Genomic DNA, 1,050,000 nt, shown 5'->3' with positions numbered 1-1,050,000 from the left:
TTCTTTTTATTTTCAACTATTATGAGTTGTTTTCCATGTTTTTTTAACACCATGGCTAAGTGAGCCAGAGCTGTGTAGTAGTTGACCGCCCATTCAAGCTTTTCATTTTAATTCAAGCCATTACTGTCAATCATTCCCAACCCGTAAGAAATTTTGACGCGCTTGATTGAATTATGACGCTTAGTCAAGCTTAAAATTTGATTAATGTATAATTTAAAGCTCCATTGTCTCTTGATCTTAGTATCATTGCGGAGTCCCTCCATTATACAATCTATATCATCCTCCTCACACTGTCCTAATAGAATTTTGTTTGTTATCAACATTATTTTCTATTGGTGGACCTGCACTATACCGGGTCACAATAGCTATAACATGTGGTTCTCTGTCAGGTGAGGGAGAAGGAGAAAAGACAGCTCTTCCTACTTTGATGCGATCAACCACCACCACATAGTTAATGGTTGAATCGCACGCTGTAGGCGTGTATAAGGATACCTTTTCCAGATCTCGTAAGACATTCCTCCTGAATGGGCGTGAATTGAAGGAATATCATACACTATACAATCACCAGGACGGAACTCATCCGATGCTAGATAATCACCTTTTACTTTGCAGTCTTTAAGACCGGTTAGCTTATGAAGAATATACCTAGAACACATCTTGTCAGTTATTAAATGCGAGTTTGCTGATGTGGGGATTATATACAATAAAGAGTTACCATTTACTCTTTTCATTCCTCTATTACATCTGTAAACACAGTCATTCATTTGTGAAAAGTGGGAAGATAAACACAGAGTATATTATTATTTTATTAATTGCAAGCAAGGGTAAAAATGGTACAAATAATAATAATAATAATAATAATAATAATAGATAAATAAATAAATAATGTGAATAGTATATATATATATATATATATATATATATATATATATATATATATATATATATATATATATATATATATATATATATATATATATATATATATATATATATTCATCCACATTTCTAGTCTGCTGTTAAATCAATGAGTTCGATATCTGCTGTGAGGTCTATCATAGGCACGGGTCTGCATGGGGGTGTTGTAGTTGTAGTTTCTCCTTCTGCTTCGACCACATCTGCTTTCATGTTGTTGTTCTTCTTCATCCGACGACAAACGGAGGCTACTCCTTCACTTAACTTATGAGTCAGCACACCTTATGTAGGCAATGCTGCAGGGATCGCATTGCTTGCAGACTCAACCATCACAAATTTTAGCCCGCAACGCCGGTAATGCTGCTCCAACTTCAGCATCATGGATAGATATTTCAGTCTCCATACTTCTTGATTGTAGCTTTTCCAATATTGACCGCAGCCCATCCCAAGTCCAAAATGGAAAATTATGTGATTAATTTTATATTCTTCTTCTCTTGTTAAGATGACTGCAAAGGCCTTACGCAGAGAATTTGTAAACCAATAGCTTCGCATTTCCAATCCAACCAATCGAGCTTAAACTAGTTAGGTTTACCTCTAAGGTAATACATAGATCTCTCAATGAATATGTAGCGAAATATGCCACTCACTTCTCGAGGATAAATAGGCAGTGAACGGTTCGACGTTTACCACAATTTCAAGTGTTCGACCGTTGTGAACGTCTTTCGCACCAACACATTTGGCAGCATGGAACGATTGCGATGTGAGCAGATGAGACTAGACACATTTGTGGGAAGGCGTCTTGAATGGCTTTTGCCTAGTGATTTAGCGAGTGATGAGTTTTACTTCACCAAATCTGTTGATTTTTGCATATGCAGTTTCTGCTATGCTTTAGTAGGGGGGTGGGTACAGGGGGAGGACACCCCCCACAGTCGACATGTAGCTGCGGCACCGCACTGTCCTTTCATCAGTGGTAAACGCATTGAAAATGTCTGCATTGCGGTAAGCAACACAGCGTATGCCTGTGTTGCCTATGGATTGAATTTCACTTATTCCATCCTACAACTCGAAAGAGGGAGAAATGCAGCTAACTGTTGTAAGTACCCAACACAATTAAGTGTAATCTTTAATATCTGCGAATAACGTTGGTTGTAGTGTGTATAGTCATTGTGAATAGCTTGATAATATGATTTATGTGTGTGTGTGTGTGTGTGTGTGTGTGTGTGTGTGTGTGTGTGTGTGTGTGTGTGTGTGTTTGAACGCCTAGTTTTCTTTCATGTTATGTTTACAGGAATGGAGAGCGTATATATATTATATATATTATATATATTATATATATATATATATATATATATATATATATATATATATATATATATATATATATATATATATATATATATATATGCGAACAAGCCTGAATGGTCCCCAGGACTATATGCGAATGAAAACTCACACCCCAGAAGTGAAACGGCCGGCCGTGATGGTCAAGTGGATTAAGGCGCCCTGTAGTTACCAGTTGCGTTGCTTCTGGGAGTATGGGTTCAAGTCACTTCTGGGGTGTGAGTTTTCATTCATATATATATATATATATATATATATATATATATATATATATATATATATATATATATATATATATATATATATATATATATATAATATATATAGTGAGATTTGGAGGGATAGGCATACGAAAGGCAACTGAGGTAGCACTTCCAGCATTCTTATCCTCATGTACAGCAGCCAACGAATTGGTAGGGCAGATCCTACCAGAGCGTATGAGAGAGACAGCGGGAACTCATGATCAAACGTTCATCGAAGCAGCCAGACAATGGGACACCATTGCACACCCTCAACCCCGACCACAAGTCCCAAAAGACCACAAGCAGGCCCACTGGGATAGCCCCATAATGGAAAAGACTGTCACAGCAATGATTGACAACGCTGATGCTGAAAACAAAGCCCGCCTCCTAGCGGTAACAGCACCCCACGCCGGGGATTTTTTATTTGCTGTGCCCAATGCAGCCCTGGGAACTCGCCTCAGTCATGACGCTCTCCGCATTGGAGTTGCCCTTCGCCTTGCCGCCCCCATCCTCACCGAACATAGGTGCATCTGCGGAACTGCGATGGCAGACCAATATGGTCGTCATGGTCTGGTATGTCGTAAATCACAGGGTAAAATTGCAAGACATGAAGAAGTCAACGACATCATCAAGAGGAGCCTCGCCACAGCCCGCTGCCCGGCACAAAGAGAACCACACTTATCCAGACCTAACGACCCTCAGAAGCGCCCTGATGGGGTCACCTTGCTACCTTGGAAGGATGGTAAGATATATATATATATTGTGAGATTTGGAGGGATAGGCATACGAAAGGCAACTGAGGTAGCACTTCCAGCATTCTTATCCTCATGTACAGCAGCCAACGAATTGGTAGGGCAGATCCTACCAGAGCGTATGAGAGAGACAGCGGGAACTCATGATCAAACGTTCATCGAAGCAGCCAGACAATGGGACACCATTGCACACCCTCAACCCCGACCACAAGTCCCAAAAGACCACAAGCAGGCCCACTGGGATAGCCCCATAATGGAAAAGACTGTCACAGCAATGATTGACAACGCTGATGCTGAAAACAAAGCCCGCCTCCTAGCGGTAACAGCACCCCACGCCGGGGATTTTTTATTTGCTGTGCCCAATGCAGCCCTGGGAACTCGCCTCAGTCATGACGCTCTCCGCATTGGAGTTGCCCTTCGCCTTGCCGCCCCCATCCTCACCGAACATAGGTGCATCTGCGGAACTGCGATGGCAGACCAATATGGTCGTCATGGTCTGGTATGTCGTAAATCACAGGGTAAAATTGCAAGACATGAAGAAGTCAACGACATCATCAAGAGGAGCCTCGCCACAGCCCGCTGCCCGGCACAAAGAGAACCACACTTATCCAGACCTAACGACCCTCAGAAGCGCCCTGATGGGGTCACCTTGCTACCTTGGAAGGATGGTAAGCAAGTGGTATGGGACTACACGTGCGCTGCCACACTGGCCAGTACCTACCTCCACTACAGCACACGTGAAAGCGGTGGTGCTGCTTCTTTCAGGGAATCGCAGAAAATTATTAAATACAGAGGTCTAGCACACTGCTACAGCTTTGTTCCGATCGGCTCGGAGACCCTCGGTTCGTGGGGAAAATGTGCATTGAAGTTCCTGAAGGAATTGGGGGACAAATTGATCAGCGCTACAAAAGACCAGAGAGCAAAAAGTTTCTTGTTCCAGCGCCTCAGTGTTGCGATTCAAAGGGGAAATGCCTGTTGCGTCTTGGGCACTAGTCCAACTTCAGAGGAATTCGAAGAAGTGTTTGACTTGCAACAATGATCGAACCCGTCTGTGACATTCATCAATGTTTCCCATTGTTGTGTTCTTCAAGAGATCCATAACCTTTAAGCACCTTTTTGCATTATTATTTTTGTATCAACCCATGTATATCTTGTAACCATCAAATATATATATATATAATTATTATTATTATTATTATTATTATTATTATTATTATTATTATTATTATTTGCTTTGAGTAATTGTAGGTGGTTGTTACGGCCCTCTCGGGTCGCAACTGGGTTCTTACTCTGATGTCGTTAGAGGAAGGGTATCCGGCCCCAAGCCAGTAGTGGCTTTCAAGGGATGTGATCAGTAACGCAAGTAAACTAAAAGGGGAAGGGAAAGAAAGGCAAAAACTTAAGATTATAATTAATACCTTCACCAATAAATATATATAAGAAGATTACACGGGGGGGGGGGGTATAAACACTGCACAGGGGTATTATCTACACTGTAGTCTTCTTCTGAAGACTCTGGATCTTCTCGGTGCCAAGTTCTCGGTGCTCTCGTGGCCTCACGACGAATCCTTCGAAAAGCTGAGTCTACCCCGGCCACAGGCCAGCCAAAACACAGTTCCACTGGGGGCACCGCCGTGGAGGCCGTCAACCACAAGTCCAGCAGACTGCTGGCAGGTTCCGGATCAGCAACGCTGTTCAGGCCACTCCACGAGCGATACTAGGGTAGCGCCCTAGTCAGGAGCCTCGTGTGATACCACAGATCACTCTCCTGTCCACAATACCCCAGTGGTCAATCGTCTCCACCAGTCGGTCCCGGGTACGACAATCCTTCAACTGCCACTTCACTGGCAGGGTAACACCACAGTGTTCCTCCGGGAGGCGACTCACAGCTGCTGCAGCAAAGCACTTGGTATGGGGACGGCTGCCTTGGGTAGACTCACTCAACTTCCCTTACAGCAGTCCCAGGTCGACTCTGTAAGCAGACACGTCATCAATAACAGGGACACACTAAAGCACCTCACTTACAGGCTCAGACACAAACGCCCAACGTATCCACTCCATAGATGGCGTTGTCTTCTGAGCACCACCTCACCAGAGGTCAGCAGCGGCGGTGTTGTGAGCTGCACAGGACTGGAAACTGGCCCTTGTGGCCGGTACACTTCGTCCTCACCAGGTGTCGTCGTCCATTTGGAGGGGGTTTCGGGAGCTGACCCACAGATGGCGCGGTCGTCACTGCTCCGTGCTCGGACGCTGGATTCGGGTCCGTAACAGTGGTGTGGAATGGAGTGGAGAAAACTCGGGAATTCTACCATTCTCTATACCCGTATAGCCAGAGATGGTGAGGTTTAAGACTCGTTTGGCATCATTTGGAATCATCTGGCCTGATATGACTGGACAGTCTCCCGCAGAATTGTCTCGTGCTGGCTTTTTCTTTTGTGGTGAGTAGTGGAAGATACATTATTATTATTATTATTATTATTATTATTATTATTGTTATTATTATTATTATTATTATTATTATTATTATTATTATTATTATTATTGTTATTATTATTGTTATTATTATTATTATTATTATTATTATTATTATTATTATTGTTATTATTATTGTTATTATTATTATTATTATTATTATTATTATTATGGTCTTAATGTATTCGCATGAGACTAGCCTGTGTGAGGCGTCCTCGTATTTACTCTCTCATTTATTTATTTTTATATATATATATTTATTTATTTATATATTTATTTATTTATATATTTATTTATTTATATTTATATAACAATATTTAAAAAAATTTCTTTTTCTTAGGAGTTGGAGATCATATACGGTGTTTTTACTGTGGTGGAGGACTTGTTAACTTCGAACCTTTGGACAACCCCTGGATGCTCCACGCTCGATATTATCCACAGTGCATCTTCTTAAACCTGACGAAAGATCGAGGTTTCATTAAAAATGCACTCCCTCCTCACCTCCGTGGCTGGCAAAACCTGTAGATGAAACATTGATTATCACTCTCCTGCAAGGACTTGGTTATTTTAACGGACTTGCTATTATGATGAGATTTCCATACAACACCTTGTGAGCCGCCCTAATAGAATACCTCAAGATCACAAAGGATATATTACCACTCCTTGGTAAAACTAACTGTGAAGAGGTGTTGATGTGGTTTTTAGATCGAGTGGATGAAGGTGAGGGCTCCCTCACAGATGAGGTAGCCGAATCTCACTTAGAACTATTTATGTCCCAAGGTGTTAACTCCCCCCGCCCAGTTCCCGCAGTAGTGGAGGTAGGTGAGGGTGATGTTGTTGCAGAAAAGATGGCAATGCCTGGTGTAGGTAGGTTTTGTTGTAAGGTATGTTACACCCAAGAAATAAACACTGTTCTCATTCCTTGTAGACATATGGTAATATGTTCGGCTTGTGTAACAAGATGTGACAAATGTCCTGTATGTCGAGGAGATGTGGTACATCTACTTCTCCATATTATCTCTTAATAAACAAATCTAAAGTTGAATCTTTTATATTATCCTTATTAATTATTATTATTATTAACGGGTGTGGGTGTTGGAGGTGTGTGGTAAGGAGGCACCCTCCACCCTCTTGAAAGGGTGTATATAGCGTGCCCTAACCTGGTAGGGGGCAAACACTCCATCCTTCCAACATGACCGCACGAGCCTCTGCTGCCGGTGTAGCCGCTCCTCCCTCGGTTGGCGATTGGAGCTTAGCTCAAGCCCTGGCAATATTATGAGGTATGTTTCCCCTAAGTCGAGTTAAATCATGCTAAGATGGTTCTTGTTGTTGCTGTTTTTTTTAGATTACCTGGAGAATGCTAGCAGCAGCAGCAGATCCACCTCCGGGGGAAATATTTTCATCTTCTTGGGGAATACTCACATACACACAAACACCGGGGAGGTGGTGGTGACCTCTCCCCCTACTCCAGACGACCATGGTGTTAGCACTCCCTCCCACGGTGTTGATGGTGCCCGTAGTGACATGGGCGCTGCTGGTGTCACCCCTGCTGGTGACACACCCACCGCAACTGAATGTCTCCCTACACACACCACTGCCACAGCTGCTGCTGCTCCTTCTGATGAAGTTCGTGGTGATAGTAGTAATAACACTATCTCGCATTGTGTAGTTGCTGGCAACTCCAGTACTAGCAAGACCGGTGATGAGGGGGGAATAACGCATTATATTTTATGAATACCGTTGAAGAGGGACCGTCCCCAAGCCTTTTAACCGGGGGGTGCAGAGTAGGTAATGACGCTACTACTACTACTAGCAATATTAGGACTGAAGAAGTTGAAAGAAGGAGGGGGGATATTTCACAGGAGGGTGAGTATCCGGATCTCTTGACTATGAGTGAAAGTATTGATGATGCGGTGTTTGCCGCCATTTCTCTCTCAGAGGTTAACCCCCCTAGTCAGACCGAAAATGATTTGAATGTAGAAACCTTACAGGATGGGAGTATAATGCTTACAGATAGTCAACAACAGGGTTTGCTATCAGACGTTGATATGAATCTTTTCCTCAACCCCAAACTTAGTTCGCTCCAAGTCACATCTACGAACCATACCCCTAAACCTAAACCAGCCCACATCCACAGCCCCCATCTCTAAACTAAGTTCACACAAACCCCCATCTCGGGTTAGAGCTCGAGATGAACGGAACACCGTATCTCAGTCAATGATAATAAGTAGTGATCAAGATGATGAAAACTTAACCCCACTGCGAAGGATTCGAGTTGGGGATGATCTTAATATATTCAGTCAGCGCGCTCTTGGCTGGCTGGCGGGGTGGGGTGGTCCATTCCCCCCTGGGGTCCCGGGGGGACCACCACCCAGGGTGTACCTGAGGAACTGGTGCCCTATCCTAACCTGTTTTCTTGCACGATTCGTCGCTTTGCTTTAAGATGAGTCTAGGGCCTCAAGAAGGGGGTCTCTACTTATGAGAGGTACCGAGGATGAATGTTCAATAGTTGGAAACCAAAAAATACACTGGTGAAAGGCATATAAACGTTTTTTGAGTATTTTAATGGCATGAGCAAAAATTCACGATTTGGCCCGGGGGTGTTACGAGAGTACTACGGTATCAATTTGGGGGCCCTTACTTTTGAATGGATCAGAGGGTGAATGTTCAATAGATTCAAACCAAGAAAGACAGTTGAAAGCGAATATAGAAGTTTTTGGAGTACTTTAATGAGGCTATGACTGAATAGTATAGGGAGCCCTTGGGCACAGCTCCATTTTCTGTAATGGTCAGAGGTGGATAACCCCAGTGGGGGTCAAGCATACAAGGGGGGGGGGGTCAAGATTCCTTACAAAGACCAAGTTGGATATATAGGTGTAGTAAGCCTTATCTTGAATTTGCATGATACTGTGGGGTACATTGACATGAAGGGCGAGTCATAGAACAGGATCTGCATGTGAGATGGGTCATATTGGGGTTTTAAAGAAGTTAAGATAGCTTTAAAGAGTCCTGTGTGCTTGATAGTGGGGAAATGTTCAGTCAATAATTCTCGTGTTTTGAATCTGAATGAGGGGTCCTAGTTTGCGTTCTAGTCGTAAAATGAGTTCCTTAGTATATTTGCTATGGAAAATGAGCTTTCAGTACTCTATATAATTTGAAATGAGGTCAAGAAAGACATGTTTATGTGCGAGAAGAGTCAGGTTGGAAACTGTTTATTCCAGTCATCCCCCCCTGGCTTTGCTCCATTTTCTGTAGCTAAAGTAAAGATTCCATTTTCTGTGGCATTCAGTTGATTACTTGTGAAAAAAAGGCATACTTGCCTTTGTATGGTTCTAACCTGTTTATAGATTTTATAGATATATTTTTCGGGCCTCAAATTAGATTTTAATATGAAAAATAGCATCAAATGTATGTCTATCTTTTTTAATAAACGTTACAAGCATTAACAATACCTGTGATATTTCATAGAATACGAAAAGAAGTTTAAATTGTGGGGCCTCAGCAATATTGTGTTGGGTTTCACACTCCAAACATTAATTTGCCCCTCGTAAATATACTATAAAGGAAAGTAGTGTGCCTCGAAATTTTGGCAAATTATGGATATTAAAGAAATAAAGTAGGAATATATTTTCACATTAGCTTAATATAACACAAATTTGTCCCAATTGGGGGGGGGGGGGATTATAGGCTAGGTTAAGGAAAAATTTTATTATTTAATGATAGAGATATGGCGAATCTTATCATGTTTCCTAAGAACATGTGTACAAATGGAGTTCAAATCCATTTATATGAGGTTGGGTTGTGTTTGAACTGATGTAGAGAAAAATGGCCATTAAACCCATAGTTAATAGAGGTTAGGTTGGGATGGATTGACTGTAACCCAAGAATAAGATACCATATATGGAACCAAGATCTTGTTATCAGAGGTATGGGCAAGGGCAGTTGGATTGATGCAAAAACATCACGTTCCCCCCAAAAAAGAAGGTGCAACAATTAACGTCAGGTCAAGGCAGGTTAGCTTCAGGGTTGTTGAGTCCATAAACAACATTGACAGGAATATTCGGCAAAGATCCACGCAGGTTAGGGTACAGGGTGGTTGGGTTAATATCCAAACAAATACTTTTCTAAGAATATAAAATACAATATTTAACAAAGATCCATAACTAACAAATAATAAAAAAAAACAGTCGAGATTATTGGACTGCATATTGAAAATGTGCCTTAAATTTGCAGTGTATGGAATAGGCGAAGCTTGGGGGGAAAATTGGGCATTGACCTTGCTATAATACGTAAAATCGGGTAAATTTGGTAGAAAATGTCTTAAATTTGGATAAATTGGGGCAAATTAGGTAGAAATTGTCTTAAATTGTGATACATTTGGTTAAATTTGGTCTTAGCCATGTTAGGGTTGGGCCTGGTTTTTAGGTAGAATTGATGTATATAAACGCATCTGTATATTGGAAATGGCTCGTCGGGCCCTACACTATCACTATGAAATGGTCTCCGGGAATGAAGTATGACATCGACCACTGGATATTGGATACTGGAAATACACATAAAAGTTATATGGAATGGGTGAAACTTGGACAAACTGGGGCTTTGGCTGTGCTATGATAAGGTGAACTATGGTAAAATTTGGTGGAAATTGGATAAAATTGTGGCAAATTAGGTGGAAATTATCTTAAATTGGGGAAAATTTGGTTAAATTTGGCCTTAGCCGTATTGGGTTAGGTCTGCTTTTGGTAGGTTTGATGATATATAAACACATCTGGAACATGGAAATGGCTGGATGAACACTGCACTATTACTATGAAATGGTCTTTGGGAATAGGCTGTGACATTGGGGGCGACCTGATATTGAAGATTCACATTAAATTTAATTGGGATAGGTGAAACTTGGTCAAATTGGGGCTTTGGTTGTGCTATGAAATGGAAAACTCGGGTAAATTTGGCGGGAATTGGATTAAATTTGAATAAATTGGATCAAATTAGGTGTAAATTGGGAAAAATTTGGCCTTAGCTGTGTGTTAGGTTAGGTCTGGTTTCGTAGGATTGAAGATATATAAACACATCTGGATATTTGGAAGCAGCTGGATGGACACTGCGCTATGAAATGGTCTTGGGAATAGAGCGTGACATAGGGCATCTGGATATTAGATATTGAAAATGCACATTAAATTTATATGGGATAGGTGAAACTTGGGTGAAATGGGCTTTGGCTGTGATATGATTTGGCATATTTTTGCCAATATTTAATGGGGAATTGTCATTAATTGGGATGAAATTAGGTAGATGGCCACACCACTAACACTATGAAATGGTCTTGGGAATGGGGAATATGTGGTGGCTGGATAATGGGCATTGGAAATGAACGTTATTTTTAGATGAGATAGAGAAAACTCGGGTGAATTGGGCTTTGGCTTGAACAAATCAGGCCTATTCCTGGGGGTGGGGTGGGGGTTGAGTGGGTGGGGGAGGGGGAGGGACAGTGAAATTTAGCTTTTGGTTCTTATATGATTAGTTACATTTAAATTCAGTTTTAGTTTTTTTTTTTATAATTGGAGATAACTTTTGGTGGACTTGTCTTTAAACTGGAGTAAATTTAAATAAATTTAGCTTGGGCTGTTTTTTTTTTTAAGCTTTGGGAAATTGGGATTTTGGTTGTGCCATACACAACAAATTTTAGGTAAAATTGTCTTTAATTTGATGAAATTACCTGGAGGGGTGCAGCACTAACTCTAATGAAATGGTCTTGGGGATGTTGTATAATATGCGTTGGCTATATATATATATATATATATATATATATATATATATATATATATATATATATATATATATATATATATATATATATATATATATATATATATATATATATATATATTGGGCATTGGAAATGCATTTTTTTTTTTAATTTAGATGGGATAGGGAAAGTTTAGGGGAGTATATTGGGCTTTTGGTTGTGCTATGACACGGCGAACCCCCCTGAATATAATGCATATTTTAGCTGAAAATAAAAGGGATCTCCCGCATGTAGCGGGAGAAAAGGGTTCGAGAGCCGCATAATTGGTTTGGAAACTGAACCCTACATATTGTTTAGCTATGTAAGTGACAATCTCTTGAAAGCTCGTTACGCGATTGTCACTGCTACACACACACACACACATATATATGTACCCTAAGTGATTCAACAAGAGGCTTGCAACGGTCTCTATGCAAGGCATTTTTACGACTATGGGAAGTCTGCAGTTGCTGGTCTCACTCCACAACCGCCTAACCGGAGAGTCATGTGCATCCTTCACATACATACAGTAAGCAAATATTTTGGTTGCTTTGCTAAGATTCCTGGCAGCGCATCATTATGAATGAAGTACATGCGTATTTCTTGGACTCCATTGATGGTGTTATCTCTGAATTCTGCGAATTTTTTTTTCATATTCCATTATATAATGACGCAAAGTAAGTGAATAGTTAAACTTGCTCAATGAATTTGTGATAGCGTGCTAATGTAATTGTATGGGGTTTGCATAAGTTTGTTGAGAATATAATTGAATGCTAGTTTAGTTCATTTATTATGAATCCCATCTTGTAGGGCGGGTAGTGGGAAGGGGTTACCACGGTGGGGAAATGGACTCTGGTAATGAACCCAACAATTCATTTTTGGCTCAAGCAAGAAAAACAAACAAATAATGGGTAAACGAAATTGCCAAAATTAATTTGTGCAAGTTTGCAAATGCGATTGTAAAGTTTTTTTGCATAAGTTTGAGAATATATAATTGAATGTTAGTTTTAATTCGTTTTATTAATGCAGCCCCCCTCCCCTATTCCCATCTTGCCACGGGGGGTGGGGAGGAGACATCTCCCGTCACGCAGGGTGCAGTTGCACCTCCACAGATCTCCAGTATCAGCTATTGATACTGGTAATGGCTCAAAAAGGGCCACCACGTAGGGGCTATTCATGCCCGTGCCACCTTTTGGGAGGCTTAATCTTCATCAATCAATCAATCCCATCTTGCGGGCTTTAGCGGGAAAGGGCTGCATAATGGGCCTCAGAGTCAGAACCTACACAATTCATTTAGCTAAAGCAAGTTTTCGCAATCTTAATGAGCTAGTTTTTTTTTTTTAAATCTAATGGTCATTGTCACACATCAACAATGGAGCACGAGAAAGACCGCAAGTGCAGTTTCTAAATTAAAACCAAGACTGGGATATGTGGCGAAGTAGTGTCATAATTTATCTGTTTTTTCTGCGCACTGCCGCCCATCCAGTGGGGGGGCTAAGCTGAGCAGTAGTAACATCTAGAAGTCTGCTGCTTTTATTGGTTGATCCACAGATGTGTACTGGCTCCTCTTGCATCATCATCGCATTAGTAGCAGTTAATAAATTAAACAACTAGCATATGTAAAGAGCTACTCTAACAATTTATGTTTTTTATTTTTTTTTTATTTTTATCAGGCCCACTGCCCTTCTATCCAGCAGACTGCAGCTGGATGGGTTACAATTAAGCCAAAAACAGTTGGTCAGGGCGAGATATGCCTCATTTTTAGAGACATTTACTATAACAAAAAGCTTGAACGTCGGGGACTGAACGCGGGCCTGCACGAGAGTTGTTCTTGGCACTCAAATGTTTAGAGATTAAAATCTCTATAATTAGAGGGGGCAACTAAAATACCGCATTATTTAGTGAAATTTTGCAATGTCCAATAGTTTGGACGTTGGGGAACTGAGTCAGGACTTGCACGCAGGTTACTCTGCATCCAGTCCAATTTTGCAATGTCCAATAGTTTGGACGTTGGGGAACTGAGTCAGGACTTGCACGCAGGTTACTCTGCATCCAGTCCAAATGAGGAAACACGTGGGAGAAAGCAAGATTTACTCCCTTGGAAAACCTTTAAAAAAAAAAAAAATTGTGGCCAGAGTTTTGATAACATTGGCAACTTTCTTATATAGAATGAAACTCTTAAACAATAACATATATCCTGAAGAATAAATCTTCTTCTATGAGATATATATTTTTAGTTAGTTTTAAAAGTTTGTATTTATTGTAATAAAGATGCCTTCCAAACATGGCTCATTAAAATAATTTTTTGTTTATGAAATCGTGTAAGTATTTATGCAATATTTATTATAAAACAATCATAATACGCAGTGGCATATCATTTTTATAGAGAGGCTTTATAAGGTAAATATAATAGCAATGCGAAACTCTTTCTATCTGACGTATTTTTATTTTAAATAAATACAGTTGGGCGAAAAACATGTCTATTGCCCGCGTGAGCGACTGGGGGTGGGCTCTTGCTGATTCTATGTATTTTAATCTCTAAACATTTGAGTGCCAAGAACAACTCTCGTGCAGGCCCGCATTCAGTTCCCAACGTTCAAGCTTTTGCTATAGTAAATGTCTCTAAAAATGAGGCCGTATCTCGCCCTGACCAACTGTTTTTGGCTCAATTGTAACCCATCCAGCCGCAGTCTGCTGGGCAGGACCCAGTGCAGGTTTGGAAGGCTTTGGCAATTAAAGCACCGTAAAATTGTGAGTGTTCAAGTCTAGGGGGTACTAAGCATTTTTTTTGTGTGAATGTGCAAAGCCCGTGTTTATTTGTGTAAGTTAAAAATTGAGTTTTTGTTTGTGTATAAGAGTTTAGCAATGTGTTTAAGTAAGATTGTGCAACTGTTTTAAGTTTAGGAGGGACTAAGTATTTTGCGCGAATGTGAAAGCCCTGGGTTTATTTGTGTAAGTTAAACACAAAAAAAAATGAGTTTGTTTTTGCGAGCGAGTTTGTTTAAGCATGTGCTATAATTAAAAAACTTCCAAAGTAATGACAGTAATGCCAAAATGAATTCATCTTTTCACTTTTTTTGAAAGGTGGAGGTGTAACATTTTCTGAAAACCTTTGCACTTGATATACCACGGCACTGACATAAATGGTAACTGTCGACTTTTAAATTTTAACACATGATTTCAAAAAGCATTTCATAGCAACAGCGAGTGCCAGTCGATGCGCTATATGAAGTTATTGGGCCCGCACCACAATAGCTGAAAACTATTATGATGTTAAAAAATGAAATTTAATACAGAATACGAACAGATTGCCAGTACGTATTAAATTGCTTAAACCACTCAACTACTTTCCTTTATAGTATATTTACGAGTGGCAAATTAATGTTTGGAGTGTCAAACCCAACACAATATGGCTGAGGCCCCACTATTTAAACTTCTTTTCGTATTCTATGAAATATCACAGGTATTGTTAATGCTTGTAACGTTTATTAAAAAAGATAGACATACATTTGATGCTATTTTTCATATTAAAATCTAATTTGAGGCCCGAAAAATATATCTATAAAATCTATAAACAGGTTAGAACCATACAAAGGCAAGTATGCCTTTTTTCACAAGTAATCAACTGAATGCCACAGAAAATGGAATCTTTACTTTAGCTACAGAAAACGGAGCAAAGCCAAGGGGGGATGACTGGAATAAACAGTTTCCAACCTGACTCTTCTCGCACATAAACATGTCTTTCTTGACCTCATTTCAAATTATATAGAGTACTGAAAGCTCATTTTCCATAGCAAATATACTAAGGAACTCATTTTACGACTAGAACGCAAACTAGGACCCCTCATTCAGATTCAAAACACGAAAATTATTGACTGAACATTTCCCCACTATCAAGCACACAGGACTCTTTAAAGCTATCTTAACTTCTTTAAAACCCCAATATGACCCATCTCACATGCAGATCCTGTTCTATGACTCGCCCTTCATGTCAATGTACCCCACAGTATCATGCAAATTCAAGATAAGGCTTACTACACCTATATATCCAACTTGGTCTTTGTAAGGAATCTTGACCCCCCCTTGTATGCTTGACCCCCACTGGGGTCAAGCATACAAGGGGGGGTCAAGATAATTCCACCTCTGACCATTACAGAAAAATGGAGCTGTGCCCAAGGGCTCCCTATACTATTCAGTCATAGCCTCATTAAAGTACTCCAAAAACTTCTATATTCGCTTTCAACTGTGTTTCTTGGTTTGAATCTATTGAACATTCACCCTCTGATCCATTCAAAAGTAAGGGCCCCCAAATTGATACCGTAGTACTCTCGTAACATCCCCGGGCCAAATCGTGAATTTTTGCTCATGCCATTAAAATACTCAAAAAACGTTTATATGCCTTTCACCAGTGTATTTTTTGGTTTCCTACTATTGAACATTCATCCTCGGTACCTCTCATAAGTAGAGACCCCCTTCTTGAGGCCCTAGACTCATCTTAAAGCAAAGCGACGAATCGTGCAAGAAACCAGGTTAGGATAGGGCACCAGTTCCTCAGGTACACCCTGGGTGGTGGTCCCCCGGGACCCCAGGGGGGAATGGACCACCCCACCCCGCCAGCCAGCCAGGAGCGCGCTGACTGTGCCCTAGCCTAACCACCTAAAATAAGCGGGTTGGTCGATCTGGCCCCCGCGAGTCAAGTCGGCATGGAAGTGCCCAACCGTTTCTGAAAAACGGTTGGGCAACATTTCCAAAACATCCGGCATGGAAAAAGTATTGCAGAAATAAAAACTTATTGTTTAGGATGAATGTACAATGGCCCAGAAAAAATCGCTCGAGGCTCTTGATCGATCTATCTTGAGGTTATCTTGAAATGATTTCGGGGTTTTAGTGTCCCGCGGCCCGGTCCTGGACCAGGCATCAGTAGTGTAAAAGGAGACAAATTGGGGTAAAATTTTTCAGAAACGGTTGGGCACTTCCATGCCGACTTGACTCGAGGGGGCCAGATCGACCAACTCGCTTATTTTTGGTGGTTAGGTTAGGGCACAGTCAGCGCGCTCTTGGCTGGCTGGCGGGGTGGGGTGGTCCATTCCCCCCTGGGGTCCCGGGGGGACCACCACCCAGGGTGTACCTGAGGAACTGGTGCCCTATCCTAACCTGTTTTCTTGCACGATTCGTCGCTTTGCTTTAAGATGAGTCTAGGGCCTCAAGAAGGGGGTCTCTACTTATGAGAGGTACCGAGGATGAATGTTCAATAGTTGGAAACCAAAAAATACACTGGTGAAAGGCATATAAACGTTTTTTGAGTATTTTAATGGCATGAGCAAAAATTCACGATTTGGCCCGGGGGTGTTACGAGAGTACTACGGTATCAATTTGGGGGCCCTTACTTTTGAATGGATCAGAGGGTGAATGTTCAATAGATTCAAACCAAGAAAGACAGTTGAAAGCGAATATAGAAGTTTTTGGAGTACTTTAATGAGGCTATGACTGAATAGTATAGGGAGCCCTTGGGCACAGCTCCATTTTCTGTAATGGTCAGAGGTGGATAACCCCAGTGGGGGTCAAGCATACAAGGGGGGGGGGTCAAGATTCCTTACAAAGACCAAGTTGGATATATAGGTGTAGTAAGCCTTATCTTGAATTTGCATGATACTGTGGGGTACATTGACATGAAGGGCGAGTCATAGAACAGGATCTGCATGTGAGATGGGTCATATTGGGGTTTTAAAGAAGTTAAGATAGCTTTAAAGAGTCCTGTGTGCTTGATAGTGGGGAAATGTTCAGTCAATAATTCTCGTGTTTTGAATCTGAATGAGGGGTCCTAGTTTGCGTTCTAGTCGTAAAATGAGTTCCTTAGTATATTTGCTATGGAAAATGAGCTTTCAGTACTCTATATAATTTGAAATGAGGTCAAGAAAGACATGTTTATGTGCGAGAAGAGTCAGGTTGGAAACTGTTTATTCCAGTCATCCCCCCCTGGCTTTGCTCCGTTTTCTGTAGCTAAAGTAAAGATTCCATTTTCTGTGGCATTCAGTTGATTACTTGTGAAAAAAAGGCATACTTGCCTTTGTATGGTTCTAACCTGTTTATAGATTTTATAGATATATTTTTCGGGCCTCAAATTAGATTTTAATATGAAAAATAGCATCAAATGTATGTCTATCTTTTTTAATAAACGTTACAAGCATTAACAATACCTGTGATATTTCATAGAATACGAAAAGAAGTTTAAATTGTGGGGCCTCAGCAATATTGTGTTGGGTTTCACACTCCAAACATTAATTTGCCCCTCGTAAATATACTATAAAGGAAAGTAGTGTGCCTCGAAATTTTGGCAAATTATGGATATTAAAGAAATAAAGTAGGAATATATTTTCACATTAGCTTAATATAACACAAATTTGTCCCAATTGGGGGGGGGGGGGATTATAGGCTAGGTTAAGGAAAAATTTTATTATTTAATGATAGAGATATGGCGAATCTTATCATGTTTCCTAAGAACATGTGTACAAATGGAGTTCAAATCCATTTATATGAGGTTGGGTTGTGTTTGAACTGATGTAGAGAAAAATGGCCATTAAACCCATAGTTAATAGAGGTTAGGTTGGGATGGATTGACTGTAACCCAAGAATAAGATACCATATATGGAACCAAGATCTTGTTATCAGAGGTATGGGCAAGGGCAGTTGGATTGATGCAAAAACATCACGTTCCCCCCAAAAAAGAAGGTGCAACAATTAACGTCAGGTCAAGGCAGGTTAGCTTCAGGGTTGTTGAGTCCATAAACAACATTGACAGGAATATTCGGCAAAGATCCACGCAGGTTAGGGTACAGGGTGGTTGGGTTAATATCCAAACAAATACTTTTCTAAGAATATAAAATACAATATTTAACAAAGATCCATAACTAACAAATAATAAAAAAAAACAGTCGAGATTATTGGACTGCATATTGAAAATGTGCCTTAAATTTGCAGTGTATGGAATAGGCGAAGCTTGGGGGGAAAATTGGGCATTGACCTTGCTATAATACGTAAAATCGGGTAAATTTGGTAGAAAATGTCTTAAATTTTGATAAATTGGGGCAAATTAGGTAGAAATTGTCTTAAATTGTGATACATTTGGTTAAATTTGGTCTTAGCCATGTTAGGGTTGGGCCTGGTTTTTAGGTAGAATTGATGTATATAAACGCATCTGTATATTGGAAATGGCTCGTCGGGCCCTACACTATCACTATGAAATGGTCTCCGGGAATGAAGTATGACATCGACCACTGGATATTGGATACTGGAAATACACATAAAAGTTATATGGAATGGGTGAAACTTGGACAAACTGGGGCTTTGGCTGTGCTATGATAAGGTGAACTATGGTAAAATTTGGTGGAAATTGGATAAAATTGTGGCAAATTAGGTGGAAATTATCTTAAATTGGGGAAAATTTGGTTAAATTTGGCCTTAGCCGTATTGGGTTAGGTCTGCTTTTGGTAGGTTTGATGATATATAAACACATCTGGAACATGGAAATGGCTGGATGAACACTGCACTATTACTATGAAATGGTCTTTGGGAATAGGCTGTGACATTGGGGGCGACCTGATATTGAAGATTCACATTAAATTTAATTGGGATAGGTGAAACTTGGTCAAATTGGGGCTTTGGTTGTGCTATGAAATGGAAAACTCGGGTAAATTTGGCGGGAATTGGATTAAATTTGAATAAATTGGATCAAATTAGGTGTAAATTGGGAAAAATTTGGCCTTAGCTGTGTGTTAGGTTAGGTCTGGTTTCGTAGGATTGAAGATATATAAACACATCTGGATATTTGGAAGCAGCTGGATGGACACTGCGCTATGAAATGGTCTTGGGAATAGAGCGTGACATAGGGCATCTGGATATTAGATATTGAAAATGCACATTAAATTTATATGGGATAGGTGAAACTTGGGTGAAATGGGCTTTGGCTGTGATATGATTTGGCATATTTTTGCCAATATTTAATGGGGAATTGTCATTAATTGGGATGAAATTAGGTAGATGGCCACACCACTAACACTATGAAATGGTCTTGGGAATGGGGAATATGTGGTGGCTGGATAATGGGCATTGGAAATGAACGTTATTTTTAGATGAGATAGAGAAAACTCGGGTGAATTGGGCTTTGGCTTGAACAAATCAGGCCTATTCCTGGGGGTGGGGTGGGGGTTGAGTGGGTGGGGGAGGGGGAGGGACAGTGAAATTTAGCTTTTGGTTCTTATATGATTAGTTACATTTAAATTCAGTTTTAGTTTTTTTTTTTATAATTGGAGATAACTTTTGGTGGACTTATCTTTAAACTGGAGTAAATTTAAATAAATTTAGCTTGGGCTGTTTTTTTTTTTAAGCTTTGGGAAATTGGGATTTTGGTTGTGCCATACACAACAAATTTTAGGTAAAATTGTCTTTAATTTGATGAAATTACCTGGAGGGGTGCAGCACTAACTCTAATGAAATGGTCTTGGGGATGTTGTATAATATGCGTTGGCTATATATATATATATATATATATATATATATATATATATATATATATATATATATATATATATATATATATATATATATATATATATATATATATATATTGGGCATTGGAAATGCATTTTTTTTTTTAATTTAGATGGGATAGGGAAAGTTTAGGGGAGTATATTGGGCTTTTGGTTGTGCTATGACACGGCGAACCCCCCTGAATATAATGCATATTTTAGCTGAAAATAAAAGGGATCTCCCGCATGTAGCGGGAGAAAAGGGTTCGAGAGCCGCATAATTGGTTTGGAAACTGAACCCTACATATTGTTTAGCTATGTAAGTGACAATCTCTTGAAAGCTCGTTACGCGATTGTCACTGCTACACACACACACACACATATTCTCGCACGAGGCAGAAACAAATGGGCAAAGTTTCTTTCACCCTAAGTGCCCCTGTTACCTAGCAGTAAATAGGTACCTGGGAGTTAGTCAGCTGTCACGGGCTGCTTCCTGGGGTGTGTGTGTGTGGTACGGAGAGAAAAAAAAAAAAAAAAAAAAAAAAAAAAAAAAAAGTAGTTAGTAAACAGTTGATTGACAGTTGAGAGGCGGGCCGAAAGAGCAAAGCTCAACCCCCGCAAAAACACAACTAGTAAACATATATATGTACCCTAAGTGATTCAACAAGAGGCTTGCAACGGTCTCTATGCAAGGCATTTTTACGACTATGGGAAGTCTGCAGTTGCTGGTCTCACTCCACAACCGCCTAACCGGAGAGTCATGTGCATCCTTCACATACATACAGTAAGCAAATATTTTGGTTGCTTTGCTAAGATTCCTGGCAGCGCATCATTATGAATGAAGTACATGCGTATTTCTTGGACTCCATTGATGGTGTTATCTCTGAATTCTGCGAATTTTTTTTTCATATTCCATTATATAATGACGCAAAGTAAGTGAATAGTTAAACTTGCTCAATGAATTTGTGATAGCGTGCTAATGTAATTGTATGGGGTTTGCATAAGTTTGTTGAGAATATAATTGAATGCTAGTTTAGTTCATTTATTATGAATCCCATCTTGTAGGGCGGGTAGTGGGAAGGGGTTACCACGGTGGGGAAATGGACTCTGGTAATGAACCCAACAATTCATTTTTGGCTCAAGCAAGAAAAACAAACAAATAATGGGTAAACGAAATTGCCAAAATTAATTTGTGCAAGTTTGCAAATGCGATTGTAAAGTTTTTTTGCATAAGTTTGAGAATATATAATTGAATGTTAGTTTTAATTCGTTTTATTAATGCAGCCCCCCTCCCCTATTCCCATCTTGCCACGGGGGGTGGGGAGGAGACATCTCCCGTCACGCAGGGTGCAGTTGCACCTCCACAGATCTCCAGTATCAGCTATTGATACTGGTAATGGCTCAAAAAGGGCCACCACGTAGGGGCTATTCATGCCCGTGCCACCTTTTGGGAGGCTTAATCTTCATCAATCAATCAATCCCATCTTGCGGGCTTTAGCGGGAAAGGGCTGCATAATGGGCCTCAGAGTCAGAACCTACACAATTCATTTAGCTAAAGCAAGTTTTCGCAATCTTAATGAGCTAGTTTTTTTTTTTTAAATCTAATGGTCATTGTCACACATCAACAATGGAGCACGAGAAAGACCGCAAGTGCAGTTTCTAAATTAAAACCAAGACTGGGATATGTGGCGAAGTAGTGTCATAATTTATCTGTTTTTTCTGCGCACTGCCGCCCATCCAGTGGGGGGGCTAAGCTGAGCAGTAGTAACATCTAGAAGTCTGCTGCTTTTATTGGTTGATCCACAGATGTGTACTGGCTCCTCTTGCATCATCATCGCATTAGTAGCAGTTAATAAATTAAACAACTAGCATATGTAAAGAGCTACTCTAACAATTTATGTTTTTTATTTTTTTTTTATTTTTATCAGGCCCACTGCCCTTCTATCCAGCAGACTGCAGCTGGATGGGTTACAATTAAGCCAAAAACAGTTGGTCAGGGCGAGATATGCCTCATTTTTAGAGACATTTACTATAACAAAAAGCTTGAACGTCGGGGACTGAACGCGGGCCTGCACGAGAGTTGTTCTTGGCACTCAAATGTTTAGAGATTAAAATCTCTATAATTAGAGGGGGCAACTAAAATACCGCATTATTTAGTGAAATTTTGCAATGTCCAATAGTTTGGACGTTGGGGAACTGAGTCAGGACTTGCACGCAGGTTACTCTGCATCCAGTCCAATTTTGCAATGTCCAATAGTTTGGACGTTGGGGAACTGAGTCAGGACTTGCACGCAGGTTACTCTGCATCCAGTCCAAATGAGGAAACACGTGGGAGAAAGCAAGATTTACTCCCTTGGAAAACCTTTAAAAAAAAAAAAAATTGTGGCCAGAGTTTTGATAACATTGGCAACTTTCTTATATAGAATGAAACTCTTAAACAATAACATATATCCTGAAGAATAAATCTTCTTCTATGAGATATATATTTTTAGTTAGTTTTAAAAGTTTGTATTTATTGTAATAAAGATGCCTTCCAAACATGGCTCATTAAAATAATTTTTTGTTTATGAAATCGTGTAAGTATTTATGCAATATTTATTATAAAACAATCATAATACGCAGTGGCATATCATTTTTATAGAGAGGCTTTATAAGGTAAATATAATAGCAATGCGAAACTCTTTCTATCTGACGTATTTTTATTTTAAATAAATACAGTTGGGCGAAAAACATGTCTATTGCCCGCGTGAGCGACTGGGGGTGGGCTCTTGCTGATTCTATGTATTTTAATCTCTAAACATTTGAGTGCCAAGAACAACTCTCGTGCAGGCCCGCATTCAGTTCCCAACGTTCAAGCTTTTGCTATAGTAAATGTCTCTAAAAATGAGGCCGTATCTCGCCCTGACCAACTGTTTTTGGCTCAATTGTAACCCATCCAGCCGCAGTCTGCTGGGCAGGACCCAGTGCAGGTTTGGAAGGCTTTGGCAATTAAAGCACCGTAAAATTGTGAGTGTTCAAGTCTAGGGGGTACTAAGCATTTTTTTTGTGTGAATGTGCAAAGCCCGTGTTTATTTGTGTAAGTTAAAAATTGAGTTTTTGTTTGTGTATAAGAGTTTAGCAATGTGTTTAAGTAAGATTGTGCAACTGTTTTAAGTTTAGGAGGGACTAAGTATTTTGCGCGAATGTGAAAGCCCTGGGTTTATTTGTGTAAGTTAAACACAAAAAAAAATGAGTTTGTTTTTGCGAGCGAGTTTGTTTAAGCATGTGCTATAATTAAAAAACTTCCAAAGTAATGACAGTAATGCCAAAATGAATTCATCTTTTCACTTTTTTTGAAAGGTGGAGGTGTAACATTTTCTGAAAACCTTTGCGCTTGATATACCACGGCACTGACATAAATGGTAACTGTCGACTTTTAAATTTTAACACATGATTTCAAAAAGCATTTCATAGCAACAGCGAGTGCCAGTCGATGCGCTATATGAAGTTATTGGGCCCGCACCACAATAGCTGAAAACTATTATGATGTTAAAAAATGAAATTTAATACAGAATACGAACAGATTGCCAGTACGTATTAAATTGCTTAAACCACTCAACTACTTTCCTTTATAGTATATTTACGAGTGGCAAATTAATGTTTGGAGTGTCAAACCCAACACAATATGGCTGAGGCCCCACTATTTAAACTTCTTTTCGTATTCTATGAAATATCACAGGTATTGTTAATGCTTGTAACGTTTATTAAAAAAGATAGACATACATTTGATGCTATTTTTCATATTAAAATCTAATTTGAGGCCCGAAAAATATATCTATAAAATCTATAAACAGGTTAGAACCATACAAAGGCAAGTATGCCTTTTTTCACAAGTAATCAACTGAATGCCACAGAAAATGGAATCTTTACTTTAGCTACAGAAAACGGAGCAAAGCCAAGGGGGGATGACTGGAATAAACAGTTTCCAACCTGACTCTTCTCGCACATAAACATGTCTTTCTTGACCTCATTTCAAATTATATAGAGTACTGAAAGCTCATTTTCCATAGCAAATATACTAAGGAACTCATTTTACGACTAGAACGCAAACTAGGACCCCTCATTCAGATTCAAAACACGAAAATTATTGACTGAACATTTCCCCACTATCAAGCACACAGGACTCTTTAAAGCTATCTTAACTTCTTTAAAACCCCAATATGACCCATCTCACATGCAGATCCTGTTCTATGACTCGCCCTTCATGTCAATGTACCCCACAGTATCATGCAAATTCAAGATAAGGCTTACTACACCTATATATCCAACTTGGTCTTTGTAAGGAATCTTGACCCCCCCTTGTATGCTTGACCCCCACTGGGGTCAAGCATACAAGGGGGGGTCAAGATAATTCCACCTCTGACCATTACAGAAAAATGGAGCTGTGCCCAAGGGCTCCCTATACTATTCAGTCATAGCCTCATTAAAGTACTCCAAAAACTTCTATATTCGCTTTCAACTGTGTTTCTTGGTTTGAATCTATTGAACATTCACCCTCTGATCCATTCAAAAGTAAGGGCCCCCAAATTGATACCGTAGTACTCTCGTAACATCCCCGGGCCAAATCGTGAATTTTTGCTCATGCCATTAAAATACTCAAAAAACGTTTATATGCCTTTCACCAGTGTATTTTTTGGTTTCCTACTATTGAACATTCATCCTCGGTACCTCTCATAAGTAGAGACCCCCTTCTTGAGGCCCTAGACTCATCTTAAAGCAAAGCGACGAATCGTGCAAGAAACCAGGTTAGGATAGGGCACCAGTTCCTCAGGTACACCCTGGGTGGTGGTCCCCCGGGACCCCAGGGGGGAATGGACCACCCCACCCCGCCAGCCAGCCAGGAGCGCGCTGACTGTGCCCTAGCCTAACCACCTAAAATAAGCGGGTTGGTCGATCTGGCCCCCGCGAGTCAAGTCGGCATGGAAGTGCCCAACCGTTTCTGAAAAATTTTACCCCAATTTGTCTCCTTTTACACTACTGGCATCCACCCCCAGATCAAGCCCATGACAGCTGACTAACTCCCAGGTACCTATTTACTACTTGGTAATACGGCATCAAGATGAAAGAAACTCCGCCCATCGTTTTTCGCCGGCGCCTGGGATCGAACCCGGGACCACAGGATCATGCATTAAGTGTTCTTTCCGCTCAGCCACCGGCTCCACTTCATTACAATATTTGCGCTGAAACATTAGACCATTTGGGAATGCATTAATATTGCTTGCATGAGATGTCAGGTACACATTACCTGTAATTCCTCGATGGACACCTGCGGACGAAATAAATGCTTGCCTGAAATACTCTTCTTTGTGGTGCAATGTAAAGACGTTAAAATTAACTACAAATTTACGTGTCTTGTTGTAAAACGGAAGATCCATCAGCTGAGATATTCTCACATCAATTTCTGGAAACTGTGATCGGAAACGTGCCGGTTGATCTGACCTCAGGACGAATTTCATTGCCTCATAACTTCTACAATTTAGTGACGTCAAAAGAAGAATTGGTTGAAAAAGTATTTCCCAATATTAAAACCAATTATAAGAATCACGATTGGCTGAATGATCGAGCTGTTCTTGAGGCCAAGAACAAAGACGTCTATGAACTTAACAATATTATTCAGTCTAACATTCAGAGCGAGGCAGTCACATACAAGTCCGTCGACACTGTTGAGGAAGCAGATAAAGCTGTTAATTATCCAACAGAATTGTTGTATTCACTCGATCTGCCTTGCAGTAAAAAAATTAATCAGCAACGTCGTAGAAGCAATAAACTTGACAGGACTTTTAAATGGTGAAGATGTCCTTATTCCTCGCATTACGGTGAATCAAACAGATATGCCATTTCAATTTAAGAGATTGTAATTTCCAATTCGATTGGCGTTTGCAATCACCATCAACAAAGCTCAGGGCCAATCTTTAGAATTGTGCAGTTTATATCTAGACATGGATTGCTTCTCACATGGACAATTATTTGTTGCGTGTTCTAGAGTCGGCAAACCAGAAAATCTCTATATCTCCACAGACAATGGAACAGCAAAAGATATTGTATACCCACAAGCATTGTGAAATTAAACATATTAGAAACGTGCACTCTGTCTTTTCTTTCTTTTGCATTTAACCAGACTGAGCCACAGAAACGCGTAGCAGGTACAGCTAGTATATATATAAATGTAAATGTTCGTTTGTTTTAAATCGCTAATCTCTGAAAGTTCTTCACAGATTGCTTTGAAATTAGCACACAACGTTCCATTCGCATCCGAGCGAGTTTTTATATACATACTATATAGATGTCAAGTCTGTGCCGGGAAAAACATGCTTCTTTTGAAAAACTGTGTTTTTCCATGTGTTTTTCATGCGAAGGAAATCTTCGAAACCACTTTAACGATTTCTCTGAAATTTTGACACAAAGTTGCATTCGAATAATCAAGCGTTTTTATATACCTACTATATACATGCCTCACCTGTGACACGAAAAAAAACATGTTTTTTTTTTTTTAAACAGCGCCATCTTTTGGACGTAAGAGCAACACACACTGTAATCTCCGAAAGATCTTCACTGATTGCTTTGAAATTTTAACACAATATTTCACTTGAATACGAGCATATTTTTATATACCTGCTATATAGATGCCACACCTGTGAAAGGTAAAATCACGCTTTTTTGTAAAAACAGCGCCATCTGTTGCACATATTAGCAACACGCTATGCTACATATGTTATGATTCCCTTTCAATGTTTCCGATTGCATTGATAAATTTAATTTTCAAATGATTTCAATACATTTTCATTTTGATTTAATTATATTGTTTGACATTGTGTTGGCATTGAGCTGTGTTGCTTACCATTCCGTTCGTTTCATAAGTAAAAGTATAGATGCGACACCTATGCCAGGTAAACACATTCTTTCTTTAAGAAACAATGCCATCTGTTGCACGTAAGAGCAAAACACGCTGTACTAAATATGTTATGATCCCATTTCAATGTTTCCGATATCACTGATAAATTGAATTTTTATAGATTTCGATTTCTTTAGATTTTTTTTATTTGTTTTGTGTGACATTGCATTGGAATTGAGCGGTGTTGTTTACCATACCATTCATTTCGTGAGAATATTACATTTTTTTTTTATTGATTTTCATTTCGTTTTCAAACTGTTTTTCATATATTTAAGTAATGGGAACATCAGATCATTTGATGTTCCCAATTTTCAGATGGGAACATTAGATCATTTGGGAATGCATCAGACGAGGGAGTGGGGATTGGTGGGGAGGACGAGGGAACAGGAGGGGAGGATGGTGGGAAGGGTGGGGGAACAGGGGAGGGGGTAATGGATGGGAAGGACGAGGGGATATGTGAGCTGGGGATGGTGGGGTCGAGGGGAGTGGAGAATGGTGGAGAGGATAAGGAGATAGGGGAGTGGGGGGATGGTGGGGAAGACTAGGGGATGGGGAAGGGGGGAATGGTAGAGAGAACGAGGGGATGGAGGAGTGGGAGATTGTAGGGAGGACGAGGGGACGGTTGAGTGGGAAATGATTAGGAGGATGAGGACACGATAGAGTGGGGAGGGTAAAGGGATGGGGAAGGTGGGGGGACTGGTGGGGAGGACGAGGGGATACGGGAGTGGGGAATGGTTGGGAGGACGAGGGAACAGGAGGGGAGGATGGTTAGGAGGACGAGGACACAGTGGAGTGTCCTCCACCGTGGGGGAGCACATAGGGATGGGGAAGGGGGGGATCGGTGGGGAGGACGGGGGGACGCGGGAGTGGGGAATGGTTGGGAGGATGAGGGAACAGGGGAGAGGGGAATGGTAGGGAGGACTGGTAGACAGGGGAAGGTGCTGAGCCACAGCAATGCGTGGCCGGGTACAGCCAGTATATAAATAAAAATGGAAATGTTCGTTTCTTCAAAATCATTAATCTCCGAAAGTTCTACACCCATTGCTTTGAAATTTTCACACAATATTTTATTCGCATTCGAGCAGATTTGTATGTACATATTATATTGATGTCACGTCTGTGATGGAAAAAACATGTTTTTTTTTTTGAAACTGTGTTTTTCATGTGTTTTTCATGTGAGAGAAATCTTCGAAACCTCTTTACCGATTGCTTTGAAATTTTTACACGACGTTGCATTCGAATAGGCGCGTGTTTCAATATACTTACTATATACATGCCTTACCTGTGACCGGAGAAAACATGTTTTTTTTTAAAAAACATCGCCATCTGTTGGATAAAAGAGCAACACACACTGTAACCTCCCAAAGTTCTTCAATGATTGCTTTGAAATTCTGACACAACGTTCCATTCGAATATGCGCGTCTTTTTATATACCTACCTGGTATATAAATGCCACCTCTTTGACAGGTAAAAAACATGCATTTTTGAAAAACAGCGCCATCTGTTGCACATAATAGCAACATGCATGCTATACTAAATATGTCACAATTCCATTTGTATGTTTCCGATTGCATTGATAAATTTGATTTTCATAGATTTCGATTTATTTAATTTTTTATTGAATTATTTTGTGTGACATTGTGTTGGAATTGAGCTATGTTGTTTACCATACCATTCATTTCGTAAGTATAAGTATAGATGCCAAACTTTTTTTTTTTTTTTTTTTTTTTCTTTTTAGCAGGGATAATCCTGTGCGGGCCCTAAGCCTCTGGCTGGCCCACTAAGTGATGCTTGTTTCTGTTTTACTTGGGCGGAGGATGAGTATTTATGACTCGTATGGTCGCTTCAGTAAGATTTTGCCATATGTGTTTAACAACTTCCTCTGCTCTGTTGAATCTAAGTTGAAATCTTAACGGGTTTGTAACTGTGCACTGTGTTAGATAATGTCCCAGTGGTCTGTCGGGCATTTCTCCACAGTGTTGACATTTCCTCTCATCTTCCGGAACCTGTAAGCCTATTTCCCATGCACATGGGTATCCAAGCCTGATGCGATGTAAGTGCACTTCTGTTGTTCTACTGCCCCCTTTCATCAAACTAAGAGGTTCGTAGTTGGTTGAATTCTTGTACCAACCCGCAGATCCTGATGTTGCAACTGCTGTGGTGTGGTCACTGTACATCATTCGCATTGCTCTGTTTCGAATTACTTTCTTCATCTGGGATAGACTCTGTGGTATGTAAATGTCTACATTTCCCCGCTTAGTAGCAAGTTTTGCAGCTTCGTCTGCAATGTCATTTCCGAGTAGTCCCACATGACTTGGCACCCAGTTGATAAGTACCCGTCGGCCTTGTCGTTTGAGTGTGTGCATGAATGATAAGACATTTGTGATCAGATGGATGTTATCACACATGTGTTCTTGTTGCAAGGTTTCAATGGCGGTTCTCGAATCTGTATGGATGATAACATGTTGTCGGTGTTCAGTAAGAGCATGTTTCAAAGCCTTTTGAATGGCTAGCATCTCTGTTTGTAAAATCGAACACCCATTTGAGAGCCTCCAACTATATACAGAGTTTCCTGCTTTAACTGCAGCTCCGGTTTCTTGTCCCTGCTGGTCTACCGACCCATCCGTGAAGTAAGTGAAGCTGTCGGATGCCATGTTTGCTTCTATATGCATCTGTGCAACGTTACGTAGCAGATGAGGATGTGTCTGGTTCTTCTTTCCTTCAAGAGCCATAATCTGAAAGTCTGCTGGCAGAGATTCCCAAGGGGCTTGTATAACAAAGTCTTCATGTATGTCGTCGACACCCCTCTCAGTGACTGTGTTTGCCATATCGAACGTATTGATGGTGTTTATCGCACAATGGGTCCACCTGTTGCTATTGGAGGCTCTTCTGTCCACAGTTAGTGCTCCAGTGATTATATCTTTAAGTGAACTGATTCTAGGTCTAGTCAATATCTTGGTCAGCATGCACGCAGCAATCCCCTTCACCCGTATTTCAATCGACGTAAGCTTTGTTTCTAGTCTTAGGTTCAGTATTTTAGTCCATCTGGGAGCACCTGTTATGATTCGCAATGCATCATTTTGAAGAACCTCAACGTTTGCCCACTGACCAGGAGAAAGAGTGAGTAAGGCAGGCGCTGCATAATCAACCAGGGAACGAACGGCGTGTATGTAAAACATTCTCAACACTCTGTGTCCCGCTCCTAGACGGGGCCCTGTGATTGCTCTCATTATATTTATTCGTGACTTTGCTCTCTCCTTTAGATATTGAATTTGCTTATTGAATGTCATTTTAAAATCAATCCATACTCCGAGATATCGATATTGTGGAACCCACTGAAGGTTAATGTCTTGAATGCGTAGGTGCCTGTCTGGAGTGTTGCCACCTAGTCTCATCGCCTTAGACTTCTGTGCAGATATTTTTAGCCCTAAAACACTGCATTCAGATGTCACTTTATCTAAAGCACCTTGAGCTTTAATTAGAAGTGAAGGACCTGTAATGACTAATGCTAAATCATCAGCATAGCTTAGCAATTTAACCCCTTCTGTAAAGGTCAAGGTAACAAGGTTTTCCATAAGGATGTTAAAAAGACTAGGACTGAGGACTCCTCCTTGTGGAGTCCCATTCTCGTGCAAGTGGTAGTCCGACACTTGTCCTTGCAACTTTACTCTGGCATACCTGTGACTTAGGTAATCTTGAATCCATGCTAGCATTTTCCCCTTCACACCTTTTTTAACTAAGGTGTGTAGTATTGCTTGCGGGCTTGCAAGTTCAAACGCTTTTTCTAGATCAAGGAAGACCACTATAGCTGGACCCGAGTTAACTGTTCCTAGTAATGTTGCTATGCAGTTTGCAGTACCTACTCCTCTAGTGAAGCCAAATATGTGTTTATGAAGGTCTCCAGTCTTCCACAGTTGCCTATTTAAGACCATCCGTTCTGAAGTTTTACAAATGCATGATGTTAATGAAATGGGTCTGTAATTGCCAGGTTCTTTCGGCTTAGGAATCGGTATGATGTCTGCTTTCTTCCAAGAGGTTGGTAGTTTGCCTTGCTGCCAAGAAGCATTGATGACGTCCAATATTCCCCGTTCTCCAGCAGGACCTGCATGTGCGATCATTGAGTATGTAATGTTATCAGCACCTGGTGTAGTGTCCTTACCACCTTTTTTCAACCCGTTCTCACACAAGACAGCACATATATGACTTAATGCTTAAAGTCAATATGTTGAATATGAATTAGTAAATATGTGATATATTCCCAGTTACTTTTTTTACCAAGGCCCAAACTCTTCCTCACGTACCAATTTACGTGTCACAGTACCCGTCCGTCAACATAGATAGCAGAATATTCGTGATTGGTTCAATTATAAGGAAAATTGTAGTTTTCAGGTCCCACAAGGGTTGTGAAATTTACCTACTGTTGTCCATGCTCTTATAATATTACAGATCAGCTATATCCTATTTAAGGCTCGTAGTTTTGTTTTGAGAAATATTAGTTGTTCTTAGTAAATTATAATAAGCACTATAAATTATTACATAGAATAACAGTGCTTCACCAATCAATATTATATCCCATAGTTTGGCTTTAAAAATCTTTAAAAGAATGTTTTGTAGGAACGCTAACAGAAAACGATGTTACATTTGAATGTCTATGGGGTAAACTACTGCAAACAGGACGGTATTGTGTTTACTATACCAACTATAGCTAGGATGGGTATATTGTCACCTACCGCCTGTTAGGTGGGAAAGGGGTCCAATACCACCCACAGGATGGGTACGAGGGTCACATCCACCCACAGGATGAGTATGGGGATCACATCCACCCACAGGAAGGGTATGGGGTCCAATACCACCCACAGGATGAGTATGGCGTCCACTACAACCCACAGGATGGGTATGGGGCTCCAACCACCCATAGAATGGGTATGAGGCTCCAACCATAAATAAAATGGGTATAGGGTCCAATAACACCCACTGGATGTGTATGGCGTCCATTGCCGCGCGTCGAGCTCGAAAACCGCAGCATTCATCTCAGAACCATGCCTATTTCACACAGATTCCTTAATAAACGTAAGAGTTTTATATGTCACAAGAAAGATAGAAATATAAGCTTCATTCTAAATACCTTACCATGGGCATATTTAAATTTAAAGCGAAGATACGTGTACTTTTATAATAGCCGAGCTTTAACCCCGGACAGATTGATCGACCGAGCAACTCTCTCTCAGAACAATGTTTATTTCACGTGAATTCGTTAATAAACATATATGTTTTATATGTCTCAAGAAAGGCAGACATATAAGCTTCACTTTAAACACTTTACCATAGACATATTTAAAGTTCTAATGAAGATAAATGTATTTTAAAAATTACGGAGCTCCCACCCCGTACAGACTGAACGACAGAGCAACTCTTTCTCAGATCAATGTTTATTTCACGTAAATTCGTTAATAAACACAAATGTTTTATATGTCTTAAGCAAGATAGAAATAAGAGCTTCATTTTCAATACATTACAATAGACATATTTATAGCTCAAGTGAAGATACATATGTTTTTATAGTAGCACTCAGTAGCTTGTCGGGCATGGAGTGCAGACGCCTACGCACTTGCCGATATATTGTATAATTATTAAAGATACGCTAATAAAGCCTAAAATCTTATATACCTCCAGAAAGACCGAGATATGAACATTATTATGATTTCACCAAATGAAATATATCATGTTCGAGAACAAAGATATATCAATTTTAAATTAAGTTTCGACTCTTGCTCGGGCGAGAGAGAGGGAGCGACTCTCGCCCCATCTGTTGGAGATTCTGTCCACTAAAGACCCAAAGCTACTCAAACCCTCCTAGCATTATTTAAGTAATGAAGTAATATGGTATATTTACTATAATGTGGGTGCTGAATGCAGAACATGAGAAAACATATATTTACTCCAAACTAATATAATTTCATTATGAAATAAGTAGCATCAAAGGAAGTCGACGGTCCAAGCGTCAATGTTGTGGAACGACTTATTCAAGATATATCGTTGTTTGGAAAATGTTTGTTGGCATATCCAGTTGTCGCACTTCTCTGCACAAATTATCACAAATTTAAATTATAATGTTAACAAGTAGAATACGTATTTTTAATAAAATCTAACATACCTAGCCAGAAAACATTTAACATTTATTAAAAAAATATATGTTTGGAAGTTAAATCGACTTCATAGGACAATAGTGTTGTTATATATACTCGTTATTCGTTGACATGCGTTCGCTACTTAAACTACGATGTACTGTACTTATGTGAAATCTCCCATGTCTCTTCGCTCATCTCACCGAACCCTACAGGCTCTGTGATATATTGTTTAATTAATTGAGATTCACAAATAAAGCTTATAATTGTATATGTTATCAAAAAGGCAGAGCTTATTTTAGTTCATTTATTATGCACCCCATACCCATCCTATGGGCGATAGTGGAGTGTTACAGAGGCGCATAATGGGCTCAGGGACTGAGCCCCACAATTCATATAGCCAAGGAAGTTATAATCTTGATAAGCTAGTTACAAAAGTCAATGCACATTGTCACATCAACAATGGGCTCGAGACCGACCACAAGTACAGTTTATAATTTAAGCAACTGACATATATGGAGGGCTAGTGTCACAATTGATTTGTTTATCCTACACATAACCCCCTCTCCCCCATCCAATGGGCAGCGGTGGATAGGTTACAATCAAGTCGTTTTTTGCGTTTTATTCAGAGATTAGATCTTATTGGGTGAGGAAAGATATTCATATTTTAAAGAAGGCTTCTTGGCTGATGCTCTCCATTGATGGAAAATCTACAACCTTTTGAAAATCAATGTTAGTTTGATCTAATATTGTAATTAACGCAGTTACCTGATGTAATTCTTCACCTATATCTTTTTCTGGTTAATCCCTAGTTACATTATGCAGTTCAGGCTTCGTCGCCAGAGTATAGTTTTTAGTTTAGTTAATTTATCACATAATGGGTTCAGGGACTGAACACAATTTATTTATCTAAGCAAGTTACAATCTTGAGGAGCTAGCCACAAAATTCATAACACATTGTCACATCAACAACATGGGTTCGAGATCGACCACAAGTACAGTTTCTAAATTAAGCAAATGCCATAAGTGGAGAGCTAGTGTCACAATTGATATGTTTGTCCTGCACATTTCCACAGTGGTTTGCTTGGGTTCTTTTAATTATCTTAGATATCATTGAAGAGAACCTCCTAGGTACTATACTGTATATATGCTGTTAAGAAGTATAATTATCATGAGAAATCGTGTAAATTATGTTGTACGAGTGCTTCCAGTTAAGTAACATAGTTCATTTGTGTGCGCGTGCTTGAAGAGGAAATGTTACCCCCCCCCCCCACCCCCCATTGTAAATATTAGTGGGTTTCAGACCATACGGCCACGGCTTACCCTCGCCGCGGACGAGGGTAAGAACACCGGATGTATACCCAGTATTACAAGTAAACATTAGCAATAACAATTATGGAAAGTTCCTTCACCTATACATAGGCAAGAGACTGAACTTCAGCACCCACACACAACACATAAGGGGATGCTCTGAGAGAGAGAGAGAGAGAGAGAGAGAGAGAGAGAGAGAGAGAGAGAGAGAGAGAGAGAGAGAGAGAGAGAGAGAGAGAGAGAGAGAGAGAGAGGGAGGGAGAGAGAGAGAGAGAGAGAGAGAGAGAGAGAGAGAGAGAGAGAGAGAGAGAGAGAGAGAGAGAGAGAGAGAGAGAGAGAGAGAGAGAGAGAGAGAGAGAGAGAGAGAGAGAGAGAGAGAGAGAGAGAGAGAGGGAGGGAGGAGGGAGGGAGAGAGAGAGAGAGAGAGAGAGAGAGAGAGAGAGAGAGAGAGAGAGAGAGAGAGAGAGAGAGAGAGAGAGAGAGAGAGAGAGAGAGAGAGAGAGAGAGAGAGAGAGAGAGAGAGAGAGAGAGAGGAGGGAGGGAGGGAGGGAGGGAGGAGAGAGAGAGAGAGAGAGAGAGAGAGAGAGAGAGAGAGAGAGAGAGAGAGAGAGAGAGAGAGAGAGAGAGAGAGAGAGAGAGAGAGAGAGAGAGAGAGAGAGAGAGAGAGAGAGAGAGAGAGAGAGATTGAGAGAGAGAGAGAGAGAGAGAGAGAGAGAGAGAGAGAGAGAGAGAGAGAGAGAGAGAGAGAGAGAGAGAGAGAGAGAGAGAGAGAGAGAGGGAGGGAGGGAGGGAGAGAGAGAGAGAGAGAGAGAGAGAGAGAGAGAGAGAGAGAGAGAGAGAGAGAGAGAGAGAGCGAGAGAGAGAGAGAGAGAGAGAGAGAGAGAGAGAGAGAGAGAGAGAGAGAGAGAGAGAGAGAGAGAGAGAGAGAGAGAGAGTAAAATTATCCACTGAGGTCTGATTAAGTCCTTTTGGGGACCTTAATCATTAGGACGTCCAATGATTAACGCAAAGTGAAGCGTATTCAGATGGTATATTGACAACATTCAGCATATCTCATAATGACCTAGTAGTACTTGGTGCACAAATACCTTTTCCATAGGAATCGCAAAACATAATTAAACACAACTGTACCATACAGTTTTATATATTTATTTCAGTTTGAACAATTTTTAACATAAACATTCCAACATTCATTTTAGCAAGTTCTCTCATAATGACGTGTGGGTTAGCAATGTCAAAGGCTGACTTAAGATCTAGGAAAGTGGTATATGACCTATCAGTATGCAGGGTGAGGAATGTGGTAATACAGTGATGTACACTCTTTCCATGCATAAAGCCATATATCTGGGGAGACAACATATTATTAATTTTGTAAAGGAGACGGTTGAGAACCATCTTCTCAAGACACTTATAGAGACAACTAGTGAGGGAGACTGGGCATAAAGCACTCGGCTGGTGAGGTTTAGGAATGGGAATAATAACACTGTTGGTCCATGACTTAGGAAGCTCCCCAGTTACATAGCTCATATTATACAATTGAAGAAAGGTATTCCTTGGAACTAGCAGAAGCATAAGCAGTATGCCGTAAGTAACTCCATCCTCCCCGGGTGATGTAGCTTTGCCTTTATGTAGAGCAGAATCTAGTTTGTATTCAGTAAAAAGCATGTCACAGTCATCCTCTTGATGAAGCATGAAGTCAAGGAACCTTGCCCTATCAGTATATCTATCATTTAATTCATTCTGTGAGGGTAGAGGAAGACTGTCAAAGCTGGAAGTCGTGGCCCAAGCATCAACAAGATCATTTGCTCTGTGCAGAGGATTAGGGTACGAGATCTCTGCAGCATTTTTCCCTTTGATCTTGTTGATATCCTTCCATGCCCGACTTAGTGGCGTGTGAGAATTGAGACCACGGACAAAAGTTTCCCAGTCTGTCTGCCTCAGCTCCACCATACGTTCCCTGGCCTTAGCCAGAGCCGCTTGAAAGAGCCGAAGCATTTCAGCAGTGCGGGTCCTTCTACAAGCTAGTCCAATTATTCTGGCAGTGCGTTTTAGTGCATGCAATTTAGAATCATTATAATAAGCATAAGTGCTATGACCAGTGTAATTTGGGTTACGTGGCCTGGACGATGAATCAAGTGATTCTATAAACTGCTCGATAGTACCTGTGAGCTCATTGTTAAAATCTTCAACTGATGAAGGCTCAGATGAACTGCACCAATCTGACACATGAGCAACAAGATTGTCTCGTTGATCGATGGGCACAGCCAGCCTCTTCCGCTTGAACACTCCACCAGGGAGGATAGAGCTGCCAATGCTTACAGTGGCTAATATGGGCAGATGATCAGACGCCATATCTGGCACTATTGACGAGGCACACACGGTGTGGGAGACGTTGACACCGAGACATAGATCAAGAATACCTCCGTAGATATGCGTTGGTTCAAGGTCACCCACAATCGGTGCATCATCGTGACTACCTAATAGTGACACCAGTTGGTTGCCGTTACGATTACTGAACTGCGAATTACCAATATTCCTATGGCTAGCGTTATAATGACCTTTAATGATGGTAGGCTCAGTCTGAATACAGACAGGAAGGTCAGCATAATTAAAGTTACAAGGAGTTGATTATTTTGTATAGTTGTTTTTCTCTTTAACTGGATGATAGAGGGGGAGTCTTTAACGTGATTGGGAATACATACATACACACATGCATACATACATACATACATACATACATACATACATACATACATACATACATACATACATACATACATACATACATACACACATGCATACATACATACATACATACATACATACATACATACATACATACATACATACATACATACATACATACATACATACATACATGCGTACATACATACATACATACATACATACATACATACATACATACATACATACATACATACATACATACATACATACATACATACATACATACATACGTACATGCATGCGTGCATACATACATCCATCCATCCATACGTACGTACGTACATACATACATACATACATACATACATACATACATGCATACATACATGCGTGCGTACATACATACATATATACATACATACATACATACATACATGTGTACATACATGCGTACATACATGCGTACATACATGCGTACATACATGTGTACATACATGCGTACATCCATACATACATCCATACATACATGCATGCTTACATACATACATACATACATACATACATACATACATACATACATACATACATACATACATACATACATACATACATACATTCATACATACATACATACATACATACATACATACATACACACATGCATACATGCATGCATACATACATACATACATACATACATACATACATACATACATACATACATACATACATACATACATACATACATACATACATACGTACGTACATACATACATACATACATACATACATACATACATACATACATACATACATGCGTACATACATGCGTACATACATACATACATACATGCATGCGTACATCCATACATACATGCATGCGTACATACATACATACATGCATACATGCATGCATACATACATACATACATACATGCGTATATAAATACATGCGTATATAAATACATGCGTATATAGATACATACATACATACATGCGTATATACATGCATATATAAATACATACATACATACATGCGTACATACATACATACATACATCCATACATACATGCATGCGTACATCCATACATACATGCATGCGTACATCCATACATACATACATACATACATACATACATACATACATGCGTATATAAATACATGCGTATATACATGCGTATATAAATACATACATACATGCGTATATACATGCATATATAAATACATACATACATGCATGCATGCGTACATACATCCATCCATCTATACATACATGCATACATACATACATACATACATACATACATACATACATACATACATACATACATACATACATACATGCATGCATGCGTACATACATCCATCCATCTATCCATACATACATACATACATGCATACATACATACATACATACATACATACATACATACATACATACATACATACATACATACATACATACATACATACATACATACATACATGCATGCATACATACATGCATGCATGCATACATACATACATGCATGCATGCGTACATACATACATCCATCCATCTATCCATTCATACATGCATACATACATACATACATGCATACATTCATACATACATACATACATACATACATACATACATACATACATACATACATACATACATACATACATGCATACATACATACATACATACATACATACATACATACATACATACATACATACATACATACATACATACATACATACATACATACATACATACATACACGTCCAGTCAGCATATAGCTATTTCGGGACAAAATCCAATACAGTTTATATTGGTGAGACGCCACTGTGATGAGGAGTTTAAATATCACAGGAACTGTAGGTTAATGTGTGACATAAGTGAGGTTAGATGAGGCATCTACAAGCATCAGCTGGAGGCTGATGGAGTGTTGTGGAGGCTGGTGGTACTATGCCCAGATGTTGGAGGGTGGATTTGACTCTCCCACCCTCCCTCCCCCTCCCCCCCCCCACATTGACCGCAGTACGTCTAAGGTTACTTTCCACTCTCGCTTACCAAGGGTATAACCCCCGCCCCCCCCCCCCCCCCCCAACACACACACATGCATCAGATTCTTAACTTACAATATTTATTATTTACCAATTTATGTTACTACACTAACTCTCAATTTCACAATATTGTATAAACTTTGATGAATCGCTCGTCTATGGGTCATCCAATAATGTTAGCAGACTTCTAGATGTTACCACTGCTAGGTTTAGGCTCGGCTACAAGTACCTCTGGATGTTTGTAACATCTGATGATCTAGATTTGACTAAATGTAAACTCTGTCAGCAGAACTATTCGCATACTTTGAGTCATTATATAATGGAATGTGAAAAATAGCGGAATTTAAAGATAACAACATCAATAGTGTCCATGAAATGTGTAAGTACTTCATTCATAATGATGTGCTGCCCGAAATCTTAGCGAAGTATCCAAAATTTGCTTACTGTAGGTAATGCATACACATGACTGTAAAGCTGCCACCCAGTTGGGTGGGTGTGGAGCACATGACTGTAAAGCTGCCGCCCAGTTGGGTGGGTGTCGAGCACATGACTGTAAAGCAGCCGCCCAGTTGGGTGGGTGTGGAGCACATGACTGTAAAGCAGCCGCCCAGTTGGGTGGGTGTGGAGCACATGACTGTAAAGCTGCCGCCCAGTTGGGTGGGTGTGGAGCACATGACTGTAAAGCAGCCGCCCAGTTGGGTGGGTGTGGAGCACATGACTGTAAAGCTGCCGCCGAGTTGGCTGGGTGTGGAGCACATGACTGTAAAGCTGCCGCCCAGTTGGGTGGGTGTGGAGCACATGACTGTAAAGCTGCCGCCCAGTTGGGTGGGTGTGGAACACATGACTGTAAAGCTGCCGCCCAGTTGGGTGGGTGTGGAGCACATGACTGTAAAGCTGCCGCCCAGTTGTGTGGGTGTGGAGCAAGACTAGTAACTGTGCGACTCCTCATAAATGTAAAGTGCCTTGTATAGTGACTGTTGTGAGCCTCTTGTTGAATCACTTGTGACACAAAAGATTACTGATGTGTGTATTTGTGGTGGTGATTAAATATGTATGTGTATGTATATATGTATACGTATGAATATGTACATGTATGCATAAGTATGTGTACATTAATAATTTTGTAACTAGCGTCAAAAGATTGTTATTTGCTTAGCTAAACGAACTAGAGGGTTCAGTTCCTGAACCGATTATGTGCCTCTGTAATCCTTTACACCACCGCCCACGGGATGTGTATTATGGGGTGCATAATAAAGAAAGAAAATGAATGGACCGAACCCCACAAATCATTTAGCTAAGCAAGTTACAATCTTGATGAGCTAGTTACAAAATTCACTATAAGTCGTCACATCATAAATGGGTTCGAGATGGACCACAAGTAGTGCATTACATAATTTATCAGTATTGTGCAGCCTGTGATCCCCGCCTGGCTGGATACTGATACCTAGGTAATTTTTATGTGTCCGGACACCGGCGATAAGGTGATATTATTTATTTAACTTAAGATATATATATTTTTAAATGTTGTCACATTAACGGCTACATCTTCCTTTCTTCTGACATATAGATTTTTAAGATTAATTAAAATATATGGAAACTAATTATACAATTTATTGGCTGGTGTGCCAATAAACTTCACACTCTCAGAGCTAGCCATCAAGTAACTATCAAAACGCATATATCTTCGTTTTCACTTCAGTTATATTTATGACAAAGGATTTTAGATGTAGCCTATATTTCTACCTTTCAGATGACATAAATACTTTCGTTAATTACAATATCTAGATCAAACTAACATTGATTTTCAAAAGGTTGTATATTTTCCATCAATGGAGAGCATCAGCCAAGAAGCCTTCTTTAAAATATGAATATCTTTCCTCACCCAATAAGAACTAATCTCTGAATAAAACGCAAAAAACGACTTGATTGTAACCTATCCACCGCTGCCCATTGGATGGGGGAGAGGGGGTTATGTGTAGGATAAACAAATCAATTGTGACACTAGCCCTCCATATATGTCAGTTGCTTAAATTATAAACTGTACTTGTGGTCGGTCTCGAGCCCATTGTTGATGTGACAATGTGCATTGACTTTTGTAACTAGCTTATCAAGATTATAACGTCCTTGGCTATATGAATTGTGGGGCTCAGTCCCTGAGCCCATTATGCGCCTCTGTAACACTCCACTATCGCCCATAGGATGGGTATGGGGTGCATAATAAATGAACTAAAATAAGCTCTGCCTTTTTTATAACATATACAATTATAAGCTTTATTTGTGAATCTCAATTAATTAAGCAATATATCACAGAGCCTGTAGGGTTCGGTGAGATGAGCGAAGAGACATGGGAGATTTCACATAAGTACAGTACATGGTAGTTTAAGTAGCGAACGCATGTCAACGAATAACGAGTATATATAACAACACTATTGTCCTATGAAGTCGATTTAACTTCCAAACATATATTTTTTTAATAAATGTTAAATGTTTTCTGGCTAGCTATGTTAGATTTTATTAAAAATACGTATTCTACTTGTTAACATTATAATTTAAATTTGTGCAGAGAAGTGCGACAACTGGATATGCCAACAAACACTTTCCAAACAACGATATATCTTGGATAAGTCGTTCCACAACATTGACGCTTGGACCGTCGACTTCCTTTGATGCTACTTATTTACTTATTTTATAATGAAATTATATTAGTTTGGAGTAAATATATGTTTTCTCATGTTCTGCATTCAGCACCCACATTATAGTAAATATATCATATTACTTCATTACTTAAATAATGCTAGGAGGGTTTGAGTAGCTTTGGGTCTTTAGTGGACAGAATCTCCAATAGATGGGACGAGAGTCGCTCCCTCTCTCTCGCCCGAGCAAGAGTCGAAACTTAATTTAAAATTGATATATCTTTGTTCTCGAACATGATATATTTCATTTGCTGAAATCATAATAATGTTCATATCTCGGTCTTTCTGGAGGTATATAAGATTTTAGGCTTTATTAGCGTATCTTTGATAATTATACAATATATCGGCAAGTGCGTAGGCGTCTGCACTCCATGCCCGAGAAGCTACTGAGCGCTACTATAAAAACATATGTATCTTCACTTGAGCTATAAATATGTCTATTGTAATGTATTGAAAATGAAGCTCTTATTTCTATCTTGCTTAAGACATATAAAACATTTGTGTTTATTAACGAATTTACGTGAAATAAACATTGTGCAGACTTTGTAAAAACAAAGTCCAACAAACTTTGTAAAATCTCTTTATGTATGTACCTTTGCCTAAATAAAAATTATTAATATTATTATTATTATTATTATTGATCTGAGAGAGAGTTGCTCTGTCGTTCAGTCTGTACGGGGTGGGAGCTCCGTAATTTTTAAAATACATGTATCTTCATTAGAACTTTAAATATGTCTATGGTAAAGTGTTTAAAGTGAAGCTTATATGTCTGCCTTTCTTGAGACATATAAAACATATATGTTTATTAACGAATTCACGTGAAATAAACATTGTTCTGAGAGAGAGTTGCTCGGTCGATCAATCTGTCCGGGGTTAAAGCTCGGCTATTATAAAAGTACACGTATCTTCGCTTTAAATTTAAATATGCCCATGGTAAGGTATTTAGAATGAAGCTTATATTTCTATCTTTCTTGTGACATATAAAACTCTTACGTTTATTAAGGAATCTGTGTGAAATAGGCATGGTTCTGAGATGAATGCTGCGGTTTTCGAGCTCGACGCGCGGCAATGGACGCCTTACACATCCAGTGGGTGTTATTGGACCCTATACCCCTTTTGTTTGTGGTTGGAGCCCCATACCCATTCTATGGGTGGTTGGAGCCCCATACCCATCCTGTGGGTTGTAGTGGACGCCATACTCATCCTGTGGGTGGTATTGGACCCCATACCCTTCCTGTGGGTGGATGTGATCCCCATACTCATCGTGTGGGTGGATGTGACCCTCATACCCATCCTGTGGGTGGTATTGGACCCCTTTCCCACCTAACAGGCGGTAGGTGACAATATACCCATCCTAGCTATAGTTGATATAGTAGACACAATACCGTCCTGTTTGCAGTAGTTTACCCCATAGACATTCAAATGTAACATCGTTTTCTGTTAGAGTTCCTACAAAACATTCTTTAAAGATTTTTAAAGCCAAACTATGGTATATAATATTGATTGGTGAAGCACTGTTATTCTATGTAATAATTTATAGTGCTTATTATAATTTACTAAGAACAACTAATATTTCTCAAAACAAAACTACGAGCCTTAAATAGGATATAGCTGATCTGTAATATTATAAGAGCATGGACAACAGTAGGTAAATTTCACAACCCATGTTGGACCTGAAAACTACAATTTTCCTTATAATTGAACCAATCACGAATATTCTGCTATCTATGTTGACGGACGGGTACTGTGACACGTAAATTGGTACGTGAGGAAGAGTTTGGGCCTTGGTAAAAAAAGTAACTGGGAATATATCACATATTTACTAATTCATATTCAACATATTGACTTTAAGCATTAAGTCATATATGTGCTGTCTTGTGTGAGAACGGGTTGCCTTTTTTGGCTCTGCTTAGTTCCTGTTCGGTGAAGGGACAGTCACACTCGTCATTTATAGCTATGCCCTCATGAATGACTGTCAACCTCTCTTGTTTTAATTGTACTTGCTGGCTTCGGACCATTGCAGGAAGCTGATATGAAGCTGTTCTTTCTGCAAATTGGAGAGCAAGTCTCTCAGCCTCCTGCAATGGTTGAGTACATGCCTGTGGCCGGGCTGGACGACCTGATATAGTTTTAATCTGACCCCATATCTTGCCAAGACTACTATGTTCATTGAGAGTTTGACACCACTCAAACCATCTTGCCTCCTTTACTTCTCTAGAAACTCGTCTTGCTTCAGATATCACCGCTCGTAGCAGAGTGCGTCCTTCTGGTGTGGGGTTTCTCTTTAGATGCTTTCTGAAGATGTTGACTCTGTGGTTCTGTTCTTTAACTTCATTTCCATAGAACCAATAGTTCTTTCGTTTTGTGTTACCTGTGATAATGATTGGAATAGCTTTGTTTGCAGCAGCTGCAACGGCTTCCTGCAGATTGGTCTCGTGAATGTTCAAATCCTCAGGTGGCGTGTACGTTGCATACCATTTTTCAAGTTCTGCTTGGTATACATTCCAATTGGCCTTTCCGAAATTCCACCGAGGCTGCGCAGGAGGTATAGGAGGTCGTGCCAGGTTTAGTGTCGTGACAGTAGCATAGTGGTCACTGGTGATCACCGGGTCTACTTCCCACTTCGCCTGTTGCTGAAGTGCTGTGGAGATGAATGTAAGATCAAGGGAACCTCCTAGAATGTGAGTGGGTTCCCCAGTGTTGAGAAGCGTAATTTCAGGTACTTCTCGCAAAGCTGCAGCTAAATGGCGCCCATCTGCATTGGCTGGCCCAGTTGCACCTAACTCTGGATGATGAGCATTAAAATCTCCAGCAATAATTACATCTTCCTGCGTGGCCAAGGCAAGCACTGCCTCTGCTTCTAGTTTACGTCTAGGGGGCTTGTAGACGTTGTATATGAGGAGCTCAATATTAGCCATATTCACTGTAACTGCAGTGATCAGCCAAGAAGACCGACCTCTACGAGAGTAGAGGTCTCGATGGACCTCTACTCCATCCCCACATGAAACTGAGTCTATTTTCTTGCTGGGTATGGTGTTTCTGACTAGGGTCATTAATCCTCTTTGTCTCCCCCTGCTCATACGGTATAACATAGTGCTGATATCCAGCTAATCTGAAGGATTTCGTGGCAGGGAAAAGAGTTTCTTCCAAAACGATTAAATGTGCTTTCGTGCTGATTGCAGCCTCCTGTAGTGTGTGTTTTTTATTTCCAAGACTTTGTATGTTCCACTGCAGAATTCGGAATGGCCAGACGACGGGTTCGGTTGGTGTTGCCTGTTCTACTAGAACTCCTCCTCGGAATCGACCTCTATATTCTCCGCCTCGCAAGTCGTATCGCTGCAAATCGGACTGCATTGATAGTTCGTGGTCATCCCCGACGTTGTCGGAATCTGTGCATAACTGTGGTCCATCGCTATGTTGTTGGAAGTGCTGCAGGTCGGACTGCAATGATTGTCCGTGGTCATCCCCGGCAGCGTTGGAATCTGTGCAGAACCGTGGTCCATCACTTCGTTGGTGGTATTGCTGCAAGTCGGACTGCATTGATTGCTCGTGGCCGTTTCTTGTGTTGGTGGAACCTGTGCATCTCTGCTGTTCAATACGTCCGTGTTGGCGTTGCTGCATATCAGACTGCATTGGCTGGTGTTGTCTGTCTCCTGTGTTGGAAGATTCTGTTGATCGTGGGTGGCCACTGCTTCTTGCAGTTGCGTTTGTGAATGTTGATGTTCTGGTGTCTTGACTAGCCGACTGTTGTTGGTAGTCTGTATGTCCATGTTGCGTTGTTTGTCCTCTTGTGCTCCATCCTGTCGGAGACTGTCTATTTCTCGTGTAACTGTGGTCTGCTGCACGATCTTGTCCATTATCACACAAGTGATGTCTTGAGTCTGTTGCTGTGAGGCGTTCTGCGTCATCTGTAGGCAATTGATAATGGTCTCTGCCATGATCTTCACGATGGTTTTCAGCTGGACCTCGGTAAAACTGTATAGCAGGTGTGTTGAATCCGAAAGTAAGTGGTTTCTGCTCTTTTGCATGTGCTGTACTTCTGCAACACTTTCGTGTAATGTCTAATTAGGAATTAACAGATTCGGGAAATTTTGCTCTGTGAGAGCGGGTGGCCGTTGTGGCTGTGCACGAGTGTTCCAGACGTTGGTGTTGGTGGATGTATTGCTGGTCAGTGTGTTGATCCTGGCCTGAGCTGTCTGCACTTTTATTTTCCGTGCAGAGCAGGTTGTGCTCCAGGCACGATGTTTGCCTCCACAATTTGGACATTTGGCTGTTGTAGTCTGGTTTGCCTTGTGCTTGGCAATACAGTCTTTGGTTGGATGTCTCAGGCTGCACACTCCGCATCTCCCCTGTCCTGTGCAGCGTGACTGATGGTGGCCGTATTTCTGACACCTGAAGCAGCGTAGGGGTTCCGGGACGTATGGCCTCTGTCGGTATGTTCCCCAATTTCCAAGACCGAATGTTTCCGGCACATGTCCCACGACGGTCACCAGAACCTGACGCGTCGCTGCCTTGTCTACTTTTGTGCGGCAACGTTCCGCATTCTGGATTTGCTTGTGTTCTAGTACTGGATCCAGGGGAAAGTCGATTGGGTATCCCAAAAGCACGACTCGTGTGCGTCTTTCTGAAGGGTCCAGCTTTACCAAGCATACAGGTTTCCCTTGCAGGACTCTTACCTTCTCTAAGTAATGTGCAGTCTGTTGGTCTTGTGGAGACATTATTATTTCACCCTTCAGGTTGACTGTAATGGAAAGTTTGAGCTCTGGTTGTTCTTTTTCCATTGCAGTTACTACTCCATATGCTGTAGGAAAGTGGTCCGTCTGCACGATCTTGAATTTTGGAAGATGTGCAGAGGCTGGTGATGTCTGGTGTGAGACTGGTGGTGACCTCCCCTGTCTCATACTGCTGTCCTGCGGCTGGGCTGTGGAGAGAGGAACATTGGCTGACACCGGCTGGTGGGAAACTGGTGGTGGCCTCTCCTGACTCATACCGCCGTCCTGTGGCTGTGTTGTGGACAGAGAAGCATTGACTGACACTGGCTGGCGAGTGACTGACGCTGTCCTCTCTAGGTCCATGACGTCCGCTGACTTGCTGGTAGAAGCAAGTGGTAAAGCCTCGATAGCAGTTTTCTTCGGTGCCTGCTGCACCTCGGTCCACCGTCCCTCCTCATCCGAAAGCTGCTTCCATTTCCTCTTGCTCTTAGCCTTCCCCATGACACTTCACGTAGTGAGAACCGACTCAAACTACCGGAGCGAGCAGGCGACACGTCCTCACTGCACGGTAGCTCAGGAGCAACTCCATGCCACACCTGTTATAGGTGAAACTATGCATTTCTTGAAAATCAGTGCCATCTGTTGCATGTAAGAGGAACACACATGCTATACTAAATATGTTACAATTCCATTTCAATGTTTCTGATTACATTAATAAATTGAATTTTCACAGATTTTGATTGATTTTCATTTTGATTTAATTATTTTGTGAGAATTGCATTGGAATTGAGCTGTGTTGTTTACCATACCGTTCATTTGGTGAGTATAGTTTATTTTTTTACTTTTTCATATTTTCATTTCCTTTTTTAACTGTTTTTCGTATATTTCAGTGATGGGAGCATCAGATCACTTGATGTTATCAATTTTCTGATGGAACATCAGATCATTTGGGAAGGCATCACACAAGGGAGTGGAGAATGGTGGGGATGATGAGGGGACGGAAGCAAGAGATGGCGGGGAGGACGAGGGGATAAGGTAACGTGTAATGATGGGGAAGGACGAGGGGACGGGGGAGTTTGGGATGGTGGGGACGAGGGGATGGGGGAATGGAGAATGGTGGGTAGGACGAAGGGACAGGGGAGTGGGGCATGGAGGGAAGGAAGAGGTCAGTGGGGAATGGTGGGGAGGACGAGGGAACAGTGGAGTGAGGAATGGTTGGGAGAACGAGGAAATGGGAGAGGGGGGATTTTTTTTTGGGGGGGGGGGGGGGACTCGCGGACAGGGAAGGTTCCAGGGAACAGGAATATATACTAGCTGTACCCGGCCAATGCATGGCCGGTTACTGCTAGCATATAATGCTATACATATATATATATATATATATATATCCCAGGAACTCAACCAACACCAAAAAAGGCGTCTTCTCCGTGCTGCTTCCCTCTGCAGGCTCCGTGCTCCTCCACAACCTCTTGAAGGGTTGGAGTCGGTCTCCTGGCCGTCGCCTCCTCCTCACAGCTACGTCTGCAGTCGTTCTTATTCCCAGCTAGTTCGTTCTTCTCCTTCCTCACGGTGAACTGGCCCAGCCGCTACGTCATCACGCGACTGGTGAAACTGTACAGTCGTCCCTGACGTCACTGCCCAGACTTCACTCTTGAAGATTAGGTGCTCTTGACCCGGGGACAGACCACAGTACCAGGGTACCAATATGATGATCTGCCGAAAATATGAGAAATATCCTAGGGACAAAAGATGGTAAACACGAGTAGTAACACGGAGGGAGAGATGACCAATTAAGAGAATGACTGAGCCTACAGTCACCACGTAATCCAAAGTTGTCTCACCTTCACCATATGCTACTCTCGGAATGCACAATACACACAACACCATATGAAAATAAAATTGAGTATTGAAAATAGTGAAAAGTTACTTTACCAAAGCAAAGTACGCTTACCATAATTTTACGATCTGGTACCAGTACCTGAGTGAAGCTCCGTGGACAGGCCCCCATGTAATGTGACGGTAAAGCGTTGGTGTTCGGCTGTTTCAAAAGCTGGGGGCAGGGCCTCGTCACATAACAAAAAAAAAGAGAAGTTTGTCCTTTTGTCTGTGGTAAGGTAATGGGAAGACACAAAACACAAAGTATAAACAATGAAATTTTAATTACTCTAGAAAACAAGATATGAATAAAGACAATCTCTTAAAATTCAAAACAAGTCAACAAACAAAACAACATGAATAATTACTGGCAATGAAAAGTTACTCTAAGACAAGTATGTGCAAGTTAAAATAAATCAAATAAGTGAGGTGCTGGGAATACTGGCTTCAAGCTGCCACCTCCCTTAGTACACGACAGCCAGGGCTTAGTCTACTAATAGAGAGATGTCAACTCCAAGGAGCACAGAGATATTCTGAGGAGTTGGCGTGCTGCTGGCCCAGACGTCGACTCATGGAGTGGCGGGAGTGCAGGTGCGGCGAGACACCAGCCAATCAGCAACAGGCAGGCGGAGAATGAGCAGTTTGCTGGTTGACGGCGGGCGGGCCGGTGTGTCGGGTTGTGCTTGGTACGCTTTGCTTCCTGGGCAAAACGTTTGGCGATACTGGTGGACATATCTTCAATATAGTATCTTGTACTTGAAAGACGTAAATATGTAGGGAAGAGCAGGCTCAATCTCACTTGAAAGAGATTATCGTCACAAAATAAATATATATATATATATATATATATATATATATATATATATATATATATATATATATATATATATATATATATATATATATATATAATCTTTGGACAACACCCACCAGTGGGCCTCGAACCCAGAAAGCACAACTACCTTCCAGTAGCTGCCATAACTAGTACGCCTTAACCCACTACACCATCAGACCCTTCAAAAGCAGTAGAGACTTCGAGATATATATACATCTCAAATATCTCCACTTCCCGAGGGCACTAGACAAGTGAGAGGTTACTATGCGTTTTTCATCAAGCCACTGTTAATGTGAGAGAACTCGTGTCCATGCCATAAGCCTATACTTGCATAAACCACAAGTGAAGATTAACAATCTTTGGACAACACCCACCAGTGGGCCTCGAACCCAGAAAGCACAACTACTTTCCAAAGGTAGTTGTCCAATCTGTTGTCCAAAGATTGTTAATCTTCACTTGTGGTTATGCAAGTATAGGCTTATAGCATGGACATGAGTTCTCTCGTATTAACAGTGGCTGGATGAAAAACGCATAGTAACCTCTCACTTGTCTACTGCCCTCGGGAAGTGGAGATATTTGAGGTGTATATATATCTCGAAGTCTCTACTTCTTTTGAAGGGTCTGATGGTGTAGTGGGTTAAGGCACACTGTATATATATATATATATATATATATATATATATATATATATATATATATATATATATATATATATATATATATATATATATATATATACATATATATATGTATATATATATATATATATATATATATATATATATATATATATATATATATATATATATATATATATGCAAACAAGCCTGAATGGTCCCCAGGACTATATACAACTGAAAACTCACACCCCAGAAGTGACTCGAACCCATACTGCCAGGAGCAACGCAACTGGTATGTACAGGGACGTCTTAATCCGCTTGACCATCATGACCGGACAAAAGGAAGTGATAGCCGAAGCTATTTGAACCTCTTCCCCGCCGGCACTCGGATGGTAATCTTGGGCATAGCATTTTATCAAATCACCTCATTCTTTGGGGCACACATGAGGAACACAAATGCAAACAAGCCTGAATGGTCCCCAGGACTATATACAACTGAAAACTCACACCCCAGAAGTGACTCGTACCCATACTGCCAGGAGCAACGCAACTGGTATGTACAGGGACGCCTTAATCCGCTTGACCATCACGACCGGACAAAAGGAAGTGATAGACGAAGCTATTTGAACCACTTCCCCGCCGGCACTCGGATGGTAATCTTGGGCATAGCATTTTATCATATCACCTCATTCTTTGGGGCACACGTGAGGAACACAAATGCAAACAAGCCTAAATGGTCCCCAGGACTATATACAACTGAAAACTCACACCCCAGAAGTGACTCGAACCCATACTGCCAGGAGCAACGCAACTGGTATGTACAGGCTTGTTTGCATTTGTGTTCCTCACGTGTGCCCCAAAGAATGAGGTGATTTGATAAAATGCTATACCCAAGATTACCATCCGAGTGCCGGCGGGGAAGTGGTTCAAATAGCTTTTGCTCTCACTTCCTTTTGTCCGATCGTGATGGTCAAGCGGATTAAGGCGTCCCTGTACATACCAGTTGCGTTGCTCCTGGCAGTATGGGTTCGAGTCACTTCTGGGGTGTGAGTTTTCAGTTGTATATAGTCCTGGGGACCATTCAGGCTTGTTTGCATTTGTGTTCCTCACGTGTGCCCCAAAGAATGAGGTGATTTGATAAAATGCTATGCCCAAGATTACCATCCGAGTGCCGGCGGGGAAGTGGTTCAAATAGCTTCGGCTATCACTTCCTTTTGTCCGGTCGTGATGGTCAAGCGGATTAAGGCGTCCCTGTACATACCAGTTGCGTTGCTCCTGGCAGTATGGGTTCGAGTCACTTCTGGGGTGTGAGTTTTCAGTTGTATATAGTTCTGGGGACCATTCAGGCTTGTTTGCATTTGTGTTCCTCACGTGTGTCCCAAAGAATGAGGTGATTTGATAAAATGCTATGCCCAAGATTACCATCCGAGTGCCGGCGGGAAAGTGGTTCAAATAGCTTCGGCTATCACTTCCTTTTGTCCGGTCGTGATGGTCAAGCGGATTAAGGCGTCTCTGTACATACCAGTTGCGTTGCTCCTGGCAGTATGGGTTCGAGTCACTTCTGGGGTGTGAGTTTTCAGTTGTATATAGTCCTGGGGACCATTCAGGCTTGTTTGCATTTGTGTTCCTCACGTGTGTCCCAAAGAATGAGGTGATTTGATAAAATGCTATGCCCAAGATTACCATCCGAGTGCCGGCGGGGAAGTGGTTCAAATAGCTTTGGCTATCACTTCCTTTTGTCCGGTCGTGATGGTCAAGCGGATTAAGGCGTCCCTGTACATACCAGTTGCGTTGCTCCTGGCAGTATGGGTTCGAGTATTTTCTGGGGTGTGAGTTTTTAGTTGTATTTAGTCCTGGGTACCATTCAGGCTTGTTTGCATTTGTGTTCCTCACGTGTGCCCCAAAGAATGAGGTGATTTGATAAAATGCTATGCCCAAGATTACCATCTGAGTGCCGGCGGGGAAGTGGTTCAAATAGCTTCGGCTATCACTTCCTTTTGTCCGGTCGTGATGGTCAAGCGGATTAAGGTGTCCCTGTACATACCAGTTGCGTTGCTCCTGGCAGTATGGGTTCGAGTCACTTCTGGGGTGTGAGTTTTCAGTTGTATATAGTCCTGGGGAACCATTCATGCTTGTTTGCATTTGTGTTCCTCACGTGTGCCCCAAAGAATGAGGTGATTTGATAAAATGCTATGCCCAAGATTACCATCCGAGTGCCGGCGGGGAAGTGGTTCAAATAGCTTCGGCTATCACTTTCTTTTGTCCGGTCGTGATGGTCAAGCGGATTAAGGCGTCCCTGTACATACCAGTTGCGTTGCTCCTGGCAGTATGGGTTCGAGTCACTTCTGGGGTGTGAGTCTTCAGTTGTATATAGTCCTGGGGACCATTCAGGCTTGTTTGCATTTGTGTTCCTCACGTGTGCCCCAAAGAATGAGGTGATTTGATAAAATGCTATGCCCAAGATTACCATCCGAGTGCCAGCGGGGAAGTGGTTCAAATAGCTTCAGCTATCACTTCCTTTTGTCCGGTCGTGATGGTCAAGCGGATTAAGGCGTCCCTGTACATACCAGTTGCGTTGCTCCTGGCAGTATGGGTTCGAGTCACTTCTGGGGTGTGAGTTTTCAGTTGTATATAGTCCTGGGGACCATTCAGGCTTGTTTGCATTTGTGTTCCTCACGTGTGCCCCAAAGAATGAGGTGATTTGATAAAATGCTATGCCCAAGATTACCATCCGAGTGCCGGCGGGGAAGTGGTTCAAATAGCTTCGGCTATCACTTCCTTTTGTCCGGTCGTGATGGTCAAGCGGATTAAGGCGTCCCTATACATACCAGTTACGTTGCTCCTGGCAGTATGGGTTCGAGTCACTTCTGGGGTGTGAGTTTTCAGTTGTATATAGTCCTGGGGACCATTCAGGCTTGTTTGCATTTGTGTTCCTCACGTGTGCCCCAAAGAATGAGGTGATTTGATAAAATGCTATGCCCAAGATTACCATCCGAGTGCCGGCGGGGAAGTGGTTCAAATAGCTTCGGCTATCACTTCCTTTTGTCCGGTCGTGATGGTCAAGCGGATTAAGGCGTTCTTGTACATACCAGTTGCGTTGCTCCTGGCAGTATGGGTTCGAGTCACTTCTGGGGTGTGATTTTTCAGTTGTATATAGTCCTGGGTACCATTCAGGCTTGTTTGCATTTGTGTTCCTCACGTGTGCCCCAAAGAATGAGGTGATTCGATAAAATGCTATGCCCAAGATTACCATCCGAGTGCCGGCGGGGAAGTGGTTCAAATAGCTTCGGCTATCACTTCCTTTTGTCCGGTCGTGATGGTCAAGCGGATTAAGGCGTCCCTGTACATACCAGTTGCGTTGCTCCTGGCAGTATGGGTTCGAGTCACTTCTGGGGTGTGAGCTATATACATATATATATATATATATATATATATATATATATATATATATATATATATATATATATATATATATATATATATAGTATATAATATATATATTATAAGGTGTCTTTGAAGGGAGACAACCGTGGCGGGGTCAAACCCCTCCCTACTCCCTGCCTGATAGCCTCACCGCACCACTGTACCTTCTGCCAACCCACCACCCAGCCTTCCCTGCGCCTGCGCGTTTCCCACCCACCTATTGCAGGGATGTGTTACCCTCCAGGCACCCAGATATGGCACAGGGGGCTCGCCCGGGGGATGGAGGGGACTCCGCCAACTTACCAGGAACCCCTCAGCCAAGAACACGGTCCTGGGAACAATGCACCCAGAGGCGCACCCTGACCCAGAGGAAAGTGTCGGGTTTGTGACAAATCTCACAACCTTTAGAACGATGGAACCCTATACAGACACAACGGCTGTGCGAGTGCAGGGACGGAACCTGTAGAGAGAGAAGGCCTACAGGTCCCTCAGGCACCCCCTGTGGGACATTTGGGGCTTGAATCTAATTATTTAAATATTAATGTAGTAAATTAAATTACGAAGGACCACCCGCTTTTATAGTAAAGAGGGAAACTGAGAAATTATGATCATTAGATAATTCCTAGATGAACCAGTAACTATGGATAAAATACTAGAGAATATGATCATAGAAATAATTAATGGGCTGTATAATTAAATGAATCAAACCCTCAAACACCTACATTGGGGGGTTATTACTGGAACTCAGTACGTCCAGGAACTAGTGTGGTTCGTTCACTAATCCAAGATATAATAATCTAATCCTATGAATAATTGTGAAATCAGTGTCATTATCATTAATGGGAACATAGATTATGAATATAATAATGATAATCATAATAAACACATGTCAATCCAAAACAGAGTTCTGCATGTAAATAATTCCAGATAATAATTAAAGGAATACAAAGGAATCTTAGCTTAATGACGATTCCTTAAAGTAAGTCACGACGCTTCCTCTGATTCTCCTGGGCTCGACTGGATGACGATTGGGATTCGATTGACATGGGAGAGGACAGCTAGGAGAATTCTTCTCACGTGCTGCAAAACAAATATTTACAGTAGCAACTAATTAAACTACTGAATTTCTATGTCCAAGAAATTAATGTTAATAGTAGATAATGGATATTGACCTGTAGTTTGGTGTTGGTATACGTCGTCAAGACAAATCACCCAGCTACAATTCTACACCCTATCAGATGCATCAAATAAGGATAAGATACTTAGCTAATATGGGCACTGTGTAAGTTTTAAGATTGCCGAAATTCGCGTCCCAGGCTCTGGCTTCACCTATCCTGGATAATGGCGCGCTTCACTGGCCGGTCACGTGGAATCACAAAGAACCAGAATTGATAGGTTCCTTATATGACACTGACACCAGTTGAAAATATTGTCTGCAAGGCTTTTCACGCCTCACAGTGGCGACTTTCTTCTGGAGGATGGATAGCGTTTACCCTGATGACTGGGTAATGGCGTCTCCTCGTGAGCACGATGCGAACAGGTCTGCTCGAGAGCTTCTCAACACGTGTACTGGCTTGCTCTCCTTCCTCGCTCCGCGTCTCGCGTTCATTAGACAAATTATTATCATGAATATTAGTATTTCTCGCAATTGTGCTTGAAATGTTCGAGACAGGACGGGTTTATTATTTAGAAGAGTGAAATATTATTATTTGCCAGTTCAGTGATAGTAAACATATAATGGAGAGGAATTAATGTCTCTCCATGGCATTCACTTGTGACGTTAATTTTTATTGCTAGATAACTGCTATGACTCTAACGCTCTATTCGGCTTTTAGTTAGAGGTCAATTTATCTGTAATTAATTATCACACAGAACGCCTGGGTTATAGAGAATCGAATTCAATTCTCAGATACATTGGATATAATGTGTTTATTGTAATGAAATCTGACGCAATACTGGCGTCGGGTGACGTGAGAATTCTAGCCTATTGCACAGATGAAATTATTAGTACATGTGAATTCTACGTTGTGTTAATTTTACTTACTACAAAGATTAGTAGAATTAGTAATAATTAATGAGAATACAACAGTGTTGTATTCGGTGTTGGAAATTTCCAACACTCCCACACATCCCAGCGAACTTCATGTCATCAGGTGTCCTCCTGGGGGCCACCAAAGCATCCACCACCAGAACTCTTCCCCACATTCCTAAAGCAGCGCGCTCATTTGCAGCAAGGAAATATACATCCCTTCTAAGGAAAGTGAATGAACGGTCTGCAAATCTTAATGCCGCGGCCACCATCAAAGCATGGCATAATTTGCTCTTGTTTGTCAATATTTGCTTAGGCATACTTACAAGAGGAGGCAAGCTAGCCTCATCAGTCACTACCCTCATCAGTCACTAGGGCAATAAATAATTTCCACAGAGCTAACAACTTGATCCCTATTCATCCTCAACGCAAAAAGAACCGTGGCAGACCCAAGAGTTCCAATGACAATTTTAAACTAGAAACACAAGTGACCAAAAAAATTTAAGAGGGCAACACAGTATGTGCAATTAGGTTACTTACCAGTGAAGACACAATCGCCCCTAGAAATCCCGCTACCTCCGACTCACTGAGAGAGAAGCACCCTCCTAGAGTACCGTGGGAACCCACTGCTCGGGACACAAATGTCCCCAGACATGGGACCTCTATTCCTCCAAGCGTCAGAGGTATACAAAGCCATCATGTCATTTCCGCCAGGCTCAGCAGGGGGATACACTGAAGTAAGACCTCAGCACCTCAAGGAGATGACAAACCCAGTTCTCGGCGAAGTTGCCGAGACACTACTCTCAGAGGTCACGAAGTTTGTCAACGACTGCCTCTCTGGGCTGATCCCAGGTACAATTAAACCCTTCTTCTTCTGAGCATCCCTTTGTTCCCTTAAGAAGAAGGGTGTTGGAGTCAAACCCATTGCCGTGGGTATCGCACTTCGGCGCCTTGTTGCTAGGGCTGCTGTCAGAAAAATGAGCATAAACGCTGCAACGATGCTTCGACCCCATCAACTAGGTTTTGGTGCCCCTCATGGCTGTGAAGCAGCAGCTTATTCAGCACAAGCCTATATTAAGGACCTCCCAGAAAATATGGCATTAATTAAATTAGACTTTAAAAATGACTTCAACCAGGTAAAAAGGGATGTGGTACTGGATGCAGTTCGACCAAGCTTTCCTTGTCTACTTCCTTTCGTCTCAGCAGGGTACAGTAGGGAATCGACGTTGTTGTCTGGGGAACATGAAGTTGTTTCCACAGAAGGTGTCCAGCAGGGAAACCCGCTTGCCCCTTTCCTTTTTTGCATGGCTGTTAAAGTGGTCACAAGCAGGTTGACCAGCGAACTCAACATCTGGTTCCTGGACGATGGCACCCTGGCAGGGACACAGGATTCCCTGTAAGAAGATCTACACCTGGTGAAATCTAAGGGAGAGGAGTTAGGACTCACCCAAAACCCATTAAAGTGTGAAATAATCTCATGTAGCCAGCCAACCATAGATGCAGTACGAATCATATTGCCAGGAGCCCCAGTGATCGCGCCCACGAACAGTGAGCTGCAAGGGGCACCTCTGGGCTCGAGCGCCATTGAGATAGTCCTCGAGGAAAAGCTGAACGACCTGAGGAAGATTGAGGGAAGAATAGGGGCTTTGGACGCCCACGATGCTTTGTACCTTTTCACAAGGTGCCTGGCTTTGCCCAGACTGACCTATTTCCTAAGGTTCCTAAGGTCTCCCTCCTTCGACAGCCCAAAATTAACAGAATATGACTCACTCCTAAGGTCAATAACCGTGAAAGTGTTAAACCTCTCCCTGCAAGATGACCAATGGGACCAAGCAACGCTCCCAGTTTGACTAAGGGGGTATAGGTATTCGCAAGGCGACGCAGTTAGCATTGCCGGCATTCTTATCCTCGACCAGTGCTACAGGTGATTTAGTTAAGGAAATACTACCAGAATACCTAAGAGATTCCATTGGAATTCATGATTCCAAATTCGCGGAGGGAGTCAGTCAGTGGAACACTCTTGCCAACCCTCACCCTCGACTGACTTTTCCAAATGACTGTAAACAGGCCAAATGGGATAGCCCCATAGTGGAGAACATCGCCACATCATTGCTGGAGGCAGCTTCCAGGAAGGACAGAGCGTGTCTTCTAGCTGTGCAAGCTCCCCATGTCAGGGACTTCCTATTGGCAGTCCATAATTCCGTCTTGGGCACCCGCCTGGACCACCAGGTCCTAAGTACTTGTGTTGCCCTGTGCCTTGCCGCCCCTATCTCCACCGAACATAGGTGTATTTGCGGCCATGCACGGGCAGATCAATACGGTAGCCATGGTCTCATCTGTCGTAAGACACAAGGAAAGATTGCCAGACACGAAGCAGTCAATAACATCATCAAGAGAAGTTTGACTACAGCTGGGTTCCCAGCACAAAGGGAACCTCAGTTGTGCAGACTTGACAACAACCAAAAACGCCCAGATGGAGTCACCCTGCAGCCATGGAGGGAAGGTAGACAGGTCGTATAGGATTACAAGTGTACGGCTACATTGGCTGATACCTATCTACGTTAAAGCACAGCTGATGGAGGCGGGACGGCCATCTTCAGGGAGACCCAGAAAACCAACAAGTACAGGAACCTAGAACATTGTTACAGGTTCGTGCTGATAGGCTCCGAGACTCTGGGCGCTTGGGGTATATGTGCACTTAAATTCCTAAAGAAGGTAGGTGAGGACCTCATAGGGTAAACTAGAGACTCAAGAGCGGCCAATTTCATGTTCCAGCACCTCAGTGTCGCGGTTCAGAGGGTATATACGTGCTGAATCTTGGGTACGCACCCGACCTCCGAAGAGATGGACGAAGTCTTTGAACACTGACTGTTATATTGTTATATAAGTGTGCGGTCTCTGTAAACTGTAGCAATGCAATAACATTAAATAAAACAAATTAATAAAAAATAATAGGGGTGGTAGGAGAGGAAAAGATTAAAGTGTTCAGTGAGAATCCACAAGGTCTTCTCTCAACACTCTTTATTTTCTTCTTCGAGGATGTGGGTCCCTTCAATTGGACCAGTGGTGGTACTTCTAAATATATTATATATTAAACATATATATATATATATATATATATATATATATATATATATATATATATATATATATATATATATATATATATATATATATATATATATATATATATATACACACACACACACACACACACTAGCTGAACCCGGCCACGCGTTGCTGTGGCTCAGCCAGCTACAGCAACCTTCCCCTGTCTCCGAGTCCTCCCCACAATTCCCCCTTCCCCCCCCCCCCCATCCCTTCGTCCTCGCAAATATTCCTTACTCCCCTCGTCCCCTCATCCTCTTAACCATTCCCCAGTCCCCTTTCCCTAGTCCTCCTCATTATTACCCTATCCCCCATCCCCTTGTCCTATCCATCATCCTCAACTCCCCCGTCCCCTCATCCACTCCACCATTCCCCACTTCCACATCTGATGCATTCCTAAATGATGTGATGTTCCCATCAGAAAATTGGGAACATCAAATGATCTGATGTTTCCCTCACTGAAATATAAACAAAACAGTTAAAAACGAAATGAAAAACAATGAAAAAATACAAAAATAAAAAATACTCATAAAATGAACATTATTGTAAACAACACAACACAATTCCAATGCAATGTCACACAAAATAATTAAATCAAAATGAAAATAAATCGAAATCTATGAAAGTTTAATTTAACAATGAATTTGGAAACTTTGACATTGAATTTTAACATATTTAGTATAGTGTGTGTTGCTCTAATGTGCAACAGATGGTGCATTTTAAAATAAAAAAAAAACATATTACCTGTCACAGGTGTTGCATCTATATATTGTTGACCAAACCACACACTAGAAAGTGAGGGGACGACAATGTTTCGGTCCATCCAGGACCATTCTCAAGTCGATTGATTGATTGATTTCAAGTGGCATCTATACTTATACTCTCGAAATGAACGGTATGGTAAACCACACAGCTCAATTGTAACATAATATTACACAAAAATATTAAATCAAAATGAAAATAAATTGAAATCTATGAAAATTTAGTTTGTTATTGCAATCGAAAACATTGAAATGGAATCATAACATATTTAGTATAGTGTGTGTTGCTCTTACATGTAACAGATGGCACTGTTTCATAAAAATAAAATGTTTTCACCTGTCACAGGTGTAGCATTTATTCTTATACTTACTAAACGAATGGTATGGTAAATAACACAGCTCAATTCTATCACAATGTCATACAAAAAAATTAAATCAAAATGAAAATAAATCAAAATAAATAAATATTCAACCTATCAATGCAATCGGAAACATTGAAATGGAATCGTAACATAGTTAGTGTAGCGTGTGCTGATATTATGAGCAATAGATGGCGCTGTTTTTCCAAAAAAGAAGCATATTTTTTTCCTGTCACAAGTGTGATATCTATATAGTAGGTATATAAAAACATGTGCATATTAAAATTAAACATTGTGTCAAAATTTCAACGCAATCAGTGAAGAACTTTCGAAGATTAACAGCCTGTGTTGATCTTACGTCCAACAGATGGCGATTTCAAAAAAATAGCATGTTTTTTTCCTGTCACAGGTAAAGAATGTATATAGTAGGTAAATAAAAACACACGCCTTTTCTAATGCAACGTTGTGTCAAAATTTGTGTCAAAATCAAAAGAGGTTTCGAAGATTTCCCTCACATGGAAAACACCTAAAAAAACAGTTTTTCAAAAAAGCATGTTTTTTCCCGTCACAGAAGTGACATCTATAAAGAATGTATATAAAAACCCGCTAGGATGCGAATGGAATGCTGTGTGAAAATTTCAAAGCAATCGGTGAAGAACTTTCGGAGATTAGCGATTTTGAACAAACGAACATTTCCATTTTTATTTATATAGATATATAAAACTATTCTGAGGAATTGTATCTAACAACACTCCCAAAAATTCATTCCTTAAAGTATAATTTAGCACCAACGTTCCTTCTAATTCATTAGATCTTATAAAGGACGTAGAAATTTTAGGAAATTATGGAAGTACTGAAGAACACGATTTCAGTTACAAATTTTAATGTAGTCAATCTTATCTACACCGCCACGGAAGAAACTGCTGGCTGTCAGAGATTCTTTGAATTGTCTAAGGCGAGCCCTAGTCTATGTGTGAGTAGTTTAGAGAGTTGCATGGTGACCACCGGCCCGGTCGGACGTTCCTGAGGTCTCTCCGCTCCTGGCTCGTGTTTATGTTGGGTGATTGCTGGTGGAGGTTTGCCACTGACAGGGTGACGTTTGACTTAGCCATGGGGACTTCTCGCACACCAGTGAAGAGGACTTTGTCGGCTTGTCCGGCATTTACGGTGCCAGTGGACCATTCGTTGGTTGGTGTCGCCCTGGTGGACGTGCTCCACGTGCAGCTGTCGGACCTTGTGGGCATCCAGCTGCTTCAGGACAACCGTGCTGTGGTCAAGTTCCGCCTCCAGGCTGCCTTTCAGGCTTTTCTCGAGCGGTGTGAGGGGCGTGTTTAAACTCTCCCAGATACTGCTGGTTCTGTTAAGGTGGTGAATCCTAGTGTCACCTTGACGACTGTGGCGGTGTATGGTGCCCCCATCGAATTTCAGGACGACTTCTTGACCTCCTGTTTTGAACGATTTTGGACAGTGTTAAGTGTTCGTTGGAACAAGGTCGTTGCCGGGCACTGTGTTGGTATGCTTGACGGCTCCCGCACCCTGACGATGTCGCTGAAGTATAATGTACCGTCATCAATGTCCGTGTTGGGTTACACACTCCGCCAGTATCGGCATCAACAGCGCACCTGTTATCGGTGTGGTCACGAAGTCATCTGGCTGCAGGGTGCGACGTGGGAGTGACTGGTAGGGTGCATGTTTTTCGTGCTGAGGATTTTCCGCCCCTGTTGTGTTCGGACGGTTCTGAGGGCGAAGTGGGTCCTGTGCCTGAGGTGCCTGAATGCCTGTCTGCTGCTCCGCCTATTGAGGCGAATTCTACGGCCTGTTCGACACGTCTGGTGACTGCTGTGGCCCCTGGGGTTGTTGAGCCGGTGTGTGTGGGTGTCGGGCCGTCGCCTGCGCTGCGTGTAGTGCGGGATGTCTCGGTGGAGGTTCATGTCCCACCCCCGCCTGTCGATGTGGTACCGTCTCCTGGGGATGCGGGTTCTGCTGTTTTGGAGGGTAAGCTTTGGCAGGGGGAAGTGCCTGCCGTTCCTGTGTGTGTTGGCGCCTGTAGTTCTGCTCTTTCCATCTCTTTGCAGAAGCGTGCGCGTCGGTGTTCTGAGGCTGTTTCCCTGGATGATGTGGACAGTGCGGGCGATGTGGCCTCTGTGGACTCTTCGGACGGTACGGGAGTGGCCTGTGTGGATGTGAAGATGGTGGCCATGCCTGCGGAGGGGCCTGCTGGGCGTGGTGTGGTGCAGCCTGTCTCGAAGCGTTCGCGGCGGGCTCAGAGTGTGTCTTCCCTTCGTGGTGTGCCTTGGGAGGAGGTGGGGGAGTATGGTGCTCACCTGGCATCCCCCGCCGTGGATGATGGTGCTGTACGAGGCTCCGAAGTTGCTGCCTGTGCCCGCCCTCCTGCGTCTCAAGCTATTGGATCCCCGCAGTGAGGGTTGCCCCTGATGATCGGGACCTCGTCGTGGTGTTGCGGAAAGATATGCGCCGAGGTGCCTCAGCTCCTGTGCCCTGTGATGCGGTCGATGTTGCGCCTGCATCCCCTGCGGTTCCCCCTCCTTCGTTGTCCTGGACTAGGGGAAGCCTAGTTCCGACTGCGGGGGACGTGCCCTGTTGGGGTCCGGTGTAGGGCCCTTATCGGGATGCCTGGGTGCTTCCGATCCCGTGGTGCACGTCCTCTGTCTGGGTATCGACCGTGAAGGAGTTTGTTTAAAGGGTGCCGGATAAGATGTCTCAGCCGAGGGCACCGCCTGGTGGCTGAATGCCCTCTGACCTGTGGATGATTTGGGAAGCATACTGCTTGCGCATTCCGATATACAAGTTTCTGGAGAAGTATTAGTTAACGTCTTGCGCGCACTGCTATGCCGTGCGTGGATCAGTAAGTAATTATCAAAAGAAGGCACCAAACCGGGAAGGCTATGTAGCACCATCAAATGTGCGGAATAATCAGAGGGCGCTAAATATCACCAAGGATGCTAATACGAGAACAAAAACGCATAAGGCGAATGATATCAAAAGTATCCGAGTCACCAAGAATTCTATTGAGGGACAGGCGACCGCGAGGGGCAGTCGGAAAGCAAAACACATGCTCGTCCTGGAAGTCAGGATATTCAAGAAGGACATGCACGACCGTAAGAGGGACAATGCCATTAGTACAATAAGGAGGACGGCGCTCCATCAAGTGACCATGGGTTAAGCAAGTATGGCCAATACGCAACCTCGCCAGAGCTGTTTCCCATCGATGGTTACAGTGGTAGGAGGACGGCCACGAGGAAACACAACATTTAAGAGTACGTAGTTTGTTACCAGTAACAGACGACCAAGAAGCCTGCCAACGGGTAAGGATGAAGGAATGGCTAACCGGGTAAAAGTCGGAATTTGAAATACCTTTACGAGAGATGGGACAAGAGCGGACAGCTTCCTTAGCGGCAGCATCCGCACACTCATTTAAAGACACACCAATATGGCTGGGAACCCGACAAAACTTAACCGACATACATATACAGTGAACAAGAAACAGACAATGCTGGATATCGACAACTACTGGATGAACCGGATTAAAGGTCCCGAGAGCCATGAGGGCACTACGCGAGTACACAATAACTACAAAGGAAGACTGACAACGAGAAAGCAGAAGACGAAGAGCATAGAGAATAGCATAAAGCTCCGCTGTAAAGATGCTAGTCTCTGGAGGTAAGTGACACATATAAGTGCGATCAGGAAAAACAACATACTAGTTAACACCGTCCGCAGACTTAGACCCATCGGTGAAGACAGAAACGGAGCAGAAGTGAAAATAAAAGTGCGCAAGGAAAAGGCGTTTTAGAACCATAGGAGGGGTAAAAGCTTTAGTGATGCGGGGTCAAGGATGTACAAAACTGCGGAAGGGGGACTCTCCACGGGGGTAAAGAAGGAACAACACGAGGAGAAACATTAGAAACACAAACGGAAAGAGAATCCTGTAAGCGAGATAACCGGGCAGAAAGAGGGTGGTGGTGAAGAGGAACAGGAACCGCAGGAAAGGTAAAAGTTGAAGCACGACAGAGGCAAGAGGAAGGATGTTGTAAGGACCACGCAAGATAGCGAAGACAGTAGCGATCACGGCTGTCCTGGAGAGACAGGAAGCCAGTGTCAACATACAAGCTAAGGACGGGAGTCGAACGCAAGGCACCAGAACTGAGGCGCAACCCAGTATAGTGCAAAGCATCAAGACGGCCAAGAGTAGAAGGAGAAGCAGATGAGTAAGCAGGGCAACCATAATCGAGCTTAGACAGGACGAGAGAGGAATGTAAAGCAAGGAGAGTGCGCCTATCCGCTCTCCAAGAAGTATGGGACAATACCTGAAGAAGGGTAAGGGCCTTAGAGCACTCAATACGGAGGTAAGAGATATGGGGAGACCAAGACAAACGAGTGTCAAGGAATAACGCGAAAAGCTTTGCGGAATCTTTGTACTCAAGGGGATGACCATAAAGTGACAAAGAGGGACGAAGAACGACTCGTTTCCGAGTAAAAGACATGGCACAAGTCTTAGAAGTAGAGAACTTGAAGCCATGATCGGTGGCCCAAGACGACACGGCATCAATTGCAAGTTGAAGCCGGCACTGAGGGAGAGGCGAATCATCACCCTGGCAGCAAAGGGTAAGATTATCGACATAGAGAGCGGAGAAGACACCCGAAGGAAGAGAGGAAAGAAGACCATTGAAGGCAACCAGAAAAAGAGTAGTGCTCAGAACACTACCCTGGGGCACACCTTCGTACTGCTGAAAAGAGGCAGAGAGAGCGGTACCAAGGCGCACCCGAAAAGAACGACGAGAGAGGAAGCTGCGGAGAAAGAGAGGAAGATGACCACGAAGGCCAAAAGAATGAAGCTGGGATAGAATATGATATCGCCAAGTAGTGTCGTAAGCCTTTTCCAGGTCAAAGAGGACGGCAACAAAGGAGGTCCTCGAAGCAAAAGCAGTACGAATATAGACCTCCAAGTTCACCAGGACATCTGTCGTGCTGCGGCACTTGCAGAAACCAAATTGAGAAGGGGAGAGGAGGTGATGGTGTTCCAGGAACCACACCAGACGAACGTTAACCATACATTCAAAGAGTTTGCAGACACAACTTGTGAGGGCAATAGGGCGAAAGTCCTTAGGGGAAGTTGCAAGAGACCCTGGTTTGCGAACAGGGAGGACAACGGCATCGAGCCAGTCCTCAGGGACTGACGACTCCTAGATCCGATTATACAGACTCAGTAAATACTGAAACGTGCACGGAAGGAAATGGCGAAGCATCTCATAATGATTACCATCGAAGCCCGCAGCCATAGAACCGCAAAGGGCCAGGGCAGAACGAAGTTCAGAGAGAGAGAAGGGATCGTTATAGGAAAGTCGAAGACGAGTGCAGAAATCTAAAGGACGAGACTCAAGGACAGGTTTACATAGAAGGAAAGATTGGGGAAGATGAAGACCAGAGCTAACAGAAGAAAAGTGGGAACCCAGTTAGGTAGCAACCTGCAACGGGTCCGCCACAAGAGTACCACGGAGGTGAAGGATCGGTGAAAACATCGGGAACGAACTTACCCGCTATCTTGCGGATATGCTTATAGATCTGTGGCAGTGGAGTTTCGGACGTAATTGTGGAGACATATGATGCCTAACATTCACGTTTAGCCGTACGGATGGCCCTACGGCCCACCGCACTCGCTTTCCGAAAGAAAAGAAAAGAATCGGCCGTCAGCCGACGGCGGTGCCTCTTCCAGGCTGCACGCTTACAGCGGACAGCCCGAGCACAGTCCAAACTCCACCAGGGAACGCACTTCCGCGGACCCCAAGAGGAAGAGCGAGGAATAAAGCGGAGGGCAGCGTCGAAGACAGTGTCATGAAAAAGGAGGAGAACGTGAGGGAGAGGCAGAAAGGGGAGGTCAGAGAGAGCAGCAGTGAGGGTAAATAGGTTCCAGTCCGCTTTAGCAAACTGCCACCTTGCGAAGGAGAGGGAAGGACGAAAAGAGTTAAAGGAAACAAGGATGGGGAAATGGTCACTGCCATGGAGGTCATCAAGAACCTACCACGTGAAATCTAAGTAAATAGAAGAAGAGCAAAGAGAAAGATCAAGACAGGAAAGGGTGCGAGTCCGCGAGTCCAAATGAGTGGGCTCACCAGAATTCAGAAGAGACAGGGAAGAAGAGAGGAGAAACGGCTCAAGAAAGCGACCTCGGGTATTCGTCAGAACATCACCCCAATGAGAATGACGACAATTGAAATAACCTAGCAGGAGCACAAGCTCCGGCAAGGAGTCCAGGAGGTGATTCAGATCAGGAAGAGAAATCGGGACACTCGGGGGAGGGGGGGGAGATAAATGGAACAAACTGTGTACCATTTCCCCACAAAGACACGAACAGCAGAACAATGGAGAGGCAAAGGAAAAAGTAAGGTGACAAAGGGAACATCAGTGCGAATCAAGAGAGCAGAAGAATTAGGAGCCCCAGCAACAGCTGGGGGGGGGGGGTGAGAAAGGAATAGCCACGAAAACGACCAGAACGAGCACTAAGCATCGGCTCCTGGAGACAGACACAAAGGGGCCAAAACCGCAAAATCAGAAGTTGGAGTTCGAGGAATTTAGCGTAAGAACCTCGAACGTTCCATTGAAGAATAGACATCGACGAGAAGAGAAAGGACAACAACAGAGAACAAGGAAGAAACAAAGGTAAAAGAGTAATACAGCACATTAAAGAATATCATGGGTCAGCAAAGTCAGCGGTTAGGGGGCATGGGTAAACTGAGCAAAGACGGAGGGAAGGAAGCGGGAGAACAGACCAGAGGGGGGTGGGCGTGGTCCGGATCAGGAGGAGGAGGAGGAGACAACGGAGAGGAGCAGTCAAGGACAGCAGCAGGAAGAGGGGGAGTAGAAAGAGGGGAGCGCACCTCAGCAAGGGCAGCAACCAAGAGGGAAGTGGGGGCCAAAGAAACCTCCAGTAGCAGGAACAGGGGGCGCAACCACCGAAATTGGGAGGGGAAGGTGCGATAGAGGCAGAAGTAGGGGCCGAGGAAGAAAACGAAACCATCTTACCCGCCGGGGAGGAGGAAGGAGAGGAGCCAGGCTTACGCTTCTGACGGAAAGAGATAGGTGTCCCAGCAACTACGTACCGGGCAACGGATTCGAGCGTCTCAACAGGAGAAGCCGATCGAGAGCACACACGACGGCCGTTTGGAGAGCAATGGACATCAGCCCGCACCGACAGGCGGCGGGGAGAGTCAAGAGACGGAGGGGAAAGATGGGAAGAAGGAACAGAGGGAGACGAGGAAGAAGACACAGGAGACAAGACAGACTGGGTAGAAAGGAGGGGAACCCCAGACAGAGGACCAGGAGGTGGATCCTTCGGGACAGAACTCAAAGGAACAGAGGAGAGGGCAGTGGGCGTATCAGGGTCCAAGGCTCGGAAACGGTTGTGAGTCTGAGGAAGGTGGGAAGGATGAGGAGAGGAAGAGCGTAACAGGCGAGCATAAGAGATATTAGCATAAGGCGGGAGCCGGCGAACCTGGTGCCCCGCCTCAAGAAAAGATAAATGCTCCCGGTTCTTCAAGTTGAGGACGGCTGCCTCAAGCTTGTAATGGACACACGCACAGGAGAAGGTAGGATGGGCCTCACCGCAGCTGAGGCAACGAGCCCGGGGAGAAGTGCACTCCGACTTAAAGTGACCTTCGCCACCACACAAAGGACAGAGAGAGACAGTCACAGAGCAGCGGAGGGCACCATGCCCAAACCTCCAGCACTTGTTTCAGAGCCTAGGAGAAGGAATGTACTCCTGGACAGAGCACCTGGCACCAGCAAGAATGACAGAGGGTGGAAGGGGTCCGACCATTAAAGGTAATCTGCACAACCCGAAGGGGTTGACGGCGACTACCACGAGGGGGACGAGTAAACGTGTCCACCTGGAGATTAGAATGGCCCTGGGCATCAAGGATATGTCGAATATCGTCGTGGCAGTCTCGCAGATCCCGAACACCGGTCGCAACATGAGGCGTTAGGAGCACATGCGTTGCTGAGCCACAGCAACGCGTGGCCGGGTACAGCTAGTACTGAATGATTATTACAACGCTACACCCAGGTTAGTCTTACAGTCAATACTCATACACTGCAGACTGGACATGGGTCAACAAGATCACATCAGGCTCCCACATATATGTCAGCTGCACTTCGTTACTGGCACAGACGATAGCTGGAGGACTTGCCAGTACCTATTCCTACCACCAGACTAACTCCAGCCAGCCATAGCTTCAAACATTTCACCCCGCCTCTCATGGAAGGTATAATTTCGATTAGCCGTCGGTCACCTTGTTCCTAGAAGCCTGAGGTCACCTTTTATCCTCTTGGCTGTAATCATTAGTTGGGCAAGTAGCTGCGGTCTTAATCCCTTGACCTTACCTCGATGTGTGACCAGTCATCTGTACACTTAACATGTACTTCCACTCATCATTTGTTAAGTGTTGCAGTAATGATTCTCTAGCTAATATTTCCATCTAATATGTGGATTACAACATATGCTGTAAGTTGCAGCATAACAACAAGCCAAACACGCCATCTGTTGAGCGAGATAGATAGCAACATAGATACAAACTCATTTTTTTTATTGGGGGGAAACACAAATACAACAAAACAGAAAAACATCAACAGCATCATTCACATGTACAAAGCAGAAACACACCGATAAACTGTAGAACAGGAAAACACAAAAACAAAAGTCATACAATACACAAAACGAATCATAAACATAGGTAACAATGAAATACAGTCAGAAAAGAAAAACACTAGAGCATTATAATTCAACAATAACCAGGTAAGAAAAACATGAAAAAAAAACTCGTATCACACAGCTTATCAAAACAAGTAAATAAAGTAAATAAAGCAACACAAAGCAAGAACCACATCCACAGTTAATCATCATCATATTTATCTGGATAGAAACGACGCGGGCACTTCTTCCCACTGAGCCCACGACTCCACAGACGCGTTAACGTGACTACGTGATCCTCGCGGACGATGCATGAAGTCAGGAACTTTCAACTCGGCGCCCTCCACCACGGGGGCGGAAGTCACGGGAAGAGGCTGCACAGAGCTCTTCGGTACAGACGGTGGAACCCCACAGGACTGAAGCACAGGAGTCGGCCAGACACAGGCTGGCAACATAGCAGGCAGAGTCGCAAGGAACACAATCACAGAGGGCGATGGTGCAGGAACCGACACCACAGGGGGCGGAGTAACAAAGGACGGCTCAGCAGAGGGCAGCCACGCAGCGGTCGGCATCACCGAGGGCAGATGCGCGGAAGGCACAGATGTAGACGCCAGAGGCACGAGGGTCGCCGGAACAGAAGCATTCTTAAGAACCAGCACCAAGTCCCCTCCCTCTCCGGCAATCTCGGCCGGTGGCACAACCTCCCAACTCGGGGAACCAGCAACCAATGATGCGGAGGCAGCCGGAGAAGACACCGGACCAGGGCCAGGCGACAATCCCACCACAAGACCCATCACCGCTGCAACACGGCCCACAGGAGCCGCAGGCGCTCCAACAGTGTCGCACACATCACCATCCACAGAAAGACGAACTTCCAGAGTCCTCAAAATCCCTGACGTCGGCCCAGGCCTCATCACGAGGCGGAGACAGACTCAAAGCCCGCCGCGAACGCTTGGACACAGGTCGCAGATCGTCGGAACTATCACCCCCGCTAGGAAGCACCGTAGCAGAACCGCCTGTTGGTCGCGCAACTCCCCGCAGCGCACGATCACTCAATATCGCAACTTCAACAACCCGGGGAAGAGGACCACACACCGCAGGAGACATCACAGTGTGCACGTCGACACAGGCCGAAGACACAGCTGCCGGAGACAGTACAGGCCGAGGTGCAGCCTCGACGTTCGGAGTCACGAGATCACACATCACAGGAGACACAACTGGAGACTCGACTGGAGACGAGGCAGGTAGGGAAGGCTGAGGTGCGGGAGCCGGGGATGCACTAACTTCCACTCCGACACCCACAGCCACATCGAGGCCGGCATCAGAGACCGACAACGGGGCAGCAGACGACTGGGAAGTATCACCCATCACAGCAGCATCTTCCGACAGGTCCGGGACCGCCAACGGTGGAAAGTCCTCCTCCCTGAAGAGGTTCACAGGCCCGACCCGGCTCGCATCACATCCCGCAGCCTGATGGCCCGAGAGTCTGCACCGGAAACAAGTCTGGGGCTGATCCCCATAGAATACGCGTACCATAATGCCCAGAAGCTGGAGAGACGAAGGGATGGAATCCTTCAAGTGCAGCACCACAGTGCGGGTTCCATTCGGGATACCCTTCCACCGCCCGGAGTAGACTGCATTCATCCTAATACTCAAGACCAACCCATACCGGGTAAGGTGATGCTGGAGAAGAGAATCAGGGAACTCAAAGGGAGCACCATGAACTGCCACATAGGTAATCTCACTGCACCTGTCCGACACCTCCACCGAACCACCACCCTCAGGCAGAGTAAACGTCCTCCCGTCATAGCGGTCCACAAAGTCACGATACACACCCGTAGAGCAGAATTTCACAAGAATTCGATGCCCGGATACAAGTTGAACGCCGCACACAGATGCCACATCCACCCGCAACAGGTCAATCATCACCACCTCAACTGCCGGGTAAGACGCTGGGCCAGTAAATTCTAGGCCAATGGTATCCCTCCGCTTCACAGGAGGGAGGGGGGCCGCCATCCCTCCAACTGCCACGGCCCCAAGGGTCTGCTCACACACCCTCTGTTTGTTGTACTTGTGTTTACCAAATAATAATAAAAAAAAGACTTGTGGCCCGGTAGCTTTACTGTCTCTTCATAATTTGTTTACGTTCTACTACTTAACACTTCGCGGTGAATAATGTGAAAGGAAATTGCGAACTTTCAAAGTTGTTAGATGCAGTTATCATTTTCTGATGTCAAGAAGCTACGTCAGCCTTTCTACCGAGCATCTACGTGGCTTGCATTGGTGGTGTTGTGTAATAGCGAGACTCGTAGCTTTGGTCCAATAAATGCCTAGTGCCACGAGCATTCCTGTCAAACTCATCAATTATTCATCATCTATTTTTGTTCTATTTATTGACATCAAAGCTAAAAATTCTTGTTTCCTTGAAGAAAACACTTTTCAAGTTGCACTACATCAGTTATATGTATAATGTCATCAATTCCTATAGAAAATGTAGTAAATTTCTTAACTTTTTCTTGTACATACTAAAAACTGGGCCTGTGGACTACTTAGAAAGGTAATTAACTGATATCTACTGAACTGGCATTGACAAATATCCATTGACAAACTGAAGCGCTACAGGGCCTACAATTAAGTACTTAAGTTTGAATGGCCACAAGACATAAATTTTCTCATATATTTTCAGTATTTTCAACTTAAGGTGTGGTGGTCGGGTCGTCAAAGGTGTGGGTGAAATGAGTGCCTCACAGGCAACATACTGAAGGGTAAAGGGCCGCTTGTATGCTGTTTGTGGGCGGCTTGTGAGCTGTTTGTGGGCCGCTTGTGGGCCACCAGTGTCCCGATGGCCGCATGTGAGACATTGCTCGAGATATCGCCTTGACACAGCTGGCCACCTAGTCTTTAGGCATTTTACAAATTGATCAACGACTCCACGCGTTTAATGCACCGTGAATTATACTTAGCGAAGGCTTAATTTTTGCATGATTCTCAGGTGAATGAACAATTACTTTCTGACTCTTGTTCCTAACTCGCTCAATAGATGGCGAGGTAACTGCGATCTTACGTTCAGGCAACTCCGGTTATGTGTGGCAGTTGTCGGCTTAGTGTGATATCCCGACCAGTAAGTCCTTGTTGAAAGTTTACAAGCGACGTTGGTCAGTGGGTGTTGGTTAGTCTGCCTTCTTCTCTTGTTTGGTGAAGATCTACGTCCAGTTTTGTGTATACTTATTTATCTGAGGTGAGTAAGATTGTGAAATGTGTTCAGATATGTAGTTAAAAGTTACTAAATAAATTTAATCTTTATTTTGGGTGTTGCTTGGCAGTATACTTAACTTTAGGTTATAAAAGTTTTGTAGTGTTTATATCTGCGGTTTTAATTATTACATAAATTGCATGACTTTAAATGTATTGAACAGATGGCCGTAACCCTTATCTGGATGGTACTTGTGGGTCTCCTAGCAATGGGTATAGACTCTGAAGAGCACTCTACTTTCAATACTCTTCACAACGAGACCGGACCCCTCGCCAACGTCCCTACTAACGCCACTACAAAACGTCAGAGGGACGTGACGTGAGTGGATCTCCCAGCTCCGTGGCTACTAAATTGTTCCGTTAGTTTTTATATATTTTGCAAATGTTTCAAATTAGTGTACACTAAAAATTCTTCCCTTAGGCCTCGTGTGTCCTTCAACGTAAAGAGGGCTACAGATAAACTTACCGCCGTCGCTCACGTTCATTTTCAGGTAAAAGACTAGAGAATTTGAGTTTTGACAATTCTACTGTAATGGAATTTGGTATAATGTATGCTACATGTGTTTTAGTAAATGGGGAAAAAAAAAATTGATGTAGAATTTATATACACGCTATAGGGCACATGAACTTGGAAACTTCGTACCACTAAAGTAAAATAAGATGGGGGGGGGGGGGGGGGGGGGAGGATCTTTAATGAGCTTGGCTGAAAAGGCTTAACAAAACTAAAACCTACTGTATAATGCAAGGTATAAGTTTGTATACTTGCACCACATGACTCGACTCAAGTTTAAGCTTAAGACGGTGTAGTGTTATTCCCTAAACTAGTAAATTAGGTGTTAACCCATTACCTCCCCCCACACGCACGTGTGTGTTTACGCTAAACAATCCTGAACTGCACCTGTTCATAGTAACTGTTCTTCGTTTAAAAATCTTTAGACTATATTGTCATAGACGTCTCAAATTATTCAAAGATTAAAAAATATATATGTAAATATAGGTATTTAAGTTTCGAGACATTCTAGCAAACAAAAGTTTAACATCCTTTACTACAGGAAGTGGTGACCAACACAGGAGGCGGTTGGGACAATACAACCAGCGAGTTCGTGGTTCCTGTTGCAGGACGTTATTTATTCATTTTCGGCGCTATTAGTGACCAGACCAGCAACTTTGCGTGAGTAGAAACACTCAACGTTAGGTAGTGCTGAAACCAAAAAGTGCATACATCATTAATTCAAATTTACATTTGTTTGCAGACTGTCTTTGACCCACAATGGCGTGAATAGGGCGACTGCTTACGCGACAACCACCACCTTGGAATACGCCTCCACCTCGGTGACCCTGGACCTCTACACACTTGACAGGATATACTTACAGTTGCAGCAGGGCAGGATACACGAAAGGCCGGGCGAAGAAACTTTTACAACCTTCGTGGGTTATCTTCTCGTCCCCTGGTAAAAGTCGGTCAGAAGTGAGGTGCCTTCATCTTTATTAAACGAATTCGTGCATTGTGTGAATTTTAATGAGTTCGTTCCCATTGTTTATCCTGTATCGTTGGTACTCAAATATTTAGCAAAGTTTCAAATGAAACTTGGAGGGGAACTGGGCTAAGTTCATAAAGATCTTGCTTGCATAAATAGAATGCTTACAGATTAAACTACTGTAATTAATTTATATCCTGATGAAAGTTAACCATATGTAATGTTAACTAGTCAGCCTTTCATGTTTCCCATCGTCAAGAAAAATCGACTAAATGTCCTTTACTCTAACCTACAAAGGCCCCAAAACAGGACAGTACATCTAAATCGTGAGCAGTTTCATTTAATAGCAAAAAAAAATTATGGCTTTGTATAACTCGTACGAACGGAATCCTACGTACTTTGTAAGAGGAAAAGTTGGGTCGACATTCATGATTCTTCAAAAACTACAGGAAGGGTAGTTTGTATGAACAAATCCACAAGGGCCGTGACGTGGATTCGAACCTGCGTCCGGGAGCATCCCAGACACTGCCTTAATGTACTGAGCTACGACAGGGTGGTTAAAAATTTTTTTTTATTGAAACCAAAGTTCTACTGAACTTGCTGGATCCAGTAGCCTCTCGTAGGCGCACACCAGCATTTTGCACAATTTCCCCCCCCCCTCCCCCTCCTTTTGCACCCGACTATGTCAATAGGCCGTTCTCCCTCTTCAATGGCAAGATTGTCAATAGGCCTGCCTCCCTAAGGCAGTGTCTGGGATACTCCCGGACGCAGGTTCGAATCCTCGTCACGGCCCTTCTGGATTTATTTGATTACCATGTTGGTGAGATCTGTGTGTAATGGTAACTTGTAGTCTTACACCCTCGCCATTAACCCCCCCCCCCCTCTTTTTCCTTGCTCATCCCTACATTTGAGCATGCTTACTGGGATCCAGAAGAGCCTCCCTAGTAGTTTAAAGAATAAAATGCAAGGAACTTGCATTAAGACTTGGCTGTACCCAGCCACGTGTTGCTGTGGCTCGGCTATGTGTGGGAGTTTGAACCACAAACTGTCCTTCCCACAATTCCCTACATAACCTTCCCAGTTTGGTGCCATCTTTTTTGATAATTACTCGCTTCCCACCCCCCTCCCCGCTCAGCTCGTTGTTGCCGTGAGGGGGGCTTATTGGGCGGCTCCCCCTCCCCGCTCAGCTCGTTGTCGCCGTGTGGGGGCTTAGTGGGCGGCTGCCGGAGTGTGATGCTCCTTGGGACAGTCCTCTGTCCTTTTCTAGCCTTGTGCTCCTGCTGCCGTCCTCTCCAATTCTGCTGGGCATCTTTTCCTTTTCCTTCTGTTTCGTTTTTCTCCCCCCTCTTCTCCTATCTGCTTGCCGTTTCCTGCCGACCTTTTGCTCGTTCTGGTTCTTCCCTTGGACTTCTTCTATTTTGACACCCGGGTGCTTGAGGAGGCATACTCTTGCACCCGTAGAACTGCAGTACCCGACGTAGAGAGCGAGGGGAACCTTTTATTGTCAATCCCCACTTCGTCACTCAACCCGATCTCGACGGACTGTCGGTTTCTTAAGGTGGCGTTTGTGGGGCGTATACTCACGACGCACCCCTAGGAGGCCCCGACAAGATCGGCGATAGCTTCTTGTTGGGTGTCCTGCCTCTAATTGTGGCTCCATGGTGGGTGTGGGGGCACATTCGTGAGTGAATTCTTCTTTCGTCAAGATGATTACCCCTGCTTCGGCTTCTTCTGGTTTACCTTCTCAGGCTCGTGGGGTGGGCGACCAAGCCCCCGAGTCGGTCCGTATTGGAAGACCGGGCTCTGTAGCCTCCGCTGCATTGGGCCCCGACCTTGCTCCTCCTTTGGCCTCTCTGACTCCTTCCTCTGGCTCCCCTCCCTCCTCTGTGGTTGGGTCGAGCCCCAAGCCCCCAGTGGTGACTACCTCGTCCCCTGGCGCGGCTCCTTCTCTGGTTGTAACTACTGCACCTTTTAACCCCTCTCTCTCTCTGGGGGTTCTCACCGCCGTCCTCGTCACGGCCGCCCTCGCTCGATTCCTTCCAGTTCTGCTACCTATCAAGCCTTGTTTGGTCCCGCTTCGTGGGCCAAATATTTTGATCTCCTCCCTCTTGATTCTGCGCCTCCTGACGATTTCTCCCTCCATCGACATCTCATTGATTCCGTGGATGCCTCCATTACTTTCAACCCCACTCGTCTCGGTACACGTGTCGTTGCTGCTCCTTCTCAGGATGCTGCTTCCCGCTTGGCTGCCTTATCCTGCCTTGGCGAGACCCCCGTTCGGGTCTCGAAGAACGCTCAGTTGAATGCCAGTGTTGGCACTATTTTGCTCCCGCCCCATGTTGCGACCGGTGTTCGGGACCTGCGCGACTGCCACGACGATATTCGCCATATCCTCACTGCCCAGGGCCATTCTATTCTCCAGGTGGACACGTTTACTCGTCCCCCTCGTGGTAGTCGCCGTCAACCCCTCCGGGTTGTGAAGATTACCTTTGATGGTAGGACCCTTCCACCCTCTGTCATTCTTGCTGGTGCCAGGTGCTCTGTCCAGGAGTACATTCCTTCTCCTCGGCTCTGCAACAAGTGCTGGAGGTTTGGGCATGGTGCCCTCCGCTGCTCCGGGACTGTCTCTCTCTGTCCTTTGTGTGGTGGCGAAGGTCACTCTAAGTCGGAGTGCGCTTCTCCCCAGGCTCGTTGCCTCAACTGCGGTGAGGCCCATCCTACCTTCTCCCGTGCGTGTGTCCATTACAAGCTTGAGGCAGCTGTCCTCAACTTGAAGCACCGGGAGCGTTTATCTTTTCCTGAGGCGAGGCGCCAGGTTCGCCGGCTCCCGCCTTATGCTAATATCTCTTATGCTCGCGTGTTGCGCTCTTCCTCTCCTCGTCCTTCCCGCCTTCCTCAGACTCACAACCGTTTCCGGGCCTTGGACCCTGATGCGCCCACTGCCCCCTCCTCTGTCCCTTTGGGTTCTCTCCCGAAGGATCCTCCTCCTGGTCCTCTGTCTGGGGTTCCCCTTCCTTCTACCCGGTCTGTCGTGTCTTCTGTGTCTTCTTCCTCGTCCCCCTCCGATCCTCCTTCCCATCCTCTTCCTCCATCTATCGGCTCTCCCCACCGCCTGTCGGTGCGGGCGGATGTCCATCGCTCTCCTAACGGCCGTCGTGTGTGCTCTCGTTCGGCTTCTGTTGAGACACTGGAATCCGTTGCCCGGTACGTAGTTGCTGGGACACCGGTCTCTTTAAGTCAGAAGCGTAAGCCTGGCTCCTCTCCTTCCTCTTCCCCGGCGGGTAAGAAGGCTTCGCTTTCTTCCTCAGCTCCTCCTTCTGGCTCTCTTGCTCCTTCCCCTCCCGTTTCGGTGCTTGCGTCCCCTGTTCCTGCTATGGAGGTTTCTTTGGCCCCTGCTTCCCTTTCGGTTGCTGCTCTTGCTGGGGTGCGCTCCCCTCTTTCTACTTCCCCTCTTCCTGCTGCTGTCCTTGACTGCTCCCCTCCGTTGTCTCTTCCTCTTCCTCCTCCTCCGGACCCCGCCTGCCCACCTCTGATCTGTTCTCCCGTTTCCTTCCCTCCGTCTTTGCTCAGTTTACCCATGCCCCCTAACCCTGACTTTGCTGACCCTGATCCCGACCCTGATATTCTTTAACGTACTCTGTTGCTCTTTCGCCTTTCTTTCTTCCTTGTTCTCTGTTTTTTGTCTTTCTCTTCTCGTCGTTGTCCATTCTTCAATGGAACGTTCGAGGTTATTACGCCAATTTCCTCGAACTCCAACTTCTAATTTCGCGGTTTTCGCCCCTATGTGTCTGTCTCCAGGAGCCAATGCTTGGTGCTCGTCCTGGTCGTTTTCGTGGCTATTCCTTTCTCTCTCTCCCCCCCCCCCAGCCGTTGCTGGGGCTTCTAATTCTTCTGCTCTCTTGATTCGTGCTGATGTTCCCTTTGTTCTTTACTTTTTCCTTCGCCTCTCCATTGTTCTGCTGCTCTTATCTTTGTGGGGAAATGCTCCACAGTTTGTTCCATATATCTCCCCCCGAGTGTCCCGCTCTCTCTTCCTGATTTGAAACGCATCCTTGACTCCTTGCCGGAGCCTGTGCTCCTGCTGGGTGACTTCAATTGTCATTTTCTTTGGGGTGACGTTCTGACGAATACCCGGGGTCGCCTTCTTAAGCCGTTTCTCCTCTCTTCTTCCCTGTCTCTTCTGAATTCTGGTGAGCCCACTCATTTGGACTCTCGGACTCGCACCCTTTCTTGTCTTGATCTTTCTCTCTGCTCTTCTCCTCTTTACTTAGATTTCACGTGGCAGGTTCTTGATGACCTCCATGGAAGTGATAATTTCCCCATCCTTGTTTCCTTTTTCTCTTTTTGCCCTTCCATCTCTTTCCCTAGGTGGCAGTTTGCTAAGGCGGACTGAACCCTATTTACCCTCAGTGCTGCTCTCTCTGACCTCTCCCTTCTGCCTCTCTCTCGCGCTCTCCTCCTTTTTCATGACAGTCTTCAACGCTGCCCTCCGCTCTATTCCTCGCTCTTCCTCTCGGGGTTCACGGAAGTGCGTTCCATGGTGGAATGCGGACTGTGCTCGGGCTGTCCGCTGTAAGCGTGCAGCCTGGAAGAGGCACCGCCATAGGCAGACGACCGATTATTTTCTCTTTTCTTTCGGAAAGAGAGTGCGGTGGCCCGTAGGTCCATCCGTACGGCTAAACGTGAATGTTGGGCATCTTACGTCTCAACAATTACGTCCGAAACTCCTCTGCACCAGATCTGGAAGCGTATCCGCAAGATAGCGGGTAAGTTCGCTCCCAATGTTTCACCGGTCCTTCACCTCCATGATACTCCTGTGGCGGACCCGTTGCAGGTCGCTTCCATACTGGGTTCCCACTTTTCTTCTGTTAGCTCTGGTCTTCATCTTCCCCAATCTTTCCTTCTTCGTAAACCTGTCCTTGAGTCTCGTCCTTTAGATTTCTGCACTCGTCTTCAGCTTGCCTATAATGATCCCTTCTTTCTCTCTGAACTTCGTTCTGCCCTGGCCCTCTGCGGTTCTACGGCGGCGGGCTCCGATGGTATTCATTATGAGATGCTTCGCCATCTCCCTCCGTGCACGTCTCGGTATTTACTGAGTCTGTATAATCAGATCTGGGACTCGTCGTCAGTCCCTGAGGACTGGCTCGATGCCGTTATCCTCCCTGTTCGCAAACCGGGGTCTCTGGGTACTTCCCCTAAGGACTTTCGCCCTATTGCCCTCACAAGTTGTCTGCAAACTCTTTGAACGTATGGTTAACGTTCGTCTGATGTGGTTCCTGGAACACCATCACCACCTCTCCCCTTCTCAATTTGGTTTCCCTAAGTGCCGCAGCACGACAGATGTACTGGTGATCTTGAAGGTCTATACTCGTACTGCTTTTGCTGCGAAGACCTCCGTTGTTGCCGTCCTTTTTGACCTGGGTAAGGCTTACGACACCACTTGACGGTATCATATTCTATCTCAACTTCATTCTTTTGGTCTTCGTGGTCGTCTCCCTCTTTCTCCGCAGCTTCCTCTCTCGTCGTTCCTTTCGGGTGCTCCTTGGTATCGCTCTCTCTGCCTCTTTTCAGCAATACGAAGGTGTGCCCCAGGGTAGTGTTCTGTGCAGTACTCTTTTTCTGGTTGCTCTATGGTCTTATTTCCTCTTCCTTCAGGTGTCTTCTTTGTTCTCTATGTCGATGATCTTACCCTTTGCTGTCAAGGGTGATGATTCGCCTGTTCTTCAGCGCCGGCTTCAACTTGCAATTGATGCCGTGTCATCTTGGGCCACCGATCATGGCTTCAAGTTCTCTACTTCTAAGACTTGTGCCATGTCTTTTACTCGGAAACGGGTCGTTATTCGTCCCTCTGTCACTTTATGGTCATCCCCTTGAGTACAAAGATTCCGCGAAGTTTTGGGGTTATTCCTTGACACTCGTTTGTCTTGGTCTCCCCATATCTCTTACCTCAGTGTTGAGTGCTCTAAGGCCCTTACCCTCCTTCGGGTCTTGTCCCATACTTCTTGGGGGGGCAGATAGGCGCACTCTCCTTGCTTTACATTCCTCTCTCGTCCTGTCTAAGCTCGATTATGGTATCCCTGCTTACTCGTCTGCTTCTCCTTCTACTCTTCGCCGTCTTGATGCTTTGCACCATACTGGGTTGCGCCTCAGTTCTGGTGCCTTTCGTTCGACTCCCGTCCTTAGCTTGTATGTTGACACTGGCTTCCTGTCTCTCCAAGACCGCCGTGATCGCTACTGTCTTCGCTATCTTGCGCGGTCCTTACAACATCCTTCCTCTCGTCTCTGTCGTGCTTTAACTTTTACCCCTCCTGCGGTTCCTGTTCCTCTTCACCACCTCCCTCTTTCTGTCCGGTTATCTCGCCTACAGGACTCTCTTTCCGTTCGTATTTCTAATGTTTCTCCTCGTGTTGTTCCTTCTTTGCCCCCGTGGAGAGTCCCTCTTCCGCGGTTTTGTAAATCCTTGACCCGTATCACTAAAGCTTTTACCCCTCCTACGGTTCTAAAACGCCTTTTCCTTGAGCACTGTTCTTCTCACTCCCGCTCCGTTTCTGTCTTCACCGTTGGGTCTAAGTCTGCGGACCGTGTTGGCTACTCTGTTGTTTTTCCTGATCGATCTTATATGTGTCGCTTACCTCCGGAGACTTGCATCTTTACAGCGGAGCTTTATGCTTTTCTCTATGCTCTTCGTCTCCTGCTTTCTCGTTGTCAGTCTTCCTTTGTAGTTGTTGTTGACTCTCGTAGTGCCCTCATGGCTCTCGGGTCCTTTAAACCGGTTCTTCCAGTAGTTGTCGAGATCCAGCATTGGCTGTTTCTTGTTCACAGTAAATTTAAGTCGGTTGAGTTTTGCTGGGTTCCCAGCCATATTGGTGTGTCTTTAAATGAGCGTGCGGATGCTGCCGGCAAGGAAGCTGTCCGCTCTTGTCTCATCTCTCGTAAAGGTATTCCATATTCCGACTTTTACCCGGTTATCCATTCCTCCCTCTTTACCCGTTGGCAGGCTTCTTGGTTGTCTGTTACTGGTAACAATCTACGTACTCTTAAATGTTGTGTTTCCTCGTGGCCGTCCTCCTTCCACCGTAACTTGCGGTGGGAAACAGCTCTGGCAAGGTTGCGTATTGGCCATACTCGCTTAACCCATGGTCACTTGATGGAGCGCCGCCCTGCTCCTTATTGTTCTAGTTGCATTGTCCCTCTTACGGTCGTGCATGTCCTTCTTGAATGTCCTGACTTCCAGGACGAGCGTGTGTCTAGCTTTCCGACCGCCCCTCGCGGTCACCTGTCCCTCAGTAGAATTCTTGGCGACTCGGATACTTTTGATATTGTTCGCCTTATGCGTTTTTGTTCTTATGTTTTTTTGTTCGTTTTTGAATCTTTGTACTCAAGAGGATGACCATAAATTGACAAAGAGGGACGAAGAACAACCCATTTCCGAGTAAAAGTCAAGGCACAAGACTTAGTAGTAGAGAACTTGAAGCCATGATCGGTGGCCCAAGACGACACGGCATCAATCGCAAGTTAAAGTTGAGGCAAATCATCACCCTGACAGCAAAGGGTAAGATCATCGACTTAGAGAGCGGAGAAGACGCCCGAAGGAAGAGAGGAAAGAAGACCATTGAGGGCAACCAGAAAAAGAGTAGTGCTCAGAACACTACCCTGGGGCACACCTTCGTAGTGCTGAAAAGAGGCAGAGAGAGCGGTACCAAGTCGCAACCGAAAGGAACGACGAGAGAGGAAGCTGAGGAGAAAGAGAGGTTGATGACCATGAAGGCCAAAAGAATGAAGCTGGGATAGAATATGATATCGCCAAATGGAGTCGAAAGCCTTTTCCAGGTCAAAAAGGACGGCAACAACCTTCGCAGCAAATCTTCTTCGCAAGATCTTCGCAGCAAAAGCAGTACGAATATAGACCTCCAAGTTCACCAGGACATCTGTCGTGCTGTGGCACTTGTGGAAAGCAAATTGAGAATGGGAGAGGTGGTGATGGTGATCCAGGAACCACATCAGACGAACGTTAACCATATGTTCAAAAAGTTTGCAGACACAACTTGTGAGGGCAAAAGGGCGAAAGTCCTTAGAGGAAGTTCCCAGAGACCCCGGTTTGCGAACAGGGAGGACAACGGCATCGAGCCAGTCCTCAATGACTGACGACGACTCCCAGATCCGATTATACAAACTCAGTAAATACTGAGACGTGCACGGAGGGAGATAGCGAAGCATTTCATAATGAATACCATCGGCGCCCGCCGCCGTAGAACCGCAGAGGGCCAGGGCAGAACAAAGTTCAGAGAGAGAGAGAGAAGGGATAGTTATAGGGTAGTCGAAGACGAGTGCAAAAATCTAAAGTACGAGACTCAAGGACAGGTTTATGAAGAACGAAAGATTGGGGAAGATGAATACCAGAGCTAACAGAAGAAAAATGGGAACCCAGTTCGGTAGCGACCTGCAACGGGTCCGCCTCAAGTGTACCACGGAGGTGGAGGACCGGTGAAAAATCGGGAACGAACTTACCCGCTATCTTGTGGATACGCTTCCAGATCTGCGGCAGAGGAGTTTCGGACGTGATGGTAGAGATATAAGATGCTCAACATTTACGTTTAGCCATACGGATGGTCCTACAAGCCACCGCACTCGCTTTCTGAAAGAAAAGAAAAGAATCGGCCGTCTGCCGACTGCGGTGAATCTTCCAGGCTGCACACTTACAGCGGACAGTCCGAGCACAGTCTGTATTCCACCATGGAACGCACTTCCGTGGACCCCGAGAGGAAGAGCGAGGAATAGAACGGAGGGCAGCGTCGAAGACAGTGTCATGAAAAAGGAGGAGAGCACGAGGGAGAGGCAGAAGGGAGAGGTCAGAGAAAGCAGCACTGAGGGTAAATAGGTTCCAGTCCGCTTTAGCAAATCGCCACCTAGGAAAGGAGAGGGAAGGGCGAAAAGAGAAAAACGAAACAAGGATGGGGAAATGGTCACTGCCATGGAGGTCATCAAGAACCTGCCACGTGAAATCTAAGTAAATAGAAGAAGAGCAAAGAGAAAGATCAAGACAGGAAAGGGTGCGAGTCCGAGAGTCAAAATGAGTGGGCTCACCAGAATTCAGAAGAGACAGGGAAGAAGAGAGGATAAATGGCTCAAGAAGGCACCCTCGGGTATTCGTCAGAACATCACCCCAAAGAGAATGACAATTGAAATCACCTAGCAGGAGCCCAGGCTCCAGCAAGGAGTCCAGGAGGTGTTTCAGATCAGGAAGTGAAAGCGGGACACTCGGGGGGGGGGGGGGGGAGATAAATGGAACAAACTGTGTACCATTTCCCCACAAAGATACGAGCAGCAGAACAATGGAGAGGGAAAGGAAAAAGTAAGAGCACAAAGGGAACATCAGTGCGAATCAAGAGAGCAGAAGAATTAGGAGCCCCAGCAACAGCTGGGGGGGGGGGGGGGGAGTGAGAAACGAATACCCACGAAAACGACCAGGACGATCACCAAGCATCGGCTCCTGGAGACAGACACAAAGGGGCGAAAACCGCGAAGTTAGAAGTCGGAGTCCGAGGAAATTGCAGTAATAACCTCGAACGTTCCAGTGAAGAATAGACAGCGACGAGAAGAGACAGATCAACAACAGAGAACAAGGAAGAAACAAAGGCGAAAGAGCAATATAGCACGTTAAAAAATATCAGGATCGGGATCAGGGTCAGCAAAGTCAGGGTTAGTGGGCATAGGTAAACTGAGCAAACACGGAGGGAAATAAGCGGGAGAACAGACCAGAGGGGAGCGGGCAGGGTCCGGAGGAGGAGGAGGAAGAGAAGACAACGGAGATGAGTAATCAAGGACAGCAGCAGGAAGAGGGGGAGTAGAAACGGGTGTGCACCTCAGCAAGGGCAGCAACCGAGAGGGAAGTGGGGGGGCCTAAGAAACCTCCACAGCAGGAACATGGGGCGCAACCACCGAAATGGGAGGGGAAGGAGCGATAGAGGCAGAAGTAGGGGCCGAGGAAGAAATCGAAACCTTCTTACTCGCCGGGGAGGAGGAAGGAGAGGAGCAAGGCTTACGCTTCTGACGTAAAGAGACAGGCGTCCCAGCAACTACGTACTGGGAAACGGATTCTAGCGTCTCAAAAGGAGAAGCCGAACGAGAGCACACGCGACGGCCTTTTGGAGAGCGATGGACATCAGCCCGCACCGACAGGCGGCGGGGAGAGTCAAGAGTCGGAGGGGATAGGATGGGAAGGAGGAACGGAGGGAGACGAGGAAGGAGACACAGGAGACGAGACAGACTTTGTAGAAAGGAGGGGAACCCCAGACAGAGGACCAGGAGGTGGATCCTTCGGGACAGAACTCAAAGGAACAGAAGAGGGGACAGTGGGCGTATCAGGGTCCAAGGCCCGGAAACGGTTGAGAGTCTGAGGAAGGTGGGAAGAAGGAGGAGAGGAAGAGCGCAACACGCGAGTATAAGAGACATTAGCATAAGGCGGGAGCCGGCAAACCTGGCGCCTCTCCTCAGGAAAAGATAAACGCTCCCGGTGCTTCAAGATGAGGACGGCTGCCTCAAGCTTGTAATGGACACACGCACGGGAGAAGGTAGGATGGGCCTCGCCGCAGATGAGGCAACGAGCCTGGGAAGAAGTGCACTCCGACTTAGAGTGACCTTCGCCACCACACAAAGGACAGAGAGAGACAGTCACAGAGCAGCGGAGGGCACCATGCCCAAACCTCCAGCAATTGTTACAGAGCCTAGGAGAAGGAATGTACTCCTGGACAGAGCACCTGGCACCAGCAAGAATGACAGGATGGAAGGGTCCTACCATCAAAGGTGATCTTCATAACCCGAAGGGGTTGACGGCGACTACCACGTGGGGGACGAGTAAACGTGTCCACCTGGAGAATAGAATGGCCCTGGGCATCAAGGATATGTCGAATATCGTCGTGGCAGTCTCGCAAATTCCGAACAGCGGTCGCAACATGGGGCGGGAGGAGAATAGTGCCAACACTGGCGTTCAACTGAACGTTCTTCGAAACTCGAACAGGGGTGTCGCCAAGGCAGGATAAGGCAGCCAAGCGGGAAGCTGCATTCTGAGGAGCAGCAGCAGCAACGACACGTGTACCGAGACGAGTGGGGTTGAAAGTAACAGAGACATCCACGGAATCAACGAGATGTCGATGGAGGGAGAAATCGTCAGGAGTCACAGAGTCAAGAGGGAGGAGATCAAAATATTTGGCCCACGAAGCAGGACCAAACAAATCTTGATAGGTATCAGAACGGGAAGGAATCTAGCGAGGGCGGCCGTGACGAAGACGGCGGTGAGAACCCCCAGAGAGAGAGGGGTTAAAAGGCGCAGTAGTTAAAACTAGAGATGGAGGCGCGGCAGGGGACGACGTAGTCACCACTAGAGGCTTGGGGCTCGACTCAACCATAGAGGAGGGAGGGGAGCCGAGGGGAGGAGTCAGAGAGGCCAAAGGAGGAGCAAGGGCGGAGCCCAATGCAGCGGAGGCTACAGAGCTCGGTCTTCCAACACGGACCGACTCGGGGCTTGGTTGCCCACCCTACGAGCCTGAGAAGGTAAAGGAGAAACAGTAGATATCATTGCTATGAAAAATCAGCATTCATTCACGAATGTGCCCCTACACCCACCATGGAGCCACAATTAGAGGCAGTACACCCAGCAAACTATCGCCGATCATGCCGGGGCCTCCTAGGGGTGCGTCGTGAGTATACGCCCCACAAACGCTACCTTAAGAACCGAAAGTCCGTCGAGATCGGGTTCAGTGATGGAAGGGGGATTGACAATAAAGGATTCCCCTCGCTCTCGACGTTAGTACTACAGTTCTACGGTTGCAAGAGTATGCCTCCTCAAGTAAGTAAGTAATTACCAAAAGAAGGCACCAAACCGGGAAGGCTATGTAGCACCATCAAATACGCAAAATAATCAGAGGGCGCTAAATATCACCAAGGATGCCAATACGAGAACAAAAACACATAATGCGAACGATATCAAAAAGTATCCGAGTCACCAAGAATTCTATCGAGGGACAGGTGACCGCGAGGGGCGGTCGGAAAGCAAGACACACGCTCGTCCTGGAAGTCAGGACATTCAAGAAGGATATGCACGACCGTAAGAGGGACAATGCAACTAGGACAATAAGGAGCAGGGCGGCGCTCCATCAAGTGACCATGGGTTAAGCGAGTATGGCCAATACGCAACCTCGCCAGAGCTGTTTCCCACCGCCGGTTACGGTGGAAGGAGGACGGCCACGAGGAAACACAACATTTAAGAGTACGTAGCTTGTTACCAGTAACAGACAACCAAGAAGCCTGCCAACGGGTAAAGAGGGAGGAATGGATAACCGGGTAAAAGTCGGAATACGGAATTCCTTTACGAGAGATGGGACAAGAGCGGACAGCTTCCTTAGCGGCAGCATCCGCACGCTCATTTAAAGACACACCAATATGGCTGGGAACCCAACAAAACACAACCGACTTAAGTTTACTGTGAACGAGAAACAGCCAATGCTGGATCTCGACAACTACCGGATGAACCGGATTAAAGGACCCGAGAGCCATGAGGGCACTACGAGAGTCAACAACAACCACAAAGGAAGACTGACAACGAGAAAGCAGGAGACGAAGAGCATAGAGAATAGCATAAAGTTCCGCTGTAAAGATGCTAGTCTCCGGAGGCAAGCGACTCATATAAGTGCGATCAGGAAAAACAACAGAGTAGCCAACACCGTCCGCTGACTTAGACCCATCGGTGAAGACAGAAACGGAGCGGGAGTGAGAAGAAAAGTGCTCGAGGAAAAGGCGTTTGAGAACCGTAGGAGGGGTAAAAGCTTTAGTGATACGGGTTAAGGAAGTACAAAACCGCGGAAGAGGGACCCTCCACGGGGGCAAAGAAGGAACAACACGAGGAGAAACATCAGAAATACGAACGGAGAGAGAATCTTGTAGGCGAGATAACCGGACAGAAAGAGGGAGGTGGTGAAGAGGAACAGGAACCGCAGGAGGGGTAAAAGTTAAAGCACGACAGAGGCGAGAGGAAGGATGTTGCAAGGACCGCGCAAGATAGCGAAGACAGTAGCGATCACGGCGGTCCTGGAGAGACAGGAAGCCAGTGTCAACATACAAGCTAAGGATGGGAGTCGAACGAAAGGCACCAGAACTGAGGCGCAACCCAGTATGGTGCAAAGCATCAAGACGGCGAAGAGTAGAAGGAGAAGCAGACGAGTAAGCAGGGCAACCATAATCGAGCTTAGACAGGACGAGAGAGGAATGTAAAGCAAGGAGAGTGCGCCTATCTGCCCCCCAAGAAGTATGGGACAAGACCCGAAGGAGGGTAAGGGCCTTAGAGCACTCAACACGGAGGTAAGAGATATTGGGAGACCAAGACAAACGAGTGTCAAGGAATAACCCCAAAAGCTTCGCTGAATCTTTGTATTCAAGGGGATGACCATAAAGTGACAAAGAGGGACGAAGAACAACCCGTTTCCGCGTAAAAGTCATGGCACAAGTCTTAGAAGTAGAGAACTTGAAGCCATGACCTGTGGCCCAAGACGACACGGCATCAATTGCAAGTTGAAGCCGGCGTTGAAGGAGAGGCGAATCATCACCCTGACAACAAAGGGTAAGATCATCGACATAGAGAGCGGAGAAGACACCAGAAGGAAGAGAGGAAAGAAGACCATTGAGGGCAACCAGAAAAAGAGTAGTGCTCAGAACACTACCCTGGGGCACACCTTCGTATTGCTGAAAAGAGGGAGAGAGAGCAGTACCAAGGCGCACCCGAAAGGAACGACGAGAGAGGAAGCTGCGGAGAAAGAGAGGGAGATGACCACGAAGGCCAAAAAAATGAAGTTGAGATAGGATATGATAACGCCAAGTGGTGTCGTAAGCCTTTTCTAGGTCAAAAAGGACGGCAACAACGGAGGTCTTCGCAGCAAAAGAAGTACGAATATAGACCTCCAAGTTCACCAGGACATCTGTCGTGCTGCGGCACTTGCGGAAACCAAATTGAGAAGGGGAGAGGAGGTGATGGTGTTCCAGGAACCACATCAGACGAACGTTAACCATACGTTCAAAGAGTTTGCAGACAACTTGTGAGAGCAATAGGGCGAAAGTCCTTAGGGAAGTACCCAGAGACCCCGGTTTGCGAACAGGGAGGACAACGGCATCGAGCCAGCCCTCAGGGACTGACGACGACTCCCAGATCCGATTATACAGACTCAGTAAATACTGAGACGTGCTCGGAGGGAGATGGCGAAGCATCTCATAATGAATACCATCGGAGCCCGCCGCTGTAGAACCGCAGAGGGCCAGGGCAGAACGAAGTTCAGAGAGAGAGAAGGGATCATTATAGGGAAGCTGAAGATGAGTGCAGAAATCTAAAGGATGAGACTCAAGGACAGGTTTACGAAGAAGGAAAGATTGGGGAAGATGAAGACCAGAGCTAACAGAAGAAAAGTGGGAACCCAGTTCGGAAGCGACCTGCAACGGGTCCGCCACAAGAGTATCACGGAGGTGAAGGACCGGTGAAACATCGGGAACGAACTTACCCGCTATCTTGCGGATACGCTTCCAGATCTGGGCCAGAGGGGTCTCGGACGTAATTGTTGAGACACAAGATGCCCAACATTCACGTTTAGCCGTACGGATGGCCCTACGGGCCACCGCACTCGCTTTCCGAAAGAAAAGAAAAGAATCGGTCGTCTGCCTATGGCGGTGCCTCTTCCAGGCTGCACGCTTACAGCGGACAGCCCGAGCACAGTCCGCATTCCACCAGGGAACGCACTTCCGTGGACCCCGAGAGGAAGAGCGAGGAATAGAGCGGAGGGCAGGGTTGAAGACAGTGTCATGAAAAAGGAGGAGAGCGCGAGAGAGAGGCAGAAGGGAGAGGTCAGAGAGAGCAGCACTGAGGGTAAATAGGGTCCAGTCTGCCTTAGCAAACTGCCACCTAGGGAAAGAGAGGGAAGGGCGAAAAGAGAAAAAGGAAACAAGGATGGGGAAATGATCACTTCCATGGAGGTCATCAAGAACCTGCCACGTGAAATCTAAGTAAAGAGAAGAAGAGCAGAGAGAAAGATCAAGACAAGAAAGGGTGCGAGTCCGAGAGTCCAAATGAGTGGGCTCACCAGAATTCAGAAGAGACAGGGAAGAAGAGAGGAGAAACGGCTCAAGGAGGCGACCCTGGGTATTCGTCAGAACATCACCCCAAAGAGAATGACGACAATTGAAATCACCCAGCAGGAGCACAGGCTCCGGCAAGGAGTCTAGGTGGTGTTTCAAATCAGGAAGAGAGAGCGGGACACTCGGGGGGAGATAAATGGAACAAACTGTGTACCATTTCCCCACAAAGATACGAGCAGCAGAACAATGGAGAGGCGAAGGAAAAAGGAAAGGAACAAAGGGGAACATCAGCCCGAATCAAGAGAGCAGAAGAATTAGAAGCCCCAGCAATGGCTTGGGGGGGGGGGGAGAGAAAGGAATAGCCACGAAAACGACCAGGACGAGCACCAAGCATTGGCTCCTGGAGACAGACACAAAGGGGCGAAAACCGCGAAATCAGAAGTTGGAGTTCGAGGAAATTGGCGTAATAACCTCGAACGTTCCATTGAAGAATGGACAACGACGAGAAGAGAAAGGACAAAAACAGAGAACAAGGAAGAAACAAAGGCGAAAGAGCAACAGAGCACGTTAAAGAATATCAGGGTCGGGATCAGGGTCAGCAAAGTCAGGGTTAGGGGGCATGGGTAAACTATGCAAAGACGGAGGGAAGGAAACGGGAGAACAGATCAGAGGTGGGCGGGCAGGGTCCGGAGGAGGAGGAAGAGGAGGAGACAACGGAGAGAAGCAGTCAAGGACAGCAGCAGGAAGAGGGGGAGTAGAAAGAGGGGAGCGCACCCCAGCAAGAGCAGCAACCGAAAGGGAAGCAGGGGCCAAAGAAACCTCCATAGCAGGAACAGGGGGCGCAAGCACTGAAACGGGAGGGGAAGGAGCAACAGAGCCAGAAGGAGGAGCTGAGGAAGAAAGCGAAGCCTTCTTAGCCGCCCGGGAAGAGGAAGGAGAGGAGCCAGGCTTACGCTTCTGACTTAAAGAGACCGGTGTCCCAGCAACTACGTACCGGGCAATGGATTCCAGTGTCTCAACAGGAGAAGCCGAACGAGAGCACACACGACGGCCGTTAGGAGAGCGATGGACATCCGCCCGCACCGACAGGCGGTGGGAAGAGCCGATAGATGGAGGAAGAGGGTGGGAAGGAGGATCGGAGGGGGACGAGGAAGCAGACACAGAAGACACGACAGACCGGGTAGAAGGAAGGGGAACCCCAGACAGAGGACCAGGAGGAGGATCCTTCGGGAGAGAACCCAAAGGAACAGAGGAGGGGGCAGTGGGCGCATCAGGGTCCAAGGCCCGGAAACGGTTGTGAGTCTGAGGAAGGCGGGAAGGACGAGGAGAGGAAGAGCGCAACACGCGAGCATAAGAGATATTAGCATAAGGCGGGAGCCGGCGAACCTGGCGCCTCGCCTCAGGAAAAGATAAACGCTCCCGGTGCTTCAGGTTGAGGACGGCTGCCTCAAGCTTGTAATGGACACACGCACGGGAGAAGGTAGGATGGGCCTCACCGCAGTTGAGGCTACGAGCCTGGGGAGAAGTGCACTCCGACTTAGAGCGACCTTCGCCACCACACAAAGGACAGAGAGAGACAGTCCCGGAGCAGCGGAGGGCACAATGCCCAAACCTCCAGCACTTGTTGCAGAGCCGAGGAGAAGGAATGTACTCCTGGACAGAGCACCTGGCACCAGCAAGAATGACAGAGGGTGGAAGGGTCCTACCATCAAAGGTAATCTTCACAACCCGGAGGGGTTGACGGCGACTACCACGAGGGGGACGAGTAAACGTGTCCACCTGGAGAATAGAATGGCCCTGGGCAGCGAGGATATGTCGAATATCGTCGTGGCAGTCGCGCAGGTCCCGAACACCGGTCGCAACATGGGGCGGGAGCAAAATAGTGCCAACACTGGCATTCAACTGAGCGTTCTTCGAGACCCGAACGGGGGTCTCGCCAAGGCAGGATAAGGCAGCCAAGCGGGAAGCAGCATCCTGAGAAGGAGCAGCAACGACACGTGTACCGAGACGAGTGGGGTTGAAAGTAATGGAGGCATCCACGGAATCAATGAGATGTCGATGGAGGGAGAAATCGTCAGGAGGCGCAGAATCAAGAGGGAGGAGATCAAAATATTTGGCCCACGAAGCGGGACCAAACAAGGCTTGATAGGTAGCAGAACTGGAAGGAAGCGAGCGAGGGCGGCCGTGACGAGGACGGCGGTGAGAACCCCCAGAGAGAGAGGGGTTAAAAGGCGCAGTAGTTACAACTAGAGAAGGAGCCGCGCCAGGGGACGAGGTAGTCACCACTGGGGGCTTGGGTCTCGACCCAACCACAGAGGAGGGAGGGGGGCCAGGGGAAGGAGTCAGAGAGGCCAAAGGAGGAGCAAGGTCGGGGCCCAATGCAGCGGAGGCTACAGAGCCCGGTCTTCCAATACGGACCGACTCGGGGGCTTGGTCGCCCACCCCACGAGCCTGAGAAGGTAAGCCAGAAGCAGCCGAAACAGGGGTTATCATCTTGACGAAAAGAAGAATTCACTCACGAATGTGCCCCCACACCCACCATGGAGCCACTATTAGAGGCAGGACACCCAACAAGAAGCTATCGCCGATCTTGTCGGGGCCTCCTAGGGGTGCGTCGTGAGTATACGCCCCACAAACGCCACCTTAAGAAACCGACAGTCCGTCGAGATCGGGTTCAGTGACGAAAGGGGGATTGACAATAAAAGGTTCCCCTCGCTCTCGACGTCGGGTACTACAGTTCTACGGGTGCAAGAGTATGCCTCCTCAAGCACCCGGGTGTCAAAATAGAAGAAGTCCAAGGGAATAACCAAAACAAGCAAAAGGTCGGCAGGAAACGGCAAGCAGATAGGAGAAGAGGGGGAAGAAAAACTAAACAAAGGAAAAGGAAAAGATGCTCAGCACAATTGGAGAGGATGGCAGCAGGAGCACAAGGCTAGAAAAGGACAGAGGACTGTCCCGTGGAGCATCACACTTCGGCAGCCGTCTACTAAGCCCTTCTCACGGCGCCAACGGGCCGGATTGGGAGGGGGTCTGCACCAGCAAGAATGACAGAGGATGGAAGGGTCCTACCATCAAAGGAAATCTTCCCTACCCAAAGGGGTTGACGGCGACGACCACGAGAGGGACTAGTAAAAACAGTACCTGGAGGACAGAATGGCCTTGGGCATCAAGGATATGCCGATTATCATCGTGGTAGTCCTGCAGATTCCGAACATCGGTCGCAACATTGGGGCGGGAGGAGAACAGTGCCAACACTGGCCTTCAACCGAGCGTTCTTTGAGACCTGAACAGGGATCTCGCCAAGGCAGGATAAGGCAGCCGAGTGGGAAGCTGCATCCTGAAGAGGAGCAGGAACGACACATGTACCGAGACAAGTGGGGTTGAAGGTGACGGCCGTCCACGGAATCAACAATGTGCCTATGAAGGGAGAAATCGTCAAGAGGCGCAGAATCAAGAGGCAGGAGATAACAAGTATTTGGCCCACGAAGCGGGACTAAGTAAGTAAGTAAGTAATTATCAAAAGAAGGCACCTTATTTCTATGCCATTTAAACCTTTCCGATTGCTTGGTTAAATTTAGTTTTTTTTTTTTAATCATTTCTTTCGAGATTACATAGTCATTGAGCCGTGTCACAATATAATTTATTTCTTTTGTATAGTTTGTTCCCTCCAACTCTGCCCCCCCCCCTCCCCTGAAGTTTATTCTTATTTTTTTTCAGTGATGGGATCATATCACTTTCGAACACATTGGAATGGGGTGGCGGGGGAGGACGAGGTGGAGTGGGGAATTGTGGGAAGGACAGGTGCCGTGTTTCAAACTCCCACACATAGCCGAGCCACAGCAACATGTGGCTGGGTATAGCCAAGTTTTAATGTAAAAGTTCCTTGCATTTTATCGTTCTTTAAACTACTAGGGAGGCTCCTCTGGATCCCAGTAAGCATGCTCAAATGTAGTGTTGAGCAAGGAATAGGGGTGGGGGGGGGGGGAAGAAATAGCGAGGGGGAAAGAATATACAAGTTACTATTACACAATCACAGTAACGTGATGCATCAAATGAACAGATCCACAAGGGCCGTGACGAGGATTCGAACCTGCGTTCGGGAGCATCCCAGACACTGCCTTAGGGGAGGCAGGCCTATTGACATATCCCTCTTCTATGGCAGGCCTAACTGCCTATTGACATGGCTCAGGTGCAAGGGGGAGTTTTGTAAAATCCTGGTTTGTGCCTCTGAGAGGTTATGGGATCCAGCAACTTCAGTAGAACCTAGGTTCCAGTGCTTTTACCCTGTCGTAGCTCAGTAAATTAAGGCAGTGTTTGGGATGCTCCCAGACGCAGGATCGAATCCTCGTCATGGCCCTTGTGGATTTATTCACACAAGTTACGTTTCTTTTAGTTTTGGAAGAGTCACGCATGTTGACCCAACTCTTCATCCTACAGAGTAGGTAGGATTTCGTTCGTACTTGTTATACAAAGACAAATTTTACTAGAAAATGTTAACGGCTCGCGATTTAGATGTACTGCCCACTATTGGGGCCTTTGTAGGTTAGAGTAAAGACTAACTATTTTTCTTTACATTGGGAAACATGAAAGACCGACTAGTTAGCATTACATATGGTTAACTTGCGTCAAGACATGATCAATTAGTTACAGTAGTTTAATGTTTAAGCATTCTATTCATACATACAAGTTCTTTATGAACTTCAGCCCAGTTCCCCTCCAAGTTTCATTTGAAACTTTGCTAAAGATTTGAGCACTAGCGATACAGGATAAACAAGCAATGGGAACGAACTTAGTAAAATTAACACAAGGCACAAATTAATTTAATCGGAATAAAGGCACCTCACATCAAACAGACTTTTACCAGGGGACGAGAAGATAACCCACGAAGGTTGTAAAGGTTTCTTCGCCCGGCCTTTCGTGTATCCTGCCCTGCTGCAACTGTAAGTATATCCTGTCAAGTGTGTAGAGGTCCAGGGTCACCGAGGTGGAGGCGTATTCCAAGGTGGTGGTTGTCGCGTAAGCAGTCGCCCTATTCACGCCATTGTTGGTCAAAGACAGTCTGCAAACATGTGTAAATTTGAAATAATATTGTATGCACACTTATTCGTTTCAGCACTTCATAACGTTGGGCGTTTGCTACTCACGCAAAGTTGCTGGTCTGGTCACTAATAGCGCCGAAAATGAATAAATAACGTCCTGCAACAGGAACTACGAACTCGCTGGTTGTATTGTCCCAACCGCCTCCTGTGTTGGTCACCACTTCCTGTAGTAAAGGAAGTTAACTATTGTTTCCTCTAGAATATCTAGGAAGTTCAATAATTACATTAAAAATTTATAGTCTTAGAATAATTTGAGAAGTCTAGGACAGAATGTGACTAGTCTAGAGACGTTTAAATGCAGAACAGTTTATAATGTTTCTATCAAGAGCTGCAGGTAAGGACTGTTGACCATAAACAAGGGGGGGGGGGAAGGTAGAGGGGTAACACCTAATTTACTAGTTTAGGGAATAATACTACACCGTCTTGGGTTTAAACTTAAGAGGAGTCAAGTGGTGCAAGTATACAAACTTACCGTGCATTATACAGTAGGTTTTAATTTTGTTTAACCTTTTCAGCTAACCTCATTAAAGAAACCCCCCCCCCCCCTTATTTTACTCTAGTGGTACGAAGATTTTGCAAGTTAAAGTCCATGTAGCGTGTGTATAAATGCCACAAATAAATTACATTTTCATCAACTGAAACGCAAGTAGCGTACATTTTAACAAATTCTGTTACAGTACACTGCTAGACCTATCAAGACTCAAATTATCGAGTCTTACCTGAAAATGAACGTGAGCGACGGCGGTTAGTTTATCTGTAGCTCTCTTCACGTTGAAGGACACACGAGGCCTAGGGGAAGAAGTTTTTTTTTTTTTTTTTTTTTTTTTTTTTTTTTTTTTTTTTTTAGTGTTCACACATGAGAATCATAGGTAAAATGGAAAAAATAATAACGGTACAATTTAGTAATTACGAAGCTGGGAGATCTACTCACCCCACGTCCCTCTGACGTTTTGTAGAGGTGTTAGTAGAGACGATGGCGAGGGATCCAGTCTCATTGTGAAGAGTATTGAAAGTGTAGTGTTCTTCAGAGTCTATACCCATTGCTAGGAGACCCACAAGTCCCATCCAGATCAGGGTTACGGCCATCTGTTCAATACATCATCTAAAGTCACGCAGTGTAATAATTAAAACTGCTGATATAAACACTAGAAAACTCGTCTTATCTAAAGTTTTAGTATACTGCCAAGCAACACATAAAATAAAGATTCCATTTATTTAGTAACTTTTAACAACAAATCTAAACACATTTAACAATCTTGCGCACCTTCAGACACACTTGGAGCGAGTTCGGCTCCTATAATTTCTCTTGGACGAAGTGTTATGGAGATCAAATTAGTGCTTCTACCATCATCAACACGCTGTCAACAACCACAAGAGGAGTGTCTTTCCGAAATCTTATCTAAGTCATTATTGGCCAGTAATGTTACGTTAGAAAGAATTATTTCTGGCTAGAACACGAACGATCGACTCAACACACATGATTAAGCCATGGTCCTTATCATATAATATACAGTGTTTTCTCTGATAAGCTGTCGTATATTAGGATTCCGACTTTACAGCTACTGTGCTTTGACAGGAACAAGGAGAGGTAGCAAGAATTAATCTTGGTATATCAGTTACTATGGGTGATGGAAGCTAGCCTCACATGAGGATAATTTGGTGTCTACATCCTAGTTATATCTGGTGTACTAAGCTTGCTGTACAATAAGACAAGGCACCTCCAATTTATTTACTAATATTTGTAGTTAATACTGTAGTTTGATTGGCTGCATATATATAAATTTAATATAAACCCCCCTAATGTGTAAGGATCGATTTGTGAGAAATATTGCAGAAATACAGTCCACTTAACATCATACAAATTGCTATCGAAATATTTAAATTAACGTAAATATAAACTCTATAAAAATTCTCATAAATTAAATAAATATAAATCTCACAAGTTGGTTCCCACATTATATGGTACTTCGAACCGGATCATTATGATATTAAAAGTCCAAAGACTACAGCATTTAAGAATAATTCCCAACAGAATAGCTGGTGAATTTATCGTACTATGTGGCAATGATATCCCGTTTTCTATTGACGAAAAATTCCACTACAAGCTACATTTTCTATGGGTAACTTGTGTATACAACACAGCAGCAATATTATCTGGCTATTGTATGTAATATTATTAAATGGTGTCGGCGTTTCTGACAGAGGGACTGGATCCTTCAAGCGCAGCACCACAATGAGGGTCCCATACGGGATACCCTTCCTCCGCCCAGAGGAAACTGCATTCATCCGGACACTCAAGACCCGGGTAAAGTGACACTGGAGAAGGGAGTCTGGGAACTCAAAGGGAGCACCTTGAACTGCCACATAGGTAGTCTCACTGCACCTGACCGACACTTCCACCGAACAACCACCCTCAGGCAGAGTCAACGTCCTCCCGTCATTGCGGCCGACAAAGTGACGATACACAGCTGTGGAGCAGAATTTCACAGTATTTAAATACCCCGAAATTACCATCTCTTTTAAGGGTCTGAGCGTGGTGCAGCGGGTTAAAGGCGTACCTGTTATGCCAGTTGCTGGAAGGTTTCTGTGCTGGCTAGGGTTCGAGTCTCTTGGTGGGAAAGTGTTCTAAAGTTGTATAGCTTCACTTGTGTGTTTAGGCAAGTTGTGCATCAAGCATAGACACAGAGTTCTCCCATATTAACAGGGACGAGATGAAAAACATAAGTGACCCATCACTTGCTCTAGTTGCCTTGGGAGGTGGTAATCTTTGGGGTGTTGAAATACCCTGAAATTACCATCTCTTTTAAGGGTCTGAGCATGGTGCAGTGGGTTAAAGGTGTACCTGTTATGCCAGTTGCTGGAAGGCTTATGTGCTGGCTAGGGTTCGAGTCTCCTGGTGGGAAAGTGTTCTAAAGTTGTATAACTTCATTTGCATGTTTAGGCAAGTTGTGCATCATATATATATATATATATAACCACATGTGAAAAAGAGAAAATGCTTAACGCGTTTTCGGCTCATTCGTCTTCATCAGAGCAAAGTAGAATGAAGAGTAGTCATCTTCATTCTACTTTGCTCTGATGAAGGCGAATTAGCCTGAAAACGCGTTAAGCATTTTCTCTTTTTCACATGTGGTTATTCTGCATACTTGGATCAGTGTTTTTGTGATCATTGTTGCTATATATATATATATATATATGCGAACAAGCCTGAATGGTCCCCAGCACAATATGCAACTGAAAACTCACACCCCAGAAGTGACTCGGAACCCATACTCCCAGGAGCAACGCAACTGGTATGTACAAGACGCCTTAATCCACTTGACCATCACGACCGGACATAATGAGGTGATAGCCGAGGCTATTTGAACCACCCCACTGCCGGCACTCAGATAGTAATCTTGGGCATAGTCGTGATGGTCAAGTGGATTAAGGCGTCTTGTACATACCAGTTGCGTTGCTCCTGGGAGTATGGGTTCGAGTCACTTCTGGGGTGTGAGTTTTCAGTTGCATATCGTCCTGGGGACCATTCAGGCTTGTTCGCATTTGTGTTCCTCACGTGTGCCCCAAAGAATGAGGTGATTTGGTAAAATGCTATGCCCAAGATTACTATCCGAGTGCCGGCGGTGGGGTGGTTCAAATAGCCTCGGCTATCACCTCATTATGTCCGGTCGTGATGGTCAAGTGGATTAAGGCGTCTTGTACATACCAGTTGCATTGCTCCTGGGAGTATGGGTTCGAGTCACTTCTGGGTGTGAGTTTTCAGTTGCATATTGTCCTGGGGACCATTCAGGCTTGTTCACATTTGTGTTCCTCACGTGTGCCCCAAAGAATGAGGTGATTTGGTAAAATGCTATGCCCAAGATTACTATCCGAGTGCCGGCGGTGGGGTGGTGCAAATAGCCTCGGCTATCACCTCATTATGTCCGGTCGTGATGGTCAAGTGATTAAGGCGTCTTGTACATACCAGTTGTGTTGCTCCTGGGAGTATGGGTTCGAGTCACTTCTGGGGTGTGAGTTTTTAGTTACATATATATATATATATATATATATATATATATATATATATATATATATATATATATATATATGGTACCTAGTAGCCAGAATGCAGTACTTGGCCTACTATGCAAGTCCCGATTTGCCTAATAAGCAAAGTTTTCCTAAATTTCGCAATTCGGGGATGAGGATGGAGGCGAGGGTGTAGCTCATCATCAGCGTCAGGAGAGGCACCACGCGACTCTCCACCCCGCAGTACTCCACCAATGTCATCCGTATTAACACACCACACATTGAACTTCATCAAACGCATGTGGGAGGGAGGAGGGGGAGTTAAGGTGTCACACCAGCCCGTCCTCCTAAGGTTTCCCAACGGTCAAAAAACTGTCGTACTAAAGGGCCTTATCCAAGTCTACCAGAGGACCCAAAACAGAAAACGGGACAGAAAACAGGAGAATGGACTCTCAACCTGCCCTCTTATAAAGAACGGTCGCTTTTCGCTCGTATGCGTTACTAAGGCCAAAAATTATCGATCTAGATAATGGAAGCGGCTGGCGAAAGTGATGTACTGTCCCATTTTCTGTTTTGGGTCCTCTGGTAGGTTAGGAGAGGACACTTTACATTGACGTTGAGAAACTTTAGGAGGACGGGCTGGGAATATATATTTTATTATTATTATTATTATTATTATTTTCTACCACAGACGGGAATGGATACACTAACAGGACTCAAAAAACAATAAACTCTTGGGATTCGCCAATCCAGGTTTCAATAGTTATTTAAAGTTTTGTATTTCTGGTGAAACCAAGAAAAATATTAAAAATTCAAAATCAATATTCGCTATTTTGCTAAACTGCCTAGAATTAGTAAAAAGTTTTCTTTTATTATCGAAAGAAAGAGGTGACTGTAGCCTTAGATTGCCTTTAAGCAGCCTGAAACCAATAAAACAAGAACTTCAACAAAACCTTTGTTGATCTGAGACAAAGTGAAGCCTACACTAGCTGTTCCACCTGTCATACTACCATGCAAGAAGGACCACACATCTGTGGATCATCCAAGACAATTAGCAGACTTCTAGATGCAAATCATCTTGAGACAATGGAGTGACTTGGCGTGATGTATCAATGAAATGATTTTCATTGATACATCACACCATTGTGATTTCATGGCGAGACTTCTAGATGTTACAACTGCTGGACTTAGGCTAGGTTATAAGTATCTCTGGGAGTTTGCATCTCCAAATTGTAATCTCTGGCAGCAAAATTATTCGCACACACACTGCAGCACTCTGTGATGGAATGTAAACAGAATAACAATTTAAAGATGGCTATCGCAAATGATCAATAAAATGAGCAAGTATTCATTTCAAAATGATCTAATATCATCAATTTTAGCAAATTATCGCAAGACTGCAAACTATAGGTAGTGCATGCAGTGCCTGCAACCTTTCCACCTCCGTCCACTGCATGCATATGCAAGTTATAATTATGTGTTACTAGCTGGATAATCTCTCACTCTTTGTGTTAGGGCGTCTTAGGATAACACGGATGTTAGTAGCTTCATAAATTGTGAAGAGATTGTTTGATTTACACATTTGTTAAACTATGTAAATAGCTTATCGGTGCTATAACTTGCTTAACTAAAGAAATTTTGGGGTTCAACTGCTGAGCCCATTATGTGCTTCTGTAACCTCTTTCCACTACCACCCACGGGATGGTGTGATGGAGCGTATAATAAACTAAACTAAAAACAAATCTGAAAGTTTTGTATTATTGTATAACATATAACAGTTGTAAGTGTGACGTCAGCACCATTAGGCGTCTTCATCATATAATGAATAAGAATTAAACAAAAAATTAAAAATGTGAATGAGAGAAATTCCTTGATATCTAATGAGTTCAGGGAGAAGATTGAACAGTTTAGCTGCGCTTAAACAATGTAGATATGCACTTCATGCTGGTCAGTCGTTTGGCAATGTTGTATATAATTATTTCTTCAATTTCCTTTTCAATTCTTTCTTTATTATGCACCCCATACCCATCCCGTGGGCGGTGGTGTAAAGGATTACAGAGACACATAATCGGTTCAGGAACTGAACCCTCTAGTTCGTCTAGCTAAGCAAATAACAATCTTTTGACGTTAGTTACAAAACTATTAATGTTATATATACATGTACACATACTCATGCATACATGCGCATATACATACGTATACATATATACATACACATACATATTTAATCACCCACACAAATACACACATCAATAATCTATTCTGTTTTCTAATAATTAGTTTACTGTTTATTTATTAGTCTTGTCAATATGTGGCAGAGAAAGGTTGCGGGATAGATTGGTGACGGACCCAGGACGAAGGGAAGGTGAGACACAGTGTGGTGTGAGGTCCCCACCAGGAACCTGAGCGCCACAAACCCGTAGAAGTTGTTGATGAAGACTGACGCCACTCCGGCCGCCCCGTACACGGCTAGGCTTGCTACCACCGTCGGCCGCCTCCCGCACCTGTAATGTTCTCACTTGTTGGACCTCACAGGATGCTATCAGCAGTAACAACTCGGAGAAAAATTAAGATACACTGTTTATGGGTACACTAGAAACAATATATAATAAGTATGGAGAAACTGACTATAATGTCGTAGTGCTTGAATAAAGGTGAAGGAAAGACTCGATATATGTGTAAGTGTATTAAACAAAACAAAATCCGGATATAACTTACATCCTTCCTCAAGGTGCTGTATACATTGAGAACATTATATACAGCACCCTAAGACAGGATGTCTGTTACATCCGGAAATGTGGTTTTTAATACACTTAAACATAAATTGGGTCTTTCTTTAATCTTCAACAATAAGTATGTCCGTCAGCTCAGCCCGACATGATCTACCTAGCATCGCATACCAATATAAACCAACAATATAAACGCTAAGCCTTAGTATAATTTTCCCATAATTTCTTAGCATAATTTTACCTTTTTAGCATACCTTCTTAGCATAATTTTAGATCAACTTGTCGGACTTAGAATGGCTTATGATGAATTTCAATAAGTTTTTGCTCTTCTCTCGCTTGATCCAGGAGTTCGTAGTAAGGTCGATAATGACTCTGAATAACTTGAAGTTATCGTGGGTGATCAAGTGCGGCCGGTGATGGCTTAGTGTTACTTACAGCCATTAAGAGTAACTCAGAATGGCTTGTGATGACTTGGTTGTGGCAGGTGACGGTTGAATGGTAACTCAGCATGACTTGTGATGACCCCTTGATGACTTGTGGTGACCCCTTGATGATTTGTGATGACCCTTGATGATTTATGATGACCCTTGATGATTTGTGATGACTTGTAATGACTCACGTGTCAGACAAGGCTCCCCAGAGCCAAGAGCCGATGGTGTTGCCAATCCAGAACACGGTGACCACCATGTAGGGTCGCCAGGCCTCAGTACATACCCAGTCATGCTGCGGAGAGTTGGCGTCATTAGCGTGTGGCAACACTGCCCCTCACCAACCTAATCTCTGCTAGGCTATGGTGGGTCTGCTAGGCTATGGTGGTCTGCTAGGCTGTAGTGGTCTGCTAGGCTATGGTGGTCTGCTAGGCTATAGTGGACTGGTATGCCACCTACTAACCAAAGATAGATACCGTGTACTAGGCTATGGTGGTCTGATGTCACCTACTAACCAAAGATACCGTGTACGAGCTTTGGTGGTCTGATATATCACCAACTAACCAAAGATACCGTGTATTGGTTTGACATAGTGTATATTGGGCTGATATAACCTGTACTGACCTGTGAGGTATAGGTAGGAAATATGTGATCAAAGTTATACTGCCACCCGTTTGACACAGGGCATGTTAGGAGGCGGCAGCTGCCCCAGCGAGGTCAAGTTGATGTCAGAGGAAGTGATGTATGCCGAGGTCACGTTGGGGTCAAACTGGTGGCAGGTGTAGGGCAGTCTGGCAGGTGTGTCCTGTGGTGGGCATACAGGGTGAGATATACTCTGGGTCCCGCATATTCACACACTAATTGCCTGCAACTCATTTTTTCATCGCGTCACCAAGAGGTCAAAACTGGCAGAAAGTAATCCAACAGTAGCAGTTATATGGATACTTTTATTTGTTTTATTATTATTGTCATTATTATTATTATTATTATTATAATTATTATTATTATTATTATTATTATTATTATTATTATTGTTATTATTATTATTATTATTATTTTTTTTTTTAAATTAATCTTATTATTATTTATTCTTCTTAATATGTTCAATACGTTTTAGAGACATAAAAAATCCTTACACCTTTATATAAAACACACACACACACACACACACACACACACACACACACACACACACACACACACACACACACACACACACATAGGGGCCTCGTAGCCTGGTGGATAGCGCGCAGGATTCGTAATTCTGTGGCGCGGGTTCGATTCCCGCACGAGGCAGAAACAAATGGGCAAAGTTTCTTTCACCCTGAATGCCCCTGTTACCTAGCAGTAAATAGGTACCTGGGAGTTAGTCAGCTGTCACGGGCTGCTTCCTGGGGTGTGTGTGTGTGTGTGTGGTGTGTGGAAAAAAAAAATAGTTAGTAAACAGTTGATTGACAGTTGAGAGGCGGGCCGAAAGAGCAAAGCTCAACTCCCGTAAAAACACAACTAGTAACACACACACACACACACACTCACACACACACCTCACACACGCACACACCTCACACACACACACACCTCACACACACACACCTTATCCCCCCCCTCCCCCCATGTTCTCTCACATAAGCAGTATCATTGAGAAGGCGGGAGAGGTCCTGGTAGAGGGGGTGGGCGGCCTGGTCGCCAGGAGACTGGGGCGCGGCTCCTGCAGGCAGGTGTGGGGCGGCGCCGTCAGCAGGAAGAGCTGCACGTAGAAGGTCAGGCCAACGACCCCTGTCGTCAGCGGGATGAGCACGAAGCACAGGAGACGTTGGTACAAACCGAAGGACCCGATCTCCGCCAGCAGGTCCTCGAAGTGCATGGCGAACTTGTGGTAGTACGTTGGTTATTATCTGGAGGACGGGGTGTAATGGGGTTATTATTTGGAGGGGGGTTGGTTGGTAATGGGGTTATTATCTGGAGGAGGGGAGTGGTAATGGGGGTTATTATAGGGAAGAACGTAAGACTGATCTATTGGCCTCCACTAGCAACTCTGGGTTTGCGCCAGGCACCAGCTTCGAGGGAGAGTGGTGTTTATGGGGTCCACGACCGTCGACTCGTGTGATGAGTGAAGATGGGAGGGCATTCGCCCTCACCAACATTTTCATGGTGTTTTATCACCAATTATCACCAACATCTCATGGTCACGCGAGGTCTTGGGGCCAGAATAGTGGTAAGACTTTGGGAGGGGGAGCGCTAAGATGGCCCTCGTGTAAGGTGTTTGTACGTCTGGCAACGTTGGGTTTGTTGTCAGTGGGCATTATGTAAATAATATTGCTAGTGGATGTTTTCTCAACACTGCCACGTTATGGAGTTGATAAGATACAGCAGGGCAGCGCGATAACGTAACACACACACACACTTGTAATGTGTGTGTGTGTGTGACGATAGGAATGCCCTTCAAGTTGATTTGATAAAATAAGTGCTTGGAGCGTCATGTGGTAAATGGAATTCAATGTGAATAAATGCCATTTTATGGAATATGGAATTGGAGAAAATAGACCACACACAATATACAAATTATGTGGAAAAGAATTACAGAACTCTTATAAAGAATGAGACCTAGGGGGGGGGGGGAGTTGGACAGTAAGCTGTCGCCAGAGGAACACGTAAGAACATTGTGAGAGGAGAGGATGCGTCGCTTTCCGATTTTAGACTTGCTTTTAATGGTGGTTAAAAGCCGTTCATGGATGGTTCATTATTAAATTACATGGATGGTGAAATACAAAAGAAACTGTTCATGCCTTTTGTGAAACCAAATTGTAATATGTAGCAGTTGTATGGTGCCCATATTTCAAGAAGCACTTAAATAAACTGGAAAAGGTGCAACGGCATGCTACAAAATAGCTTTCGGAATTGAAAAAAACAAGAGTTACGAGACGAGACTAGAGGCGTTAAACAGGCCAAAACTAGAAGATAGAAGAAAAAGAGGTGATATGATCACCACTTAAACGGGTACATTTTAACGACGAATTTCCTCCATAAGAATTCCTCAACACCGCAGCAAGTATTTTTCTCCATAAAAATTCATTAAGACCGCAGTGAGGATTTTTCTACATAACAAATCCTTAAGACATTAGTGAGGACTTTTTCAGTCGCAGCGACGAATTTTTCCATAAGAATTCCTTAAGACACCAGCGGGGACTTTTCAAGGAACTACCCGCCACACACTCGAAATGGGTACGGTATAGGGAGGACTTTTTCCAAAACAAAAAGTTCCCGCTAAGTAGTCTATCCTCCTACTTGGTGGTAACGGTTCTGTGTACGTTTAGTGGAATACTGTCCGATCGGACAGCATTTGGGATTCGCAGTATAAAGACCTTGGTTCGATTCCAGGCCGAGGCAGAAACAAATGGGCAACTCTGCACATTTGTTCAAATGGGCAGAGTTTTTTCTTCACAATATACTTGGGAGTTAGCCATATACTCTTATCAATATACTTGGGAGTTAGCCAGCTGTTGCCGGCTGCATATTGGGGACGTGTGAGTGAGAGAAATATATGTAGGAGATAAGACAAGAGAAAATGAGTTCGGGGAATCAGTATATTAGACAACCGACGGTGAGAAAAGCGGGCCCAGGAGCTCGATCCTGTAGGCACAAAGAGTAAATAAATACAAACACGCACACACTGACAATAGTCATAGAGAGTCACGAGAGGCAGCGAGCCCCCACACTCCGCTCATCGTCTGTACATGACGCTTCCTAACAAGAACCTCTTTGTGTTGTGGTCGCTATGATGACTGTTGTGGCCGCCACAACACTCCTTCTCCAGACTGTGGCGCCTTTTTTATTAACACATTTAGGTACATCATTCAGGGCCTTGCACCCTACACCTTATAATACACCCAAACTTTGCCTGCACTGGCAAACTTAGGGTGCATTATAAGGATATTTTCAGGAACACGAGAGTGAATAAAGAAATCGTAAAGCTCCGGGTACCTCATACCGGCCTGTTTGAAGGGTCAAATGACTGGGCATTCAATAATGTAGCGAACAAGCTCATGCCCCAGTTCCTGCTCACAGAGTTTGCACCTGGAGTGCTCAGGATTGGGAGATCCGTCACCTGTAGCCACCTGCCACAGGTAACGGCAACCCAACCTGATCCTGGCAACCACTGTGTCGCACAGTCTAGTGGACGTTATGTGCTGCCCATAAACATAGGTTTCAGATCTAAACAAATTATAGCTTTTTATACCAGTGATTTCAGGTCGTTGGGAGCCAGAAAATTCTCTCCAATTAGACCTGAGTGTTTGGAACAATATAGTCTTAACAACAGAGATGGAGATACTATGTCAAATTCAACTTCATCCTTGTTACATGCTAATTTGGCTGCAATGTCTGTGGCATTATGATTAGTTATATATATGTGAGGTGGTATCCATACCAATGAGATTCTAAACCGTTTATTCTGTGCAGCAAGCAGATTATTTATAATTGCTAGTATGTGATTCTTGCGATCTTGTAGAAGTTTTTAAGTGCTTGAAGAGCAGACTTTAAATTACAGAAAACTGTTCCCCGTCCTGTGTTTGTTAGTGAACTGGTTTGTTTGTGTACAGGTCAGCCAGCTGTTTAACCTGACACTGATATTCTGTGTGCAAGTATTGTTTCTATGCAACCTGCAGCACAGACCTGCACACCAGAGCTACACATACACACACTCGCTTGTGCTGTTTACACTTACAAAGACCTATTCTTCAATACTAATCTTGCTATAAAACTTTTAGGTGTTCATCGATACTGTAACTTTCTTGGTTAAACCTAAATTATGGTTCAGTCCCTGAGCCCAATATGTACCTTTTTCACCTTTATCGCTACCGCCCTCGGGATGGTATGGTGGTCCACTGCCGCCCTCGGGATGGTATGGTGGTCCACTGCCGCCCTCGGGATGGTATGGTGGTCCACTGCCGCCCTCGGGATGGTATGGTGGTCCACTGCCGCCCTCGGGATGGTATGGTGGTCCACTGCCGCCCTCGGGATGGTATGGTGGTCCACTGCCGCCCTCGGGATGGTATGGTGGTCCACCTGCCGCCCTCGGGATGGTATGGTGGTCCACTGCCGCCCTCGGGATGGTATGGTGGTCCACTACCGACCACTGGATGGGTATGGGGGTTCACTACCGACCACTGGATGGGTATGGTGGTCCACTACCGACCACTGGATGGGTATGGGGGTTCACTACCGACCACTGGATGGGTATGGGGGTTCACTACCGACCACTGGATGGGTATGGGGGTTCACTACCGACCACTGGATGGGTATGGGGGTCCACTACCGACCACTGGATGGGTATGGGGGTTCACTACCGACCACTGGATGGGTATGGTGGTCCACTACCGACCACTGGATGGGTATGGGGGTTCACTACCGACCACTGGATGGGTATGGGGGTTCACTACCGACCACTGGATGGGTATGGGGGTTCACTACCGACCACTGGATGGGTATGGGGGTCCACTACCGACCACTGGATGGGTATGGGGGTTCACTACCGACCACTGGATGGGTATGGGGTTCCACTACCGACCACTGGATGGGTATGGGGGTCCACTACCGACCACTGGATGGGCATGATGGTGTGTGTAATACATAAAACACACTATAACTCACTCAAAGAGGTTTCTTTGCCGCCTTGTTAACATGTTGCGATGTTTGAGGTTGGCACTTTACGTGGGGTTCGAGTGGCGTCACGTGTTGACTGCGGCATGCTGCCCATCACAGTCACATGGAACCCTTCCTGTCTTGGTGAGAGGGTCTCGCTGCTAGACGCCCCAGTGGCCCCTCTACTGTAACTTGTTACTCAGTAATGGGAGATAGAGCGTATGTATGTATGTATGTATGTATGTATGTATGTATGTATGTATGTATGTATGTATGTATGTATGTATGTATGTATGTATGTATGTATGTATGTATGTATGTATGTATGTATGTATGTAAGGGAGCGTCTGTGTGTGTGTATTAATTCATAGACGGATGTCTTGTGAGGAGGTCTGGAGAGCCCTGCTGTGTCCCTCACACATGACTGAGACAAACTGTTAAGTTGTTGTTCTCCCTCACTAACCCTCCCTCCATCCCTCCCTCCATCCCTCCCTCTCTCACAAACCCTTCCTCACTCTCTCCCTCCCTCCCTGCACCCCTCCCCGTCTTCTCCACCATCTCCATCACTTCCTCCCACCAGTACACACTCACATACAATTACAATAATCAATTTAATTAGACAGACATGTTGCTAGGCAAGAAAGTATATAAGACGTATGCCAAATGTTGCCAAATATACGATGAAGGCGTACAAACATTCATACCAAAACGGAGATGCAGGACTAGAATACAGGATTGGTTCAACTAAAATTATAAGAGAGCCAGAGAGGAGACGACAAGAAAATGTGGTTCAGTATACGATGAGGCCTAACCCACAAACATACCAGCACTACTAACAAGCAAGAAAGGAATACACAGCAGTGAGGAGAGAGGCAGAAAGGAACTTTGAGAAAGGTATATAACGGTGTGTAATAGAAAGGTATAGAAAGATGTATATAGCGGACAAATATAAAACAGATGCAGGTCTTTTCTATAAATTCATTAAAAGCAAGCTGCATGTAAAGGATAAAATCCAGCGATTGAGAACGGGGGAACAGGACTACTGAGAATGAATAAGAAATGTGTAAAACGCTAAATGAACAGTTCCAAAGTGTCTTTATACTGTAGCGAGTAATCCTTATACTAGAATATCTAACTCTGGCCCCAGACATCACTCGGTACCCTTACTCAAATCTCTGAATATGTTAGATATTAAGTCACTGCACATCCTCTCATGTGTATTTTATATATATAAAACACTGAACTGTAATGTTAATCTTGACCTTAAAAGCTTCCTAGAAGGATGTAACAGATCCCATAAGTACTACACCAGAAACAAATACCTATTGATATTCCAAGAGTACGACTTAATCAAACTAGAAATGCTCTACAAATTAAGGGACCCAGAATGTGGAATGATTTTCCCAATCATGTTAAAGACTGTACCTCTCCCAACCTGTTTAAGATAAAAACTAAGTACTACCTAATTAACTCCATGTAACTTACCTCACCCTCAAAATGTCAACTCATGTCTTCTATTTTAAACAATGCTGTCTGTTGACCAAATTGTAGTTTTGCTATTTTTTTCTGCCATGTTCCCCCCTTTTTTTATTGTTTATTTTTCTCAACACAATTTATACTTTAATCTCAATTAGTATTAAGTTTTAGTTTTTAGTGTTTTTCCTGCCCGAAACGCTTTGCGTAATAGTGGCTTTAAGCATTATATGTACTAGCTCTATCTATAAATCCATCAACGTTTTCTATATCACCTTGTATCCATGTACTTTACCTGAATAAATATTTGATTTTGATTCGATTTGAGGGTGGAAGGAAGTGCTGTACTCTTTCATCTGTGTATACATCGTGCAGTCCCATCATTTTAATATGAGTGGCTATTCTTTGAATCCATTTAGACTTGCTGGTTCCATTTCGTATGTGTTGTAACAGTTCAACTGACACAATATTGTTTTTGTTATCACGCAGAAGCTCTAATCCCATCATAAGATTGATTTCAAATATTCTATCTCGAATGCTAAGTACATTTAATTCTTTCCGCATATTGAGAACTTTGGTAGTCATAGGACTGCCAAGTATAATTCTGAGTGCTTCATTTTGCAATTTTTTCCGGTCTATCAATAGTTTTGCCATTTTGCAGGACTAAAGCTGGTGCATGATTGTCTATCAGAGACCTTTTATATGCTAAGTACATCATTTTTGTTATTCTAATATTAACACCGTACTTAGGGCTGTACCCACACTACAGTTCTGAGAGCCTTGAGTCTGTCTCTACATTGTTGATGTAACTTATTGACTGCAGTTGAGGTACAAGGGACAGAGACACCAAGATATTTGAAAGAAGAGACATAGTCTATTGGTATGTTATCTATCTTAAGTTTTCGTGGTCCACTTTTGCGGTTGCCAATTTGTCTGTTAAATACCTTAGTTTTAGCAGCGTTGATTACAAGACCAAGGCTCTATCTATCGACATCGATAGATACAGCGATAGCAGGCAGCTTGATATCTGCGAGGCACTACACATTAAGAAGTCGACACCAGCAATCAACAGCCAATTAATGCACAACTATATTCTACCCACTTCAAGACTCCGCACCAATAAAGAAGCATCAAGAAATATGAGCCAATGGGCCCTTTGCAGTTACTTCCATTCTTCCCTTTAACTTAAAAATATTATACCCATTGTTTCGTGTTCTGTCTTGTGTTGAAAGTTTGTTTTCACCGCATCCAAAACTGTTGTAACATATCACCTCACCCAAATGCAGGTATAAAATCAAAGCTGTTTTAACTGTTTAGTGTTTGCAAGTTATAGTTGTGTGTGTGTGTAAACTAGTCTTTGAAAATGTAATAAGTTATTACGAAACGCGTTCAAGTGTCACGTCAGACTAGAAATAAAAATGAATTTTGGAGAATTGATTTTTCAATTACCATCAACAGTGAAAATAAATATAAGAAATATTGAGAAAATTCGTGTTAGAATTATTAATCTTACTTTTTCGGTCATATTTAATAATATATGTCTACAGGAAAGACTGCTACCAATATATATTATATATATATATATATATATATATATATATATATATATATATATATATATATATATATATATATATACATATATATATATATATATATATATATATATATATATATATATATATATATATATATATATATATATATATATATATATATCTTCACCATATCTCGCCCTTGACCCCCTCGTCCCTATGTCCATGGTCCCCCATTCCTCCCTCCCCCTTATCTCCCATCCTTCCAGATTAGAACCACTAAAAACATTAAGGAAATCACATCAAATATTTCACACGACTCCATGAAAATCGCACGGGGGGGGGGGATGCTATAATTGCTAATATTTCTTAAAGCATTTAACTTAGGCCGAAAATGACCAGCCTATGTCCGTCCCGTACCCTAGCCCATTCCCCCTACAAATTTGGGTGAGGCTAGTGTCAAGACTCTGGCCTCCATCCTTGGACAGACAGACAGACAGACATGCTGTCTTATAATATATATATATATATATATATATATATATATATATATGGCTGGCTTCAGAGACAAGCACCTTACACTCTGATGACACGCTATTTAAGGTTGATGATGGAGAAATGGAGTCGTAAGCTGCCTACTGCAGTGTTTTCAGTAATTGTGAATGTTACAAGAATAGTCCAATATTTCAACTTATAAGGTGGATAACCAGTTATTGACTACTTGTGGAGAATGAGGGCATCGTATTCCTGGCCGCGCCTGTGCGTGTTGACCGCTGGTATTGTTCTGTGGGAGTCTTTGGGGGAGGAGAGGTGGGGGTAGGAGGAGGGGGGGGGAGGAGAGGTGGGGGGAGGAGAGGAGGAGGGGAAGGGAACTATCAGGAGAAAGCGCCAAGCCATTACGAATTATAGGCCTTCGAAGTGGTCAGGATAAGGATTTGGGATGGGATGGAGGGAAGGAATGGTGCCCAACCACTTGGACGGTCGGGGATTGAACGCCGACCTGCATGAAGCGAGACCGTCGCTCTACCTTCCAGGAGAACCAGAAAGAATAATTAATATGCAGACAATGCCTAATAGCGTGGTTGAACAACTAACCTGACCCACCCAGCAAAGTGATGACGGTTCGGCTGTTGTGGTTGTTTTAGATTCAGCAACTTTGAACACACAATTGCAAGCCCCACTACGGGCTGTGGTGAGCCCGTAGTGGACTTACCTGGCACAGGAGCGGGGCTGTGGTGAGCCCGTAGTGGACTTACCTGGCACAGGAGCGGGGCTGTGGTGAGCCCGTAGTGGACTTACCTGGCACAGGAGCGGGGCTGTGGTGAGCCCGTAGTGGACTTACCTGGCACAGGAGCGGGGCTGTGGTGAGCCCGTAGTGGACTTACCTGACACAGGAGCGGGGCTGTGGGAGGGGAGTGAATAAAATGGGGTCGCAACAAAATTATTGTAGATAATATAGCGAGCGCCGCGCCGCCATGATGGGTCCCGCTGGGGAGGGGGGAAGGGGGGGCAAGTACTGACTCCCCAAACAGTCATTTATTCTTTATTATTCACCCCATACCCATCCCATGGGTAATAATAATAATTTATTTCCAAGAAGGAACAATGGGTTGGTAAGATTACATAAGATTGGTATTTTTACATTTATGCAAAACCACCAACACGCAAAGTGTTTCGGGCAGGTCCTCAGTCTAACATTTACCTGAATTTACCTGAGAGACACTAATACTGATGGCTTCGACGAGGATACGAAGCCAGCGGCTTGTCAAAGGTTCCCCCATTTGCCCTGATCTTTTCCAGCTATATTAAAAAACCCAGCAGAGTTTTGGCGTTTACGGCTTTGGCGGGTAGGTAGTTCCACAGGTTTACAACCCTATGGGTGAAAAAGCATCTCCTGTTTTGGAGATGGAGAGCAAAGCCGTTGAGAATAAGCCAACCACAATGTAGGAGAGCTACATTGTGGTTTGTTGAGCTTGAACCCGTTGCTCCTCGTTTGTGTAACATCTGATCTTTTGAAGAAACTGACGGGATCAACATCCTCCAAATTGTTAGGTATTTTAAAGGTTTCGATGAGATCCGCCCTGTCATGCCTGGTTTGTAGTGTTGTTAGCCCTGTGGCCCTCAACTGTTCCTGACACGTAAGATGATTAAACTCTGGTACGATTTGTGTTGCCCGGTGTTGCACTTTCTCCAGAGCAGCTATGTCTTTCTGAAGATGAGGTCTCCATGCCTGGACGCAATACTCCAGGCGGGGGCGCACCAGAGACTTATTCAATTGAACGACTACTTTCTTTTCCTTAAAGGTAAAGGTTCCCTTGATTATTCCCAGGGTTTGGATAGCTTTTTTTACTGCCGCTCCCACTTGTTGTGCAATTTTTAGTGAATGATGGATTCTGACTCCAAGGTCCTTTCCTTCATCTATCTGTTGTAAGGTAATACTGTTAATTTGGTAGTTGTGACTTGGATTGTTATGCCCCACATGCAAGGTCTTGCATTCATCGATATTAAAAATCATTTGCCAGTCATCTGACCATTTGTGGAGTTCATGCAAATCTCTTTGTAAGGTCTCAATATCACCCTTACTTCCCACTGTACCATAGATCTTAGTGTCATCTGCAAATTTGATGATGTAGCTTGTAAAATTGTCGTCTATGTCATTGATGTATATGATAAAAAGGATTGGTCCCAAAATGGGTCCCTGTGGGACCTCACTTACCACATTTCCCGTCAGATTCATTCCCATTTAGCACGACCATTTGTTTTCTATGTTTTAACCATTGTTTTATCTATTCCAGTATTCTCCCATTTATTCCATGTGCCTGTTATTTCCTTTCCAGTCTCTCATGTGCTACCTTGTCAAAAGCTTTACCAAAGTTCCCGTAAGCTACATATACCGGAAGTCCTTTGTCCGAATAGCCAGTTAATGTTCCCAGAAATGTGAGCAGGTTAGTAAGGACGGATCTATTTTTAACAAACCCATGTTGCGTTGATTTTGCAAGATTGTTCTCTGCGAGATGTTGCATGATTCCCTCCCTTAGCATTCTCTCCATGAGCTTGCAGATGTGTGATGTTAAGCTGATTGGACTGTAGTTTTTTGCCCAGCTCTTTCTGCCTTTTTTTTAAATCATCACAGGTAAGATGTAAAGGTACATTGTAGGAAGGTTTTATATCAACAAATAACTACAATGTAAGTTAACAGCGGTGATTATACGCTGGTAATGATATATGTCTTAAGTACTAATTCAAATTCAAAAATCAAAATTCAAATTTTTATTCAGGTAGAAATACGTACATAGAAGATTTACAAACATAAAGTTAGATTTATAGATAGAGCTAGTACATACAATACCTAAAGCCACTAGTACGCATAGCGTTTCGGCCAATATTGGCTATTTAATATTGGGTAAGTTGGCAGTACAAGATTTGAAGCACAAGTGAGTGAGTACAGTGAGTTTGGAGCACAAGTGAGTGAGTACAGTGAGTTTGGAGCACAAGTGAGTGAGTACAGTGAGTTTGGAGCACAAGTGAGTGAGTACAGTGAGTTTGGAGCACAAGTGAGTGAGTACAGTGAGTTTGGAGCACAAGTGAGTGAGTACAGTGAGTTTGGAGCACAAGTGAGTGAGTACAGTGAGTTTGGAGCACAAGTGAGTGAGTACAGTGAGTTTGGAGCACAAGTGAGTGAGTACAGTGAGTTTGGAGCACAAGTGAGTGAGTACAGTGAGTTTGGAGCACACGTCCGCCGCCCGCCAGATGGGTGTCAGGTCCACGACAAGGATTCAGAAACTCCGGTATAAAAAAATAATAAAAAAATGTGAAGACCAGTTTTTACCATGGAGGAATGTGAGTGGTCGCCCTTGAGGGCTGGAGGAGGAGGTGCTGGAGCAGCACCAACAGGAACCTCTTCCTCTTCAGTGCTCTCCTTTCCCATTTATTTATTATATTTATTTATTTATTTATTTCCAAAAAGGTACATTGGATATGAGTTTCTATGTGTCAGCTCAGTCAGCATTGATCTTATTATATTTATAATAATAATAATAATAATAATAATAATAATAATAATAATTTATTTACACAAATGTATAATACCATATGGAAACATGAAATGAGGAAGGGATTTAAAGAAGAAAGTTGGTGTAGAGAGGTTGAGAGGGTTGGTGGTGTGTGGTAGAGGGTAGAGAGGGGTGGTGGTTGGGGAAGAGTAGGGTGGTGGTAAGGTAGAGAGGGGTGGTGGTGGTGAGGTAGAGAGGGGTGGTGGTTGTGAGGTAGAGAGGGGTGGTGGTGGTGTGGTAGAGAGGGGTGGTGGTTGGGGTAGAGAGGGGAGCCAGGACTCCCGGAGAGCAGACGTCCCAGCAGACGACCCGCCGCCATGGCCACGCTCGTCTGTACTGCTAACGTTATATCCGCTCTCAAGGACCTTCTGCAGGAACTACGGCGCCTCTGTGGTGAGTAGGAGCACGTGTAGTGTACTCAGCTGGGTGCTCTCACTACTCTGCTTTGTTTACAAGACAACAGCTGATTTACCAGCGTTATGAATGAAAGCGTCTCCGTACAGCTGATCGTCGGGCAGGTAATCAGCTGTGACACCTGAGGCCAGGCTTGCCTACCAAGCCTTTATAAAGCCTTTATTAAGCCTTTATTAAGCCTTTATTAAGCCTTGAGGCCGACCAGGACGTATACATTTACATCTTAATGAACTAATATTACCACACATCATCTCCAGCGTTTGTTCATTGCTTTCAGTTTCCTCAATTAGCTTTCAGTTTCCTCAATTAGCCTTCAGTTTCCTCAATTAGCTTTCAGTTTCCTCAATTAGGGTCCTTGTAGTACAGTTGGCGTCGTTCTCGACTAACAATTGAGGTTCTTGGTTCTATATCCGGCAGGAATAAAAATGCTGGGGCACATTTCCCTTTAACTAATGCCTCTGTTCACCTAGCTGTAAATAAGCCCCCAGGAGTTAGACAACTGTTGTGGGGGTTACATCTTGGGGTCACATCCTGGGGGTCATATCTTGGGATTACATCCATGGGTCATATCTTGGGGTTACATTCTGGGGTCACATCTTGGGGGTCACATCATGGGGTTACATCCTTGGGGTTACATTCTGGGGTCACATCCTGGGGTCACATCCTGGGGTCACATCCTGGGGTTACATCCTTGGGTCACATCCTTGGGGTTACATTCTGGGGTTACATTCTGGGTCACATCCTGGGGTCACATCCTGGGGTCACGTCTTGGGGTGCACATCCTGGGGTGATTAATTTGTCCCTGGGGACCTTGATTCTAGCCTCGGGGTACATTATATATATTTACTTTTTATTTATTTTATTTTATTTTATTTATTTATATATACAAGAGTTGTTACATTCTTATACAGCCACTAGTATGTGTAGCATTTCGGGCAGGTCCTTAATCCTATGTTTTCCCAGAATACGACCCGCCAAATCGTTTAACAACCAGGTAGCCATTCACTGCTGGGTGAACACAGGCTACAGTTAAGGATTGGTGCCAGTCAATCCTCCCTGGCCAGGATACAAACCCAGGCCAAAGTGCTTGTGAAGTGCCGGGGCGAGTGTTGTACCACTGTACCACGAGGACTGTTTTATATATATAGTACAGTATGTAGTATAGGTAGGCTTCTTGACTCCGACAAAACAATTATTATAATAATTCACAACTTGCTTAGGCTGTTGTTTTGAAAATGGATCACTTAAGACTTGCACGGGAAATTTTAGTTCATTGGAAGGACAGTAATTGATTGATGGTGTGAATAATGAACTGTTACCTAACCTAGGGATTATGGATATGTTGGCTGTAACATAAGGTGTTGTCGTGAATAATGAGCCAGCCCCAATACCAGGTTTACAGCCTTTATTTATTTATTTATATACAAGAAGGTACATTGGGTTTGTGAGGATACATAGCATGGTATTTACAATCTTGTAAAGCCACTAGTACGCGCAGCGTTTCGGGCAGAATGTTGTACTCGGTTGTCAGTTACTGTAGTCAGGTCACAACCAAGAAGTCCCAAGTTCGAGTCCTGAAGAAGGATGACAAATGTGGACACTTCAATTGACCTGATTACGTCTGTTCACCTAGCAGTAAATAGGTATTTGGGAGTTAGGCAACTGTTGTGATTGCATCCTATAAAAGGTCAATTGTTGACCTAGGGGGACCCTTGATAAGCCTAGCATGCTTCCAAACCCTGACAATGATAACCATACCTTACCCAAGGGTTGCTAATGAGGGTTCTTTACAGAAAGTTGCATTTTATTACATATAAAATTTAGCACACTGTTTTTAACAAGTTGTTCCTAGCTCAGAATTGTTGTAAACTGGGCTTCAAATGATATTGTGGCCTTGCGAAAGGCTCTACATAAACTCGTGTAAATCACTAATGTTGACTAATAATGAAAGAAGGCTAACCATTTTGTATTTAAGGTTGCCTTATCTATATGCATAATTTTCTTCCTAAACTTCTTGTTACCAGTTTAGAGAAATATCTGGGAATTAACGTGATACCTGCGTCACGCCTCTGAAGAGTGTCGCCCCTTGCCTCCTCTTTTTCAATATTACTCACAGCTATGATTATATGATTGTCAAGGACAGGATGTATTGTGGTCTCTTCTTAAATGTGTAGATTTTTTATTCAACTGTGAGAAGCGCTGTGTGGATCCAGGTAAAAAGAAACTTATAAACAGTTCAATAATAGTACTGTACCTCCTCAAAATTTTGGATCGCTTTGTTCCAGACCCAGAATTTGTTAAATCTAAATTTCTATTGGGGGGGGGGTTCTATCATTACCTCTTGTTTCTTCTGAGGATTAAGATCCCCACAGCCCGGTTTCTGACCAGGAGGGCTATTTATCACCAAATTTTACAGATTTTTTGTTATGGCAAATTATATAATATATAATTCAACATATTCTGATATGCAAATAATATATAAATGATTTAGTGTGCATGCAGTATAAATAATAATAATTCTGCATGAAAACTTGGATAAAATTAATTTGTTCACTTTTTGAAGTACCTGTACAGATTTGTCTTTGTAATCCGGAGGCTGCAAAGTGAAGTTGTGGTACTATGTCACACCATCTGTTAAACAGTTTTCATTATCTATAGAGACAGCATTAATATAATTTTCTGTTTTTCTTTTCTTCAGGTTCGTAGTGCACAGGTTTGGCCACAGTATCCTAAACAAGTTAGAATTGTTGAAGTTGGTCCTAGAGATGGATTACAAAATGAAAAGGTGCTTGTGCCGACAGATGTCAAGATTGAATTTATAAATAGACTTTCCCAGGCTGGCCATCAATGTGTGGAAGTAACAGGTACCGTACTGTATATTGGTATTAATGTGCATAGTACTATACTGTATATTGATCTATTGTGCATACTACTTTATTCTCATACTATTTTGCATAATACTGTACTATATACAAATACTATTATACTGGTATACAAAAGATACTATTATACTAGTACAGTATACAAGAGATACTACAAATGTATACTATCTGTAGTATCTGTATCTAAGAGTATGCAGATACTAGTATTGTATACAATAGTACTGTACTATATATTGATTTATTGTGCATAGTACTTTATTCTCATACTATTTTGCATAATTCTCTATACTGAAATAAATGGGTTACCATCAGAAAGTTATAGTTACAGTTCACAGAATGTATACTTGGTTGTGAATGAATGTTTTTCATGAAGGGATGAGCAGTAACGTAAGATTATTTCAAATTACCCTAATCTGAAATAGACAATTTCAGTTGCACAAGATAAATTTTTTATTTTTGTATTGTAATGTGCAAACTAAAAGTAGACTAATGAAAATTAAAATTTTAGTGATACAGTATAGCATTATCATTGCAAAAATGTTTTTGAAGTTTATTTTGTAAAATATAAGTGACAAGACTTTGATACACTCTCAGACACTTTCTCCATCTGCCTCCATTCCTCCGTGTCAACCAGACTTTGCCCAGCAATGTCACTTAGGTCCACATTTCCATAGTAAAGAATGCAAACATGTATTGAAGAATTAAGAATCATATCACAAGGGCTTTCTGCGACCTACACTTTCATTACTTCACACGTTTGTAATTTCAGTATCACACAATAGGCAAGTGGTAGGTTACTGAAGAATTAAGAATCATATCACAAGGGCTTTCTGCGAACTGCACTTTCATTACTTCACACGTTTGTAATTTCAGTATCACACAATAGGAACAATATGATAGATTAAAATTCAAAACAAAGAGCGTAGGTTGTAGAATTGTAGATGGTGAAAGCAGAAAATTATGAGCAATGTCATATTAAGACCTTCAGAGGCCTTAAGCACTGGAAATATTTTACACCCTTCAGTATGTGATTTTAAACAATCTTAATAAATAAATAAATAAATAAATAAATAAATAGATAAATAAATGTGACTTACCTATTGGGTAATCTAGCCCTGCTCATAGAATCTGAGATGGTGGGCTCATATTCCTGTGGCTCCTGTGCTTGTTCTCCCAAACAGCTTTTATCACACAGCTGAGGGACCAGTGTTGTCTCAACACTTAGTCCCATCAATACACTTTCTCCAGGTGAAGGATAGATGAACTTGATGGAATATGAGCCTCGCAGTTGTAAGGATGAAGTCCATACCAGAAAATTCAATGTGATAGATGGTGCGCAGTTGTGTTGTGGTGGCTTTTATGGCTTGCTATAGAGGAAAGCAGAAACTTTTTGCAGGCTGAGGTCGAGAAGATTGTTAATTTGATCAGGAAGGAAGGCCACAGGAGAATACATGTCCCTCTGAAGGATGCTTGGGCTTATTTAGGGCTAGAACACTATTGTTTTTTTTAACAAAACATCTCGGATCCTATAGCTTTTTTACCTGTGAAAATAAGGAGTCATGTTACTGCAGCCAATACCTACTCATTCTAACAAGTAACTTCTCATAAGATGCTAAAAATCAAGGAGTCACCAATGTGTATCGCTTTGTTTTTCACCTCACAAAGATATGAGATGTAGCAGTATCTTGCTCTCAGCGAGAACTAGAGAATGAGCACTCGCATTAGGATTGCTTTTGTGAGTGCCGTAACCATTAATGCATGCACCAATGCTTCTTGTGATTGCTATGAGGGGGTGGGTAACTAATGTTTTTTCAAAATTGCTTAACTAAACCTATGGAGGATTAGGCATTATTAGCAGAAGTTTATTACAAAATGGGGAAATTGTCACTTGCATTTTATATATTGAGATAAGATAATTATCAGGGTGATGTATTGAACTGAATGCTGACCTGCAAGAAGCAAGGCCATCACTATACCAATCGCTCAAAGGGTAAATAAACTAGAACATTACAAATACAATGCGAGTGTTCGGCAGTTTTTATTTGGAGAAATTTAAGATAAAGGGGCTTCATTTGAATGCTTCATCGGTATGAGTGTTTTTGCTAGTGTACTAATATATCTTTTAACATATGAAGCTGGTTCTTCATTTATTTTTCAAGATTATCTTTGTCATTTAATCTTTACAGTTTCGTATCGCCAAAATGGGTGCCCCAGTTAGCCGATCATGTTGAGGTGATGCGTGGGATCAAGAGAGTTCAAGGTGTTTCGTATCCGGTTCTTACACCAAATTTAAAAGGCTTTGAAGCTGCTGTAAGTTACTCTGTTAAGTTGATAAAGTAACTAGAACATTTCACCTTGGATATTTGTTTGCATATTTATTCAAATACTGTAACTGGATTATTTGGATTTCAGCTTCAATATATAAGTTTAATTGCCTGGATTTTGAAATAGGGTGCAACCCTTATTTACCAGTTCTATGTTTAATACATTTTCTGGTTAAAATATAGCACAGGACATGTTGAGATACAAGACAAAGTTTGATACAAGTCATTAAAACTTTTGACTTATAATTTCAGGTTGCAGCAGGCTGTGAGGAAGTAGCTATTTTTGGGGCAGCGTCAGAGTCATTTAGTTTAAGGAACATTAACTGTAGTATTGCAGAATCTCTGAAGCGCTTCCAAGATGTGGTAACGGAAGCGAATAGACTGGGAATCCGAGTCAGAGGTTACGTGTCCTGTGTGTGTGGATGTCCTTATGAAGGCCCTATTGACCCCAAGACTGTGGCCATGGTAATCATGGGTGTTTCTTTATTTTAAACTGGTATTAGTTTCCCAGGTTTGGGGTATTCCTTATGAATACATTTAGTTTTCAAACATTTTGTTTCTTAATATCTTTAGAGCACTTTTCTGAGCAAGTAGGTGGGAGAAAAAAAGAGGTATAAAATGTTCATAAAATTCAAACTGCTATACAAAGTAATGTTTGCTTTGTGTGAGGATGCTTGCAGACAAATTGGGTGTTAATTCTTTTAACCTTTTCTAGGGATACGGGAGAGGGGGGGTGTCTTACATCCTTGAACATTAATGAGTTTCTTCTGGCAGTTTGTAAATACTGTGTGGCTGTGCAGTTAGTGCCTTTTAAATGTACTCAATGCCAGATTTGTTAAGCATTTTGTAAAATTGACCAGGCAGAATGATGTGTACAGTATATTATACAGTGCATAATTGGTTACTTTTTAGTATCCTGTGCATAATAAAGTTGTATGAATTACTGTATTACATTAATTTTGTTTTGTTTTTCAATATCTGGTAACTTGTTAACTACTGTATTTATGCTAATAATTAAGTGTTGTTAATACATCTCGTTCATTAATGGTGAAATGTTTTGGATTAAAATTGTTGTAAAAAAAAAAATATTTGCTGTAAAATAAATAATGAAGTTATTAAAACAAATGCTGTACTGTATCTGTACTGTAGTTGTAAAACAACAATTTTGTTTAAGTATAAATATCTTTTGTATTGTCAGTATTAATTCAACTAATTTTGAACAGGTTGCACATGCAATGTATGAGATGGGGTGCTATGAGATCTCTCTGGGTGACACCATCGGTGTAGGGACACCCGGGAGCATGCGCAGGATGCTGGAGGAGGTCATGACACTCTTGCCACCGCACGTCCTCGCTGTTCACTGTCATGATACCTATGGTCAAGCTCTTCCTAATATTCTCATCTCTCTTCAGGTAACTAATGTCCTTAATGTCTGCTAGATGAATTATTTTGATAAATAATAATCTTTGATATAGATAGAATAAGTTGGTTGTGGTAATACTGAAGTATTGATTGCAAAGATATGTTCCTGAGGATTCTTATGTACAGTATTATTTATTTTATATACTGTATTAATCACTCACATATTTGAGAGGTTTTGTTCCATATCACCACCACCACCACACATCACTACATACAATGTACCGAGGGGAATAGCCTGCAATAGAATCGTAAAAAGTGGAAGGTCTAGAGGCAAACTTAATGCTAGCATTAATGCCAGACACATACATGGTAAATTTAACAACATGCAAAATAGGAAAATATAAGGATGGGATTGGATCCTATTAGTACAGTTGGATTTGTTCTCAATTCACAATCGAGAATTCCGGGTTGGAATCCTGGGTGGGACAGAAATGATTGGTTGCATTTCCTATCACCTAATGCACATGTTCATCTAGCAGTAAGTAGGTACTCAGGAGTTAGTTACCTTGTTGTGAGGTTGCATCCTGGGTGGAGTCAATAATCCTCCCCCTTGCAGGGGGTGGGTGACCTTGATATAAGCCTAATGAGTATAGATACACTCTGGCTGCCTGTCCCCGAACAATAAATTATACCTTAAAAGAAGTCTTTCAGAACATTATACATAGCTATGCTGTACTAGCATGGAATCTCCATCTTATGAAGTTCAAAAAAAAAATCGAAAAGGTTCAGAGATTTGCTAAAAGACTGGTACCAGAGATGAGTGTTAGGATGATAGATTACGACAACCCTAACCACACTACAGGAAAGGAGGACCAGAGGTGATATGGTCACAGATACCGAGAGGAATAGATGATGTGAGAATACAGTTTTTTCCCGATGTAGGAAGGGAGAGTGAGAGTTAGATAGTTGAAAACTGAAAATTAAATCTTGAAATATTGGGAAACTCTCATATTTAGTACAGGTGGTGAACTTGGTTGAAGCAGAAGTCATGATATTTACCTTGATTAAGCTGTTTAATCGAGGTAAATTAGTGCAAACTCTGTGAGCAGGAACTGCGGCATGATCTCCCACACTACATCACCGAATGCCCAGGTATTAGTCCTTTCAGACCAGTTGGCATGAGGTACCTGGAGCTTTGTAATTGCTTTATTCATTCTCGTATTCTTGAAGATATCCTCAGTGTACCCAAAATTTGCCATTGCAGGTTACTAAACATATGGCCCTGTATGACTAACCATCCTGCAAGATGGGGACTTTTATTACCACTGCTACCTTATTCAATCTTGTGTTGATGTTGTCCTCAAAATGCTTCCAGAGTCTGCCAGTGCAGACTGCCTATCACATGCCTCTGTATGACTAACCATCCTGTGTGATGGGGATTTTTTAGCATCACCTAGTTAGTTTTTTTGACACACTGTACTCCACTTGATATAGTCTAGGGTAGCTGCACTAATGCAGATGTACCTCATGTATTAATAAAAAAAAAACTTGATTAATAACTCTTAGAGTAAACTCTTGGCCTCTGGTTCCTGGTAGACTTACAATAGCTGGCAAGGGCCTGGTGTGGATTGAATTGGGTGGAGCTATCTTGGTAGCTAGCAACAAGGAGCCACCAGAAAGAGGCTGCTGGATACCTGCTTGATATGGTTCTGGGAGTTCCTTTACTCCCCAAGCCCGGCCCGGGGCCAGGCTTGACTTGAGGCATTTCATTATATTCAATTGTTTTCTTACTTGTATTCCCTGTACTCGGTACACCACTCTGTACCCAGTACACCACTCTGTACTCAGTACACCACTCTGTACCCAGTACACCACTCTGTACCCAGTACACCACACTGTATCCAGTACACCACTCTGTACCCAGTTCACCTCAATTATTTTTTTTTTGTAGGGAGGGAGGGAGGGGGGGAGGAATTGTCCATATTAGTCGGTTAATGTATCAGCACAAGTATCACCAGGCTCTGTAACTGGTCACTAACTTTGTGCTGTTTATCACAGCATAATAAGAGAATTAGCATAAATGATATGCTTTGTTGTGTGTGTAACCAAAAGTTTATTTTGTATTTATTACACTTGATGACATTATTCATCACAAATGCTTTAAACAGATTTGCTCTTTCAGATGGGGATCAGTGTAGTGGATGCTTCTGTTGCCGGGCTCGGAGGGTGTCCGTATGCTCAAGGAGCATCGGGTAATGTAGCAACTGAGGATGTTGTGTACATGCTCAATGGTCTGCACATAGAAACTGGTGTTGATCTAGATAAACTTATTGATGCTGGCAATTATATTTGCAAAGTCCTAAATCGACCAAATTTTAGTAAAGTAAGTTGTGCGAAAACAAAGTGTTAAATGAAAAGGTGTGTTATCATATTTATTTTTTTAGATTTTAATATTAAATTAAATTTTTTTTTAATGATAGAAACCATTTTATTTATATACAAAATAGACCATTGTCAAAGCAATATTTAAATGTTGTGGTTTTGTCATAGCACAGTACTAGTGATACACAGGTGTAATGAGGTTCATCTTTTAAACAAATTTTAAGGGAAATGAATGTCGGGTAAAAGGGTTCAGATGCCCATAAACACGAGTTGTGAATTATGTTGTGTTTATTCTTTTAAGTTTTTATTTGCAGATATTTAGTTTTGCTCAAGACTAAATGATGTTTTATGAAAGGCTGTTTAACCTTGATCAAGACGAAAATACTTGTATGGAAGTCAAAGAATTGATATTTCCTAAACTAATAGATTTTGTTTTTAGGACTCATTCACTCCTGACAGTTTCTCCACACATTCTCGTGTTCTGTAAAGATGTGAATGATTGGTGTTTTGCCTATGGCTACAATTAGTTTTTTGTCAGACACTATTATCATCTCATTTTCCCATTTCCTTCCTACTTTACCAGTTTTGTATCTTCGTAATTCTGTATCTCGTAATTCTTCCATCTAGGCTAGGATCAGTTTCATTTTTTCCTGCTCTTTTGTATCTTCATGCGAGCAAGTGTTCCTTTCTCGCTTATATTGTAGCAAACCAACTGTACAGTTCACCAATGCATATTTAAAAGTACAGTTCAGTATAGTTGTGTTTTTTAACACTTGAATATAAGGGTAAGTGTATATCCTATCATTATTAGGAAGCCCTTAATGGGTTTGCCACAGTTACTCTTACCAAAGATGAGACATGTTAATGTGGTGACCCATTCAGTTATTGGCCAAATTCAACAGTACTTAGTGATGTACTCAACATTCTTAGTGCCACCAATGACTCTTGTAGTTGAAATCTTTATGGAGTATTCAACATGTAGTTGCAGTGTAGTTATTGGAGTATTCTACCACTATTTTGAGTGGTAGAAAAAATAATTCTGGTTTTCATTTAAACAATTTTTATTTAAAAGCTACCGTAGTCTACTTAAATTTTTTTTTTGAAGATTAACAGCTTCTTTACAAGTTTCAAATGTAAATATATTGTGAGATAAGCCTTGTAAACATTGCCAACTGGTTTTTTTTTTATTTTTATTATCTGTGATATCTAGTGTCTAACAGTTTTTAATAGCTAATAACTTTTAAAGATTTCTAAAGTTGTAATCTTAAGTGGAAATCATTTTTAGATGAAACATTATTTCATGTTGTGTCAATGTATGTTTGACTTGTTTTAACCTTGCCATTGAATAGGAAACTTAACTCTTCCAGAGGTGTGTGTGTGTGTGTGTGTGTGGCATTTTGTGTGTGTGGTATTTTGAGGTTATCTTGAGATGATTTTCAGGGCTAGAGGTCTGGAGTGTCCAGTGTCAAAGCCATTGTGTGTCCAGTGTTTTTAACAAGATAGGATACGGCTTGCAAATATTATTGTAGTAAGGGCCATAATTCCCTCAAGTATTTCATGATGTTGACTGTTTGAATCTCTTGGAAAGTATGATCTTTACTTTATTGAAACACAAGATATAAAGGCATTACAAATGTTACTTGTTTATATGTGCATAATTTTTGTTTACATCTGTTTACATGTATACTTGGAGGGGGGTTCTGGGAGTTCTTCTACTCCTTCCACTCTCATTTCTCAGCAATGAGGTGCAGAGAATGAGGTTGACATTCATGGGGTGTTAAATGTGCTCATAGTTTTGTATGAAAGATATGACATTTACTTTGGATGAGGTCTCCATCCATCGGGTATGTAATCAATTTGTTGTTTCTAAGGAGGATCTGTTTACTTTTACGTGAATCCACCACCCTGTTATGTGCTGTTGTTCCTCAATTGTGGTGGATGTTCTGTTTCCACTAAAACAGTTTAAAGTTAGTTTTTTTTCTGTTGCCACTAGCCCCAGATGCTTTTGTCAATTCTTCAGAAGTTGAAAAGCTTAACGAGTTGTGTGATTCTGTCACTTTCCTTGTGGCCAGTTAAGAACTGGTTCCTGACGTTCTTGTGGTGTCCCAACCATACATCTCTTCCTGCCCATCTTACATGAGATGGACCCCTGATGTTGCACAAGCACCTAAAGGCTCTCCACCAATCTCCTCATGTGGATTTTCTAGGACATTTCTGTCTGCCTTTGTGGAGAGAGAGTGGAAATACTTTTTACCTTGTGCTTTAGGATTACTACTACTAGCCAGTATGAGGTGTGGTTTTTCTTTCTGGTCCTGTTCTAAGATCTTTCATTTTCTATTTTTAATAAACAGCTCATTTTCAATACCTGTACTATTAACTTCATATAGGGCTGCTTTAGCCGAGTTGTTTTATCCTGCTTTTTAGTCTTGACTTTCCTAGTTTCCTGGTCCTTTAGCTTGGGAGGGGGTTCTTTCATGTTAGTTTTTTTCCACCTTCCATTGAAATTTTGAACCCACTTGCATCTTCGATAAGATGCTGGTCTCCCTTCCTCTATTTTGTTAGTGAGCCTCACACACTGACTCTTGGGGTTCATTTCCTTTGGTTGTGTCAATATTCATGTATCCATTTTGGAAAAGTCATCTTGGTTCAAGCTGGGATACTGTATCTTTCAGTATATCAAACACATGTCCTTTGGGTTCTGTGTGCAGGTATCTCCTGAAAGCTCAGTACTCCTCTGTAGATTCTCTTAACTTGAATCCTCCCAGGAAGGTGGTCTGCTCCTAAGGCTCATATCCTAGTTGCTTCAAGGATTGGCTAAGCTGAGAAATTGCAAGGGGCATCTTGGGGTTTATCTCAATGTGCTTGCAATGTGATAAAGGCATGCTTCTCAGTGATGCCTTGTGCTGACAACAGAGGTTTGGGGGGCTTTATAAGTCAATGCAAATGTTTGCCTGTAGGTACCTTCTCAGGGTTGCCCCATGTGACTGATGTGTGTGCGTGTGCCATCTGGGGTTGATCTCTCTTGATGGTTATCTTGATCGTCTCTTGATTTGCAAACATTTTGACACCAATTTGTAGTTAATACCCAAAAGTAACTTAAAATCTAAAAACAAAAAAAGAGCATAAACATTTTAGGCATTGGTGAGCAAGGCATTGGTGAGCAAGGCCTTGAGAGGCCCGGAATTACGGTCAAGCATGTGGTGAGGTGTCAGACTGCTAAAGTGTTAAAGAGTATAAGAAAATAATAGTACAGTACAAGGAATGGAAATGTGTATTGTTCCCTGGCATTATAATGGATAATCAGCTTATTTCAAGCTTTAGACCACACTTTGAAATGTATCTACAGGTACTATTGAGAATCCTGCTCTTATGCTCTGCCTCAATAATTCATCATCCAATGTGATGCATTGGTCTGTTTGAATTTCCATCTGTATGGAACTCTCATACATTTGTATAGACTTCAAATGCATTTGAATTTGTATTTGTTTCTTGAAGCTTGCTTCCACCTGCTTGTGTGTGCATTTCACACCTGTACCACCTCACTGTACAAAAATTCCTTCTTTGCCTTTGCACTTAAGTTTGAGGTAACCATTGGAAAGTTTGAGGTAACCATTGGAGATTTGTTTCACTAAAACACACAGTACCACACTGATGCAGTGTATATTGCATTCTTTATCATTTGTGCAAAACAATTATGTTAGTAGTTTTTCTAGTGTTTGAAGTGTGATCTCTGAATAATGTGTTAAATGAAGTGAGATGAATAATAGTACATTTTTATTAGCAGAACAGAAGTCATGGCAAAGGTATACAGTTAAGTTTGTTTCTTAGCATCAAATTACATGCTTCTGAAAAATGCGTACCCATTGTTATTTAGAAGTGATATTTGTTCAATATGTTGAAAGTATTATTTAATCCTTTCAAAAGATAATTACCTATATTTTTTTATGAAGGTACTGTACTCATAAACTCTGTGTATCCATTAATTTCTTGCACGTCAGGTATGTACATTTATAAATGCTTTGTCATGATATCGCTGTTTTATTTATTCCAAGATTAGCATTGAAAACATATCAGTATGTATTGATTACCAGGTCTGAACAAGTTGTACCCTCAGATAACGGTTTATTATTCCTAAACATATTAAAATTTAAATAAAAATTCTTCACAGTAAAAATCAAAGGCAGTTCATCAAACTTTTGGGCAACAATGTTTTTAAAATTTAAAGTTTGCCATCAGTCTATGTATATGTGATCTATACTCTGCATGACATCAGATATTGTTTATTTAAGTTGTTCAATTTGTTGCACTAAAATGTGAGGGTTATTTTTTGTTTTTGTTTTTACAACACTATGACCTGCAGACAATTTGCTAGTACTCTATTAGCAGAGTGTCTGCAGATCCTTTATGGCACCAGTTTATGTGGTGCCCCTTTAATGACCCAACCACTTGGGCTGGACAGTAGAGCGATGGCCTCGCTTCATGCAGGTCAGCGTTCAATCCCCGATTTCCAAGTGGTTGGGCACCATTCCTTTTTCCCCGTCCCATCCCAAATCCTTATTCTGACCCCTTCCAAGTGTTATATAGTCATAATGGCTTGGCTCTTTTCCCCTGATAGTTCCTTCCCTCTTTTGTTCAATAATTAATAGGTTCTTGCAGTTGGTAAAGCCCAGCCCATCTAACTGTTTTGGGAGTACTGTACTTATAGTAACGATAAGGACCATAGTATATATACCAACGTACAATGAAATTAGAAAGTAGAAATTGGCACTATTGAGTTGGACAAACTGGAAATCTATTTTCTACAGCAAAGGAGAGACAAACTAAACTAACCTAACCTAGCCTTCCTAGGTCTAATACACGATATCTGAGGCCTAATATAGTACATGTGTGTGCTAAACTGGGCCTAGGAATATTTAAGTTTGTTTTTTAGCTTAATTTTTTCCAACTATAAAGTGAATAGTACAAAGTTCTATCTAATTGTGTAGAACAGCAATCTTTGTACTATGGTTTACATAATTACAAAAGCTACTATCTAAACAGGAGAATGGGTTGTATAGCCTTTGGTACTTCATGTGTGAAAATCTTTGAAGTTCTCATTCACGCTTGTACTGGACTTAAACCGTTGCCCCCTATTTCTAGTTTGGCACCTCTCCTTTGCTGTATTTTAGTGCAGGGAAACATGCTTAGAGGAACCCCCTCTGTTTACATTTCTACAATGTGTTTGCTCACCTTCTGCCTGCCTTATCCATGTGATAGTGCTGCTTGTGGAATTTTGTTAAGCCCTAACCTGTACATTGAAGGCTTATAACCTTTCTTCCCTCACTATTATGAAAGGGTTTTTCCTTGAACATTTCCATCCTTACACATACACACTATTTAAGGGTCGAAATCTGCTGGTGATGTTGGCTTCTACATTATTTTTTTAAGATAAAACCTTTGTGATGGCTTTTCCCAGAAAGCAAGTATTTTTATTATATTTTTTATTCAATTTTATATGCTCTTGAACATTTCATTTGTGCCTACAATTGTTTTTTAGTAAAGTTGACTCATGTAGTGCTCTGAAGACTCTGGAGTCTTTCACGCTTCTCATATTGTGTATATAAAAATCCAACTTTGATGGTCTCTCAACTTTAGTAGATATCAATAAGACTGAGTTTTTCTGGGTTCTTAGTCATATTGGTGGTTGCCTCCAATGATTGAACAGATGCCTCCAATGATCGGGCACATGCCCCACTAAAGAACCATTCATGCCTGTCCTGTTTCGCAGAAGCGAATTCCTTTCTTGGATTTTTATGTCATTAATTGTCTATAACCGGTGGAGAGATGGTTCTCCACTATGAAGAACAAGTTGTTCTCTTGAATGTGTACTATAGTTGTTGTCTCGTATGAACCATTAGGCTTTTGCAGTTTCAGTTATTTTTATGTTCTTCCAGTCACTGAAATATGAAGTGGGACATGTCTCATATTAGGTTATGTATTGGCCATAGCTGATATATTAGCTGATGGGCCCCCTAATGGAACATAGACCTGCATATTATTATCAGAACTGAGTGATCGTTGTATTAAATCATTCACCTTGTATAATGTCTTGATTTTCAAGGTGATAGAAATTTTGGCTTCTCACTGTTCCCTAGTTCCTCATTAAAATCCTTTGTGTATCTGCCTTCTTTGACATTGCTCATGCCTATTTGCTTTTGTATAAGCATCATATGTAATATCTGGGAACTCTTGAATGTTCTGTATCAGTTTTATTGTATCTGCTATCATGAAGCAGCTCCAATAGGGTTTGGCACTAAGTAAAACTAAACTGTCTAGTACCTTCTAAAGGTGGTGCAATAACTGGGTGCTGGTGCTCTAGAGCTAAACTTTGCTCTCAGAAGATAACTAGGAAACAGTCTTTTCACCCACAAACTGTAAAACCTCCATTTATTAATGCATACCTATCAAGCTCACATCAATCCTCCCATCTACACTTCAGACCAGAGAGAGAAGGATGAGTAATTGTAATTTTAAGCATCATTATGATGAGATGGTTATAATTAATTTTTCAATAATGTATAATACTTGTATTGTTTGTTGCAAGGAATTACTACCATTGAGTTGCTGTGTTATAAAAAAATATTGAGTTGTTAATACTATAGGGTAACTATTCATGGAAAGATAACCTTTTTCCTCTGATGCGATCTGGGTATCCAGCAAGTTTCTGCCTTGATAAATGATTACATTAAATTCATTCACATCCAACCTCAGCCTACCAAATTTTACTAAATATATCAAGGAAAAATATACACAACTGAGGTATAATCTTTATTTTATAAACCAAAAATAAATATTTAACAAACACAAAACTTGCAGTCTTAGAATCACCATCACAGATGACTACAATCATGACCTCGGAAAACACACATTGAAAGCTCTTATTCATTTGCTTCTATTTGTATGTAGTTAATTATCGTATTATGAGATGGCGTTAAAACCACGTCATCATATGATGTGGTTTATATCACTTATGACTGTGCTAGTAACTAAACAGTTGGGTGGCATAGTGATGAAGCACGACCACACGGCTACTGTATCATGATACAAATACAGTATTACCAATTTATTGAAACTGTTGGCAGTTTTGTTCATTTTGAGCATTAATTCATATTTCTTAAATTTACACATTTATTATTAACATGAATTATGGCAGTTCATAATATTATGTATAAATGGTTTCAGAAGAGTTATTAGCAAAAGCCTGTGTAGATGGATAATCTTTTCACTTACAATTTATGCCATTCAGAGTGCTTCATTCATTATCAGTTTTAAGAACTACTTTTCCAGAAATAAATTTATGCATCAAAGCAAGTTAAATTTGTTTTAAGTAAAATGATTTAAAGATAAAATGAAAATAGAGAACTTGTAAGCATTACCCGATACACAGCTGCTGCTCAACACTACTAAGATGGACTCCTAGACATGATTAGCGGAACATAAGGATGAACTGAAAAGTTGCAAAGGTATCTGTAATAAACGTTCTGTTGCTAATAAAGATTTTGAAAGCATGTTAGTGACAACAGCTATTTCATACTGTCCATCCTTGTGTATAAGCTTCAGGTGAAGATTTTAATTTATTGTGCACTATATTTGCTCATTCTTTTATGAAGCTATGAAATTCAAACCCAAATAATGATAGATTTGGAGTGACTACGTACATAACATGAACACAGGGTTAGGAAAGACAAGAAAAAATAATAAATTACATACTACAATACAGAACTTGATGTGGTGGACAGACGTGAAACATAAATGAAGGAACATTGGTAAAGTTGGAAATATATTTTTTTTAATTGTAACCCAATTAAATTCATAGATAAGCAAAAATCAACTTGGCATGATAGTTGTTACTGGGAATAGGAACAAGAGAGAATAATTATGGTGCTTATGTCATATGTTGCTTGTAAGCAGTTAATTCACTTTGACACTCATACAGTACTTCTATGATAATATTAGATGGAAATTGGTGAATATTTTTTTGTTTTCCTTCCATAATGAATGGACGTGCAAAATGTTCTGAAATAAGAATTATAATGGTAAACATATGGCATTGAAAGGAGCAACATGCAGAATCTGCCATGTTTGTACAGTACACTACTAATATTTAAAAATTAACATACTGTACAGTATGTATAATTAATTATTTATGTTAAGCTGACCTAAGATATTTAAATTTATTACACTGGTTATGTATACTGTACTATAAAATATTAATCCAAGTATTTTAATTAAAAGTAATGATTGTTTTGTATGTCATGAATCCAATATATGACTAATCTTTCTGTCATCATCTACAGAATGTGTATAGGGCCCCATATTAAATTAACTACAGTAATGAACTCTTGTGGTATACATACTGTACTTCTAAACTGAAATTGAAGCCAGATTTGTAGTATTCTTGCATACACTATTCTTTCCTTGCAAAGTTTGGTACTTCTTTTCCCAGCTTTTTACTTGGGAATATAAAATGGGCTGGTACTTATACGATTCCATACATTTCATTCCTATCTGGTGATTGGCAATGATGGCATAATACGAAATTGAATAAAAAAATGTGATTTTAACCAGATTAATAAAAACTCGGTTGTAAAATATAAATTATGATAAATGTATACTATACACTATTATAAATTGAACTAACTGCATAATATGCATTGCTCTTTATCTTGTTTGACTATGACAGAAGTTTACATTTCCTCCTTTATTGATGATTGACAGATGCCATGTAATGTAGAAGCACAAGAGTGGAGGGTGAAGCTCCAGTACGGTACCCGGTGACCTGGTGAATAGAAACATTCCTGCTCTTGGGTGCTGTCGTGTTATTTAATACTGTATCACATGAACTACATGCTCCTTTAAATAAGTGTTTGCTGATACTAAAAATATGCTGACGATTGGGTGGTTATGAAATGTAAAAATAAAACCAAGTTTAGAATTTGAGGCTGAACTTAGGATAGTCAGGACGGATGATGGCCTGTTGGTTGGTTAGTTGGCAGCGTTCAATCTTGCATCCAGGAGAACCGTCCTCGCTCAACCACTTAACCCTGTAACAAGCAGAAATTATATGTATATTTAAATAAAAATATAACATGAATTAAGAATGATTCTGAGGGGAAAGCAGATAACATGCATGTAGGTCAAATTACATAAATTAATCATAAGGTCCGCTCAATAAAATGTATGTGCAGTGTAATGGTGAATACAAGTATGAAGTCATTTGAATAATATTGATAATTCAACTTGTTAAACAAGAAAGTTAAATACTCTATTATAGTACTGCATAATAATATGTTGTATAAATGAGAAAAAGTGGGACATTTGTTCTATGTGACCTGTATCTTCACCATTTTCTCTTAGGCACTACTGTATTTTAATTAAGAAGTGGGACAAATCAAGGAAAAGGAAGAACCTTTACTGTATCCATATGACTACCTTGTGAAGACTTATCACAAGAGTGGAGGGGTAGATAAGATAAGCCCTATCAAGATAGGAGTTGAAAAGCTGTCAAACTTTTGCCATATTCAAAAATAAAACCAAAAAGTGCCTAATTTCATCTTAGTTTCCCACCTAGTGCTTTAACTCGCACTGCATCTAGTACTACCCAATCCCCCCAATATTTTTTGTACCTAAGCCATATTACTTTACCATTACTGTATAATCTTAGATATCATCTGATATCATGGTTGTTATATTGAGTGCATATTCTACTTCATTATTCCTTGAAATGACCCTCAAATTGTTGCTTCAGTGAACCAATGAATAACCCTGAAATTTTATCCTAATGTACCAAGTAATCCTTGTTCATTCTAGTGTATTGTTATTATTGTGTATTATTTTAATCTTTGTTTTTGTGTCAAAAATTCTTTCAATGTACCTGTTAACATTTTTTGTCTATTTTACTGTAATTTATCTACTTAAAATTATCTGTACCTGTACCTGTAAAGTAAAGCTGTAAAGTACGTGTACACATTTTGGTCAATTTTTCTGTAAATTATCTACTTAAAATTATCTGTTAGTTTAAGGACTTGCCCAAAACACTATGCGTGCTAGTGGCTTTACAAGATTGTAAAATCAATGTCATTTCTATGTTCTCTCTTAACTCCCAATGTACCTTCTTGTTTATAAATAAATAAATCAATAAATCAATCAATCAATCAAAGAACGAGAGAGGAACTGCAGAAGAACATCCAGAAAACATAGTATACATGGACTTTCTTAAAGCTTTGATAAGGTACTACATAAAAGACTGTCAAGGAAATTACGAGCATATTGAATAAATGGTTATCTTGAGATCTTGAGGTTATCTTGAGATGATTTCGGGGCTTTAGTGTCCCCGCGGCCAGGTCCTCGACCAGGCCTCCACCCCCAGGAAGCAGCCCGTGACAGCTGACTAACACCCAGGTACCTATTTACTGCTAGGTAACAGGGGCATTCAGGGTGAAAGAAACTTTGCCCATTTGTTTCTGCCTCGTGCGAGAATCGAACCCGCGCCACAGAATTACGAGTCCTGCGCGCTATCCACCAGGCTACGAGGCCCCTATCCACCTGGCCTACGAGGCCAGCTGGTAGAGTACTTGAATGGATAAAACAGTGGTTAAAAATAAAAAAGTAATGGGTCGTCCTAAACGGAAATGAATCTGACTGGAGAAATGTGGAACATGCTTACCACATTACTGCAAGTTGCACAATAAGTGGGAGCTACAGTAAAAAGAAGCCAACCAAACTCCTAGAAATAGTTAAATGAACCTTTGACTTCAAGAAAAAGAAGGTAGTTATTGAACTGTACAAATCTGGTGCATCTCCATCTAGACTACTGTATCCAAGGATGGAGACCTCATCTTCAGGACACAGTTGCTTTGGAGAAAGTTGAACACGGGTGGCAAAAATCATCCTGGAACTAAGTCGTTTCTCATACCAGGAAAGGCTGAGAGCCATAGGACTAACAATGCTGCAAACCAGACATGAGAGGGCTTATCTCATTGAAACTTAAAATATTGAACAGTTTGGAGGATGTTGACCTAGACTGCATCTTTAAAAGGTACAGGGAGCAATGGCTTCAAGCTTAACAAGTCATAATGTAGGATGGAAAACAAACGCTTTCTCACCAATAAGGTTGTTTACCCATAAAATCTCCTATGCGCTGAAGCCGTAAATGCCAAGACAATACTGCAATTCAAAATCCAGTTGGAAAAAATCATCAGGAAAAATGGGAGGACCTTTGACAAGCCACCAGCTCTCTGTCTTCATCTAGGCCACTAGAGAAATGGTGGTCTTCAGGCAAATTTAGGTAAAATCCTTCCAGGAAGGAGTTAATAGGAGACATAAAAGGGGGCTGAATTCAGTTACTTAGATCAGATCAGCCGAATGAAAAAGTGTCTCTTTGTGCTAATATATGGAGTAAAATCAAGACAAAAGTCACAGTAGGACTCTTGAAAGATAAAATAAACCAAGTTATAACTAATGCTAAACAGGCAGATGACACTGAATGAATACTTTACATCAGTGTTCACACTAGAAAAATTAAGACAACATCCCAACACTCACATGTACAGTATGTATGAAACATGGGAAAAGAATAAATAAGGAATACTGTATCTCCATTACATGTAAGAAAATCAGGAAGAGCATTGGCAAATAACAGGAATCAAAAGCTTCTGGTATGAATGGCATTAGATCCAAAATCTTAAAAGAACTGGCCAATGAACCATGTTTACGACTGAAACTCCAATCTGAAACTTAACCAAGGGAAAATCCCTTGGTTAAGGGAACATTCTCTACTTTGGAGATAGGCAATCTCATATTGAACAATATTGTAAAAGCAAAACAACATTGTACAGTATTTAAAAAAAAACTTGCTTAATGAACTAAGTCACTTCCCTGGAAATGATAACCAGCTACAGTATATAGACAAAGGACTTGCAGTAGGTATATGTACATGACTTGAAGCCTTAGGAATAATAAAAATGAACTTTTGACTTGAGGGAGAAAGAAAGTAGTCATTCAGCTGTACAAGTCCCTGGTGTACCCCTATTTGACTATTGTATCCAAGCACGTAGAGCTCATCTCCAAAAAGACAACTGCTTTGGAAAAATTTAAGAACAGTGAGCTTCAAAGGAAAAAGTAGAACGAAGAAATTCATCCCAGAACTAAGTTAACTTTCATACTAAGAAAGGATGAGGGCCTCATGATTAACTGCTACAAACCAGACATGACAAGGCTGATCTCCATGTGACCTTTAAAATACTGAACAGATTGGAAAATATTAATTCAGACCACTTCTCTTAAAGATCCTGTGTTGTACATATATGCACAAAGAGCTCCAAGCTCAACAAGCCCCAATATAGAACAGACAGCAGAAGATGATTTTTCATCCATGGTTTTTCTGTCTATACCTTCAGAAGCCATAAATGGCATTACAGTACTGAACTTATATTAACTTCCAATTTCTGCAAATTCTCAGTGTATTCCTCAGTCACTGGTTTTAAGCATCTTGTATATGATTGTTACTTACTAATAACTTACAAATTTGTAACAAATATTTCAACAAATTTCTTAGCTTTAAGCCATGTCTGGAATGCGATGCATGCCAGTGGCTGTATGAGACTGTGCCTATTCATTGTACCTTCTTATGCATAAATAATACAAGAAAAATTTGCAGTGCTGCACACAGTAACATGGTGGTGGTGTCTTGGGCCTTGCCAACGCCTCCATTGGTCACCTGATACCAGAGTTGTGGCTGCCAACAGAATTAAAAGGCCATGTGGGACATTAGTTCACACTGAGTCACTGAGTTGTATTCTCAGAGCTGCTCAATACTGTACTTTCACACTGCTTGCAAATTATCCTTCAAGGAATCAAAGGTATATCAGTCAAATGTATGATTACTCTAATGAAATCTCACCAACCCATTGTACCTTCTTGTAAATAAATTATTATTATTATTATTATTATTATTATAAATATTCAAGGAATATCTACATCAAAGACAGTTCAAGAACTGCCTTTGATGTAAATATAGTTTTTCATAAAGAATATTTTATTTCCTTCTATTATTTGTTTCTAATATTACTGAGCATTGTACATTGCACTTATGTTAATAGTTTATACATTTTCTAGAACAAAGGGAAATCCCTACTGTACTTTGTGAGTACTGTTACTGTATCTGTAAATTGTGCTGTGTAGTGCTTTACTCCATTCATGTGCTTCTGAGTTCAAGAAAATTCATCTTGAGTACATCATTATTCACTTTGTATGTATGTTATATAATATCTTTTGTAGCACATTTATCTTATCTGTAAATGTGCACATTTACCCTAGTTAAGCTAATAGAACATAACAAAATCATACAGTAAATTAGTAAAATTTCATGGTTTAGTGGGGCAAACACTTAAAATTAAACAGAAAAGATCATAAAAGTGTTGAGTAAGCAATTTTACAAGTGTAGATACAGCTCTTAGATGACACTTAATAAAGGAAAGGACATTTGTAGAGTAATTATTATTTATTATTTTTTATTTTTATAAATTTTAAATGAAACATACGATAACAGTAACACAAGAATAACTTATTACAAGGGGAAATGAGTGAAATTAGTTACGTGATATTAAGTAAATATTTCTTAGTCTCTCTTCTAGCTAGGAACATATTTGTTTCTAGTGTGGTGCCGAAGGCATCTAGGACGCGCTTAAGGTCAGGATTCGCATTGCAGTTCAAAGTTTTATAGGTATAGAGTACTCTTGAGAGGATGTGCAGTGACTTATTTATTTATTTATTTATTTATATACAAGAAGGTACACTGGGGATTAAGAGAGAACATAGAAAAAAAAAATGAAGTTGATTTTACATTCTTGTAAAGCCACTAGCACACATAGCGTTTTGGGCAAATACTTATACAAATACAAATATTTATTCAGGTAAAGTACATACAAGGTGAGATGCAAAACGTTGATGGATTTATAGATAGAGCTAGTACATACAATGTCTAAAGTCACTATTACGCAAAGCGTTTCGGGCAGGAAAAACACTACAACTAAAACTTAATACAATTGAGATTAAAGTATATATTGTGTTGAGAAAATAAAAAAGATAAAAAAGGGGAGGAACATGGCAGAAAAAATAGCAAAAATACAATTTGGTCAACAAACAGCATTGTTTAAAATAGTAGACATGGGTTGACATTTTGGGGGTGAGGTTGGTTACATGGAGTTAATTAGGTAGTACTTAGTTTTTATCTTAAACTGGTTGGGAGAGAGGTACAGTCTTTAACATGATTGGGAAGGTCATTCCACATTCCACTTGATGTATACAAATTTCCCCTGGCATTTGGGGTATTGAATAATAAAACAGGGAGTTACTTTTTTATTGCATGAGGCTTCGGTAAGTGGTTGATGATATCTCACGCCCCTAGCTGTTTATGGCTAAGTACACGTAACCACCTATCAACTAGTGCACACAAGTGATGTGGTGGAGGCTGACTCCATACACAGTTTCAAATGTAGATATGATAAAGCCCAGTAGCCTCAGAAACCTGTACACCAGTTGATTGACAGTTGAGAGGTGGGACCAGAGAGCCATAGTTCAACCTCTGTAAGCACAACTAGGTGAATACACTTTAAAAACTGCTTGACTTGACTAACACAACAAGGGAAGATGCTAATATGACGACATAGCATTTACAAGATGACAAGAAGCTGCAGGGAATGGTCCCAAACCATGTTGGGATCTTTGGGGATCAAATGCCAGCCATGCCAAAATCTAGGTCATCACTGTACAGACCCATGGGAGACATCTCCCGTCACGCAGGGTGCAGCCGCACCTCCACACATCTCCAGATACCGGTAATGGCTCAAAAGGGCCACCACTTACGGGCTATTCATGCCCGTGCCACCTTTTGGGTGGCTTAATCTTCATCAATCAATCAATATACAGACCGCTTGGTTTGATGGATGCAACACATATATTATCTACTGTGTTGTATCGATGGTGCAGTAGAAGTACTTAATGTGGCACACTATGTACCAGTGGACCACATCAAGTACTATTGATGGTGCAGTAGAAGTACATAATGTGGCACACTATGCACCAGTCGACCACATCAAGTACCGTTGGATCTGGTCAGTAACTGAATGGGTGAGTTAGGCTTATTGAGGCCATACCCTCTCCCAGGGTGGCCGCAAAAAGCCTAACAGGTTTATTAATTTCTTTCTTTCTTTGGTCCCTGGCTTGATGCCTTCTTTTGATAATTACTGCACTTTCTATGGTCCCTGGCTTGCTCTCCATTAAATTCAAAGCAGGGTAGCACAGTCAGGTTCGTTCCCGACTCACAATCGAGAATTCCCGGTTCAAATCCGGGGCGGGACAGAAATGGCCCATTTCCTGTCATCTAATGCTCCTATCTCTCCCCTAGAAGCAAGTGTGGGAGATGAGTTAGTCAGCTTGTGGGGGGCTGCATCCTAGGGAGGGTCAGTAATTCGACCCTGGGTGGGGGAAGGCGGGGGCCTCGACATAAGTAACATAGTATATGTATAATATGCCCGACTCTGCAAAATAAATAATGGCTGCTTGTTCCCCGACAATGAATTATTATTAAGAGCTGGAGGGGAGTGGTACTCACATCTGCTCCACGTGGCCTTTGGGACCCTGGAGGCGGCCACCAACGGTGCCGGTTTTGTTGTTCTTAATCCAGCCAGTGATGCCCAGACTGTCTGCTTTGTCCTTGGCCACCTTGATGAAGTTGCAGCCTGGGGGGAGGGAAGCCAAAGGTCACATCTTGTAAATAGGTCCATGATGGTGGCGAGTGAGTGAGTCCGTGCTCTAGTAGTGTGGCCTGTGGTGTAGTGTGACCTGTGGTGTAGTGTGACCTGTGTTGTAGGTAGTGTGGCCTGTGGCCTGTGGTGTAGGGTGACCTGTGGTGTAGATAGTGTGGCTTGTGGTGTAGTGTGACCAAGACCTAAATAAACAGCTCCACAATGGAAGTCTTAGAGAGGTGGTTTGATAATATAAGCAAATGTTTATAATTAATTTCAAATACTGACGAGGGAAATACTGAAATGTAAATATGATGTTTAGTGGATATGACGCTGTTAATGATTTATGTGAGGATATGAACTTCCTACACCTTTGATATGAAAAAGAATATAATCATGAATTTTTTAGTGTATTTAATTTTTTAAGAAATGTAAGGGAATTTATTAACGAGTTCTTGGATCTGATTTTAGTAAAGCTCGAGTGCAGATATCGCTAAATATATATACTATATACGTAGTTGAAAGAACAATACAGTATATAGTGTTATAAGTGCAGGAGAAGGAATTTATATTTGAATTTGAACCTAAACAGTTCCCCATACTCTATAAAATTCTCGGTGAATCTGATTCCTTTCACATAACTCGTCTATGAACTCTGGAATATTATTTGATGGGCTTTTTTAACATAATTTAAATTTGCGTCTCATGTACCCGATCACCATACAGTAGGCGGTGTAGGCCTACCGCTGTACTGCTGTCCGGGACAGGAAGCTTGTTAGGCTTATCGAGGATAATTCTATACTGGGCAATTTACATTGTTATCTTTTAGTGCTGACAGTTGGCGAGGGTGGAGCTGGTGGGCGTGTGTGGTGGGTCTCCTGGCCCACCACGGCCAGCTGGAGGTGGGGCTCCTGGCCCACCACGGCCAGCTGGAGGTGGGTCTCCTGGCCCACCACGGCCAGCTGGAGGTGGGGCGCCTGGCCCACCACGGCCAGCTGGAGGTGGGGCTTCTGGCCCACCACGGCCAGCTGGAGGTGGGGCTCCTGGTCCACTACCGCCAAGGGGCCGTAGTGGACCGTAAGTGGCCTCCTGCCACTTAAGGAGGCAGTAGGAGTTCGAATCACACCTGTAGGAGGCCGTAGTGGCCTCCTGCTCCCTACACCTATCTTCATTACATTACATTTGCTTGGGTTAAACTCTAACAACCATTTGTTCGACCATTTCTGCAGCTTGTCCAAGTCTTCATGGAGCCTCAAGCTGTCCTCTGTCTTAATCCTTTTCATAATTTTAGCGTCGTTGAGAGGAATGAGGCTATACCCTCCGGGAGATCATTTACGTATATATTATATTAAGTTGAATGACAGTTGATAGGCGGGACCAAAGAGCCGAAGCTCAACCCCTGCAAGTACGTCTAGCTTGGAAGGTGGTGGGGGGGGGGGGGGGAAGGGAGGCAGATAAGTTGGGAGATGTCCATCTCTCGACACGATAATGAACAAAAGTACTGTTGACTATTCTTAAGAGAATAGTGGGACAGTGTAGCTCATCTCACTCCGATGAGTCTAGTTCATCTTGTGCCACCAAGAATCATCATCGTGGCTTCATTTTGTGTTCTTGTTTCTTCTTGGTAGAGGCGAGGGAGTTAGTGAAATGCAAGGCATGACAATCAACTAGAGATTTGGTAAACAATATGTAAATTAGTCTTGCATATTTATTACTAACACAAGTAATCTTACCAGTAAGAGTTTTCAGAGGTTTGAGTCTTTCAGTCTGTGGTGTATGTCGTTAATGTTACTCTCGATAACTGTACTCACCTATTTGTGCTTGCGGGGGTTGAGCTCTGGCTCTTTGGTCCCGCCTCTCAACTCTCAATCAACTGGTGTACAGATTCCTGAGCCTACTGGGCTCTATCATCTATATTTGAAACTGTGTATGGAGTCAGCATCCACCACATCACTGCCTAATGCATACCATTTGTTAATCACTCTGACACTAAAAAAGTTCTTTCTAATATATCTGTGGCTCATTTAGGCACTCAATTTTCACCTGTATCCCCTAGTGCGTGTGCCCCTTGTGTTAAATAGCCTGTCCTTGTCTACCCTATCAATTCCTTTGAGAATTTTGTGTGGTGATCATGTTCCCCCTAACTCTTCTGTCTTCCAGCGACGTGAGGTTTAATTCCCGCAGTCTCTCCTCGTATCTCATAACCTTTCAGGTCTGGTTGCAAACCTTTGAACCTTTTCCAGTTTAGTCTTATGCTTGACTAGATATGGACTCCATGCTGGGGCTGCATACTCCAGGATTGGTCTGACATATGTGGTATACAAAGTTCTGAATGATTCCTTACACAAGTTTCTAAATGCCGTTCTTATGTCGGTCAACCTGGCATATGCCGCTGATATTATCTTCTTGATATGGGCTTCAGGGGACAGGTCTGGCGTGATGTCAACCCCCAGGTCTTTCTCTCTCTCTGACTCTTGAAGTATTTCGTCTCTCAAATGATGCCTTGTATTTGGCCTCCTGCTCCCTACCCCTATCTTCATTACATTACATTTGCTTGGGTTAAACTCTAACAACCATTTGTTCGACCATTTCTGCAGCTTGTCCAGGCCTTCTTGAAGCCTCAAGCTGCCCTCTGTCTTAATCCTTCTCATAATTTTGGCGTCGTCAGCAAACATTGAGAGGAATGAGGCTATGCCCTCCGGGAGATCATTTACGTATATCAGAAACAGGATAGGATACGAACATTTTACTGTTCAATGGCGTCTGTGTTGCCCAAATGTTGTAATGTTTCCCTCTATCCTCACTCCTCCCTCCCCACTCCTTTCCCCTACCTATAGCCTCTCCTCGCCCCTCCCTTCTATCCTTCCTTGTCCTCACCCCTTCCCCCCTACCCTCCCTGTACTCAGCTAGCTAGACGTACTTGCAGGGGTTGAGCTTCGGCTCTTTGGTCCCGCCTCTCAACTGTCATTCAACTTAATATTAATTTATTTATATTTATATTTATATATACAAGAGTTGTTACATTCTTGTACAGCCACTAGCACGCGTAGCGTTTCGGGCAAGGTCTTAATCCTAATATTCCCTGGAATACGACCCGCCAAATCGTTTAACAACCAGGTACCCATTTTACTGATGGGTAAACAGAGGCTACAGTTAAGGATTGGCGCCCAGTAAATCCTCCCCGGCCAGGATGCGAACCCATGACAGAGCACTCAGCCCGTCCTCCAAACAAAGACCCAAAAGTAATAATAATAATAAATAAATAAATGTTTATTCAGGTAAGGTACATACATACCAGATATTTTACAAAAATTGATAGATTTATAGATAGAGCTAGTACATACAATGCCTAAAGCCACTATTACGCAAAGCGTTTCGGGCAGGAAAAACATTAAAGACTAAAACTTAATACTAATTGAGTTTAAAGTATAAAATGTGTTGAGAACAAGTAAAAATAAAAATAAAAAGGGGGAACATGGCTGAAAAAGTAGCACAAATACAGTTAGGTCGACAAACAGCGTTGCTTAAAAAAACAGACATGGGTTGACAATATAGGGGTAAGGTAGGTTACAGGGAATTTATTAGGTAGTGCTTCGTTTTTATCTTAAACTGGTTGAGAGAGGTACAGTCTAACATGGTTGGGAAGGTCATTCCACATTCTGGGTCCTTTGATTTGTAGAGCATTTCTAGTTTGATTAAGTCGTACTCTTGGAATATCAAAACTGTATTTGTTTCTGGTGTGGTGCTCATGGGTTCTGTTACAACCTTCAATGAAGCTTTTGAGGTCAGGATTGGCATTACAGTTCAGCGTTTTATATATGTATAATACACATGAGAGAATGTGCAGTGACTTAATGTCAAACATATTCAGAGATTTGAGTAGGGGTACCGAGTGATGTCTGGGGCTAGAGTTGGATATTGTCCTATGTCCTATATTGTAAAGTGATTCCATGCACCCGCCAAACCCGCTGTTTATGAATGAAAAACGGTTTACACACACGACTCACAACTGATTTCGTTCGAACACTTCCGGAACAAGTGCTTCACTGACGAATTTTGTTCGAATCACACCGCTGTAAATGCTTCACCTAAACACCTAACCTATGCCTATATATGCACAATATGCTATTATATTATAATATGAATTTATATTTGAGAAAATTCCCGTTTTGAATGAACAACATGTAAAAATTTATGAATGCGTCTGTGGGCAACCCGTCCTCGATTCAAGTCCATTACATCCAGCGGTCGACCCCACAGACGCATTCATAAATTTTTACATGCTGTTCATTCAAAACGGGAATCTTCTCAAATATAAATAATATTATATTATATTAGCATATTGTGCATAAATAGGCATAGTTTAGGTTAAGTTAGGTGTTTAGGTTCTGTTGGCGATTATTGGTAATTGTAGTACGTGGGTGAAGCATTTACAGCGGTGTGGGTCGAACAAAAGTCGTCAGTGAAGCCCTTGTTCCGGAAGTGTTCGAACATGATCATTTGTGAGTCGTGTGTAAAGCGTTTTTCATTCATAAACAGCTGAGGGTTTGGCGGGTGCACGGAATCACTTTTGGGTCTTTGTTTGGAGGACGGACTGCTGTGGGGTCGACCACTGGATGTAATGGACTTGAGTCAAGGACGGATTGAAGCACTCGCGAAACGCCAGATGAGTGTCTTACCACAACGCCACACGAGGCCCGCAACTGGTGAGATTCCTGAGCCTACTGGGTTCTACCATATCTACATTTGAAACTGTGTGGAGTGTGCCTGCACTAGGCATTGGAGGCAGACTCCATACACAGGAGGACTGCAGTGATGTGACAGTGAGGGGTGTTATCGCTCATCCCTTCCCGCTTCTCTCCTGTCCTCTCCCCCTGTCCCACTACTTTCCCTGTCCTCACCCCTCGAGGCTACGTACCACAAAATGACAGCAAATAAAGGCAAGACCCAACCAAGACTGCTATACACAGTACACAGTACAAGGAAGAACCTCACACGCACACACACACGCACACGCACACACACATACACACACACACACACGCACACACACACACACACACACACACACACACACACACACACACACACACACACACACACACACACACACACACACACACACACACACACACACACACATGATCACCACATTCAAGATTCTGAAGGGGATTGATAGGGTAGATAAAGACAGTCTAACACAAGGGGAACACGCACAAGGGGACACAGGTGGAAACTGAGTGCCCAAATGAGCCACAGAGATATTAGAAAGAACTTTTTTAGTGTCAGAGTGGTTGACAAATGGAATGCATTAGGAAGTGATGTGGTGGAGGCTGACTCCATACACAGTTTCAAGTGTAGATATGACAGAGCCCGATAGGCTCAGGAATCTGTACGCCTGTTGATTGACGGTTGAGAGGCGGGACCAAAGAGCCAGAGCTCAACCCCCGCAAACACAACTAGGTGAGTACAACTAGGTGAGTACACACACACACACACACACACACACACACACACACACACACACACACACATACACACACGTGCATACACACACACGTGCACAATGTCTTAGACTTAGGCACGTGACTTAGGCACGTGCACAAGGAATTAGACTCCCAGATTGTTATGTGTAAACACCCAGGCATCTACCACTTTCTGCCAGGTCAGAGGTCAATAACCTGCAGGGGGAGTGTTGGCTGTGTAAACATTCGGGTGAGGAAAACGTTTCTTCCCTCTTGCACCCCCCCCCCCCTCCACCCGTAATTGATAATTCCCATCCTTGAAGAGGTGTAGGGCGGCTGTCAAACATTTTAATGGCAAATTTGTGCACGTGTGGGCAGACGTTACACCTCTATGTAGGTTAGCAACAGCAATTCTCCCCCTCCCCATTTCTCCAGCTAATAGGGTGTCTGGCAGTTTTGGGGGTGTGTATATATGCCCCTGTAGGGGAGTTAGGCGAGAGAGAGTGCTGGAGTGCCGGGGGCAGTGTGAGGCTGCAGGTCACCAATCGAGCCATGTAAGATTTCTAAACATTTGCCAGTGGTGTTCGAGTAGGGACTTGGTGAATATCGTATATTGTTCTCAATAAATTCATGTTACACTGTCCCTCTGTGTCAGTTATCTGGAACCTTTCAAATTCCTCTGTGTATAGTTTTGTTAACACCGGCCCGTAATTAATGACAGTTAAAAAAAAAGGACTCTCCAAGTCAAGCAATGTTTCTTGCCTCATTGCTTGATATAACTAAAAGCGAAGTTAGAAAAGGTTCAGAGGTATGCCATCAGGCTAGTCCCCGAGCTGAGAAGAATGATCTATGAGGAAAGATTACTGGTATTGAACCTCATGAAACTGAAAGACAGAAGAATTGGGGGGAGTCATGATCACTACCTACAAAATTCTCAGAGGAATTGACAGGGTAGATAAAGATAAACAGTTTAACATGGATGGTACGTAAACAAGAGTTAAGCAAGTCCCAGCTGTGTCTGGGTACAAGTGACAGGATGAACAACCCAGCGGGTTTTCTTCCTATTGGGGAGTGTTGTACATGCTGCTATGGCAGTATGTCTACTCACAAGATGAGTGGCGCTGCCCAATAAACTCGCCCCTCGGGGCAAAATTTAAAAAAAATTAAAAATAGGTGGAAGCTGAGTACCCAAATGAGCCACAGGAATGTTAGAAAAAACTTTTTCAGTGTCAGAGTAGTTAACAGATCGAATGCATTAGGCAGTGATGTGATGGAGGCTGACTCCATACACAGTTTCATATGTAGGAGCCCAGTAGGCTCAGGAACCTGTACACCAGTAGATTGACAGTTGAGAGGCGGGGCCAAAGAGCCAAACACAACTAGGTGAGAACACACCTCGTGTCAGCAAGGCAGACAGCCCGCCTCCTATCATAACTAACACCTCTAAACTCTCCATTCACCCGTGCCTCTTCATGCTCTTGACTCCCCCCCCCCCCTCCACAAAATAAGGGAGCAGCCACAGCCCTTCAGCAAAGTGGCCAGGCCCCCGTTACCCTCCGCTAACGTCAGTAAATATTGAGGTTGTCAGCCGGAGAGAAATGTGTTCCCTTACAGTATAAATATTAAATTGACAACGATGACAGCTAGTGATGCTTAAACGTTTACAGGAAGAAATGACATATCGTATTATGCTTCATAATTGTTATAACTGAATGACGTTGTTGAGTGTTACAAAATAACAAATAACACATCTAGTAAATATTATTATTATGTCATAATGTGTCATTATTGTTACTCCAATACGCTTAATGTGGTTGACACTGTAAGTATGTGTTGTTCATAACAAATGAATAGCTTGAGAAAAGATTACAAATAATTAACTTACAGCTAATAAAGAAAGAAATTCAAATAAGTTTATTGAGGTAAAATACACACAAAGGGATGAGGTAGCTCAAGCTATTCTCACCCCGTTCAGTACATCGTGTTAATACATACATAGACACACATCACAAGCAATAAACGTATTACCGAACATTCTGAGAGATAAACACATACATTTCCTCCTTTACACAAGGAGAAAGAAAATAAAGAAAGGTATAAATTAAGGTTGTGGTGGGGTGGTATCTGGCGGCTGGAGGACTTAAGACAGGCGGTCATCACCTTGAGAGCCGTCTCAAGCACGTCTTATCATCACCCCCCCCCACTCACCACCGGGACAGGTGCCCTTGTTTTATTTTTATTTTTATTATTATTTTTCTACCACAGACGTGGCCAGACATTTACAATGCTAACCAGCATATATACATTTTCTTCTGTCCTCCATGTTATATATATATATATATATATATATATATATATATATATATATATATATATATATATATATATATATATATATATATATATATATATATATATATTTATATATATTTTGGTAGCAGTCTTTCTTGTAAACATACGTTGTTGAATATGACCGAAAGGGAAAGATTAATGATTCTAACACGAATCTTCTCAATAATTCTTACGTTTTTCTTAACTGTCGAGGGTAATTGAAAAATTAACTCTCCGGAGTTCATTTTCACATTTTTCATTATGGTCTGACGCCTATAGAAGCGTTTCGCAAGCGACTTCTCACATTTTCAAAGACAAATTTTGATGTACTCCGTTTCATGCTTATATTTGTATTTTTGGTGAGGTGATAGAACACGAACAATGGGTAAATCATTGGGTAAAGATAATTTTACATAGAGCACGAATCAATGGGAACATTGCGTATTTTCTCTTCTTGCTTCTGTGTTGGTTCGGGGTCTTGAAGTTGGTAGAATGTAATTGGCTGTTGACTGCTGGTGCTGACTTTTTAATGTATAGAGCCTCGCTGATGTCGAGCCTCCTGCTGTTGCTGTATGTATCGATAATTTCTGTGTTGCTTGTTAAGATTTCTCTGGTGATTGTCTGGTTGTGAGAAGATATTATATGTTCCTTGATGGAGCCCTGTTGTTTGTGCATTGTTAATCGCCTAGAAAGAGACGTTGTTGTCTTGCCTATATACTGAGATCTTTGAGGCTAACAGTCCCCAAGTGGGCATGTGAAGGCATAGACGACGTTGGTTTCTTTCAAGGCGTTCTGTTTGGTGTCTGGAGAGTTGAGTAGGTTGGCCGTTTTCTTGTTTTTGTAGTAAATTGTCAATTGTATCTTCTGATTTTTGTCTGTGGGGATAACGTTCCTATCAACAATATCTTTCAGGACACTTTCCTCCGTTTTATGAGCCGTCGAAAAGAAGTTCCTGTAAAACAGTCTAATAGGGGGTACAGGTGTTGTGTTAGTTGACTCTTCAGAGGTTGCATGGCGTTTCACTTTCTTTTTAATGACAAAGAAGACGTCATTTAGTGTTGAAGACGTCATTATCATATCAACAATATATTATGTAGAAGACGTATTATTATATCAACAATGAATTCAAGTACGACCACAAGTACAGTCTGTAAGGCAAGCAGACTTAGCTTCTACAAGGCGTACAAGCGGACTGTGATCTTGGTGCCATAGAGACGGTGGCACTACTCCCAGAGGTCCACCAGCATCCGCTACACTGGTCCCTCAGTGTCGGGCTGAGGCCAGACAGTCTCCGCCACACAAGGGAGTCTTGTTACGCACACACACACTTCCCCCTTCATACTCTCACACTCGCCCTCAAGGTTCCTCCCACTTGTGGCTCTCCTAGTCTTGCTCATGTAAGCTTTCATGCACACATCCTTCCCATACACTAGCCACATCTCAAGTTGATCTGTTAGTGGAGGTTTCCCTAGGAGGAAGTAAGGAGGCCTAGTCGGGGACCGGGCCCCAGGAGCGTTGAGCCCCGAAATCATGGCAAGATAATCCTACCCTCTGTGTGTCACACATAGGTGGTGGGGGACCTATGGGATGACCTTTTTCAGTGTCAGAGTAATAAATGGAATGCAATAGGTAGTGATGTGGTGGAGGCTGACTCTATACACAGTTTCACATTTAGATATGATAGAGCCCAATAGGCTCCAGAACCTGTACACCAGTTGATTGACAGTTGAGAGGCTGGACTAAAGAGCCAGAGCTCAACCCCAACAAGCACAACTAGGCTCAGAAAAACTGCGATGTTCTTTAAGCTAAGTAATTTATACTTTTGTTACACTTGTTTACACTACGCTAATTTAAATAAATATAAATAAATATGTTTATTCAGGTAAGGTATATACATACAAGTGATGTTACATTAATGGATTGATATATAGATAGAGCTAGTACATACAATGCCTAAAGCCACTATTACGCAATGCGTATCGGGCAATTTGTGTGAGTGTAGCACACATGGGGTTCCTTCTCGGCACAATCAGGAATTCCGGGTTCGAATCCCGGACATTACATAAATGTTTGCCAGTCGGGAATATTTAGAGATAAATCTAAATTCGATACACGACAAAAGAGATTAAGAAACAAATTAGTGTTTTGTGAAGACTAATAACAAACAGCAGCTCCCTTATGACTGTAATATCTCCATTGCTCAAACAATTCTGTGTTAGCGCTAAGACCTACCATGTATGTATAATGACTTACTGTAAATATATAGCTCTTGAAATAGAACATTCTCTGTAACTAGCTAACATTGTAATTATAAGGTGTAAAGGACAGATGAAATTGTTTATGTAATAATCTCAGCTGAGGTCTGATAAAGACCTTTTGTGCCCTCTGTAATCCTTTTTGCGCTACCGCTCACAGGATGCATATGGGGTGCACAATCCCCGTAGCAAAGTGGTTACTCACTCGCCTGGTGTTTCGCGAGCGCTTTGGCCTGGGTTCGCATCCTGGCCGGGGAGGATTAACTAGGCGCCAATCCTTAAATGTACGCCTCTGTTCACCCAGCAGTGAATGGGTACCTGGTTGTTAAACGATTTGGCGGGTCGTATTCCAGGGGAGAATTAAGATTAAGGATTATATATATATATATATATATATATATATATATATATATATATATATATATATATATATATATATATATATATATATATATATATATATATATATATATATATAATATAGCTTATACTCCATTCTATCATGCATTCGGGGGCCAATATGGAATAGAATTTATTGCAGATTAATTGATTCCATGATGAAATGTGTATATATACATCTGTACATATAGCCTCAGGCACATGTAGCAAGCATGTCCTGAGTGAGTGCCATCAGGGATGACACTCAATAACGTTTAATGTATCCACTCTGGGTACATGTACTTGTTTGAGTGCAAGTAGTTGGGCGAGTAACTCCAGATTAGCAACCCAGTTAGTTAGACAAACTACCCATTCAGAGCCGTCTGTCCTTGTGGCGGCCGGGCTTCCGGCAGCACCAGCGTAGGGAACCACTGCTCAGCACGGGGGTGCTGGTCCACTGCTCAGCACGTGGGGGGGGTCCACTGCTCAGCACGGGGGTGCTGGTCCACTGCTCAGCACGTGGGGGGGGTCCACTGCTCAGCACGTGGGGGGGGGGTCCACTGCTCAGCACGGGGGGTGTTGGTCCACTGCTCAGCACGGGAGGTGCTGGTCCACTGCTCAGTACGTGGGGGGGGGGGGTGTTGGTCCACTGCTCAGCACGGGGGGTGTTGGTCCACTGCTCAGCACGGGGGGTGTTGGTCCACTGCTCAGCACGGGGGGGATGTTGGTCCACTGCTCAGCACGTGGGGGGGGTCCACCGCTCAGCACGGGGGGTGTTGGTCCACTGCTCAGCACGGGGGTGTTGGTCCACTGTTCAGCACGTGGGGGGGGTCCACTGCTCAGCACGGGGGTGTTGGTCCTCTGCTCAGCACGGATGTGTTGGTCCACTGCTCAGCACGGGGGTGTTGGTCCACTGCTCAATACGGGTGTGTTGGTCCACTGCTCAGCACGGGTGTGTTGGTCCACTGCTCAGCACGGGTGTGTTGGTCCACTGCTCAGCACGGGAGTGTTGGTCCACTGCTCAGCACGGGTGTGTTGGTCCACTGCTCAGCACGGGTGTGTTGGTCCACTGCTCAGCACGGGAGTGTTGGTTCACTGCTCAGCACGGGGGGGGTGTTGGTCCACTGCTCAGCACGGGAGTGTTGGTCCACTGCTCAGCACGGGAGTGTTGGTCCACTGCTCAGCACGGGAGTGTTGGTCCACTGCTCAGCACGGGGGGGGGGGTGTTGGTCCACTGCTCAGCACGGGGGGGTGTTGGTCCACTGCTCAGCACGGGGGTGTTGGTCCACTGCTCATCACGGGAGTGTTGGTCCACTGCTCAGCACGGGTGTGTTGGTCCACTGCTCAGCACGGGTGTGTTAGATCTAACACGATGTCTACCAAGAGAGCCGACACATCAGTGTCTACCAAAAGAGCCGACACATCACACGATGTCTACCAAGAGAGCCGACACATCACACGATGTCTACCAAGAGAGCCGACACATCACACAGTGTCTACCAAGAGAGCCGACACATCACAAGATGTCTACCAAGAGAGCCGACACATCACAAGGCGTCTACCAAGAGAGCCGACACATCACAAGGCGTCTACCAAGAGAGCCGACACATCACAAGGCGTCTACCAAGAGAGCCGACACATCACAAGGCGTCTACCAAGAGAGCCGACACATCACAAGGCGTCTACCAAGAGAGCCGACACATCACAAGGCGTCTACCAAGAGAGCCGACATACCGCTGTGCCACATCCTTCCTCCTTACATGCTAGGCTGCTCAAGCCTCGTCCGATGTTTTCTCAAATACTTGGCATAGTGACCTCTCCACAAGCTCTTACCATCGAGACATATTTTGTGTATTTCCGTTTTCAGGTGTCGTCGTCTTGCTTTTGTTAGCATTCATATTGGATTCCTTTGTTGAAACACCTTCCCAGATTCCCTCATCCATATCCGGTTTATCCATTTATTCTGAATCTTTCTGTATATGGGAAAATATATGTTTTTGTATCTTGCTTTATCTTCATGATCGCTTCCGTTGTTACACTATTATAAAAGGCATTAACAATGACGAAAGCAGAATAGCCTAATGTATACAAACTTGCTACTGCCATTTACAATCATCCTATCGTCCAAAAATTATAGAACTTGCAGCAATTATTGGTAAAACATACACAAATGGTTTGTTGCTATTCTCCTCCGGAAAAAAAAACGTGTTTTACTATGATTGTAAAGGGCCCGCAAAGGAAGATGTTAAGCTGAAAAGTTCTTAATTATTAATTTTTAAGTTAATATTACGAATTTTATTAAATCAAGATACTGGAGGGCCAGGTTCTAAATTTGCGCAGCAGAATAACAGTATACTGGAGTGAAAGGTACGGAAGGAAATGCAGAATAGAACCAGTGAAGAGTAGAGGTGCTATTGGCACAATTTTATTTATTTATATATATATATAAGCGTTTTTTACATTCTTGTACACAATCAGAGAGGTCCACGGCTGGACTTAACATTTGGGACTTTAATAATCAGTCTTAACATCAGGGGTCCACGGCTGTTCAACAGCCTACCAGTAAGCATTAGGAATGTTGCCGGAACGAAGGTGGAGGTATTCAAGAGACACTTGGACAGGTTCTTGCGAGAAGTAGGTCGGCCGAGCGGACAGCACGCTGGACTTGTGATCCTGTGGTCCTGGGTTCGATCCCAGGCGCCGGCGAGAAACAATGGGCAGAGTTTCTTTCACCCTATGCCCCTGTTACCTAGCAGTAAAATAGGTACCTGGGTGTTAGTCAGCTGTCACGGGCTGCTTCCTGGGGGTGGAGGCCTAGTCGAGGACCGGGCCGCGGGGACACTAAAAAGCCCCGAAATCATCTCAAGATAACCTCAAGAGAAGTGCCGGACCATCCAGGCTGTAGTGGATATGTGAGCCTGCGGGTCGCTCCAAGCAACAGTCTGTTGGACCAAGTTATCACAAGTCGAGTCCTCGGGCCGGGCTCGGGGAGTAGAAGAACTCCTGAAACCCCCTCTAGGTATGGTCCAGGTGTTGTGGATCTGACCACCTATAGTGGGTAGTTAATTAAGTAGCCACTTTTCCAGTTCCAGCTACCAACTGACTCCCTAGCCAGTCAGGTCACTACCAACTTTCAATGTTAAATCTATGGGCTTTCTATATTAACAGTACTACTGTTAAAACTACATCATAACAAAATGATCGTTTCCAAAGTACGAAAAGTATAATTTTTAATGGTAGTTATCAAAATTGAGCAACACGACTTAAACAAATATTGCAATGATTAATAATCCGCAATGTTTATTTTAACATAATTATTGAAAGTAATTTAAAATTATATATTAATCAGTTTAGAGATTTTATATAATTTTGCCTTGGGGTAAGAATTCTTCTGTAACAAAAATATCGTCTTTGTATATAGCTGCGACGGAGTATATAATATGCTTCTATATGCTGCCATAAAGCATATAATATGCTCCTAATCACCTTGGATTAGTAGGAAGCGGCCGAGAAGCGTGAGTAGGTTTTGGCTGTGACCTGTATCTTATCTTGAGGTTATCTTGAGATGATTTAGGGGCTTAGCGTCCCCGCGGCCCGGTCCTCGGCCAGGCCTCCTTTTTGTTACACACCCCTAGGAAGCAGCCCGCAGCAGCTGCCCCAAGTACCTATTTACTCCTATGTGAACAGCAGTAAATAGAAACTGCCCCATTTGCTTCCGCCTCCACCGGGGATCGAACCTGTAACCTGAGGACTGCGAATCCGAAGCGCTGGCCAGTCAGCTGTCAGGCGCCTTGACAGGCTTTAGGCTACGAGTCAACAGTTGCAGCGTGGGGCGTTGATATGAGCCCTCCACACTCACGGCTGTGGGCGCTGCCAAGTCATTAATGGGATGAGGAAGAGAGCTGGCAGGTTGTTGATGCTGGCTGTCAAAACACGATCACAGGCGCCTTGTGGACAATGGAAAACAAACAATAAAACTCGCAAAACGCGAATCAACAGCGAGTAGTTATTTGTGGCACAACTTCCTGGTGGAGAGTGTGAGTGACCTGACTGTTGTGGCAGCACGATGATTACAACGCTCAGTCCAACCAGTCATACAGAAATACCTGTACTTATAGCACCTATTGCTCGAACATGCAAAAGTGGACTGTTGCACCCATAAAAGTTCAGGTTTTGTACTGTTAACGTTTTAAAGGGCACGAGATAACAAAAACAAAAACCTAAACTTAACTAGGCCTAATGTAAAACATACGTACAAAATTAGGCGTAAGACGGCGTAAATTAGGCCTACGATTGCGTATTTAACCCTAAAACTGGTTAGGGTTTTATAGTTTCTGTTCCACTTTTTTTAGCATGCCATTTGGAGTATTCCAACAGTGCAAAACAAACATTTTTGGCCACAATAGTTCATTTTTTTGTACGTTCGACTAATAGCTGTTTGAAGTGTGTTTTGGAAGGAGGGTTGGTTAATCAACCTCCTGGTCGACACCTATCATCAGGACTAGCAGATACTACGTTGAACGGTAGATGTCGCCAAACGATAAATTCAGGTAAGTCTGTCATCTGAACAAACGTTTTAGGTGTCAGTATCTGAAGAAACAAGTATTTAAAAATGCTCAAGTATACGGGCGTAAGGCATCACATTTCACATCCACCGATTTCATAAAAAGTGTATAGGGACCAACACCCCTTACCCCAGGCAAGGCCTCCAATCTTGGACAGATAGACATTCTATTTTATATACTAGGTGGGGTACCAAGCAGTGCCCAGCTTCTCTTTCAAAACATGCAATATATATACACCCTGCAAATGCAAAGCATAATCGCAACATTATCCTTACTATTGTTACTTTTATGCAACATTGTGGTTACATCACGTATGTGTGATGAACGGCTGAAAAAGTTGCAATAGTCTTTTGAAAAACGAAACTCGATTTTCAGACTTCATAGGAGTTGCTGGGAGTCACAGAAGGTGCCTATCCTGTTAAAAGAGAGCAATGAGGCCGACTCCAACCTGCTTCCCACAGTCATCTACCAGCAATGTGTAATCCAGAACAGTTGAAGTGCTAGAATAATAGTGAATAGAGATTGATGCCTAGGTCTAGTTTAATTTTATATTCCGTTTAGCTTTAGCTCCGTTGATTGTAATGCGTTGGGTTAATACCTACGTGAGGCTATCCATACAAAGAAAATTTTAGATCTGTAACACTAGTAGTCTGTCAACATCTAATGTTTCTTGCAGGCTGCGGCAGTACATCCTACTGAGAGCGTCATCAGTGTAAGCATAGTGCTCATGTTACTCTTAAGTATTTACAAAAAGAGCTATTAGTGTCAAGTGTCGTTGCTCTGAGTAGCACTGGGTATTCATTGCCCGTTTTAGTGATGGATGTGCATAATATTAGCATTAAGGTGAGGTACGTTGGATTTGGTTAATTGCATTGAACGAGAATGTGTCCATGGGTCTATGAGTCTAGTCATTACTGGGCAGAGGGCCAGCTGCTGCCAGAGGATGGGTCGTGGGGGAGGGAGGGCAGCGAGGTTGGCTTAAGGTCAGGCACTGGCACCACGCCTCGCCCTCTCAACGTTTTGTCCCTACTACGCAGTAAAGATGGCGTATATTAACATCTTCATAAATATGACAAACATGACAGTGAAACTGAGCTTTCACTGTCATGTATAACTATTTCCCAATTTTAAGTGAGGTTGATGGCAGGCCATCAAACAGGCACTGGGAGTGGGCAAATAGATGGCTAGTTGAAGTCGGCCTGAGAAAATGTAAGGTAATGACGATGAGATTCGGGATGGAAACAGCAGCTGAATAGCGGAGCTGCAGAATCTGTGATGTGAGTGACGGACACCGGCTTGACCACTACCTGAGAGATCGTGCCGAAGTTAGGAAGATTCTCCCACTTTGCCCCCACAAGAAATTGTGTTTATGGATTGGTGTTTGATAAACCGTTCACTTGAGACAGTTAAGAAGGTCTCAGCTGTGTCTGGGTACTAGTTAAACGATGAGCAACCCAGCAGGTTTTCTTCCTCTTGGGGGGTGTTGTATATGCTCCTAAATAGGTACCAGGTTAGAACATAACAAAGATTTAAAACTTTAAAGACTTCCTTCCTCAAGACTATATACACTGTTCTAGAAGACTTATGGCCGACTTGGAATCCTTATCTTGTGAAGCACAGAAAGGTTGAGAAAGTCGAGAAATTGGCAGCAATGATGTTGCCTTACATAAGAAAACGCGTTTGGAGATAAATCTTATGAGCTTGACCCAACAACTTCAGCAAAGAAGGATCAGAGAGAACATGACTACAACAGTAAGGGATAAATAAGGTTGGAGATCATAGGAACACGGGTGGCAGAAACTCACATGTCAGAGATGTAGTGAGTGGTGTACCGTGCGAATGGAAACCAAGTAGCATGCTTAGTTTACTATAGCTTATTATGTACCCTATACCTATCGTGTGGGTGGTAATGACAAGCACAAAGAAGGCTACAGAGGCATATAATAGGCCCAGGAACTGAATCCCCAAGCTGGAGTCAGCATGCACTGATGCAAGTTCATATCCTGGCCGGGGAGGATTTACTAGACACCAGTCCTTAACTGTAGTCCTTGTTCACCCATCAGTAAAATGGGTACCTAGTTGTTAAACGATTTGTCGGATCGTATTCCAGGGAATATTAGGATTAAGGACCCGCCCGAAACGCTGCTGTACAGGAATGTAACAACTCTTGTATCTATAAATAAATGAATAAATAAAAATAAATAAATAAATAAAAAGTCGTAGATGTCACCTTCCACAGTTTCAGGGGCAAGTTTAATGCTGAACTAGAAAGGATAGCATAAAGTATTTTTATTTCAATAGAGTGGTGAATAGTTGTAATAAATTTCAGGAGGTTGTGTATGCTAAAACCACTAGAAGTAATATAATTACTGTACGATTTACAAGGAAGATGGGACACTACACGTATAACCTCCACCTGTACGAGGTAACAACACCCCCACAAAGACATGCTGGGAGGCGGGCAGGCTCAGAGGTTGTGTGCCGCTGGTAACACACAACACTGGTTTGTGGGGGTGCCACAAACATACAAATCAAACGGTGCAATAAGCGCTGATGGGCAGAAAGAGGAGGGCAAGATTGTATACCAGCAAGAACCAACGAATCAATGAACCAGACAGTATATTGTAAGAACCAGTAACCAGCCCGTTCTCACAAACAAAAGCCAAATGCTCGCTAATCCAGCCGCCAAATTCTGTTGAATGAAAAACACTACATACAACTCACAACCAAATACGAGAAGAAAACGATTTGTAACACAGTATGTTAGAATTTATGAATGCGTCCTTTGGAGTAGTCCGCCGCTTGAACGAAACTAGCCTGAAGAGAACGAACCTAGCCTGCTATTGACAAAGCGTCTCAGCAGTTGTTATAGAATGGAGAATTAGAACGATGATATATGTTTGAGGGAGATGCACAATGAGTCGAGGTTTGTGCTGAAGAGTTGTGTTGGCGAGGTTATGGTATGCATACCCGAGCTGGTCCCAAGGCCGCAGCCTCGCTCACTCTCTCACCAGACCTCCTACAGTGTCGCCACTTGTTATAACACACACACAACACATGTCACACACAACACATGTCACACATAACACATGTCACACACAACACATACCACACACAACACGTGTGTAGTTCGTTGGTGAACACCACTGGTTACTCCAGTGACCGTATGATATGTATGAGAATTATATGTTCTTAGGCATCTAAACGCGATTTTAAATTTAAGTCACAATTTTTATCACGGCTTCATATATTATTTAATATGCATTAATGTCTTCTGCAGATATTTCTTTATTCGTAAGGAAATTAGTGCAAGGACCGAACCTGACTAAAACTCTAGAACGCTTTCATTCAGTAAATCTACCAGCTAGGCTATTAATACACGGCGGCTTGCCCGCCGCTCCTGCATCCTTGCTAAGCACGACACCGAGGTATCTACGCTATGTCATATGTTTCGTTATTTCCACAAACAAATCATACATTTGATCAAAGTTATACATCCGACTTTAGTCCCTAGTAGGGCGGGTTTGGGGTCCTTAATAAACTAAGTACTGGCTTGGTGAGTGAGGTGGCGTCTGGTCTCTCCCAGCTGCACCCGCCATGTTGTTTTAGGCGTAGTGGAGTTGTGTCTGTGCTCTATCTTGAGATGGTTATCTTGAGATGATTTCGGGGCTTAGCGTCCCCACGGCCCGGTCTTCGACCAAGCCTCCTTTTTGTTACACACACCCTCAGGAAGCAGCCTGTAGCAGCTGTCTAACTCCCAGGTACCTATTTACTGCTAGATGAACAGAAGCATTACCGAAAAAGAAATTCTGCCCATTTGTTTCCACCTCTGCCGGGAATCGTACCCGGAACCTTAGGACTACGAATCCCGAGCGCTGTCAGTTCAGCCATCAGGCCCCGCTGCACCATCTTGTGCTCAACTAACTCCATATGTACTCCTATATAAGTATGCTACTGGCTCTTCACCTGGAAATCGAGGTCTCAACCCAACCCAAGTAAATATTTAGGTCTCTAGTACAATAGTGTTTTTCAACATACATTCGGATTTGCATGAAATTATATATCATTCTATGTGTATAAACATGTGTGCTTTGGTTACAATTATGACTGTGTTAGCATTTTGTATCATCCCATTGTTCTCTATAGTAATACGACCCCCATCCCTTGCCTTGATGCCACGAAACGGAGGGATCCTGGTGCAACGAGGGGGAATTAGATCCTGGTGCAACGAGGGGGAATTAGATCCTGGTGCAATGAGGGGGAATTAGATCCTGGTGCAACGAGGGACAGTTAGATCCTGGTGCAACGAGGGGAAATTAGATCCTGGTGCAACGAGGGGAAATTAGATCCTGGTGCAACGAAGAGGAATTAGATCCTGTGCAACGAAGAGGAATTAGATCCTGGTGCAACGAAGAGGAATTAGATCCTGGTGCAACGAAGAGGAATTAGATCCTGGTGCAACGAGGGGGAATTAGATCCTGGTGCAACGAAGAGGAATTAGATCCTGGTGCAACGAAGAGGAATTAGATCCTGGTGCAACGAAGAGGAATTAGATCCTGGTGCAACGAGGGGAAATTAGATCCTGGTGCAACGAGGGGGAATTAGATCCTGGTGCAACGAGGGGGAATTAGATCCTGGTGCAACGAAGAGGAATTAGATCCTGTGCAACGAAGAGGAATTAGATCCTGGTGCAACGAAGAGGAATTAGATCCTGGTGCAACGAAGAGGAATTAGATTCTGGTGCAACGAAGGGGAATTAGATCCTCGTGAAACGAAGAGGAATTAGATCATGGTGCAAAAAGGAGGTAAATTGGATCCTGGTGCAACGAGATCAACTGATCCAGATGTAAAGTTATATAGAGTGTTTTTAATAGCCCTGCGGGTTCCAACGGTACCTTATTTCCTGTATAGAAGTGGTGCTGGCTATGCTTATATCAAGACCAGCTATTAGTAGTCTTTCACCTGTTTGTAATATTAAATTTCCTGAGAGAGAGAGAGAGAGAGAGAGAGAGAGAGAGAGAGAGAGAGAGAGAGAGAGAGAGAGAGAGAGAGAGAGAGAGAGAGAGAGAGAGAGAGAGAGAGAGAGAGAGAGATTGGAGGATGTTTTTTGTATTATTATTTTCTACCACAGACGTGGCACAAACTGGAGGAGTGAAAGAGCGTGGCAGACTGGGAGTGGAAAGAGAGCAGGGTAGTGGGAGGATGATGACCAAACCACACATCAGGAAACGGAGAAACGACGGCGTTTCGGACCATTATAAAGTCGACTTGATAATAAGAACGGACTGAAACGTACGTCATCGTTTCTCCACTTTCTGATGTGTGGTTTGGTCATCATATATCTTGAGCCACGTTATTCTGACTCATCGTCTGCAAGAGGGAGGATGTTGGGGGAGAGGGGGAGACGGTGGGAGGTGGGGGAGAGGATAGGATAGGAGAGGGGGACAGGAGAGACCCCTAGCCAACCGGCCGAGTACCCCAGCTAGTCTTGTATAAGTGGGAAAGCCGTGGGTGTGAACCTTTCAACACCAAAGATCACATTCACTCCCAAAAAATCTATCACTTACGGGCTATTCATGCCCGTGCCACCTCTTGGGTAGCTTAATGTTCATCAATCAATCAAGTGTGTGCCTGGTGGATGGAGTGACCAGTTCTGGTCACTTCTTTTATTGGTAACAAAATATATTGAAGATTTGTTGTTGATGAGTGAGGTTGACAGGTGGTGTTGGAGGGTGAGGGCCACAGTGGGTGAAGGGTGAGGACCACAGTGGGTGAAGGGTGAGGACCACAGTGGGTGAAGGGTGAGGACCACAGTGGGTGAAGGGTGAGGGCCACAGTGGGTGAAGGGTGAGGACCACTGTGGGCAAAGGGTGAGTGCCACAGTAAGTGAAGGGTGGGGACCACAGTGGGTGAAGGGTGAGGACCACAGTGGGTGAAGGGTGAGGACCACAGTGGGTGAAGGGTGAGGACCACAGTGAGTACAGTGCCGTAGCTGGCACCCTACCTGCTGACGTGAACATTAATGACTCACTCTACACACACTCCCACCAACACGCCTCACTACTCACACAAAGTGTCGACCTTGGCCTTGCTATCCTCCCCTCGTTGTTGTCATCGCTATCTTCCTCATGTCTAGACTCCTCCTTAAGTTTATTGCTCATCTTTTTCCACCTCCTGACTAACGCACTAACGCACCAAAACTATATATTAAGTTATCAAGTTCAAGTATGTTTATTGAGACAAGAAAAAAATTCATCTCAAAGGGATAGAGTAGCTTAGGCTATTTCTACCCCCCCCATATTAAGTTATCTAACTTACATAAATTGCTTCCGCTGTTCGTGAGTAAGAAGATCACAGCATTTACCTCCTGTAAAGTAATGCACCAGAATTTATGTTGCTCAGATTGTAAGCTTAATATTTGTTTACTAATATATGGTGATATGTATAAATGGGATTGTCAAAATGGGATGGTGTTGTGCAATGGTACATTGCCAGACACCATTTTGGCAACACTTCTTGGACGTGGTAAAGGGGAAGAATAGGGGTTAAATTAAGTGGTCCATTCACAAGAATTGAATGAAACGATTTTCTTGGTTAACAAGGCCCTGTCCAATTAGGTTTAACACTTGTTGTGAGTTGAACTGAGATTTGTGTAACTAACCCAAGGGTCTGATGAATAGTTTTATAGCCTAAAGGACTTCTTTATTACGCCAACAGAGAAAATATTAAAAAAAAATCAATCATGCCGGATAGTTCAGTACGTAATGCTGATTTTTTTTTTATTATTATTTTCTACCACAGACGTGAACACATATTTACAATGCTAACCAGCATATATACATTTTCTTCTGTCCTCCATGGACAGGGTTAGAGAAGTGTTAAACATATAGTTCAAGGGTTTATTGAACACTCAACCACAGAAGGTGATTCGGTGCTTTTAAAATCCTAAGCTAACCTACATACGTAAATACATAGATACACAGATTTACGTATGCCCTACATAAAGTGTTTGATGTGTCTTTTACATAGTGTCATTAATGTACATTCACAAAGGTGAAATGTAATTCTGATCAGCTTCCATATATACTTTATACCCATAAATATACATACACACACACATATACATACATATATACACACACATGCATTCACATACATTTGTCTCATTTACTCTGACAGGGTGAGATAGCTGATAAAGAAACTAGTGTGCAATTAAGCACTTTATCACTGAAGGTGATGGAGGTGCTTTTACAAGCTCAGGTTATATAGTTACATCATATATATATACATTGTATAATTGATATATTACATGGTCAATCTTGGATACAAGTCCAATATATCATCAAGTGTTCCAGTACTCATATAGTAATTACAGAGTTCAACATACCTTAGCCCAGGAGGGCGAAAGCCAGTCAGTATGGGAATATAATGTTCAAGAGAGTGCATGTTTTCTCTTGAATTGCATACTTTTGAATTGAATTGCAATGCTGAATTGAATACTCAGACTGTTCTCCGTAAATATTAACTTGTTATTTCTTGTTCAAATTCTAACGTAACCATTTTCCCGTTCCATTGCTGCATGTGTTTTACCTGAGTCACTAACACTAATGGCTTCGACGAGGACAGGAAGCCGGCGGCTTGTTGAAGCCCCCATTTGCCCTGTTGATCTTTTCCAGCTGTACTCTAAACGATAATAGAGTTTTGACATTGACGGCCTCGGCGGGTAGGCGGTTCCTAGGGTTAATAACCCTGTGGGTGAAGAAGCATGTCCTGTTCTTAGTCCTACATTGTGGCTTGTTGAGCTTGAAACCGTTGCTCCTTGTTTGTGTTACATCTGACTTTTTGACAAAATTTTCCGAATCAACGTCCTCCAAATTGTTAGGTATTTTAAACGTTTCAATAAGATCCGCTCAGTAAGATCCGCCCTGTCATGCCTGGTTTGCAGTGTTATTACCCCTGTGGCCCTCAACCGTTCCTGATACGTGAGTTGACTTAGCTCTGGAATGATTTATGTTGCCCGGTGTTGCACTTTTTCCAGAGTAGCTATGTCCTTCTGAAGATGAGGTAGATGAAGATGATGATAGGCTGCTGTGTTGCAGATGTATCGCGTACACTTTACAGCTTCAAGTTGTTAGTGTTGCACCATCTTCGTGGTCTTAATTCTCGCTCGCTTCGTGATTTGTTCTAGACAAGGTGGCAGGTCAGTCAGTGTCTGTTGGTTGGTGGCTGTGGTAGCCTTACCTGCGCGATCATTGCCAACATCGCCAGCCCGGCGCGTTAGTCACCATCCCTGGATCCTGTGGCTAGCTTTTATTGCAATCTAAAGACAGTGGGGATTAAATGCATGTTGCACGAGTTTTGGGTGTTTTGTATTGGCATGTTGCAAGGCTTTGAGTATGGCACAATTTCGTCTTGCAAGATGCAACACAATTCAGACTTAGGGCAACGAACGCCGTCGTTGTGCACTGTTGCATTATCATATAAATAAGCTTTTTAAGAATTAAAAGGTTCAAGCGAGATCCTGAGGGGAAACTCTACTAGCAGATTCATCTATTTTGTTCGTTTATAAGTGAAGACTTATAAATTTCCTCCACCGAAGACCGACTTGGAGGGCGTTTCCTCCGAAGACCGATTTGGGAGGCATATCCTTCGAAGACCGACTTGGGGGAGGGGCGTTTCTTCCGAAGACCGTGAAGACTACGGCATGAGACAAGCATCATGCCGTAGAGTGTCGTGTGGTACGATATAACACGTTATGTAAGGATGTTTTAGCTGGTGGCTAGTTTATATTTCGTTAGAAGGTATAGCTGGTGGTGCAGCTGGCCGGTGAGTGTACGAGTGGCCACACCACACGTCGCTGCAGCGTTACAACTCTGACTTGTGGCTGTATTTAATGATTTGCTCCCAGTAAATCCTCCCCGGCCAGAATACGAACCCAGGACAAAGCGCTCTCGGAACGTCTAGCGAGCGTATTACCACTACTCCATGGGGACTGCATCATCCTTCTATGCTATCACTGGGAGGGGGGGGGGACTCAAGAAAGTGAAGATGTTATCGCTCACAAGCTCACAATACTTTAAAATGAACAACATAAATCACGGAGAACGGGATTCGAGCTATGGTCGTGGATCCCTGGTGTATGATCTCCTGCCTGCTACCTGGATGCATGTAGTAGAGGGGGCTCAAGGGGCCTGACGGCTGAGTGGACAGCGCTCAGGATTCGTAGTCCCAGGGTTCCGGGTTCGATTATTGGGCTCTAACATATCAACGTTTGAAACTGTGTAAGGGCGGCAGATGTCGGTGGTGATATTGGCTTTCTTAGTGTTGTTAGTATGTATTTGTTTAATTAATGTCTAATGGATTGACTTCCTTGAAACTCTTAAGTGTATACAACACGTCCGGTACGTGTTGGTGATCAGTCCCGTGTGGTGTCGGAGCCGGCCGGGCCTCACCAGCCACACATTGTCTAAACTGCAATTGAAACCTGCGCCAAATAAACAGTATTACCAGTTACACAGCATGCATAGGCTTCAGACGGAGCTCCTTGCAAGCCGGTTACAGTACACCGTAGTGCGTCCACACATACACCAACATATGTGGTGATCCTCGTGGATCAGTTTCAATTTCTTTCTTTATTATGTACCCCATACCCATCCCGTGAGCGGTGGTGGAAAGGGTTACAGAGGTACATAATGGGTTCAGGAACTGAACCCCGTTTAGCTAAGCAAGTAACAATCTTTTGAAGCTAGTTACACAATTATTAATGTTATATATACATGTATGTATTGTTACAGTCATTTACACAAATAACATATACACATCGATAATCTTCTGTGTCACAAATGATTCAACAAGAGGCTCACAACAGTCACTATACAAGGCACTTTACATCTATAGTGAGTCACACAGTTACTAGTCTTGCTCCACACCCACCCAACTGGGCGGCAGCTTTACAGTCATGTGCATGCATCACTTACAGTAAGCAAATTTTGGATACTTGGCTAAGATTTCTGGCAGCACATCATTATGAATGAAGTACTTACACATTTCTTGGACACTATTAATGGTGTTATCTCTAAATTCCGCGATTTTTTCACATTCCATTATATAATGACGCAAAGTATGCGAACTAATCTTATTGGCCAGTGCCGTGTTCTGGAATCACATATACTATCGCAGCCATTCGACAAAATTAGAAAATTACCCAAGTCATAGGATTCAAACCTAAAAAAAATTATGAGCAACCAACTCACACTGGCGCTGTTGGCAGTGATCGCGTCGACGTGACTGCCAAGAAAGCCAAGAAACGGCGACAAATAGACACGGAGGCGCCAAGCCTAGTCTAGAACAAATCAAGAAGCTCCGACACCTTGATGACTCCCCAACCACTTAACTTTCTGTGGTTAGGGGCGGGGCAGGGTTGGTGGGGAGGCGTTGAACCAAAATTGTAAACTAATCCAATACTTCAACTAACATTTAAGTTTGAATTGTGTCAATAATGTTGCTACGGTGCCAGATAAATAATTAATCAATGAGGATGTTTAGGACGCGTTCCCGATGCGCATTAAATCAAGTGACTAAAGCCTAGCCACATTCAGAGGCTCGTAGAGACGACACCCAGATATTTCCTGAGTTGTGAGGCAAAGTCTGAAGTAAACAACACTAGACTCGAGTTTCCTGGTCGCTGGGAAACAACATACATGGTGCTCATTGTCGATAATATTACAACCCTCTATCTATAATAAATGATATAGCCCAACATTTTACGTCACTATACTTCTATATAATAATCAGTGTAATCCCTTTTCCCACTTGCAATCTACGTACTTCAAGCTCAACAAGCCACAATGCAGGCCGGAAAACAAGAGATGCTTCCTCAACTATAGGGGTGTAAACTCATGGAACCGCCTACCCGCCAAAGCTTTTTTTGGCAATGTATGGTTGATTTAGGATGCAGTAAAGTTGTTTAGTCTAGTCATTGTTGTAATGATTTGAATAAGTTGTCATGAATAAAGTTTCTTAACTGAATCTGACAATAGCTTCTAAATCTAAATCAAGATGATGCGGTACATAATTATAGTTACATATTGTACTATGGCACTCAGAGGCCTTTCTCGCTGGCACTCAGAGGCTTCCCTAGCCTGCACTCAGAGGCCTCCCTCGCTGGCACTCAGAGGCCCCCCTAACTGGCACTCGGAGGCCTCCCTAGCTGGCACTCAGAGGCCTGCCTCCCTAGCTGGCACTCAAAGGCCTCCCTAGCTGCCACTCGGGTGGCCTCCCTAGCTGCCACTCGGGTGGCCTCCCTAGCTGGCACTCAGAGGCCTCCCTCGCTGGCACTCAGAGGCCCCCCTAACTGGCACTCGGAGGCCTCCCTAGCTGGCACTCAGAGGCCTGCCTCCCTAGCTGGCACTCAAAGGCCTCCCTAGCTGCCACTCGGGTGGCCTCCCTAGCTGCCACTCGGGTGGCCTCCCTAGCTGCCACTCGGGTGGCCTCCCTAGCTGGCACTCAGAGGCCTCCCTAACTGGCACTCAGAGACCTCCCTAGCTGGCACTCAGAGGCCTCCCTAACTGGCACTCAGAGGCCTCCCTAACTGGCACTCAGAGACCTCCATAGCTGGCACTCAGAGGCCTCCCTAACTGGCACTCAGAGGCCTCCCTAACTGGCACTCAGAGGCCTCCCTAACTGGCACTCAGAGGCCCCCCTAGCTGCCACTCGGAGGCCTCCCTAACTGGCACTCAGAGGCCTCCCTAACTGGCACTCAGAGGCCTCCCTAACTGGCACTCAGAGGCCTTCCTAACTGGCACTCAGAGGCCTCCATAACTGGCACTCAGAGGCCTCCCTAACTGGTACTCAGAGGCCTCCCTAACTGGCACTCAGAGGCCTTCCTAACTGGCACTCAGAGGCCTCCATAACTGGCACTCAGAGGCCTCCCTAACTGGTACTCAGAGGCCTCCCTAACTGGCACTCAGAGGCCTCCCTAACTGGCACTCAGAGGCCTCCATAACTGGCACTCAGAGGCCTCCCTAACTGGCACTCAGAGGCCTCCATAACTGGCACTCAGAGGCCTCCCTAACTGGCACTCAGAGGCCTCCCTAACTGGCACTCAGAGGCCTCCATAACTGGCACTCAGAGGCCTCCCTAACTGGCACTCAGAGGCCTCCCTAACTGGCACTCAGAGGCTTCCCTAACTGGCACTCAGAGGCTTCCCTAACTGGCACTCAGAGGCCTCCCTAACTGGCACTCAGAGGCCTCCATAACTGGCACTCAGAGGCCATATTCTGGCTCACCCGACACCCATAATTATTACTTCCCCTATAGTGGTGTGACGCCAAGATGTAAACAAACCCTCCACTCCCAGGTTCCTCTCTGCTGCAACACCGTCGGAAAGCCTCGTCGGCTAAACCAGGTTCCCCTTAAACCAAAGATCCTCCCGACCCAATCCATCTCAACCTAATCTAATCAAAATAACCTAATTTTTTTACATACAGTATGCTGAATTTATGTGACGTCATAATTCCGGCAGGTTTTAGATTGTAGTGGAGTCAGTAAACTGCCGGACAACATGGCCAATGGGGAAGCTATCCGAGGCTATCACCAATTTGTTTATGGGGATAATACAGCGTGGACCCTAAGCCTCTGGCTGGCCAACTAAGTTTGACTCATTTCTGTCTTATTTAGGCGGTGGACGTGTATCTGTGACTCATATGTTGGCTTCAGTAAGGTTATGTCCAATTTTTTAAACAAGTTTTGTGCTGTTAAATCTCACTTGAAGTCTTGCTGGGTTTGTAACTGGTGTTAGATAATGTTCCAGGGGTCTGTCGGGCATTTCTCCACAGTGCTGACATTTACTCTCATCTTCTGGAACCTGTAAGCCTATTTCCCATGCACATGGGGTATTCAAGCCTCATATGGTGTAAATGCACTTTTAGTTTTTCTCTTGTTCCCTTTCATCAAAATATGTGGTTCGTCGTCGCTTGAATTCTTGTACCAACTCGTGGATACCGATGTTGCAGCTGCTGCATTGTGGTCACTGTACATATTCTGCATTGCTCGGTCTCTAATTATTTTCCTAATCTGTACTAGATTCCGTGGTATGGAAATATATCCATTCCTCCTCTTAGTAGCAAGTATGTATGTACTAGCTCTATCTATAAATCTATCAACTTTTGTATTTCACCTTGTATGTATGTACTTTACCTGAATAAATATTTGTATGTTATTTTTGTATGTTTGGCAGCTTCACTTTCAATATCATTCCCTGGTATTCCTACATGACTCGTCATCCAGTTGATATGTATTCAATGACCAAAACTTCCTCTGGGATCGAACACATGAAACATAGATTTGCAAGGCAAGCTGATGACCACTGAACCATCTTAGATTTTATATGGTAATGCATACGAGAAGTTGAGAAAGAAGACCGTAAAAGATCTGCACCTTTAGGAGAAGGTAACTACAGGAATCAGAAAGAGAACAAATTAGAGAGTGGATACAATCCCCCAACACTAACACCTGAGGCACACATAAACAGGGTAACATCAGCAGTATATGGGAAGCTGACAAACATTTGAATGACACTTAAAACCCTATATAAGAATTGTATTCCCACAACCATTATTATCCACGGTATTAGGGATGATAATTCCTAAATGAGAAGTTTCAATGGAGTCTACACAGCCTATATTAGACCTGTACTAAGCGGCTCTACCCCTTACGGGCTATTCATGCCCATGCCACCTCTTGGGTGGATTAATCTGCATCAATCAACCAGTATGCAGCTCTGACCTAAAATCAGCACTTGTGAAGCACAAAACAAAAATTAAAATATGTGGGGAGATTTGCAACAATATTACTGCCAGAACTAAGAGGCTCAAGCTACAAGGAACAAGTTAAGGGAGCTACATTGCACAGCCTAGGAGACAGGAAACAGGGTATATGATCAGGACATACAGGATACTGAGGGTAATTCACAAGGTGAACAAGAACAGCCTCTTTAAACTGTTGCCAAGTAGGACAAAAAGACTTGGAAGAAAGCTGGAGTTGAAAGTTCTTATACTGTCCTTATAGTTCTTCAAATAAATGATTTGAAGAACTATGAGGAATCACTCGTGTCCTGTATTGATGGTCAAGAAGCGTAATGGTCAGAAGTAAGAGGTTGTGGAAGCCTCCTCCAGCCACAACTTTATGGCGCGATTCGATAAAGAATTTAATTGTTAGGAAAGTATAATTATATAACAAGAGGTATAACAAGGCAACGAAGCTGGAGAGCTAGACCTGACGTAATGGTAGTTACTATTAGATGAACTCCTTCACCTGAACCACCACCTCCACCACCACCACCTGAACCACTACCACCTGCACCACCACCACCACCACCACCTGAACCACTACCAGCTGCACCACCACCACCAGCAACATGGCCAGAGCCGCAGGCGCCTGAACACCACCAGACACAGGTAAAAATACCCAGCACCTCTGACAATGTGTACTTTGTACCAGCAGAGACTGGCTGTAAGCCTCGGGTACCTGGTTACCACCACATACCGCTTCATTGTACCAGCAGCGACTGGCTGTAAGCCTCGGGTACCTGGTTACCACCACATACCAGCTTCGGTATTGTGTTTGGACACCACCTACAGCCTGGCCAACCCATCCTCCTTTTTAGAGTGTACTTTCTGTAACTATGTGTACCATTGTACATATTGTGACGTAATGAACAATTAGATAGTACAATTTAGTACTATTCACTTTACAAAGTGGGGAAAATAAAGCTAAAACCCAACTTAAATATTCCTAGGCCTAGTATAGCACAAACATGTAATACATTAGGCCTCAGGGAGCATGTATTAGGCCTAGGATGGTTAGGTTAGGTTAGGTTTAATTTAAACCTTTTCCGGTTTGTCCAAATTCAATAGTGCCAAATTCTACTTTCTAATTGTCCATTATGTCATTATATGTACACATGGTTACTATAGAAGGCATCTATGAGTCTCAGTTGACTATAGAGTTGTGCTCTGGCTGTCGGTCTGGAATGGCCTCTCCAGGGCGCAAAGCCAGAGTAGGTTGATACGCGGAATAAGCTGTTACCCATGCAGCAGGTCCTCCCTTCTCCACGACGCCGAAACTCTCCAATGGAAAGGGGAAACGCCAGTACTATAAGTACTATCTAAATAGGAGGATGGGCTGGCTTGGCATATGCCAGGTTGGCCAACATAAGAACTACTTTTAGAAACTTGTGTAAGGAATCTTACAAACGCTTGTATACCACGTACGTCAGACCAATCCTGGGAATAAGCTATTTAGCACGGTGGAACACGAACACGGGAACACAAGTGGAAACTTAATTTAGTGCTGTAATGAGCCACAGAGACATTAGACAAAATGTTTTCAGTGTCAGGTTAGTTAACAGACGGAAGGAATTAAGCAGCGGTGTGGTGGAATGGCAGGACTCCATTCATAATTTCTATTTAGGTATGATAGAACCCAATAGGCTCAGGAACCTGATCAACGGTTGAGAGCCGGGGCCAAAGAGCCGAAGCTCAACTAGATGAATACAAGTAGGTGCATACAGGGCCCCTCCACTACCGCGGCTGTAGTGGACCGCATGATGCTGCCTCTCTTCATCACCACTACCGAGGCCAGGGTAGGTCGATATTGAGGAGAAGCTGTTACCCAAGCAGCAGGTCTCCCCTGCAAGGGTAGTAATCTAATTATATTACAGTATCCAACTTTACGAAACATTGCCGTGAGATGATCAAGATACTTTGAGACAGTGCAACTTATACACCGTCGCTACTGTCTATAATAGTCTGTCTTGGAGTACCTGGATAATACAATACATGGACAGTATGGGGGGGTTTAGTGCTGGGTAAACAGAGGCTGCGGTTAAGGATTTGCACCTAGTAAATACTCCCCGGCCAGGATACGAACCCAGGGCAAAGCGCTCGCGAAACGCCAGGCGAGTGTCTTACCACTAGGTCACGGGCCGGGTCTGCTAACCCTTATGGTCTGGTCAATATGATCCGTAAGTTTGGTCAGTAAGCACTTGTGGTGACCTTAAGAAGTATGGAAAGGTTGATAGGCATTGAGAGCAACAACAGACGGAAAAGTATTCACTCGGTCAGATGTATACACGAGCAAGTGGGGCACATAAATTTGAAAAGGTCCTTGGAGCGGAGCCTAAACCAAGAAGTAGTAACATCTAGATGTGCTGGACGCTCCATAGATGGCTCTGCCAGCATGACTCTGCCTGCGTGACTCTGCCAGCATGGCTCTGCCTGCCTGACAGTGTACTAGCAGTGTGCTGGCTAGTTATGCTTGCGGGGGTTGAGCTCTGGCTCTTTCGGCCCGCCTCTCAACTGTCAATCAATATTTTTTTCTCTCTCTCACACACCCCCACGAAGTAGCCCGTAACAGCTGTCTAACTCCCAGGTACCTTTTTTATTTTCTATACCACAGACGTGGCCACACATTTACAATGCTAACCAGCATATATACATTTTCTTCTGTCCTCCATGGACAGGGTTAGAGAAGTGTTAAACATATAGTTCAGGGGCTGTGGTTGACGTATGGGGGGCTGCGGTTGACGTATGGTGGCTGTGGTTGACGTATGGGGGGGCTGTGGTTGACGTATGGGGGGCTGTGGTTGACGTATGGGGGGCTGTGGTTGAAGTATGGTGGCTGTGGTTGACGTATGGGGGGCTGTGGTTGACGTATGGGGGGTGTGGTTGACGTATGGGGGGCTGTGGTTGAAGTATGGTGGCTGTGGTTGACGTATGGGGGCTGTGGTTGACGTATGGGGGCTGTGGTTGAAGTATGGTGGCCGTGGTTGACGTATGGTGGCTGTGGTTGAAGTATGATGGCTGTGGTTGAAGTATGGTGGCTGTGGTTGACGTATGGGGTCTGTGGTTGACGTATGGTGGCTGTGGTTGACGTATGGTGGCTGTGGTTGACGTATGGTGGCTGTGGTTGAGGTATGGTGGCTGTGGTTGAAGTATGGTGGCTGTGGTTGACGTATGGGGGCTGTGGTTGACGTATGGTGGCTGTGGTTGACGTATGGTGGCTGTGGTTGACATATGGGGGGCTGTGGTTGATGTATGGTGGCTGTGGTTGACGTATGGTGGCTGTGATTGAAGTATGATGGCTGTGGTTGAAGTATGGTGGCTGTGGTTGACGTATGGTGGCTGTGGTTGACGTATGGTGGCTGTGGTTGAAGTATGATGGCTGTGGTTGAAGTATGGTGGCTGTGGTTGACGTATGGTGGCTGTGGTTGACGTATGGGGTCTGTGGTTGACGTATGGTGGCTCTGGTTGACGTATGGTGGCAGTGGTTGAAGTATGGTGGCTGTGGTTGACGTATGGTGGCTGTGGTTGACGTATGGTGGCTGTGGTTGAAGTATGGTGGCTGTGGTTGACGTATGGGGGGCTGTGGTTGACGTATGGGGGCTGTGGTTGAAGTATGGTGGCTGTGGTTGACGTATGGTGGCTGTGATTGAAGTATGATGGCTGTGGTTGAAGTATGGTGGCTGTGGTTGACGTATGGTGGCTGTGGTTGACGTATGGGGGGCTGTGGTTGAAGTATGGTGGCTGTGGTTGACGTATGGGGTCTGTGGTTGACGTATGGTGGCTGTGGTTGACGTATGGAAGTTGTGGTTGACGTATGGTGGCTGTGGTTGAAGTATGGTGGCTGTAGTTGACGTATGGTGGCTGTGGTTGACGTATGGGGTCTGTGGTTGACATATGGGGTCTGTGGTTGAAGTATGGTGGCTGTGGTTGACGTATGGTGGCTGTGGTTGACGTATGGTGGCTGTGGTTGAAGTATGCTGGCTGTAGTTGACGTATGGGGGCTGTGGCTGACGTATGGGGGACTGTGGTTGAAGTATGGGGGGCTGTGGTTGACGTATGGTGGCTGTGGTTGACGTATGGTGGCTGTGGTTGACGTATGGGGGGCTGTGGTTGACGTATGGGGGCTGTGGTTGAAATATGGTGGCTGTGGTTGACGTATGGTGGCTGTGGTTGACGTATGGTGGCTGTGGTTGACGTATGGTGGCTGTGGTTGACGTATGGTGGCTGTGGTTGACGTATGGTGGCTGTGGTTGACGTATGGTGGCTGAGGTTGACGTATGTGGGCCTTTGGTTGACGTATGGTGGCTGTGGTTGACGTATGGTGGCTGTGGTTGACGTATGGTGGCTGTGATTGAAGTATGGGGGCTGTGGTTGACGTATGGTGGCTGTGGTTGAAGTATGGGGGGCTGTGGTTGAAGTATGAGGGGCTGTGGTTGATGTATGGTGGCTGTGGTTGAAGTATGGTGGCTGTGGTTGAAGTATGGTGACTGTGGTTGAAGTATGGTGACTGTGGTTGACGTATGGTGGCTGTGGTTGACGTATGGTGGCTGTGGTTGACGTATGGGGGGCTGTGGTTGACGTATGGGGGCTGTGGTTGACGTATGAGGGGCTGTGGTTGACGTATGGGGGCTGTGGTTGACGTATGGGGGGCTGTGGTTGACGTATGGGGGGGGCTGTGGTTGACGTATGGGGGGATGTGGTTGACGTATGGGAGCTGTGGTTGACGTATGGGGGCTGTGGTTGAAGTATGGTGACTGTGGTTGAAGTATGGTGACTGTGGTTGACGTATGGTGGCTGTGGTTGACGTATGGTGGCTGTGGTTGACGTATGGGGGGCTGTGGTTGACGTATGGGGGCTGTGGTTGACGTATGAGGGGCTGTGGTTGACGTATGGGGGCTGTGGTTGACGTATGGGGGGCTGTGGTTGACGTATGGGGGCTGTGGTTGACGTATAGGGGGCTGTGGTTGACGTATGGGGGGCTGTGGTTGACGTGTATGGTTGAGAGTCATATAGGGGGCGGAACTTGAGTAATTACTTACCCTGGACTTTGCCGAAGACCTCAAAGTCGACTGAAGACACCTCCATCACCATCGTGTCGAACGTTTGTACACTGGTTCTATCCTCAGTGGTGCGTGGCCAGCCGACTGTTAACAGTGGCTCTGCTCACTGGTATCCTGGAGTACGCTGGTGGACCTGGAGGAGGACTTAGCCTCGGGGGCGCCGCGGGTGGGTGTTGGTAGAACAGATGGTGGGGAGAGTTGTGGTGATACTGGCGACAGGCACCCCGGGTGACCAAGTGGGGCGTGTGGCACCCCGTGCTGGCACCTGCCCAGGCACTCTCCTACCTCCCTCCCTGGCGATCCACACTCACACCGCACTCTCTCATCACACTCTCACGCAACGCTCTTTTGGTTAACTATGCCCACATTACTGGCGTATGGTATAACACAACTACAACTGCAAGAACAAACAATCCCTCACATAAAACTCTATTACAAATCCACTGTGAGCTCACAATACAAAACTGAAAAGAATAATTAAAAATATAATTTCAAATGGAGTGAAACCGACAGCGCCAGACCAAAGATTGGAATTCATTATTTACTACATAACAAAAGGGACTACTGATTTAATGCTTTAGAGCAGACCCAATAAACAATACAACACACTCCAAAAAGCAAGTGTGGTATAACGGAGGTCACCTTCGGTCTGCTTATATTGGTATGACCATCACAAAGCTTTCGAGAAGTCTGACCTGCCATGTACAAGATGGTGGCCCTAGACACCTTATGGAAGGTGTACATGACACAACTCTTACTAGGAACATGCTAGTAAATAATACAACGCTCCTGCCATCCTCCACTGACCAGAGAAGACTGCAAATACTGAAAGCTGTACTCATAAAAGAAAAAAGACTTACTCTAAATATACAGAGTAACGACTTCGATACCTTGCCTACACTCAGACCCAGACCTCACCTTGCCTACGCTGAGACCCAGACCTCACGTTACCTACGCTGAGACCCAAACCTCATCTTGCCTACACTTAGACTTAGACCTCACCTTGCCTACGCTGAGACCCAGACCTCAATATAGCACCGGATAACGACATCTCTAGACCGAATTCTTCCAACCCACCGCCTTACCCAGTGTTTGATTGTCATCCACCCCCATTATTTCCCCATTACTTCACCTACGTCTGATTACTTCACCTTACCCTCCAGAAAACTTCACCTTGTTTACATGTGTATTTAATATAAATTGGCATTTTGTACATTTATTCCTTACCTGAAGATGGAACGAAACGTTGTAGAAAATATACCCTTCAATAATCATTAGAGTTTCTTTACTGGGAGTTTTCTCCCATTAGAGTTTTCTGCCTGAGTCACGTCTGTGAACATAATGCACCCAGAGTCTGCCAGTGAAGACTACTTAATTATTACATGCCTCTGTATGACTAACCATCCTGTGTGATGTTTTTTTTTAGCTACACGTAGATAGCTTTTTGACACTGTATTCCCCTTCATATAGTCTAGGGTAGCTGCACAAATGCACATGTACCTAAATGTGTTAATAAAAAAAATAAAAAAAAGTGAACCCTGCCCGCCTGGTCAACTTGTCTTCTCCATAACAGCCAAAATGACAACATCAAGATTACCGTGATGTCCAACTATTGATGTCGAAGTCCAACTATTTGCCGCAGGACGTGAGACATTCGGACGTTGAAGAAAGTAAAGCAGGAAATTTAATAGATCAAATTTGTAATGATAGCTCTTGTAATCCTTTTAGCTGAGAGCAGTCCGTGTGGCGCAGTGGTAACACTAGCCCCTCGCTTCGCCGGCGATTTGTTCGTATCCTGATTGGGGAGGATTGACTGGGTGCCAATCATTACCTGCAGCCTCTTTTCACCCAGCAGTGAATGAGTACATAGTTTTTAAACCATTTGGCGGGTCGTATTCCGGGAAAAATTAGGATTCAGGACCTGCCGGAAACGCTATACGTGCATCTAGAATGTAACGCTGTTGTCATGGTCACTGTAGGCTGACCCCTAGTGCAGTCCGTTCACACCATCATGGTCCCGAGTCCCGGGTCAGGTCAGGAGGAGGTGTCAGCTCTCATCACCTCCAGGGGCTCACGTCAGGAAGGGGTGTGGGGGAGCCGGCCTAACCTCACCCTCACTCTGATTATTCACAGTAGGCTAAACACCCGTTTACAAGTGCGACAGCCAAATAAACACCAGCGGAGTGGGAAAAATAAACAGAAATTGGATAACCAAGAAGTTGTTTATTTAGGGTGGCGGCAACTGGCGTCTTGACAGGGTGTTGAGCTCCGGCAAATCTGATCTGCAAATCCTCTCTGCATCTTGGTGCTGGGGACTAGTCTGTTCTACAGTTTACACAGCTACTCTTCTCTCTCTGTTTCTTCACGTACTTCATATACAACTCTGTCAAATACTTCCCAAGTGTTTGACAAGTTGACTACACCAATGTTGACAACACCAAAGTTGACTACACCAAAGTCACGGTTCCGTCCACCTCTGACAGTCTCCAGGCAACACTAGTCCCTGCAGGTGCAGGTGTGGCCCCTGGTGCAGGTGTGGCCCCTGATGCAGGTCTGGCCCCTGGTGCAGGTGTGGCCCCTGGTGCAGGTGTGGCACCTGGTGCAGGTGTGCCCCTGATGCAGGTGAGGCCCCCTGATGCAGGTGTGGCCCCTGGTGCAGGTGTGGCCCCTGGTGCAGGTGTGGCCCCTGGTGCAGGTGTGGCCCCTGGTGCAGGTGTGGCCCCTGGTGCAGGTTTGGCCCCTGGTGCAGGTGTGCCTCACCGATAGTGTGAGTGAGTCAGACAGACGAGGTTGGTTTGGTTGACTCGCGCACAGTCAGGGGTCGGAGTGAGTCACGGAGAGTCAGGGTTATCTTATCTTGAGGCTATCTTGAGATGATTTCGGGGCTTAGCCTCCCCGCGGCCCGGTCCTCGTTCAGGGCCTCCTTTTTGGGTGTATATGAGACACGGAGAGTCAGAATGAGCGCTGGAAATCCCGCTTTCTTGAATATTATTATATTGGGCATGTTCCAAGGGTGACACATCTCTCCTGTATATATGTGCGCCCTCGATGGGAGGGGGGGGGGAATGGGGATGTGACGGTGGCGTGAGATGGGGGGCGTGAGATGGGGGCGTGAGATGGGGGGCGTGAGATGGGGGCGTGGGATGGGGGGCGTGGGATGGGGGCGTGAGATGGGGGCGTGGGATGGGGGGCGTGGGATGGGGGCGTGGGATGGGGGGCGTGGGATGGGGGCGTGGGATGGGGGCATGTGGGATGGTTGTCAGCGTGTCCCTGCCTACCTCATCATTTACTCCCAACTATCTATATGTACCCTCCCCACACACCATCCACTCCACAAGAGGACAACCCGGATTTAATAGCACTCACTGAAACAAAACTGTCAGGTATCATAAATTCAGTGTTTCCCCAGGGCTACACTGTAATGAGGAAAGAGCGAGAAGGAAGAGGAGGGGGAGAACTCCCTCTATTGATGAGAACGGGCTGGAGTTTCGAGGAGATACTTATCCTTGAGTGCGAGGGGTTCAGAGACTACACAAGAGGCACCATGACGGCGTGAGGACTAACAGTAGTGATATACAGTATTACCCTCCACTAAATGCCAGAAAACCCAGGCAAGAGTATAACAGAAAAAACATGGCATTTACTACTATAATTGAAAGGACAGCTTCTGTCACCTGTGGAAATTGATCCCATCTTTTCATGGGGGGATTTCAACCATGGAAGGATAGACTGGGAGAACAAAGAAACACACAGTACAGAAACATGGAGAGGTAAACTATTGGGCATGGCAACAATAAATTGTTTAAGCCAGCAAGTCAGGGGACCCACAGGAGGCAGTCACGAATCAGGTAGACTTGCCCGGTATTCACTTTGAAGAATTCAGACAAGGGAATTCAACGTCAAAATCGGAGTGGAATGAGTGATGACGGTGTACTGATGTTTGAGCATCTGGTAGAAGTGGGAATAACTTACTCACGGAAGGGATCTGAAATTAAACACTGCCGTTCCGAAAGAGAAACTACGAGGAGATAAGAAAATTCCTAATGGATATACCAAGGGAAACTGAGCTCAAAGGAAAGGCTGCACAAGACATGATGGACACCACACCGTGGGAGGCGTGAGAGTGGGACACACACCGTGGGAGGCGTGAGGGTGGGACACACACTGTGGGAGGCGTGAGGGTGGGACACACCTCGTAGGCCTCGGGGGCCTCGTAGCCTGGTGGATAGCGCGCAGGATTCGTAATTCTGTGGCGCGGGTTCGATTCCCGCACGAGGCAGAAACAAATGGGCAAAGTTTCTTTCACCCTGAATGCCCCTGTTACCTAGCAGTAAATAGGTACCTGGGAGTTAGTCAGCTGTCACGGGCTGCTTCCTGGGGTGTGTGTGTGTGGTGTGGAGAAAAAAAAAAAAAGTAGTTAGTAAACAGTTGATTGACAGTTGAGAGGCGGGCCGAAAGAGCAAAGCTCAACCCCCGTAAAAACACAACTAGTAAACACACACTGTGGGAGGCGTGAGGGTGGGACACACACTGTGGGAGGCGTGAGGGTGGGACACACACTGTGGGAGGCGTGAGGGTGGGACACACTGTGGGAGGCGTGAGGGTGGGACACAGTGTGGGAGGCGTGAGGGTGGGACACACACTGTTAAAGGCGTGAGGGTGGGACACACACTGTGGGAGGCGTGAGGATGGGACACACACTGTGGGAGGCGTGAGGGTGGGACACAGTGTGGGAGGCGTGAGGGTGGGACACACACTGTGGGAGGCGTGAGGGTGGGACACAGTGTGGGAGGCGTGAGGGTGGGACACACACTGTGGGAGGCGTGAGGGTGGGACACACACTGTGGGAGGCGTGAGGGTGGGACACCACACTGTGGGAGGCGTGAGGGTGGGACACAGTGTGGGAGGCGTGAGGGTGGGACACACACTGTGGGAGGCGTGAGGGTGGGACACCACACTGTGGGAGGCGTGAGGGTGGGACACACCGTGGGAGGCGTGAGGGTGGGACACACCGTGGGAGGCGTGAGGGTGGGACACACCGTGGGAGGCGTGAGGGTGGGACACACTGGGACATACTAAGGACCAAGACGGGGTGTAACCTAATCACCTCTTGTTTTTGTCCTCCCGTTCCGGGCGACATTTGCTGCTCCTACAGTGTTTGAATTTGAATTTGAGTGTCTAGTGGTTGTGATACAGACACCACCAGGGGTGGACAACACCACCAGGGGTGGACAACACCACCAGGGGTGGACAACACCACCAGGGGTGGACAACACCACCAGGGGTGGACAACACCACCAGGGGTGGACAACACCACCAGGGGTGGACAACACCACCAGGGGTGGACAACACCACCAGGGGTGGACAACACCACCAGGGGTGGACAACACCACCAGGGGTGGACAACACCACCAGGGGTGGACAACACCACCAGGGGTGGACAACACCACCAGGGGTGGACAACACCACCAGGGGTGGACAACACCACCAGGGGTGGACAACACCACCAGGGGTGGACAACACCACCAGGGGTGGACAACACCACCAGGGGTGGACAACACCACAAGGGATGGACAACACCACCAGGGGTGGACAACACCACCAGGGGTGGACAACACCACCAGGGGTGGACAACACCACCAGGGGTGGACAACACCACCAGGGGTGGACAACACCACCAGGGGTGGACAACACCACCAGGGGTGGACAACACCACCAGGGGTGGACAACACCACCAGGGGTGGACAACACCACCAGGGGTGGACACCACCAGGGGTGGAGTGCCTGGAACACCAGGATGCGGGGCGGGAGGTTAGGCAGGAGACGGGCGGGATGGGGAGGGTTCTGCGTTCACACACTGGCCACATGAACCGGAAAAAGCCATCATCTAGATTGGCCAGTTCAGGTCGGCTTCCTCTTGCTTTGTTAGTACAAAAAGGTTGCGCCGTGACTAACTTTGAGGTTGCAGGGATCAACGGAATCTTGCAGAGTTGGTGAGAACATGAACCTATGAGGAACCTGACACCCATATGCTTCCTTCAGAAGAGTTGAGAAGAACCTGGTTCTTAAACGACTTGGCAGGTCGTAATTCGGAGAAAATTAAGATTAAGGACCTGCGCGAAACACTATGCGTGCTAGTGGCTGTACAAAAATGTAAAAACTTTTGTATATATTCATAAAAAATAATATAGGAATGGGAGGGGGCCACTGGAGAAGATGAAACACTTCAAATGGCATACACCCATTACTGTTGTTGGTCGGTAGGTGTTGAACTTTCTCCAAGGCAGACATGTCTTTCTGAAGGTCCTCGTCTCTATGCTTGGATACAGTAGTTCAACTCTGGGCGCACCAGGGGTTTGTACACTTGAATAATCACTTTCCTTTCTTTGAAGTCAAACTGTTTGTTTACTCTTTCTTGGGTTTGTTATTGCAGCTCCCACTTGTTGTGCATCTCGCAATGACATAGATTCTGATCCCTAGCTACATTTCTTCGTCAGTCTGCCTCATGTTGATGTGATTGTTGTGATGTGCATGTAGGGCCCACATGCAAGATCTTGCATTTTTCGACATTAGAAACTATTTGCCAGTTTTCCGACCATTTGTGGAGTACATTTGGAACTCTTTGTTAGGCCTCAATAAAATATCCACTTCCAGCTTTACCATAATTCTTAGTTTACAAAGAAATCCGATTATCGTGATGTGTCAATTAAAAAACCAGTTCGAGCCATGAGGAGGATTCGAGCCTGTACATATACATTACGTATTCCCAAGCACACGCCTTATCGTGGTCCAATGGTTTAAGTCGTTGGTGAAGATGTGGTGTAGGTTCGAATCCTCCTCATGGCTCCAACTGATTTTCTCATAAATCTTAAAGTCATCCTGAAATATGATGATGATGTGTTTTATAATATTCTGATTTATATCATTGATTTATATTACAAAAAGGGTTGACCCCAAGATGGTACCTTGCAGTACCCTACTCAACACATTTCTCCAGTCAGATAAAAAAAAAGATTAATTTATATTTAGGACGGCCATTTGCTTTCTTGGTTTTAACCATTCTAGTACTTTACATATATTCCATGTACTTGTAATTTCCTTTCCAGTCTTTTGATGTGGCACCTTGAACTATTCATGCCCGTGCCACCTCTTGGCTGGCTTAATCTTCATCAATCAATCGAGTAATCATCCCCCACACACTGCGACCTGTTTAGTGTGTGAACACAATGTGACCCAAACGTCTGAAGGTTAGAGCTACTCCCCTTGACGGTCATGCTTTCAGGAAAGGATATTTTGAAGGTCCTGAAGGACGTTACCGGCATCACACCCGCTGACATTAGTCAGGAAGGTGATGATATCGTGCTCCTCTTTTTATGTGAAGAAGAGCTAGAAAAACTCTTGACCAACGGAGCCATACTTCGCAAGGAGCACCACCTACATCCTCACTTCCCACGTCAGTTTCTGGCCGGAAGAACTGTTTTTACCAGCAGGACCAGCCAGCGGATCGCTGATCGTCTGCTATATAAGATCATTGACAATATCGAGGACGAAACTCTGAACCTGGGTGTATTCAACCTAGAGTTCTGCAGCACCGACAAATCATCAATGAAGATTACTTTCACCACCATAGCTGCGGCCACCCAGGCTGCCACACAAGGTTTCTACTGCTTCGGCTTACAAATACAACCCTACCAAGTAAGAAAAGGAACAATATATTGAGCTCAAGCAGTGCTTCAAATGCTACGAGCTCTCCCACCTCACCAACAAATGTCAGCACCCTGTCCAGAAGTGCAGCCTGTGCGCACTGGACCATCACTACTTCATATGTAAGGCAACAACCCATCTCTGCTTGTTCTGTGATGACGATCACAGGAACTTATTATTCAGAGCGTCGTTGATCGTGTTAATGAAATTAACTGCCAAATTGGTATAAAAATACTTAGGCTAGCTCATCCTAATCCTTGCACAGAAGCCCTCCAAAATTTCTTTATTGAAGATCAGCATTGTTCCAAATGGATAACAAAAACTGGAACTCAACTCAGAATGTATGGGGTTCATAATTTGTACCAAGAGAAACAACAACGGCACTTTCCTGCACCGTGGGAGGTTACACCCTTTCCAGTTTTAATCCCTCCCTCTCCACCCAAGAAGCAAATTAGAGATCAGCCCAAGCTTTGTCTTGAGGCAAAGCTCAACGCCTTAAGCCATATTTATGTTCTGTCCACAGAGCATTCTCTCTCTCAAATCATATACACTGATGGTTCCCTACACCGCACCACGGGTGCAGCTGGAAGTGCAGTTGTTCTGACAATGGGCGATGGCTTGTACTTTGAGTGGGGAGTCCGTATAAACAACTGGGCCTCTACCCTTCAGACCGAACTATTTGCCTTGATCCTTGCACTGAAATGTGTACAAGTCTCCAAACTTGATACATTAATTGTAAGTGACTCCTTATCATCCTTAAATGCTCTCAACTCTTTAAGACATAACTGTAACATGCTCGTGTCCGAAGCTAGACACAAATACAACAAAATTATTAAGGATGGTAACAGAGTCCATTTCATGTGGTCTCCATCTCATGTTGGCCTCCGAATGCATGATAGAGCTGATAAGTTAGCCAAAGAATCTGCCTTTAAAGGAGCCGTTGAGTGTAACCTTGGATTGTCAATGAGCAATCTGAGAGCAGCAGTACACCGAGAACTTCAACAAGATCTTGTAGATCTGAGGCAAAGTGAAATTGACACCAGTAATTCCATCTATCATCATACTATCATGCAAGAGGAGCCACACATCTATGGATCATCCAATAAAATCAGCAGACTTCTAGATGTTACTACTGCTCGGCTTAGACTCGGTTACAAGTATCTCTGGGAATTCTCATTATCTGCTGATGTAGACCTGACCAAATGTAAACTGTGTCAACAAAATTATTCGCACACCCTCCGTCACTATGTGATGGAGTGCGAAAAGATACGTGAATTTAGAGACAATTCTATAACCAATGTTCCAGCGATGTGTCAATATTTCATTCAAAATGATCTGCTACCAGAAATTTGAGCCAAATATCCCCAGTTTGCTAACTGTGGGTAGTAACAAAGTGATTGTAACCTATCCACCGCTGCCCACTGGATGGGGGGCGGTGTGCAGGACAAACATATAAATTTTGACACTAGCTCTCCACATATGTCAGTTGCTTAATTTAGAACCTGTACTTGAGGTCGATCTCGAACCCATTGTTGATGTGACGACTTATATTGAATTTTGTAACTAGCTCATCAAGATTGTAACTTGCTTAGCTAAATGAATTGTGGGGTTCAGTTCCTGAGCCCATTATGTGCCTCTGTAACCCTTTCCACTACCGCCCACAAGATGGGTATGGGGTGCATAATAAATGAACTAAACTAACTCATGGAGACAATCCTCACGGAGTTAATCATTCACCATCTTTCAGGGAATAATCTTGTAAAGCCGACACAACATGGGTTTGTGAAAAACAGATCCTGCCTTACAAACCTGCTCACATTTTTAGAAACGGTAACCAGCTACTTAGACAAAGGTCTTCCGGTTGATGTAGCATACATGGATTTTGCTAATCCATGAATTTACACTCTGGCTGCCTGTCCCCAACACAGTGAATGATTATTATTATAATATAGGGCCCCTGTGAGTCAAATAGATTCAATTCAATTTGCCCGAAACGCTGTGCGTATTAGTGGCTTCAGGCATTGTATGTACTAGCTCTATTTATTAATCTCTTATTATGTTTGTAACTCATTTTCAATGTATGTACCTTTACCTGAATAAATATCTTATCTAATTGGTCTAAGGCCAATTGAAGGTGTGATAGTGTACACACCCAATTTCTGCGTATATAGTAATAATAACAACCCAAACAAGAAATGCAAACATAGCACAAGAGATGAAACAAACAAACATAGCACAAGAAATGAGGCACAAGTATCTCGAGGAAATTTATAAAGAAGCCGGAGATGAACTAGATCAAATCTACACTGACGGGTCATCTAATCCTGTCAATGGCAGGGCTGGTGCAGCATACACGGTAATTAGGGATAATGCTTTCCAACGCAGAAATGAAGAAAAAGCGCGTATTGAGAACTATGCCTCTTCAACGCAAGCAGAGCGAACTGCCATTGTTATGGCTATCTTGAGGTTATCTTGAGATGATTTTGGGGCTTTTAGTGTCCCCGCGGCCCGGTCCTCGACCAGGCCTCCACCCCCAGGAAGCAGCCCGCGACAGCTGACTAACACCCAGGTACCTATTTTACTGCTAGGTAACAGTGGCATAGGGTGAAAGAAACTCTGCCCATTGTTTCTCGCCGGCGCCTGGGATCGAACCCAGGACCACAGGATCACAAGTCCCGCGTGCTGTCCGCATGGCCGACCGGCTCTCCAGCGGGGAGCGTTAAAGTTTCTTGAACGGAACACTAATGGTGCAATGATTTGCACCGATTCCAAAGCAGCACTGCAAAACCTAGGAAAAAGAGTCTGTCATCATCTTAATGGCATAACTAATTAGCACTAACTACACAAGCTCTAATTCTATCCCTGTTTACAGGTAACATTCCTCCTATCCTAGTGGAGGAAGCTGAGGTGTAGTCACCGAATATAAGTAAGCGATATGAGAATAGCCGACTGTACAATTTCCACAGTGAATCAGATAACTCCAGTACAGACGCTTTGGATTTACCTCACCTCTTGAACCTCAAGAATGTAGCACTCGGCGTGTACAGTTCTAACTGACCCCAAGACACTACAGCTTCGGCACAGAGCAGACAGCAGACTAGAGGACCGCATTCAGCTACAACGCTCTCTCAAGCCCCATCAAGTTTAGACACGATTCCTCAATCGAGCCGCCACGCTCTCCCACATAGAGCTCCGCGACTCCGGCCACACTCAGCTCTCTGCTCTGCTCCAAGCTCCATCTTAACGTCTACGACACTGATGTATCCAAGACTGCTAAATAAATATGAAAACCCACACAATACTGTGTATCTGACCTACCCAACAACGTAACATAATCGTCCGTTACGGTTGGAACAACAAAAATGTCAACATAATTTGACAGCATAAACAGAAGGAATACAATTGCTTATTAAATGTTTACAAGCCAGATAACAGCAGAGGTGCAGGTTCGGTAATTAATGTACAATAACACCAAAGTATTGGTTGACGTTTAGGAATTTAGCATGAGTGTGATAGTGTGTGTTGAGGGAGAGCAGGGTGAGGGAGAGAGAGAGAAGGGTGAGGGACAGAGAGAGGAGGATGAAGGAGAGGAAGGCGAGGGAGAGGAAGGCGAGGGAGAGGAGGGAGGGCTGGGGTGAGACAAGGAGGAGCGTGAGGGCCACGGCTGGTGGCCTGGAGAGGTCAGTAGTGCCGCTGGAGCTGGTGTGAGAAGTGGCCATGGTCCGCGCACCCACCTTACCCCGCCCCGTGTGGGGCTCTCAAGGATATACTCTATACCTCCTCCTTCTCCTCCTCCTAATGCTCCTTATCACAAGTAAGAACAAAAACATTTAATTTTTGTTCCTTCATTTTGGATGAACACGTTAAGGAAATCGTATAGGCCTATTTGTTTAGGGCTCAATGCCGTATCGAATGTGTTTATTTGTTTTTAATATTGGGTGTTGTAGCGGCTACTGAGTGCAATTGTTTATAATTATTTGTTGGATTTATACAATCAATGGGTGTTTGGGTCTCATAATGGTGAGAGGGTGAGAGTTGTCGGCGGAGATGAGAAGGGAGGAAGGAGGCCATTATGGCTCAGTGATGTGTATGACAGAATGATTGGCAGCCCTGTGACCACCTGCCCTCCACCACAGTGCCGTCCCCTCCACCACAGTGCCGTCCCCTCCACCACAGTGCCGTCCCCTCCACCACAGTGTCGTCCCCTCCACCACAGTGCCGTCCCCTCCACCACAGTGTCGTCCCCTCCACCACAGTGCCGTCCCCTCCACCACAGTGTCGTCCCCTCCACCACAGTGCCGTCCCCTCCACCACAGTGCCGTCCCCTCCACCACAGTGTCGTCCCCTCCACCACAGTGCCGTCCCCTCCACCACAGTGTCGTCCCCTCCACCACAGTGTCGTCCCCTCCACCACAGTGTCGTCCCCTCCACCACAGTGTTGTCCCCTCCACCACAGTGTCGTCCCCTCCACCACAGTGCCGTCCCCTCCACCACAGTGCCGTCCCCTCCACCACAGTGTCGTCCCCTCCACCACAGTGTCGTCCCCTCCACCACAGTGTCGTCCCCTCCACCACAGTGTCGTCCCCTCCACCACAGTGCCGTCCCCTCCACCACAGTGTCGTCCCCTCCACCACAGTGCCGTCCCCTCCACCACAGTGCCGTCCCCTCCACCACAGTGTCGTCCCCTCCACCACAGTGCCGTCCCCTCCACCACAGTGTCGTCCCCTCCACCACAGTGTCGTCCCCTCCACCACAGTGTCGTCCCCTCCACCACAGTGTCGTCCCCTCCACCACAGTGTCGTCCCCTCCACCACAGTGTTGTCCCCTCCACCACAGTGCCGTCCCCTCCACCACAGTGCCGTCCCCTCCACCACAGTGTCGTCCCCTCCACCACAGTGTCGTCCCCTCCACCACAGTGTCGTCCCCTCCACCACAGTGTCGTCCCCTCCACCACAGTGTCGTCCCCTCCACCACAGTGTCGTCCCCTCCACCACAGTGCCGTCCCCTCCACCACAGTGCCGTCCCCTCCACCACAGTGTCGTCCCCTCCACCACAGTGTCGTCCCCTCCACCACAGTGCCGTCCTCTCCACCACAGTGTCGTCCCCTCCACCACAGTGCCGTCCTCTCCACCACAGTGTCGTCCCCTCCACCACAGTGCCGTCCCCTCCACCACAGTGCCGTCCCCTCCACCACAGTGTCGTCCCCTCCACCACAGTGTCGTCCCCTCCACCACAGTGTCGTCCCCTCCACCACAGTGTCGTCCCCTCCACCACAGTGCCGTCCCCTCCACCACAGTGCCGTCCCCTCCACCACAGTGTCGTCCCCTCCACCACTGTGCCGTCCTCTCCACCACAGTGTCGTCCCCTCCACCACAGTGCCGTCCTCTCCACCACAGTGCCATCCCCTCCACCACAGTGCCGTCCCCTCCACCACAGTGTCGTCCCCTCCACCACAGTGCCGTCCCCTCCACCACAGTGTCGTCCCCTCCACCACAGTGTCGTCCCCTCCACCACAGTGTCGTCCCCTCCACCACAGTGCCGTCCCCTCCACCACAGTGCCGTCCCCTCCACCACAGTGTCGTCCCCTCCACCACAGTGCCGTCCTCTCCACCACAGTGTCGTCCCCTCCACCACAGTGCCGTCCTCTCCACCACAGTGTCGTCCCCTCCACCACAGTGCCGTCCCCTCCACCACAGTGCCGTCCTCTCCACCACAGTGTCGTCCCCTCCACCACAGTGCCGTCCCCTCCACCACAGTGCCGTCCTCTCCACCACAGTGTCGTCCCCTCCACCACAGTGCCGTCCTCTCCACCACAGTGTCGTCCCCTCCACCACAGTGCCGTCCCCTCCACCACAGTGCCGTCCTCTCCACCACAGTGTCGTCCCCTCCACCACAGTGCCGTCCCCTCCACCACAGTGCCGTCCTCTCCACCACAGTGTCGTCCCCTCCACCACAGTGCCGTCCTCTCCACCACAGTGTCGTCCCCTCCACCACAGTGCCGTCCCCTCCACCACAGTGCCGTCCCCTCCACCACAGTGCCGTCCTCTCCACCACAGTGTCGTCCCCTCCACCACAGTGCCGTCCTCTCCACCACAGTGTCGTCCCCTCCACCACAGTGTCGTAGTTTATTTATTTATTTATATACAAGAAGGTACATTGGGTTTGAGAGGATACATAGCATAGTATTTACAATCTTATAAAGCCACTAGTACGCGCAGAGTTTCGGGCAGGTCCTTAATCTAACAGATAATTTTAAGTAGGTAAATTCTAGCAGAATTAATAAAATGATAACAGATACATTGTAAGAAAAAAATGAGATGAGAGAGATTAGTAAGTATATTAAAGCACATTGGTATATTAAAGCTCTGATTGATTACATTGACAGCTTGATTGGTAATTTAAACAAGATTAATAGACACTATACAGCAGATTGATAGCACATACAAGAAGACAGCAATGATCACAATGGTAAAGATGTTCCGATTGGGTACATAAGGATTGGGAGATTGGGTAGCAATAGATACAGTGCAATTTTAAAGCAAAAGTTAAAAAAATTATGAAGATGAAATTAGGTATTTTTTAGTTTTGTTTTTGAATGAAGCAAAAGTTGGACAGCTTTTCAATTCACTAGGGAGAGAGTTCCATAGACTGGGTCCCTTTATTTGCATAGAGTGTTTACACAGATTAAGTTTGACCCGGGGATATCAAAGAGATATTTATTTCTGCTGTGGTGATAATGGGGCCTATTACATCTGTCCAGGGAGAGTTTCAGAGCAGGATTTGCATTTAAGAACAGGGTTTTGTAAATGTAGTTGACACAAGAGAATTTGTGAAGTGAGAATATGTTTAGCATGTTTGAGGAGTTAGTGAGTAGTGTAGTGAGAACGGGGCATACGACCAGGTGCGACATGATAAGGTGTAAGTGTAGGTGATAGTTGAAAGTGTATGTATTGAGGGCATAGAGTTATACAGTTATGTATGCTTATAGATAGTGTTAAGCATTGGAGGGTTTAGAGTTAAGCATGGTTGCAGCACATAACATCACCAGACCTAGGAGACCGGGTGCAGTATGTGGAAGGTTAGGTTAGGGAGGCGCGGGAAACAGGATGTCTGGCACGTGTCCCTATGCAATGTGCTCACCTAGTTGTACTCACCTGGAGCAGGAGCAGCACTAGGAGACTTGCACGTAAGGGGTATGTGTTTCCACTATTGACTGAATGTATGTAATTTTAGATCAAACCCATGAGCTTTGCCATTACACCCGTCTTAGGCGTCAGAAGATTGTTATTTACTTAGCTAAACGAACTAGAGGGTTCAGTTCCTGAACCGATTATGTGCCTCTGTAACCCTTTACACCACCGCCCACGGGATGGGTATGGAGTGCATAATAAAGAAAGAAATTAAATTAGGTGGTGGTTTGAGGTGTACTGAGATGAGCGAAGTATTGGGAATGATCATATCCTCACCCACACCCCACCCCACCCCCTCCTCACCCCATACCACCAACCATCACTCCACCCTCCCCCCCCCATACCTCCACCAACGCCAACAGCCTCACTTGCATTGGATAGACTAGTTGTTCTGTGCAAAAGTCTATAGTATTGAGACCTGCAGAGTTTGGTGACAAACCCAATGATATGGTGGTTGACATACAACCCACCACCAAATGAAAGAAGACCCAGGCAAGAGTATGACAGAAACAACATGGCAGTTAACATTATCATTGAGAGAAAAGCCACTGCTGCCTGTAGAAATCGATCCCATCTGCTAATAATGAGGAACTTTAAACATGGAAGGATAGACTGGGAAAACGGAACCACATGGAGGTGAGGAAACATGGAGAGCGAAACTGCTGGAGGTGACGACTAGAAATTTTTTAAGTCTGCATGTCAAGGGTCCCACGAGAATGAGAGGCAATGATGAACCAGCAAGACTCGACCTAGTATTCACTCTAAACGATTCAGACATTAGAGAAATCGGTCTTGAAGCCCCCGTGGGTATAAGTGATCACAGTATTTGCAGTCTCCGTGGTGTAGTGGTAAGACACTCGCCTGGCGTTCCGCGAGCGCTATGTCATGGGTTCGTATCCTGGCCGGGGAGGATTTACTGGGCGCAATTCCTTAACTGTAGCCTCTGTTTAACGCAACAGTAAAATGTGTACTTGGATGAAAAAACGATTCTTCGCGGCAGGGGATCGTATTCCAGGGACCATAGGATTAAGGACTTGCCCGAAACGCTACGCGTACTAGTGGCTGTACAAGAATGTAACAACTCCTGTATATATCTCAAAAAAAAAAAAGTATACTGTTGTTTGAATATCTGGTCGAAGAAGGGTTAATGTACTCAAGGAAGGGACCAGAAAGCAAGAGCCCAGCATTCCGGAAGGGAAACTATGAGGAGATGAGAAAATTCCTAACTGAAGTAGCTTGGGAAACAGAGCTCAAGGAGGCAGCAGACAAGTTGGTCACAGTCTAAAATGAAAGAAAATGAAATGGAGATGAGAAACCCATGGTTTAATCAGAGTTGCAAGCTAGCAAAGCAGCTAAGTAAAAGGGCATGGAGAAACTATAAAAATAACAGAACACTAGAGAGCAGAGAAAAATACCAGAGCGCCAGGAATGAATACGTCAGGGTGAGAAGAGAGGTAGAGAGGCAATATGAAAATGACATTGCGAGCAAGGCAAACACTCAATCCAAACTGCTGCATAGCCACTTCAGGAGGAAAACAATAGTGAAGGAACAGGTAATTAAACTGAGGATAGGGGCAGAAAGATTCACTACAAACGACAAGGAAGTGTGCAAGGAACTCAATAAGAAATTCAAGGAAGTCTTCACCCCAGAGAAACGAGAAGTCCCAGAGATAAGGGAGGGAACATCAACCCAGACACCACTAGAGGAGTTTGTGATTACCAGTGGGAAAGTAATAATAATAATAATAATAATAATAATTTTTATTTAGGCAAAGGTACATACATAAAGAGATTTTACAAAGTTTGTTGGCTTTATAGATAGAGCTAGTACATACAATGCCTAAAGCCACTATTACGCAAAGCGTTTCGGGCAGGAAAAAACACTACTGACTAAAGCTTAAAACTAATGGGTAAAAAGAAAAAAATGCGTTGAATACAAATAAAAATAGAGGTAAAAGAGGGGGGGAACATTGTTGAAAAAACAGCACAAATACAATTATAAATTATTACAGAAAATTACATTAAAACAGCGTTGATTTGTAAAACAAAAAAAAAAAAAAACATACATGGGTTGACAATAGAAGGGTAAGGTAGGTTACATGGAATTTATTAGGTATAGCTTCGTTTTTAACTTAAACTGGTTGAGAGAGGTACTGTCTTTAACATGGTTGGGAAGGTCATTCCACATCCTGGGCCCCTTGATTTGTAGAGCATTTCTGGTTTGATTAAGTCGTACTCTAGGAATATCAAAACTGTATTTATTTCTGGTGTGGTGCTCATGGGTTCTGTTACAACCTTCTATGAAGCTTTTGAGATCAGGATTGGCATTACAATTTAGCGTTTTGTATATGTATAATACACATGAGTGAATGTGCAGTGACTTAATGTCTAACATATTCAGAGATTTGAGTAGGGGTACCGAGTGATGTCTGGGGCCAGAGTTGGATATTGTCCTAATAGCAGCTTTGTGTTGAGTAATTAGAGGACGTAAGTGATTTTGGGTAGTAGAGCCCCAAGCACAAATACCATAGTTGAGATATGGATAGATAAGGGAGTAATAGAGAGTCACCAGGGCAGGGCGTGGTACATAATATCTGATCTTAGAAAGAATGCCCACAGTTTTTGAAGTGAGGAAGCATCTGGTAGATTTGGATGTGACAAAGGGTATAGGCCCAGATGGAATCTCACCATGGATTCTAAAGGAAGGAGCAGAAGCTCTGTGCCTGCCACTCTCCATGGTGTACAACAAGTCACTGGTAACAGGTGAACTGCCAACAATTTGGAAGACGGCCAATGTAGTCCCAATATACAAGAAGGGTGATAGGCAGGAGGCACTGAACTACAGGCCAGTGTCCCTAACTTGCATTCCATGCAAGATGATGAAAAAAATTGTGCGAAAAAAGCTAGTGGAACATCTATAGTGGATGAACTTTGTAACACAACATCAGCATGGGTTCAGAGATGACAAATCATGCCTAACAGGATTAATGGAGTTCTATGACCAGGCAACAAAAATCAGGCAAGAGAGAGAGGGCTCGGCAGACTGCATTTTTCTGGACTGCCAGAAAGCTTTTGACACAGTACCACATAAGAGACTCGTGCACAAACTGGAGATGCAGGCAGGAGTGCAAGGGAAGGTACTCCACTGGATGAGAGAGTACCAAAGCAACAGGACACAGCAAGTCACCATGATGGGTGAGGTCTCGGATTGGCGGGGAGTCACCAATGGAGTCCCACAGGGATCAGTCCATGGACCTATACTGTTTCTGATATACGTAAATGATCTCCTAGAAGGAATTGACTCGTTTGTCTCGATGTTTGCTGATGATGCAAAAATTATGAGGAGGATAATATGAGGCTACAAGATGACCTAGACAAACAGAAGGAATGGTCCGGCAAATGGCTACTAAAGTTCAACCCAAGTAAATGTAAGGTAATGAAACTAGGAGGCCAGTCACTGGATACCGAATGGGAAATGAAGTCCTTCACGAAACTGGCAGAGAGAAAGATCTGGGAGTTGATATCACGCCAAACCTGTCTCCCGAAGCCCACATCAATAGAATAACATCAGCGACCTATGCGAGGCTGGCTAACATCAGAACTGCTTTCAGAAACCTGTTAGTTAGTTTAGTTTAGTTCATTTATTATGCACCCCATACCCATCTTGGGGCGGTAGTGGAAAGGGTTACAGAGGCACATAATGGGCTCAGGGACTGAACCCCACAATTCATTTAGCTAAGCAAGTTACAATCTTGATGAGCTAGTTACAAAATTCAATATAAGTCGTCACATCAACAATGGGTTCGAGATAATTTAGAACCTCAAGTACAGGTTCTAAATTAAGCAACTGACATATGTGGAGAGCTAGTGTCACAATTTATATGTTTGTCCTGCACACCGCCCCCCATCCAGTGGGCAGCGGTGGATAGGTTACAGTCACTCAGTTACTACCTACAGTTAGCAAACTGGGGATATTTGGCTAAAATTTCTGGTAGCAGATCATTTTGAATGAAATATTTACACATCGCTGGAACGTTGGTTATAGAATTGTCTCTAAATTCACGTATCTTTTCGCACTCCATCACATAGTGACGGAGGGTGTGCGAATAATTTTGTTAACACAGTTTACATTTGGTCAGGTCTACATCAGCAGATAATGAGAATTCCCAGAGATACTTGTAACCGAGTCTAAGCCGAGCAGTAGTAACATCTAGAAGTCTGCTGATTTTATTGGATGATCCATAGATGTGTGGCTCCTCTTGCATGATAGTATGATGATAGATGGAATTACTGGTGTCAATTTCACTTTGCCTCAGATCTACAAGATCTTGTTGAAGTTCTCGGTATACTACTGCTCTCAGATTGCTCATTGACAATCCAAGGTTACACTCAAAGGCTCCAGAAACCTGTGTAAGGAATCCTTCAGAACCTTGTATACCACATATGTAAGGCCAATCCTGGAGTATGTAGCCCCAGCATGGAGCCCGTATCTAGTCACGTCGCTGGAAGACAGAAGAGCTAGGGAAAACATGATCAGCACATACAAAATTCTCAGGGGAATTGACAGGGTGGACAAGGATGGATTATTTAACACGAGTGGCACACGCACAAGGGGACACAGGTGGAAGCTGAGTACCCAAATGAGCCACAGAGACATTAGAAAGAACTTTTTCCGTGTCAGAGTAATTAGTAAATGGAATGCACTAGGAAGTGATGTGGTGGAGGCTGACTCCATACACAGTTTCAAATGTAGATATGACAGAACCCAGTAGGCTCAGGAATCTGTACATCAGTTGATTGACGGTTGAGAGGCGGGACCAAAGAGCCAGAGCTCAACCCCCACAAGCACAATTAGGGGAGTACAATTAGGTGAGTACCCCACCCATAGATCCGTGAGAGTGAGAGTGAGTGAGTTTAAAATCTCACGCACAGTAGCTGGAGGAGAAGATGACTGTTTTTGGTGAGTGTAGGTTGTCAGGTAGGCTGTTCCATATTGATGTTGATAGTTTTTTTGCAGTACAGAAGGAGGTGAGTGTACCCCCGTACTGGGGCTACCACCACCGCTACATGTCAATTGCTTGGAATACTCACTCAGGAAGAATACTCAGCCCCTCCGGCTCCCGGGATTCACCGGAGTCTCATTGGTCCCACAGGAGTCGAGGACCAGCAATGCCCACCACCGCAAGTCTTTGCTCCCATCACTGTGGGGTGCCACTGATTCACCCTGGGAGCCCTTCAGTCAACCACGGGGAAACTGGTGTTAGCAATTCCAGCCTAGACCCATGGAGAAGTGAAGGAAGACCCAGGCTTACCTTTTAACAATAAATTTCCCTGAGTCTTGCCTGCCAGACAAAAAAGTTGCAGGAATTTCTTTCCCGCCTGCCTTCTCTATCTTCCTTTAACAAGGTCGCCAGCTGGGTTGAGATACCTGCACCCCAACAATGCAGTTCAGTGGATGTATTCTATACTGCTTGTTGCCGCAGTGTTGCTACTCTTTCGGCCGTGATACTGGTCGGATATGGCCTAGGGTGCGCTTTTATATAAGTCTATGCTGCTTTACCACTCTTTAGGCAATAAGACCTTCTGTAGAAAACGTGGTGTTCACTAGGTGGTACTATGATAACCCTCGATCGTGTATGCTCATAGAGATTATTATGGAGGCACACTTAAACACAATGATAAAATGTGTGAATTTACTGACATAAACTACATGATCACACATACATTTACAAACAACACGGGAATGGAAAAATGAGAATAGTAAATCTGGAGATCGTCAGCAACTCTTCTTTCGCGACCTCCAACAACTCCACCAACTGGACAGATTAAAAGGAGGGCCACACACTCCCTCACAGAAGGGCCTCTTCGTCCACGTCGGCACCTCTTCCTACTGGTGTATCAACATTATGCTATAACACACATATATGAACATAATGGCCTATCTAGCCTAATCAAACAAGGGGTAATGGGAGGGAAATTGATCTACCTTTACATTCCTGGCTCACGACGCCTGTCCCTCGATGGTGTGAGGTTCCCACGCTTCCTGAGTCGGTTTCTGAGGATCTAGGAACGTTCCACAAGTCCTCAGGTGTCGTGAAGCCTTCGCGTCATTGCCAAACCATTCACAGAGTTTTAGATATCCCAATCCTGGTTCATCATTGGGCGCTGAGCACATCACTGCATGCACTCTCTCGTCCCTCCCACAAGGTGTTGCTCCTTGCCCTAGGAACGGTGTCGTCCCTCCAAAGTCCTCAGCGAACGTGACTCAGTCACAACTAGGCCTGCTCGCCACACCTTCCAGACCCTCAGCTCAGGCGGCGCCGTCCAGCATCATCGCCGGCCGATTATTCAAGTTTTGGCACTTCTCTGGCTCAATTAACTTGGCTTCTTCTTGCTTCCCGGAAGCACAGGGTCTCCAATAACAATGGTGGGATGCGATGGCTAGTTTAATCCACTGAATAAGGCTTGTAGAGCCTCAAAGCCTCGAGAGTTGACCGAGGCGCGTCCTCTCACCTCCACAGTCACGTCAACTCTGCCGTTGGCGCTGACCTGGGGCACTCAGTGACGTCACGGCGGGCTCTGATTGGTTGCCCGTGACCTAAGCCACCCAATCCGCACTCGGATAGCGTTTTCTACAAAATGGCGACTCTGCAGGTAGGGGTACTACTTCATTTGTATCTGGGCGCCTCTTTTCCCCTTACCTACAAACTTATAATGTAAATTTCTCCCTTATCTGGCGACAATCTGGTCGCCGCATATACCAACAGACTCCCTGTATCTCAGAGAATCAGTAGAGAAAGCTGATATGACTCTTAAAGTAGGCAAACAGAAGAAATAATACAGGGCACCGTAACATACCCCTCCCCTTAAAATAAGAGTCATATCGGTTAGTAAATCCGGGAGAGGGCATCTGCTACCACATTCTCCCTTCCTTTAATGTGCCTGATTTCCAGCCAGTACTCTTGTAACAGTAAGGCCCATCTTGTCAGCCTCTGGTTCGAGTTCTTCATCCTGTGCACGAACGTCAAGGGGTTATGATCGGTGAACACTCGCACCGGTCTAGTACCTCCACCCACATAGATGTCGAAATGCTTCAGTGCCAGGATCAGGGCTAAGGCTTCCTTCTCCACTGTACTATAAGCCCTCTGGTACTTTTCGAATTTCTTCGAATAGAATGCCACTGGACGATGGACTCCATCCTTCTCTTGAGCTAACATGGCTCCAATCCTCACATCGCTAGCGTCGACATACAAGATAAAGTCTGACTCAAAGTCAGGCAAAACCAGCACTGGCGCTTCGGTTAACAACTTCTTAGTCTTCTCGAAGGACCCCCCCACTTCCATCTAACGTTCTTAGATAGCAATTCAGTCAAGAGGGTGTGCCACTGTAGAGAAATTCTTGCAAAATCCTCTATAGTATCCAATCATCCCCAGATATCGTAACAATTCTTTTCTCGTCCTGGGATTCGGATATTCTTTGATTGCCAGCACTTTCTGGTCTACTGGAGTCACTTCCCCTTGGCCCACGACGAAACCTAAGTATTCTAATCGGGCCTTCCTGAACTCGCTCTTGGCCAGATTAACTGTCAGGTTCGCTTCTTCCAACCGTTGGAACAACTCCGTCAGTCGATTCATGTGTTATTTCCAGCTATCGGCGTACACCACTCTATCGTCTATGTACATGGTGCAGCCTTCCATCCCTCTAAGCACTTCGTTCATCATCCTCTGAAAACAACTTCCGCTGTTCTTCATACCAAACGAAAGCACTTTGTATTGGTACAACCCATCTGGAGTAGCAAATGCTGAGATCTTTCTCGCATTCGGAGACAAAGGGATTTGATAATATCCTTTCAGCAGATCGACCTTGGTGACAAGCCTTGCATTTCCCAGTTGGTCGACGCAATCACTTATTCGGGGCATCGAGTGAGAATCCGACACGGTTATGGAATTCACTTTGCGATAGTCAGTGCAAAAACGATATGATCCATCACTCTTCTTGACCAGCACACAGGGCGAGCTCCACTCACCGTTGCTGGGCTCAGCAAGATCATTCGCTAGCAGATATTTCACCTCCTGTCGCATAATCTTCCTCTTCTCAGGACTCACCCGATAAGCACTCTGCTTGATTGGCTTTCCTCCGCACATGTCCACCTCGTGCACCACACTCTTGTGCCGTCGGGGCACATCTGTAAAAAGTGACTTGTTCTTTCTTATCAGGGTCACTAGATCTCTCCTTTTCCCTTTATCCAGATGATGCAGCCTAGCTCTCTTCTAGATGTATCAAACTTTTTGTATTTGACAGGCGCGTACCATCAGCACGGGCCCACTTTCCTTCCTCTGCTGGCAACACTTGGCTCATCTTCATACACAGAACCAATTTCCCTTCTTGCGATTGTGTTACTCCCTTCACTCTCGCACTCTCTTGCTCCTCTGGGAAGTATAGCTTCAAACGGTTGATATGACATACCTGTGTCTTGCGGGGGTGATTCGGCTTGCTGATCTCATAACTTACAGGACCCACACGCCGAATAACCGAGTATGGACCACCAAAGCGTGATTCCGTCACTCTACCTCTCCCAGGTAGCAACATCATCACTCTGGCTCCTGCCTCGTACTCCCTTGGGACAGCCTTCTTGTCGTACCAGATCGACATCTTTTCTTGCGCTATCTTCAGGTGATCAGCAGCCAATTCCTTCGCCGTTTTCAATCGTTTATGGAATCTCTGCACATACTCTTCCACTGTCCCTAACGTCTTCTCCGCCGTCAACTGCTCCTTCAGCATCAATAACGGGCTCCTTACTTTGTGCCCAAACACTAGTTGGAATGGAGAGAATCCCAGAGACTCAACTATAGCATCTCTGATTGCAAACAGGGCTGGATAGACAGCCTCATCCCATTCTGCTCCCTGTTCTGCGCAATACACTCTTAAGATGGTCTTCAGAGTGGAGTAAAACCTCTCAATCGCTCCCTGCGATTGCGGTCTATAAGGTGATGATCGTAGTTGGGCTATTCCCCAGCTTGCAACAGCCTGCCTAAACCATTTTGACTGGAAAATACTCCCGCAGTCAGACTGGATTTCCTTGGGCACACCTACCCAAGCAAAGAACCGCTGAAGGTGTCCCATGACGCATCTCGATGTCACCTCCTGCACTGGGATCGCCTCTGGAAATCTCGTCGAAGCACACATGATTCGTAGTATTTAGTTTTGGCTCTTCTAATTATTTTAGATAGCAATGACAAGTAATTCTTTGAAAATTCTTTGGAGATGATTCCTAACCTATACTTCTTCTCAAGGTCATGTTTTTTATTAATGGATTTAAGTATTCCCTTTGTAAGCCAAGAATTGCTTAGCCTTTTAGTTTTGACTTATTTTGTTAGCATAGGTCTTTGTCAACTACCATTCAAGCTGTCATTGCAATCAATCTTAGCTACCTATGTGCTTTAATATACTGTACCTACAATTTTCTCTCATCTTCTTTTTTTCATTTCATGTAACTGTTATCATGTTTTTGTCTATAAATTTTGCAAGTATTTACCTCCTTAAAATTTTCTTAGATTAAGGACCTGCCCGAAACGCTGCGCGTGCTAGTGGCTTTACAAGACTGTAATTACCATATTTGTATCCTCACATTCCTTATGTACATTCTTGTATATGCATAAATAAATAAATAAATAAATAAATAAATAGGACAGTGGGTGTTATAAAGGCTGAGAGTTTTTTGAAGAAAATATTGCACTGCTAGGTTGATGTCCCCTATGTTACCTAATTCGGACTCCCAGTTGACATTAGCAGCAGCAGCTATCAAATTGCCTATGGCAGTTTCACTGTGCAGCCTAAAGCTGATCTCCCTTGTCTCTGGAGGTGGTTTGTTAATGTTAGTTAGGAGAAATGTGGGGTAATGGTCTGTAATGCTATCGATGATTATCCTTGAAGTATGTGGAGAGGTTATGTTGGTCCAGATGTGATCAAGAGCCATGGCAGTACTATCAGTGATTCTAGTAGGTCTAGTGATTAAGGGTATGAGGAAGCAGGAATTCATACAGTTGAGGAAGCTGGCAGCAGTAGGGTTTTCAGGCTCACAGAGGTCACCAGAATTGTTCGGACATTCGGACACCAGATCCCTGTGGAACTGGCAGACATTCCGGAAACAGCGATCACAACACCTTTTGGACTGTTTGAATTCGTCTGGATGCCTTTTGGTCTACAGAATGCAGCCCAGACATTCCAACGCTTCATCGACCCAGTAGTTAAGGACCTTCCTTTTTGCTACGCCTACATTGATGATCTGCTGGTGGCCAGTACATCACCAACAGAACATCTGATCTGTTTACCTCCGACTCCTTCTCACCCGTCTGTGCAACTTCGGCTTGCAGCTCAACTCCGAGAAGTGTATTTTCCATGTTCCAGAGCTGGATTTCTTGAGACACCATGTGTCAGCAGCATGGGTCTAACCACTAGAGAAGAAAATCGAGGCACTCAAGGAATTCCCGTGCCCATCCACTCCAAAGAAGTTGCAAGAATTTCTTGGTGTGGTGAATTTTTATCATTGATTCATCCCACATTGTTCGGACATCTTGTGACACTTATACGACCTCTTACGTGGTCAGAAACATACGTCCCGTTTTCCGTTGGAGTGGACTCCTCAGGCAGAGACAGCATTCACCGACATAAAACACAAGCTGGCGGAATTCACCTTACTCACACACCCAGTGTCTGACACTCCCACCAATCTCTCTACCGACGCTTCAAACACAGCTATTGGTGCTGTACTACAACAGCTCATTGAAGGAGAATGGCACCCAATTGCATTCTTTTCAGCACGCCTGTCTCCCGCTGAAGAGATGTACAGTACTTTTGATAGGGAACTGCTCGCCCTCTACGCAGCCATACAACATTTCCAGCACTTCCTCGAGGGGCGGAATTTTCACATCCTCACAGACCACAAACCCCCTCACGTATGCACTGGCGGCCAAGGGTGATGCTCATTCTCCTCAAGTAGCCAACCACCTGGGATTTATCTCCCAATTTACCTCAGATATCCACCATGTCAAAGGAACTAACAATATCATAGTCGATGCACTGTCTCGACCCACCATAAACCACGTCGTGAAAAACGTAGCTCAGGTGGACTATTGTGTAATCAGCAAGGCACAACGGGAAGACCCTGATCTGCAGCCATTACGAACATCTGACACAGCTCTCTGGTTCATCGAGATTCCCATGGAAGATGGTGGTAGTATAATCTGTGACACCTCACGGACGGGAGCACTTAGGCCCTGCATTCCTGCCCAGTTTCGCTGGAAAACGTTCTCAGTATTTCACTCCCAAGCACACCCAGGAGTACGTGCTTCCCAGAAACTAGTAACAGAGTGTGTCGTATGGCCAGGAATCAATGCCGATGTTTGACTTTGGACTCGCTCGTGTCGCCAGTGCCAGCGAGCGAAAACACATCAACACACAAAGAGCCCTCTTCAACAGTTCCCGTTACCTTCTGACCGTTTCGAGGTGGTGCATGTAAACATCATTGGACCGTTACCGTTGGCAAGAGGATATTCTTATCTACTCACCTGCATTGATCGATTCTCCAGATGGCCGGAAGCAATCCCATTAATCAACATATCAGCTGAGTCAGTGGTCCAGGCTTTCCTCTCTGGATGGGTCACCAGTTTTGGCAGCCCCTCTGTCATCATCACCAACCAAGGACGACAGTTCGAATCATATCTATGGAAGGAACTTATGGAATTCCTTGGCACCACACACAACCGAACCACAGCATACCACCCTGAGTCGAACGGAATGGTAGAATGCTTTCATGGACAACTAAAAGCTGCCCTAAGAGCTCAAGCACGCCCTGATGATTGGATCGACAACCTTCCATTAGTCTTGCTTGGCATTTGTTCCGCCACGAAGGAGGGCAGTGGATTCTTGGTAGCAGACTTAGTATACGGATCTAGCCTGCAGCTTTCGGGCGAATTCTTAACCCTAACGCCACTCATCACACCCCCAGACCCCACTTTTGTCCAGAAATTATGGGCGGCCATGACAAGCATTCGGCCTATACCACCACGCCAACCGACAACTCGTGCTACATATGTGCCTCATGAGCTCCACACAACTGAACACGTGTTTGTAAGAATCGACGCTGTTCGACGCCCTCTACAGTCACCTTACGAAGGACCATTTAAAGTGGTTTCTCAAACACAGAAGTTCTTCACCATTGAACACCGAGGACAGCGGATAAACATCTCCATCGATCGCCTTAAACCAGCACACTGTGATGCTGCCCCAGACATCCCTCCACAGACACATCTGCCGACTACGCCATTCACTTTTCGACCACAGTTACCAGCAGCACCACCACCTATGACAACGGACGATCCTGTACGACCTCCCATCCTACAACCCCAGTTACCAGCTGCACCACCACCTGATCCTATGACGATGGACAATCCTGTGCGACCTCCCACCCTATGACCCCAGTTAGATGACATCAGCAAAGAGGAAGAAGTTAACTTTGAGGGTTATACAATGAGAGCAGGGCATACAATTCACCGACCAGCTAGGTTCATTGATCAAGTGTTTTTCCTTTCATCCCCTGGGAGGGGGAGTTCTGTAGGGAGTAGATTATCCCAATAATATACTCGCTCCAAACACATTAGCCTAATGAGAGATGAGAGAAGCAAAGCTCTTCTTGGTACTAATTATGGAACTCAAAACTTTCCCAACTTCCACATACTATTCCTGTCAACCTTTGGAGAACAGTGAGGTGTTGCCCGAGCATATAAGCAGCAGAGTGGCGAATAATAACTAGTCTACTTTCAGGTGTGGTCTAGAACAGACACTTGCGAGATACTGTACCGACTCTCAGTGCACTCAACTCACACCATTGCTCGCCAAAGTATCACCTGCAGACTTCTGTATACTCGACCAAATATATATATTCTCTTAGTGTTTGTGTTTATTGTCACCATACTTTACGTAACAATAGAACCGTTACAGAGATGACACGAAATCCCACAAATCGTGGGACATAGTGTGGACAAACAGAGCCAGCCATACTTTATTCCTTCCAAGTGGTCTTGGAAAGGATAAAGTCTTATTGACTTCACTCATTCTCCTCATAGCTACCTACCTACCTTTTTCTCTTCTGTTGTTTGTATGCATATTCTGTGGGTGACTTGTATTTTTGTGTGTTTCAGAGTGCAATTCAGAGAGAGAGCGTGATGATATTAAGCGAATGGAGGTAATGGCAGGAGGCAATCTTACACTTACCTGCTATGCTCAGCCAAGTCACTTACGTTCGGTAAGTTTGCATATATAACAATGTTACCTATTATATCAATAATTTTTTGTTGGTCTTAAATCTATTTTATAAAGTTATTTCACAATTTATGTTGGAACATAAAAAAAACAGCATTGAATGTAATGAAATACCACTTTCTGGGTGAGACCCGGAGGCTCCCCGGTGCTATACTGGGCTGATATGTATATAAGCGACCGTGGCAACAGTCAGTTGATGGAGTTCTAAGCCTAGAACTCCAGCAACATGGTCCCCTCTACAAGGGGACCACGACCCCTCAGAGAGGCACGAGGAGCAATGACCCATAGACACCCCCATGTAGTTGGAAGCAGTCTATATCTTTAGACAACAGATATCTATAGACTATATCTATAGCAGACCTATATAAATTCAGCCAACCTTGTAAAAAATATTTGAAAAGCTAATCTACAAGCAGCTTTACTCTTATCTAACCAAACACAATATACTTAGCTCTTTGCCAATATGGCTTCAGACCAAAAAAAAGCACTAATGATGCACTGATTAGTATGCTTAACTTGATACATGCAGCTCTTGATAAAAATGAGTTCCCTGTTGGGTTATTTGTTGACCTATGTAAGGCTTTTGACACTGTCAACCACTAAAACCTTCTTCTTAAATTACATCATTATGGAGTCAGAGGTCACGCCCTCCAATACTCAGGCTCCAGTATGTTTCTGTGAAGATTTCCATTTCTCCCACCCTACATATTAACATTGATGTTCCACAGGGCAGCATACTTGGCCCTCTCCTCTTTCTCAATCTACATTAATTTGTAACAAAATAGATGGCAAATGCCTTGGCGTAGTCATTGACCACGAGCTGAATTTCCAGGGACACATTCTAAATATATAAAAAAAAGTTTCAAAAACTGTTGGCATTCTTTCTAAGATAAGATATTATGTACCCCGCCCTGCCCTGGTTACTCTCTATTACTCCCTCATCTATCCATATCTCAACTATGGTATTTGTGCTTGGGGTTCTACTACCCAAAATCATTTACGTCCTCTTAATTACTCAACACAAAGCTGCTATTAGGACAATATCCAACTCTAGCCCCAGACATCACTCGGTACCCCTACTCAAATCTCTGAATATGTTAGACATTAAGTCACTGCACATTCTCTCATGTGTATTATACATATATAAAACACTGAACTGTAATGCCAATCCTGACCTCAAAAGCTTCATTGAAGGTTGTGCCTCTAACCTCTCCTCGTAGCTCTTGTCCTTCAGTTCTGGGAGCCACTTAGTGACATGTCGTTGCACCTTTTCCAGTTTGTTGATGTGCTTCTTAAGATATGGGCACCATACAACTGCTGCATATTCCAGCTTTGGTCTAACAAAAGTGGTGAACAATTTCTTTAGTATTTCTCCATCCATGTATTTAAAAGCAATTCTGAAGTTAGAAAGTGTAGCATAGGCTCCTTGCACATTGTTCTTAATGTGGTCCTCAGGTGACAGTTTTCTATCTAGAACCACCCCTAGTTCTCTTTCTTTGTCAGAATTCTTTAAAGATTTCTCACATATTTTATCTTTTATGGTGCCTTAATAAATAGCATTGGTGAGTATACATAATAATACAAATAATATTGAGTAATTATGTTATTATGCTCTATTTTGTTATATATCATATAAACACATTATGCTCTATTTTGTTATATATACTGTATCATATAAACACATTGCCCAATGTTATTATCAGTTACTTTCAACAATGTCCAAAAATATTTTTTTTATGGGATTTTTTTTTTAGGTTTTTAGGTTTTATTTTCCTCCTTTGTTTATTATTTGAATTTGTTTTAACCTTTACATCCTGGAGAAGTCATACTTGTTCCTATGTGAAGCCAAAATTAAATTGGTCAACAAATGAATCAGTTACAACTCACAGAACTTGGAGCTTAGAATTTTTTTGGGGTGATTTTTTTTTACAGATTTCAAAATCTATTTTCCTTGTTTCTTTAGGGTTGTTTTGATGATTAGGGGCCATATTAGGGCTTTTTTTACTTATATAAAGTATACCCTAAATATATTCCCTAAATCATTACAATATAATTATTATAATTATCCTTATATTTTGTTTTTTTGAGGAGTTATTTTTTCTTAACTTCAATTTCTACACACATTGACCTACAACTTTCGCATAATTGAGTACAAATGCCAAACAATGCTTATTACAACATACAAGTATATTCATGAATCAGAACTGCCTTATTCATTGCCGATAACTTCAACTTCAATTATATCTATAACTAGAATTTCAACTTACTTCAAAATCCAAAAATCTAGTTTCTGACCGATTCTCACCATTTTTACATCTAGTGTGCACAGCTGATTTTTCATAAACTCTAAACGTTTGCAGTTATAAATTTTTGTTGTTCAACCCTTGCATGGCACCTGGATATTTAGCATGTGTCACTCACAGGCACATACCAAAAAAAAAAATTATTTTTTTTTTCTTCTAAACCTGTTAATTTGTGTTCACTGATCATGGGAAAAATAATAAAAAAATCGTAAGTGGCATATATTGCCCGCTATAGGGCGGGAAAGTCTGGCAAAAAAACAGGCGCTAGCTCAGCGTGCGTCCCAGGCGGTCTGTTGCTCGCCAGCTGTCAGGCCGGAGTTGCCACAAAGAGATAATTACCTAATTATTTCAATGTCTCTGATTGATTTTTCATAGTTTTTTTGCTGTAATATTATTCAATAGTGTGTAGTGTGATATATTTATATAATAAAATGACTAAATCATCGCTGTACTCAAAAATATGGTGTGCATATTTTTTATTCAATTATGTTCATCAAACAGTGAACAAATACTTTGTCGGTTATTACACTATATGCACAGGTTATATATAAGTATTTGCATGTTTTGTTCACCATAACGAACCACTAAGGTGCTATTATGAGTCAAAAAGTAACGAGGAGTGACCGCCACACACCAGCCAGCCACTCACTCCCTCCCTCAATACCTTACTCGCCCACATTCTCCTCCCACCATACTGTTTTTGCTTTTATTCACTATATACAGATGCTACAAGTATCTACATTCGTGTTCACCATAACGAACCACTAAGTTGGTATGCTGAGTAGCAGTGGCAATGGCATCCAGTGGCAGCCCGCCACTGGCTGCCACTCCCTCCCTCCCTCACCTCACCTGACTTGCCACCATTCTCCTCCCACCATACTGTTTTTGCTTTTATATACAGACGTTATATATAAGTATTTACATGTTTTGTTCAGCATAACTGTACATCTAAGCTTGCATGGTGAGTAAAGGCACATAGACGTAGCTACTCTAAGTGGCTACGGTTCTAAGTAGCTACGCTACTAAGTGGCTCCCAGAACTGAAGGGCAAAAGCTACGAAGAGAGGTTAGAGGCATTAAATATGCCAAAACTGGAAGACAGAAGAAAAAGAGGTGATATGATCACTACATACAAAATAGTAACAGGAATTGATAAAATCGATAGAGAAGATTTCCTGAGACCTGGAACTTTAAAAACAAGAGGTCATAGATATAAACTAGCTAAACACTCAATTTTATAATTATTTTTTATTTTTGTGTTTTTCAAGTTACACTGGTATCATTTAGACAAAGTTGGAGCATTTGCCTAGTAGATTATGCACAAAACATTTAAAAGAGTTTCAGAAAATTTAAAAAAAACTGAGTTCAATGTCACACATCATATGACATTTTGTGCAGTTTAAGGGTTAATTGGCAATCAAACCCAGGATCCCCAATTGTGATTTGAGAATCACAGCATTGAGAACAATTCAAATCAAATCAAATCAAATCAAAATGTTTATTCAGGTAAAAGTACATACATAGAGGATTAGTTACAAACATAATGTTAGATTTATAGATAGAGCTAGTACATACAATACCTAAAGCCACTAGTAAGCATAGCGTTTCGGGCAATTCTCAACAGCCAGCCACAACATCATCTTTTAACAGTGTTGGTCCTTGCTGTTTCACCAAATGAACTTTGCTACTGTCTCTAGCGGTGATCAGCTAAGGTACCTGTCATTTTGCTAGACAGACTTATCTAAAGACATAGCTACAGAAAGCGACAGACTTAGTTATAGTAAGGATGTAATCTACATCCTTTCTCAAGGTGCTTTGTACAATGTTCTGAACAAGATCCTAGAATCTTGCTTATACAGTACAGTACCTTGAGAAAGTATGAAGGTTACAACTAAAAGCTTGGTTTTAATACACATATATTGGACCTTTCCTTCATATTCATTCAAGCACTGCAACACTGTAGTAAGTTTCTCCATTGTATTTAATAGCTGAATTTTTACTTGCAGCCCATGATTGTTGGTATTTGTTATTCTTTCAGTATCGATGGGTTTACATCCGCACAGGAACAAAACGACCACAAGTGCTGAGCTCTGGACGACGGCTTGCAGTTGGGGAACCTAGACTTTCTCTTGATACTAAGGTAAAATTTGTAATAAGGGAAAGGTGGAAACTATTGTAAAAGTTTTTTTGTTGTTAAAGTTGGAAGAGAGCTTAGCTTTAGACTTAAAAGTAAGGAGGGGACAATATGTATTATCACAGTTAAATGCACTTTTAATATCAGTGAGGCTAATATAATACATATTGTTATTTAATCTCATAACAGTAGTTTAAACTGTAGAAGCCTCGATTGTGATACTTTATAGTTTTGACCAGATAATATTTTGTGTTTTAATTAGTGGGGCTTGTATGATATCAATATTTTCATATCAACTTGAAACTTTCAAAGTATGTATTATGCAACCAAAGTCTTTATTGTTATTGGCTTATGTAGCACTTGATGGCAGGTTGTGGAACTATTTTATCATACTATTGAAGAGGAGATGAACCACAATATTACAGACTACAGTATACAATACAGTATGATATCCTGATCTGTTGACAGTTTGGGGGGATTCCAAATTTTTATTTTTTGTTCTTGTACCCTACTATTAGTTTTACTACCTGCTGAAGGAACTTGTCAAAAATAAAGTTGTCAGGCCAGTTGGAGTCTCACCTACGATACTAGTGCATCTGAGATTAGTGCCCCACTAAGTGGTTGTGTGGCGGTGGTGATGAACAAGTGTGTGCAGGTTTGATGGTGGTAGTAGTGAACGAGTGTGTATTCACCTAGTTGTATTCACCTAATAAATAAATAATAAATAAATGTTTATTTAGGTAAGGTACATACATACAAGAGATTTTACAAAGATTGATCGATTTATTGATAGAGCTAGTACATACAATGCCTAAAGCCACTATTATGCAAAGCGTTTTGGGCATGGAAAAACATTAATGACTAAAGCTTAATACTTATTGAGTATAAAGAATAAAATGTGTTGAGAACAAAAAAAAATAGAGATAAAAAAGGGGGGAACATGGCTGAAAAAGCAGCACAAATACAACTAAGTTGACAAACAGCGTTGTTTAAAAAAAACAGACATGGGTTGACATTAGAGGGGTAAGGTAGGTTACAGGGAATTTATTAGGTAGTGCTTCGTTTTTATCTTAAACTGGTTGAGAGAGGTACAGTCTTTAACATGGTTGGGAAGGTTGTTCCACATTTTGGGTCCCTTGATTTGTAGAGCATTTCTAGTTTGATTAAGTCGTACTCTTGGAATATCAAAACTGTTTTATTTCTGGTGTGGTGCTCATGGGTTCTGTTACAACCTACAATGAAGCTTTTGAGGTCAGGATTGGCATTACAGTTCAGCGTTTTATATATGTATAATACACATTAGAGAATGTGCAGTGACTTAATATCTAACATATTCAGAGATTTGAGTAGGGGTACCGAGTGATGTCTAGGGCCAGAGTTGGATATTGTCCTAATAGCAGCTTTGTGTTGAGTAATTAGAGGATGTAATTGATTTTGGGTAGTAGAACCCCAAGCACAAATACCATAGTTGAGGTAAGGATAGATGAGGGAATAATAGAGAGTCACCAGGGCAGGGCGGACCTAGTTGAGCTCTGCTTTTTCAGCCCCCTTCTCAACTGTCAATCAATCAGCTGTTACTAATTTTTTTTGTATTGTTCTCTCCCATCCTCCCTTACACACACACACCCAGGAAGCAGCCCATAACAGCTGTCTAACTCCCAGATACCTATTTACTGCTAGGTAACAGGGGCATCAGGGTGAAAGAAACTGTGCCCATTGTTTCTTGCCGGTGCCAGGAATTGAGCCCTGGACCACAGGATTACATGTCCCACATGCTGTCCACTCAGCCACTGGCCCCTATGTGTGTGCAGGTGTAGTGGTAGTGGTAAACGGGTGTGTGCAGTTGTGGTGGTAGTGGTGAACGAGTGTGTACAGGTGTGGTGGTTGTGGTGAACGAGTGTGTACAGGTGTGGTGGTTGTGGTGAACGAGTGTGTGCAGGTATGGTGGTGATGGTGAATGAGTGTACTCACCTAGTTGTACTCACCCAGTTGTGCTTGTGGGGGTTGAGCTTTTGGCTCTTTGGTCCCGCCTCTCAACCGTCAATCAACTGGTGTACAGATTCCTGAGCCTACTGGGCTCTATCATATCTACATTTGAAACTGTGTATGGAGTCAGCCTCCACCACATCACTTCCTGTGCATTCCATATACTAACTACTCTGACACTGAAAAAGTTATTTCTAATGTCTCTGTGGCTTATTTGAGTACTCAGCTTCCACTGTGTCTCCTTGTGCATATACCATCTGTGTTAAATTGTCTCCTTGTCTGCCCTGTCAATTCCCCTGATGATTTTCTATGTGGTGATCATGTCTCCCTGAGCTCTTCTGTCTTCCAGAGGTGCAGTTCATGCAGCCTTTCCTCGTAACTCATGACTCTTAGTTCTGAGACTAGCCTAGTGGCATACCTCTGAACGTTTTCCAGCTTCGTCTTGTGCTTGACAAGATAGGGGTTCCATGCTGGAGCCACATACTCCATGATTGGCCTTACATATGTAGTATACAAGGTTCTGAAGGATTCCCTACACAGGTTTATGAAGGCAGTTCTGATGTTAGCCAGCATTGCATATGCCGCTGATGTTCTTCTTTTGACGTGGGCTTCAGGAGACAGGTTTTGCGTGATATCAACTCCTAGATCTTTCTCTCTGTCCGCTTCATGAAGGACTTCATTTCCCATTTGGTATTCAGTGTCTGGCCTCCCATTTCCTCCACCTAGTTTCATTACCTCACATTTACTTGGGGTTGAACTTTAGTAGCCATTTGTTGGACCATTCCTTGGACCATTTCATTCCATTTGAACAAGAGTGTATGCAGGTGTGGTGGTGATGGTGGTGAACATGTGTGTGCAGGTATGGTGGTGGTGGTGAACGAGTGTGTACTCACCTAGTTGTACTCACCTAGTTGTGCTTGTGGGGGTTGAGCTCTGGCTCTTTGGTCCCGCCTCTCAACCGTCAATCAACAGGTAATTACCTAAGTGTAATTACCTAAGTGTAGTTACAGGATGAGAGCTACGCTCGTGGTGCCCCATCTTCCCAGCACTCTTTGTCATATAACGCTTTGAAACTACTGACGGTCTTGGCCTCCACCACCTTCTCCCCTAACATGTTCCAACCGTCTACCACTATGTTTGCGAAAGTGAATTTTCTTATATTTCTTCAGCATCTGTGTTTAGCTAGTTTATATCTATGACCTCTTGTTCTTAAAGTTCCAGGTCTCAGGAAATCTTCCCTATCGATTTTATCAATTCCTGTTACTATTTTGTATGTAGTGATCATATCACCTCTTTTTCTTCTGTCTTCTAGTTTTGGCATGTTTAATGCTTCTAACCTCTCCTCGTAGCTCTTGCCCTTCAGTTCTGGGAGTCACTTAGTAGCATGTCTTTGCACCTTTTCCAGTTTGTTGATGTGCTTCTTAAGATATGGGCACCACACAACAGCTGCATATTCTAGCTTTGGCCTAACAAAAGTCATGAACAATTTCTTTAGTATATCGCCATCCATGTATTTAAATGCAATTCTGAAGTTAGAAAGCATAGCATAGGCTCCTTGCACAATATTCTTTATGTGGTCCTCAGGTGATAGTTTTCTATCTAGAACCACTCCTAGATCTCTTTCTTTGTCAGAATTCTTTAAAGATTTCTCACATAATATATAGGTTGTGTGGGGTCTATGTTCTCCTATTCCACATTCCATAACATGACATTTATTAACATTAAATTCCATTTGCCAAGTGGTGCTCCATATACTTATTTTATCCAGGTCTTCTTGAAGGGCATGACAATCATCTAAATTTCTTATCCTTCCTATTATCTTAGCATCATCAGCAAACATGTTCATATAATTCTGTATACCAACTGGTAGATCATTTATGTAGACAATAAACATCACTGGTGCAAGAACTGAACCCTGTGGTACTCCACTTGTGACATTTCTCCATTCCGATACATTGCCTCTGATTACTGCCCTCATTTTTCTATCAGTCAGAAAATTTTTCATCCATGATAGAAGCTTACCTGTCACCTCACCAATATTTTCCAGTTTCCAGAATAACCTCTTATGTGGAACTCTGTCGAAAGCCTTTTTTAGGTCCAGATAGATGCAGTCAACCCAACCATCTCTTTTCGGTAATATTTTTACATTGGTTTTTGTTTTTACATTGATTCTTATTAATATTTTTTCAGGCAGAAGATGGAAAAATTACACTAAAATTGACCCTGTCTGACATCCGCCCATATGAGTCTGGCATCTTCATGTGCTGGAGACAGGGACTTCAACCTGATCCCCAAATTCTGCTTACTGTATTAGGTGAGAAGGGAAAGAGAGAGAGAGAGAGAGAGCAGAAGATATATATATATATATATATATATATATATATATATATATATATATATATATATATATATATATATATATATATGTCGTACCTAATAGCCAGAACGCACTTCTCAGCCTATTATTCAAGGCCCGATTTGCCTAATAAGCCAAGTTTTCATGAATTAATGTTTTTTCGTCTACCTAACCTACCTAACCTAACCTAACCTAGCTTTTTTTGGCTACCTAACCTAACCTTACCTATAAATATAGGTTAGGTTAGGTTAGGTAGGGTTGGTTAGGTTCGGTCATATATCTACGTTAATTTTAACTCTAATAAAAAAAAATTGACCTCATACATAGAGAAAAGGGTAGCTTTATCATTTCATAAGAAAAAAATATAGTAAATATATTAATTCAGGAAAACTTGGCTTATTAGGCAAATCGGGCCTTGAATAGTAGGCTGAGAAGTGAGTTCTGGCTACTAGGTACGACATATATATATATATATATATATATATATATATGTCGTACCTAATAGCCAGAACTCACTTTTCAGCCTACTATGCAAGGCCTGATTTGCCTAATAAGCCAAGTTTTCATGAATTAATTGTTTTTCGACTACCTAACCTACCTAACCTAACCTAACCTAACTTTTTCGGCTACCTAACCTAACCTAACCTATAAAGATAGGTTAGGTTAGGTTAGGTAGGGTTGGTTAGGTTCGGTCATATATCTACGTTAATTTTACATCAAATAAAAAAAAATTGACCTCATACATAATGAAATGGGTAGCTTTATCTTTTCATAAGAAAAAAAATAGAGAAAATATATTAATTCAGGAAAACTTGGCTTATTAGGCAAATCGGGCCTTGCATAGTAGGCTGAAAAGTGCGTTCTGGCTACTAGGTACGACATATATATATATATATATATATATATATATATATATATGTCGTACCTAGTAGCCAGAACGAACTTTTCAGCCTACTATGCAAGGCCCGATTTGCCTAATAAGCCAAGTTTTCATGAATTAATGTTTTTTCGACTACCTAACCTACCTAACCTAACCTAACCTAACTTTTTCGGCTACCTATCCTAACCTAACCTATAAAGATAGGTTAGGTTAGGTTAGGTAGGGTTGGTTAGGTTCGGTCATATATCTACGTTAATTTTAACTCAAATAAAAAAAAATTGACCTCATACATAATGAAATGGGTAGCTTTATCATTACATAAGAAAAAAATTAGAGAAAATATATTAATTCAGTAAAACTTGGCTTATTAGGCAAATCGGGCCATGTATAGTAGGCTGAGAAGTGCGTTCTGGCTACTAGGTACGACATATATATATATATATATATATATATATATATATATATATATATATATATATATATATATATATATATATATATATATATATATATATATATATATATATATATATATATATATATATATATATATATATATATATATATATATATATATATATATATATATATATATATATATATATATATATATATATATATATATATATATATATATATATATATATATATATATATATATATATATATATATATATATATATATATATATATATATATATATATATATATATATATATATATATATATATATATATATATATATATATATATATATATATATATATATATATATATATATATATATATATATATATATATATATATATATATATATATATATATATATATATATATATATATATATATATATATATATATATATATATATATATATATATATATATATATATATATATATATATATATATATATATATATATATATATATATATATATATATATATATATATATATATATATATATATATATATATATATATATATATATATATATATATATATATATATATATATATATATATATATATATATATATATATATATATATATATATATATATATATATACACTGTCTCCACTCGATCATCCGGACTATATGGGAAGGACCCCCAGCCGGATTATCACATTTTTCGGATAATGGTACTTTTTCACCTACGAGTCCAAAAGTGACCATTTCCAACTATTTTTATACTACAAACAACATAATTTGAATTGCCTTGCCACATACAATTATTAAATATTCAACTAGAAACCTCAACTTACCTTGTTGGTGTTCGTCTTCTTGATTGATGCCACACATCTTGAAGTTAAAAATTCTTAACAATTTACGTAACCTATACTAACACAACACTAAAATTAACACTTAAAATTACTGTACAGTTCATTAAGCTAAGTTAGTTTTGACTGCCAGCTGCTGAAGCCTCACTGGTTGAGGGCATTTGGGTTGCCTGTGAGGCCTCACTTGTTGAAGGTGCTTGCTTGCACCTCACTTGTTGAAGCGCTTGCATGCCCTCACTTGTTGAAGGCGCTTGGCTTGCCTGTGACGCCTCACTTGTTAAAGGCGCTTGCTTGCGCCTCACTTGTTGAAAGCGCTTGGCTTGCCTGTGGCGCCTCACTTGTTGAAAGCGCTTGGCTTGCCTATAATGCCTCACTTGTTGAAGGAGCTTGGCTTGCCTGTGGCGCCTCACTTGTTGAAGGCGCTTGGCTGCCTGTGACGCCTCACTGTTTGAACAACACGTAACTTGTCTTTAATTGCTAGGACAATCTTCTTCCTCTTAACACTTCCAGAATGATTGATGCTGCTACCAGACATATTCTTGGCCAAAAATGTTCAAAATTACTATGAAAATTAAGAAAGCTATTTAAAAAAATATTTCACTAATGGCGCAACACTGTGAGGCCGCACTGGTTGAGGCGTATAACTGTGACTTGTCTTTAATTGTTAGGACAACTTTCTTCCTCTTAACACCTCCAGAACGATTGATGCTGCTACCAGACATAGTCTTGGCCAAAAATGTTCAAAGTTACTATGAAAATAAAAAAGTTATTTAAAAAAATATTTCACTAATGGCGCAGCACTGTGTATAACACGAGGGACGGACGCACATGGGTTGACCAGTGTTGGACAGGTCCACTTGGGGCAGCCATAGCGTTACGTAGGCCGCCAGGAGGAAAAAAATTCACAATATTTTTTAAGGAAACTTCAGCCTGTGCACAATGCTTTTAGGAAACTTATTTATTTGTTATTACATAATTACTAGTAGTTATTTTATTTGTTTTTGGCTATGATTAATTGTTCTAAAATTAATGGTAATTCCTGTACCCAGGTAGTCCCTCCTGACGCACCCCTCCCACCCTCCCAACACCACCCACCCACCCAACCCCCACCTACACCATGCGCCTCGAGTCTCGGGCAGACGGGATTAATACCGTATGGCCTGCCTCATGTTTTCATATACGGACAAAGGCACGATTATCTGGGGGACTGACCGGATAGTGTAATTTCTGCAGAAAACCTGCTTTAATCCGGTCCCTGTGGCTATTTTGGCCGGATATTGTGATAACTTTATCCGTTCACGATTTTGGCCGTATAAGGGCATTTTTCGGATGTTCGAATCCCGGATAATCGCGGGGTTACAGTATATATATATATATATATATATATATATATATATATATATATATATATATATATATATATATATATATATATATATATATATATATATATATATATATATACACATACATACATACATACATACATACATACATACATACATACATACATACATACATACATACATACATACATATATACACACACACACACCCCAGATGTTAGGATTATATCAATGTCCCACCAGGGTTGAACTACTTAACCTTTCCAGAATGCAATCCCACAACAAGCTGACAAACTCCTAGGTGCCTATTAACTGCTAGGTGAACAGGGTTATTAAGTGATGGGAAAAATGCCGAGGCCACTTAATTCCTAAAAATGTCAGATGTAACACAAACAAGTAATATTGGTTTCAAGTTCAACAAGTTAGAATGTGGGACAGAAAACAGGAGATGCCTTTTCTGGGGGAAGCCCCATCAGCTCCCCGGAGTTATCCAGGCTGATATGTAACTATTAGATTTCTGGCATCAGTCAAAGTGCATGAAGTTCTCGCCTACCAGGGACCTCAAGCCAGAACCTGACCCCTCAGAAAAGCATGAGGAGCAATGGCCTATAGAAACCCCTGTGTGGTTGGAAGCATTCTATGTATGTCATTGACCGGGTCTGGCACCCAGAAAGATAGGCGCCCCCAAAACAAACCCCTATTCTGATGAAAATATTGCTACCAAATGCCGAACGAGTGGTTACCTTACCTTGAGGTTACCTTGAGGTGCTTCCGGGGCTTAGCGTCCCCACGGCCTGGTTGCTGGGCTCCTGGTTGCCGGACTGATCAACCAGGCTGTTGGATGCGGCTGCTCGCAGCCTGATGTATGAGTCACAGCCTGGTTGATCAGGTATCCTTTGGAGGTGCTTATCCAGTTCTCTCTTGAACACTGTGAGGGGATTGCCAGTTATGCCCCTTATGTGTAGCGGAAGCGTCTTGAACAGTCTCGGGCCTCTGATGTTGATAGAGTTCTCTCTCAGAGTACCTGTTGCACCTCTGCTTTTCAACGGGGGTATTCTGCACATCCTGCCATGTCTTCTGGTCTCATGTGATGTTATTTCTGTGTGCAGGTTTGGGACCAGCCCCTCTAATATTTTCCACGTGTAAATTATTATGTATCTCTCCCGCCTGCACTCAAGTGGACAGAACTTCCTAAATGAAAATTAGTATGATGACATCCAGTCACCACGCCGCTGTCTGTGCAACCCCCCCCCCACCTTCCTGGGAGAGGGAAAGGGAAAGCCCCAGACCTCTGCACCTGCGATCCAACCGACAGTTCTTGGCTGATGTAATACTGGCTGGTCGGGTGTCTTGTGGCGTGGTCTGTCTCTACAGGTGATGTGTGAGCCAGGAGTAATATTCTACAGTACTCGGGCTGCATGCACCTAGGGTTTTCTTTCCTAGGTGCCCAGTAAGTATTGCCCATGGGGCATGGGGGCCATCTTCCACAAGTCACCTTGGGATCTACCTCCACTGTTTCTTTTACTGCTTGGTACTTGGCTGCCCTTGGAATCAGCTGGGGTCTTGTTGCCCTTGTTTGCCTCTGGGTAGGAGGTATTTCTCATCACTGGAAGGGGCGCAGGTTACTGCACAGCTAGTTTTCACCTATTATAGTGGCCGGCTCTGTTTCGCCTGTTCCTGGTAAGGTATGTTGTCCTCTTGTGGGGTTTTCTTTTGTTTATGTTTTTCCTGCCAGGTGGGGGTTCTGCCTTTGGTTGGTTGCTCCCATGTTTCTTTTAGGGTCCTCTTATATATAGGTGTTTTGGTGGTACCCTCCTGCTTGGCCCCGGTGCGTGGACATGTCCCAGGGGTTCAGCTTTAGAAGTTTGCTTGGTAGTTTTGGGTCCTGGTTCGCAGTACAGTTACCCTGCCTAGGCTTTCCTTAGCATGTTACCAAGGCTAAGGGCCCTGGGAAACTCCGCAGGGGCTCTGTGGTCTGATGGATGTGACCTTTGAGTCCCCCCTCGCTTCGTGCGAGGTTGATGGTTGCTCTGTCCCCTTGTCTCAGGGTGACATTCACTGGTTGTGCCTCTGCCATGCTGCCTGTAGGGTCGGTAGTTCTTTTGAACTACCGACCCGTAGTCCTGCGACATTATTGTTGGTGCGTCCCCAGTAAGCAAGTGTGCCATGCACTTTGACAGATGCTGGAAAGGTAATAGTTACATATCAGCCTGGGATAGCTCTGGGGAGCCTCCGGGTCTCACCCAGAAAATGGCGTTTCATTACATTCAATGCTGGTTTTTTACCCTTAGGGCTATAAACCCATGAACTGCTTACCTACCGAGACTGTAAATGCAAAATCAATGCTGCAATCCCAGATCCAGCTCAATAAAATCATCCAGACAAGTGGGGGCTTTGACAAGCCACTGGCTTCTTATTCTCATTGATGCCACTAGAGATAGTGGCCCTCGGGTAGACTTAAGTAAATCAAAGTACATAGAGACATATAAGTACATAGAGACATATTTCTCTGAAGTGTCCTTTCAATTAAGAGGGAGAGGGCTGTGAATTAGGTTAATTGTTTCATTCATTACTTTTGACAGAACCAGGGACATCATCTGAGCGTCAGGTGATTGCAAAGGCAGATGGTCCATCAGAAGTTAAATATGGAGATCCAGCCACATTTACATGTACCATAACTCCAGGCTGGCCAGTTAAGGTGAGTAAGAGTGGTTAGGAAAGTACAATAATTGAATAAGTACAAAACTAAATTGCTTTTTGGAGAGGCTTTAAAATTTACTTTTGCTTATTGCCAGCAGTAAAGTACATTAATCATCTTTTAGTATAAGAACATTAATAAACTAAAGAAGTGTATAATATTGACTTATTATAGTACTCATTTGCAGTGAAAGGTAAATTACCTAAATGTAATTATACCTAAGTGTAGATACGGGATGAGAAATACGCTCATGGTGTTCCGTCTTCCCAGCACTCTTTATCATATAACACTTTAAAACTACTGAAGGCTTTTGCCTCTACCACTTTCAACAAATCCACAAGGGCCGTGACGAGTGTTCGAACCTACATTCAAATGTTCCTAGATCTCACCTAACTTGTTCCAACCGTCTACCACTCTGTTTGTGAAAGGGAATTTTCTCATATTTCTTCGGCAGCTTTGTTTAGTTAGTTTAAATCTATGACCTCTATGTGGGCCTGTGGGCCGCTCCAAGCAATAGCCTGGTGAACCAACCTCTCACTAGTCAAGCCTAGCCTCGGGCCGGGCTTTGGGAGTACATGAACTCCCAGAACCCCATCCAGCAGGTATCGAGCAGGTCTCTCTGCCGTCGGTTGCCTGGTGTGCAGGTTTCTGGGCCTGCTGGGTTCTGTCGTGTCTCCGTTGGCCCTGTCTGGGGTCTGCCTGCACCGTTCTCTGCCTTTGCAGAGGCAAGTTGTTACTTACATGTTGCGTGTTGTGGCAGTGCATGTTGCTGCTGCGCGTGTGCATTGGTAACGTGTTTCGTGATGGCGTATCCTTATTCCTGTGTCCGGTTGTGGTGTGGCACTTTGCTGCTGTTTTGTGCCTAGGGTTTGCGTATGGGGTTTGCTTGTTATTTTTTGCAGTCTTCGAGTCCCTGGCTTGGCCTTTCCATGTGCGTGGGATTCTGTCCCTGCCTGATTGTCCACCCCTGGTTGTTTCCTGGGGTTTGAGCTTTGGCTCTTTCATCCTGCTTCTCCCAAGTCGCTTTCCTGGCATCTCCTTTGGTGGGCTTTGCCTGCACTTGCTGCTGTAGGGGGGAGGGTCGGTTTTTTACCCCTTCCCTTCCTTGTGCGTTCCCTTTGTTTCCTCCTCTGTCACAGGGGTGTTCTTCGTGCGTTCCTTGGCTTCTTGGGCGTTCTTTCAGCCTGTGTCCTATGGTGTGCTTCTGTGTCTTGGTCTGTTTTCATTGCTCATACCCCTTGGTTCGGGTACTGTTCTGGTGGCAACCCTTACAGCTTCTTCGGTTTTCCTGCCAGTTGGCTTTTCAGGGTCTTGCGATGTCTCGCGTCGGACCCATCCTTTCTGATTTCCTGGCGGGCTTGCTGGCATTGTGGAGCTTTCTATTCGGCAGATGTTTCATCTCCTTTGTGCCGCCTGGGCTTTAGTGGTTGCGCCCGAGATCTTCCCGTGGCTCTGCCTTTTCCTGGACTCGGAGGAGCCTTGTTGGGGCTGTTTACTTTCTGCCTCGCGTGTCTCGCCTCTGGTTGGTGGTCTGGTGGCTTTGTGGTAGGTGTTCCACCTGCATACTTCTTCTTGGCGGCAGTATGTTGTATTTTTGCGGTCCTTCCTTTTCCTCCTGTCCCTTCTTAGGTGGCTGCAGTTGTTAGCGTCGGCTTGGTTTTTCTGGTGGGGGTTGGGGGCCGTCGTCTAGCCACGTACTGTCGCCTCGTTTTGTGCGGCGCTGGGTGGCTTTTTGTTCGGCTTGCGTTCGGTCCTTGTGTTGCTTCTGCACCGTTAGTAAGCTGTCTCCTGCGTTGTCACCTCCGGCCTGTTTGTGCGCCGCTTGCACCGTCCTGGTCTCTGGTCAGCGTGCTCTGTCTTCTCCTTGGTTGGTGGTGCCCTTTCAGTTTCTGTTTGTTGTTTTGTCGGCTCTTTTTCCTGTTGGCATTTGCCTTTGGGGGTCGGGTCGCTGGGCTTCTTGCTCCTCTGCAGGGGTTTTCTGCTCCTTCAGTTTTGGCGTTTTGGTTGTTCGGTGGCAGCAGTCTCCATCTTTTATGGCACAGGATGGGGCTGCTGCGTTCTGAAGGGGTCCTTGGGTTGTTGGTGCTTGGTTGGTCGGGCCGGGGATGTCGTGTTTTGTGTTCAGTGGTGGCCCTCCACTGTTATTTGCGTGCCTCGGCCTCTATGTCCGGGGTGCGCTTTGAGTTGATCCGGTCCATTCTTCCCTGTTCGCGGGTGACGGTGTCCCGGGTTGTCAGCCTTGTTCTTGCGGCTAGCCTGCCTGTGTTCTTTCCCCATGCCCGTGGCGTTTGGGGCTTCGCTGCTCTTGCTGCCGTCAAAGAGCAAGACAAAAAGCAAGAGCGGTGTGTCCTTGCTGTCATTCGGGCACGGATCTTTGGTGTTCGCACAAGGGCTTTGCTGCTCGTTGTCTCGTGTTGTTCCCGGGCCCTTTCAGGGCTGTGTCACTTTGGGTTGTTGTTTGCTGCCGGTTGTCTCACTTCCGTTGAGGGGTGCGTGGTGTCCGCCTCCCGGTTCCATCCCTTTGACCTTCCTCTGTGGGTAGTTAGCTCCGGGGAGCCGACGGGGCTGCCCCCAGAAAACCAGCATTGAATGTAATGAAACGCCATTTTCTGGGTGAGACCTGGAGGCTCCCCGGCAACCCTCCCTCCCTTCGGTCAGCGGTTTTCACGTGTTTTGACATCCAGCCTCAGAACTGATTGGTGGATAGCCGGCGTGAGAGGTCTGGGGCTCCCCCTTCCCCCTCCCGGGGAGGGGGGAGCTGCGCAGACAGCGACGCGGTGACGTGTGACATCATACTAGTTTGCTTGTTTTCTGTTGGGGAGTTCTATCCACTAGTTTGGCTTTTGGTAGTAATTTTAACCAGAATAGGGGTTTGTTTTGGAATGCTTACCTTTCTGGATGCTTGACCTGGTCGATGGCAGACATAGAATGCTTCCAACCACACAGGGGTTTCTATAGGCCATTGCTCCCCTTGCCTCTCTGAGGGGGCCAGGTTCTGGACGTGGTCCCCGGTAGGCTCTAGAACTCCATATACATGACTGATTCCAAAGTCTGACATTAGCATATCAGCCTGGTAAAGCTCCAGGGAGCCTCCGGGTCTCACCCAGAAAATGGCATTTCAATACATTCAACGCTGGTTTTTTACATTTTTTCCAGTAGATGTGCTTCTTTAGATATGGGCATCATACAACTGCTGCATATTCTAGCTTTGGTCTCTCAAATGTCGTGAACAATTTCTTTAGTATTTCACCATTCCATGTATTTAAAAGTAATTATGAAATTGTAATGTGTAGCATAGGTCCCTCTCACAATGTTCTTTATGTGGTCCTCAGGTGACAGTTTTCTGTCTAGAACCACCTCAAGATCAATTTCTTTTTTGGAATTCTTTAAAGATTTCTCACATTATTTGTAGGTTGTGTGGGGTCTATGTTCTCCTATTCTACATTCCATAACATGGTATTTATTCATATTATATTCCAATTGCCAAGTCGTGCTCCATACACTTATTTCGTCCAGGTCTTATTGAAGTGCATGACAATCTTCTAAGTTTCTTATCCTCTCTATTATCTTAGCATCATCAGCAAACATGTTAAAATAATTCTGTATTCCATCTGGTACATCATTTATGTAGACAGTGAACATTACCAGAGCAAAACCTGAACCCTGTGGTACTCCACTTGTGACATTTCTCCAGTATGATACATTGACTCTGATTACTGCCCTCATTTTTCTGTCAGTTTCTGTCAGTTAGAAAAGTTTTCATCCATGTCAGAAGCCTACTTGTCACTCCTCCAATATGTTTCGTTTTCCAAAACAAACTCTTATGTGGAATTGTTGAAAGCCCTTTTTTAGGTCCAGATAGATGCAGTCAACCCAACAATCCCTTTCCTGTAAAATCTCTGTGGCTCTATCACAGAAACTGAGTAAATTCATCACACAGAATCTTCCAGATTGAAAAACATACTGTCTGCCAGCTATTACATAATTTTTCTCCAGGTGTTCTACCCATTTATTTTTAATTATTTTTTCCAATATTTTGACTATTTCACTTGTCAATGATACAGGTCTATAAGTAAAGGACTTTCCTGCTGCCTCTTTTGTAGATTAGAACTATGTTAGCCATTTTTCCCACATCTGCTATGACTCCTGTACACAGGGATGCCTGAAAAATCAATTGAAGTGGAATGCTGAACTGAGTTGCACATTCTCTCAGAACCCATTGTGAAACTCCATCTGGGCCAACTGCTTTGTTCTTACTTAGCTTCTTGAGCATTTTTTCCAATTTGTCTCTAGACACCTCTATGTGCTTTATGTTGTTCTCATGAAATCTAATTGTATCTGGTTCTCTGAAGATTTCATTTTGCACAAACACACTTTGGAACTGTTCGTTTGATGTTTCACACATTTCCTTTCATTTTCTGTGAATTTGTTTCCCATTTTCAACCTCTGATTATTATCCTTTACCTGCAATTTACTTTTGATGAATTTATAGAATAGGCCTAGTTCTGTTTCACAAATTATCTACTATCCTTTTTTCAAAATTTCTTTCTGCTTCTCTCCTCACTACTGTGTAGTTTTTTCTCGCATCTTTGTATTGCTAGTATGTTTGAGAGTTTGGTCTCTTCCTCTATTGATTCCATTTTTGTGTCTTTTAGTCTCTGGCCCTCATGCCAGAGACCATTTGTGTTGCACCAATACTGTTTCCTAGTTCTGCATCTCTGCTTTTGTATAAATTTTTTTGTGCCTTTAACATAGATTTCACAAAACTTGGCATACATCTCATTTGCTTCCTTGCCTAACAGCAAATCTTTCTAGTTAAGTTTCTTAACCACTGCACTGTGCAAAGCGCTTTTTGGTGCTCTGAAAGTTGTGCCTTTTATTTTTAAATTAGGCTATATTTCAATATTTTTTAAGGTTTTCATTATTCTTTGTTTTTTGAAATGGAAATAGTTAAGTTTGGAAACATTGATATTAACTTTACCTGAATATTTATAAAAACAACAAAAATATGTCCTTGACAATTACACTGAGAAATTTTTGCAAAAAGCAGGTGCACAGTGCAGGGGTTAAAGAAATTTCTAAGTTCCCCATAATGTTCTCTCGTGAAATTAGGTTTTTCAGCTACTTCAACTTACTCCTTTTCTTCCTGATTATAATGCATTGCATTATGCATAGATTATGGCTAGAGAACAAATTTGAGGATTTTATTAGATTATACACTAATGTGTAATTGAGATGCCACATTAGAATTAACTTATTAACAACTTGTCCTTATTATATATTGTATTCTATAATCCTCATCAGGTTATATGGCTGAAAAATGGTGTCGAGATCCCAGTTACGGACCGCCTTTACACTCGGAATCTTAAGAAAATAACTGAAAATGTTAACGAGCGGCAAGAACAAGAACAAGAACCAGCAAATCAGCTTCAAGCAACTCTCTCAGTTGCTACACTCAGGATGGATGCAAATTTTACATGTCGTATTGAAACAGAGCCACCTGAGGAACGCAACTTCCATGTTAATGTAAGAAGTGAGTATGAGGTAGGGGCTACTTTACTGTAATGAAGTAAATACTGAAATATAATTGTCTGCATTGGAATATTAATTGCCTGCAGTGCTTTTAAAAATGTAATTTCTTTATGATATGCCTTAATAAGCATACAAAAGTACAGTTGTGATATTGTTGCTTATAAACTTTCCATAAATGTTCCATTGCCAACTTCTCTTAAATTCAGGTACAGTACCATAAATTCTGTCATTGTGTTGTCATTTAGTTCCACGAGTGGTGTCCCTGGGAAGTGAACCAGACAAGGACGCTGTGGAGTATGGGCAGACACTCTCTCTCACCTGCATTGTTTCGGGTTCAGACTCAGAGGTTAGTTGCGCTGGTAAGATGTTTACAAGTTATTATATTGTATTTCAGAGGTAGTGCCTCTGTTTCAACCAGGTATCAACCAGGTACAAACACTTGAATTTAAATAATTTTAATGTACTGTATACAGAATGTATTTAATTTTTCCATTGTTTCCCATACCATTATATGTTATGCAAGTTACAGTCCCCGGGATGTAGTGGTAAGAAGCAGATATCAGTTTGGATAGCTTCAAGGAGCCTCCGGGGCTCACCCAAAAAATTATGTTTTATTACATTTAACGCTGGCTTTTTGTGATCTTTTTAAATAATGGTTCAGCATACTGCCCTAATGCTTTTTGAATGTAGTAAGGATAACAATTATAGCAGTATTTTCATCTGCAGGTGACATGGCTAGAAAATAGTTTAGATTGCAACAGTATTTTTAATTTCAGGTGTTATGGTTAAAGGATGGCTCGGAGCTGTCGTTTGGACCTAACTTCCCTGGGAGAAAAAAATACTCTTCTAAAGGATCTCCAAACATGCTGTCCTCTACTGTATATATTGAGTCTGTATCATTTTCTGATAATGGACATTATGTTTGCTACATTCCAGGGGCATCAAAAGATATACTCATCAACATTGAAGGTTAGTTGTAATTATTGTGGAAGTCAAAAGATAAAAATTGTGGTTTATGTAGCTAGTATTCAGTACTGTACTATATATTATAGTGTATTTTTATTTTCAGTCAAACAAAACATTTTTCTAAAAAATTAGGTGACTCTATCATCCCCCATCACATGTAAAATAATCAGGAAGAGCATTGGCAAATTAAAAGAATCTTAAGCTTTAGGTGTAGATGCATAAATCCAAAATCATAAAGAAACTAGCAAATGAACTGTGTTTACAAGTGAAACTGATATTCATAAAATCTAAGGACAATGGAAAATACCTTTACTTGGAAACATGCAATGGTCACCTAATCGATAGGAGCAGTGAGGACGATTCAAACTGCACACAAGGTACTCTCAAGCACTGACCCTAGGCTACTACACCATGACATGGTCAAAAGCACTGCAACCTGGGATTCAACTGAATCCACCAGTAGTCCTGAGGATTCTACTGAAGCTCAATCAGGATTTTCATGCATTGTCCCCATGCACTCTGGCTGTGGTCCAGGAGTTCTGCCTCCAATGCTTCCCCTCAAATGCACAATGAAATCACATTAATGTGATGTATTGATGAGATAATCAGTAAGAGCCATGAACCATGATTGACATTTGAAGAGAAGTGTTAGAGATAGAACTCCTGGACCACAGCCAGAGTGTATGGGGACAATAAGTAAAAACCCTGATTGGGCCTAAGTAATGCCTCAGAATCCCTAGAGGATTCAGTTGAATCTGAGGTTGTATTGGTTTTGGCTATGTCATGGTGTTGTGGCCTTCGCCGTGCACTTGGGAGTACCAAGTATGCAGGTTCGAATCCTCCTCATGGCTCTCTATTAATTTTCTTAGTATTTTTATTATTATTATTATTATTATTATTATTATTATTATTATTATTATTATTATTATTATTTTTATTATCATCATTATTATCATTATCATCAGCATTATTATCATTACTATTATCACATTATGATTATTATTATCATTACCATTATTAATTTAATTATTATCTTAATTATTATCATTATCATATGCTAGCAGTAGTGTTACTTTAAAGTAATGAGTTTTGTTACAATACAGTAAAGTGCAAGTTTGTTAGACTTGCACTGTATCTTGTGCTACCCAATCCCCCAATATATGTACCTAAGCCATACAACTTCACCATTGTAATCATTGCTATCATCTTATATCATGGTTGTTATATTGAATGCATATTTTATTGCATGATATCTTGAAATAATCCTCAAATTATGCTACCATGTACCTGTTTATAACCCTTAAATTTTACTTTAATGTACCTACTAATCTTTGTCAAATTTTCATACAATGTGCCTGTTAACATTTTTTAAATTTTGCTAGAAATTACCTACTTAAAATTATCTGTTAGATTAAGGACCTGCCCAAAACACTATGCATGTTAGTGGCTTTACAAGAATGTATAACATCCATGCTATGTACTCTCATAAACCCAATGTACCTTCTTGTGTATAAAAATATATATATATATATATATATATATATATATATATATATATATATATATATATATATATATATATATATATATATATATATATATATATATATATTATTAAATATGACCGAAAAAGTAAGATTAATAATTCTAACACGAATTTTCTCAATCTTTCGTACATTACGCTTCACTGTTGGAGGTAAATCAAAAATCACTTCTCCAAAATTCATTTTTATTTCTAGTCTGACGCGACACGGGCGCGTTTCGTAAAACTTATTACATTTTCAAAGACTTCACAAATACACAACTGATTAGAACGTATCTCTGATTTTATATCTACATTTGAGTGAGGTGGGAAGGGTGATGTGGCATTAACACAAGACAGAACAGGAGGGGATATTAATAGGGTATTAAAAGTATCAACACAAGACAGAACAGAAACAATGGGTATTGAATAGAAGTGTTTGTAGAAAGCCTATTGGTCCATATTTCTTGATGCTTCTATATTGGAGCGGAGTCTTGAGGTGGGTAGAATATAGTTGTGCAATAATTGGCTGTTGATTGCTGGTGTTGACTTCTTGATGTGTAGTGCCTCGCAAACGTCAAGCCGCCTGCTATCGCTGTATCTATCGATGATTTCTGTGTTGTTTACTAGGATTTCTCTGGCGATGGTTTGGTTATGGGAAGAGATTATATGTTCCTTAATGGAGCCCTGTTGCTTATGCATCGTTAAACGCCTAGAAAGAGATGTTGTTGTCTTGCCTATATACTGGGTTTTTTGGAGCTTACAGTCCCCAAGTGGGCATTTGAAGGCATAGACGACATTAGTCTCTTTTAAAGCGTTCTGTTTTGTGTCTGGAGAGTTTCTCATGAGTAGGCTGGCCGTTTTTCTGGTTTTATAGTAAATCGTCAGTTGTATCCTCTGATTTTTGTCTGTAGGGATAACGTTTCTATTAACAATATCTTTCAGGACCCTTTCCTCCGTTTTATGAGCTGTGGAAAAGAAGTTCCTGTAAAATAGTCTAATAGGGGGTATAGGTGTTGTGTTAGTTGTCTCTTCAGAGGTTGCATGGCTTTTCACTTTCCTTCTTATGATGTCTTCGATGAAACCATTGGAGAAGCCGTTATTGACTAGCCGTTTGAGAAAATTCGTGTTAGAATTATTAATCTTACTTTTTCGGTCATATTTAATAATATATGTCTACAGGAAAGACTGCTACCAAAATATACTAATATATATATATATATATATATATATATATATATATATATATAAATAAAGACAAATGTTAATATAGGCAGTCTAGTGTTAAAAAAATCCTCGTACAAATTACCACTTAGGCTTTCTTTTGGGCCAATTGCAGGTCGCCCTGCTAGATTACTTGGAGTTACTGGTGGAAACTTCTTCGAGGATGAACCATTGATTTTAAGCTGCTCCACTCAGTATGCAAAAGATACTCAAGTAAGAGGCTGATAATTTTTATTATTGGTAGCTTCATGAGAACTTTTAAAAATATAAATATGTACATTAGATTAAGATTGTCATCAGCATTATGAAGTATTTTTAATTGGAATTCCTTATTGTTTTGTAATGTTTTGTAATTTTTATATTTTTGTTTCTCTGTAGAATTTTTTTTCTCAGTAACAGTATTGTAAAGTTGGCCAGATGTATGACTGACCTCCCCAATCATTTGCAAATGAATACAAAACTGCTCTTTCATTGGCAACCATTAAAATTATCATGACTTCAGGTAGGCAATAACCTAGGTTGGACTGCCTCTTACAAGAACGATCAAGAAACAGTGCTTGAGCATTAAGCCAGCCCAGAATGAGAAGCCTTCTGTCTCGATGCAATTAAATCAACCCCTTGAGGAAAAGTCTGTTGCTAGACACAATTATCTGTTCCTACTAGCTATCCTGGGTTTTGTCCTTAAGAGTCAACCTTGCGGAGGGTGTCACTGAGAGAACCATTTGGCATGGTTTTAGTCTGACTGTCACAAGTGGAATGTGATCCTTACAAGTGTATAGCACTAAAGATTGTAAGAATAGTCAAGGTTCAAGAAATTTCCAATGTCTTGATAAATGGCCCAACAATGATGACATTCTGGTCCATCCTGGGTCCTTATCAAGTTGAAACTGAGGGAAAAAAGGGAAGCAACCATTATGAAACGAGAGAGGTGTAGAAATTATATTAAGAGTAATATAATTGCTCTAAATTCTAAAATGTTTCAATCCAGGGCAAATAGATGTGCCTATTAATTCCACATAATTTATCCCAAAGAATTCCACATTCCAAGAAGTTCAACACTTATCCTATATGCACTAATTACAGTTAATATTTCTCCCCAAGGGTACAGGCATCACTCAGGACATCTAAAAACGATGGTTGACTTGGCAAGTCAGGGGAATCATGTAATATAAGCCGCCAAGAATGAATGTTTCGTCAGTCATAGTCTCGGTCTCAGTCTCAGTCTCAGTCTCAGTCTCAGTCTCAGTCTCAGTCTAACTTGAATAGTGGTTCAATGACAGACGTTCTAGGGATACTGCAGATCTTTAACACCATCGACATTCACCAGCAGCAGTGTCGCACTTAATGACACTAGATACTACAGCCTCGCCACAAAGCAGACATCCAGATTTTGCCCGTACTCGAGCTAACTGCTTTCATCCCGTGTTCGAGCTCTCTGACCCCACCTTCATTTGAGTTCCATACTCTTGTCCTGCATTCAAACTCCACGCTCTTGCCTTGCATCCAGGCTCTCTGCCCTTGGCCTTGCTCAAGCTTTTTTGCCCTCTGCTCCAGGCATCGTCACAACACCTTGTTACATCGCCAGTAACTGATTTCCTGTATTCAAGGCTATAAGATAAACATTAAAAATCCCACCAAACTTTGCATCTTGTCACCCAAACTCACATATGTGTAAATATACATTACAGAGGTAATGAAGTTTACAGGCTATTCATGCCTGTGCCACCTCTTGGGTGGCTTAATCTTTATCAATCAATAAGGTAATGAGGTGAGAGGAGGTAAGATGATAGGATGGGAGTTGCAAGTGTATAAAGAAAGGCACAAAAACAAGCTAAAGGCAACTCTCTGCAAAAAGAAAGAAAATTAAACAAAGCAAGCAGAGAAGAGAAGGAGGGTAAATGCACAAAGTAAATAGAGAAAGGAAAATGAAAGAAAACCAGATTAGAGACAAAAAGAGATAGGGATAGAATAGATAAAACAAGACCACAGTGGCAGATAGCTAGATCAGATCATATTTTAAGAAAGTTTAAGCATTTACCCATGTACTGAGAAAGGCAAGCATTGACAGCATTAAATCCAGGACTAAGATTCATGTTTGACATGTTATGTATGAGAGGCAATTCAACAAGACATTGTCTGTGGAGAGTAGAGGTAGTAAGAATTATTTGGGAGGAAGACCAAGGTATAGGATGATTGGAGTCACTTACATGAGAGGAGAGTCAGAGCACTTTCGGTCATGTCAGGGGCTCTTATCATTGTACAGCTTGGCTTTGCAATGCACCTCAATCATCTCCAATTGACTAATTCTACATATCTTTGTCATACAGGCCCACAATCTAGAGGCTGTATGGGACCTCCACGCCCTATTAACATTTTTCAGTCCTGGGTAACCAGAACACATCCAACCAATGGATCATCATTTTCCCCCTAAATCAACAACCACCACCTACCATTGGCAGTTACATAGTGGCATCTGTTGGTTTTGCAAGGCTTGAATTTATGAACAGACCTCTTATATGTCATTCCTGGCTTTCTGTAGTCATTCTTTCTGACTATGCACAACACTTTAATTAATACCCAGTGGATCATATACCTAAGAGTAACAAAATGATTTTGCTCTGAGGCAATTATGAACTCCAAATCTTACTCTTATTTAAGAACAATTTGTTATAGTGTTAAATAATATATCTCTTTATTTGTTAGAACTTGTTTTAAATGATGTTTTAGGAGTGTAAATGGAATTTCCTCTGTTAATTAATATTCTATGGCTTTATTTCAGCAATCTACAGTTGGCTGGATATTCAAAAATGAATTACTTGACCCAAGTTTGTACGAGTCCAGAGTTTATCACTCTGATTACAATGTGACAGTGAATGAGCTGATCATTAATAGAGCTGGAGAAGAGCATGCTGGTACTTACCAGTGTGTGACACCTTATGGCTCAGCTGCTGTATCAGTCAGTATGTTTGGTTAGTATAGCAGTGATTAAGGTTCATTTTATGAATGGTTTAAGGAATAAAATAGTATGTTGTTAACATTGATATTATATAGTAGAGTAATGCTAGAAGTTGTACCCCATCTACTTCATGTGCAGTTGTGAGGCTTTTTAGCACAGGCAACCCTTGATTTCTTCATAGGTTTCATACATAAAAATAAATTATGTAAACCCTGATCCCACACACTAATGAAACTTTACATACATGGCAAAAATATGGTTATGTTCCAAATAAATTCAAATTTTCCTTTTTTCTCAATATAACATATACAGTACCTTAATATTATTATTCAGTATCTCACCAGTATCTGGCCACATATATGAAATATTTACACACAAATAACACTTACTGGTACATTGGAAAAAGAATCCTATATTCTGGTTGTGTGTGATTTCCTGATTATCTATACCTGTTTTAAAATTTTATCTTTGTCTGATGGAAGCCACCATCAACTCTGTGACCCACACTCGTGATCTGAAAACAATTCTTGACAAGAAGATGGTGCACACATACATCATGATAACTCGTATATTGTCTGTATGTGGTGTGGCACGGTGGATGATGTGTGTGTCACTTGGGCAGTCAAACATAATCCACAATATGTTGCTTAGCCCCTGAGCACATTTTTTCCGGATCCAAGGTGGAGCTCCATCTCATCTTACTTACTCTCTTATGTCTGCCAAAGCCAATTAATTTTGCATTTTCTTAAATATTCTTACTCGTACTTTTAACTAATTACAGTGGAACCTCGAATAAAGAATTTAATATGTTCCAGCGCCGTAATCGTCACGTGAAACGGACGCCATACAAAACGGATTTCCCCATTGACAATAATGGAAATAAAATTAATCTGTTCTACCACCGAAAAACATCAATATGATATGCGATGTTTTAAATAATGAGCACTATGAGCTTCGATGGTGGCAATGCTCTCGATTGTTTGCTCCCAGGAAGCCCTGAGGCTGTCATGTTTTGGTTGATGTTGGGGCTTGGGGGTGTTGGTTGCTTGAGTTCCTTCCACGCCCCCTTGTCTTTTCCCTGTTGTGGTCTAGTCTGGTCCCCCCCCCCCTTCCTACCTGCATCCGGATCCTTACAGTCTGTGGGTTCGGGGTTGGGGCGGGGCTTTGTTGGTTTTGAGACTCAGGCGATCTCGAGAAATTCCCCTTTGGAGTAGTGACGGGGGCATTCGAACCTGTTTCTCCAGCCGTGTTGTATGAGTTTGCCAGTGGGCTCCTTTCCTTAGTACCTGTATTTTCGCGGCTGCCCCAGTTTTTTCTTGTGAGGCCGGGGCTTTGGTGGGCTGGCTCGGCCCCTGGGCCTGCCGTGTGGGTTCCTGGGGATGGGGAGGGGCTGCCTTGGGGGTGCTAGGGCCCCATTTGGACACTGCCGGGGTTTTTGTACCCTCTGGACGGAGCTTGCGGTTATGCGGAGTGGAGTTTTTTCCTCCTTCCTCTCCGTACGAGTTGTTGGGCATTGGCACCTCCCCGGGCTCGGTTCGGTGTCCCTTGAGTCCGTTGGTTCCGTCATGTTGGTGGGGTGTTCTTTCCGTTATTCCATCCTCTTTCTTGGGATGGGACTTCTCCGTCATGTTGGTGGGGTGTTCTTTCCGTTATTCCATCCTCTTTCTTGGGATGGGACTTCTCCGTCATGCTCCCCTCTTATTGTGGTTCTGCATGACTTTTGGTCTTGGGTGCGACTGTGCCTTTGTGCCTTCGTGACTAGTGTTTGCTTCTGTGTGTTCTCAAGGGTTCGGGAAGGTTTTTCGCTACTTCCCGTATTATTGGAACGTCTGTCGTTTTTCGGTGTGGCTTCTCTCCGGTCCTTTCTAGGGCCTGTTGGTCCTCTTCTGTGCTTATTCTTGGTTTTCGGCCCTGTCTTGTTCTTTTGTTGCTGTCTCTTCTCTCCGTGCTCTGTCTCGCCTTGGCACTGCTCGTTTTCTTTACATACTCCTAGTTCGGGATACCAGATTGGGCTACTTATAGCCCAGTTGGGTTCCCGATTAGGTTCATTGTATTCATTTCGTAAGCCGGCTATTTGTGTCGCTGCTTACTCCTTTTTTGGCTCCTGTCCCATGAGCTGGGCTGTTTTTTCTATTTAGTGGTTCCCTCGGGTCACGAACTGTTAGGCTACTTTTCTTGTAAAGTAGTCCTAGTTGGCGCCTTTCTGCCGGGCGGGTTGTGCAGTTCGGACATCGTGTCCTGCGCATGCGCCGTGGGAGTTTGTTTTGGTCTGGGTGGTGTGCACCAGTGCTGGTGTTTTGCATTTTTTTCTCTTGGGTGCTTCGCCTCTTGCTCTTCTCCATTCTCTGGTCCATGCCTCATAGCTGCTGGGGTGTTTTGGATTGCAGCTATGGGGTGGATGCTGAGGTTTTCCCTGTGTCATGGGTGTGGGGCGCCTCCTTTGCCTCTACCCTGCTCCCCTGCGTGTGCGGCTCTGGCCTTCCTCCCCTGGCGGTGCTCTCGGGATCTTCTCGGCTACGTTGTGTTGTGACACGTTCGTGTCTACGTTAGGCAGATGAGTTTGTGCGGTCTGGTCTTGGATATGAATATAAGACCGTCAGCACACAGGTGACTGCCGAGGGCCTGTTGGCCCGTACGTAGCAGCTCCCCTGGTGGGGGTCTGCCTAGTGTGGCTATAGTTCCACTGGTAGTGTTTGGTAGCCCTCTACTAGGCCCCCGTGATTGTACACATCGCAGGGGTTTTCAGTTTTGTCCTCTACCCCCTTGTTTGTTTTGGGTTTTAACCGGTTAGAAACTTTCCGTAGTTGGTACCCTACGGGCCCTGGAAAACCCTGTCGGGGCTCGGAGGACCACTGAATGTCTTCTGGGTTCCAACCCGTCTTGTGCGGGTCCATTGGTTGCTGTGCTCTTGTCTCCGGGTGACAGTCGCTACTTTTACCTGCGTCATGTTCCCTATTGGGTCACTGACTCCTTGACCCAGAGTTTTGCGAGTTGTGTTCTCTGCTTGTTCTCCAGTACTCTCCTAATGTTATTACTGTTCAGAGTATAGGCGGCATCCGCGTTGCAAGCTTGGTTTAGGTTGCTGCAACGCGCTAGGTTGGTTTTTCACCCGGATGCCCCAGGGCCGCCCCGTTTTGGTTAGGTGCTGTTCGCCCCTTCCCTCCCTGTTCCCGGCTCCTGACCATCTGCGGGTTTCGGGGTCGGGGCGGGGTTTAGTTGGTGCCGAGACTCGGGCGGCTTTGGGGGCTGCTCTGTTAGGGTTGGGGATGGAGGTTTTCAAGCCTGTTCCTCCTGCCAAGGCTTTTGGGTCTTACCAGTGGCCCATCTTTGCTGCCTTTCCCCTGGACTCTTCCTTTTCTTTAAGGGCAGAGGGTGTGGAGGATGGCTCTGCCCTGGGGCATCTGTTACGGGTTCTTGGGGCTGTGGAGGATGCCCGCTTGCAGTTTTGGGGCTGTTTGCCCCTGCCGGGGTTTTCTGCTTCTGGGCGGGGTTTTCATCGCTCTAGTCTGCTTCCTTCCCACCTTTGCTGGCGTGTTTTCAGCTCTATTGCGTCGGTCATGGCTCCTTTGTTTTGGTGGCCATTTTCTTTTCCTCTCTCCGCTCGGCCACTGGCGGCACTGCAATTTGTTTACCGATGCCTGAGTGTGTGAGCTGGCGTTTTTGGGTGAGTTTTCACCTCCTTTCAGGGGTTTTATCCTCCTGTTGCTGTTTCTTTGTTATTCTGGGGTGTTTTTCCTATCTTCTGTTCCTCTGGGAATGCTTGGGCATTGGTTTTTACACCGGTTTTTGCATTTTCTGTCTGTTTTGGGTCTGGGCCCTGGGGTTTGGACTCAGTGTCCCTGTCTATTTACGCTTGCTCCCTCACTTTGTCCCTTGGTTTTCGGTCTGTTTTGGTCATTTTCCTGGGGGTTCTGTCTGGGTGCTGTGCTTTGCTCTTAAGTGGTGCAATTCCACTGGCAAATGTGGTAGTTTGGGCTCCCCCATGTACGACTCCAGGTTACCATGGGTTCTGTGGTTTCATTCCGTAGGTTTCTTCCTCTTGGGCCCCCTTTGTCGGTTCAAGGGGGCTTTGTTACCTCATTTGTGACTCGGTTCTGCCTTCTGGCATTCCGGGGTCTTCCTGGCTTACAGACTGATCTTTTTGGATCTTGACACATGTTTTGATCGTGCCAGGGCTTTGGGTTTTTGCTATCGAGGTGGGCCTTTTGGCCTGCTCATGCCCTGCCTGAGCCGTCCTGGTCCTTGATCAGGGTGCCCTCTTATCCTTCCTCTTTTCAGTTTGTGGTTGCCCCTTCGGTTCAAGATTGTTTTTCATAGGCTGTATTTTGTTGGCATTGGCTTCTGTGGATTGGGTCGGGGAGCTTCCGGCTCTCTTCCGGCACAGAGGTTTCTGCTCTTTTGGTCCTGGAGGTTTGTTTGTTTGCTTGCAGCCTCTCTCCGTCCTTCTGGTGACGGTCGAGATGGCTGCTTTCCGGAGGGGTCCTTGGGTTATTGATGCTTGGTTGGTTCGACCAGGAGTGCGAAATGTGTCGTTTGCTTGCGGCTCTTCGCCGTTACCTGCGTACCATGGCTGGGGATGCGCTTTGGGTTGATCCGGTTCCCCTCGTTCCCTGTTTCAGGGCTCAGGTCTCCCAGGTCATCTGCAGGTTTAAGTTTACCAGCCTGCAGTCTATACTTGCGCCCGTACCGTTCGAACGTTTGCAGCTTTTGCTGCCGTGTTTGGTGACGTTTTGGGCTCTTTTCAGCTGCAAGAATTTGGGGGTTACACAGGTTCCTGGCCACCCATTCTTTTGAGAGGGTTTCTGCTCCTGTGTGTTCTTTTGTTGATTTGGGTTGCAGGTTGCTGCCTGTTGTCTCGACTTCACATTGCGGAGTTTGTGGCGGCTGCCTTCCGGGTCAGCTCTTGCCTTTCCTTTTTTTTGGGTATGAGGCTCTAGGGAGTCGTAGGGACTCCCCACAGAAAATCAGTGTTGAATGTAATGAATTGCCATTTTCTGGGTGAGCCTCGGAGGCTCCTTGGCAACCCTCCCTCTCACCGGTCGGCGATTTTTCACGTTGGTTGAAGCTTAGCTTCTGAACAGGTTCTAGGCAGCCAGTGCAGTGAGGTCTGAGGCCCCCCCTCCCGCTCTCGGGGCGGGGAGGGTTGCGCGGACGATCGGCGTGGCAGTAAGTGTGATGTTTGCTTGTCTGCTTGTTTCCTTAGGATTGTAGGGAGTTTCTACCTCTGTTTGTTTTTTTGTTGTAGTTTCTTACCATGTGGGGTTTGTTTTGTTATGCTTACCTTTCTGGGTTCCTAACCTTGGTCGATGGCAGATAAGGAAAACCCCCAACCACAAGAGGGTTTTCCAGGGCCATTGTTCCCTGAAACCTCTCTGAAGGGGCCAGGTTCTGGCACTGATCCCTGGTAGGTCTGAACTCCATAGCTAATGTCCTGGTTTAATATAACATACATTAGCCCCGATAAGCTCCAGGGAGCCTCCAGGGCTCACCCAGAAAATGGTGTTTCATTACATTAAATGCTGTTTTTTTTTATAAGAAACATGGAGCAGCCTACCTGCGGAACACCGAACGAACCTTTTAGACATTTGTTGTTTTCACAAAATGTAATTTCTTTTTTCTACAAAAAAGTCAATGCTTTGCAACATTACAGCTGTCACCCCTTTATATCCCAGCATCATTAGCATCTTTAAAAAAAAAAAAAATTATTTGCATCATCGGAGGCGTCTGAGAATGTGCGAGAAGCAGCGCGACCCAACCATGTGGTGTTGTTGTTGTTCAAACAAGCGCTCACTATACGGGATGAATTGTTGGCGATCTGGGCGCTCATTACCCAAAATGCTCACCAATTGAGGCGGTCATCACTTGAGGTTCTACTGTATTTTATTCTTACTCATTTTTTAAGTTCATATTATACATGATGCTAGCAATTCATTGGTATTAAATTCCTCTGATTGACAGTGCCTCCGTTCCTGAGTGAACCTCTACCCTCGGAGCTGGTGATTCAGGAAGGTGAAGAGTTACAACTTGCATGTCACACCACAGGCCACCCTCAACCTACTGTACACTGGGAGAAAAACACAGGTACTCTATATCCGCTCAAATTATATAATATTTTTTTTTTTACCTTTGTAGCTGTGAATGAAAATATTTGAAATAACATGATTTAATCTTTATTAATCCCCTAAAGTGTGTCTATGAAAATACATGCATGTTGTTTGCCAAGACACAACAAATAAAAAAATTACTAGGAGTCATATTCTATAGCCAGGAGTCATATTTTCTATGGTATTCGGGCTGCATGCACCTAGGGTTTCCTTCCCTAGGTGCCCTGTAAGTGCTGCCCTTGGGGCTTGGGGCCTCCTTCCATAAATCACCTTGGGGTCTACGTCTGCTGTCATTTACTACTCGGTACTTGGCCATCCTTGGAGTCTGCTGGGGTCTTTGTTGCCCTAGTTTGCCTCTGGGTAGGAGGTAGTTTTCGTCACTGATAGGGGCACAGGTTACTGCACAGCTAGATATCACATATTATAGTGGCTGGCTCTATTCCGTCTGGGTACATTGTCCTCTTGTGGGGTTTTCTTTTGTTTTTGTTTTCCTGCTAGGTGGGGGGGGGGTCTGCCTTTTATTGGTTGCCCCCTTTTGTTTAAAGGTCCTTCTCTTATATATATCTGTGTTTGATGGTACCCCCTGCTTGGCCCCCGTGAGTGAACACATCCCAGGGGGGTTCAGCTTTAGAAGTTTGCTTGGTAGTTTTGGACGTTAGTTCCCTGCCTGGGCTTCCCTTAGTGTGTTACCAAGGCTAAGGGCTCTGGGAAACCCTGCGGGGGCTCTGTGGTAATTACCTAAGTGTAATTACCTAAGTGTAGTTACAGGATGAGAGCTACGCTCGTGGTGTCCCATCTTCCCAGCACTCTTTGTCAAATAACGCTTTGAAACTACTGACGGTCTTGGCCTCCACCACCTTCTCACTTAACTTGTTCCAACCGTCTACCACTCTATTTGCGAAGGTGAATTTTCTTATATTTCTTCGGCATCTGTGTTTAGCTAGTTTAAATCTATGACCTCTTGTTCTTGAAGTGCCAGGTCTCAGGAAATCTTCCCTGTCGATTTTATCAATTCCTGTTACTATTTTGTATGTAGTGATCATATCACCTCTTTTTTTCTGTCTTCTAGTTTTGGCATGTTTAATGCTTCTAACCTCTCCTCGTAGCTCTTACCCTTCAGCTCTGGGAGCCACTTAGTAGCATGTCTTTGCACCTTTTCCAGTTTGTTGATGTGGTTCTTAAGATATGGGCACCACACAACAGCTGCATATTCTAGCTTTGGCCTAACAAAAGTCATGAACAATTTCTTTAGTATATCGCCATCCATGTATTTAAATGCAATTCTGAAGTTAGAAAGCATAGCATAGGCTCCTTGCACAATATTCTTTATGTGGTCCTCAGGTGATAGTTTTCTATCTAGAACCACCCCTAGATCTCTTTCTTTATCAGAATTCTTTAAAGATTTCTCACATAATATATAGGTTGTGTGGGGTCTATGTTCTCCTATTCCACATTCCATAACATGACATTTATTAACATTAAATTCCATTTGCCATGTGGTGCTCCATCTACTTATTTTGTCCAGGTCTTCTTGAAGGGCATGACAATCATCTAAATTTCTTATCCTTCCTATTATCTTAGCATCATCAGCAAACATGTTCATATAATTCTGTATACCAACTGGTAGATCATTTATGTAGACAATAAACATCACTGGTGCAAGAACTGAACCCTGTGGCCTCCACTTGTGACATTTCTCCATGCCGATACATTGCCTCTGATTACTGCCCTCATTTTTCTATCAGTCAGAAAATTTTTCATCCATGATAGAAGCTTACCTGTCACCCCTCCAATATTTTCCAGTTTCCAGAACAACCTCTTGTGTGAAACTCTGTCGAAAGCCTTTTTTAGGTCCAGATAGATGCAGTCAACCCAACCATCTCTTTCCTGTAATATCTCTGTGGCTCGATCATAGAAACTGAGTAAATTCGATACACAGAATCTTCCAGATCGAAAACCATACTGTCTGTCTGATATTATATCATTTCTCTCTAGGTGTTCTACCCATTTAGTTTTGATTAGTTTTTCCAATACTTTCACTATTACACTTGTCAATGATACAGGTCTATAATTGAGGGGGTCTTCCCTGCTGCTACTTTTGTAGATTGGAACTATGTTAGCCTGTTTCCACATGTCTGCTACGATTCCTGTACACAGAGATGCCTGAAAGATCAGGTGAAGTGGAATGCTGAGCTCAGATGCACATTCTCTCAGAACCCATGGTGAAACGCCATCTGGGCCAGCTGCTTTGTTCTTACCGAGCTCCTTGAGCATTTTTTCCACTTCGTCTCTAGACACCTCTATGTGCTCTATGTTGTTCTCTGGAATTCTTATTGTATCTGGTTCCCTAAAGATTTCATTTTGTACAAACACACTTTGGAACTTTTCGTTTAGTGTTTCACACATTTCCTTTTCATCTTCCGTGAATCTATTTCCCATTTTCAACCTCTGAATATTATCCTTTACCTGCAATTTGTTGTTTATGAATTTATAGAATAGACCTGGTTCTGTTTTACATTTGTCTGCAATCCCTTTTTCAAAATTTCTTTCTGCCTCTCTCCTCACTGCCGTGTAGTTGTTTCTCGCATCTTTGTATCGCTGGCATGTTTGGGGGTTCGGCCTTTTCCTGTATTGATTGAGCCGAACTGTCTGACTCCAAACTGTTTTTGTGGCTTTCTATGACTGCTGGGAGACACCAGTGAATTATTGGAATCATGTGGGCAACATTAGTATTCTCACACTGACACTAAACACAAATTGTTATATAATGACCACATTTTGCCGAACAATCAACACATGACCAGTGACCAACTCTGAAATACTGTTAAGTCTAATGAAATACCATTTTGGGTGGTCATAAGCAGCTGCCCTCAGATTCTGGCACTGACTCTGAAGGACCACCTTCAACGTGCCAGGCTTCTGTGACAATCTCTGGCCATTGACTGCAGATACCATTCAAATAATTGGTTTGTCTCTGCAAAAAGAGAGAATAACACCTGAAGATCACATGAACTCATTATTGATGCAAACTTCAACAATAAACACCAAGTTGTAATATGATGATAACCACAAGCCACTAGTATGTGATATCCTCATTGTATAGTAAACAGTTACAAAGTAATATCAGAATTTACTTATGGGTATTGTTCAACTTCATTACATCCATATAAATGTATTATAACCATGTTTTCATCATTTGTACTATTTAATTTTTTCCCAGGGGAGATGTGGAGTCTAGTGAATGAGGTACTTGATAGTGATGCAGATATTAATGGAGTATTTATTATTCCTGCCATCTCTATGGATGATGCTGGAAAATATAGGTGTGCAGCAAAAAGCAATGCAGGTTCTTTCCTGGCTGAAATTATTATTAGTGTTGAACGTGAGTTACTGTGGTCTGAAGTTCTTTCAAAGTTTATGAATTCATTTTAAGTTGTGTGACATTACCTTATTTGCAAGATTAAATAAATAAATAAAATTGTGTATTAATAAATAGGAAGGGTAATATGAATAATATATTAATATATTAATAGAGATACAGTAATTTAAATTCATGAGATCATTAAGTTGATACAGAATATTCCTTCAGGTGCATTGCCAGAGGTGACTGAGATGGTGGCCCCAGAGAGTGTGATGGTTGGAGACAACTTCACTATCCAGTGCACTGTCGTCAACTGGGATGGAGAGGTGAGGGTGTTTGCACTTGCTGGTTATCTTCCTCCTGAGGTTATCTTGAGATGATTTTGGGACTTAGTGTCCTCGTGGTCTGGTATAAATAATACCCGCAGCCTGATATAAATCAAACTTTTCTTATATTTTGTTTGTTCTATTTTCTTATATTGAAGTCCTTGTGAATGAAAGAGACTGACAGTTTCAGTATCATGTTAATCTGAGTGGAGAAGTTTTGAAGTTTTAATTAATTTAACTTGCAGATGAGAAGACCTGGCTTTGTATCCTTGGCTGGGTTTGACAATTAGACACCGTTCATTCTCATCATTTGTTCTTGTGTAGTTACCAGTAATTATAGGCACCTAGATGTAAAATGACTTGTGAATTGTATTCTGAGAAAAAGCTAGTGCTGAATAACCTGATTAGTTTCACTTCTAGGCTTGAGGCTAAAATCACTGCCACTTCTCAAACAAAAAATTAAAGTTAGGGTTGAAAGTAGACAATAATGGTGACAGAAACCCCAACACCTTAATGGAGCAAAGTATGTATGTGTGGGGTACTTTGCAAAAAAAAAGATGAATCCAATACTGATGTAAAGTAATCTGATCACGTAAGCATGAGATGACCTGGGTTTGACAATTGGACACTGTTCATTCTCATCATTTATTCTTGTGTAGTTAAAAGAAATTATAGGCACCTAGATGTAAAATGATTTGTAGATTGTAATGGGGGATCGGAGCCACCCAGAGGGCGTCCACAGACACCGAACCAGTGGCCCGCAGGTAGTGATGCAAAGTTGCTATCAGACATAAGCCATGATGCACTCCTGACCTAACCAACCAAGCATTCACGATCAATGGTCCCCTCTGGAAGTCAGCCATCTCATTCTTCGCCAGAATAGAAGAAGAAGGCTGCAAATGAACAAAACGACTACCTGGGCCAAAAGAGCAGAAACCCCTGCACTAGAAAAGAGCATGAAGCTCCACAACCTGACCCTCAGAGGCCAAAGCCAACAAAAACAAAGCTTGCAGAAAACAAACCCGAAACATAGAGGCCACAAACAAACCGAGGGAAAGAAAGGTAAGAGAGCACCTAGTCCACAGATCAAGACAATGCAAGGGGCGCATGAGCAGGCCGGAGGTGAAAAATTGCACGGGAGAGCTTGCGGAATGGGGGAAGGGACATTTACTCAAAAGACAAGCTGGAGTGACTCTGCGAACGCCGCTTGATAAGAAGCGACAGTATACGGCATGAGATGCTGGTCCAAAAAGGTCCAAGAAAAAACGATAAAACCACCTTCAGGCACTGACAACACCCCCCCCCCAAAGGGAAAGGAAACACCAAAAAGACCACCAGGAGAGTTCATGCTGTCACTGAGACAAAGACCGCAGGTGGGACACCATCAGACAAGCCACCTGATCACAATACAAGTGGCGATACACACGTGTCAGAAAAACCAGACGTGAAGAGCGGAAGACTAAGTCGCACCAACAAGGTATCTCACTGGCCCGACGTGCTGAAAGTATTAGAAAAAGTGGCCGTGGAAAGACTCTTGGGTTTTTACACTGAGCAAGCAGTGCCTGAAAACAAAGCTTGTTCTGCCACCATGGGGGCTAGGAGAAGCACTCTCCTCTGATAGGATTCAAACTGAGCCAGAACCCAAAGCAACAGCAGGAACGGGGGATAAAGGTACAGGAACTCACCCACCTTGACCAGGACTGGTGACTACCATAAAGGCCTCGCAGTTGGGGAATGGCGTCACGTGTGTAGGAAGACACCGAGACCATGCCAACACAAAGAGGTCCACCTCTGGACGCCCATACATCCAACAAAGCCAAATAAGGAGGCGGTGTTGACTGTCTACTCTGTGGAAACGGGAATGAAGCAGAACAGGCCATCCTGCCAGGACTTGGGACACTTCCCGAATATGCACGGTGCGGAGAGCAAAACCCCAAGAACTCAGCAGAGGAGCTACCCGAAGTGACCAGTCCCAAAGAGCTACTGACTGCAGAGACCCCGACGGGTGAGAAAATGAACCACAGGGGCATAGTCTGAATGGAGCCAGATCAGAGAGCCTCGAGAAAGCTGAAACAGCTGCAAAGTGGATTCTGCTCCTCGAGAATTGACTGATCCTTCAGATGTCCCAAGGTAGTTCCTGTGATGGAGATGGTGGCAGGGGTTGGTAGTTCGTGCTTTCCTCAATGGCTAGGTTTCCAGGATTGGAGCTCCAGCAATGGTTGTTACCGACTCGGATCGAAAATGGAATTGCAATTAGAGCAGGGACCGCTGTAGTTCCTAGGAACTATATATAAACACACCATGGCCTACCATTCTCAGACTAACAGAATGATTGTAGATTTTTACCAAATTTGAGGGCAGCATTGATGGCACAGCCAGACCTAACCGTTTAGATTGACAACATATTTTGGTTCTATGTATCTGTTATGCAAGTAAAAATGGTAGCAGATTCTCAGTAGCTGACCCCATGTAGGGTTTCATCCTCTGTCTTCCTAGTGAACTGCCCACCCTTACACCATTCAATAACCTATTGGTCACATCAGCATCAACCATATGTCACGCTGCTCGCAGCCTGACGTATGGTTGACTGGCCCATCAATCAGGAGGCCTGGTCAAGGATTGTCCCTAGCCGCAGGGACATTGAGTCCCTAAACCATTGCAAGGTAACAGCAAGGTAACCTCTCTCCCCCCCCTGCTTGGGCTTATCCATACTTAACAATACAGTATACAATATTGAAACTGTTGAAGTTTATTATCATGCAAACTGCCTTGTCGGGTGGTTCTGTGGGGCACTAAAGGTTATACTTAAAATGACTTGCATATTATTGAAGTATTGTCCGAAGTTTGTTTAACAATAGGCATTTTCTACAGGTGGAATTTGTATTTCAAAGTGTATCTTTGAATTCACATTGGGATAGTAGATATAGTGTAATCGTGTATCCAGCAGAAGACAGCATATTACAAGCATATCTGATAGTGAGAGAAGCTATACTTGAAGATGCAGGCAGTTACATGTGCAGGGCTGGTCCTCAAGCTTCAGCATCTGTTATTGTTCGAGTCACTAGTAAGTTACCCACTATTTTTCTTCATGCATTTTAGTATTCTATTGATTTATCATTTCAGATATACTGTACAGTGGAACCTCGGTTTTCAAATGCCCATGTTTTCTGATTTTTTGGTTCTCATGAACTTCAAGAACAAGAGGTCATCAATTTAAACTAGCTAAACAAAGATGTCAAAGAAATATAAGAAAATTCACTTTCGCAAACAGAGTGGTAGACGGTTGGAACAAGTTAGGTGAGAAGGTGGTGGAGGCCAAGACCATCAATACTGTAGTTTCAAAGCATTATATGACAAAGAGTGCTGGGAAGACGGGACACCACGAGCGTAGCTCTCATCCTGTAACTACACTTGGGTAATTACACTTAGGTAATTACAGTGTATATGCACATGTGTACACACACACATACACGTGAAAAGAAAATTACAAGCCACCGACCAGTGGGCAGAGAACACCACGCCGGCCAGGTGAAGAAGGCACAAAACTGCATCAAAAGGCCCACCTCGACAACAAAACCCCAAAGTCCCAGCACGACCACAACACGTGCCAAGACCCAAAAAAATCAGTCTGCAAGCCAGGAAGACCCCGGAACCCCAGAAGGCAGAACCGGGTCACACACGAGGAAACAAAGTCACCTGAACCCACAAAGGGGGCCCAAGAGGAAGAAACCTCCAGAATGAAACCAAAGAACCCAAAGAAACCCAGAATTGAACCAGGGGGAGCCCAAACCACCACATTTGCTGGCGGAGATACACCACAGAAAGGCAAAGCATAGCCCTAGACAGAACCCCCAGGGAAATGATCAAAACAGACCGAAAAACCAAGGGACAAGGTGTGGGAGCAAGCATAACAGACAGGGACACTGAGTCCAAACCCAAGGGCCCAAACCCAAGGGCCCAGATCCAAAACAGACAAAACGAAAAACCCGGTGTAAAATCAACACTCAATCGTTCCCAGAGGAACAGGAAGCGGCAGAAAAGCAAAGCAACGACAACAGGAGAATAAAACCCCTGAAAGGAGGGCAAAAACTCACCGAAGACACTTGCTCGCACACCCAGGTGCATGTAAACAAACCGCAACGCTGCCCTGGTGGCTACGCCAGGAAACCCGCAGAAGAAAATGGCCACCAGAACAGATGGCTGTGACGGACGCAAAAGATACGAAAACTCGCCAGCAAAAGTGGGAAGCAAGCAGACTGGATGGGCGAAAAACTCAGCCCAGAAGCAGAAAACTCAGATGGGGCAAACTGCCCCAAAACTGCTAGCAGGCATCCCCCACAGCCCGGGAACCCACAACAGAGGGCCCGGGGCAGAGCTGTCCTCCAAGCCCTACGCCCGTAAAGAAAAAGGAAGAATCCATGGGAAAGTCAGCAAGAAAAGGGCTGCTGGTAAGCCCCAGAAACCTTGGCAGGAGGAACAGGATAGAAAACCTCCGTCCCCAACCCGAATGGGGTAGCCCCCGTAAACCGCTCGAGTCTCGGCCCCAACTAAACCTCGCCCTGACCCCAAAACCCGCAGACGGTCCAGAGCCGGGAACAGGGAGGGAAAGGGGCGAACAGCACCTAACCAAAACGGGGTGGCCTCGGAGCATCTGAGTGGGAAACCAACCTAGCGTGTTGCAGCAACCTAACCTAGCTCTCAACACTGATGCCGCCTGTACTCTGAACAGTAATAACATCAGGAGAGTCCTGGAGAACAAGCAGAGAATCTGTCTCGCAAGACTCCGGTTCAAGGTGTCAGTGACCCAACAGGCAACATGACGGAGGTAAAAAGTGGCGACCGTCACCCGGAGACAAGGGCACAGCAACCAACGATCCCGTACATGACGGGTTGGGACCCAGAAGACACATTCAATGGCCCACCGAGCCCCGACAGGGGTTTCCAGGGCCCATAGGGGTAACAACTACGAGAAGCCCGGGCAAGGTGTTGCTAACCGGTTAAACACCCAAAAATAACAAGGGGGGTAGAGAACAACACTGAAAACCCCTGCGATGTGTACAATCATGGGGGCTGTGATTGTTTGTTTTGATGTAGGCGATGTGCTGATTCAATCAATCATGATTGCTGAAACAATCATCATGTGATGTAGGCACATGTGCTGGGGTTCTGTGCTGTCCCTTCTCTAGAGTCTCGCGTCGGGACTATCGTTTCCGATCTCTTGGCGGGATCGCTGGGTTTTCAGCTCTGCTGGCTCCATGGTCGCACTCGAGATCTTCTCGCGGCTCCGCCTCTTCCTGGGCTCAGTTGGCACATGGCAGGGCTGATTTGGTTCTGTCTTGGGTCTCTCACCTTCTGTTGGTGGTCGGGTGGCTTTGTTGATCGTGTCCCACCTGTGTTCTTCTTGGTGGCAGTGTGGAGTTTTTTGGCAGTCCGTCCTTTTCCTTCTGTCCCTTCCTAGGTAGCTGCGTTAGTTGGTGTGGTCTTCCCTTCTTAGGTAGCTGTGTTTGTTGGCGTTGACTTGTCCTTCTCTTGTGGAGGTTCGGGGTTGTCATCTTACCCCATACTGTTGCCTCGTATCGTGCGGCACTGGCAGAGCCACTTCAGCTTGCTTTCAGTATTGGTGTTACGTATGTGTAGTTTCATAAGCTGTCTCTTGCATCGTTTCACCTCCGGCCTGCTCATGCGCCGCCTGAGCCATCCTGGTCATTGAACAGAGTGCTCTCTTTTCTTTCTTCTCCATGGTTTGTTGTGGCCCCTTTGGTTCAAGTTTGTTTCTCAGAGGCTCTTTTTCTGTTGGCATTGGCCTCTATGGGTCAGGTTGATGAGCTTCATGCTCTCCTCCGGTGCAGGGGTTTTCTGCTCCTTCGGTTGTGACAATAGGTTTGTTTGTCTGGAGCCGTCTTGGCTGGTCGGGCCTGGGGTGCATCATGTTTTGTGTCCGGTTGCGGCCCTCCGCCATTATTTGTGCACTATGGCCTCTGTGTCTGGGGATGCGCTTTGGGTTGATCCAGTTTCACTTCTTCCCTGTTCATGGGTGTGGGTCTCCTAAGTCATTTGCAGAGTTGTTAAGGCTAGCCAGCCTGCGGTCTATCCCCGTGCCCATGTTTCCAAGTTCGCTAGGCTGACATTCAGGCGTGGGGATTTTGGCGGTCATACAGGGTTCTGGCTGCTCGTTATCTCGTGAACGTTCCTGGGCCTAGGTGGGCCTATGTCGCTTTGGGTCGGCGGTTGCAGCAGTTGTCTCGGCTTTGAGTTGAGAAGTGAGCAGGGATTGCCTTCCAGGTATGTCCCTTTACTTCTCCTCTGTGGGTAGTTAGCTCCGGGGAGCCAAAGGGGCTCCCCACAGAAAACCAGCGTTGAATGTAATGATATGCCATTTTCTGGGTGAGAGCCGGAGGCTCCCCGGGATCCCTCCCTTCCCCCGGTCGGCGTTTCTTTCACGTGTCTTGACATCCAACCTCAGAACTGAAGGGTGGATAGCCAGGCGGGGGTCTGGGGCTCCCCTTCCCCCTCCCGGGGAGGGGGAGCTGCAAAGACAGCGGCGCGGCGACGTGTGACGTCATGCTCGTTTGCTCGTTTCTTTTTGGGAAGGTCTATCTACTTGATTGGCTTTTGATAGCAATTTTCACCAGAATAGGGGTTTGTTTTGGGATGCTCACCTTTCTGGGTGCCTGACCCGGTCGATGGCGGACATAGAATGCTTCCAACCACACGGGGGTTTCTATAGGCCATTACTCCCCATGCCTCTCTGAGGTGGCCAGGTTCTGGCACGTGGTCCCTGGTAGGCCCACAGAACTCCATACACATGACTGATGCCAAAGTCTGACTTTAGCATGTCAGTCTGGATAAGCTCCAGAGAGCCTCCGGATCTCACTCAGAAAATGGCATTTCATTACATTCAGCACTGTTTTTTTCAAATTTTTGCAAATTATTTTGCAATTTCCATGTTGAGTTTGTTTTGAGATACCTACCTTTCTGGGTGCTCAACCTCGGTCGATCGGTTGATGGCAAACCAGGAATACTCTAAATACAAGTGGGTCTCCATTAGCCATTGCTCCCTGTGCCTCTGTGAGGGTCGGGCGAGGTTCCGGCTCTGGTCCACGGTAGGCAGGACTCCACTGACTGAAGCCCCAGACTAATATAGCGTATATCAGTCCTATAGCTCCAGGGAGCTGAAAGGGGCTCCCCACAGAAAAATAATTATACACCTAAAGTGTTAAATCATGTTTCCCCACTCTCTCTTACTATTAATTAATGAGTTACCATATTTACACGAGTCCTTGTATTATTCTTGCCCGAAACGCATTGCGTAATAGTGGCTTTAGGCATTGTATGTACTAGCTCTATCTATATATCAATCCATTAATGTAACATCACTTGTATGTATGTACCTTACCTGAGTAAACATATTTATTATTATATTATTTATTATGTAGTATTACGAATGCTGTACAGTACTAACCACAAATAATCTGTCATACAGGACGTCCTGGAGAAATTGTAAACATAGCAGTATCTCCAGCCATCAAGGGTCAAGATTTCTTTGTGAGCTGTACTGTCAGGAACTGGTATGAAGAAGTACGTTGCTATACTTTTTATTACAAAATTTACTTAAATATAAAAATAGAGCTGTGAGTGAAGATGAAAAACGCCTTCTGGGAAAGCTACTTGATCACTTTCTTGTGCAAAATTCAACTCTCTTAGGACTGTTGAGTCCTAGGAGAGAGAGAGAGAGAGAGAGAGAGAGAGAGAGAGAGAGAGAGAGAGAGAGAGAGAGAGAGAGAGAGAGAGAGAATTGCTCATTTTTAGAGGAAATTAGATCCTAGAAAATTCTCAATCCAGCACTGAATGATCTTGGAAGTTACATTAACCTACATTCAAATAGCTTTCCACCTAACAATACTGGGATTTCTAAGAAATTGCCAAGTATTGTTCTCCTGCTGCTAACTACCAACTGCTAGGTAACTGCTTATTCACTACCCTTACCCACCGCCAGATGACAGCACTGGCCGTGTAAACAGGGGGCACTTAGAGGATCATCTCTATCATTCCTATGTACTTCTAGAAAGATGTGGGGTGTATCAGGACAAATTGGAGAGCTCTGATAACTGATATGAATTAGTGGCTTGCTCAGAAAAAAGTTTTTCATCTACACTCAAAGCCTTATTTATGAGCTTAAACCACTCATTTGCATGCTTAAACATAATACAGGGTACAAAACACAATCAATTCTTCCCATAGTAGGAAAGCAGCATGTAAAGGATTTGGGAGCTCTCACAAAACGTCACGGAGACAAAACTTGAAGATGTAATTTTAAATGAGGTCATATTCCCAAGGGGCTACTCAATTTGGAGACGGGACAGAAAAATTAGGAAAGGCGGTGGCGTTGCTGTGCTGGTAAAAGAACACCTAAAGGTGAAGGAAATAATGACTGCCAATCCACAAGAAGTTGACATAATAGCACTAGAGATCTGCTATGAGGATGATAAACTAATGATGATAAATGCATATAGTCCACCGCCAAGCAGCACATGGTCAAAGGAGGAGCTAGATAGTAAACGTGAAGGTCTTATAACAATAATGAGAGAGATTATAGCGAGAGCGGATAACGATAGATCACGACTGTTGATAGTCGGTGACTTCAACTTGAAATCCATAGACTGGGAAGCATATGAAGCTAAAACAGAAGATTTTTGGACCTGTAAATTTGTAGACCTCATCCTGGAAACATTCTTGTATCAACATGTTAAACAAGCTACGAGGATGAGGGAAGGGGACGTTCCCTCCATGCTAGATTTGATATTTACCAGGAAGGAGGAAGAGATATTTGACATTCAGTACCTTCCTCCCTTGGGTAAAAGTGACCATGTCTTTTTGGGAATAAAGTATGCAATGCGTTATAAGCTGGAAGAAAATAAGGAGGTTGAAGCAGTTGAAAAACCAGACTTCAGGAGAGGACATTATGGTGACCTTAGAAATTTTTTTAGTGAGTATAATTGGACAGACTTGATGCTAGGCAAGGAAGTGAATGAGATGTATGGCAAGTTTTGTGAAATATATGATAAAGGCACAAAAAATTTTATACCAAAACAGAGATGCAGAACTAGGAAACAGGATTGGTTCAATAGAAATTGCGAGAGGGCTAGAGACCGAAAGACACAAAAATGGAATCAATACAGGAAGAGGCCGAACCCCCAAACATACCAGCGATACAAAGATGCGAGAAACAACTACACGGCAGTGAGGAGAGAGGCAGAAAGAAATTTTGAAAAAGGGATTGCGGACAAATGTAAAACAGAACCAGGTCTATTCTATAAATTCATAAACAACAAATTGCAGGTAAAGGATAATATTCAGAGGTTGAAAATGGGAAATAGATTCACGGAAGATGAAAAGGAAATGTGTGAAACACTAAACGAAAAGTTCCAAAGTGTGTTTGTACAAAATGAAATCTTTAGGGAACCAGATACAATAAGAATTCCAGAGAACAACATAGAACACATAGAGGTGTCTAGAGATGAAGTGGAAAAAATGCTCAAGGAGCTCGGTAAGAACAAAGCAGCTGGCCCAGATGGCGTTTCACCATGGGTTCTGAGAGAATGTGCATCTGAGCTCAGCATTCCACTTCACCTGATCTTTCAGGCATCCCTGTGTACAGGAATCGTAGCAGACGGGTGGAAACAGGCTAACATAGTTCCAATCTACAAAAGTGGCAGCAGGGAAGACCCCCTCAATTATAGACCTGTATCATTGACAAGTGTAATAGTGAAAGTATTGGAAAAACTAATCAAAACTAAATGGGTAGAACACCTAGAGAGAAATGATATAATATCAGACAGACAGTATGGTTTTCGATCTGGAAGATCCTGTGTATCGAATTTACTCAGTTTCTATGATCGAGCCACAGAGATATTACAGGAAAGAGATGGTTGGGTTGACTGCATCTATCTGGACCTAAAAAAGGCTTTCGACAGAGTTCCACATAAGAGGTTGTTCTGGAAACTGGAAAATATTGGAGGGGTGACAGGTAAGCTTCTATCATGGATGAAAAATTTTCTGACTGATAGAAAAATGAGGGCAGTAATCAGAGGCAATGTATCAGAATGGAGAAATGTCACAAGTGGAGTACCACAGGGTTCAGTTCTTGCACCAGTGATGTTTATTGTCTACATAAATGATCTACCAGTTGGTATACAGAATTATATGAACATGTTTGCTGATGATGCTAAGATAATAGGAAGGATAAGAAATTTAGATGACTGTCATGCCCTTCAAGAAGACCTGGACAAAATAAGTATATGGAGCACCACTTGGCAAATGGAATTTAATGTTAATAAATGTCATGTTATGGAATGTGGAATAGGAGAACATAGACCCCACACAACCTATATATTATGTGAGAAATCTTTAAAGAATTCTGATAAAGAAAGAGATCTAGGAGTGGTTCTAGATAGAAAACTATCACCTGAGGACCACATAAAGAATATTGTGCAAGGAGCCTATGCTATGCTTTCTAACTTCAGAATTGCATTTAAATACATGGATGGCGATATACTAAAGAAATTGTTCATGACTTTTGTTAGGCCAAAGCTAGAATATGCAGCTGTTGTGTGGTGCCCATATCTTAAGAAGCACATCAACAAACTGGAAAAGGTGCAAAGACATGCTACTAAGTGGCTCCCAGAACTGAAGGGCAAGAGCTACGAGGAGAGGTTAGAAGCATTAAATATGCCAAAACTAGAAGACAGAAGAAAAAGAGGTGATATGATCACTACATACAAAATAGTAACAGGAATTGATAAAATCGACAGGGAAGACTTCCTGAGACCTGGAATTTCAAGAACAAGAGGTCATAGATTTAAACTAGCTAAACACAGATGCCGAAGAAATATAAGAAAATTCACCTTCGCAAATAGAGTGGTAGACAGTTGGAACAAGTTAAGTGAGAAGGTGGTGGAGGCCAAGACCGTCGGTAGTTTCAAAGCGTTATATGACAAAGAGTGCTGGGAAGACGGGACACCACGAGCGTAGCTCTCATCCTGTAACTACACTTAGGTAATTACAAGTCGAGCCGGGCTTGGGGGAGTAGAAGAACTCCCAGAACCCCCATCAAACAGGTATCAAGCACAAACTCAACACAGCCATAAATTGAGACTGCCGGCACCAGTACTTCAGTATATAGATATCTAAAATATTTTGAGTGGGTAGTGTATGCCAAATCATCAAAAGCTTCAAGAATCATATGACAAAGATTATGGGCAAGATGAAACACATAGGGCATAATTGCAGATAAGTGTCCCTGTACTGTAGGAGAATATATATACCCTATACTATCAATGTTAAGAAACACAGTATGGCACCACATGAAGTTTAACCAGGCGGAATAATAATTTTAATTGAGGTAGACATGGCAAAATGCACATGAGAACAAAATTAAGTATATCATGAACAAATGCAAAGTAACTTGTTTGACTTAACCTCTAGTTTTCTAGTATATCCCTAATATCTCAGCCCAGGACCAGATTCCAGGGCACTGCAAAAATGTTGTACTCAACAAGAGAGAGTTCCATCTGAATACATTACCAAATAAACATAGAGAGGATAACTTTTTAATGCTGGTTTTGTGCAGCATGGGTGATACACAAAGACAGTGAATACACATACACACAGTGTTAAACATGAGCCCACTGCACATGAAACAAGTGTTTCATAATGAATATACTGTACACTTAACTATTAGGAGAGGTGTCTTGTTGATTGGGGAGATCCTGGTCAACAAGGGTGAGATGGAGTCCAGGCACCCTCTGTTTATACAGCCACTGTTGTTGTCTAGTGGCAGGTAGGGGTAGTGAACATGTGGGTAATTAGTAGTTGCCAGTTTGTATTAGAATAACATTTAGAAGCCCTTTTGAAATAAACGTATTGTTTGGAGAAGGTTACTTGAGTGTAGGTTAATGTACCTTCTGATATCATTGACGGTTGATTGAGAATTATTCAATATCTGTCTCTTCCTATATATGTGGCCTAAACAGGGCAGCTTGAAAGGCCCCTGTTGCATCAGGCATGATGAATGTACACTGGTCCTACCAAGAATATGCTAAGTCCTAGGAAAGTAGGATCTTGCCCATGGGCAGTGACTGAGTGGTCTTTATTCAGAAATAAATACCAGCACATTGCTTTTGTTAACTGTTTGAGTTTAAAATATCAAGAATCCACAGAGAATATTTAAAACCTTGGTCCTTTCATAATGTGACTGGCTTTGTGCCCCTTTGGAATGAATTTAATATCCCATAAGCAGTATAATAAGTTTAGAATAAAATTCAATTTATGTTAATTATGACCAATATTAAATTAGTTATTTAGGGTTTGGGAAATCTTTTGTGGGCTACAAATCTTGGTCATTTTGTATTTTGGAGTTTTGGTCAGGAGTATTTTGGAGACTAAAATATAATGGTGTCAACAGTTTACTTCAAGAAAATAATATTTCAGGGGAAATCATTTGTTAATAATTGTTAATATCAGTAGCCTTAACTGTCCAATAAATGCTTATTATTTATTTGTGCAGTATTTCTAAATTTGAATTCAGTATGTGGAAGTTTTGTTGGCTCTTCTCTTAGGTGCAGTTTTACCATAAAGGAAATATATTGTCCGAGGACTTTGATCCCCGTTATAGCATGTACAGGCCAAATAGTAGTGCAGAGGAAGTAACACATGTTCTGAAGATAACCTCTGCCACTCCTGAAGATGAGGGCACCTATCAGTGTTACCTAGATGCCTACAACACCCACACTGTAGAAGTTGTTCTGAAAGGTAAGATACTAAATTACTAAAGGTTTTCCATTTCTGTGTCTCATGTTCATCAGATTGCTCCTCAATGCTTCCTTAGATTTTTGTTATTACATATCCTTCATAGGGATGCCATATGGTTTTCATATAATTAAGTTTTGCAAGTTTTGTCTAGACGGCAGTATGAAATTTTCTGGCGGTCCTTTTGGCATTTTTTGTCTACGTAGGTTGTCTTCGATTTCTGATCTGGTTGTTTTTTCCTTTCTCTCTTGTTTTTTCAGGACCGTCATTTTATGCCAAATACTGTCGCCTCATATCGTGCGGCGCTGGTGGAGCTGCTGCAGCTTGCATTCGGGGTGGATGTCACTTCTGCTCCGTTCCACAAGCTTTCTCGAGTGTTTTTTCACCTTCGGCCTGCTCATGCGCCGCCTAAGCCGTCCTGGTCGTTGGACCAGGTGCTCTCTTTTCCTCTCTTCTCCTCGGTTTGTGGTGGCCCCCGCGATTCAGGACTGTTTTTCTAAGGCTCTTTTTCTCATTGGCATTGGCCTCTGGGGCTTGGGTCAGGGAGCTTCATACTCTCCTCCGGCGAAGGGGTTTCTGCTCTTTCAGTCCCGGTGATCATTTCATTCGTTTGCAGCCTTCTCCTTCTTTTCTGGTGAAGAATGAGTCTACTACTTTGCGAAGGGGTCCTTGGGTTGTTGATGGTTGATTGGTTCGGCCGGGGGTGCATCATGTTTTGTATTCAGTTGCAGCTCTTTGCCGTTATCTGAGTGCCACGGCCTCCATGGCAGGGGATGCGCTTTGGGTGGACCCGGTTTCCCTTCTTCTCTGTTCCAGGGTGCAGGTCTCCCAGGTCATCTGCAGGATTATTCTGTCCAGCCAGTCTGCGGTCTATCCCTGTGCCCACGACGTTCGTAAGTTCGCAGCTTTGGCTGCTGTTTTTGGGAATATGTCCTGGGCTGATATTTGGGCAAGGGGCTTTTGGAGGTCGAACAGGGACCTGGCCAAACGGTATCTTGTTAATGTTCCTGGCCTTTCTCGGGCATGTGTAGCCTTGGGGCTCAGGTTGCAGCCAGTTGTCTCGACTTCGAGTTGAGGTGCGAGTGACAACCGCCTCCCAGGGTAAGTCCCGCTTTTCTTTTTCTTTGGTTAGGTAGCTCCAGGGAGCTGTAGGGGGCTCTCCACAGAAAGCCAGTGTTGAATGTAATGAAATGCCATGTTATGGGTGAGACCCGGAAGCTCCCCGGCATCCCTCCCTCCCTCCGGTCGGTGTTTTTTTTCACATTTTTGATACTTAGCCTCTGAACTGGGGAGAGTTGCCAGCACAGAGGTCTGAAACCCCTCCGTCCCCCTTCCGAGGAGAGGGGGGGGGGGGAGTTGCACAGACAGATGCGCGGCGTTTGTGGTGACTTCATACTGGTTTCTGTGGTTTTGATTGGGGAGTTCTGTTGCTAGTTCGACTTTCAATTTGCAATTATTTAATCAGCAGTAGTTTGTTTTGGAATTCCTACCTTTCTGGGTGCCTGACCTGGTAGATGGCAGACAAAGACTGCTTCCAATTACATGGGGTGTCTTTAGGCCATTGCTCCTCGAGCCTCTCTTGAGGGGGCCAGGTTCTGCCTCTGGTCCCCGGTAGGCCTAGAACTCCTTTGATCGACTGTTGCCATGGTCTAATATATACACATCAGCCCGGTATAGCTCCAGGGAGCCTCCGTGTCTCACCCAGAAAATGGCGTTTCATTACATTCAACGCTGGTTTTTTCCTTTTTTCTAAAAAATTTAATGCCATACAGTTTCTGGCAAATGCCTTTGCATAAATCTACAAACTTTCAATATTTGAGGAAGTGGGGTTTATAGAAAGTGGGTTGTACTAAGAATACAAGAAGTAAGAGAAAAGTATACTATCCAGGCTCAGCAAATGGAGACATTTCTTGAAATATTATTGCTGTTAAAGGGAACAAACCTGTAATTTGTGTCAGAATATAATGGCAGAATGTCAGTTGCTGTAATCATTACACAATTCTGCTTGTATCCTAAGATATGCTGGCTTAGGAATACAGTACCTTTTCTTATCAGCTTTGATCAAAACATATATAAAATAAAGTATTAAGATAATGAAGGAGTTAAATATACATTTTTGTAGTAATTCCTGAGTTTTGCTTAAAATGCTTTGTAATTGGTGGCTTTATAATTTATACAAATACTGCACCTACTAAGTAACTGCTGTAATATGATCCTTTGCATATCTTATAAATAAAATATTACTATTATTATATTATAGTTATATAAATTTGTTGCAGATCCAATTCAGAAAGTGCTGGGAATATCGGCTACAGCAGCTATAGTGGGCCAGAACTTCAATGTAACCTGCAGAGTTATAAATTGGGATGAACCAGTAAGTAAAAACCAAGTTCAGATTGTTTCTTATTCTTAGTTCCTATTAATTAACACTTTCGCTCTCCGTTAACGCTGCTTGCATTAGAAATTTTTCTCTTGTGTCCGAGTCGGTGACGCGAGCAGCATCCTTATTTAAAACAGTTGTTAAAAATACATATTTTATCTGATCAATCTGGGAGTGGTTTTAAAATGAGCGCCTTTAGGTTGCACACAATTTGATACCAAAATGAAAGATGTAACACGAAAATTTATGTCAGAAAACTGGAAAGATTATAAATACATTTTGTGTCCAAAATTTAAAATATTTGTTAAAATTCCATTTATTGTGCTATTTTTATGGGACTAGTTTTAAAATGCTCACCTTTAGATTGCAAACAATTTGATATCAAAATGTAAGATGAAACACGAAAATTTATGTCAGAACATTGGAAAAATATAAATAATATTGTGATGATGAGTGTCCAAATTTAAAATATTTGTTAAAATTCCAGTTATTGCTCTATTATTATGGGACTAGCTTTAAAATATGCGCCTTTATATTGGGAACAATTTGATACAAAAACGAGTGATGTAACACAAAAATTGATGCTATCAAACTGAACGAGTATACACACATTAGGTTGCAGGGTGTGCCAATTGGTGCTCGTTCACAGGTAAATTTGGGCTTTGCTAAGGGGAGTCACGGCAAGCTTTTGGACAATATATGCATATAAACCTGCAGGGAATTTAATTGCAAACATAATGATACCAAAACGAACGACGTTGCACGAGAATTAAGGTGAGAAAACTGAAACGAGTATACACATGTTACTGATTTTGTGCGTTCATGGGTAATTTTTGCCGACTTTAAGCTTTGCTGTGGGGAGTAATGCTGGGCTTTTGGACATTATATGCATATACACCTGTAGGGAATTCTATTGCAAACTCAATGATACCAAAACGAACGACATAGCATGAGAATTAAGGTGAGAAAACTGAAACGAGTATACACATTTCGGTGTAGCCGCACGCTCGCCCGCATGCTCGACCACATCGCAAGGAGTAGTTCGTGCATACAAACGGAGCGCAAGCCCAGAGCATGAGTGTTAATACTAACACTCATGCAGGTAAGTGTTGAAAGGATCTTTAGAGATATCCTTGTGGTAACTTAGTTAATTGTTATCCAAGCCGCCGGCTTCCTGTCCTCGTCGAGGCCACTAGAGTTAGTGGCCCTCAGGTAAATCAGATATATACAGTAATGTAATTACAAATTCCAATAGTGTGGATGATGTGTCACTTTTGTGTCAGAAGTGAATTGCAGGTTTTGCACATAAAATGTAATGAAAAGTACAAATTATTGTTATTTGTACTTAACTCTAAAGGTGTTTTAGTATATTGTTTAAATAACCTTATAAAATGAAGACAGTTCTTTTTGCAATTAGGGAAATTCAGTAATATATCTCAGAGAATTCAGTAATATATCGCAGAAAATATATCTCGACTGACGAGCTTTCGCTCGATTAACGAGCGTTTCCGCTGTTTCTTGGACACCTCTGATGGTAGTTTTGTTGTTATTTCGCAAGACGAGTTTTCCACACGACGAGCACGGTGCCAGAACGCATTAAACTCGTTAATTGAGGCGCCACTGTATATATTAAAGTGAGACTTATATGTTCTTATATGAAAATATCTCCTTACCGCATTCTATTGCAAACAATTTGATACCAAATTGAATGACATAGCACGAAAATTGAGGTGAGAAAGGCAACGCTCGGGGTACTTTGTGGTGTGCGGTGGGTCTGAAGTATAGAAAAGTGAGACTTAAAGATTGTTATATGTAAATGTCCCTTTAATGCATTCTATTATAAACAATTTGATATCAAATTTAACAGCGTAGCACAAAAATTGAGGCAACAAAACTGAAAAGAGTATGAACATTGAGTTGTGTGCTCATGGGCAATTCTTGGCCTATCTTGTGGTGTGCGGTGGGTCGCCTGCCTGGTCAGCAAAAGTGTTCAAATTGCATAAATATTTATATTTTTTACTGTATTCAGGCTTTTATTAAAAACATTTTAACTATATCTAACTTTTGGTAATAAAATGTAAGTTTACAGACTGATTATATATATCACTAAAGAGTAAAATTGAAATAACTTGTCCATAAATGCATATGCCATTTTTGTTTTTGTTTCTCATAGGAATATATTTTAACCTCTGTAGGTAACCTTCCTATTCAATGATGTGGTGATTGGGCCTGATACGAACTGGCGGTACAGTGTGTTTGCACATGCATCAGGCATTGGCATGCAAGAGGTAAACCACATACTGAGTGTGTCTGCTGCAACATTCAATGATAGTGGCTCGTATGAATGCTACACTACTCCTGATACTTCTGCCTCCATTATTGTAGCAGTTTGGAGTAAGTACACAATCTCTATCACATCTTACCAAGCACTGGATTTTGGTTCAGATGGTGTGATGTGACTATTAATTTAGTTTTACCTTGGTATCCTGTCCTACCCCCATCTTACTCAAGAGATAAATCAACCTAAACTTCGTTCAACATAGCTTTGGTGTACAGCCTTTTTGTTACACAGATAATGCCTTGATCCATGGGATATGAGAGAGGTGGTATTAGGTGGTTGTGCAATTCATTCATTTGGTCGTATCACTGGTTAACCCTCAAACCGCGCATATCATATATAAATGATATCAGTGACAAAACCGAAACTGCGCACATCATTTATATATGATTTAGTGTCTAGCGCTATAATTTAAACGCCCCACCTGGGATAGGGGCAGCTATAGTACAGCCACGACCGATAGTTGCCAGTTACCACCCAGAAAAAAAATCCAGGCCAACATTCTTGGGTGTTACAGCATCAGTATTGAGCAAGCCACCAAGGCTGGCGCATGCAGCATGAGCTCACAGCACCGCTGTTCAGCTTGTGACCACAGCATCGCCGACAAATGCCATAATATATATGATACTGCAATTATTTAGCAGTGATAGTATTACTGAAGACCCCTGACTGTGATAAAACTGACCAGGATTCTGATAATAGCAGGATTGTGGTGATATTTAGCACTGTGCTCCATGGAGGGAGGAGTAAGGCTGTGGAGGGAGGGTTGTGGCGTCGTCTTCTGACTGTGTGTGATCACCTTATATTGACTGCACTCACCATACCAGCTTAGTGGTTCGCTATGGTGAACACAAATGTAGATACTTATATATAACGTTTGTATAGTGTGAGATAACAGCGAGAGGAGTAGGTTGGGAGCCGCCATTTTGGTGAGGGAGGAGCATCGTCTGCACGACTTGGCATGTTGTTTACTGATGACCACTGTGGTCTTTGGGCACCATACCAGCTTATTTGTACAGGTATGGTGAATAAAACAGGTAGATACTTATATATAATGTGTGTATATAGCATAATAACACCACAAACAATATTGTTGGAGGAGAAATATTAGTGCGTCTGGCCTTGAGGGCAGCCGTCGATCAGCCGACTGTGTGAGTAGCTACGTCTTTGTGCCTTTACTCACCATACAAGCTTAGATGTACAGTTATTGTGAGCAAAACATGTAAATACGTATATATAATGTCTGTGTATAGTGAATAAATGCAAAAACAGTATTGTGGGAGGAGAATGAGGGTGAGTGAGGTGGTGTTGAGGGAGGGAGTGGCAGTGAGTGGCTCGCTGGTGTTTGGCGGTCACTCATCGTTGCTTTTTGACTCACAAGACCAACTTAGTAGTTCGTTATGGTGAACAAAACATGCAGATACTTATATATAACCTGTCTATATAGTGTAACAACAGCAAAACAATTTGTTTATTGTTTTATGAACATAATAATTGAATCACTAATATGCACACTATAATTTTGAGTACAGCGATGGTTCACACATTTTAGTGACAGTACATCGTATGTACTGTCACTAAATAAACTTGCGTCTGGGGACATATATGGTGGTGGTGATGATAACAGTGTTGACCCAGGGCGGCGAGGCAGGCCAGGCGTGGCGTTTGTACCGTACATGCTCGCCACATCGTCCACCTCAGTTTCTCCCTTACTCATATGAGACCTCTGTGTAAGGTCTTTCTCTGAATCATAGTCTAGGTCATCATTCATCGTGGATCAGGTCACCGTGGAGTGGGAGCTTGTAGACGATGCCTCAGACATGGTTGCTGCTTTGAAACTGAGGCTCCCCATGGCTGCAGGGCATGCTGGAAATTTTTTTAAAGATGGCAGATGATCACTGGGGCCCCAAGGCATCCATTTCGTACCCAGGCCACCACGCACCAGTTTTGAATGGAACATGAAAAATAAAAATACCCGGGGGGAGCATTGCACAACCCAGACGTGGGCCTGCAGGTGTGTTGCACAGTTCAGGGGTTAAGGAATGTTCAGAAGAAAAACCTAATAGCTCTATTTAATGAGCTTGAAGAAAAAGATTTAAGCTTTTAATGATTTACTAATGATTCATGATGTTTTCAGACAGGCTGGTGAGGATTTTGACAAACAGGATGATGTAGATGGGTTAGAAAGGGTTGCAAAAGACCCAGGTTATAGTTTGATGATGGAATATGAGGTGTGTAGAGGATGATGAGGAACATAAGGATATGGGATAACATACTACATGATAAAAATTCGTTATGGCATCTCACTTGCAGGACGATTGTACTAACCACTCCACAGGTTGCCCCAGTTTATACTCTTTATAAATTACTAAGTAGAGAGACAGTACAAGATAAGAACTTGGCTGTTTGGTTTATCTTATAGAGGTTGACAAATTAAAAAGTGATCAAAAAAGCAATCTAGACATTTGAATCAAATTAATAATGGGGATTCAATACTGGATAAAACACCAATGGTACATTTGATATGACTAAGTGAAGGGTCAGGGTTATCTCTGAGATTGTTATTAATTATAAACTATAGTATTTTGTTGAAATTTGTAGCATTATTGTACCATTATCTGATCTGTATTTCATACAGATACGGCTGATGTGACACTTGAGCTTCAGTCTTCTGACCGGCCAAATTGGAAAGATTCACCAACACCAATAAATTGTGATGTACGAGGTGTTGATCCGAACACAGTGGTAAGTCACTATAGGGTGTTATAATAATAATTTTTACCTAAAAAAAATATACAGATGAACACAGTACAGTGATTGAATAGTTGTTATATAAACCCATTTATGAATATAATTAAATGCCTCTTGCTGGATGAGCCCCGGTGGCTCCCTGATGATATCTCGCTGGGATTTCTCCATGCAAAGGGGTCACCTCAGATCTGGGAGTACTGTTTAGCCCACAGAGCACCAGAACCAAACTCTGGCTTTCCCTCAGAGAGGTGCAGAGAGTGAGTGAGTGGCAATTTAATCACACCAGGAAAGCATCCAGAAAGTCAGTGAAGCTTAACAGACAACTGGAGGGTTAATAAAGACTGAAGCCATGAAACTGCCAAACAACTCCACAAACGATTCACTCAAAACAATGTAAGGTAATTATGAGGATAAAGTGCTAAGCCATTACAAATATATAGCACTTGGAAGGGATGAGAATAAGAATTTGGGATAGAATGATAGAAAGGAATAGTGCCCAACCACTCTGATGGTCAAGGATTGAATGCTGCCCTGCAAGAAGTGAGATTGTCGCTCTACTGTCCAGTCAAAGGGGTTGGGCACCATTTCTTTCCTCTATCCTATCCCAAATCCCTATCCTCATCCCTTCCAAATTAGCACAAAACTCATAGTTCCGAATGCCACCATCAGGCGTCCCGGCTTCTTCACACAGTCGGGCCACCTGTTGATGGCCCAGCTGCCTTCTTCCTTGATCAGTTTTGGAGCTGATGAACAGCCCACTGGTGAACTGACTAACCTGGTAGGGAAGGACAGCATTAAGGAGCTACTGGGGCTCATCCAGAAAGAAGCATTTCATTACATTCAACGGTGGGGTTTTGGGGAGTCCCTATGTGGCCTCTCTGATGCTAACTAACCACAGAGAACAAAAATGGGACTAACCAGTGAGGAGAAGAGGCATCATACATTAGGACCAAAAAAAAAAAGAGAATTCAGGCTGGGAGACATAGCCAAAGGCAACATATGACTGACTGGAGCCATGAACATTAACTAAATACTGGTCTATCAGAACTCTGTTAGAACACTCAAATGATACAACTGGTAGGGTTGGGGACTGTACAGCTTTTCTTCAGGAAGCAGGATTCGGTAGATCTGCGGTACATCCTCAATCTTTTGAGATTGTACAAGTTTCATTCCCTGTCTGATCTGACCCTACACATGACCATTTTAGCCTAAAGTTTGCCAGCTATTGTAGGCTTGAGCTTAGATGGTGTCCTTCGACCTCAAGGACACATATTGGCAAGTCCCTATAAATCCCAAGTTTAGGGACTGCCTAGATTTCACTGTAGAGAGTCAGGCTTACAACTTTAGGGTTTTCCTGTTTGGCTTGTGTCTGCTCCCCCCCCCCCCCCTCCCCCAGCCATGTGTTTTCCAGGTTGGTGTAGGTCGTTGTTGTTATCCAGCTGGATCTCTTAGAGGGGGTTCGTATGTTGGCCTACCTCGATGACTGGTTGAAGTGGGCCCCAGTCAGTCTGCGTGTCAGCTGGCCATGGATCTGGGTCCTTTCCAGCTTGCTGGGTTCAGGTTCCTGCTGAATTGGAGGAAGTTTCAATTAGTTCTTTCTTAGGTTTGGACTTGGCTGGGCCTAGTTTGGGACTCTTGGATGGCTTCTCTGTCTCTGCTGTTATGAAACAATTAATTACTTGATTCTTACTGTAATTATGATATGTATCAATTATTATTTTTCCCCTCTCAAATTATTATTAGGATGAAATTTGCTTCCTGTAGTTTGCTATATTGTATATGTACAGTATATTGTTGTGGTATTTGTATCATATTGACGGGTGTCAGAGGGTTGGAACAAGGTAAGTGAGAAGGTAGTGGAGGCCAAAACCATCAGTACGTAGTTAGTTGTCAGTACCATAGTGTAGTTTCAAAGCATTATGATAATGAGTGCTGGAAAGATGGGACACCACGAGCATAACTTTTGTCCTGTAACTACTCTTAAGTAATTACACTTAGGTAATTACAGTGTAGAACAGAAAACTAAATCTTTTTCTCCAGTAGAGTAATAAACCCATGGAATTACCTATCACTTAAGCCTTAACCACTGCACTGCGCAAAGCGCCTTTAGGCGCTCAGAGAGTTGTGCTTTTTGTTTTTTAATTTGGCTATATTTTAATGTTTTTTAATGTTTTCATTACTATTTGTGTTTTGAAATGGAAATAGTTGACATTGGAAACATTTTGACATTAAATTTACCTGAACATTTGTAAAAATAACAAAAATATGTCCTTGTCAATTGCACCAAGACGTTTTTGCCGAAAATAGGTGAGCAGTGCAAGGGTTAAATGCCATGACAGTGCTTCGGTTCAAAATTCAGCTGGAAAAATTTCTTGTGAATAATGGGGGAATCCTTGATAAGCCACTGGTTTCCTGTTCAAATCAAGGTCAATAGAGATGATGGCCTTCAGGTAAATGAGCCTGCTCACATAGTGAGATATGATGGCATAGGAATACCTATTTCATGCAGTTCAACAACATGCATTTTTATTGTTTATTAAAAGTTTATTATAAGTATGTTGAAAGTTCTAAAGAGTAAGTTGTTTTATAAAATTTATCAGAACCTATAACTTATGGGATGATTTTAATTTTATCCCACACAGACAATCCTCTTCTCTCACTTTGATGAGCCACAAGTATCTATTCAAAATCGTACAAAAATGTCTACGTCTAATCATCTAGTAAATATTGCCATTACTGACATTGAAGAGGAAACTGGTCCCCACACTATATTCACTCTGGGCTTCTACTTGCTTGCAAAGGAACAAGAAGGTCTCTGGTCCTGTGAAGTGTTACATCCCAGTGGTGCTTCTCTTGGTAGTGGCACACTTTTTCTGGAAGTTGCAGGTATGTGGGAAATTATGTCCTTTTTACTCTTGTCTTATGTTTTAATACTGTACCACACATTTTGTACCTTCTCATACAGCATGTGATAGAACCCACCTGAGGATACATCATTCTAGATCTTGTGTTAACATCATAAAAAAACAGATTTGAATGTAATGAAACGCCATTTTTCGAGCGAGCCCCAGATGCTCCTTGGAGCTATCGGCTCCAACAGAAGCTGGACTTGAGACAGAGTAGTCATCTGAAAGGAGGGACAAGGAATCCAGGGGTTCAGATGGGACATCCAGAATGAACCGCAGATCCGCAGTCCCGTTTTGGCACTGGAAACAGGTGGGAAACCCACCTGAGGAACTGGGTTGTGTCAAATATGCTTAAATGCACCCACTCCAAGATGACCTGACGAAATGCAGGAGAAGAAGCCTGCCCCACCAGCCCTGAACACCCTGAAGGAGGAGGAGCCGCCGAACGCCACCACAAGCCTGATAACACGACCGAAAACGCCCACGAATTGTGGGACCAAGCGCGAGCAAACGGAGCAAGCCTCCTCCCCCATCGCCCCATCAACTGGGTGAACTGCAAAAGGGCCGATGCTCCTTGCAAGAAGCTGAGCACTGAACAGAGCGATCACCGCATCGACCAAGACATTGACGGCTTCGAAGGCAACGTTTGCTCAGAAGCTGGCACCAATTACCCACCTCGACCAGCGGAACCCCGAGCCCTGGTATGACCCTTCTGAAAAGGCCAGGAATGGCCGCCCCAAAGAACCAACAAGTTTGACATAGGGCGACAACTAGACAAAGCCACCTGCAAAAACTGCGTGACCGCGCCTTAGCAAACAGCAATGAACAAAATGGAAATTAGTACTTAAGACCAGGGCCCAAGCAGATTCCAAAGAAAGGATGAGCACAGCCTGACGGCACGCGAGGTGAGAAGCAAAGAACAGAGACACAGCCTCCTTCAGGAAAGGCACAAAGAGCTTCAACAATGCAGCTGATGCCTTAGCTGCCAAGGACAACACCCCAGATGAAGGCCCAGCACTCAACGCCTCCATATCCTCCTCAAGCCAGGCTGAAGACAGCTCGAGAAGGGAAAAGAATTGTAAGACCAAAGCCAAATGCCCATGGGTGCGCAAATCCTCTGCAACCAAAGATACCGAGAGGGAAGGAACCTGCACATGCAGCTGCACAAAGCCAACATCCCGAGAAAGCACAGGGGCGAACAAGAACATATTAAGGCGCTCAAACTCCCCCCCCACCCCCAGGTAAACCTGCAGGATGGTAGACGTTTCTTACCACTCTAGCGTGCAGGACTGACAAAACCCAAGCCATGCCCCCAATGAAAAGAAAGGGCAGTCTGTCACCAAGGAAGACTCCCGAACCTCTAAGTGCACCCAAAACAGGGAAGAGGAACCCAACTCAAAAGTGGACATATCCATGACAGAGGCAGAATCCGAGTCTCACAGGAGGTATGCCACAAGAAGCCTCCCGAACCTCACACGAGGAGATACGAGAAGCAGAAAACCTATGGAAAGACCAAGCCGAGGTAACCAACGGGGCCCAGAAACAAACCAGGGGTGGAGCCGAACCAAAATCATACTCGTACAGGGAATGGGAGTAAGAAAACCCCTCCCCCTACAGCAACAAGCCAGCAAGGAAGGCACAAGCACCCAAGAGGGGTCAAAGGAGGAGGGCTCAAGGTCCCCAGGTTGACTCTTCCCCAGTCCTGAGATCCCCCAAGTTGGGACCCGGGGCAGAGCAGTCCTCCATACCTTCTACCCCTGAAGAAAAGTCCAGTCCAGAGGAAAGGCTGATAAGAAGGGGGCCTGCTGGTGGGACTTAGAAGCCTCGGCAGGAAGAATCGGCTCAAATTTATGTTTCAATAACATAAATAATTTCTCAAATAGCAGATGTCTATCATATTACTGTATATTTTCGGTTTTATTTAGTTATTTAGTTTAGTTTAGTTTAATTAGGATAATAAAAAGCTATTAAAACACTGGTTTTAGAAATGATTTATTGATCTAAAACTTTCAAAGTCATGGGTCACTGAACTATGATGACACAGACGAAGGAAAACCAAGTGAGGTTTACAGTACAGTATTCCCTTATCTGTCCACCCTCACTCATCTTGTTTCATCACAATGTCTATAAGGAAATTTTACCACATGTAGCTAGCTAATCATGCTTCAGCCTTTAAATTAATTTACAAAGATACGTGTGCCACAAATTAGTGAACGAAAATCATGGAAATTCAGTCGTTCACTTGTGTGGACCACTCTGGCTGGAGTTTGGTTAATATGCTTCACTTGTTGTGTGGACCATTCTGGCTGGTGTTTGGTTCATATGGTTCACTAGTTGTGTGGGCTACTTTTGTGATCCAACTTGTCTTATGAAGGAATTATTGATTGTATGATAGAATGAAATCTGTGATAGAATGAAAAAGTTTTCCATCACTCTATGAACTCTGTTCCAACGTCTAAGGCTTGTAGACCACTTATGCAGTCCACTTGTGTGGTCCACTTGTGTGGTCCACCTCTGTGATCGAACTTGTCATATGAGGGAATTATTAATTGTAATCTGTGATAGAATAGGAAAGTTTTCCACCAGTCTGTAAACTCTGTCTCAACATCATAAGCAAATCCGAACATCCCCCACTTCGGCGAACCATTGTTTATCGAACCGGGTGAGTAAATTTGGCCTGAAAAGTGTAATTACCTAAGTGTAATTACCTAAGTGTAATTACCTAAGTGTAGTTACAGGATGAGAGCTATGCTCGTGGTGTCCCGTCTTCCCAGCACTCTTTGTCATATAACGCTTTGAAACTACTGACGGTCTTGGCCTCCACCACCTTCTCACTTAACTTGTTCCAACCGTCTACCACTCTATTTGCGAAGGTGAATTTTCTTATATTTCTTCGGCATCTGTGTTTAGCTAGTTTAAATCTATGACCCCTTGTTCTTGAAGTTCCAGGTCACGGGAAATCTTCCCTGTCGATTTTATCAATTCCTGTTACTATTTTGTACGTAGTGATCATATCACCTCTTTTTCTTCTGTCTTCTAGTTTTGGCATATTTAATGCTTCTAACCTCTCCTCGTAGCTCTTGCCCTTCAGTTCTGGGAGCTACTTAGTAGCATGTCTTTGCACCTTTTCCAGTTTGTTGATGTGCTTCTTAAGATATGGGCACCACACAACAGCTGCATATTCTAGCTTTGGCCTAACAAAAGTCATGAACAATTTCTTTAGTATATCGCCATCCATGTATTTAAAAGCAATTCTGAAGTTAGAAAGCATAGCATAGGCTCCTTGCACAATATTCTTTATGTGGTCCTCAGGTGATAGTTTTCTATCTAGAACCACCCCTAGATCTCTTTCTTTATCAGAATTCTTTAAAGATTTCTCACATAATATATAGGTTGTGTGGGGTCTATGTTCTCCTATTCCACATTCCATAACATGGCATTTATTAACATTAAATTCCATTTGCCAAGTGGTGCTCCATATACAGTACTTATTTTGTCCAGGTCTTCTTGAAGGGCATGACAATCATCTAAATTTCTTATCCTTCCTATTATCTTAGCATCATCAGCAAACATGTTCATATAGTTCTGTATACCAACTGGTAGATCATTTATGTAGACAATAAACATCACTGGTGCAAGAACTGAACCCTGTGGTACTCCACTTGTGGCATTTCTCCATTCCGATACATTGCCTCTGATTACTGCCCTCATTTTTCTATCAGTCAGAAAATTTTTCATCCATGTTAGAAGCTTACCTGTCACCCCTCCAATATTTTCCAGTTTCCAGAACAACCTCTTATGTGGAACTCTGTCAAAAGCCTTTTTTAGGTCCAGATAGATGCTGTCAACCCAACCATCTCTTTCCTGTAATATCTCTGTGGCTCGATCATAGAAACTGAGTAAATTCGATACACAGGATCTTCCAGATCGAAAACCATACTGTCTGTCTGATATTATATCATTTCTCTCCAGGTGTTCTACCCATTTAGTTTTGATTAGTTTTTCCAATACTTTCACTATTACACTTGTCAATGATACAGGTCTATAATTGAGGGGGTCTTCCCTGCTGCCACTTTTGTAGATTGGAACTATGTTAGCCTGTTTCCACACGTCTGCTACGATTCCTGTACACAGGGATGCCTGAAAGATCAGGTGAAGTGGAAAGCTGAGCTCAGATGCACATTCTCTCAGAACCCTTGGTGAAATGCCATCTGGGCCAGCTGCTTTGTTCTTACTGAGCTCCTTTAGCATATTTTCCATTTCATCTCTAGACACCTCTATCTGCTCTATGTTGTTCTCTGGAATTCTTACTGTGTCTGGTTCTCTAAAGATTTCATTTTGTACAAACACACTTTGGAACTTTTCATTTAATGTTTCACACATTTCCTTTTCATTTTCCATGAATCTGTTTCCCATTTTCAACCTCTGGATATTATCCTTTACCTGCAATTTGTTATTTATGAATTTGTAGAATAGGCCCGGTTCTGTTTTACATTTATCCGCTATCCCTTTTTTTAAAATTTCTTTCTGCCTCTCTCCTTACTGCCGTATAGTTGTTTCTCGCATCTTTGTATCGCTGGTATGTTTGGGGGTTTGGCCTCTTCCTATACTGATTCCATTTTTGTGTCTTTTGGTCTCTTGCCCTCTCACAATTTCTGTCGAACCAATCCTGTTTTCTGGCCCTGCATCTCTGTTTTGGTATGAATGTTTGTGTGCCTTCCTCGTATATTTGTAAAAATTTGGCATACATTTCATTTACTTCCCTGCCTAGCAACAATTCTGTCCAATTACACTCATTAAAAAAATTTCGAAGTTCCCCATAGTGTCCTCTCCTTAAATCGAGTTTATCAACTGTTTCAATGTCCCCATTTTCTTCTAGATGATATCTTAAAGCATAATCAATGTCTAACAGGACGTGATCACTCTTCCCCAAGGGAGGAAGGTACTGGATGTCAAATATCTCTTCTTCTTTCCTGGTGAATACTAGATCCAGTACTGACGGTACATCTCCTTCCCTCATTCTTGTGGCCTGCTTTATGTGTTGATACAAGAATGTCTCCAGAATGAGGTTCACAAATCTGCATGTCCAAAAGTCCTCCGTTCTTGCTTCATAGGCCTCCCAGTCTAATGCTTTAAAGTTGAAGTCCCCCAGTATCAACAGTCGTGATTTATCTTAATCTGCTTGTGCAATAATATCTCTCATGACCATTATGAGGCCCTCTCGTTTGTCATCTAGTTCTTCCTTTGTCCATGTGTTGCTTGCTGGTGGGCTGTAGGCATTTACAATTATCAGCTTATCATCCTGATTCCAGACCTGCAATGCCATTATGTCAATATCTCGAGGGTTTTCAAATGTTAACTCTCTTACCTTCAGGTGTTTTTTCACCAGTACAGCCACTCCTCCTCCCTTCTTAGTTTTCCTGTCCCGTCTCCAAACTGAATAGCCTCTTGGGAATATGACTTCATTTATTATATTTCCTTCAAGTTTCGTCTCTGATAATGCAACAATATCTGGGACCCTAAGCTGGATTATATCTTGCAACTCCAAAGTTTTTGACCTCACTCCATCTATGTTGGTATATACAATTTTCAGGAACATGTTCCCTTTTCCTTTGCTCTTTACTCCCCCTTCCACTACTGATCTTGTTGCTTTGTTTTTATGTACCATTTCACTAGCTTTCCAGTCCCTGTCACTTTGTAGAAAAAAGAATTTCTGTCTTCTTCATTTCTCTCTCCATTTAGACGTTTTGCCTCAATTAGGTTCATTTTCAGCTTTTCTCTGTCTTCCTTGGAGAGGTCTTGTCTTATTGACCAAAGTTTGCCAACCTCATCACTCTGCAATTTCCTGGCATTTCTTAGCACATCCATCATGTTTTTCACTCCATTAAACGTCACCCTTAAGGGGCGGTTCTTTTCTTTCTCATATTTTCCTATTCTTCTAAAATCACTGACATTTTCCTTTGAGCCTTCTCCTAAACCTACTATTTTCTCTATGATTTTCATCTCTTCTGCCGCTCGGTCCACCCTAGATGAAATTTCCTTCTCTAAACATCCAAAAATGATTATGGACTTAGTTCTATCTGCAGTGTTTTGTACCAGTTTACTGTTGGTAACCAGTTCTTTCCTAATTACTTGCCTAATTTCTGCTTCTTGTTGGTCATTTCTGGTTTTGACTTCCGAACACACTTCTTTGATAGTCTCATTCTCTTTTACAACTTGAGCATATGTCGCTTTTATTTCTTCTTTATACTTTTCTAGTTCTTTATTCACCTCCTCTATGTGAGTTGTCAGTGAAGTTTCCAGTTGGGGATCCTTACCTAACTCTATGTTAGCCCTTAGGCTTGCTTGGAGTTGTTCACCATATGAGTCTATTTTCTTGTTTATTTCTTCAAAGTCACCACACTTCACTTTCCATGCCTCATTTTGTTTCACTAGTTCCTTGATTTGTTCCTCCTGATTTGTTACCTTGTCCGTTAATGCAGTAATAATCTTACCTTGCTGAAGAATACTCCCTTTTAGAGTGCAAAGCTCACTCCTAAGTGCTCCATTGTCCTCTTCCAATTTAAGCACTTTTTCTTCATACTTCTTTTGCATGTCCTCAATTATCTCTAACCTGCCAAGAACACCTCCTTTCCTTATATCTTGTGGTGAGAATCCTTTGAAACCATCATCTGTTGGTGTGTCTACATTCCCAGTGGTGGTGGTGGCGGCGGGGGTCCGTCTAATTACCACAAGCTACACAAGCTTCAGAAAGCTTCCTGGCAATACGTTAGTAATGAATAAATATGATATGTTAGGTTAGGCTGACCTAACCTAACCTAACCTAACCTAACCTAACCTAACCTAACCTAACCTAACTTAACCAAACCAAACCTAACCTAACCTAACCGACGCTTGGATCATCGACTTGATTTGGCGTCACCAGCTTTTTATTTTCGCCTAATTTCTTTATAAAAAGATACTTTTTCAGATTAAAATTATGTTTTTTCGTGTTGTACATTCAGCACCAACATTATAATGAGTAAATATATCATATTTATTCATTACTAACGTATTGCCAGGAAGCTTTCTGAAGCTTGTGTAGCTTGTGGTAATTAGACGGACCGGGCGGCGGCCATCTTTGTTTTTGTTCTTGAACCAAAACAAACTTTTCCACTCAGCTATTTTCACTTACTTTTACTTCTTTATAGTATTTTATTTGCTTTTACACTTCCCTGAACCTTTATGTAACCTGGGACACTCTGTAGCCCTCAACCTGTTCCCAATACTTAGGTAATTCGATATTTCCAGGAGCTTGCTGCAGTGTGACTCCTGCCTCCTCCAGCTCACAGTCCACCCGTCAAACTAGCCAGAAATTTGTGTGAACTGTGCGAACTAGCCAGAGATTCGTTGAATTGGGGTACATGGAATTGACGTTGTACTGTACTACCAAAACAGGAGGATCGACTGTATCAATATATTCCTAGGGATAGGGAGTGCTGAATAGTCTCTGGTTCCTGTGCATGGCCATTAGCCATGTGTCTGTCATTATGGTACTAATTAAATAATACTATTTTTCTTACAGAACCGCCTGAATTCATAAATCTTCCCCCAAAAGAAGTATATGAGGATGAAGGAGCTGATGTGTACCTCAATTGCTCAGTTGCTGGTTCATCTGAAACTATGGTTGGATGGTATAGGAAAGGTATCCCAGAGCCAATAGTGGTGAGTGTCTATCATATGAATTTGAGTACTGTAGTGTATCAAATTCATAGTATATGCTCTCTAAATGTTTTCTTATTACATTAACTTTTAATTAGATATCTTAGAAAAGATACCATAACCACTGCGCTGCTCTGCATTAACCCTTAAACTGCGCAACACATCATATGACGTGTTGAGTAACATTCGCAAAGGTGCGCATCATGTCATATGACATTTTGGAGTACTACGCAAGATTTAAACGGCCCACAGATACACAGGGTTCACGTCACCTTCCTCAGATTTCTTGTAAACAGACACCATTTTTTTTTAAATCGTTAAATAATTTTTTTTAAATTTTAATAATTTTTTTTTTAAATCGCAACATTCCAAGGTATGAGGGGCCTCAGTACCAAGTGAGTCACCAAGGCTGGCGCATGCAGCATGAGCTCACAGCACTGCTGTTCAGCTTGCGACCACAGCATCGCCTAATAATGTCAAAATAAATGTAACTGGTATTATTTAGTAATGATAGTATTACAGAAGATCCCTGACTCTGATAAAAATGACCAGGATTCTGATAGTAGCAGGATTGATGTGATAATTTGCGCTGTGCTGTGGGAGGAGTAATGTTGAGGATGGGAGGGCTGTAGTGTCGTCTGCCGAATCTGTGTAGTTACCTGTTGGCGAGTGAGGTGTTTTTGAGGGAGGGAGTGGCGGTGAGTGACTGGCTGGCTGTGTGAGGTGACCACTCCTCGTTGCTTTTTGACTAATAATATCAACTTAGTGGTTCGTTATTGTGAACAAAACATGCAGATACTTATATATAACCCATGTATATAGTGTAATGACCACAAAAATATTTGTTTATTGTTTTATTAACATAATAATTGAATCAATAATATGCTTACCATAATTTTGAGTACAGCGATAATTCATTCATTTTATTTAATAAATATATCACACTATATTACTGCAAAAAAAATTAAGGAAAAATCAATCAGAGAAATTGAAATAATTAGGTAAAAATATCGAAGTAGACTGCCTCTGGCGCTTACTCTTGTCAACGTCTCTTTTCTGTGGGGAGCCCCTACGGCTTCCTGGAGCTTCCTGGTAGGCATAACAAAACAAACCCCACATGGTAAAAAACTAAAACAAAAAAACAAACAGAGAGGTAGAAACTCCCTACAATCCCAAGGAAACAAGCAAACATCACACTTTACTGCCGTGCTGATCGTCGGCACAGCCCTCCCCACCCCAAGAGGGGGAGGGGGGGAGTCCCACACCTCACCGTGCCAGCTGCCTAGCATCAGTTTGTAAGCTAATGTCAACCGGGATAGACGCTTCTCTGGCCTCAGTTTCCTAGGCGGTGTTTGCCTTGTGTGGCGTTCACTGCCATGTGTTGTGTTGTGCGATGGCCAGGTGTTCCTCATCAGTACCAGGGCTGCATGCACTTAGGGGCTTTTTCTGGACCTCCCACTTAGGCCAAAGTAAGTACAATTTTGATTTTATTTCAACATATATGTGATCAGTGTAGGGTATTTAACAATATAAGAAGAGCGAAACGTTTTTGGGAAAAAATTTATTTTCTGCGTACCAGGGTTGTTCCATATTTGGAGCCAGAGCAGTGCAGTGGTTAAGGTTTAGTCATGTTTACATTTTTGTGGTGGATGAACCAATCTGGAAGAAGTATAGAGCCATAATGAAAAGAGGGTACCTTGCGATTACCTTGCAATAATTTTGGGAACTCAGTTCCCCCACGGCCGGGACCTCGACCAGGCCTTTGCTGTGAGCTGTAACTCACAGCTGGCAGAAAATAGAGGAGGTTACCGTTACATACACTTGTCACTACAACTGAGGAACAAACCCTCTGGGCACCTAATAAAGGTGGGAACCATTTTGAACTGATTACCACTGTCCATTATTAGAAGGAACCTAGCCTTCAAACTTATACTCTCCAAAAAAAGATAAAACCAAGAATTGAGTGGTATGGGTGGCCAATGTAATGACATTGCCCTTATACACCAAGGTTTTCTTTCTCTAACTCAGAGTTATTTGGCAAATGAAGATTTCCAAACATTTCTCATATTTACATTTTTAGGTGGTTCCTTTCTTGTCATGTTACCTTGGCAGGTGGTTGATTTTTTATCCCCATGAACTCACCATCTATGAAGAATAGACATGCAAAGATAGTGATTGCCCACGGTGTGCTGAGATTTTCACTGGGAACTTAGCATTTTCAGTATTCTACGTATCCTCTTGATGCCAGATGAGATCTACCAAAAGGATACTCCAGGAAGGGGCATTCCATCACACTAAACTCAACATTTTTGATGTCTAGTTTTTTACAACTTTCAATGTATTGTTAATATTTTTAAGAATGTGTCCTACATAAATGCAGAAAATTAAACCAATTCAGTTTTAACATGATAATATAAGTTCAGTATTTAAAACTTCCAGTACTATACTCATAATGCATGCATAAATTTATTAAAGATTGCATCATGCCTCATGAATTGAATGTTTCATTAAATAATTTGTTGTATGGAATAGAGATACCTCCTTCAATTTACCTAAAGCAGCCAATTTAGTCTCTAGTTAAATAATATTTTAAATTTACTATTACTTTACAGTTTGGTAGACTGAGTGCCATGCTGTTCATCCCAGGGTTCACGACTACGGATGAAGGCTCATATTATTGTCGGGCAGCCTTATATGATCATGATATCCAAACTAATACAGTTCTTAAACTGAGAAGTAAGTAAAGAGCTCTACAGTATATTTCAGTGTATTAACCCTTAAACTGTGCATGGCGTATATATATGCCATGAGTATCATATCCCACAGTGCGCATGGCTTATATATACGCCACAGGGTGCCAGGCACAATTCAAATGGCCCCCGGCTACACAGGGTTCACATTAGCTTCCTCAGGGCTCTTGTAAACAGATGCCATTAAAAAAAAAAATCATAGGCAATATTCTCCGGTGTGAGAGCCACAGTACTGTTGGAGCAACCAAGGCTGGCGCACGCAGCATGAGCAAACAGCAGTGCTCTTCAGCTTGTGACCACAGCATCACCGAAAAATATGAAAATAAATATATAACTGTTATTATTTAGCAATGACAGTATTACAGATGACCCCTGACTGTGATAAAAGTGACCAGGATTGTGATAATAGCAGGATTGTTGTGATAATTAGCGCTGTGGGAGGAGTGATGCTGAGGGATGGAAGGAGATAGCATCAGAATTTGTCAGAACTTCTGACATAGCATTTATCAGAACTTCAAATAAGTTGTGATCTGAGTAATAGGTATTTGTAATCATTATGTTCCTGATCAATTCATCAATATTGGTGAAAATGAGGTCCAACATGTTTTCCTTCCTATTTGCTGTGACAGGTTCTACTATTTGCTGCTTTAAGGCAAACCTGTCACAAATACTGACTGTGTGGCCACCTGTTATTGTCTGCATTCACCATACCAGCTCAGTGGTTCTCTATGGTGAACACAAATGTGCATACTTATATATAAAGTGTGTATTAGTGTAATAACAATAAAAGGATTATGGTAGGAGGAGCCATTTGGGTAACGGAGGTGGCGTCGTCTGCATGACTTGTCTAGCTGTGTAGAGGGTGGCCACTATGCTCTTTGGGCACCCTACAAGCTTAGGTGTACAGTTATGGTGCATACAGCATGTAGATACTTATATATAATGTGTGTGTATATAGTGTAATAACACTGCAAACAGTATTGTTGGGGGGCAAAACTTAACAGTACGTGTGACCTTAGTATGTGTGACCTTGAATGTGTGAGGGAGGCAGCCGCCAGCTGTGTGTAGCGACGTCTCTTAGTTCCTGAAGTAACTATATCAGCTTAGTTGTACAGTTGTGTTGAACAAAACATGTAGATACTTATATATAATGTCTGTATATAGTGAATAAAATAAAAAACAAGATGGTGGGAGGAGAAAGTGGGCGAGTGAGGTGTTGTTGAGGGAGTGGTAATGAGTGGCTGGCTGTGTGTGGCAGTCACTCCTCGTTGCTTTTCGACTCACAATACCAATTTAGTGGTTCATTATGGTGAACCTCAGATGACCTGGGCTGCCACCTGATGGCATTCAGGCACATGATTATTAACATCATTAATTATAACTACTAATATTATTATAATAATTATTATTATATATTTAATAATTATTATTATATATATAATAATTATTAATATAATATTATTATAATCTGTTAAAATTCTTTCTTTTATCTGATAAATTAAGGTCCTGCGTATAATGCAATGAATGTTAGTGGCTTTGCAAGAATGTAAGAACTCAAATGCTATGTACTCTCACAACCCAATGTACCTGGTTGATACCTGGTCGATACCTGGTTGATGGGGTTCTGGGAGTTCTTCTACTCCCCAAGCCTGGCCCGAGGCCAGGTTCGACTGGTGAGAGTGTGGTCCACTAGGCTGTTGCTTGGAGCGGCCCGCAGGGCCACATACCCACCACAGCCCGGCTGATCCGGAACTTCTCTTAGAAAACAGTCCAGTTTTCTCTTAAAGATGTCCACGGTTGTTCCGGCAATATTTCTTATAGTCACTGGGAGGACGTTGAATAACCGCGGACCTCTGATGTTTATACAGTGCTCTCTGATTGTGCTTATGGCACCTCTGCTCTTCACTGGTTCAATCTTGCATTTTCTTCCTTATCGTTCACTCCAGTACGTTGTTATTTTACTGTGTATGTTTGGGACCTGGCCCTCCAGTATTTTACATGTGCATATTATTTGGTATCTCTCTCGTCTCCTTTCTAGAGAGTACATTTGGAGAGCTTTGAGATGATCCCAATAATTTAGGTGTTTTATCTCGTCTATGCGTGCCATATATGTTCTCTGTATTCCCTCAATTTCAGCAATCTCTCCTGCTCTGAAGGGGGAAGTGAGTACTGAGCAGTACTCGAGACGGGACAACACAAGTGACTTGAAGAGTACAACCATTGTGATGGGATCCCTGGATTTGAAAGTTCTCGTAACCCATCCAATCATTTTTCTGGCTGACACAATATTTGCTTGGTTATGCTCCCTAAACGTTAGATCATCGGACATCATTATTCCCAAATCTTTGACATGCTGTTTTTCTACTTTGGAAAGATTCGATTGTGTTTTGTACCCTGTATTATGTTTCAGATCCTCATTTTTGCCGTACCTGGGTACCTGAAATTTATCACTGTTAAACATCATGTTATTTTCTGCTGCCCAATCGAAAACTTTGTTGACATCTGCTTGTAGATTTTCAATGTCTTCAGCAGAGGTAATTTTCATGCTGATTTTTGTGTCATCTGCAAAGGACGACATGAAGCTGTGACGTGTATTTTTGTCTATATTAGATATGAGAATAAGGAACAGTAGCAGTGCGAGGACTGTACCTTGAGGTACAGAGCTTTTAACATCGCTTGGACTCATTTTTATCTGATTGACTGTTACTCTTTGTGTTCTGTTCGACAGGAAATTGAGTATCCAGCGTCCTACTTTTCCAGTTTTTCCCATTGACCTCATTTTGTGAGCTATCACCCCATGGTCACATTTGTCGAACGCCTTTGCAAAGTCTGTGTATACAACATCTGCATTTTGCTTTTCTTCTAGGGCTTCTGTGATTTTGTCATAGTGGTTGAGTAACTGTGACAGACAGGATCTTCCCGCTCTAAATCCATGTTGTCCTGGATTGTGCAATTCATTGTTTTCCATAAAACTAGAAATTTGGTTCCTAATCACTCTTTCAAACACGTTTATTGTGTGTGATGTTAGTGCAACTGGCCTATAATTTTTGCCAATGCTTTACTCCCCCCCTCCCTTGTGCAACGTAGCTATATCTGCAGATTTAAGTGCTGCTGGTATCTCCCCTGTATCCAGGCTCTTTCTCCATATTATGCTGAGTGCTCTCGCTACTGGTACTTTACATTTCTTTATGAATATTGAATTCCATGAGTCAGGCCCAGGAGCTGAGTGCATAGGCATATTGTCAATTTCTCTTTCAAAGTCTTCTGAGTTTGTGGTAATATCCGTTATATTATCTGCAGCTTGAATGTCATTCATAAAGAAGCTGTCTGGGTCATCAACTTTCATGTTGTTTATTGGTGTGCTAAACATAGCCTCATACTGGCTTCTTAGAATTTCACTAATCTCTTTGTTGTCCTCTGTGTACGTACCTTCATTTGTAATTAACGGTCCAATACTGGTCGAGGTTTTGGATTTTGATTTTGCGTATGTGAAAAAATATTTTGGATATTTCCTTATCTCTTATATAGCTCTCTGTTCCAATTCTATTTCCTCAGACTCATGTGATCGCTTCAACGTTTGTTCTATTTCTTCGATCTCCCTGCTTAGGCTTATTTTCCTTGCTTGTGATAGTTGTGTCTGCCGAAGCATTTCCGTTATTTTTTTCCTTCTCCTGTACAGTCGTCTGCGTTCTCTTTCTAGAGTGGTCCTCTTTCTGCCCCTCCTCATAGGCACGTGCTTCAAGCAGACCTTGTAAGCTTCAGCTGTCAGTTGAGCTATTCCCTGTGTGGGAGTTTTGTTGCTTAAGACCGTCTCCCATTGAATGGTTGCAAGGTCTACATTTATTTTTTCCCAGTCAATCCTCTTATTGTTGAAATTGAATTGATTGAATATTCCTTCTCGCTTGTTGGGTCTCTTAGACCTACTACCGTTATTTATGCTAGTTCGCACTTCAATGAGCTTATGGTCTGAGTATGAAGTATCTGAGATTGTTATGTCTCTGATTAGTTCATCATTGTTTGTGAATAACAAGTCTAGTGTGTTTTCGTTCCTAGTTGGTTCTGTAATCTGTTGATTGAGCGAGAATTTGTCACAGAATCTCAAAAGTTCTCTGACCTGTTGTTGGTTATTTCCCTTCTTATTGGTTGGTTCTTGTTGGTTATTTGTACCTTCTTAGACATAAATAAATAAATGACATTTAAGATGTTTGCCCCCTAGTGTTAACAATTTTGCCTTGTTACCTTTTGGTATCTAATATTCCCAAAGTAGTAGCTTGTTTTATTGCAGTTATACTTTCTGGTGGGATTTTTTGGGGGGTTTTGGGTTGATCTTTTTTTCCAAAGCCTTGTAGAGAGCCAGATTCTGATCTTAGCTCCCAGCAGGCAAGGGGTGCGTCTTGAATGCCTGCTGCATCTTCCTAAGATTTGTCTTGACCGGCACTTAGCTTGAGGTGCTACTGAGGGCCCTCCAGAAAAGGGCATTTCATTACATATTGGTCCATGATATATTTTATATATTGATTCATTACTGTGTATATATAGGCAACTGAATAGCATACAGCATATTTCCTATTTCTTTTATATGTGTCAGAATATTAAACTCAAAATTTTGCCTTATGTTCCTCTATATTTATTGTACAAATGTCATCTCCGGCCACGGAGACACCAGTCTGCATGATGTGGTGGTAAGACACTCACCTGGCGTTCCGGGAGCGCTTTGTCATGGGTTCGTATCCTGGCCGGGGAGGATTTACTGGGCGCAAATCCTTAACTGTAGCCTCTGTTCAACTCAACAGTAAAATGTGTACTCGGCTGTAAAAACGATTCTTCGTGGGGGTTGTATTCCAGTGACTTGCCTGAAACACTACGCGTACTAGTGGCTGTACAAGAATGTAACAACTCTTGAATATATCTAAAAAAAAAAACTGTATTCAATATGTGATGAATATTTTACACAAATTTATTATTTTTTCTTTATCTTATTTCAGATATTTTGAAATACTTAAAATTGCTTGAAAGATTTTACTTTGGATAAATTTTATGTATTTTCCCTAAGCCCCCCAGCCACAGGTGGAGTCGCTTGTGGTGTCACCAGCTGTTGTAGGAGGAGAATTTACTGTAACCTGCACTGTCTCTAACTGGAATGGACAGGTAACTACTGAAGATATTTGTTTTCTTTTTATTTCTTAGATATATATTTTTTCCTTGCTACTTTTTCACACAAAATTAGGTGAAGTGCATCCCTGAAGGTGTACAGTATCCACTCAATTTAACGGCCTACATGGGGCTGTACCCTAGTCGTTATTTCCGGAGCTCCGTTATTTCCGAAGTTAAGGTTCATCCCAGGTTTGGACCTGGCTGGGTCTTGTTTTGGATTCTCGGACCGCTTCCTTGTCTCTCCCTCCAGAGGCGTTGCTGCGGCTGCTGTCCCGCCATTGGCTGTTTCTGAGAGGGTCCAGAGTCACTCAGCAGTTCCTTGAGCGGTTGTGCGGGGGTCTCAACTTTGCCATGCTAGTCTACTCACCTGGTCGGGTTTGGCTTCGGCGACTCTTTTGGTTCCTTCAGGGAGGCCCCTTCTGCCTCTCTCGCGATTGATGGGTTTGTCCTCTGGGGGCCTTGTGTCGGTCGCTGCTGGGAGGAGAATGTGGGAGAGTGAGGTGTTGAGGGAGTGAGTGGCAGTGAGTTGCTGGCCGGTGTGTGGCGGTCACTCCTTGTTGCTTTTTGACTCATAATACCAACTTAGTGATTCGTTATGGTGAACAAAACATGCAGATACTGTACTTATATATAACCTGTGTATATAGTGTAATAACCGAAAAAGTATTTGTTCACTGTTTGATGAACATAATTGAATCAACAATATGCACACCATAGTTTTGAGTACAGTGATGATTCACACATTTTATTATATAAATATATCACACTACACACTATTGAATAATATTACAGCAAAAAAACTACGAAAAATCAATCAGAGACATTTAAATAATTAGGTAATTATCTCTTTGTGGCCACTCTTGCCTGACAGCTGAGGAGGAACAGACCACCTGGGACACACGCTGAGTCAGTGCCTGTTTTTTGCCAGACTTCCCCGAACTGTAGCGGGCAATATATGCCACTTACAATTTTATTATTTGTTTTTCCATGATCAGAAGACACAAACTAACAGGTTTAGAAGAATTTTTTTTTTTTTGTATGTGCCTGTGGGTGCAAAATGCTAATTAGCCCTGAGCAACACACTGGTTAACCTTAGTTATGTGTAGTACCTGTAGGAATAGGTGAAGCAGCTAGGAAGCCCACCAACCCACCTATTCAGTGACAAATCACAGTTATGGGTCATTGAAAAAACAACAACAGTAGCAATGATGATCATTCCCCTTCATTTCCCTGTTTTATGCATCCCAGCAGATGGGGTACGTGACACTCAGCGTAGCTTTAAAATATCCTTCCCAAATGATTCCCCCTCCCCCGCACAACACATAAGACTGAAAATCCACCCAGACCTCCCTTCAATTAAATTATGACACATTTGAGCTGACTTTACAGGCTATGATGCTGCATCAACAAAAAATGCATGATGCTAAGCTCCATTTCTTAAGTACAACCTAGCGAACAGGACTGGACCCCACACCTGAATGAGCAGAACCCAAAATGCCATAGTAAAATTACTTCTAATGATATCACTCCCTTCTGCAGGTCTTGCTTGATGACCAAGTCTCAAGGCATCACCTGACCTATGAAAAGACTCAAGAGGAGTCTTTCACTGCCTCAGAGAAAGTAACTGTTCACAGACATCCTTTGCTAAACAGCATGTCAAGGATGATAACCCTGACAGCACAGCTAAGGTTTGCTAAAAGACCACGAGATATGCAAGGTTGCTGGCAAATATGTTTATTGAGAGCAAAATTAAGCATGAAATCCAGCACTGTATTGTACTATAAAAAAGGGCAAAAAATCCTGGTTTTAAAACTTAGCGCCAGGCAAGAGATTGAAGGGCTGGATGGTTCCAAATCCCTGGTTAACTAACATTGCCATCTGTTGGTGGAACAGGATCATTTGAGTTTTTATTAGAACGTTGTTCATACCAAACATTTCTTGCTTTTATTTTTTTACCCCTCTTTCATTCTTTTAGTGGGGCTTTCCCAGCTAGTGAGATGGTATTAGCCCTGGGGTGTCAGTGCATTAGTGCTGGGGGAGCCACTGAGCAGGCTTACCCAGAAAGGTACTTTACATATAAACAAATTTTATTTATTTTGTAGCCTGCTTTATAAACTTTACCACTAATGTGATACACCTATTGTAACTGACTTTTTGAAAGATGTTGTATGAGTATTATTGATATAAAGTTGATAATATTGTTGCAGGTATTGTTCTTCCACAACAGGGAGCCCGCTAATCTAAATCCTGGTTCACGGTATTCAACGAGCAGTCAACAGCAGAGCCGTGGACAACAGCATACCACTGCACATGTTCTTAAAGTTAAACATGCTACACTTCAAGATTCTGGGGTTGTAGAATGCTTTATAACACCTGATATATTTGGCTCGGCAAGCATTTTTGTAAAAGGTATGTTCAGATTTGTTTGTAGAATTTAAAGTTTAAAAATATATTTGATTATGACCATTTGTTTGCTTTCTTCGGAATATTATAACGAACAGTGAGCCCTTGTGTATTCTTGAGATTACATTCCTACAGCTATCTAAAAGTGTCTAGTAAATTTTAGTGTTAAAGAATTTAAGAGAAAATTAGTTTGGCTCTGATAGCCCTGATAATGAATTTACACAATTTATTTAAAAAAAATTGTCAGTAGAGCAAATTACTGTAGGGCAATACAGTCAATTCATGAATTTAACCACTTAACTGCGCCAACCGAGTATTCTCGGTTGGCGGGAAACTGCGCCAACTGAGAAAACTCTTTTTGATTTTTCAGTACCAATTCTAAATATGTACGAGGTTGGTTGTGTATGAAATGGACTCTTAGAACCTCCAGTGTGAGGCAGCCATCTTGGAAAAAATTCCCAGAATGCTCTAGGGCTGCTGACTGGGTTAGCACTGAATGAGTAACCATGGGTGGCGCACGCGCCTCTGGCTCCCAAACACCTGTCTGCGCGGTGTTGAAAGATAACGCTCTGTCGGTGAAATTCAAATCTTATTGTTTGAAGAACATAAGGATCATAATATTGGTGAAGCTAGGTGCAATAAGGACCTAACACAATGGTCGGATGTAAGTAATACAGCACCTATGAGGATGATACAGCAAGCGTATCCAGTTGTAGCTCTGAGCGTCACCCTTGCAATCCTATGCTATCTCCAATTTATTTAGATGTTACATAGATGAATCATTTTCTGCGTTCAGTGATGATGCATCTGATACAAGTAGCATAGAGAAACAGTGTTAGCGGCTTCCATGGGGGGTGTTTTCCATAGATATTTTCAAGAATACCTGAATCTCTTCCTAACTTGCCTCTTTGAGGCAAGCTAAATCACTTCCTGTGTAGGACCATACAAAGCGATCTTTTCAAGACTACCTTACAAATTGATCTTTCCCTATAATCTTTTCAATACTACCTTATGCTTTACAAGCTTGGCTACATATAACCTACAAGTACTAAAGTCAAGGGTGTACGTGAGTGCGTTATTTGCAAACACACAGAATGAAGAAACAGGAAACGAAAATTTATCTGTACCTGGTGCAACGAGAGTGAAGTCGCACTGTGTACCATGGACTACTTCGTTGATTATTACTCACTTCTGAAGTACTGAGAGTGTAATACAGTATATTACTGTGTAAATAGTGTGTGAAACTACATATTGTAATTTTAGTGAATTTTTAACAGGTAATATTGCGACAATAAACATTTATTGTGGACACATTACTGACACATGTATCACCTTACCTTACCTTGAGGTTACCTTGAGGTGCTTCCGGGGCTTAGCGTCCCCGCGGCCTGGTCGTCGACCAGGCCTCCTGGTTGCTGGACTGATCAACCAGGCTGTTGGACGCGGCTGCTCGCAGCCTGATGATACAGGTCTATAACTGAAGGGGTCTTCCCTGCTGCCACTTTTGTAGATTGGAACTATGTTAGCCTTTTTCCATACATCTGCTACGACTCCTGTACACAGTGATGCCTGAAAAATCAGCTGAAGTTGAATTCTGAGCTCAGGTGCACATTCTCTCAGAACCCATGGTGAAACTTCATCTGGGCCAACTGCTTTGTTCTTACTTAGCTCCAGGAGCATTTGTTTCACTTCTTCTCTAGACACCTCTATGTGCGGTCCACTTGTGTAGTCCACTTGTGTGATCGAACTTGTCATATGAGCGAATTATTAATTGTAATCTGTGATAGAATGGGGAAGTTTTCCACCAGTCTGTGAACTATGTCTCGACATTGTAAGCAAATCCGATCATTCCCCGCTTCGGCAAACCATTGTTCGTCGAACCAGTTGAGTAAATCCGGCCTGAAAAGTGTGCGAACTAGCCGGAGATTCGTTGAATCAGGGTACATTGAATCGAGGTTGTACTGTACCATGACCACCGCACCATTTATAGTCAGGATCAATGGTGCGGTGGTCACAGTAATGTGTACATTTGGGGGTGATCCTAGACGTCATGGTATGAATCCTGGTCTGGACATTTTGAGTTCTTAATAACACTTATTTATATATTGGGTCTTTCCTTCACCTTCATTCAAGCATTACGGCATTGTAATAAGTATCTCTATAATTGCCGTTTTTAATGCTAGAACCACTGATACATCTTATCATTCAAAATATGATTACAAGATTACAAATAAATACAGATATTGCTTCTGGGGACCCTTAAATTCATATGTAATTGTAAACATGTTGCTGCATGTTGTAACATGCAAGGTCCTATAGAAGCATAGTTGTAATTACAGGACTTGTATAAAATTAAGATTTCTGGTTTGAGACATTGATTTTTAGGCCTTTTAACACTTACAGGCACAGATGTTCAAAATGTACAATAAATTTTTTGCTTGCCTCATGTTTGGGAGAAAATGTCATGCTGTACATCAATTGCTAAAATTACCTTTGTATGTTAATTTTATGAATGCTGTTTTAGAATATTCTGGATTGCTGCCAACCCCTGTAACCATAGAAGAATTTGGTCCCCCAAAACCAACATTATCTCTGGGACGTGTTGTAGAACTGAGAGGCCCGGTTGTGGCAGTGAAGGGTTCTACACTCTTGCTTACCTGCCTTGTTAGCCCAGTTGTTCAGCAGGTGAGATCAAATTGTTCACTTGGAAAACTGTCTTTCCCTACATATTATTCAATAGGCTTGAATTATAATATATAAATATCACCTTGTGATATTTATATCCTTGATATTTTACAAAAAGTTAAGGGTATTGGTGCTTTACAAAAGAAAAACTTAGCACTGTACCCTATTTGCAGTATTATCCAATGTGACTGCATCAATAGCACTTGAGAAAAATACAATAAGCACACATTATTTTCTGGATTTCAGTTTTAAAGATAAATGTCAAATAACTACAGTATTAATTAAATATCTGATTTAGTTTTTTGTAGTTTTTACAGCAAATTATCCATGTCTCATGTGTTATGAGTAAATATCCATTCAAAATTATAGATATCTAGCTGTTTTGGTACTTTTTCTGGGGGGGGGGAGCCCCCTTCGGCTCCCCGGAGCTATCCAGACTGATATGGATATACAGTGGTACCTCGGCTTATGAATTTAATCCATTCCCAGAGACGGTTCGTAAGCTGAAAATTCATAAATTGAAGCGAATTTTCCCATAAGAAATAATGCAAATTGTATTAATCCACTCCACACTCCCCAAAAAAATTAACTTCAAAGTAAATTTTATACCTAATTCACCCAAATCTTTAGTACTGTACTAAAGTATGTAGAACTTTTTACTTACCTTTATTGATGACTTTTGTTGGTGTATGGAAGACGGTGAAGAGGGGAGAAGGGGGAAAAGGTGTTATTGTTTGGAAGGGGAGAATCCTTCCGTTATAACATAAGGCAGTGATGACTTCTCTGGGGTACACTCTCTGGCACATTTTGCCTGCATACCACTAAGACCTGCTTGTGGCTCACTGCTTGATTTTCTCACTAAAAATCAATCCATTGAGGATTGTTTTCCCTTCATTCAAATCACAGTGTCATCTCAGGCATCACAGTGTCATTAAAAAGGTTAATGCCATGGTCTACTACAGCTTGCTCTGTGTGAGTTGTTTCAACAAAAGTTTGCATTTCTTCCCATAGTCTACACCACTTCCTAATTGTTGAGGAAGGGACATTATGTTTATGTATTTAATTTATTTATTTATTTATATATATACAAGAAGGTACATTGGGATTGTGAGGATACATAGCATAGTAATTACATTCTTGTAAAGCCACTAGTACGTGCAGCATTTCATGTACTGCCTCCTCCTCCCTCAAGGAAATTTCCTCAGCTGCTTTTTGTTGCTGCTCATTGTGAAGGGCTAAAAGTTCTTCGGTGGTCAGTTCTTCACTGTGTTCCTCCACCAACTCCTCCACATCAGCACCATCCAACTCAAAGCCCAATTTCTGCCCCAGAGTAACAATTTCCTCAACAATAGGCACTTCAGGTTCAAGCTCAAACCCCTCAAAGTCTAGCTCTGAAACACATTCAGGCCACAATTTAAGGATTGAACCTTACCACTGGCTTTCTTGGGACCCATAGCAAGATATATAATAACAGCTTTTATGTTCAAATAGCCTAAAATAAAAAAAAATAAAAGAATTTCTTTACAAAGAATTCAGGCACAATTGTCACTAGGTGGGAGACACTGGTAAACTGAGGCGCGATCACTGTGCCACCACACACTAGGTCGGCCATACGCATATCAACTAATTTCGTTTCCCAAGGCAAAATTCGTAACCCGATTCGGATTTTATGAAGAAATCGGGCTAGTAACCCGAAAAGTTCATGAAGAGGGGCATACGTAAGTCGAGGTACCACTGTATTAGATTTTTGCACCAGTCAGTGTGAATGGAATTCTTAGGCCTACCGGGGACCACGAGCCAAAACCTGGCCCCCTCAGAGAGGCACAAGGAACAATGGCCTATAGAATTGCACATGTGATTTGGAGCATTCTATGTCTACCATTGACTGGATTAGGCACCCAGAAAGGTAAGCATCCCAAAACAAACCCCCTATTCTAGTTGAAACTACTACTGAAAGTCAAATGAGTGGACAGAAATCCCTAAAGAAAAATGAGCAAACGAGCATGACATCACCACGTGCCGCATTGTCATCTGCGCAGCTCCCCCCCCCCCTCTCTGGGAGGGGGAAGGGGGGAGCCCCAGACCCCTCATGCTGGCTACCCACACCTTCAGTTCTCAGCTGAAGTGTATGAAGCTTGGTCGTGTGACTCCAGCTCCTGATTCTTGTGTTCAGTGCTGTGCCTTGTGTCTAGTGCTGTCTTCAGGGTGGTGCGTGAGCTGAGAGTAATTTTCACAGGTACTCGGGCTACATGCCCTTAGGGTTGCTTTCCCTAAGTGCCCTGTAAATACCACCCTTGGGGCTTGGGACCATCTTCCACAAATCACCTTGGGGCCTACCTCTGTTTTGTCTTTTGATTTTGATTTATTTATTTATTTATTTATTTATTTATTTATTTATATACAAGAAGGTACATTGGGTTTGTGAGAATACATTGGATAGTACAGTATTTACACTCTTGTAAAGCCACTAGTACGTGCAGCATTTCGAGCAGGTCCTTAATCTAACAGATAATTTTAAGTAGGTAATTTCTATCAGAATTGATAAATGATAAAGATACATTGCAAGAGAAAAATGAGATGAGAGAGCTTAGTAAGTATATTAAAGCACATTGTTATATTAAAGCTCTGATTGATTACATTGACAGCTTGATTAGTAATTTAAACAAGATTAATAGAAACCATACAGCAGATACTTGGTAATGATACTTGGTAATTTCTATCAGAATTGATAAATGATAAAGATACATTGCAAGAGAAAAATGAGATGAGAGAGCTTAGTAAGTATATTAAAGCACATTGTTATATTAAAGCTCTGATTGATTACATTGACAGCTTGATTAGTAATTTAAACAAGATTAATAGACACCATACACCATGATACTTGGTAATTGGCTGCCCTGAGAGTGCTGGAGGGTTTCCTCCTCCCTTGTTTACCTTAAGGGAAGGGGTAGTTTGCACTGGTAGGGCCACAGGATACTGCACAGTTAATTGTCAGCTTTTATAGCAGCCGGCTCTGTTCCACCTGGGTACATTGTCCTCTTGTAGGATTTTTCTTTAGTTTTTGTTTTCTGCCTGGTGGAGGGAGGTAGTCTGCTGGTTGCCCCTGTAACTCATTATATATTTATCTCTGGGAACTTGGTGGTATTCCCTGCTAGGCTTCCTGTGAGTGGACACGTCCTGGGGGTTCAGCTTTTAGAAGTTTGATTGGTGGACTTGGGTGCCTGTTCGCAGTACCCTGCCTGGGCTTTCTTTAGCTATACCAGTCAAAGGGCCCTGGGAAACCCCTGCGGGGGTGCAAAGGGTCCGATGGATGCTACACCCCTGGGTCCCCTCTTGCCTTGTGCGAGTTTGAGTGTTGCTCTGTCCCCTTGTCTCAGGGTAACTCTCAATGTTTTTGCCTTCGTCATGCGTCCTGCTGGGTTGATGGCACCTTCGACCCAGAGTCCTGCGAGTTTTGTTGCTTGTTAGTGACTCAGTTCACCCAGTTCACTGATGACTCTATCTGGGTGCAGGCAGCTTAGGCGTTGCATGCTAGGTATAGGTTGCTGCAACATGCTAGGTTTATTGCTAACCCGGAAGCCCCAAGGCTGCCTTGTTTTGTTTATAGGGACTCGGACTTGAGGGTGTTGGTCGCTTCGGCCTTGGTTCAGTCCTGCCCCCCCCCCCCCCAAGCGTCTGAGGGCTTCGGGGTCGGGGCAGGGTTTAGCTGGTTTTGAGACTCAAGTAGTCTGACCAGTGGGCCCCTCTTTCCTTCCTGCCTTTCCGGCTGCCTCGGCTTTTTCTTTTGAGGTCCGGGTTTGGAGGGTGAGTCGGCCGTGGGTCCTGCCGTGGAGGTTCCCAGGGTTGGGGAGCCCTCCCTCCATTCGGTATATTTTTCGCTTTTTTTTACATCCAGCCTCAGAACTGAAGGTGTTGGCAGCTGGCATGTGGGATCTGGGGCTCACCCTTGCCCCTCCTAGGGAGTGGGTAGCTGCGCAGACGGTGGCGAGGCACATGGTGATGTCATGCTCATTTTGCTTGTTTTTCTTTGGGGAGTTCTGTCCACTTATTTGCCTTTCAGTAGTAGTTTCAACCAGAATAGGGGTTTGTTCCGGGATGCTTACCTTTCTGGGTGCCTGACTTGGTCGATGGCAGACATAGAATACTCCAAATCACATGTGCAATTCTATAGGCCATTGCTCCTCGTGCCTCTCTGAGGGAGCCAGGTTCTGGCTCGTGGTCCCCGGTAGGCCTAAGAACTCCATTCACACTGACTGATGCGGAAGTCTAATATCCATATCAGCCTGCATAGGTTCGGGGATCCTCCAGGTCCCACTCAGAAAATGGCGTTTCATTACATTAAATGCTAGTTTTTACAGAATGTTTATCTTCTCTTTAGTAAAAATTTGCATTCCTTACTTTGGTTGCAGGATATTGTGTTAGTACATGACATATATTTCTTGTATGCTGAGCAGCAAGTACTTACTGATGATTCTCGCATAGAAATCATACAGGATGTATCAACTGATGGGTCCCGGTTGCTGTACCTCAGGATAACACAGGTATTGTAAAAAGCTCTACGTCACTTGCTAAATTTCTTTAACAATTCATATATATTAGCTTCTCATATACAGTAGTTTTAAGTATTAAGTATGACCCAAATAAATTTAAAATTCAATTCACTCATTATTTTTGGTTATCCTTGATATGCTGTACTTACTTGGTTACTTTATAAAATATATAAACACCGTACCTACTAATTAACCACTGTAATAGGATCATTTGAATATCTTCTAAAATATATATACTGTAATTATTATTATATTATATTATATAATATATACAGTATATATATTATTATTATTATCTCATAGTACAGTTTGGTTCATTATTTTTATTATTATTAAGTAATGGTAATATCTTCTCACAGACACAATGACATAGAATAAAAATACACACTTATGTATTTGTATAGTTTATGTGAAGGTTTACACCAAGTCTGTTGCACTCTTCTGAGTGCTTTATCAAAGTCTGAGAGTGTGGGAATTTACTTGTGGGAGCCAATGTATTAAATTTATTCTTAGATAATTAGTTGATAAATTTAAGTTAAATATTTATAAGTAAATTATATATTTAAATTTAAACCAGTGGACTGTATCTTAGAACTCTTCACAAATATTTCCACACAGGCTTGTGGGTTTCAGTTATATTTATTAGCCACACACTCATGAAAAATAACACCACCAATATGAATGGATAAAATCTCACTAAAGTTGAGCTACTACAAATTTATTAATTAATAAAATAGATAATAGGATGATCTACTTAGAAACATAAGTTTGATCAATTCTAATTTATATGAAATACTAAGAGTTCAGCTGTAGGTGAAGTTGAAACTTGGACTTGAACGCGTATGAGTCACCCCTGTGTCTCCACTCGTCGACAAATTGCTTATGGCATCTATGGGAATGATCAGTAAGCTTCTCGCTGGATAATGACAAACCCATTGACTTTCAGTGGTTTGAATATCAGCCTGCCAACAAATTAAAATTTAAACCCTGCCAAGGTTCGGAACACAGTTAAATTAAAATGTCAATGAGTGAATTTTAACCACTGTGCTGCTCCGGCCAAGAAAACTCGTTCATCAGAAACTGCGCCAGCCTACATATGATGATGTTAGCATATTGTAATAATAAAAAAAATCCCATGCATACAAGAGGGCACACATTTGCTTCCTCAGACCTCCAGTAACCATCCCCCATCTTGAAAAAACTTCCTGAGTCCCACACTTTCCTTTCATGGGCTTAGTAATGTGTTTTAAGTTACTTAGGCCTATGAAACAATCCTAAGGCCAGGGCTTTAGGAATGTGTAGGGCAGCCATACTATGAGCAACTGAAATTTTAACAACAGCAAGTGAGTGATTACCATTATATATTTCAGGCAAAATGTGTGATATGTCCAATTATATGATTTTGGCTTATGCTGTGTGTGTGTGTGTGTATATATATATATATATATATATATATATATATATATATATATCCTAGTAGCCAGAATGCACTTCTCGGCCTACTATGCAAGGCCCGATTTGCCTAATAAGCCAAGTTTTCCTGAATTAATATATTTTCTCTAATTTTTTTCTTATGAAATGATAAAGCTACCCATTTCATTATGTATGAGGTCAATTTTTTTTTATTGGAGTAAAAATTAACGTAGATATATGACCGAACCTAACCAACCCTACCTAACCTAACCTACCCTACCTTTATAGGTTAGGTTAGATTAGGTAGCCGAAAAAGTTAGGTTAGGTTTTAGGTTAGGTAGGTTAGGTAGCCGAAAAACAATTAATTCATGAAAACTTGGCTTATTAGGCAAATCGGGCCTTGCATAGTAGGCCGAGAAGTGCATTCTGGCTACTAGGTACGACATATATATATATATATATATATATATATATATATATATATATATATATATATATATATATAATATATATATAATATATATATATATATATATATATATATATATATATATATATATATATATATATATATATATATTATTATAGTTGTGAGGGTACCACCTCTGGTGCAAGTGTAGAGATCCATAGCCTCAGAGAAGAAAATAAAGAGTATTCAGAGAAAACCTTGTGGATTCAAACTGAACACTTAAGTATTTTCTTCTCCTACCACCCCTATTCTTTTGTACATATACTGTACATATATTTATTTTATATGAACTTTGTTACAAATGAGGAGTTACATATATGGTTTCTTGCCCGAAACGCATTGCGTAATAGTGGCTTTAGGCATTGTATGTACTAGCTCTATCTATATATCAATCCATTAATGTAACATCACTTGTATGTATATACCTTACCTGAATAAACATCTGAATCTGAATCTGAATCTGGTACAAAGATGATTATCATGAGTTGTCAAGTTCCTCCAGCTCCTCAGATGGTTCCTCCAGCTCCCCCCTCAGATGGAGGGATGGGTCATGCTTGATCCATCCCTCAGTGCCTCCATCCTCGCTAAATTATTTTCCCCCCATCCCCACACTGGACCCTTCCAGATATATACCCCCCACCCCTCCAGCCATGTCTAAATGGTGTGCCTGTACGGGATTAACACAGTATGATTTTGATTCTCAGCTACCTTTCTACCAGCTGGTGACCTGGGAGGCAGACTGCCCTGCCTGACATTTATTATCTATCTATCTATATTTATTATTTTTTTATTTTTTTTTATTTTTACAGTATAATTTACGTATTTAATTTATTTACAAGAAGGTACATTGGGTTTGTGAGAGTACTTAACATTGGTGTTCATTAAACAACATCAGACTAAATGCTGACTGTTGTTCAGTCAGCATTCAGTCAGCTTGTGACTGAATGCCTGACTGACTATAACTTGGCCATGGCTGCCTCTGATTGATTACAACTAACTATGACTAGCTCTGACTAGATGCTGCATAATAGAGGCAGCGAAATCTGTAAAGGGAATATGTAAACACTGGCCTAGCGAGGGCAAGGTTGTCACTAAAGCACAATAGTGGTCTCCAGTTTAACATATACCTTACTCTGTAAACTAAATACTGTATTCTAGATTTAATGGCCAATGACTCTGTAAATAAGGCACCAGTTAACCCCTCAACTGCTTGGCTTCCAAATATGACACCCCCAGTGCGCAGGAAATAAATTCTCTGGAAAAAATCTTAATTGTTTTGAAGGTGTCAAAAACCCTTCCCTGAGTATGGGTATAGTAACAGAAGGTCGAAATTGTACGTACTTTGGCTGCTATGGGGTCCGTAAGTACGCGTGTGACGTCATCATTCCCTGGTCACCCGTGGCGTACGCCCCTGGGACTGGTAGGGCACCCAGGGCAGGATGCGCAAGTTGCTGCGAATATATTTTTGTTCATTTTTTGTGCACAGTTCCAAATACATTTTATTTGTTTTTTTATGCCAACCCTATGTATAATGAACATGTACACTGTATTATGGCAGTAGAACATCCGTACTGTCCAAAGACACTGTGTTAAATGCATGACACATATGTACACATATGTTGCACATATTTCCCATGCATCATGCTAATTTATGTATATATACAATCTATTTACACACTATACACTGTCACACACTATATACATTCATCATCAACACACTCAGAACTCCGCAAGTATCAGCTGCCACACCCTCACACCCTCACTCCTCCAACATCTTACTCGCCAACATTGCTCCTCCCACCATACTGTTATTGTTTTCATTACACTATTTATACATGTTATGTAGACTTATCTACATGTTTTATTCACCAGAACTATGCAAGTAAGCCGGTATTGTGTCTAAACTTTACAATGGCCACCATACTCTGCATGAGAAATCACACATCAGCCAGCAGACGACGCTACAATTTCGTCACCTCCCTCACCAAAATAGTTCCTCCCAACATACTCCTGTTACTGTTATTACACTATATACACACATTGTATATACCCATGTACAAATGTGTTCACCATAGTGAACCACTAAGCTAGTATGATGAGCAAAACAAGAATGGCTGCCACACACACACACACACACACACACAGTGAGGCTACCTCGATTCTCTCCCTCACTCCCTCACCACAATTTCAACTCCCACAATACTACGCACATATGTACATGGGTATATACACACATTGTATATACCCATGTACAAATGTGTTCACCATAGCAAACCACTAAGCTAGTATGATGATCAAAACAAGAGTGGCTGCCACACACACACAGTGAGGCTACTTCAATTCTCTTCCTTGCTCCCTCCCTCACCACAATTCCAACTCCCACAATACTATGCACAGTACTTATTATCACCACAATCCTGGTGTTATCACATTACTGGTCACTAAATCCTGTAAAGGAATAATTGACCACAATTTTAATTTGTAAAGGAACCTAGGAAGTTGTTTGAAGATTCCTAGATGGACGAAATAATGCTGTGGTGCTGTGGCTAGCACTGTGAACATCGTGAACAGCATTGTCTCACTGATATTTGAATATTGTACACAGTCATTATCACAGAAGATGGGACACCATGACTGTAGCTCTCATCCTGTAACTACACTTAGGTAATTACTCAGGCTCTTCTGTAATACTATCATGGCTAAATAATACAAGCTATATATATATTTTGACATTATTAGGCATTGCTGTGGTCACAAGCTGAACAGCAGTGCTGTGGTTGGTTGCTCACTCAGTACTGAGGCTCTCACATCCGGGAATGTGGCCCACGATTTTTTTAAAGATGGCGTCTGTTTACAAGTGCCCTGAGGAAGCTGATGTGAACCCCATGTAGCCGCAGGAGTTTTGAATGGAATGTGAAAAATACAAATACCTGAAGGCGCGTTGCGCAAACCAGACGAGTGCCTGCAGGTGCATTGTGCAGTTTAAGGGTTAATGATCTAAAATTTGGTCGTTACAACTGGCGGAATGCTAAATCAGAGGTCCATAAATCGAGTGGATACCATATATAGAACTAGGGGAAAATTTCCCATAGAGTGTAAGTCATTGAGATGCAAGTCTCATCTCAACCATACACTCAGACTGTGATAAAGCACTCAGGAGAGTGCGAAAGACTTAGTGTAAATGACATAAAATACACAAATACATAAGTGTTATTTATTATTTATTAAATCCAATATTATTCATTATTTGTTATTATTATTATTATTATTATTATTATTATTATTAGTAGTAGTAGTATTACTATTATTATTATTATTATTATTATTATTACTATTATTATTATTATTATTATTATTATTTGAATTATCATTATTATTTATTATTATAATTATTATTATTATTATTATTATTATTATTATTATTATTATTTATAAATTGCTTCATTTACAAACAGGTTATAGAGGAGGATGGAGGAGAGTACCAATGTGCCACGTCAACTGACCCACCAGCTCACTCAGTACTCAATGTTGTTATAGTGCCAAATGAAACTCAAACAGGTTTGTAAACTTCAAATATTGTAAAATTATAATACTGTAATATGATGTAATCAGACTGTTTTAAAAAGCAGTATACGAGTGACCAATTGCATCTAAAATGGTAATTACCTAAGTGTAGTTACAGGATGAGAGCTATGCTCGTGGTGTCCTGTCGCCCCAGCACTCTTTGTTGTATAATGTTTTGAAACTTCCGAGGGTTTTGGCATCAGTAGTTTAGTGAACATGTCAAAGAGCATATGTGAGAATATTTTCAGAAATGATGTCATTTCATGAAGTACAAAATGTTTAAAGCAGTGTAATGGTATTTAATATGTGAAGACTGCTAAAAATTTTATTTGTTAATGGCTTTGCAAGAATGTACCAATTAATCATCCAAATCTTCATCAAAATATGTTGCCTCGTTATATCTATACAGTGGTACCTCAGCTTACGAATTTAATCCATTCCCAGAGATGACTTGTAAGCTGAATTTTCCCATAAGAAATAATGTAAATTGAATTAATCCATTCCAGACTCCCCAAAAAATTAACTTCAAAGTAAATTTTATACCTAATTAACCCAAATCTTCAGTACTAAAGTATGTACACGTTATCACTTACCTTTATTGATGACACTTGTTGGCATATGGAAGATGGTGAGGAGAGAGTAGGAGGAGAGGTGTTAGTGTTTGGAAGGGGAATCTCCTTCCAAATCTTTAAATTCATCAATAAATCTTTCAGCCACCGGTTTGTCTGAGCTAGCAGCCTCCAAATGCCTCACAACACTATGAATACCACTTCTTTTTCTAAATTTCTCAAATCATCTCCCTGCTTACCTTAAAACTCTTTCATATCTACATCACTCATTCCAGAGTTTTTCTGTAAAAGGTCTTTGTGCAATTGCCTTGCTTTCTCACAAATGATGGCCTCTGAAATGCTATCACCTGCTAATTCCTTGTTGTGTATCCAAATTAATAACAACTTTTCAACGTCCTCAAGTGTTTGTATTCTCTGTTTCGTGATTGTTGATTCACCTTTTGCCACATTAGCACTCATAATGTTCTTTTTGTTAGCAAGTACAGTTCATATCATTGACAGAAATTTGTTGTACTGCCTAGCTAGTTCAACAACCCCCCCATGTACCATTTTCATGTTTACAAATAATCCCTTGTTTTCCTCTATAGTCATTTTTACATGTGTTTTCTTGGCTTGAACTTTACCACTGGCTTTCTTGGGACCCATGGCGAGATATATAATAGCAACTTTTATGTTCAAATACAAAAAAATCCTATAAAAACTGTAATTTTTTAAAAAGAATTCAGACGCGATTGTCACTAGGTGGGAGGCACTGGTAAACTGAGGCATGATCGCCGTGCTACCACGATAGGTCAGCTATACACGTATCAACAAACTTCGCTTCTCGAAGCAAAGCTCGTAACCCGATTTGGATTTTACAAAGAAATTGGGCTTGTAACCTGAAATGTTTGTAAACAGGGGCATTCGTAAGCCATGGTGTCACTGTATAATGTAAATAAATAAATGGTAGTATTTAAGGAAAATAAATTAAAGGTGACCTGATTTATAGTGAGGTCATCATTTATCATTTGTTGGATATGAAAGGTGTAAAGCCTCTGATTAAGTGGTTTGGAAAGACCAATATATTTTCAGTTGCTCTGATGCAATCAATGGAGTTAAGTCATTGTGATACTTTCATTAAGATACTTTCTGCCAAATACTGAATCCCAGATATTTGTTTTCCAGAGTTACCAAAAGAAGTGAGATTGGTAGAACCACCACATCTTCCTACAACAACAGAGGATGTGAGCAGAGGTAGTTAAATTATTAAGGATGTTTATATTTAAACTCTTGTATTAGTATTTAAATTTCTTAGCTATTTAATGTAAAATACTTTAACAGTGGAGATTCAACTTTCCAAACCACTTGGAAATGAATTATGTTGATAAATGCTGTTTGTTTGGATAATCAAGTGTACTTTCTCACTGACAAAAACCAGCATTGAACGTAATGAAACCCCATTTTCTGGGTGAGTCCCGGAGGCTTCTCAAAGTTTACTGGGCTTTTATGCAAGTATTAGACCATAGCAACAGTCCTTCGAATGGAGTTCTAATGCCTAGCAGGACCATGGGCCAGAACCTGGCCCCCTCAGAGAGGCATGAGGAGCAATGGCCTATAGGAACTCCCATGTGGTTGGAAGCAGTCTATGTCTGCCATCGACCGGGTTACGCACCTAGAAAGGTAGGTGCCCCAAAACAGGACCCAACTGGTAAAACATTGCTACCAAAAGCTGAACTGCTAAGCAGAACTCCCCAATCAGAAATCGTGCTGACAAGCATGACGTTACATCTGCCGCCGCACCGCCTGTCTGTGCAGCTTTCCCCCCCTCTCCCTGGGAGGAAGAACAGGGAGCCCCAGACCCTCTGCAGCAGCTGTCCAACCTCATTTCTGAGGCTGAATGTCAAAAGCGTTAAATTGCCGACCAGGAGAAGGGAGGGTTGCTGAGGAGTCTCCGGGACTCACCCAGAAAATGGCGTTAAAAACCAAACCAAAGACAAGTACCTAACTTGTACCTAACCAAAGGCAAGTTAAAGATGGGATGTACCTGGGAGGCAGCCTCTACTCACGTCTCAAGTCGAAATCAAGACAATAGGCTTCAACAGACGGACGAGGGCCAGGAACAAAAACGAGGAATCAGGTATCCAGGACCCTGGTCAGCCTCCAAAACCCCCATGCCTGAATGTCAGCCCAAGACAAAATACCAAAAACTGTAGCTAAAACAGCAAACACGCAAACATCATGGGCACGAGGATAGACCGTAAGCTGGCTGGACTGGATAATCCTACGGACGATCTGGGAGACCCAAGCCCTGGAACATGGAGGAAAGGAAATCGGGTCAACCCAAAACGTGTCCCTGGACACTGAGGCCATTTTTTTTTAAAACGGCCTCATAACGTGCAGCACTGGTAGAGCCACTTTGGCTTGCATTCAGGGTGAGTATCCTTCCTGCTCCATTCTGCAAGCTTTCTGCATGTAACAAGCACAGTGAAGTGCAGACTCCCACACAGCTGTCATGTCGTGTCTGCCACCAACCAGGGTATTCGCCAGCAAGGTAGGAGGACCATTATAAACCCCAACTGGTAAAACATTGCAACCCAAGACCGAACAGAGCTCAAGAACTCCCCCTAAGAGAAAACAACAAATAATCAAACATCTAGTCAACCTGCACACCCGCTCATTAGCCCTCCCCACCCAGGAGGGGGGATGGGGCACCGCCTGGGTGAACCTGCACTGACACCAGCAGTTTGTTGACTGATGCCATTTAGAGCAGACGTTATCGCTGGCTTCATTCTCCTGTCTGAATTGTACCCTGTGGGGTTGTGCCTGCTGTGTGTTGGGGCATTGTACACTATAACATTATACACTGTAACAGGTGTAAACCTGTAAAACCATGTTGGGTGTAACCACCCAACTTCTTGGCTTCTCACCTGCCTGCCTTCTTGCTTTCCTTCTCACCTGCCTGCCTTCTTGCTTTCCTTCCCACCTGCCTGCCTTCTTGCTTTCCTTCTCACCTGCCTGCCTTCTTGCTTTCCTTCCCACCTGCCTGCCTTCTTGCTTTCCTTCTCACCTGCCTGCCTTCTTGCTTTCCTTCCCACCTGCCTGTCTTCTTGCTTTCCTTCTCACCTGCCTGTCTTCTTGCTTTCCTTCTCACCTGCCTGCCTTCTTGCTTTCCTTCCCACCTGCCTGCCTTCTTGCTTTCCTTCTCACCTGCCTGCCTTCTTGCTTTCCTTCCCACCTGCCTGTCTTCTTCCTTTCCTTCCCACCTGCCTGCCTTCTTGCTTTCTTTCCCACCTGCCTGCCTTCTTGCTTTCCTTCCCACCTGCCTGTCTTCTTGCTTTCCTTCTCATCTGCCTGCCTTCTTGCTTTCCTTCTCACCTGCCTGCCTTCTTGCTTTCTTTCCCACCTGCCTGCCTTCTTGCTTTCCTTCCCACCTGCCTGCCTTCTTGCTTTCCTTCCCACCTGCCTGCTTTCTTGCCAAGCCACCCGCATGCCTTCCAACAACTAGCGGTTAGCAGAGAAATGGCTGGTGTTCACTTCTATGGTTGAATAGTTCTTGGAAACGGTCTAAAAGAGGCCTGGAAGGACTGTCAGAGAGAAATCATTCCAGGCTGATTAATTAATGTTGATTATTTTCTATGGCTCACTGTCATTTAGTGAGGTTTGAAAAGCATGGGGTTTGGTCAACAGGTTTGAAAATATCCCCCATCATGATGGAGTAAATATTGACAATGCCTTGTTATGCTAAAAGGTGACCAGCTCAGGAAGGACGTTTCATTTATATTCAAATACCTTGTTTTTTCATATCTGCACCAAAAGTAATTATTTGTTTTTTATTAATGTTGAAGGTGGATGTGAGTTCCCCTGGCAGTGGATTGGAGACTGGTACCAGACTGATTTTGACCAGAAAGTCACCATTGCTGTTCATGAATTTGGCAGAAGCACTTGCATTTCTTCTTCTGGAAATAATTATCTACTTCAACATTTGTAAGTAGGTTCAGTATTTTCTAAATATTAAATGGTGAGACAGTACAGTATTTTCTGTGGGGAGACCCTACGGCTCCCTGGAGCTTATCGGGCTAATGTATGTTACATTAGACCGGCACATTAGCTAAGGAGTTCAGACCTACCAGGGACCAGCGCCAGAACCTGGCCCCTTCAGAGAGGTTTCAGGGAGCAATGGCCCTGGAAAACCCCCTTGTGGTTGGGGTTTTCCTTATCTGCCATCAACCAGGGTCAGGCACCCAGAAAGCAAAAAATGTTGACCAAACAACACACTAGAAATTGAAGAGACGACAATGGACCAGTATCGACTTGATAATGGTCCAGGATGAACCGAAACATCATTGTCTCTTCATTTTATTACAATGTATCTAGAAATACTCCTCAAATTATGCTAATATGTACCTGTTGATAATCCTAAAAATTTTACTAAAATGTATCTACTAATTTTGTTCAAATTTTCTTACAATGTACCTGTTAGGTTTTTTAAATTTTGCAACAAATTATCTACAGTACTTAAAATTATCTGTTAGACTAAGGATCTGCCCAGAACACTATGCGTGTTAGTGACTTCACAAGAATGTAAAAACATCAATGCTATGTACTCTCATAAACCCATTGTACCTTTTTGTATATATATATATATAAATAAATTAATAAATAAATAAAGCATAGCATTTCGGGCATAAATCATCTGTGATCAAAACATTTATTTATTGTATTTTCCTTTTCAGAAAAAAAGAATGCTATCGATGTATTCAGATAACTGAGCAGCATCACAACTTACTACAATACAAGAAATGTAAGTTTACTTTTCTCTCTGTGGGTCTCCCTCCCCCTCAGTAGTTGGTGTAGTCAATGCTGACCTGTCAGAACTACAATCTGGCTCTCTTCATGAGGAAAGAAGAAATTTGGAATCAGATTTACCCAAAACCAAGAAAACACATCAGAATGGTTAAGCAAAATGAAACAAGCTATTGTGTGAAAGAAAGAAAGAGAAGGAAACTGCTGAGGCAAACAAGGAAAAAGAAGTGTTACTGCAAGCAAACAACTCTAACCTTGATGCACCTAACCACCACCAGATGGCATCCCATGTCATCCAGAGCCCCAGCCAGCAGCCACCTCATTCACTCACTTGGTTTAGTTAGGGTTGCACTCTGCTGGAACCCGAGAAGCTACTCGATTATTCATCTCAGTGGTGTTGGCTATCTCTTGAACAATTGTTCATACAAGGGGGCCACAGCTCTGTCTTGTTTTACTTATATTTCTGGTTTGTATTTAGTTGCACCCACATTGCGTGTTCCCTGCTTCATGTTTGTCATGGTTATCTTCCCCAATGACTGACTCATTTCCTGTGCTCTGCCAGAGATACATGCTCTAAGGAAGTTAGATTCAACCTCTTCATGTTGGCTCCTATCAAGACATCTTGCCCCCCAGGTAGTGCATGATGGGGTTTTGGGAGTTTTTCTATTTCCCAAGTACAGCCTGAGGCCAGGCTTGACTTGTAAGAGCTTGGTCCAACAGGCTGTTGCTTGGAGCGGCCTGCAGGCCCACATACCCACCACAGCCCAATTGGTCGGGCATTTCTTGAAGAAAACTGTCTAGTTTTCTCTTGAAGATGTTAACGGTTATTCTGGCAATATTTCTTATACTCACTGGGCGGTTGTTGAACAACTGTGGACCTTTGATATTTATACAGTGTTCTCTGATCGTGCCTGTGGCACCTCTGCTCTTCACTGGTTCTATTCTGCATTTTCTTCCATATAGTCTCCTTTCTAGAGAAAACATTTGGAGAGCTTTTAGACGATCCCAATAATTTAAGTGCTTTTATTGAAAACTTCAGATTTTGAAATCAGCTCCAAAAATATAAAAATATCACCAACTGTTCATTTGGTGTTATTATGTTCTCAGAATAGCATATGATCTTCATTTCATATATTTAGAATATAGGTTTTCAGTATTGTTTATTGTAAAAAATGTTTGTCAATATGGCATTTGAAATATGTGCAAATTTAGACAATCAAAATTTATAACTCCCAACGTTTAGAGTTTATGTGTTAAATCATTTCAATAGGGATTGTAGAATAGACAGCTGTGCACACTAGATGTAAAAATGGTGAAAATCAGTCAGAAACTAGAATTTTGGATACTGAAGTAAGTTGAAATTCTAGTTATAGATATAATTGAAGATGAAGTTATCGACAATGAATAAGGCTGTTCTAATTCATGAAATTACTTGTATGTTGTAATAAACATTGTTTGGCATTCGCACTCAAGTATGTGAAAGTTCTAAGTCAATGTGTGTAGAAATGAAGTCAAGAAAAATTAACCCCCTAAAAAACAAAATATAAGGATAATTATAATAATTGCAGTATAATGATTTAGGGAATATATTTAGGGTATACTTTATATAAGTAAAAAGGCCCTAATCTGGTCTGCAATCATCAAAACAAACTAAAGATACAAGGAAAATAGAGTTTGAAATCTCTGAAAAAATCAGCCAAAATTTTTTTCAAAGTCCCAAGTTCTGAGAGTTGTAACTGATTTATTTGTTGACCAATTTAATTCTGGCCTCACATAGTTAGGAACAAGTATGTATTCTCCAGGATGTAAAGGTTACAACAAATTCAAATAATAAATAAAGGAGGAAAAAACCTAAAATCCTAAAAAAAAAAAAATCCTCTAAAAAAAATATTTCTTGGACATTGTTGAAAGTAGCTGATAACTGTCACACCCTCACTTCTCCAACATCCAGTGTCTCCCTCACTCATCCAACATCTTACTCACCAACATTGCTCCTCCCATCATACTGTTATTGTTTTTATTGCACTATTTACACATGTTATGTATACCTATCTACATGTTTTATTCACCCAGAACCATGCAAGTAAGCCGGTATTGTGTCCAAACTTTACAGTGGCCATCCTACACTGCATGAGAAATCACACAGCAGACACAAGACGAGGCTAAGATTATGTCACCTCTCTCAGCAAAATAGCTCCTCCCAACATACTCCTGTTGCTGTTATTACACTATATACACACATTGTATATACCCATGTACAAATGTGTTCACCATATAGAACCACTAAGCTAGTATGATGAGCTAAACAAGAGTGGCTGCTACTCACACACACAGTGAGGCTACCTCGATTCTCTTCCTCACTCCCTCACCACAATTCCTCCCACAATACTATGCACATATATACATGGGTATATAAACACACATTGTATATACACATTGATGTGGTCACCCATGTACATATGTGCTCACCATAGCGAACCACTAAGTTAGTATGATGATCAAAACAAGAGTGGCTGCCACACACACACACACAGTGAGGCTACCTCAATTCTCTCCCTCACTCCCTCATCACAATTCCGTCTCCCACAATACTGTGCACAGTGCTTATTATCACCACAATTCTGCTGTTATCACAATACTGGTCACCAAGTCCTGTAAATGAATAATTGATCACAATTTTATTTTGTAAAGGAACCTAAGAAGTCGTTTGAAGATTCCTAGATGGACGAAATAATGCTGTGGTGCTGTGGCTAGTGCTGTGAACATCATTGAATCACTGATATTTGAACATTGTACACAGTCATTATCACACTCAGACTCTTCTGCAATACTATCATGGCTAAATAATACAAGTAATATATATATTTTGACATTATTAGGCGATGATGTGGTCACAAGCTGAACAGCAGTGCTGTGAGCTCATGCTGTGTGCACCAGTCTTAGCTGCTCACTCAATACTCAGGCTCTCACACCCGAGAATGTGGCCCATGATTTTTTTTAAAGATGGCGTCTGTTTACAAGAGCCCTGAGGAAGCTGATGTGAACCCCATGTAGCCGTGGGAGTTTTGAATGGAACGTGAAAAATACAAATACCCGGAGGCGGCTTGCGCAAACCAGATGAGGGCCTGCAGGTGCATTGTGCAGTTTAAGGTTTAAGTAATTTTTTCATAATTCAAATATTTTTTAATTATACCCCTATTATACCTTCAATGTCATACATCATATGACGTTTTGCGTAGTTTAATGGTTAAGAATATTAAGTAGCTGATGATTCACAAGACATCCCATGGTACTACTGCTGGGAATTTTTATTTGTCTTGAATTTACCCAAGGACCACCATCTCTAGTGGCCTTGATGGGGACAGGTAGCCAGCAGCTTGTCAAGATCCCCCCATTATTCTTGATATTTTTTTCCAACTAAATTGTTAACTCTAGTCTTGTCTTGGCATTGCATGGGTTTATTACCCCTCTGACTATAAAAGCACCTCTTGTTATCTGTCCTACATTGCAGCTTGAAGCTGCTGCCCCTTGTGAGAGTTACATTGGACTTTTATATAAGTTATCTGGATTAATATCTTCAAATTTGTTCAGTATTTTAAAGCTCTTGATGAGATCAGCCCTGTCTTGTCTGGTTTGTATTGATGTTAGTCCAGAGGCATTCAACCATTCCTGATTTGAAAACATTGATAGTGCTTGTAAACACGATCCAACCTGAGTAATTTCTGTGCTGAGGACATGATAGTATCGTGCAGGTTCAATTAAAGTATGGTAGCTACAATTCTGTGATTATATAGCCTCACACCTATGGTCCAGTGAACTGATAAACACTGAGCTGGCAGTTGTCCCAGTCTACTTGGATACCAACCAAGCTTGTCAGACAGAGTACAAGGGGGATTTGTTACTTGGATCAGGGTGAATTGGCCTGCTGCCTTGTGGCAGATGGGAATATTCATAGGGTTTGTTTGTTCAGTAGTTATTAAAATTGAGTTGTTCATAGTTTGGCACTGAAACTAAAATATTTCTCAGAGGGAGGCCGAGTATCTTGTAGCCTCTTTTCATTGCAATTAGTGTGGTTTGGTTCATTATTGAGTTTATAATTGATTCTTATTGGCTTTCCACCTTACAGAGAAGACAAGGGAAAGTAGCAAGAGCCCTTGTCCTCACTAGACAATAATAAGTCTCTCACGAGGACCAAATGCTGACTAGGCTGATGGTTAAGCTCAAGCATCAGCCTATGGCTGATGGTGATGCTTAAGCCCAAGAAAGCTGCTGATGCAGTTACCCTGAAAAGTGCTAAGGAAAAAATTCATTGACTTCAAGTTCATCATAAATATTTGGTTTCAGACAGTTCATAATTGGTGTTTGCTTAGTTTTAGAACTGTGAAGCAGATTTTGATGATCTTTATTAAAATTTAACAATGCATTTTTATTAATTTAATAAATGTCTAAAATTTTTATTTCCTACCCTTTATTTCACAGACAGCTATAAAAATCTTGTCTCCTTGGCTGGATGCTCTTTTTAACCCATTTACATTTTATGCAGCAAAGTGCAGGAAGCCACAAGACATAGATGCAGTGTGCTCCACCATCAACAGAAACACTGACCTTCATACTATGGTTCGAGTGCTTGCTGAACCATTTCCTTGTCCATTCACTGGCCCACGCAAATTCACATATGAATTACCACAAGGAGAATGCAGTGAAAGTCTTTCAGAAATTATATCTGATAAAAAAACTGAACTGAAGTTCACATATGCATCTTGTGTCCAAAGCAGATATGATGCTGAAATTAAAAGTAAGTGATATTGAACACATGTCTTTAATATATTGAGCCTCTTAATATTTGAATTTCATGTTTGTATTAGTATTTTACTTGCAATTTAATTATAAAAAACCAGCATTGAATGTAATGAAACGCCTTTTTTTGGGTAAGTCCCGGAGGCTCCCCGGAGCTATCCATGCTGATATGGCATTATTAGCTTTCTGACATCAGTCAAAGTGCATGGAGTTCTTGCCTACTGGGGACCATGAGCCAGAACCTGGCTTTCCCTGAGAGAGGCACGAGGAGCAAGCATGATGTCATCACGTTGCCACGCCTCTGTCTGTGCAACCCCTTCCCCCCCTCACTGGGAGGGGGAAGGGGGAAGAGGAAAGGGGAGCCCCAGACCCTCACACCTGTGATCCAACCATCAGTTCTTAGGCTGGATGTCAAAAACATGCAGAAAACACTGCTGATTGGAGGGAGGGAGGGATGCCAGTGAGCATTCGGGACTCACCCAGAAAATAATGTTTCATTACATTCAATGCTGGTTTTCTGGGGGAGCCTAGCCGACTCCCAGGAGCTACCTCACCAAAGATAATGAAAAAGAGGTAAGGATCCTGTGGAGGTGGACACCAAACGCCCTAAACTCAAAATCAAGACAATATGCAAACCTGAAGGACCCTGCGGATGACCTGGGAGATCCATACCCTGGAACCGGAAGGAAGGAAGGGAACCTGGGTAACCCAAAATGCATCCACAGCCACAGAGGCCATGACGCACAGGGAACGGAGGAGAGCCGCAACCGGACAACAACACATGATGCACCCCCAGCCTGACCAACCAAGCAACAACAGCCCAAGGACCCCTCCGGAGAGTAGCAGATCCATTCACCACCAGAAAAGAAGAAGACGGCTGCAAACGAACCAACCTACCACCAGGACCAATGAGTAGAAAACACCTGCATCAGAGGAAAGCATGACGCTCGTCTACCTGACCCTGAGGGGCCAATGTCAATAGGAAAAGAGCCAACACGAGAAGAGAGAAAAAAAAGAGCACCCAGACCAAAGACCAGGATGGCTCAGGTGGTGCAAGAGCAGGCCGGAGGGGAAAATGTATGAGACTGCTTGCAGAATGGATCACAAGTATCATCAATATCAAACGCAAGCTGCAGTGGCTCCGCCAGCGCCGCACGATACGAGGTGATAGTATTTGGTATATGATGACGGTCATGGAACAACCATGAAAGGAAGGACAAAACAACCCTATCAGAGACTGAAGGACACCTATGCAGTGATAGGAAAAAATGGAAGGACCACCAGGAAACTTCATACTGCCACTGAGACGAAACACACAGGTGGGAGACCAACAACGAAGCCACCTGTGCCCCATACAAGTAAAGATAGACCGAGTCAGAAACTCCAGACATGAAGACTCGAGGAGAAGAATGAACCAGCCATGTACAGGGCTGGACTGATCTGCTGAAAGAGGCGGAGCCACGGGAAGACCCTCGGGTTCGGACACTGAGCAAGCATCGTCTGAAACCAAGGCTGGGCCGACCACCCAAGGAGCCAGAAGGACAACTCTCCCCTGGGAAGTCTCCAAGCGAGTCAGGACCTGGAGCAACAGCTGAACCAAGGGAAAAAGGTATAGGTAACCCCACCTCGCCCAGTCCTGCCAGTAGGCGTCAACCCCGACGGCTTCGCAATCGGGGAAGGGCGCCACATATACCAGGAGATGCCTCGACCACGCCGATGCAAAGAGATCCACTTCCAGAAGCCCCGAACGTCTGGCAGAGCCCACTGAATGAGTTGGTGTCGATCGTCCATTCTGTGGACAGGGGAATGAACCGGACAGGCCATCTGCCAGGACATTGGACATCCTCCGAACGTGAACCGCCAGGAAAGACAAACCCCGAGAACTCAGCAGACGAGTCACTCGAAGTGACCAGCTCCAAAGAGCCAAGGATCGCATTGAACCCCCCCTTTGTTCAGGCAATGAACCACCACCGGGGAACAGTTTGAATGGAGCCGAATCGTTGATCCGTGAGCGACCCGAATCCTCCGTAGCGACATCCACACAGCCGCACGAACTCCCCACACTGTGTTGTGAGCCTAACAGAAGGATGGACTCCACCACCTTTGGCCGGCCTGGTGAGCACTGGTCACAATGACCCAGCCAAGAAACGACGAGTTTGTGAACACATCAAGCGAGGGCTCGGGTAGATGCCAAGGCACTGAACCCCAAAAAACCCGAAGAGGAAGCCGGAGACACAGCAACCGATGCAAGGCCCCCAGAGGCCGAACCTAGCGGTTGCAAGAGAGGCAGATAGGGACATCCCCGAAGGACCAGAACAGCCAACGAAGCCACACCCGACCTGGCAGGTGGCCCATCATGGCAAAGTTCAGGCTCCCACACAAACCTTTGAGCAACCTCCTTGTGACCCAGGAGCCCCTCAGAAACAGACAAATGCAGGAACGCAGGCGAAGTAGAGCCGCCGGAGGAAGAGACAAGGAAGCGGTCAGAGTGTCCCACACAAGACCCAGCCAAGACCGAACTTGAGAGGGAACCAGATGGGACTGCCGTCAGGTCACCAAGAACCCGAACCCGGCGAGCTGGGAAGAACCATGTGGCCCCAAAGCCCAGACCAGCCCGTCGTCGAGGTAAGCCATAACCTGAACACCTAACAGATGCAGGCGGGTCACCACAACCTGAGTAAGGTGTGTGAAAAAGTGTTGCACCAGATTCAAAACGAAAAGAAGGCAACAAAAGCGGTAACCTTGATGCCCCACAACAAAACCAAGCCAGTCCCTTAACCCCGGATGAATTGGGATGTGCCAGTAAGCGTCCTTGAGGTCCAGGGACATCATCCAAGCATCCGACTCCAACAAAAGATGGACCTGGGACAGAGTAATCATCCGAAAGAAGGGGCAATAAACCTACGGGTTCAGACAGGACAAGTCAAGAATAAACCGGGGGTCCGCACAGTCCTGTTTTGGGGATCAGAAACAGGAGGGAAACCCAACTGAGAGATGAGGTCATTTCGACCAAGTCCAAGCGAACCCACTCCCACTCTGAGATGAATTGATAGTGCGCAAGAGAAGAGGCCTGCCCCGCCAGCCTGGAACTCACAGAAGGAGGAGGAGCCATCATATGCCACCGCAGGCCGTGTGAAAGGACCCGAAAGAACTACAAATCGTGGGATCAGGCGCGAGCAAACAGAGCGAGCCTCCCCCTCATCGCCCTGTCAATGGGACGAACCGCAAAAAGGCTGATGCACTTGACCTAACATCTTAGGACCTAGGAACCTAAGCATCGCTCAGGGCGATCCCCACGCTGACCAGAAACAGAAGGTACTGAAGGCTGTTCCTGCTCTGAATCTGGCACCACTGGCCTACCACAATGAGAAGAAACTTAAGTCCTGGAACGACCCTTCCGGGAAGGCCTTCCCATGAGCCCCCTGGAGGACTAACAAGTCCAACATAGGAAGGCAACTAGCCGAAGCTGCCTGCAGATACTGCACCACTGCAAACTCTGCAAACAGCAACAGACAAAAAGGAGAAGACAAGCTGTGAGCCAGAGTCCAAGCGGATTCCAAGGAATAAGCGAACACCGCATGCCAACACGTGAGTCGAGAAGCAAAAAACTCGAAACTGCATCCCACAGGAGAAGTGCGAACAGCATCAACAATGCAGATGATGCACGTGCTGCCGAGGGCAACACACATACCAGCCCCAGAGGTGGTCCCAAGCATCCACCACAAGCCAGTCCAAGGACCGCTCAAGGAGGGAGAAGAAAAGCAGGGCCGAAGCCAGCAGGCTACATGTACAGCGACCAGTGCAGTCAAAAGAGAAGGAACCTGCACATGAAGAAGCATCACCCCAACATTCTGCAGAAGGGCAGGGGCGAACAAGTACTCAATGAGATGCTCAATTCGCCCCCCAAGAAAACCTGCAATGCCATCTGAGCCTTCTGCAACTCAAGCATGTGGGATGGACAGAACGTATGCCACACCTCCAAAGAGGGCAGTCTGCTAACCAGGAAGACTCTGAAACTTCATAACAAATCCAGTAAGAACACAAAGATCCATACACAAAGGAACTCTGATCTATCACGAAAGCATAATACGGGTCGCACAGAAGGTAAGCCACAAGGGCTTTCTGAACCACATGGGACGGGATGCGGGAAGCCAAGAACCTCAGGAAGAACAAAACTGAAGAACGGACATAAATCACAGAACCGAACCCAGGAAGGGGTAGACGCCAAATTCAATTCATACGAAGAGGGAGCGAAGAGAACCCCACTCAGAGGGTACAAAAACCCAGGCGGAGTCCAACGGGGTCCATAGGTCCCAAGTCAACCCCTCCCGGGAATGTCACCCCGAGGACCCGGGGCCGAGCTATCCTCCAACCCCCCCCGCCACCCCCACCTCTAAAGAAAAGGCAGGAGCAGCTGAAAAAGCAGGAATGAAGGGGGCCAACTGGTCAGACCCAAAAGCTCCAGCTGGAGGACCAGGCTTGAATGCATCTGCTGCCACCCTGGAAGGCGACTCCTTCGAGACCACTTGAGTCTCAGCACCAACTAGACCCTCCCCAACTCGGAAACCTCTTGACATTTCGGAGATGGAAGCAAGGGGGAGGAACCGGATGATCAACAGAAAGGGAAGGACATGGTGAGGTGCACGGAACCAAAGTTGAAGTGACTCCCAACCTCAAGTCTGGGTCCCTAAAACCAAAACGGGGCAGTCTCAGGACATACAAATACAAATACAAATACAAATATTTATTCAGGTAAAGTACATACATACAAGGTGAGATACAAAATGTTGATGGATTTATAGATAGAGCTAGTACATACAATGCCTAAAGTCACTATTGCGCAAAGCATTTCGGGCAGGAAAAACACTAAGACTAAAACTTAATACTAATTGAGATTAAAGTATAAATTATGTTGAGAAAATAAAGAAATAAAAAAAGGGGGGAACAAGGCAGAAAAAATAGCAAAAAAAAAAACAATTTGGTCAACAAACAGCATTGTTTAAAATAGTAGACATGGGTTGACATTTTGGGGGTGAGGTAGGTTACATGGAGTTAATTAGGTAGTACTTAGTTTTTATCTTAAACTGGTTGAGAGAGGTAGAGTCTTTAACATGATTGGGAAGGTCATTCCACATTCTGGGTCCCTTGATTTGTAAAGCATTTCTAGTTGGATTAAGTCGTATTCTTGGAATATCAAATAGGTATTTGTTTCTGGTGTGGTGCTCATGGGATTTGTTACAACCTTCTAGGAAGCTTTTAAGGTCAGGATTGACATTACAGTTCAGCATTTTATACATATAAAATACACATGAGAGGATGTGCAGTGACTTAATATCTAACATATTCAGAGATTTGAGTAAGGGTACCGAGTGATACATCTGGGTACATCTGGGGAAGCAATGAACCTATCGTGTTGTAGCAACCTAAACCTTGCATGCAGTGCAGCTGCTGCCTGCACCCTCATATCATGATCAGTAGCTTGGGTGAACTGGAGCACATACAAACAACAAACGTCGCACGACTACAGGTCAAAATAATCACCAACCCTACAGGTAGCATGGCGGAGGCACAACCAGTGATTGTCACCCTGAGACAAGGGGACAGAGCAACCAACAGTCTTGCACGAAGTAAGAGGGGACTCAAGGATCACATCCATTAAATCACAGAGCCCCCGTGAGGTTTCCCAAGGCCTTTAGCCTTGGGAACATGCTAAGGTAAGCTCAGGCAGGGTACTGTGAACCCACGCCCAAAACTACCAAACAAACTTCTAACAGCTGAACCCCCTGGGACGTGTCCACTCACAGAGGCCTAGTAGGGGGCACTACAAGAACACAGATACTGTATATCTATATAAAGACCCCCCAAAGATAGATAGGGGGTAACCAACCAAAGGCAGACCTCCCACCAAGCAGAAAAAATAAAACAAAAGAAAAGCCCCGCAAGAAGACAATGTATCCAGTCGGAACAGAGCCGACCATTATTAGAGGCACCTCTAGTAGTGTGCACCACAGCTAGTTAACACCTGATAACTAGCTGTGCAGTACCCTGCAGTCGCTCCGAAGGCAACTTGTGGTAGGTGGCCTTAAAACTAAATGGGTAGAACACCTGGAGAGAAACGATAAAATATCAGACAGACAGTATGGTTTTCGATCTGGAAGATCCTGTGTATCAAATTTACTCAGTTTCTATGATCGAGCCACAGAGATATTACAGGAAAGAGATGGTTGGGTTGACTGCATCTATCTGGACCTAAAATACCAGCATTGAATGTAATGAAGCGCCATTTTCTGGGTGAGCCCCGGAGGCTTCCTGGAACTTATCGGGCTAATGTATGTTATATTATACTGGGACATTAGCTAAGGAGTTCAGACCTACCAGGGACCAGCGCCAGAACCTGGCCCCTTCAGAGAGGTTTCAGGGAGCAATGGCCCTGGAAAACCCCCTTGTGGTTGGGGTTTTCCTTATCTACCGTCGACCAGGGTTAGGCACCCAGAAAGGTAGGCATAACAAAACAAACCCCACATGGTAAAAAAACTAAAACAAAAAATAGAACAAAGAGGCAGAGAGGTTTTTTTCTGTGGGGAGCCGTAGGGGCTCCCCACAGAAAATGAGGTTTCTATAAGCCATTGCTCCTCATACTTCTCAGAGGGGGGGCCAGGGATTGGCTCGTACCCCCCAGAAAAGTTGATTGACTTAATTCCAATATACAACATTATAAAGTTTTGCTTAAATTTTCTTATTGGTTCACATTTTCTGTAAGCACATTTATTTAGTAAACACTTTGCTAATCGCTTTGAAATTTGATGATAAACCTCCTTGTGATGGGTATTTACATTTTGATTTTTGAAGTTTCTAAAGTTATACTTCATAGATCATACTCATATGCACACAATGTAGATATTTCTATTCTTACTGTATTAGAGAATAGAATACATTCTAGGAAGAGATAGTGTGTTTGCTAAAACCCACTGGAAGATTTTGCATTACTGTATATGTATAATAAGATATTCTGTATAAAGAAGATGGGACACCACAAGAGTTGCTCATTCTGTAACAACAATTAGGTAATCACAAAATAACTAATGACACATCCATAACTATAATCAATAGTCTATCTCTTGAAAAACAGCCAAATGCTATGGTGTGAAGATATGTCTGATATTTATCCACAATATATTGTATGTCAGAGTATAGAATCTAGAATCCAGTGGGCAAAATTACATAAGTGACCAACATTAGGTGACAACATTACATAATGTTTGTCACTTTCAACCAACAATGCCCACTGGGAATATAAGCCATGGTACTATAGTGTCAATGCTTTAAAAATGTTTTTGTTAAAAGTTTGGGCAGGGGACAAACTGCATAACTGGAATGACAAAAGCTACTCAAAGCTCAACCATAACAAATAGATAGTAGTGAAGTGCTATAGCACTGTACCAGCCGAGTAGGAAACTGCTGCATATCAAAAAGGGAGAATGACCTCGGGTTAGTCATTTCACCAACTACTGCCAGAGACTAACATAAACAGGATGTTGGCTGCAAATGCAATATTAGCAAATATATGAACACCCTTCAGCAATGTTGACAATGAATAATTCAGAATAGTGTACAACACATGTACTAGACCAATACTGGAGAACACAGTATCATTTTGGACCCCACACCTCCAACACAGAAGGAACATTCAGAAGGTACTGTAATTAGCCACTAGATTAGTTTTAAGAAATAAAGCTTTAGATATGAAGAGTATTAAAGAACTGAATAATGATACACATTGTAGTGATTACATATGAGATATTTAGACATGAACAGCATGGATAAAGACAAGACACATGAAAGGGTGGGACAAGGGTGATGTGATAGTAGTACGTAGCTTCATTTCAGTTTTCATTACAAGGGTTGATCTTTGTTAGCACACTCTGAACCATACCTGGCAAAATCTCAGTAGACATGTTTTTCTCCCTATATTGTATATAAATAGTTTCCAAAAGTCCAATTCTGTTAACATCATTTGAAATATTGTTTTACCCACTACAGGTGAAGAATTTCATTGTGTTGCAAATTGGACAGACGGCAACACACACTACCTGATTGGGAAATTAGATGAGTTATTCCTATCTTTGGAAGAGCGCTTCCGGTGTTTTACCTACATCCGGGAAGAAGGCAAGAATTTTGTTTATAAGATGAGCCATGCTAATTCTGCAAGATGTGGTGTATTAGGAGAAGATGTCAATATTTTATATAAAATCTTCAGCATGACAGAAGGTAAGTGAGACAATATAGCATTCAGTTATCCTATTTACTGTTTTTCTGTAAGGTCATATGCTAAATGGAAATAATTAAACAAAAATGCCAAGGTTAATATGAAAAGCACCTTTTATGAGCTGTGCCATTTGGTTGCCCAAAGTAGTAAAATATGCACAAACTCTGTACAAGAATTATAACATTTAAGCTGGAGACATTCTATGCATCATCACCACAGGAAACATTTCAAGTGTACCCTGTAGGGTCATTAAAAGGTGTTATGGGGTCACTGGAGATCAGCTAAATCCAGCCCAGAATGATTACCAGAAGAACATTCAGTAAACTCTAAAATCAGTATAAGATTTCTACCTTAGAATCACACACAACTGCCAAATGAGGTTCCACGTAACAACCCATTACAAGTCCAGCACTTCTGTTCACCACCAGTAGGCAGTATTGTCTCAACAAAGCAGTCCTTAAACACCCTATTCTTCACAATCTTTTTGAGATGTGCGCAAGATGCTGCAAACACATAGAAAGGTAAAGTAAGAAAAGACCAGAAAAACTAAATGACACAACTTGAAATAGTGCTTTTCATGTTATAGTTGGATTTCTGAGCTGTTGCATTAATTTGATCTTGTGATAAGCATCACAGACAAAACTTGAGAATAAAAAAAATACAACACGCCAGACAAAAGTAGCATGCCTCCTGGCAACATACCAACTCAACAAATTCTTGAATTCCTACTGCTACATCATCTGACCTCCTGGTCCTCTGTCTTGAGTCACTGATACTGTCAGTACTCAGACTTGCCAATATAGTGTATATTGCCTCACCTCTCAGCCCGCATTGGCTTATGTCTGGCTGCATTTACCCTCTTGCTTCCTTCTACCATGTTTGTAATCTATTAAAAGTTTGTAATTATTGTTGTGTTACTACTGAGTGCATTACTTATCCTTCTAACTGGCTGTCATCATAGAATTACTAGACACTGTTATACTACTGTACATAACAAAATATTCCATTGAATGTATTAATAAAATGTATATTTTTATTTTCTTGTTAGAGGAGCCATTATCATTAACTGGAGACAACGACACCAATCTTACAGTGCAGCCTTCTCAAGAAGTCAAACTGACATGCATAACATCTGTTCCTATAGACTTTGTAAGTACTGTATAATATATAATTATTTTATTATTTTGTTAAATTTAATTTACTTCTATATAAAGTTACTGGTAAGGTGAACATTCATCAGGATTTTTATAATCCCAATCCTTCTTTTAAATTGAGCCAGAATATTGGTTTATGAATACAGTGGAACTTTGGTTGACAACTGTCCCTCTTTACAAATTTTTTGGGTTACGATCTCAATTTCTTCATAAAATTTGACTCTATCATTGACAACCTTTACCTTGCTTGGCGACGAGTTTGTTGATGCACGTATGGGTTGACCAAGCACGTGGTTCCTGGTGGCCTGGTGGTTCATTATAAGACTTGTTGGTTGTTGTCGTTTTTTTATAATTATTTTCTACCACAAACGTGGCCACACATTTACAATGCTAACCAACATATATACATTAACTTCTGTCCTCCATGGACAGGGTTAGAGATCTATTAAACATATAGTTCAGTGATTTATTGAACAATATATCATAGAAGGTGATTGTAGTGCTTTTAAAATGCTAATCCAATCTACAAACATAAATACACAGATTTACATCTGTCCTATATAAACAGTGTTCACTGTGTCTTTTTACATAGCATCATTAACGTGCATTTACAAAGGTGAAATGCAATTCTGACCAGCTTCCACATATCCTGTAAACAAATACAGAGCACCACTTGGTTTCCAAACTGACAGGGACGAGACCCGTCAGTTATCATGTAAGTTCGTAAACGAGATGGAGGGAACAAATAAATTAGAAATGTAAAAAATCCAGTGTTGAATGTAATGAAACGCCATTTTCAGGATGAGTCCCGGAGGCTGCCCGGAGCTATCCAGGCTGAATGAATATATATAACTTTCTGGCATCAGTCAAAGTGCTAGGAGTTCTTGCCTACCGGGGACCACAAGCCAGAACCTGGCCCCCTCAGAGAGACACGAGGAGCAATGGCCTATAGAAACCCCCCCTTGTGATTGGGAGCATTCTATGTCTGCCATCGACTGGGACAGGCACCCAGAAAGGTAGGCGCCCCAAAACAAACCCCTATTCTGGTGAAAATATTGCTACCAAAAGCCGAACGAGTGGACAGAACTCCCCAAACAAAATTATCAAACTAGCATGACGTCATCATGTCGCCACTCCACCGTCTGCGCAACCCCCCCTCCATGAGAGGGGGAAGAAGGAGCCCCAGACCCTCCACGCTGGCGAACCAACTGGCAGTTCTTAGGCTGGATGTCAAAATATGCAAAAAACGCCGCCGACCGGAGGGAGGGAGGGATGCCAGGGAGCCTCCGGGACTCACCCAGAAAATGGCATTTCATTACATTCAACGCTGGATTTCTGGGGAAGCCCCGTTGGCTCCCCAGAGCTACCTCACCACTGATAAGTAAAATAGGGAAGGAACCAGGAGGCGGATACCACACGTCCTAACTGAACAACCAAAACCAGAGACAAAACAAAGACCAAAACGAGAAGAAAATAGACCACCCAGGCCAACAACCAGGACGGCACCAAAACTCAAGAGCAGGCCAGAGGGGAACAACACCCAGGACAGCAAGTGGAACGGAGCAGAAGGAACCGCAACACTGAACGCAAGCAGGAGTGGCTCTGCCAGCACCACCCAATACGAGGTGACAGGACACGATCCCAGACGACGGTCCCGGAACAACCCCGAAGGGAAGACAAGCCAACCCTATCAAAGACCAAAGGACCCTTCGCAGTGATAGGAAAACCGGAAAGATTGCCAGGAAAACCACACACCGCCTCCGAGATGAAACACGCAGGTGGGAGACCAATAACGAACCCACCAGTGCTGACACAAACGACGAGAAACTAACACCACGATCGAAAGCGCAAAACGCGAATCTAAAAACAGCGACCCCGCAACCCAAAGGAGCAACCTAACCAGCTCCAGCAAGGAAGAATGATGCATGCATCCCTGAGGCATCCAAGAGGAGAACTACCCAGGACGTGAACCGCAGGAAAGCAAACACACCCAGTCCAAAAAAGGAACAAAGAAAAACCGGAACCAGGACCGGAACCCAGCAAACCCGGTTCCAAGAAAAGGAACCAGGAAGGCAGGAGAGGCAGACCGAAAGTCCACACCCCCCACAGACAGTGTAACCCGATGCCTGCAGGAAACCACACAGAAAATCACAGGAACTCGGTACCAAAACGGAACACCGGAGAAGTCCAAAACCAGGGAACTGAACATGGACAGAGGCCCACCGAAGCACCAAACAGGATAGTCAGGAAGCACTGAACCAGATACACAAATAAATGTAGCATGGGGGAGGAAAACGGAAATAGGTAAGGAAAACCACGAATACGGCCCAAGGAGTGGCCGAGAAGTAATGCACACGACCAACCACAAAATGTGTAGAGGAGCGCGTACATACTTGAGGGACCTCACGGACAGCAGGGTGCAGTCAGGCACCGAAGATAGGCAAGGAAAGTGCCCAGGTAGGGAAAAGACCCAGGGGTCGACAACGAAAACAAAAGCACCGAAATGCGGGGACATATATTGGTTCGCCAATATATGTCATTCTTAAAAAAGACGAATATCTGGCAAAAATGAACCTCATACTCTTTGACCAAACTAAATTCCAAAGGGTAACGAAGGACACTACAGCCGAATTGAAAGCAAAGGTCAGCAAATTGATCGAAACTGTGAAACCTGGATACGCGTATGGAAATGTCAAGACACACAAGCCTAGAAACCCACTTCGGCCAATCATCAGCCAGATACCCACACCCACGTATAGACTGGCAAAGAGACTCAACGGCTTGCTGACTCCTTATGTCCCTTGCGCCTTCAGCCTGAAGTCTCCAAAGGAATTTGTTGACTTACTGCGGGGAATACGGGCTACAGGGATAAGAGCCTCGTTGGACGTAGAATTACTGTTTACCAACGTACCTGTGGATGAAACAATCGAGATGATAGCGGACAGAGTGTATCGTGATCCGGCCTGTACTCCTCTTGACATACCAGAAAACATTCTAAGGAAACTACTCCAAGCTTGTACTAAAGAGGCACCCTTCTTGAGCCCGGATGGGCACATGTATAAGCAAGTAGATGGGGTCGCCATGGTTTCTCCCCTACGTGTCCTGTTTGCGAACTTCTACATGGGTACCATCGAACAAAAGGTCTTAGTCGACATGAACTTGAAACCGGCCATATACTGCAGATATGTTGACGACATTTATACACAGGTACCTGATGTTAGACATCTGCAGGAGCTGAAGGAGGCATTTGAGCGGAATTCTGTGTTGCGTTTCACTTACGAGATGGAGAAGGATGGGAAGCTGCTATTTCTAGATGTAACAGTCATGGAAAGGAGCGGAGGTTTCCACACTGCAGTCTACACTTAGGAAACAAACATAGGAATGTGCCACAATGCCAACAGTGACTGCCCAGACAGGTACAAGAGGAGTGTTGTTAACGCTTATGTAGATCGTGCTCTCAGCCACAGCTCCGGATGGAAGCAAGTTGATGAAGAACTCTGTAGGGTAAGGCAGGTCCTAGTCAACAACGGCTTCTCCAATGGTTTCATTGAAGACATCATAAGAAGGAAGGTGAAATGCCATGCAACCTCTGAAGAGACAACTAACACAACACCTGTACCCCCTATTAGACTATTTTACAGGAACTTCTTTTCCACAGCTCATAAAACGGAGGAAAGGGTCCTGAAAGATATTGTTAATAGGAACGTTATCCCTACAGACAAAAATCAGAAGATACAATTGACGATTTACTATAAAATCAAAAAAACGGCTAACCTACTCATGAGAAACTCTCCAGACACAAAGCAGAACGCTTTAAAAGAGACCAATGTTGTCTATGCCTTCAAATGCCCACTTGGGGACTGTAAGCCTCAAAGAACTCAGTATATAGGCAAGACAACAACATCTCTTTCCAGGCAATTAATGATGCATAAGCAACAGGGCTTCATTAAGGAACATATAATCTCTTCCCACAACCAGACCATCAACAGAGAAGTCTTAACAAAAAACACAGAAATCATCGATAGATACAGCGATAGCAGGCGGCTTGATATCTGTGAGGCACTACACATCAAGAAGTCAACACCAGCAATCAACAGCCAATTAATGCACAACTATATTCTACCCACTTCAAGACTCCACACCAATATAGAAGCATCAATAAATATGGGCCAATAGGCCCTCTGCAGTTACTTCCATTCTTCCCTTTAACTTACCCAATATTATACCCATTGTTTTGAGTTCTGTCTTATCTGGAAAGTTTGTTTTCACCTCATCCAAAACTGTTGTAACATATCACCTCACCCAAATGCAGGTATATAAAATGAAAGCTGTTTAAATTATAGCATAGTAGAACTTGTTTAGTGTTTGCAGGTTATAGTTGTGTGTGTGTGTAAACTAAAGTCTTTGAAAATGTAATAAGTTATTACGAAACGCGTTCAAAGTGTCGCGTCAGACTAGAAATAAAAATGAATTTTGTAGAATTGATTTTTCAATTACCATCGACAGTGAAAAGAAACAAGAAATATTGAGAAAATTTGTGTTAGAATTATTAATCTTACTTTTTCGGTCTTATTTAATAATATATGTTCACAAGAAAGACTGCTACCAAAATATACTAATATACATATACATACACCTATGTCACTCCTACTCTGACAGGGCTATATAGCTGCTATAGAAACTAGTGTGTTATTAAACTTTTTTCTGTGGGGAGCCCCTACGGCTCCCTGGAGCTTATCGGGCTAATGTACGTTATATTAGACCGAACATTAGCTATGGAGTTCAAACCTACCAGGGACCAGCTCCAGAACCTGGCCTTTTCAGAGAGGTTTCAGGGAGCAATGGCCCTGGAAAACCCCTTTGTGGTCAGGGGTTTTCCTTATCTGCCATCAACAGGGGTTTGGCAACCAGAAAGGTAGGCATAACAAAACAAATCCCACATGTTAAGAAACTAAAACAAAAAACCGAACAGAGGCATAAAAATTCCCTACAATTCCAAGGAAACAAGCAAACATCACACTTTACTTCCGGACCGCTCGTCCTCGCAGCCCTCCCCTCACCGCGCTGGCTGCCTAGCACTTCAGTTCGTAAGCTAATGTCAACCGGGACAGACGCTTCTCTGGCCTCGGTTTCCTAGGCAGTGTTGCCTTCGTGGCGCTCACTGCTGTGTTTTTGTGTTGTGCGGTGGCCAGGTGTTCCTCATCAGTACCGGGGCTGCGTGCACTTAGGGGCTTCCTTTTCTAAGCACCCTGTGAGTACTGCCCCTGCGTAACAGGGTTCTGGGGCGTTCGGGAACCTTTCCCATAGAGGTTCTTGCTGCTCGGCATTTGCCTCTCCCTTGGGGCCAGCTGGGGCTTGGGGCCATTGTTTGGGCTTGGGTAGGGACTGGTATTGTGCTGGTTAGGGCATTAAGGTGTTGCACGACCTGCTACCTATGCAGCGACTGGTTCCTGTTACCTCTGGGGACGGTGCACTTTTGCGGGGTTTTTCTTTTCTTTTATTTTCATTTGCCTGGTGGGGTCCTGCCTATTGTGGCTATAGTTCCACTGGTAGTGTTTGGTGGCCCTCTGCTAGGCCCCCATGATTGTACACATCATAGGGGTTTTCAGTGTTGCATGTAGCCCTTGGTAGCTTTGGGTGTTTAACCGGTTAGCAACACCTTGCCCGGGCTTCCCGTAGCAGTCAGCCTACATGCCCTGGAAAACCCTGTCGGGGTTCGGTGGACCACTGGATGTGGTTGTGTTCTCTGTTTGTTCTCCAGTACTTTTCTGGATGTGGTCCACCGGGTTCCACCCATCTTGTGCGGGTTCGTTGGTTGCTGTGCCCCTGTCTCAGGGTGACAGTCACCATTTTTACCTCTGTCACGCTACCTGTTGGGTCACTGACACCTTGACCCAGAGTCTTGCGAGTTGTGTTCTCTGCTTTTTCTCCAGTACTTTTCTGATGTCCTTACTATTCAGATTACAGGCGGCATCCGCGTTGCAAGCTCGGTTTAGGTTACTGCAACGTGCTAGGTTGGTTTCCCTCCAGGATGCCCCGGGGCCGCCCCATTTTGGTTAGGTGCTGTTTGCCCCTTTCCCTCCCTGTTCCCAGCTCCTGACCATCTGCGAGTTTCGGGGTCGGGGTGGGGTTTAGTTGGTGCCGAGACTCGGGCGGCTTCAGGGGCTGCCCCGTTCGGGTTGGAGACGGAGGTTTTCAAGCCTGTTCCTCCTGCCAACGCTTCTGGGTCTTACCAGCGGGCCTTTCTTTGCTACTTTTCCCCCTGGACTCTTCCTTTTCTTTAAGGGCAGAGGGCATGGAGGATGCTCTGCCCCGGGGCCTTTGTTGTGGGTTCCCGGGGCTGTGGGGGATGCCCGCTAGCAGTTCTGGACTGTTTGCGCCTGCTTGGGTTTTCTGCTTCTTGGCGGGGTTTTTCGTCCCTCTCGTCTGCTTGCTTCCTACATTTGCTGGCATGTTTTCGGATCTATTGCATTGGTCACGGCTCCTTGTTCTGGAGCCGTGGTAATTCGCTGAAAGCCATTTGCTTTCAGCGAATTACTTTTCCCTGCTTGGCCACCGGCGGTGCTGCGGTTTGTTTACCTATGCCGGGGTGTGGAAGCTCGCATTTTGGGTGAGTTTTTACACCTCTTTCAGGGGTTTTATCCTCCTGTTGCCATTTCTTTGCTTTTCTGGGATGTTATGCCCATCTTCTGTTCCTCTGGGAACGTTTGGGTGTTGGTTTTTAACACCGGTTTTTGCATTTTTTGTCTGTTTTGGGTCTGGGCCCCAGGGTTTGGGCTCAGTGTCCTTGTCTGTTTATGCTTGCTCCCACACCTTGTCCCTCTGTTTTCGGTCTGTTTTGGCCGTTTCTTTGGGGGTTCTGTCTGGACACTGTGCTTTGCCCATCTGTGGTGAAATTCCATCGGCAAATGTGGTAGTTTGGGCTCCCCGGGTTCGATTTCTGATTCCTTTGGGTTCTTTGGTTTTGTTCCAGAGGTTTCTTCCTCTTGGGCCCCTTTTGGGGGTTCAGGGGGCTTTGTTACCTCGTGTGTGACCCAGTTCTGCCTTCTGGGGTTCCGGGGGTCTTCATGGCTTGCAGGCCATGCAGACCAAAAAGATGGTCAGTCTTTTTAGGTCTTGGCACGTGTTGTGGTCGTGCCGGGGCCTTGAGTTTTTGTTGTCGAGGTGGGCCTTTTGGTGCAGTTTTTGTGCTCTCTTGGTGCCTTCTTCGTCTGGCCGGCGTGGTGCTTTCTGCCCACTGGTTGGCGGCTTGTCTTTTTCTTTTCTTTCTTGATTTTATTTTTTAATTTTTATTTTCATGTGAATGTGTGTATGTCTTCATACATTTTGTTTATGTATGTATATGTGTATACTGTATATATATATATATATATATATATATATATATATATATATATATATATATATATATATATATATATATATATATATATATATATATATATATATATACATTTTCTTTTGGATAGGGATCTGTTCCCTTCGCTGTGGACAGAGCGCTTGGGGGGTGGGTGGGACAGCTTGCTCTTATGGCTTTCGTCTGGTTCTGCAGTTTGTGGGTGTTTTTTGGGTGTCTTCCGGCCTCTGGTGGCGTCGGGTGGTTTCTCCCCCTTTGGGGGTGGTTTGGGGCTGGTGGGGTGGGCTTCTTCCCCTGCGCTTCGTCATGTCATATGTGTGTGGGCACGTTTGGACGTGGTCGATCCGCCCATCCTTCCAAGGTTCCCGCTTGTTCTAATGCAGACACGAGATTTTGTGGATCTGCGGTTCTTCTGGACTTTTTAAGTCTGTGCCCTCCTCGGAAGAAAGTTGTCTCTGGTCCGGCTTTTTTGGGGGCCGGGTGCCTGGATGATGTCCTTGGACCTCTGGGTCACTTCTTGGCACATTCCTTTGCAGGGTTCCGGGACTGGCACAGTTGGTGGTGGGGCTTCAGGCTTGCCGCTTTTGTTGCCTTCCCTAGTTGCAATTGGTACTTGGTGTATTTACGCATCTTTACCGGATCTTGGTGACCTGTATGCGTCTGCTCAGGATTTGGTTTTTGGCCTACCTTGACAACTGGCTGGTGTGGGCTCCCAGTCGGTCCGCCTGTCTGCTTGCCATGGGTATGGTTCTTTCCAGATTGCCGTGTTCAGGTTTCTGCTAAACTGGAGGATGTTCCATCTGGTTCTGTCCCGGGTTTAAACCTTGCTGGGTCTTGTTTAGGACTCTTGGACCGCTTCTTTGTCTCTCCCTCCAGAAGCGTTGATGCGCCTGCGGTCCCACCTACGGCTGTTTCTGAGGGGGTCCTGGGTCACTTGGCAGTTGCTCGAGCGGTTGTGAGGGAGTCTGAACTTCACTATGCTGGTTTACCCACCGGATTGGGTTTGGCTTCGGCATCTGTTTTGGTTCCTTCGGGGATGCTCCTTCTGCTTCTCTCACGATCGTTGGGTTCGTCCTCTGGGGACCTTATGTTGGTGCAGTGTCGCCGGCTTCCTCTTTGGGGTTTTTGGGGTTCCGTGCCTTGGCGCCTCCCCGAGCCTTCGCTCGATGTGTTCACAGACAAGTCGTCTCTCAGCTGGGGTTTTGCATCCAGTGCTCACCAGGCCGGCTGGGGGCAGTGGGCTCCTTCAGTCCTTCAGTCGGGCTCACAGCACGGTTCAGGAGTTCGCGGCTGTCTGGTGTGCACTTCAGAGGGTTCAGGTCACTCGGGGCTCTACCACCCAGCTCCATTTGAACTGTTTTCTGGTGGTTCTTTGCCGGAACCGCGGGGTTCTCTTCGGTCCTTGCCTCTTTGGGGTTGGTCCCTTCGAGTGGTTCATCTGTTGGATTCTCAGGGTTTGGTTTTCCATGCGGTTCATGTCCAGGGAGTGTTCAACGTCCTGGCGGATGGCCTGTCTCGTTTCATCCCTCTGTTCATGGATTGGCCGGTCGTCGCCGACTCGTCATTGCTTTTGCCGAACGTACGGACTCCCGGACGTAGACATCTTCACGTCGGCGTGGTCTCGGTGTCTCCTATTCTATGTGGCACCCCTTTCCCACCTATGAGGCATTCGCGATGGATGCCTTTCAGCAGGACTGGTCGAGGTGGAGTTAACTGTACCTCTTTCCCCAGTTCAGCTATTGCCTCGGGTTCTGGCTCGTTTAGAGTCCTTCCCAAGGTGTCTAGTCCTCGTGGCCCCTTAGTGGCCGACCCAGCTTTGTTTTCAGACGCTGCTTGATCAGGGTCCAAACTCGAGGCGTTTCCCGCAGCTCCGCCTCTTTTGGCAGGTCGGACTGGTCTGGTACATGGCTGATTCGGTGTTCTCCTCAGCTCTTCGTGTCTGTTTTTTTTATGCAGGTGTATCACCATCTCTATGGTGATCAGGTGGCTTTGTTGATGGTGTCCGACCTGCAAGGTTTGTCTCGGCGACATTATGTAGTTTCCTGGCATTTCTTTTCTCCTTTTTCCTTGCTCTCCGTAGATTGTCTTTTCTGTCGCATCGGGTTGTCTTGTCCATTCTTGGTTTTCAGAACCGTTAATTGATGCTTCTTACTCTCGCCTCATATTGTGCGGCGCTGGCTGAACCGCTCCGGCTTGCGTTTGGGGTGGACGTCACATCTGTCCCATTCAGTACGCTTTCTCGTGCTTTGTTTCACCTCTGGGCTGCTCATGCGCTGCCTGAGCCATCCTGGTCCTTGATCAGGGTGCTTTCTCATCTTTCCTCTCCTCAGTTTGTGGTAGCCCTTTTGGTTCAAGATTTTTTTTCAAAGGCCATATTTTTGTTGGCATTGGCCTCTGCGGGTCGGGTCGGGGAGCTTCCGGCTCTTCACCTGCGCAGGGGTTTCTGCTCTTTTGGTTCTGGTGGTAGGTTTGTATATTTGCAGCCTTCTCCGTCTTTCTGGTGAAGGCCGAGATGGCTGCTGTCAGGAGGGGTCCATGGGTTATTGATGCTTGGTTGGTTCGGCCAGGGGTGCGTCATGGGTTGTGTCCGGTTGCGGCTCTTCACCGTTACCTACATGCCGTGGCTGGGGATGCGCTTTGGGTTGATTTGGCTCCCCTTGTTCCCTGTTCCAGGACTCAGGTCTCCCAGGTCATCTGCAGGGTTCTTAAGTCTACCAGCCTGTGGCCTATCCTTGCGCATGTGCCATTCGGACATTTGCAGCTTTCGCTGCCGTGTTTGGTAACATGTCTTGGGCTTATTTAAGGCGCAGGGATTTAGAGGTCGCACAGGTTTCTGGCTGCCCGTTATTTTGTGAGCGTGTATGCTCCTGGGATTTCTTGTGTTACTTTGGGTCGCAAGTTGCTGCCTGTTGTCTCGACTTCATGTTGCGGAGTTTGTGTCGACCGCTTCCCGGGTCGAGCCTTTTCATTTCCTTTTCTTTAGGTATGTAGCTCCAGGGAGCCGTAAGGGCTTCCCAAAGAAAACCAGCGTAGAATGTAATGAAATGCCATTTGCTGGGTGAGCCCCAGAGGCTCCCTGGCAACCATGCCTCCCACCGGTTGGCGGTTTTTCGTGTGGGATTGAAGCTTAGCTTCTGAACTGGAGTGCTAGACAAGCGGCACGGTGAGGTCCGGGGCCCCCCCTTCTCCCCCTCTCAGGGAGGGAAGGGCTGCACAGACAAGCGGTGCAACAGTAAAGTGTGATGTTTGCTTGTTTGCTTGTTTCCTTGGTATTGTAGGGAGTTTCTACCTCTCTGTTCATTTTTCTGTTTTAGTTTCTTACCATGTGGGGTTTGTTTTGTTATGCCTACCTTTCTGGGTGCCTAACCCCGGTCGATGGCAGATAAGGAAAATCCCCAACCACAAGAGGGTTTTCCAGGGCCATTGCTCCCTGAAACCTCTTTGAAAGGGCCAGGTTCTGGTTCTGGTCCCTAGTAGGTCTAAACTCCATAGCTAATGTCCCAGTTTAATATAAAGTACATTAGCCCGATAAGCTCCAGGAAGCCTCCGGGGCTCACCCAGAAAATGGTGTTTCATTACATTCAACGCTGGTTTTTTTTTATTTGCAGGATGAAGTATACTTCTTCAGGAAATATGTGAGTAGTTATCATTTTTTAAATGCATAAATTTATGATTTACATTGTATGATAAATCATGTGGCATACATTGCACCTAACATATATCATGAAATGCAGAATATACTGCTGTGGATACTTTGATTGACTAAAGTGTTACTAAATTTTTGCATTGCTAATGTGAAATAAATATATATATATATATATATATATATATATATATATATATATATATATATATATATATATATATATATTTTCTGTTTCCTTGGTATTGAAAATATATATATATATATATATATATATATATATATATATATATATATATATATATATATATATATAAATAATGTTTATGCATTCTCTTCTTACCACAGTATTTGAAGTGGACACGTGAAGTTAACAATAAAGTTGAAAATATAACCTTTGATGAAGATGTGATACATATTAACTCAACCAGATTTTCATTAGAAACTGATAGAAGTGTGGAGGGTAGCACCAGGTATGATCTTATAATCAGTCGTGTGCAAGTTAATGATGCAGGTGTTTATACTTGTTCCTTGAACAATGAAAACAGTACACTGGTCACACGGCAGATCTTCCTCTCCATGGCTCACCCGCCTCAATATGGTAATTATCCTTTTAATAACTTTAAGGTAGTATGAGGTGAAAAAGAGCAAAAACTATATTGTAACTGTGAAATATTTTTAAATTCAAAACAGGGGCAAGTAATGCACTCTTTTAAGTAAATATATCAGAATATAATGGAAACCTTATCAACAAATTCATTCATTCAGTTAATTCATTCAGTAGAGCAATTCATTCCTGATCCATATGTTGTATCCAGTATTTTGTTATATTCATTACTTGGCTAATTTTTAACAATTATATTTTGTAATTCACATAATAGAACCAAATTTTGCACATTTTGTTGCCAAATATTTTTGGATTAAATAAATTTGTTAATATAAATCTAAGTCTCTCTGGTAATATGAAAAATGCTTTTCTGAGCAGCACACACACACATTAGAGGGCCAGACATCAAAAGACACAAGCATGGAATCATTATAGAAAGAGGCCAAACCCCTAAACATACCAGCGATACAAAGATGCAAAAAACAACTACACGTCAGTAAGAAGAGAGGCAGAGAGGAATTTTGAGAACAGTATAGCAGACAAATGTAAATCAGATCCAGACCTTTTCTATAAATTCATTAAAAGTAAGCTGCAGGTAAAGGATAATATTCAGAGGTTGAAAATGGGGGACAGATACACAGTAAATGAAAAGGAAATGTATGAAACATTAAATGAAAAGTTCCAAAGTGTGTTTGTACAAAATGAGATCTTCAGAGAACCAGACACAATAAGAATTCCAGAGAACATAGAGCACATAGAGGTGTCTAGAGATGAAGTGGAAAATATGCTAAAGGAGCTAAGTAAAAACAAAGCAGTTGGTCCAAATGTAGTTTCACCATGGGTTCGGAGAGAATGTGCATCTGAGCTCAGCATTCCACTTCACCTGATCTTTCAGGCATCCCTGTGTACAGGAATCGTAGCAGACGTGTGGAAACAGGCTAACATAGTTCCAATCTACAAAAGTGGAAGCAGGGAAGACCCCCTCATTTATAGACCTGTATCATTGACAAGTGTAATAGTGAAAGTATTGGAAAACTAATCAAAACTAAATGGGTAGAACACCTGGAGAGAAATGATATAATATCAGACAGACAGTATGGTTTTCGATCTGGAAGATCCTGTGTATCAAATTTACTCAGTTTCTATGATCGGGTCACAGAGATATTACAGGAAAGAGATGGTTGGGTTGACTGCATCTATCTGGACCTAAAAAGGGCTTTCGAGAGAGTTCCACACAAGAGGTTGTTCTGGGAACTAGAAAATATTATAGGGGTGACAGGTAAACTTCTAACATGGATGAAAAATTTCCTGACTGATAGAAAAATGAGGACAGTAATCAGAGGCAATGTATCGGACTGGAGAAATGTCACAAGTGGAGTACCACAGGGTTCAGTTCTTGAACCAGTGATGTTTATTGTCTACATAAATGATCTCCCAGTTGGTCTGATCTCCCTGAGCAGCTGTGCAAGAGCTTGTACTTCGCCGTGCTGGTCTACCCGTTGGGTCGGATCTGGCTTCGATGGCTGTTCTGGTTTCTTTGGGGATGTCCCTTCCGCCACTCTCGCAATCACTGGGTTTGGTTTCGTAACCATTGCTCACCTGGCCGGCCAGGGTCGGTGGGATCCGTCCTTCTGTCGGACTCACAGCACAGCGTGGGAGTTTGTGGCGATGTGGCATTCGCTTCAGAGGTTTCATGTCACTCACCGAGCAACAATCCGGCTCCATTTGGACTGCACCCCTGTGGTTCATTGTCTGAACCGACAGGGTTCGATGCGGCCCTTGGCTCTTTGGCGCTGATCGCTTTGGGTGACTCGTCTGCTGAGTTCTTGGGGTTTGGCTTCCCTGGCAGTTTACATTCAGGGGGGTGTCAAACGTTCTGGTGTCTGCCTGAACGGACACCAGAGACAGGTGGAAATGAACCGCCTGTCTCGGTTCATTCCCCTATCGACGGAATGGACTTTCGACGCCTACTCGTTCAGTTGGCTCTGCCAGACGTACAGGCGCACGGAGGTGGACCTCTTCGCATCGGCATTCTTGAGGCATTTTCCAGTGCATGTGGCGTCCTTCCCAGACTGCGAGACCGTCGAGTTCGATGCCTTTCGGCTGGACTGGTTGAGGTGGGGTTACCTGTATTCCCACCGGTTTGGTTGATAATCCAGGTCCTGGCTCGCTTGGAGACTTACCAGGGGAGAGTAGTCCTGTTGGCTCTTTGGTGGCCGGCCCAGCCCTGATTTCAGGCGCTTCTTGCTCGATGTCTGAACCTGAGGGTCTTCCTGCTGCTCCGCCTCTTTCAGCAGAAAGAGGCGGAGCGGTCCGGTCTGGTACATAGCTGGTTCGATCTTCTTCTCCACTCTTCACATCTAGTCTTTTTGATGCGGGTTTATCACCACTTGTATGGTGATCAGGTGACTTTGTTGATGGTGTCCCACCTGCGAGTTTCATCTTGATGACAGTATGAAATTTCCTGATGGTCCTTTCAGCACTTTTTGTCTCTACGTAGGTTGTCTTTGATTTCTAGTTGTTTCGTTCTTTCTCTCTCTTGGTTGTTTCAGGACCGTCATCTTATGCCAAATTCTGTCGCCTCGTATCGTGCGGTGCTAGTGGAGCCGCTGCAGCTTTCATTTGGGGTGGATGTCAATTCTGCTCCATTCTGCAAGCTTTCTTGGGCATTATTTCACCTCCAGCCTGCTTATGTGCTGCCTGAGCCATCCTGGTTGTTGAACCAGGTGCTCTCATTTTCTCTCTATTCCTCTGTTTGTGGTGGCCCTCTCGGTTTAGGGTTGTTTTTTAAAGGCTCTTTTCTTGGTGGCATTAGCCTCTGTGGGCCGGGTCGGGGAGCTTCATGCTCTCCTTTTGCACAGGGGTTTCTCTTCTTTTGGTCCTGGTGGTCGTTTCATTCGTTTGCAGCCGTCTCCTTCTTTTCTGACAAAGAATGAGTCTGCTGCTTTTCGAGGGGTCCTTGGGTTGTTGATACTTGGTTGGTTCGGCCGGGGGAGCATCATTTTTTGTGGTCCGGTTGCGCCCCTTCGCCGTTATTTGCATGCAACGGCCTCCATGGCAGGGGATGCGCTTTGAGTAGACCCAGTTTTCCTTCTTTCCTGTTCCAGGGTGCAGGTCTCCCAGGCTGTCCGCTGGATTATTTGATCCAGCCAGCCTGCAGTCTATCCTCGTGCCCACAATATTCATACGTTCGAGTCTTTGGCTGCGGGTTTTGGTAATATGTCCTGGGATGACGTTCGAGCAGGGGTTTTTGGAGGTCGAACTGGGTCTTGGCCACACCATACCTTGTTAATGTTCCTGGCCCTTCTCAGGCGTGTGTATCCTTGGGTTGCAGGTTGGAGCCAGTTGTCTCGACTTCAAGTTAAGGAGCACGTGACAACCACCTCCCAGGTAAGTCCCTTTTCTTCTTTGTCTTTGGTTAGGTGGCTTCGGGGAGCCAAAGGGGCTCTTCACAGAAAACCAGCATTGAATGTAATGAAACACCATTTCATGGGTGAGACCCAAAGGCTCCCCAGCATCCTTCACTCCCTCCTGTCGGTGTTTTTTTTTTTATATTCAGCCTCTGAACCGAGGAGAGTAGCTGGCGTGGAGGTCTGAGACCCCCCCCCTGTCCCCCTCCTGGGGAGAGGTTGGGGGTTACACAGAAGGATGCGCAGCGGTTGTGCTGAAGTCATGCTTGTTTTTGATTGGGGAGTTCTGCTTGCTAGTTCGGCTTTTTGTTTGCAGTTTTTCACCAGCAGTAGTTTATTTTTGAATTCCTATCTTTCTGGTTGCCTGACCTGGTAGATGGCAGACAAAGACTACCATCCAATTATACAGGGGTGTCTTTAGGCCATTGCTCCTTGTGCCTCTTCTTGAGGGGGCCAGGTTTTGGCTCTGGTCTCCGGTAGGCCTAGAACTCCATCGATTGACTGTTACCACGGTCTAATATATACACATCAGCCTGGTATTGCTCTGGGGAGCCTTCGGGTCTCACCCAGAAAATGGCGTTTCATTACATTCTATGCTAGTTATTATTTTTTCTGAATTTTTTGTTTAAACACCACAGAACTGGAACATTTAATTAACATGTGTGCAGTGCAGGGGGTTAATTGTAAGATATTCTGGCACAGAAAACTGGTATACAGTACCTTTAATTGCCTTTGTGCGATCAAATAGTTTTATTATTAATATATGCCTTCAGTTAACTTATAATTGATGATGAGTTTACTGAAGTAAAACCCTCACCTCTACTATTATTTACTTTATTATTAAACTGCAGTAATATCCAAGAAAAATAATTAATTCATACTTTACTCACTGTGACAATCCTATGGTTAGACAGCTGTGAACTTCCATTTAATTGGACTGGTGATTGGTGGACTGCTGATAAAGATTACACTATCAGTGAAAACAAATTTGGAGAAAGCATCTGTACAACCTCCTTGGGCAACAATTTCCTCATGAAAGAGTAAGTATTATATTACTGTACAATAATCAGGTTCTTTTTACATGAAAAATTACAATTATATAACAATAATGTCTACTATATGTGTGGCTATAAAAATTAATTTAAATATACTGTACAATGCAGCCATGATTCGTTGAACTACATGGGGTTCAGATTCATTGGAAGTGAGAGATTTGTTGCAACTGGAGATGTTTTGATCAGGCATTTGTATATTGCTTCATTTAAGACAATAAAAAAACCAGCATTGAATTTAATGAAATGACATTTTCTGGGTGAGTCCCGGAGGCTTCCCAGAGCTATCCAGGCTTATATGGAATTATTAGCTTTCTGGCATCAGTCAAAGTGCATGGAGTTCTTGCCTACCGGGGACCACGAGCCAGAATCTGGGCCCCCTCAGAGAGGCACGAGGAGCAATGACCTATAGAAACCCTCCGGGTGGTTGGGAGAATTCTATGTTTGGAAATATATAGGAAAAACTGGAAGGTCTGCCAGGAAACTTCATACTGCTGCCGAGATGAAGCACACAGGTGGGAGACCAACAGCGAAGTCACCAGCACTCCATGCAAGTGATGATAGACTCAAGTCAGAAACTCCAAATGTGAAGGCTCAAGGAGAAGAACGAACCAGCCTCGTACCAGGCTGGACCGAGCTGCTGAAAGAGGCGGAGCCGCGGGAAGACCCTCGGGTTTGGACACCGAGCCAAGCGTCCAGCTCCAACAGAAGATGGACCTAGGACAGAGTAGTCCTCCGAAAGAAGGGGCAATAAACCCACGGGTTCAGACGGGACAAGTCCAGAATGAACTGGAAGTCAGCACAGTCTCGTTTTGGGACTGCAAACAGGCAGGAAAGCCACCTGAGAGAGATGAGGTCGTTTCAACCATGCCCAAGTGAATTCACTCTTAGATGACTTGACAGAGCGCAGGAGAAGAAGCCTGCCCCACCAGTCAAAAAAATCCCCCAAAGGAGGAGGAGCCACCCAATGCCACTGTAGGCTCCACGAATCAACCCAAAAGGCCCACAAATCATGGGACCAGGTGCGAGCAAACAGAGTGAGCTTCCACCCCCCCCCTCCATTGCCCCATCAATGGGACAAACTGCAAAAGAGCTGATGCACCTTATGAGAACCTAAGCAGCACACAGTCCGATCTCCACGCCGACGAAATACAGATGGTACCGAAGGCTGTGCCTGCACTGAATCTGGCACCAGTGGCCTACCACAACAGGAAGAACCCTGAACCCTGGCACAACCCTTCAGGGAAGGTCCCCAATGAGCCCCCTGGAGGACTAACAAGTCTTGACATAGGACAGCAACTAGCTGAAGCTGCCTGCAGATACTGCACAACTGCTGACTGTGCAACAGCAATGGACAAAAAGGCAAAGACAACCTAAGAGCCAGGGCCCAAGCGGATTCCAAGGAAGAAAGTGCATGCCAAGGAAACACCGCCTGCTGATATACAAATTGAGAAGCAAAAAACCATGAAACCACATTCGACAGGAGGGGCGTGAACAGCTTCAACAATGCAGACAACACACACCACCAAGGGCAATGCATCAAACCCAAGCTCCTTCACATCCAACTCAAGCCAATCTGAGGAGGAGGGAAGACAGCTTGAGGAAGGAGAAGAAACGCAGGACCAAATCCAGCAGGCCACGTGTACGCATATCCTCCGTGACCAATGCAGCCAAAAGGGGAGGAACCTGCACATGAAGCTGCATCACACCAACATCCAATGGAAGGGCAGGGGCGAACAAACATGCATTGATATGCTCAAATTCGCCCCCCAAGAAAACCTGTAATATGCCGTCTGAGCCTCCCTCCACTCAAGAACTTCACCAACACAACATATGCCAAACCTCCAACGAGAAGAGCGGGCAGTCTGTTAACCAGGATGACTCCAGAAGTTCATAATGAACCCAGTATGTACAGGAAGATTCATACATTATGGAACGCGGATCCATCACAAAAGCATAATTCGGGTTGCGCAGGAGGTAAGCCGCAAGGGTTTCCCATACAACATGTGATGGGACGCGGGAACCCAAAAAGTTCCAGAAGGATGGGACTGAGGAACCCATGGGATCACGGAACCTAATCTGGGGAGGGGTAGACGTCAAATCCAATTCGTACGAGGAGGGAGCGAAAGAGAACCTCTCCTTGTAACACCAAGCCCCGCTCTGAGGATACAAAAACCCAGGAGGGGTCCAACGGGGCCCAAGGCCCCCAAATCAACCCCTTCCCCACCCTGGGAACCTCACCCTGAGGAGCCCAGGGCCGAGCAGTCCTCCCCCCCACCTTCCCGCCTCTGAAGAAATGACAGAAGCAGCCGAAAAAGCAGAACGAAGGGGGGGCCACTGGTTAGACCCAGAAGCTCTGGCTGGAGGACAAGGCTCAAATGCCTCCGCCACCACCCCGGAAGGGGATTCCCCCCAAGACCGCCTGAGTTTCAGCACCAAATAAACCCTGCCCCGAATCCAAAACCCTCAAGACATTTCGGAGCCAGAAGCAAGGGGTTGACCAGATGAACAATTGAAGGGGAAGGACAAGGAAGAGAGGACGGAGAGGACTACTGACGGTCTTGGCCTCCACCACCTTCTCACCTAACTTGTTCCAACCGTCTACCACTCTGTTTGCAAAAGTGAATTTTCTTATATTTCTTTGGCATCTGTGTTTAGCTAGTTTAAATCTATGACCTCTTGTTCTTAAAGTTCCAGGTCTCAGGAAATCTTCCCTATCAATTTTATCAATTCCTGTTACTATTTTCTATGTAGTGATCATATCACCTCTTTTTCTTCTGTCTTCTAGTTTTGGCATATTTAATGCCTCTAACCTCTCCTCGTAGCTCTTGCCCTTCAGTTCTGGGAGCTACTTAGTAGCATGTCTTTGCACCTTTTCCAGTTTGTTGATGTGCTTCTTAAGATATGGGCACCACACAACCGCTGCATATTCTAGCTTTGGCCTAACAAAAGTCGTGAACAATTTCATTAGTATATTGCCATCCATGTATTTAAAAGCAATTCTGAAGTTAGAAATTGTGGCATAGGTTCCTCGCACAATATTCTTTATGTGGTCCTCAGGTGATAGTTTTCTATCTAGAACTACCCCTAGATCTCTTTCTTTATCAAAATTCTTTAAAGATTTCTCACATAATATATAGGTTGTGTGAGGTCTATGTTCTCCTATTCCACATTCCATAACATGGCTTTTATTAACATTAAATTCCATTTGCCAAGTGGTGCTCCATATACTTATTTTGTCCAGGTCATCTTGAAGGGCATGACAATCACCTAAGTTTCTTATCCTTCCTATTATCTTAGCATCATCAGCAAACATGTTCATATAATTCTGTATACCAACTGGTAGATCATTTATGTAGACAATAAACATCACTGGTGCAAGAACTGAACCCTGTGGTACTCCACTTGTGACATTTCTCCAGTCCGATACATTGCCTCTGATCACTGCCCTCATTTTTCTATCAGTCAGAAAATTTTTCATCCATGTTAGAAGCTTACCTGTCACCCCTCCAATATTTTCCAGTTTCCAGAACAACCTCTTATGTAGAACTCTGTCGAAAGCCTTTTTTAGGTCTAGATAGAAGCAGTCAACCCAACCATCTCTTTCCTGTAATATCTCTATTGCTCGATCATAGAAACTGAGTAAATTCGATACACAGGATCTTCCAGATCGAAAACCATACTGTCTATCTGATATTATATCATTTCTCTCCAGGTATTCTACCCATTTAGTTTTAATTATTTTTTCCAATATTTTGACTATTACACTTGTCAATGATACAGGTCTATAATTAAGGGGGTCTTTCCTGCTTCCACTTTTGTAGATTGGAACTATGTTAGCCTTTTTCCACACATCAGCTACAACTCCTGTAAACAGGGATGCCTGAAAAATCAGTTGAAGATGAATGCTGAGCTCAGGTGCACATTCTCTCAGAACCCATGGTGAAACTCCATCTGGACCAACTGCTTTGTTCTTATTTGTTCCCTGCCATGTTTGATGACGGCTCATTTCAGACACGAGGACTTGGGGGTCGTACAGGCTCCTGGCTGCCCGTTCTTTTGTGAGTGTCTGCTCCTGTGCATTCTTGTGTTGCTTTGGGTTGCAAGTTGCTGCCTGTTGTCTCGACTTCACATTGCGAAGTTTGTGGCGGTCGCCTCCCGGGTCAAACTTTTTTTTCCTTCTCTTTGGCTATGAAGCTCCAGGGAGCCATAGGGGCTCCCCACAGAAAACCAGCGTTGAATGTAATCAAACGTAATTTTCAGGGTGAGCCCCATCAACTCCCTGGCAACCCTCCCTCCCACTGGTCGACAATTGTTTCACGTTGCTCAGAAGCTTAGCTTCCGAGCTGGTGCTAGGCAGCCAGCTCGGTGAGGTCCGGGGGGCCCTCCCCTCCCCCTCTCAGGGCAGGGAGCGCGGGGAGGGCTGTGCGGACAAGCGGCTCGGCAGTAAGGTGTGATGTTTGCTTGTTTGTTTGTTTCCTTGGGATTATAGGGAGTTTCTACCACTGTTCGTTTTTTTGTTTTAGTTAATTACCATGTGGGGTTTGTTTTGTTATGCCTACCTTTCAGGGTGCCTAACCCTGGTCGATGGCAGATAAGGTCGATGGCAGTTTCCAGGGCCCATTGCTCCCTTAAACCTCTCTGACGGGGCCAGGTTCTGGCACTGGTCCCTGGTAGGTCTGAACTATATATATATAGCTAATGGCCTGGTCTAATATAGTATACATTAGCCTGATAAGCTCCAGGGAGCCTCTGGGGCTTACCCAGAACATGGCGTTTCATTACATTCAATGCTGTTTTTTTTTGTTAGACATGTACGTACTAAAAGTGAATGAGTTTGGGTAGATATGAATAGAAGCTGCTTCATGTAGGCCAATAGACCTTCTACAGTTTCCTGTATTTTTATTTTCTGACATAAATGTTACTTTGTTTCATATTTGCAGAATAAATGACTGTTACAGCTGCTTTATCATAACAGAGAAACATCACAATATAATTTACTACCAAAAATGTAAGTAGTTTACATAAATACTTACTGTATTTGCAACAATATTTATTTGGAACAATACTTATTTGCAACAATACTCATTTGCAACACTTATTTGCAACAATACTTTTATGCAACAGTTATTGAAAAGGCTGATAGTTTCCAGCAGTTTGGCATAATATTCTTAGAGGTAATTACCTAAGTGGTAAGTATCTCTTTGGGTAATTACCCCTTTAAGAATAATACTGCACCATATGCAATATGTCTGTAAGGGCCTGACAGCTGAGTGAACAGCACTCAGGATTCGTTGTCCTAAAGTTCCGGGTTTGATCCCTGGCAGATGCGGAAAAAAATGGGCATAGTTTCTTTCACGCTGATGTGCCTGTTCACCTAGCAGCAAATAAGTATGAGGGATCTAGACAGTTGCTACGGGCTGCTTCTTTTGAATGTGTAACAAAAAGGAGGCCTGATCGAGGACCAGGCCACAGGGACGCTAAGCCAAGAAATCATCTCAAGATAACCTCAAAATAGTCATGCAATTGTACTGAAAGTTCACAACTCATGAAACATTCCCCTGGCTCTGTGGCTAACCAATCATAAAAAGAACCAGCATTGTACATTCACATCCTCTCTTGGTTGGAAGGGACATTCCTCCAATAACACTATATAGAGATCAGTGCCAAGTCAGTGTATTTATTCTTACACTGGCTCTGCTTCTAATAACACTGATGTCAACACCTTGCTTCTCTACTATCACCTTAAAATAATAATAATAATAATGAAAAAATCAATTGGAGCCATTCAAAGGATTCGAACCTACACCATGGGTAATCCCAGGTGCATGCCTTAAACCACTGAACCATGATGTGCTATAAGCAAACTGGGATTCAAATGAATCCACAAGTGGTCTCGAGGCATTGAGCTGATACCAAATCCAGTTTTTATATATTACCTGCATACACTCTGGTGTGGTAAAGGAATTCTTCCTACCAACACTCTTCAAATACACACAGAAATTACATTAACGTGATATATCAACAAGAAATCAGTTGGAGCCATGCGGAGGATTCGAACCTGCACCAGGGGTATGGTGACTGTGACCCCAGAAGGTGTGTGCTGCCATTTAACTGAGGCTGGTTACATCACATTTCAGATAAATGCTCCCTGACAATGATCATTTGCTTTGTTTTAGGGATGCTTAATTTCCTCAAAGGATTCACTTTTGTCATAATATGGTTTCTCATAATCAGGCACAGAAAACCTGGTAACCTTATCAAGCAACCTGTTCTCCTACAAAGATCATCACTTTTCACTTGTATGCATTACGTAAGGGGCAAAAATTGCCATACTAGAAATTGGAAGTGGCTCATGAAAGTGACATACTAGCTGTCCCATTTTCTGTTTGGGTCCTCTGGTAGGTTAGGAGAGGACACTTTAAATTGATCATTTTCTTGACGTTGAGGAACTTTAGGAGGATAGGCTGTATCAAGGTCCCTCTTGACTAACTATTGAACTTCCCAGAATGGGAAGTCTAGTAATCTAAGTCCCGGGGTACCTAATTACTGCTAGGTGAACAGAGGCATCAACTAGTTACACTTACCACTGTGACAGGACCCTAAAATGTTCTCTGATTGAGTTTCACTTGTTTGATTGTTAATCTCAGATGACCCACCCTTACTTCCCTCATCTGATAGTGAGCCAGATTTAGATGGGTCTCAGTGGCCTGATGTTGTGCTAATGATTGGTGGTACCGGAGTTAAGTACAGTAAGCTACTTGGGTCCTCAAGAAAAGGGTATTTCATTATATTATATGGTTTATTTGGCACTTATTATTTTGTTATTTTAATCAGTGTTAGGCCCAGTAGCTCAGTGCTAAAACAGTGATTATTCAGCACTGATTTTTGTAGACATGCATAATAATCTTTTCAGACATTATACTTAATACAAAAATTCAAACTGATTTTTCTTTAACACATATTGACAAGATTTTCTTATCCACAGCCTCTTGTATTAAGTCGAAAGACTTAAATACTGTCTGCTCCACAATAGAAAATACTGAACATGTACGTGTAATGGTTCGCAAAAATTCCTCAGCCATCTGCCCATTCACTGGCTCCCGCTCGTTCATCTACCAAATGCCAAATAGGAAGTGCAGTGAAAGACACTCAAGGCTCTTATCTATAAATAATGACACAGAACTGTTATACTCGTATAATCCTTGCCCAGATCATACACATCCAGAGGCTGCTATTCACAGTAAGTATGAATGTTTTCTAAAGATATTAACTATTTGGTAGCTTTGGTATAGGAATACCATACAGTTCTGTTTTGCTTATACTGTATTTACTTTTAACGCTTAGACAGCGGTTATTGTCAGTTGTTGATTCACAGTGTAATGCGGTCGTCATCATATTTAGATTTAAACAATTATTGTCTAGGTTATACATATATGATGCAAATATGGATACAATTATATTAGCAGTGGATTAGCACTGCCACTGCTTTAGCAGTGGATTAGCAAGTAGATGCAATGGATCTGCCTTGACCCATGAAAAATCCTGCTACCATTTCATGGTACAAATGTGGTTATCATCATGAATGTTACTAGGGGGAATGAGGTCATTGTCATATCTTTGCCCAAAATGCTGTCACTCTCCCAATATGACCCTCCCTGAAACCAAAACTCAAAATCTTTCCCTGAACCCTGAAATGTTAACTAAAGGTGATTTGATAAAATACTATGCCTAAGATTACCGAGTGCCGGGGGGGGGGGTCAAATAGCTTCGGCTATCACCTCCTTATGTCCGGTCGTGATGGTCGAGTGGATTAAGGTGTCCTGTACATACCAGTTGCGTTGCTCCTGGCAGTATGCGTTCGAGTCACTTCTGGGGTGTGAGTTTTTAGTTGCATATAGTCCTGGGGACCATTCAGGCTTGTTTGTGTAATATATATATATATATATATATATATATATATATATATATATATATATATATATATATATATATATATATATATATATATATATATATATATAAATATATATATATATATATATATATATATATATATATATATATATATATATATATATATATATATATATATGTACACACATACATACATACATACATACATACATACATACATACATACATACATACATACATACAGTGGTTGCCTGTCCCTTGACACAATGAATTATTGTACATTATTGAATTATTATATTATTGTCAGAGTATAAAAATATATGATAGGCTTCTTGCTTGAAATTTTTTTCAAAATATTACTAATATTTTATAATTTTATTCCATCTATTGTAGTTATATAAATTTATATTTTAAATCCTGTCTTTGTAATACAGCAAAACAATTGAAATGTGTAGCCAACTGGAGTGAAGATTCAACACACTACTTTATGGGAAATGATGACAACGCAGAAATGCCATACGAATGTTTTACTTATAAATCAGGGATAAAAACAGATTACCAATACTACATGATCCAGACAGGAACTGAAGTATGTGCTGATATAAGAAGTAACTCTGGCTTAACATACAATGTGTTTGGTGAATCACAAGGTAGGCCTACTGTGTTTTCTTAACTTTCAATAACTTTGTAAGTAGAATAAAGCGCTAATACAATTTATTAACATAAGAATCCTTAAAGATATATTAAACCAGTATTAGTCTATTATTTCATTCAAGTAGTGTATTTAAAAAGCACTCTATATTAACAGTTTAGCATTCTGGCCTCTCGCCACATGCCCAAACATAAACATTTCAGGCCACTTGTGGCACCACTCACTAGCACATAAGATGCTTATACTCTTTTTATTTTTTCCAATTTATTTTTGGTGTTATAGCTATAATTTTGGTGTCAAAGTATTCATAAATAATGTTCTAATGTAAAGTTGCATAAACATTTTATATTACAAAAATCTTACTTGTATATCTGATTGAGTTTGGTTTAAAATATATAAAAGAAGTAGATAAGTCAGAATATAAGTGGTCATCATTTTCAGATTTCAATGCATGATTTTTGTTTATGTATGCAATGGATTATTTACTTCTTTTTTCTTATTAGCTAATTTGAAAATCTATCACTTTGTGGAAACTATCATTATAAATCTATTTACATACAGAACCTGAGCCACCTGTGATTGAAGAAAATAACGATAGCATGGAAGTACAAGTTGGGGACTCCATAAGACTGACTTGCACCAGTAGAGGCGGGCTGCCTCTGGCAACACTCACTTGGTTTAGGGATACTAAGGAGTTGCCCTCAAAGACTGAACACGTGAAGGACATTTCCAAAGCTTACCTTGACATTACAGTTGAAGAATCTGACAGAACAGCGAATTATTGCTGCGAGGCTTCCAATTTTGCAACATCCATCCCATTGAACACTACTATGGTACTTACCTTCCAAAAGGGTATGTATTATGTATTTTTGTGGGAAGGCCCATTGGCTGCCTGAAGCTATCCTACTGATATAGTGCTATTCTATTTGGGGTCATTAGTTGTAAAGTTCTTGTTGCCTGTTGGGGACTAGAACCAGAACCTAGCTCCCCTCAGAGAGGCACATAGAGTAATGGCCTATGAGCACATTACATTTAAAGTATATCATAATTGCCATCAACCAGGGAAGGCATCCATAAAGGTAGGCACATTTTTTTTAAACACACCACTGTCTGGTTAATTAACACTTTTGCGCTTCGGGCTTGAGCCCCCTAGACTTCCCGTTCATGCTCCAGGCGTTTCGGCGAACGTGCAGCAACACTGAAATGTGTATACTCTTTTCTGTTTTCTCACCTCCATTTTCGTTTTACGTGTTTCATTTTGGTATCAAATTGTTTGTAATAGAATTCCCCACAGAAGTATATACATATGATGTCCAAAAACTTGGTGTGCCACCCACACCAAACACAAAAATCGGGCGATCGTTAGCTATGAGTGTGAAACAGTAATAAAATGTGTATACTCTTTTCAGTTTTCTCACCTCAATTCTCGTGCACCACACAACCGCTGCATATTCTAGCTTTGGCCTAACAAAAGTCGTTGTTCGCGACTTTTGTTAGGCCAAAGCTAGAATATGCAGCGGTTGTGTGGTGCCCATAGCTTAAGAAGCACATCAACAAACTGGAATAGGTGCAAAGACATGCTACTAAGTGGCTCCCAGAACTGAGCAAGAGCTACAAGGAGAGGTTAGAGGCATTAAATATACCAAAACTAGAAGACAGAAGAAAAAGAGGTGATATGATCACTACATACAAAATAGTAACAGGAATTGATAAAGTCAATAGGGAAGATTTCCTGAGACCTGGAACTTTAAGAACAAGAGGTCATAGATTTAAACTAGCTAAACACAGATGCTGAAGAAATATAAGTAAATTCACTTTCGCAAACAGAGTGGTAGACGGTTGGAACCAGTTAGGTGAGAAGGTGGTGGAGGCCAAGACCGTCAGTAGTTTCAAAGCGTTACATGACAAAGAGTGCTGGGAAGACGGGACACCACGAGCGTAGCTCTCATCCTGTAACTACACTTAGGTAATTCTTGAGGTTATCTTGAGATGATTTCGGGGCTTTAGTGTCCCCGCGGCCCGGTCCTCGACCAGGCCTCCACCCCCAGGAAGCAGCCCATGACAGCTGACTAACACCCAGGTACCTATTTACTGCTAGGTAACAGGGGCATTCAGGGCGAAAGAAACTTTGCCCATTTGTTTCTGCCTCGTGCGGGAATCGAACCCGCGCCACAGAATTACGAGTCCTGCGCGTTATCCACCAGGCTACAAGACCCCTACATTACACTTAGGTAATTACACTTAGGTAATTACTAGTATGCGTAGCATTTCGGGCAAGTCCTTAATCCTAGGTTCCCTGGAATACGACTCCCACGAAGAATCATTTTTACAACCAAGTGCTCATTTTACTGTTGAGTTAAACAGAGGGCTGCAGTTAAGGATTTGCTCCCAGTAAATCCTCCCCGGCCAGGATACAAGCCCAAGACAAAGCGTTCGCGGAACGCCAGGTGAGCATCTTACCACTATGCCACGGAGACTGCTGCTACTTATATATAACGTGTGTATATAGTGTAATAACAGCAACAGGAGTATGTTGGGAGGAGCCATTTTGATGAGAGAGAGAGGTGGCATCGTACTCGTAGCGTCGTCTGCTGTGTGACTTGTCATGCAGTGTATGATGGCCACTGGGCTGTTTGAACACAATATCAGCTTAGTTGCATAGTTATGGTGAATAAAACATGTAGATACTTATACATAATATGTGTAAATAGTGTAATAAAAACAATAACAGTATGGTGGAAGGAGGATTGTTGGTGAGTACGGTGTTGGAGGAGTGAAGGAGGGCTGGCTGGGTATGGCAGCTCACACTGGCGGAGTTCTGAGTGAATGTATATAGTGTGTGATAGTGTATAGTGTGTAAATATGTTGTTGTATTATGAGCAACATATGTGGACACATTTGTGACACATATAACACAGTCTCTTGAGACAGTACAGATGTTCTACTGCCATAATATTGTGTATGTGTTCATTATACATAGGATTGGCAAGAAAAAACAAAACAAATGTATTTAGAAATGTATGCAAAAAATGAACAAAAACATATTTGTGGCAACTCACACATGTTGAAGCTGGTGGGCAACTGGCTCCTGGAGTCTACGTCACGGGCGACCACCAAATCATGACATCACACTCCATTTTCCGGATGCCATTGTGGCCAAAGTACAATTTTTTTTTTTATATCTGTGATCAGGGAAGAATATTTAACATTTTGAAAAACAACAAAAAAATTTTGCCAAGAATTAATTTCCTGTGCACAGGGGGTGCTATATTTGGAGCCTGAGCAGCACAGTGATTAAGAGAGTAACCAAGCAAGGCATGCACAGAACTGCAACTATGACTGAATATATGTTGTCTGAGTCTGAAAATAAAAGATTTTAATAATGTATTACCATTAATTTGTTTTAATTGTAACAATTTTAATTTTGTTAAATAATTTAAATAGCTGCATGGTTTTCAGATTTTAAAAACCTGATGGAGTCACAAGTAGTGGCAGTGGAGGGCCAAACTGCTTTTCTGCCCTGTGCTTTGACCTCTGAAGTAGATGTTAAGGTATTTGAATGCTGACCTCGTTTAAGAATATTTTTGAATTGCTTATTTCTAACTTGATATTATAATTTGAATGGTAGTAAATTTGTATATAGTAAATAGTGGATGTAATTACAGTACCTAATTGTAATTATTAAAGTTTAGTCATAGGATGAGAGCTACTCATGTAGTGTCGTCTCTTTACTAGAATATTTGCCATTTGAAATTTGTAAACTGGTTATAGTGTACACTACTATGTTATGTAATTAGTTCATCCCTCTATCACTGCAAGAAAATCATTTACATATAAAGTATTTCTGGTAGGGCCCCCTCAATAACTTTCAGATGCTAAAGTACTGGAGCTTTCAAGCCTTAGGGAATTGCACCAGACATTTTCACAGTAGCTTCTAAGACCCACTTGAGCCTACTAGGACCCAGAACCAGAATCTGATGCTCTCTATGAGGCAAGAGAAGCTTGAGTATCAAAGATCAACACAAAACCAAGAATGTAACACTTGCCAGAAAGTAAATGTGCATCAAAACAAGCAACTGCTTAAGGCAAGCACCTCCCAGTGGTTAAACATAATACAGGGTACAAAAGACAATCAAATTTGCCCTTAATAGGAAAGAAGCATGTAAAGTATTTGGGAAAAAAAAATGTCGAACAACCTAATGTTTAGGAAGCATAACCAAGCAAATTTTCAGCCAGCCAGAAAAAGGATAGGATGGATTTTAAGAGGTTTCAAATCCAGGAATCCCATCACAATGGTTGTACTCTTCAAATCACGTGTGCTGTTCTGTCTTGAGTACTGCTCAGTACTCAATTTCCCCTACAGAGCAGTAGAGATTGCTGAAATAGAGGGAGTACAGAGAACATATATGGCATACAAAGATGCGATAAAGCACCTAAATTATTGGGTTCGTCTCAAAGCTCTCTAAATGTACTCGCTAGAAAGGAGACGAGAGAGATATCAAAATATGTAAACGTGGAAAATACTGGAGGGCCAGGTACCAAATCAACACAGTAAAATAACAACATACTGGAGTGAATGATATGAAAGAAAATGCAGAAAAGAACCAGTGAAGAGCAGGAGTTCCATAGGCACAATCAGAGAACACTGTATAAACATCAGAGGTCCACGGTTGCTCAACATCCTTCCAGCGAGTATAAAAAACATTGCTAGAATAACTGTGGTGCTCTTCAAGAGAAAACTAGATAGTTATCTTCAAGAAGTGCTGGGTTGTAGTGGATATGTGGGCCTGCAGGCTACTCCAAGCAACAGCTTGTTGGACCAAACTCTCAGGTCAATCCTGGCCTCAGGCCAGGCTTGGGGAGTAGAAGAACTCTTAGAACCCCATCAAGCAGGTATCAAGTAGGTCAAAGTTCTGTTTCATCTCAAGTGTTTTGCCCCTCCCTGGCTCTCTTTGGTGGCTGCTTTGGATTGGTGTTTGGTTTTGACTTCTTTATATTGTTTGGATGTCCCAGGTGTGTGTCCTTGGAGGCCTTTCTGTATGTTTGTAGTACCATTGCTTCTTCCCAGCATGTCTATGATTTATTCCCTTTGGTTTCCTTGAGTTTATATTGCCATGTTAGATTGTTGGTACGCTGTTTGTCTTCTGCTCCTCTTCGGGCTTGGGGTTTCTGATCACTTATCAGGATTATGGCTATTTGGTGACTTATGACCTCTCCATGCTTAAATAGTGCGTGGGCAAGTCCTACATTGGTATTCTCCGCTTCTTTACCCAGCTCCTGGTCACTTGCCTAATTCTCCTATGGGTATTCATTTTTCATCTTTCTCTCTAGTCATAACTGCTAGTCAGCTGAGGAAGTCTCAGGAACCTAATAATGTGGTGTGTGGCTCTGCAATATCAATACCATAACATCCCAGAAGCTTCTGAAATGCTGTAGAAAATGTGGTATTTCATTATACTCGGTGCTCTATGTTGACATTTTACTTAAGGTATAATAAATATTAGGTGTAAATATATTAGTTTACTATGTAATCAATGTAATGTTAAGAAATTAATTAATAGATATGTTTAGTTTTTCTTACATTTACTAATTTGATGAAAAATATATTTTCTCAGATGGATTGGTTTGATGCTGACCTAGACATCCAGATAACCTCTGGTAATGAAACTTTAACACAAGATGCCACTTATTATCCATATATTAAAGATGGGCTTCTGGGTTTATTAGTGACTAAAAGCTTCCTTGACACAACTTACAGCTGCTCACTGAATGGACTGAAGCTGGGAAATACAACATTAGTTATACTTCCACCATTCTTGCTTAGAGATTCTCAAGGTTAGTCAAGACCCCTAAATGAAGTTTCTAAAATTTAATTTTTTTTTTGGTAGGAGTTCTGCTATTGAGATCAGAAATAAATATTAATATTTTTCATTATCCTGTATTTGGGAAATTTCAGGCCCCAAATCCACTAGTGCTTAACTCCTAAGCTGCTCTGGGCTATTTGGCCTTCAACACCCACAAGCTTAAAAATAAAATAAAAAATCGTCTTATAAAAATGTTCATTTATGTTCCCTGATCACGGGAAAAATAATAAAAAAATTGTAGGTGGCATATTTTAGCCGCAATAGGGTGGGGGAAGTCTGGCAAAAAAACAGCGTTGAATGTAATGAAACACCATTTTCTGGGTGAGCCCCGGAGGCTCCCCGGAGCTTATCGGGCTAATGTATGTTATATTAGACCGGGACATTAGCTAAGGAGTTCAGACCTACCAGGGACCAGCGCCAGAACCTGGCCTCTTCAGAGAGGTTTCAGGGAGCAATGGCCCTGGAAAACCCCCTTGTGGTTGGGGTTTTTCTTATCTGCCATTGACCGGGGTTTGCACCCAGAAAGGTAAGCATAACAAAACAAACCCCACATGGTAAGAAACTAAAACAAAAAACCAAACAGAGAGTGAAAAAACGAAACCTCGCACATCATATATATATGATTTCGTGTCTAGCGCTATAATTTAAACGCCCCGCCTGGGATAGGAGCAGCTATAGTACAGCCACGACCGATAGTTGCCAGATGCCACCTAGAAAAAAATTCAGGCCAACACTCTTGGGTGTTAGAGCATCAGTATTGAGCAAGCCACCAAGGCTGGCGCACGCAGCATGAGCTCACAGCACCGCTGTTCAGCTTGTGACCACAGCAGCGCTTACAAATGCCATAATATATATGATACTGCTATTATTTAGCAGTGATAGTATTACTGAAGCCCCCTGACTGTGATAAAACTGACCAGGATTCTGATAATAGCAGGATTGTAGTGATATTTAGCGCTGTGCTCCATGGAGGGAGGAGTAAGGCTGTGGAGGGAGGGTTGTGGCGTCGTCTTCTGACTGTGTGTGGCCACCATTTATTGACTACACTCACCATACCAGCTTAGTGGTTCGCTATGGTGAACACAAATGTAGATACTTATATATAACGTGTGTATAGTGTGAGATAACAGCGAGAGGAGTAGGTTGGGAGCCGCCATTTTGGTGAGGGAGGAGCGTCGTCTGCACGACTTGTCATGTTGTTTACTGTTGCCACTATGGTCTTTGGGCACCATACCAGCTTATTTGTACAGGTATGATGAATAAAACAGGTAGATACTTATATATAATGTGTGTATATAGCCTAATAACACCACAAACAATATTGTTGGAGGAGAAATATTAGTGCGTCTGGCCTTGAGGGCGGCCGCCGATCAGCTGACTGTGTGAGTAGCTACGTCTTATGGCCTTTACTCACCATACAAGCTTAGATGTACAGTTATGGTGAACAAAACATGTAAATACATATATATAACGTCTGTGTATAGTGAATAAATGCAAAAACAGTATTGTGGGAGGAGAATGAGGGCGAGTGAGGTGGTGTTGAGGGAGGGAGTGGCAGTGAGTGGCTCGCTGGTGTGTGGCAGTCACTCCTCATTGCTTTTTGACTCACAAGACCAACTTAGTAGTTCGTTATGGTGAACAAAACATGCAGATACTTATATATAACTGGTGTATATAGTGTAACAACAGCAAAACTATTTGTTTATTGTTTTATGAACATAATACAATGGGGCCTCGACTTACGATGCTAATCCGTTCCCAGAGACGGATCGTATGTTGAAATATCGTAAGTCGAAGCGATTTTTCCCATAAGAAATAAAGGGAATTGAATTAATCCGTTCCCCCACCCTCCAAAATATTAACATACAAATACATTTTATACTGAATACAATGTTTTGTCTAACTACAATGCAGTACCTAAGTGTCTCTTACCTTTATGGAGGGCTCTTGATGGCGTATGGAAGATGGTGATGAGGGGGGAGGAGGAGAGTTGTTCCTGTCTGGAAGGGGAGTCCCCTTCCATTATCACATCAGGCAGTGATGTTTTCTCTGGGGTACTCTGTCTCCTATGTTTTGCCTGAACACCATTAGGACCTGGTTGTGGTTCAGTGCTTGTTAGTCTCACTACAAATTTGTCAAGAGACATTTGTTTTTCCCTTCGTTTTAACATTTGTCTGTAAATATGCATCACAGTGTCATTGAATAGGTTAAGGCAACGACCTACTGCAGCTTGATTTGGGTGAGTCGTTTCAGCAAATGTTTGCAATTCTTCCCATGCTGCACACATTTTCTTAATTGTTGAGGAAGAGACATTCTGTACTCTTGTTTCTGCTCTATGGTCATCCTTACATGGGTTTTTATATGTTGAGTCTTACCACTGACATTCCTGGGACTCATGGCATGATATAATAATTACTTTAATGTTCAAAATGCAAAAAATCACCACAAAAGCGGAATTTCTTATAGGCGCGATCGTCACTAAGCGGGCAGCTGTAGTAAAGTGAGGCAGATCGGCTGCGTGACTGGGAACCACACGCTCGGTCGACCCGAACGTGTACCAACAAATATCGGAAGTCGACGACACCATCGGATGTTGAGTCGCATTTTTCGATGAAATTTACATCGTAACTCGAAATTATCGTAAGTAGGGGCAATTGTATGTCGAGTTGCCACTGTAATTGAATCACTAATATGCACACCATAATTTTGAGTACAACGATGGTTCACACATTTTATTATATAAATATACCAAAATTCACTGTATGGAATAATATTACTTCAAAAAACTAAGAAAAAATCAATCAGAGACATTCAAATAATTAGGTAATAATATATTTGTGGCAACTGCCGTCTGACAGCTCGGGCGGAGTAGACCTCATCTGGCAAAGGCTCTGCCAACACCCCTTTTTTGCCACACTTCCCTACCTTACTGCAGCTAAAATATGCCACCTACGATTTTTTTGTTATTTTTTCCGTGATCAGGGAACAAAAATAAACACTTCTATAAGACGAAAGAATTTTTTTTTTTTTTTTTTTTTTTTTTTTTTGCGCCTGTGGGTGTGAATTCCATTTGGGCCCCTAGCGGTTTGAGGGTTAATGGTTAACACCTTACTTACTCTGACTATGCTCAAATTTTTATTTAGTACTGCTTAATCTTTAGCTGAAAATTAATTTGTGTAATTTGTAGCTAAATTGTACAGAGAGTTTAAATAGTACAGTATTAGAGAGAGACACAAATCTATCAAACTATATTTCAAATGGAAAATGTGAAGATTCAATATATTTTACTTACATATTTTTACCTATATTTTTCGCTGAATTTGCCCTTGTTTTTCGGAGTTTTGGTTTAAGAGCGGCAAGTGTTAATTCCCCTTTTCTTTTTCCTTCTTTGTTCATCCTGCTTTTGCTGGAACTACCTGCCTAGCCTATCCTAGCTTACCCTAACCTTCACTCTGGATCCAGTGGTGTTTCTAGGTTTCAGAGCCTGGGGTACATTTTGCATGGGGTGTAGCTCGGCCTTCTTCAGGAATCACCCCATCCACTTTGACATCGATAGCAATTGAGCCATTGCTTCCTACTGGGGAACCATTTCCTTCGTTTTTTGGGGGATTTTTGGCTCAGATTCCTGTAGTTGGTGTGTAGTTGGTCCTGTAGCATGGAGCTCGACTCTACCTCAGAGCCTTCTTGTTGGGTTTCTGGGGCTAGGGAGGGGGGAGCCCAAGGCTGATCTTGGGTACCCTTCAGCCTTCCTGGGTTCTGCTACCCTCTGTGGAGGGTGTTTTTGTGTGGCCTCTCCTACTCTTGGGAACTCATAAGGGTTTGTGTTCTATTGGTCTTGGCCTGCTCTGACTTTGAATGCAGCAGTTCATGAATATTTCCACTTGGCATGTTTTGCTTGCCCAGGCTTGTTAAGCTTGGCCCCTCTCTTTCTTTGGAACAAGGAGCTTTGTCTGTGTTGTTTGGAAAGACTTCAAGTGGAGTTTCTGTGGGGAACCCTGTCAGCTCCCTGTAGCTATCCGAACATATATAGTGCTTTATTAATTTAGGGTCATCAGTCACAGGAGCCCTTTTGCCTACCGGGAACCACAAGCCTGAACCTGGCCCACTCAGAAAGGCACAGGGAGCAATGGTCTACAAGCACTTTACATTTAAGTGTGTCATAACTGCCATCGACCGAGGAGGGCAGCCAGAAAGATAGGCAAAACAAAACAGACCATAATCTGGTAAAATTGCCACCTATGTCCAAAAAGGACAAAAGAACTCTCCCCAGGAAGAAAACAAACAAGCAACACTTCATCCAACTAGTACTCATACTCATTAGCACTTCTCCCCCCTTAAAAGGGGAGGGGGAGCCGGCCCACCACCCCAGTTCTTTAACTGATGTGCTGGTGGTCGGACATCATTTCTGGCCTCAAATACCTGATTTGGATTTTTGCCCTGTGAGGCTGTTGCAGTTGTGTGTGTGGTATGGTGGCCAAGTGTCTTAGTGTATAGGAGCTGCATGTATCTAGAATTACTTTCCCTAAGTGCTCCGTAAGTATTACCCATGCATTTCAGGGCTATCTTGCTGGGGGCATTCGGAAATCACTCCCTGTTGAGGATTTCTTTGCTTGAGGTTGTCTTCACCCTTGGGGTGCATCTTGGGTCTTGGGCTTACTGTCTTGCCCCCAGGTAAGGGAGTATTTTTGCTGGTTTGGATGCACTGCGGCTGGTGCAGCTTGCACACGCATCAGCCGACGTTTCTCTCTGGCGGCCAGTTTGTTTGTGGTCTGTCTTCGGGGATTTTTGTTCCATTTTATCGCTTTTTGCTTTTTTGTTAATGGAGGAGGCCTGGTTAACTTCTTTTTAGACATACCTAGGTTGTATTGGTAGTCCTTTTCTTGCCCTCGAGGTTTCACTTTGTAAGGTACGAGATTGAAAGCTATACCCTAAAGTATTGCCAACAACACCCGCTCTTACTTTCTTATAAATAATGGAAGTGCAGGGGTCTATATAGTAATAGTCACCAGTTCTAACTACATGGGACAAGAAATACACCTTGGAGTACAATTTTACAAAAGGATTTTGTTTAACAAATATCAGATTTCCTCACACTTCTTAGAACAGAGTGGATGGGGGGGGGGGTTTACTTGGATCCACCACAGGATTAATACAGGCAAAAAGGGGGAGGAAGGGTCCTTCTCCCTCTACAACCTGGAACTTAAGGTCATTACTCTATTCCACTCCTCATAGGTCACTACAAAGGGCCTGGGTTTACAAATGAATATACAAAATAAATGTGGATAATCTTCCCATGTGACACACAGCTGAGCACATACACTTGAATTAACAACACACCACTCTCCCTACACACAGGGTTTCAAAAATACTTGTTTCCAGAATACTTATTTCCACAAATTGCTATCCCCAACTCATAAAGAAAAGGGAAAGCACCGCTATAAACCTCTATAATACTTGTTATAATACAGGGTTTCAAAAATACTTGTTTCCAGAATACTTATTTCCACAAATTGCTATCCTCAACTCATAAAGAAAAGGGGAAGCACCGCTATAAACCTCTATAATACTGCACTTATTGTGTTTGTGGGAGACCATCCACAACACTGGTCTGGTTGTCACTGCCTCCCTCTCCCAAGTGACTGATAGGGGCTTGCACATGTCCCTGCCTGCCTGGTTCCAGTAATGTCCCCTCCCTATACATGTCATACACATTTCCCAATACTTCATTTATATGTCTTATAATGTTCCAGGCTGTTTTTCTACATTTAACACTGTTGTTTCCCTATATTTTCTTGCATTGAATCTGCTTTTTCTTAACCATTTTATCCCTTTTGTTTACATTGGGTTTTCTTTTTAGGAGATTACATTTTCCTGTTGAAATGATGCTCTGTGCATCTGAAAGGGGTCAGAGTTCCAGACTGTTTTTTCAACATATAACATTGTTATTTCTCCCTACACAAGGGTCTCTCTCTTACATAATACACTGCTATTTCTCCCTTTACAAGGGTCTCTCTCAATAGCACTGCTATTTCTCCCCTACACAAGGGTCTCTCTCTTACAACGGCTGCTACTGGTCATCAGTTTGCTTAGTTACAGAAAGGGTTCTACTAGTTTAGCTGACCCCAGTGCCTGGGCTTCCTGTAGGGCTTATTCATGCTACGGGCCCTGACAAATTCCTGTGGACTTGGTGGTACCATGGATGCATCTTCCAAGTCCACTCTCACTTTGTGCGAAGTTGAAAGTGGTTTGTCGCTTGTGTTGTAGGGACCAGGAATTGAGGGCACAAGACACCCCCGTGTGATTGGAAGCAGTGAACACATCGAGCCATCGCTCGATGTGTTCATGGATGCGTCATCTCTCGGCTGGGGCTTTGTGACCAGTGCTCACCAGGCAGGCCAGGGACGGTGGGGTCCGTTCTTCCGTCGGGCTCACAGCACGGTTCGGGAGTTTGCGGCAGTCTGGCTTGCGCTTCGGAGGGTTCGGGTCGCTCAGATCTCAACCATTCGTCTCCATTCGGACTGTTTTGTGGTTCATTGCCTGAACCGTGGGGGTTCTCTTTGGTCCTTGGCTCTTTGGGGGTTAGTCTCTTTGAGTGGTTCGTCTGCTGGATTCTCGGGGTTTGGCTCTCCATGCAGTTCATGTCCGGGGAGTGTCCAACATTCTGGCGGACAGTCTGTCACGCTTCCATTCCCTGTCCATGGAGTGAACGGTCGACGATGACTCGTTTCATTGGATCTGCCAAACGTACGGTCTCCCAGATGTGGACCTCTTCGCGTCGGCGTGGTCTCGGCGTCTCCCAATATATGTGACGCCCTTCCCCGACTGCGAAGCGTTCGCAGTGGATGCCTTTCAGCAGGACTGGTCGAGGTGGGGTTACCTGTGCCTCTTTCCCCCGGTCCAGCTGTTGCTTCGGGTTCTGGTTCGGTTGGAGACATTCCCAGGGAGAGTAGTCCTTGTGGCCCCTTGGTGGCCGGCCCAGCCTTGGTTTCCGATGCTCTTGACTCGGTGCCCGAACCCGGGATGTTTCCCGCATCTCCGCCTCTTTCAGGAGGTCGGCCCGGTCCAGTAGAGGGATGGTTCGAACTTCTCCTCTGCTCTTCATGTCAGGTCTTTTTGATGCGGGTGTATCACCATTTCTATGGTGATCAGGTGGCTTCGTTGATGGTGTCCTACCTGCGAGCTACATCTCGGCGACAGTATGAAGTTTCCTGGCGTTCTTTTTGCCATTTTGTGGCTCTTCGTAGGTTGTCTCTTCTTTCGGATTGGGTTGCCTTGTCCTTTCTTTCTTGGCTTTTTCAGGACCGTCATTTGATGCCTAATACTGTCGCCTCGTATTGTATGGCGCTGGCGGAGCCGCTCAAGCTAGCGTTCATGGTGGACGTCACATCCGCCCCGTTTTATAAGCTTTCCTGTGCTATGTTTCACCTCCGGCCTACTCATGCTCCTCCTGAGCTGTACTGGTGCTTGAACAGGGTGCTCTCATATCTTTCCTCTCCTTGGTTTGTGGTGGCCCCTTCGGTTCTGGATTGTTTTTCCAAGGCTTTGTTTTTGTTGGCATTGGCCTCTGGGGGCTGGGTAGGGGAGCTTCATGCTCTCCTCCGGCGCAGGGGTTTCTGCTCTTTTGGTCCTGGGGGTAGGTTTGTCCGTTTGCAGCCATCTCCATCTTTTCTGGCGAAGAACGAGATGGTTGCTTTCCGGGGGTTCGTGGGTCATTGATGCTTGGTTGGTTCAGCCGGGGGTGCATCAAGTGTTGTGTCCGGTTGCAGCACTTCACCATTACCTGCGCGCTTCAGCTGGGGTGGCTGAGGATGCTCTTTGGGTTGATCCGGTTTCCCTCGTTCCCTGTTCCAGGCCTCGGGTCTCCCAGGTTGTCCGCAGGGTTATTAAGTCTAGCCAGCCTGCGGTCTATCCTCGCGCCCATGACGTTCGGAAGTTTGCAGCTTTGGCTGCCGTGTTTGGTAACATGTCTTGGGCTCATATTCGGGCGCATGGGTTTTGGAAGTCGAACAGGGTCCTGGCCGCCCGTTATTTGGTAAATGTCCCTGCTCCTTGGCATTCTTGCGTTGCTTTGGGTTGCAGGTTGCAGCCAGTTGTCCTGAATTCACATTGAGGAGTTTGTGGCCGCCACCTCCCGGGTAAGTCCCTAATTCCTTCTCTTTGGGTATGTAGCTCCAGGGAGCCGTAGGGGCTCCCCACAGAAAACCAGCGTTGAATGTAATGAAACGCCATTTTCTGGGTGAGCCCCAGAGGCTCCCTGGCTACCCTCCCTCCCACCCGATCGGCGTGGTTTTTCGTGTTGGTTGAAGCCTAGTTTCCGAACTGAAGGCAGCCGGTGCGGTGAGGTCCGGGGTTCCCCCCCTCCCCCTCCAGGGGGGGGGGGGGGCTGCACGGATGACTGGCGCAGCAGTAAATTGATTGTTTGATTGTTCTTTGGGATTGTAGGGAGTTCTACCTCTCTGTTTGGTTTTTTGTTGTAGTTTTTACCATGTGGGGTTTGTTTTGTTATGCCTACCTTTCTGGGTGCCTGACCCCGGTCGATGGCAGATAAGGAAAAACCCCAACCATATTGGGTTTTCCAGGGCCATTGCTCCCTGAAACCTCTCTGAAGGAGCCAGGTTCTGGCGCTGGTCCATGGTAGGTCTGAACTCCATAACTAATGTCCCGGTCTAACATAACATACATTAGCCCGATAAGCTCCAGGGAGCCTCAGGGGCTCACCCAGAAAATGGCGTTTCATTACATTCAACGCTGTTTTTTTTTTTTTTTGCTATATTTACAATGTGTCCCTGGAAATTCAGCTTGTTATCGATGAGGACACCAAGGAATTTACCATCAACTTTACTATTGATTTGTATATTGCTTATTCTCAAATTAATGTCACTTGAGGATTTATTACCAAACAAAATATAGAAAGTTTTGCCAATGTTAAGGGTGAGTTTGTTAGCAGTTAGCCAAAGATGGACTTTATTTAGTTCAGTATTCACAGCGACATTTAGAGCAAGAGTTATTGTTATTGGACAGGATTATTGGTTTGTTATTTAAAATCTTTTTTGATCCCAATACAGTATTTGTGAAATTGTGCTTCATGTTTTCTTGATGTTTCCCTTTGTTTGAGTAAATTTATCTTCGTAGTATTTAATTTTGGCTCTTCTAATATTTTAGATAGTAATGATGAGTAATTCTTTGAAAGTTCTTTGGAGACGAACATAAAGTGTTGTTGTGTTGTGACGTGTTGTGTTGTGTGTTGATATGACGTGTTGCGCAGTTTAATGGTTAAGAGGCAGGAGGATATGTTACTCTCACTCTGAAAATTTAGAGAACTCTACTACTTTCTATTAACACTATTGGTCACTTTGGACTGGACTCGCATCCATTATTTTTCTCCCGAGTCCTAACTTTGGACCGGAGTTGCATCCACTACAAAAATATTTGTATGAAATTCATTTTTTATCCAATCAACCTAGGAATAGTATCAAAATAAGCCTTTAGAAAGCGCACAATTTGATACCAAAATGAAAGATGTAACATGAAACTTGATGTCCGAACACTTATATGATTATAAATAGGCTTTTGGTCAAAATTTTAAAATATTTGTTAAAATTCTATTTATTGTGCTATTATGATGGGACTAGTTTTAAAATGCGCGCCTTTATGTCGCAAACAATTTGATACCAAAATGAAAGATGTAACACAAAAATTTATGTCAGAACACTGGAAAGATATAAATAATTTTGTGATGATGAGCTTCCAGAATTAAAATATTTGTTAAAATTCCAGTTATTGCTCTATTATTATGGGACTAGTTTTAAAATACGCACCTTTTTAATGCAAACAATTTGATACCAAAATGAAAGATGTAACATGAAAATTGATGTTATCAAACTGAACGAGTATACATATTAGGTTGCAGTGTACAAATTGGTGCTCGTTCACGGGGTAACTTTAGGCTTTTCTGCGGGGAGGCACTCCAAACTTTTGTACATTATATTCGTACACATCTGTAGGGAATTTAATTGCGAGCACAATGATACCAAAACGAGTGACATAGCACAAGAATTAAGGTGAGAAAAATGGAACGAGTATGTGCATTTTACTGGTTTTGTGCGCTCACGGGTAACTTTTGCCGACTTTAGGCTTTGCTGTTGGGAGTCATGCCAGGCTTTTGGACATTATATTTATACACACCTGTAGGGAATTTAATTGCAAACACAATGATACCAAAACGAGCGACGTAGCATGAGAATTAAGGTGAGAAAGCTGAAACGAGTATACACATTTAGGTGTCACCGCGCACTTACCCGCACGCTCGCCCGCACATCGGGTGCATGACCCCTAAGTTGACAGCGCGCCTGTCCGGTGACCGATAGTGTTAAATTAGCAATATGTATTGAAATATTATCAGTGGTGGCTCATCCTTAGGAGCTGCTGATCTTCAGTCCCCCAGAGAGACACACACTAGCAGGTGTATGACTCCATCTACCTCACACTAGAATAATAAGCAACTGGGAAATGTGTCATAACAAAAGTTTTTATGTTCAATATATTTATAACTGAATTTTGAACATTTTCATTAAAATGAGATAAAAATAGAGGTTTCATGCTGTATGACAGTTTAGGATCTACTGGTGCTACATCTGGGAATGTTTCTTCCACATGCCACCACTGAATATTATCAATGTTACATCTTCAAAACAATTCCCACATTTTTATTATCTTTAGTATGTGTCTTATATTGTTTATCTCAGCATAGGATTTAATTTATAAGCTTTGCCTTTGAAGCACAAGACTAAAAAGTAAACTTATAGTAATTATAGTTTTTGTTGGGATAACCCTTAGTACTGTATATATTAATGAACCTTCCTATTCCCTGTTTCAGTTACGAAGGAATACTTTGAGGAGACAACTACTAGGTTATATGTTGATGAAGGACAGTCTGCGACACTGCAGTGTTCCCTCAATAGCAGTTTACCCTCTACCTTGGTAAGCTGGATTAACTGTTGCAACACCACAGTCAGTCCTTCCTAGTCTTAAATTTATTGATACTCACACACTTTTCAATTTAATTACCTAATTTATTATATCATAACAGTAGATTTTTCTTGTATAAATATCATTCAATATAGAAATAATGACATGCTTTTCAGAATTCATTAGGACTGCAACAAAGCAAAAATCTTTTGTCTGGAAAAGATTTTCAAGTTTTAATAAAAACTAATTTCTAGGAGGGCCCCTCCTTTCCCTCAGTAGCTCCCCACATTTAAGCTCTTATACCATACACTGTCAAGCCTTAGATAACCCCCAGCCTTGCCTATAGAGAGCCACAAACAGAATCTGGTGCTATCTATGAGGGGAGCTTGCAAATCAGAGATCAACCCAAAACCAAGAAAAGACCCTCCAGAAAGAAGAGGTACAACAAAATAAGCAATTACTTTTTTAGTTACAGTGTCATTTACAAACTACTCATGCTATTTGAATCAATATTTTATCAACCCTGCCTCTCATTCCTTGTTCTAAGAACTCTCTCCATGATCATCTGGGAAAATGTTGAGCATAGCCAGCCAGTGATTCATTCCCATATGGATTCATTCCATATCTCTCGGCCAAACTGCACTTGTGTGGCACTTGCATGGCTGGTTGATACCTGGTTGACGGGGTTCTGGGAGTTCTTCTACTCCCCAAGCCTGGCCCGAGGCCAGGCTTGACTTGTGAGAGTTTGGTCCACTAGGCTGTTGCTTGGAGCGGCCTGCAGGGCCACATACCCACCACAGCCCGGTTGGTCCGGCACTCCTTGGAGGAATAAATCTAGTTTCCTCTTGAAGATGTCCATGGTTGTTCCGGCAATATTTCTTATGCTTGCTGGGAGGACGTTGAACAACTGCGGACCTCTGATGTTTATACAGTGTTCTCTGATTGTGCCTATGGCACCTCTGCTCTTCACTGGTTCTATTTTGCATTTTCTTCTATATCGTTCACTCCAGTACCTTGTTATTTTACTGTGTAGATTTGGTACTTGGCCCTCCAGTATCTTCCAGGTGAATATTATTTGATATCTCTCTCGTCTTCTTTCTAGTGAGTACATTTAGAGGGCTTTAAGACGATCCCAATAATTTAGGTGCTTTATTGTTTCTAAGCATGCCGTATATGTTCTCTGTATTCCCTCTATTTCAGCAATCTCTCCTGCTCTGAAGGGGGAAGTGAGTACTGAGCAGTACTCAAGACGGGACAACACAAGTGACTTGAAGAGTACAACCATTGTGATGGGATCCCTGGATTTGAAAGTTCTCGTAATCCATCCTATCATATTTCTGGCTGTCGCAATATTTGCTTGGTTATGCTCCTTAAACGTTAGGTCGTCAGATATTATTATTCCCAAATCCTTTACATGCTGTTTTCCTACTATGGGTACATTTGATTGTGTTTTGTACTCTGTATTATGTTTAAGGTCCTCATTTTTACCGTACCTGAGTACCTGGAATTTATCATTGTTAAACATCATGTTATTTTCTGATGCCCAGTCGAAAACTTTATTAATATCAGCTTGAAGTTTTTCAGTGTCTTCAGCCGAGATAATTTACATACTGATTTTTGTGTCATCTGCAAAGGATGATACGAAGCTGTGACTTGTATTTTTGTCTATATCTGATATGAGAATAAGGAAAAGCAGCGGTGCAAGGACTGTACCCTGAGGTACAGAGCTTTTAACAGCACTTGGACTAGATTTTATATAGTTGACCGTTACTCGCTGAGTCCTGTTTGACAGAAAACTGAGTATCCAGCGTCCTAGTTTACCGGTTATTCCCATTGACTTCATTTTGTGTGCTATCACGCCATGGTCACATTTATCGAAAGCCTTTGCGAAGTCCGTGTATATCACATCAGCATTCTGTATTTCTTCTAATGCTTCAGTGACTTTGTCATAGTGCTCAAGTAGCTGTGAGAGGCACGATCTTCCCGCTCGAAATCCATGTTGGCCTGGGTTGTGAAGGTCATTGGTCTCCATGAAATTGGTGGCCTGACTCCTAATCACTCTCTCAAATACTTTTATGATGTGCGATGTTAGTGTAACTGGTCTATAATTCTTTGCCAATGCATTGGCTGGTACAGGGCTAATGTTCTTCTGCCCCAGATTCTCCTCTCCTGCTGTCTTCTTCCAGGAGTAAGCCCAGCTCATCTTTTTTGTATTTTTAATCTTTTGTGTTCCTTACAGAAAAGCCTTTTACTTTTTGCTGATGCTCCATTGTGAGTTAGCTCAGGGAGCTACTGAGGGGGCCCTCTCAGAAATCAAATTGAATGTAATTGAATAGCCTTTTCTAATGGACCCACTCTGTAAATCTCTATACCCCAATCTGGCTAAGATTGGGACAGTTGGCTTCTTGAGGTAGCTATTGTTTGTTGACTCTTGGTTTGTTCAGCCAGGGCTGCTTCATTTGTTGTGCCCAGTTACAACAGTCCATTGTTATTTACACGACCCTTGGGATGCTCTGGGTAACACTTTTTTGTATATCCAGTGCCCTTCGTCCTTATTCCATGTCCAGTTTGTCTCGGGTCATCTACAGTGTTCTTTTGCTGAGTCTACCTGTGATCTACCTGCAGGCTCATGATGTTCATTTGTTTTTGGCTCTATCTTCTGTCGTTTCCAGTATACCTTGGGTTGCTATTCAGAGTTGGATGTTTGGAGTGTTTTCCCATCCTCATACAGGGTGTTGGTGGTAAGGGTAATCCCACGTTTTTATTTCCATAGTGAGGTAGCACCAGGGAGCCAGTGAGGAATCTCTCCCTGAAAATATAATAAAATAAATAAATAAATAAATAAATAAATAAATAAATAAATAAATAAATAAATGTTTATTTAGGTAAGGTACATACATACAACAAATTTTTACAAAGATTGGTTGACTTATAGGTAGAGCTAGTACATACAATGCCTAAAGCCACTATTACGCAAAGCGTTTCGGGCATGAAAAACTTAAATGACAAGCTTAATACTAATTGAGCATAAAGAGTAGAATGAAAACAAGAAATGAAAACATAGCTGAAAAAGCAGCACAAATACAATTATGTTGACAAACAGCGCTCTTTAAAAAACAGACATTGGTTGACAATAGAAGGGTAAGGTACGTTACAGGGAATTTATTAGGTATAGCTTCGTTTTTATCTTAAACTGGTTGAGAGAGGTACAGTCTTTAACATGGTAGGGAAGGTCATTCCACATTCTGGGCCCCTTGATTTGTAGAGCATTTCTAGTTTGATTAAGTCGTACTCTAGGAATATCAAAACTGAATTTATTTCTGGTGTAGTGCTCATGGGTTCTGTTACAACCTTCTATGAAGCTTTTGAGGTCAGGATTGGCATTACAGTTTAGCGTTTTATATATGTATAATACACATGAGAGAATGTGCAGTGACTTAACGTCTAACATATTCAGAGATTTGAGTAGGGGTACCGAGTGATGTCTGGGGCCAGAGTTGGATATTGTCCTAATAGCAGCTTTGTGTTGAGTAATTAGAGGACATAAGTGATTTTGGGTAGTAGAGCCCCAAGCACAAATACCATAGTTGAGATATGGATAGATAAGGGAGTAATAGAGAGTCACCAGGGCAGGGCGTGGTACATAATATCTGATCTTAGAAAGAATGCCCACAGTTTTTGAAACTTTTTTTGATATATTTAGAATGTGTCCCTGGAAATTCAGCTTGTGGTCAATGAGAATGCCAAGGAATTTGCCATCTAATTTGTTACAAATTTGGGTATTGTTTATTTTGATTTGATTAGAGGATTTACTGCCAAACAGAATATAAAAAGTTTTGTCAATGCTAAGGGTGAGTTTGTTGGCAGTTAGCCAAAGATGGACTTTATTTAGCTCAGTATTTACTGTGGCATTTAGAGCAAGGGGGTCAGGACTGGAGTAAATGAAGGTTGTGTCGTCAGCAAATAGAATTGGTTTAAGGTGTTGGGAGGCATTTGGAAGGTCATTAATGTAGATGAGAAAGAGGAGAGGGCCAAGTATGCTGCCCTGAGGAACACCAATGTTGATGGGTAGGGTGGGAGAAATTGTATTATTCACAGAAACATACTGGAGCCTGTCAGTAAGGTAGGATTTGAGGTATTGCAGGGAGTGTCCTCTGACTCCATAATGATGTAATTTAAGAAGGTTTTGGTGGTTGACAGTGTCAAAAGCTTTACGCAGGTCCACAAATAACCCAACAGGGAACTCATTTTTATCAAGGGCTGCATGAATCGAGTTAAGCATACTAATAAGTGCATTGTTAGTGCTTTTTTTGGGTCTGAAGCCATATTGGCAAGGGCTAAATATATTGTGTTTGGCTAGATAAGAGTAAAGCTGCTTGTAGATTAGTTTTTCAAATATTTTTGACAAGTTAGGCAGGATTGATATAGGTCTGTAGTTGTTAACATCAGTGAGATCACCACATTTGTGGACAGGGGTTACTCTCGCTTTTTTTAGAATATCTGGAAAGGTTTAGATAGCAATAATGAGTAATTCTTTGAGAATTCTTTGGAGACAGTTCCTAACCTATACTTCTTTTCAAGGTCATGTTTTTTATTAATGGATTTAAGTATTCCCTTTGTACGCCAAGGCTTGTTTAGCCTTTTGGTTGTGACTTGTTTCGTTAGCATAGGACAGTGGGTGTTATAAAGGCTGAGAGTTTTTTGAAGAAAAGATTGCACTGCTAGGTTGATGTCCTTTTGTGACCTAACTCAGACTCCCAGTTGATATTAGCAGCAGCAGCTATAAAATTGTCTATAGCAGTTTCATTGTGCAGCCTAAAGCTTAACTCCCTTGTCTCTAGAGGTGGTTTGTTAATGTTAGTTAAGAGAAATGTGGGGTACTGGTCTGTAGTGCTATCGATGATTATACCTGAAGTTAGCGGAGAGGTTATGTTGGTCCAGATGTGATCTAGAGTCGTGGCAGTACTATCAGTGATTCTAGTAGGTCTTGTGATTAAGGGTATGAGGAAGCAGGAAACATACTGTTAAGGAAGCTGGCAGCAGTAGGGTTTACAGGCTCGCAGAGGTCAATATTAAAGTCCCCTGTGATAATTAGATGAGATAATAATTTTGTTGAGTCTGTTATCTAGTATTAGATTTCTAAGGTTTGAGTTGAATTCGAACACATCAGTGTTAGGAATTCTATAGACTGCACCCACAGACAGGACAGACTCAGCACCCTTGACTCTGAAACTGGCAAAGATATACTCCCCACAGCAGTCTCTAGTTCTAATTACTTTTAAGCATGTTAGTTCTTGGTGGTAGTAAAGAGCAGTACCACCACCTCTCTGAATTTGATGACAGTTGTGAATTACTGAGTAGTTAGGCATGTTAAAGAGTTGAGTAGTATCCTCTTTTAACCACGTTTCAGTAAGTATAATAAAAGAGAATTTGTTGTCAATAGTTTCAATCAAGGCACTAACATCATCGAAGTGTTTACTTAGAGATCTAACGTTCAAGTTGATTACAGAGATATTGTGATTATGTATTAATACATTGTTTATATCATGTGCTGTAAAATATCTGCAATTTTGATCATTAAAGTGATGATTGTCATAGATAGTGGATAAGAGGCTTAGTTCTGGGTCTATATTTGTCTGCATAAAAAGGCTGGTTGTAGGAAAACAAGGCAAGAATGGAAATTACAAAATAAAATTTTGATATAAAAGGGGGGGGGGGGATATAAACAGGACTATACAAAACAAACACAAAATGAACAAAAAAAAAGAAAAATGAGGTAGATTGCTTACAAGTACTCTGAGGTACACTGTAAGTAATAATTTGCATTTTGAGGCACAGGCAAAGCCAGGGGTACAATGGAGTAAGGGAGTATGGCGAGGCTAGGCAACCTAGGTAATAAATGAAATCAAAGAAAAAAGTTGAATAATAAACATAGGCAAATTTAAGCTAATAATTATTAACTATAAATAGTTTAGTTATGATCGTATAATTAATAAGAACTAAAGAAATTATTAATGCACTCAATTAATTAAGTCCAATAAATGACTAGTAAAAAGTAAATTAAAAATTAATTTAAAAAGTGTAACAAAGAGACTTAGGATACCTAGCCCGCACTAGGTGACAAGGGGGTTAATTACTGTATGTTGACTTACTGAGACTGATAATAAGGTGAGACAAACCACATTGGGAGAGGAAAGTGTTGAGGTTATCCCCATTAGCAATTGTAAACATTTTACCTCCTGAAGTCTTTCTCACTTTAATCATGCCATCTCTAACGAAGCACTGATGAATCGCATCTGGGTTTTGATAACAGACTTGATGCAGGCGGTAGAGGAGTTGCTGTCTTTATCTAGTCAAGCACTCGTTGATGTAGATTCCCTGTCGGTGGGATGCAGCTGTCCGGACAAGATGTGATTTCATGGACTGGGAAGCCAGCTTGAGGTGAATTTTCCGCTGGTTTTGTCCTGATGGATTCTTTTTGCCTACTCTGTAGGCAGCAATAATGTCTGTTTTTAGAATGACACGCAATTTGTTTTTTATGAGAGCCTGAACTATTTCAATACACTTTTCACCTTCACTTTCCACAGGAATATCTTGGGACGACACAACAACAGTCATGCTGGAGTTGATCTTGGCTAGCCTTAAAGTTTCTAATATCCTCGCGGAGGAGGGTTATTTCTTGTTGTTTGCGCGGTTCGCTTGATTCTCAGTTTGAAGACTCAGGATGATCGTATTTTGAGCCTCAAGGATTAGGCACAACTTTTTGAACCACTGATTCTCGGCTCAGTTAGGGAAATCCAGTGAGGGACCAGAAGCACGCTTGAATTTCGTAAACTGGGATGTAAGCATGGAATTAGGAGAGGATTGAGAGGACACAGCTCCCTGGCTCAATGGGGTGGAGGGGAGAGCAGCACCGCTGCCACAGGCCCCAGAGCTTCCAGAGGGAGAAACACGATGGCTGTCACTGTTTGTCAGGATGGATGCCTTATTAGGGGCTTTGTTGCTCTTATTTACCTGCGCAGTCCTGTTTCTGGGAGACATGATAGGTCGAGAATGGACTGGAGTATAAGTTGTGGCGGAAACTTGCGTCAGGCAGCGCGGTGGTGGGCAGAGGCGGGCAGCAGGCACTGGTACTCACAGCCAGAGAGGATTGTTTTGAATTTTGTTTGAGATGGAATGAGTAGATTTGGGTTGGTTACTTTGAATGTGCTATGACATGCTTGGACTCCATGTAGTTAGCTGCCTGTGGGTGGTGGTCTACATCATCTGGGGATAGTTTGAGGGCTGAAATACAGCGTAGAGTGAGGAGCGAGGATATGACTTCACATATAACATTTACATATAACACTTCACATATAACATTTCACATATAACACTTCACATATAACATTTCACATATAACACTTCACATATAACACTTCACATATAACACTTCACATATAAAACGTCACATATAACATTCACATAAAGGTTCACGTTATATGACTTGCCGCACATGTTCTGCGGCAAGTCATCCCTTGGTTTTAGAGAGATTTTTAAGCTTCAAACTCTATCAGTATACGCTGATCCTGACAAATATCAAATAGTCTGGCTTCTATGGACATTCTGTCCGAGTAGGGATATAACTTTATCTGGTCACAATTTTTGCCAAATTAGGGCATTTTCGAAATTAGCAAGCTTCGGACTAGCAAGCTTCTACAGTACTTATTTTGAGCATTTTTGGTTTTACTTTCAACAACTATGAAACCGTCTTACCTTTAACCACAAACATGATGACAAAAGTAGCAAGGTAGTTCATATATGAGATTTAAAAGGAAAATTGTAAGTTTAATTTAATTTCTGTATTTCAGGTCAGTTGGTGGCATTACCCAGGGTCATCTCTTCTAACCCAAGGCAAAATCAACTTAGCTGAGACTAAGGGCTACACCCTTAAAGTTAAAGATAATTCTCATCTCCTCACCCTAAATGATGCCAAGCTTTCACACTCTGGCTTATATATATGCCAGTTTTCTCTTAATGAACTGGAAATTTATATGAAAAACTTTACTGTCTATGTTGAAGGTAATAAATAATTTTGTTAAATACTGTAAATACTGTACATTGTACATAAAGTACTGTATATACAGTGGACCCTTATACAATACTAGTTACAATCATGGAAAAAAGAGATATTATGTAAAAATGTGATATGTATAACTTTAATAACAAATTGGATAAATAGGTTTGACTCTAGACAGGACAGTTATACATGACAGGAATATTTAAATTTAAAATAGTGTACATATGAGTGGATGTGGGTGAGTGGGTTTTTTGGGTTTGTAGCAGTGGGTGTGTGTATGTGTGTGTGTGTGAGAGAGCGAGAAAGTGGATAGGTGTTATTACCTAAGTGTAATTTCTAAGTGTAGTTACAGGATGAGTGGTAGGCACCTGGTGTCCCTTCTTCCCAATACTTTTTGTCATATGGTGCTTTGAAAGTACTGATGTTTTGGCATCCACTGCCTTCTCACTCAACTTGTTCCAACGGTATACCACTCTGTTTCCAAAAGAACTTTATTATATTTTTTCAGCACCTCTGTTTCCGTAGCTTGAATCTATGACCTCTTGTTCTTAAAGTTGCACCACTTAAAAAATCCTTTTTGTCTATTTTGTTACTATTCCTGTTACTATTTTGTGCTTCACCTCTTTTCCTCATACCTTCCAGACTGGTATGTTTAACAACTCCAGCCTCTCCTCTAGGCTCCTTTTTTCTGTGGGGGAGCCACGTCGGTTCCTCGAAGCTAACCAAACTGATAGGTGCTATATTAGTTTGGGTCATCACTCACAGGAGTCCTTATACCTACTGGAGACCATGAGCCAAAACTAGGGCTTCCTCAAAGAGGCGCAGGGAGCAATGGCCTATGAGCACTTTACATTTTAAGTATGTCATAATTCCCATCGACCTCGGAATTACCAAGAAAGGTAGGCAAATCTAAATGGACCATTGTCTGGTTAACCTGTGCAATATACATCTTTAAAAAATTAAAATGACTCCCCTAGAAAGAAACCAAACAAGTCCCACCCCACCCCACCCCCAGGCAGCCCACCACTCCAGTTCTTTAATAGATGTGCTAGTGGTCAGTTTGATCACCGCTGGCTTCAAATTCCTGTTCTGGAATTTGCCAAGTGTGGCTGTACCAGCAGTGTGTGTGGTGTGTTGACCAGGTGTCTTATTGTATGCAAAGCTGCATGTACCTAGGGTGATCTTCCCTAGGTGCTCCTAAGTACTACCCTTGCGTTTCAGGGTTATCTTCCTTGGGGCATTCGGGAATCACTCACCGTCAGAGAACTGTGTTGATTGAGGTTGTTTTTGGGTGGGAGTTACGCTGGGGGTCTTGGGTTTTCTGTCTTGCCCCAGGTGGGGGAGTGTTGCTGGCTGGGGGAGGGAGGGCACTGCGATTGGCGCCGCCTGCCCTAATTTAATGGGGCGGTTGTTGCGTCTTTCTGGCTGCCAGTTTGTTTGTGATGTTTTCTCGGGGGTTTTTAGTTTTCTTTTCCTGTGTTTTTGCCTTTTGTGGATGGAGGAAGACTGCCTCTTGTTAGGCTAGCCTAGGTGGTGTTGGTGGTTCTCCTGTACTCACCTAATTGTGCTTGTAGGGGTTGCGCTCTGGCTCTTTGGTCCCGCCTCTCAACCGTCAATCAACTGATGTACAGATTCCTTAGCCTACTGGACTCTGTCATATCTACATTTGAAACTGTGTATGGAGTCAGCCTCCACCACATCACTTCCTAGTGCATTCCATTTACTAACTACTCTGACACTGAAAAAGTTCTTTCTAATGTCTCTATGGCTCATTTGGGTACTCAGCTTCCACCTGTGTCCCCTTGTGCGTGTGCCACCCGTGTTAAATAATCCATCCTTGTCAACCCTGTCAATTCCCCTGAGAATTTTGTATGTGGTGATCATGTCTCCCCTAGCTCTTCTGTCTTCCAGCGACATGTGGTGCAGTTCACGTAGTCTGTCCTCATAACTCATGCCTCGTAATATTACTATATTGTCATAATATTACTTGTTAAAAATTCACTAAAATTACAATACGTACAGTTTCACACACTATTTACACAGTAACACACTGTATTACACACTCGGTACTTTGGATGTGAGTAATAATCAACAAAATAGTCCATGGTACACAGCGCGACTTTGCTCAAGTTGCACTAAATACAGATAAATTTTCGCTTCCTGTTTCTTCATTCTGTGTGCTTGTAAATAACGCACTCACGTACACCCTTGGCTTTAGTACTTGTAGGTTGTATGTAGCCAAGCTTCTAAAGCATAAGGTAGTATTGAAAAGATTATAGGAAAAGATCAATTTGTAAGGTAGTCTTGAAAAGATCGCTTTGTATGGTCCCACACAGGAAGAGATTCAGCTAGCCTCAAAGAGTATCCATTAGTCAGAAAGAGATTCAGCTAGCCTCAAAGATTGTCCGTTAGTCAGGAAGAGATTCAGGTATTCTTGAAAATATCTATGGAAAACACCACCATGGAAGCCGCTAACACTGTTCATCTATGCTACTTATATCAGATGCATCATCACTGAACGCAGAAAGCGAATTCATTTATGTATAATCTAAATAAATTGGAGATAGCATAGGATTGCAAGATTGACGCTTAGAGCTACAACTGGATACGCTCGCTGTATCGTCCTCATAGGTGTTGTATCACTTGCATCCGACCTTTGTGTTAGGTCCTTATTGCACCTAGCTTTACCAATATTATGACCCTTATGTTCTTCAAACAATAAGGTTTGAATTTCACCGATAGAGCGTTATCTTTCAACACCGCGTCAGACAGGTGTTTGGGAGCCAGAGGCGCATGCGCCACCAATGGTTGCTCATTCAGTACTAACCCAGCCAGCAGCCCTAGGGCATTCTGGGAATTTTTTCCAAGATGGCTGCCTCTCACTGGAGGTCCTAAGAGTCCATTTTGTACACAATCAACCTCACACACATTTAGAATGGGTACGAAAAAATAAAAAAGAGTTTTCTCGGTTGGTGCAGTTTCCCGCCGACCGAGAATACTCGGCTGGTGCAGTTAACACTTTCGCTCGGGGATGACGCAGCATTGCGTCATCCGTTTACTGGCGGTAATGCCGGGGATGACGCAGCATTGCGTCATCCACTTTAAAAATTCGCCAAAAATCAGGTTTGTATCCGATTTTTTGGGGACTGGTTTTAAAATGTGCGCCGATGTCTTCCCATTTCCTTTGTTGAGCCTCGTGGCCCTCAGGCGGCTTGGCACACGCCGTGGGCCCATTGTCTTTGCTCCACTGTTGTGACCAATGTCGTCTCCCCTCGCATCTCAAACGTGTGAACATTTCGGCTATTTTCCGTGGCTATATTTCTTACTGCGGCTTTAGAAACTATCTACGCTTACTCCACGATGGATAGTAATCATGAACAAGGCCCTTCCAGGAAGAAAATTGCGAAAGAAAGGCTTGAAAAGGGTGGGAATTGGGAGTGTAGTAGGAAGGCCTCTGAGCGCTCACTCACGGCTAACGCGTGGCCCGTCTTCAACTCGTCGGCGGTTGGAGCGTGACCAGGTGTTTTTTTTTATATGCTAATGTTCCTCTAGAGAATTTTATTACGAACCCATTGAGACCAAAATGAAAGACCTAGGACAAAAATTGAGGTGACCAGAGTGAAAATAGTGAAAACATTTTATCCCGTTTGCGCGCTCCCGGGTAACTCGTTCGCACTTTCTCTGTTTGCTGCGGGTAATTAGCCGGGCTTTTGGAGTTTATATGCATTTAGTGCTGTAGAGAATTTTATTGCGAACACAATGATACCAAATTTATTCTCGTAGAAGGAGAATTGAGGTGACAAAGTTGAAGAGAGTATACACTTTTCGGAATTAACGCGCGCTTCCGTGACACGCTGGGGCCCATATCGCCCTGTCGAGGGGTGGCGCGCGGGGTGAGCGAAAGTGTTAAGTGGTTAAAGAACAGTAACTTTTCGAACAAATGTACATTATGCACTACAGTCTGTACATAAAGTACAGACCACTAGAATCATACTAGTGAAGTAAACATGTACTGTACTGTATCACTTGAACTATACTTTTTACACTTTGTACATTTATGTCATTAGAACTGTGTTGTACAGCTCAATTGGCACTCCTAGGTAAGTTATGGCTAGTGCTGGGTGTTGGTCCAGGTGCCTGGGAATTCTCAGGTAAGTCCTTGCTGGTGCTAGGTGCTGGTCCAGTATCCTGGGCATCCTCTGGTGAGCCCTTGCTGGTGCTAGGTGCTGGTCCAGTTGCCTGGGCATCCTCATGTAAGTCCTTGCTAGTGCTAGGTCCTGGTCCAGTATCCTGGGCATCCTTTGGTGAGTCCTTGCTGGTGCTAGGTGCTGGTCCAGTATCCTGGGCATCCTCTGGTGAGTCCTTGCTAGTGCTAGATGCTGGTCCAGTTGCCTGGGCATCATCAGGTGAGTCCTTGCTAGTGGACTAGTGGACAATTCCTTTCGCACGATGCTGAGTAAACCATTTGAATACAACCAAGTCCAAATCCGTATATTTAGAAGGCTTCAATGTTTTCCTGTTGCCTATTGCATGAGTTTGACTTTGAGCAACAAATTTCCTAATATTATCCTTCTGCTTTTTTATATCACAAACTGTAGCTTTACTGATGTTGAATTCTTGAGCGAGATGGGTGACAGAGTATCCACGCTCTGCTTTCTCTATTAAATCAATTTTCTGATCAATTAACAAATATTTTCTCTTTCATTTTAAATCTTGAACACCACGAATGCTGCTCTGAGACATCTTGACAGATTATAAGAGTTCAAACGATAAAAATTGTTCAAAATTATCCTTCGCGCACGAGCAACACATTTTCATACTAGGAGGAGGGGAGACAAATGGTGCCAGCCACCTCACCAAGGCCTAACGTTCACACGACCTGTGCTTGTTTTATTGGCCTACTCAAAATTTAATCTAAATAGACTTACAAATTGTTTTGTTTAAAATAATATTGTTTGTGGTTATAATTAATAAAATATTGTTTGTTTTGAAGTTTTATTCAGTTTATACAGTACAGTACTATATTAATATCTAATGTATTACAGTACAGTACGTAGGCTGTTAGAGGGAGGGAGGGATCCAGGAAACCCCTTCCTCCCCCCCCCGTCAATGGCTCAAGGAGCGACCAGCTGGTCACACATTGTCAAGTCAGATGTTGTTTTTTAAACCCCAATTGTATTAAAAATTCTGTGAAAAGGAAATGTGTTCCAACTGTTTAAAATGTTGTATATATCACAATTTTTACCGTTATTATTATTATTGCTTCAATATGACATTTTTATAATAAAAAGGCTATTTTCAGTGAAGATAATGCAATGATTATCATTAAATTGACTCGTGGCATCTGACGACGAAAAGAGAGGAGAGTTAGTGGCTGGTCTCTGGTGGTCAGGTGCAGGAGGGAGGGTGGGGTGTGGGGGGGGGGGTAGAATGGAGGCACCAGTCACGTGTTGCCTCTACAGCCTCTACTAACACCACTATTACTTCAGCTTCCCTTGACAACGTCTACCCTGACAATCTGCCTCCTATGAGAATATGTAACTTACACCACCTGCCCCCTAACAATAAACCCTAACTAATGACACCACTTGCCCCCTGACAACAACTCTCTCACCAATGCCCCCCTGACACCATTTTATCATCATTTTTATAACCATTTCTCCCTAGAAACAATGGGTAAGGATAATAAAACACTGTATAACTGTTTACACTTTGGAGAATCATAGTTGATGACAGCCAGCTCTGACGCTCAGCCTCGGTGACCGCTTGGATGAACATTCCTCACTGAATCGAACATTTGTATGTTCCACTGAACATTTGGTACCGAATTCAATTTATTCGGCTCTTCCAGGAATTCGATAGAGGGGGGTTTGTAAGACTGAGGAAGCATTGTATATATGTTTTGCACGGTTTAAGAGTTAAGGCAGCTAACCAAGTAGGAACCCAGGCACCGAGGTCATTCGCCAGAAGACAGGTGCCAAGTTCAGCTAAAACATCCAGGCAAAATTCTGAATTAACATCATCCAATCTGTTTAGTATTTTAAGTTTTGATGAGATAAGTGTCCTCATGTCTGGCTTGCAGTGTTGTTAGTCCTGTGGCCCTCAACCATTCCTATTATGAGAGTCAACTTATTTCTCTGATGACATTTTATCACTCTTTGTTGAACTTTATCCAATGTAAATATGCCTTACTGAAGATGAGATTCCCCATACAGTAGTTCAAATGTGTGCATTTGTGTGTGAAAGTAGGTAGATATATAATTATTGTACAGCTTCCGAATAAGATAGCTTGTGGTGTCCTGTCTTCCATATAATATTTGTGTGAGAGTGGGTGAATGTATGTATGCATGTAAGAGTTTAGGCAGGTTTTTAATTTTTAACTTCATAGATTGTACTGTAATAACCTATTTAAATTTTTATGCTTTATAGGATTAGTGGAGATTCAACTTGGTGAAAGTGCAAGTGTTAGATGTTATTCTCCAACAGGAGATTGGGTAAGTATTTTTCTTTATTAATCAATGTTTAACTGGCATGTGCACACAACTGGTCATCATGGTATCTGGTGTGTGTGTGTGCACACAACTGATCATTATGGCCTCTGGTGTGTACACAACTGATCATCATGGCATCTAGTGTGTGTGTGTACACACAACTGATCATCATGGTATCTAGTGTGTGTGTGTGTACACACAACTGATCATTATGGCCTCTGGTGTGTACACAACTGGTCATCATAACCTCTGGTGTGTGTGTGTACACACAACTGATCATAATGACCTTTGGTGTGTACAAAACTGGTCATCATGGCATCTGATGTGTGTGTGTGTGTGTGTACACACAACTGATCATTATGGACTCTGGTGTGTGTACACAACTGGTCATCATGACCTCTGGTGTGTACACACAATTGGTCATTGTGGCCTCTGGTGTGTACACAACTGGTCATCATGACCTCTGGTAATTACCTAAGTGTAATTACCTAAGTGTAGTTACAGGATGAGAGCTATGCTCGTGGTGTCCCGTCTTCCCAGCACTCTTTGTCATATACCGCTTTGAAACTACTGACGGTCTTGGCCTCCACCACCTTCTCACTTAACTTGTTCCAACCGTCTACCACTCTATTTGCGAAGGTGAATTTTCTTATATTTCTTCGGCATCTGTGTTTAGCTAGTTTAAATCTATGACCTCTTGTTCTTGAAGTTCCAGGTCTCAGGAAATCTCCCCTGTCGATTTTATCAATTCCTGTTACTATTTTGTATGTAGTGATCATATCACCTCTTTTTCTTCTGTCTTCTAGTTTTGGCATATTTAATGCTTCTAACCTCTCCTCGTAGCTCTTGCCCTTCAGTTCTGGGAGCCACTTAGTAGCATGTCTTTGCACCTTTTCCAGTTTGTTGATGTGCTTCTTAAGATATGGGCACCACACAACAGCTGCATATTCTAGCTTTGGCCTAACAAAAGTCATGAACAATTTCTTTAGTATATCGCCATCCATGTATTTAAATGCAATTCTGAAGTTAGAAAGCATAGCATAGGCTCCTTGCACAATATTCTTTATGTGGTCCTCAGGTGATAGTTTTCTATCTAGAACCACCCCTAGATCTCTTTCTTTATCAGAATTCTTTAAAGATTTCTCACATAATATATAGGTTGTGTGAGGTCTATGTTCTCCTATTCCACATTCCATAACATAACATTTATTAACATTAAATTCCATTTGCCAAGTGGTGCTCCATATACTTATTTTGTCCAGGTCTTCTTGAAGGGCATGACAATCATCTAAATTTCTTATCCTTCCTATTATCTTAGCATCATCAGCAAACATGTTCATATAATTCTGTATACCAACTGGTAGATCATTTATGTAGACAATAAACATCACTGGTGCAAGAACTGAACCTTGCACTGAATATCTCCGTGAAGTGGCATTTCATTATATTAATTTTTTCTGGAGGGGAGCCCCTACGGCTCCCTGGAGCTATCCAAGCTGATATGGATATATTAAACTTTGGCATCAGTCAATGTGAATGGAGTTCTAGGCCTACCGGGGACCACGAGCCAGAACCTTGCCCCCCTCAGAGAGGCACAAGGAGCAATGACCTATAGAAACCCCTGTGTGGTTGGAAGAATTCTAAGTCTGCCATCGACTGGGTCAGGCACCCAGAAAGGTAAGTGCCCTAAAACAAACCCCTATTTTGGTTAAGAAATTGCTACTGAAAGCCGAACTAGTGGACGAAACTCCCCAAACGAAGACGAGCATGACGTCACCATGTCACCGCACCACTTGTCTGCGCAGCTCCCCCCCCCTCTCTAGGAGGGGGATGGGGGGCCACAGACCCTCAAATCGGCTATTTATACCCCAGTTCTTTGACTGATGTATTTGGCAAATGGTCGTTTGACTCTGGCTCCTGTTTTCCTGTCCTCCAACTCTGTGCCTTGGGGTGTGATGCTATTTCTCTGATGGTGCGTGAGCCAGAAGTAATTTCACAAGTACTCAGGCTGCATGCACCTAGGGTCACCTTCCCTAGGTGCCCTGTAAGTGCTTCCCATGGGGCTTGGGGGCCACTTGCCACAAGTCGCCTTGGGATCAATCTCTGCTTGGTCTTTTGCTGCTTGGTGATTAATCGCCCTTAGTGTGCTGGGGGTGTTTCATGCACCCTTGTTTGCCTTTGGGTAGGGGTAGTTTGCATTGGTAGGGGTGCAGGGTACTTCACAGCTAGTTTTCTCCAGGTCCTAGCTCGCTTGAAGACTTACCAAGGGAGAGTAGTCCCTCTTTGCTCATTGGTAGATGGCCCAGCCTTAGTTTCAGGCGCTGCTTGCTCGGTGTCCGAACCCGAGGGTCTTCCCATGGCTCCGCCTCTTTCAGCAGATCGATCCTGTCCGTTACATGGCTGGTTCGATCTTCTCCTCGAGTCTTTGCGTTTGGTCTTTCTGACTCGAGTCTATTGTATGATGAGCAGTTGGCTTAGTTGATGGTGTCCCACCTGCATGTTTTGTCTCAGTGGCAGTATGAAGTTTCTTGACAGTCCTTCCATTATTTCTTGTCCCTTCATAAGTGTACTTCTGTCTCTGTTCAGGTTATTTTGTCCTTCCTTTCATGGTTGTTCCAGAACCATCATCTTATGCCGAATACTGTCGCCTTGCATCGTGCGGTGCTGGTGGAGCTGCTGCAGCTTGCGTTCAGCGTTGATGTTACTTCTGCGCCATTCCTGGGACCATTCCTCATTACTGGGACTGACTAAAGAGACTAAATCTGTACTCCCTTGAGCATAGGTGGGAGAGATATATAATAATTTACACGTGGAAAATAATTGAGGGGCTGGTCCCAAACCTGCACACAGAAATAACATCACATGAGACCAGAAGACATGGCAGGATGTGCAGAATACCCCCGTTGAAAAGCAGAGGTGCAACAGGTACTCTGAGAGAGAACTCTATCAACATCAGAGGCCCAAGACTGTTCAACACGCTTCCACTACACATAAGGGACATAACTGGCCGACCCCTCACAGTGTTCAAGAGAGAACTGGATAAGCACCTCCAAAGGATACCTGATCAACCAGGCTGTGACTCATACGTCAGGCTGCGAGCAGCCACGTCTAACAGCCTGGTTGATCAGTCCAGCAACCAGGAGGCCTGGTCGACGACCAGGCCGCGGGGACGCTAAGCCCCAGAAGCATCTCAAGGTAACCTCAAGGTAAGGTTCCACAAGCTGTCTTGTGCGTTGTTTCACCTCCAGCCTTCCAAGGCTTGTTTTCCCAGGCTCTTTTTCCTGTTGGCATTGACTGCTGCTGGTTGTGTCAGGGAGCTTCATTCTCTCCTCTGTCACAGTGGTTTCTGCTCTTTTGGTCCTGGTAGTAGGTTTGTTCGTTTGCAACCATCTCCTTCTTTTCTGGTGAAGAATGAGACTGCTGCTTTCTGGAGGGGGCCCCCTTGGGTTGTTGATGCTTAGTTGGTTAGTCTGAGGATGCATCGCGTGTTGTGTCCGGTCGCGGCTCTCTGCCATTACCTGCGCACCACGGCCTCGGTAGCCGGGAGCGCACGTTGGGTTGACCCGGTTTCCCTCCTTCCCTGTTCCAGGGTTTAGGTCTCCCAGGTAGTCTGCAGGATTATTCGGTTCATCCAGCCTGCAGTCTGTCTTCGAGCCCACAACGTTCATAAGTTGGCTGCTCTTGCTGCCGTCTTTTGCAACATGTTTTGGGCTGACATTCGGGTGCGGAGTTTTTGGTGGTCGAACAGGGTCCTGGCTGCGAGTTACTTGGTTAATGTTCCTGGACCTTGTAGGGCCTGTGTCGCTTTGGGTCGGCAGTTGCAGCCAGTTGTCTCAGCTTTGCGTTGAGGAGCGAGCAACAACCGCCTCCCAGGTAAGTCCCTCTTGTTTTTGTCTTTTGGTAAGTAGCTCCAAGGAGCTGAAGGGGCTTCCCCCATAAAACCAGCATTATATGTAATGAAACACCATTTTGTGGATGAGACCGGGAGGCTTCCTGTCAGCCCCGGGATGCTTACCTTTCTGGGTGCCAGACCCGGGCGATGGCAGACATAGAATGCTTCCAACCATATGGGAACACTATTGCTCTCGTGCCTCTCTGAGGGAGCCAGGTTCTGGCTCATGGTCCCTGGTAGGCCTAAAGAACTCCATTCATATTGATGCCATATCAGTCAAAGTCTAAGTTTTTGCAATATCAGCCTGGCTAGCTCTGTGGAGCTTCCAAGTCTCACTCAGAAAATGGAGTTTCATTATACGCTGGTTTTTTAATTATCGTCCCTGACAACAATTGTTTTAATCAACAGGTCAAGTTTGTACATAACGAAGAAGATATATTGCATTCATCATTGAATCAATCAGTAAAATATGAATGGGCAAGATCCGAGGACCCTGATGGAGAAGGAGCCATTATCACACTTACTGTCTTAAATACGACAGAAGATGATCTGGGAGCATACACCTGCAGAGATTTTAAAGATCCATATATTCTACAAGTCACCCTATTGATGATCAAGCTTGAAGGTAGTGCTAATTAACTGTCTCTTTTTTGGATTACGGTACCTTGTTTTGACCTAATTTAATATTTATTTTGTTTTATAAATGTTACATTTTCATACCTCATCCTTGCAATGTTCATTGATTTGATTCAAACTTAAAATATACATGTATTACTATGATATAATTTTAGGGATTGTATCTCCTTGGCAGCCAAGAGTGATCCTGGTCACCTTTTTTTTCACATTTACAAATTTTTTCTTGTCTGGTGGGGAGTCCCCTTTGGCTCCACAAAGCTATCCAGGCTGATATGTATATTATTAGACTTTGGCATCAGTCAATGTGAGTGGAGTTCGAGGCCTACTGGGGACCACAAGCCAGAACCTGGCCCCCTCAGAGAGGCACGAGGAGCAATGGCCTATAGAAATGCACATGTGAATTGGAACATTCCTTGTTTACCAGCAACCGGGCTAGGCACCCAGAAAGGTATGCGCAACAAAGCAAACCCCACATGGTAAAAAACTAAAACAAAAAACCGAACAGAGAAGTAGAAACTCCCTACAATCCCAAGGAAACAAGCAAACAAGCAAACATCACACTTTACTGCCGCGCCGATTGTCCACGCAGCCCTCCCCGCTCCGAGAGGGGTAGGGGGGAGCCCCGGACCTCACCTCGCTGGCTGCCTAGCATCAGTTTGTAAGCTAATGTCAACTGGGATAGATGCTTCTCTGGCCTCAGTTTCCTAGGCGGTTTTTGCCTTGTGTGGCGTTCACTGCCGTGTGTTGTGTTGTGTGGTGGCCAGGTTTATTATTATCAGTACCAGGGCTGCATGCGCTTAGGGGCTTCCTTCCCTAAGTGCCCTGTGAGTACTGCCCCTGCATGACAGGGTTATCTTCCCTGGGGAATTCGGGAACCATTCCCATAGAGGTTCTTAATGCTCGGCATTTGCCTCGCCCTTGGGGCCAGCTGGGGTTTGGGGCCCTTGTTTGGCCCTGGGTAGGGACTGGTATTGTGCTGGTTAGGGCGTCAAGGTGTTGCGCGACCGGCCACCTAAGCGGCGACCGGTTCCTGTTGCCTCTGGAGACAGTGTACTTTTGCGGGGTTTTTCTTTTGTTTTAATTTTCATTTGCCTGGTGGGGGTCTGCCCAGTGTTGCTATAGTTCCACTGGTAGTGTTTGGTGTCCTTCTGCTAGGCCCCCGTAATTGTAGACGTCGCAGGGGACTTTCAGTGTTGTCCTCTACCCCCTTGTTATTTTTGGGTTTCTTAACCAGTTAGTAACACCTTGCCCTGGCTTCCCGTAGTTGTTACCCTATGGGCCCTGGAAACCCCTGCCGCGGCTCGTGGACCATTAAATGTGTCTTCCGGGTTCCAACCTGTCTTGTACTGGATCGTTGGTTGCTGTGCCCTTGTCTCCGGGTGACAGTCGCCACTTTTACCTCCGTCATGTTGCCTGTTGGGTCACTGACACATTGACCCGGAGTCTTGCGAGGGATATTCTCTGCTTGTTCTCCAATACTCTCCTGATGTTATTACTGTTCAGAGTACAGGCAGCATCCGTGTTGCAAGCTAGATTGGTTTCCCACTCGGATGCCCCGGGACCGCCCCGTTTTGGTTAGGTGCTGTTTGCCCCTTTCCCTCCCTGTTCCTGGCTCCTAACCGTCTGCGGGTTTTGGGGTCAGGGCAGGGTTTAGTTGGGGTCGAGACTCAGGCGGTTTCGGGGGCTGCTCCGTTCGGGTTGGGGACGGAGGTTTTCGAGCCTGTTCCTCCTGCCAAGGCTTCTAGGTCTTACCAACGGCCCTTTCTTGCTGCCTTTCCCATGGACCTTTGCTTTTCTTTAAGGGCGGAGGGCTTGGAGGACAGCTGTGCCCCGGGGCCTCTGTTGCGGGTTCCCGGGGCTGTGGGGGATGCCTGCTAGCAGTTCTGGGGCTGTTTGACCCTGCCGGGGTTTTTTGCTTCTGGGCAGAGTTTTTCGCCCATCCAGTCTGCTTGCTTCCCACTTTTGCTGGCATGTTTTCATATCTTTTGCGTCAGTCACAGCCCCCTATTCTGGTGGCCATTTTCTTCTGCTGGTTTCCTGGCGTAGCTACCAGGGCAGCGTTGCGATTTGTTGACATACGCCTGGGTGTGCGAGCGAGCGTCTTGGGTGAGTTTTTTTCACCTTTTTCAGGGGTTTTATCCTTCTGTTGTCATTTCTATGCTTTTCTGGTGTTTTCTGCTCGCTTTCTGTTCCTCTGGGAACAGAAAACATTAGTGCGATAAGCTCCAGAGAGCCTTCAGGGCTCACCCAGAAAATGCGTTTCATTACATTCAACACTGGTTTTATGTACTTAATCCAAACAACTTTACCATTGTGATCATTGCTGTTTTCTTTTATGTGCTAGCTATATGCTGTATTGTGTCTATTATATTTTTTTAAACTACCATTCAAGCCGTCAATGCAATCAATTTGAGCTACCTATGTGCTTTATTATACCTACAAATTTCTCTCATCCTTTTTTTTCTTCTTGCAATGTACTTGTTATCATTTTTATAAATTTTGCTAGTATTTACCTACTTAAAATTTTCTTGGATTAAGGACCTGCCCGAAATGCTGCGCATACTATTGGCTTTACAAGAATATAATTACTATGCTATGTATCCTCACAATCCCAATGTACCTTCTTGGATATATGTATAAATAAATAAATAAATACATCAAATTCATCAAATAATGTACCAGCTTTCATCAAATTTTGTAATACAAGCAATTAGGTGTATTATTAAAAATGTTTAATTATCAACAGGGGAATCAACAACTCTGAGCATGCCTTCTCCAGATGAAGAAATACATCTTGAGAGGTAAGTGCTTTTGTGACTAACAACTGACAACATAAATACTTTTGAGTCAACCATTATTTTATTTATTCTCATACATTCCATAAAGTATAAATTAATATGTATATGACTCCATTTAAAATAATTTATTAAAATTGCCTCAAAATATATTTAATGTAAAAGGGGATAGGGATATAACCCTCCATATCCTTGCAAAATCTTCATTTTTTCTTTTAGTTCATCTGCAATGGAGGTAGAATCAAGTACAGAAGCTACAGAGGAAATGGACGTAACAACAGAAATTGACAAGGAAGAGGAAGTAACCACAGAAGTTGCAAAGGAAGAGGAAGTAACCACAGAAGTTGCAAAGGAAGAAGTAACTGTAGAAGTTGCAGAGAAAGTAACTACTGAAGTTCCAAAGTCAGAGGAAGTAGCTACAGAAGTTTTAAAAGAAGAGGTAACTATAGAAGTTGCAGAGGAAGTAACTACAGAATTTGCAAGGGAAGAAATAACTACAGAAGTTGCAAAGGAAGAAGATGTAACTACTGAAGTTGCAAAGGAAGAAGATGTAACTACTGAAGTTGCAAAGGAAGAAGATGTAACTACTGAAGTTACAAAGGAAGAAGATGTAACTACTGAAGTTGCAAAGGAAGAAGACGTAACTAATGAAATTGCAGAGGAAATGATTACTGATGTTCCAGAGGAAGTGATTATTGAAGTTCCAGAGGAAGAGACTACTGAATTTGCAGAGAATGTAATTACTGAAATTGCAGAGGAAGTGACTACTGAAGTTGCAGAGGAAGTAACTACTGAAGTTGCAAAGGAAGCAGAGCATGATTTTAAAATAATACAAATATCCAGCCCAGAAACAACAACAACAACAACAACAACAACAACAACAACAACAACAGTCCCACCTCCCATTTATGAAGAAGTAATTCTGGGATGTGAAGGACATGATCCTCTTGATGTGAGTTAGAGCTTTTGTATTATGAACCCATGATTTTGTTTATATTGTTATCTTAATGTATATTTTGTCCTTTATTACTTATTTAGCAGCTGACCTCATACTGTTTTATAAGGAGTATGTTAACACTTGAAGTGTTGTTATCATCATATGGTGTTTCACAGGGTAATGTGGTTAGTGTCATATGATGATTTAAACTATTGATGTCCGGGTTTTACATGTATGATGCAAATATGGATGTAGTAGCTCTGTGGATATAATGGAATTTACATTGACCCATAAAAAAAATCCTGCTATTGTTTCATGGTTATGATACTATGTGAATGCGGTTATTGTCATAAATGTTACTAGGAGAATGCGGTCATCATCATTGTATAAAATTCCGTAGTAATTACATGATGTGTATACCAATGTATATCATGTAATGATGTTCATATGGTTTTCACAACTCCATACAGTTGTAATGAAGTATACCAGGCAAACCAATCACTAATTGATCTTTTATCATGTGTTATGTGTTCTAGGAACCTACCGTCATCTGTGGGAGGCACATTTGTCTATGGTTTTTTTCCAGTCCATGTTGTTGGTCATATGGTATGAAATTAGCCCCTATGTCATTATCCAGCCCAACACATATATATATTTTATGTAGACTATACACCCATGGTTTACACTCTCACCTATGGTCTAGACTCTCACCCATGGTCTAGACCCTCACCCATAGTCTAGACTCTCACCCCATGGACTAGACCCTCACCCATGGTCTAAATCCTCACCCATGGTCTAGACCTTCACCCATGGTCTAGACCCTCTAGACAGTCAGCTGGCGGCTGCCTTTCTCACTGGTTCAAAGCCAGACACACTAACATTTCTCCCCCAACAACACTGTTTGTGGTGTTATTACACTATATACACACACATTATATATGAGTATCTACATGTTTTATTCACTATAACTGTACAACTAAGCTGGTATGGTGCCCAAAGAGTATAGTGGCCACCCTCTACACAGCCTGACTAGTCATGCAGACCACACCACCTCCGTCACCCAAATGGCTCCTCCCAACATACTCCTTTTGCTGTTATTACACTAATACACAGATTATATATAAGTATCTACATTTGTGTTCAAAAAAGAGAACCACTGGACTGGTATGGTGAATGCAGAGAATAATAGGTGGCCACACAGAGTCAGCAGACGACGCTATCTCCCTTCCTCCCTGAGCATTACTCCTCCCACCATACAGCACAGTGCTAATTATCACAACAATCTTGCTATTATCAGAATCCTTGTCATTTTTATCAGTCAGGGGTCTTCTGTAATATTATCATTGCTAAATAATACCAGTTACATATATTTTCTGTGGGAAGCCCCTACGGCTCCCTGGAGCTTATCAGGCTAATGTATGTTATATTAGACTGGGACATTAGCTAAGGAGTTCAAACCGACCAGGGACCAGCGCCAGAACCTGGCCCCTTCAGAGAGATTTTAGGGAGCGATGGCCCTGGAAAACCCCCTTGTGGTTGGGGTTTTCCCTATCTGCCATCGACCGGGGTTAGGCACCCAGAAAGGTAGGCATAACAAAACAAACCCCACATGGTAAAAAACTAAAACATAAAACTGAACAGAGAAGTAGAAACTCCCTACAATCTCAAAGAAACAAGCAAACAAGCAAACATCACACTTTACTGCCATGCCGATCGTCCGCGCAGCCTTCCCTGCCCAGAGAGGGGAAGGGGGCCCCTCCCCCTCTAGGCAGCAGGCCCCGGACCTCACCATGCCTGCTGCCTAGCATCAGTTCGGAAGCTAATGTCAACCGGAATAGACGCTTCTCTGGCCTCAGTTTCCTGGGCGGTGTTTGCCTTGAGTGGAATTCACAGCCATGTGTTGTGTTGTGCGGTGGCCAGGTGTTCCTCACCAGTACCAAGGCTGCATGCGCTTAGGGGCTTCCTTCCCTAGGCGCCCTGTGAGCACTGCCCTTGCGTGTCAGGTTTATCTTCTCTGGGGCGTTCGGGAACCGCTCCCGTAGAGGTTCTTGCTGCTCGGCATTTGCCTCGCCCTTGGGGCCAGCTGGGGCTTGGGGCACTTGTTTGGCCTTGGGTAAGGAGTGGTATTGTGCTGGTTAGGGCGTCAAGGTGTTGCACGGCCTGCCACCTAAGCGGCGACTGGTTCCTGTTGCTTCTGGGGACGGTGTACGTTTGTGGGGTTTTTCTTTTGTTTTGTTTTTGTTTGCCTGGTGGAGGTTCTGCCTCGTGGGTCCATAGTTCCCCTGGTATTGTTTTGGTGGTCCTCTGCTAGGCCCCTGTTCTTGTACACGTCCCAGGGGTTTTCAGTATTATCATTTACCCCTTGTTTTGTTTGGGTTTCTTAACCAGTTAGCAACACCTTGCCCGGGCTTCCCATAGTTGCTAACCTACAGGCCCTGGAAACCCCTGTCGGGGCTCGGGGACCCATGGATGCGTCTCCCGAGTTCCAACCTGCCTTGTGCGGGTTTGAAGATTGCAGTGTGCCCTTGTCTCAGGGGTGACAGTCACCTGTTTTGCCTCTGTCATGCTACCTGTTGGGTCAATGACACCTTTGACCCGGAGTCTTGCGAGTCATGTTCTCTGCTTGTGCTCCAGTTTTACTCTGAGGATGTTCCTGTTAGGGTACAGGCAGCATCAGCATTGCATGTTAGGTTTAGGTTATTGCAACGTGCTAGGTTGGTTTCCCACCCAGATGCCCCGAGGCTGCCCCGTTTTGGTTTTAGGGACCCTGACCTGGGGTTGTTAGTCGCTCTGGCTTTGGCTCCAGCCGCGCTCCCTGGTCCTTCCTCTGTGGTTCTTCCTGCACCTCACCCCCTGTGTCCGGCCCCAAAACATCTGAGGATTTCGGCCTCGGCACAGGGTTTAGTTGGCAATGAGATTCGGGCTGCCTCGGGGGGCTGCCCCATCCGGATCGGGGACGGAGGCATTTGAGCCGGTTCCTCCTGCCGAGGCTTCTGGGTCCCACCAGCAGACCCCTTTCTTGTCTGCTTTCCCTTGGACTCTGCCTTTTCTTCAGGGGTAGAGGGTTTAGAGGACGGCTCTGCCCCGGGTCCCGACGTGGGGGATCCTGGGGTTGGGGAGGAGTCAACCTGGGGGCCTTGGGCCCCCTGTGACCCCGCTTGGGTGCCTTTGCCTTTCTCGCGGGGCTTATTGGTGCAAGGTGAGGAGTTTTCTTACCCTCCTTCCCTGTACGAGTATGATTTGGGTTCGGCTCCTCCCCGAGTTCGGTTCCAGGCGCCTTTGGGTACCTCGGATCCATTTTTCCAGAAGTTTTCTACTTCCCGTATCTCCGCGAAGGTGGCTCGGGAAGCTCTAGCTGCATACCTCTTGCGAGACCCGGGTTATGCCTCTGCTATGGATCTGTCCTCGTTTGAGTTCGGTTCTTCTTCCCATTTTTGGGTGCGTTTCGAGGTTCCGGAGTCTTCTTGGCTGGCAGACTGCCCTTTCTTTTCGTTGGGGGCGTGGCATGGGTTCTGTCAGACCCGCACGCTTCATTGGCGGGAAACTTCTACTTTTATGCAGGTTTACCTGGGGGGGTGAGTTTGAGCACCTTAATGCATGCTTGTTCGGTCCCGTCCTTTCTCGGGATGTTAGCCTTTTCCAGCTTCACATGCAGGTTCCTCAGCTTTCGGCTTCATTGGTTGCAGAGGAGTCGCGCGCCCGTGGGCATTTGACTTCAGTCTTGCGTTTCTTTTCCCCTCTCGAGCTGTCTTCTGCTTGGCTTGAGAAGGATGTAGGAGCGTTGAGTGAAGGGCCTTCGTCCGGGGTGCTGTCTTCGGCAGCTAGGGCATCAGCTACACTGTTGAAGCTCTTTGCGCCCATCCTGAAGGAAGCGGTGTCTCTGTTTTTTGCTTCTCGCCACGCGTGCCATCAGGCTGTACTCGCCCTCTGTTTGGAATCCGCTTGTGCCCTGGCTCTTAGGTTTTCATCTCTGTTTTGTCCGTTGCTGTTTGCGGAGACTGCGGTCTCTCAGTTTCTGCAAGCGGCTTCGTCTAGTTGTCGTCCTATGGCGGACTTGTTGATTGTCCGAAGCAGTCATTCTCAGCAGTTTCAGAGGGGTTGTGCTAGGGTTCCAGGTTCCACTGGTCAGGGTGGGCCATTGGTGCCAGTTTCTGAGCCGTTGTTCCCTTCGGGGCCAGCGTCCTCTGGTTGGCGCAGTGATCGCCCTGTTCGACGGTTGGGTTCTCGTAAGGGGCGTTGGCCCTTTCACGGTTTGCCCCGTTGACGGGGCGATGGTGGGGAGACTCGCTCTGTTTGCACACGCTTGGTCCCACAATTTGTGGGCCTTTTCGGTCGTGTCATCTGGCCTGCAGTGGCATTGGGCGACTCGTCCTCCTTTGGGGGGTTCGGGGCTAACAGGGCAGGTTTCTTCTCCTGCGCTTTGTCAAGTCGTCTTGGAGTGGGTGCGCTTGGGCGTGGTCGAAACGACTACGTCCCTCAGGTGGGTTACCCGTCTGTTTCCAGTGCCGAAACGGGACTGTGCGGATCTGAGGTTCATTCTGGACTTGTCCCGTCTGAACCCCTGGATTCCTTGCCCCTCCTTTCGGATGACTACTCTGTCTCAGGTCCGGCTTCTGTTGGAGCCGGGTGCCTGGATGGTGTCCCTGGACCTCAATGACGCCTATTGGCACGTTCCTATTCATCCGGGGTTCAGGGACTGGTTAGGTTTCATGGTGGGGCATCACGCTTACCATTTTCGATGCCTACCTTTTGGCTTGAATCTGGCACCTCGCGTTTTCACACGTCTGACCTGGGTTGTGGTGACCCATCTGCGTCTTCTAGGGATTCGGGTTTTGCCCTACCTCGACGACTGGCTGGTGCGGGCTCCCAGTCGGTCAGCTAGTCTGCTCGCCAGGGATATGGTTCTTTCCCAGCTCGCCAGGTTTGGGTTCCTGGTGAACTGGAGGAAGTCCCATCTGGTTCCATCCCAGGTTCGGACCTGGCTGGGTCTTGTTTGAGATTCTTGGACCGCTTCCTTGTCTCTCCCTCCAAAGGCATTGCGACGGCTGCGGGACCGCTGTCAGCTGTTTCTGAGGGGGTCCCAGGTCACTCGGCGGTTGCTTGAGCGGTTGTGCGGGAGTCTGAACTTCGCCTTGCTAGTCTACCCGCTGGGTCGGGTTTGGCTTCGGCATCTGTTTTGGTTCCTTCGGGGACGTTCTTTCCGCCTCTCTCGCGATCATTGAGTTCGTCCTCCGGGGGGTCTTGTGTCGGTTGCTGCGTCACCGGCTTCCTCTTTGGGATTTTCGGGGTTCGGTGCCTTGGCGCCTTCCCGAGCCCTCACTCGATGTGTTTACGGACGCGTCGTCTCTTGGCTGGGGCTTTGTGACCAGTGCTCTCCAGGCAGGCCAGGGATGGTGGGGTCCGTCCTTCCATCGGGCTCACAGCATGGTTCGAGAGTTCGCGGCTGTCTGGTTCGTGCTTCGGAGGATTCGGGTCACTGAGGATCGACTATTCGCCTCCATTCGGACTGTTCTCCAGTGGTTCATTGCCTGAACCATGGGGGTTCTCTTCGGTCCTTGGCTCTTTGGGGTTGGTCCCTTCAAGTGGTTCGTCTGCTGGATTCTCGGGGTTTGGCTCTCCGTGCGGTTCGTGACCGGGGAGTGTCCAATGTTCTGGCGGACAGTCTGTCTCGCTTCCTTCCCCTGTCCATGGAGTGGACGGTCGACGACGACTCATTTCGTTGGATCTGCCAGACGTACGGTCTCCCAGATGTGGACCTCTTCACGTCGCTGTGGTCTCGGCGTCTCCCAATATATGTGACGCCCTTCCCCGACTGCGAAGCGTTCGCAGTGGATGCCTTTCAGCAGGACTGGTCGAGGTGGGGTTACCTGTACCTCTTACCCCCGGTCCAGCTGTTGCTTCGGGTTCTGGTTCGGTTGGAGACATTCCCAGGGAGAGTAGTCCTCGTGGCCCCTTGGAGGTCGGCCCAGCCTTGGTTTCCGATGCTCTTGGCTCGGTGCCTGAACCCGGGACGTTTCCCGCGGCTCCGCATCTTTCAGCAGGTCGGTCCAATCTGGTATGGGGCTGGTTCGACCTTCTCCTCTGCTCTTCGCGTCTGGTCTTTTTGACGCGGGTGTATCACCAATTCTATGGTGATCAGGTGGCTTCGTTGATGGTGTCCCACCTGAGAGCTTCGTCTCGGCAACAGTATGACGTTTCCTGGCGTTCTTTTCGCCATTTTCTGGCTCTTCGTAGGTTGTCTTTTCTTTCGGATCAGGTTGTTTTGTCCTTTCTTTCTTGGCTTTTTCAGGACCATCATTTGATGCCTAATACTGTCGCCTCGTATCGTGCGGCGTTGGCGAAGCCGCTCAAGCTAGCTTTCGGGGTGGACGTCACATACGCCCCGTTTCGTAAGCTTTCCCGTGCTATGTTTCACCTCCAGCCTGCTCATGCGCCTCCTGAGCCATCCTGGTCCTTGGATAGGGTGCTCTCCTATCTTTCCTCTCCTCGGTTTGTGGTGACCCCTTCGGTTCCTGATTGTTTTTCCAAGGCTTTGTTTTTGTTGGCTTTGGCCTCTGGGGGCTGGGTAGGGGAGCTTCATGCTCTCCTCCGGCGCAGGGGTTTCTGCTCTTTTGGTCCTGGGGGTAGGTTTGTCCGTTTGCAGCCTTCTCCATCTTTTCTGGCGAAGAACGAGACAGCTGCTTTCCAGAGGGGTCCGTGGGTCATTAATGCTTGGTTGGTTCGGCCGGGGGTGCATCATGTGTTGTGTCCAGTTGCAGCACTTCGCCGTTACCTGCGCGCTTCAGCCGGGGTGGCTGGGGATGCACTTTGGGTTGATCCGGTTTCCCCTCATTCCCTGTTCCAGGGCTCGGGTCTCCCAGGTTGTCCGCAGGGTTATTAAGTCTAGCCAGCCTGTGGTCTATCCTTACGCCCATGATGTTAGGAAGTTTGCAGCTTTAGCTGCCGTGTTTGGTAATATGTCTTGGGCAGATATTCGGGCGCGTGGGTTTTGGAAGTCGAACAGGGTCCTGGCTGCCTGTTATTTGGAGAACGTCTCCTCGGCGTTCTCATGTTGCTTTGGGTCGCAGGTTGCAGCCAGTTGTTTTATTTCTTGCTGGCTTTGGCCTCTGGGAGGTCGGGTCAGGGAGCTTCATTCTCTCCTCCAGTGCAGGAGTTTCTGCTCTTTCAGTCCTGGTGATCTTTTCTTAGTTTGCAGCCGTCTCCTTCTTTTCTGGCGAAGAATTAGTCTACTGCTTTCAGAAGGGGTCCTTGGGTTGTTGATGCTTGGTTGGTTTCGCCAGGGGTGCATCATGTTTTGTGTCTGTTGGTGGCACTTCGCTGTTATTTGCGCGTCACGGTCTCTGTGGCAGAGGATGCGCTTTGGGTTGACCCAGTTTCCCTTCTCGCAGGTTGTTCGCAGGAGTATTTGGTCCAGCCAGCCTGCGGTCTATCCCTGCGCCCACACCGTTCATAAGTTCGGCGTTTGGCTGCTGTTTTGGTAATATATCCTGACCTATCTTCAGGCATGGGGCTTTTGGAGGTTGATCAGGGTCCTGGTAGCATGTTACCTTGTTAATGTTCTTCTCGGGCATGTACATCCTTGGGTCACAGGTTGCGGCCAATTGTCTCAACTTTGAGTTGAGGAGCGAGTTCGGCCGCCTCCCAGGTGAGTCCCTTTTCTTCTTATCTTTGGTTAGGTAGCTCCGGGGAACCAAAAGGGCTTTCCAAAGAAAGCCAGCATTGAATGTAATGAAACGCCATTCTCTGGATAAGACTTGGAGACTCCCCGGCATTTCTTCCTCCCTCTGGTTGGCATTTTTTTTTTTTTTTGCGTTTTTGATACTCGGCCTCTGAACTGAGGAGAGTTGATGGCGTGGAGGTCTGGGACTCCCTGTCCCCCTCCCAGGGAGGGGAGGGTTGTGCAGACAGAAGCACGGTGGTTGTGGTTACTTTGTGTTTGTTAACTTGTTTTTGATTGGGGAGTTCTATTTGCTAATTCGGCTTTCGGTTTGCAATTTTTGACCAGCAGTAGTTTGTTTTAAAATTCCTACCTTTCTGGGTGCCTGACCTGGTAGATGGCAGACACAGACTGCTTCCATTACACCGGGGTGTTTTTAGGCCATTGCTCCTCGTGCCTCTCTTGAGGGGGCCAGGTTCTGGCTCTGGTCCCTGGTAGGCTTAGAACTCCTTCGATTGACTGTTGCCATGGTCTAATATATACACATCAGTCTGGTATAGCTTTTGGGAGCCTCCGTGTCTCACCCAGAAAATGGCATTTCATTACATTCAATGCTGGTTTTATGGCATTTGTCAATTGAGGTTCCACTATATATGTACAGTATTTGATTTTTTTTTTTTTTTTTTTTTTTTTTTTAGTACATTTATTTCATATTTAGGTCTGATATTTGTTTTTGATTCATAATTTCAGATCAGTTGGAAGAAAGATGAAGATACTTTACTTTTTGTGGGTGTCATAGATGTCTCGGGCATTGCTGGTTTGTCCCTGACACCAAATGGAGACTTAGTACTAATTGAGGGTCCTATTAGAGATATTCGTGATGATGATACTTACACCTGTTACGTTTACATGAATGATGGTGATGTTGCTGTTGGTTCTTATCATATCAGTTTAAGGGGTGAAGGTAAGTCTAAATTATTAAGTAAATTTCATAATTTTAGAAAATATGTAAAATTAAAGTACAGTATAAGCTATTTTTATAATTTATAAATTTTTATACAGTATATTATAAAAAATAGTAAACAAATTGTCATTATTTTATGTACATTATTGCTGTTTTCTTTGATTATACTTACAATCATTAATATCATTAACTTAAAACTAGTTTTCTGAGAGGGCTTCTTTTGGAAGCTCCCTGGTACTTGCTACCTGGATAGCTGCACCCAATTCATTTCACACCAGGCCCTTGCCAGGCATTGCAGGCCTACTGGGTCAGAGGCCAAAGCCTAGCCCCTCTCTAAGGATGTGCAGGGAGCTTGAGGATACTAGATAACTCAGACCAAGAAAAATTCCTCTAAAAAGGTGAGCAAGGCAATGCAGACAATCAGCAAAGTAAGAGAAACAAAACTTAAAAACAATGTACCAAGATGAACCACCCAGTGAAGCATTTCACTTACTAGTTAACCTGTGCAGCACACCTAACAACTTGGCTCCTGGCTTTGACACATCACCTCCCTCTCATAGCAGCTGGCTTTGTTCCTGGTGCACACGGAAAATGTAGTTACAGTTATGCTCCTCATTCCCACCAGCTCTTTGAGTCCCAGCTTTTCAGATAAGAACTGACCAGTCTCCGTGGTGTAGTTGTAAGACACTCGCCTGGCGTTCCGCGAGCGCTTTGTCATGGGTTCGTATCCTGGCCGGGGAGGATTTACTGGCGCAAATCCTTAACTGTAGCCTCTGTTTAACGCAACAGTAAAATGTGTACTTGGTTGTAACAATGATTCTTCACAGTGGGGATCGTATCCCAGGGACCTGCCCGAAACGTTACACGTACTAGTGGCTGTACAAGAATGTAACAACTCTTGTATATATCTCAAAAAAAAAAAAAAAAAAAAACATGGATACTGTTACACCCTGTGGGGACCATTTATTTGTCTGTACTGTTTTCTGGGTGGAGCCCCTTTGGCTCCCTGGAGCTATCTAGGCTGATATGGATATTATTAGACTATGGCATCAGTCAGTGTGGATGGAGTTCTAGACCTACCAGGGACCACGAGCCAGAACCTGGCCCCCTCAGAGAGGCACGAGGAGCTATGGCCTATAGAATTGCACATGTGGTTATGAGACATTCTATGTCTGCCATCGACCAGGCCAGGCACCCAGAAGTGTAAGCATCCTCAAATAAACCCCTATTATGGTTGAAACTACTACTGAAAGTCAAACGAGTGGACAGAACTCCCCATTTGAAAATGAGCATGACATCACCACATGCCGCACCACCATCTGCGCAGCTTTTCTCTCCCCAGGAGGGGGAAGGGGGAGCCCCAGACCCCTCATGCCGGCTATACACACCCTCAGTTCATTGGCTGATGTGAATGGCTGAGGTCGTTGTGACTCTGGGACTAACTTCTGTGCCTTGTGGTGTGGTGCAAGTCGTCTTTGGTGGAGCGTGAGCCAGGAGTAATCTCTCAAGCACTCAGGATGCAAGTACCTAGGGTTTTCCCTAGGTGCCCTATAAGTATACTGTCCTTGGAGATTGGGGTCACCTTCCACAAGTCACCTTGGAATTTACCTCTGCTTGGTGATCGACCACCCTTAGTGCTGGGGGGTTTTCTGCACCCTTGTTTGCCTTTGGGAAGGGGTAATTTGCACCGGTAGAGCGCGGAGTGCTGCACACCTAGTTATCACCTCCCTCTCATAGCAGCTGGCTTTGTTCCGCCTGGGTACTTTGGCCTCTTGTGGGGTTTTTCTTTTGTTTTTGTTTCCCTGCTTGGTGGGGAAGTTCTGCCCCTTGTGTTAGGTTGTTAACATAGTCTTAGTGGTCCCTCAACTAGGTCCTTGTGAGTGGCCACATCCTGGGGGTGCAGCTTTTATTGGATCTCTTGGTAGTCTTGGGCACCGGTTAGAAAGTACCTTGCCTGGGCTTATCCTTAGCGATACCAGTCTAAGGACCCTGGGAAATCCCGTGGGGGCACATTGGGTCTGATAGAAGCAATCTCTGGGTGCCCTCTTGCTTAGTGCAAGTTTGAGGGATGCTCTGTTGCCTTGTCTCAGGATGACTCTCCATTTTTGCCTTCGTCATGCTGCCTGTTGGGTCAGTGACACTTTCGACCCAGAGTCCTGCGAGTTTTGATGCTTGTTAGCGACTCATTTCACCCTGTCCACTGATGTTTATCTTCGGGTGCAGGCAGCTCAGGTGTTGCATGCTAGGTTTTGGGGTCGGTGCAGGGTTTAGTTGCGTTTGAGATTCAGACAGTCTTGGGGGATGCCCCTTCTGGGGTGGTGATGGAGACATTTGAGCCTGTTCCTGCAGCCGTTGCGTATGGGTTTGACCAGTGGGGCCCCCCTTTTTTAGTGTTTTAAAGGTTGCCCCGGCTTATTCTTGTGAGGTCGAGGCTTTGGGGGAATGGCTCTGCCCGGGGTCCTGCTGTGGAGGTTTCCGGGGCTAGGACAGGGTTGCCTTGGGGGGCCTTGGGCCCTGTTGGACCCCACTTAGGGTTTTCTACCCTCGGAGCGGGGCATGCTGCGAGGCCCAGATTATGCCTTTATTATGATTCCGTCTTCATACCGGTTTGGGTTTTTCTGTCCCTCCTGGGGTTCATTGTGAGGTTCCGAAGTCATCCTCGCTAGCTGATTGCCCTGTTACCTGGTTGATGGGTTGCTCAGGCAACCTCTTGCCTGTGTTTTCGTTGTGGGCTTGGTTCCGCACTCTTGAGTGGCACCGAGCAGCGACAGAACCACATAGAGGTAGCTACTCCTGAACGGCTCATGGAAGATAACCCTGATGCCGCAAAGGCAGTACTTACAGGGCACCTAGGGAAGGTAGCCCTAGGTGCATGAAGCCCCAGTACTCTTGTGTTACTTCTGGCTCACACACCACTAACACAGAGCAACAACACCGCACTGCAGCACTGCTCAAAAAGTTGAGCCAGAGCGATCGACCGTCACCAACACAACAGCCTCTTGAACTGAGGAAAGTTGCCAGAGTGGAGGTCTGGGACCCCCACGTCACTCTCCCTCTCCGAGAGGGGAACCAGGTGGGGGGAGGGGGTTGTGCAGACGGATGAGTGGTGGTTGTGGTGATGCCATGTTTGTTTTCTTGTGTTTGATTGGGGAGTTCAGTTTGCTAGTTTGGCTTTCGGTTTGTAATTTTTGACCAGCAGTAGTTTGTTTTGAAATTTCTACCTTTCTAGGTGCCTGACCTAGTAGATGGCAGAAAAAGACTGCTTCCAATTACACGGGGGTGTCTTTAGGCCATGGCTCCTCGTGCCTCTCTAGAGGGGGCCAGGTTCTGGCTCTGGTCCCTGGTAGGCTTAAAACTCCTTTGATTGACTGTTGCCATGGTCTAATATATATACACATCAGCTCCGGGGAGCCGAAGGGGCTCTCCACAGAAAAGAGGTGTTGACAGAGCAAACGTCGAAGGCGGTCTGCTCAGCCCCAGTTGTCAGGCGGGAGTTGCCACACAGATAATATTACCTAATTATTTCAATGTCTCTGATTGATTTTTTCTTAGTTTTTTTGCAGTAATATTATTCAATAGTGTGTAGTGTGATATATTTATATAATAAAATGTGTGAATCATCGCTGTACTCAAAATTATTATTTTTTGATTCAATTATTATGTTCATAAAACAATGAACAAATACTTTTGCGGTTATTACACTATATACACAGGTTATATATAAGTATCTGCATGTTTTGTTCACCATAACCAACCACTAAGTTGATATTGTGAGTCAAAAAACAAAGAGAAGTGGCCACCGCATATCAGCCAGCCAGCCACTCGCTGCAACTCCCGCCCTCAAAAACTCCTCACTCGTCAACCTCCTTCTCCCACCAAACTTTTTTGCTTTTATTCACTATATACATATGTTATATATATAAGTATCTTCATGTTTTGTTCACCATGTCTGTTCATCTAAGCTGGCATTGTGCACAAATAGTATAGTGGCCACCCTTACACAGCATGACAAGTCAGGAAGATGATACCACCTTCCCCGCCAAAATGGCTTCTCCCAACACTCCTTTTGCCGTTATTACACTATATATACACGTTATAAATAAGTATCTACATTTGTAATTACTTAAGTGTAGTTACAGGATGAGAGCTACGCTCATGGTGTCCCGTCTTCCCAGCACTCTTTGTCATATAAAGCTTTAAAACTACTGACGGTCTTGGCCTCCACCATCATCTCACCTAACGTGTTCCAATTATTTACCTCTCTGTTTGCGAAAGTGAATTTTCTTATATTTCTTTGGCATCTGTGTTTAGTTAGCTTAGATGTATGACCTCTTGTTCTTAAAGTTCCAGGTCTCTCAATTTTATCAATTCCTGTTATTTATCCTTAAACTGCGCAACATGTCATATGCAGTGTTGAGTAACTTGCAATAAATTGCGCATCACGTCATATGACGCGATGAAGTACTATGCAAGATTTAAATAGCCCGCGAATACACGGGGTTCACCTCACCTTCATCAGGACTCTTGTAAACAGACATCATTTAAAGGTTGTCTTCGATTTCTGGTTGGGTTGTTTTGTCCTTTCTCTCTTGGTTGTTTCAGGACCGTCTTTTTGTGCCAGATACTGTCGCCTCATTTCGAGTGGTGCTGGTGGCTTGCATTTGGGGTAGATGTCACTTCTGCTCTGTTCCGCAAGCTTTCTCGGGCGTTGTTTTCACCTCCGGTTTGCTCATGTGTCGCCTGAGCTGTCCTGTTCGTTGCACCGGGTGCTCTCTTCTCCCTTCTCCTCAGTTTGGGGTGGCCCCCTCGGTTCAGGACTGTTTTTCTATGGCTCTTTTCTTGTTGGCATTGGCCTCTCAGGGGTTGGGTTGGAGAGTTTCATGCTCTCCTCTGGTGCAGGAGTTTCTGCTCTTTCGGTCCTAGTGGTCTTTTCTTTGTTTGCAGCCGTCTCCTCCTTTTCTGGTGAAGAATAAAATAAAATAAAATGTTTATTCAGGTAAGGTACATACATACAAGAGATTTTACATAAATTGATAGATTTATAGATAGAGCTAGGACATACAATGCCTAAAGCCACTATTACGCAAAGCGTTTCGGGCAGGAAAAACTTTAATGACTAATACTTAATACTAAATGAGTATAAAGAATAAAATGTGTTGAGAACAAATAAAAATAAAGATAAAAAGGGGGAAACATGGCTGAAAAAGCAGCACAAATACAAATAGGTCGACAAACAGCGTTGTTTAAGAAAACAGACATAGGTTGACAATAGAGGGGTAAGGTAGGTTACAGGGAATTTATTAGGTAGTGCTTCGTTTTTATCTTAAACTGGTTGAGAGAGGTACAGTCTTTAACATGGTTGGGAAGGTCATTCCACATTCTGGGTCCCTTGATTTGTAGAGCATTTCTAGTTTGATTAAGTCGCACTCTTGGAATATCAAAACTGAATTTATTTCTGGTGTGGTGCTCATGGGTTCTGTTACAACCTTCAATGAAGCTTTTGAGGTCAGGATTGGCATTACAGTTCAGCATTTTATATATGTATAACACACATGAGAGAATGTGCAGTGACTTAATATCTAACATATTCAGAGATTTGAGTAGGGGTACCGAGTGATGTCTGGGGCCAGAGTTGGATATTGTCCTAATGGCAGCTTTGTGTTGAGTAATTAGAGGACGTAAATGATTTTGGGTAGTAGAACCCCAAGCACAAATACCATAGTTGAGATATGGATAGATGAGGGAGTAATAGAGCGTCACCAGGGCATGGCGGGGTACGTAATATCTAATCTTAGAAAGAATGCCAACAGTTTTTGAAACTTTTTTTGATATATTTAGAATGTGTCCCTGGAAATTCAGCTTGTGGTCAATGAGAACGCCAAGGAATTTGCCATCTAATTTGTTACAAATTTGGGTATTGTTAATTCTGAGATTTATTTGATTAGAGGATTTATTGCCAAACGGAAAATAGAAAGTTTTGTCAATGTTAAGGGTGAGTTTGTTGGCAGTTAGCCAAAGATGGACTTTATTTAGCTCAGTATTTACTGTGGCATTTAGAGCAAGGGGGTCAGGACTGGAGTAAATGAAGGTTGTGTCGTCAGCAAATAGAATTGGTTTGAGGTGTTGGGAGGCATTTGGAAGGTCATTAATGTAGATGAGAAAGAGGAGAGTGCATCGTTAGTGCTTTTTTGGGGTCTGAAGCCATGTTGACAAGAGCTAAGTGTATTGAGTTTGCCTAGATAAGAGTAAAGCTGCTTATAGATTAGTTTTCAAATATTTTTGATAAGTTTGGCAGAGTTGATATAGGTCTGAAGTTGTTAACATCAGTGGGATCACCACATTTGTGGACTGCGGTTACTCTCGCTTTTTTTAGAATATCTGGAAAGGTTTGGAGTTCAAGTGACTTGTTGAAGAGCAATGCAATGGTAGGAACTAAAAATCTGGAGGCTTTTTTGTAAATAAGTGTTAATATCTCCTCAAGGGCACTAGACTTAGTTTTAAGGGAAAGGATTATGTCAGTAACTTCAGTGGAATTAGTAGGCATTAGGTACAGAGACTGTGGATAGTTTCCTGTAAGATAGTCCTGAATATTAGTACTGGACAATGGAATATCATTTGCAAGGGATGACCCAATGGAAGAGAAGAATCTATTGAACTCAAGAGCAGTGTCAGAGGCTGAAAGCAGACCATCATTATTTGATAGGAGTATTGGTTTATTATTTATAATCTTCTTTGATCCCAATATTTGAGAAATTGTGCTCCATGTTTTCCTAATATTGCCCTTTGTGTGGGTAAATTTGTCTTCATAGTATTTAATTTTGGCTCTCCCAATTATTTTAGATAGTAATGATGAGTAATTCTTTGAGAATTCTTTGGAGACGATTCCTAACCTATACTTCTTCTCGAGGTCATGTTTTTTATTAATGGATTTAAGTATCCCCTTTGTCAGCCAAGGATTGTTTAGCCTTTTAGTTGTGACTTGTTTCTTTAGCATAGGACAGTGGGTGTTATAAAGGCTATGAGTTTTTTGAAGAAATGATTGCACTGCTAGATTGATGTCCCCTATGTTCCCTAATTCAGATTGCCAGTTGATATTAGCAGCAGCAGCTATAAAATTGCCTATAGCAGTTTCATTGTGCAGCCTAAAGCTTATCTCCCTTGCCTCTAGAGGTGGTTTGTTAATGTTGGTTAGGAGAAATGTGGGGTAATAGTCTGTAGTGCTATCGATGATTATCCCTGAAGTAAGTGGAGAGGTTATGTTGGTCCAGATGTGATCAAGAGCCATGGCAGTACTGTCAGTGATTCTAGTAGGTCTAGTGATTACGGGTATGAGGAAGCAGGAATTCATACAGTTGAGGAAACTAGCAGCAGGAGAGTTATCAGGCTCGCAGAGGTCAACGTTAAAGTCACCAGAAATAATTATGTGGTTTTTGTTCAGTCGGTTCTCTAGTATAAGATTTCTAAGGTTTGAGTTAAATTCAGTCACATCAGTGTTAGGAACCCTGTAGACTGCTCCCACAGTCAAGACAGCATCGTTACCCTTGACTCTGAAAGAGGCAAATATATACGCTCCATAAGGATCTCTAGATTTAATTACTTATAAGCAAGTCAGTGCATGGTGGTAGTAAAGAGAAGTACCACCACCTCTTTGTATAGGACGACAGTTGTGAATGGCTGAGTAGTTTGGTATGCTGTAGAGTTGAGAAGTGTCCTCTTTTAACCACGTTTCAGTAAACACAATAAAAGTGAATTTGTTGTCAACTGTTTGAATCAGGGCATTAACATCATCAAAGTGCTTGCAAAGAGATCTTACATTCAAGTTTATTACAGAAACATTGTGATTACACGCTAAAACATTGTTTACATCATGTGCTGTGTAATATCTGCTATTTTGATCATTAAAGTGCTGATTGTCATAGATACTATCTTGAGGTTATCTTGAGATGATTTCGGGGCTTTTTAGTGTCCCCGCGGCCCGGTCCTCGACCAGGCCTCCACCCCCAGGAAGCAGCCCGTGACAGTTGACTAACACCCAGGTACCTATTTTACTGCTAGGTAACAGGGGCATAGGATGAAAGAAACTCTGCCCATTGTTTCTTGCCGGCGCCTGGGATCGAACCCAGGACCGCAGGATCACAAGTCCAGCGTGCTGTTTGCTCGGCCGACCGACTCCCTAAGCTAGACTAGATAAGAGGTTAACTAGATAGATAACTAGGAGATAACCCCTAACTAGATAAGAGGTTAAGGTCTGGATCTATAATAGTTTGCATAAGAGGGCTGTTTTACAGAGAAGCCAAAAAGACAATGATACAAGAACTAGCTATGAAAAAAATATATATATAAAACTATACACAAAAATGAGGTAGGTTGCTTAAAAGTACTTTCAGGTACACTGTAAGTAATTATTTGCACTAATGATCAAAATTGCACAGGCAAAGCAAAAGAGCACAATGGAGCAATGGTTATCTTGAGGTTATCTTGAGATGATTTCGGGCCTTTTAGTGTCCCTCACGGCCCGGTCCTCGACCAGGCCTCCACTCCCAGGAAGCAGCCCGTGACAGCTGGCTAACACCCAGGTACCTATTTTACTGCTAGGTAACAGGGGCATAGGGTGAAAGAAACTCTGCCCATTGTTTCTCATGGTGGTTGAGATAGGCAACCTGGGTTACAAAGAAAAAGTAGAATACAAAATTCTAAAGTAATATAAACTTAATGGTAATTTAAGTAATTAAAACTTAATGGGAACTTAGGAATGTAAAAAATGAACTAGAATACAGTGGAACCTCTATTAACGAGTTTAATCCGTTCTGGCACCGAGCTCGTTACCTGGAAAACTCGTCTTTGGAAACAAATTTCCCCATTTAAAATAAAGGAAATAAATTTAATCCGTTCCACTCCCAAAAACATCCATACTTGTATGACTTTTTTTATGTAAATATAATATTGCACATGTAAATATAAATGTTTTGTTGTAGTGTTTTAATATTTACTTTACCTTATGAAGAGTTGTTGATGGCTTCAGGGAGACGATGGGGAGGTGGGAAGGATGAGAGGGGTTATGGTGTGGAAGGAGAATCCACCTCTGAGTCAGGCGGACTCTCTCTTCTTGGGAATTTCACCCAAATTTCATTTCAAATGTCACACAAGGATGCGTTAGACCAGCACCAAATAAAAAACTATGTTGATTACACTCGTTGTGTCAACAATATAATAGTCTTACCACGAAGATACAATACAATGCCGTTTTCTCAAATAGGCAATGTGGTTATTAAAGAAAACGGAAATTTCATGGCAAACATGTATACAATCCCCAAGTCGATCGGATAAGAATTGGATTTTATAGAAATATTTGCTCAAATGATACTTGAGCGCGGTGTTTGGGTGCATTCAAGAGAAAAAAGTGTCACGTTCAAGCGACATATACCTGCGAAAGTGATAACACTTTCATAAAGTGTTATCACAAAGTGATAAATTAATTAAACATTTTCACACACCGGGTTCTCACTGCTTTATCAGGGCAGCTTTTCCAAGAATGCGTTCACCTTTTCAAACATTCCAAACACTTCCCTGATCTCAGTGGAAGAGGCAGCATCCTCCCTTACCTCCTCATTCCCTTACTAATGGTGTAAATTGTTGATGAGGACCTGCCATACTTCCTTGTGAGATCAATCACACAGACACCACACTCATGCTTTGCTATAATTTCCTTCTTTAAATCCACAGTAATTGTGTCTTTCTTTCTCTTGACAACACTATCTTTAGCAAGCAGCTTCTTTGGAGACATCGTGTGTTACAAATTGTAGTCGCAAAACCACTAAAAACCCAAAGTAAAGCTCAAATATATCCAGAGGGATGCTTGTCGTGTGAGATACAACAACAACACTGGCGTCGGAGGCGTCCGAGAATTTGCGAGAACCCGCGAGACGCTAGGAAGCACCATGTGGTTTCACTCGTTAATAGAGGCGAGCTCGTCAATAGAGACAAATTTGCTGCGAGTGGCTTGCTCGTTACTGGAAAAACTCGTTAATAGAGCCACAAATGTAAAACAGAACCAGGTCTATTCTATAAATTCATAAACAACAAATTGCAGGTAAAGGATAATATTCAGAGGTTGAAAATGGGAAATAGATTCACGGAAGATGAAAAGGAAATGTGTGAAACACTAAACGAAAAGTTCCAAAGTGTGTTTGTACAAAATGAAATCTTTAGGGAACCAGATACAATAAGAATTCCAGAGAACAACATAGAACACATAGAGGTGTCTAGAGACGAAGTGGAAAAAATGCTCAAGGAGCTCGGGAGGAACAAAGCAGCTGGCCCAGATGGCGTTTCACCATGGGTTCTGAGAGAATGTGCATCTGAGCTCAGCATTCCACTTCACCTGATCTTTCAGGCATCCCTGTGTACAGGAATCGTAGCAGACATGTGGAAACAGGCTAACATAGTTCCAATCTACAAAAGTGGCAGCAGGGAAGACCCCCTCAATTATAGACCTGTATCATTGACAAGTGTAATAGTGAAAGTATTGGAAAAGCTAATCAAAACTAAATGGGTAGAACACCTGGAGAGAAATGATATAATATCAGACAGACAGTATGGTTTTCGATCAGGAAGATCCTGTGTATCGAATTTACTCAGTTTCTATGATCGGGCCACAGAGATATTACAGGAAAGAGATGGCTGGGTTGACTGCATCTATCTGGACCTAAAAAAGGCTTTCGACAGAGTTCCACATAAGAGGTTGTTCTGGAAACTGGAAAATATTGGAGGGGTGACAGGTAAGCTTCTATCATGGATGAAAAATTTTCTGACTGATAGAAAAATGAGGGCAGTAATCAGAGGCAATGTATCGGAATGGAGAAATGTCACAAGTGGAGTACCACAGGGTTCAGTTCTTGCACCAGTGATGTTTATTGTGTACATAAATGATCTACCAGTTGGTATACAGAATTATATGAACATGTTTGCTGATGATGCTAAGATAATAGGAAGGATAAGAAATTTAGATGATTGTCATGCCCTTCAAGAAGACCTGGACAAAATAAGTATATGGAGCACCACTTGGCAAATGGAATTTAATGTTAATAAATGTCATGTTATGGAATGTGGAATAGGAGAACATAGACCCCACACAACCTATATATTATGTGAGAAATCTTTAAAGAATTCTGATAAAGAAAGAGATCTAGGAGTGGTTCTAGATAGAAAACTATCACCTGAGGACCACATTAAGAATATTGTGCAAGGAGCCTATGCAATGCTTTCTAACTTCAGAATTGCATTTAAATACATGGATGGCGATATACTAAAGAAGTTGTTCATGACTTTTGTTAGGCCAAAGCTAGAATATGCAGCTGTTGTGTGGTGCCCATATCTTAAGAAGCACATCAACAAACTGGAAAAGGTGCAAAGACATGCTACTAAGTGGCTCCCAGAACTGAAGGGCAAGAGCTACGAGAAGAGGTTAGAAGCATTAAATATGCCAAAACTAGAAGACAGAAGAAAAAGAGGTGATATGATCACTACGTACAAAATAGTAACAGGAATTGATAAAATCGACAGGGAAGACTTCCTGAGACCTGGAACTTCAAGAACAAGAGGCCATAGATTTAAACTAGCTAAACACAGATGCCGAAGAAATATAAGAAAATTCACCTTCGCAAATAGAGTGGTAGACGGTTGGAACAAGTTAAGTGAGAAGGTGGTGGAGGCCAAGACCGTCAGTAGTTTCAAAGCGTTATATGACAAAGAGTGCTGGGAAGACGGGACTCCACGAGCGTAGCTCTCATCCTGTAACTACACTTAGGTAATTACACTTAGGTAATTACTCGTTAATAGAGGTTCCACTGTAATTAATAACAATAGATGACCAAAAAAGTAAAAAAGCAATTATGAGATCTATAATATGAAAAGCTTACTTACTCTACTATTATAAGTACACTATAGTTGAATACTAAAGTTACACTAAAACAAAATGAGGTAGTTTAAATAGAGATACACTCAGGAACACTGGATAATGAAGTTAATACTAGAGGACACAGGCAAAGCCAGTGTACTATGGAACATGGGAGTAAAAAGAAAAAAGACAATAATAAAGATGACAATTTTTTTTTTTAAATAAAGTTATAACCTTTTGAAAGGAAAGTCAGAGCTAAAGTACACAATGGTAGTTAAATGAGATTATGGGTTTGGGTTTGTTATGCCTATGCCCAATGCCCAATGGGTTTGTTTTGTTATGCCTACCTTTCTAGGTGCAAACCCCGGTCGATGGCAGATAAGGAAAACCCCAACCACAAGGGGGTTTTCCAGGGCCATTGCTCCCTGAAACCTCTCTGAAGGGGTCAGGTTCTAGCGCTGGTCCCTGGTAGGTCTGAACTCCTTAGCTAATGTCCCGGTCTAATATAACATACATTAGCCCGATAAGCTCAGGGGAGCCTCCGGGGCTCACCCAGAAAATGGCGTTTCATTACATTCAACGCTGATTTTAGTCCATTACTGTTTGCAAAGTCTGTGGTGGTGCATTTTCTGCAGGCGGCTTCGTCTAGTTGTCGGCCTATGTCGGACTTGTTGGTTCTCCGAAGGGGGGGGGGAGGGGTGCTGTGGTTGATCTGCCCAGAAGGGTCGTGCAAAGGCTCAAGGTTCTTTCGGTCGTCGTAAGCCAGTTGTTACAATTACAAGACTGTAATTACCATATTATGTATCCTCACATTCCCAATGTACATTCTTGTATATGCATAAATAAATAAATAAATAAAATAAAAGTTGTGCAGTTTGTTGTCGGCCACGAACACATTTGTACATGGGTATATACAATGTGTGTATATAGTGTAATAACAGCAACAGGAGTAGGTTGGGAGGAGCTATTTTGGTGAGGGAGGTGACATAATTGTAGCATCATATGCTGGCTGCTGTGTGCTTTCTCATGCAGTGTATGGTGGCCACTGTAAAGTTTGGACACAATACCGGCTTACTTGCATAGTTCTGGTGAATAAAACATGTAGATAAGTCTACATAACATGTATAAATAGTGTAATGAAAACAATAACAGTATGGTGGGAGGAGCAATGTTGGTGAGTAAGATGTTGGAGGAGTGAGGGAGTCACTGGATGTTGGAGGAGTGAGGGTGTGGCAGCTGATATTCGCGGAGTTCTGAGTGTGTTCATGGTGAATGTATATAGTGTGTGATAGTGTATAGTATGTAAATAGATTGTATTTATACATAAATTAGCATGACACATGGGAAATATGTGCAACATATGTGTACATGTGTCATGCATGTAACACAGTGTCCTCGGACAATACGGATGTTCTATTGCAATAATATAGTGTATATGTTAATTATACATAGGATTGGCACAAAAAAGCAAATAAATGTATTTGGAACTGTGCGCAAAAAATGAACAAAAATATATTCGCAGCAACTCATGCATCCTGCATCCTGGGGCGTATGCCACGAGTGACCAGGAAATGATGACATTACGCACAAACTTATGAACCATAGCAGCCAAAGTACATACAATTTCGACCTTCTGTTACTATACCCATACTTAGGGAAGGGTTTTTGACACTTTCCAAACAAAAAATAATTTTTTCCAGAGAAATTATTTCCTGCGCATTGGGGGGGGGGGAGTCATATTTGGAAGCCGAGCAGTTGAGGGGTTAAAGCATTGGAACAAGGTACTGTATATTTAGGTAAAAGGAAAATTAAGACAATTTTAGAGGCCAAAATTGGCCTCCTAAAAAAGTAGGGAGTAGCAAAGATGACAAACAATGTCAAATAAGACTAATACTGAAATCTGTTGGCTTAACAGAAACCATTGTTGAACCCAGAATACATGGTTCAGTAGCAAGAATTCCAGATGTTGAGCCAGAGCAACCAGAATCCATACCTCCCCCAGACCTTCAGTTCTTGGATTTTAAAGAAGAAGAAGTTGGTGTGCTAGCAAATTCAAAGAGAGTTGGAAATAGAATTCTGGAGGTGCTGCGTAGTGGAGGACTTAATGTTAGGTAAGTCACTCACTTTGTGTGTGTGTTCTGAGTACAGTATATTTAAATTGTTGCTTCTAATTGCAGTGTACTACTTGATTTAAGAACTTTTTATGGATCAAAGCATACAGTATCTGGTAATTAGCTAACCCTAGTTTTGATACCTTAATGATTTTACTGGATGTATTTCTATTGATTTCTTTGTGATATTTTGAGATTGATTTTACCTATTGTCTTGATGCTTACAACTAATGTATTATGGTTCAAACAAGGCTCTTATTGAAATTAGGCAGTGTAAGCCCCTGGTGAAATTTTTTAGAAGTAATAAAGAACACCTTAACCACTGCACTTCGCACCTAGTTTCTGCAAAAATTTTTTAGTGCAATTGTCAAGGACATATTTTCGTTGTTTTTATAAATATTCAGGTAAATTTAATGTCAAAATGTAGCCTAATTAAAAAATAAATAGCACAACTCTCAGAGCACCAAAAAACACTTTGTGCAGTACAGTGGTTAAAGGGTGTTCATGTCTATAACCTCCTCAAGGCTTTTCTAATGTATTGAATGCTCCATTATCTAACACTATTAACTGAAAAGCCATATATGCTTCCAAATGTAAATGCTCATAATCATAAATATGTTCATAATTCATATGTAAATGTTCATAATTTTCCCACTGGTCGGCGACTTGTACTTTTCTTTTAAAGTGTATGTGTGTGTGTATGCATGTACATGTGTACGCTGTGTGTGTGTGCACATGTGTATACACACGTGTGTGTCACATACCTTGTGTGTGTGTGTGTGTGTGTGTATATGTATATGTATGTGTATATACATAATGTGTATGTGTGTGTGCACTTTTTCTTTCCGAAGGGGCTCTGTTCCCTTCTCTGTTGACGGGGTGCTGGGGGAGCAGCTTGCTCTGTTGACTCTTGCATGGTCCTGCTGTTGGTGGGCACTTTTGGTTGTCTTCCGGCCTCTGATGGTGTCGGTGGACGGTTTCTCCCCCTTGGGGGGGTTCAGAGCTGGCGGGGTGGGCTTCTTCCCCTGCGTTTCGTCATGTCATCTTAGTGGGTGCATTGGACGTGGTCGATCCACCAATCCTTCTGGGGTTCCTGTCTGCTCTTTGTAGTCATGGGCCTTTCGCATCTGCGGTTCTTCTGGACTTCTTCAGTCTGCGCCTTGGATTCTATGCCCTCCTTGGTGGACTGTTGTCTCCTGTCCGGCTTCTGTTGGGGCCGGGTGCCTGGATGGTGGCCCTGGACCTCCAGGTCACTTCTTGGCACGTTCCTCTCCAGTTTTCCGGGACTGGCACAGTTGGTGGTGGGGCTTCAGGTTTGCTGCTTTTGTTGCCTTCCCTATTTTGTAATTGGCACTTGGTGTATTTTTTGCATCTTTTACCGGATCTTAGTACCCTGTCTGAGTCTGCTTGAGATTCGGTGTCTGGCCTACCTCGATGACTGGCTAGTGTGGGCTCCCAGTCAGTCCGCTTGTCTGCTCGCCAGGGGTGTGGTTCTTTCCAGATCACCGGATTTGGTTTCCTGGTAATCTGGAGGCCATTCCATCTGTTTCCGTCCCGGGTTCGGACCTGGGCCTTGTTTAGGGCTATTGGGCCACTCCTTGTCTTTCCCTCCAGAAGTGTTACTGCGGCTGTGGTCCCGCCTTCAGCTGTACATGAGGGGGTCCTGGGTTGCTCAGCGGTTGTTTGAGCAGTTATGCGGGAGTCTAAACTTCAAAGTGCTGGTCTGCCCACGGGGTTGGGTTTGACTTCGGCGTCTGTTTGGTTCCTTCGGAGACTCCCCTTCCGCCTCTTGCTTTTGTTAGGTTTGTTCCTCTGGGGATCTTGTGTTGGTGCTGCGTCACCAGCATCCTCTTTGGGGTTTTTCGGGGTTCCGTGCCTTGGCACCTCCCCGAGCCTTTGCTCGATGTGTTCACGGACAGGTCATCTCTCGGCTGGGGCTTTGTAACCAGTGCTCACCAGGTCGGTTGGGGATGGTGGAGTCTGTCCGTCCGTCGGGCTCACAGCACGGTTCGGGAGTTCATGGCTGTCTGGTTTGCGCTTCGGAGCGTTTGGGTCACTCGGTGCTCTACCATTCAGCTCCGTTCAGACTGTTCTCTGGCGGTTCTTGCCGGAACCACAGGGTTTCTCTTAGGTGTTGACCTTTGGGGTTGGTTCCGTAGTGGCTCGTTTGCTGGATTCTCGGGGTTTGGCTAACCGTGAGGTTCATGTCCGGGGTGTATCCTGCGTCCTGGCGGACAGCTGTCTCAGTTCATTCCTCTGTTCGCTGATTGGCCAGTTTTTGCAGACTCGTTTTGTTGACTTTGTCGGACGTATGAACTCCTGGCCATGGACGTTCTTCAAGTCAGCGTGGTCTAGGCGTCACCCATTTTATGTGGCACCCTTACCCGCCTGCGAGGCGTTCACGTTGGATGCTTTTCAGTAGGATTGGTCGAGGTGGGGGTACCTGTTCCTCTTCTCCCGGTCCAGCTGTTGCTTCGGGTTCTGGCTCGGTTGCAGCCCATTCCCACGAGAGCAGTCCTTATGGTTCCTTGGTGGCCGGCCCAGCTTTATTTTCAGATGCTGCTTGAAAGGTGTCCGAATCCGGGGCGTTTTCCCGCGGCTCCACCTCTTTCGGCAGGACGGATCAGTCCTGTACGCGACTGGTTCGGCCTTCTCCTCGGCTCTTCCCGTTTGGTATTTTGATGCGGGTATCACCATCTCTGTGGTGTTCAGGTGGCCTTGTTGACGGTGTCCCTCCTGCGAGCTTCGTCTTGGCGACAGTATGACGTTCCTGGTGTTTCTATGCACTTTGTCTTGCTCTTTGTATATTGTCTTCTCTTTCGCATCGGGTTGTCTTGTCCTTTCATGGGTTTTCTGGACTACAGTTATTTGATGTTTTCTTACTGTTGCCTTGTTTTATGCGGCGCTGGCAGAGCCACTCCGGCTTGCATTCGTGGTGGACGTCACATCTGCCCCGTTTTGTACGCTTTCTCGTGTTTTGTTTCACCTCCGGCCTGCTCATGTGTCGCCTGCGCCGTCCTGGTCCTTGATTAGGGTGCTTTCTTATCTTCTCCTCAGTTTGTGGTAGCCCCTTCGGTTCAGGTTTCTGCTCTTTGGTACTGGTGGTAGATTTGTATGTGTGCAGCTTTTCTCCGTCCTGGCGATGGTCGAGATGGCTGGTTTCTGGAGGGGTTCTTGGGTTATTGATGCTTGATTGGTTTGGCCGGGGATGCGTCCTGTGTTGTCCAGTTGCGTTTTTGCCGTTCCCTGCGTACCGTATCTGGGGATGCGCTTTGTTTTGATCCGGTTCCCCTCGCTCCCTGTTTCAGGGCTCGGGTCTCCCAGGTCGTCCGCAGAGTTTTTTTCAGTCTTCCAGCTTGCGGTCTGTCCTTGCGCCCGTGCTGTTCGGACGTTTGCAGCTTTTGCTGCTGTGTTGGTGACGTCTACGGCTCATTTCGGGTGCAGGGAATTGAGGGTCGCACAGGTTCTTGGCCGCCCATTCTTTATGCGCGTCTGCTCCTGTGCGTTCTTGTTGCCTTGGGTCGCAGGTTGCATCCTGTTGTCTCTGGTTCACGTTGCAAAGTTTGTGGCAGCCGCCTCCTGGGTTAGCCCTTTCTTTTCCTTCTCTTTGGGTATGAAGCTCCAGGGAGCCGTAGGGGCTCCCCACAGAAAACCAGCGTTGAATGTAATGAAACGCCTTTTTCTGGGTGAGCCCTGGAGGCTCCCTGGCAACCCTCCCTCCCACCGGTTGGCGGTTTTTTTGCGTTGGTTGAAGCTTAGCTTCCGAACTGGAGCTTGGCAGCCGGCGCGGTAGGTCCGGGACTCCCCCCTCCCCCTCTCTGGGTGGGGAGGGCTGTGCGGACAATCGGCGCAGCACTAAAGTGTGATATTTGCTTGTTTGCTTGTTTCCTTGGGATTGTAGGGAGTTTCTACCTCTCTGTTCGGTTTTTTGTTTTAGTTTTTTACCATGTGGGGTTTGTTTTGTCATGCCTACCTTTCTGGGTGCCTGACCCCGGTTGATGGCAGATAAGGAAAACCCCAACCACAAGAGGGTTTTCCAGTGCCATTGCTCCCTGAAACCTCTCTGAAGGGGCCAGGTTCTGGCACTGGTCCCTGGTAGGTCTGAACTCCTTAGCTAATGTCCTGGTCTAATATAACATACATTAGCCCGATAAGCTCCAGGGAGCCTCCGGGGCTCACCCAGAAAAAGGCATTTCATTACATTCAACGCTGGTTTTTTTCAACCCCTGTTACGTGGCTGTGTTAATTTCATTTTCTAATAGTGTAAACATTTGTATGCTGCTGATATTTTTTCCTGTACTGTACTCATATGGGTGACAAGTTATTATCATCCTCTTTGTGGTGTTGGAATATTGAGGTTCTCTATTCTAAGTCAGGCTCTTAGGGGTCATAAGTTTTGTAATCCCTTCCTATACAGCATAAGTTGAAGGTCCGTCTTGTATTTTTATTGTAATTAACATACAATTTTGAATTAGCTATATAATTTTTCTCATTGCTATGCTCAACTTCACGGCAGTTCATTCTTAGAAAGTTATCCTATATTGCTTGTGCCCATTCTTTTATATATTCTGATGTTTAGTTTGTAGAGTAATAAATGTCTGTGACTGAAGCCTGAAGGTGATTACAAATAAGTGGACTTCAGTACATTACTAGTGAAGTTTTCCAATTCTAAATTAATACTTAAAGGAAGAAAGTATTTTTGTCCATTACATTGTTTGTTTGATAAATTCAACTTAATTCCCTATTAAAATGAAGATGCTCTCTGCTGAATATGAGAACATTTAAACATGGAATTGGGTTACTACATGTGCTTGGTTCTGAGATGGATCATATCATTTCTTTATCAACTTGATTTCCTTGGATTCCAACATAAGATGGAGCCCAGCACAAATTACTGTACCTTATATTTTATTGATATAATGTCACTATTGTTCTTTCTTTCTTTGTCAGAGGGTCTTCTAAGGAAAACTGCTTAGTATCTATAATGATACTAAGCTGTAATGATAATTTGTAATTCAGTACAAATAATTTTAGGGCATTGTTTTTATGGGCATTTTAGGGCATTACAACAGTGTGGACAAAGATGTACATTCTCATATTTTTTTGCTATAGGTTGTTGGAAGACACAAACTGTAAATACCCAAATGAAACTCGTGATTGGTCTGGAGCTCAAAAAGTATTGCAGGTAAGAAAGTCCTAATTTTAATATACAGTACTCCAAAATTTGTGAAGTTATGAGTATGATGTTCTGTATTTTAATAATTTAATTACAGTATAAAGTGCTGCTTTGATAATTCTTTATCCTATTGAAGAGTCAGAGACCCACTCTTGCCTATTAGCAGATAACCAGAATCTGACTCTGCTATGTGATGAGAGCTTGGGGATCAGAGAAGTCATCCCTAAAGTCAGAGAATTATCAAAGCCACACTTTATACTGTAATTAAATTATTATTATAATAAATGTATATACAGTACAGTGGAACCTCAAATAACGACTTTAATCCGTTCCGATGCCGTGGTCGTCATGTGAAATTGACATCATTCAAAACGAAGTTCCCGATTGAAAAGAATGTAAATAGAAATAATCCGTTCTACCACCGAAAAACATCAATATGATATTTGATGTTTTAAATAATGGAGCAGCCTACTTTACATACACTGAATAAACTTTTATGACTTTTTCTTTCTTCAAATTTGTTCAAATTTTTTTCATTTTTTTGTATAGCAAAAAGTTTGTTTGATGTTTGGCAGATAGACTGCTCCATGTTTCTTAACCACTAAATTGCGCCAGCCGATTATTCTCGGTCGGCGGAAAATTGCGCCAAGAAAACTCTTTTTTTATTTTTCCGTACTCATTCTAAATGTGTGCGAGGTTGGTTGTGTACAAAATAGACTCTTAGGACCTCCAGTGAGAGGCAGCCATCTTGGAAAAAATTCTCAGAATGCCCTAGGGCTGCTGGCTGGGTTAGTACTGAATGAGCAACCATGGATGGCATACGTGCCTCTGGCTCCCAAACACCTGTCTGACGCGGTGTTCAAAGATCACACTGTCGGTGAAATTCAAACCTTATTGTTAACCACCGTGCCGCGCCGAGTTTATTGTACTTACCTGTTTGTGCTTGCAGGGGTTGAGCTCTGGCTCTTTGGTCCCGCCTCTCAACTGCCAATCAACTGGTGTACAGGTTCCTGAGCCTATTGGGCTCTATCATATCTATCTGTTCCGGGTCTCCAAGAACAAGAAGTCATAGATTTAAACTAACGAAACAAAGCTGCCAGAGAAATATACGAAAATTCACTTTTGTAAACAGAGTGGTAGACGATTGGAACAAGTTAAGTGAGAAGGTGGTGGAGGCCAAAACCGTCAGTAATTTCAAAGCATTATATGACAAAGAGTGCTGGGGAGACGGGACACCACGAGCGTAGCTCTCATCCTGTAACTACACTTAGGTAATTACACTTGAAACTGTGTATGGAGTCAGCCTCCACCACATCACTGCCTAATGCATTCCATTTGTCAACTACTCTGACACTAAAAAAATTCTTTCTATTATCTCTGTGGCTCATTTGGGCACTCAGTTTCCACCTGTGTCACTAGTGCGTGTGCCCTTTGTGTTAAATAGCCCGTCTTTATCTACCCTGTCAATTCCTCTGAGAATCTTGTACGTGGTGATCATATCCCCCCCCTAACTCTTCTGCCTTCTAGTGATGTGAGGTTTAATTCCCGTAGTCTCTCCTCGCAGCTCATACCTTTCAGCCCGAGTACTAGTCTGGTGGCAAACCTTTGAACTTTTTCCAGTTTGGTCTTATGCTTGACTAGATATAGACTCCATGCTGGGGCTGCATACTCCAGGATTGGTCTGACATAGGTGGTATACAAAGTTCTGAATGATTCCTTGCACAAGTGTCTAAATGCCATTCTTGAAATTGTGAAATTGTGAAATTCCCCCGGTGCGCATGAAATAAAGTGTTCCCAAAAAATTATTTTTTCTTTGTAAAATAATAAATTCCCTTTCCTGAACATGTCTATGTAAAAATAAATACCAAATTCCACTTACTTTGGCTGTTGGGACGTGGACAAGGTGCACTGTGATGTCATCAGAGCCTGGTCGCCCATGCGTGAATCGCCCAGACACGTTCACGCGGGCCATTCAAGCACCGGGTGTTGCCACAAATATATTTTCAATTATTTGTTTTATGTATTTCCAATGCGGTTTTATTTGTTTGTATATTTTTGTTATTTTTATCGTATATGATGCATATTTGTGTCCTTTACAATATGTACACAGTAGAACGTTCATAATATTCCATGGAACTGTGATACATGTGTCAGTAATGTGTCCACAATAAATGTTTATTATCGCAATATTACTTGTTAAAAATTCACTAAAATTACAATGTGTACAGTTTCACCAGAATTTGAGTAATAATCAAAAAGTGGCCCATGGTACACAGCACGACTTCGCTCTCATTGCACCAGGTACAGATAGATTTCAATTCCTGTTTCTTCGTTCTGTGTGCTTGCAAATAACACACTCATGTACACCATTGGCATTAGTACCTGTAGGTGGTATGTAGCCAAGCTTGTAAAATGTAAGGTAGTCTTGAAAAGATTACAGGAAAAGATCACTTTGTAAGGTAGTCGTGAAAAGACCACTTTGTATGGTCCCACACAGGAAAAGATTCAGCCAGCTTCAAAGAGTGTCCATCAGTCTGGAAGAGATTCAACCAGCCTCAAAGAATGTCCGTCAGTCAAGAAGAGATTGAGCTATTCTTGAAATTATCTATGGAAAACACCACAAGGAAGCCGCTAATACTGTTCATCTATGCTACTTGTATCAGATGCATCATCACTGAATGCAGAATATGATTCATCTATGTATCATCTAAATAGATTGATATTTAGATGATACAATATTATGACCCCTTATGTTCTTCAAACAATAAGGTTTAAATTTCACCGACAATGCGCGATCTTTCAACACCGCGTCGGACAGCTATTTGGGAGCCAGAGAAGCGTGTGCCACCCATGGTTGCTCACTCAGTACTAACCCAGCCAACAGCCCAAGGGCATTCTGGGATTTTTTTCCAAGATCGCTGCCTCTCACTTTAGGTCCTAAGAGTCCATTTTGTACACAACCAACCTTGCACACATTTAGTATGGATACGAAAAATCAAAAAGAGTTTTCTTGGCGCAGTTTCCCGCCGACCAAGAATACTTGGTTGGCGCAGTTAAGTGGTTAAGCAAGGCTTTCCACCCCAATGGCCAGGCCTCTCAGAGACAAACTCCTGAACACATCAGAGAAAATAACTGACTGTGCAAGGGCATTGTTAGTGGGCACCCAGGGAAGAAAACCCCCTGAGCATATGCAGGCCAAAACCCAGCAAGAGCCAAGCTCACACAAGCTAGATCAAAAACACTCATGTGAATCTAGCACTAAATTAAGGAACAATACATTAAGCAAATGCCCGCTAAACACACACTGAAACTAAGACGCTGGTACAACGTTCGAACAAGTTTTAACACTTCCTAACCAGTTATAACAACCAATATATCAAGTTGTAACAACGTTCTAATACGTCATAAACACGTTAAGCCAAGATGTAACAATTTTATTACAAGTTGTAACAAGCAGAAAATAGAGACAGTTACGGTTTGTGTTTCCAGGATGGCCGCTGCAGAACAAAGCCCAAGGATAGCCAGCACTTTGCTTGAAGTGATGGCGGCTTGCCCATGACTGGCAGAGTATAGGCTTAACTATAGTCCAACACATCAACAACAAAACTGAGATAAGGAGCTGACTGAGGGCTGGGGCTAGGCTGCCTGCTGGTGGTAATCTGTACTAATGAGTTTCAACTAGTTTAAGTGATTCTCTTATTCTCTGTGAATTGTTTGTGAAATCTGGCAGTTTTGAGGCTTTGTTTTCTCTGAAACCTCTAGTTGTCTGTTATGCTTCACTGACTTTCTGGAGAGTCTTTCTAATGGCGTGGCACATTGTCACTTACTTCCTGTGCCTCAGCGAGGGAAGGCCAGGTTCTGGCTCTGGTCCCCAATTGGCCAAACAGAACTTCCACAACTGATGCGCTCATTTCCTGCCAACTTTCTTACAGTTGAGCTACAGTGGGGCCTATCATCAGAATTGGCTTTTAATTTGTAGCCTTTATACCCACATAAGGATAGATTAATTTGTTATAGTGTATTGTTTAGGATTTTCTGCATGACATTCAACAATCAGTTTATTTACATCTCAATGTTTATGGTATGGTTTATTCATTTTATAATTTGTCTTATAAATTTATGAAATTATGGAGGATATGTATTTTATTTATTATATAATGTTAATTACAGTTACATCACTTCTCTGATTTTATTTTTCATATTTATCAGGAATGTGAATACGAGGCACGAGCATCTGAAAACCTTTTGAGAAATCAGAGTGTTTTCATTGGAATTGACTTTTTTGTTGAGTTAATGCCTAAAAGGTAAGACATCTAAAGTTTTCTGTTTAAAAAGTTGCAGAGACAACTCTTGCAATAGACAATTTCTGAAAGCCCCCCTTGTTAGCTCTTCATAGCTCTGTCAAAGCCAAGACTTGAGAAGTGTACCAGGTCTCTGAGACTCGTGCTGACCTACCACGAGCCAGGAATAGAATCTAGTTCTCTACAAGGTAGGAGCAGTTTGGGAATTACAGATCTTCCGAATACCAGAATGATTAGTAAAAACTATCATACATAAATAAATATTCAGATGCAAACCAAGCAGTTGCTCATTGCTACTGGTAAACGACAGTTTTGATGTGCATGATGCCACCAGTTGGTGGGCTAGGTCACCAGGGGTCTCAGTCAGACTGCCTCCTTATTCCTTCAACTGGTGCCTTCCTGTTAGATTGCCAGAAGCCCTAAGCCTAGATAATTATCATGGATATATTGGCAATGAAAGGCAACAAAGCAGCAAACTACCATACACCATTGAAGCGGGGATTGCTGGCTGGCTAAGTCAAACAACCTTCTGCATGATCTCGGAGATGAGCCATGGAAAAACAATGCAGTAAGTAGGTTGTTCCTTTTTATCCATAAGGTTGTGATGCTGCAGGTATCATGTGAGTTAGGGTGTCAGTGGACAAAGACCTCAGGTGACCTGAAATGCCATCTGGTGGCAGTTGAGGAAATTGACATGAGATTTGTTGGTTCACTGCCAACTATTATTTATCTTGTTTCTAATTTTTTTCCTTTTCATAAGAGCACTGGTTTGTTTTGTTTTACCTGTGACTTTCTGGGCAGTAATCTAAGATTTTGGTGGATCTCTGGCCTGCTGAAGCTCGCCTCACCACTGTGAGCAATCAAAATTGTGGTCATAGTCTGTGGTAGGTTACACTGGTAGCAGAAGCCTGGTACATTTATTGAGGCCCCAAGGTACCAGAGCATTAACCCCTGCCCTGTGCATAGTGCCTTAACCACTAAGCTGCTCTGGGCGATTTGGGCTTTGACACCCACAGGCACATAAAAAAAAAAAATTATTTCATCTTTTAAAAGTGTTTATTTGTGTTCCCTGATCACAGGAAAAATAGTAAAAATCGTAAGCGGCATATTTTAGATGCAATAGGGCGAAAAATTCTGGCAAAAAACCAGTGCTGAATCTAATGAAATGTCATTTTCTGTGTGAGCCCCGGAGGCTCCCTGGAGCTTATTGGACTAATATATGTTATATTAGGCCAGGACATTAGCTATGAAGTTCAGACCTACCAGGGACCATGAGCCAGAACCTGGCCCCTTCAAACAGGTTTCAGGGAGCAATGGCCCTGGAAAACCCCTCCTGTGGTTGGGGGTTTTCCGTATCTGCCATTGATTGAGGTTAGGCACCCAGAATGGTAGGCATAACAAAACAAACCCCACATGGTAAAAAACTAACCATAAAAACCAAACAGAGAGGTAGAACTCCCTATAATCCCAAGGAAACAAGCAAACGTAACACACTACTGCCGCGCCGCTCGTCCATGCAACCCTCCCTCCCTGAGAGAGGGAGAGGGGCCCCCCTGACCTCACCCCGCCGGCTGTATAGCACTCCAGTTCGGAAGCTACACATCAACAAACACGAAAAAAACGCCGACCGTTGGAAGGGAGGTTTGTCAGAGAGCTTCCGGGGCTCACCCAGACAATGGTGTTTCATTACATTCAATGCTAGTTTTCTGTGGGGAGCCCCTACGGCTCCATGGAGCTTCATACCCAAAGAGAAGGAAAAGAAAGGGCTGACCCGCTACGCGTCCGCTACAAACTCCGCAACACGAAGTCAAGACAACAGGTAGCAACCTGCAACCCAAAGCAACACAAAAACTCACAGGAGCAGACACGCTCACAAAAGAACGAGTGGCCAGGACCCTGTACGACCCCCAAATCCACGCGTCAAAGCTGCAAACGTCCGAACAGCACGGGCGCGAGGATAGGCCACAGGCTTGCTAGACTTAACAACCCTGTGGTCGACCTGGAAGACCCGATCCCTGGAACAGGGAACAAGGGAAACCAAATCAACCCAAAGCGTAACCCCAGCCATGACACGCAGGTAACTGCAAAGAGCCGCAACCAGACAACACATGACGCACCCCCGGCCAAACCAACTAAGCATCAATAACCAAAAAAACCCTTCGGAAAGAAGCTGTCTTTACCTTCGTCAGAAAAGACGGAGAAGGCTGCAAACCTACAAACCTGCCACCAGTATCAAAAGGGCAGAAAACCCCTGCACAGGAGGAGAGCCAGAAGCTCCCCGAAACAACCCACAGAGGCTAATGCTAACAAAAGTAGGACCTTTGAAAAACAATCTTGAACAGAAGGGGCTACGACAAACTGAGGAGAGGAAAGATAAGAGAGCACCGGCCTGACCAAGGACAAGGACAGCTCAGGCAGCACATGAGGAGGCTGGAGGTGAAACAAAGCTCGAGAAAGCGTATGGAACGGTGCGAATGTGATGTATACCCCAAACGCAAGCTGGAGCGGCACCGCCAGCACCACACGATACGAGGTGACAGAAAGAAGCATCAAATAACGGTCCTGAAAAACCAATACAAGACAATATGATGCGAAAGAGAAGACAACCTACGAAGAGCAAAAAAAAAGTGAATAGAAATGCCAGGAAACTTCATACTGTCGCCGACACGAAACTCGCAGGTGGAACACCATCAACAAAGCTACCTGATCACCATGGAGATGGTGATACACCCGCGTCAAAAGACCAGACGCGAAGAGCCGAGGAGAAGGCCAAACAAGCCATGTACCATACCGGTCTGACCTGCCGAAAAAGGTGGAGCCGTGGGAAACACCCTGGGTTTGGACACCGATCAAGCAGTGTCTGAAAACAAAACTGGGCTGGCCACCAAGGGGCCACGAGGACTACTCTCCTAGGTAAAGACTCCAACTGAGCCAGAACCCGAAGCAACGTGGCCACCAAGGGGCCACGAGGACTACTCTCCTAGGTAAAGACTCCAACTGAGCCAGAACCCGAAGCAACAGTTGGACCTGGGAAAGAGGTACAGGTAACTCCACCTCGTCCAGTCCTGCCAAAAGGCATCCACCGTGAACGTCTCGCAGGCGGGGAAGGGCGCCACATAGAATGGGAGATGCCAAGACCACGCCGACGTGAAGATGTCCATGTCCAGGAGTACATCCGTTCGGCAGAGCCAACGAAATGAGTCGGCGACGACTGGCCAATCGGTGAACAGAAGACTCTCCCCGGACATGAAATGCACGGAGAGCCAAACCCTGAGAATCCAGCAGACAAGCCACTCAAAGGGACCAACCCCAAAGGGGCAAGGACCGAAGAGAACCCCCATGGTTCCAGCAATGAACCCTCCCCGGACTATCGGCGCGGCAGTAAAGTGTGATGTTTGCTTGTTTGCTTGTTTCCTTGGGATTGTAGGGAGTTTCTACCTCTCTGTTCAGCTTTTTGTTTTAGTTTTTACCATGTGGGGTTTGTTTTGTCATGCCTACCTTTCTGGGTGCCTGACCCCGGTCAATGGCTGATAAGGAAAACCCCAACCACAAGGGGGTTTTCAAGGGCCATTGCTCCCTGAAACCTCTCTGAAGGGGCCAGGTTCTGGCGCTGGTCCCTGGTAGGTCTGAACTCCTTAGCTAATGTCCCGGTCTAATATAACATACATTAGCCCGATAAGTTCCAGGGAGCCTCCGGGGCTCACCCAGAAAATGGAGTTTCATTACATTCAACGCTGTTTTTTTTTTGTTATGCTCCTGTCGGTGACAATGGCCAAATAGCCCTTAGCAACACAATGCATAAGGGTTATGCACCAGGTAGCTACTGAGAAACTTCCAACAAATGACTTTTATATGTAAAATTTCTACTGAAGAAAAAATATATTGTACTGTATATCACAATTATTAAGTTTATCAAATACTGTTTAGTACAGTTTAGTATTAGTAATTAGGTTAGTTCATATCTTGTGTGTGATATTGCTGTTAACTTTAATGTTAAACTTTTTCTAATTGTTCAACTTGTGTTTTTACATAGTTGGTTTGCTGTCACTTTGCTTCATGTTCATAATATTGAGCGAAATGTATCTGTGAATGTCTTCGCACCAATGGTTCCTGTGCCAAATGCTGATATTCAACCTTCTCAATCTAACGAAGAAACTCTTATTCTGGTATGTATTTTATAAAAAAATTACAATTGTACATTTGTGAGTGTATGATTTCAATCAACAGTTTTGTTTCAGTAAAGATCTGTGCATTATTTTGTATATAAATTGCTGTGTATACAGGTATAGCCCACAATATTGGAGGGAAGGAAAAAGTGGAATTCAATAGTTTATATTACATGTACAGTATACTATATATGTATCTACAAATTTTCAGACAAACAGACATTGGATCCAGTAAAATAACCCGTGTGTTGGCTTGCGTCTACAGTATAAGTTTGTTTATTCATGTGCTCCCCTATCATTGCCTACTTATCACTGTCTTTAAGGTAGCGAGATCTGTTTCTGTGACTCCACTAATAAAACTTTACACATTTGTCATATTTTCCGTGGGGAGCCCTGTCGACTCCCTGAAGCTATCTGAACTGATATGTGCTATATTAGTTTGGGGTCATCAGTCACAGGAGTTCTTATGCCTACCAGGAACCATGAGTCATAACCTAGTCACCTCAGAGGTGCAGGGAGCAATGGCCTATGAGCACCTTTCATTTAACGTATAATTGCCATTGACCGGGAAAGGACCCGGAAAGGTAGGAGAATCAAAATAGACCACTGTCTGGTTAACCCATGTAATCTACATCCCATAAGATCAAAATAGCTCCTCTTGAAAGAAACCAAACAAGCAACCCTTCATATGACTAGAACTTCCACTCGTTAGCGATAACCCCTCCCCAAAAGGGAGAAGAAGGGAGCCCACCACTCCAGTTCTTGAACAGATATGCTGATGGTCACCTCTGGCCTCAAGGTCTTATTCTGGATTTTGCCTTGTGTAGCTGTATCAGCAGTGTGCTTGGGGTGTTGGCCAGGTGTCTTCCTGTATACAGAGCTGCATGTGCCTAGGGTGAACTTCTCTCTGTTAGTACTGTCCTTGCGTTTCAGGGTTATCTTCCCCTGGGATGTTCAGGAATCACTCCCCGTTAGAGGACTTCATTAACTGAGATAGTCTTTACCCTTGAGGTATGTCAGGGGTCTTGGGCCATCCGTCTTGCTCTGGGTGAGGAAAATTTATTGGCTGGGTGGGGCACACTGTGGCTGGCGCAGCCTGCCTTGCTACACTGAAGTGGCCAATGCTTTTCTCTGGTTGCCAGTTTGCTTGTTGTGTTTCTTTGGGGCTTTTAATTTCCATTTCTTGTTTTTTTTTTTTTTGGACGTATGGACTCCTGGCCATGGACGTCTTCGAGTTGGCGTGGTCTAGGCATCGCCCCTTTTTTATGTGGTGCCCTTACTCGCCTGCGAGGCATTCACGGTGGATGCTTTTCGGCAGGACTGGTCGAGGTGGGGGTACCTGTTCCTCTTCTCCCGGTCCAGCTGTTGCTTCGGGTTCTGGCTCAATTGGAGCCAATTCCCACAAGAGTAGTCCTTATGGTCCCTTGGTGGCCGGCCCAGCTTTATTTTCAGACGCTGCTTGATAGGTGTCCAAACCCGGGGCATTTTTCCCGCGGCTCCACCTCTTTCGGCAGGTCGGACCGGTCCTGTACGTGACTGGTTCGGCCTTCTCCTCGGCTCTTTGCATCTGGTATTTTGACACAGGTATCACCATCTCTGTGGTGATCAGGTGACTTTGTTGATGGTGTCCCACCTACGAGCTTCGTCTCGGCGACAGTATGACGTTCCTGGTGTTTCTATTCACTTTTTCTTGCACTTCGTAGGTTGTCTTCTCTTTCGCATCGGGTTGTCCTGTCCTTCTTGGGTTTTTCTGGACTACAGTTTTGATGTTTCTTACTGTCGCCTCGTTTTGTGTGGCGCTGGCTGAGCCGCTCCGGCTTGCATTCGGGGTGGACGTCACATCTGCCCCGTTTCATATGCTTTCTCGTGTTTTGTTACACCTACGGCCTGCTCATGTGTCGCCTGAGCCATCCTGGTCCTTGATCAGGGTGCCTTCTTATCTTTTCCTCAGTTTGTGGTAGCCCCTTCGGTTCAGGTTTCTGCTCTTTGGTACTGGTGGTAGGTTTGTATGTTTGCAGCCTTTCTCTGTCCTTCTGGCTATGGTCGAGACGGCCGCTTTCTGGAGGGGTTCTTGGGTAATTGATGCTTGATTGGTTCAGCAGGAGGTGCGTCCTGTATTGCCCAGTTGCGCTTTTTTGCCGTTACCTGCGCACCGTGTCTGGGGATGTGATTTAGGTTGATCCGGTTACCCTCGTTCCCTGTTTCAGGGCTCGGGTCTCCCAGGTCGTCCACAGAGTTTTTAAGTCTTCCAGCCTGCGGTCTGTCCTTGCGCCCATGCTGTTCGGACGTTTGCAGCTTTTGCTGCTGTGTTGGTGACGTCTAGGGCTCATTTCGGGCGCAGGGATTTGAGGGTCGTACAGGTTCTTGGCCGCCCATTCTTTATGCACGTCTGCTCTTCTGCGTTCTTGTTGCCTTGGGTAGCAGGTTGCAGCCTGTTGTCTTGGCTTCACGTTGCGGAGTTTGTGGCGGCCGCCTTCCGAGTCAGCCCTTTCTTTTCCTTCTCTTTGGGTATGAAGCTCCAGGGAGCTGCAGGGGCTCCCCACAGAAAACCGAGGTTGAATGTAATGAAACGCCATTTTCAGGGTGACCTCCGGAGGCTCCCTGGCTCCCTCCGACCGGTCGGCAGTTTTTTCGCATTGGTTGAAGCTTAGCTTCCGAACTGATGCTAGGCAGCCGGCACGGTAGGTCCAGGGCTCCTCCCTCCCCCTCTCGGGGCGGGGAGGGCTGCGCAGACGATCGGCGCGGCAGTAAAGTGTGATGTTTGCTTGTTTGCTTGTTTCTTTGGGATTGTAGGGAGTTTCTACCTCTCTGTTTGGTTTTTTGTTTTAGTTTTTCACCATGTGGGGTTTGTTTTGTTATGCCTACCTTTCTGGGTGCAAACCCCGGTCGATGGCAGATAAGGAAAACCCCAACCACAAGGGGGTTTTCAAGGGCCATTGCTCCCTGAAACCTCTCTGAAGGGGCCAGGTTCTGGCGCTGGTCCCTGGTAGGTCTGAACTCCTTAGCTAATGTCCCAGTCTAATATAACATACATTAGCCCGATAAGCTCCAGGGAGCCTCCAGGGCTCACCCAGAAAATGGCGTTTCATTACACTCAACGCTGGTTTTTTAGGCGATGCTGCAGTCACAAACTAAACAGCAATGCTGTTAGCTCGTGCTGCGTGTGTCAGCCTTAGTTGCTCACTCAGTACTGAGGCTCTCACACCCGGGGAATGTTACCCACGATTTTTTTTTTAAATGGCGTCTGTTTACAAGAGCCCCGAGGAAGCTGACGTGAACCCCCGTGTAGCCATGGGTGTTTTGAATGCTACGCTATACCTATGAACACCCTGAGGCACATTACTCACCACCCATTGAGTACCTCAAGGTGTGTTGCGCAGTGCAGTGGTTAAACTGCATAAATTGTATATATATAATATGAGTAAATGTTGCTGAACTGCACACATTGTATTCTGTATACTATATAGAATTGAGGGTACTGTGCATGATTTAAATGTCCAGTGGATACACAGGGTTTATATCAGCTTCCTCATGGCTTTAGTAAACAGACACCATTTAAAAAAAAAGCATGGGGTAACATTCCCAAATGTGAGAGCCTCAGTACTGAGTAACCAAGGCTGGTGTATGGAGCATGAGCTAACAGCACTGCTGTTTAGCTTGTGATCCTAGTATTGCCTAAAAATGTCAAAATATATATATGTAATTGCTTTTATTTAACGATGATAGTATTACAGAAGACCTGTGACTGTGATAAAAATGACCAGGATTCTGATAATAGCAGGATTATGGTGATAATTAGCACTGTGTGTAGTATGGTTATTCAACACAAACTCTACATTGTGTAAACTAATAAGTGAAACAACAAACAAAAATATCCAAGATGAACATGGGAAATTGAAATTGAAATACAGTAAGTTTATTGAGGTATAAATATACACAAAGGGATGAGGTAGCTCAAGGTATTCTCACCCAGTATGAACATGTGAGTTTTCTTCTCCCACAATAATTTGCCAGTTCTCTTCCTTATGGCATCGAATGACACAATGATACCATCACCCAATTTCCTCCAACTATATGAAACCAGAAAATATGAACATCCTTCCTTTTTATACCATTTCCTAGTTGCATTCAAATGTGTCATTGCATAAAATTTGTGTTTTAGCATGTACAGGTGAGGTGACAATTTTGATGATAAAAGGTTATTGAGGGTTAACAGTCTTATTTGTATTGGAAGATATTTCAGCCTAGAGATACTGCCATCAATTACCATCTCATAATAAAATAATATCTGTTTCATAATTCTGGAATACATTTTGTTGTATGCCTTTGAAATGTTTATACAGTATTTATTTAATTCCTTTCTTTAGGTGTGAGTAATGTGCCTTAGTTGCACATATCCATTTACATCATATGCAGTGGGTGAATGTGTATGCACCTGTGGAATTTATATGCAATTAAAAATTATATTTCTGGGAGGCCTCCTTGGTAGCTCCTCATAACTTGCTTGCACTCTGGTGAAGCCAAATCTTGAGAAGTGCACCAGGCCTTTAAGACCTGGTGCACTTTTGATAGGGGATAGACTCACTTACCAGAAGACACAGCAAAAATCTGTGTCTATGAGGCAAGAGGAGCTTTGGAATTAGAAACCAACCCGAAGCTAAGAAACACCACCAAAAAGATAGGCAAAACAAAATAAATTACAGTACAGTAGTTTAATTTTAAAGAACGAAGAGGCAACCAAGGTAAACTATCTTTGTTACAGCCGAATAAACCTACCACCACCAGCCCAACTCACCTGTGGTCACGACCAACCAACTACCTGATTTACTCACCTGGTAAAAATAGAGGGCATTTTCCTTTGAAATCTTCCTGGTTGCTCTTATATCAGCAAAGTTGTGTGTTGGCAATCCCTTGAACAGGAGTTCTGCATTCCAGGGTTTCCTTTCCTTGAAGCCAGCTTACATTTTCCTTGTTCCAGCAAAATTGTCTCGGCTCAAAGTAGTGCACGAAACTTGCTAACCATAGGAAGAGAGGGTGTTATACAGTTAGCTATGTGCTTGTGTATGATTAGTGCCTGGTCATGGTATCTTTTCAGCCTTATGAACAACTGTTTCAGCTGTGAATAATAGTTCTGGGTCACTAGTGACCCAGCACCATGCTCTTCTACCTTTGCACCCTGTAGCTGAGATGCCACAGAGTTATTAGCATATGCTCTGGTCTGGCGGGCGGAGGAGTTTATCTCGTCTGCTCCAGTCACAGTGTGGTGGAGGTTTTGAGATGCCTGGGTATAATGTCCCAAGGTTTTCAGTGGATTTAGTCTCCCCCCCCCCCCCCTCTGGTATCTCAGGGTCCTTCTTTGCCATCTACTTCTTAAATGCAGCATGTGACTTGTTGGACAAACTTGTGCTTGCAGTGATCCCATCCCACCCTTCTCCCATGTCCCTAAGTGAGATTCCCATGGGTATCTCACTTCTACTATCTCAATAGTAGAAGTCTCAAATCACAAGAAGTCACTATCTCAAATGAACACTCCACTATCCCTCGTGGAGTGTTCATTTGATGCATCACGCTTTTGTGCTGGGTAATGTGCTGTGCTGTGTGTAATGAAGTAAGGGCAAGGAGGTAGAATAGCTTATTGCCAGAGATCGGGTGCATGGGGGAATTGTGTAAAATCCTGGTTTCTGTCTCGGAGAGATTGCAGAATCCGTGGTAGGTAAAGTTGAACTCCCAGTTGCAATTCTTCTACCATGTTGTAGCTCAATCGATTAAGGCGTGTCTGGGATCTTCTTGGACATAGGTTTGAACCCTCATCACAGCCCTTGTGGATTTGTTTATTTGATGCATCACGCTATTGTAATTTCTGTGTGTAGCATTAAAACATTTGTGACACTTCTTAATGCCCCTGTACCCTTAACCCTGCTCTCCTACCATCAACTTCTATTAGTAAACCCGCATCACCATTTCTCTTGCTACTACAGTACTGTAATCTCATGTTCCCTCAAAAAAGCCAGCGTTGAATGTAATGAAACGCCATTTTCTGTGTGAGCCCCGGAGGCTCCCTGGAGCTTATCGGGCTAATGTATGTTATATTAGACCAGGACATTAGCTAAGGAGTTCAGACCTACCAGGGACCAGCGCCAGAACCTGGCCCTTTCAGAGAGTTTTCTGGGAGCAATGGCCCTGGAAAACTCCTTTGTGGTTGGGGTTTTCCTTATCTGCCATCGACCGGGGTTAGGCACCCAGAAAGGTAGGCATAACAAAACAAACCCCACATGGTAAAAAACTAAAACAAAAAACCGAACAGAGGTAGAAACTCCCTACAATCCCAAGGAAACAAGCAAACAAGCAAACATCACACATTACTACCGCGCCGATTGTCCGCGCAGCCCTCTCCGCCCCGAGAGGGGGAGGGGGGAGCCCCGGACCTACCACGCCGGCTGCCAAGCTTCAGTTCGGAAGCTAAGCTTCAACCAACACAAAAAAATGCCGACCGGTGGGAGGGAGGGTTGCCAGGGAGCCTCCGGGGCTCACCCAGAAAATGGTGTTTCATTACATTTAATGCTGGTTTTCTGTGGGGAGCCCCTACGGCTCCCTGGAGCTTCATACCCAAAGAGAAGGAAAAGAAAGGGCTAACCCGGGAGGCGGCCACCACAAACTCTGCAACACAAAGCTGAGATAATTGGTCGTAACCTGCGACCCAAGGCAACAAGAACACACATGGCAGCCAGCATGGCAGCCAGCGTGGTAGGTCCAGGGCTCCCCCCTTCCCCTCTCGGGGCGGGGAGGGCTGCGCGGACAATCGGTGCGGCAGTAAAGTGTGATGTTTCTTTGTTTGCTTGTTTGCTTGTTTCCTTATGATTGTAGGGAGTTTCTACCTCTCTGTTCGGTTTTTTGTTTTAGTTTTTTACCATGTGGGGTTTGTTTTGTTATGCCTACCTTTCTGGGTGCCTAACCCCAGTCAATGGCAGATAAGGAAAACCCCAACTACAAAGGGGTTTTCCAGAGCCATTGCTCTCTGAAACCTCTCTGAAGGGGCCAGGTTCTGACGCTGGTCCCTGGTAGGTCTGAACTCCTTAGCTAATGTCCCGGTCTAATATAACATACATTAGCCCGATAAGCTCCAGGGAGCCGTAGGGGCTCCCCACAGAAAAGCCAGAATTCCCTGCCAAGGTCTTAAGGGGCCTGACAGCTGAGTGGACAGTGCTCTGGATTCATAGTCCTGAGGTTCCAGGTTCGATCCCCAGTGGAGACGGAAACAAATGGGCAGAGTTTCCTTTGCCCTGATGTATTTTTTCACCTAGCAGTAAATAGGTACCTGGGAGTTAGACAGCTGCTATGGGCTGCTTCTTGGGGGTGTGTAACAAAAAAAAGGAGGCCTGGTCGAGGACCAGGTCGATGGGACGCAAAGCCCTGAAATCATTTCAAGATAACCTCAAGAAGGTGCTGTTGGGAATGAGCTATAGGAATCAAGCATGGAATCTAATGAAACACCCTTATCCAGCAAGCCAGCAGTAGCTTCTTGTTCCTGCTCTTCTTCTTCCTCGTGGAGTGTTGCGGTCAGTTTTGACAGCTGTTGAGTGAGGTTTGTGGCTGGCTGGGATCCCAGGTTACCTAGTGATAGGGTGCATCAAAGGTAGTTGTTCCGCTGTACCAATAACCATTTGCCTTCTTTGTTTTTCAGAAATTATTTTTTTCAGGGAGTAGTTTGTTTGCTTTGACTGTCTTTCTCATAGGGTTTCTTCTTTGTTTTCTGTTGATCTTTGAATCCCAAGCTTCCCTCACCTCACAGTGCCAGATCTGATCCAGTCTACCAGTAGGTTTGCTTGGGTTTCATTTTGATGCTTGGCTTCACCAGAGAGGAAGTTACAAAGAGCTACTGAGGGCCCAGCAGAAAATTAAAACTTCAGTACATTTACTGATTGATTTTTCCTTAGGTATCAGATTCCTGGTGGGATATTGTGCAAGGTGCAGACAACCGCTTTGGGAATGGCCTCACAGCTTCCATACTCTCTCTGCAGGAATCTTATCTCAGTAAACTCAGTGGAGATGCATCTCCTTGAGTTTAAAATATATAATTTAATTATAGTTTTACATTGTGATTTTAATCTGTAAATATATGCTAGTACAAGTGCTAAAATTGGCATCTAAGTAAACATTAAACCCATTTATATACACAAAAATACTAAAAATCAAAACATTTACAGTACAATATACAGTATTAGGAATGATGTTGCATTCAAATACTTGTAATAAAATATGAAAATGCATTGTATTATTTTTGTCCTATTCTTGCATGTTCAATGTATTTTTGGAGGCATAATTAACAGACCAGTTAGCCACAATCACTATTCTCTTCTATGACCCTAATGTCTTACCCCTCTCTTGGAAGCTTCCCATCAGATGATGATCAGAGCAGATGCTTCTACATGTGGTTACTATCATCACACAATCCTTTCACACTTTCAAGCACTCTGATCCCATCACTTTACCTTATGTTTTATATATTATTACAGTGTTTCCTTCAAAGATACTAGTTGTCCGTTTCTACCATGTGATTCCCCTTAAACCACCCTTCTCATTAAGCATTCTCAAACATTCTTCTAACTTGTTCATACAACCTCAAACATTCTACTGATTTGTTCATACAACCTCAAACATTCTACTAACTTGTTCATACAACCTCAAACATTCTACTAACTTGTTCATACAACCTCAAACATTCTACTGATTTGTTCATACAACCTCAAACATTCTACTAACTTGTTCATACAACCTCAAACATTCTACTAACTTGATCATACAACCTCAAACATTCTACTAACTTGATCATACAACCTCAAACATTCTACTAACTTGATCATACAACCTCAAACATTCTACTAACTTGTTCATACAACCTCAAACATTCTACTGATTTGTTCATACAACCTCAAACATTCTACTAACTTGTTCATACAACCTCAAACATTCTACTAACTTGTTCATACAACCTCAAACATTCTACTGATTTGTTCATACAACCTCAAACATTCTACTAACTTGTTCATACAACCTCAAACATTCTACTAACTTGATCATACAACCTCAAACATTCTACTAACTTGATCATACAACCTCAAACATTCTACTAACTTGATCATACAACCTCAAACATTCTACTAACTTGTTCATACAACCTCAAACATTCTACTAATGTTTTCATACAACCTTAGTGTGCTGTACTTCATTCACTTTACATTTCATTCCCTTACCTTTTCACTCATACTGCATCCCTCATATACTTCCTCATTGCTAAGACCATTCCATATACTTACACAAACTGCTTCTCCTTAAAAATAATATCCACTGCTTGTACATTTCAGCATCCTCCCCCTTTCTATACCAAATTTCCATGTATCAGGGCTGGGAGTAGTATATTATACAGTCAGTGCCTTCTCAACTACCAAACTAACATTCCTTCCTCTTATTTTACTATTCACCTCTCCTACCACTCTTCTCCCACTCATTAGCCACATTCTTATTTCACCTTTCATACAGTATTCCCATTTTTATCTAACTTGCCTCCAAATAGAGTATTTAAAACTTGCTACCCCTTAACAGTATTCAATTCCCCATTTTTATCCTGTTGTTCATATCACTATCTTGCCAATCTATAGAGCCACAATAAAAACCACAATGTTCAATTCCATTCTCACATGCACTATACCTAGCCTTACTTTTTTCCTACATTGACCAACTTTCATCTCTAGTACACACTATCACTCTCATTACAATCTTTTGCAATTCTTCCTCACTCTCAGCCATTAAAATTTCAGCTTATCCTCCCATAATGATAGTACAGTACATACTTATTTCAACTGTTTGGTAAAATATACAAAAATGTATTGTTGTAGTTTAGTTTAGTTCATTTATTATGCACCCCATACCCATATTGTGGGCAGTAATGGAAAGGGTTACAGAGGTACATAATGGGCTCAGGGAATGAACTCCACAATTCATTTAGCTAAGCAAGTTAGAATCTTGATGAGCTAGTTACAAAATTCAATGCACATCGTCACATCAACAATGGGCTCAAGACCGACAACAAGTATAGTTTCCAAATTCAGCAACTGACATATGTGAAGAGCTAGTGTCACAATTAATATGTTTATCCTGCACACCGCCACCCATCCAGTGGGCAGTGGTGGATAGGTTACAATCACTCAGTTACTACCTACAGTTAGCAAACTGGGAATATTTTGCCAGAACTTCTGGCAGCATATCATTTTGAATTAAATATTTACACATCTCTTGAACATTTGTTATAGAATTGTCTTCAAATTCATGTATCTTTTTGCACTCCATCACATAGTGACAGAGGGTGTGTGAATAATTTTGTTGACACAGTTTACATTTGGTCAGGTCTACACCAGCAGATAATGAAAATTTCCAGAGATACTGTACTTGTAACTAAATAAATAAATAAATAAATAAATAAATGTTTATTCAGGTAAGGTACATACATACAAGAGGCTTTACAAAAATAGATAGATTTATAGATAGAGCTAGTACATACAATGCCTAAAGCCACTATTACGCAAAGCGTTTCGAGCAGGAAAAACAGTACATAAACACTAAAACTTAATACTAATTGAGATTAAAGTATAAAATGTGTTGAGAACAATTAAAAATAAAAATAAAAAATGGGGGGAACATGGCAGAAAAAGTAGCACAAATACAATTAGGTCGACAAACAGCGTTGTTTAAAAAAACAGACATGGGTTGACAATATAGGGACAAGGTAGGTTACAGGGAATTTATTAGGTAGTGCTTAGTTTTTATCTTAAACTGGATGAGAGAGGTAAAGTCTTTAACATGATTGGGAAGGTCATTCCACATTCTGGGTCCCTTGATTTGTAGAGCATTTCTAGTTTGATTAAGTCGTACTCTTGGAATATCAAAACTGTATTTGTTTCTGGTGTAGTGCTCATGGGTTCTGTTACAACCTTCAATAAAGCTTTTGAGGTCAGGATTGGCATTACAGTTCAGCATTTTATATATGTATAACACACATGAGAGAATGTGCAGTGACTTAATATCTAACATATTCAGAGATTTGAGTAGGGGTACCGAGTGATGTCTGGGGCCAGAGTTGGATATTGTCTTAATAGCAGCTTTGTGTTGAGTAATTAGAGGATGCAAATGATTTTGGGTAGTAGAACCCCAAGCACAAATTCCATAATTGAGATATGGATAATTGAGGGAGTAATAGAGCGTCACCAGGGTAGGGCGAGGTACATAATATCTGATCTTAGAAAGAATGCCAACAGTTTTTGAAACTTTTTTATATATATTTAGAATGTATCCCTGGAAATTCAGCTTGTGGTCAATGAGAACGCCAAGGAATTTGCCATCTATTTTGTCACAAATTTGGGTATTGTTTATCCTGAGGTTTATTTGATTACAGGATTTATTGCCAAACAGAATATAGAAAGTTTTGTCAATGTTAAGGGTGAGTTTGTTGGCAGTTAGCCAAAGATGGACTTTATTTAGCTCAGTATTCACTGAGGCATTTAGAGCAAGGGGGTCAGGATTGGAGAAAATGAAAGTTGTGTCGTCAGCAAATAGAATTGGTTTGAGGTGTTGGGAGGCATTTGGAAGGTCATTAATGTAGATGAGAAAGAGGAGAGAGCCAAGTATGCTGCCCTGAGGAACACCAATGTTGATGGATAGGGTGGGAGAAATTGAATTATTCACAGAAACATACTGGAGTTAGTTAGGTGTTAAAACTTGTTCAAACGTTGTACATGTATATCCAAAAGGCTAAGAGGATTCAACAATTGACACAGACGGGAAATTTAACAGGAGTTTATTGAGACCAAAATTATGCTAATCACCACTTATAAATCCTACTCTAACACTGGCCAAGAGTTAAGAAATTTAGGCATGGAACAAAACCTCAGAGATTACACACATTACCTTAAGACCTCTGTCTCTCCATCCGGTGGATTCACTCTGTCACTCCCTGCTGTGCGATGTTCTCCACAGCCCTCTCTCGACCCCGGTGTTCCGCACTCTGTCAAACTAAGTCTCTACAGGACCTCTATATACAACCCCAACAGGGGGGGAGGGGAGATTTGCTGTTGATACCTACACCAAAAATGCAAGGGGTCGGGCCACACGTGCACAAACACTTAATAATTTTCATTAAACTTGTTTGACATTCACCATACACTGTTCAAGAGAGGAATTATTAATTATGTGTGTGACTGACCTTTGACCTGGCTAAAAGGGGGGAGATCCATGGATGTTTACACATAAGAGTCTGGGGTCTAATTCCATTGCAATGTTTGACAAGAGTATCATGAAATATTACATACTTGAAACTAGCTGACTAAGACTAACCCAGGAATTTTTTAATCAATATACAAGATAATACGGAGGTCATCTGAGCTGACCTCTTGGAGAAGGCTTCCCTGGGTGTGAACTCTAAGGGGGTGGGGGGTCACACGTGTTACAGTGGACTTATGTGGAATGAGGGGTAATGGTCTGTGGTCCTATCAATGATTATCCCTGAAGTAAGTGGAGAGGTTATGTTAGTCCAGATGTGGTCAAGAGCATAAGCAGTGCTATCAGTCATTCTAGTAGGTCTAGTGATTAAGGGTATTAGGAAGCAGGAATTCATACAGTTGAGGAAACTAGCTGCAGGAGTGTTATCAGGGTTACAGAGGTCACTATTAAAGTCCCCTGAAATAATTAAATGTTTTTTGTTCATTCTGTTATCTAGTACTGTATTAGATTTCTAAGGTTAGAGTTAAATTCAGACACATAAGTCTTAGGAATTCTATAGACTGCTCCAACAGTCATAACAGTCTCGGCACCCTTGATTCTGAAACGAAGATATACTCTCCACAGGAGTCTCTAGTTCTAATTACTTTTAAGCATGTCAGTTCTTGGTGGTAGTAAAGAGCAGTACCACCACACCTCTGAATTGGTCGACAGTTGTGAATTGCTGAGTAGTTTGGAATGGTAAAGAGTTGAGTAGCATCCTCTTTTAACCACGTTTCAGTAAGTATAAGAAAAGAGAATTTGTTGTCAACAGTTTGAATGAAGATAACATGATCAAAGTGTTTGCTTAGAGATCTTACATTCAAGTTAATTACATGGACATTGTGATTATGTGTTAATACATTGTTTACATCTTGTGCTGTATAATATCTGCAATTTTGATCATTAAAGTAATGATTGTCACAGATAGTAGATAAGATGTTTAGTTCTGGGTCTATACTCGTTTGCATATGAGGGCTGGTTGTAAGAAAAAAAGGCAAAAGAGTATAACTCGTACCATATTCGTTGTTATGAGTTCCATACTTAAAGTATTCATGTCCTTTTCGCTCATAGAACACCGAACCCTACACGCTCTGTGATATATTGCTTAATTAATAGAGATTCACAAATAAAGCTTATATTTGTATAAGTCAGGATGAGGATTTGGGATGGAGGGATGGGGTGTGGAAAGAATGGTGCCCAACCACTTGGACGGTCGGGGATTGAACGCCAACCTGCATGAAGCGAGACCGTCGCTCTACCGTCCAGGGGCCGGATTCAGGAAGGTACTTACGAAGGTTTTTCCTCTTAGCTAAGAATGTTTTCCCTCTTAGCGCCTTTGTGGCGGCTACGTCCGTATTCAAAGAGCTACCCTAAGTGGAAAAACCTTCGTAAGTTCATTCCGGGATTTAAGTGTGGTTTCGGCCACTCGTAGCTTTACGTAAACTGGATATAAGTCATTTTTTCTCTACTACATAACACTGGGATTGATTTATGATATTGGAACATGACCAAAATATTATAGCTGGTGAATCTAGTGAAGAGGAGTCCTTCGTGTTAGTTATATATGCATTCTCTGCTTGAAACTTGAAGTAAATATGTGTTTGATGATAGTAGAATTAGTTTTATAATAGCAAGATATTATACCAGTAGTTATTAAGTAAATAAACACTGGTGAACATGAAATATGAGAGAAGGTGATGAGCCCTGCCTGATGGGATCATTTACTATCACCAAATGCCCCTGTTCACCTAGTAGTAAGGGTGTACCTTAGCTATACATACCCATTTCTAATTTATTTAGTTTGGTTTTATTTTGAAATTAAATCTGGGTGAGACATAAAATAAAAATATGCTGCACAAATGATGTTAGGTAAGGAAAAGGGTAAAAATGTCACAAACTTTATTCATTGAATACTTAAAGCTATAATTATGACTATATAGATTATTAAAAAAGAGAGAGGGAAGTAGGGGTCCAAGACCTCTTCCTGTTATACAATTTGGGAGTGGAACAAGTAATTATCAAAAGAAGGCACCATGCTGGGAAGGCTATGTAGCAGTAAGGCAGTGAGGTGAGGCAGCTACTTATTTGAGAAATGCTTATTTTATTTACCTTATAAGCTGAGGCAACTTATTTTATTTGAGGAATACTCAGCTGATTCCTCTACATTTAGCATGCAACAAATTTGTGTCCAAGACCTCTTCCTGTTACACAATTTGGCTGTGTGTAACCAAACTAGAAGTGCTCTACAAATCAAGGGACCCAGAATGTGGAATGACTTCCTGAATCATGTCAAAGGCTGTACCTCTCTCAACCAGTTTAAGAGTTAAACCAAGTACTACCTAATTAACTCCATGTAACATAACTTACCTCCTAAATGTCAACCCATGTCTTGCTATTTTTTAAACAACGCTGTTCACGAACATGTGCAATTGCTGATTTATGCTATGTTAACCCCCCTTTTTGTATTTTTTATTCCTTCTTTCAACACAATTTATACCTAATCCCGATTACTATTAAGTTTTAGTCTGTGTTTTTTCCCCCACACCTTGCCCGAAATGCTATGAGTATTAGTAGCTTTAGGTATTGTATGTACTAGCTCTGTCTGTAAATCCAACATTATGTTTGTAAATCAACTGTATGTACTTTTCCTGAATAAAATGTATTTATTATTTATTTTTTAATCAGTAAGTATTAAAAGAAGGCACCAAGCTAGGAAGGCTATGTAGCACCGTTGTGTGTAACAATAAACCAAATTTTTTTTTAACAAATAATGCACCTGTATGGTAAAACAAATCCTGTCAGCTGTAAAAATATTGATGCAGTTATTTAAATGAAAAATATAATGAAAGAAATATTACTGGTTTATTTTTATCCTATCTTTTTGTACTGTAGAGTATATCCAAGGAAGTGAAAAATTGAGACATAATGCACAATTTAATGAATGATTAGCATGGATTAGCAGTTCAAAAGAAAAATGACTATTACATATCAACGTGAGATCTTAATGATCCATGGTCAACATGATTTAATAAGGATAATACAGTACTAAATTTGTAATAATACAAACTATAATTTAAGATCTTTATTACTGATTTTTTTTATTAAGAAGATTAGGTATATACAGCAATGTACTACTACCCTATTCTATATAGAATATTACATAGTGTAGATAAAAAACTAGCTATAAGTTTATCTAATACTCCCATCTCACAGGATGGTTAGACATACTGTACATGGAATCAATTTAGAAAATACCAGCCTCAATACAAAAAACAAATCAACTCTGACTAAACAACTCTAAGCAATTTTCACAAGAGGTAAGCACTGAATCATGGAAACATTATATTATAATTACTCTTACCAGTTTCTACAAGACTTCTCTCAAACAATGTATTTTTAAACATGTTTAGGTATACACAGCAATGTGCTGCTTCCCTATTCTGTATAAAGGACCACACAGTGTAGATCAAAAACCAGCTACAAGCTCATCCAACATCCTCACCTCACAGGATGGCCAGTCATACATGGAATTAGGAGAGAACAAAATACTTAATGCTGATCTATTAGCCTCCACTGGCAAAATCTGGGTGCAGCACAAGAATATCTTCCAATATTCCTGAATGTATGAAGTAATTACAGAGCTCAAAATACCTCATACCATTTGGTATGAAGTCACTGATAACAGGACAATCACAGATATAGTGTTGGAGAGTATGTCCTCTCAAGTAGGACTGAAAACAGATGTTTTTTTCCACCAAGAGGGCTATAAACCCATGGAACCGCCTACCCGCTGAAGCCGTAAATGCCAAATTCCAGCTAAAAAATATTAAGACAATTGGCGGGCCCTTGAACAAGCCGCCGGCTTTCTGTCCTCTTCGAGGCCACTAGATAGTTAGTAGCCCTTGGGTAAATTCAGTAAATATATACAATAATTGTCAGCGCATCTTCCGAGCAACAAGGACAGCTACACAGTATCTCTTAGAATTACGTAGGTAAACAACAAATGTAACATATTTGTTTACTACAATGTCGGTGCTGCCTGTAGAAGTTGAAAAAACATAGTTTTACTTCGAAATATACTAATATACTAAGAAAATTCGACGTAAATAGGAGGCAGTAGAGCTCCGATAAGCCAGCACTAAATCTTCAATATGAAGAATGTTGCTGCTCTCTGATTGGCCAAACGAAACACAGTAGTGACCTCTATGGCACGCAGGTGAACCAACAAATTCCTTCCTAAGTGGACCTTATTGAATTGCACCTAAGCATCTTCTTAGGGCGCACTTAGGAACCTTCGTAGCAAACCCACTTACGAAGAAATACACAGAGCTTCCTGAATCTAGGTCCAGCCCAAGTGGTTGGGCTGGAGTGAGTGAATCCGGATGTTGGAGTCAATAGTAGCCTAACGCAGCACCAATGTTAAAACTGTGATGTCACAGTGATGACACATCACATACATTATAGCTAAAAACGCAAATAATTATCTTTAATATAATTTTCATTAAGTTTGTTTAAACAGTAGCGATGATGTAGCACGAAATAACGTAAGGGGGCAGGGGAATAAGGGGTCTAGCTGACAGCTGAGAAGACAGCGCTCGGGATTCGTATTCCTAAGGTTCCGGGTTCGATCCCCGGCGGAGGCGGCAACAAATGGGTAGTGTTTCTTTCACTCTGATGCTCCTGTTCACCTAGCAGTAAATATGTATCTGGGAGTTAAACAACTGCTACGGGCTGCTTCCTGGGGATGCGTGTGTGAAAATTAGGATTAAGGACTTTCCAGAAACGCTATGCGTGCTGTACAAGAATGTAAAGACTCTTGTATATATGAATAAATAAAAAAAAAATAAAACTTACTTACTTAGTAATTTACTTACTTTACTTACTAAAAAAATAAAACATTTGGGCGTTCATAGATCCATAATGAGTGTGAATGCGGATTCGATGAGTCGCTCGAGAACGACGGAGCTCATAGTAAACACGTGAGCCCTCGTGCCGCCTCCAGTGATACCTGCTGGTCGTCAAACACCTACGAATTTTTTCATCAAAGTAAGTAACATTAAAAATACAGACCTTAAAAACCTCGAAGTTCAAAATCAACAGTAACTTTCATTTGGTTAGAGGTTCTATAATAATGTTCAATGTAGTAATATGGTATCTGTGCATGGGGTTCAAGTATTTTTCCGTACTCTTGTATAGTGGCACTACAGTAAGCAATATTCCTAGTGGAGTTTAATACTGTATGCCAGAAATGCTGTGTGTAATTAGTGCCTACATAAAATATACAAATATCATCTGCACCTACTAAGTAACCCCCTGTAATTGATCTTTTGAATATCTAATAAATAAAATATTGTTATTATATACTGTAATGTTTGCTGTTTGTTATTTAGAGGGATCTGTTCTATGGGGGTATGGATTTTCAAGGGTGCAAGGTACAGTAACATACACAGTACAAAAAAAAACACCTGACCTATAGACAATGTGTTTGTATAAAAGAAAGTTTATTTTGGCCTTTTCTTCATATAATATTTATTGATATCTGACAACATTGAAAATATTTTTCAGATTGCCTTTGTTTTCTTCCTTCAAATAATAGTGTTAAGTTGTACAGTAAAGTTCAATACTGTATTTTCTTAGTTTTTTCTGACTAAGACTTATGTTTTACAGAAGTCAGCATAGGCCTTACTGATGGTTATGAAGCCCAAGGACAAGATGAAGAAAAATACAAGGACCTTGATGCACAAGAATAAAAAAGCTGGAAAGAAAAGAAAAAATCTTTCAGAGATGAGTGTTGATGACATGTTTTCAATGATTCAAGAGGATGATGAGAATGGCTTGGTGAGTAATACCTGACGTATACCTGTTGATAATTCAGAGGATCAACATCCCCGTGGCCCGGTCTCTGACCAGACCTCCTGGTTGGTGGTCAACCAGGCTGCGAGCAGCCTGGTTGATCAATTATCCATTGAAAATCCTTGTCAAGTTCTCTGTTGACACTACCAGAAGTCTTCCAATTATGCCCCTAGTGTGTAGAGGGAGTGATGAAAAGTCTTGGGGTTTTGATGTTGATCGAGTCTCTCAGCGGGCCTATTGCACCTCTGCTTATCATTGTGGCTGTTTTGCACATCCTGCCATGCCTTCTGGTTTCATGTCATGTTATTTGTGTTTTCAGATTTAGAACCAGCCCGCCTAGTATTTTCCAAGTGTAAATTATTATGTATCTTTCCCACCTTTGCTCTAGGGAATACAGATTTAAGCGATCCCAGTAATTTATATGATTTATTGAATGGATTCTAGCAGTAAAAGCTCTTTGCATACTCTCCGGGTCAGCAGTATCTCCTGCTTTGAATGTGGCTGTTAGTGTGCAACAATATTTCACTCAAGATAGCACTAGTGTCTTGTATCATCGTTGGTTTGGCATCTCTTGTTTGAAATATTCTTGCTATCCAGCCTGTCATTTTTCTTGCAGTTGTGACAGCTACAATATTGTGTTTTTTAAAAGGAAGTTTTTTCAACATGATTACTTCTTAATTTTCTATGTTGCCTTTCCTTCAGTAGTGTGGATTGACTGCATTTTATGTGTGGTTTCCCTTTTTATATTTTTGCTTATTCCATAGTGCAGTAACCAGAACTTGTTATAATTAAACATAATATTTTCTGTGACCCATTGAAGAATCCATTATGATTAACATCATAAGTTTGTTGTGTCTATATTGTCTACTCTTATGAAAATCTTAGTGTCATCTGCAAAGTATTGTATCCTTTACAATTACAAGGATAGCTTGCATCCTTGTCTATGTCTTATATGAGGATGAGAAAATGTACCATATCAAGCACAGTATCCTGGGGGGACAGAGCTTTTCACAGAGGATGGTCCAGATTTTACTTTGTTGACTCTTACAGTCTGGGTTGTGATAATTAGGAAGTTAAAGATCCATCTCCTATTTTGCCAGTACTGTAATTCCTTTTGTGCCTGTTTTGTGTACAATAACGCCATGCACACATTTGTCGGAAACTTTTGCAAAATCTGTGTATATATTATAGGATATATATTATATCAGCAGTTTGCTTGTCTTCCATAGCATCTAAGGCCATGTCATAGTGGTCTGACAATTGTGAGAGGCAGGGGTGACCTGTCCTGAATATAATGTTGCCCAGGGTTATATAGATACTATGATTCCATATGTTTTGTAATCTTACTACTGTACTTAGCACTCTTTCAAAGATTTTTATGTCTGATGTTTGAACTATTGGTCTATAATTTTGTGCATTTGCTTTACAACCTGCTTTGTGATATATAATATGTATCATATAATATAGTCATACTGGTTTAGCACTTTTGCCTCATAATTACCATACCTTTTACTGAGCCAAAGCCTCTTGGTTGCTTCCTGAGCCAGAGAGCACAGTCCATCCATGCTATCATTTACAATAATAAGAACAAATAAAGAAACACAACTCTTGTAATTTATCCTTAGATTCGCAGGAACCAATTACTTACTGTATTGCTGTACAGTAAGATGTTGTATCAATGTATTGCTGTACAGTAAGATGTTGTATCACTGTATTGCTGTACAGTAAGATGTTGTATCACTGTATTGCTGTACAGTAAGATGTTGTATCACTAGATGTTGCCGTCAACATACTTTTCACCTAATGTGCCTCTTTGTTCTTCACCCAGCAAACATCATAAATGAGATACTGTACTGTATTGTAAATATGATAATGGTAGTGATGACTTTTTGTATGTTTTTCAGATGGATGATGATTCACCAGAAAGGACTGGAAAAAATAAAATGAAAGGGGTTAATTCCAAAAAGGTTAAAAAGAACCAAGAAAGTAAAAAAGGTAATTATACATTTTATATTGGTACACCCTGTCTGGAGCAGTTCTCCCAGTTTTTGAGTTGATTGGTAATAAACTTTGAAATGCATACTGTATTTGTTTAAGAGTATTTTTGGATGGATATGTTTTAGTTTTTCTTGTACTAATTTATTGACAATAGGATATTAATTTTACCCATGGATACATTCCTGAAGACATTGAATCGAATTGACCGTAAAATAATGTTAATGACCATATCAGAGAAAATTACTTGTATTCCATGACAATAAATTTTGTTACATAAAATAATAAAAATTTAGCATAAATGTAAAGAAACTTCCTTTTCTGGTAGGCCTCAGCCAATCCATCCTCCTGTTTAGATAGCACTTTTTGTAACTATGTGGACTGTCGTACACATATTGATGTAATGGACAATAAGATGGTAGAATTTGGTACTATTCACTTTACAGAGTTAGGGAAATATAAAGCTAAAAAACCAACCTGAAATATTCTTAGGCCTAGTATAGCACATATATATACTATATTAAGCCTCAGAGAGCATGTATTAGGCCTAGGATGGTTTGGCTAGTTTTATTAGCAACAAATACAAAACCATTTCCAGTTTGTCCAAATTCAGTAGTACCAAATTCTACTTTCTAAATGTCAATTACGTAAATATACGTTCGATGGTCCACATAAGTAGTTGGCATCCATCAGTCTCGGGAGACTGATTTTGACAGGTTGCGCTCTGGTTGTCGGTCTGGAGTGACCTCTCCAGGGTGTAAAGCCAGGGTAGGTTGATACGGAGGAGAAGCTGTTACCCAAGCAGGAGGTTCCCTCTCTCCACGGTGCTGAAAGTCTCCAATGGAAAGGCAAATGCCAATACGATTGGTTCCAGTTTCGTCACAGGAACTGTGAGCTCCGGAGATGACCTTTGAAGTTGGTGAAATAAGACACAGGGCCTCCAAACCTGGAGGACGCCGTGGTCGAGGCCGGAGAAGAACCACCCCAGCAAGGTCAAGAACGACCCCAGCCTCCTGAAGCAGAGCCTGGGTCGCACGAGCCCCAGGTGGTGGATGTCCCAGTCCCGCACTTACGGCTTCTAGACAGAGATCGTCACAGCCTTCTTTCACCCGAGGCTGGCTTCCTTCAAGACCAAGTAGGAGGAAGAGTGATAATTATTAAATACAGCAATTCTTATTATAATAATTATTATAATAATGATATAAATAGTTAATAATTATCACTCTTCCTTCTACTTGGTCTTGAAGGACGCCGGCCTCGGGTTGGCTTATATTGCATATCTCCGATTCTCAAGCTCCCCATGCCTCATAGGGAAAGCCAGAGTCTGGTTTTATCTGCCAGTAGGTCAATATGGCTTCCAGAGGTTTCACCTGATCCTTAACACACAAACACCAGAAAGCTACTGAGGAAGTACATACACGTAGGGACTATAAGTACTATCTAAACAGGAGGATGGGATTCCTCAGTAACTTTCTGGTGCTTCTATGTTAAGGATCAGGTGAAGCCTCTGCAAGCCATACTGACCTACTGGCAGCCAAGATCAGACTCTGGCTCTCCCTATGAAGCATGGGGGAGCGTGGGAAATAGAGATATTACCTAAATTGAGGAAAATCAACCAAAAAGCCAGATGAAACAAAGCAAACCGCACCATCCCCACACAATCCACAACACTCCCAACCTCCACACACAGCTCCCACCCTTGCACAGTACATATACACTGTGTACCTCTTGATGTACACTGTGTACCTCTTGATGTACACTGTGTACCTCTTGGTGTACACTGTGTACCTCTTGATGTACACTGTGTACCTCTTGATGTACACTGTGTACCTCTTGATGTACACTGTGTACCTCTTGATGTACACTGTGTACCTCTTGATGTACACTGTGTACCTCTTGATGTACACTGTGTACCTCTTGATGTACACTGTGTACCTCTTGATGTAGAGAACCTTTTCTGCTTGAGTAATTTGTGCGTGAAGAAAGGTTGTTTGATGTAAAGTATTTTACATGTGATTACATCATTGTAATATCTTTGCAAATACATTATTATGATATTTGTTTTTGTTATTTACTAGATGTTGATGATGAAATGGATTTTGATGAGGGCGAAGATCTTTCTGGTGTTGGCAACATGACACGCAAAGAATATTTAGAAAAACTGAAGAAGAATGATCCAGAGTTTTATGCTGCAATGATGCAGTCAGCTGATGTTATGGGTCTTCAAAGCTCAGATGAAGAGGATGAAAATGATGATGAGGAAGATCCTGAGAAAGGTGGTTCAGTATTTCAGCCTCCAGCAAAATTAGAGGTACAGTATATGTGTATACCTTCGTTTGCTTTGATGACCAAACCACACAATAGGAAATAGAGAAATGATGACTTTTCGGTCCATCCTAGACCATTATCAAGTCATATGTATCAAGTCGCACATACATCTTAAAATTAACACTTTGGCATGCCCGGCGGGCCACCCGCATCGCACCGGAAGGTAGGCTGAGCATTACTGGTGAGCACACAACCCAATGTTAAACTCTTACACTTAAAATATTTATATTTAATAATAAGAATAACCAAAAATCAAGGCTTGACGCATAGAGCGTCATCACCCCCACTGCGTGTATTGTTTTAATGATGCGAAGGGCATCATCAGGATGCCAAAGTGTTAAATCTCGTTGAGTTAGGAGTAACATATAGTATTTAGTGCATGAGTGCATACATATGCCACTAAAATCTTTACATTATTTATTTATTCCTAAATGAATAATAAAATATGTTTACTCTGACAGATTGATAGCGATGAGTCTGATGCTGAAGAAGATGGACTTGAGAAACGAGGTAGTAATATTGTGACGGCTTCTATGGTTACTCAGTGGGAGAAAGATTTGAAAGGAAACAGGTATGTGTAGTGAATGCATAATTAGGTAAGCTTACTATATATATATATAGAACTTATAATGAGCTGGTTTTATGACCATTAGTAATTACAGTGGTACCTCAACTTACGAATTTAATCCGTTCCGTGATATGGTTCATAAGCTGAAAATTCATAAACTGAAGTGAATTTTCCCGTAAGAAATAATGTAAATTGAATTAATCCATTCCATACTCCCCAAAAAATTGACTTCAAAGTAAATTTTATACCTAATTCACCCAAATCTTTAGTACTAAAGTATGTGCAAGTTGTTGCTAACCTTTATTGATGACTCTTGTTGGCATATGGAAGATGGTGAGGAGATGTGGGGGGAAGGGGGGGAGAAGAGGTGTTAGTGTTTGGAAGGGGAGTCTCCTTCCATTATAACATCAGGAGGTGATGACTTCTCTGGAGTATACTCTCTGGCATGTTTTGCCTGCATACCACTAAGACCTGCTTGTGTCTCACTGCTTGATTTTCTCACTAAAAATTTATCCATAGAGGATTGTTTTTCCCTTCTTTGTAACACTTGTCTGTAGTGAGGCATCACAGTATCATTAAAAAGATTAATGCAATGGCCTACTACAGCTTGCTCTGCGCGAGTCGATTCAACAAAAGTTTGCATTTCTTCCCACAGTCTACACCACGTCCTAATTGTTGAGGAAGGGACATTCTGTACTGCCTCCTCCTCCCCTGAAGACATTTCCTCAGCTGCCTCTTGTCAATAACCCATTTACCATTTTCATGTTTACAAATGAACTCTTGTTTTTCCTTTATGGTCATTCTCACATGTGTTTTCTTTTCTTGAACCTTATTACTGGCTTTCTTAGGAGCCATGGCGAGATATATAATAATAACTTTTATGTTCAAATACCAAAAAATCTGAAAAACACTGAAATTATTTACAAAGAATTCAGGTGCGATTGTCACTAGGCGGGAGGCACTGGTAAACTGAGGTGCAATCACTGTGCCACCACGCGCTAGGTCAGCCATATGCGTATCAACAAACTTCGTTTCCTGAGGCAAAGTTCATAACCCGATTTGGATTTTACGAAGAAATTGGGCTCATAAACAGAAAAGTTTGTAAAGAGGGGCATTCGTAAACTGAGGTGTCACTGTATTGGTAATACCTGCTTGTACGTATATAACTTTAATGGACAACTGTAAATATGTTGTTTAGAAGTTTTTCCTGCAAATGAAATATTACAATGTGAAATGTTTATTTACAAGGCACATGGCAATCAATATACTGTACTTAAAAGAATAAACAATATTTTTTGTACAGATTTAAGTGGTCGAGATTTCATTATGAATTCATTGAAAATGTTTTCTGTTATTTATTTAGCTCAACCCAGTTTAAAACTACATAAGTTTTTTATGCGATCTGGTAGTTCCTATAAATTTTTTTTATAAAACCAGTAGTTTAGAACTACCAGTTTTTTATACATAACTCTTAGGCGTTGAGAAGAAGAAAGAAACTACAAGTCTCTTGTCATACCTTGAGGTTACCTTGAGGTTACCTTGAGGTGCTTCCGGGGCTTAGCATCCCCGCGCCCGGTCATCGACCAGGCCTCCTGGTTGCTGGACTGATCAACCAGGCTGTTGGACGCGGCTGCTCGCAGCCTGACGTATGAGTCACAGCCTGGTTGATCAGGTCATGGTAATTCCAAAACAAAGCTACCCTTCAGCATTATAAAGGTTGGGTACAAAAATACAAGTTGATGAAAACAAAAGATCAATGTCATAATATAGTCTCAACCCAAGTACAGTAATGCTAAATACTACTAAATAGGTTTCAATCCTAATAGCAATATATTGAGCTTGTTTAGTAGCAATGTCTGATTAACTGTCAAATGTTCTACTACTTGGATCTAGAAAGGCGGTTACATTATTGTAATTTTGTTGTGCTCAAAACCATTCAGAGCATCTTTGCAATATTTCATTGATATTTTCCCTGTTCCAACCATGGTTAAGACAGAAAAATGGAACCAACCATTCTTTGTTTTCATATCGAGTAAACCAAAAGGTGATTGAAAAGGTTCGTGTGATATAATAGAAGATGGTCACAATATCAGTACTATTAGTTAGAAGTCACTTAAAAATGTACAGAGCATGATACGGTATTACCCACTTGATTATTGCATTAATTTACTTTTGCAAACGGTTTTATTTTCAGTCCTTTGAATACATTCTTGGAGGTGGAGCAAGCATTTTTGGCTGCTATTGAGAGCCTTGGAAGCAGAGAAAAAGATGCTGAAACAACTAGCAAGTATAAAGTTGAGGGACCTCAAAGTAAGTCCTTCAAACTTTTTTTTTTTTTTAAACGGCTTGCTCTTCCTTTTGATCATTATATATGATGTACTGTACTGTAATCGACTTTCAGCATTATGTTAAATCTCCATAAACATTGATTTAATTATGTTAAAAAACAAGACGATAGGAAATCTCGAAACCAGAGAAGCATTTATGAGCTATCGCGTTTGGATGGTTTTTTGGTCGAGATTTAGTGTTGTATGACATTTTTAGTGCAAGTCATATAACACTTTTATTTTGTTTAAATTCCTCCACATCTATTTTGTCGATTCCTGTTACTATTTTATGTGTAATGATCATATCACCTCTTCCCCCCCCCCCCCCCCTTATCTTCTAGCCTTGTGTCCTCATGTAATTTCTGTTTTCTCTCTTCAGTTTTCAATGCCATAATACGGCTATGTTTGCGTAATGTCGCTCCAGCCCTAGCAGCCATTCTCAATCTCAAGTCTCCTAGTGATGACCCAACTAAAAGTAAGAGGTGGAGGAAGATGAGAAACTACATCAAGTCTTATCTTCGTCATCTTGTCACGGTATGAGCAAATATTGTTATATTTTCAGTAATGTCTGCAGGAAATATGTATTATCAGTAAATAGTAAGTGAAGTATTTTAGTACTGACCTTGAGTGAATCCCAAAAATAAATGTGTATTTTTTATATCATATATCTTAGCTGCTTGCACCAAGAAGCATTGTTGAGCCACTAGGTTATTATAGGCTATGTGGGAAGACGATTGTGATTCATCACACAAAGAAATCACAGTAATTTGATGTATCAGTGAGAAAATCAGTAGGAGTTATGAGGAGGATTTGAACCTGCACACTGGGTACTCCCAAGCATGTGGTTTAAGGGGTGGTAAAACTTCTATACCACACCAGTGTATGTGGGAATGTGTAGAATTTTTATTTGGTGTCTGTGGATGCTTCAGGAACCCCAGAGGATTTAGTTGAATCCCAGGGTGCATTGCTTTTTAGCATATTGTGATCCACTGGTTAAAGGCATGTGTTTGGGAGTATCCAGCATGTCACATATGAGCCACATAATTTTGAGCATAGCAGTGTTCCACACATTGAACTATATAAATTCCACAAATTACACACTTGAATAATATTAGAGCAAAAAAAACTAGAAATACAGAGAAGAAAGAAATGAGACATTGAAATAATTGAGAAAAATGATATTCGTGGCAACTGCCGCCCCACAGGGTGGCAGGGTAAGTGTACTAGAGTGCCTCATCACTTGGCTCTCATAATTTTCTCAACTTCCCAGCTCCATCACGGCTAAAGTATGTCACATACAATATTTTATTTGGGCTTCCCGTGATCAGAGACTGCTTTTTAACAATATAAGAAGAGAAAATAATTTTTGTTAAATAATTTATTTTTGGCGCAACACAATGGTGGTGTCAACGACTGCAGCGCTGTGCAATGGTTAAGGAACAAGGAAATACTGTGAGCCGAATGACTTGAACAGAAAATATCATTCATTCATAGGTGTTTTTGCAGCATAAATTGATATAGTGTTCTGGTTCATATTTTTAAAATTAAATACAGTATCAGGGTCTGTATACTTATCCATGTACAGTATACAATAATGTTATCAATTTCTTTCCAGTTGACCGAGTCCGTTGCGGAATCTAGCATAGCAGAAATCATTCTAAGTCGAGGCATTTTACCTCTCCTTGGTTACTACTCGGGACACCCAAGCACGTGTAAATTTCTCCTTCGTAGACTTATTGTGTTGTGGTCTACCAGTGAGAAGAGAGTTAGAGTTTTAGCTTTCATTTGCATATACAGACTCACACGAACTCTCTCTCCACAATTCTTGGAGTGGGTGTTAAAGGTAAGAATTAAGAATTAATTTTTATAAATTCTTCTCTACCATATTGAGTTTTTGTGTGTGTAATTTTTTGTATTGATGCTGATTGATGAATTAATCCTTATTGCAAATACTCCTATTTGAAATTTGATTTTGTTTCTCTGGAATTTTTTTATATTATAATTAGTGTGTGAATGGACTCAGACCATCCACAGGTATTTATATTACAGTTATAAGATCATGATATTGGGAGGTGATCTGTGAAAGGATAGTGAAGGGACTTGAAAGGAAGGGCTGATGGATGTGAATGTTTAATGAAAGGGAGAAGTGAGGTAATAAGGTACTCAGCTGGCTAGATCATATGGTAACCAGAAATCACCCCATTACCGAAGTGGACTGCTGCTAGGAATCATTTGATATCATTGCCCCTAGTTCTGGCTGCTGGTAGGAACCATTATTTGCTTGGCTTGATTTTATGTCTTGCTGTTCACAATGGTGCAGATTTAGGAAATACCTCCTTATAAATTTTGTAAATTTGTTAGTTTTGTATGTGCTAATCATTTTATCTTTTTTTTGCTGTGTGTACTCTCATATGAACATAAGTAGCAGCAGTCACCACAGTGGCCTGTTGAACCATTTTGGGTTATACTCATCTAGGTTCGACCTATCTGATCCATGCATCTATTGAGCCCATTTTTAAAACTAGCAATACCATTTGCCTGTATGATGTTGGCTGGCAACCTATTCCACTTATCTACCACCCTGTTGTCTAACCAGTGCTTCTTACCTTTCCCCAATCTGAAATTCTCCTGCAGCTTCTAGCCATTGTTACAGGGTTCTGACTTGCTCTGATAGTTTCAAGAACTTGCTCATACATGTCATCCACTTAAAGACCTTGATCATATTTCTCCTCCCCCTCCACCTCTCCAGAGAATGTAGGCCAAGCTCCATTAACATTTCTTCATATGGGAGGTCCTGAATACAAGGGATCTGATGGCTATCCAATGTTGAATTTGTTTAGAAGGAATTAATGTTCATTCAGTTATCAACCTGTCCTATTGAACACCCAACATTTTTATACAGTCGACCATGGGATAAAAATTGCACTGGTCGATGGCAAGTTTGCAAAATTGCAATGTAAAAAATGCATTTTATACATGGCAAAATAGAGAGAGTGGGCTGCTCTAATACAGTGACTAGAATTGGATGGTGCAGTCAAAAGTCAGGCCTCACCAGGGAGAGAGAATGTTTGTGCATTTATTGTTGATGCTTATGGCTGTAAACCCCCAGCATTCTATTTTCCTTTGCTAATTGCATTAATACACTGCTGCTTAGGTCTTAGTTCACTGCCAATCATAACCCAAAGTCTCTTTTTGCAACTTGATTTGCCTAAATTTGCATCATTCATCTGGCAGATGATGTAACTCATTTCCTAAGTTTAGGGTTTTGTACTTATCAGTGTTGAGCTTCATTTGTCACTTTTCTGGATAGTTCTCTAGTGTGATGTGGTCTTCCTGAAGTTTTGCCGTTCTCATTCAAGATTACTATTTGTCATCTTACCCATCCTAAAAAAGAATTCCATCCTATTTTAGAATGGAATTCCACTTTCTGATGCTGACAATACTGTACTTATTCTTACACCTGTCAGTTCTGTCCATTGCTTGTTCTTCGTGCTTCAAGAAGGTTGTTTATCTTTGGTCTGCTGGTTAAGATACTATGGAGATAGGTAGATACATTGTTTTTCAATATGCAATTTTATATTTTTCCATCTTTGGACATTGATGATCATTCCTGTTGCTTCTCTCATTCTGCTTGTTAGGTTAACAAGTTTTTACAACCTCAGGTGTGAAATGTGTATCATCGCATGACCTTGTTTTGGCCAAACTGCCATCAGGCAACAACCTACCAATTGATGACTTATTTGTGAGCCCATACCTTGCACATCAGGCTATTGGAGTGCTAGGCCTTTGCTCAAGTAGAGGTGGAGAGGCATTGGTTCTCTATTTGCACCAAGTTCATAGTTTCCTCCGGATTCTGCTGCAAGTGCCAATGAAGGTTGTATTAGTGGCAGCAGCTCTTGGCACTACCCCAAGGTGGAGTTGAATGGAGGAATGGAGCCCACTCCTTTCTTTCTTTTTTCTTTCTTGTTCATGTAAGACTCTTTGGTAATGCATTCCTTGGCGAAGGTCTCTGTGGTTGGCACGCACTGTCCTGAACTTCGGGTTCAGATTAAGTGTTGGGTTCCAGATCTTAATAGTTATCTGAGAAGGGGCCATGGTTTTTGTTTGACTGCGGGAGTCTAGTCCCCAGGCCAAAAGGCCCTTTTCTCAGAGTAGTGGTCCCCTTGCAAGTCATTGCCTTTCTCATCTCAAAAGGGTGTTTCATTACATTCAATGCATGATTTGTATTATTTGATTTAACAGAACTCGGTGATTTGAAACATACCCTATTTATCCACACTGTTTCTAGACATGTTTATTTTTACTATTTCTTTTGTTAGTTTCCAGCAATGAAGCCCCACAATTTTTTTTTCATATATTACGTCAGGCATCATGGGTCATATATATGTATTCTGCATACGGAAATAAAAATTATGAGTTTTCTAAAAGCTGTCATATTTTTTTATCAGGGAATATAACACATGATTTTGTTTCCCTTTTCTTTTACCCTATTTTGCTGCAACTTGAAAAAGTAAATGCCAATTGATTTATATTATGAAATATTAAAAGTAATCCATTTTTTTCAGAGGCTTTACCTTTCATATGTACAAAACTCCAGATTTACATCCCCCTCCACCTGGGGTCTAATAGACTTCATGCGCATATCACTAGTGGAGTTGTATTCTTTGGACCAGGTGCTTGCCTACAAACATGCCTTTGTGTACATCCGTCAGATGGCATTCCATTTGCGAAATGCCATCACAATTAAAAAGAAGGTTTGTAACGTGTTGTTAAACTAAACATATTTAGTGTACATGTGAATATAACTTGGTTTATTTCATCATTGTTAATAATATGTAGCTGAATAGTTTAACTAGTTACAGTACCTGTCATAAGGCCTTAGTTGCAATTAAAATTTTTTATTTCATTTCTTTATTATGAACCCCACATCTATCCCTTGGACGGTGGTGGAAAGGGTTACAGAGGCACATAATCAGTTCAGGAGCTGAACCCCATAGTTCATTTAGCTAAGCAAGTGACAATCTTGTGGTGCTAGTTACACAATTGTTAATATTACATACACGTGTACATATATTTACATACATGTACACAAATACATATACATATAAAAAATCTTTTTGTCACAAGTGATTCAACAAGAGGCTCACAACAGTCTCTATACAAGGCACTTTACAGCCATAGTAAGTCACACTGTCACTAATCTTGCCCCAAACAAACCCAACTGGGCGGCATCTTTACAATCGTGTGCATGCTGCATCTACTGGAAAATTGCCTATTTCAATGGGATTAAGAGAATATAAAAGTACCTAATTTACTTAAACTTATGGGCATTAATCTTCATTTTCAGTAATGAAATACAATAATGTGTACAAGTGAATGATTTTAAGTATTTAATGTGTATATTAAATAAATGTGCATTTCATGTGTTGTACTGATTGGGCAGATTTGTTTTCTTTTACTCAGGAGCGGGTACAGCTTGTATACAACTGGCAGTATATCCATTGTTTACACCTGTGGGCTGATCTTCTGGCCAAGACTCACCCTAGTCCTGCTCTCCAGCCAATCATATACCCTCTTACACAGGTAAAATGTGTTTACATGTCAAGGTTCTGAGCAGTCTCACAAACTCTTCACTTATGATACACACAGTTTTATCATGTGTGCTAACTCATCTAGACAACAATACAGTAAATATAAATTTTCAGCCTTATCTAAAGTTATTAGCTGCTGTGATCTTAGATACTGAATCTTGAGCATAGTTGTTCCCTCTTCCCTTTCCCTAACCCCCATTCTTTTTCTTACCTTTGGCAACATTTAGCTAGGTATACATGCAAATTAGCTACTTAAAACAAAAACAATTCAGAAGTACAGGTAATGAGTAACTTAAATGTGAGAAACCTTCCAGTGTTTTTTTGGCCATCAGTAAGTAACCTTGGACTGTTAAATCAAGTTGGATTCCTAGTTGGAACTGTTCTTAGCTCTACTGTATATGTTTGCAGGTAAAGAGGATTATCTCTTGGGGCACATCTCTTCACTTTCCAGTATCGAGTGCAACACTCCTCCAAATTTTCAAAGATTTTGTCGGATCTGTGTTTAACCCTTTAACTGTGATTTGCATTGTTCTCGCATTATTTTTTCTTTCGTGTTACAAATGGAAAAAAAATTTATTTCCATGTATATACCATTAATTATTATATAATAATAATTTAGTTTATTTAAAAAATATTCAGAACATGATACAGTGGTTGGTTATTTGTTATGACTATGCAAAGTGTCTCATCTGCTATTATAGCACTGAAAATGGTAACAGAGTTTTGAACAGAATCTAATTATTCATGACAGATTTAGATTTGCTGCCAAACAGCTGCAACTAACAGGTCCAAACTCTTTGTTTTGAAGGCCAGATGTCGAGATGAATATTTTAGGATATTCAAACATTTTTTGTTGTTGTTGTTGCTAACTTGTATATCAGAGAGGAACTAGTAAGAAATAGGAATGACATGAAACATAGCTACTATATGTACATAACTTTGTAAATAGGCTGATGAGAGCCAGAGATTTAGACAGACAAATATTTGAACAATGAAGACAGACATAACCGAAGGGAGAAAGTTTAACTATTTTATTAGGTGGAGAGAACATTGGTGTTACTTTCAATCAAATAGAAAACTTTATTGGTGCAAATAAAACAAACCTTGCAAATAAATTATGTAAGGTAGAAAACTGAAATTTAAGGTGAAAATGCAAGATGCTAATAAAAGAAAATATCTTGTGAACCTAGTGAATATTGTCTTAAATTATAAAATGCCTTATTGAAGCTATAGGCTGATTTTTCTTTCAGGTTGCTATAGGAACAATGAAACTTCAACCCACACCCTCATTTTATCCACTGGTATTCCAAGTCTGTGGAATCTTGACAGAACTCTCACGGAAAACTGGTACCTTTATTCCAGTTCTTCCCTTCTTACTTGAGGTATGTATGTTACAGCAGTATTGGAGATAGATAAGGTTAACTCATTTCTGGTAAGGCACTCTCAGTACCTCCCCTGGTGCTTACATACTTTTATAACCAAGCCTTGGGAATTGCGCTAGCCCTCTAAAACCCATGTTGACATAACAGAAGCCAGGTCCATAATCTTTCTCATTGTGGATAAGACATCTACCCTAACTGAGTAAACTTAACAGAAAGGTAAGTGAAACAAAACAAGCTACCTATTGAAAGAAAGAAATGAACAATTAGGACAATGAGGTAATCTATTGTTGCTACGGATGAATAACTTAAACCTTAATGCATCGGGTCGCTAGTAGTTGATGGAGCAGGTCTTCTTGGATCCCGATCTGCCACCCCTCACTTACGAGTCATTAGTATTGAACCCCAAAGTGGTAATGGGCAAGAGAGAATCCAGGGTGAGAATGGGGAGCTACTGAGGGTCCACCATGAAGTATATACTGTAGCTTGTGAAGTCTCTAAGGGACTGTGAAGACTCTGAAAATATATATAGCCCTACTCAACACTACACCAAGCAGAATTAGTCTCATCCATATGTCGAGTCACCATGGCAGATATTGTAGGAGAGTGCGCCTCCCCCCTCCCCCCCCTTAAAAAAAAAAGTAAATGCCTGGAATAGGTTCCCAGGACTTTCACTCTGGACTGCAGTCAGAAGAGACTTTGTAGCAAGATGCATATTCTGGGAATGCCATAATTAACCCTGTTGAACTACAGACAAGGATGAATGTGTAGCTGTCTATGATCAACAAGTACAAAGTAAGTCATAAAGCCATATATCACTAGCAAGGAAGACACGAGGGAACTAAATGAATTACTAGTGACATGGTAACCAAATGTGTCTGATGTGTGCGCTCGGCACTAATGTCTCAGCACGAGACCATGTCCCAGGGAACTGCAAAAGTAGAGAGCAAACTTAATAGGAAAAACACTGATGCCTGTTAGTGGTATAATTCAGACAAACAAAAACTTGTGTAACCATGTAAATGGCAGTGATCACTTAAGAAAATACAAAAACAAATTGTGTATTTACCCTTATTTTGGCCTGGGCAGTGGTTAACATTCCTTCTGGCATTTGTTAGCATTACACTGTGATGGGATTCAGGACCAAACAAAAATATTTTGTTTATTTTTTCTAGTAAATACATTCAAAAGTGAGAAATCAGAGGCAAAAGTAAAAAATAAGGTGGGTGCTACAGTCATCATGTAATGATGGGAACCCAGGAGTTGAACTACATCTCGCTCCAGATTAGTTTGTGGCCTCCCATAATGTTGGGAGACACCACTAAACTATTGGAGCTATATAAACACCATTGGCATTGAAACATGGCACAAAATGTAATCTGTTACATGATTATAACTGCATTTCACCAGACAAGCAACTTGGGGTTGAATTTTTTAAAACCCCAATATGTCCAGCTTGGGTTTTTATCTATTTTATCCATAATAGAAATAATTAAGTTGGCCTATATTAAAGCAAAATAATTTTTTTTTTTTATTTAAAAAGAAAAAGTGGCTATGGAGCAACATGTGAAAATACCTCCACATTGAGTGTTATTGGCATTAATGCACTGTATATGAAGTAACTACTTCATATACAGTGCATTAGATAAGTCACTGAAAATTGAGGTCTTGGTGAAACCAGGCAGCAAGCAGCTGCTGGAAGATCCTAGGTAAGTGTGAAGAGGGCAGCTGCTTCATACTCTCTTGAAGTGTACGTGAACATCTTGTGGTAAAATAATGCTTGGAGGGTATTTGGAGTGTAGATGTATGAACCTTCTTAAGATTATTTCTATCTAAATAGATTTTTCTTTCTGGTGTCTCTTTCCTACAATTTCAACCTAACCTGGCTGCATTTGGTCCTGTTTTTGGGAAGAGGAGGAAATTAAGGAAGCAGCAAACTGGTATAACTCGAAAACAGGTTAGCTTGACTTCAAAAGTCAAACACGTACAGTGAATAGAACACGAACTATGAGTACTGTACAGTAATAGCTCATTAATCCAAATTATGATAACCCAAATCTTTGGGTAATCTGAATGAATTAGTGTTCATCATATGTAGGTAAAAGATTAAAATTGCATGGGAAAACTGCGGGAAGTAACTAGGTAAACAGCAGGAGTTGGCAAGGAAACTGTGAAAGTGCTAGGTAAATAGTAACCAAGTCATAGTCTAAAAAAGTTGCAAATGTTAATTTTTGGATGTTCCTAGTAACAAATTTGGCTAACTCAAATTGGGGTGGGCCTCATATGATGTAGATTACAGTGCTGAATGCAGAAAGTACTTGAAGCTTCAGATATCACGGATTATGGTTGTGTACATTCAATACTACCCATAGGACACACGCGAGGTATTTCAGCAAGTAGAATGCACTTACAGGAAGTAACAGTGGAAACCATCTCCTACCACATCTTCAAGAACAAATATGACAAAAATTTGAAATTTAAATGGCCTGGGTATAAATACTGTACATATAAGAGGAGTCACTCCTCAGACACTGATAGGTATAACAAACATATAATAAAAGTTTAGCCAGCAGACTTTGTGGAGGTAAAAATAAGCCAGCAAAGTTGTGTAAAAATCTTTGTGACTGGTACTAGGAGAATTTATCATTGCACTAGAGACCTTTCTCATTTAAAAAATTGAAAACAGTGCTGGGAAACTTGGTGAAAATTTGTTGTATTTATATCGTCTTAGTTTAGGTATTAAAATATACTCACAATTTACATTATAATAATGTTTAAAGTTCTTGGTGCATTTTTTCTTGCAGATTCTGAATAAAGCTCAACTGGAAAAGAAACACAAAAAAGCTTCTATAAAACCCTTTGATTGGTTGTGCATGCTGAGGCTTTCACGGGCAGAAATGTCAGAGTCGGCCTTCAAAGACGGAGTTGTTGACCAAGTTTATGATGGTATAATTAATTATTTAAGTGCAGAAAGTGCATCCATTGGTTTCCCAGAACTGGTTGTGCCTACCACTCTTCAGGTTGGTTAAATTGATTTTGTCTAGTTTAGTATGCCGTCATATGTGAGCCCTTTCCTTACTCATTAGTTCCTGTGCTTATATTTATATTAAATACAGTAAAGCCTTGGTAATATGCACCTTATTTCATGATATAAAAAATAGTGTTTAGTGAAACAAAATTATGCTTTCTGAGTTGGTCCCTCAGGTGCATCTGTGAGCCAGCCTGCCAGACTAATGATCTTCTCACCCACCATTCAGTTCAACATAGTTTGAATAGTCTGGTCAGGTAGTTGGAGGAAGGAAGACTATCACAAATCTAACTCAAGCTACCAATTCTTTATTTGTTAATACTCAAACATGCTCAGAGTTGACAGGATAACATTGGTAGCAACTGAAGGACTGACTCAGAGAACTATAGTTCATTGGTTGCTCCCTTGAGCCAAATCCAACTAGAGAAAGAAACGTCCACTAAAAAAAGAATGGAGATGAAACCATCCCACAGCACTGTGAAGTATCTGGATCAATTGCAGAAGTTCCACTCACAACATCACAAAGTACCACAGATACTAAAGGTGAGGTTGCAAATACCATCCACAGAAGTCATGGCACAAAACTCGCCTGGAAGACCCCACCCGAAAAGGCACTCACTTATAGAACTGAAAACCTATACACAGGGTGGCTGGCCACTCAGTTGCCCAACTTAAAAGAGCAACTTGTGGGGAAAAAAACCAGGGGTCAGATTCACAAAGCGGTTATGCAAGCACTTACGAACTTGTACATTGTTTGTCAATCTTTGGTGTCCTTGTTTACAATTATTAAACAGTTAATGAGCTCCGAAGCACCAGGAGGCTGTTTATAACAATAACAACAGTTGATTGGGAAGTGTTCATGCTTGTAAACTGTTTATTAAATGTAACCAAAGCCATCAAAGATTGAGGAAACATGTACACGTTCATAAGTACTTGCGTAACTGCTTCGTGAATCTGGCCCCAGGAGCCCACGTGCACCCCGACCTAGGCCCACCCTGGGAAAAATTGTAACAAGCCTTATCAATAACCAAGCAACCAAATCTTCACACAAGGGCAAACCCCACAACCACACACTGAAGTGAAATACCATAAGCAAACATGAAAAGCTGAAACCCAGGGAAATTTCAAAGTGAAGAGAGAGATTCCCTACCCCAGTTCAGTGCCCTAAATGGGAGCCCACCTGCAAAAAGTGTAGATCTGCCAATAACTATCAGTGTAAGGGAAAGGCAGGTCACAAAAGACAATATTCAGACCCTAACCAGGACAACCCAGAACCCACAGCCCTAGCTGCAGCCAGAAAGGAAGCCAAGAAGATAAAATCATAGTCCTGGTATGTCAAAGCTGAACCCTGCCAATTCACAATTGGGAAAAAGGAAAAGTCGATAGTAGAGGACAGTTTGCAGGCTTATATCATAGCAAACTAAAACTGAATGGTTGATCCAAAACTATGTCTCGGGCACATCCGGGGAGGGAGCTTGGCTGCAAGAGTGCAGTCCCTACATACCAAGTCAAATCCTGCTCAGTCATTGGCAAGAAAAAGAAGGGGGGGGGGGGGGGAATTGGCCATAGAGGAATCCTTTGCTTCCAAACTGTAAAGAGAACCCACCCACAAAATATGAGATCATTGTCCAATCCTCAACCCAGTGGAACCATGCAGAAAAGCCCTGAAACAGACCAACTAGAAATACAAGGTGCAGAAGCCAATGCTGTATCCTTAAACATGCACAAAAGACATACAATACCAAAAATCTGAGGCGAAAGACCTGGAGTGCCTAATGGAAATCTGCTCCCAACTACAGCAGGAGCATGCACAAGGGAAGCATGACATACGTAGGTCACAAGGGGAATGGAAGCATAGGCTTAAATCAAACTGAAATGGAGATACTACCTAGCAAAAAAAAAAAAGGAAGAGCCCTGGAATAAGCTGCAGATGCTCCACCCAACCAGGCATCCAGGTCCTGTAAGTGGAGGAAAAGCAGCAGCATAATGTCCAGGGGCAGAAAGAATAAATCACGCAAAACTGTGCTATACTTACTAACCACATTTACAGAAGTGCAGTGCAGCAAATTCTGGCCAGGGGTGCCAAAACAAAGCTCAAGCATTGGAAAAGCCATGACATCAGGGTCGAGCCACCATGGAAACAAGCGATAGGAATGAGAAATCCTCCCACAAAAGTTGTGCCATGTTGTAATGGCACAACATGCACCTGCATGCTATAGCCAGTGCTGGATTATTCATTAGTCACAGTGCCTAGGGCCTACAAGATAGTGGGGGCTTACAAAAAATAAAATGAGAACATTTCTTCCCGTTTTTCTACAGGATATTATTAAATTGATACTGAAGTGCTGTTTCCATTTATTTATTACTTAATCTTATTAGTACCTATTTGTTACATGATTATATTATATACTATTCTACTTAGGCATATTCTGGCCATAGATGAAAGCAAAATAGTAGGTAGTAGTTTGTGTTATTAGTGAATATGGTATCATATCAGGTCCCATATCTTGGAGGAACTTAACCACTGCACTGCACAGAATGCCATATGGCACTTTAAAGTATAGGGAGCGATTTAACACTCCCACAAGGCTCGCACCCTGTATCTCAGGACTCCAGTTAACAGACTCCATTTTGAAGAAAAAAAAATCGGCAGCATCCATGCTAGCTGTGAGAGCATCAGTACTAGTACTGAGAGAGCAACCAAGGCTGGTGCATGCAGGAGCAGCGCACAGCACCTCTATGCAGTTAGGGGCCACAGCACCACTTAGTAACAATGAATAAAATAGGCAACTGCAATTATTTTGCGTTGGTAGTGTCATAGATGATCCCGACTGTGATTGACTATGTACAACGTTCAGATATCAGTGAATACACTGCTAGTTATGATATTCACAGCATGAGGTAGAGAGAGAGAGCACCCAGCCATTGTTTCCTGCATCTATGTATCATGAAACAACCTCGTGTTCCTTCACAACATAACCTTGTTGAAATGGATTCATATTTGGGATTTTGTGACAGGAATGTGATAATAAGAGCAGTTTTGTAGCTGGTCATAGCGAGATGTGTAGAATATTGGAGGCGTTGTCTTGCATCATGTGACTGCTGGCGTCGTCTGCTTGTGGCTCCGTGCCAAGTTTTGAGTTCGACCACGTACCCACCAGAACTGCTTATTAGTTTGTTATAGTGCATATAAATATTGATAGTGATATATAACGTGAGTACAGTATATAGCATAATAACAGCAAGAACACATTGTTTGGTTACTCTAAGAATATATTATACGAGTCACTATATATGAGCCCCAAATTTTAAAACAGCGATGTTCCACACATTGAACTATATAAATTCCACACTATTGATTAATATTACTGCAAAAAAAATAGATATAAAACCATTCACAGACACTGAAATAATTATGTAAAAATGTATTTGGTGCAGCCCCTGCCACACTATGCTGTCGGCCGCTGGGCTGACTTTGGATTCTTGTTCTGTGTACACACAATTTTTGTGGTTCGTTATGGTGCACACAAAATGTAGTTATGTATAACATGTGTATAGTGTAATAACAGCAAAAACAATGTTTAATTGATCTTAGAATGTAATGTACATGTCATTAAATAAGAGCTCCATAATTTGAGTATATCGATATTCCACACACACTTAACTATGTAAATTCCACAGATTACACACTTCTGAATAATATTACAGCAAGAAACCAGAGAAGAAATGAATGAGACATTGAAATAATTATGAACAATTATATTCCGCGGGGTCGAGGGTGTCTGAGCACCTACTCACTCAGTGCCCATAAATTGCTCAACTACTCGGCTCCATCAAAGCTAAAGTATGTCGTATACAATATTTTATATTAGTTTCCCATGATCAGACCACAGTTTGACAATACTGAATAAGAAAAGATTTTTTCAGCGCGCCACGAGGGTGTCATAAAATGCGATGCAGGGCAGTGGTTAAGGTATGAAATACCTTAATCCTATAATACTGGAGGTACCTATAATCCAGCCTAACCTATGGCAATACATATTGGAAAGTGCAACAGCCCAAACTGAATGCAGTACATTACCAGATGAGAGCATGTTGCCCCATTGGCTGAACCTGTCCCAGAAAGCAGAAATCATAGTACCTGACAGAGCCAGAAATAAAAAGGACATAGTCCCAAATATTCCAAATGCTGGACAACTAAAGTGTCCAGCATTTCTAAGATCAGGAATTCAAAATGGTTCAGTGCCCCGGTGGCTGCAATACATAACAAACTGTAACAAAAATGTGTGGTGCCACAAGCTGACAGCCGTAAAATAGCCTCGGCTGTTCTGCAAGTGCACAGCCAGCAAACAAGTAAGGCCCAAAATGCATAGAGCCACAAAAGTACATAACCTAAAGATCAGTACCCCAATGATTCACTGAGGCACACTGCTCCCAGAAAGAAATAGGAGCTGGTCTAGGAAAGAGACCCGTGGTAGTATCCTAATTGAGGATAGGTGCAATACCCAAAGCACTGGCAAAAATTCCCCTGGATGAAAATGTGCTCCTTGCTCCAAGAAAGTAGATACAATATAAAAATAACATGGCGCACAAGCCAACAGGAAACTGGGACGCTTTAATCTCGTTGCCAGAGAGCTCTGTATTGGCTGTCTTCTCATCTTGTATTCAATATCTGTAAATATGTTCTCACCTATATATATATTCTGCTCATTCGACCTAATTTTTTTAATCATTACCTTATTTTCCACTTTTGTGGAGTAGAGGCATCATATTTTTATAAGAATTACAGCAACAAATAATTTAAGTTGATCTCATGTTTCAATTTTACAGCTCAAGTCATTTTTAAAGAAATGCAAAGTACCAAACTACACCAAAAAAATTAAGCAGCTTCTGGAAAAAATAAAAGAAAATCAAAATTTTATTGAATTAAAAAGAAAGGACATCACTTTTGGAATTGGAGACACAAAGCTTGTAAAAGATTGGGAGGTAAGTTTATCAGTGAAAAATTTCCAAATAGAGAAATGTGTAGATTGTTTTATTATATTTTAGTTGTTAAAATATATTTGTTAATTCCTTGTAGTCTGAAGGTTTAGAATTACAAAATCAATCTAAATTTAATGCATGTGAATATGTATTGGTAGCTTAAGGACGATGTGTCTTGAGTCTCTCTCCCTGTTATAAACAATCCATCTAACTTTTTCTGAGAAGGTCCCCTTTTTAGTGCTTACACATTGGTGTCTTGAAGCCTTAAGAATCATACCAGTCCTCTGAGAACTCTGCCGTCTTTCCTGGAGCTAAGTAGGTGGTGAGACCGAGGAAACAAACTAGAAAGATTAGACTAAACAAAACAAACCAACACCTGAAAGAAAATACAATTTTAAGAAAATAAGACTATCTCTTTGATGGCTCTCTTCATTTTGTTGGGCTTTTTCAGACTACTTCATTCTATGTGGGAGGCTGTTGTTTGATTTTGCTCGTTCCACTCTTATTGTGGGTTCATGTTGAGTTAAGAGTTCTTTCCCATACAGTATTTTAAATGCAGTAAGGGTCCTGATTTCTGGGTTCTCGTGTGTCGGGGGTTTCTCTTTTCGTGTTCTTTGTTTAGAAGTGGTTTCTTCCTCTGGTTTTGGAATTGCCTCTGACATTTTTGTCAGTCTACAGCAGCTTTTGTTTCCTGAACTTCCATGTGGGGCCTTTGCCATTCCTGCTTTCAGGGTGTGAGGTGATTCCCTGTGGTTGTCTGGCCTTCCTAAGGTGAAGGCAGTGGCTACACCTGGCTTTTAGTGTGTGATTTTTCTTGTTCAATCCCACTTGCTAGCCCCTGAAAAGGAATTCCAATTACAGGTTCCTCTTCTTACCTTTTCCACAAAGCAGACCATGGAAGCTTCCTTGAGTCCTTATAGTGTGTTTGAGTAACTCCTCTGTTTTCCAGAGCTGCCACAGACAGGAAACTGTCTGAACTGAAGCATATTTAAACACAGAACTCTGGAATGAAGGAACTCTGCATCTGGAAAAGCACCTAAGAGCTACACAGGTCTGGCAGTGAGGAAACATCCAACATCCAGTTAGACTACCAGAAACCTCAAGCTGTAGACATTAGCAAAGAATGAAGAAATAGCAGCACACTTGCCCAAGTTACGTGTTCTTGGATACACATAAGGCTAGTTGAACCAAAACGTCCAATGAATAATCTGTAAAAGCCTGGTCTTGGAACAACCCTCCAGAGAATCAGGACTGACAAAATAAATCAAAGTTCAGAAAGTTAGAGTAGCATGGAAATAATGCCTGGGACATTGTCTGCACCTTTGACCAGACAAACCAAGCATTCACTGCCAGAGGACACTGATAAAATGCAGAAGACTTCTTCTTGTCCCAAAAGGACAAGACTGGAGATGGAGCAATCATCCAGACAAAAGGAACAACACTTTACAGGAATGAGTATGAAATTTGCAAATTAGAATAACAAAGGCCAGAGTTGAAAAGAAAGTCACCTTCAAAAAGGAATCCTTAGCTTATACGGACACAAATAACTGAAGTGAATACGGAAAAGAAAATGCAATCCAAGTAGCAAGTAGGTACCAAAGGTAAGAAAAAAGGTGGCCAGGGATAGCTCAATGAAAAGATAAGAAATATCTACCCCACAGCAGAACTTTATGCTATTCTCTATGCTCTTCGTCTCCTGCTTTCTCGTTGTCAATCTTCCTTTGTAGTGGTAGTTGACTCGTAGTGCCCTCATGGCTTTGGGGTCCTTTAATCCGGTCCACCCGGTGGTCATCGAGATTCAACATTGGCTGTTTCTTATCTCCAGTAAATTTAAGTCGGTAGAGTTATGCTGGGTTCCCAGCCATGTTGGTGTCTTAAAATGAGTGTGCGGATGCTGCCGCTAAAGAAGCTATCCGCACTTGTCCCATCTCCCGTGAAGGTATTCCTTATTCTGACTTTTACCCAGTTATTCATTCCTCCATCCTTGCCCGTTGGCAGGGTTGTTGGTCTTCTGTTACTGGTAACAAACTGCATACTCTTAAAGAGTTGCGTGTCCCTGTGGCCTTCCTCCTACCACCGTAACCGGCGGTGGGAAACGGTTCTGGTTCGGTTACATATTGGCCATACACATTTAACTCGGTCACTTAATGGAGTGCCACCCTGCTCCTTATTGTCCAAATTGCATTGTTCCTCTTACGGTTGTGCACATTCTTGTTGAATGTCCTGACTTCCAGGACGAGGGTGTGTCTTGCTTTCCGACTGTCCCTCGTGGTCAATTGTTCCTCGATAGAATTCTTGGTGAATCGGATACTTTTGATATCGTTCACCTTATGCGTTTCTGTTCTCGTATTGGCATCCTTGGTGATATTTAGTGCCCTCAGATTACTCCGCACATTTGGTGGTGTTACATAGCCTTCCCGGTTTGGTGCCTTCTTTTGATAATTACTTACTTACCCCAAAAGAAAAGAAGAGGCTTTGCCAGAAATGGAAATTTGGAAATGGAAAATTTATGGAAATTTTGCCAGGGCTGAATGGTACAAGGTGACCATATCGGGCATCAGATGGCACTTCACAGAGCCAGGATACAAATGACATCACATCTAGTACAGAAATGAAGCACATCTAGAAAAGAGAAGGGAATAGCTGGAAGGGCTTCCAAGTTGCCTGTGATGAGGACACAAATGTGACACTAAAGGAACGACCACCTGATCCTCGTAAAGATTTTTAGTTATATGTGAAATATGCTATTTTGGTAGTATTCTTAGCTTCTTTGTCCATGACTTCTGTCTGGACTTGCGGATGTCCGAGAGGGCTCGCTTTGGTGACTTTCTGCACTGTCTGCCTGGTTAGCTCCAAGTCTAAAGCTCTCCACTAGGCATTTTGAGCCTTACTGGGGACTAGGACCAGATACTAGATCATTCCAGGCTAAAATGGAAAAACCACGAGAAGGGTTGCGTGCCCCATAACAAGCAATTCACGGAAACATTGGTAGCTATGAAACGAGCTATGTGCACGTAAGTTAAAGGGTCTATTAATGGGATGGGGTTTACAGGATAAATTCGGTACCATCACATGTTGCGAAGACAGGTTAGAGGTATATGCCAAACCTAGAAGAAAAAGATGCAGTATGATCACTATGTACAAAATAGTAAAGATAATTGGCAAAAGTCATTAAGAATTCTTGAAACCTGGAACCTAGAGAACAAGAGGTCACAGATTTAAGCTAACTAAACAAAGCTGCCAAAAGAACATTAGAAATTTCACTTTTGCAGAGTGGTAGATGGTTGTAATAAATTAAGTGCGAAGGTGGAAACAAAAATCGTTAGTAGTTTCAAAGCGTTATGTGACGGAGTGTGGGGGAAGACACCACAGGTGTAGTTCTCATTTTATAACTACACTTAGATAATTGCACTCATTGTCCAAACCCAACAGGTAGTTGTACTAGCCAACCTACAGAAGCCTTTGCCTGTAAAGGATATTTGCTCTTGTTTTCTCTACTAGTGAATGACGTAACAGTCAGACCAGGTGGCCTGAACCATCATTGGTGACAAGCAGGCACATTAAAGTGAGGGTTGTCCTCCTGTGGCAAACTATCCTTTGCTTTGTTTTTCCTCAATTTTAATTTTTCTTTCAAGCAGTTGCTTATTTTGTTTTTAACCTTTCTGGTTGATTTTCTTGGCTATGGGTAAAACTCTGATTCTTAATCTTACCTCACCTTGTAGAGCCAGATTCTGATCCTAGCTCACAGTGGGCCAAAGTGGATCTCAAGAGTCCTGGTACAATTCTTATGGTTTAGCAGTACATCTTGAAACCTACTAGTGGCATACTGAAAATGGACATTTAAATCTCAACTTCCTTAATTTTAATGCTTCTGACTATTTTTTTTTTTTTCACAGATTTCAGTTAAACAGGCAGGTACTCCTCTTGCTACTTATCATGCCAGTTGGCAAAAAGTACGTGAAAAGGAACAATTAAGACGTATTTCTAACCGTGTCGAGATGGATGATTACAATCTTCCTGTGGTAAAGAAACGTGAACTACTTGAGAAGCAAAAAGCCAAAGATAATGATGATTTCAAGGAACTTTTTGCATCAGATGAAGATGACGATGATATGGACGATGACACAAGGTACTGTTTATTTTATGTTGTTTAAGTCATAACATTTAAAAAACACAAATTAATGACTAAATTCTTGTTGCTAGTAAATAATTTATAACGTACCCCTAATGGAGACCACCTCGGACACTGCTCTGAAAGATATGAAAGCAATATCATATTTTTAGGCTACCCTCCTAATGCAGGCTGCAGTGAATTGTAAATACTGTATGCGTTTAAATAAACTTTTAAAGTGTAGTCAATTTAGGCATGATCTAAAGCTTTGAAATCTTTATACTCGTCTCAAACACTATGTTGTCAGTCATAGAAGCACAACCCTAACACCATTCTCTTATTTTAAAAATATTGCAAAACATTTCCTATTAGTTTATTCTTTGTATTTTTCTACAATGTTGTCAATGCTGTTTAGTTTTCATTATCATACATTAAACCAAGTGGTTGGCAATTCCAAAACCTGCTCTCCCCTCCCCATCAGGATTTTATTTTAATTAAAAATATATATAATCTTATACATACTCTTAAAAGATATATCTATTCATAGTAATTTGTGACTGGCACTGTCATATTCAGCATTACAAAACATTAGTAAAAAACAGACTATATTAAACAAGATTTTTTGCTTTCTTTACCATCCAGTCAAATAAAAATGTTGTTCTCTTCAACATACATCATGATGGCAAATTGAAAGATAATAACATGATAATGGAATATCAATATACAATAGTATATTGTATAAGAATGAAGTATAAGAATGACTATTGTGACTTTATTTTAAACTGGGGTGAGGAAATGTGTCATCTTCATTAAACATTGCAGTACTTGGTTTCAGAGCATACTCAAGTATGTATTTTCATTTGTGCCAATATACTACTTAGCCATTTCCTACCCATTATGAGGGTAGGAGAAAGGACGTGAGGATACATCACATTTATTTATTCATTTATATATATATATATATATATATATATATATATATATATATATATATATATATATATATATATATATATATATATATATATAAAGAAGGCACATTGAATTTATGAGAGTACATAGTATTTGTTTTCACATTCTTGTAAAGCCACTAACACAGCATTTCGGGCAGGTCCTTAATCTAACAGATAATTTTAAGTAGGTAATTTCTAGTAAAATTTAAAAAAATGTTAACAGGTACATTGTAAGAAAATCTGAAGAAAATTAATAGGTACATTATAGTAAAGTTTGAGGATTATCAACAGATACATTGTAGCATAATTTGAGGATTATTTCACGGTATAATGCAGTGAAATATGCATTCAGTGTAACAACCATGATATATGATGATAGGAATGATTACAATGGTGAAGTTGTATGGCTTAGCCACATATATTGGGGGATTGGGTAGCACTAGATACAGTGTGAGTTTAAAGCACTAGGTAGGAAACTATGAAGATGAAATTTTGTACTTTTTGGTTTTATTTTTGAATAAGGTTAAAGGTGGACAGCTTTTCAATTCATTGGGAAGCGAGTTCCATAGACTAGGTTTCTTTATTTGCATAATGTTTACACAGAATAAGTTTGACTCTGGGGAATATCAAAGAAATAATTATTTCTGGTATGGTGATTATGGGTTCTATTACATCTGTCAAGGAAGAGTTTCAGAACTGGGTTTGCAACAAGACCATTTAAGTGTATGCAGTTTATTCACAATGAACTCCAACCTTTTTATCTCAAATTAAGACCCAGGATCCAGCAAAATTATATATTTTTTTATTTTAATTTTTTATTTTTTTGCCACGGATGATGTTGCTTTCCAGTACTGTGTGTGTAAATGACCAGTACTGTCTCAACCCATTCCTCTCATCTAGTGTCATTTATCTTAAAGATTTAACTAATCCATTAAAATGTGACCGATAAAAATTAAAGCTAATATTTTATATGCATCAGCCTCAGTAGATTAACTGGGTTCTTGCATTTCTGGTTAGGCAAAAGCGACTGCTGCATAGTCTTCTGATGTTGTGCAATGATTATTGATAATTTTAATGTGATTTAATGCTGCTTTCCATAATGCTGCAATATGCAAGCTGTTAATTGTTCTCATGCACAACATATTTCCCTTTTCATAGCATTTCGAGCCATGTAATTAAGTTTAATATTCACATTCATTAATGTGTTTTAACTTCAGATTCCTGATGAAGAGTGAACGAGCTAAACGCAAAACCAAGGAAAACAAACATTCTGATTTAGAAAGTGAGTCTCCTAATGACAGTATGGATGAAGAGGAAGGAGAAGAATTGGATGAACCGGCACTTAAGAAAAAAAAGAAAGAACAAAACCAAGAAGTAGATAATATTAGTGTTGCTAGTGACGATCACAGTGATGATAAGGTGAAGGTAATGAACCTATCCGACTTCGAATCGGATGAAGAAGTTGATGATTTTGGAGAAATCAGTGAAGACAATGAGTAAACATTTTTACAGTTACAAATTACTTGTTAAATTTATAAGGTGGTGACATTTTCCTGAAGACTTTCAGTAGCTTCCAAACATACTATAACATAGATCCAGTTAAGCTTTAAGAAACATGCCAGACCATTGGGCAGACCGAGACATCCAGGGCTAGCTATGTCAATTTGGTCATCGTCTGTGTCTGCTCTGGGACATGATTTAATCCATGGCCTTCCTGCCCTCCCTCATTGCTTGTCCATGCCTGGCTGTTCGGTTTCTAGGTGGCCGTAGATGAGGGTTCATCAAGCCTTATTTTGACAAGCCCTGTATACATCAACCTAAAACATCATTAGAACTCTACACAGCTGTACCTCCGAAAGTAGCTACAGTAGAGGATGGGGAAAGTTGTGTGCCTCCCTTTTTCTACAAACTAAAACTTATTTCATATTACATACAGATGTACACAAATTTTGCAACTTCCCTAATATTTACTGCCCATTGAAACTTTGACCTTACTTTCCATTCAGTGCTTTGAGAGCTTCACAACACAGTAACCATTCTCAAGGTAATTTTTACCATTACATTAATATTTTAATTTGTGAAATGTCTACAGTAATAATTTTTGAAGCATACTAGGTGACAATTTGTTTTCAATATGAGCAGTATATTTTCATCTGTGCCAATACACTACTTAAAGCCACTTCCTACCCATTATGAGAGTAGAAGGAAGGACACAGGGATACATCACATTTAAGTGTATGCAGTTTATTTACAAACAACCTCAATCAACCTTTTATCTCCAATTAAGATCCAGGATTCAGCAAAATTATAATGTTATAAGACAAAATAACACCTATTAAACATTTTGTACAAATAAATGAAGTTTAGTCAAGTTTGTTTACTAATTTCCCTATTAATTAATTCTATGGTAAAAATTCACATTTATTGTACTAGATTAAGAAATTGGTGTAAAGTTTTTTATCACTATTCCTTGGTTTTCAAACTTGGGTCATCTTTGGCAAGTGCATATGGAAATACAATTGTACACTTGGGTAGAGCCTCTTCCAATTCTTGAAGTATGGCATCTTTGTTGGTAATCTCCGGAAGGTCATACAGGAGGAGGTGTTCTAAGTTTCTGTCGGGAAGATTTTTTTTTTAAATATACAGCATATGCATGTTCATCTTAAGTATATGAGGTCAAACTTTTATCCCAACAAATCACCACAGAAAACCTTTTGCTCCAAATTTTGAGTGAAGAGAAGGATTAGAAATTCATTATAAAACGTACAGAAAGCACAGGACAGCTAAGAGATTTTGAAATTACCCTGAAGTCTTTGAAAACTAATATGCTCAGAGTAACGCGAATCACCGTTGGGCTGACGATTACTCTGCTTGCAAACTATGACCTTTTACAAGCACTTGTGACAATGGCAAGACTGAAGATATGCATGGTTGGTTTACAGCCTGTTTTCACTATATATGTTGTAAATGTTTAGCATAGTTACATTAAGATGGAAAACAAGGCATCACATCTGGTTCTTTACACATTAACTGTGCCCTACACATCTATGGTGTGTGCAGTCAGGAACTTAGTTAGCAAGGCACTGGAATAATTGTATATAAAATGTGGTCATTGTTCAACAGTGGAGTTATCAGCATCATTATTAACACTGCCAAAAAAATGGGAAGATCATCCTTAAGAAAATCTGTGCTTGAATACAGTACAGTATAAAGAACCTCAGTCCAAGTAAATAATTATCAAAAGTAGGCACAGAGCCAGGGAGACTATATTTTAACACATATAGCACCATCAGTCAGCAGCCAGTTGAGCCTGAGGGCTCTGGGAGTAGAACAACTCTCTAAAACCTCTCCACGTATCAATGTCACTAAATATTCAAGTCTAAATATCACCAAGGATGTAAAAACAAAAGCACACAAGATGTGTGATATCAAAGGTATCTGATTCACTGAGGATTCTATCAAGGGACAAGTGACCAGAAGGGACAGTTAAAAAGTAACATTATGCTTTGACAACGTTGCTGGAACAAAAGATTAATGTCCTGAAAATCTGAACATTCAACAAGGAGATACATGACCATAAGAGGGACAATGCAGTTACGACAATATGGAGCAGTGTGGTGTCCCATTAAGTGCATGCGAGCAAAACATGTATGGCCAATACATAGCCTCAATAATGCATTTACCACCGCCAATTATGGTGGTAGAAAAAGGCCAAGGGGACAGACTACCCTTAAGAGCATGCAGTTTGTTACTAGTAACACATGACCAAGGACTCTATCAATAGTCATGGATCAAGGAATGAATAGGTAGAAATTGGAATAAGGACCACCATTTTTATGAACTAGGACAAGTGTGGATGGCCTCCTCAACAGCAGTGTCCACACGCTCATTTAAAGGAATACCAATATGGTTGGGAACCCAGGAAAATTTAACCAACTTAAATCTGCTTAAGATTAGAAACCAAATGTTGGATTTCAACTACCACAGGATGCACAGGATTAAACAACTTCAGAGCCATGAGAGCACCGAGAATCAATCACAACAACAAAGGAACATTGACGAAGAGCACACAAAATCGCAGTTCACCCATGAAGATGCTACCTTCTTGAGGTAGACTGCATGTATAGGTTTAGACTGGAAAGACTACAGAGCATTCAACACTGTCGGCAGACCCATCTGTGAAGAGGGCAACAGAATTTGAATTTAATGAAAAAGTTTAAGGAAAAGGTGCTTCATAATATTAGGAGGGGCTAGAAGCCTTTCTACCAGGTTCTACCAAAAAACTTTTCAAGAGGGACCCTTCATGCAACGATGTTAATACCATCTGTTGAGCGCACCCGACCCCATTTTCTGTTCCTGGTGGAAGACAGTAATCTAATTGACACCCGTGTAGTTTCCTTCTCGCTGTTCATCTTTTATTCCTCAAAAGTGATGTAGGTGGTACCTTGGTTGACAGGAATCTCTTCACCTAGGGCAGTCCTGAACTCAAGACATGTTCCAGTGGGAACAAGTGGCCAAGTCAGTGTAGACTGTTATTTGTCTGTGATACTTAGTGAAGTATTGATGATTGGATCCACGTATCCCGGGATGGCCAATTTGAGTTACAAGATGGAATTAAGGTCCGACTGTTAAGGCTTGTTATAAATGTAGCCTGTGTGGAAGCCTGCCAGTGTGTTGCTGTGTAGGATTAGCCCATGATTTACTGAGAAAGGTGAACTAGCCAGCATGAGGACCATAGATAGAAGATTGCAGAAATTTTATAGTGTCCTGTGTGAATGTGACACCAGCTGTGTTACGTAATGTACATATGTGTATATGGTTAAGAAATACACTTGGTGATGGTTCTGTTTAATGTTAGTACCCGTTTACCCCTTTTCCTTTAGATAGATTGTTACTGCTAGTTCTTAATAACTTACTCAATCCCACCCAGTCATAGGTAAGAAGAGGCACTAAAGCTTCATATACAGTTTGATATGAAAAGAACCTGGCTACTGGCTAAGTGAGGCTGTAACACACTATGAGGGCAAGGATGGAATGACACAAGGAGAGCCATTGCAAGCACGAGAAGGAGGCTTGTAAGTGACACCTGTATAAAAAAAAAAAAAAAAAAAGTCATGAAAGGTAACAAAACCTACATACCAGAGAGGCAACAGTCAAAGCCCGGCAAAAGTGAGAACAAAAATGCTGCAGACACCTTGTGAGGTAAAGGCAGTAACAATTCTGTAGCGACAAAACACCAATATTAACATACAAGCTCTGGGTAGGGGATGAACGAAAGGCAGGGCAGCCATACAATCCAGTATACACAGTGCATATAGAGAAATATGCATCTATTAGCAGCCCAGGAAGTATTTGAAAAGACTCGATGTAAGAGCCTTAGAGCATTTGTCTTTGGAGGTAAGAGATATGGGGTTACCAAGACAAACCCCAAAAGTTTAGCAGAATCTTTATAGAAATAGGGCCTACTATAGTGACAATGTGGATGAAGAACAATTTGTGCTCTGACTTTTACTCAAAGGCAAGTCTTAAATGTAGAGAACTTGAAGCCTTGATAGATGGCCCTGGATGACACAGCGTCAATACCTCCACAGCAGAGTGACATCATCAACATAAAGGGCCAAGAAAATGCCAGAGGGATGGGAGGCAGTAAGACCATTAAGGGCAATACAAAAAAAAAAGTGTAATGTTCAGAACACTACCCTGGGGAACACCCTTTAATTGGTGAAAGGAGGCATAAAGTCTCACTTTAAAGGAACGATGAGCTAGAAAGAAAGAGTGCGGAGATTGCCACAAAGGCCAAAAACAAAGCTGGGACATAATTTTATACCTCCAGGTGGTCTTGTAAGCCATTTCCAAGTCAAAGCGAACGGCAACAACAGATTTTAGCGGTAAATGCAGAACAAATGTAGGCCTCTCGGTTCACAAGAATGTCAGTCATGCTGCATCACTTGCAAAAGGCAAATTGAGAGGGAGAGAGGAAGTGTGTTCAAAGAACTACACAAGGCTGACATTGGGCATGCTTTCGAAATGCTTGCAGACACTTCATCAGGGCAATGGTACAAAAATCCTTGGGAAGGTCCCTAGAGTACCAGGTTTCTGAATAGGAAGAACAACCACCTCAAGTCTGTCATCAGGGGCTGATTACGATCTCCCAAATATGAGTATTCAGTAAATACTGAAAGGCACACTGAAGGTGATGACAAAGCATTTCATAGTGAATGTCATCCGAGCATGCCACCATAAAAGTGTGGGAGCACAGAGTAGACGATTCTCGATAGAAGAGATCATTATAAAGGACCTGGAAGCGAGTGCAAAAGTCTAATGGACAAGATTCAAGTAAGGGCTTATGAGTAAGGAAAGCAGGAGGAAGATTTTCAGCCATTAGTACCAGAGCTAATGGCTGAAAAGTGCAAACCCAATTCGTTCATGACCAACACCGGATCCGCTATAACAGAACCATGGAGACGAAGAATGGCAATGTCAAACAAATTTTCCAGCAATCTTACGGATCTTCCAGATTCCAGGGTGTCATCTGTAATGGTGGAGACAGGATCACCAACTCTCCCATTCAGCTGTGTTGATAGATACAGTATATACAGCGGGTTCGGTGGCTGCAGGCCACTGTACCCGCCTTTCGAAACAGAATAGAATCAGGAGTCTTTGAATGTGCCTTTGCCATTAGGTCGACTGATGGACCAATGGGCAGTCAGGCAGAGGCAGACAATGACTGCTAGTCAGTAGCAGGACCAACGAGCACCCTACAAACTTGCATGTAGCAAGTGTGAACTTTATGAATCGAGATAAAATGAGCCCACACAGTGGACCCACAGGAAAATTTTCAGGGCCTGAAGATAACTAGCCAAACAGAAACCCCAGGCACTGGGGCCACTTACCAGAAGAACAGTCACCAAATGAAGCCAAAACAACCAGACTATGAATAGCGACTGTTGCACGCCATATAAACGAGCATGTAGACCCCAGTGCACCCCCAGCACAACCAAGAGAATGCCCCCAGCCAAGGGCCCAAACAAAAGAAATTAAGATTTGTGATCAGCCCAAGGCAAGGCTCTCCACTCCAGTAACCAGGCCTCTCAACACATGGTTGGAACAAGTTAAGTGAAAAGACGATGGATGCCAAAATCGTCAGTACTGTAGTTTCAAACATCATATGGCAAGTACTGGGAAGACGGAACACCATAAGTGTTCCCAGGGGAAGAACACCCTGAGTGCAGGCAGCCCAAAATGCAAGAGACCATACAATAAGCTAGATCAAAAACATGCATGTGAAGCTAGTACTGTACTAAAACATGGAAGCAGTAAACAAAACATATGGATCCTGCAGGACCACTACACACAGATCCAAATGCTGTATCATTAGCAATAGAACCAAGATGGGATGCTGGCCGAGAGCTAGGACCAGACCACCTAGTGGCAGTAATCTGTATTGATTAACAAGTTTTGAGCTAGTTTGAGTGAATCTGTTGTGTGTGAATTATTTGCAGAGTTGTTTGGAGGTTTCAAGGTTTCCTGTTCTGTGATATCTGTAAATTTTCATTTTCCAAAAGTCTGTAAAGCTTCATTAACTTTCTGGGCACTTTTTCTGGTAGGGTGGCAGCCTTGCTCCCTGCACTTCTAAGGGGGGCCAGTTTCTGGCTCTCGTATCTTATAGGCCAAACAGAACTTCTGCAACTGATGTGATCTTTTAATATGGAACAATCTGTGCAAGATTGCTTCAGGGAGACACAGGGCTCCCTCCAGAAAACAAAAATCCCAATGGATACATTTACAACCATGTACCCACCAGAAAAATGAGTGCACTAGAGATTGTAAAAAATTATCAAACTATACAGTACATGAATAGAGTAGAATTAAGTTGCAAAGTGCATACTTACTTTAACTTTCCCAAGTGTCTTAGTCCATCTGCAGTAACATTACCACATGAAGATATTTGAAGTTCTTTCAGAGAGTTACACAGCAGTGGCAACTGGCTTAGTCCTGCATCATCAAGGTAAGATGCCTTATGAAACACAATGCGACGGATATGCTTGCAACCTTCTGCAAAGTTCAAATGCAATTATAAAGTGGATGGAGTCAATAAATATCATACCAGATGTGGGTATGTACCATTTAATATGGATAGAACCAACAACCCATAGCAAATACCTCACCAAAAACAGTGTCACCAATCTAGAATTGCTCAAATGGTAACAAAAACCAGAGTTGAATGTAATGAAACACCGTTTTCTAGGTGAGCCCGGAGGCGCCCAGGAGCTTACCAGGCTGAAATGTATGTAATAGACCGTCGCATCAGTCGATTGAAGTTCTTGCCTACTGGGAACCACGAGCCAGAATCTGGCCCCCCTCAGAGAGGCATGAGGAGCAATGGCTTATGGAAACCCAGTTGTATTTAGGAGCACTCCATGTCTGCCATCGATTGGGGTCTGGCACCCGGGAAGGTAGGCATAACGAAACAAACCCCACGTGGTAAAAATCACTACCAAAACCCGAACAGAGAGGCAAAACTCCCAAACTAAAACAAACACCTAACCTAACCTAACCTAACGTCACTAATGCCATCGCACCGATTGTCCACGCAGCCACCCCTCCCCCCACCCCCAGCACTGGCCACTACAGCACTCAGTTCTGTGGCTGAGCATCAGAACACAGGTCCCAGGGCAGAATCCTCTTCCAAGCCCACCACCCCTGAAGAAAAGCTTCCAAGAAGGGAGTCGGCTGGGTCAACCGGAAGTTTCAGCAGTAAAATCGGGCTAAACCACCTCCACGCCCGAATCGAAAGGGAGCAGCCAATGAAGCCACCCGATGCCTCATCTCATCCTGACTCAAAAACCCTCAGACATTTAGGACCCGGAAGCTGGGGGGGGGGGGGGGGGAGGAGCAGGGCAAACCATGCCCACTGGGAAGGAAGGGGAGGCGTGGACGGAACCTAGGTTGAAGCGACCAATGCTTCCAAATCCCGATCCCTAAAACCCAAGCAAGGCAGCTCTGAGGCCTCCAATCGAGCAACCAACCTAACACATTGCAAGAAGGAGACTTGAACATGCAATGCAGCCACCGCCTGATTCCCGAAATCAACAGACAGGGAATGAATAAATTGAAACACAAGGGGGGGGGACCAAGTCCTGCAAGACTCCGGGTCGAGTGTCACCGGGTGTCACCGACCCAACAGGCAGCATGAGGGAGATAGTATGGATGGTCATCACCTTGATGTAGGGTGACGAGCAACCTTCAACTTCACACAAGGAGGGAGTGGACTCTGAAGTATCATCCATGGTACCACCGAGCCCACAGGAAGCTTCCAGGGGCCTTAGGGTAAATTAGCCCTATGGGAAGCCCAGGCACTGGGGGCAGCTAAGCCGGTAGAATCCCTGTCTAGTAGCAGGTAAATTGACTACTAGGAGGAGGTTTGAGCCCTCGGGGGAAACAGGAGGAGGAGGACCACCAACACCACCTAGGCTACCCTAATAAGAGACTAGGCAGACCCTCCACTGTCCACCAAAGGCAAAAACACAAGAAAGGGAATCCAAAAGCCCCCAAAGAAACACGACAATCAAACTGGCAGCCAGAGAGACGCATCGGCTTCCACGGTGTAGTAAGGCAGGCTGCACCAGTGCGCCCACACCCAGCCAATAACAATCCTCCATCCTAGGCAAGATAGAAAGCCCAAGACCCTCAACGTGTTCCAAGGGCAAAGACTTCCTCAAGCGATAAAGTCCTCTAGTGGGGAGTGATTCCCGAACACCCCAGGGAAGATAACCCTGAAACGCAAGGGGAGTACTTACGGAACACCTAAGGAAGTTCACCCTAGGTGCATGCAGCTCCGTGTACAAGAAGACACTTGGCCAACACCTAAACACACTGCTGGTATAACCACACAGAGCAAAATCTAGGACAGGAAGCGAGGCCTGAGATGACTGAAATGACTGCCAGCACATCTGTTCAAGAACTGGAGTAGTGGGCTGCCAGCTCTTCTTCCCCAACACCTATTGGGGAGGGGTTAACGTTAACGAACGGAAGTGCTAGTCACATGAAGGGTTGCTTATTTGGTTTCTTTCTAGGGGAGTTATTTTGATAATTTTGGATGTAGATTGCACAGGTTAACTAGACTGAGGTCTGCTTTGATTCTCCTACCTTTCTGGGTCCTTTCCCTGGTCGATGGCAATTATGACAAACTTTAAATGTAAAGTGCTTATAGGTTATTGCTCCCTGCCCCTCTCTGAGGGAACCAGGTTCTGGCTCGTGGTTCCCAATAGGCATAAGAACTCCTGTGACTGATGACCCCAAACTAACATAGTACATACCAGTTCGGATAGCTTCAGGAGCTGAAGGGGATCCCCACAGAAATATAGACCGAGATAATCTCATTTAGTATAAGAAAATGTGAAGGCAAAGAAAATATAAATGAACACCAAGTGGCACTGCAGAGTGAGCACAAAATAAAAACACTATCAGAGATAAGAGAATCTACATCCCTATACTTCCCTTACAGTGCTCCCATTGGCAATTATGGCAAGAAAGCTTTGCAACTGTGAACAAGCAGCAAGATTTTCTGCAGTTGCTCATTAATACTGTACAGTACTTATAAGCCAAAAAGTTTTGTGAAACCTTATGTTAATTAAGAGTAACTTACTGAAATGAGGAAAGCCAATGTGCATTACTGCCGAATCAGTGGCATCTATTTCTTCAATTTTGAGGAGGCTGCCACCTGTTGGTGGCAAGGTATTGTAGTCTTTGGTCCATTTACCACTGCTGTGCCACTTGACAACTGCTCCACACCGTAGTAACCATTCTGCACAAGCTCTGTCTGGGCCAACTTCTTTAACTCTGCTTTCATCTACTCTGTTAGATATTAATTCAAACAATGATTTATGGTAAATCTATTAAACTACAGTATTTTGGAGCCTAACACAAACAAAATAATAAAAACCAACTGAAAATCTACTCTCCCTCCAATCTAGAAGAAAAAATGTGAATTTATTAATTTAAATTTTAAAATTCTTTGAAACTCTCATATTTTAAGTTCACTTGCTTGCTTAATGAACATGGCACACATCATATCTCATCATGCAAAAAAGTAAGCCCTAAGCTATGCAGTGGCCGTTTTACAAGTTGACGAATTAAATTTACTTTACACATGACAAATGAAACATTCCTTAAAAAGTGCTCGACTCTTTCTTCCTCTGCTTAAACCACTCAAAATACTTAAACATACATTAGATAAAATTACCACCAAACCTATGCCTAACTTACGAACGTGTACATCGTTCCACAAATTTTGGTGACTTTGTTTACGATTATTAAACATTTAATGAGCTCCGAAGCACCAGGAGGCTATTTATAACAATAACAACAGTTCATTGCGAAGTTTTCATGCTTGTAAACTGTTTAATAAATGTAACCAAAGCCATCAAACAGTTCACAAGCATGAAAACTTTCCAATCAACTGTTGTTATTGTTATTAACAGCCTCCTGGTGCTTCAGAGCTCATTAATGTTTAATTGTAAACAAAGCCGCCAAAGATTGAGGAAAGATGTACATGTTCGAAAGTACTTACATAACTGCTTCGTAAATCTGGTCCCAGGTTTTTACGAATAACCTGCCTACACTCTGGCCTATGGGAAATGGTGTTCCCCACTATATTCCCCTTCTAGAGAACACAGAGAATCAGTTATTCTAAAATTTGTTTATTATATTTCTTATATAAAATAATTATGTACTGGTGTAATATTGGAATGCACCAGTTGTTTAACAGTTGCCTCACTCTTGGGCATATATTTACTGCTAGGTAAATGGAGGCATCAGGTGGAAGGAGAAATATCCAAGCATCTGTCCTACCACAGTAACCTAACCTAAGAACTTTTTGTTCTAAACGAACTGTGCCAATCACTGTTACAGGTGAATTAACCATCAACAAACCACAAACTAATCAAAAGAATTTTAGGTAATTAACCCTTCAACTGTGCATCACATCCAGGGACGTACTAAAGTAACAGTGTAGGACTGAAAACAGTAGATGTTTTTCACACACAGGGTTATAAACCCAGGGAACTGCCTACCCGCCAGTCATAAATGCCAAACTGCTGAACTTAAAAATTCAGTTTGAAAAAAATCAGGACAAATGGGGGGGAAGGGAACTTTGACAAACTGTCGGCTTCCTGTCCTCGTCGAGACCAGTAGAGTATTAGTGGCCCTCAGGTAAACTCAGGTACCACATAAGATTTAAAAGTCCAGTCGGGTAAAATAAGGCACCCATATGCTGCCCCAGGGCAATGATAAACAGTTCCCATCTTGAAAAAATAAAAATAAAATGCGAGCACCTCACCTTGGCAGGAAAGCCTCAGTTTGTATCAAGCAGCCATGAGTGATGCACGCCAGTCGAGCTCACAATGCTGCCACATGGTGTGGGCCACAGTATCCTTAACTAATTAAGAAACTGTCTAGAAACTGCAGAAAGCAGATGAGAAAAGTGACAAAGAAGTGATAGTGATAAAAACTATCCACAGGACACAGATAAAAGTGACATGGACAGCGATGTTGATGTACAAGTGAGCGTTCCTAAGGTGAGGCCTACTCCCCATCTCTTCCGCCAAGTCCCAGGTCATGTTGAGCTGTGGTACCTGCTGTTCCAATACCCCTTGAACATGTGGAAGACGATTCATTTTCCAAATTTAGTAACCAGGATTCTGATTCCAGTGGTAGCAGTGTTTTTGGTTAGTCATGTGCACAGTGAAGTCAGGTGGAGCTTTGCTGCATTAGCAGCTCTCCCTGCAAAATGCTGGCATGTGATGCTGCATGGGGAATTGAAGAACCATTCCCTTGTGTTCAACTGTTCATGCCTGCCAAATGTGAAGTAGAAGAGCTTCATCTCGTATCTATTGTTGGAGGTAGGAAATATGCTGATGTGGTGGTCATGCTGCCACCAGCACAGAAGGTGTACTCTTGTGGGAGGATAGTACCAATGTTCTTCCACAAATTCCTGCATTTCACGATACAGATGTAGGTGTTACAAACCTTTTCCCATAAAAAGGTAAAGATACATGAAATGGACTATTTTATGATATGCTTTGACAAGCAACTCAAAAACATTGCTCAAGTAACAAACCAATGGATGGCCAAGCTTAACGAAAACAAGCGTATAACACAGTTTAACACATATGCAGCATTGGAAGAACACTACTATGTTTGAAATGTATGCATGATGATGAAACATTTATAAAATGTGTCATCCAGGACTATTGGAACAAAGACTCTGTTGTCCTGACACCTATTTGTGGGAAATACATATCTCATGACAGGTACTGTCTACTACTCAGGCAGTATTCATTTTGAGAATATTGTAGTTAGAGAGTTCAGTAATATTACTGATTATGTAAGTAAATGTAAGTAAATTTGTAGCATACTGTTAAATGATTAACTTGCTTGATTATCACCAATTGATTGGATCATATTAAGTTCTGTCCACACTTATTTATAATTTTACATTTTCATAGTTTTATGGTCAGCATTATGTGTGTGTATGTATTAAATGCAGCATTTATATTTTAAGCTATGAAATATGGGATAGAGAAATGTAGTTAGCTTTGCTTTGATGTCCAAAGAGCTTGGAAAGGATGTGGGAGGAAGAAGGATGGGGCGATGAAATTCTTGGAAGAGGATTTGGAAATGTAGTCGTTTTTTATTTAGATACGCTGAACAAAATTTCCATGTAGCTGGCTAAAATGTAAGCCAGTAAAGAAATGTGGTAAATGATAGACAAAAACTCCAACTGCTTTAAGGGGCTACTGACAAAAACACTATTTTTGCTGGCAGCCAAATCTGGTTCCGGGATTGGGTGAGAGATGAAGGGAAGATGAATTTTGTATCTTGCCGCTTAAGAAATTACCGTATTTGCCGGCATATAAGACGCGCTTTTTTATTTTTACATGTCTCAAAAAATTGCCCTGTGTCTAATAATAAAATATTTAAACCAAGCCGAGTTATCACAGTCTTGTCACAAACTCATGAAAAATTGCTTACGATATACGTCGGCAGTTATGAAGGTAGCTCATAGCTCACAACTTACCCAGCATACATAACCCACACCCGATATATGTCATACATTATTTCACGACTGTTACCTTTAAGAAACATTATCTAAATGAAAAATGCTCCTAGAAATTTGAAAGGAATGTTACATTTTCATCTGCCTGTCAGCCATTTGCAATGAGTGAATGACACCACCACCTGAGCACTGTGATGGTGTGCCACAGCTAAGCGCACCACCCTGGTGACCCGATGCAGCACCACAAAACATCACACCCAGAAATACAAGTTTCACATCCTGTATAGCAATTCTTTTACCCAAAATATGAACAATTACACAGCTGATCTTAGAGGAGAGTTGCTAACTTGAGTTGGGGTACAAAATCCACTTTAAAATATCTCGATAAATGTGTGATTAAACAAAAAAAAAATCACAAAATATCCTAGTAAATAGGGGTGCATCCTATGTGAGGGTGTGTCTTTTACACTGGCAAATACAATACCCTGTACTGTATAAATATCTCCAAGAGTTAACTTTAAATGTATCTTTGTAAACCTCAAAGATTATTAAAAATACTTCTTACAAAGCTATGAATTCTTTCAAACAAAATCATAAAATGTTACTCCACTGTATTCTACTATGAAGTTCAGTAATCTTTGAACAGTAAAAGTTACCTATACAGGAATTTATTTATTTATTTATTTATATATATATACAAGAAGGTACATTGGGATTGTGAGGATACGTAGCATAGTACTTAAATTCTTGTAAAGTCACTAGTACACGCAGCATTTCGGCCAGGTCCTTAATATAAGAAAATTTTAAGTAGGTAAATACTAGCAAAATTTATAAAAATTATAACAGTTACATAGCAAGAAAAAAGTTACATAGCACACAAAAAAAAAATAAAGAAAGCAGAATGATTTCAATTCTAGTACTAACAAAGTCTAGTATTGTATATTACAACTAATCAGTTACATTTCAAAAGTTTGTATGACTTACTTGTTAAAGATGGCATTAAGCCATGCCCAGAGGCTCCTTTGTGAAGTATGAGACCATACTTGAGGAACTGTGAGTGAGAGGCACTCACCATACAAAGTAGCGGGGTGCCTTCCACCTGTGGTTACCAATCCAAAGTTACACTTTGGACTTTGGAGAGACTGAAATGTTAAATTATTACTTTTAACCAATTTGAAATGCATTTTAAATTAGATATTAAAATGGTAAAATACGGGTGTTTAAATAAGATACTGCCATTTCCTTTCACCATTTCATACCATACTACAGTATTTTTAGACAACCGTTCATCTTCCATTTATATATTTTACCTTTTAGCAAAACATACAGTAATGTATATGAGAGTAAAACAAGCTGAAAGTTTTGATTTTTATTTTCATCTTGAAAATTCAAAAACGTTAGGCTTATTAATATAAATTTTAATTATAATTAAAATTTATAACAATTTAAGTGTTGAATTAATAAAATTACTTTAACTTCAACATTGGGTAAAATTAACCTTGCGTAATAACTTTGGTAAGTATAATAAGGGTAAATTAATAATGGGTAATTTAACATCACTTAACTTACAGAGGGTAAATTTAACACTGTTTCGACGAGCAGCATAGAGAAGTAGGCAGGGCACACGAATGGGAATGGGCTTAGGTCACAATATCTTAAGTACACCACACACACACACCCGCCTCCCTGCTCGGCAAAACACGCACGAGATGCACACGAGGCCATAGTGTTTGAATCATCTTTTCTAAAAATTGAGCATCTTGACACCGTTATTTCTTACCTTATCATAGAAATTTGTTCTTCCAGTGGGCAAAAAGGCAGCGAGTGGTTGAAGAGATTTGAGATACCTGTAATTCATTACAGATGTGGGCCACCTCTGCATTATAACTCCTGAAAATAAAGAAGATAAGTTTTTGTATAATTTTAAAATAGAGTACAGTACTAAAAAAATTTCCAAATCACATTAATTTATAATGAAATAAATTTCCCGATACAGTACAATAAATTTCCCCAGTTCCCAATACAGTATCAAGCATATTTCAAAATACTGTACTACACAACCCCCTTGAAATGACACATACAGCCAAAATAATTTCATTGTAAATGTTAGTCAATCAATGCTGCTGTCATATTTGAATGAGTCGAGTTCTAACAATGAGCTATAGTGAAGACTCTAGAAAACGTGGTGCAATTAAAAAAAAAAAAATAGACATTTCAGCTGAAGTGGTCTGTTATTGTTGATTTAGGGGCCATAACAGCACAGGTAAGGGGGGGGGGGGGAACTTGAGGCCTTGCAGCTACACAGTCTACTATCAGCAGGAAAATGATTTTGCCTCATGGCAGGTAAACAATTTGGCCGATGCTTGGCAATCCAAGGATACCCATGGGAAGGCAAGAACCAGTATATCAACCCTGGTCAGATGACCAACCGGAAAACTATCAACTCAATACCCACCAACCAGATGATACTAGTGTCAAATCAACAGAACATATCCACAAGGGCAGTGATGAAGGTTCGAACTTACGCCCGGGATGATCACGTATAGTGTCAGATCTTTCAGTAGTATCCAAAAGGTGCTCTGGATTTAAAATTATAATTTAACCTCATCTTTAACTACGATTTAATAAAAAAAATCTCAACTAAAATAAATAAAAACTATGATTTAAGCATGGAGACATCTTCAGGAGGATATAACTTCTCTGGAGAAAGTGCAACACCGGGCAACAAAAATCCTTCCAGAGCTAAGTCAACTCACGAATCAGGAACGTTTGAGAGCCACAAGGCTAACAACACTGCAAACCAGGCATGACAGGGCGGACCATTTTTAAACTTTTAAAATACTCAACAATTTGGAGAATGTTGATCTGGAAAATTTCTTCAAATTGTCAGATGTAGCACAAACAAGGAGCAACGGTTTCAAGCTTGACAAGCCACAATGTAGAACTGAGAACAGGAGATGCTTTTTCATCCACAGGGTTATTAACCCATGGAATTGCATATCCACCAAAGCCATTAATGCCAAAACTCTAAAATTTTAAGGTACAACTGGAAAAGATCATCAAGTTAAATGGGAGGGACTTACAACAAGCCACCGGCTTCTTGACCTCGTCGAGGCCACATGTGTTAGTGACTCAGGTAAACTCATCCACCTAGGTAAACTTGTTCACCTAGCAGTAAATAGGTACCTGGGAATTAGACAGCTACTACAGGCTGCTTCCTGGGGTGGAAAAATTCTGAACTGTAATGTCAATCATGACCTTAAAAGCTTCTTAGAAGGTTTTAACAGAACCCATGGGCACCACACCAGAAACAAATACTTATTTGATATCCCAAGAGTACGACTTAAACTAGAAATGCTCTACAAATCAAAAGACGCATAATGTGGAATGACCTTCCCAATCATGTTAAAGACAGTACCTCTTTCAACCAGTTTAAGATAAAAACTAGAAACTACCTAATAAACTCCATGTAACCTACCTTACCCCGAAATGTCACCCCATGTCTTATTATTGTAATCAATGCTGCAAGGTAGGTAGGTAGGTTTGTTGACCAACTTGTATAATTGCTATTCTCTGCCTTGTTCCCCCCACCTCTTTTTTTTTTTCCAACGCAATTTATACTTTAAGCTCAATTACTATTAAGTTTTAGTCCAAGTGTTTTTCCCTCCCTCTTCACCTTACCCGAAATACTATGCATACTAGTGGCTTTAGATATTGTATGTACTATCTCTATCTTTAAATCCATCATTATGTAACTCAATGGATGTACCTTTACCTGAATAAAGAATCTGAATCTGTGTGTGTGTGTGTGTGTGTGTGTGTGTGTGTGTGTGTTTACTAGTTGTGTTTTTGCGGGGGTTGAGCTTTGCTCTTTCGGCCCGCCTCTCAACTGTCAATCAACTGTTTACTAACTACTTTTTTTTTTTTTTTTTTTTTTTTTTTCCACACCACACACACACACACACCCCAGGAAGCAGCCCGTGACAGCTGACTAACTCCCAGGTACCTATTTACTGCTAGGTAACAGGGGCACTTAGGGTGAAAGAAACTTTGCCCATTTGTTTCTGCCTCGTGCGGGAATCGAACCCGCGCCACAGAATTACGAGTCCTGCGCGCTATCCACCAGGCTACGAGGCCCCTTACCCTTACGAGGCTACGAGGTGTGTGTGTGTGTGTGTGTGTGTGTGTGTGGAGAAAAAAAAATCAGTCTATTGATTGACAGTTGAGAAGTGGGCCCAGAGAGCCACAGCTCAACCCCCACAAACACAAAAAGGCAAGTACAAGGTTATAAACCCATGGAACTTCTTACCCCACGAAGCCGTAAATGCCAAATCTGTTAAATTTTTAGGTACAGCTGGAAAAAATCAAGGCAAATTTAACCTTCGATGAGCCACCAGCTTCCTGTCCTCGTCGAGGCCACTAAGGTTAGTGGTCCTCAGGTAAATCAGGTAAACTCTTGTGTAAAAATGTAGCAACAATACGAGTGACCGTCGGGGCAGCAAGAGCCCGACACCCAACGTCCCAAAAGAACCTTAAAAAGAGTCCAAAAAAGACCTGTCAGTCCCTGGTACCTCTCAGCCAAGCCGGTGCCGGACCGCCTATCCCAGCCCTACTCAAGACCTAACCAAGAAAACTCACAAAACCTATCAACTTTCCTGTGGTGTCAGACGCCGTAGCAATCCCAGATGATGATGAAGGATGCCTCACACGGCTGTATTGAGCTCCAACTGGCAAAATTCGCGATGAGTTTCCCAATGATCTCAAGACTGGGGAGGAATCATGCGTGTACCCAGTATCAGAGCTCGGAGTGTCTCTGGTGTTGTGAATTAAGGGGGCGACGACGAGGTTTGTGAAAGATGACGAAGTGTTGTTGTTGGGTCGCTTCTCACCCTCCTCTTGTAAGATTTACGTTTTCTATGAGAACTCTCCGCCGATGCAGCGGTGGATGTAACCTATCCACCGCTGCCCACTGGATGGGGGGCGGTGTGCAGGACAAACATATCAATTGTGACACTAGCTCTCCACATATGTCAGTTGCTTAATTTAGAACCTGTACTTGAGGTCGATCGCGAACCCATTGTTGATGTGACGACTTATATTGAATTTTGTAACTAGCTCATCAAGATTGTAACTTGCTTAGCTAAATGAATTGTGGGGTTCAAACTAAACTAAACTAACGATGAAAGCTGTTTAGCTTGGAGACTGTACTTGTGGTCGGTCTCGAACCCATTATTGATAAGAACATAAGAATAAAGGTAACTGCAGAATGAGCTGCATACGGGGCAGTTCCTATTTATAACCACCCAATCCCACTCATATACATGTCCAACCCACGCTTGATACAATTAAGGGACCCCACGTGCACCACATTATGCGGTGGATTGATGTAACAATATAGATTAAATCTTATAACTAGCTCATCAACACTGTAACTTACTTAGCTAAATGAATTTTGGAGTTGTTATTGTTGTTGTTGATTTAGGGGCGACGACGATCGAGGGATCGGATGCGCCCGGGCTGCCCGATACTGGGAAATAGCGAAGAGGGATGGCATCCCTACAGCCCCAGTGAAGCGGAAGGAATCCTAAATTAAGCGGAAGGTATGTCGAAGGATGTCATAACAGACGTCCTCATCTCTCGCGCCCGCTCCGTCGAGGAGAACGGGAACCGTGAGGAGAAGATTATAACCAACTTACAGACAGCACTCTCTCACGGGAGACATCTCCCGTCACGCAGGGTGCAGTCGCACCTCCACAGATCTCCAGTATCATCTATTGATACTGGTAATGGCTCAAAAGGGCCACCACTTACGGGCTATTCATGCCCGTGCCACATTTGAGTAGCTTAATCTTTATCAATCAATCAATCAGTTGGTATACTCTCCAAAATTGTTGGTATTTTTGGTAAAACAGTTGGTATACTCTCTAAAATAAGATATTATGTTCCTAACTCTGTTCTCCTCTCACTATATTATGCACTTATCTATCCCTATCTTAATTATGGTATCTGTGCATAGGGGTCTACCACTGCAAACCACCTTAAGCCCATCATCACCCAGCAAAAATTTGCTATCAGAATAATATCAAACTCTGCTTTCAGACAACACTCAGCTCCCTTGTTTAAATCCCTTAACTTGCTAAATATTAACTCCATTCCATCTATCATCATATAACTATCATGAAAGAGGAGCCACACATCTATGGATCATCCAATAAAATCAGCAGACTTCTAGATGTTACTACTGCTCGGCTTAGACTCGGTTACAAGTATCTCTGGGAATTCTCATTATCTGCTGATGTAGACCTGACCAAATGTAAACTGTGTCAACAAAATTATTCACACACCCTCCGTCACTATGTGATGGAGTGCGAAAAGATACGTGAATTTAGAGACAATTCTATAATCAATGTTCCAGCGATGTGTAAATATTTCATTCAAATTCAAATGTTTATTGAGGTAAAGTACATACATACAAGAGGTTATACAAAAATTGATAGATTTATAGATAGAGCTAGTACATACAATGCCTAAAGCCTATATTACGCAAAACGTTTCGGGCAGGAAAAACATTAATGACTAAAACTTAATACTAATTCAAATTAAAGTATAAAATATGTTAAGAACAAATAAAAATAAAAAAGGGGGGAACATGGCAGAAAAAGCAGCACAAATACAATTAGGTCGACAAACAGCGTTGTTTAAAAAATAACAGACATGGGTTGACAATATAGGGGTAAGGTAGGTTACAGGGAATTTATTAGGTAGTGCTTAGTTTTTATCTTAAACTGGATGAGAGGTACAGTCTTTAACATGATTGGGAAGGTCATTCCACATTCTGGGTCCCTTGATTTGTAGAGCATTTCTAGTTTGATTAAGTCGTACTCTTGGAATATCAAAACGGTATTTTCTGATCAGGGAGGAAAAAGACACCAACAGCGTGGGGGCCTATTTATTTATTAGCAGAACAAGTAAATATTTTCTGCAGACCCTGTTAGTGAAGCGGCTATAACTTGTATATTTTACAACTGCGTAACATGGACATGTATAACTGTGAGTACTATAACTGCAACTTAATAACATTAATACATATGCTTATAGCCGGGAACTAACTAAATCAAGATCTGCAGAAAACCGAATACTTATTATCTATGAGTAAAAGTAAGGCAAATGTCTAACATATTTTTCCTTGAGAATTAGTGCATTTAGAGTAGCATATATTGTCCTAACACGTGGCAGATAATAATGGCCCATTCCAATACATAATGTAAATTGGTAAATTAACCAGTAAATGCAGAATACACATAAAGGGCAAGGTTAACATTACTACTACAAGTCAGAGTAAGTAGCTAACACCTGTACCCCCCTATTAGACTATTTTACAGTAGAAAGGACTTTATTTTACAATAATTCTAGATTCCATCAATAATAACAATAAGGGTAATTTAGTAAGTACTAAAGTATTGAACGAGTAGAGCTGCATAGTTTAGTGACTAAACTGCGAAAAGTTTTAATTTTACAGACTAATAAAGACGCATTAAGTCCCTTATACTAATCCAGCGGATATTGTGTATTTAACAGCAGTGGTGGCGAAGCCTTGCAGGTGTGGGAGTGGTCTGGTCCCGTGGTCTGGTCACGTGGTCTAGTCACGTGGTCTGGTCCCGTGGTCTGGTCACGTGGTCTGGTCACGTGGTCAAGAACCGTGGCGGGCGACCTGATAGGAACCATTCAGAAGGCGGGTCTGAACATCATGGTAGTCTCCCGGAGAGAGTAATGGTAGCCCTTCCACGGCTGCCAGTTGATACCGTCCGCGTAGCTGTCGTGTTTACCAACATACTGGTAGCCGTTCAGATTGGAGATGTGACATTTGTCATACCACCAGGCGCCACGGTACCTGCAGTGAGGATAACAAAACACCATTAATTTTACGTCTTTGCCATTATTATTATGCTCATCGAAACATTTTCGTGGGCGGCCACGTTTCAGGGCTTCATGAAGTAACATATTCTCGTAGTTGTCTTAGGGGTTGTTCCCGTGTTACTTAGGGGCTGTCAAAGTAAGGCTTTGTCACACGATATATTCATGTCAAAGTAAGGCTCTGTCACATGATATATTCATGTCAAAGTAAGGTTCTGTCACATGATATATTCATGTCAAAGTAAGGCTCTGTGTTACGGCCCTACTGGGGCGTAACCGGGTTCTTCTCTGATGTTATTAGAATTTGGGAATCCGGCCCCAAGTTAGTAGTGGCTTTCAAGGGGTGTGTTCCGTAACGCAAGTAAATTAAAGGGGAAGGGATACAAATACACTAATAAATATATATATATATATATTCCACCAACAATAAATAAATATCTCACAGTCACTCGCTGGGTCTATAACTACACTTATGTACAATAACTTGTCTTCCTCCGAAGACTCAGGATGTTTCACGGTGCTCACGATGAGTAGCCCTGGTTCTCTTCTTTGTGGCCCACGATGAATCCTTCGATTCTCTAGGCGAATCTACCCTGGCCACAGGCCAGCCAAATCACAGTCCCACTGGGTGCACCGTCGTGGAGGCCTTCGTTGGGCTTATATCAAGATCCCTGCAAGGTCAAACTACTGACCACCCTTTCTAGGATACAACCCCACAACAGTTGTCTAACTCTCGGGTACCTATTTACTGCTTATTGAACAAGTTTATTAGGTGAAAGGAAATATTCTCAACCATTTTTTTTTCCGCCTGGGATTCCCGGTTGTTAGTCGAGAACGAACATATAATGTTTGCTTTATCATCCACAGCAACTACTGGTACTATAATTTTTGGATGACAGGTAGTATACATGGAAGGCTCAGTATATTATTGTGTAACTGCGTCTCTCGTGCAAGGATTATGAAATGTATTTGAAGAGTGTAAATGAAATGAGCGGACGAGTTGAGTATGAATGTTTTGCAAATAGTCAAGTGAACCTGAGGATACGTACGAGCTAGCACAGTTTGTACCATCACTATCATGGTCAGCGTCGTGGGTGGAGAAGGGGTACCCGTCGTGCCTGGCGCCTCCCAGCCCGTCTCCTGCGTCGCCCGTGTATCTGGTTATGGTAACACGTTAATCATTTCTCGTTACATAGCACGCCGTCTCAGCACTAGCATAATACACTGACAAAAACTGACGCGTCTTTGTCGAAATAATCCTCATTACCTTTTACATTTAGGGCTTAATGCTTTTCTATCATACACCATTATAGTAGAATGCATAACATTAAACTAGACTCGAAAACAAGTGACTTTTATTTTAAAAGATTTCTTATGAAAATAACTATATTTTATCAGAGTTCAATGAAAATTTCTGGTAATGATCTTACCTTCCGACGCTGATGCGATAATGTGTGTGGAGAGACCCTATGTTGAAGCGTCCGTACTTTGCCCATCGTTGTTCTCCCTCGTAATTCTTAAGGTCAATCCTCAGTTCCTGAAGGGTGACAGAAGTGAGTTCGTGGAGAAGGTCGAGACCCAGCCAGAACTCGCCCTCTAGATGACCAAATCCAAGCTGATACTCGACCCATGTACGGTAGAAGTCTTCCCGTTCAGTAATGTTGCGTCGTCTCTGAAATACGGTCCAGCCGCCGCCGTCGACAGTTTGGTCACAGTAAACGGTGACGGAGGCATCCGGGTGCTTGAGGAACGGGTACACCTGCCGGATGCCGGCCCCGGTGTCGCCAGCGGCCAGAAGGTCTCGGCAGTGTCGCGGACGTTTCCTGTTAGTGGTGTTGTCTTCTATTGCTGTCCTCACAGCTGACATCGTCTCCTGCAAGAGGCACTTAATGAGATAACGAGGAAAGATTAATCTCATATTGCCAAAAGTACTATTACAATTAAAATAAGAAAAAGACTAATAATACAGCGAATTAATTGCTGGACCGGTGAAAATAACGGTAAACTTGCTAAGAAGTCAAGGGGGGACTTCGCCAGCGATAAAGACTTCCAATGCAATGTCTCAGGGGGTCCCATCCATGAATAAGATAAATGGAAGCTGGGTGGATCTTCGATGTTTAATTGAAAAAGTAGGGCATTCAACCTAATTCGCTACGTTTACAGCCTAACTTTGGCGGTAGTGAACACGGATCCATTAAGATATAGTTGTCAGTAATCCATTTATGGCAAGCCGGTCTGCCTCGATATGCATGTAAAGCTATGACCAAAATGCATGTTCTGTGCACTAAAGTATTCTTAAATTGGAGAGTAGGGCTTTCAGGGATATGGAGTATTTTGTCGGTGAGGTTTGTCTTTGTCACTCCTCATCCGCTTTGTATCATCCGCAAACATATTTAAATGATCCATTTTCTGTCCCATGTCAGCACCGCTCCTGTGCCAGGTAAGTCCACTACGGGCTCATCATAGCCCGTGCTACTTGCCCCGCTCCCGTGCCAAGTAAGCTACGGGCTCATCATAGCCCGTGCTACTTGGAACTTGTTCCGAGTAGCTGAATCTATAACACCAACAACTGTCCCATGACCAGTTACAGCCCCGCTTCTGTGCCAGATAAGTCCACTACGAGCTCACCACAGCCCGTGCTACTTGCTACTTTTGTTCCGAGAAGTTGAATCTAAATCTAAAACAAAAACTGTCCCGTTCGGAATTCCCGATTGTGAGTCTAGAGCAAACTCAAATGTACTCACCTTTATTAATGATATGAATTGGGCTTCTTCCTGGCCGGTGCAGGTGGCGAGGGCGGTGGCTACACAGGAGGGGCTGAAGCCTGCAGCCTGCAGCAGGGACGGCACCACCGGACACCCAGCATGCTGGCTGTTGGGTACAGATTGTGCTATCACCAGCACCGCCTTCGTCAGCACCCACGCCAACATCCACCTAAACATCGTTCTCGGAGGTGTAAAATGTCCAATGCAAGGTATCATATATTACAAATTGTAATATATGATGGAGTTTGGAAGACGTTTTACTACCGTTTACACACTATGATAATTGCCAGTTATAACATTGACGACGCGATGGTATTGTGACGACTGTTTAAAAGAGAGCAGCTTGTAGTGTGCAGAAAGGTTGGCGCTGACTTGCGTCGGAGTGGTGGTAGTGAGCCTAGCTCAGCACTGAAGTCTGAAGCCTCACTGTTGAAGATCAACACTGACTATTCTCATGGTGTGTACGTGACTCAACCAGCATTTAATCTGGCAGTTTGGGTTTTCCTGAGCGCAAGGTGGGATGCTGTGGCAATACAACGCTACCTCCAAAGTCTGTAAGACAGATTCTCCTCCCAAAACGTACAGACGTATATAAATTACGTGTTCTCGGCTTGAACATCTTTAGGTTAAGACCTATGTACAGGTTCGATGTTTTCTGGTGTAATTGTTTTTGTTATTTAGAGTAGATTTATATCTAAGATTTGTATATATGTTAACGCACCCACTGTGTATGCTCAAGTGGAAACAAGCGTGGAGATGGCTGTGTGAAAGAGGGCGTGAGAGAGTTGTGGTGGAGGGGTGAGTGGCGCGGACGGTGACTCTCTGAGCCGCCACCAGGTGAAGGTGGAGTCTCATGGAGAGTTTGTTGCGTGGGGTCATGAGATGGGGAGGGGATGTAGGATTTTGAGTCTGTTGCTGCAATAGCAAAGACTAGCACAAATTAAGACAATGATTATGTAATTATCAAAAGAAGGCACCAAGTCGGGGAGGCTATGTAGCACCATCAAATGTGCGGGATATTCAAAAGATGCTAAATATCCCCAAGGATGCCAATATGAGAACAAAAGGGCATAAAGCAAGCGATATCAAAAGTATCCGATTCACCAAGAATTCTATCGAGGGACAGGTGACCGCGAGGGACGGTCGGGAAGCAAGACAGGATTAAGTCGATTCAAAAAGATATATATAACATTGGGCTGAGAAAATCAAGAGATCTATAATGAACAGCAATAATTAAAACATTATGTCCGGATAAGCACGAACTCGTCCTTCACATATGGAACGGAAGTACTCAGTGTACACGAAATTAAGATTAGGGTATTAATATTTACTGGCAATGTTTGTGAAAAATTATAAGGGATGTCTAATATACCGAGCGCCAACACATTATACCACTATGCTCTTGAAAGTAAATTAATAAATAAATATATAAAAAGGATATTTGTAATGTATCGCATCAAATTATATGAATGTGTAAAAATTGCACGCTAGAGAATTTTTAAGAGATTCAAAGGTTTTGCACTAAGGATGTAATGAAAAACTTAGTTTAAGCAGGCGATGAGTCACAATAACGTGGCTGAAGTAGTTTGACCAGACCACACACTAGAAGGTGAAGGGACGACGACGTTTCGGTCCGTCCTGGACCATTCACAAGTCGATTGTGAGACTTGAGACTTGTGAGACACAATTGAGAATTGTGAGACACAATTGAGAATTGTGAGACACATCGACTTGAGAATGGCCCAGGACGGACCGAAACGTAGTCGTCCCTTCACCTTCTAGTGTGTGGTCTGGTCAAACTTAGTTTAATGTAATGCATAATTAATTTGTTTATGTAATGCATAATTAATTCATATAAATGTAATTCCAATGTATAATATAACCATGATATACATAATTATGACAAGTATGATGTATGTATGTTAGGGACAATTTGAAATGTAGTCTCAAAGAGGGAATCAAAACTGAGCCACACACAGAAGCTATTTGGATAGAATTAAACGAAAAAGCAAATAATCTTATAATAGGAGTTATATATATAGGTCACCAAATTTAGACAGAATGGAAACAAAGCATCTATGGGATGAAATATCTAGGGCATCTAGGTCTAACAGTATTTGTGTCATAGGGGACTAATTTCAGTGGAATAAACTGGGTGAACAAAACAGGGAATAATGAAGCATAAGATTTTATAGAATTAATTGACGATTGGTTTCTTACGCAACACATTAAGGAACCAATGCGGGAAAATAATATTTTAGATTTAGTGTTAACTAACAGGGAAACACAGATTAATGACATCGAAATTGGGAGTGAACTAGGGGAACAGTGATCACAAAGAAATCAGATTTAGCATAGAGTGGAATAGATTTGCAGGAGAAAATTATGTTAAAGTGCCAGATTTTCGTAAAGCTAATTTTAATATCCTAAGAAATTTTTTGGGTCAAATAGATTAGAAAGTCTTGGGCATAGGGGGTGGGCCGGTCTTGAAGCAAGACGTGAACCCGGCGATGTGTGATGTAAAAGAGGATTTGGATTTGGATTCAAATTATAACCTATTTACAAATATTCTAAGCAAAGCACAGGAAAGTAGTATACCTTACAAATTGAATAGATCAAATACAAATGACCCGAAATGGATAACAAAGGATCTGAAAAATTTTATAGGTAGAAAGAGAGCTTGGAACAAAAGGATTAAGAATGGCGAAGTCAGTTTAGTACAAGAATTCGCACAACTGTGTATGTGTATGTATATATGTATATGTATATATATATATATATATATATATATATATATATATATATATATATATATATATATATATATATATATATATATATGTCGTACCTAATAGCCAGAACTCACTTTTCAGCCTACTATGCAAGGCCTGATTTGCCTAATAAGCCAAGTTTTCATGAATTAATTGTTTTTTGACTACCTAACCTACCTAACCTAACCTAACCTAACTTTTTCGGCTACCTAACCTAACCTAACCTATAAAGATAGGTTAGGTTAGGTTAGGTAGGGTTGGTTAGGTTCGGTCATATATCTACGTTAATTTTACCTCAAATAAAAAAAAATTTACCTCATACATAATGAAATGGGTAGCTTTATCTTTTCATAAGAAAAAAATTAGAGAAAATATATTAATTCAGGAAAACTTGGCTTATTAGGCAAATCGGGCCTTGCATAGTAGGCTGAAAAGTGCGTTCTGGCTACTAGGTACGACATATATATACATATATATATATATATATATATATATATATATATATATATATATATATATATATATATATATATATATATATATATATACATGTATGTTTGAGTATGTGTACATGTATATATAACATTAATAATTGTGTAACTAGCGTCAAAAGATTATTTGCTTAGCTAAACGAACTAGAGGGTTCAGTTCCTGAACCGATTATGTGCCTCTGTAACCCTTTACACCACCGCCCACGGGATGGGTATGGGGTGCATAATATAGAAAGAAATTGAATTGCCCGGTAGCGTCTTGTGTAAATGTTGGAAGTAGACTTGTGGAGCTTCACATAGCATGTTGATGACTGTTGATGGTGCTGGAGAAGATCCGCGATATATCCTGAGCGTCTGTCACTCAACCACTATTGGAGTTAGATTGGTTATAATAATTATTGATTGATGAAGATTAAGTCACCGAAGAGGTAGTAAGGGTATAAATAACCCGTAAATGATAATACAATTGATTGATGATGATGATTAAGCCACCCAAGAACATGATAATACCTTTGGCTTACAACTGACCTTGTGTTGAATACAGTTTGCCACAGGCAAATTGATCATCATTTGGCCTGATGGGAAACTCGCTGGTTGCTTTTGTTTTTTTCAAGTCGTGGAAACGTTGCACTCGACGAGGAAGTGCACTGTGATTGCTGGTCACTGTGATTGATGATTGATTGATGAAGATTAAACCAACCAAAAGATGGCGCGGGCATGAAAAGCCCGTAAGTGGTGGCCCTTTTGTGCCATTACGAGTATCAAGAGCTGATACTGGAGATCTGTGGAGGTGCGACTGCACCCTGCGTCACGGGAGATGTCTCCTGTGACTGTGATTGATTGATGATTGATGAAGATTAAGCCATCTAAAAGGTGGCACGGGCATGAATAGCCCGTAAGTGGTGGCCCTCTTGAGCCATTACCAGTATCAGTAGATGATACTGGAGATCTGTGGAGGTGCGACTGCACCCTGCGTGACGGGAGATGTCTCCCGTGAACTGTGATTGATTCATTGACTGAAGATAAAGCCACCACAAGAGGTGGCACAGGCATGTGTAGCCCGTAGGTGGTAGATGTATTATTAATTACCGATGTCATTAATGTAATTACATATGTCTTTGTGAATATTCACAATGCATTCCATTGTGAATATTCCATTGTATACATATTCACATTTCATTATGAATATAATTGCAAGTGTCATCAGTGATTATTGTGATACGTGGCTGGCACATTGGAAGTAATGTGGTATGATGCTACACAACAATTTCCTTAAATATTTTAACTGCTTAAAGGACTGAAAAGAGTTCGATCTTTTAATATTTAATGTGAGACTTTATTCTTATAAACAGGTGTGATTGTTACAACCTTAATTGTGTCAGAGACTTTGTGAGGAAGACAATGTAAACCAACAGGAGGCAGACACTCACATGTGAGCACACACCTACATAATCGACCCGGGAACACAGAAGCTGCGCACTTGCTGGCAGTTGCAAGCACTTCCTCAGACACGAGTGTGGATCATTCACCCTCACATTAATCATGCCCACCTTGAGGTTATCTTGAAGTTACTTTGAGATGATTTCGAGGCTCAGCGTCCCCGCGGCCCGGTCCTCGACCAGGCCGTATTAATTCTGTACATGAATTTACCTGCAAGGGCAACAATCTGTCATAATGGCTATTAGAGATGATAACATAATGGGTGTAGTAACTGTAGACGAGAAGTGGTAGTGAGCAAGTTTGCGATACGGAAGCAGTTTTCGATGCATGAATATTTTGACATGTATTAATGTGCCATATAACGAGGTACACTGGACACGTAGTCTCGTGAAGCGGTGGTGAGTGATGCCGGTCACTGAGTGATTCCTTGATTGAAGATTAAGCCATCACAAGAGGTGGCACGGGCATGAGTAGCCTGTAGGCTACGGATATGTTCACTGCATTACATAGTCAAGGTATTCATCAATTGAATACCCAAAAAGATCAAAATCTAGTTTAAATCTATCATAGAGCAACCAAATTTGTCTTTTTGTTAAGCTCTTAAAGTAATCAGGAAGAACAGCCGTTGACGCTTGATCTCTCTTCAAATTTCTCCATTCATGAACATTCTGAATTTCCTTGAGATCTGCCACGTGTGCCAGAAACTGTTCATCAGCAACCATCGTCTCCAGCTTTATCACCAGCTGGTAGTCCGAGCTACAGACCCCACACTGCACCCAGTATGGCGTCCAGCACACTACCTGCAACACAAAATAACTTCTCTCAACATTTGTACTCGTCCAGGCATCGGTAGGATGAACCCTTCATGTAAACTGAACGTATCATCAAGAAAAAGAAAGGAAGGCTCGTTTGTTATACTTACTGAAACGTGGTTAAAAGAGGATAACATATAATAACAACTCTGAACATATAGGATAACAACTCTTTAACATATTAAACTTCTCAGCAACTCACAACTGTCGACCAATTCAGAGAGGTGGTGGTGCTGCTCTTTACTACCACCAAGAACTGACATGCTTAAAAGTAATTAGAACTAGAGACTACTGTGGGGAGTATATCTTCGCCAGTTTCAGAGTCAAGGGTGCTGAGTCTGTCCTGACTGTGGGAGCAGTCTATAGAATTCCTAACACTGATAATTAATTCCTAACAGCCACCTTCTCCTTAAATTACATCAATATGGAACCAGAGGTCACTCCCTGCAATACCTTTAGTTTTACCTTACTGACAGGCTCCAATATGTTTCTGTGAATAATTCCATTTCCCCCACTCTACCCATCAACATTGGTGTTCCACAGGGTAGCATACTCGTCCCTCTCCTCTTTCTCATTAACATTAATGACCTTCCAAATGTCTCTCAACAACTTAAACCAGTTTTATTTGCTGATGACACAACCTTCATTTTCTCCAGTCCTGACCCTCTTGCTCTGATTGATACAGTGAATACACTGTTTAGATAAAGTTTATCTTTGGCTAACTGCTGACACACTCACCCTTAACAGTAACAAAATCTTCTATATTTTATTTGGTAATAAATCCTCAGATCAAAATATTCTAAGAATAAACAATATACAAATTAGTCACAAAGTACATGGTAAATTCCCTGGTGTTCTCATCGATAACAAGCTGGGTTTCAGATTAAGATTAGCATTTAGGAACAAGGTTTTGTACATGTAAATAGCACATGAGAATGTGTGGATTGAGTGTATGGTTAGCATGTTAAGGGACTTAAACAGAGAGGCTGTGTGTTGTCTGAAGACAGAGCTTGTTATAGTTTTGATAGCAGATTTGTGCTGAGTGATGATGGGCTTGAGATAATTTGCAGTGGTTGAACCCCATGCACATATACCCTTTATTCCACTATATAGTCGTAATGGCTTAGCACTTTTCCCTAATAATTCTCTCCCTCCTTTCCTGTGTATAGTCGCTGCGTGTCGTGTGGTTAGAGGTTTGGCGGCTGGATTAACGAGCTTGGATCTTTGTATGTGAGGATAGGCTGGGTTAGGGGTTTGGCGGTTGGATGAGCAGACATTTGTCCAGGCTCGGAATCTTCATTAATATACAAAATCACAAATCGACATTTATTTTCATGTCTCATGCTAAAATATCTGCTTTAAAAAGCTGAAGCTTTTTATAAATGCAGTATATACTTAGAAAGTTCATAAACTATTATACAATTTATAAACAATATTCATTTCTAACATTTGCCCTGTATAATAAAACATCTGCCAAGACTGTGTTGCCACTCAGAAAGTGACTGTGTTAAACTAACTGGAAACCTAAAATATATATACAGAGGTATACCCGTACATCTGTGGTAATGTAATATACACAGTTTTAGTCCTGGCCAATGTTCAGGACTAAGGTATATACTTGTTCCTTGTTCAGTAAACTATTGTGGTCATCTTAAACCCACCTCTAAACCATATTCAAAGTTTATTTTGAAACTCACGTCGCATTTTTTGTTATAAATTTAGCAAGAAATACTGCATTACATGGGCATTACATGGCATTACATGGACGATGTGCATTGAATTTTGTAACTAGCTCATCAAACAGTAACTTGCTTAGCTATATGAATTGTGGGGTTCAGTCCCTGAGCCCATTATGTGCCTCTGTAACCCTTTCCACTACCGCCCACAAGATGGGTATGGGGTGCATAATAAATGAACTAAACTAACATGGGCTGAACACTTACCTCTTCATACCACTGCTTGGCAGTCTTCAGGTTCTCAGTTGAGTCGATAACATAGTTGACAAACTCTGAGAAAGTTGGAGATGTCGAATTAACATTAGTGTTGGCCACTCTGTACTTGAGCATGATGGCCCGTTGGAGATCCAGGAAGTATGGCACAAACGGCTTGGGTTTCGGATTCTCAATTTTGTCCCTGTACGCAGACAGCAATCTGAAAGACACGTTATATGGGTACAGGAAAGCAGTCGACAAGTGCTACTCTTCATTACTACTAGCAAACTTTAAACTTAAGGAACATTAATGTTCTAATCTTGGATACATATTACAATCCTCTTCAAGAATTATATTCCAGGACAATATAACTGAAAACATGAAATAATTAATAATAAAGAGGAGTGAGGATAGTGAGGCACCTGGCGAAGGGATGGCGGACAACGATGAAGCGAAGGGACTGACGGAAGACTTCACTCTTCTTCTGGGCCGTCTTGGGGGCCTTGTACTCCTCGAACACCCTCCGGTGGCCCCCACCAAAACGGGGCTGAAATTATGGTTCCAGTTTAAATAATTTAGATTTATATTACTGATAAGATATTCCTCTGTTTATCTTAAACCATGAGTGCCCAAAACAATTTATGTTCTTAAGGAAACTGCAACAAATTGCTCAGCCTATTTATGCATAAATAGGAAAAAGTACCTATTTTCCTGCCATAGTAGCCCACCTTAATGTGTTAGTTACACTTGCCTAGTAGTGTACTATCTAAACATATAACTCCTTAACTTATAATCATCATCTTACCTTATTACTGTACTGTTATATACACTAGTCATTACCAAAATGTAATTATGGCATCTCTCACATTAATGCGATCTCTCATTAATTAATGCGAATGTTGTAAAACATTCGAGAGAATGATCCTAAGCCGTCTCCTCCATAGAGTAAGAACATGCTAACATTCCACGTGTCCCTGGAAATTCAGCTTGTGATCAATGAGAACCCCAAGGAATTTGCCATCTACTTTGTTACAAATTTGGGTATTGTTAATCCTGAGATTTATTTGAATTGAGGATTTATTGCCAAACAAAATATAGAAAGTTTTGTCAATATTGAGGGTGAGTTTCTTGGCAGTTAGCCAGTGATGAACTTTATATGTAAACATTGTATTCAATATTTCATTGTATTCAAGGTGACGACTATTGTTGTATTATAAATCCTATATTTAACGGTTTAACATTGAATACCGAAGACAAGTCATTTAAAATATACTTTGGATGATATTCTAATATTGGAGATAACAGAGTATCTTAAATATTTCAACGTACTTACCATGTACTTCTTCCTGTCTCTACTTCTGGACTTGTACTTATGCAGGGCGGCGTTGTTGTCGTTGACGTGGGCCAGACGCAGGAAGTACACCATCCACGTCGTCGACGCCACCTTCACCCACACAGTCAAATGAAACTCTTTATTATTCACCAGTGTTCAATTGTTACACTATACACCGACACAATCATCATTCCTGCTGGAAGACTTAGTTAACTAAAGATGTTTAATAGTTGTCGGGCAGCGGTTGGTTTATTGTGCGCCCCATACTCATCCTGTGAGTGGTTGTTTATTGTGCACACAGTACTGAGCAAACCTGTCGAAAAGAACTTAATTTATTCGGTAAGAAAATTAGAAATATGAGGTATTTAAATACCATTTTGTTTTAGATTATCAAACCACATAACAGTCTTGGAGCAGCCTAGCAATTATTAAAGGGCATAACAATCTTGGCCCAGCCTAGTACTTCAACATTACACACTCAAATGTAACATACAACAATGATCTTATGATTATTACACACAGAAATCACAATAGCCTGATGCATCCAATGAACAAATCCACAAGGGTCGTGATGAGCATTCGAACCTACGAGTCCGTATAAACAACTGGGCCTCTACCCTTCAGACTGAACTATTTGCCTTGATCCTTGCACTGAAATGTGTACAAGTCTCAAAACTTGATACATTAATTGTAAGTGACTCCTTATCATCCTTAAATGCTCTCAACTCTTTAAGACATAACTGTAACATGCTCGTGTCCGAAGCTAGACACAAATACAACAAAATTACTAAGGATGGTAACAGAGTCCATTTCATGTGGTCTCCATCACATGTTGGCCTCCGAATGCATGATAGAGCTGATAAGTTAGCCAAAGAATCTGCCTTTAAAGGAGCCGTTGAGTGTAACCTTGGATTGTCAATGAGCAATCTGAGAGCAGCTGTACACCGAGAACTTCAACAAGATCTTGTAGATCTGAGGCAAAGTGAAATTGACACCAGTAATTCCATCTATCATCATACTATCATGCAAGAGGAGCCACACATCTATGGATCATCCAATAAAATCAGCAGACTTCTAGATGTTACTACTGCTCGGCTTAGACTCGGTTACAAGTATCTCTGGGAATTCTCATTATCTGCTGATGTAGACCAGACCAAATGTAAACTGTGTCAACAAAATTATTCGCACACCCTCCGTCACTATGTGATGGAGTGCGAAAAGATACGTGAATTTAGAGACAATTCTATAACCAATGTTCCAGCGATGTGTCAATATTTCATTCAAAATGATCTGCTACCAGAAATTTTAGCCAAATATCCCCAGTTTGCTAACTGTAGGTAGTAACTAAGTGATTGTAACCTATCCACCGCTGCCCACTGGATGGGGGGCGGTGTGCAGGACAAACATATAAATTTTGACACTAGCTCTCCACATATGTCAGTTGCTTAATTTAGAACCTGTACTTGAGGTCGATCTCGAACCCATTGTTGATGTGATGACTTATATTGAATTTTGTAACTAGCTCATGAAGATTGTAACTTGCTTAGCTAAATGAATTGTGGGGTTCAGTCCCTGAGCCCATTATGTGCCTCTGTAACCCTTTCCACTACCGCCCACAAAATGGGTATGGGGTGCATAATAAATGAACTAAACTAACTAACGTCCGAGAGGATCCCAATGGAATGGAACTATCAGGAGAAAGTGCCAAGCTATTACGACTATATAGCACTTGGAAAGGGTCAGGATAAGGATTTGGGATGGGACGAGAAGAAGGAATGGTGCCCAACCACTTGGACGGTCGGGGATTGAACGCCAGTTTGTGCGTTCACAGAAAAAAAGGTCTGTGCTACGACACGCTTTTTTGACTGTGTCGTGGCACAGTTGATTAAGGCGCGTCTGGGATGCTCTCGGACGTAGGTTCGAACCCACATCACGGCCCTTGTGGATTTGTTCTTATGATTATCATGATTAGGTAAATTAATACATTACATTAGGGCTGACTATTTTTTTCTGTAATCGAGTAGTGAACACACGGAACACCTTAAGAGATGATATAATTCATTGTAAATCCCTGCATACCATTAACATAGAAATGACCGGTACTGGTCTTCAAATCCGCGCTTTTCACTGTTCCACCAAACGCTTTCCACAAATAATTAGCCTAGTGTGGAACTACCTGAACTACCTCCACTCGTTTGAATGGTTTACTTAAACAGGTATACCCAACATGGGTCTCTTTGTATGCACACATACCTGCGGCCTACTAAATATGGCCCAACAAAACAAAACTATACGTGATTGAATAATCTTAAAGTCTGTGAATAGACAATAGAAGTTTATGTTGCCGTTTAAAATTTAGTTTTTTCTTTTGTTAAACTACTTCATTACTTTGCATTCTTGAATGTGGCTATATGACCGCTAAACCATTTGTATGTACATTGTATGTTTCTAAGTTTAAGTAATACAAATATTCTGCAATAATTTGTATTTAATGACTTGAATCACTTGTGGTGTGTGGCCCTCATGACAACACAAATGTGGCCCCATGAGGCCCTCAGTTGTAGTGTGTGGCCCTCATGACAACACAAATGTGGCCCCATGAGGTCCTCGGGGGCCTTCAGTTGTGGTGTGTGGCCCTCATGACAACACAAATGTGCCCCATATGGCCCTCGGGGGTAGAGGGGGGACCCTCGGTTTGACTTGCCTCGTTTACTATCTACTAAAGTTGCTAGTGAGACCATTGGCCCCCCTGGCCAACACGTTGGTACAAATTAACCCATCCTCCTGTTTATAAAGATGGTACTTTTTCTATGTGAACCATCGTACATATATTGACGTAAAATGCAATTAGACAGAATTTAGTACTATTAACTTTATAGTCCGAAAGAATAAAGCTAAAAACCAAAGTTATATATTGCTAGGCCTAGTATGGCATACATATATGTATAATATTAGGTCTCAGCGTGTATTAGGCCTAGGAAGGTTAGGTTAGTTTAGGTTTATTTTGCAACAAATACAAAATCTTTACCGGTTTGTCTAAATTCAATAGTATCTATTTCTACTTTCTAATTGCCTCTTACGTCAACATATGTACAATGGTCCTCATCGTTATTGTAAGTACTACCTAAATGGGAGAATGGGCTGGATAACACACACCTGACATCCCAGCAACACCTGACTAATACACACGACAATCATACCTACTTGAATACAATTATTTCAAATGTAAGTCACGCAAGGAATGATTTCATCTATATAGTTTGCGTGCTCCAGCTTACCTTATAAATAGGACAGTAGACGAGAGGAGGCGTCCTGGACACATCCCACACCAGGTTGATGTACTGGCGGGTGGCGGCTTCAGGGTGTCTCAGGCAGGTCTCCGTCAGCCGCCCAACACGCTCCTTCTGCACCGCCATTTGCTCAGATATCAGCCTCTCAATCTGGCCGAGAAGGAATAAGATGCTCAACTAGATTCAGATTCTTTATTCAGGTGAAGGTACATCCATTGAGTTACATAATGATGGATTTAAAGATCGAGATAGTACATACAATACCTAAAGCAAACTAGTACGCACAGCGCTAATAATAATAATAATAATATATTCACAAGAAGGTACAATGGGTTGGTGAGATTACATAAGATTGGTGTACATTCTTGCAAAGCCACTAACACGTATAGCGTTTCGGGCAGGTCCTTAATCAAACATATCAGGTAAGACGAAAAGGTACATTGTAGCAAGGTTTTATATCAACAAATAACTATAATATAAATTGACAGATGTGATTACACTGGTAAAGATATATGTCTTAAGTACTAATATTGAGTAAGTGGGTAGTGCAAGATACAGTGTGAGTTTGAAGCACAAGGTAGGAAACTAAGAGGATGAAATTACGTACTTTTTGGTTTTACTTTTGAATTGGGCAAAGGTTGGACAATTTTTTAATTCGACGGGGAGTGAGTTCCAAAGACTGGGTCCTTTTATTTGCATGGAGTGTTTGCATAGATTTAGTTTGACTTTGGGGATATCAGCCCAGCCACTTGGTCTGAACGGTCTCGCTTAATGCAGGTCGGTGTTCAATATCCGACAGTCCAAGTGGTTGGGTACTATTCCTTCCTCCAATTCCATTCTAAATCCTGACCCTTTCCAAGTGCTATAATCGTGATGGCTTGGCGCTTTCCCCTGATAATTCCCTCCCCTCTGGGGATATCAAAGATATACACACAGAAATCACAATAGCGTGATGCATCAAATGAACAAATCCATAAGGGCCGTGATGAGGGTTCGAACTTACGTCCAGGATGATTCCAGACGCGCCTTATCCTCCAGACGGGAGGAATTGTGTAAAAGCCTGGTTTGTGTCTCAGAGAGGTTGCAGGATTCGTGAGAGGGTAGAAGCACTCCCGGTTGCAATTCTTTTAACCATGTTGTGGCAGAGTCGACTAAGGCGCGTCTGGGATCATCCCGGGCGTAAGTTCGAACCCTCATCATGGCCCTTGTGGATTTGTTCATATCAGAGATATATTTATTTCTGGTGTGTGCTCATAGGTTGACTCCTATTAAAGATCAGATCAAGATCAACATTTAGGAACAAGTTTTCTACACGTAAACAGCACATGAGAATGTGCTATTTTCACATTGGCATATAACATCAGTAATAAAATTGATGGAAAGTTCTTTGGCCTATGCTTAGACAAGAGACTCAACTTCAGCACCCACATACAACACATAACCAAGAAAATCTAAAAAACGATTGGCATACTCTCTAAAATCAGATATTATGTTCCAAACTCTGCTCTCCTCTCACTATATTACGCGCTAATCTATCCCCTGTCTTACATACGGTATCTGTGCATGGGGTTCAACCTCTGCAAATTACCTCAAGTCCATCATCACTCAGCAAAAATCTGATATCAGACCAATAATAAACTCTGCTTTCAGACAACACTCAGCCCCCCTGTTTAAATCCCTAAACATGCTAAACATAACCTCACTCTACACATTCTCTTGTGCCAATTACATTTACAAAACCTCTGTTCTTAAGTGCAAACCCTGTTCTGAAACTCTTCTTGGACAGATGTAACAGAACACATAATCAACACACCAGAAATAAATATATCTTTGATATCCCCAGAGTCAAACTTAATCTGTGTAAACGTTCTATGCAAATAAAGAGAAAATATTGAATTTCCGGAAGAAACACAAGTGGGATATGCAGATGATGTCCTAATACAAGCTCCCACCTTGGGAAAAATTAAACAGTCCATGGAACTCCTTGGAAGGAAATGTATTGAGCTCGGTTTCACTCTCTCCACAAACAAGATGAAGGCATACTCCCATCACAAGCAGGGGGGGGGGGGGGAGGGAATGAAGAACTACAGATTAATGGTGTAACGCTTGAATGGGTTGACCACTATCGGTACCTTGGCGTCACTGTCGGCTCTAAGAAGGGGAAGAAAGAGAAGTTCAACCAACTCATAGGAACATGCAAAAGTCGACTCAGGGCACCGAAAGCTATGACTTGGAATGGACATGGAGCCTCTATTGCCGTGCTTAAAATGATGTACACAGCCTATGTGCGCTCCGCCATAGAATATGCTGCACCAGTTTTGTGCACTTATTCCCAAAGTGATTTGAAAAAACTTGAAAGCATGCAAAATGAAGCCATGACAATCATTCTTGGAGTCCCATGAACTGTCAAAACATCTAATCTACGAGAGGAGTTGTCCCTCCCCAGTGTTAAAAGCCGAATTAAGGAACTGAATGCTAAGCTTGCAATTAAGATAACCACAGATCCCCATTACAATGATATCGCCAAGAAAAAAACTGAGCGCTGTGCTACTTTCAGGGGAAAACAGGAGAAGCAGAAAATGGCATCACAGATCAGTCTGCTACCTCGAAGAACTTCACCTGCTTGAGCAAGCCCGTGAGCTCCTGCCTGTAGAGGCATGACATCCTCCTCCCTGGGAGGATGACTCATGCAGGATTATCATCAATGAAATGGCAACGAAAAAGTCCAACATGATACCACAAGGAATGAGGTACAAGTATCTCTAGGAAATCTCTAAAGAAGCCGGAAATGAGTTAGATCATATTTACACTGTGGGTCATTTAACCCTGTCAATGGCAGGGCTGGTGCAGCATACACTGTAATTAGGAATAATGCCTTACAACGCGGAAATGAAGGAAAAGCCCGTATTGACAACTATTGAGAACTATATCATAAATTTTATAAATTTTACTAGAATTTACCTACTTAAAATTATCTGTTAGATTAAGGACCTGCCCGAAACGCTGCACGTACTAGTGGCTTTACAAGAATGTAATCACTATGCTACGTATCTTCACAAACCCAATGTACCTTCTTGTATATATATAAATAAATAAATAAATGTCTCTTCAACACAAGCGGAGCTAACTGCCATTGTTATAGCGTTAAGATTCCTTGAACGAAGCATTAACGGCGCAGTGATCTGCACTGACTCTAAAGCAGAGCTACAAAGCCTTACTAAAAATCGGGCAGAAAATCTTGCATAGTCGCTGAGATCAAGAGAGTTGTGAGAGTACTAACCAATCAAGGAAGAATCATCAAGTTTCTGTGGATCCCCTCCCATGATGGAATATGTGGGAATGAACGAGCAGATGTGCTGGCTGCTGAAGGAGACCATATTGAATACTTCATACCCAATACTCTACTACAAATTAGAGGTATTGTCAGTCAACATCACCGTGACAAGGTAACTGAGGAAAGGAGGATAGAAGCACAAACCAGTGAATCTGTACGATGGTACAACATGGTTGCAGCTGGCAATCCCAATCATTATGGACGAAGAGAAGGTGGCCGCGGGAGAGAATCAGTAATAGCAAAAATCCGTCTTGGATACAAATATCCATGGAGATATGGAATGGAAACAACAGTTGAGCAGAGGAGTTGCAGAATCTGTGATGAGAGTGACGGACACCGCCTTGACCACTATCTACGTGAATGTGAACACCTGAGAGACATCAGAAATATGTGTAGAATAATAAACCCCAAATTGTTTGTGTTAGGAAAACACTATTTGTCAAATATTGATACTGTTCTTAAAAGATTCCCCCATTTTGCACCCGCAAGATAACGTAAGATTTTAAGGGTTGACAAATGTTAATTTTCTTGTTTGAAGAGCTGTTCACTTGAGACAGTTAAGCAAGTCCCAGCTGTGTCTGGGTACATGTGACAGGATGAACAACCCAGCGGGTTTTCTTCCTATTGGGGAGTGTTGTACATGCTGCTATGGCGGTGTGTCCACTCACAAGATGAGTGGCGCTGCCCAATAAAGTCGCCCCTCGGGGCAATATTTAAAAAACAAATCACTCCCAAACGAATTGAAAAGCTGTCCAACTTTTGCCTAATTCAAACCTTATAACCAAAAAGTACCTAATTTCATCTTCATAGTTTCCTACCAAGTGCTTGAAACTCGCACTGTATCTAGTGCTACCCAATTCCCCAATATATGTACCTATGCCATATAACTTTACCATTGTAATCATTGATGTTATCTTATATCATGTTATACACATAGTTTGCTACATTATTTATATCTTGCAATGATCCTCAAATTATGGAAAATGTACCTGTGGATAACCCTTAAATTTACTTTAATGTTCCTACTTTTTTCAGTCAAATTTCTTATACAAAGTATTTTTTATACTTTTTTACAATGCATTTTTATTCTTTCTTACAATGTAATTATATTTTTTTATTTTGCTAGAAATCACCTTCTTAAAATTATGTTAGATTAAGGATCTGCCCGAAACGCTATGCGTGCTGTGACTTTACAAGAACGTAAAACTTCAATGCTCTGTACTCTAATAAACCCAATGTATCTTCTTGTATATAAATAAATAAATAAATATAAATAAATAAATAATAAACAGGAGGGCTGTGTGTGTTGTCTGAAGACAGAGTTTGTTTCTGAAATTAGATTTTTGCGGAGTGATAATGGGTTTGAGTTAATTTGCAGTGGTTGAACCCCATGCACAGACCAATATGTAAGATAGGGATAGATTAGGGCGTAGTATAATGAGAAATTGAAATTGAATTGAAATAAGTTTATTGAGGTAAAATACACACAAAGGGATGAGGTAGCTCAAGCTATTCTCACCCCATTCAGTACAACGTGTTAATACATACATAGACACATCACAAATAAACATATTACCAAACATTCTGAGAGATAAACATATACATTTCCTCCTTCACAAGTAGTATGTTATCAGACGTACACACAAATACTTTTATGACCTAGGTATACTGTATAGACAATTTGCAAGACACATGCAGATAATTCAACAAAATATTACAATCTTGGTGCAAAATTCTTATATCTCTCAAGAATATCATCAACCTTTCCGTTGTGTATAATGAGAGGAGAGCAGAGTGGGGAACATAATATCTGATTTTAGAATGTTTACCAACTGTTTTTGAACCTTTTTTTTTCCTATGCGTTGTATGTGGGTGCTGAAGTTGAGTCTCCATCATCACCCAGAAAGAATCTGCTATCAGAACAATAACAAATTCAGTTTTCAGACAACACTCAGCCCCCTTGTTTAAATCCCTAAACATCCTAAACATAAACTCACTCCACACATTCTCTTATGCCATTTACATTTACAGAACCTTGTTCTTAAATGAAAATACTGATCCGAAACTCTTCCTTGACAGATGTAATAGGACCCCATAATCACCACACCAGAAATAAATATATCTTTGATATCCCCAGAGTCAAACTAAATCGGTGTAAATACTCTATGCAAATAAAGGGACCCAGTCTATGGAACTCGCTCCCTAATGAACTGAAAAGCTGTCCAACCTTTGCCTTATTCAAAAATAAAACCAAAAAGTACCTAATTTCATCCTCATAGTTTCCTACCTAGTGCTGCAAACTCACACTGTATCTTGTGCTACCCAATCCCCCAATATATGTGCCTAAGCCATACAACTTCACCATTGTAATCACTGCTATCATCTTATATCATTGTTATAATGAACACATATTTTACTACCTTATATCTAGAAATAATTCTTAATTATGCTACAATGTACCTGTTGATAATCCTCAAATTTTACTATAATGTACCTACTAATCTTCGTCAATATTTTTTTACAATGTACCTGTTAACATTTCTTAATTTTGCTAGCAAATTACCTACATAAAATTATCTGTTAGATTAAGGACCTGCCCGAAACGCTATATGCGTGTTAGTAAACCTTCAAGTATGCTTATTGAGACAAGAAAGAAATACATCACAAAGGGATAAAGTAGCTTAGGCTATTTCTACCCCCTCTGTACTCTCGTGAACCCAATGTACATTCTTGTATATAATTTTTACAGCGAGATTGGAATGCCCAAATCCAACTTAAAATAAATATATATATTGTTTGATTATGAAACACAAACCAAACACATTAACATATACAGGTGATGATGCAGCCTATACATGTGCCAATAAATGAAAACAAATCATCGTGTTGATGGAATTTCACTCTCCGGCATGAATGAATATTGTAAACAGAGTAGCGGGCAACCTGCCGGCCAGGAGGAGCGGGGAGCCGCCTCATAACGGTAGTGGGGAAGGATGTAGGTCACCAGCCTTGTTGTCTTGTACCTTAGGGTCGTGGTGGTGAAGGGTCACTTACCTCAGGGTCGTGGTGGTGGTGGAGGGTCACTTACCTCAGGGTCGTGGGTGGTGGTGGAGGGTCACTTACCTCAGGGTCGTGGGTGGTGGTGGAGGGTCACTTACCTCAGGGTCGTGGGTGGTGGTGGAGGGTCACTTACCTCAGGGTCGTGGTGGTGAAGGGTCACTTACCTCAGGGTCGTGGTGGTGAAGGGTCACTTACCTCAGGGTCGTGGTGGTGAAGGGTCACTTACCTCAGGGTCGTGGTGGTGGTGAAGGGTCACTTACCTCAGGGTCGTGGGTGGTGGAGGGTCACTTACCTCAGGGTCGTGGTGGTGGAGGGTCACTTACCTCAGGGTCGTGGTGGTGGAGGGTCACTTACCTCAGGGTCGTGGGTGGTGGTGGAGGGTCACTTACCTCAGGGTCGTGGGTGGTGGTGGAGGGTCACTTACCTCAGGGTCGTGGGTGGTGGAGGGTCACTTACCTCAGGGTCGTGGTGGTGGAGGGTCACTTACCTCAGGGTCGTGGTGGTGGAGGGTCACTTACCTCAGGGTCGTGGTGGTGGAGGGTCACTTACCTCAGGGTCGTGGTGGTGGAGGGTCACTTACCGCAGGGTCGTGGTGGTGGAGGTTCACTTACCTCAGGGTCGTGGTGGTGGAGGGTCACTTACCTCAGTGTCGTGGTGGTAGAGAGATCACTTACCTCAGGGTCGTGGTGGTGGAGGGTCACTTACCTCAGGGTCGTGGTGGTGGAGGGGGGTCACTTACCTCAGGGTCGTGGTGGTAGACAGATCACTTACCTCAGGGTGGTGGTGGTGGAGGGTCACTTACCTCAGGGTGGTGGTGGTGGAGGGTCACTTACCTCAGGGTCGTGGTGGTGGAGGGTCACTTACCTCAGGGTCGTGGTGGTGGAGGGTAAGGGTGTGGAGGACAGAGCCATTAGTGGGGAGGACGAGGTCAGGCCAGCGGGGGTCGTGGTGGGGGTCGACGACCCGCCACACCCGACACGGGTACAGGTCCCGGGTCGGGTTGCTGGGGCCTCTGTGGTTCTGTATGGCAGAGTTGTAGTCTCTTCGGGAGCAGTTGGTGGCGTTGGGGAACACCGGGTCGTCCCTTCTCCCCCCCGGCGGGTCGGAGGCAGCTAGGGACCTCTCTAAGATCATATTAGTAGGCTTACTAAGCCCTAGGCCTACGTCTTGAGATGGCTTAGAGCGTTTTTGAGCTATTGGGAAGTTGTCTTCTGGGTCTCTGGTCCACGTGACGGCCTTTGAGACATTGTTTGATAGGTCCTGCACCTTCTCTCCCACCAATTTTTCAACATTTGTCTCATTATTTCTCAGTACTTTATATTCGCCTAGGTTTAGGCTTACGTTAATGTACACTAACAATGTCAAAACACTTGCCAGTATCGCAGTCTTAAAACTTTTCATTAACATTGCATAAAACTATTATTAAAACATCGATAATTTCTCGGGATGATTATACCGCCTTTCCGTTCGTACGTTAGACAAACTTATATAACGAGTTCACCTTGTTCAATTACTTGTCAAAGTTTTTTCGACAACATTCACATGTATATTACTCACTGTAACAGACATGAATAGAAGCGCACCCGCCCCCGACCACAAGTGAGCGTAGACTAAGGCGCTCCGGTGCTGCCGGCTATAGTGTTCATGTCGTACAGCAGCCTGACGTTTCCGCTGCCAGCTACAAGAATTTATTTATTTATATATATACATTAAGTTACATTGGGTTTATGAGAGTACATAGCATGATGTGTTTACATTATTGTAAAGCCACTAGTACGCACAGCGTTTCGGGCAGAAGTAGTTATAATAGTATGTCCCCTTGTTACACTGCTGTACTCACCTAGTTGTACTCCCCTAGTTACTGTCTGCTTCCATCCTATCCTCCTAAAATGTTTACATTAGAGTAACTGAAGAACTTACAGCGCCTGTTCATAAATAATGGGGGCTCAGCGCCCATTATATAATGATGGTGGCTTTAGAAATGATGACTAATCTCTCTCAGTGTTATATGGAACTCAGTTTTACTTGGACACGCGACCACCTCAAACACAATAATTTGTGGTGATTTAAAAGCCCATCATCGTTTGGCTCGAACACAACAAATGAGGCCGGCACTCACATTACACATCTACTAGACCAGCTACCAGAAATACAAATCCTAAACAAGAATGAACCCACCCACATCCAAGGAGGTAGATTAGACCTTACCTTTGTTTTATGGCAACCGCCCAATTCCCAATAGTGCTACCCAATTCCCCAATATATGTACCTATGCCATATAACTTTACCATTGTAATCATTGATGTTATCTTATATCATGTTATACACATAGTTTGCTACATTATTTATATCTTGCAATGATCCTCAAATTATGGAAAATGTACCTGTGGATAACCCTTAAATTTACTTTAATGTTCCTACTTTTTTCAGTCAAATTTCTTATACAAAGTATTTTTTATACTTTTTTACAATGCATTTTTATTCTTTCTTACAATGTAATTATATTTTTTATTTTGCTAGAAATCACCTTCTTAAAATTATGTTAGATTAAGGATCTGCCCGAAACGCTATGCGTGCTGTGACTTTACAAGAACGTAAAACTTCAATGCTCTGTACTCTAATAAACCCAATGTATCTTCTTGTATATAAATAAATAAATAAATATAAATAAATAAATAATAAACAGGAGGGCTGTGTGTGTTGTCTGAAGACAGAGTTTGTTTCTGAAAGTAGATTTTTGCGGAGTGATAATGGGTTTGAGTTAATTTGCAGTGGTTGAACCCCATGCACAGACCAATATGTAAGATAGGGATAGATTAGCGCGTAGTATAATGAGAAATTGAAATTGAATTGAAATAAGTTTATTGAGGTAAAATACACACAAAGGGATGAGGTAGCTCAAGCTATTCTCACCCCATTCAGTACAACGTGTTAATACATACATAGACACATCACAAATAAACATATTACCAAACATTCTGAGAGATAAACATATACATTTCCTCCTTCACAAGTAGTATGTTATCAGACGTACACACAAATACTTTTATGACCTAGGTATACTGTATAGACAATTTGCAAGACACATGCAGATAATTCAACAAAATATTACAATCTTGGTGCAAAATTCTTATATCTCTCAAGAATATCATCAACCTTTCCGTTGTGTATAATGAGAGGAGAGCAGAGTGGGGAACATAATATCTGATTTTAGAATGTTTACCAACTGTTTTTGAACCTTTTTTTTTCCTATGCGTTGTATGTGGGTGCTGAAGTTGAGTCTCCATCATCACCCAGAAAAAATCTGCTATTAGAACAATAACAAATTCAGTTTTCAGACAACACTCAGCCCCCTTGTTTAAATCCCTAAACATCCTAAACATAAACTCACTCCACACATTCTCTTATGCCATTTACATTTACAGAACCTTGTTCTTAAATGAAAATACTGATCCGAAACTCTTCCTTGACAGATGTAATAGGACCCCATAATCACCACACCAGAAATAAATATATCTTTGATATCCCCAGAGTCAAACTAAATCGGTGTAAATACTCTATGCAAATAAAGGGACCCAGTCTATGGAACTCGCTCCCTAATGAACTGAAAAGCTGTCCAACCTTTGTCTTATTCAAAAATAAAACCAAAAAGTACCTAATTTCATCCTCATAGTTTCCTACCTAGTGCTGCAAACTCACACTGTATCTTGTGCTACCCAATCCCCCAATATATGTGCCTAAGCCATACAACTTCACCATTGTAATCACTGCTATCATCTTATATCATTGTTATAATGAACACATATTTTACTACCTTATATCTAGAAATAATTCTTAATTATGCTACAATGTACCTGTTGATAATCCTCAAATTTTACTATAATGTACCTACTAATCTTCGTCAATATTGAAGGGTCCAATATTGAAGGGTCACCACCAATATTGGTGGTGAAGGGTCACTTACCTCAGGGTCGTGGTGGTGAAGGGTCACTTACCTCAGGGTCGTGGTGGTGAAGGGTCACTTACCTCAGGGTCGTGGTGGTGGTGAAGGGTCACTTACCTAAGGGTCGTGGGTGGTGGAGGGTCACTTACCTCAGGGTCGTGGTGGTGGAGGGTCACTTACCTCAGGGTCGTGGTGGTGGAGGGTCACTTACCTCAGGGTCGTGGGTGGTGGTGGAGGGTCACTTACCTCAGGGTCGTGGGTGGTGGTGGAGGGTCACTTACCTCAGGGTCGTGGGTGGTGGAGGGTCACTTACCTCAGGGTCGTGGTGGTGGAGGGTCACTTACCTCAGGGTCGTGGTGGTGGAGGGTCACTTACCTCAGGGTCGTGGTGGTGGAGGGTCACTTACCTCAGGGTCGTGGTGGTGGAGGGTCACTTACCGCAGGGTCGTGGTGGTGGAGGTTCACTTACCTCAGGGTCGTGGTGGTGGAGGGTCACTTACCTCAGTGTCGTGGTGGTAGAGAGATCACTTACCTCAGGGTCGTGGTGGTGGAGGGTCACTTACCTCAGGGTCGTGGTGGTGGAGGGGGGTCACTTACCTCAGGGTCGTGGTGGTAGACAGATCACTTACCTCAGGGTGGTGGTGGTGGAGGGTCACTTACCTCAGGGTGGTGGTGGTGGAGGGTCACTTACCTCAGGGTCGTGGTGGTGGAGGGTCACTTACATCAGGGTCGTGGTGGTGGAGGGTAAGGGTGTGGAGGACAGAGCCATTAGTGGGGAGGACGAGGTCAGGCCAGCGGGGGTCGTGGTGGGGGTCGACGACCCGCCACACCCGACACGGGTACAGGTCCCGGGTCGGGTTGCTGGGGCCTCTGTGGTTCTGTATGGCAGAGTTGTAGTCTCTTCGGGAGCAGTTGGTGGCGTTGGGGAACACCGGGTCGTCCCTTCTCCCCCCCGGCGGGTCGGAGGCAGCTAGGGACCTCTCTAAGATCATATTAGTAGGCTTACTAAGCCCTAGGCCTACGTCTTGAGATGGCTTAGAGCGTTTTTGAGCTATTGGGAAGTTGTCTTCTGGGTCTCTGGTCCACGTGACGGCCTTTGAGACATTGTTTGATAGGTCCTGCACCTTCTCTCCCACCAATTTTTCAACATTTGTCTCATTATTTCTCAGTACTTTATATTCGCCTAGGTTTAGGCTTACGTTAATGTACACTAACAATGTCAAAACACTTGCCAGTATCGCAGTCTTAAAACTTTTCATTAACATTGCATAAAACTATTATTAAAACATCGATAATTTCTCGGGATGATTATACCGCCTTTCCGTTCGTACGTTAGACAAACTTATATAACGAGTTCACCTTGTTCAATTACTTGTCAAAGTTTTTTCGACAACATTCACATGTATATTACTCACTGTAACAGACATGAATAGAAGCGCACCCGCCCCCGACCACAAGTGAGCGTAGACTAAGGCGCTCCGGTGCTGCCGGCTATAGTGTTCATGTCGTACAGCAGCCTGACGTTTCCGCTGCCAGCTACAAGAATTTATTTATTTATATATATACATTAAGTTACATTGGGTTTATGAGAGTACATAGCATGATGTGTTTACATTATTGTAAAGCCACTAGTACGCACAGCGTTTCGGGCAGAAGTAGTTATAATAGTATGTCCCCTTGTTACACTGCTGTACTCACCTAGTTGTACTCCCCTAGTTACTGTCTGCTTCCATCCTATCCTCCTAAAATGTTTACATTAGAGTAACTGAAGAACTTACAGCGCCTGTTCATAAATAATGGGGGCTCAGCGCCCATTATATAATGATGGTGGCTTTAGAAATGATGACTAATCTCTCTCAGTGTTATATGGAACTCAGTTTTACTTGGACACGCGACCACCTCAAACACAATAATTTGTGGTGATTTAAAAGCCCATCATCGTTTGGCTCGAACACAACAAATGAGGCCGGCACTCACATTACACATCTACTAGACCAGCTACCAGAAATACAAATCCTAAACAAGAATGAACCCACCCACATCCAAGGAGGTAGATTAGACCTTACCTTTGTTTTATGGCAACCGCCCACCACAGGTATCTGAATCCTTAAAATCTAAAAAAAGTACACAAAAAATTTTTTTATTAAAAAAAATCAAAGTCCATAGACATGTCTCTTAACCAATAAAAATCCACCAGATACGAGTTTCTAAAACTCCTAATATCTCAGACTTCATACTCAAGTCCACAGCAACAACGGGTGAACACATTTTTCAGACTGTGTACAACACCCTCTTGTTCAAAGTAAATCCACAAAAAAAAAAAAAATATATATATATATATATATATATATATATATATATATATATATATATATATATACATATATATATATATATATATATATATATATATATATATATATATATATATATATATATATATATATATATATATATATATGTCGTACCTAGTAGCCAGAACGCACTTCTCAGCCTACTATGCAAGGCCCGATTTACCTAATAAGCCAAGTTTTCCTAAATTAATATATTTTCTCTAATTTTTTTCTTATGAAATGATAAAGCTACCCATTTCATTATGTATGAGGCCAATTTGTTTTTTTTGGAGTTAAAATTAACGTAGATATATGACCGAACCTAACCAACCCTACCTAACCTAACCTAACATATCTTTATAGGTTAGGTTAGGTTAGGTAGCCGAAAACGTTAGGTTAGGTTAGGTTAGGTAGGTTAGGTAGTCGAAAAAAAATTAATTCATGAAAACTTGGCTTATTAGGCAAATTGGGCCTTGCATAGTAGGCTGAGAAGTGTATTCTGGCTACTAGGTACGACATTATATATATATATATATATATATATATATATATATATATATATATATATATATATATATATATATATATATATATATATATAAAGTTTGTGAGGGTACCACCTCTGGTGCCAATGTGGGGACCCATAGCCTCGGAGAAGAAAATAAAAAGTATTCAGAGGAGACCTTGTGGTTCCTCACTGAACACTAATATTATCTTCTACCTCCTACCACCCCATTCTTTTGTATGTACACATATATATTTACTTTATTTGAACTATATATATATATATATATATATATATATATATATATATATATATGTATGTATGTATGTATGTATGTATGTATGTATGTATGTATGTATGTGTGTGTGTGTGTGTGTGTGTGTGTGTGTGTGTGTGTGTGTGTGTATATATATATTATATATATTATATATATAATATATATAATATATATTATATATATTATATATATTATATATATTATATATATTATATATATATATATATATATATATATATATATATATATATATATATATATATATATATATATATATATATATATTATATCAATCAGTTTTTAGGATCTAGAAAAATCTAGACAAAGTCCCCCCACTGATCCACGTTTCTAGAGACCCTACTAGGTTGTTCTCAAACCAGTTCAATCATACAACTTCTATAGAGACAGGGTAATGTTCTAGTAGCAATTTTCTAGATGTTCGCTTTCTAGATTTCTCTCTATTTTAACCAATTCTAGTGTTCAACATTTAATTTTGTTCCAGGGTCACATTCCGAAGGTGTGTAGGTGCTTTACTATCAGATGGAGAATTAAAAGTTGAACTAACTGTTCCGAGTTAGCTAGCTAGTTAACACCATTGGATATTTAATATCACCTATTTTATATTAAACTTTTCTATAAGACTTTCTATAATTCTCTCCTGGTGACATCCCGTTGGTAGATAAGCGCCAAGTCCTTATTGGCCTTGCCTGAAGGTACATGAATTCTCGAAGATTGAGTCAGCTCTCCCCAGCTATTCGAAGAGAACAAGGCGCCTCTGTAGTGGACCACCCGAGCCTGGGGCACATCCGAGCAATATTTACAGAAACTGATAAATTATGTTCAAACCTGTCTCCTGCAAGATAAATGGTAGGGACATTTGACTCACCTGGTATGGGGGAGGAACCGATGAGAGGGAAAGAGAGGGAATTGAGAGGTGGATGGAGAGGGAATGGAGTGGGAGAGCATAGGCACCGAGTGGACCAAGCTAGCAAGACCACTCTCAGGTCAACCTCTTGGCCCTTTACAAATGGGCGAAGGGGGAGGGGGGGAGGGAAGGAGGGAATCAGCCGTTACAGTTTCAGCCTCCCTAAGAGATGCAGCAACATGGTCAGTTGAGCCCACACTCACAAGCGACCACTATGGGGTCCAAATTGATCTTAAGTTAGATCTACCCACCTCACCTCCACCTCCATCTGGAGCCTGGAACCTTGCTTTAGTAAACTGGGACCGATTTCAAAACCTCATTTCAGAGTAGCATAGAAACTATGATGTTCCCGAAAACATTAATCAAGCAGAACAAGATTATGTCAAAGCGATTCAAAGTGCAGCCAACCACTCAATTCCACTGAAAAACCAGTCCACCAGACACCACAAAGATCACTGGTACTATTGCGAACGTATCAAAGAATGCTATGAGCTAACTCAGTCATAGAATCAACAGAACAAGGATGCTATACAAAAAGCAGCCAAGCGACCACAACAGGACCTTACTTTGTGAGGTCAAGGAACATGTGCATCAAGAAACCAGGATAATAAAAAGAACAAAAGTCGCTGGAATGGTGTTCACATCTGAATGAACACACCTCAGGAACCTGTACACCAGTTGAGAGGCGGGACCAAAGAGCCAAAGCTCAACCCCCGCAAGCACAATTAGGCGAGTACCTCTCTTGGAGAGATGTGGCAGCAAATCCACTGGGCCAAAGGAAATAAAACACCTAAAGCCCCACACCCTAAGGATCCTCAGCAGGAAGCTGAAGTACCAGCAACCAAATTAGTGGAAAGAGCAGCCAGTAATCAGCTTCCACCAGATGTACTAGCAATACTGAAAGGATTCAACCCATTCTCGCACTTTCTTACAGTCAATATTGACTTATTAAATACGTACATATGTGACATACTAGTTTACCTTGAAAAGCTTCATAGAAAACACCGACCTTACCTAACCTCCTTAGTATGTTAAGATAAGCATCTTATTACTTCGTAATTACAATTATTACTTAACCTATACCTATAATAGGTCATATTTCAATATGAATGTCATAACAAACATCAAGGAAGACACGAGCTGGGCAGACTGGGTGACATAAAAAATGTCACTGCCATCCAATTTGCTCATGTTGGGATTTAGGCCATGGGCCAAGAACTTTAATTTAAGTCAGTGTCATTTTCCTCTAGAGGCTCTTTCATCACTTGTTTTACATTCAGTTCACAAATTATTGCTAGATGCACAGGGTCACAGCAAGAGCTCAGAATCAATTCACCTTGCCCATCACTTGACTTAGGACCTTTCATTTGAAGGAAAAAGTGTGTCAACTAATATAGCACACCACGAGTGTAGCTCTCATCCTGTAACTACACTTAGGTAATTACAGAATGCCTCTCAAAGCAAATTTATCAACACAATTTCAAGATTGAGGGATATTAACTTCCACACTGTATTTATATATTTTATTTTTAACATCTCTTGAAATAATAACTTTGAAAAGATAAAATTTCACTGTACCAGAGAAATGATTTTTGGATACTGTACAATATTACAAAAAAAAATCACTGCAAATGTCGATTATATTGTGTACAAGTAAATACTGTAATTATACAAAATGGCTAAAATTGGAAAGCCAAATAACACAGTTGCAGAATATTTAAGAGTACCTAGAACACAGTGAATAAGAAAAAACTAAATTCATCAATCTGATTCTTAAAACCCCTACTACTGGCCACTCAACCTGAAGCTTAGATGAATTTGAACATCAAAGACATCAATGAAATTATGGGATTGGTACTCTTGCAGCTGTCCTAACACATCCAGGTTTTCATGCTACTTCAGCCATTAGTGCAACTTAACAAAATATACTTCTATAATTAAATACTAAAGCGTACATAGTGAGAATACATTTACTATACAGTACATTGCAATTTATATACAGCAACAAATAATGCCAATAAGTATTGATTGTGTGTTTAATGGGTGTTGAAGCACAGTATGTCCTCTGATCACAACTGAGGGACCCAGGTTCAGTCCACAGGTAGGACAGGAACAGTTGGGCATATTTCCTTTCACCTGATGCCTCTCTTCATCTAGCGGAAAATCAGTACCTGGGAGTTACACAAATGTTCTGGGTTGCACCCTGGGAAAGGTCAATAGTTGCCCTACAGGGACCTCGATAATATTAACTACAGGCTTCATGTCCTTAACAACAGGAATTATATCTTGCTTATATACAATAATTAACAAGCCTAATAACAAAAATATAATTCTTCCCATTTAGCCAAGGTATTATTTTACATCACAGGAACAGAACAAACTAAATACTAAGAAGCTAAGTAATGTCAGTGCAACTGCTGAACTATGGAATGAACAATTACATTTTTCAACACAGTCATGAAAAATGTAGAAAAAAAATTCAAGTTCTTCTAACACTGCTTTCAAACTGTTCATTACAAAACACACATGAAACTAGCAACAACCAAAATATTAACATGCATATGTGATGGAGAGGACACTTATAGACCTGTCTATAGGTCATAGTATCCTGTTGTTTCTATATGAGGTTATTGTAACAAATAATATCACAGAACTTAGTAAATAAATGAGCACTAGAATTTAAAGCCACATTAAATAAGAGAGTGATAACTTACAATAAGTCTTGAACAAAGTGTTCAAGCACCAAGTCAGTGACTCCAGCATTACAAACCAGCGTAAGATTTGAGTGACTAGTCCTTAATTAAACCTTATATATTGTTGTCTGGAGATGGTAGTTAGGTTCTCAGTTCCAGTAATTAATCAGTATTCACATAAAGTACATATTAAACTGTGTGAGGTCATGTCATCACCTATTTTAAATATTATAAATATAATGTAATCCATGTAGATAGGAAATATAAATATATATATATATATTTTACAGAATGTATGTATGTACATTTTTTTTCTTTTACAAAAATGGATGAAGTATGATCATGTCAATAAATATGTAAGAACCAAGACAAATTTGGTGATTACATAAGCCACATAACATATGCAAGACTAAAATTGGCATAACTAACATCTTAAAAATATATGCTATGCTTCAATAGCAGCTATAAGTATATATTTCAACATCAGCAATAATAATTACCATAATTGCTATTTTACAAACTATCACAGTACTAAAAAGAGACTTCTCTATCTCTAGAACAAAGCACATTTTCAAATCATTATGTATTTAGTCTTCAATATTTTCTTCCTCCTGAATAAGCAGTGTTTGTCGTAATTCATCGTGCAAGTTTCTTGCATAGTTGATCTGCTGTGCCACCTTCAACAAAATGAAAAACTCCATGTTAAATAAAAACTACTGAATCATTTACTAATTATATTATAACGGTCCTGACAGAACACTTTTGCAAAAAACCAGAGTTGAATGTAATGAAACGCCATTTTCTGGTTGAGATCCAGAGGCTCCCTGGAGCTTACTATGATGATATCCTAATGTCAGACTTTGGCATTAGTCATGTGTATGGAGTTCTTATGGGCCTACTGGGGACCACGAGCCAGAACCTGGCCCACTCAGAGAGGCATAAGGAGCAATGGCCTATAGAAATCCCCGTGTGGTTGGAAGCATTCTATGTCTGCAATCGACCGGGTCAGGCACCCAAAAAGGTAAGCATCCCAAAACAAACCCCTATTCTGGTGAAATTATTGCTACCCAAAGCCGAACAAGTGGATAGAACTCTCCTAAAAGAAATAAGCAAACGATCATGACGTCACACGTTGCCTCGCCACACCGATGTCTGCGCAGCTCCCTCCTCCCCGTGAGGGGGAAGGGGGAGCCCCAGACCCCTCACGCCGGCTATCCACCCGTCAGTTCTGAGGCTGGATGTCAAAACACACGAAAAACCACCGACCGGAGGGAGGGAGGGATGCCGGGAAGTCTCCGGGTCTCACCCAGAAAATGGCGTTTCATTACATTCAACGCTGGTTTTCTGGGGGGAGCCCCTTTGGCTCCCCGGAGCTAACTACCCAAAGAGGAGTGTTTAGGGACCTACCTGGGAGGCAGTCGTTGCTCACTCCTCAACTTGAAGTCAAGACAACCGGCTGCAATCGCCGACTCAAGACGACACAGGCCCAGGAATGTACACGAGGTAACGAGCAGCCAGGACCCTGATCAACCTCCAAAAGCACCCGTGCCTGAATGTCAGCCCAGGACATGTCACCAAGACGGCAGCAAGAGCAGTGAATTTACAAACGCCATGGGCACGGGGATAGACCGCAGGCCAGCTAGTCTTATGAAATCTGCGGACAACATGGGAGACCCGCACCCGCACAAACCGGATCAACCCAAAGCGCGTCCCCGGACACAGAAGCCGTGGTGCACAAATAACGGTGAAGAGCCGCAACCGAAAACAAAACTGGATGCACCCCTGGCCTGACTAACAAGCATCAATAACACAGGGACCCCTCCGGACAGCAGCAGTCTCACTCTCCACCAGGAAAGAAGGAGACGACTGCAGATGAACAAAACCATCACGAAGACCGAAAGAGCAGAAACCCATGCGCCGGAGGAGAGCATGAAGCGCCTCAACCCGACCACCAGAGGTCAATGCCAACAGAAAAACAGCCTCCGAGAACAACCTGAACCGAAGGGACCACAACAAACCGAGGAGAAGAAAGAAAAGAGATCACTCCGTCCAATGACCAGGACGGCTCAGGCGGTGCATGAGCAGGCCGGAGGTGAAACAATGCCCGGGACAGCTTGTGAAACGGCACAGAAGGAACATCAAAACCGAAAACATGCTGAAGCAGCTCAGCCAGCGCCGCACGAGAAGAGGCGACAGTATGGGGCAAGATGACGGCCCCAAACCTCCACAAGAGAAGGACAAGACCATGACAACAATGCAGCTACCTAAGAAGGGACAGAAGGAAAAGGAAGGACCGCCAAAAACCCCCACACTGCCGCCAAGAAGCACACAGGTGGGACACCATTAACGAAGCCACCCAACCACCTTTTTACAGGATTTTACAGGAAAAAGATGGTTGGGTTGACTGCATCTATCTGGCTCTACCCGGTCGATGGGAGACATAGAATTGTTCCAACCAAATGGGGGTTTCTATAGGCCATTGCTCCCCATGCCTCTCTGAGGGGGCCAGGTTCTGGCTCATGGTCCCCGGTAGGCCCACAGAACTCTATACACATGACTGATGCCAAAGTCTGACATTAGCATATCAGCTCCGGGGAGCCGACGGGGCTCCCCCCAGAAAAAGCACAGCCACACTAAGAAAAATGTTTCTGCGTGTAAGAAAAGAAAGCAAGAATATGGAATATGCTAAAATTCAGACTAATAAAACACAGAGACAGTCGATAATATATGTTAATTTTACGTTTAAGATTGAGACACTATTACTTACCCTGCACGCAATACTTCTGGAATCACAACGAACTTTAGGTCTTTTGTAGGCCAGATCTGAAGGTCGAGGGATGCCAGGTGCCTCAGATTTTTCTGCTTTTAGACTTAATTCAATATAGTGCTTATGGTCCGTTTCTGATCCTTCTACTTGGAGAACAACTGGCTTGCACTGGTATAAATCTCTGGAAAAAACAGTGGCAAGCACTTTTGAATATTTATACTCAATTAAATAAATATTATAAGAATTTATATTCTGAAGTTTTACATTAATACTGAGATTAATGAGAAAGAGATGCATATAATTAATTTATTTTGCAAAAATAATACAGAGCACCACTTGGTTTCTGAACCCCTTGGGGACGAGATCCATTGGTTAACATGTAAGTTCGTAAACGAGAAATAAAGGGAAAAATATACTAAACATGTAAAAAAAAATTACGAAAAATTTATGAAAAAACTCTAGGGGAAAAAAATCGACAGGTTCATAGCATAAATGCGACCGTATTTTGTTTGTACTCACCAATAAGTGAAGTTCTGATCCGCTTTATAAAAGTCCTTAATTGTTCCTAGCTGATTATTAAGACGTCTGGCAAACATCCTCTGGATGTTGCCTGCCAGCCAGCCTACCAGCCTGCTTGCCTCACTCTGCCTGCCTCCCTCCCTGCCATCCTGCTAATGGGTCGAGTGTGTTAGGCTTAAAATTCGGGAGTGAGCCGGTCTCTCCCCCACCACTGAAACCCCCCCCCCCTACATCCCATACTCTCTCTTCAAGGTCACATGGTTCAACCACATGACTATCCCTGCCTCCCTGCTTGCCAGCCAGCCTGCTTCCCTCTCTGCCTGCCATCCAGCCTGCCTCCCTCTCTGCCTGCCATATCCAGTCTGCCTCCCTCTCTGCCTGCCAAAAATATACGATGATGTACATTTAAGAAACAAATCTGGGTCACAGGTTTGTCGAGTAGTTAGGCTTAGGCTTACGAAGTCAGCCGGTCCCTCCCCCACCACCGACACCCCCCTCCAAACCTTACACACACACACACACACACACACACACACACACACACACACACACACACACACACACACACACACACACACACACACACACACACACACACACACACTCTCTCTCTCTCTCAAAGGTCACGTGGTTCACCTCAACATCCATACATCCCTTCCTGCCTGCCTCCTTCCCTGTCAGTCGGGTCGGGTCAGGTCCGTCCGTCTGCCAGCCAGCCAGCCAGCTGGCACCTGCCTGCTTGCCTGCCTGCCTGCCTGCCAGCCAGCCAGCTGGCACCTGCTTGCCTGCCTGCCTGCCTTTCCCTCCCTCCCTAATTCTCACTACTTCCCTCTGTTCCTGCCTACCTCCTTGCATCTCTTCCTACCTCCCCCTCCCTCCTAACATCTCTCCCTCCCTTTCTGACTAATTCTCCCCCTCTCTCACTGATTCTCCCCCCTCTCTCATACTGCCTCCCACCTAAGCTCTCCCATCCATCCACTCACCAGTCAGCCATCACTGATGCAATGCGTGCATTTGGAGCCGACATGGTGCACAGATGTTTCTTAATTGTGCAGATAAGTAAAACAAAAGCACAGAATTAAAATTCCAGCCTTATGACAATTTAAATTAATAGGAATAATAGGCCGTGAATCTGTGAAGTCACAGTGGGCAAACTGGACCATCTCCCACCCAGCACCTCAGGCCGGCGTGACGCTTGGCGGACCCCTTCCTACCCGAACAGCATGACTCCCCAACCCCAATCGGGGAAACTGGAAGTTTCGGATAACTAAAATTCGGAAACCAAGTGGTGCTCTGTACAATGATGATGTTAGCACAGGAAAAAACAAGTGTTGAATGTAATCAAACGCCATTTTCTGGGTGAGCCCCAGAGGCTCCCTGGAGCTATCAGAGTGATACGCGATATATTAGTCTGGGGCATCAGTCAAATGGAGTTCAGCTACTCTCAACCCCAGTTCTGAGGCTGAGCATCAAAAACAAAACGAAACCACCGACCGGAGGGAGGGTGGGTGCCAGGAAGACTCAGGAGCTCACCCAGAAAATGGAGTTTCATATTCAACGCTGGTTTTCTGTCGGTTCACTGGACCTACATAAACAGAGATAAGGAAAAGAGGGACTTACCCAGGAGGCTGCTACATGCTCCTCAACTTGTAGTAAAGACAACTGGCTGCAACTTGCGACCCAAAGCCACACACGAATGACCAGGACTAGGAACGTCGACTAAATAACGGGCAGCCAGGACCTTATTCGACCTCCAAAATCCCCGCGCTCGAATGTCGGCCCAAGACATATTGCCAAACACGGTAGCCAAAGCAGCAAATTACGAACATCATGGGCACGAGGATAGACCGTAGGCTAGCTAGACTTAATAACCCTGTGGACGATCTGGGAGACCAGAGCCCTGGAACTGGGAACGAGGGAAATCGGATCAACCCAAAGCGCGTCCCTTACCACTGACGCCCGACTAACCAAGCATCAATGACCCAAGGGTCCCTCTGGAAAGCCGCTGTCTTGTTCTTCGTCAGAAAAGGAGGAGACGGCTGCAACCAAACAAACCGACCATGAAGGAGCAGAAACCCCTGCACCGGAGGAGAGCATGAAGCTCGCTAACCCAACATCCCCAGAGGCCAATGCCAACAGAAACAGAGCCTTGGAAAAAATCTTGAACCGAAGGAGCCACCACACACCGAGGAAAAGAGAGAAAAGAGAGCACCTGATCCAAGGAACAGAACGGCTCAGGCAGCGCATGAGCAGGCATGAGGTAAAACAAACCATGAGAAAATTTATGAAACAGCGTGGAAATGATATCTACCCTGAATGCAAGCTCAAGTGGCTCCGCCAGCGCCACACGATACAAGGTGACAGTATTCTGCATCAAATGATGGTCCATCATTTGGACCTGCATCAAAAAGCTAAGAAAGAAATGACAAAACAACCTGATCAGAAATACTGTAGAAGACAACCTATGAAGTGACAAAAATGGTGAAAAAGATTGCCAGAAGACTTCATCCTGTCGCTGAGATGGAGCTCGCAGGTGGGACACCATCAAAGAAGCCACCTGATCACCATATAAGTGTGATACACCAGCGTCAAAAACACCAGACGCGAAGAGTGGAGGAGACCGAACCAGCCATGTACTAGATCGGTCCGATCTGCTGAAAGAGGCAGAGCCACGGAAAACACCCCGGATTTGGACACCAAGCAAGCAGTGCCTGAAACCAAAGCTGGGCCGACCATCAAGAAGCCATCAGGACTACTCTCACCTGGTAAGTCTCCAACCGAGCCAGGACCTGAAGCAACAGCTGGACTAGGGGGGGGGGGAAGAGGCATAGGTAACCCCACCTCGACCAGTCCTGCTAAAAGACATCCATCGTGACAGCTCCACAGTCAAGGAAAGGCACCACATACTGTATATCGAGAGATGCAGAGATCACACTGACATGAAGAGGTCCACCTCTGGAAGCCCATATGTCTGGCAGAGCCAATTGAAGGAGTCGGCGTCAACAGTCCATTCTGTAGACAGGGGAATGAACTGAGACAGGCCGTCCACCAGGACGTTGGACACTTCCCGGAAATTTTGCTTGGACGGAGAGCAAAACTCTGAGAATCCAGCAGATGAGTCATTCGAAGTGACCAGCCACAAAGAGCTAAGAACCAAAGAGAACCCCATGTGGTTCAGATAATGAACCACCGGAGAGCAGTCCGAATGGAGCCGGATCGTGGAACCCCTAGTGACCTGAACCCTCTGAAGCGACAGCCAAAATGCTGTGAACTCCCACACCGTGCTGTGAACCCAACAGAAGGACGAAGCACACCGCCCCTAGCCAGCCTGGTGAGCACTGGTTACAAAACCCCGAGACATCCGTGAACACATCGAGCGGGGGCTCGGGTACGCATTAAGGCACTGAATCCCGAAAACCCGAAGAGGAGGCTGGTGACACAGCAACCGACAGAAGGCCTCCGGAGGCCGAACTCAGCGATCATGAGAGAGGTGGAAGGAATGTCCCCGAAGGAACCAGAACAGATGCCGAAGCCAGACCCAACCTGGCAGGTAAGCCAGCACAGCAAAGGTCAAATTCCGGCACAGCTGCTTGAGCAACCACCAAGTGACCCGAGACCCCCCCCCCCCAGAAACAGCTGAAGGTGGGGCCGCAGCCTCAGCAACGCCGTCAGAGGGAGAGAGACACAGAAATGGTCTGAGAGTCCCACACATGTCCAGCCAGGTCCGAACCTGGGACGGAACCAGATGGGACTCCAGTTCACCAGGAACCCGAAGCCGGTGAGCTGGGAAAGAACCACACCCCTGGCGAGCAGACAAGCAGACCGGCTGGGAGCCCACACCAACCAGTCATCGAGGTGGGCCAGAACTCGAAACCTCAGCAGATGCAGACGGGTCACCACGACCTGGGTAAGACTCATGAATACGTGAGGTGCCAGATTCAAGCCAAAAGAAAGGCACCGAAAGTGGTAAGCCTGCCACCACACAACGAAACCTAACCTGTGCTCTCTAGAGTGGAGTACTGCTACACAATGACAGCCCCTTTCAAAGCTGGAGAAATTTCTGACCTGGAAAGCATGCAGAGATCCTTTACTGTTAGAATCCATTCAGTAAAACATCTAAATTACAGGGACCGACTAAAGAGCCTAAATCTGTACTCCCTTGAGCGCAGGCGGGAGAGATACATAATAATTTACACGTGGAAAATAATTGAGGGGCTGGTCCCAAACCTGCACATAGAAATAACATCACATGAGACCAAAAGACATGGCAGGATGTGCAGAATACCCCCGTTGAAAAGCAGAGGTGCAACAGGTACTCTGAGAGAGAACTCTATCAACATCAGAGGCCCGAGACTGTTCAACACGCTTCCACTACACATAAGGGGCATAACTGGCAGACCCCTCATAGTGTTCAAAAGAGAACTGGATAAGCACCTCCAAAGGATACCTGATCAACTAGGCTGTGACTCATACGTCAGGCTGCGAGCAGCTGCGTCCAACAGGCTGGTTGATCAGTCCAGCAGCCAGGAGGCCTGGTCGACGACCGGGCCGCGGGGACGCTAAGCCCCGGAAGCAACCTCAAGGTAGGACCCTGAACCCTAGATGAATCGTGATGTGCCAATATTCATCCTGGAGATCCAGAGGCACCATCAAAGAACCCGGCTCCAAAAAGAAGCCGGACCTGGGACGGAGTGGTCATCTGAAAGGAGGGGCAAGGAATCCAGGGGTTTTGACGGGATAAGTCCAAAATGGACCACAGATCCGCACAGTCCCATTTTGGTACTGGAAACAGGCAGGAAACTCACCTGAGGAATGGGATCGTTTCAACCACACCCAAGCGCACCCACTCCAAGATGGCCAGAAGAAGCAAAGGGAAAGAAGCCTGCCCTGCCAGCCCCAAAGTCCCCGAAGGTGGCTCCTCCCAAAGGCATTGGGAGCAGCTGCTCAATGCCACCACAGGACGGATGACATGACATGAAATGCCTACAAATCGTGGGACCAGGCATAAGCGAACAGCGTGAGCCTCCCCCCCCCCTCTCCATCGTCCCGTCAATGGGACGACCCGCGAAAGAGCCAACGCCCCTTATGAGAAGCTAGCCGATGAGCAAAACAAACATTGCGCCGACCAGATGATGCTGACTCCGAAGGAAGCGCTGGCTCAGAAACTGACACCAAGGGCCCACCCCGACAGGAAGAACCCCGAGCCAGGCACGACCCTTTCGAGATCCCCAAAAACGGCCACCACGGAGAAGCAACAAATCCAACTGAGGACAACAACTAGATGAGGCTGCCTGCAGAAACTGAATGACAACAGACTGTGCAAACAGCAATGGACAAAATGGGGACAAAAACCTAAGAGCCAGGGGGCCCAAGCGGATTCCAAGGAGAGAGCAAGCATGGCCTAGCGACACACGAGGCAAAGAACAGACGCAAAAAATGTTCTTTTTGCCTGAGAATAAGCGTAAACAGCTTCAACAGCGCGGCTGATGCCCTAGCCACCGAGGCCAGTGCCCCAGACAAAGGCCTGGCACTCAACGCCTCCACATCCTCCCCAATCTCGTCTGAGGACAACTCGAAAAGGGAAAAGAAGCACAAGACCAAGACCATGTGCCCACGAGCGTGGAAGTCTTCAGCCACCAAAGACGCCAAAAGGGTGGTAACCTGAACACACAGCTGAACAAGGCTAATATCCCGAAGAAGCACAGGGGCGAACAAGCACACATTAAGCGCTCAAACTTCACCCCCAAACCTGCAAAACGGTAGTAGCCTCCAGCCAGTCGAGCGTGCGGGTCCGACAAAACCCATGCCATGCTCCCTGTAAAAAGAAATGGCAGTCTGCAAGCCAGGAACACTCCAGAATTTTATAATACACCCAATATAGGGAATAAGAACCGTACTCAAACAAGGATGGATCCATCACAAAGGCATAATCTAGGTCTCGCAAGATGTAAGCCGCAATAGCCTCCCGAACCTCCTTAAGTGGGATTCGAAAGGCAGAAAATCTCCGGAAAGAGGGAGCCGAGGACTGAACCAAAGTCGAAGCGACTAATGCCCCCAAATCTGGGTCCCTATAACCAAAATGGGGCAGCCCCAGGGCCTCCGAGTGGGCAACCAACCTAGTGCTTTGCAACAGCATAAACTGGGCATACAACGCAGATGCTGCCTGAACCCGAACCTCAGCGATAACAGAATGGGGTAAACTGGAGCATGAGCAGAGAAAACGTCTCGCAAGACTCCGGGTCAAAGGTGTTTACCCAACAGGCAGCATGACGGAGGCCAAACAGGTGACCGTCACCCTGAGACAAGGGCACAGAACAACCTTCAAACTCGCACAAGGCGAGGTGGAACTCAGAGGACACATCCATTGGTCAACCGAGCCCCAACGGTGTTTTCCAGGACCTGTAGGGGTGTCTTCTAAGGGAAGCCAAGGCAAGGTACTGCTAGCCGGTTAAACCCAAGAGCTAACAAAGTGGGATGCTCTATTAACTGGACCCCTGTGACATATACAAGCACAGGGGTCTAGAGAAGGGCCACCAATATACCCTATGTGAACTAATAGCAATAGCCAAACAAAGGAAGACTTCCTCCAGGCAAGAAAAACTAAAACAAAAGAAAATCCCTGCAAAAGTACAAAAGTGGAAGGTAAACATAAAACCCAAGGGTAGTACTTACAAGGCACCTAGGGAAGGGAGCCATAAGCGCATGCAGTCCTAGTACACTGTAGTTACTCCTGGCCACCACACCACAAAGAGCAGGAAACGCCACAAAGGTACAAAATTTGTCAGGAAATCAAGCCAGAGTTGATGACTGCCCCAGAGTTCATCAGCATGGGGGGGGGGGGGATCCGGGGTTCCCCCCTCCTCTTCCTGGGGAGGGGAGGACTGCGTGGACAAGCGGAGCAGTGGTAGTGTATGACGTTTACTTGTTTGCTTGTTTCTTTAGGTTTGGGGGAGTTTTGCCTCTGTTTGGTCTTCAGTTGCAATTTCTTACCAAGTGGGGTTTGTTTTGTTATGCCTATCTTTTTGGGTGCCTAACCCTGGTCGATGACAGACATGGAATGCTCCCAAACACATGGGGGGGGGGGGAGAGGGTGTTCCACAGGCCATTGCTCTCTATGCCTCTCTGAGGGGACCAGGTTCTGGTTCGTGGTCCCCAGTAGGCTGAAGTGCGTTGACCAACATAGCGTAAACTAATATGGCGTATATCAGTTCGATAGCTCCAGGGAGTCAGAGGGGCTCCCCACAGAAAAAACAGCATTTTTTATATAGCATTAGAATGCAAACGGCATTCATAGCATTTTTTGACAAGTCTAAAAGGATTATTGTACATTTTTGTTCATGACCCTTGCAACTTGCTCAGAAATATTTTCATCTACAATTAAATTCTTATTTCTTACATATGTTGTAAGAAATATCTTCCAATCATTATGTACCATGTCTCATATTTAATTTGAATTTGTATATAATTTAACTAACAATATTTAACCTTCAACCAAAACTTAAACATTAGTAAACATTATTAATGTCACAAAGATATGAATGGAGTGTTCAATGATTTACCTATAATAAACTGTAAGAACAGGTGTGGGTGTACTGGAAGGTTCACTCTGACTGAACACTCGCACCTGTTCACTAGATATAATAACACGCAGATCTTCTCCTCCTTCACGTAACACTTCGCAACCAAGGAAGCTGTAGGAGTACAAACCTTTCTCAGTAAAATAGTAAATTATACAATTGCAATGCAAGTAATTATGTCATTTATTTGTCTACCAATGCCTACTCTGTTCAATAAAATTATATATTTATCTCAGAACACCACATCAGTACTGTACTGCCCTATTATTAGTCTATTAATGTATACTTTAGTTTATCCAATTTAATTACTGTATTATCTTTAAATCTTTCATAATATTTATATTACAAGCACACAGTAAACTTTTGAGCTATCAGATACTGGATAGCTGAGTTACAAGTAATTTTTCAAGATACAGTGTACTGAACTAAACTACAACATTATAATGTATTTCACTTTATAATATGAATGTCAAACTTTACATTGAAACCCCCAGAAGATAAAACAATCCAAGAGTAAAACAATGCTAGTGAGTTGTTGGACTAAAATGGATAATAAAAACTATTACTGTGCCTACTGGCAAGCACAAGCAAGCACTTGTATCATGTATACAATCAGCAGTATATCATATATACAATCATTTACTCAATCAGCATTTTACCTGGCACTCTAAAAGGTATTCTTTGTCTATTTATGTAGCATAGGTCTGAGGGCTATGCGAGTGGTGTCCCAATATGCACAAATTATTGGTGAAACAAAAAATGAATAAAGGCATACAGAAGAATTTATGATAACCTTAACAACCCACTGCAGGAGATTGCCTTTGTTTTGATAATGGTTGAGGAAGGCAAGCAGGGCAGAAGATTGATAAGAGAAGAAGTAAATCAGGCAACACAGGAAGAAATGATCAGTAAACTAGTTATGTTTTCATCATAGCTGATCAAAAGGCATTCCTAAGCTGTCATATCTCAGGTTATGAAAGAATCAAGTGTTGAATGTAAAGGACACTTTCTGAATGGCGCTCAACAGCTTCCCAAAGTACTGGTCCAGCCAAGCCTCAGGGAGCTGCATTAGACCTCTGAGACCACCTGAACCCACCAGGAGCCAGGACAAGAATTGGCTCTCTGAGATCTACCTCTTGGGATGCAAGTGATTGAGTGTACTTTACTGCTTTCATTCATGGTTGGCCCCTTCACTGGTAACAGGAATGCTCAGTGTCTCTCCCACTGAGCCCGAGGTGGGTTTTGTATCATCACTTTCCTCTTTTGTTTATTTGGGATTCAGTTCCTTAGTTCCTTTCCCCTTCATCACATGAGTTGTTCATAGATGCATTGGGCCTTGGCTAGGGCTTTGTCTTCTGCTTTCACCATACCACTTAAAATTTGTGGTCCCCTCACCTTCAGCAGTTGTATGTCAAGGCAAGGGAACTTTAGCACTCCTCTTCTGCTGTGCTTGACAGTCCAGCTTTATGCAATTTACCCCTGTGTGGGTGAATTTTACAGCTGCCTTGCTTCTGCTTCTCTAATGTTCATTTTCAGCAATCTTTTTTTTCCTATCTAAAGTCACTGCTGTGAGCTAACTCTAATGAGCTACTGAATAACTAACCTAAAAATCAAGCAATGAATGTAATGACACCCATATATGGTTGTCCACTCTGTAGCTCCCTATTACTGCACCATGACATTCGCTTCTTCCCAGCACAGTTTAGAGGTGTGATACTGGTGGCTCATAAGTGAGGCAGGTGGAGTATCAGAGCCCCAGGTGGCCTAGAGTATCACCTTATGGCAGCCAGGTGAGCTGGAGGCCGGGATGTCTCCAGGTGGCCTAGAGTACCATCTTATGGCAGCCAGCTGAGCTGGAGGCCGGGATGGTCACATATTGCTACTATTACCATTTTTTCCTTATTTTATTTGTTTCTTTCAAACAGTTATTTATTTTGCTTTGCCTGAACTTTTGGCTGTTTTTCTTTGTCTATTAGGTCAGTATCTGAGCCTCATTTTCCCCTTGCCTCATTACATTCAACATCTGATATTAACAAATACAAGAGAATGGTTGGATAAACATAAAGAGGAGTTATGAGAGAAAATATCACTGTCTTAAAGCTATTTATAACAAACCAGCAAAGGAAAATGGTACACCACAAGCATCTCTACCTGCAAAGACAAATAGGTAGTCCCACACTGTATAACCAACTCACTTGCCCAATGGACACAACTTTCATGTTGATGCAGCTTACAATAATTTTTTGGTTTTGATCTTGTGAATGAGATAATGTATTGAGAAATTAATTTAAAATTAAAATAAGGGGGGCAATTTTGTCTATAAACAGCACAATACGTGTTTCATGGTACACGTCTTTGGGACATGTTACAATATTTGCTTCGGAATGAATTACAGCACAAGTTTCTTTTCTTCTTTTGGCTTTCATCTTCTTGTAGATCTAATCGTGTGTAACACACACTAAGGAGACCATTAGTCCCACATTCCTACCTCATACTTATTATTTCACTGACTCAATGCTGAATATTTCTAAAAACCAATCTATGATAGCTGTAACTTTAATTAAGATTTTAAATTATTAAAATATTCTACATAAGACTTATACATATGTATCATTTTAAATGATACATAAGTTGTAATACTAGTGTAAAGTACAAGTAGATCAACGATAAGTAATTAAGTAATGAACAACACATACATTTCCGTCCCTCCTTGATCAAACGAAAGCAGGAGTTCTTGTCCAGCTGCTTGACTTGCAGAGTATCTTGGTATCATACCATTCAGCCCAATAACAAGTCTTGGTTTACGTGTACGCATGGGAATCTTCTGAGACGGGCTGAAAGAAAAATGCAGCACTGAAGCACACTATTGTATTTGGAACACACTGGCATCTTTCAACAGGATCATCTAATAATGATATAAGAGATATGAGTAGTATTCCTTGATCAGTGTATCTTATGATATGAACATGAAGTGTAAGGAGCACACAGGATGGTGCAAGAATCATGGGGGCTGGTGTAAGGAGCACAAGCTGTCTCATTACTACTACTTCTAATGAATCTTAATATCTATTTGCCTTATTTTTGCTTATACAATCATATCCTGGCAATAAGATTTCTCTTACATTCAGATTCAGCCATTTAAATATTGTTTGCTGACATTTGGTAACTAGCATCATTTTCCTGGCTTAGAAACATGCATTTACCAGATTAAACTGCATCTGCTAATCTTTCATTAATTTCAATCTTTATCAATCATTTCCTTCCTTATTTCTGTATCATGTCTGTGGTAGAATGTATCTTTCCAACTCTACATTGGGATTTGAGAGAAAACCACCTCATTTGAAGCATCAAATCAAGCAGACATTGACCATCATTTCTACCAGCTTACAAGGTTGCAAGGCTTTGGATCTTCCCCTCGTTTAGGGATTGGATGTACAATACAGTAGACAATTTTTAGCCCATTGGGAAAACTCCTTCCTACCACATTGTATTATATATATACCAAGAAGAAAGGCAGGTGACTTTTTAGGGAATGATCACTCTACATCGAAAATGTTGCTCTTAAGTAGCGAGTATGGGATGTTGAACATTTTCCCTCTGAGAGAACGAAAAGTAAAACCACCAGTCTCCTATTGGTGATGGTCATGCCCATAGGGTGAAAGCGAGCCCCTCTCTTGGAGACTTGTGCAAAGTGTTTAGCTCTCACAGTGGCTGAACCCTGAAGCTGCAGCCACTGTGCCCCCCCCCTCCCCATTCATCCTCATCACTGCCAAGAACAAGGGTTGTATCTACTACACACATTTTGAACAATTTTATACACTAAGGATGTCGGAGTAGACAAATTAATTGTGGGCACAGAAAAATGCAGACCCAAACATCACCCGAAAAGAAGGAGACTGCAGCAAACGAACAACCTACCACTAGGACCAAACGAGGCAGAAAATACACGGACGCCGGAGGAGAGCTGGAAACTCCCCGACCCGACCCCCAGAGTCAATGCCAACAGGAAAAGAAGATCTGAAAAGCAAAACAAAAAAACACACCAGAACCGAAGGGGTCACGACAAACCGAGGAGAAGAAAGAAAATAGACCACCCGGGCCAACGGCCAGGACAGCACCGGAAGCGCATGAGCAGGTTAGAGGTGAAACAATGCACTAGACAGCAAGCGGAATGGAGCAGAGGGAACAACACCAAACACAAGCAGGAGTGGCCCTGCCAGTGCCACCCAATATGACGCGACAGTATATGGCACCAGACGACGGTCCTGGAACAACCCTGAAGGGGAAAGACAAGACAACCTTATCAGAAACCGAAGAACCCTTTGCAGTGATAGGAAAACCAGTAGGACTGCCAGGAAACTACACACTGCCGCTGAGATGAAGCACCCAGGTGGGAGACCAACAACAAAGCCACCAGTGTCCACACAAGCGACAAGAAACTTGAGACAAAAACCCGAGACACGAAGACTCGAGGGGAAGAACGAACCGCCTCGTACAGGGCTGGACCAATCCACAAAAAGAGGCGGAACCACAAGAAGACCCTCAGGATCAAAAACCGGGCAAAGCAGCGCCCCCAACCAAGGCTGGCAAAGAACCAGAAGGAACAGCAGCCAGGGAACCAGGAACTCAATCTCGGCGAGCTGGGAAGGAACCAACCCGGGCGAGCAGACACGCCCCGTCCGGGAGGAACCCCCCTCAGGACCAACAAGACTGAAAACAGACGAGCCAGGGGCCCAGGCAGAAGCCAACGAGGAAAATGAGCACCGTGAAATAAAGTGCAAGACATGAAGCGAAAACAGCGACCCCGAAACCCACAGGAGCAGCGCAACCAGCTCCAGCAGGGAAGAACGACGCACGCGTCTCCGAGGTATACAGGAGGAGAACTACTCAAACGTGTACCGCAGGAAACAAATATGTATGTCCCAGAAAAGAAAAAAAAAAGTCATAGCCAGGACCGGAATCCTAGCTCCTCCCATCCCAAAGAAAAAGAACCGAAAGAGCAGGAGCGGTTGATCAAAAGTCAACAACCACCCACAGACATTGCAACACACAAGCTGGCAGTGAGAAACAAGGAAAAAGTGAAAGAACTCAGTTCCATAACTGAACACTGGGGCAGTCCAAAATCAGGGAACTGAACATGGACAGAGGCCCACCCCAGCACCTAACATCAGTATAGCCAATAAGCACCGACGAAGATACACAACAACGTGTAGCATAGAGGGAGGAAAAACGGAAATAGGCAAGGAAAAGTCCCGAATTATGGTCCAAGCACCGGCAGCTAGGGACAAGAGAGTACAACGAACATGACGAATGACGAAGATCCAAGCAGCAGCAGGTAACGCAATGTACACGACTAACCACATTGTGTTTTGTGGTTGGTCACACATACACAGAGGGACTCCATGGATATAAGGGTGCAGCCGGGCACCTAAGATAGGCAAGAAAGGAGTGACCAGAGATCAGAGACCGAGTCAATGAATAATTATACAAAAAGCACGGACTGAGGGAACGAAGGAGTGTCCAGATATCGAGAAAGACCCAGGTGCCGAAAGACTAAACAAAAGGCACCGAAATTCGGGGCTGCGCCCCACACTACAACTATGGACAAGAGACACAGACAAAGTAAAGTCACTGTAAGACGCACGCAAAGTGGCCAAGCAAAACACACACCACCACCTAACACCCCACCAAAAAGCAAGAACCAGCACCTGGCCAACAATGTCGCCAGACAGTACAATCTCACCTGCAGAACAGACACCCGACTGTGTCACGACACAGCCAAGCCGTGCAATGTACCAGGAGCATCACTAGTGAAGAATGTCCAGAGGTGCACGCCCAGTAGGAGAAGACGAGGTGCAGCAGTACAGAGGTGGAGGAGGCGCTACACCGCAAGCAGAGAAAAGAACTAGGTGACTGCCCCACATTTAAAATCCAGAACACCTCGAGTATCCAGGGGGGTCATGACTGGAGAGAAGAGGAGCGAGAACGGCGTACAATCCGCGAGAAAGGATGCGGAACACCAACACACGTGAACACCGCCCAAAACAAAACAATCACCCCAGCCCCTGAAGTCCGAACCACACACCCATCTTCCGAGGAGGGCGCCAGGAAGGTGTATGTAACGAACAATAGGAATGGCGAGAAAGGAAGGAGAGAATGCGAAGACAAAATAATGCGAAAACAGAATCGAAAGAAGACGACCAATGAGTCTAAGAAAGGACTAGAGAGAAGCCTCCCTGGAAGTCAACAGACCTTCCAATAATATTGGAAGTATCAAAGAGTTTCGTGAACCAACGAGAAATGTGAGAAGCAAGCACAAATGCACAGAGGCACATATGGGCCCAAAGGCACCCCTAGCCCAAGGGACATGCAGGGATCCCGATACGAAGGGAACATTATTGCAACATGGAGAAAAGTACATGTCCAAGAGAAAAAGGTGAGGAAGCAGTGAAAACCACCACAGGAATTACGGAACCAACGGACCCGAAGGAACATGGAACTGAACCCGGGGAGGGGTTACCTTGAGGTGCTTCCGGGGCTTAGCGTCCCCGCGGCCCGGTCGTCGACCAGGCCAGGTCGTCGGGGGTAGGCCCGAAACCAACACGAATGCAGAGGGGGAAGGAAAACCCTCACTCAAGAGGAACTGCAAGCCCCGCTCCGAGGGCACAAAATCCCAAGCGGGGCAAACGGGGCCTAGGGCCCCCCCAGGCAATCCCTCCCCAACCCCTGGAACCTCCAAGACAGGACCCGGGGCCGAGCCATCCCCTCAAAGTCCTGGCCTCACAAGAAAAAGCTGGGGCAGCCGTAAAAACACTAAGGAATGGAGCCCATTGATCAGACCCATACGGCACGGCTGGAAGAACAGGCTCGAATGCCTCTGCCGCCACCCCGGAAAAGGGAAACCCCCCCCCCTCCCAAGACTGCCCGAGACTCAACCCAACTAGACTCTGCCCCAACTCCGAAACCCGCCGACGGTTCGGAGCCGGAAGCAAGGGGAAAGGAAGTATGCATGGCAGAAGAGGAAGGACTAGGAGGAGCAGATGCAACCAGAGCCGAAGCGACTCTCAACCCTATGTCCGGACTCCTATAACCAAAACGGGGCAGTCTCGGGGCATCTGGGGCTGCAACCAACCAAGCACCCTGCAGCAACCGAACCGAGCATGCAATGCAGCAGCTGCCTGCACCCACATATGATGAGTAGTATGGGGTGAACTGGAGCACGTACATACAACAACATCGCACAACTCCGGGCCAAAAGAATACCGACCCAACAGGCAGGAGGTGGAGGCACAACTAGTGAACGTCTCCCCGAGACAAGGAGACAGAGCAACCTTCAAACTCGCTTGCTTGTAAAAAGCGAGAGGGGACTCAAGGGTCACATTCACCAGACCATGGAGCCCCTGTGGGGTTTTCCAGGGCCCTTAGTCATTTTAACACGCTAAGGGAAGCCCAGGCAGTGTACTGTGAACTGGCACCCAAGTCTACCAAAAGAACTTCTAAAAGCTGAACCCCTGGGACGTGTCCACTCACAGGGGCCTACCGGGGGATACCACCAACACAAGAAAACACACACACCGACCCCAACAACAGGGAGGGAAAGGACAAGGCAGAACCCCCTAACCAGGCAGGAAAAAACAAAAACAAAGGAAAAACCCCGCAAGAGGACAATGTACCAAGGCGGAACCGAGCCGGCCGCTATAACAGGTAATAACTAGCTGTGCAGTACCTGTGCCCCTACCAGTGACGAAAACTACTTTCTACCCATAGACAAACCAGGGCAACACAACCCCTGCTGACCCCAAGGGCAGCCAAGTACCGAGTAGTAAAAGACACAGCGGAGGTAGATCCCAGGGAGACTTGTGGAAGGAGGTCCAAGCCGCAAGGGCAATACTTACAGGGCACCTAGGGAAGCGAACCCTAGGCGCATGCAGTCTGAGTACCGTGGAATATTACTCCTGGCTCACACACCACCTGTAGAGATGCCCACACCACAAGGCACAGAACTGAAACAAAACCAGAGCCAGCGGCACACGACTTCTCCAGAATCACATCAGCCAAGAACTGACGGTTGGATTGCCGGCACGGTGATCTGGTGCTCCCCCTCCCCCTTCCCCCTCCGGGGGAATGGGGGGAAGCACAGATGGTGGCGCGGCGGCGTGATGACGTCATGCTAGTTTGCTAATTTTGCTTGGGGAGTACTATCCACTCGTTCGGCTTTCGGTACCAATATTTTTACCAGAATAGGGGTTTGTTTTGAGGTGCCTACCTTTCTGGGTGCATGTCTCAGTCGATGGCAGACATAGAATTTTCCCAAGCACAGGGGGCTTTGTATAGGCCATTGCTCCTCGTGCCTCTCTGAGGGGGGCTAGGTTCTGGCTCGTGGTCCCTGGTAGGCAAAAAGTCCAAGCACATTGACTGATGCCAGAAAGTTATACACATCCATTCAGCCTGGATAGCTCCGGAAAGCCGACAAGGGTTCCCCCAAAAAAGCATGTTGCTCCTCAGGGGCTGCAACTTGACTAAACTCTACTTCAATATGAATTGAACATGCAAGTACTGGTATATGGATTACCATACAATGCAATGACATAGGTGGCATCAAGTCAGACAGAAGAGGAACTTGAATTGCACAATAGAGAATCGAAGCAGCTCAAGCCTTCCAGTTACATCATGGCACCATCAATGAGGGGAACATGCTGTCATGTGCATGCACTTTAACTCTTTGTCCAGTATCCCAAGAATACATTATATGAAATACTCTTCTCTTTATTAAACCCTCCATTTATATCTCATCAATTCATTTATTTACTGGTAATTCTCTTGAATTTAAATTAAAAGTTTGAATATTTAATAAAACTTTGATGTCCTTTCCTTAAAATATAATATACTCTACTGTACTAACTTTTTGCTTGTGTCACGAACAGCTAAAGATGTGCTGCTTGCTAGATCCAATAACCCAATGGCTGGCTTTGTAACTGTGCCCACCATTCCCTTAGCAAAGCCAGATAAGAATCCCTGCAAAGTAAACATTGTAATGTTAATTTTTATAAAAAATGTTATAGTTTCTTTAAACTAGCTACCACAGGGCATTTATCACTTGATAATTTGAAACCTTAATAACAATATTTTATTAAATATTTAAGAAATTCTCTAAATAAACAACCTGGGGCCAGATTCACGAAGCAATCACACAAGCACTTACTAACCTATACATCTTTTCTCAATCTTTGGCGGCTTTGTTTACAATTGCTAAACAGTTAATGAGCTCCGAAGCACCAGGAGGCTGTTTATAACAATAACAGTTGATTGGGATGTTTTCATGCTTGTAAACTGTTTAATGAATGTAACCAAAGCCATTAAAGTTTGAGGAATGATGTACACATTTATAAGTACTTGCGTAACTGTTTTGTGAATCTGGCCCAAGAAACTTACTGGAAAGCCTTCCTGTGTTGCTCCAGTGTATGTTTGTGAGACAATACTAGTGAGTCCACCATAAAGTCCTAAGCCAAGGCCTCGCAAACCTGCCACAATATGGTCTGCCCCATTTACTGCTTGTAGGGCACGTAATTTCTGTCGATGTTCCTCGTGTTTCTCATCCATGGTAACATGACCAACAGCATCTGACAGCGACCCTATAATGTGTAAAATCAATAATGGTTCAAGTACACATAAGACACATTAAATTTATGTGAAAGAGGTATTAAAACTTGTGTGGACACAAAACAGTAAAAGTTAAATGGCAAGGATGATGGCCAAAAAACCAGCATTGAATGTAATGAAATGCTATTTTCTGGGTGAGTCCCGGAGGTTCCTCGGAGCTATCCAGGCTGAATGGATATGAATAACTTTCTGGCATCAGTCAAAGTGCTAGGAGTTCTTGCCTACCAGGGACCACGAGCCAGAACCTGGCCCCCTCAGAGAGGCACGAGGAGCAATGGCCTATATTAACCCCCTTGTGGTTGGGAGCATTCTATGTCTGCCATCGACCGGGATAGGCACCCAGAAAGGTAGGCGCCCCAAACCAAACCCCTATTCTGGTAAAAATATTGCTACTGAAAGCTGAACGAGTGGACAGAACTCCCCAAACAAAATTATCTAACTAGCATGACGTCATCACGTCGCCGCGCCACCATCTGCGCAGCATCCCCCTCCCCGGGAGGCGGAAGGGGGAGCCCTAGACCCTCCACGCCGGCGATCCAACTGGCAGTTCTTAGGCTGGATATCAAAATACGCGAAAAACGCCGCCGACCGGAGGGAGAGAGGGATGCCAGGGAGCCTCCGGGACTCACCCAGAAAATGGCATTCCATTACATTCAACGCTGGTTTTCTGTGGGGAGCCCCGTCGGCTCCCCAAAGCTACTTCACCACAGATAAGGTAAACAGGGAAGGAGCCAGGAGGCGGATGCCACGCGCCCTAACCTAGAAACCAAGACCACAGACAACACAAAGACCAAAACGAGAAGAAAATAGACCACCCAGGCCAACTACCAGGATGGCACCAGAACTAAAGAGCAGGCCACAGGCGAACAACGCCCAGGACAGCAAGTGGAACGGAGCAGAAGGAACTGCAACACCGAACGCAAGCAGGAGCGGCTCCGCCGGCACCACCCAATATGAGGTGACAGGACACGAGCCCAGACGACAGACCCGGAACAACCCTGAAGGGAAGACAAGCCAACCCTATCTAAGACCGAAGGACCCTTCGTAGTGATAGGAAAACCGGAAGGACCATCAGGAAAACCACACACCGCCCCAAGACAAAACACGCAGGTGGGAGACCAACAAGGAACCCACCAGTGCCGACGCAAATGACGAGAAACGAGCACCACGAACGAAGACGCAAAATGCGAATCGAAAAACTGCAACCCCGCAACCCAAAGGAGCAAGCTAACCAGCTCCAGCAGGGAAGAAAGACGCACGCGTCCCAGAGGCATCCAAGAGGAGATCTACCCAGGACGTGAACCGCAGGAAAGCAAACACACCCGTTCCAGAAAAGGAACAAAGAAAAACCGGAGCCAGGACCGGAACCCAGCAAACCTGGTTCCAAGAAAAGAAACCAGAAAGACAGGAGCGGCAGACCAAAAGTCCACAACCCCCCACAGACAGAGCAACACCGAAGCCTGCAGGAAGTTACACAGAAAAACGCAGGAACTCGGTACCAAAACGGAACACCGGAGAAGTCCAAAAGCAGGGAACTGAACATGGACAGAGGCCCACCTGAGCACCAAACAACAGGATAGGCCAGAAGCACTGACCCAGATACACAAATAGATGGAGCATGGGAGGAGGAAAAACGGGAATAGGTAAGGAAAACCCCGAATACAGCCCAAGGAGTGGCCGGGAAGTAAGGCACACGACCAACCACAAAATGTGTAGAGGAGGGCGTACATACCCGATGAACCTCATGGACAGCAGGGTACAGTCAGGCACCGAAGTTAGGCAAGGAATGAGTGTCCCGAGAGGGAAAGACCCAGGTGTTGACAACGAAACCAAAAGCGCCGAAATGCGAGGCAGAGCCCAACAGGACAACAAAGAACAAAAGACAGGGACAAAAGTCACTGAAGACCCACGCAAAGTGACCAAACACACCACACCAAACACCCCTTTTTGGAGCCATCGACTCAATCCCGCCAAGCGGAGAAGAGTAAACAAGGATGGAGCACTGAACAAGGGTGGTGGAGTGAGCAGATTATCCCAATAAGATACTTGCTCCAAACGCATTAGCCTAACGAGAGAAGCAAAGCTCTATGGAGGACCAATCATGAAACTCAAACCGTTCCAAACTTCCAGTTAATATGCCTGCCAACCTTTGGAGAACGGCGAGGTATCGCCCGAACATAGAAGCAGCAGAGTAGCGAATAATAACTAGGCGATCTGCAAGTGTGCTCTAGAACAGACACTTGCGAGAAACCGTACCGACTCCCAGCACGCTGAACTCGCACCATTGCCCACCAAAATAACACCCACATACCACTGTATACGCAACAAAACATATGCAGCCTCTGAGTGGTTGTGTTTATTGTCACCAATCTTCACAGAACAATAGAACTGGGACAGAGGCACACGCCACCCTTGCAGCACATTTTGGACACGAAACAATGGGCATAAAAGGGATAAGTGTAGAATCAGGAAAGACTTGAGGAATGACCGGCACGGTAACAGGTTCGGTGATTCGCGGAACCAATTACCGCGTAATGTGGTGGTGGGGCCCCACGATTTGTGCAAAAGTGGGTTGGACATGTATATGAGCGGGAATGGTTGGGAAGAAATAGGAGCTGCCTCAAACGGGCCAATAGGCCCTCTGCAGTTCCTCTGGTCTTATGTCCGTATGGTCATATGCACAAGGGGACACAGGAGGAAGCCGAGTACCCAAAGGAGCCATAGACACGAAAAAGAACCCGATCAATGTCAGAGGGGAAAGGAAGCAGAAATCCCTAAGAAGCTATGTGGTGGAGGCAGACTCCACCCACAGGAGCAACCGTAGAGAAGACAGAGCCCAGAAGGCTCAGGAAACTGCACAACTGTCAACTGACAGGAGAGGCGGGGCCCAAGAGCCAGAGATCAACCCCCACAAGCACAACTAGGCAAGCACCCCACCAAAAAGTGAGAACCAGCCCATGGCCGACAGAAGCGACAGATAATTTTGTTTGGGGAGTTCTGTCCACTCGTTCAGCTTTCGGTAGCAATATTTTTACCAGAATATGGGTTTGTTTTGGGGCTCCTACCTTTCTGGGTGGTCGATGGCAGACATAGAATGCTCCCAACCACAAGGGGGTTTCTATAGGCCATTGCTCCTCGTGCCTCTCTGATGGGGCCAGGTTCTGGCTCGTGGTCCCCGGTAGGCAAGAACTCCTAGCACTCCTATTCAGCTTGGATAGCTTCGGGGAGCCGATGGGGCTCCCCTCCCGTCGTAGAGGCGACGTCCGTCTGCCAGCACATCAGTTTAAGAACTTGGGTGGTGCCGTCTCTCCCGGGGTAGCTCCCCCCCCCCCTGCGAGGGGGAAGTGGGGTAGTGCTAATGACGGGGGGGGGGGGGGGAGGGAAGGGGGGGTTGCTAGTTTGATGACATGTTGCTTGTTTGTTTGTTTTTCTCTTTTTTCTTCTCTTTTCAGCACATAACTTGCATTGTGTAACCAGACAGAGGTCTGTTTTGTTTCGCCTAACTTTCAGGGTCCTTCCTCGGTCTGTGGCAATTATGTCAAACTTTAAATGTGCTCATAGGCCATTGCTCCCTGCACCTCTCTGAGGGGGCCAGGTTCTGGCTTGTGGTTCCCGGTAGGCAAAGGACTGATTGATGACCCCAAACTAATATAAATCTATAACAGTTCAGATAGCTTCAGGGAGCCGATAGGGCTCCCCCATCCCCAGATATTCTAAGGTTATTTAAATGTGAGTTAGGAACAGAATATAGTGTCAGTAAAAAACAGCAAGAAATAAACAAAAATATTTGGAAATGCTTTTCTATTAGTTTACTGTTCAATACAAAAGTTTCCTAATACAAAACTATACATTTTTCTGCACTATAAAAATCTGACTCCTGAATTTGACAAAGTAACTGGGATGTTGCGATGCTGAGATATTGAGAGAGAGAGAGAGAGGAAATGAGATACCAGGATGTAAGGATTAGTAATGTTGACCAATTTGATCAACAGCTTGTCACTTATCAGTAACAGCTGACTAATTTCTGCATCATTATATGAACACTATACAAGCCATGAACATTCTATTTAGCCAAAAGGTCAGTAGATAAGGTAGTAGCTAAGTTAATTATGGAAAATTTTCTATATTTTTAAAGGTAAAGAGGTATGTTTTTCTATATAATGAAAACTAAATACAAGAACTTTATTATGTCTCATTTTGGTTGCCTTAAAATGAACAATATGCTAATGTGGCATCTCACACACAAAAGGTGAAGTAAGGCGTCACTGCTGCCATGACGGTCGTAACGGTAAGTTTTAACATTCACTTTACATTCAGCACAAACACCAATCAATGCTCTTAAGAGGTATTTCGAGACCTAAGCTTTGTATCATAATTATAACAATAATACTTTTCATTATCAATATAAAAAACCAATGTTGAATGTAATGAAACACCATTTTCTGAGGGGAGCCCCTACAGCTCCCCGGAGCTATCCAGGCTGATATGGATACCCCTAACTTTGGCATCAGTCGAAGTGGGTGGAGTTATAGGCCTACTGGGGACCACGAGCCAGACCCTGACCCCCTCAGAAAGGCACTAGGAGCAATGGCCTATAGAAATGCACATGTGATTTTGGAGCATTCAATATCTGCCATTGACCGGAAAGGTAAGCGCCCCAAAACAAACCCCTATTCTGGTTAAAACGACGAAAATAGACAAACGAGTGGACAGAACTCCCCAAATGAAAACTGTTATATGAGCACGACGTCACACGAGCCACATCGCATGTCTGTGCAGCTCCCCCCTTCCTGGGAAGGTGAAGGGAGGAGCTCCAGACCCCTGTGCCAGTGATCTACACCCCAGTTCTGATTAAAATACTGTACATGAAAACCGCCGACCGGAGGGCGGGAGGGAGAATTGCCGGGGAGCCTCCGGGACTCGCCCAGAAAATGGCGTTTAATTACATTTATCGCTGGTTTTCTGGGGGAAACCCCTATGGATTCCTGGAACTACTTCACCAAAAACGATAACAGAGGGACTTATCCGGGAGGCAGTAAGTGCTCACATTCAACACGAAGTCGAGACAGGCTGCAACCGCTGACCCAAAGCGACACAAGCCCAACTAGGCCCAGGAACATCTACAAGGTAGCGAGCAATTAGGACCCTGTTCGACCCCCGAAAAGCCCCGTGCCTGAATGTCAGCCCAAGACATGTAGCCAAAGACGGCTGCAAGCGCAGCAAACTTACGAACGTCATTGGGCCGGGGATCGACTGCAGGCTGGCTAGACCGAATGACCCTGCAGACAACCGGAGAGGCGCGAATCCGGGAACAGGGAAGAAGGGAAACCAGATCAATCCAAGGCGCCTCCCCAGCCACAGAGGCCGTGGCGCGCGTGGCATATTTCTTTTAGGAGAGTTCTATCCACTTGTTCGGCTTTGGGTAGCAATAATTTCACCAGAATAGGGGTTTGTTTTGGGGCGCTTACCTTTCTGGGTGCCTGTCCCGGTCGATGGCAGATACTGAATGCTCCAAAATCACATGTGCATTTCTATAGGCCTATGCTCCTCGTGCCTCTCTGAAGGGGCCAGGTTCTGGCTCATGGTCCCCGGTAGGCCTAGAACTCCACCCACATCGACTGATGCCAAAGTTAGGGATATCCATTTCAGCCTGGATAGCTCCGGGGAGCCATAGGGGCTCCCCTCAGAAAGTTTCGTAATAGGTAAGTAAATGAATGTACCTGCACAAGAAGAAATAGCTGAAAATTAAAAAGTAAAATTCAAAATGCGAATTATAATTATTTTACTAAAAATTAACATACAACTGCTCAATTAATAAAAGTTATTTGGAATTTATCAGGATAAACTTTGGACTTAAATTTGTATTTACTTTGATAAATTCATATTACCAGTATATATGTTTTTAAAATGTGTAAATTTAAACAAATCATTCCTAATCATAAAATAACAGTTATCAATTACAGTATCTCCAATGAACAAGTATTCACTCGCACTTCCATGATAATTATAATTTAAAAATACATATGCCTTATATGAAGCATATCTTCAAGATATTGACATACAAATGAAAGAAATGCCAATTAGGTGACGAGCAGCAATATGGCAAAAAGCTTCACACACACAGGAAAGCTGGCGCAGGAAAAATTACTGAAAGCAAAAACAAACACGTAGTCACGAGATGTAACAATTAGCACAAATGGTTTTAATTTATATTAAAATCTACCGATCAAACTTGATTGCCAGATACAGCTTACTCAGACTGACCAGTCAGTCATTACTGTATTGTCCAAATAAAGTTTGTGATTAGGTTCTGAGAGCGATTGTTGCAGAGGCAATGACATAATTGTTGAAGTAAGTTTATGGACGGGTTGTGAGAGCAGAAGAGGCGATACAACATAGAGTGGTGGGAAAGGGTGGGAGGAAGATAACTATTTGGCCAGTCATCTGCCCTAACTACCACACAAGTGCTGCTCGTCCACATGACCCACTAAAGTCTACCAACCCACGTTTGTTTTGGTTTCTTACATTGCAATGTAGCATAAATTTCCATAATATTTTTGGATATACCACAGAAATTTTGGAACACCCTTGCTTTATGCCAGCTATGAAAACAGGTAATGTCAGTGATTTCAGTGGTAATTACTTGGTTCTTGATACAACTTTTGCTCCAACCCATGGATCAAAGCATAATTATAAACTTCAAGCACCACTATAGAAGCAACATTGCTAGATGGACACATCGAGAAGGTATGTTAAGTTGCTTCAAATAGATATATCTTATATCTTTCCTGCATACCCAGTAAAAATTACCTTTCCCAATATCACTGTTATAACTTTATTCATCACAAGTGAACCCCCTTGGGTTTCTTCCTATTAATAGGAGGCTGCCTGACAGTAATTGCAGTGCTTTCTGGTTCTTCACCAGATCCAGAAAATTTCTGGCTCTTCGTACAGTAGTTGGTTTCTGTGGTGGTGTTCATATCATTTTTGTTATAGTTGTATGTCTAACACCACCTTTTGCTTAACCCTACTTCATCATAGAGGTCAGTGCTATTAGTTCCCCCCTTCTTTAAATAGAGTCGGTGCTCTTTCACTTTCATCCTTCATGCATAACCACTAGGACCAACTTCATGCTTTGCTGTGGCAACCAAAGTCGTCTTAATCAAACCTAACCGAAACAACATTCAAGATTTTATATAGCTGAAGTCCTGGACCCTTGGTGAGTACCCTTATTTTTTTAATCACATCTTGAGTTTACAGTATTTAATGAATCTAGACAGAACTGTGATGAATTTTCAGATAAACAATATTTTTCCTGGCCAGAAAGGAACACAATTGTCTAAATAAATAAACAAGGGTTTTTCAAGTGAATTTCTGTCGCGATCAACTTGGTCTCTGTATGAGAATTATTATTTTCAGTTAATACTATGCATACTGTTCTTGTGTATTTATAGTATTTACATATCTAAATAATATATTATATACTAATATACATTAATACAAAGACAAATACATAACACACATTAGAGAAAGTATACTTATACACACGCAAACCACACACGTTATAAAATACTTCACCCAGTAGCTATCATCACTAAAGGATATACAAAGCACAAAAACCACTAATTAACATTGTGAACACTCAAAAGCATGACCAAGCAAATTCAAGATATTACCATTATTGCATTGTTCAAAATTCAGAGTGCAACACAAACCTTAGAATTATAGTTTAAACAATAACTGGATAAACAAATCCACAAGGGCCGTGATGAGGGTTTGAACCTATGCCCGGGATGATCCCAAACGCGCTTTAGTCGCCTATGCCACGGCATGGAAAAAGAATTGCAACCTGGAGTTGTAATCTCGTGAGGGCAGTAGCACTCTAGGTTGCAATTCTTTTACCGTGTCGTGGCATAGTCGACTAAGGTGCATCTGGGATCATCCCGGGCATAGGTTCGAACCCTTATCACAAGCCCTTGTGGATTTATTCATTTGATACATCATGCTATTGTGATATCTGTGTGTAATAACTGGATAGCATTCCTACTCATAATGTGAAACTTAAAGGTGTTTGTGTGAGATTCTTAAGTTTGAAATGCTGAACGTGGACATTTTAATTGCATAAAATGTATACCATTTGATGACAGAAGCGTGAATGAAAAGTAGTATTTTGGAGCAGATTACTAAATGAGGCTGGTATGATGCCTAAGCATTATAAATAATTATAAAGGTTGATCCAATGGTAAAGTGGGACTAGATCACGAGAACGAATGCCAGGTAATGGGTGACCCACGATTAAAGGACAATGGCTAAGGATTGAAATATTTATCCAATTAGCACTTACATTCGGCGGGGATGGATACTGCGTCCATAAACAACTCGACGGATGTTTGGCAGTGACGCATTTTGAGTCCAAAATTAAAATATTTGTTAAAATTCCATTTGTTTCCCGATCATCAAGGGACTAGTTTTAAAATGCACACGTTTAGACTGCAAACAATTTGATACCAGAATGAATGATGTAGCATTGAAATTGAGGTGAGAAAACTGAACAAAGTATACACATTTTAGTGTTGGTGTGCGTATGGGTGCTCGCTCACAGGTAACGCTCAGCTGATTTTTTAGTTTGTTGCAGGTGGCACGGCAGGCTTTTTGATCTTATATGCATATATATCCCTTTAGAGAATTCTATTGCAAACAATTCCAAAATGAACAATGTAACACGAAAATGACATGAGAAAACTGCAAAAAAGAGTACACACATTTTAGTGTGGGTGCACGCTCATGGGAAACGCTCGGCCCACCTTGGGGTGGGCTGGGGCACGCACGCTGGGGATGCGAAAGTGTTAAAGAGTTTTCTGTTACTAATACACATTATAAATACTGTATAAGGATACAGTACAGATATACATATACATGTTACAGGTAAATGATAGAATTGAACAACAGAGTTTGATTATGTGCTTGCTGAGAGAAGTATTCTCCAAAATGTGTGGTATGTGAGCAGTGAGAGGAATATCTGGAGAAGGCAGACATGCGGACTGGCTGGGAGCTCACACCAGTCAGTCTTCGAGGTAGGCCAGAACCCGAACCCCTAGCAGATGTAAGCAGGTCACCATGACCTGGGTAAGGCGTGTGAAAATGCGTGGTACCAGATTCAAGGTGAATGGAAGGCAATGAATGCGGTAAGTTTGACACCCCAAAACCGAGCCAGTCCCTGAACCCCCGGATGAATTGGGAGGTGCCAATATGTGTCCCGGAGGTTCAGAGACACCATCCAGAGACAGCCCAGCTCCAAAAGAAGCTGGACATGGGACAGAGTGGTCATCCAAAAGGAAGGGCAAAAGATCCAGGGGTTCAGACACGACAATTCCAAACTGAACCTCAGATCCCCACAGTCCCTTTTCCAAACTGGAAACAGGTGGGGAAACCCACCTGAGGGATGGGGTCGTTTTGACAACACCCAAGAGCACCCACTCCAAGATGAGCTGACAGAACGCAGGACAAAAGGCCTGTCCCCCCGAACCCCCCAAAGGAGGAGGAGCCACCCAATGCCACTGCAGGCCGGAGGAAACAACCTGAAACCCCCCACAAATTGTGGGACCAGGCATGAGCAAACAAAGTGAGCCTCCACCTGACTGCTCCATTAACGGGGCAAACCGCGAAAGGGCCGACGCCCCTTACAAGAAGCAGGGTAGCAGAGTGATCACCGTGCTGACCAGATGTCGCCAACACTGAAGGCTGCGTCGGCTCTGAAACTGGCACCACCAACCTACCACAGCAAGAAGAACCCCAAGCTCTGACATAACCCTTCTGGGAAGAGCCTTCACAGCCCCCCCACCCACTCTCCAGAGAACCAACAAGTTTGACATGGGACGACAACTAGAAGAAGCTGCCTGCAGATACTGCACCACCACAGACTCCGCAAACAGCTAAAGGATAAAAAGGCATAGAAAACCTAAGAGCCAGGGGGGCCCCAAGTGGATTCCAAGGACTGAGCGAGCACCACCTGACAGCATGCGAGGTGAGAAGCAAAGAACAGAGACACCGCTTCCCGCAGGATTTACGCAAACAGCTTCAACAGGGCAGCAGATGCTTGCACCACTGAGACCAGCGCATCAGGCCCAGGATCGGCACCCAGTGTCTCCACATTCTCCTCAAGCCAGTCTGAAGACAGGTCGAGAAGGTAAAAAGAAATGGAGGACCGAAGCAAAATGGCCACGGGTGCGCAAGTCCTCAGCTACCAGGGTCGCCGAAAGGGAGGGAACCTGCACCAGGCCAACATCCCAAGGAAAGGCAGGGGCTAACAAATATGCCTGGAGGCATTCAAATTCACCCTCCCAGGTAAACCTGAACAACCATGAGAGCCTCTAGCCACTCAAGGGTGCGGGACCAACAGAACACATGCCACGCCCCCAATGGAAAAAGAGGACAGTCTGCCAAGCAGGATGACTCTGGAACCTCGTAATGCACCCAGTAAGGAAATGAAGAACCAAACTTGAAAGAGGCAGGATCCATTATCAAGCCATAATCCGGGTCACGCAGGAGGTAAGCCGCATGGGCCACCCGCACCTCATGAGGTGGGATGCAGGAGGCCGAAAACCTCCAGAAGAAAGGGACTGAAGAATCCAAGGGAACCCGGATCCGAACCCCGGGGAGGAGCAAATGCCATATCAAACTCGTACAGGAAGGGAGGATAAGAAAACCCCACCCCCTGCAACAACAAGCCCTGGTCAGAGGATACCAACACTCAAGCGGGGTCAAACGCGGACCAAGCCCCCCAAGTCAACCCCTTCCCCTGCCCCGAGAACCTCTACACCAGGACCACCAGAAAAGCTGGAAAGATGGGGGCCCGCTGGTCAGACCCACAAGAACTGGTTGGAGGAACTGTTTCGAATGCCTCCTTCACCACTCCATATGGTGTATCCCCAGAAACTGCCCGAGTGTCACCACCAACTAAACCCTGCCCTGACTCCGAAACATTCAGATGCTTCAGAGCCTGGGAGGGGGGGGGGGGGGGGGGGGGAAGTGAACAGAATAAACAACAGCAGGGAAAGGACAAGGGGGTGTGGATGAAACCAAAGTCGAGGCGACTAACGGCCCCAAGTCCGGGTCTCTATAACCAAAACGGGGCAGCCTTGGGCATTCGGGTGAGCTACCAACCTAGCATACTGCAGCATCTAAAACACGTATGCCACGCCGAAGCTGCCTGCACCCGAATATCAAGATTAGGGGACTGGGTGTATTGGAGTACAAGCAAGGAACACCACTCGCAGGACTTCAGGTCGAAGGTGCCACCGACCCAACAGTCAGCATGACAGAGGCAAAACTGGTGATTGTCACCTTGACACAACGGGACAGAACAACTCTCAAACTCGCACGAAGTGAGATGGGACCCAGGGGACGCATCCATTGGACCACTGAGCCTTAATGGAGGTTTCCACGGCCCTTAGACGCTCTGCTAAGGGAAGCCTAGGCAAGGTACTGCTAACTGGCACCCCAGCACCCCAAACTACCAAGCAAACTACTTAGTGCTGAACCCCTGTGATATGATCACTCATGGGGCCCTAGTGGAGGACCACCAAGAATATATATATAAGGGTCAACACCACCAAGGCAGAACCCCCCATCCCCACCAGGCAGCAAACAAAAATAAAAGAAAACCCTGCACGAGTACAGAGTTCCCAGGTGGAACAGAGCCGGCTGTTATCTTATGTTGAAAACTAGCTGCACAGTACCTTGAGCCCCTACCAGTGATGAAACTTCCTCCTACCCAGAGGCAAACAGTGGCACAAGAAACACCCCAGCTGACTCCAAGGGCGGGCAATCACTGAGCAGCAAAGGACCACAGTGGAGGTGGGTCCCAAGCGACTTGTGGAAGGTAACCCCAAGCCACAAGGGCAGTACTTACAGGGCACCGAGGGAAGGTAACTCTAGGCGCATGCAGCCTGAGTACCAGTGAAATTACTCCTGGTCCGCACACCACCTCAGAACAGGACCACACCACAGGGCACAGCACTGGACAACGTCAGGGACCAGAGTCGCACGACTGCCAGGTCTCACACCAGCGTCAGAACTAGGGGTGGATAGCAGGTCTGGAACTCCCCCACTGTCCCCTCCCGGGAGAGGGGAGCTGTGCAGACAGCGGCGTGGTGACGGTTGTGACGTCATGCTCGTTTGCTTGTTTTTAGTTTGGGGAGCGCTGCTTAACAGTTCAACTTTCAGTAGCAAATTTTTAATGAGATAGGATTTGTGTTGGGGAGCCTACCATTCTGGGTGCCTGATCCAGTTGATGCCAGACATAAAATGAATCCAATCACATAAGGGTTTCTATAGGCCATTGCTCCTCGTGCCTCTCTGAGGGTGAGGGGGGGGGGGGGGGGGGGGCAGGTTCTGGCTCATGGTCACTGAGAGGCAGAACTCTATTCACTTTGACTGATGCCGCTTTGACCGGGAAGCCGAAGGGGCTCGCCCCAGAAATACAGTGTTTATTCATGTCAAAGTAAGAGATATGTATCCTTTTATAACCTGTGTTATAGATGCAAAGGTGTAGTAGTGGTGGTGACTTACAATTAAGTGGTGATGTCTTATGGTAAGGTTCAAATGATGGTGACTAGTAAGTGGTGACAAGAGAGCCTACAACAATTGTTCATAAGCATTGGGTTCCATTTTATGCCACACCTTTACTTCTGCCCTCTTTTGGCATAGATGTTGCTTTTTTTTTTTTTCAAACACTGACCCCACATTAAAAACACCACACCACACACGACATAACATAATACAGTACTGCTTGTTTGAGACATTTTAAGGCATGAGCATCACTACGTACAAATTATATTTGAAATTAATTACTTTGGATTGTGCCATAGCAATAGTAATTATCAACACAGTTCACACACAGCTTTGTTAATATCAAACACAAAACACAGGGTGCCAGATATTGAAAACATATTGTAAGTAATGCACATTATATATATATATATATATATACTGTATATATATATATACTGTATATATATATATACTGTATATATATATATACTGTATATATATATACTGTATATATATATATACTGTATATGTATATGTATGTATTATATATATATATATATATATATATATATATATATATATATATATATATATATATATATATATATATATATATATATATATTTGTACATAAAGAAGAATAGTCAAACAAAACTACCTATCCTAGGGCTATCTACTGTAAATATTGTACATATTTACAATATATATATATATCACACACACACACACACACACACAATAAACTGTACTTACAATATATATATACAATATCTGTTATGGCAGATCTTTACGTTTCAGTTTACACAAAACTGCACTGTGCTGACAATTATTTTGACTACATTATCCAGAAGACTTTAAATAATTCTCAATGAACAATGAATATTTTAATATAACTAACCTTTATATTATAAAAAGCAGAGACTTGTCCATATAAAAGACAAGGATAGGCTGACTTTCTTGGTTTCTAAGGTTCTCTGCTCTAACAAATAACATAGTCATACTATTCTTGCCATGTGTTTTTATGCATTTTCATATATTTTTTGGTAAAATGACCAAACTGGTACACACCTAGTAAGAATCTAAAATATATCTGTTTAAATCCCAAACACTTATTGAATACATTAAAGTATCTCAACAAAATGCTATTACATTACTTGATATGAGCAGCTAAACTGTCATATATATCTCATTTCTTGTTAATGATGGATCAATTTCTTATGTTAATGCAGACAAACAGGTGGCAAAAAGCATGTCACATTGCAGCAGGCCAAAAGCTTACCCGTCACCTTGGCAGTAGAATTGGCCATGCCATGCGTTACGTTCCACACTAGGCCACCCACTGATCCTTCATTAACCAGTTCATTCACTCCTTCGCTTACGTCAGCAAAGAAACCAAACGGATTACCTAAGAAATCTGTTGACCCAAGAATTTTCATCGCCTGTGACTTCAGCTCCTGAGATAAGTAAGAAATTATTAATGATAAGATTCTAAAATAAATTTAAAAGCAATATGCTACACAGTATTCCTATTATTACAATAAATTTTTGCCAATAGCAAGCACTGCATGTACTGTATGTACTGCATGAGTATTGTACATTCCAAATTATTTGAAATGCACAAACTTTGGATTTTCTTTTTGAATACAGTAGGTAAAAATGGGGTAGAGAAGATATTGAACAAGAACAAGATGAACATGCAATATAAGACCCATGACAGTAGTATTAAAAGGGTTAATCCATTGAGATCCTTCTGCAGAATGTATCCAACCAAAATTGCTTTGCTCACTATTTCTCTTCATATCTTGAGGTTATCTCGAGATGATTTAGGGGCTTAGCGTCCCCGCGGCCCAGTCCTCGACCAGGCCTCTTTTTTTGTTACACACCCCCAGGAAGCAGCTGTCTAATTCCCAGGTACCTATTTACTGCTAGGTGAACAGGCAAGGTATATTGTAACATATCTCTTAATTGGGATCCTGTTATTTTAAGGGTAATAACACCTTAAGGTGACTGGTTCAGCTTTGATATAATACAGCTCATCCTCCTAAAATGAAAGCACTTACAGTAACTATTTGGTGGAACATACAAATATGCAGTCATGTACCACCAAAATGTTGACATTCCATATTACTGAATTTAGCTAAATGGGAAAGTTTTGTTTAACCCCAATATGGACATAGAACCTAACCTAACCTCTTCTAGCAATCCTAGTACTAATATAGTACATATATGTGCTATACCAAGCTTAGGAATGTTTCAGTTTTGTTTTTATCTTTATTTTTTCTAGACTATAAAATTAAAATATTCAGAAGAATTTTATTTCGTGCACACGACAAGAAATGCATCAAAATATCCAGTGCAGTTTAAGGGTTAAGGTCAAATGTGCTATACAACTGCATTTTAAATTAGCAAATAAAAACTTATGAAATAAAACAGATAATACAAACAAAATACAACTACCATAATTCACTTACCTCCCGGTAGTGTTTAGTGATACAGTCAAACAAAAAGTGAGAGGTTTCAAATGGATGACAACGAATGAAAGGCTCCAAATTCACACTTGCATTCTCAAACCTGACCAATGTCAGCCCCATTTTTCTTTTTATATTCTTGAGTTCTGGACTTAATTTTTTTGAGGTAAGAACACTGAGTCTAACTTGAGTGAGATGCAGTTCGAGACTAGTGAAGTAGTATCTGAAAATAAAAGCAATGTAAAAGTTTTACAGTTAACTTTTTTAGCTGGTTGCATAAAGTTCCCAAATCCAGGTATCCAACAGCTTTTGAAATTTGACCCGCAAATGTTTTTTCTATATCAGTACCATCATTAGTCCTCAAAGCTGGCACCTGAATGTGATGGGCAGTGCTGCTATCTGATGGTGGTCTGTGTAGCTTTTAATTTGTTTACCAGTAGTTTGCAGAATGATAACTGGCATTTCTTGGGTATTCAATAACTGCTTGAAGGGGTGCCAAGTGTACAGAGCATTTCTAATGTGTTAGAGCAAGTTGGTCCATCGGTGGACTACTGTCTACCTGCCCCAATTGTGTGACAAGTCCATATGAAAGTCATCACAACTGGGTGTTAAACTGCATGGATCCTGGAAGCAGATGGTTTCCTGTGTGAACCATATACATGTTGGCTATATGAAAAATTGTGGGGTCTTATCTCTAAAATCCACAAATAGAAAGGCTATATTATATTGAGAGAGATACCTGACACAAATGAGGACATCTTCCTTGATCAGATACAATCATTGCATCTAGTTATTAGTACTTGTAAGTACAGTTGGGCTAAATTCTTAAGTAAAATACATCAAACCTTCTAGACAAGTTACATCCCTTTTGTGGACAATTGCCTCACTTTAGTAGACTATCTTGAGGTTATCTTGAGAAGATTTCACGGCTTACTATCCCCGTGGCCTGGTCCTCAACCAGGCCTCCTTTTTGTTACACACCCCCAGGGAGCAGCCCATAGCAGCTGTCTAACTCACAGGTACCTATTTACTGCTAGGTGAACAGAGCATCAGGGTTAAAGAAACTATGCCCATTTGTTTCTGCCTCTGCCAGGGAATGAACCCAGAACCTTAAGACTATGACTCCCGAGTGCTGTCCACTCAGCCGTCAAGCCCCAGGTACAGGTACCTGTCTTGTTTGGGTACAGGTCAGATCAGGACTAACTGCACAACCTCACATTCACATCCAGATACTTCTGTTTGTAAATTCAGACAAAATGAACTTATTTCAAGAGGCATGACTTCGATAACTGCAATGTAAACAAAAATATGCATGGCTGCATGACATGACTTGCTAGGAGTCAATAGTTCATTAAATCATCTGATGAAACAAATCAAGTATATTGATTAAATACCTTGTTGCATTGACTGATGTAGCAGCAGCCAGCATTCTACGCATGTCGTACTGATGCTCCTCCACCTTTTCCAGCTCACAGTCGGACTGGTCATACCCAATCATTAAAAACAGCTTAAACAACAGTGTTTCTTCCAGAGTAACGGTCAAATTTTTCGTGGTTACCATTAAGTTCTGTTGGTAAGTACAGTACAGTAAATAAATCCTGACCTAATTATTTGTTTCATTTTAATTTAATTTCCATTACCTGTTAAGCATAATACATATCATGGCTAAGAAGCAAATAATTCTTGAAAAGATCACGTTACCTTGAATATGTATGCATTCGTGCATGATGATAAGATCTGATGAGCAGTAAGGTACATAGCAGGGAGATGACGAGTCTCATCACTCTTACTCTGAGGGGTGACGTAGAGTACCACGGCACACTGGGCACCTTGAAGCTGATTATCCACCTGATATAAACACCAAAAATGGTTCATAAAAAGTAAAATACAGTATCCTAGAAAACTTACCAGAATCATTGAAAATATAATTGGAAATAAATAAATCAGGTTATATGTTAAGCTGTCATATGGATCAACACAGACATGTTCTGTATTGTTAAAAAACCAGCGTTGAATGTAATGAAACGCCATTTTCTGGGTGAGCCCCGGAGGCTCCCTGGAGCTTATCGGGCTAATGTATGTTATGTTAGACCGGGACATTAGCTAAGGAGTTCAGACCTACCAGGGACCAGCGCCAGAACCTGGCCCCTTCAGAGAGGTTTCAGGGAGCAATGGCCCTGGAAAACCCCATATGGTTGGGGGTTTTCCTTATCTGCCATCGACCGGGGTTAGGCACCCAGAAAGGTAGGCGTAACAAAACAAACCCCACATGGTAAGAAACTACAACAAAAACCGAACAGAGAGGTAGAAAACTCCCTACAATCCCAAGGAAACAAGCAAACAAGCAAACATCACACTTTACTGCCGCGCCGATCGTCCGCGCAGCCCTCCCCACCCCGGGAGGGGGAGGGGGGAGCCCCGGACCTACCGCGCCGGCTGCCAAGCTCCAGTTCGGAAGCTAAGCTTCAACCAACGCGAAAAAACCGCCGACCGGTGGGAGGGAGGGTTTCCAGGGAGCCTCCGGGGCTCACCCAGAAAATGGCGTTTCATTACATTCAACGCTGGTTTTCTGTGGGGAGCCCCTACGGCTCCCTGGAGCTTCATACCCAAAGAGAAGGAAAAGAAAGGGCTAACCCGGGAGGCGGCCGCCACAAACTCTGCAACGCAAAGCCAAGACAACCGGTCGCAAACCTGTGACCCAAGGCAACGAGAACGCCCAAGAACAGACGCACATATGGATGGGCGGCCAAAAACCTGTGCGACCCACAATTCCCTGCGCCCGAAATGAGCCCGAGACGTCACCAACACAGCAGCAATTGCTGCAAACGTCTGAACAGCACGGGCGCAAAGACAGACCGCAGGAAGAAGGAAAACACTGCGGACGACCCGGGAGACCCGATCCCTGAAAACAGGGAACGAAGGAACCGGATCAACCACAGCGCATCCCCAGGCACGGTACGCTGGCAACAGCAAAAAGCACAACTGGACAACACAGGACGCACCCCCCGGCCAAACCAAACAAGTACCAATACCCCAAGAACCCCTCCGGAAAGCAGCCGTCTCGACCGTCGCCAGGACAGAGAAAGGCTGCACACCAATAAAGCTACCACCAGTACCAAAGAGGAGGAAACTGAAACCGAAGGGGCTACCACAAACTGAGGGGAAGAGAAGGCACCCTGAACAAGGACCAGGATGGCTCAGGCGACTCATGAGCAGGCCGGAGGGGAAACAAAACGCGAGAAAACGTAATAAACGTCATACAGTCTCCAAGACGAAGCTCGCAGGTGGGACACCGTCAACAAAGCCACCTGAACACCATAGAGATGGCGATACCTGCGTCAAAATACCAGACGCGAAGAGCCAAAGAGAGGGCCGAACCAGTCACGGACAGGACCGATTCGGCCTGCTGAAAGAGGCGAAGCCTCAGGAAAAACGCCCCGGGTACGGACACCTATCAAGCAGCGTCTGAAAAGAAGGCCGGGCCGGCCACCGTGGAACCATAAGGACTGTTCTCGTGGGAATGGGCTGCAACCGAGCCAGAACCCGAAGCAACAGCTGGACCGGGAGAAGAGGTACAGGTACCCCCCACCTCGACCAGGCCTGCCGAAAGCCTCCACCGGGAAGTCCTCGCAGGTGGGAAGGGCGCCACAAAACGGGCGACGCCTAGACCACGCCGACCCGAAGACGTCCATGGCCAGGAGTCCATAAGCCCAACAGAGCCAACAAAACGAATCGGCGACGACTGGCCAACCCACGAAGAGGAATGAACCGAGACAGCTGTCCACCAGGACGCAGGACACACCCCGGACACGAACCACACGGTTAACCAAACCCCCTGTGGTTCCGGCAAGAACCACCAGAGAACAGTCCAAACAGAGCTGAATGGTAGAGTACCTAGTGACCCAAACCCTCCGAAGCGCAAACCAGACAGCCAGGAACACCTGAACCGGGCTGTGAGCCTGAACAGCCAAAGGCGGGACCACAGCCACAGTAACACTTCTGGAGGGAAGACAATGAGGGGCCCAAGAGTCTGAAACAAGGCCCAGGTCCGAACCCGGGACGGAAACAGAAGGTAAAACCTCCAGATCACCAGGAAACCAAACCCAGCGATCTGGAAAGAACCAACCCCTGGCGAGCAGACAAGCGGACTGACTGGGAGCCCACTCCAGCCAGTCGTCGAGGTAGGCCAGACACCGAATCTCAGACGCAGACAGGGCACGAAGATCCGGTAAAGATGCAAAGAGTATACAAAGTGCCCTTCACAAAATAGGGAATGCAATAAAAACAGCAAACCTGAAGCCCCACCACCAAAGCATTGTATGACAATCATATTAAGACATTATGACATATGACAATCATTATATGACAATATGAATTATAATCAAAGCATTATATGACAAAGTGCTGGGAAGAAAGGACACCACGAGAGTAGCTCTCATCCTGTAACTACACTTAGGTAAGTACACATAGGTAATTACCAACCGTGCTAGCCCCAGAAAAACTGGAGAGGAACGTGCCAAGAAGTGACCTGGAGGTCCAGGTCCACCATCCATGCACCCGGCCCTAACAGAATCCGAACAGGAGACAACAGTCCTCCGAGCAGGGCAGAGGATCCAGGGCGCAGACGGAAGTAGTCCAGAAGAACTGCAGACTGGAAAAGCTCATGACTGCAAAGAGCAGACGGGAAAAGCCCATGACTGCAAAGAGCAGACGGGAAGCCCAGAAGGATGGGGCGGATCGACCACGCCCCACGCACCCATGAAGAGGAAAAGACGAAGCGCAGGGAAGAAGCCCACCCCGCCAGCTCTGAACCCCCCCCAAGGGGGAGAAGCCGGCCTCCGACGCCAGCAGAGGCCGGAAGACAACCCAAAGCGCCCACCAACAGCGGGACCAAGCGAGAGGTAACAGAGCAAGCTGCTCCCCCAGCGCCCAGTCAACAGAGAAGGGAACAGAACCCCTTCAGAAAGAAAAAGTACACTACCGAAGTCATGAGGAGAGACTACGGGAATGAAACCACACTTCGCTGGAAGAGGAAGTGAGGGGAGACCTGATCACCACATACAAGATACCCAAGGGAATCGACAGGTTTGAGAAGGACAGGCTATGTAACACAAGGGGCACACGCACTAGGGGACACAGGTGGAAACTGAGTACCCAAAAGAGCCACAGATAGAATTAAAGTTTTTTTTTTTTTTTTTTTTTTTTTTTTTTGTCAGAATGGGAACGGGAAAGCACGAAGAAGTAATGTGGCGACTCCTCACACAAGGAACGAGGCTGACCCCCATACAATGTCACATGTAGACATGACAGAGCCCAAGAGGCACAGGAACCGATACACCTGTTGACGGACGGTTGAGAGGCAGGACCAAGGAGCCAGAGCTCAACCCCCACAAGCACAACTAGGTGAGGACATATATTGTAAAAGCACAAGCCGCCGACTAGTGGCAAAGAGCACTACGCCGGCCAGGCAAAGAAGGCACAAAACTGCATCTAAAGGCCCACCTCGACAGCAAAACCACAAAGTCCCAGCACAACCACAACATGTGCCAAGACCCAAAAAGCTCAGTCTGCAAGCCAGGAAGACCCCGGAACCCCAAAAGGCAGAACCGGGTCACACGAGGAAACAAAGTCCCCTGAACCCACAAAAGGGGGCCCAAGAGGAAGAAACCTCCAGAACGAAACCAAGGAACCCAAAGGAACCCAGAATCGAACCAGGGGGAGCCCAAACCACCACATTTGCCGGCGGAGAACACCACTAAAAGGCAAAGCACAGACCCCAGCAGAACGCCCTGGGAAAACGGTCCCAACAGACCGAAAACCGAGGGGCAAGGTGTGGGAGCAAGCATACCAGCCAGGGGCACTGAGCCTAAACCCAGAGGCTCAGACCCAAAATCAACACCCAAACGTTCCCAGAGAAACAGGCAACGGCAAGAAAACACCAGAAAAACAAAGAAACGACAACAGGAGAACAAAAACCCTGCAAATTTTTTGAAAACTCACCAGAGACGCTCGCTCGCACACCCAGACGCATGTAAACAAACCGCAACGCCGCCCTGGTGGCCACGCCGGGAAACCGGCAGACGAAAATGACCGCCAGCAGGGGCTGTGACTGACGCTTAATACACAAAAACACGCCAGCAAATGTGGGAAGCTAGCAGACTGGAAGGGCGAAAAACGACGCCCAACAGCAGAAAAACCCCGGAAGGGGCAAAACCGCCCCAGAACTGCTAGCAGGCAACCCCCACAGCCCCGGGAACCAACAACAGAGGCCCCGGGGCAGAGCCGTCCTCCAAGCCCTCCGCCCGTAAAGAAAAGCAAGAGCCCATGGGAAAGGCAACAAGAAAGGGCCGCTGGTAAGACCCAGAAGCCTTGGCAGGAGGCACAGGCTCAAACCTCCGTCCCCAACCCGAACGGGGCATCCCCCGAAAACCGCCCGAGTCTCTGCCGCAACTGAACCCCGCCCCGACCCCGAAACCCGCAGACGGTCCGGAGCCGGGAACATGGAGAGAAAGGGGCGAGCAGCACCTAACCAAACGGGGCGGCCACGGGGCATTCGAGTGGGAAACCAACCTAGCATGTTGCAGCAACCTAACCTAGCTTGCAACATGGACGCCGCCTGTACTCTGAACAGTAATAACATCAGGAGAGTACTGGAGAACAAGCAGAGAATCACTCGCAAGACTCCGGGTCAAGGTGTCAGTGACCCAACAGGCAGCATGACGGAGGTAAAAATGGCGACTGTCACCCGGAGACAAGGGAACAGCAACCAACGATCCCGTTCAAGACGGGTTGGAACCCGGAAGACACATTCAATGGTCCCCCGAGCCCAGACAGGGGTTTCCAGGGCCCGTAGGGTAACAACTACGGGAAGCCCGGGCAAGGTGTTGCTAACCGGTTAAGAAACTGTGACGATAATCTCCTTCAAGAGATTGAGCCTGCTCTTCCCTCCAAAATTACGTCTTCACAACTATATAAAAGACTATGGAAGAAATGTCCAACAACGACAACAAACACCAGCAAGGCTTGCCAGGGTGAGCAGAAACGTATGCAACCAGCCACCTGTTCGAACTCCAACCACCAAACTACCCGTTGATCGCTACGACTCCGCTGATTGGTCGCCGGTCTGGCTGCACCTGCCTCGCCCCCCCCCCATACTACCCGATGTCTGGGGTCGCCCCAACATCAGTCTTCAGAATGTTCCGTGCTTTCGTAGCCAGCACTCCTCCCAGCTAGACGTTAGCGTGTACTGAGAGAGGTGGTGGCTTTAAGCCAATATTCCAGCACCTCCCACTTACCTTTTGTTTTGCACTTCTTATTATTTTGCCTTAACGTAACTTTTCATTGTGTCATTTAAGTATTCTTATTATTTTGATTCATTGATTTTATTATAAGAATTTGTTTGTGCATTATTTTCATGTTTTGATTTATTTAACGTAATTAAAATTTCATTGTTAAAGTTTTACTTGTGTTTTGTGTGTCTTCTCCTTACCTTACCACAGACGAAGTTCCAGTTTTTCTATTTTTTTTTTATAACTATGTGACGAGGCCATACCCCTAGCCTTAAACAGCCGAACACCAACGCGTTACCGTCACAAGTTTTATGGGGGCCTGTCCTAGGAGCTTCACTCAGGTACTGGTGCCAAGTGGTAATTTAAGGTAAGCGTATTTAACTCTGTTAACGTAGCTTTACTATTTTTCATTCAATTTCATTTTTTATAAGGTGCGGTGTATTGTGCATTACGAGAGTAACATATAGTGAAGGTGAGACAACTTTGGATTACGTGGTGACTGTAGGCCTCAGTCATACTCTTAATTGGTCATCTCTCCCTCCATGTTATTACTCGTATTTACCATCTATGTCCCTTGAATATTTCTCATTCTGACAGATCATCATATTGGTACCCTGGTACTGTGGTCTGCCCCGGGTCAAGAGTACCCAATCTTCTGCAATCTGACTGTAGGAGGACAAAGAGGGCCATAGTTCCTCTAGCTCGAACTTTAGTTGCTGAATTGGGACCTCAGCAGCAGTTCTCGTCACCAGTTGACACCTCGCACCCCTACACGTCAGTCAGAGATGATGATACATACAACGGTAGGGAATTAGCTTATTTTTTCAGAGCACAAAAGTTCGCTAATTCTGTAAGTATCATATTAAATTCAGTAGGAAAAACTTGCTTTATGTCCTATAGAGACTTGGCAAGGTATGCCTACATCCTTGGACTACCAATTTTACTTTTGAAGCATTTAACTGTTTCATTTGTTTTCGAAACTTTGTTTCATTTGTTAGTAGGATTTTCTTGCCCTTATTCTCTTACATGAGTACCGGGTACAAGATTTCCTGCGCCCTTGATTTAATTTAATCATTTAATATCTTTCACTTAACGTTAATTGTTAAAGATCACACAGGATAGGTGCCAGTTGCCACGTTGTCCTGTTTCTGACATTTCATTATTGAACATTCGTGTACCTTTATTTGCTAATTTCACCATGTTTCGTCTCCAAACTTTCCGTGCAAATCCAGCAGGTGAAATAGGGACTTTGAGTCGTGCCAAGAGGACTGAACTACAAACTCTTGCACATGAGTATCAACTAGAAGTTCCCTACCAAGCCAACAAAAATGACCTACACAACCTGTTGCTGGATTACTATTTAGAGCAAGGTAAGATAGACTCTGAAACTCATGAAACTTACTATATTGCAGATAAAACTGATTTGGCAACGCTGAAACTCAAACTAGAGCTGGCCAAGATTGAACGTGAGCAGCAAAGGGAAGCCCTCGAACAACAAGAACGAGCAGCTGCCATACGAAGAGAAGAACAAGAACGCGGACTCGCCCTCCAGGAACGTGAGGTTGCCCTACTCCAGGAGCGGGAACGAGTACAGCTTGAAACACTCCAGGAGCGGGAACGAGTACAGCTTGAAACCAAACGACGAGAGTTGGAGATGCAACGCGAACATGACAAACAACAAGCGACTCTGGCTCTAGAGTGTCGTCAACGTGAAATCGCCTTGGAAACTTCACACTTCACTCAACGCCAACAAGCTACTGCCAATCTTCCCGTCAGTTTTAATATATCACATGCAAGTAAGTTAATGCCATCCTTTGTAGAAGCAGAAGTTGATGTGTTCTTTACCACCTTTGAAACCCTTGCTAATCAACTCAGTTGGCCTGTCGACCAATGGGCCACACTTCTCAGAGTCCATCTTACAGGTAGAGCTGCAGTCACACTCAGTACTTTGGCGTCTGAGAATGACTACTACACTCTGAAACAAGCAGTGTTGGACGCCTACCTCCTCTCTACTGAAAGTTATAGAAGGAAATTTCGTGACCACCTGAAGGCAAGTACCACTACCTTCCTTGAGTTTGCTAACACGAAACGGAGGTATTTCATGAAATGGCTGGAAGCAGCACATGTCTCTACTTTTACAGAACTCGTCAACCTGATGCTTGTTGAAGAATTCTTGAGACGTGTGCCGCCTCCTGTCCGCCTCTACTTAGCAGATAAAGAAGAAACCGACTACCTGAAGTGTGCTAAGTCGGCTGACACTTACAGCCTCATCCACCGGCTGACACCTGAACCATCCTCCAGTAAGAAGTCGTGGTACAGTTATGAGAAGGTGAGCCCCGATCAAGCTGGTTCACAACTGTACTGCAAGTATTGTAGACTCTATGGACATACCATAGACAAGTGTGGTAAGTCTCAATACAAGGGAACCACTGACCAACAACGACCCAAACCAACTCCTCCTAAGTCCGGTAAGCCTGTGATGAATGTTGGTGTTGATGTTAATGATCTTTCTCTTTTCAGTAACCACCTGTATACTGGAACTGTCTCTGCCAACGGTTCAAATCCGGAGGGACGTTTCAAATTGAAGATCTTGAGGGACACAGCGGCTCTACAATCGATCATCTTGAAGTCGGCTGTGCCCAACATAGTCTACACCGGGGAAACGGTCTTCATCACTGACCTCACTGCTACCACTCCATACCCTCTCGCCAGAGTCCACCTGAATTGTCCCTACGTGAACGGGGAAGTCCAAGTCGCCGTCAGGGAAAAGCCTTTTCCCATGCCTGGAGTGCAACTTCTCCTAGGCAACGACTTGGCAGAAGACCTGCAACCGACCAACCTGATCGTCATGGACAAACCCCAGGTGTGTAACTCTGTGCCAAGTAATCCTATTCTCGAGTATGTTCCAGCAGAGGTTCAAGAGAGTGATGAAGTTTCTCCTCCGGTTCTCGTGACCACCCGTGCACAAGCCGCACGTCCACAGCCAGCTGACTCTACTGCCACCGCTGTCCCTCAAGACCCTCAGAAACTACCCCCGCATCTGACCAAGTTGGAGTTCCGTAAGTTGCAGAGGGAAGATCTTACTTTAACACCATTGTTTTTCCAGGCTGAGACTCAACCCGACAGTATTCCTGGGTTCTTCCTAGAGAACGACTTGCTCTACCGCAGATATAGACCCAGTAAACTGAAGGAGGAGGACGATTGGGCCAACACCGAACAACTTGTGATTCCCACCAGCCTGCGGCCCACTATTCTACACCTGGCCCATGGAGCATTCTCCCACTACGGCTTCAACAAGACTTACCATGGGATTCGCCAAGACTACTACTGGCCAGGTATGGTAAATAACGTCAAACAGTACGTAAAACAGTGTCATACATGTCAGATGGCAGGCAAACCGAACGTCTCCATTCCCAGAGCACCACTGATTCCCATACAGGTGCCTGCGGAACCTTTCCACAGACTCATAATAGACTGTGTTGGTCCTTTACCTCGGACCAGTTCAGGTAACGCCTACATCCTAACCATCCTGTGTCCTACCACCAGATTTCCCATAGCAGTTCCAGTGAAGAACATCACGGCTGCTACGGTTATCAAACATCTATTGAAGATCTTCACTCAATACGGATTTCCCAGGGAGATTCAAAGTGACTGTGGCACCAACTTCACCAGTGATCTCTTCAAAAGGACACTGGAGGAGTTCAACATCAAACAGGTATTGTCCAGCCCCTATCATCCTGCTTCACAGGGTTCTCTTGAACGTAGTCATCAGACCATCAAAGCACTCTTGAAAAAGTTTTGTAGTGAAACCTCAAAGGATTGGGATAAGCAGATTGACCTAATAATGTGTATTTTCAGAAGTCTCCCCAATGAGTCCCTAGGAGTATCTCCTTATGAGATGCTCTACGGCCGTAAGTGCCGTACTCCCCTTAAGGCTTTCAAAGACTCTCTCAGAGATGCCACCTTCAGTGAGCATCAGAATGTGCCCCAGTTTCTTCAAAACCTTCAACACATTCTAGAGAGAGTCCACCGCTTTGCTCATGATAATCTATTGAAAGCCCAGGTGAGAATGAAGACTCATTACGACCAGACCAGCAAAGTAAGAAAATTCAAGCCGGGAGACTTCGTCCTTGCTTATTTCCCTATCCCAGGTTCACCTTTACAAAACAGATTTTCAGGACCCTACTGCGTCAAAGAGTGCAGGAATAATAATAATTATGTGATAGAGACTCCAGATAGGCGGCGGAAGACCCAGCTGTGCCACGTCAACCTCCTGAAGCAATATAATGGTACTCCTCCCACTGTCTTGACTAATTATTCCACATTCACAGAACCCTACATCCACAGTGAGACCTTCCCAGCTTCTCCTCCCGAAAGCACTGACAAGGAGTCAGCGCTTTCTAATTCCAAAATCCTTAATGATCTTCCCAAATGCTTTCAGGATAATACTCGTGCTCCTATGCCCTCTTCTAATTCCACTCTCACCTCGTCAGATAAGCCCTACATCCTCCATGTCGACGCCAATGGTACCGACGATGGTGGTGTCGTGATGCAGCAACGAGGCGAGAAGAATACACCTGTCAGCGACTACTGCTACAAGGAACGATGGAACAATTGGCAAGGAGCTACTCTTCCTCATCCTGAAGCTTCAGCACGTCACTCCACACCTGAAAAGTGCTCGGTCCACCATCAATACGGACCACACCACCCTACACCTCCTGCAGCACGCCCACTTCTCATCTCAACGTCTTCTACTATGGGCTTGTTAACTGCAGAAATTCAACCTGGAGACACGCTATACCAAGAGTCTGACAACATCTTAGCCCATGACCTCTCCAGAGTTTATGAAGTAGAAGCAACTCCATCCATTACTCCACCACATAACGACGTACTTCTTCCAGAACCGCAGGCTTCGGGGGAGAGTTGTGACGATAATCTCCTTCAAGAGATTGAGCCTGCTCTTCCCTCCAAAATTACGTCTTCACAACTATATAAAAGACTATGGAAGAAATGTCCAACAACGACAACAAACACCAGCAAGGCTTGCCAGGGTGAGCAGAAACGTATGCAACCAGCCACCTGTTCGAACTCCAACCACCAAACTACCCGTTGATCGCTACGACTCCGCTGATTGGTCGCCGGTCTGGCTGCACCTGCCTCGCCCCCCCCCCATACTACCCGATGTCTGGGGTCGCCCCAACATCAGTCTTCAGAATGTTCCGTGCTTTCGTAGCCAGCACTCCTCCCAGCTAGACGTTAGCGTGTACTGAGAGAGGTGGTGGCTTTAAGCCAATATTCCAGCACCTCCCACTTACCTTTTGTTTTGCACTTCTTATTATTTTGCCTTAACGTAACTTTTCATTGTGTCATTTAAGTATTCTTATTATTTTGATTCATTGATTTTATTATACAAATTTGTTTGTGCATTATTTTCATGTTTTGATTTATTTAACGTAATTAAAATTTCATTGTTAAAGTTTTACTTGTGTTTTGTGTGTCTTCTCCTTACCTTACCACAGACGAAGTTCCAGTTTTTCTATTTTTTTTTTATAACTATGTGACGAGGCCATACCCCTAGCCTTAAACAGCCGAACACCAACGCGTTACCGTCACAAAACCCAAACATAACAAGAGGGTAGATTATAGCACTGAAAACCCCTGAGACGTGTACAAGCACAGGGGCCTAGCAGAGGGCCGCCAAACACTACCAGTGGAACTATAACCACCTTAGGCAGACCCCCACCAGGCAAGAAAATGAAAAACAAAAGAAAAACCCCGCAAAAGTACACCGTCTCCAGAGGCAACAGAAACCGGCCGCCGCATAGGTGGCAGGCTGCGCAACACCTTGACGCCCTAACCAGCACAATACCAATCCCTACCCAGGGCCAAACAAGGGCCCCAAGCCCCAGCTGGCCCCAAGGGCGAGGCAAATGCAGAGCAGCAAGAACCTCTACGGGAATGGTTCCCGAACGCCCCAGGGAAGATAACCCTGTTACGCAAGGGCAGTACTCAAAGGGCGCTTAGGGAAGTCAGCCACTAAGCACATGCAGCCCCGGCACTGATGAAGTACTCCTGGCCACCGCACACCACAACACACGGCAGTGAACGCCACACAAGGCAAACACCGCCTAGGAAACTGAGGCCAGAGAAGCGTCAATCCCGGTTGACATTAGCGAACGAACTGAAGCTTGGCAGCCGGCGCGGTAGGTCCGGGGCTCCCCCCTCCCCCTCCCGGGGTGGGGAGGGCTGCGCGGACGATCGGCGCGGCAGTAAAGTGTGATGTTTGCTTGTTTGCTTGTTTCCTTGGGATTGTAGGGAGTTTTCTACCTCTCTGTTCGGTTTTTGTTGTAGTTTCTTACCATGTGGGGTTTGTTTTGTTACGCCTACCTTTCTGGGTGCCTAACCCCGGTCGATGGCAGATAAGGAAAACCCCCAACCATATGGGGTTTTCCAGGGCCATTGCTCCCTGAAACCTCTCTGAAGGGGCCAGGTTCTGGCGCTGGTCCCTGGTAGGTCTGAACTCCTTAGCTAATGTCCCGGTCTAACATAACATACATTAGCCCGATAAGCTCCAGGGAGCCGTAGGGGCTCCCCACAGAAAAAAAAGTTGAATATAATGAAATGTCATTTTCTGGGTGAGTCCCGAGGCTCCCTGGAGCTATCGGACTGACATACTGTACGCTATATTAATCTTGGGCATCAGTCAATGGAGTTCTGCCTACCGGGTACCACGAGCCAGAACCTGGCCTCCTCAGAGACAAAGGGAGCAATGGCCTATGGAAACCCCCCCCCCCCCCCCCCCCCCCCCCCCTGTGTTCGGGAATATTCCATGTCTGCCACTGACCGGGATTAGGCAACTAGAAAAGTAGGCATAACAAAACAAACCCCACCTGGTAGAAATTCCCATCGAAAACTGAATAGAGAGACAGAACTCCCCCAAAAACATAACAAAACAAGCAAACGTCATTCACCGCCTCCACGACGCTTGTCCGCGCAGCCCTCCCCTCCCTGAGAGGGAGAGGTGGGGGGAGCTCCAGACCCCCACGCTAGCTACTCACATCTCAGTTCGTAGGCTGAGCATCAAAAATGAAAACGCCGAGCAGAGGGAGGGAGGGTGCCAGGAAGCCTCTGGGTCTCACCCAGAAAATTGCATTTCATTCAACGCTGGTTTTCTGTGTTGACCCTCTTTGGCTCCCTGGAGCTACATAACCAAAGACAAGTAAATGAGGGACTCACCTAGGAGAGGGTTGCAACGTGCACATCAACTCGAATTTGAGACAACTGGCTGCAACATACGACCCAAAGCCACACACGAACGACCAGGACCAGGTACATTTACCAAATAACGGGCGGACAGGACCCTGTTCGATCTCCAAAACCCCTGTGCCCGAATGTCAGCCCAAGACATATTACCAAACACGGCAGCCAAAGCAGCATACTTACGAACTTCATAGGCACTAAGATACACTGCAGGCTGGCTAGACCTAATAACTCTGTGGACGACCTGAGAGACCCGAGCCCTGGAACAGGGAATGAGGGAAATTGGGGCAACCCAAATCGCGTCCACAACCACAGAGGCAGAGGCGCGCAGGTAATGGCGAAGAGCCGCAACCAGACAACACATGATGCACCTCCGGCCTGACCACCAGGATCGAAAGAGCAGAAACCCCTGTGCTGGAGGAGAGCATGAAGCTCACCAACCCGACCCCCAGAGGCCAATGCCAACAGAAACAGAGCTTTGGAAAAACAATCTTGAACTGAAGGGGCAACCACAAACTGAAGAGAAAAGAGAAAAAAGATCACCCGGTCCAAGGACCAGGACGGCTCAGGTGGCGCATGAGCAGGCCAGAGGTGAAACAAAGCACGAGAAAGCTTACGGAACAGGGCGGAAGTAACATCCACCCTGAACGCAAGCTGGAGCAGCTCTGCCAGTGCCGCACGATTATAAGTGAAAGTTCTTCACTTTCTGATGTGGTTTGGTCACCATATTTTCAGCCACGTTATTGTGACTCGTCATCTGCACCTTTCAATAGCTTTTTGCTATTGCAACTCCCTTGTGAAATTGAGCTATATCTGCTAGATTAAGTGCTACTGTTATCTTAATAATAACCAAGTTTTTACTCCATATTCCATTGAGTGCTCATACTATTGCACCTCTGTTATAAATATGAAATTCTAGGAGTCAGGACCAAGTGCCGAGTCTTGGGTTCCATTTCAAACATTTACTTCTCTATGCAGGCGATGAGTCACAATAACGTGGCTAAAGTATGTTGACCAGACCGCACACTAGAAGGTGAAGGGACGACGACGTTTCGGTCCGTCCTGGACCATTCTCAAGTCGATTGTCTTGACTTGAGAATAGTCCAGGATGGACCGAAACGTCGTCGTCCCTTCACCTTCTAGTGTGTGGTCTGGTCATCATTTACTTCTCTACTTTGCAATGTCATTCAATTTGCTGTAGAAGCGAGGGGGTTGGTCATTTCTGTGATTTCTTCTATGGATTTATTGTTGAGTTTTATTTTTCCTCAGCTTTTATATTTCCCTAGATTTTTATATGAACAGGACTAACGAAGATATTAACACGTGTAAATTTAGACAAGCAGAATGTTATTCCAGTCACTAATTTTTAATTTTTAATGGATATGTCTTGTATCTTTTAGGAGTCTTGTGTGTACTGTAGAGGACTTTGAAGCATGGGAAGGGTTATGAATTTGTGTATTCAGCCTTTTATACATCAAAATCTTGTAATTATCTAAGTGTAGTTACAGGATGAGAGCTACACTTGTGGTGTCCCATCTTTCCAGCACGCTTTGTCGTGTAACGCTTTGAAACTACTGACGGTTTTGGCCTCCATCCACCTTCTCACTTAGCTTGTTCCAACCGTCTACCACTCTGTTTGCAAAAGAAAACTTTCTAATATTTTTTCAGCACCTTTGTTTCCTTAGCTTGAATCTGTGTCCTCTTGTTCGTGATGTTGGTTTCAGGAATTCCTCTTTGTCAATTTGGTTGATTCCTGTTAGTATTTTGTAAATGGTGATCATATCACCTCTATTTCTTTTATCTTCTAGTTTTAGCATGTTTAATGAAGGGTTTGAAGTAGTTTTGATCTTTACAAGTATCTATGGCTTATTTTATTTTCCTTAAATCTAAGGGTATTTCCCATGATAATAAAATGTCAGTTATGGTTCTATGATAAAAGTTTCACAAAAAACAGAAGAAAAAAAAAAGCTGAAAAGATTAATTACAAAGTACAATGAAGTTGAAAGACACTTACTCCAAGCTGTGCCAAGAACAGATTGACATGCACTAGGTGTGTGTACATTGTAGGCATACATATACAAATCAATCGTCGTGTTTGTCAATTGTGTGCGCACAACCCAAGTTATTTAACACAAGTACTACATTATGGAAATTGGTAAGTGAAACAGCATACATAAAAACATCTAATGTCATCATAGGATTCCTCTCCCCCATACCACTGAGTCAGCACTCTCACATGATGACAAATGAAACAATGACCCCTGCCACCTGGCTTACTCCAACAGCTGACATAATCAGAAAAGTATTTTTATTTTCCATAGTTTTTGCATACAAATGTATCATTTTACAATAAATTATTTGTTTGCTTTTTTTTGGCACAGCTACAGTGTCCATTTTCATGATAGATACATGATGGAGGTTAATGAGTATTGAGAAATATAAAAACTTCACTGGTGTTGAAAAATCTATTAGAGTACTTTCAACTCAATGTACAGATATTTAAAAAATTTATAACTGCCTTACCTGAATATCTCTTACACTGCAGTCAACAGTTCGATGTAGCAGGGAGCTCTGATACTCAAACACAATATCAGATAACTTGGCATATATGAGTTCCTGTGGAGGGGTTTGTTGAATCACAGACAAGCCAAGTCCACCATGAATCTTGAGTTGAATCTGCAACAAAGAATATTGGCAAAATACAGGTAAGATAAAAACCTTATTATTTTTCCTTTCTGTTAGTTGTGCTGAATATTGTACATGATAACATGTACAAATGACACAAAGAAAAAATCTTGTTTTCAGTGAATATGAAAACTCCTTTCTGACTATTGGATGCTCCCTAAGGAAAGATCACTGAATGATTTATTAAACAGAACCATGATTAGTCAGGGCAAGATGACATTCTGCACTAACACAACAGGGATCTTTCTGTGAAGGATTTCTTAGTATTTCTCAGTGCTAAATCCTGAAACTGCTCTCTCTGTCCTCAAATGATAGGGGCCTGTGGAAGACTTGATGTGTCCCATAATATTCAAATTCCTAGCGATTCTATGTGGATATCATTGGACACTAGAAACCTCTTGCAATAGTTTTCCATATTGGAACCAAAATCCTGAAAGCTTTAGTTTCCTTCCTGAGTCTTAGTAAAAAATAAGACAGGCAAAATGTCTGGTTCATCACAATCCATTGACTGATGCCCATTCTAGGAACCATCGACAATATGCAAAGTGCAAGAACTTTTATGAACCTGGTAGACCTTTGTGATAAGGAAAAATCTATCATAGTTAACTTTAAGGTTATCTCTTAGAATATGATATTAAGAACAGGAGCTATGAGGAGAGACGGGAGGCATTATACACACCAATTCTAAAAGATATGAGGAGAAGAGGTGATATGATCACTAAGTACAAAACAGTAACAGGAATCAACAAAAAAACAGAGGAATTTTATTTGAACCTGCAACTTCAAGAGCAAGAAGTCATAGATTCAAGCTAAAGAAATAAATAAAGGTGACAAAAATATAAAAAGCTTTCTTTTACAAATACAGTAGTAGCAAACAGTTGGAACAACTTCAAAGTGTCACATAACAAAGAGTACTGGAAAGACAGAACACCATGAGCATAACTCAACACGAGTGAAGGCCAGGCACTAAAGACAGTATACATTAGTACACAGCTACCTACTGAATTCTGCAACAGGTTTAACATTAAAGACATTCTCTAATGCTACCTGGACAAATTAAAAGGAGAAGCCCTGGAGAAATCTACATCCAAATACCTCAAAGAAGGTACCTATGGGGTTGAAGGGGAAATGGAAGCTAACGTCAAGGAAGGGTTCCATCAAACTACGTAGGATCAAAATAAACGTCCTGGGACATACAAGGTGGGTGGCAGAAGCACAATCATGAATTGTAAATAATGAAGAGAGACAAAGCATGGGCTCCCTCAGGACAGTCACCATTTTACCATAAAAGGTACCAGAACATAGGTGAGGAACTAGTCTTGCTGGACCTCAGTGTGACTTGGGGGTGCCACCTGGTGTCAGTCGCTTTAAGTGAATTGACCACTTCACCATAATTATTAATTAATTAATGATAATTAACCACAGCCAACTGTCCTTTGTCTTGTTTTTCTTTCTTTGTTTATCAAAAATAGTTGTTTTGTTTTGCCTGTACTTTCTGGACAGTTTAAGGTAGACGAGCAGACTAGATTTTGATCCTATTGTTGGTACAGTAGTTCTGCATAACGCCAGAAGCTAGGTAGTGTTGAGAATCTCTGTGGTACCAGAGCCTTAAGCACAAGGGAGAAACTAAGAGGCCCCGCCCAGAGAGAAAGAGATAAAGACTGGGCAACAAATTCATGGAGACTAAGAAGGAAAAGTGCAAAACCATAAATGAACAGTTTCAAAATGTCTTCACACTAAACTAGGTTATCATTGCACCACATACACACACAAATGCTACACTTTTTAACTTCAGAATTGCTTTTAAATACATGGATGGAGAAATACTAAAGAACGTGTTCATGACTTTTGTTAGACCAAAGCTGGAATATGCAGTGGTTGTATGGTGCCCATATCTTAAGAAGCACATCAACAAACTTAAAAAGGTGCAAAAACATGCCACTAAAAGTGGCTCTCAGAACTGAAGGACAAGAGCTACGAGGAGAGGTTAGAGGCATTAAATATGCAAAAACAAGATAGAAGAAAAAGAGGTGATATGATCACTACGTACAAAATAGTAACAGGAATTGATAAAATTGATAGGGAAGAATTCCTGAGACCTGAAACTTCAAGAACAAGAGGTTATTGATTTAAACTAACGAAACAAAGCTGCCAGAGAAATATAAGAAAATTCACTTTTGTAAACAGAGTAGTAGACGGTTGGAACAGTAATAATTGTCAGTAATTTCAAAGCGTTATATGACAAAGAGTACTGGGAAGATGGGACACCACGAGCGTAGCTCTCATCCTGTAACTAAACTTAGGTAATTACACACTGGGTTTTCAGAGCATCACCTACAGCACCTAGATGTGTCTAGAGACTATGTGAAGTAAAATTCCCTAAACCATCAATTGTAGAAAACAAACATTGCAACAACAGCAACAAAAGTCGCCATCATACATCATCAACACCATTAAATCATCATTAAATGTTCACATTAACCCTTTCACATTTTTGCCCCCTTACCAATTTTGGGTGCTACCAGCTTCTTGGGCCAAGCACAAATTGATTAATGATATTTTACTTACAATGCATACTGTGAAGTTACAATACATGGTAAAGTGTTTAATTTGGTATAGTTTTTATGATTGTACTTTGGTATAGTTTTTATAGTTGTACTTTATGATAGTTTTAATAAAATGCAACAAAAGCAAAATAAAATATTGTAACAAAAAGGAGAGTTAAAGTTAGATGACATGACGCTGAAAATGATCACTACAATCGTCATTGGAATGTTTTGGCGTTTTGAGCAAATGACGACTGTAGGCATTAAAAAATGTTAAAGGGGCAAGTCTAACTATAAGATACAACAATTAAGACAATCACCAACACCGATGCATAACCCTGATGTGTCCTATTATAACACTTGTGCAGTCCTTTAAAGGAGAAAACCTTTGCACAAACTGCACGTTTCCTAAGAGGAAATTTGGGTATGGAAAAAGGAGTGTGCTTAAGAGTACAAGTAGTGAATAAAAAAAAGCTGATGTATGGGAGACGGGTATAATAATGAAGAATTATATGAGAGATGTGGAAGAGTGAAGGGGGTGATGGAATCTGAAATGCATATTTGTGGACTGGGTTCAGTTTAATACTCTTAAGTGGTATGGACAAGTTAGTAGGATGCCTGAGAAATATTGAACAAGAAGGGTATATCAGTATGAAATAAGGACAGGCAAATAACCAACATTTTGGAAGAGTAGAGTAGAATAATATATATGTAAGAATGGGTAGAAGGGATTTAAGAACTTGATACAATGAAATGTTTGTGTGGTGATCACATCTTGTGGAGAAACCTTTGTTGTGGCCATCCGGTGACAAGCAGCTTCCAAGAGGAAGAGATCAGAGGCCATGGATACAATTACAGTACTTGGAAATCTCTCTCTGAAACTAAGTATTTCTTAGAGGTATTCTGTGTACAGTATAGTACTTAAATGAGCCTTCCAACTGTCATTCTGAGCTGACTGAAGAACTGAACAATATAACCACCCTTCATTCATGGATAGGATAGGGGGTGGCATGAAAAGTTCCCAGTTACATCAGAGATCTAAAGGTTGCACCAATCAAGCTAGAATTTAGCTGTGTCCAGGAGAGAGAGGCAAATACTTGCCTACAGGAACAATCATGTGGTTTAAGCACAAAACTTAGGTAAAAGGGCACATTCTCGAACAAACATTGTAAATAAGGATGTGATTTGTAAATTTTTAGCTGCAAAATAATTCTCAAAACTGGCAATGAGCAAACTAACATAAATGTATGGACTGACTTCATCACGCTCACCTGCACCTCTTTTATACTGGAGCCATTGCCAGTTTGCTTGCTTCTTCCACTTGTCTTCTTGATAGTAGTTGTGCCCCCCTCTTCACTGAGGCTCACCCAGTCACCACTCTCTGTCCTTGCCACCAAAGACACGCCCTGTTAGTAACAAAGAATCCAACAATTAATATATAAAATGCATTTCAAGTTACTGTATTTGTTTACTTGTCAGTGTGAGTACTTTGTGTATAATTACCAACTTCTAAGTTTCAGAAATGGTTTCTGAAACCATCTGCCCTAGATGGTGAGTTGGTCGGATTGCGAAAGGGATCGGGGAGTTATGATTAGTAAGAATATCCAGCATCCAGAAGAATGGAGTGAATGCAAACAACACTTACCAAAGGGGAATAAAAGTAGTCCCAAGAACTGAAACTTTGAAGAAGAGAAAATAAATAAGGACGTGTCATTGCAGACCAGACAGGACAGGAAAAGATGGACAACTCAAAACGAGTAGAACACTTAGAAAGGGACACCGGAGGAAGCCGAGTACCTAAAGGAGCCACAGAGACAAGAAAAATAACTGGGAAAGAAGAAGGAAAGAACAAGGAGGAAGGAAAGAGAAAGCAGGAGGCAGGGCTGAGGTAAAGGCTACAAACAGAGAACCGCAGGAGATCCAGAAGCAGAGAAACATGAACCCCAGAAAAAACACAGGGATGAGGTGTGTTTTTTCACCACCCCCACAAGCCCAACAAGAGGAGCACAGCGAGATAAGTACAAACTTACCAAAACAACAAACGACACCACAGCAGGGATGCAGGAAAACATAGCAATCCACGCACCTCCCCACACTTAACAAAGCAGACATAACCCAAACCAGAGATATGTCACATCAAAAGGAATAACAGTCCCCAATCAGAACAAGAGTGCATGAACTAAATGAAAACTGCCCAAAATGCGAGCGCAAACACACAGCAGCCAATTATAAACACAACCAGCAGCACTGCCCAGTGGCCGGATGTGGAAGCACTCCCAGGAAAGCAAAATGGCTGTCAAAACAAACAACGAAACTAAAGATGCATGTGCCCGATGTGAGGGTGCGTAATTCAAGCTGGCAAATATGGTAAACTAAATCAGAAGGGAAGGAGGAAACGAAACCCCCCTCCCCCCACCACAACACCCCAGCCCAGAAGGCACAAAGGCCCAAGCTGGGGCAACTAACGGCCCCCCCCCCCTTGGAGACCCAGGAACCTCCGACAGAGGACCCAGGGCAGAGCCCTCATCCACGCACACCACCCCTGATGAAAAGGTGGAGTCCAGGGAAAAGTCAAAGAAGGGAGTCAGCAGGGTCGATCCAGAAGCTTCGGCGGGAAAATCAGACTAAACAACCTCCGTCCCCAAATTGGAAGGGGCAATTCCTGAAGCCAGCCGAGCCTCATCCCAAGTTAAGCCCTGCCTCGGCTCCAAAACCCTCAGACGTTTGGAGCTGGAAGCAGAGGCTGGAGGAACAGATCAAACCACACCCTCCTGCGAAGGAGGCAAGGGTGCGGATGGAACCATGGTTGAAGGAACCAACACCATGAAATCCTGGTCTCAAAACACAAGTGGGGCAGCTCCGTGGCTTCCAACCGGGCAACTAACCTGGTTCGTTGAAACAAAGAAAACCGAGCATGCAACGCAGCCGCTGCCTAACCCCGAACATCCTCAGACAAGGAATGGGTAAACTGAATAACAAGCCGAGAACAAATCCCCCAAGACTCAGTGTCATAGGTGTTACCGACCCAACAGGCAGCATGACAGAGGTAGGACGGGTAATCATTACCATGAGGCAGGAACAACGAACAACCAACGACATCCCACAAGGAGAGAGAGAGAGAGAGAGAGAGAGGGCTTGGAAGATGCATCCATGATACCCCCGAGCCCAACGGGGTTTTCTAGGGCCCGTAAGGTACGTTAGCCCCATGAGAAGCCTAGGCACTAGGGCTAGCTAAGCCGGTAAACCCTGTCAGTTAAAGGCAAACTGACAACCAGAAGTCACCCTGAAACTTCGAGGCAACAAAGGACGACCACCAACACTACTTAGGCAGCCTAATAGGATGCTAGGTAGACCATCTCCGCCAAAGTCAAGCGAGTATGCTAAAAACAAAACAAAAAAAAGCTTCAAAGCAACACACAAACAAACCGGTCGCCAGAGAGAATCGTCGGCTGCCGCTGTATGCAAGCTGCGCCAGCCGCAGTGTGCTCCACCCAGCAAAAACCCACTCCCTACCCGGGGCAAGAAGGAAAGCCCAAGGCCCCCGATGTACTCCAAGGGCAAGACGAACAACAGAAGGGGAAGGATTAGGGGATTGGCACGAACGAAACCAAACTTGAGGCGACTAATGCCCCCAAATCCAGGTCCCTATAACCAAAGTGAGGCAGCCTCGGGGCATCCGGAAAGGCAACTAACCTAGCGTGTTGCAGCAACCTACACCGCGCATGCAACACTGAAGTTGTTTGCACTCAAATATCAATATCAGTGGACTGGATGAATTGGAGTACAAGCAAGGAAGACCACTTGCAGGGCTCTAGGTCAAAGGTGTCATTGACCCAACAGGCAGCATGGCAGAGGCAAAAACGGTGAGTGTCATCCTGAGACAAGGGGACAGAGCACCCTTCAAACTCGCACTAAGCGAGAAGGGGAATCAGAGGATCCATCCATTGGAATAATGAGCCGCAATTGGGTTTTCCAGGAACCTTAGACTGACTGCTAAGGGAAGCCCAGGCAAGGTACTGCTAAACAGTGATCCCAGGCAAGGTACTGCTAAACGGTGATCCCAGAACTACAAAACAAACAAAAACAAAAGCTGAATCCCTGCAACGTGTACAATCAAGGGTGCCTAGCAGAGGGCCACCAAAATAATACAAGAGATCCTGTAGCCACACTGGGGCAGACCCCCACCAAGCAAACATAAGAAAAAACCAGCTTTGAATGTAATGAAACACCATTTTCTGGGTGAGCCCCGGACACTCCCTGGAGCTCATCAGGCTAATGTATGTAATATTAGACCGCGACATTAGCTATGGAGTTCAGACCTACCAGGGACCAGCACCAGAACCTGGCCCCTTCAGAGAGGTTTCAGGGAGCAATGGCCCTGGAAAAGCCCCTTGTGGTTGGGGGTTTTCCTTATCTGTTATCGACCGGGGTCAGGCACCCAGAAAGGTAAGCATAACAAGGAAGAGAAAATAATTTTTTGGAAATAAAAAATTTTGGTGCCCCACAGGGGTGTCATATTATGTCATGTCATATGTCACGGGGGTTAGCCTGTCACATTAATGTGGCGCAGTGCAGTGGTGAAAATATATTCCTAAATTCTATGATAAAAAGGTGTCTTAAATAGAATTTCTAATACAAAAATTACATAGGCATTTTTCACTAGAGAATACAATATAGGTCTTGATTGTTATAATTACCTTACTGTGGATATCTGTTATTTGCAGCACACGTGTTGGTCCATCAGTATCCACCTTCACAGCCAGTGTTCCAGAACCAGGCCGTAACCTCTGCCTAGATATGGCCTGCTCCAATGGGACGCCATTTCCCATTGTGCTATAGTGAACAAGTTGAGGTGGACCCAAAACCACATCATTCCCTTAAAATAAAGAAAAAATTACATAATATAGGGACATATAACAGCATTAACTCTATATATATAAAAAAAAAAAAAAAAAAAAAAAAAAGCCAGCGTTGAATGTAATGAAACACCATTTTCTGGGTGAGCCCCGGAGGCTCCCTGGAGCTTATCGGGCTAATGTATGTTATATTAAACGGGATATTAGCTAAGGAGTTCAGACCTACCAGGGACCATGAGCCAGAACTTCGCCCCTTCAGAGAGGTTTCAGGGAGCAATGGCCCTGGAAAACTCCCCCTGTGGCTGGGGTTTTTCCTTATCTGCCATCAACTGAGGTTAGGCATCCAGAAAGTTAGGCATAACAAAACAAACCCCACATGGTAAGAAACTAACAACAAAAACTGAACAGAGAGGTAGAACTCCCTACAATCCCAAGAAAACAAGCAAACAATAACCTAAACCTATCCTGCAATACGCATGCTGCCTGCACGTGAAGAAAATCATCATCAGTCTGGGTGAATTGAGTCACAAACAAGCAACAAAGCTCGCAGGACTCGAGGTCGAATGTGTCACCGACCCAACAGGCAGCACGACAGAGGCAAAAACAATGAGTGTCGCCCTGAGACAAGGGGACAGAGCAACCCTCAAACCTGCACAAAGCGATAGGGAATGCAGGGATCTCCTCCATCGGCCCCGAGTGCCCTCTGCAGGGTTTTCCAGGGCCCCTAGACTGGGTCTGTTAAGGGTTATCCCAGGCAGGGTACTGCTAACTGGCACCCAAAAGTACCTAGCAAACTGCTAAAAGCTCAACTCATGGGGCGTGTCCACTCACGAGGGCGAAGCAGGGGATGCCACCACACAAACAACTCTACGATAAGGAAGGCGGGAGAACAGAAAGCCGAACCCCACACCCAGCAAAAACAAAAAGAAAAACCTCGCAAGAGGACAACGTACCCGAAGAGAACAGAGCTGGCTGCTGTTAAAGGTGAAAACTAGCTATGCAGTACCCCACACCCCACTAGTGCAATAACTACCACTTTCCCCAAGGCAAACAAGGGTGGAAACCCCCAAACACTCTGGGCGGCCAAACGTCAAGCAGCGAAAGGCCAACAGAGGTAGACCCAAGGTGACTTGTGGAAGAAAACCCCTAGCCCCAAGGGCAGTGCTTACAGGGCACTCAAGGAAGGTGACCCTAAGCACATGCAGCCCGAGTACCTGAGAATAATACCAGCAGCATGCACGACCACCATAAAAGAAGCACTGAAAATAAATAACATCACTGAGAGAAGACTGGAGCTAGAGCCACGTGACTATGCATGATCCCATCAGCCGAGGAACTGGGGTGAGGGATCGCCGGTGCAAGGGTCTGGGACTCCCCCTTCCCCCTTCCTGGAAGGTGGGAGCTGCGCAGACATGCGGCATGGCTCATGTGATGTTGTGCTTGTTTGCTCATTTGGGGGGGGGGGGGAAGAGTTCTGTCCACTCGTTTGACGAGAGGACAGAATCCCCTATTCTGATTTATTAATCAGAATAGGGGTTTGTTTTTTGGCGCTTACTTTTCTGGGTGCCTGTCCCGGTCGATGGCAGATATAGAATGCTCCAAATCACATGTGCATTTCTATGGGCCATTGTTCCTCGTGCCTCTGTGAGAGGGGCCAGGTTCTGGCGCGTGGTTCCCAGTAGGCCTAGAACTCAACCCACATCAACTGATGCAAAATAGTTAGGGTATCCATATCAGCCTGGATAGCTCCGAGGAGCCATAGAGGATCCCTCCAGAAAAGTGAGAGTCACCCTAAGACAAGGGGACAGAGCAACCCTTGAACTTGCACAAAGCGAGGGGGGACTCAGGGGTCACATCCATCGGACCCGCACACCCCCGTGGGGTTTCCCAGGGACCTGAGAAGGAACTCACGCTCAGGAAAGCTCAGGCAGGGTACTGCTAACCAGCGCTCAAGTACCAAACAACTTTCTAAGAACTGAACCCTTGAGATGTCTACACATACGGGGACCTAGCAGGGGGTACCACCTGAATAGAGTATTCAGTACACAGGGGGCAATAATTAAGGCAGACCCCCCACCAGGCAGGCAAACAAAAAGAAAAAGAAAACCCCGCAAGAGGACAGCATACTCAGGCGGAACAGAGCTGGCCGCTATGATTAGTGAAAACAATTTGTGTATTACCTTGCGCCTCCTACCCCAAGGCGAACAAGGGAGACAAAACACCCGTAAGTACACAAAGGGTGGCCGAAAACCGAGCAGTAAATGGCCAAGCATAGGCAGACCCCAAGGAACTTGTGGAAGGTGGCCCCAAGCCCCAAGGGCAGTACTTACCGGGTACCTAGGGAAGGGAACCCTAGGCACATGCAGCCTGAGTACTGAAGAATGACTCCTGGCTCGCACACCCCCTATAAAACAGCCACCACACCACAAGGCACAGAGCTGAGACCAAGTCTGGAGCCAGAGCACACGACCTCTGTCTAGCACATCAGCCTCAGAACTGGGGTCTTGGGTAGCCGGTGTGAGGGGTCTGGGGCTTCCCCTTCCCCACCCATAGAGGGGGGAGCTGCGCAGACGGCAACGCGGCAACATGGTGACGTCATACAGGTACTCGTTTTTGTTTGGGGAGTTCTGTCCACTAGTTCGGCTCCCAGTAGCAATTAATTAGCCAGAATAGGGGTTTGTTTTGGGATGCTTACCTTTCTGGGTGCCTGACCCGGTTGATGGCAGACATAGAATGCTTCCAACCTCATGGGGGTTTCTATAGGCCATTGCTCCTCGTGCCTCTCTGAGGGAGCCAGGTTCTTGCTCGTGGTCCCCGGTTGGCCTAAAGAATTCCATACACATGACTGATGCCAAAGTCAGACATTAGCAATATCAGCCTGGATAACTCCGTTGAGCCGACGGGGCTCCCCCCAGAAAAGTGTACTTGACACTGATGGTGGGTATTTATATGAGGGTGATGTTAATAGAAGCAAGTACAGTATGGTGGTCAAGGCAACTAGTATAATTTATATACAAATACATTCTTGTGTATTAGAAACAAGATTTTTATCCAATTCCAACGCAAAACCCAGTTGTTTCAGATATGAATTAGGATGCATAATGACTGACTTTTGATCTCTTTCAACTTCCTTTTTGTTTAGGTCCAGATTCACACTGAAACATCTACAGTTTTAGCATGGCTTTGGAGCTAGGTTTGGATTTGCAGCGTACCATCTGTCACCTGTAAATGTTTTGTGAATGTAGAAGAATAAAAACTAACATGAAACTAATACAGATGTTTAATTGATTTTTTTTTCAGTTTATTTACTTTTAAGCAATGTTTTAAGCAGATATATCCAAGGGTGTCAAGAAACTGAATTTTTTTTATTAAATTTAACATTCTAATGGTTCACTGAAAATCAGGATTACATTTTTGTTTGTATTTATAACTAATGTTAATGCCAAACCTCATGCTATAACATAGAAAATAATTTATTGTACATTTTAACTGATGAAGTAGTTATTAGGCATCAAATATAATAGTAGTTGCATGATTAAGTAATTATAAATTATGCATTTTTGAGCCGCGGTCCTTAGTTTTCCCGGAGCCAGAGCCCACAGTCAACCCTGGACAGTGTTGACTGCATCTCCCTTTCCCAGCCATAAAAAATATCTGTTCAAGTAATCTTCTCATGTAATTTGGGGAAATGAGAGAAGTGGAGAATTCTCAATGCCCCAATGCCAATCGCACTGCAAAATACTGATTAGTATCACTAACTGCTACTCGCAATCACCATTAAATGGTAGTACTTTAAAGGGGGTTTCATGCTTGATGTTCATTTTATGTGTATGGTGACCCAGTAATTTGTGTGTCTGGATATATAAACCTCAGCTGTTCAGAGCTTCCTTCTTTGGCACCAATTATCGATGGCCTAAGGTGTTCAGTATTATTGTTTCTGGCAATGCTTGATGCATGCCTTCAGTATGGTTCACTTTCTTCTGAGCTGTTTCACTTCTCTAGCAGTGACTAGGGACTTTGCTCTGGACTCTGCCTTGGCATAGAGTACCTAGTTTTAACTCTCAGTGGTGGGCCACTCACTCAGTGGAAACTGTGCTCACCTAACTAGGCGAGTACAGTCTCTACTGAGTGAATCTGAAATTAGCCTGGCTCTCTGGGGTTTCACTTTGGGACGGAGTATGGTTGTTTCTGTTGTTGTTTTTTTGTCCTCTTTTTGTTTTTGTTTTAGGGCGACAGGTTTTCATTGTGATATGCAGTATACCCCACCTCTTCTGACTGTTTCCACTTCAGGTTCCTGGTATTGGGATGGTGAGTCTAGCTCCTATGGTGCTGGAGTCCTCCCGGCCTGTGACTGCTGAGTGGTGTAATTTGGTGTCTCCTACCATTTGTAAGTCTGTAACTGCTGTTTGCAGCTATGTGGGGCGGGCATCTCTTTTTTTTTTTTTTCCCGAAAGGCAACCCTGTTGTCTCTAGAATTGTCTCTATTGTGTGAAAGGTGATCCTGTTTGAGTCTTTTTCGCACCTTACAACATATTAATTGCTTCATGCATTTGCAGCCTTTCCTCTTCCCTAAAGTTTTTGGGGTGTGGAACCCTACTAAAAGTTTTGTGCAACTAATGATACTGCCCATATGGTTATATTATTTAATTCAGCTGTGTGGTGTTTGTCACAAATTCTCAGCTTCAACCCCCTGGCTGTAGCCCCCTGCCTGTGTGCTCCTGTTGAACCCTTGCAACACCTGGCTTCCCAGCCTACTTCACAGGCACCTTGATGACTCTGCCTTGATGACTTGATCATCAAGGGAAGGGAACTATCAAGAGAAAGCTCCAAGCCATTACAACTATACAGGCCTTCACCCTACTGTGAAGTAGAGTGAAGTAGGCTAAGAGGTTATCTATTTAACTAGACATTCTCAGGGTGCTAGTCATTTCAGAGCTGGAGGTTGATGTACAGTCGGCCATATCAGGATTTGCTTGGGATCGTCATTTTTGTCTTAAAAATGTGTACTCCCCCTATTTTTGGTTGAAAGGCTTATTTTCCCCTTCCTGGAAAAAGTAATGGTCCCATTGTTGGGGTCCCAATTCTTCACTCCTGATTCATTGTTGAGATTCTGCCCGAGACCGGATCCCTTAGCTGGCCCTTCATCTTCCTCTGAAGCAGTTTGGTAGTGGCATCATTTGAGATCATTTATTTGTTCCTGTTTGACTTTATGAAGGTTTGGTGATGATGTTTACTCTAGTTCCTGTTTACATAGTTGTATGTGATTCCCTTTTCTTCTGACCTGTGTTGTTCACCTGGATTATTTGACGTTGGTTTGAGCCCATCTGAGGGCGAGGTACCTCTGTCATTATCTAGGCACTAGCTTATATTCTCTCCAGTGTCACCATTTGTCTGCGGGGGTCACTGGAAGGGGCTGCCTGCCTCTGGTTGCTTCTGCTTTTATCTTGCCTATATGCTAATGTGATGAATGTAGGCATGGAGGTGAAAGAATTATGCCTTGGGGGGGCCTGTTTTTCAAAACTTTTCTGGTGTTTGTTCTCCTGTACTGCACTCTCTTTATAGTGAGCTCAAGGGCTAAGCTATTCTACCTTGGTTGCTTTATGCCAGCTTATCCTGCTATTGTCAGGGGTGGCACAATGGTTCAGTACCCTTTTAACCTTTATTTCTATCAGTACTGTACTTGCTTTGGCAGTGCTTCCACTACTTTTGGGCTGGTATGCAGCTGTAGGAACCCTAAATTTTGATACTGCACATGTCTTTTGTTTTTTCTGGGGTCAGGTCTCAATTAGGGAGGAATTATTATTATTACTTGTTTAGTAATTATCAATTTTGTTTTAGTAGTTTGGCACTTTATAAATCATGTTTTCAGAGGGAGTTTTAGGGTCTTATGGCCACCTTTCATTACATTTAGGGACAGTTTAGGGTAATTGATTCTCAAATGGTTCCTGTCTCACAATGTGGTAAATGACAGACTGGAAAGGCCCTTGTTCCTAATAGGCAATGAAAGTCTTTTGGAATACCTGGTGTTGCCTGTGTCTCACTGGTAAGAGCCACATTATAAGTCAGGAAAGCCACTGAGGGGTTTGCCCAGAAAATCACTTGGGTTCCAATGTATTATTTACACTAAAAGTTAATTCAGAAACTCGTCCCTTATTTACGGTAATGTTCTCAACATTATAAAGGGGCACACAAAGCTGCCTCACTCATCCTCAGAGTGTGTCCAACTGGAACATATATGTAGGATTCTTGAACTTGTGTATAGAACTGAGAGGTGCTTACAGGTGGTTTTCTTAGTTATTGTCATTTTCTGGGTTTCAAGCATAAAACTATGTAATGCCTCCACTATGTCCGTGATGAAACCATTATCGAAACCAGCTCTATAAAGCACTCCTGTATTCATATCAAGGTTAAATGTTAGTTTTTTAATTTCAATCTAAGACCTATGTTGAGCAAGCAGGCATTAATAGGGAAACATTTTAGCTAATCAATTGCTACTGATAAATTTTAGGATTTAGTAAATGATATTTACAACTATTACACATTTCAGATACATACACAACTGCCAAGAGCCCCCAGAATGAGTTCCTGTAATAATAAAAAATTAAAAAACAGAGTTGAATGTAATAAACACCATTTTTTGGGTGAGACCCAGAGCCTTCCCGGAGTTATACCAGGCTGATGTGTATATATTAGACCGTGGCAACAGTTAATCGATGGAGTTCTAACCTACCGGGGACCACGAGCCAGAACCTAGCTCCCCTCAGATGAGGCACGAGGAGCAATGGCCAATAGACACCCCCATGTAATTGGAAGCAGTCTATGTCTGCCATCTACCAGGTCCAGCACCCATGTAACAGGGCCCAGTCTTTAACCTCACATACTGGTTAAATGCTGGTCGTTATTAAGTAATCCTACATACCAGAGTTCTGTGGAGTAACCTTTAGTTCAACTTCTCGAAATCTAAAACGTTCGATCATTTAGATATCACGACCCGAGGACACCGTACCCTTTTATGCTACTCTGCAAACCTCTGAGACGCTGCCATCACCTGCTACATCTACCCACTGATGTAGTTCCCAGGGACAGTAGGTTACAGGAACTACTGTCCCTGGGAAGGTCTCCAACCGAGCCAGAACCCGAAGCAACAGCTGAACCGTAGGAAAGAGGTACAGGTAACCCCCACCTCGACCAGTCCTGCTGAAAGGCATCCACCACAAACGCCTCGCAGTTGGGGAGGGGCGTCAAATAGACTGAGACGCTGATACCACGTCAACGAGAAGAGGTCCAGAGTTATCTTGAGTTATCTTGAGATGATTTCGGGACCTGAATGGGGCAGCCCCCGAAGCCGCCCAAGTCTCATTACCAACTAAACCCTGTGCTGAATCCGAAACCCTCAGACGTTTGGGAGCCGGACATGGGGGAGGTGGAGGATGAACAACAGGGAAAGGACCAGGGAACACGGAGAGAACAAAATTTGAAGCGACTATCGCTACCAGGTCCAGGTCCCCAAAAGCAAAGCGGGGCAGTCGCGGGGCAACCGGGAGGGAAACCAACCTAGTGTGTTGCAGTAACCTACCTTGAGGTGCTTCCAAGGCTTAGCGTCCCGCGGCCCGGTCATCGACCAGGCCTAAACCTAACATGCAATGCGGATTCTGCCTGTACTTTAACAGCAGTTTCCTTGGGATTGTAGGGAGTTTCTACCTCTGTTTTTTTGTTTTAGTTTCTTACCATGTGGGGTTTGTTTTGTTATGCCTACCTTTCTGGGTGCCTAACCCCGGTCGATGACATAAGAAAACCCCCCAACCACAGGGGGGGTTTTCCAGGGACATTGCTCCCTGAAACCTCTCTGAAGGGGCCAGGTTCTGGCGCTGGTTCCTGGTAGGTCTGAACTCCATAGCTAATATCCCAGTCTTCCCAGGGGTTTTGACCAAGTTACTAAATTATATAGGGAGATTTATGTACACCAGAAATGGAAGTGGGAGATGTGCAGATTTTCTAAAGATATTCTATCAGAGTTACAGACTATTGGGAATGTTGCCCATCATATGACAGGTTGAAATAACAATTTTACTCAGTGAAATTAGCCCATAGTATGCAATAAATACAGTGGAACCTCGGTGCATGATTGCACCTGAATAGTACGACAAAATGTACGACAAAAATTTAATTGGAAAATATGCTCTGGTGTACAACTTTCGATCCAGAGTATTAATCACTCAATCATACTTGTCCAAATCGGTAAGATCAGTTTACACTTATATCCTGCCTAGTGATTATCATGCTTGATTTCTCAGTGAACAATTTCATCTTTTTGTGCTTTTTTTTTATTGCTTAAGTTAATATTTTTAGGTGTGTGGAACAAATTAATTCAATTTACATTATTTCTTTTGGGAAAATTTGATTCGGTGTACAAATATTCAGGTTGCATTACATTCTTTAGAATCGATTAAATTCATACACCAAGGTTCCACTGTATTATGGAATGACTGATAACTTTCTTATTATGGCACCATCATGTTTTTAATGATTTTCATAGATGGACACAATATTACAAGAAACAGTTGGAACCTTAGGAAAACTACTGAGGATATTTAAAACCACATTCTATGGTTCATTTTAATTTTCAGTTGCAGCAGTTTTCATTCACAAAAATATTCAGTATTCACCTGGTCCTTCTTTCTCTGAAAGAAGCAGCTTTGAGTTTTTGAGGCTGGGGTGTGGGAAATATGCTTATGTGGTGAAATCCCTTTACAAACATATCTCTCTTGAATTTGTTTATTATGCATGGAAATATGATTCATGTTGGCTGTGGCACAAAAAATTGTGAATACAGTATTGTACATTTCTTTTTGGACATTCCAGATAAGAATTCCTGCTAATCCAGATGTCTGGCTAACTCTTAGAGGGACGGGACCCATATGATCAGAATTACCGAGAGTAGACAGTACAGTATACTCAACCGCCTAATTTGTTTATGTTTCTAGCACCACATCCTAGTCTACCGCATACAATATGTGGACTCGCTTCACCAGAAGCCTACCATTATTTGACTTTGTAGACAATCACAATCTAGCAGTTGAAAAAGAATCCCGTCATTGCATCCAGACTTTCGGTGGAAGTCTGTCTGAGGAAAAGTCAACTGTGAAGCCTTTGGTATGGACCATAACAGATAAACAAGCTTCAGCCTGTAGTTAAGTTGGAGGTATCATTAATTCATATATAAAAGCATCATTTCCATCATAATATCTTACCTGGAGCAAGTCCTAGGAATCCATCTTTAGCCTGGACAAACATATTGACATGGACACAGCATAGTTGGCCATCTTCAGTAAATCGCCATGTTTGTGTTAGTCTTCGTCGATCATCTGGCTTTCTCAACATCAGTGGAGTATATTCTGTGGGTTGAGGTGCAGGACCAGCTATATCCAACACCTGTTGGAACACAATGTCAATTCAACACGGCTGGAACGCAATATCAATTCAGTATAGTAGAACGTTTAAATTTCTATACAGTATTTTAGAAAATCAATCACTTCATATTGTTCCCACTGGTCATTGGATATAACACTAGATTTTAACAAAAGCAACAGGCAAAGACTTGTATCAAGCATACATGTCTTTGCTGGCCATGAATCTTAACTGGCTCAAGTGACAGATGAGGGTGAAGTATACAGAACGTCAAACATGATTACATAATAAACTATTGTGATTTAAGACAATCAAAACCATCCAGCCAAACACACGATGAAACTACTGCAACATGTTGCTGCAACATTCAAACAAGTTGTAACACCTTCTAAAATGTCATAAAAACTTTATAACAAGATGTAACAACTTTGTAACAAGGTAACAATAGGGACTGTTATGTTGTATGTTTGCAGGGATAATATTTATTATCTCCCTAATCTTTTATCAGTATTTGGCAAAGTAACTAATGGATAACATTTATTTGATAAAAAACCAGCGTTGAATGTAATGAAATGCCATTTTCTGGGTGAGACCCGGAGGCTCCCCGGATCTTACTAGGCTGATATGCTAATGTCAGACTTTGGCATCAGTCATGTGTATGGAGTTCTGTGGGCCTACCAGGGACCATGAGCCAGAACCTGGCCCCCTCTAGAGAGGCAAGGGGAGCAATGGCCTATTGAAACCCCCGTGTGGGTGGAAGCATTCTATGTCTGCCATCGACCAGGTCAGGCACCCAGAAAGGTAAGCATTCCAAAACGAACCCCTATTCTGGTGAAATTATTGCTACCAAAAGCCGATCAACTGGATAGAACTCCCCTAAAAGAAACAAGCAAATGATCATGACGTCACACGTCGCCGCGCCACTGTCTACTTAGCTCCCCCCACCCCGGGAGGGGAAAGGGGGAGCCCCAGACCCCTCGCGCCGGCTATCCACCATCAGTTCTGAGGCTGGATGTCAAAAAAAAAAAAAAAAAAAAAAAAAAACGCTGACCAAAGGAAGGGAGGGATGCCGAGGAGCCTCCAGGTCTCGCCCAGAAAATGACACTTCATTACATTCAACGCTGGTTTTCTGGGGGGGGGGGGGGGGAGCCCCTTTGGCTCCCCGGAGCTAACTAACCACAGAGGAAAACAGAGGAACTTACCAGGGAGATGGACGCTGCTCACTCCTCAACTCGAAGTCGAAACAACTGGCTGCAGCCACCGACCCAAGGCTACACACACAGCCGAGAAGGGCCAGGAACATTAACGAGGTATCGTGCGGCCAGGACCCTGTTCAACCTCTAAAAGCCCCGTGCCCGAATGGCAGCCCAAGACATATTACCAAAAACACCAACTAAAGCCGCGAACTTACGAATGTCGTGGGTACGGGGATAGACCGCAAGCTGGCTGGACCAATAATCCTGCGGACAACCTGGGATACCTGCACCCTGTAACAGGGAAGAAGGGAAACCGTGTCCAGCCAAAGCACGTCCCCTACCACAGAGGCTGTGGCACGCAAATAAAAGCTAAGAGACGCCAACGGACACAGAACATTATGCAGCCCCGGCCGAACAAACCATGCATCAACAACCCAAGGACCCCTCCAGAAAGCAGCAAACTCATTCTTCACCAGAAAAGAAGGAGATGGCTACAAACGAACAAAATGACCACCAGGACCGAAAAAGCAGAAGCCCCTGCACCGGAGGAGAGCTTGAAGTTCCCCAACATGACCCCCAGAGGCCAGTGCCAACAAGAGCCTTAGGAAAACAGTCTTGAACCGAAGGGGCCACCACAAACTGAGGAGAATAGAGAAAAGAAAGCACCTGGTTCAATGACCAGAATGGCTCAGGCGATGCATGAGCAGGCCGGAGGTGAAATAACGCCCGAGAAAGCTTGCAGAACGGAACAGAAGCGACATCCACCCCGAAAGCAAGCTGAAGTGGTTCTACCAGCACTGCATGTTACGAGGTGACAGCATTCGGCATAAGATGATGGTGCTGAAACAACCAAGAGAGAGAGGACAAAGCAACCTAATCAGAAATCGAAGACAACCTACGAAGTGACAAAAAGTGTCAAAAGGACTGTCAGGAAACTTCATACTGCCATCTAAACGAAACTCGCAGGTGGGACATCATCAACGAAGCCACCTGATCACCATACAAGTGGTGATAAACCCACGTCAAGAGTGGAGAAGATCAAACCAGCCATGTACTGGACCAGACCGATCTGATGAAAGAGGCAGAGCCGCAGGAAGACTCCTTGGGTTCGGGCACCGAACATAGGGAGCAGGGCGCTTCCCTGTCACCTGGAGTTTTGACATGCACTATGCCTCCTATTGATAAAGGTGAGCTGTTAAAAAAAATACAAATGGAGAAAGTACATAACACTTATGCATGACAAATAATATGAATATAAAAGAGCTTCTACCACCTACCAGAACATTGTTATATTTTCTAGCTTTCTTGCTTGTGGGATCATGAGGGGGAGATGATCCTTCATGTTGTAACATTCCTGTTGACGTCATACGCCAGAGCTGTGATCGCCTTCCGATTTCCTTTCGTGCCAATTTTACCCTTGTTCCCTCTGGAACATCAAGGACTAGCTGCTGGCACTCTACTGTAGTTGGGTCAAATGTCACATCTCCGTTGTCTGGACTCTCATTACTTCCACATGTTCTGCAAAGTTAAAATTGTAACTTAATGTTAAGAACTACATGCAGCTTTTTCACAAAAGTTTTTTATAAAACTAATACTGACAGTATATATTAGACACTTGGTTCCTTTCATGTTGATACATTATCTAATATAACTTAGAAATGATAGACACTGCCTTAGGAATAATATGGTAGAGGAGCAATCACAGGAATTAATATTACTGGTACTAATACTAAAAAAATTTCACTTTGTATCAACATTTTATAGTTTCACCATCTTTGTGTTTGTGCAAACTTATGCAGATAATGTTATACTTTGTCTACATAATTAATGAGGAATTTTGGTTAGTGTGGTAATGTTATTTTCCAGTGATTTTACTATGTGGGACAAGTATTATGGAAGTTTAGGTGTTTTGGACTATCCTTGCTCTTTCATTCCTATAATACTTTCTTATCATCTCTAGCCTACTGCCCTTCCCATTCATGATAAGTTGTAAATCAAGTACTAATGATTATGATGTAGCAGCTTTCAGAAATATTTCACTTCGCTATTACATACCTCACCAAACTCCAGTACTGTATAATGTTTCATGGTTGTTCTGCCTCATTCATATTGTGCATTTCATCACCATGTAATGGCAACAATTTCCACTGACTCTGTCTTAGTTTTGCACTTTTATTTAAATGCTCACTATGAATGGTTGACTAATGATGATCCAGTTATTTACACTTCAGGGCCGGGACCCTTTTCTGCTCTACTAATCAATAGAAAAGGCACAACAACAGATATACATGTTCAGTTCATACACCAGTAATGTTCATTGTCTCCCAGAAGGAACACAGTATTATATGAACACCTTTGCTGAGGACACTAAGCTACTAGGAAAGATAACAAATTTAGACGAGTGTCATGCCCTTCAAGAAGATATGACAAAATAAGTGTATGAAGCAACACTTGGCAAAATGGAATTTAGTGTGAATAAATCACATTATGAAATGTGGAATAGGAGAATAGGCCACACACAACCTACAAATAATGCAAAAATGCTTAAAAGAATACTGATTAAAGAGAGCTAGGGATGGCTCTGGACAGAAAACTGATACCTGAGGACCACATAAAGAACACTGTGTAAAAAGGATCTGCTGTACCTGCTTGATGGGTGTTCTGGGAGTTCCTCTACTCCCCAAGCCCGCCCTGAGGCCAGGCTTGACTTGTGAAAGCTCGGTCCACCAGGTTGTTGCTTGGAGCGGCCCGCAAGTCCATATACCCACCACAGCCCGGTTGGTTTTGCATTTCTTTTTAGAAAAATCTAATTTTATCTTAAAGATGTTCCCAAGTTCCCACAACTTCCACACAAGTTTCAACCAACTTCCCGGTTGTTCCCACAATATTTCTAACTGTGTACTGAGTACTCTTCCTTCTTCCGGTGCTTCCCCCTGCTAGGTCCTCGTGAGAGTACACGTCCCGGGGGTTCAGTTATTAGAAGGCTGTTTGGTAAATTTAGGCGCCGGTTAGCAGTACCCTGCCTGGGATTACCCGAGCGCGAATCTTTTTATAGTAAATGCTCAGGACCCTGGGAAACTCCTAGCGGAAGTGTGGGCCCGATGGATGTGGCCCCGGAGTCCCCCTCTTGCTTTGTGCGAGTTCGAGGTTTGCTCTGTCCCCTTGTCTCAGGGTGACTCTCACTGTTTTGCCTCCGTCTGCTGCCTGTTGGGTCGGTGGCACCTTCGACCTGAAGCCCTGCGAGTTTTGTTGCTTGTTTTTGGCTTCATTACCCAGTCTTATGCTGACTATGTGGGTGCAGGCAGCACGGGCTTTGCACGTCATGTTTCGCTGTTGGCGACGCTCTAGGTTGTTTGCTCCCCAGAAGCCCCGAGGCTGCCTTGTTTTGGTTGGTGTGACGAGGCTTGGGGGGTGTTGGTTGCTTCAGTTTCCTTCCACGCCCCTTTGTCTTTCCCCTGCTGCGGTTTAGTCTGTCCCTCCCTCCTTCCTCCCTGCATCTGGGTCCTTACCGTCTATGGGTTTGGGGGTTGGGGCGGGGCTTCAATGGTTTTGAGACTCGGGCGGTCTCGGGGAAAATTCCCTTTCCAGGGTAGCAACAGAGGCATTTGAGCCTGTTCCTCCAGCCATGTTGTATGAGTCTGCCAGTGGGCTTCCTTCCTTAATACTTTTCGCGGCTGCCCTGGTTTTTTCTTGTGTGGTCGGGGCTTTGGGGGGACGGCTCGGCCCTGGGGCCTGCCGTGTGGGTTCCCGGGGCTGGGGAGGGGCTGACTTGGGGGGGGCCCCAGGCCCTGTTGGACCCCGCCTGGGTTGTTCTACCCTCTGAGCGGGGCTTGCGGTTACAGGGAGTGGGGTTTTTCCTTCCCCCCTCTTTGTACGAGTTGTTGGGCATCGGCCCCTCCCTGGGCTCGGTTCCTTGTTCCTTTAGTCCATTGATTCCGTCATATTGGTGGGCGCTCTTTTCAGTTTAGTCACCCCCCTTTTTTCTTGGGATGGGACTTCCCTGTCATGTTCCCCTCTTTTTGGGGTTCTGCACGACTTTTGGTCTCGGATGCAACTGTGCTTTTATGAGCCTTCGTGGTTTGTGCTTGCTTCTGTGTGTTTTCGAAGGTTCAGGAACATTTTTCGCTACTTCCCGTATTATTGGAACATCTGGCGTCTTTCGGTGTGGCTTCCCTCCAGTCTTTTCTAGGGCTTGTTGATCCTCTTCTGGGCTTATTCTGGGTATTCTACTGAACTTACTGGATCAAGTTCTACTGAACTTACTGGATCCCGTAGCCTCTCCGAGGCACAAAAGCCTGGTTTGTGCCTCGGAGAGGCTACGGGATCCAGTAAGTTCAGTAGAACTTTGGTTTCAACCCTTTTACCCTATCGTAGCTCAGTCGATTAAGGCAGTGTCTGGGATGCTCCCGGACGCAGGTTCGAATACTCGTCACGGCCCTTGTGGATTTGTTCATTGGCTGTCACTAATGTTATTTATATCACAGAACGTGTAGGACATAAGTATGCACTAATACATTTACATTAATATATTCTTTAAAAAATAGAACGTATGGGTTTTGCTGTTATTACGCCGAATGCAAATGTTATATATAACTACATTTTTATGCACCATAATGAACCACTAAGTCAGCCTGGTGAGTGCGATAATTTTGCAATCTAAGCACAGCATACCATCACAATTGCTGACAGAACCTGACAGCAAAATGCCTCCCAGTATACTACAAACAATTATAACTTTAGCCATAACACTTTATTCTATTGTTATCAGAATCCTTTTCACTAAATCATCAATATGAATCATTTTCCACAAGTTTACTTTCTGAAGAAACAAGAGGTCTCATTTCATGATGCGTAGATGCACCAAACTGTTGCCAAGTGATGTGGATATCTATCTCATGCTCTGAATATCATAACGAACAATGGGTTAATTGATATCTGAACCTTGTAAATAGTTTGTAACAGAATCAGGCTCTTATATGACAATCATTGTTAATTAATTGCAGTTATTTATTTAGGGTCCCAGTAACACAGTCAGGTTCGTCCTCGACGTAAAATCGAGAATTCCGGGTTCAAATCCCAGGCTGGACAAAAAATGGCCGGGCACATTTCCTTTCACCTAATACCTGTTCACCAAGCAGCAAGTAGGTACTCAGGAATCAGTCAGCTTGTTGTGGGTTGCATTCTTGACGGGGTGGTCAGTAATTCAATCTAGGGCCGGGGGGGGGGGGGAGTGAGACCTTGATAAAAGCCTAAAGTGTATGAATACACTCAGGCTTCCTGTTCCCCGACGCAGTGAATTATTATTTCAACATTATTAAGTAATGCTGTGGGCACAAGGTACATGGCATAGCTATTAACTACTGCTGCAGCATGCGCTACTCATGGTTGTCCTCTCAGTAGTACTGACGCCCCTCACAGTGGGGCCCCACACGAGTGACCACGATTTTTTTCCCAAGATGGGGTGTGCTTACTGAGGCTTAAGGAAGTAGATGTGAGCCCTGTGTACCTGCAGGAATTTTAAATCTAAAGCGGTATTTTAAAATTTCCCCAACTGTGCCGCACAGTGTACAGATAATAAGCGAGATCATTCCCAGCTGTGCCGTGCTTTGGAAAGGTTAAAGCAGTTTCAAAGCATACACAATGCTCAGTTAAAAAAACAAAAGAGCAAAGATCAATGCACTTTCAAAACAAACTTACTAAAATCTTAGAAACAAAGTAAAACTAGAAAGCGAAAAACTAACTTAGAAGATTAATATTCAGATCACCAAAATCTCTGCAAAGTTTTGCGACTAGCATATGGGATGTGTGATAAGCCATGAGTATACAGCAGGCACACAGGCAGGAGCGAGAGGCAGCATTCCAAAACGCTTGGTAAATACTTACATGTGTAATGGCAATCTTCTTCCAAAGACATAAAAAACTCCTGTTAGTTAAAAGGGTTTTGTGGAAAGTATGCTGCATAAAAAATTAATATTTTTGTTAAAAATAATGTGAGGCACTATTTGCAAATAGAAAAGGAGTGGGGGAACACTCAAGCAACCACAAGAATGAAGTGCATTTGTCAAAAACGTATAAGAATCTATCCTTTATATTATCCATACAAATAAAAGCCACCAAAATGAATTGTATATAAATACTTACTTTTGGAATGTTCCGGCAAAGGCAATATAGATGAAATTTTCATAAGTGAGTGTAGCTCCTTTGCCAAGAACATTCATATTGTAAGTAGCTGACGTTCCTCCAGGAGCAATGCATGTTAGGTGGGGCGGCAAGGTGACTTCATCCCATGCATATGCTACGCAACATCTAGACTTTACTATAGTTCTTAATCGTTCCTCTTGTGTACCTGTCTGTAAAGTGAAAAAGACCAACATTGAATGTAATGAAATGCCATTTTCTGGGTGAGCCTCGGAGGCTTTTATTAAATGAGATTATTCCAGTCTATATTTCTGTAGGGAGCCCTGGTGGTTCCCTGAAGCTATCTGAACTGATATGTGCTATATTAGTTTGGGGTCATCAGTCATAAGAGTTCTCATGCCTACTGAAAACCACGAGTCAGAACCTGGTTCCCTCAGAGAGGTGCAGGAAGCAATGGCCTATGAGCACTTTACATTTAATGTCATAATTGCCATCGACTGGGGATGGACCCAGAAAGTTAGGTGAATCAAAACATACCACTGTCTAGTTTTGTGCAAACTACATCCCTAAAGATCAAAATAACTTTCCTAGAAAGAAACCAAACGAGCAACCCCTCAAGCGGCTAGCACTTCCTGTGCTAGTCTTAAGCTATGCTGTTGAAAGAACACCTGTTGGTAAGGGAGTTAATATTTGATAACCCTAGAGAAATTGACAAAATGGCATTGCAGGTATGGAATCAGGATGATAAACCGATAATTGTAAATGTCTACAACCCAAACTTTCCCAAGTCAAGCCTGGCTTTGGGCCGGGTTTGGGGGAGTAGAAGAACTCCCAGAATCCCAGTGGCTCCAAGAACTGAAAGGCAAGAGCTATGATGAGAGGTTAGAGGCATTAAATATGCAAAAACTAGAGGATAGAAGAAAAAGATATTATAACAGGAATCGATTCCTGTTAATAGTAAGAGGAATCCATAAAACTGATAGGGAAGAATTCCTGAGACCCGGAACTTCAAGAACAAGAGGTCATAGATTTAAACTAACAAAACAAAGCTGCCAAAGATGTATAAGAAAATTCACTTTTATAAACTGAGTGGTGGACGGTTAGAACAAGTTAGGTGAGAAGGTGGTGGAGGCCAAAACCGTCAGTAATTTCAAAGCGTTCTATGACAAAGAATGCTGGGGAGACGAGACACCACGAGCGTAGCTTTCATCCTGTCACTCCACTTCGGTAATTACACTTGGGTAATTACTCACACACACAAACACACACACACACACACACACACACACACACACACACACACACACACACACACACACACACACACACACACACACACACACACACCTCCACTTTCTCACATTCAAACAATCCTTAATTCCCATCTTCAAGGTCTCTACTGAATCATACTTCACAAACAAGTCGCCATTACAACTGTAATAAGACTGTATGTCACCCCAAGTGCGAAGACATCATCAAGCGATGAAGTCCTCAAACTGGGAGTGATTCCCGAATGCCCCTGGGAAGATAACCTTGACACACAAGGGCAGTACTCACAAAGCACCTAGGGAAGGTCATCATAGGTACATGCTGCTCCTGAGCTGTGTGTTGGTGTGGTGGCCACCACCACACCAACACACAGCTGGAACAACCACACAGGGCAAAAATACAGAACAGGAACTTGAGGCCAGAGGTGACTGATCTGACTACCAGCACATGAATTCAAGAACTGGAGTGGTGGGCTGCCGGCTTCCCCTTTGCCCCCAATGGTGGGGGGGGGGGGGGGGGTAGTGGTATTGAGCGGAAATGCTAGTCACATGAAGGGTTGCTAATTTGGTTTCTTTCTAGGGGGGTTATTTTGATCTTTAGGGATGTAGATTGCACAGGTTAACTAGACAGTGGTCTGTTTTGATTCACCTACCTTTCTGGGTCCTTCTCCGGTCAATGGCACTTATGACAAACATTAACTGAAAAGTGCTCATAGGCTAGCACATCAATTATTTATTTATTTATTTATTTTTTTATATTATATATATATATATATATATATATATATATATATATATATATATATATATATATATATATATATATATATATATATATATATATATATAAATAAATAAACTTTTCAACCATTTCAACTTTTGGAATACAGTACATGTGCAGGTCATGCCTCTAGGACAGATACCCTGAAGAACTGGGATTTATTTTGTATTAAAGTTTGTGGGAACATGCTGTACTTGCACAGTACAGCCAAGGAACAAAACCAGTGTCTGTGGCAATTCTTTTTCCATTTATTTGTTAACAATATATGCAAAAATATGTTCTATTATTTGCATCAATATAAATAATGGTGAAGAAAAGCAATTGGATGAACTGGGAGGGTATGAAACAAATCTGTGTTCCAATAACATTCCACTGCATTTTCATTTACCTAACATCACTTAATTACACAGGTCCTGAATGCCTGATATCTGGGTACAGTTTTTGTCAATAAACATGTAAATTCTGAATAATTACAAAATATTACAATGCCAAATTACTGGCAAAATGCTAAATAAATGCATTTTCTTACCTGATAGTAAGTTATCGTAACCTCCGAGAAATTGTCAATGCGGAAAGGAGGTGGAAGAGTGTCAGCATCAGTAAAAACAATGAAGTATGTTGCCTCGTTTATGATAACTTCTACACGCATGAAGAAGCAATGCCCACTGTTGTCTCTGTTAAGTGGTTATTATTCATTACATAATGATTTAAAATAATAATTTCAACAATATATAAATACTTTTCCATTTCTTCAATAATATGTTTATATACACCTACTGTATTTTGACCAAGTATACAAATTTAAGAATGGCTATTAGCAAATGAATGAGTGGCTGTTTTTAGAACAATAGTACAATATACACAAATCATAATAGCGTGATACATCAAATGAACAAATTCACAATGGCCATGATGAGGGTTTGAACCTACGTCCGGGATGATCTCAAACGCACCTTAGTCGATTGCACTACGACATGGTAAAAGAATTGCAACCAGGAGTACTACTGCCCTCACGAGGATTGTGTGAGGACAGTAGTACTCCAAGTCAGTCTCTCCGAGATACAAACCAAGGTTTTTACACAATTTCCCCATACACCCGGGCTCTGTCAATAAGCTGTTCTACCTCTTCGCCCTTACTTCAATATACACAGAATCACAATAGCGTGATACATCAAATGAACAAATCCACAAGGGCCATGATGAGGGTTCGAACCTATGTCTGGGATGATCCCATTTACGCCTGAGTCGATTGCGCCACGACATGGTAAAAGAATTGCAACTGGGAGTGCTACTGCCCTAACATTGATTCTGCAGTCTCTCCAAGACACAATTCCGGGGTCTTACACAATTCCCCCATGCACCCGGGCTCAGTCAACAAGCTGTTCTACCTCTTCGCCCTTACTTCAATATGCCTTGTGGATTTGTTCATTTGATCTATCACGCTATTGTGATTTCTGTGTATCTTGAAGCATGAGCGAAGAGGTAGAACAACTTGTTGACAGGCCCGGGTGCATGGGGAAATTGTGTAAAAACCTACTTTGTGTCTCGGAGAAACTGCGGGACCGTGTGAGGGCAGTAGCACTCCCAGTTGCAATTTTTTTACCATGTCGTAGCACAATCGACTAAGGCACGTCTGGGATCATCCCAGATGTAGGTTCGAGTCCTCATCATGGCCCTTTGTGGATATGTTTATTTAACAGTGCAATATACTGTGTAGTAGAAAGGAGAGTAATATATATTTCTAAATGGTAAAATAATGTAATTAAGAATGAAGGTAAACAACCTTTAGTATTTATTTAAACTGGATTTCTTTTGTTGTTTTAACACTTATGATGCAATTCCTTCATTGTATTGTTCAAGAACAAATAGCCTGGATGTGTCACAATGGAAAGATTGATGATATTCTGGCGAGATATAAGAATTTTGCATGAAGATTGTAACCTTTTGTTGAATTGTCTGAATGTATATTGCAAATTGTCTGTGTACCTAGTCATAAAATTATTTGTGTGTACAGTGGTACCTCGGAATGCGATTGTCCCTGTATGCGAGGTTTTCGGAAGGCGAGGTGTATTTACTCCAAAAATTTGTCTCAGAAGGCGAGGGTTACTTCGGGAGGCGAGTTTGGACGCGAGTTTGTTGATACGCGTACAGCCGACCTAGCGCGTTCGTCGCCCCTCCGCCCCCCCGCCCCTCAGTTTATTATTGTCTCGCGCTCAGTGACTACCCCCACATCAATTCTTCTCGCGGATTTTCAGTGTTTTGTTGGATTTTTGGTGATTTGTCTATACAATTTGTTATTATATATCTCACCGTGGGTCCCAAGAAAGCCAGTGGTAAGAATAAAGGCCAGAAAGCTCATGTGAGGATGACAATAGAGGAGAAACAAGAGATCATTCGGAAGCATGAGAACGGTACACGTGTTGTTGAACTTTGTAGGCAGTACAACAAAGCCACATCAACAATATGCACTATACTTAAGAAGAAAAATAAGATTATGGGTGCTAAAGTGGCAAAAGGAGTAAGAACATTAACGGCACAAAGACCACAAATACTTGAAGAAGTGGAAAAGTTGTTATTAATTTGGATACACGACAAGGAGTTGAGGGGTGATAGTGTTTCGGAGGCCATTATTTGTGAGAAAGCCAGGGTGTTGCACGAAGACCTTCTAAAGAATACCCCTGCAACGAGTGATGCAGATAAGAAAGAGTTTAAGGCAAGCAGGGGCTGGTTTGAAAAATTTAGAAAGAGAAGTGGTATCCATAGTGTTACAAGGCATGGGGTTATGTGATGTGATTATGGAAGGGGACTCCCCTTCCAAACAGTAACTCCTCTCCTCCTCCCCCCTCCTCACCATCTTCCATACGCCTACAGCACTCGACAGCAAGGTAAGTAATAACTGGAACACAGTTTTGTAGGTTTATTTAGATGAATTAGGTAAATTAGGTATAAAAATTTAGTTTGATGTGGGGTTTTTGGGGTAGTCAGGAACGGATTAATTCATTTCCCTTTATTTCTTATGGGGAAATTAACTTCGGAATGCGAGTTTTCGGAAGGCGAGGCGTCTCCAGGAACGGATTAAACTCTTATTCTGAGGTATGCCTGTACATCGGGTACCATACTGCATGTACTCACCTAATTGTACTCACATAATTGTGCTTGTGGGTGTTGAGCTCTGGCTCTTTGGTCCCACCTCTCAACTGTCATGTAACAAAATGTGTAAAGAAATGCATATGTTTATCACTCAGAATGTTCGGTAATATGCTAATTGTTTTTGTTGTGTGTCTATATAGACATGAACACGTTGTACTGAACGGGGTGGGTATAGCTTGAGCTACTAACCCCTTTGAGTGTATTTATACCTTAATAAACTTATTTAAATTTAAATTTGAATTCCAACATTTCTAAATAAATACTTCCTTGGCCTAGGTATGTGATAAATGGAATAATAATGGTCACACATTTGCTGCTGAGTGAAAATCAGTCAGCTCTTACCTCAACCAAGAACAAAATGGTTAGGAGCGCACACACATTTCCTTGGTGAAAATATGGGAACTGTGCTACACAGGCAAGTGAATCTGGTGTATTAGAATTAGGAATTAAGAGCATGGCACAAATGGATTAGGACAGCAAAATCAAGAAAAAGTACATAAAAGGAAGAGCAATTACCTATACTGTATTAACACTTTCGCGTTCCACAGACTTAATAAGTCGTCACTCTTTTTTCTACTGAATGTGTTCCAGTGACGCATTTTTGCGTCACTCGATATAAAAATTTGTAAAAAAAAAAGTTTCTATGCGATCTTCAATTTTTTTTTTTTGAAATGAGCGCCATTGTTTTCCCACAATCCTCCGTAGGCCGCATGGGATTCTGGGTCACGCCATGCGGTCGGCCTAGTCCTTTGTTTACGTCTCTCGTGACCGGACTACCGCGCTCCCGCGTCCAGAACCTGTGCCACTCTCTGCCCTGTGTAGCAGTGTTTATTCGTTCCTGTCTCCTTACAACGCATTATTACTTGCAAACATGGATCGTGGTAAAGGACAGAGCACCTCTACCCCCAAGAAGGATAGTGAAACGACCAAGGAAGATAAGTTGAGTGAGCTGTACAAAAGGTTCAGCAATGTGAAGCTTACCCCTAGTAAAATTCCTGATTTGTTGGATCGTTTGTCAGATGTGGAGGCAGATGCTGAAGGGGAAGAGCGTCAGAGTGATTTCAGTAGTGATAATGAGGGGACAGCGTCGTCTGATGAGTTTGATTCATCATCGAGTGAGGAGAGTAGCGAGGGGATTGAGGATGAGTCAGCGGATGTGGGCCGCCCCAAGGCACCTGTAAGGAGGCGTGCAGGACGTCTTCAACAGCCTAATCCCGATGCTGCCTGGTCAACTGACAATACACCACCTATTGTAGGCAGTTTCAGTGCCACACCAGGCATAACTGTCCCAGTGCCAATTACCCCCCTGCAATTTATTCAATTATTTCTGACCCGTGCCCTAATTGAGTTCATCACAGTGGAAACTAACAGGTATGCCAGGCAGTTTATTCAGAATGCTTCCAGGCGCACTATGAGGTTGTGGAAGGAGGTATCTGCGAAGGAAATGGCAAGGTATTTGGCTTTATCAATCTTGATGGGTATTGCACGACTCCCAACAATGCGCATGTACTGGCAAACAAGCCGGTTGTGGCATATGAGGACCTTCAATGTGTTCATGACTGCAAAACGATTCCAACATATTGCCCAGTTTTTTCATACTTATAACCAGTTTGCAATTCCACCCAACAACAAGAACCGCATGATAAAACTCAGCACCATCATTACCTATTTGACCAACAAATTTGGCTCTTACTACGTCCCCAATCAAGCACTCAGTTTGGATGAAGGTACAATGTCGTGGCGTGGTCGTCTATCCTTCAAGGTTTACAACCCCAATAAGCCTGATAAGTATGGGGTAAAGTTGTACATGCTTGCTGAGGCAGGGACTGGTTATATTATTGATTTCGAGGTTTATTCTGGAGTGGGCAAGACAACAGTTGAGACAGTGATGGGCCTTATGCGACCCTTGTTGAACAAAGGTTATCATCTTTATATGGACAATTATTATAACTCTGTCCATCTCACAGAATTGCTAAGGGAAAATGGGGTGTACACTTGTGGAACACTCAGATTGCAGCGTGGTGCCCCTAAAGAGCTGCAAAAACTTGCCAAAGGTAAATTCGCTGTTGATCAGACTATTTTCAGGCGCAAGGATAACACTTTTGTTATCCTTTGGAAAGACAAGAGAGTGGTGTCAGTGATCACAAACTGCCATAATGCTGACACACAGGAAGTACAGAGAAGGAAGAGAGTGAAGAAACGTGACGGAACATCATCTGTTCAGATTGTAACTGTAAACAAACCAACAGCCATTTGCGACTACAACAACAACATGAAGGGAGTTGATCACTTCGACCAAATGGTCAAATATTACAGGTTCACCAGGAAGTCGCATAAGTGGACTAAGAAGATCACATTTTACTTCCTTCAGATGGCTTTACACAATGCCTATGTGTTGTACAAGATGTACACAACTGATGCCAAGAAACTGACCCTACTCCAGTTTCATGAAGTAGCAATATGGGCCCTGTTGGGGTGGGACATGGATGAGTGGCCTGCTACTGAAAGCCCTCTCCCACATGCTGATGATTACCAGGATCCTTCTCATGATTTGGCAACACCTGGCCCATCTGGAGCGAGGCGTCCTTTATTTCATCGTCTTCCACGCCAACCACATGCCTCATCCTCATCAGACACTGAACCTGAAACTGAAACGCCTGCACCTCAAGCTGAAGCTACTCCTCCACCTGTGAAAAACCCCCGCATTGTTGATTCAGAGGACAGGCTAAACAGGAAGTTGACTCATGCATTAGTGAAAATTGCTAAACGGAAACGGTGCCGAGTTTGTATCAAGTCGGGAATTAGAAAAGACTGTATGTATCAGTGCAGGACATGTGGAGTTGCTCTATGTGCCACACCATGCTACTCAAAATATCACCGCAAGAGGATATTTTGGAAAGCAAAGAAATAACTCCTCTGCAAGCTTCCACTCCACCTAACGTAACATCTGTTGAGCAACTTCAGGGACATTTTCCTGAAGCCGGTGGAGTGGATAATCAAATGCTCAACTTGTTGACCTTCCTTCATCACATCGTGGGTAAGTACACATAATTTATATTACACATTTTGAGGTTATTACTTCTTCATACTTTGCTGTGGGTAGCTCTATATATATTCCAGTTCTTAGTGCTCAGATTGGTATGTCTACATAGTGCATCTTCTTGCGAGTATTTTGACACCAAAATGAACAATGTAGCACAAAAACTTCCATTGGAACAATATTTTTGTTTGTCGGGTGTATTGGGTGTACCGGGCGTGGAAACGGGTGTTTGGGCGGGTGAGGCATCGACGTGTTTGGGGGTGTTTGGGGGTGAGGCGCGCACGTGTAACCCACTTTTATGCATATGTCTGTGTAGGCAATTTTATTGCGATCACCGTGATACCAAACAAAACCATATGCAACAAGTTTTGACTTGATAAACACAATCAGAGTAGCAACATATAGGGAGAGTTTAGCGGAGTTTAGCGTGAGCGCGAAACAAAGCACGCAGTTCTTTGGTTGCTGGTCGCCTAATGTTAGCTTTGGTGAAATGTTATACATATGTTCTTATAGTACATTTCATTAGCTACACAGTGATACCAAAAAAAAACACGTACATCGAAAATGAGGGTCACAGACATGAGGAGAGTATAAACTTTTCAGTTGTGGTTGAGCGCATGTGCAGCTGGGCGCGCTCCGGCGGGTAACCCTAAGCCAACTTCCCACATTCCTGTGGGTGGGGCGACACCATTATTTATTGTGTATATTTATATGTCCGTGTAGGGAATTTTATTGCGGTCACAATGATACCAAAATAAACCACGAATAATAATTCTGGGGTTCGCAAACATAAAAACATCGTAAACATTGATGCCCGGTTTTACGCTCACAGCTAACGACCGCCACAGTTTGTTATTCGGTGTGGTTCTCATGTTGTCTTTGGTGACATTTTATATATATATTCCTCTAGAGCATTCTCTCGCGAACACAATGATACCAAATTTAAATACATGCCGCCAAAATTAAGCTCCCCACCCCGAAAAGATTATAAACATTTTAGTGCTGACGCGCAGTACGCCGACACGAACGGCCCACTTAGGGCTTACCGTCAGCCTATTCCCAGGGAGCGCGAAAGTGTTAATAAAAATGCAGAACAAAATATTAATCATCACTCACAGTTTCATCTGAGATAATGAGACTCGGTACACCTAGAAGTTAATAAGAGGAAATTCACAATCAAAACTGTTACAGTAGAACAAATAAAACGAACCTGATGTTGAGGTAGAAAGAATCAATTTTCTCAATGAAAAAGCCGCCAGACCAATAACATCCGGGAATGTCGCGAAGGCATATACAGAGAAGTTGATCCTTATCAAGACGAGGCCAGTGGAAGGGTAGCCAGCAGCCTGGGATGGCACGTAACCATGTTGACTGGGCACCTGGATCAGTCTGAATTCAAAGATAATTGTAAATGTTTATAAAAAAAAAAGTGTTGAATGTAATGAAATGCCATTTTCTGGGTGAGTCCCGGAGGCTTCCCGCAGCTATCCAAGCTCAATGGATATGTATAACTTTCTAGCATCAGTCAAAGTGCTTGGAGTTCTTGCCTACCAGGGACCACAAGCCAGAACCTGGCCCCCACAGAGAGGCACGAGGAGCAATGGCCTATAGAAACCCCCCTGTGGTTGGGTACATTCTATGTCTGCCATCGACCGGGATAGGCACCCAGAAAGGTAGGCGCCCAAAACAAACCCCTATTCTGGTGAAAATATTGCTACCAAAAGCCGAACGAGTGGACAGAACTCCCCAAACAAAATTATCAAACTAGCATGACGTCATCACGTTGCCGCGCCACCATATGCGCAACCCCCCCCCCTCACCGGGAGGGGGAAAGGGGAGCCCCAGACCCAGCGATCCAACTGGCAGTTTTTAGGCTGGATATCAAAATACGCAAAAAACACAGCCGATCAGAGGGAGGGAGGGAGGGATGCCAGGGAGCCTCCGGGACTCACCCAGAAAATGGCGTTTCATTATAATCAACGCTGGTTTTCTGGGGGGGGAGCCCCGTCGGCTCCCCGGAGCTACCTCACCACAGATAAGGAAATAGGGAAGGATCCGGGCGGCGGACACCACGCGCCCTAACCTAAAAAACCAAGACCACAGACAAAACAAAGACCCTGCAGACCAGAACCCCCGAACAGGAACGAGGGAAGAAAGGGAACGCGGACAACCAAAACACGTCCACGACCCCAGAGGCCAAGACACTCAGAGAACAGCGAAAAAACAAGCAAACATCACACTTTACTGCCGCGCCAATCGTCCGCACAGCCCTCCCCGCCCCGAGAGGGGGGAAGGGGGAGCCCTGGACCTCACCGCGCCGGCTGCCTAGCATCAGTTTGTAAGCTAATGTCAACCGGGATAGACGCTTCTCTGGCCTCAAATTCCTGGGCGGTGTTTGCCTCGTGTGGCATTCTCTGCTGTCTGTGTGTGTTGTGTGGTAGCCAGGAGTACCTCATCAGTGCCTGGGCTGCATGCACTTAGGGGTTTCCTTCCCTAAGTGCCCTGTGAGTACTGCCCCTGAGTGACAGGGTTATCTTCCCTGGAGCATTTGGGAACCATTCCCGTAGAGGTTCTAGCTGCTCGGTATTTGCCTCGCCCTTGGGGTCAGCTGGGGCTTGGGGCCCTTGTTTGGCCCTGGGTAGGGACTGGTATTGTGCTGGTTAGGGCGTCAAGGTGTTGCGCGTCCTGCCACCTAAGCGGCGACCGGTTCCTGTTGCCTCTGGAGACAGTGTACTTTTGTGGGGGTTTTCTTTTGTTTTTATTTCATTTGCCTTGTGGGGGTCTGCCTAGTGTGGCTATAGTTCCACTGGTAGTGTTTGGTGGCCCTCTGCTAGGCCTCCGTGATTGTACACGTCGCAAGGGTTTTCAGTGTTGTCCTCTATCCCCTTGTTATTTTTGGGTTTCTTAACCAGTTAGCAACACCTTGCCTGGGCTTCCCGTAGTTGTTACCCCTACAGGCCCTGGAAACCCCTGTCTGGGCTCGGTGGACCATTGAATATGTCTTCTGGGTTCCAACCCGTCTTGTACGGGATGGTTGGTTGCTGTGCCCTTGTCTCAGGGTGACAATCACCACTTTTCTTTTTTTTTTTTTTTTTTTTGTGTGTTTTTACATCCAGCCTCAGAATTGAGGTGTGGGTAGCTGGCGTGAAGGGTCTGGGGCTCCCCCTTCCCCCTCCCGGGGAGGGGGGAGCTGCGCAGACAGCGGCGCGGCGACGTGTGACGTCACACTAGTTTGCTTGTTTTCTGTTGGGGAGTTCTATCCTCTAGTTCGGCTTTTGGTAGCAATTTTAACCAGAATAGGGGTTTGTTTTGGGGCGTTTACCTTTCTGGGTGCCTAATCCGGTCGAAGGCAGACATAGAATGCTTCCAACCACACGGGGGTTTCTATAGGCCATTGCTTCCCTTACCTCTCTGAGGGGGCCCGGTTCTGGCCTGTAACATATTGGAGGAGTGACAGGTAGGCTTCTAACATGGGTGAAAAATTAAGTTCTTGCACAGTAATGTTCATTGTCTACATACACAATCTATCAGATGGAATACAGAATTATATGAACACATTTGCTGATGATGCTCAGATACAAAGGAAGATAAGAAACTCAGATTATTGTCATGACCTTCAAGAAAACCTAGACAAAATAAGTGCATGGAGCACCACTTGGCAAATGGAATTTAATAAGAATAAATGCCATGTTATGGAATGTATCATAGGAGAACATAGACCCTACACAAACTATATGCTAAGTGAGAAATCTTGAAAGAATTCTGATAAAGAAAGAGATCTAGGGGTGGTTCTAGATAGAAAACTATTATCTGAGGACCACATAAAGAACATCGTGCGAGGAGCCTATGCTACACTTTCTAATTTCAGAATTGCTTTTAAAAACATGGATGGTTAAATACTAAAGAAATTGTTCAAGACTTTTGTTAGACCAAAGCTGAAATATGCAGCGGTTGTATGGTGCCCATATCTTAAGAAGCACATCAACAAACTGGAAAAGGTACAAAGACATGCTACTAAATGGCTCCCAGAGCTGAAGGACAAGAGCTATGAGGAGAGGTTAGAGGTGTTAAATATCCCAAAACTAATAGACAGAAGAAAAAGATGCGATATGATTGTTACGTACAAAATAGTAACAGGAATTGATAAAATTGATAGGGAAGAATTCCTGAGACCTGGAACTTCAAGAACTAAAGGTCATAGATTTAAGCTAACTAAATAAAGCTGCCGAAGAAATATAAGAACATTCATTTTCGCAAACAGAGTGACAGACAGTTGGAATAATTTATGTGAGGTGGTGGAGGTCAAAACCCCCAATAGTTTCAAAGTATTATACGACAAAGAGTAATGGGAAGACAGGACACCACGAGTGTAGCTCTCATCCTGTAACTAAACTTGGGTAATTACACTTCTGTAATTATATTAATCCTGAATTGGTAATGCTGTAGTTTGAAAAATGTGACATTTTCAACATTTTATCCTTTTTCATAAACTGTACTTTTTTTTTCTATGAATAAATGCCTCAAAATCCCAGGCAAGTGAGAAATGGAAAATAATAATCATGACAACAATGTGTTCACATACTACATTCAATCCAAACACTATATGATCACACTTCATACAAACAGTACAAGCATACAGAATGACAAACACAATATGAATGACAAAATGGAGCAGACTGCAAAGTAGTGATGCAGCATTATTGCTGACCCTGCAACCCCTTGCCTCTCTCACCAGAAATACAAAAAAACAGATGACTATCACTTGTGGAAAGAGCACCATTACTTCTGCAGTACTGCATCTATTATAAAGACAACCCTAGTATGCAACCTGTTTACTGACTTGTCCTTATTAAAATATGAACAAATGTATAGTGATTGCTACTTACAAAAGATGTCGTAAAGCACTTCTGAGCAATGATCAATTCATGTGAAGATCGGTTTTCAATTTGGAACCTGGGTGAAAATGTGACCATGTAAGTATCTCTGTAACGTCCACGTCCAGGTCTCACGTCGATACCAACAATGTAAACGTGGTCAGGACGAGTATCTGGAGGACTCACTCTTAGTCGCCTCACCCACGTTCCTTGAGTCAAGGGCAGCTTGTGGCAATACTGTAAATGAGTAAGACAATGGAATATTCAAACCCATCCTCCTAAAATAAAATTACTGTACTAATAGTAACTACTTGTTCGAAAGCACCAACATGTAGTGATGGAACACCAAAAAGTTAATTTTTGTACTTTTAATTGTATATAACTTGGTATAAAGCTAAAAACCAAATTCAAACATTCCTAGTATAGTACACTACAGTATAGTACTGTATGTATGTATGTATGTATGTATGTATGTATGTATGTATGTATGTATGTATGTATGTATGTATGTATGTATGTATGTACAGGTATGTATGTATGTATGTATATATATCATCTATATATAAGTATATTTTGGTAGCAGTCTTTCTTTTAAACATATTTCGTTGAAAACGACGAAGTTTTAGATTGATGATCCTGGCATGAATCTTCTCAATATTCCTTATATTTTTCTTCACTGAAGCAGGAAGATTAAAAATTAACTCTCCAAAGCTGTATGTGGACCTTGTCAGGAAGACACCAGGCACGTGGTCTGAAGATGAGATATTTAGGGCAAGCCGGAGATGGTTTGAGAAATTTTGGAGGAGAAGCAGTATACACAGTGATGTGCAACATAGTGAGGCCGCCAGCTCAGATAAAGCTGCTGCCAAAAAATTAGTAACAGAGTTCTAAGAATTCATTGCTAGAGAGGAGTTCTTGCCCCCAACAAGTTTTTAATTGTGACGAGACTGGCCTGTTTTGGAAGAAATTGACGAAGGGGGACTTACATCATGCAAGAGGAAAATCTTTGCCTTGCTACAAGCCGATGAAATTGAAATACTGTAAGTTTATTGAGGTAAAATACACACAAAAGGATGAGGTAGCTCAAGCTATTCTCACCCCATTCAGTACATCGTGTTAATACATACATAGACACACATCACAAACAATAAACATATTACCAAACATTCTGAGAGATAAACATATACATTTCCTCCTTTACATAAGTAGTATGGTATCAGACGTACACATAAATACTTTTATGACCTAAGTATACTGTATACACAATTTGCAAGAGACATGCAGATAATTCAACAAAAAATTACAGTCTTGGTGCAAAATTCTTATATCTCTCAAGAATATCATCAACCTTTCCATTGTGACACATCCAGGCTATTTGTTCAGGAACAGTCCTTATCTCAGTGTTTCTATATACATTAATCAATGGACAATCAAGAACATAATGGGCAAGGGTGTGAGACCTTAACATACCACATAGTTTACACTTCGTGTCATTATCATGAACACCTATCCCATATTCCCAGTAATATTTGTAACCAAGCCTGAGCCGCATGTACACAGAGTCACTCCAAGCATTTCTCCTTTTACCATAAGTGAAATGGGTGTTTTGACTCGCATACATGTAGTGTTGCATGGTTTGACTTCTCTCATACATTATACTTCTCCTCTCCACTTCTGCCTGTGCCTGAATATTTCTGATTTTGCTTCTGATTTGTCTCATTGTGAATTAACATTCAATGTCAACTTGTGGTTTTGATGTGGCATGTTTGGCCAAGTCATCCGCCACCTCGTTGAGCACTATTCCAACATGAGATGGAATCCACATGAATTTCACACTATGACCTTTCAGCTGTATCTCAGTTATTCTTTTCTTACAATCCTCAACTATGGACATGAAGACTGGCTTTCGACTGTTTAAGGAATCAAGTGCTCCTCGGCTATCGACAAATACAAAAACACTTTTGTCGTCATGACGTACTTCCTCCAAACATGCCAGAATGGCCGATGAAGGATCGACTTATCCTCATGCTCTGTGCCAATGCAAGTGGTGATTACAAGGTCAATCCGCTGCTCGTCTACCACTCAGAAACTCTACAAGTGTTCAAGGTGAGTAAAGTGCACAAGACGTGACTGAATGTGATGTGGAGGTCCAATAAGAAATCTTGGGTCACGCGGATATTCTTCAGTGAATGGGTCAATGACGTTTTAGGCCCCTCAGTGAGGAGTAATCTTGAATAGAAGCGGTTACCACTCAAGGCCTTGCTTGTGCATGATAATGCTCCTGCGCATCCTCCACAGACACAAGATAATTTGTTGCAAGAAAATCAGTTCATCACCATCAGGTTTTTTCCTCCCAACACCACTCCCCTCCTCCAACCCATGGACCAGAAAGTCATTGCCAAATTTAAGAAGCTCTACATGAAAGCCTTTGTCGGAAAATCCGACACCATTTAATAATAATACATGCAATTTGCAGATAATATTGCTGCTGTGTTGTGTACACAAGTTACCCATAGAAAATGTAGCTTGCAGTGGAATTTTCTGTCAATAGAAAATGGGATATCATTGCCACATAGTACTATAAATTCACCAGCTATTCTGTTGGGAATTATTCTTAAATACAGTAGTCTTTGGACTTTTAATATCATAAAAACATCTCATTTGAGTTAACTTAATTATCAGTATCAAAATAAACTAAATGTGATCCTTCTATCACTTATTGACATTGGACAAGGAGAGCCAAGGCGTCAGTGGTGGTGAGGGGGTCAGTCATTGTTTGTTAAGACCAGAGGCGCAGGGGAGCAAATTCAGCTCCTATAATTTCTCTTGGCCGAAGTGTTATGGAGATCAAAGTGTTCTACCATCATCAACACGCTGTCAACATATACAAGGGAAGTGTCCTACCGAAACCCGTTTATCTAATTATTTCTGGCCAGTTAATGTTAGGTAGATAAGGGCGAACCGGTTAGGATGCGAACAGGCTCTTAATAAAGGTAATTAAGCCTTGGTCCTTATTATTTAATATACAGTGTTTTCTCTGATATAGCTGTCATATTTTAGGATTCTGGCTTGACAGCTAGTGCTCTTTGACAGGAACAAGAAGAGGAAGCAAATTAATCTTGGTACATCAGTTACCAGGGTGATGGAAGCTAGCCTCACACGAGGATAATTTGGTGTCTACATCCTAGTTATATCAGGTGGACTAAGCCTGCTGTACAATAAGATAAGGCACCCCCAATTTTATATACTAATAATATATGTAGTTTAATACTGTAGTTTGATTGGCTGCATATATATAAACTTAATATAAACCCCCCTAATGTCTAAGGATTGATTTGTGAGATTATTGCAGAATACAGTCCACTTAACATCATACCAATTGCTATCGAAATATATAAATTAACATAAATATAAATTCTATATAAATTCATATAAATTAAATAAATATAAATCTCACAGGTCGGTTCCCACAGCCTTGTTGGTGAGGTGTATTGATGTGATAGACACTACAAAGCTGACCCTCAAAAGAATTCTAGAAGGAGCACTTCAATATCCTGGGTGCCTTGCGTTTGATCAATAAGGCCTGGGAAGGAGTAACACGGAGGACCCTAAACTCTGCATGGCGCAACCTGTGGACTGATGGTGTCCGTGAGCTAGACTTCGAAGGTTTCGGTCATGCACCTGCATCTGCACCTGTGGACAATGTGGACCATCTAGTGGATGATATTGTCGCTCTAGGGAACACTTTTGGGTCTGGAGGTGGATGTTGCTGATGTGCAGGAGTTAGTACAGGAGCGCAGTGATGAACTGATTACTGAGGAACTTCTGGAACTTCAGAAGGAGCTGAATCAAGAGGAGGTACAAGAGCTCTCATCAGGGAAGGTGGTGGTAAGGGAGATATATATACAGAAGTGAGAGTGACCATTATCATTAGACCCAAGTTTGATCCCCAGGCAGGCCAAGACATTTGGCCATATTTCCTTACAACCTGACTAGTAACAGTCAGTATGTAAGCTAGGGAACCTAATGAGAGGGTAGCCCAGAAAATTGTTTAAATATGCAAGACAAAACATGTAATTTACCCAAATTTACCCAAATGTGAATACAGTACCTGAATAAAGAGCAAAATTTACAATATTCTTACTTGTGCACGTGATTCAGGGTGCAGCTGATTTCCAACTCTAGCAGCCAACATAGGGTTGGCATCACGATCAGTGAAAGAGAAGAGTAATGGAGCTGCACACCGAGCTACTTCATGTTCCTTGTCTTGACCTAGAAATATTACAATTATAATTTTGTGTATTATTACAGTCCATTATGATAAAATTTGATAATATACTAAAATTTTAAACATAATAAAATTGTTAATATCTGGTACATCATTTATCACTAGCTATTTGGGCTTATTGTGAAGTTTTGGACATTCCACGATTCTCCATAACAGCCTTCCTGTCACTGACACACACACACACTATCCTTCCTTGGTGTTCTCAGTCTATCTTCCTTTCATCTTTATATCCTATTCACGAATATTACACTTTCAACTAATCGGGCTGTTCATCCAGATAATACTGATCAATGTACCTGGCATTGTTAGAGTTGTACACTCAGCTCTGGCTCAGCCAGTGCCACACTTTGCGTCCAACCTCTGCACCCAGCCTGTGTGCCCATCTCTGCTTTAGCTGTATGCCTAGCTCAGCATGGGCTATGTGCCTGGTTCTGCCAGACTGTATGATTGGCAGTGCCTGCAATTTTGCCTGTCTGGCTGTACATCTGGGTGTGTGTCCTGGTATTCTCTGGTAACATATTAGGATTTTTCTAGTTAGTTAGTTGCTGGGGTTTTGTCTGGTTCCACAGCCTTAGGACCCTGGATTTTCAGTCCTCGTGTTTTGTTTTCCTGTAATTTTGGCCTTTCTTATGTCAGCATTCCTCGTAGTTTGGTTGGTTTTTGGGCTTGATGCTTGTTCTGAGTAATCAAAGCAGATGATGATCTTTGGCTCTGCCTGGAGGTACCCCTTAGCCTCGCCTCACAGGGGTTGTATGCTGCGTGGTTCTTCTGTTCTGCTACCTCTTTTCTCAAGTTAGCCCTGGCTACTTTTCTGTCCCAGGCCTAAGAGCCTTATTTATTGAGATGATGATGCCAGATTGTAATACCCTGTAAAGCCCTAAAGAACTTCCCTTTTCTGGTAAGGACAAACAGTAGCTCTCAATCCCTACCATGTTCCATACTGCACAGTAAGGTGGTCGGCTTCATTTTGGGCGGCTCATGAGTGTTGGGGTTGGCTGGCTGGAGCCTTGGGTGCAATATGGCTTGTGTGTTTACAGAGGCAATGGTAACAATGGCAACCTTGAATTTATAATTGTCTTCAAATAGTTGCTACTGTTGTTACGCTTATGCTTGCTGGAGGGTTTTTTCTTGGTTTTCAGAGTATCTCTGATACCCAAGCTCCCTTTCTGTTGTAAGTTTAGCCAGATGCTGGTTCTGGCTTGTGGTAACTTAGGGTGGGTCTTAGAAGCCTAGTGCATTCTCCTAAGGTACTGTAAAACCAGTGCTCACCATCAGGAAGCTACTGAAGAACCCAATAACAAAACACAAATCAATGTTTCAATGCATCCAATACTGGATACTTTTATCATCATACAATGATTACTTATATCCAATTTCAATGATTACAAGTAATCATACACATACATTATCTACAATTATTATTATTATTATTTGACCAGTATGTATACTGTACCAAAATTCTTTCACTCATGGCCTTCAACAAGAAGGGCACGAGTGAATTTGACAGTGGGAAAGTGATGCTTATTTCCTTTCTAACTCCTTAATCAGCTACATTGTCTAAACCACAACAATATCCTTTAACTCGGTTACTTCTACATGTAAATATATATTACTAGAATTTCTCGCTTATTTCCATGTAATGTTCTACCTTTTGTTCTAGTCGAGATAATCTTCCACCTTTCCACCCGTGTTTCTGAATGTAAGCAGTAGCTGCTCATTTAAATGATAGCTAGACAAAATAAAGAAACCTTTACCAAAGTTTCATGTGCTGCTTCAAGTCTCCAATATGTAGTGGAAATTTCTGGAATATTGCATGTATATAAAAATCTAAATATTAATAACAATTTTGCCTCTTTAAAACTGTAAATAAGATGATAATTACATACCAGCAGCATCAGATGATACTCCTTCCTGTTTGAAGATAAGAGGGAGACCTGTTTTGTTGATCAACCAGTATCCTGCATACACAACCACCTACCAAACACAGATCACAAAACTGGTTATGGTTTCATCACACTCAATCATCCCAGGAATGGATCTCATCTCCAATCCCAGTATGTGATATAATTTTTATATTAAATATTCTTAAATCCCACATTTTCCCTCCTCTTACTTCTTGCCACATCCTCCCTCCTCCACTATATACATGGCATAGGAAACAAATGTATATATGGAATGTGTGCTTCAGTTACACCTAAAATACTGTAAACTCTGTATGATAACAAAAGGCAGCATGATATTACTGTACATAAAATTCATAACACTGCTCAGTATACCATTAGCTCATCAACAATAGTTCAGGTCATGTAAGACTACTAAAACTGATCTTAACCCATATAATGCACATTAATATATGTCAAACCCCATGGTTCAGTAACAAAATTATTCCCCCCCCCCCATTTTGTTTTATTCTAATATTGTTAAAATGCTATCCCTGATCATTGGAAACTAAGAACAAAAATATTGTAAATGACATACATTAGTCGTGATGGGGCGAGTAAGTCTGGCTATATAAGTACTGCATTGACAGAGCAGTTGCCTGCTGCAGTCTGCTCCAACCAGGCCATGGCACCAGAGTTGCCACAAAGATATCATTACACAAATACATAAATGTCTCTGAATGTTTTTTTTAGCAAGTTTTTTGCAGTAATATTATTCAAATAATTTAAAGAAATTATATAGTTAGGTGTGTGGACCATCGCTATGCTAAAAAACCAGCATTGAATGTAATGAAACGCCATTTTCTGGGTGTGTCCCGGAGGCTCCCCGGAGCTTACTAGGCTGATATGTTAATGTCAGACTTTGGTATCAGTCATGTGTATGGAGTTCTTATGGGCCTACCGGGGACCACAAGCCAGAACCTGGCCCCCTCTAGAGAGGCAAGGGAAGCAATGGCCTATAGAAACCCCAGTGTGGTTGGAAGCATTCTATGTCTGCCATTGACTGGGCCTGTGTGTTGTTGTATGGCTGCCTCCACACAACAACACTGCAGAGGTCGCCACAAAGGCAAAACTCTGCTTTCGAAATCGAGGCCAGAGAAGACGTCCGCTCCGGACCACATTAGGTAACGAACTGAACTGCTGGGTAGCTGGCACAGGAAGATCTGGGGCTCTTCTCTCCCCTCTCTTGGGGACGGGAGAGCTGCAAGGACGAGCGGAGCAGCAGTGGAATGTGACGTTTGCTTATTTTATTGTTTTCTTGGGATTGGAGGAAGTTCTACCTCTCTTTTCAGTTTATAATTGTCCTTTTCTTACCATGTGAGGTTTGTTCTGTTATGCCTAGCTTTCTGGGTACCTAACCCCAGTCGATAGGTCCATCTCCTTAAACTAATGACCCGGTCTAATATATCACACATTAAGCCGATAGCTCCAGGGAGCCGAAGGGGCTTCCCAAAGAAAAGTCCATTCCCACAAGGTATTTTATCAATAATACTGTATATACAGTGATTATAACTAGTGCTGATACCGAGTATTTCACCAAAGAGACCAATACATATAAAAAATCTCATATTTAAGCAAGGCAATATAAAGTTTTGGTCAATATAACCCAGTAATCAAGGTTAACTTGTGTGTTAATCCTGTATGCAGTTATGTTTGTTCACTAACCTTGACGGCACCTCCATACTGCGGCCGAATTTTCAAGTTAACATAGATAATGCGCTTATGCATGTCTTGAAGCTTGAGGGGCATTATATATGGTGAAGATGCTGGGTTCAGAGTTATCTCCCCACATGACTCAAGTGTATCAGTCCAAACAGACAATGACATGCTATCTGCCGGATCAACCGAATGCAGGCAAGCATCTTCTCCAGGCTTCACTCGGCCATGATTTCCAGTTACCTTCATTTCATAGTGTATATCATAAGGTAAAAGATTTACCAAAGTTAGTGGACTAACCAGTACCACTGTGTGGCCAGGCTGAACCTGGAATATAAATGACAGGTAAGTGATACACTCACACTAAAACATAGAAGATTGACAAAGGATCAAATACTGTAATATAAAAGGAAACTGCTATTAAAGCCAACAAGCTGTCTTGATCAAGATCCTTGTGATTTATGTAGCACAATCTGTGCTACATAATGCAAAGATTCTGTACGAGACATCAAATTATTTTTCATTACATGTAATTAAATCCAACAAAAATAAACTGATGGTTTCTACTTTCTTATTCACTTGAATTTTCCCTTATTAGATATAACTGTACATTTACAGATGAGGAGTCACAATAATGTGACTGAAGCACGTTGACCAAACCACACACTAGAAAGTGAAGGGACGTTTCGGTTCGTCCTGGACCATTCTCAAGTCAATTGAGAGAACACAATCAACTTGAGAATGGTCCAGGATGGACCGAAACGTCGTCGTCCCTTCACTTTCTAGCGTGTGGTTTGGTCAACTGTACATTTATATTATTCTTCCTATATTAAAATATTAAACAAGTAGAGATATAAAGTAAATTTGTTGTGCAGTTAAGATGAGGCAAGGGAGAAAAATGAGGTATTGGATGTAGAGTAATAAAACACCATGTTCTGGAGGCCCAGTAGTTACTCCTCCCAGCAAACATTTACAATTGTAACACTTTTTGTCACTGGCCACACTTAAGACTATAACAGGAATTCAATTTTTTTTTAACTTTGTAATGATTTTCAGTTAGGAACTCCAGTACTGTATAAAGAAAACAAAAATTCTTTTTAATAATATAGCTATGTACGAGTCACTGTCACTTCCAGTCTTGGGTGAATTAAAGAATAATGTTTATAGGGAAATATCTAGGCACATTACCTAATACAGAGAAAAGCTCAATATTAGCAAACAAAGAGTTCATCATGCTATCCTACTCCTACATTACTATGATCCAACATTACTTATTGTTAATACAAATATTCAATTCAATAATGAAACAAGTACAGTACAGTATTCAACTTCAAGATGGAGCATAATAATGATGATAATAATTCACTGTGTTTGAGAACAGGCAGCCACAGTGTACATATTCATGTTAGGCTTATATTGAGGCCCTCTCCCAGGTAGAATTACTGGCCATTCCCCCCCCCCCCCCAAGGATACAACCCCACAAGCTGACTAATTCATGACTACCTACTTACTGTTAGGTGAACAGCGCATTAGCTGATAGGAAATGCACTCAACCATTTCTGTCCCGCCCAGATTCGAACCCGAAATTGTCAATTGTGAATCAGAAATGAACACAATTGTACTACCGGGACCCGGATAGAGTGCATGTCAATATGCAAAGTCCATCCACCTATGTATACACTTCTTATATTTATTACTATAATTCCTGCATTGTCCTTCCTTTTTATCCACAAAACACAAAACTGAGTTAGACCTACTGTCCAAAATCTGTAAGTTTTAGAATACTTTAAGTGTATTTACTAACCCATTCATTGCAACGAGAGATCGTATGTGAAGAGCTTGATGGTGGAGTAGAGTGAGAAGCATCTACAGGGAAATTTTCTCTTCTAACATGAGCACAAAACCTGGGAATTTAACATAATTACAATATTGAACAGATATTTTATAAATCTTCTCAATTTCAAACATAAGTGTTTTTTCTATAGTGCAATATAAAATAATGTTAATCTTAACCTTCTTCGTGCTCTAGGAGATGGCAGTCAACTCAAGGAAAATCAACTTACAACACAACTACTGTTCATGTATCTTGAAAAACAGTTCCAAATCACGTAATGTTTCACCAGGTATTCGACTTTAAAAAAATAGATCTATGAATCCAGCGAATATTGCTATCAATTGGTGGAATAATCAAATGTAATAACCAAAAGCTTATCTCTTCAATTAAGGTCTGTTATGTTCTTCTGTATACAGCATAGATACAAAGCTAGCTAGATAGATTGATTGACTTATATTTTAAGTATATTGCAGTCAATTTACAAGCTTGAAAAAAACAGCGTTGAATGTAATGAAATGCCATTTTCTGGGCGAGACCCAGAGGCTTCCCGGAGCTATCCCAGGCTGATATGCTAATGTCAGACTTTGGCAGCAGTCATGTGTATGGAGTTCTTAGGGCCTACCGGGGACCACGGCCTGAACCTGACCCCCTCAGAGAGGCAAGGGAAGCAATGGCCTATGGAAACCCCCATGTTGTTGGAAACATTCTATGTCTGCCATCGACCGGGTCAAGCATCCAGAAAGGTAAGCGTCCCAAAACAAACCCACTATTCTGATTAAAATTGCTACCAAAAGCCGAACTAGTGGACAGAACTCCCCAACAGAAAACAAGCAAACTAGTATGATGTCACACGTCACCGCGCCGCTATCTGCGCAGCTCCCTCTTCCCTGGGAGGGGGAAGGGGAAGCCCCAGATTTCTCACACCGGCTATCCACCCATCAGTTCTTCGGCTGATGCTAAAGGCACCGGTTGTGTGCTCCGGCTCCGGTGGTTGTATCATCACTGTACTTAGAGTGTGGTGTCTGTCATCTAGGTAGTGCGTGAGCCGAGAGTGAGTCTCCAATACTTGGGCTGCATGCACCTAGGGTTACCTTCCCTAGATGCCCTATAAGTACTGCCCTTGGGGCTTGGAGTTACCTTCCACAAGTTCCTTGGGTCCTGCTTCTGCTAGGCAGAAGCCAAACCTACTGTTTGGTTTTCGGCCGCCATTTGTGTGATAGGGGGTTCTATCTCCCTTGTTCGCCTTAGGGTAAGGGGCAGTTTGCACTTGTAGGGGCGCAGGGTACTGCGCAGCTTGTTTTCACCATTCATAGCGGCCGGCTCTGTTCCGCCTGGGTATGCTGTCCTCTCGCCAGGTTTACTTTTTCTTTTTGTTTGTCAACCTGGTGGGGGTCTGCCTTTGGTTCTTGCCCCTTTTTACTGAGTTCTCTTCCTTCTTCCGGTGGTTTCCCCTGCTAGGTCCTGGTGAGTGTACACGTCCCGGGGGTTCAGTTCTTAGAAAGTTGTTTGGTAGACTTGGGTGCCGGTTAGCAGTACCCCGCCTGGGATTACCTGAGCGCGAGTCTTTTTATAGTAAACGCTCAGGACCCTGGGAAACTCCTAGGGAAAGTGTGGGTCCGATGGATATGGCCCTGGAGTCCCCACTCACTTTGTGCGAGTTCGAGGGTTGCTCTGTCCCCTTGTCTCAGAAAAACTCTCCCTGTTTTGCCTCGGTCTACTGCCTGTGGGGTCAGTGACACCTTCGTCCCAGAGTCCTGCGAGTTTTGTTGTTTGTCATCGGACCAATGAGCCCCAATGGGGGTTTCCAGGGCCTTTAGGCTGACTGCTAATGGAAGTCCAGGCAAGGTATGGCTAACCGATTATCCCAGAGCTACTAAGCAAACAAACTAAAAGCTGAACCCCTGCGACGTGTGTAATCACAGGGACTTAGCGGAGGGCTACCAAATTCGTACAAGTGGTCCAACAGCCACACCCAGCAGACCCCTACCAGGCAAAACAAAACAAAAAGAAAAAGAAAAACTCCGCAAAAGCACAACGTCCCCAGAGGATCAGAACCGGCTGCTATGTGTATATCAGACAGCTGCACAGTACCTTGCGCCCCAGCCAGTGACGATGCTACTAATTACCCAAGGTCAAACAGGAGGAAGAACAACCCCCAGCTGACCCAAGGGCGGGCAATCACCGGGCAGCAAAAGAACCACATGGAGGTAGACTCCTGAACGTCCTTTGGAAGATAACCCTAAACCGCAAGGGCAGTACTTACAGAGAACCTCGGGAACACACACCACAACCGCTATGGATAACACTGCTCAAAAGGATGGAGCCAGAGTCGATCGACCACCACCAAACACAACAACCACAGAACTGAGGTTGGGTAGCCGGCGCAAGGAGGTTTGGAGATGCCCCTTCCCCTTCTCGGGAAGGGGGGGGGGGGGAGTTGCGCAGACAGCGGTGCAGCGGGTGTGGTGATGGGTGATGTCATGCTTGTTTGCTTGTTTTCGATTGGGGAGTTCTGCTTGCTAGTTTGGCTTTCAGTTTGCAATTTTTAAACAGCTGTAGTTTGTAGGAATTCCTACCTTTCTGGGGTGCCTGACCTGGTAGATGGCAGACAAAAACTGCTTCCAATTACACGGGGGGTGTCTATAGGCCATTGCTCCTGGTGCCTCTCTGAGGGGGGCCAGGTTCCGGCGCTGGTCCCCGGTAGACCTAGAACTCCATCAATTGACTGTTGCCACTGTCTAGTATATACACTTCAGCCTGGTATAGCTCTGGGGAACCAAAAAGGCTCTCCACAGAAATATAATTAAAACAAAATTTAATATTTCACTATTATGATTATTGCTTGTACTGAATTTATAACTACTGTATATGTCTTAAGAACAGAGGCTGGCTTTATTTTACTTGGGCCATATTTGAAGGAAGCATAATTGCCAATGTTTTAACTACAACACGAGGTTAGATTTTATTCTGCCAACACTCGCTTGCATGCAGGTGAAGATCAGAAGCCTTGGTTAAATATTACACAATTTAGAAAAGTGTTGCTTAGCATGCAGACTCTGGGTTGCCTATCATGTTCTGGCGTATATGTTTGTAATAACAATAATTACAAAAATACAAGCTGTCTATTCAATAGCCACATGTGTTAAGGATGGTGGGGGCACTGAAAGGAATGTTGCAGGTAGTTCTAGCAATTTTTAGAAATAAGGAAAGTAAATAACAAAAAAAATGTTAACATAAAATATACATAAATAAGCAGCTCAAATGTAAAAAATAACAGCTTTATACAAAACAACATAACGTAACCACACACATGCTCAACACAACACAACGTAACCTCACACATGCTGAACACAACACAACCTAATCACACACATACTCAACACAACCACCTGTTCAACGTCCTCCCAGCAAGCATAAGAAATATTGCCGGAACAACAGTGGACATTTTCAAGAGGAAACTAGATTTATTCCTCCAAGGAGTGCCGGACCAACCGGGCTGTGGTGGGTATGTGGGCCTGCGGGCCGCTCCAAGCAACAGCCTGGTGGACCAAACTCTCACAAGTCGAGCCTGGCCTCGGGCCGGGCTTGGGGAGTAGAAGAACTCCCAGAACCCCATCAACCAGGTATCAACCAGGTAAACCTTCCACAACCTAACCATACACATGCTCAACACAACATAACTTGACAATACATCCTCACACACAATACAACACAACCTCTCACACATCAGAACCTGACAACCACCACAACACATCCTCACACAACATAATGTAACATCTACCTAACAATGCAACACTAACAACTATTCTTCCTGTTACCCAAGCCAGGTCAAGTCGGCAGTCTGATGTTCTATGAACAAATTATCATGTCTAAACACATTACCTATCAGAGGAAATACCGTGCCTTCTCATGGGGTAACTGCAGAATCGTCTGAATAATGAATCCTCATCTAACCTTGCTAAAGGACTGTTATGGTACCAGAGGTAATTTAATCAACCAATACCTAAGGATTGTTAGTATGTCACAATAATCCAGCCTGACCAGGATACCAGGAACAGTTGCATCAACTTTTCTCTTTTCAGTTTGCAATGATTTTCTACGTATATTTCATTAAAGTTAACTTTAGACAAGCTTAGTTTTGGTTAAGTTAGGTCAGGTGGCCATTCAAGTAAGGTAATTATTACACTAGCAATTCTATTTATGTAATTATCTAAACATAGTTTAAGCTTTAATTAATGATCCTTTACCCGTGAAAAGTGACCAGACTACATTAAACACTTCTTTCAGTACAACCAAAGAATCAGTCAATACTCACTATCATCCACAGGTTAACACTTACGAGGTTACACACACACACACACACACACACACACACACACACACACACACACACACACACACACACACACACACACACACACACACACACACACACTCACACTCACACTCACACTCACACTCACACAAACACTCACTCACTCACTCACTCACTCACTGGAAAATATTGGAGGGGTGACAGGAAAGCTTCTAACATGGATGAAAAATTTTCTGACTGATAGAAAAATGAGGGCAGTGATCAGAGGCAATGTATCGGACTGGAGAAATGTCACAAGTGGAGTACCACAGGGTTCAGTTCTTGCACCAGTGATGTTTATTGTCTACATAAATGATCTATCAGTTGGTATACAGAATTATGTGAACATGTTTGCTGATGATGCTAAGATAATAGGAAGGATAAGAAACTTAGATGATTGTCATGCCCTTCAAGATGACCTGGACAAAATAAGTATATGGAGCACCACTTGGCAAATGGAATTTAATGTTAAATGCCATGTTATGGAATGTGGAATAGGAGAACATAGACCCCACACAACCCATATATTATGTGAGAAATCTTTAAAAGAATTCTGATAAAGAAAGAGATCTAGGGGTGGTTCTAGATAGAAAACTATCACCTGAGGACCACATAAAGAATATTGTGCGAGGAGCCTATGCCACGCTTTCTAACTTCAGAATTGCTTTTAAATACATGGACGGCGATATACTAAAGAAATTGTTCACGACTTTTGTTAGGCCAAAGCTAGAATATGCAGCGGTTGTGTGGTGCCCATATCTTAAGAAGCACATCAACAAACTGGAAAAGGTGCAAAGACATGCTACTAAGTGGCTCCCAGAACTGAAGGGCAAGAGCTACGAGGAGAGGTTAGAGGCATTAAATATGCCAAAACTAGAAGACAGAAGAAAAAGAAGTGATATGGTCACTACATACAAAATAGTAACAGGAATTGATAAAATCGATAGGGAAGATTTCCTGAGACCTGGAACTTTAAGAACAAGAGGTCATAGATTTAAACTAGCTAAACACAGATGCCGAAGAAATATAAGAAAATTCACTTTCACAAACAGAGTGGTAGACGGTTGGAACAAGTTAGGTGAGGTGGTGGTGGAAGCCAAGACCGTCAGTAGTTTCAAAGCGTTATATGAGAGAGAGTGCTGGGAAGACGGGACACCACGAGCATAGCTCTCATCCTGTAACTACACTTAGGTAATTACACTCACTCACTCACTCACACTCACTCACTCACACTCACTCACACTCACTCACACTCACTCACACTCACTCACACTCACTCACTCACACTCACTCACTCACACTCACTCACTCACTCACTCACTCACTCACTCACTCACTCACTCACTCACTCACTCACTCACTCACTCACTCACTCACTCACTCACTCACTCACTCACTCACTCACTCACTCACTCACTCACTCACTCACTCACTCACTCACTCACTCACTCACTCACTCACTCACTCACTCACTCACTCACTCACTCACTCACCTCACTCACCTCACTCACTCACTCACTCACTCACTCACTCACTCTCTTTCTTTCTCTCTCTCTCTCTCTTTCTCACTCTCTCTCTCTTTTTTTTCTCTCTCACTCTCTCTAAGTTCTTTACATTCTTTACAATGTTAAAGAAAACCAATTTATATTTTTTGCACACATTAACACAACAAAATTGTTTAGTCACAATGGCTTAGAAGTTGTAACCAATAAAGCTCTTAGTCACTGCACAGAAAATTAAAGTCCTATTATTTTAGTGTAAATGCACACAACTATTTTATTTCACACAAGGAAAATAGTGAAATAATAAAAGTAACAGTATACAGTATAGCGTTTGAATACCAGCAACAATGCAACAAATATTCCCAAACTAGATAAAATCTCATCAAACCTAAAAGGTGAGGCATGTGTGTTGATGGCAGGACACATTCGTAAATCAGCAGCCTCCTGGCGTGGTTGAAGAAGTGTGAGCCAGTGCAGGGGCTCCTGACAAAACAACCAACCCCCCCCTACCAAACTGATAGGTCGTACATATAGACGAGCCCAGACGTACACCAGTGGTATGGGTATTGTGGTTTTGGCTGCCACTTGTAGAATTCTATTGTCTGAGATAAGGGAAACAAATAATAAATGATAAAAACCAGCGTTGAATGTAATGAAACGCCATTTTCTGAGTGAGCCCCAGAGGCTCCCTGGAGCTTATCGGGCTAATGTACTTTATATTAGACCGGGACATTAGCTATGGAGTTTAGACCAACCAGGGACCAGAACCAGAACCTGGCCCCATCAGAGATTTCAGGGAGCAATGGCTCTGGAAAAAAACCCCGTAGTTGGGGGTTTTCCTTATCTGCCATCGACCGGGGTTAGGCACCCACAAAGGTAGGCATAACAAAACAAACCCCACATGGTAAGAAACTAAAACAAAAAAACAAACAGAGAGGTAGAAACTCCATACAATCCCAAAGAAAAAAGCAAACATCACACTTTACTGCCATGCTGCTCGTCCGTGCAGCCCTCCCCTCCCTGAGAGGGGGTGGGGGGCCCCAGACCTCACCGCGCCGGCTACCTAGCACTCCAGTTCAGAAGCAAAAAAATGCTGACTGGTGGGAGGGAGGGTTGCCAGGGAGCCTCCGGGGCTCACCCAGAAAATGGAGTTTCATTACATTCAACGCTGGTTTTCTATGGGGAGCCCCTACGGCTCCCTGGAGCTACATACTCAAAGAAAAGGAAAGGAAAAGAAAGGGATGACCCGGGAGGCGGCCGCCACAAACTCCACAATGCGAAGTTGACACAACATGCAGCAACCTACAACCCTAAGCAACACAATAAAGCCCAGGAGCAGATACGCTCACATAACGGGCAGCCAGGAACCTGTGTGACCTCCAAATCCCCGTCCCCGAAATGAGCCCAAGACATGTTACCAAACACGGCAGCCAAAGCTGCAAACGTTAAAACAGCACGGGCACAAGGACAGACCGCAGGCTGGTAGACTTAAGAACCCTGCGGACAACCTGGGAGACGCGAGCCCTGGAACAGGGAACGAGGGAAACCAGATCAATCCAAAGCGCATCCGCAGTCACAGCAGGCAGGTAATAGCGAAGAGCCGTAACTGGACACAACACATGACGCACCCCCGGCCAAACCAACCATGCACTAATAACCCAAGGACCCCCTCCAGAAAGCAGGCGTCTTGGCCTTTGCCAGAAAGACGGAGAAGGCTGCAAACGTACAAACCTACCACCAGTACCAAAAGAGCAGAAACCCCCTGCACCGGAGGAGAGCCAAAGGGGCTACCACAAACCGAGGAGAGGAAAGATAAGAGAGCACCCTTACCAAGGACCAGGATGGCTCAGACGACGCATGAGCAAACCGGAAGTGAAACAAAGCACGAGAAAGCATACGGAATGGGGAGGATGTGATGTCCACCCCGAATGCAAGCCGGAGCAGCTCCGCCAGCGCCGCACGATATGCGGCAACAGTAAGAAGCATCAATTAACAGTCATGAAAAACCAACAAAGGACAAGACAATCCAAAGCGAAAGAATAGACAACCTACGAAGAGCAAGAAAAAGGCAAAAAGAAACCCCAGGAAACTACATACTGTCGCCGAGACGAAGTTCGCAGATGGGACACCAACGAAGCCACCTGATCACCATAGAGATGGTGATACACCCGCATCAAAAGACCAGACACGAAGAGCCAAGGAGAAGGCCGAACCAACTATGTACCAGACCGGTCCGACCTGCCGAAAGAGACGGACCCGCGGGAAACACCCCAGGTTTGGACACCGATCAAGCAGCGTCTGAAAACAAAGCTGAGCCAGCCACCAAGGTGCCATGAGGACTTGGAGTCCTTGGGAAGGACTCCAGGTAACTCCACCTCGACCAGTCCTGCCGATAGACATCTACAGCAAATACCTCGCAGGCGGGAAAGGGTTCCGCATAGAATGGGAGACGCTGAGACCACGCCGACGCGAAGATGTCCATGTCTGGGAGTCCGTACGTCTGGCAGGACCAATGAAATGAGTCGGTGACGACCGGCCAATTCATGAACAGGAATCAACTGAGACAGGCCGTATGCCAAGACGTTGGACACTCCCCGGACATGAACCACACGGAGAGCCAAACCCCGAGAATCCAGCAGACGAGCCACTCGAAGGGACCAATCCCAAAGAGGCAAGGGCGAGGCAAATGCCGAGCACCAAGAACCTCTATGGGAATGGTTCCCGAACGCCCCAGGGAAGATAACCCTGTCAAACAGGGACAGAACTCACAGGGCGCTTAGGGAAGGAAGCTCTTAGGAGAATGCAGCCCTGGTACTGATGAGGAACACCTGGCCACCACACAACACAAAACAAGGCAGTGAGTGCCACGAAGGCAAACACCGCCTACGAAACTGAGGCCAAAGAAGCGTCTGTCCTGGTTGATATTAGCTTATGAACTGGAGTGCTAGGCAGTCAATGCAGTTAGGTCTGGGGCCCCCCCCTCCCCCTCTCGAGGAGGGGAGGGGAGGGCTGCACAGACGAGTGGTGCAGCAGTAAAGTGTGGTGTTTGCTCGTTTGCTTCTTTTCATGGGATTGTAGGGAGTTTCTACCTCTCTGTTCAGTTTTTTGTTTTAATTTCTTACCATGTGGGGTTTGTTTTGTTACGCCTACCTTTCTGGGGTGCCTAACCCCAGTCCATGGTAGATAAGGAAAAACCCCAACCACAGGGGGAGTTTTCCAGGGCCATTGCTCCCTGAAACATCTCTGAAAGGGCCAGGTTCCAGCTCTGGTCCCTGGTAGGTCCGAACTCCATAGCTAATGTCTTGGTCTAATATAAAGTACATTAGCCCGTTAAGCTCCAGGGAGCCTCTGGGGCTCCCCACAGAAAATAAATGATAAAAAAAACAGGTTTTTTATTTTTTAATTTCCAAAAAATGTATGCAATGCTAATTATAAATCATAAATTTAATGTGAATTGCAAATTATAAATAAGCCCTAAATTTATAATAAAAAAACAGCGTTGAATGTAATGAAACGCCATTTTCTGGGTGACACCCAGAGGCTCCCGGAGCTATCCAGGATGATATGTAATATATTAGACTTTGGCATCAGTGTGAATGGAATTCACAGGCTTACCAGGACCATGAGCCAGAACCTGGCCCCCTCAGAGAGGCACGAGGAGCAATGGCTTATAGAATAGACTAGAAACAGACAGGAAACCCATCTGAGGGACATAGTCATTTCGACCCCTCCCAAGCGCACCCACTCCGAGATGACCCGACAGAGCACAGGAGAAGAGACCTGCCCCATCAGCCTCGAACCCCCCAAAGGAGGAGGGGCCACCAAATACCATCGAATGCCGCTGGAAATGGCATTCGAAATGGAAAAATGGTCCCTCATGGTCCCTGGTAAACCTAGAACTCCATTCACAATGACTGATGCCAAAGTCTAACATGTCCATATCAGCCTGGATAGCTCCGGGGAGCCGAAAGGGCTCCCCTCAGAAAAATATATAAAGATACTAAAGACAAAAATACAATTTTGGACAAGGTATATTTAAACTCAAGATAGAGAAAAAATTATCAGTTTTGAAAAAGTAAGTTTTGAAAACAGAAATTTAAAAGTAGATGAAAAGCTTTCTTTTGGAGCAAGTCCCTCAGTCATTCCTTTAGAACAATATTCAGTTCTTCCCAGGACATAGCAAAAATCTCCCCATGCTATGAGTGACTCACTTTCTGATCAAAGGGCAGAAAACAGAAGGGAAAAATGGTAGCTATTCTGTGCAATACTTACCCAAGACTCTGTGGAGAAGAAGAGGGGCTTCTGAGGGCATGTAAACACTAGAGCCCAGAAGTACAAGAGATCTCACCTAAAAGAGATACTGGAAAAAGCACCTCCAGGCACTACAACAAAAAGGGTCAAAACAAAACAGAAAGAATATGCTTAATGCTCACATACCACACAGAACAGGGAGCAAAGAACTAGCACCAAAGACCCACCCATAAGGTATGGGCAAACAACCAATCCACAGGCAAGAAAGAAAACTGGAGGTGCTAAAAAAAAAATATATAACATCAGAAGCCCAAAGTGTCAAGAAGGAAGACCAAGATGGCTTCCTCAGTAGAGGTAGGAGTGACCCACATTGTATGAGTAAATCTAGGGAAACCCATAAGGAAGTTGGGCCCAAGAGTAATAAGATGCAATGGAAAATAGGACAGCTGAAGCCAGAACATGTGGCACGGAATCTGTAATAAAACAGGCAAATACTGAACTTTCGGGTACGATGTTGATGGGCAAATTTGAACATGGTGTGCAAAAAGTCCACCTGTGGGTACAGCCAAGAACTGGTTGGAAAACTGATCAAACTGCAACACCCATGAAGCCAAACTGGATAACCATTCATAAAAAAGAAACAGATCGAAATCCATGCAACAGCGAGGTATTTGCATACACATATGAGAACCCTGAGTGCTGTAATAGCAATAAAATAGGCAGAGGAATAAATCTTAGGGAAAAGCATGAGAGCAAATACCCCCAGTAGAGCAGGTGCCAATGAGACACTAAACTTGGGATTGCAGATAACCTCTGGTGAAATAATGCACAGTATTAATATTCTGGCAAAGTTACTAATTTGATCTCTCAAGCTTGCATCTCATTGTTCACAAATCTGCTTAATGTCAGCAATGAGACTTTCAATGTTATACTTCTGAAGCTCTAGTGGAGCATTTCATGATTCAAACAACAAATTATTGCAGTTTGGAGTATTATTGCTAGTAAATGAAGACACACAAAGATGAAATTAAAATACTGCATATTTACACTTACATATGTATTTCTAATTAGAATAAAGTTCAAATGTGTGCAGTGATGTTGCATAATTCAAGAACACTTAAATTATAGCATTTTGGTCAAAATTTGTAGACCCATCCCAGGTGCCCAAGAAATGCACTACATCCAGTCTTGCCTGTCTTTTCAAATGTGAACTACAAAAATTATTATATATTTAATAGTGAAATCTAAAGAGCAATATTTTGATAATAGAGACCTGTAGTCCGATACCAAAACTATTAAGAAACAATAGTGTTTTAATACAGTAGAAACTCCTTTGTTTCTAAGCCAGAGCACTTTGTTGCTCTGTTACAATATTATGTCCAATGCTCTCAAACACACGGCCAAACAACAGCCACCGCTCATATCCACAATCACTCCACATTACAACTCAACAGGTAAAATGGCAGAACTCATTTTAAGTTGTACAGTAATTTGTAACTAAAATACATAAAAATTCTTTGGTAAGCATAAACATTGAATGTATTTATGACATTACACCTTGGAATATTGGTCAATGCCTTGATGTTGGTTTACTTGAATTGTTATTTAACCTTTACCCTTGCAGCCTCTTTCTATGGGTATTCTTGCCTAATGAAGAAACAGAGATGTCTCAGAAAAAAGGCTATAAGTGTAGATGAAAATTACAGTAGCTTTCTGAGCAGATCCCTTTTATGCTCAAATTCCATAACAATTTGTCCAGAATTTACCAGTTGCATGGAGTTTGAGTGCTATAGGTGAATTGGGAAGTACCTTGCTAGTCTATAGACAGTAGAGGTGCTGAAACCTGGTAGCAATTTGGCTTAGTAGTTAGGCAGACTAACTAGCAATTAGCAGGAGAATAATTACCAGTCTCCTTTGAAGCTTAATATCCCTTAAAGGAGGTTATGAGTGCAGATTAATAAACCTAAAGAAGGCCATTCTGGGTTTGAGAAATCAACAGTGTCTATCTCCCCATGTATAGCTTGGCATAGGCATTTACCTGGGTCCAGATTCACGAAGCAGTTACGCAAATACTAACAAACGTGTACATCTTTCCTCAATCTTTGGCGGCTATGGTTACATTTATTAAACAGTTTACAAGCATGAAAACTTCCCAATCAACTGCTGTTATTGTTATAAACAGCCTCTTGGTGCTTTGGAGCTCATTAACTGTTTAATAATTGTAAACAAAGCCGCCAAAGATTGAGAAAAGATGGACTGGTTCATAAGTGCTTTATGAATCTGTCCCTAGGATCTCTGAAGTTGGGAAGTGACAGCTAACGTGACCAATATGTTGCTTTAAAATGTACTTGGAAAACTGGAACACTGTAAAACGGTGCCACCGAGTACCCAACTCTGCATCAAGATTTCAATTACACTCAAAGCTTTATATTTTATTGAATTTAGTGAAGAGTATTTTGGCCCCACCTTCCAATTCAGTGAAAATGCCAACTCTCTAAACTGACTATTCTTCTATATTACAACCAATCTTTCTGGTCTTATGACAGCAATGGAATGCATTTTGTCTGGAGTTGAGCTAGACCACATCCATTCACGAGAGTTTAACTGTACAAGCATATAAACATACACATATATACATTACATACATACATATATTACATACATACATTACATACATATATTACATACACACATATATTATATACATATATTACATACATTACATACACATACATGCATTACATACATACATGCAACAGAATCCTTAAAACTTGTGTAACTTTGGTTTTGGAAGCAATGCCAACAATAAACAAACCGATGTATGCCTACACTAGCAAACAAAATTATGCCTCAACAAAACAACTTGCCTCTCTGCATGCAGCCATGCTATTCTTGTAAATAATATAACAAAAAACTAATTATCAACAATATTACCAACTATCCACCACATTAATTAATCCAACTTTTCCATTCTTCATTATTGTTCAAAGTCTTCAGTCACCACTAAATACCAGCACCAGCAAATATTGCATCAATAAAATGAAAGTAAATGTTAATAACAATTTCCTGCTCCACGATCCTCATCCAGCTGCTACCAGTTAGAGATGTTGTGAACTAGATGTTTCTATTGTAAGACATGAAAGGAGAAGTAGGATTAAGACTGGTGTCTGTGCACAGCGTACTGTAAACCAACCTAAATGGATGTTCCTTATTGTTGTTGACAGCATGACTCTGTCTAACACCCCCTTCCAAACATCCCAATTTAAGCAAACTGGTACAAAAAACAGGCTTGTTTGAAAAGCTAAAGACACTTCTGGAGCGGTCAGGAACAGGCCGAATGTTTATCTGTAACTCTACAAACTTGAGAGGCACAGGATATGTAGAACCTGGTGCCAAGCGCTTGAATAGCAGTGGAGTAGCTGAAACAATTAGTATGGGTATTCACATAAATATTTATGTAAAATACATCTTTCATCACTAACAAACCCAACAAGATATAGTTGTAATTTATTTTATTAAATCTCCCACTATACTATCAAAGATCTAAAATAAAATGAAACTACTAATATGAGATTTTCCACCACAGTTACGTAACAAAATATTACCTTTGATTATAGCAATACAAAACATTAGTCCCTCTTTCTCCAGTAACATATTTATCCTTGGACACATTGCTAAGAAAAAGCCTTTGATGCAGAATTAAAGAATCAAAGGCTGATGGAACAATCACCATAAAATTGTGACCCCAAAAGCAAGGTTCACATAGATTCTTTGTCAAGATATTTAAAAGAAATATACAGTATTATCACCACCTCTTCATCTCACCTTCAGAGAACGGGCGAGATTTAACACTTGGAATGCAGTTATAGTATAGTAAAATTGCTCATTTCTGCCTATGAGCAAAAAAATGTAAAAGTTCCAACAAAAAAATTTTCATTATAGAATTACTGTATTAATTTATATGCAAAATGTAAGTAAAACATGTAAATAAGTGAATATTTATCATTTCAATGGGTGGAGGCGCTTTCAAAGGTTACGTGGTAATGTGGCTGGCGTCTCAATGCCCGGTGCTCGACTTTGCTGATGCTTCCTGTGTTATCCTCAGATGTTTCACTGATTGTTTATCACTTGTTTCTCTTTATTTACAAGTGTGTATGTGTTGAATTCCTTGGTAAATCACATAATTCACATAACACACGATAATGTTTCAACTGATGTTTGGTTCACCTGGGTAAACTCTATTACAACCAGTATAGAGTAGTGAAAAGATGTGAACATAATATTCAATGGGGATGGCCTCTAGGCGATGATATGTAGTCTAATTTGCACCATATGGGCAAGAGTATGGATTGAGACCAAGGCACACGCCACCAATGTGACACACACACACACACACACACACAATGATAACTGTCACATGACGATAACCATATTCATCTAGTAACGTAACATGAAATGGCAGCAGGACTTTTTTAAAGGGTCAACATAAACTATATTACATCCAAACAGATCTATTATATCCTTATTTCCACCATACATGATGGAAATAAGGATATAATAGGACATGTATTTCCATCATACATGATAGAAATAAGGATATAATAGGACATGTATTTCCATCATACATGATAGAAATAAGGATATAATAGGACATGTATTTCCATCATACATGATGGAAATAAGGATATAATAGGATATAAGAACCCAGACAATAATTGTTTAAATCCTCACATGATGATAACCGCATTACCCTGTGAATCAACATAAAACGATTACTGCTTTCTAAGGGTTATAAACACTTAGAATGGTAAAGTAGCTTCAAAGTGCCATATGACAGTACTCGGAAGATGAGACACCATGACATAAGTTTATAAATTCCATCTTAGTAGTCTGATGAACCCGATTTCAGCATGGTTACCTTTTCCTAAGTTTACATTACAGTAAAGTATTTCATACTTTACAAATGCGAGAAGCTCGTAACCTCAGATTACATGATTAAGGTGATAATATAATTTTATTTTTATGCAGGCAAGATGGGCTAGCTGAAGAATCCGAAAAACCTATAGAAATAGATGACTCTCCTCCAGCTTTTTTAATTAAATAAAGTTATATAAAGCAAGGAAGTTTATCATTGTCAATCAGTAACATCAGATAAGGAAGGATTTGTAAAATTAAATTTTCAGCTTAAGCTTCAGAGAGCCACAAGAGGCTCCCCCCAGAAATAAACTTGTTTGCAACAGTCAATTCCAAAACCTTTACTAGTGATAAGATTTTGCAGTGAATTTGACATTTTACTACTTTACACAAACTCCAACTACTGCCAGCTTTACTTGGGAATGTGTTCCTTGAGGCTTAGTGTAAAGCAGAACTATATAGTATTGTGATGAGCCTCTCAAGGCCAGCAATAAGATGTATTCCTATTCCATAACATACGACTCATTCAATACAAAACTTAAATAATGTATGTACAGTCAAATTTTTATGTTACATAATACATAAATGAATGCAAAGCTTCTGTATAGTGTTAAGCTTTATAAAGGTAATACAGCACTGTATAACACTATTCTGGTGTATGAATAAAGTGTCAATTTGTATTGGAGATGTTATAAACACACTTTAATTACAGTAAATGTGAATTTTGTGGTTAAAACTATAATTTAAAGTCCCTGTGGAGCAGTGGTAAAGCACTTGCCCAGCACTTTGCGACCCTGGGTTTGTATCCTGGCCGGGAAGGACCGTCTGGGTGCCAATCCTAAACTGTAGCCTCTTTTCACCCAGCATGGAATGAGCACCTGGTTGTTAAACAATTTGGGGTGGGGGGATTATATTCCAGGGAAAATTAGAATTAAGGAATTGCCTGAAATGCTATGCCTGCTAATGCCTTTACAAGAATGTAAGAACTCTTATAAAGTACATACTATATATAAATAAAGAAAATAAAAATTATTTTCTATTTTTATTCACCTAAAAAAATTTAAGGGAGAGTTAAAAATATGACTTATAAGTAGCTCACAAAGAAGCTTAGAACCGTTTTGTTTGAGCAAAAACACTTAAAATTCTTACAATATGTAGATATAGACACCATACAATCCATCCATGAAAAACATAGAATCTACTAAACACTAGGCTCAACAGAATAGCCAATCTATAATGTTACTGATCTGCATTCTTTTTCCTTATTTTTTTAAGTACTGAATGTCATAAAATAATATTTAAACAATGAGCTTAATACAGTACTGCACAAGAATAAAAAACTCACCTCCAAGTCTCAGAGCGGAGTTTTCCAAGCGGATGTCTACAGGGCAATTCAAAAGATTGGTTAGAAGCAAAGCCGATCTCACAGTTACTAGCTTCCGAGCTGACCCATCAAGGGTCACTGCCACAATCACCCGGGCACTTGGTAACTCACAATTCTGCAAATATATATATATATAAAATCTGGACACTGATAAATTGCACTGAATACTGTAGTGTGGATATTTATATCATTTCTGAGTCTCAAGCTCAAGTTTGAATAAAGCACCATATTCCATTCTCTATTTCACAAATTACTTTTTGGCAAGTACAAGTTCAGAAAATACCATACACAAATGGGCAAATTTAATTCAGTTTACAATTTGATAAATCATTCTGCCTTAGTGTGTTTGTAGCCAGTGTTTTTGACTTAAACCAAGATATACATAATTTGTAATCCTGCCAAAGTGTATTATTAAAATACAAAATAGATTTGAGAGTAATGAAATGCCATTTTCTATACAGTACCTCTGTAGATCCTTGTATTTTAAGTCATTGGCATGTTAGGTAAATAATGAATATGCCAGGATCTTATGACTACCCACCTAAGACAAAGACATTGTAAATTAATCTTAACCCCTTTAAAGAGGCAGGAAGCAAGTAGGATCAGAGATTAACCCTCTACTGCTGCAAACTGCCACATAAAAACAGGTGACTAAACACTCAACCTCCCTCCATTAAATGGTTGGAAACTGACAAACAAAACTGTAAAATGGTGAACATGTGCTAATATGCCTCTGCTGACTACCACCAGGCAGTGCTCCAAGTCACTCAAGGCTCAGGAGAGACGGCCATACTCCTCTTGAGCCCAAGCAAAACCTGCCAACATGAGGGAAGGAGGTGAATACAGATTGGGAACTAGTAGCTATTAAAAAGGGGCATATCATTACACCCGATGTTCTACGTTTGTGGTAGTTTCCTCAGTAGTCTTCCATAGCTTCATCACCTTACCACCTTGAACTGATTATAACATTTTAACTACAAAAGACATTAAATACTGTATAAGAACACCATGGAAAACCAAAATGTTGCATTGAACTTATCTATAACAGCAGTATCTATTACCCCAGCATCACAAACAAATTTGTCGCGACAGGCGCCCCAAAGCCACCCACAGCAGGGAAGGAACCGGAACGTTCACCAGATACCTGGTGGCCAGGGCCCTGTTCGACCTCCAAAACACTTGTGCCTGAATGTCTACCCAAGACGTGTTGCCAAAAACCACTACAAGAGCAGCCTACTCCCGAACATCATGAGCACGAGGGTAGACCACAAGCTGGCTGGACTTGATGACACTGCGGACAAGCTGACAAACACGAGTCCTGGAACAGCGAACCAGGAAACCGAATCTACCCAAAGAGCGTCCACCGTCACCGAACCAGTGGCCCTAAGGCAGCTACGAAAAGCCACCACCTGACACAACATGTGTCTGGTGTGTTGGCACCCCCGACCTAACCAACCAAGCATCCATAACCCCTCCGGAAGCCCGCAGTCTTATTTTTTCCAGAAAAGATTGAGAAAGCTGCAAACTAACAAAATGACCAACTGGACTAAATGACCTAGGAGCTCAAGAAGCTCAGGAATGTGCACACCAGTAGAAAGACAGGCAAGAGGTGAGCCCAAAGAGCTGAAGTGCAACCCCCAGCAAGCACAACTAGAAGAGTACGAGGCGAGTACAAACTTACCAAAACTACTGACGACACCTCAGCAGTGATGAGGGAAACACACCAAGTCACGTACTTCCCCACCTCTTTCCTCACAGACATAACCCACACCTGAGACATGTCACACAAAAGTGAACGACTGAGTCACTGGTAAGAACAAGAGTGCATAAACTAAATTAAAAACACTCCGATTTGCAGGAAAAGAATGATAAACTTTCAACCGTCCAGTCACCATATGCAAAGAGCGAGTAACAACAAACCACAGCTGTGGGATGGTGTGCCACGACGGACCGCCGCCCTGGCGGCCAGTTAGGGCAACTCAAACTGTAGAGCAAAATTCATGCCAAAAATATAAACAACGAAACCGCTAATCTGAGAGGAGGGAAGAGCAGGGTTTAACACTACCAAAAGCACCAGAAAAGAATGTGCAATAAATGTTTGATGAACCAAATGAAAAACTAGTTATGTTAAAACAATTTTTTTGTTTTTTCCCAGGACAAGGAGGGTAAGAAAGGTAAGGAGAGGGGATGAACACCCCCTCCCCTACAGCAACAATCCCTGCCCAGAAGGCACAAGGGTCTAAGCAGGGGCAAAAGGAGTCCAAGCAGACTCAAGCTTGGGCAAAGTTCAGGCTCCCACACAGCTGCTCGAGCTAAGCCCCGCCTTGACCCCCGAAACCCTCAGACGTTTGGGAGCCAGAAGCAGGGAAGGAGGAGCAGGGCGAACCACGCCCACCTGGGAAGGAGGCAGCGGCACGGAAGGAACCAAGGTCGAAGCGACCAACGCCCCCAAATCCTGGTCCCCAAAACCCAAGCGAGACAGCTCAACGGCCTCCAACCTGGTTTGTTGCAGTAAGGAGGGTCAAGCATGAAATGCAGCCACTGTCCTTGATATTAGGAGACAAGGAATGAGTAAGGTGAACTCAAGTGATTGCGAGAGAGGCGGAAGAGATGTCCCCGACGGAACCCAAATAGACACCGAAGCCAAACCTGACCCAGCGGGTAAACCAGCACGGCAAAGTTCAGACTCCCGTACAGCCAAGTGACTTGCGAACCCTTCAGAAACAGTTGAAGATGGGACCACAGCCGCAGCAACACCGCCAGAGGGAGAGACATGGAATAGTTTTGAGAGTCCCACACAAGGCCCTGCCAGGCCCAAACCTGGGACGGAACTAAATGGGACTTCCTCAGGTTCTCAAGGAACCCGAACCCGGCAAGGTGGGAAAGAACCACACCCCTGGCAAGCAGACAAGCTGACCGGCTGGGAGCCCACACCAACCAGTCATCGAGGTAGGCCAGAACCCGAACTCCTAGCAGACGCAGACGGGTCACCACAACCCAGATATGACGTGTGAATAAATGAGGTGCCAGATTCAAGCCAAAGGGAAGGCAACGAAAGTGGTAAGCTTGACGCCCCACTATGAAACCTAAACAGTCTCTGAAGCCTGAATGAATCTGAATGTGCCAATACGCATCCCGGATGTCCAGAGACACCATCTAAGAACCCGGTTAGAAGCCAGACCTGGGACAGAGTGGTCATCCGACCTGTGGCCATCACAGGCCGAAAGATACGATCTGAAATGCCCACAGATCGTGAGACCAGCATGAGCAAACAGCGCGAGCCCCCCTCTAGCAATGGGGCATACCTGCAAAAGGGCCGATGCCCCTTACGAGAAGCCGACCGATGAGCAGCACGAGCATTGCGCCAACAAGACAACGCAGGCTCCGAAGAAGGTGCCGGCTAAGAAACTGATACTAAGGGCCCACCTTGACCAGAGGAACCACGAGCCTTGGCACGACCCTTCCGAGAGGCCCTAGAATGGCCAACCCAAAGCAGCAACAAATCCGACAAAGGATGGCGACTAAATGAGGCCGCCTGCAGAAACTGCATGACAGCAAACTCTGCAAACTGCTTTTGATGTTCAGCCTCTGAACTGGTGGTGTGAGTGACCTGCGCAGGGGGTTCAGGGCTTTCCCCCTCCGAGGGAGGGCTGCGTGGACGAGCAGTGCAGCGGCGGTGTATGAAGTTTGCTTGTTTCTTTAAAATTTGGGGGAGTTCTGCCTCTCTGTTCGGTCTTTGGTTGCTATTTCTTACCAAGTGGGGTCTGTTTTGTTATGCCTAACTTTCTGGGTGCCTAACCTGGGTCAATGGCAGACATGGAATTCTCCCAACCACATGGCAGGGATTTCTATAGGCCATTGCTCCCTGTGGCTCTATGAGCGGGGCCAAGTTCTGGTTCATGGTCCCCAGTAGGCTGAACTCCAATTTACTAATGCCCAAGACTAATATCCCGTATATCAGTCCGATAACTCCAGAGAGCCGAAGGGGTTCTCCAGAAAAAAATGGAACAGTAACATAACACAAATAATCAACGAATACCATAAATTATTATACATATGACAACACTTACAAGTCCTGATGGCTGTGAAGAAGCTAATCTGAAGAAGATGCCAACTTTGTCCACAGTAACTGGTCCAACTGGTTGCCAGCCATCCACCTGCACTAATAACTGGTGAGCCTTCAATTCATGGGTGTCACGATGACGTTGTTTTCCTCGCCCCTCAAAAGAAAATGGTACAACATTTCCTGCAGGTACATGCACCCAATCCATCTTTGGCATCCGATCCTGGGTTAGGATTTCACTATCGGCCATACTGAAAGTTAAATGTGTTTATTATATACTTAAAAGTATATGAAAGATCTTTCTCTAGAAGTTCTCTTGTACAGTATGATTGCATTAATTAATCTGGCCAACACATTAAGAAAATTTAAAAAATGGGACAAGTAATAAAATTTTTAGATAAAGCAGTGTGTTTCCTACAATGCATCAATCCATACAGGGTTAAATAATGATTAATGATTAACAAAGCTTGGAAATAAAATAAAAAAATAAGAAAAATAAGAATCATAAATCTCACTGAACAGCAGGTAATCAAATATCTAAGCAAAGGCGAAGAAAAATGGAGAAGCCTTCTGCAAGAGGTCAGAAAGGCCACAAAACCCATAAGGAACTTTATACATCCCCAAAAAAGCAAAGGAGAGAATCTAGAAACCAATAGGGGCAATGAAGGCCCCCATGGGGAAAATATAAAATATAAGTCCTGAATCTGAGTATGGGAGAAGAGAAAACCCCACACATGAAGCTGAGAAACCAGGACCACAAAACATAACGAGACCATGGGAGCAAATCTGAACTCAACAGAAAAATCCCACTATGTATGGAGTGAGTGGAACAAGTGAAGTAAAATAACAGCTAACAGGCAACTGAAGAGGATTGCTATCTTTCCCATAGATAAAGAATGCTTCAGGACAATGACTGTGAGCATAAAATATTAGCATTTGCTTGAAGCAGCAGGGCAGATGTGCTGACGGTCAGAGCAAGACCTGATGCAGGCCCCACAAACTGAGACTCTAAGGAAGGTTATACAGTACTGCAGAAACCTATGAGGGGTGCATATTTGAGCCATGAACTGGGACTCTAGAATACACCTGGAGGGAAAGGGTTAGGAGACAAAAAGCATTCGACAAAACAAAAGAGGTTAGAAGAGCATAAATATGCTCTGAGGCTACTGTCAAAATCTTGGAGGAACAGACCCAGAAACTGCTGCTGCCAGCACACACTCCTTCAATGGCAGCACATCCATAAGCTGCGACTGTTTCAGAATCTGAACCTACAAGGAGGGTTTGGAAACGAAACTAAAAGAAGCTAAACAAAAATGCTGATCAACTGCCAGAGCAGCAACAGAGGTGGCAGACTTGCCCAGAGCACACACACTGCAAATGGAAAGCACTCAAAATCCTCTCGCTGAAAAGATGGGCTCATAATCTCTATGGCAACAGCCAAGGGCCATAAATGCTTGCACCGTACTACAAGATATGGACTCTTGAGGACACTGTAACCTGCCAGGTCGCCGGCAAGGAAAGCAGCCCTGTACACAAAATGCTGAATGAAGAACACTGATGAAAAAATAAATGTAAACAAAATTGTTAAAATGAGAGGATATAATGGAATTATTTTCTATCTGTTAGCGTATTAGTCTTTGAATGATGAGAAAGCGCATTATATATATGCAGAAAAATTAATAATCTCGGAGAACACTTTGTGAAACAGAAGGCCATCCAATTACTTAGTTTTTATGTCTATTTACAAATGCAACTTCCTTTTTCATTTAATCGTCAGGAGAAAGTGTACTGAGCCTAAGAGCTTTCACCACCTGCAAACACTTATGAGTTTCTACACAACAATTTACCTATCTGGTGTAGAAGTCAAGGTGGCAAATGAAAGGTCACAGCCAGTTTCATTCTTTAGAGCAAAGGGTATGAATGGAGAGCGGCGGCGGTACCCTTGAGGACTAACTGCTGCTGCCTTATACCCTTCATGTGGAGCTCCGCTGCATTCTACATCCAACCTGAATAATTAAATAAAGAAATATTTTGTAAAACGTTATTTAAAAATATTTATCGTTACAGGAATTAGAATAAAACTATGCAGTTCGTGTTACATAAGAGAAGGTTTGTAACAGCTGTTCAGGATAAAAATATTCTTGACATGTAAGAAAGAAAATTGTCAAGTAATTTAAATTTGTAGGTTCGGAGCGGTCAGGATATAATTTAGAGGTGCCTCTCAACTACCATTTCTATAGATTGGTACTATGTTTGCCTTTTTCCATAAATCTGCTAAGATTCCTGTGCACAGTGATGTCTGGAATATTAAATGGAGTGGAATTCTCTACTCAGTTGCACATTCTTGCAGCACCCAAGGAGAAATGCCATCAGGTCCAACCACTTTAGGTCTTCCTAGCCCCTTGAGTAATTTTTTCACTGTCATGAGATACTTCTATGTATTCTATAGCTTGCTCTGGAATTGGTATTTGGTCCGGCTCTCTGAAATCCTAATTTTGTACAAACACACTTTGGAACTGTTCATTTAGCATTTCACACGTTTCTTTTTCATTCTCAGTAGTCCTGTTCCCGATTCTCAATCTCTGGATTTTATCCTTTACATGCAGCTTACTTTTAATGAATTTATAGATAAGGCCTGGATCTGTTTTACATCTGTCAGATATACTTTTCTCAAAGTTCCTTTCTACCTCTCTCCTCACTGCTGTATAATTGTTTCTAGCTTGCTTATAGAGCTGGTATGTTTGTGGGTTAGGCCTCTTTTGATATTGAACCCATTTTCTTTTCTTTTACTCTCTGGCCCTCTCACAATTTCTGTTGAATCATTCCTATTTTCTGGTCCTGCTTCTCTGTTTTGGTATGAATGTTTGTGTACTTTCATCATTATATCATTGTACTAAGGATATGTTAAAGTAATCCAACCTGTCCATTGTAAATGTACATCTCTTAAACAAGAATTCTACTCTTCAATAACAAGAATAAACAAGAATAAAGCACTTGGGAAAATACAGGTGCTTGACAAAATCCCAGTTCCAGTCTGCAAGAACAAATGGGTAAACACCTGAACTTATGAATTATACCTGTAACCCCACTAACCTCTTAGTCTGGGTATTTTCACCTGTAAATCACTGAATTCCAGGTGGTAACACCTAATTCCTAATAACACACAAAATATTATATTAACATAAGATACTGTATATTAATCGCTTGAAAGCACTTCCTAAATTAACTGACTCTACAACAATGCATTAACTTATGATTTAAGGTATACTCAAGTATACAAAGAGCCAAGTGAACAAAACAGGTCCAGCAAGTTTAATATCCACTGTTCCACTAAGGGCTGAAATCTCTGGCAGGGGCAGGTGCAAATGCACTTTTCCTTGTGTGTTACAGTAGTTGATATATATCAGCATCATTAGTCAAGCTGAAGTAGGTAAGAATAAAAGAAAGGTGCTAACTAATGACAAAATGAGGGGAATTGGTGATGAAACTTGAGAGCAGCTGTAGTGTAACCAGCTGGTGACATAGTATAGCACTGGTACCAGCACTAATCCTGATATAAATAAACAAAAACACTAATTTTACAGTTTTCTGTTAACTATCACACTCCATGGCATGAAGTGAACACTAAAGCATGAAACACCCTGTGACGAACAACAAATTTCAAGGAAACAAATCCCACCAAGTAGAGTGTCCCAACATCAAGCACAGCTTTATGTGAAAGAGTGGAGAGCCAGGTGATAAGTGACAGCTGCCAGCTTCCCCAGCCATATTGTGCCCCTTGGTGATTGCTCATGTAGTAGAAAGTTACTAAGCAATAATTAGCAGAGCAATAACTGATTTTACCTGTGATTCCATGTTCACTTGCAGGGAAAGCTGAGTGAAATGATCAGTTCGTTGTGTCATTGGCAAACAGTTTTTCTTTAGACTCTCCACTGTCTCCCCATCTCAAATACGTGACAAGATCATTGGAAAAGTTCTTTGCCATGGTGGTGGGTGGCAGGTATATTAGAGCTTGGCGTGTGAATCATATCCTGAGTGGCTCTGGCTTGGGGGTGGGGCAACCAATGGGTCCTCTTTCAGGAAGAATGAATACGAAAACACAATTCTGAGTAGTAAAAAGGTGTTGCAATTCTTTTGGCCATGTCATGGCACAGTCGATTAAGGCGCGTCTGGGATCCTCTCGAACGTAGGTTCGAACCCTCATCACGATGAAACATTAAAATATAGCCAAATTATAAAATTAGGGAGTCGGTCGGCCGAGCGGACAGCACGCGGGACTTGTGATCCTGTGGTCCTGGGTTCGATCCCAGGCACCGGCGAGAAACAATGGGCAGAGTTTCTTTCACCCTATGCCCCTGTTACCTAGCAGTAAAATAGGTACCTGGGTGTTAGTCAGCTGTCACGGGCTGCTTCCTGGGGATGGAGGCCTGGTCGAGGACCGGGCCGGGGGGACACTAAAAGCCCCGAAATCATCTCAAGATAACTCAAGATAACGGCTCTTGTGGATTTGTTTGTTTACAATTTTGAGATAAATGTTGATTAAAAATCATAGCAAATTATTCAAATGCAATTTTTATGCTACATATCTATAGAAGCTTATACAGGCTTCACAACATCCTCACCTGTCTCTGTTGTAATAATCCAAAGACCAATTATTCTTCACCATGTGGTAGAGCTCCAGCAGTGTACTGGTGATGTTTACATTAACAGTATCACAAGTCTTCACACTTATAGTTAATCGATCTCCTTGAAGATCATGGGATGGGCTTTTATTCCACTCTGATTGGCATCTGAAAGGAAACAAAAATGTAAAAACAAATACATAACTCTATATGAACGTTATGCTTATACAGTATTTAGTATTGGCATCCAAAACCTTCCAGACATTCTTGCAGAGTTATGATGGTGCTGAAGGTTAGTATTGGCATCCAAAGCCTTCCAGACATTCCATCAGAGTTATGATGGTGCTGAAGGTTAGTATTGGCATCCAAAACCTTCCAGACATTCCTGCAGAGTTATGATGGTGCTGAAGGGGAAACCTAGAGACCATTCATTGTAACTCAGAGTGACAACCAGAAGATTCATTCACAAACACTTCAGGGCCCCTGGAGTGTCTTAATGGTTATCTTTATATATATATGACAATATACACCAATCTAAAGTTCAAATCAAGACTACTGTACCATACAAAGAAGTATAAATTGATAGACATTTACTACTTACAACCAAGGTTCCAAAAATGGTTCCCAGCCAGAGAGTGCACGGTTATAGTAATCCACTGAAAGGGAGCAGCTTGCTGAGCCTTGTCCTTGCCAGTCCTGAAAAATAAGCACGATGATGGACAAGCAAGTACAGTACCCAGTTTATATAACCTCAATTATGAAGTAAATACTTTCCAAATTTTGTACTGTATATAATAGAACCTCAATAATCTGAACTTAGTGCAATTGGACTAGCTTCAAACTACTGAGACTACTGGACTAACAGGGCTTTTACTTTATTTTCTGTCAATTTATGGCCAAATATTTGGGGGATTTCATAAAACAAATAATAAAACACATATAAATAACACATTTCTAAGACTTGTTAGGTTTTGCATTAACATGAGGAGTGCTATTCTAAGCTGTATCAGCAAAGCACAGCAAGGAATTTTAAAAATCTCTGCAGAATCATACTGTTATGGAGCTACAGTACTGTAATAGAAATATTAATCAATATGGCTTAGAAATGACCATCAAAAGTTAAATCAATAAGAAATCAAAATTTTTCCTAGCCCTTGTTCGTCATTATAAGTGACCACTAAGTTGAGAGGCTCTGATATTGCAGAACTATATGAGGCAATCATATTAGACATGATGATCTTCCTTCTAAACACCAAAGCAAGAATAATGATATAATGATTCCAATCATTATATCATTATACAGAATACTGTATAATGATTCCAATCAAGTTGCATAGCATCCACTGCAACCATATTGTAAACCTTGAATGACGTCATATACACTGGCAGCCTGTAGATCCAAGTGGACAAAAGGAGGTTAACCCAAGCATGCCAAATGCATCATTCATCCAAGAAAAGCAGCACCGGCCAACTTCCAATTGGTCAAGATTGGACAAAAGTATGAGTTCATCTGCAGGAATCTAATGAAGTCAGACAAGGAAAGTGATCTTTGAGTGACTGTTACAAGCACTATGTCACCAGAGGACCATATAAACGAGAAAGTATACGAGGCCTGTCAAGTGCATGCCAACCGCTGGATAACATTTAAGCACGTGGATGGCGCAATGATAAAACATTACTTATTACTTGTGTGCCACTGGCATTATAACATGCAACACTGGTGTAGCACCACATTTCATAAAGCCTGTAGCTAAATTAGAATGAGTTCAAAGGTATGCATCAAATTTTTCTCGTACTCAACCAGTTGACTTTATTTTCAAGTCAACTGTTCCAATTTGTTGATACTTCCAAAATTGGAACACAGAAGAAACAATGGAGGACTGATCACCACCTACAAAACAATGACAAGGCAGAAGAAAGTTAATAAGATACACTTCTTACTGTCTGTCCCAAACAGAACAAGAAGATAAAGGATCAAAATCCAGAAACACTGAAATAGAAAGAATATCATAAATATTTCCTCAGGAAAAGTAGCTGGTGGACATAACAATCATCAGGGGAAAGTTCTATTTGACAAAACTATCAATAGATTTATGTCTTAATTTTATAAAATATTTAAAGACACAAACTATGAGCATAACTCATCCTGTAACTACAATTAAGTAATTATAATATGGTAATTAACTATCAGTGCAAAATAAAATATAATACATGGAAGGTAACAAAAGGATCAATTGGCCAAACAGTCTAAGAATTGTCAAGAAAGCCAAGTTTGCAATAAAAACATTACCTGCTTTAGTCCTAAGTGAGAGAGTGAAAATTCTAGCAGAGGTACATCACAATCACCACAGTCATCAATAACACATATATTAACACTCCCAGTCTTGATTTCTAATGCATGGAAGTTAATGGCATTCTTCTTAGTTACGTCAGTTGGTACAATTGAAGGAGCAGGTACGGGCTGTGCATTGTGTGTCAGCCAGAGAGCTGCGTCATCAAGCCTTCCCTCACACTTGTGTAGAGCGTGCTTGCAGTCGACATCCCGGAATCCAAGAGCTGACAACTTGTCAACTTGAGCTGTTTAAAAAAGTGAGATATGAAAGTAATTTTCAACATACAAATTTTTATGAAAAAGACACCGATTATTTTAGAGAATGTGTACATATGGAGAATTTTTTTATAATGTTCTCGGAGTGATTTGCTTTGAGGACATTATCAACATTGTTGACCTATGTAAAATTATAGAGCTATGTTGCTAATATAGCTTCGAACACTTGGACTCAGAAGCCTCGGCAGGAGGAACCGGTTCAAATGCCTCCGTCCCCGACCCGAATGGGGCAGCCCCCGAAGCCGTCCGAGTCTCATTATCTACTAAACCCCGTGCAGAATCCGAAACCCTCAGACGTTTGGAAGCCAGATACAGGGGGAAAGGTACAGGATGAACAACAGGGAAAGGGCCAGGGAGCGAGGAAGAAGCCAAAGTCGAAGCGACTAATGCCCCCAGGTCCGGGTCCCTAAAACCAAAGCAGGGCAGCCTCAAGGCATCCAGGTGGGAAACAAACCAAGCGCATTGCAGTAATCTAAACCTAACATGCAGAGAACACGACTCGCAAGACTCCGGGTCAAAGGTGTCATTGACCCAACAGGCAGCATGACTGAGGCAAAACAGATGACTGTCACCCTGAGACAAGGGCACACAGCAACCTTCAAACCCGCACAAGGCAGGCTGGAACTCAAGAGATGCATCCATGGGTCCACCGAGCCCTGACAGGGTTTTCCAGGGCCAATAGGGTAACAACTACAGGAAGCCTGGGCAAGGCGTTGCTAACCATTTAAACACTCAAACAAACAAGGGGTAGATGACATCACTGAAACCCCTGTGACGTGTACAAGCACAGGGGCCTAGCAGAGGGCTACCAAAACAGTATCAGAGGAACTACAGTCCCACGAGGCAGACCCCCACCAGGGAAAAAAACAAAAAACTGCAAAAGTACACAGTCGCCAGAGGCAACAGGAACCGGTCTCCGCGTAGGTGGCAGGTCGCGCAACACCTTGACGCCCTAACCAGCACACCACCACTCCCTACCCAAGGCCAAACAAGGGCCCCAAGCCCCAGCTGGCCCCAAGAGCGAGGCAAATGCCGAGCAGCAAGAACCCCTACGGGAGCAGTTCCCGAACTTCCCCAGGGGTGATGGCAGATAAGAAAAAACCCAACCACAGGGGGGGTTTTCTAGGCCCATTGCTACCTGAAACCTCTCTGAAGGGGCCAGGTTATGGTGCTGGTCCCTGGTAGGTCTGAACTCCATAGCTAATGCCCAGGTCTAATATAAAGTACATTAGCCCGATAAGCTCCAGGGAGTCGTAAGGGCTCCCCACAGAAAAGATGGCTGCAGGTGAAGAAACTGTCCACCAAGGCCAAAAGAGCAAAACCCATGCCTCAAGATTGGAGTGCATGCAATTCCCCAACCTGAAAATCAGAGAGAAAGCCAATAAAATAATGCCTTAAGAAAAACATCCTAGACCGAAGGGGCACCTGTGAACCAAGGGGAAGAAGAAAACATCAACACCTGATCCTGAGACCAAGAAGGCTCGAGGTGAGCATGAGCTAGCTGGAGGTGAAAGAAAGTCCAAGACAACTTGTTAAATGGCATCGAGGAAGTATTTACGCTAAATGCCAATGTAAGCAGCTCTGCCAAAACTGCATGATAAGGAGTGACAGTAGTAAGCATGAAGGGCTGATCAACAAACAACCAGAACAAGAAAGAGCCACTGGAACTGACACAAAAGAAACACACAAACACAACAAAGTGAGACAAAGAGGTGAAAAGAGTACGATGTAACTTCACACTGTCATCACAATGTCACACACTGTCTTCAAACTTAGGAAATAACAATGAAAGAGCAGGTGGGACACCAGCAAATTAGCCACTTGCACCATACAAATGGTGGTAAACCTGCATCACAAACTCCACATGCTTAAATCAGAGAAGGTTGAACAAGTGAAGTATTTCACTGGGCTGATCTGCTGAAAGAGGCAAAGTTGCAGAAAAACACCCAGGGTTTGGACAAACCTGAATCTGAAGAGCCAGATTCAAGCTAATAGGCAGACCTTTAAGTGGTAAGCCTGATGCCCCCCCCCCCCCCCATAAAAACCCTAACCAACCCCAGAACCTTGGATGAGTAGGAACATGCTATATCTTCAAGATCCAGTCCAGGGACACCATCAAGGAATTTGTCTGCAAAACCTGGCAAACCTGAGTTAAAGTGATCATCGAGAATTAACTGTAGGTCCACCACATCCCGCTTCAGGACACAGAATAACCACGACACACACAGAAGAGGAGGTCAACTCTACTATGCCCAAATCAAACCACGCTGCCACGACTGCACAGAGCTGTGAAAAGGACATTTGACCCAACTCCATCGGAGACTTTTGTAAAGAACCCAGGAAATCCACAGATCATGGAACCAGGAGCCTGGATCATGGTCCTATCAAAAGTGTGAACCGCAAATGAGCTAGCAAGAAGACCAACGAAGAGAGCCATCCTTCTGTGACAATTACAATATTGAGCAGAGAAGGAATCGGCCGAAGGAAATACAAGAGCCTGGGAATCTGACTCCATCAAAGGTCTACCCCGACAAACAGCAGACAAGGCCCCAACCTACTGATCCGCATCTGAACAGATGCCAGAACCCTCTCTGCAAAAGTATTTGGAGCATACCTGGAGAGTATTCCCCAAGCCCAGCCTGAGGCCAGGCTCGAAGTGATAACTTGGTCCAACAGACCATTGCTTGGAGCAGCCTGCAGGCCCACATATCCACTATAGCCTGGTTGGTCCATCACTTCTTGCAAAAACCTCTCCAAGTGCCTCTTGAATACATCCACCTTCGTTCCAGCTATATTTCTAATGCTTGCTGGTAAGCCCACATAAGACATCAGGTGCTGAACAGCCGTGGGCCCCTGATGTTAAGACAGTGCTCCCCGATCGTGCCTATGGCACCTCTACTCCTCACTGGTTCTATTTACATTTCCTTCTGTACCTTTCACTCAAGGATGTTGTTATTCTACTGTACAAATTTGGGACCTGGTCCTCCAATATCTTCCATGACTATATTATTTTATACCTTTCTCGTCTACTTTCCAGAAAGTATATTTTGAGAGCTTTGAGACGGTCCCAATAATTTAGATGTTTTATCGTTTCTATGAGTGTCATTTATGTGCTCTGTCTTCCCTTTAAATCAGAGATCTCTCCTGCTCTGAAAGGGAACGTGAGTACTGAGCAATACTCAAGACATGACAGCACCAGTGATTTAAATAGTGTTAGCATTGCTGTGGGTTCCCTGGATTTGAAGGTTCTCATAATCCATCCTATCATTTTCCTAACTGCCGCTATATTTGCTCGGTTATGTTCACTAACAGTCAGGTCATCAGACATCATAATTCCCAGGTCCTTTACATGTTGCTTTCATTCTATGAGTAGGTCTGATTGTGTCCTGTACCCTGTGTTTCGTTTAAGTTCCTCATTTCCACCATACCTCAGTACCTCGAACTTATCATCATTAAACATCATGTTATTTTCAGTTGCCCAATTGAATACTTTATTCATATTTGCCTGTAGTTTCTGAGTGTCTTCTACAGTGGCAATTTTCATGCTGATTTTTGTATCATCTGCAAAGGATGACACGAAATTGTGACTAGTATATTTTGTCTATATCAGAGATAAGAATGAGAAATGGCAGTGGTGCAAGGACTGTGCCCTGGGGTAGAGAGCTGTGGTGCAAGGACTGTGCCCTGGGGTAGAGAGCTGTGGTGCAAGGACTGTGTCCTGGGGTACAGAGCAGTGGTGCAAGGACTGTGCCTTGGGGTACAGAGCAGTGGTGCAAGGACTGTGCCCTGGGGTACAGAGCAGTGGTACAAGGACTGTGCCCTGGGGTACAGAGCAGTGGTGCAAGGACTGTGCCCTGGGGTACAGAGCAGTGGTGCAAGGACTGTGCCCTGGGGTACAGAGCAGTGGTGCAAGGACTGTGTCCTGGGGTACAGAGCTTTTCACTGCACTTGGGCTTGATCTTACTCGACTTACCGTCACACTCTGCATTCTGTTTGACAAAGTTGAAAATGCAATGCCCCACTTTACCTGTTATTCCTAATGATTTAATTTTATGGGTTATTACTCCATGGTCACATTTGTTAAATGCCTTTGCAAAATCTGTGTACACAACATCTGCATTTTGCTTTCCTCTAAAGCTTCTGTAATTCTGTCATAGTGGTTGAGTAACTGTGACAGACAAGATCTTGCTGCTCTAAATCCAAGTTGTCCTGGGTTGTGAAGTTTCTCATTTTCCATAAAACTCGAAATTTACTGCCTAATCCCTCTTACAAAAACTTTTATTATGTGTGATGTTAGTGCAACTGGTCTATAATTTTTTGTCAAAAGCTTTACTACCCCCTTGTGCAGAGGAGCTATATATATATGCAGATTTATGTGCTGCTGGTATCTCCCCTGTATCCAGGCTCTTTCTCTATATTACGCTGAGCGCTCGCACTATTGTTACTTTACATTTCTTTATGAATATTGAACTCCATGAGTCAGGACCAGGGGGCGGAGTGCATGGGCATGTTGTCAATTGCTCTTTTAAAGTCTTCTGAGATCGTGTTAATATTGGTTATATTATCCGCAGCTTGGATGTCATTCATAAAGAGTCCAATACTATTGGAGTTTTCTTTTATTTTGATTTGATATTGAATATGGGAAAACATATTTTGGATTTTTCTTTATCTCTTGTATAGCTTTCTGTTCCAATTCCATTTCAGTCAATCAGTCAATCTGATGTACATTTTGTCTAAAATATCTACAACTACACCATTAAAAAAAAAATCTATTTATTTTTATGTAAATAGACAAACCACCATAAAAGACCAAACAAATCAAAATAAAAAGCCCACAACACTTTATTAAAAGAACATACCATGAAAGTTAGCAGGTTGAGTCTTGTCCTCAGAGGAGGTAGATTTTTTATCGCCCTCTCTTTGTTTCGGCACCGATTCCAGAATTTGTTGAAACATCTTCATGTCATGATAACTAAGACGAATGTTTAGCTGGTGCAGCACAACCTAACAATAAACAGTAACAATGTATATTATTACATGAACTGAAAACAAAAGCAATGCACATATAGAACAAAATAAACAAACCCACACATAAGACATTGCATAATATAGCTTCCAGCACCTACTGTAAATTTGTTACCACAACTAGATGTGGTTTGATTGCACAAAGGCAGTCACAGCAGACATTCCCAGTTTCATTTACTGACATCTCTCACCAAATAAAAATGAAATATTCTTTAAAACAAACAATAGTTATAATCTACTGAATAAAATTTTTCCTTATAATTGTTAAAATCACACGATCTCTAAGGCTAAAAACATATACAGTACTGTATAGTAAATAACACTATGTTAAACATTACACGACAACTGCAAGACATTCATCACGTGGTATGGAGGCAACTACCCGCACATATATAGGAGAATAATTGATGGATAAAGGGTTAAATATATTAAAATGATACTCATCCCCCTTCAATGTATCTTCCACACAAACCCAAAATCATGTAGAATTTGCACCATCATAGTAATGATTGTGGTTGAATCCATTCTGTCTGTGCTTACCTATCAGTTACTACAAGAGAACGAGATCTAGCTTTTTATGCCCCGTTTCCTAGCCATTTATACCTGGCATGTCAATTACCTCTCACAACGTTAACGTTTTCATATTTTTCTAAAAGTTGTGGATGGAATTGCCTTCATCAACCTCTTTCGTCATTTCAATTCATTTTCTGACCACTCATACATGGAATGAAAATATCTTACATCTCTACAACTCAACTGCTTGTCCAGCTTCCACTGATGTTTCCCGTCCTAGTAATTACCTAAGCAATTACCTCAATATTACCTATTTAACAGTGACTACAGGAGAGTGATAGAGCAAGAGAAATTATGAGGCATAATTTCACCGGGAAATTATAATTGATAATTATGAAATTTCAATTTCATAATTTCAATTTCTAAAACATTGGGCAGAAGAACTAGATCTCGACTCCCATAACCAGTTAGGTAGGCATCAACACATTCTCACTTCGTATACACTAAACAAAAATATTATAAAATATAATGAACCTTATTCCACTGCTCTTCACATGAAGACTTTAAATTTAAATTATAATCTGACCTAATTTCAACAGAAAAATTCTATACAGTAGTTCTTACTTCCACAGTGTGTTGGACAGACATGGATACATTTGAGATGTCCACGAGGTGTTTATGGCCCGGTCGATCGCTGACTTCTATGTTGACTGTGACAGGGTCTATTATGGACAATGCAGTGTCATCCTCAAGCCCAAGGATGCAAGAGTATAGTTCACACTGGTTTAAGTTGCAGGACAGGGGTCGCTCCTGGTGCTGTGGCCGGTAGCTGATCACCGCAGTGCTCTGAGGAGCAGCACTCAATGGAATTATCATCAGTATTACCCCATTTTCCTCCTTGATGGGGAAGAGCAGCACCAACCCAAAGTAATATAGGTGAGGATGGTTAATGACTTAAGAACTGACTCCTTTGTACTTTGAATAATTCTAGAGTAACCTTATCTAAATGCAACTTACTCTATAAGGAATTTGGAGTCACCCTGGTATTTTTATTCAATATGCAATTTGTATAACTTACAAAACAATTAACTGATCAAAACATATATACTGTATAAGCCTTGTTAATTAACATGACTGCAGAAAATCTCCACCTACTTTTTGAGGGGAAGAGAGGGGAGGGGGAGAGAGGGGAGGGGGAGCAAGGCAAGGGCAAGAAAACCTGAAAGACACTGAACTCAGAAAGGAAGTACAATGGGGGGGGGGGGGAGGGGTAGAAATAGCCTAAGCTACGCTATCTCTTTGAGATGTATTTTATTGTCTCAATAAACGTACTTGAACTTGAAATACCTAAAGGGTCATAAAGGGTCATAAAAGGTCATGTCGGATTGAAGAGGTGTGGTTGAAACCTGGTTGATGGGGTTCTGAGAGTTCTTCTACTCCCAAAGCCCGGCCCGAGGCCAAGCTTGACTTGTGAGAGTTTCGTCCACTAGGCTGTTGCTTGGAGCGGCCCGCAGGCCCACATACCCACCACAGCCCGGTTGGTCTGGCACTCCTTGGAGTAAACAATCTAGTTTCCTCTTGAAGATGTCCACTGTTGTTCCGGCAATATTTTTATGCTCGCTGGGAGGGTGTTGAACAACCGTGGACCTCTGATGTTTATACAGTGTTCTCTGATTGTGACTATGGCACCCCTGCTCTTCACTGGTTCTATTCTGCATTTTCTTCCATATCGTTTACTCCGGTACATTGTTATTTTACTGTGTAGATTTGGTACTTGGCCCTCCAGTATCTTCCACGTGTATATTATTTGATATCTCTCTCTCGTCTTCTTTCTAGTGAGTACATTTGGAGGGCTTTGAGACGATCCCAATAATTTAGGTGCTTTATCGGGTCTATGTGTGCCGTATATGTTCTCTGTATTCCCTCTATTTCAGCAATCTCTCCTGCTCTGAAGGGGTAAGTGAGTACCGAGCAGTACTCAAGACGGGACAACACAAGTGACTTAATGAGTACAGCCATTGTGATGGGATCCCTGGATTTGAAAGTTCTCGTAATCCATCTGATCATTTTTCTGGCTGACGCAATATTTCCTTGGTTATGCTCCCTAAACGTTAGGTCGTCAGACATCATTATTCCCAAATCCTTTACATGCTGTTTTCCTACTATGGAAAGTGGGATTCCCAAGGACACTGTCCTTAGACCTACTAGAGGAAGTAGGCTTGTACACATCAATATCTGAGGATGTTGTAATGCTAATGAGAGGTGTTGGAACTTAAGAGGAATGATGAATACTTTAGTAATAACTTGACAAACTTCAAGAATGGGCAGATAAATTGCTGCTAGAATTCAGTCCCAACAAGTGAATTTCATGAAGAAAAAAAAGGGAGACAAGAAATCTGTAGGAAACTACAGGTTATCCTGTGGCCTGGTTACAGGTTATCCTGTGGCCTGGTTACAGGTTATCCTGTGGCCTGGTTACAGGTTATCCTGTGGCCTGGTTACAGGTTATCCTGTGGCCTGGTTACAGGTTACTGGGTGCCTGACAGCTGGGTGGACAGCGCTTCGGATTCGTAGTCCTGAGGTTCCGGGTTCGATCCCTGGTGAAGGCGGAGACACATGGGCAAAATGTTTCTTTCACCCTGATGCTCCTGTTACCTAGCAGTATATAGGTACAGTGGTACCTCGGAATGCGATTGTCCCTGTATGCGAGGTGTATTTACTCCAAAAATTTGTCTCGGAAGGCGATGGTTACTTCGGGAGGCGAGTTTGGACGCGAGTTTGTTGATACGCGTACAGCCGACCTAGCGCACGGTGGTTCGGCGATCGTCGCCCCTCCGCCCCTCAGTTTATTATTGTCTCGCGCTCAGTGACTACCCCCACATCAATTCTTCTCGCGGATTTTCAGTGTTTTGTTGGATTTTTGGTGATTTGTCTATACAATTTGTTATTATATATCTCACCATGGGTCCCAAGAAAGCCAGTGGCAAGGATAAAGGCCAGAAAGCTCATGTGAGGATGACAATAGAGGAGAAACAAGAGATCATTCGGAAGCATGAGAACGGTAGACGTGTTGTTGAACTTTGTAGGCAGTACAACAAAGCCACATCAACAATATGCACTATACTTAAGAAGAAAAATAAGTAAGTAAGTAATTATCAAAAGAAGGCACCAAACCGGGAAGGCTATGTAGCACCATCAAATACGCAAAATAATCAGAGGGCGCTAAATATCACCAAGGATGCCAATACGAGAACAAAAACGCATAAGGCGAACGATATCAAAAGTATCCGAGTCACCAAGAATTCTATCGAGGGACAGGTGACCGCGAGGGGCGGTCGGAAAGCAAGACACACGCTCGTCCTGGAAGTCAGGACATTCAAGAAGGACATGCACGACCGTAAGAGGGACAATGCAACTAGGACAATAAGGAGCAGGGCGGCGCTCCATCAAGTGACCATGGGTTAAGCGAGTATGGCCAATACGCAACCTCGCTAGAGCTGTTTCCCACCGCCGGTTACGGTGGAAGGAGGACGGCCACGAGGAAACACAACATTTAAGAGTACGTAGCTTGTTACCAGTAACAGACAACCAAGAAGCCTGCCAACGGGTAAGGACTGAGGAATGGATAACCGGGTAAAAGTCGGAATACGGAATGCCTTTACGAGAGATGGGACAAGAGCGGACAGCTTCCTTAGCGGCAGCATCCGCACGCTCATTTAAAGACACGCCAATATGGCTGGGAACCCAACAAAACTCAACCGACTTAAATTTACTGTGAACGAGAAACAGCCAATGCTGGATCTCGACAACTACCGGATGAACTGGATTAAAGCACCCGAGAGCCATGAGGGCACTACGAGAGTCAACAACAACCACAAAGGAAGACTGACAACGAGAAAGCAGGAGACGAAGAGCATAGAGAATAGCATAAAGTTCCGCTGTAAAGATGCTAGTCTCCGGAGGCAAGCGACACATATAAGTGCGATCAGGAAAAACAACAGAGTAGCCAACACCGTCCGCTGACTTAGACCCATCGGTGAAGACAGAAACGGAGCGGGAGTGAGAAGAAAAGTGCTCGAGGAAAAGGCGTTTTAGAACTGTAGGAGGGGTAAAAGCTTTAGTGATACGAGTCAAGGATGTACAAAACCGCGGAAGAGGGACCCTCCACGGGGGCAAAGAAGGAACAACACGAGGAGAAACATCAGAAATACGAACGGAAAGAGAATCCTGCAGGCGAGATAACCGGACAGAAAGAGGGAGGTGGTGAAGAGGAACAGGAACCGCAGGAGGGGTAAAAGTTAAAGCACGACAGAGACGAGAGGAAGGATGTTGCAAGGACCGCGCAAGATAGCGAAGACAGTAGCGATCACGGCGGTCCTGGAGAGACAGGAAGCCAGTGTCAACATACAAGCTAAGGACGGGAGTCGAACGAAAGGCACCAGAACTGAGGCGCAACCCAGTATGGTGCAAAGCATCAAGACGGCGAAGAGTAGAAGGAGAAGCAGACGAGTAAGCAGGGCAACCATAATCGAGCTTAGACAGGACGAGAGAGGAATGTAAAGCAAGGAGAGTGCGCCTATCTGCCCCCCAAGAAGTATGGGACAAGACCCGAAGGAGGGTAAGGGACTTAGAGCACTCAACACGGAGGTAAGAGATATGGGGAGACCAAGACAAACGAGTGTCAAGGAATAACCCCAAAAGCTTCGCGGAATCTTTGTATTCAAGGGGATGACCATAAAGTGACAAAGAGGGACGAAGAACAACCCGTTTCCGCGTAAAAGTCATGGCACAAGTCTTAGAAGTAGAGAACTTGAAGCCATGACCTGTGGCCCAAGACGACACGGCATCAATCGCAAGTTGAAGCCGGCGTTGAAGGAGAGGCGAATCATCACCCTGACAACAAAGGGTAAGATCATCGACATAGAGAGCGGAGAAGACACCAGAAGGAAGAGAGGAAAGAAGACCATTGAGGGCAACCAGAAAAAGAGTAGTGCTCAGAACACTACCCTGGGGCACACCTTCGTATTGCTGAAAAGGGGGAGAGAGAGCGGTACCAAGGCGCACCCGAAAGGAACGACGAGAGAGGAAGCTGCAGAGAAAGAGAGGGAGATGACCACGAAGGCCAAAAGAATGAAGTTGAGATAGGATATGATAACGCCAAGTGGTGTCGTAAGCCTTTTCTAGGTCAAAAAGGACGGCAACAACGGAGGTCTTCGCAGCAAAAGCAGTACGTATATAGACCTCCAAGTTCACCAGGACATCTGTCGTGCTGCGGCACTTGCGGAAACCAAATTGAGAAGGGGAGAGGAGGTGATGGTGTTCCAGGAACCACATCAGACGAACGTTAACCATACGTTCAAAGAGTTTGCAGACACAACTTGTGAGAGCAATAGGGCGAAAGTCCTTAGGGGAAGTACCCAGAGACCCTGGTTTGCGAACAGGGAGGACAACGGCATCGAGCCAGTCCTCAGGGACTGACGACGACTCCCAGATCCGATTATACAGACTCAGTAAATACTGAGACGTGCTCGGAGGGAGATGGCGAAGCATCTCATAATGAATACCATCGGAGCCCGCCGCCGTAGAACCGCAGAGGGCCAGGGCAGAACGAAGTTCAGAGAGAGAGAAGGGATCATTATAGGGAAGCTGAAGATGAGTGCAGAAATCTAAAGGACGAGACTCAAGGACAGGTTTACGAAGAAGGAAAGATTGGGGAAGATGAAGACCAGAGCTAACAGAAGAAAAGTGGGAACCCAGTTCGGAAGCGACCTGCAACGGGTCCGCCACAAGAGTATCATGGAGGTGAAGGACCGGTGAAACATCGGGAACGAACTTGCCCGCTATCTTGCGGATACGCTTCCAGATCTGGGCCAGAGGGGTTTCGGACGTAATTGTCGAGACATAAGATGCCCAACATTCACGTTTAGCCGTACGGATGGCCCTACGGGCCACCGCACTCGCTTTCCGAAAGAAAAGAAAAGAATCGGTCGTCTGCCTACGGCGGTGCTTCTTCCAGGCTGCACGCTTACAGCGGACAGCCCGAGCACAGTCCGCATTCCACCAGGGAACGCACTTCCGTGGACCCCGAGAGGAAGAGCGAGGAATAGAGCGGAGGGCAGCGTCGAAGACAGTGTCATGAAAAAGGAGGAGAGCGCGAGAGAGGGGCAGAACGGAGAGGTCAGAGAGAGTAGCACTGAGGGAAAACAGGGTCCAGTCCGCCTTAGCAAACTGCCACCTAGGGAAAGAGAGGGAAGGGCGAAAAGAGAAAAAGGAAACAAGGATGGGGAAATGATCACTTCCATGGAGGTCATCAAGAACCTGCCATGTGAAATCTAAGTAAAGAGAAGAAGAGCAGAGAGAAAGATCAAGACAAGAAAGGGTGCGAGTTCGAGAGTCCAAATGAGTGGGCTCACCAGAATTCAGAAGAGACAGGGAAGAAGAGAGGAGAAACGGCTCAAGGAGGCGACCCCGGGTATTCGTCAGAACGTCACCCCAAAGAGAATGACGACAATTGAAGTCACCCAGCAGGAGCACAGGCTCCGGCAAGGAGTCTAGGAGGTGTTTCAAATCAGGAAGAGAGAGCGGGACACTCGGGGGGAGATAAATGGAACAAACTGTGTACCATTTCCCCACAAAGATACGAGCAGCAGAACAATGGAGAGGCGAAGGAAAAAGTAAAGGAACAAAGGGAACATCAGCCCGAATCAAGAGAGCAGAAGAATTAGAAGCCCCAGCAATGGCTGGGGGGGGGGAGAGAAAGGAATAGCCACGAAAACGACCAGGACGAGCACCAAGCATCGGCTCCTGGAGACAGACACAAAGGGGCGAAAACCGCGAAACCAGAAGTTGGAGTTCGAGGAAATTGGCGTAATAACCTCGAACGTTCCATTGAAGAATGGACAACGACGAGAAGAGAAAGGACAAAAACAGAGAACAAGGAAGAAACAAAGGCGAAAGACCAACAGAGCACGTTAAAGAATATCAGGGTCGGGATCAGGGTCAGCAAAGTCAGGGTTAGGGGGCATGGGTAAACTGAGCAAAGACGGAGGGAAGGAAACGGGAGAACAGATCAGAGGTGGGCGGGCAGGGTCCGGAGGAGGAGGAGGAGGAGGAGGAGACAACGGAGAGGAGCAGTCAAGGACAGCAGCAGGAAGAGGGGGAGTAGAAAGAGAGGAGCGCACCCCAGCAAGAGCAGCAACCGAAAGGGAAGCAGGGGCCAAAGAAACCTCCATAGCAGGAACAGGGGGCGCAAGCACTGAAACGGGAGTGGAAGGAGCAACAGAGCCAGAAGGAGGAGCTGAGGAAGAAAGCGAAGCCTTCTTACCCGCCGGGGAAGAGGAAGGAGAGGAGCCAGGCTTACGCTTCTGACTTAAAGAGACCGGTGTCCCAGCAACTACGTACCGGGCAACGGACTCCAGTGTCTCAACAGGAGAAGCCGAACGAGAGCACACACGACGGCCGTTAGGAGAGCGATGGACATCCGCCCGCACCGACAGGCGGCGGGGAGAGCCGATAGATGGAGGAAGAGGATGGGAAGGAGGATCGGAGGGGGACGAGGAAGGAGACACAGAAGACACGACAGACCGGGTAGAAGGAAGGGGAACCCCAGACAGAGGACCAGGAGGAGGATCCTTCGGGAGAGAACCCAAAGGGACAGAGGAGGGGGCAGTGGGCGCATCAGGGTCCAAGGCCTGGAAACGGTTGTGAGTCTGAGGAAGGCGGGAAGGACGAGGAGAGGAAGAGCGCAACACGCGAGCATAAGAGATATTAGCATAAGGCGGGAGCCGGCGAACCTGGCGCCTCGCCTCAGGAAAAGATAAACGCTCCCGGTGCTTCAAGTTGAGGACGGCTGCCTCAAGCTTGTAATGGACACACGCACGGGAGAAGGTAGGATGGGCCTCACCGCAGTTGAGGCAACGAGCCTGGGGAGAAGCGCACTCCGACTTAGAGTGACCTTCGCCACCACACAAAGGACAGAGAGAGACAGTCCCGGAGCAGCGGAGGGCACCATGCCCAAACCTCCAGCACTTGTTGCAGAGCCGAGGAGAAGGAATGTACTCCTGGACAGAGCACCTGGCACCAGCAAGAATGACAGAGGGTGGAAGGGTCCTACCATCAAAGGTAATCTTCACAACCCGGAGGGGTTGACGGCGACTACCACGAGGGGGACGAGTAAACGTGTCCACCTGGAGAATAGAATGGCCCTGGGCAGCGAGGATATGTCGAATATCGTCGTGGCAGTCGCGTAGGTCCCGAACACCGGTCGCAACATGGGGCGGGAGCAAAATAGTGCCAACACTGGCATTCAACTGGACGTTCTTCGAGACCCGAACGGGGGTCTCGCCAAGGCAGGATAAGGCAGCCAAGCGGGAAGCAGCATCCTGAGAAGGAGCAGCAACGACACGCGTACCGAGACGAGTGGGGTTAAAAGTAATGGAGGCATCCACGGAATCAATGAGATGTCGATGAAGGGAGAAATCGTCAGGAGGCGCAGAATCAAGAGGGAGGAGATCAAAATATTTGGCCCACGAAGCGGGACCAAACAAGGCTTGATAGGTAGCAGAACTGGAAGGAATCGAGCGAGGGCGGCCGTGACGAGAACGGCGGTGAGAACCCCCAGAGAGAGAGGGGTTAAAAGGCGCAGTAGTAACAACTAGAGAAGGAGCCGCGCCAGGGGACGAGGTAGTCACCACTGGGGGCTTGGGGCTCGACCCAACCACAGAGGAGGGAGGGGAGCCAGGGGAAGGAGTCAGAGAGGCCAAAGGAGGAGCAAGGTCGGGGCCCAATGCAGCGGAGGCTACAGAGCCCGGTCTTCCAATACGGACCGACTCGGGGGCTTGGTCGCCCACCCCACGAGCCTGAAAAGGTAAGCCAGAAGCAGCCGAAACAGGGGTTATCATCTTGACGAAATTACGAATTCACTCACGAATGTGCCCCCACACCCACCATGGAGCCACAATTAGAGGCAGGACACCCAACAAGAAGCTATCGCCGATCTTGTCGGGGCCTCCTAGGGGTGCGTCGTGAGTATACGCCCCACAAACGCCACCTTAAGAAACCGACAGTCCGTCGAGATCGGGTTCAGTGACGAAGTGGGGATTGACAATAAAAGGTTCCCCTCGCTCTCGACGTCGGGTACTGCAGTTCTACGGGTGCAAGAGTATGCCTCCTCAAGCACCCGGGCGTCAAAGTAGAAGAAGTCCAAGGGAAGAACCAGAACGAGCAAAAGGTCGGCAGGAAACGGCAAGCAGATAGGAGAAGAGGGGGGAGAAAAACGAAACAGAAGGAAAAGGAAAAGATGCCCAGCAGAATTGGAGAGGACGGCAGCAGGAGCACAAGGCTAGAAAAGGACAGAGGACTGTCCCAAGGAGCAGAAGAAAAATAAGATTATGGGTGCTAAAGTGGAAAAAGGAGTAAGAACATTAACGGCACAAAGACCACAAATACTTGAAGTGGAAAAGTTGTTATTAATTTGGATACACGACAAGGAGTTGAGGGGTGATAGTGTTTCGGAGGCCATTATTTGTGAGAAAGCCAGGGTGTTGCACGAAGACCTTCTAAAGAATACCCCTGCAACGAGTGATGCAGATAAGAAAGTTTAAGGCAAGCAGGGGCTGGTTTGAAAAATTTAGAATGAGAAGTGGTATCCATAGTGTTACAAGGCATGGGGTTATGTGATGTGATTATGGAAGGGGACTTCCCTTCCAAACAGTAACTCCTCTCCTCCTCCCCCCTCCTCACCATCTTCCATACGCCTACAGCACTCGACAGCAAGGTAAGTAATAACTGGAACACAGTTTTGTAGGTTTATTTAGATGAATTAGGTAAATTAGGTATAAAAATTTAGTTTGATGTGGGGTTTTTGGGGTAGTCAGGAACGGATTAATTCATTTCCCTTTATTTCTTATGGGGAAATTAACTTCGGAATGCGAGTTTTCGGAAGGCGAGGCGTCTCCAGGAACGGATTAAACTCTTATTCTGAGGTATGCCTGTACCTGGGCGTTAGACAGCTGCTACAGGCTGCCTCCCGGAGGGTGTGTAACAAAAAGGAGGCCTGGTCGAGGACGTTAGGGAGAAGAAACAGCGGATATGGTCACTACATACAAGATAACGAAGAGACAACGTCAAGGACAACTTATTTCAATTTAAAAGGAGATAGAATACACTAACCTTAAGAATGACAGCACTGGTGTCCCACACAGCGGTGTTTTCCACCACTACCAGCTCCGAGTCAGTGATGTTTAACTTTAACTCAAATGGAATTGTATTTTGTTCCTGCATAATAGCATGCTTAGTCATAACTCCCGTAGACTCTACCATAGGGTTTAACTTTGGCGTAGTGCATCTAATATTTCTATCCCTTGCAAATGCTGACCCGGGCGACTGTGGTCTCGGAGACTCGGGTTGTGGAGAGCGTGTATAAGGGGAATGGGTAAAAGAAGTACCAAGCACTGGGGTGTGTATTGGGGAAAACAAAACTGGGGTAAGAGCAGAGCTGGATGGACAAGATGTTTCCTTCATATTTGCTGCACTCTTTGATCCTGTGGATAAAAAAAAACATTCACTCAACACAATTATACATGTCACATAGTTATAATTAAAATTTTAAGCAAATGAAATATATAATTAAAATAATGTAAATTATAAATATAACTAAATTACTTTTGTTTTCTAGTATCTTTTCCTAAGTACTGCACTAATGATGATTAAATAACTTCACTATTTACTGCCATCTTATTGAACTTCTTAGAGCCAGAATGAAGAAGAAATCTATTCTTTTTTTCAACAAGGTGATAGGGTTAGGCAAGCCAGTGAAATGGTACATAAAGGCAAACCAACAGAATCACTAAAGAAAAGGGGAGTAAAGAACAAGGAGAGAGGGAACATGTTCCTGAAAATTGTTTACACGAACATAGACTGAGTGAGATCAAAGATACTGAAGTTAAGTGATGTAATACAGCAGCAGACACCAGACATTGTCGCACTCTTGGAAACAAACCTTGCAGATGATATTTTAAATAAGGTCATATTCCCAAGGGGCTACACAGTTTGGAGATGGGACAAAAAATTAGGAAAAGTGGTGGCGTTGCTGTGCTGGTGAGAGAACACCAAAAGGTAAGCAAAATAATGATTGCCAACCCACGAGAAGTTGACATAATAGCACTGGAGAACTGCAATCAGGATGATAAACTAATAATCATAAATGCATATAGTCCACCGCCATGTAACACATGGACAAAGGAGGAGCTGGATAATGAACGAGAGAATCTTGTATCAATAATGAGAGATTATAGCAAAAACAGATAAAGATAGATCACGACTGTTGGTAGTCGGCGACTTCAACTTGAAATCCACAGACTGGGAGGCATATAAAGCTGGAACCAAGGAATTTTGGACCTGTAGATTCGTAAACCATATCCTGGAAACATTCATGGATTAACATGTTAATTTTAAACAAGCTACGAAGATGAAGGAAGGGGGAATGTTCCCTCCATGCTGGATTTGATATTTACCAGAAAAATGGAAGAGATATTTGACATTTAGTACCTTCCTCCCTTGGGTAGAAATGACTCTTTTTGGGAATAAAGTATGCAATGCATTATACTCTGGAAAAAAATGAAGTTGAAGCAGTTAAAAAACCTGATTTCAGGAGAGGACCTTATGAGAACTTAGAAATTTCTTTAAGAAATTTAAGTGGAAAAACTTGCTGCTAGGCAAGGAAGTATATGAGATACAAGTCAATTTTAGTGAAATATATGATAATGGCAGAAACAAATTTATAACAAAGCAGAGATGCAGAATCAGGAAACAGGATTGGTTCAACAGAAATTGCAAGAGGGCCAGAGACCAAAGGACATAAAAATGGAATCATTATAGGAAGAGGCCAAACCCCTAAACACACCAGCGATACAAAGATGCGAGAAACAACTACACAACAGTGAGGAGAGAGGCAGAAAGAAATTTTGAAAAAGGGATTGCAGACAAATGTAAAATAGAACCAGGCCTATTCTATAAATTCATCAACATAATTGCAGATAAAGGACAATATTCAGAGGTTGAAAATGGGAAACAGATTCACGGAAAATGAAAAGGAAATGTGTGAAACATTACACAAAAAGATCCAAAGTGTATTTGTGCAAAATTAAATCTGCAGAGAACCAGATACAATACGAATGCCAGAGAACAACATAGCGCACATCAAGGTGTCTTAGAGACAAAGTGGAAAAAATGATTAAGGAGCTAAGAAAGAATAAAGCAGTTGGTCCAGATGGAGTTTCACCTTGTGTTCTGAAAGAATGTTCACCTGAACTCAGTATTCCACTTTACCTGATTTTTCAGGCATTTCTGTGTACAGTAGTTATAGAAGAGGTGTAGAAAAAGGCTACAACAGTTTCAATCTACAAAAGTGGCAGCAGGAAAGACCCCCCCCCCTTAATTATAGACCTGGATCATTGACAAGTGTAATAGTCAAAATATTGGAAAAAAATAATTAACATAAATGGGTAGAGCACCTGGAGCAAATGATACAATAATAGACAGACAGTACGGTTTTTGATCTGGAAGATCCTATGTATTGTATTTACTTCGTTTCCATGATCGAGCCACAGATTTTAGATGAAAGAGATGGTTGGGTTGACTGCATCTACAGTATCTGGACCTAAAAAGAGCTTACGACAGAGTTCCACATAAGAGGTTGTTCTGGAAACTGGAACATATTGGAAGAATGACAGGTAGGCTTCTAACACGGATGAAAAATTTTCTGACAGAAAAATGAGGACAGTAATCAGAGGCAATGTATTGGACTGAAGAAATGTCACTAGTGGAGTACCACAGAGTTCAGTTCTTGCACCGGTAATGTTCATTGTCTACATAAATGATCTACCAGCTGGAATACAAAATTATATGTTCACTGATGATGCTAAGATAATAGGGAAGATAAGAAATTTAGATGATTGTCATGACCTTCAAGAAGACCTAGACAAAATAAGTATATGGAGCACCACTTGGCAAATGGAATTTAATGTGAATAAATGCCATGTTATGGAATGTGGAATAAGAGAACAGACCCCCCACACAACCTATAAATTATGTGATAAATCTTTATAAAGAAATCTGAAAAAGAGAGAGATCTAGGAGTGGTTCTGGATAGAAAATTATCACCTGAGGGCCACATAAAGAACATTGTGCAAGGATCCTATGCTACACTTTCTAATTTCTGAATTGCTTTTAAAAATATAGATGGTGAAATACTAAAGAAGTTGTTCACAACTTTTGTTAGACCAAAGCTGGAATATGCAGCGGATGTATGGTGCCCATATCTTAAGAAGCACATCAACAAACTGGAAAAGGTGCAAAAGCATGCTACTAAATGGCTCCCAGAACTGAAAGACAAGAGCTCGAAGGAGAAGTTAGAGGTATTAAGTATGCGAAAACTAGAAGACAGAAGAAAAAGAGGCGATATGATCACTACATACAAAACAGTAATGGGAATCAATAAAATTGACAGGTAAGAATTCCCGAGACCAGGGGCCAGATTCACAAAGCAGTTATGCAAGTACTTACGAACGTGTACATCTTTCCTCAATCTTTGAAGGCTTTGGTTACATTTATTAAACAGTTTACAAACATGAAAACTTCCCAATCAACTGTTGTTATTGTTATAACAATAACTGCGAGACCGCAGCCTCTGCAAATAGCAACTGACAAAACGGTGACGAAAACCTATGAGCCAGGGCCCAAGCGGAATCCAAAGAGAGGGCGAGCACAGCCTGACGGGATGCGAGGCGAGAAGAAAAAAACAGAGACACCATCTCCTTCAGAATAGGCGCAAAGAGCTTCAACAGTGCAGCCGACGCCCTAGCTGCTGAAGCCAGTGCCCCAGATGAAGGCCCAGCACTTAATGCCTCCACATCCTCCTCAAGCCAGGCAGAAGACAGCTCAAGAAGGGAAAAGATACATAAGACCTAAGCCAAATGCCCACGGGCACGCAAGTCCTCTGTAACCAACAATGCCGAAAGAGAAGGAACTTGCACGTGAAGCTGTAAAAGGCCAACATCCCGAGAAACCACGGGGGCAAACAAGCACACATTAAGGTGCTCAAACTCGCCTCCCAGGTAAACCTGCAGAACTGTAGAAGTTTCACGACAATCAAGTGTGCGGGTCCGACAGAACCCATGCCACGCCCCCAACGAAAAGAATAGGCAGTCTCCCAGCCAGGAAAACTCAGGAACCTCAAAACACACCTTAAACCGGAAAGAAGAACTAAACTCAGAAGAGAACGGATCCATCACAGAGGCATAAACCGGGTCTCGCAAGAGGTATGCAGCAAGATCCTCCCAAGCCTCTTTTGCGGAGATACGGGAGGTAGAAAACCTCTGGAAAGACGGGGCCGAGGTACCCAAAGGGGCTCAGAACTGAACCCGGGGAGGAGTCGAATCCAAATCTTACTCATACAGGGAAGGGGGGTAAGGAAACCCCCTTTCCTTGCAACAATAAGCTCCACAAGATAAGCAAAAGCACCCAAGTGGGTCAAAGGGGGCCCAAGGCCTGCAGGTCGACTCCTCCCCAGCGCTGAGATCCCCAAGTCGGGACCCGGGGGCGGAGCCGTCCTCCAAACCCTCTACCACTGAAGAAAAGGCAGAGTCCAGGGAAAAGGCAGACATGAAGGGGGCCTGCTGGTGGGACCCAGAAGCCTCGTCAGGAGGAACTGGCTCAATTGCCACCATCTCCGACCCGAATGGGGCAGCCCCTGAAGCCACCCGAGTCTTATTACCAACTAAACATTGTGCCGAATCTGAAACCTTAAGATGTTGGGGGCCGGACATACGGTGGAACATGCAGGATGAACAACAGGGGATAGGACCAGGGAGCTCGGACGGAACCAAAGTCGAAGCGACTAACGCCCCCAGGTCCGGTTCCCTAAAACCAAAGCGGGGCAGCCGCGGGGCATCCAGGTGGGAAACCAAACTAGCGCGTTTCAGTAACCTAAACCTAACATGCAACGCGGATGCTGCCTCTACCCGAACAGCAACATCATCAGAGTAAAATTGGAGCACAAGCAGAGAACACGACTCGCAAGACTCCGGGTCAAAGGTGTCATTGACCCAACAGGCAGCATGACGGAGGCAAAACAGGTGACTGTCACCCTAAGACAAGAGCACACAGCAACATTCAAACCCGCATAAGGCAGGCTGGAACTCAAGAGATGCATCCATGGGTCCACCGAGCCCCGACAGGGTTTCCAGGGCCCTTAGGGTAGCAACTACAGGAAGCCCAGGCAAGGTGTTGCTAACCGGTTAAACACCCAAACTAACAAGGGGTAGATAACAACACTGAAACCCCTGTGACCTGTACAAGCACGGGGGCCTAGCAGAGGACCACCAAAACAGTATCAAGGGAACTCTTGTCCTACGAGGTAGAACCCCCACCAGGCAAACAAAAACAAAACAAAAAACAAAAACCACACAAAAGTACACTGTCCTCAGAGGCAACAAGAACCGGTCGCCACTTAGGTGGCAGGTTGCGCAACACCTTGATGCCCAAACCAGCACAATACCAGTCCCTACCCAAGGCCAAAAAAGGGGCCCCAAGGGGGAGGCAAATGCTGGGCAGCAAGAACCCTTACGGGAATGATTCCCCAACGCCCCAGGGAAGATAACCCTGACAAGCAAGGGCAGCACTCACAGGGCCCCTAGGGAAGGAAGCCCCTAAGCGCATGCAGCCCCGGCACTGATGAGGTATTCCTGCCTACCACACACCACAATAACACAGTAGTGACCGCCCCGGAGGCAAACACTATGGACAGAGTTGACATCCGCTCCAGAGTGCTTCAGCCACAAACTGAGGTGTGACTGGCGCATAGGTCCGGGGCTCCCCCTCCCTCACTCACCCGGGAAGAGGAGTACTGCACGGACAAGCGGCTTGGCGGCAGTGAGTGACAATTGCTTGTTTGCTTGTTTCCTTTGTATTTCTTTGGGGAGTTCTGTTTCTCTGTTAGGTCTTGGGGTTTTTTGCAATATCTTACCATGTGGGGTTTGTTTTGAAATGCCTACTTTTCTGCGTGCCTAACCCAGGTCGATGGCAGACAAGGAATACCCCCAAGTACAAGGGGGTCTCCTTAAGCCATTGCTTCCTGTGCCTCTCTGAGGGGGGGCCAGGTTCCAGCTCTGGTCCTCGGTAGGCAGTGCACTGACTGAAGCCCCAGACTAATACTGTATAGCGTATATCAGTCCTATAGCTCAAGGGAGTCTTAGGGGCTCCTACAGAAATACCATTAATAAAAATCTTGAAAGTCTATACAAGCCTTTATAAAATGGGTTATCAGGTGTCTTGTCAATAAAGTCGAGAACTTCCATCCACCAGTCCAGGATACCCATCAGGCGCATGTTGTTCAGCAAAATTGTAAATCGGGTAACATTTTTTGTCGATCTGCAAAAGGAAAGTGGATGATAAAGTATAATATATAGCATTAATTTCTCCACACAAAAGTTAACAAAAAGAGGTGAATTAACTATATCATACTCTTTACTGTAATTTTTACTCTCATAATAAGAAATATTTATTAATTTAATGCAAATTTTCTTGCTTAAAAATGTTCAGTTAACTTACTATAAAAAATATAATCAACTGTCATCACTAAAACCTATGAAGATAATCATGAATTATGTATTCTGTTATTCAACACTACGCCCTAACAGAGTACCTGAAATGAACTTCTGCTTGAAGTTGGCTGCTATTTTTTGCACTCTTTGAAGGTGTAGGCTGCAAAATGTTTGTGAAAATGTTTGATCGTTTGTTCACTGGGAAACCTGTCAAAAGTGAAAACACTGATTTTCATACCATTCAAACATAATTTACACAATTTTACACAGAATATGGTATTCATTAATTTTTTAATATAAAGGAAATTAAATATTTTATATATATATAAATCTCACTAGAATATAGTAATGAAATTAAATTGTGGAATTTCCCCATACCCTCAAATCTAGTGTCACTAAGAAGAATTTCTTGGGAAACCAGGTCAACGTCTTTGGATCCATCGGAGAAACTCTCATATGTGAGTTTGGAACTGATAAAATTGACACAAACAAGAGGAGTGCAAGACTTAGCCTGAGCACTGCCTTCCTGCACACTTTCTATCTCCAGAGTCACATTGTCCAGGTTGAGAATGATGTTAAGACCAGTCCAAACACATTCTGGTGTAGGCCTAGGCTGAAAATAAATGAATAAAATTTTACTTTTGCAATTAAAAAAGAACTTCATGCTCCATAATGCAATTTCCCATTTAACAACAAACAAATTTGTATCATTTCTATCTCAGGGTGAACACATGTTTCTGATCAAAAAAAATTTCATTGTACAATACAGTACTTCCATTTGTAAAAACAACATTGGTAATGAATTTCTTAAATGTCAATGTGATTTTTAAAATGGAAGTACAGTGACAAATTTGTTGATAAGAAACTCACCAAAGTGTTAAGATGGCTGTGTTTATCATATACTGTACCTTGTTGAGAGAGATCATGATTATAATGGTCAGGGAAGAAAAACGAAACATGTGGTTATCTTCAGGGTTACCTTGAGATGATTTCAGTGCTTAGCGTTCCTGCGGCCTAGTCATCGACCAGGCCTCCTTTTTATTACACGTCCCCAGGAAGCAGCCCGTACCAGCTGTCTAACTCCCAGGTACTTATTTACTGCTAGGTGAACAGCAATGGCACAGCATGTGTCACATTGTCTAGTCCTCTGTTAGGGCTAGACAAAAATCAAATGCTCTCTTCAAACATCTTAGTTTGTGTGACCTGTCATGTAATTCCCCTGCATAGCATTAGAAAGCTGCCTCTTCCTCATACTTTCAAAGTCAACATGCTACAGCACACCCTCTACAACATCAAAACCAGATAGCCGCCCCCTGACAGACATCTTGATACCCTCTACCAGGCTCACCCTGCCAAGTCCCGTGACCCCAAGTTAGGTGCAACTCGCCTACTGAAGAACGTCACAGACCATTTAAATGATTGAGCCAATGACAATTGCTCAGCTCATAGCAATTGTTTCATAAACAGAAATATAATAGAAGTGTCCTTCAATAGATATAATATTTTGAATATTAATTGTTTCTAAGATAGATCCATTTTTGTCTGTAAATTTTTTTTATAAATTTTAATCTTTCTAGGTCAAATTTAGGTTCAATTTACTCTACCATTTATCAAGGTCATTTCTTTCTGCTTTTTGATTAGTTCACATTTTTTATTTGTCTTTTAATTGCTTTTAATTAAATATTTACTAAATAACATGGTTCAAGTTGTTGTTTTGTGTTGTTTCATATTACAAAGTTTATTTTTTCCAGGCAAACACGTTTTCTTTTTGGTGCCCCATAATCTAGGCCGTCTTCTTTAACTCGAGTCACTTTAAATTCTGTTTGTATTTTTACTTGTTTATATAATTATTCGCTAAAATAAATGATTCTAGTTGTCATTGTCCACTTTTTCATATTGCATTTTAATTATGGAACCTTTTTTATACCTTTTGCTTCTCTTAGTAAATTTTTTTTTTTTTATTAAAATATGTTGATTTCCACTGACCTACTTAACCCCTTAACTGCGTTGCCTCCAAATGTGACACCCCCGCAGTGCGCAGGAAATAAATTCTCTGGAAAAAATTATTTTTTCTTTTTAAAGTGTCAAAAACCCTTCCCTCAGTATGGGTATGTAAAAAAAAAGTCGAAATTGTACTTACTTTGGCTGCTATGGGGTCCGGAAGTTGGGGCGTGACGTCATCATTCCCCGTGCGCCCATGCCGTAAGCTCTCGGGGGCGGTGGGGCGCTCGGGGCGGGGCGCGCGAGTTGCCGCGAATATATTTTCGTTCATTTTTTGCGCACCTTTCCAAATACATTTTCATTGTTTTATGTGCCAATCCAATGTATAATGAACACGTACACTATAATATCGCAGTACAACATCCGTACTGTCCGTAGACACTGTGTTACGTGCATGAAACTTGTGTACACATATGCAGCACATATTTACTATGTATCATGCTAATTTGTGTATATATACAATCTATTTACACACTATACACTGTCACACACTATATACATTCACCATCAACACATTCAGAACACCGCGTAGCAGCTGCTTCGTATGGGCCAATAGCAGCTGCCCCGTATGGGCCAATAGCAGCTGCCCCTTATGGGCCAATAGCAGCTGCCTCGTATGGGCCAACAGCAGCTGCCTTGTATGGGCCAATAGCAGCTGCCTCGTATGGGCCAATAGCAGCTGTCTCGTATGGGCCAATAGCAGCTGCCTCGTATTGGCCAACAGCAGCTGCCTCGTATGGGCCAACAGCAGCTGCCTTGTATGGGCCAACAGCAGCTGCCTCGTATGGGCCAATAGGAGCATTTGGCCATGAACACATTCAGAACACCTCTAGTGAGAGCAGCAACACCCAGCCAGTCTCCCTCACTCCAACATCTTACTCGCCAACATTGCTCCTCCCACCATATTGTTATAGTTCTTATTACACATGTTCTATATACCTATCTACATGTTTTATTTACCAGAACTATGCAAGTAAGCCGATATTGTGTCCAAACAGTACAGTGGCCACTATACACTGCATGAAAAATCACACAGCAGATGACGCTACGATTACGTCACCTCCCTCACCAAAATAGCTCCTCTCAACATTCTCCTGTTGCTGTTCTTACACTATATATACCCATATACATATGTGTTGCCCATAGTGAACCACTAAGCTAGTATGGTGAGCAAAAAAAGAGTGGCAGCAACACACACACGATGAGGCTACCTCAATTCTCGCCCTCCCTCCCTCATCAAAATTCCTCCTTCCACAATACTACGCACAATGCTAATTATAACCACAATCCTGCTATTATCACAATCCTGGTCCCTAATTCCTGTAAATGAATAATTGACCATATGTTTATTTTGAAAAGGAACCTAAGAAATCATCTGAAGATTCCTTGATGAACGAAATAATGCTGTGGCTACCGCTGTGAGCATCGTGAACAGCATTGAATCACTGATATTTGAACATTGTACCCAGTCATTATCACACTCAGGCTCTAATATAACACTATCATAGCTAAATAATACAAGTTATATATATATATATTTTGACATTATTAGGCGATGCTGTGGTCACATGCTGAACAGCAGTGCTGTGCGCTCATGCTGCGAGCGCCAGCCTTGGTTGCTCACACACTACTGAGGCTCCCACACCCGGGAATGTGGACCACGATTTTTTTTAAAGATGGCATCTGTTTACAAGAGCCCTGAGGAAGCTGATGTGAACCCCATGTAGCCGTGGGAGTTTTGAATGGAACGTGAAAAATACAAATATCCGGAGGCGCGTTGCGCAAACCAGACGTGAGCCTGCAGGCGCGTTGCGCAGTTTAAGGGTTAACTACCTCTGGTCCCACAGTCTCCACGGAGCTCCATCCATCTGTGTGTCTCAGGTTGCCTCACCCTCCACAAAATGAATCATGTCTGAATGGCATAATTCACTGTTTAAAAGCATATGGCAAGTCTTTTAAAAAAAGTCATATGCTTAATTACCAGCCATAAACTGATGAGCTTACCTCCTGAGGTTGTGAATGATAAAGATGGGCAGGTAGAGATGGAAGGGGTTCTCCCAAGTTATAAAGTAAAAGCCCTCGTATTAACTTGTAGTTTAAGGTATCAATGGTAGCATGGACCTTCTTCATCATTCCATGGACACTAATATCTGCCACTGAAACACAAAGTCAAAGTTTACTTCAATTCCATATTATTCCACCATCCATCTGTCAACTTATCAGAAACTGCAACAAATAATAAAATGTTCAAATACACCTTCAGCATTGCCTTTTATAGATCAATATTTCAGATTAAAACAACATTCACATATTGACTGATCATAATTATCATTTTGCCATGTCTTATACAGTATTGATGAGTGGAGACATCAGCCAAGATATGAGATTAAAATAAGAAGAGAAGATTAAAGATATTGAAATATGCCGCTCATCCAGTCATGCTATCTTGCACAAGACTCAACTTGACAGGAAATGACACCACCACACACCAAGTCATCTACATCAGTACTCAACTGCTTCATAGTGTAAAGTTCTCCTCTTGAAATGTCAAATCCAAACATATCAAATACTCTCTCTTGAGAAACTCATGTCACCTAATATTCTTTTCTACAGATTCTTTTTAAACATCAGCTTTAGCTATAGCATGTTTCCAAGAGGACAGGGAAGTTTAATATGGCAGACAACAGGGAAATAGTTATGCTAATTTAAGTGCAAGCTCAAGACACTTCCTAAGCACACAGGACAGGAAAGACCATCTGTATCACATATATATATATATATGGTCATACAAATCAACAGTTTCATGGAGACCAATGACCTCCACAACCCAAGCCAGCATGGATTTAGAGCGGGAAGATCATGCCTCTCACAGCTACTTGACCAATACGACAAAATCACTGAGGCATTAGAAGAAAAACAGAATGCAGATGTGGTATACACGGATTTTGCAAAGGCATTCAATAAATGTGACCATGAAGTCATAGCACACAAAATGAGGTCAATGGGAATAACTGGTAAAGTAGGACAGTGGATACTTAAATTTGTCGAACAGAACACAAAGAGTAACAATCAACCATATAAAATCGAGTCCAAGTGCAGTTAAAAGCTCTGTAAGTTAGGGCACAGTTCTTGCACCATTATTTTTCCTTATTTTCATATCAGATATAGACAAAAATACAGCAAATACAGCATGATACAGCTGTGACAAAAGTCACAGCTTCATACTATCCTTTTCAGACGACACAAAACTAAGTATGAAAATTACCTCTACTGAAGACATTGAAAAACTTCAAACAGATATTTATAAAGTTTTCAACTGGGTAGCAGAAAAGAACATGATGTTTAACAGTGATAAATTCCAGGTACTCAGGTACCATAAAAATGAGGACATTAAACATAATACAGGGTATAAAACACAATCAGATTTGCCCATACAGTAGTAAGAAAGCAGCATGTAAAGGATTTGGGAATAATAATGTCTGACAACCTAACGTTTAGGGATCATAATCAAGCAAATATTGCGTCAGCCAGAAAAATGACAGGATGGACTATGAGAACTTTCAAATCCAGGGATCCCATCACAATAATTGTACTATTCAAATCACTTGTGCGGTCTCGTCTTGAGTACTGCTCAGTACTCACTTCCCCTTTCAGAGCAAGAGAGATTGCTAAAATAGAGGGAGTACAGAGAATATATATATGCATACATAGATGCGATAAACCACCTAAATTATTGGGATCGTCTCAAAGCTCTCCAAATGTACTCGCTGAAAGAAGACAAAAGATATAAAATAATATACACGTGGAAAATACTGGAGGGCCAGATCCCAAATCTACACAGTAAAATAACAACATACTGGAGTGAACGATATGGAAGAAAATGTAGAATAGAACCAGTGAAGAGCAGGGGGTACCATAGGCACAATCAAAGAACACTGTATAAACATCAGAGGTCCACGGTTGTTCAACATCCTCCCAGCACGTATAAGAAATATTGCCAGAACAACGGTGGACATCTTCAAGAGAAAACTAGATAGTTTTCTTCAAAGGGTGCTGGACAAACCGGGCTGTGGTCCTTAGCTAATGTCCCGGTCTAATATAACATACATTAGCCCGATAAGCTCCAGGGAGCCGTAGGGGCTCCCCACAGAAAAAATGTGAACATTAAAAGTTTTTCTTTACTCTAAGTTAATGAGTCAATACAAACTTTGTAAGTTTTCATATTACTAAAGTATTCTTAAGTATTATACTATACCATGTAATATGTGGACGATCTTAAAATTGGCCTTAAATTAGGTAAAATAATATCAATCCAATTTTTTTAAGATACTGAAAATTTTAATAATTTATAAATCAATGCCTAAAAGTTAAGACATGAAAGAAGGAACAATGATTAACAAAGTTGTTAATATTTAGTATAGAAACAAAGCAAACGCTACAAACCTGCATGACTAAGTGCTGTATCAAGGTTTCTTTCTACTTGTAACTTGAAAGCGCATTTTTCCTGCAGCATGGAAACTCCTTGTCGCATGACACTGTACGATCCAAAAATCCATTCAACATTTTCACCAGAACTACTGCTTCCTTTGCTTTTACTCGCTTCTTGTTTTTCCTTTTCTGCAAATGTTGAAGGGTGCTCTTTTTCTCTCACTTTTGAGTTAAATGGTATTTTTGATAATCTAATGCTCGTGTAAATGTCCATGTTTACCAAGTCAATATACATAACATCTAAAAGGCACTTTTGTAATTTAGAGCTGTTGCTTGTGACTGTCTGCTGTCTTTGGTCTCCTTCGGCTTCAGAATCACTTGGAAACGAGAGACCTGTGTCTCTATGTCGGCTGCGTGATCGAGATCGCGGGTCGAGTGATCTTAAGAAGGAAATATACACTATTATTATTATAATAAAGAACATGGTTACAGGAATATCACCCAACAATATAATAGTTTAATAATTGAAAGAATCACAGATTTCATGCATGTTCCTCTTTTTGACATTGATCAGTTCATGACCAATAAAATTCCTTCATTACAGGATACAATTTTCAACTTTTGCTTGTTTAAGGTCATTATAAAGCTTGCTTTCAAATAAATAAATTCCAATATAGTGTTAAATAATCCTAATGGAAGTGCACACAACTAGGATCATGTTCATGTTAATTTTCTGGTCCTATAAGAAAGGATCATACTAGATAAGGCAGACAGACATTCTGCATTGGAAGAGCATGCATCTTATTACATATATTAGAGAGGCATTAAAGAAAATCTTAAAATAATCTTCATAAAATGAATTAATAAATATGTTAATCCTTATTAATCACCCACCTAGAACTGGACCTGGTGGAGGGAGTCCCCTGCTGACCCCTAAGTCTTTCCTCCAAGTTCTGACGCTGCACCTATTAAAATGATGAATCATTACTAATGAATATTAATACAAATCAAATGCACACACACACAGGCATATAATCAGCGGCATATGCAAGACTGGCAAACACAAGAACTGCCTTCAGAAACTTGTGTAAGGAATCATTCAGAACTTGTATACTTCGTATGTCAGACCAATACTGGAGTATGTGGCTCCAGTGTGGCGTCCTTATCTAGTCAAACACAAAACTAAGTTAAAAAAGATTCAGAGGCATGTCACCAGGCTGGTCTCTGAGCTGATGGATATGAGTTACGAGGAAAGATTACTGAAACTAAACTTCATGACTCTGAAAGGCACAATAGTTAGGGGGAGACATGATCACCACCTATAAAATTCTCAGATGAATTGATGGGGTAGATAAACTACTTAGCACAGGCAGTACATGAATAATTGAACACAGGTGGAAACTTAGTACCCAAATGAGCCACAGGGATGCTAGAAAATACTTTTTTAGTGTCAGAGTAGTTAACAAATGGAATGCACTAGGCAGTGATGTGGTGGAGGCAGATTCTGTACATAGTTTCAAATGTAGATATACTGTATGAGAGCCCAATAGGCTCAGGAACCTGTATATCAGTTGACTGACAGTTGAGAGGCGGGACCAAAGAACCGAAGCGTAATCCCCAGAAGCACAACTAGGCGAGTACATACATACACTTGACAGATGAAATTCAACTTGAATAAATGCCACATTATGGAATGTGGAATAGGAGAAAATAGGTAGAATAGGAGGAAGATACTGGAGGGCCAGGTCCCAAATCTACACAGTAAAATAACAACATACTGGAGTGAATGATATTGAAGAAAATGCAGAATAGAACCAGTGAAGAGCAGAGGTGCCATAGGCACAATCAGAGAACACTGTATAAACATCAGAGGTCCGCGGTTGTTCAACACCCTCCCAGCGAGCATAAGAAATATTACCGGAACAACCGTGGACATCTTCAAGAGAAAACTAGATTGTTTTCTTCAAGGAGTACCGGACCAACCGGGCTGTGGTGAATATGTGGGCCTGTGGGCCGCTCCAAGCAACAGCCTGGTGGACCAAGCTCTCACAAGTCAAGCCTGGCCCGAGGCCAGGCTTGGGGAGTAGAAGAACTCCCAGAACCCCATCAAGCAGGTATCGAGCAGGTCACACATAACCTACAAATTACTGTATGTGAAAAGACTTTAAAGAACACGTACAAAGAAGGAGATCTAGGGGTGGTTCTGGATAGTAAACTGTCATCCGAGTACCACATAAAGATCACTAGTTGAGGTGCCTATGCAACACTAACTTCAGAATCATTAATAGTCAAGAAATTGTTCACAATCTTCATGAGACCAAGACTGGCATGTGTACCAGTTGAATGGTGTCCATATCTCTAGCACAACAATAAACTGGAAAAGGTGCAAAACATGCTATTAAATGGCTTCCAGAACAAAAATACATGAGCTATGAGAGAGGCTAGAGGTGCTGAATTTTCCAAAGCTGTAAGATAGAAGAAAAAGAGAATATATGATCATTACATACAAATAGTAACAGGAATCGATAAACTTAACAGAGGAATTCTTGAAAAACTGCAATGTCAGGAACAAGAGGTCGTAGATTCAAGCTAAGAAAACAAAGATGCTGAAAAAATATTAGAAAGTTCTTTGTAGATGGTAAACAGTTGGAATAAGTTAAGTGAGAGGGTAATGGAGGCCAAAACCATCGGTAGTTTCAACGTGTTATGTGACAAAAATTACTGGGAAGACGAGACACCACGAGTCCCTGTAACTACACTTAGGTAATTACTTTATCACTATTACCAAACTTTTCACTTTGATGCGGTGGGGAGGTATGAGCACAAGGGAAATAGATCAATACAGGGACAACTGCAAATCAAAAGAATTACATACATGTTGACAAAACAGTTCAGGCATCATGAGGGGATCCCTAATTAACATGTGTCACTTGCTGTGATTCATTCAAAGTAACACTTAATATTAACATGATGACTGGGTTCTCATTTTTTGTAATCACTCACCTGACTAATGGTTCCTTTAGAACCAGCCCAAAGAAACTTATTAGAGATGGTCAAGCTCCCAAGGTCAGCAACCATTAAAGTTTCTGAACAGCTTGACATAGGCATGAATATGACAGGTGAACCAGCACTAATGTCTAAGGAAACGCGGGAACCTCTGCTATAGTCAGCTACCTGTAAATAAAATTTAAATATTCACTATTTATCTAAAACTGGCTAATTCAATAAAAACATGACATGAAAAGGAAATGAAGATAGTTAAAACACAAAGGAACAAAACCAGCGTTGAATGTAATGAAACGTCATTTTCTGGGTGAGCCCCGGAGGCACTCCCCTGGAGCTTATCAGGATAATGTATTTAATATTAGACCGGGACATTAGCTAATGAGTTCAGCCCTACCAGGGACCAGCACCAGAACCTGGCCCCTTCAGAGAGGTTTCAGGGAGCAATGGCCCTGGAAAACCCCCAATGTGGTTGGGGGTTTTCCTTATCTGCTATCGACCGGGGTTAGGCACCCAGAAAGGTAGGCATAACAAAACAAACCCAACATGGTCAGAAACTAGCAACAAAAACCAAACAGAGGTAGAACTCCCTTCAATCCCAAGGAAACAAAGAAACAAGCAAACAAGCAAAACGGACCGAAAACCGAGGGACACAAGATGTGGGAGCAAGCATAAACAGACAAGGGGACAGGCCAAATCCTAGGGCCCAGACTCCAACAGACAGAAAACGCAAAAACTGGTGTAAAAACCAACACACAAGCATTCTCAGAGGAAAAGATGAAGAGCAGAACACCACAGAAAAAGCAAAGAAATGGCAACAGGAGGATAAAAACCCCTGAAGGAGGTGAAAAACACCCCCAAAACGCAAGCTTACACACCCAGGCAGAGGTAAAGAAACCGCAGCACCACCCCGGTGACCAGGTGGGGAAGCAACCTGTAGAAAGAAAATGGCCACCAGAACAAAGGAGCAGCGACCGACACAATAGATCCGAAAACACACCAGCAAATGTGGGAAGCAAGCAAACGAGAGGGACAAAAAACCCCGCCCAAAAAAAGCAGAAAACCCAGGCAGGGACAAGCAGCCCCAAAACTGCAAGCGGACATTCCCCACAGCCCCGGGAACCCGCAACAGAAGACCCCCGAAGCTGCCTGAGTCTTTGCACAAACAAACCCCGCCCCAACCCCAAAATCCGTAGATGGTCAGGAGCCAGGAACAGGAAGGGGAAAGGGGCGAACAACACCTAACCAAAACGGGGAGGCCCCGGGGCATCCGGGTGGGAAACCAATCTTGTGTGTTGCAGCAACCTAACAAGGCATGTAACGCGGATGCCGCCTGTACTCTAACAATAAGGACATCAGAAGAGTACTGGAGAACAAGCAGAGAACACAACTCGCAAGACTCCAGGTTAAGATGTCTGTGACCCAACAGGCAGCATGACGGAAGTAAAACAGGTGACTGTCACCCTGAGACACGGGCACAGCAACCAACGAACCCGCACAAGACAAGTTGGAACCCGGAAGACACATCCACGGGTCCACCGAGGCCCGACAGGGTTTTCCAGGGACCATAGGGTGACAACTATGGGAAGCCCGCGCAAGGTGTTGCTAACCGGTTAACACCCAAGCTAACAAAGAGTAGATGCTAACACTGAAAACCTCTGGGACGTGTACAATCACAGGGGCCTAGTAGAGGGCCACCAAACACTACCAGTGGAACTATAGCCAGGCAGACCCCCACCAGGCAAATTTAAAGAAAAAGAAAAGAAAACCCCGCAAAAGTACACCATCCCCCAGAGGCAATAGGAACCGGTTGCTACGTAGGTAGCAGGTCGCATAACACCTGAACGCCCCAACCAGCACGATACCAGTCCCTACCCAGGGCCAAACAAGGGCCCCAAGCCCCAGCTGGCCCCAAAGGCGAGGCAAATGCCAAGCAGCAAGAACCCCTACAGGAATGGGTCGCAAACGCCCCAGGGAAGATAACCCTGACACACAGGGGCAGTACTCGCAGGGCGCTAAGGAAAGGAAGCCCCTAAGCGCATGCAGCCCCGGTACTGATGAGGAACTCCTGGCCTCCACACAATAACACTGCAGTGAGCGCCACAGAGGCAAACACCACCTAGGAAATTGAGGCCAGAGAAGCATCTGTTCCGGTTGACATTAGCTTGAACTGGAGTGCTATGCAGCCGGCGCGGTGAGGTCCGGGGTCCCCCCCTCCCCCTCTCGGGGAGGGCTGCACAGACGAGCGGCGCGGCAGTAGTGTGTTACGTTTGCTTGATTGCTTGTTTCTTTGTTTCCTTGGGATTGAAGGGAGTTCTACCTCTCTGTTCGGTTTTTGTTGTTAGTTTCTTACCAAGTGGGGTTTGTTTTGTTATGCCTAACTTTCTGGGTGCTTAATCCCGGTCGATGGCAAATAAGGAAAACCCCCAACCACAGGGGGGGGTTTTCTAGGGCCATTGTTTCCTGAAACCTCTCTGAAGGAGCCAGGTTCAGGCTCATGGTCCCTGGTAGGTCTGAACTCCATAGCTAATGTCCCGGTCTAATATAAAATCCATTAGCCTGATAAGCTCCAGGAAGCCATAGGGGCTTCCCTCAGAAAAAATAATGCAAATCATTGACATTGGTGTAGTTTCCCATTGTTGGGAAGAAGAAGCCTAGTAGGCTTACCAAGGTTCCACTTGGCCAAAGATCGACCTTCCCCAGAATGCCTTCCCCAACAGTCACTAACTCCCAGATACTTACTTACTGCTAGGTTAACAGAGGCATGACATAGGGTATAAGGAAATGTGCCCAGCCCAGGAATCAAACTCAGTTCCAATCAGTTGTAAGCCAACTCTACTAGCCTCTAGCTACAGATCACCAGTACCAGTTTTGCAATGTTAAATTCAAGAATAAAAAATTAAGAAAAACAGAGACAGCCATATCAATGATTTAACATGATAGTGACCAACACAAATTGCAAGAAATGTGTTATATTATTATGAATTTACCTTCACTTAACCTAGAATCACATACATTTAGTCTTCATCTCCTTTTTTTTTAGTATATTTTTTTATTAAACTTGGTGAATTTTGCCACCAACATATTGTATAGAATAAAACTAGTTGCTTTTATCATTGAAGTAATAATAGGGATTAATTACCTCAAGGCCAGCACTTGTAGCCCTCCATCTCGACACAATATACCTCAGCTGGTTGAACTCTTGCACAAACTGTGTTATTTCTAATGCAAAGCGCTGAGTATGTAGGTACATCACAGACGACATTTTCAACTTGACACGAATATCACATTCCCGTTGCATGTCAGGATCCTCATGGCCGTATCTGTAGAAATGTTGCCGTTATCTAAACTATTCATACTTATAATAATAATAACAACAACAAATGCTATCAAAAATGAAATAGCACACAAATGCTGTGATATATATTGTGACCAAAGACAAGTGGAAAGAATGATTGAAGGGGTATTAAGATTACATCCCATAACTGCTTTAAAATGAAATTATATCCTGTTTTTTTTATAAAGTCATTAATGACAAACATTTACACACACACACACAGAATGTGCAGTGGTTGTACGGTGTCCATATCTTAAGAAGCACATCAACAAACTGGAAAAGGTGCGAAGACATGCTACTAAGTGGCTCCCACAACTTATTTAATATATCATATCCATCAAACATTAACATTTTAGATTGAATTCTGACCTTCATATACTACTGTACTGAATTGGTATTAAGTTTTGAGCAAGTATTCTCTACCATTGAGAAAAACATTGTCGCCTGAGTTTATATAAACTATAATATACAATTAACAATGTTTAGATTAGAGATAGTATACACATACCATGATATTCCTCTCTCGCTATTATGAACTTGTATGTTATGTACAAATATACAGAGCCCTTGTCTCCAGCTGTGGAGACAAGGGCTTTGACAAGGACATCGTATCCTATATTTTGACTTTAACCAAGCCTGTGGTATAGTATTCCTTCCTAAATTTTCCCAGCAGACAAGCAGCACAAGCCGTCTTGAAAATACACAATGACATTAAAGGAGAAATGATTCTAGCCCATGAAGTAAGTTCTTTAGCAAAATTCTCCCCTGTACCTATAAATATGCTATAAATATTGTACCTAGTCCAATATTTATAGCAAAGAGCAAAGCATAACTGATAATTAACTAAGATGCTTTAAGTTCAATCAGTACTTCTTATTTATCAAATTCAACATCTAATCAGAAAATTAAAAGATTTTTTATTAGACAATCGAAATTTGTCAAAAATAGACAAATCTCTTTGATAGAACATTAAATTAAATAAGCAAGAAATTAGAAAACTATTCCAGACGTCTATTACATTTTATTAATGTCATACTAATATTTATATCAAGCCAACTCAAACTGACTCGACCAAGAAGCAAAATTTGAGAATAATGTACAAAATGCAGTAACTAATAATTACTAAAAAAAAAAAAAAAAAAAAAAAAAAAAAAAGTAGATCTTACCTAAATATCTGGAAAGTCATTGCTTCATTTCCAGCAGTGATGAATTTTTCACGGTACAAATGTCCATGACTAGTGCAATCAATGAGAGAAAGCGACCCCAAACGACCCGTAAGTGTCAAATTGCCCTCAGATCCAACCGAACGAACAAGGACTTGAGAAATACTAGCACGGGCCAATTCAGAGTCGGTCTTGTTGAGGATGAGAGTGAGAGAGTGCACTTGTATCTCCATGATTGTATTCAGTTCCTCTGAAACTAAGTTTAATTACAAATATATTAGAACCTTTTACCATACACAGGGGGTTGGTAAGATTTCTTTCACAACAAAAATATGAGAGAAACAATATGAACAGTTTTAGAACCTTGTGTAAGGTACAAGAAGAATTGCAGTGATGGTAAGGTAAGGTCAAGAGAAAGTGCTAAGCTATTACAACTATATAGCACTTAGAAGGGGTATGAGGATAAGGATCGGGTATAGGGAGGAGGGAAGGACTGGTGACCAACCACTTGGACCATCGGGGATTGAACGCTGACCTGCAAGAAGCGAGACCGTCGCTCTACCGTCCAGTCCAAGTGGTTGGGTTTGCAGTGATGTAATGAAATGCCCTTTTCAATTTAGGCTCTCAGTAGCTTCCTGAGCTTAAGCACTGGTATTAACAAGTCTTAGGAAATAGTGCCAGGCCTCTGAGAACCACCCTGGCCTACCGGAAGCCAGGACCATAATCTGTACTCAGGTAAAAGATTTCAAGTTATATAAAACCAAGTCATCCCACCATAAAAAATGGGGCTCTTGAATTTTAAACCTTAAAGTACAGATATTGTCACAGGTTGATTCTCAAAGTAATGCAGTTTTCATCACACATTGATTTTACATATTTTTGTCTATTTTCTATACTCATGATGCTAATATGATAATACAGTTACAGCTCTACATGGATGTAGTGGAGCTAACCTAGACCCATGAATAATCGTGCTGCTGTCTCATGATGGCTGTCTATACAAATGCAGTTATCGGCATGCGCGTTACTATGCTAATGCAGTAATCGTCACAGCTATGATAATACAGTTTTCACAACGAGATAGTTTTAGTGAAGTATATGTTACCTATCGTACGTTACGGCTCGTGATCCTACAGCAGCCAAACTTTAATAAGTCTAGGGATACGACACAACTGCTGTTCTCAATAACGAATCACCAGTATAACCCCTTACTAGGTAATGAGCACAACAATAGAATCTTCATAGGACTGAAGAATAAAGACTAAGCATATGTATATAATTTATATTAAATAAATCTCAAAGGCAAACAGATGATTATATGGTCACAATATATCACATTAAAAAATATCACTGTAACTTCCAGACATTAAATCAATACTAAGAATAATTATATGGCTAGAATAAAAGAATGACTTAACTCCAACAAGTGTTATCTCCCCGGTTTCTGCTCAGCTACTAAACTCTCGCTCTGTCGCCACCCACATTCTCACCTCCCGTCTGCCTCATCCCAGGATGAGGGATGGAAACTAAGGACTTTTTAATATTATAAACTAATTGAACAACCACTTGTTCTCAAAACACATAAGACTGCAAGTTACATATAATAGTTACTTACAAAATATATAAGTATAATGACACCTGTTTAATTACAGTATATGAAACATTTTCTAACTAAAATAAAGTGACATCTGGAACTCTCAAACTGAACAGGTCCAGCTTTCCCGTATCAATCAAGTAATAGACGTGTGCAACGGCAACCGCTCTCCTGTCCACTGACGCTGCCAAACCACACGACAATTTACCCAAAACACAATGTGTGTACATATACATGCAATGATAAAATAAAATAATATTTATTTTAAATTTATATACGTATTCTGCTAGGAGTACGTAACAGTATACACGGTCAACCTATCATCATTTGAACATAAGAAAAAGAAATTGCAAAAGGTACATTGGCCCATACAAGGCTTTCATTCATTCAATGATATTCATACATACATTACATATATACATACTGTATATATATTCAATCATTGGTACATTCATTAATACATAAATTCAATCAATGATACATGTATTCATTTGTTGATACATTCATTTATTGATAAATTTATTCATTAATAAGTTCATTCATTAATGTGTTCATTCATTCATTACTACCTATATTCATTGATGCATTCCTTCATTCAATGTTATCTATATTCATTGATACATACAATTATTGATATATTTTCACTATAAGCCTAAATACAATATCCTTATAGTTAGTAATGTACTCAATCCATGTTTTTGAAAATTACATTTACATAAATTTTGTTATTCAAGATAAATACGGTAGTGGATAAACTAAAGTAAAAAAATGATCATAGAAACATTCAGTGTCAACATTGCAATCATTTGTCATATGCCACAGTATCAGCCGACCCCATGTCTGGCGCCGACAGGTCCGGCGTATTATAAATATTTCCCTGATGGTGAAAATAAACATTAACATTTAGATGCTTTATATAAGATCTTTAATGTCTATGCAAATATTTCAGCAAATAACTTACTTTTAGGCCCAGCCAACTTTGTGGTATCAGGCGTAGCTTGTCCAGACGTTCTGTTGAGAACATTTTCATCTGCATCAGTACTGAAGAAATCCAGAACCATAACCCATGACGAGATATTGATGACTGTATTGAGACTGTTGAAGTCAACATCAATGAATCTGTTTGTCTGGAGGAGGAAACAAATGGAGATTTACATCATATGATTGAGCAACCTAGAGAATTGAGCTTTGTGAAACACTTTTTGGGGATGGTCTTCTCAATGGTACCCCCCAGACCATGTGTACCTAATAGTGGTTTGCAAGTAGATTGGAGCAAATGTTATCTTGAGATGATTTCGGGGCTTTAGTGTCCCCGCGGCCCGGTCCTTGACCAGGCCTCCACCCCCAGGAAGCAGCCCGTGACAGCTGACTAACACCTAGGTACCTATTTACTGCTAGGTAACAGGGGCATAGGGTGAAAGAAACTTTGCCCATTTGTTTCTGCCTCGTGCGGGAATCGAACCCGCGCCACAGAATTACGAGTCCTGCGCGCTATCCACCAGGCTACGAGGCCCCTTTTTGTTAGTGTTAGTGGCTGTTTTGTCACACTTTTGTGTGCTTACATCTGACAGTCCTGTCTGCTGTCCTCTTTAGCCTGTCTTATAATTCTTATCCCCTTAGGTCCTAGTGGAGAACCCAATTTTTTCAGAACTTCGTTCTCACTGTGGGACCAGGTTAACCAGGTGGTCCAGATCCTCAGAAATGTAAACATTCTATTGGTTAGGGTCTTCCTTGCAGAGGAATTCTGCACAGGTGGGACAGGAATTCTTTCCCAAAAAGTTGTGAAAGAATGCGAAAAGAAGAATGTGAAAAATTTGAAGAATGCAGATGGAGCTGCTTGCCTTAATGTGGAGTTAACAGTTTTTGGCATAAGCTCTTTGAGGGAGGGGACATTGGTGGAAACTGGACATGCAACCAAGTTGAAGAGATGGAAGAAAATTCTCATTCCTTGTATGAGTGGTAGGCAAGTGAAATGCATTGAAGGAAGAGATTGTTAAAGCTAATTACATCCACAATTTTGAAAAGAAATATGAAGAAAATGTTAATGTTGAGAGGGGTAATTAGCACACCTGATATGAATGGCTAGGAGGCAAGGCATAAAGAGCTAGAACTCACTCCCAATTGTCACTCATAGGTAAGCACGGATGACGGATGGGTACAACTGGGTGGATGCCCTCCATCTGGGCTAGACTTCTTGGGGTTATCTTGAGATGATTTCGGGGCTTAGCGTCCCCATGGCCCGGTCCTCGACCAGGCCTCCTTTTTGTTATATACCCCCCTAGGAATCAGCCTGTGGCAGCTGTCTAACTCCCAGGTACCTATTTACTGCTAGGTAACAGGGGCATCAGAGTGAAAGAAACATTTTGCCCATTTGTCTCCGCCTTCACCGGGGAACGAACCCGGAACCTGAGAACTACGAACCTGAAGCGCTGTCCACCCAGCTGTCAGGCGCCCTAAACAGTAGGGTATCTGTACAGTATCAGCTACATCATGTTATTCTTCCTGTAGCTTCCAGGTTGCAGACTTGCTGGTCACACACTCTTGTCTACTGTGTGGTAGACAGGAGAATATTCAATTGTTGTAGGTGCCTCCTCTTCTTCCTTACCAAGAATAAGTCTGCTTGTTTTCTACAAAACTCTTTGCTTTTGCAGCTTCTTCATCCACTAACTGCCGTTTTATGGTTATCTTGAGGTTATCTTGAGATGATTTTCGGGGCTTAGCATCCTCGCGGCCTGGTCCTCGACCAGGCCTCCTTTTTGTTACACATCCCCGGGAAGCAGCCCATAGCAGCTGTCTAACTCCCAGGTACCTATTTACTGCTAGGTGAACAGCCCCATCAGAGTGAAAGAAACTCTGCCCATTTGTTTCCACCTCCACCGGGGATCGAACCCAGAACCTTAGGACTACAAATCCCAAGCGCTGTCCACTCAGCTGTCAGGCTCCTAGCAGGCTTCAGCAGGTGACTGAAGCTTCTGCTGAGGTAGCAAGGTTATTCTTCTGGTACCCTCTTTGTTTTTCAGTATTGTTCCCAGACTTATTGTACTCCGTTCAATGCTGGTGGTAGGATTTCTCCAGTCTTTCCTTTTTCCTTCCCTGCTTGGGTTAGGTTTCACATTCCTGAATGCTTCCCACACCCTTCCGGGTACAGCTTCAGGGAAGTCAATATTCATGGTTATGCCCCTTGAGGGTTATCTTCTCTATACAAGAAGGACTTAAACACACAATTTCTCTTTTAGTTTTTTTATCTAGTTTTAGAAATGTGTTGCATGACTCCTCATCCAAGGTGCCATGGGTTAGAAGCTTTGAATAACCACTAAGAAGGCCAGCCTAGAAATAAGAGCATTGAGTAGAATATAATAAAACACCAGTCATTGGGGGGTCCCTCAGTGGCTTTCCCTTTATTCCCGTTTCCCTTGTTTACCCAAGGATTCAAGGTATTCGTTCAGGCATGAAAATGAAGGGCTGGGTGGTACTGGAGCCTTGGTTTATTAGTAATTATCTGGTGGCAGGAAAGGAAAGCAGCAAAGGAATTATTTGGGTGTTTGGGATAGTTGAGTTTTGTTTGGTATTCATTCATATCAAACATTTATCTGCATGCTGAGCTTTGGTGAGCCTATCAGGGCATTTTGGGTAGGGTTTTCCATCAGTGTGTGTGTGTGTGTGCGTATGACACACTCACACTCACACTCAGGGAGCCGGTTGGCCGAGCGGACAGCACGCTGGACTTGTGATCCTGTGGTCCCGGGTTCAATCCCGGGCGCCGGCGAGAAACAATGGGCAGAGTTTCTTTCACCCTATGCCCCTGTTACCTAGCAGTAAAATAGGTACCTGGGTGTTAGCTGTCATAGGCTGCTTCCTGGGGGTGGAGGCCTGGTCGAGGACCGGGCCGCGGGGACACTAAAGCCCCGAAATCATCTCAAGATAACCTCATCTCAAGATAACCCAACCTGTTACTGGGTCTGGATTCTGGTCCCTGCTCCCAGAATGCCATGTAAAAGTTTGAGATGCCTGGTGAGATAGTGTTGGGGCTGGGTACCAGTGCATAAGCTCTGAGGTGCCACTGAGGTAAACCATCCCAGAAAATCGGACAAACATTTGTGAAATAAACTCGATTAAAATGATATGCTGGTTTCCAGGATAAAAAGCAGCATTACAAGGTTGCCTAGACAGCCACCAGTGAAGACTAACATCAGGTTGAGCTTAGAAGCAGAAAAACTCTTTGAAACTCACACACAATTACACTATGGATATTAAAAAAATAAGCTATCATATGGTTCTTTTTTTTTTTAATGAAAAGCCAGCAATGGAAGAAGGGATCATCTTTTACTACCTCCTTGGTATCTTTGCCATGTCTAACCTAGGTTCTTCACGCACCACCTCAGCATTACAGTACAGTACTAGACTCATACCTACCCCATCATATTTACTGTAAAATTCTGGGCATCTCTTGTCTATGTTGGAAATGGTAATGGTGACAAGAGTAGTATTAGGTTGGTGCGGAAACTGGGAGACTTTTCCTGGAGTTGGTGAGGGCGGTGGAGTACAAGGACTCCTGGCACTCGTTGCGCTGCACTTGGAGCTCACATGAGAACTTTGAAGCGATAGGCCTATAGAGATATTAATACAGATAAAAATTAGTTTGTATAACATTATTAAATTTGAATTAATGCAATCCACCTTTCAAAATTAAGAAAATAATATATGTAACAGATATATTACAGTGCAACCTCAATCTGGTGAACTATATGGGACCAACCCTGATTCATGGCAACAGAAGATGCCTTCAGAGAGATTTCCAGCTGCTATGATGTATGATACATTTTTTAAGACAAGAAAATGTAGTGTTTTATCCATTTCTCCTAATCTTTCCTTCATCTATGAAATTTGTTAAAGATATGATTCAATCTATATTATGAATGCCTTAATATACCCATGTTCTATGGCAGCATTTTTCAACCACTGATGTGGCACATAGGTATGCTGTAGGAGTTTAAGGGGAAGTAAAAAACTAGCGTTGAATGTAATGAAACGCCATTTTCTGGGCGAGTCCCGGAGGCTCCCCGGAGCTATCCAGGCTGATATGGATATCCCTAACTTTAGCATCAGTCAATGTGAGTGGAGTTCTAGGCCTACCGGGGACCATGAGCCAGAACCTGGCCCCCCCTCCCCCCCTCAGAGAGGCATGGGGAGCAATGGCCCATAGAATGCACATATGATTTTGGAGCATTCTATATCTGCCATTGACCAGGACAGGCACCCAGAAAGGTAAGCGCCACAAAACAAATCCCTATTCTGGTTAAAAACAACAAAAATAGACAAACGAGTGGACAGAACTCCCCAACTGGAAACGAGCAAACAAGCTTGATGTTACACAAGCCGCGCAGCGTGTCTGCGCAGCTCCCCCCTCCCCGGGAGGGGGAAGGGGGAGCCCCAGACCCCCACGCCAGCGATCCACTCCATCAGTTTCAAGGTTGGATATCAAAATACGCGAAAAAATCAGCGTTGAATGTAATGAAATGCCATTTTTTGGGCGAGTCCTGGAGGCTCCCCAGAGCTATCCATGGCTGATATGGATCTCAATCTGTTGTACCATAGTGTTGTTGATATGATAGTTGTGACATGCTTTGTTATGCTGAACATGCAAGGTCTTCCATTTTTTCAATACTGAAAAGCATTTACCAGTCTTCCAACCATTTGTGGAGTTCATGTAATAAGGCTTAGTAAGGCTTCAATACCATTTTTAATTTCCATTGTACCATAAATCTTAAGCATCGTCTACAAATTTGATGATGTAGTTTGTTATATTCTCATCTGTCACTGATGTATATGACTAAAAAGTTGGCCCCAAGATGGAGCCTGATAGTATTCAATTCAAATAAGTTTTTCCAGTCATTAATTTCCATTTAGGGCGACCCTTTTGTTTTACCCATTGTTTTACAGATATACAATAGTATGCAAAGTTAGGATTATTAGTCGGTAATTTCTGTCAAGGTTTTACCGTTTTTTATTTTAAGACAGGGGTGACATTTACATATTTCCAATCTAGGGAGACATTCCTTTGATTTAGATATTTTCAAATAGGAGTTTCTATGGTACACAGTTCTTTGGCTAGTTCCCTTATGATTTTGGACTGAATTCCATCCACACCCGCAGCTTTGGATTACATTAATTTGTCAGTGCTCTTCTTGATTGTTTCGCACATTATGGAGCTATCTCTTAATTCATTCTCTTCACGTACATCAAACACTTGTGTGTGTGTGTGTATTGGGATATTGTCTAATCTTTCTTGGGTGACACTGATACAAAGTATTCAGAGAGTTAGCTGCCTTTTTATTATAAATTATAACTTTGTTGGTTTTATCTTTCAAGGGTCCTACCAAGTCTTTTGTCTTGGTTTTACTTGTTATATAGGCATACAAAAATACTTGGAATCTTTCATAATGTTTTGGGCATGTCTCCTTTCAGTTTTGAGCAAGTCTCCTTTCACCGTTCTTTTTGGCTGATCCAACTTCCTGGGTAGCCAAGTTTAATAACTTTTGACCTGTATATCTCATAATCGATGTGCAGCCTCAGGAAGATAGGACACTTCTTCCTGAGGATGCCCATTGTTGCTATAGTTTATAAGGACTTTTGTCATCCAGTCTGATCCTTTCAGTTTCCTTCATCTAGTTGGCTCATAATTTTTAACAAGTTCAGTGATGACCTGCCTAAAATTTTCTTATGATACTTCCACGTTTTGATCTTCTATCAACTCCCTCCAGAAGGTATTTTGCAATTCCTCTCTCAGCCTATGATTATCTCCTTGAAAGTTGTCTAGAAAGTCATCATCTCAAACCTTTTAGAAGGTTTTTATATGAGTCCTCAAGACACATTCTGGCTGTAATTACTTGTTCACCTACCATGACCAGCAACATTTCTACAAATCTGGTCATGTAGTTAGAGAAGGGAAACAAGAGCATATTGAAACAAAATTCAATAATTTATTTCAAATGGAGTTTGACAGCTTCATTTAGTTAACGAAGACCATAACAAACCCTTGTAGGTTCTAACCAAGATAGTGCAAGTTATATGTATGTTTCAATATATTTACTGCCTGTGTAGGTTGGGAGTAGCCTGTATATACATTTGATGTCACCAAAACCTACTAGGTGTCCAATCTTTTACCCTTATCCTACACTACGACTTAATCGGAGAATCAATTCATACAAAAATAAAGGCTTACCTCTTATTTTTTTTTTAGGAGTAACAGAAGGCTTCTGCAATGCTTTAAAGAAAGGTTTCTCCATTTTCAGCTCACTGGGAAGTGATGATAATGCTAAATAAGCATGATGAGGCTGCCAAAATTCTGGACATGAGGTAGATATATACTGGGGGGTACTGTGCTCATGAAAGGAGTGGCTGTGTGAGCAGTATGAAGAGTGATGGTTGGAGCATGATGTATGGGCATCTGTTGCTGCCTCCAATACTGTATCTGACTTCATTAGGAATCTGTGCTGTGTACTACTGTCTGATTGCTGCAGATCTTCCATCATTAATGATCGAAGAGTTACCTGTAAGAAAAAAAATATGCAGTGAACCCCAAACTCATTACTGCAAGTACTGTGTATGTGAAATTCATTAGTAAGGAAAATTCATTAATTTAAAACAATATAAAAAATTAACTTATATTAGCAATATAAAAAATTAATTAACTTTATATCCTGAGTACTATTGAATTCAGATTCCCAGTTTATATCATGAAGTGCATTTATGAGGTTCCCTATTGCTGCTTTGCTGTGTAGTCTAGAGGTTAAAGGTAAGTATCTTGGTATCCGAGGGTGTTACGTCGATGTGTGTTGAGAGGAAGATAGGATAGTGATTGACTGTTGGTGATTATACCAGAGGCAAGGGGGGTTGTTATGTTAGTCCATATGTGGTTCAGAGTTGAAGCAGATGTTTGAGTAATTTGTGTCGGCTTGGTGATTGTGGGGATTAGCATACAGGAGTTCATGCTGTTTAGGAAGTATTTGACTTTGGGACTATTTTATTGACAAAGGTCAATGTAGAAGTCACCTCCTAGAATGACATGATTTTTTTGGAGTTTGTTGTTTATGATTAGGTTCCTTATATTATCTGAGAATGCAATTGTATTAGTATTTGGAAATCTATAAATAGCTCCAATAGTTATTGACAATGTAAGGGATTTGACTGAGAATTGAGCAAAGGTATATTCACAGTAGTCGTCTCTATTGCTAATAACACTTCTAAGTATAGTTACCTTAATAATATAAAGCTGTACCACTGCCTTTTTTATCATGCCTACAGTTGTGAATGGCTTTATATCCAGCTAAACTGTATAGTTGGGTATGGTCTTTAATTAGCCATATTTCTATTAAAATAATGAAAGATAGTTTAGAGTCCAGTGCTTCAAGTAGCACACTAATGTCATCAAAATGTTTATCAAGTGATCAGACATTTTGGTTGAATACTGATAGGTTGAGTTATTTGACTTATTTTTTTGTAAAATTTGCTGTGTAGTAACTGCAATAGTGATGATCAATGCACTGGTTATTGTAGATATGTGATAACAGATTAAGATCAGGGTCAATGGTAGTTTGCATGAAGCAAGAATGGAGAAGATTTTAAGGACATTCTGATTAGAATATGGGGGAGGTGTGTGACAGTAAATTACAATAAAAATGTTAATGAACAATTGCTATAAAAATTTAAATTAAAAAATAATCACAGTGAGATGGAAGTGGAATATAAAATTGAAGGCATATGATTGGTAATAAAATAAACTTAGCAAAATTACTCAAATTACTCTAGAATAAAATAGTAATAAAAATAAAAATAATCCCAGTTGAATAATAAAGCTTAGAAGCAATCACAAAAAAAATCTAGATATAAAAATCTAAATAACTATAGCAAAAAATGCAAATACTGATCACATATAATAGTAACAAGTAAGCAAAATAAGAATCAATGTAATTAGACAAGAAGGATACAGATGACAAGGGGAAAAAATTGATTCAATTAAGATTGAAAAGGATAATATTCTATACTGAGATAGACAAGATTAATATTCTATTCCTTTTAAACAAGTAATAAAACATTCCTTTACTCATTTTGTGTCTGAACCGACCACCTTTCCCAAGCTTTCACATGCGTCCTCACCCCCCAAGAAGCTAGATATAGTTTCTCGGGCTGCTTACTGCGACACCACAAGACTCTGTACACTGTCATGACCCACACCTGCATGACCCAATACAATATGTGTAATCTGTGTGTACTCATGGCTATTGAAAGCCTTCCCTTCCCCACCATTTTATTACACAGAAAATAATCAAACATTTTGCCACGATGGCTTCCAAAGCTGCAGGTAATGTGATAGACAAGGCCTCAACTAGCAGCAAACTGAAGAAGAAATACTGTGATAACTAGACATCAAACCCATGCATCTGAAACAAACTGAAACAATCTGAAACAAACACATCTGAAACAAACTGGTGGCAGGGTTGCTGATTCAGGAGAAAGCTAAGTATTTCCACCAGGTAATGAACATTATCAAGCCAAGTATAAGCACTGATTGGAAATTAGGGCCAGAACTGCCTGCCACCTGGTAGCATATGGAAGGGAGGGGATGGAAAGCATTGTGTTCCATCAGGAGTGTGCATGGAAATTGAATTCAGAGTGTAATGATATGACTCTTCCTGGGCACTGTCTCAGTAACTCGTATTCCCACCTTATCTTTCCAATTCTTAATCATTGCATCTGGACTGGAGAGTGAGGTGTGCTAATTATGTAGACCAGGGGTGGGTTGAGGGGCCACCTAGTGGCACAAGGGCAAAGTTGTGGGCTTTGCTTGTGTAGTAGTTATCAAGAAATGTTATGGTAGTTCCACACCTTCCCCCAAACATTTCTCAGACTAAGTGTGAGTGTCTTCTAGCCTCCTTTAGTTGTATTTAGGGCAATTTGATTCAGAATTTAGTTAATCTCTGTCATATCCTCCATACCTCATGGAGGGGGCAATGGGACATCAAGTAATGTAGGTTCTTGTTCCTAGTAGGCAATAAATCTCTCATAGATACCCGATGTTGCCTAATCTAACAATGTAAAGGCCAGTGATATTGCTCAGAAGGCATTGAGGCAGTGCCCAGAAAGGGGCATTCCATTACATTAAATCATCTATAGTCTTTGTTACTGAATGTCATTTGAATGCTTGATGCCTGCAAATGAAACAATGTTCATGATATAATGGCAAAGTAACAGTTTGGTTCTCACCTGAATGCTTGTTTTGTAAGGTTCACACGACTCGTAAGTAGCTTTTAATTCTTCCAGGAGAAGATTGACCAGTGGTTTTTCTTTCTCGCCAACATCTCCACGGAGCTCAATACACATGCTTGGTACAGAAAATGACCCTGTCATGGATAATAAAAATTTATAGTAATGTATTAAAGTTGGAATTACAGTACACAAATTAAAATAACATTTGGAACAAAAATATATTTGTATATTATTTAAAAAAAATAGAAAGAAAAGAATGCAAATAAGGCATTTAGTATAAATGAAATACTAATGTCTGAGCTGGGCAACATCCCACTCCCTCCTGGGTATGTTACCTTTCGTCTTTTGACGCAGCGGTGATCTTTTTTCAATGCCCCTGCCAGGCCATAAGAGGAATAAGACACCAAAATCTTCTCAATCCTGTCCTGAATGAACATCAAAAGGAAAATTCCTCAACATTCATCCTCTAGTCTACTTGTATATTGGACGATATACTTTGATGGAAGTCTTGTTGTTTTCATTACCCAATTCCTTTATGTATGTCACAAAGTAAATGTAGTACATTCATGAACATAAATCCTGGTAGGGAGTCCCGATAGAACAGTTGGCTTTGTTCTCAACTAAATATTGGGAAATCCGAGTTTGAATCCCAGGCGGGACAGAAATGATTGGGCACATTACCTATCACCTAATGCCTGTTCACCAAACAGTAAATAGGTACCCAGGAGTTAGTCAGCTTGTTGCATCCTGGAAAGGGTTAGTAATTCAACCTTAGAGGATTTTGATATAAGCCTAACATGTATATAAACACTGGTTGCCTATCTCCTGACACAGTGAATTATTCAATTAATATTATGTTCCAGTTAGCATTTACCAAGACTAATTAATAACAAGAATAATGTACAAACTAGATACAGATAAGGATAATGAGAATATTTAGCATTTTCTAAAGGTAGTGCTAACAGCACCCAAATGTCCATTCTTACCTTTCACTGCTATCAAGGCTGCATTAGTCTCAGCTGAAGCCCGTACACTCTCTGACTGATGACGTTTCTCTGATGCAACACTGGTAACTTCTTCACGCACAGAGCCTAAGACACAAGCACTGAATTGCATTACTGATTACTTATGATTAAACAATGAAAATGTTTTGCTAAACTATAACCAAAGATTAAAATGATTAAAGAATTGATCCAGCACCAGCTGTCAGATTTCTGAATCTGAAATTTTCACTACATTAACAAAAGCACAAATTTATTACAAAGGCTGAATTTCTATAGAAAGGACACAGCATACTCACTGAGACCCGGTAGATCTTTTGTTTGTTCCATGTCAGTGAATGACAGATTGGACAAGGTCTTCACTACCTGTCTGTACTGCTGACGAGAAACACTAATTTTCAGTGGAGTTATAATACCACCATCAATCTGTCAAATAAATACCCAATGTTACTATTGAGCATGAGCACAATTCAAACTACTTGACCATCATTATTCATTACACAAGTTCCACCTCATATATTTAAATACTGTACTGAATGTTACATTCTGGACTGTACCTGGATAGGGTTGTGGGAGTTCTACTCCCAAAGCCCAGCATGGGGCCAGGCTTGACTTGTGAGAGCTGTCCATATTTGTTAAGCAATATTTCTTATAATCGCTAGGAGGATGTTGAAGAACTGTGAACTTCTGATGTTTATACAGTGCTCTCTGATTGTGCCTATGGCACCCCTGCTCTTCACTGGTTCTATTCTGCCTTTCCTTCCCCCCCATCATTCACTCCAGTATGTTGTTCTTTAACTGTGTATATTTAGGACCTGGCCCTCCAGTATTTTCCCATGTGTATATTATTTGATAACTCTCATCTCCTTTTTAGGTAATACATCTGGAAAGGTTTGAGGAAATGAGCAGAAGTGACATCCACCTTGAACGCAAACAGAAGCGACATCGCCAGCACAGCACGATAAGAAGCAACACTATTCGGCATAAGATGCCAGTCCTGAAAAATCAAAATAAAGAAAGGACAAAACAACACGATCAGAAATGGATGACAACCTCCTACAAAGAGAAAGGAAATGGGGAAAAAACGCCAGAAGACTTCATACTGTCGCCGAGAGGAAGATCGCGGGTGGGACACCATCAAAGAACCCACTTGATCACTATACAAATGGTGATACGCTCTCGTCAAAAAACACCAAATGCGAATAATAGGGCAAACCAGTAAGGTATCTCACTGACCCGACTTGCTGCAAGAGGCGGAGCCCGAGAGAAAACTCTCGGGTTCGGACAACGAGCAAACAGGTTCAGACGGGACAACTCCAGAATGAACTGAAGATCCGCGCAGTCCGTTTCGGAACTGGGAACAAGCGAGAAACCCATTTGAGGGACAAGGACGTTTCAACCACACCCAAGCACACCCACTCCAAAATAACCCAACAAAGTGATGGGGAGGAAGCCTGCCCCACCAACCCCGAACCCCCCAGAGGAGGAGCCACCCAATGCCACCGAAGGCCGGTTGACACCACCTGAAATGCCCACAAATTGTGGGACCAAGCATGTGGAAACAGTCAGGCGCCCCCCTGCCTTACCCTGTCAACAGGGAGACCCGCGAAGGGCCGACATAACCCCTGAGAAGCCGACCTTCGAGCAGAGTGAGCATGGTGTCGACCAAATGAAGAAGGCCCCAGAGGAAACACCGGCTCAGAATCTGGCACCAAGGGCCCACCTCAAACTACCAACACCCGAGCCCTGGCATGACCCCCTCTGGGAAGAGCAAGAATGAATCCCCCACCCTTCCCGGAGCACCAATAAATCAGAAATAGGACAGCAACTGGAGGACGCCGTAGTCAAAAAGTCAAAATGGGTCTGAAAACAACAACGGACAAAATAAAGTTGGAGATTGAAGAGCCAGGGCCCAAGTGGAGTCAAGAGAGAGAGAGAGAGCAAAGATGGCCTGTCTTCACGTGTGAGGCATAAAGCATGGAAACCGCCTCTCGGAGAATAGACCCAAACAGCTTCAGTAATGCCGCAACGCCCAAGCCGCCGAGACCAGTTTAGTAGTCGAAGGCCCAGCACTCAACACCTCCAATGTCCTCCGAAAGCCTGTCTGAAGATAGCTCGAGAAGAATGACTGCGAGCATGATGATCCTCACAACCAAGGCAGCTGAAAGAACAGACCTGAGCATGCAAATGCAGCAACCCAACCTCATGAGAAAGTGCAGAGGCATGAAGGTACTTATTGAGGAACTCAAGAGAGCCCCTCAGAATACCTGTAATACCAAAGAAACCTCATGCCACTCAAGCGCACAGGTATGACAAAACCCGTGCCAAGTCCCAAGAGCAAAGAAATGGCAGTCTGCCAGCCATGAAGATCCAGGAACCTCATAATGCATCCAATATGGGGACGAGGAACTGAACTCAAAAGAGGCTGGGTCCAAAAGAGGTGAATTCTGGGTCTCGCAGGAAATCCAAGAGGCAGAAAAACTCCAGAAGGATGAGTCCGAAACCCAAAGGAACCCAGAAACGTACCCGGGGGAGGGGGGGAGGGGGGGAGGGGGCCTAAATCAAATTCGTACAGGGAAGGGGGATACGAAAACCCCTCACCCTCAAACAACAAACACTGCCTCGAAGGTACCAAAACCCAGGCAGGGTCAAACAGGGTCCACGAGCCCCAAGGCAACTTCCCCGATGCCTCTGGAACCTCCGACACAGGCCCCGGGGCAGAACCCACATCCATACACACCACCCCTAAAGAAAAGGTGGAGTCCAAGGAAAAAGCCTCCAAGAAGGGGGTCTGATGGGAGAACCCAGAAGTCTCAGCAGGACAATTGGGTTCAACCGCCTCCGTACCCGCATCAAATGGGGCAGCCCATGAAGCTGCCCAAGCCTCGTCCTAAGCAAAACCTCACCCTGACTCTGTAACCCTCAGACATTTGGGAGCTGGAAACAGTGAAGGAAGGAGCAGGGCCCACCTCTGGGCCCAGGAACCATGCCCACTGGGAATGGAATCGGGAAAGCTGGCAAAACCAAGGTTGAAGCGACGAACATCCCAAATTGCGGGTCCCTAAGACCAAAACGGAGCAGCTCTGAGGCATCCAATCAGGCCACAAACCGGGTGCATTGCAACAACAAAAACCTAAACTGCAACGCAGCCGCTGCCTGACCCCTAAGTTCCTCCGAAGACGAACGGGTAAGCTGGAGAATGATCGGGGAACACGTCTTACGTGACTCTGGGTTGTAGGTGTCCCCAACCCAACAAGCAGCATGATAGAGGCAGAACAGATGATCGTCGCCTTGAGACAAAGGCAACGAACAATCTTCAAACTTGCACAAAGCGAGTGGGGATCCGAAAGACATCTATAGCTGCACCGAGCCCCAATGGGTTTACCAGGCACTGCAGTAGTAATCCCAATGGGGAGCCCAGGCACTGGTGTAGCTAAAGCCGGTTGAACTCGGTCTAATACCGAGCAAACTAACCCCAAGAATCCATGCGTGCAACCTTGAGGGGTCCAGAGGAGAGACAAAGGACAGATAAAAAGATATTTTTTATTAATATCACTCTAAAGTGTCCGGAGACGCGACAATTTCTTATGAAATTGATGCGATATAACACAACCTAGGCAAACCTAATCAGAAGCTAGGTAGACCTCCTCCAGGAAAAACAGAAAACTAGAAACCATCGAAAGTACACCACAACAACCAGAGGCCAGAGAGAGAGAGACAGTTACCGCGATTATGCAAGCTGCACAAAATACTGTGTGCCCCAGCCAAAAATAACAACACTCCATACCCAGGGCCAGACGAAGAGCTCCACATCCCCTACAGAACCCCAAGGGTGAGGTTAATGATAAGCAACACCAACCTCAACAGAAGTGAAGTCCTGAATGCCCCAGGGGAAGAAAACCCAGAATATGCAGGGGTAATACCTACTGGACGCCTAGGGAAAGGAACCCCTAAATGCATGCAGCCCGAATACACAATAACATTTGGCCAATGCCCAAACACAGCAGGCACAACCACACAGGGCAAAATCCTGACAGGAAAATGAGGCCAGTGAAAACGTCTGCTCTATATAACATCAGTTGACAAACTGCCAATGTCAGCGCTTGGTCGCCCAGGCGGAGCCCCTTCCTACTCCCAGGGGTGGAGGGGGTTGCTAACGAGCGGGCACGCTGGCTGAGTGGATATCGATTGTTTCCTCTTGGGAGGAGTTGTTGGGCTCTGTTCGGTCTTGGGCTGCAATGTTTTACCAGTTGGGGTTTGTAATATGTAATTGTAATTTTGCGCCTACCTTCCTGGGTAATACCCTTGGTCGATGACAGACATGACTATACTCTCACAAAGTGGAGTGTTCATAACTCATTGCTCCCTTCGCTTCTCTGAGGGAACCAGGTTCTGACTTGTAGTTCCCGGTAGTCTCAAAACTCCAATTAACTGATGCTCTTGACTAATATAATGGCTATCAGTCCATTAGCTTCGGGGAGCTATAGGAGCTCCCTCTAGAAACCATTAGAGTAGCAGCATTTCAGTTCAATATTAATCATATTCAATATATAATTTGCATTTCATATTAGAAGCAGTATTATAATAAATTACATTTAATGCAGAAGTATTCAAACAAATGTTTTGCTTTAGTGTGGTCATAGACAGTTACTACAGGTTGTGCCACTTACATTTAGAGAATCACGAGATGCTGGATGGGGGTCAAGATCCACAAAAATATCATTGGGGAAGAAGAGACCAGCATCATGGTCTGCTAGAAGAAAAGCTGCTTGCTCATGTTTGAGTCCTAGCTCAAGGGTGGTGCTGTGTAATATTGGGTGCCCATGATCCCGGCAGCTATACAACTCCTCTGCACACATCACAGTTGTTGACAGAGGACTGAGGAAAAGAAAAATGTTTCTTATATAATACTGAATCTACACTATAGTATTTATAACAAATATTTTCAATAAAAGATATTTAGAGTTAGTCAATTAAGCAATATTAAACATATAAAAATCTTAAAGTAAAATATAATATTTGGGGCAAGTCATTTCTCCGGCTGGTCACCGGTCTCCGGACATGGGTGCCAAAAATAAACCTGAAGTGCCCGTACCAGTGCATAAAATAAAACCTCAAAAATGCCAGGAACTTTTCATATATATACTCCAAAAAGATCTTGAAACATCTAATGGAAATCAGTTATGAATAATTATAATTTAATTAGTGTTTCCATGACTCGGTATACGCTTCTTACAAAAATCAGAAGTTAGTTATTTTTTTGTAATCGTAAAATTTAAGAGGCTATACACACTTTATTTAATTTATTCTAATTTGATTTTCAGAGGTACTCTCCATCAATAAACAGCATAACACAAAGGGTAGACACCTAGAAAGGTTCATTATGAGTAATGAATCGTGTCTGAAAACAGGAGCAAAAATCAGTCCTATTTCCAGCCTCTGAATACTAAAGCCAAGAATTTCCAAATCAATTGAAAATGTCACCAATGCATGCCCATACACTATGTAACCTTGCATATACTATATTCAGATTTTAATGGTCTTAATGGTAATGCAGGAATTGCCCACCAAACACTGGGACAGCTGGTACCTGTCTCCAACAACCAAGACACTAGGCTCTGGACACCCACAAGAACAAGCATTCAAGGATTGGGTATGTTATTTTAGGGGGTTACCTATTTGTATAAAATGAAGGGAGGTATAACGAAGACCATATTAAACATGGTTATAATGGCAAAATTTCCTAACAAGTGGGGTGCTATGTCTCAACATTTAGAGACCAGTGGAAAGGCATCAGCACACTGGCATGTGTGACTAACTCAAGCACCACAATTTTGGTTAGCATCTCAAAGGGTGCTGCATGTGCATAAAATTGCAGTAAATTTAATGTAACAACTAACTACAACTAATGAACAACTAAACTGTACTACAGTACAGTACACTGTACTGTACTGTGTTTTGTAAATTTTGTAAATAAAAATTATTTTTTATTAATATCACTCTTAAGTGTCCGGAGACAGGCGACATTACCCCAGAAAGTTGTGCAAGTGGAATGGAGAGAAAAGTAGAGATAGGGGACACAGGGAGAATGGAGAGGAGAGAGGAGAGAGGAGAGGAGAGAGGAGAGAGGAGAGGAGAGAGGAGAGGAGAGAGGAGAGAGGAGAGGAGAGAGGAGAGGAGAGAGGAGAGAGGAGAGAGGAGAGAGGAGAGGAGAGAGGAGAGGAGAGAGGAGAGAGGAGAGAGGAGAGAGGAGAGGAGAGGAGAGAGGAGAGAAGAGAGGAGAGAAGAGGGAAGAATGATTGGGGGAAGAATGGAGTGGAAGAGGGAAGGGGAAGGTAGAGTGGTAGATAAGAAAACGGGCAGACATGATGGGTGAGGAAGTAGAGATTAGTGTGAACTGTGCACTGGATATTATGAATATTCTTATGAACAAAAGAGCCCTTGCCCCCACTGCTGTACATATATTAGATATTAATGTGTGGACACATAGATGAAGGAAAATAATGAGCGTAGGCAGTAAGTGTACAGCTGGTGAGGTGTCGGTAGGGTAGGACTGCACATACAAGAACATGAAATCTACTCTCAAAGGAAGTTGAGAAAAAATAGAAGTCTGTATAAGGTATGAAAATATTTAAATATATAGTTGAATAAATATTGCAAAAACATTATTGCATGTTTTCTCACAACATTCATATAAAAGTATTAAAATAGTACTGTGCTGTACATAGATATTTACAACTACAAACATTTGAATTTCAATTTTATGGAACATAATATTCAGTTAATAGATTAAAACAGCAGACAATAATAGAAGACATTAATAAGTATTGTAAATGAATGATCTGAGGAAACATGTAGAACTGAAACAGGATCCTCCCCAGTCATTGTGAAATCTCTATCGATATAACTACAGTATGATGAAATGTCTCCATCAGACCAGTTCAGGCATTGTCTTCTTGCATTTTGCATCTACACAGTTATTTTCAGGACTATTTCCAGCTGGGAAGAACCCTGGAGCAATCTCGTGACATATTATGCTACACAGTTGGCAAAGATGATACTGAAAAAAAGCAAGTGCAGTACAAACAACATACTTTACAATAGAACTGCATATACGACTGACTCAGGAGAGCAGAAGTTGCAATTACAAAGAGAAATACAAACTGACTTGTTAATACTGTAATGCATCTTTACTTACGCTATGATCAACAGCTGGTTGCTAAAAGAAAAAGCAGAGGTTAAAATCCCTGACATTGTGTATTACTCTAGAATTGATGTGAATTTGACAAAGTTTAAGACAGTATTGGTTACTATAAATTAATTATATTCCTAACTTATGCACACAGTATAACTCGTTTTAACTAACACATTCTGTATCAGTATTAAAAGTATATTAAATAAATATTCAAGGTCTATATACTTCTTTACGGTATACAAGGACAGAAGAGAAAAAAACACCAACGTTGAACGTAACGAAAGGCCATTTTCTGGGTGAGACCCGGAGGCTCCCCAGAATTTACTGGGCTGATATGCAAATGTCAGACTTTGGCATCAGTTATGTGCAAGGAGTTCTTATGGGCCTATCGGGGACCACAAGCCAGAACCTGGTCCCCTCTAGAAAAGGCAAGGGGAGCAATGGCCTATAGAAACCCCCGTGTGGTTGGAAGCATTCTATGTCTACCATCGACCAGTTGAGTCACCCAGAGAGGTAAGCATCCCAAAACAAACCCCTATTCTGGTGAAAATTGCAACCAAAAGCCAAACGAGTGGATAGAACTCCCCAAACAAAAACTAGCAAACTAGTATGATGTAACCAGTCACCGTGCCGTCATCTGCGCAGCTCCCCCCTCCCCAGGAGGAGGAAGAGGAAGCCCCAGACCTCCCGCGCCGGCGATCCACACCCCAGTTCTGAGGCTGGATATCAAAACACGCAAAAAAAAAAAAAAAAATGTCAACCGGAGGGAGGCAAGGATGCTGGGGGAGCCTCCACGTCTCACCCAGAAAATGGCGTTTCATTCCATTCAACGCTGGTTTTCTGGGGGGAGCCCCTATGGCTCCCCGGAGCTAACTACCCCCACAGAGAAAAAGAATAGGGACTTACCCGGGAGGTGTCAGTCACACCTCAACTCAAAGTCGAGACAACTGGCTGCATCCGCTTACCCAACGTGACACAGGCCTGACTGGGCCCAGGGACGTTAACAAGGTAACGAGCAGCCAGTACCCCTGTTCGACCGCCAAAATCCCCACGCCCGAAAATCAGTCCAAGACATATTGCCAAAGACGGCGGCAAGAGCCGCGAACTTGCGAATGTCATGGGCGCGGGGATAGATCGCAGGCTGGCTAGCCTTAACAGTATCGCTCTCTTTGGACACCGATCATGTCCATTTTTTTTTCTCTTGAGTCTTAGCCGTAGACAGGACTTGCGTCCACTACAAAAATATTTGTATAAAATTCATTTTTTATCCGATCGACCTCGGAATAGTTTCAAAATAAGCGCCTTTAGAATGTGCACAATTTGATACCAAAATGAAAGATGTAAAACAAAACTTGATGTCAGAACACTTGAAAGATTATAAATACATTTTTGGGTCTAAATTTTAAATTTTAAAATATTTGTTAAAATTTTATTTATTGTGCTATTATTATGGGATTAGTTTTAAAATGCGGGCCTTTATAATGCGAACAATTTGATAGCAAAACAAGCGATGTAACATGAAAATTGATGTCAGAACACTGGAAAGATATAAATAATTTTGATGATGATCGTCCAAAATTAAACTATTTGTTAAAATTCCAGTTATTGCTCTATTATTATGGGACTAGTTTTAAAATGCGCACCTTTATATTGCAAACTATTTGATACCAAAATGAGCAATATAACACTTACCCTCTTACCCTTACCTCCTACCCTAGGAAAGCCGGTCAGCCGAGCGAACAGCACGCTGGACTTGTGATCCTGGGTTCGATCCCAGGCGCCGGCGAGAAACAATGGGCAGAGTTTCTTTTACCCTATGGCCCTGTTACCTAGCAGTAAAATAGGTATCTGGGAGTTAGTCAGCTGTCACGGGCTGCTTCCTGGGGGTGGAGGCCTGGTCGAGGACCGGGCCGCAGGGACATTAAAAAAACCCGAAATCATCTCAAGATAACCTCAAGATAGGAAGGTAAACGAGGGAGACAAAATATCCAAGTACCCAAAGGGCGGCCGAAAAACTGAGCAGTGAAACGGACCCACAGAGGCAGATTCCAAGCAACCTGTGGAAGGTAACCCCAAGCTCCAAGGGCAGTATTTACAGGGCACCTAGGGAAGGGAATCCTAGGCATATGCAGCCCGAGTACGGAAGAGAAACTCCTGGCTCTCGCACCCCTGGAGAACAGCCGCCACACACAAGGCACAGTGCTGCAAAAGTCTGGAGTCAGATCACACAATCGCTGCCTATAGCATCAGCCGAAGAACTGGGGTGTGGATCGCCGGCGCGGCAGGTCTGTGGCTTCCCCTTCCCTCTCCCGGGGAGGGGGGGAGCTGCACAGACGACGGCGTGGTGACGGGTGACATCATACTAGTTTGCTAGTTTTTGTTTTGGGAGTTCTATCCACTTGTTCGGCTTTTGGTTGTCATTTTCCCCAGAATAGGGGTTTGTTTTGGGACACTTACCTTTCTGGGTGCCTGCCCCCAGTCGATGGCAGACATAGAATGCTTCCAACCACACGGGGGTTTTTATAGACCATTGCTCCCCTTGCCTCTCTAGTGGGGGCCAGGTTCTGGCTCGTGGTCCCCGGTAGGCCCATAAGAACTCCATACACATGACTGATGCCGAAGTCTGACATTAGCATATCAGCCCAGTAAGCTCCGGGGAGCGGTAGGGGCTCCCCTCAGAAAAATAACCTCAAGAGACACATGCACATCTAATGTTCTTGTAAAATATCAAGCACCTTCTAAAGAACTCCAATTTAAACTATGAATGTCTCAGTAGCAAGAAGACAATCGAGAAGGTATTCCCATGCAAGCATATTTTACAATAACAATATGGTACTGTATTGTTAATACACGAGGGTGCTATGATTACAGGTAGCTGTAATGAACAGGGAGTGGTGGTGGTGGTGGTGGCTCTGACGGCAGTGAAGTGGCTGTGGTGGTAGTTATAACCCATAGTTGGTAAGTCTCAATTTTGCATTAGGTCTTCCCTAGTAGGTAACTCGTGAGCTTCATCTTCACTACATCCAAACACTTACTTTTTTCAACAGCTGCTTAGTTTTAACACTTACTTTTGGTGCATGTCTTCTGCTCAAGGTTATGGAAGCCACAACTCATTTTGGCACAGCATTAAACAAGGTTGGGGATCATTTGAGATTCAAAGAAAGCAATTCTGTTATGCTGTCCACCAACACTGTTCAGGTTTTTGGACAGTTTGGGACTGGAGCTTTGTCTCCAGTTGTCCCCTTAACTGGTTAGGGGTGTATGGTTCTCCTTAGTTGCAGAAGGTGCATAGTTTTATGTACTTATCTGTCAGGATTCTGGCTGCTGTCTTTGTTGGCCTGTCTTCCATGCATTTGGTTGTATGCGTTTGGTTGTACTGCCTATGGCAGTCTAGCTTCACAGGGTAGCAAATGATCTCATGGTTATTCTCTTCTGCTTCTGCCTCCTCATGGTACAAGGTGTGGTAGAATCAAATTATTTTATGTGGTTTTGTGATAAGCTTGGAAGGGCCCAGTTGGATTTTTTTTCCATGGATTTGGAGCCATCAACCCCTAGTAAATGTAGTGACATTTCAGACTGAGGTTCTCAGTAGATGCCTTTCAGTTGGAGTGGTTCTAGTGAGATTTTGATTCTGTTGTTCCAATATATTTTCTTCCTGTGCCTTCCAGTTTGGAAAATTTTGCTGGTAGCATTCTCCTCATGTTTGCTTTGTGAGTGGTTCACACATGCTTCCTGGCCCTTTCATGTATTTGCCCCAAGTTCTTTTTTTTATGGTCTTACCTCTCCTTGTGATCACCATTTGCCACTCATACTTCACAAGGTCTCAAACCTTCTGTTCAGAACTTTGCCGAGTCTCTGTTGCCATTATTGTGGCCTTTTCATCAGCCCTTATGACTATGTTTTGACTTTCTATTCTCTCAGGTCACTCAGGTTTTCACTAAACAACAGGGATTTCAATCTGGGCTCTTGCAAGCTTATCCTGTAACTGGATTCAAGTCTCGCCTTCACCATTATCTTTTCAGTTTCCAGCTGCTGTCTGGCATGGTGAGTCGAGCAATCATGTAAGAATCCTCTAAGCCATTCAACTTTAAAGAGCTCGTCATTCTTTTGGTCCGGTGGATCAGGATCATTGGTTGCAGGCAACTTCTTCCTTCCTTGTCATCAGTGACTGCTAGTTTACAACATAGCACTTTGATCTTTGTGGCTTCTGTCTAGTGGTCACAGTTTACAGAATTTGCAGATAACTTGAGCTTCTCATGCGGAAGCTTTGTTTTTCCACTCTTGGTCCCTTCTTTCCTGAACCTTCCCTCATTTTTCTATGGCTGTAGCAATTGAATCTTTCTGGTCTACTTTTTCTTTTCTCGGCTTTTCACCTGTAATGTGATGGTCTTGTCACATCCTCTCCCAACATGTTGACAATCATCATTTGGATTTAAGGTTAGGAGTGTTCCAGTAATGATGGTGACCACATACCTTCCCATCATATTTTGTTCTCTGCACTACTGTGTGACTTTGGGAAAGGTTACATGATACACGTCCATGAGCCCTCCTCCACATCCAGTTGCACCTGACATCAAGGGTGTTAACTTTTTGGGTAAGTTCATTCTCTTCTTTGAATTATATGTATTTCCCACTTCAGGTTCCCATGTCTATGTTGAGGTGTGGGTTTCTTATGTAAGACACCATGCAACTATGATATGTTCAAGAACACACACACACGCAGTGTAGGTTTGCATGTTTACCAAAACTCATACATGTGTCAAAACTATTTCTTTGTTAGTGCTTCCACTATATTTTACTCAACAATGCCACTCTTCAGGCCAAAAAAGGTGTCCAGCAGCTAATCTTCATCAATTAATCTAGATTTTACCTTATGCCATTACTGACATCCTCATTTAAGTCATCTTTGTTCCACTGTATATCTTATATTTGACTCTTGGAAAAAAAAAAAAAACCTCACTGCCACTTCAGCTTTTCAGCTCATTAAATCAAGTATTTTACCTAATTCTGAGTTCTAACCCCCATTTAACTTTCAAGTCAGTCATGCACAATGCAAAGCCTAAACTTTAATATAGTTTTTACAAAATATAATAAGATGAACTTACTGGAACCACTGGAATGTGCTATCTTTGGACTTAAGTCTCTCTTCAACATTCAAGGAAAAGAGACTCATATCACGCACCATCACCTGGTACTCTGCAACTCTGTGAAAATGTTGATTGTTAATACTTGAAGTATAGTTTAAGATTTTACTTTAGATATAGTCAATTTATTTTCGTAAATGCTTATGTATTATAACAGAAGCAATGAGTACACAAGAGTTAACCATGATACTATAGAAAGATTACAAACAATTGAACCTCAGTGTCATGTGGAATGTATACAAGAAATGTTTGGTAAAGATTGTCAAATGTGTGGAGATGTAAAAACTCCCGACAGAAAAAGAATGAGAGAAAAAGTGCTTGATGAGATGAAGTGGAGGCAGCAGCAGTTGATAAAAATAGTAGATTTAGTGACTTTTAAAGTATACAAGAAGGATAAGAAAATTAGTCAATATTCTGTTAGGGACAATACAGATTTGACACAGTTTTGAAAAATAAGGCTCGGAGGCTAGGGTGAGAAAAAGGACAATAGTGAAATCCCTATCCAGTCAGACTCTGCTGGTAGCTATCTATCAGATGACAAGTTGAAATTAAAATTTAATTAAAAAAAAAAACAGAAAATGGCATTTCATTACATTCAACGCTGGTTTTCTATGGGGAGACACTCCGGCTCCCTGGAGCTACATAACCAAAAACAAGCAAAAGAGGGACTAACCCGGGAAGTGGCCACCACGTGCGCAGCAACTCAAAGTCAAGACAACTGGCTGCAATCTGAGACCCAAAGCCACACATGAATGACCGGGACCAGGAATATTGACTAAATAATGGGCAGTCATGACCCAAATGTCAGCCCAAGACATATTGCCAAACTTGGCAGCCAAAGCAGCATATTTACGAACATCATGGGCACGAGGGTAGACCACAGGCTGGCTAGACTTAATAATCCTGCAGCCAACTTGAAAGACCAATGCTCTGGAATAGGGAACAAGGAAAATCGAGTTAACTCAAAGCGCGTCCACAGCCACAGCCATTACCTGCGGAGGCGCGCAGGTAACGGCGGAGAGCCCCAACCGGACAATACATGATGCACCCCTGGCCTGACCAACCAAGCATCAATAAGCCAAGGGCTCCTTCGGTAGCCCACCATCTCATTCTTCACCAAAAAAGGAGATGGCTGCAACCGAACAAACCGACCATCCGGACCGAAAGAGCAGAAACCCCTGTGCCAGAGGAGAGCATGAAGCTCACCAACCTGACTCCCAGAGGACAATGCCAACAGAAACAGTCTTAGTAAAGCAATCTTGAATCGATGGGGCAACCACAAACCAAGGAGGAGAAAAAGAGAACACTCGGGCCAAGGACAAGGACAGCTCAGGTGGCGCAAGAACAGGCCTGCTATAATGCCCAGCTGGGAACACCCTGCCTGCTGTAGTGGCCAGCTGGGGGCACACTGTCTGCTGTAGTGCCCAGCTAGGGACACACTGTCTGCTGTAGTGGCCAGCTGGGTACACCCTGCCTGCTGGAGGTGAAACAAAGCATGAGAAAGCTAACGGAACAGGGCAGAAGTTACATCCACCCCGAACGCAAGCTGGAGTGCTACACCAGTGCCGCACGATAAGAGGTGGCAGTATTGGGCACCAAATGACGGTTCTGAAAAAGCCAAGAAAGGACAAAACAACCCAAACAAAAACTGAAGACAACCTATGAAGAGAGGAAATGGTGAAAAGAATGCCAGGAAACTTCATATTGCCGCTGAGATGAAGCTCGCAGGTGGGATACCATCTAAGAAGCCACCTGATCAACATACAAGTGGTGATACATTCACATCAAAGAGACCAGATGCAAAGAGCGGAGGAGTAGACCAAACCAGCCATGTACCAGACTGGCTAGATCTGCTGAAAGAGGCGGAGCCGCAGAAAACGCCCCAGATTCGGACACTGAGCAAGCAGCACCTGAAACCAAGGCTGGGCTGGCCACAAGAGGCCACAAGGATGACTCCCGCAGTAAGATTCCAAGAGAGCCAGAACCCAAAGCAACAGCTGGACCTGGGGGAAGAGGAATAGGTAACCCCACCTCGACCAGTTCTGCCAAAAGGAACCCGTTCTTCCACCGCAACGGCTCTGCAGTCGGAGAAGGGCGCCACATATCGGAAAATGCCGAGACCACCCCGACGCCAAGTGGTCCACCTCCGGAAGTCTGTACGTCCGGCAGAGTCAACTGAAGAAGTCGGCATCGACCGTCCATTCCATGGACAAGGAAATGAACCATGACAGGCTATCAGCCAGGACGTTGGACACTCACCGGATGTGAACCGCATGGAGAGCCAAACCCCGAGAATTTAGCAGACGAGTCACTCGAAGCAACCAGTTCCAAAGAGCCAAGGACTGAAGAGAACCCCCATGGTTCAGATAATGAACCACTGGAGAGCAATCCGAAAGGAGGCGGTCGTAGAGCCCCGAGCAACCAGAACCTCCAAAGTGACAGCCAGACCACCGTGAACTCCCGCACCGTACTGTGAGCGCGACGGGAGGACGGAGCCTACTAGCCTGGTGAGCACTGGTCACAAAACCCCAGCCAAGAGATGAGGCATCCATGAACACACCGAGCAAGGGCTCGGGTAGGCGCCAAAGACTCCCCTCCAGGCAAGGAAATAAAAAATAAAAGAAAAACCCCGTAAAAGAACAACGCCACCAGAAGGAACAGGAACAAGGTCGCAGCACAGGTAAGCGTGCATCCCAACCAGCAACACCACAACTTTCTACCCAAGGCCAAACAAAAGCCATGAAACCCCAGCTGGCCCCAAGGGTGAGGTAAATGCCGAGCAGTAAGATCCCCTGCAGAACTGGAGTCCTGAAGGCTCTAAGGAAGGTAACCCTAAAAACCAGTAGTACTTACAGGGCGCTTAGGGAAATCAGCCCTTAGCGCATGCAGCCTCAGTATACTGAAGTTACTCCTGGGTCACCACTCCACAAAGAGCAAGAAACACCACAAAGGCACAAATTCTGCCTAGAAATCAAAACCAGATTTAATGACCGCTCCAGAGCACATCAGTCTACGAACTGAGGTGTGAGTAGCCGGTGCGGTGGGTACAGGGCTTCCCCTTCCCATCCCAGAGAGGGGAGGGCTGCGCGGACAAGCGGCGTGGCGGTGGTGAATGACGTTTGCTCGTTTCCTCATTTCCTTATATTTTTGGGGGAGTTCTGTCTCTCTGTTCGGTCTTCGGTTGCAATTTCTTACCAGGTGGGGTCTGTTTTGTTATGCCTACCTTTCTGGGTGCCTAACCCCGGTCGGTGGCAGATATGGAATGATCCCAAACACATGGGGGTTTCCATAGGCCATTGCTCCTTGTCTCTCTCTGAGGGGGGCCAAGTTCTGGCTCATGGTCCCCAGTGGGCAGAACTCCAAATGACTGATGCCCCAGACTAGTATAGAGTATATCAGTCTGGCAGCTCCAGGGAGCCAGAATGACTCCCCACAGAAAATTCAACCACAATGTGAGAATTAATCAGCTCTTCTACAAGTAACACAGTTTTTCCTTTTTATAAAAGTATTAACTTTTTTCTTCAATTTTACCTTCCAGTATATCTTAAATGCATTGTTTGTTTACCTTCTTATGAAATATACTGTAGAGTATATGCACAAGAATGCCTTCTATCCTGTAAACTATCATTTAAAAAGTAAATCATCTCCCCCTTTATAATTCATCACAGGTTGTAACATATTCATAATTCGAATAAATTGGGTCTGGTCCTATATTGTTCACTTTATCAAGTATACACTGTACTGATTTAACAGGTTTCATCTTCTTAAGTGCGTGAAAAAGACTCCATTTGAGTAAAGCCTAAGCCATCATTTAGAATCCTTCAACATATGATTTTTTATGTAGTACTGAATATAGAATAAATCAAGAATATAGAGAATCAGTGTTGAAATGCTTAGAGAAAACTACACAAGTATATCTCCTCATAGATGAAATTTTCTAAGGTTATCTTGAGATGATTTCAGGGCTTAGCGTCTCCGCGGCCCGATCCTCAACCAGGCCTCCTTTTTGTTACCCCCCCCCCTCCCCCAGGAAGCAGCCCATAGCAGCTGTCTAAGTCCCAGGTACCTATTTACTGCTAGGTAACAGGGGCATCAGGGTGAAAGAAACATTTTGCCCATTTGCCTTCGTCTCCACAGGGGATTGAACCCGGAACCTCAGGACTATGAATCCAAAGCGCTGTCCACTCAGCTGTCAGGCGTCCATTAATCAGGCATGCATTAATCAGGGAGACTGAGTAATGCATAGCTTACATGCAATTACCACAAAAACAAGCATTATGGACAACCTTTTATGAAAAAGCATTATGATGTACAAAATTTGTCTTGTACTGATCATTTTTTGGCAAGAACTAATAAATATTTATACACACTCACTCACCTGCTCAGTGGAAAAGAAGAGTATGTATCTGGTGAAGTGTGCCGAGATGGCAAAGCATTGTTAATAGAGATCTGCCCAAGGTGAGCCACTAACACATCTGGACTGTTAGGAGACTCGGGCAGTACAACCACTGGCGTCTCCAGGATGACATCCAGGCTGGAACAGTATTTCTATGTTAGTATTCTCTTAAACTTAATTTGTCAGAGTTTAGATTTCATAATATTTTCTCATGGTCAAGACAATTAATTAGGTTACTCATAAGAGACAAAAACTATCGTCTTTTAGACTAACAACTTTCAAGAAAATAATGTTGAAATTTAAAATGTTCTCCTTCAACTTTGTGCTAGTTATACTTTAAATTCCCAAATATTCTAAGAAAAATTCCTTCTACTCCTAATGTTGAAACAAAATTGCCCATGCAAATTCTTCTTAACTTCCAATGGCTAACTTACTTCAGTGAAAAAGGTAGGTCAGTGCTTTCTTCATGTTCTGGACTTAAGCCTGAACCAGATGCCGAAGCTGGAGGTGCTGGAAGGTTCAAGGTATCAGTCGAGCGTGAGAAGCTCATTCTTCGTCGGTGGCGAGGGGACGCCTCCCACTGATTACTTGACAAGCTGGCAAACGACTCAATCCTGGAAAATTATATCAATTTAACCTTAAGTAACAAATAAAATTATTAATAAATTAATTTACACACTAAAAATATAATAAACACTAATAAAATATAATAAAGAATGTTTGAACATTCATTTCTTCAAACTTTTTTTTTCTTTGTCTGCTCAGGCCACATATACAGTACTATCCCCACCTTATTCCCTTCCTCATTCATCTCCCCATCTGCTCTAACTCACACTCACTAACTCACCAGCTCTCTTCCTTGCTTCTCCCTCCTCCCTTCCCCTCCTCTAATGTTTTCCTCCAGCTCTCTTCACCTAATACCCACTCTTTTACATGCACTATCATCCCCTTCCTTTTTGTTATTTCCTCATCTCTCTCACTCCCTCCTTCACTAAAGTCTCTCAAGTAACAATGAGAAGCAATCATTCAATTTAAAATAGAATATATTATTTCAAGAATATATTGTGAAATCTGAAGCAATCTGGCTGAATTCTCCATATATTAAGGATTTGTTCATTAAAAATTATTACCGGTAATTCAATTTCTTGAAGTGTGTGTACTATACCACATGTCAGTAGTGCACATGTATTTGAGAATCTGGAAGACAATATCCAGATAGAAACAAAATGTTCAAGGTCAAAGTAAAAGCACATCTTCTGACACATGGAGACAACCACCAAGCAATGAGTAGGGCAAACGGAGCACACGTTAACAAAGGTTCCTCTACTACTGTAAACACAAACCAGGAACAAGATGCTGAAAATCTTTGTATTACAGCATTAATAAACATACCTCTTACTAACAAGACCCATTGCCATTTCAGTAGCAGCATGTTTGATTGATTGAGCAACTAAAGCCATGTAATGCTTGAATTCTGTGGCACAAGACTTCAGTTCTTGCAGAAACAGTGGGGAGTGGGTGTAACACACCGACGCCAGTCGCAGCTTCACACTCAAGTTCTCACTATCCCCAGGGTGACCATCTCCACAAACTAAAAAACATTTTTTCTTTTTTTTAGGAAACATACTTATAAATATGACACATATGATACACTGAACAAAATACTGGATATTTTAAATAAATTATACAAAATATTTGTAAATAGAAGCACAACTAGAACAAATAAAATTACTTGGCATGTCAATTTAATGCAGTACTGTATTACTGCATTAACATAAATGCAGTGTATGGAATAAAGTGTGTGTAACTAGTTATGCAGATTGTCCTCATCTTTCTAAGCACATGTCTCTACTAAAGCACATTAGTTCAAAATTAGATGGACTCAATTTAAATACTGAGTATGATAATTCAGCAAATTTAAGGCAAACACCATCTGCCAAAGGAACTAACCCCAAAACTGGATAAAACTGAACTAAGGTCAAAAGACAGACACCTCTGAAGTCCTCAACCCCTCACTTGACACCAGAGCAAGAGGACTCATTAACTATTCCATCTCACACCAGAACCTGAAGAGAGGTAGAAAGAAGACCACGTCACAGAGGTCTCAATCACCTTAAACTAAAAATAGTCCACATCAAACTGAAAAAGAGGTGGGACTGTAGAAATCTAGTAGAGATTCACAATATTCCAATACTGGTCACAGCAGACAGATAAAGCAAGTCACCACTCATGAAAAAGATATTCCACATTAAAACACCTGCCAAGTGACAAAAGAGCCAGCAGCAAAACATACCAATATAAAAACTTTCCATCACCTGAAAGGCTGTCACCCTAGATAGTGACTCAGCAAAAGCAGTATGCAGATGATTCAGTTCATCTGCTCAATCGACTTGATAATGAACCAGGACAGACCAAAACATCGTCGTCTTTTCAGCTTCTAGTGTGTGGTTTAGTCAACACTAGTAACAATACTCGTCAGACATTGAGAATAAAAAATCACAGGGTGAATAAAAAATTCCCAGAAAAATCTAATTCTGAGCAAAGGTTGGTTCTGACCAGAGCATAGGATCCACCAAAACTCCAGCAAAGATGGGTAGTAAAAACCATTTCCACAATGCACAAGAATAAAAATGCACACCTGCAAAACTAGGGAGTAGAAAAAACATGGAATCAAATCAGGTGATGACATTAGCAAACATTCTGCAATGCCAAGTCGAAGCTAGAATGGCAAAAAACAGAGAAGGAACTGCAGACGACCTTCACTAAATTACATGTGAGGGAGAAAGCCCCCCTAAAACCACACCCAAAGTGGGCTAAAAACCATGGGACATGCATGGTGACTGGCACATCCTCTGGTGAAAAGAATGATAACACAGGAAACCCATCACTAATTAATAAACCAGAAAATCCTATCGTTTGACAAAATTAACAGTCTCAGGATATGCCAACCAGAGTTGAGGGCATCAGGCAAGACAGTGCAGGGCTGCAGGCACAGCCCAAGCAAAGCTGGACCCGGCAAACAAACAACAAGCAGCACACTTGCCTAGAATAGCAGGGGCAGAGGTGAAAAGCATACCATTGAAACTCCCAAAAGTCAATGAAATCTGGCAATTTTCACCAGAATAGGGGTTTGTTTTGGGACGCTTACCTTTCTGGGTGCCTGACCTGGTCGATGGCAGACATAGAATGCTTCCAACCACACGGGGGTTTCTATAGGCCATTGCTCCCCTTGCCTCTCTAGAGGGGGCCAGGTTCTGGCTCGTGGTCCCCGGTAGGCCCAAAGAACTCCATACACATGACTGATGCCAAAGTCTGACATTAGCATATCATCCTAGTAAGCTCCGGGGAGCCTCCGGGTCTCACCCAGAAAATAGAGTTTCATTACATTCAACGCTGGTTTTCTTCACATCATTTGCACCAATATATCCCAGGACATACTTTTGAAAAGATCCCTGCAACACCTGTGTAAAATGTCAACCTGTCCGAACTTAGCATGATTCTGTCCATGGGACCAGTTCGATCTTGCCTAAGTCACCAAATAGTATGACACAGTTGTTGTTAATAAAGTGCAAACTCCATCCAACAAACCTCATTTTAGCGAAACTTTGGTTGGAACACACATTTTCCATGCCAGATTTACTCACCCACTTTCGCCTTAAGAAATACACCATTTCATATGGAAATTCAGCAGACACCATAGAGCATGGGAAAATATTATGGTGTGAATGGTAACTCATGATATTATAGCTCCAATCATATTTTTAATGATTTTCGTAGATTAATGAAACATTATTACAGGGGTACCTCAGTTTTCACAGTTAATCCATTCCCAGAGATGGTACGAAAACTGGAAAATACGAAAACCAAAACAAATTTTCCCACAAGATATAATGTAAACTGAATTAATCCTTTCCACACCCCCAAAAATATTAGCTTAACAATACATTTTATACTGAATAACACTCCTTTTGTACTAGCTAAAATCCAGTACACCCCTGTACAATACCCCTGAAAAACATCAAAATGAAATTAATTATTTTTCATAGAAAATGGAGCAACCTACCTGACATCCACTGAACAAATCTTTTGGCATTTTTTTTTTTTTTCAATTTTTTCAATTTTTTCTTATTTTTTATTTTTTATTTTTCATAGAAAATGGAGCAGCCTACCTGACATACACTGACTGAACCTTTTGACATTTTTAATTTTTTATTTTTACATTTTTTTTATTTTTATTTTTTTTTATTTTTCACAGAAAATGGAGCAGCCTACCTGCCATACATTGAATGAACCTTTTGAAATTTTTATATTTTTTCAATTTTTTTCTATTTTTTTTTTTGTTTCATTTTTCTAAAAAAAAAATCAATGCTTTGCAGCATTAAAGCAGTCACCCTTTTACATCCCAGCATCATTAGCATCTTTTAAACAAAATACATTGATTCGCATCATTTGCAGGCATCCAAGAGCTCGTAGATGGGGTTGCTTGTCACTTGTCATCTGCTTATCTTACCTTGAATGAGGACTCTTATTGGCGTATGGAAGATGGTGAGGAGGAGGAGGAGAGGTGTTAAGTGTTTGGAAAGGTAGTCTCCTTCCATTATAATATCAGGCAGTGATGAATTTTCTGGGGTACTCAATCTCCTTCATTTTTCCGGCATACCACTAGGACCTGGTTGTGGCTCATTGCTTGCTTCTCTTACTAAGAAGCTGTCTATAGACACTTGTTTTTCCCTACATTTTTAACACTTGTCTGTAGTGAGACATCACAATGTCTCACTATGAATGATCTCTCTGTTTTCCTCTATTGTCATCCTTACGACTATTTTCTTAGGTTGACCATTACCACTGACTTTCTTGGAACCCATGGCATGATATATAAAGAACTTTTATGTTCAGAAAAAAAAAAAAAAAAAAATTCTTCACTAAGAATTTAAGCGTGATCATTACTAGGCGAGAGAGACTGGCAAACTGAAGCGCCACACTAGCAGTGGACCCGTACGTGTATGAACAAACTCCGAGCACCGAGGCAAACGAGTACCGTATCAAATTTTTCAGAGAAATTTAGTACGAGTACTGAAAAATACGAGAACAGGAGCATACGAGAACTGAGGTTCCACTGTATAGTAGAAAGAAACAGGCTTAGAAATGTACAGTAATTTTATCTATAAAAATAAATGCCTTCTGTAGGCATCTCTGGTAGCAATGAATCCCTTACTCCAAAAATCAGTTTTGGTCGCATACAGTTCGCAGAATCAAAGTTGCATTGTACCACTGCTGGTATCTATCTTACTTATTAATTCAACTTATCTGCCTATGATAATCCATCACAATAGTTCTAGCATGCAGCAATCTATCAACTACTGTAAAATTTTAATAATTTGTATAAATTTGTTACAAATAAAGATTTCACATATACTGTACGTGAATTGTTTAAGACTATTACTGTCGAAAGTAAAGTTTTAGATACAGTACAGTACTTACTATGTGAGTTCGGAGTGGAGAATGCAAGTGGGCGGACAATGGTAAAGCTGAATGCCCGAGCTATACTCTCTGAGCTGGAATATGACCGATAGATATCGCTGTTCAACCGGGAAAACATATCCTAGAAAGACATTATTATTTATTTAAAATTTTGGTTCAAGTTATGAGTACGTATTCTGTGTATACAAGACCCGACCTTCAATATACTTTACCATGATCCTACCATACACTTTACCATGAATGAAAGCTAGCAACACCACACATTAGTAAAATATTTGCAGCAGTATTTCAGCTGGTTCACAGACAAGGTATCAAGTGCTGTACCAGTATAACCATGACTAGCAGTGGAAGGGTGTCAGGATGAAATGTGTGAAAGTGAGGTGGAAGGGAAGTGATAGTGACCTATTGTAGTTACATAGTTTGCCAGAGAACAACTAATTATGTTGCAAAGTGGCACTTAGAGTGAACAAGGCGATAGTTCAAAAGTTAGCACAAAACATTAATAAATAAAAAATAATTTAGCAGGTGTTAGTTATAAATTAAATGTGGTAGGGGCAAGACTACCAAATTCAATAAAATAAATACTGCTGTCTTCATAAAAATTAAATTAATTGAAAGCATATTAAAAGACACACAGGTAGCCCACAATTTGTGTAGTATTAAGTTATGAGGATTTGGAGTCACATAATTAAGTACATTGACACCAAGTTTCTGCAAACTGAGAACTAATAATTATGAATTAATTGATTACTTTGAATGATCCACACTAATCCTTGGGTCTACTCTCAGAGAAGAGATCTCTGGTGGGGAAAAAGTCTTCACTGACAATGTCAGGGAAGGAAGCTGTGAGCACAAGCTAAGGCGGTTGAGGGAACCAGAGGCACTGAAGGTGAACACCGCTACATTCATGTGAAACAAACACAAAGTCCCATACTTAGGATCAGAAGGTTTAATGAATGAATAAGCAATTAGCTCTGAATGAGAAGTTTAATCTCACAGACCACCAGTTGTATCCACACCAACACCAGACCAAGTGAGAGGTTGGTGTAACACCTGCACCAAGTGAACCAACTTGCCCCATGGCAGTGGACTAGATGGAGCACAGGGATTACTTGTTCAGTAGTTGTCAGATCTGTTTTGTTAGTTTAATACTTTACTCAAACACTTCTTGGATGGAGATGGTATACAGTATATTGTGGTCTCCATTCAATTATATATCTACCACAATATTTGGTTAATCTATGATCCAAGTGCTTCCAGCCTCACAGAGGGAAAAGGGGGCGGGGGGGGGGGGGATGGGCAAGATACTGGTCCTTATCCCCAGTAGGCAACAAGTCGTATCAGTACCTAGTATTGCCATGTCTGACCAGCAATGGCAGCAGCACAATACCAACCAAGGGGCAAGTCCAGAAAATAGTGTCGAGTGGTATAAAACACTAATTGCCAAGCAGTTCCTCAGATGATTCTACCCATTTTTCTCTTCCCCAAGCTTGCTAGGATGTGCAGAGCTTAAAGTGTTATATTAGCTCTCTCCAACCATGTTTATTATTAGAGCTGCCACCTGACAATGGTGGGAGGTAGCATAATCAGTAATGGTTGTTTCCCCGAGTGCAAATTATTATTCCTTGTGATACTAATTAGTGAATGAAAGTGCTGAGGGTAATTCTTACTACTGTGTATCATTGTCACCTTACCCACCCAATTTTATCACTGATAAAATCATTTGTAAATATCCTTATCAGGCTTAGGAAGAACACTGGAGCCTAGTATAGTGACAGTGTCTTGGTGGTCCAAATGGCTCCTAGTTCAGGAAGCATTCCAAAAACAAATTTGTATCTGAATCTAGAGAGGGTTTATAGAGTGTTTCTACGCCCTGATCCTGGCCATAGCCTGGCCATAGCCTAGCCATAGCCTGGCCATAGCCTGGCTATAGCCTGGCCATAGCCTGGCCATAGCCTGGCCCAAAATTGGACAGTTGTTTCAGTACACTCACCGCAGGTGGCAATCTGGGTAGCAACTGATTGCCCCAGTTAGTAGTTAGCAGAGATAATTGACAAATTGTCATTATTTGATTTCTATTTTTGTTTGGAGAGGATTTATTGTCTAATGTTCATTGTTTTGTATGATTGCTAGTTGGTCTCTTGGTGATAGCTAGAGTTAAAGTTCCCACTGTCTCCCTCCCTCAATTATGTGACTAGACTATTTGGAATGTCACTGGGCATTGTGGATATGCAATTGCATATGCGATTCGAGTCCTCTGAATGCAGAAGAGAATTACTCGACAACAGAACGTGAAGCTAAACACTATAGATAATTATGCATATTATATGCAAATAAACTTGACAAGCATTCTATGATTCCACCAGTAGCCATCAGATATTATCTATCTCCAATGACTATAAATCAAATTCTACTTAAAAGTAATATTCAAAACAATTCTATAATAATATAAAAGCAGTAACTAGATAATTAGGTTTACCTGTGAGCGCTCAACTATGGGATCCTGACCAACACTGATGATACACTGATGCTTGTTGCCTTCTGGAGTTACATCTCGTACCTGGAATCCTCCTAGTGAGCCTTCCACTGTTAGAATATCACTCTCTGTTTTAAGTAGACAGAAGTTACATTTGTAAAAACTCCAATGAACTTTATGGTATTCGGGCATCTGTTTCAAATTTTATGAATACAACACACATGAAGCAATGAGGAGCAAAGTCAAGTATAAGGTATAATACAGGTGAAGAAAAAATCAGCATTGAATGTAATGAAACGCCATTTTCTGGGCGAGACCCGGAGGCTCCCTGGAGCTATCCAGGCTGATATGGATATCATTAGACTTTGGCGTAAGTGTGAATGGAGTTCATAGGCCTACCAGGGACCACGAGCCAGAACCTGGCCCAATCAGAGAGGCACGAGGACCAATGGCCTATAAAACTGCACATGGGATTAAGAGCATTTGGAGCGGTCTGCCATCGACCGGGTCAGGCACCCAGAAAGGTATGCATCCTAAAACAAACCCCTATTCTAGTTGAAACTACTACTTTAAGTTAAACGAGTGGACAGAACTCCCCAAAGAAAAACAAGCAAACGAGCATGACGTCACCATTTGCCGTGCCGCCGTCTGCTCAGCTCCCCCCTCCCTGGGAGGGGGGAAGGGGGAGCCCCCAGACCCCCCACGTCGGCTATCCACACCTTCAGTTCTGAGGCTGGATGTCAAAACACGCAAAAATAAATGCCGACGAAAAAAAAATGTTTTTGCCGAAACGGCAAAAACGGGGAGTCATCCAGAGACAAGGGAACAGAGCAACCCTCAAACTCGCTCAAGGCGAGTGGGGATCCAGGGGTCGCATCCATTGGGTCTCTTGCGGCCCTGCAGGGTTTCCCAGGGCACTTAGACTGGTATCATTAAGGGTAAGCCCTGGCAGGGTACTGCAAACTGGCACCCAAGTCTAGCAATCAAAACTGCTAAAAGCTGAACCTCCGGGAAGTGTCCACTTACAGAGGCCTAGCAGGGGGTACCTCTCAGAAATACAGATAGATATACCTAAGTTATAGAAAGGGGGCAACAAACCAAAGGCAGACCCCCACCAGGCAGGAAAACAAAAACAAAAGAAAAACCCTGCAAGAGGACAACGTACCCAGGTGGAACTGAGCCAGCCGCCATAATAGGTGATAACTAGCTGTGCAATACCCCGCGCCCCTACCAGTGCTAACTACCCTTTACCCTAAGGTAAACAAGGGAGGAACTCCCCCCCCCCCCTCCGTCCACTCCGTGTAAATGGGGTCTGGCTAGGCCCCATTTACATTATGTAGTTCAGTTTTGGTTGCCGTACTATAGAATGGATATAAATTCACTAGAATTCACCAGCGTAGGATGAAAACGTTAATCCCCCAAATTAGAAATCTGTCACATGAAGAAAGATTGACAAAGCTTAAATTACATTCGCTAGAAAGGCGAAGAATTAGTGGTGACATGATAGAGGTGTACAAGTGGATGAATAGACATAACAAAGGGGATATTAATAGGGTATTAAAAGTATCAACACACGACAACACGAAACAATGGGCATAAATAGCATAAGTTTAGATTTAGGAAAGACCTGGGTAAATGCTGGTTCAATAATATGGTTGTTAATTTGTGGAACCAATTACTGCGTAACATAATAGAAGTAGGATCCCTTGATTGTTTCAACGTAGGTTAGACGTATACAGTATATGAATGAGATTGGGTGGATATAAATAGGAGCTGCCTCATATGGGCCAATAGGCCTTCTGCAGTTACCTTCATTCTTATGTTCTTATGTAATCACCATCCCTCCCCAGAGCCCACTGCAGGTGTGTGGTCAGGTATCTATATATATATTTTAGAAAAAAATATAGTAGTTATTTTCATATGGTGATTTATTACGTTATTTTTCCCAAAGATTTTTTTTGTAATTTGTTAAGAATCAGGGTCCAGCCTGAGTAATGTGTGTCACACTAGACAATGAACCAATTCTGGCTGGCAGAATTGGTTCTGACAAATCTACATGAAGACCTCTTAGGCATTAAACGATATCTCTACCATTAAACATGTGTTGGTGTTTTCAACAAGAGATTAGATCCCAACACTAGGTACAATATTCATATTAAATTTAAAAATCCAATCAATACAAATAAGTTCACAAAAGACAATATCAATTTTAAGATTCCACTTACTGTTATTTCAAGTTTATATTAGTAACTTCCCACTATGACAGCTCCAAAGCTGCAAATGTATACAAAGTATACTCACCAACAGTGGCCTGTATCTTGGCATCTGAGAGAACTGCCGTTCCCACTTTTCTACCAATTAGATCTTTATCCTTATAAACGCCTCGTAGTAGAAGAACAGTCAATTTGTGGAAGTCAAAGCTGACTTCAGCCCGAATTGGGCTCTTCTCTGGAGTTACTTCGTACAAACTTGCGTGAGACACACTACTATCATCTTTCCCTGGAGATATAACAGTAGGCGTGGTAGGGGCTGCAGACGAGAGGTGAGAATGCACACGAGGCGTGGATGTGGGAGGGTGATGGGGAAATAGCTGATGAATGAAGCCCACAAGTTCTACTACCGTTTCTTGATTTGCTGCAAAAAATGTAATAAGAATAGGCATCAGGTGCTGCAGGTGATGGAAATATGTATTCCTATGCACTTTCACAAGTTAAATATCATGGCACAAAGGAGCTTTACACAGTATTATAATTACAGTATGTTACAAATTAGAAGCACAATTCTGTCTATCAAGTTCCAATACCTTACTACCTCCTGGAAGCTCTCCACCAGGAGGTGGTTGCACCAAAATTTCCACAATTAGAAAAATTAGAAAAGGTGGTGGCATTGCTGCGTTGGTGAAAGAACACCTACAGGATAAGGAAAACCCCAATCACAAGGGGGTTTTCCAGACCCATTGCTCCCTGAAACCTCTCTGAAGGGGCCAGGTTCTGGCACTGGTCCCTGGTAGGTCTGAACTCCTTAGCTAATGTCCCAGTCTAATAAAACATACATTAGCCCGATAAGCTCCAGGGAGCCGTAGGGGCTCCCCACAGAAAATCGAGTGTGTTTGATGAAACTTCGGTGCACAGTCACCCGGCCCCTTAAATACAAGACAGTTTTATGGGCTCACCATAGCCTGTGCTACATCAACACTTTGTTCTGAGTAGCTAAATCTGAAACAACAACAACAAAACAAAGTTAGAGAAGATTCAGAGGTATGCCACCAGACTAGTCCCAGAGCTGAGAGGTATAAGTTAGGAGGAAAGGCTATGGGAATTAAACTTCATGTCCCTGGAGGAAAGAAGAGTTAGGAAAGACATTATCACCACCTACAAAATCCTCAAAGGAACTGACAGGGTGGACAAAGAAACTATTTAACATGGTTGGAACATGAACAAGGGGACACAGGTGGAAATTAAAATGAGCCACAGAGACATTAGAATTTGTTCAGTGTCAGGGAAGTTAACAAATGGAATACACTAGGCAGTGGTGGAGATAGACTTCATACAAAGTTTCAAATGTAGATATGACAGAGCTAAATAGGCTCATGAACCTGTACTCCAGTCGATTGACAGTCGAGAAGCAAGACCAAAGAGCCGAAGCTTAACCCCTGCAAGCACAACTAGGCGAGTACAGGTGCCCTTACCCAACTGTTCAACTTGACTCTGCAGTCACAGACCACCAATAAACTTTTGTCTTGCATTTCAACTTGCAGAATTCATTTATAAATCTTCTCCAAGATTTATAAATAAATCCACTGGATCACTCCGTGTGTACACTGCCATCTCCTAGTTGGCAGACAGATTTTGCACATGCAAAATTTACTTATTTTCCAAAGGCGATTTTAGTATGACCTTCCTGCCTGAATCCTCGAGTTGCAATGACATCCCACTGGGCCCTAAAAGCATCACTCAGGTGTCTCTCACTAGTTATGTGACTTCAGGTCACTTCTCAGTTGATTGATTCATGTTGAATGCTGCCAATTATCTGTCCACCCTTCATCAAGTATATATGTAGCCCTCGCCTGTTTCCTCTGGTGTTAAAACCAGCTTTCCTCAGATGACTTTTGTCCCCCACTATGATGGAAATGGCCGGCAAGGCTTTTCCCAGAATTTGATAAAGCAACTTGTTTTAAATTACAAGCATCTTGCCTCCTCACAAATACACTCAAAGTAAGCCTTGTGGCATCTTACACATTTAAAAATGGGTTAGCATGACTCTTGTTAGGCAGAAGGTGTGTGTTAAGCAAATAACACTCATAATACTTGGTAGTCAGCCAGGGTTAAAGAAACCCTCCAACAATAATTGGGAAGTGAATAATAAGATACTGTACTATGAAATTGGTATAGTCTATCTTATGTAATAAATATTAGATTGTATTTAATTTTCTATAATCTTTCTTTGTACTTCAACATATTTTACAAGTAGAATGGCACACCTCAAGAGATACTAGTAGCAATAGGCATTTATCAATTCATACTTTATATTTACATTGATATAACATACGCCTACAAATTATATAAGTAAAACACTTTTTCAACAGTTGTGGATTGATCTCTGATCCTTATGTACACCCCTTACCTCTTTAAGGAAGCCAGAGTCTGAGTCTTGTACTCAATAGGTCAAGTAAACCTCAGGAGCATAATAATGGAAGGCCCGGCAATTTCAGTGCCAAAGCACCTGGGCCCAGATTCACAAAGCAGTTACTCAAGCACTTAAGAACGTGTACATCTTTCCTTAATCTTTGATGGCTTTGGTTACATTTATTAATCAGTTTACAAGCATGAAAACTTCCCAATCAATTGTTGTTATTGTTATAAACAGCCTCCTGGTGCTTCAGAGCTCATTAACTGTTTAATATTTGTAAACAAAGCCGCCAAAGATTGAGAAAAGATGTACAGGTTCGTAAGTGCTTGCGTAACTGCTTCATGAATCTGGCCCCAGGAAGTTACCGACAGGTCCAACATAAAGAATAGGAAAATGAATATTTGGTAGTCTTAAATAATACTCTATATTAAACGAGAAAAAAATCTCACCAATGATGTCAATTGTATTGAATTGTACTGAAGCTAGCAGCAATGATCCAGCACCTTGTTGTGAAGGGCACAACCCAGAAACGTACGTAACCTCCAGGGTAATAAGAGCTTCAAAATCTCTATTTTCAACAAATGGCAATGATCCTATTCCACCAAACATCGGTGAATTGATTAGTGGCGGAGATGGCATACAACGTGCAGATTGGGGAGGCGAGTGTGCTGGAAAGAAAAAAGTTGGGTTACATTTAGAGAAGTCAGCCAATTACAGTCTTTAATGGTTTCATTAACATAAAATTATGAAAAGAATCGTAAGAAATTGCAGAAAGAGGATAATTACCTAAAACCTATATATTATAGAGAGGTGGTTTTTAGTTTTGTATGAAGAAAACCTGAAAACTTGTATATAATCATTACCTCATTTACTATTTCTATGAAATGAGAAGGCAGCAACCCAGAGGAAACTGTGAAGCAGTACATGAAAAGAATGTTAAAAATATTAAAAACATTGAACAAGTGTAATGAAATGCACCTTCTTTGCATCACCTCAATAGCTTCCCTAAGTTTATGTCACTGATACAAACAGATCATTACAAACACACAAGGATCTGGTAACTATCTCGACATTGGAGAAAGTTACAATTGCAGCTCATCCTATTTACTCTCTACATTGTGGGGAACTTATGCTGATCAGAGATCAATCTATTACCGATGTGTACTGCCACAAAAAACAGCATTAAATGTAATGAAAAGTCATTTTCTGGGTGAGACCCGGAGGCTCCCCAGAGCTTTCCAGGCTGATATGCTAATGTCAGTCGGTCAGGTGAAGTCACAGTGAGAGGTTGTGTTAACCGGAGCTCCTGAGTGTTGTTATATTATCATAGCAATATGGAAGTTGTAGTGAAGGACCTGGTGACTCTAGTGGGAGCCCTGAGGACAGAGTTGGACTCTCTGCGGGAGGAGGTGCGTCAGCTTAAAAAACAACGAGAAGTAACGAAGGAGGAGACCAGCAGTAAAGGGACCTCGTCTTGGAGAGTTGCGAAAGACAGGGGCCTTAAGAAGACTTTGATAAAGCCGCCTTCAAACGCCATAGCAACTTCTAATTCATTTGACGTTTTGGAGGACGAGTGCTGTGGAGAGACTGTGGATCGCGCAAAAGGGAAAGCAACGAAGAGAAAGGAAGCGCAGGCCCCTCAGAAAGTAAAGGAAGTACCTAAGCAAACATTAGTTGTGGGAGATTCCCAGATAAGGTATTTGGATAGAACGTTTTGTGCTAGAGATAGGGGGAACAGGTTAAGGGTTTGCTATCCCGGAGCTGGCATTGGTGATATTATAAACAACATGAATGATATTATGGCTGGTAATGGGAACAATCCCATTATTTGCATTAGCGTGGGAGGAAATGATGTTGGTCGAGTCAGGAGTGAGGAACTGATTCAGAGGTATAAAACAGCCATAGAGTTAGTTAGGAGCAAGGGAGGAATCCCGATCATATGTGGCATTCTTCCAAGAAAGGGAGTGGGAAATGAATGGATATCGAGGGCACTTGGTGTCAATTGCCGGCTGGAAAGATATTGCAAATCAAATGCAATATCTTTCATAGACAACTGGGAACACTTCTATGGAAGAAATGAAATGTATGCTCGTGATGGGGTGCATCTATCGAGAGCTGGGGTTGTTGCTGTTGCGAACTCGCTAGAAGAAGTGGTTAGAGGTGTTTGTTTGGGTTTAAACTGTTAGTAGATAGAGGTATGGGAATTGATTTGGAGGAAGGAGGTAATAAAAGTATGTGTTTGTGGGAGAAAGGAATTGGCAAAACGATCAGGGAAAGAGAAGGTCCGCAAAATAACAATTCACTTAGGGTATATTACACTAACAGTAGAAGTCTAAGAAATAAAATTAACGAATTAAATGCTCTTGTCTGCACAGAAAAAATAGATATTATTGCACTTACCGAAACGTGGATGAATGTAGAAAATAGAGAACTATTAGCTGAATATCAAATATATGGATTTAAACTATTTCACACAGATAGATATATTAGACGAGGAGGTGGAGTAGCCATATATGTTAGGGACAATTTGAAATGTAGTCTCAAAGAGGGAATCAAAACAGAGCCACACACAGAAACTATTTGGATTGAATTAAACGAAAAAACTAATAATATTATAATAGGAGTAATATATAGGCCACCAAATTTAGACAGAATGGAAGCAAAGCATCTATGGGATGAAATATCTAGAGCATCTAGATCTAACAGTATTTATGTCATGGGTGACTTTAATTTTAGCGGAATAAACTGGTTGAACAAAACAGGGAATAGTGAAGCAGAAGATTTTCTAGAATTAATTGACGATTGCTTTCTTACGCAACACATTAAGGAACCAACACGGGAAAATAATATTTTAGATTTAGTGTTAACTAACAGGGAAACGCAAATTAATGACATCGAAATAGGGAGTGAGCTAGGGAGCAGTGATCACAAAGAAATCAGATTTAGCATAGAATGGAATAGACCAGTAGGAGAAAATTCTGTTAAAGTGCCAGATTTTCGAAAAGCTGATTTTAATAGCCTAAGAAATTTTTTGGGTCAAATTGATTGGAAAGGCTTGGGTATGGGGTGTGGGCCGGTCTTGGAGCAAGACATGAACCCCGCGATAGGTGACTTAAATGGGGATTTCGATGTGGATTCAATATATAACTTATTTAAGAATATTCTAAACAAAGCACAGGAACGTAGTATACCATACAAATTGAATAGATCGTATACTAATGACCCAAAGTGGATAACAAAGAATTTGAAGAACCTTATAGGTAAAAAGAGAGCTTGGTACAAAAGGATTAAAAATGGGGAGGTCACTTTAGAACAGGAATTCGTACAACTGGTTAGAAATGTTAAAAAAGAGATAAGGAAAGCAAAAAGGAACTATGAAGTTCGCATAGCAGGGCAAGCAAAGACAAATCCTAAAGGGTTTTTTCAGTTATATCGTACTAAGACTAGGGAAAGGATAGGTCCATTAAAAACTGAGACAGGTCAAATAACAGATAGTGATGAAGAGATGAGTAGTATTTTTAATAAATATTTTGTATCTGTATTTACTAAAGAGGAACTTAACAATATGCCTTCAGCCGAACAAGTCTATGTGGGTGGGGACGAGGACAGGTTGACGAGTTTAGCAGTTACCAGGGAGGATGTTCTTAAACAAATAGTAAAACTCAAACCAAACAAATCCCCAGGGCCGGATGAAGTGTTTGCTAGGGTGCTTAAAGAATGCAAAGAGGAGCTTTGTGACCCACTGTCAACCATATTTAATAAATCAATAGAGTCAGGCAGAGTGCCAGAGTTTTGGAAAGTTGCTAATGTGATACCAGTTTTTAAGAAAGGAGATAGATCACTTGCGTCTAACTATCGACCAATTAGCCTAACGTCTATTGTGGGAAAGTTACTCGAATCTATAATAGCAAATAAAATTCGTCTTCATCTTGAAAAACATAAATTAATAATTGAGTCGCAACATGGTTTTATAAATGGCCGTTCATGTTTAACAAATTTGTTATCTTTTTATTCTAGCATTGTTGAGGCAGTTGATAGTGGTAAGGATTGCGATGTTGTATACCTTGACTTTAGCAAAGCTTTTGATACAGTGCCACATGAAAGACTGATTAAAAAAATAGAGTCTCATGGTATTGGGGGTGCTATATTAAGCTGGATTAGGGCATGGCTATACCAAAGGAAACAGAGAGTTAGTATAAATGGAATCAAGTCAGAGTGGGAAAATGTTGTAAGTGGAGTGCCTCAAGGCTCTGTCCTGGGACCTCTGTTGTTTATAATATATATAAATGATTTAGATTCAGGTTTGAGTAGCAACATTTGCAAATTTGCCGATGATACGAAAATCGGTAGGGAAATTAATTCGGAGGAGGACTCACTATCACTTCAAGTTGATCTAGATAGGGTTTTGAAATGGTCAAAGGATTGGCAGATGCAGTTTAATGCTGATAAATGTAAAGTTCTGAGGTTAGGTAATGATGATAGAGTTACAAGATACGAGCTAGATGGTGTTGTGATTGCGAAGTCGGATTGCGAAAGGGATCTGGGAGTTATGATTAGTAAGAATTTAAAACAAAAGGATCAATGCATAAATGTTCGTAATAAGGCAAATCGGACACTTGGATTTATTAATCGCAGCGTTAGTAACAAGACACCTGGTGTGGTTCTCAAGCTATATCTTGCTCTAGTTAGGCCCCATTTAGATTATGCAGTTCAGTTTTGGTCGCCATATTATAGAATGGATATAAATTCACTTGAACGTGTCCAGCGTAGGATGACTAAGTTAATTCCCCAAATTAGAAATCTTTCATATGAAGAAAGATTAACAAAGCTTAAGTTGCATTCACTGGAAAGGCGAAGAGTTAGGGGTGACATGATAGAGGTTTACAAGTGGATGAATGGACATAACCGGGGGGATATTAATAGGGTATTAAAAGTATCAACACAGGACAGAACACGAAACAATGGATATAAATTGGATAAGTTTAGATTTAGGAAAGACTTGGGTAAATACTGGTTCAGTAACAGGGTTGTTGATTTGTGGAACCAATTGCCGCGTAACATTGTGGAGGTGGGGTCCCTCGATTGTTTCAAGCACGGGTTGGACAAGTATATGAGTGGGATTGGGTGGTTATAGAATAGGAGCTGCCTCGTATGGGCCAATAGGCCTTCTGCAGTTACCTTTGTTCTTATGTTCTTATGTTCTTATGTTTGGCATCAGTCATGTGTATGGAGTTCTTTGGGCCTACTGGGAATCAAGGCCAGAACCTGGCCCCCCCCATCCCCCCAAGAAGCAAGGGGAGAAATGGCCTATAGAAGCCCCCATGTGGTTGGAAGCATTCTATGTCTGCCATCGACCGGGTCAGGCACCCAGAAAGGTAAGCATCCCAAAACAAATCTCTATTCTGGTGAAAATATTGCTACTAAAAGCCAAACAAGTGGATAAAACTCCCCAAAACGAAACGAGCAAATGATCATGATGTCACATGTCATCGCGCCGCTGTCTGCACAGCTCCCCCCTCCCCTGGAGGGGGGAAGGGGGAGCCCCAGACCCCACACGCCAGCTATCCACCCTAAGTTCTTAGGCTGGATGTAAAAATGCGCGAAAAAATGCCGACCAGAGGGAGGGAGGGATGCCGGGGAGCCTCAGGAGCCTCCAGAACTCTGGAGCCAAAGCACACGACCGTTGCCTCTAGCATCAGCCTAAGAATGTAGGGTGGAATAGCCACCTGATTCTCACAACTACTACTTCCAATTACATGGTGGTGTCTTTAGACCATTGCTCCTCGTGCCTCTCTTGAGGGCACCAGGTCCTGGCTCTGGTCCCCTTTTTTCCGGGAGCCGGTCGGCCGAGTGGACAGCACGCTGGACTTGTGATCCTGTGGTCCCGGGATCGAACCCGGGACCACAGGATCACGCTGGCGAGAAACAATGGGCAGAGTTTCTTTCACTCTATGTCCCTGTTACCTAGCAGTAAATAGGTACCTGGGTGTTAGTCAACTGTCACGGGCTGCTTCCTGGGGGTGGAGGCCTGGTCGAGGACCGTGCCGTGGGGACACTAAAAAGCCCCGAAATCATCTCAAGATAACCTCAAGATAACCCATAGGCTTAGAACTCCTTCGACTGACTGTTGCCATGGTCTAATATATACACATCAGCCCGGTATAGCTCCGGGGAGCCGAAGGGGCTCTCCACAGAAAAAACATGGGATATTACCAATTACCTCTGGAAGCTGCATATGATGAAATAGCACGACTAATGGTTACAGGAGAAGTTGGCTTAAATAAAGCATTGTGGTCTGGAGAAGCGGGTGATGTGGGCGAACACGGCTCACTGTCCAAAATACTTCCACTCACGCTATCCATGCTGCAAAATGAAACAAATTTTAAGAAAAATTATACTAAATATAAATAAATTAGCCGTCAGTAACAAAATTCAATTGAGTGGGATCTGGGTTACACAGAATTCTGGTAAATTATAATCCCTTCTGCTGTAAACATATTTAAGCATGCCCACAAGGCCAGAAAAATAAAAGTGCCCCAAAAAGCCCAGGATTATAATCACACACCATTCCTACTATCATGTGAACCAGCCAAACCCAAGAGCAGACAAGCCAGCCAGCAAGCCTCTCAACCCACCTGAATAGTAATGATCACAAGCACAGGTCCCATAAAAATCACAACACGAGAACAAATGCCTAGGGAATTTTTTTCAGCCAAGACTACAGGAAGCATCTACTGACAAATGTTTTGTAAACATTTTAATCCAGCTATGCCAATTCTGACTGCCAGACACAGACAAAACACTACATACATTAAATGTATTAAAATTTTTATATAAAACCTGTCATCAGGACACTGCACGGTCCAATAACAATAGGGTCCTTACTTTCAATAGCATACAATACACTTTGCCTGGGCGGGGATGCATGTTGCGTCCATAAATAAATGTACGGATCTTGGGTGGGGACGCATGTTGCGTCCACAATTTAAATATTTGTTAAAAATTAATTTTCCTTCCGATCTGTATAGGATTGGTTATAAAATGTGCGCCTTACAATTGTGAACAATTTGAAACCAAAATAAACAACGTAGCACGAAAATTGAGGTAAGAAAACTGTAAAAAGCATACACATTTTAGTGCGGGTGCATGTGTCCGTCAAAAGAAAAAATAATTTTCAGACCAATTTGTTTCTTGTGCATGACAGACAATACATTAAAATAGCCTGCACAGTTAATGGGGTTAATGTTCATATGGCCTAAAACGTACCTCACATGTTTATGACTTGCAACTAAGAGCTCAAAGTCAGGTCCAAAGGTTTGTAAAGCATCCACAAGAAGTAAGGAATGGACACTCAGAGTGGCTGTACTATCAAATGGACGTTTGTTCAAGTGTGCACGGACACCAGTGACCTGCAGCTCCGCTATGCTTCTTCCCCGTGACTGCAACTAAACACAATTGAAAAAGAACACCATTAAGATAAAATATAATAGAATTCATTATCTTAAATGACCTACGTGTTATCAAAAATTTTTAATCATTACAAAATATTTTAATATACTTACCTATTCTAACACATCTCTCACTCGTCTCTCTCATATATATCATGCATTTAAACATTCAAGTAAATATATTTTATATTTAGGGAGCAGGAATTCCTTTAAACATATTTGGTAATATATGACCACATTGCTAGTGTTAATGAACTTATAGAGTATGTTTTGTATTCTTGTAACTATAGTCTTAGTATCAGTATTAAGAAATCAAGTTACTAAAATTCATGGTAAGGAAACTAGTACAGTACTTATTAAAGGATGTAGTGTGTAAATTGCTTTGGGGAGGGGATAAAAAACAAAGCAATGAATCTAATGAAACACTCTTTTCTGAGTGGTATCTCATGGCTACCTTAACCTTCTGGCACTTGCACCCAAGGAACACAACAGGTACAACACGATCCTGTGGCAATCTCTATCTACAATGAGCCAGCACAAATTTGCTCTTGACCCTTGCACAAGGTAGGATGCAAGTGGGAGATCAAAGATCAACACAGATCTCTAACAAAGAAAGATCTCTAGAAGTGATTCTGGATAGTAAACTGTCATAAGAGGAACACACAAAGGACATTGTGCGAGGAGCATAGGTTATGCTTTCCAACTTCAGAATCTATTTTAAATACATAAATGGTGAAATACTAAAGAAACTGTTCACAACTTTTTTGAGACCAAAATTGTAATATGAAGCAGTTGTATGGGGCCCTTATCTCAAGAAGCACATCAATAAACTGGAAAGGGTTCAAAGGTTTGGTGCCCTAATATCCACCAGACAAAAGTTAAGCAAACACAAGTCTCTGATCTACACACATATTCTATAACTGTACAAACAAAAGGAGGATGTGAGAGTCCGGTCTCATGTTTATCTGTTCCTTTTCCTGTTGCTAGTCAGTTGTCTCTCCTTTGCTCCTCTGCAGTTTTCTCTGATCTCTGCCGTGTGTTGTAGGGGGTAGTGAAGTCACAACAGTACTCGCCCCCCCCCCCCCCCCTTCAGACGACGAGGTACCAGAGTCCAGGAATCGGGCAGGGTGGTGTACGTTGCGTCCCGTGCGACCCTCCATGTTGACTTCGCTGTCGGCCATCAGCAGGCGCTGCAAGGCTTGGATCTGGAGATGGTACCAGAAGATGAAAGAAATCGGTACGTACATCTTCAGGAAAAGGGTCCGCTGATGGTGGGGATTCAGTTTTATGGTATTGGTACTAGACCTCCTCCACAGCAGCAGCTGGGGGCCGCCCCTGCTGGCATGGTGTCGAAATGTGCTGCTTTCACCCGCTCAATTGAAGCAACCACTTCAGCACCCCGACAGCAGATAATAATGTTTTTTGGATTTCTCAACAGCATTCAGAAAGGTCCCTTGTATGGCTGCCATAGCAGCTGATGCACCGCGTTAAACTTCAGAAACACGTGGCTAGCAGACAGAACGTCCTAGGGTATGTATGTAGGGCATGTAGACAAGTGACGAGACGGCATAGGATGAATCTGTGACATCGCCCTCCGAAGCTGCCCCATGAAGGCCTACGTGACCATCAGCTCATTATATGGTGTTGGACTGATCAGATCACCAGGAAGGTGGAGATCAGAACCATATACCAGGTCAGCCGCTGAGAACCCAGTTTTCTGTAGTTTCCAAACGGATGCTGAGGAGTACCAAAGGAAGGTTGTCGATCCATGAAGTCGGGTCTGGATATGCCCTTACAGCCGTCTTCAGCTGGCAGTGAAACCGTTCAACCATCCTGTTAGCCTGAGGATGGTAGACCATAGTGTGGATGTGTATGGTACCCAGGAACGGCAAGAGTTCGACAATTTGAGTCCACAAGTGTGACTCAAATTGTTGACCCTGGTCAGTGATAATCGTTGCAGGGGGCTCCAAAACGGGAGACCCACCCATGAAGGAAAGCCAGAACTACCGACTCAGCTGTCATCTTCACCATAGAAACTGCCTCAGGCCATCTGGAGAAGTGGTCAATACACATGAATAGCACCCACCGGATCGAGGAAATGGACCGACGATATCCACATGCACTACTTCAAATCTGGCCGATGATAACGGAAAGGTTTGAAGAGGCAAATGTATGTGTCGATGTTTCTTTGATTGCTGAAGTTGGAGGCAGTTGCAAGCCCAGCTTCGAATATCAGTGTTGATTCCTGGCCATACCACCCATTTGGTCAGAAGGCGCAGTGTAGCTCAGATGCCCTAGTTAGCCAAGGAGTGGAGAGCCATGAAGATCCTCCGCCGATGGGTCATTGGAATATATGGCTGTAGGATGCCACTGAGAGACGTGTCCCATGTGATAGTAACCTCGGAATTAGGCACAAGTACGTCGACGAGCCTAAATGCTGAGGAAAAGGTGTGTAGGAGTTCTGGACCATGTCGCTGGGCTCTAGCAATTCCGGCGTAATTGATGTGGGTCGTCCCGAGAAAAAGTGCAAACAAGCCAAGTCGAGAGAGGGCAGCAGCGACGATATTCTAAGTCCCCCTTCACGTGCCTGATGTCAGTCGTGAATTGGGATATGTAGTTCAAATGTCGAGTGACTTGCGGTGAGTGGGAATCTCCTTTTGCTGCCATGGCATCAGCCAGGGGTTTGTGGTGGGTGAGAACATGGAAGTCACATCCCTCGAGAAAATGCCTGAAGTGTTGAATGGCTGCATATATAGCAAGGATTTCCCTGTCAAATGTGCTGTATTTTGTCTCTGCCGGTGTTAAGGTTGCTGAAAAGAAAGCAATGGGTCGCCGGGTGTCGTCAATAAATTGATGGAGTACCACTCCTATAGCAGTGTTGGGGGCATCCGTTGAGAGTCGAGTTGGAGCATCGAACACTGGATGGGCGAGGAGAATGAGTTGAGCTAGCTCCTGCTTAAGGTTGGTGAATGCTACCTCTGCCTCTGGTGACCATGGCAAGGGTACCTTGGACACCTGCTTACACTCACACTGGAGGACATATAAAAGTTTCAGGATGTCAGAACAGTGTAGGATAAACATATGGTAAAAATTAACCACACCCAGGAATTCTTGAAGGTTCTTAGTTGTGGTGGGTGTCAGAAACTTTCTTGCACTGTTGGCAGCTCTGAATAGCATTGAGGTGTTGGCTGTTCATTTGGGTTGTCACTGTCGAGTGGTCAGAGGGAAAGGTATTTCCCGACCAGAATGAGTTGCCTGATGCACTATGGATTTGGTCTGCTATTCTTGCCAGGCGTTCTGATGTCATGTCATCGCTCCGGGCAAGGAGTAGCATGCGAATATGTAAGGGCAAGCTTTATATTATCAGAATCCAGAGCATATCATTGTCACATGCTCCACTTGCCTGCCATAGCAAGAGCTGCATTTGCTGGAGCATTTGGGATGGTGTCTGATCCTGAGGCTTCAATAACTACTATTGGTGAGGTCACACTGGCAGCCTCTACATACCTTGGCTGCAGCGAGGAGAGCAGTCTTCAGGGCAGTGAATCTGTGGTTGGCAGTGTCATAACCACAGCTTGTTCCTCCTGAAGGGTGTCTGGAGGCAATGCAGTCGGAGTGGATATTGCTCTGCATCCTTGGTTACCTTGTAAGCCTCAAAGTAGGCCTCTACCTGTGCAAACCATGCCTCTGAGTCAGACGGAAGGTATGCTGGTAGCTTGAACGCGAACGTCACAGTTTGTTTACACCCTGTCTGGGGAAACACTGGTGTGAAATAGACTCTGGGGTTACCACTTTAGTGCCCTAATATCCACCAGACAAGGGTTAAGCAAACAAGTCTGATCCACACACACATTCTATAACTTTACAAACACAATGAGAGTGCTATAGAGAATCTGGTCTCGTGTTCATCTGCTTGTTGTCCTTAAGCTGGGCAGATGTCTCTCTTTTGCTCCTCTGCCATTTACCCTGATTTCTACTGTGTTGTAGGGGGTACTGAAGTCCCTACAAAGGCATGCTACAGACTCCCTTCCAGAACTGGACAACAAGAGTTACGAAGAGAGGCTAGAAGCATTAAATATACCAAATCTAGAAAACTGAAGAAAAAAAAGGCAATACGAACACAACATACAAAATAGTAACAAGAATAGACAAAATTGATAGAGAAATTCCTGAAAGTGGCAACTACAAGAACAATATGTCATAGATTCAAGCTAAGGAAACAAAGGTGCCAAAAAATATTAACTTTTTCTTTTGCAAACAGTGGAAGATAGTTGGAACAAGCTAAGTGAGAAGGCAGTGGATTCCAAAAGCATCATTAGTTTCAATGTGTCATATGACAAAGAATACTGGGAAGATGGGAAGCCACGAACGTAGCTCTCATCCTGTAACTACACTTGGGTAATTACACATTACCCTGTTAAGATGAACCAACCTTAAAATGACATTTACAAAACATTCAAAATGACTTGATAATGGTCCAGGATGGACCGAAACATCGTTGTTTCTTCATTTTCTGATGTGTGGTTTGGACATCATTCCATTGGAAATGTTTCATAATCAGCTAATAATCAAACAAAGCTCTGAAAACTATAACAAAACCACCCTCAACATCCCATCTTGCCACAGCACCAGCTAAAGTTAAAGACTACAATAGCCATTACCATAAGGTGTCTAAACATAGGATAGATGCAGCCTGATAGGCTGCTTCTATCTGGTGGACAGCTCAGCTGACACAGATGTTTAATGACAAAAATATCACCTGTGGATAACAACAAAATTTAACACAGCAGACAGTGACAGTAGCATATGTCCATCAAAGTCTGAAAACCCAGACTCACAACCCTGAAATCTGCAAGAAACATAATTCAAGATTTATAAGAAGGGCTTGTGGGGAAGGGGGAAGGGTCAGTACTGTAACTAGTGTCTGGACAATTAATAAGTGACGAATTATGATGCAATCGGTATTCTGAAAGAACAAGTTACATTTGAAAGAGAACACAGTGCACATTTTCATTCATCATGTTTTCCAATTGTTAAAAACTTATCAGTTCCATATTAGTAACTTACTACATTCCAATTCTTACTGTCTAATACACTTAACCAATCAATACTGTCAAGAAATAAAGTTCCAAGATAGAATATGCAAGATACCAAATACAAAAAACTGATCTCACCTCCAAAGACAATTTATCCACTGTGAACTGTACAACTAGAAGCTTTCCATCATCTGTCGGCGATGATGGTTCTTTACTAGAGTCCTTGTCAACATGGTCATCAATGGACATTAGTGTGCTGGACCGACTTGAGCTGCTTATGCTATTATTATACTCAGTAGAATCTTTCCTGTTTGACATTAATAATAAAGTTAATACAGTACATGTAATCCTAAAATAGGATTTTTTTTAGCATAGATGACAGAAAATCAATGACCTAGATCAAGAATTGGGGTGTTATAATTATGCATATATCCTATGCACGGTAGGAGTGAGTTTTTAAAAATTGGTTGAAATTTGTTTAGGGAATATTAAGAGTTAAATATGGATCATCTTCATAACTATTTAAATTGTATTTAATTTCCTCAATACAGTATAGGCATTTATTATATTTTAACATAAATGGGTAAAACAATGACTGCATTAAGAAAGAGGGAAGAGGATATATAGTCATCCTTATCAATACCCTACATTCAATACAACTTTCATGAGATGATGGAGGGGCATCAGTCTACAGAAAAATATACCATTAAATAAAATGAAATGACCTTCTCTGATTTATTAATATTCAATACATTTAATTTGTATGAAGTGCTCGGTGCAACCTGATAGCTATAACTGAAAGACTGGATAACTGACGAAACCAGGGGGCCTGATTCACGAAGCGCTTACGCAAGTACGTACAAACGTGTACATCTTTCCTCAATCTTTGACGGCTTTGGTTACATTTATTAAACAGTTTACAAGCTTGAAAATTACCCAATCAACTGTTGTTATTGTTATAAACAGCCCCCTGGTGCTTTGGAGCTCATTAACTGTTAATAATTGTAAACAAAGCCGCCAAAGATTGAGAAAAGATGTACAGGTTCGTAAGTGCTTACGTAACTGCTTCGTGAATCTGGCCCCAGGTTAGGTTGGAGGCGAGACACTTTCACACATCACTCAACACTGATAACTCTGTTTTTTAATGGATTCTCAAGGAAAAAAAAATTCATTTTCTCTCATTTCATGTTCCTATGTGTAAACAATGCAAGGAAAGTAGATAGACAACTGATGCTGACACTGCTGCCTGTCTTCCACCATTTATCACTGAAAAAATTTGCCTAGAAATTGAACAAATCATCTAAATTTATACATGTTATTTATCATTCTTATGTAAATAAGCAGTCTATTTATCCAATCTTTCACTTTACGAGATAGAGCTTAGATAGGTTTATTTAGCCATTTTTTCTATTGGCTGGTTAGTGATCTTGCAGTACTTCTGGAGGCTTTAAGGGAGTTTAGTTCCCTGGAGGCTTCCAGGTCTATTTCTCAAGCTAAAAACCAATGCACACAATAAGAGTAGGGGTTTGCCTCCAGTTCTCACCGTGTTGGCCTGGGGGACTGGTCTCCTTCATTGATGCAAGCACACATCCATGTTCAGACAATGCAGAAAGTATGAATAAAGGCAAAATGCATCTTTCTACCCAAAGTCTAAGCACTTCTGCTGTACTTTAACAAAATGGTAATGCACTGCCTCAAAAGGAAAAGTTACTTCTGGTCTTTTCTTATATGGTGGTGTAATCTGGCCTTAGCTTCTTGTCTGGCTACCTAGGGTTTAGTCCTCACAGTTGTTCATTTTCTCTGGGTGCCAAGTGTCTTAGCAAACATCCTCTCTTTGCCTCGGTCAGTTTGCTCTGGGTCGCAATCAGGTGGATCCTCCTTTAACTCAATATGTAGTAAGTTTACCCTTCCCCAAGTGGATGTTTTTCATCCACATGGTTTACAATGTATGTGACCACAGTTCCATGATCAGGATATGTTTATGGTGGACTTGTATCTTTCTTACAGTTCCAATTCTGTTACTAGTTCTGAAGAAGTTGGAGACCCTTGCAAGCTATGTGATCTCACTTGCTCTCTATAGCCAGTTTAGCATTGGTTTAAGGCCTGGTTCCGCAGGCCTCCCAGCCTAGTCTATCTGCTCCTCACGCAGAAGTCAACTGGAGGTGTTCCATGGACACCTTCAGTCTCTGACAATCTTCATGTATGGAAATTTCATGTTGTGAACATATCATAGTGTCATCACAGCATCAGTTAGAGATAGCCTGGTAGGCACTACTGCTGCATATGAATATCCAGATTTCTTTTACAGTACAGTGCTGTATTTCTGAAGACACTACTATAATGTCCTTCCTGGACATTATAGACACAACGATAATGTCCTCCTCCCAAAATGTTTATGCCAAATCCCATCATATTACAAGGGGCCATCATTATTCAGGACCGATCTCTACATGCTACTATTTATCTATGATTAATCTATCATAGATTAATTTATCTATGCTAAAGCACGTCTTAATTAATCAGATGCTTTGCAGTGGAGAAATTCACTTAACCATAGGTTCATCCTTGAGCTTACCATTTGCAGAAATTTGCTATATTCAAAACATTCTACTCTGTGATGTCCTGCTTAGACATCCAAGACTGCTTGCCTGTCAAGGAAGGCACTATGTGGCATTAGGCCAGCTGCCTTCTCCCCCCACCCCACCCCAAGTAATCATCTGCTTCTGGCATGTTTGCATTTCTTTACCATTCATTATTGGACTCTCTGGGACATGTATAATTTTTCAGGTAGTGCTCTGCAGGTCTGATGAACCTTTCTTAAGTTTTATGTCTTATTCAGTTATCGCTTTATGACAAGAGATCCTCAGAACATGAGTATGCAGGGAGGTCGTCTTGCTTTCCTACGTCATGCTGTTTACAAAGGCTGCTATGCCTTCCCCCAATTGCGAGTCACAAGTCAGGTCTGGGTGTCTGTAAGTCTGGTCTGTGTTATTCATGAAGGCCATAGTGCCGTTTGCCATCCGTGAGTCACAGTGTATGTCTGTTGTGACTGTCAGTTGTCAAAAAGGACAAGTCTTCGCATCAGGAACTATGTGACTAGTTCAGACTGAGTTACTGTGTTGTGGCATAGGTGCCTCCTGGTGGTTGGCGAGAGTTGTGACCAAAAGGTGTTAACTAATAGCTACCAGAACACTATTCAGCAGTCGTATTTGACCCAACAGAAAACTTGGAGGGGCTTTAAGTTCTCATCTAATTTCTCAATAGGGTCACTGAAAAGCTGAACTAAATTTTCTCCAGTGCTTCCTAGCACCAGAATAACCTGTAGGGCTCATTATAACTGATGCTGTGAGCCGATGTTATGTTGCAGGGCCCTCACTATGCAGATCCTGTCCTCTGGGCCCAGCTTGATTTTATCATAGGGAGCAACTAATGTTCATGCATAGATACAAGTTTTCTAAAAGAGTTCAAAGCCTATTTTTATTATAAAACTATATTACAAAATTCTCAAAAACACATTCTATTGTTCCTGATAATATAAATAATAATTGTTGTAAAAAAAAAAGACTCTACATGATGTACAGAATTACATTAGAGCGGGGTTCCAGTGTCATAATGTATCTGGTGTGTTTGCATTTTGTGTTGCTATTCAAAGCATATCATGTGTCATTTGTGTATTATTTAGGACAACTTAAATTCTCCAGGAGAGTACAGAAATGAAGGGTGAAGCTGTTAAAAATTAAACAAAATATTAAAGACTACTATTCTTATTCCAAATCCATGTTTACTAAAAGGGAGTTCAAGAAATACAAGAGGTTACCCACTTCTATGGCACCCTGTGACTCTATATACTCTTAAATTAAAAGGTAATATAGTAACTAACCTTGCTATTTCAACTGGCTGGTCATCATAAAACGTTGACACCATAGTGCGTAGAGCTTGTATTTTCTGTTCATTGACATGCAGAACCAGTCTTGGTAATGTGCCAGCTAGAGTAGCACTTGGCCACTGCTGCTGTGCATCTGGCATTACTACCACACGCCGCTCAAGTTGCAAGTTGATGCTAAACCGATCTAACACGTGCATGTGACCTTTGGGAAAAGCAAATAAAAAATCAGTTTACATACTGTATTTCACTATAACAATACTAATTTCTTGTAAAATGTAGTGTAACCCTAAAAAATCCAGACCTTAATATAATGAAAACAATAAAAGGCTGTGAACAATATTTGACGTCTCAGAACAGGGACCGGAACTTCAAATTTGTGTCAAAAACCTAGACCAACATGGCATCATTATTGCTTGCACTGCTCTAGTCACCCGTGATGATTGAGTGGGTTGCCTGGAGATGATTTTGCAGTCCAGATCATTTTACACGTCACGACAGGTGTCTGATTACATATTACATTACTAGATGGCTATGGTGATTGTCCACCACATTGGCCAAAAATCCTGAGAGCCCTAGATTCCTACTTAGGCCTTAGTAAACAGATGTATACTATGTACCTTACTTTGAGGTTACCTTGAGATGATTTCGGGGTTTAGCATTCCCATGGCCCAGACCTCTACTAGGCCTCCTCATTACTGGACTGGTCACCCAAGCTGTTGGACGCAGCTGCTCGCAGCCTGACATATGAGTCACAGTCTGGTTGATCAGGTATCCTTTTAAGGTGTTTATCAAGTTCTCTCTCTTGAACACTGTGAGGGGTCAGCCAGTTATACCCCTTATCTTGAGATTATCTTGAGATGATTTCGAGGCTTAGCGCCCACTCGGCCCGGTCCTCGACCAGGCCTCCTTTTTGTTACACACCCCTATAAAACAGCCCGTAGCAGCTGAATAATTCCCAGGTACCTATTTACTGATAGGTAACAGGGGCATCAGGATGAAAGAAACATTTTGCCCAATTGTCTCCGCCTCCACCGGGGATCAAACCCGGAACTTCAGGACTACGAATCTGAAGCGCTGTCCACCCAGCGCTTCGGATGATTACCTGTTTATGGTTACAAGATGAGAGCCACACTACATGGGGGACTCATCTTCACAGTACTCGTGGTAATTTATACTTTTAAAATGCCGATGGTTTTGGCCTTCTGCCTTCTCACTTAGCTTGTTCCAATCGAAGACTAAACCACACACCAGAAGATGAGGAGACGACGATGTTTCGCTCCGTCCTGGACCATTATCAAGGCGATTGTGAAGGGAGTGAGGGAGGCACGTGCATTAAGTAAGGCAAGAGAGAGAGGTGGAGAGGTGAGGAGGGGGGTGGGGGGGAATTCCTAGAAGAAGGTAAGAGCAAGGCGAAAGGTCCAGGATGACCGAAATGTCTTCGTCTCCTCATCTTCTGGTGTGTGGTTTAGTCTTTATATCTTCAGCCATGTTATTGTGACTCGTCGTCTTGTTCCAATTGTCTACCACTGTTTACAAAAAGAGCCCTTTCTTATATTTTTTCAGCACCTTTGTTTTCTTAGCTTGAATCTATGACCTCTTGTTCTTGAAGTAACAGATTTAAACAAATCCTCATCCTCTATTTTCTCAATTCCTGTTACTATTTTGTATACAGTACAAAGTGTAACGTCACAGTGACCTGACGTACAACGTCAGGTTTCAGAGTGAACTAACGTTCAGGGTGTAGAGTCACAGTGACCTGACGAACAAATTGTTGTTCTTTCGGTTTCTAGGTAAGACAGGTCACAAATTCTGTAACCTCTTAAATAAAGCCCGGCGAGTACACTTTGCTTAACTGAATTGGAATGATACGAGAAAAAATGAAAATACTCTTAGATAAAGTCCCGTCCTAATCATGCACTCTGACCTTGACAAAGCACTCAGGAGATTTTGTGTAAATCCTTACATAAATTTTACAAATACACAAGTGTGGGGTTTTTATCCTATGTTATTATGTCTGTAGGGAAGTCATTACCATTACTTACTAAACACCATATATGCATGAGAAAACAGAATTCAGCTGGAAACTAACAAAACAATAAATTAAACTTCACACACATACCTGTTCCTTTGACATAAGCAAACCGCCAATTATCTCGAACTTTTCCTACTAATACCTGCATATCACACAATCGAAGGTCATACCTAAAACAAAAAATCTTCTATGAGACATTAAACTTATTATATATTTGTGCTTTATTACATATATTGTATTCTCAAAGCCATTTTCAAATTGTTAATTTTCATTGTACAACACAAGCTTTAACAAAATATGTATTGTTAAAATAACATGAAAAAGCCAACCATTAGCCACTAATAAAAAATGTATTTCTTATAGAAAGATAGGAATATACCAGATGAACAGATAAATACATTCTATAAATGTCAACATAAAATTATTTTAGAATGTCTATTTACTTTAATTTTAATGTAATACTGCCGAAGAACACAGCACTTACTTGTCATACATCCTATCATGCAGTAGAGACTCAGAAATCTGTGGCTGTGATTCTGGCAGTGAAGTTTTTCTCGTAGATCCGTTCATTCCTCCATCAAGCGGCGACATAGTTTCAAGCTCGTCCGGGGTAGAACACGGAGTGGCAAATTCATCTAACAAGAAGTCAATTGAAACAGAAACTACAGTATTTCTAATATTCTATCTAAGATTTTTTTTTAAATTATTGTATAGTTTTATAGAATGTTCAATAAAAACTATATAATTAAAAGTGATTACTACATCTAGTAACCAGACAACATATTATCAGTAGTATTAATCACTACAGTATCCTTTAAAAACATTTGCCATTTTTAATGAACTGACATAGACAGTACAGTATATACTTCAATATGGTTATTGAATGCTAACGAAGAATGGCATGCTGGGGTGCACAAACTGAGAGAAGAGAGGAAGTGGCAAGAGCAATAAAATAAACAAATGGATTCAGAGGATACGAAGTGGGGGAAAGAGAAGGGGAAGGGAACTATCAGAAGAAAGCATCAAGCCATTACAACTACATGGGGGATCAGGATAAGGATTTGGGATGGGACGAGGGAAAGGAATGGTGCCCAACCACTTGGACGGTCGGAGATTGAATGCCGACCTGCATGAAGCGAGACCGTCGCTCTACCGTCCAGCCTAAGTGTTGTAGGGAGAGAGAGAGACAAGGAGAACAAAAAGTATAATGAGAGTAAAATGAGAGTAAAAGGTAAGTATTAATATTAAACAAAAAAAAAAAGACTAAACGAGGAGCCAGGATGAAAAATTAAGCACAATAATTTTGGAAAGCATTAATAATGCTATAACCTTGCCAGTGTGGGGGGTCATCACCAGTCTCATGCCTCCTTCAAAACAGTGACTGAACTGGTAAAAAGCTTTGTCGGTGTTATGCCATATACAAATGAGGAGGAACATATTGAGTGAAAGAATCATAGAGGCATTAATGTACTAGGTGTAATAGACACAGTGCACGGCAGGATAGTGCACAGAAGAATGCACAAAATTACAGTTATTCATCAGTAAAAAGCAAGGTGGGTAGCCAGATAGAAGACGGTATGTAGATTAGACACTTCTGGAAAGACAGTTTGCAGAGAAGTTATGTGAGAAAGATTGTGAGGTGTACATGTCATTTATGGAGTGAAAAAACCTATGACAAATAGAGAAAAACTTTAGTGATGAGCATGTATAAAGTTGGTAGAATACTGTTAAATGTTGTAAAAAATTACTCTGTAGGTAAAGAGTATATTAATAGTATAATGAGTAACCAATTTGATTTCAATGTAGGTGTACATCAGGGCTGTGCCCCATCATCCTGGTTACTAAATGTATACATGGTTGAGATCATAAGGTAGGTTAAAATAAGAATGCTAAAGAAAGGTGTAAAACTTATGTATAGGCTAATATACTGAACTAGTTGAGCAGATTTGACGAGTGCAGATGATAGTTATTTTTACTAAGTGAAAGGGTTATGTAGACTACTTAAAACTGTATTCATGTGTGTGAAAGAAGACTTACAAAATTTTATGTGGACATAAGTTATTGTGATGGAGAGAATGAACTTGTACCTGTGAAATAAATGTGAATGATCTGTATAAGTACATGGAATGTGTGTAATGGCTAAATAATTTATTTGTACAAAGTTAAGAGTAGGATCAGTTATAGGAGGAAAGTGGCTGATGCAATAATATCCCTCATTAGAGAAAACAAGATGGAAATAGATGCAGCCAGAGGGCTACATGACAGAGTAATACCTGCATTGTAGATTATGCAATATATAAAAAATCAAGAAAACTGTAGAAATGGATAATCTGACAAGATTGTATAGTATTAGGAGAGTATATATAGTAAGAAATTATACATCAAGCAGAGTTGTGGATATTAAAGTCAATAAACCATAAGCTTGAGGTGTGTGTGTAATAAAGGTGGTTTAGTCAGGTTGAATGGATGGTGATTGACTATTGAAGAGTGTGTATTCCAGTGAGCAAGAGGCTAAGAGGAGAGGAAGGCCGGGAGAGTGAATGGACATGGTGAGTGAATGAGTGAGGAAGCAGGGAGTGAATGTCAACAACTTGGGAGATATGCTAAGGTATAAACCTGGGTGATAACAGTCTGTAAGAAAGGAAAGAATGTATTTTTATATACACGTACAGTACACTTATTTGTAAACTGTATATCTATACAACAACAAATGAGGATCACTGTATACCTGGTCTTATGAAGTGGTGGAGTATTACTGTGGATGACTTAACTGAACGTCGTAGTGTTTATTTATCCATGATGCTATAAATTTTACAATACTGTACTGAATAACCTCCATTTACCAAATTCTCGGGTTACCCGGAAATAAGGAATATTGTAAAATCCATTTTAAACAACATTATTAATGCACAGAGCATGAGTGTCAGTCTCTCATTTGTATGGATACCATCTCATGTAAATGTTGTCCAGCATGACGACACAGACAAGGCAGCTAAAACTGCATGTGATAAGCCTGAAAATGAGTTGGATATGGGCATTTCAATCTCGTCTGTAAAAGCCGCAATATTTCTGGAAATTAATGAAGACAGAAGAGCAGTCACTGACACACAAAGACCAGGAAGCACGAGTATAAAAGGCTATAACGTGTTGAACCAAGAATTATATGTACGGGCAGCATTAAACATCCACTAGATCTGGTCAATTAATGGAGCACTGTATTGTCAGTCGTATAATGAAACAGGGTAATATGGCAACCTTCAATTACTTACCCTCTTCATCACTTGCCATATCTAGTTCATGTTTCAGATTAGAGTGGGACAAGGGTTTGGCTGAGCAGAAGATCAATTTTCCAAAGTCCAGTACAACCAATGTTGCATTTTTATCTCTAAAGTGTTCTGGAATGATGATTTGTGGAGCAGAAATGTCCAGCTTCACGTCCCAACGCTTTCTTGTCATCTATTAAGGAGATTTTTTTAAATAGTAGTGTACAGAATAATGATCTAAAAAAATCAAAATAATTGATCTATCTGCAATAATTTTTAAAAACCTAATGAAGAGGTCCTAATGAAGAATGTTATTGTTCAGCTCATATATTCCTTACAACATTCCTTTGCTCCATCATTCTCCCCATCAATATTACAAGTTATTTGGAAAACATTTTATATATATTGTGCAGAATGATTTTTTAACACTCTTTTACTGATCTTTTACTGAATGATCTTTTACTGTTTCATTACCTATTTCTTAAGACTTTTGGGAAAAATTATAGATAACTTTTTTATCATTTTATAAATAAAACAAATCAAAATAAGTTACATAATATACCAGAAAACCACTCTCAACTATTCATTTTATCAATATCAAACCTAAAAGGAATTCTCCCTGTCAGAAAAAAACTTCTCTCCTGCTCCAGGAGAGAGGAGGAGGAGGAAGCTAGACGGACGGAGTTTAATGTGTCCTAGAAGGACGGGTTAAACAGTTGTTTATCTTAATACTGGTTTACTCACCAAGTCTCCCTCCAGAATCTGGTCCCAGTTCCTTTTTAACTCTTGCTTTGTTTGTTCCTTTAGTTCTTCATATCTATAGAGATATAAATACTATATAATTACACACAGCAAAGTACAGCAATGTTCAACCATGTCATTACACATTTCCTGATAAATGAAGAAGTCTGGTGTGTATAAACAACATAAGAGGTATGTAATATCAAAATTAATGCTGCAAGATAAATTAGTTATTTAAATATACTACAGTGCACACATTTTTTATTTTAAAGATTCATAACTGTAATAAACCATAATAATGCAACCATGATTTACTGTTGAATCAGCCATTACTTGAATACTCTAGTATTAAAACCACAAAAAATACAACCACCCAAATAATGAATAATGTACCCTTAATTTGTTATAAGAACCGCTACAAGCAGGCTACAACAGTGTAATGTATTACCCAGGGCAGATGTGACAATTTTCAAAGCATTTAATTTCATTGTATTGTTGCAATTATCTTAAAAAAAAAAAAAACAGCATCGAATATAATGAAACGCCAGTTTCTGGGCAAGTCCCGTTGGCTCCCTGAAGCTATCTTACTGATCAAGTGCCATACTACTTGAGTGTCATCAGTCACAGAGATCTTTGTAAGCCTACTGGAGACCACAAGCCAGAACCTGACCCCCCCCCCCCCCACTCAGAGAGGCAAAAGGAGCAATGGCCCATGAACACTTAACATTGTAAAGTATGCTTAGGTTGCTACAACCTCGCATGTTGCAACAAACTAAATCACGCATGCAGTGCTGAAACTGCCTGCACACGAATATCAATCTCAGTGGACTGGTGTGAATTTGATTACAAGCAAGGAACACCACTCGCAGGACTCTGGGTCAAAGATGTCATCGACCCAACAGGAAGTATGGCAGAGGCAAAAGCGGTGAGTGTCACCCTGAGACAAGGGGACAGAGCAACCTTTCCACTCACACAAAGTGGGATGAGACTCGGAGGTCTCCTCCATTGGACCAAAGAGCCCCAATGGGAGCTTCCAGAGCCCTTAGTTTGAGTGCTGAGGGAAGCCCAGGCGAGGTACTGCTAACCAATTATTCCAAAGCTATCAAGCAAACAAACTAAAATCTGAACCCCTGCGACGTGTGCAAGCACGGGGATCTAGTGGAGGGCCACCAAAATCCTACAAGTGATCCTACCGACACACGAGGCAGACCCCACCAGACAAAACAAAAAACAAAAGAAAAAAAACACAAAAGCACAACATCTCCAGGTGAACAGAACCGGTCGCTATGCATATATGCATATATCAGACAGCTGCACAGTACATCGTGCCCCAGTCAGCGATGAAACTACCTCCTACCCAAGGGCAAACAGGAGTAAGAAACACCCCAGCTGAACCCCAAGGGCGGGCAATCACCGAGCAGCTACAGAGCCTCGAGGGGGTAGTTCCCCAACAGCTCAGGGAAGATGACCCTAGGCCTCAGGAGGGGCAATACTTACAGGGCACCTTGGGAAGGTGACCCCCTAGGTGCATGCAGCTCCAGTACTCTTGTGTTACTCCTGGCTTGCAAACCACCAACACAGAAGAACAACACTGCTCTGCAGCACTGCTCAAAAGGATGGAGCCAGAGTCGATGACCATCACCAAGCACAACAGCCTCTTAAATGAGGAGGAATGGCCGGCGTGGAGGTCTGGGATCCTCCCTTCCCCCTCCTGGAGTGGGAGAGTTGTGTAGACAGCCGTGCGGCGGTTGTGGTGACATCATACTTGTTTGCGTGTTTTCTATTGGGGAGTTCTGCTTGTTAGTCCAGCTTTCAGTTTGCAATTTTTGACTAGCTGTGGTCTGTTTTGGAATTCCTACCTTTCTGTGTGCCTGACCTGGTAGGTAGCAGACAGACTGCTTCCAATTACAAAGGGGTGTCTATAAGCCATTGATCCTCATGCCTCATCTGAGGGGGGCCAGGTTCTGGCTCTGGTCCCCAGTAGGCCTACAACTTAATCAACTGACTGTTGCCATGGTCTAAAACATGTATATGCACATCAGCCCGGTATAGCTCCGGGGAGCCGAAGGGGCTCTCCACAGAAATAAGGAATACTGTACATAAACTGCAAAATTACTTAAGAAAACTGCTTTGAACTCTGACTACCGGAATTATACCTAAGCTTCAGGGCATGATTATAGAAATTTTTGGACTTGCACTTATTCACTTCCATAATATCACTGAAAGTCTTCCCTTTCCCTGATATCATTTAAAATTCTTCTAGTATCTGAAGCCAGCAGATTACACTTCTCAACAATAATAACAAATTTCCTTGCACTATCGTACCTTACAAAATCCTGAAATTTCCAGTCAATATCCTCTTCACATGTCACAATGCACACAATGGATTTTGGAGAACAAAAATCAAGTTAAGGTTATCCTTCTGGAAAATAAAAATAAATATTGAAACATGGAACTGCACATTTTTGTCTCACCTCTTCCTGGCAGCTGAAGTGAGTGCAGTCATATGAGGCACATATCCAACATCATCCCTCTTGTGATAAGGAGTCGTAAAGAAGGCTTTAATTGCTTCTAGCGCAGAAGGATTATAAACCATGTCCAAAGCTGATGAGCTGACAATCAGCCTGCAAAGACCACTCAAATTCTTGATTGGAATAAGATGACAGGCTTTGATGCCCAATATATGAAAAATGTTTATTTATCTTTCTTTGCTATAGCCAAACTCTTATACAAATTATCTAACTATATTTGCATATCAGTATGTGTAATACAGGTTATTAAAATGTGCAAAATAAATTTATCCTGCAAGTCAGACAATATCACATACAATACAGACATTGCATGTTACTTTTTTTTTGCTCCATTTTCCCTCTTTATGATGTTGGCTGCTGTCCTATGATTGCAACTTAGGGCTAACTCCATTAGCAAGTGAAAAATAAACGACTGTACTTACTTGTGGTCAGCTTTGGAATTAAATGGCCGACACTCGTACATGAGGGAGAAGAGGGGACCTTCCACTTTGGTTTGCACTGGAGACATGATATTTGTTAGCTTGGCATACATTGTGGACGTTCTTGACATACTGGTAGTCAGTGTCGATCCTGATGCCCGATTTTGAGGAGATACCAATAAAGGAAATGCAGACTCTTCAGTAACCTAAAAGGAAAAGTATTGTAATTCTAGACAGCTTTTTTTTTAAATGTTTAGGCAATCTTATTAGTATGGTGTGACAGGTTAAGTTTAAGCAAAATACTTCTGAAAGATAACAGTCTTCTGCAAATGTGGAAATTACAATTCCTGTCTGCGTCAACAAATGATATTTAAATTTAACGTTAAAATATTCTTTGAGGAGGTAATCTCAGGAGTTAGTCAGCTTGTTGTGGAATTGCATCCTTATCTTGAGGTTATCTTGAGATGATTTCGGGGCTTCAGTGTCCCCACGGCCCGGTCCTCGACCAGGCCTCCACCCCCCAGGAAGCAGCCCGTGACAGCTGACTAACACCCAGGTACCCAGGCTCGAGGTAAACCCAAGGCTGAATTACTGACCCCACCCAGGGAGCCGGTCGGCCGAGCAGACAGCACGCTGGACTTGTGATCCTGTGGTCCTGGGTTCGATCCCAGGTGCCGGTGAGAAACAATGGGCAGAGTTTCTTTCACCCTATGCCCCTGTTACCTAGCAGTAAATAGGTACCTGGGAGTTAGACTGCTGTTATGGAGCTGCTTCCTGGGGGGGAGGAAATGTTAGTAGTTAGTAACAGTTGATTGACAGTTGAGAGGCGGGACGAAAGAGCAAACCTCAACCCCCCACAAGCACAACTAGGTGAATACTAGGTGAATACATCCCTAGGAAGAAGTGTGTGTAGCAACTGTCTAACTCCCAGGCACGTATTTGCTGTTAGGTGAACAGCGACATCACATGAAAGAAACTCTGCCCATTTGTTTCTGCCTCAGCCGGGAATCAAACCCCGGCCCTTAGGAATACAACCCCAGAGATCTGTCCACCTGGCTGTGAGGACCCTGTGTGTGCTCGTGTGCTCGTGCAGAAATGCTGAAAAATAGAACATCAAACACAGCCTACACACCCAAAAAGGTAGAAAACATAGGAAAGAAAATTAATAGTTGAGGTACCGGGTATGCAGTGGGGAGTCACTGACTGGTAAGCTAATCATTCTGAGTTTAAATCTTCACTGAAGGAAAAGTTCCAGAAACTAATTTATGAATCAGTGTTACTTTACCTTGTCCCTTAAACTCAAGGAGCCCAGTTCAAGGTCAAACTTGTAAGACTTGCTTCTTGGTCGAGACTCTAAGGCCATTTTAACATCTGCAAATTCCAGTTCAAACAATGCAATTCTGCAAGAAAGACCTTATTAAATATTTTATACTTTTTCACATATTTGTGTACATAATGGCAGTAATATTTTGTATACTGCAATTAAAAGAAAGAAATATGACAAAGTGAAATTATGATGATGAGCAGAGCAAAGTAAGGACAGCTTTATCAACTTTTACATCTAAACCAGAAACCAATCTTAAACTCTTTAAAACTGAACAAACTAAAGTGTGAAATATTTAGGCACAACTGGATTACTTAACACACTGCACCATTCTTAAATTTTAGAATAATAATCTGTTCAAAGAACAGCTGAAAATGCATTCAAATGTACAGTGATTATATTGCTATACCAAATTTAATTTTTGCCATAGGCAATCATGTTTGTCAATTAATCTCTCTCATAAGAAGATGGTAACACTCACCAGCACCTCATCTCTCTCAAGTGTATTTAACACATACATAGAGTAGGTTAGAGGAACAGCTTCTTCATTGTCACTCTACTACAACATTATTCATTGCATTTAATGTAATGACATGTCAAGACATCATTACCTTTATTCATTCTCACCGCATCTTCAACAAATTGCTTTTTCATATGGTTGCTATTACTTCTACACTCACAGGGAGACATGCCCCACTCATACCATGCATACATACATTGTTATTACCTCATTCCCCACTTTCATGGAAAACATCAGCCTCAAGAAAATAATAAATAATAAAACACATCACTCGTCCCCTCATTATACCAATTACTCATATATACCATCATGGATAACAAACACAACACCACTCCAGCAGTAAACCACCACTTTTAAGACATGGTGAATAATGCTCCTAGTGAATTGGCATGTACATTACAGTACATACAAACACATTTACTCTCAGATTACAAAAAACCTCCACCCATTTATGTACTTCACCATACACTGTGATGTTCACACACTGCTTCCTCACACAATTGCTCATCTAGTCCACCACATTCTTTTCAACCCTCTTCCTCCTCCTCCTCCTCCTACCTTCAAATATTTTCTCTTCAAAAGTCTACCATCATCCATTCATTCCCTGTTGTACCAGTGTCAATACAACATCCTGCCTGACTGCATGATCCAGTCAACAACAAAAAGGGATCTAAGATGATAAAGCTAAATATTTTACTCCTATGGTATTGTACTGTAATAGAATAATGTACTTAATTACTCACTTTGGTTCCTTTTCCTCCATGTTGGTGCCTGGCACCAGTGATGTGGTGGATGAAAGGGTAAATGTGCTTTGCTTCAGTGCAAAGCTCAGCTGACAAAATACTGCATCTCTCTTCATGAAAGTATTGTTTTCAACAGTGTCAGAAAGCACGTATAAAATTTCTTCCTCCAGGGAACCCGAAGGCTGTTTTTCTAACTCCTGATTGTCATCAGACTCGGGGATGGATTGCACTTCATGTTCCATGGGAATGTTAGGCCTTTGGAGAATATCTTGTTGTGGTGAAGGGGCTGAGCTTGCACTTGGAGCATACCAGCCACCCCAAGCTGGAAACCAACGCTGGAGAATCCCCTCACCACTGTGTATTGGAGATGTCTCTTCAGGGACAGTGGGAGTGGTATAGGATTTTGTCTCTCGTAATAATTCAAGTTCTTTCCCAACTCTTTCCATGGCAATCTCTCGCAGAGAACGAAGCTCATTAAAGTTTAATTCCTGTTCAACCTGTAGTTTGTGTGCTTTGCACTCAGTTGACACTGTAGCAGGATTCCTAAGGTGTTCACTATAAACTTGCACATATTTAACAATATCTCTGGCTCTTTGTTGTGCCATGGGCCAGTTCCTACCTATGTATTTTTTGTTTATTCTATCTAAATGGCACTGAATAGGATACTGCCACCATTCATGAGGATTATCTTTAACTAAGCAGCATGGCCTCCATTTTCGATAATGACGAGCTTTCTCCAATCTGTCATATTCTTTATTCCATTTGACCACTTGCCGATACTGAGATTCACTCAGACCGAGGGGAAACTTTTCCAGCTTAAGGTCACATGTCATTCGAGGGTTTGAACGAGATCTGAGTGGCGCTTCACTCAAATTTCGTTTGACGCAAGCTGTGGCACTGACAGGTTGCAATAAATACTCATGATCACGCTTTTCGATGGCAGAAAACATCAGTGCCTGTCGAGGAAAACATTTACATATTATTATTTCTTAAAAAATTAATAGGCAATTAATGGCAATAACTGACCCTACAGTTTAATTTTCAAGCTATAGTAATTAGATGCTTTAGTTCAAACTTGCACACGTTTGGTTATTATTCTAGAAAAAAAATTTAAAGTTAATGAACAACTACAATTATTAAGATAATGAAGCCATGTTTAACTACATAACTTGGTAGTGAAACAGTTGGTCACCCAACATGTTTCAGATTTGACAAGACACAGAGGCAGCCTTTGGTCACCCAATAAAGAAATACTTTAGAATGCCCAGTACCATTTGCTGTCTCCACCTATATTTTATACAGTATATCTATACAGTATGTTTGATGCACAATTCCCTCAAGGAACTTTTATCTGAAGGGTGGTCATGACAGGAAAGCATTCAGACAGCTATCTTGAGGTTATCTCAAGATGATTTTGGGGCTTAGCGTCCCAGTGGCCCGGCCCTCGACTGGGCCTACTGTTCGTTACACACCCCAAGGAAGCAACCTGTAGTAACTGGCTAACTCCCAGGTACCTATTTACTGCTAGGTGAACGAGAGCATCAGGGTGAAAGAAACTCTGCCCATTTGTTTCCGCTTCCAATGGGGGTTCGAACCCACAACCTTAGGACTACGAATCTTGAGCGCTGTCCACTCAGCCATCAGGCCCCCCCTTGATGACTGGTTCATGTTCAGCTCACTTGAACATTCTTTTAGTTCCCATGGCATATTTCCTCTGTTCCTTAACTTTACCTCTACACAATGCTGGTTATCCACCAGTCTTTCTGTTTATAAATTTCACCCCTTACAGTTCACCTCTTTTGTATCCTCCTGTAATCCTATCAGCCATCATTCTCTCCACATGTCCCAATAACTGATAAGGACACATTATGAAATAACAAGAACACTATGTATTTATGAGAGAATACTGAAACAATCGATGGGTTTGAACCTACATTCCTGGGTTTCCCAGGCATGTACAGTTGCATGCCTGCTCATTATCTCAATGAACTAAATGAAGCATAATGAACCAAAAGTATCTCAACCAGAAGTACTTTCTAACTTAAGAGTTGAAACTTCCCTAACACCTCCCATATATTTTTCATTGTTATATTCAAATCAAATCAAATCAAAACCAAATGTTTATTCAGGTAAAAGTACATACATACAAGATGAGTTACAATCATAATGTTGGATTTCTAGAAAGAGCTAGTACATACAATGCCTAAAGCCACTAATACGCACAGCGTTTCGGACAACATTATTTATTCCTGCTCAATCATTGTCACCACAGATTTCGTAGACTATGGAAGAGATAGTCACAGATGACTGGTGTGTTGCATTTGGCGTAAGCTCTGGGAAGCCACCACTGAGGCCTTAAGAAAGGAAGATTTCATTATTCTTGGTGCTTTTTTATTTACAGCTCTAACATGGAAAAGAAATAATCTTTTCATATTTACCATTAATTACTCTAGCATTCATAATGGTCACCAACTTTTTAACAGGAAAAAGGGACAGTATCTCCAAATAAATTAGACCTATTGGAAATACCTAGGATGAATATCCCATGAATATTCCATAGATGAATAAATGAATATTTGATTCCACTCACACTGCTCCAAACATTTTATCAGAAGTATAAAGAATGAGAGCCAGGGTTTAATGTTTACAACTCTGAGCAATGAAATTTACCAATAGGCTATGATCTCATATTTTTCTTTTTTTTTTACGATATGGAGAAAATCATCATATTCATTTATGTGGTAATAGTGATAAATTTAACTAAAACTTTATACAAGGTTTAATAAATAAACAAACTGGAGAAACCTGGTTATGTACTCACCTAGTTGTACTCGCCTAGTTATGCTTGCAGGGGTTGAGCTTCAGCTCTTTGGTCCCGCCTCTCAACAGTCAATCAACTGGTGTACAGAGTCCTGAGCCTATTGGGCACTATCATATCTACATCTGAAACTGTGTATGGAGTCAGCCTCCACCACATCATTGCCTAGTGTATTCCATCTGTTAACCCCCTCTGACACGGATAAAGTTCCTTCTAATATCCCTGTGGCTCATTTGGGTACTCAGTTTCCACCTGTGTTCCATTGTGTATGTACCACCTGTATTAAGTAAGCTTTTTTTTTAAAATCTGTCAATTCCTCTGAGAATTTTGTATGTGGTGATCATGTCTCCCCTAATTCTTCCGTCTTTCAGTAATGTAAGGTTTAGATCCCATAGGCTCTTCTCGTAGATCATACCCCTCAGCTTAGGTATTAGTCTAATGGCATACCTCCGAATCTCCAATTTGATCTTGGGCTTGACAAGATATGGACTCCACATTGGAACTGCATACTCCAGGATTGGTCCAACATATGTGGTATATAAGGTCCTAAATGATTCCTTACACATGTTTCTAAAGGCAGTTCTTATGTTTGTTAGCCTAGCATATGTCATTGATTATCCTCCTTATGTGGAGGTTCAGGGGACAGGTCTGGTTTGGTATGAACTCCCAGGTCTATCTCTCCCCCCCCCCCCCCCCCCCCCGATTCTTGAAGGATTTCATCTCCCAAATGGTACCAAGGGGCTAGCGAGAAATAAAGTAGTTGGATCTGATGGAGTTTGACCTTGAGTTATCCATCCAGCCACAACTCAAGACAGTAATTGATACAACAATCCTTAGGCCTAAATAGGTACTCAGACTGGATATTTTCTTTGGTTCATTTAACGAACAAATATTGTGATGTATTATCATGTATAAAATTAATATTTTTCCATTATAAAATTAAGACAACTTGTACAATTGTGAGCAGGTTCAAGCTGATGGAACAGTGCGACAGTGTATATGTAATGTACTGTACACTAGAATCAACCTATATCTTTATCTTATAATCTGTCTTATGTCCATTTTCTTGTGTAATGTTGCACCACATTTATTCAACAATTGTACCAACTTTCCATGACATACATAGTAAGATACTGAACCTAATTTTCTTAAAAACTGAAAATATTATTATTAATAAATTTCATTATATACAGTAATTCTACACCTCCAGTAATGCCAAATAAAATGCAATACACAGATTTTTTTTAGGTTCTTACCGCTAATTCCCCAAAGGACTTGCCACTGTAGACTTCAGTGGTGGTATCCCAGTACAGCCCCATGTTAGTCAACTCCAGTAGCTTGTAGGCCATCTTTGAGTCTCCACCATACACAAACCTAAGAAAAAAAATTACGTAAGTAATTCATTCGTAACACAGAAACCAAGTACAGTATTGTACTAAGACACAGTAACTTCAGTCCTCTTGAAGAAAATTGCAAAGATTATAAAAAATCCAGCGTTGAATGTAATGAAAAGCCATTTTCTGGGTGAGTCCCGGAGGCTCCCTGGAGCTATCTAGGCTGATAAGGATACCCTAACTTTTGGCATCAGTCAATGTGGATGGAGGTCTAGGCCTACCGGGGACCACAGCCAGAACCTGGCCCCTTCAGAGAGGCACGAGGACCAATGGCCTATAGAAATGCACATGTGATTTTTGGAGAATTCTATATCTGCCATTGATCGGGACAGGCACCCAGAATGGTAAGCGCCCCAAAACAAACCCCTATTCTGGTGAAAACGACAAAAATAGACAAACGAGTGGACAGAACTCCCAAAATGAAAATGCGCAAACAAGCATGACGTCACACAGAGCCGCACCGCACATCTGCGCAGCTCCCCCCCCTCCCCGGGAAGGGGAAGGAGAAGGGGAACCCCAGACCCCGAGCCGGCGATCTACACCCCAGTTCTGAGGCTGCATATCAAAATACGTGAAAAACCACTGACCGGAGGGAGGAAGGGTTGCCAGGGAGCCTCCGGGACTCACCCAGAAAATGGCATTTCATTACATCAAACGCTGATTTTCTGGGGGAGCTCCTACGGCTACCCGGAGCTACTTCACCAAAGACGAAAGATAGGGGACATACCCGGGAGGCGGTCGGTGCTCACACCTCAACTCGAAGTCGAGACAACTGGCTGCAACCGCCAACCCAAGATGATGCAGGCCCAATGAGGCCCAGGAACAGTCATGAGGAAACATGCAGCCATGATCCTGTTCGACCGCGAAAAAACCCCGTGCCCGAATGTCAACCCAAGACATGTTACCAAAGGCAGCAGCAAAAGCATAAAACTTACGAACGTCATGGGCACGGGGAAAGACCGCTGGCGGGCTAGACTTAAAAACCCTGCAGATGACCAGAGAGACCCGTACCCGCGAACAGGGAAGAAGGGAAACCGGATGAACCCACGGCACGTCCTCGAACGCACAAGCCATGGCGTGCAAAGAACGGCGGAGGGCCACAATCGGACACAACACATGATGCACCTCGGCCTGACCAACCAAGCATCAACAACCCAAGGACCCCTCCAGAAAGCAGCAGACACATTCTTCGCTAGAAAGAAGGAGACGGCTGCAACCGAACACTACAACCAAAAGAGCAGAAAACCCCTGCGCCGTAAAACCACTCGGCGCCCATAATTTGCTAAACTTCTCAGCGCCATCACAGCTAAAGTATGTCACATAAAAAAAAAAATTTAGTTTCCCGTGATCAGAGATTGCACTTTAACAATACTGTATAAGAAAATAAAGTAATTTTGTGCAAAGAATTTATTTTTGGCACACTACAGGAATGTCATATTTTAAGGCTGAACAGCATGTTGGTTAACCACAGCACCCCTACAACTTCAATAATGAAAATTATCGAGACCAATATTCCTTCTACTTAATTAACTTACCAACGCTACTCTATACAGTATTTTAGGAAATATTTTCTTCACATGCAAATTAATCTGTGTGACAATTTAAATTATTGTATGCTCATTATGGTATTGTACACACTACTGGACCAAGGACAAAATGTCATTCCAGGTCTTACCTAGGGATCCAATGGTCATCAGAGCTCTGGAGAGCAAGAGAATCAATTGTAAGTCCATAGGCAAACACCTGTCCTGGAATACTTCGGTCATCTTCGTACCTCAGATGAACATCACGTATTTTCAGCTGAAAATACAGTAAGATTAAATTACTGATCTTAAAATATGAGCAGTCATATTCAGAAAGTGGCTGTACATTTATAATTAACTTAGTCTAAACAAATATGCATTTGACTCATTTATAATAATTATATATTTAGTGTATAATAAAAATGGCAATGCTCATTATGCCATGATGATAATAAATACACAAGAAAGATAATGCAAAGAACAGTAACTTACTAAAGATAATGCAAACAATAGTAACTTACAATTCTAACTTCATTAATAGATATTGTGCATTATAAAAAAGAACATAACTGAACATCATCTGCCTTTTTCGATAAGCTATAACATTTATTCTGATTCTGAAACTAAGATATAAAATGAAAACACATTGTTTACAGTTAGAAGTATGACATGCATATTAGCAAAGAAGGAAACTCAATAAGATGCAGTACATGAAATATGAAAATGAGACTTGCATTGACTAAATATAACACAGATTTATATAAATCTGCACAGCCTCTGAACTCATCATCAAATGATTCAGAGGCTAGCTAGATCAAACTCTTTGAGCACAAGAGCTCATTTGGCAAGGATCAGTTTTCAATAGGTCTTAAATTGCATGTCAACAAGCCATTTCTTTGGGACAGTAATTCCTTAATAATGTCAAATATTCAACTGAGGGTATCCCTGTGGACCTTCTTGCTTTATTCTGTCCCTTGCTTTATTCCGTCCTGTAGACCAACTACACCATTATGCAAATCACTTATTCATATGTCTTATAATATGATTCACTTTATGGTTCATGTAGACTGGGACAGGAAGCCTGTTACAATCATCCAGGTCTCTTCTTGGCCAACTACTTATAACCTTCACCAGGTAGTACCCTCAACAGGTGCCTAAATTATAAGTACCTATTCACCGTTAGGTGAACAGAGGCATCAAGTTAAATGAAACATGTTCAACCATCTCTGTCCCACCCAGAAATCTAACACTGGATCCTTGATCGAGAGCTATGCATGTAGACCACTATGCTTCGAGTGGTTAGTGATAAACAAATGCCTGAAAAAATAATTGACTGTTTACTGGACATTTGACTCCCTTCAAACAAGAGTTTTGTCTTGTACTTGTACACAGTTTGGCTTATCAAGGTCAGCATTTCACAGGTACCATAGTTCACAACCATGCAAACTGAGAACATTGACTGTTCATAGCTTTACTTGGAGCCAGGAGTCAAGATGACTCAAATCACTAACATTTGTTCTGACTTTCAAGTCAATGAGTGCATCAGAAAAATCTACTATCAGGCTCTTTGAGGATATATCACGACTACAATGCTTTTCATATGTTTCACTAGAATCTCTCTGCCTAGTAGCTCTAGTTCACGCTCTGGATAAAACATAAAAAGTCCACCAAGTTAAAAGCAACAAAGCACATTTGCCAGGATTGAATGCAAGGTTGTATTCAGCATTATATCTTCCACACATTTGTGATGCCAGGAAAGACATGGTAAAGTCTTGAGTTTTTATTTCAAATTTTCTTGAGATTTTAAGGTGGTTAATGTATTCTGTTAATGGATTCTGTCTAATCCACTGTTCCCTAACACCAGCACAACCCTGCAGTGAAAATCTGGAAATGTTCCTTGTGGCACCAGTACCAGAATGTGGCCCTGGCTAACTGTTCTGTGGATCTTACCTCAGGATGCTTCCAAATGGGATAGCTCAGAAATAATATGTACATAATACAAATGAAATAAATCCATAAAAATATAAAATAAATACTGAACAGTAATACAAAAGTACATTAATTAAACAAAAAAATTAAACAATAAAAATGAAATGCAATATCTTTATTAAACTAACTAAATATGTGACAATATACATACATCTCAAAATAAACTTGTGGGGAAACAAAGTGAAATTACAATGATACCTGTATATTTTCAATGATATTAGTCAAGAATGAAGTGCCATAGCTGAGCCATGATGAGTAAGAATTGGCATAGTGGGAGGCTTCATAGCGGGCCTCCTGATCTGCTCTCCATGCAGCTTCCAATCCATCAAGCTGTGCAATTTTGCGGGCCTGAAATGCTGCTTCCTCAGCCTCTTCATCAAACTGTAACCAAAATATAATTAACGATTTGTTATACAGTATATAGACCAAGGTGCCAAATTTTGTCAATTTTTATGATTACAAGTACCAGCCTACCTAATTATCTATCATAGTTCATCAAAATTAAATCTGATAATGGTGGTTGGGGGAGTCTTAACAATTATTATGGTAGTGCTTTACTTTGTAGCAGTTGTTGTAGTAGTAGTGTAGCAGTGGTTGTAGTGTAACAGAACAGTAGTTGTCGTATTAAGTTTGGTGGTCATGGTATTGGAGGCCGAGATGATGGTGGCTGTGGTGGTCATTGTCTTGGAGGATCGGTACTGTATATAAAATAAGTTATACACTGCTGTGAATGATCTGCTGGAGTGCATCCGTGTCCACGTACTGCTGGAGTGCTGCCATGTCCACATACTGGAGAGCAGCCATGTCCACGTACTGCTGGAGTGCGGCCGTGGAGTGCAGTGGTGTTCACATAATGCTGGAGTGTAATTGTGTTCATGTAATTTACCTGAATTTATTTAAGGGCCAACCATCTTTAGTGGTCTCAATGAGGACAGGAAGCTGATGGCTTGTCAAAGGTACCCCACTTGTCCTGATATTATCAAGCTGGATCTTAAATTCCAGCAGTTTTGACTTTTAACGCTTCCACGGATAGTCAGTTCCAGGGGTTTAGGGTTTTCAACTCTATGGGTGAAAAAGCATCTCCTGTTTTCTGTCCTACATTGTGCCTTGTTCATTTACATCTGACCTTTTGAAGATGGATCTGGATCAATATCTTTCAAACTTTCAAGTTTTGATGAAATCAGCCCTATAATTTCTGGTTTTGCTTGTTATTAGCCCTGTGGCCCTCAACTGTTCCAGGTATGAAAGTCAACTCAGTTCAGGAATGATTTTTGTCACCCTGTGTAGGACTTAATCGAAAGCAGATATCTCTTACTAAAGATGAGGATTCCATGCTAGGGTACAATAATTCAAGTAGGGGTACACCACAGATTTACACAATTGAATAACTACATTCTTTTCCCAGAAATCATAACTATTCATATAATAAAGCCACCCAAATGCCATACCTAGCAATTGGTTGCCATTTTTTACTACAGCTCTCACTTGCCGGCCATCTACAAATTTATCAGTAATACAGTATTCTCATTATGTCATTGATGTATATGATAAAAATGGTGGGCCCCAAAATGGAGAGTGACAGTGTTCACGTATTGCTGGCATGTGACGGCATTCATGTATTGCTGGTGTGTGACGTCATTCATGTAATGCTGGCGTGTGACTGCGTTCATGTAATGCTGGCGTGTGACAGCGTTCATGTAATGCTGGCATGTGACAGCGTTCATGTAATGCTGGCATGTGACAGCGTTCATGTAATGCTGGCATGTGACGACATTCATGTAATGTTGGCGTGTGACAGCGTTCATGTAATGTTGGCGTGTGACAGCGTTCATGTAATGTTGGCGTGTGACAGCGTTCATGTAATGTTGGCGTGTGACAGCGTTCGTGTAATGCTGGCGTGTGACGCCATTCATGTAATGCTGGCATGTGATGGCGTTCGTGTAATGCTGGCGTGTGACGGCGTTCATATAATGCTGGCATGTGACGGCTTTCATGTATTGCTGGCATGTGACGGCGTTCATGTAATCAATCAATAACTTTCATTCATGAATATTTGTTTTGTACATTTATAACTGGGTTATGTATATTAATACATAATACATGTATATTATGTATATTATTATATATGTATATTATGTATATTAATACATAATACAGGACTACTATTATATGTAATACATTGAATTGCCAAAGACCAATTTTTTTTTTTAGTTCAGTGTATAAACATTACAAAAGATCATTCCACCTGAAGTTTACCTTAGCAACTTAACCTAAGTACAGTAGTTTAAAGTCAAAGTAAGATTTACACAAATTTACATTAAATTATTTACCCAAGAGAAATCATAACATTTCATGAAATATCTGTAATTACAAATTGAATACTTGAGAATTAGATTTAAAAGCAACATTCATCAATAACTTTAAAATCATTAAACTGTAGTTGTCAAATTTAGAATAAGAAACTATTTCAATAACAACTTACAAAAAATCATTATGATAATGGCTAATATTTAATAAACAGGTGTACTGTACATTAGTCTACATCAAACTGTACATTTTGCCTTAAAGAGAGTCATTTAGCTTCCAAATTGAAAAGTGATTTATATTGGAAAAATAAAGTGTAGTTTAACATTAGAGCACTGACCAATATTTCCACATTTTACATTACAAAAGTAGGATGATGAGAATACAATTTAATGAACTAATATAAACTAATCATGCAACGGATTTAAAAAAAAAAAATCATCCCTCAGCTCTGTCAATAGATTCTAGGGCTATCCCAGATCAAAATCACTCCCAACACAGTTTATGAAACACAGATCTGACTTCATTAAGACTCAAAATGCTTGTCAGAAAAACCTCTCTGTGACAGTAAAACCTTCAAAAGTCTAAATATCCAGCTGAGGGTCTCCCTGTTTTCTCTGCTGACTAGTTGTTTTATTCTATCCTATATACCAACTTCACCATTATATATACAGGTATCAGTTATTCTTAGGTTGTATTTCCTGGCAAATAAATTTATATGTCTGGAAAAATTGGAGTGGCCAGAGATAAATGAGTGCCTAAAGCAAGAATTGATTGAGTTTGCTGGATGGGTGATCCTTTCCGACAAAAGCATATAATTCATTTGTGATACTGTAACACGAGCTGACTAACTCCTGAGTACCTACTTACAACTAGAGGAAAAGGTGCATTAGATGAAAGGAAATGTGCCTAACCATTTCTGTCCCACCCAGGATTCGAACCAGAAATCTCGATTGTGTGTTGAGAACGAACTCGACTGTATAACCAGGATCCTCCTAGACCCCCACCAGGTTCTAGTACATTAAAGTAAAAAATGGCGTAATGATTGAGTGGTGAATATCATATTGTGCCACATGCAAATGCAATACTTTCCCATTTACCCTAATTAACCCTACTAACTTAACTTTGGATATACAGTACAGTATATCAAAGTGACATACCTCCTCAAGTTTTACAGGTCCCGCAACAAGGTATAGCTGCTCGAACATAATGACCCATGGTTCTGAACGTAATCGTGAAACTGGAATCTGAAGTTTTACTTTCCCAACAAATCCAGTTCGGACCTCGACTGGCATGTCGAGGTGCCGAAGCGCATCCTTTCGTAGTGGTACATTTTCCAATTCAACTTCTCCTGTATGATGGAGAAATATATTAATACATAATACAGTACTACTATTATTTGTAATACATTGAATTGCCAAAGACCAATTTTTTTTTTTAGTTCAGTGTATAAACATTACAAAAGATCATTCCACCTGAAGTTTACCTTAGCAACTTGACCTAAGTACAGTAGTTTAAAGTCAAAGTAAGATTTACTACGGGACAGGAAAACCCTTTTAGGGTTCATGTATTTGACAAAATTTGCACAACAGTGCAACTTAATGTCCTCTCATTTTGTGGACCTACCACTGACCCTTCAGTTTGCAATTTATTAAAGGTTGAGAATCCTCACTAATACTCCAGACTGACATTCTTATCAGCTTTGGTCTATAGTAACAGAAGGATTCTCTAGAATCTCTAAATGTGCTCTATTATTAATTAGAAACAATTTGACCAGAATTGCGCTTAAGAAACACGCAATTTGTTATAAACAATATTGAAACTTTCAACAGCTTGTCTGATGCTGACTTAGGAAGATACACAAGAACATATGAAAAAAGGTAACTGCAGAAGGCCTATTGGCCCATACGAGGCAGCTCCTATTGATCTTTCAGTTTCCAATTAATTAAAGGTTGAGAATCCTTCACTAAAACAGGTGGCACGCATAGTGGCGTGACTGACATTCCTAGCAGCTTTGGTCTATACTAACAGAAGATACAACTGGGCTGTGATGGAAGCTGTCATAGCATTTTATGGAAGCAGGCCCAGGCAGCACTGGTAACTAATGCTTTTTAACACGTAGCAAGTACTTATAGTCCCGAGAGTGCATGTGGTTACGTCCAGTCAATAGAAGGCTCTGGAGCTCAGATAAGCTATTAACAAAATTATAATGTCCTTAGTGCAAGCATAGGCATAATGGATAACTCTGGTAAGACAAGAAAGTTATGGGTGATTCTGGCGGAAAAATACTAAAAGCATTGTTCAAAATATTCAGCAGTTGCATGATACAGACATTTCACAAAGCATATAAGTACTGTGACTTGGAAAAATGTCCCAAGACCTGCTACTAAATCAATCTGGATCCAAAACACAAGAGCTGGAGTAGAGGTTGGAGGTGTTAAATATGCCCAAACTAATAGAACATTTAAGAAAAGGAGGAAATATGATATGATCAAAAATAAAATAACAATAGAAATTAACAAAATTGACTAGGATACTTTGAAACCCTCTACTTACCCTTAAGTAAACCAATTGATAGCTGGTCGGTGTGCAAATTTTCCAAATATTTTCCCAAGTAGTTGTTGAGTACCCATGTTGCCAATCCTTCAAGCATCCTGCCTTGGTGGATCTCTTACTTATGGAGCCTTAAGACCTGGTAAACAAATTTATATTAAGTAATTCCCACTATTTGCCTTGATACAAAAGCACTAATTTCATGTAAAGTAATTAATGCATCAAATTCATATTTGCCTACGTAATCAGTTTTCTTTTTATTTTTTATTTTTATTTATATATAGAAACGTTCTTACATTCTTGTAAAGCCACTAGCACACACTGCATTTCAGGCAGGTCCTTAATCCTAATTTTCCCTGGAATACGACCCGCCAAATCATTTAACAACCAGGTACACATAGGCTACAGTTAAGGATTGGCACCCAGTCAATCCTCTCTGGCCGGAATACAAACCGGACCCATATATATACTTTTTTATACTATTAAAACAAATTGGCATGGTGACATCCCCTGCAGGCTTGCAACCTGGCCTGTTCTTTGACACCACCTGCAGTCCTATACCCTGGCCAGAACGGTGACACCACCTGCAGTCCTATACCCTGGCCTGAACGGTGACACAACCTGTAGGGCCTGCACGGTGACAACCTGTAGGCCTGCACAGTGACACCCAGTAGGCCTGCACGGTGACACAACCTGTAGGTTTCTATTGTTTATTCTTCGACTAATTATATTTGAGGATTTATTACCAAACAAAATATAGAAAGTTTTGTCAATGTTAAGGGTGAGTTTGTTAGCAGTTAGCCAAAGATGGACTTTATTTAGTTCAGTATTGACAGTGACATTTAGAGCAAGCGGGTCAGGACTGGAGAAAATGAAAGTTGTGTCATCAGCAAATAAGATTGTTTGAGGTGTTGGGAGGCATTTGGAAGGTCATTAATGTAGATGAGAAAGAGGAGAGGGCCAAGTATGCTGCCCTGTGGAACACAAATATTTATGGGTAGTGTAGGAGAAATTGAATTATTCACAGAAACATACTGGAGCCTGTCAGTAAGGTAAGACTGAAGGTATTGCAGGGAGTGACTTCTGACTCCATAATGATGTAATTTAAGAAGAAGGTTTTGGTGGTTGACAGTGTCAAAAGCCTTACGTTGGTCCACAAATAACCCAACAGGGAACTCATTTTTATCAAGAGCTGCATGGATCAAGTTAATCATAATAATAAGTGCATCGTTAGTGCTTTTATTGGGTCTGAAACCATATTGGCAAGAGCTAAGTATATTGAGTTTATCTAGATGATGAGTAAAGCTGCTTGTAGATTAGCTTTTTAAATATTTTAGACAAGGTTGGAAGAATTGAGATAGGTCTGTAATTGTTGATATCAGTGAGATCACCACATTTATGGACAGGGGTTACTCTCGCTTTTTTTAGAATATCCGGAAAGGTTTGGAGTTCAAGTGATTTGTTGAAGAGCAATACAATGGCAGGAGCTAGAAATCTGGAGGCTTTCTTGTAAATTAGAGATGGTATCTCATCAAGGGCGCTTGACTTTGTTTTAAGGGAAAGGATTACCTCATTAACATCAGAGGAAGTAGCAGGAGCTAGGTACAGAGAGACTGGAAAAATATTTGGAAACGACTCCTAACCTATACTTCTTTTCAAGGTCATGTTTTTTATTAATAGATTTAAGTATACCCATTGTAAGCCATGAAGTGTTTAACCTTTTATTTGTAACTTGTTTCGTTAGCATTGGACAACGGGAGTTATAATAAACATTTTGAATATTAAACTGAATAAACATTTATTTATTTATATATTTATTTATAAAGGTTCAGAGTTTTCTGAAGAAATGTTTGCACTGCTAGAGTGATGTTCACTATGTCACCTAATTCAGCCTCCCAGTTGATATTAGCTGCAGCAGCAATAAAGTTGCTTATAGAAGCTTCATTGTGCAGTCTAAAGCTTATTTTCCTTGTTCCTTTTTCCTTTTCTCGTACGTGTTGGATGGGAGTGTTGAACATTGTGAGGGTGGGTAGATGAACAAGTCTTTTTTTCAGTAAAAATCTGATAATAGGTTTGTGGGGTTCAGTCCCTGAGCCCATTATGTGGCTGTAACCCTTTCCACTACCGTCCACAAGATGGGTATGGGGGTGCATAATAAATGAACTAAACTAAGCTAACTCACCCAGACATTACAACCTGCGGTATGATGAATCATTCTCATTTACTACAAATGGTCCCCGGACAACATAGCCAGACATAACACACATCTAACCTTGTCACTGAATGGACGATCATTACCGTGATCGTAGAGTTACTGCCATGTTATAGAGGTAATACTGTCAGTGTTGTCATAGATGTTTGGAGGCGAGGTGTGTGTGTCGTACACCAGCACCGTGTTGTTATTCCCGGCCCTCGTCTCCTCCCTCAACCATTTAACTGCGCACCTTAAGTCACTCTGAAGCTTGTATTTTCTCTCCTGATTCCATGTATGACTAACTATCGTGTGAGATGGGAATACTAGATGAACGTATAGCTAGTTGTTTAGGCAGAGGAGTTGGTTTGTTTTTATATTGAGGCAGGTATTTTCTCCCCCGATTCCATATATGACAAACCATCCGGTGAAATGGGAATATTACATGAACTTATAGCTAGTTTTTTTATCTACACTGTGTAATCTTTCATATACAATACGGTAGCAGCACATTGCTGTCTATACCTAAGTTTTTTAATAACAAACTTATACTGCATTCAAATAATACAAAATAAAATATAATTTAAATCATATTTGAACAATTATATTGCATCCAATAATAATATAAAATTAGAATACTTATGTTTTTACAAGGTACAATTTGTTTAATTATACATACAAGAGTTCTTACATTTTTTTTATTTAGCAGGCTTAAGTATACACAGCAATGTGCTGCTACCCTATTCTGACTCAACAACTAGCTATAAGTTCATCTAATATTCCTATCTCACAAGATGGTTCGTAATACATGGAATCAGGGGAGAAAATGCCAGCATCAAATACAAAAGTTTTAGTTTAGTTCATTTATTATGCACCCCATACCCATCTTGTGGGCGGTAGTGGAAAGGGTTACAGAGGCACATAATGGGCTCAGGGACTGAACCCCACAATTCATTTAGCTAAGCAAGTTACAATCTTGATGAGCTAGGTACAACATTCAGTATAAGTCGTCACATCATCAATGGGTTCGAGATCGACCTCAAGTCAGGTTCTAAATTAAGCAACTGACATATGTGGAGAGCTAGAGTCACAATTTATATGTTTGTCCTGCACACCGCCCCCCATCCAGTGGGCAGCGGTGGATAGGTTACAATCACTCAGTTACTACCTACAGTTAGCAAATTGGGGATATTTGGCTAAAATTTCTGGTAGCAGATCATTTTGAATAAATAAATAAGTATATTTATTCAGGTAAGGTACATACATACAAGTGATGTTACATTAATGGATTGATATATAGATAGAGCTAATACATACAATGCCTAAAGCCACTATTACGCAATGCGTTTCGGGCAAATGAAATGAATGAAATATTTACACATCGCTGGAACATTGGTTATAGAATTGTCTCTAAATTCACGTATCTTTTCGCACTCCGTCACATAGTGACGGAGGGTGTGCGAATAATTTTGTTGACACAGTTTACATTTGGTCAGGTCTACATCAGCAGATAATGAGAATTCCCAGAGATACTTGTAACCGAGTCTAAGCCGAGCAGTAGTAACATCTAGAAGTCTGCTGATTTTATTGGATGATCCATAGATGTGTGGCTCCTCTTGCATGATAGTATGATAGATGGAATTACTGGTGTCAATTTCACTTTGCCTCAAATCTACAAGATCTTGTTGAAGTTCTCGGTGTACAGCTGCTCTCAGATTGCTCATTGACAATCCAAGGTTACACTCAACGGCTCCTTTAAAGGCAGATTCTTTGGCTAACTTATCAGCTCTATCATGCATTCGGAGGCCAACATGAGATGGAGACCACATGAAATGGACTCTGTTACCATCCTTAATAATTTTGTTGTATTTGTGTCTAGCTTCGGACACGAGCATGTTACAGTTATGTCTTAAAGAGTTGAGAGCATTTAAGGATGATAAGGAGTCACTTACAATTAATGTATCAAGTTTGGAGACTTGTACACATTTCAGTGCAAGGATCAAGGCAAATAGTTCGGTCTGAAGGGTAGAGGCCCAGTTGTTTATACGGACTCCCCACTCAAAATACAAGCCATCGCCCATTGTCAGAACAACTGCACTTCCAGCTGCACCCGTGGTGCGGTGTAGGGAACCATCAGTGTATATGGTTTGAGAGAGAGAATGCTCTGTGGACAGAGCATCAATATGGCTTAAGGCATTGAGCTTTGCCTCAAGCCGAAGCTTGGGCTGATCTCTAATTTGCTTCTTGGGTGGAAAGGGAGGGATTAAAACTCCTCCCTTTCCACCCTAGAAGCAAATTAGAGATCAGCCCAAGCTTCGTCTTGAGGCAAAGCTCAACGCCTTAAGCCATATTGATGCTCTGTCCACAGAGCATACTCTCTGCTCTGTATGTTGTCAAAGACAGTGTCATGAAAAAGAAGGAGGGCACGAGGGAGAGGCAGAACGGAGAGGTCGGAAATAGTAGCACGGAGAGTAAAGAGGCGCCAGTCAGCCTCGGCAAACCGCCACCTAGGGAAGGAGAGAGAAGGGTGAAAAGAGAAAAAAGAAACAAGGATAGAAAAATGGTCACTGCCATGGAGGTCATCAAGGACCCGCCACCCGAAATCTAAGGAAAGGGATGACGAGCACAGAGAAAGATCGAGACAAGAAAGGGACCGAGTCCGAGAGTCCAAATGAGTGGGGTCACCAGAATTAAGAAGGGACAGGGAAGAAGAGAGGATGAAAGGTTCAAGAAGGCGACCCCGGGTATTTGTCAGCACATCACCCCAAAGGGCATGACGACAATTGAAATCACCCAGTAGGAGCACAGGCTCCGGCATGGAGTCTTGGAGGTGTTTAAGATCGGAAAGAGAAAGTGGGACAGTGGGAGGGAGATAAATGGAACAAACCGTGTACCATCTGCGCACAAAGACACGGGCGGCAGAACAGTGGAGAGGCGAGGGAAAAAGTAAGGGGACAAAGGGAACATCGGAGCGAATCAAGAGAGCAGAAGAATTATGGACCCCAGCGACGGGGGGGGGGAAGGGGAGAAAAGAATAGCCACGGAAGCGACCAGGACGAGCATCAAGCATCGGCTCCTGGAGACAGACACAAAGGGGTGAAAACTGTGAAATGAGAAGTTGGAGGTCAAGGAAATTGGCGTAAAATCCACGGATGTTCCATTGAAGAAAAGACATCAACAAAGAGAGAGCAGAGCAACAGAGAGCAAAGAAGAAACAAAGGTGAAGAAGGAACACAGCACGCTAAAAGAGCACAGAGTCAGGATCAGGGTCAGCGAAGTCAGGGTTAGGGGGCATGGGTAAACTGAGTAAAGAAGGAGGGAAAGAAGTGAGAGGACAGACCAGAGGTGGACGAGCAGGGTCCGGAGGAGGAGGGAGGGGAGGAGGGGCAGAAAGAGGGGAGCACACCTCATCAAGGGCAGTAACCGAGATGGAACCAGGGGCTAAAGGAACCCCCACAGTAGGAACAGGGGGCTCCACCACCGAAGCGGGAGGGGTTGGAACGATAGAATCAGAGACGGGGTGAAGAAGAAAGCAAAGCCTTCTTACCGACAGGGGAGGAGGAAGGAGAGGAGCCAGGTTTCCGCTTCTGACTCAAAGATACGGGCGTCCCAGCAGCAATGTACTAGGCAACAGACTCCAGCGTCTCGATAGGAGAAGAGCGAGAGCGAACAACACAACCATCAGGAGAGCGATGGACGTCGGCCCGCACAGTCAGGCGACGTGGAGAGCCAAGAGACGGAGGAGAATGACAGGAAGGAGGACTAGAGGGAGAGGAAAAAGAAGACACTAGATGTAACAGACTGGGTAGAAAGAAGGGGAGCCCTAGACAGAGAACCAGGAGAGGGACCCTTCGGAACAGAACAGAGGAAAACAGGGGAGGTGGTGGTGGGCGTGTCCGGGTCTAAGGGCCGGAAACGGTTGTGAGACTGAGGAAGGCGGGAAGGACGAGGAGTCGAAGAGCGCACCACGCGAGCATAGGAGACACCAGCGAAAGAGGGGAGACGATGAACTTGGCGCCGAGCCTCGGGAAAAGACAAACGGTCCCGGTGCTTCAAGTTGAGGACAGCCACCTCAAGTTTGTAACGAATACACGCACGGGAGAAGGTAGTCAATCATTCAATTAATTAAGCGTCCCGTGAAATTCTATCCCCAATGAAATGAAAAGGGAAGGATAAGTTTTACGTTAATGTGGAACTTACAAGAAAAGGGATTATCTTTTTTAATTAAGAAAATGCTTGTTGGTTTGCATGGGGAGACTAGGTGTAGAGATTTGAATTGCATTAAAAAATAAAGTGAAAATAAGCCAGTAAGGCAAATACCACTAAACACAATAATTTCTATAATTATTTAATCAAAATTTAGGCATCAAAACAAATTTTAACAAATCCCTGGCTATAACCCTAATTAAGAGAGGCACTGTTGACCAGACCACACACTAGAAATTGAAGGGACGACGACGTTTCACAGTATATACTCAAATGCTCTAATCTTTCTAACAAACGTGACTTAACATAAGCTTTCCCCCTTCCATTTCTTTCTTTCTCTTTCCCTTTCTTTCTCTCTTCTCCCTTTTTCTGTTCATTGTCTTCTACGCTCCCTTGCTATCCTCTGCTTATTCCAATTACTATCTCCTTCGGTGGTTATAATAGGAGCTGCCTCGTATGGGCCAATAGGCCTGCTGCAGTTCTCATTACTACTATCCCCTACACCTGACTTTCCTCCTCAGCTCTCTCTTGCCTATTTAATGCCTGTCCCTACCTGTCCTCATCCACGGGAGACATCTCCCGTCACGCAGGGTGCAGTCGCACCTCCACAGATTTCCAGTATCATCTATTGATACTGGAAATGGCTCAAAAGGGCCACCACTTATGGGCTATTCATGCCCAAGCCACCTTTTGGGTGGCTTAATCTTCTCTCTCTCTCTCTCTCTCGTTAGCAGTCCGACCGCCATTTGGTCACCACTTGATCCGGGAGACATCTCCCGTCACGTAGGGTGCAGTTGCGCCTCCACAGATCTCCAGTATCATCTTTTGATACTGGTAATGGCTCGAAAGGGCCACCACTTACGGGCTATTCATGCCCGTGCCACCTCTTGGGTGGCTTAATCTTCATCACAATCGACTTGAGAATGGTCCAGGACGGACCGAAACGTCGTCGCCCCTTCAATTTCTAGTGTGTGGTCTGGTCAACATACTTCAGCCACGTTATTGTGACTCATCGCCTGCAAGAGAGGCACTGAAAATCTTCCATCAATAAAAGTGGAAGCCTATGGTATATCAAACTCAAGACAAACAGATACCTTTCAATACCACAGCCTGGCTCGATGGTGTCGCCGGCCTCCAGGGAACTAACTAACTAACTCTCTCAGATGGAGAGAGCTGCCCTAGTATTCCTCCGCCTAGTTATCAATTACCAAGCAGGGTGAATTGAACAAACTAATCCTAATTACTGGCAAACCCCAGATGGTTGAATTATCATTTAACTGGTGGTAATTATATTAGTCATCTTGGCCAAAGTTATATATCAATTACAATAATTCTAGAGATCTGAATTTTGTACCTTGTGAATTAAATAATATGGAGGGTTTTGGTGACCCCTTGGACCCAGGGAGGTCAAGATTCATCCGCTTCCGAGCCTAGTCCCCTCCTAATGACGTCACTGAAGGTGACTTATTCATTATTCCAACAACTGAGAATGGTCTCGATACTTGAACAGGTATATTATTGAATATAATTTGAATGAAAACTTGAATTTCTCTAAATTACTGAATTTAATAAAAGATTCAGACTTTAACAAAAGTCTTGGCAGTGTACGGGGGAGGATGGAAGACTGCGGCGACCTGACCTGGTCGAGTGTTGCCACGTCCGCCAGTCAGCTGATCTTGAACTAAGGGGGAATTGATTCTTCACTCATACGTGACGTTAAGTTAATTACATACTTGACAACCGGAGTTATTAATTACGGTTACTTTAATACCTGAATGACTCAAAGTGATACTTTAAAACCAAGGAGAGCTGGCAACCTGTTTCTGCCTGGTTGTTCTAATTCCCAAGGGACGACCTTCCTGCTACCAAGGTGAGGTAAACTACTCTCTCACTACTCTTTTTGGAACCTTCCATGTAGTCTCATGAAGTATTCATGCCAGAACTATAATGAATAATTTCTACAACAACCTAGTTTGTTACAACGATACTGAAGCTTTACAAAGAGATCTACATGAACTCCACAGATGGTCAGAAGACTGGCAAATGCTTTTTAATATCGATAAATGCAAGACTTTGCATGTGGGGCATAACAACTTACGCCACGACTACCAAATTAATAGCGTTACATTACAGCAGATTTGTTTAGAAAAGGACCTTGGAGTTAACATCCACCACTCACTAAAGGTTGCATAACAGTTGGGAGCAGCAGTCAGAAAAGCTAACCAAACCCTTGGGATAATCAAGCGTACTTTTGACTGTAAGGAAAAGAAGGTAATGACTTAATTGTATAAATCTCTGGTGCGGCCCCATTTGGATTACTGTATCCAAGCATAGAGACCTCATCATGATGACACAGCTGCTCTGGAGAAAGTGCAGCACCGGACAACAAGTCATTCCAGAGCTAAGTCATCTCTCGTGTCAGGAACGGTTGAGGGCCACAGAGTTAACAACACTGCAAACCAGGCATGACAGAGCGGATCTCATTAAAACGTTTAAAATACTGAACAAGTTAGAGGATGTTGATCCGGACAATTTCTTCAAACGGTCAGATATTACACGAACGAGGAGCAACAGGTTCAAGCTCAACAAACTACAATGTAGGACAGAAAACTCGCCTGGCGTTCCGCGAGCGCTATGTCATGGGTTCGTATCCTGGCCGGGGAGGATTTACTGGGCGCAATTCCTTAACTGTAGCCTCTGTTTAATGCAACAGTAAAATGTGTACTTGGATGAAAAAACGGTTCTTCGCGGCAGGGGATCGTATTCCAGGGACCATAGGATTAAGGACTTGCCCGAAACGCTACGCGTACTAGTGGCTGTACAAGAATGTAACAACTCTTGTATATATCTCAAAAAAAAAAAAAAAAAAAAACAGATGCTTTTTTCACCCACAGAGTTATAAACCCATGGAACCGCATATCCGCCGGAGATGTAAATGCCAAAACTGTGCTAAGTTTTAAAATCTACCTGTAAAATATCAAGATAAATGGAGGGGGCCTTCGACAAGCCGCCGGCTTCCTCTCCTCGTCGAGGCCACTATGGTTAGTGGCCCTCAGGTAAATTAATGTCTTGGGAGTTGTGTGATGTTTAGTGTTGAGCAAGTTGTCACCTGACTCACCTGCGGGCTGGTATTGTTATTCGCCTCAAGGTATAACAGTGTATACACAGATATTTATGATAAACTTTATTGACTAGTTTGTACAACATACATTAAAATCAATAAAGTACTCCATAAAATGTAATAGATAATAAAGCCCTGGGTGTAACGCCACTCACTACAAGCATAGTACAACACAAGAAAATACAAAATATCTACATCAATTTCACTTCTACAACAGCTATGGTAACATATACGTGGCGAAGACTATTGTTCTTCACCTGTCTCACTACAGTTTGTGAAGGACAAACTAACTCAGGTCTAATACTACATGCAACTCCATGCTGCCTTATGTCTTATATAATTTTGGAACACTTTCCTCCTGCAGCACTCCGTCTAAGGTTAACTCTGGTATCTATCTATAGGCGAAGCCACCAGTGTTAGGAAGGAAACTTTATTCTCTACCGGGAAACGGTACACTAATCTTCCGTATAATGGATTAAACTTTTAATAACGTTAAATGTTTTTGAAAGGGTTCCACATCAGTGTTGTCAGTAGCATGACGAATATGTTGACTCGTGACTGTGCCTGGCATGATTGACCTGAAGGTGAGTTTCCTATATTTTTGGTGTGAACCAGGTGTAGCAGGTCCTCCAGAACTGTATTGCAACTTCTTCATCATGTTGAGCACTTCCTGGTAGTGGTGTGTAGTGTCACAGTTGTTACCCAGGGTGGCAGGTGTCTTGAGCCATATGGCTGTCTTGCACCGTGTCTTCCTCGCCTTGTTCTTAACAGCCTTATGGACCATGTTCAAGTATTCACCTGTCAATAATGACAGGCTAACTTAGTGTTTTAAGTCGTTTTCCACATTTAATGTTAATTGGCAGTTAGAAGCTTCCAAAGTGTCTTGCAAGTAACCCTTCCCTCTAACAGACAGTACGTTTTAATACTAAATGTACTATATACATTCCTGACTGTCTGCATAGTCAACCCGTTCTCGCAAATTTAATAAGTCAATATTGACTTTACGAATTTGCGAGAACGGGTTGGCATAGTATATAAATGAACTTAATTGTACTGTTACATTTACTTCCTTATATATTCTTATTTACTGTTGAGACACTCAAAATTTTAGGTTAATGTTTTGGTGTTAATTTCTCTTTACACAATTTTTAAATATAAAGAATTTCTTTTTCAGTTTTATTACAATAGATATTTTATACAAAATTTGAAAATATCCTGAGTTACTTTATATTTTATTGAAAGACTTTAGTTTTGTTTTATAAAATTGTAATATCAACATAGCTATAAGTTAAGTACTAATTGTAATTAAGAAGCAATAAATGCTATTTACATGCTTGTCCTCCTACACTCCCAAGGTTAGGTCGTGGTTTTCTATACAGCTTTTCAGGTAAACTTTAATATTCACAATATATTGGTGCGATGCTGGCGATTAAGTGTATTTATGTACTATTCCAAGTCAGGATTGTATTTATTACATTTAGTATTAAAACGTACTGTCTATTCGAAGGATAGGCTGCTTGCACGGTATACTTGTGAAGATTTCTTTATTATACTGAATAATTCCTTCCCCTTTGTGATGCTTCCCCAAGCATCGCAAAGGGGAAGAAATGTGGCCTGGGTCTGAGAACCACTGAACTAGAAATTATTTTCACATTTTAATTTACTAAACTTGTTCTGAAATGAATAAAGAAAATGGAATATACAGATGAACAATGTTACTGTTGTAAACTTCTTGCGGTGCATTGTAGGTTGGCAGGTGTCGTTCATAACACTGTGGTGTATCAGTGACTGTTGTCACTATAATACTCATAATACTGAGAGTGTAGTTCAGGTATACAACGATTCTTACAGTCTCTGTTAAACGCTAAATAGTTTATCTCTGGTGGAAATATTCCGCTCTTTCACCTTCCAGTGCTGTGAATATTTATATAAATATAACAGTATAATACTGAGGGAGCCATAGTGCACTGTACTCCTTGGCGCTTACATATGAAGTTGCAGAGTTTGGTAATGTCACGAATACAGAACAGCACTAAATACAGACAGTTGTCGCTGTAGTGTTGCTTATAGTGACATGTTGGCTTAGTTAACCCGTGTACTGCTACTCTAGGGGTTACTGCCCTCACCGGTACAGTATTGTCTACACCATACACTGCTCTCACCGGTACAGTGTTGACTACACCATATACTGCTCTCACTGGTACAGTGTTGTCTACACCATATACTGCTCTCACTGGTACAGTGTTGTCTACATCATACACTGCTCTCACCGGTACAGTGTTGACTACACCATACACTGTTCTCACCGTTAGTGTTGTCTACACCATACACTGCTCTCACCGTTACAGTGTTGTCTACACCATACACTGCTCTCACCGGTAGTGTTGTCTACACCATACACTGCTCTCACCGGTACAGTGTTGTCTACACCATACACTGCTCTCACCGGTATAGTGTTGTCTACAGCATACACTGCTCTCACCGGTACAGTGTTGTTTACAGCATACACTGCTCTCACCGGTACAATGTTGTCTACACCATAACACTATACCGGTGAAAGCAGTGTATCTACACCATACATTGCTCTCACCGGTACAGTGTTGTCTACACCATACACTGCTCTCACCCGTACAGTGTTGTTTACAGCATACACTGCTCTCACCGGTACAATGTTGTCTACACCATAACACTATAACGGTGAGAGCAGTGTATCTACACCATACATTGCTCTCACCGGTACAATGTTGTATACACCATATACTGCTCTCACTGGTACAGTGTTGTCATACACTGCTCTCACCGGTAGTGTTGTCTACACCATATACTGCCCTCACCGGTATAGTGTTGTCTACACCATACACTGTTCTCACCGGTATAATGTTGTATACGCCATACACTGCTCTCATCGGTATAGTGTTGTCTACACCATACACTCACCAGCTATGATGGTGTTACCAGAGAAATGTAATACAACCTTAGATACAGTGATTCACCATAACAATATACCGCAGCATTGAAAACATTAGTGTAACTAGTCCAGTATTCTACAACTGGATACACAACTCTCACCAAGTAATACAACAATCGATACATATATTAACAATGTATGTTAGTGTAGTACTAAGTACAATGGTATTACAAGTGTAGTATACAGCATGAGATGTATTGGTGTGTTGTAGCCTAGGTACTACACCAGTCTGGTGAGGCCAGGGCTTGTAGGGCAGCGCCACCTATAAACACTCTTATCTTCACCATTTGGCCCACTTCACTTATATTTTCTAACTCTATGGAAAAATAAACCAAGTAACCAACAATTATTTTTTGTTTGAAAATGGGGAAATAGTGAAGGGTCGTCACATTTTGATAATAATGTCTACATTTTTTTATTTTGAAAATGAATGTTTATGGTTACATAACACAAAATAGAAGTTCAATATTAAATGATTTTCACTATAAATAGTCAACAATACGATGATATTTTTGGTATATGTGATACTGCACAAAGTGAGATGCCAAAGGAAGGCACTGTAGCCTATGCCCAGTGAGAGTATCAACGTTTGTTGTGATAAGCGTCATGAGGAAACATGTAGATGCCAACACAACTCTCATGTCACAGTGTGTCTAGTACTGGCACCAACTGTCCTAATTCTACAGGAACTTGTGCAGCAGGTAAGGGAGTATGAGGAGCGGCAAGAAGAGCGAGAGGGTGCTGGCGTCGCTGTTGCACAAGAGAGCGTTGCAGAAGCACACGTCGTCGCTGGGGACAATAGCCATGGCTTTCTGGCACGTGTCTGGGTATGTCTTGTCTGCACACCCACGCTTCGAGTCACTTTCCCCCACTGTGGAAAATATATCACGTCAGTTAAGGCATACAATGAGCCCGGGCAGTATATATATATCTAAAATAAAATGACAAAATACAAAAATATAGGGGGCGGTAGTAGAAGACCATATGTTAATGTACGCAAGTGCCCCACAAGACCCCACCCGGATGCTGCATATCGTGTGGGGTCAGTTACATAGCAAGAAAAAAATAAAAGATGAGAGAAAATTGTAGGTATATTAAAGCACGTAGGTAGCTCAGATTGATTGCAATGACAGCTTGAATGGTAGTTTAACAAAAATTAGTAGGCACAATACAGCATATGGTTAGCACATAAAAGAAGACAGCAATGAACACAACGATAAAGTTGTTTGGGTTAAGGACATAAAGATTGGGAGATTGGGTGACACTAGATACAGAGCAAATTTAAAGCTCAGAGTAGGAAACTACGAAGATGAAATTAGGTACTTTTTGGTTTTGCTTTTAAATGAGGCAAAAGTTTGAAAAGTAGTTCAAGTATACTCATGCCAATATTCAAGTATACTCATGCCAATATTCAAGTATAATTAGAGCAAAACTTTCCCATTACGAGAATAGATTCAAGATGTTGACCAACTTGTATAATTGCTGATTTTTGCCATGTTCCCCCCCCCCCTTTATTCCCCCCCCCCTTTCAACACAATTTATACTTTAATCTCAATTAGTATTAAGTTTTAGTCTAAGTGTTTCCCCCCCCACACCTTGCCCGAAACGCTATGCGTACTAGTGGCTTTAGGTATTGTATGTACTAACTCTATCTATAAATCCAATATTATGTTTGTAACTCATCTATGTATGTACTTTTACCTGAATAAACATTTTGACTAAGACTCACCGATGGAATCAGCAACAGTGTAGCAGGAGGTGCTGGGGCAGAAGACCCAGGAGTTACCCTCCGTCCCTGGGATGTGGCTGTAGCAGAACAGTCCCATCACTGTTGGCAACACACACAACACTAAACACTCTCCAACCATCAACTACATCATTAAGGCACAGGATACTAAATTTTAAATGATTACTAAGAGTATATTCATGTTATAATATTCAAGTTCAAACTGTGATAAAAGGCCAGGAACGACCTCAAGTCTTTATCCATTGTTTATCATATTGAAATATGGCAAACAAAACGCATGTATGGAGCACGTAAGGCAGTCAGTAGACTGAGAGATGTACCACAGGGGGGACGCGACCAGGCGTTCCACCTGTGGTAGGCAGATGATGAGTCACAACGTGGCTGAAGATATGATAACCAAACCATACATCAGAAGATGAAAAAACGACGACGTTTCGGTCCGTCCTGGACCATTATGAAGACATGTGGACCATTATGAAGTCGTATCACACTTGATAATGGTTCAGAACCGACCGAAACATGGTCGTTTCTGCATCTTCTTCTTCTTGAGAATAGGCGCAGTTTGCATGAAGGGGTAACCCTCCCGATGACTGCACCAGGACAGATGTAAGGAGACGCGTTGACGGTCAGGAGGAGAAGAAAGTCAAAAGCGGTAGATGTGATGGGCCGTAGAGAGAGGAGTGGCGACGAAAACAGAGGCGAACGTTAGAGGGAGACTCCCCGCACCGGGGGGCGGGGCGTCGTGATCACGGTGGCAGCTGATCCATGCACGGCTTAGCAGCGTGCGCAAGACGGGAACTAATACTTCTCCGGAAACTTGTGTATCGGAAAGCGCAAGCAGTACGCTTCCCATATCACCCGCAGGTCAGCGGGCAGCCGGCCACCAGGCGGCGCCCTCGGCTGAGACATCCTATCCGGCACCCTATACACAAACTCCTTCACCCGCGACACCCAGACAGTGGACGAGCACCACGGGATCGGAAGCACCCGGGCATCCCGATAAGGGCCCAACTCCGGACCCTTACAGGGCACGACCCCAGCAGACGGGACTAGGCAATCCCCAGACTGGAGCAAGGAAGGAGGGGATACAGCAGGGGACGCAGGCGCGGCACCGACCCCACCACCGGGCACAGGAGCCGAGGCCCTCTGGCGCACATCTTTCCGCAACATCACGACGAGGTCCCGATCAGCAGGGACAACCCCCCACTGCGGAGATCCAACAGCAGGAGACGCAGGAGGAGAGGCACAGGTAGCAACGTCGGAGCCCCTCACAGCACCACCATTCTCGGCGGGGGGCGCCAGATTACCATACTCCCCCACCTCCTCCCAAGGCACACCACGAAGGGGAGACACACTCCGAGCCCGCCGTGAACGCTTAGAGACAGGCCTCACCACACCACGCCCAGCAGGCCCCGCCGCAGGCACGGCCACCATCTTTACATCCACACAGGCCACACCCGCACCGTCCGAAGAGTCCACATCACCCACACTGTCCACATCATCCAGGGAAACAGCCTCAGAACACCGACGCGCACGCTTCTGCAAAGGGACGGAAAGAGCAGAACTACACTCACCAACACACACAGGCACGGCAGGCACCTCCCCCTGCCGAAGCACCCCCTCTAAAACAGCAGAACCCGCGTCCCCGGGAGCCGGTAGCACATCCACAGGCGGGGGCGGGACATGGACCTCCACCGAGACATCCTTCACTACACGCAGCTCAGGCGACGGCCCGACACCCACACACACCGGCTCAACAACCCCAGGGGCCATAGCAGTCACCTGACGTGTCGCCGTAGAACTCGCCCCAACAGGCGGAGCAGCAGACAGGCAATCAGGCGCCTCAGGCACAGCACCTACTCCATCCTCAGAACCGTCCGAACGTAACAAGGGCGGGAAATCCTCTGCACGAAAAACATGCACCCTACCAGTTGCACCCACGTCGCACGCCGCAGCCAGGTGACCCTCGTGACCACACCGATAACAGGTGCGCGGTTGACCCCGGTACAAGCAGCGGAGCGTGTAACCCAACACGGACATCGACGACGGTACACTACACTTCAGCGACATCGTCAGGGTGCGGGAGCCGTCAAGCATACCAACACAGTGCCCGGCAACGACCTTGTTCCAACGAACACTTAACACGGTCCCAAATCGCTCAAAACAGGAGGTTAAAAAGTCGTCCTGAAATTCGAAGGGGGCACCATGCACCGCCACAGACGTCAAGGTGACACTAAGATTCACCACCTTAACTGAGCCAGCTGAATCAGGGAGTGGGTAAACACGCCCCTCACAACGCTCGAGAAACACCTGAAAGGCAGCCTGGAGGCGGAACTTGACCACAGCACGGTTGCCCTGAAGCAGCTGGACGCCCACCAGGTCCGACAGCTGCACATGAAGCACGTCCACCAGGGCGACACCAACCAATGGATGGTCCACCGGCACCGTAAACGCTAGACCAGCCGACAATGTCCTCTGCACTGGAGGGCGAGATGACCCCATGGCGAAGGCAAACGTCACCCTGTCAGTGGCAAACCACCACCAGCAGGGCAAACAAGCAATCACCCAACGTAAACACTAGCCAGTGCGGAGAGACCTCAGGAGCGTCCGACCTGGCCGGTGGTCACCACGCAACTCGACCTTCTGCATCTTCTGATGTGTAGTTTGGTTATCGCTGGTAGTTCAGCTGGTATGTGGATGTAGAGGAGATGAAGTGTAAAGTGTGAGGAGAAAGGGAAGGTAGAGACTCACCGCCGTGTAAGGTGGCCACCAGCACCACCACCCCCAGGACGGACTTGGTGCTGCTCCTGCCGGTAAGAGAAACACTTAACTATTATACTGATTAGAGGTAAACGCAGGGGTCGAACCTTAAGGATAATCCCTCACCTTATTTTTCCCCGAGGTCCGACCCATATTTTTTTAAATTATTATAACAATTATAACCTTGTCAGGAGCCATCCTAGCTCCCAACTTTAACATTGAGATTGTAGCGAGTATATTATGTCAATATATTCGCTCCAAACTCTCAGTAGGTAATGAGAGTTTGGAACGAGTATATTGTTTACATAATATGCTGGTTACAGAATCATTTCTACACGTTTTTCATATTTGCTGTTGTCTTAAAATATTTGTCTTGGCCAACATTCGTGCCAAGAATGTTGAAACCGTTCACCCTGATCAGACATTGTCACAAAAACTGTCAAATGTGGCCAAGTGGACACAGGCGGTCAGAAAGGTTGGCCAAGTGAAGGGTATTAAGCTGCACACAAAGGCCCTAAGTTTATGTGTCTCAGTTAATTTTATATTTCAGGGAGAATTTAAAGAATTAAGTCTAGGAAAATTAGAGATATTGGCAAAACTGAGCATCGAAGTGTCATAAAATTCCTAACTAAAGAAAGTTCCACGGGAAATATCGTTAATTTATTGTACCTGGATGGGGTTCTGGGAGTTCCTTTATTCCCCAAGCTTGGCCCCCGGCTCGGGGCCAGCCACAAACTATATAATTGTAGCCAACGTCTTAATTTCTTACCCCAAGACACTGGAGGATGGGTTGTAAGCTTCCACCTGGCTCACGTCCTTAGGACCTGCTCCACTGCCAGAATTTAATTCATCATTTTCGAAGAGTAATATTTCTCTTTCATAATATGGTCGCTATTGCTTACAACTGGTGCTCAAATCCCAGGATAACTAGAGCAATTTGTTAGCTTTGCAGTGCCAAGAGTCCGCAGGTGACTAAATTAAGAGTTTTCGAAAAGCAGTATTTGTTAGTATTATCAATTATCTCTATCTATAATTATCTATTTATAACTCGTGGGCAACTTTGATCAGTCACCCCAGGACCACATCACCGTAGAGTAACAGTTCTCGTTGCTTCAAATGATCAACACTGTACCGACTCCCAACTCGCCGGTTGAAGCCTACGCTAAATTTTAATATTGCAATAATACAAACATATTAGCAATTGTTGATTTTTAAAACTGTCACTATTCTAAAAGCCAATACTATAACCCTAGGACTATGGAAGGCATCTTTGTCGAACAATAACACTTCTCATTGATTGCAAACAATAGCAGCATAATATCGGTCCTCCCCCCCTCCCCACCCACGGATGACACTTAATTTTGTAATTTAAACATTGACAACTGCTCATTTCTAAAACAATTTTTGTATTTGATATCATTTACAAAATTACAACAAAAATAATTTAGCTAATTTTAATTTAAAATTCAGAAATATAAGGTAACTAAATGTAGTATTTTCGAAAAGTGATTCCCATTTTTTTAAAACCTGATAACACATAGAAAACGATGGCTAAAATGATTCTAGGATCTAAACATCACTCGCATCAGAGATTAAACTCACCAAAGAATGCAAAGATTGTATGTTGTTGTTGTTTGACACACTGGCAACGCAATGAGAAAGAGTGCCCGAATTCAATAGCTTCTTTTCATCAACTGGCGTCAGTTTTGTTAGAAATATCCCAGAGGCCCCGACACATGTTACTACATATCTCACCAGCAGCTATCCTAACTATTTTGCCAAATCTGCTCGACAGACATTATCTCTATAATTCACTTGCTTTATTAAAACCAAAGTTGGGAACATTAGTGAAATATCAATTATGATATGCATAATATATACATGGACAATACTAGATGGCCAAGTCTCAAATTTGCTGTTATAATAACAACATACTGGTGCAACAGGTATGGCAGGAAGTGCAGAACAGAGCCAGAGAAGAGTAGAGGTGCCATAGGCACGATCACAGAATAAACATAGACTCTGGTATGAACACCAGAGGACCGCGGCTCTTCACCAGCAAGTATAAGAAATATTGCCGGAATAAAAGTGGACGTTTTCAACCAAAAAATTTACAGATTCCTGCAAGAAGTGTCGGAGCAACTGGGATGTAGTGGATATGTGGGACTGCGGGCCGCTCCAAGCAACAGCCAGTTGGACCAAGCTGTCACAAGTCAAGCCTGGCTTCGGACTGGGCTTTGGGAGTAGAAGAACTCCCAGAACCCCATCCATTCGTGCATGGTAGCTGTAAGGAGCTCACGCCCATTTTGAGGACCAGTTGAGTGACGGTTCTACTGCTGTGTGGATTGATCAACAGGAAAGAAGTCTAGTCGATTATAAGGAGGATTAATCCACACTTGATCCACAAGGATTGTTGGACGTCGATTTGTATGAGATCATTGTATCAGACGCAGTGAATGGAGATGAGTGGTCATTCGTCTTTATTGATTTATATGACAAAGTCTATATTTGACGATGACTATGTAACCTATGCCAGGCAAGATTAATAAAGGAAACGGTAGCCTAGTGAGGCACAATTTGCTGCACAGAGACTTTATAGAAGAATAAAAACAATTATCGAAGCAGTGATCTGTGACTTTACACGTTCTTACGTGTAAAATGGGTAAAACAAAATTCATTTTCAGTTACCCAAATAAAGTTGGAAACGAATTCGTAAACGTATATCAGAAGAAATAAAGCTGAGAGCAACGAGTCTGATTCCTTGTGGTGATTGTAATAAAGTTTATTATGGCCAAACAGGCCAACCCGTCCTCTTAAAAATAACGTCGCTTTTCGCTCGTATGCGCGCTATGGCTAAATTTGGACGTAATTTGAAATGCCACTACCAGAATACTCAGATTGTAAACTCTGTGATAAACCTTTAATGCATTCACTAGAACACTATATTGTTGGATGTGAAACCGTAAAGGACTTTAGACCTCCTGGCCTCTTGTACCACCAACTGTGTAACTATTTTATTGAGTCAGGTGTTCTGGACGACATCCTAACAGTTTATCCAAAATTTGCTTGTCCATTTTAAAGAAAGAAGAACAATTTTTATTTATATTACTTTTAAGCTGCATCACTTATGAACCTATCCCTGCCCTTGTGTGGCAGTGCACAATAGAAAGTTGTTTTCACATATCCATACATTAACACATTGATTGAAGCCATGATATATATGCTTCAGCCTACAGTTTAGACCTATTGTCTTATGTATGACCCTCTGTCCTGCGTGACAGTGAATACCAGCATTATCCTCACTTTAATAAGACTTTATCAAAATCCTCAGATTAGGCAAAATTGTAATTAATTTTGTCAATAAAGCTGTTAATAATAATAATAATTTGAAATGAAATCGACTCACAAAAGTGACGTACTGTCCCGTTTTCTGTTTGAGTCGTTCGGCTTACTCGGTAAGGTTAGGAGCGGAAACTTTCAATTAACGTTTTTCATAACGTTTTGAAACTTTGAGAATTCCCTGCCCACCAAACCTACCAGAGGACCGTAATTCTTGTATAATTTATCTTCCAACACTTTGGCTTCAAAATAAAAATAATAGAATTTACTTTTATTAACAATAATTCAATTTGTAATATTTCCTCAGGGCAGTGGTTACCAGATATGGTGAGTGATTATGTAATAAAGAGGTTATTACCCAATACATTCCCATTACATCCCCAGTTATTACCCAATGTATATACCTCTCCCCATGACACTTGACGCCATTAAAGCAGCCACAGCCATCATTCTTTTGTGTTCACGGGCTCACCATAGCCCGTGCTACATGGACATTTCATTCTGAGTAGCTATATCTAAAACAGCAACAAACATCATTCTTGTGTGTTCACGGGCTCGCCATAGCCCGTGCTACATGGACATTTCATTCTGAGTAGCTATATCTAAAACAGCAACAATAACATCATCCTTGTAAATTCCAAAAACCATTCTAATCAGTCTATCGCGAGGCACAGTATCAAAATCTTTGCCAAAATCAAGGTACAGAGAGACTGGCAATCCTTTCCACTATCAACTGCTTCAGTTGATAGCAGTTGATATCATATGTCAATATCATACCCTTAGCACAGCTGTGTAGGTTGTGAATATTCTTTAATCTAACTTTTCAAGATATATACAGTTGGAGTTTGTGATTATCGGTGCTATATATTTTCCACGGTAAATGTAACGCTAATTATGTTTCAGTTTGAAATAATCACGCCAAACGATATGTAGACATCTATTTACCTCCAGTTAAATTAAAAAGGAAAATTGTCAATTATAAAGGAAACGTACAAGTTACACGTTCCTGTGCCAGGTAAGTCCACTGCGGGCTCGCCATAGTCCGTGCTACTTACCCCGCTCCTGTGCCAGGTTGGCCAACTGCGGGCTCACCATAGTCCGTGCTACTTGCCGCTCCTGTGCCAGGTAAGTCCACTACGGGCTCACCATAGCCCCTGAATCTAAAACATCATCATTCTGGCCTACAGGCTATTCATGCCCGTGCCACCTCGTGGGTGGCTTAATCTTCATCATTCTTGCTCACTGCTAAAGAGGATCCCGGGTTGGGATCGAAATATACAGTCTACATTTGCTCATGTTTTTTAAAAATAGCGGGTTATTATCTTCCGCTTATATATATAAATATATATAAATATAAATATATATATATATATATATATATATATATATATATATATATATATATATATATATATATATATATAACTGAAAACTCACACCCCAGAAGTGACTCGAACCCATACTCCCGGAAGCAACGCATCTGGTATGTACAAGACGCCTTAATCCACTTGACCATCACGACCGGACATAATGAGGTGATAGCCGAGGCTATTTGAACCACCCCACCGCCGGCACTCGGATAGTTATCTTGGGCATAGCATTTTACCAAATCACCTCATTCTTTGGGGCAACACGTGAGGAACACAAATGCGAACAAGCCTGAATGGTCCCCAGGACATATGCAACTGAAAACTCACACCCCAGAAGTGACTCGAACCCATACTCCCAGAAGCAACGCATCTGGTATGTACAAGACGCCTTAATCCACTTGACCATCACGACCGGACATAATGAGGTGATAGCCGAGGCTATTTGAACCACCCCACCGCCGGCACTCGGATAGTTATCTTGGGCATAGCATTTTACCAAATCACCTCATTCTTTGGGGCAACACGTGAGGAACACAAATGCGAACAAGCCTGAATGGTCCCCAGGACATATGCAACTGAAAACTCACACCCCAGAAGTGACTCGAACCCATACTCCCAGAAGCAACGCATCTGGTATGTACAAGACGCCTTAATCCACTTGACCATCACGACCGGACATAATGAGGTGATAGCCGAGGCTATTTGAACCACCCCACCGCCGGCACTCGGATAGTTATCTTGGGCATAGCATTTTACCAAATCACCTCATTCTTTGGGGCAACACGTGAGGAACACAAATGCGAACAAGCCTGAATGGTCCCCAGGACATATGCAACTGAAAACTCACACCCCAGAAGTGACTCGAACCCATACTCCCAGAAGCAACGCATCTGGTATGTACAAGACGCCTTAATCCACTTGACCATCACGACCGGACATAATGAGGTGATAGCCGAGGCTATTTGAACCACCCCACCGCCGGCACTCGGATAGTTATCTTGGGCATAGCATTTTACCAAATCACCTCATTCTTTGGGGCAACACGTGAGGAACACAAATGCGAACAAGCCTGAATGGTCCCCAGGACATATGCAACTGAAAACTCACACCCCAGAAGTGACTCGAACCCATACTCCCAGAAGCAACGCATCTGGTATGTACAAGACGCCTTAATCCACTTGACCATCACGACCGGACATAATGAGGTGATAGCCGAGGCTATTTGAACCACCCCACCGCCGGCACTCGGATAGTTATCTTGGGCATAGCATTTTACCAAATCACCTCATTCTTTGGGGCAACACGTGAGGAACACAAATGCGAACAAGCCTGAATGGTCCCCAGGACATATGCAACTGAAAACTCACACCCCAGAAGTGACTCGAACCCATACTCCCAGAAGCAACGCATCTGGTATGTACAAGACGCCTTAATCCACTTGACCATCACGACCGGACATAATGAGGTGATAGCCGAGGCTATTTGAACCACCCCACCGCCGGCACTCGGATAGTTATCTTGGGCATAGCATTTTACCAAATCACCTCATTCTTTGGGGCAACACGTGAGGAACACAAATGCGAACAAGCCTGAATGGTCCCCAGGACATATGCAACTGAAAACTCACACCCCAGAAGTGACTCGAACCCATACTCCCAGAAGCAACGCATCTGGTATGTACAAGACGCCTTAATCCACTTGACCATCAAGTGGATGGTCCGGTCGTGATGGTCAAGTGGATTAAGGCGTCTTGTACATACCAGATGCGTTGCTTCTGGGAGTATGGGTTCGAGTCACTTCTGGGGTGTGAGTTTTCAGTTGCATATGTCCTGGGGACCATTCAGGCTTGTTCGCATTTGTGTTCCTCACGTGTTGCCCCAAAGAATGAGGTGATTTGGTAAAATGCTATGCCCAAGATAACTATCCGAGTGCCGGCGGTGGGGTGGTTCAAATAGCCTCGGCTATCACCTCATTATGTCCGGTCGTGATGGTCAAGTGGATTAAGGCGTCTTGTACATACCAGATGCGTTGCTTCTGGGAGTATGGGTTCGAGTCACTTCTGGGGTGTGAGTTTTCAGTTGCATATGTCCTGGGGACCATTCAGGCTTGTTCGCATTTGTGTTCCTCACGTGTTGCCCCAAAGAATGAGGTGATTTGGTAAAATGCTATGCCCAAGATAACTATCCGAGTGCCGGCGGTGGGGTGGTTCAAATAGCCTCGGCTATCACCTCATTATGTCCGGTCGTGATGGTCAAGTGGATTAAGGCGTCTTGTACATACCAGATGCGTTGCTTCTGGGAGTATGGGTTCGAGTCACTTCTGGGGTGTGAGTTTTCAGTTGCATATGTCCTGGGGACCATTCAGGCTTGTTCGCATTTGTGTTCCTCACGTGTTGCCCCAAAGAATGAGGTGATTTGGTAAAATGCTATGCCCAAGATAACTATCCGAGTGCCGGCGGTGGGGTGGTTCAAATAGCCTCGGCTATCACCTCATTATGTCCGGTCGTGATGGTCAAGTGGATTAAGGCGTCTTGTACATACCAGATGCGTTGCTTCTGGGAGTATGGGTTCGAGTCACTTCTGGGGTGTGAGTTTTCAGTTGCATATGTCCTGGGGACCATTCAGGCTTGTTCGCATTTGTGTTCCTCACGTGTTGCCCCAAAGAATGAGGTGATTTGGTAAAATGCTATGCCCAAGATAACTATCCGAGTGCCGGCGGTGGGGTGGTTCAAATAGCCTCGGCTATCACCTCATTATGTCCGGTCGTGATGGTCAAGTGGATTAAGGCGTCTTGTACATACCAGATGCGTTGCTTCTGGGAGTATGGGTTCGAGTCACTTCTGGGGTGTGAGTTTTCAGTTGCATATGTCCTGGGGACCATTCAGGCTTGTTCGCATTTGTGTTCCTCACGTGTTGCCCCAAAGAATGAGGTGATTTGGTAAAATGCTATGCCCAAGATAACTATCCGAGTGCCGGCGGTGGGGTGGTTCAAATAGCCTCGGCTATCACCTCATTATGTCCGGTCGTGATGGTCAAGTGGATTAAGGCGTCTTGTACATACCAGATGCGTTGCTTCTGGGAGTATGGGTTCGAGTCACTTCTGGGGTGTGAGTTTTCAGTTGCATATGTCCTGGGGACCATTCAGGTTTGTTCGCATTTGTGTTCCTCACGTGTTGCCCCAAAGAATGAGGTGATTTGGTAAAATGCTATGCCCAAGATAACTATCCGAGTGCCGGCGGTGGGGTGGTTCAAATAGCCTCGGCTATCACCTCATTATGTCCGGTCGTGATGGTCAAGTGGATTAAGGCGTCTTGTACATACCAGATGCGTTGCTTCTGGGAGTATGGGTTCGAGTCACTTCTGGGGTGTGAGTTTTCAGTTGCATATGTCCTGGGGACCATTCAGGCTTGTTCGCATATATATATATATATATATAAACACACGCACGTCAAGGGTGGGCGGAAAACCATGCAAGGTTTGAGAATAGTTGTCACTGGGTTTGGGCAGGGGGGGATGGGAAGGGGGGGGGGGGCAGGATCCAGGTCGAGTGATAAGAGGTTCAGCTTTAAAGCAGAGTCGGTTCATTCGAGCCTCCTCCGTCTGTGTTATTCACGCCCTCCTGGTTAACACACACATTACATGCTATTGGGCTATAGCCTCACTCACATATGCAGGGGAACTGGTCTGAGGGTCAGGACCGACATAGGCTGGTCGGGGCAGGCCTAAGTTAAATGTTTTAAGAAATATTAGGAATACTTTATTCTCAGGCCATTTCCATGGTGTGTCTCACGAAGGCAGGTGTGAGATACGTCGTTATCTTGAGGTTATCTTGAGATGATTTCGGGGCTTTAGTGTCCCCGCGGCCCGGTCCTCGACCAGGCCTCCACCTCCAGGAAGCAGCCCGTGACAGCTGACTAACACCCAGGTACCTATTTTACTGCTAGGTAACAGGGGCATAGGGTGAAAGAAACTCTGCCCATTGTTTCTCACCGGCGCCTGGGATCGAACCCGGGACCACGGGATCACAAGTCCAGCGTGCTGTCAGCTCGGCCGACCGGCTCCCTCCGTCGTGGGATTATCTACTGAAAAGAAACTAAAATAGATAAAGAAAGAGAAGAGCAAGGAAAAGCAAAGTACCGGATCCCCAAACATGATTCTGTGCTTCTTGAGAAGGGGGGGGGAAGGGGGGAGCACGAAGACATAGGTAGATAGGGTGAGATAGGTAGATAGGGTGAGATAGGTAGATAGGGTGAGATAGGTAGATAAGGTGAGTTAGGTAGAGAGAAACAGACAGATCCGGGCAATTCCAGATACCCCCATCTCCCTACACGTCCCCTCTTCCAGAATCTTCCTTCCCCCTCCCTCCTCTCCCCTCCCCCCCCTCCATCATCCCTATTCTTCTCCGCCTGGCTCCCAGCCTCCAAGAGACAGACATATCCTTTGTAAATATACTAGGAGGGGGGGGGGGTGCCAAGGGTAGTTTGTGTCTCCCATCCCCTTGGTCCCTCCCCTCGTCCCCACCCTTGGTCCCTCCCCTCGTCCCCACCCTTGGTCCCTCCCCTCGTCCCTGGATCTGAGGTAGACACCTCATATCCAGATCTACAGTTTCATTAGAGAGTTGTTTGGCTCTCCTGAAATGTATAATTTCCAGAGCAGGGTTTTGTCTAGGTTTGAAATGTTCAGTTAATTTTGGCAGTGTCATAATCTTTGTCACCGCCAGTGTCTTTCAGTGTGTCAAGGATGTCACAAACTCGATCACCTACATAGTGAAGTAGAAAGGCACGCTTTCTTGCAGCACTTTTGATGTTTGAAACTATTAAAAAAATTTCAAACCTTTAAAGCCATTTGGTCCACCTCTGTGACAGGTTTGTCTGGTCACAGTCAGGATCAAATGTACGAAACTGAAAAAAATGGCAAATATATTTGCCATTTTTACTGTATAAATGTAAACTTATCACTTTAATGTTCCTCAGGATACTAAACACTTACTGCACTGTGTAAGTTAAGAATTCACTGTAATTACTTTAATTCTGCAAAGCACACAAGCATTTTAATGCCAAAGTTCACAACAGTGCGCAATACAGCAGCAACTGACCTCTTACCTAGCCTTGTGTACATGTGGTGTTGTTCCTACTCACAGCTGCACAGCAGTTAGCATAGCAGTTGGCACAACAGTTGCTTGATGAGTTTTCAGCACTGTCAACACAGCAGACAGTTCACAGCTCCCCTTCTTTCCCCAACCCCTGGCCTCCCTACCAACCTACCCCAGTCTCCCCTGCATTCCCCAACCCGTGACCCCCCCCCCCCTCCACATGCCCCTCCTGCTCCCTCATCCCATGGTGGGAGCAGGAGATTTAGATCAGATTTCCCAATTAACCCCCAACCACAGACCCTCTCAGCCACACCAACTAAGCCACTCCTAGCCTCCCTGTACCAGATCCTCCCCCCCCCGCCCCCCCCCACACCCGAGATCCCCCAGGTCCTCCTTTCCTAGGCCCTCCCACCCCAGACACCCCTTGCCCCCCCAACTCCAGGGGAATCAACAGAAACTGAGAATGGACAGAAGAGAGTCGGCTTCAAGGTAATGTACTCGAATATAGATAGGATTACAAGCAAGGTAAGTGAACTTAGGGAAAGAACACAAGAAGTAAACCCAGATGTAATTGGACTCACAGAAACAAATCTCTCAGGAATCATAACGAATGCGGTGTTTCCCCAAAACTACACTGTAATAAGGAAAGAGAGGGGAGGAGGTGGAGTGGCTCTAATAATGAGAAAGGAATGGAGTTTCAAGGAGATGGCTATCACAGGCTGTGAGGGATTCAGAGACTACATAACAGGCACCATGTCAACTGGAGGACCAAGAGTAGTAGTGGCAGTAATATATATATAACCCTCCACCAAATGAAAGATCCAGGCAAGAGTATGACAGAAACAACATGGCAGTTAACACTATAATTGAGAGAGCAGCCGCTGCTGCCTGTAGAAATCGATCCCATCTGCTCATCATGGAGGATTTTAATCACGGAAGGATAGACTGGGAAAACAAGGAACCACATGGAGGTGAGGAAACATGGAGAGCGAAACTGTTGGAGGTGGCGACTAGAAACTTTTTAAGTCAGCATGTCAAGGGTCCCACAAGAATGAGAGGCAATGATGAACCAGCAAGACTTGACCTAGTATTCACTTTGAACGATTCAGACATAAGGGAAATCGGTCTCGAAGCCCCCGTGGGTATGAGTGATCACAGTGCACTGTTGTTTGAAAATCTGGTCGAAGAAGGGTATAATGAACTCAAGGAAGGGACCAGAAAGCAAATAGCCGGCATTTCGAAAGGGGAAACTATGACGAGATAAGAAAATTCCTAACTGATATAGCTTGAGAAACAGAGTTCAGAGGAAAGACGGCTCAAGACATGATGGACTACATCACACAGAAGTGTAAGGAGGCAGCAGACAAGTTCGTCTCAGTCCAAAAGTAAAAAAAATGAAATGCAGATGAGAAACCTATGGTTTAATCAGAGATGTAAGCTAGCAAAACTTACATCTAACTAAAAGGGCGTGGAGAAACTATAGAAACAACAGAACACTAGACAGCAGAGAAAGATACCAGAGCGCCAGGAATGAATACGTCAGGGTGAGAAGAGAGGTAGAGAGGTAATGAAAGTGAAGATAGGGGCAGAAAGATTCACTACAAACGACAAGGAAGTGTGCGAGGAACTCATTAAGAAATTCCAGATCTTCACCTCAGAACAAGGAGAAGTCCCAGAGATAAGAGAGGGAACATCAAACTGGACACCACTAGAGGAGTTTGTGATTACCAGTGGGGAGGTGAGGAAGCATCTGCTAGATTTGGATGTGACAAAGGGTATAGGCCCGGATAGAATCTCACCATGGATACTAAAGGAAGGAGCAGAAGCTCTGTGCCTGCCACTCTCCATGGTGTACAATAAATCACTGGTAAAAGGTGAACTGCCAAAAAATTTGGAAGACAGCCAATGTAGTCCCAATATACAAAAAGGGTGATAGGCAGGAGGCACTGAACTACAGGCCAGTGTCCCTAACTTGCATTCCATGCAAAATGATCGAGAAGATTGTGCGTAAAAAGCTAGAACACCTGGAGCAAAAGAACTTTGTAACACAACATCAGCATGGGTTCAGAGATGGCAAATCATGCCTAACAGGATTAATTGAGTTCTATGACCAGGCAACAAAAATTAGGCAAGAGAGAGAGAGGCAGACTGCATATTTCTGGACTGCCAGAAAGCCTTTGACACAGCACCACAAAAGAGACTAGTGCACAAACTGGAGATGCAGGCAGGAGTGGAAGGGAAAGTACTCCACTGGATATGGGAGTACCTAAGCAACAGGACACAGTGAGTCACTGCGAGGGATGAGGTCTCTGAATGGCGGGGAGTCACCAGTGGTGTCCCCACAGGGATCAGTCCTTGGACTTATACTGTTTCTGATATACGTAAATGATTTCCCAGAAGGAATAGACTCGTTCCTCTCAATGTTTGCTGATGATGCAAAAATTATGAGGAGGATTCAAGACGGAGGAAGATAGTATGAGGCTACAAGATGACCTAGACAAACTGAAGGAATGGTCTGACAAATGGCTACTAAAGTTTAACCCAAGTAAATGTAAGGTAATGAAACTAGGAGGAGGAAATAGGAGGCCAAACACTGGATACCGAATGGGAGATGAAGTCCTTCACGAAACAGACAGAGAGAAAGATCTACGAGTTAGTATCACGCTAAACCTGTCTCCTGAAGCCCACATCAAAAGAATAACATCTGCGGCGTATGCGAGGCTGGCTAACATCAGAACTGCTTTCAGAAACCTGTGGAAGGAATCCTTCAGAACCTTGTATACCACATATGTAAGGCCAATCCTGGAGTATGCAGCCCAAGCATGGAGCCCGTTCCTTGTCAAGCACAAGACGATGTTGGAAAAAGTTCAGAGGTATGCCACTAGGCTAGTACCAGAACTAAGAGGCATGAGTTATGAGGAAAGGCTGCGTGAACTGCACCTCACGTCGCTGGAAGACAGAAGAGCTCATTGGAGACATGATCACCATATACAAAATTCTCAGGGGAATTGACAGGGTAGACAAGGATGGATTATTTAACACGGGTGGTACACGCACAAGGGGACACAGGTGGAAGCTGAGTATCCAAATGAGCCACAGAGACATTAGAAAGAGCTTTTTCTGTGTCAGAGAAGTTAGTAGATGGAATGCATTAGGCAGTGATGTGGTGAAGGCTGACTCCATACACAGTTTCAAATGTAGATATGATACAGCCCAGTAGGCTCAGGAATCTGTACATCAGTTGATTGACGGTTGAGAGGCGGGACCAAAGAGCCATAGCTCAACCCCGGCAAGCACAACTAGGTGAGTACAGCATGAAGAATTGTATAGCACAGAGTGTCGTTTTGTACACAGCATCGGTAGATATCGCACAGCTTCCTCTGCACACAGCTTCAGTCAGCACATAGCTTCTTCAGCACACAGCTTGCCAGCACTAAGCTTCAGTCAGCACACAGCATTAGCTATCACAAAGCATTAGTAGCACACAGCATTGGCCAGGACGCAGCAGTGGTTTGTTGCTCACAAAAAGCATGGGTTTCTCCTCCTCCTCCCGGGCGAGACAGCATGCTTCTCCCTTGTGGTTTTGAACTGTACCGTACCTGCGTTCACTGTTCATCCTCGTCGTTACTGTGGTGTTCTGTGTTGCTGTGGAAGCCTTGGTTGTAGGGTTGATATAAAGCTATTGCTTGGTTACTGACTTTAATACTTATACTGATGCATGTCTAGCAGCGCCCCAGCTTGGCAGGCGTCCAGCCCGCGCTCTGTTGTTTACCTACCAGCTGACGTATGAAACGCAGCGCATGCAAACGGATGGTGCCGTTTGCTGTGAACATGACAAGAACCATCATCCTCAACATACAGCACCACCATCATCCTCAACATACAGCAGCAGCAGCTGTTGTTGCAGCAGGAGCACCATCAACAGCAAAAGCAGCAACAGGAGCAGCAGTAGCAACAGCAGCAGCAGCAACAGCAGTTGATCAGCGAAGTTGCAGAATCTGTGGTGAGAGTGATGGACACCGCCTTGACCACTATCTACGTGAATGTGAACACCTGAGAGACATTAGGAATATGTGTAGAATAATAAACCCCACATTGTTTGAGTTAGGAAAACACTATTTGTCAAATATTGATACTGTTCTTAAAAGATTTCCCCATTTTGCACCCGCAAGATAACGTAAGCTATTAAAGGTTGACAGATGTTAATCTTCTTGTTTGAGGAGCTGTTCACTTGAGACAGTTAAGCAAGTCCCAGCTGTGTCTGGGTACAAGTGACAGGATGAACAACCCAGCGGGGTTTCTTCCTATTGGGGAGTGTTGTACATGCTGCTATGGCGGTGTGTCCACTCACAGGATGAGTGGCGCTGCCCAATACTGTCACTATGGCGGTGTGTCCACTCACAGGATGAGTGGCGCTGCCCAATACTGTCACTATGGTGGTGTGTCCACTCACAGGATGAGTGGCGCTGCCCAATACTGTCACTATGGCGGTGTGTCCACTCACAGGATGAGTGGCGCTGCCCAATACTGTCACTATGGCGGTGTGTCCACTCACAGGATGAGTGGCGCTGCCCAATACTGTCACTATGGCGGTGTGTCCACTCACAGGATGAGTGGCGCTGCCCAATACTGTCACTATGGCGGTGTGTCCACTCACAGGATGAGTGGCGCTGCCCAATACTGTCACTATGGCGGTGTGTCCACTCACAGGATGAGTGGCGCTGCCCAATAAACCCGCCCCTCGGGGCAAAATTTAAAAAAAAAAAAAATTTAAATTTAAAAATTTAAGCAGCAACAGCAGCAGCAACAACAACAGCAGCAGCAACAGCAACAACAGCAGCAGCAACAACAGCAACAACAGCAGCAGCAGCAACAGCAGCAACAACAGCAGCAGCAACAACAACAGCATCAGCACAGCAGCAACAGCAGCAGCATCAACAACAAAGCCAGCCAGCAGGGTGTCTGAAGGCGTCTGAGTGAGATCAATAAGGCATTACCCAGTAAAAATAGACCCCATCAGATGCAGTCATTGGAAGCTCCGCCGGGTCAAGCTGAATGGTCAGCTTCCTGCGGTCAAGCTGAGGTGGTCAGCTTCCCGCGGTCAAGCTGAGGTGGTCAGCTTCCTGCGGTCAAGCTGAGGTGGTCAGCTTCCTGCGGTCAAGCTGAGGTGGTCAGCTTCCCGCGGTCAAGCTGAGGTGGTCAGCTTCCCGCGGTCAAGCTGAGGTGGTCAGCTTCCCGCGGTCAAGCTGAGGTGGTCAGCTTCCCACAGTCAAGCTGAGGTGGTCAGCTTCCCGCGGTCAAGCTGAGGTGGTCAGCTTCCTGCGGTCAAGCTGAGGTGGTCAGCTTCCTGCGGTCAAGCTGAGGTGGTCAGCTTCCCGCGGTCAAGCTGAGGTGGTCAGCTTCCTGCGGTCAAGCTGAGGTGGTCAGCTTCCTGCGGTCAAGCTGAGGTGGTCAGCTTCCTGCGGTCAAGCTGAGGTGGTCAGCTTCCCACAGTCAAGCTGAGGTGGTCAGCTTCCCGCGGTCAAGCTGAGGTGGTCAGCTTCCCGCGGTCAAGCTGAGGTGGTCAGCTTCCCACAGTCAAGCTGAGGTGGTCAGCTTCCCGCGGTCAAGCTGAGGTGGTCAGCTTCCCGCAGTCAAGCTGAGGTGGTCAGCTTCCCGCAGTCAAGCTGAGGTGGTCAGCTTCCCGCAGTCAAGCTGAGGTGGTCAGCTTCCCGCAGTCAAGCTGAGGTGGTCAGCTTCCCGCAGTCAAGCTGAGGTGGTCAGCTTCCCGCGGTCAAGCTGAGGTGGTCAGCTTCCCGCGGTCAAGCTGAGGTGGTCAGCTTCCTGCGGTCAAGCTGAGGTGGTCAGCTTCCTGCGGTCAAGCTGAGGTGGTCAGCTTCCTGCGGTCAAGCTGAGGTGGTCAGCTTCCTGCGGTCAAGCTGAGGTGGTCAGCTTCCCGCGGTCAAGCTGAGGTGGTCAGCTACCCACGGTCAAGCTGAGGTGGTCAGCTTCCTGCGGTCAAGCTGAGGTGGTCAGCTTCCTGCGGTCAAGCTGAGGTGGTCAGCTTCCCGCGGTCAAGCTGAGGTGGTCAGCTACCCACGGTCAAGCAGTGTGGGCGCTCCCAGATGGTTCTGACGTGAGAAGGAAGGATTCTGTAGCGCAGTAGGCGGCTGAGTTCGGTCACAAGCTCAACAGGACAGAGACGTTTGGACAAGTGACCTTTCACCTGATACCTCTGTTCACTTAGCAGTAAATTGGTACCCGGAAATTAAGGAACACCTGTCTTCTGGGAGACCAACGACTCAACCTTACATGCACTTCCAGGCAGCCCCTTCACTAGTAAACAGCCCCTATACACTCCCAGGCAGCTCCCACACGTTCTCAAACAACCCCACACTCCCAGGCAGCTCTCACACGTTCTCAAACAGCCCCACACTCCCAGGCAGCTCCCACACGTTCTCAAACAGCCCCACACTCCCAGGCAGCTCCCACTTCTCAAACAGCCCCACACTCCCAGGCAGCTCCCACACGTTCTCAAACAGCCCCACACTCCCAGGCAGCTCCCACACACTCCCAGGCAGCTCCCACTTCTCAAACAGCCCCACACTCCCAGGCAGCTCCCACACGTTCTCAAACAGCCCCACACTCCCAGGCAGCCTCGTCTCACACTTAGACACCTCCCTCACACTCCCAGGCAGCTCCCACGCCACCTGGCAACTTCCCAGAGGAAAATTCCAACTTGGGCAGCTTCCAGCTGGACGTCGGCACTCGTGTCCGTCACAGTAAGGAGCTGTGTGCCTCCCTCACCAACACCACTGAGGCATCAGAGGGAGGGAAGGAAGGTCGGGAAGGAACCATCACGCCGCTGAGACCATCGCCTGCATCAGTTCAATCACGTCATTGATAGTCCCTTGAATACTTGCTACAAATAACATACCCAATGTATTTTGGAAGCGGTCATTCTTACACGCGTTAATGTACATGACCGAAATGGTTATTCCAGCAGGAATCATCTATATTTCTGATGTTCTTCACTTGGGAAGGAAGCTGGAAATTAACCGAGGTATTAACTGGACGTGCCTCCAGCGGCCGTGCTCGTCCAGAACAAAAGAGCACGACGACCCCATGACGGTGTACATGGTACACCGTACCATGTACAAGAGGGAGAGTTATACTTATCAAAAGCCCTACAGCACTTTATATAAGTGAACTGACTCTTGTAAAGGTGCTGAGACACTTCATGCATACGTGAGAGACTTTAGCCATCTGGTTAAGTCTACAGGGATCAAAATCTTTTATATTTTTGCTAGTGATTTGTGCTTAACTTTAACACTACGGGATTATAACATCAGAATCAGACTTGTAAAGTATAATAACATTGACATTATAGATACGTCATCAGCATATCGCTGCGCCAGGAAAGGAGAATCTTGCCACACACACAACGGATATATGTAGTTAAGAGAGATATCAACATATGCGCCAAATTTCCTAAATGTGTTAAATAAAGTTTTCTGGTCAATAAAAGCAGTGGTGGTGGCTACATCTTTAGACATCTTGGCCAATCAAAGTGCGCCATCCTTGTCTCAGCCAATGGGAGTGTTGCGAGAGGCAGAGCCAGATCCCATATACTATTCTTGCCACCACAGGTTGACATAGGTTGCCACAACTTTAACAACCTAATTTGGCAGTCAAGAAAGTTGTTTTACAACCGGAATACATTTGTGGAAGGTTGCAAGTGTTGTCTGAGAGGTTGCAGTATACCTTTTCACATTGGAATTTAAATCAATAATGTGACCTAGTAGTCCGTTGTCTTGATTCATCACAAAGTACAAAATACCTACCTGACTGGGATTCATAAAACAGTGACGCAAGCACTTACGAACCTGTACATCTTTTCTCAATCTTTGGCGGCTTTGTTTACAATTATTAAACAGTTAATGAGCTCCGAAGCCCCAGGCGGCTGTTTATAACAATAACAACAGTTGTTTTCGAAGTTTTCATGCTTATAAACTGTTTAATAAATGTAACCAAAGCCGTCAAAGATTGAGGAAAGATGTACAAGTTCGTAAATACTTGCGTAACTACTTCGTGAATCAGGGTCGTGTCAATGATTTTCCCAGAGCTTCGATATAATTAACTCTACACACACTTGTCTGACGTAACCTGTCTAATGTTTATAATGCATTTTTTAGTTATATATTGACCCCAAAACTTCTAAACATATACTTTATTAACACCCACAAATATACCCCCAAAATAAATAGGCTAGATTAGGCAACATTATCTTATAAGAACCGTGAATAAAGAACCTTACACGAACATTAAAAAACATTGGATGGTGTTCCCGAACTCATTATGCGACTCATTCTTCTCTTAACCGCCGGCACGATGGGTCTGGAGACCATAATGAACTCATTAAACTAAAAGGGCGAGTGTTAGCAACACAACATTTGTTCCCGATCAGCTACCTGAATTTTAGCACTGATTCTTGACGTCACTGGTTCGTTACGTCACTGGTTCGTTATGTCACTGGTTCGTTACGTCACTGGTTCGTTACGTCACTGGTTCGTTACGTCACCGGTTCGTTACGTCACCGGTTCGTTACGTCACTGCTTCATTACGTCACTGGTCACGCTATAATGAAACGTGTACTGAAACTGTGCACGTCTACGTTGTTTTTTGGGGCACCGTTTTCCTAATAGTTCAACGACTGGAGCAGCTAGACCGCTCCTGTGGCAGGTGAGTTCACTACGGGCTCACCATAGCCCGTGCTACTTGGAACTTGTTCCCAGTAGCTGAATCTATAACACATGGAGCAGCTGGCTGGGAGGCAGCGCCACCACATTAATACTGAAGCTCCTCTTCAGTCCCCCTCAACACTCATGTTTACAAAGCACTTCTCTTGAAACCTATTTGCGAAGAAAACGGTACCTTCATAATTTTCTTAGTTAACTGCACAATTTACACGAAGTCTCCGAATGTCTTCTCATCAGGCCTAATGAGTTTTTATTGAGGCGTGGATCACTGGATGACGTCAGGGGGTCTCTTAACGCAGACAGGTTAAGCACATTTGGAATTTAATAACGGTTATTTGTGTACATAACGTTCTTCACAAAATGTGACTTGGTGACGGCGCTGACAGTCGCCCTGAGCTAGGAGAGCTATGATATTCCTACCAGGTTTCTTCTCTCTTGACAAAGGTTATGAGCAGTAAATAAACTAAATTAACTCATACGATGAGGTTATCATCTTTACATGTAATAACTGTGGAAGGTGGTTAACCTCAACCGGATGAATGCAAATAATTATCACATGAATTCCTTACTTGTTTTAAACATGTATACATTTTCCCATACATATAAACTAGTATTGCGTCATGAAAGTTGCTGAAGAACTACATATAACCTGTATACATAAAATGTATATGGCTATGGATGTCTTAGGTTGAAATTGCTGGTAGCCAAGGTCAATATTCGGCTCAGGTTACAGCTGTCTTCACTAATTTTCTCTGGTTGACTAGAACATTTATGTAAATTTAAACAAATTGCTCATATATTAATACAAACGATTACATTTGAATTTGATTAATAACATTATTAGTATAATTATAAGATCCAGCTCGATATCATCAGGACAAATGGGGGGACTTTTGACAAGCTGCCGGCTTCCTGTCCTTGTTAAAGCCCCCCTAGAGAGATTGTGGCCCTTAAGTAAATTCAGGTAAATTCAGGAAATCAAATAAGGTTAATGCTTAGTAACTTTAATGAAGCAAGAAACACTTAAAAAGACATGCTCAGTAAAGAGAGAGTATAAACCATGAAATGTTCATTACCACATTATTTTACCTTACTGATTACGGGCTATTCATGCCCGTGCCACCTCTTGGGTGGCTTAATCTTTATCAATCATCAATCACCTTACTGACTTCGACGGGGGAGACATCTCCCGTCACGCAGGGTGCAGTCGCACCTTCACAGATCTCCAGTATCATCTATTGATACTGGTAATGGCTCAAAAGGGCCACCACTTACGGGCTATTCATGCCCGTGCCACCTTTTGGGTGGCTTAATCTTCATCAATCAATCAATCGAGGGTTCCCCAGGCCCTAAACCTTCCCCAGGTTGCAACCTCACAACAGTTGAATAACTCCCGGGTATCTATTTTACTGTTAGGTAGACAGAAGTATCAGTTGAAACGTGCCCAGCAGTTTCCGTCCCACCCGCAAATTGATCCCGGGACGCAGTCCACATTGGGTTTTGTTGCAGTTAAAAAAAAATTATTTGAGGTTAGGATAAGGAGGGCTGGTCGAGGACCGGGCCGCGGGGACGCTAAGCCCCGAAATCATCGCAAGATAATAGCAAGGATTATTATAGTTTGGTGTTGGGCTTAACGCCTATCAACCTACGGAAGGTTGATGGCCGAAACACTGTAATAGTGGCTGTGGACAGTGTACTCCTGTTACCTAGGACTCCTACTCTCTTCTTGTATCCTATATATGAATTTATGTATTTTTGTCTAAATAAAATTATTATTATTATTATTATCACGGCAACAACAACAGCTTACTAAGCCAGCAGCAAGAATACTTTAGTCCTGAACATAGTCCAAGACTAAAGATTGATTGGTGAAGACTAAGCCACCCAAGAGATGGCACGAGCATAAATAGCCCGTAATGCCAAGACTAAAGTTGTTTGTTTTAGATTCAACAACTCTGAACAAAACGTTCCAGGCAGCACGGGTTATGGTGAGCCCGTAGTGGACTTACTTGTCACAGGAGCGGGACTGTGTGGACTAAAGTATACTCTCAATGTATTAACACCGGGAGGTGGGGGTATACCTCTGTATGATGCTCGATTTCGCAGTCGAAGTTGACCATGACTTCAATATCAGGTCGAAGATTGGTCGCTGTGTCCCCGAAAATGGCTAATGAGACCAAATCGGTTCCGGAAGGCAGGCTCGGCCACACACGGGACATATATAGGTGGGTGGTGCTGTAGAGGTGGGTGCTGACGCTGTAGAGGTGGGTGCTGACGCTGTAGAGGTGGGTGCTGACGCTGTAGAGGTGGGTGCTGACGCTGTAGAGGTGGGTGCTGACGCTGTAGAGGTGGGGGTTGCTCTAGTTTTGCGTGCGGCTCGTTCCCACTGGGTCGCCTCAGTCCCTGTATTCTCCGCCGCACGGAACCCTGTGGTGATTTTGCTTCGCCAAGTTGGACTATCCCGAGCAAGTAACTTCCAAGTGCTGGGATTGATGTGAGCTTTGAGGAATAGTTTATTCTGCCCCCTAACTAAACGCGTGCCCTGACAGTTCTCCATACATCAGCTGTTTTGGCGACCAGCTTTCAGGCATTCTGACAACATGGCCTGCCCATTCGGCTTCAGTGGGGACCTCCAGACATCCTGTGATTTCAATAGAAATCCAGTTGTATGACTTTTACAAATTCGCTGTGGTCTGGTGGTAGAGTATGCAGCTTGCCAGTGCCAAAGTCGTAGGTTCGCGCCCACCCCATTGCCCTAGTGGATTTTCTCGTTTATATTATTAACTATTATTATTATTATAAGTACCCGCGAGGCTGGTTCCAAGAGCAAAATCCTTTCTTAGTCAGTGTTTAAAAGAGCCAGTAATAAAGAAAACGGAATCATAACGGCCGACATACATTGAGATGAATAACTAAAGTAATTCACCTTAACTTTCCACAACTGTCCACTTTAACTTTCCACAAGTATCTTCATATATTTTCATAAACCGTAGGCAGTGGGCGCACCTCTAGTAGCATTTTTTTTTAAGATTTACCACTGAGTGCTCTATTTAATAATAATTATACTTCTACCATACAATATTTAATAATGTAAGTATTACAGGATAGACACCAGCTCTTGCCGGCTAACAGAGTGGTGCACCAAAATGGTTTTGGAGAGTACTAGTACTCTCCTAATTGTACTTGCCGGGTCGGGGGGAGGAGGGGTGAGCTTCGGCTCTTTGGTCCCACCTTTCAACTGTTAGCCAACTGGTGTACTGGTTCTGAACTTATTGGACTCTGTCATACCTACAACTGCGTATGGAGTCTGCCTCCATCACCCGGTGTCTGCTTCCATTTCCAAGTTCATTCCAACTACTCTGGCACTGAAAAAAATCTTTCTAATGTCTCGGTAGCTCATTTGGGTATTCATTTTCCACCCGTGTTCCCTTGTGTGAGTATCACCCGTGGGAACTGAGTCTGTCCTTATATACCCCTATCAATTCCCCCTGAGAATTTTGCATATGCTGATCATGTCTACCCTAAATCCACTGTTCTCAAGTGAAATAAAGTTCAATTCACGTAGCTTTTCCTCGTAACTCATACCTGGTAGTTTTGGGACTAATCTGCTGGCATATTTATGAATTCATACTTGGCATTTGGCACTTTATCTTCATAGTTCCCTTCCCTTCCAGTTTCGTCTTGTACTTGACTGCATACTGACTGTACGCTGGAGCCGCATATTCCAGGATTGGTGTGACATATGTGACATACTGGGCTCTAAATGATTCATAACACAAATTTCTAAAGGCAGTTCTCATATTAGCTAATCTCGTATATTCCGCTGATGATACTTATGATGATGTCTTCTCTTTCTCATTTACATCAATGACCTTCCATATGGCTCTCAACACCAAGCTATTTCTATTCATTGATGACATACCTTCATTTTATCCGGTCCTAACCCTGTTATTCTGAATGACGTGAATACTGACCTAAAAAATAGTCCATCTTTGACTGCTAACAAACTCGCCCTTAACAATGATAAAACTTTCTATATTTTGTTTGGTAAATAATCCACTGATCAAATTAACCTAAGAATTAACAGTATCCAAATTAGCAACGGAGAAATTCCTTGGTGTTCTCATTGAAAATAAGTTGAATTTCCAGTGTTATATACTAAATATAAGAAAAAATATAAAACAGTTGGCATTCTTTCTAAAAATTAGGTACTATTTTAGAAAGTACTAAATCACTATCCTCGCCCTGCCCTAGTAACACACATTACTCGCTCATTTATCCTTATCTCATCTATGGTATTTGTGCCTGGGGTTCTACTGTCCAAAATTATCTACGACCTCTAATTACTCAACATTAATCAGCAATTAGAACAATAACAAACTCAATCCCCAGAGAGCACTCGGCCCCCTTACTTAAATCACCTTGTGTCCGGCCTCCTGGTCCCTATCTAGTTTCATTATTTTACATTTACTTGAGTTAAACTCTAGTAGCCATTTGCTGGACATTCATTCAATTTGTCCGGGTCATCTTGTAGCCTCTTGCTGTCTTCCTCTGACGAGTGTTAACAATTTGGTATAAACAGGACCCATGTGTGGGTCGAGAGACCTGCTGAAGTATTCCCTCAGTTCTGTGTTCTTAATCCCACAATTAAAGTAAACAAATTTATAATTATAAGAATAAGATTATAAAAAAATACGATAATATTTAAATAAATTATAATGTTCCAACATGAATAAATTACAGGTTAATTTAATTTAGTTTGAGTCGAACATTCGTGTCAAGAACTTTTTTACATGGTTGATATAGCAGTATACTTGGTGTAGTCATACATGCCCAAGGAACAATACTACCTCCACCATGTTACACAGACGACGTGATAGGCTGCTGGTCATCACCAGCGGCAGTCATACATGCCCAAGGAACAATACTACCTCCACCATGTTACACAGACGACGTGATAGGCTGCCGGTCATCACCAGTTCGTGTCTTTCTCCACAATATCTTCTCCATCACCCTGGTACAGGTTAATCTTCATCTCATATGTCCATGAGACTCTTCCAGAACTTTACAGTTTGTTTTTTTGTATGTGTTTTGTAGCAAACTGTAACGTGGCAGTTCTGTTCTTGAAACTTACAGAACTTGTGAACCCTCTGAGGTCATGCAGGTGTTGTCTTCTTTGTGTTAGTCTTCCACACAACTACGTCTACATCGTGGAGGGTGTTCTTGACCTGTCCACAGGTACAAGGGTGTTTGCTTCACAAGTGAAAGTATGCAGCGGTCATTCACTACAGTCGCAAGTGCTGAGCATACCAGTGTGATGGTTCACACTATCTCACAGTATTCTCACCTTCCAGACCCAATAGGCTAGAGTACACACACTAAAACATTGTGCCACTCCACATATTTACGGAGAGCACTCACTTAACTTATACACATACAAATTCAGTATTATTGAAATGCGATTTGTATGAAATTTTATATTATACTGTTTTGTTTGTCCCTGACCAACACTCCTGGCCCTTAGCCAACACCGCTGGGCCCGTGGCCCTAGCCAGCATTTCAGGCCCGTGGCCCTAGCCAGAACTCCTCGGCCAGTGGCCTTATTCCTAGCTCGTTCCAGGTCTCCCCCACCGTCCCAGGTCTCCCCACACCGTCCCAGGTCTCCCCCACCGTCCCAGGTCTCCCCCCACCGTCCCAGGTCTCCCCCCACCGTCCCAGGTCTCCCCCCACCGTCCCAGGTCTCCCCCCACCGTCCCAGGTCTCCCCCCACCGTCCCAGGTCTCCCCCACCGTCCCAGGTCTCCCCCCACCGTCTCAGGTCTCCCCCACCGTCCCAGGTCGTCCCCCACCGTCCCAGGTCTCCCCCCACCGTTCCAGGTCTCCCCCCACCGTCCCAGGTCTCCCCCACCGTCCCAGGTCGTCCCCCACCGTCCCAGGTCTCCCCCCCCCCGTTCCAGGTCTCCCCCCACCGTCCCAGATCTCCCCCAACCGTCCCAGGTCTCTCCCACCGTCCCAGGTCTCCCCCCACCGTCCCAGGTCTCCCCCACCGTCCCAGGTCGTCCCCCACCGTCCCAGGTCTCCCCCACCGTTCCAGGTCTCCCCCCACTGTCCCAGGTCTCTCCCACCGTCCCAGGTCTCCCCCCACCGTCCCAGGTCTCCCCCACCGTTCCAGGTCTCCCCCCACCGTCCCAGGTCTCTCCCACCGTCCCAGGTCTCCCCCCACCGTCCCAGGTCTCCCCCACCGTCCCAGGTCTCTCCCACCGTCCCAGGTCTCCCCCCACCGTCCCAGGTCTCCCCCCACCGTTCCAGGTCTCCCCCCACCGTCCCTGGTCTCCCCCCACCGTCCCAGGTCTCTCCCCACCGTCCCAGGTCTCTCCCCACCGTCCCAGGTCTCCCCCCACCGTTCCAGGTCTCCCCCCACCGTCCCAGGTCTCTCCCCACCGTCCTAGGTCTCCCCCCACCGTTCCAGGTCTCCCCCCACCGTCCCAGGTCTCCCCCCACCGTCCCAGGTCTCTCCCCACCGTCCCAGGTCTCTCCCCACCGTCCCAGGTCTCTCCCCACCGTTCCAGGTCTCCCCCCACCGTCCCAGGTCTCTCCCCACCGTCCCAGGTCTCTCCCCACCGTCCCAGGTCTCCCCCCCCCACCGTCCCAGGTCTCTCCCACCGTCCCAGGTCTCCCCCACCGTCCCAGGTCTCTCCCAACCGTCCCGGGTCTCCCCCCACCTTCTTCAGCATCACCAAACTTTCCACTGTCCGTCTGCAGGCGTCCCCCATCAACGTCTCCCAATGCTGCCTATCCCTGGCTCTTCTAGCCTTCCAGCGACCTAGCCAGCTGCCCCTATCCCTCAGTGACCTTACCCGGGCGTGCTGGCTTGCCGCCCCACCACACAGTGAGAGGACACACACTAACAATTTACCAGTGGGCTTGCGTGCCAACATAACATTTCAGCATTAACTATAAGGAACGTGTAGTACCGGCGGACATCAGACAAGGGGAAATTTGTAAATTAGTTACATAAAGGAAACAATATTATGATGGCCTACTTACATTTTGTGTGAAGTTTATAGTTAAAGAAGGAAAAGATGATTGAAAGAAGGCGTTTGCCTCGATGATGCTGCTGATGATCACAGCTCCAAATCAGCGCCAAGAAATGAATACACTGATGAATGAGCCACTATAGTCCTCGGCTCACCAGGACAACCACACTCCCTAATTTCCACAAGTATCTAGCTTTTCTGTATACAGTTAGTCATTCAACGTGAATATTGGTTGCAAGAGTATTATGTAGGGTGCGCATGGTGGCTACACTGGTCAATAAGTGAGGGACGGTGGAGTATGAGTTAGCAGGGAGGCAGCGAGGGAGGATCTCAGGTTGGGGAGGCGTGGCTTGCGGGTGTCCTCCCAGGCCGCCTCCACCTATCGTACGCCACCGCGCTCTTCTTGTACCGCTTCCCACCCAACCTATTTCACAGATTCTTACCTCATTTTACCTGACGGCCATCATCTCTGGTGCCTTCGACCGGAACAGGGAGCCGGCGGCTTGTGAAAGGTCTCTAATTATACTGAGTAAACGTGATTTTAACTGATAACACGAATGTAAATTAACTCTTTTCAGTCTTTAAGCATTTGTTCCACTCTGCGCACTGAGAACAATGTGCGGCGCAGTTGATGACGCAGGTGTAAAGACTAACATGTGCATGTTAATCTGCAATAAAAAACACATTCTCGAACACACCCAGTATGACTACATTTACAAACAAACTCATACTTATCCACTACTTTGAAAATCCACGCCTTTAATTTAGTTCACTTATTATGCAACTATCATACCCAACTTGTGAGCGGTGGCGGAAAGTTTAGTGTCATATATAATGGGTTTAAACCTGAACCCTAAAATTCGTTTAGCTTAGCAAGTTACAGCACTGATGAACTAGTAACATACTTTGATGAAATATAAAGATACTGTTGATTTATGTTATCAAACTAATATCACCGTGACCTCATTAGGCCATAACACAGTGAAAGGTTGTTTGTCGAGACAGTTACATACATTTATAATTTACCTATCATCAAGTAGGGAACGTTTTCAAGAGAAAACTAGATAATTTTCTTCAAGAAGTGCCGAAGCAATCGAGCTGTAGTGGATATGTGGGCCTGCGGGCCGCTCCAAGCAATAGCCCGGTGAACCAAGTTCTCATAAGGTAAGCCTGGGGAGTAGAAAAACTCCCAGAAATCTCATCCAGGTACAATAATGCACGCCGCCCTCTCTCAGTGGGGACGGAGGAAAGGTTACAACTGTGTACTACCTACAGTTACCAAACTCAGAATAATTGCCTACATTTTCTGGTAGTAAATCATTTTGAATGAAATACGTATCTTGAACATTTGTTACAGTTATCTCTAAAATCCTTATTTTTCGCCTTCCATCATATAGTGATGCAGGGTGTGCGAATAACTTTATTGATACAGTTTACATTTGGTCAGATCTACAGTGTGGGTTAAGAGATGCACCTCTCCTGTAGCCTCACAGGAAGGGGACAGGAAGGTTGCACTTAACAGCAGACCAGTCTCAGTAACAAGCATCCTCTGCAAAATACTCGATAGAATAATGAGGATCTGATAAATTAAACACTTGGAGAGTATTATGTATGTAATCAAACACCAACATGGCTTCTCTTGAGGTTATCTTGAGATGATTTCGGGGGTTAGTGTCCCCGCGGCCCGGTCCTCGACCAGGCCTCCACCCCCAGGAAGCAGCCCGTGACAGCTGACTAACTCCTAGATACCTATTTACTGCTAGGTAACAGGGGCATCAGGGTGAAAGAAACTCTGCCCATTGTTTCTCGCCGGTGCCCGGGATCGAACCCGGGACCACAGGATCACGCGCCCAGTGTTCTGTCCGCTCAGCCACCGGCTCCCGCAAGACTTAAGGCTTCAGGGAAGGGAAATTATGATTGACTAGTCTACTGGAGTTCTATGATAAAATAACGAAAATAAGACAGGATAGAGAAGGAGGGGCAGAGTGTTTCTGGACCGCCAAAAAGCATTTGACATAGTTTCGTGCAAAAGGCCATTACACAAATGTGAGTGGAAGGCAGGAGTAAGTGAAAGCGCATTACATTAATATGACTACCTAACAGACAGGAGTCAGAGTCACTGTCAATGGTGAGAAGTCGGACTGACGAAGGGTAACAAGCATAGTTCCTCAAGGAACAGTGCTAGGACTCATACCATTTCTCATTTATGTTAATGGCCAAATTTCAGGAAGTTGAATCCTACATGTCTATGTACGCAAAGGATGCAAAATTAATGAGACGAGTCGAGACAGAGAAGATTGTAAAATGCTTCAAGATGGATGAGACAAGTTGGTCCGAGATATAGCTATGGGATTTTAACACCAGCAAGAGTAAGACAATAGAAATAGGAACGGATAACAGAAGACCAGCAGGACGGTACACGATGAAGAGAAACTACCTCCTATAACGACTAGGAAAATAAAAAGGAAGAGAGAGCACGAACACCAACTCAAGAGGAACATTCAAATAAGGTAAAATCAGCAGCATATTCTACACTGACAAAAATCGTAACATCATTCAGGAACTTTAATAAGGAGGCATTTAGATCACTATTCACCACCTACATGAGATTAGTCCTATAGTGTGAAGTCCTATAGTGCCTCTTTGTGAAGCCCCACTTCAAAGACCGCATAAGGAAACTTGAAAAGATAGAGGCTTGCAACTTGGCTTATCTCAGAAGTACGAGAGATGGGATGCGAAGGACAAAGAGCTGGACCAGACCTTGCTAGAAAAAGGAGAGGAAAGACATGTTAGACACAAAATACTTAGGGGGACTAACAGATTGGATAGAAGAAATGTTCACAATGAATACCAATAGAACAAGAGGGCAGAGAAGGAGGCTTAAGAGATCTAAGAGGTTTATTTAAAATCCCTTATGACCATAGGGATTTGTTAGCGTAAAAGTAGCAGGAAAATGGAGTGATCTAAACGAAAAGATTGTAGAAGGGTACTTCATATTTTCAAACTTATCCAACCCATTCAAATCTAATTATACACCTTAACAAACAAACGAGCTAGATGTGTATTGACTGTGCAAGGTTTTCCTGTCGGCTACTCCTGAATATTCCCCTGAAGATGTCATACTCTTTAAGGTCGTGTTTGTTCCCCATGTGCTGATCAACATACTGTGTGCGGGGAGGGTACTCTCCTTCTTTAAATTAAACATTTCTCTCCAAAACTGGCGCCCTATTTTTTCTCAGTACTGTGCAGACGTGACACGGTGGGTTCTTCTTTGGGCACCTGTCTGGACCATCGGGACTTAAGTATTGGTGTTGCCTTGCGCTTTGCCGCCCCTGTCTCCACCGAACACCGGTGATGCAATCGCAGATGATCTGTGGCTATGCGTCGGCAGACCATACTAGCAGCCATAGTCTCATCTGTTGTGTCAGAAGGAAAGATTGCTAGATACGAAGCAGGCAATGACATCATCCAGAGAAGTTTGGCTACAGCTAAGTGTCCAGCACAAAGGGAACCTCAAATGTGCGTACCTGAAAACCGTCACAAGCGCTCAGATGGATGGATGGTAAACATGTGTAGGATCTACATTGGCTAATACCTATCTATGGCACAGTGGAGCTCAGGATGGTGGGGCTGCCATCTTCTGTGACGCCCAGAAATGTGAACCTTAAGAGAAAATAAAAGAAATTTGTTTCCAAGAGGCTTCGAACTTCTGCAACGCCGGGCAGGAACCGAAGATGCAGCAGGCAGTTTCCTGGCAGATTGGCAGATGCAGTTTATTGTTGACAAATGTAAGGTTTTGAGGCTAGATAATGATGAAAGAGCTACAGTATATGAGCTGGATGGTGTTAGGACTGTGAAGTCCGATCTTGAAAGGGATCTGGGTGCCTCCATCATAATTCTTATGATTAGTAAGAATATAGAACCAAAGAATTAATGCATAAATGTTCGAGATAAGACAAATAGGATATTGGGATCTATTTCCAGAAGCATTAGTAATAACACACCTTGTGTTATGCGCCCCATACTCACCCTGTGAACAGTAGTTTATTGTGCACTCACACTCATCCTGTGAGTGACAGTTTATTAAATTGTAATATTAAATTATACTTGTAATAAAAACATACGATGCCAATCATTTAAAAAGTACTTTAATCTGATTTTGTAAAGATATTTTCTAAGACAAAGCGAGTGAGCGACGGTGAGTTACTGTGGTGGCCGGGAGTGTCTGGGAGCCTAACTCCTCACCTGCAGCCTTCCTCTGTGTCCATCTTGTGTTTGGCGCTGGGGGCGGCTTATCTCGGCGCCTGCACCCCACTCCTGGACATCATCGCCACCCACTATAGCCACCCATCTCACTGTTATGGCCGAGATTTAGACAAATGCCGGTAGCCCAAGTATCGCTCACCTTTAACAGATGGAGGAGACCCGTCAGGAGTCGATACTGGCTCTTTACTTTGCTCTAGCATTTGTTTCATATGCATTATTGCACGTGGAGAATGTGTCTCACCGTCCCCCGTAAATGTCTTGTGTAGAGCCTAAATGGGCGAGAATATTAGTTAAGGGACAATAAGTGCCAAGTTGAGTGAGGTGGTGGAGCGAGCCGTGATGGAGAGGAGATACCGCACGTACCGGCGGGTCATCGTGCCCCAGCAGCGGGAGGCTGCGCGGCGTCTCCCGGGTTGACAAGCACGGTCCACTCCTCCAGTTTCCCCGTCCAGTATTGATTTGCTATTTGCATTTCCAGTGGTAATTTACATCATACGTAAAATGTATTGCAATATATGAGTCTGAAATATTATAAGGTAAAGGTAGCCCTATATAACTCATTTATGACAAATTTATCATTAGTCTTGCAAGTAAACTTAAAATAGGCTGCTTAATTTCTAGGCTTTTACATAGACAGAGCTCAGTTACTCTAGTTTAAAACCGGTTAATATTTTAAGTGGTATTTGTAGTATATTTTGATGTAATTCACTTGACAAGCTTCTTAATTAACAAGCTTGTCAAGCGGTTTAACATTTTAGAAGAATTGTTATTGTTATTTTGAAGGCAACATATAAATGCCCCTACCACTGATCACATAATTTCCTAGATAAAAACAAAACTAGAATCAACGTTTCGGGTATATAATACATGCTTGGTACTATACATGTCACCTTATTTCCATCATTACTAACACGGCAAAGGAACAAGAATGTACACTTCACCACCAGGTTACGACGCCAGCGTAGGGCTACGACGCCAGCGTAGGGCTACGACGCCAGCGTAGGAGGCAGAGGGTGGGAAACTTAACTGCTTAATATACATAAAATGTCAACAATAGAAGTTCATTAACAAAGTGATAAATTTGTATTATCTTCAATGCCTCTTGATGACTAAATAAATCACTACCCATAGAGTGCAAAAGTCCTCTTAAGTGCCCAACCACTTGGGCTGGACGGTAGAGGGACGGTCTCGCTTCAAGCAGGTCGGCGTTCAATCCCCAACCGTCCAAGTGATTGGGCACCATTCCTTCCCCCCCGTCCCATTCCAAATCCTTATCCAGACCCCTTCCAAGTGCTATATAGTCGTAATGGCTTGGCGCTTTCCGCAAATAGTTCCCTTCCCTTCCCATGGCCTACACACTAGGCCTAATTTGTAAAATAACACTAAGAAATGCGCCGCAGCGCCAATCAATATAGTTAGATCCAAACAAACCTATTCTGAAAATAAATATAAATCGAGAAACCCACGAACAAAACTACGAAGAGATTTGTATGTTATTAGAAGAAACAAGTTAGCAAACGAGCGGCCAGCCAAGGAGGGATGGAGGACTGTGTAACCTGCAGAAGGTCTTGGTTCATCCTGCTCTCACTCACAGGCAATATCAAATAACAATAACACAATACCAGTTCCCAGAGTAAGGTAAAAGTCTTCATTATTAGTGGCCGGTAACTACTGTCTCTAACCAACCCCCTGATATATTGTCTATATAATATTTAACAAAGCAAGTAATCAAGACGAAATAGCAGGAGAAAACTGCCCTTTAACTACCACCATCCATGATTGTTCTCTTTATCAAACCATCTAAATTTCCAACCTCCTCTATTGTTCAATGACCCATAGATAATCAAGTTCATCAAAGTATTCGAAAATAGTATTATCATGCTAGTTTTCCCTGGAATACGACCCACTATTGGAGCTGTACACCAGGAGGTTAAATACATTCAAATACATACAAATAAAGTTTATTTTTAGTGTTGGCCCCATTGACCTTAAATTACTATATTACTCTATGTTCTGTTATGTTCCAAACAAAATGCTGTGAGAAAGAGTCCAGTTACTCTTCTAAACTACATCTTGTACTTCCATTCTGTTACTAATGTAAATAAACAACTGTACAACAACTGACTCCATATTGTAATATTCTTGCTTGTCATCTTAAGTGTCACCTTTTTTGCATTCATTTGCTACAAATTTTCCCCAGTATCAACCTATCCAGGCTTTGTGCCCTGGAGCGCCCACTCCAGACCGAAAACCAGAGCGCAACTCCACAGTCGCCTGAAACTGATGGATGCCTACTAGTTATTTTCCTTGAACGTTCTCACTTTGTTAGCTTATTTCTTCTTTAGTATTAAGTGTCATACACCCTCACACCTTTGTTAATTTTTGTTTTTTTCAATATGCTTATGTTTTTGCCCGAAACGCTTTGCTTAATAGTGGCTTCATAGATTGTGTAACTCCTGTCCCTACAACTTGTACATTACTCCTATGTCCTTTTACACACATTCTTTTGAATAAACATTGCGTTGTATAGTTTATTGTTTAATATTCGTATTCAGCCCGTCCTCAAACAACGGCCCAAGTCTATCCCATGCACCCTCTAAACGCCCTGGGGCCAGATTCACGAAAGCACTTATGCAAGCACTTACGAACGTGTACATCTTTCCTCAATCCTTGACGGCTTTGGTTACATTTATTAAACAGTTTACAAGCAAGAAAACTTACCATTCAACTGTTGTTATTGTTATAAACAGCCTCCTGGTGCTTCGGAACTCATTAACTGTTTAATAATTGTAAACAAAGTCGCCAGTTTAAGAAAAGATGTACAGGTTCGTAAGTGCTTGCATAAGTGCTTTCGTGAATCTGGCGCCTGATTATGAATGAAAAACAGTTTACACACGACTCAACAGATGACGTTCGAACACTTCCGGAACAAGTGGTTCACTGACGAATTTTGTTCGAACCACAATGCTATAAACGCTTCATCCTCATACTACAAATACAAATAAACGCCAATAGAACCTAAACACCTAACCTAACCTAACCTAGGCCTATATATGCACAATATGATATAATTACACACAGAGATCACACTAACGTGATGCATCAAATGAACAAATCCACAAGGGCCGTGACGAGGATTCGAACCTGCTTTAATATGATATAATATTAATTTATATTTGAGAAAATTCCTGTTTTGAATGAACAGCATGTTTAATTAATTATTAAATTAAAATTGATGAATGTGTCTTTGGGATCGACCACTGGACAGAATGGACTTGGTCTGAGGACGGGTTGCTGTAAGTGCTTCACCCGCGTACTACAATTACAAATGATCGCCAACGGAACCTAAGCACCTAACCTATGCCTAAATATGCACAATATGCTGATATATAATAATATTAAGTGTGGAAGTGGAAGAAGTTGAGAAAGCACTAGACTCGCTTTCCTCAGAGACGACGGCATTCCGCCTAAAGTTCTCAAGTGCACTTGAGGAACACTTAAAACTGTGCTTCATGAACTTCTGTGCCAGTGGTAGAGGGAGGGCTCGGTGCCGCAACACATGAGAGATGCGAAATTCATCACTCCCTACAAAAATAAAGGTGACAGAAGCGATTGTAACAACTATCGCGGCATCTCCCTCCTCAGCGTCGTCGGCAAACTCTTCGCCAGGGTCGTCTTGGTCAGGCTCCAGATTCTTGCTGAAAGTGTACCCAGAGTCACAGTGCAGTTTCAGAGCCGAGAGGTCAACCACTGACTTGATGTTCACCCTGAGACAGCTTCAAGAAAAGTTCAGGGAGCAGAGAAAAGCCTTGTACATCGCCTTTATTGACCTTACAAAGAGGCCCTCGACCTCGTGAGCAGGGACGGATTCTTAACGATCTTGGCCAAAATTGGCTGCCCACCCACCCTACTCAGCATGATACAATCGTTCCACGAGAACATGAAGGGTACGGTCGTGTACGACGGCTCAACTTCTGAACCATTTAACATCATCAACAGTGGTGTTAAACAGAGATGCGTCCTTGCTCCAACCCTGTTCGACATCATCTTCGCGATCCTCGTCAAGCATGCCTTTGGAACAACCTTAGAGAGCATCTATCTCCGTACAAGATCTGATGGAAAGCTCTTCAATCTGTCCAGACTCCGAGCAAAGACAAAAGTAAATATGAGAATCCTCAGGGACTTCCTCTTCGCCGACGACGCAGCGATCACCACACACAGCAGAAGCCCTGCAACAGCTACTCAACCCTTCTGCCGCAGCCTGCTCTGCATTCGACCTGACAATCAGCCTGAAGAAGACACAGGTGATGGAACAAGATGTCAGTGAGTTATCTTGCATAAACATCATAGACTGCAAGCTGGAGGCGGTCCACGAGTTTGTGTACCGGGGCTCCACAATCTCCGACACCCTTTCCCCTGGACACAGCTCAACCGGCGTATCGGGAAGGCCGCAACAACACTGGCCAGGTTAACAAAGCACGTTTGAGCAAATGCTAAACTGACAGAACACACCAAGGCGCAGGTCTACATAGTATGTGTTTAGCTCTACGGCTCGGAATACTGGACTCTGCGCTCTCGCCAGCTCAATACCTTTCACATGCGGAACCCGAACGCATCCTTGACATCACGTGAAGAGACCACGTCTCCAACAACACAGTGCTCGAAAGAACAGGAATCCCTTCAATGTTAGCTCTCCTGAAGCAGAGATGCATGCGGTGGCTGGGGCATGTCATACGCATGGAAGATGGTCGCATACCGAAGGACCTCTTATATGGAGAACTGACATCAGGAAAGAGGTCCACCGGAAGACCCCAACTGCGATACAAAGATGGCTGCAAACGCGACCTGAAGCAACTGAACATCGTCATCAACACTTGGGAGGCAGCAGGTCTGACAGATCTACCTGGAGATGCAAAGTGCAGAAGGGACTCCAGCAATTTGAGGACGAACTGAAGAGGCAGGAGAAGGAAAAGAGACTTCAGAGGAAGTCTCGACCACTGATAGACGCAACCACTTCGGCGTTTATCTGCACTCGCTGCGGTTGGGTCTGCCGTTCTCGGGTTGGACTTCACAGCCACAGCAGACGTCGCATCCAACCAGGCACCCAGGGCACAACTCCATAACCCCACGGGATTGACGGATGCCTACCATATATAATTTATATTTGAGAACATTCCTGTTTTGAATGGACAACATATTAACATTGATGAATGCGTCTTTGGAGTCGACCGCTGGATGGAATGGACTTGGTCTGAGGACGGGTTAACTGGTGCCTGTTACCACGAAGTCTGACAATGTTTGAAGTACTGAAAGTGAGAGTGGAGGACCGGCTGGGGACACATTTACAGTGACAGCAGGGTGGCTGTCAGGTTTGCGGCTGGACCCTACTTCCTCAGGTTTTTGGAAATCTATGGAGGGAAGGTGATTGGACTGGATATCCAAACGACGCAGACACGTTGGATTCAATTTATTTCTTTATTATGCACTGCATACCCATCCCATGAGTGGTTGTGGAAAATGGTTACTGGGGCGAACAATGGGTTCAGGAACTGAACCCATTATTTAGCTAAGTTATTAGTTATTTAGCTAAGCAAATAACAATCTTTTGACGCTAGTTACACAATTATTAATGTTATATATACATGTACATATATATACAATCATTTACACAAAAACATATACATATCGATAATCTTTCTATATCACAAGTGATTCAACAAGAGGCTCACAAGTCACTATACAAGGCACTTTACATCAATAGTGAGTCACACAGTTACTAGTCTTGCTCCACACCCACCCAACTGGGCGGCAGCTTTACAGTCACGGTAGAAATGGTTACTTTGTGTCACGCATAAGTGTGACACAATGTGTGTCATATGTGGCACTGCAAGACGCACCCTTTGAAGTACCTAACGACACCATTAACACGATCCGCAGGAGACAGGGTAAGGGGGACGGGGGGAGCCTCAATCTGTACTCACTGGGAGCGACGAAGGGCTTGTTCCCTTCTGTTACGGTGGCAGGTCGTGCCATTAGCCTTATGTATCGCGGACAGCCAGCCCCGTGCGTGGGTACAAGTGTGGACATGTTGGCTACATGGCTGCTGGTTGTTCCTTGGTGGTGGTGGATCGCCTCAACCTGTTCCGTAAGAAAGATTCTTTTCCCCTCCATCTGTCAAAAGGATGTTCACTCTCTGCAGCCCCGGGTGTGTGTGTGTGTGTTTATATTCTTGGCCCCGGGTGTGTGTGTTCATATTCAGGGCCCCGGGTGTAGGTTCCAAACTACTTAGAGAGACTAAAACTGTCCATGCCATTATGAGGTAACACAAACGGGAAGAGATGAGGCAGCTTGTGGAGCTGTTCATCTTGCCTGGGACAGGTGTCCCAGTGAACATGTGTGGTGTCTCCTGCAACACCGTCATGGCTGCCTGGGACAGGTGTCCCAGTGGACGTGTGTGGTGTTGTCCCCTGCAACACCGTCATGGCTGCCTGGGACAGGTGTTCCAGTGGACGTGTGGGGTGTTGTCTCCTGCAACACCGTCATGGCTGCCTGGGGACAACACACGCCCGCCTCGCTGCCTTAAAGGTCGCCAAGAAGTCACCCTCAGAAGCAGACAATGGTTGCAAGATGAGAGTAACAATGTCGTCGATGCCGCCTCACTTCTACTGGTAAATTCTGTCGTCACATATACCTGTGTTCATATACATTAAGGTTTTATTCAAGATTTTTTCACCTCGTTTAAACTCCCTGCAATTTCTGTTAGCTTTAAGGCTGTGGGAAAGCCTGTTAGTGGCTTTGTAAGTGCACCATTTACTCACCAAATTGTCTACTTTTGCAACCCATATAGTGTGTGTGTGTGTGTGTGTGTGTGTGTGTGTGTGTGTGTGTGTGTGTGTGTGTGTGTGTGTGTGTGTGTGTGTGTGTGTGTGTGTGTATGTGTGTATGTGTGTATGTGTGTATGTGTGTATGTGTGTGTGTGTGTGTGTGTGTGTGTGTGTGTGTGTGTGTACTCACCTAATTGTACTCACCTAATTGTGCTTGCGGGGGTTGAGCTCTGGCTCTTTGGTCCCGCCTCTCAACCGTCAATCAACTGGTGTACAGATTCCTGAGCCTATTGGGCTCTATCATATCTACATTTGAAACTGTGTATGGAGTTCATCCACATCACTTCCTAATGCATTCCATTTACTAACTACTCTGACACTGAAAAAGTTCTTTCTAACGTCTCTGTGGCTCATTTGGGTACTCAGCTTCCACCTGTGTCCCCTTGTTCGCGTCCCACCAGTGTTGAATAGTTCATCCTTGTTTACCCGGTCGATTCCCCTGAGGATTTTGTAGGTTGTGATCATGTCCCCCCTTACTCTTCTGTCTTCCAGTGTCGTAAGGTGCATTTCCCGCAGCCTTTCCTCATAACTCATGCCGTGTGTACTCGTCTGGCTGTGCTTTGGCTCTTTGGTCCCGCCTCTCAACTGTCAATTGGTGTACAGATTCCTGAACCTACTGGGCTCTGTCATATCTGCATTTAAAACTGTGTATGGAGTCAGCCTCCACCACATCACTGCCTAATGCATTCCATTTGTTAACTACTCTGACACTGACAAGAATTCTTTCTAATGTCTCTGTGGATTATTTGGGTAATTAGTTTCCATCTGTGTCCCCTTGTTCGTGTTCCACCCGTGCTAAATAGTTTTCTTTGTCCACTGTCAATTTCTACAAGAATTTTGTAGGTAGTAATCATGTCTCCCCTTACTCTTCTGTCTTCCAGGTACGTGAGGTTTAGCTCCTGTAGCCTTTCCTCGTAGCTCATACCTCTCAGTTCTGGGACGAGTCTGGTGGCATACCTCTGAATCTTCTTTAACTTTGTCTTGTGTTTAACTAGGTATGGACTCCAGGCTGGAGCTGCGTACTTCCGGACTGGTAAGTGGTATACAAGGTTTTGGACAATTCCTTACACAAGTTTCTGAAGGCACTTCTTATGTTCGCCAGCCATGCATATGCCGCTGATGTTCATGTGGGCATGAATATGATGTGGGCTTTTGATGTGGGCTTCAGGGGACAGGTCTTGTGTGATATCAATCCCCAGATCTTTCTCTCTTCCTGATTCCTGAAGGATTTCCTCTCCTAGCTGGTACTTTGTTTGGTCTCCTGCTCCCTACACTTATCTTCATCACTTTGCACTTGCTCGAGTGCAAAGCAGTCATTTAGCAGTCATTTTCTAGACCATTCCTCCAATTTGTCCAGGTTATCCTATAGTCTCTATCTTCATCTGTCTTGATTCTCCTCAATGTTAGCATCATCAGCAAACATTGAGAGGAATGAGTCTGTACTCTCTGGAAGATCGTTTACATATATCAGAAACAGGATGGGTCCAAGTACAGAGCCTTGTATTCAACTAGTTATATTCACCTAGTTGTGCTTGCGGGGGTTGAGCTCTGGTTCTTTCGGCCCGCCTCTCAATTGTCAATCAACTAACTGTTTTTCCCTACACACACACACACTCCCAGGAAGCAGCCCGTAGCACCTGTTTAACTCCCAGGTACTTATTTACTGCTAGGTGCATCAGGGTGAAAGAAACTCTGCCCAATTGTTTCCACCATCGCCGGGGATCGATCCCCGGACAACAGGACGACGACTCCCGAGCGCTGTCCACTCAGCCGTCAGGCCTGTGGGACTGCTGGTGACATCTTGCAGAGTTGAATGGCGACCGCCGGCCGGGTCGGACGCTCCTGAGGTCTCTCCGCTCTGGCTAGTGTTTACGTTGGACGATTGCTGGTTTTCCCTGCCTGGTGGTGGTTTGCCACTGACAGGGTGACGTTTGGATTGGCCATGGGGACTTGTCGCCCTCCAGTGAAGAGGATAATGTCGGCTGGTCTGGCAGTTATGGTGCCGGTGGACCATCCGTTGGTTGGTGTCGCCCTGGTGGACGTGCTACATGTGCAGCTGTCGGACTTAGTGGGCGTCCAGCTGCTTCAGGCAACCGTGCTATGGTAAAGTTCCACCTCCAGGCTGCCTTTCAGGCGTTTATCGGACAGTGTGAGGGGCGTGTTTACCCTCTCCCTGATACCGTTGGTTCTGTTAAAGTGGGGAAACTTAGTGTCGTCTTGACATGTGGCGGTGCATGGTGCCTCCTTCGAATTTCAGGACGAACTTTTAACCTCTTGTTTTGAACGGTTTGGGACTGTGTTAAGTGTTTGTTAGAACAAGGTCCTTGCCGGGCACTATGCTGGGGTGCTTGACGGCTCTCGCACCCATGACGATGTCGCTGAAGAGTAGTGTCCCGTCCTCGATGTCCGTGTTGGGTTACACGCTCCGCTGCCTGTATCGGGGGCAACCGCGCACCTGTTATAGGTGTGGTCACGAGGGTCCTCTGGCTGCAGCGTGCGACGGGGAGCAACTGGTAGGGTGCATTTTTTCGTGCGGAGGATTTTCCGCTCCTGTTGCGTTCGGGCGGTTCTGAGGACGGAGTGGATCCTGTGCCTGAGGCGCCTGATTGCTTATCTGCTGCTCTGCCTGTTGGGGCGGGTTTTACGGCCTGTGCGACACGTCTGGTAACTGCCGTGGCCCCTGGTGTTGAGCCAGTGTGTGTGGGTGTTGGGCCGTCGTATGTGCTGCGTGTAGTGGAGGTCCACGTCCCGCCACGGCCTGTGGATGTTGTCCCGGTTCCCGGAGACGCGGGTTCTTCTGTTTTGGAGGGGGGGGGGGGGGCTCCGGCAGGGGGAGGTGCCTGCCGTGCCTGTGTGTATCGGCGACTGTAGTTCTGATGCGTCCAACCCTTTGCAGAAACATGCGCGCCGGTGTTCTGAGGTTGTTTCCCTGGATGATGTGGACAGTGCGGGCGATGTGGCCTCTGTGGACTCTTCAGACGGTGAGGGTGTGGACCATGTGGATGTGAAAATGGTGGCCGTGCCAGCAGTGGGGCCTGGTGGGATTGGAGTGATGCGACCTGTCTCGAAGCGATCTCGGCGGGCTCAGAGTGTGTCTCCTCTTCGTGGTGTGCCTTGGGAGGAGGTGGGGGAGTATGGTGCTTCAGCGTCCCCCGCCATAGATGATGGGGCTGTGAGGGGCTTCGAGTTGCTTCCTGTGCCCCCCCCCCCCACTTAGCCTCCTGCGGTTGGATCCCCGCAATGGGAGCTTGCCCCTGATGATCTAGACCTCGTCTTGGTGATGAGGAAGGATATGCGCCGGGGGGGGGCCTCGGCTCCTGTGCCCAGTGGCGGGGGTCGATGTCACGCTTGCGTCCCCTGCGGTTCCCCCTCCTTCATTACCCCGGTCTGCGGGAAGCCATATCCTGGCTGCCCGGGTCGTGACAGGTGAGGGTCCGGTGTTGGGCCCTTATCGGGATGCCCGGGTGCTTCCGATCCCGTGGTGCTCTTCCACTATCTGGGTGCCGCGAATGAAGGGTTTGTTTATGGAGTGTTGGATCAGATGTCTCAGCCAAAGCGACGCCTGGTGGCCGGGTGTCCTTGGACACGTTGATAATTTGGGCAGTTTACTGCTTGCGCTTTCCGATACACATGGTCCCAGAAAAATATTAGTAGACGTCTTGCGCACAGCGCTACGCCATGGATCAGCTGACGCCGTACACTCGACATCCCGCCCTTCGGTGCGGCAAGTCTCCCTCTACCATCCACCTCTGTTTTAATCACCGCTCCTCTATCAACGGCACGACGCATCCAGCTCTTTTGAAATTCTTATCCTACTCAACGTAAATGCGTCGACCAACATCTGTCCTGGTGCAGTCATCACGAGGGTAAACCCTTCATGCAAACTGCACCTACGATCAAGAAGAAGACATCTCGCCGCTCTGATGTCATCCCCCTCACAGTTACTTGCTGTTTACCTTACGTTTTCCTATTGTTTAAGATGCACCAGTGGTGGTGGTGCACCAGTGGTGGTGGTGCACCAGTGGTGGTGGTGGTACACCAGTGGTGGTGGTGGTACACCAGTGGTGGTGGTGCACCAGTGGTGGTGGTGCACCAGTGGTGGTGGTGGTACACCAGTGGTGGTGGTGGTACACCAGTGGTGGTGGTGCACCAGTGGTGGTGGTGCACCAGTGGTGGTGGTGCTGGTGCACCAGTGGTGGTGGTACACCAGTGGTGGTGGTGGTGCTGGTGGTACACCAGTGGTGATGGTGCTGGTGATACACCAGTGGTGGTGGTGGTACACCAATGGTGGTGGTGCACCAGTGGTGGTGGCGGTACACCAGTGGTGGTGGTGGTACACCAATGGTGGTGGTGGTACACCAGTGGTGGTGGTGGTACACCAGTGGTGGTGGTGGTACACCAGTGGTGGTGGTGGCACACCAGTGGTGGTGGTGGCACACCAGTGGTGGTGGTGGTGGCACACCAGTGGTGGTGGTGGTACACCAGTGGTGGTGGTGGTGGTACACCAGTGGTGGTGGTGCACCAGTTGTGGTGGTGGTACACCAGTGGTGGTGCACCAGTGGTGGTGGTGGTACACCAGTAGAGGCAGCAAGGACCATTGGATCCTCCCTCCCCCCCCCCCACCACCATTCACCGCCTGCCCCACAAAGAAACCCCCCCCCCACGCCCCCACAGGAACCGGGGGTGGGGGTACCGAGGCGTCATATCGACCAGTGGTGGTGCACCACCGGTGGTGTGGTGGACCCTGCCAAGATCCTCCCACCTGCTGGTGACTCCCCCTCCTCTCTCCCACCCCTGCTAGTATCCTCCCACACTGTGTAGCTCTACACCACAACCTGGCTACTACCCTCCCACACTGTGTAGCTCTACACCACAACCTGGCTACTACCCTCCCACACTGTGTAGCTCTACACCACAACCTGGCTACTACCCTCCCACACTGTGTAGCTCTACACCACAACCTGGCTACTACCCTCCCACACTGTGTAGCTCTACACCACAACCTGGCTACTACCCTCCCACACTGTGTAGCTCTACACCACAACCTGGCTGCTACCCTCCCACACTGTGTAGCTCTACACCACAACCTGGCTACTACCCTCTCACACTGTGTAGCTCTACACCACAACCTGGCTACTACCCTCCCACACTGTGTAGCTCTACACCACAACCTGGCCAGTATCCTCCCACACTGTGTAGCTCTACACCACAACCTGTCTACTACCCTCCCACACTGTGTAGCTCTACACCACAACCTGGCTACTACCCTCTCACACTGTGTAGCTCTACACCACAACCTGGCTACTACCCTCCCACACTGTGTAGCTCTACACCACAACCTGGCCAGTATCCTCCCACACTGTGGGAAGACACCTGCAGCCCCCTGCCTGCCCAGCCCCCTGCCTGCCCAGCCCCCTGCCTGCCCAGCCCCTGCAGTGTACCAGTACGGGTGGGGTTAAAAGTGACAAAAGAATCCACCAAAGCAACTAAGTGTTTATGAATAAATTCATCATCAGGACGTGTAGAATCAAGATGACTAAGATCAAAATACTTAGTCCATGTTACAGGACCAAACGAAGCTTGGAATGTATTAGAACTGGAACGAATAGTGCACATACAACTTCGAAAGTGACGGTGTAACGCACCCCCCAATAGGAGGGGGTTAAATGGCACAGTTCAGTTGTTACATTGAGGATGGGTGCCACTCCACCTGATTAGGTGGTCACCACTGGGGGCTTGAGATTCAGCCCTGCCACTGAGGTGAGAGGGGAGTATAGAGTGGCAGTTGGGAGAGTCAGAGAAGCAGCTTGGTCTGGGCCCAATGTAGCGGGGAATACAGAGCCCGGCCTTCCAGCACAGTCCGACTTGGGGGGTCTGTTCTCTGTTCGCCCACCCCATGAGTCTGAAAAGTTAAAAGAGGGTCAGAAAAAGGCATATAAACAAACAGATAAAATTTTAATCCATGAATAAGCTCCCATACGGACCATGGAGCCACAATTAGAGGATAGGACACCCGAGAAGACCAGTACTTCTTGAGCTTAGTTTAATAACTGTTAATGCTTCCAATTTGTTTTCTGGAAGAATCCTCTATCCCTTTTTTTCACTCTACTTATTTTTGTTTTCGTTCTGCTTTGCTTTGTTTTTATTATTTTTAAGGCTATGTCAATCATGTTTCAGTTTTCATATAAAATAGATTTTAGAATATGGAAGATATATGAAAACATAATTTTGACAGATAGCAGAGGAGTAAAATTAACTCCACTGGTTAAAAGAATTTAGTATTTCTGGGCTAAAAGTTAAAAGAGGGTCAGAAAAAGGCATATAAACAAACAGATAAAATTTTCATCCATGAATAAGCCCCCATACGGACCACGGAGCCACAATTAGAGGATAGGACACCTGAGAAGATCAGTACAGCACCGGCCCCCAGGGGTGCAGCGTGGGTATACGCCCTGCAGTCGCCACCTTGAGAACCATCAGTCCGTCCAGATTGGGCTCAGCAACGAACGCGAGGATTGAATCGGGCTCAGCAACGAAGGCGAGGATTGACAATAAAAGTGCCCCCTCGCTCGACAACGTCAGGTACCACAGTTCTACAAAGTCAGTGGGAAATGACAATCAGAATGGAGAAGAGGGGGAAGGAAAAATGAAACATAAGGAAGAGGAAAATACATCCAACACAATTCGTGAAGACGGCAGCAGCAGCAGCAGCATTAGGCTTCAAAAGGACAGAGGACCATCCCATGGAGCATGTCACACTCCGGCGGCCGCCCGGTGTGTCCCATGGAGCATATCACACTCCGGCGGCCGCCCGGTGTGTCCCATGGAGCATATCACACTCCGGCGGCCGCCCGGTGTGTCCCATGGAGCATATCACACTCCGGCGGCCGCCCGGTGTGTCCCATGGAGCATATCACACTCCGGCGGCCGCCCGGTGTGTCCCATGGAGCATATCACACTCAGGCGGCCGCCCGGTGTGTCCCATGGAGCATATCACACTCCGGCGGCCGCCCGGTGGGGCCTGACGGCTGAGTGGACAGCGCTCTGAATTCGTAGTCCTAGTGTTCAGGGATCGATCCCCGGCGGCGGCGGAAACAAATGGACAGTTTCTTTCACCCTTATGCTCCTGTTCACTTAGTAGTAAATAGGTACCTGGGAGTTAGACAGCTGCTACGGGCTTCTTCCTGTGTGTGTGTGGGGGGGAGGGGAACAGTTGATTCATCGACAGTTGAGAGGCGGGCCCAAAGAGCCAGAGCTCAACTCCCGCAAGCACAACTAGAGGAGTACCAAGCCCCCTCACCACGACAACGGGCCGGAATGGGAGGGGGACAAGGTGGTGGTAGTTAAGCCGCCTAGCTTACAGCTCTGACTGGGAACAACATGATGACTGCAGCTAACCTCGCTAAGCTTTGCCGTGGTCGTGCAATGATGCTTGTGGTCGAGCCTCTTCCTCCCAGTACTATAAAATAGCAAATTACAGTTAGTTTAGCTTAATTCATTTATTATGCACCCCATACCCATCTTGTGGGCGGTAGTGGAAAGGGTTACAGAGGCACATAATGGGCTCAGGGACTGAACCCCACAATTCATTTAGCTAAGCAAGTTACAATCTTGATGAGCTAGTTACAAAATTCAATATAAGTCGTCACATCAACAATGGGTTGGAGATCGCCCACAACTAGTACAGTAACTCCCAATCTCCCTGGACACCAGACTCCGTCCTTACCAAGAGTCATTCAGACTACTACTTACGTGACGCTTAAATGTTAGTTTCTCTTATGTAGTTTATTTATTAGCGAAGACTTAAGTGAAAACTACTGCTGTCTGATACTCTGTATTTTTATGAATAAACCGAAACCGAAATGTTTATGCCCGAAACGCTTTGCGTAATAGTGGCTTTAGGCATTGTATGTACTAGCTCTACCTATAAGTCAACCAATCTTTGTAAAAAAATTATTGTATGTATGTACCTTACCTAAATAAACATTTTATTTTATTTTATTTATTTTTTTATTTTTTTAAAACATTATCCAAAAACTGCCTGCGCACCATCTTGATTAGTCTGCCTTCTAAAAGAAAACATTTCTTACACTTTACCAACATTGTTCATAGAAAGTTATTTTGCCGGGTAAACTGATCTATGAAGGAAATGTATCACTTGGATAAGATAATATATTTATTCAGGTAAATATATATACATTGAAAATGAGTTAAACATAATGTCGGATTAATAGATAGAAGGGAACGGAACTATCAGGGAAAATTGCATGTTGTTGTTGTTGTTGTTATAGATTCAGCTACTCGGAACAAGTTCCAAGTAGCACGGGCTATGGTGAGCCCGTAACTTACCTGACACAGGAGCGTGGCAGGAAGCACGGGCTATGGTTAGCCTCGTGGACGGGAGATGTCTCCCGTCGAAAATTGCAGAGCCATTACGACTATATAGCCCTGGGAAGGGGTCAGGATATGGATTTGGGATGGGACAGGAGGAAAAGAATAGTGCCCAACCACTTGGATGGACACATACGCACATATATTACGCACAGCGTTTCGGGCAAGTTGTGGGAAAAAAAATCAGACTAGAACTTAATACTAGTTTAGATCAAAATTTATTATATTTATATACAAAAAGGGACGAAGGTTGTAAAACGCCTGGCGTTCCGTGAGCGCTTGTCAAGGGTTCGTATCCTGGCCGGGGAGAATTTACTGGGCGCAAATCCTTAACTGTAGCCTCTGTTTAACGCAACAGTAAAATGTGTACTTGGTTGTAAAAACGATTCTTCGCGGCGGGGATCGTATTCCAGGGACCTGCCCGAAACGCTACGCGTACTAGTGGCTCTACAAGAATGTAACAACTCTTGTATATATAAAAAAAGTACTTAAGTTGGTGATTAAGTTGTACATTCTTGCAAAGCCAATAACACGTTAAGCGTATGGGGCAGGTTATTAAGCTAACCAATAAATGTAATGATAGATACAGTCGATGAAAAGTATTCCTTTACTGTTCTTGGGAAGTGCAGAATGGCAGCGCCGCGTTTGTTGTTGTAGTTTTATTCCTTTTATTTGGTAAACACATAAATACAGCCATAACAGATAAACATCAACATGAGCATTAATAAGGCAAGAAACACGTGAACAGAACTCAAGAACAGTATAACACAAACAAAAGTCATACTACACAAAATGGAAACAAACATAGATAAACACCTAAACAGTCATAAAAGAAAACACCAGAGGACTATAAACCAACAATAAGAAGGCAAGAAACACATACACAAAATGCAAGAACAGTAAAACATCACACACAAACTGAACATTACACAAAATGAAAACATTAGCAATGAATATCTGGTGTGGTTACCTTTTTTTTTATAAATTACATGCAAAGCATGCTACAGAAAAGACAAAAAAATACAAGAAAACCTGGAACACAATCACAAAAAAAAGAAAAGTTAACAGTCGAAAAACAAAGTAAACAACATCAACAAACAAACACACAAAAATCACCGTATCCAAACCGCACATAAAAACATAAATAAAGCAATACAAATCAAGAACCACACACAGTTAATCATCATATTTATCCGGATATAGACGACGAGGGTACTTTTTCTTTTAGGCATCCACCGAAGACGAGGAAACGTGACCACGCGATCGCCGTGGGCGATACATAAAGTCAGGTACATTCATCACGGCGCCCTCCACCACGGGGACGGATGACTCGGGGGGGGGGGGGGGGCGGAATTCACGGGGAGAAGCTGCACAGGGGGCGGCTGCACAGAGCTTGGCCGCGCAGCGGTGGAACCACAAGGGGCTGGAGCACAGGAGCCGGCTGTACAGAAGGCGGCAGCACAATGGGCAGAGTCGCAGGGGAGACAAAATCACAGAGGGCGATGGCGCAGGGGCCGACACCACAGGAGGCGGAGTGACAAAGGGCGGCTGAGTAGAGGTCAGCCGCGCAGCAGCCGGCATCACCGAGGGCAGACGCACGAATGGCACAGACATGGATGTCAGTGGCACGAGAGCCGCCGATCAGAATCATTATTAAGAACCATCACCATGTCTCCCCCCCCCCACACAACCTCAGCCGGTGCCACAACCCAATGGCACCGACCATTGGGTTGTGCCAATGATTAACGACGGGTCTCATTGGATAAAACACCACACCGGTTTATATAATTCACATTTACTATCGAAAGGAACAATGTTTAGAGCAGTGAATAAAATTTAATGTATGTAAATTAGTGTAAAAAGAGATATGGCTCTACTTTTGTACTTTAGAGTTTATTGACCTTTTATATAAATTATATACTGTATGATAATTTTACATATTGGCATTTGGCTATCGAGGCAAAGACGACGTGACGTCTGTCACGCGTCGCTCAACTTTGGCCTTGTGTGACGGGAGTTACACTTAAACAACGGAGGTGTATGTTAATGATGCTATAACCCGACGCTGCGGGTCTTCACTCCCTCTACTGGGGTACCGTTGACCACACCCAGGGAGCTCTCCAAGTCATGCCCCAAGTCCTGTCACTGCTACTTGACCTTGGACCCAAGGGGAAGAGAAGGCCCAGCGCACACTGCTCGTCCTCGATCCCGCAATGTGCAACACCTCCACCGGGCCTGCCCAACTAGACACGTGCAAAGTTTTGCCGGAACTCCGGCCTCACCTGAGTTCTCACCTTTTATTCCGGACGCCAGCTGGGTAATCGAGTTCCAACAATGCTTTTATTTCAAATTTGGTACAGTGTTGCCACTCAAGGTCTCTTTTTCCATTTAATATCAGTACTAGTGTGGTGCAATCTAATATCACATTCATAATGCTCAATGAGAGAGGAGACAAAAGCGATAATGGAAGTAAATAAAGTTTACAGTTTACTGAAGAGAAAACTACATAAGCATGAATGAAGTACACATGTAATATATATATAGCAGATGACAGCAGCGCTCCTCTGGTGGGCGCCGGCAACTCGAGTCAGCTGAGCGAATTTAAAGGGATCTTTGCCCCCCCCCTCCCCGGTTTATATCACAGTAACAAGGTTATCGCGAATAACCGAACTCAATTACGGGCTCACCATAGCCCGTGCTACATGGACATTTCGTTCCGAGTAGCTAAATTTAAAACAAGAACCACCCCTCACTGGGGCCGGCTCCGTCACCATAGACTCACAGTCCTCTCGGCTCCGCCACACACGCCACTCCCCGTCTTCACCAGGCAGTAGATAACATGCGTGCTGACCTACAGTCTAATCTACTCTAACATATCAATAGATATTCTAGAAAAGCCTATATATATCATTAGGCCTATCTTGCCTACTTATCAAGGGAAAATGGCAGGGAATAATGACCTACCTTGACATGTCCTGCCCTCAGACGCCTCTTGTGGTCCTCGGGCCCTCACGTCGTTCCGGTCGAGTTACGAGTCCCTAGACGTCGTGAAGCTGCGCATCTTCGCCGTCCTCACACCCAAATGTGCAGATCTTATACGCTGGCCCGGCCAGTGGTCCCTGCTCACGTCGTCTCCCTCGCTTGCTCCTTCACTGAGACCAAATACTCATAGATCCGGACGCGACTTCTCCCTTGCGAGTTCCCAGTGGATGTGATCCAATATCACAGCAGCTCTGAGCACCTCGGAGTTCCGCTGGTGGGGAGCCACTCACCGCTCCTAACTCCTCTCAAGACTATCAACTCACAGTCCTTGGCGCCCTTACACCGCTGGAACTGTTTCCTCGCACTTCCCTGAAGTGTAATAGTCTTCTGTAGTCACTGAGATATGTCAGGCTGCATTATTCCATCGGATGAGGCTCCCGGACCTCCAAACTCGAGAGCTCAACTACCGCACGTCTGCTCTCAACCAAGTACTATGAATCTCTGATTGCCCAGTGCTCTGCACGCCCTCAGCTGACCTCTCGGTGACGTCACAGCCCCCAGGGGCGGGCTATCATTGGTCATTCTCGTCACGTGACCACAGCCAGCCAATCGCCAGCCTGCCGGAGTCTTCACTGTTTTGGCGCAATTTTGGTCGGGCCGTCGCCATCTTGTATATACTAAGGGCGTAAGCCCCCTTGCGAGCCAAAACTAAAATGACAATTTTACAGCCGAATAAGTACTCTTGCTAGCTGTCACCTATTTCAAACGACTCCCTGTACCTCAGGAAACCTAAAGGATGTAGAAATATAACTCTTCTTGCTGGATAAGGGAAGATATAGGAGAGGGCACCGTAACACGTCATACATAAAACGCTACCTCGTGTGGGGTTGGCCCCCAGTCAACAACAACTGTTAGCTTTGTTCATTTATTATGCACCCCATACCCTTCTTGTGGGCAGTAGTAGAGAGTGTTACAGAGGCACATAATGGGCTTAGGGACTGAACCCCTACATTCATTTAGCTAAGCAAGTTAGTTTTGATGAGCTAGTTACAAAATTCAATACACATAGTTACATCAACAATGGGCTAGAGACCTACCACAAGTAGTAGTTGTTAACCACTCTAACACTGAAAAAGATCGTGCTAATGTATCTGTGGCTCATTTGGGTACTGTCTCCACCTGTATTCACCTAGTTGTGCTAGCGGGAGTTGAGCTCTGCTCTTTCGGCCCGCCTCTCAACTGTCAATCAACTGTTTCTAACTACTACTACTATTTTTCTCACATCACACACCAGGAAGCAGCCTGTGACAGCAGACTAACTCCCAGGTACCTATTTACTGCTAGGTAACAGGGGCATAGGGTGAAAGAAACTCTCCCCAATGTTTCTCTCCGGCGCCCGGGATCGAACCCGGGACCACAGGATCACATGTCCAGCGTGCTGTCCGCTCGACCGGCCGGCCCCCATGTCCCCTTGTTCGTGTTATACCCACACTAAGTAGTTTCTTTGTCCACCCTGTCAATTTCCCTGATAATTTTGTAGGTGGTGATCATGTCTTCCCTTACTCTTCTGTCTTCTAGTGACGTGAGGTTTAGCTCTCGTAGCCTTTCCTCGTAGCTCATACCTCTCAATTCTGGGACTAGTCTTATGGCATACTGTCACGAATCTTATTACGATTCTGCCAATTCTCCCGAACCTCGTATTATGTTATTATTTTCTCTACGTAAATATTGCTGTCAGTTGTATAAGATTTGTGTATATAGATATATATACATTATATATATATATATATATATATATATATATATATATATATATATATATATATATATATATATATATATATATATATATATATATATATATATATATATGTCGTACCTAGTAGCCAGAACGCACTTCTCAGCCTACTATTCAAGGCCCGATTTGCCTAATAAGCCAAGTTTTCCTGAATTAATATATTTACTATAATTTTTTTCTTATGAAATGATAAAGCAACCCTTTTCTCTATGTATGAGGTCAATTTTTTTTATTGGAGTTAAAATTAACAAAGATATATGACCGAACCTAACCAACCCTACCTAACCTAACCTAACCTATATTTATAGGTAAGGTTAGGTTAGGTAGCCAAAAAAAGCTAGGTTAGGTTAGGTTAGGTAGGTTAGGTAGACGAAAAAACATTATTTCATGAAAACTTGGCTTATTAGGCAAATCGGGTCTTGAATAGTAGGCTGAGAAGTGTGTTCTGGCTATTAGGTACGACATATATATATATATATATATATATAACATAGATAGCTGGGTAGTGTGTGTAAGGTTGTTTTGGTGGTGGATGTCACGTGAAATTAGCCGTGTGGGCGGTTGACAATATTTGGGAATGGCCAGGGCGATTGTTGGCAAATCAATTGCCTATAGTTTTATATTTATTTATTCCCATATTTGGTAGCCGTAATATTTCAAGGAATGTGAATCCAGTAATTACAACTCTTAGTTAATAATGTTGGAGTTTAGGGCTGACCTTTGTAAATAGAATGTTCACAATGTTCATGCGAACGTTAATTGGTGTTGGGTAGACGGTTAGTCGACGTTGGGCCTGCGGACCACGTCCTGGGCAGTAGAGTGGCGGCTGCGGTCGAGTGCAGTTGTGTTTAAGCTAAGTTCTTGGTTTTTGTTATTTTAAGCCCATATAAATATTAATTTATCTGGATAGACGATTTTAGTGTATTTATGGCTTGCTCCATATTCTGGTGATAGTGCTCAGGTCTCAAATAATTACTCGCATTCTATAGTATTACATGCTGATAAATATTTCTGGCTACTATTTATTTAATGGTTGTTAAGTTGTCACCCTTAGCAAAATATATTGTTCTCCCGTTTTTATACAGTGATTAATTATACCCCTAGACACCTATTGGCATGGCAGATTTTTATTTGTTCTTTACACTGTGGGGAGAAGAACATTATTTAGTCTCAAGGGTCGTGACACATACCTCTGAATCTTTTATAATGCAGAAGGCTCTGATGTGTACTCACCCAGTTGTACTTGCGGGGGTTGAGCTCTGGCTCTTTGGTCCCGCCTCTCAACCGTCAATCAACTGGTGTACAGGTTCCTGAGCCTACTGGGCTCATATCTACACTTGAAACTGTGTATGGAGTCAGCCTCCACCACATCACTACCTAGTGCATTCCACCTGTTAACTACTCTGACACTGAAAAAGTTCTTTCTAACGTCCCTGTGGCTCATTTGGGTACTCAGTTTCCACCTGTGTCCCCCTTTGCAACCCGTTCTCGCACTTGCTTAGTCAATATTGGCTTATTTAATAAGTGCATATGTGACATACTAATTGATTGTGAGTATTTTAGTTTACCTTGAAAAGCTTCATATAAAACACCAACCTCACCTAACCTTCTTAGTATGTTAACATAAGCATCTTATTGCTTCTTATTTACAATTATTACTTAACCTATACCGTTGATAGATTAAGTAATAATTGTAAATACCTATAAACCTATACCGTTGATAGGTTAAGTAATAATTGTAAATAAGAAGCAATAAGATGCTTATCTTATTAACATACTAAGAAGGTTAGGTGAGGTCGGTGTTTTCTATGAAGCTTTTCAAGGAAAACTAAAATATTCACAAGCAATTAGTATGTCACATATGCACTTATTAAATAAGCCAATATTGACTGAAGCAAGTGCGAGAACGGGTTGCTGTGTTGGTGTTTGTTGATGACTGTGCGTGCATGCATATTATTTTTTTTTTTTTTTATTGTTTCTGCAGTCTCCATCCCTGAAGTTTCAGGGATGGAGACAGCTTCATGGAACCATTAATCAGATCTTACATCCGAGTGTCGCAGGCAGCAGTAATAATTATGTAAATAATAATTATCCAACGTGGCCACAGTTGTAACACGTCCGAGTCTGCCCACGGTAGGAGAAGCAGACCGTAAAGCCAGCAAGCGTGAGAGAAGAAGGCACATTCCCACGAAGAACCATCCTAGCCGTTCTGTAGCCATTACCGAGTCCCTTGACGTCCCCGGTTGTGTATCTACAGACGAGTAGTCCACACGCCCATACCTGGCAAGAGCCCGACGGAGAAGATCCTCAGACATTTCAAACGGCGCATTCTTAATAGACACGTATGTGTACTCCACACTCAAATTCGTCAGTTACAGAGCCGAGACCGTTGCTCAGCCCCACCTCCTTGTCCTCATACTGGTCGAGAAACCTCTGGTAGAAGCCACTCTTGGCGAACTTCACGACCACTCTGTCCTCGCGAACGACTTGTAGACCTACGAGATCTTCCACTTTCACGCCCATAACTGCAAACAGTGTTGCTGACGACGCCAATATCCACCCGAAAGTTAACGTCAGCCAATCCGAGTCCTTCTTCCTCAGTGGCGGCACGTAAGTCCCCATACTGAGACTGAAAAACAGACACCCCGCAGTGGCATACAACCACCCGTCAGGGCAACCAACAAGCGTCCAATGTAAACACCAGCAGGGAGACCAGGGGAACGTTCGACCCGGCTGGTGGTTCCCACAACGCTCACGACGGCATAAGTGGCACAATATTGCCTGTTACCACGTAAATTGTCATCTGCGAGGCCAGCCTTTGATATATTTTTTTGGCAGAAAATGCCTGGTTTACCGAATGATGAAGTTGTAAAATATTAAAATTTAAACTAGCACATAATTTTCTTGAATACATTAACCAGGAGGTCTCTTAATGCTTAGTGTCTACACAACTTGCCACTAAGGACGTAAAGTGTAGTTAGGGTAATTTTTGTTTGGGGAAAAATGAATACATCCTTAACTCGTCGGGTAAGAAAACTATATGTACATATATACAGACTAGTGTAAGTGGATTACTTGTAAAACTTGGTTGTGGCACTGTTTTGGGCCTCGCTAGGTATCCACGATGAATGACTTATCCTGAGTTCTGTTTGTTTGGCAGAGTTAGTATCTGGAAGAAACTTGAACAACGGCTCGACTCTCCAGTGTACTAAAATACATATTACAGGGCTCTTATATTCTAGCCCATCTTTCAAACAAAGATCCAAAGTTCATTCTATGCACACGCCAAAGCCCGTTTATAAATGAAAGAACGGTTTACAAAGACTCGCAACTGATTACGTCCGAACACTTCCTGAACAACTGCTTCACTGATGACTTTTGTTCAAACCACAACGCTGTAAATACGTCACGCGTGTACCAAAAATACAAATAATTGCCAACAGAAACAAACCAATGCCCAAATATGTACAATATTGTAATATAAAATAATTTATATTTGAGAATTCTTGTTTTGAATGAACAGAATGTTAAAATTTGAGTCTTTGGAGTTGACCGCTGGATGGAATGAACTTGGTCTGAGGACGGGTTGTATATTCAAACCCATTCTAACGGGACAACTAGCAACGCAACTAAATTACTTCCCTAGTTGTCTATATTTCTTTCCACAGAACTGCATTCTATATTGCGACCCGGTATAGTAGAGTAATAAATCTCTACACTATTAATTTTCTTGAATACATCATAAATTCATATTAATAGATGGGACAGATTGAATTCAATTTCTAGTTTTAGGAAGGTAATAGTGGGGGGGGGGGAAGGACGGGAGAGAAAGGTTTGCATGAAATTCTATCAAGACGTTAAACTAACAAAAGTACATCCCTCCGAAGTTTCCAGTGAAATTGTTATTACAATTTGGAATAAAAGACGGTGATGCACTTATGTTCAGTGTTAGGCTAGTTCCATCTACAGGTTTTAATTGTAAACCAAAACTTTTGCTTTGGTAATGGATCTCCTTTTTATTTGGTTGAAGGTGAATTTCTACTTTAATTAAAAATAGCAAAGATGTCGGCCACAAATGGCCTGCCAACAAGATTAACGTCAGCTTCGTGAATTGCATACTGAAACCTCACTGACTTTTGTTTGTCGCCACCTACTGAAGGACAGTGACCCACATTCCAAGAAGCCCTCGGATGCTTTGGCTGTCACCTGAACGAGGAAATAGTTTCGTGAACACTTCCGCTAATCTAATCTGCCCTTATGGCAGACTCCATTAATCCCAGCAACTTTTGTTTTTTCTGTCCAAGATCCCTTGTTCCACTAGTCTCTTGAGCTACAAGTTTTCCAGCTGATGCTGCTGACAATGTAGTTTTTAGCTCCTACACTAAACTAACAGTACCGTTGATCTCTTTAGAAGAAAGTTGTCAGACGCATCTGCCACTTAATTTTGGGTTTGTCCATACATTTAAAATTCAAATCTTAGATAAATGAGGCAGTAGGACAATGAAATTTAACAACTTTATTCTTAAATTCAGGTATTTAAACTATTTATGTCATTTCCTGATGCATCCATCTGAACTTCTGTATCAAAGAATGGGGGAAAAAATCTAAATCTAAATTAGTTGATAAAAGTTCGTAAGCTTGAAAGCTATACGACTAACAGGTCTGATCTTATTCTCCAAATTCAGTATTTTACAGACTTAAAGGTCCAGTGTAATGCATAAAAGGAGACAACTGCTTGAAGTAAGAGACTATCCTTAACTGAAGCCTGTTTACCCAACAGTAAGACGGATACTTAGTTAAACGATTTGGCGAGGTCGAATTAGATTAAGGACCTGCCTAAAACACTGCGTGCTACTGGCTGTAGAAATAATTTGTATATATATAAATAAAAAATACAAGATTGTTATATGGCATATTCTTCGTCTGGACCACTAAATTACACTGGTCTACAGCCAAAATGTTTTAGAAACAAATGACAACACGACATTCTTGGTCATTGAAAACAGAAATGCTTGAAAAATTTAAAGTCTAGTTTTGACTAAAATTGGCACCTGGAAGAAAACCGTTCATCTATTTGTTGAATTAAGCAAGACTATTACCAACCTTGTACACAAAATAGCTAATTAGCAATTTTAATTATATTTGAATTCAGTACATCAAAATAATGAACAGCTCTTTTTCTGAGATAAACTTGAAAATTTGCTGACCATATAGCAACAAATTTTGTTGGAAAGCCTCTTAAATTAATAAATGCTTTTAACACATTTAATACAGTTAACAATGAGGATATAAAGTAAGAGCGCCTCTCAATGACACCTTTATTGCTGTCTCAGTACATAATGACAAGGAAAAAAGGCAGCACTGGGAGGGGAATTTCTCACACCATTAATTCTGCTTCCTCCTGAACGAGCATCCTGAAAAGAAAATGAATCACTATAGTATAAGAATTATATAATGAACAAAAGTTCATGTTTTAACAGCTACTACAATGTACATTAAACAAAATTAAAGGAAGTTTACAGGAAAAACGTTTACACTTTTAGTTTACAAACGAAAAACGTTAAAAAATCTTTTGTAAAATACAAGAGATTTTCTTAAATACAGCTTTAATATATAAAGTCAAACTGAGCACATTAAAATGCATGGAGGAGTAGGTCTAGATGGTAAACACTAGGCTGCACATAATTGTTACGGTCAAATGATGTGGAAACCTTAGGTACCCAAAGTTGAATGAAAACCTAGTATTTATATAGAAATTTCCAAATGCAATAGCTGAAAAATTAATTAAATGGATAAGAAATATTGAGAACTACATAGAAAATCCAGTACTGAATATTCACCAAGGAAAACTTTAGCCTTCAACATTTGAGGTGGAAAGTCTAGTTCAACAAACATCAGTTAATAAGACTTTGTCCGGGATGATCCCAGACACTCCTTAGTCGACTGTACCATGACATGGTAAAAGAATTGCAACCTGGAGTTCTACTTGCCCTCACAAGGCTCCTGTAGCTTAAGCACAAAGTAGGGTTTTATCACGTCCCTTGAGGATTTGTTCATTTGATATATCACGCTATTGTGATTTCTGTGTACTGAAGTAAGAACGAAGAGGTAGAACAATTTGTTGAGAGGCCAGGTGCATGGGGGAATTGTGTAAAACCCCGATTTGTGCTTCAGAGAAGCTGCGGGAGCCTCGTGAGGGCAAGTAGCACTCCAGGTTGCAATTATTTTACCATGTCGTGGCGCAGTCGACTAAGGCGCACCTGGGATCATCCTGGACGTAGGTTCAACCCCCCCCCCTCATCACGGCCCTTGTGGATTTGTTCATTCAATATATCACACTATTGTGATTGTGTGTGTATATTATGTATAGTTAAGCATAGGTTAGGTACTGGTCAGAACAAAGTATGTCCACGCATAATGGGCTTGCCAAAAGTTTCCCCAGTCAAACTATCCCTATTAGAGTAATCTCATTCACCTTTGCCAACAAACAAGGACTAAAAACAAGAACAAAGTACAATTTATAAATGGCCTCCTAGCTGAGTGAAATGCAGTATTTGGAGCTTTCACAGACACCCATGCAGGGGAATTGTTGGACAGTGAGGTCTGGATACCATGATATAATCTATACAGGTGTGATAGGGTAATTAAGTCACATGGAGAAGTGGGTTTGTATATTAGAGAAGACCTTGTATGCTCAGAGCTCCTTAATGTTACAAATGAGGTGATAAGAGGAACTGGGAGTAAAAATCAGAGAAAGTAAACTTAAGTTATTATTTAAATATACAAACTGCCAGATGCAACGGCTGAGGAATCGCAGAACAGATAAACAAAATAGAGAATAGCCTTGATAATTTGGAGAACCCGATACCTGATATCTTCCTATGTGACTTCAACTTGCCAAGTCTAAGATGGAGAATAGCAAATAATATCATACCAAGAAATCTATCGGGACATAATCAACCACAGATTAGAGAACTGCTTAGATTCTGTGACAAATTTTCACTCAACCAGCAGATATCAGAACCAACCAGAAATAAAAATATTCTAGATCTGGTCTTCACAAACAATGAATACATAATCAGTAAATTATAAATTTTACTGAATAATTATAAATTATTCAGTAAATTAAATTTTAATAATAGGATAGACTGGGAGAAAATAAACAGGGAACTTACAAACATTCCATGGGAAACTATTCTAGGTAATAAAAGTCCTACAGAAGGAATAGAAAAACTGACTTCGGAAGCATATGAAGTCCGTCTGAAATATGTTACTTTTAGGAAAGCCAGAAATTGGTTCAAAGTAGAAAGAGAACGCAGACAACACTATAAAAGAAGGAAAAAATAGCGGAAATGCTTAAGCAGACACGACTTTCCCGGCAAAGAAGGAATAATTTAAATAGGGAGATTGAAGAAATCGAGCGGAAATTGAAACTCATAACAGACTAAAGAAAGACAGTTAGAACAGAATGAATGCAATTCAGAAAAAGAAAAATCCAAAATACTTCACATATGCAAAAGCAAAAACCACTGCCAGTATTGGACCTATTCATACAAGTGAAGGTTCATACACGGAGGATGACAAAGAAATTAGTGAAATCCTAAAAAAGGCAGTATGAGGAATCCAATAAACAACAAGAAAGTGGAAGATCTAGACAATTTCTTTACGAGTGATATCCAAACCCCTGTAAGTATAACTGATATCAACACAAGTGTACTAGATTTTGAAGGAGAAATTGAAAACAACCATAGCTCCGGGTCCAGATTAATGGAATTCAATATTTATAAAGAAATGCAAGGTGCCAGTAGCACAGGCACTCGGTATAGATTGCGGAAATAGAGGGAATATAGAACATATACGGCAAACATAGACACAATAAAGCACCTAAAGCACCACCAATTATTGGGACCGTCTCAAATCTCTCCAAATGTACTCACTAGAAAGAAGATGAGACATCGAATAATATACACGTGGAAGATACTGGAGGGCCAGGTCCCAAATCTACACAATAAAATAACATACAGGAGTGAACGATATGGAAGAATTTTTTTTACTCCATACTGCGTCATTCCCACACATTCATCTAAATTTTTTATGCCATACTGTGTCATTACTGCACAAGTGTTGAAAACCTGTTTAAATATTGGATCTTGCTGGTAAGTGGTGGTATACACCAAGGACTAGCACTAACCCCTGCACATAGTGCCTTTAGGTGTTTTTATGTACAGAATAGTGAACAATTCAAAGCTCCCGCAGGTATACGGGGCTCGCATCCTGTGCCTCAGGACTAAAAGGAACCACCTTTAAAAGAAAAACAATCTGCATACCTCCTGGCTGTCGGAGCCTCTGTACTACCAGATCAACCAAGGTGGACACTTGCAGCAGCAGCAGCTCTTAGCACAGCACCACTAGTGAAGGGAAGGACTGGCAGCGGGAGGGAATACTATGGGAAGGGGGAGGAGGGGGAGAGGAAGGGGGGTGGAAGACTATGAAGGGGTAAGACAGGGGGGAGGAATACTATGGGAAGGGGTAAGATAGGGGGCAAGAAAGGGGAAAAAGGAAGGGTTACGAGGAAGGAGAAAATGAAGGGAAGGACTGGCGGTGGGAGGGAATATTATAGGAAGGGTAAGAATGGGGAGCGGTGGGATAAAGAATAAGTGTAGTACAGTAACCAATTATTTTGGGAGTTGACATGGCCATACATTTCAAAATGCTAAACAGCATATATTCATTTTCTTCTGTCCTCCATGGACAGTGTATGAGATCTGAACAACATGTTCATAGAACATTGTTCAGAGAAGATACTGGAAGGTCAGGTTCCAAACCAGCACAAAATTCCGACATACTACAGTGAGATGATGGGAAGGGCAAAATAAACCTAATGAAAAATCAGGGTGCCATAAGAACAATTAGAGAACAGTGTAATCCAATGATCAACTTCAATTTCCTGCCAACCAAGATACAAAATGTTACAGGAACAACAGAGGAAGCTGCCAAGAGAACTGGACAAGTTTCTGTAGCTGGAGTTACTGGATCAGCCTGGCTATGATGGCTGTGGGACAGACTACAATGGCCAACATCACATATCAGGCAATTGCCAGGAAATGCTGGCTAAAGGCCACGCTGCCGTTAGAACCATGTAAGCATAAGGGTAGCTGCCAACATAGGAACAGCATATAAAAACAAATGAGGACTTTTAAAAAAAAATATAAGTTTGCATCAAGACCAGTAACAGTTAAGAAGACTAAAATATGAGGAAATTGCGCTGGAGAAAAGACAGTTATGATCAATATGTACAAAATACCAAAGGAAATGGGTATACCTTATGAAAGCCCTCAAATGTGATGAGTTACAATTTTTTGTTTAACTACACTCAGATACAGAGTTGCAAGGCATAAAGAGCTATGGACAAAACACAGGTGGCAGTGAAGGAACTTGACAAGTGACTACAGGGGCATGGTCTCTCTACTTTGCTGGTCCTTTGTATCTCCTGTTTTTATTACTTTTTCTACCATGTCATATTAGCTGTTTTAAATTTAAGGGGGAGATGGTTTCTACAATTATTAATTTCAATATCAATTTGGAGAAAAGTACAAACTTATATCTAAACTATTAAGCGTACAATGACAAATTTCATGCTATAGTTTATTGTACCAAAACAAACATTGCTTAAATTTCTGTGTATGTAACTTCTTGCCACATCATGATAACTTAATAGCTTTGTGTTAAAACATATGATTAGATATGGCTGGAATTTCATTAATAACCCACTAAGGTGGCCTTAAACAAACTTATTTACACTACAATGCACTATCAAAAGTAAGGCTAGGTGCAATTTCATGATCATACATAAGAAAAACCACTAGACATTGCAAAAAGCATCTCCTATAACCAGGTTATATAAGACATCATCCCTGCCAGGAATACCTAATAGGAAATTAAGAGCATATTAAATGTCTGGAATTCCCTGTTTTTACTCAAAATATAATGCGAGTAAAATCACAAAAATTCCAATTAATCTAGCATACATTATCCCCCCAACACAAGCAACATTTCTAGGGTTGGGTCTACATGTATGCACATATTTTACTACAATATTAACAAGCTATACACATAAAAATGTGTTAATTCATTATACCTTTTACCTCATTCCTTGGGTTTAAATGAAGCAGAAGAAAAGTTTTTGAATGGTAATTTGTATTTATAGGAAATTACCAATTTTTTCCAGTACTCTCAAAAAACGTTTTTAAATCTCCAATTCATAATAATCCTCTCATTTAGATACTAGAGATGACACCTATACTCTCCCAGATATTAATGGCCTCACCAGGGCGCACAGCCAGAGTAGGTTGATTTGGGGAGAAGCTGTTACCCAGGCAGCAGGTCCCCCCTCTCCACGGCACTGAAAGTCTCCAATGGAAAGGCATACACCAATACCATTGGTTCCAGCGCCGTCGCAGGAACTGAGTTCCGGGGATTATTGTGTACTTGTATTATACTAGAATTTGAATCGAACAATGAAGGAGTAATTCATTATTATTGTAGCTTGAAAATATTTATGCAAACTTACCATCTGTAAGCTTAGCTTTTCCTCCTGTTGGTTGGCATAGAACTGTTGCGCAGCCAACACATGCAACTACCGTCTGGGCATGTGAAAACACTGTAGAAATCTTAAAACATCCTGCAAAGAGAATTTTATATACAGTATATAAAATGACTAGCAATCCCATTCCATTCCCAAGAACAGCACATACTTACACATAGAGATCACACTAATGTGATGCATCAAATGAACAAATCCACAAGCCCTTGTGGATTTGTTCATTAGCACGTACTTGTGTCAAGGTATGTTACTAAAGACCTCGTAATTCAAAATACTGTAGATATTGGTACGTATGAGATTACATTTACACAAGAGTTGCGCAAAATAAAATTGGTGTAGCTTACAGCAGCATGACTAGTTGAAATTCTTTATTGAGACTAACACTACCCCTTCACTTATATATATATATATTTTTTTGCATATAGGTGGGTATTGCCATTTTTTCAATAGCCGCTGCCCAAGAGTTAAATGCTCTAACCTTCTAAACAAATGTGATCTGACAAACTTTGCCTGTTGGTTATTCCTATCTTTCCTCGTACTCTTGCATTCATCCTATACTTATTGTTACATTCATCCTATTCATACGTGCTCCTCACCTCTCCTCTTACTCTCTTACCTAATATTTGCCTGTCCTGTACCTACCTCTCTTCTATTACACTACTGTATTGTATAGTCCAGGACAGACCAAAACATCATTTCTCCATTTTCTGCTGTGTGGTTTGGTTATCACTAGCCTCTCACCAATGCTATGAAAGTTTTCAAACTATACAGTACAAATAAATATACAGTGGCACCTGGGTTTATGAATTTCATCCATTCCACGAGACTGTTCTATGATTCTTACACCAAAAATTTTCCCATAAGAAACAATATAAATTGAAGGGTTTGGAAGGGTCCCCTTCCATTATGACAGAGGCAGTGATGACATTTCTGGGGTGTATTTATGTTTTGCAGGCATACCACTAGGACCTGGTTGTGGCTCACTGCTTGTTCGTCTTACTTAGAACCTGTCGACAGACACTTAAGTTTTTCTTTAGGTTTTAACACTTGTCTGTAATGAGACATCACATTGTCATTAAAAAGGTTAACACAACAAGGAGTTTACTTTATCTGGGCGAGTCTTTTCAGCAAAACTTTACAATTCTTCCCATACTACACACATTTTCTTAACGAGGAAGGGACATGCATGTAATGCCTCTACGCAACTGTTTTCTTAGGTTGAACCTTACCAATGACTCTTGGGACCCATAGCATGATATATAACTTATATATAAGCTATATTATATAGCATAGCATGATATATAACATGATATATAATGTTCAGAAATCAAAAAAGTTGGAAAACAATTAAATTCTTCAAAAAGAATTCAAGCGCAGGATACACTGGTAAACGTGAACGTAAAGAGCGTGCCTCGCCCAGCAGAACCCACACACTCGACCAATAACCTGCTTTATTCCTGATGGGGTACTTCTACTACAAGCCCAGCCAGACTCGAGCTGGGCTTGGTCCAATAATGGTTTTATAAAATTGTTCAATTTCAATCTAACTTTTCTGAAGAGTTGTATATGAAAAGGGTTTCATCTGGTCCAAGTCTCAGCATCATAGCATAAATAGGAAGGGAGAAAAAATATTGAATTGTCAAATTTTCCAAAATGGTCAAAAACAATTATCAAACAAGTGTCAACTGAAATCATGTCTGACTCGACTATCACAACAGCATATTAAAAAAATTTATAATTAGTTTTATTAAAAAATAAAGTTAAAAAAAAAAAGTTTTTTTTTTTCAATTTGATTTTTCTTATTTGTTTATTGGACGATTTGCATGAAACTTATACACCTAATTGCACGCAAGCCTATCTGTAAGGGTGCCAATTTTGGAGGAACTTGGTTGATGTCAACCCCAGCCACAGATGGGAGCATCGTAATTTTATTTATTTCTAGTAACAAACGTTCATATAACTTTCATTTTTTATTCAATTTACACGAAACTTGCACCTTATATGTAATCCCCGGCCTCAGATTCTTTATTATATGCTAATGTGTCAGAAAAGTGTCATAGAAAGATTATATCTAAAACGTGTGGTTGTATATACACACTTGAAAATGTGTAATATTCGTTGAAAAACAGCAAAAAAATTAAATCTCCCTTTCTATTTAGGCTGCAGTACTGAAACTTGGAACAATTGTGGCCCTTTTCATATACAACTAATCAAAAAATATTGGTTGACATTGAACAACTTTTAAAAAACAATCTATTGGTCCCTTAAGACAACTATCTAGTTTTCTCTCTGTCCACGGTTGTTCCAAAAAGTAAAATTTTACGAGGCAGAAAAAAGTAAAAAAAATTTAAAATTCATGAACCAAGGTTCCACTATACAGTATATCTTCCAATGTTCAGGAAAAAATTTGCATACAAGTAAAATCCTCTTAACTCACCTGGGCACTTGACATCCATGAAATAGGAGTTCGGATGCTGTACAAGCCGCTTGAGCTTGCATTTCCGCTTCTCCTCAATTGGTGAAGGGTGTAGAAGATCTTTTGCTAACTGAAATAAAAATAAAAATAAGCAAATAGTGGTATGACTTCAGGAAGTTCTTCTCCCACCACATTATGCTTGTTCAAAAATTATTGAATGCAACAATTCAAAATGCAATGACATGTACAAGTGCATATAATTGTTACAGGCAATAATTTGGCATGCACTGTAAGGTTCTTAAGGATCATCTTCAAAAATAATTATTTCCATTTTGACAACTTCAAGCTTTTTATCCCTTAATGATTTTTACCCACTTCATTTATACAAACTTGTTCAGTTAGCCAAATACATTATAAACATGTACCATATTTCTACTTTGATCATGCCATACATGATTATAAAAATTTCCCCAGTTATATCAATACACAGTATAGAGCCACATGAAGTCTGGACAATGGAAAAATACTGTTCTAGATACAGATCCAGTCATGTTGAATTATGTTGGGGTGGTTGCTGTAATAGTAATGGTGGGAAGGGGTGGAGGGTTTTGTGGAATATGGAAAAAGATGGCAGGCAACTGGAGGTGGGAGTTGCGGCAAGGTACAGCTTGCCAGGTGACAATTTTAAACTACAAAAAATTTGTTTCCAATTTTAAAACTGCTGTATTGTACATGTGAGAGGGGCTTAGGTGTTAAAATCATTAGATATGGCTAGACCTTCATTAATTATTGACCCATTAACGAGGCCCAAATGGAAAAAATCCTCTATGCTATATTGCACAGTACTAGAAGTAAGGTTATGTGGCGTTTTTTTTAGGCATGATCATACATAAAAAAAACTAGACATGGTAAAACAAAGTCTCTACTTTGAATTCTTAATAACCTAGTTATAAAAGGCATTATCCAAGTCAGGAATACTAAATACTAAATTAAATGCATATTCAATGTCTGGAATTGTCTGTCTCTACCCAAAATGTGTTTGAGTAAAAATCACAACAATCCAATTAATCTAGCATACATTATCCCCCCGACCCAAGAACCATCTCTTGGATCGGGTCTACATGTATGCATATACTGTACTAAAAATAACATGAACAATGCAATACATTACAGTACTCAAAGAAGTCACATCAACGTGATATCCGAGAAAATCGGAACCACAAGGACGATTGAAACCTACGTGCTGGGTACACCCAGGCACGCTCCAACAGACTGCACCACCACGACATGGTAAAAGCATTGCAACCTGGTATTCAACTGCATTCTCTAGGGTTCGAGGCTTCCACTGAAACCTAATCAGTGTCACACAATGCCAAGAAGTGTTGGCAGTAGAACTACTGGACCATGAACCAGAGTGTATGGTCCTGAGTGCAGTGCTCATGAACCCTAGAGGATGCAGCCGAATCCCAGGTTGCAATGCTTTTACCATGTCGTGGTGTAGTGGTCTGGAGCGTGCCTGGGAGTACCCAGCACATAGGTTAGAATCATCCTCATGGTTCCTACTGATTTTCCTCAATACATTATAACATTACCATGAAAATTGCATTATATTCATTATTATTCATACCTTTTACTCCATACGGTATTTTACTTTTATTTAATATTTACGTGCAATAGTTCTGCATGCATATGCACTATAGACTCCAAATGTATTAAACAATTACCATTTTGGTGACAACTTGCAGCCTTTTATCCCAAAATTGTTAAAATATAATATTTATCTGATATTAGCAACATGAATCTGTGTACCATAGGGACCTGACAGCTGAGTGGACAGCGCTTTGGGTTCGTAGTCCTGAGGTTCTGAGTTCGATCCCGGTGGAGGCGGAAACAAATAGGCAGAGCTGCATCTCGCCCTGGGAGGTGATTTCAGGGCTTAGCATTCCCGCAGCCCAGTCCTCGACCAGGCCTCCTTTTTTGTTACACATACCCAGGAAGCAGCCCATAGCAGCTGTCTAACTCCAGCTCCTCGGACCCAACACGAGACAGGACCAAACACACTGATGGATACGACCGACACTGTTCTGCCCAAGCCTAGCACGACCCCTACAGGAAGAACTGAAAACGCTATGAGGATGGCTGAAGGAGACCTATGGAGAACCTCCAATTTGGACACCATTCCCAGGTAACCCGCCTATGATAGCCTGGAAGCAAAGAACCTCAAGGACCACCTTAAGATCTTGAGATTTTGACCAGAGATGAGATTGAGAAAATTAAGATTTTCACACCAACTCGTAAGAGCTGGTGTGAAAGATACGATCCCATACTGCCTAATCTAACTTGGAAAGGAGGTATAATTAGACAACCTAGATGTAATGGAAACCTAAAAAAAACTAAGAGAAAGTGTACATTGTTAACACCAAGAGACTACCCTAATTTGAAATAAAGACATACCATACAATATTTGACCTGACCCGATACACTTAACAATAACAGCAGAGAAATTATTTTACATGCAACGAGGGGTCTGGGGGACCCCCGAAGACTACGGGGTCTGGGGGGATCCTCCAAAGACCAGGGTTCTGGAGGGACCCCCAAAAGACCAGGGGTCGAGGGGGACCCTCCCAGAGGACCAGATGTCCCCCAGACCCTGAGGGGCGCGAGACCCCAGAGAACCAGTTAGACCCCAGAGGGCAAGGGGCGAGAGACCCCAGAGGACGATAACTAAACACACGGTAAACACCATCTTAGGGTCGTCCTCCCAACCTTAAACCCCCCAACCAAACCGTCCCCCCACCCCCACCACGCAACACATCCCTCCCCCAGGCCACATGTAAACACAAAACCCGCCTGGCCTGAAGATGGCCGCCACCACGCAACACAAACACTCCTCGGGAACCACACAATTTTCCACTAATTCCTCCCTCTTGGCGTCTGAAACCTCCACGAATATAGCACAAGGCGAGGCAGTAGAGCGAGGCACGGGCAGGGCAGGGTACAGTAGGGGTGTATGAGGGCCAGGGGAGACATAACACAGAGGAGAAGACTCACAGGCATGGTGGCGGGACCATCAGCTGGGGGGAAAGACCACGCGGCCGCCAGGCGGCTCCCATGGCGGGCCTGCGCGCGCACCTCACACGCGCCATAGACCGCCATACACCACCTCTATCTCTCTATAATACACCCTATACACCCGCTACCCATACATTCTAACCCATCTTCAAATACTCCATTATATATATCCTGGTAAATAAACTTATTTTGGGCAGCGTTTTGGGACTATTTAAGAAAATGTGTGAAATGTTGTTTTTTTGACAGTTGCATATTTGCACGTTTTTGGGGTATAATAATGTGATATAATTATGAATTTATGATAATTTGCAATATAAACAATGTATTTAAGTTGCAAAAAGCTTTTAGTGTGTGTCTTAAAAAAATAGCATATAGCAAACTTTGGCATCTTGCAAACACACGACAAGCAGAAGCCTGTTGCAGTCAGTGACCATCATATGACACCATCATGTGACACCTGTGACACCATCATGTGACACCTCTCACACCATCATGTGACACCTCTCACACCATCATGTGACACCTCTCACACCATCATGTGACACCTGTGACAACATCGTGTGACACCTGTGACAACATCGTGTGACAACATCGTGTGACACCTCTCACACCATCGTGTGACACCTGTGGGGGGGCGAGGACAGGAAGCTGGCGACTTCGACAAGCCGCCAGCTTCCTGTCCTAGTCGAGGCCACTAGGGTTAGTGGCCCTCAGGTAAATCAGCAACATTTCTTCCCATTATCCTATTCCAGCTCCTTGTTCTCGTACCCTTATTATGTGCTAAATAGAAGTACAGGTTTAGCACTTTCCCCTCAGTTTCCTTACCTTCTTATGTCAGGCTGCTCACCTACTGCTGTTCTCCAAGATTAACACTCATCTCCCAACACGTTAGGATATGTGTTCTTGAGACACATGGGCCCAATACTGGCTGACTCCAGATTTTCTTTGCTAAATTAAACTATTTAACCACATTGCCTCCTTTTATTATTTTTTTCTCGTTGGTGTCTTCAAATATGTATCATGCACTGTACTTGAGCCATCATCACCCCTGGACCATCTGGTGCAGCACACAGTTTAGGTAACGTCAGCCAAAGGGGCCAAAGGTGTGGCACCCCTCGAAAACTCCACAGGAACCAAGTTCAAAAGGAGAGGTTAAAGGAACCATAGGAGTGGCTGAATGGGCTTGGGAGCAGGTAAAGGGATTACAGGAGTAGCCACAAATGCCATGCTCAGAGGCTGCAGCTGTAGTTACAAGTATGGGAAGCATTAATGTTTGTCCATACTTTCAAAGTTGGTCCCGTCGCTAACAACGTATAAGGTTCATCAATGTAACCGAAGCAGTCAAAGATTGAGGAAAGATGTACACGTTCGTAAGTACTTGCGTAACTGCTTCGTGCAAATCTGCTCTTGGTAGAGCAGATTTGCATCCGAGAATTCAAGCTTAGCTAATCTTGTCTTTGTGCATATACCAGTTCTCGCAGCTGTAGCTATATTAGCTGTGTGTTACGAACCAAAATTCCTCGCCCAAGCACGAAGCCGTGAAGTCCACGCCATCTGTGAGTCCGCTCCCAAAAACCCCACACCATGGACAACGCCATCTAGTGATGACAGGATATGCCGGCAATAGGCGCTGGATTCCTGTCCTAGTCGGCTCGCGAAGTAGCCACTGCTGACCTCTGGGGAGGTGGCGCTTAGACAGTGAACGTTCTATGGAGCGAAGAGGTGGACGTTTGTGTCTAAGCTAGTAAGGGATGTTTTCTAGTGGTCCCAGTACTGATGACGTGTCTACTTTCACAGAGTCAACCTAGGACGGTTGTGAGGTACGTTGAATCAGTCTACCCAAGGCAGCCAAGGTCTCTTCACCAGTCTGCTTTGTAGAAGCTGTGAGCCACCCCCGGACGAACTCTGTTGAGTGTGATTGCCTGCCTGAGGAGTGGCAGTAACGGTTGATTGTTGCTGCCGAAGGCGGCTAGTTTATTGTGCACCCCATACTCATCCCGTGAGTGGTAGCGCAAAAGCATTACAGAGGGCACAAAAGGTCTTTATCAGACCTCGTCTTAGATTATTACATAAACAATTTCTTCTATCCTTAACACCTTATAGTTACAATGTCAGCTAGTTAAAGTGCTATTACAAGAGCTACATATTTACAGTTAGTCATCATACATTAATGGTAGGTCTTATCGCTAATACATAATAGTTTGACCAATGGGGATATTAGTCATAGGGGAGCTGCTGTTTATTATTAGTCCTCACAATACACTACTTGTTTCTGAATCTCGTGTCGTTCATCTACTGAGAAGCGAAATGTGGATACAGTGCAAGGATTTCAGATAATTTATCCATGGTAATAAGATAGGTTGTCATATCATACAGAGTGAGGTTAGATTTCTCCTAAATGGCTCAATTTTACTACAATCAAAGATAGTGCTCGAGTGTGTCCCTGTCTTTGTCCACACACTTTACACTTTACTTCATCTAGATCCCTATACAAGCCGAACTGCCAGAGATACTTGTAGCCAAGTCTTATACGAGCTGTGACAACATCTGTTAGTCTGACTTTGTTACTTGCCCCATACACATGTTTTACTTCACACATTTCATTGTGATGAACAATGGACCTGCTAGTTCCAGTTTGCACAGTTCTACTTTCTTCAAATTCATCCAGGAGTTCTCGTCTAATGACACTTTTAAGGTACCTATTTGATAACTTAAGATTCCGTTCAATATTGTCTTTATTTACTGCAGCCTTAGCAAGGGCGTCAACTTTGTCATGTTCCTGCATGCCAATGTGAGAAGGAATCCACAACATTTTTATATTTACCCTCTTGCTAAGTATTCTTGTATATCTACGTCTAGCTTCCAAGACAAGCACGTTATTATATGATTGCAAACTGTTTATTGCTCGTAGTGAGGAAAGGGTCAGAAATAATTAAGCTGTCTGCTTCAATGTTGTCAATAATTTCGAGTGCTTCCAGTATCGCTACCAACTCGGCTTGCATTGTGGACGCTCGGTTACTAATTCGGATATTTTTGAATTGTGCTGCCATCGGGCTGATGAGCAATAACAGCACTTCCTGCCCTCCCTGTAGCTGTATTGAGTAATCAGTCAGTGTATATGGTCTGTGCAATGTTGTTTTCAGCTTGTATATTGTGAATGTGTTCTATGGTGCTTAATTTAGCAGCAAGCTGAGCATGAGGGTTGTTTGTGATTAGTTTCTTAGTGGGGTATGCAGGGGTCAGGATGTCAAAAGGTACTATCTGCCAGGGTGGAAGGAAGTGCTGTACTCTTTCATCTGTATATACATCGTGCAGTCCCATCATTTTAATGAGTGGCTGTTCTTTGAATCCATTTAGACTCGCTAGTTCCATTTCGTATGTGTTCTAACAGTGCAACTGACACAATGGTTTTTGTTATCACGCAGAAGCTTTAGTCCCATCATAAGATTAATTTCAAATATTCTATCTCTAATGCTAAGTATATTTATTTATTTATTTTTTTTTTTAGCTATATACAAGAGTTGTTACATTCTTGTACAGCCACTAGTACGCGTAGCGTTTCGGGCAGGTCCCTGAAATACGATCCCCGCCGCGAAGAATCGTTTTTTCATCCAAGTACACATTTTACTGTTGCGTTAAACAGAAGCTACAGTTAAGGAATTGCGCCCAGTAAATCCTCCCCGGCCGGGATACGAACCCATGACAGCGCTCGCGGAACGCCAGGCGAGTGTGTTACCACTACACCAGAGACTGTGACTTTGCGCATATTGAGAACTTTGGTAGTTATAGGACAGCCAAGTATAATTCTGAGTGCTTCATTTTGCATTTTTTCCAGTCTATCAATACTTTTGCCATTTTGCAGGACCAAAGCTGGTGCATGAGTCTATCAGAGACCTTATATACGCTAAATACATCATTCTTGCTATTCTAATATTAACACCATATTTCGGGCTGTACCCCACTACAGTTCTGAGAGCCTTGAGTCTGTGTCTACATTGTTGATGTAACTTATTGACTGCAGTTGCGGTTCAAGGAACAGACACACCAAGGTATTTGAAAGAGACATAGTCCTTTGGTATGTTATCTATCTTAAGTTTTCGTAGTCCACTTCTGCGGTTGCCAATTTGTCTGTTAAATACCTTAGTTTTAGCAGCGTTGATTACAAGACCAAGGCTCTCACAAGCTGTATGTATACAATTTAAGACTGCATTTCGCGGTGGGTTTTAGTATGCACAAGGATGTCATCTGCATAGCTGATAGTGATGTTTGCCGGACTAGTTGGGATTGATTTTAGTAAAGCATTAATTAGAACATTAAACAAGGAAGGACTAAGTACTCCTCCTTATGGGGTGCCTAGTTGCATTACTTTAGTTTCACTCTTGTAGCCTTGGAACAGTGCAGAGGACTTCCGGTTGGTAAGATAGCCTCGTATCCATTGTAATAAATATCCCTATATCCATTCTCGCTAATTCATACATAATCACTTCCCTATTAGCAATATCAAAGGCATTTTTTAAATCAAGAAATGTGTACTTGTGCCTTTTATCTCCATGAACAGTAAGAAAGGTTGATACAGTTGTGTGCACTTTTACCATGTGTGAAACCATTGATATCAGGTGACATGTGCTCTTTAACTCTATACAATAATCTATTAAGCAGCATTCTCTCAAACGTTTTGCACATGCAACTGGTCAGTGAGATGGGACGGAAAGCATCAGGTTGGCCAGGCTTTGGTACAGGTACCGTAAGACTGGTGGTCCATGATACTGGCAACTGCCCAGTGACATAACTGGCATTAAACAGTTCTAATAATGGGTTACCAGGTACACGATGTAGGAGTCTAAGAATATCATAGGTGATACCGTCCTCACCAGGAGCAGTGCTACTGCCCCTGGAGAGGGCTGCATCCAATTCATAATCTGTATATGGAACATCACATTCATCATGTTGCTTGCTCAACATGAAATTTGAGAGAATTTCTGTCTGTGGACCTCTCCTGCAATTTCTCCCTAGTGCTAGCTGGTAACATTCCAAAGCTGGAAACCTGAGCCCATTTTGTAATTAACTGATTGGCTTTCTGTAGCGAGTTTGGGTGTGACACTTGTCTATTTTTACCAATAATTTTGTTTATGCCTTTCCAGGCTTTGCCCAGGGGAGTATGCAGGTTAAGTCCACTAACAAAACCCTCCCATTCATTTTGTCTCAGTTCCGTCATTCTCTCCCTTGCCGCTGTAAGGGCGGCCTGAAACAGTTTTAACATTTGAGGAGTTCTAAGGCTCTTATATGCTTTACCTGTCTGTCTAGCAATTGATTTAAGCTCTTTCAGTTTAGCATCATCACAGTACTGGTTGTGTCTGACTTGTTTACCAGTACTTTTTGTTTGGCGTGACTCACTATTTTTGATGGCCTCATAGGTTTTATTTATGAGGTCATCATAAAACTGTTGTACATTCTCAGGCTCATAATTGTTATACCAATGTTCTATGCTGTCTATAAAGAATTTTTCTTGCTCTTTCCTTAATGTTAGTCTGCGTCTTCTCAGCTTAGTGCCAGGTAGGTCAACATTAGCCACATGTATGTTAGCTGCTATGGCTAAATGGTCAGACATTAAGTCATCCATAATATCAGTCTCATGAGTTGTGTATGACAGGTTAAAGCCAATGCACCTATCTAGAATACCTCCATATATTTGCGTTGGTTGATTCTTACTGATAATTTGAACATCACCAGAAGTGCCAACAATCTTCTCCCGTTGGTGTTTGTAAGTTGATCCCCTAATTGTTTGTGTTTAGCATTTAAATCCCCAATTAATATTGTAGAATCAGTATGTGCAAAACTAGGTAGGTCAGTATACTGGAAGAGGCCAGTTGGTGCATAGGCATTCAAAACATTAAGTGTAGAGTTACCAACATGTACCCGGATACCATGATATTGAAACCCCTCTCGTTGTTGGGCGGGAAGTGGCTCATGTGGCAGGGATTTTTTTTACATGAGAAACGTATTTTTTGATCTGGGATTATAACACTGATAACTAGGCAGATTCTGCGGGGTTTTACCTGCGAGAGTTAGGGTTTCTTGGAGGCAGACAATATCTATGTCTTCAGTCATAACCTTATGATGGTCTGAATACCGTTTTCTAAGAGAAGCAATATTCCAACTGAGTATCTTGATGACACTGTACTTGTTTTTATGAGATTCAGAGGCCGCCATTGTTCTTTTGTACTTTATCAGTCTGCTGTTTCAGGAAAGCAAGTATCTCCCGATACCGGTTGTAGTGCTTTATTACAGCTTCTTTTTCCTCTTCAGTCAGCACATCACCTGTCACCATTTCTTTAAAGTTGTCACGGCGGAACCATCTGGGATGTGGCGTGCGCGGCCCGAGGCGGGCATCCACGTCCAGTTGAACTTCGTCATTATCACTACAAGCGTCACTGGTTTCACTTTGTTCGTTATCACAATCACTTTCATCATTTCCACTATTATTTTCCTTCAAACAGAGTTTATTAGACCCGGTATCAACATCTTGATCGTCATCATCATTAAAGTTCTCACCCTCAGTGTCACTGTTCATTGTCAGGATCAGTTGCGTCATAATACTCATCAACAGCACTATGCGTCAGTAACGGGGTTCGCCGTATCCGGGGCTGGCTGGTGGAAGAGACCACCCACTGCGGTGCCGACCGAGGAGAGTGACCAGCGAGTCACACGAGGCTCCTGGCTAGGGCTCGCAACCCTAGTATTAGTCGTGGAGTGGCCCAACAGCGAGGCTGACTAGTACCTGCCAGCTACAGGCTGGACTGTGGTTGTAGGCCATCACGACAAGGCACCCAGCTGGTGGGATTGTGATTTGGCTGGCCTGTGGCCAGGGTGGATTCATCGTGGGTTCTGGGCCACGGAAGAGGAAACCAGGAAAGGCTACCCAGAGTGAGCATCGCCAAGTGTCCAGTGTCTTCGGAGGAAGACGAAGATGTATATACTGTGTAGTAATAATTCCCTTTTGTGACTTTAATTTACATATGGTGGTGGGAAAGGAATATATAAATTAGTATACTTGTGTATTATTGTACCTCCCCCATTGATTTTACTTGCGTTACGGAGCTCACCCCTTGAAAGCCTCTACTAACTTGGGGCTGGATACCCAAAAAACTAATACCATCAGAAAAGAACCTGGTTGCGTCCCAGTAGGGCCGTAACATTGTAGAACAATTGTAGAACATGTCCTTTGATTAGTTACCCTTCTTTATGACTCAATGAAATCCCAATATTTTTTGCGCTGAACAAACATATACCACCGTTTACTTTGAATTTATTGGTCTTTGCTACTTGACCCATGATATTTGCTCATACAGATGATGCATTGCTTTCCATCTAGTTACAGCCCCGCTCCTGTGTCAGGTAAGTCCACTACGGGCTCACCATAGCCCGTGCTACTTGGAACATTTTGTTCCGAGTAGGTGAATTTTAAATTTTAAACAAGAACAGCTTCTTAATGTTTGGACATATACAATCTTTAACCGTACACATTACACATGGAATGAATAATCTTAACTCTCAGATATTCTGTCCTCGACTGATGCTGACAATTCACAAGCTTTTAAATTAATACTCTTATGACAAATTTGTTTCTATTTTGATCTCTATGGTTTGTTCATTCATGTCCTCAAACCCCTACCTTGAAGTGTTTCCGGGGCTTAGCGTCCCCGCGGCCCGGTCGTCGACCAGGCCTCCTCAGATTAAAAACAGCCTCCCCCTAACCCTTCCCTGAAAATTAAAATTCCCTGGAAAGGTTTTTAGCCGTGGTAAAATCTTTTTCAATCTTAATAATCTTTCCTAGGCTTTTTTTTTAAGTCCTAATTATATTAGCGAAATATTTCTTGATCATAATCATCTTTTTATAATCATAAATCGTCATGATTATAATTTTTATAATCATAATCATCGTAATCATCTTTTTGTCATCAATTTTTTGTTTAAGGAGAATTTTTGTTTAGCAGGAGAAAGCGCAAAGCCATTACAACTTTATAGCACTTGGAAGGGGTAAGGGGATATGGGGTAGGACGGGGGGAAAGAATGGTGCCGAACCACTTGGATGGTTGGGGATTGAACGCCGACCTGCATGAACCGAGACCGTCACTACCGTCCAGTCAATGTCCATCTGGCTGGACATTTGGGTCAAGCTCTTGCCACTTTTACTGCTAGCTCTCCATATTTCACCTTCTTTACTTACTTCACATGTTCAGATTCTGTTAATCCCATTTATGAAGATGTTAAGGCTGGCTAACTTCTCTTCCCATGGAATAGAAACAAATCTGGGTGAGAGGCTGCAGTCCCTTCTAGTCTATACAAATTCTATACAAGGTGTTAACCCTGAATAGGTGGTCTTAAACTGTAAAAAAGGACTCATAGACCTGTCATCCACCACACAGACAGAAACGGCAACTTGCATGAAAAATCCTAATTCTTCTTCAGTTCCTCGCAATCCCACCAACCAGAGCCAATGAAAGGTGATATACACACATTAGGATCCCAGGGAAGCATATCAAAGAAGTGCTTAGCAATGCTAGGAAATTTCAAAATGATGGGCAACGTTGGTCATTAAAGACACCGTGGAATGGCCGGCCTGGGACGAACATGATGTGAATGGGGAACCAAGGAAAATGGATCGACAAACAGTGCATCCACTGACGCAGAACGCGTGACATGCTGGAAGCGATGTACCGTTGCAACTGGTTGCACCAGAAGGCACATCCCCCCCGGCCAGATACACCAAGGAATTCCTTCCAGAAGCCGTTTCCATATCCCCCTGAAAAGGACACGGCCGAAGGTGAAGAACAGGTCAAAGGGCCAAAAGTACAGAACCTAAGCCTTCAGAAGCAAGCATGAAGCTCCCTTACCTGACAACCAGAGGCAAAAACCAAGAAAAACAATGCCTAAAGAAAAAACAGACAAATGGGTACCTGGTTAATGGGGTTCTGGGAGTTCTACTCCCCAAGCCCGGCCCGGGGCCAGACTTGACTTGTGATAGTTTGGTCCACCAGGCTGTTGCTTGGAGCGGCCCGCAGGCCCACATACCCACCACAGCCCGGTTGGTCCGGCACTCCTTGGAGGAATAAATCTAGTTTCCTGTTGAAGATGTCCGCGGTTGTTCTGGCAATATTTCTTATGCTAGCTGGGAGGGTGTTGAACAACCGAGGACCTCTGATGTTTATGTTTGTTTATCTTATGTTTGTTTATCTCTGATGACCTCTGATGTTTACGTTTCTGCCCGAAACGCTTTGCGTAATAGTGGCTTTAGGCATTGTATGTACTAGCTCCATCTATAAAGCCAACAAACTTTGTAAAATCTCTTTATGTATGTACCTTACCTAAATAAAAATTATTATTATTATTATTATTATTATTTATACAGTGTTCTCTGATTGTGCCTATGGCACCTCTGCTCTTCACTGTGAGAGGCACGATCTTCCTGCTCTAAATCCATGTTGACCTGGATTGTGGAGGTCATTGGTCTCCATGAAACTGGTGACCTGACTCCTGATCACTCTATCAAATACTTTTATGTGGGACGTTAGTTTAACTGGTCTATAATTCTTTGCCAATGCTTTGTCCCCTCCCTTGTGTAGAGGGTCTATGTCTGCTGCTTTAAGCGCATCTGGTATCTTTTCCCCGTGTCCAAGCTCTTCCTCCACACTATACTGAGTGTCTGTGCTACTGGCACTTTTTATTTCTTTATAAATATTGAATTTCATGAGCTGACCCGGGGCTGAGTGCATGGGCATGTTGTCAATTAATCTTTCAAAATCAGCCACGCTGGTGTTGATATCATTTATATTTACAGGGGTTTGGATATCACGCATGAAGAGGTTGTCCGGATCTTCCACTTTCATGCTGTGTATCGGAGTGCTAAACATGTCCTCATTCTGTTTTTTTTTTAGGATTTTACTGATTTCTTTGTCATCCTGTGTGTGAACCTTCACTTGTAAGAATAAGTCCAATACCGACAGTAGTTCTTGATTTTGATTTCAACATTTGTTTCCGCCATCGATCCCTGGACCCTAGGATTTATGAATCCTGAAGCACTGTCCACTCGGCCACCATGCCCCGTTTTAGTGGCCTGGTAATGCCTGGTAGTGCCTGGTAGTGCCAAGTGGCCTATCATCTCAAGGGTGAACTCCCGAACTCACCAGAGATATATAACTCGGTGCAGAAACAACACTAAATGAGCATTTAGGGAAGGGACACCTTAAATTTGTGCAACCTAAAACACAGATTAAACTACAGCTACATAACAAGTACGGCTTGTAAACACACGCTCATGAGTAAAAATTAAGTTAGGAATACTGTAATAAGTAAAGACCAGTGACAGGGAATAGTGGCTGAGGCCACATCAGCGACAGAACTGAACCTGCTGATTGCTAGGAAGCTACTGGTTGGTGGCTCTGTGAATGTGCACTGGAGCTTTAGGCTGCACAATGAAACTAATATAAGCAACTTTATTGCTGCTGCTGCTGCTATCAACTGGGAGTCTGAACTAGGTAACATAGTGAACATGAACTTTGCGGTGCAAACATGTCTTCTCAAAACTCTGAGCCTCTATGATACCCACTGTCCAATGCTAACTAAGCAAGTCACAACTAAAAGGCTAAACAATCCATGGCTTACTAAGGATATATTTAAATCTATTAATAAAAAGACATGACCATGAGAAGAAGTATAGGTTAGGGATCATCTCCAAAGACGTTTCAAGGAGATACTCATCAATGTTATCCAAAATAATTAGGAGAACCAAAATAAAATACAGTACCTGTACTATGAAAATAAATTTGATCAAATTAAGGACAGCATTAAGAAAACATGGAACACTATCTCCCAAATGTTAGGATCAAAGGTCTTGAATAAGAAGCCAATACTGTACTCCTATCTAATGACGATGGTGTGCTTTCGGCCTCTGACACCGCTATTAAATTTAATAGTTTCTTCTCATTCATTGGCATATCCCTAACAAATTATATTCCATCTTCCCTAACTAATGTTTAAGGACTACCTTACAGAAAACTATTCATAATCTCTGTACCTAACTCCCACAAATTCCTCTAATGTTAATGAGATAATCATTTTCTCTTAATACTAAGTCAAGTGCCCTTGCTCAGATACCAACTCTAATATTCAAAAAAACCTCTAGATTTCTAGCTCTGGACATTGCATAGCTCTACAACAAATCACTTGAACTCCAAACCTTTCCTGATATTCTAAAAAACAAAAAAACAAAAAACAGAGTAACCACAATCCATAAATGTGGTGATCTCACTGATGTCAATAATTTCAGACCTATAGCAATTCTGCCAACCTTATCTAAAATATTTTAAAACTAATCTATAAGCAGCTTTACTCTTATCTAACTAAACACAATGTACTTAGCTCTTGCCAGTATGGCTTCAAACCCCAAAAAAGCACAAATGATACTCTGATTAGTATGATTAACTTGATACATGCAGCTCTTGATAAAATTAGTTCCCTGTTGGGTTGTGTGTTGACCCACATAGGCTTTTGACACTGTTAACCACCAGAACCTTCTTAAATTTTATCATTATGGAGTCTGAGGTCACTCCCTCCAATACCTTCAGTCTTACCTTACTGACAAGCTCTGACAGGATGTTTCTGTGAATGATTCAAATTCTCTCACCTTACCCCATCAACATTGGTGTTCCACAGGGTAGTATATTTGGCCCTCTCCTCATTCTCATCTACATTAATGACCTTCCAAATGTGTCTCAACATATCAAGCCACTTTATTTGTTGATGACACAACATTCATTTTCTCCAGTCCTGACCTTCTTGCTCTAAATGTTACAGTGAATACTGAACTAAATAAAGCCCATCTTCGGCTAACTGCTAACAAAGTCACCCTCAACATTGACAAAACCTTCTAGATTTTGTTTGGTAATAAATCCTCAGATCAAATTAATCTAAGAATTAGCAATATTCAAATTAGTAACAAAGTAGATGATAAATTCCTTGGTGTTCTCACTGATAAGCTGAATTTCCAGGGCCACATTCAAAATATAGCAAAAGAAAGGTTCTAAAACAGTTGGCATTCTTTCTAAAATCAGATACTATGTACCTCGCCCTGCCCTGGTGGCACACTATTACTCATCTATTCTTATCTCAATTATGGTATTTGTGCTTGTGGTTCTACTACCCAAAATCATCTACATCCTCTAATCACACAGATCTGCTATTAAAACAATAACAAACTCTGGCCCCAAACAGCATTCAGCACCCTTACTTAAATCTTTGAATATGTTAGATATTAAGTCACTGCACATCCTCTCATGTGTACTCAATATAATTTAAAACTCTGAACTGAAATGCCAATTCTGACCTTAAACACTTCCTAGAAGGTTGTAACAGAACCCATGGGTACCACACTAGAAACAAATACCTTTAGCGTCCCCATGGCCTGGTCCTCGACCAGGCCTCCTATGTTACACACTCCCAGGAAGCAGCTCGTAGAAGCTGTCTGACTCCCAGATACCTATTTACTGCTAGGTGAACAGGGGCATCAGGATGAAAGAAACTACCCATTTGTTTCCGCCTCCACCGGGGATCAAACCCGGAACCTCAGGACTAAAAATTCTGAGCGCTGTCCACTCAGCTTTCAGGCCGTCCTGTGTACAATTTGACAATTTGTATGCAATGTATAAACTAAGAAAATTGTAGTCTTCTGTTTATTTAGTTAAAATTACTTCTGCTGTTTTGTTTCAATTTCTGCTGTTCCATCTATCATGTAATTATCATCATTCTTTTTTCCCTTTTTTAATTCAATTTATGCTTTGATCTCAATTAGTTTCAAGTTTAAGTCTAAGTATTTTTCCCACATCTTGCCTAAAATGCTGTGCATATTAGTGGCTCTAAGCATAGTATGTACTAGCTCTATCTAGAAATCCAATATTGTTTGTAACTTAATAAATAATAAATAAATAAATGTTTATTTAGGTAAGGTACATACATAAAGAGATTTTACAAAGTTTGTTGGGTTAATAGATAGAGCTAGTACATACAATGCCTAAAGCCACTATTACGCAAAGCGTTTCGGGCAGGAAAAACATTAATGACTAAAGCTTAAAACTAATGGGTAAAAAGAATAAAATGTGTTGAGAACAAATAAAAATAGAGGTAAAAGAGGGAGGAACATGGTTGAAAAAGCAGCACAAATACAATTACAAATTATTACAGAAAATTACATTCAAACAGCGTTGTTTTGAAAAAAAAAAAAAAACATACATGGGTTGACAACAAAGGGGTAAGGTAGGTTACAGGGAATTTATTAGGTAGTGCTTCGTTTTTATCTTAAACTGGTTGAGAGAGGTACTGTCTTTAACATGGTTGGGAAGATCATTCCACATTCTGGGTCCCTTGATTTGAAGAGCATTTCTAGTATGATTAAGTCGTACTCTAGGAATATCAAAACTGTATTTATTTCTGGTGTGGTGCTCATGGGTTCTGTTACAACCTTCAATGAATCTTTTGAGGTCAGGATTGGCATTACAGTTCAGCATTTTATATATGTATAATACACATGAGAGAATGTGCAATGACTTAATATCTAACATATTCAGAGATTTGAGTAGGGGTACCAAGTGATGTCTGGGGCTAGAGTTGGATATTGTCCTAATAGCAGCTTTGTGTTGAGTAATTAGAGGACGTAAATGATTTTGGGTAGTAGAACCCCAAGCACAAATGCCATAGTTGAGATATGGATAGATGAGGGAGTAATAGAGAGTCACCAGGGCAGGGCGGGGTACATAATATCTGATCTTAGAAAGAATGCCAACAGTTTTTGAAACTTTTTTTGATATATTTAGAATGTGTCCCTGGAAATTCAGCTTGTGGTCGATGAGAACGCCAAGGAATTTACCATCTAATTTGTTACAAATTTGGGTATTGTTTATTTTGAGATTTATATGATTAGAGGATTTATTGCCAAACAGAATATAAAACGTTTTGTCAATGTTAAGGGTGAGTTTGTTGGCAGTTAGCCAAAGATGGACTTTCTCTAGCTCAGTATTTACTGTGGCATTTAGAGCAAGGGGGTCAGGACTGGAGTAAATGAAGGTTGTGTCGTCAGCAAATAGAATTGGTTTGAGGTGTTGGGAGGCATTTGGAAGGTCATTAATGTAGATGAGAAAGAGGAGAGGGCCAAGTATGCTGCCCTGAGGAACACCAATGTTGATGGGTAGGGTGGGAGAAATTGTATTATTCACAGAAACATACTGGAGCCTGTCAGTAAGATAAGATTTGAGGTATTGCAGGGAGTGTCCTCTGACTCCATAATGATGTAATTTAAGAAGGTGGTTCTGGTGGTTGACAGTGTCAAAAGCCTTACGCAGGTCCTCAAATAACCCAACAGGGAACTTCTTTTTATCAAGAGCTGCGTGAATCAAGTTAATCATACTAATAAGTGCATCGTTAGTGCTTTTTTTGGGTCTGAAGCCATATTGACAAGAGCTAAGTATATTGTGTTTGGCTAGAAAAGAGTAAAGCTGCTTGTAGATTAGTTTTTCGAATATTTTTGACAAGTTAGGCAGGATTGATATAGGTCTGTAGTTGTTAACATCTGTGTGATCACCACATTTGTGGACAGGGGTTACTCTTGCTTTTTTTAGAATGTCTGGACAGGTTTGGAGTTCAAGTGACTTGTTGAAGAGCAATGCAATAGCAGGGGCTGAAGATCTGGAGGCTTTTTTGTAAATTAAAGTTGGTATCTCCTCGAGGGCACTAGACTTGGTTTTAAGGGAAAGGATTATCTCATTGACATCAGTGGAATTAGTAGGCTTTAGGAACAGAGACTGTGGATAGTTACCTGTAAGATAGTCATTAACATCAGTACTGGAAGATGGAATATCATTTGCAAGGGATGACCCAATGGAAGAGAAGAACCTATTGAACTCAATAGCAGAATCAGAGGCTGAAAGCTGACCAACGTTATTGGACAGGAGTGTTGGTTTGTTATTTAAAATCTTCTTTGATCCCAATATTTGTGAATTGTGCTCCAAGTTTTTTTAATGTTGCTCTTTATTTGGGTAAATTTATCTTCATAGTATTTAGTTTTGGCTCATCTAATTATTTTAGATAGCAATAACGAGTAATTCTTTGAGAATTCTTTGGAGACGGTTCCTAACCTATACTTCTTCTCAAGGTCGTGTTTTTTGTTAATGGATTTAAGTATTCCCTTTGTAAGCCAAGGATTGTTAAGCCTTTTGTTTGTGACTTGTTTTGTAAGCATAGGACAGTGGGTGTTATAAAGGCTAAGAGTTGTTTGTAGAAAAGATTGCACTGCTAGGTTGATGTCCCCTATGTTACCTAACTCGGACTCCCAGTTGACATTATCAGCAGCAGTTATAAAATTGTTTAAAGCAGTTTCATTGTGCAGCCTAAAGCTTAACTCCCTTGACTCAAGAGGTGGTTTGATAATACACTTATCTTGTATTCACGACATTGTGCTTGTGGGGGTTGAGCTCTGCTCTTTTGGCCCACCTCTCAATTGTCATTCAGTCAACTGATACTAATTTTTTTTCCACACACACACACCCAGGAAGCAGCCTGTAACAGCTCTAACTCCCAGGTACCTATTTACTGCTAGGTAACAGGGGCATCAGAGTGAAATTAACTGCCCATTTTGTTTCTGCCATCACCGGGATCGAACCCGGACCCTAGGATTACGAGACCAGAGCACTGTCCACTCGGCTATCAGGCCCTCCATACTTGTACTCGCCTAGTATTTCAGCCCCTTAAATGGAGGTCTAAATGCATGTCCCCACCTCTGAGTCATTACCTGCTGTGATTTGTTCCTAACCGTGTTATGTTTACATAGATATGTTCTCTACTGCTTTCTACCCTCATGAATTCCATCACTGGGACCCTGAATCAAGTAGCAGTCTTTTCCCTAGATATTTCGTATTACAAAAGAATTAATCCTTTATTTATGCAGTAGAAACTGTCACACAACTATAGTATGGCATATTGGTTATAGCTATTAAAGGACAGAAGCAGCTATACATACAGTCAGCCATGTTGACAAATATTTGTAGACAGTACCGTATTTAGGACTAAATAAAGATTACTTTGCGATGATTCCGAGGCTTTGCATCCCGGTCCGTGACCAGGCCTTGAAGGTTACTTAAATTATTTTACATTAATGGATATTTAAATAAAAGCAAATTGTTAACCTGAAATTGTTTATTACTTGAACCAGTAGAGGAAAAGCAGTGGCTGGTACCCAAATGTGATAGTTGTGGAGTAGTTGTGGTGGTGGTGGACTGGTAATTGTAGTGGTAATAGTAATGCCAGGACCTGAATCTGGTATTCAAGCTCAGACTCGGGAAGACTGACTGGTTACTGCAGAAGCATAATGCGGAAGGATGCCCCTCCAGGCTGGCCAAGGATTGTAGTGACGAAGTGGCTTAGGCGAGGCCCCCTCCTTCAACAGCAACAGCGGTGCGAGGCACACGGTGGGAGGTGCAGGATAGGCGAAATTGATGCTTTGTACACTGATGTGGTTGCACCGCTGGGTTAGGAGGGAACACAGACTGGGCAGATGAACCAGGCCTGTTGTACAGAGGCACCCTCCAGAACAGAGCTAGTATAGGTTCTGAAGAGATGTGGCCAATTGAATAAACACTGATCAACCCAAGACCAATTGACTATTAGGGTTTTAGGAGGTTGAGGGGGCATAAGAAGTTGGAGAAGTCACAGAGGCACCTTGGAAAATGGGTTGAGGAAGTTATGAGTGCCTGTCTCGAGGAACAAACCCCAGTGGCCCAGTTACAGCTACCAACCTGAATGCCACCATCCAAAGTTGCCAATAACAAATGTCTAAATGACAACAGTCTGGACTACATGGCCACCAGGCAATACATGTGTGTAACTTTTTAAAATCATAAGCATTTGACTTCCATTTGGTTCCAAGAACAAGAAATGCTCAAGTGACAGCACTTTAATCACTTCAGAAACTGTAATAGAGGTAATAATTCATCTCAATGATTTCAATCATTTATAACAACAGCTATGTATCTTGAAACCAAATAGGAGTTAAATATTGTTGATAACATTATGGGCCAGTTGAGGATACCTTGGAACAATGGAACCCTTACCATGGCATTGACACGATTGGCGGGGCAGAGGTATAGCAAGGACAAACATAGCTCTCATTATATTACAGGAACCCAAGTCATACCTGCACCCACGCCACTTGTGAATGCCACCCACAGTAGGAGACATCGCAAAAGCAGCTCTATGTATGCTGGGCAGAGCCTGATGCATGTTACGGCTGCAATGGCAATACCTTCCTACGCCAGCGAGTGGAAAGAAAACGGGAGAAAAAAGGCTTTTGTCCTTTTTTCCTTATATTCAAGAGTCAACAAAATAAATATAATATAAGAAAGACAAAGAAGAAAAGGCATGAAGGTGAACAAATAATTATATAAAATGTAATAAGACTGAAAAGGAAAGACAACAAAAGAAATTTGTTTGGAAAAAATAAAACATAGTAATAATAAATTGGTGTACTATGTGGAAAAGCAAGTAAGCACTGAGCACTCAACCAAATATTAATTAATATGAAGCAAGATTCTTATCCTTCAGATGAAATATTTTAATCATATTTCTTTCCACCCACAAGTGTTTAAGTGCTGCGTAACTAATTCCAAGAAGTGAACCATGGCGGGTAAGAAGTCCTCATACATAATCTAAATATAACAGCTAAACAAACTTGAAGAGTACTATGAAAAGAGCCGTTTACCTTAATACTTGCAGAACAAACAAAATATGTCAATTTGGTTGTACAGGAAAGTTTAAAATATGACTAAGTGTGAAAGTGATTGTGCGATTATAATTTCCAGATTACCAGGTTGGTATAAGACTTTTATATCTTGCCATATTTTTCTACTAGCATTCAGGCAAAGGGGCTCAAAATGTGTCATCTGAAAGGTTCTCCAGCGAGGAAACTGTTACATACACTAGCGCAAAACCAAGTGCTGTTCATAATCAGACGACAAATGTGGTACCATTGGCGATTTTGAATGAAATATACAGTATGGTAGTACAGTACTTCAAAATGACTTCAAATTTCTGTTGCAATAAGTAATTGATTCTTACTGATGCAATATTTAAATATCATAATCACCAATCATATCATACAGTCTATTGGGAATACAGGCAGAATAGAATTTTTTCATAACCATAATCAAACAGAGCGTCTACATGGAACGCACCTACAACCAACATTAATCTGCCGAGGCTTTGGCCAGCATCTTCAAACCTAACTTAAAACCAGTATTGGAGAGGATAGTAGTAAACCAATTATTTGTTCTAACAACATTTACAATTAACACAGCCAATCACATTTCAAAGCCAATCTATGTAATAAACTTTAGCTGATTTCAAGTTAAGTTTTAGAATTCTGGCCTTCTTACTGCCCAACACTGAAGGCACGGAAGGGAAAGGGCACAGTGCAGGCAACTTAAGACATGTTCACTTGTGGTTCTGTCAACCCAGTATTTCTAATGACTGCTGCGGGATATTGTACACCATCAGGTGTAACTCCCTCTTAGGCTAACTGGTCACTGAACAGTAACCAGGAAGTGTAAACAGCGTGATGTAGCAAACATTCGTACAGTCGGTAAGAATGCTGCCGTACCAATAGTCACAATTTAGCCAGTTTTTCACATATGCAAGTTTCCTTTAACTGCATCCTTAATACTTCCAATATCTTTAATGGGGCAATCAGCAGTAGGTCTCAGCCCCATAGCATCCAAGCAAGTCCTCAATGATTAACTGAAAATTAGATACAGCTATAGCCAATAACACTCATGCAAACACCTAAGAGTCTACCACACATAATGGGTATGCAACATGATCACATCATCTGGAAATAATTATTCTGCATAAAATTCATCATATCTTTAGTATTTAACAGAACAGTGATCCAAATCAATATGAATTCATATAATAATCAAATAATTCTTGTTCTGATCATATCTCATACCTTATAAAGGCAAACATTGCAACCATTCCCCTTAGTACAATGCAGAATTGATTAGTATCTCTTGGTGCTTTATCAACATTAAAAAAAAACTTTGCACAACACAAACAGTAGAAGGAATTGTGGCATTAAAGATGAATGAGGAATTACTTAGATGCTAGGGGTTGAAGGTTGGCGTAGGAGTGAGGTAGCACAGGTGGGGTGGAGGTGGGGTGCGCCCCGGGCCGCCACCCCACAGTCATGGGTGCAGCACATGGCATGCCTGTGCTGCACCAATCAGCTTCTAAAGAGTCACCTGAGTGAAGTATTTCAATGTTCATGGTACTACAAAATCAGTGGGCATTTTATAGAGTATACATCATTTCCTGTTTTGCATACATTGTTTTGTTTTGTGAGTTTGGAATTTTGATCCCCTGTAATAGTTTATTTAACTTCCTTGTCGAACTGTGGTACGGTGTCAACCTTTATGGAGTAGTGGAGAATGTTGCGACTTGAACACACGTCAAGTCCCCAAATGAGTCAGTCCAGGATCTACTGACCTGAAGAGAGAGGTGGTTTGTGGAGAGTGCTGACAAGGCTTTTTTTTTATATAGCATTTTCCATGCTACATTATATTTTCCTTCTTTAAAAAAAATTTAACAAAAAATTGCTCCAACAATGTATCAAAAATAAACTTTGCTATAACTTTGCGTACAAAAAAAGACCATATTATAACAATGGTCCATTATATTCCACAAACTTTTGTACTAGTTAACTAAACAGCGGAGCCCTGATATCAACAGTGCCCACACTAGCTAGACGAGGAGACAACACCACTTCAACACAAGCCAAGAGGCTATGTTAGTGTCCAATGACTCGTCTTTGTTGGCCGCGAAATTGACTGGTGCAGCCAACAAGTGTACACAGGGGGTCAGAACTCAACACAGGAGCCTCAGGTGCATTTACCGTATGCACACACATGCCTACATGCACACAAATGTGCCCAAGTGGCCTGGGTACTACACAACACAATGCTCTCTGTTACTTGATGCACCTTTGTCACAACTCGTGTCTGGGGCCCAGGATGGGTGACAACCAGTGCAAGTGCACATCACACTCATTATATAACGACAAAGGTATTACCTGAATGTCTCTTGAAAGGCAATCACTAGAAGCATTTCATATCTGCTGTAAACAAAATCACATTCTATAATGAACAAAATAAGACCCTACATGTACAGTACATGAACACAAATCAATCCAACAGCTATAATGCAAATAATCTACTTCAGACAATCCCCCTGAGATCTGTGATGTGTTTCAAGCTCAGGTCAACCAGCCTGGGCTCCAGAGGCAAAACAAGCAAGCAAGCGAGGTCAAGTGAGGAAAGCCGCCGACACACACAGTCAATCCTAAGCTCCAACATCTCCGTCTCTTTGGTATGTTGCTTGGGGCGTGACGCTGGCATGTGGGCAGGACTTGTTTACGATGTCATCTCTATGACCTCACTGCATCCGTGGTGTCATTGGTACGCGGGTAATACGCCCACTGCTAGGGGTTGATGACATCTGGATAATTGCTCTGATACGACGTTGGGCTGACTGTGAATGAGAAAGAGCAAATAGTTAATATAAAATGTACATCAGGGCCAATGAACATTATCAATATTTCATAGAGAAAGGAATATGTTAATGTTAAATTTAATAAACTGTGTAGTGTTGTGTTCTCTACAATTTTTGGAAAACTCAGTAATGCTCACAATTTTTTACCTGACCTCTCACGAGAATACAAGTATTGTAAATAGGAACATTGAAGATAAAAATGGGGTAATGTTTACTAGTGAAGTGGAAATTGTAGATGTGAAAATTTGATGGGAGGAGCTGATGAACAATGTGTAAATTTGGTTGTGTCATTTTAAGGAAAGTGCAAGATACAATGCCAAAGGGAAAAGTGTACCAGTGGATGAGGTATAGGCAGAAATTATTAAATGAAAATGGAGGAAGAGGAATATAATAGGTATTGGTTATTTGCTAGACAGTATTACACTGCACATAAATAATGGAAATAACAACTATCATTGTGTTATTGAATAAAAATAAAGAGGAATGTATTAAGTGTAAGAATTATTGAGGCATTAGTCTAAGTGTAAAACATGATAGCAATTTTGAAGATTACACTGATTGATTGATAAAGATTAAGCCACACACCAGAGGTGGCACGGGCATGAATAGCCCGTAATAGTAGTACACTATATTTGAGAAATTGGTGTATGATAAACAAAATGGGATCCATGGTGTAAGAAGCCAAGTAGAACAAATACCTGCATGGAGACTGTGTGCTTATTTATCAGTGACTACATGAGAGTTAGATCTAGCTCTTTATGCCCTGCTTCCTACGCACTTATGCCTTGTGCCCTAATTACCTCTCTCAGTATTAGCATCATATTTTTTTAATGCTATAGATGGAAATGGCATCAACAACCTTTTCCTGGACACCACTTGTGAGAATTTCCATACATCTCTCTGACTTGACTTCTAGCATCCACTGGTGTCCCTTTGACTTATCTCTTATTATTAATTTAAACAGGCTACCTTTGTTCACTTTGTCTATTCCTATCAGGATCTTTTATGTACTGGTAAATATATAATTTTATATAATTCATATATTTTTTAAATATGGGAGTGCCACCTCTGGCTGGAAGAGGGGGACCATTAGCCTCAGAGGAAAGAACACATAATGCATTAGAGGGAATGTTTAAATCCTCTCCAATACAGTTTCTTTGTTTTTCTCCTACCACCTCGAGATTACCTTAAGGTGTTTTTGGGGCTTAGTGTCCCCACGGCCCGGTCATCGACCAGGTCTCCTGGTTGCTGGACTGATCGACCAGGCTGTTGGACGCAGCTGCTTCCAGCCTGACGTATGAGTCACAGCCTGGTTGATAGGTATCCTTTGGAGGTGTTTGTCAAGTTATCTCTTAAACACTGTGAGGGGTCAGCCAGTTATGCCCCTTATGTGTAATGGAAGCGTGTTGAACAGTTTTGGGCCTCTGATGTTGATAGAGTTCTCTCTCAGAGTACCTATTGCACCTCTGCTTTTCAACAGGGGTATTCTGCACATCCTGCCATGCCTTCTGGTCTCATGAGGTGTTATTTCTGTGTGCAGGTTTGGGATTAGCCCTTCTACCATTTTCCACATGTAAATTATTATGTATCTTTCCTACCTGCGCTCAAGAGAATACAGCTTTAGGCATTTTAGTCGGTCCCAATAGTTTAGATGTTTTACTGAGTGGATTCTAGCAGTATCTCTCCACACTCTTCAGATCAGCAATTTCTCCAGCTTTGAAAGGGGCTGTCATTGTGAAGCTGTATTCAACTCTAGAGAGCACTAGCATCTTGAAAAGTATCACGACGGAATAGCATCTCTAGTGTGAAAGGTTCTTATTATCCAACCTGTCATTTTCTTGCAGTTGTGACGGCTACTTTATTGTGTTGTTTAGAGGTAAGGTCTTACGACATGAGTACACCCAAACCCTTTAAATTGCTTTTTGGTTCTATGTTATGATTTAGTCATTTTAAGGAAAGTGAAATTCAAGTACAGTACTAACCGCCATTCCACCACCAAGGAAATCAAGTATTGATAGGTGGGCATTGTTGTACGTGTTGTGTATAGGTAAGATGGTGCCCAAGGTCTGGAGTGTAACATGATACAGTCATGCCTGGCCTGTGGTCAAACAGTTGGTAGGGAGAGTTAGTGTCCCTCTGGCTGCTGAAGGCCCCACCAAGTCGTCTGTCCAGCCTGACCATAGTATACCACCACCAGCCATCTCTCTCTCCTCTTCTCTCTCGTGTTTTGTACATGGTTTCTGCTTTCATATTTTCACTTTTTCCATAACACAAGAGCTGGAACTTATATTCATTAACACTATCATGCTCCGAGCCCTCCTATTATCATCATCATAAGTTTTTCTCCTTAATGTAATCCGAGGACTATCGTGCGCGTTATAAACTAAAGTCCAATAGAGTAAGTAAAGAGTAAGTCCAATACTGACCTGTACAGAAAAGAAAGGGCCTACGATGTGGACGGTAGTTTCTTCTGAAGTAGTGGATCCTTGTTGGGGAAGCTTGATTACTGAACCAGTTTGACGCTGAAGATCACGTACATTCTGACCTCCTTTACCAATTATGCGTCCAACCTTTATGATAAAAAACAAACAACTATTAGGCAAATACAAATGACACAACAGGAAAACTAAGCATACACAATACCATGACAACAATCAAACTGGTCCTTCTCATTGTGATAACCATTATTAGGTTACAAATTACAGAAAATCGGATGACCTGTGCAGGATCATGTTTAAAAGCACAAACTACAAATATCTTACAGACCTCATGAACATGATATCACACAACTACCTGTGGGGGTTAAATAATGCTATGTTCTTACAGCATCAGATGTAAATAATGATCTGAATTAATAGTTCTAGCCATAAGAATAACAAATGTCACATCACAACAATTATTCAGCTTTGTACCACATTTCAGTCACATGCTGCTACGACCTCTGATATAGCTCTTTATTTCCTCCTGATGCGCAAGACATAATATAATTTACCAGTTAATTTATGTTCATGAATGCATTTGGAATTATAAACATTGGGGCAGGAGGGGGGTAAAGCAACAAGAAAAGGTCACAAAAATGCAACCAAACATCGCAATAACAGAAAGAAATCTGACAAGTATCAAGATGTGGGTTCCGTGCCAGTGCTACATAAGTACAGTACTCCACGAACGGTCCAGTTTGTTCTGATATCTGTTCTGATAATACATACATATGCTATATATTGTGTCTTGGAGGATTCTATTATTTAAGTTCCAACTTGAAACGAGCTGATGATGTTTATGCACACTTCAAGTAGGGTACTTGGTGTGGTGCTCAATCTAGCAATCTTTCTCCCTTCTTTATTCTCAGTCTGGCATTTATATGTACTGGGTTGAACTCTTGTTCAAAAGAATTAGATTTAGTTTGGTTAAGGAGCATTTTCCATCACTGAACCAGTGCAACTAGATAGTTGTGAATTTGATTTTCTCTAGATGTTCCACAAATCCATGCATAATCATTTTCTCGTGCATTCTGCAGGGATCAGCTGTCAGAATATTGGCTTTGAATTTAATGCCTTTTCTCAGTTTTCCTTCACAATTTGTTGTTATAAGATTTGTCTAGCTGGAGGGAAGAGTGGCTATAAACATCATTCATTCTTCTCTCATTTCATTTTGTGTGTGTTTTATCTTTGATCATATACAAGTCTGCATTTATTCACTTTTCCAGTCAATAATCTTGTACTTGCCAATGTGGTCCATAAGGTCAGAGAGGTACGACGTCATTTATAGTCTTACCGGACAGATAAAGCCTCGTCTATAATCGACCAATCTCAAGTAGTTTTCAACATATTCTCTAACTGTATTCAAAGACTCTACCTACTCTATTTGCGTCATGCAAATAACAGTATTAGAACCCTTTGGTTTTAATACCCCATAAATTATAATACCTTTTTGTCCACCAATCTATGTTTCCATGTACAGAATTCCAGAACCATTTACAACCTGCTCATTCTAGCAACCTTCAAAACTCACTCGTTTTACTGCTTCTGCATAACTCTTCCCACATCCCTTCTCATATTATCATTTAGTTTTTCCTTGCTCACAAATAATAGCTGAGAACTTTCCCATCTGTCTTTAATCCAATTACCTCCTTATTTTTCCATTTTAGTTCATGTTTCGTCATTTCTTCCCCTTCCATTTTTCCTACCTACTAGCATCTCCTCTGAGTTTCACTCTTAACAAATTCATTTTTGCAGGATCAATTTTGCTATGTTGACACTATGTTTGCTTCCTAGATTGTACTAGGATGGGGTTCTGGAAGGTCTGGTCAAGCCTGGTCCTGGGCCAGGTTTGACTTCAGAGAGCCTGGTCCTGGGCCAGGTTTGACTTCAGAGAGCCTGGTCCACCAGGCTTTTGCTTGGAGTGGCCCGCAGGCCCACATACCCACCACAGCCCTGTTGGTCTGACACTTCCTAAAGAAACCTATCTAGTTTTCTCTAGAAGATGACCATGTTTGTTCCAACAATATTTCTTAATACTCGCTGGGAGGATGTTGAACAACCGCAGACCTCTGATGTTTATACAGTGTACTCCGATTGTGCCTATGGCACCTCTGCTCTTCACTGGTTCTATTCTGACTTTTCTTCCATATCATTCACTCGAGTATGTTGTTATTTTACTGTGTAGATTTGGTACCTGGCCCTCCAGTATTTTCCATGTGTATATTATTTGATACCTCTCTCATCTCCTTTCTATTGAGTGCTTTGGAGAGCTTTGAAACGATCCCAATAATTTAGGTGCTTTATCGTGACTATGTACGCTGTATATGTTCTCTGTATTCCCTCTACCTGGTTGATACCTGGTTGATGGGGTTCTGGGAGTTCTTCTACTCCCCAAGCCTAGCCCGACGCCAGGCTTGACTTCAGAGAGCCTGGTCCACCAGGCTTTTGCTTGGAGCTGCCCGCAGGCCCACATATCCACCACAGCCCGGTTGGTCCAGCACTCCTTGGAGGAAACAATCTAGTTTCCTCTTGAAGATGTCCATGGTTGTTCCGGCAATATTTCTTATGCTCGCTGGGAGGGTGTTGAACAACCGTGGACCTCTGATGTTTATACAGTGTTCTCTGATTGTGCCTATGGCACCCCTGCTCTTCACTGGTTCTATTCTGCATTTTCTTCCATATCGTTCACTCCAGTATGTTGTTATTTTACTGTGTAGATTTGGGGCCTGGCCCTCCAGTTTTTCAATCTGTATATTATATGATATCTCTCTCGTCTCCGTCCTAGAGAGTACATTTGGAAAGCTTTGAGACGATCCCAATAATTTAGGTGCTTTATATAGTGTCTATGCGTGCTGTATATGTTCTCTGTATTCCCTCTATTTCAGCAATCTCTCCTGCTCTGAAGGAGAAAGTGAGTACTGAGCAGTACTTAAGATGAAACAGCATAAGTGATTTGAATAGTACAACCATTGTGATGGGATCCCTGGATTTGAAAGTTCTCGTAATCCATCCTATCATTTTCCTGGCTGATGCAATATTTGCTTGGTTATGCTCCCTAAACGTTAGGTCGTCAGACATTATTCCCAAATCCTTCACATGCTATTTTCCTACTATGGGCACATTTGATTGCATTTTGTATTATGTATTAAGGTCCTCATTTTTACGATACTTGAGTACCTGGAATTTATCACTGTTAAACATGATGTTATTTTCTGTTGTCCAGTCGAAAACTTTATTAATATCTGCTTGAAGTTTTTCAATGTCTTCAGCCGAGGTAATTTTCATACTGATTTTTGTGTCATCTGCAAAGGATGATACGAAGCTCTGACTTGTATTTTTGTCTATATCTGATGTGAGAATAAGAAAAAGCAGCGGTGCAAGGACTATACCCTGAGGTACAGAGCTTTTAACTGTACTTTAACTCAATTTTATTTGGTTGACTGTTACTCTTTGTGTTCTGTTCAACAAAGAATTTAATATCCACCATCCTACTTAACCTGTTATTCCCATTGACTTCATTTGGTGTGATATCATTCAATGGTCTCATTTATCAAATACCTTTACGAAGTCCGTTTGCACTACATCTACATTTGTTCTTTCTCTAATGCCTCAGTGATTTTGTTGTAGTTGTCAAGTAGCTATGAGAGGCATGATCTTCCTGTTCTAAATCCATGTTGGTCTGGATTGTAAAAGTCATTGGTCTCCATGAAACTGGTGATCTGACTCCTGATCACTCTCTCAAATACATTTATTATGTGGGAAATTAGTGCAAATGGTCCATAATTCTCCAGTCTGGCTTCGTCCTTTTTAATTTCCACTACTCTATTGTTCTTTCATCTTATTTCATGAACCTTTTGTTCATATTCATGAATATTGTATTGCTATTTACAAATTAAACAGTAAATGGCATGAGAGTCTCAGTCTCTTTTCTTTGCCTTTTTTGTCTAATTTTGTCTAATTCTAATGCTGCATTCAATTTTGCACTTTGTCATCCTTGTAAAACTATTTTTACTACCTTTTAACACTGGTTTCACAGTGGAAATGTGAAACCTTTCACATTTGTGGGCCTATTTGGCGCTCACCCAACTTACCAAGTGCTAGAAGCCCTGAGAATATGATACCTTTTCATCCCACCAGAGAAGTCAACCCACCTGTTATATGAGCCTACCATAATAGTGATCCACCAGTGAAGTCAACCCACCTGTTATATGAGCCTACCATAATAGTGATCCACCAGTGAAGGCAACCCACCTGTTATATGAGCCTACCATAACAGGGATTCTAACCAAAGAAGAAAAACCCCTCATATGCATGCATGCATGCCTGTCAGGTCAGGTGAGGTCACTGTGCTAGGAGAAAGGGAAGTGAACCAGGCGGCCTTGGAAGGGTTCAAAATTACGAGAGGTGGTCAAGAGACACCTACTGGATCAGGATGTTAGAAAGGCTGTTGGTCCAGATGAGATCTTGCCATGGGTACTGAAAGAGTGTGCAGAGGCACTTTGCCTGCCACTCTCCATAGTGTATAGTAGGTGACAGGAGACCTACCAGAAATATGGAAGATGGCTAGTGTGGTCCCAATATACAAAAAGGGCGACAGACAAGAGGCACTGAACTACAGGCCAGTGTCCTTGACTTGTATACCATGCAAGGTGATGGAGAAGATCGTGAGAAAAACCTAGTAACACATCTGGAGAGAAGGGACTTCATGACAAATCGCCAACATGGGTTCAAGGAGGGTAAATCTTGCCTGATTGGCTTAATAGAATTCTACGACCAGGTGACAAAGATTAAGCAAGAAAGAGAAGGCTGGGCAGACTGCATTTTCTTGGATTGTTGGAAAGCCTTTGACACAGTACCTCATAAGAGGCTGGTACATAAGCTGGAGAGACAGGCAGGTGTAGCTGGTAAGGTGCTCCAGTGGATAAGGGAGTACCTAAGCAATAGGAAGCAGAGAGTTACGGTGAGGGGCGAGACCTCAGATTGGCGTGAAGTCACCAGTGGAGTCCCACAGGGCTCTGTACTCGGTCCTATCTTGTTTCTGATATATGTAAATGATCTCCCGGAGGGTACAGATTCATTTCTCTCAATGTGTGCTGACGATGCCAAAATTATGAGAAGGATTAAGACAGAGAAGGACTGCTTGAGGCTTCAAGAAGACCTATACAAGCTGATGGAATGGTCGAACAAATGGTTGTTAGAGTTTAACCCAAGCAAATGTAATGTAATGAAGATAGGTGTAGGGAGCAGGAGGCCAAATACAAGGTATCATCTGGGAGATGAAATTCTTCAAGAGTCAGAGAGAGAAAAAGACTTTGGGGTTGATATCACGTCAGACATGTCCCCTGCAGTCCATAGGTATAACATCAGCGGCATATGCCAGGCTGGCCAACATAAGAATGGCATTCAGAAACTTGTGTAAGGAATCATTCAGAACTTTGTATAACACACATTTCAGGCCAATCCTGGAGTATGCAGCCCCAGCATGGAGTCCATACCTAGTCAAGGATAAGACTAAACTGGAAAAGGTTCAAAGGTTTGCCACCAGACTAGTACCCGAGCTGAGAGGTATGAGCTACGAGGAGGGACTACGGGAATTAAACCTCACTTTGCTGGAAGACAGAAGAGTTAGGGGGGACATGATCACCACATTAAAGATTCTCAAGGGAATTGATAGGGTAGATAAAGACAGGCTATTTAACATAAGGGGCACACACACTAGGGGACACAGGTGGAAACTAAGTGCCCAAATGAGCCACAGAGATATTAGAAAGAACTTTTTTAGTGTCAGAGTAGTTGACAAATGGAATGCATTAGGAAGTGATGTGATGGAGGCTGACTCCATACATGGTTTCAAGTGTAGATATGATAGAGCCCAATAGGCTCAGGAACCTGTACATCAGCTGACTGACAGTCGAGAGGCGGGACCAAAGAGCCAGAGCTCAACCCCCGCAAGCACAAATAGGTGAGTACACACATACATCTATACACCAGTCTACAGACATGTCACACACAACCTTAAATTTCATACTTTTCCACCAGATAATTTGAAAACAAAGACAAAATTTGCACCGGCAGAGCAATCATCATGTTGAGTGATGGATGGTTGGACAAGATGACCTCTGGGCAACCATCCCTCTCCCTAATAAGTGCTGCCCAAACTGTGCTTGTGTATTTCAAGAGTTTTGTTACAAAAGTGCATATAGAATACTTAAGAATATGATTTTCGAGAATTCCGACATCAGATGATTCATTCTGATATCATTAGAATGTTTACTATTGAAATATAGATGACCCATCATTGAAACACTAAATATTAAGAAACAGTTTTTAATGGTAAGGTCATTAAACCTGTCTCCAAAACAATTGCTTAGATGCTTTTAATTTAGTTATGAGGTTCACTTAGTTAATTTGGCAATACAGTATTAATATCAATGGTGAGCTCTCATGTGCATGGTGTGTGTATGTGTGTGTGTGTGGAAATATCCCCCCCCCCCACATAAAACTGGCAATGATAAACCCATCAAGAAACACCTTTAACTTACCTGTGAAGATGGTACAACAATCTCAACAGTTAACCGCACATCCTCAACTCCAACACCATAACCTTCTTCACGTATCTTCTCAAAGATCAAGAACTGTGCCTGAAAGCAGATTTGGAACAGCAATTAATAACAAACAACAACCTAATATGACTAACAAGATTTATGCCATGAACTGATTTTCAGATTGAAAAGAAAGAAACAGGAGCACCGTACGTCACAAGAAACAAAATTATTCAACTCCTCTAGCCTCTTTTAGCTACTCTTGTTATCCAGTTTCCCGAAGCCATTTACCAACATGTGTCTGCACACTTTGATCTTTATTCAAAGGCTTTTTTGGCAATCTAGGAATGAAACAATCTACCTATCCTTCACACCACCTTCACCCACTGACCTCAACACCACTTACACCTCACTAACCTCATGCCACCTTCACCCCACTGACCTCAACACCACTTACACCTCACTAACCTCATGCCACCTTCACCCCACTGACCTCAACACCACTTACACCTCACTAACCTCATGCCACCTTCACCCCACTGACCTCACCATTCCCTCATTGATAATCAAGTGTTCTCTGCAACACTACATAAGATAACACACTATCAGGTCAACAATCAACTAATAAAGGTTAATTATTCTTGATGTTTCACTCTATCATTGTCAACACACTGCTCCATGGAACCTAGAATCTACATAATGTATAATATACTACACAATTACACATACTTTCCACTGAGCTTCTGGAGTTCCTACAATGGTAACTTTTCTTTCAGTTTGTTCTGCGGGTCGTCCTTCTTCTTCTAAAGGTGCTATCTTCACAGATGCTCCGCTAAACCGAATTATGTTGCGTATGTGTGATCCCTTTGTGCCAATGATGGCACCAACTGCCGAGTTGGGGATGTAAAGGAACGCAACTTCCTGAAAGTGAACATCAACTAAGAGTTTCTAAGAGAAAAGTTAAAAACAAAATTTATTTAAATTACCAAGGAATAAATAGAAACATTTCATAATCTGTAGAAGCGTGTTCTTTACTTACTACCATAAAACCAGCGTTGAATGTAATGAAACGCCATTTCCTGGATGAGTCCCGGAGGCTCCCCAGAGTTATCCAGGCTGATATGGATATTCCTAACTTTGGTCAATGTTGATGAAGATGTTGATGTTGTCCGAGCAAGTGGACAGAACTCCCTAAATGAAAATGAGCAAACGAGCATGACGTCACACGAGCTGCGTCGCATGTCTGCACAGCTCCCCCATCCCCGGGAGGGGGAAGGGGGAGCCCCAGACTCCTGCACCGGCGATCCACACCCCAGTTTTAAGGCTGGATATCCAAATAAACGAAAACCACCGACCGGAGGTAGGGAGGAAGGGTTTCCGGGAGCCTCTGGGACTCACCCAGAAAATGGCGTTTCCTCCCTGGAAACCCTGGACTCGCCTAGCGTTTAATTACATTCAACGCCGGTTTTCTGGGGGTAGCCCCTACGGCTCTCTGGAGCTACTTCACCAAAGAAGAAAACAGAGGGACGTATCTGGGAGGCACTCGGTGCTCACATCCCAACACGAAGTCGAGACAGGCTGCAACCGCCGACCCAATGCGACTCGGGCTCCAACTAGGCTCAGGAACATTCATGAGATAGGTGCAGCCAGGACCCTGTTCGACCGCCAAAAACCCCATGCCTGAAAGTCAACCCAAGATATGGTGCTAAAGTCGGCAGCAAGAGCAGCAAACTTACGAACGTCATGGGCACGGGGATAGACAGCAGGCTGGCTAGACCGAAAGACCCTGCGGGCGACCGGAGAGGCCCGAACCCGAGAACAGGGAAGAAGGGAAACCGGATCAACCCAAAGCGCGTCCCCGGCCACAGAGGCCGTGGCATACAAATAACGGCCGAGAGCCGCAACCGGACACAAGATGCACCCCCGTCTAACCAACCAAGCAACAACAACCCCAGGGATCCCTTCAGAAAATAGCCGTCCCAACCCACCAGAAAGGAAAAGACAGAGGCAATTGAACAAACCGATCACAAGAACCCAAAGAAGTAGAAACCACCAACAAACAAACCTGAACCGAAGGGGCCACATTAAACCAAGGAAGAAAGAGGAAAGAGCACCCTGTCCAAGAGCAGGATGGAACAGGTGGGGCATGAGCAGGTGAACAATGCCTGAGACAGCCCACGAACGGTGCAAAGGAACAACAAAACTGGAGCAATCCGAAGTGGCTCCGCCAGTGCCACACGAAACAAGGCGACAGTATGCGGCAAAATGATGGTCCTAAACCTCCACGAGAGAAGGACAAAACCACATCAACAAAAAATGCAGTACACCTACGAAGAGTAAAAGAAAAGGAAGAACTACCGGAAAACCCCACACCGCCGCCAAGATGAAGCACGCAGGTGGGACACCATCAAGAAGCTACCTGATCACCTAACAGATGGTGAGAGACGCGAGTCAAAATCACCAGACTTGAAGACCCGAGGAGAAGACCGAACCAGCCCCATCACGGAGCGGACTGATCATTGAAAAGAGGTGGAGCCATGGGAAAACCCCTGTGTGCGGACACCAAGCAAGCAGCGCCTGAACCAAGGCTGTCAAGGAACCAAAAGTAATGTCCACCAGGGAACCAGGAACCCAAACCTGGCGAGCCGGGAAAGAACCAACCCGGGCAAGTAGACACGCCCCGTCCGGGAGGCACACCCCCTAGGGACCCCCGAAGGAACAATAAGTCCGACAGTGAAAGATGAGAAAAAGCTGCTTGCAGAAACTGCTGAACCGCAGACTCCGCAAACAGCAAGGACAAAATGACAACGAAAACCTAAGAACCAGGGCCTAGGCCGAGGCCAACAAGTAAGCGAGCACCATGCGCCAAAACGCGAAGCGAAAAAGTGACACCACAACACGCAGGAGCAGCACCACCAGCCCCAGCAGGGCAGAACGACACATGAAGAAGGAATAAGGAGAACTACGGAGAACATGCACTGCACTAAAACAAAAATGTACTGTCCAGAAAGGAACACAAAGAAAAGGCCGAAGCCAGGGCCAAAATCCTAGCTCCCCCTGTCCCAAACGAAAAGGAACTGTAGGGGCAGGAGCAGGTGATCGGGTAAACTACATCCACCAGCAGATACTGCAACACAGAAACTGGTAGTGAGAGACAAGGAGAAGATGAAGAACTCAGACCCATAATGGAACACTGGGCCTGTTCAACAACAGAGAACTGAACATGAACACAGCCCAATCTAGCATGAGAATAGCCAATATGCACCTACCAAGATACACAACAATGTGTAGTATAGAGGTAGTAATACACTAAAATGCAATGAAAAGACCTTAAATATGGTCCCAGCACTGAAAGCTAGGGAAAAGAGCATAAGCAATATGAAGAACTAAGAAGACCCAGGAAGCAATTGGCAACAGAATGAACATGAACAACCATATACACAGACTTGTAGCAAGGGGTAAATAATACACTCGCCCCCAAACTCATGTGTTAATGAGAGAAGTCAACCTCACATTAGCACCAAAGTACATTCCCTAATCACAGGTAACATCCCTTCCAACCTATTGGAGGATGGCGAGAAGGTGTACACATGTATATGTAACATGTATATAAGCGTGCAGCCAGGCACTGAACAACAGTCAAGGAATGAGTATCCAGAGTCCAGAAAAGATTCAGTCGCTGAAAGACGAAACCTAAAGTTACCAAAATCCAGAGCTGCGCCCCACAGTGTAACGAAGAACAACATATACATACAGGTTAAGGCCACATTAAGATGCACGCAAAAAGGCCAAGCAACACAGTACAAACCATACCAACACTAATTCCAAAAAGAGAAAACCAGTGCCTGGCTGACAGTGCCACCAGATCGTATAATCTCACCTGTAGAGCATAGACACTATCATGTCACAACACAGCTTAGCTGTGTAACATTCCGGGAGCCTCGGGAGCCTCGCCAGTGGAACATGTCCAGAGATGCCTGTGCAGGAGGAGAAGAGTAGGTGTAGTGTAGAGGTGGAGGTGGTTCCACCCTGAGCCACCCCACACCCGTATGCAGAGAAAAGAACTAGGCGAGTTCCTCAGATATATAAAATCCAGAACTCCCCCAGTATCGAGGGTGTTATGACTGGAGAGAGAAGATGAGTGAGAGAGGCATACCACCCGTGATAAAGGTCGCAGAACACCAACATGAGGACACTGACCATAAACAAAATGATCACCCACGGCGCATGCGCTGGACACATGAGGTCCGGGCTGCACCACTCGACTTTCGGGGAGGGTGTCAACAAGGGTTATGTAACGATCATTAGTAAAGTCGAGACAAAGTACGGAAAGAGGTGATTATCAAATAATCAGAAAAAGAATCAAAAGATGATAATTAATACGGAAGAGGACCAATTAGTCCTAGAAAGGACTGGAGGTAAGCCTCACCGGAAGGCGACTGACGTTCCAATAATGTTGAAGGATTGAAGATCTACCTGAACCTGCGAGATCCTAGATCATCAAGCACCAAATCACGGAGGCTCATATGGACCCAATGGCATCGGTGACCAATGGTCATGCAGATCCCATAACAACAGAACATTATTGATGCATGATGTAGAACACAGATCCTAGAGAAGCAGGGTGGGAAGGTGGATAAAAGTACCCACAGAAGGACGGAGCCGTCGGACCCGAAGGGACACGGAACTGAAACCGGGGAGGGGCCAACGCCCAAACTAACTCATACGCAGAGGAGGAAAAAGAAAACCCCACTCCTTGTAACCGAAAGCCCTGCCCAGAGGGTTGGAAAACTGAGGCGGGGTCCAACAGGGCCCTAGGCCCCCATGTCAGCCCCTACCCAACCCCGGGAACCTCCACAACAGGCCCTGGGGGCGAGTCGTTCTCCAAAGCCCTGGCCTCACAAGAAAAAGCCAGGATGGTCAAAATAGCAGGAAGAGAGTGGGCCCACTGGCCAGACCCCAGTGATACTGCAGGAGGAATGGACTCGAATGCCTCCGTCACCACCCCGGAAGGGGGTAACCCCCGAAACTGCCCGAGTCTCAGAAACCTCGAAACCCTGCCCTAACCCCAAAGCCCTCAGATGCTATAGAGCCGGTAGCAGGGGGGGGGGGGCAGAATGAACCACAGCAGGGAAAGAACAAGAGGATGTGGACTGAATCAAGGCCAAAGCGACCAACACCCCGAAGTCCAGGTCCCTATAAACAAAATGGGGCAGTCTCGGGGCATTCAGGGAAGCAACCAACCTAGCATGTTGCAGCAACCTATACCTAGTCTGCAACGCCTGAGTCGCCCGCACCCGAGACTCTTGGTAATCAGACTCTTGAAGGACTCTTGGTGATCAATCAGAGTCCTCATTGTTGTTATTCCTATCATGTGCTCTTGGTGATCAGTCCTCAATGTTGTAATTCCTAGCATGTGTTCTTGGTGATTAGAGTCCTCTGACAATTTCATCACCTGAAAGCTCCAATTTAGTTGTAGTAGCAGGGTTACACCACCACTTCTTTTTGCCCTATCTTTCCTTATTACTTGATACTCTTGTGGGAAGATTGCATTTCCTATGACACTAGTCAGTTTTGTTTGTTATTGCAATAATCTGTGGTCGCTCTACTGTCCCCGTTTCCTGTAACTCTGCCCATTTATTTGTGATTCCATCTGCATTTGTGTACATGGCTTTAATACTACTAATTTCTACTGGGCTGCTTTGGTTTCTCCCAAGGTGTATTGGTTCTAATTGTTCTGTGGCCAATTCTGATAGGGCAGTGTAACAGCTGTGACTGCTACACTACAATTCTATTGTACAATAATAGCATCGTTCTAGAAACATAATTTTATAAACAAAGACGAGGGCTTAGAAAGTACCTCGCACACCTCGGAGCCTTGTGAACCCTGTTGGCCAGGTATAGGTGTTGGATAGAGCGGTGGGTATGACGTTGGCGAGGATCCATACATGCCCATGCCAGCAGCACTGCCACTACCACCACGCGGAAGACCAAACCCAACCGTTGACATCATAGCCATTGGATGTAAACCTGGGAACATGGCACTCTGTGGAGCGAAGGCCTGCAAGTCGCTCTCGTAGCTTGTCCTTAAGCGGGCACTTATCATATTCTCTGCCATAGCTATATCTTCAATGTTACCCTGCAATAAAGTTAGGGAACTTTAATATCAATAAAAAAATCTTGAATAAAATAAAACTTGAATTAATCATCAATAAAACTTGAATTAAAAAGCCAACACACTGTATGTGAATAGAGTAATAAAATATTTACTCACAAACATTTAAATTTAATATAAATACTACTAGTCTTTGTGAATTGATAAATATATAATGACAGGAAGATTCAAAATTCTTAAATAAAATACAAATTGTGTGTGTGTGTTTGTGTACATGTGTATACTGTACTGTATTTACCAGAAATACCAGAATTTACCCAAGGTAAATACCAGAATTTTAATGTGTTAGTGGCCTCAATGAAGGCAGGAAGCTGGCGACTTGTCAAAGATCCCTCCCATTTATCCCGATGTTTCCAGCTGGATTTTAAAGTTCAGCAGAGTTTTGGCATTTACAGCTTTGGCAGTAGGCAGCTCCATGAATTTAAAAGCTTGTGGGTGAAAAAGTATTTCCTTTTTACAGCCCCCACATTGTAGTTTGTCAAGCTTGAAACAATTGTTCCTTGTATGTGTTAAATCTGACCTTTTGAAGAAATTGTCTGGATCAACATCCTCCAAACTGTTTAGTATTTTAAAAGTCGATGAAATCTGCCCTGTCATCCCTAGTTTGCAGTGTTGTTAGTCCTGTGGCCCTCAACCATTCCTGGTATGAGAGTCGACTTAGTTCTAGAAGTTCTGTTTGCTGTCCGATGTTGAACTTTGTCCAAAGCAACAATTTTTCTGAAGACGATTTCTTCATACTTGGATACAATAATCCCAAGTGAGGGGCGCACCAGAGGTTTACACAGTTGAATCACTACCTTTTTTTCCCCCCTTAATTTAAAGTCAAAGGTACGCTTGATTATACCAATGGTTTGGTTAACGTTTTATTTTTTACTGCTGCTCCCACCTGTTGTGCAACTTTCAGTGAATGGTGGCTCCTGACTCCAAGGGCCTTCATCAATCTGCAGCAAGATAATATTAATTTAATAGTTGTGATGTGGGTTGTTGTGCCCCACATGCATGGTCTTGCCTTTTTTAATACTGTATTAAAAAACATTTGTCAGTCTTCTGACCATTTATGGAGTTCATGTAGATCTTTTTATGAGGCTTCAAGATAATTTTCACTTTCCACTTTACCATAAATCTTTGTGTCATCTGTAAATTTAATGAAGTGGTTTGTAATATTCTCATCTGTCATTGATGTACATGACAAAAAGGATTGGCCCCAAAAGGAACCCCTGTGGTACCCCACTCTCATGTCTCCAGTCAGAATTCTTCCCATTTAGCAGGATTTTCTTTGTTTTAATCATTGTTTTATCCATTCTAGAATTCTACCATTTATTCCAATTGCCTGTAATTTACTTGCCAGTCTCATGTGGTACCTTATCAAAAGCTTTAACAAAATCCATGTATACATCATCTACCAAAAGTCCTTTATCCAAGTACTGTAGCTGGTTACCGCTTCCAAAAACATGAGCAGGTTTGTAAGGCAGGATCTATTTTTAACAAACCCATATTGCATTGATTTTACAAGATAGTTCACCAAGAGATGGTGAATGATTCCATCCCTTAGGATTCTCTCCATGCAGTAGCAGATGTGTGATGTTAAGCTGATCAGATTGTAGTTTTCTGCTGAGCTCTTTCTGCCTTTTTTGAAAATAGGGGAAGACTATTTTTTCCCATATTTCCAATCTTTGGAACTATCCTTTGGTCTAGAAATTTTCTGAAAAGGAGTTTCAGTAGAAGGCATAGCTCATCTGTTTCATAGTTCAAGAACCATCCCTAGAGCTCTATCAGATTTTTCAAAGCATTTGGGGCCAGATTCACGAAGCAGTTATGCAAGTACTTACGAACGTGTACATCTTTCATCAATCTTTGACGGCTTTGGTTATATTTATTAAACAGTTTACAAGCATGAAAACTTCCCAATCAACTGTTGTTATTGTTATAAACAGCCTCCTGGTACTTCGGAGCTCATTAACTGTTTAATAATTGTAAACAAAGCCACCAAAGATTGAGAAAAAATGTACAGGTTCGTAACTGCTTCGTGAATCTGGCCCCCAGGTCTTCTTGAAGGGCATGACAATCGTCTTGTTTCTTATCCTCCCTAGTAAGTTAGCATCATCAAACAACATGTTCATATAATTCTGTATTCCTTCTTGTAGATCATTTATGTGGACCTTTTAGTCAATCTAGTTTTATGTTTATGTAGTTTATGTAGGTGGAAGAAATGAACCCTGTGGTACTCCACTAGTAACATTTCTCCAGTCTGATTCATTGCCTCTGATTACTGCTATCATTTTTCGGTCAGAATTTTTTTTTATTCATGTTAGAAGCCTCCTTGTCACCCCTCCAGCATGTTCCAGTTTTTAGAACAACCTCTTATGTGGGGACTCTGCCAAAAGCCTTTTTTTCAAGGTCCAGATAAATGCAGTCAACCGAACCATCTCTTCTCTGTGATCAAAATCTGTGACAATCATAGAAATAAAATAGATTTGTTACACAGGATCTTCCTGGTTGAAAATCATACTGTCCATCTGTTATTATATCATATATCTCTCCAGTTGTTCTGCCCATTTGGTTTTAATTTTGTTTTCTCTTATATTTTGACTAATACACTTGTCAACTATACAGGTCTATAATTAATAGGGTCTTCCCTGCTGTCACTTTTACAGATTGGAACTATGTTAGCCTTTTTCCATATATCTGCCAAGACTCTTGAACACAGAGATGACTGAAAATCAATTGAAGTGAAATGCTGAGCTCAGATATGCATTCTTTCAGAAGCAAGGTAAAACTTCATCTGGCCAACTGCTTTATTCCTACCTAACTCCTTGAGAATCTTTTCCCCTTTGTCTCGAGACACTTCTATGTGCCTTATGTTCTTCTCTGGAATTTCTGTTGGCTGGTTCTCTGAAATTTTAATTTTGCACAAATACACTTTGAAACTGTTCATTTAGTGTTTCACACAGTTCCTTCTCATTCTTTTGTAAATGTTTCTCATTTTCAACCTCTAAATTTTATCCTTTACCTGCAATTTGCTTTTAGTGGATTTATAAATTAGGCCTGATTCTGTTTAACATTTTGTCTGCAATTCCTTTCTCCAAATTTCTTTCTGCCTCTCTTACTACCGTGTAGCCATTTCTTGTTTATTTGTACTGCCGTATGTTTGACGGCTCGGCCTCTTCCTATAGCGATTCCATATTTGTGTCTTCTGGTGTCTGGCCCTCTCACAACCTCTGTTGGACCAATCCTGTCTTCTAGTTCTACATCTCTGCATGCATGGTATGTATGCATGTCTCCTGCCAAGTCAGGCTCACTGCTGCCCTATACACAATGTTGACAAATGGCCAACATTTCAACTAGTGTAAAGATAATAACACACCTATTAGGATCTGCCATTTACATTTGGAACAATATAGAATCTGCCCTCCAATACTTCACTCTCCTTTATTTACTACTCTGACAATGAAAACCTCATTTAAGATGTCTTTGTGGGTCCTGGGAATACTTAAATTTCCATCTGGTGTCACTTTCTTCATGTATCTCCATAGTAAATAGCCTGTCTGTGTCTGGCATATCTGTTTCCCGGAGAATGTTGTACGTGGTGATTACATCTGTGTTTCGTATGTCTTCCTGTGATGTGAGCTTGGGTGCATGTGATAGCTTGTCCGAGTCAACATTATTTGATTCCGAATGCATAAGCTCATCCCCAATTTGACTAAAATGGCAAATAATGACAATGAGGCATTGTGTCCAGAACAATAGTTAAATGCTTTTATAGCAGCATCCCTCTTGTGCATATTCAGTGATAATATCTATCCACAATTTGACTTTCACCAGCATATTTATTTGGGCACAAAAATTAGTGTAGCATATCTTCACATACATAATAGTGTAATTACCTAGGTGTAATCACCTAAGTGTAGTTACAGGATGAGAGCTACTCTCGTGGTGTCCCGTCTTCCCGGTACTCTTTGTCGTATAATGCTTTGAAGCTGGATATGGTTTTGACCTCCACCATCTTCTCACTAAGCTAAGTGTATGTATCATGTTATGTTCCTCAGTTTGCAATATATAGTTTCTTATTGTTTTACACCTTCCAGCGCTGTTAAAGGCTGCAGGCTTCAGCAGGATATCTTACAATTATGTCATTCTTTTTCAAAGAACCCAATTTTGAAATTAAAGAATCGTCATAATGCAGAATATAAGACAAGCACTTATCTTCACCTTTATAGTTATGATTCTTTCTAAGTTGAAGCTGTTGATGTCATTGATACTGGATACAGTAATCTTGGTACTGGTATCATCCATGATCTTCTTGATAGTAGTTCCTCCTTTCCCAATGATACGGCCAATAAGGTTGTTATGAGCAAGAATCTTCAGGGGAATCTCTCTAGGAAGAAAAATAAATTATTTAGCTTCAAATACATAAACAAGAACTGCTTAGTGATTAACTACAGATATTTACCAACTAGTACATATTAATTTCTTGAAACTGGTTGCACTACCTGACTATATTTAAAACTTTTTTGTACAGAAAATACTCAAATTAGGATATGGTAATACTAATTAGGTTTATGGTAATAGTGTTTTGTAAGGGATAAAAATTTGAGAAAAAACAAAATTAATATCAATACAATACAATTGAATTTATTATGATTATTGCAGCCATATGCAAAAATATGTTTAATTCAATGATTTAAAGTAAACATTGTCTACTATACTTGGTATCTATTTAACTTAGAACATTGTTATTTCTTCAGATTATTATTAGTGATGTGGAACCCCCCATTATCCAGATTCTCGGATTATTCGACAACTTCATTTTCAGCTTGTTCATCCACATTTAGCTTAACCTACATTATCTGTCAAATCCCGAGAGTCATGCTTGAAAATGGTTATAATAAGACCATTTATTCTAAACTGGTTCGCAGCATTCACAACCCATTTGTAAACCCCGTGCTGAATACAATGAAACGTCTTTTTCTGGATTGAGCCCTGGTTGCTCTCTGGAGCTATACACTGAGATTGCTCTTATCTACTACGTCACATCAGTCATGGGAGTTCTGTTTGGCCTACTGGGGATCAGAGCCAGAATCTGGCACTCCTCATACAAGTGCAGAAAGCAGGTGACACTTTGCCATCCCACAAGAAAAGCATCCTGAAAGTCAGCGAAACATTACAGACAACTGCAAGGTTCACAGGAATTGAAGCCTCAAAAATCACGAAACAACTCTCCAAGTAATTCAAATGAAACAATCACATCACTCAAAACAAGATCGAACCCTTAATGCCAACAAACTGCCACCCAGTGCTGTATTGAAACACCATTCAACACCCTAGCGCTGAATGTATTGAAACACCATTCAACACCCTAGCGCTGAATGTATTGAATGTACTGAATGTATAAAAAAGGCCGGATCTATGATGGAAGCAATGCCTGAATTTCGCAGGTACTAAAAAATATCTGTACGAGCCTCGGAAGATGAAATTCGGGACGAAGAAAACCTCTGGATAGACAAATCTGAAGTGCCATAATATACTCAGAAATGAGCCTTGGAGATGTGCTGCTAAGTAATCAAATTCATACATAAAAGAGGGTTTTAGAAAAAACAACATCCTGTAGCAAACCTTACCCCACACCCTCCTAGCAGCAGATGGCCACAACGTCCAAGGAAGGGGATCCTTGGGTGCCCTTCGGCCATCAGGCTCTCCCCTACCACCTGAAGTTTGTCATGAAGGCCCCCCCCCCAAGTATGAGCTGCAGTCATTGCTCAACACCCGAGATTGAAAATAATCCCCCTGAGGAGAAGAAATGAAGTAGGGAAGCAGATGGGAAGTCAAAAATACGTTCCCTGGTGGGACAAGGCTCTTCAATTATCTCTACTCTAAAAAGAAGGAACATCCTCTCCAAAAAGGCTGAGCTACAACAGGAGCTAAACCCTGAGTTAAACACAACAAAACCCTCAGATGCTTCAGAGGCAGAAGCAGGGTGTACCACACCCTCAGAGGAAGGAAGAAGTCATGGACGGAACCAGGGTGGAATTCACCAACACCTCCAATTCCAGGTTCCAAAACACCATACGGGCCAACTCCAGGGCATTCAATCAAACACAAAGCTTCAAATGCTGAACATGGGCTGCAAACCTAGCCCACAATACTGCAGTTGCTTGAAAAGTTTCCATTTCAGAAGCAGGATCAGATAAATTTGAGATCCTTGGGGCATAAAATCCACAAGACTCAGGGTCATAGGTGTTACTGACCTAACAGGTAGCATGATGGTGGCAGAAAGAACCATCTTCGCCACTTGGCAAAGTCAATGAACACCCCCTCAAAGTCTCAATTAGCAAGTGTGGGCTCGACGGGCCGATCCATAGTAAAGCACATAATACACTGCAGGGAAATTACCAGGGACTGAAGGCAACTAGCCAAACAGGACACCCTGGCACAGAAAATGTTCACTTGAACAGTCAACACGTGCAGCCACACATATAGGACTGTGGAGTGAAGCTGTACCATGCCACCTCAACTAGAGCACGTACCCCAGTGCACCCCAACTCAACTGAATATCAATGCCCCCAACCATGGGCCTAAGCACAGGACCTAAAGACTCTTAAATTACCCAATGTGAAGTATTCTACCCTGGTGACCTGGACTGGAAAGGACAAATACCTGAACACACAGAAGTAACTGTCAGTGCTGGAGAAGTGCTAGCCAGCAGGCAGGGAAGAAGACTCTGAATCCATGAGGCCCAAAACACAAAATGAGCCAAGTGCACACAACAAACTGGATAGAAAATGCACATGTGAAGCTACTACCAAAAAGGAACAATAACATAAGCAAATGGCCCCCATCAGGACGATATTCAATTTGGCTTAGAAGCATAGGAACATGCTGCTACTGATGCTGACCCAGCAGCACTACAGTGGTGTCGAAGACACATCAGTAACAGAAATGACTTGAGAGTTGGTGGAGGACCAGACTGTGTCCCCTCCCCGGTGACAATTAGTTTAAAGTGAGTTTTTTTTTTTAATTGTTTGGAGAGTTGTTCGGCAGTTTTCAAGTTTTTGATTCTCATTAACCTTGCAGTTGTTTAATGCTTTGCTGATGCTTTGCCAATGGGGCTGGTGAAGTGACACCTGCTCCCTACACCTGTGAGGAGGCCAGGTTCTGGCTCTGGTCCCAGGTAAACCAAACAGAACTCCAGCAACTGATGTGACCTAGTAGATAGGAGCAATCTTGGTGAGATAGATTTAGGGAGAAACCAAGTGGCTGCTCCAAAACAGTTGTTGCATTGTTGCATTCTTGTACAGCTACTAATACACGTAGCATTTCGGGCAAGTCCTTAATCCTATGTTCCCTGGAATACGACCCCCGCGAAGAATCTTTTTTACAACCAAGTACCCATTTTACTGTTGGGTTAAATAGAGGCTACAGTTAAGGACTTGCACCCGATAAATCTTCCCCGGCCAGGATACGAACCCAGGACAAAGCGTTTGCGGAATGCCAGGCGAGCATCTTACTACCACGCCACGGAGACTGCCGTTGATATATCTCATTTGAAAAAGATGATGTAGCCAAGTTTCACTTTGAGAGTTCTTACTTAATTGTTCTTAGATAGTTATGTTTGAGGAGGTTTAAGCATCAGTTCTCTGGTCCCATCTCTTAACATCCAATTTACTGGCATAAAAGTTTCAGACCCTATTGAGCTCCATCATATCTACATTTGACTGTGTATACAGTCTGTCTCCACCACATCACTTGTCAATGCATTTCATTTGTTAACTACTGTGATACTTAATTTTTTTTCTAATGCCTGTGGCTCATTTGGGTAATCAGTTCCACTTGTTTTCTCTTGTGTGAGTATCACCCATGCTAAATAATCTGGCTTTATCTACCTTATCAATTCCCCTTACAATTTTGTATGTGAATAATCATGTCTCCCTTAACTCTTCTCTCTTCCAACACTGTGAGGTTAAATTCTTATAGCCTTTCCTTGTAACTCATACCTCTCAGTTCTAGGACTAGTCTGATGGCATACCTCCGAACTTTTAATAACTCTGTTTTGTGCTTGATGAGACATGGACTCCATGCTGGAGATGATTACTCCAAGATTGGTCCAACATGTGGTATATAAGTTTATGAATGATTCCTTACACAAATTTGTAAAAAAAGCTCTTATGCTAACCAATCTAGCATATACAGCTGAAGATATCCTTTTGATGTGAGCTTTAGTAAACAGGTTCGATGTGGTATCAACGCCCAAATCTTTATCTCCACTCAATTCCTGTAGGATTTTATCTCCCATTTTTTATTCTGTGTCTGGTCTCATGCTTCCTTTGTCTAGTTTCATTACTTTGCACTTAATTGAGTCAAACTTGAGTAGCCACTTGGACTATTCATTAAATCTGAACAGGTCATAATCTAGCCTATCACCATCTAACACACAGGCCCACCAGTGGTATTTATTATTTGTGGTTTTGTTGCCGAGGTCTGCAGTCCAGCCTTACAAGAGGAAAAATCAAAGAGCCTTACTTTTAGTGATAGATAAGATTTACAAGTGTTGTAGAAACAAAATATTGTAAATCTGAGATCTGCAAGCAAACATTCTCAGATACTGAGAGGGGTTAACCCTTAAACTGCGCAAAACGTCGTATGATGTGACATTGAAGGGGGGTATAATTTGAAAAATATTCAACTTATGTAAAAATTACTTAAAAATATTAAACGAATCTCCAACTTATTGGCTTCAGCTTCGTGAAACTTTCATCAAAATATTTTCAGAAATTTATTTTAGACAAATATTAAAAAAAAAAAAAATCTAGAATTTCAACTTACTTCAGTATCCAAAAATCTAGTTTCTGACTGATTCTCACCATTTTTACATATAGAGTGCACAGCTGTCTATTCTACAATCCTTATAGAATTGATTTTTCATAAACTCTAAACGTTTGGAGTCATAAATTTTTGTTGTCTAAATTTGCACATATTTCAAATGCCATATAGACAAATTTTTTTTTAGAGTAAACTATACTCAAAAGCTATAATCTAAATATATTAAAATGAAGATCATATGCTATTCTAAGAGCATAACAACACCAAATGAACAATGGTGATATTTTTATATTTTTGCAGATGATTTCAAAATATGAAGTTTTCAATATTCAATTTTATAATTATTTTTTATTTTCTTGTTTTTCAAGTTACACTGGTATCATTTAGACAAAGTTGGAACATTTGCCTAGTAGATTATGCACAAAACATTTGAAAAAGAGTTTCAGAAAATTTAAAAAACTGAGTTCAATGTCACACATCATATGACATTTTGTGCAGTTTAAGGGTTAAAGAAAATAAGAAATTTCGCTATCTTGAGGTTATCTTGAGATGATTTCGGGGCTTTTTAGTGTCCCCACGGCTCGGTCCTTGACCAGGCCTCCACCCCCAGGAAGCAGCCCGTGACAGCTGACTAACACCTAGGTACCTATTTTACTGCTAGGTAACAGGGGCATAGGGTGAAAGAAACTCTGCCCATTGTTTCTCGCCGGCGCCCGGGATCGAACCCGGGACCACAGGATCACAAGTCCAGCGTGCTGTCCGCTCGGCCGACTGGCTCCCTGTCCCTGAGGCTAACTCTAACCAACATTTTCTATACTGTAGTGTGAATTAGTGAGGCTTAATTGTAACATTAATGTTTTTTTTAAGTTTGAAGCTTCCCTAATTCAAAGCTACAACAGAGCACAAGGATAAATACTTGAAACGAGAGCTGATCCTGAAAAAATTACAAAAGGAAGCTTCATTTCACAAACACACTTGTATGTTTCAAGTTAATGTAAAAGGAGTTTTTAATGGCAAAATCATTCCATTGCTGAGGAAATATTATAACAAACAAATGCCATAGCAAGGGCCATATTAAGCTACAGTAAGAAAATAACTCGTAGCCTCTAAAATGCAGGTAAGACGCTCTTAATCTTGACTAATGTAAAACCCTTAGTTATAAAAATGTTATTTGTGAAAACTAAAGTACTGTACTATTTAATTAGCCTTGAGTAGGTTACTTATAGACATATCTTAAAGAGATATCTTAAAACATCTATAAGTACAGTAACACATTCAATAATATATTATAATTGTATCTTTAATGCCATCTGTTTTATCAATGAACTACAACAACACAGCTAAACAATTATACATCAGAACACTATATGATCCCAAGGAACATACCCTAAAAATTATGTAATTATACTTGAAAACTGTCATTTTGAGCCTACAATATAGATACTACAATACATTAGCCTTCATGATAAATAAAACAAGAAATCTTGTTTCCATACAACAAGTTCAGGCCTAACAACACCCACAGGAGCATACCTGGAGAGGATTCTGGGAGTTGTTCTACTCCCCAAGCCCAGCCTGAGGCCAGGCTCAACTGTGAGAGTAAAGCAGCTCTCACTACAATACTCAGCGGGATACCTAATTAACCTATTACAAACACACCATTTAAAAAGATTTAAGTTTCTCTACTTTCAATGTCTTAAAAATATATTTGACCAAGCTTCCTAAACAGTTCCATACAGAAATAAACATTCACGATCAAAAAACCTATTGTTCAATTCTGGCAAAACGTAACCCTAGACTTAATTGTCGTATGTTTATACCTGTAGAGATATGTACTGTATGTGTGTGTAAAGTGATATCTATAACAAGAAAACTGAAGACACTGTGATAGAGCAAAAGTGGTGACTGGTAACTTGTTACCAGTAACATTAACTTGTTACCAGTAACATTAACTTGTTACCAGTAACATTAACTTGTTACCAGTAACATTAACTTGTTACCAGTAACATTAACTTGTTACCAGTAACATTAACTTGTTACCAGTAACAGTAACTTGTTACCAGTAACATTAACTTGTTACCAGTAACAGTAACTTGTTACCAGTAACAGTAACTTGTTACCAGTAACATTAACTTGTTACCAGTAACATTAACTTGTTACCAGTAACATTAACTTGTTACCAGTAACATTAACTTGTTACCAGTAACAGTAACTTGTTACCAGTAACATTAACTTGTTACCAGTAACAGTAACAGATGTTAATGGGGCCTAAGATGGATCCATTAGTGGAGCTAGCAGCAATTCCCTGTACTTTAACAGTAGTATTTCCATTGGTAACTGATTAGATATTAACAAATAAATGAATACTTTAAAATTAGCACAAAGAAAATCCCTCACCCCTTGCTTGTGTTTTCAGCCTCCTCTTGCAAGTCTTCCAAAATCCTGCAATCGATAGTAGTAGTAAAATTTTTAACAAAATACCATACATAATAGACCTTATCCTAATTTAGTTTAGTTTATGCTAGTTTTATTTTCTTCTTTAATGCTTCCAATAAATGACCTTATAAGAAAGTAATAACAAAGAAACTAACTATCACACCTTACATTTTATTGTAAATTGCAAAGCTCTGCACATTGCAATGGACTATAAAAACAATTTAGCTTACCCCTTGTTGGTGTTATCAGCTTCCTCTTGCATAACCTCTAGTATTCGTTTGCAGGCATTAGTGCAATTCTCAGGGTTGCCATAAATAGTGATGGCTTTCTCCAGCGATCCAGCGTTATCCTTTCTGTGAACATCTACTCTGGCTCGGGTCTGTTAAAAAGATATTTAACTCGTACCCTAAACCTCAAAATCATCAGACATTTTAGTACTGTATTTTGTTAATTTAGATAACACTTCACTTAAAAAATTCAAAAGGTCTTTAAGACATGCCCTGGTGACAATATTAGAATAACAAAAATATTATGGTAATGCACTAACACTAAAGCTTATTTTCTAAGAAATTTGCCATTTATTTCAGTGACTGCAGAGACAAATAACAAGTAATAAATTTAAACTTTCTATTCCAAACAGATACGAATTTATTAAGTGTGCTGTACAGTACTGAATTTACAAATTTGTCAATTTCTAGGAAAGCTTCATACCTGCTGTGTGATTGTCCTGATTGTGGACCCTTGACGGCCAATTATAGCTCCAACCATCTCGCTCAAAACAAGGATACGAAGAGGAAAGTCTGTGTGTCGCTGAGATGGCGAGGAGGTTCCTGGCCCTGCCATACGACCTCCGCTCATTGGGCCACCGCCCATGGCACCCCTCGGCCCACGCCTTCGGTCCATTAAGCGGTCCACACGAAGAATGCCACCTTCTAAATTGTAACCATTTAGTCGCTGGGCTGCCTCCCTCGCTGCATCCATGGTCTCATATGTCACATGCACCACCTTAAACAAAACATTAAGAAAGCAATATATATCAGAAGCCATCAATTAAAACTAGTGAATGGACAGATAATTTTAAAGACAAAAATGCTGCAGAATGTATGAGAATGGAGGCCTGGTCGAGGATCGGGCCGCGGGGTCGCTAAGCCCCAAAATCACCTCAAGGTAACCTCAAGGTAAGAGACAGGAAAGAGTGACAACTCTGTTCTTGTAGAGGATTATCTACTTCAAAAACCTACTGAACTCCATTACAGTACACAATGACATCACAATAAACATGACATATCTATGAGAAAATCTTTGGAGGACAGTTAGTTCGATTTTGCCATCTTGCTTTAAGGAAGCCGGTGACTGAGCGGTCAGAACACTAGACGCGTGATCCTGTGGTCCCGGGTTCGATCCAGGGCGCCGATGAAAAACAATGGTCAAAGTTTCTTTCACCTGATGCCCTTGTTACCTAGCAGTAAATAGGTACCAAGGAGTTAGTCAGCTGTCACGGGTTGCTTCCTGGGGGTGGAGGCCTGGTCGAGGACCGGGTAGTGGACCAAACTCTCACAAGTCAAGCCTGGCCTCGGGCCAGGCTTGGGGAATAGAAGAACTCCCAGAACCCCATCAACCAGGTATCAACTAGGTAATTAATGAGAGCTAGAAGAGGACTGTCAAAGCCAAACAATGCTTTTTCTTGAAAAGAAAAGAAAAACTCGACTCGACAAACTCCTCCAAAAGATACTGATCAAGCAGGCTGTGCGCAGCAGAGTCCAAAAGCCTGAATGGAAAAAAAAAATGATGTTCCAGGATCAAAACTTTGTACCTGGATTGCATCTGGATGAGGTTCTTCATTTCTGCCATACACAAGTACCTGGAATTTATCACTGTTAAACATCATGTTATTTTATGCTGCCCAATCAAAAACTTATTAATATCAGCTTGTAGTTTTTCAATGTCTTTTCCAGAAGCAACTTTCATACCGATTTTTGTCATCTGCAAAAGATGACATGAAGCAGTGACGTATTTTTATCTATATCTAATATGAGAAGAAGGAAAAACAGTGGTGCAAGGATTTTACCTTGAGGTACAGAGCTTTTAACTGTCCTTGGGCTATTGTAACACTAAATTATACTAAACACTAGTTTTTTGTAACACTAAAGTATTGTAAACTATACACTTTGCCACTGAACTCTGGTAACACTTGATTGAAGTAACCCTTGGAATACTAGTTATTGAAACACTGGTATTTTAGATGCAAAGTACTATGAACTGAAATATTGTGTACCACGGCTGATTACACCCGGTACCTTTTCAAGGAAAATGCTACACAGAGAATTCTTACTAACTAGACGCCTCCACCATCCTGCCTGGTGTTTAGCTATATCAAGCAATGAGGCAAGAAGCATTGTTTGGCTTTGACAGTCCTCTTCTAGCTGTCATTAATTACCTGGTTGATACCTGGTTGATGGGGTTCTGGGAGTTCTTCTACTCCCCAAGCCTGGCCCGAGGTCAGGCTTGACTTGTGAGAGTTTGGTCCACTAGGCTGTTGCTTGGAGCGGCCCGCAGGCCCACATACCCACCACAGCCCGGTTGGTCCGGCACTCCTTGGAGGAAACAATCTAGTTTCCTCTTGAAGATGTCCACGGTTGTTCCGGCAATATTTCTTATGCTCGCTGGGAGGGTGTTGAACAACCGTGGACCTCTGATGTTTATACAGTGTTCTCTGATTGTGCATATGGCACCTCTGCTCTTCACTGGTTCTATCCTGACTGGTTGGTTGTTTTTGTTGACTGTTGTTACTTAGCTCCACACCTTCATGTCACCTCTGTGCACCTCTGTGACACAAAGCAAGACACGACAGTATGTCCTATAAGTGTACTCTACTACCATTTATGAATACTTTTTAAATTGATTTGACTTCATTTATAATCACCCTCATTGAAGAAATAACCCTCCAGAAAGTAAGCAAAGTACAACAGATAACTGCAAGGTCCATATAAATTGAACAAGCCGTACAGCGAATGACTTTGTGAACTATCCAGCTAGTAGTTAGATCATACATCCTCTGCTACAGCAGACAACTGCACCATGGGAGCTGCAGCTACCCCTGCAGACAACTGCACCATGGGAGCTCCAGCCACCCCCAGCAAACAACTGCATCATGGGAGCTGCAGCCATCCCTGCAGACAACTGCACCATGGGAGCTGCAGCCACCCCCAGCAGACAACTGCATCATGGGAGCTGCAGCCATCCCTGCAGACAACTGCACCATGGGAGTTGCAGCCACCCCCAGCAGACAACTGCATCATGGGAGCTGCAGCCATCCCTGCAGACAACTGCATCATGGGAGCTGCAGCCATCCCTGCAGACAACTGCACCATGGGAGCTGCAGCCATCCCTGCAGACAACTACACCATAGGAGCTCCACCCACCATTTGCAGACATCTGCACCCTGGGAGCTCCACCCACCCCCTGCAGACAACTGCACCATGGGAGCTCCAGCCGCCCCCTGCAGACATCTACACCATGGGAGCTCCAGCCGCCCCCTGCAGACATCTGCACCATGGGAGCTCCATCCACCACTTGCAGACAACTGCATCATGGGAGCTCCACCCACCCCCTGCAGACATCTGCACCATGGGAGCTCCACCCGCCCCCTGCAGACATTTGCATCATGGGAGCTCCACCCACCCCCCTGCAGACATCTGCACCATGGGAGCTCCACCCACCACTTGCAGACATCTGCACCATGGGAGCTCCACCCGCCCCCTGCAGACATTTGCATCATGGGAGATCCACCCACCCCCTGCAGACATCTGCACCATGGGAGCTCCACCCACCCCTTGCAGACAACAGCACCATGGGAGCTCCACCTACCCCCTACAGACAACAGCACCATGGGAGCTCCACCCACACCCTGCAGACATCTGCACCATGGGAGCTCCACCCACCACTTGCAGACATCTGCACCATGGGAGCTCCATCCACCCCCTGCAGACATCTGCACCATGGGAGCTCCACCCACCACTTGCAGACATCTGCACCATGGGAGCTTCATCCACCACTTGCAGACATCTGCACCATGGGAGCTCCATCCACCACTTGCAGACATCTGCAAAATGGGAGCTCCATCCACCACTTGCAGACATCTGCACCATGGGAGCTCCACCTACCCCCTACAGACAACAGCACCATGGGAGCTCCACCCACACCCTGCAGACATCTGCACCATGGGAGCTCCACCCACCCCCTGCAGACATCTGCACCATGGGAGCTCCACCCCCCCCCCCTGTCAACAACCCCCCAGACCTTTGCTTGATGTCACACAAATCTGACTGCCCCACGAGTGGCCAGCTCCTTTATCTTTTGGGACTTCAAGGGCTGAGGAACAGGCGAATCCCTGCGTACCCCTCAATTTATCCTGTTCTCCGGTTCCTTCTGCGGGTTTTTTTCTGGAGGGGCCGAATGGTGATTAAGGGGTATACTGGGGTCTGCATGCTTGAATATATGGTGTGTCGATGACGCCCTTTGTAGCTACATTTTCCCTCTGTGCTGCATTTAGAGTCGGGTCATCCAGTGAGAACCCCTAGTGCTTGGGTGTCCTCCTTGGTGTTTATCTTCGAGCCCTGGCAAGTCCCACGTGTCTTTTTTGTGATTCATTATGGATTGGTCAGCTGAGCCTGCACTCACTACTTGCAAGTTTGGGGAATGTTCATCAACTTTACAACATGCTGATGGTTATTTGTTGTCTCTGCCATGCTGCCTGTTGGGTGAATGATACCTTCTACTAGGAAGGAATGCAACATTCATGTTCACTGGGTCTCTATTCACACTGAGATGCCTCATAGGGAAGAGACTTATCAGTCAGCTGCTGTCTTACAGGTTAATTTCCCATGTTCATTATTTAAGGCATGGTGCTCGCTTGGATGCCATGGAGTTGGCCCTCTATGGTGTTCAGGGATTCCGAGTTGGAGAGGCTGGCGAGTTCCTCATCTCTAAGTTTGCCCCTCTCTCTCTCTTTCCAGTTCTGTCTACCAGGATTTGCTAGACTTTTTCCCTCTCCCTCCCCTCTTTGCCCGTGTTCTAAAACAGGCTTTTGGTTCTGTCTTTTTTCATAATTTGCCCCTCTTATGATCTGTGGGGGTCATATCTGATTTTATATGGAAGCTCCTGGACCCATATTGTGTAAGCCTACTGGATTGCCTGATAGTGCCTTCAGTGGAATTCATCTTCAACCCCTCCTCTTGTGTCAGGTAATTTTTAGTTCTGGAGTCTACCCTCGGTTTTCTTCAGTCAATGCAACTTGATTGGGCTTTGGTACTTGAGTTACCAGTATTCACATTTTTTTGTTGGGTGTCTCAGTTGTTTCCAATTCCCAAGCGGGACTCAACAGACTTATAGTGCATTCTTGACCTCTTTGTGTTGATCTGTTTTAGTCCTTATCAAACCTTACGCATAATTACTTTAGTTCAGGTCTGCCAAGTTTAGCAGGTGGGTTCATGGGTGGTGTACCTGGATTTCCTTAACATGGACCAGCACGTCTTTATTAATTTGAGATTCCGGGACTTTATGCTTATTGCTTTTCTATTTTCCCTTCTGGCTTGAAACTGACTCCCAGGATATTTACCTGGTTAGCATAGGCAGTTGCAGTTACCTGCCGGATGGGGTTCTGGGAGTTGTTGTTCACCCCAAGCCCGGCCCAAGTCAGGCTTGACCTGAGGGCCACTAATACTAGTGGCTTCGATGAAGACAGGAAGCTGGCAGCTTGGCAAAGGTCCCCCAAGGGACCTGTGACTTGTGAGAGCTTGGTCAAACAGGCTGTTGTTTGGCACAGCCCAAAGGCCCTCATATCCCCCACAGCCTGGTGGGTCCAACACTTCTTGAAGAAAACGAAGTTATTGAAGAACTTCTTGAAGAAAAACTTGTGACTTGATTGTCTTTTGGGGGTTCATGGGGCCCTATCTCAACGACTGCCCCAGCTATGTCTGCAAGCCAGGGATTTGGTCTTTTCCCAGCTTGCCAGGCTTGAGGTCCTGGTGAACTGATAGTAGTCCCGGTTAATTCTGTTCCAGGTTTGGATTTGGTTGGGTCTGGTCTGGGATTCTCAGTAAGCTTCCCATTCCCTGCTGCTTGTTTCTCTACTTTGCCTGCAGAATGTAAAAGTACTGGAGCAAGCACAGTACCCTGGGGGACTGAGCTCTTCACAGTTGATGGTGGGATTTTATTTTGTTGACTATTACACATTGGGTTCTATTAGTAAGGAAATTGTAGATCCATCTGCCTATTTTTCTGATAATTCCTTTTGCACGCATTGTGTGTGCAATAACACCATGGTCACATTTGTCTAAGGCTTTTGCAAAATCTGTGTAAATTACATCAGCATTTTGCTTATCTTCCATGGCATTAAGGCCATGTTATAGTGGTCTAGCAACTGTAACAGGCAAGAGCGCCCTGTTCTGAAACCATGTTGTCTGTGGTTATGGAGATGCTGTGATTCCATATATTTTGTGATCTTACTTCTTAGCACTCTTTCAAAGATTTTTATGATATCCCTTCCATCGTTAGTGGTACCATCTACGATGCGAGTGCTCTAGGTCTGTAATTATTTGCCTCTGCCTTATTTCCTTCTTTATGGAGTGGTGCTATCTCTGATGTTTTCAGTATGTCAGAGATAATGCCAGTATCTACGCTGTCTCCAAAGAATGTGAAGGGCCTGCAAGTGATTTTTTACAATTCTTGATGAAAATAGAGTTCCAAGAATCAGGGCCTGGTGAAGAGTGCATAGACATACTGTCTATGGCTTCTTAAAAATTCAGTGGCGATAGGGTGACATCTGATATATGATTTGATGTTGGTATCACATCCTGAAAAATTCCTTTGGATTATCAATCTTCAGTGTGTTTAGTGGCTCGCTAAAAAGAGTCGTACCGATTCCTCAGTACTCTACAGTATTTCGCTCATTTCTTTGTTGACATAAGAACAAAGGTAACTGCAGAAGGCCTATAGGTCCATACGAGGCAGCTCCTATTTATAACCACCCAATCCCACTCATATACATGTCCAACCCACGTTTGAAACAATCGAGGGACCTCGCCTCCGCCACGTTACGCGGTAATTGGTTCCACAAATCAACAACACTGTTACCGAACCAGTATTTACCCAAGTCTTTCCTAAATCTAAACTTATCCAATTTATACCCATTGTTTCGTGTTCTGTCTTGTGTTGATACTTTTAATACCTTATTAATATCCCTTCTGTTATATCCAATGATCCACTTGTAAACCTTTATCATGTCACCCCTAACTTTTTGCCTTTCCAGTGAATGCAATTCATGCTTTGTCAATCTCTCCCTGCATGACAGGCCTCCAACTTGGGGAACTAACCTTGTCATCCTACGCTGGACACGCTCAAGTGAACCCGCGTCCACTCTATAGTACGGCGACCAAAACTGAACTGCATAATCTAAATGGGGCCTTACCAGAGCAAGATTAAGCTGAAGAACAACACCAGGTGTCGTGTTACCAATGCCTTGACCAATAAATCCCAGTGTCCCACCCGCCCTACCACGAACATTCATACACCAACCCTCTGGCTTCAAACTCCCACCAATCACATCTTCCAGATCCGTTTTGCATTCCGACCCCACAATCTTAACACCGTCCAGCTCGCATCCTGCAACACCACCACCACCCAGCCCCAAAACTCTACACTTATCAGCACCAAACCACACCTGCCAATCTTTTGACCATTTCAAAACCCTATCTAGATCAACTTGAAGTGATACCGAGTCTTCTTCCATGTTAATTTCCCTACCGATTTTTGTATCATCGGCAAATTTGCAAATGTTACTACTCAAACCTGAATCTAAATCATTTATATATATTATAAACAACAGAGGTCCCAGGACAGAGCCTTGAGGCACTCCACTTACAACATCTTCCCACTCTGACTTAACCCCATTTATACTAACTCTGTTTCCTTTGGTATAGCCATGCCTTAATCCAATTTAATATAGCACCCCCCCCAATACCATGAGCCTCTATCTTTTTAATCAGTCTTTCATGTGGTACTGTATCAAAAGCTTGGGTAAAGTCAAGATACACAACATCACAATCCTTACCACTATCAACTGCCTCAACTATGCTGGAATAAAAAGATGGCAAATTTGTTAAACATGAATGGCCATTTGTAAAACCATTTTGCAACTTTTGCGTCAAGATGAAGACGTATTGTATTTGCAATTATCGATTCAAGTAACTTTCCCACAATAGACGTTAGGCTAATTGGCCAATATTTTGACGCAAGTGATCTGTTTCCTTTCTTAAAAATTGGTACCACAATAGCAACCTTCCATGACTCTGGCACTCTGCCTGACTCTATTGATTTATTAAATATGGTAGACAGTGGCTCACAATGCTCCTCTTTGCTTTCTTTAAGGACACTGGCAAACACTTCATCCGGCCCTGGGGATTTGTTTGGTTTAAGTTTTACTATTTGTTTCATTACATCCTCCCTGGTAACTGCTAAACTAGTCAACCTGTCCTCGTCCCCACCCACATAGACTTGTTCGGCTGAAGGCATATTGTTAAGTTCCTCTTTAGTAAATTCAGATATAAGATATTTATCAAAAATACTATCATCTCTTCCTCATTGTCCATTATTTGACTTGTCTCAGTTTTTATTGGGCCTATCCTTTCCCTAATCTTTGTTTGATATAACTGAAAAACCCTTTAGGATATGTCTTTGCTTGCCCTGCTATGCGATATGATAGCAAATGATAGCAAATTTGTTAAACATCAACGACCATTTTTAAAACCCTGTTGTGAATCATTTATTAATTATGTTTTTCAAGATGAAGACGAATGGTATTTGCAATTATCAATTAAAGTAACTTTCCCACAATAGACGTTAGGCTAATTGGCCGATCGTTTGACATAATTGATCTATCTCCTTTCTTAAAAATTAGTAACACATTAGCAACCTTCCTCGACTCTGGCACTCTGCCTGACTCTTAATGATTTATTAAATATGGTAGACAATGGATCGCAAAGTTCCTCTTTGCATTCATTAAGCACCCTGGCAAACACTTCGTCCAGCCCTGGGGATTTGAGATTCACTATTTGTTTAATATCATCCCTGGTAACTGTACAACTAGTCAATCTGTCCTCATCCCCACCAACACAGACTTGTTCGGCTAAAGGCATAGAGTAAAGTTCTTCTTTAGTAAATACTGTACAGAGTTAAAATATTTATTAAAAATACTACTCACCTCTTCGTTATTATCCGTTATCTGACCTGTCTCAGTTTTCAATGGACCTATCTTTTTCCTAACCTTTGTTTGATATAACTGAAAAAATCCTTTAGGATTTGTCTTTGTTTGCCGTGCTATACGAACTTCATAGTTTCTTTTTGCCCTCTTTATCTTTTTTACATTTCTAACCAGTTGTACGAATTCCTGTTCTAAACTGACTTCCCTATTCTTAATACTTGTATTCCAAGCCATCTTTCTACCTATAAGGTTCATGTTGTAAACAATGTCACCAATTTCAGCTCCTGGATAGCAAACCCTTAACCTGTCCCCCCTATCTCTGGCAAAAAGTGCTATCCAAATACCTCCCCTGGGAATCTCCCACAACCCAAATTCGCTTAGGTACTTCCTTTACTTTCTGAGCACCTTGAGATACCTGCACTACCTTCGTGAAAGACCTGGGTAAACACCAGCTCGGCAACAGGGCTATTGACACGTGGTACCAGCCATCACATAACGTGGTGGAGATAGGCTCCCCTGACTGTACCAAGCGTGTACATCTGTGAAAGTTCCATGTCCATTTTGCAGAGGCCAAATACTAGATGTACTTTTTTTTTTATCTTGATTTTGCATAGGAGAAAAAACTGTTCAGATTTCTCTCTCTTTCACCGATGGCCTCTTGCTCTTGCTCTCTCGCTCGCTCTCTCGTTCACTCTCTCGCTCTCTTGCTCTCTCTCTCTCTCCCATATTTTGTATGAATCTTGTAGCTTTAGTTCAATCATTTCTATTTTTCTATTTAGCCTTCTTTGTCATTCTTGAGACAGGGTGTGACAGGGTGAATTATTCCTAGATTTGTTTGCTTGACCTATAGAGGGAACGCCGTTCCCATTTCAATCTGCAGCTCTTCCTCTTTTTTTCTAGAGGGGTATGCAGTTAGAGCATATTTCTAGTGCTACCGAGTTTATTTTTTCCAGGTACTGGTTCATGTTTACATTTTCTAGCTGTTTTTCCCAGCTTATTTCTGTGAGGTCTTTATTTATTTGCTCCCAGTTAATCTGTTTATGATTAAAATTGAATTTGCTGAATTCTCGTCCTCTGGAGTTCAGGACTGGTTTTGCAGGTCTTCTACTAATGCTTGTCAGAACTTCAGTCAAGTTGTGATCTGAGTAACAGGTATTTGTAATCATTATGTTTCTGATCATTATGTTTTCTGATCATCATTAATAGTGCAGATGAGATCCAGCATGTTTTTTTTTCTAGTTGGTTTTACTATTTGTTTTTTTACTATTTGTTTTTACTATTTTACTATTTACTATAAGGCAAATCTGTCACACAATGGTAGCAGGTCATTTGCATGTGACTGTTCACTTAGGCTACTTCCTGGTATTCTCTTGGATATAACTATTAGCTAGGTGTTTGCATTTCAGGTGCCGTAGGTTGAAGTCCCCAAGCAGGATGCATGTTTGGGGCTGGATTTGTGAAGCTTTCTAAGCAGTGTTCTATTTTCAATAGTTGTTCTTTAAACTGCTGAGGATTTGCCTCTGGTGACTTTATATATAAGGACAATAACTACATTTAGGATCTATTTTGATTATCAGCACTTCCACCATATCATTTGTGGTGTTTAGCAGCTCAGTGCAGATGAGTGTGTCTTTGATATACAGGCTGACCCCACCCTGTAGCCTGTGTTTCCTGTCACATCTGAAAAAATTGTATTCCAAGATCCATTTTCACCATCATGGTAGTCCCTTGTGTAAGTTTCTGTTAGAGCTGCAAACTCTCCATTTGCCTCATGTAGGAGGCCAGCTATAAAATGAACTTTGTTAGATTTGCACGTTTTTATACCCTGGATGTTGCCAAATACAGTAAAAATGATGTTATCTACTTGATACCTGCTTGATGGGATTCCTTATTATTGTTCTATTCTTATTTCCTTATTTTAAGGAATATTAATCTAAAAAGGGATATCAAAGAAATAGAGCAGACGCTGAAGCGATCATGGATTTCCAAAGGATACCTGATCAACCAGGCTGGGACTCATACGTCAGGCTGCGACCAGCCACGTCCAGCAGCCTGGTTGACCAGTCCAGCAACAAGGAGGCCTGGTTAACAACTGGGCCGCGGGGTCGCTGAGCCCCAAAATCACCTCAAGGTAAACAAGGTATCATAGGAGTCTCAAAGAAATGGAATTTGAACAGAAAGCTATACAAGAGATAAAGAAAAATCCAAAAGTATTTCTCACATATGCAAAATAAAAAAAAAAAACTGCCAGTATTAGACCTTTAATTACAACCAAAGGTACATTCACAGAGGACCAGAAAGAAATTAGTGAAAGTCTAAAAGGCCAGTATGAGGCTATTTTTAACACACCCATAAACAGTGTGAAAGTTCCAAACAGATCCAGACAGCTTCTTGACATGAATGACAAACATCCAAGATGCAAATAATACCTGCTTGATGAGGTTCTGGGAGTTCTTTTACTCCCCAAGTCCGGCCCGAGGCCAGGCTTGACTTGTGAGAGCTTGGCCTTGGCATGGAGTGGCCCACAGGCCTACATATCCACCACAGCCCAGTTGGCCCGGCACTTTTGTTAGAAAACAAATCTAGTTCTCTCTTGAAGATGTCCACGGTTGTTCCGGCAATATTTCTTATAGTCGCTGGGACTATAAGAAACACTTTGTTGACCAAATTTCCTTAGTCCCATTCAAAAACTCATTTGTCTCAGGTTGTCTGCAGTGTAGTACAATCTAGCCAGCCTATAGTCTAACCTTAGTTCTAAGTTTTCCTCTTATTTTCAAAACTTGCAGCTTTGGTCACTTCATTCTCTAATATGACTTTGGCCAATATCTGGGTTAGGGGTTTTTGAAGGATAAACAAGGTCCTGACAGCTCATTACCTGGCTAGTGTTCCTGGTCCCCTATGAGCTTGTGTTGCCCTGGGCAGGTTTAACTCTCATTTCATCTCTGCCCTTTGGGGGTTTGCTCAATGCTCTTCTCTTCCCTTGTGAGTTTTGTCTTTCTTTTCTGTTTTAGTAAGTTACAGGGAACCACTGTTCAGATATTCCAGAACATACTTCTTTCTGGTGGGGATCACTAGATCACTGGCCCCTCCATTCCCTGTCTGGTGTACTGGCTGACTTTTGTTCAGCTCATGACTGATGACTGTTCAGGGGGAAAGACTGCAGCTTCTATGTGTCATCACCTGTGAAGGTCAGCTGTTACTAGGGGATGACCTAACTACAGTGACACCTCGGCTTACGAATGCCCCCCTATTTACAAACTTTTCGATTACGAGCCCAATTTCTTTGTAAAATTTGAATCGGGTTACGAGCTTTGCTTTGAGTAACGTAGTATGTTGATACGCATATGGGCGACCTAGTGCGTGGTTCCTGGTGGCACTGTCACCCGCGCTTCAGTTTACCAGTGCCTCCCGTTTAGTGATGATCGCGTTTGAATTCTTTGTAAAGAATTTCATTGTTTTCACCTTTTTGGGGTTTTTAACATAAAAGTTATTATATATCACACCATGAGTCCCAAGAAAGTCAGTGGTAAGGTTCAACCTAAGAAAATAGTTGTGAGCAGAGGCAGTAGAGGATGTCCCTTTCTCGTTAAGAAAATGTGTGAAGTATGGGAAGAGCTGCAAAGTTTTGTTGGAAAAACTCACCAAGATAAAGCTGTAGCAAGCCATTGCATTGACTTGAACTTTGAATATTGTTGTTGTCTGTTTTACTTTGCTGCTGGGAGGAGTGCTTCTTTGGTGAGGGTGAACATAAATCCCCTGCTCTCTGAAGGGATGGAGGGTAGAGGATAGAGGGAGATTGGAGTCTGATCCCCAGAAGGCTTTTAAAAACTCGAGAGATATAATTTATAGGTGTTGCATTATCTAAATGCAGCTAACTACAGGGAGCCATGAAAATCTCCCCCCTCCCCCTCACCTTCAGAAAAAAACATGTCATTACATTCAAATGCTGTTTTTTTTCCATTTTACTGCAACTTTCATGAAGTTCAAATTATTTGTCATATCTAGCCTTAAAGTTGTGAGTGGAGTGGCTTCTGTGACTTCTTTTGGTACATTCCAATCGTTTTCATTTGTACAGAGAATGAGCATTTAAACTTGTGTTCATTTTCCAGCTTCCACCTGTGCCTGATTGCTCAATTTTTATAAATTTATATTAAGAGGCTGTCCTTGTCCACCCTATCTATTCCCCTCAGGCAACAAGGGGTTATCACATAATACATACATGGAAAATACTGAAAGGCCAAGTCCCAAATTTTCACACTAAAATAACACACTGTAGTGAAAGATTTGTTTGAAAATGCAGAAAAGACTTTGTAACGAGCAGCGGTGTCAAAAGTACTACACGAGAGCACTGTATGAACATCTGAGATCCCCAGCTTTTCAATATCCTCTCAACAAACATTGGAAATATTGAAATTACAAAAGTTTACAAAAGTGTGAGGTGTTTTAAGATAAAATTCGATACTTTCTTGCAAGAAGTGCAAGACCAATCGGTTTGTAGTGAATATTACACTTAGTTGGACCAAGTTATCACAAGTCGAGTCTTGCCCCAGGCTAGGCTTTGGGAGTAGAACAATTCCAAGTATACCTCATGTTTATCTGTAGTTTACCTTTAGTTCGTTTCAATAGTTCTCCTTCTCTCCAAACTCAGGCATGGGGTTAGGTAATAAATGAATTTTCTGTGTACCCGTTAATTAGTTACTGTACAATAACCTTCTCTGCCCAAATCTTTTATTTTCAGAATCTTTTTATTTTATTCAATCAAGTACTGTAAATATCCAGCAACAGAGAATTCTAACTTTTTTATTAAATCAAAATTTATTGAATTATAGACAACAAATCATATGAATGAAATTACACGATCTTCATATACACCTGTACAGTATTTTCACTGAACCTTGAATATCAAGTCCACTTCATTTCACTGTCTTCTCACACAGTATTCAATGTAAATTCGCTCAAGAGGCTCCTGAGCTTCCTGCTCACTGCTTCAGTGAGCAGTGGAGATTATTGTAACGGCTAAGTCAGTTGCAAGTGTGAAATCCATTCATTATTGGAACTACATTTGCCTTTTTTCCTAATTTCTGGTGTATCTTTGGACTAGCAGCTAATTTATTTTATTTTATTTTTATTCTATATATATACAGTACTGTATATATATTTATATATACATATACAGTATACACATACATACAAGAAATTACATTGGATTTATGAGAGTACATAGCATGATGTGTTTACATTCTTATAAAGCCACTAGGATGCTCAGCAAATTGAAAATTTAAGTTTGAAGGTGAAAGTCTCACTGCAGCCATAGTGACACCATATACATACATACAGTACATACATACATACATACACACACACACACACTGTATAGTACAGTACAATACAGTTGTGCGAGGAGTCTATACTACGCTTTCTAACTTCAGAATGGCTTTTAAATACATGGATGGCAAAATACTAAAGAAATTGTTCATGACTTTTGTTAGGCCAAAGCTAGAATATGCAGCGGTTGAGTGGTGCCCATATCTTAAGAAGCACATCAACAAACTGGAAAAGGTGCAAAGACATGATACTAAGTGGCTCCCAGAACTGAAGGGTAAGAGCTACAAGGAGAGGTTAGAGGCATTAAATATGCCAAAATTAGAAGACAGAAGAAAAAAGAGATGATATGATCACTACCTACAAAATAGTAACAGGAATTGATAAAATTAATAGGGAAGATTTCCAGAGACCTGGAACTTCAAGAACAAGAGGTCATAGATTTAAACTAAATAAACAAAGATGCCGAAGAAATATAAGAAAATTTACTTTCACAGAATGGTAGACGATTGAAACAAGTTAGGTGAGAAGGTGGTGGAGGCAAAAACTGCCAGTAGTTTCAAAGAGTTATATGACAGAGTGCTGGGTAGATGGAACACCACGAGTGTAGCTCTCATCCTGTAACTACACTTAGGTAATTACACTTAGGTAATTGGTATCTCCAAATTGTGAAGTAACTGGACAGAAAACTAAAATGCTAATGGATCATATGTTGTATCAAGTTTGGTGTAAAAAATTCTGACATGAAAGTGTAATGATAATTATTCTATGATTCTGACCCCAAATTGATCATAGACTTGTACACAAAGCTGGAGACTGTTAGTTACTGTAACACCAGCTCATCCTCATCTTATGCACTCTCAATTGGCTTTTACACTTTAAAGATTTAATGAACAGACCAAGAGTAAAACACTTCTGGAAGATGCCCTTTAATGTCAAGAATTGTTTTAATTTGACAAATGTTATTTTTTTTCAAGGAATTGAATCAAACCACATAAATTTAGCCACCAAGTCCAAGAAAATACTGGTACTGTCCCATGAAATATTGGTATACAATTTGAAAATCAAAATTAGTTTTACAGTTCCAGAAACAAATGTATGTCAATGTATATATGTGGTATTCCCAAAATATGGTGATTACAACAATTGATTGTACCTGGTTGATGGGGTTCTGGGAGTTCTACTCCCCCAAGCCCGGCCCGAGGCCAGGCTTGACTTATTAGAGTTTGGTCCACCAGGCTGTTGCTTGGAGCGGCCCGCAGGCCCACATACCCACCACAGCCCGGTTGGTCCGGCACTCCTTGGAAGGAACTATCTAGTTTTCTCTTGAAGATGTTCATTGTTGTTCCGGCAATATTTCTTATGCTCGCTGAGAGGACGTTGAACAACCGCGGACGTGTTCTCTGATTGTGCCTATGGCACCTCTGCTCTTCACTGGTTCTATTCTGCATTTTTATCCATATTCACTCAAGTATGTTGTTATTTTACTGTGTAGATTTGGGACCTGGCCCTCCAGTATTTCAAGGATACTCTAGCACAAGTCTGACCTACTCTGCCACTGGAATACTCTTAGATAACAACCATTTGTAGTAAATAAGCTTAACATATATTCATCTCAAAATTAGATAAACTAATAACCCATGTTAACACTTTTTCATTATTAATGATTTTTTTACAACTAATATAAAACTAAACTTATATTTGTTTGACATTGGGATGATGGTGAAGAGAGTGCTGTTATGTGAAGATAATGCTGTCACATGTGGTGGAATGCTGTGACATGGGGGAGGGTCCTGGCACATGGGGGAGGGTGATGTCACATGGGGAAGGGTGCTGTGACATGGGGGAGGGTGCTGTGACATGGGGGAGGGTGCTGTGACATGGGGGAGGGTGCTGTGACATGGGGAAGGGTGCTGTGACATGGGGAAGGGTGCTGTGACATGGGGGAGTGTGATGTCACATGGGGGAGTGTGATGTCACATGGGGAAGGGTGCTGTGACATGGGGGAGGGTGCTGTGACATGGGGGAGGGTGCTGTGACATGGGGGAGGGTGCTGTGACATGGGGGAGGGTGCTGTGACATGGGGAAGGGTGCTGTGACATGGGGAAGGGTGCTGTGACATGGGGGAGGGTCCTGGCACATGGGGGAGGGTCCTGGCACATGGGGAAGGGTGCTGTGACATGGGGGAGGGTCCTGTCACATGGGGGAGGGTCCTGTCACATGGGGGAGGGTCCTGTCACATGGGGGAAGGTCCTGTCACATGGGGGAAGGTCCTGTCACATGGGGGAAGGTCCTGTCACACGGGGGAAGGTCCTGTCACACGGGGGAAGGTCCTGTCACACAGGGGAAGGTCCTGTCACACGGAGGAAGGTCCTGTCACACGGGGGAAGGTCCTGTCACACGGGGGAAGGTCCTGTCACACGGGGGAAGGTCCTGTCACACGGGGGAGGGTCCTGTCACATGAGGTGTGGTCACATAAGGGGAGTTGGGGTGTTGTCACACGAGAGGGAGGGGAAGGTGTAGTCACCAGGGGGTGTAGGCTGTGGTCAAACTTACAGAACCGCCACCACTGATGTCCCCAGGAGCCCCAGTACCCGGTGGTGGTGGTGGCTGGTACCCGCACCCAAAGGGGTACTTCCCCAAGTACCCGCCGGGAAGGCACCGGCCCCGAGTGTGTCTGGCCGGGTACAGGTAGCATGGGTTTCTGGTTGGGTACCCACCCTGAGGGTACACTCCGGGGTCGCCGCCCCCCTGGTACACTGGTCGGTACCCACCCCGGGGGTACACTGGTCGGTAGCCGGGCCGGGGGTACATTGTTGGGTCAGAGCCCCGTGGGTACCTGGGTGGGTACCGGCCCCGTGGGTAGGCTTGGGTGGTGTGGTGTGTGGTGGCGCAGGTGGTGGGGTGAGCCATCTGGTGTGAGGGGACGAAGGTGGTGGGGTGCGCCATCTGGTGTGTGGTGGCGCAGGTGGTGGGGTGCGCCATCTGGTGTGTGGTGGCGCAGGTGGTGGGGTGCGCCATCTGGTGTGTGGTGGCGCAGGTGGTGGGGTGCGCCATCTGGTGTGAGGGAACGCAGGTGGTGGGGTGCGCCATCTGGTGTGAGGGGACGCAGGTGGTGGGGTGCGCCATCTGGTGTGAGGGGACGCAGGTGGTGGGGTGCGCCATCTGGTGTGAGGGGACGCAGGTGGTGGGGTGCGCCATCTGGTGTGAGGGGACGCAGGTGGTGGGGTGCGCCATCTGGTGTGAGGGAACGCAGGTGGTGGGGTGCGCCATCTGGTGAGGGGACGCAGGTGGTGGGGTGCGCCATCTGGTGTGAGGGGACGCAGGTGGTGGGGTGAGCCATCTGGTGTGAGGGGACGCAGGTGGTAGGGTGCGCCACCTGGTGTAAGGGGACGCAGGTGGTAGAGTGCGCCACCTGGTGTAATGGGACGCAGGTGGTAGAGTGCGCCACCTAGTGTAAGGGGACGCAGGTGGTAGAGTGCGCCACCTGGTGTAATGAGACGCAGGTGGTAGAGTGCGCCACCTAGTGTAAGGGGACGCAGGTGGTAGAGTGCGCCACCTGGTGTAAGGGGACGCAGGTGGTAGAGTGCGCCACCTGGTGTAAGGGGACACAGGTGGTAGAGTGCGCCACCTGGTGTAAGGGGACACAGGTGGTGGGGAGGTAGCCACCTGGTGTAATGGGACGCAGGTGGTAGAGTGCGCCACCTAGTGTAAGGGGACGCAGGTGGTAGAGTGCGCCACCTGGTGTAAGGGGACGCAGGTGGTAGAGTGCGCCACCTGGTGTAAGGGGACGCAGGTGGTAGAGTGCGCCACCTGGTGTAAGGGGACGCAGGTGGTAGTGCGCGCCACCTGGTGTAAGGGGACGCAGGTGGTAGAGTGCGCCACCTGGTGTAAGGGGACACAGGTGGTAGAGTGCGCCACCTGGTGTAAGGGGACACAGGTGGTGGGGAGGTAGCCACCTGGCGTCTGGTGAACACCATCTTGGCAGCCCCGCTGGCGCCGCCCACCACCAAACATTTATAACAACTATTTTCCACAACTTGCACTGAAGCAACCGCTTACCTCACGAGGTAAACTAATAAATTAACCGGCCAAGGTTTACAATAAACTACGAATTTAGGTATACAATATTAGGCCTACTGCCTAGCCGGATTTATTTAGAGCTGAGGAAGCCGGAAGTTTCCTTGACGCTAAAGTGGGACCAATAGTGTTTAAATTTTTAATATTTGAAAATGGTGGGTTTAATATCCGTTATATAACAAAGTTATAGAGTAAATTACAGCAATCATTTAAATAAACTTGTTTCACTGTACTATTATCCTCATACTCGTATGTTCCATGTGCTCAAAATGTGTATATGTAGTTGGCATCAGTTAATGTTGATTCGTTATATAATGTATCAACTATTATATAGCTATAGCTTATATAGCTATTATGTGATTAAACTCTCAACAGTACTATAGCCAAGTCGAAAATTGTCTTGAAACTTTAAATAAAACCTCTGCTGAACTGCTTTAACACATTAAGCATTGACAAGCTGTGCACACGCAGTTAATATTAGCATAAATCATCAAATTAAGTAGTTAATTTGGTCCGGTTTAACATCCATATTAATAATAATAATTCATTGTGTCGGGGGGACAGGCAGCCAGTGTGTATTCATACACGTTAGGCTTATATCGAGCTTAAAATTACTGACCCCGCCCAGGATGTAACCCCACAACTGGCTAAGTCCTGAGTACCCACTCCCTGGTGAACAGAGGCATCAGCTGAAAGGAAATGCGCCCAACCATATCTGTCCCACCCTGGATTCGAACCCCCAATTCTCGATTGAGTCAAGACCGCTGGTCCAGACATCTACAGAAGCGCGTAAATAATCACATTACACTTTTAGTCTGTAACTAGACGCGCCTGAATTCAACATGGCGGTGACGTACGTATTTAATTATGATTATTTTAGTTACACATTTACTGGCCGGTTATCTTAGAAGCCAAATAGTTCATCCACCGCAGCCTATCATCATAATATTAATTCTATGGTCAGTCAATCCACCATCCCCCCCCCCCCACCCTTCGCTCCGATTGATTGATTGATGAAGATTAAGCCATCCAAAAGGTGGCACGGGCATGAATAGCCCGTAAGTGGTGGCCCTTTTGAGCCATCACCAGTATCAATAAATGATACTGGAGATCTGTGGAGGTGCGACTGCACCCTACGTGACGGGAGATGTCTCCCGTGGTTTCTACAGCCGTCTCCTGTGAGAGAGACGCCAGATTGATTGATTGATAAAGATTAAGCCACCCAAGAGGTGGCACGGCCTTCGCTCCGTTTTAGCCATTTTTTTGTATTTGAAAATACAAAATAAATTGTCAACAGAACCAAAATACATAACCAACCCGAGATTCAATAATACAGAATGTTACTATGTGAACTTTGAGCTTTGCTGCAGTTTCTACGAAGCTACTAGCCTGAGAAGGGTTGTTCTAGTTGTTCTAGTAATATCTAGTTATATCTTGAGATGATTTCGGGGCTTAGCGTCCCCGCGGCCCGGTCCTCGACCAGGCCTCCTTTTTGTTACACACCCCGGGGAAGCAGCCCGTAACAGCTGTCTAACTCCCCGGTACCTATTTACCGCTAGGTAACAGGGGCATCAGGGTGAAAGAAACTGCCCATTTGTTTCTGCCTGCGCCGGGGATCGAACCCGGAACCTTAGGACTACGAATCCCAAGCGCTGTCCACTCAGCCGTCGTTCCTTGCTTCAATTAATTTATTATGCACCCTAAACCCATCCATGGGAGCGGTGGTGCAGATGGAAAGGTTACGGCGGCACATGACAGGCTCACCAACTGATCTTTTAGATACAGATAATCATGCTTCACATCCAGGTGGACCCACCATACACACACTCCTACGGGGGACGGGGGTAGAAGTAGCCTAAACTACTCTATCCCTTGTCATGGGTTCGTATCCTGGCCGGGGAGGATTTACTGGGCGCAAATCCTTAACTGTAGCCTCTGTTCAACTCAACAGTAAAATGTGTACTTGGTTGTAACAACAATTCTTCGCGGCGGGGATCGTATTCCAGGGACCTGCCCGAAACGCTACGCGTACTAGTGGCTCTACAAGAATGTAACAACTCTTGTATATATATCTAAAAAAGAAAAAGATGCATTTTATTGTCATAATAATCGTACCCAAGCTCCTACTTTATCACTCCAGTTACATATTACTTAACCTAAATAACATACACAACTTAACACCTGTGACTGGTTACGAAAACATGTCCACTCCCGCAGCCTACTTGAAAAGTAATATTTATTCTGGAAATATTTATTTTATTGGCTGGTAAGAAAAATCCATGGGCCTCAGATGCCTATTCCCAATCACAAAGTTCTCGCAAGGTGCTCATGGAACCCCAACTGTTCATCGACTCTATTTTACACTTCTAATTATACATATTGCTCCATTAGAGTACCATGATAAAAAAAATGCACATTAAGAAGCATTCACTGTGTAATCTATCATACATAATAAGAGTAGCAGCACATTGCTGTGTATACCTAAGCTTGTTAAAAAAAAAAATTGAGATGAATCTTATAGAAACTGGTAAAAAATAATTAAAATATTTCCATGATTCTGAGCTTAGCTCTTATGAAAATCATAAAGTTATTATTTAGTCAAATTTAATATATTTTTGATAATGAGGTAATGATAATTTTCTCTCCTGATTCCATGTATGACTAACCATCCGCTGAGATAGAAATATTAGATGAACTTATAGCTAGTTTTTTGTATCTTCACTGTGTAATTGTTCATATAGAAGAGGGTAGCAGCACATTGCTGTGTATACCTAAGCTTGCTAATAAATAATAAAACAATTTTTTTTTTAAATATTCTCAGTGCAATGGGAAAAAATCAAGATAAATTTTGTTTTGTTTTCAGAAGAATAGAGGCCCCAGGACAGAGCCTTGGGGGTACGAGCCATTAGTTGTGGCTCTTCATTTGGATTTATTCTATCGTAATTAACAACAATGTTTCATACAAACTCATATCCGCCAAATAGTTAATTGTACGTTTTATAAAGTTCCAGGTTGTTTTTCAACATTTAACGCTATTGTTTCTATATATTTTCCTGCACTGAATGTACTTTTTAAACCATTTTCCTTGTTTACCGTTTTATAGCCTCGCCCTTATCCAATATGGAATGTTGGCTGCGGTACCTGAGTTCCAATATTCCCGAGTAATACGTCGTGTCTAGCACATGCCAAATGCCTTGATAATGTTATGGTAAATTACACACAATTCTGACTACTTCATTTGTATAAAAAAGGAATTAAAATTTGTAAGGCATGAGCGCCCATTAGTGAATACATGCATTAGTCATCAAGTTATTTCTCACATTTAATATTAGTTGTTAATACTTCCAGCAATTTTCCCTTTAATACAGTTGTATACCCATTTTCTCTGTATATATTCTCTGAAAGTGTTCTCCACCATGTCCGATCAGTGAGGTATTGTGGTGACCTTTGTAACCATCCTGCGGTTGATAGACCCGACACCAAACCAAACCCTGCAATTGATACAAGGCTAATTGGTAGGTAGTTACAGGGGAACAGATCGATCTGCCTTTTAAAGATCGGCACTCCATTAGCAACCCTTTACGCTGCTGGACCACTGATTACCTCTCTACGCTGCTGGACCACTGATTACCTCTCTATGCTGCTGGACCACTGATTACCTCTCTACGCTGCTGGACCACTGATTACCTCTCTATGCTGCTGGACCACTGATTACCTCTCTACGCTGCTGGACCACTGATTACCCCTCTACGCTGGTGGACCACTGATTACCTCTCTACGCTGCTGGACCACTGATTACCTCTCTACGCTGGTGGACCACTGATTACCTCTCTACGCTGCTGGACCACTGATTACCTCTCTACGCTGCTGGACCACTGATTACCTCTCTATGCTCTTCAACAACAGCAAATCTCTCATCAAAACTGACTTGTGTTACCGTTTTCTATAGCGACTTCAGTTCTTGTAATTGTAAAATGTAATTAACATATAATATATTTTATACACTGTCATCAGAATTGTTGTACTGATTCACACAGCCAACCCCATCCTCCTACAGTTCCTACCCCCCCACAGCTCTGGGGCCAGATTCACGAAAGCACTTACGCAAATATTTACGAACGTGTACACCTTTCCTCAATCTTTGACGGCTTTGGTTACATTTATGAAACAGTTTACAAGCATGAAAACTTTCCATTCAACTGTTTCTCATATCTGATATAGACAGATAGACAAATAGACAGTTGTTATTGTTATAAACAGCCTCCTGGTGCTTCGGAGCTCATTAACTGTTTAATAATTGTAAACAAAGCCGCCAAAGATTGAGAAAAGATGTACAGGTTAGTAAGTACTTGCGTAAGTGTTTTCGTGAATCTGGCCCCTGAACGCGAGGGGCGACCCCACGACCACAGCTGTGAACGCCAGGAGCGACCCCACGACCACAGCTGTGAACGCCAGGAGCGACCCCACGACCACAGCTGTGAACGCCAGGAGCGACCCCACGACCACAGCTGTGAACGCCAGGAGCGACCCCACGACCACAGCTGTGAACGCGAGGGGCGACCCCACGACCACAGCTGTGAACGCGAGGGGCGACCCCACGACCACAGCTGTGAACGCGAGGGGCGACCCCACGACCACAGCTGTGAACGCCAGGGGCGACCCCACGACCACAGCTGTGAACGCGAGGGGCGACCCCACGACCACAGCTGTGAACGCGAGGGGCGACCCCACGACCACAGCTGTGAACGCGAGGAGCGACCCCACGACCACAGCTGTGAACGCGAGGGGCGACCCCACGACCACAGCTGTGAACGCGAGGGGCGACCCCACGACCACAGCTGTGAACGCGAGGGGCGACCCCACGACCACAGCCGTGAACGCCAGGGGCGACCCCACGACCACAGCTGTGAACGCCAGGGGCGACCCCACGACCACAGCTGTGAACGCGAGGGGCGACCCCACGACCACAGCCCTGAGAGGGAAGACTCACCTGGGTGTGACCATCCCTAGAGGCGTACTTCTCACACTTCTCCACGTCGCCCACACTGCGAAGGATGCGCTCGAGCTCCTCCTGGCGCGCATGTACGGGCACCCCACTCACTCGGACGCGTGTCTCCAACCTGCGGACATGAAACCTGTGTTACTCGCCTCATACGTAATGATCCACTCGCTCAAAGTTCCGCCAGCAACACCGCTGGCCCACGTCTGTGTGGAACACGCAACCATCAACTAACTCGTTCAACAAGCTACTAGCAGCCAGGACCTCTGGGGCCAGATTCACGAAAGCACTTACGCAAACACTTACGAACGTGTACACCTTTCCTCAATCTATGACGGCTTTAATAAATGTAACCAAGCAGTTTACAAGCATGAGAAAACTTTCCAATTAACTATTGTTATAAGCAGCCTCCTGGTGCTTCGCAGCTCATTAATTGTTTAATAATTGGAAACAAAGCCGCCAAAGATTGAGAAAAGATGTACAGGTTCGTAAGTGCTTTCGTGAATCTGGCCCCTGGTCTTCACAGTTGCCTGAAGGTGCATATGGCACCCGTACTCCTCACTAGGTTAATTCTTCTACCTTTCTAAATGTGTGGGTCCTGATGCGCCTGTTCACCTAGCAGTAAATAGGTACCTGGGAGTTAGACAGCTGCTACGGGCTGCTTCCTGGAGTAGGGGGGGGGGAGGAGGGAAAGGGGTGTGTGGGGGGGAATTGATTGATTGGCAGTTGAGAAGCGGGCTTAAATAGCCGGAGCTGAACCCCGGCAAGCACAACTAGACGAGTACACACGCCCAACCACTGCACTATTTACAAGAAAATCACCACACTGAAAATATAAAATACAATTAGTTCAGAAAACAATATTTACTGTAAGGCCCCAAGTGGCCAACCCGACTTTGTGTCCACACGACGACTAAGAGAACAGCCAACTGTTCTCTGCGGAGGTCAACAACAGATAAAAACACTAGTTACTAGTACACACATTCAATGTCCACAAATTATGTAGCAGCTGATTTTCTATGATTTTGGCTACTTCTAAGGAGAGCAAGTGTGGGGAGTGTGTGGGGAGTGAGGAGTGTGTGGGAGTGTGTGTGGGGAGTGTGTGGGGAGTGAGGAGTGTGTGTGGGGAGTGTGTGGGGAGTGAGGAGTGTGTGTGGGGAGTGATCTCTGATATATCGTTCCATGTCTAAATTGCTTACCATTTGCCACTGTAGGATAGGGACTTATGATTTTGGGTGGATATCATAATTTTGACTTGATAAACTCTTGATATTGTTATGTGTCACTGTATCATTAGGTCTGCCCCCCCCCCCCCCCCCTCCCTTTGTCGTCTCCCATGTGTGTCATCGGGGACACCTGAAGCTCCCAAATTCTCCAGTATCAGACTGTTTAACATACTGTCAGTAAGCGATATCAAAAGAAGAAATCTCTCAGTAATGCAGAGTTTCCTGTCACATTGCTGTATATAATTTTAAGATCTCATTAAGACAGGATGGTGGCAGCATTAGTCATCTGTCTACACCTTTATCCTCCTACTCCTAATCCTCATTCCATCCTCTCCTCTTGTTCTGATCCCACATTTTCTATTCCTCTCCCTACTAACTTCCTCCCCTCTCCCTTCCCCCTTCTCTCTCTCTCATCCTCTTCCCTCATGCCTTACACGTCCTTCTCCCCACTGAGAAGTAAACAATCGCATCTTGTTCCTCCTTTAAAGTGATATCAAGCGGGTCCTTGAAAACGTACCGTCGGGTCCGTGGGAGAGTAGCGAGTACCACCTCACCCTTAACTGTAAATATGGGTTAGACGTTTTAAGGAAATATAATTAAGAACTTAAGGACACCAGAGTGTAAACCTACCGTGAGGTGAGGACCGTGAGGTGACCAGGGAGTACTGTGAGGATAGTGAGAGGTGACTAGGGAGGACGGTGAGGTAACCAGGGGAGTATTGTGAGAACAGTTCTCCCTGGGAGTAGGGACGGTGAGGTGATCGGGGAGTACTATGAGGACGGTGAGGTGATCAGGGAGTACTGTGAGGATAGTGAGAGGTGAGCAGGCAGTATAGTGCGCGTGAGAGGGGGGGACAATAGTCTGGGCATTCCCCGGAAAGCCGCTATCATCACGGTGGCGACAACAAGATACTAGGCTAGACTGCCACAACTCTCTCCCCCCCCCCCCCCACAACACTCCCCCAACCCCACAACACCCCCCAGCCCCATAACACCCCCCCCCCAGCCCCATAACACCCCCCCAACCCCACAACACCCCCCAACCCCACAACTCTCCCCCAACCCCCCTCCCTCAGTTGTCATAGCCTCACCAAAAACTCTCCACACATGTATAATTCTTCTCAGCCACTCGTTTTAAAAACAACTCATCGGAAAACAAACATTATAAGCGCTGAAGATGAACTGGTTTAGTAAGGCTGTTCAACACGTACTCCGAATCATAGTACTGTACTACGAATGATAGTACATTCGAGAAAAATACAAATTGACGTACTCAAAATCACAACAACTTGCACAATTAGCGATGTACCGTACCGTATTTTTTTTTTTTATATTCCTGGGTCTTCGGTTCGATTTCAAGTTATGAAATTGTGTAATAAGTTTAGATAAACTTGTTAAACCTCACTCCGTCGACGCCCCCCTGCCCCCACTCCGTCGACGCCCCCTGACCCCACTCCGTCGACGCCCCCTGACCCCCCTCCGTCGACGCCCCCTGATCCCCCTCCGTCTACACTCCCTGACCCCACTCCGTCGACGCCCCCTGACCCCAGGCCATCTTGGATAAGGAAGGAGAAGACCCCCAACAGGGTCTTCAACAACGGAGAACTGTGGCCGACTTTCTGGGAAGTGGCAGATGAGTGTTGGCGGCACACTCCTCTGGTCTGTCATCCTCGCTTTCCACCACCACACACACACACACACACAGGGGGGAGCCGGTGGCTGACTGGACGCGTGATCCTGTTGTCCCGGGTTCGATTCCCGGCGCTGGCGACAAACAATGGGCAGTTTCTTTCACCTTATGCCCCTGTTACCTAGCAGTAAATAGGTACCTGGGAGTTAGTCAGCTGTCACGGGCTGTTTCTTGGGGTGTGTGAAAAAAAAAAAAAAAAAAATAGTAGTTAGTAACAGTTGATTGACAGTTGAGAGGCGGGCCGAAAGAGCAGAGCTCAATCCCCGCAAGCATAACTAGGTGAGTACAATTAGGTGACTACAGGCCTAACTGGACCAGTTAGTCACTAGTCCAGTTAGCAGCTGTGATTGGGTGGTAGTATAACTACCTCCAAGGAATCCGCTTCAAGTGGTCATTACTGCCCACGTGTTGAACTTGTCCTGAACTTGTCCTCACCCTACATCTCAACTTTACAGTAGTGATACGATAGCCGGTTGGGGTCAGGCTTTAACATAAAATATGGGGTCAGATTCATGAAGTAGTTACGCAAGCACTTACGAACCTGGGGCCAGATTCACGAAGCAGTTACGCAAGTACTTACGAACGTGTACATCTTTCCTCAAATTTTGATGGCTTTGGTTATATTTATTAAACAGTTTACAAGCATGAAAACTTCCCAATCAACTGCTGTTATTGTGATAAACAGCCTCCTGGTGCTTCGGAGCTCATTAACTGTTTAATAATTGTAAACAAAGCCGCCAAAGATTGAGGAAAGATAGACAGGTTCGTAAGTGCTTGCGTAACTGCTCCATGAATCTGGTCCCAGGTTCGTAAGTGCTTGCGTAACTGCTTCGTGAATCTTACCCCTTATGTCTACAAGGAGAGTGTTGAAGTCTTGGGCTCTTCTTGCTGGTTAATGTTTTGAATAGTTCGCTATAGAAGGGAAATTGGTCTTTAATTTTCGGCTTAGTGATCAAACTGACAGTGGCAGGTCTGGGGCATGTAGGGAGCAGTTCAGATACAAGTGCCGCATTTAACATTCGTGTATATTGGTGGACTGCTATCACTAGGCCAGTTAATACTAATTTGTAAAATTTGCTAATAGCCCAGTGCCTTGTGTGGAGTGAAGTGGCACTCACTCATGCTGCATGGGTAACAGCTTCTCCTCCATATCAACCCACCCTGGCTTTGTGCCCTGGAGAGGCCACTCCAGAGCGACAACCAGAGCGCAACTCCACAGTTTCCTGAGACTGATGGATGCCTACTACTATTACTCATGCAAATGTCTGTCTACTGGGAGTCACCTGTCTGTCGCTGTCACAGGTGGTCGAGGACCGGGCCGCGGGGACACTAAAGCCCCGAAATCATCTCAAGATAGTCACTGACTTAAATGAGAACCACAATGTCTCTCTGACGGGACAAAAGTCGACATTTTCATCAGCGTTTATTCGAATATTTTGTCCAATACTTTCTGAATTCTTGTTCAGATTCTGCCTTGATAAAACGTATTTCTTACTCGCCTAGTTGTGCTTGACGGGGTTGAGCTCTAGCTCTTGTCCCGCTTGTCAATCTGTCAATCAACTGGTGTACAGATTCTTGAGCCTATTGGGCTCCAAGACTATCCTGATGTTTGTTTGATGTGAGGTGTTTCCTCAGGCTCAAGGCGGAACGTGGGAGGAGGAAGAGGGGGGGGGGAGGAGAGTCATAGGTGAAGGGAAGTATAGAAGTGGGAAATACAGTGAGAGGTATGAAAGCAGGCGGGCTGTCCGCCTTGCTGACACCATGTGTGGGTGTTGGCAGCTAAGCTAAGCTGGCTCCCTCTTGTCAGGGAGCTGTGAGTGTGTGAGAGGTTCTTCACATGTGTTTCACCATATATGGATGTCTATACATGAATACTGTGTAGCATTCATATATACACACTCCGATGCTTCCACACATGTTGTTCTGTTTAAGGCTCTTTATTATTATTGTTTACGAGTTATTCATACATACACCTATACATATATACCCGAATACATATGCATACACACATACATACTCAATATTTCCAATTATTGGGGGAAGGATTTCTGGTCAGTATTTCATCTGGGAATTATGTACTGTGGGGCGGGGTTAGCATCTAGTAAATCGCGGCTCTTGGGCCACCAGCTGTGGGAGCGGGGCGTCTCATCTTGCGCCACCAGCTGTGGGAGTGGGGCGTCTCATCTTGCGCCACCAGCTGTGGGAGTGGGGCGTCTCATCTTGGGCCACCAGCTGTGGGAGCGGGGCGTCTCATCTTGCGCCACCAGCTATGGGAGTGGGGCGTCTCATCTTGGGCCACCAGCTGTGGGAGTGGGGCGTCTCATCTTGGGCCACCAGCTGTGGGAGTGGGGCGTCTCATCTTGGGCCACCAGCTGTGGGAGTGGGGCGTCTCATCTTGAGCCACCAACTGTGGGAGTGGGTCGTCTCATCTTGGGCCACCAACTGTGGGAGTGGGGCGTCTCATCTTGGGCCACCAGCTGTGGGAGTGGGGCGTCTCATCTTGGGCCACCAGCTGTGGGAGTGGGGCGTCTCATCTTGGAGTAATCTTTCTAACATTGGCTCCTCTTAACATAACGATGGTGTTCCACACCCTGATGGCTTGGTGCTGCAGTCTGATGTTTAGTGGCTGTATGTTCAGGAGTTCATGGAGCTCCTGGATTGTCTGATCATATGGTGGACGGTGTTTTGCTGCTCTCCTTAGCGCCTTATTTTGCACTGCTTGCAGTTTCTGCATGTTAGTTTTCTTTATGGTGTGTAGTGGTACTGGGGGATACTCTAGATGCGGCCGAACTAGAGCCTTATATAGGTGGATCTGAATGTTTGTATTGTAATTTTCCTAAAGCTGATTTGGCTCTGTTTAGTCGGTCCCTTACATGAATTTGTATCCCTGTTCTATTTATCATAAGTCCCAGTATTCTGCCTACCTCCGCATATTGGATCGGATGGTTGTTAAGGATGATGGGGTCCGGGTTTCTTTTCGCAATGTGTATTATCTGAAACTTTTGTTTGTTGGTGCTAATTTTCCATTGCTTCTCAAAGTTGTTTATGAGTTCAATTGCTGCCTTGGTCTTGTCGGCTAGTAGCGGCTTTGATTGGCCCGGTTGGCATATTATTTGGGTGACATCGTCAGTGTATGTGACGTTTGTGACGTTTTGGCAGTTCTTGAAACTCCAAGAATGATGGTCATGACTTCATTTTGAATGCTTTCAAGCCTTTTCATATCGCTTTGGGAGTAGGTGCACAGAACTGGTGCGGCATAGTCTATGACGGAGCGCACATAGGCTGTGTACATCATTTTAAGCACGGCAATAGAGGCTCTATGTCCATTCCAGGTCATAGCTTTCAGTGCCCTGAGTCGACTTTTGCATGTTCCTATGAGGTAGTTGAGCTCCTCTTTCTTCCCCTTGTTAGAGCCGACAGTGACGCCAAGGTACCGATAGTGGTCAACCCATTCAAGTGTTACACCATTAATTTGCAGTTCTTCATTTGCTCCCCGCTTGTGATGGGAGTATGCTTTTGTCTTGTTTGTGGAGAGTGAAACAGAGTTCAATACATTTCCTTCCAAGTAGTTCAATAGACTGTTCAATTTTTCCCAAGGTGGGAGCTTGTATTAGGACATCATCTGCATATCCCACTTGTTGTGTTCCTTCCGGAAAATCAATATTTGCAATGGCGTTCATAAGTACATTGAATAGTGTGGGGCTTAAGACTCCGCCTTGGGGGGTCCCGAGTTCCATATTCATTGTTCTGGAGACTGCTCCATTGAAGCAAACCTTGGCTTTCCTTCCTATGAGGTAGTCTTCAACCCATTTCATGAGTCTCCCCTTGACACCCATGCATGCAAGCTCGTCCAGGATCGCAATCCCCTGTGCTTTGTCGAAGGCTCCTTTGATGTCAGCAAATACAGAATACCTAGCCGTGTCATTAGCCAAGTAATTAACTATACAGTTTGCTGTATTCCGTCCTTTAACAAATCCATTGACCCCCTCCCCTAACCTGCCTACTTTGTGCAACAGTCGGTTTAGCATGATCCTTTCAAGCATCTTGCAAGTGCATGACACGAGACTGATAGGTCTGTAATTACCAGGGTCATTAGGCTTCGGTATGGGAACAATTATTACGTGTTTCCATTGGGTTCCCCATATTCGTCATCACTAGACAGTGCTCTTGTTATCCTAATTCTTCTGTCATCATGTCGCAGGAGCTGTTCCTGCTTACGCCTGCAGGGAGAGAGGAGGAGGATGCTGCATCACTCCACTTGTGAATTAGTTCCTCAGCCTTACCCTGGGGGTCTTTGTGAGCCGCAGGCCGGGCTCTGCCCCCCTTAGCTACCTGAATTTTTGCCCACACTTGTCTTGCAGATGTTTCCCGTCCAATAGAACTAGTGAACTCAAGCCATTGTCTTTCCCGCTCTTTACTCTTCTCTTCCCTGGCTACTTGACACACAGTTTTAAACAACTCTTGGTTACTTTCAGTGGGATGTCTCCGGTACTCTCTACTCATGTCTCGCACATTTGCGTTAAGCATCTTTATGTAATCGTTCTCATACCATTTTATTTTCTTCCTCTGAGGGTTACTTCGCCCAGGCGTACGGCGCGGAACTCTTAGACAGCTCTCAATTTGGTGATTAAGGTCATCAACAAATGTGTCAATATCTTCTGGGATTTGGTATTCCGTGAACCAGTCACTCATCCTGTTTATGAAGTGCGGCCTCATATCTGGTCCGAGTGATAACCTTTTTCTTTTATTTTCCTGCTCTAACTGCTAGCTAGATACACCACATGTAGCTAGATACACCACATGTAGCTAGATACACCACATGTAGCTAGATACACCACATGTAGCTAGATACACCACATGTAGCTAGATACACCACATGTAGCTAGATACACCACATGTAGCTAGATACACCACATGTAGCTAGATACACCACATGTAGCTAGATACACCACATGTAGCTAGATACACCACATGTAGCTAGATACACCACATGTAGCTAGATACACCACATGTAGCTAGATACACCACATGTAGCTAGATACACCACATGTAGCTAGATACACCACATGTAGCTAGATACACCACATGTAGCTAGATACACCACATGTAGCTAGATACACCACATGTAGCTAGATACACCACATGTAGCTAGATACACCACATGTAGCTAGATACACCACATGTAGCTAGATACACCACATGTAGCTAGATACACCACATGTAGCTAGATACACCACATGTAGCTAGATACACCACATGTAGCTAGATACACCACATGTAGCTAGATACACCACATGTAGCTAGATACACCACATGTAGCTAGATACACCACATGTAGCTAGATACACCACATGTAGCTAGATACACCACATGTAGCTAGATACACCACATGTAGCTAGATACACCACATGTAGCTAGATACACCACATGTAGCTAGATACACCACATGTAGCTAGATACACCACATGTAGCTAGATACACCACATGTAGCTAGATACATGCCACATGTATTTCACATATATTCTGTGATCTAAATGTTCCGTGTAGTGAACATGTCGTATACATGTTAGGGTATTATAGCCGGTGTATCGGAGAGTTACTCACGTGAGTTAGGGCAGTATGAGGTGTAGCAGATGTTTGACAGATGCTAACACGGAAAGTCATGTTTAGGCAATAAGGTCCCCCCCCCCCCTGCTAGGTCTAACTGCTAGCAGTTAGACCTTGCAGTTGTGTTGTCTATAAAGCTGCAGAGAGTAGCAGTAAATGTCTTAGGGAGTCCTAGTTCAGATATCTTATATTTTAGGCCTATGTGCCACACTTTGTCGAAGGCTTTCGAGACGTCTCTAAGCACTATATTACACTGATCTTTTTCCAACACTGCATTGGCTATATGCTGGTAGATCAGGGCTATAGCTGTGTGGGCCCCTCTGCTATATGCTGGTAGATCAGGGCTATAGCTGTATGGGCCCCTCTGCTATATGCTGGTAGATCAGGGCTATAGCTGTATGGGCCCCTCTGCTATATGCTGGTAGATCAGGGCTATAGCTGTATGGGCCCCTCTGCTATATGCTGGTAGATCAGGGCTATAGCTGTATGGGCCCCTCTGCTATATGCTGGTAGATCAGGGCTATAGCTGTATGGGCCCCTCTGCTATATGCTGGTAGATCAGGGCTATAGCTGTATGGGCCCCTCTGCTATATGCTGGTAGATCAGGGCTATAGCTGTATGGGCCCCTCTGCTATATGCTGGTAGATCAGGGCTATAGCTGTATGGGCCCCTCTGCTATATGCTGGTAGATCAGGGCTATAGCTGTATGGGCCCCTCTGCTATATGCTGGTAGATCAGGGCTATAGCTGTATGGGCCCCTCTGCTATATGCTGGTAGATCAGGGCTATAGCTGTATGGGCCCCTCTGCTATATGCTGGTAGATCAGGGCTATAGCTGTATGGGCCCCTCTGCTATATGCTGGTAGATCAGGGCTATAGCTGTATGGGCCCCTCTGCTATATGCTGGTAGATCAGGACTATAGCTGTATGGGCCCCTCTGCGGTGTCTAAACCCATGCTGCCTGGTGTTATACTTCCCTTCCTCCTCCATGTACTTCACAAGTCTCTGATTGATTATTTTTTCGAATATTTTACCTGGTACTTCGAGGAGGGAAATTGGCCTGTAATTTTCAGTTTGGGTTGTGGGTTTTCCTGGCGTGGGGAGTAATCTTATTGTGGCATTCTTGAAGTATGTGGGGAATAGTCCAGATGCAAGAGCTGCATTTAATATACGTGTGTATTGATGGAGTACAATCACTGGTAGGTTGGATAATACCATCTTATATATCTTGCTGTTGCCCGGCGCCTTGTTTTGGTAATGGGTGGTGAAGGTATTGTGGTGGGGGATGGGGGAGTGTGGTGGGGGATGGGGGAGTGTGGTGGGGGATGGGAGAGTGTGGTGGGGGATGGGGGAGTGTGGTGGGGGATGGGGGAGTGTGGTGTGGGATGGGGGAGTGTGGTGGGGGATGGGGGAGTGTGGTGGGGGATGGGGGAGTGTGGTGGGGGATGGGGGAGTGTGGTGGGGGATGGGGGAGTGTGGTGGGGGATTGGGGAGTGTGGTGGGGGGTGGGGGTGTGTGGTGGAGGCTGGGGAGGGTGTACACCCCCCCCCCCCCCACGCCAAAACAGAAGACAATCCCCAAGTCGACAAGCCCACCGGGTCGTCCTCACAAACTATATCCTATAATCTAGACCCACGCAAGTCTATTTTTTTCCATTTTCTATTTTTTTGAATCATTAGTTGATAATGACAGAGTGAGCCACGGGGCCGACGACCCTGTATCGACCATCCGAGGGGAGGAGGAGGAGACGGGGCCGAGGGGAGGAGGAGGAGACGGGGCCGAGGGGCAAGAGGGGAGGGAGAAGGGGGAGACGAGGGGCGGGGGGGGGGGGGGGGGGACGTCCACACGGACAGCTTTTAACATTGCAGCGTTTTCTTTCACCATTTTTCAATCGAGCGTGGGAGGGAATATTTGGCCAGAACCCGGGACATCTTCTCCCATGTGGCCCGTGGCGGCGGCGGCAGCTCCCCACACCCACTAGGCTGCCGCCCTCGAGGCCAAAACCCAAACAGTTCACAGAGTTCATCACAGCAAATCCGCATTTGCCAACTATGGCTGTTTACTGCGTACACCTTTAAGCCGGAGACGTATTCATCAAGTTACTTGTGAGCCGCGGGATGAAGAGAGAGGCAAGCCACATCTTGAGTCAGGTGGGAACTAGGCCAGTGTGGGACAGACAACACTGGCCTAGTTCTGGCTCTTCAGTTCTAACACTGGCTCAATGTCGGCTGACAAGATGCCGCCACTCCTACACCTTCAGAGGGGTGGTGGTGTTCACGTCACAGGCTGCCACCACTTACTGCCAAGTGTGGCACCATAGTGAGAGCGTGGCGGCACTTGTCCTTCACACTACCCAACCCTCACGCCAGTAACGGTAAATATTATGCAAATAAACCGAATTACCTTTAAAGAGAAGCCTCAAAAGATACTTGGAAGTGAGAAGTGGTGTTGGTTGGGCAAGAGAACACACTGCCATGACAGAGTCAGTGTCATGTGGCTGCTAGTGGCTCATACAGTCCCCTTGTCCGCTAAATTTATCTTACCTCACCTGTTATGACTTTCCACCTCATTTTATGAGCCGTCACTCCATGGTCACATTCTTCATATGACTGTTGGAAGGTCCGTGTAGACCTCATCTGAATGTTGTCATTCCGTGACTGTCGCGGTGTTTGAGTCACTGCGAAAGGCAGACTTCACACCTCTAGGTCCACGTTCATCTGGAGTGTGTCGTTGATTCGGAAAACTGGAGACTCCTGACAATCTTCCACAACACCCCACTCTCCCCCACACATAATACACACACCACACTTATTTGAACACAGGGACGACACACCCACACTCACTCACTCACCCTTCGCTGTCACCATTGGTGAGGGTGTGGTCTGGGGCAGTCACGGCCGGGACGGTGTCAGAGACGGAACACGTACCATCCTGAGACGGCTCCATTGTCAGCGGTGTGTGCGAGCCTCCCAGACTACCACCACTCTCCCAGCCTCAACACTCTGCCCTCCACCTTTTCTGATAGACCGTGATAAGGCTCGTCCCCGAAGGTATAGTTAGGTTGTACAAGCAAGCTTACTATCTTGTGAGGAGCACAGGTGCCGTCCTGCTCTACACGGAGGGAGGCGGCGACGCTTACACTAATTGACCTTCTCTTCGTCTCTGCGGAGGCAAACAAAATTGTTTGTTAAAATATTGAGAAATGTGCAGAGTTGTGCAAAGACGGTGCTGGGTGCTGAGAGCGTGGCCTTACAAGCAGTGTGAAGATGAGTGGGGAGCACGCCTCGCAGTATAATATCCTGCCTTAACCTCTACTGGCTCCCATCTCTCGTGGGCCCGTCGCCTCCCTCCCACCCCACACCCACGGTGCACGTGGTCGCTACCGCTGGCCGCTGCCACCACCACCAGGACGCTGGCCGCTGCCACCACCACCAGGACGCTGGCCGCTGCCACCACCACCACCACCACAACCACCACCAGGACGCTGGCCGCTGCCACCACCACCACCAGGACGCTGGCCGCTGCCACCACCACCACCAGGACGCTGGCCGCTGCCACCACCACCACCAGGACGCTGGCCGCTGCCACCACCACCAGGACGCTGGCCGCTGCCACCACCACCAGGACGCTGGCCGCTGCCACCACCACCACCACCACCACCACCACCAGGACGCTGGCCGCTGCCACCACCACCAGGACGCTGGCCGCTGCCACCACCACCACCACCACCACCACCACCAGGACGCTGGCCGCTGCCACCACCACCACCAGGACGCTGGCCGCTGCCACCACCACCACCACCACCAGGACGCTGGCCGCTGCCACCACCACCACCACCAGGACGCTGGCCGCTGCCACCACCACCACCAGGACGCTGGCCGCTGCCACCACCACCACCACCAGGACGCTGGCCACTGCCACCACCAGGACGCTGGCCGCTGCCACCACCAGGGCGCTGCCACCACCACCAGGACGCTGGCCGCTGCCACCACCAGGACGCTGGCCGCTGCCACCACCAGGGCGCTGCCACCACCACCAGGACGCTGGCCACTGCCACCACCACCACCACCAGGACGCTGGCCACTGCCACCACCAGGACGCTGGCCGCTGCCACCACCAGGGCGCTGCCACCACCACCAGGACGCTGGCCGCTGCCACCACCACCAGGGTGTCGGGACGTTGGCCACCACCTTTCTTTCACCCAGAACTGTGCAAGAACTCTTTAAATAAGAACGAATGTTTCAACGCAGAATGTCCAGCTTTTCATATAAAAGGCACCAAGCGAATAAGACCGACAAACTGCCTCAATGAAAGCAGCCACAACACTATTTACCAGGATGATTTTTTAGCAAGAGGAGGAGGAGAAGAATGGCTAAAAATGTCCAGACTCTACCACCAACTTGGTCAAATGCTAGAGAGGACGCAAACACAGTGGCCTCCTTACCAGAGCCTTAGATATTAACACCAAGTAAAGCATCCAGCAACCCGTTCTCGCACAAGATAGCACATATATGACTTATTGCTTATAGTCACTATTTCGCTTATTTGTCTTAAACCAGCAGACTTAAACTTTAACCGTAAAACCAACTAGGAAGGAGAACACGCTGGACCTCATTTTCACTAATAATGATGAATTGATCAGGAACATAATGATTACAAATACCCGTTACTCAGATCAATTTAATTGACGTTCTGACAAGCATGAGTAGAAGACCTGCAAAACCAGTCCCGATTCCCAGTGGAGGAGATTTCAGCAAACTCGACTTCTACAATAAACTGAGAGCAAATAAACCGAGACTTCACAGAAATAAACTGGGAAGAACAGCTAGAAAATGCACACCTGAACCAGTGCCTGGAAAAAATAAGCTCAGTAGCACTAGAAATATGTTCAAACCGCATACCCCTAAGAAAAAAGAGAGAGAGATGCAGATTGGAACGGGAACGTCGTTCCCTATATAGGCGAAGAAAGTGAATCGCTGAACAACTTGAGAGTCGCACCCTATCTCAAGAACGGCGAAGAAGGTTAGGTAGAGAAATAGAATCAACTGAACTCAAGCTACAAGAATCATACAAAACCCAAGAGAGGCAAAGAGAGCAAAAGGCCATCAGTGAAATAGAGAGAAATCCGAAATATTTTTTCTCCTATGCAAAATCAAGATAAAAAAACACATCTAGTATCGGGCCCCTGCGAAAGGGAGATGGAACTTTCACCGATGACAACAAAGAAATGAGCGAGCTACTGAGGAAGAATTGAATGATGAATTTTTAATGATTTTTTAAATGATTTTTCAAATGAATTTTTCATGGATATGATACCAACATGAAGTCATATATCAGACGTCACCCTATCCCCACTGGAATTTGAAGAAGCCATAAACAGTATGCCTATGCTCTCTGCACCAGGCCCGGATTCTTGGGACTCCATATTCATCAAGAACTGTAAAAAAATCACTTTCACACGCCCTTCACATTGTGGAGACAAAGCCTAGATACTGGCGTTATCCCTGATATACTAAAAACAGCAGAGATATCACCACTTCATAAAGGAGGAAATATTAACATCACACATCATAAAAATCTCAGGGAGTGCGCCAAGAAACATGGGATCACAAAATACATGGAATCACAGCATCTCCATAACCCCGGACAACATGGTTTCAGAACAGGGCGCTCTTGCCTGTCACAGTTACTGGACCACTATGATATGGTATTAGATGCCTGGTTGATACCTGGTTACCTGGTTGATGGGGTTCTGGGAGTTCTTCTACTTCCCAAGCCCAGCCCGAAGCCAGGCTTGACTTGTGAGAGTTTGGTCCACTAGGCTGTTGCTTGGAGCAGCCCGCAGGCCCACATACCTACCACAGCCCGGCTGGTCCAGAACTTCTTGAAGAAAACTATCTAGTTTTCTCCTGAAGATGTCCACGGTTGTTCCGGCAATATTTCTTATGCTCGCTGGGAGGACGTTGAACCGCGGACCTCTGATGTTTATACAGTGTTCTCTGATTGTGCCTATGGCACCTCAGCTCTTCACTGGTTCTATTCTACATTTTCTTCCATATCGTTCACTCCAGTACGTTGTTATTTTACTGTGTAGATTTGGGACCTGTCCCTCCAGTATTTTCCACGTGTATATTATTTGGTATCTCTCTCGTCTTCTCTCTAGTGAGTACATTTGGAGAGCTTTGAGACGATCCCAATAATTTAGGTGTTTTATCTCGTCTATGCGTGCCGTATATGTTCTCTGTATTCCCTCTATTTGAGCAATCTCTCCTGCTCTGAAGGGGGAAGTAAGTACTGAGCAGTACTCAAGACGGGACAACACAAGTGACTTGAAGAGTACAACCATTGTGATGGGATCCCTGGATTTGAAAGGTTTCGTAATCCATCCTGTCTGGCTGACGCAATATTTGCTTGGTTATGCTCCCTAAACGTTAGTAAGGTCGTCAGACATCATTATTCCCAAATCCTTGCCATGTTCTGTACTCTGTATTATGTTTAACGTCCCCAATTTTTACCGTACCTGAGTACCTGGAAATTATCACAGTTAAACATGTTATTCTCTGTTGCCCAGTCGAAAACTTTATTAATATCTGCTTGTAGTTTTTCACAGGGAGCGGAAGAGGGAGGGAGAGAGCTGAAGAGAGTGGGATAGGGTGGGAGAGGTCGGGAGGGTGCAGGAGAGGGCGCGGGGTACACTAGGTTACACACCACAGATAAGATAACCACTACACAAGTCAGGAGACAGCGTGGTCAGAGCTCCGTCAGTGGTAAGCAACACTACACAATGTTAACACAAATTTACCAATACTGACATTTGCTATTTAACACAACTAAATGCACGTTGACACGTCTAAGATGAAGAGCCGGTCGGCCGAGCGGACAGCACGCTGGACTTGTGATCCTGTGGTCCTGGGTTCGATCTCAGAAACCGGCGAGAAACAACGGGCAGTTTCTTTCACCCTGATGCCCCTGTTCACCTAGCAGTAAACAGGTACCTGGGAGACAGCTTCTACGGGCTGCTTCTTGGGGGATGTGTAACAAAAAGGAGGCCTGGTCGAGGACCGGGCCGTGGGGACGCTAAGCCCCGAAATCATCTCAAGATAATCTCAAGATGGTGTTCTTGAGGATATCCTTATAATGCCCACAGAGTTTGTCTCCTCAGACATGGCTCTTTACGACTACCCAGCGCGCAGAGCTACGACGAAGCAGTTACGCATGCACTTACGAACCTGGGGCCAGATTCACGAAGCTGTTACGCATGCACTTACGAAACTGGACCAGATTCACGAAACTGTTACGCAAGTACTTACGAACCTATGATCAGATTCACTTAGCTGTTACGCAAGTACTTACGAACCTATGACCAGATTCACGAAGCTGTTACGCAAGCACTTACGAACGTGTACATCTTTCCTCAATCTTTGACTGCCTTGGTTACATTTATTAAACAGTTTACATGCATGAAAACTTGCTAATCAACTGTTGTTATTGTTAAAAACAGTCTCCTGGTGCTTCGGAGCTCATTAACTGTTTAATAAATATAACCAAAGCCGTCAAAGATTGAGGAAAGCTGTACAGGTTCGTAAGTGCTTGCGTAACAGCTTCGTGACTCTGGCCCCTGGCCCCAGAAGCGGCCGGAACACCACACACCCGTCACTAGTAAACACAACACCAAGTCCCAGACTGGCAGAACATTATTATGATATGGAAGAACAGCTGTTACTGAGCTCCTTGTCGCGGGGCGAAGGTTAGGCCGGACGCCAGTTTGTCCTGCCAAATGTATGCAAGGAATTCCCGGCTGGGTGAACATTGTTGGGCCCTGCCACCACCACCACCACCACCACCGGGGCCCTCTACCACCACCACCACCACCACCGGGGCCCTCTACCACCACCACCACCACCACCGGGGCCCTCTACCACCACCGGGGCCCTCTACCACCACCACCGGGGCCCTGCCTGTACCACCACCACCACCACCGGGGCCCTTTACCACCACCACCACCACCACCACCGGGGCCCTCTACCACCACCACCACCACCACCACCGGGGCCCTCTACCACCACCACCACCACCACCGGGGCCCTGCCTGTACCACCACCACCGGGGCCCTCTACCTCCACCACTACCACCGGGGTCCTCAAGCACAACCACCACCGGGGCCCTCTAGCACAACCACCACCGGGGTCCTCTAGCACAACCACCACCGGGGTCCTCTAGCACAACCACCACCGGGGTCCTCAAGCACAACCACCACCGGGGCCCTCTAGCACAACCACCACCGGGGTCCTCTAGCACAACCACCACCGGGGTCCTCTAGCACAACCACCACCGGGGTCCTCTAGCACAACCACCACCGGGGTCCTCTAGCACAACCACCACCGGGGTCCTCTAGCACAACCACCACCGGGGTCCTCTAGCACAACCACCACCGGGGCCCTCAAGCACAACCACCACCGGGGCCCTCTACCTCCACCACTACCACCGGGGCCCTCAAGCACAACCACCACCGGGGTCCTCAAGCACAACCACCACCGGGGCCCTCAAGCACAACCACCACCGGGGTCCTCAAGCACAACCACCACCGGGGCCCTCAAGCACAACCACCACCGGGGTCCTCAAGCACAACCACCACCGGGGTCCTCAAGCACAACCACCACCGGGGCCCTCAAGCACAACCACCACCGGGGTCCTCAAGCACAACCACCACCGGGGCCCTCTAGCACAACCACAGACAGGGGGCGCCCCCCCCAGCAAAAGGTAACACGCCATGACTTCACAGAACTTCCCCACATACTTCAAGAATGCCACAATAAGATTACTCCCCAAGCCAGGTAAACCCCCAACCCAAACTGAAAATTACAGGCCAATTTTCCTCCTCGAAGTACCTGGCAAAATATTCGAAAAAATAATCAATCAGAGACTTGTGAAGTACATGGAAGAGGAAGGGAAGTATAACACCAGGCATCATGGGTTTAGACACCGCAGAGGGGCCCATACAGCTATAGCCCTGATCTACCAGCATATAGCAGAGGGGCCCATACAGCTATAGCCCTGATCTACCAGCATATAGCAGAGGGGCCCATACAGCTATAGCCCTGATCTACCAGCATATAGCAGAGGGGCCCATACAGCTATAGCCCTGATCTACCAGCATATAGCAGAGGGGCCCATACAGCTATAGCCCTGATCTACCAGCATATAGCAGAGGGGCCCATACAGCTATAGCCCTGATCTACCAGCATATAGCAGAGGGGCCCATACAGCTATAGCCCTAATCTACCAGCATATAGCAGAGGGGCCCATACAGCTATAGCCCTGATCTACCAGCATATAGCAGAGGGGCCCATACAGCTATAGCTCTGATCTACAGGGCTATGATAGCCAACGCAGTGTCGAAAAAAGATCAGTGTAATTTAGTGCTTAGAGATGTTTTGAAAGCCTTCGACAAAGTATGGCACACAGGCCTAAAATATAAGATATCTGAGCTAGGACTTCCCGAGAGATTTACTGCTACTCTCTGCTGCTTTATAGACAACACAACTGCTAGACTTAATATCAGCAGCTACTTGGGTGACGTAATAGAACTGAAAAGTGGAGTACCACAAGGAAGCTGCCTCTCCCCCACTCTATTCAACATATATACAGCTGACCTACCCCAACCCCAACATGGAGAATACATCACATACACTGACGATGTCACCCAAATAATATGCCATCCGGGACCATCAAAGCCGCTACTAGCCGACAAGACCAAGGCAGCAATTGAACTCGTAAACAACTTTGAGAAGCAATAGAAAATTAGCACCAACAAAAGTTTCATATAATACACATTGCGAAAAGAAACCCGGACCCCATTATCCTTGACAACCAGCCAATCCAATATGCGGAGGTAGGCAGAATACTGGGACTTTGTAGGCAGAATACTCTGCTACTCGGAACAAGTTCCAAGTAGCACAGGCTATGGTGAGCCCGTAGCGGACTTACCTGGCACAGGAGCGGTGCTGCACTTTGAATTGTGCGTTTCCATTTACAGTTTCATCATTATATATTAACGGGGTCGGGTGGAGGGCGTGGGCCCCGCCTGCAAGCCCCGTCAAGCCCCCCAACACGCCCCGCCCATCTCAACCTTTCACTAATTCAATCCCAATTTTCACACACAATCCCAACTTCCTCGTTTTCTTAAAAAGTTGCCGCGCGCCCTTTGACAGTGTTCTAAGATGGTATCATTTAGCTTGGAGTTGAGGGTGGGGGGGTGGGGGTGAGGGTGAGGGGTGGGGGATGGGGCGAGGGGTGGGGGTGGGGTGAGGGTGGGATGGATAGTCCAGGAGTTCCATGAACTCCTGAACATACAGCCACTAAGCATCAGACTGCAGCACCAAGCCATCATGGTGTGGAACACCATCGAAATGTTAGAGGACCCAATGTTAGAAAGATTACTCCAAGATGAGACGCCCCGCTCCCACAGCTGGTGGCCCAAGATGAGACGCCCCGCTCCCACAGCTGGTGGCCCAAGATGAGACGCCCCACTCCCACAGCTGGTGGCCCAAGAGCCGCGATTTTGTACATGCAAACCCCGCCCCACAGTGACCAGAAATCCTTCCCCCAATAATTGGAAAAATTGAGTAAGTATGTGTGCATGTATGTGTATATATATGCATATGTATATAAGTATATATATGTATGCGTATGTATAACTCAATAAACAATAATAATAAAGAGCCTTAAACAGAACAACATGTGTGGAAGCATCAGTGTGTATATATGAATGCTACACAGTATTCATCTATAGACATCCATATATGGTGGAACACATGTGAAGAACCTCTCACACACTCACAGCTCCCTGACAAGAGGGAGCCAGCTTAGCTTAGCTGCCAACACCCACACATGGTGTCAGCAAGGCGGACAGCCCGCCTGCTTTCATACCTCTCACTGTATTTCCCACTTCTATACTTCCCTTTACCTATGCCTCTCCACCTTTACTAACAAAACAAAACAAAAAGGGAGAGAAAGAGTGTGAAGGGGAGATGGAGAGGTGGCAGGATGAAGGGTGAGGAGAGAGGTTGGGGTGAGGGGTGAGGGAAGGGGTTACGAGCGATGGGACGGAGTTGGGGTGTGTTGTAGGTTAGGTTAGGTTAGGATAATTGTGTGTAATAGTAGTAGGCAGCCATCAGTCTCAGGAGACTGTGGTGTTGCTCTCTGGTTGTCAGTCTGGAGTGGCCTCTCCAGGGCGCTAAGCCAGGGTAGGTTGATACTGAGGGAGAAGCTGTTACCCATGCAGCAGTTCCCCCCCCCCCTCCCCCTTCTCTCCACGGCGCTAAGCCAGGGTAGGTTGATACTGAGGGAGAAGCTGTTACCCATGCAGCAGATCCCCCCCCCCTCCCCCTTCTCTCCACGGCGCTAAGCCAGGGTAGGTTGATACTCAGGGAGAAGCTGTTACCCATGCAGCAGATCCCCCCCCCCCTCCCCCTTCTCTCCACGGCGCTAAGCCAGGGTAGGTTGATACTCAGGGAGAAGCTGTTACCCATGCAGCAGATCCCCCCCCCCCCCCCCCCCTTCTCTCCACGGCGCTAAGCCAGGGTAGGTTGATACTGAGGGAGAAGCTGTTACCCATGCAGCAGACCCCCCCCCTCCCCCTTCTCTCCACGGCGCCGAAAGTCTCCAATGGAAAGACAAACGCCAATACGATTGGTTCCGGCGCCGTCGCAGGAACTGTGAGCTTCGGGATTAACCTGGAAGTTGGTGAGAGAAGGCACAGGGACCCCACACCCGGAGACCGCCGTGGTCGGGGCCGGAGAACCACCCCAGCAAGGTCAAGGACGACCTCCTGAAGCGGAGCCTGGGGGGCCGCACGAGCCCCAGGAGGTGGACGACCCGGTCCCGCACCTACGGGTTCCTGACAGAGGTCGTCACGGCCCCCTTTCACCCGAGGCCCGCTTCCTTCATGACCCAGCAGGATGAAGAGTAATAATTATTAATTACAACAATTATCATCATAATTATTATAATAATTATAATAATAGAACTAATTATTTTGAGGTGAGGACACCTGCTTGATGGGATTCTGGGAGTTCTACTTTTCCAAGTGGGAGACACAACTCTGGGGGTTCTACTTTTCCAAGTGGGAGACACAACTCTTGGAGTTCTACTTTTGACTTATGAGAGTTTGGTCCACCAGGCTGTTGCTTGGAGCGGCCCGCAGGCCCACATATTCAAGGCACTCCTTGAAGCAAATGATCTAGTTTTCTCTTGAAGATGTCCACGGTTGTTCCGGCAATATTCCTTATGCTTGCTGGGAGGGTGTTGAACAACCGTAGACCTCTGATGTTTATACAGTGTTCTCTGATTGGCATGAGGTACCTGGAGCTTTGCAATTACTTTATTCACTCTCGTATTCTTGTAGATATCCTCACAGTGTACCCAAAATTTGCCAGTGCAGGCTATTAAACACATGGCCCTGTATGACTAACCATCCTGCGAGATGGGGACTTGTATTACCACTGCTACCTTATTCAATCTTGTGTTGTTGATATCCTCAAAATGCATCCGGAGTCTGCCAGTGCAGACTGCTTATCACATGCCTCTGTATGACTAACCATCCTGTGTGATGGGATTTTTTAGCATCACCTAGTTAGCTTTTTTGACACACTGTACTCCACTTCATATAGTCTAGGGTAGCTGCACTAATCCATATGTACCTCATGTGTTAATAAAAAAAAAAACTGTGCCTATGGCACCCATGCTCTTCACTGTTTCTATTCTTCATTTTCTTCCATATCGTGTGGAATTCCCAGGATTTGACCCCCCATCCAACACAGGATGGGGTGTGAGGATGGGGTGTGAGTGTAGGGTGAGGCAGGAGCAGCCAGCCAACGCTGCGCACAAGGGGCTTCACTTGTCACATGACCCAAGACGTAATCAAACATGGTGGACCACCTCCTCGCCTCCTAGCTAATTTACCGCTCCCACACCTCCGCTCTTCCCTCTAATTTGTTCACCAGCAAAAACTTCACAGGTTTTCCGTCGCTTCCCTCCACCTGTACACCTCCCTCCCTCCCTCCACCTGTACACCTCCCTCCCTCCACCTGTACACCTCCCTCCCTCCACCTGTACACCTCCCTCCCTCCACCTGTACACCTCCCTCCCCCCACCTGTACACCTTCCTCCCTCCACCTGTACACCTGGTTAATACCTGGTTGATGGGGTTCTGGGAGTTGTTCTACTCCCCAAGCCCGGCCCGAGGCCAGGCTTGACTTGTGAGAGCTTGGTCCACCAGGCTCCCTCCCTTGTCACTCCCTCCCTTGTCACACCTCCCTCCCTCCCTCCACCTGTACACCTGCCTCCCTCCCTCCCTCCACCTGTACACCTCCCTCCCTCCACCTGTACACCTGCCTCCCTCCCTCCCTCCACCTGTACACCTGCCTCCCTCCCTCCCTCCCTCCACCTGTACACATAGCTCTGCTCTAGCTCTGCTCCGGCGCCACCAACACCCAGCTCTGCTCCGGCGCCACCAACACCCAGCTCTGCTCCGGCGCCACCAACACCCAGCTCTGCTCCGGCGCCACCAACACAGCCTTCTGTGTCAGCGCGCGGTGACACATTAACAGTTGAGAGGCGGGCCGAAAGAGCAGCGCTCAACCCCCGCAAGCACAACTAGGTGAATACACACACACCCACACACACACACACACACACACACACACACACACACACACACACACACACACACCCACACACACACCCACTCACACACACACACACCCACACACACACCCACACACACACACACACACCCACTCACACACACACACCCACACACACACCCACACACACACACACACACACACACCCACACACACACACACACACGCAACTTCACGGTAAGAAGGGGACAATTTTGAAGTATGTGGACAACACGAGTGAACACATTCCATAACAGCACCTGTATAACATTTTTGAAACAGGAGAACAGACGTGACCTTGTGTCATGACACACAAATGCGTTCAAAAGGAATTACTGGCACAGTAGGGAGTTGGATCTTCATCTTCCTAACGAACAGAACAGTGTAACAGTCAACACTGTAAAATCCGGATCATCTACTGTGAAGAGCTCAGTCCCCCAGGGTACTGTGAAGAGCTCAGTCCCCCAGGGTACTGTGAAGAGCTCAGTCCCCCAGGGTACTGTGAAGAGCTCAGTCCCCCAGGGTACTGTGAAGAGCTCAGTCCCCCAGGGTACTGTGAAGAGCTCAGTCCCCCAGGGTACTGTGAAGAGCTCAGTCCCCCAGGGTACTGTGAAGAGCTCAGTCCCCCAGGGTACTGTGAAGAGCTCAGTCCCCCAGGGTACTGTGAAGAGCTCAGTCCCCCAGGGTACTGTGAAGAGCTCAGTCCCCCAGGGTACTGTGAAGAGCTCAGTCCCCCAGGGTACTGTGAAGAGCTCAGTCCCCCAGGGTACTGTGAAGAGCTCAGTCCCCCAGGGTACTGTGAAGAGCTCAGTCCCCCAGGGTACTGTGCTTGCTCCAGTACTTTATCTCATCCTCATATCGGACATAGACAAGAACACAACCTATAGCACTATATCATCCTTTGCAGATGACACTAGGATCTTCATGAGAGTTGGCAACATAGAGGACACGGCAAACCTCCAATCAGACGTAGATCAGTTCATTCACTGGGTCGCAGAAAATAATATGGTATTCAATGGGGACAAGATTCCAGCTTCTGCACTAAACAAAAAAAATAAATAATTACTGAATCACAACATTGAAAGAATAAATCACAATCAAAGATCTGGGAATAATAATGTCGGAAGATCTTACTTTCAAAGAACACAATAAAGTAGCCGTCACGACTGCAAATAAAATGACAGTTTGGGTAACAAGGGGCCAGATTCACGAAAGTACTTACGCAAGTACTTACGATCCTGTACATCTTTTCTCAATCTTTGACGGCTTTGATTACATTTATTAAACAGTTTACAAGCATGAAAACTTGCCAATCAACTGTTGTTATTGTTATAAACAGCCGCCTGGTGCTTCGGAGCTCATTAACTGTTTAATAATTGTAAACAAAGCCGCCAAAGATTGAGAAAAGATGTACAGGTTCGTAAGTGCTTGCGTAAGTGCTTTCGTGAATCTGGCCCAAGGCCCTTCCAAACAAGGGCTGCAAGGGCCACACAGGTATATCAATGGTGATACTCTTCAAGACGCTAGTGCTCTCTAGGGTGGAATACTTTTACACACACTAACAGCCCCACTAACAGCCCCACTCAAAGCTGCAGAAACCGCTGACCTGGAGAGCATACATGAGATCTTTTACTGTAGTAATCCACTCAATATTTGGGACCACTTGAAATTTGTAAATCTGTATTCCCTATAGTGCAGGCGGAAGACTTACGTAATAATTAACACTTGGGAAAATATTAGGGGGAACTGATTTCAAATTTGAACACTGAAATATCACACGAGACCAGAAGGCATGACAGGACACTGTGAGGGAACTCCATCCACATGAAGGGCCCGAGACTGTTCAACACTCCCGCTACACACAAGGGACAGAACTAACAGAACTCTCATGGTGTTCATGGGAGAACTTGATAATCGTCTCCAAAGGATACCTGATCAACCAGGCTGTGATTCATACGTCAACCAACAACCTGGTTGACCAGTCCAGCAACCAGGAGGCTTGGCCAGAGACCGGGCCCCACAGACGTTGATTCGTGGAACCAACACAAAGTAATCCCAAGGAATCTAACCTTCACAGGTATACCACCACCAGGCCACACAGGTATACCACCACCAGGCCACATTCGTATACCTCCACCACCAGGCCACACAGGTATACCTCCACCACCAGGCCACACAGGTATACCTCCACCACCAGGCCACACAGGTATACCACCACCACCACCAGGCCACACAGGTATACCACCACCACCAGGCCACACAGGTATACCACCACCAGGCCACACAGGTATACCACCACCAGGCCACACAGGTATACCACCACCACCAGGCCACACAGGTATACCACCACCACCAGGCCACACAGGTATACCACCACCAGGCCACACAGGTATACCACCACCAGGCCACACAGGTATACCACCACCACCAGGCCACACTGGTATACCACCATCACCACCAGGCCACACTGGTATACCACCACCACAGGTATACTCCACCACCAGGCCACACAGGTATACTCCACCACCAGGCCACACAGGTATACTCCTCCACCAGGCCACACAGGTATACCACCACCACCACCAGGCCACACAGGTATACCACCACCACCAGGCCACACAGGTATACCTCCACCACCAGGCCACACTGGTATACCTCCACCACCAGGCCACACTGGTATACCACCACCACCAGGCCACACAGGTATACCACCACCACCAGGCCGCACAGGTATACCACCACCACCAGGCCGCACAGGTATACCACCACCACCAGGCCACACAGGTATACCACCACCACCAGGCCACACTGGTATACCACCACCAGGCCACACAGGTATACCACCACAACCAGGCCACACTGGTATACCACCACCACCAGGCCACACAGGTATACCACCACCAGGCCACATAGGTATACCTCCACCACCAGGCCACACAGGTATACCACCACCAGGCCACACAGGTATACCACCACCAGGCCACACTGGTATACCACCACCAGGCCACACAGGTATACCACCACCACCAGGCCACACTGGTATACCACCACCAGGCCACACTGGTATACCACCACCAGGCCACACTGGTATACCACCACCAGGCCACACAGGTATACCACCACCACCAGGCCACACGGGTATACCTCCAGTAGGCCACACAAGAGATTAATAACATGATTTATAGAGTAAACATGGTCAGTCTCACGTGTGAGTAGGAAGCAGCAGCAGCAGGAAGCAGCAGCAGGAAGCAGGAGCAGGGAGCAGGAGGAGCAGGAAACACGTCAAGTCACCTTGCAGGGAGCACTAGCCTGTGGCCCAGCGGGGTAACTAGCACACACACACACCTGCCTCGCTGGCCACACCTGTGTGCTGGTGTTGCCACAAGGCCCAGGAGAGGCCGCACGCTGGCACCCACACACACACAAGGTGCCACCACAGCTCCAGGTCAGGCCACCAGGACGCCCAGTGCCACTCCCCCCCCTCACGTTCCTCCTCTGGCTGGCACACAGTCACAAACCTGTAGGTAGATGTGTAGAAGGTGGTGGTGCCGGGGACTATCTCTCCACCCTGTTGACGTCCCACCTGTGTTTCCTCGCACACACCTGTGTTATCACACCTCACACCTTCCTCCTCCCCGCCCCCCCCCCCTCACCCCCTCCTGCCTCCACCTCACCCCCCCCCTCTCAATCAGCATGAAAATCACCACCGCTGAAGACATTGAAAAACTACAAGCAGATATTAATAAAGTTTTCGACTGGGCAACAGAAAATAACATGATGTTTAACAGTGATAAATTCCAGGTACTCAGATACGGTAAAAACTGAGGACCTTAAACATAATACAGAGTACAAAACAATCAAATGTGCCCATAGTAGGAAAACAGCATGTAAAGGATTTGGGAATAATGATGTCTGACGACCTAACGTTTAGGGAGCATAACCAAGCAAATATTGCGTCAGCCAGAAAAATGATAGGATGGATTACGAGAACTTTCAAATCCAGAGATCCCATCACAATGGTTGTACTCTTCAAGTCACTTGTGTTGTCCCGTCTTGAGTACTGCTCAGTACTCACTTCCCCCTTCAGAGCAGGAGAGATTGCTGAAATAGAGGGAATATAGAGAACATATACGGCACGCATAGACGCGATAAAGCACCTAAATTATTGGGATCGTCTCAAAGCTCTCCAAATGTACTCACTAGAAAGGAGACGAGATACCAAATAATATACACGTGGAAGATACTGGAGGGCCAGGTCCCAAATCTACACAGTAAAATAACAACATACTGGAGTGAACGATATGGAAGAAAATGCAGAACAGAACCAGTGAAGAGCAGAGGTGCCATAGGCACAATTAGATTTTTTTTTATTAAGATATGAGGTACATCTGCATTAGTGCAGCTACCCTAGACTATATGAAGTGGAGTACAGTGTGTCAAAAAAGCTAACTAGGTGATGCTAAAAAATCCCCATCACACAGGATGGTTAGTCATACAGAGGCATGTGATAAGCAGTCTGCACTGGCAGACTCCGGATGCATTTTGAGGATATCAACAACACAAGATTGAATAAGGTAGCAGTGGTAATTCAAGTCCCCATCTCGCAGGATGGTTAGTCATACAGGGCCATGTGTTTAGTAGCAAAGTTTAGTAGTTTAGTAACTGGCAAATTTTGGGTACACTGTGAGGATATCTTCAAGAATACGAGTGAATAAAGTAATTGCACAGCTCCAGGTACCTCATGCCAACTGGTCTGAAAGGTCTAATAACTGTGCATTCAGTGATGTAGTGCGGGAGATCGTGCCGTAGTTCCTGCTCACAGAGTTCCTGGTGGTATACCACCACCAGGAAACTTTGGAGGTGAAATACAGTAGATTGAAAAGTCTTGAACATGGGGGGAGGGCGGAGCGAGAGGTGAACCCAGCGATAGGTGACGTAAAAAGGGGATTTCGATGTGGATTCAAAATATAATTTATATAAAAACATTCTAAGCAAGGAACAGGAACGTAGCATACCAAACAAATTGAATAGATTGAATAATAATGACCCGAAATGGATAACAAAGGATCTGAAGAACCTTATAGGTAGAAAGAGAGTATGGTACAAAAGGATTAGTAATGGGGACGTCAGTTTAGAACAAGAATTCGTCCAACTGGTTAGAAATGTTAAAAAGAGATATAAGGAGAGCAAAAAGAAGCTATGAAGTTCGCATAGCAGGCCAAGCACAGACAACTCCTGAAGTTTTTTCAGTTATAGGGAACTAAGACTAGGGAAAGGATAGGTCCATTAAAAACTGAGACAGGTCAGATGACGGATAATGACGAAGAGATGAGTAGTATTTTTAATAAATATTTTATCTCTGTATTTACTAAAGAGGAACTTAACACTATGCCTTCAGCCGAACAAGTCTGTGTGAGTGGGGGACGAGGACAGGTTGACTAGTTTAGCAGTTACCAGGGAGGATGTTATTAAACAAATAGTGAAACTCAAGCCAAACAAATCCCCAGGGCCAGACGAAGTGTTTGCCAGGGTGCAAACATTGAATTTAATTCCAGCATAGTTGAGGCAGTTGATAGTGGTAAGGTTTGTGATGGAAACAATGGAAAAGGGAAAGGAAACAGGAAGGAAAGGAAAGGAAACAGAGTTAGTATAAATGGGGTTAAGTCAGAGTGGGAAAATGTTCTAAGTGGAGTGCCTCAAGGCTCTGTCCTGGGTCCTCTGTTATTCATAATATATATATATATATGATTTAGGATCAAGTCTCAGCAGCAATATTTGGAAATATGCCGAAGATAAATAAAATCGGGAGGAGAAATAAAGACGGAAAAAATCACTATCGCTTCAAGGCGATCTAAATAGGGTTTTGAAATGGTCAAAAGATTGGCAGAAGCAGTTTAATGCTGACAAATGTAAGGTTCTGAGGCTAGGTAATGATGAAAGAGTTACAAGATACGAGCTGGATGGTGTTGAGATTGCAGAGTCGGATTCCGAAAGGGATCTGGGAGTTAGGATAAGTAAGAATCTAAAACCAAAAAGTCAATGCATAAATGTTCGTAATAAGGCAAATAATACACTGGGATTATTAATCGCAGCGTTAGTAACAAGACACCTGGTGTGGTTCTTCAGCTATATTTTGCTCTAGTTAGGCCCCATTTAGATTAAGCAGTTCAGTTTTGGTCGCCATACTATAGAGTATAAATTCACTAGAGCGCATCCAGCGTAGTATGACAAAGCTAATCTGGCAAATTAGAAACCTGTCATATGAAGAAAGATTGACAGAGCATTCAAATTCAAAGCAAAGCAAATTACATTCGCTGGAAAGGCGATGGGTTCCGGGGTGACATGATAGAGATGTACAAGTGGATGAATGGACATAACAAAGGGGATATTAATAGGGTAGTAAAAGTATCAACACAAGTCAGAACATAAAACAATGGGTATAAATTTGAATAGTTTAGATTTAGGAAACACCAGGGTAAATACTGGTTCGGTAACAAGGTTAGATTTGTGAAACCAATTACTGCATAACATGGTGGAGGTGGGGTGCATTGATTGTTTCAAGCGTGGGTTGGACATGTATATGAGTGGGATTGGGTGGTTATAAATAAGAGCAGCCTCGTATGGGCCAATAGCCCTCTGCAGTTATCTTTATTTTTATGTTCTTAGATGCTATATTAATGATGATACTCTTCAAGACGCTAGTGCTCTCTAGAGTGGAGTCAACCCGTTCTCGCAAATTCGTAAAGTCAATATTGACTTATTAACTACGTGCATAGGTGATATACTAAACATAATAGATACCCTTAAAAAGATTCATAGAAAACACCGACCTTACCTAACCTTGTTAGTATCTTAAGATAAGCATCTTATTGCTTCGTAATTACAATTATTACCTAACCTATACCTATTATAGGTTAGGTAATAATTGTAATTACGAAGCAATAAGATGCTTATCTTAACATACTAAGTAGGTTAGGTAAGGTCGGTGCTTTCTATGAATCTTTTTAAGGGTATCTATTATGTTAAGTATGTCACCTATGCACATATTTAATAAGTCAATATTGACTTATTAAATTTGCGAGAACGGGTTGAGTGGAGTACTGCTGCACAATGACAGCCCCTTTCAAAGCTGGAGAAATTGCTGACCTGGAGAGCGTGCAGAGATCCTTTACTGCTAGAATCCACTCAGTAAAATATCTAAACTACTGGGACCGACTAGAGTGCCTAAATCTGTATTCCCTTGAGCGTAGTCGGGATACATAATAATTTACTTATTTAATAGGTGGGGCTGGTCCCAAACCTGCACGCAGAAATAACACCACACGAGACCAGGAGGCATGGCAGGATGTGCAGAATACCCCCGTTGAAGAGCAGATGTGCAACAGGTACTCTGAGAGAGAACTATCAACATCAGAGGCCCGAGACTGTTCAACACGCTTCCACTACACATAAGGGGCATAACTGGCCACCCCTCTCTCCTACTACTGCCTCATCACCATCACCACCACTACACCACCACCACACACCACCACCACCACTACACCACCACCCACACTACCACCACACACCACCATACCACACGCCACCACCACCACCCACACTACCACCACCACCACCACCACACACCACCACCACCACACACCACCACCACCACACACCACCACCACCCCATCACCTACCGTGGCCAGCAACGACCTCACACCTGCCGTACACACCTGCCCACACTCACCTGGAAAGATAAAAAACACCAATTAACGTGGGGGTGTTGTCACCACATGTGTACTAACCCAGTTGTGCTTGCGGGGGTTGAGCTCTGGCTCTCTGGTCCCGCCTCTCAACTATCAATCAACTGGTGTACAGATTCCTGAGCCTATTGGGCTCTATCATATCTACATTTGAAACTGTGTATGGAGTCAGCCTCCACCACATCACTGCCTTATACATTCCATTTACTAGCTACTCTGACACTGAAAAAGTTCTTTTTAATATCTCTGTGGTTCATTTGGGTACAAGGTTCTAAACAAGGTTCTAAATGACTCCTTACACAAGTTTCTAAGGACAGTTCTTATGCTGACCAACCTAGCATATCATGCTCTGACCAACAGAGCATGATATGTGGGCTGCTCCAAGCAACAGTCTGTTGGACCAAGTTCTCATAAGTCGAGCCTGGCCTCAGGCCGGGCTTGGGGAGTAGAACAACTCCCAGAACCCCATCAAGCAGGTATGTGGGCCTGCAGGCCGCTCCAAGCCTGTTACCTAGTTGATACCTGGTTGATGGGGTTCTGGGAGTTCTTCTACTCCCCAAGCCCGGCCCGAGGCCAGGCTCGACTTGTGAGAGTTTGGTCCACCAGGCTGTTGCTTGGAGCGGCCCGCAGGCCCACATACCCACCACAGCCCGGTTGGTCCGGCACTCCTTGGAGGAATAAATCTAGTTTCCTCTTGAAAATGTCCACGGTTGTTCCGGCAATATTTCTTATGCTTGCTGGGAGGACGTTGAACAACCGCGGACCTCTGATGTTTATACAGTGTTCTCTGATTGTGCCTATGGCACCTCTGCTCTTCATTGGTTCTATTCTACATTTTCTTCCATATCGTTCACTCCAGTACGTTATTATTTTACTGTGTAGATTTGGTACTTGGCCCTCCAGTATCTTCCAGGTGTTGGACCTGCTTGATGGGGTTCTGGGGGTTCTTCTACTTCCAAGCCTGGCCTTGACTTCTGAGAGTTTGGTCCACCAGTTGCTAGGAGCGGCCCGCAGGCCCACATATCCACTTCTTGTGGAGTGGGTTTGGCACTCCTTGAAGAAAACTATTTAGTTTTCTCTTGAAGACATCCACAGTTGTTCCGGCAATATTTCTTATCATAATAAAGGCTTGTGACAGTCCCACATATGAGGTTGTCCTGGAAACTGGAACATGCTGGAGGAGTGACAGTGAGCCTTCTGATATGGATGAAACATTTTCTTACAGAAAAATGGGGTCGGTAATGAGAGGCAATGTAATCAGACTGGAGAAATGTTACTAGTGGAGTACCACAGGGTTCAGTGCTTGGGCCAGTAATCTTCAATAAAGGATCTACAAGAAAGAATTCGGATTTACATGAACATGTTTGCTGATGGTGTGAAGCTACGAGGGAAGATATTATATATGCGTAGGAAGATGTATAAATTATTTTGATACCTTTCTCATCTTCTTTCCAGAGAGTACATATTCAGAAATTTGAGGCGGTCCTAATAATTTAGATGTTTTATCGTGTCTATGCGTGCCGTACATGTTCTCTGTATTCCCTCTAATTCAGAGATCTCTCCCGCTCTGAAAAGGGAAGCGAGTCCCGAGCAATACTCAAGACGGGACAGCACCAGTGATGTAAATAGTATTAGCATGGCTGTGGATCCCTGGATGTGAACGTTCTCATAATCCATCCTATCATGTTTCTGGCCCCCGCTATATTTGCTCTGTTATGTTCACTAATGTCAGGTCGTCAGACATCATAATTCCCAGATCTTTTATCTGTTGCTTTCCTTCTATGAGTAAATCTGTCTCCTGTACCTTGTGTTTCGTTTAACTTCTCATTTACACCATACCTCAGTACAGTACTTAAAACGTATCTCTATTGCATGTTATTTTCCGTTGCCCAATCGAAAACTTCATTAATAACAGCCTTTCGGAAGACATTGAAAAACTAATATGTAGTTTTTCAGTGTCTTCTACTGAGGAAATTCTCATGCTGGGGTTTGTATCATCATAGAGGATGACACGAAGCTGTGACGAGTATTTTTATCTATATCAGAGGCAAGAATGAGAAATAGTAGCGGTGCCAGGACTGTGCCCTGGGTAACAGAGCAGTGGTGCCAGGACTGTGCCCTGGGGTACAGAGCAGCGGTGCCAGGACTGTGCCCTGGGGTACAGAGCAGTGGTGCCAGGACTGTGCTCTGGGGTACAGAGTAGTGGTGCCAGGACTGTGCCCTGGGGTACAGAGCAGCAATGCCAGGACTGTGCCCTGAGGTACAGAGCAGCAATGCCAGGACTGTGCCCTGGGGTACAGAGCAGTGGTGCCAGGACTGTGCCCTGGGGTACAGAGCAGCGGTGCCAGGACTGTGCCCTGGGGTACAGAGCAGCGGTGCCAGGACTGTGCCCTGGCACCACTGCCATGGCATTTTTTGCATAGAATGCAAAATCCAACGTCCCACTTTACCCGTTCTTCATATTGCTCTCATTTTATGGGCTATCTCTCCAAGTCACACATACACTTTGTGTATATATCTGGATTTTGTTTGTCTTCTAATGCTTGTGTGATTTTGTCATAGTAGTTGAGTAACTGTGGAGGATAAGGAGTACGGGTGTGGGGGAGTGTGGGGCGGAGGGGGGTGTGAGGGCGCCGTCGTGTGGTTTAAGAAGGGCGAGACTCCACAGGGTCATAACCCGTGCTAAAATATCCAGGTGGCTGACACGAGGGAGGAGGCGTAACCTTTTGGGCGTGTGGGGGAGGAGTGTGGGGTGGGGCTGGGTGTGGGTGCAGGGTGTGGGTGGCGCCTGTAGCGTGTCCTACACACCTTAATAAAACACCGCCGCTACGGAAGTCCACATCACTTATACATAAATGCCGACCAGATTTACATTTGTACAAACTAGAGAGTAATCAAGCACAACCTCTGGGAATAGGTCATTCAATCAGGGCAACCTTATGTTGCTCTCGGCCCGGTGCTGGCCCCACCCGGCCCAGTGCTGGCCCCACCCGGCCCGGTGCTGGCCCCACCCGGCCCAGTGCTGGCCCCACCCGGCCCAGTGCCGGCCCCGCCCGGCCCAGTGCTGGCCCCACCCTGGCCCGGTGCTGGCCCCACCCGGCCCAGTGCCGGCCCCACCCGGCCCAGTGCCGGTCCCACCCGGCCCAGTGCCAGCCCCACCCGGCCCAGTGCCGGCCCCACCCGGCCCAGTGCCGGCCCCACCCGGCCCAGTGCCGGCCCCACCCGGCCCAGTGCCGGCCCAGTGCCGGCCCCACCCGGCCCAGTGCCGGCCCGGTGCTGGCCCCACCCGGCCCGGTGCCGGCCCCACCCGGCCCAGTGCCGGCCCCACCCGGCCAAGAGGAAAAGTCAAGCCAACGAAATCATGGTTAACTCCTCCGCAGAATATTACTCGACTTGTCATAATTTAATTCATAATTAATTCATTGTTTAGGGGGGACAGGCAGCCAGGTTATACCGTACATGTTAGGCTTATATCAAGTTCCCCCCCCCACTGGGTTAAATTACTGACCCTCCCCCAGGATGCAACCCCTTTAACAAGCTGACTCCTGGGGCCAGATTCACCAAGCTGTTACGCAAGCACTTACGAACCCTTGTCTTGGGCCAGATTCACCAAGCTGTTACGCAAGCACTTACGAACCCTTGTCTTGGGCCAGATTCACCAAGCTGTTACGCAAGCACTTACGAACCCTTGTCTTGGGCCAGATTCACCAAGCTGTTACGCAAGCACTTACGAACCCTTGTCTTGGGCCAGATTCACCAAGCTGTTACGCAAGCACTTACGAACCCTTGTCTTATACCCCGCCTCATGGGGTGAGGCAGGCCTGGTGAGCCTACCCGCCCCAGGGGGCCTGAGCCTACCTGCCCCAGGGGGCCTGAGCCTACCCGCCCCAGGGGGCCTGAGCCTACCCGCCCCCAGGGTAGGCCTGACACACCCAGCAGCAGCCTCCGAGTTTTCTCTGTCATTTGAATTGTAAGAAGCTCGTATTAATTAATTCCGGTGGAGGCGGCGTGGCCAGCGGCGGGGCCGTGGAGGCGGCCAGAGGCAGACACCCCCCGGTCCGCCCCAAGCCCTCCAGGTATAAACGGACGCCAACAAAAAATCATACGTGGACAGTTTAATTGTTACCCACAACCGTCGCGGCGCGGCCGACATGTTCCCGCCATCGCCGTCCGCCCCACACATCCTTCACTACCTCCTACCGCCAAGAATGGAACCAAACTCGAAATTAATGTCTACGGCAATTAGTCTTCATTTGGTGTCAATGGGAATCATTTATGCGGCGTTACAGCTAGACCAGCAAGAGGGAAAGGGCGTTAAAGTTAATGGTTTGGAGGGGAAGCCGAGGCCAGAAGGCAGGATACGGACACACTAGGACTATAGCCTCCTGGGAGGCCCAGACAGGCCGGCCACCACACCTACCAACCCTCCCGCGCTCTCCCCGCCTGGCTTCAGTCTTGGGAGCATTTCTTCCATACCAACCTTCCCCCTGTCTCTACACACCCCTATCACACATCACCAAACCTGCCTTACTACAAAATAAAAAGCCTAGAAAATGTAAAGAGAACAGAGAACAATAGAGATGCAACAGTAAAATGGGTACATGATTGTTAAACGATTTGGCGGATCGTATTCCGGGGAATATTAGGATTAAGGACTTGTCCGAAACGCTATGCGTGCTAGTGGCTCCACAACAATGTAAGAACTATATAAATATATAAATATATAAATATATATATATATATATATATATATAAAATAAATTAATTAAAAAAAAATACACCCGAATTAGGAGAGAAGCCCAGAGGCAATTTGAAAATGCCATGGCAGCAACAGTTAAGGACCAACCAAAGCTGTCTTATAACCATATAAGGACAAAAGCAACACTTGAGAGACCCTGTATTGAGGCTGAGGAAGCAACTGGGAGCTCTCAGAGTACAGTATCTCACTACAGTATTGTGCACGGGTCACAACCTCAACCCTCACAAGTAGAAGATGTGCAGTTGGTTATTCCAATTAACACATTGAGGACGAAGAAGAGATTACACAAAGGCTGGGGGAGCATACCTGGAGTATTTAAGGAGTTCTTCTACTCCCCGAGCCCGGCCTGAAGCCAGGCTCGACTTCAGAGCTAAATTGCTTGGAGCGGCCCGCAGGCCCACATATCCACTACAGCCTGGTTGGTCCGGCACTTCTTGCAAGAACCTGTCCAAGTGTCTCCTCAATACCTCCACCTTCGTTCTGACAATATTACTAATGCTTGCTGGGAGGGTGTTTAACAGCTGTGGACCTCTGATGTTCAGACAGTGTTCACTGATTGTGCGTATGGCACCTCGACTCCTCACTGGTTCTATTCAGCATTTCCTTCCGTATCTTTCGCTCCAGTATATTGTTATTCTATTGCGCCAATTTGGGACTTGGCCCTCCAGTATCTTTCAAATTATATTAATTGATGACTTTCTCTTTCCAGAGAGTACAACATTTTGAGAGCATTGAGACTGTCCCCCTAGTATATGTGTGTAGTATATGTTCTCTGTGTTCACTCTAATTCAGATATCTCTTCCGTTCTGGAAGGGGAAGTGAGTACCGAACAATACTCAAGACGGGACAGCATCAGTGATGTAAATAGTATTACCATGGCTGTGGATCCCTGGATTTGAACGTTCTCAAAATCCATCCTATCATGTTCCTGGCCGCCGCTATAATTGCTCGGTTATGTTCACTAAACGTTAGGTCGTCAGACATCATAATTCCCAGATCTTTTACACGTTGCTTTCCTACTATGATTGTGACTGATTGTGTCCTGTACCTTGTGTTTCGTTTAACTTCCTAGTTTCCACCATGCCTCAGTACCTGGAACTTATCACCGTTAACCATCATGTTTTTTTCAGTTGCCCAATCGAATACAATACTTTATTTATATCTACCTGTAGTTTTTCAGTGTTTTCTACAGTGGTAATTTTCATGCTGATTTTTGTATTATCTGCAAAGGATGACACGAAACTGAAACTAGTATTTATGTCTATATCAGAGATAAGAATGATAAATAGCAGCGGTGCAAGGACTGTGCCCTGAGGTACAGAGCTTTTCACTGCACTTGGACTTGATCTTATTTGATTGACCGTCACTCTGCATTCTGTTTAACAGAAAGTCGAAAATCCAACGCCCCACTTTACCCGTTATTTCTAATGATCTCATTTTGTGAGCTATCACTCCATGGTCACATTTGTCGAACGCCTTTGCAAAGTCTTTGTATACAACATCTGCATTTTGCTTTTCCTCTAAAGCTTCTGTGATTCTGTCATAGTGGTTGAGTAACTGTGACAGACAGGCTCTTCCCGCTCTAAATCTATGTTATCCTGGATTATAATTATTTGTCATTATTTTCCATAAAACTGGATAGTGCAACTGGTCTATAGTTTTTGCCAAAGCTTTACTACCTCCTTTGTGCAGAGGAGCTATATCTACAGATTTTGCATATGTGAAAAAAATATTTTGAAATTTTCTTTATCCCTTGTATAGCTTTCTGCTCCAATTCCATTTCCTCAGACTCGTATGATCGCTTCAGCGCTGGCTCTATTTCTTAGATCTCCCTGTTTAAATTAATTTCCTTACTTGTGATATTCGTGTCTAAGTATTTCCATAATTTTTTTTTCCTTGTGTACAGTCGTCTGCGTTCTCTATCTAGAGTGGTCCTCTTTCTGCCCCTCCTCACAGGCACGTGCTTCAAGCAGACCTTGTAAGCTTCAGCTGTCAGTTGAGCTATTCCCTGTGTGGGAGTTTTGTCGCTTAAGATCGTCTCCCATTGAATGGTTGCAAGGTCTACATTTATTTTTTCCCAGTCGATCCTCTTATTGTTGAAATTTCATTCATTGAATAACCCATCTCGCTTGTTGCTTCTCTGAACAGAGCCCTGTGGGACTCCCCTGGTGACATTCAAGTTGTTTATTGGAGACAATAAAATATAAAATACATCTCAAAAGGGATAGAGTAACTTAGGCCATGTATACTCTTCTGCTGGTGACATCTCGCCACTCTGATGTCTCCCCCCTCACCGTTACTCGCTGTTTCCTGTTGCTTAGATACTCCGTTATCCACTGGAGCACCTTACCTTTGACTCTTGCCTGTTGCTCCAACTTTTGTTAACAACCTGTTATGGGGGTACTGTGTCAAAGGCTTTCTGACAGCAAGAAAATGCAGTCTACCCATCTTCTCTTTCTTGCCGGGTTATAGAATTCTCGGGAGCCAACGCTTTCCACCCGGCAGCTGTCTTACGCGCTCACAACGTGTTCCCGCGTAGCACTGGGAGGGGGAGGGGGAGGGGGGGGAGGGGGGAGGGGAGAGGGGAAGGTGGAGAGGGGAGAGAGAGAGGGAGGGAGGCTAGCCTTACTGGCTCGGGGAATCCCTCTTCCTCATCCTAGACTGCCACAAAAGACACACACACACACACACACACACACACACACACACACACACACACACACACAACATACAAGATTCAGGGGAAATATGACACAGTCGACACAACAGAGGCGACCAAAGCCAGGAGCAGCAGCAGGAGAGGCCACAGCTGGACACTAAGAGACACAGATGAGTCACAGAGACGTCAGTAAGGACTTTGTCAGGTGTCAGAGCTGTCAATGACTCGTACGTCAAGAAGGAGACCATCTTAGACGTACATGTGAAGGTAACTCGATTCAAAAGTGTATATATAAATATGATATAAGCGTGAGAAATGAGTCACTGCACATCAGGGTGAAAGAAACATTTTGCACATTTTGTCTCCGCCTCCACCGGGGCTCGAACCCGGAACCTCAGGACTACGAATACGAAGCGCTGTCCACTCAGCTGTAAGGCGCCGCTTGACAGCTGAGTAGGAGACGAGAAGAGGACGACCCGGCAACAGAGGACGACCTGGCAACAGCTGGTCGTAATCAGTGTTGCATCGAATCCTACATCATGTTTCTTCCCAGCAAGCCAGGAGGTCCCAGCAAGCCAGGAGGTCCCAGCAAGCCAGGAGGTCCCAGCAAGCCGGGAGGTCCCAGCAAGCCAGGAGGTCCCAGCAAGCCAGGAGGTCCCAGCAAGCCAGGAGGTCCCAGCAAGCCAGGAGTTCCCAGCAAGCCAGGAGTTCCCAGCAAGCCAGGAGTTCCCAGCAAGCCGGGAGGTCCCAGCAAGCCGGGAGGTCCCAGCAAGCCAGGAGGTCCCAGCAAGCCAGGAGGTCCCAGCAAGCCAGGAGGTCCCAGCAAGCCAGGAGGTCCCAGCAAGCCGGGAGGTCCCAGCAAGCCAGGAGGTCCCAGCAAGCCAGGAGGTCCCAGCAAGCCAGGAGGTCCCAGCAAGCCAGGAGGTCCCAGCAAGCCAGGAGGTCCCAGCAAGCCAGGAGGTCCCAGCAGCCAGGAGGTCCCAGCAAGCCAGGAGGTCCCAGCAAGCCAGGAGGTCCCAGCAAGCCAGCAGACAGGGGGCCCCAGCAGCCAGGAGGTCCCAGCAAGCCAGGTCCCAGCAAGCCAGCAGACAGGGGGCCCCAGCACCCAGGAGGTCCCAGCAAGCCAGGAGGTCCCAGCAAGCCAGCAGACAGGGGGCCCCAGCAGCCAGGAGGTCCCAGCAAGCCAGGAGGTCCCAGCAAGCCAGGAGGTCCCAACAAGACAGCAGACAGGGGGCCCCAGCAGCCAGGAGGTCCCAGCAGCCAGGGGGTCCCAGCAGCCAGGGGGTCCCAGCAGCTAGGAAGTAACTTGCTCCAAGACGCCAGGTATCGATTCCGCGTAAAAAAAGTAGGCCTAATGTTCCTTCAGCTTTAAGATGGTCCGGTCACACGGCAGAAGCCAACCCCTGGCAGCCTTCCGGAGGCTCTCTAGACGTGACCTGGGGCCGAGTGTACACCCAGCCACAGGTGTAGACATGACCAGGGGGCCGAGTGTACACCCAGCCACAGATGTAGACATGACCAGGGGGCCGAGTGTACACCCAGCCACAGATGTAGACATGACCAGGGGGCCGAGTGTACACCCAGCCACAGATGTAGACATGACCAGGGGGCCGAGTGTACACCAGCCACAGGTGTAGACATGACCAGGGGGCCGAGTGTACACCCAGCCACAGATGTAGACATGACCAGGGGCCGAGTGTACACCCAGCCACAGATGTAGACATGACCAGGGGGCCGAGTGTACACCCAGCCACAGGTGTAGACATGACCAGGGGGCCGAGTGTACACAGCCACAGGTGTAGACATGACCAGGGGCCGAGTGTACACCAGCCACAGGTGTAGACATGACCTGGGGCCGAGTGTACACCAGCCACAGGTGTAGACATGACCTGGGGGCCGAGTGTACACAGCCACAGGTGTAGACATGACCTGGGGGCCGAGTGTACACAGCCACAGGTGTAGACATGACCTGGGGCCGAGTGTACACCAGCCACAGGTGTAGACATGACTGGGGCCGAGTGTACACCAGCCACAGGTGTAGACTGGGGGCCGAGTGTACACCAGCCACAGGTGTAGACATGACCAGGTGAGGGGGTTACACTGGGTGAGGGGGGGGGGGGGGTTACCATGGGTGGGGGAGGGAGCAGGTTGTCACATGAGGCATACAAAGTTCTCTGGAGTATGATCACTGAAGCATCAAGTCCCACACCTGGCAAACTTCCTCATACTAGCCATGTGGGTCACCCGGTGTAGACCAGCCAGTCCCCACCACCTGCTTGATGGCGTTCTGGTAGTTCTACTCCCCAAGCCCGGCCCGAGGCCAGGCTTGTCTTGTTAGACTTTGGTCCACCAGGCTGTTGCTTGGAGCGGCCCGCAGGCCCACATACCCACCACAGCCCGGTTGGTCCGGCACTTCTTGAAGAAAACTATCTAGTTTTCTCTTGAAGATGTCCACGGTTGTTCCGGCAATATTTTTTATAATCGCTGGGAGGATGTTGAACAACCGTGGACCTCTGATGTTTATACAGTGTTCTCTGATTGTGCCTATGGCACCTCTGCTCTACACTGGTTCTATTCTGCATTTTCTTCCATATCGTTCACTCCAGTACGTTGTTATTTTACTGTGTAGATTTAGGACCTGTCCCTCCAGTATCTTCCACGTGTATATTATTTGGTATCTCTCTCGTCTCCTTTCTAGTGAGAAGATTTGGAGAGCTTTGAGACGATCCCAATAATTTAGGTATTTATAATTTAGGTAAGCAAATATTGCGTCAGCCAGAAAAATGATCGGATGGATTATTAGAACTTTCAAATCCAAGGATCCCAACACAATGGTTGTACTCTTCAAGTCACTTGTGTTGTCCCGTCTCGAGTACTGCTCAGTAATCACTTCCCCCTTCAGAGCAGGAGAGATGGCTGAAATAGAGGGAATACAGAGAACATATACGGCACGCATAGACGCGATAAAGCACCTAAATTATTGGGATCGTCTCAAAGCTCTCCAAATGTACTCACTAGAAAGGAGACGAGAGAGATACCAAATAATATACACATGGAAGATACTGGAGGGCCAGGTCCCAAATCTACACAGTAAAATAACAACATACTGGAGTGAACGATATGGAAGAAATTACAGAATAGAGCCACTTAAGTTTTTATCACACCACACTAGAGTGTCACAACTGTTGTGGCAGGCATTCAGTACCACCAACCCACTTCTCACCAAAGAAGTTATTAAACTCGAGCCTGGTAGTCAGAACACCCAGGAAGCTAGTCAAAAGCAGTGAAAATGAACTGTTCAATAGAACAATGAACAGAAGTTCCATACGGAGGAACACGTTAGCTATAAGCTCAGGTGGTGGCTCCGTGAGCAGCTTGCCGGAGGCACAGCCCAACCTCTCCCGTCATGAATGAATGAAAGAATTTAGTCTGGAGGTCAGTGGACGGGGCTCCTCCGGCAGTGGTCTCTTCTCACGACACCCACATTACCACAGTGGTCCCTCCTGACGACACCCACACTACCACAGTGGTCCCCCACTGACTACACCCACACTACCACAGTGGTCCCCCACTGACTACACCCACACTACCACAGTGGTCCCCCACTGACTACACCCACACTACCACAGTGGTCCCCCACTGACTACACCCACACTACCACAGTGGTCCCCACTGACTACACCCACACTACCACAGTGGTCCCCCACTGACTACACCCACACTACCACAGTGGTCCCTCCTGACTACACCCACACTACCACAGTGGTCCCCACTGACTACACCCACACTACCACAGTGGTCCCCCACTGACTACACCCACACTACCACAGTGGTCCCTCCTGACTACACCCACACTACCACAGTGGTCCCCACTGACTACACCCACACTACCACAGTGGTCCCCACTGACTACACCCACACTACCACAGTGGTCCCCCACTGACTACACCCACACTACCACAGTGGTCCCCCACTGACTACACCCACACTACCACAGTGGTCCCCCACTGACTACACCCACACTACCACAGTTAGGCACGTCCTGTTTAGGAAGGCTCGGGGCATGAGGGGGGGCAGGAACAAGGCTCGGGGCATGAGGGGGGGCAGGAACAAGGCTCGGGGCATGAGGGAGGGTAGGAACAAGGCTCGGGGCATGAGGGAGGGGCAGGAACAAGGCTCAGGGCATGAGGGGGGGCAGGAACAAGGCTCGGGGCATGAGGGGGGGCAGGAACAAGGCTCGGGGCATGAGGGAGGGGCAGGAACAAGGCTCAGGGCATGAGGGGGGGCAGGAACAAGGCTCGGGGCATGAGGGGGGGCAGGAACAAGGCTCGGGGCATGAGGGAGGGGCAGGAACAAGGCTCGGGGCATGAGGGAGGGCAGGAACAAGGCTCGGGGCATGAGGGAGGGCAGGAACAAGGCTCGGGGCATAAGGGAGGGCAGGAACAAGGCTCGGGGCATGAGGGGGAGGGCAGGAACAAGGCTCGGGGCATGAGGGAGGGCAGGAACAAGGCTCGGGGCATGAGGGAGGGCAGGAACAAGGCTCGGGGCATGAGGGAGGGCAGGAACAAGGCTCGGGGCATGAGGGAGGGCAGGAACAAGGCTCGGGGCATGAGGGGGAGGGCAGGAACAAGGCTCGGGGCATGAGGGAGGGCAGGAACAAGGCTCGGGGCATGAGGGAGGGCAGGAACAAGGCTCGGGGCATGAGGGAGGGCAGGAACAAGGCTCGGGGCATGAGGGAGGGCAGGAACAAGGCTCGGGGCATGAGGGAGGGCAGGAACAAGGCTCGGGGCATGAGGGAGGGCAGGAACAAGGCTCAGGGCATGAGGGAGGGGCAGGAACAAGGCTCGGGGCATGAGGGAGGGGCAGGAACAAGGCTCAGGGCATGAGGGAGGGGCAGGAACAAGGCTCGGGGCATGAGGGAGGGGCAGGAACAAGGCTCGGGGCATGAGGGAGGGGCAGGAACAAGGCTCGGGGCATGAGGGAGGGGCAGGAACAAGGCTCAGGGCATGAGGGGGGGGCAGGAACAAGGCTCGGGGCATGAGGGAGGGCAGGAACAAGGCTCGGGGCATGAGGGAGGGGCAGGAACAAGGCTCGGGGCATGAGGGGGGGCAGGAACAAGGCTCAGGGCATGAGGGAGGGCAGGAACAAGGCTCGGGGCATGAGGGAGGGCAGGAACAAGGCTCAGGGCATGAGGGGGGGGGGCAGGAACAAGGCTCAGGGCATGAGGGAGGGCAGGAACAAGGCTCGGGGCATGAGGGGGGGCAGGAACAAGGCTCAGGGCATGAGGGAGGGCAGGAACAAGGCTCGGGGCATGAGGGAGGGCAGGAACAAGGCTCGGGGCATGAGGGAGGGCAGGAACAAGGCTCGGGGCATGAGGGAGGGCAGGAACAAGGCTCGGGGCATGAGGGAGGGCAGGAACAAGGCTCGGGGCATGAGGGAGGGCAGGAACAAGGCTCGGGGCATGAAGGGGGGCAGGAACAAGGCTCAGGGCATGAGGGAGGGCAGGAACAAGGCTCGGGGCATGAGGGAGGGCAGGAACAAGGCTCGGGGCATGAGGGAGGGCAGGAACAAGGCTCGGGGCATGAGGGAGGGGCAGGAACAAGGCTCGGGGCATGAGGGAGGGCAGGAACAAGGCTCGGGGCATGAGGGAGGGGCAGGAACAAGGCTCGGGGCATGAGGGAGGGCAGGAACAAGGCTCGGGGCATGAGGGAGGGCAGGAACAAGGCTCGGGGCATGAGGGAGGGCAGGAACAAGGCTCGGGGCATGAGGGAGGGCAGGAACAAGGCTCAGGGCATGAGGGAGGGGCAGGAACAAGGCTCGGGGCATGAGGGAGGGGCAGGAACAAGGCTCAGGGCATGAGGGAGGGGCAGGAACAAGGCTCGGGGCATGAGGGAGGGGCAGGAACAAGGCTCGGGGCATGAGGGAGGGGCAGGAACAAGGCTCGGGGCATGAGGGAGGGGCAGGAACAAGGCTCAGGGCATGAGGGGGGGCAGGAACAAGGCTCGGGGCATGAGGGAGGGCAGGAACAAGGCTCGGGGCATGAGGGAGGGGCAGGAACAAGGCTCGGGGCATGAGGGGGGGCAGGAACAAGGCTCAGGGCATGAGGGAGGGCAGGAACAAGGCTCGGGGCATGAGGGAGGGCAGGAACAAGGCTCAGGGCATGAGGGGGGGGGCAGGAACAAGGCTCAGGGCATGAGGGAGGGCAGGAACAAGGCTCGGGGCATGAGGGGGGGCAGGAACAAGGCTCAGGGCATGAGGGAGGGCAGGAACAAGGCTCGGGGCATGAGGGAGGGCAGGAACAAGGCTCGGGGCATGAGGGAGGGCAGGAACAAGGCTCGGGGCATGAGGGAGGGCAGGAACAAGGCTCGGGGCATGAGGGAGGGCAGGAACAAGGCTCGGGGCATGAGGGAGGGCAGGAACAAGGCTCGGGGCATGAAGGGGGGCAGGAACAAGGCTCAGGGCATGAGGGAGGGCAGGAACAAGGCTCGGGGCATGAGGGAGGGCAGGAACAAGGCTCGGGGCATGAGGGAGGGCAGGAACAAGGCTCGGGGCATGAGGGAGGGGCAGGAACAAGGCTCGGGGCATGAGGGAGGGCAGGAACAAGGCTCGGGGCATGAGGGAGGGGCAGGAACAAGGCTCGGGGCATGAGGGAGGGCAGGAACAAGGCTCGGGGCATGAGGGAGGGCAGGAACAAGGCTCGGGGCATGAGGGAGGGCAGGAACAAGGCTCGGGGCATGAGGGAGGGCAGGAACAAGGTTCGGGGCATGAGGGGGGGGCAGGAACAAGGCTCGGGGCATGAGGGAGGGCAGGAACAAGGCTCGGGGCATGAGGGAGGGCAGGAACAACAGTTGGGATACACAACTTGCGTGTCCAACAAGCCCACTTTAATACCTGCCGCCCAAACGGCCTAGTCATTAAAACCTAATTCTAGGGTAACCCCGTCAACCGTCTGTCCCTAAACGATGGGCGGTGGGTGTCCAGTGTGTGCCCCTGTGTTAGGGTCCACGCCAGGGCCCCCGGGGTCTCCACGCCAGGCCCCCGGGGTCTCCACGCCAGGCCCCCGGGGTCTCCACGCCAGGCCCCCGGGGTCTCCACGCCAGGCCCCCGGGGTCTCCACGCCAGGCCCCCGGGGTCTCCACGCCAGGCCCCCGGGGTCTCCACGCCAGGCCCCCAGGGTCTCCACGCCAGGCCCCCAGGGTCTCCACGCCAGGCCCCCAGGGTCTCCACGCCAGGCCCCCAGGGTCTCCACGCCAGGCCCCCAGGGTCTCCACGCCAGGCCCCCAGGGTCTCCACGCCAGGCCCCCAGGGTCTCCACGCCAGGCCCCCAGGGTCTCCACGCCAGGCCCCCAGGGTCTCCACGCCAGGCCCCCAGGGTCTCCACGCCAGGCCCCCAGGGTCTCCACGCCAGGCCCCCGGGGTCTCCACGCCAGGCCCCCAGGGTCTCCACGCCAGGCCCCCAGGGTCTCCACGCCAGGCCCCCAGGGTCTCCACGCCAGGCCCCCAGGGTCTCCACGCCAGGCCCCCGGGGTCTCCACGCCAGGCCCCCGGGGTCTCCACGCCAGGCCCCCGGGGTCTCCACGCCAGGCCCCCGGGGTCTCCACGCCAGGGGGCGGGGCCCTGGCGTGGAGACCCCGAAAATATAATATTTAGCGGTAAATATCGTGGACACTTTGGTGGGCGACGGCCTGCACGGCGTCCCTCACCGTTCACCTGGACCCCAAAGAGTTACACGAGACACGGAACCGTCTACACCAATTGTATCAAAAACCATCTTCCTCAATACTAATTGTATCCTTCTTGATTCTTAGAACCTTAAACCCTCTGGTGGCGGTCTCCGGGTTGGGAGCCCCTGTGCTTTCTTTTACCAACTTCGAGGTCAACTCCGGAGCTGGAGCCCCCTGGGGGCAGATCGTTCTTGCCTTCAACATCGTTCGGACACTTCCTGCGACGGCGCTGGAATCAATTGTATCGGCGTTCGTCTTTCCATTGGAGACTTTCGGCGCCGTGGAGAGGGGGGAACCTGCTGCTTGGGTAACAGCTTCTCCCCCGTATCAACCTACCCTGGCTTTGCGCCCTGAAGAGGCCACCCTGGGTTTGCGCCACTAAAAATCCTCCCCAAAGAGACTGACGGATGCCCTCAGGTCCAAGGGGGTCTCTTGAGGCAACCTGTATGGTGGCCCCCATTAACAAGGGATACCTGACTACCTTGTATAGTTGAAAGTCTATATGTAGTGTGAGTACTGCTGCCGGAATCTATATACTCAGTCATAATGGTGTTGGAGTGAACCATGTTTGGTATCATACCGCTTGTCTATCACCCACAATGTCCATTACCGGGACCTGTTCATCATACGTCTGGGAGGAACACTGGGACATGTTCATCATACGTCTGGGAGGAACACTGGGACATGTTCATCATACGTCTGGGAGGAACACTGGGACCTGTTCATCATACGTCTGGGAGGAACACTGGGACATGTTCATCATACGTCTGGGAGGAACACTGGGACATGTTCATCATACGTCTGGGAGGAACACTGGGACATGTTCATCATACGTCTGGGAGGAACACTGGGACCTGTTCATCATACGTCTGGGAGGAACACTGGGACCTGTTCATCATACGTCTGGGAGGAACACTGGGACATGTTCATCATACGTCTGGGAGGAACACTGGGACATGTTCATCATACGTCTGGGAGGAACACTGGGACATGTTCATCATACGTCTGGGAGGAACACTGGGACATGTTCATCATACGTCTGGGAGGAACACTGGGACATGTTCATCATACGTCTGGGAGGAACACTGGGACCTGTTCATCATACGTCTGGGAGGAACACTGGGACCTGTTCATCATACGTCTGGGAGGAACACTGGGACATGTTCATCATACGTCTGGGAGGAACACTGGGACATGTTCATCATACGTCTGGGAGGAACACTGGGACATGTTCATCATACGTCTGGGAGGAACACTGGGACATGTTCATCATACGTCTGGGAGGAACACTGGGACCTGTTCATCACACTGTTTCCTTCACCCTGATGCCCCTGTTACCTAGCAGTAAATGGGTACCTGGGAGTTAGTCAGCTGCTACGGGTGAGTTGAGATAATATAAATTTCAATATATGTTGTTGATAACCATATGTTGATAATATAAACCTGTACTCACCTAGTTGTGCTTGCGAGGGTTGAGCTCTGCTCTTTCCGCCCGCCTCTCAACTGTCAATCAACTGATACTAACTACTATTTTTTTTCTCCCACACAACACACACACCCCAGGAAGCAGCCCGTGACAGCCGACTAACTCCCAGGTACCTATTTACTGCTAGGTAACAGGGACATTGGGCAGAGTTTCTTTTACCCTTTGATTCTCGCAGGCGCCCGGGATCGAACCCGGGACGACAGGATCACGTGTCCAGCGTACTGTCCGCTCGGCCACCGGCTCACAGGGTGTGTGTATTCCCAGGGATATGTATGTGTGTGTGTGTGTGTGTGGAAAAACAACATAGTAGTTAGTAACAGTTGATTGATAGTTGAGAGGCGGGCCGAAAGAGCAGAGCTCAACCCCCACAAGCACAACTAGGTGAACACAACTAGGTGAACACAACTAGGTGAACACCATAACAAGGAAGCCAGTGCCCCCCCCCCCACGAGCCAGAAACAACCTGGGACTGGTCTCAGGTCTCCCAACAGACCTTCCCTCCACCATGTCATTCATCGATAATTTACCCCGGGGCAGATTATACATATTTCAGCCCTTTATTCTTGAATGATCGGCGGGAGAGAGGGGGGGGGAGGGTAGGGGAGGGGGGCTTGGGGGGTAGGAGATGCGGGTGTTAGGGGTTGGGGGGAGGGACGTGCGGGGTTGGGGGAGAGAGGAAGAGATAGTGTGTGTGGCAGCAGAAGTACTAGTATAAAACATTGTGTGTATATATGTATGTATATATATATGTATATATATATATATATATATATATATATATATATATATATATATATATATATATATATATATATATCACTGAAAACTCACACCCCAGAAGTGACTCGAACCCATACTCCCAGGAGCAACGCAACTGGTATGTACAAGACGCCTTAATCCACCTGACCATCACGACCGGACATAATGAGGTGATGAGGTGGTTCAAATAGCCTCGGCTATCACCTCATTATGTCCGGTCGTGATGGTCAAGTGGATTAAGGCGTCTTGTACATACCAGTTGCGTTGCTCCTGGGAGTATGGGTTCGAGTCACTTCTGGGGTGAGAGTTTTCAGTTGCATATTGTCCTGGGGACCATTCAGGCTTGTTCGCATATATATATATGTATATAAATATATGTATATATAACTCAATAAACAATAATAATAAAGAGCCTTAAACAGAACAACATGTGTGGAAGCATCGGAGTGTGTATATATGAATGCTACACAGTATTCATCTATAGAAATCCATATATGGTGAAACACATGTGAAGAACCTCTCACACACTCACAGCTCCCTGACAAGAGGGAGCCAGCTTAGCTTAGCTGCCAACACCCACACATGGTGTCAGCAAGGCGGACAGCCCGCCTGCTTTCATACCTCTCACTTCTATACTTCCCTTCACCTATGACTCTCCTTCCTCTTTACTCAAAAAAAAATTGTTCCGAAAAAAAATTGTCCGTCGGAGTAGAGGCAGTAGGTACTGTCCGTCGGAGTAGAGGCAGTAGGTACTGTCCGTCGGAGTAGAGGCGGTAGGTACTGTCCGTCGGAGTAGAGGCGGTAGGTACTGTCCGTCGGAGTAGAGGCGGTAGGTACTGTCCGTCGGAGTAGAGGCGGTAGGTACTGTCCGTCGGAGTAGAGGCGGTAGGTACTGTCCGTCGGAGTAGAGGCGGTAGGTACTGTCCGTCGGAGTAGAGGCGGTAGGTACTGTCCGTCGGAGTAGAGGCGGTAGGTACTGTCCGTCGGAGTAGAGGCGGTAGCTACTGTCCGTCGGAGTAGAGGCGGTAGCTACTGTCCGTCGGAGTAGAGGCGGTAGCTACTGTCCGTCGGAGTAGAGGCGGTAGCTACTGTCCGTCGGAGTAGAGGCGGTAGCTACTGTCCGTCGGAGTAGAGGCGGTAGCTACTGTCCGTCGGAGTAGAGGCGGTAGCTACTGTCCGTCGGAGTAGAGGCGGTATCTACTGTCCGTCGGAGTAGAGGCGGTATCTACTGTCCGTCGGAGTAGAGGCGGTAGCTACTGTCCGTCGGAGTAGAGGCGGTATCTACTGTCCGTCGGAGTAGAGGCAGTAGCTACTGTCCGTCGGAGTAGAGGCGGTAGCTACTGTCCGTCGGAGTAGAGGCAGTATCTACTGTCCGTCGGAGTAGAGGCAGTAGCTACTGTCCGTCGGAGTAGAGGCAGTAGCTACTGTCCGTCGGAGTAGAGGCAGTAGCTACTGTCCGTCGGAGTAGAGGCAGTAGCTACTGTCCGTCGGAGTAGAGGCAGTAGCTACTGTCCGTCGGAGTAGAGGCAGTAGCTACTGTCCGTCGGAGTAGAGGCAGTAGCTACTGTCCGTCGGAGTAGAGGCAGTAGCTACTGTCCGTCGGAGTAGAGGCAGTAGCTACTGTCCGTCGGAGTAGAGGCAGTAGCTACTGTCCGTCGGAGTAGAGGCAGTAGCTACTGTCCGTCGGAGTAGAGGCAGTAGCTACTGTCCGTCGGAGTAGAGGCAGTAGCTACTGTCCGTCGGAGTAGAGGCAGTAGCTACTGTCCGTCGGAGTAGAGGCAGTAGGTACTGTCCGTCGGAGTAGAGGCAGTAGGTACTGTCCGTCGGAGTAGAGGCAGTAGGTACTGTCCGTCGGAGTAGAGGCAGTAGGTACTGTCCGTCGGAGTAGAGGCAGTAGGTACTGTCCGTCGGAGTAGAGGCAGTAGGTACTGTCCGTCGGAGTAGAGGCAGTAGGTACTGTCCGTCGGAGTAGAGGCAGTAGGTACTGTCCGTCGGAGTAGAGGCAGTAGGTACTGTCCGTCGGAGTAGAGGCAGTAGGTACTGTCCGTCGGAGTAGAGGCAGTAGGTACTGTCCGTCGGAGTAGAGGCAGTAGGTACTGTCCGTCGGAGTAGAGGCAGTAGGTACTGTCCGTCGGAGTAGAGGCAGTAGGTACTGTCCGTCGGAGTAGAGGCAGTAGGTACTGTCCGTCGGAGTAGAGGCAGTAGGTACTGTCCGTCGGAGTAGAGGCAGTAGGTACTGTCCGTCGGAGTAGAGGCAGTAGGTACTGTCCGTCGGAGTAGAGGCAGTAGGTACTGTCCGTCGGAGTAGAGGCAGTAGGTACTGTCCGTCGGAGTAGAGGCAGTAGGTACTGTCCGTCGGAGTAGAGGCAGTAGGTACTGTCCGTCGGAGTAGAGGCAGTTATAAAAGAGACCATTACATATTAAAATCATCATCATAACAGGCGACACAAGAAATGGAAAATTTACACTTCCGTAGAAACTAACCAGGGGTCCAGGTCGACGGTCACTGAGCCACCAGATTACAGGGATTAACCCTTCCACGTCAAATGCAAGTCCAAGCCCTCATGTGCAGCTGGGGAGCAGGAGCTGGTGGCCCGGGGAGTAGCGTGGGAGAAGCCCAGGAGGAAGGTGTGGGTGGACACACCGGCAGAGATCATCATCTCACAGTCATTGTTTACCTGGTTGATGGGGTTCTGGGAGTTGTTCTACTCCCCAAGCCCGGCCCGAGGCCAGGCTTGACTTGTGAGAGTTTGGTCCACCAGGCTGTTGCTAGGAGCGGCCCGCAGGCCCACATACCCACCACAGCCAGGTTGGTCCGGCACTCCTTGGAGGAAATGATCTAGTTTCCTCTTGAAGATGTCCACGGTTGTTCCTGCAATATTTCTTATACTTACTGGGAGGACGTTGAACAACCGTAGACCTCTGATGTTTATACAGTGTTCTCTGATTGTGCCTATGGCACCTCTGATGTTTATACAGTGTTCTCTGATTGTGCCTATGGCACCTCTGCTCTTCACTGGTTCTATTCTGCATTTTCTTCCATATCGTTCACTCCAGTATGTTGTTATTTTACCGTGTAGATTTGGGACCTGTCCCTCCAGTATCTTCCATGTGTATATTATTTGGTATCTCTCTCGTCGTCTTTCTAGTGAGTACATTTGGAGAGCTTTGAGACGATCCCAATAATTTAGGTGCTTTATCGCGTCTATGCGTGCCGTGCATGTTCTCTGTATTCCCTCTATTTCAGCAATCTCTCCTGCTCTGAAGGGGGAAGTGAGTACTGAGCAGTACTCAAGACGGGACAACACAAGTGACTTGAAGGTCCTCATTTTTAGCGTACCTGGTTACCTGGAATTTATCACTGTTAAACATCATGTTATTTTCTTCTGCCGTCGACAAATTTCTTAATGTCACCTTGCAGTTTTTCAATTTCAACAGAGATAATATTCAAGTTGATTTTGTGTCATCTGCAGAAGTTTATACGAAACTGTGACTTATATTTTTGTCTATACCTGATGAAAGAATAAGGAAAACCAGTGGTGCAAGGACTGTACCCTGAGGTACAGAGCTTTTCACTGTGATTGGACTATTTGATTTGATTAACTATTACTCTTTGCGTTCTGTTTGACAGAAAAATGAATATCCATCGTCCTACTTAGCCTGGCATTGACCTCATTTTGTAGGTTCTCACTCCTGCCGGGAGCCGGTCGGCCGAGCGGACAGCACACTGGACTTGTGATCCTGTGGTCCCGGGTTCGATCCCGGGCGCCGGCGAGAAACAATGGGCAGAGTTTCTTTCACCCTATGCCCCTGTTACCTAGCAGTAAAATAGGTACCTGGGTGTAAGTCAGCTGTCACGGGCTCCTTCCTTGGGGTGGAGGCCTGGTCGAGGACCGGGCCGCGGGGACACTAAAGCCCCGAAATCATAAGATATCCTCCATGGTTACACTTATTAAAATGTCTTTATGGAGTCCGTGTACTGGCCGTGGGAGTAGCAGAGTCCTAGGCCTGGACGCGGACACGCCCCCACACACCGTACAGGTGAGAGTTACTGTGGGAGAACCCTGCTCCGTGTGTAACGTCTCCATACATTACATAAACTGTGGGAGAACCCTGCTCCGTGGGTAACGTCGCCATACATTACATAAACTGTGGGAGAACCCTGCTCCGTGGGTAACGTCGCCACACATTACATAAACTGTGGGAGAACCCTGCTCCGTGGGTAACGTCTCCATACATTACATAAACTGGGAGAACCCTGCTCCGTGGGTAACGTCTCCACACATTACATAAACTGTGGGAGAACCCTGCTCCGTGGGTAACGTCTCCACACATTACATAAACTGTGGGAGAACCCTGCTCCGTGGGTAACGTCGCCATACATTACATAAACTGTGGGAGAACCCTGCTCCGTGGGTAACGTCGCCACACATTACATAAACTGTGGGAGAACCCTGCTCCGTGGGTAACGTCGCCATACATTACATAAACTGTGGGAGAACCCTGCTCCGTGGGTAACGTCGCCACACATTACATAAACTGTGGGAGAACCCTGCTCCGTGGGTAACGTCGCCATACATTACATAAACTGTGGGAGAACCCTGCTCCGTGGGTAACGTCGCCATACATTACATAAACTGTGGGAGAACCCTGCTCCGTGGGTAACGTCGCCACACATTACATAAACTGTGGGAGAACCCTGCTCCGTGGGTAACGTCTCCATACATTACATAAACTCGACATTCCTCCACCATACAAGACGCTATTCCAGGTGGTGGTGTGTGTACTGATACACTCACACCCTCACCACACCACCTACACCGTGTGTGTACTGATACACTCACACCCTCACCACACCACCTACACCGTGTGTGTACTGATACACTCACACCCTCACCACACCACCTACACCGTGTGTGTACTGATACACTCACACCCTCACCACACCACCTACACCCCAGTATGGGGTTTCCCGCACTCTCCTCTCAACACTCACATGTGGAAGCTACTCTAGAAATTTCCATAGTTTCTTCACCAAGATTTCAACCTCTATGTGATATTTAATGTTTGTTGGGGAATGTTGTGGGAGGGTGTTGTGGGAGGGTGTTGAGGGAGGGTGTTGAGGGAGGGTGTCGAGGGAGGGTGTCGAGGGAGGGTGTTGAGGGAGGGTGTTGAGGGAGGGTGTTGAGGGAGGGTGTTGAGGGAGGGTGTTGAGGGAGGGTGTTGAGGGAGGGTGTTGAGGGAGGGTGTTGTATTCACCTAGTTGTGCTTGCGGGGGTTCAGCTCTGCTCTTTCGGTCCGCCTCTCAACTGTCAATCAATCAACTTTTACTAACTACTATTTTTGTCACACACACCCAGGAAGCCGCCTATAACATCTGTCTAACCCCAGGTCCCACTTTACTGCGAGGTAACAGGGGCCTCAGGGTGAAAGAAACTGCCCATTTGTCCCTGCCTAGTCCAGGAATCGAACCCGGGCCACAGGATTACGAGTTCCGCGCGCTGCACACTCAACCATCACAATGGTTGTACTCCAAGTCACTTGTGCTGTCCCATCTCGAGTACTGCTCAGTACTCACTCTCCCCTTCAGAGCAGGAGAGATTGCTGAAATAGAGGGAATACAGAGAACATATACGGCACGCATAGACGAGATAAAGCACCTAAATTATTGGGATCGTCTCAAAGCTCTCCAAATGTACTCACTAGAAAGAAGACCAGATATCAAATAATATACACGTATAAAATACTGGAGGGCCAGGTCCCAAATCTACACAGTAAAATAACAACATACTGGAGTGAACGATATGGAAGAAAATGCAGAATAGAACCAGTGAAGAGCAGAGGTGCCATAGGCACAATCAGAGAACACTGTATAAACATCAGAGGTCCGCGGTTGTTCAACACCCTTCCAGCGAGCACAATAAATATTGTTCCTAGATCATTTTCTCCAAGGAGTGCCGGACCAACTGGGCTGTGGTGACTATGTGGGCCTGCGGGCCGCTCCAAGCAACAGCCTGGTGGACCAAGCTCTCACAAGTCAAGCCTGGCCTCGGGCCGGGCTTGAGGAACAGAAGAACTCCCAGACTTCCATCAAGCAGGTAGCTACCAGACTCCCCAGTTGTGGCGGGGTGTTATGGGTGTGCCGGCTTGAGGAACAGAAGAACTCCCAGACTTCCATCAAGCAGGTAGCTACCAGACTCCCCAGTTGTGGCGGGGTGTTATGGGTGTGGGTGGTGACACTGGCCTGCCTCTCACCACCTCTCGTCTCTCTCACGTCACCAGGTATATTAGTGCGCGATAAGGGACCTGACACTAAACGGAAGGTACACTTGGTACTCTCTGGTGTTAACTGTCGGGGCTGAGTATGGAGCGGCAGCTGAAGTGTTTGCGGCTAACTGTGCTGCCTCGCTTCTCACTGGGGACACATTATGCCAGACCATGCATTGCAAACTGCGGACGACAGGCCTGCGGGACACTTCCGCAGGGTCGACGGGTGCGGGAGACACTTCCGCAGGGTCGACGGGTGCGGGAGACACTTCCGCAGGGTCGACGGGTGCGGGAGACACTTCCGCAGGGTCGACGGGTGCGGCTCGCCATTGATCTCCATGACGACGACGGGTGGACACTGAGCTGGTGACGGCGGCGACGGCATCTCGTCCGCCGTAATTGTAGAGGAGGATGATGTCTGTGAGCCGAGCATTGTCCCAGGGCGGAAGATGTGTCGCCCGCTCACTGTTGCCCGGCCTCCCCTACACCGCCCTCTTATTACAGACATCCTCCAGCCTCGCCGCCACCATGGCCTAGCATCTTGTCCCAGCCTCGCCGCCACCATGGCCTAGCATCTTGTCCCAGCCTCGCCGCCACCAGGGCCTAGCATCTTGTCCCAGCCTCGCCGCTACCAAAGGTCCAGGATGACCCTACACCCCACACAATGCTCTCTCACATTAAATAAGCAGAGGCAGCCATGATATTCTGAGCGTATATACACCCAGGATGAACACTCACCACCAGCCCTCAATAACACCACAATGGAATAAGAACACCCCAAAATATACCACCTGCTTACCTTGTGTACTTTCCGGGGATTAATACCCCCGCGGCCCGGTCGCCGACCAGGCGTCCTGGTTGCTAGACTGATCAACCAGGCTGTTTGACGCGGCTGCTCGCAGCCTGACGTATGAGTCACAGCCTGGTTGATCAGGTATCCTTTGGAGGTGTTTATCAAGTTCTCTCTTGAACACTGTGAGGGGGTCTGCCAGTTATGTCCCTTATGTGTAGTGGAAGCGTGTTGAACAGTCTCGGGCCTCTGATGTTGATAGTTCTCTCTTGAACACTGTGAGGGGTCGGCCAGTTATGTCCCTTATGTGTAGTGGAAGCGTGTTGAACAGTCTCGGGCCTCTGATGTTGATAAAGTTCTCTCTCAGAGTACCTGTTGCACCTCTGCTCTTCAACGGGGGTATTCTGCACATCCTGCCATGCCTCCTGGTCTCGTGTTATGTTATTTCTGTGTGCAGGTTTGGGACCAGCCCCTCTACTATTTTTCATGTGTAAATTATTATATATCTCTCCCGCCTGCGATCAAGAGAATACTGATTTAGAACTTTTAATCAGTCCCAATAATTAAGATAACTTACAGAGTGGATTCTAGCGGTAAAAGATGTTTGCACGCTCTCTTTATCAGCAATTTCTCCTGCTCTGAATAATGTTGTTAGGGTGCAACAGTATTCCACCCTAGAGAGTACTAGTGTCTTGAAAAGTATCATCTTATATGGCAGCCACTCTTGTTTGGAAGGTCCTTGTTATCCAACCTGTCATTTTTCTTGCAGTCTTGACAGCCATTTTATGGTGTTCTGTAAATATTGCCGGAACAACCGTGGACATTTTCAAGAGGAAACTAGATTTATTCCTCCAAGGAGTGCCGGACCAACCGGGCTGTGGTGGTATGTGGCCCTGCGGGCCGATCCAAGCAACAGCCTGGTGGACCAAACTCTCACAAGTCAAGCCTGGCCTCGGGCCGGGCTTGGGGAGTAGAAGAACTCCCAGAACCCCATCAACCAGGTATCAACCAGGTAAAGGTAAGGTCTTCTGACATGGTTACCTCTAGATCATTTACATTGCTTGTTCGTTCTATAGTGTGATTTGATTCCGTTATATATATAATTCTCGTTTTTTTCCATAGCGCAGGAGCTGGAACTTAATTTCATTAAACATCACATGTTTAGTGGTCCATTGACAGACCAGATTTACATCCGATGGGAGGTTTGCCGTGTCCTCTATATTGTCTACTCGCATGAAAATCTTAAGTGTCATCTGCAAATGTGCGCCTCTTTGGGCAAGGACCTCGCCCTTCATCTATGTCATCATCTAAGATCATAACAATATTAAAGTTTTTAAAAGCGTGATTAAGAATCACGCTTTCACGCACCAGCGTTTTGGAGAAGAGTGAACTTCACAACCCAAGACAACCTACCTTGAGACTACCTTGAGGTGCTTCCGGGGCTTAGTGTCTCCGCGGCCCGGTCGTCGACCAGGCCTCCTGGTTGCTGGACTGATCAACCAGGCTGTTAGCACAACATGAGAGGTAGAGCGAGAAGGTCCCTCTCTTTCACAGTTACTCAACCGCTATGACTAAATCCCACAAGTATGAGAAGAAAAATATAATGTACATACACACACGTTGTAAAAGCGATAAGTGTGACCATGGAGTGACAGCTCATCAAGTGAAAATCAATAGGAATAACTGTTGGGTGATGAACATTCAGTTCTCTGTCAAACAGAATGAAGAGTAACTGTCTATCAAATCAGATCATGTCCAAGCACAGTAAAAAGCTCTGTAGCCCCAGGGTACAGTCCTTGCACCACTGCTCTGTACCCCAGGGTACAGTCCTTGCACCACTGCTCTGTACCCCAGGGCACAGTCCTTGCACCACTGCTCTGTACCCCAGGGTACAGTCCTGGCACCAGTGCTCTGTACCCCAGGGCACAGTCCTTGCACCACTGCTCTGTACCCCAGGGCACAGTCCTTGCACCACTGCTCTGTACCCCAGGGCACAGTCCTTGCACCACTGCTCTGTACCCCAGGGCACAGTCCTTGCACCACTGCTCTGTACCCCAGGGCACAGTCCTTGCACCACTGCTCTGTACCCCAGGGCACAGTCCTTGCACCACTGCTCTGTACCCCAGGGCACAGTCCTTGCACCACTGCTCTGTACCCCAGGGCACAGTCCTTGCACCACTGCTCTGTACCCCAGGGCACAGTCCTTGCACCACTGCTCTGTACCCCAGGGCACAGTCCTTGCACCACTGCTCTGTACCCCAGGGTACAGTCCTTGCACCATTGCTTTTTCTTACTGTCGTATCAGATATAGACAAAAAACTCGAATGACAGCTTCGTGCCATCCTCTCAACCCGTTCTCGCAAATTCGTAAAGTCAATATTGACTTATTAACTACGTGCATAGGTGATATACTAAACATAATAGATACCCCTAAAAAGATTCATAGAAAACACCGACCTTACCTAACTTTGTTAGTATCTTAAGATAAGCATCTTATTGCTTCGTAATTACAATTATTACTTAACCTATACCTATTATAGGTTAGGTAATAATTGTAATTACGAAGCAATAAGATGCTTATCTTAAGATACTAACAAGGTTAGGTAAGGTCGGTGTTTTCTATGAATCTTTTTAAGGGTATCTATTATGTTAAGTATGTCACCTATGCACATATTTAATAAGTCAATATTGACTTATTAAATTTGCGAGAACGGGTTGCATCCTCTGTAGACGATAAAAAAGAATCAGCATGAAAATTACTTCTGAAGAGGACTGAAAAGCTAGAAGACGATATCAATAATCTTCGACTGCTCAATGGAAAATAACAATGTTTAAAAGTTACAAGTTTCAGGTAGTTAGGCGTGTTAGAAATTAAGTACTTGAATGAAGTACAGAGTACAAGACACAATCAGACCTACTCAACTCATGACTACTTGTAAATTGTTGGACAGAAAAGTCAATATCCAGCGTCCTACTTTACCGGTTATTCCCATTGACCTCATTTTGTGTGCTATCACTCCATGGTCACATTTATCGAATGCCTTTGTGAAGTCCGTGTATACCACATCTGCATTCTGTTTTTCTTCTAATGTCTCTGTGATTTTGTCGTAATGGTCAAGTAGCTGTGAGGGGCATGATCTTCCCGCTCTAAAGCCATGTTGGCCTGGGTTGTGGAGGTCATTGGTCTCCATGAAACTAGTGACCTGACTCCTGATCACTCTCTCAAATACTTTTATTATGTGGGACGTTAGTGCAACTGGTCTATAATTCTTTGCCAAGGCTTTGCTCCCTCTCTTGTGTAGAGGGGCTATGTCTGCTACTTTAAGTGCATCTGGTATCTCCCCCGTGTCCAAGCTCTTCCTCCACACTATGCTGAGTACCTGTGCTACTGGCACTTTGCATTTCTTTATAAATATATGTCTGGACCCGGCGCTGAGTGCATGGGCTTGTTGTCAATTTCTCTTTTCAAAATCTGCCACGCTCGTGTTGATATCAGTTATATTTGCAGGTGTTTGGATATCACGCATAAAGCAGTTGTCTGTATCTTCCACTTTCATGCTGTGTATCGGAGTGCTAAACATGTCCTCATTTTTTTTTTTTTTTTAGGATTTTACTGATTTCTTTGTCATCCTCCGTGTGTGAACCTTCACTTTTAACAGTAAAAAAACAGTAAAAAAGTAAAGTCCAATACTGACAGTAATTCTTGATTTTGATTTCGAAAATGTGAAAAAATATTTTGGGGTTTTCTTTGTGTGACCTGTAGAGCGTGTCAGACATTCTTACCTCATAGAATCCACTCAATAAATTAGTATAAATTACTGGGACCGACTAAAACGCCTAAATCTGTATTGTGTAGAAGACATACAATCACCCGCCCAGTTGGGTGAGTGTGTGGAGCAAGATTAGTAACTGTGTGTGACTCGCAATACATGTAAAGTGCCTTGTATAGTTAAACTAAGCAGTTGCTGAGCTAAACGAACTATGGGGTTCACTTCCTGAACCCTTCATGTGCCTCTGTAACCCTTTCCACCACTGCACATGGGATGGGTATGGGGTGCATAATGAATGGGTATGGGGTGCATAATGAAGAAATGAAATGAAAATCTACAGCGCAAGCGGGAGATATATAATAATTTTTAGAGGGGCTGGTCCCAAACCTGCACACAGAAGTAACACCACACGAGACCAGGAGGCATGGCAGGATGTGCAGAATACCTCAGTTGTAAAGCAGAGGTGCAACAGGTACTCTGAGAGAGAACTTTATCAACATCAGAGGCCCGAGACTGTTCAACAGCCTGGGGCCTGGTAGCCTGGTGGATAGCGCGCAGGACTCGTAATTCTGTGGCGCGGGTTCGATTCCCGCACCAGACAGAAACAAATGGGCAAAGTTTCTTTCACCCTGAATGCCCCTGTTACCTAGCAGTAAATAGGTACCTGGGTGTTAGTCAGCTGTCACGGGCTGCTTCCTGGGGGTGGAGGCCTGGTCGAGGACCGGGCCGCGGGGACACTAAAGCCCCGAAATCATCTCAGGATAACTCAAGCTAACACGCTTCCACTACACATAAGGGACATAACTGGCCGACCCCTCACAGTGTTCAAGAAAAAACTTTACAAGCACCTCCAAAGGATACCTGATCAACCAGGCTGCGAGCAATCGCGTCCAACAGCCTGGTTGACCAGACTGGGCCGCGAGGACCTTGACTTAAACACAATCCTGATTATGTCTTCATTGTTTGTGAAGATCTAGAATATTTTCTTGTCTCTTATCTGTACTCATCTAATTGTACTCACCTAATTGTGCTTGCGGGGGTTGAGCTTTGGCTCTTTGGTCCCGCCTCTCAACTGTCAATCAACAGGTGTTGGTTGAGTGGAAAGTTGAAGTGAAAGTTTGGAGTGAAGAGACAAGGCAGATACCTGGGGCCAGATTCACGAAGCAGTTACGCAAGCACTTACGAACGTGTACATCTTTCCTCAATCTTTGACGGCTTTGGTTACATATATCAAACAGTTTACAAGCATGAAAACTTCCCATTCAACTGTTGTTATTGCTATAAACAGCCTCCTGGTGCTTCGGAGCTCTTTAACTGTTTAATAATTGGAAACAAAGCCGCCAAAGATCGAGAAAAGATGTACAGGTTCGTAAGTGTTTGCGTAAGTGCTTTCGTGAATCTGGCCCCAAGTCTCCTGGGTACCCGGTAATATATAGATGTTAAATACTGGAGGGCCAAGTCTGAACTTTGCCCAGTAGAACAACATATTGGAGCCAAAGATACAAAAGGAAATGTAGAATAGAATCAGTGGAGAGTAGAGAGGTGCCATAAGCACAATCAGAGAACACTGAACATCCAAGCCGTCCACGACTCAAGTCCATTACATCCAGCGGTCAACCCCACAGACTCGTTCATAAATTTTAACATAATGTTCATTCAAAACAAGAATTTTCTCAAATATAAATTAATATTATAATATATTAGCATATTGTGCATATATAGGCATAGGTTAGATGTTTAGGTTCTGTTGGCGATTATTTGTATTTGCAGTACGTGGGTGAAGCATTTCAACCCGTCCTCGACTCAAGTCCATTACATTCAGCGGTCAACCCCACAGACGCATTCATAAATTTTAACATGCTGTTCATTCAAAACGGGAATTTTCTCAAGTATAAATTAATATCATAATATATTAGCATATTGTGTATATATAGGCATAGGATAGGTTAGGTCAGGTGTTTAGGTTCTGTTGGCGATTATTTGTATTTGTAGTACGTGGGTGAAGCATTTATAGCGTTGTGATTCGAACAAAATTCGTCAGTGAAGCACTTGTTCCGGATATGTTCGAACGTCAGCAGTTGTGAGTCGTGTGTAAACCACTTTTCATTCATAAACAGGGGGTTTGGCGGGTGGATGGAATCACTTTTGGATCTTTGTTTGGAGGACGGGCTGGAGCATCAGAGGTCCACAGCTGTTCAACACTTTCCCAGCAAGTGTAAGAAATATTGCCGGAACAAAGGTGGACTTCAAGTTGTAAACAATTACACAAGTTCGAGCCAGAAGTAGTGTACCAACCTAGGTAGTAGAGGCTGTGTAGACGGGATGCTCCAAGCAACAGCCTGTTGGACCAAGTTACCTCAAGTCGCGCCTTGCCCCAGGCCAGGGCAGTTGAGGTAAACCCTCACCCCTATACCCCAGGTAACCCCTGCCCCCCCCCCCAGCACCCAAACCCCAGGGTTACTGGTTCGTATCTCCTGCGCCCAACCTGACAACCGCCACTTACCCACCGATACTTTCATTCCCCGAAGAACTGAGGCAAACTTGTGAACAGGAAATACTTAACATGACCCGGTCTGCCCAGTGTTGAGGGCTGAGTCACATTACCACCACCCCTGTCTCCCCCCCCCCCCTCATACCTGGACCATACCTGGAAAAGGTTTCCAGAGTTCTTCTTAATATTGAAATAAAGAGCCTTAAACAGAACAACATGTGTGGAAGCATCAGTGTGTATATATGAATGCTACACAGTATTCATCTATAGACATCCATATATGGTGAAACACATGTGAAGAACCTCTCACACACTCACAGCTCCCTGACAAGAGGGAGCCAGCTTAGCTTAGCTGCCAACACCCACACATGGTGTCAGCAAGGCGGACAGCCCGCCTGCTTTCATACCTCTCACTGTATTTCCCACTTCTATACTTCCCTTCACCTATGACTCTCCTTCCTCTTTACTTAAAAAAAAAAAAAAAAAAAAAAGTTCTACTCCCCGAGTCCGGCCCGAGGCCAGGCTCGACTGGCGATAACTTGGTCCAACAGGCTGTTGCTTAGAGCGGCCCGCAGGCCCACATATCCATCACAGCCTGGTTGGTCCGGCACTTCTTGCAAGAACTTGTCTAAGTGCCTCTTGAATACTTCCACCTTTGTTCCACCAATATTTCTAATGCTACTGAGTGAATAGTGAGCTTCGGCTCTTTGGTCAAGCATTTAATACTAAAAAATAAAAATCGAGCGAGCAAGAGAGAGACAGAGACACAGAGAGAGAGAGAGAGAGAGAGAGAAAGCGCGAATGAATGAATGTGTGGAGAGAGTGATGTGGCTGACTGCATAGCACCTGGAGGTCGCAGTCATAATGACCCAGGTTCGATTCCCGGCAAGGGCAGAAGCAAATGGGCAGAGTTTCTTTCAAACACACACCTGAGAGTTAGACAGCTGCTACGGGCTGCTTCCTGTGTGTGTGTGTTTGTTAGAGAGATAGAGATATGTAGCAGACATAATAGCGGACAAATAGATTGATTAGAAAGGCGGGGTCCAAGAGCTAATAGCTCGATTCTGCAGACACAAATACACACACACACACACCCAGCTGTGGAGGCTAACAAGGGAACCAGCACGGTGAGCGTGTTACGACCACGAGGTGAAGATAGTATCTGCAACTATGGCTTATGTGTTTCCTGGAAGTGTGGGCAGCGTAGCCGGGTCCTGGCCTCGTGCGCCCGCCTGGCCTCCCATGCATCCTAATACACAGAAAAATTACAGTTTGGGGAATTGCCTTTAAGCGGGAACAGGTTCCGTGTGGGTAATGGCGAACCGAATCGAATTTTGCTTCCGTCTCGCGTTAACCACGTGGCGGTGGGAAGGGTGAGGTGTAGGTGGGAGAGGAGAGGGTGTAGGTGGGAGGGTGTAGGTGGGAGGGGCAGTGGTAGCTACACCACTGCCTCTCCCACCAACATTACCACGGGGGTATTCTGCACATCCTGCCATGCCTTCTGGCCTCATGTGATGTAATCTCCGTGTTCAGGTTTTGGAACCAATCCCTCTAATATCTTCCACGTGTACATTATTATGTATCTCTCGCCTGTGCTTTAGAAAATATATATATACATACACACACATTATATATATATATATATATATATATATATATATATATATATATATATATATATAAACTATTAATCGGTCCCAATAATTTAGATGACTTGTAGAGTGGATTCTAGCGGTACAGGACCTAAATTTTCGGAAGGTCTTTGTTATCCAACCTGTTATTTTGGTAAAAATCCAATACGATCTCCCTGTTTACATTTATGTTCCTTGCTTGTGATAGTATAGTGTCTGTTCAATTATTTCCGCGATTTCTTTCCTTCTCCTGTACAGTCGTCTGCGTTCTCGTTCTAGAGTGGTCCTCCTTCTGCCCCTCCTCACAGGCACGTGCTTCAAGCAGACCTTGTATGCTTCAGCTGTCAGTTGAGCTATTCCCTGTGTGGCAGTTTTGTCGCTTAGGATTGTTTTATCAGACTTGAGGTTTGCCGTGTCCTCTATATTGTCTACCTGGCATGAAAAATCCTAGTGTCATCTGCAAACGATGATACGGTGCTGTAGTTTGTATCCTTGTGTGATATGATATTGACAAGTACCGGAGCAAGCACGGTACCCTGAGGCACTGAGCTCTTCACAGTAGATGATCTAGATTTTACTGTGTTGACTATCACACTCTGCGTTCTATTCGTTATGAAGTTGAAAATCCAACTCCCTACTGTGCCAGTAATTCCTTACTGCGGGCAAAACACCACTGTCACATTTGTCGAAAGATTTTGCAAAGTCTGTGGATATTACATCTGCGTTTTGCTTGTCTGCCATAGCACCTGAGGCCATGTTATAGTGACCTAACAACTGGTCATTATGACGATCATATGTTTATGAAGACGCCGTGCAACAGTCCTGCAACAGTCCTGTAACAGTCCTGTAACAGTCCTGCAACAGTCCTGTAACAGTCCTGCAACAGTCCTGTAACAGTCCTGCAACAGTCCTGTAACAGGCCTGCAACAGTCCTGTAACAGTCCTGCAACAAATAAACGAGTGAAATAATGAGGCTTCAGTACGATTCTGTTGTCAGTGAATCCCTCCCCTCCCCCTAAACTCATTGAAGATCCAGCCCGTCCTCATAAACAAAGGCCATTTCATACACCCGCCAAACCCGCTGTTTATGAATGAAAAACGGTTTACACACGACTCCCAACAGATGACGTCCGAACACTTCCGGAACAAGTGCTTCACTGACGACTTTTGTTCGAACTGTAAATGCTTCACCCACGTACTACAAATAATCGCCAACAGAACCTAAACACCTAACCTAACCAATGCCTAAATAGGCACCCATGCTTAATATATATTAATTTATATTTGAGAAAATTCCAACTTCTAATGAACAGCATGTTAAAATTGTTGAATGCGTCTTTGGGGTCGACCGCTGTATGGAATGGACCTGGTCTAAAGACGGGTTGCTTTGCCGTCACATGTGAACGTTCCGACACCCTCGCGCAAGGGCCCAATGCTGGATACACTTTTTTGTTCGACTTTTTTTGCATAGGAGAAAAAGTATTTCGGGTTCCTCTGTATTTCACTTACGGCTTTTGCTCTCTACTTCTCCTGGATTATAATGATTCTCTCTGCTTGAACTCCATTATTTGTTTCCTTGGGCGGCTTTCATCGTCAGTGTTGGCATACAGTGGAGCCTGGGACATGTGAATACAGTGGAGCCTGGGACATGTGAATACAGTGGAGCCTGGGACATGTGAATACAGTGGAGCCTGGGACATGTGAATATAGTGGAGCCTCTGACATGTGGATACAGTGGAGCCTCTGACATGTGGATACAGTGGAGCCTTGGCATGTGGATACAGTGGAGCCTTGGACATGTGGATACAGTGGAGCCTTGGACATGTGGATACAGTGGAGCCTTGGACATGTGGATACAGTGGAGCCTTTGACATGTGGATACAGTGGCGCTTTTGACATGTGGATACAGTGGCGCCTTTGACATGTGGATACAGTGGCGCCTTTGACATGTGGATACAGTGGAGCATTTGTGATGTTCTGATATTCGTTTTCTTCAGCTAGAGAGGAAACGAAGGGGGCCTCGTAGCCTGGTGGATAGCGCGCAGGATTCGTAATTCTGTGGCGCGGGTTCGATTCCCGCACGAGGCAGAAACAAATGGGCAAAGTTTCTTTCACCCTGAATGCCCCTGTTACCTAGCAGTAAATAGGTACCTGGGAGTTAGTCAGCTGTCACGGGCTGCTTCCTGGGGGTGGAGGCCTGGTCGAGGACCGGGCCGCGGGGACACTAAAGCCCCGAAATCATCTCAAGATAACCTCAAGATACAGGCTGACCCCCACCCTGTTAGGTCTTTGACATACAGGCTGCCCCCCACCCTGTAGCCGGTGTTTCCTGTCACGTCCAAAAAGATTGTACTCCGATATCCATATTCCAGTGTCATCATATTCCTCAGTGAGAGTTTCAGTTAAAGCTCAACACACACTGCATTTGTCTCATTTAAGAGACCAGTTATAAAGTAGACTTTTGTTTATAATGCGCGTATTGATACCTTTTATGTTGGCAAATGTGAAAGATGTTGTTTGGTTAACTTGGTGTCAGTATAGGTGGTTCTGGTAAGGCTGCCTCGTTATCTGCGTGGCTGTTTACCATCTGAGTTGACGGTACAGTTTGGGCATTTATTGACATTCTTATTATCTTTCTCATATTCCCCCCCCCCCCCCCAGGTATGTATAGGTGTTGCAGTATTCATAACGACGATTTTATGATTTTATTCGTTGTATGAATTTGTTAAAACACTCCTTGTTTAGTGAATACTGTTGGGTCCCTGGGGATGGAGGCCTGGTCGAGGACCGGGCCGCGGGGACGCTAAGCCCCGAAATCATCTCAAGATAACTCAAGATAACATCCCATGTATAACATGGGCAGGCTCCACCTTAATGGGTTATCATAGCGTATCTCCACTACACTCTCTGGTGGGTGTTGACTGACAGATTAAGGAGATCTTCTCTATCTTTTGTGTGGGTCCTGTTTGTCCCGCACCGTCCCTGGGGTACCCGCACCGTCCCTGGGGTACCCGCACCGTCCCTGGGGTACCCGCACCGTCCCTGGGGTACCCGCACCGTCCCTGGGGTACCCGCACCGTCCTTGGGGTACCCGCACCGTCCCTGGGGTGACCACACCGTCCCTGGGGTACCCGCACCGTCCCTGGGGTACCCGCACCGTCCCTGGGGTACCCGCACCGTCCTTGGGGTACCCGCACCGTCCCTGGGGTGACCACACCGTCCCTGGGGTACCCGCACCGTCCCTGGGGTGACCACACCGTCCCTGGGGTACCCGCACCGTCCCTGGGGTACCCGCACCGTCCCTGGGGTACCCACACCGTCCCTGGGGTACCCGCACCGTCCCTGGGGTACCCGCACCGTCCTTGGGGTACCCGCACCGTCCCTGGGGTACCCACACCGTCCCTGGGGTACCCGCACCGTCCCTGGGGTACCCGCACCGTCCCTGGGGTACCCGCACCGTCCCAGGGGTACCCGCACCGTCCCTGGGGTACCCGCACCGTCCCTGGGGTACCCGCACTGTCCCTGGGGTACCCGCACCGTCCCTGGGGTGACCACACCGTCCCTGGGGTACCCGCACCGTTCCTGGGGTACCCGCACCGTCCCTGGGGTGACCACACCGTCCCTGGGGTACCCACACCGTCCCTGGGGTACCCGCACCGTCCCTGGGGTACCCGCACCGTCCTTGGGGTACCCGCACCGTCCCTGGGGTGACCACACCGTCCCTGGGGTACCCGCACCGTCCCTGGGGTACCCGCACCGTCCCTGGGGTGACCACACCGTCCCTGGGGTACCCACACCGTCCCTGGGGTACCCGCACCGTCCCTGGGGTACCCGCACCGTCCTTGGGGTACCCGCACCGTCCCTGGGGTGACCACACCGTCCCTGGGGTACCCGCACCGTCCCTGGGGTACCCGCACCGTCCCTGGGGTACCCGCACCGTCCCTGGGGTACCCACACAGTCCCTGGGGTACCCACACCGTCCCTGGGGTGACCAAGGGGTACCCACACCGTCCCTGGGGTACCCACACCGTCCCTGGGGTACCCGCACCGTCCCTGGGGTGACCACACCGTCCCTGGGGTGACCACACCGTCCCTGGGGTGACCACACCGTCCCTGGGGGTGACCAAGGGGTACCCACACCGTCCCTGGGGTACCCGCACCGTCCCTGGGGTACCCGCACCGTCCCTGGGGTACCCGCACCGTCCCTGGGGTGACCACACCGTCCCTGGGGTACCCGCACCGTCCCTGGGGGTGACCACACCGTCCCTGGGGTACCCGCACCGTCCCTGGGGTACCCACACCGTCCCTGGGGTACCCGCACCGTCCCTGGGGTACCCGCACCGTCCCTGGGGTACCCACACCGTCCCTGGGGTCACCAGGGGGTACCCACACCGTTCCTGGGGCCACCAGGGGGTACCCAGAGGGTAGCGTGCAGAGGGCGGGGAGGCTGGGACCACCGCTGGCCGCTGCGGGCCGCTTCGTCCAACTGACGATGCAATCAGTGTTAGCGCGGTGCTTCCTGGTAAGAGGAGAGGTGCGTGCGTGCATGCGTGCTGGCCGCGGTCAGGAAGGAACACACCCGCATGCACGACGCTTCCCAGAACAGCCAGTCCCATCCTCCTCCATCACCCCCTCTCACTCCACTCACTGCTCCAGTTACTCCTACCCTTCCTCCCTCCAGATTCGACGGTTTATGGAGGAAATACGCGGTTTTGGACAAGGGTAGAACGCTAGTAAGCCAAGCATGGTTGTGGGTGCCCGGCGGCCCGCCACAGCCATAGAGGGCCCTCGTGTACCAGGGCCATAGCCATAGAGGGCCCTCGTGTACCTGGGCCACAGCCATAGAGGGCCCTCGTGTACCTGGGCCATAGCCATAGAGGGCCCTCGTGTACCTGGGCCATAGCCATAGAGGGCCCTCGTGTACCTGGGCCATAGAGGGCCCTCGTGTACCTGGGCCATAGAGGGCCCTCGTGTACCTGGGCCATAGAGGGCCCTCGTGTACCTGGGCCATAGAGGGCCCTCGTGTACCTGGGCCATAGAGGGCCCTCGTGTACCTGGGCCATAGAGGGCCCTCGTGTACCTGGGCCATAGAGGGCCCTCGTGTACCTGGGCCATAGAGGAGGGCCCTCGTGTACCTGGGCCATAGAGGAGGGCCCTCGTGTACCTGCCATAGAGGAGGGCCCTCGTGTACCTGCCATAGAGGAGGGCCCTCGTGTACCTGCCATAGAGGAGGGCCCTCGTGTACCTGGGCCCCAGCTGGCGAGCCTATAAATACGGGCGGTGTAACCATCAATATCACCCAGGCCAGTAATCTGTCTCCCGCCGCCCTCCGCTACACTCCTCCTCCTCCTCCTCCTCCTCCACACTGTGGCCAGGGCTGGTGCAGGGCGACCACGTGGCCCGCCGCACGCACTCACTCAACACCCAGTACACACTCAACACCCAGTACACACTCAACACCCAGTACGCACGCACTCTACACCCAGTACGCACGCACTCTACACCCAGTACGCACTCACTCAACACCCAGTACGCACGCACTCTACGCCCAGTACGCACTCACTCTACGCCCAGTACGCACTCACTCTACGCCCAGTACGCACTCACTCTACGCCCAGTACGCACTCACTCTACGCCCAGTACGCACTCACTCTACGCCCAGTACGCACTCACTCTACGCCCAGTACGCACTCACTCTACGCCCAGTACGCACTCACTCTACGCCCAGTACGCACTCACTCTACGCCCAGTACGCACTCACTCTACGCCCAGTACGCACTCACTCTACGCCCAGTACGCACTCACTCTACGCCCAGTACGCACTCACTCTACACCCAGTACGCACTCACTCTACACCCAGTACGCACTCACTCTACACCCAGTACGCACTCACTCTACACCCAGTACGCACTCACTCTACACCCAGTACGCACTCACTCTACACCCAGTACGCACTCACTCTACACCCAGTACGCACTCACTCTACACCCAGTACGCACTCACTCTACACCCAGTACGCACTCACTCTACACCCAGTACGCACTCACTCTACACCCAGTACGCACTCACTCTACACCCAGTACGCACTCACTCTACACCCAGTATGCACTCACTCTACACCCAGTACGCACTCACTCTACACCCAGTACGCACTCACTCAACACCCAGTATGCACTCACTCAACACCCAGTACGCACTCACTCAACACCCAGTACGCACTCACTCAACACCCAGTACGCACTCAACACCCATTACAGGGCTGGTGGCTGACTGGACAGTACGCTGGACGCGCGATCCTGGGGTTCGATCCCCGGCGCCGGCGAGAAACAATGGCCAGTTTCTTTCACCCTGATGCCCACTACCTAGCAGTAAATAGGTACCTGGGAGTTAGTCAGCTCTCACGGGCTGCTTCCTGGGGTGTGGGTGGGGGAAAAAATAAAAAAAAAGTAGTGAGTAACAGTTGATTGACAGTTGAGAGGCGAGCCGAAAGAGCAGAGCTCAACCCCCGCAAACACAATTAGGTATATACATTCACTCACCACCCACTACACACACACACACACACACACACACACACACACACACACACACACACACACACACACACACACACACACACACACACAGGAGGCACTGAACTACAGGCCAGTGTCCCTAACCTGCATACCATGCAAGCTGATGGAGAAGATTGTGCGAAAAAAACTAGTGGAACATCTGGAGCGAAGGAACTTTGTAACACAGCATCAACATGGGTTCAGGGATGGCAGGTCCTGCCTCACAGAATTAATTGAATTCTACGACCAGGCAACAAAAATCAGACAAGAGAGAGAGGGATGGACAGATTGCATATTTCTGTATTGCCAGAAAGCCTTTGATACAGTACCACACAAGAGGCTAGTGAAAAAGCTGGAGATGCAGGCAGGAGTGAAAGGGAAGGTACTCCATTGGATAAGGGAGTACCTAAGCAACAGGAGACAACGAGTCACTGTGAGGGGTGAGGTCTCAGATTGGCGAGACGTTACAAGTGAGGTCCCGCAGGGGTCAGTCCTTGGACCTATTCTGATATATGTAAATCATCTTCCAGATGGTATAGAATCGTTCCTCTCAATGTTTGCTGATGATGCAAAAATTATGAGGAGGATTAAGACGGAGGAAGATAATATGAGGCTACAAGATGACCAAGACAGACTGAATGAATGGTCCAACAAATGGCTACTAAAGTTCAACCCGAGTAAATGTGAGGTTATGAAACTAGGCGGTGGAAACAGGCCAGACACAGGATACAGAATGGGAGAAGTCCTTCATGATACGGACAGAGAGAAAGATCTAGGAGTTGATATCACACCAAACCTGTCTCCTGAAGCCCACATAAAAAGAATAACATCGGGGGCGTATGTAAGGCTGGCTAACTTCAGAACTGCCTTCAGGAACCTGTGCAAGGAATCATTCAGAACCTTGTATATCACATATATAAGATCAATCCTGGAGTATTGCCCCAGCATGGAGCCCGCACCTTGTCAAGCACAAGACGAAGCTGAAAAAAGTTCAGAGGTATGCCACTAGACTAGTGCCAGAACTAAGAGGCATGAGTTATGAGGACAGGCTGCGATAAATGCACCTCACGACTCTGGAAGACAGAAGAGTAAGGGGAGACATGATAATTACCTACAAAATTCTCAGAGGAATAGACAAGATAGATAAGGATAAACTATTTAACACGGGTGGTACGCGAACAAGGAGACACAGGTGGAAACTGAGTACTCACATGAGCCACAGGAACGTTAGAAAGAACTTTTTCAGTGTCAGAGTAGTTAACGGATGGAATGCACTAGGCAGTGATGTGGTGGAGGCTGACTCCATACACAGTTTTAAATGTAGATATGATCTGAATCTGTACACCAGTTGATTGACAGTTGAGAGGCGGGACCAAAGAGCCAGAGCTCAACCCCCGCAAACACAACTAGTTCATTACACCCCCCCCCCCCACACACACAAAAGAACACACAGAACACAGGAAGAGTGACAACCTGGCGAGAGGTTCAGGCGTGAACACTCAGAACACAACATCTAGTGAACATAACAAAGCAAATAGCTTGACCCTGGACAGTGACTGGATGGGTTATGACCTCCCCAACGTCACAAAACTGATGTACTAATTTGCCCGAACCTAACCTAACCTAGAACTCACAAATAGAAAACGAGACATCAGGTCAATGTAGCGAGTCGCTATGATTTTGAATGTATACGTCAAAATACGGTGTGCTAGTGGAGAGTGTAACTTGCTTAGCTAAATGAATCTTGGGGTTCAGTCCCTGAGCCCATTATGTGCCTCTGTAACCCTTTCCACTACCGCCCACAACATGGATATGGGGTGCATAATAAAGGAACTAAACTATTGGAGAGGACGGGGTTCAAGTCCACGGGTGCCACCACAAGGCACTCGTGGGACGGGGTTCAAGTCCACGGGTGCCACCGCAAGTACTCGTATCATTTATGTTGGCCTGAGGGGCCTGACGGCTGAGTGAACAGCGCTCGGGATTCGTAGTCCTAAGGTTCCGGGTTCGATCCCCGGCGGAGACGGAAACACACTGGCAGTTTTTTTTCGCCCTGATGCTATTGTTCACCTAGCAGTAAATAGGTACCTGGGAGTTAGACAGCTGCTACGGGCTGCTTCCTGGGGGTGTGTAACAAAAGAGCCCTGGTCTAGGACCGGGCCGCCGGGATGCTAAGCCCCGAAATCATCTCAAGATAACATGCCTTGGGTACTGCTCGGTTACTCCCTTCCTTTCAGAGGGGGAAGAGAGCGCTGAAATAGATGTTCGGGTTAAAGGTTCCTCCTTCAAGAAGTGCCGGACCAACCGGGCTGTGGTGGGTATGTGGGCCTGCGGGCCGCTCCAAGCAGCAGCCTGGTGGACCAAACTCTCACGGGTCAAGCCTGCCCTCGGGCCGGGCTTGGGGAGTAGAAGAACTCCCAGAACCCCATCAAGCAGGTATCAAGCAGAGGGAATACAGAGAACATATACGGCACGCATAGACGAGATAAAGCACCTAAATTATTTGCACCACCACAAAGCCTATGATTAGGGGCATTATATCTCATCATCATCATATCTTACAGTCTCCGTGGTGTAGTGGTAAGACACTCGCCTGGCGTTCCGCGAGCACTTTGTCATGGGTTCGTATCCTGGCCGGGGAGGATTTACTGGGCGCAAATCCTTAACTGTAGCCTCTGTTTAACTCAACAGTAAAACGTGTACTTGGTTGTAACAACGATTCTTCGCGGCGGGGATCGTATTCCAGGGACCATAGGATTAAGGACCTGCCCGAAACGCTACGCGTACTAGTGGCTCTACAAGAATGTAACAACTCTTCTATATATCTCAAAAAAAAAAAAAAACTCGCAACATATACATGGAAGATACTGGAAGTCCAGGTCCCAAATTCACACAGAAATATAAGATACTGGAGCGCAAGATATAGAAGGTTGTAGCATAGAGCCAGTGAAGACCAGAGGTCCACAGACACAGCAGAGAACACTGAACGCACCAGAGGTCCACAGACACAAGCAAAGAACACTGAACGCACCAGAGGTCCACAGACACAAGCAGAGAACACTGAAGACCAGAGGTCCACAGACACAAGCAGAGAACACTGAACGCGCCAGAGGTCCACAGACACAAGCAGAGAACACTGAACGCACCTGAGGTCCACAGACACAAGCAGAGAACACTGAAGACCAGAGGTCCACAGACACAAGCAGAGAACACTGAACGCACCAGAGGTCCACAGACACAAGCAGAGAACACTGAACCCACCAGAGGTCCACAGACACAAGCAGAGAGCACTGAAGACTAGAGGTGCCACAGACACAAGCAGAGAACACTGAACACACCAGATAACACTGAACACACCGGAGAACACTGAAAACACCAGGCGCACCACAGCTCCTCACTGAACATAAGAAATGTTGCAAGAACACGAGCGGTGGTGTTCAAGACCAAGGTGTTCACTCTCAAGTCCAGCCTGGCCCCGGGCCGGACTTGGCGAGTACAACTACTCCCACAACCCCATCCAGGTAAATCCAGGTACAGGTACAAGAGAGAGTTGAATGATCAGCTGCGGAAAGTGTAGGACCCGCTGGATTGTGATGGATACGTTGGCCTGCGGGCCGCTTCAAGCAACAGACTTGTAGATCAAGTTATCACAAGATAAGCCTAGGCAGAGGCTTGGAGCGTAGAAGAACTCTCGAAAACCACGACAGGTAAAACAGTCAAGATCACACTGGTCCACTACACCACAAAATCCTCTATTCCTTCTCAATCCTCTTCGTCATTTGAAGTTGACTACAGCTGAATGTGTAGCCAAGCTTCCCTAGCGACCGTATGATCAAGCAGACTGTTGGTCATTGCTAGACTCATCAAACACACCAATCACAGCCCAGCTGGCCAGGGACTTGTTGTAGAAGCATCACAGTTCCCTCTTAGGGGCTTCAATATTCGGGGCAGCACCGTTGGTCTTGCTGGCCGCAGCATACTGAACAATATCGGCCCGTCTTACAGCGCCAATTTGAATGTGTGCTTTTGGCGGGTGAATGTTTAAGGAAGTTGTTGTGGTGTGGTGGTGGCAGCTGTCAGGCCCTCAACCCTCGGGGGAGAGCTTGCCACTGTACCAACTACCATTGTAAACCTGATACCACTGTAGGTTTACACACTGGTGCTCTTAAATATAGTTCCTTAAACAGTCTACACAATATTTACAGTTGAGTGTGACCTGGTACCACTGACCTGGTACTACTTGTACCACACGGGTACAATGGTACGGTCAAGGAAACTCTTAAGTCTCAAGTGAGATGAGAAACTGCGGCTGCCACCGCCCCCATTACACATTGGTTACTACAAAGTAGGCATCCATCAGTCTCAGGAGACTACGGCGCTCTGCAGTGGCCTCTCCAGGGCGCAGAGCCAGAGTAGGTTGAAAGGGGAAGAAGCAGTTACCCATGCACCAGGTCCACCCCTCTCTCCACGGCGTCGAAAGTCTTGTAGTATTATCAATACCACATGGGTATTGATAATTACTAATTAGGGCATCACCAGTAGTTCATGGGGTGGGGGGGGGGTGACCTCCGCGGCCTGTAGACTTTAATTACTACTCAGAAATTTCTTCTTTGGATGTAATCACTTAGTGACGGTTATGTTAAGCAATTAAATACTGTTGAATTTGGTAGTTCCATGCCAGGAGGTTCAAGGGCCTTGATGCCCTACACGAGAGACAACAACGGAGGGAAAACCTGTGACACAAAGAGGAAATTTTATCAAGATTTTATTTAATCAAAATTATGATGAAGAAGACAGTAAAGTAGCCGTCACAACTGCAAGAAAAATGACAGGTTGGATAACAAGAACTTTTCACACTAGAGATGCTATACCGATGATGATACTCTTCAAGACGCTAGTGCTCTCTAGAGTGGAGTACTGCTGCACAATGACAGCCCCTTTCAAAGCTGGAGAAATTGCTGACCTGGAGAGCGTGCAGAGATCCTATAATGCTAGATTCCACTCAGTAAAACATCTAAACTATTGGGACCGACTGAAATGCCTAAATTTTTATTCTCTTGAGCGCAGGCGGGAGAGATACATAATAATTTACACGTGAAATATAGTAGAGGGGCTGGTCCCAAACCTGCGCACAGAAGTAACACCACATGAGACCAGAAGGCATGGCAGGATGTGCAGAATACCCCCGTTGAAAAGCAGAGGTGCAACAGGTACTCTGAGCGAGAACTCTATCAACATCAGAGGCCCGAGACTGTTCAACACGCTTCCACTACACATAAGGGACATAACTGGCCGACCCCTCACAGTGTTCAAGAGAGAACTCGATAAGCACCTCCAAAGGATACCTGATCAACCAGGCTGTGACTCATGCGTTAGGCTGCGAGCAGTCGTGTTTAACAGCCTGGTTACCTGCTTGATGGGGTTCTGGGAGTTCTTCTACTCCCCTACTGACTTGTGAGAGTTTGGTCCACCAGGCTGTTGCTTGGAGCGGCCCGCAGGCCCACATACCCACCACAGCCAGGTTGGTCCGGCACTCCTTGGAGGAAATGATCTAGTTTCCTCTTGAAGATGTCCAGGGTTGTTCCGGCAATATTTCTTATAGTCGCTGGGAGGACGTTGAACAACCGCGGACCTCTGATGTTTATACAGTGTTCTCTGATTGTGCCTATGGCACCTCTGCTCTTCACTGGTTCTATTCTGCATTTTCTTCCATATCGTTCACTCCAGTATGTTGTTATTTTACCGTGTAGATTTGGGGCCTGGCCCTCCAGTATCTTCCACGTGTATATTATTTGGTATCTCTCTCGTCTCCTTTCTAGTGAGTACATTTGGAGAGCTTTGAGACGATCCCAATAATTTAGGTGTTTTATCTCGTCTATGCGTGCCGTATATGTTCTCTGTATTCCCTCTATTTCAGCCATCTCTCCTGCTCTGAAGGGAGAAGTGAATACTGAGCAGTACTCAAGACGGGACAACACAAGTGACTTGAAGAGTACAATCATTGTGATGGGATCCCTGGATTTGAAAGTTCTCGTAATCCATCCTATCATTTTTCTGGCTGACGCAATATTTGCTTGGTTATGCTCCCTAAACGTTAGGTCGTCAGACATCATTATTCCCAAATCCTTTACAGGCTGTTTTCCTACTATGGGCACATTTGCTTGTTTTGTACCCTGTATTATGTTTAAGGTCCTCAGTTTTTACCGTATCTGAGTACCTGGAATTTATCACTGTTAAACATCATGTTATTTTCTGTTGCCCAGTCGAAAACTTTATTAATATCTGCTTGAAGTTTGTCAATGTCTTCAGCAGAGGTAATTTTCACTGACTTTTGTGTCATCTGCAAAGGATGATACGAAGCTGTGACTTGTATTTTGTCTATATCTGATATAAGAATAAGGAAAAACAGTGGTGCAAGGATTGTACCCTGAGGTACAGAGCTTTTAACTGCATTTGGATTCGATTTTTATATGTTTGACTGGAGGAGCCAGTCCAGTCAACCATATAAGACCAAAACCACGTCCTCCCAACCAGGAGGCCTGGTCGAGGACCGGGCCGCGGGAACGCTAAGTCCTGAAATCATCTTCAGGTTACCAAGATATGATGTTTACCTCAAATTCCTAAGTCTCTTACCCTGGCAAATTCCCCCAAAACTATCCCACAATGGCAAAATGGTAAGTAATTTGGGCATGGAAAATACCTCCATAAGACATCATACATTACAGCAGTTACGAAAGTACTTACGACCCTGGGGCCAGATTCATGAAGCAGTTACGCACGTACTTACGACCCTGGGGTAAGATTCATGAAGCAGTTACGCACGTACTTACGACCCTGGGGTCAGATTCATGAAGCAGTTACGCACGTACTTACGACCCTGGGGCCAGATTCATGAAGCAGTTACGCACGTACTTACGACCCTGGGGCCAGATTCACGAAGCAGTTACGCACGTACTTACGACCCTGGGGCCAGATTCACGAAGCAGTTACGCACGTACTTACGACCCTGGGTCCAGATTCACAAAGCAGTTACGCAAGTACTTACGACCCCGAGGCAAGATTCACAAAGCAGTTACGCAAGCACTTACGACCCTTGTCTCCTACCTGGCTCTGATAACCCTGGCCCGGCTCCCATTGTCCTCCCAGGGTATAATGAAACCTACCCTCCACCCCCGGGGGCATGGACACCCCATTAACTGCCCCCCCCGGGGGTATGGACACCCCATTAACTGTACCCCCCTGGGGCACGGACACCCCATTAACTGCCCCACCCGGGGGCATGGACACCCCATTAACTGCACCCCCCCGGGGGCATGGACACCCCATTAACTGCCCCCCCGGGGCATGGACACCCCATTAACTGCCCCCCGGGGGCATGGACACCCCATTAACTGTACCCCCCTGGGGCACGGACACCATTAACTGCACCCCCGGGGGCATGGACACCCCATTAACTGTACCCCCCTGGGGCACGGACACCATTAACTGCACCCCCGGGGGCATGGACACCCCATTAACTGCACCCCCCCCGGGGGTATGGACACCCTATTAACTGCCTCGGGGGCATGGACACACCATTAACTGCCCCCCGGGGGCATGGACACTCCATTAACTGCCCCCAGGGGCATGGACACCCCATTAACTGCCCCCGGGGCATGGACACCCCATTAACTGCCCCCCCCGGGGCATGGACACCCCATTAACTGCACCCCCGGGGCATGGACACCCCATTAACTGCCCCCCCCCGGGGCATGGACACCCCATTAACTGCACCCCCGGGGCATGGACACCCCATTAACTGCCCCCCCCCGGGAGAATGGACACCCCATTGACTGCCCCCCCCGGGAGCATGGACACCCCATTAACTGCCCCCCCCCCCCGCCGGGGGCACGGACACCCCATTAACTGCCCCCCCCGGGAGCATGGACACCCCATTAACTGCCCCCGGGGGCATGGACACCATTAACTGCCCCCCCGGGGCATGGACACCCCATTAACTGCCCCCGAGGGCATGGACACCCCATTAAGTGCACCCCCGGGGCATGGACACCCCATTAACTGCCCCCGAGGGCATGGACACCCCATTAACTGCACCCCCGGGGCATGGACACACCATTAACTGCACCCCCGGGGGCATGGACACCCCATTAACTGCCCCCGGGGGCATGGACACCCCATTAACTGCCCCCCGGGGGGCATGGACACCCCATTAACTGCCCCCCCGGGGGCATGGACACCCCATTAACTGCACCCAAGTGCAGGCGATGAGTCACAATAACGTGACTGAAGTATGTTGACTAGACCACACACTAGAAGTTGAAGGGACGACGACGTTTCGGTCCGTCCTGGACCATTCTCAAGTCGATTGAGAATTCTCACAATCGACTTGAGAATGGTCCTGGATGGACCGAAACGTCGTCGTCCCTTCAACTTCTAGTGTGTGGTCTAGTCAACAACTGCCCCCAAGTTGTTATCAGCTGGCGATGGTTAGCTTGTTTGACACTACGGGGGCGTGGCTTGTAGGCCGGTCTGCTCTAACACATCCATCACACAGCGATTTCTTAATTAAAGTTGTGTGACATGACGTGACCCGGACTGATCTCTTAACTACCGGGTGACGAGGTCAACTATCTGACCCCTTCACTACAGGGAGGAGAGGAGCATGGTGGACACTGGGAGGCCAGGATGGGGGGGGAGAGGAGCATGGTGGACACTGGGAGGCCAGGATGGGGGGGGGGAGAGGAGCATGGTGGACACTGGGAGGCCAGGATGGGGGGGGGGGGGAGAGGAGCATGGTGGACACTGGGAGGCCAGGATGGGGGGGGGAGAGGAGCATGGTGGACACTGGGAGGCCAGGATGGGGGGGGGAGAGGAGCATGGTGGACACTGGGAGGCCAGGATGGGGGAGAGGAGCATGGTGGACACTGGGAGGCCAGGATGGGGGGGGAGAGAGGAGCATGGTGGACACTGGGAGGCCAGGATGGGGGGGGGGAGAGGAGCATGGTGGACACTGGGAGGCCAGGATGGGGGGAGAGGAGCATGGTGGACACTGGGAGGCCAGGATGGGGGGGGAGCATGGTGGACACTGGGAGGCCAGGATGGGGGGGGAGCATGGTGGACACTGGGAGGCCAGGATGGGGGGGGGGAGAGAGGAGCATGGTGGACACTGGGAGGCCAGGATGGGGGGGGGAGAGGAGCATGGTGGACACTGGGAGGCCAGGATGGGGGAGGAGCATGGTGGACACTGGGAGGCCAGGATGGGGGGGGAGAGGAGCATGGTGGACACTGAGAGGCCAGGATGGGGGGGGGAGAGGAGCATGGTGGACACTGGGAGGCCAGGATGGGGGGGGGAGAGGAGCATGGTGGACACTGGGAGGCCAGGATGGGGGGGGGAGAGGAGCATGGTGGACACTGGGGGGCCAGGATGGGGGGAAGAGAGGAGCATGGTGGACACTGGGAGGCCAGGATGGGGGGGGGGGAGAGGAGCATGGTGGACACTGGGAGGCCAGGATGGGGGGGGGGGAGAGGAGCATGGTGGACACTGGGAGGCCAGGATGGGGGGGGGGAGAGGAGCATGGTGGACACTGGGAGGCCAGGATGGGGGGGGGAGAGGAGCATGGTGGACACTGGGAGGCCAGGATGGGGGGGGGGAGAGGAGCATGGTGGACACTGGGAGGCCAGGATGGGGGGGGGGAGAGGAGCATGGTGGACACTGGGAGGCCAGGATGGGGGGGGGGGAGCATGGTGGACACTGGGAGGCCAGGATGGGGGGGGAGGAGCATGGTGGACACTGGGAGGCCAGGATAGGGGGGGAGGAGCATGGTGGATACTGGGAGGCCAGGATGGGGGAGAGGAGCATGGTGGACACTGGGAGGCCAGGATGGGGGGGAGAGGAGCATGGTGGACACTGGGAGGCCAGGATGGGGGGGGGGAGGAGCATGGTGGACACTGGGAGGCCAGGATGGGGGGGGGAGGAGCATGGTGGACACTGGGAGGCCAGGATGGGGGGGGAGGAGCATGGTGGACACTGGGAGGCCAGGATGGGGGGGGGAGCATGGTGGACACTGGGAGGCAGGATGGGGGAGAGGAGCATGGTGGACACTGGAAGGCCAGGATGGGGGGGAGAGGAGCATGGTGGACACTGGAAGGCCAGGATGGGGGGGAAGAGGAGCATGGTGGACACTGGGAGGCCAGGATGGGGGGGAGCATGGTGGACACTGGGAGGCCAGGATGGGGGGGGGAGAGGAGCATGGTGGACACTGGGAGGCCAGGATGGGGGGGGAGAGGAGCATGGTGGACACTGGGAGGCCAGGATGGGGGGGGGAGCATGGTGGACACTGGGAGGCCAGGATGGGGGGGGGAGAGGAGCATGGTGGACACTGGGAGGCCAGGATGGGGGGGAGCATGGTGGACACTGGAAGGCCAGGATGGGGGGGAGAGGAGCATGGTGGACACTGGGAGGCCAGGATGGGGGGGAGAGGAGCATGGTGGACACTGGGAGGCCAGGATGGGGGAGAGGAGCATGGTGGACACTGGGAGGCCAGGATGGGGGGGGGAGAGGAGCATGGTGGACACTGGGAGGCCAGGATGGGGGAGAGGAGCATGGTGGACACTGGGAGGCCAGGATGGGGGGGGAGAGGAGCATGGTGGACACTGGGAGGCCAGGATGGGGGGGGGAGAGGAGCATGGTGGACACTGGGAGGCCAGGATGGGGGGGGAGCATGGTGGACACTGGAAGGCCAGGATGGGGGGGAGCATGGTGGACACTGGGAGGCCAGGATGGGGGGGGGAGAGGAGCATGGTGGACACTGGGAGGCCAGGATGGGGGGGGGGGAGAGGAGCATGGTGGACACTGGGAGGCCAGGATGGGGGGGAGCATGGTGGACACTGGGAAGCCAGGATGGGGGGGGGGGAGAGGAGCATGGTGGACACTGGGAGGCCAGGATGGGGGGGGAGAGGAGCATGGTGGACACTGGGAGGCCAGGATGGGGGGGGGAGAGGAGCATGGTGGACACTGGGAGGCCAGGAAGGGGGGGGAGCATGGTGGACACTGGGAGGCCAGGATGGGGGGGGGAGCATGGTGGACACTGGGAGGCCAGGATGGGGGGGAGGAGCATGGTGGACACTGGGAGGCCAGGATGAGGGGGGGAGCATGGTGGACACTGGGAGGCCAGGATGGGGGGGGGGAGGAGCATGGTGGACACTGGGAGGCCAGGATGGGGGGGGGAGGAGCATGGTGGACACTGGGAGGCCAGGATGGGGGGGGGGAGAATGGTGGACACTGGGAGGCCAGGATGGGGGGGGGGAGCATGGTGGACACTGGGAGGCCAGGATGGGGGGGGAGAGGAGCATGGTGGACACTGGGAGGTCAGGAAGGGGAGGGGGAGGAGCATGGTGGACACTGGGAGGCCAGGAAGGGGGGGGGAGCATGGTGGACACTGGGATGCCAGGATGGGGGGGGAGGAGCATGGTGGACACTGGGAGGCCAGGATGGGGGGGGGGAGGAGCATGGTGGACACTGGGAGGCCAGGATGGGGGGGGGGAGAGGAGCATGGTGGACACTGGGAGGCCAGGATGGGGGGGGGAGGAGCATGGTGGACACTGGGAGGCCAGGAAGGGGGGGGGGAGCATGGTGGACACTGGGATGCCAGGATGGGGGGGGAGGAGCATGGTGGACACTGGGATGCCAGGATGGGGGGGGGAGGAGCATGGTGGACACTGGGAGGCCAGGATGGGGGGGGGGAGAGGAGCATGGTGGACACTGGGAGGCCAGGATGGGGGGGGGGAGGAGCATGGTGGACACTGGGAGGCCAGGAAGGGGGGGGGAGCATGGTGGACACTGGGAGGCCAGGATGGGTGGGGGAGGAGCATGGTGGACACTGGGAGGCCAGGAAGGGGGGGGAGCATGGTGGACACTGGGAGGCCAGGATGGGGGGGGGGGAAGAGGAGCATGGTGGACACTGGGAGGTCAGGAAGGGGAGGGGGAGGAGCATGGTGGACACTGGGAGGCCAGGATGGGGGGGGGAGGAGCATGGTGGACACTGGGATGCCAGGATGGGGGGGGGAGAGGAGCATGGTGGACACTGGGAGGCCAGGATGGGTGGGGGAGAGGAGCATGGTGGACACTGGGAGGCCAGGATGGGGGGGGAGGAGCATGGTGGACACTGGGATGCCAGGATGGGGGGGGGAGAGGAGCATGGTGGACACTGGAAGGCCAGGATGGGGGGGGAGGAGCATGGTGGACACTGGGAAGCCAGGATGGGGGGGAGAGGAGCATGGTGGACACTGGGAGGCCAGGATGGGGGGGGAGAGGAGCATGGTGGACACTGGGAGGCCAGGATGGGGGGGGAGGAGCATGGTGGACACTGGGAGGCCAGGAAGGGGGGGGAGCATGGTGGACACTGGGAGGCCAGGAAGGGGGGGGAGAGAGGAGCATGGTGGACACTGGGAGGTCAGGAAGGGGAGGGGGAGGAGCATGGTGGACACTGGGAGGCCAGGAAGGGGGGGGGGAGGAGCATGGTGGACACTGGGAGGCCAGGATGGGGGAGGAGCATGGTGGACACTGGGATGCCAGGATGGGGGGGGGAGAGGAGCATGGTGGACACTGGGAGGCCAGGATGGGGGGGGGAGAGGAGCATGGTGGACACTGGGAGGCCAGGAAGGGGAGGGGGAGGAGCATGGTGGACACTGGGAGGCCAGGATGGGGGGGAGCATGGTGGACACTGGGAGGCCAGGATGGGGGGGAGGAGCATGGTGGACACTGGGAGGCCAGGATGGGGGGGGAGAGGAGCATGGTGGACACTGGGAGGCCAGGATGGGGGGGGAGCATGGTGGACACTGGGAGGCCAGGATGGGGGGGGGGGGAGCATCGTGGACACTGGGAGGCCAGGATGGGGGGGAGCATGGTGGACACTGGGAGGCCAGGATGGGGGGGGAGCATGGTGGACACTGGGAGGCCATGATGGGGGGGGGGGAGGAGCATGGTGGACACTGGGAGGCCAGGATGGGGGGGGGGAGAGGAGCATGGTGGACACTGGGAGGCCAGGATGGGGGGGGGGGAGAGGAGCATGGTGGACACTGGGAGGCCAGGATGGGGGGGGGGAGAGGAGCATGGTGGACACTGGGAGGCCAGGATGGGGGGGGGGGGGAGAGGAGCATGGTGGACACTGGGAGGCCAGGATGGGGGGGGGGGAGGAGCATGGTGGACACTGGGAGGCCAGGATGGGGGGGGGGAGAGGAGCATGGTGGACACTGGGAGGCTAGGATGGGGGGGGGGGAGAGGAGCATGGTGGACACTGGGAGGCCTAGGATGGGGGGGGGGAGAGGAGCATGGTGGACACTGGGAGGCCAGGATGGGGGGGGGAGAGGAGCATGGTGGACACTGGGAGGCCAGGATGGGGGGGGGGAGAGGAGCATGGTGGACACTGGGAGGCCAGGATGGGGGGGGGAGAGGAGCATGGTGGACACTGGGAGGCCAGGATGGGGGGGGGAGAGGAGCATGGTGGACACTGGGAGGCCAGGATGGGGAGGAGAGGAGCATGGTGGACACCGGGAGGCCAGGATGGGGGGGGAGAGGAGCATGGTGGACACTGGGAGGCCGCTACTCCCATGTCTCTCCCACAGCCACCATAACGATGCGGCGCGACCATTGAGGCGTGTAGTGTGAGGCAGCAGGAGGCGTGTAGTGTGAGGCAGCAGGAGGCGACTGTGAGGCAGCAGGAGGCGACTGTGAGTCTCCTCCCGGCCTGACGACACCACCAGCGCCGCCAAACTCCTCAAACCGTTGAGTTCGCGGGTGGCAGTTACTGATTCCATCCTGCGTTGCCACTTCTTCTCCACAAACAACTCACACTTGGCTTCCACTCACACTTCATGGTGCCGTTTGTGCCTCACACACTCCTACAAGTCCACCGGGAGGAACACCAGTTGCACGCGAGCGTGGGTGACGGTAGAGAGAGAGATTAGTGTGAGGAGAAGGCAGAGGAGAGGCACCTCAACTCTCCCAACTCCCTCCACACCTCTCAGCCGCGCCGTCTCATCAACAATATTAATAATGTCAAACTATTTTCCCAACCTTTTCCAATTTCCTCCTCGCTAATTTGCTACTAATATTGCCGGTGTTGGCAAGTGGGTGGCGTGAGTGCGTGAGCCTGGCCAGTGTTGTGTGTTGAGGCTCAGGGGTGTGGCCAGAGTACCGCGTGCACACATTCGCACGCGGGGGCAAGATGGCCGCCGCGGCGCCTGGTATTGGCTGGCGGGCAGGGGGGGGGCGGGGCCGGCCGCACGCTGCACCAACCAGCAAGCGCTTGCAAGCAGAGAGAGCCGCCGCCGCCTCCTACAGGTTACAAGCACGCGGTCAGCAGCAGGTGTCGGGGCGGGCCGCAGGGTGCAGCGGCCCCCGCCCTGACCACCAGGACGCCGGGGGGCGGCGGCTCATCCTGCACACCCGCTACTCTCCTCTCTCTCTCTCTCTCTCTCTCTCTCTCTCTCTCTCTCACACACCACACTACCCGCCTCTCCCCCTGGCGGCGGCCCATCACACATCCCCCTCGGCCAGTGGTGGCCCATCACCCACGGCCAGTGGTGGCCCATCACCCACGGCCAGTGGCGGCCCATCACCCACGGCCAGTGGCGGCCCATCACACATCCCCTCACCCACGTCCAGTGGCGGCCCATCACCCACATCCAGTGGTGGCCCATCACCCACGTCCAGTGGCGGCCCATCACCCACATCCAGTGGTGGCCCATCACCCACTTCCAGTGACTGCCCATCACACATACCCTCACCCACAGCCAGTGGTGGCCCATCACCCACGTCCAGTGGCGGCCCATCACCCACATCCAGTGGTGGCCCATCACCCACTTCCAGTGGCTGCCCATCACACATACCCTCACCCACAGCCAGTGGCGGCCCATCACCCACGGCCAGTGGCGGCCCATCACACATCCCCTCACCCACGTCCAGTGGCGGCCAATCACCCACGGCCAGTGGCGGCCCATCACCCACGGCCAGTGGCGGCCCATCACACATCCCCTCACCCACGTCCAGTGGCGGCCCATCACCCACGGCCAGTGGCGGCCCATCACACATCCCCTCACCCACGTCCAGTGGCGGCCCATCACCCACGTCCAGTGGCTGCCCATCACACATACCCTCACCCACAGCCAGTGGCGGCCCATCACCCACGTCCAGTGGCGGCCCATCACCCACTTCCAGTGGCTGCCCATCACCCACGTCCAGTGGCGGCCCATCACCCACGTCCAGTGGCGGCCCATCACCCACGTCCAGTGGCGGCCCATCACCCACGTCCAGTGGCGGCCCATCACCCACGTCCAGTGGCGGCCCATCACCCACAGCCAGTGGCGGCCCATCACCCACATCCAGTGGCGGCCCATCACCCACTTCCAGTGGCTGCCCATCACCCACGTCCAGTGGCGGCCCATCACCCACAGCCAGTGGCGGCCCATCACCCACGTCCAGTGGCGGCCCATCACCCACTTCCAGTGGCTGCCCATCACCCACGTCCAGTGGCGGCCCATCACCCACTTCCAGTGGCTGCCCATCACCCACGTCCAGTGGCGGCCCATCACCCACAGCCAGTGGCGGCCCATCACCCACGTCCAGTGGCGGCCCATCACCCACTTCCAGTGGCTGCCCATCACCCACGTCCAGTGGCGGCCCATCACCCACGTCCAGTGGCGGCCCATCACCCACTTCCAGTGGCTGCCCATCACATCCCCTCACCCACGTCCAGTGGCTGCCCATCACCCACGTCCAGTGGCGGCCCATCACCCACGTCCAGTGGCGGCCCATCACCCACTTCCAGTGGCTGCCCATCACCCACGTCCAGTGGCGGCCCACCACCAATACCCTCACCCACGTCCAGTGGCGGCCCATCACCCACGTCCAGTGGCGGCCCATCACCCACGTCCAGTGGCGGCCCATCACCCACGTCCAGTGGCGGCCCATCACCCACGGCCAGTGGCGGCCCATCACCCACGGCCAGTGGCGGCCCATCACCCACGGCCAGTGGCGGCCCATCACACATCCCCTCACTCATGTCCAGTGGCGGCCCATCACCCACGTCCAGTGGCGGCCCATCACCCACGTCCAGTGGCGGCCCATCACCCACGTCCAGTGGCTGCCCATCACCAATACCCTCACCCACGTCCAGTGGCGGCCCATCACCCACGTCCAGTGGCGGCCCATCACCCACGTCCAGTGGCGGCCCATCACCCACGTCCAGTGGCTGCCCATCACCCACGTCCAGTGGCTGCCCATCACCAATACCCTCACCCACGTCCAGTGGCGGCCCATCACCCACGGCCAGTGGCGGCCCATCACACACACGGCCAGTGGCGGCCCATCACCCACGTCCAGTGGCTGCCCATCACACATACCCTCACCCACGTCCAATGGCGGCCCATCACCCACGTCCAATGGCGGCCCATCACCAATACCCTCACCCACGTCCAGTGGCGGCCCATCACACATCCCCTCACTCACGTCCAGTGGCGGCCCATCACACATCCCCTCACTCACGTCCAGTGGCGGCCCATCACACATCCCCTCACTCACGTCCAGTGGCGGCCCATCACACATCCTCTCACCCACGTCCAGTGGCGGCCCATCACCCACGTCCAGTGGCGGCCCATCACCCTCGTCCAGTGGCGGCCCATCACACATCCCCTCACCCACGTCCAGTGGCGGCCCATCACACATCCCCTCACCCACGTCCAGTGGCGGCCCATCACACATTCCCTCACCCACGTCCAGTGGCGGCCCATCATCCACGTCTAGTGGCGGCCCATCACACATCCCCACACCCACGTCCAGTGGCGGCCCATCACACATCCCCTCACCCACGTCCAGTGACGGCCCATCACCCACGTCCAGTGGCGGCCCATCACCCATCCCCCTCACTCACGTCCAGTGGCGGCCCATCACACATTCCTTCATCCTCGGCCAGTGGCGGCCCATCACACATCCCTTCACCCTCGGCCAGTGGCGGCCCATCACACATCCCCTCACCCTCGGCCAGTGGCGGCCCATCACACATCCCTTCACCCTCGGCCAGTGGCGGCCCATCACACATCCCTTCACCCTCGGCCAGTGGCGGCCCATCACACATCCCCTCACCCTCGGCCAGTGGCGGCCCATCACACATCCCTTCACCCTCGGCCAGTGGCGGCCCATCACCAATACCCTCACTCACGTCCAGTGGCGGCCCATCACACATCCCCCTCACCCACGTCCAGTGGCGGACCATCACACATTCCTTCATCCTCGGCCAGTGGCGGCCCATCACACATCCCTTCACCCTCGGCCAGTGGCGGCCCATCACACATCCCCTCACCCTCGGCCAGTGGCGGCCCATCACACATCCCTTCACCCTCGGCCAGTGGCGGCCCATCACACATCCCTTCACCCTCGGCCAGTGGCGGCCCATCACACATCCCTTCACCCTCGGCCAGTGGCGGCCCATCACACATCCCTTCACCCTCGGCCAGTGGCGGCCCATCACACATCCCTTCACCCTCGGCCAGTGGCGGCCCATCACACATCCCTTCACCCTCGGCCAGTGGCGGCGCATCACACATCCCTTCACCCTCGGCCAGTGGCGGCCCATCACACATCCCTTCACCCTCGGCCAGTGGCGGCCCATCACACATCCCTTCGCCCTCGGCCAGTGGCGGCCCATCACACATCCCTTCACCCTCGGCCAGTGGCGGCCCATCACACATCCCTTCACCCTCGGCCAGTGGCGGCCCATCACACATCCCTACACCCTCGGCCAGTGGCGGCCCATCACACATCCCTTCACCCTCGGCCAGTGGCGGCCCATCACACATCCCTTCACCCTCGGCCAGTGGCGGCCCATCACACATCCCTTCACCCTCGGCCAGTGGCGGCCCATCACACATCCCTTCACCCTCGGCCAGTGGCGGCCCATCACACATCCCTTCACCCATCAGTACTGAGCTGGTAAACACCACAAACAATATGGTGGGCTGATAATCAAAATAGAGATTTTAAATGTAGTTGTTGTCCTTGTATATAAGTCACCGGAGGCAAACCCTCAGCAGTTTAAAGACCAACTAATGAAAATAGAGCACTGCTTGGAAAACCTCACAAATCCAGCTCCGAACATCATCCTGCTTGGGGACTTCAACCTACGGCACCTGAAATGGAAGCACCTGGCTAATACAGTAATATCAGAAAGAATACCAGGAAGTAGCCTAAATGAACAGGCACATGCAAATGACCTGCTACGGATGTGTGACAGGTTTGCCTTAAACCAGCAAATAGTAGAACCAACTAGGAAGGAGAACACGCTGGACCTCATTTTCCCTAATAATGATGAATTGATCAGGAACATAATGATTACAAATACCTGTTACTCAGATCACAACTTAATTGAAGTTCTGACATCCATGGGAAATGGACCTTCAAAACCAGTCCAGATTCCCGGTGGAGGAGATTTCAGCAAATTCAACTTCAATAATAAACAGATAAACTGGGAGCAAATAAACCAGGACTTCACAGAAATAAACTGGAAAGAACAGCTAGAAAATGCAAACCTGAACCACTGCCTGGAAAAAATAAGCTCAGTAGCACTAGAAATATGTTCAAACCGCATACCCCTAAGAAAAAAGAGAAAGATGCAGATTGGAACGGGAACGTCGTTCCCTATATAGGCGAAGAAAGCGAATCGCTGAACAACTTGAGAGTCGCACCCTATCTCAAGAACGGCGAAGAAGGTTAGGTAGCGAAATAGAAACAATTGAACTCAAGCTACAAGAATCATACAAAACCCAGGAGAGGCAAAGAGAGCAAAAGGCCATCAGTGAAATAGAGAGAAATCCGAAATATTTTTTCTCCTATGCAAAATCAAGATAAAAAACACCATCTAGTATCGGGCCCCTGCGAAAGGGAGATGGAACTTTCACCGATGACAACAAAGAAATGAGCGAGCTACTGAGGAAGCAGTACGACTCTGTTTTCAGCGAGCCATTAAATGCACTAAAGATTGATAACCCAAATGAATTTTTCATGGATATGATACCTACAACAAATCATATATCAGACGTCGCCCTATCCCAACTGGATTTTGAAGAAGCCATAAACAGTATGCCTATGCACTCTGCACCAGGCCCGGATTCTTGGAACTCCATATTCATCAAGAACTGTAAAAACCCACTATCGCAGGCCTTCCACATTCTGTGGAGACAAAGCCTAGATACTGGCGTTATCCCTGATACACTAAAAACAGCAGAGATAGCACCACTCCATAAAGGAGGAAATAAGGCAGAGGCAAACAATTACAGACCGATAGCACTAACATCGCACATCATAAATTTTGAGAGAGTGTGCTTAGAAGTAAGATCACAAAATACATGGAATCACAGCATCTCCATAACCCCGGACAACATGGTTTCAGAACAGGGCGCTCTTGCCTGTCGCAGTTGCTGGACCACTATGATATGGCATTAGATGCTATGGAAGACAAACAAAACGCTGATGTAATTTACACAGATTTCGCAAAAGCTTTTGATAAATGTGACCATGGTGTTATTACACATAAAATGCGTTCAAAAGGAATTACCGGAAAAATAGGCAGATGGATCTACAATTTCCTGACTAACAAAACCCAATGTGTAATAGTCAACAAAATAAAATCCAGCCCATCAACCGTGAAGAGCTCGGTCCCCCAGGGTACTGTGCTTGCTCCAGTACTTTTTCTCATCCTCATATCGGACATAGACAAGAACACAACCTATAGCACTGTATCATCCTTTGCAGATGACACTAGGACCTTCATGAGAGTAGACAACATAGAGGACACGGCAAACCTCCAATCAGATATAGATCAGGCCTTTCTATGGGCTACAGAAAATAATATGGTGTTTAACGAGGATAAGTTCCAGCTCATGCGCTACGGAAAAATTGAAAATATAAAAATGGAAACCACGTACAAAACGCAGGCAAATCATAACATAGAACGAAAAGGCAATGTAAAGGACCTGGGTGTACTCATGTCGGAAGACCTTACCTTTAAAGAACACAATAAAGTAGCCGTCACAACTGCAAGAAAAATGACAGGTTGGATAACAAGAACTTTTCACACTAGAGATGCTATACCGATGATGATACTTTTCAGAACGCTTGTGCTCACTAGAGTGGAGTACTGCTGCACAATGACATCCCCTTTCAAAGCTGGAGAAATTGCTGACCTGGAGAGCGTGCAGAGATCCTTTACTGCTAGAATCCACTCAGTAAAACATCTAAATTACTGGGACCGACTAAAGAGTCTAAATCTGTACTCCCTTGAGCGCAGGCGGGAGAGATACATAATAATTTACACGTGGAAAATAATTGAGGGGCTGGTCCCAAACCTGCACACAGAAATAACACCACATGAGACCAGAAGGCATGGCAGGATGTGCAGAATACCCCCGTTGAAAAGCAGAGGTGCAACAGGTACTCTGAGAGAGAACTCTATCAACATCAGAGGCCCGAGACTGTTCAACACGCTTCCACTACACATAAGGGGCATAACTGGCCGACCCCTCACAGTGTTCAAGAGAGAACTATCAACATCAGAGGCCCGAGACTGTTCAACACGCTTCCACTACACATAAGGGGCATAACTGGCCGACCCCTCACAGTGTTAAAGAGAGAACTATCAACATCAGAGGCCCGAGACTGTTCAACACGCTTCCACTACACATAAGGGGCATAACTGGCCGACCCCTCACAGTGTTCAAGAGAGAACTATCAACATCAGAGGCCCGAGACTGTTCAACATGCTTCCACTACACATAAGGGACATAACTGGCAGACCCCTCACAGTGTTCAAGAGAGAACTATCAACATCAGAGGCCCGAGACTGTTCAACACGCTTCCACTACACATAAGGGACATAACTGGCAAACCCCTCACAGTGTTCAAGAGAGAACTGGATAAGCACCTCTAAAGGATACCTAATCAACCAGGCTGTGACTCATACGTCAGGCTGCGAGCAGCCGCGTCCAACAGCCTGGTTGATCAGTTCAGCATCCAGGAGGCCTGGTCGACGACCGGGCCGCGGGGACGCTAAACCCCGGAAGCACCTCAAGGTAAGGTAAGGTAACCCTCGGCCAGGCCACACCACCTAATCAATGAAGGCAGCCAAACTGTTTACCAAGTTGCTGTTAGCACCAGCTGGTCTAATGTCCCCCCCCCCCCCCAATCACTGTCCTGGCCCGTCCCTCCTCCACCACACTCCTCTTGACTACCTGTAACCCTCCACCACCGGGTCATACCTGCAGATGTTTCTGGAGTTCTTCTACTCCCAGGCCCGGTCTGAGGCCAGCCAGGCTCGACTTGTGAAAGTTTGGTCCAACAGGCTGCTGCTTGGAGCCGCTCGCAGGTCTACATATCCACTACAGCCTGGTTGGTCCGGCACTTCTTGCAAGAACTTATCTAAGTGTCTCTTATACATCCGCTTTTGTTCCTGCAATATTTTGTATAATCGCTGGGAGGATGTTGAACAACCGCGGACCTCTGATGTTTATACAGTGTTCTCTGATTGTGCCTATGGCACCTCTGCTCTTCACTGGTTCTATTCTGCATTTTCTTCCATATCGTTCACTCCAGTACGTTGTTATTTTACTGTGTAGATTTGGGACCTGGCCCTCCAGTATCTTCCATGTGTATATTATTTGGTATCTCTCTCGTCTCCTTTCTAGAGAGTACATTTGGAGAGCTTTGAGACGATCCCAATAATTTAGGTGCTTTATCGCGTCTATGCGTGCCGTATATGTTCTCTGTATTCCCTCTATTTCAGCAATCTCTCCTGCTTTGAAGGGGAAAGTGAGTACTGAGCAGTACTCAAGACGGGACAACACAAGTGACTTGAAGAGTACAACCATTGTGATGGGATCCCTGAATTTGAAAGTTCTCGTAATCCATCCTATCAATATATCAGTTATATTTACAACCTACCTTCCAATCACCGACCGTCCAAGTGGTTGGCCACCATTCCTTCCCCCCGTCCTATCCCAAATCCTTATCCTGATCCCTTCCCAGTGCTATATAGTCATAATGGCTTGGCGCTTACCACTGATTATTCCCTTCCCTTCCTGCGGGCAGGAGTGAAAGGGAAGGTACTCCGCTGGATAAGGGAGTACCTAAGCAACAGAAGACAGCGAGTCACTGTGAGGGGTGAGGTCTCAGACTGGCGAGACGTCACCAGTGGAGTTCCACAGGGGTCAGTCCTTGGCCCTATACTGTTTCTGATATATGTAAATGATCGACCAGAGGGTATAGACTCGTTCCTCTCATTGTTTGCTGATGATACAACAATTATGAGGAGGATTAAGAAAGAAAAAGATAGGATGAGGCTACAAGATGACCTAGACAAACTGAATGAATGGTCTAACAAATGGCTACTAAGTTCAACTAGAGTAAATGTAAGGTAATGAAACTAGGCAGTGGAAACAGGAGGCCAGACACAGGATACCGAAGGGAAGATGAAGTCCTTCATGAAACGGACAGAGAGAAAGATCTAAGAGTTGATATCACACCAAATCTGTCTCCTATAACTCACATTAAAAGTACAATACTGTCACTATGGCGGTGTGTCCATTCACAGGATGAGTGGCTCTGCCCAATACTGTCACTATGGCGGTGTGTCCACTCGCAGGATGAGTGGCGCTGCCCAATGCTGTCACTATGGCGGTGTGTCCACTCACAGGATGAGTGCCGCTGCCCAATACTGTCACTATGGCGGTGTGTCCACTCACAGGATGAGTGGCGCCCTCCACACCTGTCTCTGGGGCACACCTGTCCCTCACACCCACCTCTCGACACATCTGACCCTCCACACCTGCCTCTGGGACACATCTGTCCCTCCACACCTACCTCTGGGACACATCTGCCCCTCCACACCTACCTCTGGGGCACATCTGCCCCTCCACACCTACCTCTGGGGCACATCTGCCCCTCCACACCTACCTCTGGGGCACATCTGTCCCTCCACACCCACCTCTGGGACACATCTGCCCCTCCACACCTACCTCTGGGACACATCTGTCCCTCCACACCTACCTCTGGGACACATCTGCCCCTCCACACCTACCTCTGGGGCACATCTGCCCCTCCACACCTACCTCTGGGACACATCTGCCCCTCCACATCCACCTCTGGGGCACATCTGCCCCTCCACACCTGTCTCAGCGTCCCACATCGCCACGACAGCTGTACTCACCTGTGGAACACAGATTAACAATATTAACACACATGATACGCTACACAAACTACAGTTAACAATACAAGCTGTACAAGCACCAGCAAGGCAATACAACTCCCAATGATACAGTATGATCTAGCACAACATTCAGTATTTATAAAGAAATGCAAAGTGCCGGTAGCACAGACACTCAGTATAGTGTGGAGGAAGAGCTTGGACACGGGGGAGATACCAGATGCACTTAAAGTAGCAGACATTGCCCCTCTACACAAGGGAGTAAAGCATTGGCAAAGAATTATAGACCAGTTGCACTAACGTCCCACATAATAAAAGTATTTGAGAGAGTGATTAGGAGTCAGGTCACTAGTTTCATGGAGACCAATGACCTTCACAACCCAGGCCAACATGGATTTAGAGCGGGAAGATCGTGCCTATCACAGCTACTTAATCACTACGACAAAGTCACTGAGGCATTAGAAGAAAAACAGAATACTGATGTGATACACACGGACTTCGCAAAGGCTTTCGATAAATATGACCATGGCGTGATAGCACAGAAAATGAGGTGAATGGGAATAACCGGTAAAGTAGGACGCTGGATACTCAGTTTTCTGTCAAACAGGACTCAGCGAGTAACGGTCAACCATATAAAATCTTGTCCGAGCGCAGTTAAAAGCTCTGTACCTCAGGGTACAGTCCTTGCACCGCTGCTTTTCCTTATTCTCATATCAGATATAGACAAAAATACAAGTCACAGCTTCGTATCATCCTTTGCAGATGACACAAAAATCAGTATGAAAGACATTGAAGACATTGCCTGAAGACATTGAAAAACTTCAAGCTGATATTAATAAAGTTTTCGACAGGGCATCAGAAAATAACATGATGTTTAACAGTGATAAATTCCAGGTACTCAGGTACGGTAAAAATGAGGACCTTAAACATAATACAGAGTACAAAACACAATCAAATGTGCCCATAGTAGGAAAACAGCATGTAAAGGATTTGGGAATAATGATGTCTGACGACCTAACGTTTCGGGAGCATAACCAAGCAAATATTGCGTCAGCCAGAAAAATGATAAGATGGATTACGAGAACTTTCAAATCCAGGGATCCCATCACAATGGTTGTACTCTTCAAGTCACTTGTGTTGTCCCGTCTTGAGTACTGCTCAGTACTCACTTCCCCCTTCAGAGCAGGAGAGATTGCTGAAAGAGGGAATACAGAGAACATATACGGCACGCATTGACGCGATAAAGCACCTAAATTATTGAGATCGTCTCAAAGCTCTCCAAATGTACTCACTAGAAAGAAGACGATAGAGATACCAAATAATATACACCTGGAAGATACTGGAAGGCAGGTCCCAAATCTACACAGTAAAATAACAACGTACTGGAGTGAACGATATGGAAGAAAATGCAGAATAGAACCTGTGAAGAGCAGAGGTGCCATAGGCACAATCAGAGAACACTGTACAAACATCAGAGGTCCGCGGTTGTTCAACACCCTCCCAGCAAGCATATGAAATATTGCCGGAACAACCGTGGACATCTTCAAGAGGAAACTAGATTTATTCCTCCAAGGAGTGCCGGACCAACCGGGATGTGGTGGGTATGTGGGCCTGCGGGCCGCTCCAAGCAACAGCCTGGTGGACCAAACTCTCACAAGTCTCCCTGGCCCCGAGCCCGCTCACACGACGCACGCACACAGGTGGCCGAGGGCGCTGGTGGTTGAGTGGTCAGCACGCTGGATACGTCGTCTTGTGAACCGGGGTTCGATTCCCGGCGCCGGCGGAAGCAGATGGGCAGTTTTTTCACCTTGATGTCCCTGTTACCTAGCAGGAAATAGGTACCTGGGAGTTAGACAGCTGTTACGGGCTGCTTCCTGGGGGTGTGTAACAAAAAGGAGGCCTGGTGGAGGATCGGGAGAGAGAGAGTGAGAGAGAGTGTGAGTGTGTGAGTGTGTGAGTGTGAGTGTGTGAGTGTGTGTGTGTGTGTGTGTGTGTGTGTGTGTGTGTGTGTTTTAAAAGAAAGTTAGTAGTTAGTAACAGTTTATTGATTGACAGTTGAAAGGCGGGCCGAAAGAGCAAAGCTCAACCCCCGCAAGCACAAGTAGATGAATAAAAATAGGTGAATACACACGCACGGCGCGCGCACACGCACGCGCGCGTACCATGGGAAACAGAACAGAGAAAAGAGAGTACAGGATATGATGGATTATGTCACTCAGAAGTGACAGGAAGCTGCAGACAGGTTAATCCCGGTCCAAAAAGAGAAAGATGGAAAGCAACAGAAGAATCCGTGGTTCAATCAGGAATGTGCGGCAGCGAACCAATTCAGTACAAGAACATGGAGAAACTACAGGAACAACAGAACACCGAGAGCAGGCAGAGATACCAGAGGGGCAGAAATGAGTACCTCAGAGTGAGGAGGGAAGCAGAGTGGCAGTATGTGAAGGAACACGTGATGAAACTGAAAAAAAGGGGAGAACAGATACACAGAATGACAAGGAGATGTGTGAAGAACTCAACAAGAGATTCCAGGAGGTCTTCACAATAGAACAAGGAGAAGCCTCTGCACTAAATGAGGCGGCAAACCAAGCAACCTTGGAGGAATTTGACCTCAACCAGAGATGAGGTCAAAAGGTGTCTGCTGGAGCTGAATGTGTCAAAAGCTGTTGGGGCTGACAGAATCTCACCATGGATACTAAAGGAAGGTGCAGAAGCACTAAGTGTGCCACTCTCTATGGTGTATAACAGGTCACTGGAAACGGGAGACCTACCGGAAAGGTAGAAGACAGCTAATGTGGTCCCAATTTACAAAAAGGGTGTCAGGCAAGATGCACTGAACAACAGGCCAGTTTCCCTAACTTGTATACCATGCAAGGTGATGGAGAAGATCGTGAGGAAAAGGCTCGTAGAGCATCTGGAGGGAAACAGCTTTGTAACGCACCACCAGCATGTTAGAATATGCCAGCTACAGCAGGACTAGCAGCAGTAGCAGCAGCAGCTACACCAGGACTAGCAGCAGCAGCAGCAGCAGGAGCTACAGCAGGACTAGCAGTAGCAGGATTAGCAGCAGCAGGACTAGCAGCGAGACATGGGGGGGGGGGAAAGAAAGCAAGAAAGAGAGAGAGAGCGAGGAAGAGAGAGAGAGAGCGAGGAAGAGAGCGAGGAAGAGAGAGAGAAAGAGAGGGAGAGCGCGCGGGCGCAGCTCACCCCAGTGGGTGGGAGCATGTTGACCCTCGCTCACAGGCGGAACAAACCAGTGGGCAGTAATTATACCGGCTGAACCAGTCTCCTGGAATGTAATACAGTACTCAAGACAGGTTCTCACTGCACAGATTCTCTGAGGCTTTTCTTTCACACCAGTCAGGTTGTTGCCGCTGAGCGCCTACCTCGCGCCCACGGCCCTCAACCACCACCAGCCTTCCCTTCCCCCACACTCTCTCAACTGTGGGGGCCCCTTCGGCGAGCAGCACCAGGAAGCTTAGCCACGGTGGCATGTCTGCCTCGCCCTGCTCAGGAGGACCCTCGACGGTGGTTCCTCAAGTCGTAAGTCTTGCCAGTGGTGCTTGCCAGCCAGGAGTCCAGTGGTGGTGGTGGGTGTTGCAGTACCTGCAAGTCTCGACTAGGCCAGATGCAACTCTGCAAGATGATGCTATCGAGATCAACAGGGTGTTGAGCAAAGCCAAATCTTAGGCAAGAAGCCTTGTGCCTTTTTATGCTGGACTTAAGCCAGGGCCTCGTGCTATAGGCACTGTTATCTACCATTCAACTGGACTCTTGCGTCAGAAATTGTTTCTGAAAACAGGATTTATGTTTCTGAAATTAAGGCCCGTATTTACATTACCGGTTTATGTAAGACCAGGAGAATATAGGCAACTGGTACATATGACGCAGCTTCTATTTATTTACACCCACATTGTCATATACACACTATGTCTATCCTGCGCTTGAAACTATCCAACTACTGCTCTGTAAAATAAAAAGCTCTATTCCTCAGGGTACAGTCCTTGCACCGCTGTTTGTCCTTATTCTCATATCACATAGACAAAAATACAAGTCACAGCTTCGTGTCATCCTTTGCTGATGATACAAAAATCAGTATGAAAATGACCTCTACTGAATACATTGAAAAACTTCAAGCTGATGTTAGTAAAGTTTTCGACTGGGCAACAGAAAATAACAATGTTTAAGAGTGATAAATTCCAGGTACTCAGGTACGGTAAAAATTAAGACCTTAAACATAATACAGGATACAAAACACAATCAAATCTGCCCATAGTAGGAAAACAGCATGTAAAGGATTTGGGAATAATGATGTCTGACGACCTAACGTTCTTGGGTTTTTCTTTATTTCTTGAATTGCTTTCTATTCTAGTTGCCATTCTTCAATCCGATAAGTTTTTCAGTTTCTGCTCGATTTCTTCAATCTTCCTGTTTAAATTATTTCTTCTGCGAATTCCTCGGCCGTTGCATCTGGCGGTTTGTATATTAGAATAATCACTAAGTTTATTTTCTCTATTTTTACTCCCAGTACCTCTACCACCTCATTTGTAACGTTAAGGAGCTCCGAGCACACAAGGTCTTCCCTAATATACAGACCCACTCCTCCATGTGACCTAATTACCCTATCACACCTGTATAGGTTATATCCTGGTATCCAGATCCCACTGTCCAACAGTTACCCTGCACGGGGGGGGGGGGTTCTGTGAAAGCTCCAATACTGCATAGGAGTATTGCATTGAAAGCTCAGTGAGGAGGCCATTTATGAACTATACTTTGTTGTTTGTTCATGTTTTTAGTCCTTGTATGTTGGCAAAGATGAATGAGGTTATTTCATTTGGGGTAGTTTGACTGGGAGACTGTTTCGGCAAGTCTAATATGCGTGGACATATTGAGTTTGTTCTGACCAGTGCTGATTGTTGTAGGGCAGTTGCCTCTCGTTGTAATTGTTCCTTTTTGGAGAGTAATTATATCTGTGATTATTGTCTGCAATTGGGTCTGTCATCGAGTTCCATACATTTTCTCTGTCATTCTCATTCTCCCCCTTTTGAAATCTCTTTCGTCTTGGTATAAAATGTTATTTGAGTTTCCTCCAAATCCATGATCTTGCATACCATACCATATGCTCATCTGTATTCTCTTGAGCGCAGGCGGGGAAGATACATAATAATTTACACGTGGAAAATAGTAGAGGAGCTGGTCCAAAACCTACACATAATTTAATTTCTTTCTTTATTATGCACCCCATCCCCATCCCGTGGGCGGTGGTGTAAAGGATTACAGAGGCACATAATCGGTTCAGGAACTGAACCCTCTAGTTCGTTTAGCTAAGCAAATAATATTTTGACGCTAGTTACACAATTATGACCCGGTCGGCCGAGCGGACAGCACGCTGGACTTGTGGTCCTGGGTTCGATCCCAGGCGAGTTTTCGGCGAGATCCCAATGTTTCTCGCCGGCGAGAAACATTGGGCAGAGTTTCTTTCACCCTATGCCCCTGTTACCTAGCAGTAAAATAGGTACCTGGGTGTTAGTCAGCTGTCACGGGCTGCTTCCTGGGGGTGGAGACCTGGTCGAGGACCGGGCCGCGGGGACACTAAAGCCCCGAAATCATCTCAAGATAACCTCAAGATTATTAATGTTATATATACTCGCACATAAACCTATATATACACACATATACATATATACATACAATCACCTACACAAATACACACATCAATAATCTTTGTATCACCTGCACACAGAAATAACACTACATGAGACCAGAAGGCATAGCAGGATGTGCAGAATACCCCCGTTGAAAAGCAGAGGTGCAACAGGTACTCTGAGCGACCCCTCATTAGGCTGCGAGCAGCCGTGTCCAACAGCCTGGTTGACCAGTCCAGCAACAAGGAGGCTTGGGGTCAGATTCACGAAGCAGTTACGCAAGTACTTACGAACGTGTACATCTTTCCTCAATCTTTGACGGCTTTGGTTACAATATTAAACAGTTTACAAGCATGAAAACTTGTCAATCAACTGTTGTTATTGTTATAAACAGCCTCCTGGTGATTCGGAGCTCATTAACTGTTTAATAATTGTAAACAAAGCCGCCAAAGATTGAGAAAAGCTGTACAGGTTCGTAAGTTCTTGCGTAACTGTTTCGTGAATCTGGCCCCTGGTCAACAACCGGGCCGCGGAGACGCTAAGCCCCGAAAACCCCTCAAGGTAACCTCAAGGTAAGGTACCACTCTGTATGTACAATTCTGTGCCTTTCATGTGTAAGTCTGGCCAGTTGAGGTCATAGCATTTTATGTCCTCGAGTTGAGGTTTGGCGCATGTCAGGATGGTAGAACCTTCATGATCTATCTTGAGGTTATCTTGAGATGATTTCGGGGCTCAGCATTCCCGCGGCCCGGTCCTCGACCAGGCCTCCTTTTTGTTACACACCCCCAGGAAGCAGCCCGTTCAACTCGTTCTCGCACTTTCTTACAGTCAATATTGACTTAATAAATAAGTACATATGTCACATATGCACGTATTTAATAAGTCAATATTGACTATACGAAAGTGCGAGAACGGGTTGGCCCGTTGCATCTGCCTAACTCCCACGTACCTATTTCCTGCTAGGTAACCGAGACATTCGGGTGAAAGAAACTTTGTGCCCATTTTTCTCCGCCTCCACCTGGGATTGAACCCGGAACCTCAGAACTACGAATCCGAAGCGCTGTCCACTCAGCTGTCAGGCGTCCAGTTTACTGTGGATCCAAATTACTGTTGATCCAATTACTGGGCGTGACCAGGACAGTCGTCACCCCCATTTCCCACAGGAGAGGGGGATCGAGTCCCGGCCCAACACTTGTGCCCACATTTGTCAACCAATGTCATGAAGCAGTGAGGGAAGAGACCAGAGCCTTGAGGTAGTGGAGACGTCTGGAGATCATGGCCTGCGAGGTACTAGATCTGGAGATGAGAGATATGATTAAATGAGATGTGAGATATATATGACTCTGGGATACCTGGTTGATGGGATTCTGGGAGTTCTTCTACTCCCCAAGCCCGGCTCGAGGCCAAGCTCGACTTGTGAGAGTTTGGTTTACCAGGCTGTTGCTTGGAGTGGCCCGCAGGCCCACATACCCACCACAGCCAGGTTGGTCCGGCACTCCTTGGAGGAAACTATCTAGTTTCCTCTTGAAGATGTCCACGGTTGTTCCGGCAATATTTCTGATGCTCGCTGGGAGGACGTTGAACAACCGCGTACCTCTGATGTTTATACAGTGTTCTCTGATTGTGCCTATGGCACCTCTGCTCTTCATTGATTCTATTCTGCATTTTCTTCCATGTCGTTCACTCCAGTATGTTGTTATTTTACTGTGTAGATTTGGGACCTGACCCTCCAGTATCTTCCACGTGTATATTATTTGGTATCTCTCTCGTCTCCTTTCTAGTGAGTACATTTGGAGAGCTTTGAGACGATCCCAATAATTTAGGTGCTTTATCGCGTCTATGCGTGCCGTATATGTTCTCTGTATTCCCTCTATTTCAGTAATCTCTCCTGCTCTGAAGGGAGAAGTGAGTACTTGAGTGCGTACTCAAGACAGGACAACACAAGAGACAGAGTACAACCATTGTGATGGGATCCCTGGATTTGAAAGTTCTCGTAATCCATCCAATCATTTTTCTGGCTGACGCAATATTTGCTTGGTTGTGCTCCCTAAACGTTAGGTCGTCAGACATCATTATTCCCAAATCCTTTACATGCTTGTAATAGCGAGAATCTGTATAAATTACAACAAAAAATGTTGCCCTGAGGGGTGAGTTTATTGGGCAGCGCCACTCATCTTGTGAGTGGACACACCGCCATAGCAGCATGTACAACACTCCCCAATAGGAAGAAAACCCGCTGGGTTGTTCATCCTGCCACTTGTACCCAGACACAGCTGGGACTTGCTTAACTGTCTCAAGTGAACAGCTCCTAAAACAAGAAGATTAACATCTGTCAACCCTTAAAATCTTACGTTATCTTGCGGGTGCAAAATGGGGGAATCTTTTAAGAACAGTATCAATATTTGACAAATAGTGTTTTCCTAACTCAAACAATGTGGGGTTTATTATTCTACACATATTCCTAATGTCTCTCAGGTGTTCACATTCACGTAGATAGTGGTCAAGGCGGTGTCCATCACTCTCACCACAGATTCTGCAACTTCGCTGATCAACTGTTGTTTCCACTCCAAATCTCCATTGATATTTGTATCCAAGACGGATTCTCGCTATTATTGATTCTCTCCCGCGGCCACCTCCTCTTCGTCCATAATGATTGGGATTGCCAGCTGCAACCATGTTGTACCATCGTACAGATTCACTAATTTGTGCTTCTATCCTCCTTTCCTCAGTTACCTTGTCACGGTGATGTTGCCTGACAATACCTCTAATTTGTAGTAGAGTCTTGGGTATGAAGTATTCAATATGGTCTCCTTCAGCGCCTTCAGCAGCCAGCACATCTGCTCGTTCATTCCCACATATTCCAACATGGGAGGGGATCCACAGAAACTTGACGACTCTTCCCTGGTTGTAAGTACTCTCACAGCTCTCTTAATTTCAGCGACTATCGCAAGATTTTCTGCCCGATTTTTACTTAGCCTTAACACTGCTTGAATCAGTGCGCTGCGCTGAACCTGCGCAGGAAGCTGAACCAGTGAACCTGCGCAGGAAGCTGAACCAGTGAACCTGCGCTGCTTTTGAATCAGTGCAGATCACTGCACCATTAGTGTTCCGTTCAAGGAATCTTAACGCCATACCAATGGCAGTTCGCTCTGCTTGCGTTGAAGAGGCATAGTTCTCAATACGGGCTTTTCCTTAATTTCTGCGTTGGAAAGCATTATCCCTAATTACCGTGTATGCTGCACCAGCCCTGCCATTGACAGGATTAGATGACCCGTCAGTGTAGATTTGATCTAGTTCATCTCCGGCTTCTTTATAAATTTTCTCGAGATACTTGTATCTCATTCCTTGTGGTATCATGTTGGATTTTTTCGTTGCCATTTCATTGATGATAATCTTACATGAGTCATCCTCCCAGGGAGGTAACCTCTCTACAGGCAGGAGCTCACGGGCTTGCTCAAGCAGGTGAAGCTCTTCGAGGTAGCAGACTGATCTGTGATGCCATTTTTTGCTTCTGTTTCCCCCTGAAAATAGCACACAACTCATATTTTTCTTAGCAATATCATTGTAATAGGGATCTCTGGCTATCCTAATTGCAAGCTTAGCATTCAGCTCCTTAATTCTGCTTTTAACACTGGGGAAGGACAACTCCTCTCGTAGATTAGACGTTTGGCACTTCATGGGACTCAAAGGATAATACAACCATTGTGATGGGATCCCTGGATTTTAAAGTTTCTCGTAATCCATCCGATCATTTTTCTGGCTGACGCAATACTTGCTTGGTTATGCTCCCTAAACGTTAGGTCGTCGGACATCATTATTTCGAAATCCTTGACATGCTGTTTTCCTACTATGGGCCGAGTTGATTGTGTTTTGTACCCTGTATTATGTTTAAGGTCCTCAGTTTTTTCTCGGAGTCTTGTACACTGTACAAGACTCTGGCAGCAGCACCACACAGTACAAGACTCAGGCAGCAGCAGCAGCACACAGTACAAGACTCAGGCAGCAGCAGCACTACACAGTACAAGACTCAACAGCAGCATCACACTGTACAAGACTCAGGCAGCAGCTGCAACACACTGTACAAGACTCAGGCAGCAGCAGCACCACACTGTACAAGACTCAGGCAGCAGCTGCACCACACTGTACAAGACTCAGGCAGCAGCTGCACCACACTGTACAAGACTCAGGCAGCAGCAGCAGCACACAGTACAAGACACTGGCAGCACCATAGACCACCACACAGTATAAGACTCAGGCAGCAGCAGCAGCACACAGTACAAGACTCAGGCAGCAGCAGCAGCACACAGTACAAGACTCAGGCAGCAGCAGCAGCACACAGTACAAGACTCAGGCAGCAGCAGCACACAGTACAAGACTCAGGCAGCAGCAGCACACAGTACAAGACTCAGGCAGCAGCAGCACCACACAGTATAAGACTCAGGCAGCAGCAGCAGCACACAGTACAAGACTCAGGCAGCAGCTGCACCACACAGTACAAGACTCAGGCAGCAGCTGCACCACACAGTACAAGACTCAGGCAGCAGCAGCAGCACACTGTACAAGACTCAGGCAGCAGCAGCAGCACACAATACAAGACTCAGGCAGCAGCTGCACCACACAGTATAAGACTCAGGCAGCAGCAGCAGCACACAGTACAAGACTCAGGCAGCAGCAGCAGCACACAGTACAAGACTCAGGCAGCAGCAGCAGCACACTGTACAAGACTCAGGCAGCAGCAGCAGCACACAGTACAAGACTCAGGCAGCAGCAGCAGCACACAGTACAAGACTCAGGCAGCAGCAGCACACAGTACAAGACTCAGGCAGCAGCAGCACCACACAGTATAAGACTCAGGCAGCAGCAGCAGCACACAGTACAAGACTCAGGCAGCAGCTGCACCACACAGTACAAGACTCAGGCAGCAGCAGCACCACACTGTACAAGACTCAGGCAGCAGCAGCACACAGTACAAGACTCAGGCAGCAGCAGCACCACACAGTACAAGACTCAGGCAGCAGCAGCACCACACTGTACAAGACTCAGGCAGCAGCAGCACACAGTACAAGGCTCAGGCAGCAGCAGCACACAGTACAAGACTCAGGCAGCAGCTGCACCACACTGTACAAGACTCAGGCAGCAGCAGCACACAGTACAAGGCTCAGGCAGCAGCAGCAGCACCACACATTACAAGACTCAGGCAGCAGCAGCAGCAGCACACAGTACAAGACTCAGGCAGCAGCAGCACCACACAGTACAAGACTCAGGCAGCAGCAGCACACAGTACAAGACTCAGGCAGCAGCAGCACACAGTACAAGGCTCAGGCAGCACCACACAGTACAAGGCTCAGGCAGCACCATAGACCACCACACAGTACAAGGCTCAGGCAGCAGCAGCACACAGTACAAGACTCAGGCAGCACCATAGACCACCACACAGTACAAGGCTCAGGCAGCACCATAGACCACCACACAGTACAAGGCTCAGGCAGCAGCAGCACACAGTACAAGACTCAGGCAGCACCATAGACCACCACACAGTACAAGGCTCAGGCAGCAGCAGCACACAGTACAAGACTCAGGCAGCACCATAGACCACCACACAGTACAAGGCTCAGGCAGCAGCAGCACACAGTACAAGACTCAGGCAGCACCATAGACCACCACACAGTACAAGGCTCAGGCAGCAGCAGCACACAGTACAAGACTCAGGCAGCAGCAGCACACAGTACAAGACTCAGGCAGCAGCAGCAGCACACAGTACAAGACTCAGGCAGCAGCAGCACACAGTACAAGGCTCAGGCAGCAGCACACAGTACAAGGCTCAGGCAGCTGCACCACAGTGTGGGACCCACCATACAAAGTGTACGAGGGAACATCAGCAACAGGGTGAGGAAGCTTAAGGTGAGAGACATAAGGTGTTCACTCTGGTCCAAAGTGACAGAGAAACTGAAATAGTGAAACAAAGTGTGTGGGGTCGGCGGGAGCCCGTGTCATGTATCAGGGGCTGTGTCCCACACCTGCGGGCCGGCCACACACACCCCTCTACACCCAACACATGTGTCTCTACACACGTGTCCTCCCTGTAGTGCCGCCAAGCAGCGGGCAGCACACATCTTCCAGTCTGTAGAAGACAGACAGGAGCAGGAAGATGACGTACACACCGACACACTTCACCACACTACCAGCCTTCGAACGCGGCTTTCATTCATCTTGTCGCGTTGACTGTATGTCTGGCCGTGGCGGGGGGACGGTGGTGGTGGTGGTGGTGGTGGTGGTGGTGGTGGTGGTGGGGGGGGGGGGGGTGGAGCAACGGACCCCTCCCCCCCCCTGTCTGCCTCCCCATGCTCCCCCCTCCCTCCATGCTCCGCCCCCACCCGACCATACTTCCCACCCTTACCTTCCACAATGCTCCCCACTACCAGCCAACACAGCGCACCAAGCTGGTCTCTCCAGACACCAATGGGACGCTAAGCAGCCCGCCAGACCAACCATGGAGTACTGGCTGCCGTCTGGAGGCATTTGCCGCTCAAAATTCTAGATATCTTAGATAATTCTAGATATCAGGATAATTAAAGTGCCTGGCAAACAAGCCCTAAATGACAAAAAATACAGAATTCATAATAACGTGTTACCAACTACCAAGACGACCTCATTATTATTATTCAAAATTTTATTAAAATTTTGCCTAATCTGAGTTTTTCAATTAAGTCTTATTAAAGTGAGGATAATGGTGGTATTCACTGTCACGCAGGACAGAGGGTCATACATAAGACAATAGGTCTAAACTGTAGGCTGAAGCACATATTATATCATGGTTACATCATGGTAACCACATATCATGGTTACAGTCAATGTTTTAATGTATGAATATGTAAAATCAAGTTTCTATTGTGCACTGCCACACAAGGGCAGGGATAGGTTCATAAGTGATGCAGCTTCAAAATAATATAAATAAAATTGTTCTTCATTCTTTAATATGGACAAGCAAATTTAGGATAAATTATTAGGATGTCGTTTAGAACACCTGAGTCAATGAAATAGTTGCACAGTTGGTGGTACAATAAGCCAGGATTACCATCCCCCTGGCCATCATCATGAAACTCACCAGAAGGAACAGACCTGAATACTTCCTGGGAGATCTGAACGCCAAACACAGAACACTGGGACACGGAAGGAACAACCAAGCAGGAGAAGCCATCCACAATATGATAAGGAACGGAAATCTAACCCACCTGGGCCCAGACTTCCCAACATGGAAGGCAAGGTCACAGTGGCAAACAAGACATAACACTCACCACTTCCTAAACACCTTTAGCAGGAGTGGCCCAGTGAGCACAAGCGATCACCTACCAATAATAATGACACTATCACCTAAACCTATTCACAAACTCACGCCCGAGACATCACTACACAAACTGCAAGAACTATACAAAACAGAAGACACCAAAAAATGGGATGACCTCATAAGCCAAATTCAAGTTGACTACAGAAACCCAGGAAATTTCTGGAAAAAAAACTTAAAAACCCAACACGATGGGAACCTCAGCCCAGGAAACACCCAACATGATGGGAACCTCAGCCCAGGAAACACCCAACATGATGGGAACCTCAGCCCAGGAAACACCCAACATGATGGGAACCTCAGCCCAGGAAACACCCAACATGATGGGAACCTCAGGCCAGGAAACACCCTACATGATGGGAACCTCAGCCCAGTAAACACCCAACATGATGGGAACCTCAGCCCAGGAAACACCCAACATGATGGGAACCTCAGCCCAGGAAACACCCAACATGATGGGAACCTCAGGCCAGGAAACACCCTACATGATGGGAACCTCAGCCCAGGAAACACCCTACATCATAGACGCCTCAGGAAATACTCAGCCAGCAGACAACGAAGAGAGAGCACATGAACAGGAATGCGCTTAAAGCAGCAGACATTGCCCCTCTACACAAGGGAGGGAGAAAAGCAGTGGCAAAGAATTATAGACCAGTTGCACTAACGTCCCACATAATAAAAGTATTTGAGAGAGTGATTAGGAGTCGGGTAACTAGATTCATGGAGATCAATGACCTTCACAACCCAGGCCAACACGGATTTCGAGCGGGAAGATCATGCCTCTCACAGCTACTTAATCACTACGACAAAGTCACTGAGGCATTAGAAGAAAAACAGAATGCTGATGTGGTATACACGGACTTCGCAAAGGCTTTTAATAAATGTGACCATGGCGTGATAGCACACAAAATGAAGTCAATGGGAATAACCGGTAAAGTAGGACGCTGGATACTCAGTTTTCTGTCAAACAGCGAGTAAAGGTCAACCATATAAAATCTAGTCCAAGCGCAGTTAAAAGCTCTGTACCTCAGGGTACAGTCCTTGCACCGCAGCTTTTCCTTATTCTCATATCAGATATAGACAAAAATACAAGTCACAGCTTCGTATCATCCTTTGCAGATGACACAAAAATCAGCATGAAAATTACCTCGGCTGAAGACATTGAAAAACTTCAAGCTGATATTAATAAAGTTTTCGACTGGGCCGAAGAAAATAACATGATGTTTAACAGTGATAAATTCCAGGTACTCAGGTACGGTAAAAATGAGGACCTTAAATATAATACAGGGTACAAAACACAATCAAATGTGCCCATAGTAGGAAAGCAGCATGTAAAGGATTTGGGAATAATGATGTCTGACGACCTAACGTTTAGGGAGCATAACCAAGCAAATATTGCGTCAGCCAGAAAAATGATCGGATAGATTACGAGAACTTTCAAATCCAGGGATCCCATCACAATGGTTGTACTCTTCAAGTCACTTGTGTTGTTCCGTCTTGAGTACTGCTCAGTACTCACTTCCCCCTTCAGAGCAGGAGAGATTGCTGAAATAGAGGGAATACAGAGAACATATACGGCACGCATAGACGCTATAAAGCACCTAAATTATTGGGATCGTCTCAAAGCTCTCCAAATGTACTCAATAGAAAGAAGACGAGAGAGATACCAAACAATTTACACGTGGAAGATACTGGAGGGCCAAGTACCAAATCTACACAGTAAAATAACAACATTCTGGAGTGAACGATATGGAAGAAAATGCAGAAAAGAACCAGTGAAGAGCAGAGGTGCCATAGGCACAATCAGAGAACACTGTATAAACATCAGAGGTCCGCGGTTGTTCAACCTCCTCCCAGCGAGCATAAGAAATATTGCCGGAACAACCATGGACATTTTCAGGAGAAAACTTGATAGTTTTTTCAAGGAGTGCCGGACTAACTGGGTTGTGGTGGGCCTGCGGGCCGCTCCAAGCAACAGCCTGGTGGACCAAACAAGTCAAGCCTGGCCTCGGGCCGGGCTTGGGGAGTAGAACAACAGCTCCCAGCACCCCCTCACTGTGGGTTGAGCCCTTACCATCCCAGCCTGGCCACGACGCGGGCAACAAGGCACCGCTTGGGCACTGTTACTCACCACCCACCAGCCAATTCTGGTGGGCGTGAAGGGCCCGCCCACACGCTGGCAGGCAGGAGGGAAGGACACCAGAAAAAAGGGTCACCCCCTCATCTTGGTACACAAAAAGATGATCCTAGAACATTAATGCCACTTGTGAGGGCAAATATGAACCGTTGCACTAGTAAATATAGTGAATTAGCTGCAGTGCCCAGCCCGCCCCAGGCGCCCTCCTGCCTGGTGAGTCAGCCCCCCCCTCCCAGGAGGGTGCCCCCAGGCCACTCCCAGGAGGGTGCCCCCAGGCCACTCCCAGGAGGGTGCCCCCAGGCCACTCCCAGGAGGGTGCCCCCAGGCCACTCCCAGGAGGGTGCCCCCAGGCCACTCCCAGGAGGGTGCCCCCAGGCCACTCCCAGGAGGGCGCCCCAGGCCACTCCCAGGAGGGCGCCCCAGGCCACTCCCAGGAGGGTGCCCCCAGGCCACTCCCAGGAGGGTGCCCCCCAGGCCACTCCCAGGAGGGTGCCCCCCAGGCCACTCCCAGGAGGGTGCCCCCCAGGCCACTCCCAGGAGGGTGCCCCCAGGCCACTCCCAGGAGGGTGCCCCCCAGGCCACTCCCAGGAGGGTGCCCCCAGGCCACTCCCAGGAGGGTGCCCCCCGGGCCACTCCCAGGAGGGTGCCCCCCGGGCCACTCCCAGGAGGGTGCCCCCCGGGCCACTCCCAGGAGGGTGCCCCCCGGGCCACTCCCAGGAGGGTGCCCCCCGGGCCACTCCCAGGAGGGTGCCCCCCGGGCCACTCCCAGGAGGGTGCCCCCCGGGCCACTCCCAGGAGGGTGCCCCCCGGGCCACTCCCAGGAGGGTGCCCCCCGGGCCACTCCCAGGAGGGTGCCCCCCGGGCCACTCCCAGGAGGGTGCCCCCCGGGCCACTCCCAGGAGGGTGCCCCCCGGGCCACTCCCAGGAGGGTGCCCCCCAGGCCACTCCCAGGAGGGTGCCCCCCAGGCCACTCCCAGGAGGGTGCCCCCCAGGCCACTCCCAGGAGGGTGCCCCCCAGGCCACTCCCAGGAGGGTGCCCCCCAGGCCACTCCCAGGAGGGTGCCCCCCAGGCTACTCCCAGGAGGGTGCCCCCAGGCCACTCCCAGGAGGGTGCCCCCAGGCCACTCCCAGGAGGGTGCCCCCCAGGCCACTCCCAGGAGGGTGCCCCCCAGGCCACTCCCAGGAGGGTGCCCCCAGGCCACTCCCAGGAGGGTGCCCCCAGGCCACTCCCAGGAGGGTGCCCCCAGGCCACTCCCAGGAGGGTGCCCCCAGGCCACTCCCAGGAGGGTGCCCCCAGGCCACTCCCAGGAGGGTGCCCCCAGGCCACTCCCAGGAGGGTGCCCCCAGGCCACTCCCAGGAGGGCGCCCCCAGGCCACTCCCAGGAGGGCGCCCCCAGGCCACTCCCAGGAGGGCGCCCCCAGGCCACTCCCAGGAGGGCGCCCCCAGGCCACTCCCAGGAGGGTGCCCCCAGGCCACTCCCAGGAGGGTGCCCCCCAGGCCACTCCCAGGAGGGTGCCCCCCAGGCCACTCCCAGGAGGGTGCCCCCCAGGCCACTCCCAGGAGGGTGCCCCCCAGGCCCCTCCCAGGAGGGTGCCCCCCAGGCCCCTCCCAGGAGGGTGCCCCCAGGCCCCTCCCAGGAGGGTGCCCCCAGGCCCCTCTCAGGAGGGTGCCCCCAGGCCCCTCCCAGGAGGGTGCCCCCAGGCCACTCCCAGGATGGTGCCCCCAGGCCACTCTCAGGAGGGTGCCCCCAGGCCACTCCCAGGAGGGTGCCCCCAGGCCACTCCCAGGAGGGCGCCCCCAGGCCACTCCCAGGAGGGCGCCCCCAGGCCACTCCCAGGCCACTCCCAGGAGGGTGCCCCCAGGCCACTCCCAGGAGGGTGCCCCCAGGCCACTCCCAGGAGGGTGCCCCCAGGCCACTCCCAGGAGGGTGCCCCCAGGCCACTCCCAGGAGGGTGCCCCCAGGCCACTCCCAGGAGGGTGCCCCAGGCCTGGTTGATGGGGTTCTGGGAGTTCTTCTACTCCCCAAGCCCGGCCCGAGGCCAGGCTTGACTTGTGACAGTTTGGTCCACCAGGCTGTTGCTTGGAGCGGCCCGCAGGCCCACATACCCACCACAGCCCGGTTGGTCCGGCACTCCTTGGAGGAAACAATCTAGTTTCCTCTTGAAGATGTCCACGGTTGTTCCGGCAATATTTCTTATGCTTACTGGGAGGACGTTGAACAACCGTGGACCTCTGATGTTTATACAGTGTTCTCTGATTGTGCCTATGGCACCTCTGCTCTTTACTGGTTCTATTCTGCATTTTCTTCCATATCGTTCACTCCAAAATGTTGTTATTTTACTGTGTAGATTTGGTACCTGGCCTTCCAGTATCTTCCATGTGTATATTATTTGGTATCTCTCTCGTCGTCTTTCTAGTGAGTACATTTGGAGAGCTTTGAGACGATCCCAATAATTTAGGTGTTTTATCTCGTCTGTGCGTGCCGTATATGTTCTCTGTATTCCCTCTATTTCAGCAATCTCTCCTGCTCTGAAGGAGGAAGTGAGTACTGAGCAGTACTCAAGACGGAACAACACAAGTGACTTGAAGAGTAAAACCATTGTGATGGGATCCCTGGATTTGAAAGTTCTCGTAATCCATCCTATCATTTTCCTGGCTGACGCAATATTTGCTTGGTTATGTTCCCTAAACGTTAGATCGTCAGACATCATTATTCCCAAATCCTTTACATGCTGTTTTCGTACTATGGGCACAGTTGATTGTGTTTTGTACCCTGTATTATGTTTAAGGTCCTCATTTTTGCCGTACCTGAGTACCTGGAATTTATCACTGTTAAACATCATGTTATTTTCTGCTGCCCAATCAAAAACTTTGTTGATATCTGCTTGTAATTTTTCCATGTCTTCAGCAGAGGTAATTATCATGCTGATTTTTGTGTCATCTGCGAAGGACGACACGAAGCTGTGACTTGTATTTTTGTCTATATTTGATATGATAATAAGGAACAGCAGTGGTGCAAGGACTGTACCTTGAGGTACGGAGCTTTTAACTGCGCTTGGACTCGATTTTATTTGATTGACTGTTACTCTTTGTGTTCTGTTCGACAGGAAATTGAGTATCCAGCGTTCTACTTTACCAGTTATTCCCATTGACCTCATTTTGTGAGCTATCACCCCATGGTCACATTGGTCGAACGCCTTTGCAAAGTCTGTGTATACATCATCTGCATTTTGCTTTTCTTCAAGAGCTTCTGTGATTTTATCATAATGGTTGAGTAACTGACAGACAGGGTCTGCCCGCTCTAAATCCATGTTGTCCTGGGTTGTGACTCATTATTTTCCATAAAACTAGAAATTTGATTCCTAATCACTCTTTCAAACACTTTTATTATGTGTGATGTTAGTGCAACTGGCCTATAATTTTTTGCCAAGGCTTTACTCCCTCCCTTGTGCAACGGAGCTATATCTGCAGATTTAAGTGCTGCTGGTATCTCCCCTGTATCCTGGCTCTTTCTCCATATTACGCTGAGTGCTCTCGCTACTGGTACTTTACATTTCTTTATGAATATTGAATTCCATGAGTCAGGCCCAGGAGCTGAGTGCATAGGCATAATGTCATTTTCTCTTCCAAAGTCTTCCGAGTTTGTGGTAATATCCGTTATATTATCTGCAGCTTGAATGTCATTCATAAAGAAGCTGTCTGGGACATCAACTTTCATGTTGTTTATTGGTGTGCTAAACATAGCCTCATACTGGCGTCTTAGAATTTCACTAATATCTTTGTTGTCCTCTGTGTACGTACCTTCATTTGGTTACATTTATTAACCCCCAGGAGGGCGCCCCAGGCCCCCCCCCCCCCCAAGGCTATACGCTATAGCTCTGAGCTATAGCCCTATACACGTATACACGCAGACAGTCGTATTCTAAAATGCTCTTATTCGGATTATTTTACCTTATGCCTCTGTTCACCTTCCAGTAAATTGGTACCAGGGAGTTAGACACCTGTGTATATACTCTATTTATACTCGCCAATTTGTGTCTGTAAGATCGAATTCGAGCTCTTGGACCCGGAATTTCTTTCCGCCGGTTATCTAACGCGATAACTCCTGACCTATTTCCCTATCATACCTGCTTTTCAAGTTGGGGAATGAGTCTGCGTCGACAATCTGCTCTTTAGGACTAGCAGGCCTGGTCGAGGACCGGGCCGCGGGGATATTGAGCCCCGAAATCATCGCAAGTGAGTTAAGTCGGCGTTCTTCAACCTACGGGCCCACGGAAACAGCAGAAATATTTCGCTGAGCGGCTGACGGCTAAGATAGAAATAAAGACAAATATAGATATTATTTTATTTATTAAATCTAATGTAATAAAATTAACATTTTTAATACAACTTTGTTAGAACAAAGTGGCTGGCGGCAGAGTTGTTACTGAGAGAAGCGCCGAGTTAACCACCCAGGGCCAGATTCACGAAGCAGTTACGCAAGCACTTACGAATCTGTACATCTTTTCGCAATCTTTGGCGGCTTTGTTTACAATTATTAAACAGTTAATGAGCTCCGAAGCACCAGGAGGCTGTTTATAACAACAACAACAGTTGATTAGGAAATTTTCATGCTTGTAAACTGTTTAATAAATGTAACTGAAGGCGTCAAAGATTGTGGAAAGATGTACACGTTCGTAAGCACTTCCGTAACTGCTTCGTGAATCTAACCCCCAGGTCCGTAAGTACTTGCGTAACTGCTTCGTCTTCCATTCCTCATTCAACAGTGGCTCTATTGGGTCAGATCTTCCCTCTCGTGGACACTGCTCTACTTCTTCCCTCAGTTGTGTAAGGAAGCAGCCCTTCCTCTCTCTAATTATCCAACCTATTCCCTTACAAATTACGTCGTTCTTCCCTCCTATGCGTTATACATAAATGGTCGTAATAGAAAATGGAAGCGGCTCACGAAATGGATGTACTGTCCCGTTTTCTGTTTTGGGTCCTCTGGCTTAGTCTGTTAGGTGAGGAGGGGAGACCATTGTGATGGGATTTGACTGTTTTCATGACGTTTTGAAACCTTAGGAGAACATTTTCTAAGCCTTTTCTGCCCACCTAACCTAACCTAACCTACCTAACCTACCTAACCTAACCTAACCTACCTAACCTAACCTACCTAACCTAACCTACCTAACCTTCCAGGGGGACCCTTAACTTGCTGTTTTGGGGACATTTCCTTTGGAAATAAATTTTAATTTTTTTTAAATTAAAATACGGTCATTTTTGGCCGTATTGCATACGAGCGAAAAGGGCGGGGGGGGGGGGGGGTTATACCACCACACTTGTGCCTGGAGGAGACTCTTTACCACACTGTGGTAGAGAGTCCACACTCTCACCACACTGTGGTAGAGAGTCCACACTCTCACCACACTGTGGTAGAGAGTCCACACTCTCACCACACTGTGGTAGAGAGTCCACACTCTCACCACACTGTGGTAGAGAGTCCACACTCTCACCACACTGTGGTAGAGAGTCCACACTCTCACCACACTGTGGTAGAGAGTCCACACTCTCACCACACTGTGGTAGAGAGTCCACACTCTCACCACACTGTGGTAGAGAGTCCACACTCTCACCACACTGTGGTAGAGAGTCCACACTCTCACCACACTGTGGTAGAGAGTCCACACTCTCACCACACTGTGGTAGAGAGTCCACACTCTCACCACACTGTGGTAAAGAGTTCAAAGCTCTCACTACGAATATCATTATTGATCTTCACTGCGGCATTCATCACAGTGTTCAGTTAGGAAACAGCTTCTGTACAGCCAGGTGGTCCAGGTGGCTCACAGTGGACAGCCAGGTGGTCCAGGTGGCTCACAGTAGACAGCCAGGTGGTCCAGGTGGATCACAGTAGACAGCCAGGTGGTCCAGGTGGATCACAGTAGACAGCCAGGTGGTCCAGGTGGATCACAGTAGACAGCCAGGTGGATCAGTGACCTTTGCTTATTTTCTCAACCTTTGAGTGAATTCCTGTCTACCTTGTGAAGCTTCCGGGGATCAACGGCCTCGCGGCCCGGTCTCCGAGTTGGTGGTCAGGTGAACCAGGCTGTTGGACGCAGCTGCTTGAGGCCTGACGTATGAATCACAGCCTGGTTGATCAGGTATTGATCAAGCAGGCGGAGCCTGGTTGTGCTCACCTACACATAGGTTCGAGCCCTGCGCTGGACTCAGCTCATTGAGAGTATTGAATACCTAGTTGATGGGGTTCTGGGAGTTCTTCTACTCCCCAAGCCCGGCCCGAGGCCAGGCTTGACTTGTGAGAGTTTGGTCCACTAGGCTGTTGCTTGGAGCGGCCCGCAGGCCCACTCACCTACTTCTGGTACGACATCTAAGAAGCAAGGCGTTACTAACTCCTCAATACTAAACGGGTTTTTCCGTTTTATCTCTTCGAAGAGCAACTAAATACGCCGCTTAAGGCAGCGACCCGTCAGTCACTAGTCAACATTTTTATGACATCTCTCAAAGTTCATCTGGTCATATACTCTCTTCATATAAAAGGTACCAAGCGAATAAAACCGTCAGACCGCCTCGATGACAGCAGCCACGACACTATTTACCAGGATGTTGACCAGACCACACACTAGAAGTTGAAGGGACGACGACGTTTCGGTCCGTCCTGGACCATTCTCAAGTGACCGAAACGTCGTCGTCCCTTCAACTTCTAGTGTGTGGTCTGGTCAACATACTTCAGCCACGTTATTGTGACTCATCGTCTGCATATTTACCAGGATGATTTATTTAGCAAGAGGAAGAGAAGAATGGCTAGAAATGTCCCACACACACTACCACCAACTCGGTCAAATGCTAGAGAGGACACAAAGACAGTGGCCTCCCTACCTGAGCCTCAGATATAAATACCAAGAAAAGCACCCAACACTTCCACAAACATGATAACATCATTTTCATTTGCCAACATTTAGGGTATAAAAACACGAAAATCCAACAAAGTTCACTTTATAGCTGGCCTCCTCCTTGAGGCAAATGCAGTGTTTGCAGCCCCAACGGAAACCCACACCAAGGACTACCATGATGGTAAAATATGGATCTCAGAGTACAATCTTTTCAGATGTGACAGGAAACACCGGCTACAGGGCGGGGTCAGCCTCTACATCAAGGACACACTCATCTGTACTGAGCTGCTAAACACCACAAACGATATGGTGGAAGTGCTGGTAATCAAAATATCCTAAATGTAGTTATTGTCCTTGTATTTAAGTCACTGGAGGAAAATTCTCAGCAGTTTACAGACCAACTAATAAAAATAGAGCACTGCTTAAAAAAACCTCACAAATCCAGCCCCAAACATCAACCTGCTTGGGGACTTTAACCTGCGGCACCTGAAATGGAAGAACCTGGCTAATACAGTTATATGATAAAATACCAGACCTACTACGGATGTGCGACGGATTTACCTTAAACCAGCATATAGTAGAACCAACTAGGAAGGAGAACACGTTGGACCTCATTTTCACTAATAATGACGAATTGATCAGGAATATAATGATTACAAATACCCGTTACTCCTGCTTGATGGGGTTCTGGGAGTTCTACTCCCCAAGCCCGGCCCGAGGCCAGGCTTGACTTGTGAGAGCTTGGTCCACCAGGCTGTTGCTTGGAGCGGCCCGCAGGCCCACATACCCACCACAGCCCGGTTGGTCCGGCACTTCCTGAAGAAAACTACCTAATTTTATCTTGAAGATGTCCACGGTTGTTCCGACTATATTTATAATACTCGCTGGGAGGACGTTGAACAAACGTGGACCTCTGATGTTTATACAGTGTTCTCTATTTGTGCCTATGGCACCTCTGCTCTTCACTGGTTCTATTCTGCATTTTCTTCCATATCACTTCCATTCACTCCAGTAAGTTATTTTACTGTGTAGATTTGGGACCTGGCCCTCCAGTATTTTCCATGCGTATATATTTGATAGCTCTCTCGTCTTCTTTCTAGTGAGTACATTTGGAGAGCTTTGAGACGATCCCTATAATTTAGGTTCTTTATCGCGTCCATGTATGCCGTATATGTTCTCTGTACTCTCTCCATTTCAGCAATCTCTCTTACTCTGAAGGGGGAAGTGAGTACTGAGCAGTACTCAAGACGGGACAGCACAAGTGATTTGAAGAGTACAACCATTGTGATGGGATCCCTGGATTTGAAAGTTCTCGTAATCCGTCCTATATTTTTTCTGGTTGACGCAATATTTGCTTGGTTATGCTCCCTAAACGTTAGGTCGTCAGACATCATTATTCCCAAATCCTTTACATGCTGCTTTCCTACTATGGGCAGAAATTATTGTGTTTTGTACCTTATATTATGTTTAAGGTTTTCATTTTTACCGTACCTGGAATTTATCACTGTTAAACATCAGATCACAACTTAATTGAAGTTCTGAGAAGCATGGGGAGTAGACCTGACAACTAGTCTCAAATCACAGGAGGAGTAGAATTCAGCAAATTCAATTTTAATACTAAACAGATTAACAGGGAACAAATAAACCAAGTCTTCACAGAAATTAACTCCGAAGAGCTAGAAAATATAAACCTGAACCAGTGCCTGGAAAAAATAAGCTCAGTAGCATTATAAATATGCTCAAGCCATATTAATTCAAAACATATCAACTCAAACCAAGCACTAGAAATATGCATGCCCCAAAGAACAAAAAAAAAGGGGGGAAGAAATGCAGATTGGAGCGGAACAGGAACGGCGTTCCCTCTATAGGCGAAGAAAACTAATCACGGAGCCACTTGAGTCACACCCTAACTCAAAAACACAACCACTTGGGTTGGACGATAGAGCGACGGTCTCGCTTCATGCAGGTCGGCGTTCAATCCCCGACCGTCCAAGTGGTTGGGCACCATTCCTTTCCCCCCGTCCCATCCTAAATCCTTATCCTGACCCCTTCCAAGTGCTATACAGTCGAAATGGTTTGGCACTTTCCCTTGATAATTTCCTTCCCAACCTCCAGAATCGTTTCGCCAGCGACTTAACCTCGGGTCAAATCGGTTCGTATCTTAGCAGAGGATTGACTAGGCGCCAATCCTTTTTTTAAAGATAACTATCTACGGGCTCACCATAGCCCGTGTTACTTGGAACATTGTTCCAGGTAGCGAATCTTTAACAACAACAATCCTTAACGGTACCCATTCACCCAGCAGTGAATGGGTACCTGGTTGTTAAACGATTTGGCGGGTCGTATTAGAGGGAAAATTAGGATTAAGGATCTGCCCGAAAAGCTGTGCTTGTTGGTGGCTGTACAAGAATGTAACAACTCTTGTATATATAAATAACACAAAAATAAACAATTACTGGACCACTGTGACATGGCCGGAACAACCGTGGACATCTTCAAGAGGAAACTAGATTGTTTCCATCAAGGAGTGCCGGACCAGCCGGGCTGTGGTGGATATGTGGGCCTGCGGGCCGCTCCAAGCAACAGCCTGGTGGACCAAACTCTCACAAGTCAAGCCTGGCCTCGGGCCGGGCTTGGGGGAGTAGAACAACTCCCAGAACCCCATCAACCAGGTGTCAACCAGACACTAGATACCATGGAAGCCAAGCAAACGGGTCGTGGAATATTCACATATTTCACAAAGACCTTCGACAAGTGTGACGATGGTGTTAATGCACACAAATGCCTCACTATTTATTACCTCTACAATTCTACATAAGAAGACGGATCTACAATTTCCTAAAACGGAAATTGTAGAAATCCTAGAACGATTTCTAAAACGGAAATCCTAGAAATTCCTAACTAACAGAATCCAGTCCCCCAGGGTACTTTGCTTGCTGTGGGAGGCAGGGTGGGAGGGATTGTTACAGAGAGGAGGATCTTACAAAGGTAAGAGTGAGCACAAGGTCGTGTGAGGCCACACATAGTTATACTACTGGTGCCCCCTCCCCCCCACCTATACCCCTCCTCACAACCCGCTACTACACACGCGCCCCCCCCACCACCACCACCCCCAACCCCCCGCCCCTCCCTCTTAAAGCAGCTGGCTCTCTAGTCGCTCTCTACAGCTGCCTCTTCAACACACAATTCATGCATGCTCTTATACGACTATCCCCGACACATTACTGTTGCTGCTGCTGCTGCTGCTGCCTCTGTTGGTGCTGCTGCTGCCTCTGTTGCTGCTGCTGCTGCTGCTGTCTCTGTTGCTGCTGTTGCTGCTGCTGTCTCTGTTGCTGTTGCTGCTGCCTCTGTTGCTGCTGCTGACCTGTTGTTGCTGCTGCCTCTGTTCTTGCTGCTGCCTCTGTTGCTGCTGCTGCCCTGTTGTTTTTGTTGCGGCTGCTGCTTATTGCTGTTGTTGCTGCCTCAGTTGTTGCTGCCACTGTTGCTGTTGCTTGCTTGCTTGACACCTGGTTGATGGGGTTCTGGGAGTGCTTCTACTCCCCAAGCCCGGCCCGAGGCCAGACTTGACTTGTGAGAGTTTGGTCCACTAGGCTGTTGCTTGGAGCGGTCCGCAGGCCCACATACCCACCACAGCCCGGAGGTCCGGCACTTCTTTTAGAAAACAGTCTAGTTTCTTCTAGAACATGTCCACGGTTTTTTTCTCTGCAATATTTCTTATGCTCGCTGGAAGGGTGTTGAACAACCGTGGACCTCTGATGTTTATACAGTGTTCTCTGATTGTGACTATGGCACCTCTGCTCTTCACTGGTTCTATTCTGCATTTTCTTCCATATCGTTCACTCCAGTACGTTGTTATTTTACTGTGTAGATTTGGGACCTGGCCCTCCAGTATCTTCCATGTATATATTATTTGGTATCTCTCTCTCCTTCCTAGTGAGTACATTTGGAGAGCTTTGAGACGATCCCAATAATTAAGGTGCTTTATCGCGTCTATGCGTGCCGTATATGTTCTCTGTATTCCCTCTATTTCAGCCATCTCTCCTGCTCTGAAGGGGGAAGTGAGTACTGAGCAGTACTCAAGACGGGACAACACAAGTGACCTGAAGAGTACAACCACCTCCCGGGGCCTTGTTCCAAGGTCACCACCTCCCCGGAGCTTGTTCCAAGGTCACCACCTCCCTGGAGCATTGTTCCAAGGTCACCACCTCCCGGAGCCTTGTTCCAAGGTCACCACCTCCCGGAGCCTTGTTCCAAGGTCACCACCTCCCGGAGCCTTGTTCCAAGGTCACCACCTCCCGGAGCCTTGTTCCAAGGTCACCACCTCCCGGAGCCTTGTTCCAAGGTCACCACCTCCCGGAGCCTTGTTCCAAGGTCACCACCTCCCGGAGCCTTGTTCCAAGGTCACCACCTCCCGGAGCCTTGTTCCAAGGTCACCACCTCCCGGAGCCTTGTTCCAAGGTCACCACCTCCCGGAGCCTTGTTCCAAGGTCACCACCTCCCGGAGCCTTGTTCCAAGGTCACCACCTCCCGGAGCCTTGTTCCAAGGTCACCACCTCCCGGAGCCTTGTTCCAAGGTCACCACCTCCCGGAGCCTTGTTCCAAGGTCACCACCTCCCGGAGCCTTGTTCCAAGGTCACCACCTCCCTGGAGCATTGTTCCAAGGTCACCACCTCCCCGGAGCTTGTTCCAAGGTCACCACCTCCCTGGAGCATTGTTCCAAGGTCACCACCTCCCGGAGCCTTGTTCCAAGGTCACCACCTCCCGGAGCCTTGTTCCAAGGTCACCACCTCCCGGAGCCTTGTTCCAAGGTCACCACCTCCCGGAGCCTTGTTCCAAGGTCACCACCTCCCGGGGCCTTGTTCCAAGGTCACCACAAGGTCACCACCCACGCTCGCTCCCCCACTAGCGAAAGATATGGAAGAAAATGCAGAATAGAACCAGTGAAGAGCAGAGGTGCCATAGGCACAATCAGAGAACACTGTATAAACATCAGAGGTCCACGGTTGTTCAATGTCCTCCCAGCGAGCATCAGAAATATTACAGGAACAACCGTGGACATCTTCAAGAGGAAACTAGATTTTTTCCTTCAAGGAGTGCCAGACCAACTAGGCTGTGGTGGGTATGTGGGCCTGCGGGCCGCTCCAAGCAACAGCCTGGTGGACCAAACTCTCACAAGTCAAGTCTGGCCTCGGGCCGGGCTTGGGGAGTAGAACAACTCCCAGAACCCCATCAACCAGGTATCAACCAGTGCAACTGGTCTATAATTCTTTGCCAATGCTTTGCTCCCTCTCTTGTGTAGAGTGGCTATGTCTGCTACTTTAAGTGCATCTGGTATCTCCCCCGTGTCCAAGCTCTTCCTCCACACTATACTGAGTGCCTGTGCTACCGGCACCTTGCACGCTTCTGGTATCTATCTTGCATAAGATTTTGCTACTGCTAAATGCTAAACACTTCCTGCTTTGTAAAAATACATTATTTTCATTATTCTTATACATTATATGCAAATAATTATACATTATTTCATTATTATAATTATTATTATTATTATTAATACATTATTCACTTTCGCCTACCGATGACGAAGTATAGAGTCAAAAATTAAAAACAAAATTGGCCTGCTTTTGCCGCAGTTTTGGACATTATAAGCATATACCCCTTGAAGGGAATTTCATTACGAATCCATTGATACCAAAATGAAAGACCTACGACCAGAATTGAGGTAAGAAAGTTGAAAAGAGCAAACCCATTTTATTGCTCTTTATTAGCGCTCGCGGGGGCAACGCTCTGTCACTTTCTCTGTTTGCTGTGTGTGATACACCGGGCTTTTGGACTTTATATATGCATATAGTCTTGTAGAGAATTCTATTCGAACACAATGATAAAAAATGAAAGACCAAAGACGAGAACTGAGGTGACCAATGGGAAAAAGAGTGTACATATTTCATTGCTCTTCAGCGTTCCCAGGTAACTTGCTCTCAATATTTCTGTTTTGTGCGGGTCGTGCGCCAGGCTTGCGGACTTCACAGGCCTTTAATCGTGTGGAGAAATCTATTGCGAACACATTGATATCAAATTGGAAAACCTAGGATGAGAATTAAGGTGACAAAGTTGAAAAGAGTCTACACTTTTCAGTATTACCGCGCTCTCTAATGGACGAGGCAGCACTCCACCTTGCTCTCATCACCTGCTTTCATCACGTCGGCGGGTGGAGCGTTCCACGGTTTTTGACATAATATGCATACACTTTTGTTGGGAATTTTATTGCGAACACATTCATACCCATATGAAAGACCTAGGACGAAAATTGAGGTGACCAAAGTGAAAAGAGTGTACACATTCTATCACTCGTGGGCGCTCCCGGGTAACTTTCTCTTACTTTCTCTGCTTGCTGAGGGTGGTACGCTGGGCTTTCGGACTTTATATGCATTTAATCGTGTAGAGAATTCTATTGCGAACATATTGATATCAAATTGTTAAACCTAGGACGATAATTAAGGTGACAAAGTTGAAAAGAGTCTACACTTTTCAGTATTACCGCGCGCTCCCGCCAGCTCCTGTAGAACGTCCAAAACCACTAGCTAGGAGAAATGCTCGCTCACCCAAAGGGGCGAAAGTGTAAACTAAAAAACAGTATATTTGTTGGAGTATAAAGAAGAACACATAGTGTGAGATATGATATCAAGTGATATCAAGCTAGTACGCAGCCCCACCTGCTCCAAGTGGAAAAGCTTAGTGAAGACGGCCCCACGAGGTGGACACTACCACAACAACACAGCTACACTACAACACAACAACACAGCTACACTACAACACAGCTACACTACAACACAACAACACAGCTACACAACAACACAGCTACACTACAACAACACAGCTACACTACAACACAGCTACACTACAACACAACAACACAGCTACACAACAACACAGCTACACAACAACACAGCTACACAACAACACAGCTACACCACAACAACACAGCTACACCACAACAACACAGCTACACCACAACAACACAGCTACACAACAACACAGCTACACTACAACACAACAACACAGCTACACAACAACACAGCTACACTACAACAACACAGCTACACAACAACACAGCTACACTACAACAACACAGCTACACCACAACAACACAGCTACACCACAACAACACAGCTACACCACAACAACACAGCTACACAACAACAACACAGCTACACAACAACAACACAGCTACACAACAACAACACAGCTACACAACAACAACACAGCTACACAACAACAACACAGCTACACCACAACAACACAGCTACACCACAACAACACAGCTACACCACAACAACACAGCTACACCACAACAACACAGCTACACCACAACAACACAGCTACACAACAACAACACAGCTACACTACAACAACACAGCTACACCACAACAACACAGCTACACAACAACAACACAGCTACACCACAACAACACAGCTACACAACAACAACACAGCTACACCACAACAACACAGCTACACCACAACAACACAGCTACACCACAACAACACAGCTACACAACAACAACACAGCTACACCACAACAACACAGCTACACAACAACACAGCTACACAACAACACAGCTACACAACAACACAGCTACACCACAACAACACAGCTACACCACAACAACACAGCTACACAACAACACAGCTACACTACAACACAACAACACAGCTACACAACAACACAGCTACACTACAACAACACAGCTACACAACAACAACACAGCTACACAACAACACAGCTACACAACAACAACACAGCTACACTACAACAACACAGCTACACCACAACAACACAGCTACACCACAACAACACAGCTACACAACAACAACACAGCTACACTACAACAACACAGCTACACCACAACAACACAGCTACACCACAACAACACAGCTACACCACAACAACACAGCTACACAACAACAACACAGCTACACCACAACAACACAGCTACACAACAACAACACAGCTACACTACAACAACACAGCTACACCACAACAACACAGCTACACAACAACAACACAGCTACACTACAACAACACAGCTACACCACAACAACACAGCTACACAACAACAACACAGCTACACTACAACACAGCTACACCACAACAACACAGCTACACCACAACAACACAGCTACACCACAACAACACAGCTACACCACAACAACACAGCTACACCACAACAACACAGCTACACAACAACAACACAGCTACACCACAACAACACAGCCACACAACAACACAGCTACACAACAACAACACAGCTACACCACAACAACACAGCTACACAGCAACACAGCTACACCACAACAACACAGCTACACCACAACAACACAGCTACACCACAACAACACAGCTACACAACAACAACACAGCTACACAACAACAACACAGCTACACCACAACAACACAGCCACACAACAACACAGCTACACAACAACAACACAGCTACACCACAACAACACAGCTACACAACAACACAGCTACACCACAACAACACAGCTACACCACAACAACACAGCTACACCACAACAACACAGCTACACAACAACAACACAGCTACACCATAACAACACAGCTACACCACAACAACACAGCTACACCACAACAACACAGCTACACAACAACAACACAGCTACACAACAACAACACAGCTACACAACAACAACACAGCTACACAACAACAACACAGCTACACCACAACAACACAGCTACACCACAACAACACAGCTACACCACAACAACACAGCTACACCACAACAACACAGCTACACAACAACAACACAGCTACACCACAACAACACAGCTACACCACAACAACACAGCTACACCACAACAACACAGCTACACTACAACAACACAGCTACACTACAACAACACAGCTACACCACAACAACACAGCTACACAACAACAACACAGCTACACCACAACAACACAGCTACACTACAACAACACAGCTACACCACAACAACACAGCTACACCACAACAACACAGCTACACCACAACAACACAGCTACACAACAACAACACAGCTACACCACAACAACACAGCTACACCACAACAACACAGCTACACCACAACAACACAGCTACACCACAACAACACAGCTACACCACAACAACACAGCTACACCACAACAACACAGCTACACAACAACAACACAGCTACACCACAACAACACAGCTACACAACAACAACACAGCTACACCACAACAACACAGCTACACCACAACAACACAGCTACACAACAACAACACAGCTACACCACAACAACACAGCTACACCACAACAACACAGCTACACCACAACAACACAGCTACACCACAACAACACAGCTACACCACAACAACACAGCTACACCACAACAACACAGCTACACAACAACAACACAGCTACACCACAACAACACAGCTACACAACAACAACACAGCTACACCACAACAACACAGCTACACCACAACAACACAGCTACACCACAACAACACAGCTACACCACAACAACACAGCTACACCACAACAACACAGCTACACAACAACAACACAGCTACACCACAACAACACAGCTACACAACAACACAGCTACACCACAACAACACAGCTACACAACAACACAGCTACACCACAACAACACAGCTACACCACAACAACACAGCTACACAACAACAACACAGCTACACCACAACAACACAGCTACACTACAACAACACAGCTACACCACAACAACACAGCTACACAACAACACAGCTACACTACAACAACACAGCTACACCACAACAACACAGCTACACCACAACAACACAGCTACACTACAACAACACAGCTACACTACAACAACACAGCTACACCACAACAACACAGCTACACCACAACAACACAGCTACACCACAACAACACAGCTACACCACAACAACACAGCTACACTACAACAACACAGCTACACCACAACAACACAGCTACACAACAACAACACAGCTACACAACAACAACACAGCTACACAACAACACAGCCACACAACAACACAGCTACACTACAACACGCCCCAGCCGTCGTTTACAACAACAACAGTCAACCAACAATTGCTAATCAAAGAGCAGCTAAGTTGTATAATCACGCCACTAACTTCCTGGAGTTGCCCAGCCCTGTATATTTAGACTAAAGTATACTTAAACAGTGCTAGAGGTTGAACACGGCACCAGCATCACATCAAGGCCAGTGTCCCGCTCCACTACACACGCCATGTTCAATTTTCTGTTCAACAAACACTGAAATATATAGTCATCGTTCTTTCTTCTACCTCATTCTTTGGGATCCTAAACTTAACAAAATATCAGACACCGGTGGGATAACTCCACAATGAGAACTTGAAGCAAAATCACAGAGACATTAGAAGAAAAACAATGCTGATGAGGTATACACGGATTTCGCAAAGGCATTCGACAAATGTGACCATGGAGTGATAGCACACAAAATGCGGTCAATGGGAATAAGTGGTACAGTAGGACGCTGGATACTCAGTTTTATGTCGAACAGAACACAAAGAGTAACAGTCAACCATATATAATCGAGTCCAAGCGCAGTTAATAGCTCAGTACCTCAAGGTACAGCCCTTGCACCACTGTTGTTCCTTATTCTCATATCAGATATAGACTCAAATACAAGGCACAGCTTCGTATCATCCTTTGCAGATGACACAAAAATCAGCACGAAAATTACCTCTGCTGAAGACATTGAACTACAAGCAGATATTGATAAAGTTTTCGACTGGGCAGCAGAAAATAACATGATGTTTTACATTGATACTGAGGACCTTAAACATAATACATGGTACAAAACACAATCAAATCTGCCCATAGTAGGAAAGAAGCATGTAAATTATTTGGGAATAATGATGTCCGACGACCTAACGTTTAGGGAGCATAACCAAGCAAATATCGCGTCAGCCAGAAAAATGATCGGATGGATTACGAGAATTTTCAAATCCAGGGATCCCATCACAATGGTTGTACTCTTCAAATCACTTGTGTTGTCCCGTCTTGAGTACTGCTCAGTACTCACTTTCCCCTTCAGAGCAGGAGAGATTGCAGAAATAGAGAGAATACAGAGAACATATACGGCACGCATACACGAGATAAAGCACTTAAATTATTGGGATCGCCTCAAAGCCCTCCAAATGTACTCGCTAGAAAGAAGACGAGAGAAGAACTCCCAGAATCCCATCAACCAGGTAGCCCAATGTGATTATTTGTATCTGTAGTACGTGGGTGAAGCATTTACAGCGTTGTGGTTCGAACAAAAGTCGTCAGTGAAGCACTTGTTCTGGAAGTGTCATCCCGTCCTCTAAACAAAAACCCCTAAGTGATTCCATCCACCCGCCAAACCCGCTGTTTATGAATGAAAAACAGTTTACACACGACTCTCAACTGATTTCGTTCGAACACTTCCGGAACAAGTGCTTCACCGACGACTTTTGTTCGAACCACAAAGCTGTAAACGCTTCACCCATGTACTACAAATACAAATAATCACATTGGGCTACCAGGTTGATGGGATTCTGGGAGTTGTTCTACTCCCCAAGCACGGCCCGAGGCCAGGCTTGACTAGTCAGAGCTTGGTCCACCAGGCTGTTGCTTGGAGCGGCCCGCAGGCCCACATTCCCACCACAGCCCGGCTGATCCGGCACTCCTTGTCCTCTTGAAGATGTCCACGGTTGTTCCGGCAATATTTCTCATCAAAATAGGGCTATACAGCCCTTCCTAGCTATAGTCGTAATGAACTGGCGCTTTCCACCGACAACCTCCCACACGGTTTCCCTCCCTGGTTCGTGTTCCACCCATGCTAAATGGTTTATCTTTTTCCACCCTGCCAATTCATCTAAGAATTTTGTGGGTAGTAATCATGTCTCCCTTAACTCTTGTGTGTAGGTGGTTGTATTTGTTTAATGTATTTGTGTGGTGCGTGAAGGTGTAGGGTACACAACACCACCACCTTGCAAGACTCCCTTCCGTCCCCCCCCCCCACCTCCTACGTCAGGAGAAGATCAGGCAAAGATCGGACGATTCACAAGTCAGAATGTTTATTTGGGTAAGACCCGGTATATAAGATACAGGTAACTGCCTGATGGACAAGATGACAGTCGGCCCTAACTGCTAAACTACCGCAATGGACATAACCATGGCATCAAAGGACCTCAAGTTATGACAAAGAAAATATGATGATAATATGAGCCGTCTACTGGTGGCAGCTTATGAATGGGTTAAGTGGATGGGGGGGGGTGGTGGGCGGCCGGGGGTGGGGGTGTGGGGGGTGGGGGTGTGGGTGTTGGCGGCGGGGGTGGGCGGGCAGGCGGATGCCTTGGGCGTGCACTGAAGGTGGTGTTTGTGGCAACAACCTCCCACACGGTCATTACTCAACGGCTCCCCGCCTTGATAACACAGTTGACGTGGCAGTTCTGTGGGCGGGCGGGCGGGCGGGACAGTGGGTGGGCGCCTGAAGGACGGGCGGGGCGGTGGGTGAGCGCCCCAAGGACGGGCGGGACGGTGGGTGGGCGCCCGAAGGACGGGCGGGACGGTGGGTGGGCGCCCCAAGGTCGGGCGGGACGGTGGGTGGGCGCCCCAAGGACGGGCGGGACGGTGGGTGGGCGCCCCAAGGACGGGCGGGACGGTGGGTGGGCGCCCCAAGGACGGGCGGGACGGTGGGTGGGCGCCCCAAGGACGGGCGGGGCGGTGGGTGGGCGCCTGAAGGACGGGCGGGACGGTGGGTGGGCGCCCCAAGGACGGGCGGGACGGTGGGTGGGCGCCCCAAGGACGGGCGGGACGGTGGGTGGGCGCCCCAAGGACGGGCGGGACGGTGGGTGGGCGCCCCAAGGACGGGCGGCAGGACTTCAACAGGCCGGAACTCGTGGTATGTGAGCAACGTCCCTTCACCACCACTGCCACCAACCATCCCAACCACCCTTCCACTGCCACCATTCATACCTGCTTGATGGGGTTCTGAGAGTTGTTCTACTTCTTGTGAGAGTTTAGTCCACCGGGCTGTTGCTTGGAGCGGCCCGCAGGCCCACATACCCACCACAGCCCGGCTGGTCCGGCACTCCTTGGAGGAAACAGTCTATTTTTCTCCTGAAGATGTCCACGGTTGTTCCGGCAATATTTCTTATGCTCGCTGGGAGGACGTTGAACAACCGTGAACCTCTGATGTTTATACAGTGTTCTCTGATTGTGCCTATGGCACCTCTGCTCTTCACTGGTTTTATTCTGCATTTTCTTCCATATTGTTCACTCCAGTATGTTGTTATTTTACTGTGTAGATTAGAGACCTGTCCCTCCAGTATCTTCCAGGTGTATATTATTTGATATCTCTCTCGTCTTCTTTCTAGTGAGTACATTTGGAGAGCTTTGAGACGATCCCAATAATTTAGGTGCTTTATCGCGTCTATGCGTGCCGTATGTGTTCACTGTATTTCCTCTATTTCAGCCATCTCTCCTGCTCTGAAGGGGAAAGTGAGTACTGAGCAGTACTCAAGACGGGACAACACAAGTGACTTGAAGAGTACAACCATTGTGATGGGATCCCTGGATATGAAAGTTCTCGTAATCCATCCTATCATTTTTCTGGCTGACGCGATATTTGCTTGGTTATGCTCCCTAAACGTTAGGTCGTCGGACATCATCATTATTCCCAAATCCTTGACATTCTGCTTTCCTACTATGGGCAGATTTGATTGTGTATTGTACCCTGTATTATGTTTAAGGTCCTCATTTTTACCGTACCTGAGTACCTGGAATTTATCACTGTTAAACGTCATGTTATTTTCTGCTGCCCAGTCAAAAACATTATTAATATTTCCTTGTAATTTTTCAATGTCTTCAGCAGAGGTAATTTTCATGCTGATTTTTGTGTCATCTGCAAAGGATGATACGAAGCTGTGACTTGTATTTTTGTCTATATCTGATATGAGAATAAGTAACAGCAGCGGTGCAAGGACTGTACCCTGAGGTACAGAGCTTTTAACTGCGCTTGGACTCGATTTTATTTGATTGACTGTTACTCTGGGTTCTGTTCAACCTTTCATCCTGATGCTCCTGTTCACCTAGCGGTAAACAGGTACCGGGGAATTAAGACAGCTACTACGGGCTGCTTCCTGGGGGTGTAACAAAAAGGAGGCCTGGTCGAGGACTGGTCCACGTGGACGTTAAGCCCCGAAATCATCTTAAGATATACCGGCAGCGTCCCTGGCAACATCAAAACACACACACACACACACACACACACACACACACACACACACACACACACACACACACACACACACACACACACACACACACACACACAGGAGGGGGCCTCGTAGCCTGGTGGATAGCGCGCAGGACTCGTAATTCTGTGGCGCGGGTTCGATTCCCGCACGAGGCAGAAACAAATGGGCAAAGTTTCTTTCACCCTAAGTGCCCCTGTTACCTAGCAGTAAATAGGTACCTGGGAGTTAGTCAGCTGTCACGGGCTGCTTTCTGGGGTGTGTGTGTGTGTGTGTGGGGGGGTGGGAAAAAAAAAAAAAAAAAAAAAAAAGTAGTAAACAGTTGATTGACAGTTGAGAGGCGGGCCGAAAGAGCAAAGCTCAACCCCCGAAAAAACACAACTAGTAAACACACACACACACACACACACAAAGAGATACAGTATTAGAAAGAATATTTTTTTAGTGTCAGAGTGGTTGACAAATGGAATGCATTAGGAAGTGACGTGATACCTGGTTGATACCTGGTTGATGGGGTTCTGGGAGTTCTACTCCCCAAGCCCGGCCCGAGGCCAGGCTTGACTTGTGAGAGTTTGGTCCACCAGGCTGTTGCTTGGAGCGGCCCGCAGGCCCACATACCCACCACAGCCCGGTTGGTCCGGCACTTCTTGAAGGAATAAATCTAGTTTCCTCTTGAAGATGTCCACGGTTGTTCCGGCAATATTTCTTATGCTTGCTGGGAGGATGTTGAACAACCACGGACCTCTAATGTTTATACATCAGAGGTGGTGGAGGCTGACTCAATACACAGTTTCAAGTGTAGATATGATAGAGCCCAATAGGCTCAGGAACCTGTACACCTCATAGAGCCTGGTGGATAGCGCGCAGGATTCGTAATTCTGTGGCGCGGGTTCGATTCCCGCACGAGGCAGAAACAAATGGGCAAAGTTTCTTTCACCCTGAATGCCCCTGTTACCTAGCAGTAAATAGGTACCTGGAAGTTAGTCAACTGTCACGGGCTGCTTCCTGGGGTGTGTGTGTGTGTGGGGAAAAAAAAAAAAGTAGTTAGTAAACAGTTGATTGACAGTTGAGAGGCGGGCCGAAAGAGCAAAGCTCAACCCCCGTAAAAACACAACTAGTAAACACCTGTTGATTGACGGTTGAGAGGCGGGACTAAAGAGCCAAAACTCAACCCACACAAGCACAATTAGGCGAGTACACACATGCCACAACCACAGAGTACTCAGTACTCCTGCGGAGACCGAGAGTGAGTGAGGCACTCCGAGTCCAACTAGCAGACATTGTGGTAAGAAACGGGGATCCACGGTCAAGAGGGTCGGCGGGCACAATGTCCCACATCCTGTGGTGGGTCACCCATCCATGCACACGCCACCCCCTCCCCTCCCCCCCCCCCGCCCATCGCTGTCAAGCCCCACCCTTCCCCGCCCCACATGACTAATACTTCCACGTGTCCCTGACGCCACCAGTACTATACAGGTGCCCGCCGGGCCGCTCCCTCCCACGGCCCACACTGGCCCGCTCCCTCCCACGGCCCACACTGGCCCGCTCCCTCCCACGGCCCACACTGGCCCGCTCCCTCCCACGGCCCACACTGGCCCGCTCCCTCCCACGGCCCACACTGGCCCGCTCCCTCCCACGGCCCACACTGGCCCGCTCCCTCCCACGGCCCACACTGGCCCGCTCCCTCCCACGGCCCACACTGGCCCGCCATCCACCACCCTGGGCTGGCTCACACAGTACCACCGTCCTAGCCACCGCGTGTGACCATGCTTGGTGGTCTGGGTCAACAAGGCTGTTAAACACATCTCCAAGTATGGCGTATGAATCACAGCGTAATTGGTCGCTAAACGTTGACAGATCTCTCTCACCGAACCTGTTTTACGGCGGCGCCTGTTCTGCCTCCTGGTGAGGTGGTGTCGTCCTCACCAGCCCCGGACACCTTCCTCTAATATTGTCCAAAGGTGCGTGACCGACCCTGGAGAGGGGAGGAGGAGGGGCGGGGGGCGGGGGCACGGGAAGGGGGTAGACATTTGTCACATCAGCAACCATAATACAGTAGCAATTGTCACATCAACTGCCATAATAAAGTCACTTAGCTTTCACCTTTGGAGTCCGTCATGTCCTCGGCCAATACTCACCTGTAATGCAAAAAACACATATGTAGCCAAAGAGAGTGTAACCGGTGTACCTTCACATATTCTTGTGTGTTCAGTCATGATGTATCCATATTTTATGAATAGATTATTATTATTTGAAACGTTATATACAACATAGAACAACATTAGAATTGCTGAAATTATATATATATATATATATATATATATATATATATATATATATATATATATATATATATATATATATATATATATATATATATATATATATATATATATATATATATATATATATATATATATATGTCGTACCTAGTAGCCAGAACTCACTTCTCAGCCTACTATTCAAGGCCCGATTTGCCTAATAAGCCAAGTTTTCCTGAATTAATATATTTACTATAATTTTTTTCTTATGAAATGATAAAGCAACCCTTTTCTCTATGTATGAGGTCAATTTTTTTTATTGGAGTTAAAATTAACGTAGATATATGACCGAACCTAACCAACCCTACCTAACCTAACCTAACCTATATTTATAGGTAAGGTTAGGTTAGGTAGCCAAAAAAAGCTAGGTTAGGTTAGGTTAGGTAGGTTAGGTAGACGAAAAAACATTAATTCATGAAAACTTGGCTTATTAGGCAAATCGGGCCTTGAATAGTAGGCTGAGAAGTGCGTTCTGGCTATTAGGTACGACATATATATATATATATATATATATATATATATATATATATATATATATATATATAATATGTATAGCATGCAGAAAATCTACAGAGTTTAGTTAGTTTAGTTCATTTATTATGCACCCCATACCCATCTTGTGGGCGGTAGTGGAAAGGGTTACAGAGGCACATAATGGGCTCGGGAACTGAACCCCACAATTCATTTAGCTAAGCAAGTTACAATCTTGATGAGCTAGTTACAAAATTCAATATAAGTCGTCACATCAACAATGGGTTCGCGATCGACCTCAAGTACAGGTTCTAAATTAAGCAACTGACATATGTGGAGAGCTAGAGTCACAATTTATATGTTTGTCCTGCACACCGCCCCCCATCCAGTGGGCAGTGGTGGATAGGTTACAATCACTCAGTTACTACCTACAGTTAGCAAACTGGGGATATTTGGCTAAAATTTCTGGTAGCAGATCATTTTGAATGAAATATTGACACATCGTTGGAACATTGGTTATAGAATTGTCTCTAAATTCACGTATCTTTTCGCACTCCATCACATAGTGACGGAGGGTGTGCGAATAATTTTGTTGACACAGTTTACATTTGGTCAGGTCTACATCAGCAGATAATGAGAATTCCCAGAGATACTTGTAACCGAGTCTAAGCCGAGCAGTAGTAACATCTAGAAGTCTGCTGATTTTATTGGATGATCCATAGATGTGTGGCTCCTCTTGCATGATAGTATGATGATAGATGGAATTACTGGTGTCAATTTCACTTTGCCTCAGATCTACAAGATCTTGTTGAAGTTCTCGGTGTACTGCTGCTCTCAGATTGCTCATTGACAATCCAAGGTTACACTCAACGGCTCCTTTAAAGGCAGATTCTTTGGCTAACTTATCAGCATGCATTCGGAGCCCAACATGAGATGGAGACCACATGAAATGGACTCTGTTACCATCCTTAATAATTTTGTTGTATTTCGGACACGAGCATGTTACAGTTATATCTTAAAGAGTTGAGAGCATTTAAGGATGATAAGGAGTCACTTACAATTAATGTATCAAGTTTTGAGACTTGTACACATTTCAGTGCAAGGATCAAGGCAAATAGTTCAGTCTGAAGGGTAGAGGCCCAGTTGTTTATATGGACTCCCCACTCAAAGTACAAGCCATCGCCCATTGTCAGAACAACTGCACTTCCAGCTGCACCCGTGGTGCGGTGTAGGGAACCATCAGTGTATATAATTTGAGAGAGAGAATGCTCTGTGGACAGAGCATCAATATGGCTTAAGGCGTTGAGCTTTGCCTCAAGACGAAGCTTGGGCTGATCTCTAATTTGCTTCTTGGGTGGAAAGGGAGGGATTAAAACTGGAAAGGGTGTAACCTCCCACGGTGCAGGAAAGTGCCGTTGTTGTTTCTCTTGGTACAAATCATGAACCCCCATACATTCTGAGTTGAGTTCCAGTTTTTGTTATCCATTTGGAACAATGCTGATCTTCAATAAAGAAATTCTGAAGGGCTTCTGTGCAAGGATTAGGATGAGTTAGCCTAAGCATTTTTATACCAATTTGACAGTTAATTTCAGTAACACGATCAACAACGCTCAGAATATTAAGTTCCTTTCTCATATTAAGTATCTTTGTGGTACGAGGGCACCCAAGGATTATCCTCAAGGCTTCGTTCTGCAATTTTTCAAGCCCTCCAAGCTTTCTTTCAGGCATCAAAACAAGCAGAGGTGCAGCATAATCCACTAAAGATCTGATGTATGCAAAGTACATCATTTTGACAATTCTGACATTGGCACCATAGCCTGAGTGATAACCTGCAACAGCCTTGAGAGCTCGGAGCCTCTCTTTATACTGACGACAGAGTCTGAATACAACAGGACCATACAGTGGCATGGTGGGTTTACATAGTCAAGCTGGGAGCCATCAGACAGTTGCATCTTGCGAACAGCTCCTCCCTGCCTGGGTGGGCGCCGATTTACAGAGAAATACAAAAGGGAGATGAACGTTTCGGCCGACCAAGGCCGTTGTCTGCACCAGACTAAGAGAAAAACACAAAGGTAGGGCGGAGGCCACCACTGGAACCTGACCACCCATCCCCTGGGAAAGAATTAACCAGAAACTAAGTATAGATTAGCTTAGAATGGTCAGAAGGATTAAGCGGAATGATATTAAGTATAAAAGATGAAAGAAAAGCCTCATTCAACACGCATATAATATATGATTATAATATTGTTATGAGACAATGTAACTCTCCCAATCAGAGTTTTTTCTTAAACTGTTGCGCAATATTGTAACTTAAGACTGGGTCAAGTTTGTACATACCAGTACTAACATTGAGAAGATTTGGACGTTGACTAATCAGGACAAACTCAATTAAATTCCGTTCCAGAAAGTCATTGCAATTGGTAATGTTTTTCGCCCCAAACTAATTAATAGTGTGATCACACAAACTTGTGTGTAGATACAAAGCCCTAGACGTTTGGGCAGTTCTTATACTATAAGCATGTTGGGACATACGTAATTGTAGGGATTTTGCTGTTTGTTCAAGAAACACAGACAGTCGTGTTCTGTAATGGTAAGGTCTTCTGACATGATTACTCCTAGATCTTTCACATTGCTTGTTCGTTCTATAATGTGATTTGATTCCGTTTTATACATGGTTTCCATGTATATATTTTCGTTTTTTTCATAGCCCAGGAGCAGGAATTTATTTTCATTAAACATTTTATTATCTGTGGTCCATTGAAAGACCAGATTTACATCCGATTGGAGGTTTGCCGTGTTCTCTATGTTGCCTACTCTCATGAAGATCCTAGTGTCATCTGCAAAGGATGATACAGTACTATAGGTTGTGTCGTTGTCTATGTCCGATATGAGGATGAGAAAAAGTACTGGAGCAAGCACAGTACCCTGGGGGACTGAGCTCTTCACAGTACCCTGGGGGACTGAGCTCTTCACAGTAGATGATCCGGATTTTACAGTGTTGACTGTTACACTCTGCGTTCTGTTCGTTAAGTTGTTAAAGCTCCATCTCCCTACTTTGCCAGTAATTCCTTTTGAGCGCATATTGTGCACAATAAACAAAATCTCACCATGGATACTAAAAAAATGTGCAGAAGCACTTTGCGCCACTCTCTATGGTGTGTAACAGGTCACTGGAAAAAGGTGACCTACCAGAAACACAGGAAAGAAGACAGCTAATGTAGTCCCAATATAAAAGAAGGGTGACAGGCAAGTGGCACTGAACTACAGGCCAGTTTCCCTAACTTGTATACCTTGCAAGATGATGGATTTTCAAGGACTTTCATTTCAAGGATTTTCGTGGACAAGATCGTGAGGAAAAGGCTCGTAGAGCATCTGGAGGGAAACAGCTTTGTAACACACCACCAGTATGTGTTCAGGGATGGTAAATGGTACCTCACAGGTTCAATAGAAACAAAAATTATGCGAGAAGGGTTGGCCGACTGAATTTTCTTAGACTGCCAGAAAGCCTCTGACACAGTACCCCATAAGAGGCTGTTGCAAAAGTTAGAGAAAGAAGCAGGATTAACAGGTAATTTGCCCCAGTGGATAAGGGAGTATCTAAGCAACAGGAAACAGCGAGTAACTAACTGTAAGGAGGGGAAGATCTCAGATGTCATCAGCGGAGTCCCACAGGGACTTCCTACTGTGTCCTGAGCTTACTGGAGCACAGTAGGCTCAGGAATCTGTACACCAGTTAATTGACAGTTAAGAGGCGGACCAAAGGAGCCAGAGCTCAACCCTCACAAGCACAATTTGGTGAATACATATTGCCCGAGGTGCCGCATGCGGCCTTGTGCAAGCACACCTGCGGGCGCACAAAGCATACTGTAATTTGCTATATAATATAAATGAAAAAAATATTCTGCAATAATTGTTATTAAATGACTTCAATTAGTTGTGGTGTTGCCCTCATGATAACATGACTGTGGCCCACATGGCCCTCGGGGGACCCTCAGTTTGACATGCCTCATATACGGCATACATAGACGCGATAAAGCACCTAAATTATTGGGATCGTCTCAAAGCTCTCCAAATGTACTCACTAGAAAGGAGACGAGAGAGATACCAAATAATATACACATGGAAGATACTGGAGGGACAGGTCCCAAATCTACACAGTAAAATAACAACATACTGGAGTGAACGATATGGAAGAAAATGCAGAATAGAACCAGTGAAGAGCAGAGGTACCATAGGCACAGAACACTGTATAAACATCAGAGGTCCGCGGTTGTTCAACACCCTCCCAGCGAGCATCAGAAATATTGCCGGAACAACCGTGGACATCTTCAAGAGGAAATTAGATAATTTTCTTCAAGGAGTGCCAGACCAACCGGGCTGTGGTGGACCTGTGGGCCTGCGGGCCGCTCCAAGCAACAACCTGGTGGACCAAACGCTCACAAGTTAAGCCTGGCCTCGGGCTGGGCTTGGGAAGTAGATGAACTCCCAGAACCCCAACAAGGTACAATCCGGATGGTACTGGTGGTAACTGGTGTTGGTGGTGGTAGTTACCATGGAGTATCGACGGGGAAAGTGAGGTGTAGTGCTGTACAAGGACCTGATAAGTAGGTCCAGATAAGGACCTACTTGCCGTAGGAGCCTTGGTGTACCTGGGCGTTATAACTTAACTACTCTGACGCTCGGAATGTGGCTAGAGGCGATGTTCCCACCTAGTGGTTCTAGTGTATTCCATTTGTTGACCAGGGTCGAGAACTTCCTTTCATTTTTACAGCTTCCAGCTTCATGTCCAGCTTCAGCTTCCAGCTTCATGTCCAGCTTCAGCTTCCAGCTTCATGTCCTCTAACTCTCCCCTCTGCCTCTAACTTTACAGTGGCTGTCGTCCTTGTCCACCATGCCAATTCTCCCGAAGTATATTTTATGTTGCTATCATGTCCCCACTGTTTGTTATGTCCACTAGAGATATAAGGTCTAGTTTCTGGCATAAATCCAGGGATCCCATCACAATGGTTGTACTCGTCAAGTCACTTGTGTTGTCCCGTCTTGAGTACTGCTCAGTACTCACTCCCCCCTTCAGAGCAGGAGAGATTGCTGAAACAGAGGGAATACAGAGAACACATACTGCATGTATGGACGCGATAAAGCACCTAAATAATTGGGATCGTCTCAAAGCTCTCCAAATGTACTCTCTAGAAAGGAGACGAGAGAGATACCAAATAATATACACGTGGAAGATACTGGAGGGCCAGGTCCCAAATCTACACCGTAAAATAACAACATACTGGAGTGAACGATATGGAAGAAAATGCAGACTAGAACCAGTGAAGAGCAGAGGTGCCATAGGCACAATCAGAGAACACTGTATAAACATCAGAGGTCCGCGGTTGTTCAACATCCTCCCAGCGACCATAAGAAATATTGCCGGACCAACCGGGCTGTGGGCCTGCGGGCCGCTCCAAGCAACAGCCTGGTTTACCAAACTCTCACAAGTCAAGCCGGGCCTCGGGCCGGGCTTGGGGAGTAGAAGAACTCCCAGAACCCCCATCAACCAGGTATCCATATTTTTTCCTCATAACTCAGCCCTCTTGGCTCTGGGCTAAAAACCTTGTTAAAAACCTTGGTGCTTTTTTCAACTTTCGCCTATGTTTTACAAGGTGCGGATTCCAAGCCGGTGCCGCATATTCTAGCAAATGCTGCTTTACATTTCTTAACAACGTTGTGTTTGCCTGCTTCCCGTATGCAGCCGGGTTTGTGTGATTGTGGAGATATGTTAGAGACGTATCCACTCCCAAATCGCATTCTCTCCTGCGACTGGTGTAGTTGGCTGCCGTGGTGGTGTAGAGATGTGGCGGGAGGCGGTAGAGGTGCCGGGGCTGTGGTGGTGCTGGCTCCGTGATAGTGGCGGAGCTGGGGTCCTATCCACGCCCGACCAATGACTGATAAGGGCTGATGACTAGGTCCTCTTATCACGTGGTTATCGCTGAGGTGCGTCCTTGACGTCCCCGGCGGCGGCCGTCACCCCCAGTCAATACTGGGTCACCGTGATGACTCCCCCCCCCTCTCTCTCTCCCTCTCTCTCTCTCTCTCCACGCTGCCTGCCCCAACACTCCCCCCCTCCCTCCCTCCCTCCCTCCCTCCCTCCCTCCCTCCCTCCCTCCCTCCCTCTCTCTCTCTCTCTCTCTCTCTCTCTCTCTCTCTCTCTCTCTCTCTCCCTCCCTCCCTCCCTCTCCACGCTGCCTGCCCCAACATTCCCCCCTCTCTCTCTCTCTCTCTCCATGCTGCCTGCCCCAACACCCCCCCCCTCCACGCTGCCTGCCCCAACACACCCCCCCCCTCCACGCTGCCTGCCCCAACACCCCCCCCCCTCCACGCTGCCTGCCCCAACACACCCCCTCCACGCTGCCTGCCCCAACACCCCCCCCTCCACGCTGCCTGCCCCAACACCCCCCACCCTCCACGCTGCCTGCCCCACCACCCCCCCCCCTCCACGCTGCCTGCCCCACCCCCCCCTCTCTCTCTCTCTCTCTCTCTCTCTCTCTCTCTCTCTCTCTCTCTCTCTCTCTCTCTCTCTCTCTCTCTCTCTCCCTCCCTCCCTCTCTCTCCCTCCCTCTATACGCTGCCTGCCCCAACATTCCCCCCCCCCTCTCTCTCTCTCTCCATGCTGCCTGCCCCAACACCCCCCCCCCTCCACGCTGCCTGCCCCAACACACCCCCCCCCTCCACGCTGCCTGCCCCAACACCCCCCACCTCCACGCTGCCTGCCCCAACACACCCCCCCCTCCACGCTGCCTGTCCCAACACCCCCCCCCCTCCACGCTGCCTGCCCCAACACCCCCCACCCTCCACGCTGCCTGCCCCAACACCCCCCCCCCTCCACGCTGCCGCCCCCCCCCTCCACGCTGCCTGCCCCAACACCCCCCCCTCCACGCTGCCTGCCCCAACACCCCCCCCCCTCCACGCTGCCTGCCCCAACACCCCCCCCCCTCCACGCTGCCTGCCCCAACACCCCCCCCCCTCCACGCTGCCTGCCCCAACACCCCCCCCCCCCCTCCACGCTGCCTGCCCCAACACCCCCCCCCCTCCACGCTGCCTGCCCCAACACCCCCCCCCTCCACGCTGCCTGCCCCAACACCCCCCCCCTCCACGCTGCCTGCCCCAACACCCCCCCCCTCCACGCTGCCTGCCCCAACACCCCCCCCTCCACGCTGCCTGCCCCAACATCCCCCCTCCACGCTGCCTGCCCCAACACTCCCCCCCTCCACGCTGCCTGCCCCAACACCCACCCCCCTCCACGCTGCCTGCCCCAACACCCCCCCCCTCCACGCTGCCTGCCCCCCCCCCCTCCACGCTGCCTGCCCCAACACCCCCTTCCTCCACGCTGCCTGCCCCAACACCCCCCCTCCACGCTGCCTGCCCCAACACCCCCCCCCTCCACGCTGCCTGCCCCAACGCCCCCCCCCCTCCACGCTGCCTGCCCCAACACCCCCCCCTTCCACGCTGCCTGCCCCAACACCCCCCCCCCTCCACGCTGCCTGCCCCAACACCCCCCCCCCTCCACGCTGCCTGCCCCAACACCACCCCCCCCTCCACGCTGCCTGCCCCAACACCACCCCCCCCTCCACGCTGCCTGCCCCAACACCCCCCCCTCCACGCTGCCTGCCCCAACACCCCCCCCTCCACGCTGCCTGCCCCAACACCCCCCCCCCCTCCACGCTGCCTGCCCCAACACCCCCCCCCTCCACGCTGCCTGCCCCAACACCCCCCCCCCCTCCACGCTAAACGTTGTACCGTCAACCGTTAGCGTGACCATTCACGAAGGTGTTGGGACCTTCATGTTCGTTACCGGGCTAAACAGCCACATACTGACCTTCTGGGACTTAACTAATGTCCCGTGTAATCTTCTGTGTCACCTAGCTGTGCTTGCGGGGGTTGAGCTCTGGCTGTTCCGGCCCGCCTCTCAACTGTCAATCAATCAACTTCTGTTGTTGTTTCACCCCCCCATCCCCCCTCCCCCCCACACACCCAGGAACCAGCCAGTATCAACTGTCCAACTTCCAGGTACCTATTTACTCCTAGGTGTCAGTCTCGGCGCCAGGGTCGGGCTCGGTCTCGGCGCCAGGGTCGGGCTCGGTCTCGGCGCCAGGGTCGGGCTCGGTCTCGGCGCCAGGGTCGGGCTCGGTCTCGGCGCCAGGGTCGGGCTCGGTCTCGGCGCCAGGGTCGGGCTCGGTCTCGGCGCCAGGGTCGGGCTCGGTCT

At 44.0% G+C, this 1,050,000-nt stretch overlaps 13 protein-coding genes, 1 long non-coding RNA gene and 1 pseudogene across 34 annotated transcripts in view; 4 read left to right on the top strand and 11 right to left on the bottom strand.

Annotated features, from left to right (window-relative positions):
- Positions 1 to 68,480: 68,480 nt before the first annotated feature.
- LOC138364688 (uncharacterized) lies at positions 68,481 to 69,056 on the bottom strand. Its single transcript, XM_069324668.1, has one exon. It carries the CDS (start codon positions 69,054 to 69,056, stop codon positions 68,481 to 68,483), a length of 576 nt encoding a protein of 191 aa, XP_069180769.1.
- Positions 69,057 to 71,342: 2,286 nt separating this feature from the next.
- Positions 71,343 to 73,020, top strand: LOC123752272 (cerebellin-3). The gene is made up of 5 exons (XM_069324385.1): positions 71,343 to 71,500; positions 71,679 to 71,833; positions 71,936 to 72,005; positions 72,567 to 72,685; positions 72,768 to 73,020. Exons 2-5 carry the CDS (start codon positions 71,679 to 71,681, stop codon positions 72,967 to 72,969), a joined length of 546 nt encoding a protein of 181 aa, XP_069180486.1. The 5' UTR covers positions 71,343 to 71,500; the 3' UTR covers positions 72,970 to 73,020.
- Positions 73,021 to 92,913: 19,893 nt separating this feature from the next.
- On the bottom strand, positions 92,914 to 94,230 carry LOC138364706 (uncharacterized). Its single transcript, XR_011228500.1, has 4 exons — positions 94,134 to 94,230; positions 93,922 to 93,991; positions 93,248 to 93,366; positions 92,914 to 93,162 (listed from the first exon to the last, which is right to left on the bottom strand). It is a non-coding gene; the product is annotated as an uncharacterized lncRNA (long non-coding RNA).
- Positions 94,231 to 99,220: 4,990 nt separating this feature from the next.
- Positions 99,221 to 106,459, bottom strand: LOC138364587 (beta-alanine transporter-like; annotated as a pseudogene).
- Positions 106,460 to 111,230: 4,771 nt separating this feature from the next.
- On the top strand, positions 111,231 to 126,459 carry LOC123771447 (hydroxymethylglutaryl-CoA lyase, mitochondrial). Its single transcript, XM_069324667.1, is given in 9 exon segments — positions 111,231 to 111,318; positions 111,580 to 111,809; positions 113,331 to 113,429; positions 113,431 to 113,460; positions 116,180 to 116,355; positions 118,550 to 118,673; positions 118,940 to 119,152; positions 119,911 to 120,099; positions 122,232 to 126,459. Coding segments are annotated over 9 exon segments (1,377 nt in total). The 3' UTR covers positions 122,460 to 126,459.
- Positions 126,460 to 129,225: 2,766 nt separating this feature from the next.
- LOC123771453 (acylphosphatase-2) lies at positions 129,226 to 172,350 on the bottom strand. Its single transcript, XM_045763986.2, has 3 exons — positions 172,094 to 172,350; positions 138,084 to 138,210; positions 129,226 to 131,514 (listed from the first exon to the last, which is right to left on the bottom strand). Exons 1-3 carry the CDS (start codon positions 172,143 to 172,145, stop codon positions 131,400 to 131,402), a joined length of 294 nt encoding a protein of 97 aa, XP_045619942.2. The 5' UTR covers positions 172,146 to 172,350; the 3' UTR covers positions 129,226 to 131,399.
- An 11,159-nt stretch (positions 172,351 to 183,509) lies between these two features.
- Positions 183,510 to 419,559, top strand: LOC123771439 (titin). The gene is made up of 54 exons (XM_045763962.2): positions 183,510 to 183,632; positions 200,208 to 200,311; positions 204,669 to 204,770; positions 208,941 to 209,064; positions 215,196 to 215,311; positions 220,616 to 220,844; positions 221,089 to 221,189; positions 221,620 to 221,812; positions 224,671 to 224,768; positions 227,335 to 227,524; positions 233,470 to 233,592; positions 236,836 to 236,997; positions 237,205 to 237,302; positions 240,174 to 240,366; positions 244,786 to 244,880; positions 249,920 to 250,112; positions 252,389 to 252,483; positions 254,685 to 254,883; positions 257,466 to 257,572; positions 260,221 to 260,464; positions 268,049 to 268,188; positions 270,798 to 270,921; positions 275,989 to 276,083; positions 278,297 to 278,498; positions 281,017 to 281,177; positions 285,587 to 285,718; positions 291,065 to 291,167; positions 292,907 to 292,975; positions 295,567 to 295,705; positions 296,455 to 296,522; positions 301,068 to 301,319; positions 309,362 to 309,589; positions 310,636 to 310,736; positions 321,707 to 321,733; positions 322,090 to 322,342; positions 326,669 to 326,798; positions 331,754 to 331,821; positions 333,799 to 334,053; positions 335,162 to 335,377; positions 335,941 to 336,231; positions 338,839 to 338,930; positions 340,995 to 341,214; positions 352,120 to 352,223; positions 360,062 to 360,272; positions 366,700 to 366,764; positions 371,062 to 371,278; positions 374,036 to 374,090; positions 374,304 to 375,036; positions 383,429 to 383,642; positions 397,454 to 397,649; positions 402,762 to 402,834; positions 407,035 to 407,129; positions 411,160 to 411,292; positions 419,227 to 419,559. Exons 1-54 carry the CDS (start codon positions 183,536 to 183,538, stop codon positions 419,350 to 419,352), a joined length of 8,451 nt encoding a protein of 2,816 aa, XP_045619918.2. The 5' UTR covers positions 183,510 to 183,535; the 3' UTR covers positions 419,353 to 419,559.
- Positions 419,560 to 428,502: 8,943 nt separating this feature from the next.
- Noc2 (Nucleolar complex protein 2) lies at positions 428,503 to 459,088 on the top strand. Of its 2 annotated transcripts, XM_045763925.2 has the most exons (15): positions 428,503 to 428,647; positions 429,269 to 429,439; positions 431,359 to 431,449; positions 433,528 to 433,760; positions 434,239 to 434,348; positions 436,540 to 436,655; positions 437,052 to 437,206; positions 438,288 to 438,515; positions 441,238 to 441,426; positions 442,136 to 442,255; positions 443,514 to 443,645; positions 446,447 to 446,662; positions 451,501 to 451,656; positions 455,550 to 455,782; positions 457,935 to 459,088. In XM_045763925.2, the coding sequence occupies exons 2-15, from the start codon at positions 429,290 to 429,292 to the stop codon at positions 458,215 to 458,217; spliced, it is 2,412 nt and encodes an 803-aa protein (XP_045619881.2). In that variant the 5' UTR covers positions 428,503 to 428,647; positions 429,269 to 429,289; the 3' UTR covers positions 458,218 to 459,088. The 2 variants fall into 2 exon arrangements, with proteins under 2 accessions (XP_045619881.2, XP_045619888.2); XM_045763932.2 differs by lacking the exon at positions 451,501 to 451,656.
- Positions 458,946 to 475,718, bottom strand: LOC123771434 (ATP synthase subunit s, mitochondrial). 4 transcript variants are annotated; one of them, XM_069324382.1, is made up of 6 exons: positions 475,566 to 475,718; positions 472,557 to 472,666; positions 471,761 to 471,918; positions 467,366 to 467,574; positions 464,610 to 464,772; positions 458,946 to 459,331 (listed from the first exon to the last, which is right to left on the bottom strand). In XM_069324382.1, the coding sequence occupies exons 2-6, from the start codon at positions 472,656 to 472,658 to the stop codon at positions 459,181 to 459,183; spliced, it is 783 nt and encodes a 260-aa protein (XP_069180483.1). In that variant the 5' UTR covers positions 472,659 to 472,666; positions 475,566 to 475,718; the 3' UTR covers positions 458,946 to 459,180. The 4 variants fall into 4 exon arrangements, with proteins under 4 accessions (XP_069180483.1, XP_069180484.1, XP_069180481.1 ...); XM_069324383.1 differs by having other exon boundaries at positions 475,666 to 475,685; XM_069324380.1 differs by having other exon boundaries at positions 475,415 to 475,659.
- Positions 475,719 to 477,209: 1,491 nt separating this feature from the next.
- Positions 477,210 to 482,252, bottom strand: LOC123771405 (techylectin-5A). Its single transcript, XM_045763916.2, has 4 exons — positions 481,435 to 482,252; positions 480,121 to 480,563; positions 479,740 to 479,847; positions 477,210 to 478,667 (listed from the first exon to the last, which is right to left on the bottom strand). The coding sequence occupies exons 1-4, from the start codon at positions 481,669 to 481,671 to the stop codon at positions 478,502 to 478,504; spliced, it is 954 nt and encodes a 317-aa protein (XP_045619872.2). The 5' UTR covers positions 481,672 to 482,252; the 3' UTR covers positions 477,210 to 478,501.
- Positions 482,253 to 486,031: 3,779 nt separating this feature from the next.
- LOC123771387 (carbohydrate sulfotransferase 10) lies at positions 486,032 to 505,886 on the bottom strand. 2 transcript variants are annotated; one of them, XM_069324379.1, is made up of 6 exons: positions 504,582 to 505,886; positions 493,512 to 493,673; positions 490,234 to 490,344; positions 489,323 to 489,447; positions 488,913 to 489,120; positions 486,032 to 486,957 (listed from the first exon to the last, which is right to left on the bottom strand). In XM_069324379.1, the coding sequence occupies exons 1-6, from the start codon at positions 505,122 to 505,124 to the stop codon at positions 486,652 to 486,654; spliced, it is 1,455 nt and encodes a 484-aa protein (XP_069180480.1). In that variant the 5' UTR covers positions 505,125 to 505,886; the 3' UTR covers positions 486,032 to 486,651. The 2 variants fall into 2 exon arrangements, with proteins under 2 accessions (XP_069180480.1, XP_045619854.2); XM_045763898.2 differs by lacking the exon at positions 504,582 to 505,886 and adding an exon at positions 500,782 to 501,609.
- Positions 505,887 to 509,408: 3,522 nt separating this feature from the next.
- On the bottom strand, positions 509,409 to 759,275 carry Vps13D (vacuolar protein sorting 13D). 8 transcript variants are annotated; one of them, XM_069324372.1, is made up of 77 exons: positions 759,118 to 759,275; positions 756,823 to 756,958; positions 755,427 to 755,617; positions 752,161 to 752,343; positions 750,126 to 750,250; positions 748,313 to 748,430; positions 744,239 to 745,194; positions 742,937 to 743,051; positions 741,655 to 741,857; positions 741,176 to 741,325; positions 738,705 to 738,777; positions 737,967 to 738,153; positions 735,182 to 735,332; positions 734,785 to 734,867; positions 732,660 to 732,867; positions 728,918 to 729,086; positions 723,562 to 723,740; positions 722,516 to 722,658; positions 716,745 to 716,963; positions 713,968 to 714,300; positions 711,670 to 711,794; positions 709,191 to 709,311; positions 705,102 to 705,300; positions 704,144 to 704,323; positions 703,692 to 703,847; positions 699,275 to 699,373; positions 694,173 to 694,193; positions 691,645 to 691,852; positions 687,274 to 687,400; positions 686,960 to 687,064; positions 685,971 to 686,107; positions 682,930 to 683,257; positions 680,121 to 680,314; positions 676,669 to 676,834; positions 674,117 to 674,369; positions 672,756 to 672,936; positions 669,614 to 669,784; positions 667,505 to 667,575; positions 666,626 to 667,050; positions 664,187 to 664,338; positions 660,560 to 660,794; positions 660,283 to 660,388; positions 659,884 to 660,008; positions 653,751 to 654,121; positions 644,205 to 644,426; positions 642,902 to 643,046; positions 637,725 to 638,011; positions 636,036 to 636,130; positions 635,435 to 635,602; positions 632,660 to 632,818; positions 630,820 to 631,063; positions 626,711 to 626,864; positions 623,645 to 623,870; positions 610,315 to 610,414; positions 608,520 to 608,837; positions 606,801 to 606,888; positions 604,771 to 604,898; positions 600,639 to 600,863; positions 596,963 to 597,141; positions 590,092 to 590,236; positions 587,517 to 587,725; positions 587,259 to 587,276; positions 582,653 to 582,893; positions 580,023 to 580,203; positions 570,613 to 570,791; positions 567,187 to 567,321; positions 563,208 to 563,360; positions 547,837 to 547,983; positions 547,530 to 547,702; positions 546,139 to 546,358; positions 544,947 to 545,121; positions 530,888 to 531,087; positions 530,358 to 530,470; positions 524,152 to 524,289; positions 521,438 to 521,569; positions 513,360 to 513,540; positions 509,409 to 511,269 (listed from the first exon to the last, which is right to left on the bottom strand). In XM_069324372.1, exons 2-77 carry the CDS (start codon positions 756,917 to 756,919, stop codon positions 511,180 to 511,182), a joined length of 13,707 nt encoding a protein of 4,568 aa, XP_069180473.1. In that variant the 5' UTR covers positions 756,920 to 756,958; positions 759,118 to 759,275; the 3' UTR covers positions 509,409 to 511,179. The 8 variants fall into 8 exon arrangements, with proteins under 8 accessions (XP_069180473.1, XP_069180478.1, XP_069180475.1 ...); XM_069324377.1 differs by having other exon boundaries at positions 545,073 to 545,121; XM_069324374.1 differs by lacking the exon at positions 623,645 to 623,870 and adding an exon at positions 616,589 to 616,802.
- Positions 759,276 to 766,385: 7,110 nt separating this feature from the next.
- On the bottom strand, positions 766,386 to 799,731 carry LOC123771324 (uncharacterized). 2 transcript variants are annotated; one of them, XM_045763835.2, is made up of 4 exons: positions 799,397 to 799,731; positions 773,804 to 773,859; positions 771,035 to 771,133; positions 766,386 to 770,176 (listed from the first exon to the last, which is right to left on the bottom strand). In XM_045763835.2, coding segments are annotated over exons 1-4 (348 nt in total). In that variant the 5' UTR covers positions 799,399 to 799,731; the 3' UTR covers positions 766,386 to 769,985. The 2 variants fall into 2 exon arrangements, with proteins under 2 accessions (XP_045619791.1, XP_045619784.1); XM_045763828.2 differs by lacking the exon at positions 799,397 to 799,731 and adding an exon at positions 787,212 to 787,390.
- A 29,280-nt stretch (positions 799,732 to 829,011) lies between these two features.
- On the bottom strand, positions 829,012 to 839,916 carry RpS27 (ribosomal protein S27). Its single transcript, XM_045763814.2, has 4 exons — positions 839,778 to 839,916; positions 836,748 to 836,856; positions 834,278 to 834,388; positions 829,012 to 829,121 (listed from the first exon to the last, which is right to left on the bottom strand). Exons 1-4 carry the CDS (start codon positions 839,880 to 839,882, stop codon positions 829,093 to 829,095), a joined length of 354 nt encoding a protein of 117 aa, XP_045619770.1. The 5' UTR covers positions 839,883 to 839,916; the 3' UTR covers positions 829,012 to 829,092.
- A 16,103-nt stretch (positions 839,917 to 856,019) lies between these two features.
- Positions 856,020 to 1,050,000, bottom strand: part of Imp (IGF-II mRNA-binding protein) — a 426,087-nt gene continuing 232,106 nt past the window's right edge. For 3 of the 8 annotated variants that reach the window (XM_069324365.1, XM_069324370.1, XM_069324369.1), the window contains 10 exons: positions 910,543 to 910,672; positions 887,603 to 887,896; positions 887,122 to 887,270; positions 886,853 to 886,897; positions 879,848 to 880,013; positions 875,324 to 875,602; positions 870,193 to 870,384; positions 869,464 to 869,562; positions 862,868 to 863,011; positions 856,020 to 860,420 (listed from right to left, as the gene is read on the bottom strand). In XM_069324365.1, the coding sequence (XP_069180466.1) occupies positions 860,325 to 860,420; positions 862,868 to 863,011; positions 869,464 to 869,562; positions 870,193 to 870,384; positions 875,324 to 875,602; positions 879,848 to 880,013; positions 886,853 to 886,897; positions 887,122 to 887,270; positions 887,603 to 887,896; positions 910,543 to 910,672 (1,594 nt within the window). In that variant the 3' untranslated portion in view covers positions 856,020 to 860,324. Of the gene's footprint in view, positions 860,421 to 862,867; positions 863,012 to 869,463; positions 869,563 to 870,192; positions 870,385 to 875,323; positions 875,603 to 879,847; positions 880,014 to 886,852; positions 886,898 to 887,121; positions 887,271 to 887,602; positions 887,897 to 904,028; positions 904,477 to 910,542; positions 910,673 to 921,923; positions 922,235 to 1,050,000 lie in introns of those variants that run through there. The other 5 variants (XM_069324366.1, XM_069324371.1, XM_045763778.2 and 2 more) reach the window with 4 other exon arrangements.

The sequence above is a fragment of the Procambarus clarkii genome, chromosome 14, assembly GCF_040958095.1.
Source record: "Procambarus clarkii isolate CNS0578487 chromosome 14, FALCON_Pclarkii_2.0, whole genome shotgun sequence".
Classification (NCBI taxonomy): Eukaryota; Metazoa; Arthropoda; class Malacostraca; order Decapoda; family Cambaridae; genus Procambarus; species Procambarus clarkii.
This window is presented reverse-complemented; position numbering and strand designations above follow the sequence as displayed.

Coding starts and splice junctions, on each gene's coding strand:
- LOC138364688 (XM_069324668.1), bottom strand. CDS start 69,056: ATGGGTCTTGTGGTGGGATTGTCGCCTGGCCCTGGTCCGGTGTCTTCT.
- LOC123752272 (XM_069324385.1), top strand. CDS start 71,679: ATGGCCGTAACCCTTATCTGGATGGTACTTGTGGGTCTCCTAGCAATG. Junction 71,834..71,935: donor AAACGTCAGAGGGACGTGAC/GTGAGTGGATCT, acceptor TTCTTCCCTTAG/GCCTCGTGTGTCCTTCAACG. Junction 72,006..72,566: donor TCGCTCACGTTCATTTTCAG/GTAAAAGACTAG, acceptor CCTTTACTACAG/GAAGTGGTGACCAACACAGG.
- LOC123771453 (XM_045763986.2), bottom strand. CDS start 172,145: ATGGTGATGGAGGTGTCTTCAGTCGACTTTGAGGTCTTCGGCAAAGTC. Junction 138,211..172,093: donor GGTCTTCGGCAAAGTCCAGG/GTAAGTAATTAC, acceptor CCCTCCCCCCAG/GCTGCAACTTCATCAAGGTG. Junction 131,515..138,083: donor AAAGGCCACGTGGAGCAGAT/GTGAGTACCACT, acceptor TGCTTGTTACAG/GGTTAAGTGGTTGAGCGAGG.
- LOC123771439 (XM_045763962.2), top strand. CDS start 183,536: ATGGTCCGCGCACCCACCTTACCCCGCCCCGTGTGGGGCTCTCAAGGA. Junction 309,590..310,635: donor AATCTTCAGCATGACAGAAG/GTAAGTGAGACA, acceptor TTTTCTTGTTAG/AGGAGCCATTATCATTAACT. Junction 321,734..322,089: donor TATACTTCTTCAGGAAATAT/GTGAGTAGTTAT, acceptor TTCTTACCACAG/TATTTGAAGTGGACACGTGA.
- Noc2 (XM_045763925.2), top strand. CDS start 429,290: ATGGTTATGAAGCCCAAGGACAAGATGAAGAAAAATACAAGGACCTTG. Junction 431,450..433,527: donor GAACCAAGAAAGTAAAAAAG/GTAATTATACAT, acceptor GTTATTTACTAG/ATGTTGATGATGAAATGGAT. Junction 443,646..446,446: donor TTCTTCCCTTCTTACTTGAG/GTATGTATGTTA, acceptor TTTTTCTTGCAG/ATTCTGAATAAAGCTCAACT.
- LOC123771434 (XM_069324382.1), bottom strand. CDS start 472,658: ATGCAGAGGTGGCCCACATCTGTAATGAATTACAGGTATCTCAAATCT. Junction 471,919..472,556: donor GAACAAATTTCTATGATAAG/GTAAGAAATAAC, acceptor TTAACATTTCAG/TCTCTCCAAAGTCCAAAGTG. Junction 459,332..464,609: donor AGACACTTGGGAAAGTTAAA/GTAAGTATGCAC, acceptor TCTTCCCGACAG/AAACTTAGAACACCTCCTCC.
- LOC123771405 (XM_045763916.2), bottom strand. CDS start 481,671: ATGATACCTTGCATTGGACATTTTACACCTCCGAGAACGATGTTTAGG. Junction 480,564..481,434: donor AATTCATATCATTAATAAAG/GTGAGTACATTT, acceptor TGCCTCTTGCAG/GAGACGATGTCAGCTGTGAG. Junction 479,848..480,120: donor TATCGCATCAGCGTCGGAAG/GTAAGATCATTA, acceptor TACCATAACCAG/ATACACGGGCGACGCAGGAG.
- LOC123771387 (XM_069324379.1), bottom strand. CDS start 505,124: ATGTTAATGAAAAGTTTTAAGACTGCGATACTGGCAAGTGTTTTGACA. Junction 489,448..490,233: donor GAGACAGGAAGAAGTACATG/GTAAGTACGTTG, acceptor CCATAATTTCAG/CCCCGTTTTGGTGGGGGCCA. Junction 489,121..489,322: donor GTCCGCCATCCCTTCGCCAG/GTGCCTCACTAT, acceptor CGTGTCTTTCAG/ATTGCTGTCTGCGTACAGGG.
- Vps13D (XM_069324372.1), bottom strand. CDS start 756,919: ATGCTTGAAGGATTGGCAACATGGGTACTCAACAACTACTTGGGAAAA. Junction 755,618..756,822: donor ATCAATTGGTTTACTTAAGG/GTAAGTAGAGGG, acceptor TCCATCATACAG/GAGAAGTTGAATTGGAAAAT. Junction 547,984..563,207: donor GCAGTGTAAGAGATATTCAG/GTAAGGCAGTTA, acceptor TGTTTATATCAG/GTGGATAATCAGCTTCAAGG.
- LOC123771324 (XM_045763828.2), bottom strand. Junction 771,134..773,803: donor GGTGGCCACCTTACACGGCG/GTGAGTCTCTAC, acceptor TGTTGCCAACAG/TGATGGGACTGTTCTGCTAC. Junction 770,177..771,034: donor CACTGTTGCTGATTCCATCG/GTGAGTCTTAGT, acceptor TATTTTCCACAG/TGGGGGAAAGTGACTCGAAG.
- RpS27 (XM_045763814.2), bottom strand. CDS start 839,882: ATGGCGGTCTATGGCGCGTGTGAGGTGCGCGCGCAGGCCCGCCATGGG. Junction 836,857..839,777: donor ATGGTCCCGCCACCATGCCT/GTGAGTCTTCTC, acceptor TTTTTATTTCAG/TTAGCAAAAGATCTTCTACA. Junction 834,389..836,747: donor CATGGATGTCAAGTGCCCAG/GTGAGTTAAGAG, acceptor TTCTCTTTGCAG/GATGTTTTAAGATTTCTACA.